The sequence below is a fragment of the Ambystoma mexicanum genome, chromosome 10, assembly GCF_040938575.1.
Source record: "Ambystoma mexicanum isolate Mex_15411 chromosome 10, UKY_AmexF1_1, whole genome shotgun sequence".
NCBI lineage: Eukaryota > Metazoa > Chordata > Amphibia > Caudata > Ambystomatidae > Ambystoma > Ambystoma mexicanum.
The window spans coordinates 854,479,522-855,454,696 of record NC_090932.1 but is presented as its reverse complement, the minus strand read 5'-3'; the positions used below and the strand labels follow the sequence as shown (position 1 = coordinate 855,454,696).

The 975,175-nt window shown below is 45.7% G+C and overlaps 2 protein-coding genes and 1 long non-coding RNA gene across 12 annotated transcripts; 2 read left to right on the top strand and 1 right to left on the bottom strand.

The window, feature by feature from the left end:
- Positions 1 to 8,961: 8,961 nt before the first annotated feature.
- On the bottom strand, positions 8,962 to 513,061 carry MYNN (myoneurin). 10 transcript variants are annotated; one of them, XM_069618522.1, is made up of 9 exons: positions 512,836 to 513,058; positions 512,246 to 512,316; positions 439,068 to 439,367; positions 404,471 to 405,264; positions 314,662 to 314,821; positions 254,896 to 255,074; positions 133,491 to 133,574; positions 79,627 to 79,713; positions 8,962 to 14,931 (listed from the first exon to the last, which is right to left on the bottom strand). In XM_069618522.1, the coding sequence occupies exons 3-9, from the start codon at positions 439,331 to 439,333 to the stop codon at positions 14,669 to 14,671; spliced, it is 1,833 nt and encodes a 610-aa protein (XP_069474623.1). In that variant the 5' UTR covers positions 439,334 to 439,367; positions 512,246 to 512,316; positions 512,836 to 513,058; the 3' UTR covers positions 8,962 to 14,668. The 10 variants fall into 10 exon arrangements, 6 of the variants coding, with proteins under 6 accessions (XP_069474623.1, XP_069474624.1, XP_069474625.1 ...); XR_011276088.1 differs by adding an exon at positions 56,932 to 57,022 and having other exon boundaries at positions 14,798 to 14,931; positions 512,246 to 513,059; XR_011276087.1 differs by adding an exon at positions 34,421 to 34,573 and having other exon boundaries at positions 14,801 to 14,931; positions 512,246 to 513,059.
- A 13,393-nt stretch (positions 513,062 to 526,454) lies between these two features.
- On the top strand, positions 526,455 to 537,657 carry LOC138491799 (uncharacterized). The gene is made up of 5 exons (XR_011276086.1): positions 526,455 to 526,550; positions 526,819 to 526,905; positions 533,470 to 533,626; positions 533,739 to 533,941; positions 534,268 to 537,657. It is a non-coding gene; the product is annotated as an uncharacterized lncRNA (long non-coding RNA).
- A 58,023-nt stretch (positions 537,658 to 595,680) lies between these two features.
- ACTRT3 (actin related protein T3) lies at positions 595,681 to 597,005 on the top strand. The gene has a single exon (XM_069620376.1). It carries the CDS (start codon positions 595,803 to 595,805, stop codon positions 596,928 to 596,930), a length of 1,128 nt encoding a protein of 375 aa, XP_069476477.1. The 5' UTR covers positions 595,681 to 595,802; the 3' UTR covers positions 596,931 to 597,005.
- Positions 597,006 to 975,175: the final 378,170 nt, after the last annotated feature.

The window sequence follows — 975,175 nt, the reverse complement described above, 5'->3', positions numbered from 1 at the left end:
GGCAAAGGTCAAGCAGCTACTCCATATTACCACCTTATGAACTTCTGTGTATCATCCCCAAACCAATGGCTTGGTAGAAAGATTCGATAAGACCCTAAAATTAATCCTGCGAAAATTGGTAGGGAAGGACGAGAAAGACTGGGACTGAATGATCCCGTGGGCACTATTTGCAGTGAGGAAAACCCCACAGGCCTCTATGGGATTCTCCCCTTTTGAACTACTTTATGGAAGAGAGCCCAGAGATGTCCTGGACATGCTCTGGGAAAACTGGGAAGAACGAGAAGAGGCACCCATTCCCATCTCGCAAACTGCTACCCAATTGCAAGAGCATATGAGACTTGTTTGAGATCTGGAAAAAGGCCCAGAGCCAACACAAATGACAAGAAAGTAAGCTTGAGATAGATCGATTTCTATAGAACAAAACATTATTGGTCCTATTACCCACCTCAGAAAACACGCTTCTTTCTAAGTGGCATGGGCCCTATGAAATAGTAAAAAGAACAGGAACCTGCACCTATAATGTAGCCCAACTGGACAGAAAACAGAAGGTCCATTTACATCATGTAAATCTCTTAAAGGAGTGGAAAGAGAACCCGTCAGCCACCCATGCCAAAGTACTATCATGTTTGGTTCCAGAAGATATAGACAACTTTGAACTAATTGCTCACGAGTTGTATACTCAAAAACTTGAAGATCTAAAAGACATAATGATGTCCTTCCCCGATGTATTTTCAGACAAGCCAGGAAGAATCAAAGGCACTTACCACTATATTAGAACACCAAAGGCAAAAGTGGTCCATTTAAAACCGTATAGACTCCCAGAAGCCTGTAAACAAATAGTGGTGGAAGAAGTAAACAAAATGCTGCAAGCTAATATTATCGAGACCTCGTCAAGCCCATGGTCCTCCTTGATGGTGTTGGTCAATAAACCTGACTGTTCCTGGAGGTACTGTATAGACTTCCGTCGAGTTAATGCGATATCCGACTTCAATGCCTATCCCATGCCACGCATCGATGACCTAATCGGAGCAGCCACCTTTCTATCCACCTTAGACTTAACAAAAGGATACTGGCAGGTACCAGTATATGGGCCAGATAAAGAAAAGACAGCATTTTCAACACGCTTAGGACTGTTGCTATTCAAAGTCCTCCCTTTTGGCTAACACAGCGCACCAGCCACTTTCCAAGGCCTAGTGGATAAAATATTACGTCCCTATTCCGATTTCTGTGGATCTTGTATTGACAATATCGTCATTTACAGTAAAACCTAGGAAGACCACCTTTTACACCTTTATACTGTTGTGAGAGTCCTTAAACAGGCTGGCCTAACTGCAAATCAATATAAATGCAAATTGGCACAGTCAGCCATACAATATTTCAGGTTTTTTGAGGAAACAGAACGTGCAGCCCCAACATGAGAAAGTGAGAGCCGTCCTAGATACACCATCACCCAAGACTAAAAGGCATCTTAGAGCCAATTTAGGGTTAATAGTATATTACTGTAGGTTTATCCCACATTTTTCAGACAAAACAGCTAGGCTAACATATAAACTCAAGAACGCCGAACCCCAGAAACTTCATTGGTCTGAAGAGGATGATATACGTTCTAACACCTTAAAGCAAACTCTGTACCAGAACCCAATCCTGAGGGTAGTAGACTTCTCAAAAGACTTTATATTGCAGACAAACGCCTCCCTTACAGTTAGGAGCAGTCCTATGTCAAGTTTGCGACGAATTAGAACATCCCATCTAATTTGCAAATCGCAAGCTCTGCCCACGTGAAGAAAATTACTCTGTGCTGAAATTAGAGGCCTTGGCCATCAGGTGGGCCATTATCCACCTTAGATACTACCTCTTAGGCAGAAAGTTTACATTAGTCACTGACCATTCTTCCCTAGTCTGGATCAGCCAAACCAAAGACTCAAATCCACGTGTCATGCAATGGTTTCTAGACATGCAGCCCTACGGCTTCACAGTGGAACACTGGAAAGGTAAAGACCAGGGCAATGTAGATTTCTTGTCCCGGTTGCCCTGTGAAGCAGATGCGGCTACATCGCATGGAGGAAGGGTATGTGAGAAACCTGAAGGTGTCTCACCCACTAGTCCCCGGAGATCTGTCATCCAGGTGGCCAGGACACGGCCATCGTTATTGGATCCAGTTCCTGGGGGTGGACCAGTGGGGGAGGATCACCTGGATGAGGGGTCTTCGGGGAGTTGAGACGTGGTACCCCTTTCGTTGTAACACCTTTTCCCCATCCTACCCTGTTGCATACGTAGAAGCTCAGCCCCCCACCCTCCTTTTGGGACAAAAATACTTTCCTAAACCATAACAGACAATGGACTAACACCAGAGTCATTTACCTGACATGTCCCTAACATAAGGGTCAGGCAAAGTCAGCCAATTGACAAACACACACACCTGACGGCCCTTTTCCTTGCCCACACACTTCGAGCAAGGCTGAACGCATGAGGAAACAGTTACACTGAACTGGCAGTTTAAGCGCAGAAGAAAAGCGGCTAGACCTAGAGGGACGACGAAGGGGATGCTGCCCTTGCCCTTTTCACCTAAGACCCACAAAGCCTCCAAAAAGGGAATTACAAGACTGGGAAATACAGCTAATGTGTGGAGCGACAAAGGTCAACAGTACACATGGACCTCCCGAATTGATAACACAGGCAGGGAGGAACGCTGGCTACCATGGTACCGTCCTTGACTCAAGAAGCAAGCTAAGCCAGCAGACACAACATAATCGGTGTGTCGGTGGGAGCTGATAGTGAACTGCTCCATATTGAGCCAAGGTTGCAAGTGGCAACATTAGATGAACGTAAGAACTTGAGAACAAAGAACTTGTATGTGTTTGAACTTTTGAGGGAAGCCCAGAGAAGGGCTAGCTACAGAGTGGTCAGGCGCCGTAGGAGTGCTAATTTGAAGGACTCTCAATGGCTCCTTTTGCGTTCAAAACTGCAAGTACCAGAAGGCCCTAGGAAGGTGCAGCGTGAAGTATTGGAGTGGTCCTACAAGGGTCACGTCAAATTCCTTGTACACTCGAACGTCTCTGGCCCACTGCCAAGAGAAAGTCAAGGGAAGTATATTTGGCAAACGTGAACACGGTTTGAGGGATGCCTATGAGTTGGGGTGAAAGGTAATACACCCGTGAACACTGTGAAGACACGAGCGAATACGGCCGAGGGTTGTCCGCAGTGGGAAGTTGCAAGCTGCATTTGAGAGGCCGCAGTGAACGTGACTGAGGGAGGTCCAAGTTGCAAGAAGGATCCGAGCCCGACAGAGATCCAAGGGGCGAAGAGCAAACACCCCAGGTACAAGATTACAGAAGAACATTTCTGTTGGTTATTTTGATTGGTCAGCAAGAGACTTTGCAGAGAAGAGACTTGACCCCAGAAGATTCCAGTATCGTTGAACTGGAATTGTGAGCCTCGTGCTGGAGAGGTCCAGGAGTGTGCTGTGCTCGGAAGTCCCGCTTTGTACCGTGCTTAAAACGTGGGGGAAGTAAGATCCAGTCATACCATCCTGACTTATCATTTTTGTTTCTTTCTTTTCTGGTGAACATTATCCCACACTCTTTTTGTAACTTAGTGGTAAGGATTGGCAATAGGTTTTTTAGTATAGGCCCTTTTTATTTGACAAGACCACTAGGACTGTCATTTTATTATTTGATGGTTGTAGCTTGCTCTCATCTTAGATTTAGGTTTAGATTAGGCGTTCATCTCACTTAGTATAAAGTTCAATAAACACCCTTGAACTGTGATCACTTGTGTCTGTCTTTACTGTTTCCACCATGAGTTCCTTACAATATGCACTGTTCCCCCTGCAACAAATGGGGAACAAGCAGTGTAGAAAATACTATGTCCTTTCTCATGCAGATGGGGAGCATTAAGTGCAGCATGTGCACTGTCCCTATTGCGATAGATTGGGAATATGGATTGAGGCACATGCAATGTCCCATATACACTGTCCCTCCACATGCAGATGGGGAGTTTTTGATCCAGTGCATACACTGTCCCTCCTTCTGCCGGTGGGAAACCGTAGTGCAGCATATGCACTATGCCCCTGAAGCAGATCTGGAATATGGAGTTCAGCAAATGTACTGTGGCACATGCACTGTACCTTTGCCTGCAAATAAGGAGACTGGAGTGCAGTGTATGCACCGTCCCTTATCCTGCTGATGGAGAGCAATAGTGCAGCATATGCACTGTCCCTCCTGCAGCAGATCAGGAATATGAAGTGCAGCAAATTCACTGCTCCACTGTCCTTCGCACATGCAGATGATGGGCCTGGAGTGCAGTGCATGCAGTCTCTCTACTCCTGATGATGGGTAGCAGTAGTGCAGCAAATTCACTTCTCCACTGTCCCTCTGCATGCAGATGAGGAGTCTAGAGTGCAGTGCATGCACCGTTTCTCCTCCTGCTGATGGGGGAACAGTAGTGCAGCATGTGCTCTGTCCCTCCTGCAGCAGATCTGGAATTTGGAATACTCCTCATGGCTCACAGACTCCCAGCTACATGTTCACTCCCAATGCCCTCTGCTGATGGATATTCAAAGTGGGGTTTACAGCGCGCATGGTCATATATTGTGCACTCCTTCCTCCCTTGCAGGTGAAACAGGCACTGCCTGAGATTTTAATTCTGCACATGGAAGCACTTGACTGACTTTGTGTCGCCCTCACACAGCCTGATTCGGTAACAGAGCCAGCCTCCAGGTGCTAGCATCCAGCTGCAGAGTTTCTACTTCCTGCCTGGTCTCTGGTGGGCAACTTGTATGAGTGCTGGAGCGAGGGAAGCAGCCAAAGGGCTGGATGATGGCAGGAAGAAGGGAGACGTGGCACGGATGGAGGGACCCGAGTGTAGCGCACAGTGGCAGCCTATTCCCCCTCTTCCTCTCTCTCCCAAGCAGGGAAGCCCCTGATGCTGCAGGAGGGGACAGGCAGGGAGAGCCAGGGCACAGTGCGCAGGAAGAACAACTGTTCGCTGGAACACTCAGCTACTCACTCCTTGCGTCTCCCCCCTTCCCCACTGAGCAGCTCGAAGAGAGGGATCACCCCAAGGGGCGAACAGAGACCACGGCTCACGACGGAGAGAGATTCAGACGAGATTCGCTCCTGCTGCCGCCTTCATCGCTTCATCTCTGGGATTGCCAAGGAGAGACTGCACGGACTGCAGCAGCTGGACCAGATCCTGGCCAAGTACATCCCCATCCACAGCCATGGAAACTTCCCCACTCTGGAGCTGCAAATAAGGCAGATCATGTGGGCGGTAAAGCAGTGGCTGGAGGAGCACTGAATCCATGTGCGGGACGTATGTCTCAACAGTTCCCGCAGCCAGCCACGTCCTACACCAGCACAGCGGCCTGGGCTACAAGGATCTAGACCTTATCCTCTGTGCACAGCTCCATGGACAGGCTGAGTTCCAGACCGCCACAGACGTGGTCCTCGACTGCCTACTGGACTGCCTACCCAAGGGGGTCAACAAGAAGATCACCATGCTGAACCTCAAGATAAGGGTACAGGGCTATTTGGCACTTAAATAATCATTGTTACCTGATGCTTTGGTATTCTTTTTTACCCACCTCGATGGATTCGGATCCCCAGTCCAACCTGTCCTGATGCAGTTCTGTGACTTTTAGTGCAGAGTCCCCTGAGCTCATACTGTACACAGATGCCGCAGGGCCCAAGACTCTGCACTTGTAATGTGTGGAGCTATAAGTATTGCAAGAGTTGGAGCACTATTGCCAGCAGTATTGCTCACCAGCCGAGCTAGGCATAGACATCACAGCGCTATCCCGTTGCCACTATCTTAGGTCAGATAGCGATGCAGGCCCTCCTACCATTATGAGATATGCTGTGACCTGCTGAGTTCATCATAGCCCCCCCAATCTATCTTCGCAACCACTACCGGGCGTAAAACAGCAGTACTAGCCCTCTCAATTACTATGCACGAGACAGCCAAGTTTGCACTGCCATTGGCAGGACCACCAAGTTCACTACTGACTTGAGTGCTCGGTACGCTGAAGGCTGAAGACACCATGATGCTGTAAAGACATTAGGTTTCTGCCTGCACGTTGAAAACTGCTCTGCTCTCCGGCAGCAATAAGCAAAAGCTCCCAGTAGGAGGCTTTTGCATGATTTTTGCAGTGAGAGCACAGCATTAACACAAACATTTGAAACTGTTTATGCTGACAAAATGGTGGCGTCCAAGTCCTTGAAAAACAGGACTTGGAGCCTCATTTTGAAGCATATTTATTTTTTAAATGCCAATACATCATTTTTTAAATGCCCAACATTTTAAAGCATAACATTTTTCAGTGAACTATGCCTTTAAAGCTGCATCACCTGTCGCCCAACTCTGCAATACTGTGCTCTTCCTGATCATTGTGAATATTGGGAATTAACATCTTTCGTCTTAACTTCAGGCACCTGTCAAACAGAGCTGGCATGAGGACTAAACTGGCAATTTCTATCATGCCCACAGACATGTGACACAGCACACAGAACCCGGAAATAAGAGAACAGAGCAAGCCACTTGAGAAACAGAAGAGTTAGAGGAGGAAAGTTAGCACTGAGGTGAACTTGTGAACACTATCATGAAGACATGGGGAAGTAAGGTTTGATGAGTCGGCCAAGCCAACAGTGAAAAGGAGACTCTACAGATATCTTATACAAAAGCCTTATGCAGTAGCAAAGATAGCAGGAGGATCAACTGCAGACTAGAGAAGGCTGGAGCATGAGAGAATGCTGGAATTCCAGATGATGTGACCTTGCATAGTCCCCAGAAGATCTCCTGCCCAGATGGTCGGCAAAAGCAAATGAAACATGATCACGATTTTGGTTATTCAAAACAAATATCATAATCAAAAGCAAGAGTGAGATAAGCGGAAAAGCGGAGGGAAAGAAGGTTACGACAATTAATACAGAAGAGGCGAATAACCAAGGAAAAGGCTTGGGTACAATTATGTGACATGAATGGCGAGCCCAAGTGTGGAAATTGACACAATGGATTGAGAGAATGGAAGTTTTAGGCTGAAAATGGGAGGGCATATTCTTGGAGTTACTGAGAGCTTAATAAGAAGTGTTGTATGCTGGAAACTGGGGTCCAGGTTCACAAGGCCATTGAGAAACTGAATGTAAGAGGAACCATTGCATATTGGCACTTAAGTTCCAGAGTCCCAACAGACACTAAGAAATTGAGTGCACATAGAAACCTTACGTGCAGGGTCTTCATGCACAAGAGACATTGAGATTATGTATGTACCGAGAAATGCTGCATGCTGATAGTTGTAATCTAAAGATCCTAAGGATATTTATATCACGCACCATTGAGACAACACAAAGACCAGGATTAGAGTTACAGACCATCTGACAACCTGTTTAATTATTTGATTAATAAAATCATTGAACTTAATCCCACTTTGTAACATCGACCTTTTTCAAAATTGTCACAGATCTACAACCTCAAAGAAGTCATCAAAGGGGCCATACAAATGTTCTCCACTAGGAACAAACAAAGTGCCCTGAGTGTTGCTTTCCCCTATAAAACAGAAAAATCCAAGGAGGAACCACCTTTATCATGATGGCCGCTGATCTCTGAAATGCCATGGACAGAGAACTTCTCAAAAAGGAGGACCAAGTAATCTTTTGGTAACTGTTGAAAACTTGCCTCCATTCCAAAACATAATAAGGAATACACCATGACCACCATCTTATGTGAAGCCAATTTGGTGGAATACCTAGATATGTTAAATCGACCTCCTAGAAACAAGCACCCTGCTAGACCAAACAAATACATATGAATGCATTTTTTGTACTGCTTATTTCAACTGGTTTAAAAACAAAACACACACAAAATGCCGAGAAGCCCACTAGAAGAACACCACTCAACATGGATATGAACCATTGAGCATAGTCATGAACCATAGGTCCCACATGACGGTCAGTGAAATCAGGAACCACAGTTAACCACAAACTAATATCTAGCAAGTAAGCATTGGCAGTGCTTTTTTAAAGAGATCCTGCAACATAACCACCACTGTGGTTCTTTGATAATACCCCAACATGGACATCCCATCATTAGGTCGCATGACATGCAACTGGTGGCTCCACTGAACCACATCAAAACCAATAAATCCAGATATCCAAAAGAGGTGAACAATCGCAAAAGTCTTGGATTGGACCTGCAAAGACGCACAATACAGACCTGCAGCAATGGACAGCAGATGCAACTGACTAACAAGGAACCTTCTGAAGTTAATAAAGTCTTAAGGAAACCAACACCCCAATAAACAACTTTTCCCACCCGCTAACCAATTCATCAGCACTATGCCCCCTCTTTCACCTTACACTCCACACATAAAACAGTTAAGACACACACACCAGTGGGTCGACCGCTCATATAGCACCCAACATACATTTGCTACTCATCATTTTGGTCATTGCACCGATTTACAGCCACACACCTACGGATGCTTGTAGAACACATCTTATAAAGCAACACAGCATGACACTTGGAGCCCATGCAGCAACACAAACACAACTTTTTGAAGCCCTACTCATCTGGGATCTTAGTAGCACACAGTGCATACTTACAAATCTGCATGCATCAAGCCGTGAGGATGTGCTCCTTCCCTATCTCTCTCTCTTTCTGCACCCACTAACTCTGCCCCCTTGCAGAACTGAGAGCCACGAGGCCTGCAAAATAGCCAACCCTGACCAAGTTTTGCAATACATTTTCTACACTCAAGCGAGGGAAGGTCTAGGGCCAGAGTTCAAGTGTCTTCCCTCACGAGTGGAACGATGAATCAGAACCTAATACCACTGCAGGGTATGGCTGCGGCTCTCTGAAGCCTGCTACTTAAAGTTGTTGTTTTCACTTGTATTGAAAACAGGGACTATGCTGTATTTGCGTCACTTTATGCTTTTTATCCTCACCAATGAAAACAGACGAAAAGTATCCTGTTATTTTGCCTTCTTTAATTCTGGGTATAAACTAAAAACAGAATTTTAAATAAATACAACATTTCATTGGCTTTATTGCAAAGAGAGATTCACTTTATAAAAGTGATCAAGGATTCAGCGCACAATTGATATTAAACTGTATTAAATGAACAATGAAGATCTCAAGATAGAGATCAGAAGTACATTCTCTTACTCTTTAGCCATCTCCCTAAACAATATTTTCAGTTCACGACCATACAGAAGATATTACAGATTTAATCAGTGTTACAAAATGGAGCTGGGCTAAAGAGTAAATGGCACCAAAGAGTCCATTCACAAAATTAGTCATTGCAACCCTACTTTGAATGTTGAGGAGACGCTCCCGGCAACAAAATATGTTCTGTAAACCTACGACTACAGAAATGTTTTAGAATACTTTGTGGCACAAGACAGTGTTATTCACGTTGATTTTGCTTGGGCGCTTTAATGGAAGTGTCCTCAGCTGTCATTCACTCAGTGCCAGTTATTTAACAAATGAGGCATTAGGTTTGTCTCTGATGCAAGCAGGGTTCAACAATATCTGTACCTAAAAAGTGGCCCTATTTATTGTTGCTCTGGTAAATTAAGAAATAATGATTCCATCAGGCCCACAGATCTTTTTTGCATGACTTAACTGGTGCATTTGATGTCCCTTTAGTCTATTTTAATTCAGTTGGGCACAAACTGAACATTTTTGGCACTTAGCTGCTATTCATGGGTCTAGATCAACTGTCAACCTGCATATATGCATGGGGCTATAACAAAAGTCTGTATCTTTTGTTGAATTCAGTCAGTTAGGGTTATTTTGAAGATGCTAATAATGGTCTCGAAAAATAAAGCAGATTATACCCTTAAAAAGTCAATTATTTAGGGTAATTTTCAAAGAAGAGGCAGGATTCTATTAATGGCAGAAGGCAGTTTTGCAGTCATCATTTCTACGTATTTTACCAATTGGAGGAAACAAAGAAAAACTAAAAATCCGATAATCTCACCCCAATGTCACCTCTCCCTAGTCCAAGCATCTTCCAGTAAATCATAAATCTATGTCCATAGCCCCCAAGGAGTCTTCTTTTCTGACAACACCGTCCAGAAACATCAGACCAGCCTCGGAAGAACCCGTATTAAAGCCACAACAGTCCAAATCCAACCCATGAGCAACTACACCGACCTCATAGCATACTAATTCTCTGCAGCTGAAATTAAATCAAACTATGAGGGAGGGACATAAATGGTGTGAGACAAAACTCTCGGTGCCATTAATAGAATTCTGATACTCCTTAATAAATTACTAGGGATAATCAACATTCTATAGCATGGCACAGAGGCTTCCTATTGTGCGTGTTTACAGCCAATTTAAGACAATTAAACATGAACAACCGGCTTACAGTAAAAGCTAAGGAAAGTCTGCTCGTTAGACCAGTCAGACGACCCAAGAATATCCTTCAGCCGGGCCCCAGATAAAATGCCTTCAATGCCATGCACCTCTAGTACAACATACCCAAAATATGGAAATATTAATGCCACCTTTTAATAAAACCCAACTAGCCATAGTACAGGAGGAGACCCAGTGGAAGGTCTATGAAATTATATGAATAACTGATCAGCTGATGTTCCTAGGTGAACTATTGGGAGAGACATACTTTATAAGTCTTCTGACTGAAAGGCATATAAAATCATAAAAATAAAGGAAACTCAATAATCTAAGGCCTGCCTTAGTCCTACGATGAATGTGAAAATAGAAGACCACAGGAGAGAAAAGAGTCCTAAAAAGACCAAAGCTCTAACACCAGACACAAAAGAATAACCAATTTTGCTGAGTATCCAGTGATATTAACGTAAACGATAACACCGAATCACATCGAAAGTGAATTGATATTTTTTGTAAAGGCACTATCCAACACTTCCCCAAATATTCTAGTACTGGAGTTTTGATTATATAACTGCACCAGTCCTAAAATATGTTGAGGAGGGTGTTTAATGCCTTTAAATAAAATATCGAATCACTTTTGATGTGATTCAGTGTTATTGTTTTCGTTAATATCACATAGATCTGTTTTGCTGAAAGTTCCTGAAGCGATGTGTCCTCATTGTCCAGGCCAATTCCTGAGCACAGAGTACACAGTTAACATCTCACAGAATAGACTGCATAAGCTTGGGAGGATGACTAGCTAGAACCAGGAGATGTGCATGAAGAAATAGGTCTAACTGAAGACCTCTGAAAAGGGGTAGAAATAATGACGGAGCATCAATAATTTTCACTGTCAACGAGTGCTGTGCCTATGCTTCCGAAAAATAATGGCACTAGCATTACTGTTTTGCCCTATAAATGAGCATGTAGAAGCATGCAGGCTCTCATGGTGAACGGAGGAAATGCGTAGGCGACCCCTGAACCACAATTCTGGAAAAAAGAATTCCGTTTTCAACTGGAAATGGTTAGAAGCAGGGCATTCAGCCAAGATGCAGACGTCACTTGCTTCTGACAACTGACCCTAGTACTACTGACTTTGCCACAAGATTCAATGTGCCTATATGACAGTCTGTTGGTTCCATTTTTTAAAATCGCGGCAAAAAAGGCAGTGAATATGAAATATCGTGGCAAAAATGCTGTGGTTTTGCCACCACAATCATGTAAACAATGCGGGCGACACCCCCGCAACCCCCAGACCCATTATACAATTTAAGGGGAGCGGGACACACACCCGCTCCCCTTAAATGGAATAATGGGGTACACCTTTGCCGGGTCTAACCACAGCATTTCTGATGCGTTTTTTTTTTTACAGTGATATTTCTGCCTCGATTTTATTACCCGATACCATTCTGATGGTCTTCGTAAGATAATATATGCACAATTCTTACAAAATGTGGTCAAATCAGTTAGGGATCTGGATCGAGCCTTGACTAACTTGCTGATTATGTCAGACCATACTCTTGTTGTCCATCAACAATCTTACCATGCAATGGGAGAAAAGATTTACGAATCACCTGACCTAAAGCATTTACAAGCTCTTTATATGCCAAAGTGATTCCTGTGAAGACCATAGCTCCCTAGTCAAGGTCGTACTCCATCTGGCACCACACCCTCTAAGACTTGTCATTTTATTTTTTATTTATTTATTTAATTGTAACACGCCGGTAACCCATGGACATTTGAGCCTGATCTAGTGAAGCAAAAGACATTAACACATTGGCCTAAATCCTACAAATACTCATCACTGAGAAGGTAACTGCCCCTATCCTCTGGGCATCACCAATCTAGATTTAGTTTAAGTAGTGGGTGTCGGTCGAAACCTATATGTACATTGATCCACTGCTCTCTGCACCCAACTACTGATTCTATTGAGGTCTAGAAAATCAGAGGACTTTGTTTCCGCAGCTAATTACAGCATCTTTCATGGGTAGCAGAAGAATTCCCCGGGAACTAAGGCAGAACATGATTACCCAGGGAGTCTTGCAGGTCATAGGGTGCCCTCTTCTGCAGGGTCAGTGAATGGGTTAAACAAATAATTGGGGGGCGTCCCCAACATCCATCGTCAATAAGAGAGGAGGGCCCAGATCTGGATCTCCAGACGGCAGTTCTAGAGGCACTTGTAAATCTAGCTCTCTTAGCATTCTTGTGTCCAACCTCAAGAACTGAGGGTCTGTTGAGTGCTCTTAGCATTTCTGCCAACGATGCACTGAGTCACCTACAGGGTCCATTAATTGCTGTGCCATTTTCTCTTGGACTGGGGCTTTTTCTCTGTGGTCTTTAATTCCATAACGCCACTAGGTTCCCCTGGAACCTGACCTGAGATGGAACTGCTGGGATTATTCAGGGCCAACACATTCGGCACAGCCTCATTAAGGAATTTGATTATGACAGATATATTGGCTTCACCGATTGGACACAGGGGTATCAATAAGGGAATCAAATGCACCCTGCCACGAATCCTCCTTAGTCAAAGACTCCTACTCAACAGTATTAAGGAAGCAAGGAAGGAGTAAAAGTATTCACTGCTCATGACATCTATCCATATCATCTTGCTCGATAATTATAGCAATGCCTAGACATTAGCAGAAAGATAATCTTCGTACCTTATACAGAAGGCTGAATGCCTAATATAAGCCCCTGAATCACCCTTCTGCCCTGGACAGGATGGAATCAGTTTCAACACTGCCAAGTAGTGCCTTTCTACCCAGACAGTGGCAAGTGAAATGCATTGGGAGCTTTCCTCAGGCTCTACAATACTGAATCTCATGCCAGCGCGTCCACAGGAACTGCAGCACTCAGATGCACATTGAACGACGACTCTGCCCCACAACCTAATCATAAGAGTAGCTTTAAATGTTCTACTCCCCATACAGAAACCCTAACCAGTAGTCTTGCCCTGAATTAACCAACTGTAAACCGAAACTAACAATAAAGGTGTTGAAAAGATACACGACAGAGGATTGCTATCTTTCGTACAAGGAAACAGTGAGATGGAATGAAATTTTGGGGGCAATGGGCATGGATATAGAACTTACTGGAAATAGGAATGGCCAATAGGACTGCACTCTGGGTGGGAATATATGAGTTGTAGCTTTTCTTTTGTTTCTTATTGCTGATACAATAAACGGAAAAGATTAGTGCATATTAGAAGTTTCTGTACCATGCCACAGAATTGGCATTTCAAAATGTTCAATGATGTTTGGGAGCAGGGTACTTTTAAAAGTTATGTACTATTTTTAACAATGTACTTTATTGCCAAATACAAAGTATTTTAGTTACACTCCCACACCACCAAAAAACCTTGAATACGTTAAGAATTTTAGTATGCTTTTACAAATACTGGAATCTGGGACTGCTAACCTGTCTCCATACTGATATTTTGGTATGCAACTCCAATGATCCCTCACCACTGTCTACGCTGGCTGTGGCCAATAGGAATTTTAAGCAGAAAACCTAGATGGAGAAACGTTGGCTACCACTGGACCTTCATGGTTATAAAAATATAGCATGTACTATTTTCTGTTACTTTTCCATCCTTGGATTTTTTCTGAAGTTAGCCTTTCTTGTTTGACAGAAGAAAAGTTAGTCAACATTTCTCCAATTCAGTGGTATTAAACAAAGATGCATCACAGAAGGAACATTCGGGCACCATTACAGAGCTAGAGACTCACCAATAGAGTCTTGTTAAATGTTAACGGCATGAGAATAAAGTGGCCCAATTCTAGTAGCTAAGTATCTTCAAACTATACAATGCCTTTGCAGAAACTTTTCTGCATTAAAAAAGGCCTGCAATGAGCACTTGTTTCATTTCATTTTGTCTCATCATAGCTTGTTGCCAATGTGCGAATGCTTCACCGAGTACTCTAGACCTCTAGCATACTTCGAAGTTCGGTTCAAACTGTTGCTTACTGCAGTTATTAGGGAATCCACTTATTTGGGAAACATTTTCTTCTTTTGATACATTTTAAAAACATTAACTTGTATTGCTTAAATAATTTATTTACATTTGTTGCATCAGTTTAAAGTGGCACCAATCAAGTTTTAAGAAATAGTCCTGCACACCACTGATGCACAACCAAGTGCCTTGCACCTACAAGTCTGGGGAAACATAAAAACAGAATACACAGAATGTGTTGCATGGTTCGGTTGTCCTTGCCAATACTCGACGACCCGTCATAACTGTATGGCGAGTGCCATGCAGCACAGACGTCATTGATCAATACAACTGCTGCAAAAAAATAAACTGTGGCTCTGAATATCCGCTCACAGAGGACCTAAGCAGAGCTTCCGAGGAAGGAGACTGGGTAGGAGACTGGCTATCAGTGACAGGAAGCAGCATCTGATGATCCTCTGATCCAAGTGGGCACGACAGATCACAAGGTTTCAGGTCGGTTGCATCTGGCAAAGGACTTTTTAGGACGGATTCTTCTTCATTAAAAGATGTATCAACTGTGTTAGCCTCTGTGTTTTTCTCAGATCCTAAAAGATAAAAACATAAGACACCAGTTATATGTGCATCTTAGAAACTCAGCATTCGCAGCTCTCTAGTTTACTTGCATACAAAAAACTGTTTTGGGAGGCCTATAACACTGGCACACAAATGTATTTCGGTAGCGAAGATGGTAATTTGAATGCTTTGTGAAGACTGGCTCGGGATAGAGAACAAAGTTGTGAGAAATCTATCAGGGAACCAAAATGTGTGCATCCCGATGAAAATCAGAGAAAGTAACTGGTTGTAAAAGGAAACCAATAAACACATGGTATCCTAATTTGGCAGGGAGATCATGTTTGGCGTCATTTGGTGCGTTCTGTAGATCTGTAGAGTTTTGTTTCTGTGGTCTCTTTAAAAAAATAAAAATGTTTCTGCCCAAGTGTGGGTTTTCTCTAACCTGAAAATGCATGGCTCACACCTTCAGACATGTCATTACAATTCACTGTGTAAATCACCTCTATGGTATCAGTGACTACTTTTGATTGGCATGATCAATGACATCACAATTGCTGATTTTAAAAATGAAACACTTGAATTCTACTAATAGAACGTAAATAAAATACTGAAACTGTAAAAGCAACAATTTATTAAACATATTATAGCGGTGTGTGTCTATTCAGGGAAAACCAGTGGGAAAATCCATTTGGAGATATTTCAAGTACAAGTTCAGTCTGGTATCGGAGACGCGTGCTTAAAGTATCAACGTACCTCAAATGTGCACACAGCTTACAAATGGCAATGTCTGCGATAGCTTCATAAGTCAGTCGATTGTTGGAAGGCACCAGAGAACGATTAGTGTGAATGTAAGTAATGCGTAAGAGGGGTGCACAAAGAAGGGGCAAGTAGAGGCCACATGGCTGGCAAGTCAGAGCTATTATACTTCATGGGAAAAAGAATGCAGAGCAGATCTTGGGAAGAAGAATGCAGAGCAGATCTTGGCATCCAGGTCAGCAGGACATATTGATGGAAGAGGAGGACATGCAGGAAATACTTTTACCAGAGCTTTACGTTCCTGCTTATTACTCTTAGGAAATGATTGAACTGTAAACCGATTAGGTGATATTAGTGATTACATGTGTGAGGCATTCATGTCATCAGTGATGGCATCTGTAATGGCAGGTGTGGGGTCATGAGCAACGCATTGTAGGGAGAGTTAAAGTTGTATATTTACTTGGTTTTGAACATGAATTTTAACATCACTTCAACCATTCAAAGATCATGTTTATGTGCAACTAAGGATCCTTGAATGCTTTTGGTTCATGGCTACCACTCTTCGAACCTCATGCCAATGAACCTCCAACCCCCGACCCACCCATTTCACTTGTAATGATATTGGGTTTGAATTACAGAAACAGTGCATATAGCAAATGTAGGCAAAGGTGTCTAGCAAAGGAAGAAAGAGCAGGCTGTCAACAGGCTTGCTTCAAGGAGCAGGTCCGTAAATCCACAATATTACCTTCTTCATTCCATTCACTGCACGGTGCTTTGAGGCTATCCAGAGCTTTAAAAGCGATGATTAAACGAGGGGGTTGCTCTCATCAGGGGGCGTGGTTTAAGTAATGAGCGTGGCCTAAAAGAATGCTGTGCACGCCCCAATGGCGAGTGCCACCTGCCAAAAATGATCATCCTGAGACCATGAAAACATTATTTTAGGACCCTATGCATGGTCTCAGGTAGTCCTGTTTTCATTCAGTCTGCATACTGTAACTTCTCAATGATTCGGTTTGTAAATACATCTCTATGTAACTAAATTACTCTCAGTAAGTAAACCACCCTCATTCTGTAAATAAATCACTGATGAGAAAGGTGTGGGGACAAAAGCAACAATATGGGTTCCTGGCTGCTTTGCATACAATCACAGCATTTTGGGAATATTAGAATGACCACAGATTTTTATATTTGACAAATATGTCTGTGATAGTGATTCAAATACGTAACTCTTCTGAGCACGTAGTGAACATTGGGCTTGGTGCTCATTTTACTTTCCACAACACTCACCCTTGTCTGTAAACAAGCACTATACATACTCAATTGGACTGCTTCAACGTTCAGGTTTGAGGCTAGCAATGTCCTGCTTGAGCAGAGGACGACTTCTCATTTTCCTAAATGCATTTCTTTCACAGTTTATAAATCGATGTCTCAGTTCTTGCGATTCTTAAAAAGCACAAGTCAACTTAAGCATGAATCCAGACTCCTGATATGCACACAGAAGAAATTGTGTTAAGTTCTTAACAATGAAGGACAGAGGAAGCGCTGGCAACACCCCAACTCGGATTCGCTTTTGGAGACTGTTGGGATGCCGGCCTGGTTGTCCCAGCCCACGTAGATCTCTGATGCTACCACTCTGACAGTAGTAATATTCACAGTCAACCCTAATGTGGGGTGTAATCAAAGGCCCCAAACCAATGTAACTGATGGGCCCACTGAAAAAATGACCTGCCAGCATTTATAACAAAACCTTCACACCAAGAACAGGCCCATTAAGGCCTACTGTAGGGTTTCTGCAAGTAAAACAAGGAAAGGCCATGTGAAAAAGGCCTACATGTCATTACAAAAGGAAAAGCAGCATTTTAATTCACAATGGTAGACGAAATTCAAAGGTCCCTGTCCCATGAAAAACATGAGTTTTAAATACTGATCCCAAAACGGATTTGCTTGTGTGTTTGCAGTTTAAAGAAAGACATGAGAAAAATGTTCCCCTGTTAACATAAAGATGTCAGGGAAAAGACCTGGTGTTGACAAAAAGTATGCTTCACATGCAAAATACCAGCAAACATTTGAAAAGAAAATCCCACTTTGTTGCCATGAAACATTACTGTAGGCCCGAGGCAGACTAGGTGGGTGTCTTTCTGCAGTGGAAATCCAGAGAAAGCCAAAACAAAAATGTAATCCAAGTGCAGATTGCAAAAGCACATCAATTGCGGGCTGAGAAATAAAGGCAGCAATTTTTTCCCTGAAACAGTCACCCATCCAAAGGGGGTCCACTGTGACAATTCAGACCCACTTTTCAGCAGAAAAACAAACAGCAAGTAATTAAAAGTGTATTTTGGTAATGACTGAAAGAAACAGCTATGCACTTTCAGCAAAAAAGCAAAGTGAACTCTGATCAGTAAAACACACTGTGTGCCAATGAATAAAGGCTGATGTTAGAAAATGCAGCATGCAAGTTCATTTCAGACAAGGACAATTGGCAAAATTCACAAGTGGCTTCCCCCACTGGCAATCTGGTTTGTACATCCGAGCTGTTTACAACTGCAACAAAGTGTGGCCGCTAAGAGGTGTTGGAAAACACATTTTCTCTAGACTTGCTGTCTGTGCAGGACAATTGGCCCATGACTGGAAAGTAGGGGGGGTGTGAAAACAGGGGCTACAATCAAGGGAAGCTGAAACTCTGAAAGAATTAAAACCTTTCAGATCAAAATGATGGTCCCCTTCAGATAAGAGGACAGGCCTTGTGACATCACAAGGCCGGCTGAGCTCATTATCTGCCCAGGTGGATCTCTGTGTTGGCTGGTGCATCCCAGGTATTGACGATCTGCAACAAACTTCAAACAACAAAGAGACTAATAAAAACACTGGCCAAAAGTGGCAAATGGCATGGAGTAAGGGGAGCTCATACTTGCACATATGAAGATTCCCCCCTATGATATGATGTTTTATTTATAGCGCACCCATACACAAGTGTTGCAAAGCGCAAGAAGGCAAGGGAGGGACAAGACAAGGAACTTACTAGACCTAGTGACATTGAGATTGCGCAAGTGCAGGGGAGAGGAAAGGGGAAAAGTGCTGAGGGAAGTGGAGGAGGAGCAAGTGCAGGACATAGGATCTAAACATCAAGAAACAAGAAGTGCGCCAAGCCGGTGGCAGTGCAAGGTTTAAATGGACTATAACAAGTGTAGGCCTTTGTTTCAGCAACCAAAGGTTGTACTTTCTTGATTGATGCATCATTTTGGAGGTTATTTCAAGGCGATTCTGGTGATATAAAATTCATCCACCTGCAACTCAGGGAACTGTAATGACCATCCAAAATGGGTTTCTGGCTGATCTGAAAATGCCCCAAAACCTAAGAGTTGGCAAAATAGTGGAGGGTAAAATTGGGAATGTGGGTAATAAATGACATGTTCCTAATGATTATGCTTTTTGTTAAAACAGTCAGAAAATTGCCAAATGGCCACGCAACATGATGCGGACTCAGCTGTCTTTTTATTTAATTCCCCACGATTAGCAGTATCGGAAAATATACTATGGCAGTTACTAGTAAATTCTGAAGTTTTGCCATAACACATTTTTGCCAAAAAGTTGACTTGAAAACAAAAGGGGATTTCAAATAAGAGTTGCAATATGTCTGCTCCAGACTCCTAGACCAATCCTTAGAGGGGACTGGATTTGGGAGGGGAAAGACGGGTAAGAGTCCAATCTTGGGTGCGAGAACTCTTGCAGGGAGCTGCCCAAGATTGTAAACTTGATGGTATCATCACTGCTATATAAAGTGGATGTACTATGAGAAAAGAAAAGAGCTCCTAAAATTACCATAGTGAAAGGAGCCGCTAAAAATTGCCATCTGACAGCTGCAAGAAAACACCCGAGAAAATTGCTGAGAGTGCCTCTAGGTTGAGCTGTCCATTTCTGAGAAGGCCTTAAAGCTTAGTGGATCCCTTGAAGGAGAGCTGGGGACCATCCTTGATTGACTAGACCCCTGCCATGCCCTTCCAGAGGGTTCTGAAATGCAGCTGGCTTTCCTGAACTTTAAATAGAGGTTTTCAATGTAAGTAGATTTGAACCCTTTGCAACCCAAAGGTGGGGGAATCTGCTGGTCTTAAATCCTTCCCTCAATCGTGAAGGGGGGCAAAACAGTGTAGATCCTTAGCCTATTTAATTAAAAATATTAATTGAATGATTTCCCCATTTGGCAGAACACCACAGGATGATTTGTGCTAAAATTCAAAATTAACAAAGCTCATTCCCAGTGTGTGCTGAAAACTATAGCCTGTAATTGAATTGGGCAATCTTTATGTTCAGCTTCCCCTACACAGGCCTTTAAGTGTGGGGGGGGAGGGTTGAAATCCAAAATTCTCAAATCATCCCAATTTTTCCATCCAGCTTCCCCAACACAGGCCTTTAAGTGGGGGTTTGGGGGAGTTTAAAAACCAATATTCTTAAATCATTTCCAACAATTTTTCTGTTCCCTAACAGACCAAAGTGGTGGGGAGATGGGTTGGTTGGGTTGGTAAAACCAATTGCTAAATCACCCAGTGTTATTTTAAAGAAAAAGGTGTGGGTGAAATCATAATTGCCATATGCATTGTACCAATCGGTAGACCGAACTGCAAGCCTTTTTAAGCACGCAGGAAAATCGAAATTGCACAGCATTGCATACGGAATTGTTTTTGTTTATTTACCAGTTTAAAAGAATTGTGATTTGTGTTCTTTTCAACCCACTTGTATGATTTATTCATGTTGAGGGAAGTTTATTGTGTTGTGCCACAGATAAATTGGTGTTTGACATTTTAGTGCGATTTTCCTAACATCGAATTCAAATAAACAAATATATTTCCTGTCAACCGGCCTGGTTCTCGGCTCATTGGTAGCTCAGGGGGAGGGATCCAAGGGAGGTCGATGAATTGGAGATACGTCTGAATAAAAGAACTGACATTAACCTTTTATTGTGCGACACTTAGTTTGGGGAGGGAAGGATCTCCCTGTGTTGAGATAGGCCTCTCAATAATGATTTTGGTTTGTGCTCTGCCATGGCAGCAGCTTGATGAAGGGGCAGGCTCTGCTTAACAATTAGGGAGGGGAAAGCTGGAGAAGGGCAAAGTACATAGAGCGTGGTGTGAGTGTGTGAAATACTTTAGGGTGCCCCTGCATCCAGCACAAACATATTCATTAGCTTTCTAACCAGTGCAGCATATAATCTATAAGAACACAGCTTCTGCCAATGTCAAAGCTGAATATAGACTAGGGGTAAAAAACGCAATGAATTTGGTTAAATGAGGCGTCCCCACCCCCGACCTAAATAAATACTTTGTAATACCCAATGATTTACAATCCAGATAAATTTGACCTGGAGATTTTATTTCAAATAAAATGCTTTAGCCAATAAAAACACATCTTCCCCATGAGGAGAATTTCGCGAGTGGAAGGAGGGCTCGTGGATACACATGTGGGTAAATATCAGCACATAAGTAGAGCTGCCCTGATGCAAAGCAGGAGAGGGCTTCTGGACACTTTTGTAGGAGGAGCTACCATCCTGGGCACTTGAGATGCCCTTCAGTGCGGTGGTGAGGCAGAATGATACAGATTGGGAAAGAGCGGGCACGAAGAGCTAAGGTGATAAGGAAGCAGCATCAGGATGAGAGGTTACTGAACCACACACCCAATGAGGGGAGGGAATATATTTGGACGTACACAAAGGTGACATGCACATATAAAATGCTTACTATCACAGTTGGCCTAGAGCAAAGCAGGAGGCCACAATAGTACCAATACACAAAAAAGGGCCTAAAGACCAGCCTGAAAACTACTGCCCGATTTCCCTACTCGACTGGGTGGACGATACAGGGCCTATTAGCAATGCTCATGCTGAATATCGAACTGGCCGGCGCACTGTGGATCATTGTTTCTATTAATCCAGAAATACACAAAACTACAAAAAATGAAATTGTATGTCATCATTCTGGTTCTTAAAACTGCGTCTGATTCAGCCCCAAGAGCAATATTGTGGCAAATCTTGAAGAAGCAAGACGTCCCAAATGAGCTGCTTGATGCTATTAAATCACTACATGTGCACAATCAGGCCACTGTGCAATATGGTTTGATGTGTTGGAAGGGGCCCATCAGGGATGCGTTCTGGCCCTGCTTATTTTTCTTTTATACATCCAGGAAATTGTGGATGCACTGGAGGCAGAATCCTGGAAGCTCCTAAAATTGGGGCAAAATAATAGCCCACCCTATTTTTTGCCGATGATGCAGCCAATCTCGCCACTAGCCCAGCTGGGCTCTAAACACCTTCTCGGCATAATGTAAGGAGCTTGGCCTTGAGCTTAATACCTCTAAAACTAAAGTTATGGTCTTTAAACCCCCCTTTTCCAAGCCATGCCAGGTGTAGATAGAAGTCAATAGCCTCCTATTGGACCAAGTTGTGCATTTTGACTACCTGGGTATTAGGTTTAACGAGGCGGGCGGTGGATGGACCAACTTGTCAAGACTTTTCAAGTCCAAGGTAATCCTACACAAATATAGCAGGGCCATTCAGTCTTTCTTTTCGGGCCATGGTAGTTGGGCAATTACACCAGCCTAAGCACTATTTGATAAACAAGCACTGCCTGCGTCACTTTATGGTGCAGAGATCTAGGGTTTCGCAAGTACACAATTACTATCTCCAGTTGAGAATATCTTCTTAAAGAAATTATTACTTTTGCCCAAGGACGCTTCAACCATGCTGATTCATTTAGAACTCCAAGTACTGCCTGTGGCTGATTTGATTGCCCTTAGGCCAGCCCTGTACTGGATGAGACTCAGGTCTTCGAACTTGGCCTCCTATAAAGATGCACTGAGGGACTTCCTGCAGCTGGAAGGTGCGAAAAAACAGGGCTGGGTCTTACATGTGAAAAAGATGTTGTGTGGGCTAGGTGCTAGATACTTCTGGGAAAACCCCAGCAAGTGCTGCCTTTCACTTAAGGCCAAGCTCAAGACAACTGCCAAACGTAATGCTTTTAGGAATCTAGAGACCCAGAGGCATGCCCTGAAAAATGGGACTGTATTCCTTCTATCTAATACATTGGGGAATATTAAATCTTTCTTGGATGGTATTCACCCTCTTATGAGCGTTCCTTATATGTCCATTTTAGATTGGATCTACTGTACACTGTCTGGTATACGCGCGATTGGTCCCCCCCAGAACACCGGCATATGCCAACTCTAAAAATGCTAAGGAAACCGTAACTCATTCCACATTGCTATGCCCACTTTTACTGGGGCTCACGTGTAGATATGTATTACCACTTTTACTTGACATGGGGTTAAGAAGCACGAGGGAAACAATGCAGTTCCTTATCATTAGACTGGAATGGAAAGTGGTATTTGCTTCTGCCAGGTACGTCCATCAAGCCTGGCTTACAAGAAGCAGGTTGATGGGTAATGAATTACATCGTTTGTAGGCTACTTTCGAGGCTGCGAGCTGCGCTCTCCTCTTAAGAGTCTAATCAGACTGTGAAAAAGCATTTTAGAGGCTGCAAGCTTTGCTCTCCTTCCAAGGTTCAGATTTAACTCCACAGATCCCTTTTCTTAAACTGTTTTATTTCCGCTTACAAAGTGCATGGTTTTACCCTTTGTGGAATTATTGTTTGTATTTTATGGCAATTGAAAGTGATTTTATTAATTGTGATTTCGTTGTTCTGTGCTAAAGGACTACTCCGAATAAAGCTTAAAGGTGAAATGTTTAAAAATTAAATACAAATACATGAAAGGATAACTATTTCATTGTGTTTAACATTTCTAAAATCAATGTATAAAGCTGTTGAAGCGCCCACATGGAGGTGGGGAATGATTCTTGGCCCGATAACAGTTTTTACAACACGCTTAGCATTCTATATGCTGTGTTTTTGAGAATAGGATGGGTTCACCAGAACCTTCCAGCTTCCCATCATTGCTTAATGCCATTAAAAACCAATAGAAGGGCCAGTTTTGGATATATGGAATACATCCATTGGACATTAATTTGTGTATGTTATGTTATTGGGTTTTATATAGTGCACGACCACCATTTTCGTGGTCTCTTGGACCTATAAGAAAATGAGTTGGACTTTGTTTTTACGAGCAAGCAGGGCAGTGCAATCTTGCTTAGCTGTGCTGATCAGTAGAAACAGGCTTCTGTGTGCAGGGTAAACTTCTAAGCGTCTTTGGCATGCAGTCCTTTAAGATATGGCTTGGGTGTACACCATTTTGGGTAACGTCATGGCCGGGCATCACCGAAGGCTTGAGACCATATAAAAGTTCACAATTAGATTTACTTGGGTTCATAACAAGTAGGATTAGGGCAGTGCAAATACACTCCCATTTTTCACATCGTGTTTTTCACTTTGTCTTTCTGTCTCTCTTTGTGGTGGTCTATGTCTACAAGGTCAAACGCTTGTCACCCCCTGCAACATCCTATCAGGTAACCTCACCTAGTACCTCTAGGTGTACCAGGCATCGTGCTGCTGTTGAACCCTGGGATTCTACCACTTTTCTCCTTCCGGTGGGTTAAAGTGAGTCCATCCCTCCCAGCCTCACTAGGCTCGCTGGCCCATTCTTCACAAAGTCAGGAACTCAAAACCTGTATTCCTCCTTGCTTAGGCTTTACACGTATCTTTGCTCCATTATTTTCCCTCACCCTCCTGTGCTACCCTTTCTCCTCTCTCCACTTCCACCACTCAGCACTCTATACTCTTCACTGTCCCTATTTCACATGATATTCACCTCCTCGCTGCTCCACAGCATCCCCACCACTCCCTCTCCACCCCTCTCTTACACTCTTTTATTCCCCTGCTGTGCCACACTTTACTTTGTACTCTCTTCCACACCAACCTCTCGATACCCAGACCCACAAAACCCCCACCTCATTCTCTACTGGCTTCTGCTTAAGGAACTCTTGAGGTCTGGGGAGTGGGTCAGGTTTAGGTGTGTGAGCAGTACGAGAGCATCCGAGGATTGGTGCAGATCCACACAAAGAACCAATTTCCCATGTGTTGTATGTTGTGGAATGGTTTGCCTTGAGGCTCTGCTTCTCAAGGTATGAAGCGGTATAGACGCTAAATTGGAACCGGTCTGACAGTGGCCCTGGCTCCTGCAACCCTCCCTCCTCCATGAAGGCCGCTGGACCTTTGTTTTTAATCTCTGAATGAAAACTGCGAAATTCACCCGAAAGACCGCGGGACCTCGCAAACAGGTACAAGTGGGGATTTGGGCATGCTACGCAAGCAGCCCTTGCAAAATTGCACCCCATTGGCTAACTCGTTATGGGTTTCATGTGACTCGCAGATGCCCAAGCCAGCAGATCAATGAGACCCCCACTTCCAATTCTGCAATCGAAGTATCAATAGTGCGGTTCTGGGTTCCCAGCAATCGTATGGTGTCAAGGCAGGAGGGTTCCTACGTACACAAAGCTAGGGATGGGATGCTGGGCCTGGGGACTACCCCAGATACCGCCTCTGGGATTTGCATCATGCAGCGGTTGGTGCTCCCCGTTCTCAGGTTCTCAGGTTCACGCCAGCATGCAAATTTGTCACAGTACATATTTCGTTAGTGTCTATCGAGCATTATGGCCATGTGGAGTTGTCTGTGGCTTAGCACCTTTGCTCCCATGGAGGGTGGGTACTGTGAGGCGAGCTGCATCAGTTTGTGCATGTTTAGTCTGTTCCTTGTGGTCGTTTTGGTAATTATGTGTGCTGTAGAGTGTTAAGTGGTGTGGTGAGATGTGATCTATGTTTTGGTGGGAGACTGAAAGGTAAGTACCAGGCAAAGCTGATCACAGTGCACATCACAAAGGAGCAAATCGTGCATTACAAAAAGTGGGTAGCGATCATCATTGGAGAGATGCCAACAGGAGTTAATATTTGCTCATGTATGTAAAATTATACGTTGATAAGCTCATAAGCTTTATTAGCTCTTATGAATAATCATCAACAAAATACAAATAAATCAGCGTACCGCAATATGACGCTTAATTAACTATCGAGGTATTGCTCACTCTTTAAACACGTCAATATTATTTAACCAACACTGCTTTCTAGTGACCATGCAAGAACGGCAAGTCTTTCATCAAAGCAGTGCAATAAGCTACTTAGTTTAATCCATTCTTATACACTGTAGGTGTATTCTGTTCCAATACCCTTTTCCTGCATACATGCTACTGTCTTTTGGATATTTTACGTTGCAGAGACAAACAAGCCTACTTTTTAAACTATTTTCCCGAGAATACACTGTGTTATGGTTTAAAATTGTGCATCAATTCTGAATGCCCTGCGCCCTTTGCGCCCCTTACAGGTAATCTATGTTTTTCTATCCGAGATTGTTCTGAGGCTGGATATGCTTGCTCTTTATTTTGGCATGGATTTAAAGTATTCAAACATCTGCTGTTTCCCACACACTCGAATCCTCAGGTTTTATTTGTAATGCTGCAGTTGATTTTCTTTCCCAACGGATGTTACCTTTCTGTTAGTTAACACTGTTCTTATAATTACGGTAAAATCACAAATGAATGGCAGCCCCATCCCATTTCGTGACTATTTATCAATCCATTCTTTTTATTAACAACTTTTTCAGAATGTTTATGACGGCTCAGTCAATCGGGAATAAGGAATTACGAGCAATAATATTCAGTAGTTTCACAGAACACCTCTTTTTACCCTCGGGTGTCCCCATTCCGACCAGACACTCCCAACCTCAGACTGGCATACAGGGCAATAGGCCCATGGCCGATCCAAAAACACAAAATGCTGTTGTGGGCCAGTTTTTTGGGTCAAAGTGAACCAGTGTTGCTGAATAAATATTCTTTAAAATGTACAATTTGCATCCCATTTTATCAACAAACTCCCTTTTGGGTACTATTCAAACAGCGTCACAAAAGGAATGAATTCCCATTTGTAACTGTGGGTCACTTTTTCGTTGGTGCCCAAGACAATGGTATGCCCCAGTCTGACTGACCCTGGACACTGTGCGGCCTGGCCTGCTGCCTAATCCACACACCGCCATCTGTGGGCAAAGAGCAACCCTGTTCCGCACATCGAGAAATGCTATTCTGTGTCCATCTCCTTCTCCCAGCCTCACCCATTCCCTCCACCTGCCACCTCTCTCCCGTGAATTGGTCTCTCATTTCCACGTGCTCTGCGCCTTCCAATGCCATCAACTGATGGGTCTCGACAGAGTGGATTCCCACGTGGAGCACCTGTTGCTCGAGCAATGCGAGCATTGCAGCACCGAAGGGGAACCATGCACCCTCTCCGCTCAGATTTATTTTTGTTGGACTGCCTTACCCAGACGGGGAGCTAAAACTCTTTGCACCCTTGAATATGTGCAATGCTGTTATCGGGTGACCCTCAGACATCTTTAATAATCCTGCTTCGCTCTGAACTGTTAAGTCAGGCGCTCCGGGTACATAACATCTAGCAATACCCCCACCTACAGGTGCGGATCCTTAAACTTTTCAAAACTAGTCAAGCTTTTAAAAACCTTTTAACATGTTTTTAAACTTTTTGTAAACCTAGGTGCGTTTTTAAAATCGGACAAATGCATAAATATATCTAGAGCATATACTTCACTGGTGAGTTGGTTTATTTCCCCACAGGTTCAGAGCGCCCTTTTGAAAAAGCAGATGGAAGGATGGATGCAGAGAAAACAAAATGCAAGCACAGGAAATAGATGAATCCCATTGGCGATGTGGTTTCATGTTAATCGCTCTATGTAGCGACACAAGGCCTCTGTGTGTGCTTTGTGGTGTACCATTGGCAAATGACAACGTGATGCCGACTAAATTAAGGCATCGTTTGCAAACAAAACATGGAGATCTATCTAAAAAGATTAGGGATTTTTTTTGCACGGCTGTTACAAGGTACAGAGAAATGGAATAACACTGTCAAAATGGGGTCTGCCTTCCTGCAAATGCCTTTAAAGCATCCGATTAAATTGCCATAAAAACATTTCAGGAATGCTGAAAAAGTGATACCCCGAATAATACTTGCTATAAACAGGGTAATGTGTAGAGACCTAGCTTCCCTGTACCCTTAGTAGAATGCGTGGAATGTCGGTGTGAGCGACAGATGCCAGTGCATGTTGCCCTAAGCTTAAGTGTACCTGACTTGATATAATGTACAATAACTTAATTGAAGAAGTAACTAGTACATCAGAAGAAGTCGGAGTCATCTTTGGCAGAACCCAATCTTTTCAATGGCGACGAGGAAGATTGCTGTGCTGGGGGGACAGCGCAAAGGAAGGGACATGCACCGCCCCCAACCAAAGAAGATCCTCTCAGGTAGGGGCAGTGCTGTTTGCCATCAAGCATAGAGGGGCCCATTGCTAGATTCAGAGGCGCAGGATGTAGAGGGCAGCGCCAGGGGTTGGGGCCAGCGGGCCTGCCAGCAGGCGTGCAGACAAAGGACTGTGGGGGCCTGTATGCTGTGTGGCAAAATTGATTTTGGTGGGCCCCAGGACCCATGGTAGCACCATTAAGGGGCTTGGAGTCCATAGCTGCGAATAGGAGGGGTTTGGAGCCCATAGCAGCACCATGAAGGGGCTTGGAGTCCATAGCTCCGAATAGGAGGGGCATGGAGCCCATAGCAGCACCATGAATGGGCTTGTAGTCCATAGCTGCAAATATGAGGGGTTTGGAGCCCATAGCAGCATCATGAAGGGGCTTGGAGTCCATAGCTGCGAATAGGAGGGGCATGGAGCCCATAGCAGCACCATGAAGGGGCTTGGAGTCCATAGCTGCGAATAGGAGAGTCTTGGAGGCCATGGCAGCACCATGAAGGGGCTCAGAGCCCATTTGCAAAGCGCTTGGAGGGGCTTGGACCCCACTGCTGTGATTTGGTTGAAAGCCATTAGCAGAACATTGGAGGGGCTTAGGGCCCATTGGCAAAGCAATTGAAGGTGGCACGAGTGCCCATTGCTGGGTTTTGAAGGAGCAGAGAGCCATTTGCAGCGTCTTGGAGGGGCCTGGGAGCTCGTAATGCGGAAAAACAAAGGCAAGGGTGAAGGCTGATACAATTCTTAACGGTTGTTGGAGAGGCAGACGTCCTTGTCAGGGACCAGAAAGCTGCTGTTGGACGTTGTGTGAGGCGCCAGTAAGCATTGGAGAGCAGTTCAGAACTTCAGATAATGACCGTTATAGTGGAGAGGGCTCCATTGTGCTGAGTGTGTCAGGTCTGTAGGGTTGCAGGAGAAAAGCACAGCGTCAACGTGTATTTTTGGCATTTTTGGCAGCAAGTTGCTAAATGGGGACTAAGAGTTCTTTGATCAGGAGTCAACCAGAAAGAGGATTAAGCAGTTGAAAGACCTTGAGAAGGTAGGAGCGACGCCAAGCAGGAGGCACAGGCACCGCCTGGAGGTGGGGGGGCATTGCTTTGTGCGGCGACCGTTTGTTTACGGAGCGCCGTCTCCTTTGGCGGCCCTCTGTGACTGGTGACGTAATGTAGAATGCCCGGGGGAATGGCGACTGTACGCTGTTCCGACGACGTCAGCACTGAACAGTCAGTTCGTTTAGAGCTGCAAGGGAACTTTGAGGAAAAAAGAACCCTGCACCATGAGGCGGTGTAATATTCATGACGCGGGTGACGTTTGTTTTTTCTGGAGGCAACTGAAGCAATGCAACATGGGGAGAGCGTGTGCCCTGTGGCGATGACACTGCGTGGGGCAAGCAAAAGGAGCGAGTGACCCGCACATGGTGTATATGGCAGCCGGCGTCTAGTGAATGCTGGCTAATGCGCCAGCCAGGCAGAGGAGGCAGCGTATGGCTGCAGTATGGCCGGAAAGAGAGGGCATGTTGGCGAACAGCTGCAGTACTCCTGGGTATTCCAGAGGAGTGCTAGCAGTGGAGTTTTATAATGTGGGTCGAGCGGCCAGCGGGCGAGGGGCTGTGTCCCTGAAGGTACTATTTTGTTTTAATGGTGCTGGCAGGAGGAGCAGCAAATGAAGACAAATTGTTGTAATTGTTCTGGTTATGGTTATTAGCTGTTAGTGGTGATGTGAGGCCTGTGTTGTAATGCAACATTTAAAGTGAGTGACTGATTTTGGTGCTTTGAATGGAAAAATATGATGTCGTGGCCTCCGTGTAGTAAATACATGGTAGTGATTTTAGCACATGTTGCTACAACAATGATAGTTTTAGTGTTAACAGTATGTGTAACGTTTCATTTCCACAGATGGACTTTGAGAACTTACAGTAGTGTGGACTGGTTAGTTTTAGTAATAGGCAGAACTGTGATTTTGTGATTTAGGCCACACCAACTTTTGCTTTCACAGGCGGGACTGTAATAGTGTTGGAGTATTTAGGAGTTTGTAGTGACAAAGTTCAATGGTAGATTTCTTTTGGTAGAAATGCAAAGTTATTTTAATTGTTATGACATTGAAGATAAACGTGTGGACGTTGTCAATGAGTTATGATGCAGTGAGTGCGTAGTGATGTTGTGAGTGTGCTAGTTGGTGCTCCCTCACAGCATGTGTGTTGGCAAGGGTTGGTGGTCCTAGGGACACAGGTGACTTTTGGGGGTGGTGACACTAGCACTTTGGGTGATTATGTTGTTTGGTGTTGGCCACCCGGGTGTTCGGAATGCCCAGTCTGGTTCTTAGGGACGTGCGTAGTGTGCAGCTAGGAGTTGTGTGTATGATGTGGTGTGGGGGGGAGCAGAGTGGTTGTTAGCTGGTGGTGCGGTGCAAGTTGAGCAGCTGTGACGAGAGGTTGGAGTGTCTGAGGTTGTGAGGATTTGGAGTGGTACATTTTCAGTTGTTTGGTGTCCTTTACCCACTATGTAGAAAAGGGGAAGGGCTTTGGTTGGAGCTGTTTTGGTCCCACTATGGTGAGGACAGTTTCAGGGGATGGTGTGTGTGTTTGTGACTGTGTATCTTTTATTGGAAGGTGTTATTTGTTGTTATTAAAGGGGGAAGATATGTTGAGACCTAGCTTCCCTGTACCCTTAGTAGAATGCGTGGAATGTTGGTGTGAGTGACACACAATGCAGCCTGTGAGAATGTGATGTATGAGTCGAAGTTCTGAGTGTTTCAGTCGGAGATGCAGACCCCTAGAGAGGATGCTGGTGCATGTTGCCCTAAGCTTAAGTGTACCTGATTTGATGTACTTGATATAATGTACAAGAACTTAATTAAAGAAGTAACTAGTACATCAGAAGATATCAGAGTCATCTTTGGCAGAACCCAATCTTTTCATAATGCTTGGTGACTGTGCAGCAGAGAAATGCACAGCGATCCCACTCTTGGACACCATCGGTGACCTATCATTACGTATTACCACGCAATTGATCGCTCTAGTATTTTTTAGGTTTTGTAGGCCAATCTCAGCCTCAGCAACTGCTGGCATTTACAGAGATTGTGCTCCTACAATATGTAGTCCGGGGAAAGCCTGAAAGAGTGAGAGGGGTGGATTCATACATTTTGTGTATGCACAATGTGAACGGAAATTGAATGTATTGGGAATATGTAATGATGTGGTCGAATTACATCCACAGGGGTATGTTCTTCCTGCACTGTAACCACATTTGTGTAACCGTCAATACTGATGTTGTCCTCCTACAGTTAACGAAGTTCCTGCATTGTCACACTATTTGTTAGAACTGAGGTCTTGGCGAACTTTCTGTGATATAGGCATAAGAGCGATATAAATAATTGTATGTCCTATGGGGATTCTTTAATCATTTGAACAGTGATAGATAGGTGTATTCTGATCTTTTAATGTCAACATTTTCTCCTGTCCACATTTAATCCATTCTACCTGATGTTGGCTTTCCCCCCACTGGTGTTGGCTTTCCCCCCACACTCTGCTTTATCTCTCTCTAGTTTTCTTAACTTAAAACGCTGAGACTCGTTTTGAACTACATTTCCCATGGCCCATGCTGCTTATTTACACAGCATGTACATGGTGGCCATTTCCTATGCCCGCCTCCTTCCATACACACTTATACAATGCCAATAGTTTTGGTACTCTTATGTTTATTAATTCCTATTTTATGCCCCTCTTTTCTATATCATCTTCTCTTACATTTGTTTTATATTCCACACGTCAGTTTCCGTATGACCTCTTATGAAAATCTCTTGCTGTTTTCAGAGTCTTTGTATCGCAATCACATTAGTCCTTTCTCGATATCATGAGCTGTTACTATGCCAACAGTATAAACACGCGTCCAGTTGCAGGAGCTCTGTTTGGATGCGCAGACCCGCTTCCCTATTCCACATTGAATCTGAAGCGGGTAAGAGTTATATCCTGCTGTAATCATCCTTGTTGGTCCTATTACTTCTACTCATTTAAGGTATTTTCCTTCTCATCTCTTTCTTGGTTATTTAACTTTAACACTGGGATCACGTAATATTAACACTCACCTATATATTCAAAGCTGCTGTATCACTAAATTGATCATCCCGAATATGGGCGTTCCTTAATAACACTATTTTGCATCTAAATATCTCATTTATTTTAGTTTTTATGTAGGCTCTACATGCCTGAAGGCCTCAGGGCACAGCAAGCAAGTGGACAGCAAAACAGCAGATACAAAGAAGTCACTCCGGAGGAGAAATTAGTCAGCCTGGTTAAAAAGTTGCTAAGGAAAGTGATGCTTTAATAGCAAGCAGAAGAGCGTTCCATTCCCGTGGGGCCTGGAAGTCGAAGGTGGTTTGTCCAAATTTTTTCAGACGACAATACTGTTGAGTCAGCTGGGGAGTGTCAGAAGAGCGCAGCTTACGACGGCAAAGTTTGGATGATAATCTCCTGGATAGGTAAAGGGGGGGGGGGCAAGCTTATTCTGGCATTTAAATGCAAGAGACAGTGTTTTATGCCTTATTCTTCGCCTGACTGGGAGCCAGTGCAATTTCTTCCTGAAGGCTGTCACATGATCGCACCTAGATAACGCAAGGACTGCTCTGACATCCCCATTTTGAGTCGTCTGGAGGTGATGGATATTGCCTTGTGACGTACCTAGTTGAAGACTATTACAATAGTCTAACCTTGACTTCACGAGTGATGATGCCAAGAGCGCTCTGTTAGCAATAGATAGATAAGGTCCGACCTGATGAAACAACTTAATTACATGACCACAGGATGAGCTTAACTGAGCCCTGTTTCTTCATAGATAACTCAGCACGAAGACACACCCCAAGAGTTTCTGCTGAGTTACAAACAGAAATGTTGGTACCCGCAATTACAAAATGTGAGTATTGATTATGGTGCTTCTTCAGGCCGAGGACCAGATGCCATGAAAAGAAGATGGGTTTTGGAGTCATTAAGGGTGAGAGAGTTTACAGCTATCCATATCTGTATTTTATTTTAGATTAGATTAGATTTACTTTGTCAGCATCATTAGAATAATCACTGGATAGTTCAAAAAGGATCTCGTTGTCATCCACAAAGTTTGCAAATTGGACACCCAGAAGATCAATGAAAGGTCTAATATAAATATTGAATAGCAGGGGTGAAAGACATGACCCCTGCGGTACACTACAGGACAGGGTTATTGGAGTAGCCTGAGCTCCTGGCACAGCCACTCTAGATGTTCTGGGACCAAGGAAAGAGATCAGCCAGTTAGTGGCTGTTTCCAAGCAATTTGCCACAGTTAGCAATCTGTTATGTAAATGTTTGTGGTCAATGATGTCAAATGCTGACGATAGACCTAGCAATAGTAGAAGTCTCTGTGATTTCTTTCAATGATTTCCATATAGATTTAAGATCTAAAAGGGCGGTCTCCGTTCCATGATGGGATCTGAAACCGGACCGGTCTCCGTTCCATGATGGGATCTGAAAACTGGACTGCTGGCTGTTTAGCAAGTTATTTTCCTCTATAAAGTTCTGGAGCTGTAGGTATTCAACTCTGTCCAAGATCTTCAATAAATAATGAACATTGGTGATGGGCCTATAATTTTTTGGGACTGCAGGATCCAAGGTATTCTTTTTCAATAGGGGAGAAACCCAGACATCCTTTAGGATGCCAAGAACAGTACCTGCTTCAAAGCATAGGTTAACCATTTTTGTAATCCATGGAATCAGGGCATCCAGAGTACCTTTCAAAGTATCAGCGGGGCACAAGTCTCCCAAACGTGAGGTGGATTTCACCTTCAGTGCAGTTCATCTTTGGTTTCTTATGTGAGTGGCCATATCTTCATATCTCAGAAATATATCACGATTTTTCGCTAAAATTATATGTACGAGGCAAACCATGGCTAAGCATGATACACAACTGACCAGTCATTCAATGCACTGAACAATGTATATACTTTGGTTGCAAAAAATAAGCGGATACAAGTTTTCTCCTGTATAATTTAAAAGCAGTTTGTATGCTAATTTTGACGATTGCCATATTATATTGTAGACCTTTGAATTTGCACCTGATGAAGGGAGTTTGATTCACGAGACGTGTTGTGCCGTTGACAAAATATAAAGAAAATCGTACCTACTGGATTATTGTTCCTTCATATAGAAACTATTGTATGAATTACTTATTCATTCAAGGAATTGTAAAATTGTTTACCAAATGTTGGCCGATTTGTTCAGCAGTAAGGTGTGCAGGGGACCGGAGTATCCGATACCTTTGGATACGTCTTTGCCACACTGCATGAAATACCAGGAAGCTCTAGTTGTTAGAAACATGGACTGCAACCTCAGAGGTACTGACTTCCACTGTAAAAAATGTTAATTTCATCAAGATGTATTCCACAAGAGCCCATCTTTTTGCAACATTATATTTAGATATAGGCGTAGAGCATGATGCGCTTTTAACTTACCATGCCGACATCTTCAACAAGCTACATTCCTTAAACCTGGTAGACAATTTTCCATACAATGTACAGGTATACGTCTTCAAGAGGAAGCTGAATGTTTCGAAAAGGAGAACGGAAGCCAGTATTCCTGATGCATTTCCATTATTCGCAGATACCCTTGAGGAACAAAATACTGGCTTTGCAAACAAAGTCACAGATCACTTGACATCAATCAGTACCAGCGTGGAAACATACTCTCTTGAAAACAATTCCAACCTCAACGACTTTTGCAATAATATCCGATTCCCTGGCTGAACCAGATGGTTGCTCGGCATTTAATGATTGTTTCCAACCTGTTATGACCTGGTACAGCCCAAGAAAAGTGTGATTATTGCTAAGCACCCCAGGTTTATTGGCCAGAAGGCTGACGTAAATGCATTTGTAAGAAAAAGGTTCCTGAGAGCGTGCAGCTAATTTCATACAAATACTCACCCAGCATTGCCACCATGGAAACGGTGGGCTGTGCTCCGTGCAGTACCCCTCTTTTTCATTACCATGAGGCCCTGGGAGCTGGTGCAGAGCAACCCTGCAGCACCAAAAGGTAGTGGGAGCCAGGGAGAAGCGCATGTAGTGGGGAACGCAGAGGTGTGGGAGGGAAGAAGGCAGGCCAATGCGAGCAATGCTTTGGTCGTGAGATCCAGTCTGTGTTCTGAGCAACCTGATTGACTGCTGTACCTGCCCCGGGTGCCAATTGGCACTTCAGCCTTATTTAGAAGAGGGGCAAGACCAATCTTCCAATCGATATCCAAGAATAACTGATGGATCTTCAAAGCGAACCCATATTAGAAAGTCAAACAAGGCACAAAGAGCCAATAACGACGAATAAGGCAAATTCTACGGGATGGTGCTCATATTGCAAGGCTAATTGAGGGGATTGTTTATGGGGTGATTTTGGCTAAATCATTTAGCAGAGTTACTTACCCGCTTTGTCAAAGCGTGCAGTTAAAGCTGTGATGCCTCCCAGCTCCTTAAACAGCAGTGAAATTGGATTCTTAACATTTGAAGTCCTAAAGACCAAAAATCATTCCAAGCTGGAAGTGAAGGGAAACCAGATGGCAGCAGCCGCAAACAATCCAACCAAACATTGATAGGTTGAGCGCAGAAAGACAGAATCACCCATCATATTAATTCTGAAAGGTGACCCAGTAAAGCAATGTACATGTGACAGTTGTGCAATCGAATCCGTTGGTTGCTTAAGACATGCATCGGCTCTATGACTGACACAGGATCATGGGTAGTATATATGAATCCAGACATCATGCTCAGCACGCAGTTTTTGGAACAACATTACGTTTCTGAGATTTGCAATTGCATCCTGCCTGTTACATGAAGGCCTTGAGCTTTAAGCACTGCAAACACTGCAGGAGCAAGATGTCCATGTCTGACCAACAACAAGTGTCCCTCTGGTGCTAAGCAGGGTTTGGGTGGGGCATAATACTGATTCGTCTCCTGCCAGTCGATGCAGTTTGTGGCCCTTTAGGAGTGGTCTGCTAGATTGTTCACTGCCCTTCCCAACGGTCGGTCCACGACCAACTCTAGCTCCTCAGCCCATGATCTCCCCCTTCTAAGTGGCCTAAGAATCACAGAACAAACATGTTGATGGACCCTGAGGGAACACATTTTTCAGGGAAGCAGAAGGGGCGTTAGGCAGAAACCTGTGCAGTTCCCTTAGGGACCACTGCAAAAAGTTTAAGACCATAGGAGTAAGCAGTAAACCCAATTGGTAGCAGTCTGCACCACCCAGATTTACCTGGTAGCTGTGGCTGAGCAGTCAGACTTCTCTCAAGAAGAGTTAGGCAGTATACAGAGCATACACAATAAACCCCAAAAATCCAGCAAAGATGCTGGGGGACTCACTAGGTTTGGGAAATTATTCTTAACAGAGAATTCTCCCTAACACTCGCCCCCCCCCCCCAGACTAAGGGACAGGAGGATTTAATCCACTCCTGGATGAATCTCATACCTCTAGTCGATGACATACATCCTAGAGAGACAATCAGCATTTTGGTGGTGACACCCTAACCTGTATTCAATGGTAGAATCAAAGGTTTTCCTTTGTAAGCTATATGACCTACAAACCCTTTGAGGAACATCAGTCTTTTTAAAACTATAGGGGATCTGGTTGACCAGTCCCTCAGAAGTTGGTACAACTTCTGAAGCTGTGACAGGTTTTTTCAAGGGGTCCTTATAAAGGACTCCCTTAGATCTAGAGGGACCTCCAGAGGTCCTCACCACCTCTTTGTTGGGAGAAGGTTGGGTCTTAGGCCTCTTGGTTGGAGGGGGTGGAGATAAGCAAGGTACATGCTTCTCCTTCCTCTTAGATCTAACCTTACCTACTTTAGGAGCTTCACTCCCAATACTAGGATTTGGGTTGGGGTCTTCAGTAGAAGGTCCAACAGTCTGAAGGTTTTTGGCCTTAGACTTCTCTTTTCTGGTTTTCCACCAGCACTGAGAATTACCAGTTCTCTTAGGTTTAGTTAGGGGCCCAGTTGGTCTATCCACCTCTTCCTCAGAAGCAGGGGGAGTCACAGACTCTAAAACTGGGGGGACAATGATGGAGCTTGGTTGGGGCTCTCATTTCCCTAACATTTTAACCTGAAATTTGCCTGGGTCAGAGGTCAACTTACCAACACCAGGGCTTGTAGTGGGATTTACTGTAGAGGTTCCCACAGGCTTAGAGTGGTTCCTTAAGGTGGCCTCTCTAGCCAATTTGGTTTGGTTCTGGGTCTCCCTACTGGGAGGCCTGGGGGTACTGGATACTACTCCTAGAGTTCTTAGATCATTCCCAAACAGGACTCTCCCAGGCACCTCAGTCTGAAAACTGACAGGAGTCCTCACTTTCAGGTTATTACACTGAATGAGGGCTGGTAGAATTGCAACCATTTGGACAGGACCTCCAGACAATGTAGTGGGACCTTTGGGTGCCTAAGCAACATCCTCAGGCCTGAAAAAGCTTTCATCCACTACTGTTCTGCTGGCCCCAGAGTCTCGCCTGGCAGGAGTATCCTGGCCATTGACAAGAACACTGTCCATGTAATAAACTTTAGAGTTTTCTGGTATGGAGTCATACACACTCCTATTCTTTTTGCTAACCAGACCCATGGACTCTAATGATACAGTTGCTTGAAGATCCAAAGGTTCTTCAGCAAAGACTTCAAAGTGAGCACTAGCCATTTGGACTTCCTCCTCAGGAGTGAAGGCTAAGGAGACGGTGCTGATCCCTGTAGGTTCACCCTTACATTTTGGATCTCCTTTGATATGGTCAGTTGCCCCACAGAGATAGCATGTTCCAAATGCTCTCTGGAATGGGGGCTTCTGCTGACCTCTTTCCGGTTGGACACCAGAGGACTCACTAGCCCTATTAGGTTTACCTTGGGGCTTACCCTGGTTATTTTGTTGTTTGGGGCCCTCTTTGGGTTGGGAGGTATTAGAAGTCTCTTGGTTCCCTTTTGGTGGCTGCTTCCCCTCATTCTATTTCTGAGTTGCCCCAGAGTCCTTGTGAGTAGCCCGGTTGGCAACCCACAAGTCAGCAGCCTTAGCTAGCTTCCTGGAATCTAATTCCCTTGAATCAGCCAAGTGATGTCTGAGCTCAGGAGAGCAGGCATCATAAATTGACTCCAACATAACAAGATTCTTCATTCCCTCATAAGTGTTCACCCTGTAACCCTTAATCCATCCCTCTACGTTTTTCAAACTTTTACTCACCCAGGTAGCCCAAGAGGTACCATCATGCTTTTTGAGGGTCCTAAACCTCTTAAGGTACTGGGAAGGGGTCTTCCCAAATCTAGCTATTAAGGCTAGCTTCACACATTCATAATCCTTCTTATCCACCTCCCCCAACTCCATTACCACATCAGATGCAACAGGGGGGAGCCTAGAGAACAACCAAGGAAGTACCTCATTCCCTGAGATGTCCTGGAGCCCATGATTATACTCAAACATAGCCAACCAATCTAACACATCCAACTTAGGCTCATACATACCCACAATCTCTTTAGGCATCCAGGGTCTTTTGGGACTGGAACTCCTAGAGGATCCGGAGAGAGAAGCATTTTCAACAGACGATTTCTTCATCTCTAGCTCATGCTTGAGCTCCATTTCTCTGAGCCTTAGTTCTTGGTTTAATTCTTGGTGCCTTTGTTTGGCTTGAGCATTAAGTCTCTGAAACTCCAATTCAAGCTTCATTTTCTCTAGTTCAATACATTGAAGACCAAATGTGGGACTTGGCAAAGGTCCAGACGGTACAGCTGCCTCAAGATTATCAATACTTTGATCCATATCAATATCATCACTGTTATCTACATTTGCTGGGAGAGTAGGCTCCTCTGAACCACTACCCAGACTTTGGTTTGCTAACAATCTTTCTATTAGCTCCATTTTCTTGCCTTTAGTCAGGAGATTCGTATGCTTACAGAGAACTCTTAAACAATCAGCAGTTTTTGTAGCAAGGGACTCTTGACTAACTTTCCATAGTTGACAGGTTAGAAAAAAAACTTTTGAGTGCTAAGCTTTGTGGTTAGTTGCACTAAGGTACTTAAAAGCACACTAAAATGTATACTCAATACAAATCCCACCGCTGTACACCAGTGTTAGGCAGAAACCTTTGCAGTTCCCTTAGGGACCACTGCAAAAAGTTTAAGACCCCAGGAGTAAGCAGTAAACCCAATTGGTAGCAGTCTGCACCACCCAGAATTACCTGGTAGCTGTGGCTGAGCAGTCAGACTTCTCTCAAGAAGAGTTAGGCAGTATACAGAGCATACAACAACACGGCCAAAATACAGTAGAACAAGCAAACACTGACCAGAGCTCTGGTATTAAAAGTATATAATTATTTAACACACTTTATGGAAATACACTGGCACTAATATATCAAGCAAGTTCCAACACAGTCCCTATAAGTATATACACCTCCCTAGTTAATTATTCGACAAGTCTAGGTTAACACACCACTTATTAACAAAACAGAGGTGAGCGCGTAACCTTAGATGGCACTCCAATAATTTATTAAAAAGGGAGAGAAAAGGCAGAGCATGGGAATAACACAGTACCAACACTTTTAAGAACCCCCAGCAAGGCCGAAAAGGCAGGGTCTACTGTAGAGCCAAAGGTCATAGGCCAGGCCCACTCTTAGAGAGAGCAAGGCTGAATGTGCCCAAGATCACACAGTGGAAATGCACTCGAAGTCTTTGCAGAAAATGTCAAAAGAGGTTGGATCAGTTCAGAAAGATAAAGTTAGAAGGTTTGGAGGCCAACCCAGTTGGAAAGTCAAGGATTTACGGGACACCTTGGACAGTCCGTTGCAAGGGAGGCCAGGCGGGACACAGTACCTTAAATGGTGAGAACGTTCCAGCGGGGGCAGTTGTTCCTGGCAGTGGGTATGACCCTTTTATTTGCGGTCAGTGGTGAAGCGTGGCTACCCGACCGCCGGGGTGCTTGGCACGGGCGATTCGACCACGAGACGTCCTGGAAGGCGAAAAAGGTGAACTGGTTGGTCCCACCAGCTGAAAGGGAAGAAGACTCTCCTGGAAGAAGATCTCCTAAGTCGTTCGGGAAGTGGCGAGTTCTTTACAGCAGGGCTCCACCGGTGGTGTCGTCATTGTAAATGGCTCAGCTTCTCCCTTCTTCGGATTCTTTAGGTCCTGTGGCGACTTCTGAAGCTCCAGTCCCCAAAGCCCTGCTTTTATGCAGAAAAACCCCCATTCAACAGCCTAGATGTCACTCAAACATGCTAAGTGGTGAGCCGGGCAGCTCACCACTGGGCCAATCACACAAGAGTGCGACTTGAGTTGCCGAGGCAACTCAGTCCAGGGGGCCTAATCCCCCTCCCACACATCCTGTAGACCCCAGACAGAGTGGCACCATTTGGAGGGCTTCTGTGCAGAAGCCCGCCAAAAAGTGGAACAAAGGGCTCGACTTGGGTTAGGGTTTCAGAGGCGAACACAAACGCCATTTTAAAACCGAGTCCTGGCAAAAAGACCCAAACGGGGAATTAATATTAAATAATCCAGCGGTATCTTTAACATTGCACCAAAAAGTGGTGCGTTTAAAATCAATGGGAAAATCTCATAAGAAATATTCTGGTGGACTATTTCGCGTGGTATCCACTGCCACCAGCCAGAAACTAGACAAGGGGGGACTGGACAGTGCCCCCTTGGAAAACAGACCCAGGGACAATCGAATTACCCCTACCAGTACTTCCACAATATGATGGTTTGTACTGGTTCTGTTCACAATTTGAGACTAGTAAAGCCAATTATAGAAACTTTTATAATATTTACAAGCAGTTTTGCAGGGGATCACATTTAATACTACAATACTTCAGATGTCAGACCACCAACTATACACAGAAATATTTCAATGCTGTCAATCATGGGTGTCTTGTCACAAAAGTCTGTGATCCATTGTGGCCAAGTCGGAGCCATGACTCTGTCGGGTGGAACAGGGACCTCTCCTGGGGCAGCAGACTTATGAGAACACATGTCATAGCCAGTCCTGCCCCTGAGGTGGGGTGACAGAGTTTGGGGCGGAGGAAGCCAGGCTCCACTCACCCGAGTGCGCGTTGTATATGACAGCAGGCATTGCTGTCCCTTCCACAATGCGTGTCAGCTTCCCTTGCGACTAGAGCTCTGTTTGGTCTTTGGGTTTTTTTCAGAACCCAAACTCCGATAATATACATGGGTGCAACAAAGAAAACCTAAACTGGAACCAAAGGAATGGAATTAAGATCAGAAACGGGATGTACTGGGATGATTCTTGCCCAAAAGGGATGAGGCATGCAACACCTCACCCACCAACCGATAAGGATCCCAGTTGAATGGCGGGGCAACAGAAAATGAACTGAGAGAGTTAAGGGGCTGGGAGCATGCTAGACACATAAATCCTCGCCAAACCCAAGTAAAAAAAAAAACTCATCAGCGCATGGAGAAACCCACAAGGAAAACAAGCAGACTGAGCACATGACTGCCACCCTGAAAATGGGAGAGCCAAAAGGGGGCAGGACTAAAACCCTTTGTAAAGCCTTGAAAAGTCCCAACCCACAGAGGGACAGCTTAGCCAAAGATTGGCTAAGGGTTGCATATGACTACAGAGACCAGTAGGAGCCAGAGAGTGTTGTAAAGGGGTAGGCTGGGTGCCCAGTCAGCACAGAGGAGATTGAAAGGCGATTGAGATCAAATGAGCGGTGGCGGGTCAAAAGACCAATGCAGAGGAAATACTGTGGAGCGGAGTACGAAGAAGACAGTGACCGTGTTTTTTGAGAATACAGCAGAATACAGCTAAGGTATTGCGTGTGAATGGTACCAGTTATGTGTAGAGTAGCAGGGGTGTGTGAAAGGAGAGTCAAAGGGTGTGGGAGAGAGAGCATAGGTGGGAATTAGAGAAAGAGAGAGAATATAAGTGATAGGGTGTATAATAGAAGGATGTGTAGAGAGTGCAAGGTGGGGTAGTGGTCAGGGTGGCGTGAATCAGGAGGGGAAGGTAGTTGCAATTATGAGGGTGACAATTTGGGCCATTACCCCTCCGAAGGCCGAAATGTCCAACTTATTATATTTTTTAAGACCCCCCCCCTTACACCACATATATATGTGGGGGGTATGTGATATTATAGTAATATGGGGGGCCTGTGCATATCTATTTGGTGTAAAGGGGGTTAAATAAATATAAAATAAAAAAGGTCGGAATTTTCAGCCGTCGCAATTATGTGGGTCGCAATGATCACATAGATCTGTTGGAAGAGATATGAAGAGAAACTGTGATAAGGTCAGGACACAGACAAATAGGAGATTGAGAGTGGGGAGAAGAGAAGAAGTGGGGAGCGCAGAGAAAGTAGAAGAGATTGGAAGAGGAGCGAAAGGCAGACAGACTAAAGGGGAGGAGTGGATCTAGAGACAGAGGGGCATAGTAGGTTGACCTTGTATGGGGAGGACAGAGATGGATACAGGGGGGGAGAGAGGTGAAGAAACCCTGTTGAAATCAGTTTGCTGACAGAGGGGTGAAGATCACTTAAAAAATCATCCCTGAAGGAATGAAACACAAAAGGCCACAGCCTTTAGATTTCCCTCACAGAATAGAAAAGACCTGGATAGTAAGGGAAAGTACACGTTCGAATACGCTGTGTACATTCTGGGGGCTACGGACATCTAGGCAAGGGTGGAGGGAGTCATAGTGACCCCCTTAGTTAGCACCCTAAACCTACACCTTTTGTCTGTGGATTTTCGAGGCCAACTGTGACACCATACAACCAAGGGATGCACAGGAAACTATGAATATAGTTGTGCCACGCTACCCCTGAAGCAACACCTTAGAGACTTGCCACTACCAGATTTCAAAATATAAAAGGATTTGGAAGTGCTTCATTAAACTATTATGATACAAACATGTAGCCATAGTGCTTCACACAATCCCCCGCGCGCAGAGGCATGCTTATGGAACAACACTACTCTTGAGTACTTGTATGGAAGAGCTGTATCCCAGACAACAGCATCAGTTACATTTTTTTCAAGTAGGTCTGCAATGTGAGTTTTTCATCTATGGTAACCTTTTCTTTTAGCAATGCATAAGCATTGGTGTACAATTGTGATGCACAGCAATGAGATTCCTCAAGGAGTATGAACTGCTAGTTTAATAAGACATTTAGATTCCTCTTTGTCCCATGATCTAAACGTTTTGTATTTGCTTCCTGGTAACATTATGTCCCTGGCAACAATGATGCTTTAAAAGGCATTTTTGTGCATCCTGTTTAGCTCATAATAATTGAACTGTTTATACATGATGCCAAATCCTTTTAGGGTGGGTGCAGAAAAAATGCCATTTAGATTTTGCTTAAAACAGCTGTGAGAAGGTCACAATTTATATGTGTGAATTTCTTTGGGTATCCACTTATTTATCATTGCGTTGTTTAGCTTGTTTTAATTTCCAATTCTTATAGGGAGGTTTGCATTTGGACTAGCGATGCTCCAACACGCAGAATCAGCTATTTGTGGTAGTGCCTTTCTCTTAGGTTACTGAAACTGAATAATAGAGCAGAGGAGCCTTGTCTTTGATCATCTCTGTCGAAGCACATTCCTCTGCAATATGCACTTTATGTGGAAGGGCGGTAGAAGCAGCTTCAAGGGCCTGATCCGCCACACAGGCCACAAGTTTGACACCCCTGCCCAACAGCAGCCATGGTTTCAAAAGATAGTTACAGACGCCTCCCTGAAGGGTTAGGGTGCTCTACTGAATTACCTATAGCGAGCGGGTTATGGATCCCAACAAAGGCGAGATGTCACATCAATCTACTGGAGTTGCAGGCAATCAGCCTGGTCTTGGTAGTCCCCCTGCCCTTTGTACAAGGAAAGCGTGTCCTGACCTTGGCAGACAACACATGCTTTGCCATATCAAGTGGGATGGTGTGGAGTCACTTCGCCCCCTGTGCATATAGGTGATTCAGAGGTGGTTCCAGGTCCTAGAAAACTGTGTTGGCAGCCCATCTTGCCAGGACACACAAAGTAGTGGTATATGCCTTGTACAGGCAAGGTTTGGTCTTTTATGGGGGGGAGCTTTGCCATGAGGTTTTGAATCTTCAGTCTCCAGCATCAACAGGAAGTGTGAGGTGTTCTGCTCCAGGTAATTGCCTCTGAGACAGGCTTTGGGGGGACACATTGCTTGTGAAGCACAACTTTTTCCTCCTTTATGTGTTCCCACGGATCCCTGTCATCCTACTCCTCACGAGGCTGCTGAGGTTTGGGTCCACCCGGATTTCGATTCTCGACATCTGTCCTCCTTTGTGCCCTCCAATGAGGGTGGACCTCCTCTCCCAGTCTGGGGATGGGGGACTCCACCCGAATCACGGCCTCAACCTTCATGAATAGCTGTTGAGAGGCTGAGGTAGGAGTGGGGTATATGCGGGGACATCCTGGATGTCTGCAAGGAATCCTGCCACTAAGTCCCTTGATGACTGCAGGTGGTGAAGGTTTGTGGCCAGGTGCCAGGTTAGGGATCTGTATCCATTTGTGTGCCAGACTGCCTGGGTTCTGGATTTTCTGCTTTCTATGTCTGATCTGGATCGCATAGTTAACTCTTTAAAAGAGAATGTGGTCACCCTTTCAGTCTTCAAGAGGTCCCCTTGATCAGCTCTTGGCTTTTTATTTTCCAATCCAGCTATTCGAAAGGCCCAACACATACATTTCACCCACACCAGTCTATTTGTCCAGTGGGGGGAGGGTGGGGGTTTAAATCTGGTTTTGAACCTCCTCCTAGTGACTCTGTTTGAACCTTAACTTATTATTTATTTAATGTGTTATAGTTTACACATAAAACTTGACACATGTATAATACATCTCATAAATATCATACTTAACATCATACTCATAGTATCAAGTGCAAAACAATAGATTAGACAGGGAGCGTGGCGAAGCAGCCATGCAGTAGAGACGCTTTCTCTTACAGCTCCCGTTGATCCGCTAAGATCCTGGTCTGTAATTATGGTCCCAGCGCGCGCAGGCCCTTGAATAAGACTTTGTCGGATGGAAGAAGGTGGCGGGTACAATCGTGTGCAAACATATAGCTGGCAGACAATACAGGCGAGAAGAACGAGCGCACAAAGTTTGAGACCCTGTCGGAGTAGTACAGGACAAAATGGCGCCCCCCAAACAATAGCCTGGCAAGTAAATACCATCACGGCACAAGGCCTTGGCAGAGCGTCACCTGGATTTCAGTTGCTGTTTTAACGCTGCAAGTGGTTCCTACTACGGTCCAGCTCAGGCAGGCGGGGGCTTGACTACACATTAATCGACTGACTGCTACGGAATGGGCTGCTGCATTATATCACTGTGAACAAAGGAACCAGGAGGCGGTTCCCGTTGTGGTCTGACTTGAGCAGGCTTGGATCACACTGTGGTCCGGCTCAGGCATACAGGGACTTGACTATGCATGAATCGCCCGCTACGTAACGAGCTGCTACATTATAACAATGCAAACAAAGGAACTGGTAGCAGGTTCCCGTTGAGGTCCGGCTTGAGCAGGCGTGTGTTCTATTGCACACGTAGCGACCGCTAAGGAGCTAGCAACAGCATTGCGCCAAGGTAGACAAAAGATCCAACAGTCGGGTGCAGAACGGGACACACACTAGAAGCAGCTGGCGACCCTGCAAAGTCCCACATATGTAATGTCGGATGGGATATAAGTGACGGGAACCTTAAGGACATGCTGCTGGAGGTACAACAGGAGCAATAACGATTACCATGGAGTGCCGTGCAGCTGCAGAAATAAACTGTGAAGGAGGAATCGCTGATCAACGCCAGCCCCCGTATAGCAGTTACGGAGCTGCATGCACATGAAAGGCAGCAGCCGGCTGGAGAGGCATATGTGGGACGAATGGAAGCAGCAGCCAGCCAGGGACAGTCATGCGCGGGCAAATTACTAACATTTGGGTTCATGTCACCAAGGCACCCTGAGGAGCACAGCGCAATTGGCCGGTTAAGCAAGTACGGCCCAGAAGTGGGGCCACACAGGGGCCACGTGCTTCAATATAAAAAAGTGCCCCACAACGGTCTGACAAGCAGGCAAACATGAGGCACAGATCAGCTCCATCCCGGATAGACCACTCCAGCAAACTGTGAAGAATAGCAAAGGACAACCAGCCTCCCCTGCTACACCAGGTGCACAACCTAGCGGTCGCGTCTGTAACATAGTGTGTATGTACACACCTGCAGTAGACAATTTGGCAGTAGGACTATCAGGTGCTAGCAGAATGTCGCATAGCCCTCAGTGGACATGAGAGGACTACTAAGGGCAAGATTGGGAGTCATTAGCTCAAAAGGACATATAAGCACATGGGAGGCCATGAGCATGCAAAAACCCATCAGCAGGTTGCTAACCTGCCTTGAGCACATCACACCAAGCAACAATTGAGGTATAATATCCGGGGTTGTGATTGGCCGCCTGCTGCAGGGCCACCTTCACGCTACCATTCCAGTGCACAGAGATGGCGACACCGAATGGTGGTAAGCAATAGAGGTATCTGTGAGTCAATATTTCTACTTGAATGCACAGTGGACAACCCCCGCCCAATGCCTGTTGCCGACAAGTGGAAGGAATTGGCGAACAGGGCGCAATAAGGGCGACACTGGGAAGGTAGTCATGGCATCCAAGTCCCAGAGAAGAAAGTCCAAGCAACCGACACTAGTTATCTTCACCAAACCCACAAATCTGTCAGAGAATACTAGGCCGGAACCTCGTCTCCACAGAGGGAACCAACTCATATGAAAGGAGACCAGCAGCTTCAGGAGGCCATTGAGGCTTTCAAGATTGCACTGGAATCCAAAATGGATGCCATTAGCCTGGATGTAAACCTCCTGCGTCAAGATGTTCGGTCACTTGCAGAACGGACAGGTACTCTCAAAAAGGAGGTAGCGATGAACGCCGCCAGCCTGAAGGACACCTCCAGAGAAGTAGCAATACTACAGCAGCAAGTGCAGAACCTAGAAGGAAGAGTTGAAGATGCAGAAGCGCGTGCCAGACACAAGAACATACAAATTATCGGACTTCCAGAAGGAGAACAGGGCACCAACCCCACTCATTTTATTGAAAACACTACAAGAAATTGGCCCAGATACTTTTACCCTGGGCTTCACAGTTGAGGGGGGCACACAGGTCCCTTGCAAAAAGACTGTCACCAGGTGCCCTGCCGCAACCAATTATAGCCTGTATTGTGAACTATAAAGATAGAGAAAATCCTTGAACGCTTCTGGTAAGGCAGCACGATACAACGGGCATCTGCCATTATTACTGTATACCCGGATTACACTCTGCAGGTACAACGTCCGAGGATGCACTTTACATCGGTCAAGAGAAGAATACGAGCAGGGAACTTATTTATGCTACTATATTTGGCGAAGTTGAAAGTAATACACAAAGGCAGAATTATCTTATTCGATACCCCCCCGATGACAGGCATAAATGAATGGACACAGAAAACTTGCCAACCGAAGCAGACAATCGACAACTATAGAGGGAGACACTAGCTGAGAAGTATGCGTGGGATCAGTTAAGAAGCAGCCAAACGAGGATGACAGATGGCAATGAGGGTCGCCCTTTTACTAACATACTCGGGCATTAACATTTTTGTACACCACGGGAGCTAACAGGGGATCCAATTTGGGAGTGCACTGTGGAGAAGCGTCCTGCTCCTATGAGTGGATTTGTCCAAGGATACCAGTTGTTGAGTATCCACCTGCTGCACTCCTAGCACGGATAAACAACAAGGCAGGAGTGAGAAGCAGGAATGCCAGAGCACAAAGTATTGAGCTGGGCAATTGTTGAGGAGGGCGAGAGCAGGGGAGTTGGGGGTGTTAGATTATAGTACCACACACATAATGTATAATATGTGCACCGGACTGTCAAGATATGTTACAACACTAACCTGGGGTGGGGGACATTAAAATTGCCTCGGGAATGTTAGAGGGCTAAATAGTTAAATTAAACAAAATAGCAGTATGCAATATTTGAGACGCCAGAAAATCGATATAGCACTTCTCCAATAAACACAACTAACATAAGACAAACAACTTTAGTAAGAAAATAAATGGTGTGGGAGGACCCTGGGCTCATCATACTCCGCATTTGCAAGAGGGGTCTGGATATGGGTGGCGCCGGCAGTTCTGTTTAAAGTAATTAAGACCTATAAAGATGTAGAGGGCAGAATGATCATAGTACAGGGTCTGGTGAAACGGAGGGAGCTTTGCATCGTCAATAAATATGCACCAAATCATGATACAGAAGCCTACTTTCGTTTGCTGTACCCCCAACTGGCCAAGTATAGAGATGGCACGCTGCTACGGGGTGGTGACTTTAATTGCACGTTGAGCCCTGAACTGAATAGATCGGATGCCAAACTGATTCATCCTGGCCCGGTGGCCAAAGCCTTAAATACATTGCTGCGAACATTTACATTGTCAGATGTATGGCGAGCCCTGCACCGCAGGCCCAGGGATATTCTCATTACACCGCCCCCAAAGATCTATACAACAGACTGGACTATTTCTTTACAGGAGAGGAGACACTAGGTGAGTTTAGAATGGCAGAATACAAGGCATGCGTATTATCAGATCATGCCCCCCCTAGTGGTCACTTGGCAGTATTCCCCCCCCCACCCCCCCAAGGGCACGCATCCCGACTTGGAAACGCTGAAGCAAATCCCTCAGAGATTCAGTATTTTGGGATGGCTTAAGGGAGGGGGTTAGGAACTACTTCAGAAACAATACTGGGAATGAAAGTTTGGCTGGCACACTGTAGGAAGCATTCAAAGTTGTGATTGGAGGGACAGCGATAGCTACAGTTAGGGGAACACAAGCCACAATAGAGAAGGATTTAGACAAGGCGGAGGCCAAGCTAGAGGCTATGGACGGCACGGAAGATACGACCATAGAGCAAGCCCAAGAAGTGGCCCGACTACAGCAGGAATATTTGGATCATTGGGTTAGATTAGGCAACATGAATTATAGGAAATGCATGGAATAGAAAGGAAAGGCAACATGCAGAAAAAGAGGTAAGCCGGGACGCCTGTAGGCCTTTAAAAGAGTGGGTTTAAGCAGGATATAATACGGCAGGTTCCGGGGTGTAGCGGAGAGGCCTGCACAACGCAAGAAAGTATAAACAAACATTTTTCGATTATTATAGGGAGCTATATGCAGAGACATCAACATCACAACCGTCGGAGATTGACGAGGCACAGATAGATCTCCCCAAATTAGATGCAGAGTCAGTGAGCAGGCTGGAGGCACCTATAACTATGGAGGAGCTAGAATCCACCAAACAAGGGTTGCCGACTGGTAAAGCTTCAGGAGAAGATGGATTGCCCAGCGAATTCTACAAGGAATTCATGACAGATGTTGTGTCCCCTTTGCTGGAAATGTTAAACGAAGCGCTTGATAAGGGCAGATCACCTATGTTGCTGAGAAAATCTATTATCGCCCCATTGCTGAAGCCCAACAAGCTGGACAATGATTGTGGATCATAAAGACCCTTATTGTTGCTTAATCAAGACAGGAAGATGCTTACGGCCTAATGGCCAATAGACTCAAGCCAGAAATATCTTAACTCATAAATCCCAAACAGTCTGGAAACGTTCCACATAGAAATATTACGTATAACCTCAGGAGGTTACACCATATCATCGACCATACTCAGGCCAGTACACACCACTATGCGGTTGCTTCACTTGAAGCGGTTAAAGCATTTGACTTGGTCAGGTGACCATGGTTGCTAGCAGCACTGAAGGACTTTGGCATGGGACCAACAGACAAAGTGGCTACGGCTATTGTACAATAGTCCAACTGCTAGGGTTAAAACAGGCAATTAAATAGTCCAACTGCTAGGGTTAAAACAGGTAATTAAATCTCAGACCAATGGCAGTTGAGGAAAGGCACCAGCCAGGGATGTACATGGTCTCCTATGCTATTCAAACTAGCCTCAGAGCCTCTAGCAATATGCCTTTGTAAGGAATATCAGGACGCAGGCATAGCTATACGTGGCAGTAATCATTTAATTTCCCTGTATGCCGATGATATGCTCTTATACTTACAGCACCCAGAAACAAATGTTCAGTATATCCTAGATGTGTTAGAGCGTTACGCAACCCTATCGGGCATCTCGATTAATGCACAGAAATCATGCTTGTTCCCTTTAGCAGGGTACAGGGGAAAACGACGAGACATATTGCCAACACTGCCGATTCATTGGTAGATGGCCACATTCAGATATATGGGGGTGGATATCTTTCATGATCCTAAAACGTAACACCTACAAAACCCAGCGAAAGCGGTAGACAAAATAGAGAAATCCATGGCGTTCTGGCTGAAATTGCCGCTCTCGTTGAGGGGAAGAATGGCGCTGTTGAAGATGGTGGTGCTCCCGAGGCTCCTCCATTTCCTCACCAACGTTCCATACAGTATACCTTAAGGCTTCTTCAATAGACTAGACACTATATGACGTAGTTTCCTATGGCACAACTCGAGATGATGTATGGCCCTGTCAAAATTGCAAAAGCCGTATGAACAGGGTGGTATTAAAGCCCCTCACTTCGAAGCTTATTGTATGGCGTGCCACCCACAATTTGTTACGAATTGGCCGTCAGACGAGAAGTCCCAGGACACCTTGTTACTTCAGCCACTATGTACCCCATTCTTCTTGAAAGAGATGATATGGACCGCTATGTCATGCACCCCTGACCCACTGCTGCTTTTGAGGCTTGGTAGAACGACTTTGCATAGAGCTTGTCGCTTTCTAGATAGTCGCCTTACTCCCCCCAGGTACCACTAGCGACGCTGAAAGAAGAAGATCCACAATTCAGATTGAAGGTGAGGAAGTATTGGGAGCCAATGGGTGTGACGACGGTGCGTGACCTATTACGGGAGGGAAAACCGATGGACTTTGATACACTCACCTCTGAAACAGGTATACACGCAGGACAATACATTACACACGTTGCACTCCTTAAGAGAGTGCAGAGTAGATGGCCTGTCACTGATGGGACTTTACAGGAAGATGAGATCATAGAAACATTGTATGATATTTCGGAGGGGGGGGACACACGAAGTGTCAAGGATATACGAGCAATTGATGTCACTGCCAGGGGATTTGCTGGTACAGACCAGGCGCAGCTTGGAAGTAGACTCCCAGGAGGAACTGACAGATGCAGCCTGGAGTAGAGCATTAGCGTATCATAAAAAGATTTCCAGAAATGCAAAGCTTCAGTTGATCCAATTGTATGTCACCTATACGGCGTAGCGGACTCCAAAAAAGGTCACCAAATTCAGCAGACCAGCAGAACAGGCCTGCCCAAAATGTGGAATGATTGATGCAGATCTGGTGCACATGTGTTGGGCTTGCACAAAGATCAGGCAATTTTGGGAGGAGATAGCTCAGGCCTTGGCCACTATGGGTATTACATTACACACTGGTTCACCTGCAGCTTGCATGCTAGGCATTTCTGCGCATCCCTCTGTATGGCAAGAGGCAGCCGTCGAGGCCAGGATGAACAAAATGTGTCCTTAGATTCCAGGAAGCATATGGTACAAGATGTGCTGGCATCAACGCACAGTGCAGCCCGAATGGTTAGAGATTCCCTGTGAAAGTAAGCAGACTAATGCCAATGGTCTTGGTTTGGGACAGCCGGATGTAATGCGGTATAATAACGTATGTGGAATAGGATGGGAGTTGGGTGGGGTGGGGGGGATGAGGGGAGTAGGTCAGACAGACACTATTGGCTGTACATTGTCATGTAACATTTATTGAAGTCTGTAAGTTATATTATTGTTAATAAACCAATAAAAATGATGTTTGTTAAAAAAAACAATTGATTAGACATGTTAAACTAATCATGCAGATTATACAGGTTAGCACCAAATTGCTTTAATGAGATTAGACTAAATTAAACAGATCAAACAGATTTACATAATCACAGTTCCATAGCAATTTGGGACTTTAAGCCTCCAAAAGCGGTAAAAATTATAAATCAATTCATTTCATTTAATTCATTCAATCGATTAAATAATTGCATGTCAGGTAGGACCACGCAAAGACCAGACCACTTGTTTTTCACTCTTGGGCCTCGTTGGCATGTGTGGGAGTTAATAGCTTAGCTACAGCCTTCTAAACTATATATAATGCTATATGATGCCCCCTGTTAGTATTAATGCAGCACTTCCAAAGAAGAGGGTCATGGATAGACTCTAGGTGGTGCAAGTATTTGCCCAGGTGGCTCATTTGTACAGTACCCATAATTGGGCATTCTGTCATAACGTGTTTGACTAATTCCCTCTTTGCTTTGTTACAGCAGAGACGACAGAACCAGGCCTGTTCACTCAACAGCGAGGGACCTATAACACTCAAGACGGGCAGGCGATTTATGGGCAACAAAAGAATAAATCGACAGAGGTCTGCGGAAGGGCATATGTCCAAGTAGGACTGGGCCTTCTGATATGTATATAACATGTCAAGCACAAAGGAATCACTTTTTTAATGTACTTAAGTGGGAGAAGTATTAATTCCAGTCCCACAGCTCCAGACGTTTTACGAATTAATACCCAAGATCATGGAAATCATCCCCCCAATTGGGAGTCCACCCTATGTCGTGGAATAGGACTTATATACCTTTTGAGGCTAGACTTTGCTTCCAGCCTGCACTCGGCTCTGAAACAAAGGGTTGGTGGGCCCACAGAACATTTTAATGTATATAGTCGCTCTTTGTTTCAGGACCATAGCCTTAAGGGACATTATCCCAAGTTCTAGGCGGAATATCGCCATGTGGACACAATTAGGCAAACCCAAAAGCAGGCATTGTAGGTACAGTTGTCTGATTCCCACAAGCGTGTAGCCACCCCTTCCTTTGTTAATTTGTGCAATTAACGAAGTAAGCTGGGTAGCCTTCCTGGTACGCACTTCTACACAGGTTTTGTAACCAGATCTAGCATCAAATTCCACTCCCAAATATTTATACTGGGCTGTGTAGGAGAATTCGATATCCTGAACAAAAAGTTTCGGCCTGACAACATGCTTGGTGGTAAATAGCATAAGCTTGGTCTTATGCCTGTTAATAGATCATTCGCAAATGCCAGTACCGTGTAATGTGTCTTGTCAATTTTAGGGGGACATCCAGTGCTACGGGACAGGAATAGTGTAAGATCTGAGACATACCGGTTGTATAAAAAGGGGGCTGGGACACAGACCTTTCTGACCCCATTACACTGGGCTATTGGGACAGTCATGGATCCCTGAGCATCGAGTCTTAGAGATACTGTGTTATTCTTATGGAATAATTTGATATAGTAGAGAATGCTCTGCGGGCAGCCCAGGAGTTTGACCTTATGCCACAATAGTTCCCTGTTGACTGTGTCAAATGCTGATTTGAAGTTTATGAAAAAGCCATATCATAGGGGTGCGTTTTTACCATGGGTTCGTTCAACCAGGAAGTCCAAAAGTAGTATATTATGAGAGGTGGAATAGTCAGGCCGGAATCCACTCTGGTAACTACCCAAGATGCCCTTGTGTTCCACCCACCTCTGAAGCTCCTTCAAAAGAAAAGAAGCAAATAGCTTACCTGTGCAATCTAACATTGACAACAGACGGTAATTACCCTTTGCTCCAGGTCATCCCTTTTTTAAGACCAGAATGAGTATGTCAGTTTGCCAGGAGGCAAGTATCTTTCCTTCTTCTAATACCTTATTGTGTAAGATCTTAAGCAATGAGCACCAGAATTTAGGATTATGCCTCATGACCACATTGGCCAAGGCATCTGGCTCAGAAGCCTGAGATGATTTTAGCATCTTGATTTTTCGTCTATATCTAGGGACTAGTCGGAGGGTTTGATGTCAATCTGCGGTGGCAAGGATGTTACGTTTGGTCAGGAAGTCCGCTCATGCATGCCCGTTGATAGGATTTATCATACGTTACTTCTTGCACCCTTTAGCCTCCCCAGTAGGGTCCAGATACTACGGTAATCTCCACTACAGAGGGCTGCCATCATGCGTTGCTGGTTGTTTCTGTTGGAGCTGCACCACCAACGTAGCCAGTTACGGTAAGTATTTTTAAGAAGTTTGCGTTTCATGTCTTGGATTGTTTTGTCATATATGAGGTGAGGTTTAAGTTCTCTGCTAGTCAGGAGCATATTTGTGGTCGCATGTAGGCCGGCAAACGAGGTGATCCACCGCTCAATGTCCTCCATGTCATAGAAGGCTTTGAGATAAAGATGGTCCATGTGCAAGGTGGCATGTCTAGCTCTTAGTATATTATTTTACGACCATTTGATGCTGCAGCTAGATGCATGGTTAGTTTCCAAGTACCCCATGACCTGAGCTACTGCCGACGGTGAGGGGTCCCTTAACTTAAGGATTAGAGCTTCATGATCACTCCAGGTGTTGGAGCTAACACGTAGCTCCGTAACCCTCGAGGCTGCTTCCCCGTTGGCAGATAGATAATCTAAGGTTGAACGTGCACTTCCCTTTTCCAGGTATAGTCACCTGGGATGTCACCTTTGGTACGCCCATTCAAGATTCCAAGGTCCCAGCTATGCAGGAACCTCAACCAACATAACCCCTCATAGTCAAGAGACATTCTGCTTCATGATGCTTTTAGGTAGTAGTATGTCCATTACCAATGAGCCTTCAACCTCAGCACAGCAGCAATCAAGGTCCTCCCTATTATGATACAATCCCCCCCTGACCACCATCCCAATTCATAAGGCGATCATGCAACTCCTCCTGGAGCTGCTCTCTCCGTTTTGCCCCAGGGGATTATATACATTAACCAGCAGCAGCTCGTTGCAAATATCATTTACAATGGTGGTTGCCTCAACTGCTAATAAGAGATTGTGTTGTGCAGATGAGATTTTATGGGAGTTAAGGCTGTGGATCACCCCCGTGACTAAGCCCCCATAAGGGTCTACCCCTAATTCCCTAATTTGCAAATGCTTGATGGATGGTGTAGCCATCAACCAATATAGGAGAGGTTAGCCATGTTCCCGAAGAAGAAAGAATGTAAGTTGTGTTATATGGGACAAGGAACCTGAGGGTGATAGGAGATGCACAAAGCCCCGCGTTTTCCAGGACATAAGCAACCATTCTCATTGTTTGCTCATAGCCACTGGCAAGGAGTCGGCCAGCCATTTCAGCATTGTTTGGTTGTCTGATAGCTGAACCTTGTCTTTTGCTGGGAGCTGGGCAACTGCTGCTGTGGAGGTGTTGCCAATACCCAAGGGAACTGGTAAAGTTGGATCCACATAGTCCACCTTGGCGTCCAGCTCTACCCCCCAGCAAGAAGCTGTGCACGAAATTTGCGCGTATCTGTGTGTTTACAATGCACCGCCAAGACATTAGGGTTAGTGCCCTTTAAGGGCTCAAAGAACCCAAAATCCTCTCACACTAGCACACATAGTTGAGGTACAAGGTGGAGACGAGCCAGAAATGCAGTTTGGGATAGCTGTTTGTCATGAGATTTTAGGTTGGTGTTCTTGATCATGAACACCTTACTCTGCGGAATTGTTTCCATGCATGTATACCTTTCCGGACACGTGCCCTTCCTTGAGGTAGGACTACGTTCCAATGTCCTTTTTGGTACGTTGGGAGTGGAATTGTTATCAGGGGCCTTCGCAACAGGCTGTGATGCAATGGAGTGGCTTATGTCATGATGTTACAATAAAGTATGTGCCATGTCTGCAGACTTGTATGCAATGACCCAGCTTGTTAAATTGCCCAGGCTCTTGGCCTGCCGTTTTTTGCTGCGTGTGACCTTTTTCCGTGCTTTTTTTGATTTCTTGGCAGGAATGTCAGTCGCTGGCAGTGAGGCAGCTATTTCACAAGGAACCCTACGGACCGCCATCCATCTTGCTAAGCGGCGTTGCTTTTGCGAGAAGAACATTTCTGAGGTGTCTGAAATGTCTGCACTTGCGATAGGTGTAGGGGCTAATACCTGCTCCTTTTGTGCCCTGGGTGAAAGTAGCTTTGCTGGTTGTGTCTATTCCGTGATGGTCTGCTGGTTAGCCACATGGGAGGGCGGCTGTACGTTTTTGTGTATTCCACTGCAAAGTTTTAGAAGAATTTTCATGGCAAACTGAATTGAGGCCATAAAGGACTGTAGTTCCGCACAGGCTGCCTCGGCCATGATCGAGGCCTCTGCATATGCCGAGGCCTCGATTTGCACCGCCCCAGAAGAATCAATGACAAGGTTGAGGAAGGAGGACAAGCGGGCCCGGGCCATACAGGGAACTGGACGCAGCCCTAATAACCTGGGCATTCACTATCAGTGCCCCCCAAACCCCTGTCGATGGCTGTTTCTCTGTCGCTGCTGCCATGTGTTGCTGGATGGTATGACAGGTCCAGAAGGGAGTTATTGTCAATATCCCCAAAATACAGAGAATCATGGGATATCCCCCCCCCCGTGTGTGTCCTTCCGTCGCTTCCTGCACCGCCTGCAGAATAGGAGGCGCCTTTACCTGCTACGCTTCCCTTCTCTGTCCCGTTAGCTAAAGCCTGAGTTGGTTCCTCAGTCCAAGCACACCCCCCACCACACACCTTTAAGTTGTGGCATTTTCTTTTTTCATTTTGCTAGGCTAAGGCTTAACGGACCAATACAAGAGGGGGTGGAGGGCATAGAGTACTGGAGACAGCAAACTGTTGTGGCTTCCCACAGCAGAAATCAGATCAGAACGCACGCAGCTTAAAACGCTTACTGTGGGTTTATCAGCTGTGTCAAACGGATAAGAGTATTCGTAATTGAGGAGCGAGCCGGAGACTCCTGGACTTCCCCGGCACACCACGGACCACAAATGACCACTCCTGCACAACTCCGCTGGCGACTTTATGCGAAAGGCTGGCAGGCTGTTCACAGGGCTCCTTCTCTGATATACAGCAAACAAATACCAAGGTCGCCACCAATGGCCACTCCTGCACCATTCTGCTCCACTTTGAACCTTTACAATCCTGTCCTCTGAAACTACTTACCTTTAAAGTAATTTTCCTGATCACCATCACTTCATCTACGTGGGGAGCGAGCTTCAGGCTCTGCCAGTTATGCCTCTGTACCACCTCTTTTCTAAGGAAAAGATTATGTTGAAGGTGAGACCCACCGCTCTGGCCAATTTTGGGCAGAATTACATTTAAAACAATCAGTTTCATTTAAGATAGAAGCAGACAGGTCCCTTTTTTGAATTAAATGTACATCGAAGCAACTGTACCTCCAAAAATGTGACTGATATGTCACTTTTGGCAGGCCGGTAGAACAACAGCCTATCACTGGGTTTCCATGAAACAAAGTAAAACAGTTTCATTACACTTAAAGCAAACTTAACAATGTGACAGGATGATGGCAAAACTCATAAAACGTGAGAAAATCACCATGCCTCAAAGTGTCCGGTGATAGTGTCTTCAGGTGTCAGGATGTACTGAGAGGGAAGACCCAGTTTCTCTCTAGCAATGGGTCAACAGAATAGGGACCTCCCTTCTTTCTCCAAAGGAGGCCCGCCACACAAATGCTGTCTCAGAAAATTCAAAACCAAAACCATGTAAAGCAGGTGTCGGCTGCAAAGCAAAGTGCTCCAAAAGCTCCTCCAAATCCCAACCTAAATAAAGGTGCAAATCGAAAGGTTGCCTCCTCAAGGAGGATGTTATCGTTGCTCCCAGTGTTGGGCCACTTGGATTCATCAGGTCCTTTGACCCTTGTTTTGGAGAGTAGATTTTCTCCAGCTGTTGAACCACAGCTCTCAGCAGCCACATGCTTAGGGGCTTTTCTACGCACCGTATCCTAGGAGGTTTCTTGGAGGCCATTCCCTTTGCAAGCTGGCAATGCCCTTCTTCCAGGCTGGACTCGAAGTTGGCACTTCCAGGTGGGTCTGGTGCTCCCTGGACCGGTCTCGCAGTGAAGTGTTGCCCTACTCTCATTCTCACCTCCACCCCACCTCCAGGTTTCTCCCTGGGCCCTTTTTCCGCCATGACTACTCCTGGGCTGTTTTTTCTATCCCTGGCATAGTCGTAATGTCTCGTTCCTCAACCCACCTCTGTACTCTCACCTCACGCAATGTGGTCCTTCGCTACCCCTATCCTCGCTACCTAAGTGAGTGCCCTCTCAATCTCTCCTCAGCTTAACTTGGTCTGCCTTTCTCCCCCATATCCGGCTGTTGAAGTCCATTCTCTCTCCTGATGTCATTGCTTTCCTTCCCCCAGCCAACCATACTTTTTCCTCTGCGGTTAACTCTCCTTCGCACCATGATATTCTTGTTTGCTCAAAGTATTCTTATTTCTTGTTTCCACACCAAACTTCTCCTCGAACATCTTGACTCGCCTCATGTCCATAAGACAAATCTCCAATTAGGTTTCCTTCCCCATATTCGATCTCTAAGATGACTTCAATCTCTCCCTCGTCCTTTTCCAGGTTTGTATCTCCCTCCTTCCTCTGTCCAATACCATCCTCCTCCTTTCTCCAACAGAACACTTTCCACCAAAGTCGCTTCAAAATGGGGACTCGCCTGTACAATATTCCTCTCCTCTTCCTTCCAGATGGTACTCTCATTGACCCTCTAAGGTGGTACCCCCACTCTCTCTGTTCCCAAATAATCTCTCTCTTGCTTCCTAAAAAGCCATAACAATCCTCCTCCATACAATGAGTACCCCCTCCTCTAACATCTCAAGCCCCTTTTCTAAACAAATTGTTCCCTCCTTTTTACTACACACTAGTCATCTCTCCTCCTGGATGGCCTCTATCATTGCAAATTCCTGAGACAATATCCCGTCTTCTAAAAGACTTTTATTGGAAAGTATGCATTTTGTTTGTGCATTTTTGGTTGAATCAACCAATTAGATATACATGTATATGTATGTAGGGGAGTAGGGGTGTGTGGGTGGGTGTTGGGAGGGTGGGTGCGTGCATGGGGTAGGGAGGGTTGGGGGGATGGAGGAAACCCTCCACAATAAAAGGGTCTAATTCAGGTTGAGCAAAGGTGCACAAACAAAATACAGACTTTCAAATAAAATCTTTCAAAATAAATGGAACATCTAGGACAGGGTCTCCTGGACAGGGGTCACCCAGGCTCTGCTGCTATCCTCCTTCCAGCTCTCCTAAGGCCCGACACTGTACGGAGCTAGCTGTCATTTAATGCCCATTTCCTCCTCCCGTTGGGTGGCACTTGGGATTTTGGCCTGCACTTGTATTGTGCGGGCTGAGCTGTTCTCTGGTTCGGCCATGTTGTTAGGCTCACCTTGTATCCACAGGGATGCCACCCAGCCAGTTGGTCGCTGGTATCCTCAGTGATTCCCTGGTATGGTTCTCGGTGGAAGTTCCGCCTGGAAATACAGGAGGACTGTGTTTAGGACTGGCCGACCAAGGTAAGTTTCCCCCCCCCACCTCCCGTATGACTTCAGCCCCTCTGGGCCCTCTTCTTACATTGTTGTAGAAGTTGGTGTGCTCTCCGTCCTGCTTTCTGGGCAGGGGTGCGTTGTCTTTCGTGGGCGTGTGCGGTCCAGTTACTTCACTGACAGCGGCCCAAGTAATGTCTTTCAGGTAGGTCTTATTGCTGTTTTTTGAATTGTTATTCTTGCATGCCTTTCTCTGTTTGGTAATGTCTCTTTTTATCTCCCTTAGATGTGCGGAGCCTCCGCGTGGCGAACTGGCTAAGCTGGGCCCCGCCGGTAAATGATGGCGCACAATAAGCGCTATGATGCGGCAAGCACCTTGCGCAGCGCTGCAATGTCTTGTCTTCGCTGACCTGTGTTTTTTCCCTTTTTCATAGGTCGCGCTGTGCTCCCAGCGCGTGTGGATTCCCAGAGCGATGCCAGCTGAAAGGCGATCAGCCAGTTAAGTCTTTTAAGCAATTTATGGTTGAAATGTCTCTAATACCTCCTTTAATGATGTCTTTTCTTCCTTTTTCAGGTCCTTTGGTCCGGGCGTAGGGCAGATCCAACAAAGCTACCCAGGAGCTGCAAGCAGTGAAGGATGGAGATCGCGGTTAAGATGCTGCTGCTAACGATGTTCTTTTGTATTTCTGCAGGTTCTGATTTCCCAGGCTGTAAGTAAGCTGGACATGGTGAGCATCACGTTGCTAGCTGCAAAGTAACGCGAAGCGTGTTGTCTTGTTCGGGTGTGGTTTAAATAGCTTCTGCATAGTAGTCCAGGTAAAGGAGTCCCTAGGCCACCACACCCAAAACACTATACCGCATAGCTTGGTTCTTAGGAATCAAACTATGTGGATGCCTCCATGTTGGATGAAAGCCTAAATAAAGTAGTTCCCTGAGCAGATGTCTTTCACTGTGTATCAGCCTGGCGCCAAAGGAGCCAGGACTGGCCCCAACAGGGCCTGAGACGTGGATGCTAGGTCTTATTTGAGATCCGAGTCCTGATTCCACCTGGCCAATGGGCTTGCCAGTGGGGATCAGGGCTGAGAGTCGTGACACGTGCTCAGGGTCATGTGGTTTACAACGGGGCTGGCTTGAGGCTATAGAGGGGCCAACCACTATTTTGATTTTAAACTGGTGCTGCATATGTGCGCGAGGTTCGATCCTCCCCTTTGGAGCTCAGCTCTCCCTGCCTATATTAACCTGTACCTGTACCCCTCTGTGCTCCCAGCATGTGAAACAGATTTCTCAAAATTCTCTGGAACGCTTGGGGGGTGAGGGGGGGAGGGTGGGGGGTGTGTTTGGGCACGGATCTGCATGATTTTTCCATGACGTAAAAGTCTGTGATGGAAGAGTTTGCATGAGAAATGTACGCACCACCAAAGATTTGTACATTTACACTGCAAATCACACATACCCACACCCACACCCCCACAACACACCCACACCCCCACCCCCACCCCCACAACACACCCCCCACCCACACCCCCAACATAAACCCTACTTACCTTTTCTTCATGCTATGTCCCTGCAGTGCGGGTCGCTTTCACTTCTGTGATCGTGAACCGGCACTGCAGGGTGCTTTTCTTTTTTCTTTTTTAACGGGCAGCTGCAGGGGTTTCCCCTGCAACCCCGCCCCCCTCACTATACTGTAAATTATAGTGAGCGGGGTGCTGCGGGCGACACCCCTGCAGCCCCCGATTATTTTTCAGTATAGTGAGCGGGATGATGCGGGGGACACCCCCACAGTTTTTTTAGTTTATTTAACTTACCTACAATGTATGCCACCAAAGGTTCGAACTTTTGGTGTTCGAACCTTTGGTGATATGCATTTTTCGGACTTTTTGTGCGGTCGGACCTTTTTTTTCAGTCCGTTCGTACAATTCCTTTGGTCACATCTGTTATTCTTTTGTCGCAAGTACAATTATACATTGTCACCCTGCGACACTTCCCTTTGTGGGAGAACAATGCTTATTTACTTCACGCCTTACCCGAGAGATGAGCTTTTGTTAAAACTTGTGAATAAAGTTAAAAAAGGAAAACAATGTGCTTGCAAACTGCCGGTGTGGTTGCCGGCAACATTGCAAGAGGGAGAAATGTAACAAGGCCTATGTTCAGGCTTGCACAATAAGCAGCTTTGTCTGATTCTGGCTAAAGGGAGCTTTAGGCTCCTTCCAGACTATGAAGGCTCTTGCTTTCGCATCCCTCTTGCTAAGTTGGCTTTTAGGGCCCCCAGAAGGGGCCCAATAAGGCCCAAATTTGATAAGCACTGCCCAAAAGAAGGGGGCGTTGTCACACACCTTATATGCAGCTGCACTTTAAAGCTTTTCAAACTGTATGTGAATTTTTAATCACAGGATAGCGAACTGGGCCTCCACCACCGAACCAGTGGATGATGGGAATGGTGTGGAATGGGGAGGATTTCCTTAGCTGGACCTGATCATTTGGAATGGGATTGTCATAGTTGGCGTAATTCTATACCCCAAGCAGGACCCCTTAATTAGATCCGACCCCCTCCCTTTACCCAGAATCCTCCTCATGACAAACCATCAAGATAAGGCATCACGTAAAAGCATTACCCCCATTTAAGAAAAATAAATTATTGCATCTGGTAAACCAGAACACCAAGGAATCAACAATACTCTCAGCCCTAACACAGATAAATTCCTAAACACTGTCTTTAAGAGAGCTGGTAGCGAAGGAATCCATTTCCCTTGACAGGAAAAATAAACACTGGATTAGATATGCAGATCCTGCTAAATCTTACAGGCCTCACCCAGCTGACTCACTGGAATGCCGGAAATGCATTGGAGGGACAGAGCCTCCATGTCCTTGTCCTGAACTTCCTTATGTGGGTTCTGTGTTATTTTCTGCACAGGAGTCAGTCCATTTGGGACCCCTGGTAGTGCAGCTCTACCTCGTTTTGGTTGTGGTGAACCAAGATCCTTGGGATACACTTATGGCACCCATGGGTGGGGGTACAACACTGTACCCCTAGTGTAGGTTTTTGGACATCTGTGTGTTGCCCGCAGAGCAGGGTATGGGCTGGTGGCAGCTTCATGCTGATATGACAGGAGCTCTGAGTAGCCTCCGTTTTGGGATACCCAGGCCCCGCCATAGCAATCAATGGATTCCTGATAGAAGGCAAGATGGCCCCTGGGGCCTCTTGGTTTCTATAGCCTGTTACCTTGTTTTCCCAAAGTCCTGGGAATCCCTGGCTCTGTCCCTTCCCCTGACTGGCTGTCTGCTGGAAGAACCACATATGGTATTGTGGGGGATGTCCAGGCCAGACTGGCTGGAGCCTTCCCAGGGACTGTATGTTGTGGGTACACCCTTGGAGTGGGACCTGTGTGAATAGATTGTGTGACCAATATGCATTCTATGTTATGGGTGTCTGGTTTCTGTGTGTGTGACCCAATGAATGTGACAGCCCTGACATGAATGCAGTGTGGTGCGCTGAAAGGCTGGGTGCTTGCCCCAATCCACATTCCTTGGTATGGATGTCTGGGAGGAGGTTAATGGCCTGAATGCCTGTGAGCCTGATCGGCTGCCTGCCTGCATGAATGCCCTTCTGTGTGATTGGCTGACTGGGCCTGGCTCAGCCAGAGTGAATGATGGACAGATCTGTATATCTGGGGACCTCTCACTTACCAATTTGCTCAGGAGCTGAAGTTGAAATTTGAAGCTGTTCTTCGAAGCCCAGCTGGAGGAGAATATTGCTGCTGAATTCCTTTGACGCAATCCAAGAGCTGTCTAGGACTGATCCGAGAGAGGACCTGGCTAGGAGACCTCTCCCCGAGCTACGAGGGACCATCGTGCAAAAACCGCCATTCTTCATCGATGCATCCTGGAAGCCAGTTCTGTGAGTCTGACGTCCGGAGAAGGGGTACGCCGAGAATCCTGAAGAGAAGCGCCTGGACATCGAGGTCGAAGTCCCTTGATGTCGACCGGGGTTTGGAAGATTTCCGTGACCACTGGAAGCCAGTTCGTATCGTGTGGAACAGAAGCAGGGACGCCTTGACGCCGTGCTGCACGATGCCCAGAGCCGAAATGCCAACATTTGAACGAGGGCTCCCTTGCCATCACTGTCGACTAACTTGGTCCCGCCGGAATAAGTCGAGGTCGCCGACTACCGAGGAAAGTCTGCCGGTGGGTTTCCCACCACCAGAAGGTGACGACGACATCCCGAGGACATTGACTGAGTGAAGATCTGAGGTCCAGCCATGGTCGAGTCCCAATCGACGAAGCTATCCTGAGGTATGTCCTGCGGTTGCAGCACAGACAGGCCAGAGGACCACCAAAAGCAACTCCCGACACTCAACGCCTGCTGCTGGGCCTGCATTCATCATGGCAAAGGTTTAAAGTCCACAGAGTCTTACTTGTGGCACCAAACACTTTGCATCGAGGTCTACCACACGCCTCACTTTCCCAGGACTTCCTACCATCGAGGAAACAATTGTCGAAGAGCACCTCAAAGGTCGAAGCTGCCGTATTGGCACCAGTGTTCCATTTTTCCTCAACGTTCTTGACGCCCAGTGGCTCCTACTTTCAAGGGAGTCCACCCTTGAAGGATACCACTGACGAACTGTCGAAAAGACTCTTCCACTTCAGGTACATTTGTGGGGTTGAACTTTTTAACCAAGTAGCAAGGCTTATTGTTACGCTCACCTGGTCTATGCGGGGATGTTGGGGCACGTTTGCAGCCCTCCCTGGAAATGGCTTCCCTTTGTCAGGCTTCTTCCCCTGCTCGTGTGTTATGGACTCCGCTCGTTGTTGGCATTGCCCCTGCGAGGATATGAGCGGTCGTGAGAATGCTGTGGTATGACTGTTGTGTCCCTCAAACCCTTCTTCCCAGAATGTGGGGAGCATGCGCCGACCCATATAGTCTCATCTGTTTAATGATGATGGCGAGCTCTCTGTCCTGCTTCTCACTGCAGGGGCGCTTTAGATGGACCGAGTTCCTTTACTGGTCCATGTGCGTGGCATCCCAGACCGTTGCGGCTGAACCACTGCAAAGGTAAGTATCCTTTTAATAATATCTTTCCTTGATTATTGTCCGTATACTTTTATAATGTCTTTTCTTTGCTTTCTCCCAATAGGTGATATGCGGCCCAGCGGTAGTTGCGCCGCAAGAAGTGAGCCCCAATGGAAGAGAAGAGAGTTCACGATGTTCCAATAGATGGTACGTTTTGGTTTGAAGGTCAATGTCATGACCCTTACCCCTGGCCGTCACTGGCAAGTCAGCCTTCCAGTTAGGGCCAGGTCAAAGGCCTTAAAACTACATCCAAGACTCTCTTGGAGTCAGGCCTTTGGCGCCAGATTCATAACCATCATGAAGACCAACATTAGAATGGGACTATTTACTTGGGACTATTTAACTCGGGGGGGGTTCAGCCAACATGGAGGCACACACATAGCTCAGTTACAAGGAACTGAGCTATGCGGTCTAGTCTTTTGGGTGTGGCAGGCCTGGGACTACTTTACCTGGACTACTTTGGGTGTGGCAGGCCTGGAACTATTTTACCTGGACTACTTTACCTGAGACTATTTAAACCGCACCCAAACAGCAGAACATGCTTCGTGTTATTCTGCTGTGGGCAGCATAATGCTCACCGCGTCCAGTTCTTTGATGCCAGCTTACCTGAAACAAAGGACCTGCAGAGAGAAAGAACACTACGAAACTTACCTGTAACAGTATCCCGTCTTCAATCCATCGCCGACTTCAGTTCCACTCACCTGAAGGTAAGAACTCCATCATCCGGCACTGCATGCATCCTGAAATACCATAACCTGGAAAGTGGAGAAAGAAAGACAGCATTAGTAAGCGTTTAATCACGTTTCCTCCAGATCGAAGAAAGCCACACAATTCTTACCTGGGTAGTCATCTCCTGGTCAGTATCATCGCTGGAACATTACGGCACTTGGTGAGGAACATCGCGACCTGCAAGGATAGAAAAGACACCGGCTAGCAATATAAAAGGTGAAACAGCGCTGCGCATGGCGCATTACTCACCGGACAGCATCACGCACACCGCGCTTTCGCCTACTGGCCCATGCTCATCTTCAAACTGCATGACGACACCAAAATACCTTTCCATACCTAAACGGAAAGACGCAAGACATTATTATTCGAACTGAGAGGAACATAAGAACTGGATATAAAGACTGTAAAGCAGCAAACCTACGGAGTCACAGCAGGCCTGGATTCCCACAGGGGGGCTTGCACCAGTGAAGTAACTTGGTCACTGCTGGCCCCCCACATCTACGCGCCCCTGCCACGAGGAGCAGGATGGAGAATCCACCTTTTACAATATTAAGGTGAGGAGAAGGCCCAAGGGGGAGGAAGGAGTTAAGACCAAGGGAGGTGGGAAAAACAGACAATCTGGTATTGAATCCAGCTCTCCTATATTGCAGACCCATCTTTAACCAGAGGCCTTACCAAGGAACCGGGAGAGGGTTCGAGAGTGCAATTCATCCAACCAGGGCTGGGTGGCGCCCCAGTGGATACCAGGTGAGCGTAACAGTCAAGCGCAACCTTAGCGTAATGTCTTTAGCAATTTTCTAACCTTGTTTTGTCTTTTTCTCTTGCAGGAACTGTCTGTCGATGTCGGACTGAAGTGCTGCTATCCGGAGATCCGCCTGTGAATGAAGGATGCCTGGATCCACGATGATGCTGTGAGTAAACGGACTCCTGGGTAAGTGCTGTGGCTGGTAGCCGGAATCAGGTAAGGATGCACTCCGACTGTGGTTGCTGCTGGAATCAGGTAAGGATGCGCTGCGACTGTGGTTGCTGCTGGAATCAGGTAAGGATGCGCTCCGACTGCAGCTATTGCTTGAATCAGGTAAGGTTGCGCTTTAGGCGGCAGTGAGCGTTCCGCTGCTATAAGCAGATTAACGCGAAGCGCTTGCATGCGGGCAGGCTTAAATAGCGTGTCTCCAGCCACGCCCATTAGTTCTGCCTTGTGGCCCCACCCTGCCAATCCTACAGGATGCTGCACGTGCAGTCCAACTCTCTCCTAAGGCCACACCCGACCTGGATGCACATGGAGGCCTTGCAGGGGGAAACCAGCACTTACACCAAAATAAAAGTGTGCAGGGCACACTTGCTCATGAGCCTGGCGCCTAAGGCACCAGGAATGGGTCCAACTGGACCCTTTATGTTGTGGAGCCTGTGGTTCTTGCCCAGTGGCCATGACACTTATTGAGCATTTATGGACCGGGCTTGTAAATAATGTTATTACATGTTGCCCACGTTGGGGGGGTCCTCATTCAGAATTGTGCATCTATATCCAAAGAAAGCATTCTGCCATTGCTTAACCTTAACCAGCCTTCCTTACTTATTATCTATGTTGATAGACATTACTGAATGATTTGTATGCTCTATTATAACTGCCAGCAGTTGATGAATTTTAAAGGAATCTAAAGTCTAAGTGTGGTACCACATAGAATTGTATAGATGTATCATTATAGAATTTCAAGTGTGTTATTGAATTGTGTGTATATATATCTCTGAACCTTATTGTTATATAAAGAACTGTGTTAGCACATAATGTAGTGTGTGGATATTTCTTTGTGGGGGCTTGGGGACTCACTGTACTTAAGAACCAGCCCGCATCACTTCCTGAGAGCTTAAGCCTTGGTTGATCTTTCATAGCTACCATATAGTGAACCTTGGCTGGGGTGCTCTGTGCCTCTACTCTGCCATATAGCAGAAGTACAGATACCCCCTCCAGTCTTTACACCCACTCAGACATCAGAAATGCTTTACATTCCCATGCAACGCCTGCACAGGGAGCAGACACAGATGTCAAAAGCTCACTCGATTTTTTCACAGATGTCACGCTCCAAGGCCATGCAAAAAAATCAAAAGCAAACTGAAAAGCTCCCCGACACTTTACAGTTCCCTGCAAACACATTGTTTGCTTCCCGGCTACGTGAACAACGAAAGTTGGACAGAGGTGACAGATTCAAAAGGGCTTTTTCCACCCTTACATTCCTGTAAATCAATAGGGGAATGCTGAGAGGCTGAGAGGAACCATACATCCTCCAGAGTCATGAAAATAAACAAACAAGCAGGTTAGCATTTTCAAGACCTGACCCAACCTCAAACACCCAGAGCTCACCCAGATGGAACAATTAAGACCTACCAATCACAGCCCCTTAATTCAACAAGTCTCACAGGTGCAGGCCAGGCACTCAGACAGAGCCCAATACTAGGGGAGGGAACACAAGGATCTATAAACTGAAGGAGCCACTCCGATGGAGTGGGTGTTTGGAGAGTGAGTGCAGCAGGAGTTTGGATAAGATTGGAAAGCAAAGCAGGAGACTGAAGGAGTTTGGAATTATAAGGTTGGAAAGTGGAGAAGGAGTTGGAAGGAGTGTGGAGGGAGCTGGAGTTGGAAAGAGTGTGGAGGGAGCTAGAGGAGTGAGGGGAGCAAAGTTATAAGGAGGGGGTTGCTGAAAATCATTTGTATGAGGTTGGGTAAAAAGAGCAAGGACATTGGTTGAAAACATCAGAGGGTGAGTGGAGGAGACCCTCTGTTGGTGAGAGACAGGACGCATAAAGAGAAAAAAGCAGAAAGGCTTCAGGAGGAGGTTAAAGAACACCATGCAGATAGCATAGGAATGCACCACAATGACGATGTAAAGTACACAGCAAGGAAGACTAGGAATGTATGGGTGGGCACACTTTTTTCAAGACAGCCTTTTGGGGTGAGACCCCGATCAAACACAGAGGTGGCAGGAGCATGTGGTATGTCTGCAAGTAGAAGATCAGTGCAGGTGGTAAAGAGGGCAAGAGGCAGGGGGATGATGGAAGCCTTCTTAAAGCCCTTTAGAAAACCCAACATGGACAAGCTCTAATGCCACAGGAGTAAAGCTGAAGAGGAAAGAAGACGGCTGCGGTAACCTCTCAAACCCAGGACTGAGAACCTAGGAGTTTATGTAGCAAAGAGGAATGTGGGACAGTAAAGTCTCGGGCAAGGGAAGAACAGGTGTACTGTACAGATGTAGGTACAGCCTGCTAAAGTGCAAGGTAAGGTTAAACTCCACTCAGCCACAGCATTGTCCCGTGCAATGCTGCAAAGCAAGGGGTCTAACTGATCCCCTGCCACGAGCATGCCCCAGTACCCAAACTGGCCCTATGGTCAAACCAAAGAATCCGAGCCTTGAGGAAAGGTGTGGCTATCTAGGGAGGTGGACGGTGTGGAGATATGCCTACCTCCTTTTGGGATGAAGGGCCCCTTTACAATCCTCCAGTGTATGACAGCACAGATCTGAAGGGGAGAAGAGGCACAATGACAGTGTAACACTGGTCGAGGAAAGAATCAAGATGGAAGAAACCTCCGTACCTAATGGCACAGATGTGGCAGAAGTGGACAGAAGGTGGCCAGGGGCAAGCCCTTAAGTATTAAGCCCAGATCTGGTATGAGAGGGTCTATTAGACATTTTAAAGCCCCATTGGCACTATTAGACACCTCTTCACAAGACGAGACGTGGCCACCAAAGTAGGACTTCAGGATGGTGGGATTAGGCTCAAGGGGCATCACTGAAATGCCTCCAGAATCTTGCAGGGCGCATTGAAACAATTGTTGCCAATTGTATAAGCGCCTAACAAATGACCAATAAATAAATAAATCTGTGGAGGAAGAGCTTGCAGAGCCAATACAGCGGGATGAATATGCAGTGAACACGTCACCTTTTTGGGGTGCCTGCAAAAGAATTAAAGGTAGACTAACCCATAATGAAATCCAGTAGCTAGCTCTGCTAGTTGGTACATTTCTTCCAAGAGATGGCAGTGGGGCTGCAGAGATCAACGTTTAAGTGCATTAGACTTTGCATAGGGCCCAAGAGCAACCTGTGCCCAAGCCTTCCATACACAAATGGTGCTAGTGAGCATCTGGAAAAGACCTGCCGCATGAATGGCAGCAGTGACAACCACGAGCATGGGGCAAGAGTTGAAGCCGACCCAAAATAAGAAACATGAAAAAAGGAGCCTAAACGAGCGCTAACACGTTTCTCCTTCCCCGTTTGTGTGGAAATAATTACTGGTAGTTGGGAGTTAGGCGCACAAGGGGGAAGTCATATGTGCAGGTGTATCCCAAACATAGAAGCCAAAACGTTGCATTAGAGTACACCTAGGAAGAAATGGCATACATGGAGGGACACAGGACTTTTAGGTGGTGTTTGGTTCTTTACCGAGCTCTTGACTGCCCTGTGAAAAACAGTCACTGGCAAAGCCAAACGTTTTGGCTTGAGTATAAGCAATGGGCATTTGCCAGGCATTGCTATTATATCTGCACGTGGTCGCACCATTTTGCAGATGCTGCCATTGATGGGCAGTGAATACAGTTAATACCCCTACAGTAGTGCCTGCAAAATGCATTTGCAGTACCTCCAAAAAATCCAAAACTGTTTGCATTGCCAATGCTAGTTATACTACACAAGGTGCATTCCATAGGGACGTAATCCTGCAAGTATGGAGGAAAAGGGAGGAGACGTAGGTGTATTCATTGAAAAAGAGTACCTCCAATCCTAGTTCTCTCCTAGTGGGTGTCACCCAAAGCTCTGTGCTAGACCAATGCTCTATACCACCTCTTTTTGCAAGCTCATCACTTCATTTAGTTTTTCTCGTCACCTTTTTGCTGATGACAGCAAGTTCTTCTCCTTTTCATCTTTCAAAATAACAGATGTGTTTTTACAGCTCATTTTCACGTTAGGGAGTTCCCTTGGCAATGGTAACAGATGTTTATTCTGACCCAACTCAATGGTACGGATTGTACTGAACGCTGAAGGATGAGAATCTGAGCGGACTTACTGCGATTTTAACTTGTGACCCTGATGTCCAACATACAATACCGTATTGCATGCATTAGTCCACTGAGCCACAGACCAGGCTATTACCGGTGAACAAGTATTTCTTAACCAATTCGTTATCTCCACTGAAACAGCTTCAAAGCTGAAACTGTTAGTACGATCCACTCCCACCACAGTTATGACTTCACTCAAATTCTCACCTCTAACTCAGTAGATGGACCTTATTGCTCCATCCTCCTCCTAAGCCTCCAAATAAAATTCTAAACTCAACACTGCGACGTTGTCACCTCCTCACTATCTTGTGCCTTGATCATACTCCAAACACATGTATTGCCCAACTCACATTAAAAAACAAAACTTTAAAATAATCTTATTTAGACTGTATGTAAAGGAAGACCGATTATTTCATCTTTGTGTGCACATTTTTCATGACCCACAATAGAAAAACTCACTGGTTCCTCGTCCAACTAAAATACACACCGTTTCCCAATTTAGGTAAAAACAAATTTAGGAGTCCCTTGTCTTATAATATGGTTTTATATACTTGTCTAATTTCAAAACATCCCATTTTGTGACTGATGCGACATAGCATTGATGGGTTCTTCACTGTATTTCATATTTTGGCGGCTGTATTATTTGACAACGTTTGTACGGCTTCACAAACTAAATAGGGTCACAAAGAACCAAGCACTCCCACACATGGTATAACCAACGTACCCTCCCATCAGCTAACTGATCCCACTCGCCATTTTCCACCCAAGACTAGATAGATACATCGACTAGCAAACATACACACAGCAGCAGTCAAGGGGATCAAACAGTGCCTTATCTCACTCACACTCACCACTCTTGATTCTGTCAGCCATCCCACCTGTTATGCACGATAGGTCAGTCACACACCCACACAACACCCTGCATGACACTCCGATACAAAATACTGTCAGGCTCCCCGTTTCACCGCCCAACCCTCCTCACGTCCCATCACCTAGGGTGCAGGGGAGTCGCCATCACCGATGGTTGCGGATCACACGAAGGGGACGGTGTGGTCTGTTTCCTCATCTCCAATGGCAACTGCCATGGAGATTGCGATCGGGCTGGAACAGCCGATCGCGATCGCTTCCTGGTTGCACATCAACTTTCCGATCACGTGCACGGAGCCCCACTCACGTGATCGGGAGGCGGCTCGCATAAAAGCCGGGAGCTTTGAATGACTCGCCGCTTCACAGCTGTTCTCTAACACTGTTCGGCGTTCTTGACTCTCGTTTTTTGACCTCATCGGATTTCGACCTCAGGCTTACTCTCACGGATTTGATTAACTCTTGCTCCTTGGATACGGTTGCCGATACTCTGCACGGATACTGGTACTTTGGACCCTTTTTGCACTTAACGGACTGCTTTGGATTTTCCCTATCTGTTCACTTGCTACAACCCGGATCTCGACCCTTGGAAGGTTTAAGACCTTCCTTCTGTTCAGTCTTGGAAATCATTACGGGTTACTGGTGGTCAGCTCGTCTCCACCTCCAGATACTTGCCTGTTTGAATCATCGGCGCTCCCTTGCACCAATTCCTCAGGCTCCCTTCCATTGAACATAGGTAAGAAAGTATCCTTATTCACTCTTAACTAAAGCACTGTCTTTGCCTGTATTAACCCCGACTTCCTTCCAACAGCCTCTGGAGTCCTCGGCGCCACCTGATTCTACAACCAACAAACCACCTGTGGCCTCAAAGCTCGCACAGGGAGTGTTTATCTTTCTCTCCCTGTGGGTGATTTGTGGACAGAGGCTCAATACTCTTCACTACGCTGCAAGTCTCGACCGACTGTGAAGCCTTGCGTTGTGTTGAGTATGGAGCCTGTAGCCGAGGACCCCGTGGCTGCATTGATACAGGCACTCACAGTTTTGAGGGCAGACATGACAGCCGCCAACGCGGCTATACATCAGAGGTTAGATTTAATCCAAAGTGTACAACACCCATTACCTGCTGATGTAGAGTTTGGGGAAGCCGCTGCCCAACCCCCAGTTGTCCAACCTATTACTCCCCCTGTAGCACCACAAATTCCTGTACTCATGCCTACACCTTTTCCCTTGGCTGCTCCAGAAAGATTCCACGGAGACCCCAGAAAGTACCGCACTTTTGTAAATCAATGCAAGCTACATTTTCTTTGTAGACCTCAGGCCTTTCCCGACTCCACCACAAAGGCAGCTTTCACCTTGTCCCATCTGGCCGGCACTGCGGCAGCATGGGCCAATCCCCTACTGGAAAACAATAGCCCTGTCCTATATGATTTCGAGTTACTGGTCACAGAAATGTCTCATGTATTCGACACACGTCACAAAGCCCAATCCCGGGATCTTGAATTGTTGGATCTAACTCAAGGAAAGGGGTCACTCATAGAGCACATTGCCCGATTTAACCAACTGGCTGCTGAAAACGTCTTGGCCTGAACCCAAAAGGGCAGTAGTGTTTTACCGGGGGCTTAATAGTACCATGAAGGATGCTATGTCCGTCGTTCCTTCTTTGCCCACATCTCATACTGACTTAGTGGATCTCGCCCTACAGATCGATGCAAGGCGTTCCGAACGCAGGTTCGAAACAGGGTTCCCTACTCCTGGTTTATCCTCCCCCTCCTCTGATACCGGTGGTGAACCTATGCAAATAGGCGGTATTCGTAGCCCGATCACACAACTAGAAAGGGACCGCAGAAGAACCGACCATGCCTGCTTCTACTGTGGCCTGAGTGGGCATTTTATAAAGTCCTGTCCCAGACGCCCCAAGTTGAAAAATCCGGTTTTTCGGAATGCTCGACCCTAGATCCGGGGGCCGGATCGAGCAATCCTTCAACTCCCTCGGACAGGTTCCCCATATTTGGCAGGATCAGACCGGTGATGGTAAAGGCTACGTTAAAACCCACACCCGACATCGTTCATGTTGTTTCGATTTATATCGATTCTGGTGCCACTGGCAATTATGTCGATATAAACCTGGCCGGGTCATTGAATCTGCCCCTGATTACCAAACAACGTCCGGAACCAGTACAGGCGGTGGATGGCACAGCACTGATTTCTGGCCCAATTCGACAACAAACTGCCCCGATCACCCTAACTATACAGAAAATACATCAGGAAGTCATATCCTTTGATTTGATTACGATGCCCCAATTCGGGATTATACTAGGGCTCCCATGGTTACATCAACACAACCCTTTAATCGACTGGAAGTCTGGGCAGGTTCACTTTGAATCGGAAATCTGCCAGAATTTTTGCCTCACCGCACCTGACGACACCGAATCTCCTTCACGTGCCTTGGGGGCCGTCGCACAACTTACCCTACACGAGGAAGCGTCCACGTCCTTGGAGTCTCACATAGTGGGGGTGGTGGCGACAAATATCCCTAGGGAATATAAGGACTTTCATGAGGTCTTTGACAAGGGTTCTTCGGAGGTACTACCACCACACCGTTCTTACGATTGCCCTATTGATTTCATCCCTGATTCCAGCATTCCCTCAGGACGTATTTACTCCCTGTCCCCCTCAGAGGAACATGCATTGAAAGAATACATTCAAGTGGCTCTAAAGGTTGGCCATATACGTCCTTCCACCTCTCCGGCAGCTAGCCCTATTTTTTTTGTCCCCAAAAAGGAGGGCGACTTACGTCCTTGTGTGGACTACCGACGCTTGAATGCTATCACCATAAAGAACCGGTATCCTATACCCCTGATTACACCATTGTTGGACAGGTTGAGTCACGCCAACATCTTCACGAAACTCGATCTCCGCGGAGCCTATAATTTAATCAGAATTCGCCCCGGAGACGAGTGGAAAACGGCTTTTTGCACTCGTTACGGACTGTTTGAGTACGTAGTCATGCCCTTCGGGCTTTGTAACGCCCCTGCTACGTTTCAGCGTTTCATGAATGAGATTTTCCATGATTTGTTAGACATCTGTGTAGCGGTATATCTCGATGACATTCTGATATTTTCACAGGACCTGAAAGAACATGTACTACATGTCCGCGAGGTATTATCTCGGCTTCGCCGTTTTTCACTCTATGCAAAGCCAGAAAAATGTCAGTTCCATACTGGAAGTGTGGAATTCTTGGGATTCCACATTACCCCTGGGGGTTTAGCAATGAATCAATCCAAGGTTCGTGCAGTTTTGGACTGGCCAAAACCCTGTAATGTTAAGGCACTACAATCATTCCTTGGGTTTTCGAATTTTTACAGGCGCTTTATCCAGGATTTCTCGTCTCTTGTATCGCCTCTTACTGCCTTGACCAGCCCCAAGTTGCCTTTTATCTGGTTGGAACAACACCAAAAGGCTTTTGATGCGCTAAAAGCTGCATTTACTACCGCTCCTGTGCTGAAGCATCCCGACCCGGAACTCCCCTTCATTGTAGAGGCGGATGCATCCTCCTTTGCTCTTGGAGCGGTATTATCCCAACATTGTCCTTGTTCCGGTCGGCTACACCCGGTGGTGTTTCATTCTCGAAAGTTTACCCCTACAGAAACGCACTATACGGTTACGGAGAAGGAATTGTTGGCCATCAAGGATGCCTTTCAGGTCTGGCGGCATCACCTGTTGGGAGCAAGACATGCAGTCACGGTGTACACAGACCATCGTAACATTCAAGATTTAGCCTCACTCAAGTGTGTCAATAGTCGGCAGGTGCGGTGGCATTTATTCTTTGCAGCCTTTGACTTCCAGATAAAACACCGGTCGGGTCTGTCCCACGGGAAGGCGGACGCTTTATCACGTTCTCCTGGTGGGGTATCCTTGCCTGTTTTCCCTGAAAAACTATTAGATCAGCATGTCATTTGCCTCTGTACTCCTCCTTTACCGCTTCTAGAGTCCATTCGCGCATGGGTTTCGTTACATCCCGAACAGACCTCTGAGTGGGATCCGGTGTTACATGATGGGCTGCCATTCATACAAAACAAATTATGGTTACCGACATCCGACACTCGTAATCTTGCACTAGAATGGTCTCACGACAGTGCCATTAACGGTCATCCTGGACAGAAGCGCACGCTGGACCTCCTCAGGCGATGGTGTTGGTGGCCCTCCATGAAGCGCGATGTTGAAGGGTATGTCAACACGTGCGCCGTGTGTGCCCAATGTAAACATCGCCGGGGACGTCCAGTGGGACTCTTACTTCCCTTGCCTATACCTCCTAGGCCCTGGCACACAGTGTCGATGGATTTTGTGACAGACCTACCTCGAACCAAGGGCTTCGACACCATTTGGGTAGTGGTCGATTCTTTCTCTAAAATGGCTCGTTTTGTTCCCTGTTCTGGCATCCCATCTGCACCGGCTCTGGCCGACCTTTTCTTTAGGTCAATCTTCTGTCTTTTCGGGTTACCCACTATCATAATCTCAGACAGGGGACCCCAGTTCACTTCTCGGTTCTGGCGGGCGCTCACAGGCCTCTTGGGCATTGATTCCCGTTTTTCCTCCGCATATCACCCGGAGACAGACGGCCAGACGGAGAGGGTGAACCAGGCCATGGAGCAATATTTACGTTGCCTCATTCTACAGCACCAACAGTCCTGGCTGAGTGTACTACATCTCGCTGAATTCTCGTATAATAATGCTCTGCATTCTTCTACTGGCTTTTCTCCCTTTTTTGTCTTATATGGCCAACATCCCCGCACCTTACCTGTTCCAGACCTTACACATTCCATTAACCCTGCTGCTGTTTCCTGTGCACGTGACCTTTCGGCCGTTCATGCCCGGACTCTCGCTCACCTTCGTGAGTCCCAAGTCTCTGCTAAATCTGCGGCTGACCGGCGGAGGGCCGTTGCACCTTCCTATGTAGTGGGGGACAGGGTGTGGCTTTCCTCTCGTCACCTCCGCCTGCCCGGTTGTCGCAAATTGCTACCCCGTTTTGTGGGTCCGTACAGGATATCTGCTGTGATCAACCCTGTGGCTTATCGCCTTTCGGTTCCCGCCTCCTGGCGCCTTCACCCTGTATTCCATACATCTCTGCTAAAGCCTTGTCCTGCTCCTACTCGCCTTAGGTCTACGCCGGGCCCTGTGTCTGTGGGTGGCTCTGTGGAATATGAGGTGTCGGGTATACTGGGTTCTCGTATGGTTCGTGGTTGTCTCCAGTATCTGGTGGACTGGGCGGGTTATGGTCCGGAGGAGCGGTGTTGGGTCCCCGCGAGTGACGTCCATGCTCCGAGGCTGGTCTCCCGTTTTCATTTGGACCATCCCACCTGCCCACGCGGTCGTGGGCCATTGAGGGGGGGCTCTGTTATGCACGATAGGTCAGTCACACACCCACACAACACCCTGCATGACACTCCGATACAAAATACTGTCAGGCTCCCCGGTTCACCGCCCAACCCTCCTCACGTCCCATCACCTAGGGTGCAGGGGAGTCGCCATCACCGATGGTTGCGGATCACACGAAGGGGACGGTGTGGTCTGTTTCCTCATCTCCAATGGCAACTGCCATGGAGATTGCGATCGGGCTGGAACATCCGATCGCGATCGCTTCCTGGTTGCACATCAACTTCCCGATCACGTGCACGGAGCCCCACTCACGTGATCGGGAGGCGGCTCGCATAAAAGCCGGGAGCTTTGAATGACTCGCCGCTTCACAGCTGTTCTCTAACACTGTTCGGCGTTCTTGACTCTCGTTTTTTGACCTCATCGGATTTCGACCTCAGGCTTACTCTCACGGATTTGATTAACTCTTGCTCCTTGGATACGGTTGCCGATACTCTGCACGGATACTGGTACTTTGGACCCTTTTTGCACTTAACGGACTGCTTTGGATTTTCCCTATCTGTTCACTTGCTACAACCCGGATCTCGACCCTTGGAAGGTTTAAGACCTTCCTTCTGTTCAGTCTTGGAAATCATTACGGGTTACTGGTGGTCAGCTCGTCTCCACCTCCAGATACTTGCCTGTTTGAATCATCGGCGCTCCCTTGCACCAATTCCTCAGGCTCCCTTCCATTGAACATAGGTAAGAAAGTATCCTTATTCACTCTTAACTAAAGCACTGTCTTTGCCTGTATTAACCCCGACTTCCTTCCAACAGCCTCTGGAGTCCTCGGCGCCACCTGATTCTACAACCAACAAACCACCTGTGGCCTCAAAGCTCGCACAGGGAGTGTTTATCTTTCTCTCCCTGTGGGTGATTTGTGGACAGAGGCTCAATACTCTTCACTACGCTGCAAGTCTCGACACCACCACTGCACAACAGACAGAACCACCCATGCTCACAAGGCCATACTCGTTAGTACATAACAGAGCAAAACGCCTTGCGTTTCCCTATGGCAACACAAATGCCATTAACCCTACCCTCACCACTATATAGATTGTGGAGACTCCTGATCTTCAATAATCAACCCCTCATGTTTTGCACGTAACCTTTCCGTCTGCTCCCACTAACTACACCCCTCCTTGTTCAACCCGAGCATCAAGAGGCTGTCAAAATAGCAGAGGTACGCCTATGCAAGATACTGTTATATTACAAAGAGGGTACCCTCCTGCAGTAATCATTGTTCACTATTTTAATGATTCTCCATTGAAAATATGTATTTTTGTACAATGACTTATGTGCTCTCAGTATTTCACTATATAACGTGCTGCACTTTGTATCGGGAAAATGTGAAGTCTTACTCGTAGTAAATGGATAGTGACTGTGTCCAAGTAGAATAATTTGTAATCTGCCACATTCCCGACAAATACATTGAGAACTAACAAAAACCATGACATTTGGGACATTCATTTTGTAAGCTGTATGCATTAAGAATGTGGATATATTCTTCATAAAGAACTTTCTCCATTAAAAAAACAAACTATCAATGAATCTGATCCACACGACTTGATGTTTTACACCACATCCCATCTGGAATGCGACTTCATGCGACATTCATATGCAGGGAATACGGAAATATACTTGAAAGTCCATAACCCAAAGCCTACAGAATTCCTTTCGGGACATAGTAGAAGGCCTCAGCAGACTTGAGGGATGCATGACCAAGAGTGGTGTAATGGTTCCAGAGCAAACAAACAAACAATTTTATTCATTCCGCATCATTAATAATCCATCCTTCCTCCCATTACCGTACAATATTCGAATAACCTGTCTCATTCTCCTTCTGCATCAAAAACCAGGGGTGTACTGCAGCAAGACATTCTAAGTCATTGCAGTCACCAAAGAAAACCAAGTTCAAACTGTGATGGTAAAGAAAACATTTTCTCGAAATCACTCGTCATGCTAGCCTATCTTTGCACCAACTGAGTGAACCTGGGAGGCCCATAACACAGGCATTAAAAGGTATATCAGCATGAGAACATGAGACTACACCAGCAAAGGCACCACTGAACTACAATGGCACCATTGCAAGAGCATATCAAGTTCAAATTTCCCTACCTTACCTTCAAATATATCATGGGTAATGCCCCAATCTACCTGCAGGCAAAATTAAGTCGTGGTACAACCCAGGACCCACTCTTTGGTCGAGTCACGAACACAGCCTGGCGATCACACAGGGGAGGGGAATGACCATACGCAATTCTGGCGTCGCATTCTGGAACCATATTTTGCCTGCTCACCTCTAAACTTGAACTGTGTCCTCAGGAGGAAGCCCAAAACATTCCTATTCTCTCCTGACCAACTCCGCAATTGCCTCTAATTGGCACCCACCAGTTGCAATCCTATAGGGAGCCTCCCAAGGAATGAAGCAATCCTATAAGAAAGACAAAGACCCCGCCCGTTGGAATTCTTCATACACATAACAACCAATACATCTCCGCATTTTGTTGCATTCGAGTACTCTGTGTGTACTCTTGTAGAATTGTAACCATGAACTTTGGGACAATTCAGTTTGTAGAGTATGTTTGGGGATGTATGTGCGTTTCGGTGTGTGTGTTTGTTACAAGAAGCTGAAATATATTTGGTGGCTTAAAGGGTGGGATCTGGGGACTCTTGAATTGTTGACATAAATGTTATTTATGCTGTGCTGAGTCTGGCTGGGGATGTGAGTGTGTGCATCTCTAAACCAGTAATCTGTAACTTAAGTGTCACCTCGGTTTAACAATGAAAATCAATAACAAATAATAGAATAATAGAGTAACCCAACTTTATTTGTATCTGAGGAATGAGGTAGTTGCATGGAAAAATGCTTGCATTATTTAAAACAAAAACAAAAACTAAAAACAGTGACAGATGCATTTGTTACCTCTTCATGTAGGAAGCAGTTCTATTGCTCGCCCACCAAATGGTCGAATTGGCTTAGGTCAATTTTCTTTGGTCGAATAGTATACTAAAAAAGTAAATGGTGGCTTGGGGTGAGACAATATTGGTGGGTGGGTTGGAGGGTGTTCAGGGGTAGTGTGGGGTTGCAGGAGAGTCCTCTGCTGCTTTCTATCAGAAAAAATCGACCTAAATCCGTGCAACCATGGAAGAAACTTGAGCATTAGACATGCATCCTTCATATACTGTACATACACTTGACATGGGTTGCAAATGTGTTAATACTCACCACTGTGAATCTTGGATTTGTGTTTTTTCAAATTCTTTACATCTGTATAGGAGTTTCCACATAACTCACAGACAAATGGCCGTTCACCTACAAATATATACAATATAAAGAGATTTCAAACCCAAGTGTGATGCCCCAACTTGTAATTCAGGTATCACTATATTGTACATGAGTACTGAGTAATCTTATCATTTGGATTTTACTTTCAATTACACACTGTGAATATTAGGCCTTTCACTACAAACCACTTCAAATCTTAAAAAAGAAGACATTTTATTTTCCATGTTGTCAAAAAAGAGTGGAAAATATAACTGATGTATGTGGTACCCCATAATGTTGTGTTAGCACCATGTCTCGTGGTTTATGTTGAAACTTTGCTTTCAGAACAATTGTTTTCACTAGATATATAAGTATCATAAGTAGAGACTAAGTTTTAATGCCATCTGCAGGTCAGCAAATTAGCTTCAATGGTTCTTTCACATACCAGCACGTTCAGATTTTCAACTAAATTCTTGGGCTCAAGAAAATGCCACAATTAAGATTGCCTCTAACAAGGTGCTGAACACAGGGGGATGCATGCAAAAACGATCACAATAACAATGAACATCTTAACATGTTGTCAATCACTTTTCTTTTATGGACTATATAAACCACTACTATATATATTTGTTTTTTCATTGCGTCAGTGCCAGGGCAAATTTGCTGACATCAGTGGTGGACTGGCCTAAAGGGAACTCTGGAGATTTCCTGGTAGGCCTCTGCACCCTGGGCCTCTTGTGTGGTATTTCCAAATTCTCCCATAGGAAAATGGTTGACTTGCTGAAAATGTGTAATATGGGCCACTTTGAACATTATTTCCAGGGCCTCTTTTTGTTCCCAGTCTACCCTTGACTGACATGCTTTGTTCTGAGAGATGGTTTAAGGTTGTCAGGTGGGAGACTATGTGCAAGGGTCTAAGCAAATCAAGGACTCTGAAGGATGGTTTATTGCTGCTTACCAGCACAGTTTATTATAAATTATTTTAAAGCGCCTTAGGCCCAGGGGCAAACAGGCGCTGCATATAAAATCAGACAAACAGGATAAGAAAAGAAATGCAAAAGGCATAGCATCAAAACATAAAACAAGACCAAATATGGACAAAATAATCACTGCCGTATTAGCAATTTAAGCAGCTGACAATACTAACATGATCTAAGAGTCATCAGCATAATTCGTGCAAAAGACCCCAGCATCATCCAGCATTGACAATAGAGGCTTTATATATATATATTAAAAAGAGTCGGGGAGAGACGGGACCCCTGTGGAGCACCCTGGACCAGGGTTACAGGGTCAACTGCCAAATCAACAATAAAAACCCTGACAATTCTATCAGTAAAAAAAATATACTATCCATTCTGCTGCTTGTTTTGATAAAAGTGCCTCAGATTGCACCCTTTCAAACAACAATTTAAAATCTACCAAGTCAAAAGCTACTGACAAATCCAATAAAAGCAGCAAAGAAGTCACTGATCCATGTATATTAATCTGTGTCCTGAAGAAATGTACAAAATGTAACTTGAAGAAAGTTTTACAGACCACATTACTCCTTCCAAAAAGTTCTTCATTCTGTTACCATAAAACATATTTGAAAGAATATATCATTAGGTGGTCTTCCTAACATTGAAAGTCCTTCTTTCTCATATTTTGATGGGCAATTTCACCACCCATTCTGGAAAAAAAACACTGTCAACGTGCGTGTGCCTCTTTTCTCAAGGAACTCAAATCTGGAACTCACTTCATCGAAGCTTGGTCTATGAAGGCTTCCGTCAGTCCCAATTTCCCCATCAGCATTTGCCAGAATAAACTGCAACCTGATGGATTTAATAGTTAGATTTCTGATGCACCAATGGCTTTCTCTTTGTTCATTAATAACAAATAAGAGCAATGTAGCAAAGTAACTTACAAAACAAACACCCAGAATTTTAGAATGCTCTGGAATGAGTGCAAGCCAGAACTGGAATAGTAAGAGGTAAAGTGAACATAAGATGTGGCATAGAGGAGACCACTAAATCCTCTTAATGGCTGGGAGGATAGCTCAGGGGCAATGCATTTGTCTTGGAAGCAAGACAACGCAGAGCAACACAGTTTCAAATCCCATGCTTTGAGATTGGTCACAGGTGTTAAGCGCGTTAGAAAAGGTGAATGAATTAATGGGGTCCCTGAATTTTTCCAGACTGTCAATTTATGCTTGTTCCTGAGCACTCTTCCACTTATTTCCCAATTGGGGCAAATCAGAAAGAAGTCATAAATGTATTCAATATTGAATTGATAAACGAGGCTTGAGACATCTGCCCAAACCGAAGAAAATTATTTATTGCCTGTCTTGTAATGGAAAAAAGTTCTGGACAGATACAAAATTAAAGGAAAAAGGATATAATTTTTTTTATTTTTTTTGTGTTTAATCACTTCGGATTTTTTACAAAACAAAAATGACTGAAGATCCATTTGGATGGTTTCAAGTTCAGTGTATGGTTCAAGTAAGTGCAGGTTCTCGAAGAGGAAAACGACTGCTGTTGGAGCGTGTGGCGGCCCGGCAAGCTGCTCTGAGCCGGCAAAAGAACCGGGTGTAAAGAGGCCTAACTTGTATCAGCCCTTTGTTTGGAAAGATCGACAAAGATGCCTCTGAGGGACGCTTTAAGTTGATGATGTGTTGCATAATGTTTACCGTGGCTAGGGCCCAGCCAGGCTTGTCACCTGCGATCAACTTGTTCCAACAGTTTTCCTCGTCTAACGCTGAGAAGTCGGAGATGTGGTTCTTCAAGTAGATACGACGGATTTCTCGAGTCGTGGGGCAGTTCAGCAGAAGATGACGAATCGTTTCTTTTTCAGTAGGGGATTTGCAGTAACGGCATTGACTTGTGTTCGATAGACCACTAATTGCCAGGATTTCGTTTGTCTCTAGGAGATTTAGGCGAATTCTCAAGAAGTAGAGACGGGCTGCTCTACTTGGGAAAAGTTTGAGGTATGTTTGCAATGTATCCTGTTTCTTAAAGAAAGGCGGAAGGTGGCCAATGAGTTTATATTTGTTTGCTGTTTCTGTGGTTTGAATCCAATCCCACTCTTTAATTTTTTTGGAAGTTTTTACTGGGTTGATTATCAGCTCTTCCTTGCAGCTTTCGGCTGAATGTAGGAGGGCAAGCATGTTTGATTCCCATTTCAAGACTGAGTTGCATGATTTCATTTCGAGTTCCTGGTTTATCAGGCGGTAGGCGTATGGGGTCCGTGGCATAATGCATTTCCTGTAAAGTAGGATACTGTTCAACGCGACCAAGGTTCCCAGAGATAAAAGACCGAGTTCTCTCCTAAGCGGTGCTATCGGTGTCGATTTCGGGAGACCAAGGATTTTCCTCCAGAATAGCGCTTCCAATTTAGGCCATAGCTCTGCCGGAAGGTTGGGCATGGCGTCTGCTCCGTAGGTTACCGTGGGGATCACCTTCTTTTTGTAAAAGTCCCTTACTGGGATTAAAGAGTAACGGCCAAATTTAAGGTCGATTGCCTTTCCCTGGATCGATGGGTTCTTAACTTTGTCGATGAGGGTTTCTTGCATTGATTTGTCTTTCGCAGAGCTGTCTAACGTAACTCCCAAGTACTTAAAACTGTTGACCGTTTCAATTTGAGTGGCGCCGAGACGCAGATTGATCTTTTCCGCTTTCTTTGATGTTTTTTGGAGCCTCATCATTTTGGTTTTGGACTCGTTGATTTCTAAGTTGTTTTCGTCCATGTACCTTTGGAGGTTGTTTAGTTGTCGTTGGAGTCCTATGGGAGTCTGGTCCAATAGGATCAAGTCATCGGCGTACAATAAGCGGCTGATCTGGGCTCCTCCCAGTTTTGGTGGGAAGGAGCGGATTAGTTTTTCGGAGTCTTGAAAGTCTCCAAGGTAAGTCCAGAACAGCGCGGGGGCGAGTGGACAGCCTTGCTTGACACCTCTGGATGTTTTTATCTCACCCGAAAGGGCCCCTTGTTGATTTAACCTTACTCTCATTGACGTGCCTGAGTATAAGGCTTTGATCGGGTTCAAGATCTCGGCTGGACATTTCCAGTTTGTTAATTTCTGCCATAATCTAGTACGGTTCACTTTATCGAAGGCCTGTGTGAGGTCAATGAACGTGATGTATAGGTTAGGTTTGCCTTCGAGGATCTTGTTTTTCAGTGCGTTCAATATCAGGATGTTAGCGTTCGTACCCAGGTTCTTCTTGAATCCTGTTTGGAAGTTATCTTGGCAGGGGGCGTTGGATGCCCACCTAAGGAAATGTTGCAGGAGGAGGGATCCAAATAGTTTACCTATTGAGTCCAAAAGGGCTATAGGGCGGAAGTTTGTTGGGTCGGCTCTGTTACCCTTTTTGAAAATTGGAACTATGTTCGCACGGGTCCATGATGGCGGTATTGATCTGGAAGCTGCGCAGCGAGCAAAGATAATACTCAAAAGATGGGACCACGCTTCAGGGTGGGTTTTGAGATCGACGTTTGTTATCCCATCCGGGCCTGGTGCGCGAGACGGTTTTAATTTTCTTATCTGTGTTAGGATGTCATCCTGGTCGGTGATGTTAATCCATGCCGAGGTGGTTTCGAGCGTATTACTTTCCGTAAACTTCGGTTCTTTGAATAGGTTTTCGAAGTGGGCCTCCCATACTGCGGCCGCGATTCCATTTAGTTGGTCAGTAGGGGCTCCTGGAGTAGCCGAATGAATGAGAGTCCAGAAGTCTCTGGCATGGTTGCCGTTTATTGCCCTGAGGATGTTTTCGGCGTCTTGCTGGAGAAGGTTATGACGATGGCCTCTCAGCCAGTTTTTATAGGTTTTTACGGCTGTTGAGACGGCAGATGCTGCTGAAGTTGGTTCAGTGTCAGAGCGAGTCTTTTAGTTCTCCTTAACTCTCTCTTTTTCTCTTGGATTAGTTTATCGAATGTGTGCCTCCGCTGTGGACGGTTTTCCCTGTTCCTTCCACGTGGGATTCTGAAGGCTGTCAACAGAGGAGTGTAGTCAGCCGGTGACGGCTGGTTTCGTGAGGTGAGGTCTTTGTAAGCTGTTGTTAATGAGTTTACAGCTTTTTCCGTCATTTTCAATCTTGTGCCTTGCGATGTTAGGTCGATGTTATTTGGCATCGTGATCTTGTTTGGCACCACCGAGATCCAGGTGGTTTCTAGGAGGTTATGGTCACTCTCCTCTGTTCTTTTCACATTGAATGAAGTTACCAAGTTTAGTAGTGGCCGAGAGACGAAGATGTAATCTATTGTGGATTTAGAGTTGGCTCTTTCCCAAGTTGGGAGCCTCTTTAAGTCGAGGAAAGTGTGGTCGAGGTTTAGGAAAGTTCTAGATTCCATTAGCTTTAGCCATTTAGATGCCCTTTGATCAATAGGAGGGTCTTTCGATTTGGCAAGAGGAGGGTTGTCAGGGTTGTGACATTTGATGTTGAGGTCCCCGCATATGAGTATGTGGTCGACTTGATGGTTTAAGTAAATCCAGTCGATATCTCGTTCCATTTCTTTGATGAATTTTGAAGTGTTAGTCGTAGCCGGGTTCCAGTATATAGTGATGATAACCATCGACTTTGAGTGGACAAAGATGTTCTCTGTGGCAAACGACCAGGATTATAAGGATATAATCGGATCCATTGGGTCCAAACAAGGGAGGTTGAGAAAAAAATATATATATATTTCGCAATACAAATATCAGGCTAGAATTTTAAAAAATGTGGATCATTTAGAGGGGATGAGGAACAAGACCATGTTCTGAAAATTCAAGCAACCTCTTTAAAGTTCGCATTTCAAGTAGCTAGAGCACAATTAAACCGTGCAGTTGCCACAGCAAACAAAAGTGTATATAAAAGACCCTGAGAACTTTGTTATAAAAAATGTATTAAAACCCAATGAAGGACGCTGATGTGGGCTATTTGAGGTAAAAGTGTTAGACAATAACATTTTGGCACGGCCGATTGAGAAAACCTGGGCAGGTATGGTACTCTAAATGCAAACAATAGACAAATGAATGGTCATCAATAAGAACACCACAATGTAGAAGTGGTCATGGTTATCATTTGGCAGGTAGTTACTGTGGTTGAAAAAACAAATGAAAAAGAAAACATCACACAGAGCTGGTCGCTAAGAATAAAAAGATTCAGACCCCACATGTTTGATTTGTACCTTTGCACACCTACACATTCATATGAAACGGGTGTCACAAGGTTGACTTGTCTGCAAAAAGAATACAAACCAGAAGTGATTTCAAAACTACTAGGGATTGATAAAAGGGACTGCCAACTTAACAATAACCCAATAATGCCAAAGCCACAGGTTGCTCAAGATTCTGAGATTCAAAGCAAATGTTTCTCAAAAATCTTCCTGAGGCTGCCTGCAGAGGTCAGGGGACCTACAAGAAGCATCTAGGACCGATCTACAGGCTGCTCACGTGACCGCTGACCCCAAAACCGCCATCTTTGAAAGGTCTTTCCGCCTGGGGGGCTTGAAAGGGCTTCAACTGGGCTGAGAGCAACACATTGCTCATAACAACAGCCGCAGAGGTACTCTTTCCATTTGCATAAGGCGGCCTGGCTCCCCCATCAGCTCCTGCTGCTAATCGGAGCGCGGCATCCTCCATCCAGCCAGCTCCCCTCAGCCACCTGAACCACCTTCAAGCGACGAACAGGGCAGCCGGGCCTGGAATCCATCTCCCGACCTGCCCTGCTGTGTAGCCGCAGGCTGGTGGCCCCACCTCCCCTTCCTGCCATTGGATACTCCTCACCACTTCAAGTACTTGGCTCCTTGCTCTGGGGTGACCCAGTCAAGGACAAACAGCTAAGGCCCAACCTCCAGCCTTTCCACCAGCCAGTTTGCCTAAGAGCTATTGCTTTGCTGTGTCCCGCTACTTGCTTGTAAGTACCAATTAAGTCTTTGCTCAGCCCCACCCTCACCATGCACTGCTTTTACTATCTGTTCCTTTCTCTTCTACCCCTCTCTATTTTCCTCTGCTCAAAACCATTTAAACTCTCTTCTCATCCCTATAATTTCTTGTCCGTGATGTCACCTCTCTTCTCGATCACCTACTGTCTCTATTCACAAAACATCCCACCCAACTTTCATCACACTTACTCTTCTCAAACATACCCCCAGCGCCTCTCTACTTCGCAGACTCAACATCAGTATGCATCTACATCTCACGCTTTATATTGCTCTTTGGCATGCCCAATCAGTCTGTAATAAAACTTCCTTTACCTCTGACTTCCTTCTTTCCCATTCTGCCTCTTTTTACCTCATTACCATACAGAAACCTGGATTTCTCCCTCAGTGCAACCCTTATTAACCTTTAGGGACCTGCCTACACCTTCACATACTCTCCCCGCCCAACTGGTTGGGGTGGTGGTGTAGGACTATTAGCATCTTCAAAACTTCCCATCTCTCCTACTCCCCTATCTGCCACTGGTGCTCCCTCTTTTGAATACACTATCTCCACAATCACTGTTCCCGATGGCATTTATATTATATCACTCTATTGGCCACCTGATCCCGCTGGTCAATTTATTGACTTCATTTCCCAACTTAATGATTCCACCCCATCATCATCTCATTGTCACTGGTGACAAACCTCCCCTCTCTCTCCACCGACTCCAGCTCTCTTCTACTTAACTACTCGCTCCCTTCTGTCCACTCTCTGCCCACCTATTAAAATGGCAACTCCCTTGATATTACTCTCATCTCCTCTCAACTCTCTGCTTCTAATATGTCCACTGCTCCTTCTCCCTTTGATCATTTCATCGTCTACAGGGTTCTAAATTGAGGGGAGCTGGGAGCTATTTAGCTCTTGGTTGGAGCCTAGACGAGCCTGGTTAGCTTGATACCAACAGCTACCAGGAGCTACTTTTAGCCCCACAGACCCACTGATGTTGAACAAACATCTGTGTGAATTCAACTCTGCATTTTGGACACTCTATAAATAAACATTAGGACACATATATACATCATTTAAACCAGGTGGTGTTGGAAATATTGGACAAAGTTATGTGTTTGCATCCTGTACTAGCTCCTTGTTTCTCAGTGTTAGCTCCTGCTCACTGGTTAATGCTGGGCACCCAGGAGCTCCTTTTAGCTCCTGCTTATCCAAACTTAATTTGCTGAGTTTATGCTTCAATCTCCACTTTTACTTCCACCCCACCCTCTCCATCTACCACTTCCACTACCAAGTGGAATTTTCCCTTCTCCAATATCCCCATCTACTTCTCTGACCTACACCACTCTCTCTCCTCCAATGCAAAATTCACTGGTCCATCCCCTGATAAAGCCTTCACTTACTTTAACACTGCTGTTAAAGATCCCTTCTCCTCTCACAACCTTCTTACTACATTCACTCCTAAACCCTCCCCTCCACGGCCTTGGATTACACCTAGCATCCACACCCTAAAAACAACAATAAGGAAAAACCTTTGCACTTGGCAAAGATCTAGACACTTCTTGGATCTCCAGCTCTACTTGACTGCTCTTCAAAACCATCCTCTGGACTCTGCCAAGCGGGACTTCTATCTCCCTCTCATTTTGTCTCAAACCTCTTAAACTGCGCACCTCCAAAAATCTCTCAACTTAATTAATTCACTTTCTAAACCCTACTCCATCTCCTCTACTCTTCCTGCTACCGATCTAGCTCTCTACTTTGCTGCAAAAACTTTCAACATTCAAAATACCCTTGCAAATGACCTATCTCCTCACCTGCTCACTTTTCTTCACCACCTCAACCCTACTCTCCTGCGACAATATCTTCCTTTGCCCCCACTAACCCTGATGAAATTATTGACCTTGTCCTCGGGGCTAACACTTCATGTGCCCCCACTTACGCTCTATTCCCACACATACATACACATCTCATAGCTCCCAGAGTTGCTCAAAATCTTACTTCCCTTTTCGACTCCGCTATTGACAGTGCCACTTTTCCATAATTCTACAAGTTGGCTACTTTCATCCACACCCGTAAGAACCCTGGCCTAGATCGGAACTGTCCAGCCAACATTTGTCCTGTCTCTCTTCTACCTCACTATTTCAAAATCCTAGAGCATGGAGTTTTCAACCCACTCACTCAGTGAGTTCCTTGACACACGCAACCTCCATGATCCTCTTCAAACTGGCTTCCAACCTCTGAACTCTACTGAGTCAGCTCTGCTCAATGTCAGCAACTCAATCTCTTTCGATCATGCTAAACATTCATCTATTCTCATCAATCGCTGCCTTCGATATCGCCAACCATTCTGACCTTCTCTCAACACCATCTCTCCTAGGCATCAGGGACAAAGCCCTCGCTTGGTTTGCTTCATATCTTGCCCCAGACAATTCCAGGTGTCCTGGGACAGCCTTACCTCCCCACTCACCCCCGTTACTTTTGGTACTTCTCAACAGTCAGTGCTGGGTCCACTTCTCTTCACTCTCTATACCCTCTGCTCTTGGCACCTTTATCTCCTCCTATGTTTTCTCCTATCATCTCTTTCCTGATGACACTCAGATCTTCTTCTCCTTTTCCTCCTCATCTGACAAGCTATGGTCAAACATTTCTAACTGCATCTCTGCCATTGAATACTGGATGGCATCTCACTCACTCATGCACAACTCATAAGACTGAAGTTCTCTACATCACATCCAAACAGGCTATCTCTTCCTATCCCTCCATTGTATTCTTCTCTCTCGACTAATCCCGACTCTACTTCTGCTTGCAACCCTGGTATTGTCTTTGACCCATCTTACAACTTCTCGCTCTTTATCTCCAAATCTGCCACTAAGGCCAAACATAATCTCCTCAACATCAGAAAACTAAGATATCTTCTTCACCACAGCACTGCTAAGTACCTAATCTCCTCTTTAGTACTCTCTCGATCTGACTACCGTGCCAGTATACTGTATGACCTTCCCAACTATGCTATTTCACCTCTTGACAAAGTTCTCAACTTTGCTGTCTGTTTACTCTTCAACCTTCCCCGCTTTACCGCCACCTCCCCAGCCCATCGTCAGTTAGGCTTTTTATCTATGAAACAGAGGGCAATGTATAAACTCATTCTCATTATCTTCCAAACTATACACAAATTTGCCCCACCCTACCTATCGACCCATCTCACTCTCTACTCAACCCCTCGCTGCCTACAATCATCCTTGGCTCATCTCCTTGCCACCTCTCGTGCCTCTTGTGTGCCCTCTCGTTTTTGCCCACTTCCTCTCCTCATTCCCTTAATCCAAAATGTTCATCCTCTCCCCCTCTGCACTACTCCCTTGTTCACTGTGCTTTAGAGAGGGACAGCTTCAACTCACTGATGAGCCCCAACAAGTTCGAAACACGTGTCTGGGTTTGCTGGTGGTACTCTTGTTCAGAGGAGAGTTGCCTAGCATTTAGTTGCTGGACTGCCCACATGGTTGGGACCCAGCTGTTATGCAAATGGATATCTCTCTTCGCTGAAAGGTACAGTGAGCAAAAACATGGTCGCAGAGCCTCCTGAGTGGCACCTACCCAGAGAACAGGTTATTTGACTGTGATTGTTCTGAGTTAAGGGGCTCCCACACATCTAATAATGTATACACTCTCATCATCTTCAAAACTAAACATGGTCTTGCCCCAACCAACCTCCTAGTGCTCCTCCTTTCTGAAGAACCACTTGCTTAGCATTGTATGGCACCACATCTCCGTGTTCTCCTGTCCCCCTCTTCTCTACGACAACCCCACATCACTTATCCCTCACCCCATCATCCTAAAACTTAGAACTTCCTTCACTAGCCCATTCCTATATCATGATCTAGAGACCTTTTAGCCGTTTCATGTTTCCACCTTCCCATCATCATCTGGTTTTATATCTACATCCTCTCACCCATTGCTAAGGACACTGGTCCTCCGCTGTTGTATTGCTCTCCCCAAAAGTGCACGGAACAACCATGAATCATCAATGCAATTATAGAGCAAATACTTTGAATGTAGACAGACAATAACTCACAGCCACGCACTCTTAGAAGATAATCAGCTCTTATACGGCTATTTATTAAAATCTTAGAAGTACATAGAAATAACTCACAAAAATAATATGGACATATATCACAGAAGAAGTAAAGAAGTCAAAAGGAAATACATCACCGTGAGCGTAACAGGATTCCTCATCTCGTCTAGAAGCGGATGGAAGACCCCGGGAAGAACCAGGCCGAGAGCACCACAGCTCACAGGAAGGCCGGACGTAAGCGTCCTTCTCCGGCTGAAGTGTCAGCTGACCACCTCCGGGCTTCCGCATATATACACACTCCACAAAGGGGAGTCAATTCTCGAACCTTCTGGAAATTGCACTTGCGCAGTTGAGGAACAGCCGTCGGTTGCCAGCTGGGTCAATCGAGAGCTCCCCCCAAGAAGCACAGTGCCTCCCTTCTCTAAAAACACGCTCCACGGAGAACAGTAGCAAGCCATAACAACGTTAGCTTTCCCAGCAGAAATGTCCTTGACCGCATACCAGGTTTGGAAAGCATGTTTTTCTCAGAACTGTGAATCTAACACTCAGCAAAATGTGTGCAGCTTTTCACTGCGGCATGAAGTAAATATCCATCATGGCTCCGAGCGCTCCCAGAATGCATTGCGCACCAGCGCCATTTTAGATCAAGCATAACAGCTGTGTAAATCAATGTTATTATGTTTTGTAAACAGTTTTGTGCCAAAAATGTAGTTTTACCTGTAATTTTCAATTCAGTTTCCAGCCTTCACTTATGCTGAGCCAAAGGCACAACAGGGCCCACAGCTTCCAACAGAGCCAAGGCCAGCTCAGAGGCAACATATATGCTAGACCCTGAAAACCTCTCTGCCCAGGGGTCCTGGTCCTACAGCCATTTTCTTACTAGCTTCTTCTCCACTCCTCCTCTTCTCACCTTCTACATACCTCCTTATCGTACCTCTCCTTTCTTTCTCTGATTTCAGCCTTTCCTCTTTCTAAAGGCCTCCAGACTCACTCTTGCTATGTCTCCAAACACCGACAATAACACTTCCCAGGGTTTTATAGATCTGTGATCCCTCCCCCGGAGCCTGACATTTCACAAGGGCATGCATTCGTTTGTCAATCTGAGTTCTTAGATTTGACAGGGTGTTCGGGAAATGTTTGGGGATTTCAGACATTTCAACTTGGCTAGCGTGGGTCTGCTGCGCAGATCAAACTTATTAAAGACTGGTCTGCCATCTTGGATTCAGTTTGTTCTTTGTAAATGTAAGCAAGCAGGAGTTCTGCACAGGCATCTGTGGTGGCCTGCAATTCTTCTCTCACAGGGCTACCTTCAATTGGCAATGTTACAGAGCTCCCCACTATTGTCTGTTCTTTGCACAGGCAAGAAAAAGTTCTTCAAAGTGACATGTGTTGGCTTGCAATGCTTGTCTCAGAGGACTTCCTTCACCCGGCAATGTTGCAGTGCAGCTCACAGTTGTATATTTCTACATCTTCGCTCAATCCCATTTTTAGGTGCTCACTCTAGTACATTGGTCTGCAATGTTTGGGTCTTCAGATGTTTTGGACTCTCCATCAGCAGAACTAATGAGGGACCATGGCAGTGATTCTCCAAAATGTCCAGAGATCCACAGGTTGAAAACCCCAGCTCTATTAATTGCTCTATTAATAAAAGCCTTTCTTAATGAACCAACATTCCCCTCAGTTGGTGAATTGTCTGGTATAGAAAACATCCTGACACAGGACCCTAAAAGAGGTAGTAGGCAGATATTGACATATGCATAAGCCCCCGCCTCTGATGTTGTTTGGATGGCATGGGGATTCTGCCCACTCCATCACTGGGCCCTTCATCATTGAGTGGGTGGCAGCATCCGAGTCATATGGTTTCTGCCCCCACAACCTGTAAGGGTCAGGTTGGGGAAGTGTGGCATGGGTTAATTTCTCATAAACAACTTCAGAATTCTGCCCACCTCTCTTGCGGAGTATGTAAGTTCAATTAGTACCACAGTAGTATACAAATGATGAGGTACTGACAAAACATTTTTTATTTTTGGTATTCCACACATATTGTAAATGTACTCGGACAGGATGTAAACATGTGTTGTTTGTCCTGGTATCACCAAGGGTGCTCAAAGTCCAAATACATTTAGGTTAGCCATTGAGATAAAATCATTAAAGATATTTTCTTGTGTATTTTTTCTTTCACATATGAAGAGTCAACTTTAAGGCTGTAAATCTACATACTGCATGGATCCAAGCAAATTCTTCATAATATATGTCTAATTTCCATTTAAAAAACTGTACATCTATGGCATAGGTTTTCTCCTTGGACAGGGCAGCAGCAGACAGGATCAACAAAGCAGCTATGATTCCACTTGCTCCTCTTGTGATGAGAACTGGAAGCAGGTTGTTTTTACACAGCAAAAGGCTGAATCAAAAACCTATACGCTGAAGCAATACACCAACAACAAGGACAACAATGCACACCATAATTATTACTCACTGGCAATAAGAACATTAGAAGCTCTCAATATCTTTGGCTGAGCTGTTTGGGTAATGCAAATTTATATTCTCTTTCAAAATATTAAACCCCAACAATTAACCTAGTGAGTAAGGAAATTATACAAAGACGTTCTGAACACTTCAGATGGAATTGCAAAAGGGAACACATATTAGTTGGATCCCAGCTTGCTACCAATGTTTGAAAAAAAGTGTACGGTCATGTTTTGCCAACTACCTAAAATTGCTCATAGGTTACAAAAGCTTCCTATAAGTGAAGTACTATAATTGACACTCACCATCACACTGTCTAAAGGCACTCCCTGAAACTCTTAAAAAGTTGATGAGACAGCGTAGTTCTCTGGTGGAGATGGGAACTGTAGACCCATGCATAACCCTTGGCCTATGTGACCAGGTCCCCTGCATTTGCTGGGGATAGTGGATGGGGTGGGCAAGGAATCAAGATTCCACCAACTGTGGTGTGATGCTAGGCCCATAGGGGGTACATGGGGTATCCCTCGGACCACCCTATGTTACGTTGGGTCCATGCCACAGGACTGCAACTTGCCACATAGGTCTAAGTCTCCAGCTCCTTTAATGAATATTTCCATCCATAGGAGCCCCAAAAACAATAGAGAAACCTTATTTTGTGGTCTCCTTTTTGGGGGCAGTTCACGGTGGGAAGAGCAAGAAAGTGTCTTACTACTAGAGTCTAGAATTGTGGTTGCAGAGCACAGGCAGGTTCCTGTATGAAGCGGGAGCAGTTGCAGTTAGTGGGGGAGAGAGTGTTAGAGCTGTCCCCCATGGTGTACACACTGTACAGACTTTGTGACTCAAACAACATAGCAGGCGAGCCTCAAATCAGCTTGGTCGACGTCGATGCGCACCACAATAAGAATTCATTACACACAGGCAAACTCAATGAAAAGGGCTTATAGCTCCAATCCAGAGACAGCCACAATACTACCAGACAGCTGGTACAGCCCAGGAGTGTCTAGTCCCCTATAGAAACAGCAGGCAGTTTGACATGGGTGCTAGCATACAGTGCCAACACATTATTTACAGAGGTTGCTGGAGACTGACAGAGGAGATAGTGGAGGCAGAATAGAGAGGAGGTGACATGAGCGGGAAGGAAGGTGGCTTGAAGAAGGAGATGAAAAAGGAGAGGAGAGAGCAATACAAGGGAGTTTAGGAGGACGATTTGGAAATGGAGGACATTGAAGGAGGGTGGCGGACAAGAATACGGATGAAGGGGAGAGTAAGAAGAATACATCACACACAAGTCTTGAAGGAACATCAAAAAGTAAGAGGCAAAGAAACAAAGAGATGGGGGAGAGAACACCAAGTAGAAGTTGGAGGTTATATTTAGGAGGCAGGTCGGGGAGGTACCGAAAAGCAGGTTGATGGAAAATTCCAGAAATAACTGACTCACAGGCAGTAGAGAAGGAAAAAACAAGTGTGAAGCCTAAACAGGATGAATTCAGCAGAGGTAGAGAAATGAGCAAGTGCTCAAGGATCAAGGAGGCAGAGGAGAGAAAGGGGGTGGAGGAGGTTCCCTTTCTCACCAGTCCATTGCGACCAGTCGAGGAGGTGGTGTTGGGGCTAGGGGATTTGAATAAACTCCCCATCCTAGCATGTGAGGGGAACGAGCCGCTAAGGATGGAGTGATAGGGGTGGGATACTGCAAGCTTTCCATCATCCACAAAGATGCTGTATTATAGAACCAGGGATGTTGCAGACCGCTCTTTAAAGTCCTTGAGAAAGAAATCACAGGGGAACCCTAGAAAACCCACTTTGTCAAAGCTCTCGAACATACATGTATGAAAATGGTGGGTTAGAAGAATGATATGGACCCAAGGTGGACATCTTCACTTATTTTATTTAAATAATAAGGGAAAACAGACCTAATTCTCCCAATCGCAATAGTATAGATCCCTGCCTCACCATCTAAACTTAAGGTGCTCGTCTGTCGTCACAAAGTTAATAACGGAAATGTCATCTGTCCAAACCTATCTTTAGCTATCCCTACCACTAATAACCAATAACTAAACTGGGCCAGATGAATGTGTCTTATTATGTGGCCACCCCTTTGTCTTTTGGTCTTGTGTCTTATTCTCAGACTTTCTTCATTTAACAATGTTCTTGCAAACACAAAGGTCGGTATTCTGCAATGGGTCTCTTTATGGTGATCTCTTGAAATAAGACCGGCGGGTCTGATCTACGAGTTCCTGTAACTCTTTCCAACAGTCACTATATCTAAGACTCTAATTCACATGACTCGTCCTTAATGTTTTCTACATGTGCTCTCCACCTTCTTCCTCTTACTGTATATGGTTCAAGCTTTTGATCAACTTTGAGGTTTCTCCAATCTTGGGAACTGGTCAATATATCCTGTCTGTTTCGTTTTATTTCACTTAACACTATTGCACACTGTGCTTTATCACACTTTATTAATTGGCCCATCCACTTGTCTTCAAGTAACTTTCCTTGAGTTCTCTCTGGGGTGATTCTAATCCCAAATGTCTTTCTCCTCTGAGTTAATACTTCACACTCATCATTATTCTTGAATATTTCCTCCGATGTCTCAACGACTTGGGTTACTTTTCCTTTATCACACTTATGACTTTTATCATCCCAACTCGGTAGTACGAGCCTGCCCCGCGGCCTCCGGCCAAACCAGCATACTCTGGTACCAGTTTTCCTCGGTATTACGCTTGCAGAGCTCGCCACTTGCTCGGGGTCCTTGGTCGGCTCAATCGATCATCCACTCGCTTTGTTTTTTCGCTTGCCCCTGGGCTTCTTGGCCACCGCCTTTACTGCATGGCAGTCGCAGAGAGTTGCTCCCGCTCTCAGTCGAGCTGGTCTCCGTGTCGTTCCGTGGGCGCCTGGTCCACCACGGGTTGTCTGTAGTCACACCACCACTTCGGACGTTGCTTGTTCATCTGCTCGGACAACGGTTTCCCCGCTGTCTGCATCTGCATCTGCAGCCCTCCGGCGTCTCTGAAGGGCCTACTCTGCTTCCCAGATTGCTTGCGGTTCCACTGCCTTGTTTGGCTCCACCTCTTCAAGTCGCACTGATGTAAGAGGGCATCCCCTGCGTACTGTTCTCACTTCTCCTTTCAGGGTTCCTCATCCTACTTTCATAGTGATTTGTTCTTAACGGGGTATGCCCCTCTTCGTCCCACGGCTTGCTTGAGCCAGCATTGTCTGCATCAAAATAGGAGTAAGGCGCATTGTTTTCTATATATGGCAGTCCCACATATGCAGAAAACTTGTCTTCCAAAAGGAATTCGCCTCGGGAATCGGAGTCCTTGTCCCCTAAGAGGGAACCACTCCCAGCAAGGTCCCACTTGCTCAGACCCCTAGGGAGGGCTTTGGGCAGCGGATTCAACTCCCTATCCTCACAGGCGATGGCTCCCACCTGGGGAGAAGGGGCAAATATCCTTGACTTGTCACAGGTAAAAATCTAATATCTGGAGCACTTTTATTACACATGTCCAACAATTAAACCCCGAAAGGAGGTGTGCAAGCCAGGCCCTGTCTGCAACTGGCTAAATGCAGACTGAAGAGGCTTTGCAGCAATACCTGCGCTTTTGTCACCATTCATAGTCACTCACCAAAGCCCTTTATGTCTGAGACCAATGAAATGCTACATCTGAGACCAATGAAATGCTACAATCCATCAAATAAAAGTGTGAAGGTTTCAACAAAGGAGTGGATGTGTGGGTGAGTAATTTGGAGAATGCAGGGACAAAGAACAAGTCAAAGACCACAGAGGCTTATCTCCAGCCAATTATGAAGATTTACAAAACCGAGGGCGCTCTAAAAACCTGGAAGTCCATGGCCTACCAAAATGAGCTGAAGGCTATGATCTCTCCAGATTAATGGTCCATTTACTCACACAGCTGCTGGAATTACTACCAGGTACCCACCTTAACATTCAGAGGGTGCATTGCATGGATTCAGTGTCTCCACATGGAGCCAACCCCAGAAAACCTTGTGGAATGATCATGCTTTTCTTAACATGCATAACTAGAACCAATTCTTAAACACATTAAACAGCAAGGCCAGCTGTCCAGATAAAACCATAGAATGTTTCTCTGACATGGTCTTCCCAAGGCAATGGCTAATTTTAGACAATGATTTCTAGATACTATGCTGTAACTAAATGCATTGGGGGATGGGCACAGCCTATTTCATACTCCATCCTTAAAGGTGATCGTTAATAATAAAAACAACATTCTTTGTGACACTCCTGTCAGAATTATATCTCACAGGAAGAGATAGAAGTAGGTGGGGGCTTTGCCTGCCCCACAGAATGAGGAAGTATGGAAGACCATTTTGCTATGTTGTATGCAATATTGTACCTTGACTGGTATCAGATAGATCCTTGTTTGTGGAGGTAGAGGGGTAATTTCCCCAAATATTCACATAGTTGCTAATTAGTCACTCACTATACCATGTTATTTTGTAATGGGATGTCATAACAATTTAAGGTTATGATGGCGCTGGGCACTGAGCATTTTCCTGGGGGGCAAAGGGGAGTCATCCTATCTCACCATTTTAGAAGTCTCTGTATCTTTATGTTGCGTTATAAAGCTTGAATCCGAAATAATGTATAATAACAGAAAAAGGACTGTGCCAATCAATAGTGATCTTAAAGTGCCAGTATCTTGTGCAAAGTTGGTGTATTGTACTCCCGTCTGGGGTAACCAGGCCACAATCTGTAAAATAAGAAAGGAAAAATTGGGAAAATGTGAGGGGAATGTAGAAACAGAATTATGAAAGGGATCGACAGAACTAGTACATTGGGATGATGTAATGGGGTGAAGCAGAGGGAATGTTTGTCTAAGTAGGGGTGCATTTGTAATGGCGGGTAGGGGATCCGACAGAATGCTGATCTCAAAAGAGGGGGAAATAAGAAATCTTGTGGTACTTATCATTTTCCAGTGATGCAGTTACTAGTACAGTAAAAGGAAGTTCTAGTAGAAGTGGAAGCATAGTTCTGTGATGGCTGCAAGGAGTGCTCAGAAAGCCCTTGAAGCGTGGATGCTAAAATTCTAAGGTATCTTTTTTTAGGTTCCAACTGCCCATTCCAGGTATTCATTCTGGGAATGCCAAGACAACTGTGAGACTTGACAGAGCCAAGGATTGGCAGTGCAAAAAGGTGGGTGTGTGGGACACAATTGGAGAAAAAGAATAGGGACGAGAGGAAGTGAAAACCATCCTCAAGGAGCCAAACGAGCATGGCTTTTCCATGAAGGCCTCAAACCTTACTGTAACATGCTCAGGTTCTGTGATCAGTGGCCTGCTAGAACTTTGCCCATCAAAGGCAGGGCATGGCGTTTGTCAGGCATTCATCATGGGGATTGGTCAGGGCAGGGGCCATAATCCCTTTTCATTTTACCCAGAGGTCTACCCTACTGTCTCGCACAAGACCAATACTTTTCACACAGTCCAACATGTGAAGAAAAATACTGTGCAGCACCTTGGCCAAAAATAGGGCACGAGAGGTGAGACAGCTGTAGGATGGGGAAGAGCAGTGTGTTGGCAGTAACAGATGGGTTTTGGGGTGGAGGTACCAATGCTAGATACACAGCGGGGTGAGGGGTAGCTAACTTCAATGTCCTTTTATCCACCTATGAGGTCCTGCCATTTTTCTGGCACTTGATGCAGATCCCTCCTTACATCATTGGCACCATAATACAGTATCTCTCGTCCACCTTCTAGCCTCAAGCAGTGATGAAGTGCTTTGTAATTTTCTCTCATTTGTTTTGTTTTTAATCTGCCTAACATACTCCCTTCATTGCTTGTTTACCCACTAGATTGGGGTTTCTACTTCCTCCAGATTACTTTCTTTACTTCTGTCCCCCTTCTTGTTTGTACCTTTCAGTCTAGGTGTGTCCATCAGTGGCTAAATGCATAGTAATCTACCAATGCATTTTAATTATTGAAACACTTCAACCTCCCATCACCTCCTTCTGCTGGTGGGATTTTTCACTTCTTACTAAGCAGGTTTTTAATAAACCCTTATGATATAGTGCTATTTCACTGGCTCAATACACATCCTGTCTTGGGCTAGATCACATCATCTTTCTAATGATGTTCACCAAATCTCTGTATATAATATCTAGAACAGCACCACTGACGTCCTTTCTATTAGCCTTCTCCAAAACAATACAGATTTCGAAAGCAACTGAAACCAATAATGAAATAACTGTGAAACAAAAGACTACATTACAATTGCCCCATCCTAATTGTTCAGCATCTCTACAGTCAGCCCAAGCCCAGTTGTCCGAGGGTGGGGTGTATGGCAGGTCAGATGGAGTACACAGACTCCAATAACAAAATTAAGGTGCTAGTCAGTCAGTGAATGTCTTCAATGGAAACTGTCCACTGTACAAACTAACCTCAACTGACCGTACCACTAATGTAACAATTAAGGACCGGAGAATGACTCTCTATCCTGAGCAGTTGCTTTCCACAAAGTTCATTCAATACTTGATCTTCAGATATTCTCTGGTGACTTTCTTGATCATTTCATGCAACTCTTTCAAAGTTTTAATATAGTTTTGCTTCTCCTCTCTTTGGTAAACGGTCTCAGTTATTTCTTTGGGTTTCAGTGTTCCGATTCCCTACTCTGTACTGGGATGTGGATGATTAATCTCATAACGAATCTAGCATCTCTCAGCTCTACTACTACAGTCTCTTAGGTTATACTGATATGAGTATGACTGATCCCACAATAATTCTTGTTAGCTCCTCTGGTCTTTAGGGTCTCTTGGACTTATGAGTAGAGTTTGTTCCACAATGATTCCCATTTACTCCTCTGTGCTTTACTTCACTGGGACGAGTTAGATTAGTGCCACAATAATTATCATTTACTCTTCTGTATGTTACTTCACTTGGACAAGTAGGGTTGGTCCCAGAATCATCATAATTCACTGCTCAGGTCTTTTTTTTAATTTTTTTTTTAAACTTTGTTTATTGAGGAAGCAGCTTCACAGCAAGACAATTCACATAAGCAGTGCAACACAACATGAACATGATTTCAACAATAATACATGTAAGGCAGATATCATGGTTTAAGGCAACAGGGCAGGCGTTACTTCTGTACCAGGCATCAAATCACATATACGCGTAATAACGACCATGTGTCTTTGGGGCGGGAGGGTGTCGGGACTGATGACACAAAGAGTTCCTCATCATCGTTTACCATGCATAAGTCTTTCAAGAAGTTGGTTCGGGTAGGGCCAGCAGTAGATCTCCAGCATTAAAGGATACATCGTTTGGCAATTACACATGAGATATTAAATAGTCTTCTCGTGGTTTTTTTCACTTTTCCAATGTCGCCAAACAAATACTTCAAGGGGGATAAAGGGACCGGGATCGCCGTTATTTCCTCAAGAAGCCCAGCTACCTCCCGCCAAAATTCCACAATGACAGGGCACGACCATTACATATGATACACCCCAGCATCGGGAGCGCCACATTTCAGGTATGTCCCTGTACAACCCTCCACAAATTTAACCAGCCTAGCCGGGGAATAATGTAGCTGATTTAAGATTTTAAATTGAATCAGTCGGAGCCCCGAATTCATTGAGACAGACTTGGTAAATTGACAATACCAGGCCCATCTCACGTCATCGGATCTTGGTGCCCATATCCCATTCCCAGGCTTTTCTGATGGTGTTGCGTGAAGGGGAGTGAGACTGCACCAAGGTATATAGCATCGAAACCCCCTTGTTACGGTCATCCGTCGTCACCACAGCTCTGATACACTCATGTGCCTGGGGTTCCACCGGGAAGGATGGCCATTTAGCAGCAAAGGCCGCCCTCATACGATGGAATTGAAAGCGTTTAAGCTGGTCTCCCCCCACCGCATCCAAGAAATCTGTTAGTTCGCAAAACGTGCCATCTGGGAACATGTCTCGCATCATAAAGAGTTTGTTTGGATCCCAGGATCGCTGAAGGGCCTTGTCAAATGTCAGGGAGATACCAGAGAAGTACCATAGGCGGATATCTGGGTCATTGGGGGTCTCCAGGCCAATCCTTTTATAAATCTTGGACCAAGCTCGTGTGGTAGTGTATACCGGGTCGAATGGGCACACGGCTCCGTAGGTGGGGTTAAGGAGGACAGACCGTATGTCATTAGGATGGACTGCGTGTTTTTCAGGATGAATATGTGGGGCCGTGTCCTCGGGATCAAACCAGTGTTTCACAAACTGTGCCTGTGCAGTTATACAATATAATTCAAAATCAGGTGCCGCAATGCCGCCCTGTGAGTATGGTTCCACCATCTTATCCCACCCCAGCCTGACAGTCTTCCCATTCCAAATAAAAGAGGACGCCAATAATTTGAGTTTCGTGAAAAAGGGTTTACCGGGCCAGATCGGGATGTTGTTGAAGAAATATAAAAGTTTGGGCAGAACCACCATTTTGAGTAGCGCCACTCGGCCATACAGGGACAGTGGGAGATTAGCCCACAGTGGAGCTTGGCCGTAAGAGTGAGCAATAGTTCACCATGATCATATCAGTATAGCAGCTGTCTATCTCTGGCCACCATGATCCCCAAGCATCTTACCTGCGTGGGGGCAGGTTTGAACCCCGTGATATTAGAAAGGTTGCCCGTGGCAGGGGTCAATGTAAATATTTCAGATTTCGGGACGTTGATTTTATATCCAGAGTAGTCTGAGAATTCATGTATATCCGTCATAATGTGTTGCACATTTTCTTGTGGGTCTCGGACATATAACAGTGTATCGTACGCGTATAATGATATAATTTGGGGGTGGGGGGGCAGTCATCCTGAGGCCTCTGTGCGAGTGGTTCTGACGGATATATTCCGCCATTGGTTCTATGGTAAGTGCAAAGAGAATGGGTGAAAAGGGACAGCCCTGCCTGGTCCCCCTGTGTAGTTGAAATGTAGGGGACAGAGTATTATTGGTCGAGACCTTAGCAGATGGTTGAGTATAAAGTAACCGCACGCATTTGATAAAGTATGGACCAAGACCAAACCTCTCAAGTACTAGGAATAGGTATGTCCAGGAGACGGAATCAAAGGCCTTCTCGGCATCTAGGGCCACTACGGCCGCTTTTACCTCTGGATCTATCTGTGCAATTACATTGAATAGTCGCCTCAAGTTCAGAGCTGTAGATCTGGTTGGTATAAAGCCAGCCTGGTCGGGGTGGACCAGGATTGGCATGTACGGTAGGAGTCTGGTGGCCAGCACCTTGGCGAAGATTTTCGCATCGGTATTTATTAGGGAGAGGGGCCTATACGAGGCCATATCTTGCGCTGGTCTGCGAGGTTTCAGAAGGACCGTGATAACTGCTTCGCACATCGAGTCTGGGAGGACACCCCGATTCATAGCCTCCCCCCACACTTTCAACAGTAATGGGGCCAGTTCCCCGTGAAATTCCTTGTACAGTTCCGCGGTCAGGCCATCTGAGCCTCGGGCGCGGCTACCGGACAGAGACTTAATGGCCGCTGTGAGTTCTTCAATTGTGACGTGTTGATCCAGAATGTTCCATGTCTCATGGGTTAGTGGAGGGAGGTCCAGGGAGTCCAGGTATCGGAATGTATCCTCTTTGGTTTTAACATCATGGTTAGAGTACAGAGCGGAGTAAAAATCAGCGAAGGTGGAATTAATGTCCTGTTCTCTATTGACCGTGATCCCGGCCGGGTTCTGTATACTAGCGATTGGGTTAAGGTGTCTATCAGTTCTAAGCATATTTGCCAGAAATCTCCCCGCTCTATACTCTCCCCATATCTACGGGCTTTGGCCGGGGCGGCCATGTATAAGACTTCCCTATTGGCTAACTCATTGAATTCCTTAAGGGTGGCGTGAATTTTGGACAGGGTTTCCTTATTCAACATGGCGCTATTTTCCATCTGTAGCGAATCAATTGTGGCTTCGGTTACGTCCAGTTCCCTCCTCACGGCTTTCAGCATGCCCGTGGACTTACCCAGTATAGTACCCTGGTTCCAGACTTTAAACGCCTCCCATAGGGTGGCATAGGTGGTCACTGAGCCCACATTTAGTTCCAGAAATTCCTCAATTTCAGTATGTAGTGCCTCACAGACATGGGGGTCTCTAAGGATCGTGGAGGGCATCCTCCATCTTCTAGCCGGAGGTGGGGAGTCATCCAGGACGATGTCTAGTGTTATCGGCGAGTGGTCTGAGAGTTTGTGGGGATGTATTTCACAATTAGTGATCGACCCAGAGAGGGATGAACTAGTGAACCAGTAGTCTATATGTGAATGGGAGTCGTGGACAGATGAGTAGAAGGTGAATTTCATCTCATGTGGATGTACCGTGTGCCATGCATCAATTATGTCAATCTGTTCCATCATTTGCTTAATGGCTATTGCCGCTTTGGACGGGGCCCTAGGGGAGATTGAAGAGCGATCCAGGGCCTGATCAAGTATCATATTAAAATCTCCACCCCAGATTATTTGCGCCTCCCTCGATGTGGTGAACATATCCAGTATTGTACAGTAGAATAGTGGGTCATCTATATTGGGTCCATACGTGTTAATCAGCAGTATCTGGCCTTCCGCTAACTCCCCACCACACCAACACATATCTTCCCAGTGGGTCTATCTTACTGGAGTGGTATTTGAAGCATAGCTTGGGATGTATAAGAGTCAGGACTCCCCTGGACTGTGCCGAATATTCCGTGAAATATCTATGAGGGCCCCAGCGTAGGAGGAATTTGGTATTAACATTCCCCAATGCGTGTGTTTCCTGTATCAGGAGAATGTGGGGGTCATGGCGTGCAATGTATGCAGCGATTTTCCTTGCCTTGATTGGGTTATTGAGCCCTCATATTTTCCAGGAAAGTAGTCTAATGTTTAAGCCCCTTTTAGCCTGAGTCATAATTGCCTATCGGAGCAAGCGTTTGCCTAGTGTATTGCCACTGTCTCAATCGATGCAAGTGTCTTGCTAGAAAACAGCCCCATGTTTTTAACTTTATAACTTCCCCAACCATACCTGGCATAGCACCAGGAGAAATCTTTACTTGCTTCCCCCACCCACCCCCACCCGCATCATCAAGCCCAACCCGATGATGTATCCCCTCAAACATAACTTGGGAAGTCTCCTGGGGGTGTGAGCTGTACTCACGTGACCGAACACCATGGGGGGCTCACGGCCCTACTTCAACATATGGCGGGCAGGGCCACCTCGCTGTGAACAGGTTATCGAACTTTGTGGTAAGACAGTGTGGAGTAAATCTCGTCAGCCAGCATGGTCTTCCGGCTTCGCCACCGGCTGGGGCGGTGAATTCCGATTCATCTCCCGGCTCCCCGGGGGGGGGGGGGGGGGAGCGGGATAGAGGCCTCAATATACGACATGGCCTCCGTGGGAGTCTCAAAAAAGTGTGCTCGGCCTCCGTGTTGGATCCGCGTTTTGGCCGGGAAGACAAGCGCGTACGGGATCTGGCGTAATCTCAACTGTCTCTTGACTGGTTCATAGGACCTGCTTAACGTTTGCACATTTGTCGAGAAGTCTGGGTATATGTGTATCCTGTTGTTTTCGTAATATAGGGAGCCTTTCTCCCTGGAAATTCTCAGGATAGCGTCTCTGTCCCTATAATTGAGGAGACGGGCAATAATTGTGCGGGGTGGTGCTCCAGGTTTGGGAGGGGGGGCCAGGGTGCGATGGGCACGTTCCACAAGAAAATGATCGGAGAAAGCGTCGGGGCCCAGAAGGGATTTCAGAAGGTTTTCCATCTGGCGTTCCATGGATCCCTAGCCGAAGGTTTCAGCTACCCCGACCAGGCGGATGTTGTTTCTCCTGGATCGGGATTCGAGATCCTCGCATTTATTCACGGTTTTCCGCAGGTCATCCTTCAATTGGGCGATGTCGCGACTGTGTTGTATTATCGAGTCCTCGTTGGCGCTAATCCTGTTCTCCAACTCAGTTGTGGGTGCGCTTTCCTTATCAACCCTTGCCTTCAGAGAGCTGATTGGTGCCCCTATATCGTCCAGCTTACTATTAACCGCAAGGAAACCACTCTGGACCATCAACAGCAGTTTGTCCATCCTCTCGTCCATCAGGGATTCCGAGTGTCCGTGAGTCGGCTCAGTAGGGGTCTCAGCAGACCCATGTGGCTGGGAGCTGGCAAAGGAGTGCATTGGACCAGTTTTCTTGGGGCCTATTCCTTTCTTTTCGTTGCGGCCCATATATTGAATCGAGTGGGTTGTAGCCTCCAATGTCTTTTCCCTCCAGCAGTGTTATTTTCTAGGAGTCTTGCGTGGGGTGCAGTGGTACCTCGTGTGTTGGGGGTGATCGTACCTGGTGTGTACGCTGAGCTCATTGGTTCAGCTGCAGGAGAGGATAGGGACAAGGGTCATTCCGTAGCAAGCACCACGATGGCCTGGCAGTGCGATTGGGTATCGGCTATCCAGCACTCTTTGCCGACCCAAGGGGTTCACTGTCCCTGATGCTCCACACAGGCGCCAGCAAGTGTTGCGTTGCCAAAGTCTGGTGTTAGTATGGCACTGCTGGCGTAGGATTGCAACCAGTGTCGGCAGCAGAGCCGGTGTGCATTCCGCCTGCCCCTCGCATGGCAGGTCCGTCCGAAGACAAGAGATCGTATTGTTTAAACAAAGGAGTCCATATGGCCCAACAAAGGTGCACAACAAATGACTGATGCAGCCGGGTCTTCCCGCACCTGGATTTTATGGGCTCAGAACAGGATCAGTGCATAGGCAGGTTGTGGAGGGGTATACACCTTCCAGAGGCTCGAGGCGTGGTAGCCGATGGCCAACTTCACCCAGGCACGTGTTTCAACTAATGGCGTTACACAGACATCACAGCAATTCCCCTTGCCTCACAAGCGTCTGGCCTGGGTAGATCATAGGGTTAATGTGCATGGCTATGGGCAGCGTGCGTTGTACACAGGAAGGCTAGGGCAGGTCCGTTAGTGTGGCGGGAATGCTCGGATAGGAGCCGCCTGAGCGCCCCACAGAGGAGTTACGATGAGGGCTCTCACCGTATGTCAACAGCCGGGCTCCAATGAGCGAGAGCAGCCGGCTCATCAACGCCAGCAGAGTCCGCCCGGGCTCCGGAGCCGCACCTCCCCAGGTGTCCGCCAAGGGTCGGCCCGCAGCACTCCACGGCACGGGCAGTGGGCCGGGTGTCGGCCCAAGGGTCCCGCCGTAGCAGCTCACGGACGCCAGATCAGGGAGCCAAACGGCCGAAAATCAGCTTTCCGTAGAGGGTCACGTCTGGTCTGCCTCAGGATGGTCAGCCGGGCTAGAGATTGGGCATCGAAGGATTTATCGCCTGGCAGCTCCGCAATGCCCCGGCGAGGCGTCCAGTATTAAGGCGCGCAGCGAGGCCCCTCCCCCCTCCGGCCTGCTGCCAAGTCCATGCCTCCGGGCTATAGTAAGTTCTGCGTGGAGCCGCGGTCCGGATCTGCCGCACCCACAGTGAAAGCATCCAGGTCGATATCTCAGGCTTAGTCTTTCGTTACAGCGTGAGTTTTGATCGAGCAGTGCCGTGGGTCCTCCGCAGTCGTTAGCAAGTATTTGTCGGCGAGCAGGTGGCCCCGAACAGGATTTATTTCATAATAGGATGTATTGCGGGCCGGAGCGCTCTTCTCAGGCGGCCATCAGCATCGCGAGCAACAGCGCCCCCCACTGCTCAGGTCTTTAATGTTACAATATCTTGCATTTCATGTGGACGAGGATGCTTGATCCAGGAATGCTAATTGGTCATCTTCGCGGGTCTTCTGTATTCCTGGTTACCTGCTGTGTGTAGTGATAACGTCACCGGGGCTTGAATTCACTCGGAGTTGGTTCTCCCTTCTTGTCGTTGTCCAGGATGGTTGTGCGGTATCTTTAATACCGTTTGGTTATACGTCTGCCGTGGTGAAGTGGTGTCAGTGTGGTTTAGAGGAACTCCCATCCACCACAAAGCTTACTGTGGTCATGCCACCACTTTCCGTCTCTCTCTGTCAGCGTTTCAGGATGTCTCGCATCCAAGCTTTCTCCTGTTCGCTCTCAAAACGTAGTACATCTAACTCGATGTCTCGTTCCTCTCTGGATGCAGGACGCAGCGCACCAAGCTTGCCTTCTGCATGGGTCTCACTGCCTGTTTGTAAATCGCTGGTTTTCGCTTTCTTCCACTCTCCTCTCACCTCACGTGTGACGTAGTTGTGGGATTTCCCCAGCATACAGATCTCTCTCTCTGTATCAGGCAGCTTCTCTCCTATCCTTCATATGCTCTTCTTCGTCCCAGTTAACTGGGTTTTTTCAATGAAAGAAATATTGAGCATTGGTAACAGTAACACACACTGATCGTTTCTTCATACCAATCTTTATAAGGTATATTCAAAGAGGTATTATTTTGATGCATTTTAGAGAGTTCCTCACAAGAACGGGAGTCCTTATCCACAAAGGGGGAGTCTCTCCCGGTGAGGTCCCACTTGCCTCCACCCCTAGGGAGGGTGTTCCGGAGCGGGCTCATCTCCCTATCCTCACAGGAGTGAGCTCTTCCTTGGGGAGAAGGGATGCCTTCCTGCCATTCATCACTTACCTTTCCCTTATTTCTTTGGCTTCCCCTTCTCCAATTAGTGGAAGTCTACGTCCCCATGTTCAACTGTAAAGAAAAATTGTTGCAAATCCAAAAAACACCTCATTATTCTGGCGTTGGTATCTTGCCTTGGTTTCCTCCACATCAATGTGGAATGATCTTTAACCAGTCTACATTTTCTGCCAGTTAAATAGTATCTTAAATGGATGATGGCCAACTTGATGGCCTGATCCTCCAAATCAACCGTCGCATAGGATTGTTCTCTAGGAAAATGTTTCCTACTTGCATATAAGACTGGGTGTTGTATGCCATTGTGTACCTGTGAGAAGCCCCAATCCTGTTTTGGAAGCGTCTGTCTGTAGAAATAAGTCTCTAAGTCTCTAATCAAATCTGGCATCTTCAAGACTGGTTAGTGCAAAGGATAGTCTTCAATCCATCGAAACTCACTTGATCTTCTTTATTCCATACAAGTTTGAGGTTGGGCATTCTTCAGCTTATACGCAAGGTTGGTGGCTATACTGGAGTATTTGGGTATGAACCTACGGTAATAGCCAAACGCCTTAAAAAAGCACAAAGTTCCCTCTTGGTCTTTGGTGTTGGTTGGACTGCTTTGATCTTCTAATTTTGAGGATGGATCAGACCATTCCCTATGAAGAAGCTGAGATATTTAACTGCCGACTGTGCAAGTTGGCATTTTCATGTATTGGCAGTTAGCCCATGCCTCCTCCAAGCTCGGGTAATCTTGTATACATGGTTGGGCCAACTATTGTTATGGATCACAGTGTCATCCAGATACGCCCCACAGAAGGCTGCATATGGTCTCAGTATTTTGTCCATAAGGTTTAGGAAGGTAGCAGGTGCACCAGAAAGACCAAAAGGTTAAGCCTTGAATTGAAACAAGCCCTGAGGTGTTGAAAAGGCAATTTTCTCTCAGTCTGTTAGATTTAGTGGGACCTGCCTTTAGTTAAATAAATTGCCGATATGTAATTCGCTGACCCCCGTTTTTAAATTAGATCATCGATCCGTGTCATTGGGTAATTAATTATCAAATACGGATATGGAGTTAAGCTCTCGCAAATCAATGTAAAACCGCCATGATTGATCCGGTTTCGCAACCAACACACCTTTTCAATGATTGTCTTCCTGGTCTCTGGGATTCGATAAGGTTTCAAATTGCTAGTTTTTCCAGGTGGTGTTTGGATACAATGAAGAAAATTAGAAACCCTACCAAGTTGTTCTGAGAACGCTTCAGGGAATTTAATCAATACATCTCTCAAGTCTACCTGTTGGGAATGGGATAGGTCTAAGGGGACTAGCATATTTTCTTCCTAAGATCTACAATCTGAGTCGCCAGAGTGACAGTAGTGTCTTCCCTCAGATCTACCCCCCCCCCACTCCTTGAGCAGACTGACGTGATATAATTGGATTTTTTGTTTCCTATCTGGTTGATGTATCCATTCCAATATGTTGTAGGGTCCAAATCATTTGGATACCATCTTATTCTCGGAACTGGGTAAGAGGACAAGGACTGATTGTCTTACTGAGAATGTACGGGGAATGGCCTTTTTACCATAATTAGCCCGTTGATGTTCTTGGGCCTGTTCAAGATGTTTCCGTACAATTTCTCTTACCGTCACCATGTGAGATCTTAGTTTCTGGGCAGTTTGAGAAATTGGTAATATGACCTCTTCCCTTTCCTCCCAAGTCTCTCTCTACATATCTAAGACATCTTGGGGTTCCCTGCCATACAGAAGTTCAAACGGGGAATACCCTAGAGAGGGTTGATGGGTTTTCCCGACAGCCAATAAGGCGCAGGGGATCATTCCGTCCCTGTTCTTTCCATCAGCCTCCATCAACTTACGTAGTATCCGCTTTAGGGTCTGGTTGCAACGCTCAACTAAACCATTGGTTTGTGGGTGATACACCAAGGTTCTTAAGGTTTTGATGTTGAATATTTCTTTCACATCATTCATTAAGCGTGACATAAAGATGGTACCCTGATCCGTGAGGACTTCTTTTGGAAAACCTACTCATGAGAGGAAAGGAATTAAATGTTTAAGTATTTGTTGCATTGTGTTCTGGATGCGGGAATGCTTCTGGATAACGTGTGGCGTAGTCCACTATTATTAGTACGAAACAACTATCCTTGAACATGGGATGTCAATTATGGGTATTGATTTGAGGGGGAGCAGGTGGAGCTGCGGTATTAGCTGTATTCTCTCCTTTCCTCCATATGCTCTTCTTCGTCCCAGTTACCTGTTTTTTCTTCAATTAAAGAAACATTGAGAGTTTCTTGGTGACAGTAACACACACTGATCTTTTCTTCATACCAATCTTTAAAATGTATATTCATAGAGGTATTATTTGGATGAATTTTAGGGAGTCCTTGTCCCCAAAGGGGGTGTCTCTCTTTGTGAGGTCCTACTTGCCTAGACTCCTAGGGAGGGAGTTGCGGAGCGGACTCACCTCTCTAGCCTCATAGAGGGAGGTGGGGGCTTCCCCTTGGGGTTAAGGCACATATGCCTGTGATTCATCCCAAGTGCAGCTGAGTGAACAGAAATCCATTACAGGGAAAGGAAAGCAATGGAAAACATGAAAGGCAAATGCCAGGGTAGGCGACTGAGTTGCATCACCAATCAGCCTTATGTTCCCAGGCATGAGAAGGTTAATATCTGAGTAGAGGTGCAGTTCCTACCCCTCAAATCCTCTGACCTCTAATGCATAAACCAGGCCCGTATCTCTGGCCTGCCCAACTGCTCTCTGTCCTTCTTGCATTTATAATGCAACTCCTACTGCCTTCTCGACCTGACTTTTCCCCGGCCCTGCTGCTCTGGAACTTCCCATCACTACAAACAACTTCAACAGATCTTTCCCCTCTGCATCATGTCTGCCTCCATCACCCGACTATACCACTTCCATCCTGATGACCACCTCCTCCACCTGATGTTGCCACTTCCTCTCGATAACCACTGCCCCAACTGATGTAACTGCTTTCCCCTGAAAACCACTACAGCCACTTGATGTCACCACCTACTCCCGATAACCACCCCCCCACCCCACCCGAGATAAACCTCTCCTCACACAGCCACTTTCTCCAACTACTTCTCCTTATCTTTTCTCCAACACCTCCTGAATACTCCTAACAATCCCTTCCAACACACTTAAACTGCATCTATGCACTCCAATTAACCAACTGACTTTTGAGTTCCTATCTTATATATGGGTATGTCTCCTCCCAATGGGTTCTGAAATGTTCCACTTGTGTTAGGTAACTGGGGAAGGGATTGAAATGGCTGGGCTTTCTAGGCTATAAGTTCTGGGGGATTGCCTGAGTCCATCTTTGCAGTGGCCACCATTTTGGAATTCTTCCCACCCGCTGTTGAAACATCCAGCCCTGTCTGGTGAAGGCTTAGCTCCAGTGAGTACCCATTGTGTGCTTTAGTAACTGCGTAAACATCACTGTGCATCTGCCACACTTTGGTAAGTAAGGGAAGCTATGTTGGTTCATAGGACATATTGTATCCGCGCTGAGCGATTTCCCAGTTAGGAGGCAATGATTTGTAACATCTAAGCCATGTGCATGAGAATGTTCCTCTGAGAAGTGAAGGGGAGCGAAACAAACACTCAGTTTCTGGTTATTTGCTGCTTGAACATTAGTAAAGGCAGCAGTGTTAAATCGGCTTTATTTTCTTCACTAGTTGCATTTTAGGTGTAACACTTGAATTAATGGATGATTTTAATGATTCTCTCATGGTCAGAGGACCCTCAAAGGGCAAGCTGGTTGGTCAGGGCACTCAACAAAGCATAGAGCTGCATGCAACTGCCCCCATGCCAAGTGCCAGATGTGGGGATGTCAAGGGTCCCTCCCAATACTGGCCCCAAGCTCATATTCCACTGGCTCAGTAAACCATTTGGCCGCATGAGTCATGCCCCTTGCCCCCAAGTACCATGCATGGGACCCAATTACACTTGCAGGTACCACATTATAAAATATGGGAAGATGCAGCGGTTAGCAGTATTTATGCCAAACCTATGGGATTTTACTTATTGATTTTTGTCTCATTCAATATTCTTTTAGTCACATTTATCATTCAATATAAGGACTCAATTTCAAATGAACGCCACAGAACCCGGGTGAGGATCTGCTGATTTAATAATCTAGATCTCAATGATTCCTTGTAAAGAAGATGTATGAATGTTATAGGTTGGGATATATACTGTTGGGATGCACGTTCAATTCCAACCCCTCCCAAACAATTTAGACTGTGGAAAATATACTAATACATCAGAAACGGACATGAGCGGGAACAGGGGGATTCCGGTGGGTATAGATGAATGGTGCAGGGTGTGGTCATTGTAGGAACTTACAAAGGTTTATGGTAAACTAAGAACAGCTTTGTAGACTGCTAGGTAGATACACTGCATGCGCACACCACACATCCCACAAATCCCTGTTCAATGACGAGAAACATAGAAGTGACGCCATATACGAAGTAAGGACTGTGATTTCAAAAGATACAATTCGGGATACATGCCCACACAGTTATCCCCCTATGTTGAAACACGTCAGTTACGAATTGAACTTATTATTTTTGTCTATCTAACCCCAAGGGAATTGAATCTTTACTGTGGCAATGGATTTTTAACATCGTGTAATACATTCTTTGAATGTTTAATGTGCCAAACACCTGTGATGTAAATAAAATGACACATAATTAACTTGATTTCACAAATTTCACCTAGGACGAACCAAGTTGCTGTTTTGTAAAACAAAGTTTTGAAACATATACAGTAGTTCAACCCTATATTTTCTCATTCAAAACAAGTACTGGCTCATCCAGTTGTCTTTAGCCAATAGACAGTTCTCAAAATGTGTTTGGATGCAGTTTCGTCACCACCTGTGAGAACAAGAAGCTGCATGTCATTTGCACGAAAGTAAGATCAGAGCTTGAAGCGGAGTTTATGCTTCGCTAATGGTTTAAAGCACATATGGAACAAAATAGGAAAGAAAAACCCTTTGGGATTCACAAGTGAGTTATTGCACATTAGATGTGAAGGGAAATATGGAGGAAACACTTTTATTCCACATCTTGAGTTAAGTTGCTGTAGAAATGATTCAGGTGAAAGCTACATGAATAGATACACTCAATGTTTCATCCATACGTTAGAAAATTCAAATGTAACTGGAAACTTGTGCATTCACCCGACATCTGCACTCCACTTTCAAGATAGATAATACACACCACCTATTATAGAATATTGAACGAAAACTAGTAAATACAAAACGCCTTCCACTTATCGCATTACAGATAGCCAACATCCCAATTACCAATGCCCAGACCAATTCCCTCTAGCAACCAGTAATATATGTAGGGTTTCTGATTTTCGGTAACATCCAAAAAAATCCGGAGAATGGCCCCCGGGACAGTTTTTTTTCCTTTCACGGGGGACTAGGAAAAGCACAGAATTAATTAATTGTGCAGGGGCGGGATTCGATACGGGGTCGCTCCGCGTTTTCTTGCATCTAAGATCATCGCATTGTCCTTGAGCTATCGTGCCAGCTCTTCGGAGTTGAATTTTCTTTTGCAGTTGTCTGAAGCCTCTTTATTCCGTACAGGGCAAGAGAGGGAAGCCTGCAACCACGCTCTGTTAGGAGGGAGCCGGGAAGGTGGCAGTGGACGGCGTGTCAGCGTTACAACAAAGACAAAACCATGTCTTACCATTGCAGCAGACACCACTGGCAAAGAGAAGAAGTTCCCTGTTCCATGTGCGACGTGTAGGAAGCTCAGCAGGGAACGCAGCAAATGCCGGCAGCAGGGAGCTAGAAACCCAAAGTGCAAGCAAATTCCCAGCAGTGCGAAATTGCCAGCGCGAGCACAGAGGACAGTGCGCATGTTGGAGAGGATCTCAGGACTCACTTGTGCATCTAGCTCTGAAAGCACATGGCAGCAGGGAGCTGCAAAGGAAACACAAGGAAGTACCCAATAAGTTAAACAAGGGTCATAATCAAAGCAGGCTGACAACATCTGCATTCCCCGGGGAACTGCGTGGGCTTAAAGGGTACGCAAAAACAAGACGCATGCTGAATTAGGCACCCGTGATTTATGTTAAAAGTTTCCACCTATACATTAAGGCATTTTTCGTTAATCTTTAGAAATGTGTTGGCAGATGCTACCCAGCCTTTCTTCTGCACCTTGCCTCCAAATAACGTGCGCACTCCTGGCTTTATGTCAGATGTGGGCACACTGTGTTGGCAAAGTGTGTGTCTGTGTGTGTGTGAGGCGAAGGCTGCAGCAGTTAGGCGTAGAGAATGGCCCAGGGCCAAATCGTATTTCACTCACACCCTGCCAAATGAAACATAGGAGACTTGGGAAATATTAAACCAATTTCAGGATGACACTGAACAAAATTGTTTAGTTCCATGCCACCAAGAAATGCAAATTTCTTTGTCTGCGTCTTCCATTCCACTTCCACCAGGCGATAATTTCTGGGTGTGCAAGGATCAGGCATGCGGTTATTTAGAAGTTTGAGGTTAGAGGCACCCACAGAGTTGAATGTGGAAACATCTGCGTACCTCAAGATCAAGCACCCTCGTCCGAATGCAATTAAGATGCAGAGCGAATGCTATTCACTGCAGATAGGAGCAAATATAAGAATTTGGTGCAATGGCATGAAACAAATGACCAATTCAAATCAATCTTCTGACAACATTTCATACACTGGAGGGCATCAGAAATGCCCGATGCCTGCCTGGTAAAATCCATTAATTCAAAACATAGCAGCTATTTGAAGAACAGGGTTTGCTGTTGGCTAACTAATGCTGTGAATACAGTGGACGAAACGGCTACCTTGCGTTTGTGCGCATTATGGCTATTAGCGTGTAAAATAATTTAGTGACCCGCATTCAGGGAAAAAACATGCGTTTTTAACGTTACATGTTCATAATGAAATGTCTACTTTCTATAGGCATTCAGTGATTACTTATTTATATGAAGAAGCCGAAACAGGCTTTGAATAATGCACATAGGCAGGTTATCCTTTCAGAATAACGAACAGCTGCAAAAGGTAGGGTGATGGCGTGACCAGTTGAAGTTTGAGGCAGGATACAAGTTGTTGAAAGGAAGTAGGAAGGTTTTAACTTTGGAACAGCAGGTGGTGCTCAGTGTGCTGGCTTTATCATCCATTGTAAGGACAGCATTTTGTGGTATTACGTTTTTCTAATTTGCATGACATTCATTGCCACAAGCACCCAAACAGATGTTACTGCAACCTGCGGACCATCTTAATGCAAAAATACCTTTTCTTGATACCAACCATGCCCTGGGAGAAAACATTAAAGAAGTGTAGTGAGAGACAGGCCTGATGTTTCAGGGAGCTCTTCTATGGCACTATTTCTAGACAGACTATTCTCTGGAAGAATTACAATTCAGTGAACCTTTAATATTAATGAGCTATATGTATGTGTACGAACAGAGGGGCAGCCCCTCTGATCCTGGCAGCTCCCAAGCAAGTGCTTGCAGCTCATGCCCTCCTCGCTCAATTACTTTCAATTGCGCGCTCTCTCAATCCCTCCCTTATCTCTTACATCCTCCTCCCTCTCAAGCGTGCCACTCCCATCCTATCCCCAACATACCCTCCTCTTTCACTCTACACTACCGTCCCTCCGTCCCCATCTCCCTCCCTTGCTATCTGCCCCCCACATTTCCCTCTCTCTTCCAATCAGCCCTCCCTCTCCCAGTTAGCCCAATCTTTCTCAGTCTGCCCTCTCTCCCTCCACCACCCTACATCTCCATTACACGCACTACCAGTCTCATTCAACCCACCTGTCAGTCCCATCTTTCAGTATCACCCTCCCTCTGCCAATTCTCACACAACCAACCCTTGCTAAAAAAATAAACCTATCCCCACCCACTACACTTCTAGTAAACTAAACATACGTCACTTATAAAAATGATTCCAGATGTAGACCGGAGGGAGAATCCATATGTGTACTTAGAGCAATAATAATTTCATTTACATAACTGTAAACATTTCTGGATCCTCTCAGGCCACTAATGCATCGGTTTCTATTTCCGATTGAGAGTGAGCAATCCTGAAAAAGCCCCTTCCTTGTCAGCTGCAGCTAACAAAAGCAGATTGACTGTTGCCCAGGAGCTAGAATGCATGGTCTGCAGCAGTTAAGCTGTCTTGTCTGGGAAGGTTTGTGACGGAATTTATTTTTTTAATATGTCATCTTCACTTGCCAGTTCAAGAAACGCCTGCATTCGAGATATTGTTACAGTCAGTTTACATTCCAAAAAAAGTCCTTTTTCTTGTCATGCACCTTCACTCCAGTGGCTGCTGTCCGTTTACTATGTTCATGCCTCTTTTTTCTTCTCTGCATTCCAGAGCTTTGGTTGCGGAAAAGCTCTGTACAGAAAATTGAGGGCATCAACTGTGTAGCACCTCAAAGCGCGGAAACCGAGCAAATGAATCTTGCCTGCAGCTCCCACATGACTAGGTATAGTCTTCAGGGGTCCCCACCAAAGGGGGCTGCTCTCCAACTCTCTCAGCGCTGCAGTAAAAATGAATCCAATTGGCTCTGCATAACACTACCACTGCTTGCCAAAACTGCGATCTTCCAATAAACCCAATGCCATTGCCTGATCCAGTCTCCTGGGGTTAGCCGTGGTACCAAACAAAAACCCGACCTTGCTTCCAGCTCTCCAGCATTACATTATCAGATACCTTAGTGCTCCTTGCGCAGTATGTCAGACACCACTATCTGGCCATGTAGAACTCGACAGAGTTTTTGGGTTTGTCGGAGGCCAATCTGTAGGCTTTTCACCTTCAGAGCTTGGCACCAGAATATCTAAATGTTGCAGCTTCACAGGCACCAGACTGGAGTCAGGGAGGCACAAGCTGAAGCACTTTCGCTCTTCATCTTCAGATAATTTGTGATAGGAATTGATCGGGTTGAAGATCCTCGTATAGCCACCTAGGCTTTAAACGAAAAGCAAGAAGGTAACCAGATAAGAGTGGTTGCCATAGGACCTGCTTCCTGGAGTCTGTGGAGCAGATGTAGATGGCTAAAAGGGTCACTGACAGACCTAAAAAGTACTAGGACCATCAAATCATCGGCATCCACCACTTACTGAACATCTTCAAAGATAGGAAGCAGCCCGGATTCCTTAACCTATGCCAGGTGGAAGCCCACCTGCTGGGGTTCAAATACTCAGATTCTCTCAGTTGTGCGGAAATTGCTTGTTTTAGGACTTTAGCTTCCAGAGCAAGCTGGAAGGCAGGATAAAGGTTTGCAGTTCTATGGATTATTTCTTCAACAAAAGGGGTGAGGTGTTGACCTCTGCATGTTTCACAGCCATTCGAACTTCACCCAGGTTTAAGGAGGCATTCAGAATGTTGTGAGACTTGTAGGGGATGAGTTGTAACGCTCACCTGATTCCCGTAGAGGCGCCGGTCTTGACTGGGCGTATACCGTATCTGCAAAGGTGATGTGTAACACACGGCTGGCTCTTTGGGCTGGACCTCTGTGCACTGTATGTCTGACTTGAAGGGTAAGATGTCTGCAGATAGAAAATATGGGATTAAGGAACTGGGTTATTGAATGTCTCTCTCTTCTTCCCTTTCTCTTCTCCTGTAGAACCCCAAAGGTTAACGCTCTCACCTTAGGTAAGTGAACGCCGTGCTCTCCATCTGCCTCGGGGCAGGGTGCTGTAACCAGTTTCTTCACTGGATAAGGGGAGCAGGCCTCTTGACTTCAGAGGACTGCTGTCCGTCGTTTACTGCATGAACGGTAAGTTTCGAGTAATTCTAATGTCTTTAAAGTCTTTAGTAATGATGTTTCTTGTTTTGCAGGGTTCCGGCGATGGCGGATGACGGGCTGAAGTGAGTTGAAGATGGAGCCCGTGTGATGAATAGAAGCGCCTGGAAGCACGTAAGTAAGCGCTTGTTGCCTGCTTCACGATGCGCTCTAACTGTCTTTTTATTTTGCAGGTACAAGTTCGGAGCGGCTGCAGGGTGCCGGAATACCCACTGGGTTAGATGTGGAAAGGAGTAATGGCACGTGAGTATTAAAGTTCCCCAATGTCTTTAAACGCACCTTGTTTTGTCTTTCAGATGCGGGATGCAGCGCCGAAGGTCTCCAGAGCGTGCGAAGAGTTGGTAAGCTTTTGTCTTTCAGATGCCGGAATGCAGTGTGAAGACCTCCGGAGCGCACGAAGAGTAGGTAAGCCTTTGTCTTTCAGATGCCGGAATGCAGCGCGAGGCGTTGGTGACAGCCGATGGACCAGGTAAGTGAAGAGCTGTCACTGAAGACCGTAATGCTAACCTGTTCTTTATTGTCTTTATAGGTGTTGCTGAAGACTGGATTCAGGATGGTAAGCCTTTTTCCTTAGGCCCAGGATCAGATGCAGAAGACACGATGAGCGTTCTGCTGCAGAGGATGCAGAATAACGCAAAGCAAGATTCATCCATCGGGTGTGGTTTAAATAGCCTCCTGTAGTGCTTAGGTGTCTCCTTCCACAGCCACGCCTAGGTAAGAAAAGAGTTCCTGCTTTCCAGAAGAGTCCCAGTGTTCTGAATCTAGGGAGTGGCTCCTGCCCCACCCAACAGGAAAAGTAGTTCCAAACAGAAGAGGATCAGAGGCTCAACTGGCAGGCAAGTAAGCAGCATGGTCTGCTGCAGGTAAGTCCACCCAAGCATTATGAGCCCGGCGCTTCCAGTGCTGGGACTGGGCATATTTATGAGCCTGGTGCCACTGGCGCCAGGACTGGGTCCAAAAGGTCCCAATTGGGACTGGTTGGCACTCGGAACCTGGGTTATGGATCTGCTTCCAAGGGAGTTGGGAAAACCCTGACCTTTTGGAAGCAGAGATCATGACAGTACCCCCCCTCAAGGCCCCTCCCAAACCGGGCTTCTCCGGGGGTTTTGGCTTGTCAGGAAATGTTCGGTGAAATCTTTTGATTAGGCGAGGAGCGTGGACATATTCAGCAGGTTCCCAGGATCTCTCTTGGGGGCCGTAGCCTTTCCAGTCAATTAGGTAAAATAGTTTAGATTTGGAGATCTTGGAGTCCAGAATGCTTTTGACTTCAAACTCGAGTTCTCCATCAACTAGGATAGGTTTTGGAGATTTAGTTAGTCGGGTTTGAGGTTGCACGGGTTTTAATAGAGAGACGTGGAAGACCGGATGTATCTTCATGTGCGGGGGCAAGTCCAACTTGACCGCTACTGGGTTTACTATGGTAGTGATGGAATAGGGACCAAGGTATCTTGGGTTGAATGTGCGTGGCCCTTTTAGAGGTAGATATTTGGTGGATAACCAGACTTGATCCCCTTCTTGATATTGAGGGGCTTCCTTCCGATGTTGATCTGCTCCTTTCTTGTATTGTTCTTTAGCCCTTTGAAGGTGAGAAACAGCTTCCTTAAAGGCTTGGGTGATTGTAGAATGCAGGTAGTCTACTGCTGGTGTTTCAAGATCTTGGAGGGGATCCAACTCCGAGGTTCGAGGGTGACTGCCGTACAAAAGAAAAAACAGGGTTTTCCCAGTTCCCGAATGGACAGAGTTATTGTAGGCATATTCGGCTATCCAAAGGATGTCTTTCCAAGTTTTTTCAGTTTGTTGCAGCATGCAGCGTAAATACTGTTCCAGAGTTTGATTGGTCCTCTCGGTTTGTCCGTCGGTCTGAGGGTGGTGACTGGTCGATAGTCTCACATCAATTTGAGCCGACCGACAGCAACTTCGCCAAAAATGAGAAATAAATTGACTACCTCGATCCGAAATTAGAACCGAAGGAAAACCGTGCAGTCGGACGATGTTTTCGAGAAATTCTCGGGCCAGAGTTGCTGCTGTTGGCAAGCCTTTGAGCGGAATGAAATGCGCCATCTTGGAGAATAAGTCCACGATTACTAGAATCGTATTGTATCCGGAGCATGGAGGTAGATCGGTGATGAAGTCCATAGAAAGCGTATGCCAAGGGCGAGGTGGGATGTCAATAGGGCGTAAGAGGCCTGCTGGTCTTTCCTTTTGACTCTTGTTTTGGGCGCATACTCCACAGGACATTATAAAGTTTCTGATATCTTTTTTCCAAGACGGCCACCAGAAGTAGCGCTTGATCTTTTCTGAGGTCTTGGCCATACCGGGATGTCCTTCCATTAAAGAATCGTGATAACAAGAGATTACTTTTTTCTGTAAATCTGTGCTGGGTAGGTATAATCGTTCTTGGAAATACAATAAGTTGTCCTTTACTGCAAAGTCCTTTCCCTGCAGATGCCAATTCTGTATGTCTGCTGGAGTTACAAGTTGCCTGGCCTTATCCTTAACTTCCTCTATGGATTCTGTGGCGATTACACCCAGAATTCTTTGTTCGGGAATGATTGGTACAGGTTTAGGGTTGATCAAGTGTTCTTCCACTCCCATCCGAGAAAGGGCATCAGCTTTACCGTTCTTTGTACCAGGTCGATAGGTAATTATGAAGTCAAACTCGGCAAAGAATAATGCCCAACGGAGTTGTCTAGAGGATTGGGCTTTTGCGGTTTTCAAATATTGCAGGTTTCGGTGATCCGTAATCACAGTAACGGTGTGTCGGGCCCCCAGCAGATAATGCCGCCAAGCCTTAAAGGCAGACTTGATAGCCAGAAGTTCCTTGTCAGTAATCGTGTAATTGATTTCAGGAGGCGAGAATTTGCGGGACCAAAATGCCACGGGATGCAACTGATTGGTTACCGGGTCCTTTTGTGATAGAACTGCCCCCATGGCAAGGCTTGAAGCATCAGTTTCCACGATGTAGGGGAGTTCGGGGCGAGGGTGTTTTAAGATTGGTGCAGAGATAAATTTAGTCTTCAAATCCTGGAAAGCTTGTTCCGCCTCGGTAGACCATTCAAAACGTTTGTTTTTCTTTAACAAGGCAGTGATGGGCTGGACTATTCGAGAAAATTCGGGGATAAACCTGCGGTAAAGGTTAGCGAAGCCTAACATGCTTTGCACACCTTTTACGGAGGATGGTGATGGCCATTTGAGAACTGCATCGACCTTCTTTGAATCCATACGCACTCCGCCAGGTGATAATATGAATCCCAAGAATTCAACTTCAGTCACGTTGAAAACACATTTTTCCAATTTAGCAAAAAGTTTGTGTTGACGCAATCTTTCGAGGACCATTTTCACGTGTTTCCGATGTTCAGATTCCGATGAAGAATAAACGAGGATGTCGTCAATGTAAACAACAACACACACATCTATGAGCTCTCTGAGGACATCGTTCATAAAATATTGAAAGGCGGCCGGGGCATTGCAAAGTCCGAAGGGCATGACCTGATATTCAAATAGCCCATACTTGGTGCGGAAGGCCGTCTTCCATTCATCTCCCTCTTTTACTCGTACCAAGTGGTAAGCTCCTCTAAGATCCAGCTTTGTATATATGCATGCTTTTCTGACTTGGTCCAGGAGTTCAGGGATCAAAGGTAACGGATATCTATTCTTAACGGTGATCTGGTTCAGGGAGCGATAATCTATACAAGTTCTAAGGTCTCCTTCCTTTTTTGGAACGAAGAACAAAGCTGAAGAAGCAGGGGACTTGGAAGGACGAATAAACCCATTTGCCAGGTATTGATCCAGGTATTGTCGAAGGTGAAGGTTCTCAGGCTCGGTGAGGGCATAAATTCTACTACAAGGAGGAGTAGATCCAGGTATCAGGTCTATCTGGCAGTCATAAGACCTATGAGGAGGTAGAGAGTTAGCCTGATCCTTCCGGAAAACATCTTGGTATTCTAGGTATTCGGGAGGTAACTGGGGAGTCTCTGAAGAAATTGCTGCCAGTGCAACACCAGGTGGAGGGTGACAAGTAGAGACACATTCTGGAAACTGGACCGTTCTTGCTCGCCAATCGATCAGAGGATTGTGTTTCTCTAACCAAGGTATTCCTAGAATAATCTGAAACTGAGGGGCCTTGATCACATCGAACACGATCTTCTCATGGTGCCCATCTTGACTTACTAGCGTCACCTCTTGAGTGGTATGCGTTACTGGCCCGGAGGCTATCTCCGTACCATCCACCGTAGTAATGACGTCCTTTACAGCCTTGGGACAAAGAGTTAGATTCATCCTCAAAACCATTTCATGATCCACATAATTGCCGATGGCACCGCTGTCGACGTAAGCTTCAATTGCATGTAATCGATCCGGATTATCAGGGCTAATGAGGACCATAGGTATCACGAAATGCGAGGTCACGGAACTGGTTTTCACGCTCGGCAAGAGGACCTCTATTCTTGTCGGGCGAGGTCGTTTCCCTGCTCAGAGTTTGTAACTTTGGTAACTGCAGCTCCTACTGCCTTCTTGGCAGGTTTCACCGGACAGTCTCGAAGAAAGTGCCCCGAGTTTCCGCAATAGAGGCATAATTGCAACTGTTTTCTCCTTTCCCGCTCCTTTTGTGTTAGAGGACCTTTCAGACCCCCTATTTGCATGGGTTCCCCGGAGTCTACTCCTTTGGAAGGAGTTGGCGGTTTGGAAAATACTCGAGCATCAAACTTGGAACGATCGGCCTTCCTGTTCTGCAGTCTGTGATCTATTTGAACGACTAAGTCTATATAGTCCGAACAATCTTGTGGGGGATTCACTACTTGGGCTAACACATCTTTGAGCTCTCCACGTAGACCTCTATAAAACAGCGTAATCCTTTTGTCCTCAGGCCATTGAGTTTCCACTATCAGTCTGTTGAAAGACGCAATATAAGCCAAAAGGTCTTGATTACCTTGTCGCAACGAAAGAAGCTCATTGTCCAAGGCCTGCCCCTGTGAATGTCTTGCGAACAGTTTTTCCATACTGAGCTGAAAAGCTTGAAAATCATGGAGGACCGGATCATCTTGATTTACTAGAGGGATCGACCAGTCTGCCGCATTGCCACTAAGGTACGAAAGCACGAAAGCTACTTTAGCTTGATCAGTTGGAAAGGCTGCTGGCCGGCATAAGAAATGCAACCGGCACTGATTGATAAATACTGCAAACCTCTTTGGGTCACCAGAAAATCGTTCGGGCGGAGCCAGAGGTACATTCCCAGGTAGGTTGATCTGCACTGGATTCATAGAGGATGTAGAAGGAAGATTTCCCCCAGATGCGGGTAACGGGGTCTGTCCGGCTTGTGACTGTAGCAATTGTCTAGCGAGATCATCTGTTCGCTCCTTGGAAATAATCAGTTCCCTTCTTAGAGCGTTCGTTTCCTGACGGGCTGCATGCACTTCTGCCCTTAGTTCCCCAAGTAACTGGGCTAGCTGGTCGGTATCCGAGGTTTCCATAGCGCCTGGACGGGAGTTTTGTGGTAGGCTTTGCGTTCTGTAACGCTCACCTGATTCCCGTAGAGGCGCCGGTCTTGACTGGGCGTATACCGTATCTGCAAAGGTGATGTGTAACACACGGCTGGCTCTTTGGGCTGGACCTCTGTGCACTGTATGTCTGACTTCAAGGGTAAGATGTCTGCAGATAGAAAATATGGGATTAAGGAACTGGGTTATTGAATGTCTCTCTCTTCTTCCCTTTCTCTTCTCCTGTAGAACCCCAAAGGTTAACGCTCTCACCTTAGGTAAGTGAACGCTGTGCTCTCCATCTGCCTCGGGGCAGGGTGCTGTAACCAGTTTCTTCACTGATAAGGGGAGCAGGCCTCTTGACTTCAGAGGACTGCTGTCCGTCGTTTACTGCATGAACGGTAAGTTTCGAGTAATCCTAATGTCTTTAAAGTCTTTAGTAATGATGTTTCTTGTTTTGCAGGGTTCCGGCGATGGCGGATGACGGGCTGAAGTGAGTTGAAGATGGAGCCCGTGTGATGAATAGAAGCGCCTGGAAGCACGTAAGTAAGCGCTTGTTGCCTGCTTCACGATGCGCTCTAACTGTCTTTTTATTTTGCAGGTACAAGTTCGGAGCGGCTGCAGGGTGCCGGAATACCCACTGGGTTAGATGTGGAAAGGAGTAATGGCACGTGAGTATTAAAGTTCCCCAATGTCTTTAAACGCACCTTGTTTTGTCTTTCAGATGCGGGATGCAGCGCCGAAGGTCTCCAGAGCGTGCGAAGAGTTGGTAAGCTTTTGTCTTTCAGATGCCGGAATGCAGTGTGAAGACCTCCGGAGCGCACGAAGAGTAGGTAAGCCTTTGTCTTTCAGATGCCGGAATGCAGCGCGAGGCGTTGGTGACAGCCGATGGACCAGGTAAGTGAAGAGCTGTCACTGAAGACCGTAATGCTAACCTGTTCTTTATTGTCTTTATAGGTGTTGCTGAAGACTGGATTCAGGATGGTAAGCCTTTTTCCTTAGGCCCAGGATCAGATGCAGAAGACACGATGAGCGTTCTGCTGCAGAGGATGCAGAATAACGCAAAGCAAGATTCATCCATCGGGTGTGGTTTAAATAGCCTCCTGAAGTGCTTAGGTGTCTCCTTCCACAGCCACGCCTAGGTAAGAAAAGAGTTCCTGCTTTCCAGAAGAGTTCCAGTGTTCTGAATCTAGGGAGTGGCTCCTGCCCCACCCAACAGGAAAAGTAGTTCCAAACAGAAGAGGATCAGAGGCTCAACTGGCAGGCAAGTAAGCAGCATGGTCTGCTGCAGGTAAGTCCACCCAAGCATTATGAGCCCGGCGCTTCCAGCGCTGGGACTGGGCATATTTATGAGCCTGGTGCCACTGGCGCCAGCACTGGGTCCAAAAGGTCCCAATTGGGACTGGTTGGCACTCGGAACCTGGGTTATGGATCTGCTTCCAAGGGAGTTGGGAAAACCCTGACCTTTTGGAAGCAGAGATCATGACATGAGTGAAGTGAAGCTCCTCAAAACATTTGGGTGGATGGAGGTAAAGAGGGGTGCTGCTCTTAGCACAGTCACATGCATGTGAAAAACTTTCTTTAGAGAGGGAGGGGAGAAACGGGACAGGCTGGGTCCTCCAATGGTTGTAGAGAGTAAAGTGAAATCCAACTGAGATTGTGTGGAGCTGGCTATTTGTGACAATAAACAGGCCTAGATAGCAGACATGTTTTAGTCAGAATTTACTTTAAGATATCCATTTTTAATCTCAGGAGCACAATTCAACTCCCCAATGCCATTGTGAAATTGTGCTTCAATTGGTAAAGTGCAAAAATACAACTCTTTAATTTCCTGCATATTGAATCCATAAAAATGAAATGTATAGATGTATCCAATCTAAAAACCAAAGAATTATTTTATAAACAAAATTATATAAGCCTTACGTCAAACACACATAAGTAATACGTGGCTATAGAGAATTGCAACACACCAGCTTCCGGAATTACAAGCCAATATCAATTAGTCACAACCAACACGTCCAACTCAAACAAGCACAATACAGAACGAAATGAAAGTGATGATAACCACAACATCACATACAAGTTCAAATAGATTAGGGATCAATTCATGGAATGGGAATCCTTTAGAGACAAATATTGAATCTCCAAGTGAAAATGAGACACTAATAAATTTGGAAATTGAGAAAATAATTGCCTGAGAAAGATGTATATGTGCAGGCACATAACGTACAAGGATAACAAATAAGACAATAATCTATCAGGTTTAAAATAGATCTACAGGTCAATAGTGTTGCTATAGTACAGAGACTTCTTGTCAATGTAGGAAAATAATGAGCAGAGAACAAGTTACCGGGGAAGTCTTGGTAGGGTTTGTGCCCTTTGTATCTTTGGCTTTTCAAAAATTCTACAGGTTAGTTCAATTGGCCAGTGGGTAGATATTGTAGAAGGTTTAAGAATGATTTCTTCTATGTGGGGAAGTAGGGTGGTACTTAATAACAAGTAGTTAATTATGGTGTATACTTTATAAGAGTGGGTGCAGTCCCTATCTTGTGGGAAAATCATCCATGCATCTCCCACCACAAGGAAGCCAAGCTATTCAAGGTATTGAGAATCTTGTAAAGTGAAGTCACATGGTAACCGAAACGTGTGCACTCTTTTTGACTGATCAGCAGATTTTCCTTTATCTCAGTTTCTATGCATTCCGTTCTCTAGACCACACAACAAAGGAGAAAATGCTATGCCTCCTCCCAATGTTTTTCTACCGCTCCTGCCTGGCCAGGCAGTATACAACACACCCGATTTCCCATGGGTAAATTGTGAATGTGAGACCGTCAGCAACCATTTCAATAAAACAGTACAAAGTATCATGAATCACTGTGACAAGCTCAGTGCAGTGTCTTGTTACCTTATCCCTGTCTGTACAGTGAATGATTGTGAGGTCATGGCATGTGTTGGGACACCCGTGGCATTTTAGTACTAATGGAAGGTCCATTCCCAGGGTGGGATCACCTATGTATACTTTCATGTTCCTTAAAGATTTAACATAAAAAGAGACTTACCTGAGAACTTACTTGCAGCCTCACTGATCTTTCTTTACAGCACTTCGCTTGAAAACCTACATGATGCCGCTTACAAATCTGAGCAGGTTCCCGACACCCAAACCTCATCTCAACTCCTCTACTGCTACTAGATCTTCACAGGGGTACACATTCAGTTTGTCAATCTGGAGATGTCATGTTTGTGTCACTCCCATTCTCTGTTGTTCGCCTGTATCCAGCTGCATTACAGAGCTGAAATCTGTGTTGGGCCTGGGGCTCCTCCACTCAGATGATACACAACCTCCAACCTTCCTGCAAGGAGTTGATATGTACCTATTTGTCAATATATCCAAAGGATACGCCACAGTAGAGGTCCAGAATATTGGTCTATAATGTATCTGTTCCCAGCCTTTTAATTATAGTACACGTGGATTAATCTTAAAAAATCTGGACCTTGCTTTCTTTGCACTCTATTTGGGCTTTATCTCGGGCAGTGGCCAGAATATTCTATTTGGTCGAGCAGGAATAAAGACGTACCAGTACATCTCCAGGGTTTTCTTTAATCTAGGTACGTTTAGGCCCATAAGGTGCACACAGACTAATTCCACTTTGGGCTCATTATCAGGGAGGAGAGAGACGAACAAATCTTGGATTAAAGCATAGAAGTCAGAACCTTCTGTTCCGTCCTTTGAAAAATGCTGTCTCTGCTTACTCTTGCAGTATCTATTTGAAATCTTCACATTTGTCCATCAATTGGGTGATTTGAGATCTAAAACGGGTCTGCTTCCTTGTAGTTCTGGGGACTTAATTTATACTAGTGAAGTGGTAGAACCAGATAGCAAATTAATAAAAACATACACTGAAGAATATTTTCTGGAAAACAAGGTATGACCTTCAATCCAAGATACTAAGCATTTTGGACGAAGGGAAGGCGGGCTTACTGATTCTCTTGGACCTCTCGGCAGCTTTCGATTTATTAGATCATCGGAAGCACCAAGCAGCCCTGGACACATCAGGAAACTGCTCCCAGGACGCCATCGACTGGGTAGCTTCTTTCCTCGAAGAGAGATGTTCTAAGATCATCTGGGGCGACCACACTTCTTCATCTAGGTCGGTAGACTGTGGCGTGCCTCAAGGCGCTAGCTTCTCGCCATTACTCTTCAATCTTTATCTACGCTGCCTATGCACCCTACTGACAAACATGGGTGTATTCTTTACAAATTTTGCAGATGATACTCAACTAATCATGGAGTTGAGCGGCAATCACACCACGGACAACAACAAGTTACTGGTCATATACAATTCCATCGAAACATGGATGAAAATAAATTTGATGTGCCTCAATGGCAGTAAGACCGAGCTAATGACATTCGGCTCCTCTTGCGCCAGAAATAAACTAGATGCCGCCTATTCCTCCTTTATAATCAAAGAATCAGTAATCAAAGTCTCAGATAAAGTTAAGACACTTGGCGTCTATTTGCAATCCTCGCTGGGAGCGGAGGCCCAAGTTGCGTATCTCGAACGCAACTGCCAATACCACCAAAGACTCTTGAGACGAATTAGGCCACTGATGAGTCAACAGAATAGTGCAACCATTGCCAGAGCCACCATCCTTTCATGTCTCGATTACAGGAACTCATTGATGATAGGAGCTAGTGGCAAATGCATCAACAATGTCAAATTATTCAAAACAATGCCATAAGGGCCACCACAGGTCAGGTAAACCCAAGAGAGAGCACATTACAAGCGACAGGAAAGAACTACATTGGCTAGCTATAGAGGATCGCATCATATTCAAATCATTGATGCTAGTCCATCACTGCCCATTTGGTGTTGCCCTCTCATAACTAAAGAAGCAATTCATCCTGTATGAGCCAAGTCGCACCCTTAGATCTAGGGACCAAGGACTCCTATACGTCAACATGTCCAAAAGAGTCAATGGATTGGGAAGGGCATTCACTTCCAAAGCAATCGCCAGATGGAACGAGCTGCCTGGCCAGCGGAGGGTACAATCGAACTACCTAAATGTCAGATAGTAAATTAAAACCTTACTTTTTAAATAAAGGCCCACCGAGCACTTAGGCCCTAACACTCTCTGTTAATGCACCGACACCCTAAAGTCTCCAGTTTATGTTGTCCCGTCACATTGTTGTCCTTGTCTATATGTAATGCGTCCTGATGACTGCGATGCTATATGAATATATAAAATGGCCGCTAGAATCATGCATTCCAGTCCTGATTAAGAGACGTGATTAGAGGTTTGTTAGGCAGCTGCATTTTCCTAGAAGAACATGAAAAAGCACCACCATATGCTTGGACCATGTCAGGAGCAGTGTGGACATTGCAAAGGTGGTTTTAATATGGGGAACTGTGACCTAAAATATGGGCATATGTGTGGGCTCATATTCAAAATCTAGTGCATCCCTAGAGTTTTATCTTGGGTCACATTGTTATGAGGATTTCCATGTGTCTTGCAGGTAGGGCAAAGTAAGACTGATTGATCGATCAATCTATACCTAGGTTGCAGGGTTCCTCCCTAGATGGTGGACTTGCCCAAACATGGCGCAGAAGTACAAGCAACACTCTGAGGAGGGGGCTGAGTGGTAAAAAGGCACAGTATAACACAAGGTAGCATACAATTCGAGTATGTCCACAGATTATATCAGTACAAATATTTTTCTTTTAAAAAAAAACATTTTGCAGAGAGAAAATGCAGCATGTAAAAGGTTAGTAACTTGGTAGGAAACAGATTTTAGGGCGGTCACTCCGGCATAAGTCATTGAAATGTTTACAGGTTCCGTTCTTATACCACAAAATAGCGTTTAGGGTTAGGACTATCCAATAGCAGAAAAACACAATGTTATTCAATGGTGTAAATCCAAAAAGAAAACTCTTCAGCTACAAAATAGGTGAGCTGTAAAAACATTCTATAGTCTCCACAAATCCAACTTAAGAAAACAAAATCAGTTCAATGAAAACTAATGCTCAAATACAACAGGAAATCCGTACAGCCACGTAGGAATGGGAGATGTCCATGTTTCCAGTGTCAGCACAACTCACGATTCAAGAAAGCAAGTGCAGGGTCTGAAAGTGAAGATCTGTGCAGGGTGGGTGATCCAAGGTTACTGGACAACATTGGGAAAAACACAGAAACTGGACATTGATGCTGCAGTACGGTGCTCTAAACTCAATACGGATGCAGTTTAGCTAGACCAGTGATGCAAATGGTGGCTCCAGCGGTCCAAAGAAGGTAAGCCCCAGTGTCCTCAGAGGTGATGTCTTTAAAACTGTTTTAAGTTGCAGGTCCTACATACTGACAGTCATTCATGGTAGTCGGGGATCCAACAATGAGACGAGTGGTACAAGTAGGCCTTTCAAGGAGCAAGGAGTTCTGGAGGCGAGTAACACAGCTGGCTCTACCAGGGAAGGGAGCACTGACTTGGTTCCCTCTCGTCACTGAAACGTGGAGAGCAAAGGAGTACTTGGCCATTTAGAACAGACATCACAGCAGAGCCGACATCTTCCTCACATAAGTTCCTCTTAGAGAAGCTTCAGGACAACTTCCAGCCATTGACAAAAGTATGGTGCAGAAAATTCGATCTAATGCACTCTTGTGACCTGAATGCACATTCAGCATCCAATCAGATTTGTTACCCAAATTCAAGTTTGGGAAGCCACCCGTTCGGGAATGGTTACAATACTGAAACCTTCCAGGGCAAACATGCAGGATGTGGATTCAGCAGTAAATCTCATACACCCTATTCATACTGCTGGTCAGCTCTAGTCATGGAAGCTTTGGGCCCCAACACTAAAGTCTCAGGAAGCTCATGACCATATATGGTTGCATCAAACAACCCCCCTTTGTCTTACTGTCTCTAGAATAGGCATCAAATGCAAATGAGTTTTGCACAAAAAATGTTGGACAATTATATTGCTATAGTACTCTACAGTCAGCGATAACAGGCATTGGAACAATCACATTCTCACCATCTCTACAGCTTAAGACAACATTGACACATACAAATTTCAACGCATGTAACAAACATGTTTGTGAGTGCTGAGAAACAACTATTCGATCAGTAGTACTATACATCTGGTGCACTGTCCCAGAATTGTTGGCTTCTTCTGCGTAACTAGGGATGCACAACCCCACCATGTTTCAGTCCACAGTATATCAGTATATCAATGGACATTTGCACTTGCAAGGCCATGTTTGCCTGCTCTGTAACTAAGTAATTTGTATGATACCAGCACTTACTGTAACCATATCCTTAAGTTAAAGCGCCTAGATACCTACGGGCTTTGTGCGCTATATAAAAACCAAAATAAAATACATTCTTCAGGGGAATACCATAGTTGCTAGGTATGACAAAGGAGGTTTGCTTAAGGTATACCCACATTAACAGAAAGTTTTTAGGAGGGATGATCTAACATGACAGGGTCAGAGATCTGCCCCACTCAGGAGGGGGTAAGGACCCTTTCAGCCTGGGGTGGGAGGCCTACCAGGGTGTAAGCCAGAGCAAATTCTAATCCACAGGTGGGATGTGGGAGGGCCCCAGTCCCCATCTCGTTCCAAATTAACTGCAGGTCCGAGAAGAGTACCACAATAGATCATCCCATGCCTGCACAGCACCATTATAGCCAGTGTCTTTCTTTTTGTCTCATAGGATCTCTTAATGCCAGCAGCCTTGACGGATCTGGGTTGTTTGACCGTGGCAGAATGTTTCGCTGCAGAATTTTTGCAGCAAATACAATTTACCGCGGCCATATCCCCCATACCACCTCCAATACACCCCCCATTCCCTCCCCACTTACCTTTTCCACGCCTGCTGCCTCTCCTGACCCCGGAACGTCAGTTCTGTGCCTCCAACGTGGGTCTGATCTGATCGGATGCCACAGGGTCCCCTTTTCTTTCTTTTTTATTTTTCTTTCTTTTTTGTAACTGTCCCCTGCCTCCAATCTTCAGGAAGCGGGGGGCACCCCTGCAACCTCCCAAACATGGCGAGCGGTGGATACCCCGCTCCCCATGTTCAGTATTTATTACCCAATTTGCTTGCATCAAATTGATTGAATGGTACTGGCCAAATTCGGTCAGATGTAACATTGGATCAATAATATTAGTTCAAATTGGGTAATACCGCCATGAAAATGTGGCAGCCAGAAGACCACAAGAGAGAAACACAGCTTAGTGAGGCAGAGAGTATCTCACAGCAGCCTGAAAGGAGCAAGCTGCTACACGATCTACCCCAGGTTCAAAATCATTGTGGCTCAGAGCGTAGAGTGCATCAGCCAAATCCACCCGCTCATGTAGAGCAAGCCGCACCAGCACCACACAGGCTTGAGTCAGGGAGCAGAACGCCCAATGGGGCTCGCTCACTCAGGACCATTGCACGCACCTATGTGGGGCCGCAGAGTGGCACCTCACCAAGACAACATTCTCCATCAGATGCAAAGTCCTCACACGAACCAGGGCACTGACTGTTATGGAACACCATTGCCAGAAACAGCCGAAACAACTTAAGAAAAAGGGGCAGGGATTCAGACCCCTGTTGAATGTTTCTCTCATTGTAACACTCCCCAGTCCCCTGGGGAAAGGAAAGACAGTGTTGGGGTGAGGAAACCCAGATGAGATGGAGGACCAATAGGAGCGGAAGGGGGCTGAAAAAATGGAGGACAGGAAGCAGGAAGGTGTGGGTTGTTCGGCTCAGGCCAAGAGATGAGCAGGGGGACGAAGAGACCAGGTGGAGGAAGGACAGAGCAGAGGGGCATGGACAAGAATTGCTGAAGGAGTGTGTAAGGTGAGGTATTGGATGGTGGGAGAGAGTGGTTCTTGGGTTTGAGAGTGTGTTAAAGGTGAATGTGGGTGATTGATAAGAGGAAGAGTAGGGACTGAAAACGAAGGTGACTGTGAAAGTGAAAGGAGTGTGACTGTAGGAGAAGGTGTGTGTGAGGAAAATGGTGAGAGGTGAGAAGAGGGGCATGAGTAGTCGTAGTGTGGAGAGGGGAGTAATAGTGAGGAGAGGGGAAGGGGGAGTAGTAGCAGTGTGAATAGGAGAGAGTAGCGGTTACATGTCTTTACATCAAATTGTTTTCACCTAAAGGATTTTTAATTGATTTTTTTTTACCCAATGTAGAAACCAAAACTGATTCACTGAAAACCTGTATACCCAATTTATTTATTTATTTTAATTGGGTGGGTCCCCCCCAAACCCCTGTTTTCCACCCTTAAAAACACCCCAAACATTCCCAGTTTTTTTTATTGGGGGTCCTCCCCCAAAACCTCATTTTCTGCCCATAAAAACATCCCTAACATTCCCAAATAAATGTAACCCTTTAACCCACCCAAACATACATACATGTATTTTTCACCTAAAAAAACTCAGTGAAAGATATACCGAGAGTAGCTGTAATGTGGAGAGGGTGTAGTAGTAGTTTGGAGGGAGATAAAGCAGTAGGGAGTAAGATCAGAGGGTGGACGTAGACAGTGGAGAGAGTAACATCGAAGGGAAGCATGAGGAAGTGCCAGGGAGAGCAAGAGAGGCAGTGGGGGAACAGCGGGGAGTGGAGAGCGACAGTTAGATCCAGGGAGAGGAACATTAAATCGAAAGATCAGATCAGATCAATTGGGGCAGAAGTGTCGGAGAGGTCCAAACTCCTAACTTACATCACACTGGGGAAATAAGAGCAGGGACACCCAGAATGTTCCCTGGGGAGTCTTGGATAGATATGCTGTTTGCCTTTAGGGAATCACACTTAACTAAACAGTAGGGGTTACCAATCTATTGGGACAATCTTGAGGTAAGCCTGCGTTAGGGAGGGAACGCCAGTCTCTAGACGATACATAGTGGCATGGCCCTTAGAGAGCCGATTGAGTACCAAAGCAATAAAAACCCTTGCACGCTCTTAGAGGGCTGGTGTGTTCTTGCGGCCATCTGTGATCATATTTAAAGTCCCATCTACATCACTAGGAAGTCAAGGATCATCATTCATCATCCCTACGTATCATGTATCTTATCCCCCAAGGAAATATGATGTTGCCCTAAAGATAGTCCAGCCATCAAATGAGGAGTAGAAATGATGGGCTGTAAGGTGCCAAACATGTGCAGACAATGTACCAGATACAAAGCAAGACCATGATGCCTTGCATACGGATTAAATTGGGATAACAGAGTTTGATGAACTGCAAGGCAAACAAACAAAAATAAAAAAAGAAATCTGGAAACCCTCAAAGGTCAACGTCTAGGACTTCCAACCTAACACACTCAGTTGAACCAATTGGGCACAATTGGTTTGTAGAGACATTGGTATGTAAAAGGAAAATCCACGGAATGGAGCAGCGTGCAAACAGTTATGAGTCATCTGGTAATCTGTAGTTGAGAATGTTTGAAAAAACATTTTAAAGGCAGGAAAATAAGTAGATGAGAGAAGAGGTCATCCATACAAACTGTATATCCTCCTTCAAATCAGCACCTTAGCATGCAAGTGCACAAAAAAAGAGAAATAAACCATCTTGTCACTATACAGACCTGTATGAGACCGAAAATGTTTGTTGAGCTCTCCAGAAGATATAAAGGTTTTCCCACAAATACCACACGTGTATGGCTTCTCTCCTATAATCACAGATAGATGATGAAATAGGAAAACTGTTACGAAGCACAAGCACTATAGTACTTCCACCAGCAGAATTGTACCTACTTTAAGAGAGTAATTTTTCAACCATGCATGGGGTTAATAACAGAGCCTCTTAATATACTTCATGAAACCCTAAAGGTACCAAACATTTTAAATGCTTGAATCTTTTTCTGATGCTAACTTTTTATGTATCAGTATTTAAACCTAGCATGGGCACCCGAGCCCTGTCTGCAGAAGAACTATCCCAAAACTAACATAAAATATAGTTATTCATACACTTCATATATTAGTTGTGTTAAAAGCTTTCTGAATTTTGTAAGATGCTAACCCATTTCCGGTTGGAAATACAGTTGTGGCTGCATGAATAAACATTGCTCACAGAAAATAAACTCCTTTCGTCCATCTCTGGTTTTATAAAGTAATCTATAGAAATAAAGGAACCTTATGTCAACTGAATAAATTAATTGTGTGACAGTCAACGAAACCTTTGGAATATGCTGTAATAAACCTCAGAAAATAGGAAGCCTGGGTGGTTCATGCATCTATAGGTACTGGAAACGTGTAGTTCTGGTATACAAATAACCTCAGGCAACAGACTGGATTCAGACCCGTTTTTATCAATTCTCCATATGGGCCAAGGTGCCGCAGCTGCAACTCAAGAGAATAGAGGTGGATGTGACTCTTCAGCCATGTCACAGCTCCATAGAGGCAAAGCTCACGCCCTTCAATGTTCTATCTGCCTTGATTCACTGCAAACACTTGCCGGAATAAAAGAAAGAGCAATTTGCCAAAAATACCAGATAACCCAACCTAATAAAGAGGGGTGGTGACAGAGAATGAGTCATCAACCTGCAGGAAGACTGAGCTTCAGAATAAAATGTACTTAAACACTTTTTCTTCTACTGGATTCTATTTCCCATAGAGTTCTCAAATAAATTTTTACAGCAGTAGAAAAATCCCCCAAGATGTAGTGTCTGTGGAGAACAACACATTGCTACTCATTCAGCCATTGCTGAAGAACAGGTCAGAAAAATATGATTTACCCTAGTTTACACATCATGCCAACAGTCTCTAGTGAAGTTGCGAATCAAAGACCAGATATCCGACTGTCAAATGTCAAATTGAGGACTCCCCTCTAAGCAAAGATAAAGAAGCTACTCTATCCCAGAGATATGAGCTGCAATTCTTTCTGGGGGCTCTCCTTTAGCTACTTTGTACCAAAGCTTAATACAGAGAGGGCCATCCAGTGCAAGATAGACTGCTCTGAAACCCTGCATCCTTTCTTGATGCCTGAAAACCTGACACTCCTTGAAGGGAGTAAGGTAGAAGGTCAAAGCCCCCCTTAGGAACCACATTGCGCACTTACCCCTCTACCTTAAAAGGATGAACCATAGGAAAAAACATTAAAAGATTGCTCTTTTATTCCTTCAGGTGGGAAGAAAGGCTTTATCTGCTGAAAGACCCTATCCAGAAAGGGCTGATTTTCACCAAATGTCTCAATTGTCAAACGTGTTAGGGAAAACAAAGGGAGCAAACAAAGTTGTAAATTCAAAATTCTAAACAAAATGAAGGTCGCATTGTGCCTCAATAAAGCAAATGGGAGGAAAACATAAAAGAGAAATACTTTGGGCAGCTTAAGGGTCTCTGCTAAAGGGAATGAACACACGTGAATATAGCCACAAAGTAGCCTTTGATGGGCTGTGGCTTAGCACCATGCTGTGAGCACGTAAGGCTGAAAGTTCCTGCTCGATCCGTTTAGATTCGCAACAGAAAGAGACCATACACGCACAAGCCAGAGGCAACTACAGGTGTGTGAAGACCCACTGCACCTTGGGAGCATTAGAATTCAGGCGGAATCCCCCCAGGCTGGGTGTCAAATCTCACACACCGACTCTGTACAAGCCAGCATTCCCAAGATGGTGGCCTGGACATAAGAACGCAGAAGAAGATGGGACCGGTGCAGCGTGTAAAGCTGAATGGAACCCGATATGTCCGCAAGCCGGTGACATCTGGAGGAAGCAGCATAGCGCAAGGCTGTAAAGACTGCAGAGCCGGTAGGTGCGCACCCCTCCCCCGATCCACACACACAAAACAGATCATCAAAAGACTTACCGGAGGAGGTACAGTACACGCTACGGGGTAACCGAGGAGGCGGCAACCTAGATTGCCTTGCACTGCAGAAGAGCGATCTGCTGGACTACTCGTCCGCTTCCAAGAGGAGGACCACAGCAACCAGCCACACAGACTGCCTTGAGGATACTAAATAATGCACAAAAGCATGCAAAATGCTAATCACAATCTGGGCAAGCGCTGCACCTCGCCGCAGAGACTTTACAAAACACACATATGGAGCATTAAAGAAGCAGCGCAAGACTATCACAGCCTGCACACCAAAAGTAAACGTTGGGTTCTTAACCCACAATAAGCAGAGCCAGTTTCAAATACTCCAGGGACGCACAATAAGAAAACAGATGCAACGCCAGAAACAAAACAGATTAACTCCAATTACAACAGCAAGTTACCCAAGCAACACAAAGGGTAAAACACATAAGCAATTGCACAGTGCTGGTCCAACAGACTAGCAGGGTGTCGAGACACGGCTCAAATTGCACCATAAGACACTGCTAAAGACAAGAACGACCACAGAAGTCCATACCTTAAACAAATCTGCAGTCCGGACCGGCAGACCCGCCCATGCAAGACATTACCCTAAACAAGACACAATACCTATACACCCCACAGGTGTGGACGGCTGGAGACACTTGCGTGCCTCCTGTCCGATAGCGACCCCCATATGCCGTCCAAAGCCGGGAAAAGCAAAGCTTAACAAGTTACAATCAAAGCATACACTACAACTTTACCTCCAACACAAGAGCCAGAAATGGACCTGCAGCCAAATAACTCAACAACAAACAATATGGAGAGCGAACAAAAAATCCTACAAGCCATCACCACCCTAAAAACCTTCCTCGAATCCAAAATGGACTCCGTAATTATAGACATGGGTCTCCTGCGACAAGACATCAAAGAATTGCCAGACAGGACAGGGACGCTGGAGAAACAAGTCACAGAAAATATGACAAACATTAACACCACACTCAGGGTTGTAAAGACCCTACAACAAGGAGTTGCAAACTTAGAAAGCAGGGCTGATGATGCAGAGGGCAGAGCCAGAAGAAATAACGTCAGGATAATAGGTCTGCCGGAAGGGGAAGAAGGAACAGACGCAACAACTTACGTCGAAAATATGCTGTTACAAGAAATAGGCCCAGGCAACCTGACGTAAGGCTTCACAGTAGAACGAGCACATAGAGCATTAAGCAGAAGACCTACACCCAGGTGCCCCTCCCCGACCGATAACTGCCAAAACTATGAATTATAACGACAGTGTAAAAAGTATTGGCTTTCTTCAGAACCGGAGGCCGCATAAGGAGAGCATCAGCATCATCGACGGTGTACCCAGACTACACCTTAGAAGTGCAAAAATGTAGAATGCAGTTTGACTCGGCCAGGAAAGGCTACGCAAAGCCAACCTTAAATACATGTCGATGTACCCAGCCAGATTAAAAGTCATATACAAGACTCGCATCCTTTTCTTTGAATCCCCGGAAAGTACACACGACTGGTTGGATAATCAGAAACTGGGTCCAGGTCAGGAGAGCTGATTTTACCGGAAGATGCACACCTAGTACAGAAACTCCATCTGGCATACACAGAGATAGACCAGGAACGCGCTCTACCGCACTATCAACAAACAATGGCGCAGAAAGACATGTTATGTTAACACAGACTGGTATAAGCATCAGCTACCCCAAGTATTGAGTCTTTTTTTCTACTACTAACGACATAAAAAGCAAGAACAAGCAACAAAATCCTGTGTGAGAGAGTGTGGAATAGCCCCTGCCCCAAGGTAGCTACATCTTCTTAGGATACCAGCAGTTGTGTATCCACCAGCTGCACTCCGGCCACTGCAGACTTTGTTGAGGCAGCACTAGAGAGTGTAAAGCAGGTTTGCCTGAGCATGCTAAGTATAGCTGTGCAATTGTTGGGAGAGGTTAAGGGATGTGAAGTTGTTATAGGGGTTCACTTGCACAGCCACAATCTTCACCTAGGGACAATAGAGCCACAATGTTGTCGGTTCATGAAGCGCACTTGAGACATGCGATGCCTGGCACACAATCCCATGGATCGGACTACAAGAGACACACCTATAGTCACAGCCCAAATGGAAGGCCTTCGATTGATAATCTGGAATATCCAAGGATTAAATAACTATATCAAGAGAAACAGGGTTATGACATACCCAAGGAGACAGAAAGTACACTTAGCACTACTCCAGTCCAGGAAACGCACCTCACTAAAGACAAACAAAAAAAATTACACAAAAATGGATAGGAAAGACCCCAGGGGGGTATTTGTGTGGATTGCCCCGATAGTACCACTCTGTATATTAAAAACAACAATAGATGATGAAGGCAGGATGGTCATAATACATGGGTTCTTAGAGAAAAAAGAAGCATGCATTATAAACAATCAAAAAATAGTCCATAGGCGTCCCTCTTTGAGAACGAACAAGGCTAAAAGACCTGTTCTTCGGGAAGGTACCCACTCAAAGGTCTGCAGCCACACTTTAGCTCACTGTACCTTTCACAGAAGGGAAATATCCATTTGCATATCAGTCTTTGTCCCGCCCACATGGGCAGTCCAGCACCGAAATGCTATGGCAATTCTCTTCTGAACGAGAGCACCAACAGTAACCCCAGAGGCAGAGAAGAATTTGGCAGATATGGAAAAGGAGGAGACTAACTCAGGCAAGCACTCCCCCACCATAACCAAATTGAGAGAGGAATGCATTGTACACTGGAACAGATTAGGCAAACTAAATTACACCAGACACATAGAGAGATACGCAGAGGGAGATAATGCAGGCAGGTTGTTGGCCTGGCCTTACAAAAGTGATACTAGGAAAGAAATGATACACACCACAAATAATGGGGTGGGATAAACTTGCACTGCACAAACACCTTCCTAGAGTACTATATGGAGTTGCATACAGATATGCCTGATGATTTGCAATCTAAACAATCCGAAGCCTTAGCGTTAATAAACCTTCCAAGCCTGGATGCCTCAACAGCAAAACAGTTGGGAGCCCCCATTAGCAAAGAGGAGCTGGTGTCCACAATAAGAGAATTACCATCAGGTAAAGCCCCGGCAACCGATGGACTTCTGGGTGAATTTGATAAAGAATTTGCAGCAGAACTAGCAACACCACCTCCTCAACAGGCTTAATGAGGCATATGAAGTGGGCTCCCTACCGAACTCACTTAGAGAATCCATAATAATACCTCTCCCGAAGACAAATAAACCCCCTACAGAATTTGACTCATATTGACCGCTTTCGCTCCTAAACCAAGATAGCAAGATACTGACCGCTCTGTTGGCAAACAGACTAAAGAAAGTAATAGCCAATCTTATCCACGCAGACCAAACAGGGTACATACCGGGAAGAAACACTACATGGAACCTGTGCAGATTTCACCACGTCATACACAGTACAAATAACTGCAAGGAACAGTATGCAGCAGCGTCACTAGATGCAGTAAAAGCATTTGATTCTATCAAATGGTCATGGCTCAATGCCTTATTACAGAAATGTGGTATCGGACCAGGCTTCATTAAATGGGTAATGCTAGTATACAACAAGCCAACGGCCAGAGTAAAAACAGGCTGGCAGATTTAAGAGCAGTGGGAATTAGAAAAAGGTAAAAGACAAGGATACCCTTTGTCTCCAATGCTTTTCATTCTGGCGCTAGAACGGATAGCAGCATACCTGAGGCAGGAATATAACGAAGCAAGCATTACAATACAGAGCACACGCTACTTGATATCCATGTACGCAGATGACATGCTCCTCTTCATACAACATCCAGAAACAACCTTGCAATATATATTAAAGGTCCTAGACAGAATTGCAGAACCGTGTGGTATACTATCATCCAAAGTATGTCATGTCTGTTCCCACTAGCAGGACTGAGAGGTATAGCAGAATCTAACTTGTCACAGTTACAGATACACTGGTGTAGTGAAAAATTTAAATACCTGGGCATAAGAATTTAAAACAATTCTTCAAGGGAATACACACACAACGCACACCAGACGCTGCTTAGAGTTGAAAAGTCGATTGACTTTTGGGCACGGTTACCTCTGGCACTTATGGGAAGGACAGCTTTACTAAAGATAGTCGTACTCCCAAGAATGCTACACTTCTTCACTAAAGTCCCTTACAATATACCGAAAAATGTATTTGCAGACCTAGATTCGACTTACAGGAAATTCTTATAGCACAACGGAAGGTGTAGACTGGCCTCTACACTTAGCCACCCACACTAAAGTGGTGGAATCAGAGCGCCCAACTTCGAATTTTACTTCTTAGCAAGCCAATTGCAATTCGTGGCGGGATGGCTCTGATGAACCAATATTAGACCATACACTGCCGCAAGGAAGCAGTAAGCCCTTTTACCTTAAGGAAGTACTATGGCTACAGGATAACCACCTTGAACAACACCCCCCCCCTCCCCCCATTTATTGACGCTAGGCAGACATATGTGGTGAAGAACCTGCAGTCTGCTGAAAATAAAGACTCAATTTTCCTCTCAAATCCCACTAATAACTTTAGTGGCTGACAACCAACAAATAAGACTGAGCATACGCAGATACTGCGAGCCCGGGGGAATAGCAACAGTAGGAGACTTATTCACAGAGGGTGCACTGACCAACTTCTCAGAATTAGTAATACAAATAGGGATACACAAAGGGCAACATATAACGTACAATACTTTGGTGAATGCACTTAAGAAGAAGTGGCATGACCTGAACGACCACATTGTCTCCAACAGCGTAATAGATACCCTATACGAGATTGCAGAGGGAGGAATATATGACCTGCCTATCTCCAAATACACAGACAAAGAGCTGCACATAAGAAATAAGTGGGAGTCAGACTGCAGGGAGACGTTTGCAGATGCAGGCTGGTCGAAGATATTAGCATACCACAAGCAGGTATCCAGAAATGCTAGGCTGTGTTAGGCAGAAACCTGTGCAGTTCCCTCTGGGACCACTGCAAAAGATTTAGGACTACAGGTGTTTGGCAGTAAACCCACTTGGTAGCAGTCTGTACCACACAGATTCACTTGGTAGCTGTGGCTGAGCAGTCAGACTTCCCTCAAGAAGAGTTAGGCAGTATACCGAGTATTCACAATAGGTCAAGAGCACACAATAGAACAAGTAAACACTGATCAGGGCTTGGTGTAAAAGAGATATAATTATTTATTTAAAACAACATCTAGAAAAACACACAGGCACTAATAATAAGCAATTCAAAAACATGGTCACTAAAAGATATACACTCCCTTAAAAGAATATTAGACAAGTCTTAATTAAAGCCCCACTTATTTTCAGACAGCGGTGAGCGCTTAACGTAGATGGCACTCTAATAGTTCGTTTTAAAAAAGGAGAGAAAAGCAGAGAACAAATTGAAAAAGATCCCAACACTTTTTCAAGAACACAACAAGGGAGGAAGGCAAAGTAAAACCGTGAAGTTAGAGTTCAAGAGGCTGGATCCACCTTCAGAGGATCCAAACGAAATGTGTCCAAGGTCACACGGTTGCAGTGCACAAAGGTCTTGTAAAGGTTCAAAAAGGAGTTGGACCACAGAAAGGGACCAGTTAGAGGGTCAAGGCGGCCAGCCCAGTCCAGACAGTTAAGGAGTTATTATTACCTTGTAGCAATCTTTAGAAAGGGAGGCCTGGCGGACACGGTACCTTAAAGTGGTGAGAACGTACCAGTGGGGGCAGTTGTTCCTGGCAGCGGGTGCAAGTCGGTGCTTCGTCCGGGGGAAGAGAGGATCTCGTTGTGGAGGAAGACAGGAGTCAGTTGCACTGCCAGGGAAGAAACCAGCCGCAGAGTTTCTCAGGTACAAGGAGCGGTCCGGTGATTCGCGGTTCAGTGGTGAGTGGCTATCCGGCTGCCGGGGTGCTTGGCACGGGCAGTTCGACCACAAACCGGGCTGGGGTGCGAAGAAAGAAAGGAACACTGGTTGTGCCCACCAGTCAGGGGAAGAAGCCTCTCCAGCCGGGAGATCTTCTCTGTCGTCGGGAAGTGGAGAGTTGGTTCTGCAGGGCTCCACCGGTGGTGCCGTCGTGGTAGGTCGGCTCAGCTTCTCCCTCGTCGGATTCTCAGGTCCTGTGGCGACTTCTGAAGTTCCAGTCCCCAAAGCCCTGCTTTTATGCAGAAAACCCCCATTCACTCAGCCTAGCTGTCACTCAAACATGCTAAGTGGTGAGCCGGCCGGCTCACCACTTGGGCCAATCACACAAGAGTGCGACCTGAGTTACCTAGGTAACTCGGTCCAGGGTGCCTAAACCCCCTCCCACACCCCCTGTGGTATCTAGACAGAGTGGCACCACTTTTGGAGGCTTCTGTGGAGAAGCCCGCCGAAAAGTGGAACAAAGGGCTCGACTTGGGTTGGAGTCACAGAAGAGAACACAAACGCCATTTTAGAATCAAGTCTTGGCAAAAAATACCAACCGGAGAATTAATATTAATTAAATAAACCGGCGGTATGTTCGAGGCTATGAGAATTAAATAATTAAAGTTGGTAGCCTCGAACAATGGGAAAATCCCATAGGAAAATATTCGCGATTAAATATGAAAAGTAGTTTCCACTGCCACCAGCCAAAACTCGATCAGGGGGGAGGGAGACGTGTCCCCTCGACTAACAGACCCCGGGGCAATCGAACTGCCCCGACCAGTACGTCCACAATATGATGGTTTGTACTGGTTTCTGTTAATAATTCGGGACTAGTAAAGCCAATGGTGACTTTACATGCCCTGGGAGACAGTAGTCAGTCCCAGGGTATGGAGTCTATGGTGGAGTGTCACTATGACACCACTGTGTTACTGCACAGAGGGTGCTGTGTAACACAGACGGTGCTGTGTAACACACATAGGAAAAACACATGAGACCCTATGGAGTAGAGGACCCCATAGCCCATAAAACACATTACCAATCAAAGGAATACCATGAATCATGTCCAAGAGTGGGAGAAAGAGTCTCACTCTTGGCAGGAGGAAAAAAACAAACTCCATAAATCCAGCAAAGCTGCTGGGGGACTCACTAGGTTAGGAAATTCAGCCTAAAGAGAGAATTCTCCCTAACAGGCTGCAACAGCTACAACTGTTTATCACCCATAGAACATATAGAACACCCCAGAAAATATCGAAATTGAAAGACACACCCACGCAGCACTGCCCCAAATATATGGGAGAGAATGTTGATATGATGCACATGTTCTGGGCCTGCCCCATGATCAAACAATAATGGGGACGAATAGCAGCTAAATTATTACAACCAGATGTAAAACTCGACGTCCAATCCCCAGCAGCCTCTCTATTAGAAATAAATTCACACAGAGAAAAAGGATGAAGCACATAGACAAACTGAAAGACCTGGCATATGTCCGAGCAAAAAGAAGGATCGATATGGAATGGAAATCCCAGAAATAACTGACGGTGGAACCCTGGTGAGTAGACCTATACAAATGTTCAATAGCAAAAACCTCTGTCTGGCAGAAAGCAGTCAATAGAACACAACCAGACAGCTCGACTAACCTAGAGCTTTGGAAAGCCTTTGTACAAGAAGTGTTCTCAAATGAATCCAAGTAGCAGCCGGCTGTGCATAGGAAGGATGGAACAAATTAAGACCACATACAATAGTAGAACCGCCTCACCATAAAAAGTAGTCCATATGCAAGATCTGGGAAGCTATATTAGAATGTGCAAGTAACTAGTTATATGTTGGGTTAGGGAGGGAGATGGAATACACGTTGTGAAATTTGCAGATTGTATAAGCATGAAATGATCCATAGAAGATGTGCTCCTGTATTGTACATAAGCATGTGTTAACCTATCAAAACGCAATAACAAAAAAAATAAAAAATAAGAAAAGTAGCCATTGATAGTACCAGTGCTCAGCCATCTTCTGCCAAGGAAAACACAAACAATGGAATCCCTGGAAATGAGCCAGTAAATGGCAAATGTTCTTTATCACACCAACTTTTCTATTGGCAACTATACATCTCTTCGTTAGAACGTCTCCTGAATGGAAGAAGGATATGCATTACTCGCTCCTGTTGAGGACACTTTGTAAGAGCCACAGAAGCCCTTCAACCTGTATTCAGGTTGGTATCTAGCGCAAGCCCCCTATGAAGACAGAACCTCTTTTCAGCAGAGCCCAAACCAGTGGGCAACCAGTCAGTTGCAGCAAATCGCTGTAGTATATCATAAGACCTTTTTGCAGAATCGGTGGCAAACAATATCATGACCCTGAGCCCCTCCTTTCGAATCTGCTTTGTTAATAACAACAATGAATATGGATGGGGAGAATTGTTACATGAGGTGGAACTCTTTCTTCAAACTCCGATGAGAACAAATGACGGAAATTCCAATTTGCCACAGTGACAAACAGGTTTGCCTTTGGAACCTGCTGAAATAGCAAACATTGGCACATACAATTCCGCGCTCAGTTCCTAAATTTGGCTGAGGAATGTTAGCCAACCTAGAGACCACTTGAACATGGCCCCCACCATGATAAGCCACAGTCAATGTTGTGCCATGCATCAGTTCCCAAAACCTTATCACCAGTGCCCATGAGAACAATTTCCGCCATCCCATGCACCCTCACATGTCTTATTTAATGGTGGTCATATTTTCCATAGAATTTGAACCGTGAATCCCTAAAATATGGCAGAAAGACCTCCATGTCGAACAGACAGTCCACAGCTCAAGGAGGATGATGTGCATCTTCCTCTCTCTGCTTATCAACAGGTCTTTCCCATGGGCACACAAGTCTCTAAGTGAAGCATCAGTCACCAGAACATTCTGTGTGCCAGCCAGGCATAATGCCTTTACCCCGGTGAAGTTGTCAGACAGGGACAACAATGGAAGGTGTCTGATGACCAAGAAGGAGATAGTCATTCCTTTCAACAGTTCCCTTCTCTACCGGCATAACTGGGACTAAAGTTGATACCGAGGCATTGAGACAGTACTGAAAATTACTTTTCAAAATGTTGTGAGAACCCTAGTAAGTTAAGTAACAGAGATGTCACCAGCAAATATCAGTCTTTTTCATAGGGGTCTCCTTCAGCAAACAATTGTTGAGATAGGAAAACAATGTTGACACTGCCTTCATGGTTGAGCTACCAACCTCCAGAGTCTTGTTAAAGTCTATGGGAGATGGCACGCCAACATACAGACAAGCAGAACATTGAAAATGTTCTTCAGCTACTAAGCATCACAGGAGCCTCCAATGTAAATTCCTAAAGGAAATATGGAGGTCAGCACTGCTCATTTCGAGAGACAGAATCTAATCTTTTGTATCCAATGCCTGCAGAAGCATGTTCAATGAGACCATTTTAAACTCTTTCTTCAGTGAGTGATTCTTGTGTATGATCTAGGATGGGGAGAAAGCTATTGTCTTTGTTGGCGATGAGAAAGTCCGATCAGTTTAAGAATAAGAGGGATGAGTCTAATGTTCCACAGAACACCAAACGTATCCGACATCGACCCTTCCTCTGAACTCCCTCAGGCAGAAAGGATCCCATGCAGAAATTGGCGAACAGGCAGACATGTCTTCCTGAGTAACACGCGAGGAAGCTAACAACAGCACCAACAGCTCCACCCTCCGATCCCTCTCATGCTATCAGAAGTTTATAACACTTAGAATCCAAGTGTGCACTCATGTGTGCTGTCCTTCCCTACTGGATTGGCTGCAGGCAATGCAATGCAATTACTCAGTGTCCAAAATTATAACTCCTGAAGAGCCATCAATGGAGTTGCAGTGATGCAGCTCCATCAGTTCCAGTTGGGAAGTAGCCCACAGCTCTTGAGAGGTAGAACAGGGCCAGACCACCTGTGGCTTTGCCAATGGCAGCCACTCCTGGCGCTACTTTGTCATCCAGGGAAGTAGTGATTGCGTCCCAGGAGGTGCTAATTAAGTGACCCACTGCACCATTTGCTTTACAAAATTGCTCGAAGCAGGAGTGTTAGGATTGAAGAGAAGGGGATTTCGTGTTTCATAAACACAGGAATTGGCTCCACCAAAGAGGGGAGAAGAGGCACATTATGTGCTGCCTGTGTAGCATGTGACCAGTCTGATAACAACCAGAATTCGGTTTGTAGGAACCATAGAACTGAAACAGAGAGATTCTGTTTGTTGTGACGCTGCATGGACTCATGGTGGTTCTCGCCCAGATCCTTTGAGCCATCAGTAGAATGTCGCCTTGGAGAATTCTTTTTGCAGTTCCAAACCAGGGAACAACTTGTTTTAACTCTGGGCTGGCATGTAGGACTTGGGCTTCTGCTTCCTGATGGTCTTCCTGTGCATGCTGAGGCATGACTTGCAGTAAGAAGAGTTCTGCCCATATTCCAGGTGTCACACAGAGCAATAGTACTGGCCAGACACAGACAATTCATGCTTCCCAGAGCCCCAATTTGTCCAACTAGTACTGCTGCATGTCTGTTCGGCCGCTTGTCAAGATTAAAAGTACAGTGACAAGTGCTGCAGACCTTGACATTGTGTTTGAGAGGGACTGGAGGCAGCCATGGTGACATCAAAGTTGTCATCTGTGCTTGCCTTGTGTGAGGATAATTGGGCAGATATCCCTTATTCTCCCAAGGTTCCTGTAGTACAGGTCTCAGACTTTCCAATCTAATTTGCAGTGCGGTAACAAATTAACTGGGCATTGGTACATATTTTATTGTAAATATGTTTATCCACAGGACACTTTTAGACAGAAAGGTTCATTTAAGGCCCTTAAGGTTTTACTCTCTTTTAGACTATAAAACGCGTGCAACCCCTTCCCCCCTGATTTTACCTGTCCAGCTTCAACTTTTTACCCTTTGGCGTTCATAATTGTGGCATAGTGAGAAGGTAGATTGAACTCTTGCCCATACGCCACTGCCCTTGGGGGTGACATTAGGCCATGAAGGGCTCAAAGGAGAAATCTCAGTGTGACCTGGCTAGGTAGGCTGATGGGAAGTAGTGGACCTATCTTCAAGCAAACTAGAAAGGAATCTTTAAATTACAGTTTTAGATGAATTAACTTACTTTATAGGTTTGTTGGATAAATATTAGTCCAGGATAGGCCATATGGACGGATTGTTGTGGAACTGCATTTTCAGAGACCAAGAAGAAGCATACTGTTAGTGTCAGCCGCAAAGCCCAAAGGCATTTGGTTTTGATGCCAGTACCATCTATTGGAGTGAAATTGCTCTACTTCAGCTCTGGAGTCAGACACGGGTGGACAAGTAATGTTCTGCAGAGTGTTGTTGAACTGTTGTTTTGTCTTTCCTTGTAATAATGTATTTAACAATATGATTTTATTTTAGAGGAAAAATGCTATGTTGTTCACAGGCCAGTACACAAAACTTGCCCAGACGACTTCACACACGGACTTTAAAGGGGAAATCAGCCAATGGAGGAATTCCTTGACGTTTAGATATATAAATATAATACAAAGGCAAAGAGGGTGTTCTACTCAAGAGTAGGGATGTAACGGTATAACGGTATACCGTTAAAGATACCGTGAACCACTTAATTGAACAATAATAACTGTCACATTGTTTATACCGGTATACCGTTTATACCGTTAAGTGTGCTTTTCAATCTGATTTGGAAAGGCTGCAGTAAGCAAGTGCTGCACAGTCTTGGTCTTGCACTGTTGGATGTGCCGTCTGCCAAGTAGTTTCAGTTGGAGCAGTTTTTAATGCCATTCCATAAACCACACATGCCTGACATAAAATCAATATGTTAGCAATAGGAAGAATAAATACAGTGCCAAGAAGGAAAAGGGTTTACTTTGGGATGGCGGCTTTGGGATTTATATATTTATAATGGATATTGTTTGCTAAACATATGACAATGGGGGATTTCCCTGGTTCCATCATTGAATTTACATATAAGTCACACTGCAAAATTCACTCAGCTCTGTGGGTATTCCCTGCTGCCATACCAAAGGGTAACATGTCCGTGATTACTGAACACCTTTTGGCCCGCAAGTAAACTAAAGGCTGTAAAGTAAAGAGAGCGTGTGTGCGTATGCGCACAAGCGTATACTACCATCAGCCTCCATTGATCTGTGGCATGCAGGTTATCAAGATGGCAACATGTTCATCTTCACCAGTAGCCAATGGGGGTGCTAAAAGCCTAAATGACCACTTAAGAAAAGCTATTCAGTTTGCTTTGCCAGTCGCAGCAGGGCTCCCCCCACAATCCCCTCCTCCTCTTCACACGTGTGTTTGGTGGAAGCAAGGGGTGGCATTTCAGTGGAAAGTATGTTGAAAAGCCCAATTCTGGCCCTGGGTGCCTGATTTTGTTTGTGATGATAAATCTGACAATTTATGACCTTTTAGAAAATATTTGTTAAGATTAGTTAACTCCACCTGCTATACCGCGATAACCATCATATACCGTCATTTGGCAAGAAGGTTATCGTACCGTCATAAAACTAATACCGTGACACCCCTACTCAAGAGGCCCCACAACAGACCGAGCCAAATAGAACTACATAATCCACATCTTTCCCGAAAATGGAAAACAAACATCTTTCGATTTTGGTACTGTGGAACACCATAACATAACTATTAACAGGCTTTTTATTTCAATACACTTTATTGAGATATAAGATAAAGCTTATAAAATGTTATGAGATATGGAAATAAATATGAATACATAAAAAGAGATTAGTTTAAAATCCTTCCCAGCACTATTCTATCTCATTCCTAAGGGAAAACATTGCAGTTCCCCATGCACAGACTAGATGGAATTCCCTGTGTCCCAAAAGTTCCATGATGGGAGGGTAAATAGCGCAGCTACAACCACCTGCCTGTTTCGTGCCCAATTTACGATCACATGCTGTTTTTGTTTCCCCGTTTATAGGTAGTGAGAAGAGTTAAGGCAGGGTGAGGGCAGGGGTGGACCTTCCACCAACTGAGCTGGTGGTAGCTGTGCCCTTTTCCCCTGTGAGAACATGACAAGAAGATAACACACAAGCTAAGATTTGGGGTAGGAGACAGCTATTTCTTAGAAAAACATGTGAAAGCAGGCAATTCTCTCCACTTCTGCTTGGTATAGCATTTATTGGAATATAGTTTTTGATTCTATTGATAAAAATTAAAGTTACTCACCGTAGTGACTAGAGTAGTCCTAGTCCATAGTCCCCTTTCCTCCATCCTTGTTGGCGTCCCCCAACATGTGGACAGTACCAGAACCTTTGTCAGTGAAAAATTGAGCTTCTGCTTTAAATGGAGTATAGCGCACAGGGCGCGGGCACGCCCACTAGGCCCTGCCCTCCGGCACCTCACCTCAGTCCCCTTTTAACACATCGGCCACTTAAATACCTGGCTACACTGAATATATTAGTCCCTGCCATACAAGCGTGGGAAGGTGGGTGGGATGTAATGAGGAATGGGGACTATGGACTAGGAGTACTTTAGTCACTATGGTTAGTAAGGAATTAGTTACGTACCTGTAACTCCGGTTCTCCAGCATTGGTATCTTTCATAGATTCACATGCTGTGAACATTCCCCGTCGACAGGCTGGGAATCCTCGGTAACGTAGATCAGTTTAAACTTAAAATGAAAACTTTCTGTCACTTTTGTGCTCTATTGCAGTAATTTTGGGTCATACTGCCCACAGCAATAGAAACACCTCCCTTAACTCCTCCCTTGTGAGCCATCTTCAGATTTGGCAAGCGCACTCTGTTAGGGAGAATTCTCTCTTTAGGCTGAATTTCCTAACCTAGTGAGTCCCCCAGCAGCTTTGCTGGATTTCTGGAGTTTGTTTTTTTTCTCCTGCCAAGAGTGAGACTTTTTCTCCCACTCTTGGACATGATTTATGGTGTTCCTTTGACTGTTAATGTGTTTTATGGGCTATGGGGTCCTTTACTCCATAGGGCCTCATGTGTTTTTACTAAGTGTGTTACACAGCACCCTCCGTGCAGTAACACAGGGGTGTCATAGTGACACCCCACCATAGACTGCATACCCTGGGACTGACTACTGTCTCCCAGGGCATGTAAAGTCACCATTGGCTTTACTAGTCCCAAATTATTAACAGAAACCAGTACAAACCATCATATTGTGGACGTACTGGTCGGGGCAATTCGATTGCCCCGGGGTCTGTTAGTCGAGGGGGCACATCTCCGTCCCCCCCGGATCGAGTTTTGGCTGGTGGCAGTGGATACTACTTTTTATATTCGACCGCGAATATATCCCTATGGGATTTTCCCATTGTTCGAGGCTACCAACTTTAATTATTTAATTCTCATAGCCTCGAACATACCGTCGGTTTATTTATTTAATATTAATTCGCCGGTTGGTATTTTTTGCCAGGACTCGATTCTAAAATGACGTTTGTGTTCTCTTCTGTGACTCCAACCCAAGTTGAGCCCTTTGTTCCACTTTTTGGCGGGCTTCTCTACAGAAGCCTCCAAAAGTGGTGCCACGCTGTCTGGGTACCACATGGGGTGTGGGAGGGGGTTTAGGCACCCTGGACTGAGTTAGCTTGGTAACTCAAGTCGCACTCTTGTGTGATTGGACCAAGTGGTGAGCCGGCCGGCTCACCACTTAGCATGTTTGATTGACAGCTAGGCTGAGTGAATGGGGGTGTGCTGCATAAAAGCAGGGCTTTGGGGACTGGAACTTCAGAAGTCGCCACAGGACCTGAGAATCGGACGAGGGAGAAGCTGAGCCGACCTACCACGACGACACCACCGGTGGAGCCCTGCGGAACCGACTCACCAATTCCCGACGACAGAGAAGATCTCCCGGCTGGAGAGGATTCTTCCCCTGACTGGTGGGCACAACCAGTTTACCTTCTTCTCTTCGCATCCCAGGCCGTCTTGTGGTCGAATTGCCCGTGCCAAGCACCCCGGCAACCGGATAGCCACTTACCACTGGACCGCGAATAAAAGGACCGCTCCTTTTACCTGAGAATTCCGCGGCTGGTTTCTTCCCTGGCAGTGCAACGGACTCCTGTCTTCCTCCCCGACGAGATCCTCTCTTCCCCCGGATGAAGCACCGACGTGCATCCGCTGCCAGGAACAACTGCCCCCGCTGGAGTATTCTCACCACTTTAAGGTACTGTGTCTGCCAGGCCTCCCTTTCTAAAGATTGCTACAAGGTAATAATAACCCCTTAACCTTCTGGACTGGGCTGGCCGCCTTGACCCTCTAACTGGTCCCTTTATTTTGGTCCAACTCTTTTTGAACCTTTGCAAGACTCTTGTGCACTGCAACCGTGTGACCTTGGACACATTTCGTTTTGATCCTCTTAAAAGTGGATCCGGCCTACTGACTCTAAACTCACGGTTTTACTTTGCCTTATTCTCTTGTCGTGTTCTTAAGAAAAGTGTTGGGATCTGTTTCAATTTATACTCTGCCTTTCTCTCCCTTTTTAAACGAATTATTAGAGTGCCATCTGTGTTAAGCGCTCACCGCTGTCTGAAAATAAGTGGGGCTTTACTAAAGAATTGTCTAATATTCTTCTAAGGGAGTGTATATCTTTAAGTGACCGTGTTTTTGAATTGCTTACTATTAGTGCCTGTGTGTTTTTCTAGATGTGGTTTTAAATAAATAATTATATCTCTTTTACACCAAGCTCTGGTCAGTGTTTACTTGTTCTACTGTGTTCTTTTTGACCTATTGTGAATACTCTGTATACTGCCTAACTCTTCTTGAGGGAAGTCTGACTGCTCAGCCACAGCTACCAAGTGAATCTGTGTGGTACAGACTGCTACCAAGTGGGTTTACTGCCAAACACCTGTAGTCTTAAATCTTTTGCAGTGGTCCCAGAGGGAACTGCACCGGTTTCTGCCTAACACACTCGAGTGGCAGTAAGAGCAAACAGATGAGCCATGCTGGTTATGAGGGAGGGTCGCATCTGAATCGATGAAAAAGCAGTATTATGAGAATACATATGGGCGGACGCAAGCTTCCCGCATTACTTACCACTGGAGACTTACTAACCTCATGCAAAAAAGGCTCAGCAGAACCGACTGGGCGAATCTAGACTCTTCTGCAAAATCTCTGTTGACACAATAGAACCTGGTGAATGTATGCACCGATCTCCAGGTGGCTGCACGGCAGATGTCAGGCAGCGGGATTCCGGAGAGGAAAGCAATGATTGCAGCTACTGCTCTGGCGGAGTGCGCCTGGGGCTTGCAGAGAAGCGGCCTGCCAGTCTGTTGATGGCAGAATAAGATGAAGGCGTCAATCCATCTTGAAATGGAGGACTTTGATAGAGCCTTCCTGGGCCCCGAACGTCCAAACCAAAGAAGCAATTGATCATTTGTATGGAATGACTAAGTACGAGCCACATAGTACTTGAGGGCGTGCACTAAATCCAGCGTGTGCAGGGTCTGCTCTACTCGAGATGTTGGTGTGCCAAAGAATACGGGCAAAACCACCCGCTGATTGAGATTGAAAGAGGATGGCACCTTAGGCATAAAGGTCGGGTTAGTATGTAGAATAGCCTTGTCCTTGTGAAACGTCAAATAGGGTAGTTTCGAGGAAAACGCCAGGATTGCACCCATTCGCCTGGCCGAAGTTATTGCCACCAATAACGCTATTTTTCAGGAAAGATGTTTAATGGATTCCTGGTGCATGGGCTCGAAATGAGGCTTCATGAGCCTTGCGAGTAGCACATTTAGCTCACACGCTGGCGCTGGGCGACGGACAGGTGGAAAAGATCGGAACAGACCACGCAAGAGTTCCTTCACCGAACGGTGAGACCACAGGGATGGCACCCCAGACGAGAGGTTGTACCTTTAGATTGCCGCCAGGTGCACTTTAATGGAGGAATGCATCAAGCCAGACTGAACCAGGGACAACAGATAAGGCAACAAATCCTCCGGCCGGATGAGGTCGCAGTTGATGGTTCCTGCATCATACTTGGAAACATTTCCACCTGCTCTTTTAGCACTTCAAGGTGGACGGAGCTCTTGCCCGGGCCAGGACCTACTGGCAGTCTTGCGGAAGAGACAGAGCTCTGAATTCAAAGAACACAGGAGCCAGGCCGTCAGATTGAGTAATGCTGGGTTGTGGTGCAGCACCGTCCCCTGGTTCCTGGACAGGAGCGATTGGTGCAGGCGCAGCTTGATCAGCGCTGCTGATGAGAGGTCAAGGAGGTCAGACTGTCTCAGCCACGCAGGGGCAACTAATAGCACTTTGCCATGATAAAGTCTGAAGGTGTGTGGACTCAATGCACCAGAGGAAGTTCCCTTCCCATGGAAACGCAAAGGCGTCCCCCAAGCACTCTGGATGGGGGAAGCGGCTGGCAAAGATCTTACAGCGATTGTTCTAGTAGGTGGCAAAAATGTTGATCTCCGGAGTACCCCATGTCTGAAACAACAGGTAAAGCTTGTTGTAGTGCAGTTCCCACTCGTGAAAAGAATGCAACTCCCTGCTGAGGAGTTCGCCAAAGTGTTCTGAATCCCCGGTAGATGATGGGAGATGAGAAACATGTCATGCTGGAGGCCCAATGCCACAGGGCTTGGGCCTCCTTGGATAGCTGTGGGGACCTTGTTCCTCCTTGCTTGCAGACATAAAACATTGATGTTATGTTGTTGATGTAAATCCGTACCACCTTTCTCCTCAGGAGGGGGAGGAAAGACTTCAGGGCCCAAAAATAGCCCATAGCTCCAGTAGGTTGATATGCTGGCTGTTTTCCACCTTTGACCAAAGGACTCTGATATGTTGGTCCTGACAGTGGGCAATCCAGCCCTCCAGTGAAGCATCAATTGTGACAGTAATCTGATGGACCGGAAACTTGAAGGGGGTGCCTGATGTTTCCTCACCGACAACCAGCAAAGGCTCTGCTTGAAAATCGGTATAAGAGCAATGTGGTCGTCCCAGGACCCTGAGGCTTGGATCCAGCGGGCATCCAGGAATTCCTGCACTGGCCTCATGTGTAACCAGCAGTTGGTGATCAACGGGATGCATGATCACAACATCCCCAGCAGGGATTTGTAGTTGCGGACTGACGTTAACTGGGTTCCGTTGAGACAGCGCACCCTGACCAGAATAGCCGCCGCCCTTTCGTCCGAGGGCCTGGCGGTGCAGGTCTGGGTGTCGAGTCTTGCTCGGAGATTGAGTGCCTGCTGTAATGGAACCAGGCACGACTTGCGAAACCCAGCCGTTGTAGACACTGGATGGTGGTGGCGTTGTTGGTTCTGCTAGCGGATAGGAGGGGGCTCTTACCAACCAGTTGTCCAGATACAGGAAGACGTAAACTCCCCTCCGCCGCAGGTGCGCCACCACTGGTGTAAGGTATTTGGTAAACACCCGCAGAGCAGGCCAAAATGGAAGGGCCTTGAACTGATTATGTACTCCTGCCACCACAAAGCATAGGTAGTGCCGGTGTGAGCGGCGAATAGAGATGTGAAAGTAGGCATCCTCGAGGTCGAGGGACGCCAAGAAGTCCCCTTGTTGTAGCTGGGACAACACCTGCTGCAGTGTGATCATGCGGAACGTTTGTGGCTTTAGGAACTTGTTGAGCACCCTTAGATCTAATATGGGCCTTCAACCCCCTGAATTTGTGTGCAATGACTACCAGGAAGTAGCGGGAGGAAACTCCTATGCCCAGCTCCTCCTTTGGAACCTTCTTCACTGCTCCCTTTAGCTGCAGAGCTCGTACTTCCGGTAGCAAGAGGTGAGACAACATTTCTGGTTTGTGTGAGGGAAGAATGTCCGGTGGATAGTCCGCAAACTCCAGCGAGTGGCCCTGCTGGAGGAGGGCCAGCACCCATTCGTCGGTTGTGATTTTTGTCCACTCTTTGACGAACCTTGACAGTCGTTCTCCCACTGGGGTGCTGAGGCGGAGGAACCAGCGCTGGACTGGTCAAGTCTGTTTGCCGAAGTGGCCCCTAGATTGAGAGGTGCCACGGCACCACTCAAGAATGTACTAGTCCCCTGATGAGTATGGGTTCTTGTAAGAGGAGGAAGATTGGTACATAGAGCAGCGTTATCCCGCAAAGTCCTGCCATAACGCCATTTTCCCGAACGAAAGGACTGGAGCCTTTGCTGTAGCGTGCCCAAGAGCAAGAGGTTTCCGTGTCCGTTTTTATGGAATGTAAGGCTTCATCCACCTTCTTCCCAAAAAAGGGTAGATCCGTCAAAGACATATCAACGACCCTGGACTGGACATGGTGTCTGAAGTTTGTGGTCTTGAGTCAACCCTGTCGGTAAAACCCAGTATTGGCGATGTCCACAGAGACTGTAATGACATGGTCTGATGGCAATTCGTCCGCATGGAAGATATCCATGTCGTCTTGTTTCTTGTCATCTGGCAGAATCTCTAGCGAAGGCGTTGAGGCACTTGCCTTCCTTGTCTGGAGGGACACATCAGGATTACGATGGGTTAGCTTACCTTTTTCTGGCAGCAGCAGAGGCAAGGGAGTCTGGCAGTGGTGTTTGGTGCAGACACAGCGCTCTCTGGGGCTCTGTACTTTTTGTCGAACCGGTCTCTCTTAGCTGGGGAAGTTGCGGGGTGCGTCAAGGTGACCAGGCCATCCTCCCAGACTTCTTCCAACAGAGGGATGGACATGACAGATTTCCTGCGCTGTTCTCTGCGTTCGTAGAGCACACTCTCCTTGTGCTGCTCCTCCGGCTCAAGGCCGAACATCTTGGCCGCCCTGGATATGAGCACGTGGAAGGCCTCTACATTGTCGGGAAGTGAGTGCGTGAGTGGAATGTCATCTGGTTCCCCATCACCTGCGATGAAATCGTCAAATTTGTCAGTGTGGGAAGGAAGTATGAGTGGAAACCCTGTCATACCACTGGTTGGGATCAGTGTCTGCTCCAGCATCGGACAGCCTCCGCGGTACTGACAGAGGTTTGCCCCTTGGCCAGGGATGTCATCTTTCTCCCTGGAGGCCCCAGGGACATCTGCGTGCTGTCGCCGAGGAGACACCGGAACCGGGGCTGGTGCAGGCAGCCATTGTTGAAAGATTGCCACTAGAGTGTTTAATGTGGATAAAATGTCCAATTAAATGTTTCCATGTGGAGGCAGAAATGGAGCTGGCTGCATTAAAGGCAAACTGTCCTGTGCCTGAGATGAATGCAGAGGAGGTAACAGTGGTAGTCTGATTAGGCTCGCCTCACCCCGCAGTGAGCTGGATTCCCTTCTGGGTGATGGTGTCCTGCGTGCTGGAGATGACGGCAGTGACTTGATGGACTCCTCATGTGCTTCCTCTACCTCTTCCGATTGGGAAGGACTTGGCTCTGAAACCACAATACCTCCCAGTAGAAGGGCAACCCGAAGGTTGGGGAATGATGTCCGTGGGTGGGCTGTCAATGCAGACACTGTGTTGGTCTGGGTGTCAGCGACGCCAGTTGCAATGGCAGTGGTAACAATCTTATGGGAAGATGCAATTTTTCCCTTAGATGTTCTCGATGACACAACAGCAGTGGCTGTGGACGGTTTCACCAATGGCACAGTAGCCGTGGCTGACAATGGATTTGTTGCTGGGGTGACGTTGGAAGGTGTCAACGGCCTTGGGGTAGATGACCTGGAGGAAGGCTTGATCGTTGATGAGGCACCTGTCGCCGATCTGGACAAGCTATTTTTCGACGTTGAAGGCGAAGAGTGGCCGTTGGAGACTTAGACGTGGACTTAGATGAAAACGTGCGCTTGGGGCGATGGAAAGGGCCTTCAATCTCCTTCCCTGCCAATTCCCTCTTGGGCACTGAAATTTGATGAAGACCAGTCCTTGTGCGTGGATCTGGGCTTGTCGTCAGAGGTGTCTTTATGCCTCTTCTTGTTTCTTGCTGCTGGCCTGGACTTTGTGCAATCTTGACCTCATACTAGAGGTGGTTCGCTGGGCCATCCTGCCCTGCTGTAACGAAACATGAATCTGTAACGGCGCAGAGACAGAGGCCCCGCTGGAGTCCACGAGCCACGAGACGACGATGTCGATCCCTCGGCGTCTTGTTGGAGAACGACTGGAAGATTTTGCAGTCTTGGATGACATGATGAGGGTGAAGACAGAGGCATTTATTGCGATTATCCTCTACATAGACATTCTTCAACCCACATCGGCACAGGCCTTGAACAGGCTCTTCCTCGTGGATTCAGCCATGAGGTAGGCCCAACTGCACAGGCGAAGCTTCGTCCAAGATTACCGGCGGCGGGAACAGTCTACGGAGCTAGCACAGTCGCCGTCAACGCTGGTCGTCAAGTAGACGTTGAAAAATATATTCATTTTTTTGATAAAATCCAAAATGATTCGTAGAAATGTTGGAGATGATTTTTGAGGACACCTTACACTAACATTCGGCAAAAAAATATGAAGATGGCTGACAGGGGAGGAGTTAAGGGAGGTGTTCCTATTGGCTGTGGGCAGTATGACCCAAAGTGGCTGTAATGGAGCACAAATGTGACTAAGTTTTCAGTTTAAGTTTAAACTGTTCTATGTTACTGAGGATTCCCAGCCTGACGACGGGTTATATTCACAGCATGTGAATCTATGAAAGATCCAATGCAAGAGTACTTTGATTACTCATACGTCCTGTCCCCTTTCCTCCATCCTTGTGGGTGATTCCACCGAACAAGACCATAGGGTGGAGCTATGACAACCTATCTCATAACTAGGATGATACCAAAAGGCTGACGGAGTGGCCCAAGTAGCCGCCTTGCTGATGACATCCCAAGAAGTATGCCTATGAAACACCATGGTCGTGGCCTTAGCTCTGACTGCATGGGCATGAATCCCTCCTCAGTAACTGGTTTGCCCATGGCAATGTATGCTTCCGACAAGGCCTGAACCATCCAACGGGTGTCAGAAGCTTTGGAAGCCTGGGTGCTGGGAGACTTGCTCCCGAAAGTGACGAACAATGCCTCAGACTTCCTGAAGGATTTTGTCTGAGAGGGACAGAACTTGAGGACTCTTGATGTCAAAGGAATGAAAAGCTCTTTCTGCCTCCAACTGTGGGTTCGGGAAGAACACCAGCAGGCAGATTTCCTGATTCAAATGGAACAGAGAGACCACCTTGTGCAAAAAATGTGGATGAGTGCGCAAGATGACCTTGTTGTTATGAAACGTGGTGAAGGGTTTGCATGATGACGAGGCCTGCAGCTCACTGACTCTGCGTGCATAAGTGAGCGCCATCAATAGTACTGTCTTTAGTGTCACTAGCCGGATGTCCACCGAGGCCATCGGCTCAAAGGTCTTGCGCTGCAAGGCCACAGGAACCATATTGAGGTCCCAGACCGGGTGAGACCTGTGCATCAGAGGAAAAAGCTTGGACAACCCCTTGAGGTGGGCGTTAACCACCAGGTTGGCTGCTGAAAAAACATGCTGCAGGGAATTCTTGTAGGCCCCAGTGGCTGCCAAATAGATGCGGCAGGTACTCGTCTGATGAAAACCTAGTGGCATGCATCCACGCCGTCTGTCTCATCTCGACCGCCAGGCACAGCCCTCTCCTGGCTGTATCGATTTGGGAGACTGAAGACTCCATGAGGTCCAGCACAATTACCTAGGCGTCCGCCAGGCTGACCTTGAAGGCGGCCTGCCTCTTCAGAGGAAGATCAGGCAGATACTCCCGAGCTCTCACCACAGTTTCTGGTTTGAGCACAGCTAGTAGGGCGCCTGGATTCGCCTGTTGCAAATGCAGCCCTGAGATGACATAGCACTCTTTGCCAAAAGACTCAAGGACTTCGTCCTCCTTGAAAAGGCAACTGGAGGTGGCTCCAGTGGAGGAAGAAGACTAAGACGATGGTTTAGAACACAGCGAGGCTGAAGCCACCACTGCAGAGTGAGGCTGGGTGTGGGAGGCCAGGAGGAATGGCTCCCCATCCAGCATAATGAATCTGCCATCTAATTTCTTGAGCATCTGGGCGTTGGCCTTGGGCTTCTCCCAGACCTTCCTCGTCATCCGCAGGCCCTCTGCTTGCGCTCCCAATTCCTGGGCGGCTTCCACTAGCTGGGAGACCCCCCAGAACTCTGCAAGGCCTTGAAGGCAGTCATGAAAGGCCTTTACAGGGTTTGCCATTCTGAGCGTCATCGTTGTCATCATTGCAGTCATCGCCCCCACCCCTTTTCCAGACAGAGGGGAGTCCGGGCCTTGGAACACAGGTGCCAACGGGTTCCCCCCCGATCAGGACCCGAAGACAGATCCAAAAGCTGAGGGGGTTGAGCTGGTTGTACAGGACGAGGCGTCTGGATAACTGGAAGGTCTTGGACCGGAGGAGGGACAGGCACAGGCACTGGGAGCGCCTTTGGAACCGGTGGAGGGTCCAGAGGTGGAGGCACGGAAGGCACAACCTGTGGGATCACTTCATTCACTATATCCTGGAGGAGCCCTGTCATCTGTGGGGAACACATGAGAAGGAGGAAGCCTTTGAAGAAGTGGTCCTTGCCATTTGCCGGATCCTGAGAGGGCCATCCCTCAGAGGCACTGTGCCTTCATTCCTGATTAAAGCGCTGCAGAGCCTGTGGCGTGTAGACGTAAGGCTGTGAAGGGTAGATGTACCCCTGCAGGGATCAACCACCTGTACCATAAAGTCCACCGCCACTGCCAGAGGAAGTGGGACTGGAACCTTCTTGCATGGCCCACGCAATGGGTGAGAGACAGGGTGGGCCCTAATCCGGATCCAAGATGGCCACCGGTCTAGGAGGCTCAGCCACATGCTTATCTGCAATCTTGGGGCGTTGTGCCACACCCTGGGCAGTAGTATACAAAGGCCCTATGCAGGTTCAGACATGGGAGGACACGCCTTAGCCCTTGAACCTGAATCAGAAGCTTCGACCTCAGAGACTGCGCCGGTAGTCGAATCGCCCTTGCTCATGACCTCAGAAGGGGCTCTGGTAGGCTACGCGCTGTAAGGAAGGCATGGTATCAAAAGTACAAGTGACCACAGTTCAAGGGTGTTTATTGAACTTAAAAAGGGTTTGAAAAACGCCTATAAGCTACAACCATCAAGTAATAACGCAGTCCTAGTGGTGTCTTGTGAAAATTAAAGGGCCAATACTAATACACCAATTGCGGATCCTTACCTCTAAATACAAATAGTGTGGGAAACAATATTACGAAAAAGAAAGAAGTGATCACAAAATGATATGTCGGAATGTTGAGGCCGTTGGGCTCCCTTCCCCACATTTTCAGCATGGGACAAGGCGATACATTCGAGCTTAGCACAGTCTCTGTCTTCTCTAGCACGACAGTACAGTTCAAACATTAGCATCAGGGCCTTCCATGCCCAAGTCTCTTTGCCTTAAGTCTCTTGATCCAGAGGAGCTGATGTAACAAACAAATTATTTTCCCCTTTCAAATTTTCAGAAGTACTCAATTTCTCAGGCGATTCACTTTTCACCCCAGATCCCCCTCAGCCGGGCTCAGATTGCGGATCCCCCTCAGTCAGGTTCAGATCTCGCTCAGTCGGGCTCAGATCTCAGATCCCCTCAGTCAGGCTCAGATCAACTTCATTTATTTTCTAATCAATTATCGAAGACTTTTGAATGTGCACAGGGTTTTGCTTGACCCATTGCAGGACCACTTAGATTTCACAATTCCTGTATCACTATTCACATTTGCCACCTTTCAGCTGGATATCCAACTGAGACATTCGAATGAGCACCCACGTGGTACCGGACCACTCTGTCTAAAGTATTGTATCTTGGCTTCAAAGTTCAATCACTCAACTGCTGTTTAATTATATTTGCGTAGCTTGCCACATACGCTTCATATACTGTACTCTTCAGTTTTCACTATAGAATGTTGCCGCTTGCAACATTGGCTGCAACACAGACCGGTCTGGTATCAGTCTCTCTAACTTACCAGCTGTGCTGACTTCACTGGTGCTTTGTTGTAGGACCCAAGGACAGTACCACAGCGGCAAACAATTCTCCCTGCCTTGACTATCGACGCAGGAGAGCCTAGGGTACCTCCGACACACAATGCAGGATTCTTTAGCCTCGATTCCTGGTCTTACATTTCCTATTCTCGAAGGTTCATGAAAGTAACAGTCTCATTTAAAAGGTCCAGGGCACTTGCCTCCTTGCAATCCTCTTCGGTCTTGCAGTCTTTCGCCTTTTATTAAACTGCCATCTTGGAACTGCTGCTTCCTCGTGTGCTTTGCCTTGCTCAGAGTGTGCTTTCGTGCTCCGTCTTTTATCCGTGTGGGGAAGTGTGATGGAAGGCAGGTGTGTGCAATGATCAGTAATTGTGTGACCCTGCCGGACCATTGTATTGGGACATATCGGGTATACGGCTCGGGTGTTAGTCCGTTTTCTCTAACCGTGAGCTGTCTGTGAGAAAGTGTTTGTGTTGGAAAAGGCCGGTGGCGGTGGGGTTGAGCTCCTAAGTATCCTACTTGGTAGGATGGGGTAAAGGTGTTACAGGGAAGAGGATATTGCGTCTTGCCATCCGGTGTCCCACCTTCAGATTACTCACAGCACCCTCAGCAACAGTGATGGTAGTCGTGCTGGATTATGCTAAGGACTGACTCTTCGAGTTAGAACTTGGGGATCCTTTGCCCCCTGGGGCCGAAGAGGAGGAACTTGATCACCCCAATCTGTGGACCGCCCGGTAGAGCTCCTGAGCCGATCAGCTTGGGAGCCGGTAGCCTTAGCGGCCTTGGGCCTTCCAAAACCAGAATCCAAGGTACCATTGCCCGTGGAACCCCCTTGGCAGGAGTCTCTGCATTGAGGAGCCGTACTAAACAAAGGGCCTACCTTGTATTGTCGTGGGGTCCTGGAATCAAACTCTTTCAGGTGAGCTAGAGGAGATGCGCATACGGATGGAGGAAAGGGGACGGGATGTATGAGTATAATGGGTTATGAGGACTGGTGTGGCAAACGGAACTACTCAAGGATCACACCAACATACCAGTTGTCTGATTTAATGTGGGTTTATTGGGATCATTCTTTATAAAGAAAATGTAATGGTCATTTGTTTAGCGCCTTTCACCACTGGTATGTCCCAACGCACTGTAGGTTGAACGCACTTAGGGGACCGACGTCCAGGAATGGGAAATTTGTCAAGAGAATTATAGAATGCGGGTGTGCATGTTAGCCAATACGAAGACAGATGGGGGTGGCCAAGTCCCTGCAAGTCTCCCATGTCGAGCAGGCATGTGTATGGGTGCTGAGTGGTAGTCTGGAGAGTATGCGCGAGCAGGAGAATTATTATGTGTGCAGCTAGACCACATTTTTATCATGGGGATAGCTGTATTCTAATGGCAGAGGCGTTTTGCCATCTGTCTTAGAGTAGTGCATGATAGCAGATGCGTAGAGGTGGGTGGGTGGCCGTGCCTTCGGCGAGTATCCATAGGCATGGAGTGTGATAAGTACCTGTGTGTCCTGGTTGGTTCTTGGTTGCATAGATGCAGCTGGATTTTGAAGGGGGTGATTTCAAAGTGAGGCTGAATTCTGGCCATTTGTTTTATAAATGCACCGTATAATACAGTATTTCCTATCCTCAGAGATTCATCTAGAAGCAAATACAATGGCTACCCTCAAAATCATCTAAATGCAATACATTGGCTACCCTCAAAGACCATCAAAGAATCATCTATAAGCAAACACATAGGCTACCCTCAAGAATTCACCAGAATGCAATACACTGGCTACCCTCAAAGATTCATCTAGATGCAAATATATTGGCTACCTTCAAAAATGTATCTAAATGTAGAGCTGAGCGAGCATGGCGGGGGTCTGGTCGGCCCGAGCTCCACCTAGGGCTCTGGCCTGACCCCCCACCCCCTCTCGGGCCAGTGCCGGCCGCCCAAAACAGGGGCCGTCCACCACCCCCACTGGTTGCTCGCCCCCTGCTTTCATTAAAAAAAAAAAAAAATGCTGACAGCCAGCATATAGAGCAGAGCAGCGCCGGTTTAGGGGGCGCAGCCGCAGAAGCAGTGTAACATAAGGGATACATTACTCACTGTAATCGTATTTCTGATGCTTGTATCTGCTGTAAACAGGCCGACATCTAGTGGAAGCTGTGGTATTACAGGCAAGGACTGGCCCAGCACCTTTTAAAGAATCACGCCTGGCATAGACCTTAAACACAGTTTAAAGAACAACAGGAGGCTCAGTTCTACTTATCAGCCGAACAACAGAACTTATCCCCCAGCTGTTCTCATGGTCGGACTGGGCCATAAAATGGTCTCGGGCACCAATGAAAAAGTGGCCCACAGTTGCAAATGGCTATTCATTCCTTTTGTGACACTGTTTGAATAGCAACCAATGGGGAGTCTTTTGATAAAGTGTGATGCAAATTGTGCATTTGAAAGAATATTAATTCTGCAACACTGGTCAAAAATACTAGCTGCAGGGTGAATTAACTCATCAAACTAGCCCCCATTGGCAACACAAATGGCCCCCTTTGACCATATAAACTGGCACACACCAGCATTTTATGTTTTTGGTTGGGCCATGGGCCTGGTACCCTATAGGCCAGTCCGAGCCTGGCTGTTCTGCCTTTGTAGTGGGGGCGCAACAAATCTCATACTGGCAGACCATGGAGCAGAGTCACAGATTAGCTGAGAGGGGGGGCCATAAGGGAAAACCTTGTGTTAATTAAATGTAAATAAAGATGTCTGTTTCACTGTGTTCCTAAAATTAAACTTGCCCATCACGGCAGCTAAAATAATACAGTCATATTTTTAACACAAAAATAGGGCCTTGTAATTCTGTGGTTTAATAAAACAACTATATATTGTGCTTGCTCTCAACCTAACATCTGTGAATTGAAGATTACAGCAAAACTGCTAATCTTTAAACGTAGGTTTGTGTTAAGTGATGTCCCCATAAGGTAGCTATTCGTAACCTCAACAAGCCAGGCAGTATCACCCACCAAACCCAAACTCTCTGTAGACATCAATCTGGATTGTTGTGGCCTAGTTCTGTTCTGAAGGGCTCCTTTCACTGCGACAAAATAAAAAAAAAATCACATTAACAAATAATATTTAGTGGAACAGGGTCCATATGGCTGATGTCCACCATTCATAAACGTGCCTGACCTGGCTTTAGCGAACATAGGCGCCTTTACATATTGCAATGATAATTTGGCAAGCAAACATGCAGGAACTGCTGCCAGATGACTTACAGCCGGAATGACTCAAGAAAGGCTGGAGCAGCTCAGTGTACATTACTCTGGCATTATGATCTGATGAAAAACTAGCCTGCAGCAGTTTCCTTCTGGTGTTCATGTGAAGAAAGCAATATGCATTTCTCTCTCATCTGAAGGGAGATAGCTTGGAGAAATCGTTTTGTGCAGCCATTTCCCGAGCTCAGCCCGTGGTGGGCTCCTAGAGCCAGGCCTGACCCAGAGGCTAGGCCCTGGCCCACCCCTATCCATGAAACCTCTGGCTCTCCCACCTCTATCTAAATGCAATACATTGGCAAGCTATAGAGTGCATTGAGACTTCAAAACAGTGGCAAGAATCACATGGTAGTGATAAGGTAATAAGATGGTGGCAGGTTTTAGAAAGCACAGCACTGGCTAAGCTCCCAATTCCTGCCACCTTACCAATTTGTAGTTGTAGAAGGCTTTATACGGCAAATGCAGTGAAATGTTTATGGGAGGTGCGCAGTGGTCACAAGATGGTATTATTCCCTCTTGGTTCCTGCACCCTGCTTCCTGGCAGGATGAAGGCAGAACCAAGAATACATTTGTCTTGGAGGGGCCTGGGTAAGACAGCTAGCTACTCAAGTCTGTTCGCTATTCTTGGCCCAAGTTCTCAGATTACAACCGTTTGCTCCAATCTTGTGGGGATTATCACATTCAGCAGGCTACACCTGTGGTTCAGCAGCAGGTCTTCTAAAGGTTCTTTCAAGGAGAGTTTCATGCACTTTTGATTAGTCATAGTCATTTCTTAGGTTTCCACCAGGTGTATCGCCACTCAGGACAGATTGGTTTGGGTTTACCGACTTGATCTGTACTGGAAAGATGTCCTGAGCTACCCCACATGGCAGGATGTGTGTTCTTCCTTCTCCTTGTGAGAGTTTGAATAAATCTGTCTGCCATCTGGGAATGTACAACTTTGTCACAGAGTATTGAATAGGAAGGAACGTGAAAACCGCTTGTGGCGTATTGGGTCACTGGCAAGGGAACTGTTTGGGTATTCCTATTTTGGAGGACCTTACTTCCCCCAGTGGTAGGCAAGAGGCAGCATAGTTTGTTGAGCATCAAGCAACAGTCATCTCCATCTCCACTTGGTATTGACAATTTCCTTCCCAGCCACACTCCCCTAGAAACAACTCACTTTGACCTCCAATGACAAACACCACCACACTTTGAATTCCCATGCAGGTACTCTAGCTACTTTTCTGACAAGATCAGACAGGAACTCACGCAGACACACACACATCACCTAATCCACCCCAGAAAGTAGAGTGCCAATGAGGAACGATAGGTTTCTGACCCCCCTGCTACGACCATCCTCTCACCTTCCCTCAAATCTACACTGTAACTGCCCACAAGAACTCAGGAATTCAGCATCTCACAAGACAATATCAGTGCCACAAGGGATTGTAAATGGGAGGCGTGTGCTATACAAACCCTGCATTCAATTTGGGGCAGTGCAGGTTGTCCGGTCCGGTCCATCTAAGCCCTTCCTGCCGATGTTATTTCAGATCCTGAAAAGGAAGCTGGATGCGTCCAGGATGAGCCACTTGCAACCCCATAACAGAGGGGCTCTCTGAGCCCCAAGCTAAATTAAATGAGTAAATGGTCAGAAAGAAATATGTTTGTGAGCACCGCTTAAGCAGACTACAATGAAATCTGCTAGTTTGAAATCACGAGGGCCTGAAGTAACGAGACTTTATTGCAAAGAAACAATTCAGCCTAAAACCCCAGCAGAGCTCTCATTGAATGCGATAGTGGGGAGGCATGTGCAGTGTTATACCAAGGTGGCAGGTAGACATTTTCTAACCTTGGTTTAAAGCGATCTGCATTGCAAGTAAGCTTACATGGAGAAATCCAAGTTAAACAAACCCTCCGCCTAATTAGCAAGCCCCTTTTGACCAAACATAGCTGATGCATATCTCATACTCCGTCCACTCAGCCCGATAACATATGAAATCGGAACGAACCAGTGAGGTGCTTTAGGAATTAGATGCCGTTTGGTAAGCAAGCAGTGTGTGGAAGGCGGGGAAGGGAGAGAGGTAGGAGTGAAGGAAGAGAGAAGGGAAGGAGTGGAGAAAAGGTAAAGCACATGAAGAGGGACAGAAAAGACTAGGAAAAGCTAGACAACAGGTGACAGGATTGGGAGGTGGAAGAGAAGAGCCAATCAAAACAGGGTTAAGAGGGGGGCTAAGAACAAGTAGGAAGAGGAAGAGATGGACAAACAACTGGAGAATTTGATTTGATTCATTGGTTATTTGTAATGCACTCTATAAAGCAGAATTGTGTTTCAAGGCGCATCAAGACAGGGGTTGGGTGGGGAAAAGGAAGGAGGGAAAGGGGATAAAACAAAAACAAAACGTTCTTAAAAGGTCTTGAAACATTCTGAACGTGCAGGTTCTAGGGAAAAAGAGGAGGGCATGAGGGCAGGGAAAAAGAGGAGAGGGTAGTAGAAAAAGAAAACAAACGAAACATTCTGACTAGGTCGTGAGTCGCTTTGGAATGTGCAAGTGCTGTCACATAGATGCAGGGAGAGGGGGGAGGGAGTGCAGTAGGAAGGGAAGAGGGCAGGGAAGGAAAAAACAGAAAAAACGCTCTTACTAGGCCATGCAACAATTCTGAGCATGCAAGTGCTAAACACGAATGTAGGGATGGAGAGGAGGAGGGCCTACCACACAATGCAGGGGCTGCAACAATGCACAAACCATAGGTAAGCCAGCAGCGCTGAGGAGGGCAGGAGAAGTATGAAGGGGCCAATATATAATTGCACAGAAAATTCAAGCACGGAGATCCACAAACATGGGTATTGCAGCGAGGTCAGTCAGAAAGGAAAAAGGAGCAAGAGGAAGGGGACAAGTGGCAGGTATCAATAACAGAAAAACAATGGCAAAAGGTAAGCAGAGTCAGGACAAGGAGGCTAACGTGGAAGATGCTGAGCAATTAGGAGGCAGCAGAGGCAAGAATAATAGTCAAGTAGTGAAGTACAAATGTCCCAGTTGCGGCTTAGAACGATGCAGGAAAAACCTTTGTAGGGATCAGGATGGTGAGAACAAAGTCATGGGGAGGACACTGAGGTTTGCGGAGGACAGTCGGGCTCCTATCCAGGCAAGCTCAGGCTCATGTATACGAGGGAAAGGCTTAGGCGCATAGATAAGTCAAGGGGGTGAAAAGGGGAATTAACCAGGAACAGCAAGAAGGAAAGGGAGGAGAGGCGAGTCATGCAGCCTAAGCAGAACTTTTGCAATGTTTACCTAGAAGTCAAGATGAAGATGCTGCTGCAATCGGACAGTGGAAGGAGAGGGCGAACCACATCCGATCTGCGACTGGAGTGAAGGAAGAAGGAAGGAGCCAAGGGGAGGGACGGGGTGGTGGAACGGCATGCCGGCCATGGCTGGACAGGCAACTGCCTTGATGTGGGCCTTAGTGGGGGCTGGCTTCGCTACCCGCCTCCCCAAGGATTGGCCAATAGATAACAATGTTGGCCAATCAACCCCCTGCAGAGAACAGAACAGCAATCAGGCAGGATAGACAAAGGCGGCAGCCATTTTCAAAAAGGTGCACTGCCATACATTTTCAACGTTGAAGCCTGGCAAGGCTTACCTCTAGATGATATTCAGCCGTGGATGGTGCAATGCAGGGCTGTTGGCAGGGGCATCAATGGGGATGTTGGGTCGACCTCAACGCTGACAGCCTGCGGACCCTCCTCACTGCTCTTCCTTGCGTTACCCAGGCCAGTCAAGCAACAGCGTTGATGTGGGCCTTAGTGAGAGGGCTCCAAGGAGGAGAGAGGAGAAGCAGTTCCCAGAGACAAGTTGTTCAGGTCCTGGGTTACACGAATATTCCTAATGTGGCTGGAGAACATCCACAGCAAATGTTAAGCCAGAAACTTGAGCCTAGGGTTAGTAACACCTAGGGCAGCCTCAATTGGGAAGGCTCTGCTGTGAGACCAAGTAGGTGGAGAAGAGTAGGTACCCTAGGTGTGTATGCTCACACTGATGCCTGACACCATCAGATAAGCTATGGGTGCCACCTGGGGTCCACTGGCAGCTGAGTCCCAGAGGGTCAACGTGCAAACTGGACAATCCCTTGCACCAGCCAAGGAAGACTTCGAGCCAAGATAGAGGTGCTTGGGATATTATAAAAATCCCAAAGAAAAATGAGTGGTTGTATGAACCACCTGAAGGCAACTTTCAACTACAGCGCGAGAAGGAAGCAAGGGTACTGGTTGGGTACCAAACTGTTTGCTATATCCTTTTTGACCCCACTACTGTTGGTTCAGTCCAAACCTAATAATTTTCTTTTATAAGAATAAAACAAGTGGAGAACTTCAATGTGGTTTTATTATGTTATGTTGATTTATTCCATGCACTGCTTCCACCCAAGGGCAGTCTCCAGGCGCTCACATGGCTCTGCAAGCAATACGACAGGGTTGGTTAGTGAGTGATAGGATAGATTCAGAAACAGGAGGAACTGGCGTCTGTGTGTGTTGGCTTGCTGCTGGTTGGTACGGATAAGGTCCAATGCCTGGGTTGTTTCTACGTGACTGTTTGTTATGTAGGAGTGTGCCCGTGTGGTTTATGTGTAGATTAGATGGTATTTTAGGTTTGAGCACTGGCTTGTTGTATCCATATTGGTAAGGTCCAGTGTCCAGGTTTGTTGCTGAAAGCTTGTGTTGGGTGTGTGCTAGTGTATAGATTGGCTAGCCCAGTGGGTGTGTATAGTGTTTGGTGGTGTTCTGGAGGCAGCAGAAGCAGGATGGTTAGTACATTGGATACTCTCCAAGTTCTTCTATGTGGCCAATCTACAACATCATTCTATATAATGATACACATGGTTAATGTCAGTCTATCTAAGTGTGAAGTTTGGCTAATCTTCAACAAATGTATCTAAAAGTGCTGAATGGCTGGTCTTCAAAAATCTATCTAAATGTGCTGCATGGCTAAACTTCACAATCTAAGTGTGACGCTTGGCTAATCTTCACAAATTTAAGCGAGACGCGTGGGTGGTCCTTACAATTGCTAAATGCAGAGTTTTGTGTCTTCTGTTAATGCCTCGGTTGTTAGCATTTTGCTACGGTTTTGGGTCATTTGTAAATTCACTTACTGTGAAAAGAGATTTCCAAGCAGTAATTTAAGCAATATGCACATAGGACACCACGCCAATTTAAAAGGTTCTTCAGCACTGTCACGTTAATTTCTCCATCAGAATGTGCCTTTGTGACTAGATGTTTGCTGAATGCATTAAAAAGCCTTCCTGGCAAGGGTCTACTGGACTTTAAAAAATCAACAGAAATGTATAGAATCAATGACAAAAGGATATTCCTTGCTTAGACAGGGGCTGACCTTGGTTTGATTTCCTTAAAAATAGAAATGGTTTATTAGCATGAAACATTCTGTTCTATCAAAATAAAATGTCTATCCTTACACCCAATGTGTGCAGTGCTCCATCAACTTGAAAGAAAGGACATTGGACTTCACAAAGAAAATGCTTGCTTGAAAGTCCGCCATTAATTTTGACGTGAAGGAACGGTTTGTATTTAAACCCATAGTATTTCTGTGGAATTTGAGTGATGGGTCTTCAGATGAGAATGCTAGCATTTCACCATGACACATACTGGGGCTCATGTTTTTCAGTGGTGTAACATGATTGAAGGGAGTAGCTTCTTACCTGTAACTCCATTTCTCCAGTGTTGGTATGTTTTATGGATTCACATGCTGCAAATATTTACAGTCGTCAGGCTGGGACACCTCAGTAACTGTTATATATTGGTTTTACTATGGAAAAAAATCGACACTTTTGAGTGTCCTATCGACGTCTTTATGGGTGCTTTGGGCTGCACCAATAGGATGACCAGTATAAATTACCAGTATAAATATCACCGCCCCCCCGGCTTCCCTTCAGATTTTAATCCCTCCAAAATGGAGGAACCCAAAACATATGGTTGCCTGAAGCGGGAAGGCTGGAGGGCGCATGTGAATCCATGAAAGATACCAATGCTGGAGCAATGGAGTTACAGGTAAGAAAAAACTCCCTTCTCCAGAATTGACTCTTTCATGGATTCACATGCTGTGAATAGACTACATGGCAGTATGATAACCTGGAGGTGTATAACAGGCAAAAAAGACCCATGCCCCAGGCATCCACGACCCAACAATAGAGAAACATGCATGTTCAGCAATTCAGACCGAAAGCATTAGTAAAACCAACCCCGGAAGCTGCAGGGCTTACCTTATTGGAAGAGGCGTTGGAGGACTGCACGTCCTACCTGTACATCCTTCGAATGCTGTTGACCCAGACAGTGTTTGGTGAAGGTGTGCGGCACCGCCCATGTTGCTGCTTGGCAAATGTCATTGAGCAGTATGCCTGCCCACAGTGCCGCCGCCAACGACGCCGTGGACCTCGTTGAATGGGCTCTGGGAGTTGAATGCAATGGCTTGCCGCCCTTTTTGTGGCGAAAGGAAATCATAGATGAGAACTACACTGGAAAGGCCCTGCTTCGAAATCACCTTCCCCTTATTGGAGGGGCTGAAAGCCACAAACAGCTGTCTCGAAGTCCTGAAGGACTCAGTCCTGCCCAGGTAACACTTCAAAGCCTCTCGACATCCAATGAATGTATCGCTTTCTCCGCTGGAGTGGACGCCTTCGGAAAAAAGGAAAGCAAAGCTAACGTAGCGATCTTATGAAACTCCAACAGAATCTTAGGAATAAAGTGAGGATTTGTAGATAGGAGAACCTTGTCCCTCATGAACCTCAAATATTGCGGGTGCATAACCAGAGGCTGAAGTTCGGAAACCCGACTGGCAGACATAATGGCCACCAGAAAAGCAACATTCCACTTGAGCAACTTCACCGCCGTCGTGGACGCGAGTTCAAATGGAAGTTTCACGAGGGCCGAGAGCACCAAGTTGAGACTCCAGACTGGAGAAAACGTCTTCTTCGGGGGAAACGTCCTGAACAGGCCCCTGAGGAAATGCTTAATCAATCTATCGTTGAACAGAGGTGTAGAGTTGCGCTGTCTCGTGAACCTGGAGATGGCAGCCAAGTGGACCTTGATTGATGACAATGCCAGACCGCCCTTTGCCAAATGCGGAAGATAGGGCAGGAGTTGTGGGGGCGTAACCTGCAATGGCCGCAAGTCCGGTTGCTGCGAGCACCAGACACAGAACCTTTTCAACTTTCAGCAGTAAGACACGTTGGTAGATGGTGCCCTTGAGGCCGCCAAGATGTGGCCAAAGTCCAGTGGAATACTCAGGTGTCCAAATTCGGAGTGGTCAGGAGCCACGCTGCAAGGCTGAGGGAGCTGGGGGTGTGATGCCACACCTTTCCTTCATTCTGCGACAGAAGATCCGGCTCTGACCCAGATGAAGAGGGTCGTCCACTGTTAAGTGAAGAAGGTCCGAGAACCAGGTCTGTCGGGGCCAAAACAGAGTCACCAGATCACTTTGCACGGCACCTTGCGCACCGCCTGGATTTTTTGCTGGATCAGAGGAAATGGAGGGAACGCATATGTGAATAGGCCTGTCCACAGGAATGAGAACGCGTCCCCCCTAGAGTCCAGATGAGCCACCCTGCTGGCGAAGAGCCTGCACTGCCTGTTTTCTGGGCTGGCGAACAGGTCTAGCGGGGGAGTCCCCCATTTCCTAAATATCCTCGCCACTTGGTCTTCCTTTAGCCGCCATTTGTGCATTTTAATTGATTGTCTGCTGAGAGTATCTGCCTGCTTGTTCTGAACCCCCAGTAAATAGTAAGCCACCAGGTGAATCTTGTGTGCTGCAGCCCAGTGCCAGACCGCCTGAGCCTCCCTGGACAGCGGCTGCAAATGTTTGCCTCCCGGCTTGCGAAGATAAAACATAGATGTGGTGTTGTCAGTTAGAACCCGTACCACCGAGCCCTGAATGAGGGGCAGGAAAGACTTCAGTGTCCAGTGTACTGCCCTCAACTCCAGAACATTGATGTGCAATGAAGTCTCCATGCGGGACCATAGGCCTTGGATCTGAAACTGGTCGGGGTGGGCTCCCCAACCCATTGAGAAGCGTCTAACAATCGTGTACTGAAAATCTGTCTTCAACAGGGGCATACCCCTCACGATTTTGTCGGAGCGAGTCCACCACAGCAGGACGCTTGCCAGTGCCCGGGTTAGGACAACCTTTGACCATCTTGAAGCGAGAAACTCCTGCATTGGCCGCATGAACAACCGACAATGTGGGATGAGTGGGATGAAGGATGCCATGGTGCTGAGAAGAGACATGTATACTCAGACCGTGATCGATGTTCCCAGCAGAAAGGAACCCGCTATGGACAACACCTTCTCTATCCTTTCCACAGCAGGCTTCACCAGACTGAGCTGCGTATGAAAATGGGACCCCAGAAAAATCATGTCCCTGGAGGGCGTCAGACAAGATTTGGCGAAGTTGATTGCAAAGCCCAGACGCTGCAACAGGAGCACAGCCAGATGGAGAGACTCCGATGCCCGCTGACGAGTCGCCCCCTTGACCAACCAGTCATCCAGGTACGGATCGACATGGTATCCCTCCTTGCGGAGGTAAGCTGCCACCAGAGCCAGGCACTTGGTGAAAGTTCTGGGAGCCGACTTGAGGGCCAAGGGGAGAACCCGAAATTGGTAATGCTCGTCGCCGACCACAACCCGTAGAAACTTGCGATGTTTGGGGTGCGTGGGGATGTGGAAATAAGCATCTTCTAGATCTAATGGCGCCAGGAACTCCCCCGGCTGCACCGTCCGAATAACATCTTGCAACATTAGCATCCTCAACTTTTGGCATTTCACATTTTTGTTTAGAGGCCTTAGGTGCAGAAAGGGCTGCCATTTTCCATTCACTGTTTTGATGATGAAAAACCAGGAATAGGTTCCTTGTCCTCTCTCCGACTTCGGGGCCTTTTCTATAGCCCCTTTCTCCAGCATCAGGTGCACCTCATGCCACAAGACCTGTAGATACAGCTGTGATACCTTCACCAGTGGAATAGGGAGTGGCGGATGCCGCAACTCCAACAAGTGGCCGTATTGGACTGCATCCAGCACCCATCGGTTTGTCATAATCAAATGCCACTGATCTAAATGTTGTGCCAAGTCGACTGCCCTTGTGGCAGTCATTGTTGAGGCTTGGACTGGCGGTCCCAAGTATAGGAGGCGGCGGAAACCCCTCTTTCACTGACTCTGATCTTCCTTGTCCTGCTGAGCAGAATGGTAAGATCGACGAACTCTTGAGAGGAATAGCTGGAGCGACTGTAGCCTTTGTCGCGGGAACCCACAAACCTGGCGTTCTCCGATGCTCCCCGAAATGAGCAAATGGGATGAAATGAACGCATACCCTGCAGCGTCACCAGGGACCTCACCGTATCCGTATCCTCCTACATATTGTTCAGAGCCTCGTTAATCTTCTCCCGAAACAGCTGCTCCCCCTCGCAAATCATGTCCACCACTTTGTGCTGTACCTCAGGTCGAAAATTGGTACAGCGCAACCATGCCTGCCGCCGGAGGACGACCCCATTATCTGTTTAAATACAGATTCTGCCAGTTCCATTGCAATGTTAATGATATGATTGGAGTCTTCCTCCCCCTCACGAACCAGAAGCATCGCCACCTTCTGTTGCTGCTCAGGAAGTCTGGTCCAGCGGCGGCACCAATCTGTGCCACATTTCCCTGTCGTAGCGTGCCATTATGGCCAATGAATTGGTCGTCTTCACCATCGTCGCCCTCACCGTCAGTACCTTCTTGCCAAACGCATCCAGCTTTCTGCCCTCATTGTCCAGGGGAGTTGCACACTTATGCTGGCTACGTGCCTTCCAACTGTCAGCCGCCAACACTACCGACTCCGGAGTGGGCTGCGACGTGAGGCACTTTGGCGTGGACTCGGGCGCCTTAAACTTTTTCTCCAAGCAGCCTTTGACTGCAGTCTCCATGAACGGATGACGCATCGTGCAAAGGTCTTCCTGCCACACGTGTTGCAAGATGGGTACAGAGAAGACTGCCTTCCTTCTTTTCCCCCATATGATCAAACAAAAAGCAGTCTTTTTTCTCCTCCTCCAGAGTAAGGCCAAACTCCTTGGCCATCATGGCATGAAAAGTGCCCACATCATCCAGGGGCGAAGGCTGTGCTGGACTGCTCGCGGGATCCACCTCTGGGTCTGTATCCCAGGTATCCACACGCCTGGGCGAGGACGATACAGTCGAGAGCGTGTCTTGCGGAACGCTATCCGGTTCAGAGTCCACCAGCTCCCCTTCTTCCTGATACCTATGAGGAGGGGTGTATCCCCTAGGCAATGGAACTGACGGCCGAACCTGAAGAGACTTCCGTGGTTGACTCTGGCGAGGAGTACCCCCCAAATCCTTCTGTCGTGGAACTACCAGTAACTCCTGCTTCAAAGGCTCCACTGGGGCTTGGGGTACCGGGACACGGGCATCCAAATGTCTGAGGAGCTACTGCAGCGTAGTCAGCACCTGCATTGAGAGCAGGGAGTGCGGGTTGACCAACGGATACTGCGGCGGAACAGACCCCAGGCTGCTCGACGTGGATGGAACCGCCGGCCATAGGCCCAACGCCGAAGGGTCGAGGAACTGATGAGACCCCTCCTCTGGACTCGAGGCAAAATCGTAGGTCGAGGGATTTTGCTATAGAATCTCCATCGGGAGCAAAGGTGCAAAGCATGTCCCAGACTGCCACTGCATCTCCCTGGAAGCCAACGGACCGCCATCGGTCCCCAGCCGAACTGCTGAACTCCGGGCGAGTCAGTCATCAACGTCACAAAGATGACTGCTTGGAAGCGGAGCTGAAACGTGTTTGAAAGACTCCTTGCCAGACGGCGAATGATGCTGGTCCTTCGCAGACGACTTTGTCGACGAAGGCGAAGAATATGACTAAGACTTCTCCTTGTCTGAAGACGAGGGCATGCGCGATGGATCCGCTGGCTTCTCCAGCCGGCTATTCGAATCCTTCGACTTCTCAGCCCGTGGTGCAGGCGTGCCTGGAGCGGGGCCTCCGGACCCCGTGCCCGTCTGCACCAGCCTTGCCACCAAAAACTCACTTCTCTTTCCAAAATCCAAAGCCGGGCCTGCCCCTGGGCACTGTTTCTTTGGCGCAAGCTCTGCCGACTGCACCCTCTGGTGTGAAGGAGACCTCTTCGCCAAAGAAGTAGAAGACTTGCCCCCTCGGGCCGAACCAACCTCCGATCCCGGATAGGCCCCTACATTCAACAAGCAAATGGGCCACCGGTTACGGTCTTTGAGCGTCTTCTGGGAGAACCCCTGGCAAATCTCGCAGTTCGCCATGGAGTGATTGGGGTACAGGCAGTACAGATGACCGTCCCCTTCATGAGGCTGCAGGTCTTGCATGGCCAGAACGACTTCTTTGGGGCTACAGATGACACAATGGGCCTGGAACACACCAGTGCAGCGAAGCCGTAGAAAATACGAAGAGCACAGATTCGCAAGACAGAACACAAGGTGATCCCAACAGTTTGAAGACGGTTGAAATCTGAAGGGACGCCGCGGGGACGGGGTTATTTAGCTGGACGCCCTATTAGTGCAGCCCAAAGCACCCATAAAGACGTTGATAGGACACTCAAAGTTTCGACTTTTCCATAGGAAATCCGTTATATAAAAGTTACTGAGGTTTCCCAGCCTGACGATGGCAAATATTCACAGCATGTGAAGCCATGAAAGATCCAATGCTGGAGAAAGGCGTAAAAACCTTGAGTCATTCTTTGACACTTTTCAATCAGGCCATGCCACATTTTCATTCATTTGTATGAAGGAGAGGAGGGGCGGAACACTTCTTGCATTCCTGCCACTGCCTTTCTGTCCACCATATAAATGCTCTTGCATTTGTGCTGGGATGGATTTGTATGCCAGCACAAATGCTGGAGATCCCTATGGGGTGTGCCTGCTTTATGATCCATAGGGATCTATTGTACACGCTGCTTGCCATGCAGCGTTTTATCACTTTGCATGGCGAAGTGCAAAAGTGCAGGGCAAAAGTAAGCATTAGTGTGCATGCAGTCCTTTTCCCTGCACCTTTGCATTTCGCTATGCAAATAATTAAAATTTGTCGCCTGGAAGTATGTGTATGTCAACACATAACGGCTCCCAGCTGTCAAATTACACATTTATGAGCTTCACTGTGATAATTCTAGCAGCAACCTTCCAGCAGCAATAAAACTTGAACTCAAAGGACGAAGTTCTAAAGGTGGCCTTATTGTCCATCTTGTTAACTTCCACATTTTGCTCCTGTGTATGCCAGGTGCATGAACTGGAGGGGAATTTTGAAGCAGTTCCCTTTTATGATTGGCCAGCAATAATATAATGGTGCATTCCAAAACCCCAAGAAAAAAAGCCCTGCAATATTGCCCATAGATGCAAGCTTTACATTTAAGTGTTGCATATCCATAGTGCTTTGCTCTGTAGCTCTTAAATGGAGTTGGCTACTAGTCGACACTGACACGGGTGGTTTGTTAACTGAAAAGACATAATGTAGTAACATTATATTGCAAAGCCTTTTTTGCTGCACTTAGTTTTTTAACCCACCACAATACTGATGGCGTTGGGTAAACATACCGGATAATATACCAATAACAAAGCTACATCTACACCACATATTGAGCCACAAAGAGTTAAACACGCACCACTGTATGCTTGGATGATAAAGGTATGTATAGAGTAGCACTGGCCAGAAGACAATGACATGCAACGATGCGAGCTTTCATCCAATGGATGCATAAGTGATGCAACTAGGATGATCCTGGTGGGGCAAGGGGGCTGGCGACTAGCACCTGATCCGGGATGAACGTCCCAGAGGAGGAATTTTCTACTGAGCCCCCCGCCGCGTAGCCTTGTGTGCATGTCAAGCCCTGTTAACTATAACACTCTGGCAGCCTGAGAAAGATTCACATCATAGAGAAGAACAAGTTACTTTCTTACCTGGTAACGTTCTTTCGATGGGATGGTCCGACGACGTATTCCATATCTATGACATGTAATCACCACAGCTGTGCTGCTTCGGAAACTTTTTTCGGCGTCTGCGTCCTGCGTCGATGACGTCGATGCGCCGTCGTCGAGGACCTCCTCCAACGTCCAACGTCATCCAATGTGATAAGTAGGACGCACGACACCCGTAGCCTCAGTTGTAGTTTTTTCCCCCAGAACGTGTGACATAAGTCAACTGCCAGTCAGACACAAAGCCTTGCGGAACGTAAGCTGCAATCGCAAAAGAAATTCTGCAGCGGGGAAGGCAGGGCGGGAGCGATATGGAATACGTCGTCGGACCATCCCATCGAAAGAACGTTACCAGGTAAGAAAGTAACTTGTTCTTCGAGGGGATTGGGTCCTCCGACGTATTCCATATCTATGACAGACTCCCAAAGCAGTACCAGAGCAAGGAGGAGGGAAAGAATTTAGAATCAAAATTTAGAATAGCCAATCAAATAGCAGAGCAAAGGACCGCCTTGCCAAAGGCCAGATCCTGTCCTCGAATGGAATCGAGGGAATAGTGACGTACAAACGTATGTACTGAAGGCCAGGTGGCTGCATCGCAGATGTTGCGAATAGGAACACCCCTCTGCAGGGCAGTAGATGCAGCCACACCCCTGGTAGAATGGGCCCGCAAGCCAGCCGGTGGGTCCTTACCCGCCAAGCGGTAACACTCCGATATGGCTAAAATAATCCAGCGAGACAAAGTCTGTTTCGTCACAGCTTGCCCCAAATGCTTTCCAGCGTAACCAATAAAGAGTTGATCGTCCACTCTGACCCAGGACATGCGTGAAACATAAAAGCTTAAAGCTCTCCTAGGATCAAGCCTATGGAGCCTCTCCTCTTCCTTACCAGGATGCGGAGGAGGATAGAATGCCGGAAGAACAACCTTCTGGGCCAAATGAAATTCCGTCACTACCTTCGGAAGAAAAGAATGACGAACTCTAAGGACAACCCTGTCCTTGTGAAATACAGTGAAGGGTGGCTTAACTGAAAGTGCCTGTAACTCACTCACTCTGCGAGCGGAAGTAACCGCAACTAAAAACACAGTTTTCAGAGTTAACAGCCTCAAAGGGCAAGAATGTAAAGGCTTAAACAGAGCACCCATAAGAAACTTAAGAACAAGGCTTAAATCCCAACCGGGCACCAGGAAAGGTGACGGAGGGAACACATTAGTGAGCCCTTTCAGAAACTGTGAAATTAAAGGGATTTTAAAGTAAGAACACTCTTCAGACGAGCGCTTAAAGATGGACAGCGCCGCCAGGTAACCTTTAATGGTACCCACTTGCAAGCCCCTGTGGGCCAAAGAAAGTAAAAAGGACAGAACCATGTGGATGTCACATGCAAAAGGATCCACATTCTGAACTCTGCACCAGTCGCAGAACTTACGGCAACGGTACCGAGACTTTGTTGCTGGCCTTCGGGCTGAAAGCAACACCTCCATCATGTCTTCAGGGAGGTCCCAATCCTTATACCTCAACCTTTCAGAAGCCAAGCATTAAGGTTAAGGGATCTGACCTCTCGATGGAGAACCTGACCCCCCTCCCGTGAGAGCAGATCGTCTCGGTAGGGAAGACGACGTGGAGGGCAGATGGACAAGTCGAGAAGGTCCGGGTACCACGTCCTCCGAGCCCACGCCGAAGCAATGAGGATCATCCGGGAACCGAACTTCCGTAACCTCTGCAGCACTTGCGGGATGACGGGGACTGGAGGAAACGCGTACAGCAGCGGGAATGACCACTCCACCACAAACACGTCTCCTAAGGCTCCTTTTGGAGGAAATTCCCGCGAGCAAAACCTTTCGCACTTCCGGTTGACACTGGAGGCGAAGAGATCCACTTGAGGGGTCCCCCAAAGGGCGAAGATCTCCAGGAGAATCTCCTGAGCCAACTCCCACTCGTGAGAGATCGCGCTCTGCCTGCTCAGAGCGTCCGCCGTCACGTTTTCGTCTCCGGCCAGATGAACTGCCGAGATCGAAACTTCCTGCTGGATGGCCCAGAACTCGAGCTGCATCGCCTCCCTGCACAGAGGAAGTGACCATGCCCCCCCTTTTCGTTGAGGTAGTGCATGCCCACTGTGTTGTCCGTCAGGATCAGGACACTCTTTCCTCGCACAGTCGGCAGAAAAGCCTTCAGGGCTAGCCTGACGGCCCTCAGCTCCAACAGATTGATATGGAGTCTGGACTTCGACGGAGACCAACGACCGCTGACTGTCAGCCCGTTGGCATGAGCTCCCCATCCCGTGAGGGATGCATCCGTCACGATCGTCACCTCCGGCCAGGGAAGCCAAAATGGAGCCCCCTTCATCAAATTGCCTTCGACGGCCCACCACAGAAGGTCCCGGGCAACCGAGGGCGGCACCTGAACCGGGTCCGACATCCTGCCGGAGGACTGCGACCATTGCGTCTTGAGTGCCCACTGCAAAGATCTCATCCGCAGGCGAGCCTCTGGCACCAGAAGAATGCAGGATGCCATGAGGCCGAGCAACCTCAAGAACTCGCACGCTGGGAGCGTCTGGGCATGCTGAAACTTGTGCACCATCTGCTGAATGTGAAGAGCCCTCACCTGGGGAGGAAAACACTGCCCCAGGGAAGTGTCGAGCACTGCTCCGATGTACTGGAGCCGCTTTGTTGGCGTCAAATGGGACTTCTTTAAATTGAGGGAGAAGCCCAGCCTGTGAAGGCAGTGGCAGGTGATGGACAGATGATCCAGGACTTGCTCGGGAGAGCTCCCCCTGATCAACCAATCGTCCAGGTAGGGGTAGACGTGAATCCCCCCTTGCCTGAGATGCGCTGCCACCACCGCCATGAGCTTGGTGAAAACCCTCGGGGCGGAGGTCAATCCGAAGGGCAGGACCCGAAACTGAAAGTGCGAGTCGCCAACCGCGAACCTCAGGTACTTCTTGTGCTTGGGATGGATCGGCACATGGAAGTAAGCATCCTTGAGGTCGAGTGACACCAACCAGTCCTGAAGCTGAAGGGCCTGGAGGACTTGAGAGAGAGTAACCATCTTGAACTTGTCGTTCCTGAGGAGTTTGTTCAAACCGCGCAAGTCCATGATGGGTCTCAATCCCCAGTCTTTCTTCGAAATCCAAAAATAAGGGGAATACCATCCCTTGTTCCTCTCCGCTACAGGCACCAGTTCTATGGCGCCTTTCTCCAGCAGGGCTTGAATTTCCTGCGCAAGGAGCGGATCCGGACTCTGCAAAGAGAGGTTCCCCGGTGGATTGTCGCGAGGCCTGTGCCGAAAGGGAAGACAGTAGCCGTGGGTTATGATCTCCAGAACCCACACATCTGAAGTAATGGCTTGCCACTCTACAAGATGCTGCGCCAGCCTTCCTAGGGGGTTCCCCCGTGCCACGAGGTACCTCCGACACGAAAGGCGTCGATGGCGTCGAGCGATTCGGCGCCGAGAGAACAGGCATCAGCGCCGAGAGGATCGGCGTCGACGTCGAGGAAATCGGCGTCGACCTCAGATGCAGCGCCGCCAGCATCGGCGGCATCGACACAGCCCTCGAAGCCGGAGCCCCGAGAGTGTCCCTCGACGACCTGAGCGTCGACGGCTTCGACGACTTCCTCGGAGCCAGAGCCTCGAGAAAGCCTGTCGACGCCCTCGACGCCGATGTCTTCCTCGAACGCGTCGAGGACCGGGACCTGGAACGGGTACGTTGAGAACGAGTCTCCTTGTCCGAACAGGACCTCTCCCGTGACTCGTGCCGACCACTCTTGCGAGTGGTGTCTCTCGACCTCTCACGACCGACCCCACTCGGGGGCGCGGACGGCTTAGTACCCTGCGACTCAAGAATCGCCAGCATTTTCTTCCCGAAGGAAGCCCATTCCTCTGGCGTTGCACGGCTGGTGGGGTAAGCGACGTGCCAGGCAGAGTCCTCCGAAGAAGACCTGGAAGACGACCGGTGTCAGCGCTTCCGAGAATGCCTCGAAGAGGCTGAGGAGTGACGAGACCGACTCCTAGAAGGAGACCCACGAGACTTCCGACGATGACGCGGAGAGTCACCCCTCGAATCATCGAAAGCCCCGCAGACTTCGACTTCCGGGGCTTGGACACCCAACCTACCGACAACTTCTTCTTACATTCGCGTAAGGCTTTGGACGTGAGCGACTGGCAGTCGATACAGTCATCCGTGTCGTGGGCCTCCCCGAGGCACCAGAGGCAGGCGTCGTGCGAGTCTGTCACCGACATCTTGGACCCACACTCCCAGCACTTCTTGAAACCCGGACGCGGGGTAGAAGACGAAGTAGAAGACATCTTCACACGAAGGATTTTCACAAAACGAACAGGTTCGAAGAACCGAGAAGAACAGAACTCCAAAGAGTCGGGCGCTAACCGAGATTCACGAAGCAACACGTTCGCGGAAAAAACGGAACTGAGGCTACGGGCGTCGTGCGTCCTACTTATCACATCGGATGACGTCGGACGTCGGAGGAGGTCCTCGACGACGGCGCATCGACGTCATCGACGCAGGACGCAGACGCCGAAAAAAGTTTCCGAAGCAGCACAGCTGTGGTGATTACATGTCATAGATATGGAATACGTCGGAGGACCCAATCCCCTCGAAAACAGTTGTTAAGAGTACCAAGCCACTTGTAGGGCCGCCATATGGTGGTTGTACGCAGACCACAAAACACATCTAGGAATGCCTGTTTTTGAAATTTTTTTAAACATTAATTTTATTGTGATATGGAGTAGCAGAGACACCGTCCCTTGCAAACAACTGCAGAGATGTAAACCGCTCAGAGAGTAAATCCAAGATGGTGGGCGAAGTATAGGCACAGGAAACAGAGCCACAAAGGCAATCTGCTAGACAAGTGCTGTCACTTCGGGAATCAATAATTTGCCAAAGCAGTATCCAATTGCAGAACATGCTTACACAGCATACAGAGATAATCACACCAAGGACACTATTAATCATGGAGATTGGTTCATGATTAATCATGATTGGCGATAGGCCTGGCCTGGGGGCGAAAGAACAGGATGGAGGTTTATGAATCTACAGAAAGCCTGTCTGAACTGTGATACCATAGCGCCTATTCCATGGGACCCTAGTCAAAGACTAACCTAAATAAAGGCAAAAAGTGCAAAAAACATTTGGGTTTGAGTCATCTGTTGATCCACAGACAGTGACAATATCCCTAGTTCATTCCTCTCTGACTCTGAACTGGAGATGAACTTCGAGGGATGGCTACTAGGTAAAGCTGTAATATGTGTGTCTTTTTAACTTAATTGCATACTAGAACAGTAAAAAGAAGAATGACATGGTAATTTTCATTATTCTGAAATTGCAGAACAATAACTGGCAAAGTTATTCTGGAGGTTTGATCTAAATGACATCAGAAAATCTATCAAAATGTCATGAGGAGGGGTAGTGAGAGAGGAAGACTGGATCTATCACATCAAATGCAAAAAGCTCTTCCCCTTTTCGTATACACAGATCTATGCTGGAGAGAGCAATGCATGCTCATGATACAACATTCAGCATTGTTTTCTGGAAAGAAGATGAAGTCTCTGGAGCTGCACATCTAGACACAAGTAGAAGTGATACATAAGTCATTTATAACGCGCCTGCACACAAGTGTTTCTAGGCGTGACAAGACACGGAAGGTAAGACAGAAGGAGGACAAAACACTGATCTTACTAGGCCTTGTGTCATTCAGATTGTGCAAGTGCAGGGGGGAGTGAGGGGGAGAAGTGCCAGTGGGGCAAGGGTAGGAGAGAATGCAAAGGAACTCTTAAGTGCTGCCAGGGAGGTGGTGTATAAGTGCAGAGAGTCAGGGGATTGTAGTGATGCAGAAACAGTCCCTAAGTGGTTGGGAGGCCAGGAGGCAGTGCAGGGGCAACTGATCGTGCAGAAGCCTGGTTCCGTAAGTTCAGAGGGTGGCCATGTAACCAGTATGTGCAGCAGACAGGGACATCAGCAAGGGAGTTTGAGAGAGAAAGCAGAAGCGAAAAAGTTCTTGCGTTGCTTCCGGAACATAAGATGCTCCTGCTCAAGTTTGAGAGAGGCAGGGAGGCTATTCCAGAGGGAGGCCCCAGCCGTGGACAGAGATCTACCCGCCACTCTCTGTCTGGAGAAGCGTCTGACCCTCAGAGAGTTGGAGGTGGATGAGCGGAGGGCTCGAGAAGGAAGATGCTCAAGAAGAGAAAGTTGGACGAAAGCCTTGTCGACGATGCAGAGGGTCTTGAATTTGCCCAGAGCTTTGCCCGTGGTTATGATTAATTCAAAACCTTCCAGCCATCATCTTTCTGTTTTGCCATAGCATCGAATGCCAAAGCATCAAATGCCTTACCATCTAAAAAAGCATCAAATGCATTTCTTTTTTTAAAAAAAAGTAAGCGCCCCCCAACCCCACTTTTTGTTAACTTTAAAAACCCAATACAATTAAAATAAACCCTTTACCTTAACAAAACCGCATTAGACGCTTTTTTTTTAGATGGTAAGGCATTCGATGCTTTGGCATTCGATGCTATGACTAGATACCATGGAGAGTAGTGGCAGGCAGATTTAGAAAGAGGCTGTTGCAGCAGTCCAGCCTAGAGAGGACCAGGGCTCTGGAGACAGTGAGCTTCTGGGGGGAAAGGAAGAATACCTCTGAGGAGGCGCAGCTGATAGTGTGACTTCTTAGAGACGTCAGAGATGCGAGGAGAGAAGGAGAGGGTGGATTCGAAGATGACACCAAGGTTCTTAGCCTCATAGGAAGGTGCAGGTAGAGGGCCCACGGTGGGCGGCCAGAGTGAGAGAGGGAAGGCAGGAACAGGTGTCCCAACAAGGAGGATCTCAGCCTTACTAGAATTAAGGCAGAGATCGTTGGAGGCACACCATTCCTGAATTGCAGACAGACAGGCATGAGAGAAGGAGCAGAAGAGGCTGATGGGAGCCTGAAGGAGAGCTGGGTGTCATTCGCATAACACAAAGTTAGAACAGAAGGTAGAGATGCGTTGGGCCAGAGGTGCCAGGTAGTGGTTAAAGAGCCAGGGAGAGAGGTTAGACCCCTGGAGAACACCACATGTAGAGAGAGACAGAAGAGAGAAAAGACGCAAGTAGCACCTGGGAGGGTTGAATTGAGAGAAAGGGGGTCAACCAGGCTAGTGCCTGACCAGAGATACCCAGGGTGTCACAAATACGATTGATCAGGATGGCATAGTTGACCATGTCGAAAGCAGAGGATAGATCAAGGAGAATGAGGATAGAAGGAAGGTTAGAATCTAGATTAGAGAGCAAGTCTTCACAGGTGTTCAGGAGAGCCGTTTCCGCGTTTCTGGCTGCTCTGAATCTAGACTGGTGGTCATGGAAACAACCAACAGATTCAGTATGTAGATTAAGCTGGGAGATGGCCAGCTTTTCCAGGAGTTTGCCCAGGTAAGGAGTAATGGAGATCGTGTGATAGTTTTCCAGAGAGGAAGGATAGGCAGAAGGCTTCTAAAGGAGGGGGTGCACAAGGCAGTGCTTAAGGGGGAGGGAAATGTTCCAGTGGCAAAAGAGTGGTTGCAGAAATAGGCCAAGGTTGAAGCAAGGGTGTCGATGTGGTCCTTATTGGTTCTGGAGGGTCAGGGGAGCACCTGTTTTGACGAGACTTTCATAGATAGGACTTGTCTAGACACATCGTCCGGAGTGAACAAGGAGAAGCAGGAGAAAGGAAGAGGAGATACGGCTGAAGAGAGGCCAGGAATGGTAGAGGAAGAGGAGGTAGAGGAAGAGAGTGGACAGGATGTCCTGAGATTTAGTGGTGAAATGAGATGCCAGAGCCATGCAAAGGGCCTGGGAGGGGGTTCCTAGTGATTCTATCGACAGCCAAACCATCGACAACCATACCATTGACAAAAAAGCACTGAAAAAACCCCATTGAATGCATTTTTTCACACTTTTTTAAACCTTAAAAACCCATTTATACTAAACTAAACCCTTTACCATTTAAAAAAATGCATTTAATGTTTTTTTTTTCAATGCATTTTCTTCCAATGATATTGTCTGTCGATGCTTTGGATTCGATGGAATGACCGGATACCCTGGGAGGGAGAGGATGCAGCAGGATTGCCCAGCTCCTTGCAGATTTTGAAAGGTTCGGCGGAGTTATTAGAGGCCGCCGAGATGCAGGCTGGGATGTAGGCTCTCTTCTTTGAAAGGACAGAGTCTGTATTGCCGTGAGAGCAGACGGCAGGCCAGTTTGTCAGAGGATGAGCCTGATGCTCTCCACTTCCTCTAAGCCACCCTACAGTTGCGCTGAAGGGTGGGAAGGTCGGAATCATGCCAAGAGTTGCACTTGGATGCGGGCTTCAACCAGATCCTCATGACAGGTGCAGGGACATCCAGAGTGTAAGAGATTGAGAGATGAAAGTTGGAAAAGGATGTGTCAGAGTGCGAGTCAGCCAGAGGTGTAGGAGGAGGAGAGACCGTAGCGGTGAAAGCCTCCACTGACACACGCTTCATGAGTCGGCGGACCGAGAAGGTGAGTGGCAGTGCTGGGTTCGGCCTAATCTTAGGGGCAGAGAGCGACAGGTGAGAGGAGAGAAGAAAGTGGTCAGTCCAAGACAGAGGAGTAGTGAGGGTTGGAGAGGGGGCGGTGTAATGAGATCAGAACATCCAGGGTGTGAGTCGCAGAGGTTGCAAAAGAGCCCAGAGGAGGGGGCTAGTAGCATCCAAGTGGATGTTAAGGTCTCTGAGGAGGAGAAGTTAAGAGGTAGAGGCAAGGAGGGAGGAGGAGAGGTCAGCCCAATCGGAGAGGAAGAGAGCGACCTGGCCAGGCGGCCAGTAGATGGTGGCCACAGTGAGAGAGAGGCCATAAGCGATAAAGAGCCTGCAGACCAGGCATTCTAAGGAGGAGTAGGCCTGCGTAGGAATGACAGAAGCAGGAGCCCACTCTGGGAAGATCAGGGTTCCTCCTCCTCCAGGGTGGCTGGTTCTGGGTTTGGAGAGGATCTTGTAGCGATCAGCGAGGAGAGTGTCAAAACTCGTGACAGAGCTGCCCGTGAACCATGTGTCGGTGAGACCAGTACATCTAAATCAAGTTCTTCGAGGAGACAGCAGATGTCCGAGGAGTGTTTGACAGCGGAGCGAGAGTTAAGAGTAGCGACGTGGAGCAGAATCCCACCTTTGCAAGACTTCTGTGGAGGGGTAAAGGCATGAGATATGCCCTGCAGAATTGTTAGAGGTGCCTGAGAACGGGCAGAGAAGGAAGGAGGAGATGGCAGGGTAGTCAGAGAGGAAAAAGAGAGTGCTGGAGAGGTGGCAGAGGAAGAGGCGGCAGAGCTGCCAAAGAAGCAGAGGAGGGTGTCAGAGAGGAGGGGGAGGAAGGAAGTGGCACAGCAGCCAGAGAGGGGTAGGTAGAAGTAGCAGGAGAAGGAGAAGGAAGGACGTTGATAAGATCACATTTCTCCACTTCATCAAAATCGAAGACTTTCCACTGTGCGCAAGGTTTTGCTTGACCTGTCGCATGGGCACTTTGTTTCACAATTACTTGTTCTCTTCTTGATATAACAATTTTTTTAACTTTCAATTTTGCCACTTCTCAGCTGGATACCTTACAGAGAACTTCGATTGAGCACTCACATGGTGCCGGGCTACTCTGTCAAAGGTATTGTATCTTGCTTTTTTAAAGTTCAGTCACTCATCAGCAGTTCAACTTTACTTGTATTTGTATTTTGTATTTTATTGATTTTATATAGCATTTTAATCCAAAACGCTTTACAAGAGGAACAAGCAAAATACACAAGCATAAGTAACAACTGACTTAAACCAGAAAACAGTACAAAAACAATTTACATTATGGAAGAGGATTGGTGAGTAGAGGGACCAAGGTGAGAGAGGAAGTAGGAGGTATGAGCAGTGGTGAAAGCAGAAGTAAGAGAGCAAGCAGAGGGTGTAAGAGAGAAGAATGGAAGAGATGAGGATTAGAAAAGTGCAGGAAGTGGTGTAGGAGGGAGTAGAGTAAAAGGGGAGGGTGAGGTGGAACAGAAGTAAGAAAGGGAGTAGGCAGAGAGGGTAGAAGTGGTTGCAGATGTGAGAGAAGAAACAAAGAGTACTAGGGAGGTGAATGGAAGAGATCAGATTTTAGAGAGATGCGGAAGTTAGGGAAGGAGGTAGTGGAGCGGATGGAGAGGGGGAGGCGGTTCCAGTGGAAAGGAGCGAGCAGTTGGAAAGAGCGGAAGCGGGAAGGGGCGCAGGGGGGTGAGGAGGAGAGAGTAGGAAGAGATCGTCAGAGCGGAGAGAACAAGAAGGAGTATAGAAAGTGAGGAGGGAGGAAAGGTAAGGGGGGGCAAGACCATAGAGGGATTTGAAGACTAAACAGAGGAACGTGAATTTAAGCTGGTAGTGAAATGGGAGCCAACCTAGAGAGCTGAGAGAAGAGGAGATGGAGTCATGCGGAGAGAGAAGGCAGAGGGAGCAGATGGCAGCGTGGTAGAGAGATTTGAGTGGGGAGAGGTGAGAGGAAGGGAGTCAAAGAGAAGAGTAGAGCAGTAGAAAAGCCTAGAGAAGATGAGGGTGGAGATTAAGAGTTTAGTTGCGTGAAAAGTTAGGAAGGATTGAATTTTACGGATGTTGTAAAGATGAAAACGGCAAGATCTGGCAGTAAGAGAAATGTGGTGAGAAAGAGAGAGGTGGTGGTCAATGTGAAGACCAAGGTTACGGGCATGGGGAGAGAAGTTGAGTTTGGAGGGGGGAAAGAGAATAAAAGGGGGGGAGGAGGGAGTGTGTTGGCAGGGAAGAAAAGTACTTCGGGTTTGTCAGTGTTGACAGTAAGACTTGCATCCTTTATCACACACGTTTTAAAAATGTTCATTCCAGCACTTTCCATACAATGTTGCTGCTTGCAACGTTGGCTTCAACACAGACAGGTCTTGTATCGGTCTCTCCAACTCACCGGCTGTGTTGATTTCACTGATTCTGCTTTGTTCTTGGAGCTAAGGACGGTAACACAGCGGCTGGTGATTCTCCCCTCCTTGATTATCGACGCAGGAGGGAGCCGGTTATCTCCGACACACAATGCAGGATTCTTCAGTCTGGTTTCCTGGTCTTACGCTTTCTATTCTAGACGTTTCTGGAAAATAACGGTTCCTTGTGAAAAGGGTCAAGTGAACTTCCCTCCTTGCGATCCCCTTCTGTTTTGCCGTCTTTCCTCTCTCGTTCAGTTGCCATCTCAAAACTGTTGTTTCCTCATTTGCTTTGCCTCACTCTGAGTATGCTCTCGTGCTATACCTTTTATCTGTGTGGGGAAGCTTAATGGAAGTCAGGTGTGTGTGATGCTTAGTAATTGCCTGACCTCGCCTGACCATTGTATTGGGACACGTCAGGTACACTGCTTGGGTGTTAGTCTGTTTTCTCTCATAGCGGGCTGTCTGTGAGAAAGTGTTTGTGTTGTAAAGGGGATTGGGGGGGTACAGTTCCTAAATATCCTACCTGGTAGAATTAGGTAAAGAGGTTATAGGGAAGGGGATACAGCGTCTCACCATTCGGTGTCCTACTTCCCGAAGACCCCTCACCCAGGTGATCCTCCGGCACTGGTCCACCCCCAGGAACTGGATATAAAAGTGATGGCAGTGTCCTGACCCCTGGATGACAGATCCCTGGGGACTAGTGGGTGAAACACCTTCTGGTTTCTCACAAAAGCCTACATGGTCTCTGAAGGAGGATCATAATCTACTGTGTATATATGAAGCAGTTTGGAATATTCTTTGCTCACATTCCATGAAGGTTATTGGGGAAACATTGAGGAAGAGAAGGATGGGATGCAGAGAGTGTGTGGAACCATCCTGAACCACAGAGTAGTTCCAAAGCTCTTTGGTGATCTCTTTACAAGCGGAAAGGGGTTTAGTGACATCAAGCTTGGGAAACGTCAATTATTCAGCAATCTGACAGTGAAGTTTCTCAGTGGAAAAAGAACTTTGCAGTCCATGGTGGTGCCTAGTAGAAACTCTAGACAAAGAATTGTGCTTGGCCTGGCTTGGACCCCAGGAAGCCCTGCAAGGCTTGCCTTCTATCATTCTTTTGTGACGAAGAGAGGAGAGGTTTGGATGCTGCTGTGCGGATATCCAACAATGATTTTGCTGTGACAGTGTTTGCCTTTCCTTTTAATAATTCCTCATCGATGGATGGAAAAATTGCAATCCAACAAAAGGAAGCTGTCTAAGTGTTGACCGAGCCTATTTGATTCATTTGGGTAGATGGAGCTCCAGGCACATGGCGCTATTGGAAGTATTCACATGCCTTTTGGACACTTCCAGGCGATTGGGCGTCACCTGCTTATCCTCCAACAAACTTACTAGGAACTATTCACTTCTTTCTGGCGTCAGAGAAGCCAGAGAATTCAGAACAAATGACTTCCCCCTGGTAATGCTCTTTCGACTGGATGTTCCTCCCATGTATTCCTCATCTTTGATATACTCAGATATCCTGCTTGCAGCTCGGAAACTTTTCTCAGCAAACGACACTGTGCCTTGTCGTCGCTGACTTTGTGTCCCTCGAAGGTCTCCGTCTGTCTAGAGTATGACGTCAGCGTCGGTATAAGTGGCACGTACTGCGCCTGTTGCCTCAGTTCATGTTTTCCTCTTCTCAGCAGATCAGTCTCGACGATGAGAAAGACATGAGCATTAACAGAGAGGAAGTTGTAAATCCCGGAAACTCTCTCTTGACAAGAAAGGATGGCTGGGAGGGGCGATGAGGAATAGGTGGGAGGAGCATCCATTTGAAAGAATATTACGAGGGGTAAGAAATGTGTTCTTCGAATGGATTGTGTCCTCCCACGTATTCATCGTCTTCGATAGACTCCCATAGCAGTGCCTTGTAGAAGGTGGGAAAGAAGAGTTTATTTTTGATTTACGCTATGTAACACAGCTTTTCTGAATTTTGTTTCCTGGTCTGATAGGTAATCCAAGCAATAATGCTTTGTAAAGGTATGCACAGAAGTTTAGGTGGCGGCATTGAAGATATCCTGCAGGGGCACCCCCCTTTGAACGGCTGAGGAAGGGGCTGTTCCTCTAGTCGAGTGAGCTCTTAGACCTTCAGGAATTTCATTCCCAGACAGGTTGTAGCACTAAGAAATGCGTAATCCAGCGAGACAGTGTTTGCTTTGTAACCGCTTGTCCCATTCTGTGGCCCTTATACCCAACAAAAAGTTGGTCATCCTGTCTCAATCTAGAGAGCCTGTTAATATAAAAACGTAATGCTCTCCTACGGTCCAGTCTATGTAGTCTTTCTTCCTCTTTAGATGGATGAGAAGGAAAACAGTCTTTTACACCAAATGAAATTCTGACACCACCTTTGGTAGGAACGAGGGGCGAACCCTCAAGACTACTTTGTCTTTATAAAAGACTGTGAGCGGTGGCTTGAAGGACAAAGCTTGAAGCTCGCTAAATCTGCAGCCAGAGGTAATGGCTGTCAAGAACACCGTTTTCAAGGAAAGCATCCTAAGCAGACAGGAATGCAATGGCTCAAAAAGAGCACCCATCACAAAGCTTAAAGGGGAGGTTCACTCAAAATGTTTATTCTTTTAAAAGATGGGCCATAATAAAACATATACATAAAAATATATTTACAAAAAGTTCCTATGTAAAATATTCGGCAAATGAGCCCCAAAGTCATACATTTCAAGCACTAGGAGGCATCCATTTTGTGAAATTAATGAGCCTCCTGTGCTTATGTTAACTCTGCACTCCAGCAGCAATAAGCAAAAGCTCCTAATAGGGGTTTTTGCTCGATTATTGCAATTATTGCCTCCTTGTGCTGACTTTAAGGCTCATTTGCTGAAAATTTAGCATAGGAACTTTTTGTCAAAATATTTATGTATATTTTTTATTATGGCCCATCTTTTAAAAGAATACAATTAAGACTAGGTTGAGGCCCAAAACCGGAACAATGAAGGGAAACGCGGGTAGATATTAGTCAACCCTTATAAAAATTTGGATCACAATTGGGACCTTGAAATAGGAACCTTGTTCTGGCAGGCGCTTAAAAAGGGACAGCGAAGGAGGCTGATGGGCCCGGTGGCCAGGGCACTGTCCCATGCCCAGATTCAATATAGATGGACCTTTCCATTCGGGGTGGTCTTCACATGAGAAGGCGACCAACATTGTATCACCACACTGGAGGAAGGGCTCAGGATCCTGAACATTGAAGAAGAAGGGGGTGAAACTCATGGAGGGTGACTCAGGAGGCCTACCCACGAATCGCTCCAAGAGAAGCCCTGGGAATGGAGAAGTGTAGGAGAATCTGAGACATAAAGAAAGCCTCCGAGGTGATAAGCATTTACCTTGGGGGGACTCCTAGATAATGGGGGATCGAACAGGGCGGTCAGAGGGATGGTTACGGTACTTGGAACTCAGCCCCCATGGCCGAGAACATGGGAGGAGAAAGGTGAGCTGAGTTTAGCCGGAGGGGCGGGGTGAAGCAGGGGAAATAGGGAGGGACAGGGGTTCAAGAGCGAAGAGGATCGCTGCAATTCATTCAGGAGCATACACGGCAAAAAGGGGGACAGGTAGCAGACAGGGGATTCACTTGCTGTCACTGAACATCAGGGGGTTGAATACACCTACTAAAAGGCAGAAGGTAGAGGGTCTCTTGCAAAAGGCAAAACCCAAAATAGTGACTTTCCAGGAGACCCACATCTGTTTGAAAGACAAGAACAAATTGAAGATAAGAGGTTACCCCCATGCGCTGCAGACAAATGATAAGGGAGGGGTCCTTATAGCATTCAGAGACCTAACAGACCTGAGAATGAAGGGGATGAAGGCAGACAAAGAAAGCAGATTCCTTTTTGCCCAGATTCAATGGGGAGGCAAATTGCTAATAATCGCCACGGGGTACGTCCCTAATACGGGACAGGATGGGTTCTTACGGGGAGTGTTAGAGACGTTGGAGCAATATATGGTGGGACAGCTCATAGTAACAGGAGACTTTAATATGGCATGGTGCCCAAAGGCGGATAGAAGTGCGGGCAGGACCTCCACAATCAAGGGCACGACTCAAAGCTTGCATGCCAGCATGAACCGGTTAAGACTGGATCTCTGTCATATTGCTGGGTCAGGTACAGAATATGGAACTGGGGCCCATAACCTCTTCGGATCATGTTCCCCTGCTGCTGGAATTCCAATGGGAGTGGGGGGGAGTGTCAGGGATGTGGCAGTGGTAATTCCCCCCGACATCGAATTACGGGATATAATCTGAGAATTCTTTGAAAGAAATAAAACCCCGGCACTGCAGGAACAGGTAGTATGGGATGCTTTTAAAGCAACCATACAGGGGAACTCATAGCAAAGAAATAATTGCGAGAAACACAGGAAAAGGCCTTACAAGAAGACTCAGAACGACACTTAATGGGGGTGATGGTTAGAATGGAAACGCATAATGGGCTATCACTCAGGAATTAATATAGGCACCTCAAAGGTCAAATTAATACCCTACAGACTAAACAAGCAGAACGATTGTTATCATTTTTGAGACAGCAAAATTATATAGGGGCAAATAAAGCTGATAGACTCTTAGACTCTTAGTGCGACAAGTAAGGAAAAAAAAGAGGGGGCGAGAGCAATCCTCTGCATCCAAACATCTAGGGGAAACGTCATTTCTGTATCGGAGGAGATGCTCCAGGCCTTTACAGAGTACTACTCAGCGTTGCACTCCTCGGAATCCCCAGACAAGGACCTCCAAGAGGCCAATCTAAGATCATACCCATTGCAAAGATTAGATCAAAGTGAACGAGAAAGCCTGGAGGGAGAGATCACAGAGGACAAGGTATGGGCTCCAATCCAATCCCTGCTGACGAATAAAGCACCCCAGCCCGGATGGGTTCCCTGCAATGTTTTATAAAGCCATTTCAAGGTACTCTAGCGCCGACTATTACATCTCTCTTTCACTCCTTTTCCACCTCGGCGCATATCTCCCGGTCCATGGAAGAGGCAAAAGTGGTTCTTTTCCCTAAACCTAATAAGGACAAAAACTCAGTGTGGCTCGTATCACCCTATTGCGCTAATAAATTTGGACGCAGACATCTTTACTAAAATATTAGCATCTAGGTTGGACAAAATAACCTGGGGTTGATTCACCCAGATCAAGCAGGCTTTATCAGGGGGAGACAGACGTTCGAAAACACAAGGCGAATATGCCACCTGATAGAAAAAATAGATAAAACCGACCTCTCCGCGGGGGTACTGGCCTTGGATGTGGATGTCACGATGCAACTCCCCGATGACTATGTATACCTCAGTCCCAAAGCACCGATCAGGGAGGGACCAGAGTTACTCCCTGACCAGTTATTGAGGCCACAGGTGCAAAAGGCAGGAACATGGGTACCAGGTAGCTGCAAAGGAACAGTTAGGCAGATGTAAATGCAAGGTCAGTAATGCAAGTGTAATCGTAAGAAAGGAGCGGGAGGACACCTACCAATGTTGCAGGAAAGACGAATCTCTAATATTCCTCCCTTGGATGGATGCCAATACAAGAAGGGGTCCAAAGGCTGTGAGATGGAAATGGGGAGGCCAGGAGAGATGTAGCACCCTTGTCCCTGTGGTATTCCTTCGATGTTGAAAGCACCTGATGCAGGAGGAGAAACAACAGTTTCCCAGAGAGCACAGCTAGAGTCCAAAACAACTTAGCCAAACAGGAGTCCAGGAGGAAGTCCAAAATCTAATGACCAAAAGTTCCAGAATCCAGGAAGGCAAGAGTCCAAAATCACCAGATCCAAGGATTGAGCAAAAAACAGTACCAGGAAGAAGAAACAAGGTCAGAAGCCGAAGAATCAAGCTCCAAGCAATCCAAAATGCCACTTGCCGCAATGAAAACAGCTGAGAAGGGTGGCCGTGTGGATTCAGCGTTCTTTTATGCTGGGGGACTTCCTTGTTGGTCACGCGAGCACAGCCTTATGGAATCACGTGAGCGTTGTTGCGCATCACGTGACCAGGAAGTATCAGTGGGCGTGGTGAACGAGTGCAGCCTCATGAAGTCACGTGAGCGGCGTTGCGCGTCACGTGACCAGGAAGTAATACTTGCGAACCCTGGTGCCCCCCAGCGCCATCGCGGCCACAGCTGCCAAACCCTTGTGCACCGCCATCCTTTCACAGGCTTTCTGATGCAGCGAGATGCGTTTGTGGAGTACCGCTGTTGTTGTGAGGGGAGCCTGGCACAGGTACTATGGTGTGGGGTGGCTCCGGGCGAGACGTGTGTGGATGCCGGCATGACAGCGGAGAAGGCCTTCGACCGCATAGAATGGTCATTCCGGTTTCTCACCAGAGGCTATGGTTCGGTCTGGGTTTCCCTCGCTTGGTGAAATCCAGATGTGGGTCACCAGCTAGAAGGCTAGCCATAAATGGGCAGATTTCCCAAACGATGCGGGTATCCAAGGTTACCAAACAGGGCTGCCCGCTATCCCTGGTGCTGTACGCAGTATATCTAGAACCTTTGTTAGCTAAGTTCAGACAGGAGACGAGGATAAAAGGGGTTACATTCAGGGGGGGAAGAGCATAAGACGATGGCCTTTGCGGATGACCTACTGGTGACGCTGATAGACTAACTCCTCACTCCCGAGGTTATTGAGACATCACTAGATACCGGGCAACTTGTGCAATCAGATGGACACCTCCGATACTTGGGGGCGGGGGGGTGAGGGGGGTCTCGATTACGAACTCCTGAAACAATATGTACCAAGCAAATTACCCATCTCTGTTAGAATCGATAAAGATTTGGCTGGAGGAGCATGACCCCCTTAATATCTCATGGATGGGCCGGATCAATGTTATTAAAATGACAGTTTTGCCCAGAGTACTGTACTACTTTCAAGTTCTCCCCCTAGCGGTCCCTAAGACATTTTTTAGGACCCTGAATAAATTGGTGGGAAATTTCATCTGGCAAGGGAAAAGGCCACAGGTGGCATGGCAAGTCATGACAGCTCCACCAGGGGGTAAGGGGATGGGAGTCCGGAATTTCCAGAGATATTACCAAGTTGCCCAGTTCAGGGTTATACGAGAATGGTTTAGTGGGAACCAGACAAGATTTGGTGAAGGATGGATAGAACGGTGGTGGGCAGAACCCTTGATGAAGTCTAGTGTTATCCAAAAGTGGATAAACGCCCCCAATATGTACAGAAGACAGACAACGGCTCTGGTAGGCGACACATGGGATGTCGTGGTCAAGAGGACTGCTATTACAACTTACCCGTCCCCGTTTACTCCCTTGCTGCGTAATCCCCAATTTACCACGCTGTTGGAGAAAGGTATGTTCAACAGGTTGGAAGAAGCATGCTGCCAGCGAGTGAGGGATATGATGGAGGGGCAGGAGGTCCTGACGTTCCATCAATGCAAACAATCCATAGGGTTGCGGGAATAGGATAGGCTTCTATGTGCACAGCTGAGGCATTGTTTACTAGCCCCGGGCATGAAACAAGCTATAACTAGGAAACTCACACCACTGGAAAAATACTTACTGACGAACTCTGGAGATCGCCAGATGTTAAGTTAATTGTATAAAATGTTTTCCCTTCCAGCGGCCCAGGAACAATGGACCTAAATGAAACAATGGGCAAACGTATTGCCCCTCCCAATCTCCGAGGAACAATGGTGGGAAGTGTGGCAGAGGATCCCAAAGCTAATGAGGGGGTTACAGATCCGGGAAATGTGGACAAGGGTTCTAGTACAGTGGAAACTGCATAAATTCTACCCCTCGACATCCCGGGCATTTTGACGAGGTTGCAAGGCACATGCTACATGTTTGGTGGGCATGCCTGATACTGAAACCGTACTGGGACTCTGTTAACGGTGCAATGAAAGCTATTTTTGGCTCCCAAATCCAAAGAGTGTGGGGAAGTTTTGCTGGGTCTGGGTGATGTATTGGACATACTCTCGACTAAACCTCAGAGGAAAGCGTACATGATTTTGAGTCTAGCCGCTCTCTCCGTAATAGCGCAAAAATGGAAACAAGCTGTGATCCCCACTGAACAAGAATGGATAGCAAAAATGTGGCACTACACTTCATTAGAATGGGTGACTTACACTGTTCAGGGGGATTATGCCAAATTTAAGGATGATTGGGACATGGTTTTGGACTTCCTTCACAAGGACTATCAAGAACAATGGGGCCCTTAAAGAATCTGTCTGTTGGATGTTTTATAGATTTTAGCCCTTATCTTTACTTTACTTGAGACATTGGACGATATGCTTAGCAGCGATCTGGGGGAGTACAGGGGGGTGGATAGGGGTGGCAGAGGGGGAAGGGTGCGTAGGGATGGGGATTGTTAATGTTCAAAAATTTTGAAATGCAAATAAAATAAAAATAAAAAAATAAAAAGGGACAGCGCAGCCAGATAGCTCTTGGCCGTAACATGTAGCCTCTGATGGGTTAAATGTAGAAGCAAAAGACAACAATGGTGTGTCACAAGAGAATGGGTCAATTCCTTTATCTCTACACAAGCTGCAAAACATGTTTCAACAGCAGCAGTACAGAGATCCTGTGCGACCTTGCTCAGGATCCGGATCAGATCCATCATGCTGTCGGAGAACTGCGACCACTGAGTCCTGAGGGCCTATTGAAGAGATTTCATCCTCAGACGGCCCTCTGGCACCAACAAAATGCAGGATGCCATGAGACCGAGCAACCTCAGAAAATGAAAGCCTTGGGGCACTCTGAAATGTGTTAACCATCTGCAAAATGTGCAGAGCCCTGGCCTCGGGTGGCAAAGCTTTCCCCAGAGGAAGAGTCCAGGAACGCTCCAATGAATTGCAGCTTTTGGAAAGGTGTCATGTGGGACTTCTTGAAGTTGAGGGAGAAGCCCAGCCTGTGGAGAGAGCGACAGATGCTGTCCAGATGTTGCATAGCCTGTTCAGGTGAATGGGCTTGAATCAGCCAATCGTCCAGGTAGGGGCAGATGTTAAACCACCGCCCACCCCCTTGCAGATTAGCTTTGACCACCGCCATCAGTTTGGTGAAGACCCTCGGGCGGGGTTTAGCCCAAATGGCAGTACACAAAACTGATAATGAGAACTGGCAACAGCAAATCTCCGGTATTTCCTGTGCTTGTGATGGATAGGCAAATGAAAATAAACATCCTAGAAATCCAATGACACTATCCAATCCCGGAACTGAAGGGCCTGGAAGATCTGCGAGAGAGGGCCCATCTTGAACCTGTCCTTACTGAGGAACTTGTTCAAGCATCTCAAGTCTAAGATTGGTCGCAACCCTCTGTCCTTTTTCGGAATCAGAAAACAAGGAAAATGCCAGTCTTGATTTCTTTCCGCTGCAGGTACCGTTTCAATTGCACTTTTCTCCAACAGGGCTAGAACTTCATGTAGAAGGAGCGGATCTGGTACTTTCAATGACAGGCCTCTCGAGGGGGACAGTGGCATTTATTTTCAGAAAGGGATGGAGGTTCCTGTGGGTAACAATTTGAAGAGCTCAAGCATCTGTACTAATACTTCTCCACTCTTTCAGATGCTGGGTTAACCTGCCTCCCACCACTGGCATGTGTCTTAAGTGCTTAAAGGAGTTTTGAGAGACCGGAAGGTGCGGATGGCAAGCAAGCGGAAGGTGCAGCAGTCCCTCTGCCTGAATGTCTCTCGGAGTCACAAGACTGTCTCTTCTGTCACCTCTGCACAAACAGACTCCATGCTTTTCCAACAGAGGAGTAGTACAGACATTTTAAACGGTTCCTCCATCTCTGAGCAGAAGGTGTAGTAGAACGACCTTGTTGCGGCTGCCTAATCGCCGGATTAAGGGATTTAGCCACTGCCTTAGAAGATTGCAACTTCTCAAGGCTCTCATCTCCTTTGGATACAAGTAGGTGTGATCCCTCAAATGCCATATCCAAAAGTCCTTTTTTGTCCTGGGGTTTGAAAACCTTCAACGACCCTGATGAAGACATCGGGGGCTTTCAAAACTGATGGACTCAACTTTGATACCTTTGACGTGTCGGTTGACATGGAGGTTGAGTATGTGACGAATCAGAGATGATTCCTTCCAGAAGTCGGGTCTGGGACCCTCCTCGTGTGGTTAGGGAAAGGCAGATTGTTCCTGATCCCGACCCTGGGGGTGGTGTACTGCGGAAGGATCACATGGGGAGGGGTACACAGACCAGGAAGACTGGGACAACCCCCTCTTTAACTTTCCCCATAATCACACACTCTTGATTAATTAGCAGAGGTTGAAATAACTAACTGTTGAAGGAAACTACAATTCCCAGATTTCTAGAGGGACTGAGACGAGGAAGAGGGCTGAGAGTCATGCAGATGCAGCAGTCAGGCAATTAAGCCTAACAGCCATTACAGTAGTCAGGCAATTGAGCCAAATAGCCTACACCTGAAGGGACCACTAAAAGGCCTCCTCAGGAAGAGAAGGAAGGCACAAGGCTGGCAAACTAAGCAGAAGTGAGATAACAAGAGGGATGCCGGAACTTGGAGACAGCAGATTTCACCTGCATGTTCTGAGAGAGTCCTGTCCTCCCAAACTCTGAAGTGCAGAGGCTGCGCAGTTGAAGACGTGGAGGAGAAACGGTTTTCCCCATATGACCCCGATTGCCGTGGTTGCTGAGCTGTTGTTGTACCAGAGACCGAGGCAAGATGTAATCGACAAGCCGAGCGTCTCGGGAGCAGAGGAGACTCCCAAACCTTCTGGCCAGACCGTAGACACCTGTCCGGGAGAAGGGTGTGGGTCTCCAGCGAGCCAGGAGCAGCAGAAGTTGTAGCAGAAGTCGGGAAAGCAGTGCGACCCGCAGAGCAAGTGTTTCAGAAGCCGGTGAATGAAGCACAGCATTCTAAAACATTGTGCAAGCCTTGCCGGTAACTGTAACCAGCTCCTTTGCCACTTGCATAAGACTTCTAAGCAAGTAGAAGTTGAGCGTTGTATTAAAAGTCCACTGAACAATGAAATTGTAACACAAGCGTATAGAGTGAAGAGCTTCTTACCCGCCTAGGAAGCGAACGCTGTTAAAAACTATTGTTCCACTAACCGAAGACTATAACTGTTCAAAGAGTGGTCGCGTGTCCATAACTGAGAAAAGGAAATGCTAGGAAGACCATTTCAGAATACTTAACTGATAAAATATCAAAGTTACTCTCTTTACCGTGGGAAAAATACATTAACTGATGGTCGCATATGCCTTATTTCGATTGCACAAGGAGGCCTAAAATCTATCCTTTTCTTCTACGGGAATACAACTTCATATCCATCTTAAAAGCTGAAAAACGACATCAAAGAGTGGTCGCGTGTGCCTAATTTTAGTTTCTATCAAAACACTGAATTTTATACTTTGTATAAGAGTAACCTATCTTTCCATCACAAGAAGTTAAGACTATAACCAATTGAAGATGACAACAAGCATTACCCCAAGCCTACAGGCATCCTATACTAATTGTAAAGCTGAACCTTTGAGAGTGTGAAGCAATTCAGCTGCTTTTTGAAGTTACTACCAATCAAAAGGCCTAAGTTACAAGTCTGCAAGTATTACCTGAAGCTTAGGGAGTAGCACCAAGGCTTCTGGTAATTGTTTGGGCTGATAGCTGGGAGAAAGGCGAAGGGAAAGCTGGGGAAGGGGAAATGGATGCTTGTACCAGCTAATTTTGAAGCAGACTTAACCTGTAAAGCCCAAGACTGCCCAAGTCAGAGAGAAGAGTGTTTTGAAGGCCAACCCAGGTTAATATTGTGGCATTTAGACAATAAAGGCTGAGAAGCTGCCCATTTGAAGAAAGCTATTCAAAGGAAGAGTGACTTGCTTACCCGAGGAGGTTGATGTACTTTAAAATTCTGTCTTGTCGAACTCTGTCTAAAAGTCATAGAAGCTATAGCAGTAACACAAAGTGTTGAAACTAAAGAGGTATACCTGGTTGTTAGTAGATGCTACATTGCAGTTGTAGAAACCAAGGTGAAATACTGTGAGACAAAGGTGACTGTTCTCGTAGTGAAGCAAGTAGAAGTATAATTGTTGAAATGGAAGTAGCAGCATTAAGATGTCAACCTTACAAATATACCCTTTCTGACTGTTGAAAACATAATTCAAGAAGTCCCAACTGTTAACCAAGAACTGTGTAACATTAACAGTGTGGATATTGTATTTTTCTTTTGAACTGTGGCAAATCTTCCAGTGGGAGTGAAAAAGCATTGTGGCCAGGATTGCAATTGTGGTTATTTACTTAGAAGTGGAAAGTGGATAACTTTAACCAAGAAAGAAGATTTGTTATCAGTGGAAACATTGATGAACATTTGCTTTGACTTGATAAATCACCAATAAGCGAGACATTTTCTTTTTATGGTGGCCATGAAGACACTATAAATCCTGAGGGAAACGAAATTTCCAAGGACGTTAGAAGGTCATTTAGGAAATGTAACATATTGTTCATGTCATGTTGAATTGCCATACCTTTTCTTTATGCATTTGTTTAGCATGAGCGTCAGTTAGCCTGTGTTAGAGTTTGTTCCCTTAGCTTTTAGACTAGGCAGGGAATTCCTCTACATAGTAGGGACAGTGAGGAGTTTTAATATATTTTCTTTAAAAATAAAATGGCATATTTTGAAAGATCTTCAAACAGTTGTTGGCCTCGCATTACCGACCCCTCACAAGTCTCCCTTTGAGATCGCTACCTCGAGTGTCGCTTGAGAGGTCTTCAGAGCTTTGCTGCATGGGCTTGTGAGCGCGCACTCAGTGGCTTTCGATGATACTCTGTCGGCCTTCGGCGCAATGAAGTCGGAAGTCTCCTTTGACTTCTTCAAAGGGGCTGGAATTGCTGTCTTCTCAAAAACCTCCAACATTTGGAGTTGGAACTTCTCCAACTCTGCCATAGAAGCCCCTTTTAATGTAAAGAATACCTGTTTTCCCTCGGCGAGGAATCCGACCAGGTCAATCTGGAGAGATGACGCCTCTTCCTAGACATCCTCCATGCAGATGAAGAATGCTGAGATCTCGACCGTGAGCGTTTAGCACGCTTGCCATGTTTCTTGGCCCGGTAAGGAGATCTCTCCCTCAAACTCTTCTCTGATTTTTTTCAAACGGGCATACAAAGATGACTATGGGGAGGGCCTACCCAAAGAAAGATTCCCCTTCCTCGCTTTTAAAACTTTAACAGTCATAGATTGGCACGAGCCACAGTTGTCGACGTTGTGGCCGTGACCCCAAGCACCAGCGACATACCCGATGCAGATGGGTTATAGACATCTTTGCACCGCAATCAGCACATCTCTTGAAACCTGTTTTTGGGGTAGAAGTGGACATACTTTGATAATCTCTTGAACTACGCAGTTAGAAAAAACATGCCAAAGCGAATGAACAGTCTTGAGCAGCTGTGCGTAAAAATAGAACTGAGGCAGTGGCCGCAGAGCATGCCTCTTATACAGACACCAACGTTATAATCGAGACAGACAAAGGCCTTCGAGGGACACTAAATTGGCAACGACTACACACGTCGCCCTCTGCTGAGAAACGTTTCCGAGGTGCAAGCAGGATATCGGAGTATATCAAAGATGAGGAATACGTGGGAGGACAATCCATTCGAAATATACTTCATAGCTTAATGTTGGGATAGCCAGTGGCTGGCTTAAGATATAAAACACTTTATGTGCACACCTTTTTACCACGTGTTCAGGATGTTTCCTCTTTACTCAATGGAGTCAGAGGATTGGCACAAAGAAGAGTAGGGGGAAGGAGGCCTCCCTTGTGCTAGGGCCACCAAAATGACATCAGAATCAGAAAAAGGAGTACTAAGCTCAATTCCTCTTCTGGAACTACATGGAATTTAGCATCAAGCCATTTGCTGATTGGAGTGACCAGATGTGATTAGCCTTTATTTTTACAGACATCAAGTTGCAATGGTAACCCCATTTTGTCTGGTATAGTCTTCAACAATACTACCAAAACATCCACTTCCACTGAGGAAGAAGAAAAACATGCAGGTCCAGAAATGTCATGACTCCTAGTACTGTCCGATGAAAGGATGTTATGGAAATGGGGAGATCTTTTGAGTCTGCTGCCACATATGCATCCTGGTCTCTCGTATACGACAATGAGGCAGGCTGGGCTGGGAACAATGGTGGCACCAGGCTTAGTAATGCTGGTGGCGGCATGGGCACACTTGGAGGAGGAACAGTGGAGTTGGAAGTCATGAGAAAAGTGGTGGCTGAATACAGGGGAGGAGCTTGCATCAGCTCCTTTATTATGTCCTTATTTATGTATTTATAAAGCGCTAAAGCCCATATGTGTCAAAGCGTATTCAAACATTAAACAAAGACAAGGCGAACAAAATGCAAAGAAAAACTCATATGGACACGAGGCAGTAAAGGCAACAGAAAGTCAGACTAGTGTGACCACAAGGATTAAATAAAGTGATCTCTGAAGAGATGTGTTTTCAACTGTTTTTTAAAGGAAGCAAAGTTAGATTCAAAGCGCAAGCAAGGTGGTAGCATATTCCACCAATCTGAAGCTATTGTCTGAAGTGATCTGCCACCAGCACGGCTACGCTTGTAAGGCTTACAAGTAAAATGTTGTTGTCTACTAGAGCAAGATGGATTATAGAGTCGCTGACAGGCCTTTAATTATAATGGAGCATCACCATATATGCAGGCATGTTTTATACTTTTTTCTCTGAGCAATTGGAAACCAGTGCAAACTTCTCAACTTTGGGGTGATGTGGTACCTTCTAAGAATATTAGCCAGAATCTGAGCGGTAGCATTTTGTATCACCTGGAGCCTTGCAATCTTATAAGATGTTGCTCCAGCAACTGGTGCATTGCTGTAATCGAGTTTAGCCCCTATACTGGCCCTAGCCATCACAGCGGTACTGAAGTTAGAGAATAATGGTCTTATTTGGAGGAGCAAACACAGGTAATAATGGTTGGGGCTAACTGTGACTGAAACTTGGGCGTCCATGTTCATCTTAGTATTGAGATAAATACCCAAGGATTAATCTTTCCTCAGTATAGGAATTGAATGCATGTTTATAGACATGAAGTCATAAATAATTTAAGAACTTAAAGAACATCCTTAAGGAACATCCTCATAGTTTGAGTGTTCAAAAATGTGCGAAATCTCGAAAGAAGCGGCACTTCCGGAGACCCTTGAGGACTCCTGATCCTCATGGACCTGACAAGTGACCCCTTGTGCATGAAACTGCCAAGGGTCTCTGACCAGTCAATGCACAGATCTGGCAAACATTACATTAATGCATGACTAAGTGAGGGCAAAAAAAAAAGGATGTCTGGGCACAGTAATTTAAAAGTCCCCACTCGGAATAAGCTATGGCCAGGTCACAAGTTCTAAGCCTGGGTCATCCACACAGTGGTAGCACACAGGCAGTTCATTACCCTCTCCTGCCCCACCCCCAAAGATTGATCTATGGGTGACAAGAGATGTGGTCAAGAGTGATTGCTAACTTAGAAATTAGCTTTTATAGCACTAGGGAAAGAAACTTGTCAAGGCAGTCGCTTATGTAAAGATGCAGAAGGAGGTGGCAGATTTGGAGGGTGGTTGGATGGTCTCTCTATGAGTTCTATACAATAGCCCACTGCCCCAGTGGATAGTACCCACTTGTCTGAGGTGATCCCCTCCCATGCATGGGTAAATTGAGAAATGCAACCTCCTACTGGAGAGGCATGGGAGGGGACCTGGAGCGTGTTGGGTTTGTTTTGAACCTCTGGTTGAGGAGGCTCTGTGTCTACTCCTAGACCTTCTGTGGCCCCTTTGAACATTTTGAGGGGAGGACTGCCCCTGCCAGGAACCCTAAGATGACGTTTGTCCACCCTGACTATAGTTAGAGGAGCATTGAGAATGTTGTCCTTGAAATCAGCGTGTGTTGAACGTGCCTCTTTGAACAGGGGCTTGTTAGTTAGTTGTCAAAGGGACATAAGGGTGTCATACTCTTCTTTAGCACTTTTAAGTGCGTCCTCGACTGCTTTCCCATGTAAGGCATTAGGTTCAATTGGCATATTAAGTAGGTGGATTGAGTTTCCAGTTTAAAGCCAGATTGCCATAACCAGGCATACCGTTTAATAAGAGTCCCCTCTGATTGGTGTAAAGCGCTATATAAACCTAATAAATACTAATACTAAAAAAAATACTAATATAATACAGCCTCCATTATCTGCAGCATACAGGTTATTTTTCATGATGCAGTTGGCCACCTGCATACCCTCAGCCACTGTTTTCAAAAGCTGTGATTTAAATGGCCCCGGGACTGTTTCAATTTGTTGTAGCATTTTGTCCCACTTATGGCAGTTGTAACTAGCCAAGAGAGTAGTGTTATTTGCCATTCTTACTTGGTATGTAGCTGAGAAAGCTACTTTCCTGCCCAATAACATCTTTTTGCTCTCCTTTTTGGGAGGGGCCTCAGCAGAGGCTAAAGGCGTGCCCGCCCTCTTTCCTGTGGTGGTAACAACAAGAGAGTCAGTCTTTAATTGAACCCTGATGTATAAGAGGTCGGTGGGGGCTGGCCTGAACATTTTCTCAATACGGGGGTTAACTGCCCTCAGCAAGGTTGGGGGTGAGTAAAGAAGGCTGAATACGCCTCTAAATGGACAGAGTAAAAACTGTGCCGCAGACTTTTTATTCCCAAGAAGGTCTTCTACAAAAAGTCTTTATCCACCTGTGCCTCTTGTGTATCAATCTTGAAATGTTCAGCAGCTTTTAGGAGGAGCTCATTTTACTGTAGCTGATTAACCACGGGTTGGTTGTGATGGTCCGGAGATTGTATGATGTAGACGTCATAGTCATCATCATCATAATACTGGTCAGGATCATATCGGTCACCCTGATCCCCTTGTGAACCAGGATTTTGAGAGCCTGAGGTGTCGATATAGTAAAGATCCTGGGAAGTGTCCTGCAAGGTGCTGGGCTTGACGGTGTCTAATCAAGTTATTTTGGCAGCAGGTTGGTCTTCAGCGGCCTCCTCTTGTGAGGGCCCTCGATGGCTGGAAAGTTGATCAGGGTGGTAGTCGAAGAAGTCTACAAAGCATGACATAGTTTGCATTATTTTGTCAAACCTTTCTGGGGTCCATTGGGTGGGGCTATGAAAATCTGAGGGAACAGGGGTAGAGGTACTCTATGATGTAGAGGGTTGTTTATGTTGCATGGCCCCTGAAGGGTTGTCTCTGGAGAGAGAGAGGGGTCCTTAGATCTTGAATTAGAGTGTTCAGAGGATAGGGGCTAGTCGAAGATTTAGAATTTTTTGACTCCTTGGACTTTAGGAGTGTGTCTGGAACACTTTTTTTAATAAGCTCTCTAATTTTGGAGCTACTGGTAAGGGCAGTTGAAGCGTCTTTTGACGCACGTTCTTCGGCACCCGTAAGTTTGTCAGATTTATTTGTGTTGTCGGGAACAGACTTCGGCGTTTGTTTTGGGAGCCTTTCATGCAGAAAAAGTGAGCGCGGTGGCCCAGAGGATAGGAAAGATTTTGAGGACCTTCCCTTCAACACTGTGTGTGCCTCTACGGTCAATGAAGTGAACGACTGTCGGCCGTGGGGAGGGTGCTTTGTGTGGTGTCCAGTGTGGGTGCTTGAGCCGCCAGGTGTCATCTCCGTAGCAGGACCGCTGGCCTGCCTGATGGAGTTAGGGGCTCGCATGGCGTCAGTAAGGACACCGACGCTGGCATCGCAGGATGCTTCCTCAACGTCCATAGCGGCTTCAACATGCACGGCGTGATGAGCCAAGCTCTTTGTCTTACGGTCCTTAATTCCTTGGGCCGAAATAGTTTGAAAAACTTGCAGTGTTTTTTGGGGTGGTCCCTGGGGAGACGGAGGTTACACACCTTGTTTGAGTCCTTCTAGGGGAAACTGTTACAGGAAGAACAAAATGTAAAGGGTCTGTTTACCATAATATGGAAAGATGGCAACCCAGTGATGAAAAGGAAGAATAGGTAAACAGGCAGTCTCCACAGAGAAGAAAGTTATGACCTCCCCCCACTCTCCCTAAAGTCAAGGGCCGTGGCCCATCGAGGCCTAGGTAGGCTGCAGTCAAAGTTCTTTCGAGACAGTACGAGTTGTCGTCGATGATGAATCCGTCCTCGAAAGCCGTCGCCAAAGATCTTGCGGTGGTACGGCCGTTGAAAGGAAAGAAAAAAGTTTAAATTTACATTTGTATACTCAAAGGCGTTAGCCAGAAAGAAGGAACCCGCAAGTTGCGTCCGACTATAATGGCAGAAAGAAAATATCGGAGGGACCTCGACACGCAAAGGACCAAGGGTACAGTGGACGTCACAGTAGGGATAGTAATACAGACATGCCTAGTCGACGTCCCTTTTCGAGTTTGGAAAACAAATAATGTAATACTCAGCGACTACCACTAGATGTCGGCCTATGCATAGCATGTGATCTAAGCAGATCCACAAGCCTCAGAAATATATACATATTACAGCAACAAAAAGATATTTGCCAACTAGATCACTTAGTTACCGCGATCATTTGCACATGCTTTTGGAAATGTTATCTTTTATTTTAACCAATAACACTTTCATGTTTAATCAGGTTTTCTATACCAAAACCTGTGGAACTGCCATGGGTACAGCTGTAGCTCCCACTTACGCTAACCTGTACATGTGAGATTGGGAGGGGAATCCATTTTACAGTGAAGACAAAAAAGTGCACACAGATAAGGTCATACTGTGGCAAAGGTACATTGATGAACTTTTTACAATCTGGTATGGAACTGAAGCCGAATGGATGACTTTTTTCAACTTGTTAAATCAAGAGCAAACAAATTTAAAGTTTACTGATCATCATCATAGCTCTGAAGTTGTTTACTTGGATATTAAGATCAAAATAGTTAAAGATGTCATCACTACGGAATTACACAGGAAGAGCACAAGTACCAACGCTGTTTTACATGCAACAAGTGCACATCCAATCCCACTTAAAAATAGTATTCCGTATGGTGAGTCCCTCAGACTCAAGAGAAATTGCAGTGAAAACGATATCTGGGAAGGCAATACAAAGAAAATAGAGGCAAGATTCTTAGCGAAGGGCTATCACAAATGGACTATTAACAAGGTGTATGATCGCAGCTGCAGCAGAACAAGGGAACACATATTAGCCAAAGCATCAATCTGCCATAGAAAGCCAGAAGATACAGGTGACCCGGTTATTAGATTCATCACCACATACAACTCAGGAGCCAAATATATTAAGAGAATTCTGGGCAAATACTGGCATCGCCTCAAAAGAGAAACACATTAGCCATCTTCTTAAACCAAATGCAACAGTAATTTATAGAAAACCAGCTTCCTTGCAAACTAAATTGTCGCCCAGTATATTCCTACTCCATGTAGCTGGCTCCCTGTTAAAACACCTGGCTTTTTTCCATGTACTAAATGCAAGGCATGACGCTTTGGACTGAAAACAACAAAATACTGTCATCCGAGAACAAAAAAAAGAAGGGACGATAAAGAAAGAAATCAAATGCTTTACACAGTTTGCGATCTATGTGATCACTTGTCAGTGCAACATATGGTACATTGGAAGTAAGAAACTAGAAGTAAGACTAGGTATCCTACAGCATTTGCAGGCAATCAAAAATAAGGATATGAACTATCCTGTTGCCAAACATTTTGAGGACAAACATTATGGAAATGTCACTTCTTTCAGGTATTTTGTAATTGACATTGTTGATTACATCCTAGAGGAGGCGATAGACTCAGGAGACTAAGACAACTGGAATCACGCTACATTGTGGACTGTGATACTAAATTTCCAATGGGCCACAACAGAGATGAAGAACTATACGTCTTTGTGGGAGACTAATCCTGAGTCAACTAGTACTTATTCTCTGTTCCAGGAGGGGTCTCTGCTATACTTTGAGAGGTTCACCTTTAAGCCTTTCACAACCCTAGACCGAAGTGGTAGCATCCTCCCATTGCGATTGAATATCCAGAAGTTGTGTTTTTTTGAGAATGATATATATATATATATATACACTTTGTGTATTTGTTGCACCTATGTAGGTTAGCACCTTTTATATTTGTATATTTAGTACTTTTGTATTTTTGTAATCTCATTGATACGTTTTCTGCACTTTTGTAGTTGTTAATATTCATTTTTAAATGCATTGTATTTTAACAACTATTTTTAGAGCGTAGTGGCATCAAGCTTATTTTATCAAGCGCAATCCAGAGACTAACATAGCACAACAAAATGATGTGGATTTGAATTACAGAGCCTGTATACTGGTTTACTTAAACAGTTTGCAATATAGCACTTTATTTATAGCACATAGCACTTTAGTTATCATCAGTGCGATCAGTTTCATTAACATCGTAGATACCATCCTAAAAATGTTCAATAAGTAAGCTTTCTAGCTATCACTTAGAAGCACTATGCACTTTCGATTACTATATATGCACCTTGGATTACTATATGTTATAGATAATGCTCCTCCAGGTAAATACCATCACTTATAGTTCTGGGTCAAAAGTTGGCACCCATACAGGTTTACTTCCAGCATACCGAACTTTCAGTCTATATGAATGATGTGTATCACATCTTTAGTCAAGATTGGACAAAGTAATTACTCCCGGATTAACATGTTATCTATTGATAAGCAACTGGCACCTGCAAGGGTCTACTGCCAGTCAGCTTTGAAACATGTATCTATCATGTAACATAGTAACGACGACTTAAATTTGAGATACAATACTTATCAGTGATCTTTAGACTCATCTCTAGTGGCAACTGACACCCGCAAGGGTTAACTGTCAGCTGGCTGTATTTTTTATAATATAAAAAAAATGTTTATCCTGGAGTGGGTGGATCACCAAAAGATAATCATTTTCTACTTTCGTTTTTTTAATGGTAGTACATTGCACTTTGCACCTTACATATTGCACTTTATACATATGAGCAAGGCGAGCATAAGATCCAAATCGTCTATTTTTGCTATTTTGCACATATTTCTACTGATTGACTACATGTAGGGAAAGATTATCCGCCAAGACAAAAATGTAACATCAGTATTGTATCCATTGTTCAGTTTTTCTCCTCCTTTTTTCTTAGCCTATTCCAGGTTCCTATTTATTGGTGTGCTTTGTTGCCTCTGATTGGATTTGCCTCACCTCCCCTTTTTATCGCCTAACCATAAGATCTGTGACATGAGCATTTGTGAGACTGGAACGTCCTATTTGGCGGAATAATAACACATTCAATTTTTCAAATGATATTGTAGTTTGGCAGTGGGAATTTGAGGCATTATGTACTAATTAGCCTATGAGCAATCAATATACCATTCTTGTAACCCACAAGGGAGCACCACACACCGTGGGAAATAAGCAGCGTTCAGATACCTGAGGGTTCATTGCGCTATATAAATGCCCAAACAAACTATATCTCACAAGAGATCAATAAGTTCATATTCAAGCCATGCACTGTGGCTGATTATTGTTTATTGCTTCTCACTGTTCCCTCCAGTGTCTTACTATTTACAGTCTACTTTATTAGAATGATGCATTCTTTTAATAGTATTATATACTTTATGCTCGTGCATGTCCAAATTTCAAATCTTAAATTTAAAGTTTGAATTTGAAATTTTAACCTACAAAATCATGTTACGTTTGAACTTGTGTCTCTAAATTACAAAATGTAGGATGTCAACACATACAACAATATACCCATGCACCACGCTCCAAGATGGTGATTCTTTTAGAAGGCAATGGCTGAACCTTTTGTTGAATACAGCAAACAACTTCAAAGAAGGACTAACAGCCTATTGTATACATTCTAGTCCCTTCTCTATTGTGTCAAACCCGGCGTAGCCCGATTAGGGTGAAACACGTTGTTTCATATGTGTATCTTCTGCTGCCCTCATGTCCATGGATGACTTTTGAATAAAGGACTTTTTACAGTGGAACTTGACACCTGGGATTTACCTTCGCCTTGTTTGCTTTTAACATTGCCAGAGTGCCGCTGCGTTCCTTGGACTGCTAGCCAGCCCGCTGTGTGATATATATATATATACATATATATATATATTTACCGTAATTGTATTTCTGATGCTTGTATCTGCTTAGATTCACATGCTGTGCATAGGCCGACATCTGGTGGAAGCTGGGGGTTATTACAGTTGTTTTTGAAACCCGAAAAGGGACGTCGACAGGGCATGCAAGCAATAATATTCCTAGTGTGATGTCCAATGTACCCATGACCCCTCACGCGTGTAGGTCCCTCAGATTGTATTTTTCTGGCATGAGGTGTAGCTTGAGTACAGTTGTATCCAAGCAGACACGTATCAGGCAAGCTCATAAGCATCCATGCACCTTCTCTCCAAGGGGAGGAAGTGTGGGTTGCATGTGAATCTAAGCAGATACAAGCATCAGAAATACTATTACGGCGAGTAGTGTATCCCTTCTGAGGCTTGTGGAATCTGCTTACATCACATGCTGTGCATAGATTAGCGAGCAGTGGAAGAAGGAGGTGGATGAGAAAAGGTTCATGAACAAATAAATGTCTTAGAAACGCTTGTCCCACTTGTTTATCTGTCTTGGAATGGGTGTCAATGCAGTGGTGCTGAGTGTAAGTATGTACAGGGCTCCATGTAGCTGCCTTGAAAATGCTGTCTAAGGGGACATTTGCAATGAAAGCCAGAGTGGCTCCAGTACCTCTTGTGGCGTAAGCCCTGGGTGTAAAAGGCAGCGTTTTATCTGATAGGAAATAGCACAGTTGGATACATCTGACTATCCAACTAGAGATGGCATTCTTAGAAATGCGAGACAGAGACACTAAACTAGAGGAATCCCGGTAGACACTGGACCACTGTAAGGTGGAGACAGTGCCTACTATGTCTGTACCCGAGGAGGTAAAGTTGCTATTAATATATAGATGAGACAGAGCTCAAAACACAGGTAGCACTACACAGAAGGTAAACTGGGCATAACACACCTTCTCATCTATACATTGATAGATTCTTAAATGCGGTCACCTTCTCTGCCTGGCGCAATGGAGACAAACAATTGATCTGTTTTCGTTAAGGGTCTGGTCTCGTCTACGTAGTAGAGGACCGCTCTCCTCGCATTTAGTGTGTGGAGTTTTACTTCAGCTGAGCTCTTGGGTTCTTCGAAGAAAGCCGGTAGCTCAATTGACTGGTTTACATGAAATTTGGAGATGAATTTAGTTGAAAACCTAGGGTGAGTATGTAAAACCAGCTTGTCTTTGTGTACAACAAAGAAAGGATCCTGCACTGACAAAGCTTGAATTTCACTGACCCTTCTTATGGAATTGATAGCCACTAAGAAGGCAGTTTTATATGTCAGGTTTTTGACAACAGACTTGTGCATCGGCTCGAAAGGGGGTCCCATGAGCTTAGCAAGTACCACATTGAGGTCCCACCCTGGCGGCGGGTTAGAAATTGGAGGGTGGAGTCTCTATACTCCTTCTGTAAATGCTTTGATGACTGGTACGTTCCACCATGAGACCTTATTGTGAGAGGTTGTGTAGGCTGACAAAGCCGCCAGGTGGACCTTTAGGGAGTTAAATACTAACCCTGCATCTAGCAAATGGAGCATACAAGTTAAAATGTGTGATGGAGTACATTCTATAAGGTTGATTTGTTTAGTCTGGCACCAAATTACAAATCTTCTACATTTGTCAAAGTAACAGTGTTTGGTTTTCTTGATTCTTTCAAGATATCCATGCATCTCTGTGGCAGTTTGAGATGTCCGAACTCTATGAGCTCAGGAGCCATGCTGCCAAGTTCATTGAGTACGGGTGCACTGTTAGCCCCTTGTGCTGGGTGAGTAGGTTGTACTGGCACGGGGTGTTTGATGGGATTGCACATCACCAGTTTGCGCAGATGTGGATACCATGGTTGTCTTGCCCACATAGGAGCAACTAGGATTAGGCTTCTCAGCCGAGGAGGCAGATGCCATTTTGGGCCTAATCAAAGAGACAGCAAGAACCACAACCTCTAATGACCCTCAAAGCAAAATAAAACAATTGGAATACTCAATAAGAAAATTGATTAACCAGAAGCTACATGCCGTCACGCTAGGTCGGTACTACAAAGCACAGAGGATCCAGAGGGGGCTAAGAATACCATTACGACCAACACTGTGTAGGGAGAGCGAAGATTGTGTAGACAAATGGGAGCAAATCCTCAATAAATGCTCCCTTGACCTAATATTACTAACCATCAAAGAACTCTCAGGTAATATAGAACAGCTAGAAAAAGAAATTGCTACTTGTCTCAAGATATCACAAGTATTACAAGTACGGAATCTTTCACCGAAATATTGGATGACATCAATGGCAAACTGGAAGGGTACGAACAGGACTTGGAAGCCCGGAAGGTAAGAAAATTCTGATGAGATACATAGGACTACCTCAATAATGAGGCGTATACATGGGCAGACAAATATCAGTACCAAGGCCCAAGACCAACCAAACCAACTACAGATAAAACTAGCTCTGAATCAGATGGTTCAGAACAAGGGAGGAATCTCACAGAAGAAAAAGCAACAGCTAGTACCGCAGGAAGTAATGGAAGGCCAACTGCACCCTCTAACACAGCATCGACACATTTCTTAGAGCAAAGAGGAAGAGGACAAGGCGAAGCAAAAGGAATAAATAAATAAATAAAAAATAATAAAAAAAAAAAATATCGAGGCATGCTGACTCGACTACAAACCAATCAGAATTAGTTGTCAACCTTTCAAAAAAGATATTATCGCAACAAGAAATTAAAACATTAGAAAAAGGACTCAAGTTCGTTCCTACTTACAGTTCTAACAGGTTTAACACCCGAACTATACAAATTGGTTCGCAAACTAAAAGTGAAAACCTTTTTTGCAGAAACCTCAACACCGACACAGATACCACCTGAGACCACTGATTATATTGAGTTTAAACCTAAAAGTACATTTAACGTAACCATCAATGTTCCTACCATTGATATCTTTCAGAAAATGGTTCTCAATAATTTGAAGAAAGTACAGTTTCAGTCCCCCAAAAGACACAATCTGAACAGAGGTGAACTTTCATTAATCAAAACCCTTTTTTCTGACAAAACAATTACCATTAGACCAGCCGATAAAGGAGGGGCAATAGTCATCCAGGACACCACACAATACCACCAGGAGTGTATGCGCCAACTGTCTGACACCAACACATACGTCGAATTGGATCACAATCCTATCAGAGAAATCAGAACGGAACTAGAGTCTGTATTAGATTTGGCCATGGAGAACAAGTGGATCACTAGCAAAACTAGGGCAAAGCTATTGACTCCATATCCCAGAATGCCACATCTCTACACGTTACCCAAGATCCACAAGAGCTTGAATAACCCCCCAGGGAGACCCATCGTTGCAGCCACCAGCAGCATCCTTCAACCACTAGGAACCTACATATAGATTTATTTTTACAACCCATTATACAAAACACTGCAACGTACGTTAAGGATACTACACACTTCCTTCAAATACTCAAACAAATCAAATTAACAGAGCACGACATATTGTTTACCATCGACTTTACCAGTTTACCAATACTTTATGCAAGTATTCCTCATGACCTTGGTCAGAAAGCAGTTGATACCCTTTTATTACAAGCTGGCGAAATAGGAGCGAATAAAGAATTTGAATAAAGAATTCTTAATGATCCTTTTAAATTTCATTTCACAGCATTCTTGTTTTGAATATCATCAGAAATTCTACTTGCAAAAGTCAGGAACCGCAATGGGGGCCACTATGGCTACCGCATATGCCAACTGCTTTATTCATCAGTTTGAAGTGACACATCATAGAGAACCCAAGATGGAAAAGATACATAAAGAAATGGGTTCGATACATGGACAACATTTTCGGTGTACGGACTGGAAGTAAACAGGAATTGGATGAATTTTTGGCGTATCTCAACAATATTGACAACAGGATTCAATTTACCTTAGAGATTGGGAACCCAACATACACTATCTGGATGTGGAAACGATCATCAAAGATGCAAGAATAGACACTACTTTGTATTTGAAACCAACAGATCGCAACAATTTACTTCACCGCTTGAGCTTTCACCCTCCGAACATTTTACGGAACCTTCCCTATGGGCAGATGTTAAGAATCAAAAGGATCATCAGCAATCAGGAAGACTGAGCAACAACTCGATATATTGCAGGAGAAATTGCAATTAAGAGGCTATCCACAATTAGATCTGCAAGCGGCCCGCAATAAGGCTAATACACATGAACGTGACCAAATATTGATCAAAAAATCAGATCGGAAAAGTCCTGATCTAGTGTTCGTGACTAAATACTTAATCCAAAGCAGACAAAAAAAAACCAATCAAAAACAGATGGAGCATTTTGACTAGTGACGAAAGAATTAAGGACTTATTTCCACAGCCACCGGTATTTGCATACCAAAAAAGCAGTAGTCTGCGAAACTTACTAGTCAATACCCAAGGAAGGTCTGTAAACAAAATCCCTGACAAACAACCAGGAACATTCCCCTGCATGAGTTGTGGGAATTGTAACAACGTCATTACGTCATTAAGGGTAACACAGTACGACATCCTAGAACAGGAGAGAAAATCAAGTTGAAATATCACGTCACCTGCCTATCAGAGAATGTAGTTTATGCAATAAAGTGCCCTTGTGGAAAATTCTATGTGGGAGAGATATCAAGGAAAATAAGAGTAAGTCTTAACGAGCACAAGTCATGCATAAGAAATGATAACCAGACATCGGCAGTGGCAAGACATTTTAAGGAGAATGGACACTATTACGCACATTCAATTTCAAGTTCTGGAGGTGATACCTACCAAAGGAAGCAACAGAGATATAAACAAACTAAGAGCACAACAAGAAGCATTTTGGATCGACAGATTGGACGCTCTCACCCCCGGTGGGGTGAACGAAGATCTGGATTTGAGCTGTTTTTTATAGTACCTGATACCACGAGAAGGATGATGCCACTTAAGCACAGAAAGGATACCATATGGATAGAGATAGTGATCTATCCAACCAACACTAGATGCCATATTAAGAAATTCAACTTCAGCGCAAGATAATCAGATTTATTTTCATTGTTTTTCTTCTGTTTATTTTTAGCTTTAGATGCGCAATAACTTGAGTCAATCCACGACTCTTCTTTAATACATCACATTTTTTCCTCTTTGTATATTCTTCACTTTTCTCTTCTTTGTTTATTAGACAACAAATTCAAGCGATCAGTCATATTTTTTTATTTTTCTCTACTTTTACTTTTTTACATAGCAACGGTACATGGTTTGGATCCTGGTTTTTTTTACTCGGTTTTTTGACTCATTTTTCACAACTCTCCCATTAGGTTAAAATCTCCAGTTTTTTAAGTTGCATTTATTTTTGGCCATTTATCGACATCTGTTTACCAATATGCCTCTAAGTGACAGTTATAGGGTGATTATACGTCCCTCATGAGGAGTAAGCTTACTAAGGAGTTCCAGTAGTACACGTTTAAAAAGGGTAGGAATCCTGACTAGATGGCGATGTGTTTGCATTACGCCACAGCAATACGTATGTACCATCATCGTTTCCCTGCAGGTATTACATGAACATATTGATATTAATTCACCCATTGCAAGCCTTTCATACACACGGAAAGGTTTGAATCAGTGTTATTTTTCTTAATATGAGATAAGAGTACACCTAGATTTACTTACTGTATGCAAGCGCCTGAATATATCGACTCGTTTCTATAGCGATATTTTTGAAGAGCATCTTTTTGCTGTGTTTCACTTTTAGCATAACACACCTCTCCAAAATGGACGCCGTACGCGAGCTCGTACGAGGTTTCCATGACAACCATTAGCACAACATAATGGAATGAGTTTGGGCCACGTTCACTCGCTTTGTCCCGTATGAGCACACGAAAAATATTAGGTAAGTGTGGCGTACGGATTGAGGCAAATTTCTTATACCCTTTTGATGCACTGTACAGTAGTATTAGTATATGCTTTATTTTTATTTTAGGACAATGCTTACCCAGACCAGAGCGCTGTAGTCCAGCAGGACACCATTACCCACACTGTGTCATCACGGGTAAGAGTACACATCATCCTAATAACTTATGTACCTATTCATATTTTGAACAAATACGGATCTCGACATACGCAGAGCAGCTATTGGTAGGTTTAATACTGATGGGCCCACTTATTATTATTTTTTTAGAACTGGCACAGGGCGCTACATTGGCAGGTCAGTCACTCTGCTTTTACCAGATATTACTGGATATTTTGATGACATTCATATTTCATCACGAGTGTTCATAACTATCCTCACTGTTCCCTCTCTGTTTTCATATCTCTTCACAACCTCAATTCATCCGTGCTTCGAACATCGGACATGCATACGACGTATGTACTGATTATTTCACAATATGAAATGTAATGAAATGCATTATTACCATTTGCCTTTGTGTTTGACACACGGCATTGAATGGCCTGTTCTGTTGATATGGTGTTCACTTTTATCTGAATCTGTTGGAACTGTGGTATGACCTTTTGGTTTTTTGTTTTGTTTTGTTTTATTGTTTTTTTGTGCTTTTGAATTTTTAATTTCCTAATCATGTTTGGGTATTCCATTATGTTAACACAATGATTATGTTACACATTAGAGATTGTTGAACAGATGCAAGTCATGATTTGCAGGCCCTGATGACGGATATTGTTTCCGAAATGCATTAACCATAACAAGAGCAAATCTTTTTTTGGTCCTATAAGCATCTGCACTAAAAGGAAAAGTGGATTTAAGTCATTAGATATCACTGTACATCACTAAAAAATAAAATTACTATTTTGAAACCATCTATATGTCTTTTGAAGCTAATTAACAAGTAACCAAATGGCAACAAATTGAACACATACCACACGATTGTGGTACAAGGGAGTGCAGCCCGCACTGCTGGCTTCACAGCCAAGATCTATTTTCTTAGCTTCATTTGGAGTGCCATTCCACAGAGGCACCTTTATAGCGGGTTTGCACCCTATTCACTAATGATTTGAACATTTTACCAGAAAGCAACGAGTAACCTACATGAAAATAGGCTGTGCCGACTCAGCAACTAGGCTAAGCGTTATCGGTTCCTTGTGTATCTTGTTCACCACCTTCCTCATGAGAGGGGTTGGTGGAAAAGCGTAGGCAAATATTCCTGACCAGTTCATCCATAGGTCTTTTGTGGGGAAACACCACTGAGAGAAGAGGTGTTCTACGACGTCTTTGTGTAGTCGCCATTCGTGTTCCTCTGGAAGGGGATCTCTTCCGAGAGTCTGCTAGCGAGTTGAGTGCCCCTGGAACATGTTGGGGTGACAGGTAAATCTTCAGTTGGAGTGCCCATTTCCAGATTTGTTGGGCAAGCCTGGACAGTTTTTGAGAATGAGTTCCCCCCTGTTTGTTTATGTAAAACATTGCAGTTGTGCTGTCTGTAAGGACCTGCACTGACTGGTTCGATAAGAGGGGTTTGAATGCCCGAAGCGCTCTGAATACGGCTAGAAGTTCCAGCAGATTGATGTGGTTCTGAGCAACCTTGTGAGACCAGAGACCCTGAGCTGTGTGGTGAAGGTAGTGAGCTCCCCACCCTGTTAAGGAGGCATCTGTTGTGACGAGGGCCTGAACCTCTGGGTCGTAGAAGTGTTTCCCTTTCGTTAGATTCTCTCTTGTCCACCAGCGAAGATTCTGTACTAGTGTTGACGAAACCACCACTAGATCGTCCTGTCAGTCCAGAAAAACTAAGCACCCTTGGGGGTTCGGAAATGAATGACAATTGGTTGGCCGAAGACCAACCACCTCATTTACAGTGTAAGAATATATATTCATTAGTCATTACGTAGCTATTAGTTTAACTAGAGTGAAGCCATTTTAAGAAGACCAGAATCGCCATTTTGTTTTCTCTCTCTGCTCTCTCGAACGTTGCCACTTTGCCTCATGTAAAACTGCTTTGCTGTAGATATTATTTCGCTTCAATGGCCCAAGGCTAAGAAACATGTTGAAACATTACACTGGAGAGTCAGACAGGAATGCCCGATTCCCTCCCTCACGTACCCTTGAAGACAGGGAGCAAGGCATATAATCAGTATACGAATGCCAGCGAGTCTCCTGAAAGAATGGCAATGTACGAAACTAGCATTTAAAGAGTTGAATTATGATCTTCTTTACGGCCCCCCTTTCTGAGCCCAGCGAGGCCCCAGAGAGCGGGCTGACTTCTAGAGCGAGAATCGAAACTTGGAGATAGGAAGGCCTGGTATGTGCCAGTCTCCTACACACAGCTTGCCTACGAAAAACAGAAACGCTGTGTTCTCGCAAACAAAGAATGGTGTCTGTAAAAATGGAGATTGCAACCTGTTACTAAATATGGTGGTCTGAAGTGTCATATTTGTCATGATGGTCAATCATCGCCTCTAATTCAAAGGGAAATTAATTGGTGGCGGCATCAATTGTGTCATTGCTGATTGTAAAGTGCTCCTTTTGTATATATGTAACTGATGTACTACTCTTTTTTGCTTGCGTCCCCCGAGGTCTGTTAGACACACGCTGCGGGGAGTGGGACCACTTGGCCAATTGGAACTATTTGTATTGCAATAAACACTAGATTTTGGGAACAGAACCTCGTGTTTGGCGTATCTATTCGTGTGTGGTGACTGTGCCTTGTTTCCACATTCGAGGGTCCCTCAGGGGCCCCTTCAGTCCCACTGACCACTTGCCTGCGACCATGTTTCGGCAATCACTCCTGCATGGGTCGCATGCGCAGGCGCGCATGGGGAACCAGGTAAATGCAAGATGCCATCATGCCTAGCAAACGCATTGCTTTGGGCACCCTTATTTGGCGACCAGGCTTAATATTGAGGAATTTGCAGCAAAACACATTTCGAATTCTTTCCTCTGACGGAGAGGCCAACTCCTCTTCAGTATTTTGAGGTGCTTGGCACAAGACTTGACTTTTTCTTGTTGATGGAGAAGCCCAATTGAAAGAGGAGGTTGATGGTTATTTTGATATTTTGTCTGCAAATTAGGGGCGATTCCCCTGTAATGAGCCAATCATCCAGGTAAGGGTACACTGGGGTTGCCTCCCTGCGCAGGTGTGCTGCTACCACCGCCAGTACCTTGGTGAATACCCTTGGAGCCGAGGCTATTCCGAAGGGCAGCACCTTGAATTGGTAGTGCTGGTTCGCCATCTTGAAACGCAAGAATCTTCTGTGCACTGGGAACATTGAAATATGAAAATAGGCATCTTTCATATCCAGTGTTGCCATGTAATCCCCCTTTTTTAGTACGGGGATTACCTCTTGTAGCGCAGTCATGCTGAATTTTTGTGGCTTGACAAACTTGTTTGCAGGGCGCAAATCTAATACTGGGCACATAGTGAGATCTTACTTTTGCACAAGGAAGTAGGTTGAATAAATACTGTTTACCTGGTTGGCCGGTACAACCTCTATGGCGTCCTTTAACAGCAGAGTGTCAATCTCCTCAAGGAGGATCTGCTGGTGTTCTTGAGAGTGTACTTTTTGACGTGGAGGGTGGTCGTGGGGGTGCTTGAGTAATTTGATGCAGTAGCCGCTGGATACTGTGGACAGCACCCATCTGTCCAAGGTGATTCCCTCCCATACGTGGGTGAAGTTGGTAATGCGCCCCCCTACTGGGGAAGCATGAGAGGGTACCTGAAGCACAACGTCACTGTTTGGAAGGTGGCGTACCACCTCTAGCGGGGCTGCCTCTTACCCGTCCACGACCCCTGCGCTGCCCTCTCGGGTAGCCCTGGGAAGATTGTGATTGGCTATTCCCCCATGATGAGCTTTGATTCTGGCTATAGCTAGACCCGCTTTGGGAATTTTGGCCTCTAAAGCGGCGAAAATGACTGCTTCCCCTCTGTCCAGAGGGTTTGATAGTGAGATGACCAAGTGATCTTAAAGTGTCATACTCATCTTTTGTAGTTTTGAGTGCATCTTCGACAGCTTTGTCGAGTAATACGTTAGGCTCGACCGGCATGTCTATTAGAGTTGCCTGAGTTTCAGGCTTAAATCCCGATTGTCTCAGCCATGTGTGCCTTTTAATGATCGTACCTTCAGCGATTATTCTACCGGCGTCATCAGCCGCTTCGAAGTTAGTTTTATAGAGGCAGCCAGACACTGCCCTCCCTCGGCTGCCACTTGTGCTAACTGGGTTTCTAAAGGTTCTGGTGCAGAGGAGAGTAAGGCAGAAAAGTCCTCCCACTTGTGGCAATTATAGCTTGCCAAGAGGGTGGCACTGTTGGCTATCCTAGCCTGATAAGCCGCAGAGGAGGCGACTTTCCTACAGAGGCTATAAATCCTCTTGCTTTCTTTATCCGGTGGAGTCTCTGAGGAAGCAAGTGGGGTGCCCGCTCTTTTTCTCGTGGTGGTGACAACTAGCGAATCTGGTTTTAATTGTCCCCTGATAAAGGGTCAGTGGGAGCGGCACGAAACAACTTCTCAACACGCAAATTTACTTCATGTGTGAGGTTAGGGGGTTGTAGAGATGGCTGAATCCTGCGCTGAATAGATTTTAGTAGTGGGATGGACTGAGTTACTGCCCTCTTGTCACCCAGGATTTGCTCTGCAAAATCTTTGTCCTCCTGAACTTCCTGAGTATCGATTTGGAAGTGTTCAACAGCCTTTGCCAACACCTCATTAAGGAGGGGTTGGTTATCGACTGGGGAATCATTCACAGGAGGGTCCTTAGGAATTGGTGAGTCTAAGGTGTAAGTGTCAGCCTCAACTTCAGCCTCCTGTTCCTCATCATCCCCATAATAAGGGTCTGCATCCTGCTCCTCATAACATTGAGGGTCAGGGTCTCCATGGTATGAAGCGGGGTCATAATGTTCGAGACCTCTTTGGAGGGAGTTGAGGAGACACAGGAGTGGCTTTGGAACCAAATGGAGCTGAGGTGGGAGGGGTGCTCATATACCTTTGAAACTAATTTGGGTCCTTTTCATAAAAGTTGGCCATAAATGTCATCCTTTTCATTTCTCTGTCTATATCTGCAGAGCTCCATTCTTTGGAGCTTGGTATAGTAACATTTTGAGGGGTTAGACCCATAGCCACATCTGTGGGAGGTTTAACCTTGGTTTTAGGGGCAGGCTGTGGTTCTTTGGATCTTTCTGATGCCTTGTCATACCCATGCTTCTCTTTAGGAGGGTGGGGATCTTTGGAGGATTTTTTATGGTGTTTACCCTCTCCCACATGGGCAGAAGTGGTCTTTCCAGATTTTTGTGGGGCCTTCCGCCTGGTACGACCAGCGCGTCGACTTTCGGAGGCGGTATCTGACGCAGAGCGTCGAACTTTGGAAGTGGGATTAGACGCGGCGCGTCTAGTCTCGGAAGTGGGTTGGACCGCTCCCTAGGTGTCGGATGTTGCCGATCACTTGACACGCGTGTCGAGTCCCAGCCGTGGCTAATGTGCCCAGTGGTGGGTGTATGTGTTGCGCTTTTGCTGCCGGGTTTGGTCCCCACAACATGGCCGCCAGCCTGTCCTATGGGGTCGGGGGCCTGCGCCGGAGTAGCTGAAGCTGCCCTGTTGCCCTCGCCGTCCGATTCGGCGGCGTTGCTGCCATAGCTGAAAGCGCCTTCTATGTCCATGGCTTCGAGCTGCCTGGCGTAGTGGGCCAGCGCTTCTGTGGTGCGATCCTTTAGGGTTTCAGGCTCTAAGAGCCTACAGGCCCGACAAGATGCCTCGATATGGTCTCGAGGGAGACACAGATTACAAGTTAAATGTTTGTCTACCCAAGGGAACTTTCTGTTACACTTCGGGCAGAATTTAAATGGCGTACTCTCTGTATGATCAAATTATGGCAGCGGGGCCAATAATATGTAGGAAAAGGTGAAAATAATCAAAATATGACCTCCCCCACTCTCCCTACTGACTAGGCCGAGGCCCGGCGTGCCCTTCCAAGGCCAAGGGTCCATTGCGGCAGTCTCCCGACGGAAGTCTCTCCGATCCTCACCGGCATCGTTCTTCGGCGCTCGGTGGACAAAGGACAGGAAGAAATCTAACGTAATTAACAATAGATAATGGTGATACGCCGAAAGGAACTCCGCACACATGCGTTCGACTAGTATGGCGGAAAAAAACAATCTGAGGGACCTACACGCGTGAGGGATCATGGGTACAGTGGACGGCACACTAGGGATAGTATTACTGGCACGCCCCGTCGATGTCCCTTTTCGAGTTTCGAAAACAACAACTGTAATACTCTGCAGCTTCCACTAGATGTCGGACTATGCACAGCATATGATCGAAGCAGATTCCACAAGCCTCAGAATATATTACATGGCCACGGTTGTGGCCATGTAGTTATGGTTAAGTTGCATTTTCCATAGGAAGAGCACTTTTTGGGCGGCTTATAACTTCGCTCCCCCTGGACGAATCCTCACCAAACTTTGCAAATAAAAGTATATGGCCCACTCTGAATTTTTTTGCAAAGTTTGGTGAGGATTCGTCCAGGGGGGGCAAAGTTATAGGGGGGGTCCCAAAACTTTTTTTTCCCCATAGACTGAATGGGAAAAGATTTTTGCTCGCGCCTACAGCCCAAACCGCTGGACGGATTTTCACCAAATTTGGACCAGGAGCAGCGGCTTGGTCCCGGAAGCGTGCTTTTGCAAATTTGGTGAAAATCTGTCCAGTAGTTTTTTTTAAATGACCAAAAAGTAGGTTAAAAAAATTAGTGATATCTGTGTTTGGTCCGCGGACACACTTCACTATTCGCTCCGCGAACAGTGTCCTGATTTGCCAAGCGGCTTACGTCATGTCCGCGGACATGCGGCGTGTTCGCTGATTGGACGGTGTGAAGTGTGTCAGATTTTCGGTAGCGCCCGCCATCTTGGATTCGCGGATGTCCGCGGACAGCAGAGTGAAAGTTTGTTCAAAATGTGTATTTAGTAGAGTGTGTTGGTGTGTAGGAGTGTTTGGGGAGGATGGGAGGGTATGAGATAGGTTAAATGTTGTGCTTTTTTATGTGGTAGATGTTCTTTTTGTGTTCGATTTGTCTGCGGACATCACGGGTGTTCTGAAATGTTCTAAATAAACTGAATGGGGGGTGTTCTGAGGACTCAATATGTGTCCGTTTTGTTCGCAAGCAAGCTGAAACTGTTCTAAGAACACTCGCGGAGTCCTGAAATGTTCGCAAATAAACAAAATGGGGGTGTTCTGAGGACGCTGTCCGTATTGTTCGTTGTCAAGTTGAAAGTGTTCTAAGAACTCTTGCGTTGTCCTGAAATGTTCATAGGGGTGTCCTGAAGACGCTGTTCGTATTGTTCGCTGGCAAGTTGAATGTGTTCTCAGAACACTCGCGGTGGCCTGAAATGTTCACAAACAAACAAAATGGGGGTGTTCTGAGGACGCTGTCCGTATTGTTCGTTGTCAAGTTGAAAGTGTTCTAAGAACTCTTGCGTTGTCCTGAAATGTTCGTAGGGGTGTCCTGAAGACGCTGTCCGTATTGTTCGCTGGCAAGTTGAAAGTGTTCTAAGAACACATGCGATGTCCGTATTGTTCTTTGTCAAGTTGAATGTGTTCTAAGAACAGTCGCTGTGTCCTAAAATGTTCGCAAATAAACAAAATGGGGGTGTTCGGAGGACGCTGTCCGGTCCGTATTGTTCTTTGTCAAGTTGAATGTGTTCTAAGAACACTCGTGGTGTCCTAAAATGTTCGTAAATAAACAAAATGGGGGTGTTCTGAGGACGCTGTCCGTATTGTTCTTTGTCAAGTTGAATGTGTTCTAAGAAAACTCGTGGTGTCCTGAAATGTTCACAAACAAACAAAATGGGGGTGTTCTGATTACGCTGTCCCTATTGTTCGATGGTAAGTTGAATGTGTTCTAAGAACACTCGTGGTGTCCTGAAATGTTCGTAGGGGGTGTCCTGAAGACGCTGTCCGTATTGTTCAATGGTAAGTTGAATGTGTTCTAAGGACACTCGTGGTGTCCTGAAATGTTCGTAGGGGGTGTCCTGAAGACACTGTCCGTATTGTTCTTTGTCAAGTTGAATGTTTGCAAATAAACCAAATGGGGGTGTTCTGAGGATGCTGTCCGTATTGTTCGCTGGCAAGTTGAACACTGGTAATGTCCGCGGACATTAAACGTTTCCATAGGCCATAGTTTAAATGTTTGACTCTATGGGTGTGATATGCTGCGGTGGTTGTGGCCAGGGCATAGAGTGTATAATATACTTACTGTTTGGTTTAGTAACTGGAGTACATGTATTTCTTGTTAATTTCTGTGATAAAAGAAAACAGCATGTTAGTATTAGTATTTTGTAATGACTTATTACATTGTATAATCAACCTTTTTTTTTGGACCCTCATATTTAGTAGATTACAAACCAGAGTACTGTGCAATTTGCTCAGTTTCTGTGTTTGTTGCTAAAATCATTGGGTCTGTGGGAGAAAAAAAAATCCAGGTTGGATTAAAAAAAAAACCTTTTTCTGTTATGCTACAGTGTATTTGTTTGTTTGTTTTCAGTGTTCTCTTGTTGCTCCTGGCTAATGCTTTAAAAATGGGGTTGTTGCATTTTTTTGGAGCAGTAACATATTTATTTGTTTGGATATTATGAAATTTTGGAGCAGTTAGATACCAGTAGGCGTATTCTAACTGTATTAATTGATATATTTTAGTGGTATTGATCTGTTTGGATATTGTTAAATTTTTGGACAGTTAGATACCAATTGGCGTAATCTAACTGTCTATTTTTTGATATATTTTAGTGGTATTGATTTATCTGTTTCGATATTGTTGAAATTTTGGGACAGTTAGATACCAATTGGCGTATTCTAACTGTCTATTTTTTGCTCTAATTTAGTGGTATTCATTTATCTGATTAGTTGTTGTAAAATATTTGGCCAGTTAGATAGCTTTTGGAATATTCTAACAGTTTATATTTTACTACAATTTACTTAAGGTTTAAGTACAGTTTAGTTATCAAATTTTGGTTTTAAGAACATTAAATAAGCGTTTGTAAGATTTGTTGGTAATCTCTGCTTTAGAGTAATGGTACTATCATTACATTCAAACCATCAACATTTCTTTTTTATATATGCAGTGTAGTGCCCTGAATTGGTTGTGGCTCCTGCGTGGTACATTATACCTACTGTTGTGAGGGTTTTCTTACCAAGTGATATTTGACCATGTGTGAATCCAGTCAGCTTGCAGTTGTTTTTGGTAACATCTGCATTGTAACGTAGAAGCATTAGTATTACGTATTTACTATGTGTTTGTATTACTAACGTGGAGCGATTATCTGAATTGCAGGTAGAGCATCATCTACCATGGTTTGCATTTTGTACAAGTTGCTGAAATGGAATGGATTCACAATTAGGTATTGATATATATATGGAGCGTTCATTGGGGATTTCTTCTTGTGTCACATTGTTGCAGAGAGTGCATGTATGTTTCCACATGTATGAAATCTGGAAGATTTCATTAATAGGTATGTTTTTGTTTTCCAGTACTTGTAGTAAGTACATTAGAAATTCTTGTGGATCTTCCTGTGAGTTTATAGTGAATTTCACCATTCCAGCACAGTAGTCCAATTGTTGTCTTATTCCATAAACACTATACGTGTTGTCAGGATTGTTTGCTGCATTTCTGTGAAGTACTAACATTTGCATACACAATGGGTCTGTACTGTGTATGTAAATGTCAACAATTGGTGGTGATTGAAATAGAATATTCATTGCTACATTTGCGTAGCAACTTACACCAACTATATTTGAGAGTTTAAATGGACCAGGTAGTTCTGTATCTGACTGCTTTTTTTGGAGTTTGTCTTCCTTCTATGAAGAAGTACCTGGTTTACTTTCCCTAATTGATTCTTTTTTGCTTGTGGTACTTGATGAAGTATTACTTTCTTTTAATCTCTTTGGAGGATTTGCAGAGACATCCTGTTGCATTTCTGTTTGATTTATTTTTCTTTTATAACGTTTTACTTTTTGTGGAACATAATATGTGTTTAGATGGGGAGTGTATAGTGAGCAAAGTCTATTGTATTCTAAAATGCAAGGAATATCAGCGTTTATTTTACTTGCATCAAAGTTGATTAGAAATAGACCGTCAAGTGTACGTAAGCGTGATAGTACTACGTAGCTCATGCCTTCTTTAAAGACTGTTACCAATATCTATCATTGCTTTATTTAGGGTAAGACCTTGTGATTTATGAATCGTGACTGCGTATGCAAGAGTTAGAGAAAATTGTTCTCTGCGTACATACATGTCTTTGAAGAGAAGGAATCGAGCTGTTGAGCATCCTATCCTTTTTACTTCTGAAAGTTTGTCAAAGAGTATATTGACAAACTGAATTTTGTTGTCACGTGGGTATGTTTGAAAGCCAACAACTGTACCCAGTGCTCCATTAACTAGTCCTTGGTCCACGTCAAGGTTACGTTTAAGCATTACTCTGCAGTTTAAGGATAATTTTAATATCTTTTCTAAGCCTGCTGTGTTTGAGATTGATTTTTCTAAACTATTTAGTCTTGTTGTGGCTTGGTCACACATGGGTAGTGTCATACCATGTACATCTAGTTTATCTGTGGCGCTAATTTCCATTATTGGTTGCATTTCTTTACTTAACATTATTTAATTGAATTTGAAACAGCTTGCAAGAGTTGGCATTAAGGCCATTCAATTGACATTTTTGTGGGCTAATTGTTCCATAACATCTGTAGCACATGCATTATCGCCATAAAGTTCATTAATTTGCCGGGTTTTCAATATTGCTTCTGCTTCTTTAGAAAGTATACCAACTCTGATACTTTTTAAGATGTTGGCATAAGTGAGATCTGCAGATTGCCGCATGTTTTCTGTTAATTCTCTGTATTGGAAATGTTGCCAAAGGTTGACATTTCCAATGCTGCCAACAGTTTTACGCCAGAGTTTGTGTCCTAATGTTTTAAAAATAGGATCCCCGTTTACTGGTGTCAATTGAAGAAGATTTCTGAAAACAATAATGTGTTTCTTGCAAAGAGCTCTTCATAGTTTGTTTTGAGTACTTCTTGTAATCTGAGGTGAATCAAAGCCAACATTGGGTTGGAGACCATGCTCACTTAATCTATTAGTAGCATTTTCATTTGTTTCAATACTCTGCGCAGTTCCATTGCAGCTTCTGCAGAAAGTTTGTAATAGTCTAATTTGTTCTGGTGTTCTACTGGCAATAGTGGTAATCGGTGTAAAGTGATACCACCTATGTTGTAGGCAGCTAAACCTGAGGGGGCAGTGACAACAGCTGACAGTTTGTTGTTTGTCAATTGTTGAAGGAACTTACTGATGATTTTGATTAGGAATGTTTTGCCAGAACCAGCTTCACCACTGACGTACAGTAGTATAGGTTTATAATTATAGCAGGAACATTCTTTATTTTCATGTTGTACACCATGTGCAATTCATTTTGTTACTTCTTGAAAAATGCTACGTTTTTCATTGTTTAGTTTTGATTGTAGTATAGTTAAGTCTTCTTTATCTTCATACTGACACATGATGTTTTCTACTTCTATAATAGCTAATTCTGCCTGATTTATTACTAGTGGTTCTCCCAGTGGTTCTTGGCTTCCTGTTACAGAAGGTTGACTTATTTCAGGAGTGTCCTTAACTAGTTGGGCCTGGAGTTCTTCTTCGTGTTGCTGTTCATTGTGCAACATTTGTATTGTGTAAAGTTTACATCAGTTATAGCGCTTTCATTTGCTTTGAAAGCATCTTCATACGAGTCATAGTTATCTAGTATTTCTTCTTCTTTTCTCCATGGTTTAAAGAGTTGTAGCAGGGACATGTAATATACTTCTTTATGTTGAGGAGTCTTTAATGACAATTTGATATGATTAATTACATTTGGTTTAGTGAGTTTAACTAAGCTGCCTTCACAGTTTGTCACTCTGTATTTACCTTTTTTTCATCAGGTTTTATATTATTTTTGTATGTGTAGTTTTGGGCTATGTGGTATAGACACATGGTTTCCAAAGTATTACTTCTGTTTGGGTAGTATGTGTCCAATGTCTTGGCTGTTGGGATCACGTTTGGCTATTGTTTCTATATCTTCGTATGATTTTAGAACTCTTTTTCTAGATTTAGCTGGACCAAGATTTAGCCATACTATATTTTCAGATTTACCATACAATGCAGTACCAGTTAAACGATCAGCTGCTTCATATGTGTCATGATCTCTGCTTCCAAAAGGTCAGGGTTTTCCCAACTCCCTTGGAAGCAGATCCATAACCCAGGTTCCGAGTGCCAACCAGTCCCAATTGGGACCTTTTGGACCCAGTCCTGGCGCCAGTGGCACCAGGCTCACAAATATGCCCAGTCCCAGCGCTGGAAGCGCCGGGCTCATAATGCTTGGGTGGACTTACCTGCAGCAGACCATGCTGCTTACTTGCCTGCCAGTTGAGCCTCTGATCCTCTTCTGTTTGGAACTACTTTTCCTGTTGGGTGGGGCAGGAGCCACTCCCTAGATTCAGAACACTGGAACTCTTCTGGAAAGCAGGAACTCTTTTCTTACCTAGGCGTGGCTGTGGAAGGAGACACCTAAGCACTACAGGAGGCTATTTAAACCACACCCGATGGATGAATCTTGCTTTGCGTTATTCTGCATCCTCTGCAGCAGAACGCTCATCGTGTCTTCTGCATCTGATCCTGGGCCTAAGGAAAAAGGCTTACCATCCTGAATCCAGTCTTCAGCAACACCTATAAAGACAAGAAAGAACAGGTTAGCATTACGGTCTTCAATGACAGCTCTTCACTTACCTGGTCCATCGGCTGTCACCAACGCCTCGCGCTGCATTCCGGCATCTGAAAGACAAAGGCTTACCTACTCTTCGTGCGCTCCGGAGGCCTTCACACTGCATTCCGGCATCTGAAAGACAAAAGCTTACCAACTCTTCGCACGCTCCGGAGGCCTTCGGCGCTGCATCCCGCATCTGAAAGACAAAACAAGGTGCGTTTAAAGACATTGGGGAACTTTAATACTCACGTGCCATTACTCCTTTCCACATCTAACCCAGTGGGTATTCCGGCACCCTGCAGCCGCTCCGAACTTGTACCTGCAAAATAAAAAGACAGTTAGAGCGCATCGTGAAGCAGGCAACAAGCGCTTACTTACGTGCTTCCAGGCGCTTCTATTCATCACACGGGCTCCATCTTCAACTCACTTCAGCCCGTCATCCGCCATCGCCGGAACCCTGCAAAACAAGAAACATCATTACTAAAGACTTTAAAGACATTAGAATTACTCGAAACTTACCGTTCGTGCAGTAAACGACGGACAGCAGTCCTCTGAAGTCAAGAGGCCTGCTCCCCTTATCCAGTGAAGAAACTGGTTACAGCACCCTGCCCCGAGGCAGATGGAGAGCACGGCGTTCACTTACCTAAGGTGAGAGCGTTAACCTTTGGGGTTCTACAGGAGAAGAGAAAGGGAAGAAGAGAGAGACATTCAATAACCCAGTTCCTTAATCCCATATTTTCTATCTGCAGACATCTTACCCTTCGAGTCAGACATACAGTGCACAGAGGTCCAGCCCAAAGAGCCAGCCGTGTGTTACACATCACCTTTGAAGATACGGTATACGCCCAGTCAAGACCGGCGCCTCTACGGGAATCAGGTGAGCGTTACAATATGATCCACATTCTCTATGGGAGAACATTTTTATGCCCAAGCTGTATAATTTCTGAGACACTGTTTTATCTGATGACAGGTCATTCCAGAGGTCTTGGAGCTCTGTCTTTTCTGCTTTGGTTAAGTATGCTGTGACATATCGTGCAACTGCAGTAGAATTGTCTGCAATGTACTGCACATCTATGTTTGCATTCCATAAGTGGGCAATGATTGCATTATAATCATTGATATATTTTTCTTCTTTTCTTTTTATGTAATATGTATTTTTAGGTGACTTACCTTTAACACTATGTCTAACTGAAAACATGAGGTTGTTCACTTGACCTGTATTTGTAACTGGTCTAGGGAAACCAAATCGGCATTTGGTGTAGTATTTCCCTTTGTTTTTGTATTTGCGACGACAATATTTTACACATGTGTGCCTTTGAAATTGTAAAATGTGTACATGAAGATCATTATTTGTGGCTTCTGATGGAATTTCACAAGTGACATATTTTTCAATAAACTGTAAAACAGCGGCATCACTGTCTTGACCAAATTTAGGAGCATCTTTAATCCATAAAAGCATGTGGATATGTGGTGCTCCTCTGGCTTGGTATTCTTTTCTCCAAAAGAAGTATTGCACTTCTCCAAGGGGAGGAACAGTTTTATTACAAATAAAATGTAGCATAGCAATGCGATGGTGAAAATATCTTGAAACATTAACAGGATCCAAAGAACAAAGTTCTCCAGGTGTTAGTATATCTATGTTTGTTTTGTTTGATATGCGTAGGAAATCATGTAAATCTTCCCATGCATATTCTGCACAACTTAATGTAACAAACCAAGTGGGTGGGCCAAGGTTTCTGATCATACAATGTACATCTCCATGACGTCGAAACCAGTACTCTTTAGTACCACGCATATTGCTAATAGATTTGTAATATTTGATTGTAAAACCTCATCCTTTTGTTGCACTTTTTGTAATAATTGTGTAGTTGTCATATTTTGAAAGTGTGATCCTGATTTTAATGTGTGCAACTCTGTAACATAAAGTTGCTAGTTCACTTTCAAAGAGTAGGTGGAATATGTATTCCACATTTTGTCTAAATCTGGGATCTTCAGAATACATTGTAATGAGCGGTATTCTGATGCTGATATTTGAATAGGTCTATCATCGTACCTTCCTTCTTTGCCAGTAGGAAAGAGTAGAGGAAAAGCACATGCTTCTAAACTTTTTTCCCATATGCCGATTGGTGATCCTTTTGTTTGACGCATTTGGTATGTTTCCGGTGCATCTTCTATGGTGTCATTAGAGTGCAAAGGATGAATTGTATAATGGTCTAAAGCATTTGATATTGTAGCAGGATCTAGGAGCTCAAATTGACCAGTTTCTTGTGTTTCTGGAATTATTTCAGTTGTATCCTTCAAGTTTTCTTCAATATTAATTTCTTGGTAATATTCATTATTCTCTTTAAGATATTGCAAGGCTTGTCTAACTTTATGTAAATCTACCAGCTGTTGCCATATTTTTTTGTCTTTTGTAGGTACTCCCTTTACTAAGATAATTAAAGATTGCTGCATTGGACGTTGCACTCCTAGAGTATGCACATTTTCTTTTAGATCTAACGGTAAATAAACTACTTTTCCACGAATGCCTTTTACCAATTCAGAGGGAGGTAATTTTGCTGTTTTTGATTGAAGGAGTATTATTGCTTGAAATGGGTGCACTGTTTGAATTATGATGCTCTCATATAAATTAAGTTGTTGTAGGGGTTTTGGTAGTGGGTTTAATTCCAAATTATTTGTGATAGCACGTGAAGGAGTTTGGTTGTTGTCAGGTTTTGTAGTGCAGTAACTGCAAAGTATTAAGGAGTCAGTTATTTCATATTTGTTTTCTGCTACAAGGTAGAGAGCTAATTCAAACCATTTAGAATCTTCATTGTCTTCTATTTTGTATGATAGGTCTACAGTTTTTGTGTTACTTTTATAAAAAGTTCTGCGACAACATACACACATATGGTTTGGTACTTCAGCTGATGTACTTTTACATTTTATTATTTCTTTTTTGTATGTGTTTAGTAAAAGGTTGCCATGTGTAGAATTGTTGCTAATTTGGTTTAAAGCTATTTCATTCTGTAAGTGGCTTTCACTTCCAAAATATTTTTTCTGGATAGTCAATTTCTTCAAGTAGGTCTTTTGCTGTACCATGTAGAAGAATGTTATTTAAATTTGCTAGTGCTAAAGCAGGACCTTTAGCATAGTACAGTTTATAGACTAGCTTTCTTATAGTTGAATGATGTGTTGATATCCTTTTGATATCATGGAAGGTGGTTTTACAAGTAGGTCCTGTAATGCAGGCCAATGAATGTCCTTGTAGTCCTGTGTACATGCGCACTGGACAGGTATCCATATTTTGCAGTAGTTTAATTTTGATTTTGTTTTTGCTTTTTACATATTGATTGAGGAATTGGTGTAAAGACTTGAAAAATTGTTTGGGAATGTTATACATTGACGTGCATGGCCATTTGTCCACTAGATGTTCTGATTCAGTTGAATGGAGGGGTAATTCTAAGTTTTCAGGGCATATTTTTGTAAGGAGTACTTCTTGTTCCATTATGGTATTATTCACTTTTTCATAACCTCGACCACTGCTATGTATGGCAGTGGTATTTGTTTGCTTTTGTTTGTACGCTTCTTCATTAAAGTATGGTTCTGTGCTCGTAGTGTGATTCCATTCACCTCCGCATATACTTAAGAAGTTCTTTCTGTTGACATTTCGTTTATTGAGAAGTATTTTTTGTAATTTAGTTATTAGTTTTGTTAGTGGTTTCATTTTGTTTAACACTAAAATAAATAACTTTCTTTTGAGAAGAATGGTCTATCAATGCTTCTAAGATTCATTTCCTACGATAGTTTTTAAGCATTGAACCTGATTTCGCTCCTGTTTTTATAAGATTTTAAAGGACTTTGTGACGGTACATTTTGGCTAAAATACTTTTCTTGGTATGCTTACTTTGCATTATATCAAAATTTAAAGAAGCAGTTTTATCTGTAGTGATAGCTGATTTTCTGTTAATTGTTTTTTTGGTTTGTTTTACATTTTGATAGAGGAGGCAAAGTTTTTGTACTTGAAAGGTCTTGTGTTTCACTAAATGACTGTATTAGCTGTTTTGTTTCAACTTTTTTTTTTACAAATTCTGCTAGAGATAGATGCTTATGTTGGACACTTATTTTCATTTGCTCTACTTCTGCGTTGCTTTCTACAGACTTGACATTTGGTAGGCATTCTTTAGGGTCTGTTGAAAAAAATAAAGATGGTATGGGTTGGGGTGTTCTGCAATGTATGTGTGCTGTGTGCATGAATGTTTGAGTAAGATGATAAAGATGTATGTAATGGTGTGTGATTTTGCATTGGGAACTACAACTAGTATGGATGGGTATTCTTTAATTTATGTGCTACTAAACTGGGGTTCAGATGACAGAAAAGAGTAAGCTAGTGGTGTGGAGAAGTACAAATAGTAAATCTAATGTATACAATTAAAACAGTTGTTTGTTCTATAATATCAAAATTCTAGTGGTTGAGTTGGGTAATTTGTGTGTCCAAAAATAGGAATTTGTGGGCCATTATAAAATATACATTTTTCTAATTTGGTTTGCTACAGTTTTCTGCATACCTAGTTCTTGCTTTCCTGCTATGAATTCTTGTTTCCCTTTTGTGGCTTTTAGTGTCTTATAAGTAGACGCTGAAGAGCAGAATTTGAAAATATCTACCAAAAATGAAGGTAAGCTCAGGATCTGATTAGATATTAGGCATTGATTGATTAGGGGCAAGCCGCACAACATTAGCTAATTGAAGTGTCCATCTTTTCCTAGCCCAGAGTGTGCAATTTTCAAATTGGAACTACCGCATAGAAATTAAGATGTTCAAATCAAATGAACAAGATTGAGAGAAAATTGTGAGTGAGTATATAAGCTTTATATTAGTGTCTGCAACTCATACAAAAGGACATTATGCTGAAAATATGTTTTTTTCTTTATTTTTTAGATCCAATTTTGAGAAACAATTGTATAACGAACAAATATGGAATTCATTTCTTAGTTGTTCCCTCCTGAAGATCTGTCTGAAACCTAAGAGAGTGAACACATGTAGAGGGCACAAAAATTGGAATGGAACTTTAAGTGAAAAATAAACTGAGCTGAGGACGCAAGCTATTTGGTTTCTGTCTTTTTCTATTTAAAGACAACATTACTATTTATATATATATATATATATATATATATATATTTATATTCAGTGAAAAAACTTTGTTAAAGGGACGTTATGGTTCAAAGTAAAACCGAAAAACCCCTGAAATTCGGCAGTTATGGTAAGATAAGCAACCATAACTCGCGCCACCGTGCACTGCTAACACTAACACCCAGGACATCAAAGATGACATCACAAATGTCATTGATGACATCACTGATGACATCACATGTCTGGCTCCCCCTTTTTTTCCTTTACTGACATATCTAGGACACATGGTTTTGCTCAGTAACAGTCAAGGGGCCTCATTACGACCCTAGCGCTAAGAGATTACCGGTACCGGTACCGGTAATCCCTTAGCGCCTGATTACAAGGTCCCTTTGCGGGTTCCCACCTTAACGGTTGGTTTTACCAGCCGTTAAGGATTGGACCCGCAAAGGGACCTTGGTGCTAATTACGGTACCTTCACAGTACGCAAAACTCTAATAAGAAAGCAGTTATTTCACTATTCAACATGGCAAGATTATGAATATTACACCTTCATCATGTATGCTGCACACACTGCCTATGTTTCTGCATAAGTAGCTTAGTATACTGGATAGAACTTCATAATAGAATGCTATTTATATCAATGCATTGCTTAATGCACTAATTAGCTCATGATATTTATCCCAATGATCCTTGACAGTTTTTGGTCAGCATTATAAGAATCCCTTGTACAGAGTTTTCATGAAAAGTAAATGCACATGTGATGTCATCAGTGATGTCATCAATGACATTTGTGATGTCATCTTTGATGTCCTGGGTGTTAGTGTTAGCAGTGCACGGTGGCGCGAGTTATGGTTGCTTATCTTACCATAACTGCCGAATTTCAGGGGTTTTTCGGTTTTACTTTGAACCATAACGTCCCTTTAACAAAGTTTTTTTCACTGAATTTCATAAGTTTTTAGTAGCGCAACTTAACCATAACGTCCCTTTAACAAAGTTTTTTCACTGAATTTCATAGATTTTTAGTAGCGCAACTTAACCATAACGTCCCTTTAACAAAGTTTTTTCACTGAATTTCATAGGTTTTTCGTAGCGCAACTTAACCATAACGTCCCTTTAACAAAGTTTTTTCACTGAATTTCATAGGTTTTTAGTAGCACAACTTAACCATAATATCCCTGACTTCATATACATGTAACATAGAACATACTGAAACCCCACGTAGTTATTTTGATGTCCGCGGACTACTGCCATGTCCGCGGACATACCGAGAATCTGAGCGTGGTGAATGTAAATTTAAATAGTGGGCCACATTTCCCCTTTGAAGTTGGCTCTGAAAAGAGCAGTTTTTTTGTTTTTTTACAGATGCTTGACAGACACCTGTTATTTTGTATTTTTTTTCTTGTTTTTTTTCTTACTTTACTCCTAAAATCTTCACATAACCTTCTCCAAAGCAACCCTTACATTCCAAAATAGAAAGGCATTTCCCGTAAAAGATAAAGAGATGCCATCTTCTTTAAAATTAACAGTATTACTGGCATCAATATTCTCATTATTACAGAAGAACATACCAGCTCCAAGCATGAAGGCACACATGCCTCGGTTGATGACACACCTAGCAATGTTTTGCTGAGGACAAAAAACTGAACTATTGTCCCATATTGCCCTAGGTAGTATTCCAGAAAAAATTATCGCATTTGGAAGGATCTTCATTACGGCTTGAACCAAGCGTTCCAAATCAGCCAACAAAGTAGGGGCACTGACGTTGCCCAAATGGAAAGCACCATAGTGCAAAACTACCACATGCGGACTGTTCATCGTGGCCATATCCGCACAAAGTTGTACAATTCCCTGTACATTGCAATCAGGCACAGTGCTCCACACCACCTCCACTCCTTTCACATCAAAGTTCTTTTCAACATGCTTGCATCGAGCGTACTGTTGTAAACCATGCACAAACATATCTCCAAGCACCAACACCCTGACTTTCTCTAATTCTGCCATCTTCACCACACACAGTCTCTTTCAACACAAATCCACAAACTCAATATCTGATTGGCTAATCCGTACAGTCTTCTTTCCATGTTGGATTTGCTGGAAAACCTCGGATGTAGCGCGCCCTGTCCACGGACAGCCGCGGTGTCCGCAGACCGCGTAACTCTTCGACACCCCTTCTACCATTTCCACTTTACTCTCTGTGCCATTCCCTCACTGCATACAGCTAAGCAGTCACACAATACGAAGAACGTCCTCAGAACACCCCATTTTGTTTATTTTCGAACATTTCAGGACAATTATCATTTCATTATTCAACATATTAACATTACAAATATTATACTTTCATCTTGTACGCTGCACACAATGCTATGTTTCTTCATTAGTAGCTCAGTATACTAGATAGAACCCCATAATACAATGCTATTTATATCAATGCATCGTTCAAAGCACTAATTACAGTACGATATTTATTGCAATGATCCTTGACACTTTTTTCGCAACATTATAATAAAAATCCCTATTACACAAATTTCATGAAAAGTAAATGCACATGTGATGTCATCAGTGATGTCATCAATGACATTTGCGATGTCATCTTTGATGTCCTGGGTGTTAGTCTTAGCAGTGCACGGTGGTGGCGCGAGTTTTGGTTGCTTAGCTTACCATAACTGGCGAATTTCAGTTTTTTTTTTGGCTTTACTTGGAACCATAACGTCCCTTAAACAAACCTTTTTTATTAGCACGCAAACAATATACAAAGATGTAGTGTAAACAGCAAGTTCTCACCGATAGCTTTACACAGAATGTTGCAAAGTAAGCATTTATGCTTGTTCAAAGTGAAGGTCAGCTGCTTCCATTTTTTTCTCGCGCTGCGGATGCCCACGATTCCCAGTATAAGGTTCTATTTTTTTTTTACCTTGACAGACAGAGATTGTGCTGAAAGACTTCTTTTGAAGAAGTGTAGCAAAAATGTAAGACACTAAAAGATGACATTTCTGAAACGAAACCACTTTTGTATATTATATCACTTTGAGAAAGATCGTTGGCACACGCAGAGTCGTATTTTGGGACTGCACTACACTTGGACAATGGAAAATGCAATTATAATGTAAGTAACCCTTTAGATTATTTTATACCGGAATATAATAACAATAGCGTGGCATTAAAGCCCGGTCAAGTTGTACTTGTTTGTTCAATGTGGCATATTGTTTTCTACCGCGCACTATCACCGTTGAATTGATCCCCTGTCGTTTAGAGGGCTCTGAAAAAGGCAGACGACACAGGGTGGGTTAATAGAAATAATTTAACCAGTCTGTAGCCGGTCAAGCGCTCTACTCGCTGTGCCACTTCACTGTAGCCGGTCAAGTGGCACAGCGAGTAGAGCGCTCGCTTTGACATCCGTGCACAGCTTGTTAACGCAGGTTCGAATCCCGGCACGGCCAAACTCAGCCTTTCATCCTTCCGTGGTCGATAAATGAGCACCACACACCGTGGGTAATAATAAGCAGCGCTGAGATACCTGACGGTTCTTATCGCTATATAAATGCGAAAATATTATTATTTTATTATTAACATACTCCGTTGCACTATCTTCGCTAGCAAATAGTTTCACGCCCTAATAAAATGAATATTTTTAATAAAGATCGGCTGGCGAGACTAATTTATGTTTTTTAAAACAGGTATGTTGCCCCATTATGCCAATGTCACGATTTTCAGACTCCAGCGGATGGATTTTTCAACTGCCAGGTGCAGCTCCATGTAAGCAACTTCATGACCCTCACCATTTTATGGGACAATCGCCAAGGACCAATATGCCCTTACGCAGTACTAGCGGATAGAAGCAATTTACCAACCATTATGGTGGTCTAATGCCTCGTTGTTGGAGCAACCTTCCGATTATCAGTGCGACCATTTACTGCTTTTATCATAAACCAACAGCCTATCTACCGTAAAGGAACAGCGTGTGGCTCAAAATAAACTTTTGCTGATCGACAGCAGAGACAATTGCAAATCGCTGAATATTTACTAAACATTTCATGTGAAATAAATGTACTTTACAAAATGTACAATCCTGCTGTTTACTTTTAAACCACAGTTTCATATTCCGAATTGTGGCGCACTGTGTTCTAAGCTGATCTAACACCCTCTGTACCGCAAAGGAACATCGCGTGGCTCAACATGAACTTTTGCGGATCGACAACAAAGACAAATGCAAATCACTGAATATTCTCTAAACATTTGATGTCAAATAAATGTACTTTACAAAATTTACAATCTTGCTGTTTGCTTTTAAATCACAGTGTCATATTCCGAATTGTGGCGCGCTGTGTTGTGACATAATTTGTGTTGTCTTCCGGGTTCTGTGTAAAGTCGCGTAGGACTGGAGACGACTGGGCGCATTTGATGACGCACCCTGTAACGTCACGGAGAGAGGCGGGGAATATGAATGCTTTCATAATGTCAGGCTTAGGGGCGGGAGATATGATTTACTGTCGCAAAAGCAAGTCAGCCAGGTCAATAGCGCCAGTCATAGGATTATCACATAATGTCGGCGCACACCAGCCTGATTTATCGTTTCTTTAGTGGACAAAAAGTCGGGTGAGGCCCATAGGAAATTGTACTATCAGCGGACAAAAGGAGGGTTTGTAGAATACTTTCAACCTGACATCGAACAATACAAACAACGTTCTCAGAACACCCTCATTTTGTGCAATTGCAACCATTTCGGGACACCCCGAGTGTTCTTAGAACATATTCAACTTGACAGATTACAATACGGACAGCGTCCTCAGGACACCCCCAGTTTGTATATTTACAAACATTTAAATACACCGCGAGTGTTTTTAGCTTAATTTTACCTTCCTTGCAAACAAAAAGGACACATACTCTGTCCTCTGAACACCCCACCATTTAGTTTATTTACAAAATGTCAGAACAGCCGTGTTCTCCGTGGACAAATCAAACACAACAAAAGCATATAGCACATAAAAAAAAAAACATTGAACCTATCTCATACTCCCCCCCACCCTCCCCAAACACACCAACACACTCCACTAAATACAATTTTTAATCCAAGTTTCACCGCACTGTCCGCGGTCGACGGCGAATACAAGATGCGGGCGCCACAGAAAATCTGACGCGCTCCACGCCCCACGCCGTCCAATCAGCGAACATGTTGCATGTCCGCAGACATGACGCAAGCCCATGGGCCAATCGGGGTGCTGTCCGCGGAGCGAACAGGGAAGTCCGTCCGCGAAGCGAACACATATCACTAATTTTTTTGCATTACATTTTGGTCATTTTTAAAAAAACTACTGGACGGATTTACACCAAATTTGCAAAAGCACGCTTTTGGGACCAAGCCGCCGCTCCTGCCGCAAATTTGGTGTAAATCCGTCCAGCGGTTCGGGCTGTAGCCGTGCGCAAAGTTTTTTCCCATTATGTCAGTTATAAGCCACCCAAAAAGTGCTCTTCCTATGGAAACACCAACTTAACCATAACTACATGGACGCTACCGCGTCCATGTAATATATATATATATATATATATATATATATATATATATATATATATAAAAAGGGAAATTTGTGGATGTTTGTGTGCCTGTTTGAAAATGTTCAGCATACTTCCCAACATACTACAAACCTGAAATTTGGCATGTGGGTAGGTTCCATAGTGTAGACCATGTAAAAAGTATAAAATATACATTTTTCTAATTTGGGTTGCTACAGTTTTCTGCATACCTAGTTCTTGCTTTCCTGCTATGAATTCTTGTTTCCCTTTTGTGGCTCTTAGTGTCTTGTAAGTATTTAATGGTGTCCGCACCTGTGCCTCTGTGTATTCCTTTGTACAGCGGTTGACTCCTATATCATCAGAGACAATCGCTGCCTGTTCCTTGTGTTACATATAGTCTATAGTGTATTTCATGTAACAGTGTGTTCATTTATGTTCCCACAGAAAGCATCCACTGTATGGTTCTGGCTGGACCCACACAGTCTGGTCTTGTTTGTGCCTTAGGGTCAGGATACAGAAGCCACTCTTGCTGCCCCCTTACATGGGCTTGCAGGGTGTGGTGCCTGTAAAGAATAACTTGCACAGAGATCTTGAGCGTCCCTTATTTGTGTGGGTAGTCTCACATCCAACCTTTGTACACGCCTAATGGGATTCCTCATTGTTTATCCAGTACATGGTTCCCATCCCTTCTTGTTCAACATCGATGTCTGCCTTTTCTTCCTGTTGCATTGTTCTGATATCCCTAGTGTGTTCTTCTTTCTTGTTTACCCTCCTACTGTACGCGCTTGCCTCTCCCTTTATATCAGCAAAGCCGACCCAAAACGTACATAGGTTGCCACTATGAATCTCCTGACAATAGTGTTCCTGTACATTCTCCATGAGACTGCCTTCTGTCTTTTAATGCTGTGCTTTTAAATCTCATACAGTATTAGTAGTATGTTGCATTACTTGGATGAACAATGAGAACACATTTAGGTATTTCATATGGGGTGGGGAAAGAGTCTTAGGATTGTTTGGGTTGGGTTTCATACTATAATATTTTGTGATCTACTACTACAGATAAATCAATTAATTATGTGTACTGCAACCGCGATTGTGAATTTGCTTAGAAATGTTAATAAGCACAATAATAAAAAATAATAAAAAGAGGAGGAAAGAGGTGGAGAATTAGGAAGTATTCTCTGGGTCAAGGAGAACCTTTAGGAGCTGAAGCTTGCACATTCGTTCAAGAGATAATTTTTACAGATTTTGGGAAAAAACACATGACTGTAAATGATGAACACACTCTTCAACTGCTGGAACATCTGCATTTTTACAATATGGACATTTCAAAATATTGTCTGAGTATGAATAGACTTTTGCGAGCTATGCTAGAAATGTTTGTGAAAATACTTGGGCCAATTTTAGGCTGTTCTCTGAATTGAGTGACAAAGTCGCATGTTTTCGGGCTGAGTGTGTGGTTGGGAGAACAATGGGAGCCTACTGCCACAAACTGCTTCATGATGTAGGGCTCTGAGAAGGAAATGGGTCAGTCAGCCAAGCTGTCCAGCCCATTAGTTTAGGGAATAGTACCTCCCACCAAAGCTTAAGGGACGACAAGACCGGGGACGCACAATAGGGAAGGGCACACAAAGGAGAAAGGACAGACCAAATCCTGGGATTTCAGGCAAACTGAATTAAGAGAAACCATGGCCCAGGAACAAGGGAATGGCATTTGGGGGTGAGGAGATCTACAACTATCCCTAAATTGCCCCTTAGTCATAATCTGATCTCCTAAAACCCATTATCCTCATGACAAGAAACAGTCCCCCTGTCTTGTGTAGAAAGATTGCAGAAACATTGGTGATTTGCTCAGCCCTTCGCCCCAACCATTTCCGCAAGTCCTACAACCCACCAGTCATGTCAAAGCTCTTACATGGCCAAAGCCCTATTCTTTGCACACCCTGAAAGTGTTACCATGTCCCTTGCTACAATGGATTCCTAAAATAAATGTTTCTTTTATCTCAAAGGGCAAGCTATGTTTACCACCAGGCCTTGTGCACAAGAGAATCAAATTCTAGCAGCAGGAGCCATGGAAAAGAAACAGTTGTGGGATCCAACTGTCTGCAGGAAATAAATATTCAACAGTGGCTTCACATCAGTAGACTGTTAGCTACTTCCCTTTGGCATCTGGCAAACTTGCAGAAAGCCTGCTCACGGACCAGGAGAGCAGCTGTGCCAACCAGCGGCATACCACGAGGGAGACAAACAGAAGCAGCAGTTTCCAGAGCGGTAGGAGAGAAAAGATAGAAAGATGGCAGAGCCATGCAGACAATGACAGAATGAAGCACAGCAGCTGGGAGAACAAAATTAAAATATTGGTAACCAATATCCCTGAGCGGTGTGGTCCGTGCACCAAAGCTGAATGCAATTTGTTATTCCCGGATGTGGGAGGCAGGTCTCTGCGAGTATAAAAGCTGACTGCATTTGAGAACAGGGTTTGTGGCTGCTGGAAGGAGGGCAGCATTGGTGCTTTGAGGCAAAGTAGGCGAGTTAGTGGGAAGAGGAGAGCAGAGGGAACGGGAGAGAAATGAAGAGCAAGAGGCAGAAGTGGGCAGAGACACAAGGCATGAATGGAGGACAATGAAGAGAAAAAGAGGCCTGTGGGTGAGAAGAGACAGCAGAAGGAGCAGAGTAGACATGGAGGAGAGTGAAAAAGGTGGAAAATGTCTCAGAGGAGAGGGGATAGAAGAGGTGGGATAGACTTGCAGGGTAGAATATAGAGGGAGGAAATTAGTGGAAAGACTAGAAGGGGGAGAATAGAGAGCAGAGTAGGTGTCACACAGTGGTGAGTAGAGAGTCGATGAGGGATAAAATGAAAGAGAAACACTAAGAGAAATAAGGAACCAAGCAAAAGTAGGGAACCCAGAGGAGTGAAAAGTCAAAACACACAAGGGAGAGAAAGAGAAGCTAGGTGGAGGGATAAAAAGGGCCCAATCATTGTGGGTGGATAGGGAGGAGCAGGGAGAAGATGAGACAGAATTGGGGATAGACCAGTTGAGCGTGAAGGGGAATAATCAGTTCCTGCGCAAGGAGATCCTATGCATCCTGTGATGTCAATGGTTGTCTGTTCATTCTCTCAGCAATGACAACTGATGGTCTTGGATGGGGAAATGTGAACCTTGGGGGTTTATTCAATGTTTATTAAGAATTTTGTAGGACACAGAAAATAATGCATTTGAATTACAGGAACACAGTTTGCAACATCACAATCTTGGATGTTTTCTTTATGATCTATTTGTTTAGAGTTCTTAGATCCTTTTTTCAGTTCAGAAATTATTTTGAAACATTCGAAAAAACGCAATAGTATTTAACTTTTTAAAGTTTTTGTTTTAGTATACAATGTTGGGCCGATAGTTAAGCACATTTCTAATGGAAGAGATGAACAAGCCCTTTCTTGAAATTCCATCTAATAACCCATTCAATTTTGCGCAAGGATATGTCTAATGCTATAGATGTAAAGGCTTCTAAAAAGTTGGCAATTCTTCCTCTTACCAGCGACCTTTGGACGGGAAAGAAACTGAAGAGTCTCAGGCCAATTTTGGTTATTGAGGGTGTGTGCCCTTAATATGAAAACTTCCTCGGCTAGAATGATGACTATCAAAAGAAGGGTTGGTCTCCCTGAGATCAGCGAGGCACATAAGCAGTCATAACTGGCATACGAGTGGAATTTCTGGTAAAGAGGAGTACATTCTCAACTAAATGATGACAAAGACACCAACAGATGCACCAGATACAACACTCTTCCTGCTTTGTTGCATCAGTCTGTGGCTTGATATGAATGCGTTATATCTATGTGATTTATTGAGCGGGAAGCAATGTTGCGTGCAGCAGGAGGAATCCCGGAGCTGCTGTCCTGAGAGGCTGATTCAGGCTGATTCAGACAGCCCCAGACTCCCAGAACCAGGCTGCCACATGTGGTGGTAGAGGCTGGAAGAAGCTCGGACAAGTTTTGGAATCTTATAGTATGAGAAAAGCGCAAAAATGTCTTAGAGCCCAAAGTGGCATTGCAAAACTTGCGAAACCGCCTAGTGACGGAGTGGGACATTGAGAGGTTTACAAAGACCCTAGAGCCGGAGAGAAGTGGTCACCAAACAAAGTATGTAAACCTGAGAAGGAATGAGAATTGAGAATGACTTAAGACAATATTATTACTAACATAAACTGGCCATAATTAGAAAGGAGTGAAGAGGTTTAAAGGGTGTAAGCAGACTCTTACAACCAAGTAATCCTTAGAGAGAGAGGAGACCTAACTATATGACAGAATCCTTGTCTTACAAACTGATAAACGACGACACTTTAAGACAGACTATTGTCTTTATGCTATAAATATCACTCCACCACATAATGAAAAAGTAATAAAGACAAGGGGGGAGGGGGAGAAAAAGAGGGGTCTGTCACTAGGCTGAGGGCATAGTGATGCCGAGGCTCTGCAATTAGGGCTTGGAAAGGGCAATTTGAAGGGGTGGGTCTTCAGTTTCACAATGAAGTGTAAGAGGGGCACAGTTTGCAATGCCTAGTTGGGTGGACAGCTCAAGCGCAGCAGCCTCATCTTGGGAACAGAATGATTCCATGTGAAATACGTTTGGTACCCCATTCGGGTAGACTCAGCCCTTCAACACTACCTGTGATACATGCAAATTGTTACAGAGCTTACATAATGGAGGAATTCACCATGAAATGCTACAGAAATCACAAACTTATTATTATTACTATTATTATCAATATTATTGCGATTACGTTGTTCTAGAGTCTGGGTGCTGAGCAACAGGAGTCCTGTTTTCTTTTGTCTCATTACTCTATATCTTGCTTTCCATTCTGTTGATGTGGGTTTCAGCATAATGGACATTCCCCAGCAAAGCCTGGGAAGTTTCCATGACACCTATGACTAGCAAATTGCCACCGTCAAGCTGTGAGGGGACCAGAGCACAGATGACAGTTGTGAAGCGAAAACCAAGGCTGCAAAAAAGCAATAGCTGGTACAAGCTAGCTGTGTTTTCTTCAACATGTGAGTCTTGATGAAGGGGTAGCAGTCTGAAAAACCAGAGAGTCTTGTCACTGGGAAAGAGGTCAGGTGAGAATCCAGTCAGCTGCACCGATCTGTTAGCTGCAGGACCAAGAACTTCTCCAATGAGCCGCCATAGGCCACGAGGACCCAGCAAAGCTGAATCCGACACTGACGGTGAATTCTGACCCAGAATGGCCAACGCAGCTCCAGCGAGCCTTTGTTGCTAACGGTTGCCTATCAACCAAGTGAAGCACGCTCATTTGATCCCGGAACAGCCGGAAGGCGCGAGCTGGTGTGCCGCAATGGCCGGAAGGGCACTCTACTCTGCCCCCGATTCACTCAATGCTAGCACGTAACTGCACCCACCGTATATGCCTGGACGGTCCTCACGTATCATCCCGCTTGCAAATTCTTGTGTCACATACGACCAGCAATACACCATTGAATTCTCACCTGGACATACTGTGTGGTAAGCACGCCATCCCTCCTGCACCACTAAGATTTATGGGGTGATCATTTGTTACCTGCGCTAATTAACTTTCTACTAAGCGCCTTCTAACACTATGACGCCTAGAGCCGCGTTAGTTGGTTACTAACATATGGTCCTTATGCGCAAATGTCTAGATCCCCACTGCAATCACATTTTGACTAACTATTGTCGTGAATGCATCACTCGTTATCATAGTAGTAATGCGCATGTTACATTGTAGCCACCAGACTATGAAGTAACACTACTACCGTATCACAGACCACTGACACCAATCTACCCACCTACTCAGACAGCCCCTATTCAGGCGTATTCCACTGTCTTGTTTATTTGCTGCCCATCGTCCATTTGACACCTATTAGTCTTTGATAATGGTATATGCCTGTACTGCTATTAGGGCAATGTATCACTTGCTCACTGTGTCCCTCGCACCTCAACTGATGCTCACAGTTGCTAGCCTTCTTTTCAATCCACCCGCTATTCTCGATTCCAGCATGACTTACCATTACACCTGTAACGGATTACCCACCTTACCGAACACCAAAGGGACCAAACTTCACTATGACTCTGGTCTCGCCCTCTCATACTGCCCAAGACACTACCCTCTACCTTGCCCCACACCATTTCTACCTACAACACCAGCCTTCCCACCGGAAGTCACCATAGACAGCAGCACTAACAACACTTTGTTTGCCATGAACATCACCCACACTTCCGCACCAGACCTAGACCCCTCACCTCTTGCACCCTGCCCACTACCAACCAAAGCTATTCATCCCCACATCTCTAGAAACCTTCCAGCCCCCTGCCAAGGATTGTCCTGCCAGAAACGACGAAGAACAAGAACACAAATGCACAACTCACCAGGTACTGATATGCTCCCCCTCACACTGAAGCCTCTCAATTCAACACATATGGTAACCACCTCACATCACCGTCTACTCCCCCATCAAAGCCCAATCCTTACAAACCTTGCCCACCTGACCGTAGAAACGACACACTTGGCTATTGCACCTCCCACCAAACTCTTAGGAAAACGGGACAGGGCTCCCAAACCACCTCAGACAAAATCGTTAAACACAACACAATCATCTATTCAACCAAGCCCCCCACTCATAAGCCCAACCATCCTGACCTACCCCTCCAGCACAACCCTCCCAATCTCAAAGGAGCACTCCTAAATGCTAGATCTCTCACTGCGCATGCATTAGACAAAGCCGACCTCATAACAGCCAACAATCTTGACTTTTTAGCAATCACAGAAACCTGTCCAAACCCAGCAGCAGGTCTTGCGCTGTTAGCCCTACCTGAAAATTATACTATCTTCAGACTTGATAAAACGACAAGCAAAGGGGGAGGGGGGTTTGCCTTCATCTCCAAGTCTCACCTTGGCATAAGAGAGTTTATCTCCCTACCCTTCTTATCCGGAGAACTCCTCTCCATCAAACTGCCCGTATCACCACAACACACTATACTTATACATCTGATCTACAGAACCCGCCAGTCCTTTAGCCTCATTTGAAGATGATATTATGAACTTACGCTCACACCACACCAAACCAAACCCAAATCTCAATCTTACTATTAGGTGATCTTATCCTAGGCTTCCAAGACTTACTTCACAAGAACTAGGCTTCACACAACGGGTATCAGGACCAACTCATAATAAAGGAAGAAACCTTGACTGGGTTGCCGACATAAATTGCAGCTCCAAAATACTTTCAAATTCACCATGTGGCTGGTCTGACATCATTCAATTTGAGCTCAATACTCCCTTGCAACCACCGCCCACTACTGTTCAAGCACCTCCTGCCACGACCAGAAACAACCGGCTGATCACCTTGGACAGCTTACTTCTTATCCAGCCCATTACCAACACCCCTTCTAACTCCAATGTAGACCCGGACACTCTGGTAAACACTTTAAAAAAAAACCTGCGCCTAGCTCTAGACTAAATAGCACCACTCGGAACCAGAAAAGCCAAATATCCCAGCCGTATGAACAAATGGTTCACGTCTGAGCTAAAAGACATACGGAAGGTCAAAAGACAAGCGGAAACCAATTGGAAAAAGAACCCTCCCTCTCAAAATAAAGATCTATTCAATACTACCGCAGCCACATACAAAGAAGCCATCCTAAAAGCCAAAAAAGACACCTATAACAATAGAATATTAAACACCAAATCTAATGTCATAGAACTCTTCACCATACTTAAAGAACTGGAATCTCCCACTCCACTGCAGACAGCCTGCAAAAATGATGCCCCGTGGTGTGTTAACACCCAGAAGGCTCTTTTAGATAAAATAGCACTACTTCAAAATAAAATTGAAGCCAAAAGACTCATCCTTGCCTCTAAGGGAAATAATAATTCACACCAAGACTGCATGCACACTACTGCCTAAGAACGTCAAGCTATTTGAATTTGCATCAGTCACCCCCAAAGATGTTGAGACCGGGCTTAAACCCTCTAAGTGCCAAGGGGACATTTGCCTAGGGGTGTCACGGTTTTAGTTTTATGACGGTACGATAACCTTCTTGCCAAATGACGGTATATCATGGTTATCGCCGTATAGCAGGTGGAGTTAACCAATCTCAACAAATATTTTCTAAAAGGTCATAAATTGTCAGATTTATCATCACAAACAAAACCAGGCAACCAGGGCCAGAATTGGGCTTTTCAACATACTTTGCACTGAAATGCCACCCCTTGTTTCCACCAAACACAAACACACGTGTGGAGAGGAAGGGGGGTGGGGGGGAGTGGTCATTTAGGCGTTTAGTTCCCGCACTGGCTACTGGTGAAGATGAACATGTTGCCATCTTTATAACCTGCATGCCACAGATCAATGGAGGCTGATGGTAGTATACGCTTGTGCGCATGCATATTATATATATATATATATATATATATATATATATATATATATATATATATATATATATTCTCTCTCTCTCTCTCTCTCCCCCACTCTCCCTCTCTCCCCCCTCCCCCCCGTCCCCCCTTTGGTATGGCAGCAGGGAATACCCACAGAGATGAGTGAATTATAATATGTAAATTACATTACATTATAAATTCAATGATAGAACCAGGGAAATCCCTTATTGTCATATGTTTAGCAAACATTATCCATTATAAATATACAAACCCCAAAGCCGCCAACCCAAAGTAAACCCTTTTCCTTCTTGGCACTGTATTTAGTCTTCCTATTGCTAACTTACAGATTTTGTGTCATGCACGTGTGGTTTATGGAATGGCATTCAAAACTGCTCCAACTGAAACTACTTCGCAGATCGCACATCCAACAGTGCAGATTGAAAAGCACACTTAACGGTATAAGCGTTATAAACAATGTGACGGTTATTGTTTAATTAAGTGGTTCACGGTATCTTTAACGGTATACCGTTACATCCCTACATTTGCCCAGCCTCCATTATCAAACAAGGAGCTAAAGAATTTGCACCCTTCATCACTGCACTTATTAACTCCTCCTTTGCCTCCTGCTCCGTACACAAGGATCTCAAAGACACCTGGGTCAGGCCCCTCAACAAAAAGCCCACCCTGGACCCTAATATCCCTACAAACTACCGACCCATCACAACTGTACCATTCCTGATAAAAATCTTAGATAAAGCAGCGTACATCCAAATTCAGAACCATCAAGAAAGTAATAACCTTCTTGGCCTCCGTCAATCTAGATTCAGGCCTAGACACGGCACAGAGACGGCCCTTCTAGATATACAAATCCAGATTGACGAAGCCAGAGATAAGGGCCACCCCTCTCTACTCCTACTACTCGACATGTCAGCTGCTTTCGACTTGGTTGACCACAGCATCCTGACCTCTCACCTAACAACCTCAGCCGCCTTCTCTCCCAAAGCAGCCAAATGGATCCAATCTTTCCTCTCTGACAGATCCATGAGGGTCTTTTCCGCCACTGCCTCTGCTGAGCCCTCACCAATTACCTGTGGAGTCCCGTGAGGCTCCTGTGTTTCCCCAGCATTATATAATATCTTTACTAAGATGTTATTCGATCCCCTAGATGACATGAAAGTCCCCTACAGCAACTACGCGGACGATACACAAATTCTCATCACTCTCTCAGGCTCCTATGAGAAGGACGCCACCCGACTAAACCTTATATACTGCAAAATCCAAGACTGGATGGCGAAGCACGGTTTATGTCTAAACAATGACAAAACCATGCTTCTACTCATCAGCTCCAAGCAACACCTTAACAAACTCAACCCGCTCTACAAGTCCTTCAACAATGATGGTAACATCATCAATGGCCCTCATTATGAGTGTGGCGGAAAGGCAACAACGGCGCCGGTAGTGCTACCGGCGCCGTTGTTACCTCTCCACCACACGAGTTCTGCTCGCTGGTGCCGGACTGTACACCTGGTCTGACCAGGCGTGCATACCGGCACCGGCGTGCAGAACTCATGATTGCACCAGCACCGTTATTAACGGTGCCGGTGCAACCATGCTCCCGACCCCCATTCTGCCCCATGGGCAGAATGGGGATCGGGAGGCCGGCCATAACGGCACCCACGAATGGGCAATTACCGGGTCCGCCAAACTCGGCATGACCCGGTTATTGCCCATTCGTGGGTGCCGGAAAAAAAACAACTCTGGCGGCAGCCGTGCCCTTAATAAGGGCACGGCTGCCGCCAGAGTTATAGTGAGGGCCAATGTGTCCAAAGATGCCAAAATGCTACGAGTCTACCTTGACTCAACCCTGTCACTATCTAGACAGGTCAATGCCACAGCCTCCTCCTCAGCTTACACCGCCAAACTAATAAATGCCTGCAGACCATTCTTATCCACACAGAGCTGCATTACGCTATCCAGAGCCCTAAAACTCTCCAAACTGGATTATTGTAATAGCCTCTACTTAGGCACAAGCAAAACAAAAACTCCACAAACTTCAAGTATTACAAAATAACGCCCTCCGCGCGGCCCTAAATATTCCTCGCTCAGAACATATCTCCCTTGCTAGATGCAATGTCAAATGGCTACCCATTCAAGACAAAATTACTTTCAGAACACTTATGATCACTCATAAATGTCTCAATAACACAGCTCCCAAATACCTAGCGGACAAATAAACCAGGAAAATCTCCACCCAATTCGAATATACTCACTGCCTCAGCATTCCTAATTTCAGGCTGCAAAACTCAGGTCACTAACTTTCCTGTCCTGGCTGCTAAAACATGGAATGCACTGCCCCCCACACTTAGAGGCAAACCATCCTTTCCGGCCTTCCATTTCAAAGTCAAAACCTGGCTATGCTCACGCTTACCAGCCTAATGCACTCTGACCACACTTGTGTTCACCACTCTGGTTGTATATACTTAACACACTTGTAAATTTAGGTAAATTTGTTTCTCCACTATTGTACTTCTGTATATACCGTATACCGTATACTACTGTATATCTAAACACTAACTGTTAATTTTATGTCTGCTACTGTTCATATCAATTTTACATACTCAGGATTTGTATACCATGTCTGTAACTTGTTCTCAATAAGTTCAAGCGCCTTGGGCTTGAGTTCTGTGACCAAGCAAGGTTAAAAGAGCCACCTGAAAGAGAAGAGGGACTATGTGGGTCAGGGATATCCACATGGTCAGTGATGTGCTACCCGGAGAAGGTATATAGGAGATCCCTCGGAATCACTCCCCACTGCCACATGAGAAGCATAGTGGCTAAATAATCTGTACTTTCAGTACTGAGAAATACATGAAGGAAAGTTGCAGTCCAATGCCAGGCAACCGTCTCCGTGGGAGAACGCCACAGACCATGCTTCCTATTCCATTTACATACAAAGGAGTTATACTGACCAAATTATAGATAGCACACCTGATGATTCACAGAGCGAATGCGATATGCACCATTTCAATCTCACTCTGCCGCCCAAACCTTAACCTTCATAAAGGAAGATCTGAGACTAGATAGCAACATCATCCAGAGCGTAGAGGTTTATATGTCTTATCGGTGGGGGCAATCTTCCCATGCTACAGACCAACAGGCACAGGCTCCCTGCATCAGCCAACATTATTTCCAGACTTACCCAGCCCAATAAGCCCCATAAACAGAGGGGAATAAAGCGCTGAAGTTGGGGAATGCTTTACAGAACCGCATGCTATTTCCACCTCCACCAGACCTCAAATTGGCAGACTGGGTCTTTAAATTCTTGGTCACTGCCAGAATGGAAATTCACAGGCCAATAACATAGGTGTGGAGGAGTGGGTGGGGTACAGGTTACACTGTCCATAATTTACGGGTCTGCAGACCTGGAAGATGGTTGTTATCCTTTGGTACGAGAGAGGCAGGTAGTCAATCGCAAGGAACCCAACAATAATTCATGCCAGAGCAGAAAGAATTCCATTGTAAGATGCTGGTTTACAACGCCCCTGTGGGAGAGCCCATCAAGAGGGAGTAAGGTCACAAGAGCATGGCCATTGAAACAGGAGTCGGTCTGCAGTTGAGCAAATTAATGAGGATACTTGGACGGAGCAGAGAAGATGCAGATAGTCTGATCCACCAGAGCTACAAGAAGTAAAAGTCCCACTCAAATAAGGAACAAGCCAGCAAGAAGAAAAGTATCCAGAAAGGAAAAGCTGAAAGAAAATGAATATTTAGGGGAGGCAAAATGACCAAGATCAAAGACTGATTTAAAGCCAACCTTAGCTGGAAAGTAGGACAAGGAAGGTTATGAAACTGGGGAAAGAAGTGATTTAGGGAAAAAAGTTCAAAAGCAGGCCAGGAACATACAGGCCAGAGAGGAGGACAGAGAAAACCAAGGAAGAAAGACCGGTAAACCCACAGAAGAGTGTCAACAGGGCTAGAGCACTAAAACAAAGAAAACTAAAGAAAGGGAAAAGAAGAAACATAGCCACACAGACCACACAACTGCAAGGAGGATGAGAAGAAAAAACAGCCAAAGGGAGGAAGAAATGAAAGGCTGAAACCAGAAATGTGGCGTAGTGGCAAGCAGGGGAGTTGCTAGGTCTGGAAAAGACCTGGGGTTAAGCTGATGTCGGAAATGTTGGGACTGGGGGCTAGGTAGTCTTTTGGCTGTAGCTCCCGAGATTCTATCCAGGGCTACAACCAAAAGATCAGGGACTATAGCCTCCTTAGCCCCCCCCCCCCTAGCAGCGCCCCTGGTGGCAAGGATGTTGAAGTGTAGACAAAGAGCACTGTAGTACAGGGAAAGGGTTGAGATGAGAAAAAGACCCAGAAAGGGCAAGGGAAGAAGCAAAGGAGAAATACAAGAGCAGGTAGAACAGGGAAAAAGTAAGGCAAAAGAGGAATAAAGGGAAGCCCAGAGGTGAAGGAATCGTCTGACAGAAGAGGTAAAGAGAGGAGTGTAAAGGAGTGGAAAATAGGAACTTGAAAGCACACCCAATGAGGAGTCTTTCTGAGTAAAAGGGAGAGGGGTCCTGAAATGTGAAGAAACGTAAGAGAGGAAAGTACTAAAGATGATAAGAAGTTGCAACCCGAGAAACCACCAAGAAAGAAGGGAGGGGTTGAGGGGAGGAGAGAGAAAGAAGCATATGGAGCGAAAGAGAAAGTTGTCCAAAATGGGTTAACTTAACCCAGACAAGCTGCGGAGCCTCCTGGAAAACAAAACAATTAAAGGCAAACATTTCCACACCATTTGTAACTGCTTGTTACGGTAGAGATATGGACTTTAATGGACAGGCACATGTTGTATTTTTGTAGCACTTATTTTGACATTATAAACACTAAGCTAGAAGCTTCAGAATGCAAAGAAAAAAACCTGGTGAAATAAGTTTCTCGCATGTAACATGAGAGAAATAGGGAGGCCTTGTCAATAGTTACTGATGACAAACAGCCATGTCTCACCCTGCTAGATCACAGCACTCTACTTTAGTCTCCATGTGTGACTTTACATCTTTACTTTATCATCATCATAAATGTACTGTTCTGAGAATGTAAACCTCCTAATTTATTTATTTTACAAAGCTTGTTCATCCAAAGCGCTGGACAAAAGACAAATTGTGCAATAGATGTGGGAGTAAAAGCATGATCCAAAAAAATAGCTAGCACACGACACAAAGCTCCAAGAGAAAAGGGTAATTAGGAGAGACAGGTAGATGAAGTTTAAGACGTTTTTGAAATTGAGAAAGAATAGCAAAGGATCAAGTCTCATTAACAAAGAGGACAGGCAAGAGGTTCAAAGGAGCACAATCGAGAGGAAGCAGAGGGTGGGCGTGGGACAGAGAGGTGAAACTGAAATCAATGAGTACAAGTAAGCAGGGGGCAGAGCATGGATACACTTAAAAACTAAACAGAGAAACTGCAACTCAAACTGTTGTTTAATTAAAAGCCAATGAATAGAAGCCAAATAGGGAGAAATACTCTATGACCAGGGCAAACAAAACAAGGTTCGAACTGCAGAGTGTAAAATTGAATGCAAAGGAGGAATGCATAATTAGGAAGACAAACAAAGAGAACAGCAATAGTTAAGGGGAGATCAGATGATCGCTTGGAGGAGTATTTTAGTGGTGGTAAAAGTTGATAGATGCCGAATCTTTTAAACAGATGAAACTGACAGGATTGTACAACAAGAGCGATTTGAGGTTCCAACGAAAAGGAAGAATAAAAAATAAATCCAAGATTACGAGCTTGATTACCAACAGGAAGCTGAAGAGGGGGAAAAGAAATGGTCGGAGGAGAAAGAAGAAGAAGAAAAGTAGTAGCTGGGAAGAAAAGGATTTCGGCTTTTTAGGATTAAGACAGAGAAACCCGAAAGGACATCCATGATTCAACAGCAAAGAGACAGGAAGAAAGAAGTTGATGGCTACAGTCATTGAATGAAGGAAAGGAGATGTGAATATGTGCGTCATCAGCATATAAAGGTACCTGCAAGCAAAAATCAATAATCAGAGAAGACAAAGGTGATGTATATAGAGAAAATAGTAGAGGTCTTAAAAAAAACAATAAATAACACCACAGGAAAGTGGAAGACTGGGATGTATATCACTTCAATGAAACTGAAGGAGCGGCTGGAAAAAAAACACTGAAGAGCAGTGTCAGAAGGTCCTAGTGATGAGAGTGTAGAGAAAAGAATAGAGTGATCCACCATGTCAAAGACTGCACTATGGTCCAGCAGAACAAGAAAAGAGCAGATTGTATGGTGATGAGCATGAAGATTGGAATTTGAAAAAGAAAGAAGAGCAGATTCAGTAGAGAAGCCAGAGCGGATGACCAGATTGATAGGAAGGGAGGAGATTATACAGATTAAGATAGGAGCCGATTTGCATACACAAGTCACTTGAGAATTTTAGAAAGGTGAGGCAGAAGACACATTTGAATTTCCAGCAGGGTTGAGAAAGAGTTTCCTAAGGAGAGGAATTATAGTGGGCTATTTGAAGGAAGAAGGATAGCAACTAGAATATGGAGAAACATTCAAAAGAGAAGTTTGGAAGGAAACAAAGGCAGGAAAAAAAAAAAAGAAGTGCTACGCTTCCAGCATTGCCATAGGAACCACTGCAACCCGGAGCGCCGGGAACACATGGAAATAGTTGGCTCTGGGCTTGTTTAAGAAGATGGGAAAGAGTCAATAGTTCTGTTGAGTTTAGAGACACTGGGACACCTTGAAGTACACCAATGTAAAGGAGTGTGCTCTGAAACTGTTTACAAAGCTTTTTTTGTTATATTTATTTCTTGGTAGTATGCTGAATACCGCTGTTGCCTATTGACCAGAAGTGGATTCAGCATCTTAAGGGATGGCCCAGTACAGAGACTACTGTAGATACAGGTCTGGGATGAACTTGCCAGGGCAGACGCCATCAAACGAAAGAAGCATGACTTCACCTAATAGACTTGCACATTTCCTTTTCTTCCACAGAATTGTAAAGAAAGGTAAAGGAGGTATTATTCTGCACATAAATGTGTTCAGATGCTTCTGTGGCCCTCTTGTTGTGAAGACATTGAAAGAGATGCTCAGATTAGTCCTTAAGGACTGAATGGAACACACAAATATTAAACTTCAGAAGCTCTGCACAAATCAAAGATATTGAAGATGCACCTGTACTACTGGCAATTGTGGTACAGTGGATTAAGAGAAGAGTAGGTTTTTTACGGCTTTCTGAAAGGAGGAGACATTTTTGACAGAATTCCTCTTTAAAAATCAAAAGCTTTTGACAAACCTATCCACGCATGAATATTTAAATAGCATTAGCTCTTACAAATTCACACATTTCAAATAACATCTATCTTGTGTTTTTCTTTAATGTGTGTTGTGGAGTTACAAAGCAGGTTTAAATTAGCATTCACGTGCTATTTGCAAGAGATTAAAAGCAGAGAACCAGTCAGGTCATGATTTTCACTCTTACCTGTATGTTTCCTTTTATGAGTAATAAGAGAACTTGAGACTGCAAATGTTTTTCCACAAGTATCACATATGTACGGCTTCTCTCCTGTGTGTCGTCGAACATGATAAGTGAGGGTGCTAGCTTGAGCAAATCGCTGTCCACATCTTTCACACACATAAGGCTTCTCTCCACTATGTTTTCTAGTAGCAAACAGGAAAGTTATTCAGATAAGACACAAGCAAACAAAAGAAGCCTAAAGCGATGGCACAAGGAAAAGAGATCATGCTAATGTACTGTAATATACATGCAGGATGCAACATTTGAAATGGCCCTTTAAAAGTGATAGTTCCCTCTTGACAATTATGGAATGGTGTGCATGAGGACACCTCACATTCATACATAGTACTTTGACTTATATCTGGCAAGAAGCTTGTAACCACATTTTCACCTGCCCTAATTCATGTATACTTTTACTGCAGTTGTTACAGTCCATCACATGCAAAACTACCTCACAGCACAGTTTACATATTAACCAAGACTTGCTTGCATTCATTAGCAGAATTGCATAGACAAATGTTATCATAAATCTTTAAAGCTAACACAAAACATGGCTACTACATACATCAAAATGTGTCATTTGAAAATATTGACATATTAATCCTGTCGTCAAATAATTACATATTAAGTATAAGATTACGTTTAAATGTTCCCTAATAATCTTTAGGCTAGGGAGTGCTGACTCACAGAAAAATAATTTGAGTCAGATTGTGAGACCGACTACTATGAATTATAGACTTTTTTTTACCCCAATACGATTGGGGTAGGGAAAGGGAGCAGACGCCTCCCCAGATGACACAGAGCACAGGGAATAACTGGGGCAGGCGCAGAAGCTAAAGGTTCAAAGCAAGTTTGACAGTGTATGGGGAACGAAACCAATATAAGGACTAATGGGTGACTTACCTTAGAGCCACGTCTTTGTAACAACCAAATAGGGCGACCATCTATAGAGGGAGTCCCTGCACTTTTCTGTCATATTGCCGGTATATTTTCTTAGTCTTACTCCAATGATCCCACACCAAAGGTACTCCATGCTCCTTTCATTTTCTCCCCAGGTCTTCAATGGCACCCCTCCCTCCAAAGTCTCTTCTTTCTTGTTTGGGTTTTAGTAGATACATCTTCTGGAAGATTTCAGTTAGTGCTGATGTGTGAATATTCTTCACTGGCTCCAAAGGACCAATGCTCTGGGCTAAATGCTTTCCATTTTATGAGGTGCTGACGCTCAGTTTGCTTATACATGAATCTAAGATTTGATTTAACCCCAAATTCCTCTTCAGTTGCAAACCTAGTTGGAATCAAAGCAGTTCCCACAGCTAATGCAGGGTGTGCCATCCTAACCAATGATACATGAACTACCTGATGTATAAACCAATGCCCAGGTAACTTCAATCTTCCTGCCACTGGATTGGCTACGGTGCCAACCCTGAAGGGGCCCACAAACACTTAGTATTTTTAAATACCTTCAGGATAACTAAACCGATTGCCCTACCCTCCACATAAGGGCTGCTCTCCTTTTCACAGCTGCACAATCCTTATGTTTCTTTTACCTTATTGAAGTATTCTTAAATTCACTATGTGACTTCCTTAGGTTTCTATAGATGCGCTGGGGCCCGCATCCAAAAAGTGTCTGGACAGATGGATCGCGATACTTTTTGCCTGGAGCAATTACTGTGCTTCCTTGTTCTGCACTAAAATCACAGCGTCAAGGGTAAAGTGGGCCCGTGATTAAGTGTGCTTTAGTGTGCTGTTGCAGGACAGTGGTGGCAGTGAGGGGTTACTGGCTGTGATGGGGAGATGGGCGAGTGGTCCTGCCTCCATCTTTATCATCTACTATAATAATAGAAATGAGGGGTAACCCGAGAAAGCAAGAAGGCATCTACAATCTCTGGTATGTATGGTATTGTTTATTTATAAAGCGCCTATACACAAAGCAAGCGTTTCAAAGCTGTTAAGGAGGGAGCGAACAAGGGGAAAAACAACAGTCATTCAGAGCCCATGAATTTCTGAACGATACAAGTCTGCATGGGCAGAGTGGGTGCATGCAACAAGTGCATATATTACAATGAACAGTGTAGGTAACAGCAAATAGGTCTGATGACGAGATTCTGCCGTTTTTCCAAGTGCTTTCAGGCGCCACCATGCAAGGAGGGGAGAAATGGGGAAAACAGATAGACGATCTTCAAGGCATGGTGCATTCAGGTGGTGGAAGTGCGCAGACAGGTGGAGGGGAATGGGGGACAAGTGCAGGGGTTGGGGGAAGGGGTGGGGGAGTGGACCAAGTGAGCCCAGTCAGCCAGAAGCTGGGGGTAAGTGCTGGGAGATGCCACTCTCATGGCTCATTGATCAAGTGCAGTAACAATGAGTGAAATGCAAGGCCGGGAGGCAAGTGCGAGAGGACTGGCGAGGGTGCCAGGGACCAGTGAGACTCTGAGGTACACCAGGCAGCCAGTCAGCAGGCTGTACGGAAAAGGAGGGAGAGAGGGATAGAGTGGAGAGAAATGTTAGCAGGGTAGAGGGAGAGAGAAGGAAGAGGAGAAGAGGAAAGTTTTAAGGAGGTTCTGGAACTTAAGGAGATCAGGCTCAAGACGGAGTGTGGCAGGGAGGCTATTCCAGAGGGAGGCCCCTGCAGAGGATAAATATCTCCCTCCAAATCTCTGCTTGGAGAACCGGCTCACTCCCAGAAGGTTGGAGGTAGATGAGCGGAGGGCTAGGGAAGGACAGTATTTAGGTAGGCAACGTTGCAGATACGTAGGTCCCAGCCCCCAGAAAGACTTGTGGACAATGCAGAGAGTCTTGAACTTGATCCTTGCAGCCACGGGGAGCCAGTGGAGGGATTTCATGCGGTCCCTGGGCTTGAGGCCAAAGATAAGTCTTGCGGTTGTGTTCTGGATGAGTTGCAGTAGGCGTAGAGCAGAGGCAGGGGGATTGAGAAAGAGGCTTTTGCAGTAGTTGCAGCCTTGAGAGAACCAGGGCTCTGGAGACAGTGAGCCCTTGGGGGAAGGTGAGAAAAGGAAGAGTACCTCTGAGGAGGTGTAGCTGGTAGTTGGACTTTTTAGAGATGTCTGAAATGTGAGTCGAGAAGCGGAGAGTGGAGTTCGAAGATGGCCCCAAGGTTTTTTGCCTCGCAGGTGGGTGCGGGCGCAGGGCCAAGGGAGGACGGCCAGAGTGAGAGAGGGAGAGCGGGAGCAGGAGTACCAATGCTAATGATCTCAGTCTTACTGGCGTTGAGACAGAAGTCGTTTGCAGCAGGCCATGACTGAATTGAGGACAGACAGTCAGATATGAGCGAGGTAGAGGAGGTGGCTGAGGGTAGACTGAAGGAGAGATGCGTGTCATGCGCATAACACTGGAAGTTAGAGATGAAAGTGGCAATCACACGTGCAACGGAAGTCATATAGACATTGAAGAACCAGCTGGATAGGTTAGAACCCTGGGGAATGCCACAGGTTGAAATAATGATAGTATAGAGAAAGGACCCAAGTTCCACCTGGGATGGGCGGTTGGAAAGGAAGGAGGTTAACCACACCAGAGCCTGACCTGTGATTCCCAGGGTGTCATGCAGACATGCAATCAGGATGTTGTGGTTTAGTGTGTCAAAGGCAGAGCAGAGGTCAAGAAGAATGAGGACAGAGGGAGTGTTAGTGTCGGGATTTGAGAGCAGGTCTACACAGATGTTCAGAAGAGCAGTTTCCGTGCCTCTGGATGCTCTAAAGCCAGACTGATGGCCGTGGAAGCAACCAGCAGTTTCAGTGTGGAGGGTGAGCTGAGAGATAGCCAGCTTCTCCAGGAGTTTGCCCAGGAAAGGGGTGATAGAGATAGGGTGGTAGTTTGCCAGAATGGAGTGGTTGGCAGGGGGTTTCTTAAGTAGAGGGCGCACAAGGGAATGCTTAAGAGAAGTTGGGAAAACTCCAGTGGCAAAAGAGAGATTGCAGAGATCACACAAGGCTGCAGCGAGAGAGTCAATGTTGTCCTTGATGGTTTTGGAGGGGCAGGTGTCCACCTGTTTGGATGAAACCTTCACAGACCGGACTTGTCTGGCGACCTCATCAGGTGTGACCGGAGTGAGAGAAGAGAGAAGAAGTGGTGGAGGGGCCAAGGGAGGCTCCAGAGGTGTTGGTGAATGAGTTGGAGTGGAGGAGAGAGAGAAAAGGATGTCTTGGGTTTTTGCTGTGAAGTGTGCAGCCAGGGCCGAGCAAAGGTCCTGCATGGGTGTGACAGAAGAGGAGGCTGCTGCAGGATTGGCCAGTTCCTTACAGACTTTGAAAAGTTTGCCCATGTTGTTTGATGCTGCAGAGAAGCAGGCTTGAATAAAGGCTCTTTTCTTGGTGTGGATGCAGAGTCGATATTGCCTTTGAAGGAGGCGGCAGGCCAGTTTGTCAGAGGATCCACCCGATGCATTCCATTTCCGCTCAGCTGCCGTACACTTGCGTTTAAGGGCAGCCAGATCGGAATCACACCAATTGTTGCACTTTTTGGAAGGCTTCAGTCAGACCCTCATGACAGGGGTAAGAGTATCAAGGGTGTTCGAGATAGAGTGATTGTAGTTAGCAAGGGCTGTGTCAGGGTGGGAGTCACCCGCAGGAGTAAGAGGCGGAATGTAGGTGGAGGCAAAGGCAACCGCAGTCACTTTTCATGGGTCTGGTGACTTTGAGACCGAGTGGCCACGCCAGGGGTGCCGATGCAAGAGGAGAGCTTCAAGTGTGTTGAGCGAGGAGAGTGGTCTGTCCAAGAGAGAGAGGTAGTGAGAGGAATAGAGCGAGGGATGCCAGTAGAGATGAAAACATCCAAAGTGTGGCCCGCTGTGTGCGTGGAGCCAGAGGGTAAGATAGAGAGGGAGAGAGAATGGCATAGGTTGCGGAAGGATCCTGAGGAGTCAGGAGAGCCCAGATGGATGTTGAGATCACCCAGCAGGAGGAGGTGAGAGGAGGGGAAAGTAGAGAGGTCAGGTCAGCCCATTCCGATACGAAGTGAGTGCACTGTCCTGGTGGGCGATAGAAGGTGGATATAAGGAGAGAAGATATAGGAGAGAGTGAGAGCAATGCAGACTACGCACTGGAACGAGGAATAGGTCCGAGTAGGGATGATGGACACAGGTATCCATTCTGGGAAGATCAGGGCCACTCCCCCTCCTGTCTACTTGGGCCTGGGAACAGAGAGGATCTTGTATCCTTCAGGGAGGAGTGCGTCAAAGCTCATGACAGAACTGTCCTTGAACCATGTCTCTGTGATGGCAAGCACATCTTTTTTTTATTTATTTTTTATTTTATTTTGGTTGGTTAAGATAAATTAACCTTTCAAAACAAATTTTCTACATAAATGATTCATTAAAATACATAGTTTCCATTATCAATCATCATTAGTTAAAATATGCACATAAAAATGTCAGTATTTTCAAAATTCCCAAAAGGAAGAGACAAAATTACATAAATGCAAATCACATTATTTTCATTGCAAATCACATTATTTACATAAATCAAGGAAAGAACCCGAGTTACATTCATCAATGATTACATTTATAAAAATAGTGATTAACTAACTCAGACTTAGAAAAACCACACACCAGAAAAATTCAGTTTTGGATAGCACTAATCTCAGTATTACGATAAATCAACATAGAAGTCTGATTGAGGAGTCAGCTGTATGCAATGTTGATTTTAGAAACTGCATAGTAGCTATTCTTATTGAAATTTTCGGTGTGGCAAACAATTCATACCATAATTCGTTATCAGAGCGAGATATGCAATGTGACTGAGTTAGTTTGTGGAGAATTGTTTCTCTTTGCTTTTTAGAGCAACACATACAATCAGTATGTGTTTAAGAGTCTCTTCCATTCCAGCAAGTTTCCAAAATCAGCATTGTGCAGCTTCTGCTTTGATTAAACCTCTTCTCAATAAAATCTGATTCGTTGGCCATAAATTCAAGCGGAATCTTAGAATTTGATTTCTCAATGTAGCTGAAGGACATTTCAATAAATATTCAGCAGCTTGTCGGAATTTTTTATGACCAAACAGTGCTCTATCAAAATCTTTTAGTTCTAGACATTTTTGTTGAGTGCAATGCCAGTCAAATTGATACAGCTTCAGTTTTGCCCTGTGCGGATTATTGAGTAGCAAGTCTAATGGAATGTTTGCTTCACTCAGGTTTTCAAGCACAGTGGTTCTCCACTTCATTGGAAACAGATGTTGAGAGCGCAATAAATAGTCTGCTAATGTTGTTAACACATTGTTTGCCGTTAGGCCTAAAAGACATTTTCGAAGGAGGCTGCATCTTTTCCAGGCAGCTTGGATGTGTATCGAAAGGGTGCCCAATTCAAAACGCAGAAAGGCATTTGCGGTTGAGTTAGGAAGGTTAAGTGTTTTTTTCCAGAACTGGGCCTTCCATTCTATCCCAATACCCTCGTTTTTGAGGAGTCCAGGTTTCAGCCCCATAGGTGATGATGGGAATTACCTTTTGTAGGTAAAATGTTAAAACATGGGAACAAGAAAACTTACCAAACTTGGCTAGAAGTATTTTGGCCTGCGAGATTAAAGATGAGAGTTTCCTATTTATACTGCTTTGTTGTGACTTGTTCGAGGCTGAGTTGCTAAACATAGTACCAAGTTATTTGTATTCATTAACTAACACTAATTTTTGATTTAGCAAAATCCATTCATTGTGTTTCCGATGTTTCAAGTTAGTATTTCTCAATTCCATAACTTGAGTTTTTTCCAGATTAAGTGTTAGGTTGTTCTTGACAACAAAAGATTCCAGCTGATTAAGTAGCAACTGAAGTCCACTGGGCGTTTGTGAGATTAGGACCAGGTCATCCGCATAGAGAAGCCATGCGATAATTTGCTTGCCAAGCTTGGGTGCATCATTGGTTACCTTCAGAAATTCTGTGCCTATGTCAAAAATGAACAAATTAAATAGGGTTGATGCGAGAATGCAGCCTTGTTTGAGGCCGCGTTTAGTATGGATGACTTTGGATAACAACCCATTCAGGTTCAGTTTGACTTACATTGTGGTGTTAGAATGTAGTAACTTTATTAGCGAGATGAGAGAAGGTGGGCAGCCAAAGCTCGACAATTTGTTAAATAGTAACTGTTGGTCGACAGAGTCGAATGCGACTCGAAAGTCGACAAAGGCCAAGTAGAGAGGTTGCTGTTTTGTTGCATAGGCTGCTTTAATAGCATTAAGTGTAGTTATATTAATAGCAGTACCAAGGCCCGCTACGAAGCCCGTCTGAAAGGGGTCGCGTCGGTTTTCATTAAAGGACCAAGTGTTAAGATCTCTCAGAATAATTCTGGTAAAGATTTTGCCAGGTGCGTCAAGAAGCGATATTGGGCGATAGCTCGCTGGGTTCATACGATCCCCTTTCTTATAAATGGGGACTATCACGGCTTTACACCTGGATAGAGAGGAATACAGTATATAAGATACTGGCCCACAGATTCGGATTCTGTTTTAGGATATAATTTGACAGACTATCCGGGCCTGGGGCTCTAGATGAGCCTGCTCTATTAATGTAGAATATATAATTCCAATCGAATTTAAGAGAAAACGAGGAGTCAACCGACCTCACTAGCTCTTGATCGCAGTAATTTTCATAAAGTACTCAATCCAACATTTCTCAGATACACCGTTAATTTGAGATGATAATTGTGAACACGTTGTGCCTGAGTTGATTAGCTTCCAGATTTGAGAGGTATTTTTGTCTGTGCCACATGAAGCCACTGCTCACCATCTTTTTGATAAATCTTTGCTTTATACGCCCTTATCCAGTTTTTGTAATCAGTCTTTATTTTACGCAAAGCCGAGTCATGATATTTCGGCAAAAGAAGCAAGGATTGCCTTTTCTGTTTCCGAAATAAGGACTTTCTATGTCTGATTGATTGGTCAAATACATGAGTAGGATGGGTGTTATTATATATTTTGCCATCGGATGTACTAGGAGAGGCAAATAGATGCATTTTTATCATGGTATTCTAGAGGAATAAGTGTTTCCTCTAAGAGAAGACGATCATTAACTAAATCTTTGCCCAACGCTTCTAAGGCAGGATTTGTCCAGTGTAATCTATTCAGCTGAGAACTGACATTCATATTTTTTAGCTGTTGTTGACATACCTGTACTTTGCCCTGAGCATGGACCATGAATTCAATCGTCAACATCAGATGATCACTATCCAAGGAAGGCAAAATAACGAACTTGGAGATCTGATTGAATAGCGTTCTATCTACATAAACATAATCAATGATTGCTTTATGTTGTCCACTTGACCAAGTATGGGAAGGTGGGATATCAGTTTTAAGAGCACCATTCAGCATTAACAGATCCCAAGTTTCCACAAAGGAAGACCACTGAGAGACCCGTTCCGAATTTCCTTTTTTGGATGGCAGAAGGAGATGAATATTCAGATCTCCAGCCAAAATAATATGTGCGATGCTAGAGGTGGCAACAATGTTTTCCATAATTGTATTGAGACCCTTTAAAAAAATGGAGGTTAGAATAGCCACAGGAGTCCAATAGAGATTAATAATTGCAATTTTTGTGTTCTGAATCGAAATTATAGATCATTGCATAAAGGAATTCGGAGAGGGACAATCAGCTACATTGGTTATAGTGGAAATGTCAGAAATTATTGCTAGACCAGACATTGGTCTACCTTTCTGGCCTTTAATCGCAGGGACCAGATGAATGTGATGGCGATCCCAGGATGGAGAAACCATTAACCAAGTCTCTTGTAGAAGCACTACATCAAAGTTTGTTATTATACAATTTGAGTTGTTCAATAAGTGCTTGTGTCCTCTGGTATTCCAACTCAGAATTCTGATTTTATGTGTAAGGGGACATGACTCATCAAATACTAGTTATGCATTTTTACAACAGCAGCAGTTACTGGGTTTTGTTGCAGATGTTGTGCTTTCTTTTGGGAAAGTTGCAGGGATTAGTCCCACAGCTTCCATTCTTTCTGATTGTTGTATGCCCTCAATTAGGGGACTTTCACCATTGGTAGGAATTAATTTGAATCCAAGTTCAAAAAGCGCCGATCTCGCAGACCATATGATGTTAAAAATGACACGAGGTCTATTCCATAGACAAGAAACAGTCAAGTCATTTTCATCAGGAAATTCGACCCGGTCAATGTCTCCTGAGGCAAGATCCTCCAACATTGGGATATCAGAGAATATTTCCATGATACTCCTTCTATTCATAGTGTATGTTGAAAAGGATCCTCCTCGACAACTAAGGAATATTGAATGTAGTTGAGGGGGCTTTTCGTTCCTACTGCCCGAAATCATTGAGGCCACTTTCTTTATACGTGGTACTTCTTGAGTAGAGTTTGATTTCTCAATCGCTGCTGGGAGCTGAAATGAGACATTTCTAGAATTCGGCCTCTGATCTACAAATAATGAGGAGTCATGATTAGGGCCACAAGTGGATGATTTCATGGCGGACTTAAGTGTTTTTTGTTCTAAGGTTAGGGCCACTAGGCAGTCCCTAATCGAGGATAGAATATCATTTTGCGTATTTGCCTGTAATACCGGTACAGATGGTGTAACAAAGAAATTCTTTGTGTCTGTGACAGTCTCTTTATTTCGAAGCAGCAAAGTGATTGGATTATCAGTAGCTTCGGAATTCTGCGTTGGAGTTTTAGGGATGACAAAGGTGGATTTCGTCAGCGGATGTAACATAACCGGATTTGGTTGAAATTGACGCATGTGATCATCCACGGCTTTCCTAAGTTCTACTTGAGTAGGTAGAGGATCGGAATGACCCGAGTTATTTTTAGAGAAAATCTTAGCTGATGCTATTAACTGCACCTCAGCAGGTGAATCTTTGCACTCATTTTCGCATTCTTCTACCACCTGTACCAATTCATCCAGTGGAGAGTGATTTAGATCTATCTGCAAGCCACTCACCCTGTCATTTGTAGTTCTTTTCTTTTCTTGTACCAAATTAGTGTATTTTTTAGTTATAGCATTAGATGCCAATCTTGAACCATTCACTGACTTTGAAAGATATTTGATTAACTGTTTAGTTTGGCCAGTTGATGCCCTCGTAGATTTTTGATTTTTTGTTTTTTTTTTACATTTGTATTAAGTTCAGATTTTTGTTTCTTAGAGTTTTTATCAAAAATCATATACGCTTCTTTATGTATCTGTACGCTTTCTGCTATAGGAGGTGCCTTATCAGAAGAAGTCACAGGTAATTCATCGGTAGGTATCGGAGGCAACAAGGGCACTGCAACCAGCAACTCCACTGGAGTCTCACGAATGATGCCCTCTATGAATGGAACAGCAGCTTTTAGAGATAGTGTGGTTTTATTGGTTGAACACCGACTGCATTGAGAGCCAAGCTGATCAATAACCAGTTTTAGTGTGGATACAAGCTCTGGTATCTGATTAAATGATGACAGAGCAGCTTTTTCATCAAGCACCTGCCTCTGGGCCAAAGAATCAGCAATCGATTTTTGCCAAATGGCACTGTGTTTGATGTTATCAACAATAGAGTTTACTTTAGAATCAAGAACTTCGAATAATTTTGCAAGAGATGTTATAGCAATATTCATCACTTCTAGCGTTATTATTGGGGATTTTTTCAAGAGCGACCCCCTGGTTATAGCAGAGTTGACGCGATCTGGTTTTCTTGGGGTCGGAGGAATGAATGAAATGGAGGTTTCAGTTTCAGATGTGCTTTAATTCTGAAATAAAACAGGAGATTTAGAAAGATCATGATTATCTTCTTTGGCAAAGAAACAAGAGTTTGATGACTGAACATCGATGATAGCTTCATCAACAGCATTGATGACACTTTTAGACTTATTTAATGAGTTCACAACATTGCCTGTACGGGCATTTTGTAAAATCATGGAGTCTGATAAAGAGATATTACATGGTTGTTCGTAGCCTTTGTTACTGGCATTTGGATCCAATGTTGTTGGAAAGCTCATTAAGGGTTGTTTTGTGGTCAGACATTCTTGATTACCAGGGAGTGGTTGAGCCTCTACGTTTGAGACACTTAAATTCACTAATTCAGGCATTTTCGCCATCAAACGACATGCAATGCTCTAAACCCAAAGTCTCGAATATCGCCAGCCGGTGTATTAGAGCGAGTATGCTTCCTCCCAGCTCGTTTGTCCGGTTGAGGGCCTTTTGTGAAAGGGCGAGCTGACTTCGGAGTTAGGAGAGGACTGTCTTTATGTAAGGAGTCGCATAACGCACGTAATCGTAAAGGACAAGGCATGTCCATGCGTAAGTTATAGATTTTACCTCTTTTGTCAGTCATAATTGACAAAAATATGTTGATAAAAATGTATTTGGTAAATTATAGATATAGGCGTTTGTGCTATTAATCATGTACCATACACCAGATTAATCAAAGTAACGGTTTGAAGCGCCGCCTCGCTTTATCATAAAGAAATAATTAAAGGATAAAAGAAAATATTTGAGTATTAGACAATTAAAAAGCACACAAGGAAAACACATTAGAGGTAATTCCACAGTTTAAAATAATCCGCATTAAAGACTAACCCACCCCACATGCCCCAGCGCCACAGCGAAGCGGCAAAGCAGGACTTTCAGGGGCTTCCACGGGTGCGCGCGCGTGCTGCGCGCGCACCGTTAAATAGGCACGCCCACTGAAGGTAGGGTGCAATGCCTAAACAAAGAAAATAAGAGATGTAAGTGACTTATTACATCAAAAAAGTCAATCTCTGTGCTCCTTAAGAATTGTTCTTCACCTTGTGGTAGTTACAGTTTGATGAGCCAAAACGTAGTAAGCAAATCCAAATGAAGTCCAGAATTGCTTGAAGAGCGAGCCGCGGCAAAGCGGGACTTTCAGGGGCTTCCACGGATCACATATTCGCAGGAAAGCGCAGTGGACGGGGAGCGAGATGGCGGCGGGCTCCTTCACACACATCGGCAGCAGGAGCCTAATTACAGAGTCCACGAGGGAGGCAAGCACATCAAGATCCATGAGTACAAGGAGGTTGCAGATGTCAGACGAGTGTTTGACAGCAGAGCGAGAGTTAAGCGTGGCAATATGGAGAGGTTTGCCATCTGTGAAGGTCTTCTGCGGGGGGCGCAGGGGACAGCGGTCCCCCCCACACACTCTAAGGGTGGCAGAAGAGCCAGAGGGATAGTGGAGGGTGGCGGAGGAGCCAAGGCCGAGAAGGGAGCCAGGACAGTGAGGAAAGGCAAGGCAGTCTGTGCAGAGGAGGTGGGCACAGTAGGCAAGGGAGCCTGTGCAGAGGAGAATGAAGGCACAGACAGCAAGGGAGCCTGTGCAGAGGATGAGGAAGACCCAAGTAGGCAAGGGAGCCTGTCCAGGGGAAGAGGTAAGGTTTGAGAGGCGAGGTAGGAGCCTGTCAAAGAGGAGAAGTTTGGGTTGAGGACCCTGAACCATGATGGGTCCATTCCGATAGACATTAATGATGACCCTGGAAATGGTGAAGAGGTCAAGGAGGACCTCCCAACGGGTGCCACCGTTAATGGGAGAAGAGGCGATAGGAGAGAGAAAGGCGACCATGTGGAGAGTCCACAAGTCGGGTGAGGGAACGACAAAGAGGATGTCTGTGAGAGTCTCTGGCGGACCCCGTGACATAGGTGTCTGCAATAGGAAGGCCTGGGTTGGAGCCCAGTATGTCCTTCTTAAGTTTCTTTCGGACAGATTTAGTGATAGGAGAGGGATAGGAAATAGATAAGCAGTTAGAGAAGATAAGAGAGATAGATAGCAACATGGTAGCTGCACTGGTGAGGAGGACACTTACCAGGCTAATGTACTGAGGCACAAGGAAGGGGTGGGGGAAGCGGGGAAAACACAGAGGCTGAGGGACAGTGGGTAGGGTGTGGCACAGAGGACAAGGTAGGATGTGTAGGATGTTAATGCAGGATGTACTCAAAGCAAACACTATTTTTAAAAGGTAGTAAAGTAACAGTTGTGCAGCCAGCAAAAAGCATTTTTTTTAAAAAATGTTAACAGCAAGTACACAGCCGTATTCGATTTTAGCTAAAGCAGAATGAAACACAATGCAGCATGGTGCAAGGGTAACAGAAGCACCCAAATTTGAATTAAGTAACATACCCCAAAAACGTTTTGAAATGCAGAAACACTGAATGCAGATAGTGCAAGGGAAACAGAAACACTGATATACATGTATGAAAGAAGTAGATGTAGTAAAAAGGAATGAGGTTACTTAAGAAAATGGATCGAGAGTACAGCATTGGCAATGCCTCAGGCGTGTTAGTAATGGTAGAACAGCCAAACTCACAGTAATTACTGCAGGGATCGTGGGAGGCCTTTAGTCCAGAGACAGAGGACCAGTCCAGGAATAAGTCTGGTGGATGGGACATGGAACAGAGTTTTCTATGGCCCTCCACAGCCCGGACAGGCTCCTTTGAAAATGGTCCTTTGAAACAAGAGCCGGCTATTCATCTTCCGGCTCCTGATTGGCTTGAAATGAAGAAGGAAGGCCAATCAGAGTGAGGCATAAAACTGAGCACTCGGTGAATGGAAAAATAAAGCAGCAATTTTAAAGGTGCAAAGAACACAAAGGCAATGCATGGCCCACTGGCCAAAAACACATCCAAAGCATGAACTAGCACATGCTGTTGGAGGGGTGCGTAGCAGCAAAAAAGTGAAAGCCAGCGATGGCAAAATTAATATATTTCGCGCTCACCACCACGCATGCTCTAAATGCCCTAAATTGCAGTCCCAAGCCCCTTCAGGGCTTACCTTCTCAGCTGTGATGTTGGAATTCACAGCTGTCCTGCAGAGATGATGAAATTCAGCTTCAGATGCAGCCAGCAGGAAGGAGCTGCTCGTTTCAGCTGGAGTGGACACAATGCAAGGTCAGGCACTGTTCTTGCGGTTGGATATATCAGGCCACACTGGTGGTAGCTCAGCACACCATTCAATGGTAAGGCCTACCATGGAAAGGGATGATGCTGAAAATACTCTAGTGGAAAATCACAAAAGGCGGGCAGGCGCAACAATTACAGATTTCTTCCAGCCTGAGCAATAGTAAGCTGGAAAAGAGGGGATGATGATAAACAAGGAGATAAATGGCTCTTGTTATTCTATGGTGGATAACAATTATTTGTTGAATCCCTGCCTTTCTTTGCAGAATGAGATAGCAAATAGTCAGAGATCTGAGAGTGTGGCTGCATTTGCTGTCTTGCAAGAAACCTGTGTTAACAGTTACTCCTCGAACAATGCTCCCCGCAAGAAATCAGAGCAAATGGGCTTCAGGGAGTGCTGTGCACCAATGGTGTCAGACTTTCGGCTTCTCAGTTTATGTTCGTGGAGAGTTCCTTGGATTATAGTGAGCATGGAAAAAACGGGAACTCTGATATTGTTGAATCTTCGCTTAGCACTCTGCAATTTGCGGTCAAGATTCTATTAAAACTATGCCATAAAATGAAGAATTGAGCATAGAAGGGGACACATTGGCTCGATAAGATGAAAAATATAGCAGTCATCTAGCTGTGCTTCAGCAACGGAAGTGATGCCAAAGGCAGGTGATAAATGCACAGAGCACAATGTTTTAAATACTGTGCAACCTATTCCCCCGACTGAGAAGATTGATCTAGATTTGTTGGCTACTCCTCTTGATCAACACAACAGCACTATAATTGACAAGGAAAATTCTGTGGGATTTGATGTTACCCAAAAGGAAAGGTGCCATCTGAAAAGGCTGAATATACAAAAATCTAAACAAATGAAAAAGAAAGGAATCACCAGTAGTACTAACAACATATAAAGAATCACTCTGCAACAATTGTCAATACGAGGAAGGCTAGGAAGAAAGCTAATCGCTGAACGAAGAGAGAAGCCGTGAAAGACTGGCTTAGCTAAATGGGTTATTCACCCCCAACATTATGGGACAGTACAGGAGGATCAATTGAACTTGGTCTCCTTTGATTCAACAGGCAATAATAGTATGGTTACTCGGGTGAGCCCTGTGTAGCAATGAAATCCCCTTAAGTGTGTGAAGAACTGCTGCGTTTACGAGTTGTGTCTGGTACACATGTGAAGCCACAGTGGAGTGAGAATAAAATACCTGATCAAGTCATACGGGAAGAAGGCGGTCCTAAATCATTACTAAGTTATTTCTGGAAGACAAGGACATCTGGCTGAATTGTTCCCATTTATTGTCTTTTCTTAATCTTATACCTCCCTTGCAGGTTTTGATATCAGCTGATTTCAATTACAATGATACTGATGACCAGGCAGCCTTTCCCATTAGGAAGGTCCAATGTTACACTAAGGAGACAGTTGCCTTAATTATCTCATACATGTTTCATTTCTTAAAAATGGGCTATGATTTACAGCTAATAAACTGCATTCCAATACACAGAGGCCAGATATACGCTGGAACTTGAAAGTCAGCATGATGCATGACGGAAGAACAGTGTCCAGGGTAAAGGCCTGGGGTGCATGGATGGCGAGTGAGGATGGCTGTCCCTGTAAATCCATATAAAGGCCATGAATTAATGCTGTCTTGGGTTTGGAACACAAACATTTTTCTAGCAACACTTATAGTCATTCCATCCTGGAGAATTATGACATTATACAAGAATGCTCGATGACACCTACATTTTATTTAGATGGGTATGATACATTTCAAAAGTAGACAAAAAGTTTTTAGGGTAAGGGCTTCTGGCGGTCTTATTGCGGGGCGTAATAACTTAATTGCTTCCGATTATGAATTAATTGAGATGGATGGAAATGTCTTGGCAGCTGAACTTGATTTGGAAATGTAACTTAATAGGAGGCTGTTAGTCATAAATGTTTATGACCCGCTTGGTAGGGAAATGACAGACAGTAAAAAAGAAACTGTCTCTGAACTACTAATGAAATGAGGGCTAACTAATGAAAATGGTTGGATTCTGCTGGGTGGGGACTTGAATGCTTGCTGCAAATACATTACTAAGATTGAAATCTAAAGGTGGAAAGGGGGTCTATAGTGATCATGCAATGATTAGTCTGCAGGTGGAAACTGGTAAAACATCATTCACTAAGGCCGAAATTGGAGACTTGAGTGTGAACAATGGTGGCAATAGACTGATATGGTCAAAGAAAAACGTTTGTAAATCTAATACTTTGTTGGTACAGAATCAGTAAGCGACCATGGCTCATCTCTGGTCTAAGACTAGTAATGAGTACAACGGTTCTCTGATCACATTGATGGCATTTCCATAGCTGGTTCTTATGAAGGGAACCACTACTCAGCTCCCTATGACGCAGAGATTAAAAGGGCCAAGCGTAAATGGTGTCAGGAAATCAGAAACTTTTGAAATACTAACCCACCAGGGAACAATTGAGGGAAAAGATGAGAACTTGTAAAAATCATTACAATAATTGGGTTAAGCGAAGAAGATCCACAGAGAGAAATACTCTGTGGCAAATGCTGTTAGCAGCCCTTGGCAAGGGTGACTATGGACAAGTGTGGGAAAGGTTGCGTTACTTATCTGTAACTATTGTTCTGCAGCATGGGTCTGTCATGGATTCACATGCTCATGAATATTACCCGTCAGGTTGGGAATCCTTGGTAAAAGAAAAAACAGTTTCACTTTAAAACTATATTTCTCCTTTAAACCAATCACTGTCCTCTTGGTCATACTGCCCCCATCCAATGACTGTCCTCTCCCTAAGCCCCACCTCTGGCAGCCATCTTCAGATTTGGTAAGCAGGTAAAGTGGAAGTATGATCAAGAAGAGCTGCAGAGGGGTGGGCGGATGGCTCGCATATGAATCCATGCCAGACACAAGCTGGAGAACAATAGTTACATGTAAGTAAGTTAACCTTCTCCAGCATGGGGTCTGGCATGGATTCACATGCTCATGAATAACAAATACACAGCAGTACAACATTACACAACCACAGGAAATGGCAAGGCTCAAAAGAAGCAATCAACACTTACCCCTGGAACAGACTCAACTCAAGCAAACAGGTTGCGCAGCACTGCCTGGCCGACTCTGGACGCCTCCCTGGAATCCCTGTCGACGCAGAAGAACTTCGTGAAGGTATGCGTGGGCCTCCACGTTGCAGCCCTGCAGATGTCAAGCAGGGGCACACCAGAAAGGAATGCCATTGTCGCAGCAATCGCTCTGGTGGAATAGGCTCTCAGACGGCCCGGCAGAGGCCAGTTTACCAGTCAATGACAGTGCATGATGCAGCCGGAAAGCCACCTTGAAATGGACAAGGCCTTCCCATGGTTCACAGGACCAAAGTTCACAAATAATTGAGAAGTCTTCCGAAAACTCTTCGTATGAGTTACATAGAACTTCAAGGCACGAGCAACGTTCAGCGAATGCAGGGCTGTCTCCGCCGGCGACAAAGGTGTCGGGAAGAAGGCAATACCAAGTGCATGTTGAAGTGGAACTCCGACGGAACCTTCTGAATGAAGCAGTACCACCTTTGATTTGTGTAAAGTCAGATACGGTTGCTTGCAGGATAGGGACTGGATCTCACCCACACGTCTGGCAGAGGTGATGGCCACAAGGAAAGTCATTTTCCACGAGAGAAACTTGAGTGGGGCTTGATGCATAGGTTTGAAAGGTGCCCCCATGAGCCTCGCCAGAACCATGTTGAGTTCCACATGCCGTGGCAGCAGCCATCATTGGCCGGAAAGAACGGAAAAGCCCCTTGAGGAACTCCTTGATTAGTCTGTGGGACCACAGAGAGGATCTTCCGGGGACCTGGTGTAGTGTGAGATGGCCGCAGGTTGTACCATGATGGATGCCTGAGCCAGTCCAGCTTTTGCCAAGGACAGAAAAGTATGGAAGGATCTGTGGAGCCGTGACCGGCACAATGTAGCAAAACGCTTCCACTTATGGCCGTAGAATGTTAGAGTCAATGACGCCCTGGCTTTAACAAGGACTTGCCTGCAGTCCGCTGGCAACTCATAACCTCCAAACTCTAAGGCTGCAGGAGCCATGCCCTCAGGTTCAGCGATCCTGGGTCGTGATGAAGGATTGCGCCTCCCTCCCTGGCGAGCAGATCCAGCAGTACCAGCAACTTGACTGGAGGCGACGCTGACAGGCTGAGTAGGTCCGGATATCAAATCTGCCTCAGCCACGCCAGGGCGATCATCATCTTGCATCGACACTGTCCGAGTGTGTTGATGACAGGAAAAGCTGTAAGCGGTGGTACGTGGTGATACTGCTCCTGTCTGGAGATAAGAGTGTGTGAGTGCGCCAATCTGTGATTGTTGTACCTCTCGAACCCTTCACCCCAAAGTACGGTTTCTGTGAGCATACGCCGGCCCATAAAGCTCACCTGTGAATTATGGACGATAAGCTCTCTGTCCTGCTACTTCTGGCAGCGGCGCGTCAAATGGGATCTAGTTCCTTCACTGATCCCTGATAAGGATTAGTCCAGTCCAGCTGCGACTATGCTTCTCCTTATGATTGGTAAGTCTTTCTTGAGCTCTTGTGATGCTGTTCGTTCTCTTTAATGTCTGTATATGTTGCTCCTATTTATGCTAGCAATAATGACTCTCTTCTGTGCAGCTGTGAGACGCGAGACACGGCCGGATGGAAGATGGATGCAACTGCAATGCTCGACAGCAGGTAAGTGATGGTTTAAGGGAAAGCGCAAAGTATGGTGAAGCGCAACCTTAAAGTGACAGTTTTTTCAATGTCTAACCTGGTCTTCTGTTTTTTCTTGCAGGCACTGCTGTCGACGATGGAGCGTGTCGTGCTGCGGTGCCAAGATGAATATTCGGCGTTCCGGAAAGTGTAAAGATGAATACTTGGTTCGCCGAAGAAATGCACAGGTAAGAACAGCTTCCCCCAGTTGGTAAGTATGCTGGCAGGAAGCAGGATGTCCAGGAAGCAGGATCTTCAAAGGTAAGTCTGACCTCAGGCGACAGTGAGCGTTACGCTGCTTGCAAGTGCAAAATAACGTGAAGCGTCTATCTAGAGGACGGGGCAGCATATATAGCTGAGATTGTGGGCACGCCCATTAGGGCCAGCTTACCAGCCACACCCTGCCACTCCTAGAGAGTGAGCACGTGCGAAGGCAATCCATTAGCAGCCACACCCAAGAATACACTTGGGGCTGCTTAATGGATGGAATGTTCAAGGTTAATGCATCTGAAGTGCTATGCCCATAATAAAAGTCTTTTGGTGTTAAATGGATGTTCTGGTTTACTTTTGTTCATGAGCCTGGCGCAGTGTCCACCCAGGTCTCGTGTGCATGCGACCCCTGCATGCCTGTGCCCCCGACTTCATGACCATGACAGCACTCCCTCTTAAGGGTGGTTCTCCTCCCGGTCCTGGTTTGGTGGGAATATTGCGATGGAACTTTCTGATTAAACGCAGAGGATGGATGAGTTCACTGGGTTCCCAAGTTCGGTCTTGAGGTCCGTAACCTTTCCAGTCAATTAGGTAATACAATTTTGATCGAACCACCTTGGAGTCCAGGATGGATTTGACTTAATATTCTGGTTCTCCATCTATTACTTCAGGCTCTGGCGTAGAACTAAGCCGTGTATTGGATTTCATTGGTTTGAGGAGAGACAGACATGACATACGGGGTGAATTTTCATGTGAGATGGTAACTGCAATTTCATGGTGACACGATTGATTATGGACTTTATAGTATAGGGGCCCAGGTATTTTGGGCGGAAAGCTCTTGGCCCCTTCAGGGGAATATATTTGGATGCTAACCACAACTTTTCTCTAATCTGGTAGACGGAAGCTTCCTTCCGATGTCGATCGGCAAACAGTTTTTGTTTTTCCTTAGCCTTGGTCAGATGCTCTGTCGCCTCCTTAAGAGCCTGAGTGATGGTTTTATGCATGTTTTTTTTATGCCTAGCATTTCCAGGGTATTGGGTGGATCAAATACAAATGTCCTCGGATGTCTTCCGTGCACAGTGTAGAATGGAGTTTGCCCTGTGCTTGTGTGAACTGAGTTGTTGTATTCATAATCAGCTATCCAGAGTATATTTTTCCAAGAATCCTCGGACTGTTGCAACATACACCTGAGATATTGCTCTAAAGTTTGGTTGGTTTGTTCAGTTTGCCCATCAGTTTGAGGGTGATGGCTTGTGGACAACCGGAGATCGATTTTGGCAATCGTACAACACTTTCTCCAAAAGGCAGAAACAAATTGAGTTCCGCGATCAGATACTAATATTGATGGAAATCCATGCAATCGAACAATTTGCTCTAGGAACACAGAAGCGAGAGTTGACACAGTTGGGAATCCCTTCAGAGGGATGAAATGGGCCATTTTGGAGAATAAATTTACAACGACTAATATGGTGTTGTATCCATTGCAGGGTGGAAGATCTGTGATGAAGTCCATCGACAGGGTATGCCAAGGTGCTGGCGGTACTGTTAGGGGATGTAGTAAGCCAGCGGGGTTCTGTTTCAGAGACTTGTGTTATGCACAGACACCACAGGTTTCAATAAATTGGGCAATGTCTTTTCGCCAGGTTGGCCACCAGTAGTTTTGTTTTTCCTTTGCCTGAGTTTTGGCTATTCCTGGATGTCCTTCCCCCTAATGAATCGTGGTAATTTGTGATGATTTGCTTTTGCAGTTCTTGGTCCTGGACATATAATCGTCCTTGGAAATACGGTAGATTGTCTTCGATGGTGTACTGGTCACCTTTTAACAGCCATTCCTGTTGTGTTGATTGATCCATCGGGGATTGCAAACTGGTTCTTTGGTCATCCACACACGTGGTGGCAGCTATTCTGGTTAGAATCCTTTCCTCAGGGATTATGGCCACAGGGTCGGATGCTGTAAAAGCCTCTTTTTCTTCACTCATGCGTGATAGAGCGTCTGCTTTCCCATTGCGTACTCCAGGTCTATAAGTGATAATAAAATCGTATTCCATGAAAAAGAGTGCCCAACGAAGTTGACGTGAGGATTGTGCTTCAGCGGTTTTCAAGTATTGCAAGTTACGGTGGTCCGTGATGACAGTGACCCTATGTCTCTCCCCAACAAGGTAATGTCTCCAGGCCTTGAATGCTGCTTTAATCGCCAGTGATTCCTTATCTGTGATGGCATAGTTCAAATTGGGGGCTGAAAACTTGCGGGACCAGAATGTGACTGGGTGTAGTTGTCCTGTTTCAGGGTCTCGTTGTGACAATACTGCTCCCATGGCTTTTTTTGAAGCATCTGTCTCAACTATGTAAGGTAGGTCTGGTCGTGGGTGTCTAAGGACTGGTGCTGTATTGAATGCTTGTTTCAACTTCTGGAAGGCTTCTTCAGCTTCTGTCGACCATTGGAACTTTTGATTTTTCTTTAACAAGGAGGTAATTTGATGTACAATTTGTGAAAACCCAGGTTTAAACAGACGATAAAAGTTGGCGAATCCGAGCACGCTTTGCACTCCTTTCGTGGATGTTGGTGAGGGCAATTGGAGGATTGCATCCACCTTTCCTGTATCCAAATGTACGCCTTGTGGTGTGAGCATGAAACCGAGAAACTCTACCTCGGTTACATGGAAAAAACATTTTTCCAACTTAGCATACACTTGTTGTTGTCGAAGCATCTCTAAGATTGCCCGGACATGGCCTACATGTTCTTCCATGGAATTTGAGCAGATAAGAATGTCGTCAATGTAAACAAGAGCTCAAACATCCAGTAGTTCACGGAGTACATCATTCATAAAGAATTGGAATGCTGCGGGGGCATTGCATAGCCCGAAAGGCAGGACCTGGTATTCAAAGAGGCTGTACTTCATGCGGAAGGCCGTTTTCCATTCGTCTCCCTCTTTTACTCTCACAAGATGGCATGCTCCTCTTAAATCCAGTTTTGTGTAGATATGAGCATGTTTCACTTGGTCCAGGAGCTTTGGTATAAGTGGTAAAGGATGTCGATTTTTTACTGTGAGCTGATTGATGGCTCTATATTCGATGCAAGTTCTTAAATCCCCCTCCTTTTTAGGCAAGAAGAATAAGGGCAAGGAGGCAGGTGACTTGGACGGGCGAATGAAACCGTTCGCCAGGTACTGATCCAGGTAATTTCTAAGATGCTGATTTTCCTGTTCTGTCAGAGCGTAAATTCGGCTGCAAGGGATGTGGGCTCCGGGTACAAGATCTATTTGACAATTGTACAGTCTGTGCGGGGGCTGAACGTTGGCTTGCTCTTTTTTGAAGACATCCTGGTAATCTTGGTATTCAAGCGGTAAGGAGCTGATGAGACCCAACACGATTCCTTTCTTCGGTTTCAGATTGGTGTCATCTTTTTTGTAACATGTGTCGGCACAATCATGAGGAAATGTCAGAACTCGTTTTTGCCAGTCGATCCTAGGATTGTGGGTCTCCAGCCAGGGCATTCCCAATATCATCTGGAACTGAGGAGCACCTATGAGATCGAAAGTAATGTCCTCTTGATGCCCGTCCTGCCACAGAAGCTTGACTTTCTCTGTGTATTGTGTCACCGGGCCAGGTGATAGCTGAGAACCATCCACAGCAGTGACGTTTTCCGATTTCTGCTTCTGTCGGAGAGGAAGGCCTATTCGGAGAGCCAAATCTTGGTCAATGTAGTTACCCACAGCTCCACAATCAATATGTGCCTCCAAGGCATGTATTTTTGATGGTTGCTTGTGATTCACCAAAAGCACTGGAAGGACTAGATGTGAGGTCTGTACGGATTCCTTTTTCATGCTCATCAAGCAGACCCCTACACTTGCCGGGCATTGGCGTTTCCAGAGTTCTTTTCTTCTTCTTCATCATCATCAGATTTGTCTGTTGCCTCAACCATTTTCTTGGGTGGTTTTACCGGGCAGTCACGGAGGAAATTACCTGCTTGTCCACAATATAAGCAAAGCTGTTGTCTCCTTTTTTCCCTTTCTGCTTTGGTAAGGGGACTTCGTAATCCACCAATTTGCATTGGCTCAGACTGTTCATGTGGTTTAGTCTGATTCTCACAAGGTCGTACGTAAACTGACCGTCCCTCTGATCTAGCTCGATCCATTTTCCGATTCTGCAACCTATGATCGAGTTGCACCGTCAGGTCTATGTAGTCCGCACACCTCTCAGGGGGATTCACCACTTGCGCCAACACATCCTTAAGTTCTCCACATAACCCTCGGTAAAAGAGTGTAGTCCTCTTCTCTTCTGGCCAGTTGGTCTGATCTATGAGATGATTGAAGGTTGCAATATAGGTTAATAGATCTTGACTCCCTTGTCTGAGTGACACTAACTCGTTGTCCAGAGCTTGTTCATGAGTATGACGGGCAAACAATTTCGCCATCTCATGTTGGAAATTCCCAAAGTTCCGGAGTAAAGGGTCATCTTGATTTACCAAAGGTATAGACCAGTCCACTGCACTACCTCCTAAATACGAGAGTACAAACACCACTTTGGCTTGGTCATTAGGAAAGGCTCCTGGTCTGCACAAGAAATGAAGGCGATATTGGTTAATAAATACAGCGAACTTGTTTGGGTCGCCGATGAAGCGTTTGGGAGGGGGTAGAGGCACTGCTTCTGGAAGAACCACCTGAACCGATGTTGATTGTTGTGGTGTGGAAGAATGAGAATAATGGGTCACTCCAAGCAGTGGAACCTGTCCTGCTTGTACTTGTAGCATTTGTCTTGCCAATTCGTCAGTTCTGTCTCGAGTTACAATAAGATCCCTCCGTAATGCATTGGTTTCCTGTCTTGAAGCATGTACTTCAGCCCGTTATTCCCCTAGTAAGAGGGCTAACTGATCTGTTTCTGAAGTTTCCATAACGCCCACGCAGAGAGTATTAGAGGCTTTGCGTTCTGTTATGCTCACCTGGTCTCTGCAGAGGTGTTGCGACATGGTTGCAGCCCTCCCTGAACTTGAATCACCCCCTTCAGGCCTCTCCCCCAGTAGAAAAGCTGTGAGCGGTGGTACGTGGTGATACTGCTCCTGAGTGTGTGAGAGCGCCAATCTGTGATTGTTGTTCCTCTCAAATCCTTCATCCCAAAGTACGGTTTCTGTGAGCATACGCCGGCCCATAAAGCTCACCTGTGAATTATGGAAGATAAGCTCTCCGTCCTGCTACTTCTGGCAGGGGCGCGTCGAATGGGATCTAGTTCCTTCACTGATCCCTGATAAGGATTAGTCCAGTCCAGCTGCGACTATGCTTCTCCTTATGATTGATAAGTCTTTCTTGAGCTCTTGTGATGCTGTTCATTCTCTTTAATGTCTGTATATGTTGCTCCTGTTTATGCCCGCAATAATGTCTATCTTCTGTTTTCTTCCCTGAGATAGAAATGCGGCCTCAATGCAGCTGTGAGACGCGAGATGGGGCCGGATAGAAGATGGATGGAACCGCAATGCTCGACAGCAGGTAAGTGATGGTTTAAGGGAACGTGAAGTAGGGTGAAGTGCAACCTGTTTTTTCGATGTCTAACCTTATCTTCTGGTTTTCCTTGCAGGCGCTGCCGTCGACGGTGGAGCGTGTTGTGCTGTGGTGCCAAGATGAAGATTTCAGCGTTCCGCAAAGTGTAAAGATGAATACTTGGTTCACCGAAGAGATGTACAGGTAAGAACAGCTTCCCCCAGTTGGTAAGTATGCTGGCAGAAAGCAGGATGTCCAGGAAGCAGGATCTTCAAGGGTAAGTCTGACCTCAGGCGACAGTAAGAGCTACACTGCTTGCAAGTGCAGAATAACGCGACACGTCCCTCTTGAGATCGTGGGCACACCCATTAGGGCCGGCTTACCAGCCACACCCTGCCACTCCTAGAGAATGAGCACGTGCGAAGGAAATCCATTAGCAGCCACACCCAAGAATACTCATCTTCATCTATTCCCGTGGCCATCGTTTCCATACCAGTATCCGCGCCGGGTCCGCTGGCGGAGTCTGGGCCCGATGTTGTGAAAGAGGCTGATGTGGAGGTATGGGATGATGCTTTCTATTCTTACGTGGAGACTGGTCAGGGTCCTGTGGCACCAAAGGTGTCAGTGCTGGGGTGAGAGTCAGGGTGTGGAGAGTCAACAGGATGTCCATGGATATGTCCCTTGGCTTCGAAGGGAACAATGGAGCGCTAGGCCCTGCGCCATCGTCGTCCTCCGGGGCACGTGCGGACGGACTCTTGGTCGTCGTCGTCATCTGTGGATGAGATGTCCATCAGTTGAACGCCAACATTGGAGGGCTGTTTTGGGGCATTCTCCCCCCACCCCCACTTTTCCTCCCCAAGGGTTTTGAACCAGGATCTGGACCGGTGCCTTAGCCCAGGCATATCTCGTACTCCACCTCCTTGTGGTCCGGGTGCAGACAGTAAAGACATTGTAGATGTTTGTCCTCCATAAAGACGTTCAGCAGCCTGCATTTGGTGGAGGGCCTGAAGAGGGTCCTTCCCTCCTCCATCATGGTCGGAGGGTGCAAAATAGGCCCAAGATGGCCATCCAGAAAATTCAATGAAGCTTCACCCTTGTGGAGCGCAAAACTTCCCTATCCCCGTTGCCAGACGATCAAGAAAGAGCAGACAGAAATTGAACTTTTCAGAGAGAAAAAGTGGAATAAACATACAAATAGATCGGACAGCAACTCGAGGACTCCCAACACTGAAGCTTGCGGTAAAAATCAGAAGATGTCTGCCAGAGGCAGGGTTTAGGGGGAGGACTGCCAGTGGTTGGGGGCAGTGATTGGTTTAGAGGAGAAATACAGTTTTAAAGTAAAAGTAAAACAGTTTTTTCTTTTGCCGAGGATTCCCAGCCTGACGACAGGGAATATTCATGAGCATGTGAATCCATGCCAGACCGAATGCTGGAGAACCCTGAATAAGCACAGGGGGTGGAGAAGAAATGTGGTAATCAATCCTATTAGTGAAGACTCTAAAATTGAGGCAAAATTCCAAGGGCAGGTGTCCTCTGTGGCCTATGTGTTAACCCACTTACAGTCTTTCCCCCGCATAAAGTTGGATTATGACCTAGTCTTTGTTATCATAAAAAGATGAAGAACTCTAGAGCACCCAGGCCTGATGGCCTGGCCAATGTAGTTCTGTTGGAAGACCCAAAAATATGGGCTTACATTTATGAGAAAAAGTTTAAGAGGATAGTTCGTGAAGGGCGAATTCCCTTATCATGGGAAACAATCCATGATAATTCAATTCCACAGGAAAGACGCTGGGGTTGACCCGGTGAATTATATGTTGCACTAGACGTTCCAGGTAAGGTGTTTGCTAACATCTTGCATAAGGAAATGGTCATGGGTACCAGGTATGTAGTCGGGGCAAGCTGGTTGGAGGCCCGGCAGGCCTGGCATAGGCACACAAAAAACCCATAGCAGACACCTTCTTTTAATTTGTTTCAGGTGTTTGTGATAACTTCCTGGTTACCACTTCCTGTTGACAAACATGAAGTGCATTACTGTCCATGAGCTCTCTAGTGTTTGGGTGTGGCTGGCTATAAAAGCCACACCCAAGATTTTTCCAGTGCTTCGTGTTGCTTACTGTGAGCTGCATCAGCAACACACTCGCCGAGCTCCGGATCAACCTGCTTTTGCTTACCTGCTCCGAATCATCCTGCTTCTGCTTAACTACTCCGTATCATCCTGCTTCTGCTTACCTGCTACGGATCATCCTGCTTCTGCTTACCTGCGCCGGATCATCCTACTTCAGCTTAGCTGCTCCAGATGAACCCCTGTGCTTTCTCCACGCCGCAGCTTTCTCTGGTCAAAAGGGGACTCCTACACCAGCATCTGTAAGCACAAAGAGAACTCTATTAGCGCATGCACTTCAATAACGCTGTGCATACACACCAAATCTTTCTGCTATGCTGGAGTCCTCCAGGTCAGTCGTCCGAGCGCTCAATGTCCTGCAAAAGAAAGAAAGGAGACTTTATTCACTGAGCTCTGTCCAATAACGCGGTGCATACTTACCCAAACCTCTGTCCATACTTACCAAATCACAGAGTCTCCAGTAGCGCTGACTCCAGACTCGAGGCGCTAGTACTCCATAAGCCACACCTGCAAGAGAAAGGAGAGACATTATCAGGTGCACTCAAATCAATGACGCTGCACATACCTACCAGCGGCTGACTTCTACCCGCAGCGCTACTCACCCAAAAATCACCTTGGCAAGTAAAGACAATACGGACAATTCTGGACACTCAACATCCACTGCGCAACATTCACTTGTGGAAAGGACTTTCTAGCTAGTGAAGAAACTGGCACATTGAACACTTTGCCTCGCTGTGAAGGCATATAACAGCGTGTGGCACCAGAACTCTTCCAACAGACATTGGCATCAACCCTACGAGTGAATCCCGCCCCTGCGAATGCAGGATGGAGTGCACACCCTACTAAATATCAAGGTAAGCCCTTAGGGGACATCTCAACACACAGTAAAGAGAAAGGAAGGGCCCAGGGGAATCAGGTGAATTCCGGTCTGAGTGTACATCTTGTATTTGACAGGTATCCCTCCGGGCGAAACAGGGGAAGTGGGAAGTGGGACCTCGGGGTCAAAGGAGGCTCATCCATCACTCCTGCAGAGAAACAGTGACAGAAATGCAACAGCGGGCTGATGAAAATATGATTCTGTGTCAATTCCAGACGAGTTTCCGTGCTGGATCTGCTACGTCCCACAATATTTTAATATTGAATGCATTAATAAGATCTGCGACTCAAAAAGGGAATCCTCTGCTCTATATGTTGTTTATGGACCTCAAAGCCGCAGTAAGTAGGCAGCTGCTGTAGGAAAAGTTGCAGAAGTGGGGAATGAGCAAAGATTTTCTCTTTTTTAATAGACAATATGACGAATCCCAGGGCAACGTCACTGCTTCCATAGGGGAAGCCCCTTCCCCTTCAGCCTGAAAAGAGTCTGCTACCAGATATTTCACCTGGGTGCAACACTCAACAGGCAGATCACATGGGAAGGAGTTTGCGTCTGAGACACCAGGCGGACATCTAGGAATGATGCAGTATCCCTTTAACCCTCTCACCTTTCCTGTAACCCCTTCTCTCACCCCTTCATAAAATACATCAATGTACTTTTGTGACACGTCATCAGTAGAGGACACTCACAAGACGTCAGAGAACCATATTCAACCCTGGCTGAATAAAGATAATGAGACAAACAAGAGGCATTGAGTAGTGCAGACCACTTGTAAGAATGAAATGCTCGGCCTAGTCTTTTCCTTCTCCTGATTGGTTCAAGTTCATTCAAAACCCAAGCGGGAATGGAAGATGGTGTTCTTCTTGCTCCCGTCAGGGATTGGGAGGGCGGTAGCCGGCGAACACGCAGGAGACGGAGAGGCAGAATGGAGAAAGACGGTAGCCCGGTGACAGGCATAATCAGGAGAGCTCTGGAGAAGCTTTACCAGGGAAGGGAGAAGCAGAAGGCAACTCCCCAACAGCTGAGGGAGCTGGGACGCCAACTGAGAACCGTCTGCCTGCTGGAGAAACCTGAGTTGAGCCGCAGGAGTAGAGAAAGAGGCCGAGCAGAGTTGGGGACATTGAAGCACCGTCGGGCGAGCACGAAAAGCCCTGAACAGTGGTGGAGAGAACTCTCTCAGAGGGGAGTTGAGACCGGGGAACGCAGAGAAATCTAACAAGGTTGTCTGACACCAACGTGGGGAAAGCACACCCCAAACTTAGAACAGGAGAGAAAGGAACTTGGCAAACATAAAATACCAGTATAGACCTTGATGGGAGAGTAAACCAAGGCTGTGAAAAGGGGTAAAAACATAAAAACAGATACAGAGAATTGCAGAACTGACCGATTGAAGGGGGTCTGGGAACTTTACAGGGGATTGAGTTGCACAACACTCAGGGACCTTGGCAAGAGAGTTAAACAAGGCTCTTGGTAAAACTGAGATCACACTGTGAGAAAGAGATTGTCGAATATTCTACTTGGAAGTAGAGTGGACAAAGGGGGCAGTATTGAGAAAAGGAGGTCAAGTACCTTAGCACGGCTTGGGGAAAATAATCCAGGCCATTTGCCCATGTTGCAGAGCATCTGGGAAAGCAGGCCTGCCAGTTACAGACAAGGATTTATTTGTAACAAAATAGTGTCCAAACTCTAGACCCTCCCGTCCCCTGAACACCACAAATGCTGAACAATAGCCAAATGATGTCACAAAACATGCAAAATTTAATATGTGAAAAATTACAAACACCAAAGCATGTTTAGCCTATATTTTGAATGTATCCCCGTGCCAACATGGCGGCAGGGTAGAGACATCAACGCCCCGATACCAAAATGTTGGTATTGCTGTAATTAATTGCTATGTGGAAAGTCATTTGAAAATAAATGAAAAAAATAATAATAGTCAAAGCTTTCTAATGGTTGAAATTACAGGGAAAAGCTAGCCAATACAATTGTCAATACAAGTTTCCCAAAAAATGCAGGATTTCTGAAGCAGTTGAAGGGGATAGTGAGAGATGATAACTGAAAAAGGAACAAGTCAGAATCAGGTGACAGACAAGGAGCCATGAATTCAGAGACATATTTACCAGGCCGACTAGGCCCGGGCCTAGGACGGCAGATTGCCAGAGGAGCAGCATTTAATTGCAATTTATTTTCAATTTACTGATTTTCATTTTTAAAATATAAAGGCAATTTTGTTGTTCCGAGTCTGGCCGATCCACAACACTGCCTGACTAATTGTGAGCTGTTAGCAGTCATTTCCCTCTGACAGCTAAAGTCTTTCCTGGCCAAACCTATATATGCTTGATACTTACAAAAGCTTTATTGTTAGGGTGAGCTTTGTATTAAAAAGCTTTTTAAAAAAGCAATTGCGCACCAAACCCAGCGTGCTTTAGGTATTTAGTGATTCAGTCATACAACTCTCACAGACATATAACAGACATAAAGCACTTTGATCATTCTTATCTTCCCACAATGCTCTTAAACATGCAAAAACTCAATGGTCTTTTTGGTGCCACTTCACATTATGTTTGGAGTTCTTTCTAATCAATACACACATACACTGTTTTAAGCAAGCACTTATATTCAAATACACGACATGCATTTTTTAAACCGTTGCAAAAATGAGTGTTTTACCTTCAGAAAAGTAAAGGTTAAAAATGATGCATCATTTTACAATATTAAACGCATGCCTATGCTTAAGTCAAGGATGGAGTTCCCACAGGGGGCACTAAAATGATGTTCAGAAGCAAGCACTAATTGCACTCCCCGGCCCCACAGTTCAGAGGTCTGTGGCTGTCCAAAAGGAGCAAGCATGAAATAGATCATAGAGAAGTTAAAATGGCAAAGAGTACATCAAAATGCGCAAGTGCATCAAGAAACCTGTGAAAGGATACCAAACGCCGTAGAAGGGAGAGAACAAAAACAGTGTGTCAAAGGTACACACGGTTTCACAGCTCTAAAGAAAGTGCTCTGTAAAGATATATGAATTCAGCCATCAATTCAGCCATCTTTACAGAAGCCGTTAAAATGGCATCTGTGCTGGGTTTATCATGTATCTTTGATGACATTCTGCTGCACGCTCAGTACTACCAGGAGAACCCACTGCAAAGTATGTCATACAATGCATAACTGTGATGTTTATAAGTCATCTTTACATTAATTTTATTTCAAAATAGGACTTTTACTGGGAAACTTTTTTTCCAACGACAGCAGGACATCAATATCTATAACCACAAATCTCAAAATGCTCCTATGTATTGTACAGTCCAACCAACTCTACGTAGTTAACAAACATTTTAAATTACCTTAAACGCAAGCTGGCAAGACCCGGATCCTAAACCACACCCACAAAGGTAGTATTGTGCTGGAACGCCCGATCCATTGCTCAATTTTACTCTTGGAGTGTTGGGTATTTTGGACAATGGCACAAACAGCAATGATGTAAACAGTATATACCACTTAATTTGTTATGAAAGGTGCCTGCTTTGTGCAGCTATGAGGAATCCTGTTGCTTCCCACACATGAATGTTCAGGGTCACCCTTATCCATTACTCCACCGTGAGAATGCACAGCAAAGACTCCAAGAACCTTCTCCAACTGGCTTTACTCTACAGAGGCGTTTATGCCCAAGCAGAGTTTACAAGCTTCACTTGTTATTTTGTCATATTTTAATGGCGTTCCAGCCCAAGGGATGGAGGTGCATTGGCTGCAGCACGTAACTTGCCTTATTTCCATGTTTCCCCCTGCTAACAGCAGAGTCGTAAACATGAGAAGGGGGTTGAATACTTTTTATTCAACATTTGTATAAGATGGGCCTGTACCCCTAATATGGGCCTGTACCACTTGGGTATATTTTATATGTAAACTTTTGCATTTGGCAATATCGGATGTAGAAATTTAGTTGTGTTGCATTACTATTACAGACCAGTCTAAGTGCTTTTCAGAGTGACAGCAAGCAATTTGGGGGAGAAACCAGATATTAACATTGAAGCCAAAATTCCTTGTTCCAACCTGCTCTTACTTGTGTCCAGTTGGAAGACAGCTTATGTTTCTGATTGCTTCCTCTAAAAGATTTTTTCTGATCTAATCAAAAGTAGACAATTGGCCGTAACAAGTACCTCTAGCGCGCTCAACTGTAGAACACACTGCAGCAGAGATCTGAAAACACTCTTTCAACTAACATAACATAAAAGAGGACAGGCTTGAATGACTAGAGAGGACACAGTAACTTTCTAATCCCTGCAATCTTAAAAACGTCCTTATAATGTCATGGAGCCAAAATGGGGGACAAAAGGGTGTCGAAGGGATGCATCTTGGACAACACTGACTGTTTGTTGAATGGGTGGAATCTGGTGAAGGTGCAGAGTCTGGCACAAGTGGAGTAAAGTTGGGAGGTACATGCACTTATTTGGGCCTAGGGCAGCAGAAAGCATAAATACGCCACTGACCAAACACCCACCTTTCCTTCATGAGTGAGCCATCAAGTCCTAAAAGAAGAACGGTAACCTACTCACTGGCTTGCTTGCCCTAGAGAGGAGAAGGGAAGCACTGAACTGCTGCAGAATAGTAGCAGACTGTAGACACAATTCATTGTCAATTGTGGGCCACGCTAGCTTTGGCCTACAGCATCATGTGACCTTTGCATTTATGCTGAAAAGCTTCCCCTCACACCCCACCCAAGTCAGCAGACCCTGTAATGAACATATGAGAAGTGGATTTGGTAGGTAGGGGAGAACTAGTATCCATGGGATATGGGAAGACAGGGAAGCGCTGACTAGAGATGTTCAGCCTTCAACTTGACTGGTAACTTACACTATGGGCCACTCGTTCCCCAACGAGATGCCACAAATAGGGCTGCTATGTAGATGGTGGGAGCTGCATGAGGAGTGTCATCAGTCTGGATGTCCCATACGTGTCAACATTTAGTTGATTTTCATCAAAGTTAAAAGGTGCCTAACACCTGGGCCCATGAAGTGAGCAACCCAGGCGACATGTAGCAGCAGTGATCTGTCTTGAAATTGCATACAGGGCACAGCACCCTGCCCTTTCATGGCATGCCTTGCTCTATTAACTCCAGTGTCGTTATTGTGGTGTGTCTGTCCTTCAAAGTACCTTTTTGCGTTTCTTTAGCATATTCAGTGCCACTTAGTGACCCATAGGTAGTGCATCTGGGCCCAGTAAAGAAGATGAAATAAGTGCAGCACAGGGGCAGAGTGTTGGAAAAGAGAAAAATGGTATGGTGAAGGGCCCACTCTGAGATCTTCACAGATAGGGCACATAAGTGCGGGTGGTTTTGTATCACCCTGCTTGCTGATGTTAAACGTGCAGGTGTTGTTGCCCTTCAGGATTAATACCACCTTAGCCATTGTGGGAACAAAAGCCTTGAACATCAAAAAGATGCGCAGAGATTCTAAAGGGTACACACCTTCTGTAAAGGGTTGAGTGCTAGGATTAACACTGCGTGGAAAAAGTACAAAAATGTAATCCTCCGGAGGAGTTTAGAATTCAGCTACCACCAGCAGAGATCATCTGAAAGGCAATCTGAGAAGTTGGGCTTTGCAGAAGGATCCAGGAAGCGATAACAACTTTGTATGGTGCTAGTGAATTCTGCTCATCCTCAGTCTGGTGAAAGTGATCGGCAGCACACAAGATGCCATGAGGCTCGGAGGGTTATGCAACCACCAAGCCAAAGTCTGGCGCATGGGCAAGAAAGTACAAGTCTGCCTCATTCAAGTCATTGGGCCTCATTCCGAGTCTGGCGCTAACCAATGGCGGTAGTAGCGCCTTGGTCGGCACCGGACCCGTACCGGCACCGCCCTGGTGGAATGGGAAATTACCGCCCTATTCCGAGTTGACCAGGGCGGTAATTTCCCATTCCCCAGGGCTCTTCCCCATTCCCAAATGAGGCCTCATCGGACTCAATGGGAATGAGGAAATTGCAAATAACGGTGACCGTACTTTACGGTCACCGTTATTGGCTAAAAAGCCCCTTTGCGCCCTCGTCCCTAACGCCTGCTAAAAGCTAAAAGCAGGCGTTAAGGACGAGGGCGCAAAGGGAACTCGGAATGTGGCGGTAAGGGATTACCGGCACCGGTCTCGTTAACGGTGACCGGTATCCCTTACCGCCATACTCGGAATGAGGCCCATTCTCTCGCTCCTGAGGGAGAACATTGTGCCAGCACAGAGTCCCCAAAACATTTGATCAACAGAATAGAGTGTTCGAGTATTAACTCTTGATTTAGTTTGATTGGCGGACAGGGTCAGTCAGGTCAACGAGAGAGGCTAAGAGAACGTGGAGGGTGCACTCTGTTGCCTTGACTGAAGAGACTCCACCCAGCTAGTCATCCAAGTACTGATTTATGTGAATTACCTTCAAATAAAAGACCAGGAGCCACATCATATATTAGCGTTGCAATGAGGTTGAAAGGTAGAGAAACTAGGAGCGGGGCGAATGCTTGTTAGCTATTTAAAGGGGTTATGCCCAAGCAATATTCTGTAACACGAAAAAAGGAAAAGGGTGTGCAGGTAAACCTAAATAGTGGGTGTATTCGAGTGGTAGTGGTGCTCATAAACCGTAATGTGTTATGGGATGTCTCACAGGGTGAAAAAGACGGGTTTGATTCGTCTGTAGGTGTAATCGGATTGTTACCTAATAGGTCATGAAATGGGCATATGCTTTAACCTAAGCTTGTCCAGACATAGGAAGTCAAAGGCAAAGAAAAGGTTCTAAATGCCCCTGCCTACCATTCAGGGTATCCCTAATGCATGCTGGTGTACCGCCTGTATATCAGTGGATAGAATAAGAAGTAGTAAAGATGTATTTGAGTAATTTTTACTTATCTTTTAGTTTTTAGGGTCAGACAGCCTAGGGTATGCAAACCGCACGGTATGCTTTTAGTAAAATCAGAGTGGCCAACTTGTGAAGCCTTACTTTTTTTTTTATTTTAAACAATTTTATTGCATTTTCAACAAAGCCAATACAAACCAAATATGCAGTGCAAATATCAATAGTACAATTTTCACATCATTACACAGTTTTGGTCACTGCTCCCCTTGTCCCACCCCCCCTTACGAGCCTATTAATTCTATTCACTCTGTATCCGCACCGCGTGGTGGGGTTAGATTTTCAGTGGGTTCTGTCAGATCTGGTATCGTTCCAAACAGTTCTGCTACCAACAATTTCCATGCCATCAGGGTTCCCACCTCTTCTTCTCCCCCCTATGTTACTTGCCTCCTGCCATACCATAGGCTTCGCTTCCGCCCACTTCTGCAACTCATTCCACCACATCTCCACCCGTGGGCTGTGACAAGCCTTCCATCCCATGGCAATCCTCCTTTTTGCGAGCACATATACTAAATCCTTCAGTTTGTTGACATGCTTCAATTTCTGCGACCTGGGGAACCCCCCCAGTAAGCAGGCCCAGGCTGAGCCTATGACAATAGTGACCCCCTTTTCCGCTAGTTTCCCCGCTACTTCGCTCCAAAAGCGCTAAATCACCGGGCAGGACCGAACATATGTACCATATCAGCTTGTTCTTTATCACATTTGGGACATGCTTGTCTACCGGCATTTTTTTCAAACCTCGATATCCTCAGGGGTGTCATGTAGGCCCTGTGCGTAACATGTAATTGTATCTGTTTCAATCTAGCATTTCTTGACATCTTATATGGTACCCCGGGGCACGCTCCCACATCCCGTCCTCTATCGGGGCTCCCACCTCCGCTTCTCAGTCTAATCTCAGTTGCGTTAGTTCTTTCCCAACCTTGGACATCATCATTTCGTACAATCTGGCAATCTCATGCCCTCCCTCCGCTATATCATATATCATGTCTACGGTTACATCTGGCTCTTCCTCCAGTACTGTCTCAGGCCACGTTTTCTTAATTTCCTGCACCAATCTATGGTATGTTATATACTGACCCACGTGTAACCCACTTCCTCACCTAGCTCTTCAAAATTTAGGATGGTCCCCTCCCACCAGACATCTCCCATAGTTACCAACCCCACCGATTCCCAGTGGTTCCTAATTATCATTCGTAGCTGCTCATCCCCCTCCTGCCAGTGCAACCAGCGGTATCTGCGGAGAGCACGGGACTGGGTTTTCCATCATCCGGCATGCTCGGCGCCAGATCCTCCACCCAAGCACCATCATCTCAGGCCTTGCTTTCATTTCTGTCTTGGGCAACCAAATCATCTCTTTTAAATTAAATGGGGCACAGTCTGCTCTAAACAACCTGGATTCAGGGGTCGCTTCATCTGAGAGCCATTTAGCAATGTAGTACAGTTGGCTCGCTACATAGTAGACCTCATAGTTAGGGAGCCTTATTCCTCCTTTTTCATAAAAGTTCTGCAACTTCCATAGTGCCACCCTATTCCTGGTACCCTGCCACAGGAAATCCCTACACATGCCGTTCAGCCTGGTGAAAAACTTCCTAGGTATGGGGTATGGGATGTTCCCAAAATAATGCAGAAGCTTGGGTAAGACCAACATAATGAGCATTGCACTTCGCCCCATCATCGCTAGAGGTAGCTTCACCCAAAATTTCAAACTTTTTTCAATTTTCGCTATGGCTACCTCAGTGTTATCCCTATGTTCTTTTTCCACCGTATGGTACACATCTATCCCAAGGTACAGAAAAGTATCAACCGCCCAAGGAGCTTGCAGCACTGGCAACTGCCCGATAGGGATCCCCTTATAGCTACCTAGCGGGAAAGTAATAGACTATTGAGGATTCACCGCTATGCCAGACAGCCCTGCATACCTTTCCATAACCTCCAGGATGTACTGGACATTCTCCTTCAGGTACAGGAGCAAATCATCCGCATACAAGGAGATCAGGTGTCGCTCCCCTTCCACCTCGGTGCCTATAGTATCATATTGTTGTCTGAGGTATATAGCCAAAGGTTCTAAAGCTAATATGTATAACATTGGGGACCATGGGCACCCTTGTCTGGTACCTCTACCTAGTTGCCATCTCTCGGAAATCACGGCTCCGGTTTTGACTCTGGCCAGCGGTTCACTATATAGCATCTTTGCCCATTTTATGTATCCAGGCCCCATCCCATAGCCCGCCAGGGCTGCCAGCAGCCATGGCCATTTGACAGAATGGAAGGCCTTCACCGCGTCTAGGGACACTATTGCCATTTCACCCTCGTTCTTGCTCGCCCATTCGACAACCCAATGGAGTCGCCTGTGATGATGAGTTATGTTCCTATTCGGAACATAGCCTGTCTAATCGGGGTGTATTAGTTTGCCAATGACTCTTCGCAGTCTGCTTGCCAAGACAGCTGTCAGTATCTTGCTGCCCTGATTCAGCATTGATAGTGGTCTGTAGAAGCCACAGCTATATCAAGGCTTGTTGGGCTTAGGAAGCGGTATTATGATTGCTTCTCTAAGCGACTCAGACAGCCGTCCCATCTCAAACGGTTCGTTTAGCATATCTAACATCGGGGGGAGCACTTCTGCTTTATACACTTTATAAAACTCACTTGGAAACCCGTCCGCCCCTGGGGTCTTACTAGTAGGTAGCTGTCTCACCACTTCTTCTAATTCCTCTAAGGTAATCGGTGCATCCAGCTCCTCTCTTTCTTCGGCACTTATTGTGGGCAGACCTATGTCTCCCAGTGTTTCTTTTATTTCCTCATAACTGCTTCTCTCCATATCCCCGTATAGTTCCCTGTAGTAATTTGCAAACTCCTGATTAACTCCTTCCTGGGTGTCAGCTACACTGCCATCTTCTCTTGTTATTGTCCTAATGGTGGGTCTAGGGGTTTCGCTCTTGTATAACCATGCCAAAAGCCTACCTGTTTTATCTCCTCCCGCATGCTGTCTCTCTATATATTTCTTATAATTAAGGTTACACAGTCTATCCCATTGCTCCGCACATGTCTGTTGCAATTTAAGTATCAGCTCCGTGTCTATTCCAGTGTCATCATTCCCTCTCTGTGCTTTTTCCAGCTCCCTTTCTGCTTCATGTAGATCGGTCAGGATTCCTCCTTGCAGGCTTTTAGATTTTGCTATGGCTACACCCCGCAACACCACCTTAAAAGCTTCCCATAGCGTGCTTGCTGAGTCCACGCTACCCGTATTCACCTCGAAGTAGTTTATTATCTCCTCCCTTATATCTTTTCTAAAAAGGGGATCTCTAAGCGCCTCTGCCCGGAGCCGCCATGTTGGGATCCTCGCTCTTGGGGGGCGGTATTGCCAGCCAACAACTAGAGGCGAGTGGTCTGACAAGACCCTCGCTTTAAATTCTGCTTGCACCGTTTCCATCATTATTTCCGACGTGGCAAAGACATAGTCCAGCCTCGTATGCAACTGTTGTGGGGCAGAATAGTGCGAGTACTGTCTTTCCTGGGGGTGCTTCATTCTCCACACATCCGCCAGACCAAAGTCGTCTAGCAGTGTCTGCAGCGCTCTTGCCGCTGGGGCAGGTCTATCCAATTTTCGATCTGATCTGTCTACCCTAGGGTTTAGTACACAGTTAAAATCCCCACCCCAGATCACCGCACTTCCCATACACATGCTAAGATTAGTACTCAAGGTTCTGAAATATTTTGCCGTATTCTGATTGGGTGTGTATGTATTCACTATACTTATCTCCCTATTCTCCACCAATCCCCTCAATATGACCATTCTCCCATCCACTTCCGCAGTTTCCTGCAACAAGTGAAAGGGGACATGCGGTGCCACCCAGATGAGCACTCCTCTAGCATAGGCAGAATATGTCGAGCCCGCCACGACCCCTTTCCATTTTTTCATTACCGTTCGCAGCTTTTCCCGTGTCAGATGAGTCTCTTGTAGCAGCGCAATATATATCGTTTGTCTGCGCAGGTATAACATAACCTTGTTTCTTTTTAAATAGCTGTTGAGGCCCCTGACATTCCATGTGATTATCTTAAGGTCCCTCATGGCTTGTTATAGTTCCCATCCCCCAAACCCCCATCAGTGCAGTCCAGTTCTCGTTTCTGTTCCTGTCTATATAGGCTTGTTCCCTGGTTCAAACTTCCCCTATCCACAAACGCCTCAAACACCCCTCCCTAGCACCCACCACCCTTCTTCTTCCACAAAATACCCAACTCCCCGTTCTCCCCCCAACCCTCCTCCCATCCCCAACATCACCCCCCTCAACTGTTGCCCAGCTCCATCCCTGGATCTCAGGCACCCCCACATCTAGCTCTTTCTGGCTCCCGCGTGTACTCGAAGCTCCGCAGGGTGAGGTCGCCCTAGTGGCTAACCTGCTACAGCTACTACTATTACTGGGGGGGGTAGGGTGCTTGCGTCCTGCCGCTCCTATTAGCTATGGCTCAAACGCACCTTGCTGTACATTTTGCGCATATATATACGTGCTACTATGTTCAAGTCTTTTGAGATCGACACAGTCAATGGTGTCCCCGCTAAATATCAACTTTGGCCAGTCGCACCCCTTACTCATAATCACTATCATTATTTCTGCTGGGGTACCCGCTTTGCGTCACATCAATATACATGCAATGTCCCCATCACTTATGTTCCTCTCGAGCTTGCTCCGTATCTCGTTCCGGACAACCCTTCAGGTCTAGCCATGTCGTTGCTTCTTCGGGGGTGTAAAAAAAAAAAAACATCTTGCTTTTGTGCAGCACTTCAATTTCGCGGGGTACAGAAGCATGCATTTTATTCCCGCCATGCGTAACCTCCTTTTGATTGCCACATAACTGTACCGCTGCCTCTGGACCAACATTGTATAGTCCGGATACGCTGTGATGGTGCATGAAGCCCTTTCAATCGTTCCTCCTTTGCGAAAGTACTCCAATATCCTCTCGCGATCCTTGTAGTTCAGTATTTTAGCGATTATTGCCCGGTGGGGGCCCCCGGCTTTGGCTTCCTCATAAGGGCTCTATGTGCACGCTCCACTGCAAATCCTTGCGAAAATTTTTCGGCCCCTATTTCTTGTAAGAGTAGGTTCTCAACGTAGTCTGTAGGGTCTTGGCCTTCCTCCCCCTCCGGCAGGACGACCACGCAGATGTTGTTCCTCCTTGCTCTTCCTTCCGCTTCCTCCGCACGATTCTCCAGGTTAGCTACCTGTTGCTTTAGTACGTGAATCTCCTTTGCATGGTTGGCGCTAGTATGCGAGTTGGTTTTCACCGCACTCTCCAGGCTGCTTGTTCTCTCTGCCAACGCCCTAACATCTTGTCGTAGCAGGGCGACATCAATGCCTACTGCGTCTATCTTGGCCTCCAGGGAAGTGCGCAGGTATGCCATTGCTGTCCCCCATGAGTCTCTCAGCTCCGTGATAGCAGCTAAAATCTGATGGTTTTCCGTCGCTGCGGTGCTCTCGCGCCCTTAGGCGCTGTGGTCACTGGAGATAGTTGCGTCTTGGCGAATGCTTCCATTGTGGATTGTAAGTTAAATGCAATCAGTGAACTGCGCCAATCAACACAAATACAGTAACAGTTAAGTTGTGTTTTTATAATTCCATTCCACAGCCTGACACGTGTTTCGAGCAAAGCTCTTTTTCAAAGGCTGTACATAGTTGAAAATAATACCATGTTCATCATTGTATTTTACGTCATGTCAATTATGCAAACACCAAGGGGTTACAAGGGGAAATTTGACCAAAAAATGATAGTATATTACATGACAACAAGATTGACATAATGACATTAAATGATAGTAAAACAATTTTCATACAGTTAATTACCGTATAATAAACGGATCCGTCCGGTTCCAAAACAAAAAAAAAAAAAAAAAAGGGGGGACAAAAAGCATAGTAAGAAGATGAGTGTGTGCGGTGATCAACCAACCATAGATAAATTAGTATATCAATCCAACTGAATTGGTCAAAACTAACTAGATATATTTACCGATGAACCTTGTCCAAGAAGAATCTGTACAACAAAAATTCATAAAGATTATCTATTGCCATATCTGTTATATCCAAAACCAACCAAATTAAACGGCATATGATATGAAAAGTAATTACCTTAATATTACTTGCTATTGCAATGACCATTAGGGGAATTCTGCAATAGTTGGCGTCCGAAAAGGGAATTGTTACCCGTAAAGATGCAGTTGACAACCAATTCCGAATGAACCACGTATCCATTGTCAGACGATTGAAAAGTTAACAAGAGAGAAAAAAGAGGAAACAGGATCCAAATTAGATGAAAGCGCCTGATTGAAACATAGGGACCGTATCAAAAGAACAAACAGACCGCTTACCAGCCTTCCGGCAACAACAGTATCCAAGGGAGAACGCGCGCGCAAGGTGCTGCTCGTGTAGTTAAAAAGAGAAAGCCTAGTTCGTGTAGACACCAGCATACTAGAGCATCCAGTGGCGGCCATATTGGGTGAGGGAGAGGACCGGCTGCAATAAAGTAACATGCACCGGGGCCATAATTAACCACCTTATGATCCCCTAGTAAATTCTAAGGTTGAATCGTTTGTGTTAGTGCTTTTACTAGCATAATTTAAGTGTCGATACGATTTAACATAAAAATTAGGATTAAGCACCAAAATTAGTGTGTCCATGTTAAGTGCTAGCCACACAAACCTATTTGTGCTACTAAGCCTGAATGATCACTTAGGACTACAATTTGATTAAAATTAATCCAATACATCTGGCACAATATCCTATTTTGTTATGATAAGAAAAATAAATGAAAGCGGTCTGAAAAGAATAAATATCATGGGTTGTATAATCAACCGCACACACCCATTATTACATCGCAGGGCATACTCACAGTCAGATGAGCTTCCTTTTTGATAAAAATTAATTAAAAAATTATCTGCGGTAGCCAAGTGTAGCTACCTAAATGTCAATGGCACAGATAACAAAACTGGGATATAACAATCATAAGAAAACATGAAATTCATGATCAGAATTAAGTCCACGCTTTACCAATCTGTGTTTACAAATAAGTCTTGCTTCTAATTGTCTGAGTCTAAGTTCCATATTACCACCTCTTTTTAGAGGGCGTATTTGAGCCAACCCAATAAATTTTAAGTCCTTAAAGTCATCCAACTGGTGTAGGGTCTGCCAGTGTAATGCCAGTGGATATTTAGCATCCTGTTTATTCAAAGAGGCCAAGTGCTCGCGAATCCGAATTTTGAGTGGCCTGATGGTACTCCCAACATAGAATAAGCCACAAACACATATAATACAGTACACTACAAACTTGGTGTTACAATTAATAAATTAATTGATTATATGTTTGCCTGTTATGCCAAAATCAAGAACCTCAGATTCAAAGGTGTGTGAACACATGTTACAGCTCCCACATTTATGAAACCCATTCAAGCGCCCTTGATCTAACCATGTTTTGGCAGTGAGTACTGGTGCCATGAATGACGGACATAAAAGATTTTTAAGTGTAGGAGCTCTACTAAATACTATTGATGGGTAGGGTTCCAACAATTTGGTGAGATCCTTGTCAAGGTGGAGTAAGTGCCAATGACGTTTTAGTATAGCATACACCTCATTGCTATCACTGGTGTAACGAGTAATCAGCCTAATTTTGTTGAAATGCGTGTTAGCTGAGTTTGTTCTAGTTTTAGGTTTAAGTAAATCAGCCCTCTTCATACTAGACACTTCACGTTCAACCTTAGCGAGAAGATTTGGTTGATACCCACGTTGTACAAATTGGTCATGTATAAACAGTTTTTCCGCATCAAAGTCGACATTAAGGGAGCAATTCCGTTTAGCTCTAATGTATTCACCTTTCGGAATATTATTAATAACAGAACGTTTGTGAGAACTAGATGAGTGTAAAACTGCATTAACCGAGGTGGGTTTACGAAAAGTTTTAGTGATAAAACCTGTGGGGGACATAGAAATATTCAAGTCAAGAAAATCCACAGAATCTTTCGAAAAATGGTGTACAAATTGCAAACCCCAATTATTAGCATTTACAAAATTTGGAAACTCATTTAGTTCAGCCACATTGCCCGTCCAAATCATAAAAACATCATCAATGTATCTTTTCCAAAGATGTATAAAGGGTGAAAAAACATTGTTGTGAAACACATTGTTCTTCAAATTGGTGCATAAATATATTCGCCACAGAAGGGGCAAAGCTAGCTCCCATTGCAATCCCAATCAATTGTTGGTAATACGTATCATTGAAAAGAAAAACATTATTTTGCAAAGCGCAAAGAAGAAATTCTATGATCATTTCAACATGAAGATGGTATGATGCTGATTTGTGATGAAAAATATAGGAAATGCTGGCAATTGCTTTGTGGTGATCAATGGAAGTATATAATGATTTGACATCAAGTGTGACCAATAATACTTCAGAAGTACAAGGCAATTGTGCAAGAATCTCAAGAATATGCATAGTATCTCGTAAGTATGTAGGTGTAGAGTGAACCAGAGGTGCAATACATTCATTAACATACACTGATATAGGTTCCAAAATTCCACCCTGGCCACTGATAATGGGTCTACCTTCAGGTATCTTATCAAACGGCTTATGAATCTTAGGTAGAAAGTAGGCAGTTGGCATTATGGGTTGATCGGAGAACAAAAAACATTTTTCCACATCTGTAATAATGCCTAGTTTAAACCATTTGTCAATTAAAGAGTGAACTTTGTTCCAAATATGTGCGATGGGATTGTTTTTCAAAATGGCATAACAACCTGGAGAATTTAAATGGTCGAGTGCCATAGAAATATAGTCTACTTTATCCATAATTACAACGTTACCACCTTTGTCCGCCTCCTTAATCACCAGCGAGTCATTAGATGCTAATTTGTGAAGGGCGGAACGTTGTGCTACTGACAAATTAGAATGTGTATAACAAGAGCGAGAAGAGCAACGATCAGCCAATGTGTGAATATCATTAGTCACAACCCGATGAAAAGTATCTATAACATTATCATCTGAAAGGATAGGAATAAATTTAGATTTGTTTGCAAATTCTTTAATTGTCAAATTACGATGTTGAATGTCTAATTCTTGCATAGTATCAAGAAGATTAGATTCACTGTCAGACATTGACTCATCAATAGACATAAGTATGTGAGTACTCATCATTGTTTGCAATGAGAGTTCTGATAGTTCGGCGACAGGTGTCGTAGGGGAATATTGTTTGACTTGTGTGGCAAAGAACTTCTTTAGCTTAAGTTTTCTGATAAATTTAAATAGATCGATCTGTACCTGAACGCAGTCATTGATACAGGATGGAGCAAATGATAACCCTTTGTTTAACAGTGAGTGTTCTTCTGGAGAGAGCTGATATTGACTTAAATTATGAATAAGATTTATCTGAACTGGTTCTGATCGGTTTGATTCTGCATCGATTTCTGATAAGATGCTCTGGTTAATCGTTGACCTAATGGAGCGGCGTTGGCGCCGCCTGTGTTGACCGCCCCTTGAGCCCCTTGGTTGGGACCGAGCATTACGGTATTGGCAGCGGATGGTAAACGGAACCTGACCTGTTTTCTGATAGCCTCTTGTCTGTTGCCCTTTTTGAATCTTCTCATCTGTTCCAAAAAAGGTTGCGGAGCCGACATAAGTTGTTCAGGCGATTCAACAGAGTCAACAACCTCTTCATCCCGCAACACCACATCAAGGGGTGCATTCCCTGAGGCATTTTTGTTCCCAGGTCGATCTGAATCACATTCTACATCAGAACTAACAGGGGATGAGGCGGCACTACTGTTACGCGATCTGGACACCTCATCAAACTTGGGTTGATAAGTATAGACCGCACACACTCATCTTCTTACTATGCTTTTTGTCCCCCCTTTTTTTTTTTCTTTTGTTTTGGAACCGGACGGATCCGTTTATTATACGGTAATTAACTGTATGAAAATTGTTTTACTATCATTTAATGTCATTATGTCAATCTTGTTGTCATGTAATATACTATCATTTTTTGGTCAAATTTCCCCTTGTAACCCCTTGGTGTTTGCATAATTGACATGACGTAAAATACAATGATGAACATGGTATTATTTTCAACTATGTACAGCCTTTGAAAAAGAGCTTTGCTCGAAACACGTGTCAGGCTGTGGAATGGAATTATAAAAACACAACTTAACTGTTACTGTATTTGTGTTGATTGGCGCAGTTCACTGATTGCATTTAACTTACTTCACACTGAGGGTTCTTGGTCCGGGCACCCTCACATTTTCATGTTGAACGCTGCCTTTTTCACATTCTTATAATTGAGCATTGGCGCTGGTTGATCACATAGGCCTTTGGACCACCTTTTTCACTTTCCATTGTGGATTGTTTGTTCTTGTTTTTGCTAATGGCCCCTTGCCCAGTCATCTTGCGGCATCAGTTTGTGTCTGAGGTTGCTTGGTCTCAGATGTGCCGATCTTGCTCCTCTGATTTGATGCGGCACCAGTGTAGCATTTCAGGTCTGGGTCAATTGTTCAGAAAAACCTCTATTTAAGCCTGTGTTTGCTGGATTAGTTCTCGAGTGGGTTGTGTCCTCCCACGTTTTAGCCTGTTTTATTGCGTCACGGGAAGCACTCTTTCTTTCTGTCTTGTTCACCTGGCTTTTTGGGCTCTGCGCACGCTGTGCACAGCTGCCTGTATCCTTAGCAGTCTTGTTTACTTCCTTATTAGCTGGAATCAACCCCACATGCCGTGACTTTCTGTGGTGGCTTCCATTTTGTGACTCTGCGACCTCCCCAGGGTCATATGTTGGTCTACAACAACCACGCGTGCCCCCAGCTCCCAATGCTGTGCACTCTTTTATCCTTAAGAGTGCAAGACCACCATCATAAATGCCAGCCCAGCAGTATCAAAATATCCTCCTGTGGCCGTTATTGCTAAATGTGCAATTACACGTTCCAGCTGCCGAAATTGTTAATGAGCAGCCGCTAACTGCATCAGCTGCCCCTTCTGCTTAAGCACAATGCTCTGCTTCCAGCTCGGTGCACACAAGCTGTTATTGTTGCCTCACACGTCCACAACAAGGTTTCAAGGAGTTTGGGCGCGCAGCGTTCACTGTTCTCACAACAAAAGGCTTCAGGCGGCCGCTCCAGCTGATCTTTGTTCTGCGGCGCTGGCTACATCTGCCTCGAGCGGCACCCCCATCCCCATCCCCCATCCCCCATCCCCCCCCCGATAAAACACTCGGGGGCCTTGTTTGCGCTTCAGTATTCAGTAATATCACCGCTCCCGGGCCTGACACACTCTGCTGCTCACCGCGACCGGGTGTTATATCAGACGGTTGCTTCGCCGGGTGCCCCGTTCGAAGCAAGCTCCTCAGTCACTGTGCGCCGGCCCTCGCTCGAGCGGCTGAAGCCATTTGATCTTCCTCTCCAAGGCTTATAACACAATGTAGCACATCGCTGAATGTCATTTCAAGGATCAGATGATCCGCCGGGCACCACTTCAGATGCTGGCTTTACGAGCGCTGTTGTCAGTGGCTGCTCGCGCAACTGTATCTTTTTGAGCCTCCTCTACCAGGCTCACCTCACACTGCAGCACGTCGCGTGTTGTTATTACACGGATTAAATGTTCCGCTCAGCTCCCCGTCTGAAGCGAGCCCTTCGTTCACTGCTGACAGCCTGGCTCAGTGATTCCGGCAGTCTAGGGACCCGATTCCTTTGTTAGCTGCCATTTTGTGGGACTACATGTTCCCCAGGGCAAACACAGAAGAGCTCATATCTTGGGCATTCTTGTCACAAAGTACTATTCCTTTGCTACTATGACAGGGAACACGTTCCAACACCTCTGCTCATGTTTCCAGGAACTTTTCAGTCCCTATAAGTGCTTCAATACAGATCGTCTTCGGATCAATAGGAGCAGCCACTCCGGAGCACGTCCTACTCCATGGCTGGCTGGCCACGCCCCAACTTGTGAAGCCTTATTTCATTAAAAAAGTAGCGGAAAGGGGAGAGAGGTGCCCAATCAGTATTTCGATAAAAACGACTATTAGCCTGTTCTTTAGTTTTTATTATTGGGCATTTGTAAGACACTTATGGAGCAAAAATGGTGTTTCGAACCACCCACAAGGCAAAAAGGTATGGAACAGGGGGCAATACAAGACAATGGAATAAAATGACTATGAAAAGCAAATGACAAAAACGGCTCTACTAGGCCTTGTGACATTCAGAGCGTGCAAGTGCAGAGAGAGAGGGGACATGGAACAGGGTTAAGTGCTTGAAGGTCCCGCAAAGGGGGTAAGTGCCAGAGAGCCAGTAGCAAAGGCAACAGTTAAGTGCATAGGAGTGACCACCAGATAAGAGGGCGGTCACCGACCAAAAACGTTAGTGCAGGCCAGAGGATACCACAGGTCTGTGAGGGACAGGAGGCAAGTGCAGGGGGAGGGTGGATGCTGTGGGTGATTAGACAGAAGGCCAGGACCCAGAAGAACTCTCAGGGGCCCAGACTGCCAATCTCAGCGACTGAGGGTTTTAACACGAGAGGGAAAGAGGGAAGGTGGAGGAGAAAAGGAAAGTTTTGAGATGCTTGTGTAACTTGAGGATATATGGCTCAAGACGGAGAGGGAGGCTGGTCCAGAGTTGGGAGCCCGTCAAGGAAAGAGAACAGCCACCCGCTTTCTGCTTAGAGAAGCGCTCGACAAGCACAGAGTTGGAGCTACTGGATCGGCGGGATCTGGAAGGCAAGTATTTAGTGAGAGCAAGTTGCAGATAGCGTGGTCCCTGGCCCCAGACAGCCTTTTGGACGATGCATAGGGTTTAAAATATGATGCTTGCAGCAAACGGGGCGAGAAAAATGTTGGAAGAACCAAGTTGAGAGGATAGAGGCTTGGGGAAAGCCACAAGTGGCGATGGTGGTGGGGGAGGAGAAGGAGCCCAAGATCACCTGGGAGGGACAGTCAATGAGGAAGGAGGCCAACCAGTCCAGTGCCCAGCCGAGATACTAACTAAAAGGTTGTTCAAATTACTGTGAAGACTGGACCAGGGGTTAGACAATATAATTACTATGTCTCTGTAGTATGTGGAAGGGAAGTTCCCACCATCACCACGTCTGTGTCAAACTGTTTCGGTGGCCTATGTAATTGTTGTCACCGTCTTCAGGACTGTCTTCTTTTGATACAAGGCTTATGTACATACACTCAGTGGCATATTCCTAGTTAGCCACTTCTCTTATGTTCCAAACAAAAAGTATTTACAACGGTTTGACCTCCAATTACGTTAGAGAGACATTCATTCGAACCAGGTCATGGATCTAACTGGGAGCCAGATGTTTAATGAGTTTAATGGTGAGGGTGAAGAGAAGTAGTCTTAATGATTTTTCTACAAATTGGACAACCTGCGTATGTGTAGGGTTTCTTCTTGCCTCGCTCGCGTTAGGTAGTAATCCGAAAAACAAAGACCCTTGTAGGTAATGGGTTCCAGCTAGGGATAGGAGAAGCAGTCTCTGGTGAGGGGGCCAAATTGGAACTTGTAGCTAAGCATCCTTCAGGGGCACTAAACCAAGCCAATCCACTTAAATGAGGGATGACCAAATCTGGGCAGGCTCGCCATGTTGAATTTTTCTACAGACAGAAAGAGGAGAGAAGACATTCACAGGCCTTCATGATGCTTTTTTGGGACGGTTAAGCCCTTGGAATAGAAACCCAGACCTTTCTTTCAGAGATCAACCTCCTCTAAAGCGATTTGCAGTAGGTTCTGCAACAACTCGAGAAGGGGAGGGGAGGATAGGTAAACAGGGGGAAGGGACAGCTTGAAAACAATATCTAAGGGTCTGAAGAGATAAATGTGCAGCCCATGAGAAGGTTTGAAACCTAGCATCCTACAGAGGAATGGTGGACCTGGATGCTGACATTTTATCGTCACCTGCAGAAGAGCTAAGCTAGTGGAAGAATTCTTTGTGCGAGGTCCTCTGCTTTTCATGTGGCACAGTGTGAGATCAGCCTGGCTGCACGTTTTCTCATTTCCAAGAAACCAAACAACCGACCTGCGGACCTAGATTTCATGTTCTGTCTGGAGCCTTAAGATTGAAAGGTTGTATACTAATTGACCTTTTCACAATTGACCTCGGGAGAATTGACCTAAATTAGAAGGTCAATTAGGACATAAATGCGGGGGGAACCCCCCCGCAACCTCTCATCCAATCCAAAACTCCTCACAACTCCCTACTCAATTCCTTTATATTATTTATAATCCAAAACCAACCCAATACATATATAAAATAACTAAAATAATATAAAGGTCATTTGTACAGAAGGTTAATTAGGACCACTATAATTAGGTCAATTGTGTAAAAGGTCAATTGTAAAAGGTCAATTTGGGTAATACCGATTGAAAAGGCTTCTGTGCCAGCCTGGTTAGCATAGCCACATTCTTAGCAGTTTTAGTAAATGTTTTTCTTTTTAGTTAATACGTCATCCGTGAATGGAAGTTCTATGATTTTGTTCTGAACGTCTTGGGTAAACTAGGTCAAACGGATACAGGCTTTGAGAAGCATGTCTGCACCCAAGCACTTGCCATGTCAACATGGTATTTGTATTTTGTTTATTTATATTGCGCACCCTGCCCAAGGGCATCAGGGCGCATGTTTAGGATGCAGTTACAAGTTACAGTAATAGGTACATTACATTTCTACATATCTACAGCGACGATAAGACATTTGAACGGAGAACAGAAAAGAACAATGTATATAATATGTACAGTGTGCAGACAGTTTACTGCTAACAGTCGCCTAGCTTACAGTGGGGTGGCCAGGGCATCCTGTTCATAAAGCCACAGTTTGGTTTTATTTTTGAGGGCTTGGAAGGCAGGAACTTTTCTTAGAGCTTTCGGTAGAGTGTTCCACAGCTTGGCCGCCAGAACTGGGAAGCTTGCGCCTTTGGCTGTCTGCATCTTGAAACTGGGAATGGTTAGGGTGTGAACCTGTGCCGAGCGCATGGTCTGGTTGCAGTGTGTTGTGTAAAGCGCGTGAACAAGTAGGCAGGTGCTGCGTTATGCAGGGGTTTGTGTGTTAGGATGAGTGCTTTGAGGGAAATGCAGTGAGTAATGGGTAACCACTGCAAGTTGCGTCTAGTGGATGAGATGTGGGAGCGCCTGGGGACATTGAGAGCTGCCCTTATGGCATTGTTCTGCGTGACTTGGAGTTTATCAAAATTTCTTTGGCTCGTCCTAAAATATAGGGCATTACAATAATCAATTTTGGACATGATGAGGGTTCTAGCAAGAATTAAAGAGTTGCCCGTTGTCAAAAAGGGACAGCACGCTGTGATCAGTTTACAGGTATAGGCAGACGCTGAGGTAACTGAATTAGTTTGTCTGTTGAGAGAAAGGGTGGAGTCTAGGTAAATACCAAGTGTTTTGGTAACATTAGTGACTTTAATAATGTTGCCATCGATAATGAAAGATTTGCATTTGGAGTTTAGTTTAGCAAGTTTGGACTGAGAGCCTAGAATGAGTAACTCAGTTTTTTCATCATTGAGGCATAGCCCGTGATGAGCCATCCAGGCCTGGATGACGGTGTAGACTGCATTTAGTGCTTTGACATCAGTTACATAATCTCCAGTGATAGGGATGAGTATTTGGTTGTCATTCGCGTAATTGGTGTAGGAGGCACCCAGATAGTCCAGTATATCAAATAGCGGTTTAGTAAATACGTTATAAAGCGTGGGAGAAACACAAGAGCCTTGCGGGACTCCACACGGGACAGGTTTTAGGTCAGCTGCAGCTAGGGGGGAGAAGACCCTCATGGATCTGTTTGCAAGGAAAGAGTTGATCCAGGATATCGTTGCGTCGGAGAAGTGAGCAGCAATCTTGAGTTGATGACAGAGGATTTGATGATCAACCAAAGGCCGCTGAGAGATTTAGGAGGAGCAAAAGTGCAGAATTTTGAGTAGGTAAGGCACCGTGGTGATGGGCCTGTAGTTAGCCGGGTTGCTAGGATCTAGGTTAGGTTTTTTGATAAGAGGTATGACCCAAGCATCCTTAAGGTTATCCGGTACAGAGCCCGATTTGAAGGAGGCATTAACGAAGGTGCACAGATGCCTACATTAAATCCTGAGCAATCAGCCTGGCATCTGCCAAGATTGAGCAGAGAGCCGCTTGAAGATATAGCAGGATATCTCATTAGAAGTATGCCATCTCCTTCCAAACAGCGTCAATTAGCAGCCACCAGCATGGCATCATAATGAGAATAATACAGGAACAGCTCCAAGTTGGCATAAACCTATTTTCCCCAGGATAGCTAGTAGCTTTTTCTTCTTTTCAAAAGACACATTAGCAGAAGCATATGAAGAAGAGCATTTGAAACGAGGGACACTGCCACCATAACCACAAGACAGACATATTTTCTAAGGCTAGCTGCCTCTGTCTGAGCAGAATCCTCATTAGTCCCTTCATCTGTGGTATATGCGACTATTCTTCAGATGGCATCACTTCTCCCCAGGGAGAACCTCTCTCCATGAGGCTAGGGAGGTGAGGGCGCTAACCTACAGTCCACCTAGTGGTGGCAATATGCAGAGGATCTCATGGAGTGACAGTCTTCTCCTGGGTTTAAGGACGCGATTGGGAAGCACAGCCCCTTTTAAACCACAACCCGTTAGGCTGACGATAGGACCTGAACCTTATGGGTCTAAACTCATGCCTAAAACAATGTGTTGCTGTGAAACCTCGAACCACCCTGATGGGTTTAGCTACTGAGATGAAGAAGCTCCTGGGAACGCTACAAGTGACCGGGAAAAACACCAGAACAGCTGTAGTCAATTGAATGGATCAGGGCATCAGAAACAAACCAAGGCAGAAAGATACCAGAAAGAGTACCGAGGAAAATACTGAGGAGGGTACTAGAGAGAGAACCGGGGAGAGAACCAGAGAGAGAAAGAGACAAAGAAAGCAGTCGAGGTGGAGAAAGAAATCAAGAACCAGAGAGAGATCGAAGCCTAGAGAACATCTGAAGGCAAGCCTGAGAAGTTCGTGCAAGAGACGTGGAGGGTCTGCATCAAGGAACCGTACAAGGATATCTCATAGGCCGATGGGGTGTTGGCTGTGGAGAAAGCCAAAATGAAGAAGGAATAGGCGTCCGCCGCATGGAGGCAGAACGCCAAATGCTACACAACTGAAAGCTGGAGGTCGTGGGACAGTGGCAAGCTGAACAAGAGAAGGAGTGGCAGAACACCCCAGTTAACCAGAAGTACACTGTTCGTAAGATGCGGGGAAAGCATCATGTCAGTCACCTCAGAGTCGGCCCTAAGGAAGGACGTAGATTGGGTCATGGTGGCGTGGCCTGTAGTGGCTGGATGGAGCAGTCCAACAACTGCACTCAAACCGCTAATCCTACCCGGTCGCACAGCTACCTGCACAGACCTGAACAGTATCTAGAGAGTGGTGACTGGACGATCGATACAAGGAGGGAAGGTCGAGCCATGGGTCCGCTTCCCAAAATCCAGCTGTACAGGGGCCAAGAAGCGAACCCAGACGACAGTGGGAAAAGGCGATTGGGGCTCGGCTTTCGTGACGGTCAATCGATGAAGACTCTCAACACCAAGTACCAGTTAGCAGGAATTATTGAAGTCCAGGAGAGGGCCAAGGGAAACCATAAAAGAGCCTCAAAGGACATTAGTAACAGTAGGAGGGTGTAAAGGACTTTTAGCAAATGCACAAAGATCAAGAAAAATAAAAAACAAACCCTCACCTTGGCAGCTGTGATTAAAGTCTGTCGGTACTGCTCTGGAAACCAGATGCCGCTTGCACCGTATTCAAGGGGTTATGTTCTCAAGGACAATCCGATAAAACCGAAACACGTCAACGAGTCTTCTGGACAATAATATCGAAGAGAACGGAGTTCTCAGGAGGGCGATCATTGATAGAGTAGTACATGTCCTCCTGGGCACATCCCAGAATCATCCAGGGCTGGCCCATCAAACCAAACCCCAATCATCTTCGGTCATCAGACTGTTACACACTGCTGATTGGTCAACACCAGATCCTGCCAAAAGACCTGTCTTTTCAGCTCTTGACTTTAACCATGCCTTTCTCACGATAAGAAGAAAAGCCAGGAAAATCCTTTGAGACTGTAAACCATAAGGAAATGGAGAAAATCATAAACCTTTTTGTCCAGGTCTACCCGAGTGTGGTGCTGGAGACTGGTGACGGACTGTGGGTAACAGCTTCATTGTCCCAGTGGGGGCGGATCACGAATTGTGAAAAACCTAGAGATTGTGAACATCTTCATAAGGGAGCTACAAACCTTAGTAAGAACTGTGAAAGACATTGGGGAACCAGCTAGGAAAAGGGAGCAATTCTACTATAGTAATTCTACTATCCACACAAGAACTTTATGTGATGTTTTATTTTCTGTGGTGTTGCAGAGAACCCAGAACCTTTGTGGAACTGTTGCTATTAAGAACTTGAGAGGCATTTGGACGCTTTACATCCAGGAGAAGGGAGTCATTCTCCTGGATTACGAACAGTAGCTGGACTTTATGGTGTTTAGTTTTTGTGACAGGGAAAAGAGTAGGAGCCTTTGTGACCAGGACGGTGCTGTGTTGTGTTGTTTTGACTTCTACAGACTTCCTGACGAGCACCCGAGTTTCTTTAGTTTAGGTAGGGAAATCCTCTTAGAGTTAGCAATAATGATCATTTAATAAAAAGTATATAGCAACCACTACGGTACCACTTGGTCTGTCTCTTCATTCCTTGTCGCCACATATCCCTCAGGATTCCATTCTCTCCCAGGCATCTTTAACTTCTATATGGAACCACTGAGCTCATACCTGGATGACACCAACATTGCGATGCACCAGTATGCAGATGACAATTGAACCCAATGGTGAAGGGCACACAAGATATTGCTCGCCTTCGCTCATGTCTTGTATCCATTTAAACGTAGGCAAGCGCCTATTTAAAGTTTACGCCCACCAAGAACTAATTCGTGCTCCTGTGACACCCCTCCGAGCAGATACTCACTGAAAACTGGCTTTACAAGCAGCGCTTGGGTGGGTTGAATCTTCACTTCCGAGAATTTAGCAAAATCCCTAGGCTTCATTGTGGATAGCAATCTAGCGTTCCAACAACGCATTGCGCAACAGGCTCAAACTGCTTGGTATCAGCTGGCTCTACTCCACAAGATCAGGCCCTTCCATCCCTCACGTCTCCCGCCTCAAGACATCTGAACGGTGGTGCAGGCAGTAGCGATATTGCATACCGACAGGGGTAATTGTGAGTAATTGCCATCTGGCAAGGGTGCAAAGCCCTGGATAGTTTGATTATTTTTATTCAATAATAAAATGATGCAGGTAATTCCATCTCTGAAAGGATAATCTGCTGACCAGATTCTCCTTTCACAAGCTCTGTGCCGAAAAAGCATAGTGTGCTAGTGCCCTGCTGCACCAGTATCCCCGAGTTGCAGGGCCTGCTCTATCAGTGGCACAGAGCAGGTTCAGACATCACAGATGCCCATTTGACAGCTGCCACGACAGCCAAGTGTCTACAGCACTGGGGCGGCATTTAAGATATGCTCACCTGTACCCAAACTACGATGATCCTAAGTAACCCAATGCTGGTGGCACGATTAACTCTAAAATAAGCTATGCCTGAGTTTAGGCACACTAAGGCGCTACTTATTATCTGTTACTCACCGATATGGGGAGTGCGTGAAAAAACAGACCGGTCCTCTTGTGCTGGGGATTTGCTTGAAGAGCTCAGGTTGGAGCCTCCACCCGAGCCTCCTCTCTGTGAGGGAATGAACTCTTTAAACTGATATGACCACCTGCTGAACTATACAGAAAAGGGGACCGATCAATCAAAAGAGCGGGGAGAACACACCGCCACGGACCCAGCTGTAAAGAAAAGACGATTATTGATGAAAAGACGATTATTGATGAATATTCTATCGGATTGAACCCTGGATTTCCCCAAGACTACTACCCTTAATAGAGTAACTGAGTGAGTTCCCCTTAAGCCACAAAAAAAGAGCTGGAGCAACCTATAAAGCAGAAGAGACTTTAGATACTAGCTAAATGTGAAAACTGCCCCAGGATGGTAATCAAGGAAATATACTTTACCACTGGTGGAGGTAAGAGAATTGCAAAGAATCCTGGGCAACAACTAAAGTACAAAACAAAAAAAAGGAAGGTTAGTAGGGTAGCTATCCCCGGATGGAACAAGGGTCGCACTGGTTTCGGGATGGTGCACCACAGCAAAGCGTTCCAAAATGCACTTTAGAAATGAAGCAATGTTATCCAAAGATGAGGTAACAGTTCGATGAAGTCAGGATTCCAAAATGAAGAATTGTTCTTACCAGTGTTATTCCCCAGAAGAACGCAAGCACTGTGAGGAATGGGTTCAAGAGTCTGTGGCCAAGTGAAAGATGGTATTCATACAGGAAGTAGCAGTAGCAAAGTCTTAAACCAGGGGTCCAGGAGCAGGCAAAAGGTCTGGTACACCGGCGGTCAGCAAACAAAACCAAGACAGGATCAGGAATTAGAAGACCGTGTGCAGGCAAGGTCGGTACACGGGCGGGCAGCAAACAATACCAAAGTAGAATCAAGATGTAGGAGTCCGTGTGCAGGCAAGGTAGGTGCAGGCAAGGTCGGTACACGGAGAAAACAGGAGACTTCCGGAATTAAGGTACAGAAAGTAGCACTTCAGAAAATGCCGGTTGTAACTAAAAACAGAAGCAGCGTTCTGAAAACCGCTGTGGTTTAAATACAACAAGGAGGGGGAACATAATCGAAAACGAGGCTCCCGTATTAATGCCGGGAACTACAACCCATGGCAGGTTTTCTGGGAAATGTAGCTTGTTGCAGCTATTCTCCATGGCAGCTGCCACCGTGAGAAAAAAGTTGCAGGACGGCGCCATAGCCCCTTTTGAAGAGCAACCACTTTCTTGTCCCTCTTTCTGGCCTTACATAGAGCTCCCCAACTGTCCTTGTTAATGCGGGAGACTGAAGAGGCACGGGGCAGACACCGGGGAGTGTGATGAGGTGAAGGTCGGGGTGTAACATTATCATGGCGCCACATTCAAATTGATATCAAGTATGTTTTGGTTCCTGTGAGTTAGCTCCTCTAAGAAAGGTGATGTGTACTCTGGCCAGAATGATTGTGGATGCCAAATGGCAGGACAAGAACCTGAAAGGCCATGCCTCTCCTTTGATCTCTTTGTGAGGGCCGGTAAAAACCTCCACCAGAGACAGTTGCACAGCAAGTTGCTGTCCTGGGCCCAGGCATCAAAGGAGCACACCAATTCATAAAAAATAGCCTCACACCAGGATGCTGTGTCTCTAAAGAGCTCTGTTCTTGGTGGGAAGAGACAGGACGGGATTAGAATAGACAGAAGTGCTGCATGGAAGGAGAGTCATGCTATTTTGTTTTTACCGGTTCCACTCTCCTCTTCCTGTCCCCTCCACTTCCTCTGGAGCAAAGCATCTTGGGTGTGATGTCAGTAGGGCAAGGTCCACTTTTGTAAAGGGCAGGGAGTGGTGCACTTAGGCAGGCTAGCTTTAGTGCAATCACCTGGTGACTTGTGCCTTTAAAAGTCGGGGTCTCCTACTCCTTCAGATTCGCTCTGGAACTACACCTGTGAAGAACTCACTGGACCTCCATTGGGAAAGTTGTACTTTCCCAAGACCTCAGCCTGAGGTGAAGGAGCCGCCCAAGACAGAAGAGAGATATGCCCATACCCACTCCCAGGAAACATTAGGGATGACCTTTGCTGTGGACCAGGACGGCCACTCTGCACCAGAATCTCCTGAAGATGGGAGAGCAGACCCTGAGCGGAACCATCCAGCCCTTTGAGTCCCTCTAAGTGGGCCTCAAAGTAGCCAGAGGACCAGACCATCTGAGGCTCCCTATTTTGCTGCACCGAACTGGCCATACTGTGTTCACTGTACCTTGAACGAGATGGAAGACACCAGCGCTGGCTTTTGCGCTCTTCCACTCAACCAAACTATATTGCTTGAACCTCAAACCAGCACAGTGCTGCATTGCGCCCGAGATGAGCCGGTCACCTCCTAGGTCTGAATTAACTGCAAAATGCTGGCACCCAATCCGAACCACTGTAGAGTCACATGGCGACTCTGGCCAGGGGTTACAACCAGAGCTCGACCCAACTAGCCCTCGGATGGCTGCTTCACCAACCCACACACCGGCGCACCCAGATCAGCATTTTGACGACCGTCGCCTCGAACCGCTGGAGCATCATGAACCAAAGGAGTGGCCATTTCAAAGTGAGATCACCACCAGACTGGACACTAGACTGGCTCAGAAGGAAAAAACAAGGACAAAGTCCTTCTGATGCTATGTTCAAGTCCTCAGGAACTTCATCCTGGATGAAATCTTATCTGCTCCAAGTCTCTGCCAGTTTAGAAAGTAACCTGGATTATGACTATTCTGTTTTTATCAGAGGCTCATCCTGCACTACCAGGCTTAGCAAACCCTCCATCAGTCACATCTTTTCATGAAAACAACGAGCTGATGGAGGAAGATCCTAGTCAGCCCTTTCAACAGTGGGTGCTGCCTAATTGAGGAAGGAACCCCCAGCTGGGAATTTATCTTGAGCAGGAGGGCCTGCTGGAGGAGTAATAATGGAACAGCCGTAAATAGCTCTTCCTCTCGGTCCATCAGCTGAGGATGATGCACACTATTCTGATTCAGTGCTGGTCCTGTAGGCATGGTTGGAGTGTTGGAGGAGCCAGTGCCAAACAAGTCCCCGAAGCTGCAGGTGTGGCAGGTAGAATAGACGGCATAGCCTGGGCAAAACAAACTCCTTTAAGTACCCGGTCATTGCACATGAATGCAAGAGGTGTTGAAAGCCTTGACGAATAGGTCCTAGATTGAAGCATGTGAGGTTGTTGAGGCAGAAAATGCTTCCAAGTTGGAGGAAACTGCTCAGTACTACATAGGCTGTCTACGTGGAACCGTCCAAGGATCAGCAAACCGAAGTGCCTGCAATGGGGGAAGACGAGGCCAACCAAGGAACGGAGGACAAGAAAGGCCAATCTACTCAGAAAATGAAGGACTCCCTGCTGACTGTGGAGGGGAACAGCATGATGGAGGAAGACCCTCTCCCTGATACTGCCTGCTGTTCAACTTCCCAGGATGAGGATTTGGTTCAATTCTGCAGCAAGAACATGGCAGAAGCTGAGTCTGTTAACTCTGTCAAGATGAGTACCCCTCAGTGCAGCCCACCAATTTGTCTTAGTGAGACTCTGATGGACTTGGAGCTTCAGACTTTTTTCCTGTCCCCCTGCTCACTTCTCAAGGCTCAGGTGGATCCTCCGGTTAGGACCCTCTATTGAACTTTGGAGTGAACTCTGATGGGAGGTGCTAGGCCCTCAAGGCAGGAAGCCGAGAAATAGACTTCAGACGCTGAGCGTTACCTGGGATGAGACCTAGATCGAGGCCCTGCAGAACTTTGTGTATCTGGGCCATGAAGGACCCTCAGCGTCTACGTCAATACAAGCCCCCGGAAACACTACAGCAAACCGGTGAAGGTCTGCTAGGATCCCTTCAGGGCAAGAGCCCTCACTGGAAAGAGTCATTGTGCTGCTGGGGTGCAAAAGTAAACAAATAATAATAAAGGAGAGCTGCTTAAGTCTTTTTATTTCAATTAACAAACACTTGCAAGTGATCCGCAGGAGGCATGCTGGAGATGTCCTCCCACCGTCAAAGTAATTTCTTTCAGTGACTGTGGGAGAGGGAGACTCAGGCCCCACGTCAGTCTATGTGGTGATTTGCATACAGGTAGTGTGAATGGGATCATGCAGAGAACTGGTGAGTACATGACCCGCAGGAGGAAAAGATGGTTTAAACCATGCTAAAACGCGGAGGAATACTGGCAGGCCACCTGAAGAAAAATTAAATATATCATTAAGAAGAGAAAAACAAGGGCAGAATTAAAAATTATTTAAAAAATAAATAAGACCACTCTAGTTTACTTCTGGCTCCCAATCCCACTAGCATAGAAAAGGGACTGGTGGCACCAACAGGAGGCAGACTCAGTGTACATAGAATCCACTCCACATGAGCGGACACTTGCTCCGCATTCAAATTAAAATGTATTGGACTCTTCTGTGCAAAAGGCTCCTGTTCTATCCCTGTGGGACAGCCAACCAGACATGTGGTGGATAGAGGAGGGGACTTAGGAGTATTTAAACGTCATCTATGTAGTGCCTACCCTCAAGCAGAATGCCCTCCACTGCCAAAATTACATGCTTACATGGCAAAGTTATACTACATCAGCTATATAAGTGCATTATGTTTGCTGATGGCTCAGGCGCACTGGTGGGCTTTGTAGTCTCAGCATTCAGGTTGACCAAGTGTGGAATTTCTTGGAGCATCTGCCCACCACACAGGCCCTGAGATTAGCAGGGATGTAAGGGACAACATCAGTAACAGAAAGCAGTTGGTGAGTTGATGTTGAGAGGAAATACAAAAAAGAAATCACAAGGACTGGGATGGGGGCATCATAGGGTTTAAACACTATATAGACACACTTAAAGAGTGCAATCTGAAAAAGGGGAAGTCAATGCACTTTCCAGAGGTGGGTGGAGGATGAGGCAAGTGGGGGAAGGTTGAAGATTAAATCAAGCAGTCTGGCAAAAGTACATTTGAATGAAGACTAATATGAACAGGATTACAGTGACATACTAAACTGAAACAAAATAGCTGATCAGACAGACAAATGTTAAATAACAGATATTGAAAGGTAAGCCCAGGAATGATATATGGGTACGGAAAAAAGAATCCATAAACACAACACTAAAATTATGAGCAGACGAAGAAAAGGGTTAGAGGTGATGAGGTGTACAAAAAGGCAAAGACAAATGTAAGCAAATTTCAGTTTGGGGATTTATCAAAAGAAGTAGGAATGCAGTAAGGACTGATTGACACCTGTGACACAGATCAAGCCATCAAAGGCATCCATATAGGGTAAAGCCACAAAACACTTGATGATGTCACCCCTGAGAAGAAGCGTGTCCCCTTCCATCATTACACTGGTGGAGTAGGTATTTGAGATCAGGCAAAGCAGAAGGACTGGGCTCTGGGTTGCTAGTTCAGAAAAAGAAGTTGCTGCTCCATATGTTGAGAAAAATGCTGAGAGCAATGATGTATTCAAGGAGTTGGATGCTGATTCTCTAGTCATTGTCGCACTCAAGTGAACAAGACACCTAAGATGTGCTGACAGATCCACCAAGCTGCTGATTCCATTAGCCCATGTCTGAGCTCTCCTTTCCACACTGAGGTGATTCTCACAGAAAACAAGCAGATAATTTATCAACCAGAAGAAATTGGTTGCAAAACCATGAAAAACAATATCACTAAACAAACTTATAAAATCCAGGCAATGAGGTGGGCTTCCTTCGTAGTAGGTGTAATACATCCGAATTCAAAACTGAACAATAACAGCGGAGGACATTCCTCACAACACACTGTCAAGAAAACAATTTCTGAAACTTCTTATGTCCAACAGAATACATTACTACTTTCAGGAAAACAAGTTAGCTTTTACTTGTTGATCAAGTGTATCATAACTGCAGAGAGAGTGAATTAAGACGCGGTCTTACCTGGCATGGATCTTAAGGTTACTTGATGTTGCAAACTGCAAATTACATGCATCACACTTGTAAGGTTTTTCCTCACCATGATGCATGCGACTATGGAAAACAAGCTGACATTTCTGTGCAAAACCTTTATCACACAAGTCGCACTGGTATGGTTTCTCACCTGAAAAAAACATAATACATAATTAACTTAATTTGCCAAAACGATACTGCACATTTATAAGTTTAAACATGTTTTCCAAAAACCACGCCTTCCTACACTTTAATCACATCATGGGGAGGCAGCAGTGTGATTTCAAATACAAAGGAAGAATACAGCAATCAATTGATGGTGGGTTATGGAATCACCTTCCCTTCCACTCATCTTCTTGTTAATGGACTTATTAAGCAACCAAAAGCTTAAGAGACAAAGACATTCATTAAAAAACAAGAGTAAAGTTTTAACATAAAACACAAAATAAAGAAATAAAGTCCATAGATTTCACAACCATCCTTTCTTAGGTTTAAATAAATGTGGATAAATAAATGTGGATACATTGCAAATTCATCCAAGTGAGCATATGCAATTAAGTAAGTGAGCAAGTATTTTTTGAGAAGGCTGCAGAACACTTGCAGACTAAAACGTCGGACCACCAGGAATTAGCTCCAAATTCACTCATACTAAATACACGTGCTTCCCAAGTTCCAGTGCAAGAACCAAATACACAGGTGCGCCCACGTTTCACTTCACAGTTTTATATTATGTGGCTGGCAGCACGTCCAGTTTAAATGCACATTAGAATATGTTAGTTCATTGTGAAGATGTCTTACAATGTTATGTATTTGGATGCAGAGTACATCCAGGTCGAGATTTCCATTGTGCTGTTGAATTTGATGGTAGGGCGAATAACGTTGATTTAAGTTTTTAATTCGCGAGTGATTTAGTCACTGCGTTCCAAACTATGATTAGTCAAACTGGAAAGTATTAGAAATAAAAACGTTAGCGCAAGGAACGTTATTGTTAAAAGAAAAAACAAACCTATCAAATGCACACATTATGATTGGAAAATACAACTATAACACGGCCCAGTAATGCGTAGCACATGACATCAATATAACATTAAGGACCATGAACAATCCTACAGTGGTTGCTAGGCATGGACTGTGGCTGTGCATGTCAGTCAATGTTCCAGGGACATCGTTTTTCGCAATACCCCAGCACCCTGACCCCACTTGCAGAGCCCTTCATCCAAGCCCCATTCACATGGAACCCAACAGCTATGTCCCCAGACATAATGACCTTTGGGTTCGTCAATGCCATGGGTAGGTAATGGCATGAAACTGTACTCAAATGAGGGGAAATACCTTTAAAATATACCTCCAATTGCTCCTTGCGTCTAACAGAGTATCACTCTGTAGATAAAAGGGACATTTGTGGATGTGTGTGTGCGCCTATTAGAAATGTTCAGCATACTTCCCATCATGCCACAAACATGAAATTTGGCATGTGGGTAGGTCCCATTGTGTAGACGACGTAAAAAGTATAAAATATACATTTTTCAAATTTTTGCGGGTCTGCAATGCTTGGATATGTGTGTATGTCTGTTCGAAATGTTCAGTATACTTCCCAACATTCTACAACCCTGAAATCTGGCATGGGGGTAGGTTCCATTGTGTAGACAATGTAAAAAGTATACATATAAATTGTTAAATTATTTGTTTTTAAGAGGTCTGCAATGCTTGGATACGTGTTTGTGTGAGTCTGTTCAAGTTGTTCAGTATACTTCCCAGCATGCTACAAACCTGGAATTTGGCATGTGGGTAGGTTCCAGGGTGTAGACAATGTAACTGGTATAAAATAGACCTTTTTCTGACTTTCTTTTTTTTAAGCGGTCTGCAATGTTTACCCCTGCCATATGGCTCTGCGCACCATAGTTCTGCCGCAGTCCTATGTTCATTGTTCCTAAAGTTCAGCAGTTCATGAAAACTTCAGAAGTTCATTGTTCCTAAACTTTCCACACTATCAGTATTCTAGCTGACATCAGCAGCACTCACTTTTGAAGTCATGCGGGTGATACAATACAGTACTTTTGTAGTAATGCAGATGACAAGAAATGGTGCACGTCTCTTCAATAGTGTCCGCAATTACGTTGTTCGTCACATCGTGGCAAATCTCTCATGATAATTACAGAAACTTCATTTTCCACAGAAGTTGATGAATGTATGCCATCTCAACAGTAGAAAGCTTACATACTTCAGTCATAGAAGTACAGGTATGGCACTTCAACCTTACACGCTTCAGCCCTAAACATACAGCACTTATGTTGAGTTTGCTGCTGCTTCGGCTGTAGATCGGGACACCAACAATGTTCTTGCGCAATCGGGGGCGTGGCTTCATGGCCACGGAATAGGTCGAGATTCCTAGGTGCTCCTGCTGATCCGCCGATGATCCTGGAAAGAAAATGCTGTTTGCCCCATGCTATGAAGTGTCAAGCGCTACCTATGGGAGTATAAACATAAGGAGGGTGCAGCAGTGGAAAGTCTGGTGCAATTGGCAGTACGAGAAATAATTTGCGAGCTTCAGAGGTTTGAAGACTGCACCTTTTGCACAAAAACAAGATGGCACTGTGAGGACAAAGATGTGCTAAAGGACCGCTGCAATGTAACAAGGGAAGCTGGCCGAAATCGGGCAGAAGCGGAGACTGCTCATTTAATGAGGGATCGGAAAGCGGTGAAACGAACAAAGACGACGGCGGCTGCGAGCAAGGCAGTGGAGCGTGAGAAATCCTGCAGTGACGAGAGGGAGAGCCGGCGGGAGATCACACAATGCCGCCGGAGTTCACGAGGCACCAGCATATACTCGTGTGCCGAAAGTACGAGCATAATAGAAATAATGCTGATGAAAACAGAGGAGTAATAGAATAAGTGCACAGATCAGTGGAGTTGCTCCGAGACATTGACAAATATTATACAGCCGCAGAACTGAATAGGAACGAATGTGATGTGGAACACCACCGCGAAACAGCTAATGTGAGACGTGGGCAGGCGGCTACAAAACGGAATCTCTCTGAAGATGGGGATTACTGTGACAAAGACATGGCGCGTAGCTACATTGCTGAGAGCGGGCCTAGCAATACAAGGCCGGTGAAGTTGACACCTTCAGGAAGATACGGTACTCTGGCACAGCACGCAAACAAAGTGAATCCATAACACGGGTAGGCTGGCCATAATAGTGGGTTCAGTAGTGCTGCAGAGAAACGGAGGCACGGACAGGACAGAAACATACAGCAACACCCAGAAGAGGGGTTAATACAAGTAATAGTAGGTAAATGACCAGCCCATCAGCCCAAACCCTGTGCGAAGAGGTTCATACGGTACAATATCCGTGGAGTAGTGCACACCGATTGGAGACGACCCAGCAGGAGCTTAACGGTGAACTTTGCCTAAAGGTAGGAGGCGGACACGGAATACTGAAGGGGCGGCGGACGGACACTGAAAAGGCACCATAGGACGGGACAAACCTGGAGGCTGGAAAAAGGCCTACATGCGTTGGGGCAACCACCAAACAGATCTGAGGATAAGCATGTTTGCAAACACACAGCAACAAGAGTGCAAAGGACACCAGCACGGCCCCCAGCTGAAGTAGAGGCTTACTGCATGCACTAGTGCACAAAGGCAATAACATCAGGGTGGACACTTCCCGGAGCGCTGGTTTGCACAACGATACCAGTGAGGCTTGGCACAAGGAGCTGAACGTAGACCCCCCCTGTAGTAGGCTAGGGTGGGAATACAAACTGAGAAGGGGCAATTACAAGAGCCGACTGGATGTACGACAATTGCGGCAGAAAGTAAAGGCCTGAACGGCACAGATCGCACAGTGACTGCAAAGGAGGTATGGATGAGCGCAAAGGCCGATGAACAATGGTGGATAAGGGATACTGGGATATTACCATCAGACCAAATAACTAATCATTAGTAAACATACAGAAAAGGAGGAGATGGGAAATATGCGAAGCGTGAAGTAACACTAAAGCCCCCACTACAGAGAATGGTGGAGGGAGAAGAAGAATAAAAGAGTGCAGAGTGAGAGCAAAGGGCAAAGCACGGAAAAGGGCTAACACTGAAAGAGCCGCTATACCTATAGCAGAAATACAACCCCAACACAGCACAGAGATAGCCAAGTGGCTGTACGAAGTCAACTGAAGCAGAAGGTAGTTCTGTGAAATGAGAAGGCACTAACATGGCAGCAAAAGCAAACAAGAACAAAGGGAAGCAGTCGACGATGGAAGCATTCGCCAAACCAAACACAACCGACAGACGGCGCGAAAATACTGGTGCAGGGCACACGTGAAAGTGAAACTTCAGGGTGAATGGACCAGCAAATATTAGAGGCAATAGCAGAGCTTAAGGCAACGCTGGAATTTAAAATTGACGCAATGAATATAGACGTGAACCTCCTAAGACAGGACGTAAGAGCACTAACAGAACACACTGGGGTGTTAGAGAAAGAGGCCAAAGCTAATACAAGCAGTTGCAAGGAACACTCACAGGAAGAATCTGTGCTGAAACAGGTGCGGAATCTGGAAAACAGGGCAGAGGAAGTGGAAGGTCGGGCACAAACAAATAATGTGTGGATAATTGGGCTCCCAGAAGGCGAGGAAGATCCGAACCCGACCAACTATGTGGAAGACATGCTTTTGCAGGAAATAGGAGCGGGATCACTCACCCAAGAGTTATCGTAGAAAGAGCTCACAGGGCCTTAGCAAGGAGAGCGCCGCCTCGAGCCCCACCCAATAATCGCCAAGATACTAAATTACAAAGACCGCGAGAGGATACTAGAACACTTCGGAAAGGAGTAACGATTCACCACGTGTCAGCATCCATCACAGCATACCTAGATTATACCTTTTTGGTGCAGAAACAAAAGATGAGCTATGGGGCTGTCAAAAGGAGGTTACGCACAGCCAATCCCAAATATATGTTGGTCTATCCGGCTAAGATGAAAGTCCTGCATAAAGATTGTGCTGTCTTTTTCGAGACCCCAGAAGACGTGAGAGCGTGGATGGACCTGCGCAACATGCCGATGGAAGAAAGACCAGAGGGGAGAAGGAAGTGATAAGTGAAGCTGCAATTTGTGACTAATGTACTTTTGTGGGACATGGGGGCTAATGCATAATGATCCGATAGACACTTCAGAAGGAAAAGCATGCGCTTATTACTGTTGTTAAGTGCAGGAAGCACAGGGGCTGCTTAGTCATAGGCAGTGCTAGGAATCACACTGTTCACCCACATAGAGTTGTTTAGTTAGGATATTAGTAGTTCAGTATCCTCCCGCTGTACCGGCAATAAGCCGAGAAACGAGCGAGTTGCGGGGATGCCCGAGATTCAGTATTGGAGCTGGGCAAATGATGGGGATGGTTGGGGCGGGGGGGGAGAGTGGAGTTGGGGTAATTAAAGGGAAGTTGGCCTACAGTGATGCACAGGTAAATAAGGGAGAAGGGGGAGGAGAGAGGCGAGATGGGAAGAGACCGGAGATTATGGGGGAACTTAATAATATAATAGTAATAGTAACCTGGAACGTGAGAGGCTTGAACAGTTATATTAAAAGGAACCGGGTTGCTAAACCAGGATGGGAAGATCCTTACTGCAGTCATTGCAAAAAGGCTTAGACCGGTCATAGGTAAACGTATACACCCAGATCAGACAGGATACATCCCACACAGGAATATTACTAATAACTTGCGGAGATTGCATCATACAATAGATTATACCCAGAGGGATACACGGGAGGTAGCAGCGGTGCCACTGGATGCAGTGAAGGCATTTGACTCGGTCCGATGCCGTGGCTGCTAGCGGTACTGAAAGAATTTGATATTGGGCCCACATACATTGAATGGGTGAGACTACTGTACACTGAGCCGATAGCAAAAGTCAAAATGGCTCCACGGTTTCGGAGCAATGGCAGCTTAGTAAAGGCACGAGACAAGGCTTCCAACGGTCCCCGATGCTCTTCATTTTAGCACTGGAACCACTAGTGGTTTATTTACGGGAGGAATATGGAGAAGTGGGCATAAGCACCTTGGGAGGGAGGCACCTGATCTCGCTGTATGCGGACGACATGCTCCTATACCTACAGTATGTCATAGAACGATATGCGGCACGGTCAGGCATAACCATCAACCCAAGTCTGTACCTCCTGGTATTGTACGTAGGGAAACTTGTACATAGGTTGCCAGTGCTGCCGATTAAATGGGAAGTAGTAACATTCAGATACTTGGGGATAGATGTGTACCACGACCCTCATTTGGAACATATACATAACATATTATTGATATTGATATATTATTTCTATCGCGCTCGTACACAAGTGTTTCAGAGCGCGACAAGGCAAGGGAGGGAAACAGGGGAGAACAAAACAACTATCTTACTAGGCCCAGTGACTGAGAATGCGCAAGTGCATGGGGAGGGGAAACATGCATGGAGGGGGGAGAAGTGGAAAGTGCGGCGCAAAGGTGATACAGATAAATAAATAAATAGTAAAGGCAACAAACAGTGGTTGTGCAGCTAGCAATTGGCAAGTGCTGGGTTTAAGGCAGCAAACAGGGTAGGTCTAATAAGTTCAGGAAGAAAAAGGGGGGGCTGTATGAGTACAGATACAGACCCCAGTGCAAGGGGTGGTCCGGAGGCAGTGCGGGAGGGTGGCAGGGTGAGCAGGTACCTGGGCCCGGAGGACAGAAGGTGGCCAGGTGCACAGTGCCAAGAGAGAACAGATCAGCAGGGGAGAGAGGGAGCGAAGGCAGAAGCAAAGAGGAAGGGCTTGAGGTGCTTCCAGAAGCAGAGATGGTTCTCCTCATGTTTTAGAGTGGCAGGGAGGCTGTTCCAGAGGGAGGCCCCAGCCGAAGACATAGATCTACCCCCAGCTAATTTCTTTGAGAAACCACTGACCCTGAGGGAGTTAGAGGTAGAGGAGTGAAGAGCTTGAGAGGTGAGGTATTTGCGGAGGGATAGCTGAAGGTATTTTGGTCCCAGGCCCCAGAAAGCCTTGTAGACAATACAGAGGGTTTTGAATTTAATCCTTGCAACCACTGGGAGCCAATGGAGAGATTTCAGAGCTGAAGATATACGATCCCAGGGCTTGAGGCCAAGGACAAGTCTCGCAGTCCTGTTCTGGATTAGTTGTAGAGGGTGGAGAGTAGAGGCAGATAGATTTAGAAAGAGGCTGTTACAATAGTGTAACCTAGAGAGAACCAGAGCTTGGGAGATCATGAGCTCATGACCTACGTGCACAAGACGCTTGGATTGCCTGACTTTGTTGGCCCCGCCCCGAACCCGGAAGTATACATAATCTGCTTCCTGTGCGCATTTGCGCGCGCGCATTAAGTACGCACTATAAGTAGCGCTGTTTGCTGGCCTGCCCTGCTGCCCTACGTGCTCAAGACGCTTGGATTGCCTGACTTTGGTATATATTCTACTATACCTCCATCATTGACATTTACCCACTCACTTATAAGTATATATTACTTATATATCTTGTCTTTTTCTTATTATTTAGTTGGCCCCGCCCCCCGAACCCGGAAGTGTACATAATCTGCTTCCTGTGCGCATTTGCGCGCGCGCGCATCAAGTACGCTCTATAAGTAGCGCTGTTTGCTGGTAGCTCGTTGCTAGTTGCTCTTAACTTCTTTATACCAGGTAACGTGGACGCAACCCTCTATTTGTTTATTTTACACAACCTACAGCTCTGTTTGGTTATTACTCTGTTCCCATTCTTGATTCCTTCTTTCTTGCACTGTTATTGTTTAATTTACATGCTATCTGTTGTTGCATTTAATCTGATTCATATATAAGGGTTTTCTGCCTAAGTAGGCCCTACTAGAAACCTCATACCCCCAACTAGGTTAGACCAACAATCTAAAAATAAAAAAAATAAAACAAAAAAAAATAAAAATAAAAATAAAATAACGTATTGTTGCTTCTTTACACCAGCAAAGATGGCTAGTGGTCTGCGAAGCATAAAACCTAAGTTGGATACTGCCCACTTGTTTTCTGCAACAAGTATTGACTCCCTAATATGCCATGGGAAAACCTCATATCGAGCTGCCCACCATCGAAGCTCAGGTGTCAAGTCTGCCTAAAGAAGGTATGCCAACGCTTCTCAATGCCTCCCACGCTGTGCAAGTCCATGCGCCAAGCAGTCCTCATATTCCAACTCACAGCCCAGCTCTTGCATCCTCTGGGTCTCTTGCACCATTTGGCTCGATGAGCCCTGAAATACACAAAGCAATTGATGACTTCAGAAGCTGCTCGGAGTCACCCAGGGTGCTTGAAACTGACAAAAGCCAATTTGAGATAACTATGGAGAAAATGGAAGCCTTAGACCAAGCGGTATGTCGCTCCATTGGCACGCTAACCCCGGTTGTATTTAATTCAGTGAAGAAACGCATGTCGTTCCACTCACATCTACCCAAGTCTTCCAAAAGCCTCATGGATGTGAGCATTAAATGTGTCAATGACATCAATAAAGAATGCCCTTCACCTCAAATGTCCTACTCTCCGGATTACGAAGATAAGCATGTCAAAATCCACCATTCACAACCCTACGCTGATGTGACTCAAATAGAAAATCCGACGCCTCATTCTCCAAACACCTTTCCGGTGATCATTCGAATCTTAGATCTCTTGGACAAAGGCCACGACCTGACTCATCTTGAGCTAAAGGAGACTAAAGCAATGCTTGCACATATGTCTTCAAAAATGGACCGTATTGATGGGTTCAATATGGCTGCAGAGACATTAAAAAACCTTAGAGAAGAGCCGGGCTCAGAACACAAACCTATGCCTCAGCCAACCTCTAAAAACAAAAATATCCAATGTTGCTTCGAACCAACCTCTATGTCTATGTCTCCTCCAATCTCAGGGGCTCCCTTGAAGCCCCTTGCGTGCGATTGCCAAAATGAGTTACACGACCTAAAATCTGCAATGGAAAAAATTAATACCATCTTAGCGCTATATGCGCCGAATTCTAGTCACTAACAATTGTCCTGACAGCCCAGCCGAACTGATTAAAGCCCTCGAGCAAATGAAGACGGAGGCTATCGATCAACCGGCCGCTGAAGAGAATACTGGTTTTATGTCTCGCAGAGCAAAGAAACTGCACCATAGAGTTATTAAAAAGGTATGCCAAAAGGCATAAGGACGCTTTGTTAAAAGGTCCGAACCAGCAAAAGAAGGTAGCCGATGCTTCTATGGCCACCAACAATGGAACCACATCTGATGAAGATCTCACAAAGGAAAGCCAAGAAGCCCTAATCCCGGCGACAAACTCTAGCTCTACCTTACCTCAAAATGCAAGTAACATCAAACAAACCCCTAAGCTCAATGATAAGGGGGAAATTGGCTAAACACATTGCCTTGGCTGAGCAAGACCCCAAACAATCGGACATTGATCACGCAGACCATATTGAAAAGCTAACACCAACAAGAGCGGGAAATCAAAAAATCACTGCGATGACAAAAATTCATCCTCCTCCTTCAAAGCCATCATTCAAGCAGCCAACGGCTCAACTAATTGGAACCAAAACGAATCTAACCAATTACTTTCCAACATGCGGCAGAAGCCGCACCACCCGTCTCGAGGTCATATCACTTCCGGACACATCTGCTGCCCTAACGGAAAAAACATATAGCGAAGCTTGCTTAAATGAACCAACTTACTCAAGTAACTCAAAAAACAACTGATCCCCCTAGCGGGCCCCGCTCAATGATAATAACCAATGGACAGGGCAAGGAATGCACCTTAACAGCACTGTCTCACGCAGAATCAATTTCCGCGCCTTTAAGTTTTCAGGAAATGCCCAGTGTCAATGTACTCTCCGATGATCATAATCGCATATCGGTACATGGCCCCGCTTTATGCTAATCTTTTCCAGAAGCACCTAACAATATGGTGCTAAATTACCATGACATCCTCGAGGCTCTGCGAAAAGAATTTCATGAGCGATCTTCAAAAGCTGCATCAGATAAATTATTAATTTCCAACATGACCCGTCCTGAAACAAAGGCGCCCCCCTCTTCCTATACCTCGGACACTGATGATCATAATCGCATATCGGTACATGGCCCTGCTTTATGTAAATCTTTTCCAGAAGCACCTAATACTGTGGAGCTAAAATACCATGACATCCTCGAGACTTTGCAAAAAGAATTTCACGAGGGATCTTCGAAAGCCGTACCTGACAAAAAACTAACAATCACCACCACGACCTGTCCTGAAAGAATGGCGACCTCCTCTTCCAATACCTCGGTCACTCAAATAAAATCGTTGGACCACGCTACTGACAGGAATATAGAAACTTTCGGAGAAAAGCACCACCTATTAGGATTCGAAGGAAATCGCGATGCTCTTGGGAAAAATCACATTAATCGTGCATTCCTCCTAACACTCTTTTCCTGAATTCCTCAACTGCGAATGTTCAAAACAGAAGACATTCTCAGAGTTTCATTATCAAATGAAAACAACTATCGCGCTGTGTGTTACCTGACCTCCGAGGCTGCCTTGAAATATCTATGGTTTAATAGGGATGGAATTAAAGAGGAAGGTCTCTCCCTAAACTCTATTCTAAATGAACAGGAAGCAAAGAATTTCATTCAGTATAAATGTCCGCAAGATGTCACTTGCCGATCGCATTCAACTTTGATTGGGAATCTCAACGATGACGAAAACGGAATCATCAATGAACTATTAAATAAAGTGGGCATTTCTCAAGGCCTTCCGTGGCTAGCTCCTATGCTCAATTCGATCCTAAAATCAAAGGATTCTGCCACGATATCGTAGCCGCCCACAAACACCGATCTTACCTTTCAGTCTTGGAACTCTTGTGCCTATGTTAATCTTATGAAATCGCTCTCAACCCTGGACTCTCTCAATCGTCCTGCAATACTGCTGATACAAGAAAAAATGAAAACCTCCTCTCCTATGTTGCCTGATTATACATCTTTCTCCACACCAGCTATAAGATCCTCGTCTGGCCGACCATCTGGAGGCCTCTTGATAGCAGTTGACACCGCCCTAATGTTTAGCTCCAAGATTATCTGGAAAACACATAATGTATTAGCGATACTATTAACTACAACCACAAATAAATATTGCCACCTTATCGTAATTACGATTTATTGGAATCCAGCGAACACTCCTATCGAAGAGATGATTGACACAGTCGAGACCTGCCTCGAATCTACTACCCATGATTATCAAGATGCAGAAATAATTCTAGGCGGCGACTTCAATTGTGACTGCAGGACAAATGAAGAATTAAGGGGCTTAAAAATCAATCCCCTATCTAAATGCAGAGGTGCAACTTGGAGGAATTGGGACTTAGACATCATTGCACCAAATCAAAAATCTATTTGGACCACATGGTCAAGAGATTCAAAATCCTCAACGATTGACTTCATATTTGTGTCTCAAAACTTACTTCTAATATCAGCCCCGTTAAGAATCAAAACGATTACTTACGGAGACCATGCCCAACTATTGAGCACGGTGAAACTCAATTGTCCCTTATTAGCAGTTGACTACTCTACTACTTTAACTGAAACTGATCGTCCATCAATTTCTCTTAGATGGAGTCAAGGCCTATGTAAACGTTTCGCACAACATGTAACGCAGGCCATTGCCAATTACAACATCATTAAGGGAACTTGTACCTGTGACCTTGAGAAAATATATGCTGAAGTCATATGTGCCACCTTAAGATCCTTTGGCAGGAAAGCCCCCACCTCTACACATTTTCATCCCTTTGACCCCCTGTGCAAGGCACGGAAACGGGAAAAAAACAAGGCGCTCAGACACCTGAGCAAACTTGAACTGTCTCATGAAAGTTATCTTATACAGCGGAACCGTATCCTATCCATCTACAAACGGAATTTAAAGCATACAAGAATATTAAGATACAATGAGACGAATTGTAAACTCATTAGGGCGATAATTGCCCATAATACGCTGACTATCTGGCGAACAATCAAGAGCAATTGCAAGCTAGCATTATCATCATCGTCCAATTCCATAGCGGAATCGACTTGGATCACTTACATTTCACAAAAATTTCAGATCCCTCCTAAATTCCAGAATTTATTTCCCAGTTCTTTGTCATATCATGACCTGCCGTGTTTGAACTGGACAACTGCAGATCTGAAATGGGCCATTACTAAACTTAACTATTCCAAATCAGCTGGGCCTGATGGCTTTCCACCCTGTCTGTACAAAACAGATCCCGATTTATGGGCTGAGATTTTAAAAGTCAAATTTCAGGCCATTTTAAATCAGGGCATTGTGCCGGTCTCCTGGCTATAGGCTAACATTATACCGATATACAAAAAAGGTGACCCCGCACTGCCCCAGAATTATCGGCCTATTGTCCTTATCGATAGTGAAGCAAAATTGCTTGCATCTTTCCTGCTCCATGATTTAGAAAAACACATTGAAACGAATTAACTATATTCCAAATACCAAACGGGATTTAGGAAAGGGATGAGCACCTCGCTTAATGCCATGATAATGGCATTTATCATTGCTGGAGCTAAACAAACAACCGCAAATCCCGTTTACATTGCTCTTATCGACATGTCCTCAGCCTTCGATAACGTGGTACGGAATTTACTATGGATCAAACTTACTGCAATGGGAATCCCGCCAGTTCAAATATACTGGTTTATAGCATTACATTCCAATACCTCATATAAAATCAAAATTACATCTGATGGTCGAACAACAAAACAGATTACCACTGAACTGGGGTTGAAACAAGGCTGCAACCTAGCCGCTACTTTCTTCAATCTATACATCGCTGATCTCGACAAACACTGGGAGCACAGAAATCTGTTTTCTGTAAATATTGGCCTACTGAAATTGAAATGGATCGCTTTTGCAGATGACATCATTCTATTCGATCCTACCCCTGCAGGTTTGCAACTTAAATTAGGTCTATTCGAACAGTTCGCGATTGCCCACAATTTAACACCCAACACGGCTAAAACTGCAGTTATGAAATTTGGCAATCGAAACAAAGCTGACACTTTTCAATGGAAGATCAAGGATACTACTATTCCCTCCATCACAGAGACGAGCTATCTAGAATATCATCTTTCCGAGAAGAATTCCATCAGAATGTGGTCCGATATACTAAAAAATAAGATCAGACCGCTAACATCTCAGCTAAAACGTATCCACGCAAAATACTGTAAGTTCTCACTAACTCCAGTAATCGAGTTTTTAAAAAAAAAACATTTATTAGTTTTCAGATATCAACGTTCACCAAACAATGTAACAACTTCCCCCCCCCCAAATCTCCCTCCCCTCCCCCCTGGGGGCACACATGATTTGATTTCGGGGATAACATTATGTACTAAAAATGTCCGTTACTTTAATGTTGTGTGGGTACCATTGTTCCATAAAGTCTGACTTGAGATACTCTAAGACTCCTCCCCATTCCTTTGCAAACCTGTCCCTCGTTCCTTGGATTGTGTGAGTGACTTTTTCCATCGCCAGCTGCGCTCAAACTTTTTGTAGCCACGTGAAAATCAATGGGGTATCTTTCTTTTTCCAATTCTGGGCTATTGTTGTCCATGCCGCAATGAGTAGCCCCATAAAGCTTCTCCATTGTGCTTTTTTGTTTCATCTCTTATTCCATACATCCAAACACCCTCTCCCATTTGTCCAGCATCTGGAAATATTTTCCCCATCTCTCCCTTAACTTCTTCCCAAAACGGCTGTATTCCTTTGCAGGCCCACCAGGTGTGTTTCCATGTCCCCACCTCTCCGCATTCCATCCAGCATAGATTTGATGTTTTTGGGAACATTGTGTGGAGTCTTTCTCGGGTATAGTGCCACTGTGTAACTATTTTAATCCACATTTCTCTTATTTGTGCCGATCTGGACATTTTGGGGATCAGTGTTCATAAGTCCACCCACTGTTTTTTTGTCGGTTCCTCCCCCAGAGTTCTGCTCCATTTGGTCATGTATGTCCACTTAATTTCCTCCTCCTCAGTGTTGATAAAGGAATATAGAGTCGATACCCATTTCTTTGCCCCTGAGTTGGTAGTAATGTATTTCTCAAACGGAATGAGGGTTCTCGTTGCTGCCTTCGCAATTTCCGGGGATTTTAGCCAGTGTTTGAGTTGTTCGTATCTAAATTTATCTCGTTTGGACAGCGATGATCATGGGTGGCAGGATTCGTAAGATCTAATTTCATTGTTAATGAACATTTCCCCAATTTTCGTTATTCCTGCCTCCTCCCAACTTTCATATGCCCCCTGCTCCATCCCCGGTGGGAACTGCGGATTCCTACAAATGGTGGTGAATGAGCCTAGCGTGGTGGTCATTAAACCTTTTCGTGTTTGGATGTCCTACGCCTCCATAGTTGTTTTCATTATTTCACTAATCCCTATGTTGGGGTGTCTGTGTTGTTTCTGTTTCCAGAGGAGTTCTACTAGAGGGGATCTTGCAACTGTTCTGTCTTGTGTTGCCCAGATCGGTTGCGGATTGTCGCCCATCCATTCCCGTAGAACCTTTAACTGGGCCGCTTGGTAATATTTCTGGAAGTGAGTGAGCGCCAGCCCACCCTCCCTGGTTGGTGCGGTTAAAATTGCCCTGGCCAGCCTCAGCATTTTTCCCTTCCACACAAAGGACGTGATTACTTTTGATAATGTTTTAAAGAATGTTCTGGGTACCCCCACCCGGAGGACCTGAAAATAGTATAGAAGCCTTGGGAGGATGGTCATCTTCACCGTTTGAATTCTGCCCCACCAAGAGATCAACAGGGGATTCCATCTTTCCAAATCTCTGCGTACACTTCCGAGAAGCTGGGGGTAGTTTTTACCATAGAGCTGCCCTACCCTGTGTGTTAATGTTATTCCCAGGTATATAATGCCTTCCACTGCGATCTTGAGGTTCAGTGCTTTTGCTTCTCTTTCTATCTCTCCCCCGTCTCCCGCCAGTATTAAGATTTCCGATTTGTTCCTGTTAATTTTTAGGCCTGAGATGGCCCGAAGTCCTCCATCTCCCCAACCACTGCTGCCAATGTTCGGTCCGGCTCCTCAAGTTCTATTAACATATCATCCGCGTATGCGGTTACCTTATGTTGTATGCCTGCCATGTCTATCCCTTTAATATGTGTGGCTTCTCTTAATTTCATTAGTAGGGGTTCTAGAAAGATAGCGTATAGTAGTGGGGAGAGCGGACAGCCCTGTTTTGTTCCATGGGATATAAATACCTCTTCAGTAACCTCCCCATTGACGGCCACTCTGCAGGTTGGGGAGTTATAGTTCGCTCTTATTCTTGCAATAAAGTGTTCCCCAAAACCCATGAATTACAGGGTCTTAAATAGCATGGACCATTCTACCCAGTCAAAGGCTTTCTCTGCATCTACTGCAAGTAGAATTGCCGGGGTTTGCGTTATGCCTATTTTTTCTACCAAGTGAATGATCCTTCTAAGGTTATCGTGGGTTTGCCTTCCTGGGATAAAGCCAGATTGATCTAGGTGGATTAGCTTTGGTAGAAGCGGGGATAGTCTTGCTGCTAATATCTTAGTGTATATTTTGGCATCTATATTTATTAGGGAGATTGGTCTATATTATGCTGGGAACGATGGGTTCTTGCCTGGTTTGTGAAATATTAGGACCTTCGCTTCGTTCATTGTGGGGGTCACATTGCCACTATCTTTAAATGAGTTTAGTAGCTTGGTAACGACTGGGATTAGCAGATCCGCGTATTTTTTATAAAATGGGGCGGTGTAGCCATCCGGACCTGGTGCTTTATTTATCGGAAGATCATTTATTGCTTTTTCAACTTCCTCTTCCCTTATAGGGTTCTCTAGGGCCTGCCTGTCTACTTCTGAGATTTGCGGAAGGTTGAGCGTTTTTAGATATGTGTCCTGTGCGTCTACCTCCGGGTGGTCTGTGGAGTAAAGTTTCTGGTAGTATTCTCTAAACACTTCCCCTATGTCTTGTGTGCGCGTGAGGTGTTCCCCTTTTGTGTCTATGATGTTCTTTATCGTGGTGTCTTTCTGCTTCGCGCAGAGTTGTCGTGTTAGCAGCCTATCTGCTTTGTTTGCTTTAATGTAGTATTTTTGTCTTAGGTGCAGTAAGCTCCTCTCCGCTCCTTTTGTGCATAGCATCTCTAGTTGGCCCTGTGTGTGTCTTAGTGATTTCTTTAGAGCTCTAGTGGGCTGTGTCATGATTTTCTCCTGTAGTTCCGTTATTGACCTTTCTAGTTCCTTTTCCCACATATACCTCTGTTTCTCCTTCGTGATTTTCAGTGCCATTATCTTCCCGCGGATAACCGCTTTAAACGCCTCCCAGACTGTGCTCATAGATACTTCCCCAGTGTCATTTTGCGTGAAGTATTCTTCTATCATTTCCCTTATGGATTCCCCCATAACCGGGTCTTGGATTATTTCCCCTGGTAGCCTCCCCCTCCAGAGACCATTAGTTTTCCCCGGGAGTTTCAAATCAAGCCAAAGGGGTGCATGGTCGGAAAGTGCTATAGCACCCAGTTCCGGCCCCTGGATCTTGCCCATGAGCCCCACTGATACCCAGAAGTAGTCAATTCTTGACATGGAGTTATGCACGTGAGAGAAATATGTATACCCTCTTTGCTCCCCTTTCAGTTCCCTCCACACATCGTTTAGGGCTAGTTGGTCCATCTGCTGTTTGAGGCGTTTTGACGGTGCTCCTTGGCCATGTACATTCCCTGTGCTTCTATCCAGTTGTGGGTTCCATGCCATATTCAGGTCTCCCCCCATAATCACCTCCCCCCTTGCAAAGGTTTCTAGTTTTCCCAGGGTATCTCTAAAAAAGCCATCCTGTCCTACATTGGGCGCATATACTGACGCGAGGGTGATCCGCTGCTTTTCCAGCACCACGTTTGCGAACGCATACCTTCCCTCCTTATCTGTAATTGCGTCCTCCAGTTTGGCGTCCCTTCCATTCATCACCGCTATCAGGACCCCCGATCTTTTTTCTGTTGTATTCGCCTGAGCCCATATTTTGTATCCCCTTACACGGGTTTTCTGTTTGTCCCTTGCTCTAATATGAGTTTCTTGGAGGAGTAGCAGGTCCGCCCTTTCCCTTTTGAGTAGTTTCTCCAGTTTCACCAGTTTCGTGGGATGATTCATCCCCCTGATATTGTATGTTACAATGTGTATCTTCCCCATTTGGTAAGGAACGTGCACCTAAGCATTGAGTCCCGTTTCTTTGCCGCTGCTCTGGTTTTCTTGCCCCCATCCCCGTTTCCCCTTCCCTTCAACCCACCCCCCCAACAAATACCATAAACCAAACATGTTGCCCCCGAGCGGGGCGAGGGTTCCTACTGATGCCAGGGAGTTGCGCCCACAGCTCCCTGCCCTCCATCCTCTCAGGGGGAATTTTTGTAGGGGATCCTAAACCCCACATTCCTGTCTGTCCTTACCGGATTCCACGGCGGTGGGTCCCACCCGGGCCGCCGTTGCTGCCTTTCTTGCAGCAGTTCATTTTTTTTTTTCTCCGTCCCCCCTCAAGGGTGCCTTGTGTGGCTGTCGCCGGGGATGCCCACGACGTTCCTTTTCTCTTTATCTGTTCATGGCAGCTTCCCACGCCTTTCCCTTCCCGAGATTGGCCTTTTTTGTTTAATTGTTTCCCAGCCTCTTGGTTTTCTCATTTGCTGCCCTCTTCGTGTTGCTTGATCTGCTTCCTCCCCGTCGTCCTGGAGCCCCACAATATTGAAGCCCTCTTCCCATGTGGTCGCTCTTCTCTGTTTCCCCTCCCATGTGAAGGTCAGTCCAAACGGGAATGTCCACTTATATCGGATTTCTTTCGCCACCAAAGCCTTGACTAGTGGGGCCAACGCTCTTCTTTTTTGCAATGTGACCAGGGCCAAGTCTTGGTAGAGTTGAATTTCTTGTCCGTTCATTCCAATATGATCCATTTCTCTAGCCTTCCTCAGGATCTGCTCTTTTTGTGGGTATGAGGAGAGCGCCACCAGAACATCCCGTGGTCTTTCTCCCGGTGCTCCAGATCTTTTTGGTCCAACCCTGTGGACCCTGTCCACTCCGATTGTATCTGTCTCTGGTGCATCTAGAATATCCCTGAACACCTCCTTCACTGCAGTCATAAGGTCTTTGTCCAGTACTGTTTCCGCCATGTTTTTGATGCGTATGTTAGACCGTCTGGAGCGGTTCTCCAACTCCTTATATTGTATTTCCAGGTTATGGGTGAGTCTCACCAAGTGTTCCTGAGTTTCGCTAACCTGTTGCGTTTCCTCCTCGACCCCCTGGACCGTTCTTTCCAATATGTCTGTTCTCTCCTCCAGTTTGGCAACGTCGACCCTGAGGTCCTGTACCGCCTGTTTCATGTCATTTTTCATTGTCGTAAACTGCTCCTGTACTGAAGACATGAATTTTTCCTGCAGCTCCTGGAACCATGATTGCATGTCATCCCTAGAGGGTGGGTGTTGGGGGTTCGTCTGCGTCATGCCTTCGCCTTGTTGGTTCTCCTGCGGCTTCCCTTTAGCTTGCGTCGTGGTGTCCGTTGACTACAGTTGTAGGATGTTTGCGTCGTGCTTCGAGGTCTGCGGGGCCTGTTGGGTAGCGTTATTTTTGCTTTTTCCCCTTGACATGTTCCGTTCAATGCCAACGTGGATCACCCGATGCCGCCCCCGTTTGTTGAGCCTGTGCCTGTTAGGACCTTCTTGAGTGGCCCCTTACTTGAGTGTGCGGGTTTCTTTTCCTGGTCAGGGGTTCCTATCTCGGCAGCGGGGCCACCCCACTTGGATCCCGTCGTTCCGATGGGTTCCCCAGTGCCCCTCGTAAGACTGCCATTGCTGTGTCTCTTCCCTTTGGTAATTAAATTGCCCCGCTTATGCTATGTGGGGGTGCCAGGGGTATACATTTGGCCCAGTCTCTATTTCCCTTCTCTGCTCCGCTCACCTCTGGGGGGGATTTGAATCCTGGTGTCCGTCTCTCCGTCTCCCCGCGCAGGGCGGGAGCCACTCGCCAACCTTCGTCGTCGTCCGCGCACTACCCACGGTCAGGCCGCCGCCGCACCCCGGTCCGATTCGTTTAGCTTAGTATGCATTGGCTGGGTGCAGGGGGAAGGGGATTCGCCCCAGCCCCTCCAACTCTTTCTTTTTTTTGCGAGGCGTTGTCATCTCAATCCGCTACGGTGTTGTGCCGTTCGGGCGGTGGGGACCTCCCGATGGGGGAATGGGGTCACAGCTTCCCTCGCTTCCTCGGTGCTCTGAGCTCCCCGATGGTCGTTCTACCGGACCGGAGGTCTTAGGGGGTGTAGGGGGGGCGATTCGCTCTCACGCCACGTGTGTTTTGCTGCTGAATCCTGCTTATTTCGGCAGCCCGGGGAGAGCGCGATTTAGACACGACTCGCCACCCCGGCGGCCATCTTGGAATCCCCAGTAATCGGGTTTTTAACGCTAAAATTAGAAACTGTGATTCTATATGCTCTAGATATCTGTTTATGTGAAATGGGTCCGACCCTAGACCAACTGCAAGGTATCTCTTTGAAAACTGTTATGTGTCTTCCAATGTCTCTGCCTAATGCGGTCCTTAGACATGAGCTAGGTCTGATAGCACTATCCACTTGTTGGAAATGGCGCCTCCTCACGAATTATGCAAAAATTATTTATCCTCTGCCAAATTCACTATTCATTGATATGAGGAAAACAATGGAAACTAAGCTTACGATTCCCCTAGCTGTATACCTGACCAAAATACACACTATTCTGAAAGAGGCCCACATAACTGTGGATGATGTTCATATCAGACCTGCTCATGCTAAAAAAAAGTTATTCGAACTTGACTGGTGCTCAACGATTGCACAAATTGGTAAATATAAACTGTACAAGGAATACTACCTATTTACAAAATTGAGATTACCAAGATATGATCATATAATTCTATTTCCCTGCAATCATACGTGACAAGCATACCTCCCGATTTAAATTTAATCTGCTTTATACCAAAGACAGGATTTCAAATTGGGATAAGAACAACTTGCTAGTGGATCGAAACAAATGTAGATATCCCTCTTGCACTGGACCCATGGAATCTCTCAAGCATCTAATTCTATACTGTCCTCATTTTAACCAAATACGGTTCTACTCATGGAATTTGTGAATGTCCAATATATCGACTGTCTAACATTCCTATGGGTTAGAATGATGCAAGGCACACACAAACCTTTGATTTATGCCTTAGTGAGGTTTTGTGAATTCATGGAAAAGGAATTAATGTCTTATGCTATTACCAATGTTACCAACGCGGACTAAAGAAATCTGGATATTTGCTTTCCTTTTTGTGAATTACTTCTGTGAATCAATAATTGCTACTTAATCACGAGTTAGCCGAGTATGTTCTTTGAGGCATTTTATGAATCCTATGCAAGAACTTATGTATAATCTTTTTTTTTATTGGCTACGATGCACAAGTACATGAATTACCAACTGTTATGAACTACATCTGCTCGATTTTTGAACCTAGTTTTATTAAAAAAAAGGTTATTACTATGTTTTATCGTATGTTGTATATTGAATGTTGTTCTTGTCCCCTTTTTCCGATAAGTGTATAATGTAATGTTTTTATGACATTGTGCTTTTTGTAAAGGTTCTGTTATTGATAATAGAATCAAGAACAAATACAGTTTTAAATGAGCTTCTGGGGGAAGGAGAGGAAAGGCAGAGTACCTCTTAGGATGTGCAGTAGGAAGTTTGACAGACATTAGAGATATGGTTGGAGAAGGAAAGTGTGGAGTCAAAGATGACCCTGAGGTTCTTAGCCTTGCAGGTGGGGGTAGGAGGAGGGCCAAGGGAGGCCGGCCAGTGAGTGACGAGAAAGGATGGTGAAGGTGTGCCGATGAGGAGGATCTCCGTCATGCTGGAATTCAGACAAAGATCATTGGCGGCACACCAATCTTGAATGGCAGTTAGGCAATCAGAGATCAGAGATGAGAGAGGAGGTGGCCGAAGGCAGCCTGAAAACGAGTTGAGTGTCGTCAGCGTAGCACTGGAAATTTGAGCAGAAAATGGCAATGCAGTGGCCAAGAGTTGCCAGGTATTGGTTGAAAAGCCAGGGCGAGAGGTTAGACCCCTGGGGAACACCACAGTTAGTAAAGGCGGTGATCAAGATTGAGAAGAGCATGACATTTTGGTCTAGGCTGCCATTGTCCATGATGGCACGAGCAGCTTTATTGAAGATGGTGGTGCTGCCGAGTCTTCTACATTACTGTGAAAATGTCCCGTTAGCGATACCTTTGATGTTCATTAGGAAATTGCATGGTATATGCCAAAGCTTTATATGGCACAATTCAAGGTGCAGAGTGGCACTACAGAAACTCCAGAATCCATATGAGCAAGGAGATATAAAGTTGCCCAATGTTGAGGTGTATTTTATGGCTAGTCAGCTGCAATTTGTGGCTAAATGTCTATCAGACGGATAGACACCGAAATCAAGGTTGCAGAATGCTCCCTGTTCTTTTTGAACAAAGTGATATGGTTACCTGATTCGCGCATGATCAGCGAGTGTCTACTGTGCAACTAGGGAGACAGATATGGCACAGGGCATGTCGAGCGATGGGGAATGCAGCACTGTATTCCCCACAGATACCACTGGTGGCGCTGGAAGGGGTAGACAAACAAGTCAGGCTGAGTGTGAGGAGTTGGTGGGAGCCCATGGGGATAGCCACGGTGGGAGACATAGTAAAAGAGGGAAAACCCAAGGAGTTTGAGGAGCTGGTGGGAGACACGGGAGTGCACCGGGGGCAACACATCACGCATGCCGGACTCTTGAAGAACCTCAGGCGGAGGTGACCAGAGACCGAGAGGCCCCTACAGCAGGACAATACAGACATTCTATGATGTGTCCGAAGGTCTCGCGTATGTACGAGCTATTGATGTCCAGGGTCGGGGAGGAAACAGGAAAAATGAGGCAGATTTTGGAGGCAGAATTAGGAGAACCAATGTCTGATGAGATGTGGAGAAGGGCGATGGGGTACCACAAAATGGTGTTGAGGAATGCGAGACTACAACAGATCCAGCTATATGTTACCCATAGAGCATACCTGACCCCGAACAAAATAGCCACGTTCAATCAAGCTGGTGTACAGACATGTCCGAAGTGCGGAGAGGTAAATGCAGATATGGTACATACGTTCTGGGCATGTGCAGAGATCGGTAGATTTTTTTGGAGAAGTAGCCCACACAATGGCAAGAGCAGAGATTACCCTCGATGTGGGCTCCCTGAAGGCTTGTCTGTTAGGTGGTTTCCTGAGACCTAAACAAGCGAAACATGTGAGTAAACTCAGGGACTTAGTGTAAATACTAGCAAAATGCAGAATAGCGATGGGATGGAAGGCACAAGCAAGACCGGCAGTGAAAGTATGGTGGAAGAATTTTTTTTAAATGGCCCAATGTGGAGTTGGTGGTATGGCAAGAGCGAGAAGTAGAAACGTGGAACAAGAGGAGGGAGGATTGGAGGCGTGGAGGCAATTAGTAGCTGATCTGGCGGTCTCGGAACAGGGTGCTTAGGATTAGTAACAGACCTTTATTTGGATGATATGGTAGTAAGAAGAGTGGATGTTCGGAGAAGAGAAGACTGGAAGGATGAGTGCGACGTGGCGCGGGACGGGAGAGTTTGGGGTGGGGAGGGGTAAACAGTCTGTAATGCTGATATTGATCCACAGTTGTAAAGTGGAATGTTTATTTATATAAAACCAATAAAAATTATTTGAAAAACAAAATATGTTGTTGCGCAATCTCAACGCTCCAACTCAAAGTAGCTGCAACCGATTTACGGAATTCATGTTTTTCTCATGTCAGTTTTATGTGACTTGCTTCAGAGTATGAAACAAAGACAATTTGTTCACACTAGCTCCTACAGGAAAGAATAGGAATATTATCTACAAAGAAGCATTTGTTTATTAAATTAAATAAACTTCAAACTAGGAATGAAGTAGGAATTACTGTGCAAACCACAGGTACACCTACTAGTTTAGAATATATCCAACAACATCCCCCTGAATAGAGATACAGAGACACAATGGAAGCAAAGGCTCATTAACTGATGAAATGCCCAATATTTTTGTAATTCACAAACATAACACTAAACCTCATTAGAAACATCAGACACACAAATCTATCCTGGAACACATTGATTGCAATGTTGGGCGACATTTAATTCAGGCGTCATCCCACTAAGAAAGTCAGACAGCAAGATCAACGACCATATGCTTATGACGGCCAGATTAGGTAGAACAGAGTTTCGGGGAAAACATTCTCCTTATTAGGGGTCTCGTGAGAAATCTTGTATATGACATGAATGGAAAAAATTATACAGCCTCACTGACAAATAACTTTAATACCTGAACACATCGGTACTCAGAATAAAAAGAAATTCAGGGAAAACCGAGGAAAACTGGAAAAACATGTATAATTGGTAAACATATAATTTTACTGTGTACTAAAGAATATGCGACCCTAGGTGATGCTACGGATGGACTTGGTGAATATTCAAAGAGGCCTACTACTCAAGACTATTAATACTAGAAAAGCAAAAACGTTTTTCATACAGGACTAATAGGCCTGATTCACCAAAAATGAAAAGTACATAAAATTAAAAGAAAATACATTTGGTTAAGTACATTGAACAATGCTCATACAATTTGCTCAATGGAAACCGACGTGACAAAGTATATACAACCGATTGTCTACACAATGTAAATAAAAAGAATATGTAAAAAGTATAACATATAAATTGCTCAATTATTTGTTTTTAAGAGATCTGCAATGCTTGGATACGTGTTTGTATAATGGGACAAGCAGGATGAGAATGGGCATAGCTTCCTACTTGCTCACTTGTGTATGCTTCTGAAATTAAGCTAGCACAAACGCACCATAAAACAGTTAAACAAGTATAACGTCCCCTGAAACCAATGTTGCCATAAACAGATATCATTTTTATACAAAGATCCAAAGAGAAGATGAAACCGTTCAGGAATATGTGTCATCTCTCAAAAAGCTGGCACACACATGTTGTGGCTAGGATAACAGCAGAGGTACTGATAAGAAATCAGATAATTATTCACACGAAAGACTGTAAAGAATCAGGAGTAAGACTCAGACACGGCAGCATTATGATGATGGCTATAGACTTTTATTAAAGTAAACAAAGGACCTATTTAGCCCTATCACTACAAGGGGTTTCGCTGCCTCAATGACATTAAGGGATGTCGTTGTAGGAATGTCCAAAAATAAAAAGAGTTCTTGACCCTGTGTCCAGAATCCTATCCTGACCTTTACAAGCAAAGCTCAAACAAATGTTGAAAGGGATAAAGTCTTTCAGCTCACCATCTGTAGCTTTTCCAATGTTCAAACACAAAGTTCCAAAAAAGGTGTAGAAATAAACAAATGATCAAAGTTCCACAAAGTTCTACAATCTTCTTGAGAGCAGCTTCCCTTCCCTTGAGTTTCTCAGCTTCTTCCCAGCTTAAAATCACAGTTCTTTTCCCAGCATATGTCATTAACCAATCCCGGGGATATGACTCCCTTCCCCTGGATTCCTCACACTCACAGTGTTCTTTTCTACTCCGTGCTTTCCACAGTTTAATCACCTTTCCAGCCCAAGGGGTAAGACTCCCTGTCCCTTGGGCTTCTAACTTCCCATATGCCTACCTTGTTTACTTTCCATAAAAAGCAGGAGACTGAGTAAAAATACTGGGTCACACAGCCGCTCTCCGTTGGACCCAACCTGGGTAAGGAATTATCTCAAGTTAAAGAAAGTTCAATCAAGTATCCAAGGTAGTACACTTGTTCCAATGAAAAAGTCTGTTGTTGTTTAACAAAAGTAATGATTTATCAGTAAAAACTCAAAATTGGGCTATCACTAATACATTCTTAGTGAGGAAGCAGTTGCCACAACTCGTAAGTAGGTCAGACTTAATATGCCTATGCATTTCGGAAAGTGATTTTCTTCTTCAGGGCAAGTCTGTTATATTACAGGTAAGTAAAATATACAAATTAGTATCATCATAATAGTTAGCAAAAATGAAATGAGAAAACACATCATTGTCATAAAGATAAAGTATAGCACATACCAATCAGCCGAGATTTCCAAGGGTGATATATCAAAGGAAAAAATGAAAAAACATGAGTGGACTATTCGTATACACATCGTGTAACCTGAGAGAAATATGTGTAAGCTCCATTACCTGTATGGACTGGCGAGCTCTGTAAATCAGTAGTGCAGGAAAGAGAAACGTTTGTTGCTGGTGCCCAGAGTAGTGTGGGCGAACGAAATGCCGTAAATACTGCGGCTGTAATGTAGAACATGGGTGTAATTATAGGGGGATAATGTGTGCACAAGTAGAATAAGTTATATCCAATGGGACCCGAAATCATACCGTGAATCACACGGATCGCAGGAGTCCTTCTGTGTGCAGCAGAGAAGAGTCTCTGACTGCCGTGTAGAGCCGTTGTCAGGACAACGGTCCTTTTATGGAACACGTGACCGCCTCGCGCCTAGGAGAGGCTGGCAGCCACGATGAGAGGTAGTTTGCGGGTAAATGTCTACATAGATGTGTAAAATAAATCATTATCAGGCATTGCGTGATAATGACAAGAATTATAGTGAAACTAAATTCAAAAAAATATTTTTGGGGATAATAAAAATAGACAAACGCTATTAAAAAAATAATATCATGATCAGAGGTGGATTGCGGGTAAATGTCTGCATAAATGTGTAAAACAAATCATTATCAGGCATTGCGTGATAATGACAAGAATTATAGTGAAACTAAATTCAAAAAAATTATTTTTGGGATAAGAAAAATAGAAAAAATACTATTAGGATAATACTGTGGGTGAAAAGAGTACACGCTTCAAGTTACACATAGGGTGTTATGAAAAACACTAAGTTGGGGTATGTAGCATACCATAGATATCACAAGTCTTCTTAGGATCCATGCTAGGAGCATCCCATTAGGTGAGATAGCGCAACCTTGTCGCGGAAGGTGTTGCCAGACAAAAAGTCCAGGACATGCGGCAAGGTTACTACTTGGTTGCATGAAAGGAACAATAAGATCAACAAACAATTATTCAAACAACATACATCTAGAAAGCTGGAATACAAACACATGCATGGTGCAGAGTTAGGAAACGTAGGTTCGCAGGCTCAAAAATAAATTTCAAATGTAACAATGATAATCTCCTCGTTAAGACCATTCGGGGCCAGACTGCAAAGTTTATCAATCCAAAATGTCTCCCTGCGGTTAAGACGCAGGCCTAAGTTTTCATGAGGGTTGTTTTTGGTCAGTACCTCAAGGATCAAAAACCTTATTTGTGTAAGGTTATGGTCGTTTTTGACCCAATGGCGGGCCACAGCTGAATTTGGGTTAGCATTGCGGATGCAGTACCGGTGTTCATTCCACCGTATTTTGGCTGCTCTGGTCGACTGACCCACGTAATATTTCCCACATGGGCATTTGACGCCATATATGATGTTTACACTGTCGCAAGTTTCAAATGATTTGAGGAGAATCTGCTTACCTGTGCGTGGGTGGAAAATGACATTACCTTTGATGACAGAGTTGCAATTAATGCAATGCAGATAGGGAAATGTGCCAGTGCGTTGCGAAGTTGGTCCTTTAGAAGGTGGTCTCGTATACACTAGTTCGTCCCTGAGGTTCCTGCTTCTCTGGTAGGCAAACACTGGTAATTCACTGAATAAATTCTGTACTCTTATGTCGTTCTTGAAGATACTCCAATGTTTAATGGTTTTCTTGATTTTATTACTTTGAATGGAGAATTTCGACACATATACCAGTGATTTGAGTTCCCTGTTAGGTTTCCTGGGGGCGGATAGTAAAGCATCGCGGTCAAGAGTATTGACTCTTTGTACTGCCGAATTCAGTTCTTCCTGATTGTAGCCACGTTTGAGGAATTTCTACTTCATTTCAAGTTGTTGTAAAATATAATCTGGGTCACTAACAATCTTTTTAACTTGAAGTGGTTGACTGTATGGAAGGTTCTTGAGTAGACTTGGTTGATGAAAACTCAAGTGGTGCAACAGATTATTGCGGTCAGTAGGTTTCCGGAAAAGAGTAGTGCTGTAGCCGGCGTCTTTCTTTATTATCTGTACATCAAGAAAAGTAATCCTATCACGTGATGTCTCTCTGGTAAATTGCACTCGTTGGTCGATGTTATTGAGATACTCAAAGAAGGCATCAAATGCTGCCTCGGTGCCTGTCCAAAAGCCAAAAATGTCATCAATATATCGTGTCCACAGATGGATATCTTTCTTCCATTCTTGCTTTCTAAGTATGTGATCCAGCTCAAATTTGTACATAAAACAATTGGCGTATGTAGGCGCCATACTGGCGCCCATTGACGTGCCCGAGGTTTGTAGAAAAAAATGGTTACGATATTGGAAGTAAGAGTTCTCAGCGATAAATTGTAGAAGAGTCAATATAAATTCTTTCTGTACTCAGACATATGGGGATTGAAGTAACAGCCATTCAACTGCTTCAATTCCGAGGTCATGTGGTATAGAGGTATATAGACTCTTGACGTCAATGGTAAACATCAACTGGCTTTGTTGAACAGTGATGGAGTTAAGTTTCTGCAGAAAATGGGTAGTGTCGCGGGTATAGGTCAGAGTTTTCTGAATTAGAGGTTGCAGAAAAAAGTCGATGTAAACACCTAGTGGCTGGTATATACTGTCCATCCCTGTGACTATTGGTCTTCCGGGAGGTTTGATCGGACCTTTATGGATCTTGGGAAGTGTGTAGAAGTTCGGAATTCTGGGGTAATTATTCGTCAAAAACTTGTATGTGTGTTCATTTATCCAGTCCAATTCTAATGCCCTGTCAAGCAGTGTCTCTAAGTTATGTTTTATGGAGATGGTTGGATCATGATCCAAAGTGGCATATGTTGTTCGATCCTGTAGTTGTCTCAAGCATTCTGAATCATAGTCCGCAGTGTTCAGAATAACAAGGGCGCCCCCCTTGTCTGCAGGGCGGATTGTTATGTTTGTATCACCGTACAGGTCTCTGATAAGTCTCATCTCATGGGGTTTGAGGTTCTTATGTGGCTGAGTTCTGTAACTGATCCGTTCAAGATCTCGGGTGACAAGTTTCTGAAAAATATCAAAGGACGGTACATTGATGGGTGGTACGAATCCGCTCTTGGCCCTAAATTCTTGAAAGTCAGGCATGCTGGTTGATTTGTCTTGAGTTTCCAATTCCTCAAAGAAAACTTTTAATTTAAGCTTCCTTACAAACTTATACAATTCGATCTTGCTGTCGAATAATGTTGCGCCATAGGTTGGTACGAAGCGCAATCCCTTCTGTAATGTGTCTTCTTCCAGCTTGCTGAGTGTTCTGTCTGAGATGTTAATGACTAGATTTTCCTTAATTGAAGTCGCGTTTGTGGTTTGGGTCTTGGGTTTCCTCCTCCCCCTGTGGGTTCTTTTGGGCATGCGCCTAAAAAAGCCGAGGCAGAGGCTGCTTGTGTCGAAGGGCTAGTTGTTCGGTTAGAATTCTCAGTTGTTTGTTCCGTAGGTGTTTCTGAATCTCTAGGTGCCTCTGATTCTGAACTAGAGGTGTTGTCGGATGGATATTTATAGAACTTTTTGGGTGCTATTGGGCCATATTTTTCCATCCATGTATACACTTCATCGTTAATATAGTCATAAGTGTCAAGTTTAAATTTCTTGACTTTCTTTTGTTCCAGTTCAGTTTTGTAGTCTTCAAGTTTAACGTTAATATCTGAGAGAATCAAGTCGTATTCTTCTTTTCCTAATGAACCAACTAATTATTTTTCAATGTCTTGGATTTCTGCGCTAAGAGCAGTCAGGTTCTTTGCAAGTTCTTGGATGGTCAGTAGGATCAAGTCCAAGGAGCATTTGTTTAAGATGGCCTCCCACTTGCGGACAAACTCCTTACTTTCTTTACACAAGGTAGGGCGAAGTTGTATACGGAGTCCCCTGGGGATCCGTTGGTTCTTTAAATAACGTCCCAAAGTAATTGGGTGTAGTTTCCTATTAATCTCTTTACATACCAAGTACTCTAATTGTTTGATCCGTTTTGCTGGATCCTTTGGTGTGGTCCCATGTGCACCTATTGATGTTTCACTAATCAGTTTGAGAATTGCAGTTGCTTCCTCTGTTTAGAACCCTAAGTTTACAGTGCATTTTGATGAGACCTTCGATATCTTCAAACGACATATTAGTTTATGTGATGCTAAAGTCAAAAAATGTGTGCCTCCACTGCTGTGTGTCTCACTAGGGGGAGAAAAGAGCAAAAAGAGAAATGAGTGGGCACCACAAAATCTTATAAAAATGATTAATGCAAAAGTGGTGACAATACGTCTTGTTCACAATTTATTCAAAAGGAGCTGGCTGTGATAAGTCTGGAAACACCCTGGCTCAAAACTACATAAAAAGCTGGAGACCGAGTAACAATACTGGGTCACATAGCCGCTCTCCGTTGGACCCAACCTGGGTAAGGAATTAACTCAAGTTAAAGAAAGTTCAATCAAGTATCCAAGGTAGTACACTTGTTCCAATGAAAAAGTCTGTTGTTGTTTAACAAAAGTAATGATTTATCAGTAAAAACTCAAAATTGGGCTATCACTAATATATTCTTAGTGAGGAAGCAGTTGCCACAACTCGTAAGTAGGTCAGACTTAATATGCCTATGCATTTCGGAAAGTGATTTCCTTCTTCAGGTCAAGTCTGTTTACTTTCCAGCCAGATATTTACAATGTTCGCTCTATTTAGATGCAGGTCTCAGACCTGCAATCACACTGCCTGGTTTACTCTCCTGTCAGGACCTGTTCTGAGTGTAAAGGGGGATACCATGACCTTACTAGTGTGTCTCCTTCGCTCCTTGAGGGTTCCTTGGCCACATGGGAAGAGAGTTTCCCCTGAGGGAAGCGTTGACATCGCTGGATTCATCACAGACTGAGTCATCCAGAAACGCTTGTGGATGGCATGAGACCCATCTTTGCAAGAAGCGCTGGCCATGGCGAAAAAGATTTAACACACCCAACTGTGCTCCTAAGAGATATAAAGTAAGAAAAAAGAGCCACAGTAGGTACAGGCTGAAGGTCAAGGTGACAAGGAAGTCAAGAACAGGCTCATGTCAATGTGATAAGAAAAAGGAGCGCGGGAGAAAGAGAAGGGGGCTTCAGGAGAAAAGCACACAAAGCCGCCTAAGGAACATGAACGCAGGGAACAAAGGAAGGTTATGAAGAAAGGTCCGCAGAAATATGAAGCAAAGGAAAAGGATAGATGCTTCATATGTGGCAGGGTTGGCCACTATGCAACATCAAGGAATTGCCCTGCAATAGGACAAATGTGTGATGCGTGTAAGGGGCATTTTTCAGTCATATGCAGAAATAAGAAAAGAGTATCCCTAGTACCGGATGAGACGGACTCCGAAGAAGAAAGAGTAGGAGTGCTGCGTGAATCTGCAACCAACACTTGAAATGCCCTATGTGTGATATCCAGGTTAAGAATTGGAGCTTGAGGTTGATGGTTGGTAGTTGTTTCCCTTACACGATCATAAAAACAAAACGTGGGAAAGTCTCAACCCCAGAGGATTTAAAGGCTCCATAATGTACATCATTGGCTGGATAAAGAGCATAGTCAAGTTCAAGGACCGTTGTGAGGACATAGCCAACAAGAGTGTGAATGTGCTAGGATGGATCAGGCAGCTTTAAAAATTAGATTAGATCCATGTACGGGTGAACCGTTGCTTTTTGCGGAGGGTGAAAAGGGAGAAAAGAACAGGAAAAGCGGTGGTGGGCGTGAAGGGACAGCTGATGCAGAAATAACCGATGTCTTTCACAGCAAATTAGGTCTATGCAGATCCAGTAGTACACAAGGCAAGACCCATTCCATTCGCTCTGGTAGACAAAATTGAACAAGAACTGGACAGGTTGGAAGGAGACAGGATAACTGATACGGATCAATCCTCACAGTGGATGAGCCCCATAGTGGTGGCGCTAAAGAAGAATGGGAAGCCTAGGATATGTGTAAATCTGAGAGACCAGAATAAAAACATTAAAGTGGACACATGTTCCCTACCAATCATATCCAAAATATTAAATTGCATTAAAGGAGCAGATGTTTTCATAACTCTGGATTTGTCAAAGGCCTATCATCAGATCAATCTCAGAGATAATTGTAGGGATTTGACTGCTTTCATCATGCTGTTTGGAAATGCATCGATATATAAGAGAATGCCGTTTGGGCTGGCGTTGGCAGCTGTAGTGATTTAGAGGGCGCTGCAGTGATTTAGAGGGCAACAACACAAATACTCAAAGGATTGGAAGGAACTTTAGTGTATCAGAACGATATTGTGTATGGAAAGGGTGAGAGAAAGCATGATGAGAGGTTGAAATTAGTGTTGGGCAGGTTGAGTGACAGACGTTTTAAAGTGGAGAAGAGCAAGTGCAAATTCAAGGAGCGTGAAGTGCAGTATTTGGGTCATGTGACTGATTTATTTATTATGCGCCTATCTACAAGTGTTGCCAGGCGCAATGTGCTAAGTGGAAAAGAGTATTAACCCAAAATAGATGCCATGGTGGCCATTAAAAGCACACCTGATCACACCAACAAAGATGAGATGAGGTTGTTCTTAAGATTATGCGTTTACTGCAAATTTGTGAGAGATTTTGCTAGCCTGACAGAACCAATGAGAAAGCTACTTAAGAAGGAAAACAAATTTGAGTGTAGTGAGTAGTGTGGAAGGGCTGTTAAGCTCATAAAGGATAGCATTTGTGAGACGTTGGAATTGGGAGTATTTGTAGCAGGAAGGAAGACTAAACTCACGGTAGATGCCAGTGGAATTTGATTAGGTGCTGTCGTACTGCAGGTGGTTGATGGCTATGAAAGAGTGATTTGTTGTCATGATGCCTACCCCCGGAGCACCAGGACAGGCCCAGCACCCCCGGGAGCAGGCATCATGCCCTCGGGTAAAAGCCCAGCGGCCCCTAATAGGGGCTCTTCGGACTTTGTCCTGGCGCCAGGCTCATGTTGGACATCAGTCCTGGCGCCATAGGCGCCAGGCTCATAAAAGAGGGTGTTTGGTGCACTTACCTGACGCAGACCATGCTGCATGAAGCCTCAAGCCAAATGAGGCTTAGGAGGGACTATTTTATCAAAGGAACTATTTTACTTGGGTGGGGACCGTGGAAGAATACTTGCCAGGAACTTCTTCCAAGGCTATTTAAACCACGCCCAGACTGCCACACGTGCTTCGCGTTGCTCTGCATCTAGCAGCTGAATGCTCACCGTGCCTGCTTCTGCATCTTGCCTCCAGCCATGCCCGCCTCGATCTTGGGATACCTGAAAGGAAGGAAGGGAAGAGAAAAGGTGAAAACCAAGAACTTAATCTAACTTCCTACCTGTGTCCGAAACCATCACGCCAGCAATCCTGAAGATAGACATTCTTTAAAAGCATTGCGCTACTTGTTGCAGCGCCGCGCATCACTCACCTGCCTCGTGGGCTCTTCACTATCCACCGCGACCTTCTGGGCATTCCGCCACATCTCTGCACCTGCAGGGGAGAAGAAGAGACAAAAGGTGAGCAGGAGGAACAAATGAGGAAAGCCTGATTTTCCGTCACAAGACTTAACTGGCCATATTTGACGGAACCACTCCTCATTTCGGGTCGGCGCCACTTCTTGGCCTGGTACCGCACCCCGGCCCCTAAGGGGAAAAAAGAAAGACATTACTAAAGGGATTCAAAGACATTTAAAGGGATCATTTTATCACAAACTCACCTGAGTTTATCTCCGGCAATATCCCTCGGAAGCATCACTTCCACTCTGCACTTGAAAATAAGGACAGATCGAAGGTTAAGAAAAGCAAACAAAGAGAAGACTCTACTCTGGAACTTTTTAAACTGCATACTTACGGCATTTCGCCTTCCGAAACCAGTGAAGTAACTGGTCAAATACGTGCCCCTGCACCAGAAGCAGGATGGAGAGCTCATCCATTCAAATATTAAGGTGAGCCTTGATTGGGGATGTCGGAGGTGGTCAGAGAAGAGCAAAGGGGAGGTGGGAAGCAATCACAATACTCTGCAGTCAGTTAATCCCCTTTCTCCACCTACAGAAAGATTTTTCATACGGGCCAGACAAGCCAGATTTGGGGGTCCAGTTCAGTCGGTGTTTCGAATCCTGCGCATCACGCTTGAAGAGGTCACAGCAATCCAGACCAGGTCAGCGCCTCCGTGGGAGCCAGGTGAGCGTTACATTTGTCATGCTTCTAGAGAGGTATAGGGCAGGTACTGCGTAATAAAAAGGGAATTGTTGGCATAAGTTTGGTGAATTAACTACTTCCGCAAATGTGTGAAGGAACAGGTTTCCCATTTGTACTGACCATAAGCCGTTGGTGGAAATGTTGACAGTGAAGGGCATGTGCAAAGCGACTCATAGGCTGGCGAGAGGGTAACAAGACTATGATTATGTCAAATACGTGCCTGGGGTAAAGAACCGGTTGGCTGATTCCCTCTCGAGACTGCCTTGGAGGATGGGAGGAGGAGTTCAAGATCATGAGGTTGAAGTAGTGGCGGGGGTTTAAGATGTCATTTCAAAAGAGAGGTTGATTGAAGAGCTTTGGCGGATGAAGTGTTGAGCAAAGTTATGGCCTACATGATTGGAGCACGCTAGATGAACGTAGTTTACCATTTTGGGAGGTCAGAGAGAGTGCTCTGTAGAGGAATATCTACTCACTTAGAGGGGACAAGCTCATAATGCCTGAAATCACGAAAGAGGAACTTATTAAAGCGCACAACAGGATCATCCCGGGTTGACAAGTACCAAGCAACGCTAGGTCAAAATACTGGTGGCCTTGTATGGACGTCAAGGTTGAGAGGTTCGTGAGGTGTTGGCCCTGCCTGAACCTAGACAAAAGTTGAAAGATGCAAAAATTTGTTGGTGGTCAGAGAAGCAGTAGCGATGGCAGCAAACCACTGCTGTCTGTCTGGAGCGGCATGCAGGCGAGAATCCAAAGGCTTACCCTGAGATGCAGCCGGAAGTGCTTGACATTGAGCAAAGGTATCATCATCGTCATCATAAAGGTATCATCGGTATATTAGCGCAAAGGAAACATGAATTATGAGCGGGGCATAGGCAGCTGCGTGAGAAAAAACACTTTTTGTAATCGCTGAAAAGAAAAACAGAACATGATTCATGGACAATTAACATGGTTGAAAGAGGATACGTTCCTTTTTTGGTTCCACTGAGAGGTCCTAAGCAAAATTCTCTACAGAATGCTGGATGCTTTTTAAAGGCGTACAGCTAGCAAGAAAACATGATAATTCTAGGGGTTCAATACTGTGTGGTAGTCCTGATGAAGGCCCGACTGGAATAAAGGGGCCAATGTATCAATACGGAAGACCTCGAACATTATGGGCGAAACACAGATGTGTCGACAGATAGAAGAACTTTCATTGTACAGGGTGGTCATTTATAGAGCACAGTTTGGAATTTGACGCATGAACACTGCATGATGTACGGTGGTGCTGGAGCATTTTCTGCTGATTTTTGAACTGTGCATCAATATATGATAAGGGTGTTGGGAGCAACAGTTCTAACATATGCAAAGTGTCTCTGGTAGATCTCAACCAGTACAATGTGATAAAAAGGAAGCTCAGGAAATATGTTTGTACTGAGCATGAGCACATTATTGTCTCACGTGCTAACCCCCACAAAAACCTGTTTTGTAGCAGTTTTTAACTGTGCTTGTTTCTTTAGATATTGGTTATATTGAGTAGATGTTTGTGTTATATTACTAATACAATTTTAAATACATTTTCACAAATGTTGTGCATATGAGAGAAGGGTGTATGGATAGGTACCACTAAATTAAGGGCAGGAGTTATCAAGTTATATCAGTAATTTGGTTAGGTGCTGTATTGTGACGCCTGCCTGAACTCAGACAAAAGTTGCAAGGTGCAGACATCTGAGTTGGTGGCCATGCACAAGCCCAATGAAGTATGTGAACAATTAGGTATAGACATTGTTGGCCTGTATGATAATCTTGGGAGAGGAAACAAATGTCTTATTGTACTTGTGGACTATTGCTCAAATTATGTAATCAAGTTTTTGGAACGAGTATTTAGAAGGCAAGGATATCCCAAAATAATAATTAGTGACAATGGAGTACAATTCAGAAGTTATGCAATGAAGAGACAATCATTTATTTAATTTCGTATAATGTGCAGCTTGCCCGTGGGCTTCAGGGCACACACAGAACATAGACATGACAGTCAATAAGGATCAAAGGATAAAACCGGGGATATGCCAGGTCTATCGGTATTGAGTGGAAGTTCTCAGACAATTAAATTCCCCAGGCTAATGGGATGGTGGAGAGGTGCAATAGGGTATTGGTTGAAACTGTGGAACAAGCAATTAGGAATAATCTAGCGATTGAGGCACAATTGACGACAGGTTGCGTTGTATAAGGACATCCGCCCAGAGACAAACTGGGAAATCTCTCTTTATGATGATGAGAGGAAGGGAGCCCAACATGGCGTTGAATCCTGCATGGGTCAATAGTTGGGAGAAGCATAAAGAAAGTAGGACAGAGATAAGTGAGCATGGTGGATGCAGAATGGAAACAGAGCGGTTAAAGCCAGGTGACTTGGTAAGGATTAAGAAGGGTAGGTTGACAGGAAAAGGAGAGTCTACATTTTCGCAGACTGTTGTGATTAAGGAAATATTTACCAATGTGGTTAGAATTCAGGATTGATCCATTTAGAATGTGGACCGAGTGAGCATGTGGATTTTGTTTGTGCATGAGAACAAGAATTACAGCACAGGTTTCCTCCAGTACGCACATTAAGTATTTGATGGCGACAGTGCCACAAGTGAGAATCCAGTGAACAGGGGTGGTGTGGATGACAGCAGGAGGAGCATTCAGTGTGGTTCAAATGACTGTGTTGTGCTAAGAGGGAGGACGAGAAGGCCTCGCATTTGCTCTAGAAATTATGTTATTTGATGAGGAGATCCTGAGTGGTTGAATTATTAAGGGTATTAAGTGGTAGCAGGGAGCACAGGGTCATTGGTGCAAGTTGTGAAGGCATCATGAAGTTAGACACAGACAACAGATTCAAAGTTCAAACACAATTGTTTTATTAACTCAAATGTCAGGATGGTTGAAGGCATAACTTGCCCTATCCTAAGGTGTGATTTCACTTGCCATTAACGCACATCTGTATATTCAATGGTCGTGACTTTCCACTCTGCTGCTTGCATATCATTTTGTCCTTGTGTTTCCCTCTCAACCCATTTTTTTGGGTTAATTTCAGCGGGTGCAGGCTTTCCCATTAATTCTGCATTTAATTTGGCGCTCTCACATAGACCCAGGACGCCCCGGTTCGAGTGCTCTTCCCATTACACACACTGGTCTCTGGAGTCTCCTCCGGGCAGCTGTGCTTTCAATCCCGGCTCTGCCGACACATTTGCTTTTACTCACTTTTTTTCAGATCTCGCCCACAGCTCTGCTCTCACTCCACGGACACTGTCAGTCACCTTGCTTTTTTCTTCTGTGTCCACAGCTCTAGCTGCGGACCTCCGACAAATGAGGCTTCCTCACCTGTGGCCTTCTCATGGCCTGCTTGGCCCTTGGCTGCACAACTTCCTGGGGTCATCTGCTGGCGTCCTGGCTCTGCTGCAGGACCCATCATGGCTGCCTCCTCACATACAGGATTTCCTGCTGGTCTCCCCCCTTTTTATACACCTGCAAACCAGTTGACAGGTTGCAGGTGTGAGTCCCAAATTGCAATTGCCTGGTTACAATTAGTGGAGTAGTGAGACATTCCTGATCATTACAATACTTTGCAGGTCTCTTCCTCGTCTCAGTACTAGAGTGGTGAAATGACTTGTGTTCACTACTCCTAGTCCCCTATTCCTTGTCCCAGTACCATAGTGGGTTGAAAGAGGGGACATTATTTACAATATCCCATGAAGGCTGAGGGAGGGTGAGACTGATTTTAAGAAGAGAAAGGGGTAATACCACGTCTCATTATTAACCCTCCTCCCTTTTACTCTCTTTCTGTGGCTTCTGGGTTTATACTATTTTCTGGTTTTATCCTGGCTAGGGGGAAAGGGGTAACAATATCCCATAAATGCTTCTGGGATTACAGGTTCATCCTGGAAGGGGGAGTAACACGTCTCCCTCGGGGATGTCCTCTCCCCAATCCACAAGGACACTCCAGCCAGGTGATCCTCCCTCGCTTCTCCACCCCCAGGGTCAGGATCCAAAAGCGATGGCCTTTTCCTGGCCGCCTGAGAAGAGGACCTATGGGGAGTAAGTGTGAAAAGATCTGTCGGTTCTCCTCGTTCCAATATGCATTAATTCAACCTCTAAACCTTGTTACAAGTTTGAAATAAAATCTGTTAAAACATTACTACATTGTCTCTCACAACCATGTGATATGCCATCCATCACACCGCAGTAATGGGGCGTGACCAAAGAAGTCCACTCAGATTTCCTTTTGAAGTTTCAAGGGTAAGTTGGGTGGATCAGCAAGGGTTCTGGGCAAATGTTGCCTTGGGCATTCGGCGCTAAGGCTGTCCCTTTTGGTCTCGTCTTTGTTGGGCTACCGCCAGCATAGCCCAGGCATCAGTAACCGCTGTTAGTACTAAGTCTTAGTAACCCCTACTGTCTATTTCTTTGGGCTAAGGCTGCAATGGTATCTATCCCCAAGGCATTGCCTCTCTGACTCCCTAGGAGTTTTCTCACTGTCCGTACACCAGGCCCGCCTAGTGTTCTATGCGTGATTGGGAATCGTGCCTTACACTCACTCCGTTAGAATCATCGAAGGCAATCGTGCTCAGTCTCTCCTTTCCCTTTTACTCTAGTTTCCTTTTTGATTCTCCCCCACCAAAAAAAGGCCCGTTTAAAAAGGAAATTGTTGAATGAAAGCTTGTCTTATTTGCTATTTATTTTTTTTTTTTTTAAATAAGCACTAGCTGCGTTTTTTTTTCTAGATTTTCCGGGCTGGAGGAGCCCGGAAAACTTAGAAATAAAACTGCAGCTTTAAAAACGTTGTATTTATGTTTGCGGTCGCTTTTGAAGCGACCGCAAACATAAATACAACGTTATTGTGTTGGAAAACGCTGCGGTTTTTCTTTCCAAGTTTCTCAGGCACCTTTCCTGCTCTGGTTTCCGGTCCCCGTCCTCCGCCTACAGCACTAATGAAGGGAAAGCCACCCAGCGGTAGCCTTTGTTTACTACAGCTGGCTGGCTTTTCCTTCATTAGTGCCGCAAAAGCAAAAGCCAGCACAGGAGGGCCTCCATTTCACAAAATGGATGCGCCCATGTGCTTGCTTTTGCGAATTTTGAGCTTGAATAGCTCCAAATTTTACATAGGAAGTTTTAAAACAGAGAATGCTAGTATTTTTTTTTTATGTTGCCTATCTATTTTTTAAATAAAAATGTTTACTAGACCATCCCTTTAACAATGTGTCTTCATGAAAAGGGCAAGGTGCCTCGTTCCTCGACAAGTGTAAACAAACCCTTTCTGATCACGCAACATTGAAGTTTCTTTTTCCTTCGTGTCAGTGCATTTCATTTTTGAGTTTCCCTGACTTGTTTCTGCTCTGTTCAGCTATCTGCCAAGTACGACACACTGAGAACCGGAACTTATAATGCCTAAACGAATTAACTTAGTAGTCGCTTTTCATTTCTTATATTATGGACAAATGTTTTACCAAACCATATTTAAACATGAGTCCATGGGAGTTTTTAAAGTTTGAGCCTATTAACCTTGTCTTTTCACAATGTGTTTTTGTAACATGGCCGTTTCTTCTCTTGTCTTTCTTTAACCTGCAATGTTAATGGGAAACCTCTTTTCTTTAATGTATACAAACAACAGTGTTTTTATTTACCTCAGTGTTGATTCAGTGCTTCTTCACTATTCAAGAATTATGGCAACAATTCAGTCCTACCTGTACGAGCTCGAATATTCAGAAAAGTAAATTGTTGAAAGACAAAAAAGACGAGACAATGTGGAATCAGAAGAAAGTCATGAGGATCAATCACCAGAGCCTGAACCCAGTTGCATGGAACACGTTTCCACCTGGTGTACCTGCCATTGTTGTAAGCATATGCCTACTCTGGTGGAGAACTGCTGTTGCAGAGAAAACTCTGGCTGCTTGGCCAACACTGCCAAAGAAGACACACAACCGCTATGCATCACCAAGCTGCATGACTTCAGGGCCGCCTTCCTTACAAGAACCATTTTGCGAATTATAATAGTCCTTATGCACGAACTTCGAAATACAGTTTGCCCTCGTAATCCAAGTAACAAGTAAGTTCACTCTATATGTGTTGTGCATTTGACAACCGAGAGGGTTAACATAAAATGTTGTTCCTCTACATCAATAGAACTTCGAAGCATCACTGACTAAATCATTTTTCTGTAAATGTAATAAATTACTCATTCTAATCTAAAAGCAAACAATCTTTAGAGTCATCATCCGAACAATTACATTTCTTTCACTTCTATCTCCCAAACAATTTTTGCTGGAATGTGCGTTCACATTTCTAATTGATCCCTACTTGAAATCACAACTACTGTCAGTACTTTTTAAAGCATAACAATGCCTTACATTTTACAAGGTTGTGGAAACAAAAAAAACCCAATTAATGGGTTGATTCAAGTTAATGATTTCTGTATCTCTTACACAGGTAGTACAGACTTGTGGCTTATTGTGCCTTTACATGGTGGATTCATGGAAGACTTGGATTGCACGCTCGAGGAGTAATACCTGCCTGTGTGGTTTGAGCCATTCGTGATGAATTCCCCAGTGAACACAGACAATACCGTGGAATTATACAAACAGTACCTCGATCTCAGCAGTATCATTTGGAGTGTCATTGCCATCCACTTTACCAAACTAAATAAACAAAATAAAAAATAAGTTAATCTGAACTGTTGTTAGCCATTTTTTGTAAAGTCCGCAACACGTCCAAACATCTAAGAGGATCATAAAATATTGATGTGCTTTAACAAGTGTACTGGCCCATCTATCGCGCTCCCGTCATCCACATCCATCCCTCTCCGCTATCAATGGCTGCTCGCACCTGAGGGAGTGCGCTTGCAAGGGAGCTGGGAGGATGTGAATGCACAAGGTGCCGAATACCATGCACACCTTAAAGGGTTCTTTCCCATGGGCAACCATATACACAAGGCGACCCAGGACCCCGTGTCTCCAGACTCCCCTTTGAAGACCCCACCCCTGCAATCAACATATATTTGTGTCCTTTGACTGTGTTCCGCCCCTATTGCGCTCGCCTCATCCACATCAATCCCCCTCTGCTATCAATGACAGTTCGCACCTGTTGGCGTGCATGCGCAAGTGGGCTGGGAAGATATGAATGCCCAATGTGCTGAATACCATGTACACCACAAAGGGTTCTTTTGCGTGACACCCATATCCACATGGCCACCCCAGACCTGGTGTCTCCAGACTCCCCTTTGAAGACTCCGTCCCTGCAATCAACATGTGTCTGTGTCCTTGGACTGTGTTCCGCACCTATTGCGCTCGCGTCAGACATTCACATACAAACCCACTTCTGCAATCCTTAATAAACAATTTGGTGGTTAACTAGAAAACATCTGAGAGATCGACAGCTGATATTGCCAGCTCTCCACTTTCTACCTTGCTTGCTTAGTTAGCTCATCTGTTCTTCTGAGAAACAGTCAACTTTTACTATTATTGTGTTCTGTAGTGTCAACGGTCTCTCTAGGCCACTTTCTATTGCTTTATACTCAATGTAAACCCTATTCTCATTTCATTTCATTCAAAAGGTCTACACTATTATGAACAGTCCTACTCATTTCTATCTCTGTAATTAGCACATAACATTACAGAGTATTGTTTCCAAATGTAATCTTTTGTAGTGCATGTTTTCGATGCAGGTTTGCTTTAGGTGCCATTTTTTATGAAGTAATTTTTTTTCGACATTATCAAAGGAATTTGATTTTTGATTTACTCACTGTGATACTTTTTTAATAGTAATATTTATGTATATTTCTTTAACAGATCATAGGGACAATCCAACAATGCCTTCTTGTACCATTTTGGGTTGCACTAATAACAGCAATGCTAAATGTCAGAGTACAGTCCTGCATGTCTTTCCAAAGGCACTTGCCTAGCCCCAATGGCCCTCTTCTTCCCCTCCTCCCCGTCCTGCACTTGTATAACTCCTCTTGCCTCGTACCTCCCTCCCACCCTAGCATTTTCCCTTCTGCCCCAACCTACACCCCCCTCTCCACTCTCTCCCCTGCACTTCTTGTTACTGCTCTTGCATGATCCGAATGACAAGTCCTAGTAGGACCGTTATTTTTTTCTTCCCTGTCCCCCACCGCCCTCATTGCATTGTGGCGCCTTGTATTTTTTGTATAGGCGCTTTACAAATAACCAATAAATAAAATAAATAAAGTCTAACCTCACTGGAAAGTATGAATCATGATAAGAGGCTGCAAATAGCAATAGACCAAAGGTTTATGCGCCACAGTGTCAGCCAACGTTGAAATAACGAGCAAAGGAATATGCCTTGCTAATGGGCACTGTGAACATGTGCCTGTGGCATTGGCACATTTACATCTTACTGAGGAGGCCCACATGTGTAGGACAACCAGGCGCGCGTGCATCAATGCAGAAATGAATATGATTGCTGGAATAGACATACACAGAAGCCATTAAGCCTTTCAAAACTGCACTAATTCGAGGCATGCTGAAATTTTAGTGATGTAAACTTGTTTTTCTTTTTATTGTTGCTCATAGCACGTGTTGCACTGAATGCAACAGTCCACCCAGCCTGGTGCAAAATCGTCCCTCCCGCCCCATAACCCACCCGTCAGTGCTGTCTCTAAGTATTAACCCACTGCATTTGTATTCAAATTCTGTTTATTTAAAAAAAGAAGTGGCCCACGTTGGGCCAGAATAAACGCCACACACTATTCATTATTTTTTTGTGGTCATTGCCCTATTAAAGTATAGGGAAATCCAAACCTGTCTGCACCTCGTCATCTTTGAAAGAATACGTAAATCTTGTGAGACCAGACGCATTGATACCGTTCCAATTGAAGTAAATATTTTCATATGTGGGATACTGGAAATATTTTGTTGTTTTTTGCTGCACAGTTCACCATTAATATTGTTGAATTTTGTGGCATGTGTTCTCAAAACAAAACTCCCTCTGACACGCTGTGAACGCAGACCGAAATATCATGGCATGGGCAACAGCCTGCTGAAAAATTCAAAACTATTAGTAGTGGTGAGAGGATGGGATGAAGCCAAAAGGTGCAAAAATAGGTGGAAAGGACCACCAGTTCTTTCAGGATTCCCTAATCTAATGCACAGCTCCGTGGATCTAGCGTGCAACATTATCTCCAACCAGCAGATAACCCTGATTCTTAGGGCATAGATAGGCTCAAACGAGAGCAGTTTGTCGTCCTCATCGGATTGCTACCAGCAATTGCTTCTTCCCCACTGTTTAGTGTTTTTCAGGGTGTGAAATGTTCACCAAACAGCCATGGCTCAACCTTCTGGGTAGATGTCTGTAGTTTTTTTAGTCAGTGGTTTTTCACAATTTCCTAGGTTTGGCCTTAGTCAGGGTTTGATATAAAGACCTCAGCATCTGCATCTCTCTCGAAGCATTGCTATCTTACACTCAACAACTCTCCCTCTTTCTCGCTCACTCACGTTTGATCTGATCTCAGCCAGTTGCCGAGCTATAGCTCTCAGGAGGCTGTCAGCTGTCCCTCTATGCAGCCCTACAGATAAGCGATTTAAAAGGCACTTTTACATCCTAAAATCAGACAAGTAATGCAAAATAAAATAAATGGGGAGTATAAATATGCTCAATTAAAAATAGGAAACAAAAGAGGCCCAGGAGCCACAGCTGCTAACAGCCACACTACTCCACAGATACCTTACAATCAGTGGTACCAGCAGAGCAGGGTCACAAGAAGGAGTACTACTATTATTGCTGCCTGATTTGAAGAGGAACTAAGTTACACATACATGCATTTGAATAGTATGAAGTACAAAATGCTATCCGTTTTAGAGTTAAAATGCTTTTCTGCGCATCTAAAATAGACTTCTGCTGGGAATGGGATTCACATTTTACTCCCAACTTCAAAAAATAGAGAGAAAAATACTTCCACTTCAGAATCTTATCTGGGGCAAGCCTCGCTGGCTCTGGTCTTCCACTATATAATCCATCTAGCTTCCTCCTTCCATTTGGTCAGTATCACTGTCTGAAACCCTTGAAGGTCTCTGATTGGAATTTCCCTATCCTCTCTTCCTTCTCGGCTCTTGGTGGTGTCAGTCTCCTCTCCCTGCCTACTTGTTCAGGTATAGCGAGTTCTCGCCTCAGATGCACATGCTTTCTTGCTTTATTCAGGTACTTAATTTCAATTGTTGCTGGCCTGGTGGTGGCCAAGGGCTTAAAGCTCCTTTCCACGATCTTAGAGTGAGGTTTAAGTACGTGTTTGACTGTGCTGCTGTGTGCAGGGTTTCTGTGACAGTGCTCTGATGAAGTTTCAAGTCTGTAAGATGTCTCCATTCCTCCAGTCATGGCCAGGGTGAACACAGGTCTGGCGGGTGAAATGTAGTCAGTTTGCTTGTGGTTCTGCCTCTGGATTTTCCTTGCTCAGTGTCAGTGAAAGCAGGGGTTTAAGTAAGGGCTTTTGTTTTTGTAAAAGGGTTTATTCTAACCACTCGTATAACCTTGGACGGGTTCTTGTGGTCATGTCTAAGAGAGCCCTTCTCTATTCTCTTCCTCTGAACTGCAGGTAGGCTGAGCAGCATCCCTATTTGTCAGAATGCTTAATGGGAGGGAGAATGCAGATGTGGTCAGGGAATTCACCGATCTACCGCCTCCAGTTAACTCTCCAGCTAGCTCTTCACACCAATCATCGGCATCCCTGTTACTCAGAGCCCCTCACATTCCCAATGAGGATTACGTAATGCGATTTCATCTCATAGGATCATTAAGTACCCTTTCTCGGAGTGGGTTTTGTAGGCAGATATGATAACACTCAATTGGTGAAAATGAATGATCCTGTAGGTCGCTGTTCCGCCTCACCCTTGCATGTTGCAGTTTGCTGCAGTGCAAATATCTCGGAAACTGTGCATCCTAGAGCACTGAAACATGGTTTACGAGGTCCCATACGGACCTCGAGTTTTGTTCCTCATTTCGGGACCAGTTGAGAAACCACATTTTTTGTTTCCCTTCCAGGTGACATGGTTTTTACGGCTTCGTCGGCAGGCACTATCTCACAAAAAGCCTCTGAAATGCTACCTGCCTTCCTCTTCGCGCCTCTCAGGTCCATTTACCTCTCATGCATTTTTTGTTTCCCTTCCCGCTGAAGACATGCATTACTTAACGTAATCGCATTTCTGATGCTTGTTAATCTGCTTAGAATGGCATGCTGTGCATATAGTCCGACATCCAGTTGTAACCGCAGAGTATTGCATCTGGTCTTTCGAGGATCGAAAGGGGACGTCGACATGGGCGTGCCTGTAACACTATCCCTAACGTGACGTGTAGTGTACCCAAAATCCCTCACACGTCTAGGTCCCTAAGATTGTATTTTTTCTGCCATGAGAGAGCCTAATGACTATCGTGAGTGAGTACATAAAAGAGAGAAAGTAGTAAGACGTCTATGTTCCTTCCCTCCGAACGGGGAGGAAGTGTAGGCGCATGTGAATCTAAGCAGATACGAACATCAGAAATGCTATTACAGTGAGTAATGCATGTCTTCTGATGCTTGTTAATCTGCTTAGAATCACATGCTGTGCATAGACTAGCGAGCAGTACCCAGAGTTGGAGGTGTGTTGTGAGAAGGAACAGTAGTGAAAAGATGTCTTAGTACTGCTTGTCCCACTTGAGAATCAGACCTAGAATGAGTGTCGAGGCAATAGTGTTTTGTGAAGGTGTGTACAGAACTCCATGTTGCCGCCTTGCAAATGGACTCTAGGGGAACATTTACAATGAAAGCTACGGAAGCCCCAGTGCCTCAAGTAGAATGTGCTCTAGGTTTGAAGGGCAGTTCTCTCTTCGCAAGAGTGTAACAGAGTGTGATGCATTTGACAATCCACCTTGAGATAGCTGATTTAGAGACAGGGTCCCCTTCTCTACCAGCTGCCACTGAAACGAAAAACGTGTTAGTCTTTCTCAGTGGTTTAGTCTTTTCCAAGTAAAACATGACTGCTCTGCGCACATCCAATGTGTGTAGGCTTCTTTCGGCCAAGTTAGTGGGTTTCTGGAAGAAGGTAGGCAGTTTGATCGATTGGTTCACATGGAAGTTTGAAATAAATTTAGGCGCAAATCGAGGGTGAGTGTGCAGAACCACCTTATCGCTGAACTGTAACAAAAGCGTCTAGAACTGAAAGGGCCTGTAGTTCACTAACCCTTCTAATGGAAGTAATAGCCACTAGGAAGGCTGTCTTATAGGTAAGATCCTTGAGACTTGCCTTATGCATAGGCTCAAAGGGGGACCCCATGAGCCTCGTCAATACCACATTCAGGTTCCATCCGGGAGCCGGGTTACAAATGGGGGGATGAATCCTCTTCACCCCGTTCCATGAAAGCCTTAACAACTGATATTTTCCACCACAACACCTTCTGTTGTGACGTAGTGTAGGCTGAAAGAGCAGCTAAGTGAACCTTCAGGGAATTAAAAACCAGGCCTGAGTCTAGTAAGTGAGCCAGGTACAATACAATGCGAGTAGGAGAGCAGTCAATGGGATTGGTGGTATTAGATCCTTGTGCCGAGTTCCAGTTATTTCCAAAACTGTACTGGTTCTGATGGGAGCGGGATTGCCCACAAAAGGACCGGCGGGAGCCACCCCCTCTCTGTTGAGGAGGTTTATGGGTAATCTGCTGAAGGGACTTGAGTGTCTCATGTTCTTTCTTGGCTGTTTAAAGGGCGTCGTCCACTGCTTTGCCAACAAGTTGGTTTTTTCAACGGGTTTATCAAGGTAGCCTGGGTCTCTGGTTTAAACCCGGAGTTCCTCAGCCAGGCATGTCTCTTGAGCAAGGTACCCTGCACCAAGGTTCTTCCCGTTGTTTCAGCAGCGTCTAAAGTGTTCTTAAGCACATTTTGATTCACCTGCTTGCCTTCTGATACGAAGGTGAGCAACTTAGCCCGCAAGGGTTCTGGTACTTCTTGAATGCCTTCTTGCAGCAGGTTCCACTGGACATCTGCATAACTAACCAATAAGATGGTATTACTGGCTATACGGTGGAAAATGCAGCAGCCGTTGTAACCCTCTTTCCCAACGCATACAGCCTCTTGGACTCTTTATCGGGCGGTGCCTCTCCTGTAGACAGGGGTACATCTGTCCGTTTTCTAGTCGTGGTAACCACTAAAGAATCTGGAGTGGCATGGCCCTTAATGTAAGCAGGGTCAGTAGGAGAAGGGCGGAACAATTTATCCACCCTGGGGTTCACTGCTCTTTTTGAGCTGGTGTCAACAATGAGGGTGCCAATCTTCTCTTGATAGAGTTTAACAAAGGAATAACTTGGCTGGCAGGGGGCTTTTCTTTGAGAATGTCCTCCACAAAATCAGATTCCGGCACAGCTTCTTGTGTGGTGATCTGAAAATTTTCAGCCGTCTTCTTCAAAATGGCATTAAATGTCATTTGATTGTCCACAGGGGAGGCCTGGCGGCCTGAGGTGTAGGGGGTGAATCATTGCACGGGGGAATCGGGATTCGGGGTAGTAACAGGGGATGGCCAAGGTTGAGCCTCAACCTGGCGGCTATACTCCCAATTGTCCATAGGATCTGCAGGGTCATCCATATTGTAATCGCCCCCAAAGGCATCATCCTGCACATGTGTCCACATGGACCTCGTCATCAGTGAGGTCATAGGTATAATCCTCATGAGGATCGTCAAAGGTCCATGGAAACTTGGCTATGGGTGTAATGGAAGGTCCTCCCTTGGCCTCTTGGGAGCAAGCGTCTCAGAATAAGTCACACATTTCTCTAGTTTGTCCATGCACTCCTCAAATTTCTCCCTGGTCCATGGGGATTAACCAGATGGGTCTGGGGGAGGAAAGGGATCATTTTCCTCTCTGGAACGTCGAGATGTATCCCTTATTGTGCTAGATAGGGGCACAGGACTCTCAGAATAGCCCTTGTGGGGTTCTGAAGGCTGTGGCCCATCTTTTGGTGCGTCTTTAGGTCGTTCCTTGTGTCTCGGCGTGTCCTTCGGTCATTACGCGCATTTCGCGGCGTCTTTTGACCTTTCTTTCTGACTAACCACCAAAGTGATCCTAGCGATGCTATAGCTGATGCTCAGGGTGGAGTGGAGATGTGCCGGGCGAGCCGGAGGCTGCGCGGTGGATTTCGGCACCACTGGGGCCTTATGCAGCATCTGTGCATCCTCCTGGAGCGTCTCGACCGCTGCAGGAGTTTTAGTTCTAGCGCCCGTTGTCTTCGAATGCCCGCTCGCAGACCGCTGCTGCGGTTGCGGTGAAGGCTGCCGATCATCAAGATCAGTAGATCCCGTCGAAGTTTTCGACGGGACCGTTGACGCTTTGGCACGCTTCGACTGTGATGCCGAAGCAGAACCTTGGGTTGTGTGTTTGGTGTATACAACTTGTGAGTCCTTGTCGCTGGGTGTTTACCTCATAGCATGACTTGCGTTGTGCCTGATGGGGTCAGGGACGGACGCTGCAGATCGAGAGCTCTCCGCCGTTAGGCCAATGGCTTCAGATACAGAGGCCTGGGTCATCGCTAGTCGCCCCCCATCACTTTTGGCGGCGGCGGGAGAAGAACTTTCGGCCTGCGACATGCCGTAGGCCGCCCACCGCTTTAAGCAGCGCTCCTAGATTGTTTTTGGACACAGGAGCTTAAAAGCTGCGCAAGCCGCTTCGTTGTGGTTGAGAGGAAGACAATTGTTGCACAGACAGTGCTCGTCTTTCCACAGGTATTTGGCTCTACACGAAGGGCAAAACCTAATTGGAGTCTTGTCTATAGCGCAAGCCAGGCACAGCGATGACAAAACCCAGGGAACAAAGAGGGTGATAGAGGAAAGGCATACTTGAAAGAATATGGCCAACTCGACCCCCTCTCCCTACTGTAAGGGCCGGCCAGAAGGACCGGCCACGTGGATGGCAGCGGCACCGAATCAACAGGCCGTCGAAATTCCACTGCAGTCTTCGGCGATGCATAGGATTCAACTGTCGAAGTGACTTAAGGGAATAAACGACCAGTCAATAATTATAAGAATAATGCAATCTCTTTTTCAAGAGCTCTGGGTTAGGGCGTCCAGTAATCTGGGCGGAAAAAAACAATCTGAGGGACCTTGACGCGTGAGGGATTTTGGGTACACTACACCGCACGGATAGTGTTATAGGCACGCCCATGTCGACGTCCCCTTTTGATCCTCGAAAGATAAGATGCAATACTCCACAGTTACCACTGGATGTCGGACTATATGCACAGCATGTGATTCTAAGCAGATTAACAAGCATCAGAACATGGTTTACGGCTTTGTCGGCAGGCCACAAACCCACAAATAAATTTGCTGAAATCCAGGGGAAGGGGTGGGGTGTCCAAATGTCATGTAGCCAGTATTGTCCGGAGGCTCCTAACCAGTAACTATGCAAAATAAGGTGCAGATTGGTGAAACAGTGTGAAATTGTATAAGGAACAAGGCTTCGCAGGGCCACAAACCCACAAATCCCACCACAAACCCACAGAAATTGTTTGACTTTTATATAGATATAGATATAACTCTTATTACCACATTGGAGCGACCTTGCTTCTTTCTCAGTACGATTATTCGCAAGCTAACAATGCGGGCATTTTAGGAGTAGCCAATGCACTTTCACATGAGTGGTAGCATTTAAAATATCATTAATGCTCTTGTTCAATTTTGTCTCTGGATTGAGCTAGACTGTAATCCATCACTTCATAGGAAGAATTTGGCATTCTCTATTATTGATATGATTTCTCAGTTCAAGTTCAGATTGGTCAAAAGGGCCTTCAAAAAATGTACTTTGCCCAAAGATTGCTTCCAACTAAAAAAGTGCAAATCAAATTTGAGGTCAAATCAACTGAACTCCAACCAAATACAAAAAGGTGCCCCCATTCATTCAGTACAAGAACCCGACCCTCAGTACTGTGATACTGTATAAAATGCCAAGCCCAATGCTGAACCTTCCCGTTGTAAAGCACTGCTCAGCTCTTGGGCTAGGTTTGTGGTATAAGTAATACAATTAAATAAAATAATATTCTATTCAGGTGCAACAACCATGATTAAAAAAAAAAAGAATCAAGGGGCACAGTCCGCATGGTCCACTGAACTGCTGTCTACAGTCTAGGCTCCTAAGTACCCCGGGAGCCCACCGTTCAGGTACAAAGACTGGGTGCGGGCTTGTAGCGGAGATTGCAGCGGGGACTCCGGCAGTCGAATCTGCATCAGAAGTCCGCAGCTGTCATTTTGCCAACGGCAATGCAGCAACGGGGAAAGGCGGATCGCCGGCACTGGAGATGGCGGGCAGAGGAGCAGAGCGGGTGGCACGCTGTTACAGGCGCAAGACCAGCAGGTCCCAGAGATTGATTGGGCTGGCAGACCATCCCCGGTGAGAGAAAGCCACGTGGTGCAGATCACTGGGGAATTCCTCCCTTTCAACAGTGCTGGATCAGAGGTGCAGCCCAGTGGCAGCAAGGATCAGCGGGTGAGTGAAGGTGGATTGCAGAAGGCTGGTACAAATGAAGGCAGTGCAAATAACCAGGATCCCAGCCTGGAATGGTGACAGAGGCCGCAACTGTAGTGGCTCCACTAAGTAATTAGTGTCCAAGAATCACAAAGTGGCAGAGAGCTTCCTGGGCACACAAAGTGGAGGGCTGAAGGAACTAAAAAGCAGGTTGCAAAGGGTATTCACCTGCGAGGCTAGGGACGGGCCGGCGGAATGGAGGTGGGAGATTTCTACTGATGAAGTGGAGGGGCACGGGAGCTGGTTAAGTGGTCCCAGCATGCCCTGGTAGGTGATCCTTGAGCCTCCTCCTTGCACTGAGTGCCCAGTTCTGCGACACCTGTGACAGCAGCTGGAGAAGAGAAACAGGAGAAGGGCTCTGTAAAGCATGGTGCCCGTGAGTGTGCCGATAGGAAAATATCACCAGAGACATGGAAGAGAGCTGCATGCTGGACCCCGGCTCGGCAGACATGTTGCAAAGTTTCCAGAAAGGGGCAGGTGGCGAGGAGGCGATGGAGGGCCCTTCACAGGCACCGGACCTCGATCAGGCGGGATCCACCAAGGGAGACATCCAGATGCTTTTGGACGAAATCAGGTCAATAAAGAGTGGACTTACCATGGCCATTACAGAGCTCAATGGCAGGGTGGATACGGTCAAAGAAAAGCTGGAGACCCTTCAGAATAACCAACTGTTGGCAGACAGTGTACATGAAAATGGATGGGCGGATGCAGCACTTTGTTCAGAAAGCAAGGGACCTCAGACAACGCTTCCTGGGGGACTTCCTAACATCCAGAACGCGATGCATGGCCCAATGGGAGGCCGACCTGGGCCACCCGATTGACGACCAGACCTGGGTGGACATCTGGACACGCACCCACTCCTCATCGACCTGCATCACCAATAAAGAATGCGCATACAAGCTCATGTTACGCTGGTACTTCGCCCCCCTCAGATTACACCACATGAACCCACGAGTGAACGCCGCCTGCTGGAGGGGATGCTCTCAGCCTGGTTCCTTCTTCCAAATGTGGTGGTCGTGTCCGAAGATCCGGCAATTCTGGGAACGTTGCTTGGTGATGATTGAGCAAATTACCGGGCAGACACTCCCCCTGGAGCCCGAAACGGTTCTCTTGGGGGTCCCAACCCCTGGGACCTACCCCCACTCGGGGAACAGAGTGAAACTGATAACGCAATGCCTGTTGGCAGGTAAAACTGTTCTAGCCCGCTTCTGGAAGTCCCCGGACGGCCCTTGTATACCCCACTGGTGGGGCAAGCTATGAGACATCCTGATAGCGGAAAAAGTGACCGCGGCAAGGGTGGGGGTGCTGCACCGCTTCCAGAATGTCTGGGCCCCGGTGTTGGACTTCGACCAGCGCTTCCCCGCTTTGACATTCAAACCGCTTAACGCACGATGGACCCTGAAGGATGGGTAACCTACCTGAGTTGCAGGGGCCTCGGTTGTACCCATGGAATGTGGTAACTGGGGGAGGACTGCTGGAGGTTGAGGGGGGGGTGAGGCGGGCATTGGGTTATGAGCTAAAAATGAACTGTCATAGGTGTGTTCTTTAAGCAATGTCACTGATAATTTGTCCTGCCTTGGTTTAAAATAAACATATAAAAAAAAAAAGAATAGAGAAAGTTGGTTAAATATCTGCATTATGGGCATGAAGGAGAACCAGGGAAAAGTCCACCCTGTCTTTAGAGCGTTGAGTCCAGCTGCTGATAGATGGTCTTTTTGAGGATGCGCCCTTTCCTGCAATCACATTTAACAGGGTACATCGGGCAGGAGGCCCACCAGGGGGACCTAGGTCGGTCCTGACGTAATGCCATTACTACAGACATGCTGCAGCCATCCTAAGGAAAGCTATGGAAAGGGATCAGCTCATGTTTGAGCGGTCGCGGGTATGGAATTCTCAAGATTTGTTGGCCATGACCCTGAATAAACACTGGGAGTGTTGCCCGTTGACCCAGTGGTTACTTGAGAAGAACATATGCTAAGGGTGGGGAGTTCTAGTTGTGGGACTTATCACACTGATTACATGACACTAAGGAAAGGACAGCAAAGGGTAATTAAGGTGGGCTCTCTGAATGTTAAAGGCCTGAACTCGACCCAGAAATGGTCAATGATTGCGATGGAATTTTAGCAATCCCACTGGATGTGTTGTTTATACAAGAGACAACATTTAAGGCAGGGGAGGAGTATAAGTTGCAGGGAAAGGGACTGGGGAGAATGTGGTGGTCATCGGGCCCAGCCTAAGGGGCAGAGGTGGGAGTCTTGGCACGGAGCAATCTTGGATTAGAGGTGACCCAGGTGAGGAAGGGTATGGAGGGTAGGTTGCTGGTGGTGAATGGGCTACTAGGCCAACAGGTTGTCTCGTTGTGTTAACTTTATGCCCCAAACCAGCACCTACTGGCTTTTTGCTCGGAGGCACTAACCCGGCAGGACTCTTGGAGGAATGGAATGGTGATCAGTGAAGGGGATCTAAAACTCATCTGAGATCCCACTCTAGACTGGCCATCTTTACAGAGCAGGGCAGTACCTCCCCCGCCGCAAGAGGAACAGCACTGTCCACACTATTACAGGAGCACTAACTTGCGTACATGTGGCGGGTCGCACATCCCCACTCTAATGGTTACACCTTTTACTTGCCACCACACAAAACATCTACAAGAATAGATAATGTGCTGCAGGCTTCAGCGCAGGAGCATCTAATGACAGGGGTGGACATTCAGATTGTGGGGTGGTCCGACCATGATATGAGCGTTTGTCCAACTGGATGTGGGATGGAGAATCCCGGTGGATAGGCGTTGGGTGTGCAATTATACTCATTTTTGAGATGTGGTCTTTGGGGACTCCTTCTGGGGGGAGTGGACCGATTTCTTTACAGCGTAACAACACGGGGGACATACCGCTGCCCATAGTGCGGAAGGCCACAAAGGCTACCTTCAGAGACCTGATAATTTCCGAGGGTGCATCAAAAAAAATGTGAAAGGGTGTTACGGCAATCTGGCCTGAAAGAGCGGATCAGAAGGAGCAAGGAAGCCATGAGGTCCGCAGGGGGTCAGTCGAAGGCACTGCTACAGGAAATAAGACAGTGGCCAGATTTGGGGATTCTTATTCTCAGTTGTACGCCACAAGGACCACGCAGAGGAGGGAGAGGTTTGTGCATATTTATATGCCCTTCCACTGCAGAGATTGAAATTAATAGAGCGTGAGGGACTAGATGCGCCCATCTCTGTGGAAGAGATACGGATAGTCATTTCCAGATTGAAGGTAGGGTCGGCCCCGGGGCAGGATGGCTATACGCTGGTGTTTCACAAGAGGCACGCCCCCTCCTAATTCCATTCTTGACAAAGCTTTTTATGACATACCAGATGGCGGTACTGCCCCAAAGTCCTCTACTCAGGCCTGTATAATAGTCATCCCCAAGGAATGTAAGGACGTCACCCACATCATTGATTAACACGGATGCTAAAATGTACGCCAATGTACATCCTGCCGGGCAGACTAGGGATGGTCCTTCCCTCGCTGGTACACAATGACCAGGTCGGCATTGCCAGGGACAGGTAGCGGATGGATAATATTCGCAAGACCCTAGATCTGGTGACTGTGGCGGACAATAGAAGAGAGAACACCGTCCTGCTGACAAGAGATGCCGAAAAGGCTTTTGACAGGGTTGAGTGGAGGTTTATATGGGAAGGAAGATTGAAAGTGGGGCTGAGTTGGCTGATGGGGACGATGGGTCTTTATCGCAACCCAGGTGCGAAGGTGGTGGTGAACGAAGTGGCCTCACGGGAGTTCCCACTGAGCAGCGTTATGAAGCAGCGGTACCCCCTGTTGCCACTTATCTTTGCAGTGTCCCTTGAGCTGCTGGCGGTAGCGATACCCTCGAACAAGTCAATTTGTGGCCTGTCAATGGGAGCAACAGAATATAAGTTGGCGTTATACGGCGACGATATTTTGGCATACCTGAGATCCCCGAGTACATCGATGGCAGCCTTCTTGAAGACAATTGCGGGCAACAGCCGCCTCTCAGGCTTTAAAGTAAACATTACTAAAATGGTCGTCTTTCCACTGCGGGGCTCACTCAGTGACACCCAGGAGCTGGGGGTCCGTGTCCAGGAAGGAAAGCTTAAGTATTTAGGGGTATATATTACTGTGGATCTAGAGAAATTGTACTGGACTAATTTTGTACCCCTTTGGGATGCAAACAAGGGGGACCTCTCCAGATGGTCAGGGCTCTCCGTCATGGGCTGTCTGGTTAACAAAGATCAAAATGAACGTCCTCCTGCATCTGTTAATGCTGTTCCAGACCCTCCCGGTGATCACACCAGCGTCATTCCATGCAGACATTAAGTGGGCATTACTGGCTTTCCTATGGGTGGACAAAAAGGCTGCGCATAGCGTATTCCAACCTCATTTTGCCCAAGAGGGAGGGTGGGATCGGGGTTTCCAGACCTTTACAAGTACTACTGCGCCTCCCAGCTCCGGGTCTTGGTTGACCACGTCCGAGAAAAAGACAAACAATGTGTCGCTCTGGAGAACCTTCTCTTCTCCCCGGTGACCCTGGGGGAATTGTTGTGGGTCCCACAGAGGCGCCTCTGCCGGAGAACCATGCTTGCAGTAGTGTGGCATATCTGGCAAACTTCCTGGCCCTCACCTCTCAGCTGCATCTGGTCATCCCCCATTAGGGAAAAGATAGCGGATCCAGCTAGGTGCCAAATTGCTACGAGTCGGGGTTGATCAGAGCCGGCCTGCTATGGAAGAAGGGCACATCTTTATTAAAGTCGGAACTTGAAGCAGTGCTAGAGTTGCCTCCCATTGCCAAGTTGATTTTCCTCCAGCTTAAAAGGGGTTATGACGAACAAATGCTGGGGTGACAACCTGAAGCGCCCTCTGGCCCGGATTGAGCAGATGTTTAAAAACACACAAGGGCTCATTTTACTGCTGATGAGGGGGTATATCTGTACACCCAGGAGGCAGACCAGTGGGAAACTGACCTGCAGTTGTCCGGGGACACGGAGGTGTGGAGGGCAATATACAGGGCGGGGTGGTCAGCCTCCATAGCAACCCAATACAAAATGCACAATGGGAGTGTCGAGGAGCAGATGGACAACACCTCCCTGGTCTCCGCCCCCTTAGCACCATCCTATTGGAGTGACAGACAAAGAGCCACAATTGGGAACGCATACATGGACCCTTGCAATATTTCTGTACCACAACAAGTATATGAGAGCCGATATGCACGCAGGCAACCATTTAGAGAGTACCCACAAGCTGATACAATGGAGGAAAGCTACCAAACAGGATGCCCCTTGCCTAGTTGTCGAAATGCAGCCATGAACAGAATTGATGTACATTAAAACAAAGTCTAACAACAGCAAAAGAATGTCATAAAGAAGATACAAATACCTATGCTGAAACGATAGTGAGGAGTGCGGAGGGAGAGTGAGGAGAGTCTGCGAGAGTCTCTCTACACTTGCTACAAAGGAGGCGCTTGCTGCTATCCGACGTCTACAATTGCCATTTGCGGCCTTGGAGCGGGCCGCGGAGTGAGGAGATTCTGGGAGAGTCCGTGAGAAGTCAGTGAGATAAGCAAGCAAGGACGATCGCGATTAAATATCTAATATAAAAGGAAAGAACTTACTTCACTCTACCAAAAACGCTTTGCTCGCCCCAAGTTCTGAATTTCGAGCAAATAATGTCTATCTCTAACATTGTTTGAATATCGCTTGTTCTATTTGGAGACAAACAACGCTCCTAACTCCCTCCCACGCTCGTTAATAATCAGACCAATCACAACCTGCAGTTACCAGATAATACAAACAGCTCCCCGATGACTTGGAAATGTGTGACGAACGAGTGGGGTCTGCGGGCTTACTGCCTTTGACCCACTCGCTCATATCTCACGATGCTGAGACCGACTGGAAAATATCCACGTACACCATCTAAAGCGGGGACTGCGGGCGACCAAGCCTTTAGCCCATTGAACACCTGAACTAACTACAACTCCACTGCATTCGACTGAGTGAGATAAAGATTACGTGTTATCGTGTGGTTTTACTACATGAAAGAGGATAACAAAAGAAAATATAGTAAATACAAAAGCGGAAATAACAGAACTTGAGCTACCATTAAGACGTCGGAAACAATATAATTGACTTAATTTTCACTAAGGAATGATTGAACAATCTCTAAAAATAAATCTGGCGACTGGACCTCACACAAGACAAAGAACAAAAACTGAATCAATTAGAGACATGACAACTACATATAATTCCCCAAACAAACCAAAAGAAACTGACATCAGTCTAATAGAATCAAAAGGAGAAACGAATAAGACAGTAAACCAACAAATTAACCCCACAGAAACGGGAAGTACCTATCCTAACACAAGAAACTCAACGATGAGAATAATGAGACTGCAACCAGAGAGATACAACAACATGAACAACAGCCCACACCTTTGCAAAATGTAGATGGGGCTCCATTACTCCAAAAAATGGAAGAACATAATCGCGCAAATTCTAATCTATCCTTGAGGAAGATAGACGAAGATACCAAATCACAATCTGAAGATGAAATGATTGCTCGATCTAAGTAAAGAAACCAATTGAAATAGGGACAGCAAACAACTCTCCAACAAGAAATGTTAAAAAATGTCCAATCCTTCTCTGACACAGGAAACATGATATCTGAAACTGCTCGAATGGACAAGGACCAAAATGTAAAATCAAATATCTTGGACGGAAATACAACTTGGTGCGATATTCCAGCTCTAACCGCTAACAATAAATACAATACCCAGCATAACCAGGATGACAATCATCAAGAAAGCAGAAATAACTATATCACAACAATGACTCAGAGAGAAAAAGCAGATGAGGCCAAACGAAGATGGCAATTAAATCATACTCAGAACTCGCTAAACAATGGTAGCAAGTATATTTACACTAGAGCAAAACGGAAAGCCGATAGACTCCGTTTGGATATAATGGAAACGGAGTCAATAATGCGAAACCATGAGAAACGACAGAGGTTATTCCAACCGTACATACAGACGGGAGTAACGAAACATCAAACCGAGATGACGTTGACGCCCTTACAAAATGCTAACACATTCTCAATGAAACAAGCAATGAAAGAGGAACAATACGAATTACAATCACCACAACAAAGGAGCAAAGAAACACGCACAAGTGAAAAAAGGAAAACATCATTACCATCAATACCGCAGCAAAAAATGCAAGGAAGAAACATGGAATCAATAACGAGTCATCATGAATCTTTACACACATCTAACAATAAAGAGAAAATCTATCCAACTATTCCAACACCCATGTTAGACTTACAAAACGCTTTAACAACAGCTGCAACCCATGCACTTCTGCCATTTATGGAATTATATGAAACAATAGCAGAGACAATAAAATACCAATTTACACTGCTAGCCTTAATACACACAAAACAGATATATTTCAAATCATTTACAACTACTATTCATCAAAGACTGGACAAAGAGGCTGAAACCTCAATGAAATGGCAGGAAAGATTATTCGAAGTCGCAAGTAAAGACAGCAGAGAAAGAGCAGATGACAAACAAAATGACAGAAATGATGATAATAACTCACAAAGAAAACTTAAATCTCCAAAGCAAAATAGTTAAACAAGGACTAAATAAATCTCTAGCCATAGAAAAACAGAAAACAGAGAGGCCATTAACTGAATCTGCGCAATCCATAATTCCATCTGTAGTGGTGAAAGCCAACGTACAAGTCACTGAAGAACCAATAATAATGATGGAGACACATAATAAAACCAGAATGAATAACCGATTAAAAGAAAAGGAGACGAAGAAGACCCAGCCTTCAAGTAAACCAGTGAATACAATAACAAAGAATAATCAAAAAGATGTTCCACAATCTCACATAGGAGGTTTCTCCATATTTGATTCAACTACGAGAACTGATAATCAACAGATGACATTAAATCAAAAGGCTCAAACTGAAAAAACGACAAAGGGAGAGAAAAAGGTACAAGGTACAAAGAGAGGATCCAGAGCATTCCTACGGAATCTAACATTACCAATAAAACAAAATAGTATGATAAATAAGAATGAGAAATTACCAACGACAAAAAAATATTCATATGAAAAGTCAACAAAAAATAAGGAAAAACACAAAGAAGGAGGAAAGGAATCATTGATTGAAAATAAAGACCAACAAAGGATAGATTTACTAATAAATCTTTCAACATGTAGTTTCTATGAGGATGAGGACGATACACATCTAGAGACTAAAGGGGACAAAATAACATCTGAAATATCACATGATGCACTGTATATTGTGGATGCATTTATATTGGATGATATTTCAACAACCCATTTGTAATCAATGAGTATCACAAGTGACTTATTAAATCGGACTATTTCACATCGGAATAACAGATGCAATCATGGAAGAAGGAAAAATCAAAAACAAAAAGATGAGATCAAACGACTGATATTCTGAGAAAAATCTCCCCAGGATTACAATGATGAATACCTTGCCAAAACAAATGCAGCTGGAAATGCCGATCTTTATAGACCCTCGGCGGAAATGCAAACCCTATAAAGTGACATTTGAACGGTTCAGTGGGAAAAAAGATCCCTTAATACTAAATCTGACAAACATCATAAGATTAATACATGCAACAGTTATGCTACAATATATCACCTCTCAAGATATACAAGTGGTAGAATTCCCACTAGAAGAGAAAACTGATATAGCAGAAGTACAATTTAGTTCGTATCCAAATGACAGAGATATTAAACAAAGGAAATACCAATATTAACAATCAGAAACCGAAACAAGACACTCGATCTGGCTATGTTCTTGGAATACGAGGGGATCCTCTCATCTTTTTGGAAACAACAACTATGATCTACAGTCATTTGATTTAATATGCTTGCAAGAAACATGGCTAACTCTTCCTCCAACTTGTGAAGGATATATAACTTTATTAAATCCTGCAATTGCAAACGTAAAGGGACGACCATCAGCAGGCCTTTTTATTCTCATCAAAGCCGAAGCAAATATTAAAATCATTGACTCTTCCAATTGGAATCCCTTTATTCAAATCACTGTATGTCAGACAAGAACAAATAAAATAATCCAGAAAACTGCATGTGACCAAAAATGAGGAAAAAATAGCCATTATAAAAATCTATAGGAGTGCTAAAGAAATATATGAAACAACCTTCATTGACACACTATTAACAAAGATAGACGAATTACAGATCACTTACAAACATCTTGACATTATTTGTGGGGATCTTAACATTCATCTATATACGGAAGACGGTCGGAAAATTGAAGATGAAAACCTCACTCTAAAAGCGAGAATTTGGATTCAAGAAATGATCAATCGGAAGATGACAATGGCAAACATCCCATACACACACAATAAGGAAATGAAATCAACATGGGTTGAAAATGGGAAAACTGCTCTCCTTGATTACATATATATCCCAGAGTCAATGATGTAAAAAATTGAAAAAAATAGATGTAATACCAACGATACGAAGTGATCATTATAAAGTGACCATGCAATGGAAGCCGATGCATAAACGAACACAAATGCAACAATTGCAAGCATTAGCCCTGGTGAACGCCTCTCATAGACTTCAGATAACTAATAAAGAAAAACTAGAGTATCCATGGCTACTGATACCATACAGAAATAAGAAAAAAGACATACAATAAGAAAATGCGACATTTCCATGCATATAATCCACAAATTGTAGAGAAGAAAAAAGAATTAAGAAAGAACATTAAAATTGCGAATAATCTGAAATTAGAACAACGATTCAACAAAATTCAACAACTAAAACAATACTATAGAAATTGGGTAAGAAACAATCGAGCTCAAACTATACAGAATGATGCTGAGAAAATGCTTGTGGCATTAAATCAAAGGAATACCAGAGATTTGTGGATATTACTTAATCGAAATGAAGACTTTGAAACCAATATGATATCCGGAGTAACGGAACACGAATGGATTGAGCACTTTTCAAATGTGTATTCTAAATCAGACCAATCAACAGAAAACATCGAAAGAATATCAATGGATCCCTGGGATTTACATTGGGAAAAGAATGACATATTGGAACAAATTAACCATCTAAATGGCTAAAGGGCTCTGGGTCCTGATGGACTAAGCAACGCAATACTTAAAAGAAATTAACAGACATTTGTGTGACTATATTTAAAATAGCAAGTAATTATGCGAATATCCCCAAGACCTGGAAAACAGCAACAGTAATTCCCATTTACAAACAAGGAAATAGAACTGTTCCTGCTAATTACCGGCCCATCGCGTTGTTGGACCCGATGGGCACATTATTTGCAGGAACACTACAAAAGAACTTGACCAGATGGGCATCTGCGATGAAGCTATTTGACTATCGACAAACGGGATTTACAAGATACGTTGGGACAACTATAAATTTGACATTGCTGAATATGTTAAAACATGAAGCATACGGACTCCAAACTCAGGCTTTCGCAGTATTTGTGGATCTCCAACAAGCCTTTGATTCAGTTAACTGACAGAAACTATGGACTAAACTGAAACAGTGGCAGTGCTCAAAAGATATGCTAAATCCCATAGTAGTGCTATAGTCTCAGACATCTGTAAAAGGGCGCTTATCAAAACAGGGAGCTACGTCAATGGAAATAAAAACATACAATGTTTTAAAACAAGGATGCCCACTTGCAGCCACACTATTTATACTATATATATCAGATTTGAAAATGACAGATGTTGCTACGATAGGTGACCCACCAAGACTAAAGCTTACAGAAATTCCATATATGATATTTGCAGATGATATCGTTCTATTAGACAAAACGGAAATTGGCTTACAGAAAAGAGTTTCAGTGTTTGTATCATACACAGAAAGACATTTTCTAAGAACTAACATGAAAAAACAGAAGTAATGTCATTAACCTATCAGCCATCCTCCAAAAAGAAAAAAAAAACGTTGGCGATAAATATAAAAGGAGAAAAAATCATCTCTGTAAACACAGTAAAATATTTGGGGATATGGATCAACCAATCGCAAACATAAACAAATTATGTAGAATACCTCAAAACAAAAGCAATATCATCAGTACGTCAGGGTCGCATAATCCACAGAAAATATGGACAATTTTCAATTGGACCACTGATTACCTTTTATAGACAAAAGGTTGTTCCAATCTTGACATATGGAAGTGAGACACTACTGAATATTTCTTCAAAAATTTGGATACAATTAGAATCTATTTTCTGGTGAAAAACCTTATCCTTACCAGCGACATATCCTATGCAGCGAAGAAGATATGAGTTAGCGTTAATATCATTGGAAACAACAGTTACTTGGAAAAAGCTAGATACATATAGAAAAACCTTACTAATGGACAAAATACTAGCAATTAACATCCTGCGCGAAAAAACGCTCTTCTTAAATGATACAACAACAACTATATGGGCAAAAGCATGTAATGAATTAATGAAGAACACAGAAATAACTACAGAACTACTAGTCAATCGACCAACCAAGGCTAAACTGAAACTCCAACAAAATGATTGGATTCGAACATCAAGTGATATCACAAAATATCAATTGAACATACACCCTGAGACAGAAACGAGGGCTATACATGAACTTCCCTTATACCTAGCCCTATTCCCAGATCGATACAGCAGAGATATGTTCTTAAGGCTGCGATAAAATATCCTGCCCACTAGAGAAGATCTCCTACATACTAAACAAATAGGACCAGAAGATGCTAGATGCTGATACTGTAAACATCAAGAGACGAAAGAAACACTTAGACATTTAATTATGAATGTGAAGCGTTGAAAGAAATACGAGATACATTTGCAAATATGTTACCACAAGAAGAAAGAGAAATGGAAGTTAAAGAACGATGGACATATATTTTATTAGGGACAAATAAGATTATCACTATCAGAGTTATACAATATTGGGAAACTATCATGAAACTGAATATTGCAGCATAAATGGCCTGAACTATTACCAAATGACTTCAAAGACTCTATATACAGACTTGGGTATACCTCCTGCGATTCTCTGAAATTCAAACCGTATTAGTTGACTTTTTTATCGTGAATTTGATGTGCTATTGATATTTTTTTAGTCTTTTTTCCTTTTACTCTCTAAATGACAGAGTGCAAGATGTAAATAATGAAAAGTTTGATCACAAACGAATTCATGTTAATAAAAAAAATGTTGAAACGATATGAAAATACTTAAGGATAACGATGTAACTAGAGCACTAAGAGAAACATGTACCCAATGATAGAGTAATCATGAACATAAAGAAGAATGAAGTGATTCACTGGTCAATAACTGGAAATATACGCTGTAACTCAAGGTAGAACAAACATTTAAAAGCTTGCTTATAAGAGGTATATATTCAACGCTTAGGACGACCATTAGAAGAAAATGGACGACGGCTTCAGTCAATCAACCCAGCTACCTCTAAACATGAGCCCCAGAATCAAGAAGTGAAAAGATGATGAATAGGCTATTTTTCCCTTTGTAAGGGAGGCATGGTATCACAAGTATGACACTGACACAACAGGTACCATTTGTGAAACCTTTATTCAATTTTCGGGGTTTGGAAAAACTCCTGCTTTGCCCTATAACTATGATGGGAGTGGTCTTTACCATCAAATAATAAATAAAACGCAGACCTAGTCAATCTCTGTCAAATCAAAGATGACCTATATTAACAAAACCTAATGCCTGCCCTATCTCTTATAAAAAAAAAAGTGTGTAAAGGGTATATTTATATAAAGGAAAATCGGTGTTAGAAAATAAAGAATCAATGTGGCTGAGTCTGCTCTCTTCCCCACGTTAGACAGCGCAGAGTAAGGCGGTCGGCGTTGTGTGAAACCAGAAGGTGCCTCACCCACTAGTCCCCATGGATCCCTCTCTCAGGTGGCCAGGACATAGCCATCGCCTTTGGATCCAGACCCCGAGGGAGGACCAGTGCGGGAGAATCACCTGGGAGAGGGGTCCTCAGGGAGTGCGAGTAGGACACCGGATGGCGAGATGCAGTATCCTTCTCTTTCCTGTAATACATTTACCCCAGGATATGTCGGAACTCTATCCCTCCCCTCCCCTTTTCCTGCACAAACACTTTCACATGGCCAACCTGCTTTGGGAGAAAACAGACTAGTACCCAAGCAGAATACCCGACGTGTCCCAATACAATGGTCATGCGAGGTCAGGCAATTACTGACCATCACTCACACCTGACTTCAATTAAGCTTCCCCACACGGATAAAAGGCAGAGCACGAAAGCACACTCTGACCGAGGCAAAGCAAACGAGGAAACAGCAGTTTTGAGATGGCAGCTGAACAAAAGAAGAAAGATGGCAAAACAGGAGGGGATCGCAAGGAGGGAATTTCCCTTGACCTTTCTGACAAGAAACCGTTACTTTCAAGAACCCCCGAGATTGGAAAGCTTAAGACCAGGAAACCAGGCTGAAGGATACTGTAGTCTGTGTCACATAGCCGGGGCCCTCCTGTGTCACTAATCAAGGCGAGGAGATGCAGCAGCCGCCATGGTACCGCCCTTGGTTCGAAGAACAATGCAACGTCAGTGAAATCAACACAGCTGGTGAGTTGGGGAGACCGATAAAAGATCGGTATGTGTTGAAGCAAAGGTTGCAAGCAGCAACATTGTATGGCGAGTGCTGGAATGAACACTGTTAAAAAGCATGTGATAAAAGACGCAAGTAAAGATGAACTGCTGATGAGTGTTTGAACTTTGAAGAGACTTTGATATGATACCTTTGAAAGAGTGGTCCAGCCCCGCATGGGTGTTCAATCGAAGGTCTCTGTAAGGTGTCCAGCTGAGAAGTGGCAGAAGTGAAAGTTTAATGAATCGAAGCAGTCATGCGGCGGGGCAAGCAAAATCCTGCGCACAGTCAAAAGTCTTTGATTTTGTTACACTAAAGAAAGTTTGGAAAATTAGATACATTTGGTCCGAGCCCAGCACAGGGAGACCAATTGAAGGTTTTGTGTTAAAGTGGGTCTGAGCCCGGCACAGAGGGACCCAGAGTGGACAGTGAAGTTGTGCATAGGCGAATTCTGAAAAGAAAGGAACTTTTAATGTTTGTCACATCAGGCCCTCTGAAATAAGAGACTTTGAATGGCAAACAGAGTTTGGCATAGAAGGTCCTAATACTGAGATTTTGAACTGCATCCTCGTGCTAGAAAAGCCAGAGTGTGTGCTAAGCATGAGAGTGCTGCCTTGTCCTGTGCTAAAAACGTGGGGAAGGGAAGCTAACGGCTCAACTATTATGACATATCATTTCTTGAACACTTTTCTTTTGTATAACATTGTTTCCCACACCACTTTTATTTAGAAGTAAGGATTGACAATAGGTTTATTGATATAGGCCCTTTTATTTTGACCAGACACTATTAGAACCGAGTTAGTGTTGTGGTGGGGTTCCTGGTTTGTAGTGCGCTAGTGTCTTCACTGTGTTTCTTTCACTGTATATTGATAAAGGAATATTATTGGGGTATGGTGGGTGTGGCTGCGGTACAGGTAGAAATGATGGGTAAGCCCAACACACCTCTGACAGAGTAGTTAAAAGTATTCTCCTCTTCCGCGCTCTGCACTCCTCGTGAGAATGATACATAAATTAAACTTACAATTTTAGTTGTCAAGTAGCAGTGAAAGGATTTATTGGCATTAATATCAATGACATGTTCACTAGTCCCAAATTATTCAAGAACTAAAGATTCTCAATTCATACTTTGTCGGTTCAGAACCATCTGACAAAAATCTCAAAGGAATTGACATATTCGAAATTGACATTGTCAAATTCAAATATGCATCAAGTTTGTCAAATACAAATGAGCCCAAATAAAAATGTGCCCATTTAACAAAAACTCATTAACAGATCCGAAATTGACGTTGTCAAATGCCAAAAATGCACCAAGTTTGTCAAATAAAAATAAGCCCCAATATAAATGTGCCAACATGTGTTTCAACCCACTGGGTCCTCATCAGGGCACACTTTTGACAATTTAATTCATCAGCGCCTCGATGCCTTATGGGCTGCAAGTGCGCTTAACAAATGCAAATAAATAAAAAACTCTTGAATTAGGATGGTATACTGTACATGATAGTCACTTAAACATATTGCGCATCTACTCATCAAGCAGATCATTTGAACATCTAACGTAATTGTGTCCTGTTGGACTCTATTTGACACGGTTGCGTGGTTTACTTGTTTGAAATTAAAGTCGCTCATTCGCAGTGTTGTTAGTAAAGCCAAAGTCAGTTGATAATAGAACTGTTCTTACATGATCAGCTATGGGCATTAAAATGCTGTAAATGGATTTCCATTTTGAGAGAAAACTTTTCCTAGCAATGGTTTCCTCGGGTCGTGTGTCCGATTAGCGGGACATGTCCAATGAGATAAGTAAGGGTTAGCGCCCGTTTACTTTCAGTCTTCCATGGCACAATGTTTGTGTAGAAAAGGGGGAGGGCACTAGGGAGAGGAGAGTTAGGACATTGGAGAATCCTATAAAATAGGATGGGTCATGGGTACAGGAAAGGGGGGAATACAGTGGCTTACCATTGGTCACCTTACCCCCACTCCCCTAACACCCCTCACCCAGGTAATCATTTTATTCAATGGTATGGTCTATCGATGCTTCGTATTCGATGCAATGACCGGATACTGTTCAGGGCGGGACCTACAGACAAGGGACCGCCAATGAGAGACTAATACTCATGCATTCTATATGTAGACATGTTCCCCTAATCCAATCCAACCCCTCAATAGATTTTTGTAATATGACAGGTAGGATGATGTCTTAGACGTCTTTCACCTCTAACTTCAGGTGTTACATGGATGACACGCAACTATCTTTCAAGCTACCCTCAGCCGCCTCCTCCTCGCTCATATCCGACTGTCTGTCCACTATTCAGTCATGGTGTGCTGCAAACGACCTCTGCCTCAACGCCAGTAAGACAGATTGTTCTCATTGGGACCCCTGCTCACACTTTTCCACTTTCACTCTGGCCGGCCTCCCTTGGCCCTGCGCCCACAACCACATGCGAGGCAAAAAACCTCAGGGTCATCTTTGACTCCACTCTCTCCTCCTCTCACATCTCTAAAAAGTCTAACTATCAGCTACACCTCCTCAGAGGTTCTCTACCTTCCCTCACTTTCCCCCAGCGGCTCACTGTCTCCAGAGCCTTGGTTCTCTCTAGGTTGGACTATTGCAACAGCCTCTTCCTCAACCTTCTTTCTACGGCCCTGCAGCCTCTGCAACTCATCCAGAACAGAACCGCAAGACTTATCCTTGGCCTGAAGCCCAGGGACCGCATCTCTCCGACACTGAAATCCCTTCATTGGCTCACTGTGGCTGCAAGGATCAAGTTCAAGACTCTCCACAAATTCCACAAGGCTTTCTGGGGCCTGGGACCTAGCTACCTGCAACGCTGCCTACCTAAATACTGTCCCTCACAAGCCCTCTGCTCATCTACCTCCAAACCTCTGCGAGTGAGCAGGTTCTCCAAGCAGAGATTTGGAGGGGGATATGTATCCTCTGCAGGTGCCTCCCTCGGGAATAGCCTCCCTGCCTCCTCCGTCTTGAGCCTGACCTTCTTAAGTTCCGGAAACTTCTCAAGAATGTACTCTTCTTCTCTTCCTCTGGTCTCCCTCCTCCCTGCTAACCTAGCTCTCTGCTCTCTCCATCTCTCCCTCCTCTTCCTTAAAAGTTGCTGACTGGCTGATGGTGTATCGCAGAGTCTCACCGGTCCCTTGCACCCCCACCAGTCCTCTATTGCACTTGGCTCAGGGCCCTACATCCACCCTCCTTCACGGCACTTAGAAATAACCGAAGAGAGTTGCTCTCTCTGCACTTACCCCAGTCTCCACCAACTGGGTTCACTTGGACCTCTCGCTCCCTGTTACCGTCTATGCACTTCCTCGATCCAAATGCAACCTGCCTGAAGATCGTCTGTTCTGTTCTCCCCTGTCCTCTTCCCATAATTTGTACTGGTAAAACTGCAGAATCGCTGTCAGGCCCATTTGCTGTGTCTCAACTGTTAAATGTATTTTACGCACTTACTGTGCCTATGTAGACTATTATCGTCTCAGAATTTCAAGGGATCTGAGCGACAGTTTTTTCCCCCTTGTCCCCAACACTCCTTGAGCGCTTTGAAACACTTTCCTTTGTATAGGCACTATATAGATTAACAATACAATACAGTGCAATCTAGCATTATATAAACTAAGTATAATCAAGAAGACCGTGTGATCCTGCATGAATCAATTTGAAGAATGATGATTATTCCTGCTTTCCTTCATTGAGATAAAAGCAGTATTTTACCATCTTCTTTGAGTATGTCCGGTTATTTGTCCCGACATTTCATTGGTAATTCCATCTAGCACAAAGACGCTTCAAGATGCTAGAGCACAGGAGGGTGCTGTTTAGGTGGCACCCGACACCCTCAAGACTCTCGAGAATGTATCCAGCTGTTGTGCTGGATAAACTGTGGGCTTCACTGTACATACTGGCATACGTGGTGGAACTGTCCCTCGTGAGGATTTACTGGAAGAAGGTGTTGGGGTGGGTTCAGGATAGTGATGGGATTGTCCGAGACCTCGAACCTCTGCTGGTTTTGTTGTAGTGGAAAAAAGTGGGAACAACTTCAGGGTGCTATCCCACATGCAGATGAATTTTCTCCTGGAAAGCAGGCTGTGTATAACCTCTTTACAGGAAGAGGAACAGGTTGACCAAACATCAAGAATGGTTCCAGACGGCGTATGAAATATATGATATGGAGAGTTTGACTGCGATTCTGCTGGAGACGCAGTCGCATGTGGACATGGTGTGGCTCCCATTTCTGGAGAATTACTCTTCTCATAAAACTGTTACAGTGATGTAAGGGGAGTCCAGTGGGGTGAGTAGTGTTGTTGGGACACGGGCCATTGGTGTGTCATGAGATGAGAGCCTTGGCATGTAAATGTTGTCATTAGCCCGGTTATGCAGTCCCTGCCCACATTTTCTGTAGCCCCCCCCCCTGACAATGGTCTATAGCTTTATGTTATTAGTTACTCTTCTCAGTTTTCACCATCCCGTGGGATGGAGGATAGAGGAGTACACTTGGAGGACAATGTGTTGGAAAATTTTCCAGGGGCAGCACTGTATTGGCAAAATGGACGGAGCACTGACCTTCTTAATGGTTTGTTTTTTTAGTTGGTAAGATTGATGGCTTATCAGAAGGGGCACCTTCTCTCTGTTGTAGCAAGCTTGCTCACTTAAACAAATCATTGTACTGTGCTATGTTGTTGACATGCTGTCCTCCCTTGATGCCTTCAATAAAAATACATTAAAAAAAGAATCAAACACCCATACTCAAATAAGGTTACCCAAATGATTTTTTCCACTTCCAGCATACAATGGTATTTTCTTTTTCCTTACCGACCCAGTAATAGCATCATAGCACATGAACTTCATGTATGATTGTGAACCTCTAATTACATAGAGTCGATGAAATTGACAGAAGCTTAAATCAATTTCTGACGTATGAGTGGTGTGTGAAATTAATGGTAAATGGTGTCCTAGCTTAGGTGTTGCCTTAAGAAAGTATGATTCCACAACATTATTATGCACGTTAAAAAGGAACAAGTGTGAGAAACCTGAGGGCATAATCACACCTATTCCCCTTGGTGTGTCTTCTCAGGTGGCCAGGGAAAAGCCATCGCTTTTGGATCCTGGCTGTGGGGGTGGAGATGCGATGGAGGATCACCTGGGTGGAGGGTCCTTGGGGAAAGGATGTCCACAGGCGAGACATGGTATGCACCTTTTCCTTGTGATAATAAACCTTACCCTCCCCATGCCTCTATAGGTTGTTGCCAATCCATTCTGTCATTCCGCCTCAGTCACACCACTATAGTACTGGGACGAGGACAAGGCGACTAGGAGTAGTAAACACTAACATGTCATTTCACCACTCTCGTACTGAGACGAGAAAGAGGCCTGAAGGCTGTTATGAGGGTGAGGCATGTCCAGAGAACACCAGTAACTATTGTCAGGCAAGGCTTAAGGACTCTCACCTGCAACCTGTTAACTGGCTGCAGGTGCATAAAAGGTGGAGTCGACAATCAGTGAGGGATAATAGCAGGAGAGGAGGTGGGCCGTGTGGGCCAGGCCTGCGAGGAGAGAAATCCTGTCGGGAGGGAGGCTGCCGAGAAGGGTCCTGCCTGGAGGTCGGCAAATATCCAGGAGATATTGCGATTCTGAGGCCTGGGCGGGCCGTAGGAGTGTCACAGCTGTTCAAGCCTCCTTGGTCGTGTGCCCACAGCCGGAGCTGTGGGGCACGGAAGAGACCCCATTGCTGCAAGCTACCAGCAGTGTCCGCGAGTGGTGAGCGGAGCTGCAGGCAACCCACAGAGAGATTTCATACGGCTCGCAGCGTTATGGAGACATGGCAGCGTAACAGAGAATAAGGAAAGAAGACACCCAGAGGAGCCAGCAGGGTCCGGTGAGTGAACAAAAGGGAACATTCTTATGGGCCACAACTTGGGATATAGTGAAGCAAATAATTTCCAGATGAACAAAAAACGATACGTGAGTGAAAGTGAACCCAAAGTGAGGAGTTATAATAGCAAGTTGTACTATGAGAGACACCCTTGTGAATTAAGCATTATTGTATATCAAACTAAAGAAGCTTTGAGAAACTTATGAATGGAAAGCAAGCATGTGTGAAACGCATGTAATAAATAGGGAAAGGCAATGAACAAATCGTATGAGATAACATGACAAAGCAAGTGATGAACATTACTGAAGAGTGTGAAAGCAATGTGGTGAAGGAAAGTAGACACCACAGAGTGAACCGTGTGAAAATAACACATTGTGGCAAAGGTAAGAGACTGGCAAGGAGAAACCAAAGTGAAAGCGAAAGTGAACCAAAACACAGAGCCAGTGATAAATAAACCTGTGTGGGCAAGAAAGCCAAGGGTTATAGGTTACATGACTGTAATGGGTGGACCGTGTGGTCTGACAACTGTGCCTAGACTGAGGATACCCTGTTTGTGAAAGTCAAGGCAACATACAGATGTGCATGAAAGAGATTGCTGAAGTGAAGCAGAAGAAAGCAATCTGTAAAAACTCTTACAAATCAAAAGCAGTGTAAAGTTGACCTGGAACTGGTTTTGAATATTAAGAGACTAAACCAAGTCTGATCTGGCAAGCTGGACAAGTTGATGTCTTGGGGAAGGAAAACCTAAGACCGTGTGAAGTTTGTTGTTGCCTTGGGTAAGGGAACCTCAAGGCCCGTTTAGAACTGTGTTATCTTCTTGGGGAATGGAACCCTGAGACTTTGTGCGACTGTTTCGAACGTGGGGAAGGGGAGTTGGAAAGTAAACCAAGAGCTGGAAGAAGCTCAGAACTTTATTTTGGAACAAAACTGAGTTTATTGTTGACATCCCTATAGATTGCTCAGCTTTTGTTGTGAGGGCAAGTATAGGTTTTGGACACAGACAGACTTTTAAGTTGAACTTTACTGACTCAGATTGCCCTTAGTTTCTTTAGGTAGGGAAATCCCACCTTAGCATAGGGCAAGTAAGGCCTTACACCATCCTGACATTAAAGTTGTTAAACATATTTTAATTGAATTTTGAATCCGATGCCTTGTTTTGCTTCGTGATGCCTTCGCACAGGGCCAATAGATATGCCGGCCAAACTCACTGAGGGGAAGGGGAAGAAGATCTGCTCATCAATTACCCTTTATATCACTGAAAGATTTGAGATACTTTGCATTAAAAAGTAACTACTTTCTTTTTTTTTAAACAATTTTTATTGGTTTTATGCACACAAACATTCCACTTTACAACTGTGGATCAGTACCAACGTGAAACATTTCCTGATTTATAACTGTTATGCATCCCCCCAGCTGCCTCCCCCCATCCCGCCACACCTTGTGCACTACTTCCGTTATCCGCTTCCATCCACCACCTCTTCACCTTACAGTGTCACCCGACTAAGGGTCTAGTGCAATCCTGTGCGCCCTGTTCTGAGACCGCCAGGTCAGCTACCGATTGCCTCCACGCCTCCAGTGCTCCCTCCTCCTGTTCCGGGCTCCTGCCTCTCACTTCTTGCCATACCACAGACTCAGCATTGGCCCATTTAATCAAGTCTCTCCACCATATTTCCATGGCCGGTCTAGCTGGTCCCTTCCACCCCATCGCTATTCTGCGTTTTGCTAATATATATGCTAAGTCCTTAAGTTTGCTTACATGTTTAACCTGTTTCGGTCTCAGGAAACCTCCTAATAGACACGCCCTCGGGGAGCCAAAATCTAGGGTAATTCTGCTCCTGACATTTTCTGGGCTACTTCTCTCAAAAATCTACCTATCTCAGCACATGTCCAAAACATGTGTGCCATATCTGCATTAACCTCTCCGCACTTCGGGCATCTCTGAACATTTGGTAGGTTGAACTTGGCCATTCTGTTCGGGGTCAGGTATGCCCTGTGGGTAACATATAACTGGATTTGTTGCAGCCTCACGTTCCTCGACACCTTTTTATGGTACCCTATCACTCTTTTCCAGCCGTCATCTGACATTGGCTCCCCAAATTCTGCCTCCCATGCCTGCCTCGTCTTCCCCATCCCCCCGCCTCCCCCTGGACACCAGCAGTTCATATATACACACGAGACTTCGTGCCCCCCATCTGACACATCATAAAATGTCTCGACCCACTCATCCAACTGTAGGGGCTCCTCTGTCTCTGGCCACTTACATCTAAGATTTTTCACCAATCGTAAGTATGTTATGTGCTGCTCTCTGTGCACTCCTGTATCATTACAAAGAAGGATAGAGGGTGCACGCTCACGGATTTAGAAACTAAAGGTAACAAACTTTAGGGAAAAAGTAACAATAACTTCTGGGTGCGGGAGAGGAAAAGTGGCCCTGGCACAGGGCTACCTAGATATACCAAAAAAGAGGAAAGAGGATCCAAACTGGAACCCTCCCGTCCCCAGCACACCGTAATGATGCGTCAATACGACGCCTTGTTCTGCTTAATTTATGCTTAGTTCAAAATGGCACAGGCACAATGCATTCGGGGAGCGCTCGCAGCCATGTTGGATATTTACTTCACTCCGCAGTGAAAGGCTGCACACATTTTGCTGAAGTGTTAGATTCACAGTGCTGAGACAAATATGCTTTTTCAAACTTGGTATGCAGTCAAGGCCATTTCTGCTGGGAAAAGCTAACGTTGTTATGACTTGCTACTGTTCTCCGTGGAGCATGTTTTTAGAGCAGGGAGGCCCTGCATTCCTTGGGGGGAGCTCTCGATTGACCCAGCTGGCAACCAACGGCTGTTCCTCGACTGCGCAGGTGCAATTCCAGAAGGTTCGAGAATTAACTCCTTTTTTTGGAGTGCCTATATAGGCGGAAACCTGGAGGGGTCAGGTGAGACTTCACCCAGAGAAGGACGTTCTGTCTGGCCTTCCTGTGAGCTGTGGCACTCTCGTCCTGGCTGTCCTCGGGGTCTTCCAGCCGCTTCTGGACGAGATGAGGAAAAAGAATTACGCTCACGGTGATGTATTCTTTCTTTGACTTCTTTACTTCTTCTGCGATTTATGTCCATGTTAGTTTTAGGAGTTATTTCTATGTACCTGTAATCTTTGAATAAATGGCCGTAAAGAGCTGATTATCTTCTAAAGGGTGCATGGCTGTGAGTTATTGTGTCTGTCTGTTTTTGGGTTGAAGTATTTGCTCTATAATTGCATTGGTGATTTATGGTAGCTCCGTGCACTTTTCAGAGGAGAGCAATACATAATGGAGCTGTGAGCAGGGTTATTTGTGATGAAGTGTTCCAAATATTCTGTTTGAACGCAGACAGGCTTCGGTTATCTTGCAAGCGAAAGTAATTGGGCAGTGAGTGTTGAACTGTGTTAAGCTGTTTTTTTTCCTTTTCCCTTGCTGTGAAATGACAATTGTGTGAGAGAATGCAGTGCAGAATGAAGCACAGGCTGTCGCCTTTCCTTGGTCGTCTCACTGCAGCTCTGAGACAGCCAATAGACAGCACTTTTGTGTCGGCCTGCGCGGCCGATAGCATGTGTGGTTGAGATCTTTCCCCTTCAGTAAATCAGTCGTGGCTGACTTACTGCTTGGGAACAAAGCCAGGGAGCCGAAAAGCAATAGGCAAAGCGGAAAAATGACTATGTTCACAGTGCTCCAATGAATGGTGAAGAAAGATTTATGTTCAATTAGGAAATAATTTTTTCATGCGGTTTCCCTTGACAAAGTTGTAATTTGGATTGCAAAGTGAAAGCTTGCTCTATTTTGGCATGAGGGCAGAGAAAGAAAAAATTGCAAGTATTTGACAGGAAAATTGTGACTAGTGTTTAAACACTGTGACTCAGCCCCAGTGTGCTAGCGAGTGGGGGGCTGTAATATAAGGAGGCGAAGGTGAGCCTTTCTTATAATGTATGCTTTTGAAGTGTTCACATTCCTGAAGATAACGTGGGAATGAGCCGTGTTTAGGAGAAAGAGTAACATCAGTGTTGAAAGCCTAAAGGGTTTGTTTTTGGCAACTGTAAATTCCATGTGCTGGTGGTGCATTCTGTTTAAAGGAACACACTAAAATTGCCTGCATTACATTTTAGCTGTGCCATGTTTGCAAGGGGTAAGAGACTCACTTGATAAAAAAAAAAGTGAGTGAATGGCATTTGAATTTTCGATTTTTGTGTATTGATTTGAAATTGCAGAATCAGTTTGCAATGGTTTGGGGGGAAAAGACAATTTATATGTTCTAAATTGCCCCTAGAGTATTTTGACTGTTCCCACACTATGCCATGGGATTGTTGCAAATGGCAAAAGTACTGTTGCTATTAAGGGATGTATGTTTTACACAAGACAAGGACAAGTTGATTGTGATACATAGTGATAATGTTGTTGACACATTAACAGCCTAATTGGTTACATTCTGGCAATGGTACACCAGAATGGAAAATCTGTGTGTGATAAGACAGCACAAAGATTCAGTGGGTTGAGGGTTCTTTTTAAAGATTGCACATTGCATTGGAGTGAGTTTGTGAAGCCAAACTACAAAGTCACCAGAAAGAAACATGATTTTATATGGGACCTAGAGCAGCAACCTGCCTTTAAACAGGCTAAAAGACGCTTTGCCGAATTACGTCACACTGGGCCACATGATGAAAACTGATACTTTTGAACTGGAAATTGTTATCTACAATGATGTTGCTGTGCAGAGCTTGTGGCTTGAAGATATGAATTGCACAAACATTCCTGTCATGGGCTGGCTGCGTGAAATGGCTATGAGTGGAAGAAGTGAGAAAAGGAGAATGCCGCGCTCCTGTTCAGTAAAATGGTGTTTACAGAAGCTGGCAGATATGGGAGCTTTTTATGAGTTGCTGGAGCAGCGCAGAAAACAGTTCATCTGGATGAACTGTCTGAAACAAGTGCCTTCCATTGAAGCCGCCCCAGCTTAAGAGTTATAGGCCTAAGAGCAAAGAGACAAGCTTGCTGCATGCGTATGGCGCTGCCATGTGCACAGGAAAGATAAACAATGACATTCCTGCATTCTATCCCCTGTGAGAGACACCGTCAGTGTGAGCAAAGACAGAGGTGGGGCTGCGAAGCTAGAATGCTGAAACTGAACTGAAGGCAATAATTGCTGTGAGTGAGGAGATGAAAAAGAGCGCAATCTACCTTACACATGCTGATGTACGCATGCTTTCTGACACTGGTATGCAATAACAGAACTGATCAGAAGTGAGGAATTTGCCCAGTATCAACACTGGAACAAAAAAGAAATGCTGCATGCAAATGGCAGGCTGGGCCCATCACGCATTTGATCATTTGGGAAAACTGTGCACTTGTGAATGGGCTGAGAAAAGACAGCTGCCCATTTCAAGAGGCACTGCCGTGCAAGCTGCATCTCAGCGCCCCATGTGATGTGAAGTGAAGTAAAGCGCTGTGCACTGGAGAAGAAACCTCTAGGCGCTTTAAGAAGTGAAAATACACAGCCAGCAAAATGCAAGCTACATTGCCAGGGCTGGAGTAACTGACAAAGACATTATGGCGTTCCAGATGGAAGCAAAAAAAAAACGGACAAAGGTAGCCGTTTTGTAAGAGACAACATGCAGAGCAGGGCTTTGGAGTATAACATGAACACTGCACATTAGCCATGATCCAGAAGCCTCACGGCTTAGTGCAAGAATAAATGATTTGTTGAAGCAACTAAAGGAACTGACTCAGACTATCGCTCTCAAAGGGGTGGCCCAAGAAATCAGCAGACACCCTTTGGGAAACTAATAAGTGGAAAACCAGAGGCTTTAAAGACACTGCCTGTATGGAGAACTGGAGAAAAAATAAACAAAGCTGCTTGTGCAACTGCAGGCGGTATTGGACTGAAAGACTTTACCTTTTAAAAATGGAGTGATGCCAGCAGGACAACCTAAATCAAGATCATGAAACACTGGCAGCAAGTTGGCGCCTGGCGCCTTGCATTCGTGATCGCTTTGGTGACAAAGAAAAGCATTGATCCATTGAGAAGTGCGACCTGGGTACTTATTATATGGCTATTGTAAAATCACAGATCAGTCTGAGGTACCATTGACCAACTATGATCGTATTGCACAAATGAGTTTGTGACTAGGCAGTTACACCCCGTATGGTTGAGTGCAAATAAGCCCAGAGTAACATGCAGAAGGGTGACAAATAATTGTGGTAGCAATGATATGATAAAGTGTGTAGTTACCTGATGAGACTTCTGAAGGCGGGGGTGGTGTTAAGGGAAGGGGTGGACAACGCTGATATTGAAGTTTTGATATCCTAATGTGGATAACACTGATAGTGTACCTTTTGATGAAATCTTAACATTTCTGTTTGTATTTTGCCTAGGCAAATAACCAAGACAGTAGCGTGCCATGATTAGGGGGTAGACGTGTGCAATTGCCGGGTGACACTGATCAGTCAAGCAGATGCATTCTCAGAGAAAGCGGGTCACTGCGAGGTGCAATGTGAACTTTGAACATGTCCTGTACCGCACTCAATGCTACTATCGTGCGTGAAGCGTGAGGACATTTGTTCTGCAACCTGCGAGAAGTGTCCAACAAAGTAATAACTTTTCCAGAACTGTCACGGTGCGGACTTTGCATATTGTCAAACATTTGATGCTGCACATTCAAATGATTCAGTCGACGGTTGTAATGACCTTATTGATATGTTTTGCCTTTCTTGTCTAAAGGACTGTGGACAATGGGTTGTGGACTGTGACATCATGCACCACAAACACCTGTGTGAAACAGCACTTGAAGGCCAACATGTTGAAACCTGATTCTTAAATGCATTTTGAGATTAATCTGTGAAAAAAACGAAATGTTTTGCCCTTCACACTGAATTGCTTTAACCCGAGATGTTTTGCCTTTTCCAAAATTACTACAGTGCATGTAGCCAGGAAAATGATTTATGAATTGTTGGGGCAGCAGGGTTGGGCAAGCAGGAGCATAATATATTTTGAGATAAAAGGAATGCGCACACCAAAGTTAGCTGTGCGTATGTTAAGGCCTTTGATTTGTAGTAATGTTGCCAAGTGTGTGAGCTCTAATTAGAGATGGTAGCATTTGAAACAGGATGGCTCTTTTCATGTGGTAACATTACATATATTTATATTCCAGCTAACATTTCTTGAGGTCCATGTGCTTTGACTCGATTAGGACTAATGATGTTTCCTTTACACTCAGCGATAACTCAAGGTAAAAGGTCAACCTTTGAATCTATGGGATTATCTCCCGACAGTAATCAGAAACTGAGGTTTTAGCATTAACCCTTTCATTAATAGGTGTTTGGGGTTTAGCTGCTGGAGGTTACAAATCTTTGATGAAATTAGCATGTTTAGTAGTTAAAAGCCTTAATCATACTTCGCAAGCTTTAGAAGAATTACTCCTCGATAGTCAAGTTAATAGAAAAGCTACTTTGCAGAACAGAACTGCTGTTGATTACTTATTGCTGAAACATAATTTAAGGTGTAATGCCTTTGAAGGTATGTGTTGCTTCAATTTAAGTGAGCACTCACAATCCATTGAAAGTCATACTAGAGGTTTGAGGGATCTCATTTTCTCAAGTATCTCAAAATCAAAACAGAAGCTGATGGGATTGATTATTTTCATGGATACCCGATATTGGGGGTATACTATTATAATTGCTTGTTGTTGTTGCCTTCAGTGTGTTCCCAATTTAGTTTTAACATTTCGTAGGTTTCTGAGACCAGTTCCAGTGCCACCTGGCTACGGAAGATAAATATCCAAAGGGTGGAATGTTCTGCTTAATTTATGCTTAGTTCAAAATGGCGCAGGCGCAATGCATTCTGGGAGCGCTCGCAGCCATGTTGGATATTTACTTCACTCCGCAGTGAAAGGCTGCACACATTTTGCTGAAGTGTTAGATTCACAGTGCTGAGACAAACATGCTTTTGCAAACTTGGTATGCAGTCAAGGCTATTTCTGCTGGGAAAAGCTAACATTGTTATGACTTGCTACTGTTCTCCGTGGAGCATGTTTTTAGAGCAGGGAGGCCCTGCATTCCTTGGGGGGAGCTCTCGATTGACTCAGCTGGCAACAGACGGCTGTTCCTCAACTGCGCAGGTGCAATTCCAGAAGGTTCGAGAATTAACTCCTTTTTTGGAGTGCCTATATAGGCGGAAACCTGGAGGGGTCAGGTGAGACTTCAGCCAGAGAAGGACGCTCCGTCTGGCCTTCCTGTGAGCTGTGGCACTCTCGTCCTGGCTGTCCTCGGAGTCTTCCAGCCGCTTCTGGACGAGAGGAGGAAAAAGAATTACGCTCACGGTGATGTATTCCTTCTTTGACTTCTTTATGTCTTCTGCGATTTATGTCCATGTTAGTTTTATGAGTTATTTCTATGTACCTGTAATCTTTGAATAAATGGCCGTAAAGAGCCGATTATCTTCTAAAGGGTGCGTGGCTGTGAGTTATTGTGTCTGTCTGTTTTTGGGTTGAAGTATTTGCTCTATAACTGCATTGGTGATTTATGGTAGTTCCGTGCACTTTTCAGAGGAGAACAATACACGCCTTAATGTCAATTCAAGAGATTTATAATGGATATCCACATTGCATACATTTTAATGGAAAAGAACAATTTTAGCTAAAGCTAATAATGCAGTCCATTCTTTAAATATAGAAAACAAGTGTTTTTTATTCCAAAACGCAAAAGACAGAGAAAATCCAGTTAATTTCATTGAGGACGGCTGATGCGTTACGAGAAGTATATTCTCTTCTTCATGAGCTAGAGTTCATGTGTAAGAACTAGATGTAAAAGATGTAGAGAAAATAGAGAAAAGAACAATCAGGATAGTGTTGCTACCAAATCACTTCCACAACCTATATAGTATTTATCATCATACAGTCAAATTCTGCCAGCAAAATGACACACGGTGTCTCAACAATCATATTGTCAGCAACGGAATCGTATTTAAATTAAATTAACAGTTTTAGATTGAGTTATATCCAAAGCCACAGGCAACCAGAATCAAAGAGGGCCAAATGGTCAATTCAAAGAGGAAAGTTCCGTGAGAATGGATGTTCTGAACAAAAAGGGCGGAAAATGCTCACCATGACTCACTAAGTCCTTTGTGTTAGTGCATTTAGAAGTGACTCTGTGGGAACAGAGGGTTCAACTGGACAGTGAATACTGAAGTAGTTCAGCGTGGAGCGGATGTCCAATGTCTGGTACTTTACTAGTTGGTAGTTCTTTTATCACGCTTCCAAGTTCTTCCAGCGTGATAGGGACTTCTAGGCTGTCTCTTTCTTCTGTGTTAAGCCTAGGAAGCGTAATCTCTGACAATGCTTCTTGTATATTCACCTCCTCTGTTCCCCCAGCCTCAGAATAGAGTTGCTTATAGTACTCGTAAAAACATTTGTTCACCCCCTTTTGGGTCTCCCATAACTTCCTGTCCCTCCCTTTCACAGTTCTGGCAGCCTGCTTTTTGGTCTCACTTTTGTACAGCCACGCTAGCAACCTGCCTGGTTTGTCTCCTTCTGCGTACTGTCTCTCAACGTATTTCCTGTAACTGAGTTTTGCCAACCTATGCCAACACTCCTTACATTCCTACTGCAGGCCAGCCACCTCCTTAGCTTCTTCAAGGGATCAATTTCCTTCGCGCGTTATGGTTTCTAACTTCCTTTCTGCCTTTCGCAGATCTCGTGTTATAATCTCTTGCAACCCTTTGACTTGGCTATTGCCGCCCCCCTAATCACTACCTTAAAGGCTTCCCATAGCGTGCCTGTCGAGTCTACGCTGCCAGTATTATTCTCAAAATACTCCTTCACCTCAGTTCTCAAGAGATCTCAAAATCCTATGTCTTTCAATGCTTCGACCCTCAGTCTCCAAGTAGGAATGCTTGCTCGGGGAGGGAGACCTGCCATTTTACCACCAGCTGGTCATGATCTGATAGGACCCTCGCTTTGTACTCTGCCTGTGTAAACTTACCCAACATTTCCTCCCCCAGGAACATATAATCTAGTCTTGTGTATAGGTTCTTTAGGGCGGTATAGTGCGAGTATACTCAGTCTTGTGGGTACATAGTCCTCCAAACATCCGCTAGTTTGAGAGTGCGTACCAGTGTATTCAGAGCTTTGGCCGCGGGGGTTGGATGAGCAAACTTGCTACCCGATCTATCCATTGTCGGGTCTAAAGTACAGTTAAAGTCTCCACCCCTTATCACTGCCCCATCCCTGTACAGACTACGTTTGGGATACAGAGATCTAAAGTAGGCTGCCGTATCTTGGTTGGGGGAATATGAATTAATGACACATACTCCTCTACTTTCGACCAACCCTCTCACCATCACCAACCTGCCCCCTTTATCTGCATATGTCTGAAGGAGTTTGAATGGGACAGATGGCGCCACCCAGATCAGAACCCCCCCTAGCATATACTAAGCCCAGAGTCATCCCGCTCCTTTTACGTGCTATTATGTCTTGTTTCTCCTTGGTCAAGTGGGTTTCCTGCAACAACGCTGCGTCTATTTTCTGCCTTCTCAAATATATCATCACCTGGTTCCTTTTTATGTAACTGTTGAAGCCTCTCATGTTCCAGGATACTATGTTTAAGTTCCCCCATATTCTCCTGTCTCAACACCTCTCGTCCCTCTTCTCACCATTCCATCCGCCTTCCCCTGTGCAACACTATAGGCCAACTTCCCCAGAACTACCCCAACTCTCCCCTGCCCCCCCTTCATCTCATGTTCCCAACATTTGTCGAGCTCCAATACTGAATCTCAGGCTTCCACGCATCCCACATCTCGCTCCTTTCTTGGCCTATTGCCGGTACTCAGAATGCAGTGGGAGGATACCAACTACTGGTATCCTTACTAAACTATTCTAAGTGGGTCGATAGCGTGATTCCTAGCGCAGCTTCCAACTAAGCCGCTCCTGTGCTTCCTGCACCTAGCAACAATATTACACATGATTCCACTGCTCAAGTCGGGTCAGTATGCAGCAGCCCATTTATTTCTACAGTACATAAAAGTCAAAATGCAGCATCACTTATCACTTCTCTCTCCTTTCTAGTCATCTTTCTCCGTCGGCATGTTGTGTGAGTCCATCCACGTGCTCACATCTTCGGGGGTCTCGAAAAAGACTGCACAATCTTTATGCAGTACCTTCATCTTTGCCGGGTACAGCAACATATATTTGAGATTAGCTGCATGTAACCTCCTCTTGACAGCACCATAGCCCATTCTCAGTTTCTGTACCAAAAAGGTATAATCCGGGTAAGCTGTGATGGAAGCTGAGGCTCGGTTGATCGTTCCACCTTTCCGAAAGTGTTCCAATATTCTCTCCTGGTCTTTATAATTCAGTACCTTGGCAATTATCAGCCGTAGCGGCGCTCCTGGTGCCAGTCTCCTTGTCAAGGCTCTGTGCGCTCTCTCCACTGTAAACCCTTGGGTGAGCGATTCCCCCCCCCCCAATTTCCTGCAGAAGCATGTCCTCCACATAGTTAATCAGGTTCGGTTCCTCCTCGCCTTCTGGGAGCCCAATTATCTGCACATTATTCCTTCGCGTCCGTCCTTCTGCCTCCTCTGCCCTATTTTCCAGATTTCGCACCTGATGTTTCAGCAAGTCTACATGTCGGGAATGTTCCTTGCAACTATTCGTATTGGCTTTCAATTCTTTCTCTAGTGTCCCGGTGCATTCCGACAATGCTCTGACATCTTGTCTCAAAAGTATGTCCATGTTCATTGCGTCCATTTTGGATTCCATCGTCGCTTTCAGCTCTATTGCTTCCAGTATTTGCTGGTCCATACGTCCATAGTTGTCATTCTCGTGCCCTCTGTCATCTGTGTAGATTAGGCAAATACCTCGATCAATGGGTGCTTCCCTTTAATCTCATTAGTTTTTGTTGTGGCCATTGCAGCGCCCCCCTTTACTGCAGCTCTTCTTCCACTTCTGTTTTCGTGGTGCAGATCCTGGCGATCGTTCAGCTGCGGGTGTTTCTGCTATGGGTATAGCGGCCTTTTGGGTTCCGTCTAGTTGGTCATTACACCTGCACCTTCTTGATTCGCGCCCCTCATTCATCTGTGCTAGCCCTTGATTTCCACTGGCTGCCCGTAGAGTCCAGAATTTTGTTCAGGACTCTAACCTTAGTACAAAAATGTACACTTGGCAACATGCCTGAATACTTACAACAGCTCCTTATCGCGAGAAACAATACTAGAATATTAAGATCTAATAATCAGCACTTGCTATTTGTGCCGAAATGTCGAACTATTAAAGTGGCCAATTCAGCTTTTTTCTCCATTGGGCCGAAGGTCTGGAATGCTCTCCCTCTGGATATGAGATGCATTGAGTCACTTGAGATCTTCAAGAAAAGGCTGAAGACTCCCCTTTTTAATTAATTTATTCATGGTTTTTACCTGATGATTGTAACTGATCCTTTTAGTATTCATAGATGTATTTTTTTTATGATCGTTATTTGTCGTTTACGTCCTGTAGCGCCCTCACGCCTTAGGGTCTATGGCTGCACTATATAAATGTAATAAAGTAAATTAAAGTTGATGGGGAGGGTTAGTATCCACCACTGTATGCTGAGTCAATCTGTCCCTGCTTGCCTGCTCGTGCTCCTTCTTAATATCTTAGTGTATGCCAATTCTTGGGAAATGTCCTCCCTGATTCCACGTCACACAACCCCACTTTGTGTAGTAAGGCTCCGCACCAGCGGGGAGCTGCTCAGGTATCTGTTACACTCCTGTTGTTGCGCACCATCTGCGCGCTCCCCACCTGGTCTGTTCAGTGGCGGCTACAAAGCCAGTGGGCTTCGCGGACAGCCTCCGGGTCACTGCACACCTGTGATGCTCCCCAGTAGCAGAGTGCATCTCAATCCGGTGACCACCTGCAGGCAGTTCTTCCTGTTTACCCCACTGCTGGGCTCTCAGTGTATGTACCCAGCCCCACAGGTGTTCTACCGTGTGTCACCACCTTGTGCAGTCGGCCCAGTAAGTAGAACCCTCATTCCCTCTTGCATGTCCTCCCTTTATTCCTGGGCTTTGGATTATATGTCTACAGTGGGGTGCCTTTGCGTGAGCTCCACGTGTTGCTGTCCCTCTCCTGGGCTCCGCTGTGTGGCAAGCTTGCGCTTGTAATGCATCTTGTTAATGTCGTGACACACTTAATGCTGTGTATTAATGCCCGTCACTCCATCTCTGCGTCACTTGGCCAGTTCTCAACTGCTCAGCCCTGGCCACATTGTATCCTCGCTTTCAGTCAGTTTTGTTTCTGCCCGGCACAAACTCCATTGTCTACTCGCAAACTGCCAGCTTCATGGCAATATTAACCTGCCTCTGAGGGGTTCGGCTGCCTGGATGTCCGTCCCCACGCTTATCAGCAACTGCAAGGGGACATTTCTATGCGTCTTAGCTTGTTGCTTGGGACACGGCTATTCAACGTTCCACGATGCTCCAGGAGCCTCCGGTCTTACGATTCTAAGGAGCCGAGAGCTCGATTGCTACTTTCCGCCTTCTTTTCCCACTGCAATGTCCTCCTGTCTTGCACAAACGTGCAGCACACCAGGATCTCCGGCTGTACCCCTCAGGCGCTTGCCGTGTCTCTGTATTGCAGCAGGCTCTCCCTCACGCCTCTGCGATCTCACCCGCACTGCAAAGCTTCATTCCTCTCTGCCCTTTAAGTGTTCCTCTCCGCCATACCCGATCACACCCTCGATCCCGATCTTGCCACGCATATCATGCAGCAAGCTCTCTGTGTTGCAGTGCAGCTGTCCCCTGGCAAATCGCTTTGTCCTCAGGTCGCCATCTTGTTGTATTTCGCAAGCCAACCTCACCAAACTCCTTCAGCTCGCTACTGACTTCACATGCTGTGGTTCATGCACTAGCAGATGCCATTGAACACGTTACAGCCTGTGTTAACAGCATTGTATTCAAAGAATCATCGGTGGATCGGTAGGAGCACCTAAGAAACTCGACCTATCCCGTGGCCAGGGAGCCACGCCCCCCCTTACTACTTAGCCCACTTACTGAAAGAGTTTGCCATAAAATGACCCATTTTACTGGCTGGAAGCTGCATTAATGTCCATGAATCCCAAATAGGGAGGGACTACCACTTGTGTGCATTTTCCCCATCATCAACTTTATATTTAAGGATTGTCTCAATGATCTGTGTTACTTCTGACGAACAACCAAGATGTTATTCTCACAGCGCCAATCTTCCAAGAAGCACATTTCTCTGTGCTAGCAAGCACCAGCCAGGCTTGTCGTACTTACCAATAGCACCCTAAGATGGCCGGTGCAAAAACGGCAGTCCCGGTGTTTACTTCTGTTGCCTGGCAACAGGCACCCTCATCAGCCAATCCACGCAGCTGGCAGGTTGAAGCCGGCCCATCTACGAAGGCCCGCGAAAAAGGCCATGTCTGTCCATGTCAGTGCCGAAAGTGCAGCAGGGCGGCCCAGACTCGCGCCTCTCCTCGGATCTCTGTTCCTGACCAGCTCATTACTCTCCCCCAGGAATGGCCAGAACATCACCTGTAACACACAGACTAGTGAGTCTCGCGCCTATCCTAACAAGGGTAAGGTGCCATAATGCAGTTAAACCACTACCTCTACTACTGTATTGAGCTAACAGCACTAGAGAGCTGCACCTTTTGAAACGCCAACTTGATCACATTGACAGTAACTCCCTCCTTACTATCCCCTACATGTGCATGACTACCTGCTCCCCTGAGACACTAGCTCGATCTCTCAATTTTTCTCTACGCTATCGAAACCATGCGCAACGTTTCAATACAACGTATGGGTGATCCCATGTGATTGCACTCTCTACCTAACTAAATTGCTACGTACTAGGCCGCATACAACTCCCTGTTGTTCATGCTTTTACTATGCTCTTCTCTCTCATTTCGAATTGTAAACCTATACGCAGACCTAGCCGCCTTGGCAACATGAGGGCAGGCCTTCCCTTTACGTGTACTTGGACCTTCTAATTGTAACCACATGTGATGATGTAGCCGCCTTCGCAACTTGAGGGCTGGCCTTCCCATTACATGTCTCGGGAGGATAGCTCAGGGGCAACGTGCTCGCCATGGATGCAAGACGAGACAAAGCAAAACAGGTTTGATCCCCGGGTCCATGCTTAGAATCCTCTGGGTATGAAGCGAGTTATAAATAACCTATCATATCATATCATATGTGATATGTAGCCGCCTTTGCAACATGTGGGCTGGCCTTCCCATGACATGTATTTGGACCTTCTATTGTAACCACATGTGATGATGTAGGCGCCTTTGCAACATGAGGGCCGGCTTCCCCATTACATGTATTTGGACCTTTCCAACTGTAGCCACATGCTATGATGTAGCCACCCCCTGCAACATAAGGGCAGGCTTTCCCATTTCATGTTTTGAGCAACTAAGCACTTCTCATTGTATCAAATGTAACTAAGCAAGTATTCTTGTAACAGCGCCACGATGCCCAAGGGATGTTTGTGCGCTTTATGAATGTAAAAAATAAATACATTTGCCCATCAGTCAATCAAGGAAATAGATAGCAACTTGGTTTCTTTTGATCTCCCTTTTTGAATACAGAACGGCCACTCACATCAACCAAGTACCAGGCAACATATAGGCAGTTAAAATGCTTGGGGAAATGTGGCTCATATGGGCATCCAGAGTTCCTTTCTTTCCGTAAATAAATGTAATCAGACTGTGACTGGGCCTACTTCTATGGTCTTCGTGTCCCGGACTGTTTCCATAGTGACTAATCAGCTAAGCAGCTCGGGTCACCTAGCTCAAGAAGTTCAAAATTCTAATCAATAGTAGACCCTACATTGCTGCAAGATATGGGGAGGTTCACCCCTGTTCCTCCAAAACTATCAAGGACCACATTGACTCCCTGGCTCATTTCTGCAATCACTCCTTCGCCACCAGAGTCTTCCCATCCCCCCTGAACCACTCCCTTGTGCACCCCCTTCTTAAGAAACCCTCTGCCGACCTCTCATGCCTGGCTAACTATCGCCCAATCTCCATCACTCCCTTCCTGGGCAAGCTCCTGGAGAAACTGGCCATCTCCCAGCTCAATCTCCAGACTGAATCTGTTGGCAGTCTTCATGACCATCAGTCTGGCTTCAGAGCTGCCAGAAGCACAGAAACTGCTCTCCTGAACATCCCTGAAGATCTGCTCTCCAATCTTGACTCTAACACCCCTTGTGTCCTCATCCTGCTTGATCTCTCATCTGCCTTTGACACTGTCAACCATGCCATCCTGTTCAAGCGTCTCCGTGATAACCTGGGCATCACTGGGGTTTTGGTAGTTTTGACCGAATCTAATGGTTTGCATGAACCATTAGATCTAAAAATGCTACCACCAAAGGTTCGAACACCAAATGTTCGAACCTTTGGTGGTATCATTGTAAAAAAACGGGGGCTGCAGGGGTGATCCCTGCATCGCCCCGCTCACTATACTTCATAGTATAGTGAGCGGGGATTGCGGGGGGGAACCCCGCAGCCTTCCGTTAAAAAAATAAAAAATAAACGGACCCTGCGGCACCAGTTACCGATCACGGAATTGAAAGGGAACTGCCGCTGCAGGAACCCAGCGTGAAGCAGAAGGTAAGTGGGGTTTGTTTATATTGGGGGTGTGCTGAGGGTGTGGGGTGTTATGGGTGTGTTGTGGGTGTGAGTATGTAAGTGTGTTCGCATGAGAAAGGTGCAAACTTTTGGTAGTTCGCACCTTTCTCATACGAATGTTCCGGCAGCGGCAAATTCAGCCACGGTCGGATCACTTGGTGGCGTGTGTGACTTTTTTCCTCTCTGACCGACCCTCCCAGATCCAACTTGAGTCCTTCCTCTCCGCTACCTTTTTCTCTACCTGTGGTGTCCCCCAGGGGTCTAAACCTCTCTCCCTGGCTGTTCAACCAATACCTGGCACTCCTTGCCCACTGCATCGCCGCTCTCTGCCCCAACTTTCAGTGCTATGCGAATGACACTCAGCTCATTTTCAGGCTACCCTCACCTTCGACTGTCTGCTATCCAGGAGTGTGTGCTGCCAATGACCTCTGCCTTAATGCCAGTAAGACTGAGATTCTCCTCATCGGCACACCCGCTCCCTCCTTTCCTGCTGCTCTCTGGCCGGCCTCGCTTATTCCTTTTTTTCCCTTTCCCACCTGTAAAGCCAAAAACCTTGGGGTCATCTTCGACTCCACACTCTTATTCTCTCCTCACATCTCGGACGACTCCAAGAAGTCACACTACCAGCTGCACCTCCTCAGAGGTATTCTGCCTTTCCTCTCCTTCCCCCAGAAGCTCACTGTCTCCAGAGCCCTGGTTCTCTCTAGGCTGGACTATTGCAACAGCCTCTTTCTAAATCTGCCTGCTTCTACTCTCTGCAACTCATCCAGAACAGGACTGCGAGACTTGTCCTTGGCCTCAAGCCCAGGGATCGTATCTCTCCAGCACTGAAATCTCTGCACTGGCTCCCAGTGGCTGCGAGGATTAAGTTCAAAGCCCTCTGCATCGTCCACAAGGCCTTCTGGGGTCTGGGGCCTCAATACCTCCAACTCGCTCTTCCTAAGTATCTTCCTTCTTGAGCTCTTCGCTCATCTGCCTCCAACTCCCTCAGGGCCAGTCGCTTCTCCAAGCAACGAGTTGGGGGTAGATCTCTCCCTCTGGAACAGCCTCCCTCCCTTAAACTTGAGGGGAACCATCTCCGGTTCTGGAAACACCTCAAAACCTTTCTCTTTGCTTCTGCCTTCTCTCCTCCTCTGCTGACCCCTGGCTGAAACCTGTACTGCACTGGCTACCTGGACACCCTTCTGACCCCTCTCCCGCCAGCGTCACACACCTGCAATGCCCACCTGGCAACACCCACACTTTGGGACTGTTCTGTATCCCTTCAGTCCCCCCCACCAGACCTTGATAGCTGATGTCTGCACTTACCCTTGCACTTGCCACTTGCTGGCCGCTATTTTATTTATTGTCTTATCTATTCCCATGCACTGCACTTTCCGTCCCTCCCTTCCTATGCACTTGCACGATCTGAGTGACACCTGGCCTAGTAGGATTCTTGTATGTCCCCTTGTCCTCCTCCCTTGCCTCGTTGCGCCTTGAAACACTTGTGTATAGGCGCATAAATGCCATATCATATCATAAGGTACAAATCATTGACTTTCCGGCTAGATGATTCGCCCTCCTCAACCCCACCCAACACATTGTTCTAATCATTAATTGCTGCCTTGAAAATGAATACAAGGAAAGCAATTAAAACCTTGATTCAGCTCAATCTATTTTGTTTTTAAACAGAACATGTTTATATTTCGAACTCATTAATCATTAAGAGGGCCTTAGTGCCTCTATTTTTTTATACTGACAAGTTGAGAACAAATGAGTTTACAGTTTAAGGTGGACAACTTGTGTTATTAAAAGCTACTTGAATTGCTATCAATGTGTCTCTTCAGATCTCGGTCCTCTAACTTAAGTCACAAATTCCACTTCTGCTGCCTACTTTTTCTTCCAAATAATACAAGCAGAAGCAATTATATGCATGAAGATTACAATACTGTTAGTATGCGCTTGTTCATATTTACAGCTAGTTTGGAATGGCTGCCATTTTAAGAATGAATAGCTACTAAGCAAACACTTGGTTCTGAATTCCTAGAAGTCTCCTCAATGCAAATGTTAAAAACTGTCTTGTCACAGTTTGTTTTAAGTGCATATTTGTGGGACACAGGGAAAGACTCGAGGCAAAGACCCTTGTTTGTATAATGTCTTTTTAAAATGTATTTTTGTTAACAGTTTTCCCTTTCTAAACTGAGGATCTGTTTTTCTTTTTCAAATGTTCTATTCTTGTAAATGATTGCCTCCTTCGGCAGTGCATACTGCTGAAAAATGTAGGTCATGTAGTAAACTGGGTGCAATGGGTGATTCTTAGTGGCTGACAGTCTGTGTGACCTGTCCAGAGTACCAGATAATTTCCCGACAGCTCTGTGCTTCACATTTGCAGAGTTGTATCCATGCCATCCAATGGGTGCATACCAAGGCACACCCAATGCATCTCAGCAGTAAAAAGGGATTTAGCACAGGTGAGGTCTCAAAGTTGGCAACGTCTATCTGTACCAGTTGGAAGATCACCTCTGTTTCTGGTGCTTCACCTGCTATTTGAGGAGTAGGTTGCACAGGGCATGAATGCTCCAATTCACGAGACGTGGGGGGATCCCATAGTATTGGATCATCGTTCACCTTGGACATGGTTCTGAAGGTACTGCAGAGAAGTGCTCAGCCCTTGGTAACAAAAAACAGGCATGAAGCACTGTGTGGTAGGTCAGGCTAAACAAATGAAATTTCTCCACAGAAAACCAAAATGACCTAGTAGAGCTTATGTTGTTCTGCAGGTAAGTCCATCTTCCCCAGGGTCCCACTACCAACAAAATAATAATGCCAGATCTACAGCTACGCAATGGTGGTTAAAACACTGAAATCTATCAAATCCATCTCCGGCATCACAAAAGAGGAATAAGAAAGAAAACTGGAGGAAGGGCAGACACCCCTCATTTAAAACAGGCAACAGTTTAGTGCTAGATTGTATTCAGAACCAGATTCACATTTCTTACTCAGAGGGCAATTCTGATTTTAATCAGTCAGGCTAATCCACTGCCCTTCTCCATGAGTAAATTGTGAAGGAGGACAGAAAGAAGACAGAAAAGAAAAACAAGTGGAGAGAAAGATGGGAAGAGAGAAAGGAAAGGAGTGGACGAAAGACAAAGGTTCGCTAGAGTAATAAAAAAAAAATGAACATTTTCCTCAACATTGCACTGCATGTTTTGAGAAAGAAAGAGAAAGAGAGAAAGAGAGAAAGATAGAAATAAAAAAGGAAAGAAAGTATGAAATGGTGCAAATTCTCAAAGTATTAAAATAACTAACCAGAAAAAACTATGGTTTCATGATTAGGCACCCACAGACAAGAGTTTAAATTCCATGGTGGCCACTTACACTCATTTGGAAAGAAAAATTGAAACTCGATGTATGTAATAATGAAAACATTGCATTTTTGTTAGTGTTACCTGAAATACAAAATGCTATGTTGCTTATCATTTCGAATACATGCACTACCACACAACTAACCCTAAGCGACCACTCTCCTACCTCTGCCCCACAATGAGACCATCACTTCCCACTCTCCCCCACACCTTGTTAGATGACTTATAAACCCTGGCCCTAAATCCCATTAAAACAACTCAACCAGCAGCATTGCAACCTCCTGAAGAATCTAACATTGCCCTAGAAACAACGCCCCACACCTACATTTCCAACCACCACCACCTACTACGACAAATACCCCACCACCTTTCCTCAGCAAACCTCAGAAACCACCACTACAATTCCAACTGCAACAACCTCTCATACACCAAAACCAGCCAAACCACCTAAACCACTGTCCCTACCCAAACCCCATGCAAACAATTTACTCACCTGTATGAGTTCTAACATGGGTTTTCAATTGGTTGCACTGAGTGAAAGCCTTCCCACAGAGGTGGCATTCATATGGCTTCACTCCTTTATGAATTCGCATATGACGTCGTAAGCTGCTGGCCTCAGAAAACACTTTGCCACATGTGTTGCACACTGGTTTTGTCTTCAAATAGTTCTCGTCCAGATCTTTCTCTGGGCCCTCCAAATCATAAACGTTTTTCACACTTTCTATATTTGTCAAGTAGTGTTCTTTCAAAGCACAGCTTTGTGGTTTTGCTAGTCTGTGCTTCACTGGGTGAATTGTAATGTCTTGTGTTAAAAACGTTTCACTTTCAAATGCGCTTGCAAACTGTAACTCTAAGTCATCGTTCCTTTGACCAGTTTGATTAGTTATCTCAGTAGCCAGTTTGCTCGAATCCAACATTTCTACTGTGGTTTTTTTTAATATATCATTCTGATGAAGATGATTATTTTTACTTTGAACCTTTTTAGGAATAGCAAAGTGTTTTTTTCTTTTTCTAGTTAGTGAAGTTTTTTTTCTCCACATCATCCTCTTGGGTTGCAATCGAAGAACATCTGTGCAGAGGTTGTCTGACTTCTCTTCAATATTTTGATCCCCAAATTCGAGAAAGCAAGATTGTGGCGTCAAATCAAATTGTTCTCTTAGTTCAGACACCTCAGTAGGTGAAGGATTAGCAATTACATCACATGATTCCATCTTAATTTTACATTTGGATACCAGGTCATCCACCTTCAGATAATTAGCTGCTTGTTGAATTTCCTTGACATTACAACTATGGGCAAGAGAGAGTTAAAGAGAATTTGTTTTTTTTTTAAAAGCACTCAGTTTAGAAAAGCTCCCACATAAACAGCAAACTGCATCAGCATCACAGTTCATAAAATATAATATTAATTTTGAAATAAGGGTCATTGCAGGGCTTCATACAGAATTGCTTACATGAGATATGCAGAGGTCTTCATCAGCAATAATTTCTTTGTTAGTGTTTCAGTTTCACCAAAGCCTTGTAGAAAAAGCAATACCAATTACTGCATAACGTATTTACAGGCAGTTTGTGGCAAACTAATGGAAGTAATCTTTCAGAGAAGGCAAAAGAAAAATAATTATTTTTTAGACAGAAAAAGAGTAGGAATGGAGCGGGCAGACATAGGTTTTCTTACACATTTAGTGAAAAAAGCATTTTTAATGCAAGAGAAGCTAAAGGGGAACAGGTTGGAGCACATACATTGCCCAGGGAGCAAGGGTCATGACCCAGGAAACAAAACCGAAAAAAGAAAAGGGAGCCAATAGACAGAAATAGGAATGGAGAAATATAAGTAGAGCTTAATGAGAAGGCTAAAAGTGTAATTGTAAATAGATCAAAGTGAAATAAGGGCATAAACAGGCAAACCATGAGAGAAGATCCTTAGTCCAAAATGCTCAAAATTATGCAAATCATGGCAGATTGGAATGTGGTAAAATAACAGATTGTGAATGTTATATAGGTGAACACTACAGGTGTGATAAACCCAAGTAATCTGAAGGGGGAAACAAATTTTTGAAAACAAGACCAAGATTATGTGCAGATGCTAACAGACATCGAGAGGTGAGGGATTTAAACAGATGGGAGGATGACGGTGAGCATGCAGAAGTGAAGAAGCCAAGATGAAAAGGTTTTCAGAATTGTTGGATTAAGTTGAAGGGAAAGCCATCCAAAGTATGGGGTAAACAATGAAGATTTAGAAATCAATGTAAAAGTTGAAGGATCGATCCAAAGACAAAATTATCTTGGAGAAACTTAGAGAGCGAGAAGGAGATGATTAAATACCAAGTCCTGTGGAACTCTGTAAAAAAAAAAAGGGGGACGAGGGTTCAGATGGTTGATTAGACAGTGATAACCTGGTAGTTTGAGTTCAGAGATCTATACATTAAACCACTACTATTGCAGGTTTGTCCTAATTATTGGAAAAATGTCCCATCTACCTACTAATATCTTGAGCTCAGAAGTGATTTAACGTTTTGCTGTATTGGCCACCAGACGCCAACTGCTGTAGCCTCCTTTTTTGGACAGTTGCATTAGTATCACGGTTGCAAGAACTTGGTCACAACTAGGACACCTTAGGGTCTCCTTCAAACAACCACAATTTCTCACAAATAAAGATTAGATAGTATATAATATCTTTTCTTGTGTCTTACCTCTTATGATCTCCTCTTGAGCAAATAATAACAGGCTCAGATTTACCTCTTCCTCCATTTCCAGTTTGCAAAATCCTTTGCAGTAATTTGTTCATCTTGGCTTAGTACCTTTGTAAATTTACATGATCTGATATCAAGTGTAACAAGTCAATTGCTATTTCAACAATTTACACGCTAAACTTCTTGATTTACAAATGTGTCCATTGCCTTTTTGGGAACAATAGAAGTTGAACATTTTAAAGTAGTGCTTTTCCTATTTGTAATGTTTTAGAATTTGGTGCACTGCCCTGATTGAGGCATTCCAAACCTCTGCTTTTGGAGGCACACCTTTGCATGCAAAGGCATCAAAGTTCCCGCAGCAACATTTTGGATAGTCTTAGCGAAAAAAAGTAGTAGCGATTATTTTTAGTAATTTGGTCTTGCTCCAGAAATAAAGCTTTATGGGTAGACCACATGGACCGTTACCTGGTCAGGGGAATACTCGTAAGCATTTAATGTTCTTTTGCTCATTCTACACCCCAAATGAGAAAAAAAGACATTTCTCTTAGAAGTACTACCCATAATATGGGTCTTTTTGTATGGTAATTTTTAATACAATCCTGGACCCCCACCTTATACAAAACCTAAGAAATAATACAAAAGGACATTAAATCCGGACACACTCACAGACATATTCTGCGAGAAAGGTTTGGTGTTTTTTTTGGAGACACATGCATACATGACAGTTTTTTCCCCTTTATCTTCACAAAGGGATTCTATAGAATTTTGGTCCTTATCTCCACCATCCAATTAGTTCAAAAGGTAAGACAAATTGTAATAGGGAGGCTGATATTTTCGGTCCATTAACCCAATAATTTGTCCTTTTAATTAAACCTACGTGGCACTCCTGTAAGGCCCAATAGTGATCTGGATCTCTCAAAGCATTATGAATATTTTCAAAGGAAACTCTGTATGGGTGAAAAATGGGATGACTAGTTGGGGTTCAATAAAGGCCACTGGAAGTATACATTTAGGCATATTCTTAACCACTCCTTTGCACAGATAAGAAATTAGGAGGAAAGTAAGGCAGACGTTGAGGACAGAGGTGAAGGGACACACAGAGAACAGGCTCTCTCTCAAACGCTTTAGACAAGTCTCCCTGTTGATGAACACGTTGGAGACTATTTTACTGACAGGATGGATAATGCTATATTAAGAAGATGCCAGTTTTACTACCCCAAGAGAAAAAGGCAAAGCACCAGATAAGTGTATAAGCTATGCAAGTTCAAACACCACATAATAAATCTTAGCAACATTATTGTGGATTTAAAGGGGAAGTTCTCTCAGGAATTGTATTGGGCCAATGGATCGGGCATGTATTTTTGAGCATATATCGATCCACATTTTCTTTTCCAATGCATTTTACCTTCCGTTTTCTCACATTTACACATGCGAAACTCACGAGTCAGAAACAGCCATCTTGTGCTAATCTTATCCTTTGATCCATCTCCCCAAGTTCAAGTGCCCTTGTGGCAGTAAATCAGATTACCTGCCCATAATTAGATGCTTACATCCCTTGTCAAAACGCCAGTGCACATCTCATTTGAATGCCCTCTGTGCATAATCTATTGAATTGTCTCCATGGAAATGTCAAGATGCCTCTTTCCTCGATAAGTATCAACAAACCCTTTCTTGTCAGACAACATTGCAGTTTCTTCTTCCTTCATGTCAGACTATTTCATTCCGATCCTTCACAACTTCTTTTTGCTCTATTCAGCTATCACCAAGTACAACATACTGAGAACAATTAGACTACCTCAAATGAATTAACTGCGTTAGCACTTTATATTTTAAAAACAATTCTATAATTTACAAATCTCTTTACCAAAATATTTAAACATTGTATATTTACATAACTTATTTTGTACATGTGCCAATGTAAAATTTCAAAGTTTGGGCCTATCCCTCTTATCTTTGCACTGTGGGGTTTTGTAACATGTATATTTCTTATAATTTTCTTTTCCATTGTATTTCAAACTAAAAGCTCATTTTGTTACTTTATCCAAATGACTAACTTATTTTTTTCCCACAGTTGATTTTAATAAAGGTATAGTGATGTGATCGCCAGCTTCACACACGAACACAGATGTGGGCCAATTAAGATTTCTATTTCTATCAGAGGTTGGATATGTTGTACATATAAAAACGTATGTATTTTTGGCCGAGACTATGGGCATCAGCAAACTGTGCAAATACGGCGGGGGCAGTGGTGGACCTCATGGCTCAAGACAGGAGGGACCTTGTTACTGTGGTTCGAGCACATAAGGAAAGAAGGAAAGAAGTTGCTGCAATAGGATGAAGTGTTTTTTGGTCTCAACCAGATTCAATGAATTTTTCATCCAAGTTTTTCATCAAACAAACAAGCACAGAAGGCAAAAGCTGAATCAGGCATTTTGAGCCTGGTGGATCAGAAACTCACACTTGGGCACAACTGGGAGAGCAAGTACATTTCTGGGTATGAAGAATACCTCAATGTTGTGCAGCTAAGTACCTAAGAACACTGTATGTTAAATTGCGATTGGGTATCTTAGTAGTAATACAGTTGACCAGTAAATGGAGTAATGGGAAGGGGCGATGCATGTCCACTATGTGGAATGATACCTGAGAGTACAGCTAATTTCACGCTAATCTACTCACGATAGTCAGGATAAGATTTGTAAAGCCTTTATTTCTGGTAAGATTGGTTCGATCTGTGGAACAGGCTATGAAACCTTGCCGTGATTCATACAATAGCCCAGTGGTTCATTCCGTGTTCAGAGCTTGGAGGAAGAGGATGGCCGAAATTAGAACAATATAACATGGAAGCCATCTACCCTTGAGGTTTCTCTTAATATGGCATTTGGGCCTTTGATGAAGCGAATGATGCTTGCTTTTATTCCGGTGGAATTGATAATGAACTCCTCAAGAAATTAGCTGATCTACATATGTGTTTATTTTAATGTAAGATATATCATTTGTAAACTCTTTTTTAATTCAGGAGATTGTTTTATAATGTGTCACGTAAGATTGTCTATGTTGCATTCCCATACGATTGGGAGTTTGCCTACTATTTTTGCACAGAGATTATTTGTACTGTATGCATGATATTTTTATATTTGCATTTTATTGTTCATGATGAGTTTTTATTGTTTGTACTTTTACGGCAACCTTTGCTGAAATAAAGGTGATTGATTTTATACTTCAATACTCAAGAATTATGGAAACAATTTAGCCCTACTTGAGCCAGAGTATAGAGATGAGTTAATGGTTGAGAAAGAAGCAGAAAAGATGGGGAATCTACTGAAAGTCATGACAATCAATCACAGGATCTTGACCCTAGCTGTTGCAGAGAAAACTCTGGCTGCCGTTGCAAGTCAGAAGGAGTCAGACAAAGAGGTGGCATTTCAACTTAAGAACTTTATTTAACAGAAATGAACAGGACCTTGCTCCCCCTACAATTAATGGGTTTGCCCCACGTAACTGAATTCTAACTTGAATGCTCATTGTGAGGATGGTTGTCAATTAAAGTTTCCGTCCTCTGACCAAAAATCTCCTACTCTGTCACTACCACTAACAAAAGATACTCTTGATCATCAGCAGAATGACTCCCTACTCCTGCTTCAGCTGGTTCAGCTTTAGGGCAGTTTTCAGACAATCCTTTGAAATAGCTACTGATTAAATAAAAATAAAAAAAAGTTGAGACTAGGAGAATGACTTCCTTCTCCTGGTCAAACTATCAGTCTTGAAGGCTGCTTTCAGATAGTCTTTGGTTGCAGCCTACAAGAGTCCCATTTCCTCTGAGGAACTTTCCTTGGATCGACCAAATGTCCAACAGTTCTTCCTGTTCAATACAACGTACATTCTCAGGCTTTCCTGGTCTTCATGAGCAATGAAACAATGGAGAATACTCATAAATTATCCTTGGCTTTTTCCACAGTATTAACAGCACGATTGTTAAAGAGACCCTTCTTGTAACTTCATTGGCTGTCAATGTCTTTCTTATGATTGTTACCAGGGAGATTTCTCCAGAGGCACTCGCCATTTTTGCAATCTTCTTTTCGATTATTCTGATGAGGAAGCTTTCTTTTGACACCCTGCTCACTCTTGGCAATTTTGGCACTTGTATTGTGATGAAGGATATTACTCCTGATGCACTGGGCCCTTGTGATGTCTTTATCACTGTTAGTGTGATGAGAGAGATTACTCAGAGAGGTTTTTCAATCTTGATACCTTCTCAGTAATTACTTGACAAGAGCGATTATTCCTGAGGTGTTCTACACCCTTAATACCTTCATGATAGTTACTGTGACAAGGGAGATTACTCCCGAAGTATTCTTCAATATTGATGGTTTTAACACTGTTACTATGACAAGCGAGATTACTCCTGAGGTGTACGGGTCGCCCGTAACTCCTGTTACCTTCTTTCTCGTGGGCCCACGTTACTGGCCATTCCCGGATTGTTGGTCTTGCGTCTTCTTGCAGAGGGCTCACAGCGTCTCTCTGCTCACTGCTGTACCGCGTTGGCTCCATGGCTTAGTAGGCATTTCATTGTCAGCATAGTTGAAAGACTGCAGTGTCCACATCTCCGAGGTCACGCCACAGTTAGCCTGGCTCCAGTTTCTGCCTCGGTCGGTTCCCCGCTCCACAATGGGGAGTTCTTTCAAGCCTTCCATGACGTCCTCACGGCTGAGGACCAGCTTCTTCTGCTTGCTTCCTCGTTCCCAGGTCTGAACTTCCCAGGAGTGACAGGCGTCACGCCAGGTCTCCTTTCAGTAAGTCCTTTCTTGCTTTTTATGGTCTGTAGCTGGGTCTTTCCCAGCGGAGTGCCCGAGTCCCTCTTTTGTGTCGAAGAAGAACAAGTTACTCTCTTACCTGGTATCTATGACAGTAATCACCACAGCTGTGCTGCTTCGGAAAATCTTTTGGCGCCTGCGTCCTGCGTCGATGAAGTCGATACGCCGCCCTCAAGGACCTCCTCCGACCGCCGATGTCACTGGATGTTATAAGTAGGACGCACGACGCCCGTAGCCTCAGTTGTAGTTTTTTCCCAGAACGTGTGGCACCAGTCTTCTGCCAGTCTGACCACACAAAGCCTTGCAGAAACGTAAGCTGAAATCGCATAAGAAATTCTGTAGCGGGGAAGGCAGGGAGGGAGCGATATGGAATACGTCGGACCATCCCATCGAAAGAACGTTACCAGGTAAGAGAGTAACTTGTTCTTCGAGGGGATTGGGTCCTCCGACGTATTCCATATCTATGACAGACTCCCAAAGCAGTACCAATGCAAGGAGATGGGAAAAGAATTTAGAAAACAGAAATTAAGCATGCCCAATCAAATTGCGGAGTAAAGGAACGCCTTGCCAAAGGCCATATCCTGCCCCCGGATGGAATCGAGGGAGCAATGACGTACAAAAGTATGTACCGAAGCCCAGGTGGCTGCATCACAGATGTTACGAATAGGAACACCCCTCTGTAGGGCAGTACAGGCAGCCATACCCCTAGTAGAATGGGCCCGTAAGCCGACCGGTGGGTCCTTACCCGCCAAGCGGTAACACTCAGAGATAGCCAAAATAATCCAGCGAGACAAAGTCTGTTTCGTCACAGCTTGTCCCAAACGCTTTCCAGCGTAACCAATGAAGAGTTGATCGTCCACTCTGACCCGGGACATGCGTGAAATATAAAAGCTTAACGCTCTCCTAGGATCAAGCCTATGGAGCCTATCCTCTTCCTTACCAGGATGTGGAGGAGGATAGAACGCCGGAAGAACAACCTTCTGGCCTAAATGAAATTCCGACACCACCTTCGGAAGAAAGGAAGGACGAACTCTAAGGACAACCCTGTCCTTATGAAACACAGTGAAGGGTGGCTTAACTGAAAGTGGCTGTAACTCACTCACTCTGCGAGCGGAAGTGACCGCAACCAAAAATACAGTTTTAAGAGTTAACAGTCTCAAAGGGCATGAATGCAAAGGCTCAAATGGAGCACCCATCAGAAACTTGAGAACAAGGTTCAAATTCCAACCGGGCACCTGGAAAGGTGACGGAGTGAACACATTAGTGAGCCCTTTCAGAAACTGAGAAATTAAAGGAATTTTAAAATAGGAACACTCTTCAGACGAGCGCTTAAATATGGACAGTGCCGCCAGGTAACCTTTAATGGTACTCACTTGAAGGCCCCTGTGGGCCAAAGAAAGCAAAAAAGACAGAAACATGGGAATGTCACATGCAAAAGGATCCACATTCTCAACCCTGCACCAGTCGCAGAACTTACGCCAATGGCAACGGTACGGGGACTTTGTTGTGGGCCGTCTGGCCGAGAGCAACACCTCCATCACATCTTCAGGAAGGTCCCAATCCTTATACCTCAATCTTTCAGAAACCAAGCGTGAAGGTTGAGGGATCTGACCTCTGGATGGAGAACCTGACCCCCCGCACCCGTGAGAGCAGATCGTCTCGGTAGGGAAGACGACGTGGCGGACAGATGGACAAGTCGAGAATGTCCGGGTACCACATCCTCCGGGCCGACGCCGGAGCAATGAGGATCATCTGGGAACCGAGGGTGTATAACTAGGGGTGTGGTAGCCGCCGCTCAAATTGAAACATTTCGAAAGTGTAGAATGTTATTTTATTTGCAAAGTATATATTCTGTAATGGTGGTGGAACTAATCACCAAGATCCGGCATGCAAGCAATATGAGTCATGCTCACATGGACAAAAGTGACAGGACTGTTTCTGAACTAAATCACAGAACTAATATAAACCCCATATATAAGGGGACATGTGTTTATTTACATGTATTAAAGATAGGAGTCAAATTAACATGGTGTAGAAATACCTAAAATACCTAAAAATACTCAATGTCAAAATGAATACATTGGCAAAAGATGGAAGCAATATTATATCCATGGGATACCACAACAAAAACTAAGCAGAAGTCCTAGAATAGGAGTGGCTAGTAGTACTGGATGGGACAGGACATCGCTCCTAGTATGAGTCAGTCATTTTCTGATATTTTAACAAAAAAACATACAGCAATTCATGATTTCTGCAATTTTTGTGAAACATTAGTGAATTTAGATACATCCAGTATTACATACATTGTGATGAGGTTAAACAACAAAAACACAACAAAGGTTGGGTATGTTCTGCTAGAAAACATAGTAACTTAACTACGCACATGTCATTTCATTAGGCATGTACAAAGTATACACTCTAGGTCCAATGTTACAAGAGAGTATGGGCCTGTTTGTTTGTTTGCAAATAGAACGGAACCTTGTTGTTAAATGTTACACATTAAATGGGTAGTGGCCAATCCTTGGTCATCCGGGAACCGAACCTCCGTAACCTCCGCAGTACTTGCGGGATGTCGGGGACTGGAGGAAACGCGTACAGCAGTGGGAATGACCACTCCACCACAAACGCGTCTCCTAAGGCTCCTTTTGGAGGAAATTCCCGTGAGCAGAACTTCTCGCACTTCCGGTTGACACTGGAGGCGGAGAGATCCACTTGAGGGGTCCCCCAAAGGGCAAAGATGTCCGGGAGAATATCCTGAGCCAACTCCCACTCGTGAGAGATCGCGCTCTGCCTGCTCAGAGTGTCCGCCGTCTCGTTTTCGTCTCCGGCCAGATGAACTGCCGAGATCGAAACTTCCTGCTGGATTGCCCAGAACCAGAGCTGTGTCGCCTCCCTGCACAGAGGAAGTGACCCTGCCCCCCCCCTTTTTGTTGAGGTAGTGCATGGCCACCGTGTTGTCCGTCAGGATCAGGACATTCTTCCCTCGCACAGTCGGCAGAAAAGCCTTCAGGGCTAGCCTGACGGCCCTCAGCTCCAACAGATTGATATGGAGTCTGGACTCCGACGGAGACCAACGACTGCTGACTGTCAACTCGCTGGCATGAGCTCCCCATCCCGTGAGGGATGCGTCCGTCACGATCGTCACCTCCGGCCAGGGTAGCCAAAATGGAGCCCCCTTCATCAGATTGTCATCGACGGCCCACCACAGAAGGTCATGGGCGACCGAGGACGGCACCTGAACAGGGTCCGACATCCTGCCGGAGGACTGAGACCACTGGAGCTTGAGTGCCCATTGCAAAGATCTGATCCGCAACCTGGCCTCTGGCACCATAAGAATGCAGGATGCCATGAGGCCGAGCAATCTCAAGAACTCGAACGCCGGGAGACTGGGCATGCTGAAACTTGTGCACCATCTGCTGAATGTGATGAGCTCTCACCTGGGGAGGAAAACACTGCCCCAGGGACATGTCGAGCACTGCTCCGATGTACTGGAGCCTCTGAATTGGTGTCAAATGGGACTTCTTTAAATTGAGGGAGAAGCCCAGCTTGTGGAGGGAGTGGCAGGTGACTGACAGATGATCCAGGACTTGCTCGGGAGAGCGAGCCCTGATCAACCAATCGTCCAGGTAGGGGTAGACGTGAATCCCCCCTTTCCTAAGGTGCGCTGCCACCACTACCATGAGCTTGGTGAAAACCCACGGGGCGGAGGTCAATCCGAACAGCAGGACCCGAAACTGAATGAGTCGCCAACCGCAAACGTCAGGTACTTCTTGTGCTTTGGATGCATCGGCACATGAAAATAAGCGTCCTTGAGGTCGAAAGACACTAACCAGTCCTGAAGTTGAAGGGCCTGGAGGACTTGAGAGAGAGTAACCATCTTGAACTTGTCCTTCCTGAGGAGTTTGTTCAAACCGCTCAAGTCCATGATGAATCTCAATCCCCCGTCTTTCTTGGAAATCAAAAAATAAGGGGAATACCATCCCTTGTTCCTCTCGGCTACAGGCACCAGTTCTATGGCAGTTCTATGGGATTGAATTTCCTGCGCAAGGAGCGGATCCGGACTTTTCAAAGAGAGATTCCCCGGTGGATTGTCTTGAGGCCTCTGCCGGAAAGGACGACAGTAGCCGTGGGTTATGATCTCCAGAACCCACACATCTGAAGTAATGGCGCGCCACTCTGCAAGATGCTGCGCCAGCCTTCCCCCAACCGGCGAACCATGGGACATGGCCTCATGACTGAGCTGAAGCGGCAGCGGCGTTGCCTGAGGGCAAAGAGGCAACAGCCCGAGCGGCCTTGGCACCTCGAGTACCTTGTTTTCCACCTCTGAGGACGAAAAGGCAGAGGTAGTCGAACTGCAGCACCCAACGACTTCGCTGCAGCTTTTGAGGTCTGCAACCTCTCAAGGCTCTTGTCAGCCTTGCTGCCAAAAAGATGTTCCCCGTCAAAGGGCATGTTGAGGAGCCGGGCCTGCACATCAGGAGCAAACCCCGACTTCCGCAACCACGCAAACCTGCGTATCACGGTGCTCGCCGCCATGGACCGGCTGACGCAATCTGCCATGTTCAAATCTGACTGAACGGCCTCACACATGGCATCCTTGCCATCCTGAACCATGGCAAGGAAACCATCCCGTTCGTCCCCTTCAGGCTCAAGATGGTGGCAAGAAGGCACAGAATGTGAACCAAAGCCATGCTTGACCTTGGCCAGAGCCTTTCTAGGGGGTTCCACCGAGCTTCGGGGTACCCCCGTCCACACAGCCTCGAAAGGCGTTGAGTGAATCGGCATCAAACGTGGCGCCGACAGCATCAATGACGTCGACACAGGCCTCGAGGCCGGAGCCCCGAGTGTGTCCTTCGACAACCTGGGCGCCGATGGCGTCGACGACTTCTTCGGAGGCGGGGCCTCGTAAGAGCCTGTCGACGACCACGGCGCCACTGGCGTTGACGTCTTCCTCGAAGACAACACAGGTTCACACGGTCTCGAGCGCGTCTAGGAACGGGACTTGGACCTGGCATGACGAGAACGATTCCCCTTGTCCGAGTGGGACCTCTCCCACGAATCGTGCCGACCACCCGAACCCGAAGGCGTGCGAGCGGTGTCTCTCGACCGATCACGACCGACCCCACTCGGAGGCGCGGACGGACCGGTGCCCTGCGATTCGAGAATCGCTAACATTTTCTTCCCGAAGGAAGCCCATTCCTCTGGCGTCGGCTGCTTGGTAGGGTAAGCGACCCGCCAACGGGAGTCGTCCTTGGAAGAGGACGCGGAAGGCGACCGATGACGGCGCTTCCGGGAGTGCCTCGAAGAGGCAGAGGTGTGGCGGGACCGACTCCGGGACCAAGACCCACTGGACATCCGACGACAATGCAGAGAGTCACCTCTCGAATCGTCCGTCGAAAGCCCCGCAGACCTCAACTTCTGTGTCTTAGACACCTTAGAGGTGTACATGGTATTCGGCACCTTGTGCGTTTCCATCTTCACTGCCCCCCCTTGTGAGTGCATGGGCCCTGGTTAGAACTGCCTTTCCTAAGGGAAGGGGGATGGATAAGGATGAAACTGGTGCAAACTTGTCAAAGGATACCTAGATACAGGGATCAAGATGTACGTCCAATTCCCAATGGGAGTATTTTATAAGTAAGTAGAAATATGTTTTTATGTTTTAACTGGAAAACCGAAATTATACTATAATAATGGTTTCTTTGCAGCTAGTTATTCATGCACATTACAAGATACATGTTTTCTATTATTACAGCCTGATCGGAAGAAGTAGCAATGCGCACTAATAGTCCAAACGTATCCATGGAGATGTGTGGGATAGAAAGTTGGGGCACATGGTTTTATGTGTCCGTTTCCTAGTTTCTGTTGGGAGTATTTGTACTCCCGATTTACATTTTTTGGGAGTATTTGCCTGTTTTTAGAGCGTAAAGGTGGCCAATACACCCTTATCTGTGGGGCTGCCGAGATATGTTCAATGCAGTGATGTGGTCCTCTAAGGGAAGTATGGAGACAAAAGGTTCAAGAGGGACAATTGTCGATAGACTCTAGAACATGTTGAGTTGCACATTCACTTAACTGTGTTGAACCTGCTGGCCCAAAAAAAACTAAAAAGGCATTGAATAAATAAGTGCAATGATGAGGGATAACACTTTGGTTAGATTATGATATAGTGAGAATGATATTTAAAAATGATTGCTGGCAGTAACAGTAATCTTTCTTGACCTTGATGGAATAGCATTACAGTATACTAGGCAATTAACAAGTGTGTTTAAGAAAGCCCTGGCAGGAGAAGCATACCAGGCAGTTACAAGTGTGTGGAATAATATACTGGTAGGGGAATAAATCAGGCAAGGATAAATTGAACAGTGTATAGAAAATACATTGCCACTAAGGGGCCCTGAGAAGGATATATCAGGATTAGCCAAAGGCTGTGTAAAACCAGAAAGAAGAGGAGCAGGGGAAAACCTGGCAGGGGAGTACACCAGGTATCCTAACAAGATAAAGATAAAGAACCAAGTTGTTCTGTGTATCAGTTCTGTTGTGAAGGATGAGAAACTCAAGGAACTGAGATCTTTCAATATATCCAGGGGAAGGGACTCACCCTCTGGAACAAGAAACTCCTTCTAGAACCTTTGTGTCGGAGTTATGCATTTTTCCTTTTGAACATGTATCAAACACTGAAGGGAAAAGAGGACCTGATGTGTTACAATCAACAAAAAGAAAAGTTCCTTCAATAAATCTGCATGCGACGATTACTCTTCGCCTTAGGATCCCACTATGCCGGGCTCTAATCCCTCGTACAACGTGGGCCTCCCTCCGTCGGGATCATTACGGCCTTTCATTCACAAAGTAACATTCAAGAGTTTCAATGTCTTTTTAAATAACCACTCACTGTGGACAACCCTCAGCCGGATTCACTCTGGTGACACAATGTTCACCGGTGTATTACTGTTCACCCCAATTCGCAGGCATCCCTCGGCCGGGTTCACATTTGCCAAATACACAGTTCACTTTGCTTTCTAACAATGCAGGATTCACTTCCCTTTGCTCTCCTTGTCAACATGTAAGAGACTTTCGATTGTACAAGGGGTTTGATTCGACCCTTGGATGACCCCTCTGGCTTCTCACGCCGCGGCCTCTCCTAGGGTCTCTCATGGTACTTGTAGTTTCAACAAAGGGGACCAGCCAGAATCCTTCGAATGAGCGCCCACGGGGCGCATGACCACTCAGCAGCTGGTCCTTCACTTGACTTTCTTTCAAGCTTTCACACACAAGTTCTTTGTTCAACAGTTCATACAATGTTGCCATTCGCAAACTTGGACTCAACACAGACCGGTTTTCTATCAGCTCTCTTCATACTCACTGGCTGTGCTGAACCTGTTGCCATTTCTTGCCTCTGGAGACAAGGAGTGGGGTAACGTGGTAGCAATCGCATCACCCCACTTTTGTTATCAGTGCGGGAGGGCTCCGGGCGCAGATACACCACACGCCAGCTGGACTCGCCGGTCTTATGATTTCTCTTTCAGAGACTTTGCAGGTCTGAGTTGAAAGGGGCAAGGGCAATTCCCTGCTCGTCATCCTTTCAGGTCTCGCCGCCTTTCTCCTGCGTTTGAACTGCCGGCCCAGAATAACTGCTTCCTTGTGCGTTCAGCCTTTCTCGTAGTGTGCTCTTATGCTGTGCTTTTTATCCCTGTGGGGAAAAGAAAGGGCTGTCAGGTGTGTGTAATTCTTGTCAATTGCCTGACCCTTGTGCTGGGACATGTGAGGTAAAAACGGCTCTGGTGTTAGTCCGTTGTCTTTCATGGTGTAAGAAAATGTTTGTGTCTGAAAAGGGGGAGGGGGTAGAGCTTCTACATATCATACAAGGTAGGATGGGGAACAGGTGTAATGGGAAGGGGGTACCGCATCTCAACCTTCGGTGTGCCACTTTCACTCCCTGAAAACCCCCCCCCCCCCCATCCAGGGGAACCTCCCCCACTGGTCCACCCCAAGGAACTGGATCCAATAGCGATGGCCATGTCCTGGCCACTTGGACGACAGATCTCCGGGGACTAGCTGGTGAAACACCTTCAGGTTTCTCACAGATAGTATGGGAGCTTTGGGACTGGGACAGTGCGTTATTTGTGGACTTGCACAGACTTCCTGACAAGTACCCAAGTTTCTTTAGTGTAGGTAGTGAACCCCCATTAGAGTTAAGGACAGATATGTTTATCTTTTACTTTATATAAAAATCTAAAACAATCACCATGGCACCACAGCACCCAACTATTTTTCTCCATCAATATCCATGCATCTGTATATCTCGCTGTATCCATCTCTTTATGTCGGTCCTTGGTGATCTGTGTATGCATGTCTCTATATGAACAGTTAGATTGAGCTCCATCATTTCATCTGTGAACATCTCCATTAATCTTTACAGATTATATGAATCTCTCCCTCTACCTATATCCATCTCTGCCTCTGCATCTTACGCATACGTAGGTCTCTATCAATCGGTCAATGTACATTCATCCCAAAGGCCATACGCACATTTATATTCATTTATGTTTTTGCTTCTCTGTGTAAACTGACATTGCTTCACATCAGTATATTTATTTTAGATATTTTCTATATGGGTATTTAAAGGATGGGGAATGCTTCTCTCATTTATACCTAGTTGTCTATGCATACATCTATCTATATATGGGATACATTACTTGGCGTAATCGTATTTCTGATGCTTGTATCTGCTTAGATCACATGCTATGCATAGGCCGACATCTACTGGTAGTCGCAGAGTATAACATGTTTTGTTTTTGAAACTCGAAAAGGGATATCGACAGAGCGTGTCAGTAATACTATCTGCAGTGTGACGTCCACTGCACCCATGGCCCTTCACGCGTCGAGGTCCCTCAGATTGTTTTGTTTCTGACATGAGGTAGCATGAAGTGTAGCGTGAGTACAGATGTAATAAAGCATATAAGAAGCGATAAAGCCAGAAATACATCTATGCACCTTCTACTCCAAGAGTGTAGGAAGGGTGGGCTCATATGAATCTAAGCAGATACAAGTATCAGAAATATGATTACGGCGAGTAATGTATCCCTTCTGAGGCTTGTGGATCTGCTTAGATCACATGCTATGCATAGACTAGCGAGCAGTATATGTAGAAGGAGGTGGGTTGTGAGAAGGTACAGAGGCACATAAGATGTTTTAGCACTGCTTGTCCCACCTGTGAATCTGCTTTAGGACGTGTGTCAATGCAGTATGCTGTATAAAGATATGTATGGAACTCCAGGAAGCCGCTTTGCAAATGGCATCTAGAGGGTTGTTTGCAATGAATGTCAAATTAGCTCCTGTACCTCTGGTAGAGTGAGCTCTTGGTGTGAAAGGCAGGGTTTCTTAGATAGAGAAGGAACAAGTTACTTACCTGTAACTGTTGTTCTCCAGCATGGGTCTGGCATGGATTCACATGCTCATGAATATTCCCCGTCGTCAGGCTGGGAATCCTCGGTAAAGAAAAAACCAGTATCAGTTTCGTTTCTGATCTGTCTTTCGTAGTAGTAACCAATCACTGATCTCTGCGTCATACTGACCACAGCCAATGACTGCCCTCTACCTAAGCCCCGCCTCTGGCAGCCATCTTCAGATTTGGTAGCACGTGAAGTGGCAGTATGACCAAGTGAAGAGCCGCAGAGGGGTAGGCGGGAGGGTTCGCATGTGAATCCATGCCAGACCCATGCTGGAGAACAACAGTTACAGGTAAGTAATTTGTTCCTTATCCAGCATGGGGTCTGGCATGGATTCACATGCTCATGAATAAAGAATACATAGCAGTACACACATGCACAACCACGGGAGGTGGCAAAGGCTCAACATTAAGCATTACATCAAACTCAACATTAAGCAAATCTTACCTTCTCACCAGGCTCACCTTAGGCTAACAGGTTGCGCAGCACTGCTTGGCCGACCCTGGACTCCTCCCTGGAATCCCGATCGACGCAGTAGAATTTCGTGAAGGTGTGCGTCGACCTCCACGTAGCAGCCCTGCAGATGTCCAGCAAGGGCACACCAGATAGGAACGCCGTGGTAGCTGCGATCGCTCTGGTGGAATGGGCTCTCGGACGGCCAGGCAGCGGTCGGTTTGCCAACCGATGACAGTACATGATACAGCCGGAGAGCCATCTGGAAATGGAAGCCTTCGAGAGAGCCTTCCCCTGATTGACAGGTCCAAAGTTCACAAAGAGTTGTGACGTCTTCCGAAAACACTTCGTGCGGTCCACGTAGAACTTCAGCGCTCTAGCCACATCCAGCGAGTGCAAAGTCCTTTCAGCCGGCGACGAAGGCGACGGGAAGAAAACAGGCAACACCAAGGGTTCCTTGAGGTGGAAGTCCGACGGCACCTTGGGCATGATGGAGGGGTGCGTCCTGAGCACTACCCTCGTGTCGTGAAAAGTCAAGTACGGGGCCTTGCAGGAAAGGGCCTGGATCTCTCCCACCCATCGTGCGGAGGTGATGGCCACAAGAAACGCTGTTTTCCACGACAAGAACTTCAACGGAGCCGAGTGCAGAGGCTCGAACGGAGGTCCCATGAGCTTGGTCAGCACCACGTTGAGCTCCCACGCCGGGGCCGGAGCCTTCACCGGCGGGAACGATCTGAACAGTCCCTTCATGAACTCTTTCACCAGACGATGAGACCACAAAGACGTCCGCCCCGTGGTTCTGGTGTATCGGGAGATCGCAGCAAGGTGAATCTTGAGGGACGCGTGCGCCAGTCCAGCTTTGGCCAGCGTCAGTAGGTACGGCAGTACTTGGGGAGCCGTAATCCGTAGAGGGTTAATCTTCTGTGCGTGGCACCAGACAGAGAACCTCTTCCATTTGTGTCCGTAGCATTTAAGAGTTGAGGATGCCCTGGCCTTTGCAAGAACCTCTCTGCAGTCGGCCGGTATGTTGTATCCTCCAAACTCTAACGCTGCAGAAGCCAGGCCTGCAAGTTCAGCGACTTCGGGTCGTGATGGAGGATGGCGCCTCCTTCCCTGGAGAGAAGATCCGCGTCCACTGGCAGCTTGATTGACGGGGACGCTGACAAGTCCAGAAGGTCCGGGAACCATATCTGCCTCGGCCACGCAGGTGCGACGAGGATCATCCTGCACCGTGACCTCTTGAGCTGGTTGATGAGCCGGATCAGCAATGGCAATGGAGGGAACGGGTATAGAAACAGGCCCTCCCAGGGGAACGAGAAAGCATCGCCCATGTTCCTCGGCTGGGGAAACCTGCTGGCGAACCTCCGGCACTTGGAGTTCGTCGCCGTCGCGAACAGATCGATCTGGGGTGTGCCCCACCGTCGGGAGAGGCGGTCCACTAGATCCTGTCGTAGTTCCCACTCGTGGCACGAGCGCAGCTCCCTGCTGAGTGAGTCGGCGATGGTGTTTTTTATCCCTGCCAGATGAAACGGCACCAGAAACATCCCTTGGGCGACGGTCCAATGCCACAGATCCTGCGCCTCCCTGGACAGGGCTGGGGACCTGGTTCCGCCCTGTTTCCTGATGTAGAACATGGTGGTGGTGTTGTCGGTGAAGATCCTCACCAAAACACTGCACGGAGCTCCAGGACGTTGATATGGAGGGACTTCTCTGTCGGGAGCCAAAGGCCTCTTGCGTGCAGATTTTCGGTGTGCGCTCCCCACCCTTCCAGGGAGGCATCCGTGGTCACTGTCTCCTGGTGGCCGGGGGTCTGGAAGTCCATGCCCGCCGTCAGATGCGCGGAGGTGCCCCACCACCGGATCGCTCGTCGGAAACTCTCGTCGAGTGTGATCCTCTCCTCGAAGCTGCCCGTCGTCTGGATCCAGCACGCGTCCACGAACTCCTGCAACGGGCGCATCCAGAGCCTGCACAGGGGGATGAGGTAAATGCAAGAAGACATAATTCCGAGGAGGGACTTGATGGACCTCACTCTGGCCGCGTCCGCAACCAGCATCCGCTGCACCTTGCCCAAAATGGCCCTCGTCCTTTCCTCCGACGGAGAGGCCAGAAGCGACACTGTGTGGAGCTTCGCTCCCAGAAACAGTGCGTCCTGCGCGGGCACCAGGTGGGACTTGGCGTAGTTTATGGAGAATCCCAGGTCTGTGAGAAGTTGGACGGTTCTTGCCGTGTGCTCCACGGCGAGCTCCTTCGTCTTCGCTCGGTTGAGCCAGTCGTCCAGGTAGGGGTAGACGTGGATCCCCTCTCGGCGCAGATGCGCCGCCACCGGTGCGAGGCACTGGTGAACACCCTGGGTGCCGACCTCAGTCCGAAGGGAAGGGCTCTGAACTGATAGTGACGCCCTTGGACCACGAACCTGAGAAACTTTCGGTGTCCCTTTAGGATGGGAATATGGAAGTAGGCATCCTCCAAATCCAACGACGACAGGAAATCGCCCTCCTCCAGCTGACCCAGGACGTGTTGGAGGGTGACCATCCGGAACTTCTGTGCCTTGATGAATTTGTTCAGTCGTCGTAGGTCCAGGATGGGACGCCATCCTCCCGTCTTCTTCTTCACGAGGAAGTATCTTGAGTAAATTCCGGAGCCCCGAAGCCTCTTTGGGACGAGCTCGATGGCGCCCTTCTTGAGCATCGCCTTTACCTCCAAGAGAAGTTGAGGGACGTGATGTTCTTTCCTGGCCACAGGGGGGACGCGCGGGCACCTCTTTAGAAACTCGAGCGCGTGACCCTGGGCTAGGGCGTCCAGCACCCAACGGTCGGTGGAGATGGACTCCCACACGCTGACGAAGTTCGCCAGCCGGCCTCCCACCGGGGTGCTTCGGTGGGGGCCCGACCCCACGGCCGGTTCAGTCCTGCTTCGACGAGGCTTTGCCGCCTTGACCTCCTTGGCGACGACGGCGGGGTCCGCCTGACTTGCCTCGTCCCCTGTAAGCTTCCTGCGACGACGAACGGGCCGCTTGACGGTAGGTGGAAAATCCGCCGCCGGAACCTTTGGAGGCACCCTGTTTGCCTCCGCCGCTCCGAAAGGGTGGCCGCCGTTGCTGGAGACCCCCAAGAGCCAGGGCCGTCTCCGTGTCTGCCCTGATGGCTTGAAGGGAATCGTCCACTGTTTTCCCAAACAGGTTGTTTCCGTCAAACGGCATGTCCAAGACTCTGGTCTGCACGTCCTGACGGAAGTCAGTAGCCTTGAGCCATCCACGCCGCCTAAGGCACACGCCGTTGCCCAACTGGCGAAATCCAGTGTCAGCGATGTCCGTCGCAATCGTAATGGTGTGGTCCGACGCCACCTCTCCTTCCTGCAAGATCTCTAGGGCATCTGCCCTCTTGTCGTCCGGTAGGAAGTCCAGCAGGGGGGCCAGTTTGTACCACAACTCCCTGTCGTAGCGGGCTACGATAGCCAAGGCGTTGGCCGCCTTAATCGTCGTCGCTGCAGACGAGATGACCCTTTGTCCCATCGTATCCAATTTCTTTCCCTCGCCGTCCGGGGGGGAGGTCGACGTAGAGGCTGCGCCTCCACCCCCCCGCTTTCTTCCTGGCCGCCGCGGAGACGACCAAGTTCGGGGTCGGCTGTGCCCGAAGGCACAAGGGGGCTGCGTCCGGGACCCGGTACTTCTTCTCGTACCGATCACTTCTAGCCGGCGTCGTGGATGGGTTCTTGAGGAGGGCGAGGCCCTCATCCCAAATATCGTCCAGTAGAGGTACGGAGAGGACTGTCTTCCTCTTGGCCTTGCGCCGTTGATAAAGGAAACCCTCCTTCTTCTTCTCTTCCGGGCAGAGCTGGAAAAGCTCGGATGCCCTGGCGATCATGGAGTGAAACGATCCAATCTCGTCGGGCGGGGAAGCCCGGGTGGGAGGTGACGACGGCAGATCCTCGTCGTAAACCTCGTCGTCCGTACCCGTCGCGGCCGTGTCAGTCCCCGTATCATCCCCACGAGTCGTGGACGGGGAGGAGGGCTGAACAGGGCGCGATGGCTGAAAAGGAGGTGGAGGATGAATCCTTCTTCTCTTAGGGGGAGGGCTCCCAGAAGGGCTTGGCTCCGGGTCCCCCGTCGGGAGCGGTTCCTCCGCTGGTGGTAACGGCAGTCTCGTCCTTATCTCCGAGCATAAGGACTGTATAGCCAACAAAATGGCCGCTGAGTTGTCTTGCGGCACTGGTTGAGGGGAGTCCGACGGGCGGTCAGGGGCCCCGTCGGCACCCTCGACCTTATCGCCGTCTCCTACGTCGGGGTCCCTCCCGACGGGCTGGTCTTCTTCCACGCCAACGCCGTGGCTTAAGACTTCGAACAGCTCTTCCTCAGAGGTTGAGGCCGAATCCATGACGACCCCCTGCCCCCCCTTTCTCTTCTCCATCGGAGGTTTCACGGGGGTCCTGCCGATGGGCATAAAAGAGGACTCCCTCCGCGGTGGCAGGGAGACTCTGAGCCCCGAGGTCGCCACCACTGGTTTGGCCTCCACAGGCTGAGCCAGGGCCGCCGCGACTGTCTCGATAGAGGCCTTGGCCGGATGGATTAAGGCTTTCACCACCTTAGGTGCGCTCACCGCCTTCTCCTTGGGGGGAGGGTCACTGCCTCGCTCTCCCTCCGATGGGGCCTTTGAGCTCGACCGGGGCCTCTCCAGGAGCTTCGCCGGGTGCTCGGCCTTCCTCTTACCCGAACCAGAGCGTGGTTGATGGTGCCGGGGAGGATGCGCCCTGCCTGTCGCCCGTAGAGCCCGACCGTTCGGCGCTCCAGGTGTCAGCGGACTCGCGGTGCTTGGCCTTGTGTTGGACCCCCGTCGCCGGAGCGTCCTCAAAGGTCTTAGAAGACCGCTCGGATTTCTTCTTCTTCTTCTCACCTGATGGGCTCTTCCCTTCCAGCCAGTTGGCGGTCCTTCATGGTCCGCTCCGACATATTGCCGCAAAACGCACAGTCCTTCTCCACGTGCGTCTTGTCCTCATGTAGGCAGTAAAGACAAAAGGAGTGTTCGTCCTCCTTAAAGACATTCTGAAGCTGGCATCCAGGGCAGACCCTGAACAGCTTTCCGGGCGTCGAGCTTCCCTTCTCCTGGGCAATGTCCGAGATGGGCCTGAGAAACTTCTGGAGTCCTCCAAAAGCGTGGCTCGACGAAATCTTCACCCTTGAGGGGCGTAGACGAATCCGACACGGGTCCCCGTTGATCGGATAAAGAAACGGTGGAGCTTGAGGCTCTTTTGACCGAAAATTGAAGTTTTTGAGAGAAAAAAAAAAGGAAAACGTGAAAAAATAGCACTAACGCTCGAGAGCAATAGCACGAGGATCCCAACACTTGAACGTGCGGTAAAAATCTGAAGATGGCTGCCAGAGGCGGGGCTTAGGTAGAGGGCAGTCATTGGCTGTGGTCAGTATGACGCAGAGATCAGTGATTGGTTACTACTATGAAAGACAGATCAGAAACGAAACTGATACTGGTTTTTTCTTTACCGAGGATTCCCAGCCTGACGACGGGGAATATTCATGAGCATGTGAATCCATGCCAGACCCCATGCTGGAGAATAGCAGAGCTGCATGCACTTAACTATACATTTGGAGATGGCATTCTTTGAAATGTGATCACCCTCCCTGCCAGGCTATGGAGACAAACATTTGATCTGTCTTCCTTAGAGGTTTTGTCTTGTTTACATAGTACAAAACTTCCCTCCTTACATCCAGTGTATGGAGGCTCCTCTCAGTTGAGTTTGATGGATTTAAAAAAAAACGTGGGTAGCACAATGGACTGGTTAACATGGAACGTGGATATGAATTTAGATGAAAACCTAGGGTGTGTTCCATGCGGATAACAAAGAAAGGGTCTTGCACCGACAGTGCTTGTAGCTCACTGACCCGTCTTCTAGAGGTGATGGCTACTAAGAAAGCTGCTTTGTAAGTTAGGTGTTTGAGGCTAGATTTGTGCATAGGCTCAAAGGAGGGGGGGTATGAGCTTGGAGAGTACATTAAACCTGGATGAGGGTTGGAAATTGGGGGGTAAAGTCTCTTTACTCCTTCCATAAAAGCTTTAATAAATAGAACCTTCCACCAGGACACCGTGTTCTGTGAAGTGGTGTACGCGGACAGAGCCGCTGAGTGAACCTTGATGGATTAAATACTAGGCCAGAGTCTATTAAGTAGAGCATGTAGTGAAGAATGTTTGATGGGGTACATTCAATTGGATGGTGATCTTTTGATCTGCTCCATACCCCAAATCTTTTCCATTTGTTGAAATGGTAGTTCCAGGTGATCAGTTTGCGTGCCTCCTTGAAGACCGCCATACAGTTTTGAGGTAGTTTTAAGTTCAAACTCTATGGCTTCAGGAGCCAGTCTGCCAAGTTCAGAGACTGAGGATGTGGATGGAGTGTAGTCCCCCTTTGCTGGGACAGCATGTTTGATTGGGTTGTACATCGCCAGTTTGAGCAGATGTGGAAACCATGGTTCTCTTGGCGATATAGGGGCTATCAGGATTAGTGTTGATTATTCCTGGAGCAAATTGTGCACTATTTCTACTGAGGAGTGGCGTTGGGGGAAAAGCGTAAGCAGATTTCCCCGAACACCTCATCCACAGGGCGTTCTCCTTGGACTATGGTTGGGGAAACCTGGATGCGAAGTCTGGGCATTGTGAATTTAGGTTTGTGGTGAACAAGTCTAAAGGAGGATAACCCCAAAGGGAGAAGACATTGTCTCTAATTTCTGTGTCGAGTTGCCAAAGTGCTCCTCGGGTAGAGGATTTCTGCTTAGAGTGTCTGCTAGAGCATCGAGTTCCCCTGGAACGTGTTGGGAGACTAGGAACATGTTCCGCTTCAGTGCCCACTTACACATTTTTTGGAATAGCCTGGACAGACTTGGAGAGTGTGTGCCTCCCTGGTTGTTTATGTAAAACATGGCAGTGGTGCTATCTATGAGGACTTGCACTGTCTGATCGGCTAGATGCAGCTGAAAGGCTTGCAGGGCTTTGAGTACAACTAGTAGCTCCAACAGGTTAAAGTGATTTTGGGCTGTGATCTGTGTCCACAGGCCACACGCTGTGTGTTGAAGGTAATGGGCTCCTCACCCAGAGAATGGTGCATCAGTTGTGAGTATGGCTTGAACTGGTGGATTGCGAAAGGGTTGCCCCTTTAGCAGATTTTCTTTGGACCACCAGTGTAGTGCTTGTACTAGGGGTAGCGAAACAACCACTAGATCGTCCCACTGACCGCTTGCCCGAGACCATTGTTTCGCTAACCACTCCTGCATTGGGCGCATGCGCAGCAGCGTGTGTGGTTCAAGATAAATGCATGAAGCCATCATCCCTAGCAGGCGCATTGCCTCGCGTACGGTTATTTGCCGACCGGCGAGAGGAAGTATTTGCAGTAGCATGTTCTGAACTCTTTCGTTTGAAGTGAAGACTAGCCCCTCTTTTGTCTTTATGATAGCTCCAGCTCCTAAGAACTGTTTGGTTTGGAACCAGGCTTGATTTCCTCTCCTTGATTGACAACCCCAATTGGAAAAGAAGGTTGACAGTTCTTTGGGTATTTTGCTTGCAAATTTGAGGGGATTCCACTGATATCTGTCAATCGCCCAGATAGGAGTACACTGGGATAGATTGTCTGCGTTAAGTGCACCGCCACTACCGCTTATACTTTGGTGAATACCCTTGGAGCTAAGGCTATGCCGAAGGGGCGCACCTTGAACTGGTAGTGTTGATTTGCTATTTTGAATCGCAGGAATTTTGTGTGTGCTGGGAACATCGAAATATGAAATATGCATCTGTTATATCCAATGTTGCCATGTAGTCCCCTTGTTTTAGAAGGGGGATTATCTCCTGTAGCGTTGTAATGCACAACGTGTGTGGTTTGACAAATGGATTTGCAGGATGAAAGTCTAGGACAGGGCGTATTGTAAGGTCTTTCTTTGGTATAAGGAAGTATGTCGAATAGATACCCTTGTTTACCTGGTTTGCTGGGACGTTTTCTAAAGTGTCCTTTTCCAGCAGTGTAGTGACCTCTTCTTGGAGAGTGTTTCGTTTCTCCTGCGTTGTTTGTCTCTGTCTTGCCGGGTGGATGGATGGTCTTTGTATGAGCTCTATACAATAGCCTCCAGCCACGGTGGATAATACCCACTTGTCTGAGGTGATCCCATCCCATGCGTGGGTACATTGAGAAATGCAACCTCCTACTGGAGCGGCATGGGAGGGGGACTGGAGTGGGTCATCATTGCTTTGGTGGTGTAGAGATTCTGATTGAGGAGGCTCTGCCTCTACTCCTAGACCTTCTGTGTCCCCTTTGAACATTCTGCTGGGACGACTCCCCCTGCGAGGAACTCCAGGATGAGGTTTGTCCCCCGACTATGGTTAGGGGAGCGTTGAGATTTTTGTTCTCGAAATCAACATGTATTAAACGTGCCTCTTTGAACAAAGGGTTTGTTAGTTAGCTGTCACATGGACTTAAGGGTGTAATACTCCTTTTTAGCACTTTTCAGTGCGTCCTTGACTGCTTTCCCAAACAAGGCATTTGGTTCGATTGGCATATTGGAGTAGGGTGGTTTGAGTTTCCAGCTTAAAGCCATATTGTCTTAACCGTGCACGAGTACTGTAATAATCTCATGATGGCAACAGTAAAGACAGACACAAATGATCACAGTTCACGAGTGTTTATTAAAAACTATAAATGCAGGGTGGAAAAACCCTTAATCTAAACCTAGATATAAGATGGGAACAAGCGTCAAACCATCAAACGAAAAATAAGGCAGTCCTTGTGGCGTTGTGTCAAAATAAAAGGGCCTATGCTAAGAAAATCCTATTGTCAATTTCTTACAACTAATTATACAAAGAGTGTGGGATAAGGGTTCAATAAAGAAAGAAGTGTTCACAAATAATAAGTCAGGATGTGATTGCCAGGGTTCTCCCTTCCCCACGTTTTCAGCAAGGACAAGGTCGAACCTTGGAGCACAGCACACGCTCTCGCTTTTTCAGCAAAACCCAACAGTTTTGTGTCAGATCAGGTTCTTCGGTGGTTAAAGTCTCTTCTCAATAAAAAGTCTCTTGCCCTCACCATGTAGCTGCTTTACAAATGACATCTAGAGGGAAGTTTGCAATGAAGGCTAAGGTAGCTCCGGTACCTCTTGTAGCGTGAGCTCTGGGAGTGAAGGGTAAAACTCTTTTGGATGGGGAATAGCACAGCTGTACGCACTTGAATGTCCATTTGGAGATGGCGTTTTTTGATATACGATCGCCTTCTCTTCCAGGTTCTATGGAAACAAAAAGTTCTCCCGTTTTCCTTAGGGGTTAAATTTTGTTCACATAGTACAACAACAACGCTCTCTGTATATCAAGTGTATGGAGGCTTCTTTCAGCAGAGTTAGATGGATTTTGAAAGAAGGTAGGACGTTCTATAGATTGGTTAACGTGGAACTTCGAAATGAACTTAGGTGAAAACCTAGGATGTGTTCTGAGGACAACTTTGTCCTTGTGGATTATGAAGAAAGGGTCCTGTACGGACAAAGTCTGTGGCTCACTGATTATGAGGTGATGGCTACTAGGAATGCAGTTTTGTAAGTCAAGTGTTTTAAGGTGGCTTTGTGCATAAAGGGCGGACCCATGAGTTTTGAGAGCACGATTTTAATATCCCAAACCGGTGGAGGGTTAGTGATGGGAGGGTATAGCCTCTTTACCCCTTCCATGAATGCTTTAATGACAGGAACTTTCCACCAGGACAGTTTGTTCTGTGAAGTGGTGTAAACTGATAGAGCCGCCATATGTACTTTGATGGAGTTGAATACTAGGCCGGAGTGTAGTAGGTAAAGCATGTAATGCAGAATGTTAGCTGGGGAACATTCCATTGGGCTTTTGGATTGTGACCTGCTCGATATCACAAATCTCTTCCACTTGTTGAAATAGCAGTGTCTGGTGTTGGGTTTACGTGCCTCTTTTAGGATATCCATACACCGTTGTGGAAGATTTCAGTGGCCGAACTCTATGACTTCAGGAGCCAAGCTGCCATGTTCATAGATTGATAACGAGGGTGGAGAGATGCTCCTTTGTGTTTTGTTAGCATATTGTAAGGGCACGGGAGCTTGATCGGGTTGCACATCACCATTTTGAGCAGATGTGGAAACTAAGGCTGTCTTGCCCACGTAGGAGCAACCAGGATTAGAGTAGCTTGTTCCTGGTAAGTGTTGGGGGAAAAGTGTAAGCACATTTCCCTGACCAGTTCATCCAGAGGTCGCTCCCCTTGTATCCCGGTTGGCGGAACCTGGATACAAAGTCTGGGCATTGTGCCTTTAGGCTTGTGGCGAACAAGTATAAGGTAGGATGCCCCTATTGGGAGAAGATTCCATCTAGATTTTCCCTATTGAGTAGAAATGTGTGTTATCTGCTCAGGGTGTCTGCCAGAGCATTGAGTTCCCCTGGCACATGTTAAGAGGTTAGGAATATGTTCTGCCCGAGTGCCCACTTCCCTACACTTTGGGGTAGCTTGGACAGACTTGGGGACTGTGCCTCACTGCTCGTTTATGTAGAACATGGCAGTGGTGCTGTCTGTAAGGACTTGCACTGTTTCACCTGTAAGATGTTGCTGAAAAGCTTGTAGAGCCTTGAGAACTGCCAGACGTTCTAAGACATTGATGTGATTTTGGGCTGTGGTGTGTGTCCACTGGCTGTGGGCTGTGTGGTGCAGGAAGTGGACTCCCAACCGGCGAGTGATGCGTCTGTAGTTAGGATTGCTTGTGTTGGTGGGATGTGAAAGGTTTTTCCTTTTAGAAGGTTGTCCCTAGACCACCAGCGAAGAGCCTGTACCAGGGTTAGCAAAGCAACCACTAGATCGTCCCACTGACCGCTTGCCTGAGACCATTGTTTCGCTAACCACTCCTGCATTGGGCGTATGCGAAGGCGCGCGTGTGGAACCAAGTGAAGTGCAGGAGGCCATCATCCCGAGCAAGCGCATTGATTTGCATACAGTTATCTTGTGACCGGCCTTGTAACGAGTTACTTGCAACAACATGTTTTGTACTCCCTCGTCTGACAGGAAAGCCAGCTCCTCTTGTTTTTAAAATGGCTCCCAGAAATGGTTTTATTTGGCTGGGAACTAGACTTTATTTTTTCTCGTTGATTGAGAAACCCAATTGGAAAAGAAGGTTTATTGTTTTTTGGGTGCTTTGTCAGAAAATTTGAGGAGACTCCCCGGCGATTAGCCAGCCGTCTAGATAAGGATACACAGGGATTGACTCTCTGCAGAGGTGTGCTCCTATTACTGCAAGCACATTTAAGAATACCCTTAGGGCTGAGGCGATGCCGAAGGGGAGCACTTCGAAACTGGTAGTGAACTCCTGCCAATTCGACTTGCAGGAATTTTCTGTGCACTGGGAACATTGAAATATGAATGTATGGATCTTTCATATCAAATGTTGCGATGTAATCCCCCCGTTTCAAGAGGGGGGATTACTTCTTGAAGCGTGGTCATGCAAAACCTTTGAGGTTTGACATATTTGTTTGCAGGGTGCAGATGTAGTACTGGGAGCAGGGACAGGAAGTATGTTGAATAAATACCCTTGTTTATCTTTTTTACTGGGACGATCTCTATGCTGTCTTTATGCTCTATGCTGTCTTTTTCCAGCAGGGTCTTTACTTCCTCCAATAGCATGCGCCACTCTTCTGCGTCATCTTCCTGTGTCTTGGCGGGCGGTTGGGTGGTTTTTGCAAAAGTTAGTGGCATGGAAGAGGAGCTGTAGTGGTGCCTCATTGCTTGGCCAGGTTGGAGCCCCTCCCAGGTGAGGTCCTGCCTCTTCCTCAGGATCTTTTATGTCCTTTTTGAAAATTCGAAGAGGAAGATTGTCCTTGTGAGGGACCCCATGTCGAAGACTGGCCACCCTGATTGCATCCGGAACAGCATTGCGTGCGCTGACCCCGAAACCTCCAGGAGTTAGAGGAATCCCGTTGGACGTAGGGTTTATTGGTTAGCAGACAAAGAGACCTAAGAGTATCATACTCTTCCTTAGCGCTTTTCAGGGCATCTTCTACGGCCTTGCCGAAGAGGGCATTAGGTTCCACCGGCATGTTAAAGAGGGTGGCCTGTGTCTCTAATTTAAATCCAGACTGTCTAAGCCAGGCATGGCGCTTGATAAGGGTGCCCTCGTCAATGATGCGGCCTGTATGGTCTGCTGCGTCAAGGCTGTTTTTAAGGATACAATTAGACAACTGCTTGCCTTCTGAAATGGTGCTTAGTAGTTGTGATTTTAGGGGTTCAGGAACCGTCTCAACTTGGTGTTCGAACTCATCCAATTTATGACAACCGTAACTATCTAGGAGGGTGGAATTATTTGCAATTCTAGTCCGATATGCCACTGACGATGCAACCGTCCTACCGAAAGTGTAGATTTGTTTACTTTCTTTATCTGGCAGGGCTTCAGCCGATGCCAGAGGAGTGCCAGCCCTCTTCCTAGTAATGTTGACAAGTGAGTCTGGTTTGAGCTGGCCCCTAATGTACAGGGGGTCTGTGGGTGCTAGCCTGAATAATTGTTCAATTCTTGTGTTAACCACCCTTATGAAGTTAGGTGTAAGTAAGGAAGGCTGTACACATCTTTGTATGGATTGTAACAGTGGAATAAACGGAGTGGAGCATTTTTTTGTCACCAAGAATGTCTGCCACAAAGTCCTTATCTCCTTGCCCCTCTTTGGTGTCAATGTTGGGCAGCCTTCAGCGGGAGTTTGTTGTATTGAAGCTGATTATCTACAGGTGAATCTGCTACGGGCTGGTCTTGGTGGTCAGGTGACTGGATGAAATAGATATCGTCACTGTCGTCATTGTAGTACTGGTCCAGACTGTACTGATCTCCCTGGTCTCCCTGAAAGCTGGGGTTTTGTGAACCTGATTGATCAATAGCATACATTTCCAGAGAAGGGTCTCGATAGAGGGAGGCTGGAGTGCCCTTAACAGAAGTGCTAGGCTGAGCGGTGTCAAGACGTGTTTTTTTGGCAGGGGGTTGATGTTTTGCAGCCCCTGACTGGGAGGTGTAAGTTCTTCAGGGTACTTGTCAATGAAATTAACAAAGCATGACATCCTTTTCATAATTTTGTTGAATTGTTCAGGGGTCCACTCATAGGAGGGTGGAAAATCTGAAGGGGCAGAGGTGGTGTGGGAGGGTGTCTGCTCCTTGTGTTGCATTACCCCTTTGAGTTTATCTGCAGGGGAGGAGGAACCCATATCCTGGGAGCCCGAAGTCTGGAGAGACAAAGGCATCGAGGATTTTGCTATTTTTGGCGATTTTGTCTTTAAAAGGGTAGCAGGGACATGGTTTGTCGGCGTATGCTTGGGAGACGCTGAAGCGCCTTTCGCCACCTGATTTTCGGAGTGTGAAAGGAGGGCTTTTTTATGTGCAGTGTCCGAACCGACTTTTGAGGCGAGTTCCGGAGGCCTGTCATGAGGCGAAGGCGTAAGCGATGACCCAAAGGACAAGGAAGATCTAGAGGATTACACCAAAGGTCGGCCATGGGTTGTATGCTAAGTGTGTTTGGAAGTGTGTGTATGCTATGGCCAACGGGCGTCATCTCCGTCACAGAGCTGCGGGCCTGCTTAGTGGAGTCGGGGGGGCCCGTACATGAGTTTCAGACGAAACCCGGTCGCCTTCGGCGTCACTAGGGACACCGATACTGCCCTCGCTGAATTCCACAGTCACGTTGATGGAGGTTTCAGCCTGCATGGCGTGGACGGGTCATCGCTTGGTCTGGCGGATAGTTTATAGGACTTGCAAAGCTTTTCTGGGTGGTCCTAGATAGACAATAGTTGCACACTGGGTGCGTATACTTCCATGGGTACTTCCTATGGCAGGAAGGGCAAAACTGAAAAGGGGTGTTTTCCGCAATAAATGGAAAGGGCAGTTTGGTGACAAAAGGGAAATTCGGATGGGAGAATATGCATTCTCTAAATGGAATAGCTATATGAGACCTCCCGCCGCTCTCCCTACTGTAAGGGTCGAGGCCTGTAGAGGCCCTTGAAGGCCGTGTCAGGTCGTCAAGTCAGTCAGGAGTCCTCGACGATGGAGCTGTTCGTCGAGGGTCGTCAAACAGTTGGATGATTGCTGTGGCAAGAAGCAGACAGCAAAGAAAGAAAAGACAGGTCTACAAATAAACTTGTCATCAGCCTGAAAGGAACTCTGCAATTTGCGACCGATAATGGCAGAAAGAAACAATCTGCGGGACATCGACACAGTGAAGGACCATGGGTACCGTACACGTCACACTAGGGATAGTATTACTAAGACGCCCTGTCGATGTCTGTTTTTGAGTTTCGAATACAAATCTTGGAATACTCAACAACTACCACTGGATGTCGGACTATGCAGAGCATGTGATCCAAGTAGATCCACAAGCCTCAGAAATAAATGTAAGTATTAAGGGTTTCTTGGGCTTCCCGTGCTTGGTCAGTTTTCACAGTCTTTTCTCATTCTACATGGCACTTTTTTAAAAAAAGACAACAGGGTTTATTTTCCTCCCCTTCTATCCTTTGAAACACCTTTCCCATGCTTCCCAACCTTTTCTTATGGGCTCCCCGGTTAGGTGTTTGCTTTCTGGCTTCTATGGGTTTCTTCCGGTGTCCCAACGTTCCAGTGTTTGGTTTACCGAGCATATGATGTTCATGCAGCCTTCTCGCTCCCCTTTGGAGCAGTTAGAATCTTCAATGGTGTGGTGTCTCTATGCGGAAGCGTTGCTGCAGTGCCGCGTTTCCAGCTTTCTCCTTCAATTCTCTTCTCCTGCCCCAGAGGCGGCAGTGGATCGGCGTCTCTCTGCAGAGCCATGTTGTGACAGCTCCATGTCTCCAGCTTCCCTTTTTCCGTTCTCCGCAATGGCATCAAGCTCCCCTCTTGACTCCCTCACTCGGCCGGTCTCCCGCCACGGCCTTGGAGTTTCAGGTGCCCTTTCCTCTGTCCTCTTGAGAACTTTCTTTGGGCATTCACTTCTGTTGGGGCTGCCACAGTGTCCACTCTACATTTTCAACTCCTCGTTATAGCTGGGACAGAACGCTCTCTGCATGCCGTCTCTCTGCGTCTCCAAAACCTTCTCTCTGATTCCACCACAGCTGTAGCCAGTTTAAATGTCCAGGCATCGCACCACTCTCTTTTGATGATTGAAAAATGGACTGGAAAAAGCAGTCTTATAAGGCAGACCGATGGTTTTCCCTATTCTTCATAGGAGAATCAGTCATTGTATGACAGTATGCCATGAGGGTATTAGATATGGAAAGGTTAGTTTCAAGGGAAAATTGGGAATCCACATCTCATCCGATAAAGCCATGACATCTCCCTGGAGGTGGTCTCCTCCCATGTGATCCTCCCTCATATAGCCTCCACCAGGGTCAGGATGAGGTAGCAGCTGCCGTGCCCTGGCCACATGGGAGGAGGTCACTGCCGGGAAATCAGTGACGACTCCATCCGATTCATCACAGTACAGAAAGTCTTGCCGATGACAGTGAATACTCTAAATGTCTCATACCTTGATTAGACTACCTCCACACAATCTTCCTTGACACTGGGCTGTCCAGGAACCACTGGATAAGCACAGATGCCATCAATGATGGTGCAGATGGTAGATGAGTGGAAGAAGAGGGGTCTAACACCTAGGTTGACAAGGTAGTCATCAGTAAAAAATGATGCCTTGACTAAATAGTGGGTTTAAGGACGTAGAGGAATCATGAGGGCTTTGACTATTTCCAATTTTAACACATACTTCACTTTCGCTCGCCTGATCCCTATCCTTGCTTGAATGTGAGCTTATGCTTTTAAGTGGCTAGAGACTGGAGTAGAGACTGATTGCTTAAAGAAGAGGCAGGTGATGCACATTACAGATAATGTTCCAGATACAGGCAGTAAAAGCAATCCATGTGTGAATAATTCACAAGTGTTTTATTTTGCCCACATTTTTGACAGGGTTTAAAAAGGAGTTATTTTCTTCTTTGTCTCCCCTAGTGACTTGGAGATCTTGTCAAGAGCAGACTTCACCAGTACAAGAAGGACAGTAACTGTGCCCATTACATTTTTCAAGGAAACAAATTATACAGCAGCTGTTACAGATGAACAACCATTGGCAATGCCAAATGTTTGGGCGTTTTGTGTGGGCATGGGAAAGTCACTTGCCAGGCACAGTCGTAGTGGCATTAACTAGACATTGTTGGTAGCAGGTGCAAAATGGGGCTAGTACCTGGGCCTATAATAGCAGTACTTGGCAAATGCCTACTACTTAAACACAAGCCAAAACTGTTGGCTTTGCCAATTATTGTTTTTAACAGGACTTCAGTAAAGGACATGCAGAGATCTTATAAATTGAGGTGCTGAAGGCCACTTGGGTAAGAGATTATTACACCAATATTGGGTTTTCAACTCCAATGAAGTCATTAACTTGCAGAAGACTGCTTTGAAAAGAACACTGGCAGGCCCTTTGTGTGCAAAGCATGATAAGGCTTGATTAAAGCGAGCTCAAAGGGAACCCATGGGGAGGTGTCGTGGGCAGGGAGAGGCAGGAACTGGGTGGGTCAAAGCGATTAGTATCGCCATAGACAGTCAATGGGTGGGCATATAACCAAACAACACCTACAAACTGTGTGCGTCTATCCTCATATGCCATTTTCTCCACATCTGTACTCCAATGCAATAATTTAGGCTTATACATGCTGAAGCGACACCTAATAGCCCAAACTAAAAAAAAACGTTTCAGAGTTCGAAATTGCCAGGAGCTGGGAGCTATTTAGCTCCTGGTTACAGCCAAGGGTAGCCTGGTTAGCTTGAAACAAACAGCTATCAGGAGCTACTTTTGTCTCCTGGGGCAAGTGGTGCCATACAAATCTAGCTATGTGATGATTTTAACTATGTATGTTTGGGAACGTATATAATGAACACATTTATGGGACATTTAGAGCATATTGGATAACATGAAATGGTCAAAATTTGCATCTTGCGGAAAGTTAGATTTGCTGCGCACACAGTACTAGCTCCTGGTTCCCCAGAGGTAGCTCAATCCTAACCGGTTATGCCAGATACCCATAGGATCCCCCTGGTCAACAAATCCCAATTTCAATCCCTGTGTTTTGTGAAATAGTAGTGCAAAATCTTGCTCCAAGTCTGCTGAAATAACCTGCAGATGGCCTGCAGGGGCCAGAGCTTGCGGCATAGACCCCGATTGGTTGGAAACAGCTGAAAGAGGTGCATGGGCTACAGTATCAATGTTGCTTGGTATGACAAACTGCAATACATATCATCAGCAGTGATAACTCGCAGTCCACCTGCTTATGAATGCATGAAATGTCAATTTGTGGAGAAAGCACACTTCCTTTATAGGGCATTTGAATGTTTACAATGAATATGTTATATGTCACAACAATTCAGGACCTTTCTCCCTCAGAAGGTGTATGATATGTTAACTCCTCAGTTCGTTTTACAGCTAGTGAGTATTGATATTGTGCTGCTTGAGGAAATTACTAGGAAGCCTACAACACCTTATTGACCGACATAAATGTAAAATAAATTCCTAAGCAACATACCAGAGTCACAGAATTGACCATATTGCCATTCGAACAATGCATTTTTACATGACATATGAGCAGTATTCATTGACAAATGGGATCAGTGGCGGCCTACTTCCAAATATTCTGAAATACAATTAAAAATGTTTTACATTTGTGTACTTTACCTGTCAAGATTTATGTCTCCAGTATATATGAATTCCAAAATCTTTTCAAATTCTTCAGCCTTTACTTGATTTTGATCCAGAAAAACATTATTGTCTGTTGTGTACCTGTAGAATGCAGCAAAATACTCGCTGAATGACACAAGTACGTTCCGATGTGCTCTGAACTGGATCTCACCAATAACCACAGAGCAGTCACACAAAAAACCAGATGCACGCTGTTGATTCAGCTTGTCTAAGAGATGCTTATAGTGATGGTAATACTGCATGGTAGCAAACTGAGGCAATTTTCTTCCCAAAGTCCTGAAAAAGAAATAAGTACAAATTTACCAATTTGCTTGCCAGTCGACGGTCATATGAAATGTCTTCTTCCTATATATTGATATAGTCAATCCTAGCTAAATGTGTATTTGTGGTGTTCTATTACTATTGTTGTGCTGAAAAAGAAAAGTACTTCATTAAGGAGCACTCTACAAAATATGAATTGATATAGATGGCTGTAACAGTCCCACTGATGGGTGACGTACACAGTCACAATATATCAATTAGTACATTAAGCCAGACAGTGGTAGGGACGGAGCAGTAACTGTAAATGCAAACAAATGGTGATGATATTGCGGATAATAGGAGCAGTGGGAGGCAGGGAGGCAATAATACTTTAAGAGTCAATGACAGATTAATAGTCTGGAGAACCCTCCTGGAAAAGGAGGTGGTTCTTATTTATTTATTTTTTTTACTTTTAAACTTGTACTTCTTGAACACTAGCAGTTGTACCTGTGCTTCGCACGGTAATTCCTACACTAAGAAAAAACGTAGACAATGGTATGACAATGCATTACTTACCGTAAAAAAAATTCTGATGGTTGTATCTGCTTAGATTCACATGCTGTGCATAGTCCGACATCCAGTGGTCACTGCGGAGTATTGCATTTTCTTTTTCGTAGTCGAAAAGGGGACGTCGACAAGGCGTGTCTAACACTATCCCTATAGTGACGTGCAGTGTACCCACAATCCCTCACACGTCAAGGTCCCTCTGTTTGTATTTTTTCTGCCCCGAGGGAGCCTTATAGACGTGAGTGAGTACAGAAAAGAGGGAGATAAAAGGATGTCTATGTTCCTTCCATCCAAGCGGGGAGGAAGGGTGGGCGCATGTGAATCTAAGCAGATACAACCATCAGAAATGCTTTTACGGTAAGTAATGCATTGCCTTCTGATGTTTGTTAATCTGCTTAGAATCACATGCTGTGCAAAGACTAGCGAGCAGTACCCCGAGTTGGAGGTAGGTTGTGAGAAGGAACAGTAGAGAAAAGGTGTCTTAATACTGCTTGTCCCACCTGTGAATCAGATCTAGAGTGGGCATCTAGACACTAGTGTTTTGTAAAGGTGTGTACAGAACTCCAGGTTGCTGCTTTGCAAATGGACTCAAGAAGGACATTTGCAATGAATGCTATGGAAGCCCCAGTGCCTCGAGTAGAGTGTGCTCTTGGCTTGAAGGGTAGTTCTCTGTTAGCAAGAATGTAACAGAGGGTGATGCATTGTACAATCCATCTATATATAGTGGATTTTGAAACTGCATCTCCCTCTCTTCCTGCTGCCACCGAGACAAAGAACTGATTAGTCTCTCAAGCACTTTGTCACGGCTATGTACAACCCATCGCAGTACACAAAGAAACGTTGACTCAGAACCTCTCGTAAATTGCTTCCGAATGCAATTCCAACTCTATTAATGTACACGCGGGACCAGTTCAGTTCACGATGATAAATTAGCTGTAGGCCTTGGGGTACCGAACAGATAACTACATGAACGGATTTGTGCTTTCGGTGTAATTGTTTCTTACTAAACTTTGCATATTTACCAGATTGTATTACTTTAGAACTATACCACATTTTTGCTAGACATCTCTGTCCCTGGTTTTATGAGCATCAGAGATGACTATGGAATAGTGCACTTGGAAATAAGCGTAATCTTATCGTAATCAGATGTTTCACATTTCAATTCTTTTAGGCGAGCATATTGACTGAAGCACAGACCCTCGATACTGGCGACAACACAAAAAATTCAAGTCTACCAATGGTGAACCATACAGACTTGCAGAGGTTCATATTGACAGTTGGATCTTCCCACATATCTAATGCAAATCTAATTTTCACCTTAGCACTTCGTGGCAATTCACTGAAAATGAAGGAGCTAGATTCTGAATCCTTTTCTCTCCCGGAGTCCACAACCACTTTGAGCGCCTATCAGGTAGTTTTATGATAACACAAATGCATTATGCATGGAATTCTAAATAATATGAAATAGTTTATGTATCCCGCTGTTTCTTTACATAGAGTATCAATTTTGCGTTTTCATATATAAGTAGCAAATGTCTGCATCCAATAGTCTCTGTTCAATTTTGCTGTTGTTTTCATCCATTCTAAAGCAGGTACTGTGTTACAGGGTGATGATGGTACCTCGACTACAGTTACATCCTTCTTTGGAGCTGTTCCAGAGTCTGAGGTCTACAAAATTCAATGCCAAATGCTTCAGTGCAACATTAGAATAATGTTCTGCCCTTACACTTACCCACCGCCTGCCAAAACCCTGGTATTCCCCAGTCCCGTTCACGTACCCAACGGCAGCAGCAGTGGCTTAGCTGGAAGCAGGGTTTACCTGCTGGCAATCCGGGATACTTGCGGCCATTCTTGCATTGGCAGTTGCCATGGCGATTCCCCCGTGCTCAGCGGTGCCGTGCGAGCATTCGGGGACGGTCATGTCATGTGATCAGGAAGCGGTCTCACATGACCCGGAAACAACGGACGCACGCAAAGCAACACCAATCACTGCACTCTACACGGGACACGTAACACGCTGCTTGTGGTCACGTGACCCGCTTCACGTGATAACCCTCACATTCAAATGGATCGAGGTAACACGGAAGCCTCGCTTCACAGCTGCTTCCTTGGAGGACTGTTTAGCGTCTTGGTTTGCTCTTGTTTTGCTCTTGTTTTTGCTCCTTTCATGACCACGGAACGTTTTTGGATTTGTCTTTGGATTGCCTTTGGATTTTGATACACTGCTCATCTGTTGTTCTGGTAACCGACCTTGGATTGCTTACTGATTCTGCATTCGGATTTTCCCTGGAATCTGGCTGCCACTCTTTATTCTTGACCTCGGACTGCTTTACAGACTGGTTACAGATCACATTCTTGCTTTGCTCCTGCTCAGGTGTTTTTTCAGAGTGTCCACAAGACATCATCAGCCTGCTGCTGCTGCCCGTTATCCTGCTACCCTGTTATTCATTACCTTCCTCCTTTTCCACTAGGCAAGTCCCTGGTACTGTCCTTTTATTGCTCATATAACACCATTGTCATTGCTTAATCATAATTCCTTGCCTTACAGTGGTTGGGGGTTCTTCCGGCGTTCCTGGTTCCAGGCCTACGACACCCTTTACCTGTGGCCTCAAAGATTGCATGAGTAGTGGTTTTTCTTTTACTTGTGTGGTACTTGGGGACAGAGGTATTTTATATCTGCACGACCATCAAGACAGAACAAATAAGTTAGTTTTGCATGGCGATCTCTGATCAAGTGCACTAGCCATCAATCAGGCGAAATTCAAAATGTCCATTTAGACTAAATGACGTACCCTGTTTACGACGGTATGTATGTAAGCAACTTGTGAGTTGAAAGAATTTGATTCCAAATACGTTTTTTTGTTTTTTAAACATGAATATTCGATTGAAGGGATGTATACAAGGACGTGAATTAGAAGAGGCGGCACATCGATTAGAGATGGTGGACCAGCTTGCAGGTGCGGTCGTCACACCGAAAAAGATGCTTGCACAGACGATGAAGATGATTGCACAGAAATACAAGAAAACAAGGGTAAGTTACAGACACATTCGTTTGCGAAAAGTGTTTTGTGCTGGTGTTGTTTCATAACATGTATTTTTTTATTCAAAGTGCTATATACTGCATGTTTGATTTACATTGAATATATTTTTACAACCCATCTCCTAGAGACACAGAAGCAGAGGGACTATGAGCACACAGACAACATATCAAACCAAGGATGCTGCTTGCCAAACAGATCTCACTATGGATCAACTATTATTTGAAGCGCAACGTGTTCCAGTCAATAAGCAGAGTAGAGATGATTATGCCCAATGGCCAGAAAATGAATGGAATGTGACCGGCGAAGTAAGCAAAGTGTTGTTGGACCATTGCTACAATGTGAGAACTGGACAAGATGAAGATGACAGGGAAGATGCTCTTGAATTACTCACTGACCCCATCACACAATCTACACCCGCAAAAAAAGGGCCAAACAATAAACCATCAACATTGGTGGTTTCTCCAATAGGTGAACAATTAACACAAGATGATATAACAGAGACTGAAGCTTCAACAGAATTGACCGAGGACCTTGCCAAAGATCTCAACTTCAGTGTGGGCAGTTCGCCAGATGTGTCCACCACAGTTGAGTCAGAAACCACATTGACGCAGGACGATAGTCTAGTAAAGGAGCACAAATACATTGTATTTGACAGCTGCCTAGTACAGATTATACTGATGCTGAAATGTGTCCATCCAGTGAGGGGGGTAGAATGCGGGAAGCCACTGGTGAATGTTACTTGTGTATCACAAGGCACAAACCTGAAAATCAAAGCCACCTGTGCCCTTGCTCCATGCACCATTTTCATGGTCTGCTCAACTGATGCTGGGCAAAGTGCCAGCTGGAAATCTACTGTGTGCAGCAGCTTTGCTTTTCAGTGGTTCAAGTTTTATTAAGTTGTCCAGTTTCTGCTGTACATTTGTGGGACTTCATGTCCTCGCTAAAACGCAGTATTTCAAATTTCAACGTGAATGTTTATTCCCTGCAATCAGTGAAGCTTGGAAAATTGAACGAATGTCAATTGAACGGACATTCTCTCCAGCAAACGGTTCAGGCTAGCTAGCGATGGACAGTGTAACAGCCCCGGTTTTCGGCAAAGTACTGCACATACCACTTTCAGGGCATGGACACTAAAAAAAATAGTGAGTTCTGTGGTGTTGAAGGTGTCCGAATGTAAATCCTCAGTGGCCATGGAGAAACATGGTTTTATAAAATCCCTGCAAGATCTCCAATCGAGGGGAATACAAATAGACCTCATAGCCACAACAGACATGTTTCAATTGCCAAGGTCATGCGCAAGCAATTTCCAAACATTCACCATCAATTTGATGTCTGGCATGTAGCTAAATCAATCAATAAAAAAACTGGAAAAAAAAAATCACAGCTACTGGTAAAAAAAAAAAAGGTTGCTGAAAATATTTTGCAGTGGTCCCAGTCTTTCAGCAACCATCTTTGGTGCAGCTCCAAAACTTGTGATGGGTCTGTGGAAATTCTAATGGAAAAATGGCACTGATTAATTCACCACTGCTCCAACGTTCACTCATGGACAGAAAACCAACATTTTCACAAATGTGAACATGGACCTTTATCTGAGGAGCAGGAACGCAAGAAGAAGTGGTTGGCTCCATCTTCACCTGCACACAAAGCTCTTGAGAAGATCGTGTTTGATAAAACTCTATCAAGAGATCTGAAGGGACTCACATAATTCTGTCACACAGGAGATTTGGAGGTGTTCCACAATATGTGCCTAAAGTACCAGCCCAAGAGATTGCATTTCGGTATACAGGGTATGGAATCTCGCACACTACTTGCATTATTAGCGCACAACGAGAACATAGGCAGACAACAATCTAGAACTGCTGGAAAATTTGGGATGCTTCGATACGAAATTGCCTTTGGAAAAATAACCAAAAAGTGGGTGGTCAAGCCAATATACCAGGAAATGGAATTCGATTTCATGAAAGATCTGATTATGACTGTGTTGGACATGCATACTCATGGAGTCGTTTGTGGTTTGGTTCCTAGGACACATACATTGCCACAAAACATTGCAAACGTGCCCTGTCCATCGAAAGCAGAACTTGTGGAACAGTTTGCTTCCCGATACAAATGATTATCAGCTATTTATATGTTGAACAATTTTGATACATTGTACATGATCAATGGAAAACATATGTAACTTGAATTTCAAAGCTATCAAAGTATAAATTGTCCAAATAAAGCGTACATAAAATGTCTTTCCAGATGTACCCCGCTTGTCAATTTGTGCAAAGGTGCCTGTTTGCCCATTTGAACACTCCATATTAGGTATATGGGAGGTGAATTTGAGGTGGTGCGGGGGTAGGGTCTGAAGGTGCAGGGTCCAAAAAATATAATAATAATAATTGTACACATCCATAAGGGAATAAGACCAGGAGAGTGGCATTGAGAAGAATAAAGTCTTCATAGAGATTCAGCATACCGATAACTCTGCTGCCCTCTAAAACATTATATCAAACACATTCCATTTCCAAATGATTTCAGGGGTGGGGGTACAGGGGTATTGCTCTTCCAAGACTTTATGAGTGGAAGCAAAACCAATACACTGTTTGAATTATAACACTTCGCAGTGGACCAGCCATGACAAATAGGCTAGTTTGACACAGACGCCAGAGGAAAAAGGTGGGGGGCAGTCACTGTTCGCTGTGCACAGCATTTGCAAAGGTGGCGGCTGTTGGTGCTCCTTGTGCACGGAGCTCGCTAGCAGAAAACTGGAGACGTGCTCAGCTGACAGGTGGATTATGAATTCCGAGTGTTTTCATAAAATGAGTAAATCTCTGGAAATTTTGCGCGCCAGTGGTGTATGCCAGCAAACAATTTGTTTTGTTTTTCGTAAAAATTCCTAATGTTACAGTGGTGCACGTGGGAATCAATGCCGTGGGCCTCAAGGTCAATGCCTTGAGCCGTCTACACCCTCGCGTCCTGCCGAGGTTATTTGTTGCTTCCATTTACAAAAGGCAAGCTAGGCATAAGCCTGTATTGTTTTTTGTCCTTGGAAATAAAGGGAGGATTCTTAAGAAAAGGAAAGGAATGGGAAGGGTTATGTAAAAACGTCAAACATAATAAGGGTCAGCATTTAAAAACTGGACAAAGTAACATTTCATTTCATTAACAATCATTGATCTGAACAGACACTCCGCGTTACGCCAAAAGAGAATGGAAATGCTGATTATTATGTTCGTTTTACTGTAGACAAAATTGTAGACAAAGGAGTCAAGGTTTCATTTTATGACCGGTATGGCTGGCTGGCTGGCTAACATTGCAATGGCTTTTTGTTTTTGGCAATTGGTGAGGAGACTCAGAAACAACTGGTGTGTACTTGTATTTGTCCCAGGCACGTGGGCAGTCCAGAACCGAAATGCATGGAGTCCAACGTCTATGTTCGCACAGGTTCCACCAACGCCCAATTCTAGGCTAATGTTAAGTTAAAATGCCGTCTATGTGTTATTCGAATTCTTCCGTCAACTTCCGCATCGGCCTCCCATTGCGAGCTAAACATACTGCATAGCACTAACCTATCAATCACATCGTTGACTCCAACATTGCACGTTGTTTTCTCGGTGTTTGCATTGTTTCTCGTTTGTGTAGATCAATAGTTTTCACTCGGTGCATAATTATTGGATCGATTAGATTAGAATAAAGAACTGCTACTGAGACACATTTCTGTTATGTTTTCTACACAGCTACATCATGCCCTACTGCGCATGTCATAATTTCCAGATACCAATTGATGACTTCTTCAGCCGGCAGTTGATGATACACCTCAATGGTTGGATGACAATCACGCTGTTTTGGGATGATCGCCCCGGGCCCATATGCCCTTTCGCGGTACCGGCAATAAGGAGTACCTTGACTTCGTTTACAGTGGTGTAGAAACAAGCGGATACTGAAGCCTTGTGAATCACAGTGCCTCCATCCAATGTGCTTATACCCAAAGGAACACCGTGTGACTCACGATAAACATGTATGTATCGAGAACAAAGAAACAAAAAAATTGGTTGAATATAGAAATCGGCAGATGTTCTCCGAGCGTTTATTGTGAAATAAAAGCACATTCTAAATTGCAGAGTATTGCTGTTTACTTTAAAGATAGTGTTTTGTATTCAGAATTGGGACGCACTGTGCTGTGAAAGGATGTGTGTTGCTATTCCGGGTTCTTCTTCAACTGATATCTGGACGTAGGTGATGATTGGCTGCATTTGGCTATGCTGCACAGTAGCGTCACAGAGATAGGCAGAGAATATCGCTAGCAATGGTGATGTCAACTTCAGGTGCGGGTACTATGATTTAGTGCCGAAAGGGCACTTGAGCTTAGGGCGATGCAGCAACGTATAAGATTAGCACAAAATGGCCGCGCCCTGCTGCCTGATTTCGCATTTGTAAAAATGAGGAAAACCGTGGTACGGTGCGTAGGAAAAGTTTATACGATCGATCAACTCAACGTATGCTTAAATGCACATGCCAGAACGCTTGGGACAATAATATTTTTGAGCGCACTACTCCTTTAACGGGACATGTCCAATGGGATATGCAAATGTTAGCCTCTTTACTCTCAATCCTCCTCTTTCTCTGCCCAGTGGTTGCGTAGAAAGGGGGAGTTGGAACATTGTAATGTTGGAGACTCCTATGGGATGGGGAATGGGCACGGGAAAGAGGGGGGATACCGCGTCTAACCATCAGTTGTCTCACCTCCATTCCCAGAAGATCCCTTACCCAGGTGATCCTCTCGAACTGGTCCACCCCCAGGGTCTGGTTCCAAAGGTGATGGCTGTGCCCTGGCCACGAGAGAGAGAGAGAGAGAGAGAGAGAGAGAGAGACAGAGACAGAGACAGAGAGAGAGAGAGAGATCCCCAGGGACTAGCAAGTGGGACACCCTTTGGTTTCTCACAGTGGGCATGTACTTACGCAGGAAACTGGTCGGTATAGAGTTGGCTGTAGAAAAACAGGCAATTATCTTAGGAAAATGGGGTGGGGTTAGATATGGGGCAACGTTTTCCACGTACGCTACTGGGTCTAAATATAGGTAGCGCATACTGTACCCTTTAAATTAGGAGATTTAAAAACATGATGAAGGGAGGATTGTCCTCATACATAGCTATGTAGAGAATAGAGAGGTGTGCATTATCAATACCTATGCTCACAATCACGCTGCCTCCAACTTCTTTCATTCATTGTACGCCAGGCTCGCTCCTTACCAAGGTATCATATGGCTTTGGGGGATTAGAGAGGGTTGGAGGGACTGTAATTGCACACTGAAGACCGTGGGGATAAGGGTGCAGGAGTTTGGTGCCCCGGACACAACAGCATAGGAAGCAGCATTGGCAACGCCACGTCTACAACTTCTTTCCCGGCATCCCCCCACAGGGTGAAGCCTGCGGGGGATAAGGGCACAGAGGTTTGGCGTTCTAGAGGGAGTTTGGCGATCCAAGGAGGTTACCTTACTGGAATGGCCCCTCGTCTGTGAATGGAAGCGGAACCGGGAGGCATGGAGTTACAGGTGAGAGGCTTTAACATCAATAGCTCGCCTGTCGTGCAAAGCGCCCTTCCACCATGCAGCAGTATCAAGAGGGGCTCAAGTAATTCACAAGCGCAAGACCCTATCAACTCAGCTCCAGGGGACCATACCGGAAAGAATTGTGTACCGGGATCCATGCAAATTACAGGAGAAGTATACTCCCTGATAAAGGAGACTAACCAATGTTTGGGCATGGACCCTGTCAATAGTGGAACTCTTGGGGATACATTTACCACAGATTTTAGCAGCGTAGTGCCTGAGACCGTGTCTGAGAATACAGCAGAGCCAGGGGCCTCGAATTCGAACTGCGCTACCTACGGCACTTTTGACTCAAAATTGAGTTTAAAAGCGTGGGAGGGGGTGCCACTGATGAACGCATGGCTGAATGACCCAAAAGACAAAAAGATCCCAATGGTCAGGGATATTGTTATTCCATCCGTTAAGAGCCCTAGATTAAACACAAATCTGATGAACTTGTTGGATCCATTGGATTTGGACTCACAGCTTTTACAACTTCAAATGAACACACACTCTGTCCCTGAAAGCGGGGAAGTTAATCACTGTTGTGTAAATGATATAATGTCCAACCCCAGCTCCACCCTCACCTTTCGGCCAAATGATGAAACCCCAGGAAAACATTCTGCCCAGGCCCCAGGTTACCTCTTCCCCCTGATGACCTTAATGACCTCTGGTACATCTACTCTGCCCATCACTAGTCCAGTAGGCGAGGGACCATGTACATCCTGTGTCTGTGACTGACTGTTGAACTGTTTTGGCGGAACTCTATGAAGTAAAGAGGATACTACTGATGCTTATACAGCCCCAGGAGAATGGGGGATCACTACGGGGCCCCTGAGGGGGGAAAGAAGGCGTCGGGGTTGGCATGAGCATAAACTGTCCATTGGGGCGCCACCTCCCTCCAACTCGGCCAGCACAAAAAGTGCTATGAACATGGGTGAGCCAGAGAGGGGAACAGTTTGTGGAAGAGGCGATTCCTTTAGGATTGTGGGTGACATGATCAGGATCAAACAAGGAGTGGACCCACATGACATTGAACCTTGGGCTGATCCCACTACCGACCAAAGAGACACAAAGGCCTGAGCAGCCTTCTTGTAGGGAAATAGCCCAGGCTCCCATAATTAAACCATCAAAAGACAAGCCACGGGTTGGAGCTGACCTTGTGGCACAAAATAACTCCACTTCTGTGCATCAGCCTAGGGCGAGTAGAATCTAGCCAGAGCAGGGACCAAGGAGAGGCACACTATACTTGCATCAAGTTCCCAAAATTGCCATTAAACAGCATGAATCAAGGAAGGCACTGCTAAACAAATGTTTGCATTGGCTGCTTTTTCACATCTCGGGAGAGCATTTTGAAATTGTATTAGATTCCATTATCAGGGGGTGAAGGACTACGATTGTATTCGGATGGAGTTTTGGAATCATTGTGCTGCCCGTGACATTTGGAATTATTGTACTGCCCGTGACATTTTAGGTATGAACAAGAAAAGTGCCCCAATAATAAATAATTAACAGTTCCATCCGAATTAGCCCTCACCCTGACTCTAGAACAGACTATTGGTCTGTAGTCAGGCCTTCTAATTCTGTGTTGTCAGGGGGCAAATGTGTTGCCACTGGGACCACGGCCCCAGAGACTAAGGCCAAAGAAATTTCACAAAACTGATGGAAGTTGATCACTGTGGGAACATGATCTGGACTGGGGTCCTGGGGTCAAACGTAATTGTCAGTTTCTTCTGATTGGCCGTAGCTTGACGGAAAGTAGTAACATACTCTGATTCATTTGTCAATAACTTCAGAAATGTGCTGTTTATGTTATTTTGTGTTATTTGTACTTTCATGGCCTTATGGCCGAATAAAGGTATGATGATGATGATGTAATTGCACACTAGACCCGAGATTAGATTGAACAGACAAGAAACATACGGCTGGCCCCACCAGCGAGAGTATTACGGAAACTGTTGAAGGAATTTGAGCTGGTGGATGTCTGGAGGAAGCCAACCGGGGAGCGTAGGGGGTATTCATACTTCCTGAATCCACAGAGTTCATACACAGAATGATGATTTGTTGACTGGGCTTGAGAGGAGTTCACTAATGGAACCTATATGGGTAGGATACTTTCAGTTCACACTCCATTATTCGTGACCTGGCAGTTAGGCACATGAAGGTCCCTGATACCTACCTGGAGGTTGAGATCAGAAGCCCTGACAGACGGTCCATGCAGAGTGTACATTGCAGACAAGATTGAAGAATTCTTCACAGCAAACATAGGCAGGTTTAAAGGAGAAGAGGTGTTATCAGAAGCTTTTAAAGGTGGTGATGAGGGGTGCAGCAATACCCAAGAGGGGAGGAGTTAGGAAATCCCTATTGGAAAGTTTATCAGACAGGGGGGCACAAATCCGGAGATTAGAAGACTACTTCATCAGAAGGGGCAATAGAGGAGTAACTAAGGATACTGAGGCACAGCTGTTTAGGAGAATGGGAGAGGCATGGTACATATGATTATGCAAGGTTTACAGAAAGAATGCATGAACAAGGAATTAAACCCAGCGGGATGCTAGCATGGGACCTCAGGACATGATTTGTTCAATGACAGAGGAGTGTGGAGAGGTTTGGAGGTCTCAGGGAGAGATTAATAATATTTTTCAGAGATTCAACAAAACCCTGTGTAGAACAGCGCAGAAGGAGGACACAAGAGAAATAATAGAGACATTATTACAGATCAATTTATCTAGACTGCAGACAGAACGGGTAGAGAAATAATAGACATTAGCATGGATCAATTTATCTAGACTGCAGACAGAACGGACAGAGGAACTGGAACCCCATTATCAGAGGAGGAAACAAGGATGCTGATCCTATCATTGCCGACCGGAAAAGCACTGGGAGGAGATGGACATCCGGCTTAATTTTTTTAAAGGATTTGTCTCCGAGATAACCCTGAGGTTGCAGACTGTATTTGATGAGCATACAAGCAGGGCATACTGCCGTTGAGTATGAGAGTCTCAATAATAGTGCCAATACTTAAGCCAGGCAAACCACCCCAGGAGTGCGAATCCTATAGGTCAATATCCATGGTCAATCAGGATTTTAAGATTCTTACGTCCCTCCTAGTAAAAAGGGTTGAAGAAAATGATAGTGACACTGATACATCCGGATCAGACAGGGTATGTCCATGGCAGGAACACCTTACGCAATGGGAAAAGATTACTGGGACAAACCCTCGGGGTAACCACTGTGCGGTGATCTCCCTGAAGGCATTTGACTCAGTCAGGTGAGAATGGTTGCACGTAGCCCTGCAGAGCTTCGAAGTAAGGGAAGGATTCCTACGGTAGGTGAAACTGATTTACACAGCACCAACGGCAAGGGTTAGGACTGGGTAATGTATATCGGACAAGTGGGACTTGCAGAAGGGGACCAAACAAGGAGGCCCACTATCTCCCATGCTCTTCATTCTGGCCTTGGAGATGCTAGCAGAGTTCCAGAGAATCGAATTCCAAGAGAGGGGGTTGAGGGCGGACAGAACAAATCAGGTCATCTCGTTATATGCAGATGACATGCTGTTGTATGTCCAAAACCCAGACACTAACCTACTATGTATATTGGAGGTACTCAATAATTTTGTAGAGCTTTTACGGATTACAGAACGTCGGGGGAAGTCCGGCATCTTTCCTCTGGCGGGCCTGGTGGGTGGAGATGAGGCATATCTACCGGATCTAGGGCTGAAGTGGGCCATGAAGATGGTTAGATATCATGGGGTGAATATGTGCCATGAGACGCGCTCAACCCATGCATTAAAAACAGTCCGGGCAATAGAGGGAGTAGAGAAGTCAATAGGATTTTGGAAAGAGCTGCCATTGGCGGTGATGGCACAATTAGCGTCACTAAGATGGCGATACTGCCCTGCCTGCAATATAATTTCATCAACATTCCCTTTGATATCCCCAAAGCCTTTTTTAGGAAACTAAATGCGATGTTGAGAGGATTTATTTGGGGGTCAGGTAGACATAGAATTGTGTTGGACACATTGTTTAGGCATTATACAAGGGGAGGAGTGAAGCTACCACATTTCGAGTTGTACTACCTGGCTGGACATCTGCAATTCGTGGCCTGGTAGTTGTCGGATGAGGCCACTCTGGACATCACAATGCTGAGAGAGACAGTGAAGCCGCATTTGCTGAAACATTGTTGTGAGTGGAGGATAAGGAATTTCCAGACTGCCCGCACATACCAAGACTAGTCAAGAGAATATGTACGAGAGCCCGGAAATGACTGTCTCGGGGAGCCCTACTCCTCTAACATACCCCTTACTGCAATTTACGGACAGAAAGAAGTGGACTTTCAGGTAATAAGATCTCAATGGTAAGATAAAGGGGCTGCAGTGCTGGAAGATCTGATTCAGGAAGGCAAATTGTTAAGAGTTCAATGAGGTCAGGGAGGAAAAGAAAGAGGATACATGCAGGCCAATTCCAGACGCACATGAGACTTATTGAGATAGCTAGGGATAGATGGCACATGTTACCAGAGGAGTTGGAGGCAGATCCCACCCTGGAGTTAATGTATTCCCTGTCAGAGCGTAGGACATGAGGTTTCAGGACTGTATGGTGGAATGCTGGAGAGACTGCAGAGTGGGGAGCTTAAGGTGAAGACAAAGTGTGAGGAAGACCTGGGTAAAGAATGTACCGAAGCAGAATGGACTAATGCACTGTTGTACACCAAGAGGGTGTCCAGGAATGCTTGACTCAAACTCATACAATTGTATGCACTTCATAGGGTCGTATACAACACCACACAGGATACCTAAGTACCCGATGTCAAAGGTGATTAGCTGTCCGAGATGTTCAGAGGAAATGGCAGACATGATACATATTTTCTGGGGATATACAGGGATGCAACAGTTCTGGTCGTCAATAGCCACTTGAGTGAATATCAAAGTTTGGGTGGACACTGGAGGCGTGTTTGTTGGGGGGTACACCGCGAAAGACGAGACGCGTCACAAAAATGATAGACTTTACCTCTATATTAGCAAAGCGTAGGATAGCCATGGTGTGAAGTCCCCAAAGGGCCCACAGTTTGAGGGATGGAGGTATGACCATCAGTGGTGGTGAATGGCGGAGTCGGTAGTGAGATCGATGGCACTGAATAGAGGTATCCAGGAGGGGAGTGATAATGTTATAGAATGGAATGTGCAGGAGCAGGAGAGGTTTACTCCTTCAGACGACATGCCTCTTTGAGGGGCCAAGTATCTGGGGAGAAAATAGGGTAGGGGAAGCTCTTTAGAAGGGAAGGTCACGACTGGCAACGGAGGCAGAGGTTCGGTAAGCGGGGGTTTAGTAGGTTAGAATGTTAGCTGTTTAAAATGTCATTTTGATAAATACTGCAATGACAGTATTATATTTTGTAAAGTGGCTATATATATGAAACAGGAAATAAACAGATTTAAACAAAAAAATAGGTAAAGTTTGCCTTGCCAAAGTATCCGATAGAACCTTGCCACACTCAGGTTCCTTTGTTTTGTTGTAGACCCATCAGCAAAAATCGCCATTAGCCCTATGGTGGTGAGGACCCTTTCAGATCATCTTGACAACCAATTCTGCACTGAAAGTGAAGGAGTGGCCTACCAGGGTGCATGCCACCCACTGTAAAAAGTGTGTACCTTCAGTATTAATTAAAAAGGATGCCTGCTCAGAGTTGGAGTTTTCTCTTGTTCTTCAACTTGTCTTACCTCACCCCCTGACCCCCTCCACACCCTCTACGGGTTTTACAATAATTTTCTCCCACACAATTCAGACCAGGAGAAGGGTTTACTCACTCGCAGATGATACCACCACATCCATAGCTGTCCCTGGTATCGCAGAAGATACATTGTGAGCTGGTTAAGGGGCAAATGTGGATTTTGGGGCAGTTGGGAGTGTGGGGTAGATTTAGTATTCATAGGGTGCCAGGATTCAAGTTGCAAGCTTCTAGCCAGAAATTTAAAAGAAATGTCACCTGCCATCTCAATTCTTTACCTACACACAGCAAGAGTCAAGTAACACTAGCCAATGGCTAGTGGCAAGTGCACATTGTGCATCCTTTCTTGGAATTTCATCCAGATCCAGCTCAATGTGCACCAGGTCCGATCCCTTATCCTTGTGAAGCTCTCCCGAATTCCATGACCAATGAGGACTATTCTCTGGCTTTAATATAGAAGACCATTAATCCAGGAACCCCAGACTCAAAGTTCCAAGGGGAAACACTTCAACTTATACTGATATTGATGATCAAACTGAAATCTATCGAAAGCTGTGTCATGTTTCTAAATCTAATATACCGTTTTAATTATGCACTCTAGGAGATGGAAATAACATATTGAAGACCATCATATGGCATCCATATGACTCGCCTTCAGCGGCTGTGGTGAGAGTGAGGCAGCATCACTTAAATGAGAGTAACAGTGTTGCTATAGTAGACTTACCAGTGGTCTTTGAAAGAGTAGTTGTGCCAGGCAAGTGTAGCGTAGAAGACCAAAGTGTAGTTCTTGGAAAGGAATACTTCCACTGAATTGTATGGTTCCTTGATAATGAAATTAGTTTACAGGAATGACACTGAAGTGGCAAGAGTATGTGCTAATGTGGTGCACACTATATATCAGTATTATACCGAGCAAGGGAATAGAACATGCAGGTTAATACAGCTTATGGATTCTTAGACCTTAGAGGTGGCCAGGTTTCACAGCACGCAGGTATCTCAGCAGTTGTTGTGGGCCAATAAGTGAGGTAGATAGGTCAGGCTTTCAATGTGTTTTGTTGCATGCTTTCTGGTCACAAGGCAGTTTCCAAATTGTACCGATGGGGCCATGATTAAAGTGCGAAACAGGATTTTGTTAATAATCACCTATTTGGTGCCCCCATAAAGCTGCAGGAGAAGTTCCTCGGGAGGAGAAGGAAAAAGGAAGTAGCGGATCGATTTTGGATGGGGCCAATGAACAAGTTACTTTCTTACCTGGTAACGTTCTTTCGATGGGATGGTCCGACGACGTATTCCATATCTATGACATGTAATCACCACAGCTGTGCTGCTTCGGAAACTTTTTCGGCGTCTGCGTCCTGCGTCGATGACGTCGATGCGCCGTCGTCGAGGACCTCCTACGACGTCCGACGTCATCCGATGTGATAAGTAGGACGCACGACGCCCATAGCCTCAGTTGTAGTTTTTTCCCCCAGAACGTGTGACATAAGTCAACTGCCAGTCAGACACAAAGCCTTGCGGAACGTAAGCTGCAATCGCAAAAGAAATTCTGCAGCGGGGAAGGCCGGGCGGGAGCGATATGGAATACGTCGTCGGACCATCCCATCGAAAGAACGTTACCAGGTAAGAAAGTAACTTGTTCTTCGAGGGGATTGGGTCCTCCGACGTATTCCATATCTATGACAGACTCCCAAAGCAGTACCAAAGCAAGGAGGAGGGAAAGAATTTAGAATCAAAATGTAGAATAGCCAATCAAATAGCAGAGCAAAGGACCGCCTTGCCAAAGGCCAGATCCTGTGCTCGGATGGAATCAAGGGAATAGTGACGTACAAATGTATGTACTGAAGCCCAGGTGGCTGCATCACAGATGTTGCGAATAGGAACACCCCTCTGCAGGGCAGTAGACGCAGCCATACCCCTGGTAGAATGGGCCCGCAAGCCAGCCGGTGGGTCCTTACCCGCCAAACGGTAGCACTCCGAGATGGCCAAAATAATCCAGCGAGACAAAGTCCGTTTCGTCACAGCTTGCCCCAAACGCTTTCCAGCGTAACCAATAAAGAGTTGATCATCCACTCTGACCCGGGACATGCGTGAAACATAAAAGCTTAAAGCTCTCCTAGGATCAAGCCTATGGAGCCTCTCCTCTTCCTTACCAGGATGCGGAGGAGGATAGAATGCCGGAAGAACAACCTTCTGGGCCAAATGAAATTCCGTCACTACCTTCGGAAGGAACGAAGGACGAACTCTAAGGACAACCCTGTCCTTGTGAAATACAGTGAAGGGAGGCTTAACTGAAAGTGCCTGTAACTCACTCACTCTGCGAGCGGAAGTAACCGCAACTAAAAACACAGTTTTCAGAGTTAACAGCCTCAAAGGGCAAGAATGTAAAGGCTCAAACGGAGCACCCATAAGAAACTTAAGAACCAGGTTTAAATCCCAACCGGGCACCAGGAAAGGTGACGGAGGAAACACATTAGTGAGCCCTTTCAGGAACTGTGAAATCAAAGGGATTTTAAAGTAAGAACACTCTTCAGACGAGCGCTTAAAGATGGACAGCGCCGCCAGGTAACCCTTAACGGTACCCACTTGCAAGCCCCTGTGGGCCAAAGAAAGTAAAAAGGACAGAACCATGGGGATGTCACATGCAAAAGGATCCACATTCTGAACTCTGCACCAGTCGCAGAACTTACGCCAACGGCAACGGTACAGAGACTTTGTTGCCGGCCTTCGGGCCGAAAGCAACACCTCCATCACGTCCTCAGGGAGGTCCCAATCCTTATACCTCAACCTTTCAGAAGCCAAGCGTGAAGGTTGAGGGATCTGACCTCTGGATGGAGAACCTGACCCCCCTCCCGTGAGAGCAGATCGTCTCGGTAGGGAAGACGACGTGGAGGGCAGATGGATAAGTCGAGAAGGTCCGGGTACCACGTCCTCCGAGCCCACGCCGGGGCAATGAGGATCATCCGGGAACCGAACTTCCGTAACCTCCGCAGCACTTGCGGGATGACGGGGACTGGAGGAAACGCGTACAGCAGCGGGAATGACCACTCCACCACGAACGCGTCTCCTAAGGCTCCTTCTGGAGGAAATTCCCGCGAGCAAAACTCGCACTTCCGGTTGACACTGGAGGCGAAGAGATCCACTTGAGGGGTCCCCCAAAGGGCGAAGATCTCCAGGAGAATCTCCTGAGCCAACTCCCACTCGTGAGAGATCGCGCTCTGCCTGCTCAGAGCGTCCGCCGTCACGTTTTCGGCTCCGGCCAGATGAACTGCCGAGATCGAAACTTCCTGCTGGATGGCCCAGAACTCGAGCTGCATCGCCTCTCTGCACAGAGGAAGTGACCCTGCCCCCGCCTTTTTGTTGAGGTAGTGCATGGCCACTGTGTTGTCCGTCAGGATCAGGACATTCTTCCCTCGCACAGACGGCAGAAAAGCCTTCAGGGCTAGCCTGACGGCCCTCAGCTCCAACAGATTGATATGGAGTCTGGACTCCGACGGAGACCAACGACCGCTGACTGTCAGCCCGTTGGCATGAGCTCCCCATCCCGTGAGGGATGCATCCGTCACGATCGTCACCTCCGGCCAGGGAAGCCAAAATGGAGCCCCCTTCATCAAGTTGCCTTCGACGGCCCACCACAGAAGGTCCCGGGCAACCGAGGACGGCACCTGAATCGAGTCCGACATCCTGCCGGAGGACTGCGACCATTGCGTCTTGAGTGCCCACTGCAAAGATCTCATCCGCAGGCGAGCCTCTGGCACCAGAAGAATGCAGGATGCCATGAGGCCGAGCAACCTCAAGAACTCGAACGCTGGGAGCGTCTGGGCATGCTGAAACTTGTGCACCATCTGCTGAATGTGAAGAGCCCTCACCTGGGGAGGAAAACACTGCCCTAGGGAAGTGTCGAGCACTGCTCCGATGTACTGGAGCCGCTGTGTTGGCGTCAAATGGGACTTCTTTAAATTGAGGGAGAAGCCCAGCCTGTGAAGGGAGCGACAGGTGATCGATAGATGATCCAGGACTTGCTCGGGAGAGCTCCCCCTGATCAACCAATCGTCCAGGTAGGGGTAGACGTGAATCCCCCCTTGCCTGAGATGCGCTGCCACCACCACCATGAGCTTGGTGAAAACCCTCGGGGCGGAGGTCAATCCGAACGGCAGGACCCGAAACTGAAAGTGCGAGTCGCCAACCGCGAACCTCAGGTACTTCTTGTGCTTGGGATGGATCGGCACATGGAAGTAAGCATCCTTGAGGTCGAGTGACACCAACCAGTCCTGAAGCTGAAGGGCCTGGAGGACTTGAGAGAGAGTAACCATCTTGAACTTGTCCTTCCTGAGGAGTTTGTTCAAACCGCGCAAGTCCATGATGGGTCTCAATCCCCCGTCTTTCTTCGAAACCAAAAAATAAGGGGAATACCATCCCTTGTTCCTCTCCGCTACAGGCACCAGTTCTATGGCGCCTTTCTCCAGCAGGGCTTGAATTTCCTGCGCAAGGAGCGAATCCGGACTCTGCAAAGAGAGGTTCCCCGGTGGATTGTCGCGAGGCCTGTGCCGAAAAGGAAGACAGTAGCCGTGGGTTATGATCTCCAGAACCCACACATCTGAAGTAATGGCTTGCCACTCTACAAGATGCTGCGCCAGCCTTCCCCCAACCGGCGAACCATGGGACATGGCCTCACGACTGAGTGGGAGCGGCTGCGGCGTTACCTGAGGGCAAAGAGGCAACTGCCCGAGCGGCCTTGGCACCACGGGTACCCTGTCGTCCACCTCTGGTACCCCTGCGTTGGCCTCTTTGACTGCCAGCTCCTCTCGCTTTACTGAAGGATGAGTAATAGCGAAAGGAACCACCCCTCCACTGCTGTCCCCTAGGACGAAAAGGCGGAGGTTGGCGAACTGCAGCGCCCAACGACTTTGCTGCAGCTTTTGAGGTCTGCAACCTCTCAAGGCTCTCGTCAGCCTTGCTGCCAAAAAGGTGTTCACCATCAAAGGGCATGTTGAGGAGCCGGGACTGCACATCAGGAGCAAACCCCGACTTCCGCAACCACGCAAACCTGCGCATCACGGTGCTCGCCGCCATGGACCTACTGACGCATTCAGCCAAGTCCAGACCCGACTGAACGGACTCACACATGGCATCCTTACCATCCTGGACCATAGCAAGGAAACCATCCCGTTCATCCCCTTCGGGAATATGTTCAGCCGCTAACGCAACACAGTTCCACAGAGTGTGCGTGAAACGTGACAAGGCACAAATGGAGTTGGCCGCCTGAAGCGCCATACCACCAGAAGAAAACACTTTCTTCGCCCAGCCATCAAAACGTTTGTCGTCCCTATCAGGAGGGATGGTAGGGTACGACGCCTGCTTTGCCGGGGCCGTGGCCGCCTGCACCACCAAACTTTCCGGAGTGGGGTGCCTGGTCAAGTAGCAGGGGTCGCTACTGGCTGGACGGTATTTACGCGACAAGGATCTGCCCACCGCCGGGAGACTCTCCGGAGCAGTCCAAGCCGCCGCCACCCTTCTCTGTAAAGCCATATGGAACGGCAGTACCGGGTCAGTTGGGGGACCAACATCAAGGATGTCCGTCAGATCATCCTGCACAAACTCCCCTGGGGGAGCAGACCATCCCAGATACTCAGACACCCTAGCCATAAGGCGCCGGTACGAGGAATCGGCATGGGAGCCAGGCTCAGGCCTACAAAATTCCACCTCCGGAGAGGTGTCCAGTCCACTGGCATCATGCAGTGACTGCCTCAAATCGTCAAACTGACTATGGCCCGAGACAAATTCATCTGGCACCTGACTAGGAACCAGGCCATCAGAATCCTCATCCGCCTCCGAAATATATTCCAGGTGGCGAAAAGGCACCCGAGAGTGCTTGCTCTTAACCAGAGCCTTCCTAGGGGGTACATCCGTGACACGGGGCACCTCCGACACGAAAGGCGTCGATGGCGTCGAGCGAATCGGCGCCGACGCCGAGAAAACCGGCAACGGCGCCGAGAGGATCGGCGTCGACGTCGAGGAAATCGGCGTCGACGTCAGATGCAGCGCCTCCAGTATCGGCGGCGTCGACACAGCCCTCGAAGCCGGAGCCCCGAGCGTGTCCCTCGACGACCTGATCGTCGACGGCTTCGACGACGTCCTCGAAGCCGGAGCCTCGAGAAAGCCTGTCGACGCCTCAGACGTCGATGTCTTCCTCGAAGACTTCACAGGAGCACACGGTCTCGAACGCGTCGAGGACCGGGACCTGGAACGGGTACGGCGAGAACGAGCCTCCTTGTCCGAACGGGACCGCTCCCGTGACTCGTGCCGACCACTATTGCGAGCGGCGTCTCTCGACCTCACACGGCCGACCCCACTCGGGGGCGCGGACGGCTGAGTACCCTGCGACTCAAGAATCGCCAACATTTTCTTCCCGAAGGAAGCCCATTCCTCCGGCGTCGCACGGCTGGTGGGGTAACCGACGTGCCGTGCAGAATCCTCGGAAGAGGACCTGTAAGGCGACCGGTGACGGCGCTTCCGAGAATGCCTCGAAGAGGCTGAGGAGTGGCGAGACCCACTCCTAGAAGAAGACCGACGAGACTTCCGACGATGACGCGGAGAGCCACCCCTCGAATCATCCGTCGAAAGCCCCGCGGACTTCAACTTCCGGGGCTTGGACACCCGACCTACCGACAACTTCTTCTTACGTTCGCGTAAGGCTTTGGACGTGAGCGACTGGCAGTCGATACAGTCATCCGTGTCGTGGGCCTCCCCGAGGCACCAGAGGCAGGCGTCGTGCGAGTCAGTCACCGACATCTTGGACCCACACTCCCCGCACTTCTTAAAGCCCGGACGCGGGGTTGAAGACGAAGTGGAAGACATCGCCGAAGGAAATTCACAAACGAACAGGTTCGAAGAACCAGAAAGAACAGAACTCCAAAGAGTCGAGGCTTAGAACCGAGAAACACGAAGCAACACGTTCGCGGAAAAAACGGAACTGAGGCTATGGGCGTCGTGCGTCCTACTTATCACATCGGATGACGTCGGACGAGGTCCTCGACGACGGCGCATCGACGTCATCGACGCAGGACGCAGACGCCGAAAAAGTTTCCGAAGCAGCACAGCTGTGGTGATTACATGTCATAGATATGGAATACGTCGGACGACCCAATCCCCTCGAAACAGCTCTTGTGGCTTAGGGTATTTATCAGGGTGAAATCGTAGACTGTTATGTGGGCCGATTACAAAAAGCAACAGGACTGATCTCTGGGGCACAGCTCACCAACACAGATACCAATATCGGCAAGCTAAAGGTTATTTGAACCCTTAGTATAATCAGGAGACGTTATAATACAGCTAATAAAAAGAGTGGTCGACTCCAGCTGAAGCTTCAGTGGGACATTGCATGTGAAGAACTACAAGACTACCTGAAGTTGGAGCTCCTCTGCATGAGTGAAGATATCCTGCACACCAGCTTGCCAATAATCCAAGGAAATGATTCAGGTGTACTGGAAGAGCTGTGGTCGTGGAGAGACTTCTGCCAATACAGTGGATGATGTTGTGAATACCGAGAATGCATGCTCAAGGCAAAGGAGCCAGTGAAATGACTATGGCACCCTACGAGCAAAAACACCCATTCTGGACAAGTCCGCCTGTATCTGTATCGCACAAGCTAAATATCCCAGGTATATGATTCAATAGTTATTTTAAAACATTTCTACCAGATGTGTAGCCTAAGTTTACCTTGCCCTCCAACATAGCAAGCCTAGTGAGCACTCTATCCCTAGCCCGCGCTTGTGGTCCGCTTATCTAGGGTTAGGGTAAAGGAAAGAGAATCTTGCCCTAATCTATTTCTAATCACCAAACAAGATTTTATTAACAAGATTGTGTTACTAAAACCGCGTGTGATTTGCTTTGCAAATGAAGTTGTTCAATTTCATTTATTTTCTTTGCTCTGCGTTTGCACACTTCTAAAATGTATTCAAAGCAGATTGTAGGTTGCTCTGTTTTGAGTCATAAAAGTTGAACACCGTTTGCCAGTGTTCACAACAGCACACCTTGCACCCACGTTTGTTTGAGGTGCAGTGTATGTTGTCGATGGAAATTACTTTCCACCCAGATGGGTAGAAAGGTATTGTGCTAAAGAAGAAGTTTCTTCCATTTAATGACCCATTGTTCTTGTATAGGGTCACTTCTGGCCTACCGGTTTCAGTAGTTTCAAAATTAATTTCCCACTTTCTTCAGGGCCACAGCATATGTTACCATGCTGTCAGACACAGGAGATTCTATCTCTGCACAGACAATCACCCCACCTGCAGATAAGACAGAAGATGGGGTGGGAATGGACAAAAAAGGGAAATGATTTTAATGCATTTCCAATGTCTACTGTATTGTTCCCCGCCAAAGATTCTTATGACATGGCTTACCCTTGTTTTCCAATGGTTTCCTATGTACGAGGTAGATCTGTTGACTCTTAGTTCATTCGGATGCAAATTTATTTTGCTGCATTCCGCTGCAACCTGCGGGTGATTAAATATTTGTCAGGTTGTAGTAGTGGAGGGCTCAGTATTACACGTATGAGCCGTGTCTACGTGATTTACATATATAGTTATTCTAGTGTTAAACTATTACGTGCACCTACCCCTGCTGCGCAGTGGTGCATGATACAAAAATGTGGCTCTGAAGGCTATGCCACAATTTTTCATAGAGATAACAAAAAGGTATTGTACCTGCTCGGTCTGGTCGCGTGCTAGCAGAGAGGTGTTTCTTCGCGTCTGCAGTTTTCAAAAACGTACCGGTCGCTCTCCCAATCTCGGTTTATTTACTGTGTTTGGTTCTGTATACGTCACGCGGGCGCATACGCATGTGTGTAATGCGGATACCACGTCTGAGTTAGAAGAAGGACTGCAACAGTACTATTGCTGTTTAATAGGCGCCATCTTGAGTTGGTGTCTAGTTTCCTTGTGCCGTGGCATTCGAATGGGCAAATATGTTTTGTTGTTGAAATTGCCTCATGGGTCATTCGTATAGTGATGTGTGATTACGGTGGGGCAAGAGTTATGCGTAGCAGGGTATTGTATGCAAGCTATGGCTCACCCCAGTTATGTAGAGTCTCAGCACATGTTGGAACATAGTGGAATGGATAAAAATATTTTGGAAAATATATTGCTCACACCCTGGGGTACTACAGATGATCTGCTGCCGATCTCTGATGGAACCAAATGGGCCTAACCTGTCCCTTTCATACACGCGTACCACCAAACATATGTACAATGTAATGGAGTATGGGTTTTTGGATCTTAAAGTGTAACCAATGTCTGCCAGTTTGTCTGTTCATTCAGACCAAGACGATCTGCTCGTAGGCGAAAGATCCAGAGTTGTTTGCGTCTATACAATAGGTTGTGTATATTGCCACCTCTCATGGGAATGTTACATTTTTTGTTAATGGTCCAAGTAAATTCAGTGGCACCGTGTTTCTTGGAATCAAAATGCTCTACCATAGGGGCAGTCCATTTCTTAAAGTCCTACTCCATTCGCAGTACTCAAAACAAACGTCTCTTGTAGGGATGGCTTCTTCCTGTTCTAATATCCTTCCTTCTCTTCTTAGTAAGCCCAGCTGTAGTCCGCTGAACTAGATCCATCGCCATCTTGCTCCTGGAGAAAAAAGAATCTATCCTGGTTTTCATTCAGAGACTGATCATTGGTGGTGTCCGGTCAAATGTTCGAAAAAAAAGGATCGAATGACCTTTTGACCGAAAACAAAAAAGGACCGAAAAAAGGATCAAATTTTTTAAAAATGTATTTATTTATATATTTTTGCAGTTTGGCATGTATAAAAAACTTTTTTATAAAAAGAAAACGGGGGGCTGGGAGGGAACCCCCCATAAAAAAGAAAATAATAAATGAAATTTCGATCCTTTTTCTGGTTCTTTTACTGTCGAAAAAAAGGCATTCGAGCCTTTTGTTTTCGAAACTTTACCCTAGAACCATTATTGGTGTCCTTTATACACGTTGTGTAGGAGTACATTAGATAAGCCCCTCCCCTTCATTTGAATATTCCCTGGATGGCCGCCATGATGCTTCCCTGCCTGCCGGGTCCTGAGCTACCAAGGCTCTGCAACCGCTGGATTTGCCCAGTAAGTGGTTGCGCCGATCATAGCGCCCGCAAGGCTTTACCGAAACTGCCACTGGACCGCTTATTGTCTAGCGTCTGGGAGCCGACACACACATATGGGGTCGTGTGTGTCACTGTACAGTCCCGCATGTTACCAGAGACACCATGGTAGTCCCCACACTGCCGAGGACTCATTTGTTGCATCTCCCAATGGCGGCTGCCAGTGGTCCAGTTCTGGGAAGTCCCGCTGTCTTCCTGGCGACACCCGTGTTCCCGCTCCAAGATGCTCTGCTAACGGGCCAGGTGGCTTCGCAGGCCGCCCGGTCACCCAGCCCTCAAGTGAGAATGCCCCCATGCATTTCACGTTGGGGCCCAAGGCTGCAGGACTACGCGTTCAACGTAAAACACAGACCTGGGAAAGAAGAAAACCCAGCGTATTTCTTAACCCAACACCCAATGAAATTGGCAATTCCAGAACCATTGGTAGCTGACAGATACATTCATCATTACATAGTCCAACAAGCCGCTCCCAAAGGGGTGGATAATATACAAATGCAACAGGAGGCAGAGCAGGACAGGGCTTTCTGAGTTATTTGGGAATGCCTCAAGTCAGTGAGGTGGAAGAAGGCCCAGAAAGATGGAGAAAGGGATCCACCAAAAGTGCAGAGCGAAATCAAACACGTCCTACTGGTAAAGGAGGAACTCTCGATGTCAGAAGAATGGTCTTCTCCTCAAAGGAAACAAGTTAGTCATACCTGCGACCATGAGCTGACAGGCTGTGGAAATAGCTCCAGTACAAAGTTTCCTAGGATGGACACTCATGGAGAAATTGCTAAAAGGGTCCCCTGCCTGTTGCCTCATACCACCAACACATCCTGTGCCCCTGCAAATGGCGGATTTACCCAAGAGGATCTGGGAGGAAACTGCCATCGATTTGTTTGGACCCATAGATGGGGGACCATATGTACTGGTGGCAATAGACGAATACTTCAGGTTCCCGAAAGCACAGGTAATAGGATCAACTGTAGCCCACCGCATCATCCCTGCTCTGGATAAATGTTCATTTAATATGTCATTCCCCGAGTCATCAAGCCAGCTAATGGGCCCTGTTCACTCGACAGGATTTCAGAACATTTGCCGAACAATGGGACATCGGTGAGTGAGGAGTAGAGTGTCTGCAGTCTCGCTGTGAGCAGAGATCTAGATTTACCGGCGAGTGCCATAAATTGGAAAATTCTTGACAGTTTGCTGCCCCACCATCATGAAAACTGCAAACTCACAGAAATATGATTTGCCTAGTAATACGTCACACACTGGTAAGTGGACACGTAGTCCCCCCACCTACAAGCAGCCGTACCAATGACACGCCACAACCCAAAAAAGATTGCGTGCCCGAAGCACATTCCAAAATCACAGGTTTCTTCGGTGTTGCGACTTTGCCAACGGTAGGTGGGGGGGTAAATCAGACACACTGCATTTTCGCTGCACAAAAATGAAACAAGCTTTGAACTGGGAACAAACCTATCAACTACAATAGATAATAATGCTTTGCTCAATTTATGCTTGGGGTTGCAAAGCGACTCATTGGGCCCCTCAGACAAATACATTTGACAATTGTGACAATATTATTGGGACCGATTTATCAGTGACTGCAGACTTAGATTGATCTGATCTTTTGACTCTTCAGACAGCAGCAGTGAGGAGGATCTCTTCTCTCAACTGTTAGAATCCTCATTTGAAGAGGAAGTGTTTCCTACTCCTACATTAAACGCAGTCGTTTCAACTGTCATCACACTTTTTGCTCTTTGCTGAAATATGGCGAAGGAGCAACAGGATCTGAAAAGAATTTTGGCTAGAGTGGTTAACGCAATCCTAGATAACCATGTTGGTGCCTATGGATCACAAAACAAAATAATTGAATTCAAACATTTGCCGGCTCCTGTCCAAAGCCTTGATAGCCCTGAGGATTTGCCTAACTTGCAGAGAGTAAACAGTTACTTCCATTTACACAGTCCTATTGAGTAGGACATTGCTGTGCCCCATTCGGGGCAGGACCAAGAGCAATGCTTGCAGAAGAATGAGGGAGGAGCCATGAGTTTTTACTATTCTTGATTCCATTCCACTTTACCAAGTCGCCCGGCGTACTTTGAAAAGATACCAAGGTAGGCACAAGGAAGTGTTCCAACCAACAAATAATAGACCGGAGAGAGCCTGTAAACCCGCATCATCCAATAAAACCACAATCATAAGGGTATTGGAAGACGGTATGGAGCGGCAAGTGCAGCTATATGGTGCCATGGATAAATGGCTTCAAACAGCATTCGAAGCCGTATCCACTTCAGACCCATTGACTATTCCCATTGTTCCGCATATGCCATCTTCCGCTCCAGAGGACTCACAAGTTGTCCTAACATCAATAAACAGTATGGAATTATGGAAGTCATCTGCTGCACCTTCGTTGAGACCTAATCTGCATAATGTAAGGTCTCTCCCTGCTTACTCCCGAAGTGAGGACGCCTCTTATTCCATTACGGAATGTTCCTCCTTCCAACTCAAGATCCGACTAGGACATTGACACAGCTGCCGAAGGAGGAGATTTTGCCTTTGGGAAAATGGGCTGAATTGGAAGAACTGGACCCGACAGCGATTAGTCCATTCATGAACCGCAGTTTTTTTTGGACCATTGTCACAGCATTCATTGGTTGAAAACCATTGGGTCCGATGATATTATTTATGTGGAATTACCTGAAATTGATAGTTCTTCTAACAGTCATTAGAGATAGACTGTGGACTAAAATGTTAGCAATGAATTTTCCACGTAAGATTGTTCAACTCTTGGCTCTATTACATAGAAATACCTCCGTCAGGGTGCGCTTATCTTACGAAGGTTCCCTTTCTGATGCCATTGATACTGAGGTGGGGGTTAAGCAGGGCTGTTCACTTGCACCCACGCTCTTCAACCTGTACGTCAGCGATGTGGAGGATATGTGGCGGGGTCCTTCCATCGCTCCCGTTAGGATGGGAAGTTTGGTTATCGAGTGGATGGCCTTTGCGGATGATTTCATTCTTTTTGATCGTACCCCACGGGGTCTTCGTAGAAGGATGGATATTTTCTATCAATATGCTATGATGAATAATCTTTCCCCCAATGCATCGAAATCTCGAACGATTGTAATCTCTAAGAAGAGAGTTGTCAAATCTTATGTCTGGAAGATGGGGGACAATCAGGTGGAACAGGTGCAGGCCATAACATACTTAGGCTATAATTTTTCTAATAATTCTAGCCTAAAGATGTGGAAATTGAGTCTCATAGAAAAAGCGTCTAAATTAAAACTCAAATGAAATTTTTGAGGGTTAGAGTATGTAAATTTTCGCTCCTACCCATTAGACGTTTCTACCTTGCTAAATGTGAGCCGGCTCTTTTATATGGTCTGGATATTTGCACCAAGGATATGAGTTCCTATTTAAATGTGGTTCAGGGAAAATTATGGAAGGAAGTAATGGGCCTTTCCATGGCAATCCCTATAGCCATTATCCGGCATGAACTATGTCTAGTCTCACTCAAAGCCAGATATTTGTGGAGACAGCTTTCCTTTTATAGAAAAATGAATGATCCTTTTTTAAATACCCTGTATGAGTTGTTGAATAGGGTAAGTAAATCTGGGTCAGTCCAATCAATTAAGGGATTCAGTGATAGAATGAATTCTCTGTTACATACTTTAGGCTCTAGTTTAGACGACTTGGTGCAACGACCTGGCCTAGTTAAGAGACTCCTATTCAAGGCGGATTGGGTGGATACAGTCAATGAAATAGAGTCCTATGCAACCTATAAGGAATATGCTAAATTTGTACATGCAAGGGAATGTATCCCCCTTTATATACTTAGATTCCCCTGTTATAGGGCGAGAACTATTTTTATGCGCTTTAGACTTAACCAGATGCCGACCCTAGAAAGAATTCATCATTGGATACATAAAGGAAAGGTGCTTAATTATATTTTACCTAGCCTTACATGTCGTTTTTGTGGATAAACTGACATATTAGAAACTCTTAAGCACCTCGTCTTAACATGTGTCCATTTTGGGTCGAAACGAGCTCTATACCTCACTGATAGATTTGATGAGGATTTAGAAATGTCGAAAAATCTGTTCTGGAGTCGCTGCATGTGGGGTGTTAATATCTCCCTAATTCTCGCACTGAATTTATTGCTCCAAAATATAACGGAGGAATTGGAAGCTAAAAATAAAGAATTAATTGCGTAGGTATCTATAGGGTAAAAACTGGTAATGATATCAACAAGGCACATAACTTTTATGTAATTTGATTTTATGGCTGGGAAGGGATTTTTTTTTTCTTTTTCTCTCTTTCTAAGAATTTTTTAAAAATGCTGATGTTTTAGATGAAAATTCTTTTCTTTGTTTCTTTTTTTGTATGGTACGATAACATTTTCTCCATCTTATATATCAGTGTATTTTTATGTGCTTATGTATTGGTTGTATGAAAGGTATAAATGTGTTTTTTTTGCCTTTTTTCTTTGTGCTACATGTTGTATAAGGTTTTATGTAAACTAATAATACAACAATAAAAAAAAAAAGTTCTTCTAACAGGGTTTTAATAGAATTAATTTTCCCAGTTGTGGTGATATTGCTGAGTTCTTGTTATGTAGAATTAGAAGCATTAGGCTACCAGTTGACACAGTTTCGTGAGGACATGGCCAATATTCCACCTAGTGAAGTCTTCCAGCCTGCTACCACTCGAAGCAATGGGTCTACAGCATTAAATAATCAACCACTGAAAATGTCAGTCTGTTGGCTTCTTTCATCAGACGAGCAGAGAAATCCATTAGAATGCGAGAGGTGGATCAATGGATTCCAGAGACAGTAGGAGTAAATAGTAATTCCACTCTGGTATTAGAAAATATGTCAAATGGCTTTCCTGGAACAGACGAGGCAATGGATCTTTTTTAAGTCCCCCACTGTGTATTTCGCTCATCATTGCCAGTGATATTTTCTTACAAACAATATGTCGACCCCTCTCAACAGGAGAGGGGTCGCCCTATGGGAGGCCTAGCTATTGGAGCTAGGGTACTATTTAATTTTAGAGGTGTTTTCTGATGGGCCCTCCTTTCTTTATGTTCTGTCCGCCTTACTTGAAGATCCTCTCTCCCCCGATAATAGGGTATTAATTATAAATGTTTATGACCCCCCGGGTGGATTAGCTTCTAAAAGCATCCAGAAGACAATTGAGAGGTTACTCACTCGCTGGCATGACCAACACCTTGCCCATATGGTTATCATTACTAGTGATTATAATGCCCATTGTCTCCATTTAAATACAGCTATTGATGAGGATGAAAGATATACAGGCACTCTGAATTGCATTACCCATAGCAAGAGTAGGCATCACCATGGGTGGGGGCACTTTTTTAATACCGATGATCTAAGATATTTAACTAATAAGAACTAGGTTAATAATTCCCCTTGGTATACCTGGATCAATGCAAAAGACGTGACATACATTGATTATGTTTATATCAATCCTATATTGTGGAACCAATGCAGTTCATTAAACATCCAAAACACAGCAATTAGCGATCATGCTGCTCTCTCCTGGTCTCAGACCTTGGTTCTCCCCCGAAAAGCTGACCGAATCAACATAGATATTGCGGCAAGTCGGCAGGGTAATCGTATTATCTGATCAGATTGTAACATCAGAAAAACAAATCTGTTAATTTGTTCTGACAAATCGCAGTTGGAAAGTTGGCTATCTGCTAATAACTGGGACATTAGAGGCATGAGGACAACTTTGGCAGGGTAATAACAGCTGAACAGGACATGGCAACTTAACAAGAATAACAAAGATCACTGGGGTCTATTCGACATCATGCTACAGCAAGAAAAGAAAGCCTACCGCAGGCCAAGAGCGTTTATCAAGAGGACTCAACACTTGTCTCGAGGAGATAGAGTTGCACAATTGGCCTCTCTGTCTACTCGGTACAAGAATTGGTTAAAACAACACAGGCATTCAGTCAATAATGCTAATTAGAAGTTCCTCTTCAGACTACTGAGGGATAATGACAACAAGAAATGATGGTTTAAGTACAGAAGATTACTTGCAGGCGCAGCCCCACAAGAACTTAATTCCATATCAGAGGCGCAATATGCTGGCTATAACATGGAGTTGTATTACAATGACAAATCTACAGAATTAGAGTCTGTGGAATCGTTTAGACAGGCTGAGTAGAATGTTATGGGTTTTGCTATTGACGACATTCTAGACTTCTGGGCAATCATTCTACAGGTACTATTCCACCACATTGAGACTAGTGGCACAGTGCCGGAGTCCATCATGACCCCTGTATTTAAAAAAGGGGACAGGAGGAACAACTCTATTTATAGGTTATTGGCAATGCTTAAGATATACAATATTTTCCTCTCTTATATTAAATAAACTAAACAAGTGGGCAGAGGAAAAGACCTTGTTGAAGCGATTTCAAACTGGCAGCAGAAAAGCGCATTAGCACCATACACAATATTTGTGCTATTCATGACATCATGGCAGAGGGTTCTAGACGATCAAATAGAAGACTATCTTTGCTTCAGTGATTATTCTAAGGCATTTGACCTTGTCTCACGCCCGTTGTTGTGGAGTAAGCTTAGGCAGTGGGGAATTGACCCTCTACTCCACTTTATAAAAGCCATATATACGGGCACTTCTGTGGCAATTCAAGTTAACCAGGGTGGTGCTGTCACACAGCCTGTGAGGCTGTTTCTTGGTTGGCCTATGCAGAAGACAGAGTTCAAAATTGAGGGGAGCTGAGAGCTATTTAGCTCCTGCTTGTGGCCTAGATAAGCCTGGTTAGCTTCACACCAGCATCTGCCAGGAGCTACATTTGGCTCCCCAAGCCAATTGAGGATGAACAAACACATCGATGTGAATTTAATTCTGTGTTTGGGACAATCTTCAAAACAAACATTAAGAGACATCTATAGGACATTGAAAGCATAACGGGTCCTAAATAATGGATAAAAGGATATGTGTGCATCTTATGTGGAAGTTAGAATTGTGGAACGCTATGTACTAGCTCTTTGTTCCCCAGTTATAGCTCCTGGTTACTGCTTGATACACAAGAGCTGCTTCTAGCTCCTGCTTATCCAATCTTAGTTTCGACCCCATGGAAGATACTGTGCTCCTTGACTACACATCAATAGGGCTCCAGCATTCTATAGAAGCACTTTTGCTACAGCTAACCATATCAAAATTAACAACTTGAAAACTAAAATCAGGGTTAAAGGAGGCAGATCCTCAAAATAATCATCATTTGTTTGGAAATTAGACCATACCACCCTAGTAGTGGTAGAGAGTTGTGTATATCTGGGCTTCCAAATTAAATCTAGCCCAGCAACTACCTTTTATGGTGATTAGATCAATCCGAAATCCCTGAAGAAGTGGCTCATCATTAAGAGGTTTGTTGCTAGGAAGGAAGGATAAAATGTGGAGGGTATGCTTGCCCTATATCGAACTAGTATCATCCCAGAGCTCCTTTATGGAGTGGAGGCTCTTTCCACTCAACATGTTCTATGGTTGGAAAACAAATCAAAGAGAAATTGCTCTGTTCATTGTTGGGACTCGAACACAGTGTCAGTCGAGGCACTAAGATGTGAATTCGGACTGCCATCGATTAGATCACTTTGGCTTTTACAACGGTGTAAATTGTATTTAAAATGACTGTCTCTCTGGCCTTATTCCAACACCCTCCTGGGATTGGTGGCTACTCACCTCTCCGAGGAGAGCACTAATGTTTTCATACAGGAGTTGCAGACCTTAGCCTTATCTCATTTGAATAACGTTGCTTAATCCCTGACCAGGGCTTAGAAATGCTGAATGTATCCATCTCCTATTAAGAAATAAAAGTAGGGACTGGAACAGAGTGAGCAATATGTCGAAGTTACATTCAATGAATATTGTAAACAAGGATTCCATTTGAACTCCCAGTGTACCCTATCTGACCAAAATGTACCAGTTATTGTGAGCAGATTTACCAAATACTTGCGCTTTAATTGACTTCCGACGTTTAAGCACATCAGTGGTTGGAATAATGTGCCATATATCTTTGTCAATCGGCCATTGAAACCAGCAGCCATGTCCTCACATCCTGTCCATTTCTTCAGTCATTTTACTCAAAAGCTACTTGGGATTTGTAGCTCACGAAGAACATATCTGTACTGATCAATTTTGGAACATCATATTTGGGCTAGAAACGTTGGTTATTACAGCTGCTGCTTTCATCATCCGGAATGAGACACTACCATTTTTTTTAATTGATATTCTAGGATTGCATTTGACCTCTAACTTTTATATGCATTGTGGGCAAGTATGGAATAGGATTTTGATTGGAACTGTGAATAATCTTTTTTTTTTTTTTATCTTCAACTGGTGAATATCTTTTTCTCTTAATATTTTTGTAAATTAATTTACATAATCTGCAGTCTGCATTATTGTAAAGGTATAATAGTGGTTGTAATTTAAACTTTGTATGTGCTGAAAGCTTATTGGTTAACCAAATGAATAAAAATAAAATAAAACAATAATAATTATAATAAATGGAATTCAAACACAGACAAGTCACAACACTCTGGCCCCAGGACAATTGAACAGTAGAGCGTTACATGGTAAATCTGAAGCGAGCGCTACAAATAGCACACCTTACAGAAAAAACATTTGAACAGCTACTGTATCAATTGTTGCAGGATTACCGCACAGCACGACAAGAAGTGATGTTTGGGCGCAACATTCAAACCCGAGTACAATATGTTCAGAAGACCTCTGAAGCATATCAAGAAGATGAACTATCTATCAATTAGATTCTTATATTGCGCCATACACCCATAGGCTTCAAGGCGCTCACAAGACAAGACAACAATGAACAAAAAAAGCAATGATCAGAAGGAAGAATCTAGGTCGGTGGAGTGAGGGAAAGGCCTAGCCCAGATCAGAAATATGTGTTTTCAGTTGTTTCTTAAACTGGGCAGTTGACTCGCAGCCCTTAAGAGCAAACGGAAGCTGATTCCAAAGATTCGGGGCCCAGGCATGAAAACCTGAGCCACCAATCCTCTTCAGCAGAACTCGTGGTTGCTGTAAAAGAATGTCTTTGTTGGAACAAAGAGTTTGCCGAAAGGGAACTCTAGAAATTCTGGCTGACAGGTAATTCAGGGCTTTACACGTCAGTTATGGACTAACATGGTGCCTTTGAATCTGATTCTTTGACTAACGGGCAACCAGTGTAGTCTTCTGCGAGCATCAGTAACATTGGTACGTCGAACGAGGCCGCACATGGCCCGAATTGCTTCATTCTGGATCACCTGTAGGCTTTTTTTTACGTTTGCCTGGGGGAACCAATGAGCAGGCTATTGCAATAATCTAGTTTGGTATTAATAATGGCAGCCACAATCATGGGCCAGTTGGTCTCGGAAAGGTATGGGCGAATTTGCAACAGTAGGTGAATATAGAAGAAGCAGGAAGATTTAAGATGAAGAACGTGTTTCTTAAAAGAAAGATGGGAGTCAAAATTGACCCCCAATGTTTTCACATGATCAGAAACCTCAATGGTGTTACCTGCAATACACAAACTGCTATAGGGGGGAATCAGGATGATTAAGTTTAACCGGTGTACCCAGGATCAGCAATTTGGTTTTCTTGTTGTTGAGGGACAGCAGCGATGGATTGGCCCCTCGGCCAATCGGCCCGTGGCCGATACGAAATTGACATGTTCCTGCCTGGGGGCCGGTGTCTGCCCATGCTGGGCCGGTATGAGGAGGAAAAAAAAACAAAAAGCACTCGCAGCACCGCGACTGCAGCAGGAGCCTGGAGGCTGCCTGCAGGGCTGTGCTGGGCCTGGCTGGGACCACAGCCAAGTGGCGTCAGCACACACATTAAGTTGCTTTCAACTTTGCAGGAAGCAACACATTTGTTGCACTTTTTTGCAAAGTTCAAAGCAACTTGTTGTTGTGCCTGGGGGCCGCCAGCGCCGGGCCAATAAAAATGCGCTACAGAGGTTGAAAGAGCAATGAAAACATGGAGAGAAAGTGACAGCAATGGGGGAGGCAGTAATTTATGTTAAGAGAGTTTCACGAAGGTGGGGGCAGATATCTCACTAGAAAGGAAGAGAGCAGAGGCTCCCAGGAGCTTTCGCCTGTTCTCTGAACAATGGGCCATGGCACACGCAGTAGGAGATGGAAGAACTGCTGGCCTTTGTCAGAATGGCGATCTTTGTCGGATTGCCCCTCCCCCCCCAACCCAGGTTGGCATCAGGGCTGTTTGTGGCTGGAAGAAAGCAGCTCACCAGGGTGGTGACATTGGCAGCCTGGCGCTGTAGACACAGCTTTCACCTGAAGAACACTTGTTTGTTTGTTTTCACTGCTGCAAGTGCGGCTTTAGCAGGGAATGGCTGGGTAGGCTAACAGCGGAGACGGAAAGATTCTAGGATTCTGGCTGAGAGCTGAGGTAAGCATCCATTTGGGTCTCTGTATTTTGCTTTTTGCAAGCTGCAGTTATAGCATGTTTTTTTTCTGCCATTGTCTCTGTTACGATCATCACAAGACATTGCATCTCGGTGTCCTCGGTCACTTGACAAAATCCTTGTGCCTAAATGCACGAAAAAGCTTGTGCTCTTTACTTGCTCTGCTATGCCCAGAGCACTTAATGATGGGTGTTTGAAGTCTACACATGTGTCTCTGTGTGTGTTTGTGTGCTCAGGGTTCTGAACTTTGTCATACAAGCTGCAGTACAGTCGAATCCTTTGAGAGGGAAGTAGCTCAGTGTGTTAAGTGCCTGCTTCATGCATGAATTTGGTAAATTGCAGGTTCAAATCCAAATCCAAATGTGCTCACAATTGCGTAACCCGGGGCTCCGACCGAAGTCAATAACCCGAGTATCATGGAGCTAGATGCAGGAACGATATCTGACATGTAAAGTGCTTTGAAGCTGAAAGCAGCCTGTTTCAGAATATCACTGAGGCTCATGCCTGATATCTGACTAAATTAGTCACATTCCTGTCTGCTTTGCAGCGGCCTTCAATCCACACCGGCGGCCTTTTGGAGCCTGGAGGCATATGCCCACTTCCCAGAGGGGCCAGTGTTCCACAGTTCTTGTAAGTTTGACATTTTGTCATCGCAGCACAGAGAGTTAACTTTTCCTCTCTGCAGACACAGATTGGACCATTTCAGACTATGTATTTTGCTTTTCACAAGTTGCAGTTATAGCATTCTTTGCCGTTGTCTCTGTTACGATCATCTCAAGACATTCCATCTCAGTGTCCTCGGTCACTTGACAAAATCCTTGTGCCTAAAAGCTTGTGTACAGTGTAGAAATATTTGACCATAGCACATCAAGTGGCGAGGCCACTTGATGTGCTATGTTCAAACACTGACTTCATTGTGCCACAATGAACGCTTTGTTGTAATGTGTCTATCTTTCCCATCTCCCTGCCTGCCATGCTGTTCAGGATGTTTTGTTTGCATGTATGAGGTAACGAGTGCTCAGATTATGGGATGTCCTGTGAGTGCGCTGCTTTCCCTATTTTGCCAACCTCTGATTCTGAAGCCTGAAAGTAGATGCATGCAGGCTTGACATGCAGCCACATATGCACAAGACCTGCAGATTAATTTAACTGGCCTGCTGTTAAATCTCAGTTACCAGTTTAATGGTATCCACCACAGAATAATTGCTCACTTTCCTTAGCCGATATGATAGCTCAGTGGGTTGAGCATGTGCTGCTGTGATGTGTGTGTGATCTGCAGGTTGCAGGTTCGAATCCCACCAAGGCAATCTCAGCCTTCCATCCTTCTGAGGTTGATAAATGAGTACCAACAAAGGTTGGGTGATATTGTATGCATATTTGTTCTATAAAAAGCGTAAGTGCTATACAATAACATAGCACCCTTGGACGGCTGCTTGCATTCACAGTAATTTAATAATATGGATCTATACACACAGATATTAATTGTACATATGGTGGTCCATTCTTGTATGAAATGTATATCACATTAGTGAAAGCATAACCGTATTTTTCGTAGTGTACTTAGGAACGATGCTATAACCTCTGCCTAAACCTCATTCTGGTTTTCCTACTCCCCCCCCTTCCTATCCAACCATCATCACCCTAACCCTCCTTCCCTGCCGGGGTTCGGAACCCTGTATAAGCATCGACTTGCAGCAGGTCCCAAAACCGCAGTTCGGTGGTAGGTTCATGTCACTCCTGCGCCTCAGAGCTGTGGACACTGTCACTGAACTGTATGCAAATTTATGTTATTTTATGAGTTGTGTTGTAATGTAACAGACACATAAACCCTCCATAAGTAGCATTTTCTGTAAAGTCGTGAATTGACGCAATTCATGGATGATGGGTTGAGGGCCATTTTTTTGAGGCGCAGGGTGGGCCACTTTCTTGAGGCGAGGAGTGGGCCACTTTCTTGAGGTTAGGGGTGGGCCACTTTTTTTTGGGTGTCCGGGCCTATTTCTTGTCCCAGTCCGACCCTGAGGGACAGGGAGTGTTTGGCCATCCAAAGTTGTATGGCATAAAAAACTTGTATTAACCATCTCTAGATCCTTGCTGTAAAGGCCCGACAGCTCTATCACAATCTGGGTGTCATCTGCATAATTTGCAAAACGGACACCAAGTGAGGATAGGAGATCCACAGTGGTTTTATATAGAGATTGAACAAAAGCTGTGTCAAGCAAGATCCCTACGGGACCCCACAAGTCAGCATCGCTTTCTGAGATTGTACATTATCCTTAGTTACAAAAACTGATGAGGAGGAGAGGAGAAGATGCAAAAGAAAAGATGAAGAGGCATGTTGACAGGAAGTGAAGTGCCAAAGAGTCCAGTTTAGAGGTCAGCGATGTAGTGGTAGCAAGGCAAATGCAAACACAAACACCCGGCAGCATTTCATGAAGACCCTCTGGTGATCATCCAGAAGAAAGGATCACTGATAACAGTGGAAAGAGACCATCGGCAAGTGGCCCGGAATTCCTCGCATTTCAAGAAGATGGCAGGAGAAGGCTGGAGAACCCAGAGGAGAGACTACAGTGGAGAAGACTCTGCGCTATCAGGCGCTTCCTACCAAGGACCGTGGAGGATTCGGAAAGTGATGCCCAAGAGATGCCTGCCAGGTACGTCTCAGAAGAGCAAAGCGGAGTACGGCAGGAATGGCCACAAGGGGGAAAGATGCAACCTCATTGACTCATTCAAGAAATGGGGCGACACTGGACCATTAGTAAAAACAGGGGGAGATTGCAATGTCCTGTGCCATGGTCTAGTCCCTGGTGCAGAAGAATGGCTTTAGCGACCATCCTGGGGTCATCTGATGATCATTGAACTACACTAGAAGTTATTCCCACATCATCAGACGTCATTACACTGTTAAAGCCATCAGCAAATGTCTTAGAATGGTGGGTGATGATTTGGGGATGAGTTTAGGGTGACTTAATGAATATGCTAACATCATCCCCATTTTAGAAAACTCTTTGTTCCTGATGCTTTTCGGATGACTTGCCGATTACTTCAAGAGATTGCACGTTTGTCCCGGATGATTTGGGGATAATTCTGGGGTGGCCCGCTGATTACTTCAAGAGCATTGCCATGAAACATGTTTGTCCTTGATGATTTGGGGATGAATGATTACTTCAGAACATCAGAGTTTGTAGGATGATATGCGGACCAATACAGATTCATTCCGCTTTTGCTTAGTTGCACTTTTGCTGAATGACCCACCACTGTGGCAAGGGTAAAGCTTGAGACTATGCTGGGCTAAAGTAGAAGCCAGAGGCCTAAACCTAGCATGCACCCCCTGGGTGAGAATCCTTTGCCTTCCCAGTCAAAAGCAGGCACCCAGCACCCTCACAATCTCCATGGGACATGGGTAAAGCTTGTAACTATGTTAGGGCAAAGTGGAAGCCAGAGGCCTAAACATAGCATACACCCCCTGGGTGAGAATCCTTTGCCATCACAGTCAAAAGCAGGAACCCAGCACCCGCACAATCAATACATTTCCATGCTGACTGCACCAATATATGCCAGTATTCACATGTACTCCTTCACACAGTATTCATGTTTGCTTTGCGCATAATCCAATAATCAATAACCATAACCAAAAGGACCTCCAGGATAAAAAAAAACGAAAGAAAAACACATATGATCGAAAAAGGAAAGAAGCAATAAACAAACGAAACCACAAAGTCCCCTCAACCAAGGTCTCAACTACCCACAGCCTACCAAATACAAGCAATAAGAAACCACAAACAGCAAGGACACAACCCAAAAGACCAGGAAAAACACGAATCGAAAGAGGGTGCCCACTCAAAGGAACACAACCCACACATCATGCCTTGCCACAAGAAAGACAAAGAAGCCAGAACAGACAACAGAAATAATAAGAAAACCCAAACCACTCGGGAAGGCACCGACCAGCATAATCCCACAACCCCAAAAAACTCCACAAACATCTAATGGCCCAAGGAGACATACAAATAACAGAGCAAAGACAGACTACATTGTTCGCTACCTGTCCACATATGACAACATGGTAAACAAATACAGCACAGCAACAATGAACTGACAGCCAACAAGCGTCACAGATACAGACCCAACCAGGACACCAAACGGAATGCGACAACTAATAAGCCATCCCAACGCGGTCTCCACCCTGGACAATACCCCAACCAGAACAAGAAGCAAAATGGAATCCATCACACTCTACACCCCCTATATCACCAAGACTGGAACAACAGAGGGTTAGCTACCTTTTTACCACCCCGAACAAACCAACCCTGCCATAAACACAAAAAACACGCCCGAGCATCGCAAATCATCACAACCCACGCGAAGGACTATGAATCCCTCCTAGTCAAGATAGACCTCAATGACCAATCCAACATAGTATTCCTCCTGATCTACAGACCACCTTCTTACAACCCCAACTTTGCAACAAAACTAGCAGATGAGGCCGCCATGCTATCAACCCACCACGACAACCTAGTCATACTGGAAGATTTCAACATATGGTTCGAAAAAAGAAAATGTGTACACAGCAAACTCACTCTGCACAATCCTGGAAACCCTGCAGTTCAAACAAATAGTAAATGGATCCACCCACGACGCCGGACACACCCTCGATCCAATTTTGTGCAGGGAAGAACTATGCGCATCAGCCCCACGTACACCAATGGGGTGGAGTGACCCCTACTGGATACCATTCTACATCTCACCCCAAAACAGCCTACTGGCCGGGAAGGAAATAATCCACAACAGCAAGAAAAGAAACGGTAAGAACTTGGACCTAGAGGCCCTAAAAAACCTAGACGCAACCGTCCAAAGCGAAAGAGATCCCACCGATACAAACAGGCACAATAGAAGACACTCAACAAATGGATCACCAAGGCCATTGACCAATTAGCACCAGCTAAAACATTCAAAGCAACACCAACTGGCAGCAAAATGGTTTACAGAAGAACTGAAAAATCTCCAAAAAAACAACAGCAAAGTGGAAACAAAATGGAGAGAACAATACACCAGACAAGACAAAATAAAATACTAAAGACAACTCAAACTGTACAAAGCAACAGTCCTCAAAGCTAAAAAAAACTCTTCTACGCCACAAGAATAGAATCAGCAAACAATCCACAGAAAGAACTCTTCAAAATCAGAGATAAAAATAAAACCTCTTCACCGCTACACAAAAACTTTGTGAGAACAGCACCAACCACCCGAGAACAAAAATGGACAATACAGGAGATCATCAACCTAGCCACGGCAAATACAACCACTGGACCACAGACACCAGATGAAACACAGATCACAGCAAAACTCATCTGCCTAGAACCAATCACAGAGAAAACGTTCGCCACACTGATCAAGGACACCAACCTTGCAGGATCTCCAAGGGGCCCCTCAGACGTCTTCAAAGGAATCCTCAACCACAGAACCCCGGCGACACGCTTCCGGAACCTAATGAATCTATCACTGAAAAGAAGAATAGCACTGTCCTCCTTCAAATCAGCATATATCAAACCACTGATAAAAAAAAAGGTCCGAAAGCGCAACTACAGACTGATATCCAACCTGCCCTACCAAGCGAAGATCCTGGAGAACCAGGTATACAAAATCCATCAAACATGTCGAAACAAACGTAATACTCGACCAATCACAAGTTGGCTTCAGACTGATGAGAGGAACAGAATCAGCACTTCTATTGATACAGGACGACCTGAAAATAAACACAGACAACACCCAATCAGCCCTCCTTCTATTGGACATTTCAGCAGCTTTTGACACAATCAGCCATGCAACACGAATAAAATGATTGATGGAATGTGGCAGGAATCCGTCCTAAAGTGGCTTACCTTATTACTAACAACCGAACCAAAAGAACCTACCTATCACCGTTCACCTCAAACACCATGTGCCCACTGACGAAAATCATTCGATCCCTCAGACTTACAGCCTACACATACACAGACAACACAACTGATTGTGAAAACAAACAGAAAACAGGAACAAAATAATAACCCTCAACAACTACCTCACAGACATATATAACTGGATGACAACAAACAACCTGAAACTGAACCTGGCAAAAACAGAAATAATGCTCTCACTCGCAGGGTTCGACAGAGGGAACCCATAATTGGACTGGCCAATTGGCATGGGAACGCAAGCACAGACTACAAATGTAGTAAAAAACCTAGGAATATTCATGGACAACGGACTATCACAGGAACCGCAAGCCAATGCAATCGCCAAAAAATGCTTCTTCCTCCTACAACTATTGAGAGGATTACTCACTACCTCTCCTTCTCCGACAGAACCCTCACAATCATATCCCTGATAGTCACAAGAATTATCTACGCAAACAGTCTCTACCTAGGAATGCTAGAAAGACTTACCATGAAAGGGTGTAAAATACAGCATTCAGGATCCTACTAAGACTAAACAGAAGAGACCACATCACTCTAACACTGGTTACCAGTAAAAAAGTGCATCAAATTCAAAACACGCTGCATCGCCCACAACGCCTTGCACAGACAAGGAGCGGAATTCCTCCGAGACAAGACTAGCCGGTATCGCCCAGGAAGGGAACTAAGATCCAGCAACAACGTACAAATTGAGGAAAAACATAACGAAAAAAAGGAAATTCAGCAGAACAGTGTTCTCATGGCTAATTGCTAACACCTGGAACAACATGCACAAAGTAATTAGAACAACAGAAGACCACATCATCTTCAGAAAACTGTTCAAAACCTGGCTATCCAGCAGACAATGACAACGTAAAAGGGATACCAGCAACGACAACACCGCAGACAAACATCTAGAGAGGAGACAAGAGGGGTCAAAGAACCGCAAACAAGAACCTGGCTAGATACCGTCAAGCGGCATCGAAAGGGCCGCCCCAGAGAGAGACCACAATGAACTGAACTGACCGACTTTACTAACCCTCTTCCCTTCCTGCTCCTCCTACATAACGGACGCCTCTACACCAGATATTGGATTAGCCATGTTCAAGGATACAGAGAATCATTACTATGCCCACAAACAGAGTGACCCAATACCATCTAAAATGCAACAACACACCAAGATGCCGGACTACCTTACAGCTACGACCACCTATGACTCCGAATCCCTTATGGACACTATCTAACCAGTGCATACGACCAACCCATCATAAGGAACAAGTTACTTACCTGTAACTGTTGTTCTCCAGAATGGGTCTGGCATGGATTCACATGCTCATGAATATTCCCCGTCGTCAGGCTGGGAATCCTCGGTAAAGAAAAATCAGTATCAGTTTTGTTTCTGATCTGTCTTTCGTAGTAGTAACCAATCACTGATCTCTGCGTCATACTGACCACAGCCAATGACTGCCATCTCCCTAAGTCCCGCCTCTGGCAGCCATCTTCAGATTTGGTAGCACGTGAAGTGGCAGTATGACCAAGTGAAGAGCCGCAGAGGGGTAGGCGGAAGGGTTCGCATGTGAATCCATGCAAGGCCCATGCTGGAGAAAAACAGTTACAGGTAAGTAACTTGTTCCTTCTCCAGCATGGGGTCTGGCATGGATTCACATGCTCATGAATAAAAGAATACATAGCAGTACACACATGCACAACCACGGGAGGTGGCAACAGGCTCAACATTAAGCAATACATCAACTCAACATTAAGCATCTCTTACCTTCTCACCAGGCTCACCTTAGGCGAACAGGTTGCGCAGCAGTGCTTGGCCGACCCTGGACTCCCTGGAATCCCGATCGACGCAGTAGAATTTCGTGAAGGTGTGCGTCGACCTCCACGTTGCAGCCCTGCAGATGTCCAGCAAGGGCACACCAGATAGGAACGCTGTGGTAGCTGCGATCGCTCTGGTGGAATGGGCTCTCGGACGGCTAGGCAGCGGTCGGTTTGCCAACCGATGACAGTACATGATACAGCCAGAGAGCCATCTGGAAATGGAAGCCTTCGAGAGAGCCTTCCCCTGATTGACAGGTCCAAAGTTCACAAAAAGTTGTGACGTCTTCCGAAAACTCTTTGTGCGGTCCACGTAGAACTTCAGCGCACTAGCCACATCCAGCAAGTGCAAAGTCCTTTCAGCCGGCGACGAAGGCGACAGGAAGAAAACAGGCAACACCAAGGGTTCGTTGAGGTGGAAGTCCGACGGCACCTTGGGCATGAAGGAGGGGTGCGTCCTGAGCACTACCCTTGTGTCGTGAAAAGTCAAGTAAGGGGGCTTGCAGGAAAGGGCCTGGATCTCTCCCACCCATCGTGCGGAGGTGATGGCCACAAGAAACGCTGTTTTCCACGACAAGAACTTCAACGGAGCTGAGTGCAGAGGCTCGAGGTCCCATGAGCTTGGTCAGCACCACGTTGAGCTCCCACGCCGGGGCCGGGGCCTGCACCGGCGGGAACGATCTGAACAGTCCCTTCATGAATTCTTTCACCAGACGATGAGACCACAAAGACGTCCGTCCCGTGGTTCTGGTGTATCGGGAGATCGCAGCAAGATGAATCTTGATGGAAGCGTGCGCCAGTCCAGCCTTGGCCAGCGTCAGCAGGTACGGCAGTACTTGAGGAGCCGTAATCCGTAGCTGTTACGCCTTGGCAGGCCCGCAGGAAGGTTATTGCCCTCCGTAAGGGTATGCGTCATATTGCAAACCCATTCTACGCCCACTGGCAATTGCCCTGGAAAATAGTGGCTTCGGCTCACCCCGCAGCACTCTGCGGCAAGTTTGGACTACAATTACCAGCTTTCCGCCTCCCGCTGTCAGCTCAGAAGCGATGATGCGTGAGCCTCGGTTTCGTCCGGTTCCGCCTTCTCCTTCCCGATTTAAACCTCGGAACCGGGCGGAACGCTGCTTCTGATTAAAGTTGCATCCCGGTATTTAGAAGTTCCGTCTTCAATCCTACTTCAATTACCCGTGTACCAGACCCGTTTCCTCATTCACAGACTGCCTTTGCCTGCCGCTTTTGGAAAAGTACTTACCCGTGTACCAGACCTGTTTCCTCATTCACAGCCTGCCTTTGCCTGCCGCTTTTGGAAAACTACTTACCCGTGTACCAGACCTGTTTCCTCATTCACGGACTGCCTTTTGCCTGCCGCTTTTGGAACTTTGTGATCACGGCATCGGTAAGACTCTTCTTTTCACCACTTGCTAACAAGCACATCTCCTGTACTCTTTGTACCTTGCCGTTGAACTATATCACCTGCAAAACTCCAACTCAATTGTGTCCTTCATTGTTGCTGTTACCATCCTCTTTCCACAATCAGACTTCTATTGGACATTCTTCAGTAGTGCACAGGGACGCTTTGCGGATAGTGCACCTACCCGACTCTAGTGCGGCCCTCGTTCCGCCCGGGTTTAGTTTCCCTAACTAACCTACCCATTTGTTATTTTGCACTTCCGTTTTCATGAACTCTTTGGACAATTCAGATTACACATCAGTGGTAAGGGTTTTCTTTTTGTATGATTACCCATTCTCCTTATCTAATTGACAACTATAGTCAGGATAGGTTACATTTTCCTCTCTTACTTGTAGGTGGTTCCGGTGGCCTTGAAACAAGGAGAGGGCATAGTTCAGGTATTACTAGAAAGAAGTATCGAGGGAAAGGGATTTTTCTTAAATTTCCAATTGCTCACCTCTTGTTTTTCCTTTACAGCTGGGTTCTTGGTGGCGTGTCCTCCCCGCCCTTTTGAGCGATCAGTCCCTCTGCCTGGTCCTACCAAGCAGAGAGTCATATCGTTAAAAAGGTTGTGTGCCCTCACAGAGAGGAGGCTAGGTTGGAGGCCCCGACCTAGCTCTTCAATCAATAGTTCAGGCCTGTGCCTTCCGGCCACCGATTTGGTATACTTCCCGTCCGGTGAGTAACAAAATCAGAAGCCATGGAAGAAGCGGATCCGTTGGCCACTCTAGTTCATTTGGTATCCGAACTACGGGCAGACATGACTGCCACGCATGATGCCTTACACCAGCGGATTGACAACATGAGGCCCTTTCCTGCACCCCAGACTCTGGGGATTGATCCGTCCGGTGCTACTGCCTCAGGCTCTGGAGCCCATTCAGCCTCCGCCTCTGGGTTCACCTCTGGCCCTGTTCTGATGGCCACCCAATTCCCACTGGCCCCTCCGGAACGTTTTACCGGTGACCCAAAGCAGTACCGGACATTTATCAACCAATGCGAATTGCATTTTCTTTGTCGCCCTTCTGCCTTTCCCAATCCCACCACGAAGGCGGCCTTTGTCCTTTCACACCTTGGAGGGACGGCGGCAGCTTGGGCTAATCCCTTGCTTGAATCCAATAGCTATGTTTTGTATGACTGTGACGCTCTTATCACAGCCATGAATAGGGTGTTTGATACCCGATACAAGTCACAGGCCACGGACCTAGAATTCTAGGTCAGGGTACGTCTTCCTTATTTACATACCTCACTAGGTTCAATCAGTTGGCAGCCGAAACGGATTGGCCAGAAGAGAAGAAATCTGCGGTATTCTACAAAGGATTGTCTGAGGAGTTAAAAGACATCCTGGCTACTGTGCCAGTAACCCCTACCACATTCGGGGAGTTGCTTGATTTGGTGTTACAAATTGACGCTAGACGATCTGAAAGGAAGGGAGAACGGAAAAATGTGACTCCAGTACCCCTTTCCCTTGATTCCGTTAATCCTCCTTCCTCTGCTTCTTCTGAACCTATGCAGATAGGGGCAGTGCGTGGTCCGTTGTCTCCTGCACAACGTGAACACCGACGATCCAACAATTTATGTATGTACTGTGGTTCGTCTGAGCACCAACTCAAGGATTGTCCAAAAAGACCCGTTAAGAAGGCGGGAAACGCCAGAACCCAGCGATAGCAGGAGTCCCTACGCCGGGGGTATTATCTTTGGACTCGAATGTGGCAATTACCATACCTGTTAGTCTGCCAGTGGTATTTACCACTACAACTGACTGTTCTTTTTCTTCTCAGGCTATAATTGATTCTGGTGCTACTGGGAATTATATGGATTAGGACTATGCCATGAGCAATAACGTTCCTGTGGTTTCTAAACCACAACCTGAAGCCGTACATGCGGTAGACGGCTCGTCTCTGGTCTCCGGTCTGGTTACTCAAAGCACGTCTCTCGTCCGTATGCAGACGGACGATGGACATACTGAAACACTCACATTTGACCTAATTAAGGCCCCCCAGCTTCGTGTAATTTTGGGCATTTCGTGGTTACAGCACCACAATCCTGACATCGACTGGACCAGGAAGGTGGTACAATTCCCTTCCTCTGTCTGTAATGAAAGGTGTTTTCAGACCAGTAGCATTTCCGGTACTTCCTGTCAAGCCCTGGTGGCCTCAATGGCTTTGATAGGTGCCATTACCAACGCCATCGAACCTCGTATCCCTGTAGAATACGCCTCCTTCCGGGACGTCTTGGATAAAGGTGGCGCAGACCAGTTGCCCCCACACAGGCCATATGATTGTCCTATCGACCTGGTACCGGGGGCTAAAATACCTGCTGGCAGGGTTTATTCACTCACACTGCCAGAAGACAAAGTGCTAAAAGAGTACATTGACAAGGCATTGGCTACAGGGTTCATCAGACCATCGAGATCACCTGCAGCGTCTCCTCTGTTTTTTGTTCCTAAAAAGGAAGGCGACCTTCGCCCTTGCATTGATTACAGGGCATTAAACGCAATCACAGTTAAGAACCAGTACCCTCTTCCCTTGATCTCTGTACTCGTGGATCAGCTAGGTTCTTCTATAATCTTTACCAAACTTGACCTGCGGGGTGCCTACAACCTAGTTCGCGTAAGAGAGGGGGACGAGTGGAAAACCGCCTTCAAGACCCGGTACGGGTTATTTGAATACCTTGTGATGCCCTTGGGGTTGTGTAATGCCCCGGCCACCTTTCAGGCCTTCATGAACGATGTCTTTCACGATTGTCTGGACCGATTTGTTGTGGTCTACCTAGACGATATACTAATTTATTCCTCATCCAAGAGTGAACACACCGAACATGTGAGATTCGTCTTACAAAGGCTGCGAGAGAACCGTCTCTTCGTCAAAGGCGAGAGGTGTATCTTCAATTCATCGGAGGTTGAGTTTTTAGGTTATGACCTTACCAATCGGGGCATCCGGATGAGCCAGTCCAAGGTTAAGGCCGTCTTGGAATGGCCTGTTCTTACTACAACCAAAGCCCTACAGTCATTCCTGGGGTTCTCAAACTTTTACAGGCGCTTTATCTTTTCATTTTCTCCCATCTCGGCTCCTTTGACAGCTTTAACTAGCTCAAAAGAGCCATACCGATGGACACCAGAAGCGCAATCCGCCTTCGAGGCCTTAAAGGCGGCTTTTACTTCAGCTCCAGTGCTGCAACATCCCGATCCGCTCCTACCCTTTTTTGTGGAAGCTGATGCTTCTGGGATGGCCATCAGGGCTATACTGTCGCAACCCTGTCAGGACTCAGGTGAGATTCATCCGGTTGCGTTCTTTTCGAGAAAACTGACACCATATGAGCGCAACTATCCTATCACGGAAAGAGAGTTGCTGGCAGTCAAGGACGCTTTCTCGGAATGGCGTCACCACCTATTGGGGGCCCGTCATCCGGTTACTGTCTTCTCTGACCATCGGAGTCTTTTGGCATTCAAGTCAATGAAGTGTCTCACTGCTCGGCAGGCCCGCTGGCACCTTTTATTTACTCAGTTCAATTTCACCATCACGTATCGGCCAGCCCGTCTCAACGTTTGTGCAGACGCCTTGTCTCGCCTGCCTTCTCACCCAGAGCAAAGCAAATCCGATTGCCCTCTTCTGCTGCCTTCTAGGGTAGTATGTGCATGTACTCCACGCCCTTTGCTCCGTTCTTTAATCTCGGACTGGGTGAAAACACATAAAGAGGAATGTGTAGCCCTAAATCTTGACGTGTTACAAGGACTTCCCTATATTCAGGGCCGCCTGTTTGTGCCCCCGGGGAAAGCTCGTCTCCAGGCCCTTGCTTTGTCCCATGACTCCTTGATAGCGGCTCATCCAGGCCAAAAGAAGACTCTGGACTTGCTCCGTCGTTGGGCCTGGTGGCCGTCTATGTCTCAAGACGTGGTTAACTATTTGGCCTCCTGTTCTGTGTGCGCTCAATGTAAGGTCTCCCGGTCTAAACCTGTGGGTTTGTTGCAGTCACTCCCGGTCCCTCACAAGCCATGGTACATGGTCTCTATGGATTTCATTGTGGACCTGCCACCGATTGACGGTTTTGACACCATCTGGGTGGTAATTGATTATTTCACTAAGATGGCGCTTTTCATTCCTTGTGCGGGTTTGCCCTCTGCTCCGACATTGGCCTCATTGTTCCTTAAAAACATATTTCGTTTCTTTGGTCTGCCTTCTATTGTGGTTTCGGATCGCGGACCGCAGTTTCCGTCACGGTTCTGGAGGGCTCCGACGGCATCTCTTGGCATCGATGACAGGTTCAGCTCTGCCTTCCATCCACAAACCAATGGGCAGACTGAACGGCTCAACGCTACTCTCGAGCAATACCTACGCTGCCTCACACTTCGTTTCCAGTCCTCTAGGTTGGCGTTGCTACCACCCGCTGAATTTGCTTATAATAATTCTCTGCATGCCGCTTCTGGTGTATCTCCCTTTTTTGCACTTTACGGACACCATCCGCGGTCCTTGCCCCTGGATCCTGACCTTCCCATTGACAATCCAGCGGCTCATGCGTGTGTTCGGGACCTCAAGTCCATTCATGGGGTCGTTCGTCAACACCTGTTGCATGCTCAGGCAAAAGCAAAGAAATTTGCACACAGGCATCGGACACCTGCACCCAACTACCGTGTGGGTATGAAGGTTTGGCTGTCATCATGCAACCTGAGAATACCTGGTAAACGAATGCTCTTACCCAAGTTTGTGGGTCCCTTTCCTGTCACAAAGGTCTTAAATCCAGTTGCTGTGCGTCTTTCATTGCCCTCGTCCTGGAAACAGCACCCAGTGTTTCATGTCAGTTTGCTGAAGCCTTGCCCAGCCAACATGCGGTTGCCGGTCCGCCCACCCCCGGTGCGGGTGGATGGTAATGATGAGTTCGAGGTGGCTGATATCCTGGATTTTCGACTTCGGAAGGGTCGTCCTTTTTACCTGGTTGACTGGAAGGGATTTGGCCCCGAGGATAGGTCTTGTGAGCCTTTATCTAATATCCATGCCCCGGCCCTGCTTCGCCGCTTCCATGCCCGTAGGGGGGTGGTGCCGCCTTTGGGGGTGGATGCTGTTACGCCTCGGCATGCCCGCAGGAAGGTTATTGCCCTCCTTAAGGGTATGCGTCATATTGCAAACCCATTCTACGCCCACTGGCAATTGCCCTGGAAAATAGTGGCTTCGGCTCACCCCGCAGCACTCTGCGGCAAGTTTGGACTAAAATTCCCTGCTTTCCGCCTCCCGCCGTCAGCTCAGAAGCGATGATGCGTGAGCCTCGGTTTCGTCCGGTTCCGCCTTCTCCTTCCCGATTTAAACCTCAGAACCGGGCGGAACGCTGCTTCTGATTAAAGTTGCATCCCGGTATTTAGAAGTTCCGTCTTCAATCCTACTTCAATTACCCGTGTACCAGACCCGTTTCCTCATTCACGGACTGCCTTTGCCTGCCGCTTTTGGAAAACGACTTACCCGTGTACCAGACCTGTTTCCTCATTCACAAACTGCCTTTGCCTGCCGCTTTTGGAAAACTACTTACCCGTGTACCAGACCTGTTTCCTCATTCACGGACTGCCTTTGCCTGCCGCTTTTGGAAAACTACTTACCCGTGTACCAGACCTGTTTCCTCATTCACGGACTGCCTTTTGCCTGCCGCTTTTGGAACCTTGTGATCACGGCATCGGTAAGACTCTTCTTTTCACCACTTGCTAACAAGCACATCTCCTGTACTCTTTGTACCTTGCCGTTGAACTATATCACCTGCAAAACTCCAACTCAATTGTGTCCTTCATTGTTGCCGTTACCATCCTCTTTCCACAATCAGACTTCTATTGGACATTCTTCAGTAGTGCACAGGGACGCTTTGCGGATAGTGCACCTACCCGACTCTAGTGCGGCCCTCGTTCCGCCCGGGTTTAGTTTCCCTAACTAACCTACCCATTTGTTATTTTGCACTTCCGTTTTCATGAACTCTTTGGACATTACAGATTACACATCAGTGGTAAGGGTTTTCTTTTTGTATGATTACCCATTCTCCTTATCTAATTGACAACTATAGTCAGGATAGGTTACATTTTCCTCTCTTACTTGTAGGTGGTTCCGGTGGCCTTGAAACAAGGGGAGGGCGTAGTTCAGGTATTACTAGAAAGAAGTATCGAGGGAAAGGGATTTTTCTTAAATTTCCAATTGCTCACCTCTTGTTTTTCCTTTACAGCTGGGTTCTTGGCGGCGTGTCCTCCCCGCCCTTTTGAGCGATCAGTCCCTCTGGCTGGTCCTACCCAGCAGAGAGTCATATCATTAAAAAGGTCTTGTGCCCTCACAGAGAGGAGGCTAGGTTGGAGGCCCCGACCTAGCTCTTCAATCAATAGTTCAGGCCTGTGCCTTCTGGCCACCGATTTGGTATACTTCCCGTCCAGTGAGTAACAGTAGAGGGTTAATCTTCTGTGCGTGGCACCAGACAGAGAACCTCTTCCATTTGTGTCCGTAGCATTTAAGAGTTGAGGACGCCCTGGCCTTTGCAAGAACCTCTCTGCAGTCGGCCGGTATGTCGTAACCTCCAAACTCTAACGCTGCAGAAGCCAGGCCTGCAAGTTCAGCGACTTCGGGTCGTGATGGAGGATGGCACCATCTTCCATGGAGAGAAGATCCGCGTCCACTGGCAGCTTGATTGACGGGGACGCTGACAAGTCCAGAAGGTCCGGGAACCATATCTGCCTCGGCCACGCAGGTGCGACGAGGATCATCCTGCACCGTGACCTCTTGAGCTGGTTGATGAGCCGGATCAGCAGCGGCAATGGAGGGAACAGGCCCTCCCAGGGGAACGAGAAAGCATCACCCATGCTCCTCGGCTGGGGAAACCTGCTGGCGAACCTCCGGCACTTGGAGTTCGTCGCCGTCGCGAACAGATCGATCTGGGGTGTGCCCCACTGTCGGAAGAGGCGGTCCACTAGATCCTGTCGTAGTTCTCACTCGTGGCACGAGCGCAGCTCTCTGCTGAGCGAGTCGGCGATGGTGTTTTTTATCCCTGCCAGATGGAACGGCACCAGAAACATCCCTTGGGCGACGGCCCAATGCCACAGATCCTGAGCCTCCTTGGACAGGGCTGGGGATCTGGTACCGCCCTGCTTCCTGATGTAGAACATGGTGGTGGTGTTGTCGGTGAAGATCCTCACCACCTTGCCCTTGAGGGAGGGAAGGAAGGACCTGAGGGCCCAAAACACTGCACAGAGTTCCAGGACGTTGATATGGAGGGAGTTCTCCGTCGGCAGCCAAAGGCCCCTCGCATGCAGATTTTCGGTGTGCGCTCCCCACCCTTCCAGGGAGGCACCCGTGGTCACTGTCTTCTGGTGGCCCGGGGCCTGGAAGTCCATGCCCGCCGTCAGATGCGCGCGGGTGCCCCACCACCGGATCGCTCGTCGGAAGCTCTCGTCGAGTGTGATCCTGTCCTCGAAGCTGCCTGTCGTCTGGATCCAGCGAGCGTCCAGGAACTCCTGTAACGGGCGCATCCGAAGCCTGCACAGGCGGATGAGATAAATGCAAGAAGACATCATTCCGAGGAGGGACTTGATGCACCTCACCCTGGCCGCGTCCGCAACCAGCATCCGCTGCACCTTGCCCAAGATGGCCCTCGTCCTATCCTCCGACGGAGAGGCCAGAAGCGCCACTGTGTCGAGCTTCGCTCCCAGAAACAGTGCGTCTTGCGCGGGCAACAGGTGGGACTTGGCGTAGTTTATGGAGAATCCCAGGTCCGTGAGTAGTTGGACGGTCCTCGCCGTGTGCTCCGCGGCGAGCTCCTTTGTCTTTGCTCGGATGAGCCAGTCGTCCAGGTAGGGGTAGACGTGGATCCCCTCCAGGCACAGCCGTGCCGCCACTGGTGCGAGGCACTTGGTGAACACCCTGGGTGCCGACCTCAATCCGAAGGGAAGGGCTCTGAACTGGCTTGATGAATTTGTTCAGTCGTCGTAGGTCCAGGATGGGACGCCATCCTCCCGTCTTCTTCTTCACGAGGAAGTATCTTGAGTAAACTCCAGAGCCCCGAACCCTCTTTGGGACGAGCTCGATGGCGCCTTTCTTGAGCATCGCCTTTACCTCCAAGAGAAGTTGAGGGATGTGATGTTCCTTCCTGGCCACGGGGGGGGACGCGCGGGCACTTCTTAAGAAACTCGAGCGTGTCACCCTGGGCCAGGGCGTCCAGCACCCAACGGTCGGTGGAGATGGACTCCCACACGCTGACGAAGCTCGCCAGCTGGCCTCCCACCGGGGTGCCCGACTTGCCTCGTCCCCTGTAGGCTTCCTGTGACGACGAACGGGCCGTTTGACGATAGGTGGAAAATCCGCCTTGATGGCTTGTAGGGAATCGTCCACTGTTTTCCCAAACAGGTTGCTCCCGTCGAACGGCATGTCCAAGACTCTGGTCTGCACGTCCTGACGGAAGTCAGTTGCCTTGAGCCATCCACGCCGTCTAAGGCACACGCCGTTGCCCAACTGGCGAAATCCAGTGTCAGCAATGTCCGTCGCTATCGTAATGGCGTGGTCCGACGCCACTTCTCCTTCCTGCAAGATCTCTAGGGCCTCCGCCCTCTTGTCGTCTGGTAAGAAGTCCAGCAGGGGGGCGATTTTGTACCACAACTCCCTGTCGTAGCGGGCTACGATAGCCAAGGCGTTGGCAGCCTTAATCGTCGTCGCTGCCGATGAGATGACTCTGCGTCCCATCGTGTCCAATTTCCTTCCCTCGCCGTCCGGCGGGGAGGTTGACGTAGAGGCCAAGGCCCACCCTGCTTTCTTCCTGGCCGCCGCAGAGACGACCGAGTCCGGGGTCGGCTGTGCCCGAAGGCACAAGGGGGCCGCGTCCGGGACCCGGTACTTCTTCTCGTACTGATCCCTTCTCGCAGGCGTTGTGGATGGGTTCTTGAGGAGGGAGAGACCCTCATCCCAGATATCGTCCAGTAGAGGTACAGCGAGGACCGTCTTCCTCTTGGTCTCGCGCCGTTGATAAAGGAAACCTTCCTTCTTCTTCTCTTCCGGGCAGAGCTGGAAAAGCTCGGATGCCCTGGCGATCATGGCATGAAACGATCCAATCTCGTCGGGCGGGGAAGCCCGGGGAGGAGGTGATGACGGGAGATCCTCGTCGTAAACCTCGTCGTCTGTGCCCGTCGCGGCCTTGTCAGTCCCCGTATCATCCCCACGGGTCGTGGACGGAGAGGAGGGCTGAGCAGGGCGCGATGGTTGAAAAGGAGGTGGAGGATGAATCCTTCTTCTCTTGGGAGGAGGGCTCCCAGAAGGGCCTGGCTCCGGGTCCCCCGTCGGGAGAGGTTCCTCCGTTGGTGGTAAAGGCAATCTCGTCCTCATCTCCGAGCATAAGGACTGTATAGCCAACAAAATGGCCACCGAGTTGTCTTGCGGCACTGGTTGAGGGGATTCCGACGGGCGGTCAGGAGCCCCGTCAGCACCCTCGACGTTCTCGTTGTCTCCTATGTCGGGGTCCCTCCCGACGGGCTGGTCTTCTTCCACGCCAACGCCGTGGCTGAAGACTTCGATCAGCTCCTCCTTGGGTTGAGGCCGAATCCACGACAACCTCTTGCCCCCCCTTTTTCTTCTCCGTCGGAGGTTTCACAGGGGTCCCGTCGATGGGCATGAAAGAGGACTCCCTCCGCGGTGGCAGGGAGACTCTGAGCCCCGAGGTCGCCACCACTGGTGTAGCCTCAACAGGCTGAGCCAGGGCCGCCGCGACTGTCTCGATAGAGGCTTTGGCCGGGTGGATCAAGGCTTTCACCACCTTAGGTGCGCTCACCGCCTTCTCCTTGGGGGGAGGGTCACCGGCTCGCTCCCCCTCCGATGGGGCCTTCGAGCTCGACCGGGGTCTCTCCAGGAGCTTCGCCGGGTGCTCGGCCTTCCTCTTACCCGAGCCAGAGCGTTGGCTTGTGGTTGATGGCGCCGGGGAGGATGCGCCCTGCCTGGCGCCCGTAGAGCACGACCGTTCGGCGCTCCCGGTGCCAGCAGACTCGCAGTGCTAGGCCTTCTGTTGGACCCCTGTCGCCGGGTCGCCCTGAAAGGTCTTAGAAGACCGCTCGGACTTCTTCTTCTTCTTCTCGCGTGACGGGCTCTTCCCTTCCAGCCAGTTGGCGAGACGCAGATGGCGGTCCTTCATGGTCCGCTCCGACATATTGCCGCAAAACGCACAGTCCTTCTCCACGTGCGTCTTGTCCTCATGGAGGCAGTAGAGGCAAAAGGAGTGTTTGTCCTCCTTAAAGACATTCTGAAGCTGGCATCCAGGGCAGACCCTGAACAGCTTTCCGGGCGTCGAGCTTCCCTTCTCCTGGGCCATGATCGAGATGGGCCTGAGACACTTCTGGAGTCCTCCAAAAGCGTGGCTCGAAGAAATCTTCACCCTTGAGGGGCGTAGAAGAATCCGACTCGGGTCCCCGTTGATCGGATAAATAAACGGTGGAGCTTGAGGCTCTTTTGACCGAAAAAGAGAACATTTTCCTAAGAAAAAGCACGAAAAAAGCACTAAAGCTCGAGAGCAATAGCATGAGGATCCCAACACTTGAACGTGCGGTAAAAATCTGAAGATGGCTGCCAGAGGCGGGGCTTAGGGAGATGGCAGTCATTGGCTGTGGTCAGTATGACGCAGAGATCAGTGATTGGTTACTACTACGAAAGACAGATCAGAAACAAAACTGATACTGGTTTTTCTTTACCGAGGATTCCCAGCCTGACGACGGGGAATATTCATGAGCATGTGAATCCATGCCAGACCCCATGCTGGAGAACCAAACACCCAAACAAAACACTACCACACACCCGAGGCATGGAATTTTATCTATACGGTTAAAAAGCACAAGGCCGCCAACAAGGGTCCACAGTCAAAACACTCACAGATGCCAGTTCCTCCTAGTACTGAACCTATCCTCTCCCCCTTTTCCCCACTAAGCCCTGTATTTTGTAGGCTTGGTTGCGTGGGCGGTGCCAATGCAGTTTGTGAAGCCCACAGAAGTACTAGGCTTCCCGCTTGGTGATGCTCTTTCGACTCGCCCTCGTCTTCCCTCCCTGGTGGCCTGGCTTGTGTGATAAGAGTCAGCTAAGGGTGAGGTGCCTGGAGGCAAGTGCTTGGTGTGTTGTAGGCAACAGTGTGGGAAGTCAGTGGGGATGAGAGCCTCTGAAAAAAAAAAATCAGCCTTTACTCAACTCTGGTCGGACAACGACTCTCGCAGACACTGTGGGTAGGGTGACCAGATGTCCCGGTTTTGCCAGGATGCTTCCAGAATAGGTATCTGTCCCGAGAGTTTTTTATTTTTCATTTAACAATCGTGTCTCTTGGGGTAGGCTCGAACCACCAATCTTTCAATTAGCAATCACATGCATGATTGCCATTTCATGCCTGCTAGGAAGACGGCACAAAGAGCTTCTTTGTTTTGAACATGCCTACAATCATAGCCTTGCCCACCAAGTTTCTATCCAGGGGAATATCTGGAACACCCCTCAAGCTCCCCAAACCCATTTCCCACTACTGAAGTGCAGCTACTGTCAAACCGTAGTCCTACTTTTATGTTTGGGACATATCCTGATTCTTTATGTTTAGTTTGGGCTATTGCCCACCTCATGCCTGCCTGTGGGCATGCCCACCCAGCTCCTGCACCTCCCCACCCAAAACTCCTCATGGGAACTGTTTGAGCTTGCTTTAATCAAGACTTGCTATCAAACTTTGCACTCAAAGTGCCTGCCAGTGTTTTCAAATTAGTCTTCTGAGATTTAATGACTTACTTGGAGTTGTAAACGCCTTACTAATGGAATACAAATGTCTTAACCAGGTCTGTCTTAAGTCACTCAATTTATAAGCTCTATGCGTGTCCTTCATTGAAGTCCTGTTAAAAACAAGCATTGCCAAAGCTAACAGTTTTGGCCTATGTATACGTTTTGGGCATTTGCCAGGCACTGCTATTAGATGTCCAGGTACTCACACCATTTTGATACCATCGACAGCCAGTTAATACCACCACTGCAGTGCCGGGCAAGTGCCTTTCCCATGCCTACACCCAAGAACAAACTGTTGGCATTACCAATGCTAGCTTTTAAGTCTGGTCACCCCAATTGTGGGGCCGCACTAAAACCTCATTTAGTGAATACTCTAATTGTCGAAATAAAATGTTTGTGTCCCTCCTCAAGCAGAACGCAATCATATATGCCATTTTCTTTACTTTTCTTAACAACTTTGCTTGCCGCTTACAAACCGGGTTCCCCGAAACGCACGGGTTTATACAGGCAGAGAAACCCTGTGTCCGTGGACTCCCCAACGTGCATAGGAGAGTAACATCTGTGCACTTAAAAATTGGAAAGTGGTATAGCAGGTCATGCAGGGAAACCCTAATACTGTGCACTCTCACATTAAAAGTACAAAGGAGGACCCTGTGTTGGAGAATAATGCTTCTGTGCACTCCCAAATTACAGTTATATGGTGCCTCATGAAGGAGAACCTTGCCTCTGTGCACTCTACAATTACACAACTATTACCCCATGCAGGGGAATCCCAATACTGTGCACTCCACAATTACACAGGGGGACACTGCCTCTGCACTCTCCGCAATTACACCATGCAAGAGACCACTGCCTCTGCACTCTCTCCAATCACACAGCGATATTACCCAAATAGAGGAGAACAGTGCCTTTGCACTCTCCCCAATTACACAGCTATATTACCCCATGCAGCAGAACCCTGCCTCTGCACGCTCCCCAATTACACAGCTATATTACCCCATGCAGGAGAACACTGCCTCTACACTCTCCCCAATTACACAGCTATAGTACCCCATGCAGGAGAACACTGCATCAGCACTCTTCCCAATTAAACAGCTATATCACCCACCCCATGCAGCAGAACACTGCCTCTGCACTCTCCCCTATTACACAGCTTTATTATCTCATGCAGGAGAAGCCTGTATCTGCACTCTCTCCAATTACACAGCTATATTGCCCCATGCAAGAGAAGCCTGACTCTGGGTACTCCAAATTACACAGCTATATTACACCATGCTGGAGAACACTGCCTCTACAATCTACCCAATTACACAGCTATATTCCCATGCAGGAGCACACTGGCTCTGCACGCTCACCAATTACACAGCTATATTACCCAATGCCGGAGAAGCCTGCCTATGCGTACTCCCAAATTACAGTACTATATTTCCTCATTCAGGAAACCCAGCCCCTGCACACAGGATGACTTTAGAGACCATCCTGGGGTCATCTGATGATCATCGAACTACACTAGAAGTCATTCCCACATCATCAGACGTCATCACGCTGTTAAAGTCATCAGCAAATATCTCAGAATGGTGGGTGATGATTTGGGGATGAGCCTAAGATGACAATGAATATGCTAATATCATCCCTATTTTAGAAAACTGTTTGTTCCTGATGCTTTAAGGATGACTTGCTGATCACCTCAAGAGATTGCACGTTTGTCCCTGATTTGGGGATGATTCTGGGATGACCTGCCGATTACTTCAAGAGCATTGCCATGAAACATGTTTGTTCTTGATGATTTGGGGAAGACTTACTGATTACTTCAGAACATCAGAGTTTGTAGGATATGTGGACCAATACAGATTGTCATTCCGCTTTTGTTTAGTTGTACTTATGCTGAATGACACCCCACTGTGGCTAGGGTAAAGCTTGAGACTATGTTGGGCCAAAGTGGACGCTAAAGGCCTAAACATAGCATGCACCCCCTGGGTGAGAATCTGTTGCCATACCAGTCAAAATCAGGCACCAAGCACCCTCACAATCCCCAATGTGGCATGGGTGAAGATTGAGACTATGTTGGGCCAACGTTGAAGAAAGAGGCCAAAACATAGCATGCACCCCTTGGGTGAGAATCCTTTGCCATCCCCATCAAAAGCAGGAACCCAGCAGCCTCACAATCAATACATAATCATGCTGACGTGTTAGGTAAGAACTGGTGTAGTCCCACTGTGTGAGACTACACAACACTGATCTGCTTGGTATTAGGTAATCCCCCTTTTGGTATAGGTGTGTACTACACAGGTTGGTAGTGTGACTGAGCAGCCAGGGCTATCTCAAGAGGGATAAATGTGAGCTGTAGAGCTGTACAAATGAAATCTGTAAATACAAGTAGCCAACTAACACTTACACTCAAGGTTTTTGTTATAAATAGTTATTTAATTAATTAACATCCATTTTTAAATAAGCGTTCTTTAGAAAGGCAATTCATCTAAAATTACTTTTCAGAATCAGAGCAAGTTACTGGATAATCTTTGGATATGCTTCTTACGCAATTCCTACACCCTGGGGTGACTTCAATCAGATTCTGAGGTTGCAGAAAGGAATGGTTTCAGGAAGGAAAAAGCTTAAATAGGTCCTCAGTATATGTGAGGACAACTAAATTGTCCAATGAAATCTAGACAAGCCTTTCCCAGCAGTAACAGTCTAAAACAAGTTACCACCTATGAGGGACAAACAATATCAAAGTCAAAGGGCTAGAAGAGTCTGCAGGGAGCCAGGACAGCCAACGTCAATTTTTGAAACAGTCTTTGGAGCTGAGGCACTTCTTAGAATCAAAAGTCTTGCACAAAGTTAGAGAGTTTGTTAGATAATCACTTGTAGGGTCACAAGCTGTTAAGCCTGTGAAAACAGAGTTGGAATCAACTATAAAAGTAGGCCACTGCAACTCCCAATGGAGAAAAGCACGGCTACAAGACAGTGAGGTAAGTCTAAACAGTACCTCTGGTTTGAAGAAGAGTGATCCAGCTGGCTTCTGTCCTGCTACAGCGATGCAGACCCAGTGTTCCTGAGTCTCAGTCGTGGGGACAAGGGGAGGACAACTGTAGGGTTCCTGCAATACTCGGGAGGTCATCGGCAGCTACAGGCTCTTTTCAATTCAGCGGCACCTCGCTGTTTTAGCGCTTAGTAAGCAGCACCGTCGCGGATCTCGGATACCGGTTGGGCTTCCTTCACTCTTTGGGTCCTGCACTCTGGTGAGAGGACTCAAGCTCTAGTTGTCCTGCTTCTTGAGCGTCCTTAGGAAACTCCTGGAGCTTCTAGCTGGATTTCAGACATTTCACCGGACTACGGATTTCTCGACCCTGGCACTCGGTTCTTGCAGCAATGAAGAAGTACAGCCAGACAGGGAAGATGGTCCAGTGGAGTTTGTCTCTGGGTTAGTTGGTCCCACTAACCCAAGGGGAGAAGTCGTCCATTCCAGAGCTTCTCTGTCGAATTGAAAAAGGAGTTTCAGCACAGCAGCAGGGCTTCAACGGGCAAGGACAGCCAGCCAATCAGGACTGGTTGCACTCAGTCATTCCTAGAGACAAAAGGACAGGGGAGTTTCGGGACCCTCCCTCACATCCTGTCCTTCCAGACACACTGGAGCCAGAGGCGGGTTTAGGGGCTGAAGCCTGCCAAAGACAAGACAAACAAAGGGCTCCAATCTGTTTCGACGCACAGAGTAAAACCCAAGAAAGACCTCACAAACAGAAAATGTCGAAAAAAGAAGACAGTGGTCATTTTGATAAAATGGTCACCCATGGATGCTATACTGCAGCTATGGGTTCAGTCTGCGGTAGACAAGCACAATGGTAGGAAAAAGTAAACCACTGCCACCAGCCATTTAAAGTAGGGAGGGTAACATAAAAATGTTACATGAGAATGTAGGATAAGGGGATACTAGGTAACCCCCCCAGCACTCCAAATAAGATGGTGTGTGCTGGATCCACAAAGTAAGTAAAGTCAATTTCACTTTACTATTCTGGGGAACAGTAGTTCACACAAGAAAATGTATTTTAAACCTTATGAGAAAACTAAAGGATTTCTCAGAGACACTGCACTGAAGGCGCTGTATGTCACCTTACAAAAAGTAGATGCATATGGAGTTTGTCAGACTCCCAAAACAGTAAAAACGCATAATACAATTCAGGTCAAAACACATGAGGGAATGGGAAAAAGGTCTCACTCACTCCAGGGTTAAAATTAAAAAGTCCTACAGTCCAGCAAAAAAGCTGGGGGTCTCTAAGGTTGAAGGGAATTAGCACAGACATGAGAATTCTCCCTAACATGACTGCACCAATATATGCCAGTATTTACGTTTGCTTTGCGCAAAATCCAATAATCAACAACCATAACCAAAAGTACCTCCAGGATAAAAATAAAAACAAAACACAGATTCCAAAAAAAAGAAGCAATAAACAAACAGAACCACAAAGTCCCATCAACCGAGGTCTCAACTACCCACAACCTACCAAATACAAGCAACAACAAACCACAAACAGCAAAGACTAAACCCAAAAGACCAGGAAAAAAAAACAATCGAAAGAGGACGCCCACTAAGGTACACAACTCACAAATCATGCCTTGCCACAAGAAAGACAAAGAAGCCAGAAAAGACAACAGAAATAATAAGAAATCCCAAACCACTCGGGAAGGCACCGACCAGCATGATCCCACAACCCCAAATAACTCGACAAACATCTGAGATGGCCCAAGGAGATATACAAATAACAGAGCAAAGACAGACTACAATGCTTGCTACCTGTCCACATACGTCAACGTGGTAAACAAAACAGCACAGCAACAACAAACCGACAGCCAACAAGCGTCACAAATACAGACCCAACTAGGACACCAAACGGAACATAACAACTAATAAACCATCCAAACCCAGTCTCCACCATAGGCAATACCCCAACCACAACAAGGAACAAATTGGAATCCATCACACTCTACACCCCCTGTTTCACCTAGACTGGAACAGAGGGGTAGCTACCCTATTTACCACCCACAATTAACCAATCCCGCCATAAACCTTATCAGTCTACTCGACAAAGACAAAGAGACTGATCAACAAAGAACCACCCCACCCAAAAGACTTTGGCAAAAACCCACCTGGGAAGTAAACCCAACCAACAACACACTGGTCAGAACAAACAATACGAACAACAACACAAAAGGCAAATCAAGCAAACTACACTGCAGCTTCCTCAACGTTAGATCCATGGAAAAACACTCAACAGAAACCAATGACGACCTAAGCGAAGAAGGCACAGACGTGCTCTTCCTTACATAAGCCTGGCTATCTGACAACTATAAAGCCATTGTGACGAAGCAATACCTGACAATTATAAATGAATACACACCAACACAGAAAACCAAAGAGGAGGCGGGATCGCGACTATACACAAATAACACGCCCGAGCATCTCGAATCATCACAGCCACGCGGAAGACTACGAATCCCTCCTAATCAAGATAGAACTCAACGACCAATCCAACATAGTATTCCTCCTGATCTACAGACCATCTTCTTACAACCCGAACTTTGGAACAAAACTAGTGGACGAGGCCGCCGTGCTATCAACCCACCACGACAACCTATGTGAAAGAGATCCCACCGATACAAACATAGATACAACAGGAGACACACGCAACAATTGGATCGCCAAGGCCCTTGACCAATTAGCACCAGCTAAAACATTCAAAGCAACACCAAAAACACTGGCAGCAAAATGGTTTACCGAAGAACTGAAAAAACAACTGCAAAATGGAAACAAAATGGAGAGAACAATACACCAGACAAGACCAAATAAAATACCAAAGACAACTCCAACTGTACAAAGCAACAGTCCTTAAAGCAAAAAAATAAAAACTCACCTACGCCACATGAATAGAATCGTCAAATAATTCACCGAAAGAATTCTTTAAAATCATCAGAAATTTTAAAAAAAAACCTTTCCTGCAGAAATTCCATTACCCCCACACAAACACTGAGACAAAATCACCAATCACCTGAGAGCAAAAATAGACAATAAAGGAGACCATCAACCTAGCCGTGTGCAAATACAACCAGTGGACCACAGACACCAGACGAAACATAGATGAAAAAAAAAAAGAACCAATCACATAGGCGCTATGTGGTTACCAGTCAAATGGTGGAAAACATTTGGTCGACAGCCAATTTGGTCGAATGCCAAATGGTCGAATTTTTTTTTTTTTTTTACCCATTTTATGGGGGGGTCCCCCCCCCCAACCCCCTTTTTTTTATTTTTTATTTTTTTTCCCCACACGAAAACCCACAAAACACATATATATATAAAAAAAAAAAAAACATTCGACCATTTGGCATTCGACCAAATTCAGTCGACCAATTGTCTGTCGACCAAATCACTGTCGACCAAATCACTGTCGACCATTTGACTGGACACCACTCAAAGCCATACCCAGTCGGGGATCATGTGGCATTTCACCCCCTATAATAGTGCAATCTTACCTTACAACAAAGTTACACGTAACATACTGACCGACTTGAAAGATGGTGGATTTGGCCGCAATGTGTTTAACGGCTGGGAGCAAGATTTTCACTTTGTTGATAAATGGCCGGGTAAGCTGGGGTGGTAGACTTTGTACACATGGGGATTCATCTTCCTTATCTATGCAGCAGAACGAGAAGGAAGCACATATGCTGACAAATAGTACTACCCTGTACATTTGGATTTGTATCTGTACTATTTTTTGATGAGCGATATATTCAAATACAATGCTTGGTACATAATGTGGTTTTCAGATGTTTTTTTGATATGAGTAAGTAGGTGGTTCTACTTGCCTTTTGATGTATTAAATAAATGGTGTTATATGTTTTACCAAAGGGAAAATATATATTTTGTCGATCAGTACTATCTCCATGTGTTTGCTTAAAGGTAGATAGCCAGTGTCCTTTGGTTTGAGTAGGAGATGATACATGTGTTACTGAGGGGTAACAACCTTTCTTTTGATTGATAACAGTTTTTATATTCCTAAAGTAATTTGAACCACAGAAGACCACATCACCTTCTGGAAACTGCTCAAAACCTGGCTATTCAGCAGACAATGACAACCTACAAGGGACACCAGCAACAACAACACCGCAGACAAACAACTAGAGAGGAGACGAGAGGGCCCAAAGAACTGCAAACAAAAACCTGGCTAAATACCGTCAAGCGGCATCTAAAGGGCCGCCCCAGAGAGACCACAATGAACTGACCGACTTTACTAACCCTCTTCCCTTCCTGCTGCTCCTACTTAACCGACGCCTCTACACCAGATCTTGGACTAGTCACACTCAAACATACAGAGAACCATTACTATGCCGACATTCAGTGAACTACCCACATCTCCCAATACCATCTAAAATGCAACACCACACCAAAATGCCAGACTACCTCACAGCTACGACCACCTCTGACTGTGAATCCCTAATGGACACTATCTAACCTGTGCACACAACCACCCATCATAACCACACAACACTAACACCAACACAAAACACTACCACACACCCGAGGCATGGAATCTTACCCATACGGTTGCAATGCGCGAGGCCGCTCACAAGTGCCCACATGCAAAACACTCACAGACGCAAGTTCCTCCTGGTTCTGAACCTATCCTCTCACCCTTTTCCCCACTAACCCCTCACCCCACTTTTTTGCAGATACAAGTGAGCGCCTGGAGACTGCCCCTGGGTTGCAGTGGTGCAGTACAAATCAACTGCACATAACATAATGCCAGTAATTATACTATAAGAAAACATGCCCATCATGGCTCTGCCTCACACTCCAGTTGGCTTTGCCTTTAAAAATGTCTTGTCACAACAAGAAAACATGTCCAAATGGGCTGCACAATGCAGGCGAGTCTAGATGCGTAATCATGCTTATCATGTTTGCTTTACCTTTTTTTTTTTACAACTTTATTTAACTTTGCACACAGATTAAGCAGTTACATTTACGACATTCAATTTCAGTGACCACAATACATGTATTGGCCGATTTTACATTACATTTACGTCAACAGGGGGTGGTAGCTCTGCTAGATACTGTTTGTACCATGCCCATATATTCCTGGGTCTAGAGGGGGTAATTACTGAGTCTATATACAATTCTTCGGTGTCATTAGCCTACAACATGTCGCTGTTCCAGTCCTCTACTGTTGGCGGGCGGGCGTTTTCCACCTCAACAGAATTACCCTTTTTGCCAACAGCAGACTTAAATTGAGCAGTTTTTGCCAAGTTGGGTTCATTTTCCCAATCGCCCCCAATATACACAACTGCGGTGTCCATTCGACCAGTTGGTCCGCCATCTTATCTAGAGCTCCACAGACCCCGGCCCAATATTGACTTAGTTCTACACAGTCCCACAGCATATGGTATATGTTAACATTTTCAGAGTTGCATCTTGGGCAATTGCCTGAAAGAAGGGTATAGACGCTTGAGTTTTCGCTGGCGTGTTGTGGGTTCTATGGATAATTTGATAGTTTATCAATTTGAATCTAGAGTTGCAGGATATCAGCTTAGTCAGTGCACAGATCTGGGACCAATCCTGTTCTTCTATCGGCTGGTCCAGATCCCGCTCCCAACCGGCCTTTGCAGTGTGGGGTGGTTTCGGGCGTGTTTGCGTTATAGTTTTGTAGAGAGTGGAGGCCGTGACCTTCTGAGTCCCTCCCGTAAATATGTAACCAAGACCCATGTTTATTTCGGGTTCGTTCGGGAATGATGGGTAGATCCGATGTGTGGTTGTTGCAACCTTGCCGAACTGCTATCTGTGTGCGTTTGTGTTTCCTACCGTGTCTTTAATCTCACCCCACTTCAAAAACTGTTTATCCCGAAACATCTGTCCCCATTGTGTGATTCCTCTAGCAGTCCAGTGCATTGCCACCGCACTGTCTCTGGGGAAGGGTGTGTGGGGGTCGCCCCATATTGGCATGCTCGGGTGGTATAGTTTGCCGGCTCCAAACATATAATTTATTTTGGCCCATGCAGTGATTGTGACATTGGATGGATGTATAGTGTTATATCGTTTAGGTGTGGGCCTAGTGATTTTCTGTAGGGCAGTATCGCCTCCTGTTCCCTCGCAGGAGGGGGTGGGGGGCTAGGGTTGAGGAAGCATGTAGCCCAGTCGCCAGTATATTGTGCCTGAACCGCCAGAAAATACAATTCCACGTCGGGAGCCATTAGGCCGCCTCTGGGATACATATCTGTTAGCACCCTCCAGCTCAGCCTCGAGTGGCCTCCCCATACAAACGCTATGCATGCACTATTAATTCTGGAGAATAGTGTGCGACCCAGCCACACCGGTACTGTACTGAACAGATAGAAAAGCTTAGGCAGAATGATCATTTTAATTAATGCTATCCTACCCATCATTGATATTGGAAGGGCATTCCAGCACTTTATTTTGGTGCAAAGTGCATCTGCCAGAGAGCTGTAGTTCAGTGTTCGGGAGAGTTGAGCGGATCTGGCGACAGCCGCACCTAGGTAAACAATGTGTAATGGGCTCCATATAAGGCCGTGGAGGTTTTGGGGCTGCATAGTGGCAACTGTGAGTGGGAATATCTCTGACCTATTGGGATTTAGGCGAAGACCTGAATATTCTCCGAACTCTTTCACTGCAGCCAGCACCTTGCCCAATGTGCGGTCTGGGTTTTTCAGGTATAATAAAATATCATCCGCATAAAGCGTTATAATATGTGGTTTACCTTCTAGCCATATCCCGAATTCGCTATAACGGAATCTGAGTATGTCCGCAAGGGGTTCAATAACCAGGGCGAAGAGTAGTGGGGAGAGTGGGCAGCCCTGCCTAGTGCCCCCCAGTAGTTCAAGTATGTCTGTAAAAGACCCATTAATTCTGATCTTAGTGTATGGTCGCGTGTAAAGAATTCGGATCCACCTTATGAAGTTTGGGCCAAATCCATAGTTTCGTAACACCCCGAACAGGAATGGCCATGAGACAGTGTCAAATGCTTTCCGCATATCTAAGAAGACCGCTATTCCTTGGGTTTCTGAGGGTATCGTGGCAATGATTTGGTGGCATCTCCTTATATTCGTTGCCGTAGATCTGCCTAATATAAACCCAGCCTGATCTTCGTGTATCATATATGGCATCAGTGGTGTAAGCTAAGTTGCTATTATTTTAGCCAGGATTTTGGCATCAGTGTTTATTAGGGATAAAGGTCGGTATGACCCACAGTCCCCAGGGGGCTTCCCTGATTTCAGCATGAGTGTAATTATAGCTTCCCTGGTGGTTTCGGGGAGTTCTCCTGTGTCAATACTAACCTCTTTATAGAAATCAGCACTTAGCCCATCTGAACCCGGTGCTTTCCCGTTGGGGAGAGCTTTTATTGCATCGAGTATTTGATGGGTAGCTCAAGTGATTCCCTAGTGGTATCCGCTAAAAGGGTTGTGGGTATCTGGGCTAGGTAGCTAGGTAGCTCTCAATCTCGTCATCTGTTGCAGTGCTTTGCGGGGAGTATAGGTCTTTGTAATAAGCATAGAAGGTCTCCTTCATTTTGTCTTGGTCGGTGGATACCGTGCCATCAGGCATCTGTATGCATGGTATGCTTGTGGGGCCATTCTCTACACGTACTGTTCTTGCTAATAATTTCCCCGGGCGTTCCCCTTCCCCATATCCACGGGCTGCAGCTGGTCGATCAAAGTATCTGACCTCTTGTTCTGCGGTCTCGGTGTATTCGTCTAGTTTGGTCTTTAGTTCAGAGCTGATCTGGGGTGATGGGGCGGATGCATACTGTGATTGCAGGGACGATATTTGAGATTCTAGCCTAATTAACCTATTCCTAATGTCTTTAAGGATTCCGCCCTCCACGGATATTGAGTGATCTCTGATGCAGACTTTGAACGCCTGCCATAGTATAGACTGGGTCGAGACAGAGTGTTCGTTGTTATCGAAGTAGTCCTGTATATATTGTTTCATCGAGGTGTTATAAACCAGGTCTTTCAGGGCTGCCGGCTTGAATCTCCAAGGTGGTCTGGAGAGGACTCGACCAGGGATTATTAGTGTCAGCTGTATCGGTGAGTGGTCCGAGTACGTTCTTGGGTGTATATGGGAGTCTGTGACCCATGCCATGCTGTCTCCATCTATGAGCCATAAATCTATCCTGGAGTGCATGTCATGGACTGTGGAGTAATAGGTGTATTCCCTACTGATCGGATTCAATGTTCTCCAGGCGTCTTTTAGTTATAGATCAGCCATATGTAGGTGTATTGCTTGCGCAGCTTTAGTCAGTGTTCTAGCTTGCGTAGATGTGCGATCAAGATGTACATCTAATATTGTGTTAAAGTCCCCGCCACATATCACCCGGGCTGTCGGGTATCTTGCCAATTTTTCAAACACTGAGGCATAGAAGTCTGGTTGGTCAATGTTCGGACCGTACAAGTTCAGAAAGACAAATTCTTTATCATATAGGTTGCCATGAAGCATGACATATCTCCCCCCCGGGTCACACTCAACATCAATACATTCAAAGGACAGTGTTTTGTGAATCAGAATTGCTACCCCTCTTGCCCCGCTGGAGTATGTCGTGAAATACTGATGTGAGCCCCAGTTAAGCATCAGTTGTCCTCCTTGTCGCGGACCAGAGTGTGTTTCCTGTAAGATCACCCTGGCCACATATCTATTGAGGTAGGCCAGTATCTTCCTCCTCTTAATCCTAGATCCCAGGCCCCTTACATTCCAGCTAAGCATATTAATGTTGTCTTTGTCTAAGATAGCCATTGTCTATGGGGTGTTCAAGGCCATGTGGCCCCTTATAATCTGCCATTGTGAGATGGAATGACGACATGTCTGACATCTGTGTGCTTTTTCTTTTATAACAAAACCCTGTAAGGCCCTCCCCCCACCCTCACAGTTCCCCAAACTTCAACTGTGCCATTAGATATCCATCCCTCCCCACCCAACAACATTTCAAGCACCTGCTACAGGAGGGGCTGCGGCGTCTCCAGAGCCCAAGCCAGCTTCACTTATTGGTATCGTGTCCAGTTTACGCACGTTGCTCTCGCACATCCTAATGACTTCTGGGACGGTGTTTCCATAGCAGATTAGACATGTACATTCTACTTTAGTATCCCAGATGCGGACCTCCAGGGTGGAGGCCTAAGGCGTTGCTGTTCCTTTTCACTTCAAGAACGGGATGAGAATATTTAGGTCTCAGTCTTGTTCAAATCGCCCACACTTTAAGTCTGTCCCGTGCTCGGAGGGATATGCGTTTCTATAAAGGTCGCCGCTTCTTCGGCAAATGTGAAAAAGTAGGACTTGTTTTGATGCTGGATTTTGAGCCTGGCGGGGTAGAGCATTGCGTATTGAACTTGCCGTTCGCGTCGCATTTTCTTGACTCCTGTAAAGAGCTTCCTTTCCTGTTGGACCGCCAGGGTAAAGTCTGGAAAGATGCGGATAACATTTGCTTCCCATTTGAGCTCTTGTTTTTCCCTGGCGGTTTTAAGGATCAGGTCTCTATCCCTGTAGTTTAACATGCATGCTATGATGGGCCTGGGGTAGCCCCGGGTTTTGGGGCCAGTGATCTGTGCGCCCTCTCGACTATGAACATCGGTGACCATCCGGGATCACCCAATAGTGTGCGGAGGAGATCTTCCACTGCCTTCTCCATTGATCCTTTCATGGCGCCTTCTGGAACGCCAATAATGCGGATGTTGTTTCTCCTGGATCTTGCCTCCAAATCTGCACATTTGGACTTCACCGTTCCAAGTTCGATAGCCATTGTGGATACCGTGGTTTTCAGGGCCTCTAAAGCGTCCTCAGTGCCAGATATCCTAGATTCCGCCTCTGTCATGCGAGTGGTTGTCTTGTTAAGTTGTGTCTTAATGTTGGCGACACTTGCCGTGATCCCATCTAACTTGTCCGTGATTGTAGCGAAGCCCTGTTGCATCGCCTGAAAAACGGCCTGGGGGTCCATTATTGTAGCCGGGGGTGCCTGCTTCTCATGCACCGGCATTTCCTGGTCTGTCTCGGGCTCCGCTTCCCTCTGCATCGCGGTCGTGTATTTGTCGATGGTTCCTCTGCCTTTCTTCGGGCCAAAGTTCTTGGGCATCGTCTCCGGAATGGGAGATGTGGGTTATCCAGGCACTCAATGGGAAGGCCGTGTTGGTTCCACCACGATTCGCTCTGCGCTATATCTGCCCGCGGCGGTGGAATCAGTGCCCCGTCACAGCTTTATTAGAAGGGGCAGACGTTTCTCCCGGTTTTGTCATATATGGACGAATGGAGCGCTAGTTTTGGCGCGCAGATGGTCATCAGTTCCTGGGGGATGGTGGCCTGCGTAGGCGGTGCGGGGAGCCCCCCCGCGGCCTGCACCCATGCGAGGCACCAAGCTCTCAACAAGAGGAGTTTATTAACCGCCTGTCCCGCAGTCCCCCGAGCCCGCCAGGGATAGCTGGGTGGCGCGCTGGTAATGAGGCAAGGGGGCCTACCTCTTTAAGTGCGGTCCGAACACAGAGCAGGCCTTCACCCGTTCGGGCCTCTCAGGCTCCCAGGCAAAGGCGGCGGCAGGGGGGCCAGCGGGCGGTCCACAATATCCGGGGCAGCCGCAGCTTCCTCTCTCTGGATGGATGACAGGAGCGGCCCGATGCCGCCGCGCCGGGGCGTGGCTCCTCTCTCCTCGCCGACCTCTGGGCCGCCCGCGGATCATCCGGGCCTCTATCTCTGGAATCACCGCACCGATCAGCCTGAAATTTCGTGTGGGCTATCCGAAGATATTGTTACCCGTCCTCTGCAATAATCGTGGATAACCGGTGCCTGCAAATTATCTTTTCTGGCTTTGCGGCCCTGGGTCTAGCCGGAGCTCACACGAGAGCCGCCATCTTCTCTCGTGCGCAACAGCGCCCCCCCACTTTATGTTTGCTTTACCTTTGATAACTAGTGAGAAAAGCCACGCTACAGTAAGAAATGGCTTGACTGGCTGCCCTAAATGCCAGTCTAGACCCATAACACTCATCATGCTTGCTTTGTCATAGAATCCCAGTTAAAAAAAAAAATATCATGCCACAGCAAAGAATGGCTAGCAGTTTTTGGAGGGCTGTTTGTCATTTGAAAGTCACTTTTAAAGTGATGGTGCTTTCAGATAGTTCTATTTGTGTGGAAGGAAAAGGCAGAAGGTCTCGATCACAGCCTCTGACTAATTTCACATAGCCATACAGTGAAACATCCTACTTATTTAGAGCACAGATGCCAGCCTCCAGGTCAAATATGCAGGCAGCATCTGACCAGAAACTCAAATCGATCTAATACAATATCCCTCAACTGAATGGTCTTTGTTTTAACCATTAAGAAAGCAAAAACTGAAATGGAACAATACAGAGATGAGGAACCAGAACACCACAGTAACACTGGCGAGCTTCCTTACGAGGCCAGCGTGAAGCAAGGGGCACAAAGGTAAATAAAAAGCAGAGTGTGGCCTGAGGGTAAGAGCATCCGTCACTTCACCTAGGACCAACTTTCCACATAGGCTGCAGGTCACTACAGCCTGACAATTGGCACATCTATGAGCGTTCACTTTTCAGTACCTGTAGGGTGCTCTATGCCAAAAGAAAGTACTAGTCAGCAAACAACTCTTCTGACAAAACATCAAAAGGAGACATTCAGCTGATTTGAGCTCAGAGAGCTGAACTCCACTTCACAGAGTCCTCCTGCAGCCCTGCAGCGTAGCCAATTTGCACATTTTGTTGTGCATTTCACAGCAAGTGTGATACAGCAGTCTCTACCCAGTCTGGTCACAGTGCTCTCTCCCAGTTACATTTCAACTCCTCCTCCTCCTGCGAGTCACATCTACCACTATCCTCAGGTTTCTTCCATCTTACTCTTACCCTTTAACCACCCATTGCCTCCATTTCTGACGTACAATCCCTGGCCCATTTTGCTTCTCGTATAGGGCCTATATTTTCCTCTCTTTCGTCCCCCCTTTCCTCACCTTTTCCTTGACTATCTCGTTTTCTGTCCCATTTAATCTCTTTCACTCTGTCTGCATGGACGTCCTGATTTGAGCCTTACACCCGCTGGGCATAATCTCTTACAGTGCAAGACACCTTATATTTGGTCACTTATTAAATGGCAGAAACCCTTTTAAATAGAAGTGGAACCCATTGACTATACCATCCGTCCATCGCACATGGCCTTCAGGGGCCTGTGTAGAACTTTTCAAATTTAACCCACAAGACAGGATCTCAAGTATTCCAATTTCTGGACTGGAATAATAGACCTCATATCAGATTGCATTCTGGTACTTGTAGGCCTGTTTTATATAACCCTTACAGGAATGCAAAATGAAACGCATAAAGATGGCAGCTCCCTGCAAAAGTGGATTAGAGAGTGCTTCTTCTGCTTATTTTAAAGAAACAAGAGTGTGAAAAAAAACATGTGACAAAAAGTGGGCATTGGTCTCACTGCATTACTAGTGGTCAAACATTCACACTTCAGAGTTATTTTGTATGCAGATTACCGTTGTCCAGCAGGAAACATTTACATCTGTCCATGCAAGGTGCTCACCCCATAGGGCCAGTTACACATGCATGTAAACCTCCAGAGATCTTTGCACTGCCTGTGTTTTTGAATTCTGGCCAGAACCTTTCTGCCCATCATCCTTGCCCTGCCGATGAAAGGAGTACCATTTTGCTGTTCTAAACAATGAAATAAAGATATACCATCAAAGCTCAAAATCGGATCTGGTCTGCAGGAGAGAGCAAAAGCAAACAAACCGTCTCATCAAATATATTCCCCTTGGTTTAAGGGGAACATTACCATAGTCCCATGTGTACACAGTGCAGGTTCACCCTGTTGAGAAATCCTAGCTGCACCACTGCAGCCAACTCAGTACTTAGAACAATTTGAATGGGGATAAAACTTCAATGGAACCATGAAAAGAAGTGTAATTAGTTCCATATGTTTCTGCCCCGAATCCTAAATCTAAACAAATCGAACTGCAGAAAAAACAGTACCAAGTTTCAAACCTGTCCAATTAAAAACAACAAAGAAGAAAGGTTGTGGCTGAACGTGCCCAGAACAGCAGCAACTTCCAATATATGCCTTTAACTCTTGCTGAGAAATGTTTCTGGCGTTTATTTTTTTTCTGGGACAGAACAGAGTGAGAGTAAAGCTATGTTCTGCCATTTACCCTTACAGGCGCGGGACACCTTCTAAAGGGGAAGCAGGAACACAGCAAAGCAATTGCAATACACGCATTCGATCCAACCGAGGCAGGCGTCTAAACGCTGGAAAAAATCTGGGATAGGAAAGTGTAAAACAATATTACCATTTACCCATTCTTGTCCAGAACGCACCCTGGACTATGCAAACTACTGTTTGAGCACCAGCCAAACGCTATGTACACAGTTTAAAGGAACATTTTCTAAAATGTCAACAGAAGCATTGGGTTGTACCTACCTTCTTTCTGAGTAGTTCTGCACACAAGCGAGTCAGGGAGGCAATGCAGTCTTCTTTATTTGCACACGGATCTGGGTAGAAAGCAATTGGGTGTCAGGCGGGAAGCCGGGAACGCTCAAAGGCAGCTGTCTTTGTACCTCCGTGGTGTGTTGTTCCGGCTTGATTACAAAGGCAGGGGCCACCAGGAAAGGTGCCCTTTTATGCCCCTACCCGAAGTGGCGCGAAAGTTCAGAGAACCTCTGACTTCTGTAACATTACGCAAGTACTATATGACTGCCAGACAGCAGCTGCTGCTACTGTCCTGCGGCTACTCTCCCCACAGCAATCGCGCCCCACACCCAGGGAAGTGTTGCCCTCAAGAGACCGGGGCATTTTCACCCCCTTGAGCAATTGCGCCCCGGGCTTCGCCCTGGTCAAGAAACAGGCTATACCTAGTCACTTACACCTGAGCAGGGTCTGTATAGACGCTGGACAGCAGTTACTGCTTGCCAGGCATGAGCTTCGGAGCAGCTACTGAGTCTACAATACCAACAACAACAGGCTGCCCTGTGTAATTTCAAAACCAAATGTTCAGAAATTCACGTACTTACAATGTTTAATTTCAACATGTGATAAGTACAATACAACGAAGTACAGCTTCAACGTGCATTTCCAGAGGTTGCAAAAGGGCTGCTCTTAACAATATAACAAAGGGTTGAGAACATCTAAGTTGATGGATGCTGAAAAAAATGCATATGAAATTCGCTACAAGAACAGGATCCCATCCGCTCATCTCATTCTGCCTGGAATCAGGATATGACGTTTCGTAAAAGGTACTGTCTAGTTCCCCTTCGAGAAACGAACCATAGCAACGCTCCGCCCAAACGTCATCACGTGCTCTGGATCACGTGCTCTGCACCGTTCACTTGTCATTTTTTTGTACGCGCTGGAAAGCAAGGCAACTAGGCGTCGCACAAGCGGGACGGAGAGGCAAAGCGTTGGAAACAGCGGGGGACATTCCTCCGTTACAAAGCACATTTCGTATAGTTGCTTGTTATTTCTGTGTATTTTGGGGATGTGTAATGTGCATCAGGGGTGAGATGTACTTAAAGTACAGGCGGATTGTTCTTTTGGGAATTTTCTCATGCAGATGGGCGATTTGCCCGTGGGAAATGTGTTTTATGGAGTCGGGCAGCGAGTTCCTCCCTTCCCAATTGGATTTCCACTGTACCATTCAACAGTACAGCGAGTAATTATCCTCTCCGCTGGAGGGGGGGGGTTGGAGGATTTGTGATGTGGATCTGTATGTGCAGCATATGGGAATATGTGTTTTATGCAGACACGCATTTGGGTACGAATTTGTAGCATAACAGCTCAGTTATTTTTTTTTCTCCTGCATGGGGGCGAGTTGGCATTTCCTGGGGAGGGCGTTGTTCATTTGCCCCTTTGTGATGTGTGGCAGAGAAGGTTAAAGGGAGGCCTTGTATAAGTTTCATTTTCAATCACACATTTAGAGTCTCCATCTATGAGACCTGATGGCATGGTGCGTTTGTTTAAAGGTTTGACATGTTCTTTGAATATTTGATGTACTTTTCTCAGTTCACTGATTTGTTGTACATCATTATGTTTTTATTTAAAATGAATAAAAATTATTAAACACAAAAAAAGTTTGCTGATACCTTCTAAAATGTTTTATGGCATCATGACGTCTTTAACGTATTTCTGTTGTCATCGGGCGTTTTCACGTAGGATGTCTAGACGTGCTTAGGAAGAGATTCACTGAGGAAAGACCACTCCATGCCGTGTACGGGCACGTATTTATTTTTTGTGTATTTATAAGGCGCTTATACATCTCGGAAGTGTTTTAAAAGTGCCAGGTATATTTAGGTGCCTGTGGGTTTGTTTTTCCTATTTTGATTTTGGTTGTAGCAACAGAGAATCTTTGTGTGTCTTCTTCGATGGTATTATCCCCATCCCGGCTCCCCTGGCCCCAAACAGAAGTGATTTGTAGCCGTGCACGCCAAAGGAATTTCAGTGCAGATGTTTTTTCAAAATTTGGCTACCAACTGCAAGTCGGATTATTCGCCATCTTTCTTCACACTTATCAGTGCAACACGGCTTTCACTGTTAAAACAGCAATGCGCGAAGCTAGTTGGAAATTAAGCCCCATGTCGATCCAATTTTTACCACAGCCACATGCTTGCTTCATTTTCTGCACTGCTGCACAGGCTCACGCGGGCTTGAATGTCTCTGTGGTGCCAAGCCCTCCTACGCTGGGGATGATATGTGCCGCCACCGGAGCAGGGGATGAGTGCAGTGGCAGCCCAGGGCACTGGATGAAGAGCAGTAGGCGGGGCTGAAGTTTCCTTGGCATGATTTCTGTAACTTTACTGCCTTTATGAGGTGAGGGGTTCTGATTTGAACATTGCAGGGTATGTGCCTGTTGCCCAACTTTACCGCTCAGTATTGCCAGGCAGCGCTTTGAGCTGTACTGGCCAGAGTCTGTTTGTACCACAAGACGTCTTTCTTGATTTCCACCTGCCCCGAGGGCATTTCTTCCCCTGTCTGTCTGTGTAGGACAGAGTTCCTTCATTTCCCTGCGTTGTCTTTCTGACTAGGTGCCTGCATGTTCATGTATAATTTGCTAGTATACAGTGAAAATGCAGACTCCTATGTAGTCTTACCAGCAAGATAACGATTGAGTATTGTGCCTTAACAATAGCCATACGGTAGGTAGAGGTCTTCAATCTGTGGGGCGTGTGATCCAGGACGGTGAGAAAAGACAAAATATTTTTTGTTTGCCTCCCTTAAAGGATAGTTCCGAGACTTTTTTTTTATTGTCCCTACGGTTCGGCCATGTGTTTTTAAGCATAAATCGGTAGATCGTAGAAAACTTTCCTATGGACCTTACCCGACTTTTCGTCCATTAACGCACTCGAAATCAGCCGCCATTTTGTGATAATCCTATCATTTCCCCCCATCGACCTGGCTCACCTACGTTTGCGGCACTAAATCATATCCCCCGCCCCTGAAACAGACTTTATCAAAACATTCATATTCCCCGCCTCTATCCGTGACGTGACTGTGCTGCGTAGGCAAACGCGCCCAGGCGTCTTCTACGCGACTCCACACAGAACCCGGAAACCAACACAGATCAGCTCACAACACAGCGCGCCACAATTCGGAATATGAAACTGTACTTTTAAATCAAACCGCAAGATTGTAAATTTGGTAAAGTACATTTATTTGACATCAAATGTTTAGAGAATATTCAGCGATTTGCATTTTTATTTGCTCTCGATCCAAAATAGTTCGTCTTGAGGCAAGCGATGTTCGTGTGCAGTACACAGGGTGTTGGTTTACGATAAAAGAAGCTCTTCGGTCGCACTGATAATCGCATGGCTGTTCCAACAACGAGGCACTAGGCCACCACAACGGTATGTATGTTGCATCTAGCCATTAGTACCGCGTAAGGGCATACTTGTACTTGGCGATCGTCCCATAAAATGGTCAGGGTGGTAACGTTGTTCACGCGGAGAAGCAACTGGCGGTTGTAAAAGCCATCCACCGGTGTCTGGTACTCGTGACACAGACAATAATGAAGGATGTACCTGTTTTAAAAACATAAAAAATGAAATTAGTCTCACCATCAGATCTTTATTAAAATTATTCATTTTATATATTAGGTCGGGAAATTATTTCATAGCTAGGACAGTGCAACTGGGTATTATACGTCATTTCCAGTAATCCACCCCCTCTCCTCTGCCTTTTTCAGAGCCGCCTGAGCGCCAGTGGACCACTTCGTCACTGATATGATATAATATGGCATTTGCAACGCGCCTATACACAAGTGTTTCAAGGCGTGGCGAGGCAGGGAGGGGGGGGGAACAAGGAGAAGACAGACAACGATCCTACAAGGCCAGGTGTCATTCAGATCGCGCAAGTGCAGGGGTAGGGGGAAGGTAAAAGTGCAAGGGGAAGGGGAGGGGGGTAAGTGGAGTACAAGGTAAGTAGCATAAAATAATAAATACATAGGGCCAGCTGGTGGCGAGTGCAAGGTAAGTGCAGAACAAGTGCTGGGAAGGGGGGGCTGTAGGATACTGAGACAGTCCCCCAGTGCAGGGGTTGACAGGAAGGCAGTGCAGGTGGAGAGTGGAAGGGCCCAGGACCGTGGTCGCAGACAGTGGACCAGTTGTAGCAGGGGAGAGGGAGAGAGAAAGCAGAAGCAAAGAGGAAGGTTTTGAGGTGCTTCCGTAAAAGGAGATGGTTCTCCTCAAGATAGTGCGCGGTACAAAACAATATGCCACATAGAACTAACAAGTACAACTTAACCCGTCTTTAAAGCTACTGTATAGTAATTAAATTGCGGTATAAACTCATCTAAAGAGTTACTTACATTATATTTGCATTTTCCATTGTGTCTGTGCGTAGGGCAGCCCCGAAATACCACTCCTTCTATGCCGACGTTATTTCTTCTAATGAACGAACATTAAATGGCTATCGTTTCTGAAATTTTATTCATTATCGTTTCTTACGTTATTGCACCACACCCCCAAAAAGAAGTCTTTCGGGATGGTCCCGGCCTGTCAAGGTCAAATAACAAAAGAACCTTATACTGAGTTGTGGGCCATTCCGGCACCCGAGCAAAAAATCAAAGCAGCTGACCTTCACTTTGAACGAGCACACATTCCTAGTTAGCTACATTCAGTGTAAGGCCATCTCACAGGACTTGAAATTTACACTCCATCTTTGCATTTTGTCTGCGTGCTTTGCAGCCCCAGAGAACCATAAATACGGAGACATTCTATATTTTTTGAAAAATGATTTATATTACTGTTTGGTTTAATTTAATGCGCAAATGAACAAGGTTGGATAGACACATTGCATGTACACTGAGCAATCACTTTTATTTACACAATACATAGCTACACATATTCAATGGGCCTGCGACATGAGGAGACTCGAGAGCAAAGTCACAGGTGACACCCGGGTGGTTCGCACTACTGCACGGTGAAGGGAGGGGCAAGGGTGGAGAGACACATTGCATGTACACTGAGCAATCACTTTTATTTACACATTACATAGATACACATATTCAATGGGCCTGCAACATGAGGAGACTCGAGAGAACAGACAATCAAATTACAATCATTTAAACCGTGATGTGTATTTCTCAATGAGCTCTGCTTTAGGTGGACATGGAACAGAAGCAATGTTGGGTGGCAATGCAGTTGTCCCCTGCACAGGTTCGTCATGTATGTGCCTATCTAGGACATCAACAATAAGTCTCTCAATAAACTCATATTGCATATCCTCAAACACTGGTTTGATCACCCATTGTTTACTTCTTTTAGTGAAGGCCTTATTGTAGCGAAGCGTCCCTAAAGTTCCGGTCGTCCTACTTTGTTGACGGCCAACATTATGGTTATGTGCCAAGACCGCTAGAAGAGTCCGATTTATCATGCCCTCCATGCCAAAATGCAATCGTTTTGGCCTGTACTTTAGGCACATATTGTGGAACACCTCCAAATCTCCTGTGTGGCAGAATTCCGTGAGTCCCCTCAAATCTCTTGTTATAGTTTTATCAAATACAATCTTTTCAATGGCTTTGTGAGTGGGTGATGAAGGAATCAACCACTTCTTCTTCCGTGCCTCCTCTGTGGACAAATGGCCATGTTCACAATTGTGGAAATGTTGGTTTGTGGTCCAGCGGTGAACGTTGCGACAGTGTAGCATTACTGACCGCCATTTTTCCAGTAGAATTTCCAACGACCCTTCACATGTTTTTGAGCTCCACCAAAGATGGTTGCTGATTGACTTGGACCACTGTGAAATACCTTGCATATCTTTTTTTTTACCTGCAGCCGACATTTTTTTATTGATTGTTTTTGCAAGATGCCATACGTCAAATTGGTGATTTATATTTTTGTACTCTTCTCTCATTGTCTTGGCAATTGAAACGTGTCTGTCCGTGGCTATCAGGTCGATCACCATTCCCCGCGATTGTAGTTCTTGCAATGATGCTACAAAGCCAACTTTCTCCATGGCCACTGAGGATGTACTTTGTGACACCTGCACGACCACCGAACTCACAATTTTCTTACTTTCCATGTCCTGAAAGTGGTAGGTGCAGTACTTGGCTGAAAATCCTGGGCTGTCGCACTGTCCATCACCGGCTAGCCTGAACCGTTTGCCCGCGAATGTACTTTCAATAGACATTTTTTCCATTCTCCAAGCTTCGCTAATGGCTGGAAATAGATAATCGGTTTGGTATTTGTAGAACTGAGTTTTCGCAATGAAATGGATTCCCACAAACTGAAAGAAATACTCTAACTTTTTAAAACTTGAACCACTAAAAAGTGCGGCCGCTGCACAAAGTAGATTGCCTGCTGGCAGTTGCCCCAGCATGGGTTATGCAGACCATGAGAACGGATGATATTGTGTACAGGTGGCATGTATTTTAAGGTTAGTGCCTCGAATTGCACGAGTCACATTAATCAATGGCTCCCCACATACTTCCCCACCAACCGAATGCCCACATTTCATCTTAATAATAATATCAATCAAACAACTATCGAATACAATGAATTTGGCCTCTTTCCTTATACTGTCACTCTGCATCCCAGCTGGTTCGGCCTGTAACGTTGAGGACATGTCACTCACATTAAAGGTACAATCTCTGATATCGTCTTCCGCTATGTTCAGTGATATTGATGGTGTTTCATTGTCGTCCATTTCATTCTCTTCCATTGCAACATCTGTTCCTTCTCCGGTGATGGGAGAATAAAACAATTTCATCAACTTTCTCGCGGTCTTAGTTTTTGCGGGTGTGGATTCTGTGAATTGATCTCCGACTGCATCCGAACTACTAGGAGGACATTCACTATCAATGGCTGGTGGTGGTATAGCTCCGTTTTCAATCACTTCATATTCTTCCCATTGGCACGATGCATCTCCAGTCTCAAGTCCCTGGCAAAAGGTTTGACAAGCAACATCTCTCGTTCGCTTCACTGTCTGTGTAGATCTAGTTCGTACACCCACTCGCAACTAGAGGACAGACTGGAAAAGGGATGTTCAGTTTAAACACAACTTACAGTATTGAACTATTAACAGTGAAAAACAACATAATATAGTGACCAGGACACTAACCTTCTTTTGCTTTCTTTTCTTTGAAACTTTCTTGCCTCGAACTTCAACATCTGGACGCTGTTGCTCCGACTCGTGTGTGCATGTCTCCACTTCCTCTTGCGCTGCAACGACTATATTTTCATAAGCACATCCATCACGAACTGACGCTCCATCGACTCCCTGAAACATCGAACTTTCATTAGTATGTATAATAATATTGAAAACACAAAATGTACTTGGGGACCAATACCCACGTACATCTCAATAGCAAAACACGAATGAACGCATTGTGTAGAACATTCAAACGACAATTATTCACGCATTGTTGATCTCGTTAGATGGAACTGTCAAGATCCATACCTCGGGCTCCGCATAGACTTCCATTGATGATATTATTGAAGATGACGCTTCAGCAACTCCCTGAAACACAGTAATTGCATTAGTATGGTTTTCTATTTTGTTAAAAAGAACATAAACTTTGTGCAGGCGTCAACGGCTCATCTAAATAGACCTGCACAAATGATCAGTTGTCTAAAATAAATAATGGATATCTAAATATGATTCGATTTGCTCGATCGTTGGAAGTGTCACCACCCAGAGATCTGCATCAATTAGTAGGGGTGATGTTCTTGTAGAAGAAGCTCCGTCATCTCCCTGAAACATAGTACTTGCGTTAATAAAGAAGGAAGTATAGCGGATGTAATCACGTCATATGATCTCGCTTGATCGAACTGTCAGTATCCATACCTCGAAATGCATAAGAACATCAAGGGACGCTGTAACTGCGGTGCACACTTCTGCAAGCTGTTGCGCCGACCCGTAACTGCATGCTCCCCCTTCTTCTTGGACTAATGCTCCATCGACTCCCTGAAACATAGGACTTTCATTAGTAATGAACACAATATTGAAAAAAGAAGACACATAGGAGGGCGACGACAGAAGGACATATCAATGGCTAAAAACGAAAGAAACATTGTGTGTAACAATCACGCTACAAGAATGCAAGATCTGATGATCTCCATCGATGGAACTGTCCGGAAACGTACCTCGAGCATCTGAGTGACATCAACGGTTGTCGTCAATGCGTTGGACTCCTCAGCATCTCCCTGAAAGACAGTACTTGCATTATTTTGGATAACAATAATTATAACTGAAAACAAAGACTAGAGGACGAGTACTAGGGTGTACCATTAGGTAAAATAATTACACGATAAATTAAAACTATTGATTTACATGCCTAAAACAAGTCAGTGGCAGAATAGCTAAGTAAGATTACCCGATAGGCGCTTGAAGTGGCTGATGACTGCAATAACGACACGGATGGAGAATCTTCCGCCTTCATATTGAGTGGATACATAAATGGGGAAATTATTGTTAGCTAATGCTACACACTACCGCAAGGCCGAGAGCTAAATCCGTAAACTTGACTCACCAGTGGAGGGATGTGGACGAATAGAGTGGGAATAGCGGTTGAGAGCAATTTTCGCGTCGCTCGCGGTGTTTTCTTCTTTATTAGCAATGATGTGGAGTACATGTCTGAGCTAAAGTGCCTGCTGCAGATGCGGTATCGATCACCCCTCTTGTCCGCAAAGACTTCTAGGACTCTACTTTCAAGCTCAAACGGTGGATATCCGCAATATCAGACCCATTCTCTTATCTGATCTATTGTCTTAGGGAAAACATGCATTATAGTACCTTCAGATTTATTATGGGTCTTCGAAGGGCAACCGCCAATGGAACAGGCAGGCATTGTGGAAAGTTCTGAAAAGTAAAGATCAACAATTCTCTATGAATCCCAATGTGTTAAAAAATTAAATGACACATAAAAGGTTCAATGCAAGGTTCGTTTTGGTTCTTGGAACTATACACGTTATTCACATGCGGATAAGTATTTGAATAACTTTAAAAAAATAGAAAAATAATTTGACTAAACTCAGAACATGTGACTAGTTCCTTGCATGTACTGCCTTGAACGAAAAGAAAACATGGATGCAATTTGATGACTACTAGCAAATAGATATAAATTAAAAAATTGGACGCAAAATGATTATGGTACATGGCCTTACCTTGACGAACAAACAGTTAGATGCAGGGATCAGAGTAGTTTCTTGTCGTAGAACAGGGAGCAGTTCACAGGTTGCAAACTGACGAGTTTGCTCGAAGTGGTCACGGAAGTTCACAGAGACGAAGAGCAGATAACCAGCACCTTCACGGGTTGACTAGCAAAGCGCAAAGAAGTTCTCATTAGAAATATGAAGTGGGTTATAAAGAATTCGAAACAGGGGTGTGTTTGTGAATGAATGACGTGTATATGTCGTGGCATTATGCGGTTTGCAGGGGGGCGTCCAGCGTGAGGGGGGATGCTTGGCAGGAGACACGGGGTCTGGAGGTAGACATGGGAACAACAACCCATGCTCTATAGACCACTTTGAAGTGTACATGGTCTTTGGCACCTCTTGGCCTTTATCGCTCCCTGACAGCTCCACTTGCCAGCGCAAGTACCCCGGTGCGAACTGCCTTTGATAGGGCGGGGGGTGGATTGGGGCGGTGGTCGTGCAGACAAGACACAGGAAGACTCGTGAATGGAGACACACTTATGTGGATTGCAGTGGGGCGTCCAGCGTGAGGGGGGATGCTTGGCAGGAGACACGGGGTCTGGAGGTAGACATGGGAACAACAACCCATGCTCTATAGACCACTTTGAAGTGTACATGGTCTTTGGCACCTCTTGGCCTTTATCGCTCCCTGACAGCTCCACTTGCCAGCGCAAGTACCCCGGTGCGAACTGCCTTTGATAGGGCGGGGGGTGGGTTGGGGCGGTGATCGTGCAGACAAGACTCGTTTGCCGCAGGGCCTCACCAAGGAGAGGCCATCTAACTGCATGTAAGAGGCAGGCTGCAGGATCTAGTACATGGAAGGCAGGGGGGTGAGTTTATAAATACCTCACCCTCCCAGGAGAATATATGGGTGCAGTTCACCCTGGAGACCCTGGATGCCTAGGCAGTTAGTCAGCAGCAGGCTGGCCTGTGGTGGCAAGGCGGCACGGGCCAGAGGGGGTCATCTCTGTACCCGGTGCCCAAAAGGATGATTTATTATGATCAACCATATTGATTATTTACCTATAACCATGTTTTGTATCAATAAAATCCAACGGCCTTTTATTGCCAACGCTTGAACAAAGTGGTGTGGTAAGTATTTTTGGGGGAGGAGGCAAGGCCGGGATGGAGACACACTAGATTCATTTAAAAAATCAAAACAACCATTGTTAAAATATATGTTGGGTTTTATTTTAGATCTTAATTTCAATTGAACATAAATAACAAACATTACACATCGTAAAGTTCCGGTTGCAGCACATCCAGGGAAAATCCGCGGTATTGTCCACTGTCGCTGGGGAAATGTTGTCTAATGGCAAGTACCGCACAGGCAGTTATTACTCTCCGAACGCGGTGTCCGAGCCTCCCGTGAAGCCACCAAGTGAAGCAACGATAGGCCACCAGCCTGTACCACCTGTGAAAAAGAAAGATGCAAACTGTATTAAAATGACAAAACTTTCTTATCAATGTCGATTCAGGTAAAAAATGTCATTCTGCTTTGAAAAAAATTCTATCTAGAAAATGCACAATATGGAACCAATTTACATGCGTTCGAATGATATGTAGATGTAATTTTATATGTGGGAGACGACCATGAAATAGTAGTGGCATCACTGACATCACAACCAGAGTATACTTACTCGTTACTCGGATTACGCGGACGAACAGTGCCGCGAAGTTCGTGCATAAGCACCATCATCATCCTCAACACGGTCCGTGAGAGGCAGGCTTCCCTGAACTCTGGCAGCTCGGTGATGCATTGCGGACTTGGCTCGCCTTCCGAAATGTAGGCCAAGCACCCGGAATTTTCACGGCAGCAGCAGTTCTCCTCCTCAGTTGGCATTAGCTCGCACCGATTGCACGTGCACCAGGTGGAGACGCCGTCCATGCGACATGATCCAGGCTCTTCATCCGTTGACTGGTCCTCCCAACTGCCGTCCGAATCCCCATCGTTTTCGCGTGCTTGCCTTTCCAGTAGTTCCTCCTCGGTGTACTCGGGCTCGTACATATACGGCATTATTGTAGCCATTGTGTGGTAAAGAAAGTAAAATAATTTACAGAGATGGTACAGGTGTTCACAAGGCCTAGAAGCGGCGAAGGTAGCTGACCAGAGCACAGAAACGAGTCACAGAATACTCAAAGTAACACAGAGAGAGTAATGGAATCGAAAATCTGCTGCTGTGTGTTGTGAAACGGTGTGTTTATACTTATTGAGGAAAGAGGCGTCCTGCCATTTCCATGGCGACACTTCATTAGCTGAGGCGCAGCGATTGTTGACACGAAACGTGCTTTGGCGTTGGAAAATGGGCGGTACGCGTCTGCTGATGTCAGGCTCAGGGGCTGTATTGTGAGATGATCTAAGACCCTGTGTACAGCAAAGGAACATTGCGTGCCTCAGAACAAACTTTTTGGAACGTGAGCAAATAAAAATGCAAATCGCTGAATATTCTCTAAACATTTGATGTCAAATAAATGTACTTTACCAAATTTACAATCTTGCGGTTTGATTTAAAAGTACAGTTTCATATTCCGAATTGTGGCGCGCTGTGTTGTGAGCTGATCTGTGTTGGTTTCCGGGTTCTGTGTGGAGTCGCGTAGAAGACGCCTGGGCGCGTTTGCCTACGCAGCACAGTCACGTCACGGATAGAGGCGGGGAATATGAATGTTTTGATAAAGTCTGTTTCAGGGGCGGGGGATATGATTTAGTGCCGCAAACGCAGGTGAGCCAGGTCGATGGGGGGAAATGAGAGGATTATCACAAAATGGCGGCTGATTTCGAGTGCGTTAATGGACGAAAAGTCGGGTAAGGTCCATAGGAAAGTTTTCTACGATCTACCGATTTATGCTTAAAAACACATGGCCGAACCGTAGGGACAATAAATAAAAAAGTCCCGGAACTATCCTTTAACTGTGCATGGCGAGCCACTGCCCCCCCCCCATGCCCAGTCTGTGGGACTTGGCCACGAAACAGGAAATAAATGCAGCCTGTACCTACGCTTTCCTGCCTTTGGATGGCGCGTCCATGCTGTGTTGTACCGCCAGTGTCTTCTTGCCTGTTAAGGGATGCTGCTTCTCGGCTCAGCCCCCCACATGACATTTGGAGGGGGTGCTGGGGAGCAAGCGTTTCAGGCCTTTGCTGGTTCATCTGCTTCCCTCTCCCCCTTTGGACCCACAAAGGCGAACGCGTGGGGAGAGGATGCGAGCAGGGGGGCCGGATCACTGCAATGCTGGTGCATCCACCTTGGGGGGGCACAGGGGAGAGAAGGCGTGCAGGGACGGAAGCATGCATTGCCAGTGTTGTATAATATCCCCCACGGCAGATTGCTGGGCTCTGGCAATCTGCCATGGGGTAACCAGATATCATACAACACCGGGCCCCCTGTCTTGCCTGCCCCTCTGCCTTATCAATCCTCTGATCCATGGGACGGCTCTGGCTGGGTCAGAGATCTGGCACCAGATGTCTGGCCAGATCTCGGGTCTCCGCCTGCCTCAGCGACAACCAGGCTTTACCAAGCCCCCCAGCTTTGCAGTGGGAAACTGGAGGCTCAGTGACCTAATCTACGCAGTGCTCCTTTCCCCAGCCATCACTCGCACATTTCCTGCCTCTGTTTGCTCATCCCGTTTGTTTTCTTCTGTCCTGAAAGGGACACCACGGAAATCAATGGGCCGTGAACATCACTGTGGTGGGAGAGAGAGGGGGTTCTCTGTTGAAAGCAGGCATTCTACATGCTGGACACCTTATTTTTGTTGAAATGTGCATTTTACACGTTCATGGTGACAAAAGTAATTTTTAAACTCAAAAACGCTGCTGAAACTTGCGCTCACTGGTTTTCTTTGAGATGATTGTGTTTTTTTTTTTTTTTTTGTCTGAGCACCACACCAATACTCAGTAATTTGTGTGCCCCTTGCTTTGTGTTTTATCACAGATTATATTAATAAAGATGTTATGTTTATGAAACTGGTTAGTCACAAATAAATGCTTCCATTGTGCTGACAGCAGTTATTGCGAAATTACTGGGTTCGTGGGTGCTAACTTTTGGTTTTCACTACAAAGGCAGAAATACCGTTGCCCAACCTATCCCACGGCCAAACACATTTTATAGCGCTTCTTTTTTATAACTATATGCAAACAGTCATGTTTTGGTTAAATTCAACCTTAAACATATTAAAAGAAACAACAATATTTCAATACACATAATTATATTTTCCATATAACATCTCAGCAACGTTCTGCCAACCTGCTGAGCTGCCCCGGTAGCCATCTACTATAGAGCGAGTCTATGCATCCCTTGATGTACTAAAATTTGATTTTGAGGAATTTATAACGTGCTCAGAATGGACCTAACTGTATAGTGGCGCAGATGGTATTTCTTGTATTCATAAGCATATTCTAAAATCACTCCATTACCAACAGTGCTTTGGGTACACCGCTGCCATAGAAGTGATTTGAAGTGGAATTCATGTATATCGTCCTGCTGTCGGTGCCAGGCCTTCACTCGCATTGGGTTCTATATGTTGCAGAGAAGCCAGGGGCCCTCGTGTCTGCCATGGCAGCCACGGCAGTCGGCTGCTACATTAGCGCTGTCACCAAACTGCAGTAAATGCTACATGGCTATTAGCCGATGTTTCAGAAATTTAGCTCGGTGAGTTAAGATCTATGTAAGATATGTAGATGAATGATTGGAATGCCAACAGGCTGGACTTCTCAACTATTCTAGGCAGGGAATTGAAAGGGTAAAATATAACAAGCTGATGCTCTTTCTCTCGCTGTTATTTTTTTGTCTCTGTGACTGAGTCATGTTTTCAGTTATGTGCTCCGACTGTTCTGTTCTCTCTGCCAGCTGGGGTGGACTGGCCTATAGGGAAGTTTGGAGATTTCTTGGTAGGACCCTGCACCCTAGGTCCCTTTTGTGTGCGGGGAAGGATGTGTGCCGACTGGCAGAGTGTAGTGCGCAAATATTGGTACAGTCAATTTCTTTTTTTTTTTTTTTATTGTACTTTTTCAATTGCAGGAACACAAGTTGGCTCTATCTTCGAAACAAAGTCCCCAGCAGCAATGGCACCATAAAGAATCCTGACATCTGTAGTAGGATTTGCCGATGGTAAGAATGCCTTATTTTTTTTATTTTTTTTAAACTACTGCATTCTGCTGTGAGTGATGGTGGGACTATTCTAAACGTATAGTTAGGAGTCACAGTCGGGGATTTCAAAACTGTGTACTCTCTCCTGGTTTCCCAGCGTTATGTCCTGGTTACTAGCTGATGCCTAACACCCAAGAGTGTGTTTTAACCCCTGCTCATCTAATCTTAATTTTAAAGTCTCCGGTTGACCCATGCAGCCTTGGCTAACTGTTTGTTTTCATTGCATCAGCATCGCTCCAAGCGCCTGTGTCAGCCTAACCACCTGTACCCCAGCAAGAAAAATCCAGTGAAGCACTTGACCCAATTACGCAGGCAGGTAAGGATTTCTTTTCCCTATGTACCATTGGTTGAGTAGAAGTGCTGAATGTTTATATCTGCCCTTAGCAATGTGCATCCAGGTGTGGTTTTCGCTGCCATCTGTGGTCTAGTCCAGGACGGCACTTAAAATAAAAAAAAATTAGAGCTAGAACTTCACGATCTGATTAGGGAGTCTTCTGAGACTTGTATCAATGTGGTGAGTTTATTTCCCCCCAAGCTGTTCACATGGTTTCTTTTGGGGACTTTTTAAAAAAATAATATTTTCCCCAGCCTTTTCATGTGGTTTGTTGTCAATCTTTGCATGTGGTGTTTGCAATTTGAAATCTTTTAAAGCATTTTTAATTTTTGAAAACTTTAAATGCTTTTAAAAAACTAACGTGACTTAAAGTGGGGGTTTGCAATGTTCACAGATTCAGGCTCCTTTTTTAGATGGATCGTTGATACTGAGTGAAAAGATCTTTTTCACTGTACCGATTGGGGTGGGGGGTCGTTTTAGAAAGACTGCTCCATGACCTCAGAGAGCGGCCTTTCTAAATCGAACTATCATGCTTGTCAAACCCCTGCTGCACGCAAGTAAGCGGAGGGGCTGACAGGTGCTGTACGCCCCAGCAGAGCCGTTGCAGGAGGCAAAGGTAGTTTTGGACTGTGTGTATGTGGGTAGGGTGCGTGTGTTGATTGGGGGTGTTGGTGAGGAAATTGGGGGTTCAGGGTTTAACCGCCCCCCCCCCCTGATTAACGAGTTAATGAGCGGGTGGGGAAGGAGTGGGGCAGTATGTGATATTGCCGCATTTTAAAGCCAATACAAAACGTCAGAAAAATATCAGTCTTTTTTGTGTTCGGGCTTTAAAATGCAGAAATATCACATAGAACTGGCTTGTTTCCTAGTACCCGAAGATGGTAGGAATCTCATGAAAAGCAGAAGGCGAGGTGGAAACAGACAAAAGAAATGGAAAAACACAGAAATATGTCTCTTATTTGGACTTTGGGTTCACATGGATCGCAGTTGCTGAACAAGTTAAGCTGCAGTGTGTGGTTTGTGGCGCTACATTAGCAAGCATGAAGCCAACACAATTAAGCCAGCATTTGGAAACAAAACTTGCCGATTTAGCTACAAAGACCCTGGATTTGTTTGTACGGCAGCTGCAAGGTACACAAAAGGACACTGGTAAAAATGTGGCCTCAGTACCTGCAAACGCTTTGAAAGCTTCTTTCCACATTATCTGGGCAAAAACAAAAAGCCCTTTACAGATGCTGAGAAAGTAATTCTGCCAACAATTCTCGCTGTCAACCGGGTAATGCTTGGTGACGGTGCAGCCGAGAAATGCAAAAGTACCCCTGTGTCTGACACCATAATTTTCAGCCGCATCTTTGACCTGTCCTCTGATAACAGTACAGAATTGATATCGCACTTGAAACAGTCAGTTTGCCCTACAGTTGGATGAGGCCACTGACATTTCAAAAGAAGTACATTCGATTACTTTTGTGAGGTACTGCCGTGGAAAAGAAATATCGGAGAAATATTTTGTAAACTAATTCAGGGCAGAGCAACTGCAGTGTGTTGGTATTTTCATGGATCGTGCTTCTTCAATGTGTGGTGCTAGAGCTGGGTTAAAAGCAAAAATGTTGGCAGTAGCTCCATATATATTGTGGACACACGCTTTGCCTGTGCGCAATATGATGAATGGATTCTCAGGCCTGCTGACTTCTGTTGTAAAATTGTACATTTTATTAAGGTGCACTGCACAAGAGCCCGTCTTTGCCACATGTGCAGAAATGGGAGCTGAACATGATACTTTGTTATTTCTGTGAGATGGAAGCTGTGGCAGCCGCTCGAAACCCCGTGAGGAATGATGGGTTTACGAGCCAGACCAGGCAGGAGAGGGTTAAATCAGCGGGCCAGCCAGAGACTCAGCTGTTAGCCTTCGGAAAGGAGAAGGCGCATGAACCGACTGTAACCACCCGTCCAGGGCCAGTATGCCGAGAAGAACCAACCCATGGGCAGACTACATGTCCCAGATCACCACACGAGATACAGCATCAAGGAGGGGGCAAAGAGATCGGAAGGGAGAGAAAACAATGTAGACTGAAAGCCATGTCAAGCCCTCACAGAGAAAAACAAAGTCACGTTGTAACACAGGGCAGGCTCACCGAGAGGGTGGAGGAAAACCATTTGCAGGTGTGGGAAAATGGTTGCTGGGACGGGCAGGGGTTAATTGGAGGGGAGGAGCAGAGCAGGGGTTATAACCCAAGCTAAAGTATTCAGATGGGGTCTCTCTTTGCAGGAGCGGAGCATGGCTGACGACGCAGCGCCTGAATGGAGTGAAACCGGAGAAGAATATCGTTGGGCATTTTAGTGAGAAGCGGAATAGGCGAGCACCAAGACCCCAGTCTGGCGGAGTAGGACGTCTTACTGAGGGAAGGCAATACGAAATGTGACGACTGGCACCGGTGTGTTTTTCTTTGTTTGAGATTGGCTTAAAGGAGCGAAAGCCAGCAGCCGCATGAACCTTTATTTTGAGTATTCTGGCATTTGTTCGTCTACGAACTGGTATGTAGAAATAACGGTCGGACATATCATCGCACTGCGAGTGGAATTAAGTTAGCTGGGAAACCCCAAGGAATCTAATCTGTTTTACGTTGATTTATGATGTGCCAAGAGTGAACGCCGCAATAAAAGAGAATTACACAACCATTACTGTCTCCCGCCAACTACTTTACAGTTTCACACAGAGGTCTGGTGGCTCTCCAGGGGGAAAGGTTTTAAATCGCAACAAAGGGAGACAATTTCTCCTGGGTTTAGACCAGACGAAAGAAGAGCCTCTGTGATTCACACTGGCTTGGACTGTTAGCTTACTATAGCGACCTCTTTGTAAAGCTACATTTTCTAAACCTCTCCCGGCAAAGCGCAGAAAAGAAACCACATCATTGGCTATGAACACAAAAATTCAAGAAGAAGCTGGAGCTTTGCAGGAGGAGGGTTGATGTCTGCATTCCGATACGTTTCCATTAGTAGCAGATGCTCTTGAGGAGACGGAGTATGATCTTTCATGTGTTGCTGAACTAATGGGAAACCAATACAGAACCAGTCTCAAAAGTACTTTCCAGACAACAATTGTAGCATCAATGACTGAGTGGTTCAGCCTTTCCTAGCAGACGCAGGGGCCCACCTCCCAATACACCTCCAGGAGAAACTAATGGAGCTTCAAAGTGACCGCCTTCTAGAGAGTCAATTCAAAAAATTCTTTGGGTGGATTTTTTTGCAAAATGTAGAGTTTCTAACTCTATCCAAATGTACTGTTACCTTTCATCCCCTCGTACCTTTTGTGAGATTGTATTCTCAGCACTAAAGACTAAAAACATGTGGTTGGCTATTGCAATAATTTAACCCAATAGTGACAGGCTGGCTGCTGAAAGACGGGCCCACCCTTCACACTAGTTCTCCACTATGCCACTGTCCAACTTGTAAGTGGCTGTATTGATTGTAATCAAGTTGTTGTACTTAAGAAACAAATTGTTACATGTCAAACGTTACTGTAGGAAATAAATATGCAACACTGCTTTTAGTCAAGTCCTCTGTAGTAAAACATTCTGAATGCTGTATTTACAAATATTTGCCCCCTAATCTATTTTGAGTTATTGAAAGCAGTGATCTTGAGAGAATTTGGTCTTTGGCACCAACACCTTCATTTGGGGCACCATTTTACACCAGCGAACAATAACCATTTGCAACCGATAAACATTTTGGAGTCCATGTCTATAGGGGGCCCAAGCCGGGTACCTTTTTTTTTTTTTTTTTTTTTTTTTCTTAGGTGGGCTTTGGGTCAACAAAAATGTTAAGATTACCACTGTAGAGTGACTATCTCATCAAGAAATTGTGTTAAAAGGCAAAAACCTACTTGCTATCCTGCTGGCACCGCTATATGTTAACAATTGATTGCTAGGTTGGAAGAGCATTTAGACCCTTCCCAGCCCTAGGGGACAGTGCACGTGTGGGCTTGAACAGCAAAAGCTTTATGTACTAAACAAACCTTTGCAAAAGCCCTGGTTGCTTTTTAAAGTGGTCCATTATCCACGTGCTTGCTGTGCCCTTGTGTGCGACGTTGCTATGTGTACGGTACGGCGCATATACAACTCAAACACATGCCCACACCTTCAGTGTGTACGAGCAAAATCATTCCAATGCTTTACTGTGAAGGAAAGAGTTGAATGGGACTAGCGATACTAAGATTTGAATTGGTCGTCTTGTTGCATAGCCCCTGTGAGAATGTCTATTGTATATAAAGAGCACAGCGCTTATAATTCTCAATAAGTTGCCCAGACAGCTGATTGCCAGTGCACAGACACCCGCTGGCATAGATTTCCCATGTGTGGGGATTGTTGATGTGTAGCTCGTGGGAAGCGTGTGTTACTTTTGCAGCATCTTTAATATTGCTAAATTCTGAAGCAGGGTCCCAAGTGCCAAAGTTTTGTTTGGCTGGCATGAAGGCTTGCTAAGTTAGTGTGTGGCAGACTGTTTGAGCTGCTGTGTGGTACGGGGTGTGCTGCACATGCCGCCAGGTGTAGTTTCAGGCTGGGGATGGTTGAAATGCTGTGATCAATGCGTTCTTTGATTCCTGCGTTCCTGCTTTGGGCTTCACTTTACAAAAGCTCCAATTAGATTTGCTATTGCAATTCTGCGCACAGAGAATGGTTGCAGAAATTGGCCATCCAAGCTCTCATTAAGAAGGGAGAGAAAATGGCTCCTCTTACCACAGTGGACAGATGGGCTACTCCTCTCCCCACCCCCAGCCCCCTATTTCTCTTAACAATGCTTGCAACCTGATCATTGCTTTCACCACTTAAGCCATTGAACACCAGCCAAAAAAAATAAAGTGGCATCCATTAATTGTCCAGCAACTAAATTTGCATTAAAGGAGCGTCTCGACCCCCTGGGCGCCCACCCCGGTTCAAGCTGGGGAAGATTGTTTACAGTATGAGATTTGTGTAATGTGAAAAGTGTACAGGTCAGGTTCTCTGTTAAGTTCAAGGTCAACTGTCTGGCATTTAAAGACTGTCATTCTGTATTGTAATCCTTTTTTAATATTATTTTTTCACTGTTGGAAGTTATGAATGCTATACCCGTGAGGCAGAGCTTTTATTTATTTTAAGTGTTTGTTTACCCCTGTCTTTTTCTTGGTTCACAGTAGGGCTAGTTGTGCCAGCCTTTATGCGCGGGGGACAGTGTTCTAATTCCCCCCCCCCATGACCCGTGCTCTACTCCATCTACGTTTAGTTTGTTCAACACTTTGGCGGAAATTGCTACATGATTTAATATATACAAATGTAAGTCTCAGGATTACTGCATGCTAGTCATGCTAGTTGTAGGATTTTATTGCCCCTTCACTGCAGTTTTTTTTTGCCAACCACTTCACATCAGCAGTTAATTGAAGACAGTTTGCCTGTAAACTTATTGATTGCTTGCAAGGGCTAGTGATCGCTGTCATTACCTTTGGAAATATCTTTTTGATCTGGGGTGAAGGCTTTTTTAAATTTATTTTATCCCTCTAATGATGGGACTAGTTAATTCTCATTAGATGTTGTGGAGCTTGGAGCTATGTTCTTGCTTTTTCAGATTTTTCAGCAGCCTTGTGTATCAGAGGACTGGCGTGGTAGCGGGAGTTTTCTGAACTCTGTGAAAGGAATGCTGTTAATTGTTTTGCTTTTTGAAAGTGGGATGTCAATTTATTCCCTTAAGGCAGTGGTCTTCAAGCCTTTTTATCCTGAGTCCCCCCCCCTTGAGTAAAATATAGTTTCTGCCCCTCACCACAAATGCTATTTTCTATTCAAAACAGTCACCATAATCCTTCAAGCCAACCCACCACAGGGCATCCTTCAGTTCACCCAGTTTGAAGGCCACTGACTTAAGGCACCCTAGCTGTTCAGCATACAGAGGCCCCCTTTTCGTGGGTGGGGCACTCCTTCCCAGTTCCACACAATGACTGTCTACTGATAAGGCTAATCGCTTTCAAACTGTTGCCAAGTAGGGGATACATGCTCCTACTGGCTGGTCCCTTTGGCTTAAATGGTGTTGCAGCTCCTGTGCCCCCACACTGTTCCACACAAATAGGTCCATGCCTTCCTCGGATAGGTGCAGCCGACCCTCTAAGTAATACGTTATCTACATATTTTGGGCTGTGATGCATGTGTGAGAAACCATGCTTCTGCAAAATTTACCCATGACTTGGTTTTAGTTTTTTGCAGGATTTTTCCACTGCTATGAGCGCTGCACTAGTTCAGCTGCAATGCATAATTTATGGCACAGTAGCAATGCTTATGGGGCGGGGGAGACTTCTGACCCTTCTGGAGGTTGGTGCCTGGCTCATATTAGCAAAGGCCTTCCTGCTAAGGTGTAATATTTACTTTTTGGTCCCCCTAGTAAAGATCGCTTTGGTCATGTCCCTGCATACCCTCCTATTTCTGGTCCCTATCATTTCCTGTACATGTTGCTGTCTGCAAGCTGGGACTCTCTATGGTTGATAGTTACATTTAAGAAACTGAACAGGTGCTTGTCTTATGACTGCAGCATTTTAGGTGCAAGAGCTCTGCATTTAAGAATGGATTGCCTCTCCACTAATTTTACTAGCGAGCAGATGCAACTAGTTAAAGCCACAATGGGTGAAGTCTTGGAGGAAGTTACCAAGCACCAAGAGACGCTTCACTCACAAATCGGGACACATCAGGTAGGAACATCCATAGCAAGCCCACTATAAATTGATGGTTTTGGGTACAGAACTGATTCACAAATACTTGGAGCATACTAAATTTACTTTTATTTGTTATTTCTTCTTTTAGGCAATAACTCAAATCATGGCGCTCTTTAATGTGCTTTCCCTTGATTCCGACAATTCACTGTGTATTTGAAAAGGATGGTGAATTTGAGCCTATGGCAATTCCCGGTGAAGTTAATTGTGAATGGATGATAGAGGGTCTTGAAAGTAGAAGAAAAAATACACAAAGAAAAGGATTTCAAGAGGCAGCTGTGCTTTTCTAGTCAGGTAAGCAATGTATTTTTTTTTGTTCATCTATTTGTTGTTGGGGGGTACACCTGACGCCGCTATATGGAGGCATTCCCTTTTTCACACACAAATGATGCACAATGCCCACCACTCTTTTACAGCATCTCTTTCCTCTAGAGTAACAAAGTATAGATGGTCTACTGGTTTCTCTTATGTTATTGGCAAAGAGCTATGGGTTGAATGCCCTCAGGGACTGTAAGGGATCGCCCTTAAGGGGAGTCACTTACCCCAGTGTATATCTCATGCAAAATGTTGTTTTGGCAGTCATATTAGGAAGTTTCAACTTGCCTTTTTCATACCCGCAGCCAAGAAACTGTATTAAGAGACAGAAAACATTTGATGAAATATTGAAAACCTATTGTGATGCAGAGTGATTAATGGAGGCTTCAAAAAGAAAGGTAGAGGAGTAAAAGCAGCTACTGGTGGAATCTGGAGTGAACTACCAGAAGAAGATGCAGTGAAAAAAACAAGAGAATTATATTGTAAAAGCTGATTGGTGGAAACTGGCTATTCCAAAACTTATTAAGGGCTGTTCACAAAAGCTGGAAAACCTAAGTCTTTTGGCAGGGATGGCTAGTGTTCTTCATTCCTTCCTCAGAACCTGCCTCTTACTTCACCTGGACAATTGATAGACTAAATCGGCAGATGTCTCGGTGTAATGTTGCATTTCCCAAAGATGTAGCTGTGCAACAACTACAAAATATTGGACTATAAAGTAACAGTCAATTGTGTGCTACAAATGTTTTCTCGGACAGATCTAATTTGACAAGCTCGACTCCATCACCATGTCTTCTCAACAGTGTGTCCTTGTTACAGTATGACGGTCATGCCTGTTTGGACAGGGAAGTGGCACCTACACGTTCCCACACACCTGTGCAATCATTCTGATTACGGTCTTGAAGAAAAAAAACCCAATGGAATTGGAACATCCCCACAACCGAGTTTATTGCTACGTCAGCCCCTGCTACTAATCAACAACGTAATTGTAGCGCACACGCTGCTCTGTAAAACTGAAGATGCAAGTGCTCTTGTGTGTAGAACTATGTAGTTGGTGTGGTGAATTTGTAGGTTGGTGGCAAACTTGTAAATGGTACATGTTTTGTGCTATTGATTTCTGTTGGTGTGGGGTCAGCTATTGTTTTCTTGGGTGTTGTGAATGGTTGAACTAATTGCTAGCTGCTCATAGTGATATTGGGTGAAGTGATTGGCAGTCTGTCATGCATGTAGAGCTTTAATGGATTCTGTTTAGGTCACTGAAAGTGTGTATTTTAGTGCAGTGATTTGTAATTGTGGGAGTGTATTGGGCGTGATGCCATGTTAGCTAGAGGTGAGAACTGAAAGGGAGGTTACAGGTTGGTTCATGACATTGTGGGCTGGATTTGTAGTTTTGTATACTAAATCAGCGAACTTCGTTAATGACATTTAAGTGCTCTAGCAAAGATGGAAAGTAACGGCTGCAAATTCCTTTAGTATACTATCCATAAGTCTAACTAGACTTGCCCTATAGTAATTCCACCCGTCTTACACACACGGAATCAAAACCTTTTTCCTAAATCGTTTGGAAGCAACATGAAATAACTCCTCCTGAAGTTGTCTGCCAAAATGGTTCAACATTTCAAACTCATCCTGAAGTTGTCATGGGGTCACCCTGGAGTAATAAAAGATCATCACTGGAAGTCATTAGAACTCATTGTGGAGTAGTTTCTGTGATAGCTCTAGATTCATCTCATTTAAATATTTTGGCCTATACACATACTTCGGGATGGTTTCGGATGATCTCCCTAAACTAGCCATGGATGACTCTAGGATGGAGTCACCGGATGACTCCAGAATGATTCCAGGAAGAGCTTCCTTTTTGACTCGGGGTGGCTGCCCCGTAAGGGGCGGTTATAGATGGGAGGAGAAACAGGAAATGACAAGTGGGGCATAGGCTTAGTTACGGCGAGAAGGCGAAGATTAAAGACCAGTGTAATCGCACCCCTGGCTCCACATCCTCATTTAGTGTGGGAGCTGTGTGTGTATTGAAAGAGGAACACCCGTGGCAGTCCCACAGGTGCTTCTGCTCCATGGTACACTGACAGACTAGCCTTTGCAGCAGAGGGACATGAGCGTTTCTGACACTTGGGCATGCACTGGCGTATGCTGTCACAGCACGTCGTAAAATATTGCTCAAGCGAGAAGCAAACTTAATTAATTTCTATTTTCTTTGTACTCAGTCCTGCACCTCTATGGAGACATTACGCCTGGGAACCATATCGCCTCCAAAGCTCCAGTACCTCACAATGTGCCTGCCAACCACAACACCCTTGCATTCTCTGTCCTAGTCCGCAAGTCCTTTCGTCGGACCATAACCTTTACAGGCTCCCAGATGCCCCAGGGAACCGTCACACTTCATGCAATTGCCAGCCCTCAGAACTCTCTCACTGTGCTGGCTCTCACACGACCCACAATCACAGAGCTTTCCCTAAAGGTGCTCCACGTTCCTGGCCTCACTCAGAATCCCCACAGTTAGCCCTCGGGAACCCATAACGACGTTCTAAAAGCTAGCAGATCCTTTTAGTTGCCAAAACTGATCCTCAGAACTCCCACTGTACAACCCTTCAGACGGGCACCCCCCCCTGACACTCTTTGACAACCAGAGCAAACCCTAGAAGCCATTACATTCTCCAATGCAAGTATTTGAAACCCTCAGACCCCACCACCTGCAGCCCTAAGAACCTCTCATGCTCCCTCTGCTGGCCATCATAGAGAATCACAACTTATCTTATAGCATCAACACAAAAACATCCTCTAGCACTGAGGCTACTTCTACTAGCTGTCAGACGCTCTTTGTAAACCTCAGGCCCCTATTCCAACTGAGTCGCGACTCATGCACGTTACTCACTGTGTAACCAGGGTCACTGTTTTTCAGCTGCCAAGACTATATTGAGGTGCCCTCTCAAAATCCGCTACAGTTAATTTTGAGATTGCAGAGGCACTCATTTCCATTAGAGGAACGGCCCTGGCAACGTGTCATCATCACAAAAGTGAAGTTCCACGTAGCACATATATACTTTAACACAATTTGTTGCATCAACGCTACCTTTAACCTACAGTATGCCCCAGGTTTTGGTGGACGTTACTTCGAGAAGCAGAGAGACACTGCGAGCTCTCGAGACAGATATGTGGTGAACCAGGTCCTGTTTCGTTGTTCGTAATCTTGTGCGCAGGTGGCATGATGGGGCTAAGAACTGGGAGTGTGGAATGTTTTGTACTATGAACACAGGGTCTGGGACACAATGATACAGATGGTTCAGGATATGGATTGTAACATGCCTACATTTGCGATAATCCAAAAGGAGATTTTAAGACGGAAAGCGGGAGAATGTGTCTATTGGCTTACATTATGGAGAGGGTTATTTTAGGAAGGAGAACATAAACCTGTATGCAAAAATAAGAGAATTTGTTTGGAACCTATTGTCTTGATTACCTTTATATTACCGGGATTTATATACCACACTGTAGCATTGGGCTTGCATTGGTGTACACAATGCAAGCCATATAATGTTAGCTGGCTGGCCTGGAACCATATGGTCCCTCAAGGTTCTGGGAATGACGGTTGGGACACACAAGCTGGGAGATGAACTCAGTATTTACCTTAGCTCCCACCTCCTTTCTTATCCATCCTTTTAATTCAATAAAGCCTACTTCTATTTGTACCTACCGGCTTCCAGAGTCCTTCCTACTTTCTGTATATGTATGTGAACCCAGATACTACAAGTGGCGATGAGGATTCTTTTGGTGGAGAAGGAGAAAGAAGAGGAAGGAAATCCTGATGCCTGGTACCCATCCCATTGAAGTGTGCAGGCTGTGTGATGGATGGCTGACCAACAGCGTGAGAGCTGCCATGAAGGAAGAAGCATCTGTGCACAGTAAAGCGCTTCTCCAGATGTGGAGTGGTAAAAAGGAGAAGTCGTTTTGCACAAAGGTTGTGTGCCTACAGAAAATACCTGAGTATGGAGGATTCCAGAGTAATGAGTCCAATGGCTGTGGAGCAAGCGCTGTTGCGCTACAAAAAGTGAAAAGCCAGAAAAGAAAATACAGAGTTATGGGACTTGCAGTGCATGGGTGGCACAAGCCGCTCCAAGGTAATGTTTTTTTTTCGATTAAATTATACCAGTATAATTTGGGGGCCATGGAGAGGTTCTCCGGGGGCCATGGGACAGCGCGCGCCCGCAGTGCCCTGCCCTCCAGCCATGCCATATCCAGGTAATCAATATGCAAGTGCCGTAAGGGGCCCTCCGGTCACTGTAATGTTCCCTATGCAACTTTTAACATGTGACCTGGTAGGTACTTCTGACACAGCACACAATTACTCACGTATTCAAAAACATTCATACACATTTAGCACAAACCAGTCTTCACTTATCCCTGCAGCCGCGTGCTCTTTCGATGCACGGGAATGATGGTGAAGCTGTTCCAATGCCAATTGTAACAATTTCCTTGGCATGTCAACCTTTCCTGTGCTATCATGTCGCCAGATCAGTTCAAAACTGAGAGCATCCTCTCTTCTTCCACAGGTCTTTTTCAGCATATGATGCTCTCCCTGCAACTCAATTATCTGCATTATGGGCTTTGCATTTTATGAATGCTAATTCTACTGGAAGTGGTAACATTTCCCATAGTTCTCTCAACAATGCTGCCTGTTGAACAGGAGGACTGTCACTTCTTTTAATCCCTCTCCCTTCCCATATTGCTAGTCCAGAGTGTACTGTAGAGGTGACATAAGCTGAGTCTGAGAATATGTTCACTGCTTGGCCCTCAGACAGGTTTAGTGCTTCAATTAGAGCCACTAATTCAGCTGCCTGTGCAGAGTAATGATTTGGTGATCAGATATGTGAGTACACTATTAACTCCTCCCCTTCCACACCCCACTACTGCACATCCTAAGTGCATTTGTCCCATGGTTAGATCAATACTGGAAATCCAATCAATGAAAATCATGTCCTCTTCGATCACTTCTTCCTTAACTAGGGGGTTACCTTCACTCCTATCTATGCACACTACACAGTCATGCACATAATCTCCTTCTACTCTTTTTTTTTTTTTTTCTGTAATGAACTCTGCTGGGTTTATTGTTCTGTACCTCACCACTTCTATTGCTGGGTTCGGCTAGTATTACTTCATAACCTGAAGACCTCTGGGTATCCAGGATTGACTTTGTTTTCTCCAATGCTGCGAATAATGCATGTTCCACATAGAGAACTACGTGGCACCCCATTGTTATTGTGGAAGCCTTTTCAATAGCGACTGGAGCAGCTGTAAGTGCCTGCTCACATCTAATGACCCGCTGTAATATGTGCTGTGAGTGGCTTGTGTCTCTGACCCTTTTTTCCGTGTCAGTACTGCTGTCATTACTCTTCCATCTGAATGTGAAAACGGGTGAAATAGTTCCTTGTAATTGGGAGTTGCTAACACTGGTGTGTGCGCTAGTTCACTTTTCAGCTCATCAAAATTCTCGCCCATTTCGGCCGTCCGTTTTATGTGTTTTTTTTATTTTTATGTGCCTTTTATGCTTGCAACAATGGCCTGGTGTAGGTTAATGCTAAAGGCATTTGTACCGCGCACTGTCGCCACCAGAGTGGTCCCCAGGCTCTTTGTGGGATCTGAAAAGGAGGGTGTGAAAAAGAGGGTGTGGGGGGTGTAGTGGGAAAAGGAGTGAGAGATGATGTCCTGGTGGCGGCTTCAGTTTAGGTTGCAACGTTGGCTGAGCTTGAATGCGGTTTCCGGTGTTGGAGCCAAATTCCCATGGGTTGTTGTGCCTGTTATGTGTTGGTTGTCTTTTGTTGCAGTGTGGTGAGGTATTGTTGTTTCGACGTCTAGTTGGCAGGTATGTGGTGGATTTGATCTGTAGTACTCTAGTGGTATGAATACATGTTACAGGAGGCGTGTTTGCCCCCCCCCCCGTCCTGGGGTTGGCGATGGTTAGGTTAAGGATTCAGTGCCTGCCCACCTAGTGGGGTCCTTACCTACCCAGGTGTCCCTATGCACTTGCGTTATACGGATAGGGTGATCAGGGTGTCTGCACACTGGTTTAGTGGATTAAGTAAGGGATCATGGAATCCTCCCTAGGCTTCTTGTTTCCCTCTGTGTCTATACTTCATATTCACTTAGCGAATGGCAAGTTTTCTAGTGGTATGTGCGCATGTAGATTTGGGGCGTGTTCCCAGAGTCCTGGGAATGGCGTTGGGGCTTGGGTGGTCGTGGCATCCGTCCTCGGGTTTAGGAAGATTAAGTTGGGGATTATGGATTCTTTCCTGGGCTTCTTGTTTCCCGCTGGGTCTATGCTTCCTAGTCGCTTCCTAGTGGTTCAGCAGCGAGAAGCCAAGTTTCAGTGGTATGTGTACATGGTTGATGGAGGCGCATTCCCCCCGTCCTGGCATTGGTGAAGGTTAGGTTATCGCTTCTGGTCCTTCTCTGCCCTTCCAGCGGAGGGGTACTCTTCTACCTAGTTTTCCTTGTGTGCTAGCAGTATGTGGGCATAGGTGGTCGGGGCTCCTCCTCCCGCTCTTCGGTTTAGGGGCATTGGGTTAGTGATCATGGATTCCTCCCTGGGCTTCTTGTTTCTCACTGGGTCTATCCTTCATAGTCATTTCCTTCTGGTTCTGGAGCGAAGAGCCAGGTTTTGAGCAGTTTTCTGAATTCCATGTGATCCCTTGTATTGCGTATGTGTTTTGGTAGGCCATTACAGGTTTTTGCTGCTAGGTGGGAGAAACATGACCCTCCAAATGTTCTTTTATTGTCCATTTTTAGTTCCAGGCAGATGTCGTTGCTTGATCTAAGTGGTCTAGTCGGATAGTAGATGGTTCTTGTTTAGGAACTTTGCTTCTTGGCCGTGGATTGCTCTGTGTGTTATGCACATCGTTTTGAACTTTATTCACTGTTTTATTGGCAACCAGTGTAGCATTTTCAGGGCAGGGGTATTGTTCTCTCCATGGTAGTTTTAGCAGGAGTCTGGCCACTGCGTTTTGGATATGCTCAAGTTTCTTTAGTATGTGTTCTGGCATTCCTAGGTATAGGCTGTTGGCGTAGTCTACTCTAGACATGAGTGTGATTTTACTGCGTGTAGGAGTAAGAAGCATTTCTTGATTATATCGTTTACTTGTGGCTCAAGTGTTAGTTCGTTATCCATCAAGACTCCCAGGTTCTTTACTATCTTTGATGGAGTCGGTGCAGTTCCTAGTTCAGTCGGCCATGGAATGTAATGATTGTTTTCCCCGTTTTTGGATATGATTATTTCTGTTAGCTCGGGTTGAGTTTAAGGCGGTTAGTGTGAATCCAGCTGTAGAGTTCTTGTAGGCAGCCTTCTAGCATTGTGTTTTTCTTCCTGTATATCTTGTACGTTGTAGACGATCTGTGTCTCATCTGCGTAGTTGTAGCATGTAAGGCTGTGTCTTTTAATGAGCTTGATTAGCGGAGTCGGGTATATTTTGAAATGCAGTGGGAATAGAGAGGATCCTTGCGGTACTCTACATGTGGATTCCCTTGGCGTGGATTTGAAAGGTTTGATCCAGATGTTTTCTGTTCTGTTTGTTGGGCAGGATTAGGGCTAGGTCAGTGATTGCTATTTCTTCCAATCTCCCGATGAGGATGTCATGGTTGACTATATCAAATGCTGCTGAAAGATCCAGGAGTATTAGAGCGGTGCTTTTGTCTGGGTCTGCATTAGTCTTAAGATCGTCCCAGATTGAAAGTAGTGCTGTTTCCGTTCCTCTCATTGGTCTGAAGCCTGCTTGTCCCTGGTCCAGCAGTAGGTCTTCTTCTATGAATTCTTGTTATTCTGAAGACGTAGGTTTCAAGTAGTTTCGCTGGGTACGGGATGTTAAAATGGGTCTGTAGTTGGAGAGGTCCTCCACGTTGCCTGCTCTGTCCTTGAGGAGCGGCTTGATGTATGCATATTTGAATGATCATGGTACTTTCCCCATTGAAAGTGATTGATTGAAAAGGTTTCTGTAGTATTCCATAGGTGTTCCTTGTGTGAGGATTGATTTGTGTATGCCTGGGGGCAGTGGTCCATGGGGGGGGGGGTCCTGCTTTTTTTTCTTTTTCTTTCCAGTTTAACTAATGTCTCTGCTGATAATTGTGGGAAGCTTCAGAGTTTGTTCTGGTGATCCTCAGATGGCATGGTTGGTTGCATGTTGTGGTTGGTCGGTCTGTTTTGTATGGTCTGGTGGATGGTGCCGATTTTCTTTTTTAAGTGGTCTGCAAGGTTTTTGCATAGTTTCAGTGAGGGAATCATTGTGTTGTCGCAGCAACAAGGGTTTCCCATTTCGTTTATTATTTTAAACAGTTTTGGGTGTTGGTGACTTTGGTGATTCTGTTGTCATAGTATTTCTTTTAGGCCTTGTTGATTTCCTTTATGTATGAGCAAAAATGTTGTTGGAATTGTAATTTCTTTACCTGGTTGTTATTTATCCTCCATTCTAGTTCAAGCTTCCTGTTGTTTTCTTTTCATGGCGCAGAATAACGGGGTAAACCAGTTTGCTGTCCTCTTTTGCAAGATGGGGTGAAAGGTTTTTCCTTGGTGGTCTCGTCAATTGTTACAGTTATCCAATTGTGGAGTAGTTCTGTTTTTCTGTGAAGGTCCCCTTCATCCAGTGTCGTTTCTGGTGGTTTGCTGATTTCCAGTCGTTCTTCTAGGTTGCTGTCTTTGATGGTCCTCCAGTTTATTTTCATGATAGATGGCAGTTTGTCCTGTTGTTAGGCTTTTGCTGTAGCTAGTTTGATCAGGAAGGGGATGATGAGGTGGTCGCTCCAGAGTATCTGTATTTGTGGTGCTGCAGTAATGCGGTTTTTGTTGGCTAAGATTGCATCTAGTTTATATCCTGCTGCGTGAGTTGCTCCTTTGACTAGCTGATGTAGTACCATTGTTTTCAGTTGTTTGGCTAGTGATTTTTGTGAGATTACGGTTTCTTTCTCAAACAGATGTTGAACTGTCCCAGGATTATCAGGTGTTCCTGCTCGATGGATAGGTTGGTGATTGCTTCAGTGAAGGCGTCCATGAAGGCTGCATCGTATGTTGGTGGTCTGTATACCATTAGAGATTCACAGTTTTTGATGCTTAGTGGTTCTTCCGTTTAATTTTCAGGTGTTCCTTGTATGCTATCGCCAGTCCTCCTCCTCTTTTGTTTTTCCTGGTTGCTTGCAAGCACTTGAAGTGGTCAGGGAGGCAGTTATGAAGAGTGTTATTGTAGTTGTCGTCTAGCCATGTTTCGGTTATGAATAAGATGTATATACCTCCGTCGCACAGGAAGACATAAATCTCTGTGGCATGTTTGGATATTGATCTAGCGTTTATTAGGTTGCAGTGGATCTTTTCGATGTGGTTTACATTTTTCTGATTCTTGTTTTGTCTTGCAGTTCAGTTGTAGTGCTTCTGCATTGTTGTCATGAATTGATTGGTGATCTTTGGGGTCTGCTTCTTTGCTGAAGCAGTCTGTTGGATTGATTGTTGTGTTGATGATGAATTATTCTGCTGCTTCATCTTCTATGTTTTGATGTGGTTGCTGGCGCTGCCCTTGTGTTTTTGTGATATAAGGAGTGAGGGTGTTTGTTTGGTACCTTTCTCTTCTGGGGTCATACTCCTCTTCTTTGTCCTCTTTTTTAAATGTATTTAATTATTTTTCTCTTCTCGCGTTCTGTTGGCTGAAGTGTTTGTGGCGGTGCGTCTGTGCTCATGGTGGTTACTACTGGAGTGGGGTGAGCGTGTGGATCCATTCGGTTTGTTCCTTGAACTCATTCTCTTTGGTGGCATCCAGCTCTGTGTCAGAGCGTTTTGTGGCCCTTGGTGATACAGTGGTTTGTTTTTGAGTTACAGGGGCAGTAGCCCGCCTGTCTGACTTTGTGTGGTTTGGATGATTTCAAAGTCTTGCGCTGTGATAGCGGGGTGTCCTCTATTGATGGCTGGTCGATTAGTGGGTTGGGTTTGGTGTTCCTCTTTCTGTGGGTGGATGGTCGTGCGCTGGCGGGATACTATGCATTAGGAGGGATAGGGTTATTGGGTATGGGAAGTAGAACAACGGGTTTCAAGTTAATTTATGGGGCAGCGAGCCAGCTATGGTTACTTTCAGCGATTGCTGGTTGTTCCTGGATAGGGGGTTGCCCTAGTATTCGCAAATAGCAGACCATGAGAACACCTACATTTTCAGAAAATGGCAGACCATGGAAGAACACACTGGGAAAAGGCCTAGTGAGTGAACACCTAGATTTGTTTTTAAAAAACATCTGGATTTAAAATTCCTGTATCGTGGCAGAAAGGCCTAGGTTACACAAAATGGTAGACCTGGGAAAACACACCTAGATTTGAGATTCCTGTATTGTGGGAGAAAGACCTAGGATTCACAGTACCACTAGTGTTTAAATCAGTTTGTGTTCACATTGGATTGCGTAGGGAGTCTCACAGATGTGAGTGCATGGTGTATTGATTGCAAGTGCTGGTGGATTAGGATCAGGTGAATGACAGTGTAGCTATTAGTGGTGTACTGGAGGACCTGAATAAAGATATATTGAATCAACCGCTGAATGAAGTGGAGCCCCCCCCACACTTAAACCTAAGCAGAGAAATTCATATGGATTAATATGGTGTTGTAATTATGCGAAATTGGTATTCATAATGTTAGTATATACAAGTATTCAAAAAATCATCGTATTTATAAGGTAGAAAAATGTCATTACCATGATGTAGTAAGGTGGCAACGACAATAAAATTTTCTGTACATAGACAGAAAATCGCCTTGGCTAAATGCCTCTAATGAAAATTCATGTACTGAAAATGTGGCTAAAATGAGCAGAGAGTGTAGGATGAGATCATTTTAAAGTTGAAACATTCAAGGGTAGTAAGCTGTCAGAATATTGATGAATAGGTAGTAACCAGACATTAAATTGGGCCTGGTCGAAAACCTTATCTGAAGAATCCAGCTGTACCAATTATAATTGAACAGAGCACCGAAGAAGAGTCAGGAATGCATGCTAGAGCGTATTTCATTTTGAAGGTTTAGTTCAATTAAAATTAATTGCCCAGTGAGCTAATGCTAACGATGAAGTGGTCTAAGACTGTGCAGGAACGGTAGGGGCAGATTGCTCCCTCACATTTGGCTATAAAAAGGAGCTATGTGTGATGCTGGGGGTTGGTTGAGGCTGCGAGCTCAACCATGGCACAGGGGCTGTGCTGTGTCAGTGGCATGAAATAACCTCTATGAATTTAACAGTCTCTGTGCTGATCCTTTGAGTTGTCCTTATTGAATTGTGTTGGAGTATGTGAATCCTGCACCCCAACCTCCTCAAGGTGCAGCTATCCTGTTTTACAGGTACTAAAGGGTGTGCTCTGACCTATGAGCTCGTCAGAGGACTCTGCGCCCTCCTGTACATTTGGTAGCGAGGAGGATGGTTATTCAGACCCTCCAGGATATTGCGGCATGAAATGGAAAATTTTGCGGCACAAAAAAGAAAAAATTGCGGCACACAACTGCATTTTTTGCGGCATTATTTATTGTCGAAAAAATACATCATTTAACATCTTTTTTTATCCAAAAACAGAGAACTTGAACAGTACAGAGTGTTGCACATTGAAACAGGAATGTTTGAGGTGATGTGGAGAACTTTTAACAAACCTTTGAGCTAACTTTATCGAGCAATAGCATCAAACTGTGAGCCTGAAATGCCCGTCATTGTTTTTTCAAAGCAGTCTTCTGAGTTAATGCCTTCTGCCACTTGATTTATAAGCACTATAATGGCACTGATTGCATAGCTTTCTGAGCACCCCCGTCCATTCCTGAGCTACATCAGTTTCAGTACTTGGTCTCAATCCCATCTACCCTAATCATATCAGTCCTGACTTGCAGCTCCTCTTTTATTCTGTGGGTTCCTAAATATAGCTCTACCAGTCGACCTCAGTCCTGCCTTTCAGCACTCTACGCAACTCCTGCTTTGGTACCTTCATAATGCTGCCCAGCTATAACCCCTGCATTTTCAGTACTGGGATGTAGACACATACAGGCACACACGCACACAGCTCTGCTGATCTACCTAAATTCTAAAATGCGCCCCTTCTGCTATCCCCCTACTGAGATCCTCTCACACAGGTGCGTCCAGGCACACCTGTCCCTAGTTAAGGTAACCCTTATGGTCCATTTCTGGAAGCCCATCACTGCTTCACTACCACTCTTTAGTCATGGCATGTGAACCCAATGTGTACGGGCAGTCCTCCGGGGTTAGGTCCACACATTTCAAAACAATGACATTGAAGTGGAGCTAAACACCCTCAAAGCCTAAATTGGCAGATAAGTACCAAAATCGAAAGTTTTAAAAGACTGGGGAGTGAAGCGTTGGGTATAGATAGTGGGTGAGTGCAGTGAAGAAAGAGGAAATCCAAAGATGGCATGGGGGTGGTGGGATCCCTATAAAAGTAAATGGAAGGTGTATCTTAATTAAAGATGACAACGTCGATACGATAATCTCAAAAAGACTCAGTCTCCCATCCAAATGAGCCATGAGAATCCTCCCTTCAGCGGAGGACAGGAGCATCCTCTGCAGGCCATCTGGCTTGCCTCCAAGGCTGAAGGCACTTCCCTCGCCAGCATTCGTCCCCCAGATCTATACTCCCAGTCCGTTGCTGCGCACTGCTAGAATTGTTTTGCATAAATCAGGGCATTTATGTAATTCCTTTAGCTCTTAGTCTTCACTGTGGGTCACCTGCGTCTGAAAATCACCTCCTTCCCAGTTCCTATTCCAGCTTTCTACCAGATTCACTGCCTGCTCCTCTGGAAGCACTCTCGAAACCGCATAACACTCTGAGGTGCTCCCACAGTCGGTCCATCGCTACTAGTGTTCTGTGAGTTGCTCCCAAAGCCTTAATCCTCCACAGCAACACTGTGTTATTTGGGGAAGGGGTCCCTCAAGATGCTTCTTAAGCTCAAGGGATCCAGTAAGCGCTCTTGCCAGTAATCCTGCCAGGTTTCCTGGCACCTTAAATCCTTTAAGTCATTTAGTGCGGTGGACAGGCCACATCACTGGTGAGGGTCACAGCACAGCTGTGGCAGCAATGCGCTTTACAGGAGCTTGCTGCCATGTGAAGAGGATATGGGATACTGCTGTTGCCGAAGCTTGGTCTCGGCAAGCTTGGTGTCAGTGCAGACCCTCCCTAGAATAACTCTGTTACACTTAATCAGGTCCAGTACCTCTGCCAAACACAAAAGGTGGGTTCCTTCCCCAAGATAGTTTCTATGAGTGTCCTTCACTGAAGTCCTGCTAAAAACAAGCATTTGCAAATCCAACAGTATTGACTTGATTTTAACATAACTGTGTATAGGAATTGCCAGCTGCTGCTATGGTAATTAATTGCAAGGCCTTTGTCATTTGTGTCCCGTTCTGTCTGGCCACGCTCTTTAGGACAGCCAGGCTGAGTCACCACAGCCTAACATTTTGGGGTGTGGAGGGGGGAGAGGGCTACAGCTCGATCAGCTCCATAGAGGGCCTTGAATTCAAAGGTGTCAACCCTGGTTCACACCTTTGAACTGAAGCCCCTCGGTTTATTTGCTTTTTGCTCAGTGGAGTTGTTAACCTTTGAGCTGCTGCAATTGGCAACCCCTCTGTGGATGCTATAAATCATTAAATGAGCGTGAAAAAGATACATAAAGCTAATGTGTCTTTTTTGCGCTCATTTAATGATTTATAGCGGCCATAGCGGGAAAAGGCAAATTTTGCGGTTTTTTTGCAAATCGCAAAATCGCCATAAGCTGGGTGGTCGGGTTATTGACCATCAACTATTGATTAAAATAAGACACCTAATGGCCGTTGACACAAAGTAACTCTAGGTCTTCGGCAAAATCACGAGTCCTTCGCCATTTCGGGCTGAGTAGACTGTGAAGCTCCCCGTAGACAATGGTAGTGTAATTGAGACTGCAGTTGGGAGCTGAAGGAGCCCGTGTTTATGAACATCTCCATTTCCATTCCTACGGGCAGCTAACCAGACGAAAACCTGAAGAAGGCAGTGATCGAGAGGGTCGGGAGAACAAAGGTGAGTGAAAACTGCCCTAGCCTATAGAGACCGGGACACGGGGGGAAAAAGAATAATGGCAGTCAAGATTTGGGAACAAACCAAAAACATTAACTGCATTTAAAAATCAATAACAAGAGTAAAATATTCATGAGGGGGCGGGCTTGCATGCAGCCGACCAGATAGTGTCTGATTTTTGACACGTCATGTTATGTTGTGTGTCAAAGTGTTGTATGTTGTGGCTGTTCATGTGATTTGTTTTATGGCATAACTGTCTGTGTGCGCTGTAAAAACATTGAACTAGTATAAAAAATGATATATTAAGCTAAATTAAAAATTGGCGTCAAGCCAAGGTTTTGAAATTGCGAAAAATTACATTGATAGTCGGACAGATATTATGGTTTAAGGCACACAAAGTTGTGGTGATTTTACCCCAAAAAGAGTTTAACAGCCTGTGAAGTGCAAAAAGCTGGTGCACTTTAACCAACACAAAAAATGTGAACCTGCAACTATGGAGTTACATTTGTAATTTCCTCGTAGCAGGCAAGATAACTGATAAATCGTACTAAGAACAATAGATTTTCGCATTAAAATGGCTGAATTATAGTGATTAATATAGAAGTAATGTTCTCGTACGTTAAGCGCACTGAGCGAAAGGAATGTGCCATGTGGTAATGATTTTAACTTTGAAGTACAGAGGAGGTCCGGCTAGAACCAGAAACTGTGAGCCTGAAGTGTGTAAAATATAAGAAACGATTGAAAGATTTTTAAAGCAAAGACAGAGCTTAGTAAAATGTAATTGAGGGCGCATGTGCGCCTAAATTCAAAAGAATAAAAAATATATTATAAGCTGGTTTAGTTAAAATGTGTGAGGTTGCAGGTAGTGATTTAAAAGATCTTGGGGTTTTATTTTTAACATCAGAAGCAGCCAGTACAAAGGAAATGAAACGTGCTTGCTTTGTGGCCCACGAAAGTGAGCAGTGATTTGTCAAGAAAGGAATGTGCAAAGACAGTTTTGAGATAAACACTGCCCGGCAAATGACCCTGCCTTGCAAAGCTGTATGGAAAAAGGGAGAGGCTAACAGCCAATGTAATTGTTAGGCTATTTCAGTGATCTAGAAAATGCTCGAGTGAATGCATCGTATACATTGCATGTATTTTTTTTTAAAATAAGGTGCTTTACATACAAAATGAGTGAGTTCCATGGTAGAACAGCCCAGTTGTGAATGTTAAAGGCAGATATATATAGGGGACTGACAAGAAGTGTCCGAAGGACCAACAAGAGTGATGCATTCTGATAAGTATGAACAGGCATGGGCAAAAAGGCATCTTTGCGTGGTGCCAATGAGTTTTGGCAAAGAAATGCATTCTTTTTCGGATAGCCTGTGCGCGTCCCACCTGGCTTATGAGAGGCATCTGTGTGGGAACACTCTGTATTGCCTAGAAGCCTTATTTTCTGTGATAACATACTTATGCGGCCGAGCAGCATTTAAGACAAGCATGTTTACGCCTTCTAAATCCTCTGCCCTCTCCATTCCTGCTTCAAGCAGAATGATAAACATTTGAAGGCCCACATTAGCAATATACTAAGGGGTAACTTCTCCTCTAGTATATAAACAAGATACTTTTATCAAATAGCGTCTGGGAAAAGTATGCAGCCTGCAGTATTAATGTAGGACTGTATGTGAAAAGATACATGCAACCCAGAATAGGCAGATTAGAAGCTGCTAAGGTGTCTTTATCCAGGCAGACTGAGAGTAGGAGTGGGACATGGTATTCAAATTGCGTTGCCATTAGAGATCAAGGGAACACGCGTCTGTAGTGTGCAAAATATCGATGCTCACTATCATAGTGGAAACAACCCCATAGCTGGTGAAACGGCGAGTGGCGCTTTATGAAAAACATACCCTGAGAAGAAAGTCACCCTGAAAGGCTGACGGTTTTGAAAGGTTTAGGGACTGGCAATTCAGAAATATTAGGTAATAAAAGATTAAATGAGATGCCCAGGATCACACAGTGTTTAAGGGGTGAAGCTGGGATTTGTGCCAATATTGCAGTTCCTGCAGTTGAGCGCTTTCTCTTGCAGCTCTTAACACGAACTAAAACAATCTAATGTTATAAAATGACTTGCAAAAGTACGCAACCCGCATTTCCAAACCTGACAATTGTTAAAACCAAAATATTACAGAAGGGGGTTACACAACATGGGAATGATGTTAGCATCAGTTCTCCATTATCAAAGGGAGTTCCAGCATGCAAGTAGGTAAAACCTTGCAGAAGACAGCACAGTAATGCAAGGGATCCTATATGATTTGACCTGGATCACTGTGCCGTCTGCTGGCATAGCCAGGATACAAGCATGAACACTGGCTGCACAGTCTCGAATTTGCATGCTTCTTTGCCGCTTGGACAGATATTCTATCCACATCTTTTAAGGGATTGCATAGGTTTTAAGAATGCCCAGCTGAGCAAACTAGTTTCAACCCCTATCTGGTGCAGGAACAGTGCTGTTAATCGCACCGCTTGTGCTGCAAACCCAAGTAAATGTGCAGTTATGTTTGTGAATTTCAGATTTAAAGACGGTTCAGCCAGTCCTACGGGGATGTGCCCTTCTGATCTTTCACATGAACACATATCCCTGCAATAAGTGCTTAACACACTGAGACAACTTCTAAACCTCAGTGGATGAATATGGATTTTAACTTTGGCTATTGCATACGATCAGCAACATTCCCACAGGGGGAAAGTAACTCTACAAAGGTCGTGTTACCCAAACTATGTATTCCACAATGAAAACGAAAGGCATTGCATTTTTTAATTGATCAAGGCAGAATGTACTTGTCAAAACAGACAGGCAATGGGTTTGGAGCCTCAGCAGCATGCAATCAAATGTTCCTGGCATGTGCTATTTAAGCCTAATGTAAACTGGAATCTTTCTTTAGACCAGGCAGCATCGTGGGGGGCCCTGGGCAGCCACCCCATGTGCCCTCCAATAAAAACGTCTCTGGGGGCTACTGTCGTCTGGCAAGGAATGAGCGATACCTAGTAGCCAGGAGCACACAGAAGCCCGTAGGCATTGTGGTGCTATTACAAGGAATGGGCTTGCAGATTACAGTGAAAAGGCATGCACTAGGGGCTGCTGGATGAAGCATCGGCTGTGGTTCTAGGACAAATAGATATATATTGTAGTTACTATGAATAAGCTTCATGTTAGTTAAGCTCACACTGGATAGAGTATATTAAGTAAAACAGCGTAGTGGTTAATTTAGCAAAAGGGGGGAAGAGTACAGACACTGCTGGGGGAACTAATAGAGGTAGGTAACCAAAGCAGGGTTGAGAATTTTGCGAGAAATGAGGAGGGATGGTTCTGTGCCAAGTTCACTAGAAAAAGCATTCCATGATTTGGGGACAAGACGGGGGAGCTTAGCCCTGTGGCATTAGCCCCTTTGGTTAATGGGGACAGCAGTGGGTAACAAGGAGTCCATGAGCAAAAGCACTGGGGGGTAGCGCAGGATTTAAGAAATGCTTGCCTCTCGCATTGCATGTCAGAAAAGCTTCTCACCTAGGTAAGCCCTGCAGCGATGCGTGTGTATGTGTTTATGTATTGTTAAGTGCTGTATGGAAACAGAATGCTGGTAGTAGTGGTCAATTTTAACACTGAGTTTGCAGGGTGAGCGCGCCTAATTGACTTGTTAAATTGGGATTTTAATCCTTGCATGGGGAGGGGGAATTCGAGGCTGTGTATGACCATCCTGCGCACCCAATGGGGGAACCATGATGACAATGAAGCAGATCTGAGCTCCATTTCTATTTCTTTATATTGTGGGAAGGCAAGCAGCCTGGTGCAGGTAGGCAACCTGACCCTGGCTGAGCATCACAGAAGATATTGGCTGGGTCAATGCACCAACAGTCCCAGTGGCACATACATGCAGGACTGCCAGCAACTTAGGCAAATGGAATATGGCAGTCAGTGTATGAATGTGCTTTCTATAGCATGTGTGGCTCTGAAGGAGCTAGAGAATGGAGGTCTTAGTCTAATTTAGCTGTCTCCTCGCTCTCAACTGCTTTCTGGGCTAGCAGAGATCCTTCAAAGGGCAGAATCTGTGTCTGTGCATGTCTGTGAATGCCACCAGCCTCATACATGTCACTCAATGGTGTGCTGTTTGGACACGTGGCTTTCATACCCTTGTTTGCAGACACCTTGGCTCAGATATTGCTTTGTATTCCTGATATGTGGACTTTTAGTTAAGTCTATTGTGTATGTGCGTTGTATGGCAGAGGCACAGTGTTCCCATTTTTTGTGAACTGCCTTTGGGGGTGTTGATAGGTGCTTCATGTTAGAAAATTGTATTTGTATGCATTATTTGTTAATGCCTTTGCATTAGTCCAGTCCAGATGTCCGTCCGTGAGCTGGGAAAACAAACCATTGCCGACATTTCAGTGGATTCCAGCTGTTTAGACCAGGATTTGTGATGTCATATTTCTGTGGGCTTGGACAGTAAATCGCACATCTTGGAAGTCATTTTTCCAAAAATCCTTGCAGAGGGAGAAGCCACCGGCACACTGGTTGGTGTAAGGTGGCCTAGCTCGCTCCCACCAAGATGTGTACGCCTCACCAACTTCCAAAGTCATCAGTCACCACTGGGCTGAACTGACCCTAGCTGCAGCATCAGTTAAATATACCAGCGCTGTGTAAGACTTACATTTGTGACTTTAAAAAGTAGCCTTTCCTCCATGGATAGCCAGTGAGCAGCTCATCTGGCGCAAAGTCATGTGTATTCTTTTAAAGAATACTGAGTGTTGCATACTGCAGCACTCTGCACTTTCAGAGCCTCTGAGGATTTTTGCGAGATGCCTGCAAGGATGGCAGTGAAGTAATACAATTTAACACTGATAAGGACACGAGAAATGAATGAGCAGGGTTTTTTTAAGTATGGCGGGGAAAGGAAAGGGCCGGAGGCATTAGCAAATGTGATAGTGAAAGGGAAGTAATGACGCAGGGACGTCACTCCACCAAAATGATAGAGGTAGCGGAAGTGACATCTCATGACCCTTGACCTCTGATGATATCACTGTAGGAAAAGTTTTAAACTTTTTATTTTAGGGTAGCAAAGGAGACCGCGGAGCAACAAGGGATACCTCAGCCGCGACCCCCAAATTATGTCCTTGCAATGGCACTCTAACGATAAAGTGCAACAAACAGAGTGTAGCATGTAACCTGGCATGAGCAAGGGTTATTTTACAGCTACAGAAGTAGTGTTAGAATTAAAGGAGGTAGTGATAAACTTCATGAGATGAGAAGCAAGTGATTTTACATGGGGTTTTAAATCAACGTGCAGGCAGGAGCAGGCACTGCCCTGTAGCTGAATGGTCCATTGCCATTCATTCGTTCTATCATTTTGACTTAGAATGCCCCATAAAATTGAAGGAGGTTACTGGTCATCTGTGACCTGCTTTTGGGGAATTTTGGGGATAGCACAGATGTAGTGAAGGGGTTTTTTGGGGTGCTCCTAAAGGCTTTTTCTAGGAGCTCCACCGTGAGTGGTAGGACAGTTTGCATGGAGTCATACCAGGGTTGGTAGTTTACAATTTTGAGGCCTTGTCAGCCGGAGTGAAGAACATTTTTATTAAATAGGGAAAAACTTTTGGTTTGAGACGAGCGGTTGAGATTATGGTATAGTAGGAATTAGATGAATGAAGAAAGGCTTGAATGACAAAGCATGAAAGCATGTTGACAGTGTTGAGGTTGCCAAGGAAAACATGATTATTTAGGGCATCCCTTAGTTAAACACAAGCAATTTTGAAGGCATGAAAGCGGCAGAAGGCAAATGAGATTGAGTGAGTGATAAGTAAAAGATTTTAGTATGTGTGCAGCGTAATGAATATAGCCAGCTGTATAACCTGGTGAAGAAATAACGAAAAAAAAGAGATGAAGGATTTTTGAAATTCAGGCGCAGGCTGCGAATTATGGACATTTGCAGACACGAGGTAAAAACAGATGGCCTCCAGGAAAATAAAGGCAGCCGTAAAATAGGGAAATATGGCAAATAAATAAAGAGCAAGCAAAATGAAATAAGAATCATGAAGGAAAGTAATGTTTCCGGGGGGAGGGGGCACCAGAAAGAAAAACGGAAGGATTCTGGGGGGGCACCTGAGAGAAAAATGTAAGGATTCTGGCAGGAGGGACACACCTGAGAGAAAAACGTAAGGATTCTGGGGGGGGGGCACCTGAGAGAAAAACGTAAGGTTTCCGGGGGGGGGGCACCCGAGAGAAAAACGTAAGGATTCCAGGGGGGCACCCGAGAGAAAAAAGTAAGGATTCCGGGGGGCACCCGAGAGAAAAATGTAAGGATTCCAGGGGGGCACCCGAGAGAAAAATGTAAGGATTCCGGGAGGGCACCCGAGAGAAAAACGTAAGAGGATTTGCCTTGTTCCTGCGCTTTAATAAAGCGGTCAGAAGAAACGTGAACCCAGAGCCCACATAATAGGGGATGATAGGCTACGGTGACGATTAAAGACGGCATCAAAGGGGTTCGTTTACACCCCATGTCAGGGTATTGATTAGAAGGCAGGTATATGTGTGTCCAGCTGGTGTTCGTCTAGTCTGTCAAGTGTCTGTAATACATGTCCTTTTGTATGTCACATGTAAGGAATTTTGTCTCCTTGTTGGTTGAAATCAAGTTATGGTTTTATGCGATTCTATAGTTGAGAGGGAATCGCACACAGATTGATGTTCTTTGAGTAAATTGGTGGTATAAATAATTTGGCGGGAAGAGACTGGATTGGAGCTCGCAGTATTTGGTGCTCGCTCATAGTAATGGGAGTGTTGGACTCACATAAGTATATTGTTAGAAACAGAGTTAAGCCTGGAAAACATTACTCCAAGTGGAGGAGTGGGTTAAAGGTACGGCCCACAAGATCTTTATGCTGCGGCCACAAATTGAGTCTTCATCTAAAGCCATCCTACAACGCATGGCAACTTACTTGCTTGCCGCATATACAAGCAAAAGTTATAAAATGCTATGCTGTTCTCAAATTGTAAAAATATAATTACAAGGAAAGGAGGAAGAACCTCCTGCAGCTTGGTTGGGAAATAAAATATATGCACTGAGGGGGGTGAGACACCTGCAGCAACGCCAGCCCCGCATGAAACAGGAACCGAGGGAAGTAAGCCTGAGGGACTCTACCCATTATATAGAGCTAAAAGCAGCCACAGGGTATAGCAACCCCGCTTATGAGCCGCCCACATACAGTAGTAACAAAAATCAAGGGGAGGATAAGGACAAGAATCTTGCATCCCTAGCCAAGGGTCAAGGGGAGAAGCAATGATGCGTTAATGAAGGAGGGGATCAGGCACAGACAAGTGCATCTCTCAATAAGGGGAGAGAGGGAAAGAAGAGGAAAGAAAGTGAAGACAGAACTGATGAGATAGCATTTACAAAGGACGAATGGACGGGAGGACAAATCTCATTGAAACTCGATGAGAAAGGAAGTGATGATGGGAGGCCTAAAGAGAAGTTAAATTAGGCACGGAGGAAGAAGAAAGAGAAGGAGTTAAGGGACGGAAGGATAAGAAGGAAAGTTAGGCTAAGGCGAGAACAGCTTTATCGCGAAGAGCAAGAAAAGCAGCTCGATCGCAAACCAGAGAAAAGCATATGAACGAGATACTCAGAAACAGCAGAGGTTAGAAGAAAAGAAAAAGGTACTTGAAAGAAGGGAGGAGGAAGTTCAAAGGAAACATGAACGTAGAAATAAAGGGAAAAGGAAGAAGGTAGGATCAGAGAAGAGGCGAGGAAGCACAAAAGGATTGTCAGAGGAATAAATAAATAAATCAGGAAATACTGAAAATGAGAGGTTATCTTGAATAAAAATGAATAAAGGGAAAATTGAGAAATGGGAACAATTGGGCAAATTAATAAAAGGATAAGGGATACACTCAAAAGCATAAAGGAAAAAAAAAGCAGAAAGTGGAAAACAAATGGCACTTATGAGGTTTCCTGGCCAACAGAAAAAAGGAGCATTGGCCAATAAAAAACATCAAGAGACCATGAAGACCAAGAAAAGGAGTATGGCTGATAAAATTGGGTCAATTCAACAAAGGAAACTCGCACACGCCATTTTAAGTAAATATGGTGAAGTAAGCAAAACAACTTGTGAATGCCTGTAACAATTTTGATTTATTTTACAGACAAGCTATGGACCTCTTGCGTGAAAGCACAAGAAATTGTCTGCATGGCCTTAAATTAGGGAGAAAAGAGAAAAAGGCAAGTACTAGTTCACGCCAAAAGGGTGTGAACACACAATCGATCAAAACTAAAGGTAAGAGGATCCAGGTGAGTAACAGGAAAAAGGGAGAAAGAGACACAATGTCTTCAAAAGTTAGCTGTTTTTCCCAAGACGGGTACAACAGGTGTGGAAAAGAGTAGGAAATAGATAACAACATGGCCATTTCAGACAAATACAGAATATAGAAGTAAAATTGAAGGTGAGTAATCATTTTCATGTACATAATACCAAAAAGATTGTTATGATATAGGGATGCAAGCATTAGAATAGGCAAACATTAATGGGAACAATAAAGGTGGAGGCACGTAGTAAGAATTGGTGCCATAGTCTTAGAAGACAGGGGTAGGCTAGATCAAGTTAGACAGGGACGGTGTACAGCGAAACGCCTCCGTTTTATCTCCCTAGGATGAACACAACGCACAAGCATAGACCATGGTCCAACTAATGAAACAAAAAAAGAATAGGAAGAATGGCTGCTAAGCTGAAGAAGTATGTGCCGCTAACCAGCAAGAATTTACTGGTAAACTGAGGAAGTATGTGCAGCTAACCAGCAAGTGTTTACTGCTAACCTGGAAGAATGCAGCTAAGCTGACCCAAGAACCAGCCGAGACTAAGTATCCCTGCTGGGTGGTTGGAAAATAGTTGTTTATGTGCACCAACGAATAGGGGAGAATGACCCAGACAGTATTCTGTGCTACCAGAAGAGGAGGAAGGGGGTTAAAGTCGGGAAGAAAGCCTGACCCCTTGCAAATGCCCGAATGACTTTTGTCTCTATTTTTGACTTTCTACAGATGACGGGGATCCCCAAGGGCGTTTCTGTCATCCACTACGGACGTGCCTAGAAGACCAGGAAAGAAGAAGACATCTTTCTTTAATTGTTTTGTCTCCTTAGGGTTGCATGTGGCACCCGGAAAGGGAAAATGTGTCCCATGAAGGACGTGATGTATTGTGTGTTAATGAAAACAAAAATCATTTTCTAAGCCAGCTGACACAGAGCTAGGAATGGAGGTATTTTAGTTATGATATGAAAATGACCCACAAAAAGGGAAATGTTTAAAAGAAAATGTTTTGTAGCTTGTCTAGGAGGCAGGGGTGTCAAATAAGAGGGAATGTCTCGCAATTTCTAGGGAATAAGGTATAAGAGCCAATGCGAAAAGAGGTTTTAAGGAAATGGGTTGGTAGGAAATGTGTTAAATAGTAGGGACCTGTTTATTTCACAAAAGAAACTCGTTCCGTTTGATATTACAGGTATACGTCAAGGGACCTTTATGCCTTGGGAAATTAACGTTGAACCGCGGTTATAGAGAAACCCAGTGAAAGCCGACGCTGAATTGCATCTGCAAAAAGACTCACCCAACCCTGCAGCCCCATGCTGAACCATCCCCTCTTGTGGACCTATTGAACAATGAACCCTGTTGAAAGAGAAACACTCTGAAAAAAGTGAACTTCTTGTGAAAAGGAAAAAAAAACAATTGACTTCAGGTCTAAGCATCAAAAGAACCTGGGAGACCGACTGTGAAAACAGCACAATGGAAAGGAAAAGGCGACAGGACGCAGACAGTCCACTAACGCCAAACAAAAGACAAATAAAACGGAAGATACGGAAAAGGAAAGAGTGTGGAAATGAGGGAAGGACAAAGTGAAAGTAATATGCATGGGCAGGAGAAGGTGATCAAGGAGAGACTGTACTTATTTGGGGTGGGAGTTGCAGACAAGGTGTGACATACTAAGAGACAATGGGCTTATGGGTTACCTCAAAGCTTGACCAAACGTCTCGAGTCTCACAATGGCTGTGAATCGTCCGAGGCATACAGTTAGATTAAAGGCACCCAATTACAGGAAGTAGGGCTTACATGAAAGGAGGTGACACACACATGTTTGTTTTAAGAATGACAATACGTTAGTATGTGCCAAGTTATAAGATCGTGTTAAGATGTGTTTAGTTAAATATCAAGGAGAATTGACATCGAATATGGTTCAAAGTTGTTGTTTTACAAACAAAAAACTTTCAATACGGGGGGAGTGTACTAGAGGACCTGAATAAAGATATATTGAATCAACAGCTGAATGAAGTGGAAGGCACCCCCCCACTTAAACCTAAGCAGAGAAATTCGTATGGATTAATATGGTGTTGTAATTATGCGAAATTGGTATTCATAATGTTAGTATATACAAGTATTCAAAAAAGCATTGTATTTATAAGGTAGAAAAATGTCATTAGCATGATGTAGTAAGGTGGCAAGGCACAGAATGGACAATAACATTTTCTGTACATAGACAGAAAATCGCCTTGGCTAAATGCCTTTAATGAAAAGGCATGTATTGAACATGTGGCTAAAATGAGCAGAGAGTGTAGGATGAGATCATTTTAAAGTTGAAACATTCAAGGTAAGTAAGCTGTCAGAATTTTGATGAATAGGCAGTAACCAGACATTAAATTGGGCCTGGTCGAAAACCTTATCTGAAGAATCCAGCTGCACCAATTATAATTGAACAGAGCACCGAAGAAGAGTCAGGAATGCATGCTAGAGCGTATTTCATTTTGAAGGTTTAGTTCAATTAAAATTAATTGCCCAGTGAGCTAATGCTAACAATGAAGTTGTCTAAGACTATGCTGGAACGGTGGGGGCAGATTGCTCCCTCACATTTGGCTATTAAAATGTGCTCTGTGTGATGCTGGGGGTTGGTTGAGGCTGGGAGCTCAACCACGGCACAGGGGCTGTGCTGTGTCAGCAGTGGCATGAAATAAACCTCTATGAACTTAATAGTCTCTGTGCTGATCCTTTGAGTTGTCCTTATTGAATTGTGTTGGAGTATGTGAATCCTGCACCCCAACCTCCTCAAGGTGCAGCTATCTTGTTTTACAGGCACTAAAGGGTGTGCTCTGACCTATGGGCCCGTCAGAGGACTCTGTGCCCTCCTGTACATTGGCAGTAATTGTACCAGTAATAGTGCCTACCTTGCCTGTTGATGCTGGTTGACGGCTGTCTGGTCCTCTTTAGGCCTGTGTGGACACTGACAGTTAGGTGCTTCTGCTGGTCACGGGTGGAATTATGCCTTGGCAACCAATCAGATGAGTAGCTGTGGGGACAAGGAACAAGTTGCTGCTGCTTGGGAATAGGCAGAGATTGCCACTGTGACCAGGGTACTAGGTGCCAGACACTGCTCTCCTGCTCCTTGGGTTAAGCTTTGAGTGGAGGCCAGGCAATGGGAGCACATTGGGTTGATTGGGTTGTACATATCGGTGGCTATGGATTAAGGGGAAAGGTGGCAGATTTGTTGTTAGTGGGTGGCTGCCTGCTTCCCCTGCGGACACCTCCTGGTTGCCTCTTTTGGGCTGCCCTTTGCATTAGGGCCCTTAGCCGGAGGGGCTGCCTGGGAAGAAAGGGCAGCCCTGAGGGAGGTGCCCCAAATATGATACAGTGAGCCAATCAGGGACAGTGGGGTGGAGTGACAATAACACAGGGGGAAAATCAACTGCACACGAAGCACCTGAACGATTAAATAAAATAAAATGCCTAGAAATCACGGCAACAACACAGGGGAGACTCACCTCAGCGCCATGGGACCACAAGCAGCTGTTTGAGGTGGCGAATGAGGGACTAGGTCCCCGTTCGAGTGGAGATACAGAGTCAGCCAATCAGAGAAAAAGGGAGCAGGACAAAGGGCCAGAAATTACACGGGGGGATCAACTGTGCACGATCTAGAGCTCACTGTGTCCTCGCTCCCTCTAGTCCCAGTTACGCCCTCTCTAGTGCCTGTTCTGCTCCTCCCTTGTTCTGCCTTGTTGTAGTTACTCTTCCCTAGTTCTTGCTCCCTTATCACCCCTCTTGACCTAGTTACGTTCTTCCCTTGTTCTCTCTCTCTAGTCCCTGTTACCCTCTTCTCTTGTGTTCTGTCTCTCTCATCCCAAGTACACTCTTCCCTTGTGTTCTCACTCTGACCATTCGTAGTCTACCACGTTTATCTGGCTTTTTGCAGTTACACTAGTCTACATCTTTCAATGTGTGAATGCTTAGTCTGTCCTCCACCTGCATTTTCAATATTTTACTCCTCTTTCCATCTAACCTGTTTATTCTATAGTCTCCCCATCCCCTCAGGCTCTCTCTTCACTTAGTATCGCTTTCACTCATACGCAAGTGGTTTCTACTTGGTACTGTCTCTTTATCTTGACTTAAGAGTATGAATATTCTTGTAATGATTCATTCTCTTGCTTTCACTGATCTTGTATCTTTATCCTGACTGAGACGAGTATGAATGTTTTCATGACGATTCTTCGTTTACCTCCCAGGTCCCTCGTTCCTGGCAACCTCAGGGATAACGTCACTGGTGCTTCTTTTTGTTTTCTTTGGGTTCTCGTCTTCGCCTGACTCTCGTTCTTCGTCTAGAATGGTATCTGGGTGTTACGTGATTCCACCCGCCTACTGGTCTCAGTGTCCTTGCAAGGACCATCGGTCCACCACAGCCCCTCCGTTGTCACGCCACCACTCGCTACTTCTCTCACCAGTTTCCTGGACAGGGTGCGTTCAGCACTTCGGTCTCGGCTCGCCCACCGGTTTGTAACTTACGGGCTTGTTGGAGTTCCCATTCTTCTCCCTTTCAGTTGTGACGGAGCTGTGGCCTTTCCCCAGCGTAACTCTATGTCTCACTCTCTCAACGTCCTGCAACTCCTCGTCCTCCTGCTCATCCCAGTTAAATGGTGTCTTCACATTTTCTGTTTTGCAATAACACATCCTTGTTCCTTCTTCATATACATCCTGGTAAAATGTCTGAAGAGGTAATATTGGAGGGATTTCTAGGGAGTTCCTCACAAGAACTGGAGTCCTTGTCCCCACAGGGTGGTCTCTCCCCACTTTCCTTGCACCCTTCATTGAGAGAGTTATTGAATACAATTTCTAGTTTTGTGCGGAGTGACGGATGTGATGATGTGTTCACACTGATAAAGGAAAAGATTGTCAGGGCTCCTACCCCAAGCATGTTTGATTCTGGCAGCAAAATCATTTTGACAACCGATGCGAGTGGACCTTGGAGCTGCTCTCGCTCAAATGAGATGGTTGTGAGACAGTAGCGGCTTGTGCTTCTAGTGCGTTACCTGGAGCTGAAAATAATTATTCGACAGTTGAGGGAAGGCTTGGCATGTTATTGGCTGCAAACCACTTCAAGTTGTGGGGTGTTCCGTTTGTGATTAAAAACTGATCATAACCCCTTAGTGCGTTCGTTGGGAGGAAAAAACTTGTGTCTCTTCCAGGATAAATTGCTGGGCTTTGTCACTACAGGAGTATCATTTCTCTGTAGTTTATGTGCCGGGACAGAGAATGTAGTTGTGGATTGCTTGTTGTGACTTTCAATACAAGGTGGAATTGAACCGCTTGAGGATGAATGGTCATTGATAGCCCAGGTGGCGCAAGAAGGGATTCTGGATTCGTCAAAATGTAGCAGAAACTGTGGCTGATGCTAAAATGACAAGGAAGCATATTGGTGTGGAAATAGAAAATTTGGTGGCGCATTATTTGCCGAGTCAGAGTGACAAATCACATCTGGCGATGGAACCTCCTTTGTGTCAGGTGAGCTATCCTGTCAGACCATCAGAGAAAATGGTCTTGGACATTATAGGGCCTTTACCAAAGCCTTTTCAGGGTAAGAAGTTGGTTTGTGTTGATGGACTATCATTCCAAATGGCCATGTGTGAAATGGTATGATGACGCTACTGCTAAGTACCTGGTGGAATTTATGGATAGGGTGTTTAGAATTGAAAGGTTTCCATCTATTTTGGTACTGATACTGGATTTCACCTTATTTCAGTCCAGTGTAGTGTCAAAGTATCTGAAAGGGGCAGTGGTGCTACATGAAACGATAGCATTGTGTTGCCCAAGGCAGAATAGAATGGTGGAGAGTTTCAATAGAGTTGAGAAGTGAACTCTTCAGTTATCTCGGATGTCGAATTTGGATGTTGAAGTGTTGGTGAGGGACGTGGTGTGAGCATATAGGACAATGCCACATTCCACTACAGGGACCTCGCCATTTGTAGCATTGAAGGGTAGAAGACCTGTGAGTGAATTGTCGCCAGAATGGCTGGTTCCCCTAGTTGGGGATGGGGATAAGGTGCATGTAAGAAACCCAAGATTGATGGGAAGGGGAATTACCCATTTGTCTTCTCCTAAAAGGATTGTGAAGATCATTGGAAGAGTTGTTACAAGATGGTAGGAAATGGGGTAAAAGTTAACTGGTTAAGTGCCATGAGGCAGAAGGGATGTTGGGAGAAGGATGGTTTTGGATGGAGTATTGGGTGGTGTTATGTCAGATGTGACCAGTGGAGGTATTGGTGGAACAGGGAGTGTGGGTTTCAATGCTGGTGTTGCAGTGGATCCTTATGGGGATGTTATTGGTTTGGCTGGAATGCAAAGTTCGGGCAAGAAGGTGGAGTTGGGTGGTAATGGAACGGAGTGTGAACCTTCCATGGTTGGAGTTGGAGAATCAAACTCTGACCTGATGGTAGGGGAGGAGCGTAACGGGAATGGAGGAGGAAGAGAATGAGATGTACGGTTACTGCGCATGCTGTCTAAATAAAAATATTTTGTGTTGGGTTTGTTTGGTTAATGGGGAAGATGTGTAGTGGTATCTAGCAGCTCAGCTGCACCTGCAAGCTGTTGCGATCGTCGTCTGGCTGCTGTCTCCCTGTGCCAGGGCCGTGCAGTATGGGGTTTGAATACGTGCTGAGCGGCATGGCATGGGGAGGCAGGAGACGGTTGGCGAGCAGCTTGGAGGTCTGAGCATGGTGCATCTCCCATGTCTGAAGTAGAGAAGCAAAATAAAGGATCTTACTTGTGACCCTGGTGGTGTCCGCTTCTTCCTGGTCAATGTGGTCACCTCTGTGCGCAATACTGTGACAACAGAGTTTGCTACTCCTGATCAAATGAAGTGAAGATGTGTAAATATGAGCGAATTCATACATGATGAAAAATTACAAAAGGTCCTGACTGATAACATTCCCACTGATGTAATGAATTACTCCTTGTTCGTTGGCCTAATCAAATGATATAAAAGGCCTGCTTTGCTTTTTTCTGACATGTATATTCTGTCTAGTACTTTCTTTGCATTGCAATGAAAACTGACTGTTACCTGTTGCAAACCGAAGAGTTCCGTTTTTGCTTCAATAATTTGGTGCTGTGACGGAGATGGCAATGCCTAATTGGGACAGCAGCAAGATTGCAGACTACTACTCTCCGAACTCCTGACGCCAGCACAGTGATCTTTTGAAAGATCGATCAGGTATCAGAGAAGGCTGATCGTAAGTTTGTCTCTTTTCAGGTTTCTGTCATATCTGTTTCATTTCATTTTTAATGTATTTGTGTTTATATATCGCGTATCGCCAAAGCACTAAACAGGATAGACAAATCATGTCGGTCTATGAACTGTGCAACAGTATCATGACTTAGGATGGAGAAACAAAATGGTTTCTACCTGATTGCGAAAGGGAGCAAATAGATAGAGGGAGAGAGTTCTAGATTTGTCTGTCTAAGGGAGAAAAGGAACGGAAGCATGATTGAACATAGGGAGGTCACGGGACTAAGAGAAGAAAGAGAGCTTGTGAGCAAAGGGGGCAGGATGGTTGGTACCAGGATATGAGGGAGGAGAGATAACGAGGTGCCATGCCACAAAGCCATGTGAAGACAATAGAACATGATCTTGGACACAGTGTTGGAAGGAAATGGAACTACGAGGAGAGAGCATAAAAGACGTACAGATTATTTAGAGCGAAGTGTGGCCAAATGAGAAGCAGGGGGACCAACACAAATAAGAGCAATAGCTGTGCAAGAATATTACTAGAAACTAAGAGCTTGGTCGCAGTAAAAGTTAAAGGACTGGCTATGCGTATGCTAAAAGGATAATCTAGGCAGGCACGAGCAGTCGCAAGAATAGGAGCAGAAAAAGCCAGAGAGGGATCAAAGGTAATAAAAAGATTGCAAGTCCATGGAGACAGGTTGCTACGATATGGAAGAAAATAGAGGAAGGAGGAATGAGCGAGCGGGCTTGAGAAGAATGGAAGAATAGAATGTCTGCCTTTGCAAAGTAGAGATGAAGCAATTGTGAGGGCTTCACAGACTGGATGAAAGAGTGACAGGCAGAGTTTTGAATATAGAGATTCAGAAAAGCATGAGAATAATAGAACCATTTTAGTGTCATCTGTGTATAGTTGATGGGAGAAATTATAGGTGGAAATAATGGCTGAGAGAGGAATGGTAGAGAGGGGGGGAAAGTAAGGGGTCAAGGACAGATCTTCCTAAAGCAGAGAGGGAAAGATTTAGATGAGTGCCCATCCTAAGAAAACAAGTAAGTGCGGTTAGATAGATCAGAACGAAACTAATTGTGGACAGTGCCAAACGGACTAAGAGATGGGAACCTGGAAAATATGGTGATTGACTATATTGAATGCAGCAGAAAAGTCTTGTAAGATAACAGAAGAATGGTTAGTATATCGAACAGATGATAGAAAAGAATTGGCTACTGAAAGAAGAGCAGTCTCAGTAGAGCGAAATGGCCGAAACCCAGATTGTAGTGGTAGGAGTACGGAATGGATGTTTAGAAAAGAGAGACTAGACCGTTATTTAATAATCTTTATATTAAAGAGGTAAGAGGGGATTGGATCTTGCTACCCCCTGTAATTCCGTCCTAGGAGGGATATTTAAAGATGGGAAGCACTGTGGCATGTTTGAAGGAGCAGGGATGGTAGCAGAGGAAAGCAAGTTATTAAAAACATGAAGTAAGATATAAGGAATTCAAAACTGAAAGATTTGAGCAGTAAGAGTGGGTGGACCCAGATCTTTTGGTGCAGCCGTGGGTTTGGCCTGAGCAAGGAAAAGGGCGGTATCTGAATCAGTGAGAGGGGAGAAAAGAGACAGTGAGGAGGAGGGAGAGAGTCAGCAGGGAGTGAAGTTTGAGTTGGCCAAGCAAGATGAGCAAGGACTAACTAGGTTAGTGGTGAAATAAGAGGCAAAGTCATCAGGAGTAAGAGGGGAAGATGGGGAAGGGTGTTACACTTCGGCAGAGAAAAACTTCCCTGCGGTGTACGTCCCATTCACAGGCTCCTTTGTGGAGCAGATACAGATTGCCATGGCGTCTGTACAAGCTACAGCGGAACCCGTGCCAGTTGACATGTCTCATACGTGAAGGACGTACAACATGGCACACCCCCCTTACGGGTTTAAAACTGCCGTCTTCCACAGGGCTTGTTGCTCCTAATTAGTGTTTCTTACTATTTGCGGTTACGTCAGTTTTCCTTTGTGAAATCTTGTCACGAAATCCCAACTTGATCTCCTGGTTCCGACCCTCGCTTGAACTTTTGGATTGTTACGTCTCCTATTCCATTGGCACTTCTTAGACCGCTACGGTATCGTCCCGGACTGCCCCTGGACTGCCTTCTCTTCGCTCTTATCATTGTCGTGATCTTCTGGTATTTGACACGGAACGTTACTTGGATTGTCCTTCCCTGCTCCTGCTGTCTTTGCAACCCATTCGTCAGCAGTTACTCGGAACACTTCAGTTGCTCCAATCCTCGCTTGGGAAGCATGTGTTTCACGTAACCAACTCTGTTTATTTTCTTCTATTTATGCCAGCGCCATTTTTGACTATTGGACTTTATTTACCTCCTGCTCTGTCGGTATTCCTCTCTACTGGATTTGGGACATTCATTGAACTACAACACTCAACAAACTTATTTTCAAAGTGCATATTGACGCTCTCCTGATCCTGCACCAACCCGGCTCTAGCGCGACCCTCGTGCCGCCCGGGTTTACTTCCCTGTACTAACTTCCCTGTTTGTTATTTTTTCCTGTCGTTTTCTCCAATCCTGGAAATCGTTAACCCTTGAGAGTCCCACAATTCAGGTCCATTCCGGGGAAAGTTCCACTCCAATCCCTGCCTCAGTATTTCCTGTCCCACACTGTGCTTGATTGCTTACTTGTTTTCTCAGCACTGTCTAATATCCTTGTATTCCTTTGCAGCTTTGGTATTGGCGGTGTGTGTTCTGCCTGCTCTTTTATTCAACTGACATCTCTGCCTGTTCCAATAGAAACAGCAGAGAGGTATGTTGTAAAGAAGAGCCCCTCTCTTGAGGAAGCCTGAGCCTTGTACTCAGGGGAGCTAGAATTGGAGGCTGAATATCGATTCCTGTGTACATATCGTCTCCAAGGCCATCTATCTATCTTCCTTTACGGAGCGGTGAGTAGCAAAGGGTCAGTAAAGGGTGGGTGGATAAGGAGACTACTTTCATAAAATGGTCTGCAACGATCGGGAGAGGGAGCAGTAAGAAGATTAGAGCAGTAGAGGTGTTTAACAGACAGTAAGGCATTGTCATAAATAGTATGGAAATAGGTAGAGATACGAGATCAAAGGAGGAGTGGGATTTTTTTTACAGCGACAATCAGCCCGCCCGAGCTGGGATCTAAGAAGACATAGAACAGGAGTAAGCCACGGTTCAGTTTTACGAGGGGGGGAAGGGATGAGGGAGATTAGAGATTATCTAGAGTAGATTGAAGACCAGAGGAAAGGGTAGTTGCACCATTCTCAGATGAGATTTGAATAACGGGAGGCAGAACCAAGTTAAGCAGCTAAGTGAAGAGGTAAATGTAGATGGATTAAAGTTACATTTTCGATCGCATTTGCCGTACTTACACTATGCCCAGAAGCAAGCTTTACCTCACCACAGATCACATCATCCAAATGTTTGGAGCTAACACAGCCAAGTTCTCTGGCAAGCTCACCTACTAATTCCTTTGCAGCTGTTCTTGTACTATCCGACAGTGATTGAGGTATTTTTGGAAAGAACTCAGTCATTTGTTTGCAGGTCATACCAAGTGCCTTTGGATGTGTAATGACTGTCGGCAGGCATATGCATCGCCCACGTAGAACTTTGTTTGACTCAAGACATTGGTCACCTGTACTTCCATTCATTTTACACAAATTGTTTATATCTCAGTTACCCTTTCTTTCTCTTGCCCACTTATCTCAGGTTATGCGTCTAGCACTTGCTGTAATACACGTGGCTTTTTTAAAAACAACCAGTGTATTTTATCTTAACCCAAGCAGGAAACAAATTCCCTAAGAGACCGCACAGAGGAGTTAGCCAAGAAATTACTTCAGACCCAAGCCAGACAGGCACCCCTACCTGGTACCATACCAGCAGTAGCACCATCAACATCCACGCCAATGCAAGTGATTTTACCAGGGCCGATCCCATTGGCGCCACCAGAACGCTTTTTGGGTGATCCTGCTAAATTTGCTGTGTCCATGAACCAGTGTCGTCTAGACTTCCTCTGTAGACCAGGAGCATTTCCAAATGACCAGTCAAGAGTCGCTTTTGTTCTGTTGTACCTTGGGGGCTGCACAGCCGACTGGTCTATACCTCTGGTGAATCCGGACGATCCTTTGTTGTGTGACTTCCGGGGGTTTCAACAAGAACTTTCAACAAGAACTAGAAAAACTGTTTGCCCGTCACAATCGAGGACAGGCCTTGGATAACAAACTCCTACCCCTTAGACCTGGCAACCAAGACCTGCTGACATACATAGCAGCATTCAACCGGCTTGCGGCCGAAACCAGTTGGCCAGAAGAGAAAAGGACCATGCTCTTTTACCGCGGATTGTGAGGAGAGCTAAAGGAAGTCCTGGCCCAAGTAGTGAATCCGCCGGAAGGCTGTGCAGAGTTCAGAGATCTAGTCATCCAGCTGGATCACTGGTTGCAAGACCGTAAGACCGACCGGGCTAAGTTTGAGGGGCGAGCTGTGTATGTACGTCCAAAGGAGTCTCCCGCCCAACCATCAGACACCCATCCAGAACCCATGCAAATCGGAGGCTTGAGGAGCCCACTCACGAAGGTAGAGAGAGAAAAAAGGAGGCAGCAGCAGCTGTGTTTGTATTGCGGTAGGTCCGGTCATTTTCTAAGTGAATGTCCGGTGAACCTCCTAGAAAAACAGTAGGAGCCACCGATAAAGACACAGAACTTGACTTGGAAAACTCCCGGGCCTGGCAAGAGTAGAGGAACCACAGGCCTCGCATCTAGTCATACCGGTGATCTTGGTTAATCCCAAACACCCATCTAAAATGCATGCATTGGAAGTGTATATAGACAGTGGTGCCATCGGGAACTACATCGACCAGGACCTGGCAAATAGGATGGGTCTCTCCCTCTGGCAGAAAACAACCACAGACAAAGTCACGGCAGTTGATGGTACCCCATTGATCTCGGGCCCAGTAACACATTGTACTGAAGAAGTGACTCTTCTTTGTCAGGACGTCCATTGGGAAGACATTGTCTTCGATCTAATTGGATCTCCCCAGTTTCGGTTGATGCTGGGAATACCATGGTTGGAGACACATAATCTGCAAATTTGCTGGCGCACCAAGAGGCTGACCTTCTCTGAAGAATGTCTCGGCTCCTGCTTCAAGTCAGACTCACTTTTGGAACAACCGGCTAAACCAGGGCTAGGGAATGAAAAGGTGTTGGGGTTAACTGGCATGCTACCATCGGATTACCATGATTACCAGGACGTCTTTGAGAAAGAACAAGCAAACACCTTACCACCACACAGACCCTACGACTGTCAGATCGATCTCGTTCCAGGTGCACAGCTACCTTGCAGTCGAATTTATGCCCTTACGGAACAAGAGAATTCACACTTGGAAACCTATCTGGAACAATATTTGGCCAACGGTTTCATCCGTCCGTCTAAGTTACCCGTATCTTCCCCCCTCTTCTTCGTACCCAAGAAGGAGGGGGATTTGAGAACATGCATCGATTACCGGGCTTTAAATCAAATCACGGTAAAAAATCGATATCCATTGTCACTTATCCCAGAACGTCTGGATCAGATCAGGAACGCTCAAATTTACACCAAATTGGACCTCCGAGGGGCTTACCACCTGGTACGGGTGAAAAAGGGAGACGAATGGAAGACCGCCTTTCCGTACAAAGTATGGTCTCTATGAGTCCAGCTCATGCCCTTTGGGCTCTGTAATGCCCCCGTTGCATTCCAATTTTTCATGAACAATGTTCTTCGAGAATTATTGGATGTGTGTGCATTGGTATATAACAATGGCATCTTGATATACTCAGCCACTAGTGAGGACCATATCATCCATGTGCGGGCGGTGTTGGGAAAACTCCGGGAGCATCGGCTATACGCCAAGTTGGAAAAATGTTTTTTCCATGTGTCGGAAGTGGAGTTTTTGGGCTTCATCCTTACACCACAAGGGATCAGAATGGACACCCGTAATGTGGATCCATACTCAACTGGCCATCCCATTCTTCAGTAAAAGGAGTTCAAAGCATATTAGGTTTCGTAAACCTTTAACAATGCTTTATTCCCGGATTTTCCCAGATTGTTCACCCAATAACAACCTTGTTACGCAAGAAAAAATACTTCAGTTGGTCTGCTGAAGCAGAAGAAGCCTTCCAGTGTCTAAAACAAGAATTTACCTCAGCCCCGATCCTACGACTGTCTTGACTTGCCGCGCCGTGAAGAGTATATGGGCCTCTGTCCCCAAGTTCCCCACAGGGAGAGAGAAAACTACTCCCTGTGCGAGCCTTGAGTCCACAGGTGGTTTGTTGTTTCGCAGGATCAGACGCTGCCGAGGACCCCAGAGCTGTTGGAATGAATTCAGGTATTAGCACAAACAAGCACAATACTATAAACAATGTAACTGGATTGCAAAGGGCTTACCTAAGTTTAATGGAAAGGTGCTAGGAACTCTGAGGCTGTGGTGCAAGGGAGCGTCAGCAATCCATAAAGCCAGACGCCAGAAACTCAGTGCTGGCTACACACCTGATGATCCTGGAAGTATTCGTGGCAGTATGGTACTCGTGGACTACTTGGAGGTACCGTAGCAGTTCAAGGAAACTCGAAGACAGGTCGAAAAGCAATCCAATAGTCGAATCTGGGTAGCAATGTGTAAGTGACAAAACAGAGAATGGAAATCCGAAACAATCTGTTAACCGTTAGCCAAAAATCCAAAAGTCTGTGAATCCGAGCAGAAACCAATACCAAAATCCAAGGAGCAAGAATAACCAGTCCGTAATCCGTAAACTGAGGTCTTTTTCCAATGAATCCGAGACGTGAATCGAGAACGCCGAACAGTGTCGTGAAAACAAATGTGAAGTGACGAATGATTCAACTTACCCGGCTTTTATGTCTGCCGACTCCAGGATCACGTGAGCGGAGCTCAGGGCACGTGATCGGGAAGTCGGCCCGAAACCAGGAAGTGGTTGCGGTCGGCTGCTCCAACCCGCTCGCAATCTCCATGGCAGTTGCCACTGGAAACGAGGGAACAAACAAAGTCGCCCTCTGACTGAGCCTTGGAAGAACTGCTGATGACGCCTTCCCCACACCACAGGTTGCGTGACATTATGAGTGGCTGACTGTGACTTGGGAGTCCCCGGGGGTGAGAGCGCGAGTGTCCCTATCCCTATGGGTATGAGTGTTATGTAAAGCGGTGTGCCTGAGGGTAACCTTCCTCCCGCGCATGACAGAGCCCCCCCAATGGCCCACGACCACGTGGGCAGGCGGGATGGTCCAGGTGAAAACGAGAAACCAGCCGCGGGGCATGGACATCTGCCGCAGGAACCCAACACCGTTCCTCCGGGCCAAAACCCACCCAGTCCACAAGATACTGGAGACCACCCCTAACCACAAGAGACCCCAAAATGTTCGACACCTCATACTCCTCAGAATCACCCACAGAAACGGGACCAGGGTTAGACCGGAGAACATGGGATGGATGCGCCAAGAGGCGGGAACAGAGAGGCGATAGGCCACTGGGTTGATCACTGCAGAAATCCTATAGGGTCCTACAAAACGGGGGAGCAATTTGCGATAGCCCGGCAGTCAGAGGTGACGTGAAGAAAGCCAAATCCTGTCCCCCACAACATAGGAAGGCGTCACAGCCCTCTGTCTATCAGCCGCAGACTTCGCCGACACCTGAGCATCGCAAAGATAAGTGAGCGTTTGGGCATGGACAGCTGACAGGTCTCGGGTGCATGCAACCGCGGCAGGATTAACAGAAAGCGTGAAATCAGGAATAGGCAAGGTGCGGGGGTGCTGACCATACAGAAGAAAAAAAGGAGGAGAGCCGGTAGAAGCGTGCAAAGCGTTATTGTATGCAAATTCAGCAAGGTGCAAGACATTTAGCCATGATTGTTGGTGCTATAAAATGAGACAACGTAAATACTGCTCCATGGCCTGGTCCACCCTCTCAGTCTGGCCATCCGTTTCCGGATGATAGGTGGATGAAAAATGTGAATCAATGCCCAAGAGACCCGTGAGCGCCCGCCAGAACCGAGATGTGAATTGCGGCCCCTGTCCGAGATGATAACCGTGGGTAGCCCAAAAAGACAGAAGACAGATTTAAAGAAAAGGTTGGCCAACACTGGGGCGGATGGAATGCCAGAACAAGGAATAAACTGAGCAACCTTAGAGAAGGAATCCACCACCACCCAAACTGTGTCGAAGCCCTGGGTTCAAGGCAGGTCCGTTACGAAATCCATCGAGACCGTGTGCCAGGGTCTAGGAGGCACAGGTAAGGGATGTAAGAGTCCCACTGGGCGCCCCCGGCGATGTTTACACCGGGCACATATTGCACACGTGTTCACATAGCCTTCTACATCGCGTTTCATGGAGGGCTACCAACACCAGCGTCTGAGGAGGTCCAACGTCCGCTTTTGTCCAGGATGTCCATTAATGGCTCTGTCGTGGGACCATTCCAAAGCGAGGTTGCCGGTGTCTGCTGTTGGTAACCATTTTATTCTGGATGAATGGTAACCCATCATGAAACACCGGATCCCACTCAGAGACTTGATCGGGATGTAGCAAAACCCATGTACAAATTGATTTTAGTAGTGGTAAAGGACGTGTACAAAGACAAATAACGTGTTGGTCTAATAGGGTTTCAGGGAAAACGGTTAAGGAGACCCCGCCAGGGGAATGAGACAATGCGTCTGCCTTCCCATGGGACAAACCCAATCAATGTTTGATCTGGAAGTCGAAGGCCGCAAAGAATAAATGCCACTGCACCTGCCGGCTATTGATACACTTGAGCGAGGCCAAGTCCTGGATATTACGGTCATATGTGAATACCGTGATTGGATGTTTTGTCCCTAATAGGTGATGCCGCCAGACTTGAAAGGCATCCTTGATGGCCAATAACTCTTTTTCCGTAACAGTGTAATGGTTTTCGGTAGGAGAAAACTTTTGTGAATGAAATGCCACCGGGTGTAGATGACCTAAAAAGGGACAATGCTGGGATAACACTGCGCCAAGAGCAAATGAGGATGCATCTGCTTCCACTATGAAGGGGAGTTCTGGGTCGGGGTGTTTTAGAACAGAGGCAGTGGTAAATGCTGTCTTTAATGCATCAAAAGCTGTCTGGTGTTCATCTAGCCACACAAAAGGCATCTTTGGGCTGGTTAATGCAGTAAGGGGTGTTACAATGGAGGAAAAATCCTGAATAAAATGCCTGTAGTAGTTCGAGAAGCCCAGAAGTGATTGTAATGCCTTGAGGTTACTGGGCTTCGGCCAATCTAACACAGCATGGACCTTGGAATGATTCATGGATAGACCCCCAGGAGTAAAAAGGAATCCCAGGAAATCCACACTGTCAGTATGAAACTGACACTTGTCAGGCTTGGCGAAGAGTGAATTTTGATGAAGACGAGACAAAACCTTGCAGACGTGTATCACATGTTCTTTTAGGTTTTGTGAGAAAATGAGGATATCATCGAGGTATACCGCTACACATACGTCCAGCAAGTCATGGAATACCTTGTTCATAAAACGTTGAAACGTGGTTGAGGCGTTACAAAGCCCAAAGGGCATTACCACGTATTCAAACAGCCCATAACGAGTACAGAAGGCTGTTTTCCACTCGTCTCCGGGGCGAATCCTAATCAGGTTATACGCTCCACAGAGATCGAGTTTCGTAAAGACATTGGCGTGACTTAGTCTATCCAAACGGGGTGATCAAAGGGATTGGATACCGATTCTTTACGGTGATGGAGTTCAAGCGGCGGTAGTCCACACAGGGACGTAAATCGCCCTCCTTCTTGAGAACAAAAAAAATAGGGCTGGCCGCCGGGGAGGTAGAAGGGCTAATGTGACCAATTATTAGGGCTTTTTGGATGTATTCCTTGAGAGCCTGTTCCTCCGAGGGAGACAGTGAGTAAATGCGTCCCGAAGGAATGATGGAATCAGGAATTATGTCAATGGGACAATCGTAAGGGCGATGTGGAGGAAGAATTTCGGAAGATCCCTTATCGAAAACATCCTGAAAATCCTGGTATTCTGCAGGAATACCGGTTGCAACAGCCCCCCCAGGTGTGGCTCTGAAGGAGAAGGAATGTCATCGTTCAGTGTGAGTTGCGCGATGGCTCCCAAAGCACGTGGGGGTGATTCAATGCCTTCGGGTGCAGTGAGGCAATAATTTTGACATAATTCGGACTCAAAATGAGCATGGCCAGACTTCCAGTCAATCAGCAGATTATGTTGTTTCAACCACGGAATACCCAATATCAAACCAAACTGTGGAATTGAAATTAAATCAAAGGAAATCACTTCCTGATGGGTGTTCTGTATAGTCATGGTGATTGGGACAGTTTGTTGTCTGATCGGACCGGAAATCAGTGCCGTGCCGTCCACTGCGTGTACGGGTTCTGGGTGTTGTTTGGTAACCAGCGGTAAATTCAATGACTCGGCCAACATTATATCGACATAGTTGCCTGTGGCACCTGAATCAATAACAATGGACACTGTATGAACAATATCTGGTGTGGGTTTTAAAGTAGCCTGTACCACCACTGGCCTAACCCTCCCGAAAGCAGGTATCATTTCCGAGGGAGTAGATTAACTGCTCGATCCGGCCCTTGGATCTAGGGTCGAGCAGTCCGAAAAAACATATTTTTAGACTTGGGACGCCGAGGACAGGTCTTTACAAAATGTCCGTTTAGGTCACAATAGTAGCAGGCGTTGTCAGTTCTTCGGCGTTCTCTCTCTGTTTGCGAAATCGGGCTGCAGATTCTGCCTATTTGCATGGGTTCGCCACCTGCATCTGTGGAAGGGGAGGTCTGAACTGTATTAGGAAACCCCACTTCGGATTTGCGTTCGGAATGCTGTGCGTCTATCTGTAGGGCGAGGTCTACTAATTCAGTGTGTTGTGTGGGCAGAGAGGGGACGACAGCCATAGCATCTTTCATGGAATTACTGAGTCCTCTATAGAACACCACTGCCTTTTTTGTTTCGGGCCAAGAGGTCTCAGAAGCCAATTGACTGAATCGGACAATGTATTCTATGAGTGAGCCCTTTCCTTGAGTTAAGTCCAATAACTCGAGATCCCGGGACTGGGCCTTATGACATGTGTCAAATACATGAGACATTTCTGTGACTAGTAAATCGAAATCATAAAGAACGGGACTGTCATTTTCCAATAACGGGTTAGCCCAAGCGGCAGCTGTACCAGCTAGATGGGATAGGGTAAACGCCGCCTTTGGGGTGGAATCGGGGAAGGCCTGGGGTCTACAGAGGAAATGCAATTTGCATTGGTTTAGGAATGTACGAAACCTTCTGGGATCTCCATGGAATATTTCTGGAGCAGCCAGGGGAAAGGGTGTGGGCACGAGTACAGGAACCTGAGGTGCTGCCGTGGGGATAACAGGTGGTGCTACTGGGGGTTGGGCAGCAGCATCCCCGAACTCTGCATCAGCGGGTAAGGGGTTTTGAGGACTTTGGATGAGGTCTAACCGCTGATGTATAGCGGTATTGGCGGCTGTCATATCTGCCCTCAACACTGTGATTGCCTGTACCTACGCAGCCACGGGGTTGTCGGCTACGGCCTCCATACTCAACACAACACAAGGCTTCACAGTCTGTCTATAAACAATGTAACTGTATTGCAAAGGGCTTACCTAAGTTTAATGGAAAGGAGCTAGGAACTCTGAGGCTGTGGCGCAAGGGAGAGTCAGCAATCCATAAAGCCAGACGCCAGAAACTCAGCGCTGGCTACACACCTGATGATCCTGGAAGTATTTGTGGCACTATAGTGCTCGTGGACTACTTGGAGGTACCGTAGCAGTTCAAGGAAACTCGAAGACAGGTCGAAAAGCAATCCAATAGTCGAATCCGGGTAGCAATGTGTAAGTGACAAAACAGAGAAGGGAAATCCGAAACAATCCGTTAACCGTTAACCAAAAATCCAAAAGTCTGTGAATCCGAGCAGAAACCAATACCAAAATCCAAGGAGCAAGAATAACCAGTCCGTAATCCGTATGCTGAGGTCTTTTTCCAGTGAATCCGAGACGTGAATCGAGAATGCTCAACAGTGTTGTGAAAACAGCTGTGAAGCGACGAATGATTCAAATTACCCGGCTTTTATGTCTGCCGACTCCCGATCACATGAGCGGAGCTCAGGGCACGTGATCGGGAAGTCGGCCCGAAACCAGGAAGTGGTTGTGGTCGGCTGCTCCAACCCGCTTACAATCTCCATGGAAGTTGCCACTGGAAACGAGGGAACAAACGAAGTCGCCCTCTGACTGAACCTTGGAACAACTGCTGATGACGCCTCCCCCACACCACAGGTAGCGTGACATTATGAGGGGCTGACTGTGACTTGGGGAGTCTAGCTGTGCTATGTGTCGGGGAGTCCCCGGGGGTGAGAGCGCGAGTGTCCCTATCCCTATGGGTATGAGTGTTATGTAAATCTGTGTGCCTGAGGGTAACCTTCCTCCCGCGCATGACAGTGACATCCCCGGCCAGACTTAGCACATGTAGTAGAAACTGACGCTTCCAGCATCGCCATGGGTGCAGTCCTCTCTCAACGCAACCCTGATACTGGTCAATTACACCCGGTGGCGTTCTGGTCCCGCAAGTTTTCAGCACCAGAGCTCAACTACGTGATTACAGACAAGGAACTTCTGGCAATAAAATCAGCATTCAAGGCATGGAGACATTAGCTCCTGGGTGCCAGACATACAATCACAGTAATTACCGACCACCGCAACTTGCAGTACTTAAAATCAGCCAAGGCCTTGTTTTTTGCAGAGTATGATTCTGTAATCACTTATCGACCAGGAGTCCGTAACGGAAAGGCAGACGCTCTCTCGCGTATGGGAGAAGGGGAAGAGGCATATGCAACTCCCGACCCCATGTTAATTATCCCGGAAGAAAAAATCATAGGGGTCCTCGATAAAACGTCAGCCTTGGAAAACTTACAAACCACAGTGTGACAATGTTTCAATGAGGAAACACATCAAACATGGACGGCTAAGAGCAGTCATACAGTCTCTGATGGGCTTCCGTATTTCCAAGGGCACCTCTATCTCCCAAGCAAGGAACTGCAGAATCAAGTCATTACCAGTTATCATGACTCCCTGGTAGAAAGTCATCCAGGAACCGCCAAAACCTTGGCTAAGGTTAAAAGATACTATTGGTGGCCTACCTGGCGAAAGGATGTAATCCAGCACATATTAACGTGTGGGATCTGTGCCCAGAACAAATGCGAGAAACAAAAATTGACAGGATTGTTACGTCCATTAATGGGGCCACCTGCACCCTGGCACACGTTGTTTCTTGATTTCATCACGGATCTTCCTACTTCTAATGGCTACAATACCATTCTCGTTGTGGTGGATTTATTCTCAAAATTTGCCCATTTCATCCCATTGAAAGGATTACCCACTGCTGTCACGCCGGCCAAGGTTTTTCTTCAACAAATTGTCCGGTTACACAGATTCCCGTCAATCTTGATTTCCGACCGGGGCACTCAATTCATCTCAAAATTTTGGAGAAAAAGCTGTGAGCTGGCTCAAATTGACATTCGGCTATCAAGTAGTCATCACCCACAGACTGATGGTCAGACGGAAAGAACGAATCAGACGCTGGAACAATATTTGAGATGCATGCTACACCAAGCAGAAAACACCTGGAAGGACATATGGATAGTGGAGTATGCATACAACAGCTCAATTCATACTAGCACTGAACAAAAGCCATTCTATGCACTTCCAGCTTTGACCCACCAGAAGTCCTAGATATGCCAGCAGTGACAACTCTACACACTACAATTGCTTGAGTTTTAAAGGAAGCTACAACACAGTTGATCCGAGCTAAAGAAAGACATAAGAAATGTTCGGATCAACACCGAAAGGAAGCACCTGCATATCATGTTGGGGACGGAGTCTGGTTGGCATCCAAGCATATCGCTCTAAAAGGGCCCCGAACCTTCCGTCCCAGATATCTGGGACCATATACCATCAAGGCAATTATAAATCCTGTTGCAATGAAGCTAGCCTTACCCCCTAACATGCCGATTCACCCAGTATTCCATGTTTCCCTTCTAATGCCAGTACAACTGGAACTCGGGTCAAAAATACCCCCGCTCCTGTGATTGAAGATGGCGAGCCCGAATATGAAGTTAAGGACATTCTGGACTCAAAAATCGTCGGGAACAAGGTATTTTATCTCATCGATTGGAAAGGATACGGACCCCAGGAAAGGTCCTGGGAACCCAGCGACCATATCCATGCGCCACGGTTAATCAAGCGCTATCACCACAACAACCCATCTAAGTCTGGGCACGAGAGGTCACCCTTGAGAGGGGCCTTAGGGGGGAGTGCTGTCATGACTCAGTGTTGCCTCAAGACAACACTAGGGGTCTTGACACGACATGAGGAGTGTGGCCAGGGTATAAGCTCCTTTAAAAATGGAAAAGGGCCCACCTGGACCCAGTCCTGGCGCCTTTGGCGCCAGGCTCATATGAAATGCTTAGGTGTTTCAGCACTACACTTGGTGATCCAACATGGCAGGTAGAGAGCCACATGCTACATGCCGTCCTGTGTTCAGGGTGTGGCTACATCCTTGGGCGGGGCGTCTATATAAGCCACGCCCTTCCAGGAGTCTGTGCTTTGCGTTAATCTGCTTCCAAGCAGCAGCACGCGCTCAGCGCCACTCAGCATCCAAGAACAAACTGCTCCGGACCAGCTTACCTTGATCAGGAACACCCGCTGCAACGACTGCCATCTATTCACCTACCTGGACCAGCTTACCTTGACCAGGAACGCCTGCTGCAACAGCCGCCATCTCTTCACCTACCTGAACCAGTTTACCTTGATCAGGATTACCGCTGCAACGACCGCAACATCTTCACTATCCCGATCAGCTTACCTGTGCCAACAACGCCTGATACAGCGGCTGCTCCATCTAGCACACACTTACCTGAGCCAGTTCACACTGGGAAGGCGCACCGCATCCTCGCTCATCTGCAATCTGATCCGGAACGTGGCTCGGTATCGGGTGCCTGAAAGACAAAAGAAAAAGGTTAGTGAACGTGGACATTACTCGCTAACGATCGTAACGAAAACCTATACTTACCACGTGTTGAAATCTCAATCCTATCAAGTTCTTCACACGTGTTGATACCGCAGCAACAGTTGTCACACGTGTTGGTATCGCAACAACAGTAGTCGCACGTGTTGGTACCGCAGTAACAACTGTCAAATGAAAAGGAGAAGGACATTAGTGCAATAAAGACTAGCAGAGAAAAGACAAATACAACACAACACATGAAAGGAACGTGGAAGCGAGATAGACAATACAAGTAAAACTTAAAGATCAATAACTACTACCTGAGAGGAGTCACAGCAGGTCTGGGCACCTTACACTGCACGAAGATCCAGTGAAGTAACTGGACAAATAGCGCCCCAGCTGAGTTAAGCAGGATGGAGAGCTCGCCGTCACTGTAAAGAAGGTAACAAGAATTCCGAACAACAAAATCACGTACAAGGGCACAAGGGAGGCGGTCCAAGGTTACAACAGTAGCTTGAACTTATCAGGGAGCCTCTCATTGCAGGTATACCCTCCTCTGCTAGGGGAACCATAGTAGCAGGGAATCCAGATGCCTCAGCCGAAGTAGCCCTCCTGACGGACCAGCGCCCCTGCGGAAACAAGGTGAGCGTAACAGAACCAGTAACTGTGTCTCAGTTTTATCTTTGTAGCCCATTCACCAGGATGACCCTGATGTGCTAACTCCATGAGTGCAGCTCTAACTGCTTCTGGGGTACAATGCACCCGCCTCTCCTTAATCTGCCCCCAAGGATGCTCAATTCTTCTCTGACCTCCCACCAAACCTCAAACTTTTTTTCCAGAATGTCCTTGTTTGGACAGCCATCCACAGTCCATTGCTTTATGGACTTTAAATCTTTGTCCATGAGCTCCCCTTGTTCCCATTCTTCACGTTCAACACAAACCACCTCCAACTCAGCCACCACACACTCCTCATTTTCTTCCACTCTCACCTCTTGCACTCTCCCCACTGGCATCCCAGAGAGGCAATCTGCCACAACATTTATCTTCCTCAGCAGATAACTCACATCAAAATCATAGGTCCGAAGACCCAAACCCCATCTGCTTATCCTGGGATAGCCTAAAGCCCACCTACCACTGTCAAACAGCTGTACTAAAGGTTTATGATCCGACCTTAAAATAAACCTCCTGCCCCATAGAAAATACTTGAAATGATTAATAGCCCAGAACATTGCTAAAGCAACCCTTTCTATGACAGAGTAATTCTCTTCAGCCCCTTTCAATGTCCTACAAGTAAAAGCTGTGACTCTCTCAGTATTATTCCCATCATATTGAATCACTGATGCACCTAGACCCAGTATACTGGCATCTACCGCCAGAACACTCTTATCACCCAGGTCAAAATTTTCCAATTGAAGGTGCCTCAGCAATACCCTCCTTAATCTTACTGAACGCCTCCTCACACCCCACAGTCCACTCGAACTTCACACCCTTCCTCAATAACACCCTCAGGGGTGTGGATATCACTGCTAAATCTTTTATAAATGTATGATAATACTACGCCAGACCAAGAAACAACCTCATTTGATCCTTATCTGTTAGGCAGAATTATATGCAGTACCCTTTGGGAACACCACACACAATTAAGACTACAAGTGACAGTACAAATTCACCTTTGGTATAAGCCTGTACTACACAGTAAAAGTGGTAGCAATGGCTGAGAAGCCAGGCTTATCGCAAGAGTAAGTGAGCAGTATCAAATAGTTACACAAAGGACAGCAATTACTATGATTCAGGAAAATACTGATTCAAGGTTTTCAAGTAAAAGAATATACATTTATTTACTCTTCAGTTGTATAACATTTCACTAATGTAAAGCAGGTTAATAATCACACTCTTAATACACCACACTACTCCCAATAAGTTCTAGACAAGTTAAGCTCATAATATGAAGTGGGAGCAAAATGGCACTCCAGTAATTTAAAAGGGAGAGAAAGACAAAGTTAACAGAAATTGAACCACACCAACAGGTAAGTACTCAGAGTAAGAGTAACAACAGTGATAGAATCAGGTAAAAAAGGCTTAAGGCCAAAGTCAATAGGTCATAATTCTTTTGCTCAAGATCACACGGTTCAGGGTAGTTCGCGGTAAAGTTCGTGCCACAAGTTCCAGACGAAGTTGGTCGGCAGAAAAGTTAGTTCAAAGAAAAGAGAAGGACAAGCCCTCGGATTGGAGAAAGATTTCACACACTTTCCCTGCAGCTGAACGAAACAAACAACCGGATTTGCACAGTACCTTAAAACGGAGAGGGAACTGTAGCTGAGGTGGACGTTCTTGGTAGTTCCTGCAGCCTCCCAGTTCCTGAAGCGACTGTTAGACTGACACGAAGTAGGAAGACTGGAGGGTCCTGCACTACCCATTGAAGAAACCAGCAGCAGAGCAAAGCAACAAATAAAAGGTGCGCTCCTTAAAACCCAAGCATGGTCCGACCTTCCTAGCTATCTGGCCCACTGTAGCTCTGTACAGCGAATTTGACCAGAGGAGGGGTTGGCTTGAAGTTTGGGCGAACTGGTTGGTCCCACCAGCTCAAGGGAAGAAGATTCCTGGAGGATCCTCTCTTGTCGTTGGAGTTGAAGATTCGGACCTGCAGCAGGGCTTCACCGGGCGATTCAGTCATGTTAGAGGTCCTCTTCCGTCAGCTCCTCATCGGTTCTTTCATTCCAGTGGCGACTCTGCCTTTCCAGTCCCAGAGACCTGCTTTTTATGCAGTTTTCCCCCATTCACACAACCTGGCTGTCAATCACACAGCAGGGTGGCTGTCCTGGCAAGGACAGTCACCCAGCCAATCCAACAGGAGTGCGACTTAGGTTACCAAGGGAACCCATGGCAGGGGTCCTAAGACCCCTCCCTCACATCCTGCCTACCCAGACTTTCAGGCGCCTTAAGGAGGGCTTCTGTACAGAAGACAGCAAACAAAGGGATCAACCCCGGTTTGGCGCGCAGAGAAAAACACGAGAAAGACTTTTACAAAAAGAAATGGCGAATAAACTCAGCCAGAGCCGAAATAAAATAGATTTGGTCAAGCGGCTTTATGTTCGAGGCTAATAAAATAGCCTAAAACAATACCATGGTTATTTAAGATAACCGCAGTAGAAAATCTAGGGTAGTTACCACTGCCACCAGCCAAGTCTTCATGAAAAGGGAGCGAAACAGTGCTCCAAGAGAAACAGACAAAAAGGGATAAGAATGAACCCTTTCCAATACTCCATGTAAGATGGGGTGTACTGGGTCTGTGGTTTAAAGAGACTACATAAAGTTAATGTCAACTTTACATGTTTCTGGGAGACTGTAGTCAGTCCCATAAAAATTGAGTCATTGGGAAGTCTGAAAGACAACCCTGTGTCACTGCACTGAAGGTGCTGGGTAACACACAATACGATGATGCCCATGGCGTAGGTGAGGCTCCATAGCCCAAGATCACACAAATGGTAAGAATACACACAGCAAAATACATGTAAGAGTGGGAAAAATGCTTACACTCTTACCAGGTGAAAAAAATAAACCCTAGAAATCCAGCAAAGCTGCTGAGGGACTCAGTAGGTAAGGGGAATTAGCCATTTTGGAGAATTCTCCCTAACACTCACCCCACTCCCCCCGCAGACTAAGGGACAGGAGGATTTAATCCAATTCTGGATGAATCTCTACCTCTAGTCGGATAAAAACATCTTGGAGAGACCATCAGCATTTTGGTGGTGACATCCTGCTCTGTGCTCAATGGTAAAATCAAACCCTTGCAGGCAGATTGACCATCTTAGAAGTTTGGGTTCTCCTGTTTCATTTGCATTAACCATCTCAAGGGTTGGTGGTCAGTTTGAATCACAAAAGTAGATCCATACAAGTATGGTCTGAACTTCTTCAAAGACCACACAATGGCAAAACATTCACACTCTATGGTTGCCCGCCTTGTTTCTGGTTCCTTCAGTTTCCTAGTGATGAAGCAAATGGGGTGCTCCCTACCTTTCTCATCCAGTTGACTAAGGACTGCACCTATACCTATATTGGATGCATCTGTCTGCACAATGAAGGGTTGGTAATAATCAGGAGCTCTTAGGACTGTAGCTTCACAAAGGACTTTCTTCAGGTTTTCAAAGGCTTGAGTTCACTCCTCATTCCATCTAACCTTTTTAGGAAATCTTGGAGAGCAGATCACATTCAAGGGAGAAGCTATGGTTCCATAGTTCTCTATGAAATTCCTGTAGTACCCAGTGAGACCTAGGAAAGCTCTCACTTGGGTTTGAGTAGTAGGGATGGCCCAGTTTTGCACAGCTTGTACTTTGCTGGGCAATGGCCTTATTTCACCTCCTCCTACCTCATGACCAGGGTAGACCACTTTGCTCTGACCAATTTGACATTTGCTTGCCTTTATGGTCAGATGGGCCTGCTCAAGAGCCTGCAAAACATATCTCAGGTGATCAATATGTTCTTTCCATGTAGGGCTGAACACTGCAATGTCATCCAAGTATGACATGCAGAAGTCCTCCATACCATTCAGAACTTGATTAACCATCCTTTGAAATGTAGCAGGTGCATTCTTTAGTCCAAAAGGCATAACCTTAAACTGGTAGGGGCCTGCTCGGGTGGAGAAGGCAGTTTTCTCCTTGGCATGGTCTGTCTGGGCTATTTGCCAAAAGCCTGTGGTTAGATCAAATGTACTGAGGTACTTGGCTGAACCAAGTCTATCCACCAGTTCATCTGTCATTGGCAAAGGATGGGCATCAGTCTTACTGACTGCATTTAGAGCTCTATAGTCCACACAGAATCTCAACTCCTTGGATCCTGCCTTTGGTACTAGAACAACTGGACTAGACTATGGACTTGTAGATGGCTCTATAACCACGAGATCAAGCATTTTGTTGACCTCTCCTTTGATGTGGGATCTCACATGTTCTGACATCCTGTAACATCTGCTTTTCACAGGTAAACAGTCACCAGTGAGAATATCATGCTGGCCCCAAGGGGTCAAGCCTGGTGATGGTGAAAACAGGGAGGCAAACTGATTCAACAGAACTTTGCACTCCTCCTGTTGTTCAGAAGTCAGCTGAGAAGAGAGATTAACTCCTTCTATTTTTTCATCCAAAGGTTGGCCTCTTAGGAGGTCAGGTAGAGGTTCACTCTCCTCTTCCTCTTGAGCTGAAACTTGAAGCAAAGCTCCCACTTCTGGTCTTAAGACATAGGCCTTTAAACGGTTGGTATGAAAGACTCTGGGAGCCTCCTTAGGTCTGCCTAAGTCCACCAAATAGTTCACCTCTCAAAGTTTTCCCACAACCTTGAAGGGTCCAATCCATTTGTCCTGCAAGGCCCTCTGCCTTGTTGGCACCATAAATAATACAAGCTGGTCTTGAGTAAACTCAACCATGCTGGCTTTCTGGTCATGCCAATGTTTGACCAGAGCCTGACCTGTTTCATGTTATCACTTGCTTCTGTCATCATGTGTGACATTATCCTCCGGAGACCTATCACATAGTCAGTCGCTCTGACTGGCTTGGGGGAAGGAGCACTCTCCAACCCCTCCTTAATCAGGGCCAATGGACCTCTGACTGGATGGCCATAGAGAAGTTCAAAGGGACTCTAACCAACTCCCTCCTGAGGGACTTCTCTATATGCAGAGAGAAGGCCTGGCAGTAGAAGATCCTACTTTCTTTTAAGGGGTTCTTCTAAAGCACCTATCATGCTCTTCATAGTATGATTAAACCTCTCTACCAGTCCATTTGTCTGTGGGTGGTAGGCTGTAGAGAACTTGTAAGTGACACCACAGTTTTTACACATGGCTTGCTTGTAGTGGGACATAGAATTGGATCCCTTGTCGGATATCACTTCCTTAGGAAACCCTACTCTGGTAAAAATACTAAGTAGAGCCTTAGCCACAGACTGAGCTGTAACAGTTCTCATGGGTATGGCTTCTGGGTATCTTGTAGCATAGTCCGCTACAACCAGGATAAACCTGTTCCCTGAAGATGTGGGAGGATCAAGGGGACTGACTATGTCAATGCCCACCCTCTCAAAAGGTACTCCCACCACTGGGAGAGGCACCAGGGGTGCCACATTCTTGGCTCCACTCTTGTCAGAGGTTTGGCAAGTGTGACAGCTCCTACAGAATTTGTCAACTTCTGAACCCATCTTATGCCAGTAGAAGTAGAGGGAGAGCCCTTCCTTGGTCTTCTTGAAACTCAAGTGACCAGCCAAAGGTATCTCATGGGCTAACTGTAGGAACTGGAGTCTGTTAGCAAGGGGCACTACAATTCTTTTGCAGTCCCCAGGGATAGACTCAGTCGGTTCACTGTAGAAGAGGCCATCTTCCCAGCTTAACCTGTGCTTTTGAACTTCTTGCCCATCAAGTTGGTTAGCAGCCTGTTGTCGGTGACCTTCAAGAGTAGGACACTCTCTCTGTCCTTTGCTGAAGTCTGCCCTGTTGGGTCCACCTTCTGCCAGTAAAGACTACAGCTCAGGATGGTCAACAGGGTCAAGATCTCCAACTAAGAAAGTGTCTTCTTCCAGATCTGATTCTTCAGAAACTGACTCAACCACACATGCTTGCATCTCACACTCTGCCTCAGCAGGTGGAGGAGTCACAGGTGTGACTTTGGACAATCATGGGGATGACCTTGTTGGTAGCACAGGGGTGCTGTCTGACTTTTTCCTGGAGGTCTTGGGTTTCCCCTTTGCCTCTGTTTTCCTAGAAATAGCAGTGAGAACTCCCGTGGAGTGGGAGTGATAGTTTCCTCTATCAACTCCTCTGGAGAGCCTCTCAGGGTTCTCTCCTTTGCAGGCCTAGTGAGCTCCTGTCTCCTCTTACTGGGAGGCCTAGGGGTGCTTGACACAACTCCAAGAGTTTTCAGGTCATTACCCAACAGGACTCTCCCAGGCACTTCACTCTGCACACTAACAGGTATTTTGACAGTCATATCATTACACTGGATGAGAGCTGGTAACTGGGGAAGCATTTGCACAGGGCCTCCAGCTAACTTGGTGAGGCGTTTGCGTGCCTTAGCAACATCCTCCACCTTGAAAAATGATTCATCCACCACAGTTATGCTGGCTGCAGTGTCTCTGATGTCAGGGGTTTCCTGACCATTCACAAGAACACTATCTTTATAATACTTTAGTATTATCTGGGATGGAATTATAGACATCTAAATTATGTTGTTCCCACAAGCCCAGGGACACTAAAGAAACACTAGCTGAAACTCTCATGGGTTTGTCAGCCAGTAGGTGAAAGTTTCCACTTGCCATAGGTACTTCTTCCTCTGGGGAGAAGGCTAAGGAGACAGTGTGGACCCCTGAAGGTGTTCCCTTGCATCTGGCATCCCCTTTCACATGGTCAGTTGACCCACAAACATACAATTTCCCAAATGTTTTGAAGAATGAGGTTTGTTCTGACCTCCATCTGGTTTGGGTCCAGATGGTGCACTAGCCTGATTTGGTTTCCCTTGTGGTTTAACCTTATGTTGTTGTTTGTGGCCGTCTTTTGGATTGGAGGTATTAGAATTCTCCTTGTTATCTTTCTTTGGCTGTTTTCCCTCATCCTTCTTCTGAGTAGCCCCAGAATCATTGTGAGTAGCCCTGTTGGCAACCCACAAGTCAGCAGCCTCAGCTAGCTTCTTTGGATCTATCTCCTTAGAATCAGCCAAGTGCAGTCTGAGCTCAGGAGAGCAGACATCAAAATTAGACTCCCAACATAACAAGATTTCTCATTCCTTCATAAGTGTTTACTCTGCAACCCTTAATCCAACCATCTAAATGTTTAAAACACTCACATACCCAGGTGCCCAAGGGGTACCATCATGCTTTTTGAGGGTCCTAAACATCTTATAGTACTGGGAATGGGTCTTCCCACATCTAGCAATTAAAGCTAGCTTCAGACACTCATAATCCATCCTATCCACCTCCCCCAATTCCATCACAACATCAGATGCAACAGTGGGTAGCCTAGAGAAGAGCCAGGGAAGCAATTGATTCCCTGTAAAACCTTGAATGCCATGGTTATATTCAAACATTGCCAACCAATCCGAAATGGCAAGCTTAACCTCATACATACCCACAATTTCTTTAGGGACACATGGTCTCTTAGGACTGGAAGACCTAGAAGACTCTGGGAGAGAAGCATTTTCAAGAGATAATCTTTTCATTTCTAGTTCATGATTCAACTCCATTTCTCTGAGCTTAAGTTCTTGGTGTTTGTGATCAGTTTGAGCATTTAAACATTTGAATTCCAGTTCAAGCCTCATTTTCTCTAGAGCAATGAATTCAGGACTGAGTGTAGGACCTCTGGGGGTCCCAGTGGACAAGGGTTGAGGTTGCTGAGCAGGCAAGGGGGCAGAGAGGCCTACATTAAGAGACACATCTGCCTCTTCCAACTCATCATTAACAGACATATTATTATCCTCAATACTTTCCACATTTGCTAGAGAGTCAGGTATTTCAGACCCATTCCCCAGACTTTGGTTCTTTAACAACCTTTCAATTAATTCAGACTTTTTGCCTTTGGCAAAGAGTTTCCTTTCTTTACACAGATTTCTGAGATAATTTTCAGTGTAACTCAGGCGGGTCTCCTGACTGTGGCTTTCCATATAAGACATGATTAATATTGCTTTTAAGTGATGTTAGCCTTGTGGTTAGTTGGTCCAAGATAATAGCAGCACTCTAAGTGTAATTACTATACTTTGATCCTCACCGCTGTACACCAGTGTTAGGCAGAATTATATGCAGTACCCTTTGGGAACACCACACACAAGTAAGACTACAAGTGACAGTACAAATTCACCTTTGGTACAAGCTTGTAGCACACAGTAAAAGTGGTAGCAATGGCTGAGCAGCCAGATTTATCTCAAGAGTAAGTGAGCAGTATCAAATAGTTACACAGAGGACAGCAATTACTATGATTCAGGCAAACACTGACTCAAGGTTTTCAAGTAAAAGAATATAAATTTATTTACTCTTCAGTTGTATAACATTTCACTAAAGTAAAGCAGGTTACTAATCACACTCTTAATACACCACACTACTCCCAATAAGTTCTAGACAAGTTAAGCTCACAATATGAAGTGGGAGCAAAATGGCACTCCAGTAATTTAAAAGGGAGAGAAAGACAAAGTCAACAGAAATTGAACCACACCAACAGGTAAGTAGTCAGGGAAATTGAGCAAGAGGAACTACAGTGATGGAATCAGGTAAAAAAAGGCTTAAGGCCAAATTCAATAGGTCAAAAGTCTTTTGCTCAAGATCACACGGTTCAGGGTAGTTTGCAGTAAAGTTCGTGCCACGAGTTCCGGACGAAGTTGGTTGGCAGAAAAGTTAGTTCAAAGAGAAGAGAAGGACAAGCCCTCGGATTGGAGAAAGATTTCACACACTTTCCCCGCACCAGAATGAAACAAACAACCAGATTTGCACAGTACCTTAAAACAGAGAGGGAGCTGTAGCTGAGGCAGACGTTCCTTGTAGTTCCTGCAGGCTCGCGGTTCCTGAAGCGACTGTCGGACTGACACGAAGTAGGAAGACTGGAGGGTCCTGCACTACTCAGGGAAGAAACCAACAGCCGAGCAAAGCAGCGAATAAAAGGTGCGCTCCTTAAAATTGACATTCCTGGCTATCCGGCCCACTGTAGCTCTGTACAGTGAATTCAACCAGAGGAGGGGTCCTGGCTTGAGGTTTGGGCGAACTGGTTGGTCCCACCAGCTCAAGGGAAGAAGATTCCTAGAGGATCCTCTCTTGTCGTTGGAGTTGAAGATTCGGACCTGCAGCAGGGCTTCACCGGGCGGTTCAGTCATGTTAGGGGTCCTCTTCCGTCAGCTCCTCATCGGTTCTTTCATTCCAGTGGCGACTCTGCCTTTCCAGTCCCAGAGACCTGCTTTTTATGCAGTTTTCCCCCATTCACACAGCCTGGCTGTCAATCACACAGCAGGGTGGCTGTCCTGGCAAGGGCAGTCACCCAGCCAATCAAACAGGAGTGTGACTTGGGTTACCAAGGGAACCCATGGCAGGGGTCCTAAGAGCCCTCCCTCACATCCTGCCTACCCAGACTTTCAGGCGCCTTAAGGTGGGCTTCTGTGCAGAAGCCTGCGAGAAGACGGCGAACAAAGGGATCAACCGCGGTTTGGCCTGCAGAGAAAAACATGAGAAAGGCTTTTACAAAAAGAAATGGCTAATAAACCCAGCCGGAGCCGAAATAGAATATATTTGGTCAAGCGGATTTATGTTTGAGGCTAATAAAATAGCCTAAAACAATACCATGGTTATTTAAGATAACCGCAGTAGAAAATATAGGGTAGTTACCACTGCCACCAACCAAGTATTCATTAAAAGGGAGCTAAACAGTTCTTCAAGACTAAACAGACAAAAAGGGATAAGAAGTAACCCTTTCCAATACTCTATGTAAGATGGGGTGTACTGGGTCTGCGGTTCTAAAAAGACTACAGTTAATGGCAACTTTGTATGTTTCTGGGAGACTGTAGTCAGTCCCAGATAAATAGAGTCATTGGGAAGTCTGAAAGACAACCCTGTATCACTGCACTGAAGGTGCTGTGTAACGCACAAAAAGATGATGCCCATGAAGTAGGTGAGGCTCCATAGCCCAAGATCACACAAATGGTAAAAATACACACAGCAAAATACATGTAAGAGTGGGAAGAAGGCTCACACTCTTACCAGGTGAAAAATATATACCAGAGAAATCCAGCAAAGCTGCTAAGGGACTCAGTAGGTAAGGGAAATTAGCCATTTTGGAGAATTCTCCCTAACATTATCCAATGGCTGTGGCACCTCCTTGACAGCATCCACTTCACTCGAAACCACATGACCCAGATATTCCACACTTTCTACTGCTAACCTACATTTGCTTCTCCGTACCATCAACCCTGCCTCCCCCAGTCTACTCAGTACTACTTTCAAGACCTCATCATGCCTTTTGCTCGAATCAGCTAATACCAAGATGTCATCCTGGAAAACGACAATATTAGGCACCACCTCCATTACTGTCTCCATCACCCTTTGGAAGACTGCCTCTGCCGACGCCAGTCCAAGCGGCATTCTGCAATATCTAAAGGTCCCTTCAGTGGTCACAAATGCAGTTAAGTGTTGGCAGTTTTCTGAAAGTGGCACCTGATGCTAGGCCTGTGACAAGTCGATCACAGAGAACACCTTTGCATTGTTCAAAGTTGCCAATTTTTCACCAATAATGGGAAGGGGATGTGGATCAACCAAAATGTTTCTGTTCCGATACCTCAAATCTACACAGAGTCTTATTTCCCCACTCGCCTTGGTTGCAATCACTACAGGAGACAGCCACTCCGAACCTTCGACTCTTTCAATGATCCCCTTCTGAAGTAAGGCCTTAATCTCTTCCTTCACTTTATCTCTAAGATACTGAGAGACTGGCCTCACGCTATGTACCTTGGGAACTGCTCCATTTTTTAGTTTGATCTCATGCTCGAACCCTTACAACCTTCCTAGGTCTTCTGAAAATACATTAGGAAATTCTTTTTCCCACTTGTCTCCTACTTCAGCAATGGTGATAGGGAACTCAGCACTGGCTTGAATGCGTATTCCCTACTTCCGCTGCTCACCCCATCCTAGAAGTGACGATCCTTCCTTGGTCACGAAAACGTCCGCTTCACAGCTCCTTCCTTTATACTTAATAGTAGCAGAGTATTTTCCCAAAACATCAATTTTGACATTACCATACGCATATGGTTCAATCCCATGCTCCTTCAGGTGTTCTATCTTTCCCTGCATGCAGCTTTCAAAGGTTCGTTTTGACATAATCATCCACGGAGAGCAGCTATCCACCTTCATCGTCACGACTCTTCCATTAATCAAAGACACATCCATAGGCCCTTTCCTGTTGTTGGACATATCTCCTACTTTCGGCATATGTTTCACTTGAACACGTTGGGGCACGACGGAACTTTCCTCTTGCTCAGGACACCTTCCTCTAGCTTCTACATTTTCCACCAGAGTAGATTCTCGGCAGACTCTAGCAAAGGGCCCCCTCTTCTTACACTTCAGACAATTAACATTCCTGGCAGGACAAAACATGTTGGTGGATATGTGGTGATTGCTTCTGCATTTGAAGCACTTCACTTCTTTGCCAGCAACCACCTTCTTATTAATCTTGATTGCTGCAACCTCATTTACTTGCTTGTCGGCCTTCATGCTTGTCATGTGCTTGGAAGTTTGTTCCAAGCTTCTGGCCATCTCCACAGTTTGCTCCAATGGAAAATCCTTAGATAGTAACTTTTCTTGAACTCAAGCACTGTTTGTGCAGCGCACAAGCTGGTCATGTATGAGTGAATCGGCCAGGGATCCAAAGTCACAAGTCTGACTCAATGTCTTCAGTGCAGCGATGAAGCTCTCTACTGGTTCTTGCAGATCCTGAGTTCTTTGAAAAAACTTGTGTCTTTCAAAAGTAGCATTTCTTTTTGGTTCAAAATGATATTGCAATTTTTTTTCTGCTATACTGTACTGGTCTGTGTCTCCTTGACCCTCTTCCGCTGGCTCTGGTAGCCCATCGAACCATAGATTGTGCAACAAAATGGCCTCTTTCCTTGCTGGTGCAAACTTTTCACCACCTATGGCACCAGATATGTGTCGAACAGCTTTTTCCACCAGTCACACCTAATAACTGGGGTGCCTGGCTCTGGTTAAAAAAGGTGGAGGTGGGGGCATGCTTGCTGCTGCCATGGTGAACGATGCTGCTTATGGCTGAATATCTACTTCAGTGTTGCATAGACTGGAAAACCCTTTGGGGTGCTATTTGGATTGGTGCTGTTTCAAACTGTTTTTACAGTGTCCCACACTGTCTTCTAGCTGTACAGTCTCTGCACCAATGATGTCCCTGGATTACTGAGCGCTTCCTAGGGTCTTTCCACAGGCAATTTTGCTTTGCCTAAGCACTGTGGGATGCACCCCCTCATGCCTGTGTTATGTTCTTTCGAGAAAGCCACCTGAATGAGAAAGTATTCTCTCTTCACTCTATGCAATGTGCCTGTTGCTGTTCTGCTGCATACATATTCACTAGTACGTGCACATTTGTATGTCCCCCTGTGCTCTGCCTGTTATGTGTTTCCTCGGCCTGTGTTGCAGCATTCGAGCGTTGCCTAGTAATGCAGCTTTATGCTCAGGTTGCCCGGCCACTGGTGAGCGCGAGTGTACAGCAAGCCCAATTAGTTACAGGGTTCGCCCTGTTCACTGCTCTTCGGAGGCCCCCTGCCCCTCTCACCTGTGGAGGCTACAACAACGCCGTTGAGTAGGAATCTGGGGCAGGGCACGAATGGGACGCTGCACACCAGGAACACTGCCAGCTGCTACAGCGCCCCCATGGCAGGCCGCTATGCTCGTCCTCGTTGCCAAAATGAAATGACGAGTACGGAGCCGGTAAGTGGAGTTACAGGCTGTAATGAGCGGGCCCACCCGGAGCGCAGCAAAACACCTCCGCTCGGCTCATCCCCCAGCAACCGTTTGGGTGTTCATCCTGCGATGCTATAGGCACTGGCAGAGACAAGAGGAAGTTTACTCCTCAGGATGGTTATTCATGAAAAGGCCTCTAGTTGGGGGGCAACCTGGCAAGAATGATCAGGAACCAGACCTTTTATTAGCGCCTATGGATACATGCTGGGATGTTGTGGATCTGCAATGTTTGGAAGAGACAATGAATGCTGGTATTTTTTTACATATAAATGAGTTGGCAAGGAAGGGAGTAGGTATATAACGCTCTAACATCTTCGGGAGGATAGGTCGCAGTTGACTATTGGAGGCCTTGTTAAGATAACAGATCCTACTGGGTTTCTTTAGACATCCCCTTTCTCTGCCCTGTCTCTGGGGTTTTTGACTGGGCAGTGTTCGCGCCCTCCCTGTCTAACATGTGTAAAATAAATAAGACAGACACTCCCTGGACAGGGAATAAAGCACAGAAGCGCAGGCTGCGAGAGTTCCGAGAAAGGTTTATATAGATCTCTGAGAGTGCTCTGACCACATACAAGTTACAACACACTTATATAGTATTTCTACATGGTTGACATATGATGCTACATTGGACCAGGAATGGTCAGCCGTGGTGGTGACTTAGGTGTGGGCATCATCTCTTCCTCCGGGTTGGATGTTGGGTTGGCAGGAGGATTGACATCAGACATTGTGCTCCGGATAGGTGTAGGTCAGGTCGCTGTGAAACACGGTGGTCACTATCTAAGCTAAGAAAATACATTCTGAATAATGCATGCACTAAATAACAGTTGATCAAAAGACTCTTAGTAGTATCTCATGTCATTATACAAATCACTCAAGGGTTTACACCATCTACACATTTGGGTTACATAGGTCGCAGGTTTAAGTGCTTTGACCACTATAATACTGTCATTGAACTATAGGGTTAGTCTCACAAGAATCTCAGGTATGTGGCACTTGTTAGTATTGGGCACAATATACTGCACAAGGGTCTGATGTTAGTTGGGGGGGTCTGTTGGGTGGGCTTCATAGCTAGGTTGGCAGTCTGGCACATGAAAGAGATGCCTTGCAAGGACACAGGGTTAGAACGGCAATAAGTTTCAACTGGCGAGGGTAAGAGGGCAAGGACACTTTTGTGGAGATGGACGAGCTATGTGCTTGGCTCATGTTGGTTCACATGCAGGACAGTGATCTCAGAGGAAAAGGGATGTGTTACATTTATTATATGTTGCAAGCAGCTCCGGCCTCAGTGTGAGAATGGACCCGCAGAGTTTTCCAGTTGGAGTGGGGACGAGGGTGGGGGTTATGTGCTCCGAGCTACAGCGGCAGGCAAAAGGGAGAGATGCATTTTGTACTATCGCAGTGAGGCCTAGTTACCAAGATGGAGTCGAAAGGGGGTACAGAAAATGGATGCCCTGTGTCCTGCTCGGTGGTCCCATCTATGAAAATATAACCAAAAGTAAGTATCACATAAGGGCGAGGGGCGTACCCAGCACTAGAGGCACTTGGTCCAAGTTTTGTACTGGCCCCTCACTCCCACACAGCAGCCTGAACAGTTGCTGTATAGTGAGAGACAAAAAAGGATTAGTGGTGTGTGGAACTGGATGTGAATGTGACTGGCTCCCAGTGGAAGTGGGTATGTGCATCTGGTCAGAAGGCAGACTCCGATATAAAACCTGAAACCCACTCTAGAGTAGGCAGGCTTTAGGAATTCATGAACTCCTATGCACTGTTTTGGCATATCTGAGAATGGCGACTGAGGAAGCTAAAGACGGGCACCTGGATCTCTCGGGCATATGCTTTGGGACTGCCTTTGAAGCTTTGGTGGTACTGGATGGATGTGCAGGGGATTATTAATATTCTGTTAAATAGTTACTTGCCTAAAAACCCAGCGATACCATTTTTAGTCACAGCTGAGAGGTTAGAAATGTTGTGCATGCTTGTGTTTGTTAGGGCAGTGGTGATCACCAAAATTGAGGTGGTGCGATTCTTGCAATGTGAGCCAAAGTCAATGGTGGAGCTCTGGACATAATCCATGTTGCCCCATTCTTGGATGGAGATGGTACAATATAAAAGCGCCAATGATCTGCATGAGGATGATAGGGTTTGGTGTTTGTTTTGATGCATGGGTGAGAAATGTCTGGTGCTGGCGTATAGTTGTTGATGTCCCCTGCCTTTGTCAGATGAGAACATGTGATTGTGCCTATTTTTCTCTTCACCTTCCTTTCGATAACCCTTGTGTGTCACTTCTGTCCCCTGATGTATTTTGTCACTTAACAAAAAGGCCCTTTGGAGGTTGCATACACGTTCGTGTTGGTTCTGACACTGAATTTGTAATTGTGATGTTTTACTCACAAATGTTTTGCCGTGTTGTTATCATTCATCGCACACTTTCTTGAATAGAAAATCGATAAATAGGCCCTCAAAAAACATAGTTTTGGTCTTTACAGGCTGCCATTGCAGTGTTCTAAAACGAAAGAGGAAGCGAGTAGCACGTGTTAGTCCAACTGCAGAGGAATGCCTTCCATAAGGGCTCCAGGAAGGGGTCACCTGAGGAACTGTGTGCCAACACCTGGAAGCGTGCATTATGCAATGCATCCTCCGCTTTGCTCCAACAATTGCAAGGAACACATTACAGCACACATTCTATTATGCATCACAAAAGAATGGAACCCTGTCACTTGCACAGGCCTCAACAGAACGAGTACCTCCTTTCTATTCTGAATGCAGATATGAACCGGTTTTGTTGGCTGCAATGTTACTGTTTGGTTGAAATATTTGTGCTTTCCCAAGAGGCAAATGGCCCATCACTCAATACTCGGCCAAGAAAAGTGTTTTAGAAACGTTCCTGAGGAGCTGTGCCTTCCACTGGTGCCATCCTCCCACCAAGGAATGACGCGGTTCCACCCAACGTGAACGCTCCCTGATCTACGGCTTGGTGTCTGGTCAGCAGTTTTCACAAAGATTTTCAAGATAGCTTTCTCGACCCAAGAAACTCAGAAACAAATGTCCCCTGCGTGTGCAGAGGTGGGTATGACTGGGATGTTTCATGTGGGAGTTCCCCTTTGATTTGACAGAATGAGGCTGGCATGAGGTTACTGTGCACTTCTGGCAGACCTGGTGAGTGTATTTGAGCATGCTGTTGTAACACATTGTGTTACTTTGTGAGATCATTTTTGATTTTCCCTCGATTGTGTTTTGTATGGAATCACTGATGGAATCACCCCGCCCTTTGTTTTCCCAGCGTGGGGAGACGTGATGGTTGGTTAGCTTTACATGACACAGGCCCAAAGTCCTACAGACACAGCTTACAATCCGATTTATCAATGTTTACTAAAAATGTGGATGTGTTCAAAGTTGCGGGGAGAGGTAGATTGTCTAATTATCCAGTAAGTGACGTTAGTTAGTGAAGTACAGGTAGGGGACGTGGTGGAGGGCTTAATTATGGACCAGAAAAGTGTGACTAGCCTAAGAGTATCTTGTTTACTGTAGCACTCATTGTGATTGTTACCTCAGAGTAAACATGTCACTGTACAGCTTGTTCAGCATGTGGCAGCACTGAGGAGGCAATACAACTATAACACACTCAGGAGGAGTCGCTGTGGGACTGAATGCTGGGTATAGGGTGGATGAAGTACCTGCGGCAGCCTTGATTGGTTTGTAGAGGAAATACTGGTGCCTTGAATGTCAGTATGTGCTCCCCTTGCCCTAGCAATGCTGTGGTCATTGACAACGGATCAGGCTTCATCAAAGCCGGGCTATCTGGGGACAAGCACCCACGCTTTGCCTACACCAACGTTATAGGCAGAGCTAAAGCCAAGGCTGTGTTGATTGGTGCTGGACAAAAAGAGTACTACATTGGGGACGAGGCTCAGGCTAAGAGGGGCATCCTGTCCATGAAGCACCCGGTCGAGCATGGAGTGGTGACCTCCTGGCCAGACATGGAGCTCATCTGGAAGAACGTGTATGACTGTGACCTCAAGATGAAGCCGTCGGATAGACCGGTCTTGATTACGGAGGTGCCACTGAATCCGCTGTGCAACCGAGAGGCCATGACGCAGTTGCTCTTTGAACGATTTTGTGTGCCCGCTATGTATGTGGCTATACAGTCAGTGCTGGCACTTTATGCCTCAGGCCGCACCACAGGCTGTGTGGTTGACTGTGGAGCAGGAGTCACACACACTGTGCCCATCTTTGAAGGGTACTGCATGCCTCACGCCGTTCTCAGGCTGGATGTGGCAGGGCATGACCTCACCGATTACCTGATGCGCATCCTTACCGAAAATGGTCTTTCCCTGGTCAGCTCGGCTGAGCGAGAGATAGTCAGGGACATGAAGGAGAAGCTCTGCTACGTGGCTGTGGACATGGATGCTGAGATTTGCAAGATGCCATGTGAAATTGAGAAGGAATACCGACTCCCCGATGGCAGAGTGGTCAAGGTGTACAACCAGAGGTTCCGTTGCCCCGAGACCCTCTTTACCCCGGCTAACATTGGCATGGACGCGCCAGGCATCCACAAATTGTGCTACAACACCATCATGAGGTGCGACATGGACCTCAGACAGTGCTTCTACTGCAACATCATCCTCTCTGGGGGCAGCAGCCTCTTCCCTGGTCTGCATGAGCGGCTGACCAAGGAGGTATGCAGGATGGTGCCCTGTGACACCACTGTCAAGGTGTTTGCCCCAGCTGACCGGAAGCTGTCGGTTTGGATGGGCGGCTCCATCCTTTCCTCCCTCTCTGCCTTCCAACAAATGTGGGTCACAGGCTACGAGTATAAAGAGGTGGGGCCCAACATAGTCCATAGAAAGTGTTTCTAAGTCACTGTTTTCAATGAATTTAAAGAAGACATGGGGTGGGAGGGGGAATAAAACGGAACATACTTATACCTCTAATCATGAATCCCTGTTTTCTGAACCGTAAAAAGTCAGTACAGCTGTGATTCCAATTAGTGATGTTTCCAAAACTTCATGTAGGCACACCTGCAAAAGGAATGAAATCAGCATAAGGGATGTCTTTTGAGTTTTTCCTTTCAGTGTGCGTTGATGGGTAAGATGGCAGATATGCTACCATAGCTACAACTGTTTTGCCAAGTACCTATTTGAAATAACAATGTTTTAATTCAATAGACGATGCACATATAAGTGTCAATTCATGTTTTAATAATAATAATTTGATCACTTCCTTTCTGAACTGCTTATATAAAATAACTGGCCAGGCAACATATTTTCTCCTAAACACAGAGCGTCATGCTCGTCTTCGCTGCTTCGAGGAGGTGCTTTCTGGACCAACTGGGGCTCGGGATAAACGCTTGTTGTCTCCATGTATACAATTCGCATACATTGCTTCCCATAATGCAAGCGCTCTCGTGCGCCACGAGAGAAAGGAATCCTGAGCACCCGGAACAGGTCTAACTAATGCAGCTTAGTCATGTGACTACGCCCGGGTGTGCGGCTGCTCTCTAGAACGTCTTAGAAGCAGCCAATCCATTCTGCATTTCTTATGTGGGGTCTCGTTGCCAGAATGTTTGCTTGCTAAAATCTTCTGCGCTTTTTTGTTTGTCTCTCTGGCCTCGGGGATTGTTGAGAGCTTAGTTCAACTCTTGTGCAGCTCCTGCTGCAGTGTCCTCCGGCTATCTGCCCTAGCCATTCCACTCCACAAGTTCCTTGTGCAGGCTCTGTTTAGTCGGTATGCAGTGATAAAATCGCGGCAAAAATGTCGCCTGAACAAAAAATCGTGACAAAAATGCTGCGGTTTGACCCATTAAAGGTGTACCCCATTACACCATTTAAGAGGAGCGGAGGTTGCAGGGGTGTCTCCCGCTCCCCTTAAATGCTATAATGGGTCCAGGGGTTGCGGGGGTGTCCCTCGCATCCTTTACATGGATTGCGGCGGTAAAACCACTGCCTTTTTGCCGCAATATTTTGTGTCGACGGCCATTTTTCCCGTGATTTTTACACATGGAACCATTTAGTCTCCAGCCTCAGTTTCCAGTATTTATGTTCTCAGCACTTCCTTTGTTAGCGCAGTGGTGTCCCCACTCTTACCCTATTCGTTTTCATTCTTTTGTGTGCGTCTTTGGAGATGTGTGTCAAGCACTTTCCTGTACTTTGCCCTACTGTAGTTCGCATTGTGTGTGGCGGGAGTGAAAAAAGAGCCACGCGAGACACAATATAGTTGACCTTAGCTTATTTTCCTATAGAAGATAAGGGGTATGGGATATATGCCCGTAGGGACTAGGGGTTTACCTACACAAGAATAAGGGCACTACTCCTGGATTTGATTTAAGTAAATAGTGTCAGGTTGGGATAAACAATAAAGTATGAAGGTTTTCTCTGTCATGGGGATACTAGTCTTCACCAGTACCTCTGAAGCGCAATACAGTCTGTGGCATGCAGTGCCTGGCTGCATCTTTCATTACAGCTCAGTCTTAGGGATGTAGAGCCCAGCAACTTCATTGACCTGTCCTCTTTGCATAATTATAGTATCCTGCTAATTGGTTCTAGTCCACACCAGAAGGATAGAGACTGGCACACTGCTTACCAAGCAAGGGAAATATAATGCCCCAGTTCACTATGAGGGTTAGTGTCCCTTGTTCTCTTTGACTAAAGGGATCTCTCAAGCCCCTGCCCCCCCTCTCCTTCTCTTTCCCAGTATGAGGGTTGCCTCACATCTTCTCACAGTATAGGTTTCAGTGTTTTTCTTATCGGATCCCAGTACCTCTGGGATATGGCACTCTTCCCAAGTGGGATATCATCCCCCTCTCTCTGGTTCTGTCACAAGGGTGGGCCCAGGGTCCAGGATGCCAGGGGTACCCAGTTGCTGAGGTCAGTCCTTCAGTTTGTCCAAAGCTCTGTGGCCAGCTGTCCCGGGCACTTCACGGTTCAGCACAGTTTGCCACCTCTGGGTTTTACCTTCCTAGGCTTTTTTTGGAAGGCTTCTCTCCTCCCCTAGCCTTGCTAGTCCTTCTGCCTCCTGTCTGCCTCAGGTCTCTGACTTCCCAGTCCCGCTAACGGCTGGCACTCCTGTTTCTGCACCCTCCCCAGTCTTCTGGATTCTGCTCTCTCCAGTCTTCTTAGCTGCTCACTCCTGCACCCACACCTGACGAGGCATTCTGATTTTGAACCTGCATTATATAGGCACTTCTCCTTACCTGGCTTCTCTTCTTCTTAGTGGCTTATAGTACCAGTATTTTCTCTGGACGGAGCCTCGATGTTGGGTGAGCAGAGGAATGGGTCCATCCCTGCTCCGGCGTGATAACATGGCCTTCAGTCATTTGGAGTTCAGGGGAAAGTCCTGCCTTTGCCATGGCGCCCTGCGGGCTCCCTCTGCTCATGGTCCTCTCTGGCGGTCTGGACGCTCAGTGCCACCCAGAAATCCATGCTCTTCTCTGCTGCAACTTCTACTCACCTGGTCTCAGACCTGCGGGTTAGCACCAGTGGCATTGGCAAACCTCTTCCTGATTGGTGTTTGGAGCCCATGCTGCACTGCTGGCTGCTGCCAGGGCTCCCTCCTAATCAGCTTCTGCATGGTTAGGGCGGAGGTGGCGCTGGTCTGCCGGTCTATGAAGAGTTCCTAAAGTTTCCTTCCGGTCACAGCCTTTTGCACTTCTTTTCTTTTTCTCTCATTCAAGTGTGCTATCCTCTCAGTGGCATTTAACACTTTGCTTCCAGATTCCATTGATTCTGATAACACTTGCATGCTTAATGCAGATTGGTTGTTACAACGGGTAAAACCTGCAGGTCGGGCTTTGGGCATTCTCCTTCTCCAACCTCCATGAAGGCATTGATGTACTATCTGGCTAATGGTGGAGTGATCAGCAGGGGGTCATGATGTCACTCACGTCAGGGCACAGGCTCCAAGAGGGAAGAGGTCTCTGCAGTACCCCACATGTATTGTCTCCAAGAGCTTGCATCTTTACCTTTGTAGGACATCTACTCTGGGCTACCTCTGGATCTGATGACAAAGATGAGGGTCTGACTTTGTCACAATTGTCTTTATCACCAGTCCTTATGCTCCCTGTTCTATCTGCCTGTTGACATAGTGGCTGTGCTTCCCTGTTGATTCCTCCATTTATACTACTATTGAGGTCTTAGCATTTGTTTGGTGTCCCCCCTAACCTGTTTCTATTTGAATTCCTTTTTACTGAAATCGCCTCCTGGTTCCCCATAAGACAACCCATTGCCCCTCACATGCATTCGCTAATGCCTTCTATGGAACAGTGTGCTGTTGGCTTCTGTTTTACTATGAGACATCCACTGACAGTGCTCTGCTGGACCTTTGAGTGATATAGTTATTTTTGATCACTTGTACTTTAGGGTCCAGACACGACACAGAAGCTGATTCTACTGACTGTAGCATTGGACAAGATAAATGCAAATCTGTAAAAGCTCACCTACAGACTAAGTCCTAACTTTAACCTGTACAATTGACAGAGGCGAGTGAGGTACTCACATGACCCCTTCCCTATTGTTGCAGGGTTTAGGAATACAGTTGGGCAAGCCAACCAATTCGACTGGAGAGCCGGGCCAGAGCTGAGCCAGGGGTCTGGCTTGGCCATTAGGGCCATAGCACGAGCCATCAGAAAGTGTATAAATTAGGCATTACATAAGACAACTACAGTTAAGATTGGGAGGCATAGTACAACCGTAATGAAAGATGGTGGAGCAAAGAGAACTAGAATAAGCAGAAGCTTAAGGTAGGTTTGAGAAGCAGACAAAGGGCAAAGCGGCAGTGGTTGGCGAGTGGGGTAGATACTTGCAGAAGGTTCTAAGTGAATATGTCCCCAGCAAAATGCAGTAATGTGAAAATGTAGCCGGAAAAACGTCGTTTTAAAAAATGTAGTCATTTAATACAACAAATGCATAGCGTGAAAGGTTTGATGGTAATAAGGTCGCCAAAAAAGCAATTTTTAAATACACAAAATGACAAGGCTGGAACCCTAACAATGACCCAGACCTGTCATAAAACCCTAACTCTTTTCCTAAACCTTCCCCTAACTCCAATTGCTACCCTGAGCTCTTACAGAACCGTAACCCTTCAGCGCTCCAAATCATTTCATTTGCATTTTACTTAATACAACTTCAATGGAAAACCTGATTCCAACCTCATCACCAGCTCGCCACAAATGACATCTGTCCCTAAACCAAACCTTTGCTTTTATGCTAACCATAGCCTTACCCTAACTGCAACTTCACTACTTAGCCCAATGCTTACTTGGCTCCAAGCACTAGGTTTATCCTTACTACTTCCCTACGCCAACATCACCAGCCCTACCCAACTTCCCTATTCTTTCTTTAACACGTAATCAAACCATTACTCTATTAGTGCTAGCCTTACCATAACCTCTACCCTAACATTTACCCTGACACTTAATCTACCCCTAACGACTAACCAAACCCCAACATCCCTAAGTCTTACCCTGATTCTAAACAAAATCTTTATTCTAACCCTTACACCTATCCTTACCCTAACCCCTTTCCTTACCCTAACCCCTATTCTAACTCTAATCCAGGCAATCGCAAGCCCACAAAACCCTTCTTAACCCTAACAATTACCTAACATCACTACATTTTTGGATACTTTTCAGCTCTAATTGTCAAATACGTTTTGCTTGGCAACTTTTTCACTGCAGAGGTATTTTCACAACAACTTTTTCACTGACTACATTTTTGCTGGCAACATCTTCACTGGATGCAGAAGAGGCTGCAGTAAGAGAGACTGAAACTACATTTAAGAGAGCAAGGGAGTGAAAGGACAGACTTGCTAGAGAGCAGGGCTGACACAGACAGTGACATTAAGGAGAGCCGTAAAAGGAACCATTCAAAGTTTTTTGTAGATTTTAATAGCTATGCCACACAACCTGTTGGTGGGGGAAAGGAAGTGAAGGAGGTTCTTATGCATCCCTTCAATAATTAACTACATTTTTCAGATTATAATAGTATTGTTGTCCCAGCCTCTCTTCCCAACCTCCTCCCTCCCTCATGGTGCGATTCTACAGACAAGCAATTTGAAGTCTAGACAGGGGTCTGCAACCTGCATCTTTCCAGATGTTTCTTACTATGACTCCCATAATCCCTCACCACGGACTAAGCTGTTGGGGGCTGATGGGAGATGTAGTCTAAAACATCTGGGGAGTTATAGGTTGCAGATCCCTGTTTTAGGGTGTAGGGTGAGGAAAGCCCAGACTTGACTTGTTTCTGATTCTGATGCAGCACTTTTAGCCACTGTCCGGTCTTCGAAATGTTCTAACCTACATATAATCCAGCCAATTTCTAGGTGCTGGGGTGGGAATTTAGAAGTGCAGTGCATGTGAAGGCGCTCAGACGGTTGTTACTTCCGTTCAGCAGGAGGTATATTTTAAATCTAATGTGTGCGTCTGAGCACCCCCTTACCCAATCATGCTATCCCTCCCTGGACCACAAGACATCCTGTTCTTGTCGTTCGTTTGGCAAGTAGGCCGTTTGGGGCATATTTTGCAAGGCCCCGAGGTACACAGAGGGGATCTGTTGCATTTGCACTTTAGTGCACACAAATCCCCTCGTCATTTTCATCATTGGCACTTCGGAATGCAAAGGGCTGGGGATATATTGGAGGTGATATCACCTTTACATCTCTCCTTTGCACTCGGCAGTACAAACTGAGCAAGCAAACACTGCCTGCCGTATTATGCATGGCAAGCAGCATTTACAAAAGATTCCTATGTAAAAAAGTAGGCAGCTGCCATGGGAATCCACAGCTTTAATGGCAGCATGAACATGGCGTAAATGCTGGAGTATTTGTATGGCAGAGCTGAATGGGGAGGCAGAATTGTACATTTGGATCCGTGGCCCCTCTCTCCCACCCAAATAATGAGTAATGTAACATGTTTATGCATTGATTATATACGTGCATTCTATGTTACTCATTAAGAAACATGAGCCCCACTTTGTGAATTCACAGCAAAGATTTTGTGGGAGCTGTGGATTAATTTGAGAGATGTATTATTCTTAACGTTGACATTACCATGCACTCTATTTATTTACCACCTATCTAAAACTAATGGTAATGAAATAATCTGTCCTGGAGGGCAGAATAGAACATGTTTGCAAAGTTAATTTCAAGAATGGACAGTGCAACTTCCTGCGTGACTAAAGATTATGTGATTTCTATGCCAAACAATTTATTTGGATGGAGAGCAGAATGTACAATGCTTGCCCAAGATCACAAGCCTGCACTAAAATAGCCCCATTTGAATCCCTGCTGATTTGAAACCCCCGGGCTTCCATAAAGAAGTGGCACTTCGAGTGCCCTGCTCATGATCTGTAGTGATAGAAGGCTCTATTTCAAAGCTAAGGTTGAAGGCCATACATGTGCAGAAATATGCAATTCGGCGTTATACAATCACTTCTGACTGTAACACTCAGAGCTTTTCCGCAGGTAATACATTTGGACTATGTACTATGTGATCAACGCTGCCTCTGCTTTGACTCAAAGAGGCTCAGGTGTAGGAAGAGACCTTCTTGCAAGTAGCTGGAGCAGGGTCGCGCCCTGGAAAAAGCAGGGAGAGGAGAGTAGTGCCTTTAATGTTGTATCGAGCCCAGAAACCAGCGGTAGTGGAGACTGGATGGAAACAGGTTGGAAAGTGTCATTTTGAAGGATATATAGGCTGCAGAATGAAGGGACGTTTTACTTTATTTATATGGGGTTTTCATAGCGAGAACCTACCTAAGAAGCAACATAGTGCTATACATGCCTTTGACTGTAACATAAGGAGGTAAGCCAGGAAGGAGCGAGGTCGGGGTGGGGAGGGCGTTACACTATAAGGCATGGAATTTTACGTCCATGTGTGTGGGATGTGATGCAGGAAAGCAAGCAGCCTGCAACTAGGTATCGACTTAAATATAAGGTCCTTAGTTCCTTCCTGAACTCCAAGAGCATTGCCCTGCTCTGGAGTGCTACTGGCATAGTGTAGGCAGTGGGGCAGCAAAAGAAAGCCTGTTTCCTGTTTACTACCTTGTATGCCGGTTTTGTCTCAAACTTAGCGATGGCCTAGCTATTGGAGCAACGCGACCTGCCTGAGGTACAGAATAGTGCTGCTAGGCAGGTATGTGATCAGTGGTTGCCTTATAGGTAATGCGGGCAGTCTTGAATAGTATTCTGGCTGGGGTGGGACGCCAGTGTAGCTCCCTTTAGAATGGGAGAAATGTGGTTTAATTTTTTTTTTCCCTGTTGTGAGTCATGCCGCTGGCTGTTGGGTGTCTCTAAGTGGGACCATGTGCATTGCGGAAACACCAGTGGGAAGGGCGTTTCTCACATCGAAATGGGAGATAACCAGGGCCTGAACTGTGGTTCTGATGTCCCCTGGTCAGAGGTCGAAGTGGGCGGGAGCGGTGCTCCCATACTTGTTTTTATGTGTCACTGTTCCTATACTTTTATTTTAAAAAGAAACCATTCTGGAATGGTTTAGTTTTAAAATAAAAGTGTAGGAAGAAGTTGAAGCTTGCACTTCAGTTCACGGCGCTGCACATTCCCATAAATAGCAGGTGTTGGGGGTTTGGATTGTGTGTGGGAGGGGGTGCAGGGATGGGGTTTGTGGGGAGCAGGGCAGACCAGCAGTGAACATAGTTCCACTACTTCTTTTCGTACACTTCGACCACTGCCCCTGGTTGAACTAATGGTTATAGCTTCCAGAGTAAGGTTAGCTGGTACAAGTCGTTTTGGGCCTTTTTGTCGATATGTTGTTGGAAGGAGAGAGTTAATTTTAACATGAACCCTCGTGATTTGGAAGTTGCGGCCAGGTGAGCTGTGAAGCTGTCAAGGTGCATGTCGTTGAGCCACCCTTGGTACGCTGCTTAGGTAGGTGTCGGAGTAGGACACATTCTGTCTTTGTGTGCTAGAGCTTGTCATCCAGGCAAGGCTATTCTTATGACCTTTCATTATAATTGGTTATGGTCTGCAGATTTGGGGAGTGATCCCAATGCTCACATGTACAATTTAAAGATCACTTCTGTGTATTGAGCCTTGTTGGTCTCCCCTGGTGACAGGGCGGCAGTCTAACCTGAAGTTGCCCACCTGAATGGCTTGGAGCTTGTCCCAAAGGTAAGATGCCAACCATTTGAGAACTGTGCTTCCTGAAGCCCAATCTGTTCATGAATCGGCTCGTTGGTGTAAGGTGGTCCACTGTGTTGAACGAGGTGGACAGGTTGAGGAGGACCAGTAGGCTTGAGTCGCCTTAGTCCATGATTAGAAGAGCGTCCCCTGTGACCTGGATGGATGGTGGCTGCTTCAGTGCTACATTTTGGTCTGAACTCAGGTTGGAAATCGTAAGCAGTCTCCCGTAAATTCCCCTGGAGCTGGCAACTGCGGAATGTACCATGAGTTCCGAAGTTTGACGCTCACTGTCGGGAGCTGGAAGTGGTGAAATGGGAGGTATTGGCTCCCAATCCCCACCTGTTAAGTAGGTTAAGGATATTTAGGGCCAATAGGGACCTACCTTGAAGGGCTATTTCTGACTTCGCCAAGTTCAGTGGCCCACTTAAAGCACTGATTGTTCCAGAGGACTTGGGCAAGTCTGCATGCCCAGTAATAGTGTTCAGTGATGTTTGGCACACAACAAGGAACAGCACCCTGAGCAAGTGCAAGCACCAGCAGCACTGCAATGATTTATAAATCGGCCCGGGCCATTGTTTAGCTGGGTTACTGCCCACTATTGTCACTTCTTGAGTGGGCTCACAGCTGCTTTGCTCCCCATGTTCTTTTCTGCTCCACCTACACCACAAGGACGGCAAAAGTACAAGCCCCACTCCAGCAAGCAGGGGCACTCATGGCGCATGGATTGTAATTGGTTATTTATAACACGCTTAATACCCAGAGGTTTCTAAGCGCGGACCCGGAGATAGAACCTGTGTTGCTCCGCGTCCTCTTGTTTCCAAGATGAGTGCGTTGCCCCTGAGTTATCTTCCTGGGACCTCGCCTCAAATAGGTGCCCAGCAGAGAGTGTTATGGCAAAAGTAGTCTCCAAAGACAGTGCACCACAGGATGAGGTTGAAGCATTCCTGTCAATCAGAGGGGGTGAGGCCAGGAAACCACCACAGCAACCGCTCATGCTAGTCCGACCCTCACAGTGCTCCCCACAGTTAAAGCCAAACGTTTATTAATGTGGTCGAAGACACACAATCCTCTTTGAAATGGTGCCTCTGGCCGTCCGATCCCCGAGTGAGCTCTTGCTTTGCTTAATGACGTACACATATTGAGCCTGGGCGTTATCGAGTTTGTATAAATAGTACATTTTTGCTTTGCAATCTCAGAGCTCTTTTCATGAACAATGACCCTGTCCTGGCTGGTACTCTGACAAATGTAAACCTGTGATGAACTGTCACATTCCGCAGGGAAGGAGCAAATTGAGGTGCCTGCAGACCAGCGTCTACTAATTTAACTCCTCAACTCTGGACCTCCCCCCGCCTTTAATTCGACCAATCAGGAAGGGCCATTCAATGGTCTGTGGCCAGACTGGCTCAGCAAGCCAGCCCATCTTGTCCTCATTAAAGGACACGGGAGGAGAGGGAAAGGCGGCACAGAGGTGCCAGAATGCTTGGCTTGGCTATTGTGTATCTCGCCATTCAGTTAAGATGTATAACCGAGTCCGAGATAGACATGTGGCTTGAGCCAGGCACACGCCCTTCTTGACTGCCCTACCTCTACCTAGAAGCAGAAATAATCCATCATTGAGCACTAAATAAAATGTGCTATGATTATTATTACTACTTGTCCACAGTTTAATTTTCCTTTTTCTTTACTCTGTTATTGTTCTTTTCCGTGCCCTGTGCTTGCTCGTTCCTTCTTCATGCCCTTAGCATCTATGCACAGTTTCTGGCACCTTAGCTAGATTAAACATTTTAGAACATTTTGAAGATTGCCGATGGTGCAGACTAAAAGCGGGCCGACTTGAAACAAAGTACAAACACTGATTTTTTGTGTTGATTGCTGTCATGAGTTTGGTGGACTTTGCCAGGAAATCTCTGCACTAAGTAATTTTCATTGCCACCTGCGCAGATCTGAGTTTCTCCACATAATTATGACTCTACTACACGGAAGTAATGATTATTTACGTTTGTAGGAAATGTCAAGTGCACAGTGCCAAGGGAAAATACTGTTTCTGTGTGCAGACCTACCATTTCCAAATATTTGTGGAACAGCACACACTTTGAAAATTGGAATCCATCCTTAGAGGAAGAACACTTTTCTCAAAAGCACCATATTCTGTTAAAGTGATGATGTGGCGGCCTGGCATCAAAGCCACAACTTTTACATGTGCCTCATTTACTGCTTGACAACAGCCTTAGCAACCATGAGGATTGCAGGGCAGCCACTGCGAGGGGATTGTCCTTTCAAAAGAACAGCCTTAGCAACCATGAGGATGGCATGGCAGGCACTGCGAGGGAATTGTCCTTTCAAAAGCACTGGGTTTGCACAATTAAAAAGGATCTAAACAACAACACTTCTGAGGTGTCGTTATTTGATACACTAATGACACCTCTGATATGCCATTTTCCTATTTTGCCCCTTGTTCCCTGACTAAAAATAGCCTCTCCCAGACTGCAGCGACACTTTTCTAAATTGCCGAAAGCAGACACTGTTGCAAATGAGAAAAGTGGCAATCTTTAAATAAATGCTCCTACTGCCACTGATGCTAATGTTTCCCCACACGTGAGATTTTGTCTGTTTTTGTTGCAGGAAATCAAGACATCTCCCCTCCATACTTCCACCCACCTCAAAATGGTGATGCTGGAAACTGGATTGGAGAATGTCGGCTTTCCACACTACTTTGAGCACAAGCTCAGAATCAGGCCCTCCGTAGCTGATGGAGGAAGTCAGTCTGGCAATTACTCCCATGCTAAGTTACATTTTCCACTTCCAGCTGAAAATAGTGGCTAAGGGGGATGCAAAGGAGGCACACAGGTTGTTTGACTGCCCCTTGTTCAAAAACCACCACCTGGAAGAAAAGCCTCGAGAAGTCCTCAGGACAAAATAGTGGGTGTCCTCACTCTTCCACATACCATCCAGGGTAAGGAAGTTCAATAATCTTAAACAGTGTGTGTGGACTGTTATTGCCAAACATCAGATGGACTTCATAACCACTTGACGGAGTGCAGTTCTACCGCTAGCCTCTCCACCGCTAGCCTTAATCCCTGTGAGAAGAGGGCTTTGTCATACTGTATCTGGGAGACATCAAGAGGTTTGGGACCCAGGAGATGGGAGCTAGAACACTTCACACCAGTAGTGAGTACATTTCAGAGATGTTGTACCTGCACCAGTACAGGGAATACACTAAAGTGTGATGTTGACAACATTCCAACCAGGGAGCCATAAAACAGTCCTACCCATCACAGCCCTAAACTGAAAGCGCATGTCTAAACCAAACCTGTGAGACATGGTTGCCAATGACGTCTGGAGACTTGTAGTTCCAAATAGAACAATAGTAAGTATGCCTGCAAGTCCCCGAGTGTCTATTAAAATGCATGCATTGCAAGGTGATGCCCCCCGACCCCCCAAACACTACCAACATGCCTGACAAAAAAAGACCACCGTTGGCCCAAAATAAGTCCAACTGTGCAAAAACATTTCAAAAGGGGGGGAAGGGATAGTGAAATCTTTATCTTAACTTGCTACTGATTTTTGGCTTGAAATTACCACATGATCGCTTTCTTGCAGTGTCCCAGCAAAAATAACCTTCAATTGAGCTGTGCAGCCACAACTCTGCCATCACAAAATGTGGTCACATGCCTGCAATGTGGCTAGCAGCAGGAAAACAGATGTGTTGGGCACAGTAGGCCAGCCACCACAACATAGGCTCAGTTCATGCAGCATGACACTCAGGTGCCAGGCGTGCAAACCAGTCCAGCTGGTCCACACATCCAATTTCATTGAAGACTAATAGGTCTCCCGATGCCATATATGCCTGGCACAACCAAGACCATATATGTAATGTACAGCCACTAACCCTCTGCCATCTAAATTTCCTGCACGTGCTGCCTCATCCAGCGACAACAAAGTCAGTGGCACAAGCTCCTCCCACGGCAGAGCCTCTAGATCTGGCAAAAGGAGTCTTCAGTCCATGGCGACTAAGAGAACACATGACAATTGAAGCACTTTGAAACACATTGTGCATAGGCGCTACATAAATGAACTATCATATCATATCATGTAAGGTTCAACAACATTTTAATCCTGTCACGCTAGACATATGGTGTCGGATCAAAGCTGTGAGTTGAAATCGGGAGGCTCAGGTTTTAACTTGAAAAGCTATGATCACTAGGGAAAATAGTGTCCTGATGGAGGAGTAAAAAAGCATGTGAAGCAAAGTTTGCTGAAACAGGACCTACTGTCCAAGTTCCAATTACCTAAAGTTGAATTCCCAACACCTCTGGTGTAAGTAGGATCTAATTTCTGAGTCCAAAAGTCTCTTGCACAGAGCTCCCAACTCTCCATAGTACCTTCTTGTTGCTTTTTTGTCTCCTGACCTCAGGTTACCTTGCCAGGCTCTCAGAGGTTGAGGAAACACCAGCAAGAATGTATTATTTCGCCCTTGCCATTTGGGAATAGCCATGCTTTTTACCAGCAGGAATTTCTGCAGCCCATCTGGGTGCATGTCAGACTGAAGGTATACTTGCACACCAGCCAAGAGTTGCACTCTTGGGCTTGGGCCCACTGCAGGCTTGATTACCCCTGTTCTCTCTGGATATTCATGTGGTCTTTGGTATCATTCTGAGATGGGTTGAAACAACTGTACTCTTCTGGCAATCACATGTTCTAGTAATGTTGTGGGTTACCCCTGCAGACTGGTAGAAAGACCCTTTTCCTTGATGAGCTCTGCCCTCAGACTGTGAGTATTATGCTCTGCAGGTTCATGACATGGGCCACGTTACAGCTCTCAATAAGCTCTGCCTCTTTGTGTGCACATCCACTCCTTTGCACACTGCTTCACAGCTCTGGACCACCATCCCAACTCTATCACTCTATGGTTTCCTCTGTGCTTTTTTAAATACCGCATAGCTTGCCATAATGGCCCCAATGATATCTTGTATTGGTTTGACCGTTCCTCCATTCTGCGGGGGACCCCAGATTGGGCCGTGTTTTTTTGTCCCGTCCCACCACCATGTGTTTCACCATTCCCCCATTCCCGCTTATCACTGCCATGTGTTTTGGGTCTCGGCCTGTCCATGTGTGTTATTTTCGGTGAGGACTCAGGCCAATGTCTTATATAGCGCTGCCTCCATCTTAAGACCAGGCAGAATTGTAAGGGGTATACACTGAAGGCAGATGCTGAAGATCATCCAGTTGCCACAACATGGAGCGGACAGTTACCCTGTATCAGAGGGTCTACTGATCCTCACCAATTTGCCTCTTACATCAGTCGTGGCCACATATGGGTACTGGGATGAACATTATATATTCTAGGTGTTTATAAATAAAGTTCTTTCCTTCTAAACAATGTAAGCAAAATATATAGGGAATGTTGTTTCAGGATCTCCCTGCCCTATCTAGTAGGAATACAGGCCTCCCCCTGCTTCACTATTCTAAACAGTCTGAGGGTTATAGCAACCCTCTTGCTTCTTGTCACTCCAAAACCCTATTATAAACAGTCTCCTGGATGTAGTGCCCAGCCTGCTTCTTGTCACTCCCAGAGACATAGGGCTCCTGATCACTTGCAAAGGTATGGTACCTATCACACTCTCAAGTAAATAGTGCATTGCCTACTTCTTTCACCTCCCAGGAATATAGTGCCCCAGAGCACTTACAAGGATATACTGCTTAGATATTTCCACTTTCTGGCTGGGTTGCCTTCTTGGGCATGAGGTGGTCTGTCTGTGGTATTTCCAAACTCTAAGTTCTCTCCAAGCTTTCAGCTTTCCCAAATCAGTAATGATTCCTCCCCCAAAACCCGGGCTGGGACCTTTCTCATGCTGTTCTTCTGTTGTTGGTGGAGACTACAAGTCCCATAATCCCCTAAGTACTGGGATGAGGAAAAGGGCCCAAGAGCAATGTTGCGGGAGTAGTCAGCTTGTTAGGCATAATGACCCGTGCCTGATAGAAGCAGAGAGGCTTAAAAGGCCCTCTCAGGAGCAGACCATTAAATGGAGATGGCGATGGATCTGGAATAGTCACAGCAGTAGCAGCAGCAGAAGGAGAACATGTTGTTGGCAGTCCAAGCTGAAGTTTTTGGAAAGAAGTGATACCAGGACTTTAACCAAGCAGATTTCAGCTGCCTATCCTGAGAGGGTTCTGTTCCCCCCAAATCTGAAGTGCAGAGGTTGCGCAGTGGAAGGCGTGAAGGAAAACTGCTTTTTCCCATGTGAACCTGATGGCAGAGATTGCGCAGCAAGAAACGTGCTGCAGACCGTGGCTGAAAGTTGGTGTACAGCAGAGGATCCCAGGAGCGAGACAAGCTCTGTGACTGCACAGTGGGAATGAAGACACCTTTACTGGAGAAGTGTGTATGTTCAAACAAAGCCATAAGCAATTAAAATCCTGCAACATGCGAGGGGGAGCTAGGCAGAAGCCGATGAGTGCTGATCCCTTGCGTGAACAAAGGGAGGCAACCAGGGTCAAACTGGCCCCTCGGCCTTTCGGCCCTGTGAAGTGGGGGCCGGTTTCTGGCCATGCCTGGGACGGTTTGAAAAAAAACATGTGAAAAATATATTTTTTTCCAAAAAGCCTTTCATCCTTCTTATGTCGATAATTGAGTACCAACACAGATTGGGTGATAGTGTATGCATATTTGTTTGATAAAAAAAGAGCTTAAACGTAAGTGCTAGACAATAACATATTATCATTTGGCCTTGGACGTCTGCTTGGATTCACAGTAACTTAGTGTACTTAGGAGCAATGCTATTTGATGCCATTTCCTGTTTTGTCAAGGGCTGAAGGGTCGTGTTTCACCGCTTCCTGGGATGTCACTTTGGGGTGGGGTCATATCACATTGCTTCTGGTGATATCATCAGAGGTCAAGGGTCATGAGGCGAGGGGTGGGCAACTTTTTGATGCGAGGGATGGGACAATTTTTTTTGGGTGACCAGGCCTATTTCTTTTCTCAGTCCGACCCTGGAGGCAGCTGTACACAAGCAGCATCATTTTGGTGCGAGTGAAAGCAGTATTAAACCAACCGTTGATTGTCAGACAATGGAAAGCCACAAAATTAGCACTCGCATATGAGTGTACTTCCTTAATACCACTTGCATAAGAGTAAAACACTCTGAACCAGGTTAATTGAATAATACAACTACAGAAAACAGATGAAAGACTTGTTGTGTGTGCTTATAAGTGATTCTGAGGTAAAGGTTAACCGAAGAGTCAATTGTGAAGCAGTTGTAAATGATGTAGCACGGAAGTTAAGTGACTGAACGTTGATAAATGTGAGTTCTAGGTAACAGGCATTTCCCAAGCCAAGATTAAAACAAGCATTGCCAAAGCCAAGAGTGAAACAAGCATTTCTCCAAAGCCAAGAATGGTGCAAGCATTGTCAAAGCCGAAAGTGTTGTACAGACATTGTTTAAAGGCAAGAGAGACTAAGAAGGCATACCATTATGCTGCTCACGTTGGCAGGATGCAAAGGGACAATGCAAGGTTGTAAAAAGGTACAGCTTGCTGATTGTAATTGTTTCCTAAAAATGGGTACAACTTACATTGCTAAAGCCAAAAGAAGGAAATATAGAATTACATCCTTAAATGCATTTTGGTTGTTGGTGTTGCAGAAAGAAAAGTGGCAAAGAGGCTGCCCTTCTGAAAGATGAATGTTCAGAGGAAGAGTGCCTTGCCTACATGGAGGTTTTGAGGAGCACTCATGTGAATATTGCTTTTTAAAAAATGGCTATTAATCACAATGTTGCAAACTATTGAAGCTATGGTAAAACATTTGGTTATCGGTAGATTTAAAACTTCAGAAGCACAGTTGAATGTGGAACACAATCAAGCAGGCAAGTAGACCCGCATGGTAAATTCTTGCAGAAGTTAACCTGGTACGAGAGTTATCCAAGTGAAAGCAGAGGTGCTGTGAAGTCATCCTGACAAAGATATAAACTGTGATTTATAATGCTAAAAGGAGAGAATTGAGAAGAGTTAACAAAAACCTGTATTTGTTTAACCATGTCAGAAGTTGTGTTTCTTTGAAGCTGACAAGGAGCTGCGTTTCTTCCTTGACATTCATAAGTTGTGGCAAAGCATCTTGACACAGAACACCATTGATGCTATTTGATAAAGTGGAACTCGTTATTCAAGGAAGAAGAGACATCATTCTGTTGGTTGAACATTAGTTGACAAAGTTAAGGAACCAAGAATTGAGTTGGAACTTTGTTGTCTAGAGGAGCAGCCAACTGCCCCTGCATGATGTCCCGCCCCCTACTACCTGTATGGCTGGCAGCCTGAAATTGTGCCATGCTTGAAACCAGCAGTTGTGACTATTCTGCATCGAATCTTTGTGAAAGGGTATCCACTAAGAAAACCCTAGTAGATGTATTCCCAAAGAGATGTCAATCTCTTTGAGGAGATCGCCGACGGAATATGAAAAAGAGAGAAAGAGAATTTGGTGACATTGCAAGAAACGAGTGTGACACACTCAGAAGACTGGCTGAAGAAGAGAATGTATGGACTTTATAGAAACTGATGTCGAAGTAAAGAATCGAGTAAACTTTCATATGTGAAATGAAGATTGCATGTGTGAAGAGCAGCAGAAAATGCAAATAGTCCAATAACTGTACAGATGCAGCAACGCAAGTAGACTAAGTAATCATAGAAGCTGGCTATACGTAGTGAATAGACTGCAGGTGTAGCCACCATTATAAAGAAGCTGGACATCAGTGTCACAAGTTTAGTAAGTTCAAACCATGAAGAGAAGGGCTAAAAGCTGTGTCGCAGCAGATAATTAGCTGGGAGCATGGAAGAATCGAGAAGGGCTGTCTGGCCTGGTGTCAAGACTGAAGGCAGACAAGACTGGTTATTGATTCTTAAAGGCAGAGGACGTGAGAAGCTGAATCATCCCTTGTTAAAGTGCAAGGAAAGAACACCATGAGTTTCAAGTTTTATTAATGTAAGAATTTAATTCTTCAAAATGGGCCGAATTGCGGTCCCCTGTACCGTGAGCCCAGGATGAAAATAGAGTTGGGCACACTGTTCCAGAACTATGATAAGCGTGTGCTTACACTCCCTTATATTCCCAGAATGGCGAATGCATTGCAAGGCCAAGTTCAAAGACACTCTTCATGGCAGAAGGCATGGGTGATGAGAGATGTTGGGCTAATTGGGTGAGAAGGTACAGTCCCGTCCACCCCCTGACATCTGTGGTATGAGCGTGCATGCTGCTAGTGAGCGTAATGCTGCAGAAGGGCACGCCAATTGTGGAGGGCCATATAACGAAGAGCCTTATAGTTTGAGAGCCAACGATGTACCCTGTTTCTAATAACGGTTGAATATGAGTTGTCCACCTGACTGTAGAGACGCAATCACAACCCAAACCCTTATAGAAATTATGCTTAGATATTCCCCTTGAACCAACCACAACCCCCCATAGGTTTTTCTAATTTGCCACATAGTATGACGTCACGTGAGTTTTATTTATAAAAGTGTGGTGTTTAAGAATGCTTTGAGAGAACGCTGTGCGACGTATGTTATAACTCCCTGTTTTAGACAACTGATAATAAAACCGTTTAAGAACATTTGCCATCTTCCTGAGTTGGTTTATTATTTGGTGTAAAGAGTTACTCGGCTTCCCACCCAACTGCATGACACGCTACCCGCCAAGGGCCCTAAATTCACCTGTTAGCAGAGGATGGTTCAAGACCCATCGATCTGTTAGCTCCAGCGCTTCGGACGATCGGACATCCTCCACCATTTAGCCAGAAGATCGCAGGGTTTCCTGTGGAGGGCGGCCGAATAGAAATCTTGCAAGGAAAACAGAGATGGTGGGCAGGGTCCCTCTTTGACGAAATCCCTACCTGGTTTCCAAGGGCGCTCTGCGGATGGAAGGGGAAAGTGTTCAGTTGGTGGAGGAGACGATACCGAAGGCCTTGAGTCAAATAACGATTGAATGGTGAGTAAACTGGGGGGAATGGCAAATTAAGGGACGTGGTTGTGGTAATTTAAAAGTAACAGGAAATATTGTGTGGAGATAGAGATAGAAGCGCCCAGAAGCCTGTCCCAAGGGGGTCTAGAAGAAGTCATCTCACACTCCAGCAGGGGTCACTAGGCTACGTGTGAACAGGTTCACATAAGGAGTCTGTGACAGGATATTTGAATAGGGGGCAGAAAAAAAAGAGTGATCACAGAATATTTTTTGTAAATGTGTAAAGTCGACTAATCTGTGTGTGTAATGTATTGAGCTAAGGTGTTGAAGAGTGACAAAAGTTGTGAAGGAATTGAAACGAAGTTAAGGAGCCAAAAAGCCTACTTAGGGAAGTGGTTGGTACCAATCCAGAGATAGACCGAGATAATTGGAAAAGTAAGAGGCTTGAGCAGCGATTGTTGGAGTGTGCTCATATTTGTTGTTTTAAGAATATAGAAAAGTGGCGAAAGTATTTTACACAATTTGGTAAGTATTGACAGTCAATTGAGACTCATCACAATGGGAGGCACTCCTCTGATCTATTTATGTAAGACATTGCCAAAGCACATGCCCAAGCTCAAACACTATAGTGTGGAATGGGTGAAAGGCAAATAAGATGTTCATTCTGTGGCCACAAGGGGGAGGGATCTCTGTCAAAAGCAGTATTGCAACACATGACCACATACTTGCACGCTGCATACATGGGGAAGAAATTGGAGAAATGATTAGCAATTCTAGAGCTCTGGAAGATGCACCAGGAAGAAAGGGATGATCTGCCACCTGAGGAGTGGCTGCTTAATCAGTATAAGTGGGAAGGTATTGAGCTCTCAGCTCCCCCTTACCACGCCTGAAGTAAAAGGTGCTATTACGGAAGAAATAGGGTTGTACCCTCTAAAGGAACTGAAAGCAGCGAGGGGGTATAGTTATCCTATATGCGAAACTCACGATAGTCCAGAGGAGAGTAAGAAAAAAGAGGAGATCTTTAAGAACATACAAAATAAAGAAGAGAAGAGTGAGTGATGAAATGCATCGACAGAATTAGAAAGGGAGATTAAGAGGTGGAAAAGGGAAAAGGACAAAGCTGATGAGGTAGCACTCGTGCAGAACGAATGGATGGGAGGACAGATATTACTCAAGATAGATGGGAAAAGCGTTGAGGAAGTAAGGGAAAGAGAAGGTAAGGACGAACAGGATAGAAAAGACAGAGCGAGAAAAGGGGTTGAAGGAAGACTAGCATAAACGAAAGAGCAAGGAGCGACAAGAACAGAGGTATCAGGAGGAGCAAGAGAAAAACAGGAGTGGGCAGAGGAGCAAAGAAAGTATGACAATAGGCAGAGAGCAATAGAAGATAGGGATAGAAAAGAAAATAAGAGAGAGGAGGAGGAATCACAGAAAGTAAGGGACAAAAGGATACAGAGACGAAGAGAAGAGGAGGAAAGGAGGGCAGAAGTGAGGAGAGAAGAGCAAAGACAAGAAGAGGAGAGAATTAGAAGGGAAGTGAGAAAACAAAGAGAATTAGATAATGAGTTAGAACGAAGAAGGAGACAACAGGACCTTGATATTAGCCTTGTTCATAAGGATCCAGTAGAGCCAAGCCCAGCAATATGATGGGACAGAATAGAACAGTTTCTTTCGTTGAAGGGAGCAACGTCACGGGCATCTAGTGTAGCATTAGAAGAAGAAAACTTTTCTATAGAAAGTATCGGAGACAGGATTGATAAAGCCTACCAAGAATTAAAGGAAGGTAGCAAATCTGGAAACCAAGGGAAGGGAGATCAGTCCCAAGTAACCCCAATCGCAAAGCGAAAACGAAAATGAATTTAGCCTCGAGCACAGAGCCTTATCCTTAAGCAGACTGAACGCAGATAAGGGTGGAGGGGATGAGAGTCACACTAGTTGGGGACTAGACATGACAGATGAGGAAAGATAATCCTTCCTTAGCGAAGAGGGAGGGAGTGTGTGTGCCCCTGAGGGAAGCCTGCAGATGGACAAAGAAGTAAGATGGTCCAATCTAGAGCAACCTAAGGATAGGAAGCCAGATCCCATAGCATATCCAGAGCGTCGCAGAGGACAATTGTGTAGCGCAAAAGGAGAATCACTGCCATATGTGAGCAGGTTAAGATCGCTACCTGAAAGGAGGTGGACAGGAACAATTGTACCTGCCATGGATAGACACATGATGGGAGCCGACTGTGGGTTAGGGTTTATGCAGTTTCCCTAATTGGAAAAAGGGGTAACAATATCACAGTATATTCCCTGGCCGCAGATGATTAATGATAATTTAAGGTGCAAGCTCCCGAGTTTGACTTTGGGTGCGAGAAAATAGATATATGAGTTAGAAAAAATGACAGGACGAAACACACCGGCCATAGGGGACATTAAGGGTCTCTTGGCAGCTATTCCTGGGGAGAGAGCTGATGACATATGGAGGAGAGCTGGCTATGCAAGTGTGACAGCACAAAACACAGCGCACGATGGAGCGCCATTCAATAAATGCAGAGCAGATGTTTGGAGGGCTCTTAGGGTGCAATATACAGATACATCAGATATGAGTGTAATCATGACACGTAAGATGAAGGAAGATGAACACCCTATTGCTTACGTTCAGGATATTCAAGAGCGTTGGCAACTTGAAACACGCAAGCCATGGGAAAAACAGTGGCATTATTCTACCACATTTTATGTCAGGGGTTGCCCGAGCAAGTACATAGGCAAATGCAGAATCAAGTGGGAGTGGAGGCAAAGCCGTGGGCTGAAATACAGTTGGCGATAATGCATCACTGTCGGCTATTGCAGGAGAAAAATAAGAAGATGAGGCTAGGAAAATTGAAGAAGCCAATTTGGTTCGGAAACAAATGTCAACATTTGCCATGGAAGGGGCGGTATTGACGAGCAGAGAATGATTGGGGATGGAGCAAGCAGTAGGTGCATCACAGGCAAATAATCAACACCCGATGGACCAAGGAGGGAATGGGTTCATGCCACGAGGCAAGGTATGGGTTATAGATGAAGGGGTGGATTCTAAAACAATCAAGGTGGTTTTCAAAATGCGCAAATGAGAATCAGAATGCACAAGAGGGACTAGTCAGGCAGCCTCCCCCTGTATGTTGGACTTGGGGGATGACAACATACATTACACATGTATGTGTAAGTCAAGGGAATGTACAGAATGGCCAATTCTCAAGAGGGGGGACAGCTTATCCTCCACAATATAGTACACAAACTAGGGAAGGGTTTGCCCAAGGTCAGACACAAACACCGTGAATGCAACAGACACATCAACCAGAGCAAGTGCAAATGAATCCACTGCAAGGGCAGTCGCAAAACGCCCCCATACAGACACAACAATATGCAAACACGGAACAATTACTGACACCTAGAATAGGAGGTGCCACTGTGGTAGGAGGAAATCCTTTCACAGGTGCGGGGGTATGCATGTACCCACAATAGGACAGCTCACAAGGTGACGTGATATGTTCAGTACTATCAGTGACACCAGACCCCCAAGAGGAACCAAGAGTTGATGTGACAATAGGAAGAAAATATGTTCCTTTTCTTGTAGACACTGGGGCTACTCGTTCATGTATGAGAGAGGGGAAATATCCAATGTCAGGAATTGCCATGAATGCTCAAGGGTTCTCTGAAGCTACGCGTTGAGTTCCTTTTACTGATGAATTACCGGTCTTTATAGGAGAATGTGACTTATCTGTTCCATTGTTGTATTCACAACAAACACCAGTTAACATTTTAGGAAGAGATTTGATGACAAAACTTAAAGGAATGGTTCGGTCAAAATTTTTTATTGCCCCTACGGGTCGGCCATGTGTTTTTAAGCCTAAGTCGCTCGATTTTAGAAAAATTTCCTATGGACCTTACACGAGTTTTCGTCCATTAAACGCACGCGAAAACAGGCACAAGGGAGCTGCTATTTTGTGATAATCCTATCATTTCTCCCATCGCCCTGGCTGACCTGCTTTTGCGGCACTAAATCATATCCCCGCCCCTGAGCCTGACATTATCAAAACATTCATATTCCCCGCCTCTCTCGGTGACGTTACTCTGTGCTGCGTAGGCAAACGCGCCCAGTCGTCCTCTATGCGACTTCACACAGAACACGGAAACCAACACAGATCGCTCACAACACAGCACGCCACAATTCAGAATATGAAACTGTACTTTAAAATCAAACAGCAACACAGTAAATTTGGTAAAGTACATTTATTTGACATTAAATGTTTATAGAATATTCTGCAATCGCCATATGAACTCCGAAAGTCATTTAGTTTCTTTTATCTCTATCCGCAAATCCTTAAAATTTGATCGTGAGTCATGCGTTGTTTCTTTATGGTACACAGGGTGTTGGTTTTTGTTCAAAGAGGCACTTTTGTCGCACGTTGAACCGCAAGGCTGTTCCATCAAGTAGGCACTAGGCCAGCGTGAAGGTTGATATGTTGCTTCTAGCTGCTAGTACCACGTAAGGGCATATGGGCCCTTGGCGATCGTCCCATAAGATCATCAGAATGGTGCAGTTGTTTAGATTAAGCTGCAGCTGGCAGCTGAAGAAACCGTCTGCCGGTGTCTGAAACTGGTGACAGTGGCAAAATGGGAGTATATACCTATTTTGAAAACATAAAATGTATAATTAGTCTCACCAGCCGATCTTTATTAATATTATTCATTTTATTTATTACGGCCGAGCTGAAACTATTTGCTTTCAAGTATAGTGCAATGGAGTATGTTCGGCTCTAAAATCAATGTGAAAACTAACTAAATAAATCGAGGTTGGTACACAATGAGAAACGACTTTTTGTCTACATGCGTGTGGAATGTGGACCTGCATGCCCATGTGCCCGCTACAAGGACGATCCCACAAACGTTTTCAAAGCTCTTCATTCATTCATTTATTCATGCATCCATTCATTAATTCTTCATTCCGGTAAAAAAGCGTCTAAATAGTTACTTACATTATATTTGCAATTTCCATTGTGTCTCTGCGTAATGCAGTCCGTAAATCCCACTGTGCTTTTGACAACGATTTTTCGTATACTGAACTAACATGAAACTCGGTCTAGTTTAAGAATTTTCTGCCTTATCGCCTCAAATGTTATTGCACCTCCCAACCCCCCCTTCAAATGAAGTTCTTTCTGCATGGTCCCTGTCTCTCAAGGTCAAAAAACAATAGAACCTTATACTGCCAGTGTGAGTTGTGGGCCTCTTCAGGGCGCAAGCTGAAAATCAAAGCCGCTGACCTTCACTAGAAATTAGTATACATTCTTTCTTTGCAACATCCCGTAGTAAAGCCATCTGTGAGAACTTGAAGTTTCGAATCCATCTATGTAGTGCGCCTCAATGTGCAAATGCGAACTGGCTTCTCTCCCATCTGCAACGGCTCGCTTGGTGCGTTCTAAGGCCCCAATTTTGTCCTCGCTGTCTGCGAGCTTTGAAGCCCCAAAGAACCATAACTATTGAGACTTTTAATTTTTTGGGAAAGGTCAGGTGAAAGTATAAAGTACCCGAGCAGTTGATTTGAAAGTGAGATTTATTGTTTGTTTGTTTTATTATTTGCAATACGCAAGCCTCCCCTCGGTTAACAGTGCCCGGCATTTATAAGAGATTGCGAAAATTAGTTACATCAACAAAAATATATACATACACATATAGACAAGGTCAGAAATATGAGGTGAATAGGGAGAGAATTCAAAGATGACACCCAGGTAGTTCGGCACCCAGGATGGTGAAGGTAGGGGTTAGGGTTAGCATACTTTGTATGCACACTGTACAATAACATTTATTTACAAAAAGACAATCGTATTACAATTATTTAAACCAGGGTTTGTACTTCACAACCAGCTCTCCTTTGGGTGGACATGGCACAGTGGCACTGTTGGGTGGCAATGGATCAGTGCTCTGCACAGAAACGTTCAAGATTCCATATCTGTGCTTCTCTAACACAGCAACAATAAGGCTTTTGACAAAGTTGAACTCCATTTCCTCATAGACTGGTTTGATCACCCATTGCTTACTTCTTTTTGAAAAGGCCTTAGTGTAGCGAGGCATCCTTACATTACCCTTAGTCCTAGATTGTTCACGGCTGAGATTCTCGTTATGGGCCAAGACGGCAAGTAGAGTCCTATGTCTCATGCCCTGTATGCTGAAATGCAAGCGCTTTGGCCTGTACTTTAGGCACATATTGTGGAACACCTCCAAACCTCCTGTGTGACAGAATTCTGTCAGTCCCCTCAAATCTACATTGGTGGAAATGTAGGTTTTCTGACCAGCGGTGCACGTTGGTACAGTGGTGCATCAGTGACCGCCATTTTTCAAGTAGTATTTCCACTGACCCTTCACAAGTTTTGGAGCTCCACCAAAGATGGTTGCTGATAGACTGGGACCACTCTGAAATACTTTCCAAACCTTTTTTTTCCCTGCAGCCGAGATTTTCTTATTGATTGATTTAGCAAGATGCCATACGTCAAACTGATGTTTAATATGTGGGAACTGCTCTCTCATTGTCTTGGCAATTGAAACGTGTCTGTCCGTGGCTATGAGGTTGATGTGCATTCCCCTCGATTGTAGATATTCCACTGATTTTATAAATCCTAGTTTCTCCATGGCCACTGAGGATGTACATTGTGTTACCTGCACGACCACCAAACTCACAATTTTCTTACTATCCATGTCCTGAAAGTGGTAGGTGCAGTACTTGGCAGAAAATCCAGGGCTGTCGCACTGTCCACCGCCGGCTAGCCTGAATCGTTTCCCTTCGAATGTACTTGCTAGAGACAATTGTTCAGTTTTCCAATCATCACTAATGGCCGGAAACAGATATCATGTTGGTATTTGTAGTACTGCATTTTTGAAATGAAATGGAGTCCCACAAACTGAAAGAAAGACTCTAACTTTCTAAAACTGGAGCCACTAAAAAGTGATGCAGCTGCACACAGTAGATTGCCTGCTGGCAGTTTCCCCAGCATCGGTTGTGCAGACCATGAGAACGTATGATGTAATCTACAGGCGGCATGTATTATGACGTTACTGCCTTGTTTTTGACGAGTCACATGAATCATTGGGTTCCCACATACTTTCCCTCTGACGGAATGCCCACATTTCAGCATACTTATAATATCCATCAAACAACTGTCGAATACTATGTATTTGCCCTCTTTCATTAGACTGTCATCCTGCGTCAAAGTTGATTTGGCCTGTGACGTTGAGGACATATCACCACATTTGAAAGAAATAACGCTGCTATCAAGTTCTGATGCGTCGGTGAATGCTGCTGCTGGTTCATTCTCTGTCATTTCAACATCTGTTACTTCAACATTGATGGGAGAACACAACAATGTCGACAGCTTTTTTGGTGGCAATTTTTGGGCGGGTGTAGATTGGGTGAATTGATCTGCGACTACTTCAGAGCTATCTTCAATACTTCCAGTATCATGTTGTTGCGGCGGTGCGGTCGTACTGTAGCAATGGTCCAATAAAGCTTTGCTGGATTCTCCGGACACATTCATTTCATGTTCTGGCCATTGGACATGAGCATCCCGAGTCTCAACACGCCGCGTCTGGATTAATAGTTCCTCCATAGCCTCCATAGTGTAAATGGTCTGGCAAGCAACATCTCTCATTCGCTTCACTGTCTGTGTATGTATAGTTCGTAGACCCATGGGTAACTAGAGGACAGATTGGAAAAGGGATGTTCAGTTTAAACACAAGATAAAGTATAGTACATTTGACTGGAAAAAACATAAAATAGTCCCCAGCACAAAAACATTTCTAAAGTTATGAACTGTTTGTAACTAACCTTATTTTGGTTTCTTTTCTTTACAACTTTTTTGACTTGACCTACAACATCTGCACGCTGTTGCTCTGATACGTATACGCATGTCTCTCCTTCCTCTTGCGCTGCAACGACTATATTTTCTGTATCCGCATAGACAGCACGGAATGAGGCTCCATCGACTCCCTGAAACATAGTATTTTCATTACTGTGTATCAAAATATTGTTAGTGTAAAACGCACGTGAGGACGAACACACATGTACATCTCAATAGCCAAACACAATTTAAACATTGTGTGGAACAATCAAACGACAAGTATTCGAGCTCTGATGACCTACTTCGATGGAGATGTCAGTATACATACCTCTGGCTCTACATGGACTGCCACGAATGAGTGTATTAAAGAGGAGGCATCAGCAACTCCCTGAAACACAGTACTCGCGTTAGTATGGTTTTCAATATCGTAAACATAACACACACTTGGGGTCGACGGCACAGGTACATATAAAGAGATAACCACAAATGTTGCATTATCTAAAAGAATCAAGGAATATTTAAAAATGATCAGATTTAATCGACTTATTTCTCCGATTTCTTTACATCTGCATCATCTAAATGTGATCTTGTGATTGTAGTGGAAGCTCCATCATCTCCCTGAAACACAGTACTTGCGTTAATAGGGAAGAAAGTATAGCAAATGGAATCACCTTATATGATCACGCTCGATGGAGCTGTCAGTATCCATACCTCATGCTGCTGAAGATTATCTAGGGCTGTTGTCAATCTGGTGCGCACTTCCGAAAGCTGTTGCGCCGATTCATATCCGCATGGTCCCGCTTCCACCGGAATTACTTGAATGTCAGGCTCCGCATCAAGTGCCTGGGTTGACGATTCAACAACAGCCTAAAACATAGTATTTGCATTAGTAAGGATTACAATATTGAAAACACAACACACGCTTGGGGTCGACCGCACAGGTACATATCAACGGCTAACCACAAATGAAACATGGTGAAGAACAATCAAACGACAAGTGTTCCAGTCCTGATGATCACGGTCAGTTGAGCTGTCAGTATCCATACCTCGGGCTACTGAAGAAGATCTAGGGCTGTTGTCAATGTGGTGGACGCTTCAGCATCTCCCTGAAAGACAGTACTTGCATTAGTATGGATAACACTGATTATAACTGAAAACAAACACCAGGGGACGACAACTAAGGTGTATATCAATTGGAAAGCACTAACCAAACAATTGGTAAAATAATCACACAATACATACAAACTATTACTTGACATGCATAAAACAAGTCTGTAGCGGAATAGCCAAGTATGATTACCTGATACGCGCTAGAAGTGGTTGATAACTGCGAACACGTGACGGAAGTAGAATGTTCTTGCTTCAGATTCAAGGAATAGTCAAGAAGTTGTAAAGGTAAATTATTGTTTGATAATGAAATGCCAATATTTAAAATTGCCATGTAAGGAGACAGAATACTTGAGTAATGCGCAATATAGCACAGTTCCCTGTGCCCATATATAGATTTCGTTTGCGGGTTATGAAATCTAAAAATAATATATTGATAAATGTCATTATTCAAAAAGCTATACACTCATATCAATGTCGAAAGTATTACAAATTGGAAACAACACCTAAAATATCAATGAATCCATTTGGCTACCTACACACTACTGCAAGGCCTAAAGCTAAAAACGGACACTTGACTCACCAGTGGCGGATTGTGGATGAATAGAGTGGGAATAGCGTTTGCGAGCAATTTTCGTATCGATCGCTGTTTGTCCTTCTGTGTTACCCAAGATGTGGTGTACATGTTCGATGGAAAGTGCCGACTGCAGATGCGGTATCGATCACCCCTCTTGTCCTCAAAGACTTGTTGGACTCTACTTTCCAGCTCATCCAGTGGGTATCCGCAATGTCTGACCCATTCTCTTATTCGATCAACAGTTTTCCGGAATACATGCATTGTAGTGCCTTCAGATTTAGCATGGGTCTTCGAAGGGCAACCGCTAATCGAACAGGCAGGCATTGTTGAACATTCTGAAAAGTAAATATCAAGATTATTATAAAACCTTGATGAATAAAAATGTCATAAAAAAGTAAATGAACCATACCATGCTCAATGCAAGGTTTGTTTTGGTCGCCGGAACTATACCAGTTCATCATGTGCGGCTTAGTATTTGCATAAGTTACAGAAATTTCTGTTTTGTCTTGCACGAAAAGGAACCATGCTTACATTATAGACTGGACCCCCGAAGGATGCAATTCGATGACAATTGACACAGATGAAAATAAATAGATCTATTGATAGCATAACAATTGAAACTCAAGTCAATAGCAATGAGACCAATGACCATAGCTCTATTGGGTACTGTAATAGCAAATAGATTGAAATGTAAAAATGACCGATATATGACTAGGATACATGGCCTTACCTTGACCAACAAACAGTTGGATTCAGCAGGCCGAGCAGTATGTTGCAGGAGAACAGGTAGATGGCCACAGGTAGCACAATGACGAGTTTGCTCGAAGCGGTCACAGATAGCACGGCGACAAACAGATTAGCATAGATCTTAGTGCTTCTCAGGTAGAAGGTTCAGGAGTTGACTTGCAAAGCACAAAGATGTTCTCATGAGACATATCAAGTGGTTTATAAAGTATTAGAAACAGGGGAGGTTGTTAGAAACATTGTGGTCATTGCTCGCCTTCCGAAATGTAGGCCACGCATCCCGAGTTTTCATAGCAGCAGCAGTTCTCCTCCTCGGTCGGCATTATCTCGCACCGATTGCATGTGCACCAGGTGGAAACACCGTCCATGCGACTAGGTCCAGTGTCTTCATCCGTTGATTCGTCCTGACATCGTTTTCGCGTGTTTCCCTTTCCAGTAGTTCCTCCTCGGTATACTCAGGCTCGTACATGTAGGGCATTATTGTATCCATTGTGTGTTGAACAAACTAAAATAATTGATAGCGGTGGTACTGGTATCTGTCCACACGGGCTACAAGCAACGAAGGTAGCTGACCAGAGCACAGAAACGAGTCACAGAATACTCAAAGTAACACAGAGAGAGGAATGGAATCGAAAATCTGCTGCTGTGTGTTGTGAAACGGTCTGTTTATACTTATTGAGGAAAGAGGGGTCCTGCCATTTCCATGGCGACACATCATTAGCTGAAGCGCAGCGAATGTTGACACGAGACGTGCTTTGGCGTTGTGAAATGGGCGGTACGCATCTGCTGATGACAGGCTCAGGGGCGGGGGATATGATTTAGTGCCGCAAAAGCAGGTCAGCCAGGGCGATGGGGGAAATGCTAGGATTTTCACAAAATGGCAGCTCCCTGGTGCCTGTTTTCGCGTGCGTTTAATGGACGAAAAAACTGGGGTAAGGTCCATAGGAAATTTTTCTAAAATCGAGCGACTTAAGCTTAAAAACACATGGCCGACCCGTAGGGGCAATAAAAAATTTTGACCGAACCATTCCTTTAACATGACTTTTTAATTTACTGACAAGGGAATAGTGTGTTCCACTCTATGACATACACTAGTTAAATGGGGGCGAATTTGCACTGGCATTCACAGGGCAGATTGCTGTGCGAGGCATTCCAGTAGAGCCAGAAGTTTTTCTTTATGGGGTGAGCATTCTACTAACATGGCTACTTGGTTTAGTGGGGAAGACTGTGAGGATGCATGGTGAATTCTTGTTCAGACCGCAGATACCTAGGGACAAAGAGGCGAACAAACTATCCCTCTACAGTTAGAAGCAGCAATAGTAGGAAGGGAAATGGTGATGCTGAAAGGAACGGATGATGAGGGTAGACCATGGAGGCCAGTAATAACTCTCTAAGAAGAGTACAGGTTGACTGCCATTACTAATGATGATATGTTTAAAGAAGACCCAGCAGATGATGAAGTAGTGTTCTTTATGAGCATTACATACTGGATAGGAATAGAGAAAAGAGAAATCCCACAGTGAATGGCAACAATGCGGCAGCGTCCAGCATTTTTTGAAAAGGTCTTGGAGAAGGTGCCCAATGTCCTATTGTTAAGTATTTCAATCAGGCGATACACCCTGGTCTCAACCTAGTATGCAGCGCACAGCTGAAATGCTTATTTTATCATGTCTATAGGTTCAATATTCTGAGTGATATACCACTTATATCACACCCCTTATCAAATACCCCGGGTCACAATGGACCAGGAATCAGGCTGGTTGGTAAAGGTAATATTTATTTATTTATTTAAAATTAAAATCAAACATATACTTTTGAATAGGGAGCAGCAATCACCAATGTGGTGACATTAACACATAAGAAGATATGTAATGCACTTAAATTCACTCTTTAGCAACACAGAAGGAAACCACCAAAGAAAAGAACACTTTTGGCTTGTTTGGAAAGATAGCATTTAAGTTAGGATTTCCCCCTGCAATATTCCTCAACCCACAAATAAACAATTCTAAATAGATATAAGGAGGCAGCAGGTAATCAGGAATAAGGAATGGAAAACAGAATTCTAATCTAACCTTCCCTCCCCAAACAAGAGAGAAAAACGGATTTGAAATCTTACACTTTTAAAATGACATTTCGGAAATGGCTGAGTAAAACAATGAATGTGTGCAAAAATTCTTAAATCAGTACAAATCTCTAGGGAGCAACATGGGAAAGATACTAACAATCATGAGCTATAGTATGAGCAAAAGTAAACACTTTGAATCTGGATGGACGTTTGAAAATAATTTAGAACAAAAATCACACATGTGAACTTTGCAAAAACTGCAGATTCCCACCTAAAATTAACCAAACCGTTTTTAAGAAAAAATTGGAGGGTGGTGTTTGAGTTGGGGTGTATCTATATGTCTTAGGTACACTCTGGAGTTGAAATGAAGTCTCTAGATATTAAACTGATGAAGATATGCAAGGTTGAATGAGAGGCGTTTTTAGAAAAATTGGGTGGTGAACCCAGAAAGGAAACTCAGTTTGGACAAGAAGATATTTACTATAGTTTTAGTTTTACTCTAAGACTAGAGCATTCCGGCTAGAATACCAAGGAGGGACAAAGTAAGCTCCGGAGTTGATTTCATGACTTCAACACCAAATCCCCAGTGCTCCCCCCGGCAGAACCAGTCAGATCACTCGAAGTAGGATGGATAACTTAAGATTTACACAAGATAAAAAATGTCTAAAGAAATGGCGCTTAGCAAGATAAATCAAGAACAGGATTACAATGAGGATTCTTACAATGTTATAAGTTATTAAGGTACGGATAGGATGTTTTAGAGATTGTGATGGGACAAGGCAAGGCACGGTATGCTATTGTTTTCTATAGTTTTCTATGATTCCTATTAATACTTATAGTCCACTTTAATTTAGGATTTTAGACCATCAAGAGTTCTGGTCATCACAAAGATCGGGTCTAACCAAGGACAGCTGGGCAACTCGGGTGGGACAGGATCATCTGGACTGTTCTGGTCACTGCACTGTACTGGCCCTTCTGGTTACTGGAGACTGGAGATCAGTGGGATGGTGAGTCTGCAGGTATGCATTTAGTAGTATTAGCAAGCCAGGTTGGATCAGGTTGCTTCCCTTGGGTTTTTGGGATTTTTAGGATTTGGGGCCTAGCTGAAAAGGGTTCAGCGATGCATATTCCTTGACTTTGCAATAAAATCTGGAATCAGGATCAAGTAGGATGAAGAAATCAGGAACAGGATGCCACACAAGAATTCAGGAAGAAAGTGAGGAATCAGTGTGTGTCTGTGTGTTGTCAGGTTCCCTTGTTTATCATGCCAAATGACATCACTAAAGTATATGGCAGGGGCAGGCTTACGGTCCATACCCATAATGCTAGGATTGGGCAAGAGCATAGTTTCCACCTTGCTCTTTGCTGATTGGATCACAGAAAAGGATGTCATGTTTATGGTGTTACTTTTACAATGTCTAGAAACCTCCCCTAGCCACTGAAACCAAAATCTAACTTTCCCACAAATACATATTTATACAGTTATAACCTCTGGAAAATCAGATACACAGGTTACATATTTTGTGTGTCATATTTCAATCCAAACCCCAAGTCTGTGGGACCTGGTTTAGCCTTTCTGCTACATTTTGGCAATTTTAACAATGAAAGAATTGGCCTAAAATTTCCCAATTTTGTACATAGATGTGCATTTACCCCTGGGATGTGTATACAAAATGCTATGTGCACGATATCAATACTTTCCCCACAATCTGTCATTCTTTACAACTTCTGTTCCTTATGCAGTAGTGAGTTCTACCAAGTCTTCACAGAAAAAGCATAACATCAGATTTAAAACTATCAACTTTCATATTTTTCCTCTTCTTTGCTGAAAATTGAAATGTCTTGAAAGATCAGTTACAAAATAGGCTTTTTAAAACCAACAGGAAGTCGATTGTCACTTATCAGTTTTTTTTCTTTTCCCCAACTGTAAGCAAATGTCAATTCCTTTGAAGCAGGATGAGGGGCCTCTCTCTTGACTGAAGTTTACTGCCCCCACCCCCCCCACCACTTGAAAGGTGAGAGTCTTAGCCTGCTATTGTCTCAGCCTGGAGCAAAGACGAATGTCTGATGATGACTTGGGAAGTCCCTTTGTCCTGGGTATTCAAAGCCTCCAAGCGATCAATTAGCCTTTCCTGTGCCAACAGTTTATGAGGTGTCACCCTTTCTCAACCAAGTTACCAACTTATCCTGGGTTTAGCTTTCATTTTCTCATTTTAAATCTTGCCTGAAACCTATGGAATCAAAACAGTTTATAGTAGTACTTTTACCAGCAAGAAATATTTTTACATTTCTAAATAAGCATGCCTTTACACAACAATGTACTTTTAATTAGTCGATTTTGCTCTTCATTCAGGAAAAGCACCTTTAACTTATTTATTTAAATTCTGTTTTCATCTGCAGCAAATATACACTGTGTACAGCTCTAGTGCTTTCCTTGAGTGCTGGAGTTGTTTGCAGCATGGATTCATGTATCAGGCATCTGTTTAGAGTCTTTCTCTTACAGCTGATTCTTTAGATACACTTGCAAGGTTTTAGCCGTGTTTCCCATGTAAAATGAAAACACAGTGCCTGGTTGCTTTTCCAAAGATACTTTTGACTGGAGCTGTCATCCAAAATGAGGCCCGGTTCCTCTGAGATGCAATGAATGATCCTGGGCATTGCAGGGCCCTTTAATCAAAGTGGTTCAGGAGAAATTGATGAATTTAGCACCAAGCATCATTTTAAATAGCCATTTTGGGTTTTCCGCACAATAATGCTGCCTCTTTTACTCCACTCTATGTTAAATGTTGCAGAGCACACTGGCACATTCCTGCAGTGAGTACTCTGTTCCACCTCACCTGAAATGTGTGTTGGCAGGGCAGTGCAGCCATTTTCTGGTTGTTACAAAACACAGTTTAGAGATCTTGGCGCGCACAGGAGTAAGGATGACCATTTTGTGCTGTTTCCTGCACCAATGCAGTAAAGTGATGTAGCATACCACAGATGAGTGGGTCAAAATATCCCACACTATGGACTACAGGCCCTTATGATGTAGGATTATTAAAGAGAATAGGGGAGGTTAAAATAAAGTTAAAGCCAGGGTCAATTTTACCTTGATTGAGACAGTACGCCATGTCTCGAGAGGCTGATGAGTTAATATTCAAGACCATTTCAGCACTGATGAAACAAGGTATCATCGTGCAACACCACGGTGTATCCTATCAAAAAATCAAAAGGAGGATCGTGGAGATTCATACATGATATGAGAGTGATTAACCAGATTGTAGATGCAGAGTTTCCAGTTCCTAACCCGGCAGCGATACTATGCAGCATCCCATTAGAAGCACAATATTTCACGGTGATTGATTTGAAGAATGAGTTTTTCTCAATCCTGGTGCACAAGGACTTGACTTAATTTATGTTTTGCCAAACTCGACTGAAACACACTAGGCTGCCTCATGCGTACTGTGAATCTCCATCAATCGTTAACAGGGTCCTCCAAATGGACCTAGGCAATGTTGATTTGAAAAGTGCAGTGATACAATATGTAGATGAAATTTTAATTTGTAGCACTATAGAAGATGTGTGCAGGCAGGGCTCGATTCAGTTGATGACCATCTTATTTTAGCAGACAAAGGATATATGGTAGACAAGGAGAAGTTACAATATTGTCAAGAAGAGGTGTTATACATAGGACAATTGATTTCACATGAAGAACACTGGGAAGAGCTGAGGTGATTTTGAAAACTGCAAATCTGCACACAGCAAAACAGATGCATCTATTTTTGGGACTATGCAATTATGTTAGAGCCTGGCTGTTTGACTACAGTCCATACACAATACCTCTTTTGCAGGCTTTAAAGAAAGCACAGGTGAACAAACTAAAAATTGAATGGACTGATGAGATGGAGGAAGGGTTTGAGGAATTGAAGAAAGCGATTTGTACAGACCCTGTTTTATGAATTCCCAATTATGCTTAGGAATGTTGTTTGTTTTCGCACACAAATGTACAGTCGTGACAGCAGTGCTTACACAGAGGACTGTATTGGGGTACAAGCATCTAGCGTATTACACTGGGATTTTAGACCCAATTATGAAAGGACACTTTCCTTGCAAACAGTCATTGGCAGCTTCCGTGTTCGTGTTCATAATTTGCAATTGAGAAGTCTAAAAGTATTGTTATGGGCTGCTATATGACACTCTTCGTGCAGCATTCTCTGTTTACCATTTTAGAGAAATCCAAAGGTAAATTGACATCTCAGAGATCCTCAGCCTATGAAGTAATGATTTCGAACCAACAATCAAAATTGTCATATGTAAAATAGTGAATCCTGCCACATTTGTAGCTGAGCCAGTAACAGAAGGCGATCATTTGCATGACTGTGCAAATTATGTTGAATTTTATGATGATATATCTCGCGGGAAAGAAAATGCTTTGTCAGGCTGGGAAATTCTCTTTATTGATGGTTCTTCGAAAATGTATCTCACTAGTGGACTATGTGATGTCAACTGTACACGCAAGGTTAGCACGTTGGAAAAGGAGAGGCTACCTCTGAGTGGACGGCATTCCAGTGCAGCACACATCCTTATTGGACAGGCTTATTAAAGCCCTACAACTCCCAGTAGCCATATCGGTCTTTCAATGCGCCGCTCACACTAAGCAAAAGATTTTGTTTCTTGCAGTAATGAAGCCGCAGATGTAGAAGCCACAAGTGTTGCATATTCCCCAGTTATCTCATACCTTGACACTCCAAACATCAAAGAGAAAGTAGTCATGATTATGGTAATGCAAGAAGGGTTTAATCATTTGCCAAAAACCCAATTAATGGAGATTCAATGGAGTGCGCCACAGGAAGAGCAGGAGTTATGGAAACGAAGGGGGTGTTCTTTATCCCCCACACAAGCATAATGGCAGCAAGATAGCACTGGAAAGCTGGTGATGCCAATGTTAAAAGTAGCGCTTGAACAGCTGGATTATCCCGCGCATGTAACTAGGGAAAGAAAGTCTTGCTACAACAATTGCGGAAGACTGGTTCATTCCAAATTTGTTAGAACATGTTGCATTCTTCAAAGTGAATTGCATCGTGTGTTAAAGGTGTACGGCTGTGCATACACTGCACGCGATTAGAGGAGTAATGCCTTGACAGAATGGTCCTTTTCAGCATTTACATATTGATTACGGTGACATGCTGCAAGTATGTAATAGATATAGTTATCTGATAGTGGTGGTGTGCCCCTTCGGTAGGTGGATCGAGGTAGGTATTTGTACACAACCTGATGCCACTTGCACAGCAACATTTTTAGTATGTGAAGTCTTTCCAAGATGAGATGTATGTGAAGTGCTGAGAAGCGATAATGGGTCACATTTTGCTAATGAAGTGTTCGAACAGATAGGACTATTATTGAGAATTAAACAGAAGTTTTCTTCTGCTTATCACCTGCAAGCAAATGGAATATGTGAGAGACTCAATGGCCTCCTTAAAAAAAGGATTGCCAAAATCAAGCTAACTTAGAAAAAGGGATGGCTATATTGCCTGCCTTAGCTTTATATGCCCTAAGGAATCAGCCTGGTTCGGACCACCACTTTACCCCAAATGAACTAGTGACAGGGAGGTGAATGAGAACCCCTCTTACACCTTCATCAAGGAGTAGACTTGATGCCCAGAGTACAGCGAAACTGTTAGGTGATGAACTACACAATTATTTGACATGTATGATTTCTAACATCTCTCTAATTTCAGACCAACTCACACGTCAGAGGGGTCGGTCTCAGAACACAGATGAAGACAACCCAGCAACCGAATCGCCTAAACTTTTATCGGCACCTAAATTGTTTGTTGGTGACACTGTTCTGATTAAAAACTTCACCCGAAAGTGGCATGAGCAATGTTTCAATGGCCCCTTTTGGGATGAAAATATAACCCCCTCTGCAATAAATGTCCAAGGCATGTGAAGCTTGGCTTCACTTGAACGACGTGGAATTATACAACAGTGAGACTGCCCCTCCTACTGTTTCTGATCCAGAGGCAAGTCAAGAAGAAGAATTTCAGCGTGTGCAGCCTCGATCGATGGCGCAGAAGAAGGAAGACAAGCCAACCAGCCAATCATGTGACTCATTCAGACACTCCTTATAGATATTATAGCTGGAGTGCAAACCTTTGCTGGGAGTCACATGAATCTTTGAAAATGAACTTTAGAGAAATATTGATCTATCATGAATTAGCCTGAACTTGATTTTGAGTTTGAAGATTGGAAACGAGAGCAATATCCAGATCCCTTTCTCACTGAGTATCTATTTGGTTAGCCGTGTGGTCCTAACTGACAGGGATGTGCATAAGATTGTGTTTGCTGTTTTTGTATTTATTCTTCAAGCTTATCATGCTCTTGTCTGAAGAAACATTGATATTTGCACGTTTGTAGAGGATGCTAAAAATGGCCCTGTGATTAGGAGGCTCTTAATTGTAATCATTGAGCATATATTACAACTCCAGGAGTAAAAGCATTTTCTTATGATTATATTAGAAAAGAAGAATGATGACACAAACACGATTTTAGGGAATGAATGAGCATGACCAGCACCAGGATGGCAAGAGAGGTGGATGTCAATGGTCTTATACATACTGTATGCATGTACATTTTTTCTTTTTATCTTTCTGTTTCTCCTGTTGCACACTCGTTATCACATTAGTCCAAATAAAGCAGACGTCTCGTTGGTTCTTCCCACTATGAAAACCACTTTTGATTCACTTCATGGTCAGTATACAAACATTGCATATGGGAGAGTTAGGAGAAATGCAGAGGAAGATAATGAAGAGATAAACAGTTATCTAGAAAATGCAGCACACCTGGGTAATAAATAACATGTGGTATCAACACATTAAAAAGGTGGGAGAGAGACCATCTAAGGAAGATTGCTACTTGTGTTCCCTAATACCTTATGCTTTGGGAACCTCTAAAACTTTCATAGCCACAGAAGTATCAGTGTAAAAAGCACATTGTCTGACACATCTCACACTGTGCCCGATAAGAGGACAGTTCCAAGGCAGAACAGCATCCATAGTGTGGATGAATAAAGTGACATCTCAAAGAGAAGACAATTATGTGAAAGATGTAAAGAGAAGGGAGAAGCCAGAAACAAAGCATCAAGTAATAAAATATGAACAGCCTGGAATAAATGAAGCAGGAATCAAGATTGAAGAAAACAAGATTCTGCAAAGCAAAGATAAGAATGGGAAGGAAATACGAGAATGTTGAGAAAGAGGTCAACTACAAATCAAAGGAACAGTGCTTACTCATGAAGGATGGGCTGATGGATTGGTTGTGTGCAAAGCAACAGCATTAACTGAACTGTGGGAAGCAGTTGCAGCAAATGCCGAAAAGGAATGCAAAGATCAATGGCCAACGATTGCAAGATTGTTGACATGGGTCGACTATAAAGGAGGACCAGTGCAGATACTACCCCTGAAGGATGCATCCTTATGTTTCAGAAATAATGGTAAGAGGAAGGTTGGAGAGAATCGCTAGTGTGGCTGAATTATTTATGTACTAGGCATTAAGGAAGGGACAGCCATCCTGATGGATCATTATTGGGCTTGTGGGTCCAGAGCCTACATGAAGCTGCCCAAGATCTGGGTAGGGACATGTTCCTTAGTGCTCATACGTGTCCAGCTTTAGTGATTCCTCAGAGTAACCTGAACATTGGAGAACTTCCAAAAGCAAATGCCCATTTAACAAGAAGAAGATTGCTTGAATTTCTCAATCGAAAAAGGAGGGAGAATTATTTCTCAGCAAAATCAATAGAAGCATTTGATGCTATCCCATATGAGCACAGGTTGTTCAGCAAGACTGCCTCAATATTCATGATTATCTTTATGCCTGGGATCCAGACGATGGCCAACACCAATTGTAATTGGTTATTTATAACACACTTCATATCTAGAGGTTTCTAAGCGCGGACCAAGGATCAAACCTGTGTTGCTCCACTTCATCTTGCTTCCAAGGTGAGCACGTTGCCCCTGAGCTATCCTCCCGAGACCATGGTAATGGTTACAGATTACCAGATGGGAACGTCTGCAGAACATCAACACCACCATAAAGGGATTCAATGCTATCAGGGATGAATTGAGGCCCATAAGATTAATGACCCTGCAGAATAGATATGTCCTTGACATGATCACAGCGATGGATGGAGGAGTTTGTGCCAAAATCGTTGCACATTCAGACCTTCTCATGATGACAAGATTGGGACCTTGACAGAGGCCATAACATTGTTGACAAACCTGCAAAACAAGATGGAAGATGAGACAGAAGACATCACAGATGACGGATGGTTTGTGTCTTTTTTTTTCATGGGTTCCACAGTGGATGGCAAACAGCTTTAAGTTTCTTGGAGCAATAATAGTGATGGTGATGTTTGGAGTCTGTGTGATCAGGATAATAATTACACAGTGTAAGAAGACAGCAAAGAAGGCAGTAGGAATGAAGATCATGATTGATGTCGAATCAGGGTTGAGACCCAAGGAGTTGATAGATGAAGATGTCAGAAAAAACATAGGAGGCCAGCATCGTAGCGCCAGAGGGAACCAAGTTCCATTACCCAAAGAATCACAAAAAGTATGTCGGACGATGGGTCTGTTTTAATCTGAATGGACAGTGCAGCTACATGACCTGTAGTGTGGATGAACATGTAAAATCAGCAGGATCCCTAAGAGAAATGATGAAGATTTGGACCCCGAAGAAGCACTTCTTCAAAAGACGAAATCACAATGTGGAGATTAGTGAAGGTGTGGTCGATGAATTAACCAGAGGGGGGAGTGTATAGGCACAGCCAACTGCACCTGCAGGAAGTGCCACCTCCCTACTACCTGTATGCTGGCAGCCTGAAATTGTGCCATGCTTGACACGAGCAGTTATGACTATTCCGCATCAAATCCTTGAAAAAAGGCATCCACTAAGAAAACCATATCAGATGTATTGTCAAAGAGATGACAGTCTCTTGGAGGAGATCTCCATAGGAATATGAAAAAGAGAGAAATAGAAGTTGGTGACTTTGCAAGAAACGAGAATGATGCACTGAGAAGACTGGCTGAGGAAGAGAATGTATGGAACTTATAGAAACTGATGATGAAGTAAAGAATCGAGTATTCTTTCATATGCGAAACGAAGATTGCATGAGTGAAGAGCAGCAGAACATGCAAATCGTTCAATAACTGTACAGATGCAGCAACCCACGTAGACTAAGTAATCATAGAAGCTGGCTATACATAGTGAGTAGACTGAAGGCAGAGCCAACATTATATAGAAGCTGGACATCAGTGTCACAATTTTTGTAAGTTCAAACCATGAAGAAAGGGCTGAAAGCTGTGTTGCAGCAGATACTTAGCTGGGAGCATAGAAGAATCGAGAAGGGCTGTCTGGCCTGGTGTCAAGACTGAAGGCAGCCAAGACTGGTTATCTATTCTTAAAGCAAGAGAACGTGAGAAGCTGAATCATCCCTTATTAAGGTGCAAGGAAAGAATACCATGAGTGCCAAGTTTTAGCAATTCAAGACAATTAAATGCTGCAAAATGGGGCGAATTGCAGTCCCCTGTCATGTGAGCCCAGATTGAAAATAGAGTTGGGCACACAGTTCGAGAACTATGATAAGCATGTGCTCACACTCCCTTATATTCCCAGAAACGAGAATGCATTGGAAGACCAAGTTCAAAGACAATCTTCATGGCAGAAGGCATGGGTGATGAAAGATGTTGGGCTAATTGGGTGGGAGGTACAATCCACTCCGCCCCCTCCCCTGACACCTGGGGTATGAGCTTACGTGTTGCTTGTGAGCTGAATGTTCCAGAAGGGCAGGAGAGTGCCAATCAATTGTGGTGGGCCATATAATGAAGGGCCTTATAGTTTGAGAGCCAATGATGTACCCTGTTTCTAATAACTGTTGAAGATGACTTGCACTAGGGGTGGGCATGAGTTGTCCACCTGACTGTAGCAACCCAATCACAACCCAACCCCTTATTGAAACTATACTTGGCTGTTCCCCTTGAACCAACCACAACCCCCCTTAGATTTTTTTAATTTGCCACGTAGTATGACATCATGTATGATGTGTTTTTACTATAAAAGTGTTGTTTTTTTCTGAAATGCTTCGAGAGAACGCTGTGCGACATCCTTTGATGTCCGTTGTTGTAACTCCCTGTTTTAGACAATTGATAATAAAACAGTATAAGGACTCTGCCATCTTCCTGAGTTAGTTTGATTATTTGGTGTAAAGAGTTACTCTGCTTTCCACCCAACTGCATGATACGCTATCCGCCAAGGGCCCTAAATTCTGTTGCAAACCTGGATTTCCTTACTTCTTTTTGTTGAACGTTGGTACTGAATCTAACTTGAGACCCGTGAAGGGGAGTTGACCAGGTTATGAAAAGAGGCTGTAAATATATGAGAAATCCAATTGTTGATGCTGTTGTGAATTGCCATATATTTTCTTGTGTATTTTATGTTTAAGTGTGAGGGCCAGATATCCTTTGTTAGAGTGTTTCCTTTCGTTTTTTATAGGCAGTGAAATCCTTGTCAGGGAAGGGATAGTGAGGCATTTGTTGAAACGTATAATTCAATAAAAAGCCATATTTTGAGAAATCATCCACAAGTTGTTTGCCTCACATTTCAGACCCCTCACAGCTTCCTCAGCTCTCCTAGGCCTCTCCACCTCTTTTGCCTGTAATTTCTCAATCTCTGCCAGCTCATTGCTCTTTCCATGCTTGGTCAGGCTTCTTCCCCCTTTTTATAGGTTTGCGGCTCAGCCTCTTTGAGTTGTTGGCCTCCTTTGAGGAATGTAAGTCACCTGATAGCCATTTTAAGGTAAGGCAGTAGTCCAAACCTAGAGATATGGCTCCCATCTGCCCGCAGCCATCTGGCATCTCTGCTGTGATGCCTTCACTCCACGGCTGGGGCCGAGGGAGGTGCAGCATGACTGGATCCTCACAATGAATCTTGTCCTTAGTCTGATCAATTCATGGCATCTCTGTCAAGCTGCCTACAGAACATGAGGAAAGAGGCGTTCAGGCTGGAGGCCTGCCACAGAGGTAGTCATCTCTTTACATTAGTGGGCCCCATTGATATTTCATGTGGGTCTCCACTTCTCCTTCATAGTCCTGTGTTGCCTTATATATCTCCCTAAATGGGTGATAGATAGCGTCAGGGGTAGAGTCATCCTTAGTTTGTGGATTATGGGAAGGGAACTCTGTGAATCCCACCTGTTACAACCTCCAGCTAGTTTGTGGAACTGCCTCGAGAGCCCTGGTAGGCAGGCTTTCTCAGTTTCCAGAGATCTCATCTCTCATTGGGATGAATGTTGGGGTACTGATTTCATCCAGGCCACCTGCACCACCACAATTTCATGACTGCTACTGCCACCACCTGCTCCACAGCCACCACTTTAGCCACCATCACCACTCATCCCAAGCCTCGATCATCACCCCTACAGCACCAGTCTTGCCAGGTGGCCAGGGGAGTATTTTACAACTGCATATCCTCAAGAGAATCGCATACCCGGGAGGTCTGGGCCACTTCCCCCCATGCTGCTCCTCCATTGCAAACCACACTGGCAGTCCCTGATGAGGAGCTTAGCATCCTGTAGCCTGCGGAGGCTGTGCTAGTGGTGCATGCTGTGGAAGAGGAAAGGGTGCAGGATGTTCCCCATCCTCAAATTCAGGGTGACTGTAAGCAAACCAGAGGTAGTGATGATGGAGATGATCATGTAGGTGCTTCTGGTGCAGGCACCTGCCACGGCTCCACACTACCACCTGCAGTGGCTGGAGGGAGCTGTCTGGTTGACTCGCCCTGTATTATGAAAACCAGGCAACGCTAGACAGACTGCAAGCACTGACTGAGAGACAAGGTGATCAGGAACAATTCCATGATGACAGTGGATGAGATCCGTGGCATCTGGTAGGCAGTGGTGTGGCTAGAAAATACAGTGGGCCAGTACCTCTCCTGCCAGTGCAGGAATGTGTGACCGCAGCATTGATTGTCCAGAGACCAAGTATAAGGGAAACTGGGGATGCCATGAATGCTGTTTTCCCCTGCCTCTCTGGCATCCTGGACTGGACAGTGCAACCCCTGAGACAGCAGACTGGACAGAAGAACACCAATGGCCCCTACCTCTACCAGTGAGGACTTGTTATTGCTAGCCCACTCTGGTGGTCTTTGCTTGCTACCAGTCTCCCCCTTTTTGTCCATCTGGCTGGGAAAAAGGGGCCCTAGGACTCTGGTTGTTGTCCTCATCTGTGGGGGTGGGCAATGTTTTGCTTAAGTGGTGAGCATGTGTGTTGTTGGGTATCTGGATATGGGAGTTATATTGTTGGTACTATGCAAGGGGTTGTGGGTTTTGAGGGCTTTGGGTGGGGTAGGTGTGTTCTTGAGGCAATGGTTGGGGGAGGATTGTTGGGATATGGGAGAGGGGGTGTTCTTGTGGTGATATTGTATGGGAAGATATCTTCTTGGGGTATGGGAGTTGGTGTTTTTGGGATTATGGAAGAAGTAGGTGTGCTGTTGGGGTTCAGGCTCCAAATTTGTATTAACAGTGAATCAGATGTGTTGGGGTGGTTTTAAGAGAACAGAAAATGGACTTATTCTTAATTGTATTGTGGTGTAATGATCTTTCGGGAGACCATTGAGGAAGATAAATGCAGAGGCGTGTAAATGATTGCCTAATGAATGTCAATGGTAAATGTAACTACAAGTGAATACAAATGAAGATGGGAAGAGTGTGTTCATTCAGGAAGGGCAATGGCGTTATATTCATCACCAGGTATTCCTGTGTTACTAACAGGAGAAGCTTCAAACAAATGATGATGAGAAAGTGTAAGTCTCAATTATGCTTAGGGTGTGCATCTACACGGCCTATCTCTGAAAGACAGGGGAGTCACCTTGGGTGGCCCGGCACGCCTGTCTACTCATGGAAGACCTGTGTACTCATTGAAGGGGGTGAAATCCTCTTAGTGAAGTAATAGCATCTTCCACTCGTGTTGAAGGCAATGTACTGAAAAACTGTGAAAGTTCTAAAGGGACGAGGAGTAGCGCAGTGTTGGCATTGCTTGGGGATTCTGCGTTACCCGTTCCTGCTTTCACCCTGCAGTGCTGGTGTGAAAGATTTACCAAATTAACCACACCTGAGATTCGAGTTCCATGTCAGATTTCCGCGCCATTATGGAGGAGGACTGGGGAACTCTGAAGTCCAGAGCAAGGCATCAGCTATGTGATGCAACCCATGGAGGTGGTTGCAGGGGATCACCCAAAGCGCCTCCTGTCATCACTCCGGCAACCTATCAAGTACCATACAATCACCACTTCACTGAAAGGTTTATAGTATATCACATCCAAAAATGTAACTCATGAGGGAATGCAAAGGGCTGCCTTCATTTGTGAGAGCATTGCTGGGGAAGGAACTCATTTTTGGGAAGAGTTTGCCACTTATAGGCTACATGCATAAATGTTCCCCCACGCTTAGCGGACAGGTTAGTTGAGGACTCAGGCCATGGTTACTGGGACACAGGCCGCATTGGGTTAGAGAGACCACTGCATCGGAACGTAAGTGGGAAACCAGGACATGCACCTGGGGAGGAGCAAGTCCCTCGTTAAGCCCCACAAATAACATAACATGGGCTAATGGTGAAATGGGCCCAACAATCTGTATGTTCATTGGAACTATTAGTGTCCAAGCCAAAATGCTAAAGGAGGCAGACACCATTAGGCTGGTGCAGCAGCATAACAGAGTTTCTGATATAGCGGAGAGAGGCGAAGGAGAGGCAGAGGAGGAGGCCAAGGCAACGTTTTAAGGAACTGGTTTGGGAAGACTGGGGCAGTTGAAACTACGAGGGTCCCTACTGTTCTCTCGGCCTGCACCCCCAGTGGGTGCCTTCATCTTACTCCCATTCCTCTGGAACTTTCTGGGGGCTGCTTCTGGTATGTTGGACAGCCTGATGTCACCAGGAGTTCTTCTCTTCCTGTCTGTCCCCTTTTCGCCCGCCCTCTCGGTCTCTACCTCTCGCTCCCTCTCGATCACCACTCTCCTACCTCTGTGATCTTTCCCATCTCTCTACATCTGTACCTCTTCCTTTCTACTCTCACTTCTCTCCTTTCCCCTTCTCCATCTATTGGCTACCTACTTCTTCTCTCCCACCACTTCTGGTACCCTCACACTAGCTGCACCTCTCTACTCTTCTACTCTCTCACTCTAGCCTCACCCCTCTTTGCTCACACTCAATACCCCAGCTTTACTCATCTGTCTCCTGATCTTGCACCCTCTCGCCGCCTGATTCTCCCAACTACCGACCTCCTTCTCTCCTCCCTTTCTACAGATACTCCTGCCTCCTTTCACCCTCATCACACAGCCTTTGTTATTTACTCTCACGCCTTCACTAACCCTCTAACATCCTCTCACCTTTCTTTCACTCGCTTGTTACATCCCTCTCCCCACACTACACGCAACGGGTATCACTCTTCTGCACACAATACCATAACTACACTCTCAGAACACTGCCACAGTCTCCTGACCACTGCACTCCGCTCCATTATCCACCTGGACTCTTGATCCGCCACTGCTCCACCTGATCTCACCCGAGCACCATTCAACCTCTTTTGGGCTGGCTGGGCTTTTCCTGGAAGGCTTCAAAGGGCTTTAGCACCGCCCCGTTTTAGTCTAATTGTGTAAGGTAACAGCCATCTATTCAGGTTCTTCGTTTTCCTCGTGCCCTTCTTCATGTGCTGGTGAGTCTGGCTTCCAATTCGATTTAGGGATGATTTCTGTGACTGCTGCTCCCCTGCAGTCCCTTTTCACTCTGGTTGTTTTCTGTTGCCCCAACATTCATCTGTGGTCGGTAGGTCAGGTGTTGGGTCTCCCATCCCTGTTTTGCAATCCCAGTCCATTCCATGTCTGCTCTCGATTCCATTTATCTGGCTCCGTTCTGGGTTTTCTTGGTTGCACCTCGTAGCATTCTGGGAGCTGCGGGTCTGAAAAAGATAAATGAGAACTCTGGCCGGAAAAGAGGCTGACCAACATTGTGGATGAGACAGCGGTTCCACAAAAAATTTAAAAAAAGGCATACTCTGGGGGTGTCAGGAACTGGGCCCCACCAACTCCCTCACGCTACCGCTTGGGTAGGAATAGCTCTGGCATACACTCTGGTAGGCCACCCACCCAAGGCCAGGAGAGGTCCTGCTTACCCTGACATGGTCATGGCAATGCTCATGTCACAGGAACTAGAGATAGCTAAACAAAGTACACCATACAATAAGATGGGTAGGACATGTAGGGGAGGCCTGGGCAAGGAGCTTGCTGAATGCTTTGACCAGGAAACTGTCAGAGATCAGATGACACTAGGCAGTAGTAAGTGAGCAGGAGTTCTGGGGGTCTCTAGCCCACCCTCAGTGGTAACTGCAAACCCACCAGAGCAGAAAGAAGGTTTGGTCTAGTGGTCTCCAACTTAAGGAAGTGACCCCAGGCTGGAGTTATATCATGCCTAGAAAGGACCCAGGAAGAGGGCAGAAAATGCTACCGTGGAGACCCCTAGAACAAGACGAGAAAGCTGCACAGTTATGCCCTGGCAGGAGCACCAGGACACCCCTAGAATGTTGGGGGGAAAGCTGCCACGTCTTGGCTCAATAGCAGTGTGTCACAAGGCCATTTTTAGATTTTTAGGATCATTTACCAAGAACTAGCAAAGAGGTTTGCTCTGGCTCTTAAAATTCCCGGGGATTGTGATTGTACTGAAGAAGCTTTTCGTAGGGCCGGTCGATCCGCATTGTGTGGGTTAGAATAGTGATTGAACACTGCGCTAATGTCATTAGGCAGTAGGTTCTTTTAATATAGACCATTCCGTTGATTTGATCTTTCCCTCCATCCTGACACTGTCACTTGAGAATCTCCCCTGTTTCAGTCGGTTCTTTGTTCCCCGGGGCATTTCCCCAATACCTCCATGCAGAGGAGAAATAAAGCTATTGAAATATTCCTGTTTTGCGTAACATGTCCTATCCACCTTGTGACAGTGTTTCCTCATGGCATAGCCACATGTGTTCTCAAAATAAGTTGTACATGCGTTGCTGCTCAGGATTCATCCTACCTTACATCATACTGGCCAGGTGGATCCTCAGAAGCTACCCCTGATTAAAGACAAAGGAGAGGTTTCCAGCAAAGGACTAGGCTTAACAAATACTAGTCACAAAACATGGTCAGGGAAAGAGCAAAGTGTATATACCTTTTATTTTTGAGCACACATCTAAAAATAAGTAGGCCACTTAATCACACTGGGCCTTAAAAAAGACATACATGAGCCCCTGAGAGCAGAAATATCCAATGATATATTAAACTATGCATTGTAGTGGGGGTTAGTAAAAATACTCTTTGTGCAAAGATTCTATACTACTCAAAGATAATAGTACGCCATTATTGTCGACACATTTTATAGTTGGCGTTTCTGGTTTGGTAAAACATGATCCTCAACAGGCCCCCCTTAAACAAAAAAGAGGGCCCCTTTGCCTCCCTGCCCCCCCCCCCCATCTCTTATAGAATTGTTGGACTGCCAGCAGGATGTGGGAGTCCATCCACACATGCTGCTTTGCATCAATGGGCTGGTGATGGTTTCCCTGTTCCGCATGTATATTGTCAGCTTATTACCAATGCCATGACTATTATCTTGTCCTTGGAACTGGGCCTTGACTCTTCCTCCTTTTTCTCTGGACCACATCTCTCCTCTCTTCTTCCCTCTAACCAGCCATGGCTCCCTCAAAGGCCTGCATCAGCTCCTCACATGGCCCTTGATGACAGTATGCCAATACAATACACGCTGTGCTTCCTGGAATCTGTGCATTTTATTTTTGTAAGTGTATTGCCTGCACCTGACCTTGTTTGGTTTCGACCATCAGCTGTTTGTTCCAGGTGTTGCTTGATGCCTTCGTGATCCTTCAAAAGTATTCAATGTTACTTTTTACAATCTTTGGGTGTACCAGGGGGTCCCCAAAGTGCAAGGCACTTGGTTAAATTATTGTGATCATGGCTGCATGCTTTTGCTATGCATGCACAATCGATTTAGGGACTGAGGTGACCCACTGGGCCATTTTGGCTCATTGGCAGTCTTTACCACTGGCCTATGGGTAGAGCATTTGTTTGCAGGTTTTTTATGAAGGTATTGACGTTTTTTCTGCTCTTAAAGGAGAGTTCCGGGACTTTTTTTTTATTGTCCCTACGGTTCGGCCATGTGTTTTTAAGCATAACTCGGTAGATCGTAGAAAACTTTCCTATGGACCTTACCCGACTTTTCGTCCATTAACGCACTCGAAATCAGCCGCCATTTTCTGATAATCCTATCACTTGCCGCATCGCCCTGGCTCACCTGCTTTTGCGGCACTAAATCAAATCCCCCGCCCCTGAAACAGACTTTATCAAAACATTCATATTCCCCGCATCTATCCGTGACGTGACTGTGCTGCGTAGGCAAACGCGCCCAGGCGTCTTCTACGCGACTCCACACAGAACCCGGAAATCAACACAGATCAGCTCACACAACACAGCGCGCCACAATTCGCAATATGAAACTGTACTTTTAAATCAAACCGCAAGATTGTAAATTTGGTAAAGTACATTTATTTGACATCAAATGTTTAGAGAATATTCAGCGATTTTCTTTTTTATTTGCTCTCGATCCAAAATAGTTCGTTTTGAGTCACGCGATGTTCCTTTGCTGTACACAGGGTCTTAGATCATCTCACAATACAGCGCCACAATTCGGAATATGAAACTGTGGTTTAAAAGCAAACTGCAAGATTGTACATTTGGCAAAGTACATTTATTGGACATCAAATGTTTATAGAATATTCAGCGATTTTCATTTTTATTTGCTCTCGATCCAAAATAGTTCGTCTTGAGGCAAGCGATGTTCGTGTGCAGTAAACAGGGTGTTGGTTTACGATAAAATAAGCTCTTCGGTCGCACTGATAATCGCATGGCTGTTCCAACAACGAGGCACTAGACCACCACAACGGTCTGTATGTTGCATCTAGCCATTAGTACCGCGTAAGGGCATACTTGTACTTGGCGATCGTCCCATAAAATGGTCAGGGTGGTAACGTTGTTCACGCGGAGAAGCAACTGGCGGTTAAAAAAGCCGTCCGCCGGTGTCTGGTACTCGTGACACATGCAGTAATGCATGATGTACCTGTTTGAAAAACATAAACAATGAAATTAGTCTCACCATCAGATCTTTATTAAAATTATTCATTTTATATATTCGGTCGGGAAATTATTTCATAGCTAGGACAGTGCAACTGGGTTTTAAACGTCAAGGGGGGGCTGTAGGATACTGAGACAGTCCCTCAGTGCAGGGGTTGACAGGGAGTGTAGGTGGAGAGTGGAAGGGCCCAGGACCGAGATCGCAGACAGTGGACCAGTTGTAGCAGGGGAGAGGGAGAGAGAAAGCAGAAGCAAAGGTTTTGAGGTGCTTCCGTAAAAGTAGACGGTTCTCCCCAAGATAGTGCGCGGTACAAAACAACATGCCACATAGAACGAACAAGTACAACTTAACCCGTCTTTAAAGCTACTGTATAGTAATTAAATTGCGGTATAAACTCATCTAAAGAGTTACTTACATTATATTTGCATTTTCCATTGCGTCTGTGCGTAGGGCAGCCCCGAAATACCACTCCTTCTATGCCGACGTTATTTCTTCTAATGAACGAACATGAAATGGCTTTCGTTTCTGAAATTATATTCATTATCGTTTCTTACGTGGTCCCGGCCTGTCAAGGTCAAAATACAATAGAACCTTATACTGAGTCGTGTGCCATTCTGGCACCCGAGAAAAAATCAAAGCAGCTGACCTTCACTTTGAACGAGCACACATTCCTAGTTAGCTACATTCAGTGTAAGGCATTCTCACAGGACTTGAAATTTACACTCCATCTTTGCATTTTGTCTGCGTGCTTTGCAGCCACACAGAACCATAAATACGGAGACATTCTATATTTTTTGAAAAATGATTTATATTACTGTTTGGTTTAATTTAATGCGCAAATGAACAAGGTTGGATAGATACACATATTCAATGGGCCTGCGACATGAGGAGACTTGAGAGAACAGACAATCAAATTACAATCATTTAAACCGTGATGTGTATTTCTCAATGAGTTCTTCTTTAGGTGGACATGGAACAGATGCAATGTTGGGTGGCAATGCAGTTGTCCCCTGCACAGGTTCGTTCACAACTCCATTTATGTGCCTATCTAGGACGTCAACAATAAGTTTCTCAATAAACTCATATTGCATATCCTCAAACACTGGTTTGATCACCCATTGTTTACTTCTTTTAGTGAAGGCCTTATTGTAGCGAAGCGTCCCTAAAGTTCCGGTCGTCCTACTTTGTTGACGGCCAACATTATGGTTATGTGCCAAGACCGCTAAAAGAGTCCGATTTATCATGCCCTCCATGCCAAAATGCAATCGTTTTGGCCTGTACTTGAGGCACATATTGTGGAACACCTCCAAATCTCCTGTGTGGCAGAATTCCGTGAGTCCCCTCAAAGCTTTTGTTATAGTTTTATCAAATACAATCTTTTCAATGGCTTTGTGAGTGGGTGATGAAGGAATCAACCACTTCTTCTTCCGTGCCTCCTCTGTGGACAAATGGCCATGTTCACAATTGTGGAAATGTTGGTTCGTGTTCCATCGGTGAACGTTTGTACAGTGTGGCATTACTGACCGCCATTTTTCCAGTAGAATTTCCAACGACCCTCCACATGTTTTTGAGCTCCACCAAAGATGGTTGCTGATTGACTTGGACCACTGTGAAATACCTTGCAATTCTTTTTTTTTACCTGCAGCCGACAATTTTTTATTGATTGATTTTGCAAGATGCCAAACGTCAAATTGGTGATTTATATTTTTGTACTGTTCTCTCATTGTCTTGGCAATTGAAACGTGTCTGTCCATGGCTATCAGGTCGATCACCATTCCCCGCGATTGTAGTTCTTGCAATGATGCTACAAAGCCAACTTTCTCCATGGCCACTGAGGATGTACTTTGTGACACCTGCACGACCACCGAACTCACAATTTTCTTACTTTCCATGTCCTGAAAGTGGTAGGTGCAGTACTTGGCTGAAAATCCTGGGCTGTCGCACTGTCCATCACCGGCTAGCCTGAACCGTTTGCCCGCGAATGTACTATCAATAGACATTTTTTCCATTCTCCAAGCTTCGCTAATGGCTGGAAATAGATAATCGGTTTGGTATTTGTAGAACTGAGTTTTCGCAATGAAATGGATTCCCACAAACTGAAAGAAAGACTCTAATTTTTTAAAACTTGAACCACTAAAAAGTGCAGCCGCTGCACAAAGTAGATTGCCTGCTGGCAGTTGTCCCAGCATAGGTTGTGCAGACCATGTGAAAGGATGATATTTTGTACAGGTGGCATGTATTTTAAGGTTAGTGCCTCGAATTGCACGAGTCACATTAATCAATGGCTCCCCACATACTTCCCCACCAACCAAATGCCCACATTTCATCCGAATAATAATATCAATCAAACAACTATCGAATACAATGAATTTGGCCTCTTTCCTTATACTGCCACTCTGCATCCCAGCTGGTTCGGCCTGTAACATTGAGGACATGTCACTCACATGAAAGGTAGAATCTCTGATATCGTCTTCCGGTATGTTCAGTGATATTGATGGTGTTTCATTGTCGCCTACTTCATTCTCTTCCATTGCAACATCTGTTCCTTCTCCGGCGATGGGTGAATAAAACAATTTCTTCAACTTTCTCGCGGTCTTAGTTTTTGCGGGTGTGGATTCTGTGATTTGATCTCCGACTGCATCCGAACTACCAGGAGGACATTCACTATCAATGGCTGGTGGTGGTATAGCTCCGTTGTCAATCACTTCATATTCTTCCCATTGGCACGATGCTTCTCCAGTCTCAAGTCCCTGCCAAAAGGTTTGACAAGCAACATCTCTCGTTCGCTTCACTGTCTGTGTAGATCTAGTTCGTACACCCACTCGCAACTAGAGGACAGATTGGAAAAGGGGTGTTCAGTTTAAACACAACTTACAGTATTGAACTATTAACAGTCAAAAACAACATAATATAGTGACCAGGACACTAACCTTCTTTTGCTTTCTTTTCTTTGAAACTTTCTTGCCTCGAACTTCAACATCAGGACGCTGTTGCTCCGACTCGTGTGTATATGTCTCCACTTCCTCTTGCGCTGCAACGACTATGTTTTCCTGATAAGCACATCCATCACGCACTGACGCTCCATCGACTCCCTGAAACATAGAACTTTCATTAGTATGTATAATAATATCGAAAACACAAAATGTACTTGGGGACCAATACCCACGTACATCTCAATAGCAAAACACGAATGAACGCTTTGTGTAGAACATTCAAACGACAATTATTCACGCATTGTTGATCTAGTTAGATGGAACTGTCAAGATCCATACCTCGGGCTCCTCATAGACTTCCATTGATGATATTATTGAAGATGATGCTTCAGTGACTCCCTGAAACACAGTAATTGCATTAGTATGGTTTTCTATTTTGATAAAAAGAACATAAAGTTTGTGCAGGCGTCAACGGCTCATCTAAATAGACCTGCACAAATGATCAGTTGTCTAAAATAAATAATGGATATCTAAATATGATTCGATTTGCTCGATCGTTGGAAGTGTCACCACCCAGAAATCTGCATCAACTACTAGGGGTGATGTTCTTGTAGAAGAAGCTCCGTCATCTCCCTGAAACATAGTACTTGCGTTAATAAAGAAGGAAGTATAGCGGATGTAATCACGTCATATGATCTCGCTTGATCGAGCTGTCAGTATCCATACCTCGAAATGCATAAGAACATCAAGGGACGATGTAACTGCGGTGCACACTTCTGCAAGCTGTTGCGCCGACCCGTAACTGCACGCTCCCCCTTCTTCTTGGACTAATGCTCCATCGACTCCCTGAAACATAGGACTTTCATTAGTAATGAACACAATATTGAAAAAAGAAGACACATACGAGGGCGACGACAGAAGGACATATCAATGGCTAAAAACGAAAGAAACATTGTGTGTAACAATCACGCTACAAGAATGCAAGATCTGATGATCTCCATCGATGGAACTGTCCTGAAACGTACCTCGAGCATCTGAGTGACATCAACGGTAGTCGTCAATACGTTGGACTCCTCAGCATCTCCCTGAAAGACAGTACTTGAATTATTTTGGATAACAATAATTATAACTGAAAACAAAGACTAGAGGACGAGTACAAGGGTGTACCATTAGGTAAAATAATTACACGATAAATTAAAACTGTTGATTTACATGCCTAAAACAAGTCAATGGCAGAATAGCTAAGTAAGATTACCCGATAGGCGCTTGAAGTGGCTGATGACTGCAATAACGACACGGATGGAGAATCTTCCGCCTTCATATTGAGTGGATACATAAATGGGGAAATTATTGTTAGCTAATGCTACACACTACCGCAAGGCCGAGAGATAAATACGTAAACTTGACTCACCAGTGGAGGGATGTGGACGAATAGAGTGGGAATAGCGGTGGAGAGCAATTTTCCCCTCGCTCGCGGTGTGTTCTTCTTTATTAGCAATGATGTGGAGTACATGTCAGAGGTAAAGTGCCTGCTGCAGATGCGGTATCGATCACCCCTCCTGTCCGCAAAGACTTCTAGGACTCTACTTTCAAGCTCAGAGGGTGGATATCCGCAATATCGGACCCATTCTCTTATCTGATCTATTGTCTTAGGGAAAACATGCATTATAGTACCTTCAGATTTATTATGGGTCTTCGAAGGGCAACCGCCAATGGAACAGGCAGGCATTGTGGAAAGTTCTGAAAAGTAAAGATCAACAATTCTCTATGAATACCAATGTGTTAAAAAATTAAATGACACATAAAAGGTTCAATGCAAGGTATGTTTTGGTTCTTGGAACTATACACGTTATTCACATGCGGATAAGTATTTGAATAACTTTAAAAAAATAGAAAAATAATTTGACTAAACTCAGAACATATGACTAGTTCCTTGCATGTACTGTCTTGAATGAAAAGAAATTGGACGCAAAATGAGTATGGTACATGGCCTTACCTTGACGAGCAAACAGTTAGATGCAGGGATCAGAGTAGTTTCTTGTCGAAGAACAGGGAGCAGTTCACAGGTTGCAAACTGACGAGTTTCCTCGAAGTGGTCACGGAAGTTCACAGAGACGAAAAGCAGATAACCAGCACCTTCACGGGTTGACTAGCAAAGTGCAAAGAAGTTCTCATTATAAATATGAAGTGGGTTATAAAGAATTCGAAACAGTGGTGTGTTTGTGAATGAATGACGTGTATGAATCACGTCCAGCGTGAGGGGGGATGCTTGGCAGGAGACACGGGGTCTGGCGGTAGACATGGGAACAACAACCCATGCTCTATAGACCACTTTGAAGTGTACATGGTCTTTGGCACCTCTTGGCCTTTATCGCTCCCTGACAGCTCCACTTGCCAGCGCAAGTACCCCGGTGCGAACTGCCTTTGATAGGGCGGGGGGTGGATTGGGGCGGTGGTCGTGCAGACAAGACACAGGAAGACTCGTGAATGGAGACACACTTATGTGGATTGCAGGGGGCCGTCCAGCGTGAGGGGGGATGCTTGGCAGGAGACACGGGGTCTGGCGGTAGACATGGGAACAACAACCCATGCTCTATAGACCACTTTGAAGTGTACATGGTCTTTGGCACCTCTTGGCCTTTATCGCTCCCTGACAGCTCCACTTGCCAGCGCAAGTACCCCGGTGCAAACTGCCTTTGATAGGGCGGGGGTGGATTGGGGCGGTGGTCGTGCAGACAAGACACAGGAAGACTCGTGAATGGAGACACACTTATGTGGATTGCAGGGGGCCGTCCAGCGTGAGGGGGGATGCTTGGCAGGAGACACGGGGTCTGGCGGTAGACATGGGAACAACAACCCATGCTCTATAGACCACTTTGAAGTGTACATGGTCTTTGGCACCTCTTGGCCTTTATCGCTCCCTGACAGCTCCACTTGCCAGCGCAAGTACCCCGGTGCGAACTGCCTTTGATAGGGCGGGGGGTGGATTGGGGCGGTGGTCGTGCAGACAAGACACAGGAAGACTCGTGAATGGAGACACACTTATGTGGATTGCAGGGGGCCGTCCAGCGTGAGGGGGGATGCTTGGCAGGAGACACGGGGTCTGGCGGTAGACATGGGAACAACAACCCATGCTCTATAGACCACTTTGAAGTGTACATGGTCTTTGGCACCTCTTGGCCTTTATCGCTCCCTGACAGCTCCACTTGCCAGCGCAAGTACCCCGGTGCGAACTGCCTTTGATAGGGCGGGGGGTGGATTGGGGCGGTGGTCGTGCAGACAAGACTCGTTTACCGCAGGGCCTCACCAAGGAGAGGCCATCTAACTGCATGTAAGAGGCAGGCTGCAGGATCTAGTACATGGAAGGCAGGGGGGTGAGTTTATAAATACCTCACCCTCCCAGGAGAATATATGGGTGCAGTTCACCCTGGAGACTCTGGATCCCTAGGCAGTTAGTCAGCAGCAGGCTGGCCTGTGGTGGCAAGGCGGCACGGGCCAGAGGGGGTCATCTCTGTACCCGGTGCCCAAAAGGATGATTTATTATGATCAACCATATTTACGGCCTTCCTTTTATTGCCAACACTTGAACAAAGTGGTGTGGTAAGTATTTTTGGGGGAGGAGGCAAGGCCGGGAGGCTTGATGCTAACCTGCAAAATAACATATGTATGTCTGCTGCATATGGGTTCAACGGTTATGTGGATTGAAGGTGGGCGGCCAGCGTGAGGGAGGATGCTGGCCGGAGACATGTGGTGTGACAAGACAAGGCACAGGAAGACTATTCAATGGAGACACACTAGATTCATTTAAAAAATCAAAACAACCATTGTTAAAATATATGTTGGGTTTTATTTTAGATCTTAATTTCAATTGAACATAAATAATAAACATTACACATTGTAAAGTTGCGGTTGCAGCACATCCCGGGAAAATCTGCGGTATTGTCCACTGTCGCTGGGGAAATGTTGTCTAATGGCAAGTACCGCACAGGCAGGTATTACTCTCCGAACGCGGTGTCCGAGCCTCCCGTGAAGCCACCAAGTGAAGCAACGATAGGCCACCAGCCTGTACCACCTGTGAAAATGAAAGATGCAAACTGTATTAAAATGACAACTTTCTTATCACTGTCGATTCAGGTAAAAAATGTCATTCTGCTTTGAAAAAAATTCTATCTAGAAAATGCACAACATGGAACCAATTTACATGCATTCGAATGATATGTAGATGTAGTTTTATATGTGGGAGACGACCATGAAATAGTAGTGGCATCACTGACATCACAACCAGAGTATACTTACTCGTTACTCGGATTACGCGGACGAACAGTGCCGCAAAGTTCGTGCATAAGCACCATCATCATCCTCAACACGGTCCGTGAGAGGCAGGCTTCCCTGAACTCTGGCAGCTCGGTGATGCATTGCGGACTTGGCTCGCCTTCCGAAATGTAGGCCAAGCACCCGGAATTTTCACGGCAGCAGCAGTTCTCCTCCTCAGTTGGCATTAGCTCGCACCGATTGCACGTGCACCAGGTGGAGACGCCGTCCATGCGACATAGTCCAGGCTCTTCATCCGTTGACTGGTCCTCCCAACTGCCGTCCGAATCCCCATCGTTTTCGCGTGCTTGCCTTTCCAGTAGTTCTTCCTCGGTGTACTCGGGCTCGTACATATACGGCATTATTGTAGCCATTGTGTGGTAAAGAAAGTAAAATAATTTATAGCGGTGGTACTGGTATCTGTTCACACGGGCTACAATCAATGAAGGTAGCTGACCAGAGCACAGAAACGAGTCACAGAATACTCAAAGTAACACACAGAGAGTAATGGAATCGAAAATCTGCTGCTGTGTGTTGTGAAACGGTGTGTTTATACTTATTGAGGAAAGAGGCGTCCTGCCATTTCCATGGCGACACTTCATTAGCTGAGGCGCAGCGATTGTTGACACGAAACGTGCTTTGGCGTTGGGAAATGGGGGCGGTACGCGTCTGCTGATGTCAGGCTCAGGGGCGGGGGATTTGATTTAGTGCCGCAAAAGCAGGTGTCATGATCTCTGCTTCCAAAAGGTCAGGGTTTTCCCAACTCCCTTGGAAGCAGATCCATAACCCAGGTTCCGAGTGCCAACCAGTCCCAATTGGGACCTTTTGGACCCAGTCCTGGCGCCAGTGGCACCAGGCTCATAAATATGCCCAGTCCCAGCGCTGGAAGCGCCGGGCTCATAATGCTTGGGTGGACTTACCTGCAGCAGACCATGCTGCTTACTTGCCTGCCAGTTGAGCCTCTGATCCTCTTCTGTTTGGAACTACTTTTCCTGTTGGGTGGGGCTGGAGCCACTCCCTAGATTTAGAACACTGGAACTCTTCTGGAAGGCAGGAACTCTTTTCTTACCAGGAACTCTTTTCTTACTTAGGCGTGGCTGTGGAAGGAGACACCTAAGCACTACAGGAGGCTATTTAAACCACACCCGGTGGATGAATCTTGCTTTGCGTTATTCTGCACCCTCTGCAGCAGGACGCTCATCGTGTCTTCTGCATCCAGTCCTGGGCCTAAGGAAAAAGGCTTACCATCCTGAATCCAGTCTTCAGCAACACCTATAAAGACAAGAAAGAACAGGTTAGCATTCCGGCATCTGAAAGGCAAAGGTTTACCTACTCTTCGTGCGCTCCGGAGGTCTTCATACTGCATTCCGGCATCTGAAAGACAAAAGCTTACCAACTCTTCGCACGCTCCGGAGGCCTTCGGCGCTGCATCCGCATCTGAAAGACAAAACAAGGTGCGTTTAAAGACATTGCGGAACTTTAATACTCACGTGCCATTACTCCTTTCCACATCTAATCCAGTGGGTATTCCGGCACCCTGCAGCCGCTCCGAACTCGTACCTGCAAAATAAAAAGACAGTTAGAGCGCATCGTGAAACAGGCAACAAGCGCTTACTCACGTGCTTCCAGGCGCTTCTATTCATCACACGGGCTCCATCTTCAACTCACTTCAGCCCGTCATCCGCCATCGCCGGAACCCTGCAAAACAAGAGACATCATTACTAAAGACTTTAAAAAGACATTTGAATGACTCGAAACTTACCGTTCGTGCAGTAAACGACGGACAGCAGTCCTCTGAAGTCAAGAGGCCTGTGCTACCTATCCAGTGAAGAAACTGGCTACAGCACCCTGCCCCGAGGCAGATGGAGAGCTTGGCATTCACTTACCTAAGGTGAGAGCATTAACCTTTGGGGGTCTACAGGAGAGGAGAAGAGGAAAGAGATAGGGACACCCCAATAACCCCAGTTCATTAACCCCATATTTTCTATCTGCAGACATCTTACTCTACACGTCAGGCATACAGTGCACAGAGGTCCAGCCCAAAGAGCCAACCGGGTGCTACACATCACCTTTGAAGATACGGTAGTCGCCCAGTCAAGACCGGCGCCTCTGCGAGAATCAGGTGAGCGTTACAGAACGCAAAGCCTACCGCAAAACTCTCGCCCAGGCGCTATGGAAACCTCGGATACTGACCCCCTAGCCCGGTTACTTGGGGAACTAAGGGCAGAAGTGCATGCAACTCGTCAGGAAACGAATGCTCTAAGAAGGGAACTAATTATTTCCAAGGAGAGAACAGACAATCTTGCTAGACAAGTGCTACAGTCACAAGCCGGACAGACCCCGTTACCCGCATCAGGGGCAAATCTTCCTTCAACATCCTCTATGAATCCAGTGCAGATCAACCTACCTGGGAATGTACCTCTGGCCCCGCCCGAGCGATTTTCTGGTGACCCAAAGAGGTTTGCAGTATTTATCAATCAGTGCCGGTTGCACTTCTTATGCCGGCCAGCAGCCTTTCCAACTGATCAAGCTAAAGTAGCTTTTGTACTTTCGTACCTTAGTGGCAGTGCGGCAGACTGGTCGATCCCTCTAGTTCATCAAGATGATCCGGTTCTCCATGATTTTCAAGCCTTTCAGCTTAGTATGGAAAAACTGTTCGCAAGACATTCACAGGGGCAGGCCTTGGACAATGAGCTTCTTTCGTTGCGACAGGGTAATCAAGACCTTTTGGCTTATATTGCATCTTTCAATAGACTAATAGTGGAAACTCAATGGCCTGAGGACAAAAGGATTACGCTGTTTTATAGAGGTCTACGTGGAGAACTCAAAGACGTTTTAGCCCAAGTAGTGAATCCCCCACAAGACTGTTCGGATTACATAGACTTGGTCGTTCAAATAGATCACAGGCTGCAGAACAGGAAGGCCGATCGTTCCAAGTTTGATGCTCGAGTATTTTCCAAACCGCCAACTCCTTCCAAAGGAGTAGACTCCGGGGAACCCATGCAAATAGGGGGTCTGAAAGGTCCTCTAACACAACGGGAGCGGGATAGGAGGAAACAGTTGCAATTATGCCTACATTGCGGAAACTCAGGGCACTTTCTTCGAGACTGTCCGGTGAAACCTGCCAAGAAGGCAGTAGGAGCTGCAGTTACCAAAGTTACAAACTCTGAGCAGGGAAACGACCTCGCCCGACAAGAATAGAGGTCCTCTTGCCGAGCGTAAAAACCAGTTCCGTGACCTCGCATTTCGTGATACCTATGGTCCTCATTAGCCGTGATAATCCGGATCGATTACATGCAATTGAAGCTTACGTCGACAGCGGTGCCATCGGCAATTATGTGGATCATGAAATGGTTTTGAGGATGAATCTAACTCTCTGTCCCAAGGCTGTAAAGGACGTCATTACTACGGTGGATGGTACGGAGATAGCCTCCGGGCCAGTAACGCATACCACTCAAGAAGTGACGCTAGTAGGTCAAGATGGACACCATGAGAAGATCGTGTTCGATGTGATCAAGGCCCCTCAGTTTCAGATTATTCTAGGAATACCTTGGTTAGAGAAACACAATCCTCTGATCGATTGGCGAGCAAGAACGGTCCAGTTTCCAGAATGTGTCTCAACTTGTCACCCTCCACCTGGTGTTGCACTGGCCGCAATTTCTTCAGAGACTCCCCAGTTACCTCCCGAATACCTAGAATACCAAGATGTTTTCCGGAAGGATCAGGCTAACTCTCTACCTCCTCATAGGTCTTATGACTGCCAGATAGACCTGATACCTGGATCTACTCCTCCTTGTAGTAGAATTTATGCCCTCACCGAGCCTGAGAACCTTCACCTTCGACAATACCTGGATCAATACCTGGCAAATGTGTTTATTCGTCCTTCCAAGTCCCCTGCCTCTTCAGCTTTGTTCTTCGTTCCAAAAAAGGAAGGAGACCTTAGAACTTGTATCGATTATCGCTCCCTGAACCAGATCACCGTTAAGAATAGATATCCGTTACCTTTGATCCCTGAACTCCTGGACCAAGTCAGAAAAGCATGCATATATACAAAGCTGGATCTTAGAGGAGCTTACCACTTGGTACGAGTAAAAGAGGGCGATGAATGGAAGACGGCCTTCCGCACCAAGTATGGGCTATTTGAATATCAGGTCATGCCCTTCGGACTTTGCAATGCCCCGGCCGCCTTTCAATATTTTATGAACGATGTCCTCAGAGAGCTCATAGATGTATGTGTTGTTGTTTACATTGACGACATCCTCGTTTATTCTTCATCGGAATCTGAACATCGGAAACACGTGAAAATGGTCCTCGAAAGATTGCGTCAACACAAACTTTTCGCTAAGTTGGAAAAATGTGTTTTCAACGTGACTGAAGTTGAATTCTTGGGATTCATATTATCACCTGGCGTAGTGCGTATGGATTCAAAGAAGGTCGATGCAGTTCTCAAATGGCCATCACCATCCTCCGTAAAAGGTGTGCAAAGCATGTTAGGCTTCGCTAACTTTTACCGCAGGTTTATCCCCGAGTTCTCTCGAATAGTCCAGCTCATCACTGCCTTGTTAAAGAAAAACAAACGTTTTGAATGGTCTACCGAGGCGGAACAAGCTTTCCAGGATTTGAAGACTAAATTTATCTCTGCACCAATCTTAAAACACCCTCGCCCCGAACTCCCCTACATCGTGGAAACTGATGCTTCAAGCCTTGCCATGGGGGCAGTTCTATCACAAAAGGACCCGGTAACCAATCAGTTGCATCCCGTGGCATTTTGGTCCCGCAAATTCTTGCCTCCTGAAGTCAATTACACGATTACTGACAAGGAACTTCTGGCTATCAAGTCTGCCTTTAAGGCTTGGCGGCATTATCTGCTGGGGGCCCGACACACCGTTACTGTGATTACGGATCACCGAAACCTGCAATATTTGAAAACCGCAAAAGCCCAATCCTCTAGACAACTCCGTTGGGCATTATTCTTTGCCGAGTTTGACTTCATAATTACCTATCGACCTGGTACAAAGAACGGTAAAGCCGATGCCCTTTCTCGGATGGGAGTGGAAGAACACTTGATCAACCCTAAACCTGTACCAATCATTCCCGAACAAAGAATTCTGGGTGTAATCGCCACAGAATCTATAGAGGAAGTTAAGGATAAAGCCAGGCAACTTGCAACTCCAGCAGATATACAGAATTGGCATCTGCAGGGAAAGGACTTTGCAGTAAAGGACAACTTATTGTATTTCCAAGAACGATTATACCTACCCAGCACAGATTTACAGAAAAAAGTAATCTCTTGTTATCACGACTCTTTAATGGAAGGTCATCCCGGTATAGCCAAGACCTCAGAAAAGATCAAGCGCTACTTCTGGTGGCCGTCTTGGAAAAAAGATATCAGAGACTTTATAATGTCCTGTGGAGTATGCGCCCAAAACAAGAGTCAAAAGGAAAGACCAGCAGGCCTCTTACGCCCTATTGACATCCCACCTCGCCCTTGGCATACGCTTTCTATGGACTTCATCACCGATCTACCTCCATGCTCCGGATACAATACGATTCTAGTAATCGTGGACTTATTCTCCAAGATGGCGCATTTCATTCCGCTCAAAGGCTTGCCAACAGCAGCAACTCTGGCCCGAGAATTTCTCGAAAACATCGTCCGACTGCATGGTTTTCCTTCGGTTCTAATTTCGGATCGAGGTAGTCAATTTATTTCTCATTTTTGGCGAAGTTGCTGTCGGTCGGCTCAAATTGATGTGAGACTATCGACCAGTCACCACCCTCAGACCGACGGACAAACCGAGAGGACCAATCAAACTCTGGAACAGTATTTACGCTGCATGCTGCAACAAACTGAAAAAACTTGGAAAGATATCCTTTGGATAGCCGAGTATGCCTACAATAACTCTGTCCATTCGGGAACTGGGAAAACCCTGTTTTTTCTTTTGTACGGCAGTCACCCTCGAACCTCGGAGTTGGATCCCCTCCAAGATCTTGAAACACCAGCAGTAGACTACCTGCATTCTACAATCACCCAAGCCTTTAAGGAAGCTGTTTCTCACCTTCAAAGGGCTAAAAAACAATACAAGAAAGGAGCAGATCAACATCGGAAGGAAGCCCCTCACTATCAAGTAGGGGATCAAGTCTGGTTATCCACCAAATATCTATCTCTAAAAGGGCCACGCACATTCAACCCAAGATACCTTGGTCCCTATTCCATCACTACCATAGTAAACCCAGTAGCGGTCAAGTTGGACTTGCCCCCGCACATGAAGATACATCCGGTCTTCCACGTCTCTCTATTAAAACCCGTGCAACCTCAAACCCGACTAACCAAATCTCCAAAACCTATCCTAGTGGATGGAGAACTCGAGTTTGAAGTCAAAAGCATTCTGGACTCCAAGATCTCCAAATCTAAACTATTCTACCTAATTGACTGGAAAGGCTACGGCCCCCAAGAGAGATCCTGGGAACCTGCTGAATATGTCCACGCTCCTCGCCTAATCAAAAGATTTCACCGAACATTTCCTGACAAGCCAAAACCCCCGGAGAAGCCCGGTTTGGGAGGGGCCTTGAGGGGGGGTACTGTCATGATCTCTGCTTCCAAAAGGTCAGGGTTTTCCCAACTCCCTTGGAAGCAGATCCATAACCCAGGTTCCGAGTGCCAACCAGTCCCAATTGGGACCTTTTGGACCCAGTCCTGGCGCCAGTGGCACCAGGCTCATAAATATGCCCAGTCTCAGCGCTGGAAGCGCCGGGCTCATAATGCTTGGGTGGACTTACCTGCAGCAGACCATGCTGCTTACTTGCCTGCCAGTTGAGCCTCTGATCCTCTTCTGTTTGGAACTACTTTTCCTGTTGGGTGGGGCTGGAGCCACTCCCTAGATTTAGAACACTGGAACTCTTCTGGAAGGCAGGAACTCTTTTCTTACCAGGAACTCTTTTCTTACTTAGGCGTGGCTGTGGAAGGAGACACCTAAGCACTACAGGAGGCTATTTAAACCACACCCGGTGGATGAATCTTGCTTTGCGTTATTCTGCACCCTCTGCAGCAGGACGCTCATCGTGTCTTCTGCATCCAGTCCTGGGCCTAAGGAAAAAGGCTTACCATCCTGAATCCAGTCTTCAGCAACACCTATAAAGACAAGAAAGAACAGGTTAGCATTCCGGCATCTGAAAGGCAAAGGCTTACCTACTCTTCGTGCGCTCTGGAGGTCTTCATACTGCATTCCGGCATCTGAAAGACAAAAGCTTACCAACTCTTCGCACGCTCCGGAGGCCTTCGGCGCTGCATCCGCATCTGAAAGACAAAACAAGGTGCGTTTAAAGACATTGGGGAACTTTAATACTCACGTGCCATTACTCCTTTCCACATCTAATCCAGTGGGTATTCCGGCACCCTGCAGCCGCTCCGAACTCGTACCTGCAAAATAAAAAGACAGTTAGAGCGCATCGTGAAACAGGCAACAAGCGCTTACTCACGTGCTTCCAGGCGCTTCTATTCATCACACGGGCTCCATCTTCAACTCACTTCAGCCCGTCATCCGCCATCGCCGGAACCCTGCAAAACAAGAGACATCATTACTAAAGACTTTAAAAAGACATTTGAATGACTCGAAACTTACCGTTCGTGCAGTAAACGACGGACAGCAGTCCTCTGAAGTCAAGAGGCCTGTGCTACCTATCCAGTGAAGAAACTGGCTACAGCACCCTGCCCCGAGGCAGATGGAGAGCTTGGCATTCACTTACCTAAGGTGAGAGCATTAACCTTTGGGGGTCTACAGGAGAGGAGAAGAGGAAAGAGATAGGGACACCCCAATAACCCCAGTTCATTAACCCCATATTTTCTATCTGCAGACATCTTACTCTACACGTCAGGCATACAGTGCACAGAGGTCCAGCCCAAAGAGCCAACCGGGTGCTACACATCACCTTTGAAGATACGGTAGTCGCCCAGTCAAGACCGGCGCCTCTGCGAGAATCAGGTGAGCGTTACAGCAGGTGAGCCAGGGCGATGCGGCAAGTGATAGGATTATCAGAAAATGGCGGCTGATTTCGAGTTCGTTAATGGACGAAAAGTCGGGTAAGGTCCATAGGAAAGTTTTCTACGATCTACCGAGTTATGCTTAAAAACACATGGCCGAACCGTAGGGACAATAAAAAAAAAGTCCCGGAACTCTCCTTTAATAATCAGCTCATGCTTCCGTCTGCACATGCGCACTGTCTCCCAATGTGAGGCACGTATGTTTGCAACAATCACACAACACCAACACGCAGGGGGAAGTGGGAAGCTGCCCTTGTTGTGAGTTAACAGAAAACACCAATTATGGTGTTCTGAAAAGTGAACACACTTAAAACCCTAGGAGGAGCCCCCACCCGGTTGCCTGATAGAAAGAGGTCAGAACACATGTTTTTATAAAACTTAAAAACCATGTTATGATATTGTATGGTGCGCTGTTGTGACAGTGAACATGCTGTCTAGATGTTGATAAATAAGGCTTGAGCTGATCAACTTATTATGTTATGCATTCTGTATTCACTGAACAACATACAGTTTGAAAGTTCTTCATAGCACAGCTTATGCTGGGTTTTTCCTTTCTTTGGGGAATATATTGTTCATGAGAAATAACAAAATGTGAAATATATGTTGAGGAGTTTGGTGCCATAGTGGTTCTGTTAAGTATTTCAATCAGGCGATACACCCTGGTCTCAGCCTTGTATGCAGCGTGCAAATGAAATACTTATTTTATTATGTCTATAGGTTCAATATTCTGAGTGATATACCACTCACACCACACCCCTTCTCAAAATTCCCCATTTCACAAAGGACCAGGAATGAGGGTGGTTGGTAAAGGTAATATGTATTTATTTATTTACTTATTTAAAATTCAAATTAAACATACTTTTGAATAGGGAGCAGCAATCACCAATGTGGTGATAATAACAGATAATAAGGTATGTAAGGCAGTCAATTTCACTTTTAGCAACACCGAGTATAAAACATCAGAGAAAAGAACACTGTTGGCTTGTTTGGAAGAATAGCACTTAAGTTAGGATTTCTCCCTGCAATATTCCTCAACCCACAAATAAGCAATTCTAAACAGATGTAAGGAAGCAGCAGGTATTCAGGAATACAGAACAGTGAACAAAATGTTAACACCACCTCCCCCCCCAAACAAGAGAGAAAAACGGGTTTGCAATCTTACACTTTTTAAAATGATATTCGAAAATGGCTTAGCAAAACAATGAAAAGTGTGCAAAAATCCTTAAATCAATATACATTTCGATGGGAGCCACATTGGAAAGATGCTAACAATCATGAGCTATAGTTTGAGCAAAGGTAGACACTTAGAATATTAATTGAAGTTGGGAAATAATTTAAAACAAGAATCACACGTGTAAAACTTTGCAGAAATGCGGATTCCCGCCTAAAAATGACCAAACGGTTTTGAGAAAAATGGGTGAAATATACTAATTTGGGAGTTAGCTACAGGTCTTCGGTATAATCCAGAGTTGAAATGAAGTCTCTAGCTATTAAATTGAGTGTGTTATGCATTGTTGATTGAGAGGCGATTTTGGAAAATAAAGGCACGAAAAAGAAAACAGAAATCAACTTTTACAATGACAGTTATGCTCTACACTAGGGCATTCAGGCTGGTTACCAGATTGAAACACAGTAAGCTCTAGAGTTGATCCGCGGAACCAAAACCAGCACCTCTGTGTCCGCCCAGGCGGACTCAGTCCGATGACCTGAGGAAGGATTTAAGGGTTTTGGATTTCACAAGACAAAATTATTTAACAGAGTTGGCACTAGCGCAAAGAATCAAAGACAAGGTTTCAGGGATGGTTGTGACAATATTATAAGTTCTTAAGGTAAGGATAGGATGGTTTAGAGATTGGGATGGAACAAAACAAGGTATGCTATGATTTGCTATGCTTTCTATTAATACTTACAGTCCACTTTAATTTAGGATTTTGGACCGTCAAGGGTTCTGGTCATCACACAGATCAGTCTAACCAAGGACAGCAGGGCACATCTGGTGGGATAGGGTCAGCTGGGCAGTTCTGGTCACTTGGACGGCACTGAACTGGACTGGTTACTGGAGACGGGAGATCAGTGGGATGTTGAGTTTGCTGCAGGCATGAATCTAGTAGTAGCAAGCCAGCTGGATCAAGAGGCTTCCCTTAGGTTTTTGGGATTTAGAGTTTGAGGCCTAGCTGAAAAAGGAGTTCAGCAATGCTGAGGCCTTAGCTTTGTAAGAAAAATCAGGAATCAGGAACAAGGATGGAGAATTCAGGAACAGGGTGCCACGCAGAAAATAAGGATGAAGTCAGGAATCAGTCTCTTTGTGTGCTGTGAGGTTCCCTCATTTATCATGCCAAACGACATCACTAAATTATATGGCTGGGGCAGGTTTACTGTCCGCACCCCTAATGCTAGGATTGGGCAAAAGCATAATCTCCGCCTTGCTTTTCGTTGACTGGATGACAGAAAAGGATGTCACGTTTATAGGATGATTTTTACAATGTTTGGAAACCTCCCATAGCTATTTGGACCAAAATCTAACTTTCCCACAAATACATATTTATGTAATTATGACCTCTAAGAAAATCAAATACACAGGTTACATATGTCGTGGGTTACATTTCAATCCAACTCCCAAGTCTGTGGAACCTGGTTTAGTCTTTCTGCAACATTTTGGCAATTTTAACCATGAAAGATTTGGCCTAACATTTCCCAATTTTGTACATAGGTGCGCGTTTACCCCTAGCATATGTGTATTCAATGTTATATTTGCAACATTAATACTTTTCACACAATCGGTCATTCTTCATAACTTCTGTTCCTTATGCAGTACTGTGTCCTACCACGTTTTCAAATGAACAGCATAAAATTAGATTTTGAATTTTCACATTTTTTCTCATCCTTGCTGCCAAGTTTAAATGTCTTGAAAGTTCAGTTGCAAAAGATGCTTTTTAAACACCCAATGTCATTTGTCCGTTTTTTCTTTTTCCCAAGTGTAAGCACATGTCAAATCCTTTGAAGTAGAATGAGGGGCCTCTCCCTTGTGAGTGAAGCTTCCTGCCCCTCCCACTGGAAGGGTGAGTGTCTTAGCCTGCTATTGGGCCTCATTAAGAGTATGGAGGTAGCCATGGAGCTATAGCTTCATGGCTGCCTCCACACCGGGCTCCATTACCGGGTTTCTGCATTGGGGATTTACCGGGTTACTCTGACATAGGAGGACCTGGTAAGTGCTCCTTGCAGGAACCCATCCCCATTCCCATTTGAGCCCCCATAGGGCTCAATGGGAATGGGGAGGGAGGTAACAATGGGCATATTACGAGTGTCCCGTTGTTACCTCCCTCTTCCCCTCGCAAAACCCGGAAAAGACGTCTGGTTTCACCAGACGTCTGATCCGGGTCTTGCGATGGGAAGCTCGTAATCGGTGCTCCCGTAATGAAGGGGGCCGGACCCGTACCGGCCCCCTTCATTACGGGAGCACCAGCCTTATAATGAGGCCCTTTGTCTTAGTCTGGGGCAAAGACGAATGTCTAATGTGGCTTGAAAGGTCCCATTGTCCTGGGGATTCAAAGCCTCCAGCTAGCAATTAGCCTTTTCCTGTTCCACCAGTTGAGGTGTCACCCTTTCTCAGGCCAGCAACTTGCACTGGCAGAGCAGGTTTTTTTTATAGTTTACTAACTCAGACTGGGTTTAGCTTTGAGTTTCACCTTTTAAATCTTTACTTAAACCTATGGAATTAAAACAGTTTATAGGTGGATTTTGGAACAGTGGCAAATCCTTTTACATTCTTAAATAATCCAGCCTTTACACAATAATATACTTTTAAAAATAGGCGCTTTTGCCCATCATTCAGGAAAAAATACATTTAACTTATTTCTTTTAAATTCGGTTTTCCTCTGCAGCAAATACACACTTTGGTCAACTCTAGTAATTTCCTTGAGTGCTGGAATTGTTTGCAGCATGGATAAATATATCAAGCATTTGTTTAGAGTCTTTCTCTGGACAGCTGTTTCTTGATACCTGTTGCAAGGTTTTAGCCGCATTTCCCGTGGAAAATGAAAAACAGTCCCTGCTTGATTTCTCAAGGATACATTTGTCAGTAGCTGTCATTCAAATGCGGTCCGGTTCCACTGAGACTCAAGACTGATCCTGGGCATTGCAGGTCCCTTAACCCACAGTGATTCATAAGAAATGAATGGATTTAGCGCCAAAACAGCCCTTTTTAAGGTTGAAAAGATGACATTTTAAAGAGGCATTTTGGGTTTACAGCAAAGTAATGCTGCTTCTTTCCTTTGCTCCATGTTGAATGTTGCAGAGCACACTGGCATACTCCTGCAGTGAGTACTCTGTTTTCACCCCCACCTGAAATGTGTGTTGGCAGGGCAGTGCAGCCATTTTCCGGTTATTGCAAAATGCAGTTTAAGGATCTTGGCGTGCACAGGAGTCAGCACATCCATTCTGTGCTGTTTCTGGCATCGAAGCAGCAAAGTGGTGTAACACAGCACAGCTGAGTGGGTCAAAATATCCCACAGAATAGAACATAGCTCAGTGTGTCTAGCATGTGTTAAGGAGCTTTCTGGTCAAGTACCAGATAACCATTCCATATCGCGCACAGCAGAGTTACACTTTCCCCTCTCTGAGGATAATAATCACGAGAATGTAAACATTGATGACAGTAGCACCTACTGTGCTACAAAGCAAGTACCTGCACTAGAAAAAGGCTAGTTGTAAAAATGTACATACCCTCAGTATGGCGCAGGACTAGTACATAGTCCTCCTAATGAGGCTTGCAAAAACTGGGTAGCCACCACCAATCAAGAGAATAATGCAATAGTTGGTAGAGGTGATTAGGCAGCCATTTTTGAAGCAGGGGAGTCAAAGTGTGGATGCCCATTTAACGGCTTTGCCACAGGGAATGTACTGCGATATTTGACAGATCATCATATCTCACTGTATAGTGCTGTGCTATACATGGTGAAAGGGGTTGCCTTCTCACATTCTGATGCCACTGTTTAGCCTATTGTCTGCTTGTTCTTTTCATATAGGCCATTTGACTGGACAGACAGGAGGGAACGGATGAAGTGCTGCAGGCCTCCATCAAGCTCATTTTAAAGTCTGCTTTATTTGACATTACATCTGTTTGCTTGTTTCTACCATTTCAAATGTTCTTCTTCACATTGTTTATAAACGTTGTCAAGTCTGTGTCAAACAATGACTATAGGTAGGTGGACTTATCACAAATGTTCTCATACTTGGTATATTTAAACCTTTCAAATGCAGTAGACCACCCAGATGAAATATTTCAAGTTAGCATCAATTAGTATTCGGGTACGTGTGGACTTCAATGTATGGCAGCAAATATAAATCTACAATCATTCTCCTTTTGCACAGCATTTTTCTACCCAGATAGTTCTTAAATATTGTAATTTGTGTTCATCATTTGATAGGTGCCCTTTCCAGATAAGGTATAGAGGATTATTTTGAGTTCATTAAAGTCAAAGTTTCACAAGAAATGTGCCCCTTGCTTCGTGACATGAATTGAGAAAAAATGATGTAAAGTGCCAAAAGTGCAGACTGCAGCGAAACTGTGTGATCCTGGAAAACGCATGTAATCTTACAGTGCTTAACCTGTCAACATTGGTAGGCCCCAATATTTCAAAATTGTCTGTCCCTAAAAGTGATTTAGTTCTCAGCATGCGCCCTTCAAACAATGCTCATACGTAGTTAAGTGGCGACAGTGTGGCTTCATATATAAAAATAGTGACCATTGGTCTATTGCATGCCACAATTTGTTTATTGGCACCCTGGTGGCAACATTACTTAAAAAGAACATGGCCTCTGGTCATTTCAGTCTGTGTTTGGGTAAGTGCACCTTCCTGGTAACTTCAGCATTCGTACATTTTGTTAAGCTAATCTGAGTTCAGTGTCCATGCTGGGCTATTTGTTCCTTTGTCACATGGCTAGTGAACTGTGACCTGCATCTATCCTACAGCCTGCAGGCCTTCCTTGTTACTGTTATTGATAAAATGTGTCCTGCACCAGAGCTCAAACCCTCATCGTTAGGGTGACCAAATTGAAATAAGAAAAAACGGACATGACAGAGAAATAGAAGTAGGACTAAAGTAAACACAAATAAAACTGTAGTCCTACCTCTATGTCGCTGGCCTGTTGCGCCGGGTGGTGGGGTGAGGAGAGCGGCCAGGGAGGGAAAGGGGGATGAAATGAGGGTGTGAAAAGCATTCAAGCGCCCATTCACGCGCATGAAGAGTAGCCACCGTCCCTTCCAATCCCGGGACGTGGTTTATAAAATTAAAAAACTCCCGGGACCCTGGGACGAATGGTGATTTCCCGGGACGGTCCTGGTAAAACCCGGGACGTCTGGTCACCCTATTCATCGTGGACAGAAAATGCTGCGCTTGAATTGCAACTCATTTATTATTCTAATTCCAGCACGGGTGAAGGGGGTACGTTGACTTTGAGGAAGTCCCCATGCTTATTTTACTTGCCACCAGGGGAACATATCAAGCAAGCTATGGGTTGTGCTTGAGACGCAGGGCGTGGGGGTTGGTGTGGTCAGAGAGTTGTGGGGTTCCTTATTTTGTTTTGGTTTCCTGGGGTCCTCAAAGCTGTCTGTGCCACGGTGCCCTAAATACATTTAGTATGTCCCGATTTAGAAGGGCCAGACACAATCTCATAGACAATAGAAGACTCTGGCACAGGGGAGAAATACACCATGACACGTCATCAGCACCAGGGCTCTTTCTGCAATTCAGTTTACTCCATTAGATAAAACAAAACTCTTTCACCAATTGTAGTGCCTTTCATTGACACAAACAGAGCCTGGGCACAGGGGAAAACAAATGTCTTGTCAAGAAGTATTTCCCTTCCCTGAGTACAGGATGTTCATGCGACAGTGTACACGTGTGCAGGGGAGCTGCACATCCCAGTTTGAGGTGTTCTCCGCATGGAGTCTTCTCCAACGCAAGTAATGCCCAGTAAAAGCTGGTATATTCCCAGCTCGGATCCAGACAGGGGGTTCTGAGCGGCCATCTGTTGCAAGGGACTTAACACCTTTAATTGCAGATTTATAAATGGTATGCTTAGTATCAAGATACGTGCATATGTCACGCAATGATTACATACAGGTGACTATCACACAGACTATTCGGCGTAGTGTAAACTCTGAGATTAGGTGCAGCTTTGCGTTGGGTAGCTATAGAGATCTCAAGTTGTGCTTGGTTAGGTGTGAAATAGTAAACCAGTCCTAGCTTATAGATTCACTCCACGTTGTATTCTAGTACAAGTAGGCCTGCCTGTTTAGTATGTACAGGTGTGCGCAATGGCATTTAATACACATATCCGGGCTTATTGAACATGGTTTGAGAGTTCTTTTAAGAGACAGAAGAGTGCATGAGGAAATTATGCTAATTGGTGAAAGTGGGTCGAGTTTTTTCTGCATTTCGCCGGTTTATGAAGTTTCATATTCAGCGGTGAATTTGCATGCATGTTACTGTCCTGTACCAGAAGAGAAATCGTGCATATGCCTGAGTTCTACCAGGACCAACTCTTTCTTATATCGTTAAGCAATCGACAAACTGAATACTGGTTAATTGTGCAATGTTAACATGTATTATTTAAAATGTCACGAACCTACTGGTGGTCTCTGTAATGTAGTGAATTTCCCTACTTTCCATGTGACAAGTCATTGGGCCTCATTACAACCCGGGCGGTAAGTTCCCTACTTTACCACCATGGTGTAAACTCGGTTTACACCATGGTGGATGGCGGATTTACCGCCCCATTCCAAGGTGAGTGGGGCGGTAAATCCCCATTCCCCATTTACCCTTCCCCATTCCCATTTTTGCTCCATAGGGCATAATGGGAGTGGGGAAGGCGCTAATTACGGAACCGTAAATTACGGTGCCGTAATTAGCACCAAGGCGGGTTAGCGCCTTGCATTTTAACGCCTGCTAAATGCAGGCGTTAAAATGGTAATCAGGCTTTAAGGGTTAACGGCGCCGACGGCGCCCTAACGCCTGGGTTGTAATGAGGCCCATTCTGTTAAGTGTGAATTTTTCAGTCATGCACGCCGCAATAGGTGCATCTGGTCTCAAAGCCCACACACAGCCCATTTAGCAATCTAATCTTCTAAAACAGGGTTGCCCAACTCTATGCCTCGAGGTCCAGAAACATGAAGGAGTTTCAGGATAGCCCTTGTTAATATTCAATGGATACATTTGGATACAATAATTCTGAATGCATGCAATTTTTTTCTCATTAATATTAATGCGGGACATCCTGAAAACCAGTCAGGATTCCGGCCCTCGAGGAGTGGAGTTTTACAACCCTGTTCTAAAACAACAAATTGAATCACAAAGTAACTCCCTTTTCTTTTTGTAGCAATTGAAATGTATCATCACATCACACCCCACAATTAGCTGCATGACCTTGTTAATAAATGACTACAAGCATGCACTCATATCACACAGTTTATTTAGTCGTGCAACTTGAAAGTACAGTCATAAAACTCAGAGATTTTTTTTTGGGCTTGCATTTGAGCTTGCATTAATTTATGATCTAGACCAATGAAAGATGGCATTTGATTAAATTGTATCTTTTAACTACTTTAAAGTACTCAATGCCCTAGAATAGAAAACACTCTGAAAAATGAAATACACCTCCTTCAGTTGCACAGGCCTCTGCCCACGCGTCCAATCTGCAGACCAACTCTACTAAGAAATACGACTACACCACTGTCGGCCACTCGTGTAATTATAAGTCAAAGGTTCCAGTCCCCCCCTTAAGTCGTCCCTCCTGATTGTATAGGTGAGTAGGTGGGGGTGACTAAAACTTGCAAAACCCCCACCATACGTGGGCCACTGCGTACGTATGTCCCACCCTACCAGGCGCTCAAATGCCATTGAACTGCCCTGGCTTCAGCCCCCCCCCGAAATGTAATCTGAGGGGCGGGGCTTTTGGTTAGTCAGAGAGGGGAGAGAAGCCTTTCCTAAAACTGGCGGCTTTAAAGTGTTACAGTGTTTGCGCAGAAACATTTATTTGCACACATGCAGAAAAATGTTAAAGCTGCTAGTTTCAGGAAATGCTTCCATCACCGCACTGCCTTACAAAAATGAAATGCACACATCAGCCCCCTCCTCACGGATGCAAGCGAACATATAACAACCTTATGTGTTCTTTCACATCCATGGGGAGGGGCTGATGTGTGCACAAGAGGCGAGGGAAGCCTTTCCGGAAACGAGCAGTGTTAAAGGGTGTTGCATGTTAGCTCATTAAGTATGTATGCATATGTGGAAGGAGTGTGTATGTAATGTATGTGTGAGAATGAGTGTATGATATGATGATGCATTTATAACGCGCCTATAAAAAGTGTTTCAAGGCGCGACGAGGCCTGCGAGGGGAAACAGAGGGAAGACAGAAACAACGATCCTACTAGGCCAGTTGACATTGAGGTCGCGCAAGTGCAGGGGAGAGGGGCAAGGGGAAGAGTGCAGCAGGAAAGGGGAGGGGACCGTGCAGTACATAGGATAACAGTAAGATAAATAAAGACAATAAATAAAAGTGTGGCCAGCAGGTGGCAAGTGCAAGGGTAAGTGCAGCCATTAGGTGTCAAGTGCTGGTCAGGGCTGTAGGAATACAGAACAGTCCCTGAGTACAAGGGATGCCGGGCGGAGGTGCAGGTGTGCAGCTGGCGGGGAGGGGACCTGGGCCCGAGATCACAGGGTAGCCAGGTAACCAATGTAGTTTAGATTCATCCAGGAGATCAGCAGGAGAGAGGAGGAGAGAAAGCAGAAGCAAAGAGGAAGGTCTTGAAGTGCTTCTGGAACTGCAGATGGTTCTCCTCCAGTTTCAGAGAGGCCGGGAGGCTGTTCCAGAGGGAGGCCCCAGCAGAAGAAAGAGATCTACCACCAACTCGCTGCTTGGAGAAGCGACTGCCCCTGAGGGAATTTGAGGTGTTTCAGTGAAGAGCTCGAGAGGGAACATATTTAGGAAGAGCAAGTTGAAGGTATTGAGGTCCCAGACCCCAGAAGGCCTTGTGGACAATGCAGAGGGTTTTGAACGTAATCCTCGCGGCCACTGTGAGCCAGTGCAGAGATTTAAATGCTGGAGAGATACGGTCCCTGGGCTTGAGGTCAAGGACAAGTCTCGCAGTCCTGTTTTGGATGAGTTATAGAGGGCGGAGAGTAGAGGCAGGCAGATTGAGAAAGAGGCTGTTGCAGTAGTCCAGCCTAGAGAGAACCAGGGCTCTGGAGACAGTTAGGAATCTGGGGGGAAGGAGAGGAAAGGAAGAATACCTCTGAGGAGGTGCAGCTGGTAGTGTGACTTCTTAGAGACGTCACGATGTGTGGGGGGCTGGGTGCGCATGTAAATGAACGAGTGGATGGTCAATTAGATTTTTAAATGAGTGAGTGAATGTGTAATTGTGTGTGTGTGTGCTTAAGTGTAATGCTGGACCGGGGGGCTGATTCTGGCGGGTAGAGGGTGAGAGGTGGGAGGTGGTTGGGAGGAGAGGGACAAGTGGGGAAAGGAGGATATAAGGGCTCCCTGCCAGATAACACTTGGGGTAGAACAGAGGGGGCAGAATCTCTAAGTTTACCATGCCCAGTTTCTGAAGTGGCCCCGCACATCACCAGTTAGCCCCCCACCAAAATGTAGGTTTCGTTGCACTCCTGCAACCTACCAAATTGCCTAAAGAAGTTTGACTTCTCCCTTACTCTATACCACGTGGTGTGTTGTTGCTTCATATGTGTTGTAATGTTCTTTTAGTAGTTTCTGTGTCTGTGTTAATGAATTTTTACACACTGCACAATCTGTATTCTGCCAGATTTATGATTTATCAAATCCACCACGTGAAATAAAGAAAATAAACACGTGAATTGGCCTTCATTTTTGCACTACATCCGAATTCGGCAGAAGTTTATCGTTGTTGTTTTCTTTAAACGTTTTCCTTTTCTTTTATTTCTATTGGAGCACTAACCAGAACAAAAATGTCTTCTGCAAGTTTCCAGGGGACCGATGATGAAGAATATTCAAGCATTGTACGCTATCCTCCACTTGAGGGCGCTGCAGGACAAGCATTCTCTTCTAAGAAAGCAAATATTTCTCTGAATGCAGAGCCACCCTCAGCAGCTGTGGCAAATACCAGGACATCCGCATTTTAACAGGTAACATGCAGCATGTGAGCTCAGACACTAAATGAACTAAGTGGCGGTGACGCACAACGTGTGTGCCTGCAGTACGTGGCACGCCAGGTCACTGCTCTGGCATGCTAGCCTAGGAGTGCAGAGGGCACACAAAATGTCGGTTTTTCTAAAAAATGTACAGATTTTGGAAGTTTTATCTTTTGCAAACCAATTGAAAAGGCACTTCAGACCCTTGCTCTTTTTTTATTCAAAGTTTTTATTTTCAAATAAACAAAATACCACAACAATTGAATAGATGATAATAACAAGAATCATACAAGCATCTGAAACATGTTAACACGCACAATAACATATCAAATCAAACGAGTAACAAGGTCCTTTGAAAAGGATAAGAAATAAAGGAGGAGAAGAAAGAAGAAGAAAGAAAAAGAAAATAGAACAAAGAATAAAGAGCCTAAACATAATTAAACACTCAAGCATTGCTAATGGATAACAAAGCATCAGATAATAAGACAAAGAGTGAGCCATGTTGGTAGTCTTGCTCTTTTTAATGTATGCTACGAGAGCACATTTCACTTCCTGGCGGAGTTCTCCGGTTCTAAGCCATGTGAGAATCTGACGGTATTGAATGTGTGAACTTTGGCAATAACACCTGTCATTCGCGCGCTCAGAAACATGGGGCGTCAGCATGAAGCGCTATAGGGCAGGCCATTTATTATCTGAGTTGGCATTCCTCGGTCCCACACATGGATGCTTGCAAGTACGAGTTCTTATTTGACTGCAGCTTCCCCCGCCATACGTGGTTATGCAGGTCCACGTGCAGTTTATATTTCAGCCTCTCTGCAAACGAATAGAATTTGCCCCAAATGGGGAACACGAATGCGTCACCGAGGATAGTGTGGAAAGGGGGCATGGTGTGTGTGTGGGAGGGCGGACGTCTGCTTTCATTTACTTGAACTGCTGAAACCTTCCGAGCGTGTTCCTAGACCTCCCGCTGTCTGTTCGGATCCCCCCCCCCCCATCTATTTCCCCGCGGATCGCAGGGTCGGTCGCCCTTCTGAAAGGTCACCAGGGCCGGCAGTCCTTTGCTTTTGGCATATGGCTGCCTTTCCACGTGTACTCCAGCACAGACCTAGTTTCAGAGTTTATATCCGGCGCAGATCAGATTGAAATCCTCTTGCACGGCCATTGTGAGAATCCCATTAAACAAACATTGTTTAGAATGACCTCCCCCCTCCCCGCCGCCCCCCCTCCAACCCCCCCGTGATAATCCTGGGTAGGGGACGGTACTGCGGGGAACCCAAGTCCTAGAGGCGCCCCCTTCTTGTGGTTTCTTTCTCCCCCGTGGCCTGAAAACGTGGATTTGAACCGGAAGACACGCTATTAATTTAGTTCTGTCACCCAGGGTCCTGAACCCAATTAATTTCTAATAATGACAGCCTAAGGGGCTGGCTGCCTCACTCCCCCTTGCAGGCCCGCCATGCGCCAGCCGCCAGGTCAGGCTCCCCAGAAGCGCCTGGACTCGGGGATGGCCTCCACAGCGCCGAGTGGCTGCACTGAGGCCGCGAAGGGGCCTCCATGTTGGGCCAGTGGCTGGGGGGGGGGGGCGCGTTATTTCAAGGTGGCGGGGCTGCTTAAGAGCCTGCCCCAGAATGAAGCGGAGCCATTGCAGAGATAAAACGGGGCTCGCTGCCGACCCGCGCAGGCAGGCGCTAAAGTTCACTGCACAGAGACAATGGCGACGAGGAATGCCCGCTCCCCACCTCTTAAAACCGCCCCGCGATTGTTCGCTTCCACGGAGTGCCCCCGATCGTCAAGGCTGCCATGCGTGCCGCTTAGTGCCAACAGCGGAGCGGCCAGCAGAACCCTTTGAAAACAGAATAAAGTCATGATATATCGTGAGAGCGGCGGGGAAGCGCGCAAGCAAGACCCCTCCTCCTGTCACCCCCCCTCCCGCTCTGGCTACACGGAATATATACAAAATCCGAGTTAAAAAATAATAATAAAAAAAAACAACGGATGGATTTATTTCAATCTAATGAAAGTATAGCGTTTTTTGATCACGTGACTCCCTGTCATACAGTCACCCCTTTCCCAGCTCACAGGGGGCTTCCCTTTTACACATTATTGACATCAGGTATTAAGGCCCACGTTTGCGTTGTGCCGAAAGAGCCGCCAGACCTGACCACCCCCCTAGCCCCCCCCCCCCCGATTTCCTCGGGTTAGACACCGAGACGCTCTTGTATAGAGTGCTTGGCGCACTGGCAGGGGCAGAGAGGTGGGCAAAGATGTTTCTAGGTGGGCAGGACTCTGCGCCGGCCCAGGATCACTGTCCGCGCGCCGAGAAAACGCGTGTCTTTGGGTGGACGTCCACTTCTTTCCTAACGCCCCGAAGATGCGGGAAAGCACGGTCGGCGCTATATAAACGAACACAATAAAAAACGATATTAACAGCAGTAGCCTCCAGCGAAGAGGGAGTTGCACCCATAAATATACCGGGGCGTGTGTGCCTCTGAGTGCAACGTTTCACAGCGGCGATGCGGGTGGATTATTCTGCGATGTAACACCCCCCTCTTCTTATATATAAAGACATAAACTGTTCTTTGGGGAGCCCCGAACCGTTTAAAAATCCCCATGGCGAAAACCGAAATTATTACAAATAGCAATGTCCGCCCGTTTATGGAGCACAGATTATAAACCCCGAATTTCTTCATTTTTCTGTCAGTATTTATTTTTTGTTGAGCCGCAATGTTCATTTTAAAAGCCGGTCTATCTTTCTTAACCTGTTCACTCTTGTCATGCGTCACAATTTAACTAATAATACCAATTTCTAATTTCCTTAAACAGATCATGCTTTGCTTGTGGAATCCGCATTTTTCTAAATTCTCAGTCGTGCAATTATCATTGTTAACACGTTCGAGTGCTGTCAACCTGTTTTGGCACCCTTCCTTTAATGTGTGCCCCTATACACGCCGCACACTTCGGCTCTTTGGCGCTTCGTTCCTTCTGAGTCTTGCTCCCGTGCCCCGGATGTTGTTCTTGAACTCGTTGCTCCTGTGACGTCCAGTAGCGGCGTCCGCGGGAAGGTTCGGGGAAGGGGCCGGGGATCTGACAGCCCCCTGTCCAGCTCTACCTCTGCAGGGGCGAGGATACCGCAGGCTTGGGGGGTGGCTGGAAATTCTGTACACAGAGGAAAACAAACCCAGTCTGCACACACGCACGTGCTGCTGCCCACTCCAGTACACAGTGAGAGGTAGGGGAGATGGGCCATGCCTCCCAGTGGTTTAGCTGTGAAGGGCATGGGATACTGACACGTGTGCGCTCACTTTCTCTCTCTCTATATATGTAATGCCCCCTATAGTTCACCTTTACAGTCCATCAATCCGTATATTTATATGTCTTACAGGACAGGAAAGTGCGCCTTTGTAGCGCCTACCCGTCGCAGTGGAGCGCTACATGCTTCCCTTCCACTCACTCCTTGCCCGGATTCGTGCAGAAAGGGACGGGCGATTGGTGGGACACTACGGACTCCTACAGTCAGACAGGTTGGATTTGCGGGAAAGAATTAGGGGCCGTTTTTGGCGGGAGCGCGCGCAGAGAGAGCATTTTTCAGAGCTGCGCCTAAGGTCGATGACCTTCTGCTTTCCGTGAACGCACGCGCCGAATAGGGCACCAGGCACGTGACGAGACGGTTGGCAATTAACATTGAGAGCCTAGGCAAAGCCAAGCTGTGGTGTGCCAGGGCCCCTTACCACCCCTAGCGCGCATCTTTCTCGGGTATTGTGGGCCGAACTAGTAGATATGAGTCATCCATGTGCTTTTCTATTAATAGCAGGTGATCTCTCTCTCTCTATATATATATATATATATCTATGTATATAGATATATGTATTGAATATATATATATATATATATATATATATATATATATATATATATATTTATAGCGAGAGAGTGAGAGAGAGAGAGAGAGAGATAATTGTTTAAGTAACTTAAAGTGTTCTTGTGTAGCGCAACGTCTGACACATTTGTGGCCTTTTGGCGCTAGATGGGCGGGGAAGGTACGTTATTTGGGGGTCGGGGTGTTGTTGTGTGCAGCTCGGAAGAACCCGTTTACTGTGTGCAGTACGGCCCGTCGTGCCTGAGAGGCGCGGGGAGGGAGGGGGCGGGGGAGAGGCGGGTGTGTGAAAGGGTTCCGTTTTCTCACTCACCCTGTTACCGGAATATGGTCGGGTCAGAACCCGCCCTCACACGCCGCGCCTGTGGTGGGTGCGTAATAATATGCGCAGCGTGCACCTGCGCCACTGTGCGCAGCAGCATATGACAGGTCGGCACGAGGCGAGGGTGCTGCGCGACCGCTGTGCCCTGGCACTGCCCGCACGCCTCTTTTAAATTATCGCGTTTGTTGTTAAGTCAGGGTCGCCCTCGTGGTTTCGTAAAGGTGGGCACTTAATGCGCCTCCTCTTATTGGCTGTGGCCCCCTGCGGGCACTAAGGGCTGGCTGCATTATAGGACCGTTGTGTCCTCTGGCAGCTGAGCACCGCTTGCAAAACATACTGTAACATGACCCCCGTCCCCTTTGCGCACACATGAATGCACCCTTCCCGCTTAGCAACTATGTGCAATTCACCTGTGTGAGATCGGCGCACAGGTACATTTGGAAACATCGGTGTGTTGTATGTGTGGAAGCGCTGGGCACGTCCAGGCGCGTTTGTGGGCAGGCAGTGTTTTGGAATGTTCACGGCACACGAAACGCGTGTCACCACGACTCGAGGGCCAAGTGGCTGCCCTTCTGTCTACTTATAGAAGAGGGCGAGCCACCCGGCGTCGGCTCTGCACTGCGCACACGGGTGCAGAGGAGGAGGTGGGTGCCCCCAGCTGTGTCCCGCTAAACCCGGGCATCAAACCTGATTGTGCAAACTCGTCTCAACGCACCCAACGCTAGCGGTGACGACGAAACGGAGGCGTACAAGGGAAGGGGCTTCACTTAGGAGACCCGAGTCCTAAAAACACTGCAGATTTCGGCTCGTTCACTCCGCAGAGAATAGAGGCGTAGAGTATACGGCCCGGCATCGAACCATGAAACATCCGTGGGATAATGTCGAATGCAGGACGTAGAATTTCACATTTCTGGAACTTTGTTCAGTAGGGAAGACTCGAGGGGATAGCCCAGGGGCAACGTGCTCGCCTTGGAAGCAATGCGACGTGGAGCAACACAGGTTTGATCCGCGGGTCTGCACTCAGAAATCTCTGGTACTAAGCGCGATATAAATAACCCATCATATCAAAGTAACCCATCATATCAGGTGCCATCATGAATGCAGAGAAGGGCTGCCCGGCCTTCGGGAGGGGCCATAGAGTCGGCACTATTAATTACCGAACCGGCCTGAATACAGCGCCCCCCCCCAGCCCCCCCAATTCAAGTGAACTAGGGACGGGCACCGGTGCATGTGCGGGCAATGCACAATGTCAGAGAGGCTGGGTTTTGACACATCTATTTCCAGGCCCCCAGAATGAGGCACGTTCGCACCCCGCTCACTGCAGGTGATGCGGGAGGAGGGGACATTGCCGGAGGCGGGTAAATGGGACCGTATTGTCTTTTATTCTGGCAGCTGAAATCTGCAACGGAAAACCAGCCTAGAAATGCAGTTGCATCTGTCAAACAATTCCGAAAATAAAAATGCTCTTATCCATGACAGGTGCGATGCCACATTTCACGTGACCTTGCTGCCCCTTCATTTTCTTTGTCTGCAAGGACCCTACCCTTCTCTGGTCATTTGGTGATCACGACCCCCCTTGTCTAGGTCCGCCGGGTGGGTGACGTCTCTCTCCCCTTGAACCCTGAGCCCTGCAGCCTTTCTGCCGGCGTTGCTCTGGGTTGGAGGATGATGGCTCCTGGTCAGAGGTGAGGGAGCTTCCAGCGCCCCCCTCGCCCCACTGCCCACCTGACAGCTCAGGTCTGAGATCAAAGTGATAAATCGCTCCAAAACTTTTTTTCCCCCTGGTCGGCGTCACGGCGGCGCGCATGTGCGGAGGTGTCCGAACCTGACAGTGCCGGGGAGAGATAGCAGGTCCGGAGCGAGAGAGTGGGGAAGGCGAGAAAGAAGTGGGAGAGTGTGGGGGAACGGAGGAAAGAGACACTAGCAGCCGGGAGCAGCGAGCAGAGCCGCGTCGGGCCCCAGCAGCATGAGGAGCAAGGGCAGGGCGAGGAAGCTGGCCGCAAGTAGGTGCAATCCCTGGGCGTGTGTGAGGATGGAGAGGGGCGGGGGGAGGGGGGCGTGCTTGCGGTGGGCCCAGAACCTGGGCAGATGTGCTCTGCCCACGGAGCCAGGCTGCCGCTGCAGCACACCTGGCGCCGCTGGGGGGCGCTGGCGGCAGGGTTCCTGCAAGGACTGGCACCCCTGCGGCTCTCAGCCTGGAGGCATGCCCTCCTGGGCTGGGGGCGGGGGTGCAGATTGCGTGGGGTGCAAAGGGGGCGGCGATGCAGGTGTGGGCAGGTCGTGGGTGCTCTGCAGCACGTGCACGAATGCAAAGTGCAGTTAGGTAGCAGCTTGGTGTGCATATTTAGAGCGCCACCATCTGCCGTGGGTTGCGGTTGCAGTGCTATGCTGCCCTCGGCTGGCGGAAGTAGTGGGTGTGGAAAGTTCACAGCCGGGGGATGCTGATATCAGCTGGCAATGGTCCCTCCGTTTTATGAAGAAGATGCGGGTCCGGCGCTGGAGGAGTTGAGTAAAGTTGCTGGGATGGGAGAGCCTGTGATTCTCCCGGCCGCCGCTAGTGGCCGCTGTCCGCTGCGTCCCGGTGCTGGCACCGCGGCCTCAGCCTCCTCCCCGCGTGGTAATGACGCGTAGGGGGTGCGGCCCGGGACCTCCTCCTCCTCCTCCTCCTGCTGCTGCTCCCCTCGGGGACTTCATGCTGCAATGAGCGAGACTTTCTCCGGCCCCTCGCCGCGCACAGCTGTCTCGGGGGGGGGGGGGGGGGGGGAGCTAGACCAGCGGCCAGCAGCAGGCAGTTTGCATAGGAGGGTGGGGTCTGCACCTCCGTTGCTGCTCCTCGAGGCTCGCACCGGGGCTGCACTGCAGCACGCGTGTCCAATCCCCCCCCTTAACAGCTTGTTTTATGATCAAGAAATGTCCCGTCCCCGACAGCGCCCCCCAAGTTAAACAGAACAAACAGAACATGAAGAAGTGCCGGTAATGTCTTGAGCCAACGCTTCTTAGGAACTGGGACTTCCTCCAGGCAGAGTTCCTTTCCAACCCTTTTAGTCCATCCTTTTATGCAACTCTCACATGTGGCGTTGCCATGTGGAAGGGCGCCCTTCTCGAGTCCCATGATGTGCTTGTCTGCTTCCTGAATCTTGTCACCTGCATGTCCGGGGCCCACGCCGGCAGTGACATGGCTGACCCCTGGGCGCGCAGGCGCAATGCGGATGACCACGCTTTAACAACATGCTAGCAGTATGATTCAGGGAATCGCACGTGCAATTTGTATACCAATCGATAGCCAATATATTTTCAGAGGTCTCACACCGCCCCCTTAGTTTTTGAATAATTCGTCAAGCCCAAAAAGAAAGCGAGACTGAAGGCGCTAAGGCCCACGAGGATTAGAGTTTGTTCAATCGTCCTCATTTTTCCCCCTGCTAGTTCATGGCATGCTCTCTGTTTAAATTTCAGTCAAAGTGATATTTGGAGTTTACAATATTTTCGGATTCGTTTTAACACGAAATCTGGGAAAGGCTTGTCCCCACTGTGTTTTCCAACCCAGCAACCCCACCTGCACCGCTTTATTCTCCACCAGACCCACAGCGGCGTGCAAAGCTTCTGTCCTGCTTTGTTCTCACGCCACACGCCCACTTTCCAGCCAGGCAACCAATGATTGCAAAGAGCGCCGAGAAGAACGACCGCCCCTTGCGCCAGGCCCATCAATTATTGGTGCAAACTTCAAAGCAAATGGCATCTTGCCTTCATGCGACTTTGGAAACATATTTTAGAAAACTGGACATTGTCCTGTCAACACGCCTTTCTTTAGGGGTCTGGGGTGATCTGGGAAGAAACTCCCAGGTCATCATGCCTGGTTTGCAGGGGTGGACTGGGAAACAAAAGAGGCCCTGGAAATGATTATCAAAGTGGCCCTATATTACACATTTTCAGCAAACCCAAACTTTTTCCTATGGGAAAATTTGGAAATACCACACAAAAGAGGGTGCACAGGCCTACTGGGGAAATCTACAGAGTTCCCTATAGGCCTGTACACCCCTGCTGATGTTGTGCCCACTCTGACCTGCCAGGGCCTGCTTTAGCCGGATGGAGCTGCCTTTTTTATGGTAGTGGCCCTGTGCCTTACGCTGCACAGCCATGGAATCCCTGCAATGGCGCCCTACTTCCGTACCCAACCAAACACCTTTCCTGGCTGGCGCACAGCGACCGTGGCTATCTGTAGGGTTTTTGGGGCCCGGGGTGAGGAGGATCCATTTCTGCCCCCCCCCAAACCAAAGAAATGACTTCATCCAAGTATCAGTGTCGCCCTCCCCATTCATCCCAGCCACTATTCTGCCCTGGCAACTGCCTCCAAGGCCCCTGACCCTGTGCATCTGTGCTGGAATCTGTGGAATTTCAAGGGGCACATCAAGGGTACTTGTGCTCTGGCAGAGGTGCAGGGCATGTTTTAATAATAGCACCCAGATCAGGAGCAGAGTGACAAAGGTACACATACCCCAGCATAGATGCAGAACTCTTGCTATAAGCCTCACAAAATGTACAGCTGCTCGAGCTTGGATAAAGGACACAGATTGGAAGCGACGAGGAAGGCACATAGACCATAGCATAGCCAGAGGGCATCAGAGCAAAGCTGCCAGGAAGGGGCGCATGTCCCAGCGCAGGCTCAGATTAGAAGAGGGCCATGGCTTTGACATCTAATTCCCAAGTGTCCCAAGAAAAAAAACCTTTATTATGGTGGGCAGTATATCAATGGTTGCTATCATTATATATTTAGCAACCCTATAGCTTCATTTATGTGAAAAGTGCTGTGTGTGAAACATGTTGACAAACCCTATACTAAAATTATGTGTGTGCATTTGCTCCTGGCAACTGCTCCATTATTGATAAATGATCATAGACTTTTTGAACAGCGCTTCCTGAGAACTAAATCACTCTTAGAGACTGGCAGTTTTGATGAATTGGGCTCTATGGCGTTAAATGTGTTGCCCAGGGTCACAAACTTTGGTTAAGTGGTGAAGCTGGGATTTAATCCCAGTGTGCATTTATAGCACTTGTGCACATTCTTTCCTATTTATTGTTGAACAGAGAGGTGTCATTATTTGTTCATATTTGACTTTCAAAAACTAAAGAAACACCTTATTTTGTAGATATGACCTGAAAAGTACACAAATCATATGGTAAGCCAACATGACCACTTTTTAAATAATAAAAATCCGTACAGAAACATGCTCTGCAACAAAAAAAGCTTGTTCCCCTCCATTGTATATAGAAGTCTACAAGTACCAGAATACTAGTTGATGTAAGCTTAACAATTTACTACTGTACTGTAAACATTTGTATATTTCAAACAAATGAAACTGCATGATAAGGTTATCTGCTTAAGGTCAATGTGAACACAAGTTTGCAGACTCTTCGTGATGTGAAGCAGAACATTAGAAATTGTAGAAAAAAATGAAACCTTGTTTTATGCCCATTAGCACCCTGGGTGGGGTAGCCAGCCAATCAGGTGGCTAGGAAAGCAGGCTGACACTACCAGTGAAAGCCCGGGTTCTGTCCTGTTGGCCAGCTCCCCGCCCCCGCCATCTTCCTCCCCACTGACCCCGCTTTTTTTAACTCCCTCCAATTTCACTTACCTGTTAGCTACGGCGGTAAGTCCTGCTGCCGCAGTTGCTCCTGTCCCCAATCTGGCCGCCATGGAAATGGAAGAGGGGCTCCATATGGTGCCCCACCTTCCTATTCCACGGCGGCCATGTTGTTCCCATTCACAGAAAGAAAATAATTTCCATGAAAAAAAAAACATTAGCACCAGCGTAGCATGCTACACGGCTGCTAATGGCAATATACCCCTTGGTGGTTTCGCTCAGGCCCGTAACTTGGGCGGCAGGACGTTACCCACAGGAAGCTCCTGCCATCTCGGGGCATGTCGCCCCAGTAAGCCTGTGATATTTGGCCGGCATTCTCCTGTCTAGGACCTCTTCCACTTAGTAGCCTACATAAAAATAAAGAGCAGGCAACGCTGTAAAGAAGGCCACTGGAATGTGAGAAGGCACATAGTTCAACAAAGACAGCAGAATACAATTCAGTGAGATAATATGATATGTCCAGGGTCACAGTATTATCAACGACAAAGCCATAGATACGAGCCACAACAGTTTATTTAGTTATTTATTCCTGATTTGTATAGAACCAACTACACATTAGTTATTTTAATGAGCCTTCTGCTTCCGCTGTCTCAGATTGGTCTAAGCAACCATCTCTCTTGACTAATAAATGATTGCTCCTTGACTGGGGTGGTAACTATATTTCTGCACCATGTTGCCCAGTTTTTACCATACACATGTGTTGGGACCGACCGCTAACCCTGCACCATACTGATGTTCTCTTTGTTTTTTTAACCATAGTTTTCGGGCGAGTGTACGTTGTAGGTGTTAACATAACAGACGTTTGTATACTCATGTTTGTCAACCTCAGAAAGGGAAGGTTGAGTTAGCCTTGCCTGGATTTGGCACTGTGATCTGGCATGTGAAAATAGATCCTGCAACAAGTGCTTAACACACTGCGCTATCATTTTAACCTTCATGGCACATGGACATCAATATGCATTCCGTTTTTGGTTATTGAATATTATCAATATATTCCTCAAAGAGACACATTTACACAAGTTGTGCTAAAGTGATCCTACACACCGTATGTACTACAGTGAACATAGAACACATTGCAGGATTCAATGACCAGACCGGAACTTTGTTGTCAACAACTGCTTTGCAGCGGGTTGAGCCTCATCAGCGCACTAGATAATATCATGGAACTAGTAAAGAAGGCGGCCCGCACGCTTGCACGCAATCAATGGAGGCAGCTTGCCTCAAACCTTTCTGTGGACGCCGGTACTAAGGAAGATTTCAGGTTTGATCCTTAACTTGATTTTATTCAACTCTCATATGCGCAGCCACTTGACTTAGATTTAAGATCTGGTACTCTGAGAATTGCTGCTTATACAAAAAAGGGGTCCCTGCGTAATACCTCAGAGTGCCTGATCTGTGGTGCACTCATTGAAACAGTCGCCCACTTTATGCCGTGGTGTCATGGGTAGGATGCCTCAAGGGCCGAATATCTATTGCCTATCTTTAGATCCAATGGAATTTGGAGAACTGTGGAAGCACTACATGTTTGCACAACTAAGGGTGAGACACTAGACACTCCTGGCCTCCCCGACGGCTTAGTACTTACGTAGGGCATCTCGAGGGAGATCGAGAGTTTTTAAGGCCATGGACAAAGCTTCTACTGGCCATACCTAGATGGTCCTTTCAGCTGTTTTGACCTGATATTTTCAATATGTATTTATTCGGTGTTTGTTTGATATAATCCTGTAATGCTCTTTTTTATATGTATGATGTGTGCTTTGATGGTACAAATACGGAATAAAGCTTGCATGATGAATGATATGTGTCATGCATGATGACTTCCTTGTGTCATGCAGCCAGGTGGGGACCTTACCCGGGTTGATGGCTTGAGTCGCATGCCCCAATATACCACCCATGATGACATATCTGAGTGCGACATTCCGGGGCGCCATTCCCATCTCCCAGCCTGACACTTGGGGGCAGCCACGGCGCCCCTCATATCATGGAGGTCTGGCACTGGGGGGGAAGTGGGGGGCAGCAGAGACCTTCCTTCATACACCTCCTGTCTAACACTCGGGGCGGCAATAACATCCGTCCTCTTCTGGCAGACACCAAGGGCACGGGATGGCGCTCTCCCAGCACCTCTTGCAGGGGCACCTACGCGTCGCTTTCCATGCCAACAGCCTGCCTACCCTCTTTTCTGTCTGTCCTCCGGGGGCAGTAGTGGCCTGCAGCCCTCATACATCTCCTGACTGATACTAGTGGGGAACGTGGGGCGCCCGCCTTCTTCCGTCACGCAGTGGCAGGGGTGTTGCTAGGTCTGGAAAAGATCAGGGGCTAAGCTAATGTCGGGACTGGCGGGACTCGGGGCTAGGTAGTCTTTTGGTTGTAGTACCTGAGATTCTATCCGGGGCTACAACCAAAAGACCTGGGGCTATAGCCCCCTTAGCCCTACCCCTAGCAGCGCCTCTGCGCAGGGACAGCAGCATTTGGACTCTTCTCATCTCTCCTGCCTGGCACCTTCCTGCCTGTCACCCAGGGACGGGGAGGGCTGCCCCACACAGACTCCCTGTCTAACAGATAAGGGGGGCAGTTGCGCTCCCCTAAACCTCCACCCACCTCCCCGGTCTGACCCAAAGCAATGCAGCTGCTTCGGCGCTGGCATTTTGCAATACCAGTCTCCGGACTGGTGATGCTTTTTGTCAGCTCCAGGGCAAGGGCAGGGATTATTGCTGACCCCTGTAATTCAATTGTTCATCAAGGGGGAACGACATCCTTTTTGTTCACCTCCCTTCTGTTTCACGGCACCCAAGACAGGCAGCATGAACCGGAAGCAGTGTTTTGAAACCTCAGCCCGAGAGCCCGTTCTTGGCAACCAGCGCCCTTATTTCCTCGTTTTTCAGCTTGCTTTATTTTCGCATCTGTTTAGCCTCTCCTTGTGACGGACATTGGAAAGGCATGCACGACATGCGACTTAGCATGTGCTGTTATCCAGCATTCCATTCAATTAAACCAAACAGTTGGCGCACACAACATTTGAGCAATTAGGCAATTGCATGAAATTGTTTCGCTGCTGTTCGCCTTCTATTCCAGGCCTGGTTGGGCGGCAATTAGCACTGAGTGTTTCAACAAAGCCAAGCTCTGCTTTCTGCTGGTCCGGACACAACACCGTAGGCCCTTTTCTCCCTGTAACTCGCTTTTTTCTCCGATACTCTTCATGGGCCCAACTAGTAAATTATTCCGCACTGTGTACTTGTATAACAAAAAGTTACTCTCTATATATATATACACATACCTCTCTATAGATATTTTATAGTGCAGCGCCCACTATAGTTAAGATGAGTGACATGGGCCATAGGAAATCTGAAAATTCAATTGTTAATAACTTTTGACTTGCATGATGAATTAGGCTGATATTTTCCGGACATAAATATTGTCACAGGTTCCATCCACACTGGAAATTATGGGAAAGTTCGTTAAAACATGAAAAAGTAATTGAGAAAGCAAAAAAAAAAGCAGCTGTTTTTGGCCTACTCCCATTAATTGTCCCATAGAGAAAACGTCAACATTTTATCAAGCCAAAGCACGAGGGCGCCCCCATCTTCCAGAAATAAAGCTATATCTCTCATGGTGCTTTAAAAAATATATATATTATTGTGGTATTTATTGAGCACGGGCCGAGCTTCGAGACGCAACAGAGCGCTTTACAGAGGCACACAACAATACAGATGAATAACAGAGTGCTTTACAGAGGTAACAACAGAAGATATATACAGTGGGCGGTAGGATACAGAAGGGAACAGAGGGTGCTTTGCAGCAGAGAGACTTTTCAGAAATGCTTGATGCAATCGATTACCGCGGTAATATCTAGGCAATGTAAAAAGGAAACAAGCAAAAAAAACTACTTGGAGCAGGAAAAAGGTTCAAGTCACACCAGGCTAAAGGTGGGGAGGGGAAAGAGGACATCATGTGAAGTTGGGGTTGGGGAGGCAGTTACAGTTCAGATGTTTTCGGATTATATGGGGAATACCGGGAAGATTAACACAGTAATGACATAAAACACGCTCGGAAACAAAAAATGTGGTGCACAAAGCAAAGAGAGAAAGGGCATAATGGGAGGGGGATGGGGACATAAAGATCAACTGAGGTGGGTGGGGGGATGTAGGGAAAAGGAAGGAGGCACATGGAGAGCACCTGTGAGGACTTTTTAATTTTCAACTGCTATCACAGTAATTAGCATGTGATTACCACAAGATTGCTGCAGTAATAATTGGGGGATTATCGGGGGAATGGAATCTTAAGGGAAAAAAATAATGGGGGACATCTGTTGTGATCACATCTAGTAGGCAAGGAGAAATGGGTCTTGGTGCCACTGCCCCTGGTCATTGGGCCCCAAAGAAACCCATTGGTGCAACATGTGCTGCTGCCATGGCCGTCACTGGCCATGGCCAAAGGCCATGACGAGTGGGCTTGAAAGAAACCTAGTGTATTAAAATATACAGTGGGCACAGCCAAAGGCCCTGCTCACAGGCCAGTGCCAAAGGCCATGTGCCCCAAGGAAACCTGTAGGTGGAGCCTATTGGTGCAACATGTACAGTTGACCGTGGCCCTTGAAAAAAATATGGTATAACAAAACCCTTGAAATTCATTGAAAAAACATTGGTTAAGGCACAGTTAAGGTGATCAGATTTAACGCAACTAAACTCATGCAATTCAGCGGATGTTGGAAGTGATGATCATTTGAACTCAGTGTTCCCCCTGTTGTAAAGCCCATGAGTGCATACGTAACAGATGGGATTCACACAATTAGAGGCCGGAAAGATAGCTCGCTCGCTGCTGCTGCAATCTGTGTGTGATCTGCAGGTCCGAATCTCGACAAGGCCAACTCCGCCATTCATCCTTCCCAGGTTGATAAACGAGTGCCATCTCTGGTTGGGTGATATAGGATGTATATGTGTTCTATGTAAATCGCTTAGATGTAAGTGCTATATAAAGAACACATAATTAGATCCTAGGGGTCATCAAGGGGGGACGCTGCATCAAGATGATCATCACTTTCCACATTCGCTTAACTTCAAGGGTTTTGTTGCATTAAATCCGATCACTTTAACTGTCCCTTAACTCAAGTTTTTCAATGAATACACACATATATATCGTCTCTGTCTTTTGTGAGGCGATCTTTGCTCAGCTGGGTCTCTCTATGGATGACCTTAGTAGAGATCCCACTAGGGTAAAAATAGCACTCTATCGCCAAGACTGGATTGAGATTGTTAAGAGCATGCACTCCTATGACTCCTTAAAACATTTGAATAAGGAACACAAGAGTCAGGGTGGTGCTTGCGTCCTACTTGTCAATATAGCCCATTTGCAGGGTGAGGAGGACTTTCTTACTGTTTCAACTCAATTTGTTGCAGACCAAAGAGTTATTGGCCCCTTATGGTTAGTGTAAGGTTGCCATGGATAACTGTAATTTCTGTGGAAATAACAACGGAGTGGAAAATCTCGAACATCTGATCTTGTACTGCCCAGCGTTAACACCAAACTGGGCATTATATTTTGGGTAGTTTCTTCACAGAATTCATGGTATGTGAACTGGGAAATTGTGGAGGGAGCTGTTATCTGGGAAAACCGCCAGTACAGTTGTTGCTGTAGTGGGATTTGCCAAAAGTTTCTATTTAGAGGGTAAAATGAAGGTGGTCTCTATCCCCCTATTGTTGGATGCCTAAATGGGACATATTAAGTCAATTCACCAGACTGCCTGCCTTGTATGTGTTAAACCCGAATGATGCTGCTTATCATGTTCGGATTGTGATAGTCTTTTATTGTCATGCAATTGTTGGTTCTATGTCATTCCGGCAGCAGTTTTTATTTGCTGAGTTTTTTTAGACATTTGCGTGTCCCCCCATTTCCCCTTTCCAGTAATTCATTACTTATCCCCCAAAACCCCACTATCCCTTACATTCCTTTACCCACCCCCCTCCCACATTTGATGAGTTTTTTTGGCCAAAAATCGGCTGCAAAAAACTCAGCGAGAAAAAATGTGATGGTGGATGAATGTGAAACCTAATTTTTCCTATGTTTTAATGCTATATGTTATTTTAGTAGGATTTGCTGAACACCCTAATTTTGAAGAGCTTAAAGTAGCTTGTCTACGATGAGTTTCACATTTCTGTGTTTGTTGGGTCTGTTTTCCAGACCTCACGATGAACTGATTTTCTTGTATTTAATGGTTATGAATACTTGCTTATGTTTGAACATAATAGGAACTTTTAATGTATTTTTCTATGGATCTTGTTAAAGGCTTAATATATATGTATATAATAAAGAAGCTTGGAAATCATTTTCTTATTAGAGACTAGTTGTGACCTCACACTGTCCTGTAATAAGTAAATGACATCACAACTGCTCTGTAATGAGTTATTAAGCTTCAATTGTGTCGTCACAATGTCTCCTGCTTGAGCCGGAGAGAATATTCCAGCTGTCACTGCAGCACTTAATTGAAGCCGTGAAAATCCGTTGCTTGCAGGGTAGTTTTCTGTGACGCATTGCAGCCGGTAATTGACAAGCAACTTTTTATGGTTGAATGGTTAATTTGTGCCCTGCTGGAGTTTAACTCACGTGAGCAAGAATCAGCATGCTATTACTTATTTTAAAGCACAAAATGAAAAATGTTTTTGATTACATTTTATTAAACTGGTTGAGCTATTTTTCTGCAACACATTAGAAGCTCTATTTTTGCTCTAATAAATCGAAACAGATTCTATGTTGATTATATGGATCAGCAAACCGGTCTTACATTGTATTAAGCAAGAGACGAGTTCATGGGCATGTATTATAGGGAATAAAATACCCACTACCGTACATTATAAGGATATAGCAAGTCACCTTGGCGTTCCGTGACCTTGGGCCTCGCTCCTCTGTTTGGTCACAAAACTCCTCGGTGACTTGCAATATCCTTATAATGTGAGGTAGGGGGCACATTATCCCATATATATATATATATATATATATATATATATATATATATATATATATATATATATATGACAAACACAATGATGCGAATACAACGCACAATTAAAACAAAACAGTGGCATTTGAGAGACTGCATGAGAGTCATTTCAACAGACCACCCACTTTATAGCGACTTTACACTCGCAACAAAAAAGTGCAAAATGTGTCATTTTTTTAATTTGGCTCACAATTTTTGAAATACTACTAAAAGGCACAACAAATCGAAATGTATCCGTCTGCCACTTAACTAGTCTGGTGAACAGATCTGTGTCACTTTCTTATATCTACTGCCAACTGCACCAAGGGGCTAAAGCGCCACACGTCATGTAAATTAAGGACAACTCACTTTGTGACAAATTGTTGTCAATTGGGAGGCACACAAAGGGCATTGGTATCGAATTATGTACGTTTACTAGCTACCCATAACTATTTTAATTAAGCACAAATGCTGCAAAATGTAGATTTTTGCACCGCAACATTTCCTTTTTTTGTAGCATGATTTGGGGATTGGTGCTGCAATATCTTGGGGGGCTGGCGGGGGTGGTGGGGTCTTGTAACGCAGCGTCTGACACTTTTGCAGTGCTAGCACTAGATCCCGGTAGAGAGGGGGGAAGTTAAGTTATTGGGGGAAGTGTATGAGGCAAGGGGTAACATTTGAAGTGTGGCTGAGGGTAGATCAGAAGAACCCGTTTGGAGGGAAAATAATACATGAAAAATGACATTGTAATGCAAAAAGTGCTTGCTTTGAGGGTGTAGTTTTTGTTCGACAAACGGGTGTCTAATTTCTGTACTCTTGACCAGTGGTCTGTAGATGCATTGGACTATATATCCCATCAGCCCTAGCCAGCATAGTCAATGGTTGATAGATCATGGGAGTTGCAGTCCAAAAAACTGGAGAAACGCAGGCTGTAGACCACTGTCCTAGACTATGTATGTCTATGTGACTTGTGAATGTGCGGCAAACAAACTGATCACGTACAGGCGGCTCTGCTGATGTCCCTGAATCTACTGTGCCCCTGGGAGCCATCTTTGTTTCAGGCTCCTCTTCCAGGTATCGCTTGGGTTCAGTGTGAAAACCGGGGCAGGAGCCCCTGCACTGTTGACTTATTTTGTTTGTTTTTTGGCTTCCACATCATCCATCGCATCCAGGCAAATGGATGCGCTCATCCAAAGTCATTATTGTGACTTCATGCCTTGGGCGCCATCTTGGGTGCTGGCTGGTCACATGATCCCCGATCTGCTTTGCATGCTATATGCGAATTCGTTCATCTGTGTACCAGGAATCCTATGACTGGGTCTGTAACTGGCCCCGACGTGGAGCGCTTTCCTAATGCCACACTACCGCTATGGTTCTGCACATGTATCGCCGCTTGGCTTCAGGTCTGTAGATTGCCCTGCCCTGTCCAGTCAGTCAGTCTGAGGCTGCAGTGGCATATCCAGGAATCATATTTAAGTGGGGCACGGGGGCACCTATAGTGGGCAATAGAAACATCCTCCATCATAAATATGAACTGCCCACATGCACATTTGTGAGCAAGCACATGCCATGCATACCTCTTTCTATACACGCACGCACGCACGCACGCACGCACAACAATTTCTAGATTGGCAAAACAGATTTAAGACTGTGTATGGCATTATTCTGAGCCTCTGCTTGACATTATTAAGGCTAAGAAGTAGACACTCCCCCTTATTAGTGGCTATACCAGCATCTTTTTGTAATGCCTTGACTGTGGGAGTTACATTTCTCATGACAATAAATAACATCTATTATTGCAATGCTTAGAATCTGGATGATTAAGTCATGGCACACTTCATAAAAGTACTGGAGCTGCTGTGTGGTCGCGAGTAGAGATCATAATAAATGTTTCTCAACAGTTCATTAAACAACATACTGTTGCCCGAAAGGATAGCACAACAAGTTAATTGCTCACCTCTGAGAAGTGCCAGACCACACTTCGCAAGTTCACAGTCTGGTAGGACTGATTCAACCCTTCACCATTTGAAGAGCGATGAATTGAGTAAAATTAAATGTATTAATGCCACCTGCGGGTGCAGTGCTTAGAAGTGTGAGGAATCGCACATGAAGCACTGTATAGAAAATGTAGTGTTATACCTTCTGTCCCGCACTTGATTACTTTGAAATGGTCGTTGGCCGGTTAGGCAGCTAAGTACGTTTCTCACTCCCCTCCCCCTTCATTGCTTCCTTTTTGTCTTACACTTGCACTTGTAGTAAGGCTGTCAGGCCAAGTTGCTAGCCATTTTTGCAAGATCATTCGGAAACTTCAATGCCTAAGAATGACTCTGTATTCCCCTGTTCCCTCTCTGCCTTTAAGCGCTATGAAGCACTTCAACTGTGTACAAGCACACTATAAATAAACAATTACAATATCATGTATTCTAGGTAGTTACAGGAACACACAGGCCATAACAGCATCAAACGATCGAATATTTTGGCATGCACAAAATGTTAGGCCACAAAACCATAACACTATGAATTTGGATGTAGAAAAGCTCCAGGTCTGGCACTTTCGGTCTGTCTATCCTACCTATATACATAAAGCGACCACACCAGATTCACCCTTGGGAAAACAGCACACTGGCGACCACAAGAGAGCCAACACTCACATGCAATGTGGAATGCTTGTGGTAGGGGGAATTGTGTTGGAAATCTCTTACTGCAGCCTACATTAACTGCCTCGTGCACACATTGCAGCGGCATAGAGTGTACAAGAAAGTAACTCATTACAATGCTATGTCTCATCGTTTCTACAATTTGTCCTGCAGGGGAGGTCTGGGAGTGGCAGACATTACAGAAGAGTGGGCAGTGCCCTCCCCCCTCCCCCGGCGATTCCGCTCAGATGCCAGTCAGCCTTTTAATAAAAGTATCAGAAACTTTTCTTATTTTGCTTTCACAGTGCTAATCTTGCTTATATATTTTACACATTTAAGACATGTTTGCAGACATACCGACACTAATACCTACTAATATGCTTAAAGGTGAGAAGCAGTTTGCTTGGGTCTGTCGACTCCTTCTCAGGACACTTGTATTTATTTATTTATTTATTGTGCATTCGTAAGGCACTTATACATCAAGAAATTGTGTTTCAAAGCGCTCACATGGCAAAGGGAGGGAACATGGGAACACAGGCAAAAAATAAGCAGATGATCAGGGAAAATGGGCGGTCCTACTAGGCCTTGTGAGTATTCAGAACGTGCAAGTACAGGGAGAGACAGAGGGACGGGGAAGGGGGGTAAGTGCAGTGCTTTAAGTGGGCTGGGGCTAGCTAGGCCGAGCCCCGGCAGTGTCCAGAAAGGGCTCCCGAGCAGCAGGCAGCCCTTTTATTCAAGGAGCCTGTTGTTCAATTGTGCACCACGTGGCTCCTTGAATGAAAGGGCTGCCTGTTGGGTATGAGCTGGGGAACACTGGTGTCACACCTTTAGTGCAACCAGCCCCTTCTTTTGTTTAAAACGAGGGGCTGGGCGCATCAAAGGTAATCATGCCAGTGCACCACAGCTCTACTTGTTTTAGCAGACCCCACGCCTTAGGCGAGGGGGGCTCTCAACAGGGAGCTGTACCTAGGCCACACCCCTAATGAGAGCCCCCCTCGATTTCTAATCCCACTTAAAGCACTTGGTAAGTGCTATATGTTTCTTCATGTGCCGGCTCAGAGGCATTACTGCATAGCCACCCCGAGAGTCACCTGCACATCACGTTCTTACCACACGCCAGGCCGCCCTAGTAGCAGCTCCCGGGGTCCCTGTTTTCCACTGCAGACTGCTATGAGCTGGGCTCTGCTGGTGATCGCGGCTGGGGGCGTGAGGTGTGTGGGAGGCTGGATCCCCCTCGGGTGGTGTGCATGTTTGTGTAGAGCTGCCACAGCGATGGCGGCTCCTGCTCCTTCCGATCTTCTGGGGGCCCCTTAGGGTCGCTGGTGGCATTGGTGTGCCTGGTATGGTTCTAGAGTTTTTTTGTCATCTTTGACCCTCCCGCCCCCCAACTTTTTCAGCCACACTGATGGACACCTGAGTACTGTACTAAAGCAACACGTTTTAGAATTTGGGGATTAGGTCAACTTCTGGATGATTTTTCCCTGAAACGGTGGGACATTTTTTGATTAGGTGTGAAAGACATGTTACGGAGAGAGAATTGATGAGGGTTCGGTTGAATGCGTTGGGAGTGGCTGAGCTGAGTGAAAGGATTATACTGGGAGGTGATGGGGAGAGAGGCAGGAGGAGGAGTAGTGTGATGTTGGATTTTGTGAGACAGACGGGGAGGTGGGAGGAGTTGTGAGCTTAAATGGAGCCAAATAATAATTAGTGGGTGCGGTGCACATCATCCTATAGGATGGGGAAGCGCCTGCGTGGGTCCGCCCACGCTTCCGATAATTAAGAAGAAGAAGAAGAAGAAGGATGATTTTTCCAGACGGATACTGCGGTTCCTCCTTTACCCCCTCAACTTGGGCTAAACCTACAGCAGACACATAGAAACCTGGGATTTGATTCTAATGTGGGCAACCTGTTTCTTTCTTCAGGTGCATTTTGTGATGACGTCACTGTGGCCACACCAGCCAATGGAGCATTGGTAACTTTGTTGGCTAGGAAGAGCCACTTGTTCCATGAGGCGATGAAACGGGTGGATCCAAATTCTCCATTGGCTGGTGTGGCCACAGTGACCTCATCACAACATGCACCTGAAAATCTCAGAGCTCCCTGTATCCTCCAAACGCTGCCCGAAGAGAATATGCGTCTCTCTAAAGATAGCTGGAAGAGAACCCAGGTTATTCATCTCATCTACCTCCACACATAGCAGAGGCAACTGAGAAGAGGCAGAAACATATGCCCCTTAGCAAGGCTGCGGTCTGTGAGCCCAGGTGAGGAGCGGGAGACCCACAACAGTGTGTGCCTGAGGTAGAAGCCTGACATGCATCGTGTACTGGACTCTAATGCAACATGTAGGGTAGATAAGAGAGAGCCAGTTCCCTGCGAACTTCCCAGGTAGAGTGTTTGCTCGGGAGAACAAGTTCCCCGTGAACCTGGCATGCAGAGCACTGGCTCAGGAAGCACCCGTTCCACTCCTGTCTGACCCACACATGGTTGGCCTTGGCAGGACACAAACGAAACCATTAGAACCAAACCCCCTCGACCTAGAGTTAAGGAATGGGCGGATCTACCCACAAGGTAGGAGGTGGGCACAGAGGATCAGGGCCAGGGAAATGCAAGAAGATACTGGAGACAGTCAGCAGACCTTATTCCTTCACTCACCCAAGTGCACAGTGTATCACATGGGCCGGTACTCCACTAGCTTTCCTGGGGAGGGAGCCGCTTTCCTTAGAGATTGTGTTAGAGAGGGATTGGAGGATGAGGAGGAGAGAGTAGGGTGGAGAGAAGGAAATCCAGGTGCAGGATGGGTAGCAGGAGAGGGATCAGGAGGAGTAGGAGCATGAGTAGCAGAGGTGAGAGTAGGAGGGCAACAACTGGAATGTAAATCCTAGGAGTGTCACCAAAGAGCAGATCTAGGGATCAGCAGGCGGTCAGATCCTGGAGACCAGAGGGATCCAGTTCCCAGCCAGAGAGCACATCCCAAGATAGACGATCTGAGGAGAGCCGCCAGCAGAGAGGAGCCCGAGAGTACTAGAACTATGACTAAAGCGAGCCCAGGACACTACGCCCTGTTATGTTCACCAACCCACACAGGGGAAATACCTACTACAGTTGTCCCAGGTAGGACAGTCAAGTCGTGAAAACCTGTAAGCCAGAAGGAGGAGCTATATACGTGCCTCAATGGGTCCAACAGCCACAGAGGACCTCCCACTGTGCCAGATGACCTACATGGCCAAGGTACAGACAAGCTACGACTGGTGTTTAAGAGTATCAGCTTCCACCATGACTAAAGTAGGGCACAGGGATACTTTGACTCCCCGAGAATGAGTGCTCTTTTCCAACACTGTCCCAAGGGGACTTGGGAACCTTGGTTTTTCCACATGTGACCCATCACGTGGTCAGAAACTTCCTTATAAGGAAAACGCTGCAATGAAACGGTTTGTGGCATTCTTTCACTTTATTTCGTTGGGGAATGATTGACATCAACAGACTAGTAAGCCCTATCATTATTCTAACTGATTTGTTTTAATTTGACCCAAAAAATAGGGCTTAATTGTTAAATGTAGATCCCTTTGCTGCAGGTGAATGCCAGAGGTGGTACTGCCTTGCACACATTTTCAGCACATTGAATCTATTCAGTTATGACCACCCACCAAATTAGAGAGAGTGTGTTTACATTTTGGAAATTGAGTTACATAGAAGTTCTTATTTTAATACTTGTTTCATTATTTTAGAAAACATTTATATATCTCGTTATGACCTGGGTTCGAGCGCATTAAATACCTCACAAATTGGAATCTGACTTTGGCTGTTGCACTGAAGAGCCTTTCACAAATATGGTTAGTGTACAAGAAGTTATACATGGTAGATTATATTCATAAAGTCATTTTTAAGTAACAATAATTCTCTTTATATATTTTTCAATCTTTAGAAATGTAGGGACGCTTTAATTCTGCTTCTCCCGAAGAGGGGTAGTATTTTGCACGAAACGCTTCGAGTTGACCAAATACAGGATCGTTGGGCAACCGTTAAGAATTGGCTTGACAAAAGACTTTTTTTGGTGACTAAAACATTCTTTTTTCAGCATCATACATATTTACAATGTGTTTGCTGAAAAAAATATATTGCAATGTTCAGTACACTATTACTGTGTATTGTGTGCACGATGCTCTTTGTGAGCTCAACTACTGTTCCCATAGGGGTTGTCTCGGGCGGATAGCCCAGGGGCAACGTGCTCGCCTTAGAAGCAAGACAACACGAACCACCACAGGTTCGATGCGCGGGTCCGCTCCTCTGGGTATTAAGCGCGTTATAAATAACCTATCATATCATATCATTCTTGTTGATTACGCATAGGGCTCTATGCGAAAAGTCTGCAAGTATTTGCACCCTTTACATTATTTATTTTTTACTTAATCCAAAAGAAGTTTGGAATATTTCAGATTTCTTTTTCTTCTGAGTGTGGTCTACGACCTTTACTGAGCCTTGCTTTTTACAACAGGCCTGGTCTTTTTGGACTCAGGACCATTGGTTACTCTAGAGCAGGGGATGCAACGGAATTTATCACCCATTCGCGCCTTTGGTTTTTATTATAGAATAGCCCCCTTCTTCAGTTATTTAAAGGAACTGGTCAGTCCAATAGCCGGTCTCCCAACCTGCCCTTCTGATTCTTACTGTTTGGGAGTCTAGGCTGGCAGGCTCTTGGCTGATGGCGTGAGGGCAGGATTATGGAGGCGACCTTTTTAGTTTGCTCTTTGGGGACTTTAGATTCCAGTGTCTGGGTGTTCTGTTCCTTCTCTTATGTGACAAGTTTGACGTTTAAGTCTTTTGCAGGTGGTTTCAATTGTTTTATCTAGTACTGTTCTCTTTCTCTGATTTGCCTTCTTTTTACCACTGCATACTTTTAGCCTATCGATACTATTGGGCAACTTTGAGCTATTTCCAAACAAATTATTTTCAGTTAATATTCAACTATGTGTAACCTTGCTTTACCGGTGCTAGTCCTCCTCTGACACATTAGCCCAAGTGCATGTCTCAGTGAATCCAAGAGAGGACTTCATTCTGACCAACTATTTCCATTGCTTTCTGAATGTTGTTATGATAAGATGTAGGGATGACTTGTCCCCATGCCATCTCACTCTCCCAAGTTATCTGGACCAGCACATATACACAGTGCACTGTTCCTTCGGGTGCATTCTGGCTGCGAGGCCTTGTCCCCATGCCATCTCACTCTCCCAAGTTATCTGGACCAGCACATCTACACACTTCACTGTTCCTCCGGGTGCATTCTGGCTGCGAGGCCTTGTCCCCATGCCATCTCACTCTCCCAAGTTATCTGGACCAGCACATCTACACACTTCACTGTTCCTCCGGGTGCATTCTGGCTGCGAGGCCTTGTCCCCATGCCATCTCACTCTCCCAAGTTATCTGGACCAGCACATCTACACACTTCACTGTTCCTCCGGGTGCATTCTGGCTGCAAGGCCTTGTCCCCATGCCATCTCACTCTCCCAAGTTATCTGGACCAGCACATCTACACACTTCACTGTTCCTCCGGGTGCATTCTGGCTGCGAGGCCTTGTCCCCATGCCATCTCACTCTCCCAAGTTATCTGGACCAGCACATCTACACACTTCACTGTTCCTCCGGGTGCATTCTGGCTGCGAGGCCTTGTCCCCATGCCATCTCACTCTCCCAAGTTATCTGGACCAGCACATCTACACACTTCACTGTTCCTCCGGGTGCATTCTGGCTGCGAGGCCTTGTCCCCATGCCATCTCACTCTCCCAAGTTATCTGGACCAGCACATCTACACACTTCACTGTTCCCCCTGGTGCATTCTGGCTGCGAGGCCTTGTCCCCATGCCATCTCACTCTCCCAAGTTATCTGGACCAGCACATCTACACACTTCACTGTTCCGCTGGGTGCATTCTGGCTGCGAGGCCTTGTCCCCATGCCATCTCACTCTCCCAAGTTATCTGGACCAGCACATCTACACACTTCACTGTTCCTCCGGGTGCATTCTGGCTGCGAGGCCTTGTCCCCATGCCATCTCACTCTCCCAAGTTATCTGGACCAGCACATCTACACACTTCACTGTTCCTCCGGGTGCATTCTGGCTGCGAGGCCTTGTCCCCATGCCATCTCACTCTCCCAAGTTATCTGGACCAGCACATCTACACACTTCACTGTTCCTCCGGGTGCATTCTGGCTGCAAGGCCTTGTCCCCATGCCATCTCACTCTCCCAAGTTATCTGGACCAGCACATCTACACAATGCACTGTTCCTCCGGGTGCATTCTGGCTGCGCGGCCTTGTCCCCATGCCATCTCACTGTGCCAAATTATCTGGACCAGCACATCTACACACTTCACTGTTCCTCCGAGTGCATTCTGGCTGCAAGGCCTTGTCCCCATGCCATCTCACTGTGCCAAATTATCTGGACCAGCACATCTAGACACTTCACTGTTCCCCCGGGTGCATTCTGGCTGCAAGGCCTTGTCCCCATGCCATCTTACTCTCCCGAGTTATCTGGACCAGCACATCTAGACACTTCACTGTTCCTTCGGGTGCATTCTGGCTGCAAGGCCTTGTCCCCATGCCATCTCACTCTCCCAAGTTATCTGGACCAGCACATCTACACACTTCACTGTTCCTCCGGGTGCATTCTGGCTGCAAGGCCTTGTCCCCATGCCATCTCACTCTCCCAAGTTATCTGGACCAGCACATCTACACACTTCACTGTTGCTCCGGGTGCATTCTGGCTGCAAGGCCTTAACACATGTGGATTTCTGAAGCCATCTAGTGCCACAGTTGGTCAACGGTTCTGTTAAGAGCCCTCCCCAAATCGTAGATAGCGAGAAGAAACGATACATGCGTTGCCGTTAAGCATTGGGTTTTACGGGACAACCCACTCCAGATCGGAAACCACTGGAGATTTGTAGGATCCAAGTGACGATCGGATGGGTAGATCGCTCCATGTGGAAGCCTCCCCCAACTGGTGCACTGAGAAGCTGTGGCTCACACACAGCAGTTTCTATAATACATCAAGGTGCAAATCTATTTTTATATACCAATTACTGAATCTCAGTCAGTTCTGGTGCTGGGAGAAAAAAAGGAACCAGCTACCCATACTACAAACACTGAAAATTGAAGCTCCTCCCCTTCCGGATTGATTCTCCCACACTATACACCGGATATTACCCTTCCTATCTAATCACTTGCACTTTCCTCCATCCTGGCTGAATCTCACATGCAGCTGCCGGAGCGGCTGCATCTTTCTTCTCCCCCTGCATTCTACGTGCTGCCTGCTCGCACGTGTCGGACTCTGGTGCTAAGGTAAGCCCCACTCTATTGGGCTCCCACGAGAGGCGCGCATCGGCGGATCAACATGGATGAACATATTAATAACTTTGCTTGTTTAGCACATCATCTGCATGAATGTACTGACATTTTGGAGCCTCAATACCCCTCTGTTGTGTGCCACCTTGCATTGCACCATGCCTTTTCGTTTGTAAAATCGCCATTCAAAGATGGCCGTTTCACTGTGCCTGCACCGGAGTGCTGAGCACACTGCTGCTGGGGGTACGGGATTGGCTGTGGGCGCCTACATCTTGCCCAATGGGAAGGCCGGCAGGCTTGGCCGGCCCTCCTCACAAGGACCAGTCCTAAGGCCCTGTCTACCGCTGTCCACCGCGGTACGCCAGATCGCCGGCCCCTCCGTGCGTGAGTGTCTGTGTGCCCCCTCCCCCTCCGTGAGTGTCTGTGTGCACCCCTGCCCCTCCCTAAGTGTCTGTGTGCCCCCCTGCCCCTCCGCGAGTGTCTGTGTGCCCCCCTCCCCCTCCGTGAGTGTCTGTGTGCCCCCCTCCCAATCCGTGAGTGTCTGTGTACCCCCCTCCCCCTCCGTGAGTGTCTGTGTGCCCCCCTGCCCCTCCGTGAGTGTCTCTGCGACCTCACCCTGCTTGCTCCCCCTCTTTTGCTCTGCGTTTCACCCCCTTCCTGCCTCCTTCCCTTCCCCCTCCTCACTTCCATCCTCTTCCACTACCTTCCTACTCCCCCTTCTATATTCTCCCTCCTGTCAGATTTCCCCCTCCTAGCACTTACTCCTATCATCTGTTCCGTGACTCTTGATAGCAGCTTGTCTGTCTCCCCTCCTCCCCCCTTGTTCTCTCCCTCCCCCCTCCCCTGCTTTTCAAATTTGTCACCAACATTTTTGCTCAGTAGCGTGCCTTGTTCTCCTTCCCCCCTCCTTCCCCTAGCCCCCCTCCCACGCCGCCTCTTGTTACCACCTGCACTGCGTAAATTGTCGTCAGACATAGTAATGTTACTGCTTGCTTTGTTCTCCTTCCTTTCCATTACCTCTTGCCTTACTTGTTCTATGCACTTGCACTATCAGAAATGTCAACAGGCCTATTATGATAGTTATTTTTCACATTCTGTATTGTTTCAAGGACTTTTGCTGAATGTAACTGTATTTTCCTATGTCCCCTCCCTCCTTGAAGTGCTTTGAAACACATTGTGTATAGGCGCTATATAAATAAACTATCATATCATATCATATCAATCACATTATTTCGTGTATTTCATTGCGGGTTATATGTTCAGTGTTATATGTATTTATGTCTTAACTGTCTGCGCCTTTATGCCCCAGGGTACATAGTGCACAATACAAATAATGCAATGTAATGTAATGATTTAGATCATCACTCAAAACAAAGTATCCATACTAAATCAAATACACTTTTAATTAGTATTCTCACTACTTGAAGGCACTCATTTCTTGTTAAACTTTAATGTTTTTTTACCAAAATAGCTACATAAATTACTATCATTCAAAATGCATATAGTTTTTATACAATTTTAGTTGAAGTAAAGCAATTCCCCCACTTTTTCATTTATTTGTACATAAGTGAAAATTCAGAAAAAATCACAAAAATAAGCACAATCTTTGTTTATATATCATTACGTCAATGTGAACTTTCGCATTTCTGAATGGATCCTGTTATTTTCTATATAACGCATTTCGAATATCATAATATTCTTCATCAGCGAAAATATTTCATTCAAATATCCTGTCGATATGATGGACAATATTCTTAGCTATGTTTAAGTGACCTCATTGTTACTGTAATCTTTAAAATGAAGTCGTTCAGCAGTGAGCAGAAGATAGAGTCTGCAAGTTGCCTTCCAGTCCCAGTAGTATATCTTAAAATATCTTTGTATCATATCTTATCTCCTGTAATGAAGATGTGCCTGTGTTACCATGCTACAGTCCATTTTGCTCTCTGTTTCGGGAGGATAGCTCAGGGGCAACACGCTCATCCTGGAAGCAGGACAACGTGGAGCAACACAGGTTCGATCTCTCCTTGGAAGCAAGACAACATGGGGCAACACAGGTTCGATCTCTCCTTGGAAGCAAGACAACATGGGGCAACACAGGTTCGATCCGAGGGTCCACGCTTAGAAACCTCTGGGTATTGAGCGCATTATAAATAACCAATTATTATAATAATAATAGGTCTGGTTTGGGCTCTCCTATCGTTGACCCAATAAGATCAAGGATGTTGTATTATCATAACTTCATTTTTTAGGGAACGCCCAAACTGATAACTATTTACAACATTCAACTGGAAAGTTGCCTTAGTTTACTGTGAAGGTTTTCATTTCTTCTCTTCGATTCCTGATCAATGCTCTGAAACACTTTCCTTTTCATGGAACACTGTATAAAAAGAAAACAAATAGGTACATAAATGATAGAAGGGGGAAAATCCTCTGTAGTTTTAAGGCCAGCATGGAATCACTTGTCAGCATCAGACTGATGCAAAGTCACCTGGACACCCGTCCTTTTAGGCTTAGAGGGCTCTATGGACCAAAAACACTGGCCGCTGTACTGTGTGCTACCTTGAAGTGGTGAATTGGGGATTCCCAGTGCATCTCCTCTTGTCTCAGTCTTTTTTTATAATCTGTCACCAAATTTGGATAATGTACAATGTCTCCTGCATAAATAGTGGCTGTTGCAGGAAAGTCCGTCTTTTCCCAACCTCCTGTACAGGTTTGCTCTTTGGTGGATTTCCGGAATACACAATTTGATCTTGTGAAGAGACCTTTAGCGGAACTGTGACGGCTAATACTGACTTCCACAGTCCCATTTGGCAGCTCAACATGGCTTTCCAAGCTGAATTGTTGTTTATTAGCAAACACTGTTGCCATACTCCCGCACCATTGCAGTCTGGCATAGAACCATCAGAAGGATTGAGCACCATGCTGTGGAGCTTGGAGAGCTGCTGTCTCCCTCTGTCTGACCTCAAAATGGAAGGGAGGCAACTTAAGCCTATGGCTGCTGCCGTACTAGCCTTAATTAGTGCTGCTTGCCAACAGGAAAGCTATGATTGGCTTTAGAGAGCAGGCATTATTAAAAGAGGGGAACCTCCGAAAAGGGACAAAGAGAAAGTTTAAATAGCCAATCCCAAGCTAGGAGACGGGAGAGGCCAGCAAACAATCAATCCACATCTTTATTTAATAACCAAACTGATCAAGAGTGCTATAACAAAGTGCAGGGCTCTGTAGTAGCTGCCAAGACCAGAGAGAGAAGGAGTAGGTGCTGGAGAGCTTGAGAGGGGGAGCAGAGAAAGAGAAACACTGACCAAGAACACTCCTGGTGGTAAGGTTGAGATCAGACCCTTTCACCACTTAGATCAAAGGATGCCGCAGGAATTGGTCAAGGCTTGGACGAACAACACTGACTTTGGAAGTGCCCATATCATACCCCTTTGCCACTTACTCCAGTTGCTATGCCAGGGTTTCATCAAGGGTTGGAATCATCATAAAGTACTGCAGTTGGAAGGGAAACCCAGTCCAGCAGGGCTACCTAGCTAGTGGTTGAGAATATCCGGCTACTGCCAATTTGAAGCGAGAACAATTGGCCTCAGTGGTGGTATTGGCAGAGAATGAGGATCTCTTGCCACTGCTAAAAGTTGGCCCAGAAGGGAGATCTTGCCATAGAGGAAAACTCTCTGGGCGCTTTAAATTAGCCCAGGAGGGCTGCCCTGTTCTGGACAGTGATGTCACAGCCTGGAGAAATCCTAAGCAAGTGGGAAGAATACTTGCTTGCAGGAGTGCCAAAAAGACACTTGGGCGCCAGGTCCCAGGACTGAGATTGTAAAAAAAGACAAGACTCTGTGGCATTGCCTAGAAGCAAATATGGCATTATAATGCTGGAACTCTCTTAGGGATATTTATTTGGGGAACTCTTGGGAAGTGCTGGACACCCATAGTTAGGCCCCTGAGATGCACTAAGTGGACCCATCCTTGCACCATTACTTGAGTGTCCCCTTTATCGTTTTAAGTTTGCTTCCCCGAGAACCTGCAGGCCTCAATCACACCCACTCTGACAAAGTTAATAAATGTGTTGAACTTTGAGTGTTGGCTTGTGTGTGTTCTGTCTAAATGTTGGCTTGTGTGTGTTCTGTCGATCCACCGCCACAAGGCACAAAGATGCTGAAATACACTGCTCATAAACTGAACAGCTCAGAAGATTGCGTATGCCTACACAAGGGCAGGCCCTGGCTCCCTAATAGCATGAACTGTGCAGCTGGTGTAGAGCGATACTTCCCAGAATGCATTGCTCTCGAAACTGCACTAAACAACGCGGAATACCATGTATTTAATGACTCACCCACTCATCAGAAAGGCAACCTCCTAGCCTGGGTTGTGGCAACATATCTCGGTATACAGATCGCAAATACTCAACCTTGCATTTGGTCTGATAACTATTCGATTACATTTCAATCTCAATTCCAACATTCTATTTTGAATAAGAAAAACCCACCAAACGGGCTTGAAACCAGAACTTTAAAAAGCTTATAGTGGAAAACATAAAATAATGTCTGAACCTGATAATGAACACCACCACTGATCGAGAGATCCCCTCGACTTTAGTGAACTCATTTTATTCCTCATTCAACTCCATGCTAGATACAGTGGCCCCTATTAAAACTAAGCTAGTTAGGGAGAATGCTGGCCATCAAAACTGCTACACCAAAGAACTAAGCATAGTGAAACGACTTAAAAGACAGGCAGAGATAGCATGTCTAAAATGCCCCTCTGAGTCTTCAAAAGCTACTCGGAAAGCTTCAAAGAAAGATTGTAAAAATGCCATCCATGAATCAACTCTTTGAAATGGTTAAATCCGTGGAGAAAGCAGAAACCTCCTCTGCTCCAGTGACACCTACAGACCAAGACTGTTACAATATACAACCGGCCTTCGAAGCCAAAATTGCAAAGGCTTGCGACAAGATTAAGCAGCAACCTCTCTATATCTGCTTCTCCGTGTAACCATACAGGGACGGAGACTCCTACTACATTTGACTTTAGCCCAGTTACTATAGCAGACATGATAAATACGCTCTCCTCGCCCCTCTCAATGCCTGGAAAACACGATACCTCAGAATATCATTCTACAACACAAAGAAATGTTTGCCCCATTCTGTGTCAGTTTCGTGAATTCCTCATTTTTATGTAATCAGGTCCCTGATTTAATCAAAAATGTCACTGTCACACACCCATTAAAAAAACCTGGCCTTGATCCTAAAGACCCAAACAATCTACGTCTGATCACAAACTGTAACTGCCTTTTGAAGATTCTGGACAAATGTGCCACTGTGCAACTTCAATCTTTTGCTGACGGTAATAATATCCTTCATGCCGGACAGTCAGGATTTCGCCCCTGCTACAGCGCGTAGACTGCGCTCCTGGACCTACAATCACACATGCTCAACATATCAGACAAAGGAAAAGTCGTCCTATTAGTCCCTTTGGACTTATCGGCCGCATTTCACCTTTTAGATATGATGGTTTGCTTCATACTCTCAGCAACACTGATCAATGCAGTAATAATGCCGTCAAGTGGGTTCAATCTTTCCTTTCGAATAGGACATCTAAAGTTTGTTGGAACAGTGTTCTCTCACCTTCAATGCCCATAGTATGTGGAGTCCCCCAGGGAGCATGCATTTCCCCGCTACTTTTCAATCTGTATATCAAACCACTGTGTGATCTCTTGGCTGATCTCAATGTGTTTTTTCACAAACTACGCAAACGACACACAGTTGGTACTGGAACTGTCAGGAGACTATGACCTTGACTCCTGCTCTCTCCAATCCATCTATAATCACATCGAAACATGGATGACCCAGCATTGGATGTGCCTTAACAACAATAAAATGGAGCTGCTTACCTTCGGTACTGTTCATACCTGCTCTAAACTTGATTCCAGATATGTGTCTCTCCCCATCAATGACTGTCACATCCAGGTCTCCAAGAAAGTTAAAACATTTGGCTTTGATCTTAATTCTGCATTAGACTCTGACTCTCATGTCAATCAGATTGTTAAAAACTCTACATATTACCTGGGACTACTTAGGAATCTACGTCCATTCATCTCTGAACCTAACTGTTCCCTAGTTGCTTATGCTACCATTCTCCCCAGGTTGGATTATGGTAATGCTCTTGTAGTAGGGGCCCACCAAAGAAACACACAGGCTGTGCAGGTGATACAAAATGTGGCAGTGAGGATCATTGAGGGGAAGACTAGAAGATAACATATCTCACACAGTTGACAAGAACTTCACTGGTTACACATTGATGCACTGTTAGGCAGAATCCTGTGCAGTTCCCTTAGGGAACACTGCAAAAAGATTAAGACTACATGAGTAAGCAGTAAACCCGATTGGTAACAGTCTGCACCACCCAAATTTACCTGGTAGCTGTGGCTGAGCAGGTAGACTTCTCTCAAAAAGAGTAGGGCAGTATATAGAGTATATACAATAGGGCTAAAAGCACAGTAGAGCAAACAAACACTGACCAGAGCTTTGTATACAAAGTATATAATTATTTATTTAAAACACACTTTAGGAAATAAACTAGCACTCTCAATCAAAAGCAAGTTAAAACACAGCCAGGTAAAGTATACATACCTCCCTTAATAACTATTAGACAAGTCAGAATTAAAACACCACGATTTGTTAAAAAGATGTGAGCGCATAACCTGATGGCACTCCACTAGTTCAGTTAAAGGGAGAGAAAAAGGCAGAGCATAGAAATAAAACAGGACCCAACACTTTTAGGAATTCTCAGCAAGGGAGTAAAGGCAGTATATACTGTAGAGCCAAAGTTCATAGGCCAGGCCCACTTTAAATGGAGCAAAGCGAAATGTGCCCAGGATCACACGGTTTAAAATGCACTAAAAGTCTTTGCAGAATGTTCAAAAGAGGTTGGTGGTGATTCAAGAAGGTAAGGTTAGAAGGTCTCGGGCCAACCCAGTTGGCAAGCCAAGGATTTAAGGTTCACCTTGGGCAAACCGAAGAAAGGGAGGCCAGGCAGGAAACAGTACCTTAAACAGAGAGGAAGTTACGGCGGTGGCAGTTGTTCCTGGCAGTGGTTGCAGTTCATTGTTTCGACCAGGGGAAGAGAGAATCTCGTCGAGGAGGAAACGTGGAGTCATTTCACTGCACAGGGATGGAACCAGCCGCGGAGTTCGTCAAAAAAAGGAGTGTTCCTTTTATTCGCGGTCAAAGTGCTGTAGCTTGGCTATCCGGCCGCCGGGGTGCGTGGCACGGGCGATTCGACCAAGAGACGTCTTTGGAAGGCGAAAAGGGTGAACTGGTTGGTCCCACCAGCTCAGAGGAAGAAGACTCGTCCAACAGAAGATCTTCTCTTGTCGTCGGGAAAGTGGTGAGGTAGTTGCAGCAGGGCTTCACCGGTGGTGTCGTCATTGCAGATGGCTCAGCTTCTTCCCTCTTCGGATTCTTAGGTCCTGTGGCGACTTCTGAAGTTCCAGTCCCAAAGGCCCTGCTTTTATGGAGAAAAACCCCCATTCATCAGCCTAGCTGTCAATCACACATGCTAAGTGGTGAGCCGGGCGACTCACCACTGGGCCAATCAGAGTAGAGTGCGACTTGGGTTGCTGAGGCAACGCAGTCCAGGGTGCCAATTCCCCCCTCCACCCTTCCTGTGGAACCCAGACAGAGTGGCACCATTTGGAGGGCTTCTGTGGAGAAGCCCGCCAAAAAGTGGAACAAAGGGCTCAACCTTGGTCAGAGTTACAGAGACTGACACGAACGCCATTTTAGAAAAGAGTTCTGGCAAAAAGACCCAACCCACAAACTCGCCAAATTCCTTGGAAAATCTTTTCCTGTCCAAGCTGCTAAGATTTGGAACTCTCTTTCTGTGGACCCAAGACTACAAAAAGATCTTAACTGTTTTCGACGACTGAACACTTTATTATTTCGCTGAGCTTCCCCCCCACATTGCTGACTCAACTGCACTCCTAATGTCCTGTCTACTCTACGTCCAGTGTTTATCTTATGGCGCCAAGGTACCTGCAGGTTTTTCGGCACCTTATACATAAATAAATAATATTAATAAATAATCACACGCTTCCCATGAAAACAAAATGGAGCATGGCAGAAAGTGCAAAGATTATCACAGGGGAAATAGATCTGGCTAGAGAGGGGTAAAAAGGTCCTTCTATCAGTAATTGATACTTTTTATTTACACTATTCTGGGCTTGGATAGACTGGATGACTACATTTTATGTCTGTGTCCATACACTACTCAGAACCATAGCCCACTCCTACTAGTACAGCCTGAGGGTGTGTACAATTGGCCAGATAACTCCATGTCACTGGGGCACCACTCTTCCAGGTCTTGTATTTCATTTTAGAAATACCAGGTATCTGTATTTTTTAGATTTGGCAGATTGGTGGCACAGGCACTGATGGTTAGATATGGCCGATTGGTGGCCCAGACACCAATTTTCAAGTGTTGGCGTGCACCTCATAGAGGGCTGAGGGGAATGGCTAGACTAAGTACTTTACTCTAAGCATTCTGTGGTGCGTGCATCCTCCACCATGCAAGGGTTTGTGGTGCAAAAGAATACACCCATTCTGAAGGGGGTTGCTACCTGAAGCAGGGAGGGTGCAGGGAGTGCCCTTAAAGCAACAGTGACTTAGGTGGACTGCAGTCACAAAGGGATGTTTTACTTCCCAAACCAGCGTCATAATACTAGGTCAGTACTCACTACTGTGAGTTCCTCTGTATTGTTTTATGAATGCAAGGTAATGGAGTGATTCATTGTCTTTTGATGGTGCTCTGGCAAGACAGTTTTGGCTGGAGTGCAGCTCTGTCTTGTTCCGGCCCAATTCCTTCCCTGGATCTTTCAAATGATGCCAGTGCCTAGGTAAATGATAGCTGAAGCTGGCGAATGGTGAATGCCTGGCAAACCCCTATACAAATGCCAAAACTATTGGCTTTGTGAATGATTGTTTTGAATTGAAGTTAATTGAGGCTTCAACTCACTCAACATAAGCAAGCGATGTAACTCATCGAGTTAAGCCCTCACCTATCTTCGGCTGCAGTCATGGGTTTGAATCCCAGCAGGGTGACTCGGCACTCCTTCCACTGGATGCCAACAGAGTACCTTTAAGTTGGGTAATAACACCTGTTGGCAGTGTTATGCTATGTTATCTTATTGTGATTTGTACTGCTCACCGCTGCTATTTTTCATGGTCTCCAGGCACTCAGGTGGATCTGCAAGGGAAGGGGGTTGGGATGGTTGGTTAGTAGGCTTGAGAGGCAAAAGAGCAAGAGAGCTTTGATGTGCTGTTGGTAGCTTCAGTTTGGAAAAAAAACTGATTACTGTGTGCTGGTATGATTTTAGTTCATTGACATTTGTGTGATATTTTGTGGTTGGTTGTATGCAGGTGTTTTATGTGCGTCATGGATGTTGTGGAGGGTTGGTAGAGTGCCTGTGTTTTGGGTGTTTTGTGGCAAAGGTCTGCATCATGTTACTTCTGTGTTGTAGGGTTGGTATGCAGTGTGCCTTTAGTAGGGTTAGTCAGGGGTTATCTGTTTTTTTGTTGCATTGGGTTAGTCTTGTTGCTATGGAGTTCAGGGTCAGATTTTTCTTTAGATGGTCTAGTTTCATAGATTTCTCTTGTGCTGCAGATTGCAGAATTTCTCTGGTGCTCTTTCTTCATCCATCTTGATGTGTTAAAGAGCCATGTTTTTAACAGTTTCCTGAATTTTAGGTGATCTTCTGTTGTTCATATTTCCTTTGGGAGTGAGTTCCAGAGTTTCACCATAATGCACGAGATTGCTGATTCCCCCAAATTTTCGTTTTGCGTATTGTGTTGGTTTGAGGCGAGCGTCGTTTCTGAACCTTATAGTTCATGTTGGTTTGTAGATGGAGATCCTTTCTTGTATGAATTCTGCTCCTTGGCCATGGATCGCTGTGTGTGTTATGCAGACAGTTTTGAGGGAGATTTGTTTTTTGACTGGCAACTAATGCACTGTTCTTAGCGCTGGGGTGATGTGTTCTCTTTTAGTGAGTCTGGGGAGTAGTTTTGCTGCTGTGTTCTGTATTTGTTGTAGCTTCCTTATAAGGTATTCTGGCATTCTGAGATAGATGCTGTTGGCTTGATGTGGGAGAGGACAGCAAGTAGTTTGTGTGTAAAGGAGAAGAAGGCAAGTATCTTCTTGCTCATGTGTAGGTGGAAGAAGCATTTCTTAACCAATGCGTTGACTTGTGGCTCTAGTGCATTGTCCATTAGGATTCCAAGATTTCTGACCACTTTGGTTGGTTCTGGTGGATTTCCCAGCTCAGTGGGCCATGGAATGTGATGGTTGTCCAACAGATCATTGGGTGTGATCATGATTTTGGTTTTGTCCATGTTGAGTTAAAGGCTGTTGGTGCTCATCCACTGGTTTAGTTCAGTGATGTAGTTGGTGAGTGTTGGGCTTTGATCTTCACTAGCATTGATTTTATAGATGATTTGAGTGTCATCTGTGTAGTTGAAGCAGCTGAAGCAATCTCTTTGATGAGGTTAGTCAGGGGGGTCAAGAGTAGCAGTGACAGCAATGAGCCCTGTGGGACTCCACATGTTGTTTTCCTAGGTGCTGACTTGAATGGCGCTATCCAAGTTATTTCTGTTCTTTCTGTCAAGAATGATATTAGCCAGAAGCGAGATGTGTTGCCAAACCCAATATTGTTCTAGTCTTTTGATGAGTGTGTCATGGTTGACTGTGTCGAAGGCTGCAGGGAGATCAAGTAACATTAGTGCTGAATTGGCATTGGAGTCTGCATTGGTCTTTTGATCATCCCATACAGATAGAAGTGCAGTTTCTGTTCCACTGATGGGTCTGAAGCCTACTTGCACCTGGTCTAATAACCAATTGTTTTCTACAAGTTCCAAGATTTGTTTGTAGACGTAGCTTTCTAGTATTTGTGCCCGATATGGGATATTTGAAATTGGTCGGTAGTTGGTTAGGTCTTACGTGTTTTGCGATGGATATTTAAGGAGTGGCTTAAGGAGTGGCTTGATGAAGACCGATTTGAAGGCTCGTGGAATGGCTCCTGTTGCTAGTGATTGGTTGAAGAGGTTGAGGTGATATTTTGCCTCTGTTCTCTGGGTGAGGATGATCTTCTAAAGGTCTGGTGGGCAGGGGTCTGCTGGAGAGCTTGCTCTGTTGCTTTTGCTTACCAGGTTGTTGAATTTATCTGGTGAGATCAGCGGGAGGTGGTTTACTCTACGGGGTGGTTCCGGTGTGGACCGGTTGAGGTGGTCGATAGTGATTTTTGGCTTGCTTTCCATGATTTGCTGGATTTTAGTGATTTTGTTTGTGAAGTGGTCACCAAGGTTGTCACATAGTTTTGCATGCAGGTTGGTAAATCTTTGCACATTGATGGTTGTCTTAGCTCATTTATGATGCTGAACATTGCTTTCTGGATGTTGCTTGATTTTGTGATCCTTTCATGGCAGGATGTCTTTTTTGCTGTGAGGATTTCAGCTTTGTATAATCCAGTCTGTTTTCAGTATGTGGTTTTTTTGTGTTGGCCGTAGTCTTTCCTCCATTCTTGTCCTAGTTTTCTTTGAGATGGGGGGTAAACCATCTTGCCATTGTTTTATTTAGTAAGGGGGTGAATGTTTTTTTCTGGTGCAATGTCATCTAGTGTTTTCATGATCCATTTTTGGATTGTGTCTGTGTTTTTTTCTATGCTGACTGAGTCTAGGATGGGGAATGAGGTTTTGTAGCTTCCAGTCTTGTGTTTAGGTCCACACTGTTAATGGCTCTCCAGTTTCTTTTCAGAATTGGAGTATTTTAAGCTGGATTGTCGGTTATAATGAGGTGGTTGTCCCAGAGGATTTGCATTGGAGGTGCAGTTATGGCCAGGTTTTTGTTGCAGAAGATTGCATCTATTGTGTAGCCTGCTGTGTGTGTTGCTCCATTCATCAGTTGCTGCAGATACATTGTCGCTAGTTGATTATTTATGAAGTCTCCAAGTATGATCAGGCGATCATGTTTAATGGCTACGTTGGTGATGACATCACCAAAGCTGCCTGCGAAAGTTGGGTCGTAGGTCGGTGGTCTGTAGATGAGTATAAACATTGGGTTGGTTTGAGGATCTAAGGTTAGGCATAGGATGAGTGATTCAAAGTTTGGGATGTTTAACTGTGGTGCTGTTTTTATTTTTAGCTGAACCTTGTATGCTATGGCGACCCTTCTCTTCCTTATCCCAGTGGAAATGCTTAAGTTTGAAGTTGTTGGGCAGGCAGTCGTACACTATTACCTTGTAGTTTTGAGTTAGCCTGGTTTCTGTGAGGAATACAATGGCCTACCCTCCATCGCTTAGCAGTTTGTATTTTTCTGTTGTGTTTCTTGAGGTTTGTTTGGTCTTTGGCTGTTTCTTTTAGTGGTTTTGTGGGTAATGGTTGTTTTTTCCACCAAATTGTGTGTTCAGGTCTGTTGATGCGGTTTCTTCATTGAGTAATTTCACCAGGTTTCATATTGGATTGATGTCTTCTTCATGGTCATCTCCTTGATGATGTTGATTGTACCCTTTGTTGTGCCAATCCTTTTTGATGAATGGCGTGATGGTGTTTTTTCCTTCCGGTTTGATTCTATGTGTTTCCCATCTTCCCCCTGGATTTCCAGTTATCCTGCTAATATGCCTATGGTTCTTGAGGGTGGATGGTTGTCCGAGTGGGTGGTAGGTTGATAGGTAGGGTGTTAGGTAGAGCAATTTTGGTCTTGTTCTGGTGGCTGCACCTGCTTCTTTTGTGCTTGTAGGTGTGGCCTCCCTTGGTATGCGTCTGTTCCTGGGTGTGGTGTTCTGAGATTGTTCCACTATGTTTGTTCTGTTTTGGTTGTTCCTTGTGCATCAGTCTTTCCTGGTCTGGGGCATTTTGTTAAGAGGTCTGTTCTGGGAGTGGCTCTATCCCTGGGGGTCAGGGTGGGGACTATCACAGGTCATGCTGGTCCAGGAGATGGGGACGTCCCACCGGTCGAGGATATCCCAGGGACTGCGAGCTAGCCCTATCAGTCAGTGACTACACTGCCAGTCAGGGATTAACCCTCACTGACTAAGGCTAGCCCTGACTATCAGGGACTAACTCTGATGGTCAGGGACTAACCCTGGCGTTCGGCCAGTGAGTTTGAGTGGTTAGTTGTGTCAGGTTCAGAGTGGTGAGAGCCTCTCTGAGGTGAGCTCTCTGTGGTTAGGTCTTCCCTTGAGGGTTCCTGTTTGGTGGTCACTCCTTGTGGGGTCACAAATATTTTTGTAGTGGTAGTTGTATCAGGTTCACAGTGGCGAAAGCTTCCCTGTGGTGACCTGTTTGATCTTCCCTTGTGGGGTCCTGTATTGTTGTTTCCCTTTGTGGGCTTTTGTAGTTGTATTTGTGTCAAGTGCACAGTTGCAAAAGCCCTCCTGTGATGCCTTTTGGTTTGATTTTCCCATATGGAGGCCTGTAGTTTTGTAGTTGTCGTTTTATCGGGTTCACAGTGTTAAGGGCCTCCCTGTGGTGACCTGCAGTTTGATCTTCCCTTGTGGGGTTCTGTAACATTATCTTCCTTTGGGGGTTCTTGCGGTTTTATAGTTGTTTGTTGTGTCAGATTCACAGAGGCGAAAGCCTCCCTCTGTAGACCTGTTGCTTGACCTTCCATTGTGAGGCGCTGTATAGTTGTCTCCCTTTTTGGGCACTTGTAGTTTTGTAGGTGTGTTTGTTTCGGGTCCACAGTTGTGAAAGCCTCCTTGTGATGCCCTTTTGTTTATCTTCCCTTGTGGGGACCTGTAGTTTTGTAGTTGTAGTTGTGCCCGGTTCACAGTGGCAGAAGTCTCCCTGTGGTGGTAGTTGCAAGATGTAACCAATCTTACCTCCAAGCTGCGCTGTGGAGGGAAATGCTGTGGGACGAAAAGCAATGTGGTGAAGCCCACCATTACTAGAGCCAGTTGTACCAAATCACGATGTAAGGAATTGTTGTGGACAAAGAGTGTACAGCGGTGGCACCCAATAATATCTAGATTCAGAATGCAACTATGCCACTGTGCTGAAGACCCATACCTGTTTGTCATTGTAGAAGGTTATAAATTGCACCTAGTTCAACAAAGACTAACTTCAGATCGTAGTGACTATGAGCAGTAGCAGGCACAATGGCTAATTTCAGAGCGCAGCAGCCTTAAGAGAAGTGCTAAACTTTGCAGGCGCCTGGATTCAGCACTAGGCTAACTTCATAGTGCAGTAACTTTGGGCTCAATAAAGTGTCCAGGTTCAGTGGGCTATCCCACTTAGTACCAGAGTGGTTATGCCCCTGCCTATTCACCTAGATGCAGCAGTGACTATACTTTAATAGTTCACACAAGTCTAACAGTGGTTACACTTCACATGGATTCAACAGTGACTATACTCTAATGGTTCACCTAGATTCAACAGTGGTAATACTCTAATGGTTTACCTAGATTCAACAGTGGCTATATTGTAAAATTCACATGGATTCCCCTGTGGCTGTACTCTAATGGTTCACCTAGATTCAACAGTGGCTATATTGTAAAATTCACACAGATTCCCAGTGGCTGTACTCAAATGGTTCACCTAGGTTCAACAGTGGCTACACTCGAATGGTTCACCTAGGTTCAACAGTGGCTATGCTCTAATGGTTTACCTAGATTCAACAGTGGCCATACTCTAATATTTCACCTATATTCATTTCAGTGCAAAGATACAATTCAGTTTTAGTTCTGTGCTACATTGATGGTAAATATTGTGTTCTTCCTTTATTATTTTAATGCATTAGTTAGTTACAGGAACGCCTCATCTGGGCACCCTAGTGCAGCTAGGCCATGCGGTATGAAATGGTGCTTTCACTGGCTAAGTACCTGCAGGCTATTGCAAGTCTCACATCACCAGAGAGCTCTGAACGGAATGATGGAGCACGTCCCACTTTTCACCCGCTCCCCAGCATCTTTTTCGAGGTCATTCGTCATTAATCAGGCTCGAAAACCTGAGCTGGCGAGTTTATTTGCTTGTTTAAACCACTGTCAAGAATGTGTTTTTCAAAAGGGAAATGGTTGCCAGTGCCCAGGCTCGGGGGCCCCTTCCAAGGACTGTTTATTTGCCCTCCCCGTTACCAGTACCAGTGGCTTAAGGCCTTTTTTTTTATTTCATTTGGCACATGTGTAAACAACCCGCTGAAACCTCTCACAGAACAGAAACCTCCAAGGGGAAAACCTAATATTATCTTATATTTTCTGAAATCATGAAAATCGTGGCACTGCAATGGGGTATGTTTAGATGTTGGTTTCAAGTGCTGGTCGGCACTCACATAGCAGGGGGTTGGTGTGGAGGCTCTGAATATGGTGAATAAAAACCTTTCACAGCGGGAGTAGGGATAAATGTGTCTGCTTTATTAGTTTTGGCTATTCGGTGGCAAGCGCCACCTATAAGCCGAAACTATTGAATTAGAGTACACTTTGGAGAAATGGCTTATGAGGAAGGACACACAGCTTGTAAGTGTTGTTTGGGCATTCAGCTACCAATTGCCATGCTAATGCATATGGCCATTTCCATCCACTTATTGCCCATCCGCTGACAAAACACATTCTCCTGGGGTCTCTTTGAGCAAGCTTTATTAAGTCTTACCATCAAACTGTGTATTCAAAGTGCTTGCCAGTTTGTTTTAAAGCAATCTTCTGAGAGTTAATGACTTCATTGGAGCTGTAAACGTGCCATGGGTATAATGAAAATGTCTTCACAAGGTCTGCTTTCATCCACTCAATTTATAAGCACAAAGGGCCTCATTACGGGTCCGGCGGTAACCCTGCTGCTGGACCTGTAATATTTTACCAGCGCCTGACTTCCCGGTGGCACTAGGAGATTACAACTCCGGCGACCCGGGAAGTCAGGCGTCGGTAAAATGTAAGTCCCCATTCCCATAGAGTCCCATAGGGCTCCGATGGGAGTGGGGACACGGATGCACCGGCACGTTACTAAATGGTGCTGGTGCTTCTGTGACCGGTCTGCCTACCATGGCTGCTGCACCCAACAGGGTCAGAGCTGATGGGCACAGCGGCTCCAGCAGACAGACTCAGAGTTTGCCATTCCAGAAACAAGGGTGCAGGTGAGCTTACCGGCACCCTTGTTTCCCGACTGTTAAACTCCTAATGTGGCCCAATGTCTGTCCTTCAGGCAAGTCCTGTTTAAAACAAGCACCTACTCCCAATGCCTCCTCCCTCCTGCACTTGCACATTCTGAATACTCACAAGGCATAGTATGTTTGTCATTTTCTCACCTCCCTGTATTTAATATATTATGTATTTTATTGTGTGTCATTCCCATGTCCAGGGGTGTTGCTAGGTCTGGAAAAGACCCGGGGCTACGCTAATGTCTGAACTGTCGGGACTCGGGGCTAGCTAGCCTTTTGCTTGTAGCTCCTGCGATTCTATCTGGGGCTACAACCAAAAGACCAGGGGCTATAGCCCCCTAAGCCCCCCCTAGCAACGCCTCTGCCCATGTCCCCTCCCTTTTGCCCTGTGGGCACTTTGAAACAGAAGTTACTTGCTGTATAAGCGCCTAACAAGCGAACAATAAATAAATAAATTCAGCACGTGCACTTTATGATGGCTTGTTTATTATTCTGCCACTATACGACGTATTATCATGCTTTATATTGCTTCTGCTTTCGGATTTCCCGTTTTTAAAATAACCTGTTTTTATTGTATGCCACTATTTGTCATTGTCTTATCAATTTGCACTATTTGGGTGTTTTTAGAATTTGAAAAGTCCACTAGGGCGTGATTTCATTATTGGGAATAGAGATTTACAACACAATTTATTTGTGCAGCGAACCATTTAAATGGCTATCTCAAGCCGTATCATGATTCATATGAATGGTGCACTAATATACAATTAATATGTGGGATGTAGATCTGCAACAGCAGTTTGGGCTTTACATGATTTATTCATTTTGATGTGGTATTTAACTTGCTTTCAACCGTTGATGTTGCCAAGGGTATCTATTTTAGAGCTTGTTTAGAGTTATTAGCATTGAACATAAATAGGAACTGTCCACAATAAGATGGCCACCACTGTGTCTCACTATCTCGTGTCACATGTCAGAGCACATGAGCAGGATGATGGAGATCGAGTTTGGTGCTAGAAATAAAAGACAGACCAATTGTGGTAATTGTAAACTAACATGATGAAATCCCTGCAGAGGGATAGAAGGTGTGGCTTTACTTCTGGTTTGAAAACCACATGTTGGATCTGTAAATCTGTTTGAAGATTGATGTTTGAATACATTGCTATTTTTTGTACATTGAGATCGAATGCTGGGGTGATTTTTGTCTTTCCTTGAAGTGCTGTCTTACATCAATAGCAGTTTTAGATGAGGAATTGTATTGTTTAATATGTATGGTCATTGATCCCCCAGCATACCCCAGGTTTAGCACTGCGTTAAGAGGATGTCATGCTTCGCCGCCCCTGGCGAGTGTGGAATAGATGGTGCTTTGGGCGCCATTATTGACACACTACGTACCTCTCCTAACATAGTCAGCGGTCTAGCTGCTTTCCGACTTGGCCGCCGCTAGCCCAGTACTTATTCAGTACTAACCAGCGTTCGGCGCGTTTCAACCCCGATTCCTCTTTGCTTTAGGTTCTACACTGCCAGTTTTCCCTTGGCTCAGGTGAGCCCTGCTTTCCTGTTCTTCGCTTCCATTTGAGTGTTTGCTTTCGCTTTCCTTCGCTCCCGCTGGTTTTCCCTGCCCCGCCTGTTATTCTACCTGTGTCGCTCCCCCTCTCTGTGCGGTCCGCTTTGCTCCTTCTTCCTTCCTCGCTCTTCTTCCACCCTTGGTCCCTTTCTTTTTGCTCTCTTCCTTTCATCGCTCTTCACTTTTCTGCCCTGCTCCTGCTGGGTCTACAGCCAGTGCTCTGCATTTTATTTCCACTTTGTTGCTTCCTTTGCCGACCTTCTTTTTGTCGGTTTGCTCTGTTTACCTCCTGTTGTCCTGTAGGTTCCGCACCTGCTTTCCCCGCTTACCTTCCTCGACTTGCGCCTGGATAGTACGTCCTCCCTACTGGACCTCGCTACAGTTTCTTCCGCTCTGCTTGCCTACTAGAGTTATTCTATTGGAGTACATCAGTCCGTGGCCACTACGTGCAACATTAAGGTTTTTTTTGTGCCAGATTGGCATTTTCCCCTGGTAGGCTATTCCGGAGATTCACCACTGGACTACTTGTCCCATAAGTGCTCACGGTGGCGAACTCCCGGGGTAGACCATATCTACACAAAAAGAAAGACTACCGAAGAAGACGGAATCCTACCACAAGCCCTGCCGACACAGATGAGGAGTCGGGGCAGGCATTTTCAGATGATGAATGTGACAGAGGAGCTTTATTTTGCCAATATTTATAATACATATATTTATGTATGGCAACAAATCCTTAAGTCCACATGAGGCATACTCGCATATCTCAGGGAAAAGAAACGTTCATGGCACAACACAGATCGGTGTAAAATTAATTTAATTAATATCTTTCACATTATAAAAAACACAGAAACATGGCAGAGAAAACAAACTCCTGGAACAATTTGCCACACTTTCCACCCAAGTAGCGGATTTGTCAGGCTGTTATTACAACAAATGCATCCAGCGTTCCATTTTTAAAACCATCATGTGAGCAATCTGCATAACAATGTTTAACAACATAGAAAAGGGTACTGATGTGCCGCTTTCTGGCTACTCTTCATTCTAAATCAGAATGCCATATTGGAGTATTGCATATATGGCTATTGGTCATAACAATGCAAAGAAACCAGCTGCTAGTTAAAGGGCATTACCTGATGTAAATACAGATTTATCACACTCAATAATATACAGAGAATTACACTTTAAAGTGCAAAATAATGCAATAATATAATATCTATAAACCATCTAGTTAAAATACAAAGTGGACCATAATACGTCCCAGGATGGAGCGGCATAGGATGCAGGCCACAGCGGCAGCATGGCGCTGGTAAAACTCAAAAAATGCTGAGGAGTATGGGAAGTAATGTATAAGGCTGTACCCACTTAATAAAATCAAGGGTGCCTGTAATCTACATACACATGGTACCTAAACCAATAGAATTGTGGGGAGCAGTAATCTCTTGTGCTGGTAACAGACAGATGCCTAGCGTGAAGGCAGTACAAGTGTGCAAAACACAAGAAGCCAGATACTGTTTGCAACTGCCTCACATACATATAGCGGAAGAGAAAACTACAGTTTAGTGACATAGTAAACACAATTTGTGCAAATGGCAAATTGGCAAAAGTGCTACGTGCATCACCTGTATTGTGAACAATCACACATAAAGGGCTTTGCGCAATAAAGTACATCATCTTTAACAATTACGGTATAAAATGTCATTGATAGAATAAAGTGCTAATGCAATGCTGAACTTCAATGTCAAATGACAAAGTACGATTGTAAATAGACAGCAAAATAGCAAAGTGCAAAGCGCATCACATGTATTCAATGATATCCAAAGAAATCTAATACGATAAAATATATACAATGAAATATATGCCACAGTGCAGAGCTTAATAATTCACACAGTACTGCTCTCTGATTCCTATGTCACCTGTCTCAGAGAGCTGATCAAGACACAGGGTACATAGGACCAAGCCTGCAGCCAATGAAATTCTAGGAAATCTCTTAGTCACAAAAAGGTCCATAGTGCAATACAGTGCACAATAACTCACACAATTCTGTGTTCCCAATTCCTATATGACCAATCTCTGGGGTCGAATAATAGGAAAAAGTGCAATGTGCATCAGAAAAGTGCTTTTTGAATTGAAAATGTAATCGTGAAACTGTAAACATGAAAAACAATAGATGCAGGAAGAATCTGCACTGACATTGTCAATGACCTAATACCCAGATCTCAATTATATATATATATCACACACACACACACACACACACACACACACACACACACACACACACACACACACACACACACACACACACACACACACACACACACACACACACACACACACACACACACACACACACACACACACACACACACACACACACACACACACACACACACACACACACACACACACACACACACACACACACACACACACACACACACACACACACACACACACACACACACACACACACACACACACACACACACACACACACACACACACACACACACACACACACACACACACACACACACACACACACACACACACACACTTTTGACATATTTGAATAACCCTATCATGAATGTATTGGCAGAAACACATCATATCCAGTTCCAGAATATTCTTACAAATCTGAATATGGTATTTTCACCAATATCCCAGATGTATGCAGAGAATTATTCCCAAAATAAATATTCTATTATAATATTGGTTTTACTCCAAAGGAGGGTGCTACTTTGTAACTGACACATGCCTTTATGAAACATCATAATTCATTGGCCCAAGCAAGAACGAGGACCCTGGCAGTGTGAGAATGTGAAGGAAACATCACACAGGGTCTGTATAATCCAAAATGCTGCGTCATGTGAGGCTGGATGGGTGGAGTTTTCTGGGTATTTAAGTTCCACCATGTAGGAAGAATGGGTCATTTTTTAGAAAACAGAAGAAAGAGAGCCCGTCCGACAGGAGTAAGTCAGAGTTGGATTCCAACTAGGTATGGCTTATGGGGAAATCTCTTTAAAAGGGCCTTATCCAGACTGAATGAATGCAGAGGTCCATCTCAAAAAGTGCATTTTGTACTTTTATGTGAGTTATGATTAAAGTTGAAATCCTACGTAGGGATTAATCATTTTAGGGGGTTTCACCTGCAGTGTGGTATCTCTATAAGCTTTAGAACTCTGAAATTGGAATGTGGAATAATACGTCCTTTGATTGGCATCTGTCTAAACAATAAAGTAATTGAAATCTATTCCTTCTTAAACAAATGGAACTGGTAATGTTGTGTGGGTGAGCCTGATTCTTTGAAAATAGTGACAGATTTAGGTTCCTATGTGCCAGCATTCCAAAAGCAGCAGGAATCATGAGAAACCCAAGCATTTACAATTATTTGCAACAAACGTAACATCATAAAAGATGAAATCAAGTAGTATATTTGGGCAATCTAAAAACCAATAGTTTATCTACGATAGTGCACATCGTGCAAGAATTGGAGAACTATATTTTATAGCAAGTATATTACTGTGATGTATGTAACAAAGTGACTACTGCTCTGGAGGAGTACAGGAATGAGTAGGGGTGAAACCACATACCCAGCCCCATACAACTACTACCAGCAGTAATCCCAATCATAAAGGTCACCTCATCACGAGTGGATGGTATACCGGCGGTAAATCGGCCGGGATACCGGCCAATGTAAATAGCATTACTGAAACACAGTCCTGCACTATTAGTGGTGGGTCACGAGTTGTGGTACAGCGGTAAGTCCCAAATTATATTGGGTCCATTGAACCCAATGGGGAATTTTTGGCACAATTACTACAGCGTGTATTTGTGCTGCGGTAATTGCACTGAAAATGGGTGGAAAGTCAGCACATTTATCTCCATTTCAAAGCTGGTGGTAAAGCTGCCAACCTTCTGCCCAAGGCCACAAGGAATATGGTGTTCACAGGGACCTGAGGCAGAGCTCTTGAAATCCACTGAAGAAAGACATAACCCCTGTAGGGAACGCTATCTGTTAATTTTATGATTATGTACAGGCAAACCCTTCTGTTGGTGAACAAAGCATAATTCCAGGCCAACATCTATGATGGCAGTAACTCACCCAAGTAACTTCTCAACATCTTTTGAAAACTGGTAGACCCCTTCAGAAAGTAGGCCACCAGAGGTCCCATCTCAACAATTAGGTTGACAGAGTATTTCCATTCCTGAATTCAAACCCCTTATCTCAATATGGCATTCACTTTTCCACCTTCAGCACTAGCTGCTCCAAAGGAATAGTACCAAAAGGTCACCCTCTCTGGAGTTCATCTTATCATGGAGGTGGATGCCGTTAAGCTTGTAAAATCCTTTAAGACACCGTTGCTGTTCACAGATGTCTGTAACGCTGCTGTGGTGAACATGGGCCGTGCCCTTTTAGCCATTCTCATCATATGTTATGTTATGTTACTTGGCATTTATATATACCTAATCAACACCTCCCTCAGAGAAGAAACAGTTCTCTAAAAGCTCAAACATGTCATCATGACTTCTATGATCAAAATCCTAGTAGTAACGTGGAAGTGATGGAACATTCTACACACTTCTCATGGCTCTCGTTTGTTGCTAGGGTGCTTGAAAAGGCTGGCACAATTCAACTGTCTTCCTACTTCAAGGTCAACAGACCATAAGGAACTAGCAGCCTGGTCTTTCTCTGTTTGGGCTCAGGAACTACCCAATTGATATGTAACAAGATATTTTATTGACAAATATCTGACCTAGGATTACCCTGGACCTTACTGTCATCTTCAACACCGATGGCAATATCCTCCTCTTCCTTACATGCAAAGCTTTAAATGGGCTGGTCCTACCCGGCCCTCAGTGTCTGCACTTCTTATTTTTGTTCATTTGCATATCTGCACTTTTCAACGTCTGTAAGAGTGTACCGGTACTCTATGTTACGAGGTGAAAATGAAAGCTTTTAATTTCACTTTATTGCAACTTAAAGGACTACGCTTCTGCAGCCTTTGCTGGGTAAAGCAGTGCCCTCTCCTCCCGCCTCCTCTTTCCACCACCATCTGTGTCCATAATGTCTCCTTCAGGGCCCAACCTGCAGAATTAAAGGAGAGACAATTATGCATCTTCTGTGCTCTCAGCACTCTAAGCATGGAACACTGTTTCGCCCAGTGGACTTCACCTGTTACCATTAATGTCCTTAGACATTAATGGTAACAGTGATTGATCTGGGAAATTACTTTTTAAAGATGTTTCTTTGATATTAGAAGGGCCTATTCTAATATGTAAATGTTTAAGTAACTGGAGTTGTGATGGAACGCTTTCGACTGAAAACTCGCACGCTGCTCCAGTTACCTAACACATTTTTATTAGGCAATGAAAGCAAGCCATAATAAAAGTCCCCTTCTCAAGCTTAGCTTACAGCTATGATATCTGCTAGTTTTTTAAAAAAAACATTTCTTTTTATTCTGACAGGCATAACATAATCATACAGACTTTGGGAATGAATCTTACAGTTACATAGACAAAGTAACGGTTTTCTCTATAGCACACCTGCACTTGACCATCATAGTCTACAAGCTTTCATGGGGAGTCCTCAGAACTACCTTCTTCATTGTCTCTGAGGTAGGAATGCAGGGGAGCCCAAATGTCTTTCGGTCTGTTGGTAGACATGGCACTGTTAACATATTGTTCCTCGGTGTCCTGGACATATATTAGATCCCACAACCATGCTTTGTGAGTGGGGGCTATTTTGGATTTCCATAACTGTAGTATATTTCTCAACGCCACTGCACCTGCAATAGCCACCAATCTACGGAGTTTAACTGATGCCTTCCCTATGTCCCCCAAGAGATATTTACGTGGGATAGCCATGAAATGTAGCCCAGTAATGTCACTTATACTCATAGCCACTTCCCCCCAAAAGGCTTTAATAGGGGGACATTCCCCGTACATGTGCATTAAATTTACATTATGGACATTACATTTGGGGCATGTTACCTGAAGGGTAGGATCATACTTGGAGATCTTTTTCGGGGTCATGTGTAGATGATTTAGAATTTTAAACTGAATTAGCCTAAAGTTAGAGTTAATCGAGATGGATTTGGTGTGTTGACAGTATCTGACCCATTGGGCATCCTCTATGGTGCTACCCAGATCCCGTTCCCATTTTAGTTTCATGGTATTCCCAGTTGGGGTATGTTTCTGAGCTGTACTATACAGTCTTGATATCATTCCCGTAGAGCCCTCTTGCGTCGTCATAACCGCAGACATGAATTTGTGTATAGTGGGGGGCCTCGGGGAACGATGGCCACTTCTTCTTGCAAGCTGCTTTCATATGGTAGTATTGCAGCGTAGTGATAAGGGCCGGCCCCACTTTATCGTGCACAGTTGCGAGTGATGCAAATTTGCCATCTGGGTATAGATCTCCTATTCTCATTTTTTTGTCCGGGTCCCATTTGTGCTGCAAGGCTGTATCAAATGTGGGTTCCAAATCGGGATAGTGCCACAAGGGGGTAAACTGCCAATATGGGTTTGTACAACCCACCCTTGAAAAAAGTGCCACCCAAGCACGTACTGTTGAGTTCACAGAGTCTACCTCTCTGATAGTCACTTTACTTCTTACAAATGGCATTGCTTGGATATTGGCTGGGGCTGCTGCAAATTTCTCCACCCGTACATGCGCATGTTTTTCTGCGGTGTCCCCCCAATATTTCGCAAAGTGTGCTTGAGCTGCATGGTAGTATAGCACTAAGTCAGGGGCTGCCAATCCGCCTGTTTCATATCTTTTGCACATCTTGTACCAATTAAGCCTAACCAGTTTCCCACCCCATACAAAATTTACTGCTAGCTTTTGCAATCTCTGAAAGAAGTCCCTGCCAGGCCATATGGGAATACCTCAAAACATGTATAACAACTTGGGTACCACCACCATTTTAAGCAGGGCTATGCGCTCGTACATGAATATTGGACGTTTTCCACATACAGCTAGTTGGTGCTCAAGGAGTTGAAGATAGGGTTCATAATTGTTTGTTTACAGGGTCTGTCTATCGGTGGCCATTAGTATTCCCAGGTATCGCGCAGTTATGGGGGACCATCTGAAATCTGCAGTAGCCCGTGACTGCACTGTGGACGGCGTCAGTGGAATTATTTCTGACTTGGACTGGTTAATTTTATATTCAGAGCATGTGGAAAAGGTGTTTATTTCCTGCATCATCGGAAGTAAGTGAGTTTCCGGACATTTTACATACAACATTGTGTCGTCGGCATATAGTGAAAGGAGATGGGGAGCCCACCTAATGCGAATACCCCTCCACATGTGCTTGTGTCTAACCTTTGCAGCCATGCCCTCTATCGTGAGTGCGAATATGAGGGGAGACAGAGGGCAACTTTGTCGGGTGCCTCTTCCTAACTTGAAGGGTGATGATAGAGTGTTGTTGGTCCTTACCATTGCTACAGGGTTCGTAAATAGCAGACGGATGTACCCAAGAAACACTGGGCCAAACCCCAATTTACCCAGCATCGAGAACTTATAGTTGCATGAAACAGAGTCAAATGCTTTTTCAGCGTCTAGTGTAATTGCTGCCACTTTAGCGTTTGGGTCCAATGGTGATGTAATCGCAAAATACCTCCTCAAATTCAGTGCCGTTGATCTGGCAGGGATAAATCCTGTTTGGTCCGTATGGATTAATTTATTCATGTGCGGGATCAATCGATTTGCCATTGCTTTGGCATAGATTTTGGCATCCAACTTGATCAGTGACAGTGGGCGGTAAGATGCAGGATCTTGGGGAGGTTTGTGGGGCTCCAGCAGGACTGTTATTATCGCCTCTTTCATGGTGCTCGGTAGCTCACCCCTTTCAAGCTCCTCTTCCCATACCTCCAGCAGTTTCGGGGCTGTCTCGGCTTTGAATGTTTTGTAGAAATCAAGTGGGACACCGTCTGATCCAGGGGTTTTACCTGCATGTAAGTCTGAGATCACTTGTTCAATTTCCTCGGTAGTCATTGGGAGTTCCAGCAGGGACCTTTCGGTTTCTCCCAGTTTAGGCACTGGAAATTAGTCCATATAAGTTTGTAGTTCTCCTGGGGTCACTGTGTCTACATGAGTGTACAGTTTGGAATAGAACAGCTTGAACACCTCATTGATTGCACTTGGGGTCATTTGCACAGTCCCAGCGGGATCGTTGATAATAGTAATATGTCTCGATCCTTGTTCTGTCCTGATTAGAATTGCCATTGCCTTGCTCGCTTTGATGCCCTCTCTGTATTTGCTCGCCTTCATTGGTTGAGTTATATAGTATAGTTCTTTTTCTGCCAGGGTCCGACATTTTTCCATTTGTACTTGCATTTTTTTGTAAGTGTGCCTTTTCTGTGGCCACGGGCTGTTGAGTCTCAAGGTCCCTAAGTTCTCGTTCAGCCTGGCATAAGTCCCTTCTAACATCTCTCAGGGCCCCATATGCTGGCCCCATCAATTGGCCTCTCAGCATACTTTGAATGATTCCCAAATTGAATCCTGGGTAAGCACTGTTCCTGTATTTCGTTCAAAGAAGTCCTCTATTTCAGTTCTTAATGGTTCAAGCACTGACTCATCTTTCAGTAATTCGGGAGGCATGCGCCATGCACGAGTAGTATGCACCATGTCTTTTAAGACCAGCTTCAGGAGGACTGGGGAGTGATCTGACAGTGTACGCGGGTGGATTAAGCATTGTTCTGTCTCTGCAATCAATCCGGGGGAACATAGCCAGTAGTCTATATGGGAGCTGGAATCATGCACCCCATAGTAGAATGTGTATTCCCTTTTGAGAGAATGCAGTTCTCTCCATACATCTGTCATGGGTAATTTAACCATAGCTTGCTTCAGCACCAGTGCTGCTCTAGTACATTGTCTGCAGCCTCCTGTCGATCAGTCCAGTTCTGGGTCTAGAATTACATTGAGGTTGCCTTCCCATATTACCACTGCCGACCGCAGAGCTGATATAAGTTCGATTATACACAGGTAGAACTCTGGGCTGTCTACATTGGGGCCATAGGTGTTAACCAGAATGACTTCCCTATTGTACAGTTGCCCCCAGATAATCACGTATCGGCCATCTTCCTCTGTCAGTTATTTGGACATTTGGAAATTGACCCGCTTATGTACAACTGTGATCACTCCCCTAGCGATTGAGGAGTAATTTGTAGCTACTTTTATGGGGCCCCAGTTACGTGCAAATACCTCCACGACTTTCCTCCTAGCACGAGTCTCTTGCAGTAGAAGTATGTCTATCTTGTGACAATTTGCATACACAATTACCTTCCTAGCTTTTTAGCGGGTGTGCCAGATTCCGTATGTTCCAAGTGAGCAGTTTAATGTCTTGCATATTCGGCAGCCTTAGTGATGTTGTCGCAGATGTGCTGTATCCCTCTGTTTATCTCCATTCCATATGTGCCATGCCCGTCAGCATTTATGTGTGTGTCATTCCCTTCCTTCCCCCGTATAGATTCAGATCCCGTTTCAGCCTGTCTGTTTTGGAGCCTTTTTCCGTACAGTGGCTTTTCCCTTCCAACCAATGGGCAACTGGTCCGACTCCCTCCCCTCACCCCACCCTCACCATCCCCCCAACTGGACAGTGTAGATCCCCCCAAAACTTTCAACCTTTCAACATTTAGGCGGCACTGCACGGTTATTCTGTCCTGTTTCGTGTGCCAACCAGACTACCCATTGGGCCGCTGCGTCCGTTAAGTTGTGTATCCAGGAGTTTCGGGTTATTTAAGTGTTGCCATGCTCACAGCATGCCTTCATGTGCTTGCTCCGGGTGGTGGGTTCTTGTCCTTCATCGGTTGGGGGATATTGCCTTCGATGTACCCCATAGTATCTTCAGGAGATTCAAAGAAATGTGTCTTCCCAGCGTATTGCAGGCGTAATTTAGCGGGGAACAATATCGCATAGGGGATAGACCTTGCCTCTTTTGGCTTGGTCAAAGTTGCGGCGGGCAGCTTGTACTCCATTTGAAAAGTCTGGGTATATATGTATCATGTTGGAGTCGTATGTCAGGGTACCTTTCTCCTGTGACAGGCATAGAATCTAGTCTCTATCGCATTAATTAAGGAGGCAAGCGAAGACCGTGCGTTATGGAGCCCCAGGTTTAGGTGGGGCCATCAGTGCTCGATGGGCTCTCTCAGTTAAAAAGTGTTGTGATAGCTGTGCATCAGGGAGGACGGCTCGGATTACTTCTTCCACATACACTTCCATTGGAACGTTGATTTGTTTTTCGCTAGCCGACCACCCTGATGTTATTGCGGCGGGACCTAGATTCCAAATCTTCACACTTCATTTGGACTAGTTTCAAGTTTTTCTTTATGGTCTCCATGTCATTGCCCTGACTTGTGAGAGTGTCCTCAACTGTGCTAATTCTGTTTTCTCTTTCCAGCACACGAGCGTACACCTTTTGGAGATCTGCCTTAATGGATGATATTGTGCTCCCTATGTCATCTAGTTTGGTGTTTACTGCGGCAAATCCAGCCTGTAATGCTACCATGTAAGGATCTGGTGGTGAGTCTGTTGTGTTCTTTGGCTCTGTTGTAACAGGTCGCGATGCACCCGCATTTGTGTCTTCCATGGCGACGTTTGCAAATGCGTCCATGGGCCCCTTTTTGTTTGTTTTATTACCTCTGGGCATACTGGACGTGGGCAGTTTGTTGTTATGGACAGTAGCCCTAGGCGTGGGCTCAGTTGGGTGTTTCCTATGTACGGTATGGAGTGGCCCCACAATTTCCCCTCAATCGTACTGCTGCGGTCACCTGGTAGGGACTAAGGACCGCTTGACTTGCACTCGCCACCCCACTGGGTGCCCTGATTCGTAGCCGTGAAGTTTTGCTGTCAGTCAGGGTGTATTATATCACCTCATCCACTGAGTTTTGCGGGCTATGCCCCCTCTCCATGGAATATCCACTTTGCAGGATGTAGATTGACAGCAGAGGGGGGGGTCCAAGTGTCCACCTCCGTGTTATGGCCTCTTTGAGCTTCCCCCTTTCCGCCCCGTACTTTCACGGTTTAATATTTGCACTTGTGATACTTGGGGCCCCTGGCGTGGTATGTGTTAGTTGTATGCGAGTTTTCGCACCCCGTCAACACTCTGATGTTTCTTCCGATGGGCAGAGGGGCTCACCCTCAACCCGGTCGGCCTGCCGCTCGCTCACAGCGCACACGGTGGCCTCTGGGGAGGGGGCACCCACTCCTCCGACTTACTTGCGGGGGCTCTGGGACCTCTGTTCCGGGGAAGTGCAGTACCCGTCTGTCACGATGTTGGAGGGGTCGCTCGTGTCTCCGCTGTCCTGCTCCCTTCTGTGAGCTTCTCTTCCCTGGGTTGAGCGCGGCCGCTTCCTGCATCCGCTCATGAGCCGTTTGTCTGTGTCCTCCTGATAACGCCAAGTCATAGAGTAATTTGGAAAATTATATATACATGGTTTGTATCCATTCTGCCTCCAATAAGCCTCAGATGAAGAGCCTGGTTTGGCTCGAAACACGTGTCAGGCTGACTACTACACTTCAATAAATACAATTCTGTATTTTGATAAAAAACCTTGCATTTTTTGGCGCAGTGTGTCTTGACAAATCTTACTCTCTCTCGTCCCAAGAGTGTCCTCCGGTGCTCTATTGCTTCCACTTTCTCACCCTTTGCAGCACTTAAGTATTCACTCTCTGGAATCACAGGATTTTCATAAGGATTTCTTGCACACTGCACAGCTACACAGCTAGGCGGCCATTTTCGTTGGCGTCCGACAGCGCCCCAGATATCTGATAGTTTGAAATGCAAAACGGAAGATCCCATTTAATACAGATATTCAAACTTTCTTAACAATGTATAACAACAAACTGTCAGTTTGTGTGAACAGATCTCAGATTCACTGCTTTACCAAAATGTGTGCTCCTTGGCACATCATTTAATCACACTGGGCATTGCCTGCAAACAAAAGGGTGTGCCTAAAAGGGACCTATGCCCAAAGTGCTACGCCTAAAGCGCTGCACCGAAAAGTCTGGCTTCCTAGCTTGGTGAGTACCTTCACTTCTTTTTTTTCCCTTTAAAGCACTGCTTACGTGTAAAGAGTACATGGGCCATGAAGGGTCATTCCTGAAATGGATGGACCCCTCCCAATCAAAGCCATCCAGTGAATGTATCCACTTATCTTACCACGTTCTTTGGCATTACCTGCGGAGGAACCAAGAATTCTGCTCCGTTCTTCAGCATAGACATGTTCCCGCAGCTCAGAAGCTGGAGGACTAGCCACTAGGATGGCAAATGCATGAAGACACACAGCTACACTAAATCAGAGTCTCTCCCGGGTTCAGAACGGGATGCAAGACACTCAGCTCTCAAAGGCGGTTTCCTCCTTCCCCTTTTGATTGCCCAGCTTCCTTAGGACTTTCGCCGACCCTGCAGCAACAAGTCTGCAACAAGGGGAGTCATCTTTGATGCCGACCTTCAACATTCAATTAAATGAGGTCCCCACATCACATCTGCACCTTCTGTGATGGATACCCTCCTCTTATCACACGGGGTAGCACTGATCCTTGTAGGAGAAATATTTTGCATTGACTCCTGCAAGCGCATATCCAATGGGCTACCTGCTAATGACATAAAAAACCTGCATTTCACGTCATCTGTGGCTTGAAAAAGTGTGTACCGATTTCGCTGGCCATTTATATCACTTTATTGCTTCCCCCTGAGACAACATATGTGTTATGCCCTCTACCCTATCCGTATAACCCTCTAGTAGCTCGCCTTACATCACCAGAATTGACCCCCTTACCAGCCACCAAGATGCATTATTACAGTCTCCCAAAGTTCCACCAGAAGTGATACTAAGGTTTAGTGGGTAGGTCCTGCTACGCCCCAGGCTCCTCACTATGGAAGGCTTCCCATTCACATCCACATGGAACCTTATGTCCTCCATTTTTCTAGAAAGCAATGAGAACGCTCTAGTGTTATGCTCTGCATAGAATTCATAATAATCAGATTATCACTGAACTCTAATGTAACCTACTGACCGCTTCCATACCCATTCTATTTTCCTGTCCTCCCTTCTGCATCCTTGCAAAGCTCTATGACATGACTACATGGTGGTGCAGTTACTACTAGCAATGAAGAAATGGGCCCTCATTACAAGTTTTCCGGTTCAGAAACGGTGCCGGTAAGCTTACCGGCACTGTTGTTTCCGGACCGGCAAACTACTCCCGGGACTCCACGGGAATGGGGATCAACATTTTACCGGCTCCTGATTTACCGGACCACCGGGGCTGTAATGCCCCAGTGATTCTGGCAAGTCAGGCAATGGTAAATCAGTACGGGTCAGGCGGCTACCTGCCAGTTTTACCGACACAGTTTCCACCGTCCCGTTATGAGGGCAATGATCAATAGACAGCATCATATTTTGATGTTGGTGGGCCCTTGTAAACCAACAGGATAGGAACTCACATGAACCCCAAATACAGTGCTTACTCCTGCTTACCGACCAATGTTCCAGCTAGATTGAAATGCTTGCTGTCTTTTAAAACTGCACACAGGTTGAGCCACTTGGGAAATCCTGAGTGTGCCTTTCCTTGGATTATTGTGATTTGGTTGAGCACATCTCCAGAGCTGCCTCACATTGAGGTATTGTTGGTGACTTGTTCAAAACACGTCACACTGGCACTCTTTACTGGGTTGCCGATAAAACCCGCCAGCAGGCGGCAGGTTTCCGGCAACGCTGTAACAGCCGTACTGCTGCCTGTATCCCGGTGCCACTGGGGTATCACAATTGACGGCGGTAATGGTTACTTCCTGTTTCCATGGAATGGGGACACAGAAGCACTGGCACTATTGCACCAGGCCTACCAGGTGATCTGTGGCCCCTACCGCCATCATTGTAGTATGGCGGTCTGGAAAGGGTGCCTGTATATTGCTACTGGCACCCTTATTGCCAGACCGTTATACTTGTAATGAGGCCCACTGGGCCTCATTATGACCCAGGCGCTAAGTGTTTAACGGCGCCGTAAAAGGCTGCAGCGCCGTTAAACACCTAGCGCCTAATTACGAGGTCCCTTTGCGGGACCCGATCTTAACGGCTGGTTTTACCAGCCGTTAAGGTAGGGACCCGCAAAGGGACCTTGGTGCTAATTACGGTACCGCAATTTGCGGTACCATAATTAGCGCCTTCCCCATTCCCATTGAGCCCTATGGGGCAAAAATGGGAATGGGGAAGGGCCATGGCGGCATGGGGAATTACCGCCCCACCAACCTCGGAATGGGGTGGTAATTCCCCATTCCGGCATGGACCATGGTGCTAATAGCACCATGGTTTAGCGTCGGAGTCCTCATGAGGCCCACTGTCTCCTTTCTGAGTGGCCGCAGATGATGACCTCCTTAGTTCATGTGGGCTTTTCAGATTTCAAAGATATTCAACTCCCACTATCTAGAGGGCGGCTACTCGCCCTCAATCATGTATTTGATGATCTTGATCCCCATATGTAACATAAGTTTGAACTGCACAACATTTTGAGAAACCAGTTATTCTTCAGCTGTAATTAACTAATTCTCTTCGCCCGATTATGATATGGCTTCTGCTTTATTTAATATCAGGTCTGCAGTGAGCAATGCTAGCCGCCTTCATAATTCACAGTAGCTATATATAATATGTAGACATCTGACCTGGCTATCGGATGATTTTGGAGTGGTCCTTTCCTCATTAGTGCCTCCCCAAGAGGCCATACACAGGATTAATAGGAAGGATATTTATTTTATAAATATTTTTTATTTTTATTGGGCATTTGTATGGCGCTTCAAAGTGTTTCAAAGGTAAGGCCTGGCAGTTATTCTTTTTCTCCGAATCTACCTCTGTCCCTATCACACCAAATTGATTAGCACAGAATGCATGCTGTGCACCTCTTCCCCATAATGACATCTTTTCCATGTGGCTCTTGCCTAGTGATTGGCCACGTGGTTCACGTTTTTGAACTGTTTTTCCCAAGTTTCTTTCATCCTTCGGCCTACACACTCATTTCAATTGTTGGTTGGACTGCCCTTCTAGATCTGCCCGGGCCACATTCCTAGTTCTGGCTGCTTCTCGTGAGATAACACTTCTTCCCTCCATCACCACACACACATTAAGGGCCATTCTGTGGACACTGTTGTGTTTCAAAGTCTTAATGCTTTTGTAGGTATCCCTTAGGATGTCTTTTCTGACCATGTTGTATTTTTCCTCACACTTTCTGTTAGACCCCTACATCTTCTGTCATACTGGCTATACCTTTTAGGGCTTGTAAGAAACCGAAAGACCTATTTGCCAATTTAGATATCCCGGCCGGGCAAAAGTCGCAAAGCTTGTGTGGCCTATTAGATTAATTTACGTTTTGCATTAGAGGCTGTAACAAATACAGCCAACCCTCTTTAGGAACTTGAAACTTGATAAATATACTTGTAATTATTTATTTCTGAACTCTTCCATTTGAAACACATCCATAGAAACACAGACCAGCTTACATAAAGCTAGTGCTAAATCATTCCTGAACGCTTATAAAAAAGGGCATCTTTGACCCAAAAAATGTATGTTTTATGCCCACAATTTCACAATTATTATTATTATTAGGATATTTATTGAGCGTGGACCTAGCTTCGGGAAAGGATTTACAAATCATATGTCTGAGTAGTCTGAGAGTCCTGTTCCAAACTATTCAAGACTTTCCTGCCCCTTTTGTAATGTGGGAGATTAGCACATCTCAAGAGTGTGTTCAGTGCTTACTTTGTAGAGAAGATACTCTAGCTTTCACTGCCCAGCAGCATGCAGTGACCCTGACACCATGGATTGCCACATTCTTAAATGCCTTTGTGCAGTGGAGTGGTGCCCAGCACTTTTAAACACACCTTTCTCCCCACTCTTCTTAAACAAGCCTTGCTGAGCTTCCATGGTTATCCATAACTTTGGAGGAGGTTGTGGTTAAAAGTTGCAGACACATTTAAACTATCAACTGTCTTGGACCTGGTCCAGGAAAGTTTGCATCCATTGCCTGGGATTGAGACAGCACGCCACTCTCTGGGATGAATTCTTGACACAGCAGAAGGTGGCTTTCTTTCACATCTTGCCATGTTGGACCCTTCAAGACTTGACACTATCAACCACAACTTGTTACATGAGCACCTAAGGGCTTTGGCAGAATATTTGTGGCTTCCTCTGTGATCATATTTCTCTTTCCTGTGTGAACGCTGATGACACCTGGGAGGGGAGATATTAGTTATGTGATATTGACGACATAAAAGCAATAAGACAGTTGTGATCATGGGGGGATGATAAGCCCAATAGGGGAAGATTCTGGAAGAAGTGTTTGGCATTTGTAGTGTTATCTCGCTTAGATATGTGCACAAGAGTTTGTTATTTTTCTTTTTATTGTAGAGGACACTGGATAGGGAAATCCCCCACTCAGTTGGCATTAGGTAATGCTTGCCCCCGGAGCTTCCCTAAAACGGACATGAGCCGAAGGACTGTGTTGTAATTAGTGTGTGTGTGGGTGAGTGCGGAATGTCGTGATGTCACCTGAAGTGTTGGTGGGGGACAGTGTTCTATGGGTTCCAGGGGCGACAGTTAGCTGGATGGATGACCAGTGTTTCTGTACCAAGGAACATAGACAAAAAAACCTATCTACTTCTTACCTGAGGTTTCTGGCGTGGTACATTATAGAAGAAACACACTTTACTTCACTGTTGACAAGCTGGTGTTTGCTGCTGTGGAGGGGACGAAGGGTGAACAGGACACTGCCCTCCAAGAGCTACATCCATCCAGGAAGGTGCCAGTCTACCCTGGACCAGGAGGAGTTGTTCCAGGGTTATTCTGCAGGCCTAGCAGTTCAGGAGCGTGTAAGGGCGGCCCGTGAGGTGTGCTGTCTGGGTGGGCAGTGCAGGCTGTGCAGTTGCAGGAGGTCGGGGCCCAAGGTGGTGGTCAGGGCCAAGAAGAAGTGCTGTTCAGGTGGGCAGTGCTGATCAGGGCTGCTGATTGGGCAGTGCAGGCGAATAGCTAAAGGTGTTAGATAGCCCATAGCGGTCAGTTCCGGAAAAGGCTGCTGCAAGGGATCAGGGGCCCCAGAAGGTGGTCAGGGCCCAGAAGGAGTGTTGTCCGCATGGATAGTGATGGTTCGGCCCTGCTTACCGGGTAGCACAGCTGAGAAGAAGGAGTCAAGTAGCAAGAGAATAGTTCTGTCAGCAAGTGCTGGCAGGCGGAGGTCCAGGGCGGACACAGTGTTTGTGGGCCTGGTGGGAGAGCAGATGTGGTGTCTGCAGGACTTCTGGGCACAAGCAATCAGCTTTGTGCAGCTGCTCCAAGCGTCGTGTAGTCCGAGCGGAGCGCAGAAGCGTGTGAAAAGCGCCAGACAGTTTTCCCAGGGAGGTGGGTGCCATGTTGGCAACAGGACCCGAGTTGCTGGCAACCACCAGCGGAGTGTCAGGGACTGAGGAGGAGGAGTCCTGGACAAGGCGGAAGGCAGCGTCTCAGTCAGAGTGGCTGTTTCCCACCAGCCACAGTCCAGGTACTGAGGAGGAGTGTGATGGGGCAGTCAGGTGGAATGGGGCTGCGGGAGATGTTGGTCGTTTTGCAGCGAGGAGGGGAATAATGACATGGAGCAATGCTACATGCCCACGTTAGCTCAGAAGAACGTTGACTGTCATTGCCACACAGAGTGGGGAAGAGGCGTGCGTAAGTGTTGTCATGGGGATCCCACTCATGTCGCGCTGTAAGTGATTTCAATCCGGCACACACCCAAGTCAAAGCCCAGCATGTAATGCACAACTGAAACCCTTATTTATTTCTGTCTATTCTGAACGATATACCACTCATATCACACCCTTCTCCTGGAACCACCCACCCCCGGGTCACACTGAACCAGGAATCAGGCTGGTTTGCAAAGGTAAATATTTATTTATGTATTTAAAATGTAATCACAATATATTTGAATGGGTAAACAACAATCACCAATGGGGTGACAGAACACTGAAGAATATCTTTAATACACTATTAATCAAGTAATGAGCACCAAAAACATATGCAGCACAGCAAAGAATACCTTTGTGTTGGTTCAGATCAGATAGCACTATGGGTAGAGGTTCCCCCTGCAACACCTCTCAACCCCCAATAGGCAATGTAAAGAAATAGGAGGAGAGAGCAGGTATTCAGGAATAGTACAAATCAAACAGAATATCAGTCCCACCTTCCCCCAATAAAACACAAGAGAAAAACTGAATTTACCTTTCAGCTGTCAGATTGGCTTTTTACAATTGTCTTTAGAATTGACTGGGCAAAAACACCAATTATGGTCAAAAATACTGAAATGGTGATAAATGCCTATGGGAGCTGCTTTAACAATTGCAAACAATCACAAGCAATGATATAGTCAGCAAAAGTAATTTGAAATCTTAAGGTCCAAGTTGGAAGCAGTTTAGAGCTATTTCACACGTGTAAACCTTTCAGATTTTTAAAATCGCGGCAAACGTTTCATTGCGCGATATTCGCGATAACGGGAGAATTGCATTAATTTGTGGATTTTGGTTTCTATGGATAGCTATGGATGTCAGGCATAAGTAGGAGTTGACATTTCGTTTCTATCACAAAAACGGAGGGAGTTATAGAGGTTTTAGTAAAGGTTGTTTTTGTAAATAAGGCGCAAGAATGGAAAACAGAAATGCATTTTTGGAAACAACAAATGGGTTTGCTTACACTAGGGGATGACTATGAAGAAGCGAATGCCACACAGGGATCTTACAGTCACGGGATCAGGGCGACCCGCCTGCTAAGGAAACTCGACTTCTTCAGATGAGAAAAGGGTCAGCGTAAAGATAGTTCTAACAATACTGGTTCTGAAGGAAAGATAGGATGGGTTTGAGATAGGGATAAGACAATGCAAATATACTCCTAACAATAATGGTTCTGAATGAAAGATAGGATGGGTTTGAGATAGGGATGAGACAATGCAAAGATACCCCTAACAATCCTGGTTCTGAATGAAAGAGAGGATGGGTTTGAAATAGGAATAAGACAAAGTAAATATTCTATGGGCCACTATGGGCCACCGTTCTTCCTATTAATACTCATAGGATCAGTTATTAAATTGGACCGTCAGCTCTGGTCATAGGATTGGGCCTGGTCTAGGAAAAGACAGGAAAAGACAGCACATCAGGCATAGTACTGGATCCTCTAGGCCGGTCGTCGGATTGGCACAGGATCTGCCCTCCTAGTTTGTGGGTATTGGAATCAGCTGGATGGCGAGTTCCTCAGGCAAGCCTAGTGGTGGCAAGCCAGAGGATTTCAGGATACTGGTTCAAAAGGCCTTCTCACACCACAGCGCTTTACTGGGTTGCAAGAATAAATTTGAGGATTTGGGGCCTTGCTGGAAATCATTGGTTCTCTATTGCTGGATCTGGAAGAATGTTAAAGCTGGATGTAGAATGCTGGATCAGAGTGCTTCACCGGAATCAGGAAAGTGAGTGGATCTGTGAGTCCCTATGTGTTGTCAGCCGTCTCTATTTATGCTATAGAATGACATCACAAAGGGGGTGTGTGGGCTGGCTTAGCTAAGGTTTCCCTGTGAGCTGGGATAGGACCACACTTCATCTCCGCCTTGCAATTTGAGTGATTGGATCAAGGCTGGATGATGTCACATTTTATGATTTGCTTTACAACCCTCAGAGACCTCTCTTTAGCCATCGGTTTCAAAATTGGATTTGATACTAAATGTACATTTCTACATTAGTCACCTTTATACAAATCACACATAAAGATGCCATATTTTACGTAGCAGCTATTCCTCAAAACACAGCAGCGGTGGGATCTTGTCTCAACCTTTTACAGAATTTTGCCCTTTTCGCTATGAACACAATTTCCAAATTGTATGCAAATTTCCACAAATGTGCGTGTTTAACATAGGTATATGCGTGTACATTTTCACAATTCTAACAGTAATACATTTTGCATAAAATCACATATATTGCCATTCCTGTCCAGAACATGTCACACAGTTCTACCGCCTCTTCACACGTGCAGCCAGAAATCAAATTAACAACTCTGTCCTTTTTATGTTTTTCACCATTTTGAATAGCAAGTTATGAGTCTTTTAAAAATGGGTTCTTTGTTCATGTTTAGCAACAGATGGTCCGCCCCTTTTTGTCTCCCTGCAGTCCAGGGCATCCCCCTCCTTGTTTGTTCCTTCCAGGGGCCATTTACGACCCCCTTCACACTTCCAGTTTCCTGGGCTGAAGCTTTGTCATTGTTCCTTCCCTTTCTGCCGACAAGATTGTGTTCTAACACACAATCAACACCTCCCAGTGAGTTTCTGCTGAGAGGAAGGCCCTCCTTATGGGAGAAAAACCTGCTTTTCCAGTTCCTGCAGCTTTAGCCAGGCTAATTAATTTCTTAAATCCAGAAAAACCCAAATTTGTTACATCAAACATGAATACACTTCTTTTTTGGCCTTAAAACTTGTGGGGAAAAAACAAAACTAAAATCTGTATTCCTTTTTGGCAACAATCCTTTTTATGTTTGCTAATCCAGCAGAATTTTTAGTTTTAAGTCTTTAAAGTTTCCTCAGTACTCCTCTGACAGCTGTCATGCAGGTAGTCCCGGGTACTGGACCTAGATTTTGGCCTAGGCTGTCAGTTTTCAGACTTTGTATGTTTCACAATGCTTCATTTGATACATGAATTTTAGCACCAGGCAAGATTTTGAATGTGGAGAAGTATTGTGTATCGGCATTTTGGAGATTTTAGCAACATAGCAAATGTCATTTGTAGGCACATTTTTGGGTTTCACTTGCAAAGTGCTGCTTCTCTCTCTGCACTCTGTTTGCTGGTCATGGAGCCCAATGGCACATTTTCTGCGGGGTGTGCTTTATTCCACCGCACATGCACTATGGGTGGCAGGTTGTGCATCCCTCTTTTTGTGTGCTGAATCAGACGGTTTGTGTAGGTTTTTGGCGCGCACAAGGGTTTTGCCACCATTGTTGCTGTTTCTTTCCCCATAACTGGCAGGGTGATGCCGCATAGCATAGCGGAGTGGGTCAATACATCCCACAGCGCTGCGCAGATGGGGTAATGGCAAATGTCCGGGAGCGGCTTGCGAGGAGCATGCAAGGATTCACTCACGGACGAGAGCGGTGTAAGTCGTGGGGCCACGGCTGGGAACAGGGTGAGTCAATGTGTTGGGTTGAAGCATCAGTATGTTACGGCTGACCACGAAGGCCCAGAGGAGGAAAGGAAGAGAAGGTGTGTGTCCCATTTTCTTGAAGGCTTGGGCCTCAGCGTATTGACTGGGAGCAAGTTACAGTTTGCGAGGAGGCAAATGATGACGTGGAGCAAGTTACAGTATGCCCTATTTGTTCTGGGGTGAACTTTTTAGTGAGGAGTTTTGCGGGACGTGCCGCGGCATTCATAGACATCCCGAGGGTATTGGATCCAGATCTTTGGGTTTTCTGCCGGCAGTTGAAAGGCCTCTAGTTATCCGAAGACTGAGGGGGCTAGTTGTCATGTGGAATGCCAGTTTTTTGTTGTTGTTGTGGTTCATGTTGTGGCATCTCTGGTTAGTATATTGTGTAATGGGGTGGTCACGGGTTAGTGTTTGTTTTAGGGGTCTGCTAGACAGAGTGGTGAATGTTTATGTTGTGGGCCCTGGGTAGCTAGTGTTGTCCCTATTGTACTATGCTCAATTGTTTTTCTTTTCAGGTGGGCAGCATGGACATGAGAGAGCAGTGTTGTTTCCTTGTTTTCATCATTCTATGTATTTATTGACATTTCTCTGTGGCTGTTTTGCTTTTGGTGGGAGCAGACATTACTTTTAATGATCTTATGCATCTGGACATTCTGTGGACAAGTGGGTGTGGGGAGCCTGTTACCTTTAATGACCTTATGCATCCCTTAACCGTTTGATGTTTTTTTGGTTTTGCATTGGTTTTTGTCCTTGTTAGTATGTTTTGGCCATGTATTGGCGTGTGAAGAGTGTAGGGTGTATCGATGAATGCCGGGTGGGTTCTGCATTTCGGTGTCAGCACTGTTTACAGTGTTTAGTTATTACGGAGCTGGGGGCGGGTTCTGTGGGTTAGTGGCCCAGCCCATTTCCCACCAGACTTCAGACCTGGTTCATGGATTTGTCAAGGCACTTATCAGATGCCTCCATCTGTCATGTTTCCAATGTGTGCCTGCTTGCCGTGTGGTATGGGCGGTGTATTGTTCAACTGTTGGCTACAGTTGCGATTGGTATTGGGCCATGAGAGGCGCATGGTACTTTCGGTATTGTCCAACTGTTGGTTACAGTTGTGGTTGGTATTGGATTTGTGAGATGCATGGCAGGAGGGTGTTGATTTCTACAGGGGCTTGTTACGATGGTGTTGATTTCAATAAGGGTCATGTTAGGAGCATGGTAAGTGCATGGTATTGGTGCAGAGTGTTTATGGCTGTTGGTTACAGCTGGGTGCTTTGTGAAGTGCATGGTGGTGTAGGGCGGAGTGTTTAGGGCTGTTGGTACAGCAGGTTGCCCATGGTGTAGTGTTAGGATGTTTTGAGCATTTAGGGTGATGGTGTTGATGGGGTGCCATGTGAGGTGCATGGTGGGGGCTGTTGATTTCAGCGGGGTGCCATATGAGGTGCATGGTGGTGAAGAGTATTAAAGGATGTGTTGGAGGGGTTGGTGTGGAATGTGATGAGGAGTACTTGGTGGTGTTGGTGCAGAGTGTGGCGTTGGTGAAGAGTATTTTAGGGCTGATGATTACAGCAGGTTGACATGTTAGGTGCATGGTGGTGTTGGTGGTAATGACAGTCATTTGGTTGGCTTTATCCAACGTTTGTTGTGGTTGTTCGTTTACTGTAGTGCACTGCTATACTGTTTTTTTTGGTTTGGCATTGTCCGTATTTGTGAGATGCCGTCCATTGTTGGTAGTTTTTGCCATTTGTGGCAGGTCTTTGTGGACACTGGTTTCTAATAGGGAGCTATGGATTTATTGCCAGAGAGTGTTCTTTTGCTTAGCAATCTGTGCTTTCAGTTGCAATATGTTCTCCCATTGCTGGGTGCAATCCACTCAGGGTAGTTTTTCACTGTTGGTTCATTGTGGTTGGGTGTGGTTGGTGTGTTGTGGTGTCTGAGAAGGGGGTGTGGTGCCCAAAGGACAAATTATGTGGTGCATAATGGGGAAGAGGGGGCTGGCAATTGTATCTCACTGGCAGTGGTGCTTTGCCGTGTGGGGTATTGTTGTGTTTTCATAGATTTCTGGGTGTACGTGTTCCGGTGTTCCATCTTAGGCTCAAAGTCTTTTGAGTTCTGCATTATGTGGGGCTCGGTTTCATGGTCCTCAACCTTCTAATGTTGGAATGTCGTGATGTCACCTGGAGGGTTGGTGGGGGACAGTGTTCTATGGGTTCCAGGAGTGACAGTTAGTATTTAGCTGGCTGGATGGATGGCCAGTGTTTCTATAGACGGAATAAACCTATCTACATCTTACCTGAGTTTTCTGGTGTGGTACATTATAGAAGAACCCTACTTTATTTCAGGCTGCTGAAACAGTGCTTTGGAAGCTCTTGGGTGCACCGGGTGAAGGCCATCTGAGCCACCATATTCGATTTTGCCGGCCTAAATCAGCCATAACAATGGACCCGTATTCTCGACTGGATGTGCGCCAGGGATCATTGGCTCCACACCCCTAATGGAAGGAGGACTACGCCGGATATCGTCGGAACAGAGCGACCGACCTGGAAGAGGATGTTTACATGACGACAGGGAAACCGAAGACGGACTTTGGATGTAAACAATACTATTGTATACCTTGGAAGGAGGGTGGGGGAAGGTCAAGCAGATGTGACAGGTATTATGAGAGGCCAGACCATGAGGACATTTAGGGGGAAGGTGACTTTGAGGCGGATTATGGTTAATTTGGGCAGTGAGCTGATAGGGTGTTATTTGTGTCCATGGTTTGTAAGCCTGCATTAAAGGTTATCTTGCTTTGTCCATTCTCAACACGACTCCTGAGTCCTTTTGCCTGATTTTAGGTTCGAACCTGCAAAGTCACTTCTAAAAGGTTCACTATCAGGGAATTGTAGAGTGCTCCAGGTATCCTTGCTTTCCATTTACTTTGTTTAATGTTTATCTACATCTTTTGTCGAACTCTCCATCTTCTGTTGAACTCCCTTAATTTTCAGTACCATATTTATGCTGATGACATGTGGATCTATCTGAGTGCTAAAGATTCCCCACTTGGATTTTGCATCCTTTTCTTCTGGACTTCAGAGGAAAGAACCATAGCAATGGGATGTGGACTGAAGTCAAACGCCTCTAAATCTGAGGGTCTTTTGTTAGGCCCAAAAAAATATTATTCAAACTCCTCTCTGCTTGCCTTTCAAGTACATCTGATCAAGTTCTTCGTTTTGAAGAACGAGGAAAGAATCTAGGTATTCTCTGGGTGTCTAATCTGAGTATGTACTACTGGAGGAACCTTATTCTTATGACCTCATTTTCCAGCTTCACCAGCTCCGTCATGCTCTGTCTTTCTTTTTTTTTCAAACAACTTTTATTTAAGTTAACATGTTGTAAGTACAGGAACACACACCACATTGGTTACTGTACAGTTGTCATACATTTGGGAAATGCCCCCTGGGGATACAGGTTAGCTGAATAACAATGCATTGCAAATCTGCATTAGTTGTCCCGCTATCCCCGACCCAGGTCTGAAAAAATTTGCATCCATGTCATTTTAAGAACCGTCTGCAAGGATACCCCATCTAACAGAGTCTCAAGGGGGGGTGATGGTACCAGACTCGCACCCCCAGCTTCACGGGGGCAATGCAAAGTAACAAAGGAGAAAGGTGTTGCAACAGTGGGGGCCTAACGGCCATTGCAGGGTATCTTTCGGCATAGTCAATGAACGAGGTCCACACCAAGACATACTTTGGGTAATGCCCTTCATATAGCGCTGTAATTTTGTCCACCACCAATATGTCCCAGACCTTAACCCACCACATTTGAACGACTGGGCTCTCGTGCACCTTCCAGGTATGGGTAATGATCAGCTTTGCTGCCAGAAGGAGGTGGCCAATTAGGGAAGCCATTGAACCAGTAAGAGGGAACAACCCGCCCGCCGTATCTCCCAAAATCACCACCCATGGGTCAGTAGGGAGGGACAGCCCCAAGAACTCCTTTATTCTAGCCAGAACCTCCTTCCAGTAAAGACCCACCTTGGGGCATGACCAGACCATGTGAAAGAGGGAGCCTACTGTTGCGCAACCCTGCCAGCAGGTAGCCTGGTATCCCCCGTACATATGATGCAACCTCTCCGGAGTGAGATACCATCTGTATTCTCTGCCTTTTATTACTACCACCAATTTTCCTGATCTGGTGGAAGGTTGTCTAATTAATTCATAAGTAGATTATGCTATTAACATTTATGCAAGTCTGCTGACCTACCAAATTCATCACGAGCACGGCATTCCAGATACTGGCCCTCATTCCAAGGTGGGCGGTAAGGGATACCGCGCACCAGTAACGAGACTGGTGCCGGTAATCCCTTACCTCCCTACTACGAGGTCCCTTAGTGGGTCCCTCCATTAATGGCTGGTCTGACCAGCCGTTGTGGACGGGACCGTTAAGGGACAAGGGCGCAAATAACGGGCTTGACATTCGCGAGCCTGTTATTTGCACCCTCCCCATTCCCATTGAGCCCTACGGGGGCTCAAATGGGAATGGGGAATGGTTGGTGCAATGGGGACTTACCGGTCCCGCCAAGGTTGGACTAGACCGGTAAGTCCCCATTGCACCAAACCGGACACAGTCCCGTTATTGGTGGCAGTCATGGCGCAAATAGCGTCATGACTACCACCAAACTCGGAATGAGGGCCACTGTATTTTGGCTTAGCTTCACTCTAAGGAAAACAGACCCTGTCTTTCCTTTACAATGTACATTATATTGGCTTCCATTCCTTATTCATGTTCTTGTTAATATCTGCTTTGTAGACTTTGCATGCATGCATTGTCTGCACCACATCCCACACCCCAACTTCATGGGCAAAGTCAAGTCTTATGTATCCACCACAACTATCTGCTCCTCCAGTCATTTATTACTAACATTGCTCCTTCTATGCCCAAAAGTAGCAGAGGGAGAAGATTTTCTGTACCGGCCGCCAGATTTCAGAATGCTCTAACTCTTGATACCCGTAGCATCACCAATCTGATGACTTTCAGACTGGCCATAGAATCTACACTAGTCTCCTAATTTGACCAACACATCCTTGACACTTTGCTCTTATTTGTGAAGCACTTAGAAGCAATTTAGTTTGCAGAATATGTGCTATTAATTCCCCATAAAATCTCATAACATGTGAGGTTTTGTCATGCTCATCATGATATGTTAATTTAGTCATGCTGTACAGAAGTAAAAATATTTGATGTTTGCCTAAAGGATGGCTATATGTTGGTACTACTGGAGGGAGGTGGGCATTAAGCATGATCCAATTGTCCTTTTCATGACTTATAATTAATTGTGGGTAACCCTTTAAAAAATGTGGTGACCTGTGGGTACAGAATGTGATCTAGTGTGGGAAGGAGAACCTGTGTTTTACTTTTTATTGATGTTCTGGCAATCCTGCTTCTGAAAGGGAGATTTGCTAATCAGACCCCCTTTCATAATGCTTCATGCCAAAATCCTAGTGCTCTCATAAGTCTTTGCAGTGACCAGTCTCCTGACATCTCCAGAAACTGAACCATATTAGTAGCAGGGTAGATTCAAAGGCCACATGGGCATTCCTGAGAGCTGCTAGAACAAAAGGTTTCAAAAGGCAGAGATGGCTTTTTAATCAACTGCACTTCTGATTCCAAACATAATAACTGTGCATACTAGTCCGCTTGATGGCATGTTAAATTGTAAATATAACATGGTGGCTACTAGGCTCACACAATTATACAGCCACAGTTTTGGATATCATATTTGTGTCACATTGTTGTGCAGTGCTTCAATCATGACAGGGCTGATGTGTATTAGCTGTCATGTTTGAATGTGTCAATCATGCCATTTCTGGAGGCACCAGTCATTATCAAAACCTGTTTGATGGCTGTTGGTGACTGGATGATTCAGAACTGTCTTAAATTGAATGGCGGTAAGACTGAGGTACTGGTAGTTGGTTCTCCCTCTGCGGCCTCTTTCTGGACATCTGAGTGTTGGCCTGCCTCTCTAGGCCTATCCCCCATTCATGTTGCTGTGGTGAAGGACCTGGGAGTTAAGATCTCAGCCACCTTATCTATGCACATGCAGGTTTGTTTGGTTCACCAAGGTGGTCATTTCAAGCTTAAGATCTTGCGGAAGATTCTTCCATGCCTGCTCTCCCACCTGCATGCGACTTTGGTCGCTACTTCTATCTTTGTAACATTAGTGTACTGTAATGCTCTTTTCTTGTCTCAGCCTGCTTATATTCTTCACCGCCTGCAAGTATTACAGAATATCACTGTGAGAGTGTCTAGAGGTACCTCATTTCGGGACCACATATCTCCTGTCCTGCATCGCCTTCATTGACTTCCGGTTGGATGTTGCATTGATTTTAAGTCCCTTTGCACTGTGCATGATGCCTTTTATGGTAATGGTGCTGAGTTTTTGCAGAAGTTCTATCACTATATACCTACCAGAGTATGTTTGATTCAGGTTCCCAGGTTCCCAGGTTCCATCGGACTAGGTTGAGTGGCAGTGCTTCTTCTGTAGCTGCCGTAGTGCTTTGAAATAAGCTTCCTCGCTCTCTTCACACTTTTAATAATCATTTTTGTTTCCGTCGTCATCATAAAACCCATTTGTTCTGAAGTTCTCTTAGCTGGCCTTTTCTCGCCTAGTCTCCTCTTCAGCGCCATGATGCGTTCGGGTGCATTTATAAATGTAGTTAACATAACACAACATAACACAACATAACATAACAAAACAGACATGTGGCACAATGCCCAGGCAGCTGCTTCTGAAGAAGGCCAAATCCTTACCCCAGGGAGCAGAAGTCCTCCCTGGTGGGCCCCAGGGAACCTGTGTGTCAAAGACAGTTCTGGTATTGAAATCCTTTTATTGTCATTTATAATGACACAAGACAAACAGTACTTAGCCCTCGGCTGTTCTGGTACATTCCACACCTCTCAAGAGTGTACGGACATGGCACCTTACAAAAAACAAAAACAAAACAATAACATGACATCATTGGCATTTCCAAGCCACCTCCACCTCCTTAAAGTCACGATATATATTACCCCATTACAGACACTCAGCATACAAAGGCTATGCACAATACTAGGAGCATGTGAGAAGGCCTATAGTCCTCAGCTTAGTGGGGCAGGTAACATCCCTAATATGTAATCATGCGGATGCCCAACAAAATACTCCGCCTCACGAAGAACGCCTGCACCTTACCCTCTGAGAAGTAGACAACCTTCTTGGTCACCACCACCATCAACATGCATGCCCACCAGTCCTCCATTGTTGGAGGCTTAAGCAACTTCCAGCAGGCAGATATTGTGGTTATTGGTACCAGGAGTATCCCCTTTTATCCCCAACGAAGACACCTATCAGGCAAACAATAGGGTCCATTGGTAGTGATGACCCCACTATGTTAAGTGTGGTCAATGTTCCTGATCAGAATCAGGAGAGCTTTGGACACTGCCACCATATATGCATATACGTCAACCGCCCCACCCCCAGAACACTTCCAGCACAGCCCATCCTCCTTTCCTCCCCTCATATGCCTTAATCTGTCATGAGTTAGGTATACCCTAGCCAAAAATGTAAAACCTCTTTCAGCATATTGCACAGTCCTTGTGGATCCTGGGAGGACCCAGGAATGAGGTACGGACACAGATGGGTTATTCTTCTAATTACAAACGTTATTAAATGAAAAGAGGGTTGGAAAATGTCTCGCTTTCGCAGCTCTAAAAGGTATTTTACTACCTCAACCAAAACTAACAGTTTGTCCAATGTCAAGATGTCCAAAGCAAAATGTTCTGTGTCCGCAATCATATTCTGGCCCCCACATTCTAAAAGTAACTCTGTTATGGGCAATGTCTTTTTCCTTGAAAGTGCACAAATGTTCAAACTCAAAAGGAAGATGTAACTCCAACACAAAGGTTCCTACTGGACAATGCACACAGTTCCAGGGAATGGCTGTCATGCCCGCGCCGCTGGCACACGCATTGGCAACCATCATGGACTACTTGGTACTCATTTATCCTCCTAATACTCCTTGAACAACTCCTTTTCACGCCTTGGTCTTTTATTTCCATTTGCTCAACTTTGGTTCTTTCTTATTTTATTCAATTAACTACATTTACCATAATGCACCTGGCTACAGTCCTCAATTCCTGGCTATTCTCATTTATCGTTATTGGGACCACAATCCCCAGAAGCCCTAGCGGCCAGTGCCGCTTCCACCTGCTCGACCAGAGAGGGAGGAGGCAGATTGTCATCAGGTGTGCTGCCCCAGGTGCTGTCAATTAGCCTGCCTCAGAACAGGGCTGGGCTGTATATAAGCAGCTGCCTGCAGGAGCACAGTGTCTTGTATCTTGAGATCTCCCCGCTCCTGTTTGCCTTGACCCGCTACTTTATATGCTGTTCCTGTTGCTGCATCATCCTGTTTTGATCCAGTGCCCTTTCCGGGCTCCCTGCCTTGCAGCCGATCACGCTCCGCTGCCTTCTACCTACAGCCCTGGTCCTCTGGGCTTCCTGCCTCGCAGCCTACTACAGTCCTCTGCAGCCCTCTACAGCCAGTGGCCCTGCTCCTCTGGGCTCACTCCTTGCTGCCCTGCTCTTCTGGGCTCCTTGCCTTGCAGCCTGCCTCACTCCAGCTGCCTACAGTCCTTGTCCTCTGGGCTCCCTGCCCTACAGCCTGCAACCCTCTGCTGTCTCCAAGCCCTTGTCCTCTGGGCTCCCTACCTTGCAGCCTGAACCTCTTTGCTGCCTACAGCCCTTGTCCTCTGGGCTCCTTCCTTGCAGCCTGCTCCCTCTGCTGCCTACAGCCCATGTCCTCTGGACTCCCTGCCTTGCGGCTTGCTACACTCCTCTGCAGTACAGCCTGTTTTACACTTAGCTGCCTACAGCCCTGCTCCTCTGGGCTCCCTACCTCGCGGCCCTATTCTTTTGGGCTCTCTGTCTGTCGCCTCCTACTAATCTCTCTCTGTCCTGTTCTTCTGGACTCCCTGCCTTACAGCCTACTACAGTCCTCCGCAGTCCACTACAGTTTGCCTGCACCTAGTACCACTCTTGACTGCAGACCTGCTTCCTACTTTGCAGCCCTTCTGTTTTCCTGACTGCTGCTCCCTTGTTCTCTTCCTTGAGTCCTCTGTACTCCACCTTAGGTTATCTACTTCAGTCTAACTGCCTTTCCTTCATTTCCTTCTGCTAGATTGCTCATTGACTTCCTTTTCGCTGGATATATCTGTTCTTGTCTTCTCATGTGTCTTATGTAATCCCTTTGTACAGAGCTTGCCTGTTGGTTTCCGGCAGGCAACCTCTGCCCCTTCCCTTGTCGCGTTTTCTATGTTACAGACACCCACTGCTGTTGTTCCCAGCCATGAGCATACAGCGTGGGCCTCTGTTATAGCAATCTGTGCAGAAGGCTGGAGTTTCCTAAGGTTCGTGGAACACTCTTTCCCATTTCAGCATACACCCCAAGAGGGAATCCAGTTTGTTTGCACCTTTGTATCTTTTGCCCCTTTTGGCTCACAGCTACAGTTTCCTACTCTTCTGTCTTGTTTATGTTTAACTCCCTGCTGTGTGTGCTTATCTGCTACCTGACTTCGGCACAGCCACCCGAAATCTACCTGGGTACCCTGTGCCACTCTTGACAGAGTGCCATTCTTGACAGAATGCAAGACCAAAAAGATTCTTGTTCCATATTGCAGGAAAGGCACACACAGACCAAAGATGCCTTCTTTTCGGTTCAAGAAACCTCTACAAAAATCTAAAGTTTTCCCAAGGACAGCAAACAAAAACCCTAGTTTAAAGGACAGACTTGCCCTACTAAACAAAGGTTTACAAGCACAGTACTACACTCACTGGCTCTCTGACCCTTCTATGTATAACTACTATGACATTTGCAACTATGATCCACAGTCTCTATCTGTAGAAGAACTACAGCAAGATAACGAATTCTTGCAGATTTTGTTAGCCCAACCAGTGGATAACACTCATGCGCTTTCTGGCATTACTTTTGACACTGCTTCAACCAAAGATGTTGCACTCATTGTGGCAAACTCTCAACCAGAGTACGTTATTGCCAAAGTGACATCCTCAAGATCAGCTTGGCAAGCTACACAACCTCCCCAGACTACCGATACCACTCATTTAATAGGACAAGACATTCAGTATCCTGAAGTTAGAGCAGCTGGTCCTGGATACAAAGGACCAATACTGACCCTCGGTTGTCTTAATGCTTCCCCAGTAACTACCAACCATGATAACTCTAAGGTCAGTCTGCCTATTGCAACACCCGAATTTTCTGGTACACCATATTCTGAAGCTGTGGAACAGGCTAATGGAACATACCTTTTACAAGAACAACTCTTAAGCCTTAAAAGACAAACCGAAGACCTCTATGATGAATTTGTCTATCTGTATTATAGGAATCTAGCTAGGGGACACAAACTTCCAGACCATCTGACACTATGTCCAACACCCGACATTCTGTCTTTAGAGTTTAACAGATTAAGGCCTGTACTGGTAACACAGAAGAGGATACAGACTTATACAGAGCAGTTGGAAGACCTGAACTTGGCATATACATACCAGTTAAAGCTTGACACCGCTCATTCACTTACTAGCCACAGTAACACAGGCTGTCGTTCAGATAGTGAAGAATGGACTCCTCCAGTGGGCCAGATCGCTCACACGGCCATTACACCAAAGATCAAGTGTAATCATCTGACTGGACATTCTGCTGAGTCAAAGGATTGTTCCATTCTTGCCCTTGATGTCAGTCCTTTACTCCCACTTACAGCCTCTACTAAAGTGACCAGATCTGAGATGTACTTTGCTTCTATGAACATTGGCACTCCTGACCATGAGTCAGATCCTGACACATACCCAGTACCTGTCTGGAATCCAACTTTGCCTACTGTCAATACCCCAGATTCATGTATCAACTTGGGCACACAAGACTTTGCAGGCCAGCCTTCGGAAGGCTTACCCTTTCCTGGTCCTAAATCCACCATGCTACTTGTTACAAGATCTGCTAGCCCAATCTCTGCTGCTCCCCCTGCTAGTACTCCTGAATCTGCTACTGATGCCTCATCTCAGATCACTCCCACTGCAGTCGAAGCACCCCCTTCCTCTCTGCCCGCAAGGACAGTACCTGTTGCAAAGCCAGTTAAAAGTTCTCCTATTAAGGGAACCGCTCCGGTAGATCCTGTTGGTGCCTCTGCAGCACCTAAACTACAAGTCCCGACGCCATCAGTCTCAGTTGCGTCCCTGTCGGCTGGTGCTCCTGTGACACCTATACTTCCAGATATTACAGCATCTGAACTTCCTACTGACATTCCTGATCTTCCTGCAACTCATGGTGTTCCTGCAACTTTTGTTACTCCTGGAGTCTCTGTCGCAAATCTTCATGTTGCCATTGCTGCTTCTGACAATTTGGACGACCGTCCTAGAGCAACCAATTCAGCTGAATCTCTGGTTCCACCTTTCAGCACTGTACCATTGCCAGTTCTAAGGAAGACCACTTCTTTCAAAGCAATATATGCCGTGGAGCCTGCAGCACATCTCCACAGTTCCTCAGTTCATGAACGCACTGTTGGATTTTGGGTCCCTAAGAAGTTGTCTTTTCTAAATTCCACCTCAAAGGTTCGAAACATTGGTAATGTCTCCTCCCTTCAAGACTCTCACCTTGCAGCATTAAACAGTTTTTGGTGCTTCGTGATGTGCTTTTTCGGTATAAGACTCTCTCGCGGTGTGACAGGCCTTGGACGTGCTCTTCTTGTTGGTCAGTCTTCAGGGGGCCTGGAGAGGGGCATGGAGAGGGGCATACTGTCATGCCCGCGCCGCTGGCACACGCATTGGCAACCATCATGGACTACTTGGTACTCATTTATCCTCCTAATACTCCTTGAACAACTCCTTTTCACGCCTTGGTCTTTTATTTCCATTTGCTCAACTTTGGTTCTTTCTTATTTTATTCAATTAACTACATTTACCATAATGCACCTGGCTACAGTCCTCAATTCCTGGCTATTCTCATTTATCGTTATTGGGACCACAATCCCCAGAAGCCCTAGCGGCCAGTGCCGCTTCCACCTGCTCAGGACCAGAGAGGGAGGAGGCAGATTGTCATCAGGTGTGCTGCCCCAGGTGCTGTCAATTAGCCTGCCTCAGAACAGGGCAGGGCTGTATATAAGCAGCTGCCTGCAGGAGCACAGTGTCTTGCATCTTGAGATCTCCCCACTCCTGTTTGCCTTGACCCGCTACTTTATATGCTGTTCCTGTTGCTGCATCATCCTGTTTTGATCCAGTGCCCTTTCCGGGCTCCCTGCCTTGCAGCCGATCACGATCCGCTGCCTTCTACCTACAGCCCTGGTCCTCTGGGCTTCCTGCCTCGCAGCCTACTACAGTCCTCTGCAGCCCTCTACAGCCAGCAGCCCTGCTCCTCTGGGCTCACTCCTTGCTGCCCTGCTCTTCTGGGCTCCTTGCCTTGCAGCCTGCCTCACTCCGGCTGCCTACAGTCCTTGTCCTCTGGGCTCCCTGCCCTACAGCCTGCAACCCTCTGCTGTCTCCAAGCCCTTGTCCTCTGGGCTTCCTGTCCTACAGCCTGCAACCCTCTGCTGTCTCCAAGCCCTTGACCTCTGGGCTCCCTACCTTGCAGCCTGCTCCCTCCGCTGCCTACAGACTGTGTCCTCTGGACTCCCTGCCTTGCGGCTTGCTACACTCCTCTGCAGTACAGCCTGTTTTACACTTAGCTGCCTACAGCCCTGCTCCTCTGGGCTCCCTACCTCGCGGCCCTATTCTTTTGGGCTCTCTGTCTGTCGCCTCCTACTAATTTCTCTCTGTCCTGCTCTTCTGGACTCCCTGCCTTGCAGCCTACTACAGTCCTCCGCAGTCCACTACAGTTTGCCTGCACCTAGTACCACTCTTGACTGCAGACCTGCTTCCTACTTTGCAGCCCTTCTGTTTTCCTGACTGCTGCTCCCTTGTTCTCTTCCTTGAGTCCTCTGTACTCCACCTTAGGTTATCTACTTCAGTCTAACTGCCTTTCCTTCATTTCCTTCTGCTAGATTGCTCATTGACTTCCTTTTCGCTGGATATATCTGTTCTTGTCTTCTCATGTGTCTTATGTAATCCCTTTGTACAGAGCTTGCCTGTTGGTTTCCGGCAGGCAACCTCTGCCCCTTCCCTTGTCGCCTTTTCAGTGTTACAGACACTCACTGCTGTTGTTCCCAGCCATGAGCATACAACGTGGGCCTCTGTTATAGCAATCTGTGCAGAAGGCTGGAGTTTCCTAAGGTTCGTGGAACACTCTTTCCCATTTCAGCATACACCCCAAGAGGGAATCCAGTTTGTTTGTACCTTTGTATCTTTTGCCCCTTTTGGCTCACAGCTACAGTTTCCTACTCTTCTATCTTGTTTAACTCCCTGCTGTGTGTGCTTATCTGCTACCTGACTTCTGCACAGCCACCCGAAATCTACCTGGGTACCCTGTGCCACTCTTGACAGAGGGCCATTCTTGACAATGGTACCCTTCCGCAGGATTCACTTCAAGACACTTTAAACTCCTAAGGGCATGAGCCTTCCTTTGAATTCTCTGGTCAACAAAAACAACGTGTATGCAAAACAACTTGGATGCGAGTCCCACCTTTGTAGAACACCTGGTGTACTCCCTTGCCAGGTTCCTCTGCACTTTAATGTAACTTCACTCACAAGCTTGGCTTTGACTGGTGTACTCTCCTGCCAGGACTTCCTCATGTGACTCACTGTACACATTTGCCAACTTGACTTTGCCTGGTATACTCTCCTGCCAGGGCATGTGATTGACTTTACACAGTTACAAACTTGATGTTGCCTGGTATACTCTCCTGCCAGGGCTTTCTTGTCTAGTTCACTTTATACACTTGCAAAACTTCACTTCCTCACGTTAATTCTATTGTTCTTACTTTGGAAATATTGGGTCTCATGTTCCCTTTCATTTACTTCACTTGCTTTAATTTGTACTTGGCAATGTTGCTGAAGCACCCCAGTGTCCCAGTTTCCCACCAGCAGACTCACCAGCTTTCCATGGCGTTCTTGGGTTCCCTCGCGGTAACCAGGAAGCAGTGCTTCAGTGTCCCACCTCCTCTTCACGGGCTCACTGTCTTTGATGTGCGCCTTCCACATCCTTCGCGACCCCTGCTTGCCTGCTGAATGCTTCTCCATGTTTGGGTGGTGTGGACACTGCTCTCTGGTTCCCGTTGCCGTTAAGAAGTCTTTCCTTCTCTTCCTCTCGCAGTCTCCACAGCGAACCAGCTCCTGCAGTCCTCCTTTCTGGCCTTCTCCATGAGCTGGCTGGCTCGATGGTCCTCTCTGCAGCTCGGAAGTCCCTTGGTCAGCACTAAGAGGGTGAAACTTCCCCAGGCAGTGTCTCGGGTAAGCATCTGTACTTTGGACGGCATCCCAGCCTCTTCAGCCTTCAAGAAGCACAACTTGCTTCCTCGCGCTCTGGTTTCTGCAAGCCTCTCCAAAGTGTGTTGCTCACCAGGCTGCCCTCTCACACCTCATTGCTGTCTGTACTCCTGCACCGCCGCTGGTACCTTGCTCTGCCATGAGCTGGAGAACTCTCCCAGTGAGGGAACTCCCAGCTTCACTTTGGCACACTGCTGGTGAACAGGGGTTCTCCAACTTTTTGGGGTCCACAACGATTCCCTGGGTTTCTCCAGCGATCCCCAGTTCTCCACCAGCTATTGGCGGTGCAACGGTTTCCCCTTTTCTCCTCTGGAACAGCAGTTCTAAACCCCTTCTTCTACAACAAATCATTCCTGTTCCTTGGTCCTCCAGGGAGGGCCTCTCTCATGCTCCCTGAGTCTTTCCTTGCTTTTTTACTGGCTCTGGCCAATAGGATTTTGGAAAAGACAGCTGTATGTGGTTCAAATATGTAATTCTTATTCCTCCCTTTTTCTTGCCCATCAAAGTACTAATTTTATAACTCCCATGTGAGTCTTTAGGGATCTTTCTCATCACAGCACTGGGGAAGGATCAAGCCTTCTTTTGCTCGCTTATAGCGCCTCGATGCCCTCGGGCTGCAGTGCGCTCTACAAATCTAACTAAATAAATAAATACTGTTTAAATAACTTACATTTTCATGAACATCTCCTGAATACATATTGGAAGTTAACATTGTTTACACTGTTAATTTGTTTACCCATTTTTAGGTTTTGGCTAAGTAGGTGGTGCTAGCCATAGGTGGTGCTAACCACCTTTGTGTCAACACTATTGGAATGGGTAAAGGGGCTAGAGGGGAGATCTGCCATATGATGAGGCACATAGCCTGGGGGTGCTGTTCGGTTATGAACACACCCATTACACATGCATGGCCAAGCTTAGACCTATGGGCATTATCTCCCATTCCCTCCTGTCTCCGCCCAAACCACTCCCACCAGGGGTTTCTTTTGCTTTACCTGGTGTCCGAAGTCGGTAAAATATGACTTTACACAGCTTTATTACATGTGAAAAACGGAAATGTTAAACTGTTTAATTTCAGAATAAAAAGAGGAAAATTAGAGCTAAATAAAAACATGTGCAACGTTCACATGTTTAATTAAAAGTGCTGTTCACAAGTTTAATTAAAATTGTTCTCTTTCACTCGCTTGGAAAAAAGGTTGGAAAACTGAACATTATTCCACTAAAGCACGTATCATTTTTGTTTTCCCTTCTCTTCGTTAGGTATAAAATAACTTTGCTTTTTTCTATTAACATGGCCGTGACATTTGTTATTTATTGTCCGTCTTCTACTCCAGCGGAGATACAAATCAGCGTCCCTGCAAGGGGCTATAGTTTTCCAACCAAGTGTACAGACAGTCAGAGCGAGGTGCAATAGGGCCCAGTAGGCCTGGGTTTTGGAAATAGATGATCAAAATCTTTTATGGCAGGTACTGTGGAAAGGCTGTGCAAAACCAGGAGTGCTGCCTGCCGGTAATGCGGTTTATGCAGCTAATGCATATTGCTCAATATCCCATGAGTTATCATTGTGCGTATTTCTATTCCCCCACTCTGGCAAATTGCCATTACGTCATCTGTAATGAACGCCATGAACTCTGAAAGAAATCTGTCACTACAACACATGTACACATTCACACAGGCCCTCAAACATGACGCACATACAAAAATGCACACACAGAGGCACTAAAAGAGGGCAGGAAGGATAGCTCAGCGGCAACACGTTTGTCTATGAAGCAGGACAACATATCGCACCACGGGTTCGAATCGCAATCTTGTTCTTAGAAACCACTTGCTGGTATTAAGCGCATTAACCATAAAAAAAACACAGACACAGAGCTTTCAAGTTTTCCCCCATGTCATCCGTAAGAAAGTTTAGATTTTCAATACATTCGTCATGATTCTATTAAAGACTCAGAGGCGAAGGATTATGCACAACTCTTTACTTCTCGAGCAGCCAACCAATTACTTTTACATGAACTAAAGCTATCAAATGAACTACAATATCCATGACCACAGGAGAAATTTGAAGTTTGTGTTTCATTGGTTAAACAGTACCACATGATCTCAACAGTCAAATCACGTCCCAAAAGTCCATCATAAACATTCCCATCTTCTTCCTATCTTCCTCACTCTGAAGCTGGTCGACAACTGAAACCTGCGTCCCAACCGGTAAACGCTTGAACTCTCTTAGCAACATCAATTATTCCTCATGTACCCACGGGCTTAGACTCCGCACCTGTCAAAACATATATGACAGCGTTGAAGTAACCATTCCAGGACAGGTGGGTAATCGCAAATTTAACTGACACGTGAATTGACATAAAGCATCAGTCATATCACAATTTAGCGATTGAAAGGGTGGAATAATCCTTTGCCTCCGAGTCTTTAATAGAATCATGACTTTCTTTAACGAATGTATTGAAAATCTGTATTCTATGTCACGACTCAGAGGCTCGGATTATGCTTGTTTAAAGCTTACTTACCACCAACGTAGCCACCTGATCTAATGGTCTAAAATAAATGTTTTTAAAGGTTGTCTCATTAGACCAATATGCTGCCTTCAAAATATCTTCTAGGCATGCTCCCATTTTAAATGCTGTGGATGCCATCGCCCCTCCGGTGGTGTAACACAAAATGTGGGGGCCCACCTGCAAGCCATGCTGAAGGCCCCCCTGCCCCCCCAACTCGGCAACAAATCACGTGTTGTGCCACATTCTGGGCCGGGCTAGATTATCATGCTTGCACAATACGCACGAACGTGCTGCTGAAGGGGTTGGAACACACTGTACTAGGAGAAAGATATAAATATGTGTTTTAATGCAATATACAGCACAGTTTCTGATAAAAATTGCCTAAAAAGCCAGAGCGCTTGCAATTGTTTTGTAGGGTAACACCAATTCAATACATGCAAGTCATCAACAGTGCACAGGAACATAAATGCTTTGCTATTAAAAATGCCATGCCACATTGAAAACATGTCCCACTGGATGCACAATGTAGACCAGTGTAGACACGTAATAACATTGCAGTAAAGCATGCCAGGCAAGATTTAGACATACCTAGACTGGTTGCACCAAAATGCGAGTCGAAGCAAGAACACTCATCAAGAAGAGAGCACACATTCAAGCCCGGGTCTCTGCGGCCTCTAACAACATGGCTGAAACTCTTTAAAATCTGCAAGGAACTGGTCAATCCTGTTGCAGTCTTTTCCTCTCTCGGCCCCCCATTTGGCCATCTCTACCTCTCCTGCTCCTTTCTCCTCTTTCTCTCTGACAACACCTGACGAGGTTTCTAGAGAAGTCTGATCTATGAAAGTGTCATCCAAACAGGTGCTCCCCTGCACCTCCAGAACCATCAAGGACCATATTGACACCCTTGCTCCAGCCTTGGCCGATTTCTGCAATCACTCTTTCCCCACTGGAACGCTCCCCTCTTCCCTTAAGCACTCCCTTGTGCACCCACTCCTCAAGAAGCTGTGTGCCGATCCTACCTGCCTGGCAAACTATCGCCCATTCTCCATTAACCCTTTCCTGGGCAAACTCTTGGAAAAGCTGGCCATCTCCCAGCTTACTCTCCACACTGAATCTGTTGTCTCCATGACCATCAGTCAGGCTTCAGAGTTGCCAGAGGCATGGAAACTGCTCTCCTGAACAACATTTAAGATCTGATCTCTAACCTTGATTCCAGCATTCCTTCTGTCCTAATCCTCCTTGATCTTTCCTCTACTTTCGACACAGTCAATCACGCCATCCTGATCAATCGACTACATGAGAACCTGAACATCACGGATCAGGCCCTGGAGTGACTGATCTCCTTCCTCTTGGACTGCCCCTCCTAGGTCCAACTTGGTCCCTTTCTCTCTGCCACCTCTCTCTCTACCTGTGGCGTTACCCAGGGCTCTATCCTCTTACCCTGGTTTTTCAACCTCTACTTGGCCCCTTTGACTCACCTGATCTCTACCTTCTCCTCTAACTTTCAGTGTTATGGAGATGACACTTAGCTTTCCTTCATGCTCCTCTCCTCTGTTGCTCATTCCTGACTGTCTGTCTGCGATTCAGGATTGATGCGCCTCCAACGATCTCTGCCTTAATGCCAATAAGACAGAGATCCTTCTCATTGCGACCCCTGTCCCTGCTTTCCCTCTCTCACTCTTTCCCCACTGGAACGCTCCCCTCTTCCCTTAAGCACTCCCTTGTGCACCCACTCCTCAAGAAGCTGTGTGCCGATCCTACCTGCCTGGCAAACTATCGCCCATTCTCCATTAACCCTTTCCTGGGCAAACTCTTGGAAAAGCTGGCCATCTCCCAGCTTACTCTCCACACTGAATCTGTTGTCTCCATGACCATCAGTCAGGCTTCAGAGTTGCCAGAGGCATGGAAACTGCTCTCCTGAACAACATTTAAGATCTGATCTCTAACCTTGATTCCAGCATTCCTTCTGTCCTAATCCTCCTTGATCTTTCCTCTACTTTCGACACAGTCAATCACGCCATCCTGATCAATCGACTACATGAGAACCTGAACATCACGGATCAGGCCCTGGAGTGACTGATCTCCTTCCTCTTGGACTGCCCCTCCTAGGTCCAACTTGGTCCCTTTCTCTCTGCCACCTCTCTCTCTACCTGTGGCGTTACCCAGGGCTCTATCCTCTTACCCTGGTTTTTCAACCTCTACTTGGCCCCTTTGACTCACCTGATCTCTACCTTCTCCTCTAACTTTCAGTGTTATGGAGATGACACTTAGCTTTCCTTCATGCTCCTCTCCTCTGTTGCTCATTCCTGACTGTCTGTCTGCGATTCAGGATTGATGCGCCTCCAACGATCTCTGCCTTAATGCCAATAAGACAGAGATCCTTCTCATTGCGACCCCTGTCCCTGCTTTCCCTCTCTCACTCTGGCCGCCCACCTTGGACCATCTTCCTTCGCCTTCCTGCGAGGCAAAAAACCTTGGTGTCATCTTCGACTCAATTCTCTCTTTCTCTCCTCACATCTCGGACGTCACCAAAAATTCCCACTATCAGCTGCATCTCCTCAAAGGGACTCATCCTTTTCTCACTTCACCCCAGAAACTCACAGTCTCCAGAGCCCTGTTTCTCTCTAGGATGAACTACTGCAACAGCCTCTTTCTCAGTCTGCCTTCCTCTACTCTCCGCCCTCTGCACCTAATCTAGAACAGGACTGTGTGACTTATCCTTTGCCTCAAGCTCAGAGATCGTATCTCTCCAGCCCTGAAATCTCTCCACTGGCTCCTGGTGGCTGCAAAGATCAAGTTCAAGACCCTTTGCATTGTCCACAAGGCTTTCTGGGGTCGGACCCACACTACATACAATGCTCTCTTCCAAAATCCCTTCCTTCTGTACCCCTTCCCCCAGCTACCTCCAACTCTCTAAGGGTTAGACACGACTCCAGGCAGAGAGTAGGGGGTAGATCTCTCGTTTGCAGGTGCCTCCCTCTGGAATGCCTCCCTGTCCCTCTCAAACTTGAGCGGACGACTTGAAGTTCCGGAAGCAGCTCAAAACATTCCTCTTCTCTGCTTTCTCTCTCTCCCTCCCCTGCTGACCTACCTGTCTGCTGTACCGACTGGTTGCTTGGCTACGCTCAGAGTCTCACTGAGTCTAGGCTCTTTCTTGATCAGTCACCCTTGCACTGCCTCCGGTCCTACCACGCCCTTAGGGGCTATAACTGTAACCCTACAGTCCCTTGTTCTCCTTGCACTACCCAGAGCCACGCTGCCCTGGCTGCACTTACTTAGAGCATTACTGACCTGTTTTCCCTTCCACTCTTCCTTGCACCTCCTCCCTCCCTTTCACCTTCATGTCTCTTTCTCGCACTTGCACGATCTGAATGACACAAGGCCTAGAAAGATTGTTTGTCTTGTCCTCCCTCTGTCTTCCCTCCCTTGTCTTGTCGCGCCTAGAAACACTTGTGTACCGGCGTGTTATAAATGACTTATATCATATCATATAATTTTGTTACAGATGCCCAGAAAAATATACAATGCTGCAGTAAGAAACTGCTAGACTGGGAGAACCCAAATGCCAGTCTAGCCAGGTAATTACACTTAGCAGGACTGCTTTATCAGAAATGCGCAGTTAAAATACAGTCATACCAAACTGAGCAATGACCAGACTGGCTGCACCAAAATGCCTCTCTAGCCACTAATACCACATATCTTGCCTGCTTAGTCTGGACATAGACAACCATTACGATTTATCGCACAATCCTGCCCCCCACACATCCCTTCTGCCTCCCACGTCCTAACCCAACCTCCAAAATCCGCTCCTTGGCCCAGAATTACCTTCACATCCATATTGCTTGTCCCAGAGCTTACGTATGAGACTCCTTGCCTCATAGGTAAGTACTGAGATGAGGAAGATTGGCATGAGGAGTAATGAAGATTACAGGTAACTAAGTCAGGCATTACCTCCATGTACCTCTACCTCATCCCAGTACTTGTGTATGAGGCAAATTGCCTCATACACAAGTACTGCCTCATACACAAGTACAGGGACGAGGAAGAATAGGGCTAGGAGTAATGACGATTACCAGTAAGTAATCAAGCAATCATGCATTAAACACAGGTAGTGGCGCAACACCATTGAGTTGACTGGGCTTCAGCACTCCCCCCTTCCCCCCCCTCTGAAATTTTGGGCTACGTTGACTCAACCTGGCTGACATTCAGAGCAGTTGCCGGACAGAACAGGACACATATGTTAAAGAGCACTTGGTTTTGCTGTTAACAAGGGGCCAGCCTTTACTAGCGTAAAATATTTCACTGTTAGTACCTGCATTCAAATGCCACATTTTTTAGCCAATTTAAATCTTGATGGGTTAAGTACTTGCATGCCATGCGGAGTGATTGGAAGTATCCATAAGTGGGTGCTTTCAGACTTAAAGGAGAGAGTTAACTGCTTGTAATATTGAAGCGGCACTAGAATAGTCTAATTAAAATGTGTAAAGAAGTTAGATGCCGCCACACAAATAAGTTTGCTCCTCCTCCACCGCCCGTGAAGTTAGCGCCTATCCCAACATTTGAAGGATTAGCCCCCCGAAATGTAAGTTTTGTTGCGCCCCTGAACACAAGCACACACACCATTCACCATATACACACACGCACACCCAGTCATCCATACATTTAAGCATGCGCCCTTTCACCATACAGGTGCACCCAAGCAGCCCCTGGTACATTTCAGTGTGCACCCTTTCATCATAGAGGCACGCACACCTAGGCACCCACCTATACATTTAAGTTTTTACCCTTTCACCATGCAGGCACACCCATACATTTAAGTGTGCACCCTTTCACCATACACTCACACAGGCAGCCACCTACACATTTAAGTGTACATCCTTTCAAAATACACGCACACGTCATGGGGTTGAGCGGAGCCCTATTACTTCAAAAAGAAATTGTTTCTTTTTGAAGTCACTCTGACTTCATAAAGAAATTATTTCCGTTAAGGATCAAACCATAATGGAAATCATTTCTTTATGAAGGCAGAGTGACTTCAAAAATAAACTATTTCTTTTTGAAGTCATAGGGCTCCCTCACCCCATGACATGGAGGCCTCATTGGGGGAGCCCTTGGACTTCAAAAAGAAAGTTTCTTTTTGTAGTCACTCTGCCCTCATAAAGAAATTATTTCTGATACAGAAATTATTAAATTATTTCTTTATGAATACAGAGTGAATAAAAATAAAAAAAGAAATTTTGAAAACATTTTTTTTTTCATTATTTTTCTCCAAGTGGGGCCTCCTCCCACGACATGTGCTAGCGGGACCCCCCGCACTGTGGTGGGTGCGGGGGCCCCCGTTACGCCAGTGCGCCCCTCTAGTCGAATGAGCGCCCAAATGTTCCACATCAATGCCCGCTTGATCCATGCACCATTTTACCCATCTTGCTAACGTAGCTGACGCTACAGCTCTAAAATGCTTCCTTACTGCTATCAAAAGTTGAAATTCTCCCGAGGGTCTAAATTGCTCTGCCATGGCCTCATAAGCTTTCAAACACCTGACTGGACATACTCTGGGTCGCTCTGGAAAAGCCGCATAATCTACAGTCCTAACCCCCGTTTCTGCCTTTTTTCTATGTAGAATGTGATGCCTGTAGGTGAAAAAGATTTTCTTTCTACCTCCAAAACCATCACCTCTGAAACCCTCTTGCATGAAATAAGATACAGCAGTGTGGTTAATTTTGCCCAAAGGGTTTTTCCGGATAACTCTTCGTTATTTGGCCATGCCTCAAACATTTTTAACACAATAGTCATGTCCCACAGACTTGAATATTTCAGCGTCTGAGGTGTCATGCACCTAACTCCTTTCTGTAACCTACAAATCAAGGGATGTTCACCCACGGGTTTACCCTCAACATATTTGTGTCCGGCTGAGATTGCCGACCGATAAGTGTTAATCGTTCTGTATGCTTTGGTCTGAGTCACTTGATTAGCTTGGAAGTTCACCACATGAATTACATCTGTTCGAGCAGGATGAATCTCCCTCTCCATGCACCAATTACTCCACTTATGCCATGTGACTCTGTAAGCCTTCCCGGTCCCCGGTGCCCAGGATTCCCTGATGAACTCTTGAGCTTCTCCCGAAAGACCCAGCTTGGCCAAGGATCTCCTGAAATTGCCCAGGCTATCATGCTCAGCCTCCCTGTCTGAACCAGTGGGTGCCGCTCCCCGGTAGGCCCAGTACCATGGCCTTTCTGGGCGGCAGTAAAATTGGAGTGTCGTAAGACACTTCCAGCAGGTCTGGGAACCAAGCCTGACTTCTCCAATCGGGTGTTACCAGTACTACTCTCGCTCCCTGTCTACTGACCTGAGCTTGCGTTCGTGCTATCATGGTGAACGGCGGGAACGCATATTCTGTTGCTGGTCCCCAAAGCTGGAGAAAGGCATCCATTGCCCACGCTTCTGGGTTTGGTCTCCAGCAGTAAAACCTCGACTGTTTCCTGTTCAGTCTCGAAGCGAACAGATCCACCTGACATGGTCCTCTCTGTCTCATAAGCTCCTGGAAAACAGACCCCTCCAGCTACCAATCGTAGGAGTGCCTCAGGTATCTCGGATTCCAGTCCGCTATTTGATTCTGTGCCCCCGGTAGATGCTCTGCTGTTACGCTGACTCTCCTCTGAAGGCATAGATGCCAGGAGTCCTTGGCTAGTTCTGCTAGCATCCTGGACAGGCAGTTGATGTACCTGACCCCAGAGACATTGTCCATTTTGAGAAGGATGGGGCATCTCGCCCCTTCTTGAGTCCAGCACCAGACTGCAAATGAACCTGCTAGCAGTTCGAGACAATTGATGTGAAGGGCTAGTTCCTGTTCTGACTTCCTTCCCCTTTAGACATTTCACCACACCTGGCTCCACAGCCCCATCGCTGGCGTCCGACTTGATCATGAGGTCCGGGGAGGCGCCAAATATTGCCCTGCCATTCCAGGCTTGCATGTGATGATACCACCACTCTAGTTCCATCCTCGCTTCTTGTAAATAGGAGATCTCTACGCATTGTAACGCCCGGTAATTATGTGGTCCTGGGAAAATGGCTTGAATCGAGGATGACCGTCGACCTACCCGTCTGACTATCCCACTCAAGGAAATCAGCTCCCTTGCCATCATGTTCTTTATCTCCCTTTTGATAGAGTTCACCTTCTCTAACGATAAGCTGAGAGTGCCCTGTATCGTTTCCAGAATAAACCCCAGAAATTCCATCGACTGAGATGGGACTAGCTTCGATTTCTCCCAGTTTATCAAGAACCCTAGCTGTTGTAACAACTCTGTCATAATCTTGACTTGTTCCGATATCAGTTCCCTGTCCTGGCACATGATGCATATATTGTCCAGATAAATAATCAATCTGACCCCCTGCTCTCTGAGGTGCCCCGCCACTGGCTTCATCAGTTTGGTAAAGCACCAAAGGGCTGAGGCCAGCCCGAAAGGGAAACATACAAACTCCCATCTCCGACCCCTCCAGAGGAACAGCAGTAACCGACGCTGACTTTGATAAATAGGTAAAGTCAGGTAAGCATTCCTGAGATCTATCCGAGCCAGTCAGTCTCCCTTCTGGAGTATGACCCTCAGAAGGTGAATTCCTTCCATCTTGAAGTGTCTGTACACCAAGAATGAATTCAGTGCTCTGAGTTTGATCACAGGCCTGACCTTGCATCTGCCCTTCACTAGAAATATTTTGCTTAAGAATCCTCCCTGGTTTCGGTCCGCAGGGCTGATGGTCTTTTTTAGTCTCAGCTGCTCTATCTCGCTGTCTAGCAAAGCCTCGTCTTCTCTGCTGGACTTGATTGGCCTCAGAGGGAACCCTTGTACTGGTTCCTGCCAGATTTCTAAGAGAAAACATTGAACTGTTTGCAAAACCCAGGTATCTGAGGATAGCTCTAACCATCTTTTGCATATGTAGTGCCACTCTGCCCCTCCGCCCCCACTGGAGGAATCCATGCATTTAGCGCACCAGCCAGCACTCTCCCTTCTTTCACCTGCATTGTTTTGCTGCTGTTGTCTGCCGCTGCCTCTCCAGCCTCTGCCCCTTCCCCTCGATGGGAAGAAAGGGTTTGCTCACCTGTCTTCCTGTTCCTTCCAGTGAGCTCTGTGTCCCGAGGATCTGTAGTAGGGGTACCAAAGATCTTCTTCAGGGAGGCCTGTGCTTTATCCAGTGTGGCATATGTGCTGGCAAACTTTGCCATGTCCTTGATGAACGTCTCCCCAAACAGTTTGCTCTTGGCAGCTGCCACTTCTTCTGATGGGCCTTGTTCTCCCAACTTAGAGTCTATCGTCATGAGAATAGACTGTCTCCTCTCTGTTGCAATGGAGCTATTTGTATTGCCCAATGGACATATTGCCCTTTGAGCCCAGCCTGAGAGGACCCCTGGATCGATAGCCTCTTTTCTCTGCTTAGCTTCCTCTGCCAGTTGCCATATTTTTGCGATCAGCCCCACCACATCGAGTAGTTTGTCTTGGCATGACCACCATGAGCGATCAATACATTTTTTGATGTCCTTGCTGTACCTTCCCATGAAAGTCAGCATACGCTCATCAATTTTTGGGTGTCTCGGCTACCCCATCCGGAACTCTGGCCCTAGGGCATTCCGCCCTTATCTTACTCCTGGCTTCCTCACTCGGGGGGGTTCTGAGCCTTCTTTTTAGGTAGGCTGTAATGTTCTCCGGAGGGTCCCACTCTGATGACCTTGGGTGCACCAAGGCGCCTGGGTCGAATTTGTCACCCTGGGGCTCTTCGGCCATATGTTTGCCCCTCTTGCTCCTGTGACTTCTGGCATCACTCGATGAGGAGTGCTCAGACTCCTGTGAGCTCCTGTCATCTGTTTCTTCACTGCTCTTGCAGTCTACCTCAGAGGTATCCTCTGCGCTTTCCTGGCCGTTACTGGCCCTAGACCTTGCCTTTCTCTTGCCACCTTTGCTCTTATGTGGCTAACCCGGGGGGTCTGGACACTACGTACCCTGCGGGGTCTTCTTTCTTCCCCCTTTGCCTTGCCGAACTTCTCTCCTCAATTCTGCCATGCCCTGAGAGAAAGCTACAAGGTCTTCCATAATGCCCCTTCCTTCATGCGTGGGGCCCCCTCCCGGCACTCATGACTTTCTATACAGCCTGGCTCATTCTGATGCCACTTACATGTGGTCCCTCAGAGTCCTCCATGGAGAACTCTCCACTCATGGTAATGCCTGTGCCGGGTTCTCAATCCATATATCTGCAGTTTGCCTGGGGTGCCCCCATCAATCTGTTTTCAAGTGTAGCTAGGCAAGTCTGTTCATAAATCAACAGTCGTAAGGTGGACTGTGCCCATCAATATTAGGAGCTGCTTAAGTGACTGGGGCCTGCTAGAGGTTTTTAGGCAGTTTTTCCTGGGACTGTGGCCATCTGCGCACCTCCTGCTGTCAGCAGTCTATTTACTTTGACTGTGGTGCGGCTTCACCCCCAGCATATGGCGTGTCTCCCTGACAGGCTCTGAGTTCTGCACTTGTCTGCCTCATCTGATAGGAGTCGTTTGCTCTGTATCAAATCCTCCGGGACTCTAACGCTGCTTGAAACCCTACTCGGTTGCCACACAGTTTTGCTGAGGTGCCGGAACCTCTCACGGTCCCATCGCGCCTGACGTAAACTTCTGTGTGGTACTGCTTCCTGCTGCCTTCTAATGCCGGAGCTGCAACCCCATCGCGTTTCCTACCTGCGGATATGGTCCGCGAAGCCCGGTTCGCGCTATGCGCTAGCACGCCTTAATAATACACACACAATACCAGTATAGAGTCAAAAGGAAATCATAAATGTACTTATCTCAGCTGCTCGAGCAGCAAAGAATGAGGAAGATGGAAGGAAGATGGGGATGTTTACAATGGACATTTGGGACATGATTGGACTGTTGAGATCACGTGGTGCTGTTTAACCAATGCAATTCAAACTTCAAATTTCTCCTTTGGGCATGGATATTGTAGTTCATTTGATAGTTTATGTCAAAGTAATTGGTTGGCTGCTCGAGAAGTAAAGAGTTGAGTTGAGCATAATCTGTGCCTCCGAGTCTTGACATCGAATCACAAACTCCTGTTTGGTTTGGAATTCTGGGAAATGCAATTTTCTGAGAATTGAAAGAAGAAAAAAAACACAATTCCCAGAATCCAGTGTGAGAAAAATAGGTCTGTTTGACCTCCACAGGCATGCCATGGTAACACCTGAGAGAAGGCATGCCCATAAATAAATACACATTTGTTCTTCATCTCTTTCCCACGCTTTACCTCTCTCTTTCATTCTTGCTTTCTCATTCTTGCCCTCTCTCCCTCTTTCTTGCCTCCCTCACTCTTTCTTTCTTTATCCCTCTTTCATTTTATCTCCCTCTTCCTTCTGTCTTGCTCTCTCTGTCCTTCTCTTTTGTTCCTGCTCACTCTTTCTTTCCTTCTCTCTCTCTTTCTTTCCTTCCTTCTCTTTTCTCCTTTATCTTTCTTTCGTTTTCTTTTTTTTCTGCTCACTCTCTTTCTCTATGCCCTTCTCTCTGTCCATCGCTTTCTTTCCCTTTCACTCTTTCGTTCTCTCGGTCCCTCGATCTCCCCTTCTCTCTATCTCTGTCTTCTACCCTCTTTCTTTTCCTCTTTCTCCATCTTTTTTTCCTTCTCTCCTTTTTTTCCGCCTCTCTCCTTTCTTGCTCTCCTTTCCTTATCACCCCTTTTTTTCTGTATCTCCTTTTCCTTCTCTCTCTTTGTTTTCTTTTATCTCTGTCCTCTCACCCCTTCTTTCTCTTAATTTCTTTCTAGCTTTCTTTTCTCTTTCTCTCTCTCACATGTTCTTTCCCTCCGTCTCTCTCTTTTTCTCTTGTCGTTTATATTTCTCTCTTTCTTTCCTTTTATCTATTTCTTTCCTTTGCTCTTTTCCTCAATTTCTTTCCTTCTCCTTCCCTCCCTTTTCTTCACTTTTGTTGACTTTCTTTTATGTCTCGCCTTCCTTTTTCTCCTCTTTCTTTACTTCTCTTTTTCCCTCTCTTGCCCCTTTCTTTCCTTCTCTTGGTCCTCATCACTTTCTTTACTTCTCTCTTTCCCTCTCGTCTCCCTTTCTTTCCTTTTCTCATTCCTTTTCTCTTTCTTTCCTTCTGTGATTAGGTCTCTTTATTGTCTTCGCATTTTCTTTCCTTCTATCGCTTGTTTTCCTTCTTTCCTTCTATTTTATTCTATTTCTTTCCTTCTCACGATCACTTTCTTGTCCTCTATTTCTTCCCCCCTCTCTCCATATTCCTTTCCTTCTCTCTCTTTTTCTTCTCTTATTCTTTGTTTTGTACACTTTCCTATCTCACATCCAATCTTTCCTTCACTTGCTCGCATTCTTTTTTTCACTCCACTCTCTACCTCTCGTTCTTTCCCTTGCTCGCTCTTACTTTCATTCTCTCCCTCTCTATCTTTTCTTCACTCACCCTCTCCACATTACAGGCAGTTCTTTTCTCTGCCAAATGACCTCTGAAGAGTTGGACCTTCTCCCTCTCTCCAATTTCCATGGGTAACCAGAAGCTGCAGGGATGCCAGCATGGTTAAGGCCTGCATTCTGACACGTGGTAAACGTGCAGCGATGAAAGATCTCGTATTTGGGAGCACAGACTTCTGGGGTTCCTGCTGCGATTTGTGCGTCCCAAGGCAGAAAGGAGGTGCATGCACCTGCTCCAATGTTCACATGTAGGGACATCACAGAGAGTGACTGCACATGAAGTTGTATCAATTTACACGCAGTGGCATCATGCAAAATGAGATTACAAGAGGTTGCCAAGAATAAGCCAAGAGACAAATACATTTGTGATGTGCAATGTTTTAGTGTCATAGTATAAACTGTGATGTTATATGAAAATGAAGAGCTTTTAGGAGCCCCCTATTTTGGCAGATTCAGTTGTCCTGGACCACACACTTATTAGCGAGGCCAGGGCTTGCACCTTGTTTGCCATTTTGGCACATGACAACCTATCTGTTCAGTACACATATGCATTAATGTTTGTCAGTCAAGTACTTTAAAATACTGCTTTACAGATGCTATTTCAAAAGTACAGCAATCACGTACTAATCCAAACCAGCAGCCAGGATGGAGAAGATAATGTGAACCTTAAAAATGTCCTGGGTGACAATTCTTCTAAAACTTAGACACACATAAAAATAAGTCATGTGATTAGATTGCATGCATGTAGTCACTCTTTGGCACAGCCATAGCAATTGTTAATAGTCACGATTTAAGTTGTTTTAAAAACAAATATCTGTGCGTGCCAGAAGCATACACCACTGAAATCAAGTAGGCGGTTTAAAAAGCGGTGTGTATTGTGTGAAGACTCAGTTTAATTGTCTAGAGAAATGGCACACATTTGGGCAGTTAAATTGAGCTGTGTGGGGCTTTCAGATGCAAATGGTACCATTGCTATTCTTATCGCACTTAACTTGGGGTACACATTAAACCCCCCCCCCCAACCCTACGATGCACTTCCGTGTCATGTTTCTTTGCTATAGGGCATTTAAATGTTCCTCCAGAGCCTCACTGTAGGCTGGTGGGAAGTCAGCAGGGCCTCAGTCAGTTGAAGGAGGAAAGTCATCTCCTCTACATTCCACAACTGAGGCCAGCAAAGGTAGTTATGCAGGGGCAGCTTCTTCCTGCTGCGCCCCCAACCTTGGGAGCTACTGGTCGACCACACCGCCTAGCCATGCCCAGCACCGGGCCTGCGAGATCCTTGACGATTGATAGTTCCTAGAGACTTGCTGTCTCCAACCACACTTCTATTATGCACAGTTCCTATTGGTCCATTACATACGAGTGTGTGTTAATTGTTTCAGACTGCAGTGCTTTTACGCACCGTGATCCCCCGTTACTGCACATGGGGGTCCCACAGATGGATGGTGAAGATATCTACATCTAGCAGTTCAAATGGTATACACGCATTTCGCCGAACGAAATTTCATCGTGGGACATTTCATCGCCAAAACACTCATCGCCAAAAACCCTTTTTTTTAAAAAAAAAAATTGTGGGGGGTGTTTTGTAGGGGTTGGGGTATGATTATTAAAGTAGGGGGGTCTGGGGGGGAACCACCCACATAAATAAAAATAAAAAAATACAGGGTTTTTGGCCAAGAGTGTTCTGGCGATGAAATGTCCCACGATGAAATTTCGTTCGGCGAAATAACGTAGAAACGTTCAAATGTGGGGGCATGAGTGAGAATTTGAATTTGTCAGAAAAGGGCAGACATGGTTGCAGCAAATAGAAGTTAAATATAGGCCCTGGGAGAGGTTAAACATCGCCACAGTTGAAGGGAAATTAAAGCTGTATGTGGGGATAAAAGGTAGCATTTGGAGGGTAAAATGGATCATGGATGTTGAGTTAATTGAATTGCTATTGGAAATTAAAGACAGCAATGGTTGGAGAGTAACGTTTGCTGTAGCTGGAAGCAGGGACGTCATTTCACCAAAATTCTAGGGGTAGCGGAAGTGACATCACATGACCCTTGACCTCTGATGACATCACAGGAAGTGATGTCATTTGACCCCACCCCAAAGTGATATTGCAGGAAGCAATGTAGCATGACCTTTCAACCCTTGACAAAACAGGAAATGACATCACATAGCATTATTCCTACGTGCACTACGAAAAATATGGTTACGATATCACTATAATGTGATTTGCATTTCATACAATAATGGATTGCCATATGTATCATTAAGATCAGTGTGTATAGGCCCATATTACCAAATTACTGTGAATGCAAGCAGACATCCATGGCCAAATGATAATGATGTGTTATTATATAGCACTTACACTTAAGTGCTTTATATATAGAAAAATATACATACAATATCTCCCAACCTGTGTTGGTACTCATTTATTGGCCTCAGCAGGATGAAAGACTGAGTTGAGGTGTTTAAGAACAGACTAAATCAGTGACTCACCCCCTAGAATTCCAGAAAGACACATTATTTGGTATGCCTATTCTTTCTTATTTAGGGTCACTTCTGAAAGTGTTAGGCTTGTGCAACCCCTGTTCTTTTTTAATTTTTTAAGGGGCCTGAACAAGAAAGCCAGCCACTCCAGAAGCAAAGAGCCACAAGGCGCTGGCCACAGACCAGGAGCTTGCACATAAAAAAAGAAAATGACACTTTTTTTAAAAAACGTTATTTTTTAGGGGTAGCAAGGGAGACCCCTAAATGACGTCCCTGGCTGGAAGATAATGATTGCTGTCATTGAAATCAGAGGTAGTCACAAAAGGAAGGAAGGAAGGAAGGTGCAAGTAGTGAAAGATGGAAGCTAAAGAGGACAAAATATTTAGTTTGAATAGAATTATAGATGTATTTTAAATGTGGACTCAGTCATTTGGTGATGGAAAATGGGAGTCAAAGGAGGCCACTGATGGAAGTTGTAGTGACATACAATTGAAGGATAAAGCTGGTCACCATTTGCAGAACAATGTTTACCATGGCGAAGATCAAAAATTGCCATATTCGGAAGCGTATCGTGGCCTGAAGTGACAGTAGGCCACATTTAGGTGATCAAGGTGGACACAAGTGTGGATAATGATAACCACAAGTCAATTAAGATCAAGGTTGAGGGTCCAAACAATCCACATTTGCATTATCCAGTGTCTTCCAGCAAACCATTCTTTAAAGGCAGAAGAGCCAGTGCAAACACGCTTGCCTGGCAGTGGGTGCTGTTGCCATGCAAATATTCTAAATGACTTCTGTGGTGAAATTTTTGCAATAGGAAACATTGCTTTGCATACTAAAATTGTTTTTGTTTTATAATGGTATGCCTTACTGGATTTCCAGGCATCAAACATCCTCTACACAGGAATGGTTGCCCATCGGCAGTGTGGGCGGATTGCGCTGTACTCTCCGACACTCAATCCGCTATGAAAAGAACTGGATTCTGATATGAAGTGGAACCAACTGCAGGGACAGTTAACTAACCAAGACATAGCTAGTGGATTCTGTAACTTCTAGTTTCATATTCTTTAAAATCTTACAATTTAATGCACATGTTGGCGATAACACTAGGGACCTGATCCGCAGAAATAGTGCAAGGCCCCAGTGCGCACATGGCCAAGCACCCAGGCTGCAACATGGGCAGAATACATAGTTCTGGAGCTCAGGTGCTGCACACAATGCACTATAGCAGAGCCGCGTGTATATTTGCTGCTGTTTCAGTGTGTCTGAATGGACCCAGTCCTGGGGCAGGAGGCTGAAGGCCATCTTGAGGGTGGGTCCAATCACCGATGTCCTTCAATGTCTTCTCAAAGGTCTAGAGACAGGAAGCACTTACATAAATGCTGCTGCTCTGACAGCATTTGTGCTTATGTCCCCCCACCAGCTTTTCGCACTCACTTCCCCTCCCAGCCGGGCACAGATTGTGACAGCTTCTCAAAATTGTAGATCCCGGAGGAGCCCAGAGAACCTCCCTTAACCCTTCTCAAAGATCATCTCGTGGGTGTGCACCGTGTGGTATCGTGCTATCAAAGGCACAGGAGGTGCCATGTGCGACTGTGTGCACACCCACACGCACCCACGGCATTACGCAGTGACGCAAGACAGTGGCACCAGGGTTGAAACAGAAATGGCTGGAGGGCATGGGCTCAGAGCCAGATGTCCACCACCAGCTAAATGTGCCCCTCTCATTGGTCTGCTGGGGTCTTCTCCTCCAGCAGGTGTCTCTGTCCTTCCGAGAGGCTTTAGTGTGTGATACACTGTGGGTCTACACAGTCAGAAGCTTCAAAGATTGCCTGATTTCCTACTCTCAAGAAACAGCCTGATCTACCTAGTCCAGGAACAGCGTCCAGGCATCCATAGATCTTGTCAATCTGTACGATGAGGACACGATACCTTGTAGTCTGCCACTTCCTGGTTGGTTACCTTCAGTGTGCTCCTCCAAGGCCTACTCGCATGTGCCCATAGTTCACTATTACACAGAGATTAAGGGAGAACACTCTTTTCAATGTCCGTCAGCAACAATAGTTGGCACGAATTTGGTATTACTCAGGGCTTTAAGTGGGCTGGTGCTACCCGGGGCCGAGCCCCGGCAGGCTCAGAAATATGGTTCTGAGGCGGGACCCTGTTGGGGCTCTCTAATGTCCACTGGCAGCCCCGGGTACTAGAGGACAAGGTATTTTTTCTAAAGCTTGAAGCTCTCGCTCAAGTGAAAGAGCTTCATGCTTTAGAAAAAAATGCCTTTTCTCCATAATGGAGCTGCCGGCACCTGCGAGGCATCCCTTCAATCAAGAGATGCTTGTGGGCCAGTGCCACCATTAGCGAAGATAAGGGTAGGCTGCCGGAAGCCGATGCCTTTTTTTCCTAAAGCCTGAAGCTCCCGCTCATTTGCAGGAGCTTCAGGCTTCAGGAAAATAGGCCTCGCCTTTCAGCTGCCTCACCTTTTCAGCCTTAATGGTGGCACTGCCCATCGCTAGGCATCCCATTAGCTAAGAGATGCAGTCATCAGGGTGATCGCTGTATCTCTTAGCTAAAGGGATGCCTGGCGAGGGGACAGCGCCACCATTGAGCCTGAAAATGTGTGGCGCTGCCCCCTGCCAGACATCTCTTTAGGTAATAAATGCAGAGATCAGAAGGGGGGAGGGTGGTGGTCCTACAAATGGCTGCCTGTTGAGGGTCCCTGTAGCCCATCAAGCCAGGGCTTGTCAAGGGACCGGGGCCTAACGAGTTAGCAGACGACCCCGGCCCCGCCATTAGGCCACGCCCCCTTGATGAGCCCCGTCTCATTTTCCCGTGGCACTTAGGACACTGCTATTACTCAAGGAAACAGCTTAATGTGCATTTGCGCAGGGGCCATTGGGGTGTTAGGCCAGCCCCTTGACTGACTGTTGTTGACCTTTATACCATAGACTCATATGCCAGAGACTAAATCAAGGCTACTGTTTTCTTTTGGAGTTGGGCATTATAAGCTCATTTTATTTGTTCAGTAGTTTTAAATTAATATCACCTGTGCACCTGGCTGTGTTCTTACCACCAGTAAACCCCTACCAGAATGTTAGCCTACATCACACGGTGTAAGTGAATCATAGAAATATATGTATAATATATGTGCATTATTCCATGTTCAGCGTGTAAGATTACATGCGTCAACGAACATGGAGGGAATGTTGATGACACACACTTTAAAAAGTGCGGCTTTTGCTAGCGTTTGAGCCCTAAAAAATGTATGATGTACGGGCAAGTCTCTCACGTTCGCAGGTCCGTGCAGCACTGTGTGCGCACAGTTTCGGTTGCTGTGTGGATAATACATGACTTGTACCTATTTAGTAAAAGTGGGAGGGGAAGCCCCCGCAGGGTTCCTCGTCCCTTGTCCCCTGGGTCCCCACTGAGCCGCGCTTGGCCTGCAGCCAGCTCTGTACAATGTCAACACCGAACAGTTGAAATCCCAGACTCAATTTAACAAGTTTCTAAATAAATAAACTCGTTGTGTGTCTGTGTTTAAAATTATTTTACCTCTCTCTTTAAAAGCGGGGGGCAGCGTCTCGCTGCAGTGGTTTGCGGGGGCTCGCTTTCTCTGTAAACAAACACGAGGGGGCGCCGAACAATGACGCTGCTGTGGATCTGGGCCCGCTGTAGCCGCTCCCTAAATACCCGACTTTTTCAGCCCTGCTCTGTAGAGGTTGAAACCCAACCGGCCCAAACACGAACAAGTTCGCGAACTTTTCGCGAACTCGTCGTTCCGTGGTCCGGGATCTTGCAAGGTTTTTGTTTTGTTGTGTGTATGGTTTGGTTGCAGGAGAGCCCGTGAGATATTCAACCATTCCTGGGTGCTGACAGCAATTTGTCAAATCAACTGCAGATGCAGTACTGAAAAGCGAGCATCTTTTGCAAGGATGTTGCCTTTAAATATATGTACTGGCTGCAACGGCATGAAAGTCCCGTACGTGTTCTTCTTATTCTGGGGTCGGACTGCAAAGCAGTTCCTGACCGGAATTGGGCACATGGCATGTATGCGCTCAAAGCACCAGTTTCTTCATTTAGCAAAAATGCAATTGGCACTAAGATGCACTTTAGTCATGCGCTTGTGTGTAGTAATCACGGTGCCCGATTCAACCGTCTGAATATTGCTGCAGTGCTGACAATATTGGTCATTGCTATACAAATTACTCTTGGCGCCCAAAGGGCAGCGGAGCTCTTTTTGCGCCGGAATGCAATTCCTTATCCTGGAAGGCGTTTGCAAACCGCATTAATTCCCTTTCTGTAATGCAAAACCGAATGCACAGGTGTAAAGTAATTTCTCCCAAATTCAGAAGGGGGCGGTGAATTCCGAACACTTCTGTGGGGTCCTTCTGGTTTACAGAAAGAAATTCCCTTTGCACGTGCCCCTGCAATGGAGACATGCACTGGACTCAAGATTGTTTAGCACCCCCCTTCCCCTTCCCGAGGGTACCACATCCTCCTAAACTAAAGTCAGGTCGGAGGATGACCTGGGCAAATCCTCTCAACAATGCTTACAGATAAGAAGTGTGAGCGCGCGCATATATATATATATATATATATATATATACACACACACACACACACACACACACACACACACACACACACACACACACACACACACACACACACACACACACACACACACACACACACACACACACACACACACACACACACACACACACACACACACACACACACACACACACACACACACACACACACACACACACACACACACACACACACACACACACACACACACACACACACACACACACACACACACACACACACACACACACACACACACACACACACACACACACACACACACACACACACACACACACACACACACACACACACACACACACACACACACACACACACACACACACACACACACACACACACACACACACACACACCCCCACTTTTTATACAGCGGATTGCAGAAAATAAAGAATCACCCCGATAGAGTATAGCGTGCAACGAGGGGTAAGAGATCTTGGAAGGAATGCCTGGTGAAATGTTAGCTCTGTCCTGAGAAAAGGAAAAAAACTCAAATTGAAAAATGATATTCTCATATCACCTTACCATCATCTGCCCCAATGGACAGTTTTGCCAAGAATTGCATCTCCAATCACATTGTAAACCTAGCCAAACTCATAGATTTAAAAGGACAAGGGGAAGTTAAGCTAACCTAGGTCCAATAGTCCCATACTTGCAAAATGTTTTTCCATAAGCGAAGCAGAATTCACAATCGGTGATCAAAATCCCTCGCAAATACGATACGACTCATTCCGTCACAGGTGTTATTAGAGTGTATCCGACATCATAAAGATCATCAAGAAGACGCTTGCAAATATCGAAACACATAGCGACATAAAACGGACTCAAAATGCCTATTTAAGGAAAACATTTCTTATTGCGCCTGACAGCAAATTCAACTGTAACCCGAAAACTCTTTAGGGTTTTTGGAATGGTAAGGAACATATATGATTATGAGCCACACAGAAGAACCAGTGTGGGCATTCACAAGGATTCTATACTCTCTTTCTATAAAGTGACATTGTAGAATCCCAGCAGGTGGGTAACAGTTTTGTGCCCCTGCTCACCAGTGTGCCGATTAAGGTTTTCAACAGTGGGATTGTGAATATTCAGTATATCAAAAGGTACTATGTGCCTGTCTGTAAAGAACATTTTTATACCATCAACACCCACAGACGTATTTACTACAAGGCCTGCTAGGCCCAGCTATATGAGTGGGTACTCCCTTATTTTTTTTATCGGGGGGTCAAGTCTGATGGAAGGGAGGGTCTATGAAGAGAAAATATTCAATACAAACTGACTACCCCTCTCTAGTGGTCCTGTGAAGACACAGGTTTAGATACAAAGAGACTGCTTACTTATTATGCAGACTGAACACCTTGTAGGAAAGAATTATTTCAGTTGAATGCAATGTAGCATAATTATAAATCACTTTAATGTTAATTCATAAAAAACATCTTTAAAACACATTATTGACTTCTACATAAACCAGTCATACCTTTCATTCCACTCATACGTTTTACAAACACGGGGTTCTACAATTTGAATGTTCTTCTAGCATATTAATTATTTATGATATGCATGACATAGGAAAAAGAACATTTGGTTTTCCTTTTAAGTCGATATATGTTTCAGCCCTTGATGGAGTACCACCGTTGTCAGCGGTGGTCAGTAAAGCAATTGTTGGGCCATCTTCAGGACATTCATTTTTTCTAAGAAGAATAATTTCGTTCCCCATTCACATAAAATGCCAGATCTGTGATCCACACCATTTAATAAGGACCACTGGATGTGTAGTTTATTCTCCAGTGTCCGGAACCGGAGGGCACCTCTGTGTAGGTATATCTTCAAAACCGTTTGTATATTAATAACGATGCTTGAAGGACGGCTCAGCGGACGCTGTTTCTTCAATACGCGCTGCGACCCAGGCCAGGGATTGCAGGTTGCCAGAGGAGCAGCGTTTTATTGCAGTTTATTTTCAATTTACTAGTTGTCATTTTTTAAATATGAAGCCAATTTTGAGACACTGAGAGTAATTCTGAGCTGTTAGCAATCATTCCACTCTGACTGCTGAAGACAAACTTGTGTATATGCTTCATATTTGCAAAAGCTTTATTATTAGGGTGACTTTTGTTTAAAAAAATAAAAAAAAAAGGAGGAAACGCGTTCCAAACCCATTGTGCTTTAGGTATTTAGTGATTCAGTCATACAACTCTCACTGATGTATATGACAGATATAAAGCACTCGAGTCATTCTTATCTTCCCAAAATGCTTTTTAATATGCAAAGCAGCCAAAACAACATTGGTTTTATTGGTGCCACTTCACATTATCTTTGGAGTTCTTTCTAATCAATATACACATACTCTGTGTTAAGCAATCACTTTTATATTCAAATACACAGCGTGTGTTTTTTAAACCACTGCAAAAATTAGGGGTTTCCCTTCAGAAAAGTAAAGGTTAAAAATGATGCATCATTTTAAAATCTCAAATGCATGCCTCTTCTTAAATCAAGCAGAGAGTTCCCACAAGTGGCTAAAATGATGTTCAGAAGCAGGCACTAATTTCACTCCATGGCCCCACATTTCAGAGGTCCATGGCCGCCCGAAAGGTACAAGCAAAAGTAAATATGAATGCGCAAGTGGATCAAGAAACCTGTGAAAGGATACCCAAAGCCATAGAAGGGTGAAAATAAAAACGGTGTGTCTAAGGTACACGCTGTTTCACATCTGTAAAGGTGTCCCGTAAAGTTATCCATTCAGCCATCTTTACAGAAGCTGCTCAGTGCTAAGCAGGCAAATAGCACCCCTGCTGGGTTTTCATGTGTCCTTGATGGCATTCTGATGCATGCTCAGTACTACCAGGAGAACAAACTGCAGAGTACGTCACACAATGCATAACTGTAATGCTTATAAGTAATCTTTACATTAATTATATTTTATAAAGGTAGGACTTTTACTGTGAAACAGTATTTCAAATGACTGCAGGACATCTATATCTATGCTCACACATCTCAAAATGTTCCTATGTATTGTACAGTCCAACCAACACTACGGAGTTACCAAACATTTCAAATGACCCTAAACACAAGCTGGCATGAACCGTAGCCTAAACCACACCCACAAAGGTAATATTTTGCTGGAACGCCCGATCCGTTGTTCAATTTTACACGTATTTTGAACAATTGCACAAATAGCAATGATGTAAATAGTATGTACGACTTCATTTGTTATAAAAAAGTGCCTGCATTGTGCAGCTATGAGGAATGCTGTTGCTTCCCACACATGAATGTTCAGGGTCGCCCTTATCCATTATTCCACTGTGAGAATGCACAGCCACAGATTCCAATAACTTTCTACAATTGTCAATACTCTACGGAGGTGTTTATACTCAGGCAGAGTTTACAAATGTCACTTGGGATTTAGCCATATTTTAATGGTGTTCCAGCCCAAGGCATTGTAGGTACATCGGCTGCAGCAGGTAACATGCCTTGTTTCCATTTTGCTCCCTGTTACACCAGAGCTGTAACCACGAGAAGGGGGTTGAGTTCTTTTTATTAGACATTTTTATAAGAGGTTCCGGTACCATGTACCAATTTCAGATGTAAACTTTACCAATTGACAAGACCGGAAGTAGAAATGTAATTATGTTGCATTAATATTACAGACCAGTCTAGGTGCTTTTCAGAGTGACAGAAGGCCATTTGTGAGAGAAACCAGATATTAGCATTGAAACCAAAATTCCTCATTCCAACCTTCTCTCAATTGTGTCCAGTCGGCAGACAGCTTATGTTCTTATCACTTCCTCTAAACGATTGTTTTCAGTCTTAACCGAAAGTATACAATTAGCCATAACAATTACCTCTACTGAACCCAACTGTAGAACATACTGCCTTCTCCAAATCTTGGACAGCAGAGATCTGAAATCACACTTTCAACTAACATAAAATAGAAGACAGGCTTCAATTAATAGAGCCTGATGTACTAGGCATAAGGCTATAATCTTTATTCTTTTCACCACCGGGAGCCAATGTAACGCACCAAATCACTGGACTAATGTGGGCACCATATGGCGATTCCGTCGCCACTCTAGCCTTTATGTTCTGAAGATGCTGAAGCTGCTGAATTAGGCCCTTGGGTTGCGCCAGGTAGAAGACATTGCAGTAATCAATGCGGCTAGAAATTAATGAGGCCACCACCTGAGGACGCAAGTCGTCTGGAAGAAAAGGCATAATCCTGCCCGGAAGCTTCAGCAAATAGGAGCCCGTCTTACAGGCCGTGCTCATTTGTCCGGCCATCGATAGTGTGGATGACAGCACAACTCTGAAGTTTTTAACTGACGAAGCAACCGTCGAGGATTGTCACCCAGAGCTGACGGCCAGAACGCAGGAGTCAACAAAGAAATCCTAGAGGGGGGACCCACCACCATCACCTCCGTCTTGTACCCATTCAGTTTAAGCCAGTTGCTATATCACCCAGCTCTTCACGACTGACAGACACTTGCACAGCATCAACGACATCTCATCACAAAGGCTAATTGGTCAAATATAGAGGACGGGGAGCGAGTTGCACCAGTGGCCTACCTCTTGGCCAGTCTGTTCAATCAGGGGGCTGGGACCATCTGATACTCCAATCTCGCAACTGAAACGCTTACAGGGTCTATTTGGAGCTGCTTCTAAACCACAGCAATGATGGCCTATATTCTTAACATACCGCCGGCCTCTTCTAAAAGGACATGGCCTGATTTCTTGAACCTACCGCGCGAGACGTTGCGAATGCAGGCTTTATCAAAGCGTATGCGGCCAGAAGTCAAAGGTTTTATCTGATAGGGCATGTACACACGGTTCTGTTCTTTGAAGAAAAACTGATAATTAAAGGGCTGGATATTAAACACAAGGACCACCTGCAATTTCTGCCTCATGAGTGGGGATGCTGAGCTTTACAAGCTAAAAATAATGTCTGCCAGTTTGTTTAGCCTTCACAAAATTCAACCAGTGTTCAACTGGCTCATTTAGAGGCCCTTCAAAATGTCAAATGCTAAATATCCGGTGGATAGAGTAACCATCAAACTTATGAACATTCCAGGGGGCGGCCATGTCAAGATAACCTCTTTATGGGACAGTTGCCTACAATGCTGGTCATAGAAATTGTGGATAACGCTGCTTTCTCAGGCTCCTTCATGGCAAATCATTTCAACTTCACGCATGTGAATCTGTTTTTCCTGGATCTTTACAGAGATGGCATGATCATACCTAATAATGATCTTATGCCAAGTTTAGATACAAACAACAGCATTTGTAAGTACATGAACCTGGTGGTAATAACTGTTAAACTTCTCAAAGATGCAGGATTAGCGTTGTATCATCAGGGGTTTGCAAAAGTCTCCAGTCTATTTGCAGTGGATCTATCAGCAGAAAGGGAATGCACAGATCATTTTAGTTTCATCAGTAACAGGCTGGGGCACACAGCAGTATGCTTTAAAGAGCCCTTCCCAGCCACGGTAACTACAGTGGGGTACGGATGCACTCTAATATTATAGAAATCAATCGTGATCTTCAAGTGCTTTTTGATTGCATGTAAGATGGACACCATTCAAAGAACACGATTCTTACGCAACAATTACTATGTGAAAAAGTGTTTCCAAGGTGTCGTTTCTTCCGACCAATCACCAAACATGCTGTCTGAAGCTTGTGTTATCAACGCACACCCCGCACATGAAGTATGGTGAACACTTGCTAGGGGTGTGTCTGAATGGAGGTACATCTCTTTTATTTTGACACCCACGTCTCAATCCGCCCTTCTACATGTGTTTGTAAAGCGAAACACTGAAATCTCTGAAACCACGTGCGGAATGCACGTCATCTTCTTCCTGTATAACGCCTGTCAAGGGCTTCCCATGGAAAAGACTTTGAGCAGCTACAGAAGGGACTTACGCTATAATGACGTTATGGTCAAGCAGCTTGTCATGATGTGATGAGGATGGAAAGGTTCAAAACACATCGCAATGCATATGTGTTATGTCAGACGTGTAATGCCATGCCGGCTGTCTAAATGAAGAATGCCCAGCTATGAGCGCCATTGCCTTGGGCATACATTCTAATCTCTTTCTCATTTTGTTCAACATACTGGTGGATATGTGTGGTTAAATAGGTATACTAATTAACACAAGCACAAATTCAAACACACATGCACAAACACACACTCACTCACAAACACATGCACAAACATGCACTTAACTGCACACACACACACACGCACACACACACACACACACACACACGTGCATATGTACACATATACACACGTGCAGCTGCATTTACACACACACACACACACACGTGCATATGTACACATATACACACGTGCAGCTGCATTTACACACACACACACACACACACACACACACACACACACACACACACACACACACACACACACACGACATACATTCTGCTAAAGTTTTCAGTTTTCTAATGTTCATGAATCGTTTTCATTAAAGACAAATGAACCATAGGTAACGTGTCGTAGCTGGCTCTAATCATGGAATTACTTTCTGATAGACGTACACATTTTGACCTTTATTTAGGTTGTATAGTTTACTATGGCAACATCTGTTGTGGTACTGCGCTGCACGTCATGTTTTCTAACAAGAGTGTATGTACATTTTTTCAGGAAATCACACACACACACACACCTGTTGTTGGATTTTATAATGACATGCACACTATGCAGGGTGTTAACACACAGCCTGTAGTTTATACCCCTGAGCAGAGACAGAAGATCATGGCATGGTTGTTTTCTTATTTTAAAAAGTAACTCACACACACAAACCACGTACACAACCACACGCACGCACACACACACACACACATTCTCTCTCTCTCTCTCTCTCTCTCTCTCTCTCTCTCTCTCCCTCTCTCCCTCTCTCTCTTAAATCCCTGCCAAATCAGGACCCCTACACCATTGAAGATATCTGTGAAAGTATTTGGAGTCCACATGTCAGCCGTTAGAAACCATGCTTCCGTGTCCAGACAAAATCCGGTGAGTTCCCTGTCAACAGTCCGTATGGAACATGCAAATGGAGTAAGTGAATTGCTAATTACGTACATATGATTTGCCCTTTTTTCTAGGCTTTTCTGGTACAATGTGAGCGGTATTGTCTGTCTTGCTTTTAAATAAACAACGAAGTGCTTATGTCTAGGCCGAGTGTCTTTCAATGAATTCACTTTTTTGTTTATTGCCGGAGTCCACCATTTTGCTATACATTTTTTTCTTCCTTTATAGTTAAACTAGGACACAGCCGCAACATATAGACGAAGAAACCTCCCCAGTGTTGGTGCTCTGTAGGTATACAACGGTGGTGCATTCAAGAAAAAAAAGAGCCGGCCGCATTTAGTGTGTTTTTTTCAGCGTGTTCTGTTGTGTTTCTAATTCTTTCAGCCCAGGAGGCTTTGCTACAATGGGGCCGGGTTCCGAGCAGAGTGCCATTTGCTATCTTACTTTGGCTGCTCAATTCCCTACTCGGCTGAAGGTCTGGAAACTCCACGCCTGAAGTTTCAAATGGTGGTCCGTTGGCTGAGCAGTGTGTACCAGTACAAACCTGTCTGCCCAATGCACAGGATCAACGGTGCGAATCAGCAGCCGTCACCCCGACCCCATTACAACGAAAGGTTAGCACGGCCACTTGAAGCAGCACCCGTTCCAGTTAGGCTGCTCCCCATAGATCAGCCAGACAGCTGCAGAAGAGTTTTGACTTTGTAAGTACGGCCATAACATGATCATTCTTTTTTTTTTTAACAGATGTGGGAAAACGCGAAAGCCCTACATTGAAGTGCCCAGATCAGAAAGTGCCATGTTTACTGCAGACATCAGATACGTCAGTGTCAGTGTCCCCGAAAACTGCTACAACTAGAGGTTAGCACAAATGCTGAAAACAGCAATCATTTCAAGTTAGCGGTGGCTCTACCTTTAGACCAGCAGGAGTGTTGTAGAAGAGATTCAAGGAGGTCGCTGGAGAAAGAAATGACTTTTGTGAGTTAGACCCTAACTTTTTTTCTTTTTCTTTACAGGGGCGACAAAGCCTGAACATGAGGAACCCCCAAGACACAACATGCCACAGTGTCAAGACGTGGTCTCCCGGGTGGACTATACCTGCGTCCCAAAGCACCAGTCAGGGAAGGTAAAATAACTCCCTAACCAGTTATTGGGGCCAGAGGTGGACGGGAACTGCAGCACCGGATCCCCAGGCACCTAAAAAGGAAAAGGGAAGGTTAAACACCAGCGATCTGCAGAGCCCTGGTATTGGAACTAAGCTTGTAAGCTACCTAGTGAGAGCACCAGTACATCGAAGGGTGTAAAGGAAAAACCCTGGAGTCGGAAAAAACCTTTCCTGAGGATAAAAAGGGTGCTGTTGAGGACAACCGTTCCGTGACTAGTAAATCCCACAGCTGAAAAAAAGAAAACAAAGAATGTTCAAAGTCAATGTTCCAAAAAGGAAATATTCCAATGGTAAGTTCCAGGGAAGGAATCCAAAGAAAGCCAAAAGTCAACATTTCCCTAAATATCCAGAAGAGAGTCCAGGTTGCCAGAAGACAGGGGCAATCCAGTAATAAGCCAGGAGAGCAAAGCCAGGGTCAAAAACCTGTAGAAAATCACAAGCCAGCAAATTCCAGGGGAAAATTCAAAAGGGAAATCCAGCAAAACAAAGCCAAGGTCAAAATATACCAAAAGCAGTAATCAGAAGGAGGAAACAACCAGAATGCCACTCACAGCAACGCTGAGAAGCAATAACGAAAGGTTGGCTTGGTCTTTTATAGGTTGTTTCCTTGTTGTGTAATCACGTTACTAGTGCGGGTCACGTGAACGGGAGAACGGCATCCTCGCAGCCGGGCGTCTAGGAGGTGCCATGGCAACCTTCATTCACGCTGCGTGGAATGCCATGTAGACGTAGTCCGAGAAATGCGGTAGGGAAGCCTGCGACAGCGGGAACCCCATGGTGCCCCAGCAACCCCCGCAGCAAAGCAGGGAGGAAGCAGGATGGCCGTGGACCTGGAGCGGAGGCGAGCACTGAGGAGGAGCCTGACTCCATCCCCGGGGCAATGGTAAGTGCACAACATATAGTGAGTGGTAATATCAGGCCCACTGGCACTGATACTGTGGGAGCCCCAACGTTTTACCAAGTATCTCATGTAGAGGGAATAGGGTTATGATAGCCCTTTTCTGTGATAAACCTACCCCTAGAAATGTAAACACCAGCAAAGCTTGTAACATAGCGCAGGAGGGTTCCCGTCACAAAGAGGCTAGCATAGGGTATGTCAGAGGGAATCTCAGTACTGCAGCCGATACTTCATTGCTACCACATCCCGCACAAATAGCTATTGAATTGGTTGTCCAATACATTGATCGGACTAAAAAAAAGAGGTTAGCAATTAATTCATGTTTAAATGCCCCTTTTTGACACCAACATCCAGGATCACAATGTGCAAACTGGCGGTATTCGCAATCCTCTAGTACACGTCGAGACCATCAGTTCTGTGACAAGCACAGAGGGTGCCACTGGCCTTCAGACCCCTGTAGTCACGGCTGTTGACGCCATTCCGTTAATCACTGAGGGGCCCCTCCATTATTCAGGGCCCCCAAACAGCATTGTTGATGCCACACACAAGTATACCACAGCAGCGGATGTCAGGGCAGAGTCTGTCCATGCACCCCTCTTAGTGAAATGGGATGGGCTGTCGGTAGCTGAAACAAAGGAATGAAATGTTTGATCTGAATCATCATTTAGGGGTTCAGATGAGTACATACCAAGCATGGGGCCTACAGTGAATTACAATGCACTGTGGCGACTATACCACGAGGTAGTGGTACATGCTACACAGCAAGAGACCACCAGGGGTCAAGTCCTAAAAATTAAAGTGGGGTACTTATCAACAAGCGCAATTAAGAGTCTATGTGATCACATGCGCTGCCCGTAACTGCGCAGATGAAAATGTCGATGCCAATTACGGCGCAGCGCAGTGATCAGATAGATCACTTTGCCCGCATTCCCCAGCCCACATTCCCCTACCCGCTCCCCCCACTTACCTTTATGGCAGCACACTTCTGTGTGCAACGCCGACTCCACGCTATCCCTGCAGCATCATTTCCTCCCACTTCCATGGGTCAGAGCTGACGCCGCAGGGTCATTTTCTTTTCCTTTTTCCTTTCTTGTCCCCGCTTACCACAATAGTAAGCGGGGGATGCCCCCGCAACCCTCTACTCCCGTTACTGTGCTCAAGGAGAGCATGGGACACCCCCGCAATCCCCTGCTCTGCTTTGGCACAGTAATGGAAGTCGGCAAAAGGAAATGTACCAAAGTCACCGAACTGCTTAGTCGCAATGGGATGCGTACATTTCCCGCAATGGGGTGTGGCTTCGCCAGAAATGAGCATATCAAGGTGAAATATACACATTTCATAACATTGGCTTTGCACAAACACCCGAATTGCACAGGAAGAGTGGCGTTTGCCTTTCATAAAATCAACACACATACAAAACCAAGAGAGCATATCTTCTTCTAATAGTGTTTTTGATGACGTTAAAAGGTGTGCATGTTTTACATTCCAAGAACCGGGAGGGTAGCTCAGGGGCAACGTGCTTGCCTTGGAAACAAGATGACATGGAGCAACACAGGTTCGATCCCTGGGTCTGCACTTAGTATTAAGTGTGTTATAAACAACCTATCATATCATAACCAAAACAAAGGTTTTACCTGGAACTTGCACTCCTGAAATGTGACATTTGCCTTCAGTTGTTTGTTATTTTTCATCAGGTTACATATTGCAGTGGTGATGTGTCTGGCCACCTAACCTGACAGCTGAGGTTCGATCCCTGAGGTTGGCTTTAATTCATATATTCAAAGAGGGGAAAAGTGGGTGGATTCCATGTACCCTCCACTTGAATCCTGGAGACCACACTTTTATTGCCTGTGTAGAAATTAATAATCCTGAGAACTACTGTATTATAAATGAGGAAATAGTGAAAATGTGTTGAAAAGTGGCAAAACTACTCGCACGTATAAGATGTAAAGATCCATTTGTGGACACAACCTACGGTACCCATTGTTCCTTTGACATCCTGTGATACACGACAACAGAAGTGGCAACAGCCATTTATAAGACGTTCTGAGAGACTTAGAAGGTTTTAACAATGAAAACCCTCATTGGTTAGTGAGATGCAATGATTCCTTAGACACCAACAGTTGATCACAACCTTTTAATACATTTGAGGATGCTGCATCTGTAAAAAAGGATGAAGGCTATGGGAGGGATGGTGGCCAGCTCTCCAAAGATCATTGACACAAATAACTTGAACCAAACACTTAGTCAAACACTTTATCACAACTATCCTTAAATGACCTAATGGACATTGACAGGACAACAAATAAATGGGCCGATGTATGTTTTGTATGTCAAATCTAGGCACCAAGATCAAGAGATGTAAAGCAAAATTTAGGAAAACCCTAAAAAGACCAACAAGCTTAGTAACAGTTTCATATCATCTCTACCCCAGAGTGCCATGGAAGCATTAACAACGAGAGACAGTAGTCTAATGGCGTTGAAGAAGAGGGCGACGAGTCTGCATTTTCAGAGAGCATCAACAGTTCCCAATTCATTAATAAGGGATACCGGGCCATCAAAACGTTTGAAGAGTTCCTGTTCGTGTTAATCTAACCACGATAACATTGTTTTCCAGAGGCATATCAGTTTTTAACGATGTAATACTTGGCATCTTAAACAGAGTTCTAGTGGACATTGTTCCCAATGTTTCTGTACAGCTATGCTTGAGTAGAAGGAATCTTCACTCCTCCTTTCACCAAGCAGCATACTAAAACACCTTTAGATGCCGAGAGCTTACTCAGCCGAATTCAGGACATGTTAACGAGTAACACTGAGATCCTCATGTATGGCACTCTAAGTCCCACAGTCTCCATTGTGAAAGCTAATGAAGGGGGGCGTTTGCAGACCCCTATGCACACTGATGTTTAGCAACATCATTGGAAAAAAGCAAACATTCCTGCTCAATTCCACCCTAGAGATGGGTAATTTATGAATGGATGTTAGCGTAGTGGTCCCTGTGGAATCCATGAGACCCTCAGAGGCCCTTTTACTAGCCTCCGCTGGAACAGCACATGCTGTGCTAAACATACAGGGGGATCATTTGGTGTCCTCCACTGACATTACAGCTTATGTTGTTGCCACTATTAATGTCCTGTTTTAAAAAAAATTAAAAGTGGAGAACATTTGAGAGTGAGAGCCCTCAGAGGACTAAACGATGCACATGCTACATCATGAGAAACATTTCCATGGCATACTCAATTTAAAAGGTTTTCTAGGTCCTATATACTTCTGCCAAAAAAAGGGCTCCTGGTTACGGCCCTGCTCTACCCAGTTGAGTTCAAATTAAATAGAAACAAATGAACAGGGTCACTGAACACAATGCATGCACTCCTACTAGTTTTTTAACACTAGACTTGGTTTTTGCTTTTTTCTGAAGATTTACTACACAACATGATTGAAAACATATTATCAGGACACTTATCAATTCCCATGAGAGTATCTACACATGATACATTGTTATTCACAAAATAATAAAACAATATATCATGTGTAGATACTCTCATGTGAATTGATAAGTGTCATGATAAAATGTTTTTAATCTGGGTACAATTTATTTTGTGTATTAAAACTTCCAAAAAAAGCAAAAACCAAGTCTAGTGTGTAAAAACTAACAGCACACATCAATACCTATATTGTTGCACTTTTTGCCTATTGGGTGGTTGCTGGAAAAACCCAGCAGAAAGAGGCAACTGTATGCATTGTGATTGCTTCAGATCTATGGAGTGCCTAGAAAGACACATTTAGAAGGCACCAGTCAAGGAGTTTATTTGCAAACCCTGCATAAAGTGTGCTGCGCGTGAACGCTGTTGTGCGTGAACATGATTGTAAAGGATGAATATGTAACATTTGGGGTATAGCTGTGATGGATGCAGTGATGCATAAGTGTTATGTGACTTGCATAAAACCATCTCTCAAAACCGATGCATGCATCCTCTTTGACACTGAATGCTGTCAGGAAACTGGTGTACACATATGCCCAACTACATCTATGCCTGACATCTGTCAAACGACTCCTCTTGGGAGTTTAATGGTGAAAGCTGCATACAAGATGTCAAGAGCACCGTCATAGACAACCTTTTTCAGGGCTGCACATTCAGTGCACGCAATTGCAGAGGCTATGATGGGTACCTTGCCATTAAGCAGCGGATTGAGGAAACAATTGAAATAGCGCCTTGAAGGCAGGGCTGTAAGATCTTGAGGTTGACAGTGGTCTCTTTAAAAATCAGGTTTGCTGATTCTTTAAACTTTCTGCCTCTGAGCTTGAGCAAGAGAGCAGAGGCTCTAGGTTTTGAAGGAGCTGAGGGATACTTTGCCTACTTTCGAAACATCAAGTAGAACCAGGACTACATAGGAGCATTGCCTGCTACACATTTGTATATGTATGTTGGCATGCATGTAGCCTCTTTAGGGACGTCATCAAAGAGATGACACTACACAAAGGCTTCATACTGAACTGCGCAACACCCTACAGTAGATGCCTAATGAGGATTGTGTAGACCCCTTTCGGCATTGTATTATATTGTTTATTTATTTATAGAGCGCACCGGGCCATCAGGCAACTGGGCGCTTGCGAAAATAAAATCTTAGGTCACAGGTACATAAATATCTTACATTCCATATGTTACAGTTGCATAAATATCTTACATTTGCATACAGAATATCAATTACAATTGAGGTTATGTTTGTATTAGCCGAGAGAGACAGCTCGGGGCAACAATAAGCACTAATATACAGAATGGGGAGAGGTATATGTACACCATAGGTGTGGTTACGGATACATATATGAGACATGTGATGTTTACATTTACAGTTATCAGACACATAAGGATTAGAAGAAGGTATAGGGAGAGGAGAGAGGTGTCTATGACGGTGGAGATCAGGCATTAAAGGGCATGGACGTGTCCTATTAGCATCCGTGTGCATGGCTATGTACCAGTTCATGCTTCTAAAGCTTGAGACCATTGCCTCAGTGCCATATGGATCGCCGCCATGGTACTCAAAAACATTATTTCACGCTGTCCACACAGTGGCTAATGTACATAGGGGAAAGTGGTATTGGCTGAAACTTTAGAGAAAAAAAAATGCTGAATGCGTGTTTCATGCCCATTCGGCATGTGAGGACGAATTCCCATGATGCCGAACACTGGGAGCAGAGGTTGTGGGGGTGTCCCCGCTACTCTTGCTCAACATTAGGGGAATTCAGGGGTTGCGGGGAGTGCTGCGTTCATTCAGTCCTTTCAGACTGAAAGTAAAGAAACTACAGTTCAACTGTCGTTTCGTTTTCTGGACACAGAAAGCTTTCATTAAAACAAAGCAAACAATGTAAGTTTACGCTTCGTTTTTCATGTTATAATGCATTTTCACCTAATCCGTGTGAGCAATTGCTTCTTTAGCTGTTTACCTATTTATTAATGTGCTCTTTTATGTATATGCTGCATTCGACCTTTTCGTCAATACGAAGAATTACTCTTCGGTTATTTCCAGCAGTGTTGTTTTGGGCTTCGATTATTTCACACAGATCCGGGAAGGTGAGGGTAAACAGCCTTAATTGGTGGGGGCGAGCATAAGGTGGACCCGCATTATTTGGATGGATATACTGTAGTTGATGGGTTACCCACCGACTTTGATTTCATTGGCTGCTTTTATCACAGCTGCCCCCAGTGCTATCCTGAAAATGATTTAAACCCCCTTAGAAAAACAACTTACGGACATTTGTACTGTAGAGCTATGATAAAACACAAATATTTGGAAGGCCTTGGTATTGTCATACATGTCACAATGCACATTGTGGGAACACAAATGGGGGCCCATGCTAAAATCTGATGCCACTTTGAGCGAGTACATCGAACAACATCCCTTTCCGCAGCCTCTTGAGCCGCAAGATGCCTTGTACGGTGGGTGCACCAAAACTTTTAAACTATACCACAACAGTCTGGCGATCAAAGAAATACATTACTACGACTTCACAAGCCTGTATACCTTTGTGAACACAACACAGAGTGGCCCTACAGGCCGCCCTCACATTATCTACAAGGTTTTTAAAGACATTGATCAGTTATTTGGTTTAGTGAAATGCTGGTTGTTTCCACTGAGACAGCTTCACTACCTGGTTCTATGTGAAAATGGAAGGAAAGTGACTTTTTCCATTGTGTCATACCTGTAGCGAGAGTAAGGAAGCAGGTCACTGCAGGCATGCAGATAATCATTGAGCTCCCTGTGGTACATGGGGCATGATCGGGTTGCAGGTAGCCCTGAAAAAAGGGTACTGCATAGATAGATCCCTACCCCACTCAGACTTTAGCCGGACCTCCCTAAATTCCGGAAGCTTCTCAAGACCCTGCTCTTTTCTACCTCCTTCCCTCTACCCGTCCCTTGTTAATGCCCCCTCCCGCCGCTGCAACTGGCAGCCTGGTCACTTATGAGTCACACAGAGCACCATGCCCTCCTTGACCAGTCTAAACCAGCACCCCCCGTCCCCAGACCAGCACTGCCCTGCTGGGCCCCTATCCCTGACTAGCCCGGTGGTTTTGGCATCCCTCCCAAGTCTGTTCCACCCTCATACTTAGACATTGGCCCGCCCCTGGCATCCCCTGGCACTTGCCTGCCCTGGGCTTCCTCCAGCACTTGCCTAGCCCCTGGGCCCTTCTTCCTTCTCCCCCCTGCATTGTATGCCCCCTCCCCTGATCATCACTTATCTCCCCCCCCGATCCCCTCCACCACCCTCTCCCCCTGCAATCCCTGTTACTGCACTTGCATGATCTGAAAGTCACAAGGCCTAGTAGGACTGTTATTGTTGTTCATCTCCCCTGTTCCCCTCCCCCCTTTTTTTCCTTGTGGCACCTGGAAACACTTTGTGCTGTATAGTGTGCCTTACATACAATAAATAAGATGTATGAAATATGACATTTTGAGGAAATCTCTTTGGAACACTTTTGCCAGTATGTCAAGCTTCACTTTTGTGAAGAGTAAGATTATTCATGATATCCACCTCAGTGTGTCAACAATTCCACAAAGGCTCTGTACATTCAAAGATACTATTAAAACCGGGTGTACCTTTAAGACCCGTAGAAGTAGCATGCAACCTGCACCAAGCACATGCTCACTAAACTGTGTCTTGATTCTCTATGGGGAAAATGGTTTATAGTGATTTTTTCGAATGCCATTATCTCGAAAACATTAAGGCGAAAAAGAAATTTCAAATGTTTCTTTTTGTATTTTTTATTTTTTAATGGGGGGGTTCCCCCCAAACCCCTGTTTTTAAAAACATTTTTTTTACTTACAAAACCCAAAAAAACCCTATTAAATAAAAAAAGAATACATTCGAAAAAAATGTTTTCGATGAAATGTTTTCGAGATAATCGCATTTTGTAAAAATGCATTCGAAAAAATGACCGGATCCCGGGGAAAATATGTGCAAAGAACTAACTTACAAATCACAGCCATTATTATAGATCCTGGTTTGCAGTACAAATACCTGTGTGATATGGCATACGATGTGTGTAGTTGCAATATCATAGACAACGAGCTGGTATCTCTGTGTTGGAAGTATTATAAAGAAATACCCACTTTACCTAACATCACCATATTCAGTGCATGCTTTACAACCACCTAAACGTGCTCGGAACAGTTCAATGTTGTGGATCAGCTGTCCAAAGGGTGGCCTATATCATGATACAGACTCTGTGAATTTTGTGATGGCCGCGTGTGAGCCAAGTGCCCCTCTAGGACACTATCATGGTGGACTGATGAGCAAGCTGCCCCCCCGGCCCCCAGTGAGCACGTTAATAAATTTGCTTCGGGAGGCCCAAAGACCTATGCCTATCACACTTCTAGGAGTAAGACATGTATTAAAGTGAAAGGGATTTCTTAAAACATTTGGAACAGCATTAAGACAAACGTTGACAGCTAAAAACAGATAGTGACTTTTTTTTTTGTTGTATTTTTAAAGCGCTCACACAGCACAGGGGCATCGAGGCGCTGTTAGAGGATTTTTTTTGTCTTAGTTGTGTATTTATAACGTGCTTAAATACCCAGAGGTTTCTAAGCGCGGACCCAGGGATCGGACCTGTGTTGCTTCGTGTCGTGTTGCTTCCAAGGCGAGCACGTTGCCGCTGAGCTATCCTCCCAGGACAGTGCCCCGGGATTTAGAAACTCCATAACTATTGAAAAATGTAACATTGTCAGACTTAAGAAACAGTGTCAGATAACAATACCACTCTTACACAAGACTCTACATATTGCACTTGATAAAAAAAGTTCTCAAACTCAGCTATAAACACTCCCTTAAAGGTATTGCTGGTGTTTGTATCAGACCGTCCTTCGCCCTCTTAATGCGAAATGTCGTTTACATCCTGGTGGAGCCGTCTAATTGCAGTAAAAGTTATTTTATCAAACATATTTTAGAAAATGCAGCGAGCACATGGTCATACCAGCCGACCAACATGTTTTAGATATAGGTGCGTTGGCAAAAGACGTGTAGGGAATCTTCAAGGAAACTGGTGATAGTGCATGACCTGCTCGATGAGGTCTATCACAACTCAAAGACTGAGAAAGTTTTCACACTATATGGACCCCATGCCCATGCTCTATGTGTCACAAAAGACATTTCAGAAGATACGTTGCACTAGATCTCTGAACCTTAATGCCCCCTACATCATAGTATGCTAACATACCTGTGATAAATTACAGATTAATGTATTGGGTAGGCAGATGTAGCCCTCCAAACTACTCCAATTCTTTTTAGAATCCTTTGAGGATGCCACCACAATGGTTATCTATTAGTTCATTTGAAAGCCAACACTACAGAGGATTGCAGGCTGCTTATTGGGCGTTACACTCATGCTATTCCTCGATATACATCTTTAGGAAACTGGGGGTTGGTAATACAAAACCGGTGGATCCTCACATAAACACATCATTCCTTCCTAACACGTCGCTACGTCTAGGGTGAAACTTTAGTGTTTTATGTCTTCTACATGGACAGATAAAGGGGAGCTTGTGTACCGAAGACAGACTCTACGCAACTCCAACCTGCTTGACTTACTACGAGTCATGCCTTTCCAAGACAAAAGACACCTCAAGGTTGGGATTTGTTCATGAGAGCGGCCGCAGAACTGAATGTACCCTTCACAGTGGTGGGCAATGCTGCAAACCATGAACACTTTGATTAACCAAAACTCGACTCTTTAAATGTATAAACACAGACAACTCCATCAAACCACCCCCAAAGCTCTACACATCACCAGTCCTTCTCCAGATGTCACCCTTGCAAGTTGATCCTGACACCATAGCACCCATCAAGAGAAAAAGGCCCTATAATCTGGGTGCTTTGTTCCCTTTATGATGGAAATGACTGTACTTGTGTGTAAAAAAATAAGGCTCTTCCCTGACTGTCGATTAAGGTTTAAAAGATGTCAGACTGCACATAAAAATAAAAAAAGAATATGATTTCACCTTGTATCCTGATTGTCTATGTACCTCATAATATGTGTTCCCCACATGTCTGAATCAAACTAGTTGCCATATCAGAACAGTTCAAGCGGGTGGGCATATATTTGGGTGCTACATAAAAGATGCGATGATACATATTTTTTTATATGTTCTTGCCCTTTTTTGTGTTAAATTGAATCTGAATGAATAAATAAATAAATATTATATTACCATAGATTTTTGCTGTATAGATGCCAAATTGAGGAACAGTGCTCATGTGACCATGCAACTGAATCTTTTGATTTAGGTGTCAGCAATGTAATCCCTGGGCCTGTTTCCCAAAGACTTGCCATTGACAGAATCGGGGAATCCTGTGATCATCTAAGATTTGCACCTTGTCCCTTATACCTGACACATAACGCCTAAACCTGGAGCAAGTCTGAAGCAGCCTGGAACCTCTTTGAAATGCTCATGTGCACATTGCGTCTCAAAGAATTGCTCGAGGGAATCCCGGAGATGCTCAAAATCACTCCAGCCCTCTCCAGGTTCGCTCAATTTTTAGGTTACTATGAATCAGCAAGTGTAAATCTGAGGGGCTCACGGGCATCTTCTGATCTGCTCCAGTGTAAGTCTTTGTGAATCAGGTCCTATATTTAGTTTGACTTCTTCCAAAATGTTACTTTGCTAGGAATGGACCGAATAATGTGTTCTCCATCTTTGAATAGATTTGGTATTAACCTAGACAAGTATAGAAATTAACATTTGGTTTGTGAAATAGAGGCAGTTCCATTGTGCCTCCTGCTAGTGATGATAGTTCCATTAACCATCTAATTTCCATCGTAAATCACATTTTGTAACAAACCCATACTTGGCAAATATCAGTCATGTCTCCGGTACAGGCTTGAAGACCGGATGGACCTCTTCTCCAGCAGACTTCATGGAGATGCTTTCCTGAAGAGGATATTTTGTAACTCTTATTGACTCCAGCCTTCGTTAAGGAATAAATGCTATAGAAGCTCTGTCAAATATCAAGACCTAATGGAAACCAAAGAAAAACCCATTTTAACCCAGTGGTCTTGGTTTTCTTATAGGTGACACCGAAGAAAAGCAAAACTAAATATGCATCTTTGTGACAATTTACCAAGCTAACATTTAAAAAAAAGTATTCTAATCCATTATCAGTGCATCTAGTATGATTTGATGTTATGATTAATCAACTGTAGAATATAGACACTATACTCAACGAAATACAATGATAAGAACTATAATGTGATTGTCTTAGTCTATCCTTACATTGCACTGTTCAATGGCAGAAATGAAAAAAATAATGGAAGTGATTTTGCTGTCTTTGGAATCCATGACTATGTGGTGGATTGGTCTTAAATGCTGGGGGTTATACAAATTGGCCTTTGGACACTTTAGGGCACATGTAGCCCTCTTTCAATGTTGTTTCTGTTATCCCACTTGACATGGCCCAGTAGCAATCTATTGCGTCTTTCTCGATGAAAAAGTACTGAATATTGGATGCAAAGGTAGTTGCCCTCTCTTGACACACCGAGGTCCAAATAACTAGCACCTGAGTAGAACATAGTTCTGCTATTGACATGAAAGCACGCCAAATCACTGATGCTACTATCTCACACGTAACCCTATTTAATTCTTCCTCAAACACTCCTGAACATGCAAAATTCAGATTCATTTTCATTCAGACACTGTATAAACTTGAAATAACATTCCAGCAGACTTAAAAAACACATTAGTTATTTCCAGAGGTTGGGCTTTTTAAACCTTGAATGACGGATAGCAAATCATCCTTAGGTTTCATACCTTCCCCCAGACAGTTCATATCCCAGGTACTCCGTCCCCTTGCTCTGAAGTTGCAGTTTCCGTTCATGAACTAAAAGACAGCATTTCCCAATGCATTAGACGTTTTATACAATCTTTCATCATGCTGTTCATCATTTCATCCAAATGCAAATATGTAATCTTGATAACATATGATCTCTTCATCTTCCAAAATAACCCAATCATAGCATTTTGAAATACACTAGTGGCATGTACAAGGTCAAACAGCATTCTTTTATATTGAAACATCCTGCATGGGAAGGGTGGATAAATGGTGTTAATTTAAGTGAGAGGGGATTACGTTTGACGTGATGGTAGGTCAGGGCGAAGAAGGAGAGAACACTGTGACTTTCTTTCCCAGGCAGGTCAAGCATGTGTGAGATGTTGGTTAAGTGGAACCACGCCTCCACTACTTGTTAATTAATCTTCCAGGGGTCTATACATAGCCTTATGCTGTGGTTCGTTTTCTGAACCACCATCACAGGAGATCCCCACTCTGGGGCATTGATGGGTTAATTTTGTCCATTCTGCTGAAGTTTTACCATCCTTAAACTCAGGAGTATATTTTGGATCTTGTATGCAATGGGAGTGGCGTCCTCCTTCAACGTGATTTTTTGTCAAAAACCCTTGAGCTTGTCAAAAGACTGTGAACATCAACAAGCACCAATTTAACAACTAATATACATCATAATGTGGCCCTGACTTTGCCCACCTTATGAGATTGGAATCTGCAACTTCCAACACCTGGACAAGGTCATTGGGGGTACGAAAGGTAGCCAATTCACGTTTCTTCTGTCATCAATTTTAAAGACATGGACAATGATTGACATGTTCTTGAACATAATTCGGAGCCTTTAAACCGTTCACAATTTCAACAGGCTGTTTGCCATATGCATTGATAAGTATATTGCCTACGGGTTTTTAATAAACACATTCCAAAATTTGATATCCTGCATTCTTCATCAAAATATTATAATCAGCAAATCTTCTAACAAGGAAATCTAACACCATTGCTCAAGAACACCTGAAGGTATTTCACTAATTATTAAGGTAACATCCAAGGTGATTTCCTCTTACGGAACTGTCAGAAACATGGGCTTAATAGTCCTTGCCTCAACATTCAGAACAAGTAATGTCAGCTGAACGGACACACAATTGACCAAATTGACTCTTCATTTATTCTGTAAAATTAACTTTGAAAAGGCAAAGCGCAACTCTCCACTACCAATTTATTTTCTGGATTACGTATTCAATGTCCTTATGGATGGATTTTGTGGAATTGGAGACACAGCTTGCTGCTGTTAATATCGAGAGTGATCAAAGCGCACTCTCAAGGGTCTGGACCCATAGACTTTTTCACACTGCTTCTCAGGTTGATGTACGTGTAATGCTGTTTATGAGGAGACTCAGAGACTTAAATGTTGTTAGAAAGGGGGGCGAATGGGGTACATTTGTTTCCAGGTATTCGATTAGGGGGAGGGTTAAATCTCTCTCACTGATCATGAGGATGTTTGTGATATTCAGCATGCACAGTTTGATGGCTGAATGATTTGTTTGAAATGTCCCCTTGATCAGACAACCTCCAACTACTTGTGACCTTCTAAGGAGCCTGTACTCCCTAACCAATATATTATACACATTTGGCATTTGGCACTTGGCACAACTATTCATATGGCGATTCCTTTATAATAATCTGTTCTGCAAGGTCCAAAAGTCAATTTGATGAGTACTTGTTTTGCAGCAGATGAGTGATGCGTCTACCCATAATGGTAAATCATTTAAAGAAAATTCTACCAGGGTTGTATCCACAAGATATAACCAAAAAAGTGCTTCTGTTTCTGTGAAGAACAGACATATGCATATGGTTAGTTACCCTTTGAAATGATGCGACTGGCTAAGAAACGACGGTGTGGACATTTGCCCAGAGCAGTGCAGGTGATTAAGATTAATTCAAAACCTGCTACTTTTTTGTTTATAGCATACAGAACATACTGCACAGAAATGAACACTCATTTCTTCTGAAATTGGCCCTTGCTTAACACATTAAATCCATTCATGAAAAATGAAATCTCAACTGGGTAGAGTTGCAAAGATAGAATATATGGCGGTCCCTGGTGTTGTACCTAATAAGATTTCATTCAGTTCATTTTCAAGTGTATACATTATGTGTGGTTGTGGTTGTTCCTATCTGGGTGATCTTGAAGCCAAATATCTCATTGCTAATTGTGTGAATCTTGTATTAAAGGAATAGTGTGCTCAGAAATATTATTGTCCCGAGTGTTCGGGCATGTGTTTTTAAGCATATGTTGATAGATTGTACAAACATTTCCTATGCACCTTCACGTAGTTTTTTGTACACATGCAAAATCAGGCAGCAAGGCACGGTCATCTTGTGATAATCTTATCTGTTGCTGCATCGCCCAAGGTGGACTGCCCTGGCGGCCCTAAATCATAACCCCCGCCCCTGAGGCTGACATCACCAAACCTAGTGATATTCGCTGCCTATCTCCAGGATGTTACTGGGCAGCGTAGCAAAACGCGCCCAATCATCACCTACGTGATGTGACGCAGAACCCGGAAATCAACACACATCATCTCACAACACGGCGCGTCACAATTCGGAATATAAATCTATACGTTACAAATTGTACAGTCTTGCTTTTTCCTTTTAAAGTACTTTTATTTCACAATAAACGCTCCGAGATCCAGCGATTGCCATGTTCAATAAAATGGGTAATTCTTTTCTTCGGTCTTGATCCTCAAATTTTTATCTTGAGTAACGCAGTGTTCCTTTTGGGTAAAAGAAGCGCTTTAGACGCACCACGAATCGCAAGGCTTGTGAATCAGCTTGGCGCTAGGCCACCGTAAACAATGTTAGGTTGCTCCTAATAGCTGGTACCGCTTAAAGGCAAATCGGCCTGTGGCGATCGTCCTAAAAAAGAGTCATTGATATCCAGCTATTGATGTGTATCTGCAGCTGCTGGTTGAAAAACCCGTCAGTTGGTATCTGGAATCGATGATAATCGCAGAAAGGCAGGATGTAGCTGTTTTGAAAAAATAACAGAAATGTGTCTCAGTAGCCAAGCTTTATTACAATTTATCATTTTATCCATTAATTCAGCCCATGTTAAAACTAACGATGAACAGAGATGTGAAACAATGGGAACAAAGATAAAACAACGTGGAAAGTATACAATTTTCTTCGGAGCAAAGTGCTATGGAGTATGTTCAGCTCATAGTATGTCAAATGACATGTTCCTTTGACCAGTTTTTGAATGGTGAACATTATCATATCTGACGTTGTTACACCCCTCCCTTAATTCAATTCCTTTCGGAATGGTCCCTTTCTCTCAAGGTCGAAAAACAATTGAACCTTATACTGTGTGCAATGTGTGGGCTTCCTCAGCTCGCAAGCCAAAATTCAAAGCTGGTGACCTTCACTCAGAATGAAGATACATTCTTAGTTTGCAGTATCTTGTCTCAGCACATCCATGAGAAAGGGACTTGTTAGGCACAGGCACCGGAGCAAAAATGTGGGGGGTGTCAGTGCTCGCTGTTTGCGATGCTGTTGAGGAGTTGGGGAAACTTTGCAATAACAGAATGCGGCCTAGTCCAAAGTTGGAGTTGAGGGTACACAAAATGGAGTCCAAGTGTGTCTAGCAATAGCCCCACCTCTGCTTATGTCAGGGCCTTCTTCCCCATGGCAGCAGAAGGGCAAAGGAGGCGCCCCCCACTAGTGCAAGAGCAGGATGTCACTTTTGCGTATAATGTATGGTGGCCGGGAGCTCAACCGACCCACTCCTTCCTTACATTAGCAACGACCCCCAACACATGCCCCCATTAATATATTGGTCAGAGTGCTTCTATTTCTCACCAACAACCCACTTTGATGCGCTGTTTTGCTCACAGTCAGTAGTTCTTGCGTGCCAAGTATCTTATCTAACCTAGGTCTCATCCCTTTTGTGAGACAAGTAGTTATTCAGCTATTTGGGCAACTGTTTGGTAAGGCAACTGCAGAACCACAAAGTTTCTTTCATGCTGTTATCCATCTGGCCCTCGCATGATCAGTGACGCTCCCACAGTAGCTCGTCGAAACTGGGAAGTGTGAAAGCACAGCGTTACATTGTATGGCATTTGTAAAAATGGTACTTGTTGAAAAAAGTATTGACAAAGAGGATAGATTTCAAAAGACAAATTGGATGTTTTATTTGGACGCTTCATAAAAACATTGTTGATCAAAAAAACAGATGGTAATCATTTGTCCCGGGAAGTGAACTGTTCCACGAGCTCTGCTTTAGGTGGACAGGGCACCTTGGCAATGTTTTGTGGCTATGTATGTGTCCTCGGAACAAAATCATGCCCGATTCCGTGAGTATGTATCTCCAAGACAGTCATAATAAGATCTTTCACAAAATCGAATTCCATTTCCTCATATATTGGCTTGACCACCCACTTTTTGCTTCTTTTTGTAAAGTCCATTGTGTAGCGAAGCATCCCAAAGTTTCCTGCAGTCCTCGATTGCTCACGGTCTATATTCTCGTTATGCACTAATACCGCTAGTAATGTCCTATATTTCATCCCGTATTTGCTGAAATGCAATCTCTTTGGCCTGTACTTTAGGCACATATTGTGGATCCTGCCTGGAGACAAGGGGTCTGAGGAGGGCATGTGAACATTGACCCCTGCGCGTAAGATACCTTTGAAGTGTACATGGTTTTTGGCACCTTGGCCGTTCCCACCCCTGCCAGCACCCTTTGGCAGTGCACATCCACTGGTGCAAACTGCCTTTGATAATGGAGGTGGGATGGATGGGCATGAGGCATGCAGACAAGGCCCCGGAACACTGCTAAATGGAGACACACTTATGTTGATTGCAGGGGCACGGCCTCCTTCAGGGGTCCTGCCCAGAGACACAGGGTCTCAGGAGGGCATGTGAACATTGACCCCTGCACGAAAAATACCTTTGAAGTGTACATGGCGTTTGGCACCTTGGCCGTTCCCACCCCTGCCAGCACCCTTTGGCAGCGCACATCCTCTGGTGCGAACTGCCTTTGATAATGGAGGGGGACAGAGGGGCCTGAGGCGTGCAGACAAGGCCCGGAACACTGCTGATTGGAGACACACTTGATTCACTGAAAAACTGAAACAACCATTGATAAAAGTTTTGTTGTGTTTTATTTTGTTGCTGATTTTGATGGCACAAATGAACTACACATTAAAAACCTCTGGTTGCAGTACAGTGTGGGAAAATCCCCTTTACTGACCGCTGTCATTGGGGAACGTTTGAATGATTGCCACGATGTTAGATTTAAGATCCAGAAGAGCTGTTTCTGTTCCATGTTGGGATCTGAAAGCAGATTGATGGATATTTAATAGATTATTTTCTTCTATGAACTTCTGGAGCTGTAAATTTGTCACTCTGTCCAGGATTTTCAACAGATAAATAGGACATTGGTGATTGGCCTATAGTTCTTCAGAACAGCAGGATCAAGTGTGTCATTTTTCAAGAGGGGGGTGACCCAAACATTCTTTAAGACAATAGGTACTGTGCCTGATTCAAATGATAGATTAATCATTTTTGTGATCCAAAGGATCAGAACGTCAGAGGAGCCTTTCAAAATATCGTCAGAGCAAGAGTCCCCCAGACAAGAGGTAGATTTCATATTTGTAACAATCTCTAAGTACTCATTTTCAGTGCAGCTATGAAAAGCAAATTTAGGAAGAGTTTCTAGCATGTGTAAATATGAACTATTTATGATAGTGAAGTCATTGTTAGGAGATCAGCCAGTCAATTGATTAGCAATGGATAGGCGATGACCTGCAATTGTATTCACAAATTCAAACTGTATGGATTGACACCAGGTAGAGTCTTTGGAAACAGATCTTGCGTCTCCATGACAACTTTACGCATCGGCTCCCCCGCGGTACCAGCCGTCCACACGGAGCTCTGCAGACCAAGGCGTGACTCAGCACACCACTCTCACTCACTTTCAGGTAAGCCGTATCTAAAACTGTACGGACTGACCTCCGCGTGACTCATACCTATTCTGGCCACCCGACTTAATTTACCGACTCGCGCTCCCTTTCCTTTTCTAACAGCGACGAGCAAGGGATCCTTTCCCGCCCGGCAAGATTCCTGCATCGTATAAACTTATGCCGTTGGTCACTTCGTAAACCCCTAACCAGCATACAACGAATGGTTCAACCTACAGGTTAGATTTTCGATTTTGCCTGTTTGCTCTATCTTGCACAAATACTAACAACGAAACGTTCAGACCCGTTTTACATATTTATGAAGACTCGCTATCCACGTAGGAGGCACCCTGTACTTACTATCACTCAGGCTACTACCCCCTCTCCGCTCGATTTACGCGTAGTATGGGCACCTACTTCTTTGTTCCGCATGAAAAGCGCCCTGTCCTGATACTATCCTACTGAACAATGCTCATTAAGGGACAGCTTCTGCTTCTGTACATGCCACTAAAAGCCAATTCTAGCTACGACACCATCTCTATGCCACAGGGAGGTTTTCATCCACTTCCCTTGTAATTTCTAATTGTTAATACTGGCTATTCTATCCCTCCAGCATCTAAGCCGTTCACAGCGGGATAACCGCCTGTTTCTGTATGAGTGTTTAGAGCACACAATAGGCTTATTTTATATAAGCAATTAACTATGCTTAAAGTATTAAACATACTTTTTACGATCGATTCATCCTCCTATACCTACTGACCAACGGAAGTAGAGAGCCCCCACCAGCACTATAAAAGGTAAATATTCCCTTTTCTAATGGCCCAGTACAATTGAACCTATCAAATTATCTAGCTACTTAGAAGCAGAACTTTTGTTTTATGTTTTTAACCCCACAGATGCTATGAGACAGACGCTGATCATAACTACAATCCAATTAGAATTAGGTTATGCCGTAATAACCATTCTCTCCTGATGAATGTTCTACACCTATGTTTTCAGAACAGAAACATGTCGAGACTATCTCTGGACTAAAAACAGAGACAAAAATCTAAGATACATTCAATTCTAATAGAACTTGGTACACTACTATTTGTTTTATCAGTACCAATTGTGTATATTTTTTCTGTGAACCTGTTTTAACGTGCTATTTAAGCCTGTTAGGTATCCCCTGTTTTATATTGGATGTCAAGTTTTGTATTGTGGACCACTAATTTAATTATGTATTTTAATTCCTATAACTAACAATTAAAATGGATTTTTATCTTTTAATCATGACTGGTCCTTCTCCCACCCGATCTTAAGAGTTACTTTATACTCTAGCATCTGTATACTAGCTTTGTCTCCCTAATCTACATTGACTACTATCTACCCGGATATAGACAAAGTATACACTGTTAACTTGTTCAAGTCAGTGCTCTACCGGGTTTCCTCCCCTGATAACTAAATACACTTCCATAGCTCATGTGAATAAATGATATTCTGTATCAATATCATTCTTTACATGTGTATGCACATTATTGTTTTGTAGACAGAGAAAAAGGAATTTGTGTTAGGTGGGATTGCTAGGAAGAGAGAGACAGTACCATAGGTCATTAGTTGCACTGTTCTTTGGGCTACAAGGTAGGTTAAGTTTACACATTTCTTTAACATTTTGGTTTAGCATTACACGTAGCGATAGCCCTCACACCTAACATTTGCTATCAGAGAAAGGTTTAACAGAGAAAAACATAGATTACACATAATATGCATTTTCCATTGGCATTTCATTTATCTGTCCATTTGTGGTGCATGTTGGCTTCTAGTGTTATAAATAATCATATTTTAAATCGCCATATTGGTTTTGGTCAACACACTCGAGAATAGATTTGAGTGCACAAAGGCACATACAAAAACTGTGGTATAGTTCTATGCCTTGTTTTGGTGGTGATTATGCAAGTCCTTGTCACTGGTGGCAATGTTTTTTTAATTGTATCTGTATCATTTTAGATGAGAATTATTTAATTAAAGATTTATACTTTTGTATTTAGTTTAAGAGTGTATTTCTGTTGGTAGACACACCTACTTTCATTGTCGGGAAGGTCTTTTTGTTTTGTTGGCTTCTAGTATGTGCATGTATATAAAACACAAACTATGGGAGATTGCGTCAAACTCTACAGACTTTGGTTTGGAAAAGGTGTGCTTTTATTTTAGAGTGCACAGAATAGTGGTTTATTTGCACCTTATAGGAACATAATTTTCTATTCGCAGATTGAGTCTATATAATACAGTGTCCTCCCCCTTTTACACAATGCTATGAGTGAGATTTGAATGCTCATTTCAAATTCCACCATGTTCTAGGGAATGGAAGTGGCCCAGCTAAGCTCCCTTTCAACTCATTAGACTGATGAGGGATTTCTCAATATGTCTCTTCTTCAGGTCATAATTTATGAATTAACCTTCAGGCTATGGAGCATTGCACACTGATTCATAGCCCTAGTCCTAGACTATACCTGTGTAAACACAGGGTTTATTTTGCTTGGCACTCCGCACAGAAGGGCTTTGAATATGATGAGAAGGCAAGGTACATTACACAATGAAATTGCTACACCATCCTGTTTGCAATCAATCTGTTATAGTTAAAGGACACTGCACAATCTGTTCAGCAAATGCCATTTAAATCTATTTTAAATTAATCTCCCCATTGACTTTCCTTCCAGTTTTACTTCCCTTCCAGTTCTCCCATCCATTACAGAGACTTACCATTAATGGATTGTTACGGACATCTGCCTTTCGCTTGTTAAGACACAGACCAGCTTAGCCTATGTCAGCTTCCAGGAAATACCCCCACACAGGTAGGCCACCAAGTCTCTGCTTTATTCAACCAGGGAGTCAGGTCTACTCTAGACAACCTCTGCTTCAATTAAGGCTTCCTCTTGGTCAATGCTCAGGAGAAGCCCTTCATTCTTTTGATGTATTATCCCACTCAAACAATCCATTCGGACAAAGCTTCCCTATCTGCAGACCTTCACTATCCCAGAGCTTTCTTTTCTGGGTATTTTAACTTAAATGGGCTCCACATTTTCCCAGAGTGTCATTTGACATTATAATTTTTGCTTTGTTAAATCTTTCCATTGGTTGGCTTATCAGGTTGAAACTCTCAGAAAATACCCTCCTCCCCCCTAATTTAATAGGTTCATCATATTTTAGACATGTCACAAGGGTGGTTCTGGGCTTTTCAGACTCAAATTCATATTTCCCCCATAACTCACCATAGGAATATGTCCCATTATTGACATATGGATTTCCAGATTGATACCATTCCGCAGCATTCAGACATATGTGATATGTCTTTTTAGTAATAAGTTATGAATAATTATAGAATATATTAATGATTGATAAATAATAATATGTCGGTTTGGTCTCTTTTCGTGGGGCTACCTCTCCCAACTTCAGAACAGTTTTCCTTTATCATAAAAACCTAAGTAATTCAAATGTATAGCCAACACTTTTGCATTATTCTGTGCTCTCCAGAATAAGCACATAACTTTGTCTTCTATTATTCAAGTACATGGAAGTTTCCTTTCAAGTCATTGATCCCTTTGAACATCTCATTGGGCCCTTTAAGCCATCCATAAATCATGCACAGATGCACTTAATGGCCAGCTAGAGTTAAAGTTCAAAAACCTGATGGATGTAAGTCACTCTGATCTATTGTTTCTGAATTCAGGCTTCCCTGCCCTGTTACCACCTACCATTTTCTCTGAATGTATCTTGACATATGCATTAGCACTTTTTGATTACGGTAAACACATGTTCATGGATGCAGCCTCTTATCACCGGCCTTGATCTGCTAGATGGCTGCCTTGTGACTTTCTAGATTTCTCATGTGCCTGTTTTTCAAATACAAGATAAAGTGCAATGACCGTGTCATGGGACCTACTGAAACAAACAAGCATCGGCAAAGTCACATTTAGAACCATACTATTGCCAATGCAGATAAATCCCATGTGTATAATATCTGTGTGAATCCTAACAGTCTAACATGCAATTATTTATTTCTGGAGTGCTTGAAATATGTGGACCTTTATTTGCAGTTGCACCAAAGTAATTCCTCTCCATGTATCCATGTGTAGAATAATAGTATACTCGGTACAGCTATTGCTGTTTAGAAATAGAAATATCATTCGCATTCATTAATGTGTTTCATATTCTGAATCATATACACATTACAGAGTTGAAAACAGTGTCTTGCACAGTGCTGTGCTTCAGGTGAAACCACATGGCACGTGATGTGCAAAACAGAACACCAGTATTTTGGGGCATATTTCCTTGTGCTTTATCACATGCAAATCCATTAATTATTCTTTAGCAAATCGTTCTCAGTAGAATCCAAACCATTTGTAGAGATGTGTATCTTGTCTAGAGAAAGTGCCAGTCTGCATTTCACAGGTCCTGTATTTCATGTATATAATTTGGAGCTTTAGTGCAACATACATGAATAAAAGTAAGGTACCACTCCAGTGCCTTATGTCTTAGTTGTGCTGGTCTAATTTCTTGTTAGAATTTACCCCTACAGGCATCAAATTAGACACCCAAGTTTTACAACTTCTCTCATGAAATGGGGGTGTTTCCAGACTAGTAGGACAGCAGAAGAGTAGGCGGTAGGATAATGTCTGATCAATTTTGATTATTTCTTGTTTTAATTGGGTTGAAATAAAGTTTGTTCTCTGCCATCTAGTCCTAGATTTCGGGAGGCACTGTGAAGTGAAGTGTAATGAAGCATAGCAGCTATGTTGTTTAGTCACTGCAGACACCACTCATGGATTGCCCCCTCAATTTCCATGTTCTACTATCCCTTCTTGAGAGGCCAGAAAGCAGCTGCACCCAAGAGCTGTGGTGTTAAGAAGCAGAAATGATACTATGGAGGTGCCATGAGGATTTGGACCAAGTGAAGCACCAGATGTTCAATCATACTCCTCATAGGGGAGCGCAATTGAGGCTTTGAATTGCAATCTCAACACCAAAGGGAACACTTGCATCAAAAAAGTCCCCAAATCCCTCATTAAGCAAGGATTGGCTAGAAGGAAGCAGGAGCCAGAGGATAACATGTGAAAATTATTTTTGAATAACGTACTTGTTAGTAACAGCAACGTTAATAAGGTTGACAAAAGAAACATGTTTAACCAAGGGAGAAGTGGTGAAAGGGATACAAAAATAAAAAAAAAACAATTAAGGGGAGAGAAGTTGGTTAAGTGGTAAGCAGATGCATATTGAGAGGAGCCCCTCATTAAAGGACAAGCAGAGAAAAATCCTTACAAAAAGCACCCTAATTAATTCAATCTTATTGCCAATGCAGATAAGACTGGCCCCTCCATCCTACCCTTCACGAAGGACCTGAATACTGTACTCTTCAAAGAAGATATCTCCAATTGCTGATTGCTCCACTCACCTCTGTTCTTCATCTCTGAAGTCCCCCTGCCATGTTCTCCCTTCATACCCCTGCACCCTACTTGTAACTCCACTGGGTGAGTATCCTTTGTACAGTGCTCTGTTGCTTCCCAAGTAGGTTTATGCTCCATAAATCCCATGTATACATACCTACAGAAATGTTTTTCAGGAGAACATTTTCACATAGAACGTGCCCGAGGAGTAACACTTTACCAGAATCACCTAGACGTTTGATGTAGGAGCAAGGCCAGTTCCTACAAAGTGGACAACGGGGTGCTGACAGAATACCCATAATGGAGGAGCATTCAAGAGCAGGCAACCTTGGATTTCCTTTACTTTTTCAGTCTCCCAGTGCACATACCCAACGGGCCATGCAAGGCTTTGGTGTTTTTTGCTTCCACAGCCTTGCATGGGCATTAGGGATGCAGACTGGGGAACTGAAGGACTAAAGGTGCATAGAGGGTACTACTGGGCCTCCCCGCATATTTAGGTTTCCCTGGGTGGGGAAATGGAGGTGCTCCTGCGCCACCATAAATGTCAGGAATCAGGAAGATCGCCCTGCTTCCTGGTTTATGTCTATGTGCCGGAGGCCTAGAGAGCAGCTGAGGAGGTGGTCTTAATTCTGGAGCTGGTGATAAACAGGTAAAAAAAAGCATTTAGTATGTGTGTTTGTGTGTGTTTTTGAGGGGTGTCTATGTAAGTGCGTGTATGAATGAAAGTGCAGTTTGAATGGTGTTTAGAAGTGGGAGTGCACCTGGGAATGAGAATGCAATGTTAATGTTCTGGGTGCCAGTGTGAATGGTTGAGAGGGAGAAGTTCTAAGGGTGTGTGACTGTGTTTGTGAATGGGTATGAAAATGTGTGTATGTTTGTGTGAGTGTGTGTGTGAAACTGGAGGGGCATTGGTGCAAGCAGGCAGATGTATGGATATTTTCTTACAGTTGCATGGTATGTTTTACTGGCATTTTCTGGGCAAAAACAACTTACTGAGTGGTATTATATGAGCAGGGGTTGGAATAGGTTTCTACATTCGGGCACAATAACAGGGCGTTTTCTTATTGTAAATGGCATTTTTTACTTACTTTAATAGTAAAGGAGACATGATGAGTGTTCTTACATGGGGATCGGGAATTTGCGCAGCCAGCAAGGACATGTTTCCTATGCTGTGGCATGGCATTTTTAAACTGTTAATGGCAAACAACAGGAGGATTGTTCTTACATGGGGGGCATTTGTTGAGATAATGACATGTTTCCTTAATGTGACATGTTTTTTTTTACTGGTGTTAAAGACAAAGCTGACAGGAGTGTTCTTACATGGCGGGTGGTAAATTTGGGTGGACAGCAAGGATATTATTTCTTTATGTGGCATGGTACCTTTCACTAGCATTAAGGGCAAATCCAGCAGGAGTACGTTCTTAAATGGGAATTGTCACCTATATTAACATACCAAACATGGACATGTTTGGTTATAGTATTACTGGTATTTTGGACAAAGCAAGCATGACTATGTTCTTATGTGGAAATACAGGCACATATTGGTGCAGCCAGTATAGACATGTATAGGCTCAGTCATCATTAACGTGCTTTTTACACTGGCAGAATATTGGCACATAGTGAGCAAACTAGGCACGCTTCAATTACTGGTGCCTAGTAAGAAGAGAATGCATCACGGGAAGATACAGGGACCAGAGGAGTTGCACTGCGCTCAAATACATTTAGTAGAGGGTGATGGGAGGACCAAATAGTGAGTCATGGATTAGAAAACAGCACTTTTAAAGTAACAATTGTGCGCTCTAGCTCTTTATCATGACACCTTAGAAGCATCATAATAGCTTTCTTGAGGCAAATCGGCAGCGCTGGCATCCATCACATCGAATTTCACCTTTGTAAACGACTCCTAGTGAGTGTCACCTGCAGTCACCTGTAAAGATGCGTCTGCAGCAAGTCCTTCTCAGTGCACAGGGAATCAGGGAGGCCTTTAACTTTGCAGGCGGGGACATGGCACACTGGTTCCCAGGACATATGTCGAGGGAGCCAGTTAGGAATTCCTAGGAGGAACCATTGAAGGCACACATCCCAGAAGAAATAAAGGGAGTCAGCTGACTGGTCCAATATAGGTCCTGAGGAAGACAGACATCAATTAATTTCTCTGTATTAGATGGGTGTTCTATAAAAACTATTTTAAGGGATGATAGCAAACTCTTTGCTAGAAACACATATGAGACTTTACAGTCTTCCCTTACCACCTTCTAGTTGACCATTGATTCTTCTTACACCCATGTGGGTATATGTATTTTAGTTGCAAAACACCTGCAGGTGTTGTCCGTGAATCTAGGTTTGCACATGCATCACTTTTGTACTTGGTATATGCGAAGTTACATTTTGCACAAAAATAATGTTTGCACAGGCAGGGTGTTAAATATGTCCTTTCTATTTTGCACCTTGGCACCCATTTCCACATGTCATATAATGTCTGGTTAATATATTGTCTTGTGAATTTGTGATTTTTAATGTATGTGTTTTTCTGGATTCTTATGAATAATAAATGAAATTGTGAAGATTGAATGTGATCCTTCTACTTTCGCTTGCCATCTGTTTGATTATTCTTCCAGTATATGAATGCTTGAGTTGCTATGAACTGAATACAATTATATTATGTTTGCAACTTTCTCTTGAGACATCACTTTGTGTTGTTTCATTATTGACCCCAGGTATCTACGAAGTTAGGGTTATACCGATCCACAGTTCTTGGTACATTCTTGGTACATAGTGAGCAAAAGCATCACGAATATGCGTTGGCAAATGCTCCTGCCCCCTGTTGGTGAATTGGCATCTAATGGACTTTTTCATGTCTTACTCTACAACACTGATTGTAAACTGTGCAGCTCTTTACCCAATTTGTGAAATAATGTTTTCTGTAAAATGCACCAGTTTAAGGCATTATTTAAAACATTTTTGGTGGGGGAAACCCAAGTGAATCAATCCTTTGCTACCATATATTTTTGAGAAATATTGGTCACTTTCAGTTTTTCTCTTGTGACTGCCCTGTGGATGTTTGACTACTTCCTTGTGACTGGAAGAATCTGGATGCATCCTTTGACCTTCTGTGTGAGCCTCAATTTCTTTTCATACTAATATGCAGTTAATTCCTAATTACATTTGTTATAACTAATCAGTTCATTATCAGTGAAGTGTTTCCCTTTTTTTGGGAGGGTTGAAAATATGCAAATGGAATGAAAATATGGTAATGCACGTTTTCTTTTGCGCTAAATGTAATTTAGCGGTTATAAACATCAGCACTTGTGTTTATGTGTGGTTTGTTTTCCATTAAATGTACTTCAGCTACCAATAAACTTTACAACTGCACACTTCTCTGAGCCACTGTATTTTTGGGTACTTCACACACATAAAATTCACGCATATACAATTGGTGAGAAATTTGATCTGACGTCTGAATGGTCATTGCAAGAAACATTGCTGTGAGGGTAGTCAGAAAAAATTGAAAGCTTGGCAACTTTGTGTAGTTGCAGAGCCTGGTGCAATTATGCTAGCAGAAACAAAATGTTTGCTTACCATTAGCACCTAATTGCAGTGTCATTTCCAATATCTGCATCGAGTGCCTGCTCCAACACATCACTGAGATAATTTTGTAATCGACTGACACGCTGGACATCTTCAGATCTTTCCAAGTGATGAAGCAGGATGTCAAAAAAGGACGGTATATCTAACTTAGTGCCAGAGAACATTACTTTGCATGCCATTGAAGATGCCCCAGTAACTGTGCCCAAGTTGCATTGTGACTGTGCCGTACACATCTGTACTCCTTAGGATGCCTCAAGCCATTTACCAATTTCAATGTGGTGCACGTGGAAAAGGGTCACCATAACCTGATGTTTCACCACATCCATACACATAACCAAAAGCCATGTGGTATTTTGAACAGAAGTTCAATATGCTGTATTGCTACAGTTATGGTGGATCATGTGCCTTTGCTTACAAATGACGCTCTCCTTTATGGCCTCAAATTGACCAGAACTAGCATGTCCCATCTCCATGCATCTGAAAGGACATGCTGTTAGACTAAATGGAACCCAATATATTTTCGCAGAACAAACTGAAAATCAGATAATTATGAGTGGCACTGATTTTTGCAAGTGTGAGGCAGATGGCACAGTGCTGAGAAAAGAAAGGTTTATATGAGGGAGGGATTGCTAAAAGGATAATGCTTGACACTTGATTTCCAGCTCTTACTTTCTACCATGACCAAAGGGTGTACCTGCGAGATGCGGGTAATGACCTGCACAACCCAGAGACATAATTTAACAAGTGTGGAAAAGCACCACACACTATAACCATTCCAAAGGCATTTAAGTGCATTATATCCAGGGACTGGATTTTACCAATGCCTAGGAAAAGCTAGAAATTTGAAAAGCACACGGTTCTGGCATGATGTTGGAAGTGCCAAGCCATCCCAATGCGTTAAAGACACACACATAAATTGTGTATTTATTCAACTGTTGTCTGATCATTGTATAATACCATAAAGACACATTGTGTTAATTCACCCTAATCTATTACATGTTGCATATGAATTGAAGAGCTACATTGTATGTACATTCGAAAGCTGGGTATTTACTTTTCTCTTCCATGGTATTGCCTGCATGTGAATTAAGATTCTCCTCGTTGCAGATCCCCTTTCACCATGGGAATTCTCAAGGGCAATTTGACGAAAACAAGCTCATAAATGCCACAAATTGTTTTCCGGAGACCCCAGTCACAAGATGTTTTCCAAAGTAAAAATCACATGCCTGTGCTGGTTTCAACCACTTATAAAGGGGAGTTTATTTGAAATGTAACACTCAGGAAATCTTGTGGCAGGAAACACAATTTTATTTAGATGCATTCATGTCAAAATGAGTAAAAAGCTAGATTTTTTGCCATGTAACATACAATATACATTTGATTAAACATATAACTTTGTAATAATAAATGATAGGAACTTCAAATGAATTGTGTTTTGTAGATAAAAAAAGTACTTCAGTGAACTACAAATGTGCATGGTTTACAATTATGAACATTAGCAAACATTATAAAAAATAATAACTTCATAAAGAAATATACCACAGAGTGAATTAATGAAAATAAGCAGCATCAAAATGCCAAGGGGAGGATATTTTTGTTTATGAGATATACCATGCACAGAGATGATCAGGATTATTTACAGTATTACTGGAAGGAGATGGATCGTTGAGGACAGACACCAACAAGTGACCTGTGGTTCAATAGAGGATTCATGAAAAATTATCTCTATTCTGCAGGAGGTGAGCAGTCTATATGGTAACCGGTCCACATCAGCTTAAAAGACTCTGCTGATTGAGGATTCCAAACTGAGAGGGTGTAGACTGATACCCTAAAATAGAAAGCACATATTCCCTAAAATAGAAAGCACCATTTAAAAATTAGTACAAAAGCACAAATGTCAATCCAGATTGCCATATAGTCAGGTCTCTGGTAATTCCCTGAAGTGAAAGTGGTTTGGGAACAAAAAGGCAACACTCATTTTAAAGGGACTCAAAGTGAGATTTCATTTCCATAGGACCAAGTGCATTTTGTATTGAGTGTGCCACTTTCTTTCAACTTAGCACAGTTTGGTTTTTGTAGCATTAAGTCCAAGTAAAATGGAATCTGTGTGTTTCTACAGGAATAGTGTTGATTAAGAAATAAAATAATCATAAAACTTGATTGCCTGATAGAAAATTATTAATAATTTGCCACTGATAAGAGACACAGTCATAACAAGGTTTATGGATGAGAGATAGTTTAGAGGAATTGTTTCTATTCACAGAAAAAGTGCCAAATACAAAACCCATCCAACCCCTATCCTGAAATGCACAGGTGGACTCCTTTGTGAAGAGAAAGGGCAGCAGTACTTAGATCCATTTAAAGTAATCCGAACACTCTTCCAGGTTGGATAAGGGAAACTGAAATTGTGTGGATTTTAGAATTAAGAAAATTACTTCCTTGGAGTGCAGAACCTGTAGATCCAAGTTATCGTAAGCACAGTCTAAATTTCACACACATGTTGTGAAGCCCCTGTAACACATTTATGTGAGAATCTATGAAACCTAAGAGCTTTCTGATTCTGTAAATTGGGGATGTCACTGGGAGCTTAAAACTGTGTTTTGATGCATTTGCACATGTAACTTTGTAAATGGAATTGAGGTGTTTTGGGGAAGTTAAGCATTTTAAGAGAAATGTATTTACCAGCGGCATAGCTATAAGTAGAATGTCTAGTATTATTACGAATTTAATCTCTATATATAATTGATTATGGAAATGAGTGCTTGTGGGTGAGAAACAGTGAGATGAATGCAGGCAGGTTAATTCATATTTTGTGAACCATCTGTTGGTGGTAGTATAACTTTGTGGTGAATTCAACCACCTTTGTCTGGATTTGACTTTAATTGCTTTAAATACACTTGAGATTTAACAGAACGGCTTGTTTTCTTTCCAAGACTTGTGTGGTGGGACTATATCAGTAGGGGGTGTTATATTAGTTATATTGCACTAATGTAGAACTTGTAATTTAAACTGGCTATATCTGACAATGCATGGGTGTGCACTGATTACTGATGCCATGTCGGAATGAAAGTCTGCACCTATGCTGTTCTAGGACTATCTGTTGTGTTCCCTCACTGCATAGCTACCCATTGTGTGGTCCTCCAGCTATTTTGGACTACAACTCATATGATCCTTAACGACTGATTGTGCAGGCTAGGGATCATGAGAGTTGAAGTCCAAAATATATGCAGGGCCACAAGTGTATCCATGCTCTACAGGGATGAAGACTGATATAAGTCAACACTTCAGGTTGTCATCATGATATGGAAAACAAGGAAAGGGCACTATTATAGCATGAAAGGGTGTACATGAACACATAGCATAAATCAACTCCTTGGACCTTCTAAGACACAGGTTCGATGGGCATGTTGCACTTCATTCTAGGTGCATGAAAAGATTAACTGGATGATAGCTGTACTTCCAGTGTACTGGGACAAAATGTGGTGCAAACATGTGGTGGAGCAATGCTCCATCCAGCATCGGATGGAGGCACAACCCAAATGAGGGAAACAGCAAGGGCAGAAGGGGATGCAAAAACTAGTGTGGCAATTAGGGGGATTTGGCGCTGGATAGAAGGTGGCACATGAGGGCAGTACTGTACGGATCTCAGTCCTGCATAAAAAGGCATCTCAGAAACCAGAGTTTGTGGTAGACACACACTTTATGGAAATCATGTTCGCCGTTTAAAGGGATAGCCTGGTGGTGTTGTAAGAGGTGACTGATTTGTTCTGGTAGAAGAAGGTAAGTGCCACATGAGAATTATTTATCATTGGTGATGTCATCTTGGTGCAACAAAGAGCGCCTGAACAGTTACTAAACATCATCAGAGATGTTTGAGGCTGAGACTGCCCTGGCCCCACCGTGTTGTTTAACTTACTCTGTGAGAGGGAAAGGCAGTGCTGGTGTCAGTAGCCACTGATTAGACATGGGCCCCAGCATTCGTTAGAGCCATGTAAGCACATTTTAAATGCATGTCACCACCTTACCTTTGTGGGGCAAAATGAATGTAGTAAGTGTGTCAGTAATACATCTTCTAGGATATTGGCTCCTCTGGCTACCGGCACTTCCATCATTGTCATGCGACAATTCAGTGACTGCCACTTGTTTCATTAAGTAGTGGTAGTTATGGCTATGTCTGTTTGTTGCCATCCAGGTTTTTATATTGGGCAAACATTTTGGACTCAACCGTCATCCAGAAGAGGTACAAGTGATGGATACTATCCTAAGAAAGGGGTAACATTTTCTGATTCTACTTCAGGGTTGGAATCGGAACCTGACCAACATTGGGACAGAGGACATCAGAATAGGAGAGGAAATCAGCATCCTTTTTTAGGGAGAGGCCATTGGCGTCAAAGACAAAGGGGAGATTTTCTACCTCAAAATGTTCAGCCACCTCCAGAGGAGGTTATACCACAGGCACCCCCAGCAGTTCTGCCTTATGCACTTGAGATGAGGAACAGGGCATACCGGAGATAGACAAGATCTTGCCTTTATTCAATATATCCAAGAGGGTATTGACCAAGGAATAAAAAGCTGTCCTAGAGTTAGGTGTCCCCTATGTACCTATGTAAAATTTTCCCAAAATGAGTCTGGAGACTGAACCTAGGTAGTTTGTTCAGAAAATAAGACTCCATGACTTATTTGATGGTGCAGATGTGCTACCATCAAAGTTAGGATATACTCCTTTTTGTCCTACTTCTGTTTTCACCCCCTCCAACAACATGGGGTTAAGGGAAGTCTTGACCTTTGAGAAGATAATTATAAAGAGTTTTGATGCATTATTCAAGGAAGAGGTGCCTAGGCGTAGTTTTAATTTTGGTAAAAAATGCAGGGAGATCCTTCAGTCTCTTCACAATGACCCCACAATTGTCATTAAGGGAGCTGACAAGGGCGGGGGCATTGTGATTATGGACAGCATATACTATGATTCGGAAGTACTCAGATTATTGAATCAGGAATAAACTCTTGGTTTGCTTCAAGGAGACCCTATGGCATCCATTAGGGACCTCATTGGTCAAATGAATAAGTCCGGTCTTGATGCAGGATTTCTCTCTAACAAAGAATTTGATTTTCTGAATCCCAGGAATCCCAGACCCTCCCTGTTCTATACTTTACCCAAGATCCACAAGAATGGCACTAGACCACCAGGAAGACCAATTGTTTCTTTATGCAGCACCATCCCGGAATCTCTTGGAAAATATGATGATTTTTTCCTTACACCTCTAGCCATGGCTACTCCTACATTTCTGGCTGACTCTAGAAATATAATCAACATCGTGGAGGGTTTGTCTTTTAACCTTGCTTGCGATTTGTTGGTTACATTAGAAGTTGAATCTTTGTATTTCAACAATCCCCAAGGTGAGGTGCTTTGAATATTCAAGGACTACTTAAATAGCAGAACTCAACCCCACGCTGTGCCGACAGACTTTATATTGGAATTACTGGAGGTAGTGCTCATGAAAAACTATTTTCGCTTTAACAGCCAATTTTATATTCAAGTGAGGGGTACAGAGATGGGTGCTTCCTTTGCCCCAAATTTGCCCACTCTTTATATTGCCAAGTTTGAGGAGCTATTGGTTTTGAGTAACAACAGCCCCTTTTTCCCTGTGATATGCCATTTTAAAAAGTATATCGATGATATCCTCATTGTTTGGGATACCACTTGGGCTGACATTGAGGAATTTCACAATTGGGTGAATGGCTTAAATTCCAATCTCAAGTTCACTCTAGCCAAGAGTACATACCATATCCTTTTTTTGGACTTAGATATTAAAGAAATAGAGGGCAAACTGGGGGTATATCTGTATAGAAAGCGAATAGACCGGAATACCGTTCTCCACTATCAGAGTGCTCACACTAAAACACTCTGGGACAATGTGCCTTTTGGCCAGTTTCTCTGCATTAGGAGAAACTGTACCTTGAGTAAAGATTTAAAAAAAGAGGCCAACATTGCTTTTGATAGATTTACTCATAGGGGATACCCTTATCACACTTTGAGACAAAGCAAAAAGAGGTGGAGAAATGTGTACAGATCCATTTTGTTAGAGAAAACTTGTACCAAAATGAAATCTTCCAGAACGGTCAGTTTTTAATTCTTTCAGTCAGCATAATAATGGCATAAAAAATGTTTTTAAAAAATTGACACATGCTCCAAATCAATCATTTGGATCTGGAACACCCCTGTTTTTGCTTTTAAGAAAGGCAAAAATCCTGAACAGCATTTGGTATCTGCAGAGTTGCATTTAAACCACCCACCTACATAAGATCATTTTTGGCCCTTCCACCTGTGAAGGGAAATTATCCCTGTGGGGGTCGTTTGGCTTGCAATTTTTCTTTGATTAAATTGAGTTTTAGGATCAAGAACAAAGAGTGGTATTTCAACGTTCATAGCACGTGCAAGAGCATGACAAATATTTACATCATCCAATGTCTGTGTTTGAAAATTTATGTGGTGAAAAACATCCAAACAAGTGAGAACTAGGGTAACTGAGCATCGATCTAAGATTAGAAGAAAACTATCTTGGCTCCCTTAGTAGAACACTCCGTACTCACAGGACACAATGGGCCTCATTACGAGGCTGGCGGTAGCTGTGCCTGTAGTACAGGCACGGCTGCCGCCGGTATCCATTTTTTTCTGGCACTCGCAAATGGGCACTTACCGGGTCATGCCAAGTTTGGCGGACCCCGTAATTGACCATACACGGGTGCCGGTAATAAGGGACTCCCCATCTGCATTCGGCCCCATAGGGCTGAATGGGAATGGGGACGGTGGTATCACCGGTACCGTTAGTAACGCTACCATTGCTACCATCCTGTTCTGCTCGCAGGTGCCGGTACGGCCACCAGGACAGACCTAGTGGCTACGAGGGCACCCGCGAGCAGAACTCCTAGTATGGTGGTACGGTAGCAACAGTGCCGGTAGCGATACCGCTGCCGTTGTTGCCTTACCACCAGCCTCATAATGAGGCCCAATGACTATGACATGGCATGGTGGGTAATCGACAATATTACTGGCACGGACCAGAGGAGCATAGATCGACTTTTAGCGTTAAGAGGGCAACATTGGATGCACGCTCTGGATACAGAGAGATCAGGTCTTAACCAGCAGGATGAGTGGAGCCCCTTGGGGTTGCTGTAACATCCTGACCTTTTCTTTTCTAGCTATCCTATGTTGAAGTATCACATTATTGAGTGAGGTTTATTATACAGATATAGATTTGCTCATGTTAATGCACAAAATAAATCGTATGTATTCCCATGTTTATCCTTTGAATTGTCATTTCTGAATGCATCTCTTGAGATTAGGATTACAGGGTATTAGAGCCTTTTGGACTATCTATATTCCTTTGTATTCTTGCTATTGCTAATGATATTGCAAAATCTGTTTATTGATTACATTGGAATGTGGTCAAACTATGGATACACAGATTATACTAATTCTGTGATTGTGTGAATATGTCTGTCTGATGTTTTTTGAAAAATATTGCACTGTCATGGAGTAACACCGCTTTCCTGTAGGTTGCACTTACTTGTGTGTCCCATTGCTTTCCTCATACATTTTGCGGGATCTTTGATGTGGGTAATTAGCGTTGCTTGCTGTAGATGTGTCTTGTGAAATCCTGTCGGTGACATTGTACCAATTTAGATTTGTATCTAGTTTTATCGAGTTGGGTCCCCTGCTTTTTTGATAGGATACACCGTTCCCATGTGATGTTCTTTCTGCATTTCCGTGATTGTGCTCCTTCATATCATTGTTCTTTGGTCACATCCAGGAGTGCCTCGGGAGTGCTGTTTGGCTGTCCAAGGCTGTCCTACTGTCCTATGCCACTTCGGAGGACTTATTTGCTTGTTATTATTTGTGCATGAGGTACTTGAGAAGCCCTACCAATCCACCGGATATTGGGACTATTGAATATATATCCATACTGAGACTGTTATTTAACATTCTTTATAGATTTATTCACGTAGAACTGTTTGGGAAGAGGCCCTGCCCAAAAGCAAGCTGATAAAATTGATAAAAACCCGGGCTACGCACATCCGCACGCACGCATCCCAGTGTCTCGTGAGTGCTGTTTGTCTGTCCAAGGCTGTCCCACCGTTATTTTACATTCTTTATTGATCTATTGGCGTATAACTGATTGAGAAGAAGCCCTGCCACAAGCCAGCCAATAACATCGATAAAAACCCAGGCAATGCGCATTTGCGCATGACATCCCGGAGTGCCTTGTGAGTGCTGTTTGGCTGTCCCACGCCACTTCGGAGGACTTATTTGCTTGTTATTATTTGCAAACAAGGTACTTGAGAAGCCCTAGCAATCCACCAGATATTGGGACTATTGAATATGTATCCGTTCTTGGACTGTTATTTCACATTCTTTATAGATTTTTGGGCATATAACTGTTTGGGAAGAAGCCCTACCCACAAGACAGCTGATCACATCGATTAAAAGCCTGTACCGCGTGCATCCCAGAGTGCCTCATGATTGCTGTTTGCTGGCTTGTGGTATAGGGGCGTTGAAGGTTGGGCTCGTACAACTAATTTACTATCTTTCGCTGAGTATATATCATTGACTATTGTATTACAGTTTAGGCGCTACAAATTTGGTAACATAACATTGAGCCTGGTATAATTGCACAGTTGGTATATAGTTTACTTATTTTACTTTCACCCTCTATCGTTTGGAGAACGAGGAAAAAAGTAAAAGCTGGTCTGTCTAAAAAAGATATTATAACGGGCTCCCCTTGTTTTCACCAATACATGGGACAGCATGTCACTAGCATCGGCTCTGCATCTTCCTCCTTCTCTTAAGGATGACAATAGTACTTCAGAGCTGGCAGGACCAGTAGAGGTAAATCCCACTGTGGTGGCATGGAATGGCGATTTTCAGTATAATACATTTGCAGTTTTACCGTCGCCTTCCATAGAAGACCTAGGGACTCTACCACAAGTAATGCACAATCAGATATTAGGTAAGGAGAGATGCGATTGTGTACGGGTTATTCCGGGGTCTTCAAACAAACCCTTTTTGAATATCATGCTACTCTTCTCTACAGGGGAATTGTCTTTGCTAGCTCTATCAGAACATCTGCGGGAAGAAGGGGTAGAGGATATTAGTCTCACTTCAGCTCAGAAACAGGTGCGTTCCTCCCCTGACCACAAGTCTGACCCCTTTTCTCTTTAAATTGCTTTTCAGGCTTTACAGATGGAATTGTCAAATGAGCTAAAAGCCTATACGAAATATTTACAGGAGATAGCTTCACATTTGGTTTCCTTGAATTGCTTGATCAAGGGTTTGCTGGTTGAACAAATATTACGGGTAATTAACTCGCCACTAGGAATCATTGATACCTCTGTCATTGCGAATACCGTTCCTTTGCCGCATTCAGAGAGCGACAATTTAGTAACAGCATATGTTCTGAGTACGGATGTCGTTAATCAGACTAAGTGTGTTCCAGCCCAGGATAGTTCTATAGTCAACAGCGAAAGCAACAATGGTACAGCCACTAGTGCAGTGAATCAGTCTAACAAAAACTCCAAAAAAAGGGAAAAAATCAATGAGGAATAAAATTAAGTTAAATAAATTCCTAAAGATCTCAAACACAACCTCACGTAAATACCTCCATTCATTGGCCAAAACTGATTTCATTGATTGTTGTCATTTTGAAGAACGTGCCTTGTCCATGGAAGCAGACTGTTTGGTTGTTTGTCCTCTAAAGGAAAATACCTCTGGCTCAATTAGATTAGAACCCTTGAATAATATGAGGAAGCAAGAAGCTCAAGTTGTGATGGACAGGATTGTAGTCCAAGATGATTCAGAATTAAGATTGGTCGATGCTATGAAACACAAAGGTAGGGCTATTGGGAAAAAGCCAGAAGTGGCTGTATTTGATATATTTAAACGATCTAAAAACAACTCTATTACAAATAATGAAGTAATTCCCCATGTAATTGTCAAGGACACAACTGGGTCAATGCAAACTTAGTCGCCTTGCTCCGGAAGTGTGGAATCCTTCTAATAGCTTAGATGCAGGCTTTGGACCGACTGGGGTCATAAATAAAGCCACCAATTCAACTTCGGTAGAAGGTACCCAGATTCTAAATGATCATAGGATATCTGGAACTGAAAGGTCTCCCGTGTTGCAGTTATCTGAGGTGTATATTATGGAAATTGTGAAAAATATTTGGACTCAAGTACCTATGAAAACGTTCTCTTTGAACAATCATGCCTCCCGGGAATCCATGGTGGGTAGTAAGGGGGAGAATAGTATTTATAGGAGAGTTACCTTAGGGAACCCGAGTGGTGCTCAGGTCCTAGATCAGGTTACGGCTGAGAAGTAAAGTCAGTTTCAAAGCTATATCAATAATCCCCCTATTTCCACCCCTAACACACATAATTCGGGGTCAATACATCAGCAGACCCCTACAAAGGGGCCTCTGTAAGGGAGCTGTAAGGGAGCATATGGAGTATCTGTCGGTGGGTATCAACCAAAATATGACAATCAAGGGGCCATCCAGAGATCTCAACCTAATATTTTAAGTGAAATGGGGGCCCTTGAAAATAGGGCTCCTGTTTTGTCAAATAATTGTCTCCCTTATTCAGAAAAGGGAAATAGGGATCACTGTATGAGAGACCCGATGTTCCCGGAAGACCCTAGTCTCCTACCTAACTATGTTTGATCATGGTGGTCTGAGTTCCGTAAATAGATTGAGAAAATTAGCCTTGTTTAATGAAATACCAGCCCTAAGGCTCATTACCCCGAAGGAAATAAAATTGGTGGACTTCATTCATCCAACAAGATATCACCATGTGAGATAGGCAATACCATCTCACATGTTCTATGAGATTCTACTAAATGAGGCCCAAATCACCACAGGTTGGGAAATTATTTGGCCCCTTTTTCCACAGATTGGGGCACTAGGGGTGTAATTTGAGGATGTCTGTGGTCGGATGGACCAGGTAGAAATCTAGACTCTCCCAATGACCAGTGCATTACCTCTGCAACCTTGCCTGAGGATAAGGGTGAAACTAATTGGCGCTGGCTAGCGCTCTCACCTAGAGATGCTATCTCTCAATTAAAGTACCTGAAAGGACATCTTTAGTGCAGATGGACATTTTACCATGCTCTCATGGAATGTTAGAGGCTTTTCTTCCTTATGCTCTAATTCATCCCTTTGCCGCTACCTTCGATTGTATCTCATCATCTTCTTACAAGAGACGTGGATGGTGGGTACGCCGGTGTTTGACGGATAAATCACTGTGACCGAATCTGCCATTCAGGGGCCGAGGGGGCGCCCCTACTAATTGCCATCAATATAGGTTAGGGTCTTAAGATCTGTGAACACTGGAGGTTTACTAAAGGAATTCTTGCTGTGGTAATTGAAGGGGGTGATTGGATCTTTCATAGGAAGATATTATTGTTGAATATCAATTGGAATCCACTTGACAACTTGGATCATACACTTAGGCTCCTAAATGATACGCTGGAAATTTGGTTTTCCATATTTCTAGGAGGTGAAATAATCATTACAGATTTTAATGCAGACTTTAATTACGGCAGTGCACTTGATATGGATCCTCTTTCATTAGTGAATATGGCTTATAACACACAGAAGGTGATAGGGACTCCTCCACTTGATCATGGTAATCAATTGAGCATGTCAACGAGTAAAGTAGTTTAGGGTCAGAAGTGGCATCAAAATATACAAGGTTGGGGTTTGTTAATGCTTAAAGAATCCTATAAGGATTGTTGACGCATTACGCCTACATGGGTCAGTTGGAATGCTGCCTCAATCATTGACAATGTATTTGTGTCTAAAAAAATGTGTTTGATCTAGCTTCTAATTTTGATATTTTACCCAACACTTAAAGTGATCATGGCATGTTGAGTGTGAAATTTGATGGAGTAAAACCAATAAGGGAGAATGACTATATTCCATTTCATTAACTGTTAACGTAAAGGATAATCGGTTAATCTGGCATAATGGTAATATTCAGAAGTTGAATATGTTAATAATAAAGGACTTTGATAGTTCTTCTTATGTGACTGAATTACATACTTATACTGCAAACACCCTTGACTCCTACTTGCAATCAGTGTTGGGCTCCTTGACTACTGATAACAATAGTAAAAAAAAAAGTGACCAACCATCTACATAAGTTTGATCCTCAGGTAAGAAAAATGAAAAGGTTTACTCAGAAGGAGATACAAGTGCTTAAGGCATCATCTATTAAGTACTTGAATCAGGTATGTAGTAAGTTCGACCTAGCTGTATCTACTTGTTGGACTTTAAAAGTATTTGAGGAAGATATTGAGCGTCTAATCATAAGGGGCAAACTCTCTAGGGCTTGTAGTCCTAATTTATTGGCATATGTGTCTTTGAAACAGAACACTTTGTTATGTTCGAACATTTTATGTGCATTTTTTAAGGATATCATCGCCAGTATATCAACACCAATCTCATGGAGGACTTCTTATGTAATCCCCATATATTAGAAGGGCGATAAATCCTCTCCTCTTAAATACCACCCAAATGCAATCATGGATGCCTGATTCAGAAATGTTTGCGACTTTGCTCTTGGAGAATGTTGATGAATGGTGCAGTACTAACAATATTCTTAGCCGGAATCAGATAGGCTTTAAAAAGTCTATGAGAACTGATTGTGGCAGCCTTTTGCTTAGCAGCCTTGAACATTTAGCTTGGCCGGGGAATTCCCCTTTGATTTATATCGCGTCCATGGATCTTTCTATGGCTTTTGATAAGGTAAATTGCCTGACATTATTGAAAAAACTTGAAAAATTAGGTTTGCTAGATGGTCTATTGAGAATTACAATTCACCTACATGAGGTCTCTTGTATTCAAGTCAGGATTAACAGTGAAGGCCTGTTATCGCGTACTATTCCAACGCCGAACAGGCTTAGGCAGGGATGCATACTGTTCCCTGTCTATTTAATATTTATGTATCTGACACAGGTGATTTTCTTACTACATCATCATTTGTTCCACCTAGGGTGGGAGGGGTAAAAATTGCCTGGGCAGCATACGCCAACAATTTCCCTTTAATCAACCATACACCCATAGGATTGCAGCGGTTATTAGTGGCCTTTGACCAATATATGGTGTCAAACAATTTATGTATAAATCCTCAAAAATCTGTAATTGTACAGCCCAGCAAACATAAATATAAAAACTCTTTCTCATGAACATTTAGTAAAATAAAATTGCAAGTGAAAACCACTCTGGTATATTTAGGTTTTGCTATTATCACTAAACCTATGAAGTGCTTCTACAGGAATTATTTGAGGGAGAAAACCCAGATATTGGCCAGGCAATTGAAAAAAGTTGACATGAGATATGGCAAGTTCTCTGTCCTTCCAACGTGTACATTTTATATGGCAAAGGTTCTTGCCAGGCTTTGCCATGGATTGGAATTTTTCCCAGAGTGGATTTTAACTGAATTATGTACTCTGGAGGCTTTTTTATGCCGTTCAGATTTTTATTTTCTTCCAAAAACTCCCCATGAGTGCAATTCAATATGAATGTGGCTTGCAATCATTTCAGAGTCTAGTTGTATGGCAGAGACTGTCCCTCTTTAGGAAATTCTATATAAATCCTGATGTAAATGTATACTTCCTATTGAGTAAAGAAGTACGAGAAGGAGGTATGAAATATGGTTTTATTTATTAATTTATTCGGGATTGTATGCAGAAATGAGCTAATTTGGATCTATCGGTAGAAACCTTAGTAATTAATCCAAATAAAGCAAAGACAATAATTCAACGTAATGATTGGGTTCCCACTATTGATGACTTGATGAATTTTCATCTCTATGGGCAAATTATATATCACCTCAGAAAGAACTTGGCAATGTAGAACTCTATTTAAGTCGTTTTCCTAATAAGAACTTGCAAAACAACTTCATGCGTTTTAGAATGAACTTATTACTTACACATGACATTTTATGTATTAGAGATGGTTTACCTAATTGTAAGGCTTTTTATCGATTTTGTAAATGTATTTCCAAAAAAGTAACATTATTTCATTTATTATTACATTGCTCTGCTTTGCGACCTCAGCCAAGTGAATATTTCACCAAACGTATAAATTGTCCGGATTGGGTCCATTTGGAACTTCTTTGGTTGTCCATGTTGCATGGAAAATCAGTACCTTTGAATTTAGCAGTACTCAGATCTTTAACCAATGTTTGTAAACTTTTTAAATAAGATAACATAAAGTTTTTGTCGAAGGTCTTATGTGAATGTCTTGTAATGAACTGTTTTAATTTCTCTTAATTTTTCTATAATGAATTGTTTAAATTGTTTGATCTGTTTATTAAGTTACTGTTGGATTGGATTTTGTAAAGGTCTTTTTAAACCAACATAAATAAATAAATAAATACATTTGGTCACCACCCGTTATGTTGTGTCTACTTTGCTGGTTACCCAGAATTGTGGGTCCTGACCTGGTGTGCTTTAAAGACTTCTTTGTTTATTTCTCTTTCCGTAAAGTGTGACGGATGCCACAAGATACTATGTTCCAATCAGAGTCACCAGTTTCTTGGCTGCTAAGGACTGGCGTGTTCACTTCCGTGTCTGCAACATGTGATGGATGGCACATGATTCTACGGGCCATTAGGAAAGCCGGCACGTCCTGTGGGCGTTGCCTGAATGTGTGACTCATTGCGTCGCATTAGGGTTATCAGGGGCAAACAATTGCTACCCAGAAATGCATCCCCCGCTGTTTGGATATATTTTCTTTATAAACCCGGCTCTCGCGCTACATATTGGGTTATACCACCGGATTTACAGATCCATGGATTCACGTCTTGGTGATTTGGAGATTACCTTTGGTCTATAGCACGTGTCCCATTTCTAAGATGATTTTTGGTATGTCATTCATCTGATATTTGAGGTAACTGAGTTTTTGGTCCTGTTATATTGCACACTCTGGAATACAACATTTTGTGGCCCTTTGTATGCCCCTGGGACAACAAGTACATTCTCTATTGGCTTTCATTTTTCTGTGCCAATATACATTACACGCTGCAAGGAACCAAGGAAGCTATGAACATTATCCCATGAAGTATTGGAAATGCTGTAAGTGTCTTGTTTGTCTTTTAATTCAACAGTAGATATTCACACATTGCAGCCAGACAGACAAGTAATGGGTTTTTGTTTTTACTGTCTTTGTGATCCAGGGTTCGGTTGAGTGACTTAGGAGAACCAACGTGATCCATGCACTTTTTGTGATGAAATCTGTAAGTGCATTAATGTATTTTTGCAGTATATTATGTTGGCACACTGCGCATAAGAGAATAGATTGTGACTCATCAACGCTATTTCCTTTACCTTTTTCTAGATATGGATAAACCTGTCCTGATGAAAACATGTCCTTATGCAGGAGAGATGTTGAAACTAGGAGGAGGGGAAAAATAATCATACCCTTCGGAAGAGCTCCATTAGAACCTGGAAAGTAGTTGTTGGAATATCTGTTTCACCTAGAAGACTGTGTTTTTTTCAAATGATTGTGGTTGTTTCAATTAATTAGGGCACCTAATTATAGGTATTTGAGCTTAGGTTGTACAACATTGTCGACCTACCCCTACTAGTGTCATATGCATATTTCCTCTTTCATAACTTGTCCTCAATTTTAGGACTGTTGTGGTGGATACTAGCACTTGTTTGCACATTTGACTTTATGAGGTTTTAATATGTGTATGTATATTGGAATGCTTTTTAATTGTAATTTATTGTGTGTTTGTGTGTATTATGTGTTGGCAATTAATTATTAGCCCGTTATGGCAGCTTTACAAAAACAAATAATGTTTGAATAAAATAATTGTTATGTCAAAAATGACATCCTCATTCTACTTTTGTTTAGCATTGTGTCTGTTTGTTACCATCCGGGTTTGAGTTGTGTGCCTTACATTGTTATGTTGCATTGTACATACCACCAAGAGGTCACCTTCCTTCAGTGGACGTGCTTGAGTCATCCAGAGTTATTCACTTATTTTAGTGTTTTGCACAGCACTGCATGCAAATTGAGTCATTTCGGAAAACTGAGAACAGGAATGGAATGAGAAGGGCAATGGGTGTGGAAAAAAAAAATGCACAACGAGGTCAGAGGTGAGCTTCCTGAACATCAAGTACTGATAAGTAGGTGCTTGCACACGGGTGCAGTCAATATCTGTTGGGGAGTCCAAAGGTCCATTCTCCTGTGTGAAGAGGTTCTGGTGCTGATGGAGAGACATCTGGTCTTTGTAGGTCCAATCACAGCAAAGCTGGGAAAGCTTTGAAGAACGGAAGGGTCTTTTATGCTTTTCTAAAGTGCAGGTGGTTTTCTGTGACTAGGTTTTTTTGGGAGATGTTTCCAGAACGGAGGTCCTATGACTACTAAGCTTTTTATTTCACCGTGAGCTGCGCTAGTTAATACCATGTGAAACCACCTGCTGTGTTATGCCCTGAAGGCCCCTGTAGGCAGATATTGGTGAGTTTCCTAGGTCCTGTATTTCGGTCCTTTGTTTCAGATAGATATTTTTATGTGGCACAGGGTTTTGAACTGCATTCTGGCTTTGATTGGGATCCAGTGCAGGGATTTCAGTACAGGTGTGATGTGGTCAGCTCTTCTAAGGCCTGTAATAGGAAATTCCACTTTGTGGTGGAAGTCAGTGTCATGCACCACTTTTTCCTCCTCCGGCAGTGGAACCAATGACTGCATCATGGCATTCATGGACTGTCCCATTCCAAGATTGCAGTGCGGTGCCTCTGCGCAGCCCCTTCCAAAATGGCTGATTCCATGGAAGCTTCTGGGACTTCCGGTTGTGGCCCTTGAATGACTCCACGTCCTCCACCGAGTTTTTCACTGTGGCAGTTCATGGACCTGGCGTGCCTTATTGCACAATTTGTCCTGTCTTGTGTGTTCTGCCTTGATCTCCACTATTTTTTCCCTTTCCTGACGTCCCATATCCTCCTCTGTCCTTAAGGTTCCCGGACCTTCTGAATCGTTTTCTTCTGGATTACTTCCTGCTGAATTACAATGAGTTCTCTTGGGCTGCTGTTTGTTGGGCTGCCCATTCACTGCATTCTCTGCCCTTCTGCTTCTTCTACTTTGCAAGTCGCATCTGTGGATAAGTCATCTGTACCTGGTGCAGCATTCTTGGGAGGAATACTGGGTTGTTCCTTTACAGGACGAGAGGGTGTTTCCCTTAGTCTTGGACTTTTTTGTTAGTGTACAATTTATGGTTTGTTTACTCAAACTATCCAGGTGGCTTCCTCAGAAGTCTTGCCTTACTTTGCCAAAAATCACATTTCAGGAACTTGGTAACCTAGGAGTGTACAGCCAGGAATGCCTAATGTTTGCACAGCATGTGGGGTTGGGAGTGGTCATTTCTGGTGATGAGTTGGGTGTGATTTAGCTCTGAGCCAATGCTGTAATGGGGAAGTCGCCATAGACTTCAGCTATATGAACTGAATGTCTGAGAGTTAGGAAGTTCTGAAAACTAGAACTTCTGTTTCCTTCTTTTGAACCAGAGGATGTTGAGGACTTTTCAATCATGAAGTCACTTCAGCAGCCCTAAAGTCTTGTATTGGTTTTTCAGGTAGGTTCTTGTCTATCTGGATCAATACGTGTGTGTCCTCGGCATATAATTGCAACAGGGAACGTGGTTCAAGGCTTGAAGCAAGAGGCCCCACGTTGGCATTGAGCAGCTATGGGTCTGGCACTGATCCTTGTGTGAGCCCACAGGTTTGGTGGCTAGGGTTTCCATTGAAGTTGACTCATAGACTGAAGGACCATCTGTCTTCAAGTAAAGTGGCCAACCAAGGTAGGGCTACTTCAGAGATCGCAATGGTATCTTTGAGATGCGCATATGCTGTGTAACGCTCTGTTAGAATCAATGCGACGCGTTAATTGCATCTAAGCACTGGGGTATTTCCTCTCTGATGTTGATTGAGGTTTCAGTGCCTCCTAGAAGGTCTAATCCTAAACTGGTGGTTATGAAATAAAGGGTTTATCTCCCTGTAGCTTTGTTATGACACAATATTTTCAAGGATTGTCACCAGACTGGGCCAATTGGATGGAAATAATCGAATTCTTTGAAGTTGGGCAAGCATTCATTTCAGTTCTTTTAAAGGTGGACTGGAACTAGCCCTGACACAAATGATCCATTGACAAGGGAGGTCAGAGGTTCCTGAATGCAGACCCGTGAAGTGCTGTATATTATGCACAGCTGTGTCCTCTGTTATAGTTTTCCTGTTGCTGGTTATGGCGGGACATTTACCTTGATTTCAGGATGGACAGTGCATGGCAGACAGGATTGATAGGTCAGGATAACACATTCTGAAATGCTGTGGGTTTGTATCGTAATCTACCTCTACTCCTTGTGCCTTTGATGGTGTTGAGCCAGTTTGGTGGGTGACATGCTCCCTACACATTAAATGGCGTGGCACAGTTGATTGTGCAGTTTTGCGTGCTTGATTTTTTGGCAGGTGTTTTTAAATGTGCATTTATTGTACCCCCATGGCAATGCTTCTGAGCTTGTTTTCAGAGGTGCTCTTGCTATGTTTTCTCTGTAAACCCTTTCTGGTGCCGTCTTAAAAACCCGAATGTTTTACATGAATGTGTGTCTTCTTTATTTCGTACACGTCTGATGGTTAACAGCAGGGTGATTGTTCGTTGCCATGTTGGTGTGTGCTGTAGACATACTTTGTGAATCACTTAGCTTTTGCATTATTTTCGACTACTTGAGTTGTTGCAGTGGAGGTGTTTATCCTCTAGTACATAGTCCTGTTTGTTTGATCAAAGTGGTCTTTTACTGCAGGGGGCGTGTTCATGCAAATGAGGTGTTACTCGCCTCAGTCCCAGTCCTTTAGAATCTGATTACTTTGCTGATTACCTTATGTATGTGCTATAAATTCTTCTTGGCAATTTCATGTACCCCTTTTGCAGATTAGTCATATGCTAGCTTGCACCCCTCTATTTTTCAAAAAGTGGCTTTGCAGGGGCTTTGCCCGGGAGTAATATTCCACGGGTGGAGCACCTAAATGCACGACATGTGCATGCAATGGGCTTCGTTTATACTTTTCCTTTCTCTTTTCTTTCTTTGGTTTTCAAGTTGTTGCAAATGGCTTTCCACAAAAAGTGGACCTGGGGTGACCATGCAATTTCATTTTCTAATTGAATCCATTTTTGGTGAAACTCTACTTAGGTGGGAGAGAGAGGGTTCTATGCTACACCTTGTTAAGCAAGACTTGTAATATGTTTACCAGTGGTTAATATGTCAAAAACATAGCAACATGCATTTGTGAACACCAAAATCAGACTTGGAACGGTGGCAATAAATTTTGCCTATGAGGGTACGCTTGGAATTTTTCAATTAAAAAGTTAATGTTTCCTGTTGGAAATGTGCATATCATCCCCAAACTAAAAACTGTATTGTAAATAAACGCATGGCAATAGGCATGGTACGATTTCACTCTAATATAGACTTATATCCCACACCTGTGGGTTATATATTGAAGCCCTCCCAAACAGAGGAAGTTGAATGCACATGCAGCGCTCTGCCCTGCCTCTCAGCCCTTGGCACTGGTGGGAAAGGGGCTACAACAAGAGCCTGTCAAATATATCACCCGTGCGAGCACAGTGCTAACGTTTAAACACTCATTAACAGGCAGCAGCTTTAAATCTATCTTGGCAGAAAGAAGACTGCCCTACCCATATCTAGGGGTGGGCGAAGATCCCACCAGTGAAACGGAATTGCCGAAACTGGCCAATAATTCCCTTCCGCCAGCTGGTTGGTTGATTGTCCACCTTTCTGCTGCACTTTGGGCTTCTTTTTTTCAGCTGCAGAAATTTCGTTTTTTCACAGAAATGTCGTTTTGGTGAGGTTCAAAACACACAAAAAACGAGGTTTTGGAGAAAAACGACCTTTAAAGTGGCAACATATTGTTTTTGAAAAAAACGAAATTTCTAAACAAATCGTTCAGTGGCAAAAATGCCCAAACTGCTAATTCTGTTCTGCAGGTGAAATTGGCATATTGGGTGAAATTTGCGAGGAATCTGCCAATTTTCCAGCAGAACAGAGTTAGCCATTTTCACCCACCCCTATCCATATCAATATACCTAGCATGGTGTAGCTAACGACGTAACTGCTCGGCTCAGCTTTTAGTGGCTCACACCTCTGGATGATTAGCATCTCTTTGTGAAACTAAATATCCTCTAAAATTGAGGTGAAAGATGGATAACTATTATAATTATTAGTTAATTTGTTGAGCGCAGTCCTAGTTTTCTGAAGCAACAGCGTGCTTTACAAGTCATAGGGGAAGTACACTGTGAAGAAAGAAGAGCTAAAGGGAAACAGGGAAGGAAAAACGGGGGAGGGCAGGCAGTTTGGCCGCAAGGGATCTACAAGCAACCAGGGGAGGAAAAGGGGGAGCAGATCACCCAGTGCCAGGTTCGATGGGGAGTAGATGGTGAGTGGACCTAGGTTTTAGGGAGAAGCCACCCCTTGAAGAGGAGGGTCTTGAGCTCCTTCATGAAGTGTAGAAGTGAAGAGGCGCGTCTTCAGTTGACAGGGAGGAGGTTCCAAAGTCTGGGTGAATAGACAGAAAAGGCCTGTTCTCTTGGTCTTGCCTTCCTGAACCGGGGGAGTTAAAGTATGCACATGTCTTTACTTCTGGTGTATTGTAGTCCTGCGGAGATGCTGAACTTCTCAACGAGGTAGCTTGGAGAATTGAGGGTAATGAAGATCTAGTGGCCCTATGAGGACCTAATGGGCCAAAGGAAGATATAGTAGATATTAAGTCTCCTTATCCTAGAATAAACAGTGGGTCAGGCAACGCAATGGGGTAATGCACCTACTGCAGCTTTGTGTAACCTCTAGGCAATACATCCAGGTCCTGGTGCAATACTGATGCAGGTTTGCTTGCTGGGACCTGCAGTCAATTTGGATCTCTTCAAAAAGGAGTCTTATTTGATTGCCAGCACAAGTAACTTAACACTGAGTACTATGGTTTGGATTTTTCCCCACAACTTTTTCAAGATATTTTGGCGCAAAGAGACAGCTTATGTATGCTGAGGGCTACAGAGGCCATAGAGCATACAACATAGGTACACACGATGGAGGTATGCAGGCACCTGGAGGGGCATTGGGTATTGTTTTACTCATAGCCCCACTTGTGACCTGCTTTTTAAAACTGTCCTCCAGCACCCTCAAAGTAGAATTTTGAGGCTGTATCCACCTCTGCTTTCATGGATATCAAAAGGAAGCACTAGCAGGAAGACACAGTCGTCCCTGTACATTAAGCAGAGGGGACCTGTAACATTTGCACTTAGGGGAAAATAGGTCTCCTCGACGTAATATTCGTTATTGCACTTCGTAGTGCAAAAGGGAGGTGTGCAGTGGATGCAAAATCGCCTCCACACCTTACCTTTTGCATGCTGCAGTGCAAACTGAGTAAACTCTGCCTGCCATTTGCGCTTTGGCAGGTAGTGTTTACAATGGATTCCTATTGAAGCTGCCTGCTTTTGTCTGGTGTAAAATGTCATACTGTTGCAAATGGTTTCACATTTCTGTGGTGTGGAGGAAGGGGGAGGAAGAATCGTAAATTATAAATTGGTAGGTACACCATGCCCTCAGCCTCACAAATGCCTGAAAATGAGGAATGACGTAAAATAAATGCATTCAAGTTTTATGCATGACTTTTACACATTAATGTTACATTACTTCTCCTGGAGCATGAGCCCCAAAGTCTTGGTGGCAAGATGCAAATGGAAGACCCTTGCTGTCACAGTAGTCAGGGTAGCCAGGGAACTTAAAAAAAGAAAAAGCCAGAGGGTGCACTGTGCCTTCAGGTAGATTGGCATTGTGGGGCCATACTGCTTGTTACTTCCCTCCTCCTGATTGGACAAGGCACATTGCCCAGGGGCAAACAAGGAATTCTATAAGCAGGCCAATTACAGGTCATTTATTATTTTCTGGTGCCATAGTGGTTTCCTCCCTGTGACAGTGCTGGGAGCTGCAGCGATGATATAACTAAATAAAAAGAGGCTACAGTAAGGAGGGGGGGCACAGTCGAAGCACCTGTACTGGTGGTGCTCGTGCCAATAAGCGGCCTCCATTTTCAGGGTACTCTGGCTCCCCTGGAAAGCTCGGTGTATGTCGGAAGACGTGGCCGGAAGAGCTGCATCTTCTCCTGCCTTCAACATAAGCAAGAACATTCATATTCCCTGATTTACTTTAAAAAGCATGTGCTCCACAGACATCAGCCCCTGTCCCTGTCACACCACAGGTGTCCGTACAGCAGAGGGTCCAGGAATCCCTGGCAGTGCAGTTGCCTGGGGTGTTTGATGCTACCGGCACAGAAAAGGGAGGAACCAATATGGTCTGTTAGCGCTCGCTATCTATATCAAGCACTCAGCCTGCATCTCTCCTACAAGGGTGAGTCTCTCACAACCATGACTTGTGTTTATGATTGTACATCCCCCGAGACTCCATATAAGTTAACTCCAGACATTTTATTACAGAGAGCTTGGCTATAAATTGTTTTGACATCACTCATTCATGTACGGATCACTGCAATTTAATTACCCGATGGGCAGCCGCAGCTACGGATTCTCCATTTTTAAACTACAAACACCGCAGATGGGTGTTCTGTATTAAGCAAGGATACTCCGGTGAGTTCAACACACAGTAATTTCACCATTTTTGCTTAACTAATTTTGATTTATAAATCCTCCTGCAGTGAGACTTGACTCTTTACCAATATTTTTCTAAATTACTTCTCTAAGACCTACATAGTATGAGCCTCATCCTCAGGCTGTCTAATATCCGCAGGACTACCCCCTTTGCTTACCAATATTGTGTTCTCCAGTGGCTCAGGATACATATATACATAAGGAGAAAGTATCTTTTAATTGGACAGATATTGCCTAACGTATGTACTATTGTCTTACATTGGCTCTACTATGACTATGCTGACAGAGCTTTTTCTTCTCTCCTTTATTATATTTTTTTATGTTTTTTGTATGTCTCTATCCATAGTTCAAAATTAACTATTCGGCTCATGAAGAAGAGAGTGTTCTGGAAACACGAGAGCCACCCACCTTTTGAACTGAACCTTGCCATTATTTGTGTTCTTTGATTAAACCATTTGTATAAAATGCACAAAGTGTTGTCAGTATTCCATTACGCGAAGACAATCAATTGAATATTTTCATGTGAATTATAAATTGAATAATTACTTAACCGTCTACTGACGGGATTTGAAGGTGTGCAGGGGACGGGAGGGTTCCGTCTTGGATCCTCTTTTTACTGTGCTTGTATGTTATGGTGGCTCTGTGCCAGGGCCATTTTTCCTCCCCAGCACCCTGAATTTATCAAAGTGTTACATTTAATTTGAATTACATATACTCTACTCCAGGTGTGCACCATCAATTCCTCTCTTTCGTGTTTGCTGTTACCAACACCAGCAACATGTGGCCCAGGTGGACCAGCTGGATCAGGTATTTCAATCTCTATGTGGGTGCCATGGGGCCCATGGAGGACAACAGACAACAATGCTTATTGAAGCTAGCAGCGGGCCCAGCTACCGGGAAAATAATAGATGATCTCCCGGCTGACTCTATAGACAATATTCAAGGATTAAATGCCGATCTGGCCAATTAATTCACTCCACATACAAATTACATGTTTCACACTACCAAACAGCAAAAGGGTGAAACAATGGAGGCATTTGTAATGAGACTTAGCATCAAACTTAAACACTGTAACTTTAATAAGTATTCTAACATAAAGGCCCTGCAATCTCAGATAATTGAGGGGTGCGAATCACAGAGCTTCAGGATGAAACTGCTGCAGAGATCCAGGAATCAAGAGGTGATACTGATGCTGGCAAGAGCAGAACTACTGGTGGAATCACAGGTGGAAGTATTTGGCAACCCTGAAGGGCTTGCACATGCACCCAGAGATGGTTCAAAAACTATTGGGGGCACAAAGAAGTCAAGGTGAGCTGTTTTACTACAGGTGTGGTTACGAATTTTCACATGATGGCACGTGTCCGGTGATAGGTAAAAGATGCTCGCCATGTGGTGGGGAAACCACTTCAAGGCAGTGTGTTAGATGGCTAGAAGCTTGGGAAAAGGAGACGGCGAAAAGAGCAGCATGACCAGGCCCCGACAGAAAGCACCAACCATGGCTTTAGAAGCATCCTATATTATGATCCAAATGCGCGGGGAGAACTGCAAAGGGGGACAATGAGAGCGTGAGTCAGGAGACGAAAAGCCTGAAAAGTATACGTGAGAGGGCAAACAAATAACGAATCGGAGATGATACCAGGTCTAATCCTCTCGACCAAAGAGGTGGTCCAGATACCATGTGAGATATTTGGATGAACGGTCACCTTCTGAAACAGAGTTGCGCTCCTCAGAAAGGGACCAAAGGAAGAAATATGCCTTAGGCAACAAACAGGCCATGGAACACAGACCTGCGCTGCTCATGCACATAAACGAGCAACAGATGGAATTTATAATAGACACTGGTGCCACAGTGAATATCATAAGTGAGCACGCATACCAGACTCAAACGCATGCACCGAGTCTTCGCTCATATGAAGTGGACATTTACTCATATGGATCTAAATCCGCTCTGAAGGGCCTAGAACAATTGGAGGCAAGATGCAGAAATAGGGTGCAAGAAAGGAGGATTCCAGTACATGTAAACTCCACAGCGATGGAATGCGGGTGCATTCTAAGTTTTAAAACCGCTATTGGCATGGGTCTAATCCACATTATGTACAGGCTGATGGTAAACATGTACATTGACACTATGGACAAGATTGACCATCTATTTCCAACACTTTTCAAGGGCATAGGCAAGTAACACAACAGACAAATCAAACTTCACATCAATGAGGACGTACCGCCAGTGGCCCAAAACTATAGCGGCATCCTGGTGAATATACAGTGCAAGTGGAGGAAGAACTCCATAATTTGCTGGAACAGGACATTATTGAACCAGCGGTGAGCCCCACGCCATGGGTGTCACCTATTGTGCCCGTTCCAAAGAAAGGCTCTGAAGCTATCAGTTTGTGTGTGGACATGAAACATTCTAATCAGGTCATCAATAGGGAAAGGCACCTGGCCCCTCGCAACACCGATATGGTGCATCTTCTAAATGGTGCCAAAGTCTTTTTCCAAATTGGACCTGAACAAGGGCTATCACACACTGGTCCTGAGCCCGCAGAGCCGGTACATCACCACATTTGTAACACACTTTGAGCTATATAGATACAAGCAACTATGTTTTGGTGTCTTGTCGTCTGTGGAAACTTTCCAAACAGAGATACATAATGTGATAAAGCATATTCCGAATTGCATTCATTACAGCAATGACATTCTGGTGTTTGGCACAAACGTGGAGAATCATGACAACACACACTCCAGAGTGTGCATGGCATTGGAGGCAGCCAACCTCATGTGAAATCGAGAAAAGTGTGAGTTCTGGAAAGGAACCACACGTTTCTTCAGGCACATCTTGATAGAGAAAGGCATGACCCCGGACCCTGAGAAGGTTGCCACACTCAACGAGACACCATCTCGGACAAACGTCTCCTAACTTCGAGCTTTTCTGGGGTTGGCAAGTTATTGCATGAGATACATAAAGGACTGTGCCACCATCAGTGAACCATTGAGAACTCTTACAAAACAGCATTCACCGTTTCAGTGATCAATGGAGTGCCAAAAGGTGTTTACAGCCTTTCGTGACTGGATAGCAGAGGCTGAGAACATGGTATATTTTGACACCAAGAGAAAAACTGAGCTGACCGTGGATGCAAGTCCGGTGGGTCTTGGTGCCATCTTAGCTCAAAAGGCGCCAGACACCTCCCAACAGAGACACTTTGTTTCATATGCAAGCCAGAGCTTGTCAAAGACCAAGCAAGCCTGGCTGTCATCTGGGCCCGGGAACACTTCCATTTATTTCTCTACGGGAAGCCGTTTACAATAACAGCAGATCATCAGGCGCAATTATTCTTTTATGGAAACCCCCAGGTGAAGATGCCTCCTTACATTGCTCGATGGGGCCAGAGGTTGTCCAGACTATGCATTTAACATCATCCACCAGCCAGGGAAGGAGGACAATCTGGCAGATTTCTTAGTCCGGCACCCAAGGGCAAAGAATGTGCCAGAACCATCTGTGGCTGATTAGTACATTTGATAGCTAGTGAGACAAGCAATCCTGCAAAGAGTGGATCTGGTGAGACTGACACAGGAAGCGGAAAAAGACACAGTAATTCTAATAGTCATACGGTCAGGGAGGTGGAAGCGAGCCAAAGAAAGGGGGCGACTCCAAGTGGCAGAAGTACAGAGGGATGCAAACAGCCTTCTGCAGGTGAAAGAGAAACTGGCTGTCTCGGAGGAAGGCGTACTACTAAAAGGCAATAAGATGCTGAGAAAACAGGTGTTGGAATTGAAACATGAAGCACACCGGGGGTATTGTGTCAACTAAAAGGATGTTAAGGCAGAAGATATGGTTCAAGCGATTGGACACAATGGTGGAAGACCTACTAAAGGAGTGCCCCACGTGTTGGTTAATCGCGCCGCCAGGCACCCCGAACCCTTGAGGATGACTGAACTTCCAACAGGAGTGTGGAAAGAAGTGGCTGTCGACTTCTTCAGGCCAATCTAGGGGGGAAGTATGTGCTGACAATCGTGGAAGAGTATTCGCGGTTTACTGAAGCTCAAACAGTATCATCTATGGCAGCCCACCATGTCATCCGAGTGCTGGACCGAATATTTACGGCATATGGCATTTCGAGACAAGTGAAGTCAGACAATGGGCTCCCATTTACAAGCCAAGACTTCAAGACATTCACTGAATATATGGGGTTCAGCCACAGAAAGGTAACTCCTTTATGTCCACAGGCCAATGGGATGGTTGAACGCTTTATGACCACCCTGAAGAGAGCCCTCCAGATATCCCATTTAAGAGGACAGACATATGCATCAATTATTGAGAGACTACAGGAGCACGACCCACAGCTCTACAGGGAAATTCCCTGCCGAGTAATGTTTGGAGGCAGCATTCACACTCACAAAATTCGTCACCCTTCAAGAATGTATCATTGACTGACCAGCCATGTAGGAGCCGAATATAGGGAGTGTGAGCCAGCATACTCCTCTGACCAGTCTTATCATGGTGAGGAGCCCTGAATCAGAACCTATAGTGGGATGCTTGGAGGTGAGAGGTGATGGACCTCAGAGGGCAAGAATAAGGCCTCACTGAAGAAATGGCGTACTCAGAGACCGTTGGTATTTAAATTGGGGGGATGTATCATCAGGATGCAGGGTATCGTTGTTGTGGGTATGGGTGGGACTTTGAGAGCAGGGTGGGAAGTGATGTACCGGAAACACAGGGAGCCAGTCAGTAGTATATTATATGTTGAATAAATTAGGTGCATGTAAACTGCCTGGCATCGACTTCTTCCTTAAGTGAGATGCCGTGAGGATGAGCGAGGCTCGCGAGCCCCCAGCAGATGGTACAGTCGTGTTAGTGCTGGGGGAGTGTGGCCCTGCAGATACGTATGAATTTTAGTGTAATGTTTCCTATTATAGTATTTTATTGTGTGCAGGCGAATGGGGATGGCCACGACTGGGGCAGTTGGCACCTGTACACGCGAAGCCATGCATTACCTTTGGTAAATACAGAAGGTATGAGGTGTTAACTGGTATTACTGGGGCATTGGCGGCAATGGCATATGATGACAGCAACTGCACATGTGAGACTGTGCCTTACAAATGGTAGATATGCCATGCATGTAAAGCATGAACTCTCATATCTTAGGCATTTAAGTTGCAGTGCTTAATTTGTAAGAAAATGAGCACCAGGGTCCAAATATTTTCTAGCAAGCATGTGACACAAAGGGGCGGACAGTGCCCCACCGATTGTTGATACCACCCATGGCTGCTCTATACAGTGTCAATATATTTGAGGTTTAAGATGCAACTCCCATCAGTTCATTATGGGTGATTGATGCACTGTGTGATTCAAAGATATCATTCACGTAACATAATTATTGTTTCTTGAAATATAATAAATTTTGAAGTTTTTTTAAACACATCATCGTTAACATTATACTCTGATCCTATCTATGGCAGGTAAAATATGTTAACCATCTATCCACAGAATACATGAGCATATATGCTTTCCTGCAATAGTACATTGATTGGCAAATGTAGGAAAAATCATTACTGAACTGATGGACTTGCCTATCAAGCACTGCTGCAAGATCTTCCTGTATTGGTGGCTTCTCATGACAGGCACTTCTCGGTATCCGCAGAAAAGGTTGAAAAGAAAACATTGAATTTCGAAATGACTGGATCTTTTTTTGTGATCATTTCACCAATTTTGGGGACATTTTTTAAATAAATTGGGGTGGGGTAAAGGAAATAGTTAAGGTGGGGAGAGGAGGAGGCGGGGGTCTCCCACGCAATTTTACAACAAAAAAACCAAGACGGAGTCATTTCGAAATGTGATGTTTTTACGTATATCCCACTTCTCTATGATATGGGCATTTTCTCTGACCTCGCCCCTGTGTTGTGGCTGCTGGCTGGTGGCTGGCCTGTTGTTGTCAACCCACCCTGCCAGTTATTACAATACAGAACTTGCAGCAATGTCATGCAGGTTCAGTGAAGCAGTCCGCAGGCATGGCCCGCGTCAGTGCCCCGTATTGTCACCTTCCGACTCATTGTCATTCATGAAAATGGATAACTAGCCGTGTTCGGCCAACCTGGGTCATCATGTTCATGAATAACAATGAGCCAGCCCAGTATGTAGAGACCCTGGCCAGTGCACTCTGCGGTTGATTGTTATATTACTAGGACTGAATGACAGTTATACTACAGCATAATCAAGCTGGAATCAGAAATAGGTGTCAGGGCTCAGAAATGAGTGCTGGGGCTGAGCCCTGGCAAACCCCTACACAAATGAAGCACTAATAGAGATGCACTCTGCATTCAATGACTATTTCCATCGTATGCACTATTAACTGGCATTTGATAGCATTTCGATACCTTTGACGCTTCACTTGGTGCACTGCATGGCGGGAGCACAGGCTGTACCATTAATAGTATGGGGACCAGATTTTGCTAGGAAACAACAAGAAACTGATATACACGATTATCCAATTTAGGAGAAACATCACAAGAGAAGATCCAAAGACATAGGACACATGACATTAGAATCTTGCTCTTTACTATTTTAACAGGAATATGTAATCTATTTTATATATTGAAATGAAGAGTTTAGAAATAAACTAAAGCATTTCTAAAAAACAATACAAATAAATACTATGTTGACTATGCATGGCATATGAGTCCATAAGTGGGAAAAGATGGCATGTCAAAGAAGGTGTAATTTTTAAATGTTGGCCTATGCTTAGCATATAATGACCATACTTTGCTGGTTAGTCTATAAATGCCAAAGGCTGGCAGTGACTGGCCATGAGGGGCTCTACTGGCATATGATTGCAGAGCCCGCAGCCTTTGTTGGCTCCGCAGGGTGTACCTTTGCCATATCATAACCTCAATTACAGTATATTGAGGGAAGTTAAACTTTGCTTGGTGACTTAAATAGTTTGACCTCTTGTAGTTTTTTTTTTTACATCTACACTGTTACTCCATGTGATTAAAGTCAAAGCTTATGTATGTGACATCACTTCCAGTGATATTCTCAGACATAAAACATCACTTCCGCTATCCCTTGCATGCGACACTATGACTGGCAGTCGCCCTGCATGGGTGGCTACATTTTGCCTCCTATGGCAGCACCTTTAAATGTGGGTCTGTGTTTAGCATATAATGACTGTACTTTGCTAGGGTGGCTATACATGGAAAAGGCGATAGGCGGCTGTAATGTCATATCACTTCCGCTATCCCTGGCATGTTGGTGGACTGGCATCCCTCCCTGCCACATTGTTGCCTTTGGTCGGCGCCTTACTGATTGAGTACTTAGATCCGAGTTAGCGAGGGTACTCGGAAATTATATAAAACAAACATGTGCTGGAAAATGCCCGCTGCACACCCGTTTCAAGGAAGCATTGCTTGTAACATCTTCCGCAGGACAGATGCACTAGGATCTAGGAAATGTTTGTGGTGGGGAATTTAATGGGATACAATAAAGGAAGACTTCGTAGCTGGTGAACATGGTCAGTAGTTTGGAGGGACAAATTCATGTGTAAACCATGCATTGGAAATAAGCAACATTGCGGTCAATGGTGGGCCATTTATATTTATGCTGCGCTGTTCAATTTTTTATTTTCTAGTCTAAGTCACAGTGATATTTATGTTTATTACTTTGTCAAAAAAAGGTAAACCATTCAGTTAAAAGATGAATGGGGACACATTGTGAATTGCTGGAGAGATAGCTCCGGGAACTGGGCACTCGCCTCTGTCTTTTGTGGACTATTGAACCTGTCGTCACTTGTTCAAATCCTGGCAGCGACACATCAGCCCTTTATTTTTCCAATACCGATAATCTGTGTGCCTTCACATTAGACAATGATAGCCCCCATTAGCACCCTCTGTGGATGGAGGGAGGAGCCAACCAATCAGAAGGCTAGGAACGCGGGCTGATACTGCTTATCTAGCCCACGTTCCTAGTCACCTGATGGCCGGTTCACCCGGCCTCTATCTTCACACACCCTTTGTTACCTTTTTTTCAATCCCCGTCTCCACTTACCTCATTGTGATGGCAGGGAGTACCACTGCCACAGCCTCTGATGCTTTTCCTTGCGCTCTGCCCCTTTTGTCCACCATGGAAATAGAAGAGGGTCTGTGTATGGAGCTCCGCCTTCCTTTTCCATGGCGGCCATGTTTGTATAGTATTTTCTTTCTGTGAACGGGACACTGTGAGGCAATCCGTTCACAGAAAGAAAGAAAATACTTTAAATTAGCCCCTTCCCACCCCATGGGATGGGTGCCAATAGCGTTAACCACCCATTCCAGTGGCTGGAACAGGTGATAACGTCCCAGGTCCCTCGTTAAACGTCATTTTCTTGTCAAATGTGGAATTTGTGATTAGCGCCCAAGTGTCCTGTTTCCAATGTCAGCAACTCAGCCTCTGTTACACATGTAACAGTTTGAGTAAAATATATGCCTGTAACTTTGCGAATTGCCTCTGTTTTTTTAAAGTCCCACACCCTCACAGATTCACGGGTTTTCTGCATGATCTGCCAAGACTCTCCACCTGGCAACACATCTTAAAATCTCCAAATGAGGATGGATTGGTATGGGCAGTTTTTTTAAAATGTATTTATTTATTTTTTCTTTTATTTGTTTTGGTAGCAAAAGTTAATTTACACCTTTACAAATTATACATATCAGATAAAAATGAATGTACAAATTCATCAACGCAAATCAGTACTTGAACAAATAAGACATAATAATATATTTAAAAACATATTGCCAACCCATAGGAAAAATCAACACACCAACAACTTTCTTTAGCTCCACCAAAAGGTGTACAGAAGATATACCTAATGAAATCAGTCAAAACAAAGTCATAAAGGAAATCACAAAACCTAGAAAAAACAAAAATGCAAAAAAGCAGACAATCAGAAAAAAGTGGTAGAATTACTACACAATGACAAATTATTTGGAAAAGAGAGAGTCCACAAGCTGCCCACTCAAGATATGATATGATATGATATGATATGGTATTTGTAACGCGCCTATACACAGGTGTTTCAAGGCGCGACGAGGCAGGGAGGGGAGGAACAAGGGGAGACAGACAACGATCCTACTAGGCCAGGTGTCATTCAGATCGCGCAAGTGCAGGGGTGGGGGAGGGGGAAAAAAGTGCAAGGAGAAGGGGAGGGGGGGATGGCCCTATTGAGTGGCAGCAGATGCTCCTCAATCATTACAACAAGTCTAACAGTTGCTAAGATGATGGAGTTGGTGTTTCCCTGCATGCATCTAAGCCAAACTAGGTGACATTCAAATGAAGAATAAGAGGTCAAAAATGCATCCAAGCAACATCGCCTGTGGTTGAAAAAAAAATTACAATACATAAACAGATGTTCCAGTGTTTCACTCTCAGAAGTATTTAAGCAGAATCTACAACCCTCCCACTTCACCAAATCCCTATAGCAGGACCAGTTCCAGATCCGGGCGCCCGTGTGGATAAGATCCAAACGGAATCGCATGTCAGGGAAACATAGTAAGTAAGGCAGCCGGGGTGTAACTGCCTGCCTAAATGTGGCATAGGTCCTAAAAGAGGAGTAACCTCCGATCTGATCAGAGTTACATGCCCATGAATTTTTGAAGAAGCGGTTTTTCACTTTACTTGGAGTATCAATTAAATCCTGCTGCGACATGTTCAGCGATGTTAGAGTGGCATTTATAAGATCTTTAACTTCAGAGATCGACGAGGGACATTTATGGGCAAGCATTGCCTGAAAGTCCTCATAAAGAGAGTTTGGAGGAGGAGAGATCATTTTCGAAAAGGCATTTACCACCCGCCAGAGATATTTGTCCACTAAGGGATATAAGCCTAATTCATGTAAAATAATGGCATTAGGCAAGTATCCAGGTAGCCCTAGGATTTTCCTCCAAAGTTTACCTTGTAAAAGATTTAAGAGAGGCCCCAACTTCAGAAGGCACACGTCCACTGCGTAAAGTAGGATGGGCTCTACTTTCATGGTGTAATATTGTAAGAGGGGCAATAGTGAATATCTACAATATTTTTGGAAGATGATTCTCATTTGGGCCAACAGTGGATTAAACTTTGCGTTCAACACTGTGCGCCAAGTGCCGATAGACATCCCATTCGATAGGTGATAACCCAGGTAAATAATCTCTTCTTTCCTCAAGATCGGTTGTGCGTTAATGGCAAAGTTAAATCTGGATAGGTTGTTTTGGCTGTAAAGACAATTATGTGTGATTTAGCTGAATTGATGGTCATGTTGTTCAGCATACAATAGTCATAAAATAAATTTAGTTTGTTTTGGAGTCCAAATGGCACTCTATCAAATAGGATAACGTCATCCGCAAATGCCAGCCAGTGAAGCCGCATGTTACCCAATGTTGCCGGAAAAGAATTTGAGCCCTGCCAGATTTTGTCGATATTGGCCAGATAAAGGTTGAATAATACCACGGCCAAATTGCAACCCTGTTTTACACCTATGCACATGGGGATGTTATCAGTTAGTAGCCCTACAGTGTTAATACGGACCCGGTAAGAAATGTTTTGGTGTAGCGCAGCAATTATAGCTACCAAGGTAGAAGGGATACCATATGACAACATCTTCTGCCAAAGACGAGTGCGAAGTACATTGTCAAAGGCAGCTGAAAGATCTAATGCTGCCATATATATGGTGCCATTAGACTTAGAGTGTGCAGTCCGAAGGAGGTGAGCTAGGATTGAAGCATTTAGCTGGGTGCCCATGGCCCGCCGAAAACCGACCTGGGCTTTTGAAAGAATATTCAGAGCACTTAAATGAGCTTCCAACTCGGACACGATCAGCCGTGCAAACATTTTCGCAGCTGTGTCTATGAGGGCGATTGGCCTAAAGTTTAAAGGATTACTTAGGGCGCCCTTTTTGTGTATCGGGATTATTATAGCCATTAACCATGATTTTGGAACTCTGCCAGTTTGATAAATGAACTGGTAGCGTGGAAGAAGGTACCTGGCCCAAAAATGGGGGTCGTCCTTAAAGACACAGGGGGGCAACCCATCAGGACCGGCTGCTTTTGAAAATTTCAGCTGAGAGTTTGCCCATATGATGTCTTTTAATTCCCATGGGCAAAATCTTGGAAAGGACAACTGCATGTTGATGTATTCTGATTTGGAATGGATGTCTGGCAAAGCATATTTTTGATAAAAAAACTTCTCCCATTAGCCACCTAACGAGTATCAGCCTTGCCAGACGGATTTCTTAAGATGGCCCATAACTCCTGATATTTTTTTTTTACATAGCAACCCAATCATATGTTGATTGGCTAAGGTATAGGCAGCCTGGCGAAGAGACTTTAATTGCTGCTTGAAACAGGCAGCAATATAGTTTTTTTCTCGAAGGTAATTAGGCAGGCTGATAGACTTAGTTCTTAAGTTGTAAAGATTGCTATTTCTTTGCTTTTTTAATATTGCGACCTGGTCCAAATTAAAGTGTACATCCAAAGGGTTGCCCTTATCCAGGGACTCCTTCACTAAGGATAACAGGTGCCTGTGAATCATTTTGATGTTTATTTTGTTGTTTTTTTCCACATTACCCAGCGAGAGAGAATCCTCCTGGCACACTAGGAGATCCCTATTCACCAGGAACACCAGATTCCTACAAACTGAAGGATGCCATTTGACAGAGATAGTGTGCCTTTCACATTCAACCAAGCGAGCTAGGGCCGAGACTTTATATGCATCAATCCCCATATGAAGCCGCGAGAACAGCATATGATGGTCGCTCAGCCCCAAATCTAGAACTAAGATTGGGTCAAGCAAGCCAGAACACACTCTAGATGCGGGTAGATAATCAATCAGAGATGAAGCTGCGCCACGAGACCAAGAGGTATTGATGGAGTGAGGCGCCAGTTGGATTGGATAGATACCCCATGTTTCGAAGAAGCTTGCCAGTTGCTGTCCTCTATGGTAGGCTTGTTGTGCATATAAAGAGGAGAGAGAGGAGGGACGTACGGCATTGCGAAGTTGCAAATATGAATTCAGGTCACCTCCAATCACAATTTCTTGATTAGGACAAGAAACAGAAGCATGGCCCAAAATCCGATCCAGTTCCTCTAAGATCAAATTCAAGGAAACTGCCTTAGGATTCAGTATATAGACAATAATAGCAGAGACGGGACCTTAGAGTGTTCATGCGACAGCTCCACCAATATGCATGAATCCGAGGTGTCCAATATGGAAGCCACTGCTTTAAGGCCATGATTAATAAGAACTGCGATACCCCCAGAAGGGCGGCCTGCAAGGATACGACGAGCCGGAACAGAAAAGCAAGAGTATCCGTCTAGCGTGATATCACTTAAAGCCATCGTTTCCTGTAAGAATAAGATGTCTGGTTTCTTATCAGGCACAACCCGTTTGTGCCATACTCCGAGGTTGCCTAAGGCACAGCAGTTCCAAGAGGCAACGGTCAGACTGGCCAATTATGTGCCAGGTGTAGGCCCTTTGATGGCGACGGCCACTTTTAACAGGGGTTCCAGCCAAGATAGGCCACTGAGTGCTTGCGTAAGCGAGGCCAGTTGGATAGGTAGTGGGTTAACATAAGAATCAGAGGAAACCATGGCCGGACCTACAGGACACGCTGGCGGAGGAGGAGGGACCCAATCAAGAAAGGCCCATGCACTTTCCATGTCCAGAAACAAACTGGGTACAAGGCCAATAGAGTGAAAATCATCTGCAAATTCCAGTAGCATTTTAGATATAATCTGCGATTGTACTCTGCAGAGCACTCTGTGGTTGTTATGGGCCGCTAATTTAACCCAGTCGAGGTCCTTGGATGAAAGATTCCTTAAGGCAGGGATCTGGAAAAAGGAATTCATCAAGAATGACCTATTTATTCGAGCTGGGCATTAATGTCCGGATTGCTGGTTCAACCAAGGATTAGTTTCATGTTCTTCGGAGTTTGCGCAAAGGACAAAACATCAGTAGTGAGCTCTCCAGAGGATGTTTGGAAAGAGAGCCCATCCTCCACAAGAACAGGCCGCGCCGAGGGCAAAGGAGCCTGTGCAACCTCTGGTTGAGACGCAGGCATCACCAGCTCTTCAGCTACCACGACAACAGATGCCGGAGTAACAGACTCAACTACCAGACCACCAGAAGACACTTCCGTAGGTAATGAAACACTTACTGGGCTCGCAACAGGTGCCACTGTTGCGTCAACTGGCACCCGAGTAAGCACTTTTTTGGATTCAATATTGGGGAAGAAGCAGTGAAGCTGAGATTGCAGCTTGGCTGTAGGAGTCTTTAATGGAACACGGGGAGCAAGCTGGATGTTACCGCTTTTCAGGGCTGCAATCTGTAGATGTTTCTTGCTTTCCTCATCGAGGTCACCTAAAACCAATCCGAGATCGTCATGGCTGGCACCGTTATTGAGATTTGATATTGAGTTAGGGTCAGATGGTACCTGCACACACTTGGCTGTTGGTGCTTCAAGGGCGACTTTCTTCTGCCTAGCCTTTGTCTGATTTAGGCGTTTTTGGGCTCTTAAAAAGTACTTCCTTGCCTTACGAGAGACAAAGTGTCTTCCTTCGTGCACTACAGGACCTTCCTCAGGGTCCGAGGGGAAGACAGCAGCCAACAAAGGTAGACTAGACTGGACATCAATGATATCAATCAAAAGAGAGGGGATGTCCGAAGGGACGACAATCCCCTCAACAACTTCAGTTCCCTCTCCTGGGCAATCTGTCGGGTCCAAATGATGATGGGTCACAGCAAGCTTATATAGGAGATGCTCCACCTGTAAGAGACGATCGTGCTGGAGTTTGAGGACCTCCACCTGATCAATGGCCCCCGAATCGCCATGCTCCAATTTTTCCCGCTTATCACCTTGCACTACTTGGGAGTAAGATCTCTGAGGAGGATCTATGGGACGAAACCCAGGTTCAGATTGAGAACCTTGTGAGCAGGTCGAGTTAGTACTGGGAGGCTGCTTTAGGATGGAGGGAACATTCACCAGCATCTTTTCAAATTGGGCCAGATAGAAGGGTCTAGATTGTTCTTCTGCTAAAATAAAGCCTTCCAATCTAGCCATCTTGTCTTTCATAAGGGCAAGTGAGGCCTGCATCTACCTTACTGAGTAGTGTGTTAACTCATGTCCCTTATCCAGCAGGTTAAGTATCCGCGATATTACTGGGAAGTTGGAGGGTTCATTGGGCTGAGTGGTAGAGCAAAAATCTTCGGGGGTGGAAGCCGATCTTACCTCCCCCTTTGGGGCAGAGAGATCGACCTCTTCGTTTCCCAGAGAGAAGGGGTCCACTCCGCCTGGAAGAAAAAATCCTGATGGCAAAACCTCGTCGACATGAATGTTGTCATAGTGAGAGGCAGAGCCCTCATCCAGATCCCTACATGGAGTAACCAACGGGGCACTCCCGTGGCCACCAGATTTTTTACAACTGCTTTCTGAAGGAAGATGGAAATGGACTTGTTCTCGAAAGGGGAAAGAAGACGACGCTGGGGACGAGGGGCCCAATGAGAGCCGCACTCTTCTACTTAGTTCGCTGACAATTGTAGGTGCCAACATTGAGGTGTCTGAAATGCAAGGAAGACCTCGTTGGTCATGCACAGGGGAACAGATTGAATCATGATCACGGACATCTCTGTCACCCACCTCCCCAACATTGTCATTGGCTTCCTGAACTGAAAAGGTTGACAGTACCAAGGCAGAGGGAGGGCCAAGTGGGGATAGAACCTTAACAGAAGATGATGCTACCATTGTAGCAGTCTCAGGGTTCCCATCTTGATCCAACCCAACAGCCCTCTCCGCCAATGAGCTAGACATAGATAATAGCAACTTTTTAGTGGTAGGAGGCAGGAGGAGGGTACTATTTTGGGTATTGTTTACTGAGTGTGGCACGGTTTCCTCCGGTGAGGACCCTGTTTTACAACCACTTCTTAGAATTGGGCTCATGCTCAGCAGCTATGTACGCCACAGAGACAAAAGGTAGTTCAACCCCCTTTATATATAAACAGTTGCAAGACCAAAAGTTCAAAAAGACAAAGAGACAACCCTGCGCCACAGCTGCAACAAGGCTGAACCAACACCCCTAAACTCGCCGAGACACAGTAGTTCACCAGTAGCTATAATCGAAATCTGCACACAAGATATACAAAGCAGAATAGTGCCAAAGTTCATTGGACCACAACGTAAGTCATTTACATACGGATAGCCTGCAGAAGGAATAGACAACACTATAACAAGTGAGCATGTGCTAGCGGGTGCAGTAAGATTCACCAATGACACTTTAGGAAAAAAAGATTACAACCATCCTGGAGCACATAGAAAGGAGACACTCCACACTTCGAACTTCCTCACACCTATCCCCCAGGATCAAAGGCCTAAAGCCTGCAGTCTCCTACAGAGGGAAAAAGCCAAGGGTGGAAGATGGGGTACACAATGACTCCACAGAGGCCCCAGCCTGTGCACACTCCACCCTTGACAAAGCTAGGTGACAAGAATATGTAGCCAAAAGTAAACTAACATACGTTCATGAGCACCAACAAGGCAGAGGCTTCAGAGCGCAAGCGAGGCGAGGGAAGCCTCTCAGCCGCCTCAGTGCTCCACGCGAACCGCGAACAGCTAACAGTACTTGCAGGTACTTGGCTGGTGCGCGGGGTGGCAGGACTTTGTAGAGGCTTCTGGACGTCACGCAGCGCAGGGGGGCGGAGCTCCTGTGCAGAGGAAACCTACGGGAGTGAGAACACACGAGGCAGGGAATTAGACACACCTCCAAGCGGGTGTTGGTTAATGAAAAAAAAAACAAGTGAATGAGGGGGGGGGGAGTTCAGTTCACTGTGGAAGGGGAAATAAAGTCACCTCCTCTGACCCACGAACGAGGGCCAGGCAAACTGTGTGTTACACAGTAAGACGTCCTCCAGCCTTCCAAGACTTCCAAGCCGTACTAACGGCAACGAGGGAACGGAGCACGGTGCAGCGCAAGTTAGAAGCAGCACTGTGTCAGTAATCCAACAGCCAGAGCGGGGGGCAGAGCAATCCACAGCTAACAGTACTTGCAGGTACTTGGCTGGTGCAGTGTTATGCGACAGGGCTGACTCAGCCCTTTATCTTTCCGAGGTGAACGGATAGAGTACCTTTAAACTGGGTATTAACAGCTGCATTGCAGTGCTTAAAAGCAGGACTAATCCAGGATGAAGCGCTATACAAGAATACAATGATTATGATCATGGTTATGCTGAGCTTTCGTTGCCCTCTATGCACCAGTGAATCCCGACACACTGAAGGGTGGATGAAACTCTGATGAGACTTGCACTCCTCACTGCCAGTCACCCTGTTGTACTCGGAGCAATGCATTAAGGGAAGACTTTCGATGCATTTTAGGGAAGGTACGTTGCTGGTTTTCCACAATTCATTCAAGTGATGCATCCAATGTCTAGTGCAATCCTATTTTATGCAAATTAAACAGTGACAATTTTAAGTAAACTTTGGAACACGCTATTGGAAACCCTGCTGCAGTTTCTCATCGTTAACAAACCCAGAATGAGTGTAGCTATCAGTTATTAGCTGATTAACACGTGACTCCACTTCATATGCAGAATATGTTAATGACATGGTACTTAACCTCTGACCATGTTGTGCTGTCATTTGCATTGTAAATGTTGGATGTATCTAATATTACCTCATGTAATGTAAATGAGTGGTGTTTTCTCCCGATTCGCTAATGGCTCTTGTTTATAAGTGCCTGATGGTGACAGCCATTAGTGAGATCACATCCATTTGCCGGGGACTTAATGTTTCACGTAAAAGGAAAAGCAAGGTAACATTGAAGTGACATCCAAACTCGTAGACTTAGCAGATCAATATTGCACACTGGGGAAGACCTTGAAGGCTAGGGGTTGAATTGCACAGCGGCATGCAGTGGCGATGGGCAGATGTGTCTACACCGTGCCGTGGTGTGCTGGGCTTTAGCTCATCAGTCTCATGGCTTAAACTCCTTGAGAGTTATTGGGGCAATTTCAGTTCAAGACTGTCTAGAAGCTTCGGTGATAGATGCTCATGCTCCGCTTTCTATATGCAAATATCTCGACACCAGTGAATCTGCAACGAGTGCGTCATTAGGACAAGTGCGATATAACACAGAGAAAGAACATTATGTTGTGAAAACTCAAACTTGAGTGAAGAGTGAAGAGACAGGGCCCACTTTAGTGCACGGGGGGCGGGCGACCGCACGAGGCACCTTATCCCCCCAGGGCACCATTAGCCCTCCACCACGCCTGCTTGGAGCAGTCTTTCAAGGGCTCCCGCGAGCTGGCGTGGTGGGAGAAAGCACAGCCGGCCCCTTTTTGTTATTAAAAGCGCTCGCTGCGCAGGCTCTGACCACAATCAAAGGGTGCTCGCTCTGACCACAATCAAAATCTTGTCAATTGCTCTGTAAGCATTTATGGATTGCATTGGTCCACCCAACTTCCTTGACACTATGACTGCCCAAATTGCTGGCTGCTCCTTTTCCTATTCCTACCTGCCTAAACTGTAACCTCTAATCTCTGCACCAACATTACTATGCATTGTGATGTTCCTCATACTGATTGCTTCTCTACTGCTCTCTTAATGCCCTGCTTGAAATGAAAAAGAAAATAATGTATAACTCTTTTCTATTCTCTGCGGTGCATCCACCCTTTGTACTACTTTTGAGTGCTTTCTGGCCAAAATCGAATTTAGGTGTGTTTCCAACTGTGCATCCACCATGTTGTACTGCTTTTGAGTGCTTTCTGGCTAAAATCGAATTTAGGTGTGCTTCCAACTGTGCATCCACCCTTGTGTACTGCTTTTGAGTGCTTTCTGGCTAAAACAAATTTAGGTGTGCTTACCAATTTGTTAATAATCTTTAAATTTGGGCTTTTCCATTGTGCTCAACGATTTATGTCTGCTTGACCACCTGGTGTGATCCTATTGTTGCATAGTGTTTCTGACCCTCTCCCCTGCTATCCTCTGACTCTCCCCTGCCCCTCTTGTCTCTTCCGCCGAGGTGCTCTCAGTCTCCCCTACATCAATGCTTCCTCCAGACAGACTATCGCTGACATTCTCTTTGCTGTTCCTGGCTGTTCCTTCTTCTAACCTATGCACTCCCCATATGGTCTCTGTCCTCTCCCCTTTCTCCTCCTCACCCATTTCTGGCGGCACTAGATGGGAAGTGCTCTTGACTCACTTCGCATTTTCCAAATGCACCATTAATATCTATTATAATGGCACTATCATGGCCCAGGGCTCTCAGTCCTACTTCCTCCTTCTTGACAGGTGTCTTCCTTCTCTCTTTAACTTCCCCCTCTTCTTCCACCCCTCCTTCCCTCATCCCTCCTCTTGCCACCCCCCCAGTGGTGGCACCCCACCCCTGTGCCGCGCCTCACAAATCTTTTAAAGGGGGCAACCAGCTTCACTTAGCTACCTTCAACTCTTGCTCTGCTATCAAGCACTCCTCTGACATCTGTCACATCCATGAAGACCTTGACATCCTTGCTCTCACTGAGACATGGTTCAAGGCCAGCTCTGTCGCTGTTTTTGACACTCTCCTCCGTGAGGGCTACAAGATCATGTCTAATCCCAGGCCCTCCTGGCCTGGTGGTGGATTGGCTCTGATCTTCCCTGAGTGGGTTCCTGCCTCCATCATACCTACTCATCCTTTGAAAGGCTAGCCTGCAGGCTGTCTGTTTTGCATACTTTCTATCTTACTCCTACTACCATCTAAAGACCCCCCATGACCAACCTCCCTCTTCCTCTCAGAAGGGGCTGACCTATCCTCCTCTTCTTGCTTTGTTCCCCAAACTTATTTTCCTTGGAGACCTCAATATCATCTCGAGTCTCCTGGTGTGGCCACTGTTCTCTTCTGTGACCTCCGCAACACTCTCATTCACTATTAGACCAACAACTAGACTTTCTAGTTGTCACTGAAACCTGGCTGCACCAAGCCTCCGGCCCTCTATTACCAGTGGCCATCCACCCTGACTTTAGTATACTTAGGGCTGACTGCACAAATTCATTGGGAGGAGGTGTTGATATTATAGCCAAATCTAGCCTTCAATTCAGATCATGCCCTGTAGATACACTAGAAGGCTATGAACGGCTCCTTCATAAACAGTCTACAGACCCTAAAACTAGAACCAATGTTCTTATCATCTATAGAGCTCCCAATAACTCAAATCCTCTGGAAACTGACATCCCTCTCCTCATTACTCCCCACCTCAAGCCCAACACTAAATTAATAATTCTAGGCGACATCAACGTAGGATTCAAGGATAAACTAGATCATAAAGCTAGTGGCCTCCACTTGTCCCTCCTTGATATGACCTTCACCCAACTAGTCAACTCTCCTACCCATGCCAAGGGAAGAATAATAGACTGGATACGGACACTAAACGTCTGCCTATCAATGAAGTCCATCTCAGCTATCAACTGGTGGGACCATTACTTAATCTGCTTCAAATTAATGTCACAAGAGAAACTCATCCCCCATCCTACCACACTTTGTCCTATCGAAATAAGAAATACCTGTAACCTCAAAATAGACAGCTTCACCCCTGTCCTGTTGGAGGCCCTTAAGACCCACACCCGGTCCAAGATTAAGCCCACCTGTCTTGCGGCTGCCTATCACAACTGCCTCAAGACCACTATTGACTTGTTGGTCCCACTTACAACCCAAACACCCTGCTGAGCCAAACACTTCAATTTCTGGTTCAACAAGGAACTGGTGGCACTTCGGCGCCACAAAATAGCGTTGGAACACCTACACAAAAAGACCCAAACTCCCGAATCAACTAAATCCTTCTTCGTAGCAAATACACTTTACACAGCGTCTATCATAACCCACAAGGCCAATGCCCTGAACACTAATATAAAAAATGCCTCCTCTAACTCCAAAGAACTTTTCACCATTCTTAGAGAATTGGAAGACCCTGACCCGTCAACCACCCGCGTTAACTCTAGTGAAGCCTGGTGTACCACTATACAGAATGCAATGGCCTCCAAAATATGTAAGCTCCAAGACAAAATCCTAGCTAACAGAAATTTGATAGCCAGCAAAATCTCTCTCCTCCCACTCTGGGCTAGAGACTGTGAAAACCCAGTCACACAATTCAAATTCTCTGAGGTTACCCAGGACCAGGTTCTGGATACCATCTCCTTGTTAAAACCTTCCAATTGCAAAGGAGACTGCTTCCCTGCCCATCCAGTCAAACGCTGCACACATATGCTCACACCCATCATTATAAATTTCGTCAATGCCTCATTCTGCACCAATGTGGTCCCTGCTAGTATCAAAGAAGCGTGGGTGACTCCACTCCTCAAAAAACCCTTCCTGTACCCTACTGTACCTACAAACTACTGCCCCATAACTACAGTTCCCTTTTTACTAAAAATAATAGATAAAATAGCTTACTCACAAATACAAAACCATCCTGAACAGAACCAGCTCCTTGGAGCCAGACAATCTGGCTTCCGCACCCAATCACAGTACGGAAACATCATTATTGGTCCTTAAAATCCAGATGGACTTCATAAGAGACTCTGGCCATCTGTGTATCTTACTCCTACTTGGCCTGTCTGCCGGGTTTGACTTGGTGGACCATGACAAACTATGCAATACCTTACCAGAAAACTTCAATTTCTCGCAAGAAGCCACCTTCTGGGTCAAATCGTTCCTCTCAGAACGCACCTCTAGAGTAACCATTGGAAAGGAAGCTGTGAATCCCTTACCAGTCCCATTAGGGGTACTGCAAGGCTCATGCCTCTCTCCTACCCTTTATAACGCTTATACAAAGCTGTTATTCTCAGCCCTTCATGCTATGGGTGTCATCTACATGAATTTCGCGGATGACACCCAGATTCTCATCCCCATCACAGGCAACCATGAGCAAGACAGAATCACTATACAAAAGATATACGCCATAATCCAAAACTGGATGGCCACAAACAGCTTATGCCTCAACGATAAAATAACGGAGATGCTCGTCATAGGCTCCCCTCCTAAAATAAAATCTCTTCATTCTCACTACTCATCTATTACTATTGATGGAACAGCCATCCCAGTACTCAAGCAGGTAAAAATGCTGGGAGTCCACTTAGATACCAACTGAACAATGACTAAACATATTAACGCTCTTTCATCAGCCACCTCCTACACATCTAAACTCATTGCACTAAGCTACCAATTTTCTGACCCTGCAAAATTGTATCACTCTTGCTCGTGCACACATTTTGTCCAAATTATATTACTGCAACATACTTTTGATAGGCATCTCAAATACAAATCTTACTAAACTCCAACTGTTGCAAAATAAAGCTCTGAGAGAAGCCCTTAGCCTAAACAAATCTGACCACATCTCCAACACTAGGAGGGAAGCTCATTGGCTTTCTGTTAAAGCCAGAATCATCTTCAAAACACTATGCATCACACACAAATGTCTCGCCAAGAAGGCGCCCCTTTACCTTAATAATTCCATCACCCATTACAAGGCCACTAGAATGCTGAGATTCACTTCTAGCACCCAACTTTTAAGCTCCCACGCTTTAAGAGTTCTACGGCATGGGGTGAGCAGCTTTCCAGTAGTGGCACCTAAAATATGGCACGCTCTCCTCTCCCATACCAGAAATTAGCCCTCCCATCAGCGTTTCCAGAAGACAATCAAAACAAGGCTCTTCAATAACTTGTAATCTGCCACAGGTCCTTCTGCTTGTCCAATTACACGCCTCCGGGCTATGCATGATTTTTTGACTCTTTCTGCTCTGGACCCTACTATTCTGGAATGCTTTACCTGATTTTTCATGTACCTTAACCTGTATGCAATGCAATGCAATGTAATGCTACTATATTTCATACTGTAACCGGATAATCAAGCTTTCTGTAAACTATGCCGTGATACCCGTAGGTTTGGGCGTATAACAAATGCAAAAAATAAATAAAGAAAATGAATAAATATCCTTCCCTCTGGTCCAACCCAATCTGCCAGACACACCCTGGATTCTCTCATCTCAACAGACATCCCCCTCTGCAAGCCTCTCAGTTCCCCTCTCTCGTGGTCTGACCACTCTCTCTTCTCTTCCCACCTTGACCTCCCCTCTCCCCTGACACCTCCATATGCACTTCCAGTCTCCTTCTCCATTATTCGGCCGATAAAGTGTATGTCAGTCGCTACACTTGCCTCTTCCTTCATCCCTCCTCCGCCCCCTTCACTGGACTCTGCTTCTGACTCTGTTCTAGCTTACCTCCATCTCTCTATCTATAACACCCTGGACATCCTTGCCCCCATCAGGAGGATCCATATGAAGCCTGTCTCCAAATGCAACTCTTGGTATGAAACCAACTTGGCCGCATTGAAACGCTAATGCAAAGCTGCAGAGCAGAAATGGCAGGCATCTAGCTCATCCTCTGACAAACTGGCATGCCGCCTACTCCAAAGGCAATACCGTCTCTCCATCTGCTCCAAGAAGAGGTCTCATGTCCAAGCCTGCATCTCTGGTGCCACCGATAACATGGCTGAACTCTTTCAAATCTGCAAGGAACTTGCCAATCACACTGCAGTGTCCTCCTCTCCTCCTTCGTCCCAGGCCCTCTACTCTGCACTGGCCTCCCACCTTTCCTCCAGAACTCTGAACATCCTGTCCTCTCTTTCATCTGCTCTCCCTCTCCACTTTCCCTTCTCTCTCCTCCCTTAGCCCCCTGGCCCCCACAATACTATTCTCTTTCTCTCCAATAGCACCAGATGAGATCTCTAGAGTTGTCTGCTGTATAAAAGTATCCTCTAAACAGATGCTCCCCTGTTACTCCAGAACCATTAAGGACAACATCACCTCTCTCACCCCAGCCTTGGCTGACCTCTGCAACCACTGATTTGCCACTTGCTCCTTCCCTCAACCCCTCAAGTACTTTCTTGTGCACCCTCACCTAAAAAAGCTGTCTGCCGACCCTTCTTTCCTGGCTATCTATTGCCTTATCTCTTTCACACCTTTTTTGGGCCAACTCATGGAGAAGCTGCTCATCCCCCAACTGGCCGTCCACACTGAAATGGCTGGCTGCCTCCGTGACCACCAGTCTGGCTTCAGAGAAGCCAGAGGCATGGAAACTGCTTCCCTGAACAACTTTGAAGACCTACACGCCAACCCGTTCTGATTTTCCTTGATCTTTCCTCTGCTTTTGACATAGTCAACCACTCCATCCTCATAAAGTGTCTCCATGATACCCTGGGAATCGCGGACAGGGCACTGGTGTGGCTGACCTCCTTCCTTTCAAACAGATCTTCCCAAGTGCAAATGGGTGCTTTTCTCACCTCCACCTCACTCCCTACCTCTGGTGTCCCTTGGGGCTCTATCCTAGCCTCATGGCTCTTCAACATCTACCTGGCCCACCTGATCTCCCCATTTTCCTCTCATTTCCAGTGGTACGCATATGACACACAGCTCTAGCTCCTTCTCCCTCATACATGACTGCCTGACTGCTATTCAGGCATGGTGCTCTGCCAATGATCTCTGCCTTAATGCCAGTAAGACAGAGAACCTTCTCATTGGAACACCTGCTCCTTGTCCCCCCCACTCTCTGGCCAGACTCCTTGGGTCCTGTCCCCTCACCCATCTGTGTGGCAAAAAACCTTGGAATTATCTTTAAATCCTCTCTTTCTTTCTCTCCACACATCATGGACCTTGCCAAGAAGTCCAATTTTCAGTTGCATCTCATTAGGGGCATTCTACCTTTTCTCACCTTCCCCCAGAAGCTCAACATCTCCAGACCCTGTTTCTCTCTAGGCTAGATTACTACAACAGCCTCTTCCTCAACCTGCCTCTATCCTTCCCTAGCCCTCTTCAACTAATCCAGAATAGGACTGCAAGACTTATCCTTGGCCTCAAACACAGTGACTGCATCTCTTCAGCCCTTAAATCTCTCCACTGGCTCCCAGTGACTGCAAGGGTCAAATTCAAGACCCTTTGCATCATCCACAAGGCTGTCTGGGACCTCTTTACATCCATCCTTCCCTCCCTAAATACCTCCCATACAGAGTCCTTCGGTATTCTGGCTTGGCTCCAACTCTCTGCAGGTCAAACATTTCCCCAAGCAGAGAGTGGCAGGTAGATCCCTTTCCTTGGCTGGCTCTTCCCTCTGGAATGTCCCCCCCCCCTCAGACTTGAGCCAGATCTTCTTAAATTCTGGAAACCTCTCAAGACTTTACTTTTCTCCTCTTCCTTCGCTCTCCCATGCTAACTCCCCTTCTACTGCTGCAACTGGGGCCTGATCCCTTCAGAGTCATACAGCAGCCAGACCACTCCCTACCAGTACCCCCAGCATACTTTCACAGCACTTGCCCTCAGACTCCCTTTCTGAGACTAGCCCAACTGGGTCTGCGATGTCCACTGCACTCATCCTCCCTTCCCCTGGCACTTGCAGCCATGGCCCGGCCAGCACTTGCCTGAACCCACCCTTGGGGCATTCCCACTCCTGCACTTCTCCCTCTACCCTCTTCCCCTTGCACTTACTACCTTGTCATCCACTGGTCCGGTAGGATTGTTACAAGGCCAATGTAACAGTTTTTGTTGTTCTACTTTTGTGATTCCCATCATGTCTTGTGGTTCCTGGAAACACCTGTGTATAGGCGCCATACAAATGTCCAATAAATAAATAAATAAATGCAGGGCATGATTACAATATTGCATTTTACATACAGAAACAAATTTGGCCTGCAACTTTGCAGTCATTGGACTTAAAAACATGGAGCTGGGTGTGTTGTGACCATAAAATCATTCACTATCTGAGAAGCCTAAATTCTATTTGACTGCATTGATTAAACATTATTCAAATTATAACTATTTATAACTTTATGAAAAATATCCACACAAATTAATCCCATATGTTCAGATATGCGCCTAGGCCGGGAATTACAGAAATCTGTGTTTCATTATTGTTCCCTAGTGCTGAAATTAGATATACATGAAAAACTGATTTAGAAGTCAATATTACTCTGAGCAAATCGTTCTGCATACTTTTTCATATTCAGATATATGAACATCCAATGATATTGACGGTATCTATTCCTTTGGATCGTCTGACTTTTGGGCAAGTGAATGGAAGAATTTAGCCAATCAAAAACTGTCAGACAATCATGACATAAATGTGGGACTATTGCATATTGCATATTTTAAAACAGCAGGAAAGAGAACCACCTGTTCCTATTGGATGAGTGCTGAACATATATATTATCTGGAGATGACAAAGCCTAATCCATGAAGAAAACTGGAACTAATTTAACCTGAGAGAGACCTGCTTTCCGGAAAAGGGGAGGAAGGTGCCAGGAGGATCTGGGATTCCCTGGGAACATTTGAACGCTTCTGCTGGATTCGTGCCTTTAAAGATCATTTCAAAGTGAATATGAGAATTCCCCACAGGAAATGATATATGCACTCTAAAACTACTGCAAAACAGAATAGGTGGTCTGGGAAGGGGTTACGAAAATACATTGGTCCTAATTCACAGACCATATTCCAATGGCGTTTTGCCATTGTAAAACATGTTTGTGAATTAGGCCCACTGACTTTAAATGGGAAATGAACAGTGCAATCTCACTGCATGCAAAATCAAGTGAGATGACATTTCACTCTAACCCAAAAACATATTTCTGAGCTGTGTGTGCAGAGTGGTCAAAATAGCATTTCATGCAGTCTGCACGCACTTCTTAACTTATAATTTAATTAAATTGTACCAAAAGTGCTTTCACAGACCTAGTAAACATTAGGCTGTGATATGAAGACGTCCATACCATACCCTAATGAAAAATTGCTTCATGATGTGTGATCTTTGAAAGCCACGGATAATTAAAAACAATTTGGGAAGTGAAAGGGAGCATAGCCATCCTAATTCCCTTAATAGAAAATAATCCCAATATAAAAGTACCCTCACCTCTCTATTGATGTTGCACAGTGGGAAAAGGACACTCACCCATTTTCCTATCTTGCATGAGTGGACTAGTATCCTGAGCATTCTAAATTCATGGCACTGCTTTTAGACCAAAACTTGCAGAATTCTGAATCAATTCATTTTAGCTTGCATCTAAACTGCATGGACATAAATTAGAAAAGCACAGTGCCACATTCGACCGAAGGAGGGCCATATGCTGTAAATATATGTGTATAAATGCCATTTTTTATGCAGGCTTTCTAAAGTACCATTACTTGTTTTTGATACTGGAGAAAATAAAATGTGACGGACTTGTTATGTGTTCACTGAAGTTGATTTGATGTAATAGTGAACTAAAATGAGCTTTCTTAAAGGATAAGCTGCATAACAGACATAGAATTAAGTGCTGCTTAGAGGTGGCCTGGAATTATTTAGATTAGACTGTTAGAAATATTAATAATAGTTCTGTTGTGTGACTGAATGTGTGTATAATATTAAGCAGGATTGTCACAGGCAGGCCATTTTTAACTGGGTAAACAAGCCCATTAAAGCATATCTGATGTCTTGTGGTGATTTCCCATGCATACCTGCACAAGGTAAGGGGAAAACATTTGATTGATTTATCTAAATTCATTTAAGCTTTAATTAAACAACCTGTTTCTTGTCTCTGAATTGTGGGGTGGGATTGTGTACCAGGGAGCATTAAACATATATCTTTCAGAATGCTGACAGGCATACACACTCTGTCTCCTGCCCGGGGCTTCCACTGTGACCCTGCAGGGGTGAGATAGCGTTGAAAATTATTATTTGGTCGTTCCTGGGGCTTGCAGGGTCTATGGAGATGTGTATTGTGTGGTTTCCTATGGCTTCTTGAGTTCACAGATCTGCAGAGTTATGAAAATGCATTATTTTATTTCTGGCATCCAGGGACCTAGTAGAGGCCCCACGAACCCCACAAAACAAACCCCTAGATGTGGAAACTGCTGGGATGGATCTAAATGGATATGCATATTGGTTGCAGGCATATTTGGGTGATCCCTTAAATCAGAGTTCTGCAACCTGTGTCTCATCAGAGGCATTGGGCTACAGCTCCAACTATCCCTCACCATTGAATTTGATGGCTATGGCTGTTGGGGGTTGAAGTCCACAACATATTAAGAGACAAAGTTTGCAGCCCCCTGCCTTAAGGGTATATGTCCCTATTTTGGCCTGGGGGTGGGTTTGACCCACAAGTACCCTATTTGACTTAGGGGGGAGGGGTCCTTCAGGCTGTCTGTCTGGACGATGAGCTTGGCTCAGAGGGGTCCAAAGTTGTATCTTCTGATTCAGCTCCCATGGGATTATGGGAGCTGTTGTCTCGATGTAAAAAGTTATGGCAGCGCAACTCTGGAATTCCCTACCTGCCACTCTAAGAGCAGACCAATCTTTCTATAAATTCAGGAAAAATATGAAAAGCTGTTTAATATCTAATGATACACCTTACTAGCCTGAACCTCCCCTCTTCGAATGGAACCACACACTACAAAACTGTATAGCCTATATTAAGCGTAACAAGCAATAGCAATAGCATGCTTGGCCACTAACTGTGTAACTGTTTATTTCCCAAAATGTACATATTGCAAATATTGTAAACTATTATATGCCCACTGTGCAAGTATTGTCAATTGTTCTCCCTTTACCCACTGCTCCCTTGTATATATTTATTGTGTGTAACTAAGAAATTGCATATTCTTGTAATGCGCCCAGATACCTTCTGGTGCCGCACGCAATATAAATAATAAACAAATACAAAAAATACAAATACCTGCTATGTGATGAGGCAGAGGTGTGGTAGGGTCACTCTGTTACAGTCAGTATCCCCACATAAGAACACTTATCATGTTGGCTTTGCCCATAACACCATTAAAATGCCTTCCTGCAGTAAGAAAACATGTCCAAATTGTCTGCGCCAAAATAAGCAGGTGTAGAGTGCATGTGAGTTGAGGGGGTGGTGGCACTAATAAATGAGCCGCTGAATGGTGAATGAATGTGGTTGAATTTGTGAGAGGGCAAATTAACGCTGGTGAATGCGTGAGTACATCAATGCTAGGGCGGGGCCTAGATGCTTGATGAGTATTGCTGTTGCCAAGAGGGAGGGGCAAAATAATGGCACATATTTTGTTACAGCATGAATTGCACCTTGCATGCAAGCACACGTTTACACAAACACAAAAACTAGTACACAATTATTTATGCTTACCTACTTGTCTTTGGCCTCCCGTTCATATCTTTGCTGCACCAAAAGGCCACGTGTCAATCAAACACCTCTGCTGGAAGCTTGGTTCTTGGCATGGAGTGCTTCTTGGCATGGAGTGGCAGTAACTCATCACCCGAGGCCCAATAAAAATAGCGCCCACTTCCTATTTTGCAGGGTTAAGACCAGCATGGGCATTTAAAAAAAAATGTAATTGTTTATTTATAATGCGCCTAATACCGTACCTGAGTTTGGTTTCTAAGCACGGATCCGGGACTCCAACTTCTGCTGCTATGCGTGGTCTTGCTTCCAAGACCAGCGCGTTGCCCCTGTGCTATCTTCCTTTTCACAAAAGCAAAACAAAGCAGAAGCAAAACTCTCGGGCCTTGCAAGGCTCATGTGCATGCACAGCTGGGATAGTCCACCTAGATGTGTACACACCACAGCTGTGCCAAGAGCGCTCCCTCAGCTGCATTACGCAAGCTGAGGGAGCGGTCAGGTTTTCACTTGGGTGGCTTTGGCTCATCCATAATAGGTAGCATCTATCTGCGCCCATTGCCCATTATGCACTAGCTGCCACTCCAAATGTTGAGCTTCCAGAGGCACAATAGTCTCCAAAAGTGTTACAGCACTGTTGGTTGGCTGATGGTGGCGGAATGCATTTGCATGTAGCACGACTCCATGCTAGATCAATCTTCTGCGTCCAGTGGAGTCCAGTGGCATAGGATTTCCATTTCCCGTACACAGTGCTCATTTCCGCCAAAGTTTACATGATGGGCGGGGCATAATCCTGGACAGAAACTGTCCAAGGGCTGGCTCTCCTACTTAGGGGGTAATTCATTGAATTCAGCACAGAAGTGGCACACGCGCCAGCCGCGTGCACCAAAACCCATTTTGACATACAGCGTATTCATGGATACTAACATCCATGATCAGCCTTGCACAGAGTGGTGCAGCGACCCTGCGGCAGCACCAGTTATGCCCCCCACCCCGCCCCGTGCGCCAAAAACATCGCACAAATCCCCTACATGGTGCAAAGGCCAGTGGACCAGCATACAGCCCCCCAACCATGAAAATGCACTAAAAATGCCACACAGCCCTCACACACCAGTGAATACGCATGGAAAACACCCCGTGCAGCCTTCAGAATATGCGCACCCCACTCGCAACCAGGGAAATCACGTGGAAAACTCCCCAAGTACCCCTCGGAATACGTGTACCCCGCTTGCGCCAGCAAAATCGCATGTAAAACACACTGCGCACCCCTCGGAATATGCATGAAGTTCTCCGCCCTGACCATAGTGAGCCGTGCCCACTCCGCCCACCGCCGCTCCGCATCTATCTGCCGGCCCAACCGCTGCCACACGGAAGACACTCCCAATCCTGGGTCCTCCTGCCCGATGGCCGATGCCTTCCCCTGTGATGTTGATGGCCCCGAGCCATGATCGCTCCCACCCTGAGCCTGCTGCTGCCGTGCACGGGCCCTGCCTTTTGATGCCTGCACGTCCTCCTCTTGCCGGGGTCCAGTTGGTGGGGTGGCCACCCTGGTGGACCTCCGACTCCCGACTGTGGCAAGGATGTGTCCTCCACCAGCCTGGCCACTGGCTCAGGGGCAGCTGCACAGGGGGCCCACATGATACTTGGGCGGGAAGATGGCACGGAGGACAACTGGCGCATAGGGGGTTCAGTTGAGGAGGGGTTCGCAAGAAGTTCCAGCACACGGATGAACCCAGTGCCGACGACCTGTCCTAGTAGGTCGACGCGGCCAAAGAGGGTTTCAAAATGACGTGATTGTCCAGACGAGAACCCTGCACGTCATCTTGAATCCCACGTTGGCGCAACGCCACCCCAGCTAGGACAGGCTCAATCCCGTCATGGATTGCAACGTCCACAGGGAGAGGAAGGCCAGTTGTTGTATACGCATCCCCTCCCTGAAAACGGGTCTGCCCCTGGACTGCACCACTAGCACCAGTGGAATCCCCCCTTCCAGGCCCCATGCATGGGCCTTCCGTGGCCTCCTCCTCAACCAAACCCCCCACCAACCTGGATGACTCCATGCCATCTTCCTCCATAGGCCCCTGTGGGGGCTCAGCTGCCCCTACTGATGCCGAGGAGTCCACCTCCAAACGCCACCTCTTGGACCTTCCCTCGGCAGCTGCGTCCATGGACGCGGCACCAGACTCTTCACTCCTCGAAGAGATGACTACCTGGGAGGGGAGCTGGGCCTTGCGTCTCCGGCTGGCGGTGGGATCCCTGCCGCTGTGCTCCACAGCACCGTCTCCGCCCTCTTCATCAGTCGACGCTGCAGACAGGGAGAGACAGACACAGGCATCAGGGCACTGTACAATGGTCATATACACACATGACAGTTGCACATGAGTGGCATTGTCAAACTTCACAGATGGCATCACACTCCCCAACACACATATCATTTGAACCCACACACATGCACAAATTAACAGGAATGGTGCAGCAGGCAGCAGCATCCATACACACACAACAGCATGAACATCCGAAGGTCAGCCTGACGTCAAGCAACACGGGGAGTGCCAAGCACATGCACACACGCCACCAGACAGACATGCATCTGTACATCTCTACCACCTGTCACAGTGCAATCACTGGCAACTATGTCACATCTGCCTATCGGCTCCCTACATGTCTGTGTCACATGCATCCATGGCGTATCACAGTCGCACACATGTCAAACACACACACACACGCACATGTATACCGTGCACATACATGATGGTGCAACCAGCATCCATGTGTCACACCCCAACCATGGCATAGTACATGCACAGAAATGCTAACATGTGTGCATCTCCACATGCATTTGTGCATCATGCTTTGGAACACATACACCATTGATGTGCATCACACATGACTGGACTCACATGCGGCAGGCTCATGTCCCTGTACATACACATCCATACATGGGCCTTTCCAGACATATGTCCAAGCTGCACACTCCTGGCACACCTCAACATACACTGGGCCTCATTACGACCCAGGCGGTAAGTTACCGCCTGGGCCGTGACTTTACCACCATGGCGTAAACTACGTTTACGCCATGGTGGTTGGCGGACTTACCGCCCCATTCTGACCTTGGCGGGGCGGTAAGTCCCCAATCCCCATTTACCCTTCCCCATTCCCATTTTTGCCCCATAGGGCATAATGGGAGTGGGGAAGGCGTTAATTACGCCACCGTAAATTACGGTGGCGTAATTAACTCCATGGTCCCTTAGCGCCATGGATTTTAACACCTGCTAATAGCAGGTGTTAAAAGCGCCATGGCGCTAAGGGACCTCGTACTCAGGCGGTAAGGGTCGGCGCTGTTAACGCTGCCGTAAACCCCTTACCGCCTGGGTCGTAATGAGGCCCACTGTGTCCAATCAGTACACATGGAAACTTACCGCTCGACTCCGGACGGGTCTGCCTCTCAAGGACCTGGAGGTGAAGCACTGGACGTATGAGTTCCAGGACCCTCATCTGGTCGTTGGTAAGGCGGACCCGGCACCCCTCTGCATCCGTCCCGTCCAAGAGGCGCCGGGCCTTCCTAAGGGTCCTGGACCTGTAATCCACCCAGCGCTTATGAACATGTGGTAGGTCACTGGTTGCCACCCCCTCTGCGTTGATGGCAACCACGATGTCCATCCAGATCATTCGCCGTGCATTCTTGTTGGCGCGTGTTCTTCCGAAGAGGGCATCATAATGCACCAGGACCTGCTCCACCAGGATGCCAACCTCTCCTGCTATGAAGCTAGCAGCCCTCTCCCTCTCTGGCTGGGGTTGCCAGTGGTCTCTGATGGTGTTTCCCCTGACATGGCATCCCCCGAGGCAGGTGTGGGTCGGCAACTGGGTCCTGGTGCTGGGCTGTGGAGCGATGGAACTGCAGTCGGGAGTCTTCTGTTCCAGCAGGGGTGGTTACAGAAACTGGACCCCTGCAGATGGCTGATGTGCAGGCACCAAATAGCTGGGCATGTGGCCAGCAGGCAGGCAGGCAGCAGCAGATGGCTGGTGGGAGTCGGCTCAGGGCTCTGGGGGGCAGGAAAATGGCCTTCTGGGCAGGAGCGTGGTCTTGCGTGTGTTGTCGTGTGGCCAGCTTGATACGGAGTGATTTTGCACGTGAAAAAACAGCACGTTAGCGTGTAATTCGAGGAAAGGCACTTAGCGTGTAAGCGCGTATGTGACATAACACACACGGGCGTTTCCCTCGGCACGGGTGCATACTGATTCAGCATGTGAAAAAACAGCACGTCCGCATGTTAAAGCGTGTAATTTGAGGAAAGGGCCCAAGCGTGTAAGTGAGATGATGCGCATGGGCATTTCCCTCAGAACGGGTTAAAGGTGAGCGGGGCCAGCCGTTCGCTGTACGTGCCTTTCATGGAGACCGACGCGTGTGTTGCTACTTCTGGTTGTTTCACGCGCCATCACTACTTCACAGCGGATCAAGGATGTATCTCTGCTTTTGCGGGGTATATTGGCTACGCGTGTTTTTCACTACCACGCTAGTCAGATGGTGAGTCGCGCATGCTATTCTTCCCACTGCGGGTCCCCCTGTGTATCGCGTACCCATTTTTGAGGTCATAGTAGCCTGCCTGTCCCAGGCGTATGTATTTTTCGTGTCCCTGGGTGCCACCGCGTACTGCGGGAGGTTAATTCCACACATGCGGGCTACCGGGGGTTGCATGCACAGTTTTACTGCAGATTTGGGGTGCCTGAGCATTGCGTGACCCGTCACTTTATCACCGGGGTCACATACAGCCTTGCAGGTGCACAGGGGTGCTGTTAACATCTAGTACCCCACCCCCTTTACCCCAATTGCCCAGGACAATTGTCGTGTACACCTCCCATTGGCACTTCTACATCTGTGCCATGGTTAGGAGGCCACGAAAGTTGAGGGACGCCTCAGCTGGGCATCCTCCACATGGCAGGTGTGGTCAGGGACATGGCTGGGGTGACCAGGGAGTAGGGGGACTCCAGGGTGTCCAGGGTGGCTGCAGAGGGGGAAGAGGCAGGGGTGCGCCACTTTGGCAGGATGCTCTGCCATGTGTTGGTGCAGTCATGCCACAACCCCCTGTGGTTCCGGGTGATACAGCTCTTGCATCTGGCACTGGTGCCCATGGGACCCGGCAGTCCATTTCATCAACTGCCACGAGCCCAAGGGTAGTGATAGCTGCAGGTACAGCTGTGGCCACCACCACCCAGGCTCAGGGTCTGCTAGCGCATGCTGCGTTGGCACCTGAAGAGTCCCAGGATGATTTCCAGGTGTTCAGGAGGCACGTGGTAAGTGCACGCAGGGCTGCCTAGACCGAGACACATATCCCTTGGGTAGCATTGTCATCTGCTGCTCCAAGCAGCCGGGTGTATGCAACTGCATGGGCAGATGCAGCCGACATCATCCCGGCTGTGAGTCTGCCATCCAGGGCAGTCTCGGTCAATGACCATGGCACAGCGGATGTTGCTGTGCAGGGTCCAGTCAAGGGCACCCAGCAGCCACTGACGCAAGTCAGGGCTTCTGTCCTAGTTCCACCTGTCACTCCCTCGGTTCAATCCACCAGCGCCACTGCCCCTACTGATCAGGGCGGCATTTGCCAGTCAGGGTCCGGATCACTGCCCAAGAGGAGGAAGGTTCCACCTACACAAGAGGCAGGGACCCCAGATACGGCTCCAGCCTCTGGCACGTTGAGGAAGAAGCCTTTCTGCAAGCAGGAACTGGACTTCCTTGTGGACTACGTGTCGGGACATGACCGTGATATGCTAGTGGGCCCAAATTGTCCCACTACGGCTGCCCAGCATTTGTACCACTGGAAGCATATTGCGGAGTGCGTCAGTGCATTTGGACATGAGGGGCGTACAGCTCAGGAGTGCAAAAAGCATTGGGATGACCTCCGACACTGTGCTAAGCTAAAGCGTGCCTACAATTATGCGATGACTGGGTGACCACCTGAGGAGGAAGATCTCACTTCGCACGAGTTGATCGCTGCGGAGTTCATACCGGCAGAATTGTATGAAGGAGTAGGAGAGATGCTGGATTTTGATGCCCTGTCCAGTGAGTGTTGTCGCGTGTTTGTCCAGCCCATGTGTGGTTTGCTTGTGTGATGTGTTGTGCTTGACTGCCACTACATGCTATGTGTACATGGTTCTCATGTACGAGTCTTGCAATGCTTCACTGATGCATGCCTGCTGTGCAGCATGCTGGACATGTAGAGCAGACGAGGACTGTCCTCATCACCACACTTGCACCCTACTCACATGCTAGTCACCCGGCTGCCCCTCTGGTCCATGTTCCAGCTCACTTTCCCTTCTGCATGTAGCCTGGGGTGTCTTTCCACTCAGCACTCGGACTATGTCATTGCATGACTGACGTGCATGTGTGTTCTACCTGCATGCGGGTACCCCACGTAGGCATGCTCCCATGCCCCTCCACCCCCTGCTCCCCAATTTCACTATGACACTGGTGGGTATCATGTTGGACTACTGCAATGGCCTGTTCAAGGCTCCTGTGTACATGCACACTTCCCCCTGCCAACCTGCCAGACACATACTGTGGGGTACACCCTTTGTCCTTGATGCAGGGTGTCTCACTCGGACTGTGCAGATCGCAGATGCTCCGCAGGGACATGAGTGCCCATTCATGCTCCATGTGCATTCCATGCATGCCCCTATGTGTCCTTGGCAGGGTGATCATTGTAGTCGTGTCCAGGATGATATACATTTAATGGCATTTGATCATCCATTCCATGCCTACTCTGGCTCAGTTCTGCATCACGCACATGTTGAGGGTGTCATAGTCTGTGTGGGGCACAGGCCTCCCCCTGTCATGAACCGCCGTCTTCGTCCCTTCTGGACTTCGTGGTCCCTGACACATAGGGGATTGAACTCAGTAATCCTTCCAACATGGCCGCTTGATGTGGATCACTGCTTGCCAGTCTCTGTGTTACACGCTCTACGTTCTACAAAACAGACACACCCCTGCGGCTCTGCGCGGCTCAATGCTACTGCTCGCCGTAGCTGGATGTGTGCTGCCAGAGTTCGCTCGGGGCTAATTTACTGATCTCTCTATTCCCGGTTCCTTGATAATTCCTCCTTTCCTTTTATCCCTCAAACTTACCGAACTTCCTGGATTTTCGCCCGCGCTCGAGCCACGGTTTCCGTGCCTCCTCACGCGGACATTGTTCCTTCCTGGTTCTGTCCTGGACAGTCTGAACGAAGCACGCTGGAATCCGAAGACCCGCGCACAGGCTTATATAAATCCAGGACCATGCGGAGGAAGTCACAAAAGAAGGTCGCAAGCAAACAGGAAAGACAGGTGAGAAGGGGAGAGGCTTGTGACACCCCCTGTTTCTGGCCCCCTGACTCTGTTCAACTGGTTTAGTGGCTTCTGCACAAATGGGTGTACTACTGAGAGTCCATCATGTGTCCTGCTTACTGTCCCATGCTCATCTGCTGTGTTGTCAGTTGACTCAGATGATGCAATTGACGCTAATCAACACTGTCTGCCAATACACAGTTCTCTGGTCAACCTTTCCCTGCCATGCAATGCCTCCCTGCATTTTCACTAAGGGGGGAGGTTGTTGCCTGTAGCCTTGCAACCCATTGCATGCACATTGCACGTGATGCCTGAACTTGCCCTTACACTGCCATCATGTTTATTGATTGACATCATGATGTACTTGTTGATGTAGATAGTTGGTAATGTACACATGTTCTGCACTGCACCAACCCACTTCTGAGCCATGTTACACCGTTCTACATGCCTACTCACTGCTGCATTGTCAAAGCGACCTGGCATGTATGGTCAGATCGTCATCCCTTCACTGTCATGAAAGGCAGGGCACAGGTGCATTCTGTGACACATGTACTCAGTATTGGAACACCCTAGTGGGTGTTTAGCACAGTTAATCTGTGGCCTATACCAACTGGTATAGGCCGCAGATTGATTATAGCCTGACAATCGGGTTGTAATGACTGTGGAGCTGCCTTCACGTGTGTATGTGTACACTTTCACATACATCGAAGTAAGCAGCGTTGTAGCTGCTTGCTTTGCTGTATAGGTTGCTGTTCATAATCACCATACGGGTGTATATGAACACGGGTGTTCTTGAACACTTTCAAATGTACATATGCAAGCAGCTTCAACGTTGTGTAGTGCAACATTGCAGCTACTCACTTATGTGTGTGTGAAGGTGTTCATTTACACATGTGTTCTCTGCAGCTTTTTTGTTTAATGACTAAAATGTAGTTGATTAATGTTAATGCTGCAGCGATTTCAGCATTCCGCCCGTTATGTTCAACTGCCACAATCCTGAAGGTGCACTGTGGTGCAGTATGTGTACGCCCAGGCCCACTTAGCTAATCTGGTGGGGCCTTGCCGTGATGATTTGACACACTGAATAATGTTTTAGGGCACAATCAATGCACAATGTGCTCAATCAGGCCCTGAGGGGTGTTCTGGAGGCTTCATGGCCGACAGCTCGGACCGTACTGGGTGTTATGGTCCCTCATGCGTGGTTGCAGTTCGTGACATTCACTATGTCTACATGTCCCATGGCACCCGGTACGGGACAAGCTGCAGCTGGATGAAGCTATATTGGTGATGATGGTTTAGTGATACAACACGTGCCTGGGGTTTCTGTTGGTACTCTTGTTCAGAGGAGAATTGCCTTGCATTTCGGTGCTGGACTGCCCCAGGGCAGGACAAAGACTGATATGTTTGGGATATTTCTTCTCTGTGAAAGATAGTGAGCTAAAGACTCTGGGTAAGTCTCTCGTAACCAGGACTAATGTCTGGCAGAGGGACTCCCAGGACCCCCCTTGTTAATTTAGTGATACATGTGTACATGCATATTACGTGTGTCATGGTGTGTTTTAATTCACTTGCAGCTGTGGCCATTTTGCAGTTCAGACGTGCTTATGGTATGTGCCATCTCTTTGTTGCCATCTGTCATTTCTGCCTGTGACATGTGCCTGACAGAGGTGGTGTGTGATGGAGGCGATATACTACATTCTGTACATGTGTAGGCTTTGCTATTTACACACATCCATTTCTGCTTTTGGGATGTGTTTGTATATCAATGCCACTTCATGCATGCCGGAATTTAATTTGTGTGTGACATGTCTGCTTCATGTGTTGGCTGTCGATGTGATGTCTATGTGTGTGTGGGTTATGTGCTTCTGACATGTGTACTCATGTTTGTTTTTTCCACATTACAGATGATGACGCAATGGAGGCAGAGGATGGTGATGTCAATCCTGACACGTGGTTGCTATCACATCAGCAACCCGGCACAAGTGGGGGTCGTGGGGTGGTAGGTCATGAGAACCCACTTGTGCTCCAGACCATCGTGTCCAGTGCTGGAAATGAGTCTAGCTCGGATGATCACTCTGACAGCAATGTTGAGTTGGATGCACGTCATGTCCATTCGTCGACGGTGAGTGATTCTGATGTGGACGATCTTCTGTCCACGACACCTACATTGAGGGGCCAGACGATGTTGGAACCTCCGCCTGTGGTGGATCGGGACGCACGGTCACACTCCACACAAATTGATGATGTGCATGGGGCATCACGTTGACGGAGGGATGTAGTCCTGCAGCCAAGGGCGGTGCCAACCCAGCGAGGACCACGGCTCCTTGGGCTGCACGGGTGTCAAGCCCGGCAACGCGGTGTCCGTGAGCCACTGGGGTATACTGAGTGGGAGCAATTCATTTGTACCAATTCAGAACAACAGGGGGCAGCAATTGATAAGCTCGCTCAGAGCATGGAACGTGTGGCCCAATCCGTGCTCCCCCCTGCTAGGCAGGGGGAGCACCAGCAGCGGGAAGCACAGTACACAGCCCGCTCACTCAGGCTGGGCATGGCAGCCTCAGACAGGGCACGCCAGGCTGAAATGGTGTCTCTGCATCAAGCACTTGCTGCTCATGCAAAGGCACACAGGGAGGCCCTGAGGGATAACCATTAATCCCTCAGATCGACCCTCTGGGTGTGCTCAATATGGCAGCAGACAGAGGAGAGGTTGGAGACGCTTGCGAATACCATCTCGGCTGAGCTACGTGCATGCCGGGAGGTGCACCGGATGTCATGCGAGGCCATGCAGGAAGAACTCCATGTTACACGTGCTACCTTGCAAGAGGAAGCACGCGTATCACGTGAGGTTCTGCATGCTGACCTACATGTCATCGCCGCACAGGACCAGGCTTACCAGTCCCGCAGACTTGCTGCAGACGAGGGCAAGCTGCGCATAGGCGTGGGCAGGGTATTGTGCCACGTCCACCTTCTGCTTTCCATCCAGAGGGTGACTCGGACGACAACTTATCTCCCACACAGGTCGGGCCGTGCAGGCATTGAGCCCATGGAGTTTTTTTTTTAAATCTCAACATCATCGCATGTGGGCGTTGAGGTGCACCCTGTACCTCCCCTCTCCTGGAGGATCCCCCCTCCCCCCCGGGTTGTATGTGGACTTTTTTTTTATTAGTTTATTTAATTAGTTAATGTAGTTTAAAATTGTTTGTCTATTGTACATTCACGTGACGGTGTGGTGCTTTGTGGCTTTTGAAAGCATCCACTGTCTGTTCCAGCTGGGCCCATTCAAGCTTGTCTTGTGTATGTGTTTGCGACTTGGGGTCCTGACACATATGCCACTCCTGCTTCCCCTATCCATGGGCTCGCAAGGATGGTTCGGTGTGACAACCATTTACACAAGGACATTGGACTTTTGTCATATCTGTGGCCTGTCTGCTGCTGTATTACTTGTGTTAACACCCCTAGTGGGGATTATGGATGTTTTCTCCACAGCATGTCTGCAATCAATTTTGGTGAGTACATTATTGAACTGTCCATTTATTGATGTTGATTGTGATGATGTATGTCCTTTTCTTGCCTGTATACGTGCTTGATGCAGTTCATGCTGTAGACGGTAGCCTGTACCCTTTGACTGTCAAAGTCAAACTGATGGTGGGAGGGGGGCCGGGTGGTGACAATGTCAGGTTGGTACGTGTTGAGTTCAGCCCCATGGGGATTGTGGCAAAGGAGGATGCATTAGGAATGTGACCCAAGAGGCACAACTCACGGCCCAGTCCTCACCTGAGATGTCTGCTTATATTACTACTACGCTCTGTTCCGTTTGGACACCATGTTGTGTCTGTCTTCCCTCTTGGACTTTGAAGTTGACTGACGGTTCAGTTTTCCTACTGGACTACTGCTCTTTTACTTGTTTTTCACACTCTGGTGCCTTTAGTCCTTGTTCTTCTTCCTGCTAATGTCCTTTTTGCAGATCTGGCCACCCGTCTCTCGGGCTGTTATTTCCACATACTCTTACACTGCCTCGGTTTGCCACAGTACACTTCTGTTCAACAGCATCTCTCTGTCGCTCCTCCTGTCTTTCATCTATCACATCCATGACTTTATGTTGACTGTTGGCTTTTACCAATGCTATTCAACTGTTGTGGCTCTTAACTTGCTGTCAGCTGTTTCCGGCTATCTTGCATTCTCTGTGCCTTTCCAGACTTGTGCTGTCTCTGCCTTTCTTCACGATATCAAGGATTGATTGGGTTTCAGCTCAACCATCCAGTTGTGCCAGCCTCCTTGGTTATTTTCTACTCATGTTCCAGCTCTACTTGTCAGGGTACAGAACCTCGGGTTGTGTCGGAGGAGGTCAGATGTAGGTCTCAGACATGGCCCAGTAACAAGCAGCATAAAGACACACACAGAATAGTAACTCACGCTCTCTTTGCAGCATTGAACTGCTCCTGTTAACGGACCTGAGAGTGCGCAGGCAGGAGGCCAGCACTCACCCCAGAGATAAGTCTCTCTTTTGCTCGCTTTTGAGCCATTTTGTACAATGTGCATGAAGTACATGGTTTCTCTGATTGAGTATGTGTAATTGTCAATAGTTGTATTTTGTCTTTTGCCTACTTTCCCTTGCCCATCCACCTCCCCTCTCCTGACCCTCTTTCCGGTTATCCTAAATACTGATGCCTATCCAACCAACAGATTCCTAACCCTCTTTCACCGCTGGGGTCTTGGAGGCCTGTGTATGTTTTACCTTGCAGGCACCCAGACTGTGGAGGGGGTGGTTGGTTCGTGCCACTCCTGCACCTGGAGACCGGAGCTGTGACACTACCCATAGGTTGTTGCATCCTCATTGATTATTGTGCACTGAAATTGCTACCCATCCTGTTGAACCATTGTTCAACTGTGCTATCTTGGTAGTTATTCTATCATTCGGCTTGAACATGTGCTTGGCCATATCCAGCAACTTCAAGTCATCTACTGGAGACTCTTCCAGGGTTTTTTGGTGGCTACAGGCTTTTTCCCTGGTTTGGGGGTTTGGCTCCTTGGAGTTCTCTGCGATTTGGTATTTTTACCAGTCAAGGTGGCCTATGAGGGGGCTGGACCCTATTTACACGAAAGGTAGAACAAGGAAACCAAGGGGTAGGGGGATTGCAAAGTCAGGTAGACTAGAAGGAAGAAGCCAACGGACCCCAGACACAGTTCTTCTGAAGGTCATGGTGATGAGTAAATGAGGGAGGGCCTTTTGTTGTCATACAGTACGCTTGGGCTACAGTGTTTGGGCACTCTCTGACATTCTCATTGTGGGGTACTATGTACATGATGTGTTCCGATGGTCAATGGCTGTTCCTGTGTTGGATTTACTTTTCAGGTGTCAGGGGATTGTTGTGGTTTGACATACTGGTGTGTACACATGGGCAATGTTCACATGTGATGTGTACAGGACACTGAGGGTCACTTGATTTCACATGCTTGTATTGAGTGCATGTCCCTACAGTAACACAATGCTCCACCACACATACAACCACCCTTCCATGCCCACACATGCACACAGATTGCCTTCTATGCTGTGTCCCTGCAGCGCATGATCTCTTACCATTTGGGGATTGTGTACGTGCATCAGTAGGTTATTTTTGTTGCTTGTCCTTTTTATATCATGCTCAAGGTGTATCCCCAACACAATGGCTGCTCACTGTGCTGTGTGCTGAGCGGTGTGTTGCAGGAGACACACACAGCACACGGGTTTGGGATTTGCGGATTTGTATTGGCCAATGTGCATGCCAACAGGCATTCTGTCTTTTGTCGATGGTACCACTAGTGGCATGCATTTGTGTATGACTTTGTATGTGTGGGAGGTTGTTGGTCAGTCATTTCATCTGATTCCGTGTCAGGTGTGATTGTCTCAGGCCTCTTTCCCTTTATCACGTATCACTTTGTATCTAATTGCTCATGTGTTGTGCTTTTGGTTTGCTCTTTTGTTGTTGCATGCCATGTCATGGTGTGGCCGACAAGGGTGATGTGGGTTGGGAGGGTTTGGGTGACATACCAGTGATTGTCATGGCCTGTTGTGCAAAGGGGTGGTGTGATATACACCTTGCATGTGTTCCTTTTGGTCACACAGGATTGGTTATGTTTAAGTAGCTAGGAATGCACACAATGTAGCACTTATGTGGCAACATTCTCAGGGTGGTAAGGTTGTGACAGTTGCCTGTCTCTTTGTCATCATTGATTGTCACCTGGTATGTGCCAGGCCTTTGTGCACTCCAAAGGGGTGGGAGTTTAGGTGAAAAATGTGGCCACAAGCTGGGTCCGGGCTGCCTCGCCACGTGCCCTTTCCCCTCCCATGAGCAGCGCATGTGCCTGTGGTTGGGGATGTGGGGGGGGCACCATGTCCACCGGTACGCCCTGCCGTGTTGCAACATTGTGCAGGATACGTGCTGCTACAAGGATCCTGCACACAACTGGGGGTGCATATAGTAGCTGCCCACCAGAGCGGTCAAGGTAGCGGAAGCGTGACTTGAGCACTCCGAATGTTCGCTCCACTATTCCCCTGGTTGCAATCCGGGCAGCGTTGTATGTTACCTGTGGTGGTGTGGTGGGGATCCGTATTGGCGTCATCATGTGGTTGCTCAGATGGTAGGCACTGTCCCCTGGGGAGGTGAGGATGGTTGTCATTAGTTGGGTTTGTGTATTTGTCTGTGTGTGACATGCATGCATGTGCACATACATTTGTAGTCACCAATGAGCCATGTGTTGCCATGCTTCCCAGCTTCCAGGTCCGGGCTCAGGGCAGACATTCTGTATATGAAACTGTCATGGGTGGACCCTGGATAGTTTGCATAGACAGAGGCGCTGATTCCAGGGGCATCGCATACAAGCTGTACATTGATGGAATGCCAGTGCTTGCGGTTTCGATAGATGTGCTCAGTGTCCCTAGGTGAACGTAGGGCCACATGGGTGCAATCTATGGCACCGAGCACTTTGGGGAAGTGTGCCACGCTGTAAAAGTCCTGGACCATGGCTTGCCTTTCTGCAGGTGTTCTGGGCATGTTTGCCAACACCTGGTGTAGGCAGCGTGACTGTCTGGCCTGTGAGACATCCCCAACTTTGGCAGTTGTCTGCTGAAATGACCCAGTGGCCAAAAAATGCAGGACATTGAGCACCTTTTCCAAGGGGCTCAGTGCTTGGGAGCACAAGGTGGGTGATGTGAGGTCATCCTCCCACTCAGTGACCAGGTCTAGGATGATACGAGGTGGAAACCTATACCTGCCATAGACCTCGTCATCAGGCATCCCAAAAAGGCTGGTCCTGGGCAAAAAAATGCGGGGACTGGCTATTCTCCTCCTCCTGCGGTGTCCCACGATCAGTGCTGCGAGAAATGGGACATTCATCGTAGCTGTATATACGTGTTTGTTGTTTGCGCGTACTTTTATACTGTGTGGGGACGCTTCCGCCTGCCTTCATGTGGCGGACGTTTTAACGCCTGTGCGTGTCTTTTGACGTGCGCGGGTTTCCCGTATCCGAATCCATGAATACGTGTTGTTCACGCGCGTGTGGGCATTCTGTGTGTTTCCCAGCAGTACTTCCCCAGTTACGCCTTCGTTTTCACGCACTGTTCCCCATTCCGCGTGTTACGCTTTCTTATTGGTGTGTGTGCTACACGTTGTGCGCTTTCGCTGTGCGCATCACGCACGGCGTTTGGGATGTTGCAGTGACATATGCGCCCGTGTGGGCCACCTGTGGATTTGGCGCACATCCCGGGGAAAACACGCGCAGGACCTTCCATAAATCACACTGCTTTTTCATGCTTGCGCAAGCTTGCGCCATGATTTTCGGCGCACATTTGTTCCATGAATCGGCCCGTTAATGTTTTATATGGCTCTGTCTAAGATTGAAGAAGAGGTTTGCTTCAAAAGAGGTGCCTCTTTACAAAAGAGGTGCTCTTGTCTGGTGCTCGCAGAGAAGCAAGATCTAAGTTGCTATCAAATAGTACATCTTTTTTAACCCCAGACATCTACGCAGCCCTGATAAATCCATAAACATCATACCTGTCAATATTGTTTGTGAAGACTTACTTAATGTGTTTTACTAATGCACAAGATGCAAAATGATTTGAGCATTTTACATTAGCGATAACTTCCAAATGTAGGTTTTTTTGCACCCGGCACCCACTTTCACTAAAATCTATAGTCGCATTAAACTGTCAACAAATCATTTCACAAGAATACATTAACATTGTTTGAAGGGCTGTGTATCACTGTCTGAATGCTGTAAGTCATGCGAAGCCCAACTTAAAAGGGTTAATTGATTGGATTCTGCAAAATGGTGATATCACATAAAAGCATCAGCAATTTTAAAAACCCGTTAACATGCACAAGTGCTGCGGGGCGAGGTACTATATTTGGGAGACAGAGGCGATAACCAGAGAGGGCGCATTTCAGCTGAAATGCATTGATTCTTTTGATTGAAATGCTTAAAGAATGCTTGTCTCGTTTACGCCCCTTGATGGAAAGGAATGGCAGCTGGACTCCTGGCACAGGCATGGTTACCAGTCCTGGTGCAGGGGACTCTGGGCTTTACTTATCACTCGGTTGCTTTTTTGGACACTATATAGGGCCTCATACACAGTTTCCCTGATATGGTAAAAATGCTGGTAAAATTGCCAGTAATTCCGGCACCAGCATTTTTACCGAACCGGGGAAACACAATTTTGCCCGTTGCAGGCCACGGATCTGCCTCCAGACCTGACCTGACCAGGCCCCACTGACAAAAAAATGCTGCAATTACCGGCACCAGTGTTACTGGTGCTGGTAATTGGGCAATCCCCTACAATGGGGATTTCCCGCTGTTGCCGGCACCTGGAATATCCTGACGCTGGAAACGGTAGGGGCAGTTTGCTGGTATCCCTCCGGAATTACCAGCGGCATACCGACAAACTCGTAACAAGGACCATTAATGTGATTTAAAAGGGGCAAACCTAAACAGGAAGCAACAGAGTGTTGGAAATATTTGACTCACCCTGGGGGTTACAAGTAGGGTGCGGGCTAGCCAGTGGAGGTGGGTAGGAATGGGGAAGCTAAGGAACTCCAAAAGAGGAGAAGTAGGGTTGAGTTGAGGGATCAGCAATTGGCCAGGTGTTCTTTGAAGAGTATGATCTTGAGGTTCTTCCAGAAGGGTAAGCTGGAGAGGGCCAAACACATCGAATCACCCCAACACTAATGTTTCCAGAAAAGCCCAGCTGGCCCAGGGACAGTGCAGTGGTATCTGGCAACGAGTACCCATATCTCTTCATCAAGAAGGGTTGGTGAGTTCTCCCATCACTGTAATCTGACAGGTTGCAATGGGTATTGAATTTGAACCAGAGAATGGATGTGATATGGAGTCTGACTTCTCTGTTTCATATTTAGACTAAAAAGGTACTGAAGCAAGGGCTTGTTTCAAACAACATTTTAATAGTCTGAAAATAACTCTGCAAGAACAGGGGCTCATCTGGCGGTAGCTTAGCCCTCGGGTTCTACCCCTCACCTCCTAGATGCCTTGCACTGACATAGTTCTGATGGGATACCTATGTTTACAAGCCACCACAACCATGTAAATACTCTCCCCTCCTTACAAGAGCAGTGTACACTCCTCCCTACCCTAATACATTCCATAGTCATCTAATCTGACCGGAATTCTTCTCACTCTCACGATTCTATCTTACACTACTCATGGGTTTTTGTGCTCTCACTCCTCCACCTCTCTTCCCCCCTCTTTCAGCTCTTTGTTCCTGTCAGTCTCACCACTATCTAAGCTCAGCACCCAGCTCAGATTTCCATTTAATTTAATAATGTGTTGATGACTTTATATAGGGTTTCATGACGGACTCCACCAGCTTCTAAGCTCTTGACTGGGGATGGCACTGCATCGTACTGGTCCAAAGCACTCCCATTGTCCCAGAGCTATACTCTCGGCTTAATCAGCCAGTCTCATTGCATACATCTCCTTCCTTATCAAGGGAATTTGAGGTACCTGCCTCCTCACTTGTCCTTCTCACCTTATCCATCTATACACCACTTTCTTCTTTTCCTTTCACTTTCTCAATATCTTTCCATCTTACTGTTCAAGTCATGTTTCACACTGAGCTGCCCTCTACCCCCAAAGCAATAGAGAACACCTTCATTTACTTCAATGGCTTGAAAAAGGCTGAGTTCCCCTTTTCTACATTCCGCCCCTGTTGAGGCCGAAACATGTCTGGGGATGCTTGCGGTCACGTGCAGAAGGCATGTGACAAAGCAGTTTGGGCTGAACTGCCCCTTTTGGGGTGGGTCCAAGCCTAATTTGCATATGGTCTTTCACCTTTTGTTTTTTTTTATCAAGGTTTATTTATTCTGCAGATTCATACAGAGAGTTAGACAAATGTAGTATTTATAAACCACAAACCATGAAACCATGAGCCTGAAATTAACATTAATTCACATCATCTATGACAATTCATGAACTATCTCTACTGGAACTGCAGTTTTTAACTTTTCAACCTCCCAAAGTCCCCCCCTACCGCCTCCCTTCCTTCTTCAAGTGGCTGGTTCCAATATTGTCCAATATGCAGTTTTCGGGTTCTATGTCTACGTGGGTCAAGTTATAGAATATTTTAATGAGTGTCTGGGTTTCTCAGAATCTTGGGCCTAAAAAAGTGTGGTTCTCTGTCTCTTACCATTTTGCGGAAGGGCTCCCAAATTGCCAGAAATTTGAGGTATCTGTCAGCCTGGATTGCACAGATTTTCTCCATTGCCAAAATACCCCATATTTTGATCCACCACCAAGCAACGATTGAACCTTGAATCGATTTTCACCCTTGAGTCAGAGTCAATTTTGCAGCAGAGAGAAGGTGTGTAATTAGCGTAGCGCTGTGCCCTCTTGCCGGGTAGATGCCTTTCGCTACTGCCCCCAGCAAGACTACCTTCAGATCGTACGGCATTGTGATCCCTGTTATCGTCCTTATGTGTCCTAGGACTTCTTTCCAGAATATCTCTGCTTTCGGACAAGTCCACCACATATGATAGAAATCTCCCACTTTCCCACAATCCCTCCAGCAGAGTGGGGAGTACTCAGGATTAATTTTATGTAACCTAGATGGGGACATATACCAGCGATAGCACATCTTGTAGGCCGATTCTTTTACTATAGTACATCTGGAGCTTTTATGCGCTCTTGCCCATATCTCCCCCCATTACTCTGCAGTAATGCTCTCTCCCAGGTCTTTTTCCCAACTCACTTTATAGTGTAAAACATCCTCTGGGAGGGCCGTATCCAGAAGTTTGTATAATCTAGAAATACCCTTCCTAGTTGACCCTTCTTGCAGGGTGTGTTCAAGGCCTATCAAGGGTCTGGTAGAAGTTCTTTTCACAGATGGGTGCGTTATCCAATGTCTTAGTTGGGTAAGGTCTTTCACCTTTTGTAATGGCTTGTCAGGCGAAGAACGATGGTCTGGAGGGCTGCCCAGAGCAAGGCCAAAGGTTAAGATTAATTCAAAACCTTCCAGCCATCACTTCTTTTATTTTGCTTTAACTCTCTAGTTTACACTACCATTTACCATGTCGGAATAGGAAATTACTGCCTCAGCTAGTTTAAATGAAACCTTCCAGTTGCCCCATAAGGAACCGTCCTGTACACAGTAGAATTCCTTGTAAAGGTTTATTTACATGCCGTTTCCTAATACTTCTCCCAGTGCCCCTGCAATAACTCTATTGAATCTCTCCACCACTCAGTCACATTTAGGATGATTTACCACATTCATGGACGTCATTTGGGAATCACCAGGGGTCACACCTCCGACCCCTGAGGTCTCTTTGCTACCACTGTCTCCCCTGCTCCCCCTTTTTAAATTGAAGCTCTTGGCTTGTGACAGTGCCATTTGACTCTTTGTTTCTGGAGGGCTGGCTTTCTTGTTCAGGCCTCTTAAAAAAGCAGGGGATTCCGCAAGTGTAACACTTTGAGCAGTGACCCTAAATAAGAAGGAATAGGAATAACAAATAATTTGTCTTTCTGGAATTCTATACAATAATTGCTCCACTAAATAAAGGGTTATTTCAGGCACACTCCAGGGGGAGAGCCACTGATTTAGTCTGCTCTTAAACACCTCAAATTTACAATGCATATAAATACTTCCAGAATGCATCTAGAGTAGAATAAGCATCCATTTGGGACTATGTATTATGCTTTTCACAAGTTTCGGTTACAGCCCGTTTTTTTTGTTGCTGTTGTCTCTGTTACGATCATCACAAGACATTCCATCTCAGTGTCCTCAGTCACTTCACAAAATCCTTGTGCCTGAAAGCTTGTGTACAGTGTAGAAATGTTTGACCATAGCACATAAAGTGGTCCTTGATTTCATTGTGCCACAATGAATGCTTTGTTGTAATGTGTCTATCTTTCCCATCTCCATGGCATGCTGTTCAGGATGCTTGTTTGCATGTATGAGGTAACGAGTGCCCAGAGTACGGGATGCCGTGTGAGTGCGCTGCTTTCCCTCCACTCTAAATTCTTTAATACACAGTTATGAACCATCTCAATGTTTGTATTTTGCCAACCTCTGAAGCCTGAAAAGTAGATCCACGCAGGCTTGACATGTGGCCAACTTTGCACCAGACCTGCAGATGAACTGGCCTGTTGTTAAATCTCAGTTACCTGTTTAATGGTATCCACTACAGAGTGTAATGTGCTTTCTGACTTTGAGAACAAAAAGACATGTAATTGCACATTGTCAGATAGCTCGGTGTGTTGAGCACTTGCTGGTCTGATGTGTGTGTGATCTGCAGATTGCAGGTTCGAATCCCGGCAAGGACAACTCAGCCTTTCATCCTTCTGAGGTTGATAAATGAATACCAAGACAGGTTTGGTGATATTGTATGTATATTTGTTCTATATAAAGCGCTTAAGCAAAAGTGCTATATAATAACTTATCATTTGGCCTTGGAAATCTGCTTGTATTCAAAGTAATTTGGTAATACGGGCCTGTATACACTGATATTAACGATACATATGGTGATCCATTCTTGTATGAAATGTATATCACATTACAGCAATATCGTAACCACATTTTGCGTAGTGCATTTAGGAACGATGCTATGTGATGCCATTTCATGTTTTGTCAAGGGTTGAAAGGTCGTATTCCATCTCTTCCCGTGATGTCACTTCAGAGTGGGGTCAAATGACATCACTTCCTATGATGTCATGAGAGGTCAAGGGTCGTGTGATGTCACTTCCGCTACCCCAGGCATTTTGGTGACATAACAACCCTGACCACAGTTGATTTCCATGTAATCCCTTTGCTTTGACAATATTCCTTTATATCCCTTCCCTCAAAATATGGCCTGTCACTATATGCAATAACATCGGAAAGCCATTCCCTTCTAAAGAATCATTCCATAAAGGCGATTATTTTCTCACTAGATACTATCTCCTTTAGTTTGCCCACTCATCCAATGTCTTGTTTTCTGGCAATACTCCTATAATCCATGCTTTCACTCTTTGCAAAGTCTCATCCTCTCTCATCCTTCCAAGCCATTTGTCTTGTGTTATGGTTTTGGTTCGAAAATTGTAAACTAACCACTGCTCACTCATTCCCCCCCCCCCGCTTGCCCTTCCTCTTGTCCCTTTTAGTGGTATTCTCAAAAGAAGGTCAGTGCACAGTTCTGTTTCCCTTGTAAGTACACAACCTGTTAGACATAGCCCTGCAGGCATTGGCTGCACTAGGCTAGTCTCGGCGTACCCCTCAGCATTCCTTAAATGATCAGCACTGACCAAACTTTTGCCACCTGTCCTTACGGTCAGTTTTTGTCCCCCCAATTTATTTTTGAAATGTTCTTCTGGGGAACGGTATGCTAGTAGTTTTCTCTTTATCGCCAAATCCCTAGATTGGGTTTCCATCATTGACAGTAATGGATAGCAAATTGTTCTTTCTCAGTGTCCTTTCTGCGACAGTACTACAGCTGGCCCTTTGGTACTTGCACGTGCATTCTTTAGTTTCCTTTACTGCCAGCTCACACGTTTCATCCCATAAATGCTTCTTCATAACAGGTTTGAAAGGGTGTTTAACGTCGGCAAACATCCTACAACATTTGCTATAGAATGTGGTTAATCCTAAAAAAGGGGTCTTCTTTATCCTTAGTAGGGGATATTGGGCGTCTCTTATTGCCTTAAGTCTGTACCCCTCTCCGCTCACCATATGGCGCGGGTGCGCTACTTCTCTCACTCTACGCACTTGTTCATTCCCCAGCCTCTCTCGCACTTGCTCTCTTCTTGTCTGTGTGGCTTGTTTCTCTCTAGAGTTGTGTTGGCTACACTGACACTGGTCGTTTCCGCTTTGTTCTTCTCTGTCTCTGCCTTCTAGAGCTGTCCAGTATGTTACTCCTTCCTGGCTGAAGCAAGAGTTTCCTCTAGGGTGGGGTTTCCACGCATCCAGGGCCATTCTTGGCCCACACAATGCATGGCTGTTAAGATCTGCTCATGATACAGATTCATCAGTTCATCTGGACCAACTCTTGCACTAGCAAATATTTGTGCACCCTGATAACTGCGGGCTCAGGTGCATTATAAAAAGATCAAATAAATAAATAAAAATAAATAAATAAACACGTCTAATTTTTGCAGAACAGACACACATCGGCCTCTTTACAAGTTCAGCAGAGTGGGAAAAAAGTGGTGACAATTCTGTTGGCACCAATCTTTGGGTGGTAATGGAATTACTGCCATGTTTCCCACCCTGCCGAATTATACATTTGGAGATATAGTGGAGGATTTACCTACAGCAACACGTTGTGCGTACATACATCACTTTACCTCCAAAAATCAGCAGATTTTCTGTGCAGTTACTCTGCTGGCGGAAAAATCTGCCAAAAATCCCCATGGATTCCTATTGACTTCAAAAATGGGGAAATACACTTCCCTAGCACCACTTGTAATGCCGTGGTTAACCCATGGGACGACGTGGAGGTAACGGTAATCTAGTTTTGCAGTAATTGGACATATTTACTGACAAACTACCACCAAACTTGTAATCAGGCCCCTAGAGTATCCCTGCTACTTGTTTCCTGCACTAGCAATTATCTCTTTTTGCCACACTCGTTTTAGGGGAATAGGAGTACCCCAACTGTAAATTCATTGTCTCATATTCATGTTGATCTCAGCCTTACGCCTCTACCGTCACCGGCGGTATTTCTTGTGCACCCCCTTTCCTCCGAAGCCAAGAGCATGTAACAAAGACTTCTTTATGAAAGGTGTGAGTCTCACTGGCTATCGTGTTCATACACTTCTTCCACTAATCTCTCCATTCTGGCCATGGAGCTCCCAGTTCTTCTGCTGTTGCCAGACATAATTCCAGGGCTTGTCGGCTCATATCCGGCGCAGTGACTCCTACAATGGGTCTGTCTGACCCTTTAAAGAATGCCCTGTGTCTGACCTGGGAGAGAGGCTGGGGTTACTGTGTGTTCTCTTGTAAATGCGCATCATGCTATTTATATACAGTTTACGGTGTGTTTCCGACAACGTAAGGTGCCTTGAATCTCTGTAGCTCCTCCTTATGAATGGGGCACTGCCCAGCATCAATGGACCTACAAGGCTGGTGACTACAGAAGGGGTCTCATTGCAGCCTTGCAGGTTAAGCTAAAAGGGTACTATTTTCAAAATCCCTAATTTTTGTTAGCATTTGCCTTATAACAGGCATAGATGTATTTACCTCAAGAGGTGTCCCAGAGGTATTCCCGTGGAATACCTCTGGAGGTGAGCGTGCAGCAGCTTCATGACTCAATTGTGATTGGTTATTTATAACGGCTCAATACCCAGAGATTTCTAAGCGTGACCCGGGAGTCGAACCTGTGGTGCTTCCAAGGCGAGCATGTTGCCCATGAGCTATCCTCCCAGCCCTAAGGTAAACACCACCTTATTACAGGATGCAATTTCACCTTGAAAATCTGCCAATGTTTACCACTCCCTCACAGGTGGAGGTACAAACTGTAAAAAGCCATCAGCATTTTTTCTAAAAACGTTTTTAGCGCTTTCTTTCAGAATTGATTTTTTGTGTGATACCAACTCCCACTGTTGTTTCTGGGCTCCTAGTGCAGGACGTTTAGAGGGTGCAACCATTCGGCGAAATGGGCTGGCATGAGGACATCTGTGTGCTCGTCTAAGATGCCATATCATGCCCCATGTGTGGCATCATTCACCCTGTTCAAAAGTACCCGGGACCAACCCGCAGGGAGGGGCGTGGCCTAATGACAGCAGAGACAGCAATCCTGGAATATCTCCGGCACAGTACTGCAAGGACGCTTGAGGGATACATGCTATGAAGCATTGCAAGGTTTTGTTTACTGTGCTGTAGCTCTGGCTGTGGGCCAGTCAGAGAAAGACTCGGCGATGGTATTCGCAGTTGACTGTGTCCTCCAACTTCTCTGCCAATATGTCTGCCCAACTCTTATTTCTCTGTGTCTCAGCGCTGAGAACTCAGCTTTCACCCCCATTGTGGTGAGAGCAAGGTTTCTTTTGTAGGCAGGGTCAGACTGAGGCATAACATTGTCTCGGGCACCAATGAAAAAGTGGCCCACGATTGCAAATGGCAATTCATTGCTTTTGTGACAGACTGTTTGAGAAGTACCCAAGAGGGAGTTTTTTTGATACAATTTGATGCAAATTGAGCATTTTAAAGAATATTTATTTAGTAACACTGGTCAAAACTACTTGACACACGGTGAAGTAACTTATCAAACTGGCCCATATTGGCCAAAAAAGTGGCCCACTTTGACCCCAAAACTGGCCCACACTAAAATTTTGCATTTTTGGTTTGGGCACTGCACTAGTTCCCTACAGGCCAGTCCGAGCCTGTTTGTAGACTGGTGGCGTATACAGAGGTCATGACCCTAGTCACCGAATTGAAGCAAGGGCAGGGCTACTGTTCAGCAAAGAACAACCATGCATAACAGCGGGTCACCAGGACGCCACTTCTTCCCCAGTCGCTGTCTCCCTGCTGCACCCCTCACATTGTAGGTGACTTGCGTTGACAGAGGTCTCTGGGTGTTTGATCCCCTTTACATCCCACAGAGTGATGTCACATCAAGCCAGGTCAAACACTGCAGGTACAATCTTTGAAAGGTGGCAATCCTAATTTTAAAGACCCGGTGGTAGTGCACCATAACTCAGATACTGATACTACTTGATGTCCATTTCTCAGGGGAGTAGTTCAGTGGGGATCCTGGCAGAACCAAGGACTCCCTTGATAACTTTACTACGAAGTATACATTGCAGCCACATTTGTTTGCTAACTTTACTAGGAAGTATACATTTCAGCCACATTTGTTTGATAACTTTACTAGGCAACATATATTGGAGCCACATTTGTTTGATAACTTTACTAGGAAGCATACATTGCAGCCACATGTGTTTGATAACTTTACTAGGAAGTATACCTTGCAGCCACATTTGTTTGTTAACTTTACTAGGACGTATATATTGCAGCCACATTTGTTTGATAACTTTCCTAGGAAGTATACATTGCAGCCACATTTGTTTGTTAGCTTTAGTAGGAAGTATACATTGCAGCCACATTTGTTCAGCTAAAATCAGATGAAGGTGGGATTTTTGATTGGACATTTTGTTGGTGCCAGTGTCGCTGCTATATATTCTGCTTGTTAGGAATGGAGATGCCATTCTTGACAGCCATGTTGCCTTTGTGGCATATTTTCACCTGGTATTTGGGCATGCAGGTCAATCATTGGCTGTTGAAGAGGAATTATGTTATGTTAGGATACTTGGTATTTACGAAGCGCCTACTGCCATTGTTATCGCTTACAGCCATGTGTGCTGAATGGCCCCTTCGGCAGACCGTAGTCTGAACAATCATGAAAATAAAAGGGTACTACATTTCATGCGAATAGTAATTATAATTTAGGTGGCAGTTCAATTCCTAAGAGAGATGACTGGTTTAAAGATATTACACTAGACATGCAACGCAGCATGTTCAGGCGCAGTTAGGATTGTTATGTTAGTGACTATGTGACATGGGTCCAAATTATCTGGGGGACTCAGTCGTATTCTATGGGTCAAACTGCTAAGGTGGCAATGGGTTATTATAAAGCAGTCTACCAACCCCTAAAGACAATTGTCTACAGTTTACGGCTCTGCTATACTTTACAGAGCGCCTGGGGACCAATTCCGTTGGTAACGGTGCGCTATATAAGTACCCATAACATAACCGAACATAACATGCAGATCATATGCACACTGAATAAAATGCAGTCACAGGCAAATTGCACACACATTTGTCAGATATGTCAAAGATATGTCCACTTTTCTGTATCAACGAGCTAATGCAGTAGAAATGTTTTATATTGAATACAGATACAGGGGGTAATTCATAGAATTTAGCGCACAAGTGGCGCACGCGGCTGGCGCACAGAGTGCGTGTGCGGCAGTCTGTGCTAGCCGCCTGCGCCAAAACCCATTTTAGCGCACAGCGTATTCATGGATACTAACATCCATAACCAGCCATGGCGCAGAGTGGCGCAGCAACCCTGCAGCAGCGCCAGTTACGCCCCCAACCCCACCCCGTGCACCAAAAACATTGCACAAATCCCCTACATGGTGCAAAGGCCAGTGGACCAGCATACAGCCCCCCAACCACGAAAATGCATGGAAAACTCCCTGCGCACCCTTCGGAATACACATACCACACTTGCGCCAGCCAAAACACATGGAAACTCCCCGCGCACCCCTCGGAATATGCATACCATGCTTGTGCCAGCGAAAATGCGTGTGAAAGTCCACGCGCACCCCTCGGAATACACGTACCCCACCTGCGCTAGCGAAAAAACGCATGTGAAAGACCACGCGCACCCCCGGAAACCACGTACCCTGCCCGCACTAGCAAAATCGCGCGTTAAACTCCGCGCGCACCCCCGGAATACACTTAGGCCAGCGAAAACACATGTGAAAGTCCACGCGCACCCCCGGAATACACGTACCCCGCTGCGTCAAGTAAAATGCATGGAAAAAGTCCTCCTTGTGTTGTGGCCTGCCGGCGGGGCATGCCCAGGGGTGATGGATTGCCTGCGGGGCATGCCCAGGGGTGATGGACTGCCTGCAAGCCATGGGGACTGTGGATGGGCTGCCTGCGCATATTCCAGGGGTACGCATGGACTTACACATGCGTTTTCGCTAGTGCGGGTGGGGTACGTGTAATCCGGGGGTGCGCGTGGACTTTCACACGTGTTTTTGCTAGCGCGGGCGGGGTACGTGTATTCCTGGGGTGCGCGTGGACTTTCACACACGTTTTCGCTGTCCTACGTGTATTCCGGGGGTGCGCATGGGCTTTAACATGCAATTTGGCAGTGTGTACCATTCTGGGTGTGACCCCCTCCCCATGCCCCGCAGGCAGCCCATCACCCCCGACCATGTCCCACAGGCAGCCCATCACTCCACACCATGCCCCACAGGCAACCCACATGGCACCATGCACTCGGGAGCACCGACAGATGTCCCCCACCCACCCCCATTGAGGGGCACCTGCCAGCAGGCCCCAACTCATGTCCCCCCACACCTCCCACCCACCCCCATTGACGGGCACCTGCCAGCAGGCCCTGACTCATGTCCCCCCACACCCTCAACCACCCCCATTGGCAGGCACCTGCCAGCAGGCCCCGACTCATGTCCCCCCACACCCCCACCCACCCCCATTGACGGGCAACTGCCAACAGGCCCCGACTCATGTCCCCCCACACCCCCCACCCACCCCCATTGACGGGCACCTGCCAGCAGGCCCCGACTCATGTCCCCCACACCCCCACCCACCCCCATTGACAGGCACCTGCCAACAGGCCCTGACTCATGTCCCCCCACACCCCCACCCACCCCCATTGACGGGCAACTGCCAACAGGCCCCGACTCATGTCCCCCGACACCCCCCACCCACCCCCATTGACGGGCACCTGCCAGCAGGCCCCGACTCATGTCCCCCCACACCCCACCCACCCCCATTGATGGGCACCTGCCAGCAGGCCCCGACTCATGTCCCTCCACATCCCCCACCCACCCCTATTGACGGGCACCTGCCAGCAGGCCCCGACACATGGCCCACCAAACAACATGTCCTAACAAAACAGACCCATGGCCCTAATGCCAACCCAAATACCCCTTGCCCCCCAGTACAAGCATGCAACCATCCACAGCACCCACTCCAAAATTACCCATTCCATGACAGTATTAAAAGAACCACCATGCCCATGCATAAATGCACAACAGAGCTACACAGTGGCAACACATGACTGAGGCAATGTTCATTGGCACATGCACAAAACCAATGATAGTACACAACACCAATCATGAAGTTAGAAGCCCTAAGGTAAACACCACCTTATTACAGGATGCAATTTCACCTTGAAAATCTGCCAATGTTTACCACCCCCTCACAGGTTGAGGTACAAACTGTAAAAAGCCATCAGAATTTTTTCTAAAAATGTTTTTAGCGCTTTCTTTCAGGATAGATTTTTTGTGTGATACCACCTCCCACTGTTGTTTCTGGGCTCCTAGTGCAGGACGTGTATAGGGTGCAACCATTCGGCGAAGTGGGCTGGCATGAGGACAGCTGTGTGCTCGTCTAAGATGCCATATCATGCCCCATGTGTAGCATCATTCACCCTGTTCAAAAGTACCCGGGACCAACCCGCAGGGAGGGACGTGGCCTAATGACAGCAGATACAGCAATCCTGGAATATCTCCGGCACAGTACTGCAAGGACGCTTGAGGGATACATGCTATGAAGCATTGCAAGGTTTTGTTTACTGTGCTGTAGCTCTGGCTGTGGGCCAGTCAGAGAAAGACTCGGCGATGGTATTCGCAGTTGACTGTGTCCTCCAACTTCTCTGCCAATATGTCTGCCCAAACTCTTATTTCTCTGTGTCTCAGCGCTGAGAACTCAGCTTTCACCCCCATTGTGGTGAGAGCAAGGTTTCTTTTGTAGGCAGGGTCAGACTGAGGCATAACATTGTCTCGGGCACCAATGAAAAAGTGGCCCACGGTTGCAAATGGCAATTCATTGCTTTTGTGACAGACTGTTTGAGTAGTACCCAAGAGGGAGTTTTTTTGATAAAATTTGATGCAAATTGAGCATTTTAACGAATATTTATTTAGTAACACTGGTCAAAACTACTTGACACACGGTGAAGTAACTTATCAAACTTGCCCATATTGGCCAAAAAAAGTGGCCCACTTTGACCCCAAAACGGGCCCACACTAACATTTAGCATTTTTGGTTTGGGCACTGCACTAGTTCCCTACAGGCCAGTCCGAGCCTGTTTGTAGACTGGTGGCGTATACAGAGGTCATGACCGTAGTCACCGAATTGAAGCAAGGGCAGGGCTACTGTTCAGCAAAAAACAACCATGCATAACAGCGGGTCACCAGGACGCCACTTCTTCCCGAGTCCCTGTCTCCCTGCTGCACCCTTCACATTGTAGGTGACTTACGTTGACAGAGGTCGCTGGGTGTATGATCCCCTTTACATCCCACAGAGTGATGTCACATCAAACCAGGTCAAACACTGCAGGTACAATCTTTGAAAGGTGGCAATCCCTATTTTAAAGACCCGGTGGTAGTGCACCATGACTCAGATACTGATACTACTTGATGTCCATTTCTCAAGGGGGTAGTTCAGTGGGAATCCTGGCAGAACCAAGGACTCCCTTGATAACTTTACTAGGATGTATACATTGCAGCCACATTTGTTTGTTAACTTTACTAGGAAGCATACATTGCAGCTACATTTGTTTGATAACTTTACTAGGAAGTATACATTGCAGCTACATTTGTTTGATAACTTTACTAGAAAGTTTACATTGCAGCTACATGTGTTTGATAACTTTACTAGGAAGTATACCTTGCAGCCACATTTGTTTGTTAACTTTACTAGGAAGTATATATTGTAGCCACATTTGTTTGTTAACTTTAGTAGGAAGTATACATTTCAGCCACATTTGTTCAGCTAAGATCAGATGAAGGTGCGATTTTTGATTGGGCATTTTGTTGGTGCCAGTGTCGCTTGCTATATATGCTGCTTGTTAGGAATGGAGATGCCATTCTTGACAGCCATGTTGCCTTTGTGGCATATTTTCACCTGGTATTAGGGCATGCAGGTCAATCATTGGCTGCTGAAGAGGAATTATGTTATGTTAGGATACTTGGTATTTACGAAGCGCCTACTGCCATTGTTATCGCGTACAGCCATGTGGGCTGAATGGCCCCTTCGGCAGACCGTAGTCTGAACAATCATGAAAATAAAAGGGTACTACATTTCATGCGAATAGTAATTATAATTTAGGTGGCAGTTCAATTCCTAAGAGAGATGACTGGTTTAAAGATATTACACTAGACATGCAACGCAGCATGTTCAGGCGCAGTTAGGATTGTTATGTTAGTGACTATGTGACATGGGTCCAAATTATCTGGGGGACTCAGTCGTATTCTATGGGTCAAACTGCTAAGGTGGCAATGGGTTATTATAAAGCAGTCTACCAACCCCTAAAGACAATTGTCTACAGTTTACGGCTCTGCTATACTTTACAGAGCGCCTGGGGACCAATTCCGTTGGTAACGGTGCGCTATATAAGTACCCATAACATAACCGAACATAACATGCAGATCATATGCACACTGAATAAAATGCAGTCACAGGCAAATTGCACACACATTTGTCAGATAAGTCAAAGATATGTCCACTTTTCTGTAACAACGAGCTAATGCAGTAGAAATGTTTTATATTGAATACAGATACAGGGGGTAATTCATAGAATTTAGCGCACAAGTGGCGCACGCGGCTGGTGCACAGAGTGCGTGTGCGGCAGTCTGTGCTAGCCGCCTGCGCCAAAACCCATTTTAGCGCACAGCGTATTCATGGATACTAACATCCATAACCAGCCGTGGCGCAGAGTGGCGCAGCAACCCTGCAGCAGCGCCAGTTACGCCCCCAACCCCACCCCGTGCACCAAAAACATTGCACAAATCCCCTACATGGTGCAAAGGCCAGTGGACCAGCATACAGCCCCCCAACCACGAAAATGCATGGAAAACTCCCTGCGCACCCTTCGGAATACACATACCACACTTGCGCCAGCCAAAACACATGGAAACTCCCCGCGCACCCCTCGGAATATGCATACCATGCTTGTGCCAGCGAAAATGTGTGTGAAAGTCCACGCGCACCCCTCGGAATACACGTACCCCACCTGCGCTAGCGAAAAAACGCATGTGAAAGACCACGCGCACCCCCGGAATACACGTACCCTGCCCGCACTAGCAAAATCGCGCGTTAAACTCCACGCGCACCCCCGTAATACACTTAGGCCAGCGAAAACGTGTGTGAAAGTCCACGCGCACCCCCGGAATACACGTACCCCGCTGCGTCAAGTAAAATGCATGGAAAAAGTCCTCCTTGTGTTGTGGCCTGCCGGCGGGGCATGCCCAGGGGTGATGGATTGCCTGCGGGGCATGCCCAAGGGTGATGGACTGCCTGCGAGCCATGGGGACTGTGGATGGGCTGCCTGCACATATTCCAGGGGTACGCATGGACTTACACATGCGTTTTCGCTAGTGCGGATGGGGTACGTGTAATCCGGAGGTGCGCGTGGACTTTCAAACACGTTTTCGCTGTCCTAGGTGTATTCCGGGGGTGCGCATGGACTTTAACATGCAATTTGGCAGTGTGTACCATCCTGGGTGTGCCCCCCTCCCCATGCCCCGCAGGCAGCCCATCCCCCCCGACCATGTCCCACAGGCAGCCCATCACCCCACACCATGCCCCACAGGCAACCGACATGGCACCATGCACTCGGGAGCACCGACAGATGTCCCCCACCCACCCCCATTGACGGGAACCTGCAAGCAGGCCCCGACTCATGTCCCCCCACACCTCCCACCCACCCCCATTGACGGGCACCTGCCAGCAGGCCCCGATTCATGTCCCCCCACACCCCCAACCACCCCCATTGACAGGCACCTGCCAGCAGGCCCCGACTCATGTCCCTCCACACCCCCACCCACCCCCATTGACGGGCAACTGCCAACAGGCCCCGACTCATGTCCCCCCAAACCCCCCACCCACCCCCATTGACGGGCACCTGCCAGCAGGCCCCGACTCATGTCCCCCACACCCCCACCCACCCCCATTGACAGGCACCTGCCAACAGGCCCTGACTCATGTCCCCCCACACCCCACCCACCCCCATTGACGGGCAACTGCCAACAGGCCCCGACTCATGTCCCCCGACACCCCCCACCCACCCCCATTGACGGGCACCTGCCAGCAGGCCCCGACTCATGTCCCCCCAGACCCCCACCCACCCCATTGATGGGCACCTGCCAGCAGGCCCCGACTCATGTCCCTCCACATCCCCCACCCACCCCTATTGACAGGCACCTGCCAGCAGGCCCCTACACATGGCCCACCAAACAACATGTCCTAACAAAACAGACCCATGGCCCTAATGCCAACCCAAATACCCCTTGCCCCCCAGTACAAGCATGCAACCATCCACAGCACCCACTCCAAAATTACCCATTCCATGACAGTATTAAAAGAACCACCATGTCCATGCATAAATGCACAACAGAGCCACACAGTGGCAACACATGACTGAGGCAATGTTCATTGACACATGCACAAAACCAATGATAGTACACAACACCAATAATGAAGTTAGAAGCCCTAAGGTAAACACCACCTTATTACAGGATGCAATTTCACCTTGAAAATCTGCCAATGTTTACCACCCCCTCACAGGTTGAGGTACAAACTGTAAAAAGCCATCAGAATTTTTTCTAAAAAAGTTTTTAGCGCTTTCTTTCAGGATAGATTTTTTGTGTGATACCACCTCCCACTGTTGTTTGTGGGCTCCTAGTGCAGGACGTTTATAGGGTGCAACCATTCGGCGAAGTGGGCTGGCATGAGGACAGCTGTGTGCTCGTCTAAGATGCCATATCATGCCCCATGTGTAGCATCATTCACCCTGTTCAAAAGTACCCGGGACCAACCCGCAGGGAGGGGCGTGGCCTAATGACAGCAGAGACAGCAATCCTGGAATATCTCCGGCACAGTACTGCAAGGACGCTTGAGGGATACATGCTATGAAGCATTGCAAGGTTTTGTTTACTGTGCTGTAGCTCTGGCTGTGGGCCAGTCAGAGAAAGACTCGGCAATGGTATTCGCAGTTGACTGTGTCCTCCAACTTCTCTGCCAATATGTCTGCCCAACTCTTATTTCTCTGTGTCTCAGCGCTGAGAACTCAGCTTTCTCCCTCACCCATTGTGGTGACAACAAGGTTTCTTTTGTAGGCAGGGTCAGACTGAGGCATAACATTGTCTCGGGCACCAATGAAAAAGTGGCCCACGGTTGCAAATGGCAATTCATTGCTTTTGTGACAGACTGTTTGAGTAGTACCCAAGAGGGAGTTTTTTTGATAAAATTTGATGCAAATTGAGCATTTTAACAAATATTTATTTAGTAACACTGGTCAAAACTACTTGACACACGGTGAAGTAACTTATCAAACTGGCCCATATTGGCCAAAAAAAGTGGCCCACTTTGACCCCAAAACGGGCCCACACTAACATTTAGCATTTTTGGTTTGGGCACTGCACTAGTTCCCTACAGGCCAGTCCGAGCCTGTTTGTAGACTGGTGGCGTATACAGAGGTCATGACCGTAGTCACCGAATTGAAGCAAGGGCAGGGCTACTGTTCAGCAAAAAACAACCATGCATAACAGCGGCTCACCAGGACGCCACTTCTTCCCGAGTCCCTATCTCCCTGCTGCACCCCTCACATTGTAGGTGACTTACGTTGACAGAGGTCGCTGGGTGTATGATCCCCTTTACATCCCACAGAGTGATGTCACATCAAACCAGGTCAAACACTGCAGGTACAATCTTTGAAAGGTGGCAATCCCTATTTTAAAGACCCGGTGGTAGTGCACCATGACTCAGATACTGATACTACTTGATGTCCATTTCCCAAGGGGGTAGTTCAGTGGGAATCCTGGCAGAACCAAGGACTCCCTTGATAACTTTACTAGGATGTATACATTGCAGCCACATTTGTTTGTTAACTTTACTAGGAAGCATACATTGCAGCTACATTTGTTTGATAACTTTACTAGGAAGTATACATTGCATCTACATTTGTTTGATAACTTTACTAGAAAGTTTACATTGCAGCTACATGTGTTTGATAACTTTACTAGGAAGTATACCTTGCAGCCACATTTGTTTGTTAACTTTACTAGGAAGTATATATTGTAGCCACATTTGTTTGTTAACTTTAGTAGGAAGTATACATTTCAGCCACATTTGTTCAGCTAAGATCAGATGAAGGTGCGATTTTTGATTGGGCATTTTGTTGGTGCCAGTGTCGCTTGCTATATATGCTGCTTGTTAGGAATGGAGATGCCATTCTTGACAGCCATGTTGCCTTTGTGGCATATTTTCACCTGGTATTAGGGCATGCAGGTCAATCATTGGCTGCTGAAGAGGAATTATGTTATGTTAGGATACTTGGTATTTACGAAGCGCCTACTGCCATTGTTATCGCGTACAGCCATGTGGGCTGAATGGCCCCTTCGGCAGACCGTAGTCTGAACAATCATGAAAATAAAAGGGTACTACATTTCATGCGAATAGTAATTATAATTTAGGTGGCAGTTCAATTCCTAAGAGAGATGACTGGTTTAAAGATATTACACTAGACATGCAACGCAGCATGTTCAGGCGCAGTTAGGATTGTTATGTCAGTGACTATGTGACAGGGGTCCAAATTATCTGGGGGACTCAGTTGTATTCTGTGGGTCAACTGCTAAGGTGGCAATGGGTTATTATAAAGCAGTCTCTCAAACCCTAAAGACAATTGTCTACAGTTTATGGCTCTGCTATACTTTACAGAGCGTCTTTGGACCAATTCTGTTGGTGACGGTGCGCTATATAAGTACCTTTGACATAACATAACAGAACATAACATGCAGATCATATGCACACTGAATAAAATGCAATCACAGGCAAATTGCACACACATTTGTCAGATATGTCAAAGATATGTCCACTTTTCTGTAACAACGAGCTAATGCAGTAGAAATGTTTTATATTGAATACAGATACAGGGTGTAATTCATAGAATTTAGCGCACAAGTGGCACACGCGGCTGGTGCACAGAGTGCGCGTGTGGCAGTCTGCACCAGCCGCGTGCGCCAAAACCAATTTTAGCGCACAGCGTATTCATGGATACTAACATCCATAACCAGCCGTGGTGCAGAGTGGTGCAGCGGCCCTGCAGCAGCGCCAGTTACGCCCCCAACCCCGCCCCATGCGCCAAAAACATTGCACAAATCCCCTACATGGCGCAAAGGCCAGTGGAGCAGCATACAGCCCCCCAACCATGAAAATGCGTGGAAAACTCCCTGCGCACCCCTCGGAATACACGTACCACACTCGCGCCAGCGAAAACGCATGGAAAACTCCCCGCGCACCCCTCGGAATATGCATACCATGCTTGTGCCAGCGAAAATGCATGTGAAAGTCCACGCGCACCCCTCGGAATACATATACCCCGCCCGCGATAGCGAAAACGCTTGTGAAAGTCCACACGCACCCCCGGAATACACGTACCCCATTGCGTCAAGTAAAATGCGTGGAAAAAGTCCACCTTGTGTTGTGGCCTGCCTGCGGGGCATGCCCAGGGGTGATGGGCAGCCTGCGGGGCATGCCCAGGGGTGATGGGCTGCCTGCGAGCCATGGAGACTGTGGATGGGCTGCCTGCGTGTATTCCGGGGGTACGCATGGACTTACACATGCGTTTTTGATAGCGTGGGCGGGGTACGTATATTCCGGGGGTGCGCGTGGACTTTCACATGTGTTTTTGCTAGTGCGGATGGGGTACGTGTATTCCGGGGGTGCGCGTGGACTTTCACACGCGTATTCGCTGTCCTATGTGTATTCCGGGGGTGCGCATGGACTTGCGATTTGGCAGTGTGTGCCTTCCTGGGTGTGCCCCCCTCCCCATGCCCTGCAGGCAGCCCATCACCCCCGACCATGTCCCACAGGTAGCCCAACATCCCACACCATGCCCCACAGGCAGCCCACATGGCACCATGCACTCGGGAGCACCGACACATGTCCCCCACCCACCCCCATTGACGGGCACCTGCCAGCAGGCCCCGACTTATGTCCCCCCACACTCCCCACCCACCCCCATTGACAGGCACCTGCCAGCAGGCCCCGACTCATGTCCCCCCACACCCCCACCCACCCCCATTGACGGGCAGCTGCCAACAGGGCCCGACTCATGTCCCCCGACACCCCCACCCACCCCCATTGACGGGCACCTGCCAGCAGGCCCCGACTCATGTCCCCCCATTGACGGGCACCTGCCAGCAGGCCCCGACTCATGTCCCCCCACACCCTCCACCCACCCCTATTGACGGGCACCTGCCAGCAGGCCTGACACATGGCCCACCAAACAACATGTCCTAACAAAACAGACCCATGGCCCTAATGCCAACCCAAATCCCCCTTGCCCCCCAGTACAAGCATGCAACCATCCACAGCACCCACTCCCAAATTACCCATGTTATGACAGTCTTAAAAGAACCACCATGCACAACACAACAGAGCCACACATTGGCAACACATGACTGAGGCAATGTTTATTGACACATGCACAAAACCAATGATAGTACACAACACCAATCATGAAGTTAGAATAAATGTATTAAAAACATAATGAAATAACATAAAGAAAATAAAACTAGAAAATCAATAAACAATGACAGATATTACCAAAAAAAACAGAAAATCCAATGAAAATCCAAAATCCACTGCACATGCACGGCAGCAGCAGGCTCAGGGTGGGAGCGATGATGGCTCGGGGCCATGAATCGGGGCCTGCACGGCATGAAAAAAGGAAAGCGGTCCATCGCCAATGTCAATATGAAAAAAATAATAGAAAAAAAAATGAAACCATTGATCCATGGAAAATGTCAAAAAAGAAAGTATGTACAAGTCTTCAACTATTTACAATCCAAGTCCAAAGGGTCCATGATCCCCAAAACAAATGAAACCTACCAAAAAGTCCTATGAATAAAAAACTATATACATGAAGTGGAGCAAAGTCCATTAACTAAAAAAAAAAAAACTTAACACTAAAGAACTATGTACAAAGGCGGCGGGCAGGTCCAACAGCTCACTTGTTGATGTTCCAGGCCAGGGCATCATCGAACTCCATGTCGATGTCCCGGAGGCGGGCCTCTTCCCTGGCCTCGAGGTCTCGCAGGGATGCAGTCATGGCGTCTTCCAACTACCCACAAGTTGCCTCGAGGCACTCAGTCTGCCTCAATGCCCTGCGCATGGAGTTCTCCGCCCTGACCATAGTGAGCTGTGCCTCCTCCGCCCGCCGCCGCTCCGCATCTATCCGCTGGCCCAACCGCTGCCACACGGAAGACACTCCCAATCCAGGGTCCTCCTGCCCTCCAGCCGATTCCTGCCCCTGTGATGTTGAAGGCCCAGAGCCATAGGGTATGGCATGATTGTTGTATGAAATATGGAAAGAGTGACATGAGCACGGATAGTTAACAACTGTATGGACTGGGGTGTGCTTCTCTGAAGATAGAGGGTAGCAATCAGCAGATCCTAATTGATAAGTTTTTCTTGTGACATGATTAATCGTTGAGGAAAACATTTTTGATGTACAGTAGAATTGTGTTCAAATGTGAAATGTGTGTTTTTAGATCTGTGTAAAAACAATCTATACAATTGTAAATGAGAATGCTTTTATTGAAATACTTTATATAAAAAATGAATAAATTGATATTTTTGATACAATTTAATGAATGTGAACACATACAAAAGGGACAAACCCGAATGGTCCTGAGGAAGCAAACGACCCTGTGAATATTTGATATTGTAAAGTTTTTGTAGAGGGCTGTTCACAAGAGGTCCAGATAAATATCTCCTCTAGTCTCTCTAGAGCTAGTGAGAAGGCCCCGAGCCATCATCGCTCCCACCCTGAGCCTGCTGCTGCTGTGCATGTTCCCTGCTTGTCGATGCCTGCACGTCCTCCTCTTGCTGGGGTCCAGTTGTTGGGGTGGCCACCCCTTCTGGACCTCCGACTCCCGACTGTGGCAGGGATTTGTCCTCCACCAGCCTGGCTGCTGGGTCAGGGGCAGCTCCACAGGGTGCCCAGGTGATATTTGGGCAGGAAAATGGCATGGAGGACGACTGGCGCATAGGGGGTTCAGTTGACTGGCGCATACAGGGTTCAGTTGAGGAGGGGGTTGCTAGAAGATACAGCACACAGAGGAACCCAGCCTTGGTGACCTGTCCTAGTAGGCCGACGCATTCAATGAGGTATTCGAAATGACGTGCATTGTCCTCACGAGAACCCTGCACGTCATCCTGAATACCACGTTGACGCATCACCACCCCAGCTAGGACAGGCTCAACCCGGTCACGGATTGCCACGTCCGCAGGGAGAGGAAGGCCAGGTGTTGTTCGTGCATTCCCTCTCTGAAAACGGGTCTGGACGAAGGCATCCTTGCTGGTGGGGGATGATGCAGTCACAGGATCGAGGACAGGATTAGACACAGGCACCTCCGCGGTGGCCTGTGCTGCCTCCTGTCCCTGTCCTGCACCACTAGCACCAGTGGAATGCCCCCCTCCTGGCCCCATGCATGGGCCTTCCACAGCCTCCTCCTCAACCAAACTCCCCACCAACCTGGATGACTCTGTGCAATCTTCCTCCATAGGCCCTTGTGGGGGCTCAGCTGCCCCTACTGCTGCCGAGGAGTCCACCTCCAACCTCCGCCTCTTGGACCTTTCCTCGGCAGCTGCGGCCATGGACGTGGCACCAGACTCCTCACTGCCGGAAGAGATGACAACGTGGGAGGAGAGCTGGGCCTTGCGTCTCCGGCTGGCGGTGGGATCTTTGCCTCTGTGCTCCACAGCACCATCTCTGCCCTCTTCATCAGTCAATGCTGCAGACAGGGAGAGACAGAACACAGGCATCAGGGCACTGTACAATGGTCAGAGAGCTGGGCCTTGCGTCTCCGGCTGGCGGTGGGATCTTTGCCTCTGTGCTCCACAGCACCATCTCTGTCCTCTTCATCAGTCAATGCTGCAGACAGGGAGAGACAGAACACAGGCATCAGGGCACTGTACAATGGTCAGATACACATGTGACAGTTGCACATGAGTGACAGTGTCAAACTTCACAGATGCCATCACACTCCCCAACACTCATATCATTTGAACTCACACACATGCAGAAATTGACAGGAATTGTGCAGCAGGCAGCAGCATCCATACGCACACACCAGCATCAACATCCAAAGGTTGGCATGACGTCACAAGCAACATGGGGAGTGCCGAACACATGCACACACGCCAACAGACAGACATGCATCTGTACATCTCCACTACCTGTCACAGTGCAATCATCGGCAACTATGTCACATATGCCAATCGGGTTCATACATGTCCGTGTCACATGCATCCATGTTGTATCACTGTCGCACACGTGCAACCCGCACATGTATGCCATGCACATACATGAAGGTGTAACCAGCATCCATGTGTCACACCCTAACCATGCCATAGTACATACACAGAAATACCAACATGTGTGCATCTCCACATGCAGTTGTGCATTATGCTTTGGAACACATACACCATTGATGTGCATCACTCGTGACAGGACTCACATGCAGCATGGTCATGTCCCTGCACATACAGACCCATACATGGCAATTTTTGAGACATATGTCCAAGCTGTACACTTACCGCTTGACTCCGGACCGGTCTCCCATTCGAGGACCTGGCGGTGAAGCGCTGGGTTAATACGTTCCAGGACCCTCATGTCGTTGGTGGTAAGGTGGACCCTGTGTCTCACTGCATGCGCTGCTTCCAAGAGGCACCGCGCCTTCCGGAGGGTGCTGGACCTGAAGTCCACCCAGCGCTTACGGACGTGTTGTATGTCGCGGGTTGCCACCCCCTCTGCATTGATGGCAACCACGATGTCCAGCCAGATCCTCTCCCGTCCATCCTTGTCGGCGCGTCTTCTTCTGTAGAGGGCATCATAATGCCCCAGGACTTGCTCCACCAGAATGCTGGCAGGCCTCTGCCTCTCTGGCTGGGGGTTGCCAGTGGTGTCTGATGGTGTTTCCCCCGACATGGCAACCCCCGAGGCAGGTGTGCGTGGGCAACTGGGTCCTGGGGCTGGGCTGTGGAGCGATGGAACAGCAGTCGGGAGTCTTCTGTTCCAGCAGGGGTGGTCACAGCAACTGGACCCCTGCAGATGGCTGATGTGCAGGCACCAAATGGCAGGGCATGTGGCCAGCAGGCAAGCAGGCAGGCAGCAGCAGATGGCAGGTGAGAGTCTGCTCTGGGGGCAGGAAAATGGCCTTCTGGGCAGGAGCATGGTCTTCCGTGTCGCGTGGCCAGCTTGATATGGAGTGATTTGGCACATGAAAAAACAGCATGTCCACGTGTTAATGCGTGTAATTCGAGGAAAGGGCCTAAGCGGGTAAGTGACGTGACACATGCAGGCGTTTCCCTCAGCATGGGTTAAAAATGAGCGGGGCCAGCAGTTCGCTGTACGTGCCTTTCATGGAGACCGACGTGTGTTGCTACTTCTGGTTGTTTCGCGCGCCATCACAACATCACAACAGTGGATCAAGGACATATCTCTTCTTTTGGCGGGGGTATTGGCTACGCATGTTTTTCATTATCACGCTAGTCAGACAGTGAGTCGCGCACGCTATTTTTCCCACTGCAGGTCCCCCTGTGTATCGCGTACCTGTTTTCGAGGTCATAGTAGCCTGCGTGTCCCACGCGTATGTGTTTTTCGTGTACCTGGGTGCCACCGCATACTGCGGGACGTTAATTCTACACATGTGGGCTAGCGGGGTTTGCATGCATGGTTTTACTGCAGTTATGGGGTGCCTGAGTGTTGCGTGACCCGTCACTTTATCACCGGGGTCACATACAGCCTTGCAGGTGCACAGGGGTACTGTTAACATCTTGTATCCCACCCCCTTCACCACAATTGCCCAGGACAATTGTCGTGTACACCTCCCATTGGCACTACTACATCTGTGCCGGCACTACTACATCTGTGCCATGGTTGGGAGGCCACGAAAGGTGAGGGGCCCTCAGCTGGGCGTACTCCACGTGGCGGGCGTGGTCAGGGACGTGGCCGGGGTGACCAGGGAGTGGGGGACTCCAGGGTATCCAGGGTGGCTGAAGAGGGGGAAGAGGCAGGGGTGTGCCACTTTGGCACAATGTTGTGCCACATGTTGGTGCAGTCATGCCACCACCCCCTGTGGTTCCGGGAGATGCAGCTCTTGCATCTGGCACTGGTGCCCATGTGACCCGGCAGTCCGTTTCATCGACTGCCACGGGTTCAAGGGTAGTGGTAGTTGCAGGTGCAGCTGTGGACACCACCACCCAGGCTCAGGGTCGGCCAGCGCATGCTGCGTTGGCACCTGAAGAGTCCCAGGATGATTTCCAGGAGGTCAGGAGGCACACGGTAAGTGCACACAGGGCTGACCTGACCGAGGCACATGTCCCTGGGGCAGTATTGTCATCTGCTGCCCCGAGCAGCCGGGTGTTGGCAAATGCATGGGCAGATACAGCCAACACCACCCCGGCTGTGAGTCTACCATCCAGGACAGTCCCGGTCAATGACCTTGGCACAGCAGATGTTGCTGCACAGGGTCAAGTCAAGGGCAACCAGCAGCCACTGACGCAAGTCAGGGCTTCCGTCCTTTTTCCACCTGCCACTCCCTCGGTTCAATCCACCAGCGCCACTGCCCATACTTATTAGGGCGGCATTTGCCAGTCAGGGTCCAGACCACTGCACAAGAGGAGGAAGGTTGCATCTGCAGCAGAGGCTGGGACCCCAGATACGGCTCTGGCCTCTGGCACATGAGGAAGAAGCCTTTCTGCAAGCAGGAACTGGGCTTTCTTGTGGACTACGTGTCGGGACACGACCGTGATATGCTTGTGGGCCCGAATTGTCACAGTACGGCTGCCCAGCATTTGTCCCACGGGAAGCATGTTGCGGAGGGTGTCAATCGGACATGAGGTGCGCACAGCTCAGGAGTGCAAAAAGCATTGGGATGACCTCCAACGCTCTGCTAAGCTAAACCGTGCCTCTAATTATAACATGACTCTGGTGACTGGCAGTGGGCCACCACCTGAGGAGGAAGATCTCACTTCGCACAAGTCAGTCGCTGCAGAGTTCATACCGGCAGAATTGTACGAAGGAGTGGGAGAGATGCTGGACTTTGATGCCCCGTCAAATGAGTGTTGTTGTGTGTTTGTACAGACCATGTGTGGTTTGCTTGTGTGATGTGTTGTGCTTGACTGCCACTACATGCTGTATGTACATGGTTCTCATGTGCGAGTCATGCAATGCTTCACTAATGCGTGCCTGCTGTGCAGGATGCTGGACATGTAGCGTAGACAGGGACTGTCCTCATCACCACACCTGCACCCTGCTCACATGCTTGTCACCCAGCTACCCCTCCGGTCCATTTTCCAGCTCACTGGCCCTTCTGCATGTAGCCTGGGGTGTCTTTCCACTCAGCACTGGGACTATGTCATCGCATGACTGACGTGCATGTGTGTTCTGCCTGCATGCGGGTACTCCACGTAGGCATGCACCCTTGCCCCTCCACTCCCCTGCACCCCAATTTCACCATGGCACTGGTGGGTATCATGTTGGAGTACTGCAATGGCCTGTTCAACGCGCCTGTGTACATGTACACTTCCCCCTGCCAACCTGCCAGACACATACAGTGGGGTACATCTTTTGTCCTTGATACAGGGTGTCTCACTCAGACTGTGCAGATGGCAGATGCTCTGCAAGGACATGAGTGCCCATTCATGCTCCATGTGCATTCCATGCATGCCCCTATGTGACCTTGCCCGGATGATCATTGTGGTACGTGTCCAGGGTGACATACATTTAATGGTTCTACGTTATTTCGCCGCTGTATTTTTCATTGCAGGTTTTTTTATCTCCATTTTTTTTTCTAAAAACTCATCGTTTTTTTTTGTTTTTTTTTTTGTGAGGGGGTTACCCCGCCAAGCCCCCCCTTTTTTTAATTCCCTTACACCCACAACCATATAGTTAATTTTTTAACCCCCCCAAAAAAACAAAAAAGGTTTTTTTTCGAAATAAAAACGGCGATGAAAAAACACACGATGAAAAATACCGCTGTGAAATGCGTGTATACCCATTTAATGGCATTTGATCATCCATTCCATGCCCACTCTGGCTCAGTCCTGCATCACGCACGTGTTCAGGGTGTCACAGTCTGTGTGGGGTACAGGCCTCCCGCTGTTTCAGGCCCCCTGACTCTGTTCAACTGGTGTAGTGGCTTCTGCACACAAGGGTGTACTACTGAGGGTTCATCATGTGTCCTGTTTACTGTCCCATTCTCATCTGCTGTGTTGCAAGTTGACTCAGATGATGCAATTGAGGCTAGTCAACACTGTCTGCCCATACACAGTTCTCTGGTCACCCTTTAGCTGGCATGCAATGCCTCCTTGCATTTTCACTAAGGGGGGTGGGGTTGCCTGTAGCCATGCAACCCATTGCATGCACATTGCACGTGATGCCTGAACTTGCCCTTACACTGCCTTCATGTTTATTGATTGACATCATAGTGTACTTGTTCATGTAGATAGTGGGTAACGTACACATGTTCTGCACTGCATCAACCCACTTCTGAGCCGTGTTACACCGTTCTACATGTCTACTCACTGCTGCAATGTCAAAGTGACCTGGCATGTATGGTCAGATTTTCATCCCTTCACTGTCATGAATGCCACGGGCACAGGTGCATCCTGTGACACATGTACTCAGTATTGGAACACCCTAGTGGGTGTTTAGCAAAGTTGATTGGTCACTCTGCGGCCTATACCAACTGGTATAGGGTGCAGATTGATTGTAGTCTTCCAATCGGGTTGTAATGACTGTGGAGCTGCCTTCACGTGTGTATGTGTACACTTTCACATACATCAAAGCAAGCAGCGTTGTAGCTGCTTGCTTTGCTGTATTGGATGCTGTTCATGTTCACAATACAGGTGTATAGGGAAAGGGGTGTTTTTGAACACTTTCACATGTACATATGCAAGCAGCTTCAACGATGTGTAGTGCAACATTGCGGCTACTCACTTATGCGTGTGTGTGAAAGAGTTCATTTGCACATGTGTCTTCCGCAGCTTTTTTGTTGACTAATATGCAGTTGATTGACGTTAATGCTGGTGAGATTTCAGCATTGCGTCCGTGATGTTCAACTGGCATGATCCCGAAGGTGCACTGTTGTGCAGTATGTGTATGCCCAGGCCCATTTAGCTAATGTGGTGGGGCCTGGCCGTGATGAATTTACACACAGAATAATGGAATAGGGCACATTCATAGCACAATGTGCTCAATCAGGCCCTGAGGGGTGTTCTGGAGGCTTCAGGGCCTGCAGCTCGGACCGTACTGGGCGTTATGGTCCCTCATGCCTGGTTGCAGGCCCTCGCTTTGCTTGGGACATTCACCATATCTACATGGCCCATGACATCCGGTATGGGCCGAGCTGCAGATGGATGAAGCTATATTGGTGATGATGGTTTAGTGATGCATGTGTACATGCATATTACGTGTGTCATGGTGTGTTTGGATTCACTTGCAGCTGTGGCCATTTTGCAGTTCAGACATGCTTATGGTATGTGCCATCTCTTTGCTGCCATCTGTCTTTTCTGCCTGTGACATGTGCCTGACAGAGGTGGTGTGTGATGGAGGTGATATACTACATTTTGTACTTGTGCAGGCTTTGCTATTTAGACACATCCATTTCTGCTTTTGGGATGTGTTTGCATATCAATGCCACTGGATGCATGCCGGATTCTCATTTGTGTGTGACATATCTGCTTCATGTGTTGGCTGTCGATGTGATGCCTATGTGTGTGTGGGTTATATGCTTCTGACATGTGTACTCATGTTTATTTTTTCCACTTTTCAGATGATGACGCCATGGAGGCAGAGGATGGTGATGTCATTCCAGACACTGGGTTGCTATTACACCAGCAACCCGGCACAAGTGGGGGTCATGGGGTGGTAGGCCACAAGAACCCACTTGTGCTCCAGACCATCGTGTCTAGGGCTGGCAATGAGTCTAGCCCGGATGATCACTCTGACGACAATGTTGAGTTGGATGCGCATCATGTCCATTCGTCAACGGTGAATGATTCTGATGTGGACGATCCTCTGTTCACGACACCTGCACTGAGGGGCCAGACGGTGGTGGGACCTCCGCCTGTGGTGGATCGGGACGCACGGTCACACTCCACAGCAGTTGCTGATGTGCCTGGGGCATCACGTCAATGGAGGAATGTAGTCCTGCAGCCACGGGCGGTGCCAACCCAACAAGGACCGTGGCTCCTTGGGCCCCGCGGGTGTCAAGCCCAGCAATACGGTGGCCGTGCGCCACCGGTGTATACTGAGTGGGAGCAAGCCATGGTTGCCAATTCCATACTACAGGGGGCAGCGATTGATAACATCGCTCAGAGCATGGAATGTGTGGCCCAATCCCTGCTCCCTCCTGCTAGGCAGGTGGATCTCCAGCAGCGGGCAGCACAGTCCACAGCCTGCTCGCTCAGGCTGGGCATGGCGGCCTCAGACAGGGCACGCCGGGCTGAAATGGTGTCTCTGCGTCAAGCACTTGCTGCTCACGCAGAGGCACACAGGGAGGCCCTGAGGGATGACCATAATTCCCTCAGGTCTACTCTGGGTGTGCTCTTGATGTCCGAGAGGCAGAAGACAGAGGAGAGGTTGGAGCAGCTTGAGAATACCATCTCGGCTAAGCTACGTGCTTGCCGGGAGGTGTTCCAGATGTCATGCCAGGCCATGCAGGAAGAACTCCGTGTTACACGTGCTACCTTGCAAGAGGAAGCACGTGTATCACGTGAGGTTCTGCATGCTGACCTACGTGTCATCGCCGCACAGAACCAGCCTCATCAGTCCTGAAGACTTGCTGCTGATGAGGGGCAACCTGTGCATAGGCGTGGTCAGGGAACTGTGCCACGTCCCCATTTTGAGTCAGAGGGTGAGGAGGACGACAACTTATCTCCTACATAGGTCGGGCCGTGCAGGCGTTGAGCCCATGGAGGTTTTTATATTTTTATCTCAACATAATCGCATGTGGGTGTTGAGGTGCACCCTGTACCTCCCCCCTCCTTTGTTCCTCCCCCCTGGGTCGTATGTGGCCATTTTTGATTTTTATAGTTAGTTTAATTAGTTAATATAGATTAAAATTGCTTGTCTATTGTGCATTCATGTGACGGTGTGGTGCTACGTGGCTTTTGAAAGCATCCACTGTCTGTTCCAGCTGGGCCCTTCAAGCTTGTCTCGTGTATGTGTTTGCAGCTTGGGGTCCTGACTCACACATGCCACTCCTGTTTCCCCTATCCATGGAATTGCAAGGATGGTTCAGTGTTGCAACCATTTACACAAGGGCATTGTACTTTCATCATATCTGTGGCCTGCCTGCTGCTGTACTACTTGTGTTAACACCCCTAGTGGGGATTATGGATGTTTTCTCCACGACATGTCTGCAATCAATTTTGGTGAGTACATTATTGAAATGTCCATTTAGTGATGTTGATCGTGATGTATGTTATTTTCTTGCCTGTAGATGTGCTTGATGCACTTCATGCTGTAGACAATTGCCTGCACCCTTTGCCTCTCAGAGTCACACTGATGGTGGGAGGGGGCCGGATATTGCCAATTTCACGTAGGTGCATGTTGAGTTCAGCCCCTGGGGATTGTGGCAAAGGAGGATGCATTAGGAATGTGACCCAAGAGGCACGAGTCACAGTCCAGTCCTCACCTGAGATGTCCGCCTATACTACTACTACACTGTGTTCCCTTTGGATGGCATCTTGTGTCTGTCTTCCCTCTTGGACTTTGATGCTCCCTGAGGGTGCAGTTTTTCTACTGGTCTACTGCTCTTTCACTTGTTTTTCACGCTCTGGTGCCTTTAGTCCCTGATCTTCTTCCTGCTACTGTGCTTGATGCAGATCTGTCCGCCTGTCTGTCGGGCTGTTATTCCACATACTCTTACACTGCCTAGGTTTGCCTCTGTAGAATTCAGGTCAACAGCATCTTTCTGTCACTCCTCCTGTCTTTCATCTATTACATCCATGCCTTTATGTTGGCTGTTGGCTTTTACCAATGCTATTCAACTTTTGTGGCTCTTGACTTGCTGTCAGCAGTTTCCGGCTATCTCACATTCTCTGTGCCTTTCAAGACTTCTGCTGTCTTTGCCTTTCTTAGTTTTCACTATCAATGATTGATTGGGTTTCAGCTCAACCATCCTGTTGTGCCAGCCTCCTTGGTTATTTTTGACTCAAGTTCCAGCTCTACCTGTCAGGGTACAGAACCTGGGGTTGTTTGGGAGGAGGTCGGATGTAGGTCTCAGACATGGCCCATTGACAACCAGCATGAAGAGACACACAGTACACTTTCAAGACTTATAGATGCCTTTTAAGCCCTTTCTGCAGGAAAAGGAGCATCCAGACTACCTTTGCCAGCAGACACCGGTCCAAGAACTACTAAGCCCTTGCCACGTTGGGTGGGGCACATGTGCGCATGCGCGCACAAGCAGAAGCACGGGGCTTGTGCTCAGATGTCCGACAGAAGCAGACATGTTTCCAGGAGCTCCAAGCAAGGTGCGCAGCACGAGGGGCCATGCCCCAGCCGAACTTCCTCCAGGCCTCTCACACATGCAAGCTAAATTGCGCCAGTGCTGGGGAGGTTGGCCAGGCGTTGGGGAAGATGCGCACAGTACAGCTAAGCCGCACTGAGGACAAAATGCCAAGAAGCTTTCCCAGTTGTCAGGGGCACACACAGGGGGCGTCGGCCATATCCTTCAGTCCACCCTGCTCCATAGAAGCTAAGTTGTTAGCGCAGTAGCGTTCCTAGACACAAACTAATACAGCACAAGGGGGGGGCACCCAGCACCGCGCAAACTCGAGTGCAGTGCATATCATTAGCATATGCAAATTGCCACATGCGCTACCTATAGAAATCCACGGCTGGCAGAACGCAAATTGTACTGAAGTCGCACCTCGCCACACGCATCTAGCAGCTCACCCAAGGACCATTCTATCATGTGTGATTCTTACCACATGGTCTTCCATTTACCGTGGGGCCACGTGTGGCTGCCTTAACGCATTAACAGTGTATGAACCATCACGGGGGCAAGCAAAAGTATACGAACGAAGCAGCAGACAAGAGTGCTTGTTTGAGGAGGAGTCACTAAGTTTGAGGCATGAATGGTGTTATGTGTGCCGGGAAAACACATACAGAATAGTAACTCACACTCTCTTTGCAGCATTGAACTGCTCCTGTTACCGGACCTGAGAGTGCGCAGGCAGGAGGCCAGCACTCAGCCCAGAGATAAGTCTCTCTTTGTCTTGGCTTTGAGCCATTTTGTACAATGTGCATGAGGAACATGGTTTCTCTGATTGAGTATGTGTAATTGTGAATAGTAGGAATTTGTCTTTTGCCTACTTTCCCTTGCCCATCCACCTCCCCTCTCCCGACCCTCTTTCCGGTTAGCCTGAATACCGATGCCTATCCAACCAACGGATCCCTGACCCTCTTTCCCCTCCCGGGTCTCGGAGGCCTGTGTAAGATTGACCTTGCAGGCATCCAGACCGCGGAGGGGGTGGTTGGTTTGTGCCACTCCTGCGCCTGGAGACCGGAACTGTGACACTACCTTCAGTTGTTGCATCCTCATTGATTATTGTGTACTGAAAATGCTACCCATCCTGTTGATCCATTGTTCAACTGTGCTACCTTGGTAGTTCTTCTATCATTGTGCTTGGCCATATTCAGCAACTTCAAGTCATCTACTGGAGACTCTTCCAGGGTTTTTTGTGGGCTACAGGCTTTTTTCCTGGTTTGGGGGTTTGGCTTCTTGGAGTTCTCTGCGATTTGGTATTTTTACCAGTCAAGGTGGCTTCTGAGGGGGCTGGACCCTATTTCCACGCAGGGTAGAACAAGCAAACCAAGAGGTAGGGGGATCCTGAAGCCAGCTAGACTAGGAGGAAGAAGGCCACGGACCCCAGACACAGTTCTTCTGAAGGTCATGGTGATGAGTAAGTGAGGGAGGGCCTCTTGTTGTCGGACAGTATGCTTGGGCTATGGTGTTTGTGCACTCTATGACATTCTCATGGTGGGGTAGTATGTACATGATGTGTTCTGCCGGTCAATGGCTGTTCCTGTGTTGGCTTTACTTTTCAGGTGTCAGGGTATTGTTGTGGTTTGACATACTGGGGTGTACACATGGGCAATGTTCACATGTGTACAGGACACTGAGGGTCACTTGATTTCACCTGCATGTGTTGCGTGCATGTCCCTACTGACACACACACTTACACAATGCTCCACCACACATACAACTGCCTTTCCATGCCCACACGTGCACACAGATTGCCTTCTCTGGCATGCTGTGTCCCTGCAGCGCATGATCACTTACCATTTGTGGATCGTGTACATGCGTCATTGGGTTATTTTTGTTGCTTGTCCTTTTTATATGATGCTCACGGTGTATCCCCAACAGAATGGCTGCTCACTGTGCTGTGTGCTGAGCGGTATGTTGCAGGAGACACACACAGCACATGGGTTAGGGATTTGCGGATTTGGCTTTGACAATGTGCATGCAGGCATTCTGTCTTTTGTTGATGGTACCGCTGGTGGCATGCATTTGTGTATGACTTTGTATGTGGGTTGGGATTGTTGGTCAGTCATTTGACCTGATTCTATGTCAGGTGTGATTGTCTCAGGCCTGTTTCCATTGATCACATGTCATTTCGTATCTAATTGGTCATGTGTTGGGCTTTTGGTTTGCTCTTTTGCTGTTGCGTGCCATGTCATGGTGTGGCAGACAAGGGTGATGTGAGTTGGGAGGGTTTGGGTGACATACCAGTGATTGTCATGGCCTGTTTTGCAGGGGGTGGTGTGATGTACACCTTGCATGTGTTCCTTTTGGTTACACAGTATTGGTTATGTTTAAGTAGTTAGGGATGCACACAATGTATCACTTCCGTGGCAACATTCTCAGGGTGGTAGGGTTGTGACAGTTGACTGTCTCTTTGTCATCATCAATTGTCACCTGGTACGTGCCAAGCCTGTGTGCGCTCCGCAGGGGTGGGAGTTTAGGTGAAAAATGTGGCCACAAGCTGGGTCCGGGCTGCCTCGCCACGTACCCTTTCCCCGGCCATGGGCAGCGCCTGTGCCTGTGGTTGGGGATGTGGGGGCACCACCATGTCCACCGGTAAGCCCTGCTGTGTTGCAACATTGTGCAGGACACATGCTGCCACAATGATCCTGCACACTACTGGGGGTGCATATAGTAGCTGCCCGCCAGAGCGGTCAAGGGAGCGGAAGCGTGACTTGAGCACTCTGAATGTGCGCTCCACCCTGCCCCTGTTTGCAATATGGGCAGCATTGTATCTTACCTGGGGTGGTGTGGTGGGGTTCCGTATTGGCGTCATCATGTGGTTGCTCAGAGGTTAGGCACTGTCCCCTGGGGAGGTCATAATGGTTGTGATTAGTTGGGTTTGTGTATTTGTCTGTGTGTGACATGCATGCATGTGCACAGGCATTTGTACTCACCTAGGAGCCGTGTGTCATCATGCTTCCCAGCTGCCAGGGCCCAGCTCAGGGCAGACATTCTGTATATGAAACTGTCATGGGTAGATCCAGGATAGTTTGCGTAGACAGAGGTGATGATTCCCTTGGCATTGCATACAACCTGTACGTTGATGGAATGCCAGTGCTTGAGGTTTCGATATATGTGCTCAGTGGCCCTAGGTGGACCTAGGGCCACATGGGTGCAATCTATGGCACCGAGCACTTTGGGGAAGTGTGCCACCCTGTAAAAGTCCAGGACCACAGCCTGCCTTTTTTGCTGGTGTTCTGGGCATGTATATGTGCCTGCGGACTGAGAGGCGCGCAGTCATGATTGCCAGCATCTGGTGTAGGCAGCGTGACTGCGTGGCCTGTGAGACGCCCCAACTATGTCAGTTGTCTGCTGAAATGACCCTGTGGCCAAAAAATGCAGGAGCACAAGGTAGGTGATGTGAGGTCATCCTCCCATTCAGTAACCAGGTCTAGGATGATACGAGGTGGAAACCTATACCTGCCATAGATCTGGTCATTAGGCATCCCAAAAAGGCTGGTCCTGGGCAAAGAAATGTGAGGCCTGGCTATTCTCCTCTTCCTGCGGTGTCCTACGATCAGTGCTGCGACAAATGGGGCATTCATCGTAGCTGTATATATGTGTTTGTTGTTTGCGCACACTTTTATACTGCGCGGGACGCTTCCGCCTGCCTACATGTAGCGGACGTATTTACGCCTGTGCGCGTCTTTTGGAGTGTGCGGGTTTCCCCATATTTGATTCCATGAATATGTGTTGTCCGCGTGCGTGTGGGCGTTCCGTGTATTTCCCTGCAGTACTTCCCCAGTTACGCCTTCTTTTTCACGCGTTGTTCCCCATTCCGCGTGTTCCGCCCCATGTTCCGCCCCCTTTTTGGTGTGTGCGCTGACGTTGTGCACTTTTGTTGTTCTGGATGTTGCAATGATGTGTGCGTCCTTGTGCGCCACCCGTGGATTTTGCGCACATCCCGGGGAAAACACGCACAGGGCCTTCCATGAATCACACACGTGTGTGTGCGCTTGCGTTTTCATGCTTGTGCTACCTAGCGCCACAAATGTAGGTGCACATTTGTTCCATGAATCGGCCCCATAGTGTGGCACTGTTGAATGTAGTGAAAAAAGCCATATTTTGTAATAGTAGTAATGGTTCTATGTTCATTCTTCAACCTTCACTTTTTGCCCAAAAAGTTTTTTTCTGAAAAAAATAATCGCATTTATTTTAATTAGGGAGGGGTCCCCCAATCCACCTTTCCTATTATTTATCCATATACAACACCCCACCCTACCCCTTATATGCTCTCCCTCTCACCCCACCCCACCCCATATTTTTCAATGTTTTTTCGGCAAAACATTTTCAGCAAAAAGTGCTGTGAAAATAGAAACGGGGGTTGAATGAATGCCGTAACGTAGTAATATACGCCCATCAGAAGAGAGAACATATAGCTTGACCTACCCATGTAGCCTGATGTCAATAATTATACTATATAAAAGGAGGAAGGGGCTGAGGGACAAACAAGGTAGGTAGGGCGAGAAGGGCTGGATGTCTGTGACGTGCACCAATATGCCATGAATGCCCTCCCTGTGCTGCTCGGTTTAAACAGTTTGCTGCTTCTGAATCCCAGTGGCAGGATAAAATGCAGGTTTTTTGTTTAAGAGGAGCCTTAAAAGAACATTACAGATGAGACAGTCAGGGCTACAACCCTTCTCCTTTTCAGGTGTCTTTAGAATCGTCATGAAGACCAAGTTTGCAGAGTGTTCTTGCCTATGACAAAGTTTGCTTTTTCCAACTCTCGTGCCACCTCTCTTTTGTCTACATCACATATATTTGCATTTTTTTGGAGGTATTTTTCCATGTTTTTGTGCCCGCTTTTGAAGTTTTTTTGTGTGAGTAGCAGGCTAATAGGTATGTGGTTTTGTGGAATTCCAAAGAATCAAAATAGTTAACAGAATGATTTACAGACATGATGTTTAATGTATGCTGTAGAGCAGTGGTCTTCAATTTTTTTTGGCCTGGCCCCCCCCTGAGAAAATTAGGGCAGGATGGCCCCCCAAAAATGCCAAATGGACAGTATGTATTGCGTGCCGTCACCGCACCCTACTCCCAGTATAGTCCCTGGGCTCAACCACCTGCTCCCATCACAGTCGCTGGGCTCCCTCATCCCACTCCTACCCAGTCCCTGGGCTCTCCCACCCCATCACACCACTATCCCATGGTTCCCGCCCATCTTGCTCCCACCACAGTCCCTGGGTTCCCTCCATCCCATTCCCAACACAGTCTGAGGGCCAGTGGTGGCTGAGGAATTTTTTAAGTGGAGGGGCATAACTATTTACCCCAAAAATGCCATAGCGACGGAGTGATGCGAGGGAGCCCGAACCAATCGAAGGGGGGGTCGGGCGGTTTCCCCCCGTGAGTTTTTTTTAAATAATGGGTTAAAATGTTGCTTTGTAGAGCATATTTTCAACAAAAAAAATGGGTGAAAAGCCAAACAGTTTGCAATTGGTGCTGGGGGGCTTAGGGGGCAGGCATGACATTTTCTACTGGACATCTATGATAGATGTCCAGTAAAAAGATACCATCTCTGACCCCTGGGCCCCATTGGACTTAACACAGTCAACATGATTATGTGTGCATGCAAGGCGCTGGGGTGCCAAGTGGGAGAGCGTGGTATTTTTGACTGGACATATATGATAGAAATCCAGTAAAAAAATACCCTCCCTGTCCCCTGGGCTCCACAGCGCCTCAGAAGGAGAGCTGATTTTGGCAGGTGGGTAGGAAGATTATGCAACAAAGGCATTTTTAAAATGCCTTTGTTGTACAACCCTCCCTTCCCCCTCTATCCACCACTTGCCAAAATCAGCTCAACGGACCAAAACAAACTAAAACACACCACTCAATCATTCACACGAGCATCCATCACCATGCACTCACTCATAACACAAGCATAGATGCATTCATACACATATTTAAATTTAAAAAAATGAACATAAACGTACCTTCTGCATTGACCTGCGTGTGGGTGCTGAAACGCCCTGCTCCAGGCTGCTCTATCCGTATGTGCGAGGCGGCGCAGGAGATCCCCCTCGCACATACATACATGCAGTGCCCCAGCCAGCATTTCCAATGAGCTATGCAATGCTGGCGAAGCAAAACGCCCCAGCATTGCATGACTCAGGGAGCTTGTGCGGCTGGGGAACTGAACTGAACTGTCAAAAGGAAATAGTGTTTCCCTTTGACAGTTCAGTTAGCCCAGGGACACTCCCTCAGCTGGAAAAAGCAGCTGAGGGCGTGCTCATTGTTTCACTGGGCTGGCTCCTTAGCTCCAACATAATGGGTCAGGGGGCCACTGGGTGGGCGCCCCCTCGCCATTATGGATGAGCTGCCAGGTTCGGACTGGCCTATAGGGCAATGCCTGTACCAGAATGCAAAATGCTAGTGTGTGCCAGTCAAAACTTTGGCTCTTGCTAAAGTGGTTTCAGAAGTCTGATCGAATGTAAGTCTTACAGATGTTTTTGCCCACACTTGGTGGGTTTTCCATAATGCTGACTCTTGATCCTGGGCTGCTCTGAATATCTTTGGGTTTATTACAAATGTGAAGCAGTGGCATCAGGGAAGAGTCACCCATATCTCTGCATCACGAAGTCATGCTGAATCAAGACCACCGCATACAAGTACCTAACTACAGTGTGTAATCTGGGTCCAAAAAAGTAACTCAGCCCACTACCCACCTGGCAACTGCCAATAAAGGAGGCAACAGTGGATGGAATATTCTAAGTGCTAGGTAATCCCAGCTCTTTATTTAGAATACACAAAAAGCTGGTGGGGGTGAAACAAACGATCCACAGGAATACACTCACTTAGTTTTCTCCCTGTGCTCCATTTCTGTCCAATTATTTTTAAAGACCAAACTTATCACTGATGATTGAACAATGGCAAGCAAGCTACAAAACCTTTAACATTCATTGGTTTTTACCCTCAGGGAACACATATTTCTTATATGTGCAACACTCAGGATTGGAGGGGAGCTATCTACCGGTCAACCCACTTTTAGGTGACGTATACGCTTATATCACTTCTCTTACAGATAATTGGTTAGCACTAGATGGAGGTAATGTGGGCTCTCATTGGTTGGCATAGGGTGTGCTCATCCTCGTACTGACCAGGTGTGATGAAATATGGAGTTTTTATAGTGAGGGTAGAGGGATCAGTGTGCCACTTATAATTGCAATTAATGAATAGGTATTCATTATCTCAGTGCTATGTCTGTGAATGTCCAAGGCTTTTCATTTCCTGCCTCTGTCTAGTACGGTAGGTGTGCTTATTTTAGTGTTGACATTTTGACTAACTGCCCGCTGAATTACGTGTTCCTCGACCATGTTTCAGCTTAGAATACCTACTTTTCCCCCCATTTTAACTACTGGTGACCGTGCATCTCGTCTGCTAATTTCTTGAAACGTATATCATTGCGTCGGCAGGATGTTTCTGGTGTTTGCATCTAGACTTCAAGACTGTCTGCATTGATCTGAAGCCAATTCATTTTAACGGTCACCAGCCCACGATCATTCCTGTGTCCTGCCCTGCTAATCTTAGCCTGTGGCCATCGGTTTATAGTCATTGCATCGAATGCAAGACCATCAAATGCCTTACCATAGAAAAAAATGCATGAAAAAAAGCATTGAATGCATTTTTTTTCATTTTCTTTTTAATGGGGTTCCCTCCTTCCCCTTTTTTTTAAACTTTTAAAACCCATTATAATTAAAATAAACCCTTTACCTTTAAAAAAAATGCATTCAATGCTTTTTTTCAATGTATTTCTTTCTATGGTAAGGCATTTGATGGTCTTGCATTCGATGCAATGACTAGATACCGTTGCCATCGCATTCCTTTCTGCTGGGTTGTGCGGCTGCTTCCAGGCTGCTTGAGATTTATTTATTTTCCTGGCCCATTTGAACTATGGGCCTAATGCATAACTAAATTGGTAAACGCCTGCTTTTTGCTTTTTATTTGCAATGCTTTTAAAGATGACAAAGTTTGTTTCACATGTGCTTGTCATGCTAGCGTTCCACTGCTGCATTTTACTGGGATTAAATGCATTTTCTGACATATATTAATTCCCTGTAAGTGCATTCAGCATCTGACCCTGCATGTATTTTTTAAATCTTTCCCCTTTAGCAATGTAGTGAGACCCTGTTCTAATGTATGCCAGAATTTACCTCTTCCATACATGTTTAGCACACTGTGTGCTTCTGTTATTATCTAATTTCAGTTTCTACACTAATGCCATTTTTAACTACCTCCTTCTTCATGGCAGTTCATATGTGCATTCCCTATTTAAATGTAAATGTTTGGATTCCGTTTTTTAGCGCATGTGTGCGTGTGCCATTTTTATATGTCAGGAATGGGGCATGTCTGTCTCAGCTTAGATCTTTTCCACCTGCTCGGTACAAGCTGGTGCTGGCATATTCATCTGTACCCTTACAAGTGTACTATCTTCATTGTCCCCTTTCTAGCTTTTCTACAGTAAATACTTTGGTAAGAGTTATTTTAGACCCTACTCATGCTTTAGCATTAGTTCACATATATAACTACGTGCACAAGACTCCTGAGCACTGCATCAGCAAAGCTAAAGCACAAGAGGTAGGATCTCAGACATTTTGATATTCTTCTCAACTTTCCCCTTTGGAGTCCAGAACCATCAATCTGATCATGTGTCAAGAAATACACTTGACCAGCTGGTGAAGCCCACTAGTACAGCCATATGACTGTCAACTAGATGACCAGTTGAGTAGACCTACGAGCCACCTCTCTAGCCATTGCGGGATTCCGTCATGAAATCTACATGTCAGCAGTTGTTGCGCCCACCGGCTTCATCATTCACCTTTCTGGGGAGCTTTTTGTGGCCCCCAGATTTTTCAGGCTACCCTCTGGGGTGCCCGCTTAAACAGATGTTCTTGCTACATGAAGGATGAGTACTGCATATGGCAGCACTTGTTTCAGAGGGGCCCTTTCGGGTTGGTAAGTGGATTGGAAATGAGGTCCTGTCTTACTCCGCCACATGTAACTGGCCACATAATGGCGGCACCACCTCCTCAGAAGTCGATGTGGGCTGGAAGTGCAAAGAGCCAGGAGTATTTAGATCCTTGGACTTGTACTGGTTTACTCACTTTCCAAAGACAATAGATGTGGATCAACTGGGAGCTACAGCTACCAGCAACCACCCGACAGCACCATCTGTATGACCCATGTTTAAGCCAAAACCTAACAAAGCACAGCTGCCACAGTGAGCCCTTGCTTTTAATCAGATTCCTGGTCTGATGCATTGCCTTTATACAGTCCATGACTGTTTCTGTTCGGGCTTTAGACCATTTGTTTAGCTGGCTGACCCCACCTGTTTACCAACCTGCCTTTTGGATTATTCCTCACTTATAGTTTATCCCTCTACGTGGCTATGCAGCGGATTTCAAATACTCTCAAGCCAGACTTTGGTTCCTTCCCCTTGTTTCCTTGACTCTACCGTATCTCCCCTTCATTAGAGATCCTGAACGTTACAATATTATTTCTATGGCTCCGTCTTTACCGTAATTTAAGTGAAATTGGTTGCAACCACACTTTGATGCCCCAGGGTTTTGTGCACTTAATAAATGCAAAAATAAACGCCAGGTTCATTCCTTTTCCAGTTACACAGCACAGAGAGAGGGTTTACAGTTTCCCATATTCCGCCAATGTGGTTTGCCATACCTAGATTTCAATCGGATCTGTTCCAGCAGACAACCTATACACATCCGTTAACCCTTTGTCTACCTTATGGGTGTCAGCACCTGTTGTGGGGGGTTTGGGTTGCTTGTCTACACTATATCCCGTTTCTTATAAGGCATCCATGGATCAGCGACTGACAATGCTTGCCTGAAAATGTTCACCGGAGCGGCTGCAGGATGGTTGTAGAACAAACCCTGACCACGCGAGAGATGGGTAGTGTTATTATGAAAACAGGGGAGCTTTCTGAAATGCCTCTTTCTGGATGCCCTGGTGTGGACGGAAGTCTGTACTAGAACCGATGACGTTTCTCCTAATGCATCCTTCATCCATTGGAATCTCTGTGTACCATAGAACTAGAAAGGGTCCTGAAGTTCTACAGGGTGCTCCAGGCTGCTTCCAGAGGATCTTCCAAGAAGAGCAGAGGCTCCTTCACTGCATTGTCTTCAACATGCAAAGCACAATTGATTGAATCCATTTTTAGGTTTTCGGCACATAGGTGCCCATTTTTTTTGAAACTCTAATTCAATGACATCTTTTGTGGTTGACCAGAGCCAGCGCCTGTTGAAGGCCTCTGAACAACCCCCACCCTCTTGGTCTGGTTTCCGGGTTGGACCAGCTGAACTGAGCTCTATGTTTACACTTAGTGATTTCTCTGACTAAAACTCTGAAATTCTTCTTTCTGTCATTGGAACTCTCTAAAAAAAGCAGAAAACTCCCCCAAGCGATACTGGGTTACTCGAATCCTACCTGAAAACATGCTATGCTTTGTCAGAGTGAACTTGACTTACATCTATATTTTTAAATGATTTCACAGTGAAGCCTGCTTAGGCGTCAGTGGTGCAATATTTCATTGACTGCGTAGTTCACTGATGTTGTTGCCCAGTGGATGACTTTCCATTGACTCACAATTAGACTTTGTTGCCAGATATATGTTGGGAGACACAAGCTCATCGAAAATAGGCCAGACTTTAAGTGGGTTTTTAAATATGTACGGTCTTTTAACGTTTGTTGGAAATGTTCCCTTTTTTCATTTTTTTCTGGCCACCATCACGTGACCGCTTTGCCATTGGACACTTCCACTCTAGGGCACTGTGCCTCACTTCCTGAGGGCTCTGGTCTGGCACAGCTCAGAATGTGTATACTACCCAGTCTTGGCTCTTTTCCAGTGTTATCCTTACACATGATGGACCCTGTTATGTTCCAAACCCCTCGCGGAGGCAGAGCGTGGTAGGCCGCAGATGTAGGCCTCAATGACGCAGCTCCAGCCGGAGCGAGAAGAATATACGACACACACTGTTAGGGTCTATGCCCGGAACTGCCTCCCTCGCGCGGGGGCGGGGCTTTTATTCAGACGCCCTACGTCACCGCGTAGCGGGGCGAAGGGCGGATGTAACATTCCTCCTTTATTATAAATAAACCACAACAACAAAGCACACCAACGCACACGCTTCTACTCCTAATCATAAAAGAACTGCAAGTGCACACTCCAAATTTTAGACGTTCAGAGTCCACCCTACCACACATAGTCCTTGAGCCGAGGTGGCGGCTGGATGGCAGCCCTCAGGCCATACCGTCCCAGCCGTGGGGTGGTTGCCACAGTCTCATGGGATCTCTCACCTTCCACCTCAGGCTCACCCAGGTCTGGTTCGCTCCCCTGCTCCCACGTTCTGTCATCTGAGTGTCCTTCGCCTTGGGGATCTTCGGGTCCGTCATCGGCGACTCCTCATTTTCTTGGGGACAATCCCCATCCGTCCACAGGTTGCGCGGCACCGCCTTGAACCATGACGCATTGCGCGTCACCTGGCGATGTCCCCTTTAAGCAGTTATCATGGTCCCTCGTGTCTCATGAACAGTCCATGGGAGAGTCTCGTAACGGGAATCCATTTTGGACTTCGTCGGGTTCCGTAACATGACCACCTGATCGCCCATCTGGTGGTCGGATGGTCGCGACCTCCTCTTGGTGCTCATGTTGGCGTTGGCATCCCTGCGTTTTCGGTCAGTGCGCACCTCGTCTAGCTAGTCCGGTCCCCTGCGGGGGTGGTGTGGGATGGATGACCTGATGACGGTGCCGAACATGAGATCTGCTGGGTCGATGCCTGTTGTGCAGTGCGGGGTGACCCGGTAGTTCCTTAGGAATCGATAGAGGTCAACCTTCCACGGGCTGGCATTTGCCTTGGACAGCCTCAGCACTTTATTGAGTGTTCTCATGAAGCGTTCCACGTCGCCGTTAGCCTGTGGCCATCTGGGCATGATGTGGTGGTACCGGATGTTTAGATCTTGCAAGTACTGTTTGAACTCCACCCCTTGGAAGGGGGCTCCATTGTCACTTTTGATCGTGATTGGTAGTCCATGTGTCCCGAACATCTTCTCAATGTCCGGGATGACCACTTCCGCTGCTGTGGACTCGACCACCTCAACCTCGGGGTATCGGGAGTGGTCATCGATTGCCACCAGGAGGTACAGGCCCTCCCGGAGTTTGCAGAAGTCAATGCTTATTGCTTCCGACCTGCCAGAGCCCCTTTCCACTGATAAGATGGGTTCCGGATCTGGTGGGGCTCCGGTTATGAGGCACGGCAGGCAGGTGTTGACCAGAGTTTCCACTTTTTCGTCAATTCGAGAGAACCACACTCGGTGTCGAATGCGCGCCTTCGTTCGAGCCATCCCTTGGTGGCCCTCATGGGCGAGTGCCACTATCCGGTCGTGCAGGCCTGGCAGAATGACGATGCGATCTCCGCGGAGCAACAGCCCCGGTCTGTTATCGACAAGACTTGGCGGACGGTGAACATTCCTGAGAGGAACGCTTTTGCTTCCTCCGTCCTGTTGTGCGTGTTGCTCGTAAATGACCTCCAGTCGCCCGAAATGATGGCATCTTTCACCAGATCGCAGCAGCGGTCGCTGCATGTCTCCTCCGCGATGTCCTCAATGCTGACCGCCTTCGGCCTCATTGCCCGCACCACCTGGCAAATGTGCTCTTCGGTCTCTTCGGCCACCTGGACTTCCTGTGGCGTTGCCTTTCTCAGGTGCCTGGAGAGGAAGTCTGCCGGGTTGCCACATCCCGGTTGATACAGGAGCTCAAAGTTGTACTGCTGAAGGTGTAGCAGCCATTTGGCTATTCTGGCCGGTGGGTGTGATGAAGTGCCCATGAAGATGGGGAGGAGGGGCTTGTGGTCCGTAATGGCTGTGAACTTGCGGCCATACAGGTACAGGTGGAAATGGCGGCACCCCATAATACGGCGATTGCCTCTTTCTCGATGTGCAAGTACCTCTGCTCCGTCGCTGTGAGAGCACGCGACGCATATGCGATGGGCCTCTTCTCGCCTTCGTTGGTAACCTGCATGAGGATGGCCCCCAGACCGACTGGGCTGGCGTCCACGTACAGTTCCGTCGGAAGGGCAGTGTTGTAGTACACCATTCTCGTCTCTGCGGACAGCGACTCTGAAAGCATCTTGGCAAGCTTTTGCCCACTCCCACTTCGTGTTGAGCTTTGTGAGTTCACAAAGTGGTTCCGACAGTGTGGCCAGGTTTCGAATGAATCTTCCACAGTATGTGGCCATCCCCAGAAAGCTGTGGACGTCCGTGGGTGTCTTGGGTGGACTTGCGGCCTGTATGTCAGTGACCTTCTGGGGGTCCGGCGAGATGCCAGAGCTGCTGAACTTGTAGCCGAAAAAAGATATGTCTGTTTTGAAAAACTCGCATTTTTCCTTGTGGATGGTGTTAGGCGGAAACCTGTGCAGTTCCCTCTGGGACCACTGCAAAAGATTTAGGACTACAGGTGTTTGGCAGTAAACCCACTTGGTAGCAGTCTGTACCACACAGATTCACTTGGTAGCTGTGGCTGAGCAGTCAGACTTCTCTCAAGAAGAGTTAAGCAGTATGTGGAGTATACAATATAGGGCAATTCTTCACAGTAAGACAAGCAAACACGCAACGAGGCTTAGTGTAAAGATATTAAGGTATTTATTTATAACGGAACATATATGGAAAACACTATGGCACTATCACGGCAAACAATTCAATTACAATTACTCTACGAAGAAGAAACGATCAATCCCCCTAACAATATTTCGACAAGTCTAGGTTCTACCGGTATCACTTATTTTCAGACAGAGGTGTATACCTCAACCTAGATGGCACTCTAATATCAGTTAGGATGGGAGAGAAAAATAGGCAGGTTACGAAATCAACACAGTTCAATACTTTACGGGAAAAATGCAAGGCAAGAAGACAAGAACCACAATAGATCATAAAGTTCAGAGGCCAGGCCCACTCGGAGAGAGGCAAGGTGATTTGTCCCAAAAAGTCTCTTTGTGGAAATGCGTTTGAGCCTGTGTAGCAAATTGTTATTGGAAGATTGAACCAGTTCAGAACAATGCGTGAGACAAAGCTTGGAGGTGACCCAACGGAAAGGAGAGGATTAAGACACCTCACTCAAACCGATCGAAAGGGAAGCCAGGCGGACACGGTACCTTGTTTGTGGAGAGACAGCTCTGGCAGGGGCAGTTGTTCCTGGTGGTGGATGCACGTCGGGTCTTTGCCAAGAGTAGAGATGATCTCGTCATCGAAGAAAAGTGAAGTCCGGTGCACCACCAGGGAAGAGACCAGCCGCGGAGTGCTTTGTCACAAGGCACCACCTTTTGGTCGCGGTACCGGGGTAGTGGCTATCCGGTTGCCGAGGTGCTCTGCACGGGCAATTCGACCACTGCGTCCTGAGGCGAAGAAAAAGCAAAGGGGACTGGTTGTTCCCACCAGTCAGGGGAAGAGACTCTCCGGCAGGGAGATCTCCTCTGTCGTCGGGAAGTGGTGAGTCGGTTCCGCAGGGCTCCACCGGAGATGTCGTCGTTGCAGGTCGGCTCAGCGTTACCCTCGTCGGATTCTTAGGTCCTGTGGCGACTTCTGAAGATCCAGTCCCAAAAGCCCTGCTTTTATGCAGAAAACCCCGATTCATTCAGCCTAGCTGTCAATCAACACTCGCTAAGTGGTGCGCGGGGAGGCTCAACACTTGGGCCAATCACTCCAGAGTGAGACCGGAGTTGGCAAGGCAACTCGGTCCAGGGTGCCTAAACCCCCTCCCACACCCCTGTGGTAACCCAGACAGAATGGCACCACTTTGGCACCACTCATAGAAAAACATATGAGACCCTATGGAGTAAAAGACCCCATAGCCCATAGAACACATTGACATTCAAAGGAATTACACACATTCATGTCCAAGAGTGGGAGGAAAAGAGTCTCACTCTTGGCAATTACTCCAGAGTGCGACCGGAGTTGGCAAGGCAACTCGGTCCAGGTTGCCTAAACCCCCTCCCACACCCCTGTGGTAAGCCAGACAGAATGGCACCACTTTGGAGGGTCTCTGTACAGAGGCCCGCCAAAAGTGGAACAAAGGGCTCAACCTTTGGTTTAGGAGTCACAGAGACGAACACAGACGCCATTTTAAAAACCGAGTTCTGGCAGAAAATACCATCCGATAAACTTATTTAAGATCAGTAGATCGGTGGTACGTTAGAGATTAACAAGAAAAAGTATCAATCTCCAACATTGGGACGAATCCCATAGGGTTATGTTCGGGGTCGAACATAACAAGTAGTTTCCACTGCCACCAGCCAAAACTTGACGAGGGGGGACGGGACAGTGCCCCCTCGAGTAACAGACCCAGGAGTAATCGAATTACCCCTACTAGCACGTCCATAATAAGATGGTTTGTACTAGTTCTGTTAGTAAATTTAGGTTTAGTAAAGCCAATGGTGACTTTACATGCCCGGGGAGACAGTAGTCAGTCCCCGGGTATGGAGTCTATGGTGGAGGTCCGCTAGGACGCCCCAGTGTTACGGCACGTAGGATGCGGTGTAACACACATAGAAAAACATATGAGACCCTATGGAGTAAAAGACCCCATAGCCCATAGAACACATTGACATTCAAAGGAATTACACACATTCATGTCCAAGAGTGGGAGGAAAAGAGTCTTACTCTTGGCAGGATGGAAAAAAACAAACTCCAGAAATCCAGCAAAGCTGCTGGGGGACTCACTAGGTTAGGAAATTCAGCCTAAACAGAGAATTCTCCCTAACAGATGGTTAGGCCCGCCGCCTCCAACCGGTCCAACAGCATCTCCAACCTCCTCGAGTGTTCTTCTTTGTCCTGGGCGTGGATCAGGATGTCGTCACTGACATTGAGGACACCTGGGATGTCCCGGATGACTTCCTGTATGGTCTGTTGGAAGACTTCAGCTGCTGATGATATGCCGAAGCTTAGGCGCTTGTATCTTCGCAGACCCAAGTGTGTGGAAAAGGTTGTTATGTACCGAGAGTCTTTGTGTAGCTTCAGCTGGTGATATCCTGCCTTCAGGTCAACTTTTGAGAAGACTCTGGATCCCGTGAGATCAGCCACGATCTTGTAGAGGGTTGGTGTAATATGGCGCTCCCTCTTGATGGCGGTATTCGGGAGGCGCATATCTATGCAAATGCGGACCTTCCCCGGTTGTTTGGGTTTCCGGCTGCCCACCATTGGGGACACCCATGGTGTCGGCCCTGTCACCTCCTCGATGATGCCTGCTTTTTCCAGCGCTTTCAGTTCCAGCTCGACCTGCTCGCACATGTGGAAGGGGGTCCTCCGGTGCCTGACGGCCCTTGGCTGAACCGACTTGTCAATGTGGAGTTTAATTGTCTTTCCCTTCAGGCACCCAATCCCGTTCAGCAGGTTCGGATGTCGCGCCAGGAGCTTTTCGACCTCGTGGGCTTCCCCGATTTGATTGACAAACTGTACGAGCCCTAAATCTTCCGCCGCATCACCGCTCAGGAGGCATTCGATCCCGGCGTTCACAACGTAGACTTTTGACGGTAGGTTGTTCTCCCCATGGCTGAGGGTCTTGCGGAACCTGCCGACAACCGGTAGCGGCTTCTTGCAGCCATATGCGAACAGGAGAGTGTAAGTGTTTTTGAGGGAAGGGTTCGGCTGCAGTGTCTTGAACGTGGACGTGGGCATGACATTCACCGAGGCCCCTGTGTCAATGGTCATCCATATCTGCTGGTTTTGGATGGTGACCTGACATTTTCGTCTCCGGAGCCCTCTCTTCTGCGTGCCGCGTCCTCGATCCAGGGCTGACACTAGGTAGACTTTTCTTCCTTTGGTCCGCTGCTCTCTGCCAGGGTCTAATGGAGTCCCTGTGATGTCGTCACTGTCTTCCTCAGTCAAAGAATTGTTTGCTTCAACGCGCCTCGTAACTCCCTGTTTCTTCTTTTTTGTACTACTCCTCTCCTGAGGGTTCGGCGGAGGTGGTAGTGGAGCGCCTGAGGAGCCGCACACCTTTGCATAGTGGTCCTTTCTGCCACATGCCCCGCACGTTGTGCCTTGTGCCGGGCAATTTCGCCGTCTGTGACGCGGTCCACCGCACCATCCACACTCTGTGGGCCCCGGGATCTGTGGTTGCCATCTGGGCGGTGTGTAGTTGCCACCGTATTCATCCCTTGTAGATTGTCTGTTTGTGACCTGGGCCACCATGGACGACGCGAGAGCCGGCTGTAACTTGTGCAGAGTCACGCCCATGTTGGCAGCCCTGCTGTGCACTAGCTCCCTCTGCCGGCCTAACTCCAAAATGCGTGTCAAAGAGATGCCTCTCTCACCCAGCACCAACCTCCGTAGTTTCTCGGAATGGATGCCATTGATGATTTGTCTTCGGATCTCTTGCTCAACATCCGTGAACTCACATGACATCGCTAAATTCCTGAGCCGGGTGTGAAACACATCCAACATCTCCTCTTCCACCTGAAACGTGGTGTAGAATATGAATGTCTCGTAATCGGGATTGAGTTGCGGGAGGAAGTGAGCCGTCAGCGCGTCCTTCGCTCGCTGGTAGACGTCCAGGCCATCCGCGATGGTGAGCACGTTGAAAATGCGTAGCACCTCATCCCCTACGTTCAGAAGTAGGTGCTATCTCATCTTCCTAGACGATGTCACGTCCTTGCACTCCATGGCCATCTCAAATTTTTGGAGCCATAGCTGTCAGCGGGGGCCAACTGATGATGGATCCGTAAAGGGATCGAAGGGTTGAATCATCGTGGTCGAGTTGCTTTGTGGGAGAGCTGGCGGTGGTGACAATGGCAGGTTCGACGCGATTCTGGACGGTGTGCCAGGGCCGGGGGTGGACGTGCCAGTCGCCATGTTGTGTGACGATGTCCCCTGACGGTTCCCGTTGAGGCCGCCCTTTAAATCCGTTGGCGGATAGGGCCGCAGCCTGTCCTCCACTGTCTACAGCCGTGACCGCACGTGCGTTTTTCGTGCGCGGTAGGCCCACGTGTCGACGATCGGTTCCATCGGAAGGAGATGTCAGTCATGCGATGCAGGAGGGATGAGATGGTTGGGCGCCGAGCGCTCGTGCTGGGTCCCGTTTTCCTCGTCGCCAGTGTTATGTTCCAAACCCCGCGCGGAGGCAGAGCGTGGTAGGCCGCAGATGTAGGCCTCAATGATGCAGCTCCAGCCGGAGCGAGAAGAAAGACACGACACACGCTGTTAGGGTCTATGCCTGGAACTGCCTCCCTCGCGTGGGGGCGGGGCTTTTATTCAGACGCCCTACGTCTCCGCGTAGCGGGGTGAAGGGCGGATATAACAGACACTGTCTCATTCCGAGCCTCTTTTCTACGGCACTGGTCTTTTTGGAAGTCTCTAGATGTCTCGCTCAGTATGCAGCACACAATGCTTGCTTGGCATGAAAAGCATTGCCAAAGTAAGCACATGGTAGATGCAGGGGCGAATAAACAGACATGGTGTGCTTCGCCTTCTATCCACTGAGTCGTACAGACCTTGTAGAGAGCAGTGAGATGACCCTCTTAATTATTTTCTTACTGACCTGCAGACATTCCCACAATTCAACAGGACACGGTCACAGGCAGCAGATCAATCACTTACCAACCTTTGGCAAGGAAAGATGTCAGTCCACTCGAATCATGAAATTCGAACTCATATTGACAAGTGGGTGGGTATGATTGGCAAAGCCTGAGGCCCATTATTGTCACTTGGGAAGTCATAAATCCTCATTCACACACACATACGGATGCACACACACACAAGCACGGACACACTCAAACACATATACACACACAATCGCACACATACTACACAACTTTCACACATACACCCACACTCTCAATCCCACATGATGCCTTCATTTCATCCAACATCTGTGATCACAATCTGCACATCCAACAGCTTTGTGTACTCCACATATTCTGCACGTCTTTCACAACCCTCTGCAATTACTCTTCTTTGCAATGATAGTTGCAAAATTACTCCTACAGGACACAATTTAGGGTTGCAAAATTTGAGGTAGGCAGGATCCAGCAGGATAAGTACTGTTAAGTCTTCTATGTCCTAGGTGGATGACACTTAATCAAGTTGCCAACAAACTCTCTTAGTACCCAGGATAGAGTGCCAGGCCAATCAGATGGCGCAGAACGTGGGCAGAATCAGTCAGAAACCACCTGCGTTCTCCATGACCATCTGTGCCTCTTCCCAGGTGTCCTGCATTTTATCATTATTGCTGCTGCCCCCGAGCTGTGTCACCCCCCCAAGACCCCACCTCCCCCTCTCCTGCCAGCATCACTCTTGTACCCGTCCTCTGCTTACCCCTAACTTTCTGCTGCACTGAAGTCGGCTCCCCCGGTGGTGGCACTCTCAGTCTAAAGTTGTACCTATGCTTGTCTCCATTTTTTCAAAACACCCCCTTTCCTTGTTTTCAACATTCATTTTCAAACACCCTGATTCCCATGCTCAAGGAGTCCGTAAAACAATTACAAGACCCTGACGGATAACATTTTCTAACCTGCACAAGACAACCAGACATCTGTGTATTGCCCTACTAGTCTGCACATCACAGATTTGATTCACACAAGCATCTTATAAATAACATGGGCACGTGTGTATGCATTATTACCTCACTGTGGCATATACACAGAATGAGATCCTTTGGGGGTGCTAATGGCCCCATCCCAGTGAGCTGTGAAATGTCAGGGAAAGGGTCCATCAGCACTCTCCATTCCACTCGTGTGTCTGCCCCAGCCCAATACTAAAAGGCAAGATGTGCAAGAGATATGCAAGTATAGAAAACAACCCTTTATCAGGATTTCACAGAGGCAACCCTCTGTGTTTTACACTTCAAAAAGCAACGAGGATGAGTACCTCAGATCAGTTTAAGTGCCACCACCGGGTCGGCTCCTCAGTCTCCTGCATCACGCTTTTGGAAATAGTAAAGGGACAAACACCCTTTACTATTTCATCCCCAACCATCTTTGTTTTTTTGTTTTTTTTAAGGGAAATTGTGCACACTCGATCAGCGTGCCACTGATCTACTTTAAAGACAAAAAAGGCAGTAGGCACTTGGGCGAATGCCCTGATGGGTTCTAGTAATAAACCCTGAGTTTGGTTGTGGACAGGGCCTGTAACATCGCAGAGCCCTCGCAGAGGCCCTTCATTTGCTGGGCCTAGCTAAGCCTTGGGCTGGCAGACCAGACACGAGCCTGCCCACCTTGGAAAGTGGGGGTTATTGCTAAAGAGGTCTTAGAAGTAATTTCAGTCTACGATAAAGCCTGCATATCTTCATTGGTTGGTGTAGGCTTCTCAATAGTTTTGTGGTAAAAAAATATATTGGTAATCCGAGAAGAGAGACACAATTGGCTCTGTTCTCTACTGAAACGTATTCCTGTAGCTCAGGACATGTAGTTGTTAATTCATCCAAACCTTGTAATCATGAGCTTGTTCCGGTCAACAGAGAATTTTCAGAGCAGCGATTTTGATGCTAAAATGAACTTGGTCTTTTTCAAATACTCGAAAGCTCTGGCATTTGTTTGAAGGTTGTTCAACTTGTATTGCCCTTGTAATGAGGACCAATATCATGAATGACTCATTGAGTTTATGACCTTGAAGAAAGCAGTGATTCCCACGTTAAAGGAATCCCAGTTGAGCTGCGCAACACTGATATATCGGAGTCCATTTGTCACCTTTTACAAGGAATTTGAAGACATTGGTTCTCGATTGGCTTCAAGGAAATTTGGAAAAGAGGAACAAGTGAATTATGGTCATTCAAGCTTTTCAGTCTCCCTCTGTTTCAGGGGGGTGACCAAATGTGTGCCCCAATCTTGCCCTGCCTGGGGACTCAGCCTGCACCTCCCTGCTGAGGCCCTATGAGGACGGAATCAGCTGGGGCTGCTTGATTCCCTTGCCGGGGAAGAGTAGGGCTAGCAATTCATAGTGGACTGCTGTGTTTGAAAGAAAGGTCAATACTGATTAACTTATCATTGTTGTTCTTCTGTAATGACACAGACATGATAAAGGTCATGGAACAGTGGAGTACATTGACAAATCAGAAATGTCACACGCAATAATCCCCCTTCCAGGTTGTAGGGCTATCGTCAATATATTCTAAAGAGTACAAGGAATCACTGCTTTATCTCCTGCACTCAGTTACTATCAGCCTCTGATGTGCCCCAGTGCTTTGAAACGAGGCTAGGGAGGATAGCTTAGGGGCTACGTGCTCGCCTTGGAAGCAAAACGACACAGAGCGACACAGGTTCAATCCCTGTGTATGTGCTTAGAAAGCTCTGGGTATTAAGCGCGTTATAAATAACATATGATATCATAACTAGACACCACTGCATAGTGACAAATAGGGTGAAACCCACCCGATTGCTGAACACCTTTGAGAAATGTCTGCCATGCTAAAAAAGTCAAAAACAATAGGAGCATTTGTTTGGAGTCTTTTAACCTCGAAACTGGGCGCTTCTCCTTGAAAATGTGCACACTCAGAATGTTTGCGTTATTTGTCCCACTTCTAGAGAGAAAACTTCTATTGAAGTCAATTCCACGATTTTGGAACCTCTACCGAATGCCAGAAATATAACTGGAAATACGGACAAAGGGCTGCTTCTTTCTGAATTAAAGTGTTGATAGTTGCTAGGTCTGGAAAAGACCCGGGGCTACGCTGATGTCGGAACTGTTGGGACTGGGGGCTAGCTAGTCTTTTGGCTGCAGCTCCTGAGATTCTACCCAGGGCTACAACCAAAAGATCAGGGGCTACAGCCCCTTTAGCCCCCCCCCTAGCAATGCCCCAGGTTGATCCACTAAAGCAATAGAACCCGAGGAGGGTGGGGGGGTAAATTACCAGTCTGGTAATGCCCTGGGCCGTCAGTTACAAGCCCGAACATAGCAAGGGCCTTAACGTAAGCCTCTGGGGCATTACCAGAACGGTAATGCCCCTCTCAGAGTGTGCTAAAGCTAATAGTACACCAGCACGTTGTACCGGGGTACTAATAGTTTATTTTCTCAAGTTGAGAAATGGCATGTAAACCGTTTCTCAACTCGGGAAAGATTACAAATAAAATGGCCACCTTGGATCGGGGATAAGGGAACTACATGGAGTTCCTCATCCCTTTCCATGGAGGCCACTTCCGGATCGGTGCTGCGTTGGGAACACTAGTGTTCCCGGTGCAGGGAAGGACAGAGCGCCGCAGATAAGTGGGGGGCGGGGTTAGGGAGGGGAAGTCAGCATGGGGGGAAAAGGAGGGTGGGGAGAAGGGGAATTGGACGCGGGAATAAAGGGCAAATGGTGGCCTCCCGCTCTGAGGAGGCTCAGAGTGGGGGTCTTTCCCAGTGTGGTCAAGACCTCGGTGCGAGCCTCCTCATTGTCAGACAATGAGGAGGCTGCCACACACCCCTCACTGGGTACTAATGTCCAAATGTCCATTCTCCTTGTAACCTTGTAATTTGCAAACGTAACTTGTAAACTTAAAGTATTCTTGACCACGCGCCCCGATACCTTCGGGTCCGGCGCGCTACAAATAAATAAACAAACAAACAAACAAATGGGAATGAGAAGCTTTCTCATTAGCGGAAGCAGCATTATGCTTTATCATAAGGCACGTATATGTGGAACTTTGAAGTCCCTGCCTTGTACTTTTAATGTTGGCTATTAGGTGGCAGTGAAAGTGCTGCCTATATGCTAAAACTATTGTCATGGGAAGTGCAGATAGGAGGGAGATGATATGAGTAGCGACACACAGCTGGTGGGTGTTGTTTGACTATTTCCCCACTCATTGACCTCCCATGGTCATACTAATCCCTATGGTAATTCCCACCCATTACCTGCCCTTACTGCCCCAAACATATTGCCCTCAGATTTCATTCTGATAAACCCTATACTTGCTGTAAAATAATGGCTTAATAGCAGCTATAAACCAGCTAAACTAGCTATTGGTGTGATAAAACTGTCTTTACCAAATGTGCGTCCAGGCACTTGAGTTATAAGTATTATGTATGTCCTCATTACACGGAAGGCGGTAATCCAGGGTGCTATTAGCACCCTGGACCATGCCGGTAAATTACCGGCACCGCCTTGGCGGAAAGGGGATTTACCGCCACATTCCAAGGTTGGAGGGGCGGTAAATCCCCCTTCCGCCATTGCCCTTCCCCATTCCCATTTCTGCCCCATAGGGCTCTATGGGAATGGGGAAGGCGCTAATTACGGCACCGCAATTTTGCGGTGCCGTAATTAGCTCCGAGGTCCCTTAGCGGGTTGGTACTTAACGCCTGCAAGAAGCAGGCGTTAATTCCTCCAACCCGCAAAGGGACCTCGTAGTACGGCGGTAAGGGTTAACGGTCACCGTTGCCATTAACGGTGACCGTTAACCCTTACCGCCGTCCGTGTAATGAGGCCCCCTGTATCTGTTCCTTGCACGGAATTCCTGTTAAAATCATGCATTGGAAAAGCCCCACAGTGTTGGGGCTTGTGTAGGCATTATGTAGACATTGGCCAGGCAGTGCAATAATATGCCCAGGTACTAATACCATTTTCCGGTTGTTGCCATCTCATGGTCAGGTAGTGCCATTATGGCAGTGCTTGAGAATCCCCAAACTACACAAAAGCCAAAGCCGTTGGCTTTGGGATGCTTTTTACATCGCCTTCAAAGAGTATCCACACAAGGTGGACGGACCTATTGCAATGTCAGCTTGTGCAATGTTACCGCTCACAGGAGGCATTCAAGCAGCAGAGCTTCCAGATGGACCAAATACCTACCTGTGGTGGATACCCACTCGTGTGGTGACTGCCATTTCCTGATAAAGCATCGCTGCGGCTCAAATAACATTTGAACAGCAAGTTTCAGAGCTATCTCAATTGAACTGTTGCTGTGGTGGATATATTTTGTTTTAATAGAGAGCACATAAGCAGTTGAGACAGCTCAGCGGGTTGAGTGCTCACTGCTGTGATCTGAGCGTGATCTGCAGGACGCAGGTTCGAATCCCGGCAAAGCCAGCTAAGCTTTTCATGCTTCCGAGATCGATAAATGAGTACCAATTTCGATTGGGTGAGATTGTATGTAAATATGTGCTCTGTAAAGCACTTTGGATAAAGGCGCTATGTAAATAACACATCATCATCACATACACATCAAAAGAAGCCCAGTCCACACGCACTGTGGGCCTCATTACGACCCTGGCGCTAAGTGAAAAACGATGGCGGTAAATGGTTACCGCCATCGTTTTCCGCCAGGTCCGATCATGACCCATGACCGTTAACTACGATGCCATTAGCGGCATCGTAGTTAACGTTGCCGCTAACTGCGCTAAGGGTGCACGCACGCGACCGCCCACACCGTACTTAGCGCCATGGCGGAAAGGTACGCAAATGCCGACCCAAGCGGACATGCACCTAACGCCATCACCCAGCCCGTTAAGTACCTTACCGCCATGGTGCTAATAACGCCATCGCGAACCAACCGTAAAGGGCCATGTTAAGTGAATGCAGCTGCCACAGGTGCACAGAAACAGCACAGGTGAAGGCAATACAGACTCAGGAAGTACAAAAAGAGCACACCCCACCCCTTCCCACACCCAGTCACACTCCACAATGATACCAATACGACTAGCAATGTTGGGGCTGGAGGACCTGATAGCAATGCATGTGCTACAACAGCAACAACAACAACAGGCAGCACAGAGGAGACGCAGGAGGAGAAGGAGGGCAAGGCAGGCCCAGCAAGCCCCACCAGCACAGCCAGTGCCACCACGCAGGCAGCCCCCAATCCCACGCATCAGAGCCAATCCATTCAACCTCACTGCTGAGCAGATCCACACCCTGTACCGTTTGGACCGGGACACCATCACCGCCATCGTAGACATGACACACAACGACATCGTCAGCATGATAGAAACTCCAACCGCCATCCCCCCCTACTGAAGGTAGTGTCTGTACGCCACTTCCTGGCCACAGGCACCTACCAGCACACAGTGGGGCACCTGCATGGCATTTCACAACCATTATTCTCACGAACACTCATCCAAGTGCTCGATGCCCTCCTCAAGCACACAGACGACCACATCTCATTACCACGGACTGGCCAGGAGATTGCAAACACCAAAGTGGGTTTCCATGCACTAGCCGGCATACCCGGCTGCATTGGTGCCATCGACTGCACCCATGTGGAATTGGTGGTTCCACGTGCCATGGAGGTACCGTACCGCAACCGGAAACAGTTCCACTCAATCAACGTGCAAATGGTCTGTGACTCCAACAAGATCATCACACATTGTTGTGCCCGATTCCCCGGATCAACCCATGATTCTATGGTCCTGAGGAACTCCACAATACCACGCTACATGGAGCGACATGCAGGGCCAAGATCCTGGCTACTCGGTGAGTCCAATGTCATGGAAGTGGGCAGGTGAATGACGTACCGATGCATACTCCACCTGGCTGAAAGGGGGGGGGATGCATACTCCACCTGGCTGAAAGGGGGGGGGATGATGCATACTCCACCTGGCTGAAAGGGGGGGGGATGATGCATACTCCACCTGGCTGAAAGGGGGGGGGATGCATACTCCACCTGGCTGAAAGGGGGGGGGGATGATGCATACTCCACCTGGCTGAAAGGGGGGGGGGATGATGCATACTCCACCTGGCTGAAAGGGGGGGGGATGCATACGCCACCTGGCTGTGAGTAACACAGAGAACGGAGACAGAGGATGGGCACTCACAATGCACACAACCCCTCTGCATACATTGGGTGATGGCATGCAAAACAGGCCATGGGAGCCATGAGCATATACTGGTTGCATTGTGTGAATCAATTAGTGCATGTAGAAGTGAGCCAAAGTAACAGTTGGATGCAAGCCATGGTGGAACATCATGTTCTTGATCAGACGACATGACTGACACATACATTCTCGCCTACATACAGGTGATGCAGGCTATCCCCTGAAGAGGTGGCTCCTTACACCAGTCCGGAACCCGCAGAACCAGCACGAGGAGGCCTTCAACCGTGCACATACATGTACTCGTGTGGTCCTAGAGCAGACATTCGGCCTATTGAAGGCACGGTTCCGAAGCCTCAGCAGGTCTGGTGGGGCACTCCTGTATGGCCATGAGAAGGTGGCAAAGATCGTCATGGCATGTGTCATGCTACACAATATGTGCGTCAGACGGAATGTGCCCCTGCCCCCTGACGCAGAACTGCAACCACCTGACGATGAGGATGAGGAGGGTGCAGATGGGGCGGCACCCCATGGACGAGGCGATGCACAGGAGGGGTGTGCAATGCGCCAAAGTATCTTCGACCACTGCTTCTAGCACACACGGCTGGTGTGTATCACATGGTGACTGCACTTGGGGCACTGTGTGGCTCTGGGACATGCACACTGTGGACTGTACACCAATAAAGCACACATACGCAATGAAAATGTCCACACATTTCTTTTTCGGAAAGAAAAAAGTGTATTCAAACTATGAAACGTCGTGACACACCCCCTCCCACCTCCCCCCTGCACACCCCAACACACCCCCCACCTCCCCCCTGCACACCCCAACACACCCCCCCACATCCCCCCTGCACACCCCAACACACCCCCCCACCTCCCCCCTGCACACCCCAACACCCCCCCACCTCCCCCCTGCACACCCCAACACACCCCATGTAGGTGTCAACAGATGCCTGTGACAGTGGCCACAGGCTGTTACAAGCCCCCTCTCCCGGCCCCCGGGGCACCCCTGGCTGTGGAGCGCAGGTTACGTCCGGAACGTCGCACTGGGCTGCTCTGTGCAGAACTGGCAGTGGAGGATGTCCCTGCCTGCCCCCGTGCATGCACGTCCTGTAGGGTGTGGGTGAGCTCAGTGAGCGCACGACGCAAGCCGGCAAGTTCAGCACAGATGTCCCTGGACATGGCCTGCATGGCATCCCTCAGGGTGGCAGTGCTCTGCGCTACTTCGGCCCTTAGGGTCTCCGTGGCCTGTTCAATGGTTGCCCTAGCCCCCACACATTCCGCGGCATGCTCAGTCAGCATCGTGGACAGTTGTTGCTGCCGTTCTGTGATGTCCTCGAGGGACTGCTGCCCCTGCTGGCCCATGGCCAGTGCTGGTTGTGTGATGGAGGGGCTGCTCCCCTCCTCTGGAGTGAGGACTGGGCATGGGGTGGAAGGCTACTCCTCTACCTCTGTGTGCCCCTGTGTGTGATCCTCATGGGGGCTGGCGTCTGAGAAACAGGGGGAATGTAGTAGGTCAGTGGGGCTTCTGACCTCGTGCTCCATGTCTGAGTCTGAACATGCAGCTATTGCAGCTGTCTCACCGATGTTGCTGCTGGCCGCTGACCCGGTGCCTTCTGTGGCAGGCAATGTCGGTAGAGGTGGAGCAGCTGCTGCTGGCCTGCTGCCTACAGGGGTGCTTGCTGGTGGGACGTCCGGTATGCTCGCAGTGGGTCCTGCTTGTTGTGGGGTCTGCCTCACTGCAGCTGAGGTTGAGGGTGCGGGGACGGTATTGATGGCCTTCTTGGCTCTCTTCGTCGCAGGGGTGTCCTGGTCCTCGGGGTGTGAATCTGTGCCTGTGGTGGAGCAAAGGAGGGAGGGCGTTATTGATGGGTCTGCGGACTTTGGAATGACAATGATTGACATTATTCTGGTCAGTAGATGAGGCAGATTTCAGGCAGGGCCATGCAGGTTGTCTCCTTTTAGTGTGGAATGTGGATGCAGGTATGCGGGTGCCAGCAGTGTATACAGGGTGGTGCTCGCATGTGGCTATGGGCAGTGTTGAAATGTGTTGCATTTACACTGTAGGGCAACCTTGTGCTACACATGAATGGACTGCAGTGACTATGGCATGTCTTGTTTGAGGCACCTACCTTCATCGCCTGATGTCGGAGCTCCCCTTTTCATCCCTCCGACGCCTTCAATGGATTCCATGCCAATCGTGGTTGCACAGATCTCCTCCCACGGTTGGAGTTTTAGTGGGGATTCCGACCCTCCACCGGTACCCAGGGCAAGGTTGCGGTTTGCAGAGATGACGGCTCTGACCCGTATGCGTAGGTCATCCCAGCGCTTCCTGCACTGCTGTGGGGTGCGGGGTACGGTCCCCACCGCGCTGACGCGCTCCGCCACCAGGGCCCAGATGGCCTTCTTCTTCGCTATCGCTGTCCTGGTCATTTCCGGGGAGAAAACGATACCTGCGTTGTCTTGCAGGGTCTCCGCAAGCATACAGAGTTCCTCCCGGCTGAATCTCTCCTGGCGCTGGCGGTCACATGCCTTCTTTACAACTTTAGGCATTTTCGGGTACTTGGATGGGTGGGTGATTGGTTGGGACAGGTGTCAGGGTTGGATCTGGTGTTGTTCGGTAGGATGGCAATGGATTGTGTTTTTAAAGATGGCCGACGTGCTGTTTCCCGTTCCGGCGCGATGACGCTATTTCCGGTTCTGCTTTTTACAGCCGCCGCAAATTACGGTGGCCGATACTTACGGTGGCCGCTAATTACGGTGGCCGCTACTTACGGTGGCGGAAGTGCACCTTGCTCGCTTTACGATGCCGGTAGGGGCCTTTTCCGCCATGGCGTTAATTGCATTACCGCCATTGCGTAATGCTCGTGCGCGATGGGTCGTAATGTGGCGCTGTTTACGCCATCGGCCCACGGCGTAAACGCTCATTACGCCATGGCGGTAATGACGGAAGATTACCGCCTGGGTCGTAATGAGGCCATAAGTCTTTTACGCCACCCCAGGCACAGGAGATGGTAGCTGTGTTTCAGGGTAGTGTTAAGCACTTCCAATAAAACAACCGTCCTAGACACTTGACCGCAGCACAGAGCTGCATTACGCACAATCTAATATAAACAAAGGCATTAATTAGCAAAGTGCGCAGATAGAGACATTAGCAGGTTCAACTGCCCTGCCAATAGGCCAAGCAGCTGTTGCAGCCCAGCCAGTGCGTCTGGCTGCCGTGGGAGTGCGCCGGGTCGGCATGGGAAAAGGTTGTTTGTTTACCACTCGGGAAATGCATCTGCAAAAAATACAATGCGCAGACCCAAACAATGCCCCTCCCCTAACTCATTGTCTATGGTGGCCACTATTGTGGGCGTCTAGGGTTCCAGTGAGAATCTCCCACTGCTGGCTTGCTCAGAGCAGCTGTGCGAGGTCGGGGAATGGCACCCAGGTCCAGCGCAACATCCTCCAACATTCCTGCCAATTTCCCTCCATTGAAAGGCACCTCTGCACCTGCTGGCGGTGCCCTGGCGAGCCTGTCCATTTCCCCTTGCGATGGAGGGTCGAGTGTTGTCATTCATCCGCATTCCCACATTCCTTTCTTTGTAAACATCAAAGATAAGTTAATTCTGCTGTCCCACAGACACCAATTATGCCAGCCCGAAGAGTGATTATTAATTTCTGCTTCGGCGCGGAGCGGGTCTTATCCAAAGCGGATGGAAAACGTGCCTTAATCCACTCCCCAATTCTGTTGAGAAAGGTATGAAACAATGGCGGGTAACTCAGGCGATTAGTGTCCCTCCCGGCCCTCCGTCTCGCTGACCCCGGTGCATGTCAGCTGCACACCCAGCTGCCCAGAAAGTGCTTTGATTTGATGACCGTTAAAGCAGAATCCATCAAGTGTGCCAGCAGAGTCTGAAGTGCAAGGCGTTATGTATTGACGGTAATTAAGAACGTCTCTTATATCAGAAGCCTCCACAGCAAGCCCAGCTGGCTTTGGCAGCAGCTACGGATCCAGGATGCAAACAAGCATTGGCAAAGCCAACAGCTTTGCCTTTCGTGTAGGCATGGAATAGGCGTTTCCAGGCACTGCCACCATGGTACCATCTGGCCATGAAATGGCAACAGCTGGAAAGCGCTGTGTGTGAGTACCTGGCATTTGTTAGCATTGCTTTTGCAAATTCTTATTATGCATGCACAAGTGAGAACTATTGGCTTTGTTGATGCTTGTATTTTCCAGGACTTCAGCGCAAAGAACAGATATAGATCAAGGGCCCGATTCATGGAATGTTTTGCACGGTTCAAAGAGACTTTGCACTGCTGAAAAGAACCTTTGCACTGCCAACACAAACCCTCATTCATGGAACTGTGCAAAGTGTATTTTTGCAGTGCAAAATAAACTTTGCACAGTTCGGTGAATCAGGCTTTGTGTCGGCAGTGCAAATTCATTTTTCAGCAGTGCAAATGCACTTCAAACCGTGCAAAACAGTCCATGAATCGGGACCCAAGTGTCTGGAGGCACACTTCGTTAGGACATTTTTATTACATTAGTAGCGCATTTGCAATTCCAATTAAGCCATGAACTTTCAATAGACCGCTCAGAAGTACCACTGACAGGCCAAAGGCTGATGTTGCTGATTGGTAGACCTAGCTCCAAGAAATCCCAAAGCGGTCTGTTTTTTGTGGGAGGGGGGAACTACCATAAGGCCTAGCACGGCCATGAGCACTTGATGGGTGGGTAAACAACCAAACAACACCCGTGAGCTGTGTGTCTGTGCACATGCCATCACCCTTCTAGCTGTACTCCAATGCAATAGTTTTGGCTTATAGGTGGCGCATGTGTAATACTGAATAGCCAAAACTAAAAAGGGTCCATGGCTTCTGAAGATTGGTTTGGGGGCTTGTAAGAGAAACTGGTTAATGGGAAAGAGATTTTTCAACAAAATAGTGCATTTTGCTGTGCTTTACAAACACCACCCACCTAAAAAAGATAGTTTGAATGTATAAATGTATTTGACAACAGTGCCTGGGATCCAACATATCTTTGAAAAAGCACAAGAAACAGACTGTGATTAAGCTTCACTTTTTGGCGCTATATTAGGATCAGGAAGGGTTATCCAATTGGACGCTGGCTTGCCGGAGCCCAAACCAACTTGGGCAACTTCCTTCTAGGTAACCCGACCAATCCAGAGTGAAGCCTCAGCAGCAGCATCACAAGTACATTTGCATCCACTGATCTCTCTGTAGAAGTAAGAAGTCGAAGAAGTAAAGAGCTTCCACAACTCAGAAGGTAGAGGAGTCCGACATGAAGCACTATATGAGAACACACATTATTATTGTTATTGTAAAGCAATATGCAGAAAACACATGTGTCCCGATTGATGGAATAGTTGCCCGGTTCAAAGGGAATTTGCACTGCTGAAAAGTGACTTTGCACTGCCGACTAAAATCCTGATTCATGGAACTGTGCAAAGTGTATTTTTGCCGTGCAAAGTCATTTTGTACTGCAAAAATGACTATGCGCTGACTTTGCCCGGACCTTGTACTGCAAAAATACACTTTGCACGGTTCCATGAATGAGGGTTTGTGTCGGCAGTGCAAAGCCACTTTTCAGCAGTGCAAATTCACTTTGAACCGGGCCAGAAATTCCATGAATCTGGCCCATAGTGTGTCCCCTGCCGGATCTGGGATGCTTGGTAAGACGTGGTATTTGAGCGCCTATTATTCTGCATTCCTGTACAGGGCTTGTAGGTTCACGTTCCCACTTAAAATGAGCGCTAGATGTGTACAAATGCAGTGATTGAAACCTAAAAGCCAGTACTGGCTGAAAATCTCCCACCTCAAGCGGATAGACATGCAACACGGAATTGCTGTGAACTCTCCTCTGCTTTCACATAGCTGCATACACCAAATAAACCCTTCTGATGGTTTATAGTGATTTTTTCGCATGACATTTTTTCGAATGCCATTATCTCGAAAACATTTCGTCTACATTTTTTTTGAATGTTTATTTATTTTTTCTTTTTTTTGAATGGGGGGTTCCCCCTCAAACCCGTTTTTTTTAACCCTTTTTTAACTTACAAACCCCCCAAAAAACGTATTAAATAAAAAAATAATACATTTGAAAAAAATGTTTTCGACGAAATGTTTGAGATAATTGCATTTCGAAAAAAAAATGCATTCGAAAAAATGATCGGATCCCCCTTCTGATACATATATATTACATAGCCACGGTAGTGGCCATGTAGTTATGGTTAAGTTGCTGTTTCCATAGGAAGAGCACTTTTTGGGTGGCTTATAACTTCGCTCTCCCTGGACGGATCCTCACCAAACTTTGCAAAAAAAGTAGTTGGGTCACTCTGAATTTTGGTGAGGATTCGTCCAGGGGGGGCAAAGTTATAGGGGGGGTCCCAAAACTTTTTTTTTCCCATAGACATAATGGGAAAAAACTTTGCTCACGCCTACAGCCCAAACCGCTGGACGGATTTACACCAAATTAGCGGCAGGAGCGGCGGCTTGGTCCCAAAAGAGTGCTTTGCTTTATTTGGTGTAAATCCGTCCAGTAGTTTTTAAAAAAATGACAAAAATGTAAGTGAAAAAAATTAGTGATATCTGTGTTCGCTTCGCGGACACACTTCCCTGTTCGCTCCGCGGACAGGACGGTGATTGGGCCAGCAGCTTGCGTGATGTCCGCGGACATCTGACGTGCTCTCTCATTGGATGCGTGGAAGCGTGCAGTGCGTCTGGCTTCAGAGACGCCCGCCATCTTTGTTCCTCGCATGAGAGGCTTTGTATCCCGCCTGCACAGTAAGTCCCCCACCCCCGCTCATGCCCGTGTCTGTCTCCTGTTCCTCCCACCTCTTGCCCCGTGTGTCTTTCTCCCTTACGCCCACCCCCCGCTCATGCCCCGCTCGTGCCCCGCTCGTCTCTCCCAACCGCCCACCCCCCCGCTCTTGCCCCGTGTGTCTCTCCCCACCCACCGCCCGCTCATGTTTGTGTTGTCTCTCCCCACCCGCCGCCCGCTCATGTCCGTGTTGTCTCTCCCCACCCGCCGCCCGCTCATGTCCATGTTGTCTCTCCCCACCCGCCGCCCGCTCATGTCCGTGTTGTCTCTCCCCACCCACCGCCGCTCATGCCCCGTGTGTCTCTCCCCCTCTCGCCCACCCCCCGCTCATGCCCCGTGTGTCTCTCCCCCTCCCGCCCACCCCCCGCTCATGCCCCGTGTGTCTCTCCCCCTCCTGCCCACCCCCCGCTCATGCCTCTTGTGTCTGTCTCCCTCCTCCCCACCCCCGCTCTTGCCCCGTGTGTCTGTCTCCCTCCCCCCCACCCCCGCTCTTGCCCCGTGTGTCTTCCCCCTCCCGCCCACCCCCGCTCTTGCCCCGTGTGTCTTTCCCCCTCCCGCCCACCCCCACTCTTGCCCCGTGTGTCTTTCCCCCTCCCGCCCACCCCCGCTCTTGCCCCGTGTGTCTTTCCCCCTCCCGCCCACCCCTGCTCTTGCCCCGTGTGTCTTTCCCCCTCCCGCCCACCCCCCGCTCATGCCCCGCTCGTGCCCCGCTCGTCTCTCCCAACCGCCCACCCCCCCGCTCTTGCCCCGTGTGTCTCTCCCCACCCGCCGCCCGCTCATGTTTGTGTTGTCTCTCCCCACCCGCCGCCCGCTCATGTCCGTGTTGTCTCTCCCCAACCGCCGCCCGCTCATGTCCGTGTTGTCTCTCCCCACCCGCCGCCCGCTCATGTCCGTGTTGTCTCTCCCCACCCACCGCCGCTCATGCCCCGTGTGTCTCTCCCCCTCTCGCCCACCCCCCGCTCATGCCCCGTGTGTCTCTCCCCCTCCCGCCCACCCCCCGCTCATGCCCCGTGTGTCTCTCCCCCTCCCGCCCACCCCCCGCTCATGCCTCTTGTGTCTGTCTCCCTCCTCCCCACCCCCGCTCTTGCCCCGTGTGTCTGTCTCCCTCCCCCCCACCCCTGCTCTTGCCCCGTGTGTCTTCCCCCTCCCGCCCACCCCCGCTCTTGCCCCGTGTGTCTTTCCCCCTCCCGCCCACCCCCACTCTTGCCCCGTGTGTCTTTCCCCTTCCCGCCCACCCCCGCTCTTGCCCCGTGTGTCTTTCCCCCTCCCGCCCACCCCTGCTCTTGCCCCGTGTGTCTTTCCCCCTCCCGCCCACCCCCGCTCTTGCCCAGTGTGTCTTTCCCCCTCCCGCCCACCCCCGCTCTTGCCCCGTGTGTCTTTCCCCCTCCCGCCCACCCCCGCTCTTGCCCCGTGTGTCTTTCCCCCTCCCGCCCACCCCCGCTCTTGCCCCGTGTGTCTTTCCCCCTCCCGCCCACCCCCGCTCTTGCCCCATGTGTCTTTCCCCCTCCCGCCCACCCCCGCTCTTGCCCCGTGTGTCTTTCCCCCTCCCACCCACCCCCACTCTTGCCCCGTGTGTCTTTCCCCCTCCCGCCCACCCCCGCTCTTGTCCCGTGTGTCTTTCCCCCTCCCGCCCACCCCCGCTCTTGCCCCTCCCCCTCCCGCCCAACCCCGCTCTTGCCCCGTGTGTCTTTCCCCCTCTTGCCCCGTGTGTCTTTCCCGCTCTTGCCCCGTGTGTCTTTCCCGCTCTTGCGCCGTGTGTCTTTCCCGCTCTTGCCCCGTGTGTCTTTCCCGCTCTTGCCCCGTGTGTCTTTCCCGCTCTTGCCCCGTGTGTCTTTTCCACTCTTGCCCCGTGTGTCTTTCCCCCTCCCGCCCACCCCCGCTCTTGCCCCGTGTGTCTTTCCCCCTCCTGCCCACCCCCGCTCTTGCCCCGTGTGTCCTTCCCCCTCCCGCCCACCCCCGCTCTTGCCCTGTGTGTCTTTCCCCCTCCTGCCCACCCCCGCTCTTGCCCCGTGTGTCTTTCCCCCTCCCGCCCACCCCCCGCTCTTGCCCCGTGTGTCTTTCCCCCTCTCGCCCACCCTCCGCTCTTGCCCCGTGTGTCTTTCCCCCTCCCGCCCACCCCCCGCTCTTGCCCCGTGTGTCTTTCCCCCTCCCGCCCACCCCCCGCTCTTGCCCCGTGTGTCTTTCCCCCTCCCGCCCACCCCCCGCTCTTGCCCCGTGTCTCTTTCCCCCTACCCCCACTCTTGCCCCGTGTCTCTTTCCCCCTCCCGCCCACCCCCGCTCATGCCCCGTGTCTCTCTCCTGTTGCCCCCCACCCCCCGCTCCTGCCCCGTGTCTCTCTGTTGTTCCCCCACCCCCTGCTCATGCCCCGTATCTCTCTCCTGTTGCCCCCCACCGCCCGCTCATGCCCCATGTCTGTCTCCTGTTGCCCCCACTCTCTGCTCATGCCCCGTGTCTGTCTCCTGTTGCCCTTCACCCCCCGCTCCTGCCCCGTGTCTCTCTGTTGTTCCCCCCACCCCCCGCTCCTGCCCCGTGTCTGTCTCCTGTTGCCCCCCACCCCTCGCTCCTGCCCCGTGTCTCTCTGTTGTTCCCCCCACCCCCCGCTCTTGCCCCGTGTCTGTCTCCTGTTCCCCACACCCCCTGCTCATGCCCCGTGTCTGTCTCCTGTACCCCCCACCATCCCGCTCATGCCCCGTGTCTGTCTCCTGTTGCCCTCCACCCCCCGCTCCTGCCCCGTGTCTCTCTGTTGTTCCCCCCACCCCCCGCTCATGCCCCGTGTCTCTCTCCTGTTGCCCCCCACCCCCCGCTCATGCCCCGTGTCTGTCTCCTGTACCCCCCACCACCCGCTCATGCCCCGTGTCTGTCTCCTGTTGCCCCCCACCCCCCTCTCATGCCCCGTGTCTGTCTCCTGTTCTCCCCACCCCCCGCTCATGCCCCGTGTCTGTCTCCTCTTGCCCTCACCCCCCGCTCCTGCCCCGTGTCTGTCTCCTGTTGCCCCCCACCCCCCGCTCATGCCCCGTGTCTCTCTCTTTTGTTCCCCCTCACCCCCTGCTCATGCCCTGTGTCTCTCTCTTGTTGCCCCCCACCCCCTCGCTCATGCCCCCTGTCTGTCTCCTGTTCTCCCCACCGCCCCTCATGCCCCGTGTCTGTCTCCTGTTCCTCCCACCCCCGCTCATGCCCTGTGTCTGTCTCTTGTTGCCCCCCACCCCCCGCTCATGCCCCGTGTCTGTCTCCTGTTCTTCCCACCCCCCGCTCATGCTCCGTGTCTGTCTCCTGTTCCCCCCCACCCCCCGCTCATGCCCCGGGTCTGTCTCCTGTTGCCCCCCACCCCCCGTTCATGCCCCGTGTCTGTCTCCTGTTGCCACCCACCCTCCGCTCATGCCCCGTGTCTGTCTCCTGTTGCCCCCCACCCCCCGCTCATGCCCTGTGTCTGTCTCCTGTTGCCCCCCACCCCCTGCTCATGCCCCGTGTCTGTCTCTGTTGTTCCTCCCACCCCCGCTCATGCCCCGTGTCTGTCTCCTGTTGCCCCACCCCCCGCTCATGCCCCGTGTCTCTCTCCTGTTGCCCCCCACCCCCCGCTCATGCCCCATGTCTCTCTCCTGTTGCCCCCCAAACCCCGCTCATGCCCCGTGTCTGTCTCCTGTACCCCCCGACCCCCGCTCTTGCCCCGTGTGTCTGTCTCCGTCCCACCCACCCCCGCTCTTGCCCCTTGTGTCTGTCTCCCTCCCGCCCACCCCCGCTCTTGCCCCGTGTGTCTGTCTCCCTCCCACCCACCCCCGCTCTTGCCCGGTGTGTCTGTCTCCCTCCCGCCCACTCCCGCTCTTGCCCCGTGTGTCTGTCTCCCTCCCGCCCACCCCCGCTCTTGCCCCGTGTGTCTGTCTCCCTCCCGCCCACCCCGCTCTTGCCCGTGTGTCTGTCTCCCTCCCGCCACCCCCGCTCTTGCCCCTTGTGTCTGTCTCCCTCCCGCCCACCCCCGCTCTTGCCCTGTGTGTATGTCTCCCTCCCACCCCCGCTCTTGCCCCGTGTGTCTGTCTCCCTCCCTCCCACTCCCGCTCTTGCCCCGTATGTCTGTCTCCCGCCCACCCCCGCTCTTGCCCCGTGTGTCTGTCTCCCTCCCGCCCACCCCCGCTCTTGCCCCGTGTGTCTGTCCCTCTCCCGCCCACCCCCGCTCTTGCCCCGTGTGTCTTTCCCCCTCCCGCCCACCCCCGCTCTTGCCCCGTGTGTCTTTCCCCCTCCCGCCCACCCCCGCTCTTGCCCCGTGTGTCTTTCACCCTCCCGCCCACCCCTGCTCTTGGCCCGTGTGTCTTTCTCCCTCCCGCCCACCCCCGCTCTTGGCCCGTGTGTCTTTCCCCCTCCCGCCCACCCCCGCTCTTGCCCGTGTGTCTTTCCCCCTCCCGCCCACCCCCGCTCTTGGCCCGTGTCTCTTTCCCCCTCCCGCCCACCCCCGCTCTTGGCCCGTGTCACTTTCCCCCTCCCGCCCACCCCCGCTCTTGGCCCGTGTCTCTTGCCCCCTCCCGCCCACCCCCGCTCTTGGCCCCGTGTCTCTTGCCCCCTCCCGCCCACCCCCGCTCTTGGCCCCGTGTCTCTTGCCCCCTCCCGCCCACCCCCGCCCTTGGCCCCGTGTCTCTTGCCCCCTCCTGCCCACCCCCGCCCTTGGCCCCGTGTCTCTTGCCCCCTCCCGCCCACCCCCGCTCTTGGCCCCGTGTCTCTTGCCCCCTCCCGCCCACCCCCGCTTTTGCCACGTGTGTCTCTCTCCCTCCCGCCCACCGCTCATGCCCCGTGTGTCTCTCTCCCTCCCCCCACCCCCGCTCATGCCCCGTGTGTCTCTCCCCTTCCCCCACCCCCCGCTCATGCCCCGTGACTGTCTCCTGTTCCCCCCACCCCCCGCTCATGCCCCGTGTCTCTCTCCTGTTGCCCCCCACCCCCCGCTCATGCCCCGTGTCTCTCTCCTGTTGCCCCCCACCCCCCGCTCATGCCCCGTGTCTGTCTCCTGTACCCCCCACCCCCCGCTCATGCTCGTGTCTGTCTCCTGTACCCCCCACCCCCCCGCTCATGCCCCATGTCTGTCTTCTGTTGCCCCCCCTGCTCATGCCCCGTGTCTGTCTCCTGTTCCCCCCACCCGCTCATGTCCCGTGTCTCTCTCCTGTTGCCCCCCACCCCCCGCTCATGCCCCGTGTCTGTCTCCTGTACCCCCCCACCCCCCGCTCATGTCCCGTGTCTCTCTCCTGTTGCCCCCCACCCCCCGCTCATGCCCCGTGTCTGTCTCCTGTACCCCCTACCCCCCGCTCATGCCCCGTGTCTGTCTCCTGTACCCCCCACCCCCCGCTCATGCCCCGTGTCTGTCTTCTGTACCCCCCACCCCCCGCTCATGCCCCGTGTCTGTCTCCTGTTCCCCCCACCCCCGCTCATGCCCCGTGTCTGTCTCCTCTTGCTCCCACCCATGCCCCGTGTCTGTCTCCTGTTGCCCCCCACCCCCCGCTCATGCCCCGTGTCTCCCTCGTGTTCCCCCCACCCCCGCTCATGCCCCGTGTTTCCCTCGTGTTACCCCCTGCCCCCGCTCATGCTCCGTGTCTCCCTCGTTGTCCCCCCACCCCCTGCTCATGCCCCTTGTCTCTCTCCTTTCCTCCCCACCCCCGCTCATGTCCCGTATGTGCCCTGTACCCCCCCGCTCATGCCCTGTGTCTCCCTCGTGTTCCTCCCCACCCCCTGCTCATACCCCGTGTCTCCCTCATGTTCCTCCCCACCCGCTGCTCATGCCCCATGTCTCTCTCATGTTCCCCCCCACCACCGCTCATGCCCTGTGTTTCCTTCCTTTTCCCCCCCACCCCCTGCTCATGCCCTGTTTGTACCCTGTTCCCTCTCACCCCCCGTTCATGCCCATGTGTCTCCCCTGTGCCCCCCCAACCCCGCTCATGCGCCGTTGTGTTCTTTATACACCCCGCCTTCCCTTTCCATGGTGGCCATCTTGGTAAAAGATTTTCCTTCCTACACCGAGACGCCGCAGGCGTCCCGGCGTAGGAAGGAAAATGTTTTTATTTTTTTTACCATCCGGCATTCCCACTTTGAGGACATAAGATGTTAGTGGTCTTCATCTATTGAAAAGGATGTTATGGTTAAGTTGCACTAATAAAAACCTATGAAATTCAATGAAAAAACTTTGTTAAAGGGACGTTATGGTTAAGTTGCGCTACTAAAAACCTATGAAATTCAGGGAAAAACTTTGTTAAAGGGACGTTATGGTAAAGTTGCGCTACTAAAAACCTATGAAATTCAGTGAAAAAACTTTGTCAAAAGAACGTTATGGTTCCAAGTAAAACCGAAAAACCCTTGAAATTCGCCAGTTATGGTAAGCTAAGCAACCACCGTGCACTGCTAAGGCTAACACCCAGGACATCAAAGATGACATCACAAATGTCATTGATGACATCACTGATGACATCACATGTCTGGCTCACTCTTTTTTCTTTTGCTGACATATCTAGGCCACATGGTTTTCTTCAGTAACAGTCAGAAACTAAACATTTTATTTTATTTGTAGATGTATCCTTCAAGTAGGTTCTTACAGTAATTCTGTTAGAGTCCAGTCACATCATATGAAACATATACATACGGGAAGACACAAGCTTGAAAGACAGCAATCCTTTTTGTGCATAAAGATAATCAATAGACTTATGAGCACTTTATGATAGTTCTGTTTTTTTTTTTATGACTTACTTTCCCTGTGGGTCCAATCAATCAAGTGATACATATACATAGGGTGAATAGCAGCTTTGAAACAGAGCAATCATTTATTTGCATGAAACTAATCAGTTAAGTTATGAATTGTTTCTGCTACTACTTGTGCTTTTTTGCTAACTTCACTTTCCCTGTATATACCCATATTGGTATGTGTTCTTGTGTCTTTGTGTTTTGTCTATAGTAATGCAATTATGTAATACATGGGTTTTATTAGCTACTTATTACATATTTCACTGTACACAAAAATCTATTAAGAAAACAATTATCATTTCATTATTCAACATATTAACATTACGAATATCATACCTTCATCTTGTACGCTGCACACAATGTTATGTTTCTGTATGAGTAGCTTAGTATACTAGATAGAACCCCATAATAGGATGCTATTTATATCAATGCATCGTTCAATGCACTTATTAGGGTATATTTCTTACAATGATTCTTGACACTTTTTTCGCAACATAATAAGAATCCCTTCTACACATATTTCATGAGAAGCACATACACATGTGATGTCATAAGTGATGTCATCAATGACATTTGTGATGTCATCTTTGATGTCCTGGGTGTTAGTCTTAGCAGTGCACGGTGGTGGCGCGAGTTATGGTTGCTTAGTTTACCATAACTGGCGAATTTCAAGGGTTTTTCGGTTTTACTTGGAACCATAACGTCCCTTTAACAAAGTTTTTTCACTGAATTTCATAGGTTTTTAGTAGCGCAACTTAACCATAACGTCCCTTTAACAACATTTTTTTCACTGAATTTCATAGTTTTTTAGTAGCACAACTTAACAATAATGACTTTGACTTTATATACATGTCATATGGAACTGACTAGATCTCTTCTTATGAACTTGATGTCAGCGAACGTATTTAATGTTTGCGGACATGTTCGGAGAACAGTACCACTACCTAAAAACTGTGGGGGGGGTGGTGGGGTACGTTTGATTGTTATATCATAATATAGGAACATTTAACAAATTCAAAAAGCAGCACACAAACACATTATATATAGTAATACATAAGAAATGTAACCCATATATGTAACACACTAACCATTCATTTAAATACAATATGTTCTGAAATGGAATATACCACAAGAAGATAAATTGGCTTCTAACATAATTACCTCACAGACACAACAGAACTGAGAACAAGACCAGACCCACTGAATACATAGGACTTATCTTACCAGAAATAGTAAGTGTACTTCATTTTACTCATATATTTATAAACTTTCTGTATTAGATTAAAAAATATATTATCTTTTTTTTTTCTCACAGAAATGTCTAGTACTCTGGAATGGCTAGAGGACAATTTCCCACATGAAGAAATGTCACAAGATAGTGAAACTAATGGTAAACACTTTATAATATAAACCATTTTTTTTATTTTTTTTTATATACATTTAACATATATATTAATTTTTTGTACAGAGCATACCAAAATAGAAACAACTTCAGAAAACCCTGTTATGGATAACAGTCTTCACAATATAGAAGAAAAAATGGATGTATTGTTGGCTAATTTTAATAATTTAAAAACATTTGTAGAAAATCATTTCAAACCAAAAACCTCGAACCATTGCCCCACATGTACTTGTCCCTCCTCACCATATCCCAGTCAATTATCCCCAAACCCTCTCCATAATCCAAAACGTTTTGATGAGACTTCATCCCTTCTTCACCTAATACCAATCATGTTGAAACCCCAAATTCTCCTGTTTTTGTTTCTGTTTCTGCCTCACCTTCTCTGTCATAAATTATTAATATATGTTAAATAAAGTTTAATTTTTATATTGTATTGTGAATAGTTTCCGTTTTTTTTTTTTAAACAATAAAAGTGTCCGCGGACAGTGTGAGTGTTCTGAAATGTTCGTACATAAACGAAAATGGAGGTGTCCTGAAGAACACCACACCTGCTCGTACTGTTCGTTAGCAAGTTGAAACTGTTCTAAGAACACACGTGGTGTCCTGAAATGTTCGTAAAGAAACAAAAATTAAAGTGTTCTAAAGAACACTATATCTGTCCGTAATGTTCGTTATCAACTTAAAACTGTCCTAAGAGCACAATTGGTGTCCTGAAATGTTCGTAAATAAACAAAAATGATGTGTCCTGAACAACAGTACAACTGTTCGTAGTGTTCGCTAGCAACATGAAACTGTACTAAGAACACACGCGGTGTCCTGAATTGTTCGTAAACAAACAAAAATTAAAGTGTCCTAAAGAACACTATACCTGTCCGGTACTGTTCGCTAGCAAGTTCAAACTGTTCTAAGAACGCTATTGGTGTCCTGAAATGTTCGTACGTAAACAAAAATGGAGGTGTCCTGAAGAACACTATACCTGTTCGTAGTGTTCGCTACCCAATTGAAACTGTTCTAAGAACACAATTGGTGTCCTGAAATGTTCGTACATAAACGAAATTACACGTGTCCTGAAGAACACTATATCTGTCCTTACTGTTCGCTACCAGGTTTAAACTGTTCTAAGAACACACGCGGTGTCCTGAAATGTTCGTTTCACGTGTGACGCACTTTTAATTACTTCAGAACCCGAACAGTGTCCCTAAGACATCAATGCGCATGCGCTAACCAATCTCCGTGCACTTGGTATCCTGCGGACAGGCGCTTCCTTCGCGGACTAGTTCGCGAACGGATCATATGACCGCGCCCACGCTCATCGTGTGTCCTGAAATGCGGACACTGTTCGTGTCCCCGAACAATTTAAAAGTACATTTTCAGTTAATCCATAATATTTTTCAATAAAACCTCACCATGGCACAAGTCCCACATAGCAATCTTGAGTTTCTATATACCTTTTGAAACTTTCCGATCCTTTTTTTGTGTTCGATCTGTCCGCGGACAGTGCGCATGTCCGCGAACCGCGCACAAGCACCCCTATAAAAGACCACGCCCAAGAGCTTATTCCCATTGTGTTTCTGGCTATTCTTCAGAACACAGTGATTTTTGCTGCCACCTGCAGACTACACCATCATCGAGATGGCATCCTTGGCTGCTGAACTGCCACTTGGTGCTGCACCTGCTTCAGCACCACCCCCACCCCCTCCACCACCACCACCTCCCCAAAGGCCTGAAGAGGGGAACAGGAGTGAGGATGCGGAGGAGGAAGAAGAGGATGATGAGAATGAGGTAGTGGAAAACCCTACTACCCGCACTAGGCGTGAGTCTTGGGTGTGGTGGTTATTTACCATTCATGGTAATGTTCCTAAGGCTCGTGCGAACCGTGTTACCTGCAATGAGTGCAAAATGATACTCAGTCGCGGGAAGCACGGTAAGTACAGCTTTGGGACCACTACTATGAAGCGACACCTGAGGTCATTTCACTCTGGGGCTATTCGCAGGGTTGTACCTTGCGAAGAACGTTGCAGGTTGATTTCCTCTACTTCATCCTCTGTTTCTGATCCTGTCACCACAAGGACCACCTCTGTGGAACAGCGTCTTCCTCAAGCTGCCTCACAGGCCATACAGAATGCTGATGACCCTTACCTTTCGAGGGTCACAGTTGTATGTATGTACTGTGACACAGTACTCTGCAGGGGGGAGCGACTTCGGAGTGCTTTTGAGACTATCGTCTCAGAGCACGAGAAGACCTGCTCACTACCCAAATAAAACCCACTCTACATCTTCCTCTCTCAGCTCGCCCTTTCTTATCCCTGTGGTTGGTGTCCCCCCCTTTACCCTCCTTTACCCTCCTTTACCCTCCTCTCCTAGTGTGTCGTGTCTGAAAGACCAAAAAAAATACAAAATTACAAAAATCAAAAAAAAATAAGGCTCTTTTCAGAGCCGCCTTTCCCAGTTAAAAAATAGAAGTGAAAATAAATGAAGCAGGACTCTTTGTATTTTTTAGAAGTCCGCGGACAGTTCGCGAACATTAAAAAAATTGGGTTGCTACTCCATCACAAACATTGTAATTTTCTCTGGAAAGAAGTGGTGGCTCTGAAAAGAGCCTTTGGGTGGTGTTTGTAAGTCAAAAATTGTAAATGCTTAACATCTACTTTAAAATCGTTGTTGTAATTCCAAAAAAGGTCGCAATGCATTTTGTACATTTCTGAGAAAAATCTGATTGCCAGCATAAGTAAGATGGACTCCATCTCTGCGAAAAATGTATGTACTACAAAACATAATATTTTCATTGTGAAAAGAAGACATGCCATAATCTCTTAGAAAGCCACAAACAGCCTTATTAACATTGCGCCTTGCTTTTTCCATTTGTGGACCAAATGAAGAAGAACGAAGCCACATTTGTCTCTGCGCAATCTGTGAAAATATCACTTGAGAATTAGGAAACATGTCCATAACCTTCCTAAATCCTTCTTTCATAGCAAATTGCAAACAAATTCCAGTCACATGTCCTAAACTGTTCCCTCCACAATGAATTACAATTATGTCTGGATGTTGCTCTGTCTCCAAAGTAGCACAGAGAGGTAGCAAGTCCAACCACTTCATTCCACGTACTTCATGCCAGTGTACTTCCACATGTGGAAATCCAAGATCTACAGCTACTCCACAGCTTTCTGCATGCACCTTCAACCAATGTATCCACGAATCTCCTAAAATCCAAACAATCTCTTTTGTTCTCTCAGCAAAAAGAGTATCTGAGAAAATCTCTCCTGGCACAACACACCCACCAAACTTTCCTGACCAATCCCTTTCAGTGCTTATTCTCATTTGCATGACTTCTGAACCCAAAAATCCCCGGATGCAACTCCCGATGTCCGCGAACTACCGCCATGTCCGCGGACATATCGTAACATGAACAGCCCTTCTACCATTTCCACTACACTCTCTCTGCCATTCCCTCATTGGATGTACCTCAAAAATCACATGACCATGCACCAATCACATTCAAGACCTCTACATCTAACTGCATCATCATAGATCAGCACTGCAAATGTACTCTGAATCTCTCTGATTACAAGTGTCATATCATTGGCAAGCAGCATCTACCAGAAATACTGTACAAGTCTTCAAGATTTCTACTTGCAGCTCCATGCATATCCATATGCATGAACACAAACTTCAGGTATGCATATTTTCTGTATAGTAGATGAACACATTTTCAAACAGACTTTTACCTTGTAAAATCTGTAAAATGAATTTACTGTACTTTTTTCAATTTCCTAATATCAACTATCACTTATAAACCTTTATACTATTTACTTTCTTTATACACACACACTCAAATCATGTTAAACTAACATTTTTTAAATGAAATATATAGACTACATATATTCAAACAAAATTGCATGCAAACACAATCTATGTTTAAACCTTTATAAAAATACTTATACAATTTCATATTTTTTGTTTTTGTTTATTTATTTACTTAATTACTTTAAATTAGACATGACATTGAGGCGCTATTACCTAGAACAGTTTACTTACAGAAATAGTGGTATTCACTAATATATTATAAATTTCACAAGACATAGTAAAGATATTTTTTTTTTGCTACAGTTAGTCATTCAATACAATTTGTTCATTAAGAACATATCATATGTACTGAACTGATGCAATGTATCTTATGTAAATAAATTAGTTTAATGGTTTTACAGAAGGCACTGAGAATTTCAATTAAAAAAATCAATATCTAAATTAAAAACAGTGCTATATACAAACAAAGTTACTAATTGGAAGCTTTTACAATTGCAGTGAAGACCTGTTTCCTGAAAAGAAGCAGCCGAATTCGAAGAAGAAAGAAAAACTAAGAAGTTACCTGTTAATTTAAAAGAAAAGTAAGTAAAAAATCACCATAATATTTGTATTATTAATCAAATATACTATAACGTTAATACGAGCTATTTCGGTTTCTAAAAATAGAGATTTTGTACCATTTTGTCCAAAAATTTCCATGTCTTAAACAGCGATTTACAGCCAGAATGGCCCACAAATTTCTATTTTTGGACACACAAATTACCCAACTGAACCACTGCAATTTTCATATTATAGAACAAACAACTGTTTTAATTGTATACATTAGATTTACTATTTGTACTTTTCCACACCACCAGCTTACTTTTTTTTGTCATCTGAACCCAGTTTAGTAACACATAAATTCAAGAATACCTATCCCTACTAGTTTTAGTTCCCAATGCACAATCACACACCATTACATACATCTTTATCATCTTACTCAAACACTCATGCACACAGCACACATACATTCCAGAACACCCCAACCCATAACTTCCTTATTTTTTTCAACAGACCCTAAAGAATGCCTACCAAAAGTCAAGTCCGTAGAAAGCAACGCAAAAGTAGAGCAAATGAAAATAAAGGTGTCCAACATAAGCATCCATCTCTAGCAGAATTTGTAAAAAAAAGTTGAAACAAAACAGCTAATACAATCATTTAGTGAAACACAAGAAGTTTCAATTACAACAACTTTGCTTCCTCTATAAAAATGTAAAACAAACCAAAAAACAATTAACAGAAAATCAGCTATCAGTACAAATAAAACTACTTCTTCAAATTTTAATATAGTGCAAAGTAAGCATACCAAGAAAAGTATTTTAGCCAAAATATACCGTCACAAAGTCCTTCAAAATCTTATAAAAACAGGAGAGAAATCAGGTTTAAAGCTTAAAACCTATCATAGGAAATTAATCTTAGAAGCATTGATGGACAGTGCAATTCTTCTCAAAAGAAATGTATTTATTTTACTGTTAAACAAAATGAAACCACTAACAAAACTAATAACTAAATTACAAAAAAGACTTCTCAATAAGCGAAATATCAACAGAAAGAACTTCTTAAGTATCAGCGGAGGTGAATGGAATCACACTACAAGCACAGAACCATATTTTAATGAAGAAGCGTACAAACAAAAGCAAATTAATACAATTGCCATACATAGCAGTGGTCGAGGTTATGAAAAAGTGAATAATACCGTAATGGAACAAGAAGTACTTCTTACAAAAATATGCCCTGAAAACTTAGAATTACCCCTCCATTCAACTGAATCAGAACGTCTAGTGTACAAATGGCCATGCACGTCAATGTGTAACATTCCCAAACAATGTTTCAAATGTTTACGCCAATTCCTCAATAAATATGTAAAAAGCAAAGACAAAATCAAAATTAAATTACTGCAAAATATAGATACCTGTCCAGTGCGCAAGTACACAGGACTACAAGGACATTCATTGGCCTGCATTACAGGACCTACTTGTAAAACCACTTTCCATGATATCAAAAGGATATCAACACATCATTCAACTATAAGAAATCTAGTCTATAAACTGTACTATGCTAAAAGTCCTGCTTTAGCACTAGCAAAGTTAAATAACATCCTTCTACATGGTACAGCAAAAGACCTACTTGAAGAAATTCACTATATCCAGAAAAAATATTTTGGAAGTGAAAGCCATTTACAGAATGAAATAGCTTTAAACCAATTAAGCAACAATTCTACACATGGCAACCTTTTGCTAAACACATACAAAAAAGAAATACTAACATTTAAAAGTACATCAGCTGAAGTACCAAACCATGTATGTGTATGTTGCCGTAGAATTTTTTATAAAAGTAACACAAAAACTGTGGACCTATCATACAAAATAGAAGACAATGAAGATTCTAAATGGTTTGAATTAGCTCTCTACCTTGTAGCAGAAAACACATTTGAAATAACTGAGCCCTTAATACTTTGCAGTTATTGCACTACAAAACTTGACAACAACCAATCTCCTTCACGTTCTATCACAAATAATTTGGAATTATACCCAGTACCAAAACCTCTACAACAACTTAATTTATATGAGAGCATCATAATTCAAACAGTACACCCATTTCAAGCAATAATAGGCCTTCAACCAAAAACAGCAAAATTACCTCCCTCTGAATTGGTAAAAGGCATTCGTGGAAAAGTAGTTTATTTACCATTAAATCTAAAAGAAAATGTGCATACTCTAGGTGTGCAACGTCCAATGCAGCAATCTTTAATTATATTAGTAAATGGAGTACCTACAAAAGACAAAAAAATATGGCAACAGCTGGTAGATTTATATAAAGTTAGACAAGCCTTCCAACATCTTAAAGAGAATAATTAATATTACAAAGAAATTAATATTGAAGAAAACTTGAAAGATACAACTGAAATAATTCAAGAAACACAAGAAGCTGGTCAATTTGAGCTACTAGATCCTGCTACAATATCAAATACTTTAGACCATTATACAATTCATCCTTTGCACTGTAATGACACCGTATAAGATGTACTGGAAACTTACCAAATGCGTCAAACAAAAGGATCGCCAATCAGTATATGGGAAAAAAGTATAGAAGCACGTGCTTTTCCTCTACTCTTTCCTACTGGCAAAGGAGGAAGGTATGATGATAGACCTATTCAAATATCAGCTTCAGAATACCGCTCATTACGGATGTATTCTGAAGATCCCAGATTTAGACAAAATGTGGAATACATATTCCACCTACTCTTTGAAAGTGAACTAGCAACTTTATGTTACGGAGTTGCACACATATTAAAATCAGGATCACACTTTCAAAATATGACAGCTACACAATTATTAGAGAAAGTGCAACAAAAGGATGAGGTTTTACAATCAAATATTACAAATCTATTAGCAAATATGCGTGGTACTAAAGAGTACTGGTTTCGACGTCATGGAGATGTACGTTGTATGATCAGAAACCTTGGCCCACCCACTTGGTTTGTTACATTAAGTTGTGCAGAATATGCATGGGAAGATTTACATGATTTCCTACGCATATCAAATAAAAACAAAACAAACATAGATATTCTAACACCTGGAGAACTTTGTTCTTTGGCTCCTGTTAATGTTTCAAGATATTTTCACCATCGCTTCATTGCTATGCTACATTTTATTTGTAATAAAACTGTTCCTCCCCTTGGAGAAGTGCAACACTTCTTTTGGAGAAAAGAATACCAAGCCAGAGGAGCACCACATATCCACATGCTTTTATGGATTAAAGATGCTCCTAAATTTGGTCAAGACAGTGATGCCACTGTTTTACAGTTTATTGAAAAATATGTCACTTGTGAAATTCCATCAGAAGCCCCAAATAGTGATCTTTATGCACAAATTTTACAATTTCAAAGACACAAATGTGGAAAATATTGTCGTCGCAAATACAAAAACAAAGGCAAATACTACACCAAATGCCGATTTGGTTTCCCTAGACCAGTTACAAATACAGGTCAAGTAAACAACCTCATGTCTTCAGTTAGACATAGGCCCTCATTACGACCCTGGCGGAAATCGAAAAACGATGGCGGAAATGCAATACCGCCATCGAATAGCGCTCGGTGCGATTATGACCCGTCACCGTAAAGTACGATGCCATTAGCGACACCGTAGTGAACGCCAACGCTAACTGCACCAAGTACGCGCACGCGCGCCATGCAAAACCGTAATTACCACCATGGCGCAATGGTACGTGAATTCTGACCCTAGCGGACATGTACCTAACGCCATCAAGCATGGCGGAAAGTACCATTCCGCCATGGTGAGAAGTACGGCATCGCGAACCAACCGTAAATGGCCCTACTGAGTGCCTGTACACCACTCCCTGGCCACATTGCACAACTCCTCGTAGGTGCAATGAAGTCACACAATGCAACCAGTGAAATGTACAAGTCACCCATGCATGCCAACGAACAAATGAATGTAGGGGCTCCAAGTGTCTTGTGAGTGGCCATCCATATTTGCCATGTCACCATTGCCGTACTGATGCAGCACAGGCATGTGAAGGTTCAAGTACAGCAATATGAAATGAAATATGAGACAAAACAACAACAGGCCCCCATCGCTTGACACCAGTGTAAGGCAACATTCAAAGCAGTATCCTGAGGGAGACTGCACCAGCCCTGTACTCTTGCCAGTAAACAAACCAACCATCAGCATAAGCATGTACCACACAAGTTGGCAGAGTGACTGAGCAGCCAGGCTCATCTCAAGAGGGGCCAATGGGAGCTGCAGGGCACAGATGGCACGAATACAGAAGCTATTCCAATGGACATGACCTCTGTCTCCCTCCAAGAAACGCACGCAAACACAGGCACCTGTGACCAGCCATATTCTGATAATCACATCATTCCACCAATCCACCTGGCTGACCGGCATCTGTTACACAAAAGCTAATCCCCCGCCCCTGAGCATGACATCATTAAAACAGTCATAATGGCAGCCCCTATCCCTGACCTCACTGGGCTTCGTAGGCAAACGCGCCCAGTACAGTACCACGCAACTATACTCAGAAGCCGGAACCCAATGCAGATCTTCTCACAATACATCGCTCCACAAATAGGAATATGCTACATTACTTGCAAAGAATAACGCTACACGGTCAATATCATAATCAAAATTTAATGCACAACAAAATCACCAAGCCCATACAGCTATTAGGTCATGAACTCCAAAATATATTTCATTATTGTGGGCTGCATCCGCAATAAATGACCATCTTCTTCTTGTGTGACGCCCTGTTCCCTCATGGTACACAGGGGCTACATTCACGTTCAAAAAGGCAACATGGAAGCGCCTAGAACCGCAGGGCCGTCCCATTAGGTGCGCACTAGTCCAGCTGAAAGGTCGATATGTTGCTCCTAGCCACTAGTACTGCGTAAGGGCATGTGGCCCATTGGCGATCGTCCCATAAAATCGAAATGGTGCTCCACTGATTAACACGAAGCAGCAGGTGTTGGGAGTAAAAGCCATCTGCAGGAGTGGCATACAGATGGCAGCGGCAAAAGGGGAGGAGATACCTGTCACCCAAATGAAATGAAAAAGAATAGTATGGGCATCAGAACTTCATTTCAATTACTCACTTCAATGATCACACTAAATCTACAGCCATATGCATGCTAGCCCACTCAAAAGGATTATTCCCACCCAAAAATCACTTGCGAATCATAACTATATAAATCGAGGTGAAAACACTATTACAAACGAGTCTTTGTGTGCATGCGTCTGTTAAAACAGCATCCATTAGATGGGATTAGTAACGTGGATAGACACAAGTGTATGAAGGCGCGTCGAGACAGGGAGGGTTCAACAAGGGCAGATAGACGATGGTCCCACTATGGCAGCTCTGCATCACATAGCGCAGGGGAAGTGGACAGATTCCAAAAAACCATCTACATGGCAAACTCTCAATTAAATCATCTGTCCATGCATCCATACATCATTCCCTCATCCCGGTATGAAAACGCCTGATTATTTACTCACATAACATGTGAAATTTCCATTGAGTCTGTGCGTAATGCAGTCTGCAAAATCCACTGTGCTCCAGCCCGGAATTCCAGTGTTGTGAAGTAACATGTATTTGGGAACGTCCTGCCTTATCGTCCACTACGCTATTGCGCATCCCATACTATTCATATCAATCATTGCATTCCCGCCATGGCCCCTGTCCGAAGGACATTAAACAATAGAACGTTATATTTGCAGTCAGACCTGTGGGCGTCTCCTCGCCGCTAGCTGACAACCGAAAGCGCTGTCCTTCGAATTCCTCATTTGCAACATCACGTCGAAAAGGCATCTGTGACCGCTTGAAATCACAAATTCATCCATGTAGTGCGGCAGTGTGTGAAAATGGCAACTGGCTTCACTCACAAATGGGACGCCCCGCCCGTCGGTGAACCTCGGTACAGTGCTGCATGAGGGTCCACCGTTAATCGAGTACTACATTCCACTGACCCTTCACAAGTTTGTTCGCGACTGCAAAGATAGTATGTGAAACAATGGGACCATAGCAGAATGAAGATATGAAGCAATATTTCACTGCCATCGGGATTAAATACATGATTGTAATTGCAAGATGCCATGCGTCAAATTGCAGCGTTGTGTGCGGGACGTGCTCGCCCAAAGGGGATTGCAGCTTGCACAGGTGGAATGAATCACCACAGGTGGAGGCTATACAATCCATAAATTGCACACCCAACCCCCTCCCACAACCACACCCACTCCAAAATGCTACCGGCAGGACTAGCGATGTTGGCCCTGGGGGACCTGATAGCACTGCAAGTACTCCAACTTCAAGAAGAAGACGAACACCAACTACTACAACAACCGGCCGCACAGAGGAGATGCAGGAGGAGGAGGAGGGCAAGGCAGGGCCAGCAAGGCCCACCAGCACAGCCACTACCACCACGCAGGCAGCCCGCAATCCCACGCCTCCGAGCTCATCCGTTCAACCTCACTGATGAGCAGATCCACACCCTCTACCGTTTGGACCGGGACACCATAACCGCCATTGTGGACATGACACAGGCTGACCTTGTCAGCATGATAGATAGCCCAACCGCCATCCCACCCCTACTGAAGGTGGTGTCTGTACTCCACTTCCTGGCCACAGGCACCTACCAGCACACAGTCGGACAGTTGCATGGCATTTCACAGCCACTGTTGTCACGGACACTATTGCAAGTGCTCGATGCCCTCCTGAAGCACGCAGACGACTACATCTCTTTACCACGCTCGGAGCAGGAGATTACAAACACAAAAGTGGGATTCCATGCACTTGCCGGCATACCGGGTTGCATTGGTGCCATCGACTGCACCCATGTGGAATTGGTCGTCCCACATGCCATGGAGGTCCAGTACCGCAACCGAAAACAATATCATTCTCTTAATGTACAAATGGTGTGTGACTCCAACAGGATCATTACACATTGTTGTGCCCGATTTCCTGGATCAACCCATGATTCTATGGTCTTGAGGAACTCTACAATACCACGCTACATGGAGCGACACGCAGGGAACAGATCCTGGCTACTCGGTGAGTCTCATTTCATGCATGATAATGTGGGGTATGTGATGCGGCAATGACCTGGCAGGAAGGGGGGGGGGATGCGTACGTAGCAATGTCATTCCACAAACATTCTTTATTGTCCACATACAGGTGATGCCGGGTATCCACTGAAGAGATGGCTCCTTACACCACTCCGGAACCCACAGAACCAGCATGAGGAGGACTACAACCATGCCCACTCACGTACCCGTGTCATCATAGAACAGGCATTCGGCCTACTGAAGGCTCGTTTCCGCTGCCTCAGCAGGTCTGGCGGGGCACTCCTGTACCGCCATGAGAAGGTTGCAAAGATGGTCATGGCATGTGTCATGCTACACAACATGTGCGTACGTAGAAATGTGCCCATGCCCCCTGACGCAGAACTGCAAGCACCTGAAGATGGTCATGATGAGGGTGGGGATGTGGCAGCACCTCAAGGAGTCCGCGAGGCACAGGAGGGCCGTGAAATTCGTCAGGTTATCATAGATTCATGCTTCTAGCACTCACGCCTGGTGGCTGATACATGGACACGGGACTTGTGGCACTGTGTGTGTCTGGAACATGCACAATATGGACTGTACGCCTATAAAGGCCTCGTACACAAAGATCAATGTCCACACATCTCATTGGATGATTGTGAAATGTTTATAGCATATGTGAAATTATGTTACACACCCCATCGACCCGCCACCCAAGAAAGCCCAACACACCCCCTCCACCCTCCTACCTCGCCCCCGAACACCAGTGTCCAAAGATGCTCATTGTCAGTGGGCAGACGCTATTGCAAGCCCCCTCTCCGGGTATCAGGGGCACCCCTGCCTGTGGAGCGCAGGTTCCTCCCAGATCTACGTTGGGGGCTGCCCTGGACGGAACTTGCAACGGATGATGTCTCTGCCTGCTCACGTCCATGCATGTCCCTAAGGGTTTGTGAGAGCTCAGTGAGCACACGGCGCACAGCGGCAAGTTCAGCACATACGTCTTTGGACGTCGCATGCAGTTCCCCCCTCAGGCTCTCGGTGCTTCTCTCCATTTGTACCCTCAGGCTCTCGGTGCTTCTCTCCATTTGTGCCCTTAGTGTCTCTGTACTTCTCTCCATTTCTGCCCTAAGTGTCTCAGTAGATGTTTCTATGGCTGCCTTAGTACCCCCACATTCATCAGCATGCTCCTTGAGGAGCGTGGCCAGTTGCTGCTGTTGCATGATCACCTGGTCGAGGGACTGTTGCCTCTGCTGGGCCATGCCCATTCGCGGTGGTGTCACAGAGGGGCTGATCACCTCATGTTGCCTTGCCACAGGGCTTGTGGGGGATGGCCAGTCGTCGTCTTGTGGGTGCCCCTGCGTGGTATCCTCATGGTGTACGGGATGAAACAAACAGGGGGATTGAGACAGGTCATGGATGGATCCTACATCGACAGCACCGTTTTCTGTGTCGGAGCATGCTGCCATTAATGCAGTGTCACCTATGGTGCTGCTGCCACCAGAAGCAGTGCCTTCTGTGGCATCCATTGGGGGGACCTGTGGTGCTGCTGTTGTGGGCATGCTGGCTGCTGGGGTGCCTGTTGAAGTCCCCTCCTGTGTGTTGCCACTTGATTTGTGCTGCTGCCGTGTCTTGATCCGTGCAGCTGAGGTGGAGGGTCTTTGGCCGTTGGTCTTGGCCCTCTTTGCAGGTGTGCTGGTAGGGGTGTCCTGAAGCTCGTCGTTTGAATCGGACCCTGTGGTGGAGTAAAGGAGGGCGAGCGTTATTTATGGGTCTGTGGAAATTGGAATGGCAATGTATCACATGCATTGGGGTGGTACCTGAGGGTGATTTGGGTCAGGGCCTTGGAGGTGGTTTCATTTTTGTGTGGATTGAGGATGCAGTTGTTTTGCAGCCTGCAGTTAGGGTGTGCATGCTGCACGTGTAGAGGGTGTTTTTAGGATTTTTAATTATTTATGTATTTAATGTGACTTTTAAAGTGCGCTATCAGGCCAATGTATGTGGACATTCTCCTGGACATGTGTTTCTGTTGCACTATGTGGACACATGGTACTTCACATGATTGGACATTGTGGATTTAGCATTGTTTTATTTGGCCCACCTACCTGATTCTTCGGATGTCTGCACTCCTTTCTCCATCCCTCCTACTCCCTCTATACTCTCCATTCCAATGGTGGAGGCACAGATTTCTTCCCAGGGGGTCAACTTGATGGGTGATTCCGATCCTCCCCCGGTAGCTGTGGCAATGTTACGGTTGGCTGATAGTATGCTCCGTACGCGTATCCGCAAGTCGTCCCATCGCTTTCTGCATTGCTGTGGGTTGCGGGGTGCGGTCCCCACCGCACTTACCCGCTGTGCCACCAGGGCCCATATGGCCTTCTTGTTCGCAAGTGCCGTCCTGGTCATTTGCGTCGAGAAGACGACGGCAGCATTCTCCTGGAGGGTCTCTGTGAGCACGGTGAGTTCCTCATGGGAGAAGTGGACCTGCCGCTTGCGGTCGCACGCTTTTTTCGCAACTTTTCCCATTTTTATTGTTTTCACTAGGGTGGCTAACGGGTTGGGATGTGTCTCAGGGTAGGATTTTTAATGGTTGTGTTGGGATTCTGATTTTATAGGTGTACGACGTGCTGTTTCCCGTTCCGGGCCCATGTTTTTACTTCCGTTTCCGTATATTTACGGTCACCGTATTTTGCGATTACCGCTCATTACGGTGACCGCTATGATGGGTGGTGGAATTGCACCTAGGGCGCCGTACGACGGCGGTGAGGGGCGTTTTGGGGACATATCCGCCATCGCGGACTTTGCACTTCCGCCATGGCGTAGTGCTCGTGCCCGATGGGTCAGGATTAGCCGCACTTTACTCCGTCGTGCAATGGCGGAAACGCTATTTACGCTATGGCGGTCAGGTCAGTTACTTTCCGCCAGGGTCGTAATGAGGGCCATAGTGTTAAAGGTAAGTCACCTGAAAATACATATTACATAAAAAGAAAAGAAGAAAAATATATCAATGATTATAATGCAATCATTGCCCACTTATGGAATGCAAACATAGATGTGCAGTAAATTGCAGACAATTCTACTGCAGTTGCACGATATGTCACAGCATACTTAACTAAAGCAGAAAAGACAGAGCTCCAAGACCTCTGGAATGACCTGTCATCAGATAAAACAGTATCTCAGAAATTATACAGCTTGGGCATAAAAATGCTCACCCATAGAGAATGTGGATCTTATGAAGCAGCTGATCGTTTACCTGGTACTTCATTGTATGGTAAATCTGAAAATATAGTATGGCTAAGTCTTGGTCCAGCTAAATCTAGAAAAAGAGTTCTAAAATCATATGAAGATATAGAAACAATAGCCAAACATGATCCCAACAGCCAAGACATTTTAAAAAACAATTTATTGGACACATACTACCCAAACAGAAGTAATACTTTGGAAAACATGTGTCTATACCAAATAGCCCAAAACTACACATGTAAAAATAATATGAAACCTGATGGAAAAAAAGGTAAATATAGAGTGACAGACTGTGAAGGCAGCTTAGTTAAACTCACTAAACCAAATTTAATTAATCATATCAAATTGTCATTGAAGACTCCTCAACATAAAGAAGTATATTACATGTCCCTGCTACAACTCTTCAAACCATGGAGAAAAGAAGAACAATTACTAGATAACTATGACTCATATGAGGATGCTTTCAAAGCAAATGAAAGCACTATAACTGATGTAAACTTTACACAGTAAAAAACAATGTTGCACAATGAACAGCAACATGAAGAAGAACTCCAAGCCCAACTAGATAAGGATACTCCTGACAGTAGTCAACCTTCTGTAACAGGAAGCCAAGAACCACTTGGAGAACCACTAATAACAAATGAGGCAGAATTAGCTATGATAGAAGTAGAAAACACCATGTGTCAGTATGAAGATAAGGAAGACTTAACTATACTACAATCAAAACTAAACAATGAGCAAAGTAACATTTTTCAAGAAGTAACAAAACAAATTGCACATGGTGTAAAACATGAAAATAAAGAATGTTCCTGCCATAATTATAAACCTATACTACTGTAAGTCAGTGGTGAAGCTGGTTCTGGCAAAACATTCCTAATCAAAATCATTAGTAAGTTCCTTCAACAATTGACAAACAACAAACTGTCAGCTGTTGTCACTGCCCCGACATGTTTAGCTGCTTACAACATAGGTGGTGTTAAATTACACCGATTACTACTATTACCAGTAGAACACCAGAACAAATTAGACCATTACAAACTTTCTGCAGAAGCTGCAATGGAATTATGCAGAGTATTGAAACAAATGAAAATGCTTCTAATAGATGAAGTGAGCATGGTCTCCAACCTGATGTTAGCTTTGATTCACCTGAGATTACAAGAAGTACTCAAAACAGACTATGAAGAGCTCTTTGCAGGAAAACACATTATTGTTTTTGGAGATCTGCTTCAATTAACACCAGTAAAATGTGAACCTATTTTTAAAACATTAGGGCACAAACTCTGCCGTAAAACTGTTGGCAGCATTGGAAATGTCAACCTTTGGCATCCAATACAGAGAATTAACAAAAAACATGCGCCAATCTGCAGATCTAACTTATGCCAACATTTTAAAAAGTTTGAGAGTTGGTATACTTTCTAAAGAAGCAGAAGCAACATTGAAAACCCGGCACATTAATGCACTTTATGGCGATAATGCATGTGCTACAGATGTTATGGAACAATTAGCCCACAAAAATGTCAATTGTATGGCCTTAATGCCAACTCTTGCAAGCTGTCTCAAATTCAATGAAATAATGTTAAGTAAAGAAATGCAACCAATAATGGAAATTAGCGCCACAGACAAACTAGATGTACATGGTATGACACTACCCATGTGTGACCAAGCCACAACAAGACTAAATAATTTAGAAAAATCAATCTCAAACACAGCAGGCTTAGAAAAGATGTTAAAATTATCCTTAAATTGCAGAGTAATGCTTAAACGTAACCTTGACGTGGACCAAGGACTAGTTAATGGAGCACTGGGTACAGTTGTTGGCTTTCAAACATACCCACGTGACAACAAAATTCAGTTTGTCAATATACTCTTTGACAAACTTTCAGAAGTAAAACGGATAGGACGCTCAACAGCTAGATTCCTTCTCTTCAAAGATATGTATGTACGCAGAGAACAATTTTCTCTAACTCTTGCATACGCAGTCACGATTCATAAATCACAAGGTCTTACCCTAGACAAAGCAATGATAGATATTGGTAACACAGTCTTTAAAGAAGGCATGAGCTACGTAGCACTATCACGCTTACGTACAGTTGACGGTCTATTTCTAATCAACTTTGATGCAAGTAAAGTAAACGCTGATATTCCTCGCATTTTAGAATATAATAGACTTCGCTCACTATACACTCCCCATCTAAACACATATTCTGTTCCACAAAAACTAAAACGTTGTAAAAGAAAACTAAATCAAACAGAAATGCAACAGGACATCACTGCAAATCCTCCAAAGAGAGTAAAAGAAACTAATACTTCATCAAGTACCACAAACAAAAAAGAATCAATTAGAGAAAGTAAACCAGGTACTTCTTTAAAGAAGGAAGACAAACTCCAAAAAAATCAGTTAGATACAGAACTACCTGGACCATTTAAATTCTCAAATATAGTTGGTGTAAGTTGCTATGCAAATGTAGCAATGAATATTCTATTTCAATTACCACCAATTGTTGACAACATTTACTTACACAGTACAGACCCTTTGTGTTTGCAAATGTTAGTACTTCACAGAAATGCAGCAAACAATCCTGACAACACATATAGTGTTTTGGAATAAGACGACAATTGGACTACTGTGCTGGAATGGTGAAATTCACTATAAACTCACAGGAAGATCCACAAGAATTTCTAATGTACTTACTATTAGTACTGGAAAACAAAAACATACCTATAAATGAAATCTTCCAGATTTCATACATGTGGAAACATACATGCACTCTGTGCAACAATGTGACACAAGAAGAAATTCCCAATGAACGCTTCATATATATATCAATACCATATTGTGAATCCATTCCATTTCAGCAACTTGTACAAAATGCAAACCATGGTAGATTATGCTCTACCTGCAATTCAGATAATCGCTCCACGTTAGTAATACAAACACATAGTAAATACGTAATACTAATGCTTCTACGTTACAATGCAGATGGTACCAAAAACAAGCAAGCTGACTGGATTCACACATAGTCAAATATCACTTGGTAAGAAAACCTTCACAACAATAGGTATAATCTACCACGCAGGAGCCACAAACAATTCAGGGCACTACACGGCATATATAAAAAAGAAATGTGGATGGTTTGAATGTAATGATAGTACCATTACTCTAAAGCAGAGATTACCAGCAAATCTTACAAATGCTTATTTGATGTTCTTAAAACCAAAATTTGATAAATAAACTGTATTTAAACCTTTAAGTAAATTTGTGTTAAAAAAATATAAACTGTTAGAATACTTCAAAAGCTATCTAACTGCTCAAAGATTCTACAACAACTAATCAGATAAATGAATACCACTAAATTAGACCAAAAAATGCACAGTTAGAATACGCCAATTGGTATCTAACTGTCCCAAAATTATAAATTTGTGTTAAAATAATATAAACTGTTAGAATACTCCAAAAGCTATCTAACAGCTCAAAGATTCTACAACAACTAATCAGATAAATGAATACCACTAAATTAGGCCAAAAAATACACAGTTAGAATACGCCAATTGGTATCTAACTGTCCCAAAATTTAACAATATCCAAATAGATAAATCAAAACCACTAAAATATATTAAAAGAATAGACAGTTAGAATACGCCAATTGGTATCTAACTGTCCCAAAATTATAAATTTGTGTTAAAATAATATAAACTGTTAGAATACTCCAAAAGCTATCTAACAGCTCAAAGATTCTACAACAACTAATCAGATAAATGAATACCACTAAATTAGGCCAAAAAATACACAGTTAGAATACGCCAATTGGTATCTAACTGTCCCAAAATTTAACAATATCCAAATAGATAAATCAAAACCACTAAAATATATTAAAAGAATAGACAGTTAGAATACGCCAATTGGTATCTAACTGCTCCAAAATGTTATAATATCAAAACAAATGAAGAATCTGTTACTGCTCCAAAAAAAATACAACAAAACAAAGTATAAAGCATTAGCCAGAAACAACAAGTGAACACTGAAAACAAACACACAAATAAACTGTAGCATAACAGAAAAAGGTTTTTTTTTTAATCCAACATGGATTTTTTTTTCTCCCACAGACCCAATGATTTTAGCAACAAATACAGAAACTGAGCAAATTGCACAGTACTCTGATTTGTACTCTACTAAATGTGAGGGTCGAAAAAAAATAAAAGTATATTGCTTATACCATGTAATAAGTCATTACAAAATACTAATACTAACATGCTATTTTCTTTTATCACAGAAATGAAGAAGAAAAACATGGACTCCCATTACTAGACCAAACAGTAAGTATACAATAATAAGGACAACCATAGCAGCATATCACATCCATAGTATCTAATACCTTTGTTCCTTATACATTTGTTTTTCACCCAAAGTTATAAGCAAATATGAATGTGATATGCTGTGATGGTTGTTGCCAGGGCATAGAGTCTTGGGTGCATGGCCAAATGGCCATGCACCCAAGACTCTATGCCCTGGCAACAACCACGGCAGCATATCACATCCATAGAGTCAAACATTTCAACTATGATCTATGGGAAACTTTTAATGTCCGCGAACAATGTGAGTGTTCTTAGAACACTTTGAACTTGCCAGCGAACAATACGGACACCGTTTTCAGGACACCCCCTACGAACATTTCAGAACAACGCGATAGTTCTTAGAACACTTTCAACTTAACAACGAACAATACAGACAGCGTCCTAAGGACACCCCCTACGAACATTCCAGGACACCGGGAGTGTTCTCAAAAACGTCTTCAGAACACCCCCATTTTGTTTATTTGCAAACATTTCAGGACACCGCGGGTGTTCTTAGAACACATTCAACTTGACAGAGAACAATACGGACAGCGTCCTCAGGACACCCCCTACGAACACTCCGCGGACACCGCGAGTGTTCTTAGAAGCGTCTTCAGAACACCACCATCTTGTTTATTTGCGAACATTTCAGGACACCGCGAGTGTTCTTAGGACACATTCAACTTGACAGAGAACAATACGGACAGCGTCCTCAGGACACCCCCTACGAACATTCCAGGACACCGGGAGTGTTCTTAGAAGCTTCTTCAGAACACCACCATCTTGTTTATTTGCGAACATTTCAGGACACCGTGAGTGTTCTTAGGACACATTCAACTTGACAGAGAACAATACGGACAGCGTCCTCAGGACACCCCCTACGAACACTCCCCGGACACCGCGAGTGTTCTTAGAAGCGTCTTCAGAACACCCCCATTTTGTTTATTTGCCAACATTTCAGAACACCGCGGGTGTTCTTAGAACACATTCAACTTGACAGAGTACAATAAGGACAGCGTCCTCAGGACACCCCCTACGAACATTCCAGGACACCGGTACTGTTCTTAGAAGCGTCTTCAGAACACCACCATCTTGTTTATTTGCGAACATTTCAGGACACCGCAAGTGTTCTTAGGACACATTCAACTTGACAGAGAACAATACGGACAGCGTCCTCAGGACACCCCCTGCGAACATTCCAATACACCGGGAGTGTTCTTAGAAACTTCTTCAGAACACCACCATCTTGTTTATTTGCGAACATTTCAGGACACCGCAAGTGTTCTTAGGACACATTCAACTTGACAGAGAACAATACGGACAGCGTCCTCAGGACACCCCCTACGAACACTCCCCGGACACTGCGAGTGTTCTTAGAAGCGTCTTCAGAACACCACCATCTTGTTTATTTGCAAACATTTCAGGACACCGCAAGTGTTCTTAGGACACATTCAACTTGACAGAGAACAATACGGACAGCGTCCTCAGGACACCCCCTATGAACACTCCCCGGACACCGCGAGTGTTCTTAGAAGCGTCTTCAGAACACCCCCATTTTGTTTATTTGCGAACATTTCAGGACACCGCGGGTGTTCTTAGAACACATTCAACTTGACAGAGAACAATATGGACAGCGTCCTCAGGACACCCCCTACGAACATTCCAGGACACCGGGAGTGTTCTTAGAAGCGTCTTCAGAACACCACTATCTTTTTTTAATTGCGAACATTTCAGGACACCGCGAGTGTTATTAGGACACATTCAACTTGACAGAGAACAATACGGACAGCGTCCTCAGGACACCCCCTATGAACACTCCCCAGACACCGCAAGTGTTCTTAGAAGCGTCTTCAGAACACTCCCATTTTGTTTATTTGCGAACATTTCAGGACACCACGAGTGTTCTTAGGACACATTCAACTTAACAGAGGACAATACGGACAGCGTCCTCAGGACACCCCCTACGAACACTCCCCGGACACCGCGAGTGTTCTTAGAAGCGTCTTCAGAACACCCCCATTTTGTTTATTTGCGAACATTTCAGGACACCGCGGGTGTTCTTAGAACACATTCAACTTGACAGAGAACAATACGGACAGCGTCCTCAGGACACCCCCTACGAACATTTCAGGACACCGGGAGTGTTCTCAAAAACGTCTTCAGAATACCCCCATTTTGTTTATTTGCGAACATTTCAGGACACCGCGGGTGTTCTTAGAACACATTCAACTTGAGAGAGAACAATACGGACAGCGTCCTCAAGACACCCTCTACGAACACTCCCCGGACACCGCGAGTGTGCTTAGAACAGTTTCAATTTGCTTGCGAACAAAACGGACACATATTGAGTCCTTAGAACACCCCCCAGTCAGTTTATTTAGAACATTTCAGAACACCTGTGATGTCCGCAAACAAATCGAACACAAAAGGAACGTCTAACACATAAAAAACACAACTTTCATCCTATCTCATACACTCCCACCCTCCCCAAACACTCCTACACACCAACACACTCTACAAAATACACATTTTGAACAAAGTTTCACCGCGCTGTCCGCGGACGTCCGCGAATCCAAGATGGCGGGCGCTACCGAAAAATCTGACGCGCTTCACGCTCCACGCCGTCCAATCAGCGAACACGTTGCATGTCCGCGAACATCACGCAAGACGATTGGCCAATCAGGACACTGTCCGCGGAGCGAACAGGGAAGTGTGTCCGCGAACCGAACACAAATATCACTATTTTTTTTTTACCTACTTTTTGGTCATTTTAAAAAAAACTACTGGACGGATTTTCACCAAATTTGCAAAAGCACGCTTTCGGGACCAAGCCGCTGCTCCTGGTCCAAATTTGGTGGAAATCCGTCCAGCGGTTTGGGCTGTAGGCGCGGGCAAATTTTTTTTCCCATTCAGTCTATGGGAAAAAAAAAAGTTTTGGGACCCCCCTATAACTTTGCCCCCCCTGGACGAATCCTCACCAAACTTTGCAAAAAAATTCAAAGTGACCCAAATACTTTTTTTTGCAAAGTTTGGTGAGGATCCGTCCAGGGAGAGCGAAGTTATAAGCCACCCAAAAAGTGCTCTTCCTATGGAAACAGCAACTTAACCATAACTACATGGCCACTACCGTGGCCATGTAATATACATATATATATATATATATACATATATATATATATATATATATATATATATATATATATATATATATATATATATATATATATATATACCTTTTGTATTAGTCGTTGGTGCCTGAATGCAGCACGTGGAGGATGCTATTGAAACATATAGCTCCCTCAAAAATGAAAACTGCATCATGGAAATAGACTCAATAGCTTTAAAGGAAGTTTTATTTAAAGCACATTTACTTCGTTATTTATTACGCCATCAATATAATAGTGGGTATGAAAAAGAAAATGAAATCCCCCTCTTATCCTGTAAAATGAAAGCAGTGTAGGTAATTTCATTTAACAAGGCAAATAGCACAGCACCACCTAGTAGTTATAGATGGAAGTTCACCTCCAGTTAAGAGAAACAGTGTGGATATGCAAATTAATTGAAATACTTCTATTTTTGCTTCAGTGACTACCTGGGTCTTTCTAGTATAACTGCTGTTTTATACATAACTTTGCCAGCCCAAGATGGGAGAAGGCTTTTCTTTCATGTATTTTTTTTTTCCCATCATACTACTGCTACTGCTTGGTAAACAATCCCCAATGCCCCCAACCTATCCCCAATTATGGCAAAATGTGTATGTTGTTGCTGAATCCTTGAGCGGGGGCTGGTTTGGACTGGTAAAGCAGTGTGACGTGCTCTGCGGCTCTGAAATGCAAGTGGCCTTCCAGCTATGGCTACTAGGTAGGACCATGACATGTATCTTGTTAGATACCATCCCTGAGATCAGTGTAATTTTCTTGTTGGGAATTGTTAGCAGTCTGATAGCCTAACCTGATGCTCTGTGCAGTTATGGCAGTCAGATGCTGAGGTGCCCCTCACCTCTGATCACCAAACCTTTCCACAATAACTGCTGCGCTTCCTGCTGTACTCGGCTAAGTCGCGAGCGCGCAAGCACACAAAGGCTATATAAATGTCAGGCAAACAGCACAGCCTCTACTGTGCATGTCGACCCAACCCCTTCTTGGCTGTTCTGAAGCTGCCCAGGGTCCAGCTGCCCACACATCTCTCACATGTCCTCCCGCTGCTAAGGCTGCAGCCTCCCATCTATGTTGTTGCCAAGTTTGGGGGCAAGAAGACACATTTGCCATCAGGTTCTCACTTACTGATGGTATTATGCCTCACTTGCATGTATGTTCCTCAAACGGGATAGACATGTTTAGAAGATTGTCAAGAGAGCGTTTCCGACACTAATGTGTTAAATGCGGCTGGCCAGCGCATCATTTGCACTACAGCTCAACCCTGTGAAAATGTGCAGGTCACCTTTAAGAATGAGGTGACCTGCCCCTATCTAAAAACAGATGTCGAAGTGGGCGGGAGCGGTTGGGAGCGGAGCTCCTATACTTTTTATTTTTAAGTTTCACTGTTCCTATACTTTTATTTTAAAAAGAAACCGTTCTGGAATGGTTTAGTTTTAAAATAAAAGTGTAGGAAAAAGTTGAAGCTTACCCTTCAGTGCACTGCACTGAACATTCCCTTAAATGGCAGGTGTGTTTGTTTGGGGGTTTGGATTGTGTGTGCGAGGGGGCGCAGCAATGGGCTTTGTGGAGAGCGGGGCAAGCCAGCAGGGAACATACTTCCACTACTTCTTTTCGTACACTTCGACCAATGCCTAAAAATAGGTTATCTAAAAGCAGTATATCCTCTGCCGTATTTTTAGATGCCCCATTTTTTGAGGATCTGGGCCAAAATCGTTTTTTTTTAAATAAAAAAATAGTCACGCTATGTCGGGGGAAAGGAGAGGAAGGGGGGAGTGATGACCCAGATCGGGTGGCTGATAGTGAAGAAAGCAGAGGGAGAGCAGTGGGCCAAAGGGGGACGCTGTGGGCCAGAGCTGGAGCGGCGATCCAGAGGTGGAGTGGTTAGCCAGAAAGCAGAGAGGTAGTGTGGGCTACAGGGGGAGCAGTGGTCCAGAAAGCAAAAAGAGAGAGCAGTTGCCGGAAAGAGATGGGGAGAAAGGCTTAGGGAAGTGTTTGATAGAATGGGAGAAAGGATGCAAGATGCAGCAGTACAAGAAAGAATGAAGGACTGTGACCTGCGGGAGGAATTGGGGACCGTAAGGTGTGAGTTGGTAGTATGGTTTGGAGTGTGGTAGAGATTGGGAGTGTGTGAGTTGTGATTTGGCAATGAGATAGAGCATGTGAGTATTCACATAAGGGACAGATTTGGGAGTGTAAACTGTGATGAGGAATTGGTGAGTGTAAAGGGTGTTGGTGGGAAATGTGTGTGGGTGTTTGGGGCATTAGAGAACATAGAAGGGGAATATGTTCACCATTACAACTGATAATGATAAATAAAATTAATAATATTAAATAGGCATGCACTTTAAATATAAAATGTAGAGAAAAACAAATACTCTTCTGTCAAGCCAGGAACATCTGGGACTCTACCTATTAAATTCATCCAAAAGGTACAAATAATGATAACCTGCCTCTCTTGTAGTCTCACACACTACCTCTTTCCTGAAATGTGGCAATCGTACACCCTCAAGTCATTAAATAATTTTCCTGCAAACATGCAGCAATAATAGCAATTTTGTGCTGCAAAATGTGCTTTTTCCTGCCCAAAAAGTTTCCCTTTTATGCTACAATATCCTGGAGGGTCTGATTCGCTGAAAGGGGCCTCTTGGCAACAGGAGCAGGAGGATGCCTACATTCGCTACTGATTGGCAGTGCAATGTATTTGGTATACTGTAGCCCCTGGTCCACAATTGACAGTATTGCAACATGTGCATGTGGTACTGCAGGACCTGGGCACAAACTGGCAGTGAATGGACATGTGTACGTGGCACTGCAGGACCTGTGCTATAAATGGTGGTATATAGATGTGTGTATGTGGTACAGCAGACCGTGGGCAGAAATTGGCAGCACAGAGATGTGTGTAGGTGGTACTGCATGCCGTGGATTGGAATTAGTGGTAGAGAGCATTGTCTCTGTACTGCAGGTTCTGGGCAGGTATTGACAGTACATAGACATGTGGTACCACAGGGCCTGGTTCTAAAAGGCATTACGTTCCATGGGTTAACTTTGGTAGTAGGAGACAATGCATATGGTGGACCGCAAGCCATGGACATGAGCCAGTAGTTCAGGGAAATGTAAATGGGCATTGAAGGTCCCTGTATATAAATATTATTTGCACAGGAAAGGTGCAAGGACTATCGAGATCCTTATGGTGTCAATGATCACTCAGGGACTGAATTTGAAACACTGCATATCCAAGACTAGAACTCGTAGTAAAAAAAGAGTGTGTGGGAAACTGCAGGCCTCAGCTGAAACTGTTAGCACAGGGAATTGCATACGGTGTACTGCAGGTAGTGGGCTATAATTGGTTGTATAGGGGTTTAACAGAATCCCATCGGTAAGGGAGAACATGCATTTGCCTTTTTGATTTGTATTAATAAAATGATGCAGGTAATTATGTCTCTGAAATGGAGGTTCCACTAATCTGACCCCCTTTCATAATGCTCCTTGGCAAAATTATAGTGCACTCACATGCCTCTGCTTGACTTTCTCCTTTCCTGCAGTGGCAACAGGACAAGTTCAGAGGTCACATGTGCATTCCTGAGAGCTGGTGAAACATAATCCAACAGGCAGAGGGCTAGCCTGGTGGCACGATAAACCTTAAATATAAAACATGCCTGGTAATGGCTTTGTGGCTGCTGGGATCATAATATAATACAGCCATGGTGTTTGGATGTCATACTGTTGTCAGATTGGCGAGCGGTGGTTCAGTATGTCAGGGCTAGTTTTTATTAGCTGTTTAGCCTGGGTGTCTCCACAACAACCATGTGTCACAAAACTCATGTGTGCCTGCCACCGGAAGATGCTCTTTTGACCCACTTAAGGAAGGTGACACAGTCCTTCAGGGCACAGGAAATCCTAACAAGATGTATTGTGGGAAAGAGTTCTTCAAGGGCAGACTTGACATAAAATAACAAAGCCACACTGACACCAGATCACTGAAATCCTTTTGATGTAGGCAGACATGTAAAGGGGGTGGAGTTAGAGTAGTCAGAGAAATTTAGGGCAAGAGAGGGGCTCTGTTATCTTGGATTCTGCTAGGAAACCTTATAGTTCCAGCCGCCTCCCCACATCCTGCAGACAAAGTTCTCTGGGCATGACAAAGACACTTGTTATAGCAGCCTGGATTGGACCCTTAACAATAGGCATGCTTTAGACCAAGCTTCTGCAGCATTTTGCTATTATGAAGAGGGGACATTCTGGCATTAGAGGATTCATATTAGGACTTCAAGACGAGAAGCATTCACTTGGGACTCTGTTAGTTAAACAGTCTATTCCAATGTCGTATACCATAGAGGCGAAGACAGAGGTTTCCAAGGAAGAGGAAAGCTCTTCTCCCTACCCTCCTGAAGGGCACACTTGGGGTGACACTTCAGTGGATGAAGGCCTCTCTGCTGCCTGTGCACTGGAACCAGAATCCTTCTCACTGAGGGTGAAGGACCCCCTGTAGGTGCCAAACAATCTTCTTGGAGTGGAAGTGCAGAACAAAGGACACACCATGTCCCTGGAGACCCTATACAGGGCCTCCCAGCAACTCAGAAGTCCAGAAGCAGCCCAGAACAATAGTTCTGCCTCAAGACCTCTTTGAGCTGCTCAGCTGGCCTCTGCCCACTTTGAACTTCCACAGGATCTGCAAAGCTGGTTTTGCCACCCTCCAACCTTCAAACCACTTACATGCTTCTTCGAGCTGCATTGATGCCGACTCAACCCAGTCTAGGCCATTCCTTTGAAGGGGAAGTAAGGTCAGCCCTTCTGACCTGAGCCCATCTATGAATCTCCCCTCTCCAAGACCCCTCTGCGGAGCTCGCTGGGTAGCGCTCACTGGAGTCAATAGTAGTCCCAAGGCTTCTCTGTGACACTGCAACTAAAAATGGTTCAGATTGTTGTAACATCCTGAGAAGTGTGGGGTGAAAAACGTGGACTAAAACACTGGAAGTCCATTTGAACTATTTGGGGAGATGGTTGGTTTAAGTAGTGGCTGCGTTGCCACCATGGAAAGCCTCATAGACCTTTAAAGCTGAGATTCATGGGAACATTCCCTATCTCTTTTTTTAAACAAACTGGGTTCCTGATTTATCAAAATGGCTCTTCGAAAAGTGCCTTGTTTTCTTTTCATGACAACCGAATGTATGTTATGGAGACTGCTTGTCTTCAATATTTATTAGTGCTTGCTTGGGATGTGCTTAACAATGCACGATTTTCCTGTAAGCTTCTTTTTTTCTTGTGCTGTATTCTATGAAAATCCTTAATACAATATTAATATAAAAAGACACCCTGAGAGCTAGTGCTATCTGTGGTCCGATACACTGCAGTGTAAACAACTGGGCTTCAGCTGTGAATCTGGTTTTGCTTCTAAATCGTTTGCCTTAGACCCATATACTGACACTAGACTGACAGTGACACGCTTTGTGCCAAAACAAAGTTGAGATATGCGCTGCCTTCAGTCGGTAGATCCTTTAGTGGCGCTAGTGAACAATTCCCCAGTGAGATACAGTGTAACACTGATGGTTGGTTCCAGTCAATGTAACTATTTAGTTTTCTCAAAATATGACATTTTATTAGAATATTAGGTTGGATTAATGCCTCACTATCCCTACCCTAACGAGGATTTACCTGCCTAAAATAAACTAATGGAAACAATCTAATAAACGATATCTGCCCCTCACACTTAAACATA

Excerpts from the sequence above, each read along its gene's own strand:
- MYNN (XM_069618522.1), bottom strand. The coding sequence starts at position 439,333 with ATGCAGTATTACCATCACTATAAGCATCTCTTAGACAAGCTGAATCAA. Across the intron at positions 255,075-314,661 it reads AACCTTAAGATCCATGCCAG|AAAACATAGTGGAGAGAAGC; the intron begins GTAAGACCGCGT and ends GTTTGCTACTAG. Across the intron at positions 79,714-133,490 it reads ACATTTTCGGTCTCATACAG|GTGAACGGCCATTTGTCTGT; the intron begins GTCTGTATAGTG and ends ATATATTTGTAG.
- ACTRT3 (XM_069620376.1), top strand. The coding sequence starts at position 595,803 with ATGTGCTCCCCTTGCCCTAGCAATGCTGTGGTCATTGACAACGGATCA.